At 37.6% G+C, this 1,153,433-nt stretch overlaps 9 protein-coding genes, 5 long non-coding RNA genes, 1 other non-coding gene and 2 pseudogenes across 39 annotated transcripts; 8 read left to right on the top strand and 9 right to left on the bottom strand.

The window, feature by feature from the left end:
- Window positions 1-340,742: 340,742 nt before the first annotated feature.
- Window positions 340,743-378,395, bottom strand: GASK1B (golgi associated kinase 1B). 2 transcript variants are annotated; one of them, XM_037497438.2, is made up of 5 exons: window positions 378,181-378,395; window positions 376,329-377,472; window positions 363,490-363,704; window positions 347,575-347,801; window positions 340,743-344,464 (listed from the first exon to the last, which is right to left on the bottom strand). In XM_037497438.2, exons 2-5 carry the CDS (start codon window positions 377,236-377,238, stop codon window positions 344,257-344,259), a joined length of 1,560 nt encoding a protein of 519 aa, XP_037353335.1. In that variant the 5' UTR covers window positions 377,239-377,472; window positions 378,181-378,395; the 3' UTR covers window positions 340,743-344,256. The 2 variants fall into 2 exon arrangements, with proteins under 2 accessions (XP_037353335.1, XP_037353334.1); XM_037497437.2 differs by having other exon boundaries at window positions 378,185-378,395.
- Window positions 376,537-401,407, top strand: LOC129145060 (uncharacterized). The gene is made up of 4 exons (XR_008550094.1): window positions 376,537-376,909; window positions 380,586-380,682; window positions 397,783-397,893; window positions 401,294-401,407. It is a non-coding gene; the product is annotated as an uncharacterized LOC129145060 (long non-coding RNA).
- Window positions 401,408-403,632: 2,225 nt separating this feature from the next.
- On the top strand, window positions 403,633-441,928 carry TMEM144 (transmembrane protein 144). 4 transcript variants are annotated; one of them, XR_005122626.2, is made up of 14 exons: window positions 403,633-403,771; window positions 404,986-405,132; window positions 410,355-410,515; window positions 411,805-411,927; window positions 413,768-413,867; window positions 415,462-415,542; window positions 418,593-418,674; window positions 420,205-420,281; window positions 422,233-422,351; window positions 424,641-424,760; window positions 426,425-426,522; window positions 428,855-428,908; window positions 432,852-433,058; window positions 441,502-441,928. XR_005122626.2 is itself a non-coding variant. In XM_037497441.2 (13 exons), exons 3-13 carry the CDS (start codon window positions 410,407-410,409, stop codon window positions 432,933-432,935), a joined length of 1,047 nt encoding a protein of 348 aa, XP_037353338.1. In that variant the 5' UTR covers window positions 403,633-403,771; window positions 404,986-405,132; window positions 410,355-410,406; the 3' UTR covers window positions 432,936-434,457. The 4 variants fall into 4 exon arrangements, 1 of the variants encoding a protein (XP_037353338.1); XR_005122627.2 differs by lacking the exon at window positions 404,986-405,132; XM_037497441.2 differs by lacking the exon at window positions 441,502-441,928 and having other exon boundaries at window positions 432,852-434,457.
- On the bottom strand, window positions 428,849-466,095 carry LOC129145061 (uncharacterized). The gene is made up of 3 exons (XR_008550095.1): window positions 465,614-466,095; window positions 465,129-465,218; window positions 428,849-428,930 (listed from the first exon to the last, which is right to left on the bottom strand). It is a non-coding gene; the product is annotated as an uncharacterized LOC129145061 (long non-coding RNA).
- A 206-nt stretch (window positions 466,096-466,301) lies between these two features.
- On the top strand, window positions 466,302-578,941 carry RXFP1 (relaxin family peptide receptor 1). 4 transcript variants are annotated; one of them, XM_037496278.2, is made up of 18 exons: window positions 466,302-466,368; window positions 535,759-535,896; window positions 546,140-546,238; window positions 549,786-549,891; window positions 555,593-555,664; window positions 558,062-558,133; window positions 559,790-559,861; window positions 559,951-560,022; window positions 560,571-560,645; window positions 567,505-567,576; window positions 569,058-569,129; window positions 569,821-569,892; window positions 570,440-570,511; window positions 571,126-571,197; window positions 572,778-573,007; window positions 574,634-575,044; window positions 576,016-576,234; window positions 578,176-578,941. In XM_037496278.2, exons 3-18 carry the CDS (start codon window positions 546,196-546,198, stop codon window positions 578,478-578,480), a joined length of 2,037 nt encoding a protein of 678 aa, XP_037352175.1. In that variant the 5' UTR covers window positions 466,302-466,368; window positions 535,759-535,896; window positions 546,140-546,195; the 3' UTR covers window positions 578,481-578,941. The 4 variants fall into 4 exon arrangements, with proteins under 4 accessions (XP_037352175.1, XP_054546087.1, XP_054546086.1 ...); XM_054690112.1 differs by lacking the exons at window positions 466,302-466,368; window positions 535,759-535,896 and adding an exon at window positions 537,068-537,096; XM_054690111.1 differs by lacking the exons at window positions 466,302-466,368; window positions 535,759-535,896 and adding an exon at window positions 577,983-578,044 and having other exon boundaries at window positions 546,154-546,238; window positions 578,176-578,218.
- On the bottom strand, window positions 484,117-484,252 carry LOC119234986 (U2 spliceosomal RNA; annotated as a pseudogene).
- On the bottom strand, window positions 555,398-580,852 carry LOC119233708 (uncharacterized). 4 transcript variants are annotated; one of them, XR_008549859.1, is made up of 5 exons: window positions 580,223-580,852; window positions 571,793-571,859; window positions 563,984-564,032; window positions 555,991-556,114; window positions 555,398-555,662 (listed from the first exon to the last, which is right to left on the bottom strand). It is a non-coding gene; the product is annotated as an uncharacterized LOC119233708 (long non-coding RNA). The 4 variants fall into 4 exon arrangements; XR_008549858.1 differs by lacking the exon at window positions 555,991-556,114 and adding an exon at window positions 557,960-558,065 and having other exon boundaries at window positions 580,223-580,851; XR_005122444.2 differs by lacking the exon at window positions 555,991-556,114 and adding an exon at window positions 568,166-568,316 and having other exon boundaries at window positions 580,223-580,849.
- A 1,033-nt stretch (window positions 580,853-581,885) lies between these two features.
- CUNH4orf46 (chromosome unknown C4orf46 homolog) lies at window positions 581,886-586,477 on the bottom strand. Its single transcript, XM_037495885.2, has 2 exons — window positions 585,958-586,477; window positions 581,886-584,227 (listed from the first exon to the last, which is right to left on the bottom strand). The coding sequence occupies exons 1-2, from the start codon at window positions 586,141-586,143 to the stop codon at window positions 584,072-584,074; spliced, it is 342 nt and encodes a 113-aa protein (XP_037351782.1). The 5' UTR covers window positions 586,144-586,477; the 3' UTR covers window positions 581,886-584,071.
- Window positions 586,478-586,709: 232 nt separating this feature from the next.
- On the top strand, window positions 586,710-609,415 carry ETFDH (electron transfer flavoprotein dehydrogenase). The gene is made up of 13 exons (XM_037498041.2): window positions 586,710-586,894; window positions 590,198-590,338; window positions 590,700-590,929; window positions 592,158-592,239; window positions 592,658-592,776; window positions 594,747-594,824; window positions 597,124-597,270; window positions 598,444-598,584; window positions 599,753-599,896; window positions 601,788-601,956; window positions 604,709-604,891; window positions 605,119-605,340; window positions 606,280-609,415. Exons 1-13 carry the CDS (start codon window positions 586,861-586,863, stop codon window positions 606,441-606,443), a joined length of 1,854 nt encoding a protein of 617 aa, XP_037353938.1. The 5' UTR covers window positions 586,710-586,860; the 3' UTR covers window positions 606,444-609,415.
- On the bottom strand, window positions 606,272-618,316 carry PPID (peptidylprolyl isomerase D). The gene is made up of 10 exons (XM_037498042.2): window positions 618,179-618,316; window positions 616,771-616,911; window positions 615,364-615,470; window positions 612,976-613,164; window positions 612,013-612,135; window positions 611,746-611,852; window positions 610,412-610,553; window positions 608,260-608,346; window positions 608,123-608,165; window positions 606,272-607,396 (listed from the first exon to the last, which is right to left on the bottom strand). The coding sequence occupies exons 1-10, from the start codon at window positions 618,261-618,263 to the stop codon at window positions 607,308-607,310; spliced, it is 1,113 nt and encodes a 370-aa protein (XP_037353939.1). The 5' UTR covers window positions 618,264-618,316; the 3' UTR covers window positions 606,272-607,307.
- A 118-nt stretch (window positions 618,317-618,434) lies between these two features.
- LOC119233779 (uncharacterized) lies at window positions 618,435-645,418 on the top strand. Its single transcript, XR_008550033.1, has 5 exons — window positions 618,435-618,570; window positions 625,279-625,448; window positions 639,565-639,725; window positions 640,554-640,701; window positions 645,192-645,418. It is a non-coding gene; the product is annotated as an uncharacterized LOC119233779 (long non-coding RNA).
- A 3,544-nt stretch (window positions 645,419-648,962) lies between these two features.
- FNIP2 (folliculin interacting protein 2) lies at window positions 648,963-762,534 on the top strand. Of its 4 annotated transcripts, none has more exons than XM_054690454.1 (18): window positions 648,963-649,069; window positions 704,691-704,817; window positions 707,841-708,035; window positions 710,126-710,226; window positions 710,324-710,395; window positions 712,620-712,720; window positions 712,911-713,000; window positions 714,514-714,585; window positions 722,180-722,309; window positions 726,402-726,603; window positions 727,015-727,103; window positions 728,095-728,241; window positions 728,483-728,652; window positions 734,713-736,024; window positions 736,825-736,981; window positions 753,642-753,842; window positions 757,192-757,307; window positions 758,793-762,533. In XM_054690454.1, the coding sequence occupies exons 1-18, from the start codon at window positions 648,963-648,965 to the stop codon at window positions 758,869-758,871; spliced, it is 3,468 nt and encodes a 1,155-aa protein (XP_054546429.1). In that variant the 3' UTR covers window positions 758,872-762,533. The 4 variants fall into 4 exon arrangements, with proteins under 4 accessions (XP_054546429.1, XP_037353486.1, XP_037353484.1 ...); XM_037497587.2 differs by lacking the exon at window positions 648,963-649,069 and adding an exon at window positions 683,709-684,017 and having other exon boundaries at window positions 758,793-762,534; XM_037497589.2 differs by lacking the exon at window positions 712,911-713,000.
- LOC119234985 (U2 spliceosomal RNA) lies at window positions 711,826-712,012 on the top strand. The gene has a single exon (XR_005122750.1). It is a non-coding gene; the product is annotated as a U2 spliceosomal RNA (small nuclear RNA).
- CUNH4orf45 (chromosome unknown C4orf45 homolog) lies at window positions 754,679-835,175 on the bottom strand. Of its 3 annotated transcripts, none has more exons than XM_054690456.1 (6): window positions 834,971-835,175; window positions 803,316-803,548; window positions 792,689-792,747; window positions 768,530-768,716; window positions 758,543-758,638; window positions 754,679-754,849 (listed from the first exon to the last, which is right to left on the bottom strand). In XM_054690456.1, exons 1-6 carry the CDS (start codon window positions 835,032-835,034, stop codon window positions 754,811-754,813), a joined length of 678 nt encoding a protein of 225 aa, XP_054546431.1. In that variant the 5' UTR covers window positions 835,035-835,175; the 3' UTR covers window positions 754,679-754,810. The 3 variants fall into 3 exon arrangements, with proteins under 3 accessions (XP_054546431.1, XP_054546430.1, XP_054546432.1); XM_054690455.1 differs by lacking the exon at window positions 754,679-754,849 and adding an exon at window positions 755,543-755,704; XM_054690457.1 differs by lacking the exon at window positions 754,679-754,849 and adding an exon at window positions 755,543-755,704 and having other exon boundaries at window positions 768,530-768,596.
- LOC119234754 (proteasome maturation protein-like) lies at window positions 786,110-788,619 on the bottom strand (annotated as a pseudogene).
- Window positions 835,176-888,367: 53,192 nt separating the features above from the next.
- On the top strand, window positions 888,368-1,081,559 carry RAPGEF2 (Rap guanine nucleotide exchange factor 2). 10 transcript variants are annotated; one of them, XM_037497593.1, is made up of 31 exons: window positions 888,368-888,485; window positions 949,820-949,890; window positions 954,770-954,826; window positions 966,136-966,219; window positions 986,576-986,651; window positions 988,471-988,638; window positions 990,901-990,918; window positions 1,042,753-1,042,884; window positions 1,045,949-1,046,126; window positions 1,052,196-1,052,332; window positions 1,052,926-1,053,084; window positions 1,057,454-1,057,606; window positions 1,057,706-1,057,870; window positions 1,059,709-1,059,816; window positions 1,059,909-1,060,112; window positions 1,060,210-1,060,318; window positions 1,060,741-1,060,987; window positions 1,064,901-1,065,058; window positions 1,065,638-1,065,878; window positions 1,067,053-1,067,436; window positions 1,068,122-1,068,333; window positions 1,068,421-1,068,544; window positions 1,069,163-1,069,186; window positions 1,070,139-1,070,362; window positions 1,071,609-1,071,818; window positions 1,073,392-1,073,544; window positions 1,074,230-1,074,304; window positions 1,075,464-1,075,689; window positions 1,076,301-1,076,860; window positions 1,078,424-1,078,729; window positions 1,079,529-1,081,559. In XM_037497593.1, the coding sequence occupies exons 1-31, from the start codon at window positions 888,417-888,419 to the stop codon at window positions 1,079,552-1,079,554; spliced, it is 5,058 nt and encodes a 1,685-aa protein (XP_037353490.1). In that variant the 5' UTR covers window positions 888,368-888,416; the 3' UTR covers window positions 1,079,555-1,081,559. The 10 variants fall into 10 exon arrangements, with proteins under 10 accessions (XP_037353490.1, XP_037353487.1, XP_037353488.1 ...); XM_037497590.1 differs by having other exon boundaries at window positions 1,074,230-1,074,352; XM_054690051.1 differs by lacking the exon at window positions 888,368-888,485 and adding an exon at window positions 904,240-905,378 and having other exon boundaries at window positions 1,074,230-1,074,352.
- Window positions 1,070,265-1,073,125, bottom strand: LOC119234577 (uncharacterized). The gene is made up of 3 exons (XR_005122651.1): window positions 1,073,106-1,073,125; window positions 1,071,004-1,071,109; window positions 1,070,265-1,070,415 (listed from the first exon to the last, which is right to left on the bottom strand). It is a non-coding gene; the product is annotated as an uncharacterized LOC119234577 (long non-coding RNA).
- Window positions 1,081,560-1,153,433: the final 71,874 nt, after the last annotated feature.

Below are 1,153,433 nucleotides of genomic sequence, written 5' to 3'. Positions count from 1 at the left end.
ACTAGATTAAGCATGATTATATACATGAACCAAACGTAAATGAATATTCAAGGCATATCATAGATATAGGCAATATATACATAGGTAATAGCAAGCTTAAACTGAGAACATTATAATGAAGTCCACACAACTAACAGAAGAAAAAAAAACACAGCTCTGTGTCACATGGACAGCTACTACAGACATTGAAGTTTAATGCATGCTTGGGAATGGTGCCATAGCATAAATTCCATGTTTTTAAAGCTAAGCTGGAGAAACAAAAGAAAAATCACGCATTATTTACAATGAGTTGGATACTGCAGATTTCAGAAAGGGGCATTCTTAAAGAGGCAAGGAATGGAATGTTATGAAATATATGGTTAGAATGTTCGGGAATTATAAGTATAAAGTTAAGTGAGGCATGACATTCTGGTGTTAGGTCATGGGATGGTCTATGTAGACAGAGTAATAAAATAATGGAAATTTTATTAAAAGTATATTGATCCATAGCACAAAATGTGCAACTAGAAAAAAAAGTTAAGTTGTTAGAAATTGTTGGGACTTCCAAGGAACAAAAATAGCCTAATAAAACAACAAAAAAATGGAAATTTCTTTAAAAAGAAATGTAAAATTTCTTTTAAAAAGAAATGTATTAGAGAATTATTTTCTTTGGCTTATGAAGAAAATTAATAGATTTTATGAGAATACAGGATATTTGCAAAGATAAATTCAATAGAGAACAGTAAGACTATATGGTAGGAAAGACCATTATGAACAATGAATTAGAATCTAATACCACAGTCCTTCACCTTACATTGTTAATACTTAACCAACTTAAGTAAGAATCATCTTAGAGTCTCCAGGACTTTGCTTCTTCATGAACAATATGAGGGAATTAGGTATCATAATCTCTCCACTGTTTTTCACATATGAAGGTTTACCTACTATCATGCAGTAATGGGAAGTATATAACTACCATTTGTCCTGAGCTGATAAATTTGGATGAATTCAGTTTACAAAAATAGACTTTAATATTAATAATGATTTTTCAAAAAACAATGAAAGACAAGCATGAGAGGAAAATATGAAATTTCTTCAGCCCCTGCAATGCTAGTTGGCTTTATTCTATCCTATTCAGTTTAAGTACTTTGGAAAAATTTATGGAGCTTATTATAGGTATATGAAATGATGATCAGTATTCTGTCTACTATGTTATGATCCATCACTCACATTTTATGGGCAAAAGAGTGAAGCATCTAGAGATATCAGAAAATAGAGTGTAAATTATTAATTTAATGAATTGCAATAGAGTGTGGTTGATGACCTAAAAGAGAATTTCAATTTCTAAGAATCATGTCCACATTGTCTGTAGAGGACACCTCAGAATAAGACACTGTAGCGGTGAACTGAAGTTTAGTTAGAAATGAAGATTCTCTCAATGTGGGTGATGATAAAATAAAATGCAATTTATTACAAGATGGTGTTGGATGATATCAGAAATTTCTTGTGAAATAGCTAACTACAAATAAATGTTTTATTAAATTACTGAATAAGACAGGAGACTATTAGGGAGATACTTAGAACTACAACTTAAGCTAAGAAACTTCGATACTGAGATAAATATTACTTGTCTATAAGGACAAGTACTTCCTGTACATGAGAAATGAATACAGTTCTACTGGTCAGTCAGTGCCAACACACCCATGACATTAAATTCAGCAGACAAAATATGCCACACTTCTGGTATTTTTTTTCTTCGTTGTGTCAGTGAAAAACTTTTCTGAAAGTTCAACGCACTGCTCAGAAAAGACTACAAAAAGCCTTCATTAATTATGATGTCACTTGCTCATGGATTTCTTTCTGTGTGAAGAAAACTAAACTGTTGATGTATCATTTATGTTCACCAATGAGCTAGGTTTAGTTTTCATAACTAAACAATGAAAATTTACTAGACTGTTAACTAAACTGTTAAAAATTCATGGGCTAACTAAAAAATAATAATAAAAAGATGTTTTTTACAGATAATTTCTGACAGGTGCTTATAGGTAATGGAATAAAAAAAGTCTTTCATATTTCTCATCATTGTCTCTGATCAATGGGGTTTTACGCTCTTTACTCCTCTACCTATTGGAGAATCTGTGTAGACACCACTCCTGTCTATTGGTAGATTTCATGCCTTACCAGTTAGGTGGAAGCTTATACACTATAGATATTATATTGAGTTAAAAAAAAATGGAGTGGGTTGGCCCTTTCATATTACTAAAAGAAAATGCAAATATTCAAAAGAAAAGAATGCCAGCTTAAGAATTAATGGTCTTGGGCCTCCCCTGGTGGCACAGCGGTTGAGTGCTGGGCTGTGAAACTGCCAGCAGCCTCTGCAACGCTGGTTCGATACCCAGCCACCCGTGAGGGTCCCTCATGGCACGCAGATCTCTCCTGCCACGCCCGATGCTCCCCTCAGCAGTGTACTTCGTCAGTCTACCTGTCCTGTTCCCTGCTCTGGCTCTGGTGAATTCTCTCACCCTCCCAGGCTTCTGACTGTACCCAGTGCTTGTATTAATAAATAAATAAATCTTTTTTTAAAAAAGAGAGAATTAAAGTAACTTAAAAAAAAAAGAATTAATGGTCTTAGGGAGCAACTTGTCTGCACATTTATGAAATTCTTTGAGGTAAATTCACTGCAGTATATTAAGATGGGTGAATCATCTCAGTTCACAGATATGAAAATAAAACCCCACGTCAGTAAGGCAGGCGGTTGGTATGAAGTAGTCACAGACCTGAGGTCTAGCTCAGAGTTCTTTGGGTGGTATAAATGTTTTTGAAGTAATGTGCAAGATTCTAAGTGCTGTCAAGTAAATCGGCATACTGGCGTATCTAATGATTTATTCAATCACTTAGTGACTCAGTGATGGTTCTACTCAATTAAATAATAAACACAAACATTTACTAAAAATCTGTGAAGATGAATCACTGTTAAAAATGAATAGCTAACAGTCCTGCCCTCAAAAAGTTTTCAACTTGGCAAAATATATCTGCTCCATTTGCTACCAATAATTGCTTTTCTAAATTGTATTCTATCACGTTAAATAATCAATCTGTCCACCCTCTCTTCACTTAGTCCAAGCTTTTATCTTCCTCAATAAACAGGAAAAAATACTTTTCTTATAATTGAAGACTGAAGGTTCTTTCTTAAATTAATACCTGTCTTTTTAGATTTGTAAAGTCAACAAAAACTTAAAAGTTCAACAACTTTGGATCATAATAACTTAGGTATTAATGATCATGAATTATGAATTTTATTATTTAGATATCTGTTTTTTAAAACACCCACAACATATGTCATCAAGGAAAAGGGAAAGTTAATGAGCTGAGTATTCAGAACAACTTTGAAAATCAAATATGATATAATGCCAAGGTAAAGTCCTTGTGTTTTTAAGAAAGTAGACATGAAAGTACAAATGTTCAGAAATGCTTCAATAAATATATTTCTGGACACAATTTATAAAAGGAGAAAATGAAATGAATTGATACTTTATTATTTTTCTTGATGTTATGGAAAAGGCCTATGAATAAAATGTAGAACTTGAGCTCATCCAAGTGAAAGATACGCAGGTCAAATTTCCTACCACTAAAACACTGCCTTGGGCTGCATAACTAAAAATAAATTGAAATTTGCCATCTTAAGATACTTGGGATCCAATGGAACATTCATTAAATGATACTGATCTTGAGTTTCAACTTTTCTTCAGCAAGCCAATTGCTGATTGAATTCTAGCTCTTTAGTCTTAAACTTCTCTTTTAAACCCTTGTTATTAGTTTCTTCTCGTCAGTTTAATATAACATAGATCCAAGATAAGAGGTTCTCAGAATAAGTTAGTTGGTAAAAAATGTATTATCTTCCCAACTTATTGATCTTCCCCATAATGAACTTAAATACTATCTTGAAGGTTATTTTTTTCATATAGAAAATGAAATAAACAACATAGAATAAGACAGAAAGAAATTTTCAAACTGAATTTTAGAGAGCAGGGGGAATTTTACATAGTGGAAGAAGGGAAGATGTCATGGTCTTATAATAAAATCATAACACAGATTGTTTAAAGTTAAATGACAATTCATTGAAAAATAATACACATTGATATTAAATGAATAGGTGGTGTCTACTCTTCCCAATTTTGGAAAAATATTAGGAACATACATTGTTCTTTAGTTATTTTTCAAGAAATTAAACTGAACCATGCATTAGTGTCTCTAACCTTTTGTGACTAAAATACAATGAGTTTTAAAATTTACTCTTTTTATTAAATATTATTGGACAAACATACCCAAATTAGTAATACATGCTAATGATACATACAAGCCAGGTGACTAAAGATGAAAGGAAATAATTATCATGAAAAATGACTTTCTTTTTAGAGAACTTTCCCAGCTTTGTTCAACTTTGTATTGCCCTTGACAGATTCTTATTCTTTCCATGATTTGGGAACAAAGGTGTCTTCTATTATCATCAAAAACAGTTTCTATTTTGAATTCTTATTCCCATAACTTTGAATTAAAAGATGAATGAATGCAGAGAGGTTTACTCCAAAATCTAAAACTGAAAGTTAACAGTATTTTTATTGTAATATAAAAACCATACTATCATACATATTTGGTTGTGAGACAATATCTCCATAATTTAAAAGCAGCAGTTATCATTTTGTTATTAAAGAAAATATATTCCCACTTTGTATGTTTGAGCACATTATTTTAAACACCATAAAGGTAAAATCAAATAGGTAGCTATTTTCTGAAATGTTTTCTAGATTTAGGTTATTAGTACAGAATACACATGTAAATGGCATATTAATAGAAATTGTTTGCTGTCTAGGAACTATCCCATAAAGAATCTCTATAGCAAGCAAAAAAGAACTGCCTGAAATAACTGAAAATTTATTATGTTTTCACATAAAATAAGTTTTTATCTAAGAATCCCAACAGGAAATATCTGGAGGAAGGAAAATATGGATCAAATTGTGTAGTTATCCACATGCCACTCATGAGATTGGCTTCTGTTCAACTGGATAACATTCTAAAGTACTTAATGAACTGGAGCGTTCCAAATTTGAAGTTGTTTGGAAGAAGACAAGTGAAGTCAGTACCCTCAGTGAAGGATGTGCTTAAAATAGCTATTCCTTGTAGCAGCACAGTGGATAATTGACACTTTTATTCTTTTTTAAGATAAGTTTATAACCTGAAGAACTGAAATTGAAACTTGAGTTATGAATACAGTCTATAAAGAATTCCAAGTCTCAAAAAGATGAAAAATTTCATGGATTTACATGATCAGTATCTGTAAAACATAAATCACCAAATTATCACACCCTCATAATATATATATATTTCCATAATTAATTCAATAAAGAATATATGTTATAGTGTCCTATTAAGCTAACAATACATGTTACTTTAACAACAATCAATTATTCTGATTCTTTTCATCCCATTTAGAAAATATTTCATACAAGTAAAAATTTATATGTTTCTTGATGGTCCAACAAGATAAAGTATATAAATAGTTACAAAGGGAATTCATCATTTGCTTACACTATAAAGAGCTGGAAAGATCATCTATCTAACCCTAAAAATAAGAAAACAAATCTATAAAGTCATAAAAGTCTTAAGACAACAAAGAGGTCATGAGGCAATTGAAATTTTGAAAATTAATATTTTTAGTTACCATCAGAGTGTCGAATCCTTGAAAACTATAGACAGAAAGGGATCTGAAAGAGGGATACGAAACTAGAAGGTAAGTAGAACAATAAAACAGAAATTCAGGTTTATCCATGACTGAAATGTCTTGAATCCTTACAGTAAATGGTGTTAATTAAACAAGATGAGTTCTCATTTCCAAGCAAAAAGTACCATAACCCCAGGCTCCCCTATTTCACACATGATGTCTGGCTTACAACCATAAGTTCAGTAACACAGAAAGAAAGAAGAATAAGAACTCTCCATCAAGAGACAAACTAACCAAAATAACAGTACTCAGATATTACCCAGATGATGGCACCATCAGGGAATTTAATATAGCACGATCAATATGATAAAGTCTCCCAATGAAAAATTTACTCTGCACATAAAAAGAGAGGTAATTTTGACATACTATTGGAGATTATAAGTGATAATAAAATAAAAAAAATCTAGAAATGAAGACCATAGTATTAGAGATAAAAAGTAACTTTAATAGTGTAATCTATGAATTCAAATTCTACTACCTTTGTCTATTTCCCAGGCACTTTTTCCCAAGCCACAAAGAAAAGTCTAGGTATATGTAGTATAAAAACAAAGCGACCCATTTCCTGATGAGTCATGACATTCTGGCACCCTTCCAACAATTCTATTTCATCTTAATTTATAGACTTTTTTAATATGTTGCAAAATGCTCTATTTTGTTTGAGATTGCAAAGGCATAAATAACGAACATTATTTCATAATCAGCAAAATATTTTCTTATGAAGTGAGCAAAAGTGATAAAAAATTCATGCTCTACATAACCAACATCAAATGAAATTAAAGACGAATTTGCTATTGAGATCCTACAGATTTAGGTAGTATTCAAGTATTTTGGAATTCCTTACTCCTTTGACATTCTATAGTGCTTGTTTTTTAATCAGCTATAGAAGTTGGAACATTTTTTATTTTATTATTATTTTTACTTTTTTTTACATCATTGTTCATTTTTAAAAAATATTTGCTTCCCCCGACCCCTTCAGGTGTAGTCCCCATAGAGTTTCCTTCACCAATGCACCCATGTACCATCACCTCAACCCCTGTGCTCCTTCCTCTCTCCCTCTGATCCCTCTCCTGCCTCTTTCCCTGAAGTATGTCTCTGGATCTAGAAGAAATTATGCTCAGTGAAATAAGCCAGAAGGAAAAAGAAAAATATTGGATGGTTTCACTTATAGCAGGAATATAGGGGAACCAAATAAGACATCAGTGTAAAAAAATAATAACAGTACCAAACACAATAAAACAAAAACGGACAATTATAAATGGAACACTTTTTTTTTTTCCTGAATCGCTCCAGATATTAATCTAAGCTTGAATTAACACATGACTTATTGTTGACTCAAGATCCCTGTCCGGGCCTCCCTGGTGGCACAAGGGGTTAACATGCAACCTATGAAGCTCTCCGCAACCACTGCAGCACAAGTTTGATCCCTGGCCGGCCAGGGAGCAACCCCCATGGCGCAGCAGACCTCTCCTGACTCGCCCGCTGCTCCCCTCAGCAGTGTACTTCCATCAATCTGCCTGTTCTGTTCCCCTCTGTCTCCAGTGACTCCTCTCACCTTCCACACCTCTGGCCTGTACCCCAGCTCTTGTATACATAAATAAATCTTTAAAAAAAAATCCCTGTCAGCTGTGTATAGTACCATAAACCATGACTGGTACACTGGTATCTTTGTTAAGAGAGTGATATTAGTTTCCTATGAACAACTCATCATCTGGGTGCTTTATAAAGTTGGGGTTTATTTTGAGAGGTAGAAGAGAGGAGTCACCTCTGTGCTGCTCTGTACAAACAGAAAAACGCCAGACTTACAAATACCTCTCTCTCGACTCTTCATTGGGGTTCAGAGGATCAAGTAAAAGCTCAAACTTTCACATATAATTTATTTTCTTCTCCCTTCTTTCTTCCTGGTCACCTTAATTACTCATTCATAACTTAACATTGCAAATCTTAATTCTTCTTCATCTACAGTTGCAAAATACATTCTTCCATGCACGGAATGAGAAGTAAATTCAATGCTTAAACCTGGGGTGCAAGAGTGTATGTATGCACGCAAGGACACAATGTGGTGAGGGGAATGATGATTGCATCATCTTTCTACCTAATCTGACATCAAATAGATAAACCTACCCTGTTGTGCTATAGGTCAATTGGTTAAATCAATAGGGAGAGTCATAGTTAATTAACATCCTGTACTGCAAAAGAAAATCTATGGGGTGGGATGGTCATTCATTTGAAGGGAAGAATATGTTTGCCATAATATATACAAGTTTATTTTTAGGATTAAGGATTAAAGCAGGTTGAAGAATATCATTCACAGGAACCATTCAAATCTTTTTGTTTATTATTATTTTAATTATATATATTTTTACATCATGTTTCATTTTTGCACAATGTAAGCATTTTCATCTTGGTTATAGTCCCCATACAATTCCCACCCTCCTTGTTTTGATCCTACTCCCTCCTTCCCCCACCCCCCGTAGTGTGTCTCTGGCTTATAGTTGCTTGTTGATTTTGATTTTTACTTTATTATAATTAGTCTTTTTCCTGGTCCCTTATTTAGGTTTTCTAAATTCCTGCAATGAATGAGACCATCTGGTATTTTTCTTTTTCTTTCTGGCTTATTTTGCTGAGCATGATCCCTTCCAGCTCCATCCATGTTGCTACAAATTGTATGTGTTTATCTTTTTTGATTGCTGAGTGATATTCCATTGTGTATATGTACCACATCTTCTGGATCCAGTCATCTATTTTTGGGCATTTGGGTTGTTTCCATAGCTTAGATATTGTAAATAGTGCTGCTATAAACATAGGAGTGCAGGTGCCCTTTTGAATTAATGTTTCGGTGTCCTTTGGGTAAATATCTAGGAGTGGAATTGCAAATCTAATACTACCAAGAAGCAGGAATTTAGAAAACCTAAATAAGAGATCAGGAAAAAGACTAATTAATACAAAGTAAAAATCAAAATCAACAAAGCAACTATAAACCACAGACACACTATGGGGTGGGGTGCGGAGGGAAGAGCAGGGAAAGGAAGGACTAGAGTCAAAATAAGGGGGGGGTGCAATTGTATGGGGAATATAACCAAAATGAAAATGCATACAATGTGGAAAGATGAAAAAGATGTAAGAATTATATAAAATAAAATATTAAAAAAAGAAACAAACATCTATTTGCCTAATCAAAAAACAAAAAAGAATGATCACGGATGGATGCTAAAATTGATTTAAATTTCTTCCACTGAATAAGTCAACCTTAAGGGTTTTGTAAGTACTCATATCTCTTATAGCAATTAATATTTTGTGCTTTCCATTCATTACATTATCTTTGGAAGTAATATAAAAATAAAATTTACTTATATATTATTGGGCTCACACATAACTAGTTGGAAATACTAGACATATTTTTGAGATACAGCATTTCACATTACATCTTAAAAACCCTTATCCATTCAAAGGTAATTTTTGTATGTAATTTTTTCCTTTTAGTTTCTATAGAATCTTAATGCAAACACCTGTGTTTTATTTTTTAATCCCTGGAGGAAGACAAATAACATTGACCAAATATTTGCCCATTTACATTTATTCTCATGTGGCATTTTGGTCACTGCCTTATAGGTGAACCCCATCTAGGTATTAGTAGCTCCTTGTGAAGATGTGAAAGAACAATTGTAACCTATTTTCAACACAAGCATGATTTACTTTCTGTTTATGGCAATAATTGCATGAATGCATTGTACAGGTATTAACATGCATGAAAGCATAAATCATAGACACACATGGATTGAGAGAGAGGAAAGGTTGCTATTTTAGGCAAACAAGGGAGCTTTGTATACTAGTTGTGAAAAGCTCCCCCCCCAGGTTTAGCAAAGCTAATTCTGTCAAGGATCAGTGACGTTTAACATGACTGCATTCACGAGAAAGCTGCAAAGGTCATACCATGCACTGTGTATCTTTGGAGAGCTTAGCAGAACCAATTTGGACCAATTCTGTCAAAAGAACATCTAACTAGGCTAGAAAAATAGGCTTTTGAAAAGAAGTTTATGAAGTTTGGTAATTGGAGCAAGAGAAGGCTGTGTTAACTATTCTCCCTGAGTCAAAACTGTGCTTAGCAATCTTTGAAAAGTTTGCCTCTGTCATTCACAAAAAGAGTAAATGAAAGCATTAACTTAGAGATACATTTTTAAATATCAGGGCCTTCATGGTGGTTTTCCCCAGATTCCCTACATGAAAACTTTCAGCTCTCCTGTTGAGACTCAGGGAGTTGCTGAGCTCTCTGTTCTATATGAGGTACAGAAAACATGTCTTGGCACATTGTTTTTGAGACCATTATTATTTGTGGGTGGGAAGCAGTCAGGTGGCCTCTGATGACAGCAGGTAGCAATGCTTATAATGAGACATGCAGTAAAATCCACAGTCATGATTCTTAGCCAGAAATACAGATAATTTCAATAATTGATGATGTTACAGGTGACTTTTTTTAAACAAACTTTGGATGAAAAAGATATTTTAATAAGACATTTTTAGCCTGTCTATTAACTTTTCCAAACAAATAAATTAGGTTTACTAAGTTATTGCAATCAGCAAAGAATTATCATCTCAGTTGAAATTGTACTGAAGAGCAAAGCTCCTTGATGCTGGAACAGCAGCATAATTAATAAGGAATGCCTCATCTCTGCCTCTCTCCCCCACTGCGATCCACACAACTTTTTTTTTTGTAAGTGGAGCAGATTCTGATTTGACATTTGGTGACATCAGTAAATCAGATATTGAAAGGAAATGAAATAAATTTATAACTATTTTGCTTCTGAGAATAATGTTAACTTAGACTTGGGAAAAATAATAGTTTGAATATTAAAACATTGATTTTTTCATAGCAACTAGAAAAAAATACTTCTTGATTATGAGAATGTTTCTTGATCAATTTAAAAGCAATGCTGAATTATTCAGAACTCTTTACTATTTGTTTGTAACATCAGGATTAATAAGCACTCTTTCCAATGATGCTGTTATTTTGTGAACCAAAATATTGTCCAAGATGCTGCTATTTTGTTTTGGTGCTAAGGAAGGCAGAAAACAATATAAAATGCTCAATTAAAACCACAGAAGACAAAGAGTAGTAAAAGACAAGAGTAAGAACAAAGAAAAAGCAGTAAACAATAAAAATATGGTAGATATTAATTCAACTATATTAATAATCACTTAAAACATTAGTAGTATAAATATACCAAGCAAAACAGATATTATTAGAATGGGTTTAAAAGCACCACCCAACTATATGCTGTGTGCAAAAAAGCCACATTAAAAATAAAGGTGCATGATTAAATGTAAAGAGACAGAAAAATAGATATCATGCTAATAGAAATAAAAAGAAAGAAGTAGCAGTTATATTAATTTCAGACAACAGATTTCACAGAAATGAAAGCTACCAGCAACAGAGAAAGACACTATATAATGACAAAGGAGTCAGTTCTCCAAGAACATAACAATCTTGATGTGTATGTGCCTGATAACACAGCGTCAAACCACACGAGATAAAAACTAATAGAAATGCAAAGAAAAATGGAAGACTCCACTATCATTATTGGAGACTTCAACACTCCTCTCTCAGAAATAGACAAATACAACAGGCAGCAAATCAGCAAGGACTTAATTTGACTCACAAACACCATCAATTAACCAGCTATTATTGACATCATCTAACAACAACAGAATGTACATTTTAGATAACAATATGAAATATAATAACATTTGGAAAATAAATAACTTTCATATATAGAGAACTATACATAAACATTGGAAAACAGTCAGAAAAAGCTTAACAAACCAATGGAATATTGACAAAATGCATAATCATGCAACTTACAGAGTGAGATGTACTAATGGTCAACAAACTTATTAAACTATTTAATGTTTTTTGATAACACAATTGTAAATTTTAAGTGGTATATTTTGCTGCCAATTTCTTAGATTAGAACGAATGATAATACCTAGTACAAGAGTGGATGAATAGAAGTTCTAATATAATATTAATTGCATATTTTACATTTTTCTAGAGGTCATTAGCAATATGTATCCATGCATAATCCTCAATGACAGCATAACCCCCCTTAGAGTAACTTATCCCAAGTAAGTAAATAAGAAAGTTTGAAAGCACAGACATATATGCACATATATTTCTCTATAGTTGGGCAAATTGTCCAGTATTTGCTAATTTGTCAATTTCATAACATGCTTTTCAAGTTTTTAATGAAGATATCGCTAGAAAAATAGTAAATACTTTGTTCCTATAGTATAGCTACAAGACTTTTTAATTCATCTGCTGAACTGTTTATACATAGCAACAAAAATAATATATGAATGGTACATGTGTGCGCAATGTTTCTTTTTTGGAAAAAAAAAAACGAAGAGTTTGCCCCTGTTATGTGTGACACATTTGTCAAGGAAAAACAATCAAGCTTTTCAGAAGTGGTACGGTAACTTCAGAAGTAAATGAATCACTCTTTATATAATCATATCTGTTTCATAAGTTGGAAAATTATTTTCAAGTTTAGAACTCCCCTTTGAATAGCGATGATGTCTAGGCTACTGAAGATTAAATTGCAGCATTAAAAATCGTAAGTGGTTTCAAGTCCTTGGAGGCTGAGCTGCAGACTGCCAGTTGCAGATGGGTATAGTTATCTTTACTATACCCTGAAGACCTTAATGGAAATGTAATGATTTGAAGAATATTAGAGTACTTTTGTTATTTTAAAATAACCATCTAGGTCATTTTCTTTTTCTATTTCTACCCTTACCCTATTTCTTTCTGTAAGAATTATATGGACTGAAGTGGGAAAAGGCAAATGAAGTATTTATCCAGGATATTGTACAATATTTTTCAAATGCTCAGTCTTTTCCATTTCTTTGATGTAAACTCCAATAAAAGAACACTTTTAAAGATAGTAAGCACATTTATAAAAGGATACATTGCTCAATTTTTTGCACGGTGTTTTTATATTGAGCAAGGCGTTATCTGTAAGTCTTGTAGTTAGTTCAGTAGATACATATATTCTATCCCATCAATCTCTGAGTTGCTCTCAAGAATGCTAAACCCATCAGCTGGTAAGCCTCTGCTTAGTGTGGGATCAGAGAGGAAAAGGCTTTACAAGTGGTTTCTTTAGCGTCTTTTCTGACACAGGTTAACTTTGAAATGACCTAGATATTATAGAGTGATGGTTATAGATTTTATTTTCCTATAGGTACAACAAGTCAACATTTTATGTTTTGTACTGTTATGGTGAGATTAGGAAAGTAGGACTTGTGTTGAACATCAGTTTTTATTGTCATTAACAGTCCTTGACCCCATTGTGTGCCACCTTGACTGATGACATCTTTAACATATGGGCCCCATTGTTGTAACCCCGAATAACTGAATTAAGGGGCTAATAATATTCCATTCACAGAGAAACTTAGATGAAAAGCCCTCTTGAGAGATCCTTTAATATAATGCTTTGTCTTCAGTAAATTAATTGAAAATATCTCCAAAATTCCCATTGTATCCCATCCTAATTACAGTATTTAACTGTACTTAGAAAAATGTTATTTACTATTGATAGGTCCTTGAAAATCAAGCAAAAAGAAACATATCGAAATAGTAAAAGATAAAGCACCCTTAATATCATCTCTCATGTTTGACACACTTTCAAGTCCTTTTTTATATAAATAAAACCCACCCCAATACAGGTTTTCCCTCACTTTTCAAAAATTTCAATTATACCACTTATTTTTACAAAAGACATATATTAGCACCTTTGTTCATTAATTGAAATGCAAAGAAAACATTGAATTGAATGCAAACACTATTCAGCACTTGCTTTGTAGCACTGTTCTAGAAGCAACATATACCTCAAGTAGCAAGAATGGGTCCACAAAGCTCCTTCCCCAGAAACTACTACACAGATTGTGTATGTATCATATCATTGCCACTATTACTAAATATTATTGTTATTTTAGGTTTACTGTGTCATTTGGTAAGATTCAGTAGGTTATTTTTTGGGTCTAGTAATACCCTTTTTTTTTCCATTTAAATGAATTATAATTACATTTTCAGGTTACTCCATTATGACTTTTTAAAGACTTTATAGGAATGTTCTACTTACAGATAAAGGGGGAAGCCTGTATCTTCAGCCTGACTTTTCCCTCAAGTATCTGCTAAACTATCAACCTAGATGTTACAAACCTTCTCCACTAATTCCCTCAAATCTATTTCTCTCTACCAAACTAAATGTTTTCATCTAAATATCTCATTCTGTCAACTGGACTACTATTTTCTAGGTCATCCAAGATTAGATTTGGAGTTTTACTTTTCTTCCTTTCATCAAACAAATTCTCCCCACCTTGACATTCAAATAATTTCTAAGAGCTGCTCAAGCTATTTTATATCTCATATCCATCAATTCTTTTGTATCCCACTACTCCAAAAATCTCCATAACTCTTCTAAATGGTTATTTAATGTGTTCTTACCAGCTAATCTTTCAATAGAACAGCTTCAAGAATTAATATGAGGGAACATCCATTGCCAATCCAACAATGTTATGGTATTTTAAAAACAAATATTTACAGTATGTCCTCAGTTTCCCATAATGGTCATATAACCTTGATAAATTTATAAGGGATACTTGCAAAGTCCAGCAAGATGGCAGCAGAGTGAAAACCCCATGCTCTCCTGCTCCGGTCTTTCGAAACAAAACTGATGCAAAACAAAACAAAACCCCTCTGAAGGAAACACTGACTATCTGCATGCACAATAAATGAGGAGGACAGAAGAACACAGCAAAAATGACTGTAACAAAAGAAAAGCCTAAAAGCAGCCATGACTCTGTGGAGTTGCAGAGCAGTACAGAAGGGGAATTCAGGGCAACAGTCCTAGCAATAATGATAGAACCTAAAAACAAAAAACAAACAAACAAACAAACAAACAAAAAACAGGGTATAAAACAACAACAGAATAAAGACAACGAAAATACCAGGCAGCTACATTCAGAAATAATAGAGTAAAGAAACATAATAGTTGATTTCAAAAATATAATTAGTTTCGGACAAACAGAAAGAATGGGAAAAAAATAATGAACTTGAAAACAATACTGGAGAAAACAAGAATAGAACACGGTAGAGAAAACCTACCTTTTGCTTTTCCTTGACCTAAATATTCTTTTTACATAACTTTTCAAACTGCAGGGTTTGTTCTCAGAGAGGGTGTCATGTTTTTAGTGGGCTTGAGTCTTTTGATCTGCTTAATAATATTTACTTCTCATTTGCTAACATGTTTTTCCTTTTTTTTTCCTTTGTCACAAAAATGTTTATTTTTTTCAATTTGTACAATGGAAATAATTTATTTGCATTTCATTGAATTTTAAAGCCAAATTCTAAAAATCATATTGTTAAGTAGAAATTTTTCTCAGTCAAATGTGGATTTGCATCCACTAAAAAAGAATTACAGAAAGGTTGAAAAAAATCTGAATTTTTTGGTTTACTGTCATCTTGGAATATTTCATTAATACTGATGATTAGATGTTGGTCCTGTCACTTTGACCAGCTAAAGCATGACTATAAGCAGATTGACATTGAATTAGGGCTGGAGGAACCTATGAGATTAGGAACCAGGACACAGAAAGGTCACAAATTATAACTATTATCTACTTTATATCTTTGCTTAATGAGACTAAAAATAAGAATAAGAGAAAATATGCTGGAAATCTGAATGTGATATAATTTGAAGGACTTTTATTCTACAGCCAAGAAAGATTTTAAGAAAGTTACTTGATTATTTCTCTGCTACAGAATGTTAAATGAGCAGTGAAGAGCATGAATTTGGCTGAATGATCCATATGCAATGAAATTCTTTAATTATAGAGCAGCAAATGATGACTAATAAATAGAAACTACTGCTAAGAGTCAATAGGTGGTAATATTTTTTGAGATTAATTTAAGAACTAAACCAAGCAGTCTTTAGCTGGTAACATGAGAAAAGGATATTATTCAAAGATTATTCTGAGGATTTTAGAACTTTTGTAGTTTTTTTCCTTAATTAAATTTTCATTGTGAGCATAAGAACACACACAGTTGTCAGAAATAATACAGATCTTCTGTACCCTTTATCCAGCCTTCCACAATGGTGACATGTTATAAAAGCATGATTCAATAGACAGCAAGAATATTGATATTAATTTATTCTACTCATCTCAGGCTATGTGGGGAATATGTTTAAATGAATATGATTTTTCCCAAGTAGACTGTCCTTATCAAAAATTCACCCTTGTTTGCTGTTCAGTAAGTATAAAGTTTCAGTTGTGACATATAAAGAAATTCTAGAGATCCATTGCAGACATTTAATCTATAATTAACAACACTGTACTGAGCATTTAAGACTTTTTCCAAGAGGGTAGATCTTATGTGAAATAATCTTACCATAATAAAAAAAAAATCCAAATAAGAGTTCTTAAAAGTGATCACTCTGTGAGATTTTGCTTATGATACAACTATTGTGAGTTCCACTTTGCTCTTTACCTTCAATGTCAGTTTTTTGGTCTTCAGTATCTTAGTTGGCAAATGTCTTACCCACCACAGGTGAATAACTTATTAATATGTTGATTTATTAATATATTGATTTATTTATTGAAGATGTAGTGATAAGTGGATGAGATTATATGAAATGAATATAGGTTCCCAATTACTCTTAACATCCTATTGCTTATGATAAACTGTGGGAAAGGAAGCCAGCAAGGAGCCGGTGTGTCAGCACCAATTTGACAAACCATAATGTACCTACTCTATTTTTCATGTATTCATCTTTATCTTCCCTGCTCTCTTCCATCCCAGTCAGTTCCCACTCTCCCATGACATCCTTGTGCTTTGATAATAGTACACCCTTGTTCTTACTCTGTCTCTTACAGAGAAGCACATTCTTTTTGGTTTTAAATGATGTAGGAGCTCTTTGTTTTGCTAGGAACTCATTACAGCTTATTATGAAAGACTACATTACTTGACAGTTCTGAAAAATATAATACTTGTTAACTCTAAAAATATAATCCTTTCAGTTCAGGTAATTTAGTCTTTCAATTATAATAGAATTTGTTTTAAAAATGAAGAGTACATCACTTAAAAAGCATTATGTTAATGATTCTAGTGGAAATTATGGCATAAATAAATGTTTGTGACCTTGAAACATTTTTTTCCTGAAAAAGGCATTTTGCTGACTTCTATTTTTGTCCTATTTCGAATTTGAGATATCCTCTGAGTCTTTAGCAAAACACGTTACAATCACATATTTTGCATTACATGATTATACATCTGTTTTCAAATCTGACAAAGTTTTAAATCAGTACAGAGGGGACTTAAGCTTAATAAAATTAAAGCTCAAATGCTAGCATAGATCGGGAATAATAAGCTAGCCAGAAATGCCATTTGCAAATGTCTGGACTCCTACTAGGCATTTCCTGCACATTCAGAGTTCATCACAAAAATCTTCAATTCGTACCAGAGGACATTTGTAAAAGGAGAAAAAAGAGTGTTAGTGTACACTTGGATGCAGATGCTGCCAGCAAAGAAAGCCGCGATTGCATGCCAGCCCACACAGACAGCAACCTTGTCTGATGTCAGAGATTTACATATGAAGAAAAGACTTAGAATATTTGCAACACGCTTTTCAGTATTCATGAAATGGGAAAAAAATCCACTTATTTTTTTTTGGCCATCAGTCTTGTGAATCTAACATTCTTCATGATTGCATCATATTACGTTTTAAAGGTCAGAATGTTAGTTATTCCATTCAAATCTCATAAAATGTTAAATCTTAATAACTAATTTATGCAAAAAATAATTCATGATAGAATTTCCAGCATTTATGTTGGCAAGAAACCATTTTTTTTACTTCATACACAAATGAGACTTTAATTAATTGTTACATAGGGCCATTTATTATCATTTAGATTCACTTCCTCTTAATTTATATAAAAGGTTATTACATTTAATTGATGACAACAAGAAAGGTAAAACTAGGTGTTCACACATTTATAACCTTGGCTAGCATTATTATGTTTTTCATTATATACTGTTTAAAATATATCTTCATATTTATACTTGAATTTGTAGCAGTTTGAGATTTATTAAAGCATTCTATCTTTTTTAAAGATCAATATATGAGCCACTCTAATATAAAATGCATGCTAAAAAATTCATTATCTATACAGGTTTATCATATTTTATTAACATCCTTTTGCAAATAAAATATTGCTTTTGATAAATAAAATCATGGGAGAGAGGGAAAACTCTTCCAATTACAAATGTAAAAGGAATGATGACTGTCAAATTTCACCATCACACAAACATCTCTATTATTTTACAAACAAGATCACTGGATGCTAAAATTAGTGGAAGAAAGTATTCTGAGAAATAGCATATATGCACCATGTCAAAATATGCCAACAGATGGTACTTATTAATGACAAAGGGAAAAATAGTAACTTTACAGTGGAGAAATCTGGTAGACACTATCTTAATCATGTTATCAAAGTTAACATTACTAGAAATAAAACATTTTGTCAACTTGTTCCTCTGATATACACTGAAAATAGCACAGCCTCATCACATCACTTCTGTGATATTCTTGCCTAAACTGCACACTCAGTGTCAATCTGAAGAAAACACAAGAAAAATTTTCTTGTCAAACACAAGAAAAATTAAAAAGTCGAAGCTTGAATAAGGACTGTACATTAGTTAATATCACACAAATGTCAGTTTTCTGGCTTGATATTATTATATGGATATTTAAGATTAGGGGAATATGGGGAAAAGATATAAAGGAAACCTGAACTACTTTTCACTTTTTGGTAGGTCTAAAATTATTTCAAAAGAAAAGCTGAAAAAAGAAAAGCTGAAATAATCATATTCAACCATAATATAAGCTAAGAAAAAGGTTTAAGAAGACTATAGTCCAAAAATATTTAAAATAATAGAATGCTGGAAATGTGTGAAAAGTTAAGGAATTGCTGTATCCACATAGTGACATATTTTTCAGCAATTAAATTTATTTTTAACAAGAATAGTTTTTGACAAGGAAAAGAATGTAAATAATAAATGAAGTGAAAATTGCTAGCAAAACTTTATGCACCATCGTTTAAAATGCCATATGAATAAGCACAGTTATGGCCCCGTAAACCTAATAAAATTTTTCACTAAAATGTTTATGTGGCTATCTCTGTGTGTTTGACTTGTGGTTAAAAAAAAAATTTTTTCTTTTGAGTTGGTTTTTGATTTTCCATGTGAGCACACACTATATTTATAACAAGTTTAAAACTTAAACTAAATCCCTAAATTTTGTTGAAGGCTAAATCTCTAACTTAAGATAACACAAATAAAAATTCATTACTAAGGCAGATTATTATTCTTGCATTCCTTATAGGAAGAGCACATATCTCCATCTTTAAAAGAACATCCTTTTCATAAAAGTCAGACTCTGAAGGTTTCTGAGGAACACTTACAAACCATCTGCAATAATAAAAAGGGACTAAAGTTTGCTGTATATTTAGAACCTTTTTTTCCCTATAGTTTCAATTTCTTATTTATTTTAATGAAATACCATTGTTTTACATCTTTTTTAATATTTTGACAGTAAAAGATTTGTCCCTTCAGATGTCTTCACCATGGCTCTCCTACCACCAAAGTACCCATAATCCTCCACCATAGCCCATTATTCTGCTATTCTTCCTGCCTTTCCTGATTTTACCCCGTCTCCTCCCTCTCCACTTCCCTCCCTGAATGCCTCAAGTCTATGGTCACTTTCAAGGGTTGGTTTTAAAGAGAAATTTGTTTTTGATTTGACTTAAGGGACTTTTAGTCCCCTAAAAAGAGACATCATGCATTCCATTGATCCTTGGCTCTGAGATAGAATCCCTCAAATAGTGTTTCCTCATGATGTTTTAACCAGGAATGTATTTTTTGCCTGTGTGTGGTATTATCTAATGTGGCATTCAGTTTCACTTTTATTTTTTTTCTTGGAACTTTCATATCACAATCTTCCACACTTTATTTAAAAATAAATTAAGTCTTTTCAAACTGAAACCCTATCTCTAGATATTCCATTCGCACAAATTTACTCTGCAATATATATATTTTATATATATGATGCTTCAAAATGCAATTCTCTATTTATTTAAGACACATGTGTGAATATGAGTATTTTGAAATAGGATTATAGATAACCTGATTCACCTTTATCCACATTAATTTTTCTAGTACCATCTTAAAAATGCCTTAGTAATTTTATTATAATCACCTTTTTAAAAATTAAATCTAGCGAAAGTTTAATATAGGACAGTTTTTATTTTTTTAATTTCACTTTTATGTTTTGATGTCACTAAGTAAAGACGCAGTAACTGTTTTTTTACACTACTATTCAAAGTAAAGAAGAATTTGCCCTGGGACACAGTTTTGGCAGTCAAAATAGTGATTTTAGACATATGTGTTTAACTTTATATGGTTTTCTGAGCAATCTCTCTCTAGTCTCCACAAGAGTGGAGGCTTCTTAGAACAGATGTTTAATGTAGGGTGTTAAGCTTGGAGTTGTTCTGGGAATAATGTAAGAATAGACCTATGAGACTATTTTTTGACATCCTTTACAGCTGTGAAATGCATCAGTAGAAAAATGTCATATTTTAAAATATTTTCTTCACATCTGCATTTATTTTACTCAAGTGTTTTGGCCATATACAATCCAAAATGAAATTTTAATTGTTTTAGAGAAATATAACAATGACAATCATAATTTTGTGTTTGAGAGAATCTATAGAATATTGAAAATCTGAGGGGGGAAGCATTTCAGACAGGGAATGGTAACCTTTAAAAGATATTACAGTATGAAAAATTAATTCTGCATTTCCTTCAGGGTTAACTGATCCAAAATTAAGCTTCAGCATACTAGGTTGTTGCTAAGCAACTTTGAAGCTTGCTATGGTTTATAATTTTAGGCTTTTGTAGCTAATTTATTGCTACAGGAATTTCCTATTGGTTCATAAACACCAAAGATATTGTTGGGGCAACGGGGGTAACACAAAATAACACAGGGAAGCTTAAAATTGAATAATTGTTCTAAGCATAAGCCTGCTAGAAGGTTACATTTGCTATACATGAATGACCACTGTAGAAATCCAATTTATATAGGGAATGAAAGCCATTTTAGGAAATTAATATTTAATGTATTAATAAATATTGTACTGAAATGTTCATGGTGTCCTTATATTATTCTTTTCCAGGAAACTTGTTCCTATTCCCTGCGATAAGTCTCCTCTTTTTTCCCAAGGCAAATATCAATGCTTTCAATTATACATACACAATTTTTGAGCCTTGTTAAAAGGATGCTTCCTTCCACTCATGGTCTTTTTCATTTGTGATGAAGCTGAGTTAGTGTAACACAAGTCTTCTTCACATTGCCTCCTTCACATTGCAATTTTACAGTGATGTGCCCCAGTCCTGTGTTGACCTAATGACTCAAACAATGCAAAACCCTCAACCAACTTGCATGGGATTTATTAAGTTCCACCACATTTCAACATGCTAAGGGTCTAATGCTTCATTCTTAGGGACCAACTTGTTTGTCACATTACAAACAACATTCTCTTTCCTGAGCGTGACTCCTGACCTCTCGGAGGTGGACTGGGAGGTGACTGCCTATGGGGAGGTCAACTTGGGCCCCTTGAGATTTTTTTATCTTCACCAGGCAGAAGAGCATAACAATGGCGGACTGGTCAGAAATCTAATTACAAAATCTAACTGGGAAGCAGCAATTTCACGAGATGAGAAGCACATCTGCCTGTCCAATCGAATTTGCCTATGTCTCTTACTCTCCAAAAAACTATATTCCAAAGTTAAATCCAAACCTAGCATTCTTGCCCATGATATATTTACTAAGACATTCAAAATATACATACATTTACGAGCTAGCGCCTCATGCATTGACTATCTGCAATTGCTGGATTTGCTCTCAGTCTGCCACACCCTACATTTATCTGCTGATACCTGTTTTAGGGAAGGATAACATTAGGAAATTAAAATTTCTTCCAAATGATCACTTCCCCTGTACGGGGTGTCCACTCATGGCCAGAGGGAAGTACCTTCATGTCACCTCTCTGCTACTAATGGAGGACTTGTGTCTACCAATGGCGGACTCCATTCCCTCACTGTATACCCAAAAAAAGCAGTCTTCTTCCAGAAATTTCCATTTACCTAAAAGGAGGTACAATTTTACAATCAAAAATTATCACCACCAGGCTATATTATGACACCCACCCCCTGCCAAAAACATGTCCTCTGCTTCCAGTACTCCCAAACAACAAACCATATCGGTGCATTATAACCTCTCTTGATTTCAGTCTCCCCACTTATATAAATGCTAATCATTCTTCCTGAATTGAAGACAAACATCATTGACATATTGTATTTACACATAGGTTAGGTCTCACTACACTTACACTGTGGAATTGTTGGAACAATCTCAGGGACTGTCACTCTAACCTAACAATAAAAAAATCATTGTTGTTGACATACCAATGCCCAGCTCTAACATCTCATATTTTTAAAGTGCAATAAATATTAAGCCTGCTTAATCAAAATAAGGGAACCTCACTTTGTCAATGTTTGTCAAATGTTTTTGACAATAAATGGGCACTTGATTTGTTGTTCATTCATTGAGGAAACTTTTGTAATGCCGTCATAACAAAGAAAACTGACACATTTAGTACATTCCATAATTCAACTACAGTGTTACAGGAGGTCCCTGCCGTGACTGATTGATTCCCCGGGTTGACACCAAACAAATGGGAAACTGTGATGGGTCAGACTTCAGTGACTCCTCACGCTTTTCCTTGATTTCTTCCTTTTTGCTGTCATAATAAAATGCTTTATTCCATGGTTGCATTAATGCATACCCTATTGTCTATAGGTCTCCTCTTTTATTCAAGTCACTCAAATACTTCAAATAACCGTGCTCAAAACTGATGTTAAGACATCAAGAGGCCAATTTTAATGTTTCACAATTACTGTTTTGACCCAGTTTTTTTTTTTAAGATTTATTTATTTATGCATGCAAGAGCTGGGGTACAGGCCAGAGATGCGGGGGTCAAGAGGATCCACCAGAGACAGAGTGGGGAACAGAACAGGTAGACTGACTGAAATACACTGCTGAGGGGAGCAGCGGGTTGTACAAGAGAGTCTGCTTCACCATGTGGGTTGCTCCCTGGCCACCAGGGATCGAAATTGTGCTGCAGAGGATTTGGATCACTTCATAGTGCAGTGCTTAACCACTTGTGCCACCAGGGAGACCCCTTGACCCAGTTTTGAGGGTTAAAAGATGGACTGAGGGGTATTAGAAAAATCTAAGCATTTATTTGAGCAAAAATCCTCTTGAATCAGGCAGTGCCAAACCGAAGTGATTAGGAGAGCTCTATCTAGAGGTACTAGAAAGAAACTCTATGGAACAAAGGAGAAGTAAAGCAAGGAAGTGATTGACTGTAGCTTAAACTTAGTTGGCTGTTTGAATTGGTTGTACTTAGGTTTCAATTTTGCAATCTTGAGGCATTTATAAACTGAGATTTTGGTTTGCTTATGTAGGCTGCCAAGGCATTAAAGCCACATCAGTTTAATGGCCTCCTTATCTAATTAATTTAACAGATGTCACCTCTAGAAACTCTCAAATCCCTTTCTCAATCAATTTGCTAAGGACTCACCCTAATCACTTTCCTTATCACTCCACTCCTCAGGGTGTCTACGTACACACTCGACCTCTTCCCTAACGTGAGCTCCATTTTTCCAGAGTCAGGTACCAGGCAAGTAGGGATACTTGTTACCCCAGAATCTATGAAATTCTTCAAAATAGTCAATCCTCAGGGAGCTGATGAGAGGTGGCCAACACCAGCTGCTTCCCTCACCCACACTGCCTGTGTAGTTCCAGCCTGTCTGACTGCCCTGGCTGCAAAACCTCTCAGTGCCCTGCTGGCAGCCTCCGCTCATGGAGCTGTGAGTAGGGACAGTCCTGCCTCTCATCTCTTTAGTGTGAGTATATTTTGTCTTGCCATCAAAAGAATCTTCAAGTCTCATAAAACACTCATTTCATGAGACTTTCTACTTTACTCCTATGAGAACATTAAAGCAATATTTTATCTCATATATGAATTCACAGCAATTGTAGCTGTTCTTTGTATTTTATTATGAAGTATTTAGCTTGGAGCACGACAGACCTTTAATACACTGAACTTCTCTTTACATTACAACATTCCTACTCTGATCAAATTATTAGTTGAACATTTATTTCCAAAAGAGAAAAAGAAAATAGAAAAAAAGAAATGAACACTGGCTCACATTACTTTGACTTTAAATCCACCAAATGTGCAAATGTAAAAAGGACTGTAGATGATGGAAATACATAAAGTGATATAAAGGAATTCTTTATTGTGTCTGCAGTATTTATCTTAAAAATGTGCTCTTTTTCTGCTTTCATATCATTCAAATCTTTCATCTATCGTATAATATATTGATAGAAAATATCGTATAATATATTCATAGAAAAAAACAGGAGTATTTTTGTTTTCAAAATTTTTGGTAAAATTATTCTTACACAGGAAAAAAAAACTAATCATAAAATCTTAGCTTGCAATCTTTTCAACAAACATAACATGGTTTATTTATAATGCAGCTTATTCTCTCATCAATATCTATTGATTCTTATTGCATTTCAGAATTTCTTAGGATTAAAAAAATTGAGATGTAGCTTAATCTTCAAAAATCTGATTCAACTGAAGCAGAACTTAGACATTGCATTATTTTTCTATTCCTATATATGTTTATTTGTTTTTATTGAAGTAATGTTGGTTTAAATCACTATAAGTTTTAGGTGTACAGCATTACAAATCAGCATCTGTATATATATTTTATTATATTTCACACCAAAAGTCTAGTTTCCTCCTGATTCACCATATAGTTTACCCCTTTTACCAGGTTTACTCAATCCTTTCCCCTTCTCTTTCAGTAACTATCATCTGTTCTTACGGTCTAAAAATTTGGTTTTGTTTTGTTGTTTGTTCATTATTTTGTCATCCACATACGAGTTAAATTGTTTTCCTCCGTCTGACTTACTAACAATAGGTATAGAGCTGGAGTGTATTGAGCATCCATTCCTATTATAACAAAAGGCAGGATTCCATCTGTTTTATTTTTTTTTTAATATCTGGGTACCATTCTTTTTTTTTTTTTAAAGAGGCATGTATTTTTATTTATTTATTTGTTTGTTTCTTTGTTTATACATGCACTGGGTACAGTCAGAAGCGCGGGAGGGTGAGAGAATTCACCAGAGCCAGAGCGGGGAGCAGAGCAGGCAGAAGGACCGAAGTACACTGCTGAGGGGAGCAGCGGGCAGCAGGAGAGGTCTGCGCGCCATGTGGGATCCTCCTCAGGTGGCCTGGGAGCAGCCGGGGATCGAACCTGCACAGCAGAGGCCGCGGGCAGCTTCGCAACTCAGCGCTCAACTGCTGCGCCACCGAGGAGGCCCAATATCTGGGTACCATTCTAATGTGTATATATACCACATCCTTATCCAATCATGTCTTTGGGGATTCAGCTCCAATAACAAGGAAAAAAAGCAAAAATGAACAAGTGCGACCACAAGAAACTGAAAAAACAAAACAAAACTTGAGCAGTGAAAAGGAACTATCATCAAAAAGGCAACTATTTGCAAACCATACATCCAACAAAGGGTTAATATTCCAGAATATACAAAGGATTCATACAATTCAATAACAATAAAATAAGCCCTATTAAAAATGGGTAGCAAATCACAACATATTTTAAAGCCCTATAGTCTCTTTGAAAGACCTGACTTTGAAATCTATAGGTGAAATAGTCTTAATTTCAAATGCAATTTTTATTCCATTTACTAAGCATTTCTTGCTTACTAATATTAAATAAGGTTAATAATAAATAAATAGGTGGGCTGGGGGTACATTAAAAATAGAACTATCCAGCTTGTTTTATATATATATATATATATATATATATATATGTGGTGTGTATGTGTATATATATATTGTGTATTTTATATATATATGTGTATTTTATATATATATGTGTGTGTGTGTGTATGTATACACATATATATATATATTTATATGAGGGAAAGCTGAATCTGCCATATCTTTTTGGACATGATATGCAGTTAAATGCTTCTAGTCTCCAAAATATAAAAGAGTATTCAAAGTATTAAAATCATCAGTGCATTACTTGTACACTGTGACTATAAGCAATTTTGTTGTATTCATTTATTATTAAACATTAATGGCCAGTGATTCTGATGATGAATAGAAGTAACCACAGCTTAATGTAGGAAATGTAACTACTTGTGTTTGAAATATGGTGAGCCTGTTGTATTTGGCTCTTTATAACTGCAGTCTATGGAACAGTTATGATTTCCATTTATGCAGATACCAACCCAGTTATTATATTATTCTTTAAAGCATCCCAGTAAAAACTCTGTCAGCAATATTAAAAGAATTTCTAAAAATACTTATATACAAAGAACTTTACATCTATTGGTCATTAGCTAGAAAATGCTGCTTTGGCACTTCAAATTTTGCTGCCAAGTCTTCATAATATTAATAGAATATCATGAATACCCAGTGCCCCTTTCTCCAAATATTGTTTATTTCCAATTATGAATTAGTTTTATGACACTGAAACAATAGATCAGGATTGTTAAAAAGAATAATTTTCATTAAAATATGTTGAAATTTTATATATATTTTTAATTTTATGGTTCTTTGGGAAAACTTATAATTGAAAGTAGTTGTTTTACTTAGGTATTAATAAACGTGCTTTATAAAACAAGCATCTAAAATTATTTGATAGACATTTACTTTTTCTTATTTGCTTTTTAAAGCAAAACATTACTATATACATCTATGCAGTGATACAAATGATTTAAGACTTTTTAATAAACTGTATAATAGACACACTAACTTGAGTTTTTCTTTTTTATCTAGAATATGTCAAATACAAAGAACTTCAGCTGTAAGTACTTTACTCAACAGATCATTTCATTTGGAAAAATTGATGTATTTGAAGAAAATATTAGATTGTTTTAATTAGTAATATTTTATAATACATAAAAAGATATGACTTTTCAATCTTCCTTATAAAGAAGTGCTATTTTTCAGTCAGCAGAAATTTTTATATGAGCTTTTTAATATGGTGTTTTCCTTTGACATTTTCAGTCAGTTATCGCTTGCAATTGGATTCACAATTTGTGCATGTATTTGGCAAAATTAGTTATTATTATTATTTCACATGCCACTAATTTCATATTTACCAATTTCTATTTTCTAAAATAGAGTTCACCTTGCTTTGTTTAGTCTATGAGCAAAACTTCTAAATGGAAGTGCTGCTGACTGACAGTAAGTGAAACTCTTGTGAAGATACTCTAATGTGACAAGCTAAATTTTTAAAATGCAAATTGGGGATAAAATTCTAATACATTGATAGGGGAGACTATTTGCTCCCCCCCAAAAAAATATACTCATAATATTGTATTATGAATATTATATATTCCATATGTTTATTTGCATTTAATTTTATAAAACACATCCATTCTAAATTAATTCCTTAAGTACAGGTCTCTAATAATTATGACTATTATTAATAGCTATCATAATGATGATTGGAAATGAGTAGTTGCTTTCAGATATAACTTTCAATCAAAAATATATTTGCTGTTTTAGTTACAAGAAAGCAGTGAAGTAGAAAAAATAAACTTGCTGTATTTAAAGAAATTTCCAAAATTAGAGGACAGTTTTGAGCTGCTAATCAAATATAGTTCTGTCTAAAGTTTATGTTCTAACCATAGCTATCCCTTTAGTAAAGGGATCTCAGTGTCTTGTATTGCCAAATATAAACTGACACTAAAATATTTGGTGAGAGTTTATAAAGCTTAAAATTGTGCTCCTTATTTCAAGGAAAAGAACAAGCATTTAGATGTTCTTGCATGTAAAAGGAATAAGTCATTAACAAAGTTAGATTTGGTTTTCTAATAATAGTTCTAAGAACATTTAAAATGTAAGTTTTGCATGAAATTATCACCTATATAAATGCTGGATATATAAAAAAAAAGTAAAATAAAGTTTTACGTCAAATACTTTTTCTCATTAATATATTTCTATTTATTGGCATTTTGCAGGATAGGGAAACTTTTGCTTAAATCAATATTCTTTAAGAAACTAATTTTTTAAAAAAGATATAGCATTTAGAATGTTTTTCTCTTTACCAGGACCTTTTATTTGTACAAAATTTCCATCATTTTAATAAACACAAAACATCATTAAAGGTATTGCATAGCCCTTCAAACTAAATCATTTGATTTCTTTTAGAAGGTAAACAAGAATTGAAGTTAGAATGTAAACTAGTTATAATCAGTGTATCATAAAAGATCCACCCTTTTTTTTAAAAAAAGAAATAATATTTCTTTGCATAAATTCCTTGCCTGCTGATAAGCTGCAAGTGATAATGTGGGATTGTTGCTTGTGAAGCCACCATATTTGTCATCTGATAGGAAAGCATTTCATGAGTATAGGACGTATTTCATCTCTATGTTATTCAGAGTTCTCCAGAGAAACAGAACCAATAGGCATATATAAAATTACTCAATTTGTCCATGTTCTAATACATTTTTTCCCCAAGATTCATTTTATTTATACAAGCACTGGGTACAGTCAGAAGTGCGGGAGGGTGAGAGAATTCACCAGAGCCAGAGCGGGGAGCAGAGCAGGCAGACTGACAAAGTACACTGCTGAGGGGAGCAGCAGGTGGCAGGGGAGGTCTGCGCGCCATGTGGGACCCTCGCCTGGTGGCTGGGGATAGAACCGGCACTGCAGAGGCTGCGGGCAGCTTCACAGCCCAGCGCTCAACTGCTGTGCCAACAGGGGAGGCCCCATGTTCTAATACATTTTTAAAGAAGTATAGCAGAGACTTCATAATAGTAAACTAAAATATCATTCTTATTCCCTTGTCCTCTAATTGTACAAGTGAGTCTTTAAAGCCACACTGTAGACTATTTTTTTTTTTTTTCATTTCTTCATTATTTTGCAGCTCTGGGCATTTGACACCATCATAGCACCTACTGAAAAGTGTCTTTTGCCCTCCAGAGCTAAACACTACTTCTTATTCCTTAGTTATGTTCTCACACCCCGCCTTTCCCCTAACTTTGAACTAAGCTAGTCTGGAATTTTAGCATTTTCTCTTTTTACTTGCTAAGGAAATTAAGTGTTCCCCGCCCACCCTCCAACTATTCCCAGAATGAGACACAAGAAAAGGAAAAACAAATATAGTTAAACTGATCCATCAAGACTCAGGAAATCATGTGATAGAGGATGAGTATCAGGGGTGTGGGGAGGGGAGGAAAAAGCCCAAACAAGTAGATTTAGTGTTTGGGAAACACCAGAGAAATAAATGAATCTTTAAGATCTTCAAGATTTGTATCCAGTACCTACTGCATTGAATTTAAATCATCCCCAGCTATATCTGTAATCTCCCAAAAACATCTGAAATTTTCCCTAACTTAAAAAATTAACCTCAAAAGCATCTAACTATGGATAAATTTCAGGGCCTTATCCACCCAAATTCCCATGCAAGCCTGTGATGGTAAGTCCTCTTTACTCTGCCAGGTGGATGTCACACTGGATGCACATATTTGGGTGGGGTGTTAGAATGTCCCAGTGCTAGGGATAAAAGAAAAAGAAGAGTAAAATTAAAAATAAAGTGAGAAAGTGAAATTAGCAGAGACCAGTAAAAAATTGCTTAAAACATGAGCCAAATAAAGAAGTCTGCCCAACTCTGTTACAATAAGGCAAATAGAGGCCCTTGATTTGCTTGATTTTTACAGTCCAGCTTTTCTAATGGTGAAGAAAGAACATATGTGTCAATATTATTAGTTAATTCACTATTTAGGACATATCAAAGAAGACCTAGAATCAAAAATGATCAAACAGTTGATTAACAAGTTTAATGATGGATTACTGCTAATTTTTTTAAATATTATGCTTAATATATTTGGGCATATGTACAATAGAAATGAATAAAAGAGGAGAACAAAGTAATTGTCATGGGCAAATGTGTGCTTATTTCTTGGTATAAAGTGCACCTGTTCATGTATTCCGGTGTGGAAAGCATGGACTAGATGAGGTAGAATATGTACACATTCCAGAGATTCTATATTAATGTGTGCTAAATGTGAATTCACTGTAATTTATAGAAAAAAGCTCTGTAATTAGAAACAGATGAGAAAGGCGCTAAATTGTTTCTGGAATAATTCTTAGGTTCACTGAACTGAAAAGAAAAATATCATTTTGAACCAACAAATAAATCTCTGAATTTTTAAAATAAAGCTCTGTTTATTCATATGAATTATGCATTGCCTTTAGGACTTCATTTGCTGTGTTATGTGTTTGTTCCTTCTGGACATTTCCAAAGACCTTCTCTAAATGAAAAATTGTGTGCTCTTCAAAGAAAAAAGGTGAAAAAGAAATTATCCACTAAATATTTCACAAGAGAAAAATTTAAGCCTAAAGTATATTATGAGAAATCACATCTTATATTCTGAACTCTGAAAATTTTATTAACTAAGCATCTGAAGTATTTTTATTCAATATCGTTGTATATATAATCAATTATTAAAAATACTTATATAACATAGTTAATCAATTAAAGAACTTGTACTGTTTTCTATCAGCTGCAAGTGATTGTGAAGCAAAAATAGTAATGATGGTGATTCTGTTTATTAATCACATAGATTGTTTCTAAAAATTCTAGTATTTTGTTGAATTTTATTCATTAAACTATATATTATTTGGAATGTCTAATAGTTCTGAAAACTATGTAGGTCAGAATTGTATATATATATCTCTTAGATACATTGCAATTATGTATTAAGTTTATATTATATAGTGAGAGTTTCTCTGCATGATTCTCTTCTTCCTTTTTGTTTTCCTGTCCTAATTCCCTGCCATCAGAAACCATTAAAGTATATATTAGGCAAAACATCTTTGATGAAATCAGTGAAAGTATATATGATTTGAACTCTTCTGTCAAAAAAATTCATGTTTCACATTTTTACTTGTTAATTGGAGAATATTTCTTACTTTCCATAAAAATTGGATCATTGGGAAAACCATTCAGATAGGCTTCATTCCTGATATAAGGTTTAGTATTCCATTTAGAAAGAGAGAAGAGCAAATCAAATGGTAATGCGTTCCCTTAGTAGATGAGAACATCACCTGATATATGGGAGAGGGTTCTGGAGTTATGAAATTGCAATGCACAGAATCCTCCCTTCTTAGCTACGTGCTGTATGCTCAACCACAGCAAGAAGGACCCAATTTCTATCTCTGAAAGATTAGCTTCCATTTTTTTCATTAAGGAACATGCCTCCAACAAGAAAGCTTAAGGAATGGCCTGAATGCTGGCTTCCAAAGCAATGAGGAGCTTGGCAGGGCCAATAAAGAATGACCAGAGGGACACCCTGAATGTGAATGACCACAGTCCTGACCAGAAACATGTTGAACATCAGCTACTTTTTGTATCTCCTTGAGAAAATGGCCAATGGCATCTACTGATCAGCTGCATCTGGAATTTTCCAACCAGAGCAAGTACTCAAAGCTCTAAAAATACCAAAACCAAAAACAGTGGGTATTCAAATGTATTTTCTATACTAACCCCACAACTAATGGCATATAGTCAACCAATTCATTTGTTGAGTCAAAAATTTTTTATAAATATGCATAAGCAGTTATTTGCTTATATTAGTTGAATGATGAAACTGTTTCCCTCAAGTCTCTTAGAGATTGTTTTAATGTATTAGCTTCAAATATTGCCAGATATTCATTTCTATCTCTGCAAAAATATAATTTCTATTTTCTGTGTATCTTAAGATCATATGCATGTTGTGTGTGGCAAGAGAGAGACATTTACATTGTATATGTGTGTGTTTCTGGAAGATACTTCCTATTATAAAAAGAAATCAAAAAACCAAAAGGAAAAGATATCTAGAAGTACCATTGTTTAGCAGCTAAGTTTGAAGTATGGGAATCAAATAGAATTTGGTAGAATTCCAGCTCTGCCTTTTGTTAATAATGTGCCTGGAGGGTTTCTCTTAGCCTGAGTTTCACTGGGCTCTTATGGAACCCAGAAATAATGACAAGTGTCTCCCCGTGCTGTTTTGAAGAATCACCAAATGTGTGTGAAACTCTCTTGTGCTCATTTAATCCTCATTTTTCTCTTAATCTTTCCCAAAAACTTTTTTTCATGTAATTTTTACATCCTCCCATTTCTATGAGGTGAGAATTCCATAGTTAACAACAGCACAGATAGATAAAATAAATGTGTGGAAGCATCCCAGGAAGAAGCGTGATTATCTATCTTTCCTAATCAGCTCTCACAATCATTAGAAAATCTGGGTGCTTGGGGCAGGAGGGTGGCAAGGAGAATAATGGTTTGGTATTATGATAAGTTTCCCTTAAACTTTTTTGATTTTGTTCCAACAATAGTGTGTATCCATATAGTATTTGAGCATTTTTTAAATAAATCGGTGTTTAGGGTAAAAATGTGACTGACTTAAACAAACCTATCTTTTGGATAATATGTACAGGGAATAAAGTCACAGCCAGAAAAACACTTTTTTTTTTTAATTTAAATGTAAGTTTCTGCTTTGCTTTTTCTGATTTAAAAATGCAGATTATTTACAGAAGTACACAGTTCACGTGTACTATCTTCTGTTCAGTTATTAAGATGATTGAAATATCTGTTGAAGCCATTTTCAGCTCTGCAATTCTTATTACCTGTGGAGGGTTTTGTGATGTGGTCATTGACCAAAATGACAGGTCTCAGGGAGGTTATCATTCAAGAAATAGTGAAATGGCAAAAGGGAAGAACAATGAGGCAAGAACTTGAAAGGCCATTTAAATTGTTCTTGAGCTACAGCCGAAATTGCGCTATCAGGAGATGGGAATCCTTTATTATTCACTTCTAAAGAGTATATTAAAAAACATTCATTGCATGTTTCCATCTCTCCCCAGAGAAAAGTACCAAACAAGAAGAAATCAATCTTTTTTAAACTTTATCTATCACCTAAGGGAGTGTTTCCAGATAGTATGCCAAGGAAGTTATGAAGGCAGATGACAATTAAATAATCACTTGCTTGTGACAACTTAAAAATTCATAGTAATTCTTTTTGAATACTTCCCACATGTCAGTATTAAATGCATTACATAGTTTCTTTCTTCAAACACCTAAGCTGGTAGTGTCATTACCCACTATTTATAAAGGAGGAAAAGGTCTTCTTTAGGTTATTAAAAAGAAGAAAATCTTAGCAATTCTTTTATTTTTCTTTGAAACTACAGACTTTTACTCATATTTTCAATTAAAACCTTCAAATGAAATATTATCATTGTGAGCAGAAAGAAAAGGTTGTGTCCAAAGCATTTTTAGACCACAATGTTAATAGCTATCTTAGCATATAAATCATGTGACAACATAGCATGTTCTTGATGCCACAAATAAAAAATATATAAAAGATAAATATAGAAAGAAAATTTTGCTTACAAAATTTTACATTAAGCATGTAGATAATGATTTGTTGTCATGTCAGCATAATTAATGTGTGGGAAAATGAAGCAAAATAAAAAAAAGTTTGATTAAGTTGAGAAAAATTCAACAGAAAAAACCCTGAAAGTGGAGGTAGCAGGTAAAAATACTAATTTCTGAAGATAGGAGATAAATATCCAAACTGAGGCCATACAGTCAAGAGTTCAAACTTGGTGGAAGATGTGATTAGATTTCACAGAATTTGGGAACTGGCCAGGGAAAGACAGCAGTAATTGAAGGGCTAATACTCTCCATTATAAACACTGTGGTATTTCCATGGGCAGAGGTGACTTTAAGCAAAGGAGAAGATGAACATAGCTAGAGTGAAATTTGAGCTGATGCTGGAAGGATCACATAAGGGGAACTATTTAATAGAAAACATGTCGGGCAGATGAAGGAGATGGACAGTAGGTGGAGAGCAATCCACTCTGCAAGTGTGTAATAGCTACAGTGTAGCCTCACTCTAATTATAAGGTGAAAATGGGTTTATAAGTAAATTGTACAAAGATTGTTTTCACAACCACGTCTTCACACTTTGTTATTAAGTGTGCAACTTAATAGAATGTTATGCTCCAAGCTAAGGTCAAACTCACTTAGTGATGCTATTGAGTCATTGACTTTGTCATTTTACTCAAATAATGTCAGTTAAAATTGGAGGCTTACAGTTCCTCTCCCAATTGACCCTTCAGAAAACCCAGAATTTGACATTACTTAGAGTCTGCTTGAACCATTTACTAAAACTTTACCTCACATGTTGAAACTGTTATTCTCTCTTCATAAAGATTTGGAGACATTGAAAATATTTTAGAGATTAATCAATTTGAGATAATTCATTTTAGAGAAAAGTGGGTTTAACAGAGAGAGAATAGATAAATGTCCCAAATAAAAGAACTAATTAATAAAGAAGCAACAGAACAGTAAACACATCTCTCCAGCATTCCAGGACTCCCTCCTGAATGGCTGCTGGGAGAAAACATGAGAAGGACAAATAAACCTATAATTTCTTGGCTTTAGACAATCTTTGGGCAAATAAATGTTTGGAGAACAGGGACAAGAAGAGGGAACAGACCATGTGTGTAACGCTGTGACCACCATCCTGCTTGTTCCAGAGAGCTGGATCTTTAGAATGGAATTGACAGCTTCTGCCTTAGTCTTCAGTTTTAATGGTTGGTGTGGTTAGAGGAGAATTAATTTTCTATAAACTTTTCCCCCTATTTTAACATCTCAGGTAATTTCGAAAAGTCATCTACAACACTTCTGAACCATATGAGTCTTTGCATATTATACCCCTGCTTTTATAACTTTCTTTTAAGAGTCTCTTTTGATTATTAAGTGCTAATTCACATAAAGGGATTTGTACAATAGAAAAAAAATCATAATGATGTATTTTCTATTTCCATAAAGTACTACATAACACTGATAATTAAGTATCATTATACTTTTAAACATTATGAAACTTGAAAAATGGCATAGCCATTCTTATTAAACATACTTCTAATAATTCATAAACTTATATAAGAGTATTCCATGAGGAATAATTTAAAACATTATAAAAATCTGAATTCATTTTGAGATTTTAGAGCTTCATTAACATAAATAAATATTTTACATTTAAAGTAGACTCTAAATAAATTTACAATATCTTTTTATTTATTTATTTATTTATTTATATAAACACTGGGTACAGTCAGAAGTGCAGGAGGGTGAGAGAATTCACCAGAGACAGAGCGGGGAGCAGAACAGGCAGAGTGACGAAATACACTGCTGAGGGGAGCAGCTGGCGCAGCAGGAGAGGTCTGAGTGCCATGTGGCACCCTCTCTGGCAGCTGGGGATCAAACCAGTGCTGCAGAGGCTGTGGGCAGCTTCGCAGCCCAGTGCTCAATCACTATGCCACCAGGGGAGGCCCAATTTACAATATCTTTTAATCTACGTCTCTAAAGTGATATTTTGCCAGGTGCTGCGATATTCATAGGGAGTGGGGTATCTTGCCCACTTCTTTAAGAGGCACTTTGAGGCAGAGGGTAAGTGTATAAGAAGGGTAAGTGTATAATAAAGGTAAGGATAAGTGTATAGTAGTGCTAGGGCTTTGCCCAAGGCACCCTTAGTATGTTTGAAGTTCAAGAAGAGAGATGTTTTTTCAAAAAGAGTAATATAATACATGATAGCATTTGAGATAAGGGTTGAATAATAAACAGATTTCTAAAAAAAGTGAAGAACTCAGTGAAATTATAAGAGTAGTTAATCTCTTATGATTATGGTTATGATTATGGTTATGATTATGATTATGGTTATGATTAACCAAAGACCTTCTCTTCCTTAAAATTTCCTTCACAATGATTCTCAATTAGTCTATTCCAAATAAAGCTTCTATAGAACATATCTTTTCTCCCATTTGCATATTGTTTCACAGCTGAGCCAGTTGCTTGTCAAAAACCTAAATCCAACTAACAAACCAGTGCCTAGTTTAGCATTGCTGTCCTAGAGAGATTTCAGCAAAATGGTGTTATCTCTTTAAATTTATTATTTTGCTTAAATTACATTTTCCTTTTAGCAAATCAATGGGGTAGATTTTGTCACAAAATTTATTTTGCATTCACAACCACAGAATGTTTAAAGGTAAAATATTATTTAATAGTTGCTATTTTAGAACAGTTGTTAATTGACATTTAAGAGTCAATTAAATATCTTTTCAGTTTGTTGTGAAGGTTCATATTTTTGTTATATTAATTTGGGTTCCAAGGTAGTATATTACTCAGTTGATTTATCTGCCCAAAGTAGTGAATAGGTAATTCTTTTAGAACATTAAAAAAGGCTGCTTCTGTAAAAATTATTTATTGTGATAGTTATAGTTTTCTTAAGTAGTGATATGGAAAATGTGATCGGTAGTGATCCCCAAAATGATTCATTTCTTGGCAGAAGATAATATGACCACAGTCTGTTCTCTTTGAAGAGATTATATCATCTTTTTAATAAGTTTAATTTGCATAAAGCAAATCAAGATATTTTCTAGTTGTATGTTAAACAGCTCATCACATGGTGCTAATCCATCATGTAAAAACTGCACTTATTTAAGCGATGATAAATTGCCAGTAGGAGATACAATTGTGAACTCCTACAGGACCTTCACTTCTGTCTGTATTGTTTATTGTCACAAGACACAGAAAAAAGGAGGTGAAATTCAGAAATCTCTTGAAAACAAATAAAGAACTTAAGTTCCTACTTGTGTGGTAAAGAGTAGTAAACATATCAAAGTCAGAAACCTGGTCTACAATGTGCCTATATACTATATGATGTTTATGGTTCAGATAAGTTTTCTTATACTAGTAAGAAAAATCAGCAAGATAGCAATACGTTCCAATGGCTATGAATTTTTTTTATATAAATGTATGATCTCCTGCTGGTGTGCCAAAAGCCAGAAACAAGATACTAGCCAAGGTTAATAGCTGGTTTATGGTCTTTGGGAAGCATATTTCATGTAGGTTTCACAACGCGGACATTTTCTATAACCTCATCTACTGGAAACACCATCAAAGGCTAACTATCAGAAAGTGCAATTCATTTCAATCTGACTGCTGGTGCTTGGTACTGCTAATGCAGACAGGGAAACACGAGCATACATAGAAGGAAGAAGAAGGAAACAATTGGAGACAGAGAGCAAAATGGGTGAGCCTCAGCATATGGAGAGGAAAAAGACAGAATGCAAGTTATTATCTTCAGAGGAAAACCAGACCTAAAAGTCAAATCTGTTTCATAGCTTCTCATGTGTTAATTCTCTGAACTTTAAATTTTAGATTCTGCAAGCCTCAGAACCCTAAATCCAAATGACTATAGAAATTCAAAACCCCCAATTATTCTTTGGCCCTGTCCACTTATTTCTAGTTCTGGTGTCCACTAGTGTATTGTCACTTTTATTCCTTATTTTCAAAAAGGAGGGATGGAGGGAAATGGAGAGAGAAAGAAGGAAGGAGGCTAGGAAGCTAAGGACACTTAAAGAATGATTAGAAAGGTGCAGTTATCTACACATGATTCAGCAAAGAACTGATACTGTGATATGCGATCAATAATCTGAAGTAAATGCAGAGTAAACAGTATGTCTACAGTATTTGTTAATGAAGGAGATGATCTCATTAAGGGGGGAATGGGTGTCAATTGACTATGTATCCTTGGAGGTTAAAAATCATCAATTTAAATTTAGGTCAATTAGCAGGGGGGCCTGTATTTTTTTCAGCCTTGTTAGAATTTCTAGTGTACAGTCAATGTAGGAGAAAAGTTGTACTGAATTATGGAAACTGAGAAATTTTCCATTGTCATTTCACAGACTTGTCAAAATGGCCCCAGTGAGAGAATATTTAATAAAAACTAGATTTTCGTTGTTTACTGGGATTCCTGAAGATTACAAAATAACAAGAATTCTCAAGGACAAACTTCAAAGGATATGTTATGACAATAAATAAATCCTCCACCTAAAAACAGGTTTATTCTTAATGACTAGGGAAAGAAAATAATTTTCCCTCTACCCTCTGGAGTCTGTGACCACAGGTAATAAGAGGTAAGGATTCTCCTTGTTGGCCAAGGTCAACAGGCACAGGTCACCTTGTACCCTAGCTTCTTGCCAATAAATAAGACTTAAATGAAATTAGAATAATGTGTGTTTACAAACTTTCATGTTTTCCTTAAAGTATGCTTATTTCGGACCACCCTGCTGAAGATTATAAATATCTGATAAGGAATATAACAAAGGCATTCCTGAGGACCCCTCACACACCAAATAACATTATATAATCTCACTTTACTGTCCCCTCTAAGAGACAGTTTCATTGTCTCCTTCTTTGGGTCACAAGAAAATCAATACTTGTCCTTTGTGGGTCCATCTTGGCAGTGTTTTATTCACCCCAGATGCTCCCCAAGTGAAGAAAGGTTAGGTTACCTATTGGCTGAAACATCCCTATAACAAAAGCTAGATTAACAAGAGAAAAGCAAAGAAAAGCTTATGACATGTACACTTCCATTTTACTTGGGAGATACCCAGGAAAACCTACTAACTCACCAAAATGGCCCACGCCAACCCCTTAAGTAATATCTTCAGCTAAAGGCAAATGATTTGGGATGACAAAGAGGTCACAATCAATAAGAGCATGGTTGTCAGGGATATTTAAGTCATTGTCCTTTTTTATTGATAAGTTTCTGGATATTTGGTCATCCTTTCTGGTACAGAGAAGAAAATACTCTTATTATAGATGTAGATTTTTCAGCCCTTACAAAAGGGTAACTTCTACTTGGGTTTCAGAGCTTACCCTGTGTGTGATGTTTCTTAAAAATCACCAGTTCAAAATAATCAATATGCCAGAGAGGTATATTTTGGGTAATATAATGTGCTTCTCTATAATGTGTACTATTTATTCTCTGTCTTTGGGAGCCATTGCTATTGTTGGAAGGAAAATGATATTGACAGCAGAAGAGGAAAATTTAGTAGATAAAATATTTTTATAAAATTTGTTTTCTCTCAGGTGGGTTGAACAAAGGCATTATTTGACATCTTAGTGAAATTATATATACATGTGTAGGTATATACACATATATGTGCATACACATATATACACATGTATTCAATTGTATATATGCTTAAATTATATATATGATGAAAGTTTTATGTATAATATTTAATATATTTACATTATATATGTGTGCTCTCTATGTATGTATGTGTGTATATACATATGTATGTGTATATATGCACATGTATGTATGTATGTATTTAAATCTACATAGCACCCATACTCTTATTTACTATGTCTTTCCTGGTAACTTCCCATATATGGCCTTTCCCTTCCTCCCAATATCTTTTTTCCTTAGATGAAAATGTTACTTTTTATTTAAGTCAGTGGTTTAGACCATTTTGGTGAGTTACTCAGGTTTCCTTAGGTACAGTTCATGTATATAAGAAGTGTACATGTTTCTAAACTTTTGTTTTTCTCCCTTCAATTTGTCTTTTTTGTAGGGTGTCTCATCCAAGAACACAGAAAGAAAATTATTATAAACATATATAGTTATAAATTTGATATTTATTGGTAGTTTAATATTTATAACATGCAATATGTGTTTATAATATATAAATATATTTAATATATGTTAATATATGTAATATTTTGTGTATTATGAATATAGTTATTATAGCAAAGTCTTCTAAGATTTTGCTGACAAAGGTCTTAGTCCCCACAAACTTAGAAACAATGACTATGGAGAGAATTATTTTCAAGCATTTAGGAAATAGTTGACTTGCCTAAGATGTTCTTGCTTAGATATTAGGAGACTGAGATTTTTATACATTTTTTTAGAAATAATTTACTTAACATGCCTGTTTTCATTCAGTTAAGATATTCCTCCTGGAGTCATGAAACTTCATTTTTTCTGCTATAATTTTTCCAGTTCTAGGAGGTGCTTATACTAATGAATTTTCCAATTTAGAAAAGAGGAAATCCCTATGACTAACCATGTCTAACATGGAAAATGCAGAAATAAATAGTATGCTTTCTTTTTTTTCTTTTCTATATCATGTAGATATAACCACTTACACTTTGTATGCATAAGGAAAGCCATGGGGCCAAATGATTCAGTGCTTTCCCTCAGTTCAAATTTCCCAATATAAACTTTGTCACCTCCTACTCTTCATCACTAACTGTTCTTTCCAGAATGATTGGCCATCTGGGACTTCCAGTTCAAAGAGAACAAAACCACTTCAAGATGCTGCTTTCTGAGGCAATGCTTTCTTTAATAATTCCCTTATCATCTACATTTTCTTTTCATTTGCTTCTTTAAAATATTATTGGTACTCACCTCTTATATTTTATGGACTCATTTCAGTACAAATTTGGGGATAATTTAAATTACTAATGAAAATGCCAACTATTTGGACTATGAAGATTTGAAGGAGAAAGTGACTATCCAAAAACAAAACCTAACTCTTTTCAATGGTGAATAAAAGCAAGTAGCAAGTTCAACAAAAACATTAGTTTACAAAAGAATGGGATATAACATTGACTGACCTTTAAATTTTTGCGTCTCTTCTTCCTCATCTATTCATTCAGGCTTTGATTTCTGAAGATAGTACCACCCATCCTTTCTATTCTTGAAGTGTTTGGATTTTAGAGTTTTCAAAGGTATTAAAGACTTACGAATTTCAAACATCAAGGAGTGAGAGACACATGGGAGTCTGCTTCTAGTTCTTGGCAGAGACAATGACAACTTTTATCTTGATATGGCATATTTTGTATCTAACTTCCACCCCAGCTCTCTGTGACCTGCCTAATCACTTTCTTGTTGTTCCCTGCCAGCAGGTACCTGGCACTTAAGGCATGCCATTGTATCTCAGCAGACTCGCTTTGGGCCAAGCCTATTTGATTGGACATTTGCCCCTAAGGAATGGGTAATTTGGGAGTTTTATTGGGAATTAATTATTTTAAATCCCTTATTTTCTATGAATACCAATTGCATTAAAAATCTATCATACTAACAGTCTGTTTTCTCTACCTTTATGGTATGGATGGCTGAATCTCCTTTTTAGTGAGCACCCCATAATATTTTGGGGTTTCTTGGTAACATTTGCCTGCATGCTAACAATATTAAAACTTTAATCATTTTGAAAGTGTTTTAATCAACATTTTTAAATTTAGTATTTTAAAATAAAAAAGAATATTAATTTTTTAAATTCTCAGAACCTATAGATATTTTTTCTAAATTTATTAATTTATTAAAAATTTCAATTATTTTTTTCTAATTTTATTAATAAATACTTTTAGTGCTCCACTTACAATGCTATTCCTTTACCTTTCAGTAAGGACAAACTATTATAAAAATTGCATTATTTTAAATAGTCATATTTCAAAATCTCTTATCTTTTTCTTCCTTGATTGAGCAAAATACAGTCAAAGTATGGCTAGAATCATGTCATGATGGATATGAAATAAAAATATAACTGAATATGTATATTACATATTTGTTTTTTGCTGATTTACTGTGCTTCAAGCTCTGGTAATATAGAGTCTAAAAGACATGAAAAATTACTCTAAGGGAGCAGAAGAAATTTACTAATCAAAGAGGAGAATAATATTTTTATATCACATTCTATCCTAGGGCAAGAAGTTGGTAAAGGCAATAAAAGAGTACAAGCACATTGGCAATTGTAAAGAATCAAAAGTTTGCCACCCCAAAAATGTCTTTTTAGGCAAAAGTTTTATTTCTCAGGAAGGTCTCTGAAGATTGGGTGGTGGTTACAAAGGAAAATCTGTCTTTGCAAAAGCCTCTCTCTCACTGTACCAGGAAGATCTAATCTCCTTAAGTTTTTTTTTTAAATAATAAATTTTATTTTTATATTCACCATACAATTGCAACCCCCCCATTCTGACCCCAATCCCTCCCCTCCAGCCCCCCCAAAAAAAGTGTCTCTGGTTCATAGTTTTTTGTTGATTTTGATTTTCACTTTCTTATAGTTATTCATTTTCCTGGTCCCTTATTTAAGTTTTCTAGATTCCTGCTATGAGTGAGACCATCCGGTATTTTTCTTTTTCTTTTTGGCTTATTTCGCTGAGCATTAATCTCCTTAAGTTTTCAGTGGAGAAGGCAGAACTTAAATTCTGCATAACAGTCATACCTTTGCTGTGCCATCCCTAGCACCCTCCCATAACTCACCTTCCCCTTCCTTCCCACCCCAATCAATTTTGTCCTATCTGAGTTGCTTAAGATGGTGTCAGAGGTCCTACAGGTGAATTTCATTTTACTGGATATCACCCATGTACATAGGAGGTATTTATGTTGTCATTAAACTTCTTTTTGACATATTTGTCTCATCAATCACATCTGATAACTCTAGCTAGAAGAGAAGAGCTAAGGGATCCATTATTTGGTCCCAAACAAGCCTCTGAGGCAGAGGAGAGTAGCCAACTGTGGAAAAACAGATCTAGAGGGGGAAACAGAACTTATTCTGCACACCCTATGTCCCCTGACTCTGTTCTCAGAACAGATAAGAGCTGGGAAAGTCATGGTGAACAACTTAAACAGTTGGGGGGGAAAGACATAGTTACAACTATCAAGAAAGCACAAGTGTTTTCTTTTTTAATCAGGAAGACTAAAACAGACAATAACTACAATATTCTGGGTTCTATTTTATCCTACTTAATGTTTCTAGGTAAGTGGTTGGCAAAATAAAGTGAAATAAAATGTACTACTTAAAGGAAAGTTTTTTTTTTTATTTTCTCCAAATGTGAAAGTTGATTCATAACTCCCTCAAATTTTAGAAAAGGTCTATGAATTACTTATGATAATTTGTTTAAGATGGTTAAGTAAAAGTATAAATGAAATATTCAGAAATTAGCTACCATTAAAAATTTCACTGCAGGGATTTTTTTCTATTTTTTTTTAATCATTGATTTATGTCTTGTATCTACTAGCCTAAAACATATAGGGACAAACAAAATAATTCAATTATTTTAGGTCATTCCCAAATACATTTTCTCAATTGTTTTATGTCCAAATACATAATTGAAAATAAGCTTTGTAAAATGTTGTCCTCAAAATTTTCTTATACCTGGTAAAAGAAATAATTTCTCTAATTGTTACCAAAAGTAATGTGCCTTATCAGAAAAAAATGGAAAAATAAACTAATGATATATTTGGCAGAGTTCACTTGCCTTCTGTGTTATATAGCTTCACCTGACCACTCAGTTCTGTCCTCATTATGTGGAGTGGGGAAGATAAAACCTCCTCTTTTTATGGAGCTGCCTGTTATGGCTGCACTTCTCCAGCACTACCTTGGGCCACAAGGGAGTCAATTTGAGCATTTCAGTGGGATCTACAAAACCATTCAACAGTAATTTTCAAAAGGTGAAATTGTAACTCATTCAGAATATAAAGTGACAACTATCAAAGGTTCTATTTAACTCGTTAATTATTGAGGAAACTAGTCAGATATCAAAACCAGTTCAAATGGGAATTTGAGTTTAAGGATTTAAATTCCCTGCCAAATTTCATTTGCATTGTTAATATCAGGAATCACTTGCTATAGACAGGTAACATTTGTGTTGCAGTCAGTTTTCTATAACTTAAATTACGTATCTTCAAAATCATTAAATACCCTGGACATGCAGAGACAGTCAAAAACATACAGCCCTAGAGAATCAGCTAATTCCTTGCAGGATCACTAGTTGTAGTATCATTGAAGAAAATCCAATAACCTTTTTTTTTTTTATACTTTTACAAGTCTTAGATGATTTCTCCTGAAAAGACATTAAAGTGAGAGGAAATCCATCTAATAAAAACTCAATTGCTAAGTCAGATGTATTCTTTAGAGACCAAGTTTTCCCATGCAAGTTCTCCCCTGGTGTCATGACAGGATTTTGTGTCTGTGTACTCTCTCTCTCTCTCTCTCTCTCTCTCTCTCACTCTCTCTCTTTGCAAATAGAAAGCTCACTGTCCTAAATACGTGTTTTCCATAGTGTTTGCTGACAGGAGTCAATGAAAAGGAATATGACTTTTCAGAGGGTAGTCTGGTTATCTGTGACTCACTGTTCAACTGCCTATTAGTAACGTTTTCATTAGTTCAATACGTGAACTTGTAAAAATGGGAATCTAAGAAGTTAATAAAGTACTTATTTTTTCAGCTGCTTTGCAGATCAGGATAGCCAAGGTAAGGGAAATAGAGACAACTGTGTGGGACCTCCAGTAAATTTCATAAGAGTTGGGTTACAAATCTGGTAAATATATGCATTTTTTTGTCAGTAAACATTCCTCCATTTTCCTACAAGGAAGTATAGGTATTTGATGGTTGGATGAGAAAAGCATAGGTGTTTAAGACCTTAGTAATAATGGTAGAACTGCCATATCATCTTTAAACTGTCTCTCTCTGAATTTTATGAAAGAAAATTAATCTTTGCATTATTTCAATATTTAAGGCAATGCTATTTTAGCTCTGTGTAAGTGTCAATTAAATACAATGACTAACTGATCCAGGCCCATATTTCTATAAGGTACTTTAAATCATTTATGATGAGTCATTTTATGATTGCATATCAGAAAAATCAACCACTTTTTAAAATAGAAATTCTACTTTAATGTGAAGAATATTGAATGTAAAATCAGCTAAGCAGATGGATAGGGTAAATGACAGCTATTGGAATTGGTGCAGGATATAAATTGGCTATGTTGCTTTTGTAAATATGTTTTCTCACTTTCTCACAGGCATGTTGGCCAGTTTCTGTTTTGTTATTTATTTGATCCTTGGCCCAGAGAAGTCTTAGGTTCTGCAGAGACATCACATAAGAAAATAACGTTGATCAACCAATTTTTAACAAGCTCCTTTCTATAAGGTCCCTGGTTTAACTTAATTTCTTCACATTCGTTTTTAAACTTTGAATCATGGAAAATTTAAAACATGGGAAAAATCATTTAAATAGCCATCAAGCCATTATCATATTTCAGGCATCATTATTGCTTTATCTATAGTTTTCCTTTTCATCCCTTTCCTGAGTCATGTTCTAACAATTGTAGACATCATTTTATTTCATCAACATATATTTTGGCATGCACCTTTTGGTTATACTGTAGAAGTAATAATACATTAAGACGGTCTTTTCAATCTATTCCCTTTTGTACTATACAGTAATGGTGGGACAGCTGTCTCTTATCCTGTTATCAAACTACCAAATAAAAGTTACTATCAATTTTATTTGTATTGTGGGAGATATAACCAATACCCTTTGTTACAGGTACTCTCCTACAAGAAACCAGCACCAATCTCAGTGTATATGGCTGATGTAGCAATAGCATTCAAACCATATTCTACAAGATACCCAATTTAGAAACGGAAGTTTGACCACCATAGAACTGTCATAATGCTTTCCTAGAAATTTGAATTAGAATTAGGAAAAAGACGAGCAAGTTAACAAAACCAAAAATTCATATAGATTCTGGTCTAAGTATTGAGAGAAAACTTAGTAATCCAATTCAAGATGTGCAGGGAGATGTGGTTCTATTTACAAATATTTATTGATTTCTTTCTATGTACCTTTTTTTGACTTATTCAATACTCTTGCTGAATTCTGCCTATTCATTTGCCCTTTTCTCCATAAAAAGCTACAAATCTAAAATATTCTCCAGCCACTCTGCACCTAGGCTCCCCATTTAAATGTTGGCTTCTTCTTGTGTTCTTTTTTTTCCTAAAGATTTATTTATTTATTTATTTATTTATTTATATAAGAACCCGTGTATAGGCAAGATGTGTGGGAGGGTGAGAGGATTCACCAGAGACAGAGTGGGGAACAGAACAGGCAGATTGACGAAATACACTGCTGAGGGGAGCAATGGGCGACACAGGAGAGGTCTGCCGCGCCATGTGGGACCCTGGCCAGCTGGCCGGGATCTTACCCACACTGCAGAGGCTGCGGACAGCTTCACAGCGCTGTGCTCAACCACCTGCGCTATCAGGGGAGGCCCACTTCTTTTGTTCTTATGTATGAAGTCAGATATACATACATGCAGATATACATAATGATTTGCAGTGTCCAGCTTGCCATGGCAATAACAGAAGTCACATGCAAAGAGTGGAGGAGATAAAAAGGAAATAATTCTTTAATAGCATCACTGTTCACCTCTCACTGCTTATTGAGTAATCAGTCAGGTTCTGTTACCACCAATTCAATTCATATGGACCTAAGTACATTACTTGTGTGAACTCTAGTCGCTCATTGAATCCTCTGAACTACATTTACTTGGTAGGAATTGATGGTTTTTTCTAGGTTCTTATTTATTTATTTATGTATGTATGTATGTATTTATTTATTTATTTATTAAGATTTATTTATTTATGTATACAAGAGCTGGGGTGCAGGCCAGAGATGCAGTGGGTGAGAGGATTCACCAAAGACAGAATGAGGAGCAAAACAGGCAGATGTACTGAAATACACTGCTAAGGGGAGCAGTAGGCAAGGCAGGAGAGGTCTGCTGTGCCATGTGGGTCACCTCCTGGCTGGGGATCGAACTCCTGCTGCAGTGGCTGTGGACAGCTTCATAGGTTGTGTCTTAACCCCTTGCGCCACCAGGGAGGCCCCTCCAGGTTCTTATTTTAAAAAATACTCCTACATTGTTTAATGAGAAAATGATTGGTAATAGAAACTTAAATGATATATAATCATAGGGCATGCAGAGGAAAGGTCTCGTTTGAGCTCCCAGCAAAATTTCCCCAATCCATACTGCAGAATTACATTGCTACATATGCCATTATCAGGAAGCCCTCTGCTGATCTGAGAAATGATAACAGGCACGGACTCTAGAAACACACTATTTTACTACAATCAAGAAGTTGTCAGAATTAGGAAGCTGACACTGCCTTGGTGATTTATTTTGAGCCACTCTTGCTGTCTCTGGTCAATTCTGTTCTGAACTCAAGACATAAGATTACTGGACTTACATGAGAGGCAAAAGAGTTAGGGAAATGCCATGTTAACTTTCTAGTTTCTACAATTCAAGAAGGTATTCTAAGAGTTTAGTGTTAAGTGTGAAATAAAATAAGCTGGATCAACCTCTGTCAGGGTTCATGGGGGAAAGTAAGTAATAGCATAAATAAACTCCATAAGAATTACACAGGACACAATATCAGACGCTACAGATATAAATAAGATAAGAAGATATTGTTAACCTGATGTCAAGAGCATTTTAAAACTTAAACAGACAATTCCATTACCAAAATTAACTGAAGAAATATGAAGCCCGAACGCAAACATTAAAGTAATTGAATCGGTAATTTAAAAATCTTCCCACAAATAAAAAACCATCAACAAACAGCTTTACCAGTAGGTTCTAAGAGATTTAAAGAATAAATAAGTTATGATATGACACAAATTGTCTGTTAAGGGAAAGTGAACACTTTCCAGCTGATTTTATGAAACTAGTATAGCACTGACATGCATTTAGAATAAAATAAATGTGCAATATATATGAATCTATCATCAGCTAGATGGACTTCCTTTCTTATAAGGACACTCATAGGAGATAATACTATGCTTTAGTTTATACTCTAGATAATTCCTATATTTTAATAAATGTTTAATTGTATTTTATTTCCTCTGTAAACTTGCTTTGGTGCAATATACAATCTCACTTTCATTTTCCAAAAGTTTACAAAATGATGTCCTGCATGTAGTAGGTGCTAAAAAAACATACTAAATGGGGAGTACATTGACCTTTATGATAATTGTTAAATATTTTGTTCAAAATATAAATAACTTAGCTTTTTTTTTTATTTTTTTAAAGATTTATTTATTTATTTATATATACAAGCCCTGGGTAAAGTCAGAAGCGCAGGAGGGTGAGAGAATTCACCAGAGCCAGAGTGGAGAGCAGAACAGGAAGACTGACAAAGTACACTGCTGAGGGGAGCAGCGGGTGCCGCAGGAGAGGTCTGAGCGCCATGTGGGACCCTCGCCAGGTGGCCGGAGATCAAACCGGTGCTGCGGAGGCTGTGGGCAGCTTAGCAACCCAGCGCTCAATCACTGCACCACCAGGGAGGCCCACTTAGCTTTTATTTTCAAATATATCTATATTTAATATAATACATGACAAAAATATTAAGCATTGCAATAGGATAAATTTTATATGAACCAGAATAATAGGAGAATATAAGTGACATATACCAAACAGTAATTGAAACAACACTAGTCTATATATCTCAAAACTGTTTTAATATAAACGTCAGTTAAAATTACATCCAGTAGTAAGGAACAGGTTTACTGTTCTAGAAAGGTCATCTGAACATATAAAAATAATATACACACAACAATTTAAGAACGATAACATCACAAGGATTTATTGAAGAGGAAAGGTCAAAGCTATCTGTTAAAATTTATGTTGTCCTTCTCCATGGGGCTCTATTTCTTTTGCTAATATTAGGCTTGAATTGGGTTGAGTGATAATTTCACATCCTGGGCTTTTCTACTAGCCCCTGAATTTTCTCAGCTGAGGTGGTAGGCTCCACCCACAGGGGTCTTACCAAACTCAGGCCATGCTGTTACCCTAGAGAAATCATTGACATAGAGTGGGACTCTCCTTTGCCTTGCAGTATTTCTGACTGGAAATAACTTTTTAAACATTTAAATCTCTTCATATACTTTAACTTAGGGTAATATTGACACTGCTCTATATAGTCCTATCTAAATCAAGAATTGACTATCCTAACAAAATAATTTTTTAAGGAACATGCTTTCTGTTAATGTCCTCTCATAGGATCACATTTCTGAATGGAAACTCAAAGACTAGAATTGCACAAAATATGTGCACTTTTCTCAAATGTTTATATTTAGATCTCAGTACTGCAGCCAAATATATATATATATATATATATATTTCATTTTGTTTTAAAAGTGAGGTATTAGAAACAGTCTTGATTTGGTTAGAACATTACCAAAAATAATTCTAATATGTCTGAAAATATTTTAAGATTTGTGTTTCAATAAAAAATGTTTGATTTCTAAGAAATATTTTGCTACATTATTTTACATAAAAAATCCTAAATGCTGGTATTAAAATCACTGTACTCATTATTTTAAGAAGTGCTTTTGAGCAAAAGTGCTTTTGAGTATTTGTATGTATACATTGCCCTGCTGGCACTGTAAAAATTTATTTCTAACTAAAAGTAGAGTTCAAGACAGAAACAGGAGCAGACACCAACCTGAGACCCCAGACACACAGTGTAAAAGGAGAGACAGCGTAATGTTTTGAGAAGAAACAGCTACAGGAGAGATGTATGGGGAAATGAGTTCAAGAAAAAGGTACAGGAAAGGGAACAGAAGTGAAACAGGCAGCTGAAGCTGTAAAAGGAAAAGAAAAAAGACAAAGCAGTACAACAAAAGAACGGAACTCTTAAAGCTTACATCCTGACTTTTCTGCTCTTGTTATTTATGTCTCACACTACTAGCAAAAATTTTAGTAACCTATATTAGAGTACAAGTTGACCTAGAATTTAAGTTGTTCTGCTTTTTAAACATATAAATAGAAACATAAGGGAGAGAGTCCCCTCTACTGAAGGACTCTACACTGCTTCGACGGCTGGTTCTTAAATATTTTGTTTGAGAAATCATCAGTCATTTTAGAAGAATTGAAGCACATAGGTAGGGATGCAGTCATGTCTGAATTTTAGAGGGGTGTTTGTAACTTGAAAAAAGATCAGTCTCTGAGACCTCATTTCAATTTATTGTTATGATGCTTGATATTTGTATTAAAAATATTTAGGCATTAAAAATCTTTCTCATTCCTAATAGTCTAACAACATTCATGTCTTCCTCTTCTTTTTATTCCATAGATTTTTACCATCTTCACCTTCCTTTTGAAAAAGTAACCAAAGAACACAAATGACAGTATTTTAACTGGGAAATAGTGCCCTACATGACTGATTCTGACACTGGCATAACAAAATAATTCCATTAATTTGTTATAATATATGGAGTCCTTAGAATGAGATAAGTTCTATGCCAACTACTTATAGGTTGTTTTCCTTCTCAATAGGTGAGACTTGCTGGTAATCGGAGTTAAGGACCATCAAGTATTAAAATTCAGAAATGGTTCTTTTTTTTTTAAAGATTTATTTATATATTTATTTGTTTGTCCCACATGGCGCGCAGACCTCTCCTGCCGCCCGCTGCTCCCCTCAGCAGTGTACTTCGCTCCTGCCTGCTCTGCTCCCCGCTCTGGCTCTAGTGAATCCTCTCACTTTCCCATGCTTCTGACTGTACCCAGTGCTTATATAAAATAAATAAATAAATAAATCTTTAGAAAAATAATAATAATGCAAACACCACAGTCAACCTGAAAATACAACAAGCTCACCCTGCTAAGAGTGACAAAAAGTTAAAGAACTCTGGACAGTTTATTTCATTTTTATTACCCAGAAAATTACTTTTTAAAAATAACCCATGTAACTGCTGTTCTTTCTGATTATAATGTGTTATAAACATCATTGCTTTCTTGTCTCATATATTTAACAAACTATCCTCAGAGAGAGGATTTTTTTAAAATTCATATTATAATCCTGTCTTTCTGAAAACATGCATAAATATAATTTGACAAAAAAAAATGCCTTGTGATTAATAGTGAGAGATTATTTCAATTCTTCTAATAGGTAGTTGATTGAAATGGTAATTATCCTGGTTCTGAGTTGAAATTATCCTATATGAACTAAGAACAATGTATTATCCTCCATGTTCAAGTTAAAACCTGACTTGGGAGCACCCTTGGCAGCTGCTGTTCTGCCTCAGTCCTGATGAAGAGTCTGTCACTACCATCATGAGCTGTTCTTGTCTTTCCCAACACTCAGGTGTTTGTTCTGCTTCCATGTTTAGCTTTCCTGACTTACCTAATATTTTTTTTATGTCCTATCATCATGTCATGTTTTACAGGGGATAGTTAGCACACATAGGGACATCTTTTAATTCCATCATAAATATTGATTTACATTCCACCTATTTTATAAGCTCGGCCTCACAGATAAACTTTATATGCTTGTAGTCTGCCTTCTGCACTTTGGTTTTTACTGTAAGTTCATGGTTCATAAACAAGATTTGTTTAAAAATCATCTTCATTTTATCTCAAGTGATTTACTTTTAAATCTTTGGACAGAATTTCATGCGTATGGAATGGCATTGCATCAATTTTAATACCATAGTATAAAGCAGAGTTTTAAAATTCTTTAAATCTTAAACAGTGGAAGCTAAATTCAAATCCCTGTAGATGGGTTGTCAGTATAAACGAGACAAAGACTGTTGTTTTCTAGTATAATTAACTAGCTTAAAGCTGCCATACAGTAGTTTGTCAGCTAGAGATAACCCTTTATTAACATTTTTAATATAAATTTAAAATACTGATTTAGAATACTCTGCTGCTTAAATTGCTAGTTCAATTTGTTGTTTGCAGCTGTTTCATTTTTTTAAACTCACAATGACTAGTTTAAATAAAGATTGTTAGGATAAATATTTCTCATTTTTATAGTGAGAAGAAATATTTTATAGAGTAAATAATTTTTTAAAAATTTTTCCCTCAATTTGCCCATTCCTTTCCTATAAATTACAAAGAAATCCTAATGTGATAATTTGGTAAGAATTAAAAGTTTTGTCCTTTATAAAACAAAACTGTTATATTCCTAAATTTATTTAAATCATACAAACATGGTTTTAAAATAGCATAAAATAGATTAAAATTAATGACCTAAACTTCCAATGTCTAACAAACAAAAAATCTAATCTTTACTTAAAGGTTCTTAAAATACCTTATATATTTTTCTTAAGCAAGTAATTTTGATATCTACTGACAGAACTTTATGCTTATGTTGAGCTGTTGCTTCTGTTCTCTTTGTCAATTTCTTTTCTCCTTGAATTATAGTTCAGAAATATAACTAGGTTCTTTGTTAAATCAATGTTTAGATTTTCCTTATAGTTAAGTTGTTCAACTGTTTAGTGTATCTAAAAGAATTAGCACACCCATTAAAAAATCAATTTATTTTTTTTAGACTCAGATTTAAGGGTTTAAAATATATAGTTTTGCTTAAGATTTTATCTTCTGTTTTGCAATAAAATTACACATGGTAAATTTTAAAAAAATTTACAAAACACATACCTATACTACCATCTAGGTATATCTTTCAATATAGTCTTCCATAATCACAGTTCAGTTATCAAAACCAGGAAAATAAACTAATGCAATTAGAATTTTATCAATTGTCCTTCTAATGATTTTTTCCTTACACCAGAATCTAATTCAAGATAACATTGCAATTAGTTATTGCATATCTTATTCTTTGTCTTTCATCACTATCTTAATTTATAAGTTCTGGATAGCTATTTTGTAGCTCATCTACCAATTTGGTCTTGTCTGAGGTTTCATCATGACAAAATTCAGGCTATGTACTTTTGACAAGAATACAACAAAAGTGATGCTCCACCTTTCTCAGTTCATCATATCTACATTATGTATTTCCAGAAAAGCATGTATAAAAGTTACCAAATTATAGGTCTTGCTCATAATGATATTTAACATATAAGTCAAATTATCCAAATAATTTCCAAATATCCAAATTATAGACTCTATTTTTCTTTTCAATAGAACTACTTTTATTTTCTATGATTTTGTAATGTAAAGAATACATGGTGGATGTGGAGAACAGTATTTCATTCACTTGAACTTGTATGTATCTATCTAATAAACACTATTAGTCATAAATAATGTGCAAAAATGCTAGCAAGTGCTAAAGACAGTGATGACAACAACAGGTTTACTTTTCCTAACAAAAATTTTGGGGGCAATAGAATACTTCTGTTGAAATTATTTGGAATTGGCAATGCAGGGTGGTAATAAAAAAAGAGACTGATTTTGCTTGACTTTATTATATTTTTGAATTTTTTATTATTTATTTATACAAGAGCTGAGGTACAGGCCAGAGGCATGGGAGGGTGAGAGGATTCACCAGAGACAGAGTGGTGAGCAGAACAGGTGGAAGGACCAAAATACACTGATGAGGGGAGCAATGGGAGAGCAGGAGAGGTCTGCTGTGTCATGTGGGCATTCCCCTGGCCGGCCAGAATCAAATCCATGCTATTATTGAATCCTTATTAGACTATTTCCTTCCTGATTGCCAGCAGTCTGGATGAACCAGCTCCCATTATTTTAAAGCTGTTATGTCCCTGCTAGTGTGATTAAAAAAAAAAAAAAAGATCTTATTTATTAGGAATGCAGATCCCTTGGAAGCAAGAGGGGAATTTATGTGCTCAGTTTCCAAGACAGGAAGGGACTGAATTACAGAGGACATTGAGTGTCCTACATCTCACAAGTTAACTACTCTAAAATCACAATTTCATAAACCTTAATAAATGTGCAGTTTAAGAGAATACATGAATAAATTTTTCCTGATTATCATACAGGTGTCATAAACATTCATGTTAGTTCACTTAACTGTAAAATTGAAGTGGATACTCAGAGTTCTGCTAACAAAGAATGATGATGATTTCCTAACTACAGTATTGAGGAGGCAATCTGCATGGAATATTCACCATGTTGGTAATATAGCAAGTCAAAAAGGATCAAAATATTCAGTGAATAGTAGTTCTAAAGAAGGAAACATTACAACATGAAAAATTACACCAGGTCGACTACACAGAATATAATAGGCTCCCCTTCCAGTGAGTTAACATTTCTTTGAAATCACCCTTAATCCCATGATTTTCTGTACATTTTGTTAGACTCTATATTTCAATGTGGCATCTATTAATATTGGGGTAGAAGGGTGCTGAGAGTTTGAGGTTCTAGACTTCTACTCAGGAAAGAATTCATGTGGGAGTCAGCATAGGTGAGTTAGCAATGGAGATTCATTGTAGGTGGTAGTACACACTCACAGTGAGTGCAGGCAGATTCTGAGGAGAATCCTACCTTGGGTCTTAAGGCTGCTGATATAATTCCTTGCTTAGTTTGAAGGGAGGGGGGCTCACAGATGGGGAACCTAAATGGGTTTTGACAACTTTTGCTTTACAAAAGAGGCAGGGATTTACAGATTGGGGTGATGAGATTTGGCCTGTTTATCGAAAGCGTGTAACCCCTAACCTGTTAGATAAGATAGGAAGAATTGGGATGATATAAACTGATAGGGTTTGAATCACTTTTTTTCAGAAATAGGTACACAGCTATTTTTCAGGAATACTGGATGGAAGAATTAGAGGCTGCAGCCAATGTGCTAAATTCCTGTTCTACCTCATTAAAATATGACTTGTTATGAACTAATTATTGACTCAGTCATTACTCTCTAACTTAACCTTGTTAATGAAAGAAATTTTAATACTTTGCAAAATAAAACAAAAGAAAATGAAAAACACAAAAATATACAACAAAAAAATCCACTATGCCAGTAGTGACTATTTTAGCTTGGGTGTGATAGTCATTTAAAATTGATTTAGGTCTTAAAACCAAAATTACATTTTGTTGCAAATAATAACTTTTCCTTTGGAAATATTTGAGATTTAAAGTTTTAAGTGCATATTTCTTTGGTGTTATCAGATAAGCTTCTTGGTAGTCCCCTACTTAAGACATGTTTGACTGCCTTTGTGCATAATTCCACAACTGCCTCTCATTATCCTCTGTATTAATCTTTTTATAAAAGATTTATTTATTTATTTACACAAGCACTGGGTACAGTCAGAAGTGTGGGAGGGTGAGAGAATTCACCAGAGCCAGAGCGGGGAGCAGAACAGGCAGATTGATGAAATACACTGCTGAGGGGAGTAGCGGGCATGGCAGGAGAGGTCTGCGTGCCATGTGGGATCCTCCCCGGTGGCCTGGGATTGAACTGGTGCTGCAGACGATGAGGGCAGCTTTGCAGCCCAGCGCTCAACTGCTACACCACCAGGGGAAGCCCTGTATTAATCTTTATTGCTTTTCTATAAAATCCACAGAGATAGTCTCCATGTCTGTCTTGACAAGCACATTAATCCGTAAGATTATTCAATACATATTTATGGAATAAAATTACTAAACTAGTTTGATTTATATTGGCAACTGCCCAAGCAAGAATAAACTGGGACTATAAAAATAACTCCAGAGGACCAAATTTTAGAAATAATATTGGTAGAAAACTTAAGCTCTAGTCATGTGCCAGATATATGTTTTACACTGTCAAGTCATTTAATCCTCATAACAAGCTTAGAAGCTGTATTCTAATGTTTATCTCATTTTACATGACAAAAAATCAAGACACAGAAATGATAAGTTGACCATAAGTTCAATTTTTGTTCTAGATCTGTTTGCTAATTCAGAATAAGTAGTTGAAAGACAGAATAACACTTTTCATAGCATCACTTGGTCAGAGGAAATGCAAAATGAGTTTACGTCTTCCCACAATATATTCTGAATCTCCCAGGATGTAGGTTGGAAAGCTAAACTCTAGGAGAAGATATAAGCTAGAAATAAACCACTCCTTGTCCAGCAGCAGCCCATATCTGAATCATCCTAGTGGCCAAGTAAATCTCTCAGCTAATCTTGGACTAAGATGACACCAAATTTATAGTCTTTTTATGCACCTGATCCAAACAAATATAAATCCTCTTAGAAGAAAGATAATATCATTCTAGGCATCATTTTTTTAAACTGACTTTTTAATATAAAGTCTAGAACACAATCAACAATAATCTAGGCATATGACATGATGTGATGACATGAAAAAGAACCAATGTGAATTATAAATAGCAGAGATAGGTTATATTTCCCCCAGTAATGGAATCATCATTTACAGATTTTTAAAAATATATATATATATTTATATAAATGTTAAACTCTTAGAGCAAGAAAATAGACAGTATATTTTTTAGAATTGAAAAATACTTAACTAGAAATAATAAGACTATAGAAAACATTATTATTACATGTATAAATATAATATATATTATATATTGAGCTTATGAGAATATTAGGCACAACTAAAAGGAAAACGAGTGAACTAGAATATAGATCAGAAGAAACTATCCAAAGAAATAAAAGGAGACCAAATCAGTAAAACACAAAAGGGAAAAAAGATTTGTAGAAGACACAAAGAGAACTTCTACTTGTTTAATTACATCCTAGCAGGAGAAGAGGGCAAGCATAAAAGTACCAAATTTGAAGAGAAAACATTGGAGAACTATCTAAAATTGATGAGAAACACCAAGTCTAGAATTAATAAGCTGAAAAATATTGATTAAAAAAAAACAACAAACTACAGATAGAAATAGTCTACCTCAGGCCTCTCCGGTGGTGCAAGGGGTTGAGATGCAAACTATGAAGCTATCCATAGCCACTGCAGCCCAAGTTTGATCCCCAGCCAGGGAGCTACACACACGGCGCAGAAGACCTTTCCTGACTCGCCCACTGTTCCCCTCAGCAGTATATTTCAATCTGCCTGTTCTGCTCCCCACTCTGTCTCTGGTGAATCCTCTCACCTCCCACACTTCTGGCCTGTACCCCAGTTCTTCTACGCATAAATAAATAAATCTTTAAAAAAAAAGAAAAGAAAAAAGAAGAACTAGTCGGCCTCTTGAGTCATTTTATCTCTGATTTATAAGTCACTTCTTACTTCTTAGGATGTTTAATACATTTTTTTTTTTCTTTTATGCCTGGTGTTGCTGATGATGGCTGTAAAAGGCATCATTAAGATGGTTTCTTCTGCGGATGTCTAGCAGTAAATTGTGTAGACACTTGAGTCTTGGTTTTAGGCCATTAAACCAGATCTCTTCATTTTCCCCTTTCTTCTGCAGAATAGTCTTTTCTTCTACAGCACAGCTCTAATGTTTTGAAAGTAGATTATTAACGGTCTCATCTAAAAGATAGGTGTATTCTGATTATGCCTATAATCTGAAATTTTCTTGAAATCTCTGCTTCTGGGTTTTTTTTTTTTTCTATCTAGAGCTGTTAAAATATCTGTGTTAAGTGCAATGTAGTAAAGACAAGTTTCTCGCAGAAACTGCTTTACAGTTTGTTTTTTTTTCACTGGCCGTCATGCCTTCTAATCCCAGTCGCCTTGCAATACTCACATTCCATTACTCACTGAGACTATCAATTTCATTCCTGTGTCAAAATTTGGAACATGTCAAGGACAAAGTCTGTTTCAAAACTGGGCTCATCTTATGTGTTCTTCTCCCAAATATTATAGACCCATGTTGGTTGCTGTCTGAACACTACTAACACTGCTTAAGCAACACTGTCCACCTTCAGTAGTTCCTCCTTAGAGTGGGAAGGTAAAAATGATCCAACTGTTCTGTCATGATTGGATCCAAAGACTTTCTCCAAGCATTTGAATAAATCTATATTTTTTCTTAATTTTGAAGTTCTGTGAAAAACAATACAGATTCATCTGTCATATTTTTCATGTTCCATTTAGTTCATTACTGGCCATCACACATTTGGCACTCTATGTAGTGTAGGTATGGAGGCAAGAGTCTGGGTTTAAAAGTATACATATGTTTACTTATTTTTTCTACTCAGGAAAAATGATTTAAGGAATTAAATACTAACAGAGTGATTTCATAAAGATTTAATGAAAATGGTTTATTCTAGATATAAGGGCACCTTTATGGATACTTATTCATGCAATCTTTTGTAAGGAACGCCACACATCTGTCAATCTGTAGTGTCAAGGTCAAATTTCTAGGATACGTTAAAAGTTAGTTTCCCAAATATGTTTTCCTTCTCATTGACATTGTAGATTTGATTTAAAATACCTGATTTGGGATTCACAATATTAGGAAGGAATAATTTGCTATCATTATCAAATTTAATTACCTCCTCTTGAAATGGATTTCATTTTGCCTATTGCCATTACAGTCACTGTCATTGCTGACAGTGGAATCCTAACTATTCAGAGTATTCTTATAACTATGGGTACATTTGGGTACGAATTTGGGAAATGCTATCAGATCAGATCAAAACAACTAACTTTATATTCCATGGTAAAATCTTAAATTCTACCAATAGAAAAAGTCAAATGCTAGAGTATAATTTCTTTGAAGCCAGCCCCCCTTTTTATTAATTATGAATATTAAACAGCCACATTCAGTAAGTGTTTTTGAATGTCTAAGAAATGACCTGGAAAAATCTTTGAGAATTTAAAATTATATATGTCAGGAGGGAAAAAAATCTTTTCTAATATTTTATATGACATTTTATAAAACAAAAGTCACAGTTAAGAGTGATTGTTCAGAAGTTCTGCTTAGTACCATTTTTTTTCTCACTGCAATGCACCAGATGTCAAAATCTATTACATTCATGTTGTCACTTTCATAATTTTAATGAGTGAGGTTCAGTGACATATATAAACACTGTCAGTATATCTCAGGAATTCAAGTTCACTCCAAATTTACTTATTTATATACTTGAACCTTTGAAAAGTATTAAATATACCTTTTCTTATCTGTAAAAGTCTTTCCTAAGCCAAAGGAGTAACTGACATAAAACTTTTCTATTTTCTATTGTTATCCAAACTTTTGGTTTTGTGAATTGCTAATTTGACTTATTTGAACACTGTCCCAAATGTTTTGTTAGGATTATGAAGGCAAGCATTTCGATTTGCCTTCTCACTGTTGAAAGAGCAAGATTACTTCACGAATATCTCTTGTCTGTATACCTCAAAACAAGGTGCTTTGCTTCCTCTTTTCCAGTTGCCACCCCACCCCTTCAGGAAGTCTAGGTCATGTGAGAGAGAACAGGAATTTAGCCCAGCATCTGCTCCCCCACCCCACACCACTCCCTAATTTAAAAAATATATATATATACTTTCCACAGCAAGGTGGTAGGCCTTTTATCTTACCCTGGACTCCTTTCATTATAAAACTCCTAACTTACTTAACCTAACAGGATGTTGAAACCCAGTGGTCTTGTTAAACAAAACTGGTCAAAATCCATTCAGGACCCTATCTGTCAGTCTCTATACCTCTAGCTAAATAAAACTGGTCACAATCTCTTCAGAATCCCATCTGTGAGGCCCGCCCCCTCAAATTAATAAGTATTTATATCAGCAGTCATAATATTAAGGGGAAAAGGATGTCCTAAAGCTAATTCCATACAGGCTTTGTGGACTCCACCCCCCACCCCAGGCCAAAGCCAAAGACACTGTGAACTCCAAATCCCATCACCACCAAAGGGAAGGTGGCTGGGTGGGTCTACATCAAATTAAAGAGCTTCTGCACAGCAAAAGAGACAATAACAAAAACAAAGAGAAACCCCACCAACTGGGAGAACATTTTTGCACCCAACACTAATGATAAAGGACTGATCACAAAAATCTGCAAAGAGCTGATGAGACTCAGCAACAACAAAGAAAATAATCCAGTCAAAAAATGGGCAGAAGAGCTAAAAAGAAACTTCTCTGAAGAGGAAATGCAAATGGCCAACAGACATATGAAAAAATGTTCAACATCACTTGTAATCAGGGAAATGCAAATCAAAACTACCATGAGATACCATCTCACACCAGTGAGAATGGCACATATTAAAAAAACTAGCAACAACAAATGTTGGCGAGGGTGTGGAGAAAAAGGAACTCTTCTGCACTGTTGGTGGGAGTGCAAACTGGTCCAACCACTATGGAGAGCTGTGTGGAGATTTCTGGACCTACTAAACACAGAGCTTCCATAGGATCCAGCAATTCCACTCCTAGGTATTTACCCAAAGGACACAGAAACATCAATTCCAAAGAACACCTGCACCCCTATGTTTATAGCAGCACTATTTACAATAGCTAAGCTTTGGAAACAGCCCAAATGCCCAAAAATAGATGACAGGATCAAGAAGATGTGGTACATATACACCATGGAATATTACTCAGCATTCAAAAAAGATAAACACATGCAATTTGCAGCAACATGGATGGCGTTGGAAGGGATCATGCTCAGCGAAATAAGCCAAAAAGAAAAAGAAAAATACCGGATGGTCTCACTCATAGCAGCAATCTAGAAAACCTAAATAAGGGACCAGGAAAATGAATATAAGAAAGTGAAAATCAAAATCAACAAAAAACTATGAACCAGAGACACTTTTTGGGGGGTGGGGGGCGGGAGGGGAGGGATTGGGGTCAGAATGGGGCGTTTGCAATTGTATGGGGGAATATAAAAATAAAATTTATTATTTAAAAAAAATAAAATAAAAAAAAAAAAAAAAAAAAGGGAAGGTGGCTGGGACCTGAGGGTGGGGTTAAGCAGCCAGGTTGGTATAAAGCCAGACATGTGGGCTTTGGAGGGTTTTCCCCATTTTGACTCTCCGCCAGCTCGCAGGGTCCGGCCAGCTCGGAGAGTGCTTTTTGGGTTTCCAGGTTGACAAATCGGGTAAAACACATTAAAGACTTTATTTCCCTAATTTCTTCCTAAGTTGTACATTTTCCTTATTTCCCTTTCCCTTGTAAATAAACCTTTTATTAACTGTTTGTGTGTGCCTGTAGTGGAGTATTAATAAGTCCCTTGTAAACGCGCAGGTGAGGACCCACAGCCAGGCAACATGTTCAATATCGGGGCTGCCCTATAACAATAAGACCCAAGGTAGGATTCACCTCTAAATCTGTCAGCACTCACTCTAGTGTGTACCCTTACCTACAATACAGCTTCACTTGTAACTCACCTATTCTGACTCTCCCACAAATTCTTTCCTGTGCCCAAGTCAACAGCATCCAGAGTCCCTCAGCATCCCAATGTCCTGTGCATGGCATGCTGGGAGTTGTAATCCAAGGTATCTGAGGTGTTGACTGCATGCAATTGGGAGACTGAAGAAACGGTGCCCATTGCCAAGACCCCAGCAACACTCCTCTCCCTTCACTGTGACATATCCTGTAACATTAACATGAAGATTAAGAACTCTGATATAAGAACTATAATACTAGCAGTGTTCTCCTATCTTTATTAATATATTGATATGGAGAATCATCTCTTAACACATATACAGTATTTAAAATAAATTAAAATGAAGATCTATGCTGTAACCACTCACAAATCTTAAAGGTTGAAAATGAACTCTGCTAGATTTAAATATTTGTATGACATATTATTCTGACATAAACAATTAATGATCTAGCTGCCCTTTCTGACATTGACCCGTATCAACCATGAAATTATGCATGAGAATGTTCACCTTTTCTTGTACTCTCTTCTCTTTAATAAATGGAGAGGATATAATCAAATGTAACATTTTTGGTGACTGTTTAAAGGCAGACTAAAACCTTAGTAACAAGAAGTATTGATAAAAGTGCACATATTTGAACTTTTAAAATACCAATAGGAAGTTTCAGTTACTGGAGTCCTAATTGGGGATTTTGGATGTATATGGAACATTCTAAAGAGGACAATTTTACATACATTTTCAAAGTTATTATACACCCAAGATTTTTTTTTACCATGACCCAAAAGGAAGTTAGGGCAATTAAGGACTGACATCTTAACAACCTAATTCTGCAGCTAAATAAAACCCTGCAGGCACAGTTTTGCTCAACTCATCTAGGTTACCTGACAGAAACAGAAAAATAACTTTCAACGGTTGTAGGATAATAAAGCTACATAACATTTAAACATTGATCAACAACATCTAAAACTTCACAGACTTTTAAATGCATGGTATATAATTAGGATCTCTTAAAGGTGTCACCTTAGGCAGAGATTAAAATTTACAAGATTTTATGTCTTATTCACAAATATTTCTTGTGACCTGAATGCTGAAAACATTACTCTAGACCAGGCTTTCCAGTCAAGGATTTTCAACAGAATCATCTGGGACCTTTCAAAACTATATCTGGCCACCATGTGTCAGGGATTCTGGTGATTAAAATGGTGGGATCCAAGCACTGGTTTTCTTTGAAAAGTTCTTGGAAGTTATATTATACAGCTAGTTTTGAGAATCACTAGTTTAGACATGGTAAATAGGATGCCAACATGTCTCTTTTGAAAGGTATCCTCTCTACCATGTCTAGACTAGTGATTTATACCAGTTGATAGTCCTGATTTTTAATTTATCAAGCACTTATTGAACACTGGCAATATGAATTATTGGATTAGGTTCAGAGGGCACAAGAATGAAAAATAAAATATAATCTTGGTCCTCAAATTTCTTACAATCTAACAAAGAGATGATTTCAATATAATTCTAGAATACAGTTAAGGAAGTGCCTCAGGGAACTCCTGATGGGTTGGTGAAGAGCATAAGATGAAAGGCTATCAAAGACAGGAGCAAAGATCTGCAAAGACCTGGAGCAAAAAAGGTCATGATTGGATCATTTGAGAATTGCCAATTGCAGTAAGTCTATGAGATTCCTTGCAGGTATACTCAGAAGTTTTACCTTTATCCAGGAAGCAACAAGCTTTTTACAATTTTAAGAATAGCAAGGAAAGGAAATAGAGTGAAGAATCAGGTATTACTCAGACAGCTATTTACTAGACTGTGGTTAATAATAATAGTGGGGCCTCTCCGGTGGCGCAGCGGTTGAGCGCTGGGTTGCGAAGCTGCCCGCAGCCTCTGCGGGGCCAGTTCAATCCCCGGCCACTGGCGAGGGTCCCACATGGCGCTCAGACCTCTCCTGCCGCCTGCTGCTCCCCTCAGCAGTGTACTTCAGTCCTTCTGCCTGTTCTGCTCCCTGCTCTGGCCCTAGTGAATTTGTTACAGGACAGGGAGAGGGTTAGCCCAAACCCTGCAAACCTGCCTATTCTAAATGGGTTCTGCCATCTGCCGCATCAACACAAAACATATAAGACTTTAATGGGAAGGAACTTTAATTAAAACTAGGAAACAATACAGGTAAGGCAAAGAGTCTAGTTTCTAAATGAAGCACCCAAAGTTACCCGTCCCCTCGTGGGTAAAAGTCCATCCATATGGGATTGGCCCAGAACAAGGCCCCAAAGCCTGCTACAAGTCTAAAGCATCTTCCAGTGGGGACCCACAGAAAAGGGTCACAAACAACGGGATAAGCCCGGAAGGAAAAGAGCAAAATCAACATAAAGATAAAAGCTGCCATTGTCACCTCCCCACAGGTCTCACCCACATCTGTGTCACCCAGTCCACGAACAAAAGACAAGCGCAGTTTCTTTACGTGTCTCTAGGCTCCATGTGCCTCCTCCAGGTCTCCTGGCTCCATCCTGCTTCCTTCCTCAGTCTCTTCTGCCGCTTCTCCTCTTCCTGCTCAGCTCCACCCTCCTTGGGTGGGGCAGGGAACCTCCCCCTTTCCTGGGGACCACCCTGTTACAAATTCTCTCACCCTCCCGCGCTTCTGACTGTACCCACTTCTTGTAAAAATAAATAAATAAATAAATCTAAAAAAAAAATAAAAAATAATAATAGTGGCTATCTATATAATTTTAATAATAGTAATTGCTTATTTTTTAATGAGTGCATTTTCTTTAAAACTATTTTTATGGTTAATTCATTTACTATTTTTGCCATTTTGAACAGATGTGAAAACTACGGTATAGAGAAATTTAGCAACTTGCCCCCCTCCAAAAAAAAACATAAACAAAAACAAAAACAGGTCATCGTGAGTAACAGAGCCAGGTTTCAAACCAGAAAATCTTGACTCTAGGCTCTACACTTAATTATCACGTTAATAATCACTCACATTTAAAATTTTTCATTTTGTGATTTCTACCTACCAAAACACAATATTATAATTTCATTTATTGGCATTTGGATATTAGTATTCCTTTAAAAACTATTATCTACAATTTAAATATGAGAAAATGGGATTTTAAATTTAGATTTGATATTGCCATTTCTTTGAAATATTTATTTCAATGTATTTATTACCACCTTTTAATTCTTTCCCTTTCACAGTAAACAGACAAAAATGGTGTGTTTAAGGATTGAGAATCTTGTTAGCACTAAATTTTTTTCTCTAGAAAATTAGGTAGCAGAGTTTAATTCAAAATTGTTTCCTTCCTCCACCTTATTTTTCACTTTCTTATGGATCATTTTATTCAATTTCCATTTTATAAAATATGAGGAATTAATATGGACGGGGTCCATGTTGTTGCTATAAGGATCCTATAATACAGTGGTGAATTTTGCTTCAGAACAGGAAGAGGTGCTCAAAACTAGTGGGGCCTTTCTGCTCAGGGAAGATTGCACAAGGCACTGTGAATGCTCTGATTCTGTTTCTCTATGCAAGACATTCCACTGGAGATGATGTAATGTCCTTCACTAGGAAAATTAACCAGCTCCTGTCCCTTCTGTGCCCAAGAGGGTGACCTGCACATGAAGAATCCTTTCAAGTGCTTACCAGGCTGACAAGCAAACAATCTGAGTAAGTGAAAAGATTGTTTCAACAGCCTACAGAAGCGACTTTTACTGTGTTAGACATTGAGGGCAGGGAGGGCAATGCCTAAAGAAAAATAAATGGCTGACTATACCCAGGACACCAGGATACACTTGCCAGAGCTGATAAAGCCCAGAGAGAGCCAAGAAACGCCCAGGGGAGAAAGGGAGCCTCCCACTCAATCAACAGGCAGGTCATAAAGCCCTAGGAGAACAAGGAGCACCCAGAGTGGGGCAATAGCTCGAAATGGGCCAGTTTCTGGGTGATAAGGCAATCCCCCTAAACAAGACAAGCAATGCTCTCCCCCAACCCTGAAAAAAACCCAGGTGGTTTCATCCCTCTCCCAAGACAAGGGCAGAACTGGTTGATACCATTGGCAACTCGGGCCTAATGCTCTCTTCCCCTAATGCTACACTTTGGAGCACAGTAGAATGGGGAGTGAAGTAGAAACTGCTGCCTGGACTGATAAACTCCCCCAGGAGTCCCTCACCCCAGGAAGGGACAGAGTCAACAGTTCCTACACCCCATATAATGCCAGGTCCCCCACAATTCCCTTGCAGTTGTTCTTACCAAGGACTTTGCCCTCCAAGGGACCTCTCCTGGGTGTCCTTTTATTCTGTCTCTAAATAAACTTTTAACATCTGCTAAAGATGTGGCTCTGAATTTTCCTTACACCATAGTCAAGGGCTGAGAAGCTTCAAAATCCAGGAAGCCCTAAACCCAACAACATCTGGAAGATTTTATAACATTGTATATGACTCAGAGGTGTAGAATCACACCTCTTCAAAGCATGTTAGCACACCACACCCATTCCCAAGGCACCCATGGTCTTCCATCATTGTCCACTGGAATTTTTAATTTTAGAACTTTCTAAACAACCCATTAAGAATACAGAGAAAACACATACTCACACACTGATGCTATGTGCATATATGGAAATTGCTTATAGCTTTAGAAAATGAATATAACCTTAAACTCTGCTTAGGAGGCAGTTCTAAATATAACTACTATCTTTAAAAATAATATAAGTGGAAAATATGTCACATAGTTATAAGAGGTTATCTTAATACTTATCATCATTATCATAATTAATGACAAATAAATATTTATGGGGAGTGTAATAAGTCTTAAGTTCAATGATAGTTTAGCTTTCCTCAAGGGCTCAAAAAAATCTAATTTCAAATAACTCTTTATAGTTATAATTTGCTGTCTGAATTTCTGATCTTTTGAACTCCCTCTCACCACTGCATTTTAGAGGAATATCTTAAATATTCTGGGAAGGTTGACTTGAGGTCACTGGGTTTCTATAACAGATTGTCACAGATATTTGTCAAGAGTGAGAGCAACACCTATTATTTATTCCTATGGATATGATCAATTTGATGGAGAAAGTAACAGAACAATCTTATGAGATTTATTCCTTTTAACTGAGCAAGTCACTCATTCCTCTAATAAAGTATACAGAGGCTGCTTGGGGCTAAAGGTGAAGTTTTCATCCTAATCATCCTATTTTTACCATAAATATAACTATGCTTTAAATTTGCTTCCATGGACCTCCCTGGTGGCGCAAGGGGTTAAGACTCAACCTATAAAGATATCCGCAGCCACTGCAGCATGAGTTCAATCCCCAGGCAGGGAGATACCCACATGGCACAGCAGACCTTTCCTGACTCGCCTGCTGCTCTCCTCAGCAGTGTATTTCAGTCAATCTGCCTGTTCTGATCCCCATTCTGTCTCTGGCGAATCCTCTCAGCCCCCCATCTCCAGCCTGTACCCCAGTTCTTCTATGCATAAATAAAAAATATTTTTAAAAATATAAATAAATAAATTTGTTTTCATAACAGAAAACCTGTGACAGGATCTACTTCCATATTGGAATAAAAAATGTGCAGCCCTTAGCAAATGAGAGCTTTGTGTGCTATTTATTTATAGACCATTCAGTGTGCTACTTATTTCATATATGTAAAAACAACCAGCTGGCCATCTGCTGTACAAAACACAGACAGTGCAGATAAACTGTTCAGCGTACACTTTGCAGGGTTTCAAAAATGGTGGCACTAGCTCAGATAAGCTGCAGATGGTGTATGTAGGCAGAAAGTATGAGTTCAATCTGCTTAGCAACAGCTTTGGCATCTACCAACCTGCATACTCACACGGCTTCCATTCATATTGGCTGATGACCTTCCTAAGGAGAAGCATTTGATCTGTCACTATTATACACTACACAGAAGTCAACTAGGTCAAAGTTAACTGTGAGCAAAGAATGGTCAGTCATCTACACTGTACTGTGATTTAAACCAAAAGCATGGCAGAAAACAGCAGCTACATGCTACTTTCCTGCACTCCACAAAGAAAGACATTGATGAACAGTCATTGAAATGTGCTTCACACCATAGTATCAGAACATTTAATAAAATGTAAGGTTGTATAAACTTGAAGTTGTATAGTATGATGTATTTAATTCACATCTGTTGTAATAGAAAATATATACTGCTATTAAAAAAAGTAAGTCGACATTTAAAAAAAAAAGTCATGGCTGCGTGACACAGGGAGTAATTTCTATAGAAAGACTAGGGAAGAGATTGACTCATCGATCACTTATTGAGAGATGGCTCAGGAAGGACCCTGGTTGAATTTACAGGGCTTCTAAGTGAAACAGCCCTGTGGTTTCACAAGTTCTGCTTAAGCAAAGGTACTGGAATAATGCAAATCTTTTGACCTAATTATTCTGTCCCTACAGTTTTGCTTCTTGGAACATTTGTAAGATGTCTAAAATTGGTCCCAACACAATCTGTTCTAGAAAGAAATATTGACTGGAGAATAATGTCTTGGTAAATAGAAAAATAAATAATTGTTCAGTGTAACTAAATGTAAGCTCCTGGAGATTTTATGTTTCTGAATAGTTTCTGGTCACTAATAGATATTCAACAGTGAATGGACGAATGAATGATTATGGCAAGTTCTGCCAACTATGCAAAATTCATTTGGTGGTTAATAAATGAACACCAAACCACCAAGGAATCAAAAAAGCATGCAGTAATGAAGTTCAGTTTGTAAAAGCTTTACTGGAACCATTCACTTTGGTCAGGAATGAGCTTGTGGATGGACATTAGAGGCATCCTGAATAGCATGTGTAGAGATAACATCTTTGAAATTCACCAGGATAATCTCAAAAACACCCATTTTTACTCATTTCTCTACATCAATTCCAAAATGTTGGGACAGAGTATATTTCCTACCTCTTAAACTTTTATATTCATGATTTCATAAAATCTACCTACTAAATTTCCATCCTATAGCTAGGAAAAAAGACATTGTATTCAATGTACATATGATTATATATGCTAAATGTAGGCAAAATTATCAAGTTAATGTTGGAGGCATACACATTAAAATTTACCTATCATTGTTTGTAATTTTATTTTAATTCACAGTATCCTTTTAAAAGTTTCTACCCATACATTGCTTTGTTTTTGCTACTTTTACTATTTTTTCATTATGCTATTCAGACTTCAAAAGACTTATGTTTTGTATAAAAGATTATATCCATATACATTTATCTACATGGATACATGACATGTAATAATCATTTAAAAACCCATGTTTCCACCTCCAATTAAAAAATAAATATTACTAATATAGCTGCCTTCTTTCCTGTTCATATGTGTCCTGGTGGTTTCTACTGTCTCTTCACCAAAAAGCCTGTTCATGTCTTTTATTTATTTATTTTTTTTTACAATGAATGGTCATTTTGTTGTCAACTTGCAAGTTTTCTTATATATTCTAAATATTAATATTTTAATGTATATTCGAGCATATATCTTTTCCTAGTTTGCAGTTTTTATTTAATACTTTTTGATGATGTCTTTTGATGGCTAGAACTTTGTAATTTTAATTACAAGAATTTACAAGAATTTAATTTCCTTTATGGCTTATTATAAACAAAAGTGTTTCATGAAATCATTCCTTATGATTTCATGTTGTCCCGTATTTATTTCAATAATTTTTTGAGTACCAGTTATGTGCCAAACTTTTTTGAGGTCCTGAAGTATACCACTAAATAAAATTCCTGAAAGCCTTCAATTCCTTCAATCTTCATATGTAATTTACCCAAAATTAAATTTTTGTTTATGGTGTGAAATATAGTTGCATTTTGTATATTTATTTTTGAGAAATAAAATCAGTTATTGGAACACTATTTAAAGGAGGTATATCCATTTCTCATTGATCTACTATGCCACTTCTGTGACAAATGAAGTATTTATAATGCAGAAATATTTGCATGCTCATTCCTCACTTCATCTCTTTATTTTTATATAAATATGCTTTGAATTATTATAGCATCAGAATAAACCTTCAGGGTTTTAATAGGCAAGTCTCTCTAATATGTCATTCTCCATGAATATTTTGTATACACTGAGACTTTTGCCTTGCCATATAAAACTTTACATCAGTTTTATCAAGTTCCACACAAACATGTTAGAATTTTAATCAGACTGGCATTTTATTGATAAATCAATTTGAGATAACTGGCATATTTATGATAGCCATGAATATAGTATATTTCTACTTTAGGTCTTTTGAAATGATTTTCAGTATAGTTCTACAGCTATCTTTAAATTTGTTTTTTCCATTTCTTTACCCTTAATTCTAGATAATTTCATGATGTTATGCTATTTACATTGAACTTACATCTTTTCTCATTGCTGTGATCTAGAGAAATGCAGTCTTCTTTCATATAACTTGTCTAATTTTAATATTAATTCTGATATTTTATTTGTAGAATGTTTAGGACTTTCTAGCAAGCAACCATATCACCACATAATGAGAGTTATAGTTATTATTTAGAGAACTTACATATTTATATATAACTTAACATATATCTATATGGCTTATTACTTATTCATTAATTTATTTAATAAGCATCCTTCTCTTGTTCCTGAGGCTTTGAAAAAAATATTTTGTGCATGCTGAAGACAAGTATAATTGTTGCACATATTTTTACCTATGTCTAGAAAAATCAAGCTTATTAATTACATTTATTAATGTGTATATGATTTCTAAACTTTTATATTTTGTCTGTGGACTTATTTGCTAAGACAATGGGTTTGAATCTGCCACATAATGGAAAATTTGCAAATATATCCTTATAACACTTTAATTCATATATTTCAAGTTATTTTTAAGATGCATGCAAGTTGAACCAAATAGTTTCACAATATTTAAAGCATATATTAAAGCCAGAAATATATCTCTATATATTATACACACACAGACACATACACACACACATATATATGTAATAAATCTTAAACTGAAAATGGAGCACTTCACTAGTAAGATGACTGTGTGCAATTAAAATTAATGTTTTTCAAAGAGTAAAGAAAAAAATCTGATTAATTATAGACCTGATTTCTCATTATTTTCCAACCACGTAGAAAGCCCAAAGCAAGCAATTCTCATTAATAAATAAATAATGCTTGCTAAAATTGAAAGATAGAATAAATAAGGTGTTAATAAGGGACTGAGAATTATTTACAGATATTTTTAAAACAAAGGTATTAAAAAAAGGCATATGCAAAAGTTCAGTGTGATAGTGTAAGTTTGGCTATTAACTTGCTGTGTAACTTTCTACTGGTTACATATATATTTCAATATATGGAATTCAAATTTCTTCCTTCATGACAAGAAGATTTGAATAAATCATCCTTTTCTAGATTTCATTTGTTTCTCAATGACATTCTATATATTTACATTCTGTAAATATTTTTGGCCAAAAATATTTACATATAGTAACTAAAAGTCTGGAGAAGAGTGTAAACTTCATGTGAGAAGTAAGTCTTTCAGATATGTTGGGGATGGAAAATCACATTCCTTGGTGTACATTAATACTTTAGAAACCCATTTTCAAATCCAAGTAATAGGAAAGGTATACACTATATTTTAGCCACTTGTTATATTGCCTATCTCTTATCTTCTCGGTATCTTGAAATGTTCTTTAGTTTTATAACCATATAACTAACTAACTCTAGAGTTAGTCAATTACAGGTATTCTTATCCAGAACTCATAGAATTGGGAACTGAGATAGAGTGAAAGAATATTAAGAAATTTCTACCTAGGAGTGGAATTGCTGGATCATATGGAAGCTCTATGTTTAGTAGGTCCAGCAATTCCACTCCTAGGTATTTACCCAAAGGACACAGAAACATCAATTCCAAAGAGCACCTGCACTCCTATGTTTATAGCAGCACTGTTTACAATAGCTAAGCTTTGGAAACAACCCAAATGCCCAAAAATAGATGACTGGATCAAGAAGATGTGGTACATATATACCATGGAATATTACTCAGCATTCAAAAAAGATAAACACATGCAATTTGCAGCAACATGGATGGCACTGGAAGGGATCATGCTCAGCGAAATAAGCCAAAAAGAAAAATAAAAATACCGGATGGTCTCACTCATAGCAGGAATCTAGAAAACTTAAATAAGGGACCAGGAAAATGAATATAAGAAAGTGAAAATCAAAATCAACAAAAAACTATGAACCAGAGACACTTTTTGGGGGTGGGGGCGGGAGGGGAAGGATTGGGGTCAGAATGGGGCGTTTGCAATTGTATGGGGGAATATAAAAATAAAATTTAATATTTAAAAAAAAAAAAAGAATACATAGGTTAAATAAATACACTGTGCCAAGTGTACAATAAAAAAAAAAAAAAATTTCTACCTAACTAGACATAAGACCTGAAACCATAAAATACATAGAAGGAAATATAGGCGAAACACTACGTGATTTGCATATCAAAGACATTTTTACAGACACATCACCCAAAGCAGTGATAGTGAAGGCAAAGATCAACAGCTGGGACTACATCAAATTAAAGAGCTTCTGCACAGCAAAAGAGACAATAACAAAAACAAAGAGAAACCCCACCAACTGGGAGAACATTTTTGCACACAACACTAATGATAAAGGACTGATCACAAAAATCTGCAAAGAGCTGATGAGACTCAACAACAACAAAGAAAATAATCCAGTCAAAAAATGGACAGAGGAGCTAAAAAGAAACTTCTCTGAAGAGGAAATGCGAATGGCCAACAGGCATATGAAAAAATGTTCAACATCACTTGTAATCAGGGAAATGCAAATCAAAACTACCATGAGATACCATCTTACACCAGTGAGAATGGCACATATTAAAAAAACTAGCAACAACAAATGTTGGCGAGGTTGTGGAGAAAAAGGAACTCTTCTGCACTGTTGGTGGGAGTGCAAACTGGTCCAACCACTATGGAGAGCTGTGTGGAGATTTCTGGACCTACTAAACATAGAGCTTCTGAGGATCCAGCAATTCCACTCCTAGGTATTTACCCAAAGGACACAGAAACATCAATTCCAAAGAACACCTGCACCCCTATGTTTATAGCAGCACTGTTTACAATAGCTAAGCTTTGGAAACAGCCCAAATGCCCAAAAATAGATGACTGGATCAAGAAGATGTGGTACATATATACCATGGAATATTACTCAGCATTCAAAAAAGATAAACACATGTAATTTGCAGCAACATGGATGGCTCTGGAAGGGATCATGCTCAGTGAAATAAGCCAAAAAGAAAAAGAAAAATACCGGATGGTCTCACTCATAGCAGGAATCTAGAAAACTTAAATAAGGGACCAGGAAAATGAATAACTATAAGAAAGTGAAAATCAAAATCAACAAAAACTATGAACCAGAGACACTTTTTGGGGGTGGGGGGTGGGAGGGGAGGGATTGGGGTCAGAATGGGGGGATTGCAATTGTATGGGGAATATAAAAATAAAATTTATTAATTAAAAAAAAATAAAAATGTGAAAAAAAAATAAAGTTCAGATACTATTCCAAAAAAATAAATAAATAAAATAAAATGTTTCATGAGACATTGAAAAAAAAAAAAAAAGAAATTTCTACCTATCCTCACTCCACATTCCAACTAGCCATAATTTCTCATAGTAACTCAACTTAACTTTCTAAATACAAAGTCATAGAAGAACATTCCTACTTATGGAGGTATATAAATAAAAGCATAATTTCTGGAAATGTCCCCATCTCTAGGATTTTGCATAGTTTGGCTCTTTGGCTGACAGATACTACTTTATATACAGGTATTTGTTAACTTTCAGAAAATATTCTTTCAGAGAAGTTGTTTTTGAATTAGATTATTCCCTAAAAATGCTTGTTCTATTTCTTTCTTCTCTTCTTAGAACGGAAAATTTCTACACATTTATAAGGGTAGTTGGGTCTGTATCACATCTTTATAGGCGATCTCAAGCTAAACACCTTAATTTATCCTACATTTCCCTAATTTCAATTGCCTTTAATTTTGGCTAAAAATATTTACATATAGTAAGATCTAGACATGAACTAAAGTCAAATATAAATTTTCAGATTATATTTATATTAGATGTCAAATATATTACCCTGAAGAAAAAAAGAAACAAACTTATCTGGCTTCATAGATTTTGGTCCTAATTTAAGTGAGCTGCATGCAAAGAATGACTTTATATTCTTTTCTTAATTCTATGTTAATCTTAATTACTTTATGTCATTATGCAGAAACCAAACCACGATTAAAAGAACTTTGAAAGGTTGGGTCTCCCTCGTGGTGCAATGTGTTGAGCACAGCGCTGTGAAGCTGTCCGTAGCCTCTATAGCATGGGTTCGATTCCCAGCCTGCCAGGGAGATTCCCACATGGCTTAGCAGACCTCTCCTGTCTTGCCTGCTGCTCCCCTCAGCAGTGCTTTTGGCCAGTCTGCCTGTTCTGTTCCCCACTCTGTCTCTGGTGAATCCTCTCACCCTCCCCCGTCTCTGGCCTGTACCCAGCTATTGTATAAATAAAAAGTAAATCTTTTAAAAAAAAAAAGAACTTTGAAAGGTCAACACCAACTTTGGAAAACTTTCTTAATATTATTCAGTAATTTATTTGACTGTGTATGTTTATTCATGGAATTGCATCTCTTCACTGGCCCCATGTTATAAACATTAGCAATTAACACTTTCTTTTTTTCAAATCCAACAGGAAATGTAGTTATCTTTCAATTGAGCGTGTTTTATCTCTGGTAAGCACTTCTTTAATTGGAATTTTATTTGAAATACTTCGTTTATCCTCACTTAAATTAATCATCTCCCTTTAAATTTTTCCCGTTAGTATTGCACACTGGCTAACATCTGTTTGCTTCATATTCACCATGACATTTTCATTTCCTTTAACGTTAACATTATTACCTAAGTGTGTGCTTTCCAAACCTACTGGGTAGGTACAATTCTGCTATTCTGAAAGATCATTCTTCAATACACCCTTAGCTATGTGATCACTTCAACTTTAGTGCTTAGGGTTCTTCAGAGAAGGTGACAATAAAAAACTAGAGCATTGAAATGAGCTTGTAACATAATCATAATGGTCCCTGAGCATTGGTTTAATAATACAAAACTTCATAAATACCTTATCCCATTACACTTAGAAACAGTACAAAGAACACATTTTTTTCTTCAACTATCATCACTGCTCTTAGTGTTATTGAGATGGGAGACTTGAAAATAGGAAAAAAATAAAATTAGGTACACACAATATAAATTTGAAAAATCTACCTACTGGCCAATAAACATTAATTAACATCAAATATATACCTGGGTCTCATAGCAAATAAACTGTTACACTGAAAATTTTGCTGAGTTGTGTAACAGGGAATGCACTTTCAGCTTAGAATTCACTTAGAAGGGATTATTTCTGAGAGATAATGGAATATTACCCCTGAATATTACAGCAGAGAAATGTGCTAATATTGCCAAATGCTCTAGATACAGAATCAGACTCTGAAAGAGAGAGACACACACGGCACCACACAAACCAACAGTGTAGTTCTCAAGATCAACACATCACTAAGATTCCTGTAGATAGGGAAGAATATACACTTTGAAAATATGAAGATAAATTCAATGAAAACCTAATTTCTGGGGTGGAGTTTGAAAAATCAATTCTTTGCAAAATATGAATAGTCTACAAAGATTAGGTGATGCCAGAGAAAGGTTACTACAGATTTTGAAACAAGAACAAAATGGGTAAGGGATGAAGATGAGCAAATCTGAGAATCCAGAGAGGCTGGGCCAGACCCAGCCCTGATGCAGAGAACAAAGACAAGCTGAAAGGCAGCATGAGCACACAACACACTGATGTGATGGCGCATGTGACTGTTAAAATTTTCCTAGTTTCTAAAATTAATAGAGTGAATTTTGTTAATGGATATACAAGCACTTTCATAAGCATTTTTTCAGTCTCCATTATGGTCTGTATTAAAGACTCCCTCTAGTTTTTGCTATGCTATGGTTACATTGCTGAATGGTGTGTTAACTAGAATTTACTTTTTTGTGCATGGTTTTACTGCAGTTAAGATTATCCTTTTCCTATGCACTGTTGACAGTTCATCTTAAGAGATGTCTTATCCCTACTCTCTTCTATAAAAAACCTAGTGCTGAAATCTCCAGAGGTACCCTGGACTCCATCTTACAGTGTGTGTTCCCATTCTCCCCTTTGACACAAACACATACTTCCCATATATGTCATTCCAAGACATGCTGCCATTCCACAGCAGAAGCAAGTTCTCAGAAACACCATTTCTTTTCAGCTCATTCAGAAAATTCCTTATCTCTATGGCATGTTAACTGACTTAGTTATTAATTTGACAAGTATATCTATGTTTTTGAAGTAAATGCAAAGAGAACCACAGAAGTCAGTCAAGGCAGAAAATACAGATTTGACAGGCTAAGGATCTTTGAGTGATTCCCTTTCCTCTTACTGGTCTGTGTCTTCTTCACCTTCCTGACACAGAGCTTGTTCATTTGGGCATATATATATATATATATATATATATATATATATATATATTTGTTTTGTAGATGTGTTTCACATTTTAAGGTAAATATATTAAAAAAAAATTAGAGGTGATTCAATGACATCTCCAATAAATGGTACTAGTCAAATAGATAATCAGAGAAACAAAATGAACAGGATTCTGCCCTCTTACTACACTAATTTTAATGGTTCCTAGACCTGAATGTAACAAGTAAAACAATAGGTTTTCTAGAAATAAAAAAGGCCCAGGAAAATATCTTTAAGACATTGGATTAGGCACTCATTTTTATAGAGTACATAAAAGTTTAGGGGCTTGATTTTCAGCTCAAACTCTCTTGTGACTGTAGTGAAAGAGAATCTTTTCTGACTTCAGAGAATCTCTTGGCAACTAGTAGTCTCAACGAGCATTTGAAATGAGCTTCAGATTCATCTTGAGCTGGGGTTAAGTAGGCAAGGCCTTTATATTTCAAAATCAGTTATTGTATACAGGTTTCCCCTTGGGAAAAGGCTATGTATGGTATTATCTTATTTCAAAGATCTATGTGGAGTGGGTCTTGAGGTTCCATGTTTCTATATGTAGATTTTCTCTTACCCTTTCTCAGTCCCATGCTTCATCCTCTCTTACAATAGTTCTAGTTCCAGAGCCTCACAGTTATAATGTCTCTAGAATTTGACCCTCCTTTCTCCTACATGTTACATCATTTACTTGGCCATCTGCTTCTAATGTAATAGAGAACTTCTCTGAACATAAGAATAAAAAAGAAACAGGATATATTCAGCATTAGGAAAATTAAATCTCTACACACTCAAACACAAATATTCTAAAAGTATCTGCATTCATTCAAATGCATTTTTATTATAATTACTCAATGAAATGTTTTTTATCTAATTGCCATTGGATGTCATGAAATAAATGTCTGTTTGCTCCATATTTTTTATCCAGCAGTTTATGACCAAGACAATGTAGAACAAATATTATTATTCTATTGTTTCAATTATTATTTACCCTAAATGCAATGTATTTACCTTTAGAAATAGGTACACACACCCACACACACACTCCTCTCTTTACTTCCACTAAAACATACTCTGGTCTCAATTTTAAAGGTAGTAGTTATCCCCAGTAGAAAGAAGTTATTAAAAAACACACACACAACTTTACACCTCAGTGTTAGAAGAATTGTGATAATAAAGTGAAATCACACTTTCTACAGGTCAAGGTTATATGGCCACTACTATAGTTGTCACAATATTTCTCAAGTGGTTGACTTAACACAGTACTGAAAAAGCTGTTTTCTAAAACATTGGGTGAGAATTCAAGTCTCAAAACCACAGGATATCCAGAGCTGTAACATATGGACATTATTTGGAATACTTGCAGTTTCATTTGTGAAAGAAGAAATATCAGTATTTTGTAAGTACAGTCTCATTTATACATTAATAATTCAAAGAGACTCAATTTCACTTACACACACATTTTAACTTAATATATTGTAAAATTTCCTAAGTGCCATTAATTTGTCAAGAGAACTCATTATTTTTGACTTACATCATGGACGATGTATTTTCAGTTGAACTTTTGGGAACATAAATGAAAGATTTAAATAATATTGGTTTTAAAATTAGTTGTAAAGACAGTTATATTTTATGTTTATGGTTTATCATTTCAAAATTATGTAGACATGATTTTATAAATAATTATATTTAAACCATTCTTTCAAATTGATAAAAAATGAAGACTAAAGAAACTATAATTGAATTATTTAGTAGGCATCTTAGTTAGCTCAGGGTGCTATAACAAAATATTATGAACTAGGTGGTTTCAACAACAGAAATTTATTTGTCACTGTTCTGGAGGTGGAGAAGTCTGAGATCAGAATGCCAGCATGGTAAGTTCTGGTGGGAGCTCTGTCTTTGGCTGGTAAAATGATGCCTTCTTGACATGGTCTCAGAAGGTAGAGGGTGAAAAAAATTTCTTGATCTCTTCTCCTAAGGACACTAATTCTATCATAGAGACCCCACCCTCATAACCTCATCTAACCCTAATCATCCCCCACTTCCTAATACCATCACAGTGGGGTTAAACGTTTAGTCACTGTAAGATACAAGCAAAGAAGTTAAGGATGCTATTTTGAAATGGGTACAAACATCCCCAAGGGCTGTTTTATTTCCAGTTCTATACTATGAAGGGTAAGGTGTTGCACACTGCACTGCTTATCAGTTATGATTGTTTACAGTGGGCAACACTTTCTGGTTCATCATTACACACACCTCAGCTTGTTTGCAAGAGGGATCTGTGACCAGAGCTGTAAATCTTGTAAAAAGTTATATATCTAGGGCCTCCCTGGTGGTGCAGGGGTTAAAGGCAGCACTATCAAGTTATTGCCAGCCTCTGCAGATGGAGCTCGATTCCCCAGCCTGCCTGGAGGTAACCCACATGGTGCAGCAGACATCTCCTGCCTCGCCCGCTGCTCCCCTCAGCAGTCTCTGGTGAATCCTTTCACCACCCACACCTCTTGTCTGCACCCCAGATCTTGTTCGTATGCATAAGCAAATCTTAAAAAAAAAAAGTTCTACATCTTCCATTTGACTAAATCAGTGTATTTTATAGTAGCACAAACTAATGTCTCCATGGAAAGGTTACTGGTTTGGAATACCTATGTGTTTTCAAAGATTCATGTCTTATAGTTTTACAGATGACAAAACAAAACAAATTAGTGGCTTACTCATAGCAAAGAACTAGAAAATTGTAGAAATGTGACAACAGATAGCATGAATTAGGGTTTTTGTTTTGTTTTCTTTAGCACTCTGCTTTTCTCTGTATGCAGGAGAAATTAGAAATATATATACAATATCAGAAATTATGAGTTCATACTGACATTTCCAATTTCAATCCACAATATTTAGGTTTTTCCCTTTATTCCTTCATATTTCCTTTTTCATAGTGAAAATGCTAGTTCCAACAATATCAATGTATTTATTTGCTTCATCTCACAAACACATAAAATAGCTTCAGAATGGCTACTTTCACCCTGCAAAACCAACCCACGACAAAATTTATTATTTGTCTGCAGTTCCATTTTATTTTTCTCCCTAGACTTACACTATGCAGTAAAAACAGAGAAAAAAAATGTTTAAAAGTTACTTACATTAGCTATTTATGTTGCTTTAGTTTGTGAAATACTATTTATTTCATTTGTTTGTTTTGACATTCAGATTTAGGTATTTTCCCACATTTTTTTTTTAACATGTATAATATGAATGTGTTTTAAAACATCAAAAAAGCTAAACAAAAAACTATAAAGATATAATTTTATATTAAAAGTAATTAACATTTTTTCCATAACAAGGTAGACTATTTCTTCCCCCATTCCTTGACCCTACACTCTCCAGACTTTCTAAAATTAACTGGTTTAATAGTTTTCTGATATATCCTCTCTATGCTTTCTAGATACAGAAAAATGTTTCAGGTTTTATTTTTATTTTTCTTTACATGAAGTGTGCCACACTATGATTATGTGTACTTCATTGTCATTATGGTGTACACTTAACGGTGACTAATGCATATAATTACTTCAACCTAGTTTATAGAGTGTATTCTACTGTGTGATGTAATTGTTCCTCACAGATATGGAACATTTTTAATTCTTACCATCACTGATTGAATGTGTCTATTTCCTCAGTCTCATCAACAGGATATATCAAACTTTTTATTTTGTTGGCAATATAATGGATGTTAAATAGTATATCACAAAAGATTTAATTTGCATTTCTTATTCTGTATGCATTTCTTATTCTGTTAGGGAAGTTAGGTGTCTTGTTATGATGTGTGGCACAGGATGAAAAGAATTACTCAGAGTCCAATTGAGTTGGAACAATAGAAGACTGAAGGGTCTACACCAAGGAAATGCCCTTAAAAAAAATAAATCAATCAAGGTGGGGCTCCACTACAAGGGCAATCTTGTATTTATTTAGAATCAAGTGGAAGATAAGAAATCAAAGCAACAAGAAGGCAAGCTACAACTAGGAGATAGGGCGGGAGTTGGGGAGGCCTCAAGGTTTAGCTAATCTAATAATATCAATTGCTGTTTTGTGCACATGATGTTTTCAACATGTATAGTTCCTCATCCAGTACTTTTGTCCTTATCTCCAACTTTCCCTGCTCATATTCTGGGTGAAGGGTGCAGAAATGACAAGGCAAAGACAGAATAATCCAAGCTACCACAGTTAGGATTATTTATACATTTTTGTCAATTTTTCACTCATGTTTGTTATCCACTTTTCTAAGAATTTTTGACATTTTCCCTCAATTTTTATATTTTGCCAAATGGTTGTAGTTTTTGCCCAACATCATTAACAAAATCTTGTGAAAACAGTAAGTAAATATTTAGGGGGAACCAGAATCTACTAATATTCCCATTATGTTTGGGGCGGGGAAAGATAAAAACTTTTCAGTGAAGATGTTTTTGTTCTGCAGCTGACAGAAACTACAGTGGCGAAAACTAGGTGATCTAGGTCAATATCATCAATTATAAGACATTGACATCATGAACCTGATAATATGATACAGTGAGGACCCACTGTCATTTCTATTTACTCTTGTCAAAAACATATAACCTTAGTTCAATCATGAGAAAACACCAGGCAATCCCAAAATTGAGTATTTCAGCAGAATAGATGGCTAATGCTTATCAAAGGTACTAAGATTATAAAAGACTGGACTTGTAAATTGTAACATGTGCAGCGACAAGAGGAAGTAAAAACTGAATGCAACATAGAGTTTGAATGAGAACTTAGAATAAAAAAGGACATCAGTAGAAAATTTGATGATATTTGAATGAAGTATTTAGCTAATGATACTATACCAATGTTAATTTCCTTTTTCTGATAATTCTATTCTAGTTAGAGAATATATTAACATTGGAATAAACCAGAAGAAGGATAAATTACTTTTATGATGTTTTCTATAATTGTAAAAGTTTACTTTTCTGTATAAGTGGTTTTGAACAGTTCTTACTAATATTATTATGAATTCCTTTATAAGAGTAGATGTCTACTCCCTACCTGCCACCTTTTACTCTACTTCTTTTAGTATTTGTTTCAATTCAACATATTTAGAAATGGTTTTGGAGGAGATATGTTTTCATATTTCTAATTAAAATTATTCTTTTAATAGCCAGTACTTACAGAAATTTCTGTTCATTTCCCTTTTGGTTGAGGCAAATGAGGACTTCAGAGTAAATGGAATTTTCCTAAGATGAGCTCTCTATTTTTAAGTAGGGTGGTGTATGTGTGTTTGTGCATATGGTTTGTGCATATATTCATTTTAAGTGTTATGTGTGGGTTTAGCATAAGACAAATATTTAATTTGAAGACCATTTTAATCATGCATTGAAAGCACACATGTCTGCAGGGAATTAAAACATGGTCAAACATAATTACTAATAGCTGTTTTTAATAATGCCTTTAGGTTTTATAGATTTTTCAGTTTGTTTTATGGCTCATCTGCTTTCTATAGAGGTACAAAGATGTATCTTACTTTTCAAAGACAATTATGTATCCCCCTATGCAGGACTTGAAACAGCTGTAGATTTTCCATCAGGATTTTACATCACTGTACAGGTTCTTTTAATCTGAGAATACAGGATTCATTCTATACAACCACTGGGATTGATTAGGGTAGCTGTTTAATGTAAGCCTATTGGGTGAGTCCTATACTAAAAATGTATTCTATTATACAACTGTATAGTATCTAAGCCCATTTTCCTTAGCGCATAATAAAATGTTAAGTGATAAAGCAAAGCACATTTTATTGAGAAATTTATGTAGCATAAAATGGAGTTAGTCACCTGAAGGAATGATGAGTACTAGACAAAAGAGCAAGTCAGTATCTTTTAAATGATTCTAGTGGCCCAAAACAAGGAAATACTGAAACTAGAGCAAGGATAAATGTGTGACATGAAAAAGTATGATTTAAACAAACGAACAAAAAAGAGGAACTAGCGCATGGAAGGATTTCATATAAAAACTGTTATACTTTGACATTTCTTTTGTTAGAATGAGTGTCAGAATATATTGAGACTGTGTACTAGAACATTTAGGGAAAAAAGAGAATTCTCATTGACATGCATTTGAAAAAGAGACCTTTTTCACAGACAGGATGTACAGTACCAAACTAGTAATTTTCTATCCTCCGCTTTCTATTTTTGTCACCATCTATATAAAAATAAAAGCTGTCTCCCCCACAAACCTCCTTTTCCTTTCACACCCAGGCAGTAGCAAAGCATAATGAAGCAGCTACCACACTGGTTGATGATGGTAAACTACAAAACCAAAAATGTTCAATTAAAATGTTGTTTTAGGGCCTCCCTGGTTGTGCAAGGGGTTAAACACCGCACTATGCACAGCCTCTGCAGCACGAGTTTGATCCCTGGTCGGCCAGGGAGAGACCCACTTGACGAAGCAGACATCGCCTGTCCTGCCCACTGCTCCCCTCTGCAGTGTATTTCAGTCAGTCTGCCTGTTCTGCTCCCCGCTCTGTCTCTGGTGAATCCTCTCACCCCCTGCATCTCTGGCCTATACCCCAGCTTTTGTTTGCATAAATAAATAAATCATAAAAAAAGTTGTTGCAAAACTGTAGAAAAGTGAAAGAATGTTAGCTTAGTATATAGTTTATTATTAATATTTTTATAATATTTGGTTTTGAGTTTGGTTATATAGAACAAGTAAATTGGATTTCATTGCTGGAATTTTAGTAAGTTTAGCTTCATTATTTTCTTGGTGGTCTAAGAAATATATGCTTTCACTCTTAAAAGTCCTATAATTGAATTTGCTGGAGTCTCAAATATTTCATTTTATAAATGAAGAACAGATGTTTACTCTTCATAGAGCTTAAACCTGTAGGCTTGGGTTTCAATACCATATTCCTTTATGGTAGTAAAGAACGTCTTCACAGAAAATGGACCACATCAACCATTGCAATTGTCATAAAAAAATAAAGGAAATAAAAAATGCTTTAAATTTTACAACACTATGCAAAGGATAGTATATTCAATCAGTTAACCATTTCATAAGACTGTATTAATAAATGAAATGTGCATGAGAATTTGGTTTAATCCCCAATATTTTACCTTGGACAAATATTTCCAGTATTCTTTACTTCAATTATTTTATATATAGATTATAATAGATGTCTATAAAATAGCTTTTAAAGCTATTTCAGGATAAGACAATGCCATACAATTTTAAAACTTTTATAATTCAACATGTAAGTAATGTTTATGCAAAACATTGTTAGGCAGTATATTAAGGTAGCAATGGGCTTCACTTATGACTAGTATTGTTCCTTCTACCAATTATTGCATTTTGTATTATTTTTCTTGATATGGAGACATTTATAAATGAAAAATTTGGGTTCCAATATATTGTAGTGTGTTCTGATTGTCCTGCAATGAACAGCATATCTTTTTTCCCACTCATCTTTCACCTTTGACAGTCTTCAAAATAATCTGATTAGCAATGATATTTTACCTCTAACTTTTAAAAATTAAATTGTACATGTTTGCCTTACTTATATGTCAGAATATTTTCTCCAGACAAAGGATAACAGTTTCCCTTCTACTTTCTTCTATGACAAGGGTAGTCAATCCAAAACAAAGACCATGATACTAACAAAGCAGATTTTATATCTAGGAGAATAAATACCTGGTTGGAAATTTTAAAAAAGTTTAAATAATATTTGAGAAGTCTTGAGATGGACAAAATTTTAAATGATGTAGTCTGGAGGAGGTTTGGAAAGGACAAGATACTTAGATGCATAACAGTTTGTAAGAAATGTGTTTTATGAAAGCAATGAGTATAAGATACAAATTACATAACATATATTGTATACATATATGTATACATACACATAGTATATATGTATAAATGTAGTATATATGTATATGTAGTATATGTATGTGCGGGGGGGTATGTGTAGTATATATATATGAGAATGCTTAAAAGTGACTTGGCTTTGAATACCAAATTCACACTTTGGTAGACATTAGGAAATAATTGAGAAGTTCTGAGCTGGGACTATTAAAAAGAAACTTTTATGGCATTATTAGAAGAGTTTGTAAAGGATGAATTGAAAATGAGATGTTAAAAAGTAATGATTTACTTCAGCACTGGAAGGATTTGGCATGTTGATCATTACCAGATGTCAGAAAACTGGAACTGAGTTCTTGGTCTCTTGAAGGCTTAAACAACTATATATTCCCCAAACCTGGGTGGCTGCTTTAAGATGAGGTTATACCAGACCCTTATGGAATATTTTTATTTCACTCATAAGTCAATTGAACACCATGCAAAAATTTAAGGAGGAGTAGTAGTCATATTAGAGTTAAGTCGGGAAAAGAGAAAACAATCTTCATATTTTAATCAGAACACACTTAAGACAGGGGAGTGGATAATAACAAACATGTTGGAAAACATGAAAGTAAAAGTCAAAAAGAACTGCTAGTTTCTAGTTGCCCATTTCCAGCTATGCTACATGAAAAGTTGCTACATAACAAAGAGGTCAGGAAAATTTAGGAAGCTGTATCAATGTCACATCAGTCCCTTGACCTTCAAAAAAGAAAATAAAGTCAAGGTACTCATTGTAAAAGCTCATGCATCTAAGACCTATTTATTTATTGCCTCCATCATACAAAAGTTTTCTGTTGCTCTCATCATGTAAGATTACATCATTATAGTAGGAAAAAAACAATATCTAGGAGCCTGTTGGCAACAGTCTCCAGGATTTTCTAGACTTCAGATAAGTGAAGACGAATATACAAGATTCAGTACAATGGAGGAGGGATGGCAAGATCACATTTACATTTTAAAATTTTCACTTTAATTGACTTAAGGAGGTAAAAGAGGGAGGAAAAAGTAAATATCAATCTGGATGATAAATACATTAAGATGAAAAGGTAGAAAATTGAACTACAGTGATGGTGTTACAAATGGAAAAATATATATTAGGCAGATTCTAGAATAGACTGGATATTCTTCACATTATAATTCTATGGACCATGAAATTTCACAGATTTATATGGATTCATTATCCTACTACATTCCTCAGTTAAACTTGACTAAAAGGGAACAATCTAAGGTCAATAGATATTCTACATATAAATTTTCAGAAGAGGCAAGTAATTTCTTTTGCAGTTTTATCATTTAGTGATATGTGAATATTATAATATGATTAGAAACTAAATCATATGACATGCCACATAATTAAAGTCAGATTTACAGAACATAAATACTGGTATTGCATGCCAAAGAGTTGTGGAAATTCCATTGCACACTTTAGATTTAGCTTATCTGACTGCCACCCAATAAAAATATAAAATACATATAATTTTATAATCTTATTTTACAAATAATCTATGAACTAGTTTTTAAAAGTTTTCTTTATTGAGTAAACAAATGACAATATTCATTGCATGGGAATTTTATTATAAAAGAGTACAATGTATCTTTAAACATGCATTTAGCATTTGAAAAATGCATATATGTAGTGGAATTTGACACCTCTGTAGGAAGTTTGTAACATGTGGATATATGTGAAGATATACATATTTTCCTCCAATCCATAATTTTAATTCTAGATATATTGCAGGGTTTAAAATGAAAGATTATAAATGAAACTACCCTAAAGAGAGTAAATGGGTCAAACTGAGTAAAACCTACTTCAGAATTTTATTTAGAGCTTTGGGACTATCAATAGATAAGAGTAACATGCCTTGACCCTTCACAGGTATTTTTAGCAGGAAACGTGGTATATGTTAACTTAGAATTTTAATGATACAGATATACAATGAGAGATGAAAAAAATTAATCTGACCTTAAGAAACACAGTTTCTTACAAATTTCTGAAGTTATTAAAGATTTAGATATTTTATTTTAATGCAAACAAAATCTTGTTCAGAAATTTCTCATTTGCATTTTTTCCACATAACTTTTTCTAGAATCTGACTTACAGCTAAATTTAGGGGACTTAGACCCCTTAAATGGAAGTAGTTTATTCCATGTTTATTTGTTATTCTCTGCTTCAAAGGCAAATCTGAATTTCTAAATTAAAGGGGGCAATTCATACAATTTTAAAAATCTTTAAATCTTCCCTTCAAAGAGAATTGTATTATATTTCTTGAAAAAGTTAAAAGTTATTTTGACTTAACTCTTTATAAAAGGAAATGGTATTTGCAAAGTTTTCAAACAATAGGGTGAAAATGAGTCCTATGGAGTGAATTTTTCTACAAAATTACTTTGTATTTGGCAGTTGTGAGTTGTAACCTATTTGTGTAATCACCTATTTCTTTCTCTCACTTTGACACTTCTAAGAATCTAGCCATAACTTCTGTTCTCACACTTTGCATTACAAGTTAGCACTAAGAATGTTTTGTCATGCTGGGAATTCCCAGACCAAGATGAACCTTGGCATTTCATAGCCTAAAGAGAGGACACTCTTAAAATCTCATGTCAATGTTTTATTTTAAAATTTTTCTTGGGAAACAGAGAAGCACGTTTATTTTGTATTTTAGGATTACAGCATTTAATGTGTGTTAATTCTGAACAACAATTAAATAGGGACTAGTTAATACTGGACCATAATAATATGGCCTAATATATCTATAAATATTCAGCTTTGAGGAAAATACTACAATGCATAATTCATAAGCTTTGATTATGATCTATTCATATAAACAAAACGCTATACCAGAGCTTTTATACTTACTAAATTAGGAGGTTAATATTTTTCAATGTTTGAGTCACATCTTTTTTTTTAATATAACATTAATTTTAAGAACATAAAACTTAAGAACAGTGCTGGCATAAACTTTCTACCAAATTCTAGAGAATTAGTAAAATTTGTTGTCTACATAAACTTCATGTTTTTATATATTTACTGCAAATGTAAGTATGTATATACTATTATTTACATAGCCTATTCACTTATCTAATAAAGAGTAGTAGAATGTATAATGTATAATAGTATAATGTATGTAGTATAATGTATAATAGCATTTATTATACATTTTCACTATTACAATCTGTACTAAAACTCTTTTGTCTCATACACAGAGGAGTGTCTCAAAGCTAAATGTTTTAAAGTAAAATTGCTATGATATGTATTTTTTAAGTCTAATAGGAATTATTAAAATGCTCTCTAAAATATGTTCCAATTACAATCCCACCAGCTTGTAAGAAGATATCATCATTTGCAACAAAATGGATATGTCTGGAGGACATAATGTCATGTGAAATGTCAGACTCAGAATGAGAAATACTCTATTACTTCATTTATATCATCATCGTCACCATCATCCACGTTGTCAACCCTATAGGGTTTTCTATATGATATTATAACAAATTATTTTACTTCTTGGCTACCAATTATTATATCTCTAATGATCATTTCTTTTAAATTTTATTTCTTTTCATCGTTTTTCATTTTTGTACAGTAATTGAACACTCCCCTTAGACGTAGTCACATAGTTTTCCCACCACCATATCACCCATAAACCATCATCATATTCCCTGAACTGATCATTCTTTTATATAATGATATCCATTGGTCAATCACTCCAACAATGTAAAATATTATGATTATAGAGTGAGCATCCTTGATTTACCTTTTAAATAATTTACAACACTGTTTATGATTTAGGTGAATATGTTTATACCTTTTCAGATGTGTCACTACACCACTTACCAGGATGCATCCATATCAATTACTATAGACCACTGGACTCCTTCCACCTCCAGCAACCTCAATTCTGCAGTTGTATTTCCAGGGTTTTTTTTGGTTTAGTGTTGTCAGTCCCTTTGTTTCTCTATATTCTATATGAGTGAAATCATCTGGTATTTGTCCTTCTTCCCCTGACTTATGGCACTTAACATAATTAATCCCCTCCAGTTTCATTCCTACTGTTACAAATGGCAAGAGTTTATCTTTTCCACAAGTGCATGTATTCTATTGTGTGTGTTTATACCATAAATATATATGCCACATATATATACACACACACACACATATACACACATCATATCTTCTTAATCCACTCTTCTGTCATTGGGCATTTAAGTTGTTCCCATAACTTGACTGTTACAAATAGTACTGCAATGAACATAGGAGTGCATATATCCCTCAAAATCTGTGTTTTTGCATGCTTTCAGTAGATGAGAGTGGAACTGTTGGATCATCTGGTAGATCTATTTAATATTTTGAGAAACCTTCATACTGCTTTCTATAAGCGATGGCTTAGTGTACAGTCCCAATAATCTTTTCATTGTCTTAAACTCTTGCTAGTTTTGATACTATGTATCTTGTGACATTTAGTTTACCAGGTGTTTTTAGCTTCATGGATTTCTTTAATTCCTTACCCTGGTGTGGGTAATTTTTATTTATTGATTCCTATGTAGACTATTTCCCTCTTAACTCTTATTCTCCTATATACCTGTTATTCTCATGTTGACTTTTTAAATGATGTCAGATAGTTCTCAAATTGCCTCTCTCTTTTTTTTTAATAGAGGCATGTTTTATTTATTTATTTGTTTGTTTGTTTGTTTGTTTTGCTTCTACATGCACTGGGTACAGTCAGAAGCACGGGAGGGTGAGAGAATTCACCAGAGCCAGAGCAGGGAGCAGAGCAGGCAGAAGGACCGAAGTACACTGCTGAGGGGAGCAGCGGGCGGCAGGAGAGATCTGCGCGCCATGTGGGACCCTCCTCCAGTGGCCGGGGAGCAGCCAGGGATCGAACAGGTGCTGCAGAGGCCGCGGGCAGCCTCGCAACCCAGCGCTCAACAGCTGCGCCACGGAGAGTGAGAGGATTCACCAGAGACAGTGGAGAGCAGAACAGGCAGACTAACTGAAATACACTGCTGAGGGGAGCAGCAGGCGAGAAAGGAGAGGTCTGCCACACCATGTGGGTAGCAACCTGGCCAGCCGGGAATCGAAACCACGCTGCAGAGGCTGCTGCGGACAGCTTCCCAGCACTGTGCTCAACCCGCTACGCCACCAGGGAGGCCCAAATTGCCTCTTTTTTTGACATCTTGTTTCTCTCTCTTCTTCTACCTGGTCCCATAATGCATTACCATTTTTGAAGTCAATGATTATAATGTATTTTATACTCATATGCAAGGGCCTTTTACATTCACATAAATACACGGATCTGATTTGAGGTGCTTTGTGTATCTCTCTTATTTTTCTCTGTACCAGACCTTTGTTATTTCTGACTTTATAACACACCTTAATATTTTTAAGGGAAAACCTCCCATTACTGTTTCATTTTTAAATGAAAACCTTAGTTATTGTGAAGTTGTGGTTTTATTTTGTCCAGCCATTACAGGTATTTGCACATGAAGAGACTACTTTGATCACATTGCCTTGCTGTATTAGACATGTATGATATGTTATTCCCCCCTTCATATAGTTATCATAGCATTCCCTAGACTAAGCTGAAAAATACATCACTATGAAAAACTTAATAGTTACTAGAAAAAAAATCAGTGTTTCATGAAATATATAATTCAAACAACACTATAGATCAACTTCACTCATAGATGCATAAATCCTAAATAAAATGTTAGCAAATGGAATCCAACTGTGTTATTAAGGACTAATATGCCATGACCAAGTTGGGTTTAGCTTAGCATGCAAAATGATTTCATATTAGGAAATGTATTTATATAATTATTTTAATTAGTGAAAGAGAAAATATATATGATTATCTTAAAAGAATCTAAAGTAAAGTATATTTTGATAATATTCAGCATCCACAAATGAAGAGAAAATTTACAGCTCAAAATAAACCCAGGATTCTCATAATACACTATAATAGATAACTTTTCATACTACAAAAGAAATGTATCTCTATTATTAGAATAAAATGTGCATTAATATCAAGTTGAAAATAACATATTTCTAATTTGTGTTGCCAAATACTTTGTGAAACATCTGTTTCACAGTAACAGGTAACCATTATACCAACCTATGGATTTTTATAAATAGTAAATGAGTGGATACTCCTACAATGCTTATAATGGTAGCAAGCATAGTGTAAGTACTCATCAGTATTAGCTGTTGATACTATTGAAATTTTTACTACTGACTTTACTATGTATATTAAGGACAAGTATAAATCTAGTAACTCATACATTACCCATAATTTGGGGAATTAAAATATAAGGAGTGGTGCAAATAAAGGGACTTGAGAGTTGATATCTAAAAGTTGCTTTGCATTTATTTGCACAATGACCTTGGGGAAATCAGTACTCTTCTCTGCTTCTTAATTTTCTCCTCCATGTGAGTGTAAAACAAAGGTATCTGAGCTTCTACCCATTTGTATATTCATGAATCTACATTGTTCAGATAACCTAAATGCGCCTTCCCATTTGTATTTTCATGATAACCTAAGTGTTAAAGCATTAAAGTTTTCATTTTTATAATAAGACATTTGCAGACATTTTATTAAAGTATGTTTCCTGACTTTCTTAAAGTATAATTAATATCACAGAACCATTGCTAAATAACTCCTATTTACTATTAATATTTTTGCTGACATAAAGACTGGTTGTTCCAGAAGGAAATGGTGAAAATTATAAGACTTGTATCTATACAAAATACACCCAGAGTACTGTGCCATGTGGATATTTGGGTCTGCTTAATTTTTCTACCTCAGTAATTTTATCTATAACCTTCAAAATATGATTGGATTATCTGGCTCTTACTCTGGACATTAAAAAAAATGCTTCTCTTTTGTTGTAGCCTGGCATGGAATAAAATTAAAATCTCTACAACTATGCTATAAACAGAAATTAGATGAGCCCTAGTCTAAGACTTGGAAGATTTTTTCTTAATATCAAACAAGCTCAGACAAATAGACATGCTGACTGTATGTGATTTACACAAAGTAACCTATTTTAAGAAATGAACATTGGTAGAAACTTTAAAGCACCATTCTTCATCTCCTCATCATATAACACTTTCTCCAAAGATTTTATATATTTACAATATATGTGGACATAAGAAGTTGATTTAATATATACCTAGTATACACACATACTTGGAAAAAAATCACCCCCTTACTATTTTAAATAACTTTACAAACACTCTTCCCCATATACATATACACTCACATATATGTATATAAACGCATACATAAGATTAAAAAAACAGACAAGACTACACTATATATGTGTGTACATATCTGGTTTCGAATCACATATGAACGGATTTATACAACTGTACCTATTGTTCTATTCTTTGCTACTTTCTAATCAATATTCATTCAGGTGGTTGCATGCAACTATTATTTATTCACACTTGCAAATTAATGGTATTCCATTTATGACTCTGTGATCATTACATTTGCTCTAATTAAATATGTGGGCTGTCAAAGTTAGGGTTTCAAAACACAATGATGCTATAAACATAGGGGTGCAGGTGTTCTTTGGAATTGATGTTTCTGTGTCCTTTGGGTAAATACCTAGGAGTGGAATTGCTGGATCCTATGGAAGCTCTATGTTTAGTAGGTCCAGAAATCTCCACACAGCTCTCCATAGTGGTTGGACCAGTCTGCACTCCCACCAACAGTGCAGAAGAGTTCCTTTTTCTCCACAACCTCGCCAACATTTGTTGTTGCTAGTTTTTTAATATGTGCCATTCTCACTGGTGTAAGAGATGGTATCTCATGGTAGTTTTGATTTGCATTTCCCTGATTGCAAGTGATGTTGAACATTTTTTCATATGCCTGTTGGCCATTCACATTTCCTCTTCAGCACTATTTACAATAGCTAAGTTTTGGAAACAGCCCAAATGCCCAAAAATAGATAACTGGATCAAGAAGATGTGGTACATATACACCATGGAATATTACTCAGCATTCAAAAAAGATAAACACATGCAATTTGCAGCAACATGGATGGTGCTGGAAGGGATCATGCTCAGTGAAATAAGCCAGAAAGAAAAAGAAAAATACCGGATGGTCTCACTCATAGCAGGAATCTAGAAAACCTAAATAAGGGACCAGGAAAATGATTAACTATAAGAAAGTGAAAATCAAAATGAACAAAAAACTATGAACCAGAGACACTTTTTGGGGGGTGGGGGGCAGGCGCGAGGGGAGGGATTGGGGTCAGAATGGGGGGGTTGCAATTGTATGGGGAATATAAAAATAAAATTTATTATTAAAAAAAAACCACAATGATGCCATGTGCATTGTTTGGTTCATGTTGCTATAACAAAAATACCATACGCTGGCTTAAATGGCAACCATTTATTTCTCACAGTTATAGAAGCTGAAAGTCTGAAATCATGGTGCCATTGTGGTGAGGTTCTGGGGAGAACCCTCTTTTTGGTTTTCAGATAACTGTCTTACCCCTGTATCTTCTCATGGCAGAGAAAGAAAGAACCCACATTTCCTCTTCATTATGTGGTAATCCAAACATGACCTAATAACCCTTCAAAAGCCCCATCTCTAAAATTATCATGTTATGGATTAAACTGTTAACATATGAATCCGGGGTAAACAAAAAACATTCAGTCCATAATAGCATGGATTTCTTTAAATGTGCAACTTGGTTATTCTTTAAGTTTTTCTCTTATTAATAGAACACAAGACTTCCAGAAACTCTGCAACCCTTGGTACAAAACTTACCAAAGTTTTGATATTGTCTGATTTGAAACATTTTATAATAATATCTCAACGTTTGTAATTTGTCATTTCTTTGATCATTAATATTTACTGAGAATTTTACTTTGTCCTATTTACTGACAAAATAGTACTCTTTTGTGCTGTGACTAAATTTTGTTCTATTTGTCTATCTCTTTTCCATACCTTACTGCCAATTATTTAAAGACATCGTTTTTTAACTTCAAGAACACTAGGCCTACTGTCAGCATTTTGTACCTCTTAAAAAGTTTTTGAATCAACTTGTTAAATTCCACTGTGAAGAAAATGAACCTACAGAGAATGTTTTGAATTTCCAAATAAATGTGAGGAGAACTGATGTCTTTGCAATAATGAGACTTCCAATCCATGAGAAATTTCCATTTCTCAATTTATTCAGAATTATCTAATGTAGCTCAATGTAGTTTACAATTCTGTTATTTGAGTTACGCAAAATTTACTTAGATTCACTTCTTGGTGTTTTATATTTTATATATTGATTGTGTATGTAGTAAAATTAATGAAATTGTTAAATTATCTCATAAATTCTAACACTCTATATTTCTATTCTTTTATGTTTTATGTTCATTATCACATTATCTTACAATACTTTGAGCTTCCTTTCTAAGCTTCTCATTTGATTTTCTTATCAGTTGTTTCCTTTCTACCCCGGCTAACACCTACAGTGTATAATTAGAAGAAATGGCAATGAATGACATATTTATCTGGTTCCCTATCTCAGAGGGATAAGATTTCAACATTTTCTCATTGGATGTGGTATTTATTATAAGTTGGTTTTGCTGATACTCCTTATCAAAGAAGGAAAATTTTCATTCCTTTATTAGTTTAATGGTTTAATCATTCATGGGTATTTAATTTTGCCAAAAGCTTTTTCTGCCTCTAGTAAGATCATCATAGGTTTTTGTTTTGCTTTTTATTAGTTTATATGGTAGAGTTCAATGATTAATTGCTTAATATTTTACCATGTTATATTATTTAGATTAAGCCAAAATTAGTCATCAGAACATATTATAAAATATATATATATATATATGCTTACTACTGAAAAGGATCTGTAATTTTCCATTCCTATAGAGTTATTGTCATATTTTATCACAAATTATAGTAAGAGATGTTCTTTACTTACTATAATATTTTATTTGGAATTGAAATTATTTTGTCTAAAATAGTTGTTAGAACTCATCACTAGAGAAAAATGTTTATAATAATAATGCTCAATATAGAATCAGTAATCTATATTTTATAATGGGTAAGTAAAGTTTCCTATATCTTTATGAGGATTTTTGTATTATTATTTATTCACTTCATTTAAATTGCTGAAAATATTGTGATAAATTTTATAATATCCCATTGCTTTTCTCCTGAAAATGTTTATTTGTTTCTTTTCTCTTCTTCTTGATGTTCCCACACTGTTGTGCCTAACTCTGGATCTTGTTTAAGGCAAAATTATATTTTGATAGTTGCTTATTCCACTCATTTTCTGATTTTCTGTTATTGACAACAGAAGCTATTCCTTAAAAATTTTTCTACAATTAAAGAATTTAGACAATGATAATTTACTCTTAAATAGACAGTTTAATTCAAGTAAATGTTAGATATTTGGATAAGTGATCATTCTTCAGTATGCCCTACTTTTAAAGAATTGCTTCTTTTAATTTTCATGTGAGGAATATTAGGTTTTCATGGAGATTAAATAACTTGCCTATGGTTAAAAAAGTAAGTTTTACAGCCTGGTTTCAGAGGCTGGCTTTTCTGGAAATAACCTTGTACACACATCCACCACTGTGCTGCATTGCCTCAAGTAATGCTCAGGTAATTGTAATCCCTAAAGATCCAAGTCAAGCCATTAAACTACCCAATAAAGGAATTAATAAGGCAGAACTAAATTCAAAAGTAAATTGACTTTAAAAAAGAAGATACAAAATGTGGAAGAGATCATACGCTTCCATTTTCTAACTTATTCTTGAGTTTCTGTTTAAATATTGTGAAGAATGGTCTTTTCCAATTTAATGAATCATTCATATGTCAAGTAATAGTATTCTGTTTTAGTAAAAATTATACTAATATATAATCTATTTAGTGATTCTATCATCACCACATACTGGTTGTGGTAATTGAATATATAATATTGCAATGTATTATTTAAAGATATTGGTAATTTCAGTCTCATTTACTGAAATTATTTATGTTTCCCAATATTTAATGATGAAAATCTCTAGCTGCTTTTATGTAATCTTAGACATGATTTCTAATTCTTGCTCTATTGTTGTACAGTTCTCAGATTTGGTAGATAAGAATCATAAAGGGAAATAAGATTAAAGGGATAAAAGTGTCACCACATTTAATGAGTGCACATGGTATTCTGTCATAACAAATTAGCCCATGATACTTATGATTAACTAGGCTGCCACTTGTTCTATGAGCTTACAGTTGCATGAGCCAAGTAAGCATAAAAGAAAACTGTCTACAGAATTAGAGGGCTGTTTTAATTTCATATTTATCACTATCCTGTCATCTGTGATAACATTTCATCATATATGCGCTCTTGCCTGAAGTGATCAAAATTAAAATTTACTTATATAGAGGTATTGCAAGACCAATGAGGCAATTCAGTGCAGCAAAACAATAAGGTGAACAAATTAGAATGAATTTGTTCCAGTTTGAAGATAACAGCATTATGATAATCTCAAAGGGTCTCATTTATTCACTGCTATCATATCTTTCCATTACTGGAAAATACATATCATTACCTCTCTTGGCAGTGATGTACAAATAATATTTTGGCACATTGTACTTTTTCATCATCGTTTTTCAGCCTGGTTTGATTTTAGAAAAGATCCCAGGTAAATATCTTTTGCAAAGGAGTTGTGAGGACAGAATATTTAATATCAGATCACCTAGTAAAAACGCTAAAAAACTAAATGCCAAAATATAATCAATCATACCATAACAATGTATCAAATTCAGATCAAGGGGAGATTGTGTGTGTGTGTGTACACACTATCCTTTCATCCTTTCACTTCATATCCCTATCAGTTTTGATCACCATCTTTCACCAGGACTTAAATCTATATTCCATTGCAAGCAGCCAGCATCTATCCATCTCTCTAGAGCAATTAACAATAGTCTTCCCTGCTCATTAGCTGTGATCCTATGCTTTTTTCCAATCCTGAAGATTCTCCTTTTTCTATCTCTCTATGTCCACCTTCCTTAAGGTACCCCTATAAAACTATATAATATTATTACAACTCAAAATGCCTTAATTTTCTCTTAATTCATATTGTACTCATAATCCTCAATTTCTTTTTGCTTTACATATTTTAGCTTTTCCTCCATAGCTTTTTGTACTATCTTTGAGGTCAAGATGGATAATATACTTTATCATTGCTTGACAATATCTAGAGCAGTAATAAATATATCATAAATGCTCATATAATGTCATTGAATTTAATTTTTATCCCTTTTGTAATACTTATGAAGTCTTAATATAGCCTCAAATATATTATCCTAAATCTTGAAAATTTCACAAAAAAAAAACTCTGTTAATATCTAACTTTTTTATAATGTTATTTCCTTGAAAATATCATCATTAAAACAAGTTGGATAATATTTGAGTTTGGGAATAGTTAATTCAGAATAGTAATGGGAATATATTTTCCAGTTTAAACTGATTCCAATCTATCCTTGGATCTTTGTTTCCTGCAGTTCTATTTCCTATTTAGTGATTACTTTCTTGAAGACCACCACTGTTAAGGTCATTCTTTCTACTCCCCCTTTCATTGGTCTCCTAGTTTCAGAGCTGCTTTTATATTTACTTTCCCAGATGCCTATAACTCAGGCAACAACCCCTATGGGTGATTTTTGTGTTGAGATGTAATTTTAGTATTTTCTAATATGAGGAATAGAACTTGCAAGAGAGAACCATATTTCTCCATAAGAACCCTCCATTTCCCTTCCTCAGAATACATACAAATACAATCAACTGTTCACTATATCAACATTCTCAAAAGTGTTTTCCTTGAAACACTGACCCCTGAAGTGTTAATATGGTCAAGCACATTTAAGAAATATATATCTTTTGGTTTTTGTTTGCTTGTTTTTGTTTTGGTGACTCTGGTGGGACATATACAGGAAATATATTTTATAAGGTATATCTCTTTTTATGGAAGACTTCTCAGATGCTTTAATAAGCAAATGTAAATTGTGAATTTCCAAGACTACAAAGTATATTTGTTAATTCTGTCGCCTTTCAGAATAGACGACTATACTGAGTATTATAGCTCTCATAGAGTAAATTTGAATCATGTTCTTGTCTTTAATTAAGTCAGGTAAAATCTTTAGGGAATAACTTTCAGTCCAAGCCAGTTCATTTTCCCTTTGAATTTCAAAATATTTATATTAAAACTTGATACATAGATGAGTTTGCCTACTTCTTTCATTGTTATCTGTTGATTCAAAGAGTGTATCATGTGTAAAATGATCAAAAAATACTTCAATGCTATTTTTTTGCCAAACAGGTCAATAATGTGTATTGTTTTCAATTAGGAAGGGAAGGATATTCATATTTATTCTACTTGCCTTTAATTTATTGATAGTCAATTCAAGGACATCCCCTGCATTACAATAACTGCAGCAGAAACTGAATACAATGATGAAAAGACAGACACCATTCTTACGAAACCTTAGGTCAGGAAGAGACAGATCATTCATCCATGAGGAGACTGTATAACTTTGCTACCAGGCAGGCTAGCATGGACTGCAAAGGAGTGAGACCCTTACCTAAACTTCAACTTAGGAAGTCTTAGGAAGACTGTGCTTAAGTTAACCCTTGAACTGAAAGCAGAAAGATATTTAGGCAGAAGACTTCTAGTGAAAAAAAATTTTCATGTCTAGGAGATCACAAATAGCTTTTCTTTTTGAAGGGAACAGCGTGAGGAAAGGAAAAACCTCTTCCAGCCATTCTCGGCACAAGTTTCCTACTATTATGCTGTGGTTTTAGTCTCTTTTAAACATAGTATCTTCACTTGATCTCACAATTTTCTGATTTCTCCTTCACAAGAGTGAGTGAGAACAGTGTTTACCGACTGCATATGTGGTAAAATTATTGCTTTTTGAGAATAAGGCCAGGGTCAATGGATATATTTACAATATCACAGGAAAGAGGCATCTGAGAAAATGAACAGCATCTTTATTATCTTTATAATAAATATAAAGAAAAGTAGAATGAGAAAATTGGAAGAGAAAGTGAATGCAGATGGGTAGGACAGAGTAAATTGTTAGAGAAAAGTCATATCATTTATTCCGTTTAATATCATAAAAGTATGAACTTATATTCAGTATTAGTGAAAACGGAAAAACACACACATCTTCATTGTACTTTGAATACTATTATGGGAAAAAATAAAGATAGATACATCAATAAAATTAGTATAAAATATTTGTCCAGTTTAGAATCAGCACAAAAGAGAAATACTAAAAGTAATACCAGAACATGCACAGCAAGTTTAAGTTTTCTTATCTAGAAATGTTTCTTGTCATTTCTCCCTCTCACTTGCCTAAGAGGTTTTTTTTCTCTAATATAAGTGAAACTCCACTGAAGCTTCCCAAAACTAGAAGAAAAAAAGATTTAGGAAATCAATTCACTGTACCAAGTGGCAGGGTTTTCTAAACTACTTGAAAGGCGCATCACTGACATATAGAAGGAGGAGCTGAGACTTGTAAAGGAAAAAGAAGAGAAGAAACTAGAAAAATTGCTCTTTTGAAAGGCACTATTGTGGTTGGGATAGGATGGGAATAATTGTTCACACTTACAAGGCTATTTTTGTAGGCAAAAAATAGAGCTCTCAGTTCTATGTATATCCAATACATTAGGTGCCTAAATGACTCTAAGAGATAGATTCTATTATCGCTTCCACTTTAAGAATAGTCATTTGGCCACAGTGGGGTTAATGCTTTATTTTACATGACTTATCTACTAAGCAAGGACAGCAATTGAAATCCATGTATTCAGGCTACAGAATATAGAATCTTAAGTTTTCTCTAAAAATATTGCAAACAATAATGTTTTTATATGCCAAATACATTTTATAAAATCAGATATTCATTATTTCTTTAAAGAGTGAATCTAAGTATGTAAAGGTAATTTCTTGGCCAAAACATTTAGGTCATATAGTTTGTCATAACTTGATTCAAGGACATACCTGAAAGTATCAATCCCACCTTCATATTCTTATTATAATGACACCAGAAGAAATTGATGAGGCATCATTTTTATTCATTATACTTGCTTTACATATGTATGAGTGAATATTTATACCTTGCCTAATTCTTAAAACTCCTAAGTGTAAAACACATTTTGAAAAAAATGAAGCAAAAAGATTAAAATAGATGTTTAAATGTAAAATGTAATTAATATTAAGTTAATGCATGATATATAAACCCTAAGAGACTGTCTACTTGTTAGAGAAGAATATGCCAATTTTGATGTGAGATTCCTGTTGGTCTATATAAAATAGTAATTTGTCAGAAGAATCAAATCATTCTTCTACCCGAGAAAAGACATAAATTTCTCTTATAGATTATTGTAAAGTAATGAGAAATACTCAGGAAATAAGGGCATTTACCATTTCCTTCACTAACTAAATAATAGATTTCATTGTTGCACTTTGTTGTACACTAATAACATTATTCCAAGCAGAATCCAATAAGAATATAGATGATGTAGTATCATCATAACAGTGTCCAGTATAGTAGTCGGTGATGACATATGTTAACATAAAGATAAAACAAAGTATTTTACGAATCACAATAAAATACAGATTATAGTATATAGATGTAAACGCGTACACATATGCATATAGGAATTGAAATAGTCTATGCTCTTATAGTGTAAGATGTACTGATATTTTACACTTCATTCTAGCATCATTCAATATTTATGTGTGGACCAAGAACTATTAAATTAATTTCCTGACCCACAAATTGGTTGTGACCTGTGGTTTGAATATTACTGAACTTGAGCATATTTGGATCTCACATTACCTGTTATGTTCCTTATAATAAATCTGGAGAGATATTGAACAGAAGTGAATTTAAGTTTTTATTCCAAAAATAGTAAGAGGAACCTAACTACTATATTAAGGAGAAACATTTTCTTCTTTTACAGTTTAGCAAAAGTCTAAGGAAAAGTTCTGAGGAAAAGTTGTGATTACCTTACATAGATATAACTGGATAAGAAGACTTCTCAAATTTCAATTGAAAGTGGGCCAAGGGACCCAACCTGAGTCTTGACATCAGTCTAACTCAAATAATTATTCTTTTTTTAAAAAAGATTTATTTATTTATGCATATAAGAGCTGGGGTATAGGCCAGACGTGCAGGGGGTAAGAGGATTTACCAGAGATAGAGTGGGGAGAACAGGCGAAGTGACAGAAATACACTGCTGAGGGGAGCAGCAAGTAGACAGGAGAGGTCTGCTGCCAATATGGGTTAGCTCCCTGGCCAAGGATTGAACTTATGCTGCAGTGGCTGGATATTGCTTCATAGAACTGAGACTTAACCCCTTATGCCACCAGAAAGGCCCTCAAATAATCATTCTTCATTCACTCCAACAGTAGGATAGATGGACAATGAAGACAGAAGGTTTTAGGTCATTGAATATAGCCTCAAATATATTATACTAAAACTTAAATTTTTCAAAAGAAACTATTAAAATCTAACTTTGAATAATGCTATTTCTTTGAAAAATGTCATCAATAAAACAAGTTGCAAAATGCCATCTATTTGGGTTTGGGAATAGTTCATTCAGAATAATGTAGGGGAATGAAATACTTGCATTTTATAAATGGGACCCACCCGAGGGAGACTGGCTCTTGGAGTTCTGGCTCACCCTGAAGGACCTTTTAGAGCTGGTAAATAAGGAGCCAAAAACTTTCTTCTACAATAAATAAAATCAGTAATAAATAAGTTAAGGAAATTAATACAAAATGCCAGCTCTGTGCGGAAGTATTAAAAAGTATGTTTCATTTTATACAAGTGACCCATATCTACTTTAATTTCTATGTTTTCTGAAAAAACAAGGCTTTATTTGTATATTTTAGTTATCAAAAATTTATATAGTAGGCATTGAAATCAAATGATTTCTAACTTAATAAAATATAAGCAACCTTCAACAAAGTGTTCACCAAAATTTGAAACTCTTTGAAAAGCTCCATGCTGAATCTTTTGAAATTATTTTCTGATTTTTTTTTGCTTCCCTTAATTTACTTTCACCTTAAACTACTAATGATTGAATCAACAGAAATGCTGTGACTGTGGTTGGTTCTGACAAATTCTATCATTACTATCTGCATCACTTCACCTTTTCCTTCCACAAATCAATACTATGAATAAATGATTTATTATTGACATTGCACATCATAAAAATGCTAGGAATAAGTGTTGAAAAATAAATAAAGAATGATGGATACAAAAATTAGTAGGTCATAGATTTTTCAGGGATCAGAAACAGCATTTGATGGGACTAGAAAAAATTTTTTAGAGAAAGACTATTACACTAACATTTATTTTTCTTAAAGATAGAAACCATGACATTTCATCTATATGCACAATAATTTATTATTTACAGGAAAGAATATAATAGCATGCTCTTTTTATTCTGAAGGAACTGTAAAACTAATGAAAGTTGTTTATCATTTTCTCATACATAAATATCAAAGTTAATGTCTGAAAACAAAATTTGTAAAAGCAGCATTGTAAATGATTTTGGCAACTTAAAATCCCCCTAACATTGTAAGAAGAATCTAAATTGGTGTCTACTTATTACTGTGCTTATAATTCCTCATTCTTTTATGTCTTTCCAATGTCTTCAATTTCACGAGAATATACCTAAATCAAAAGGAAAGATATGCCTTTAAAAAATACGTGCTCAAGATAATATAGCCTAGATTTCTTTTGATCTTAGAAAATGTCCTGTTTCCATACCCTTTGAAGTTTAGAAAAATGAATCTCTACCAGTTACGAGTAGATAGTCAACTGCTGATTATTCTGATTAATCAATTATAATTCTGATTAATCTAATTATAATTTTTAATAGGCTCAAGATCAAGACATATATTTTCACTTGAAGAACAATTTGGATAGTTATTTTATTCTTACTAAAGGTCAAATTAAATTCTATTTTCTTAACAAAATGAAAATTTTAAGTGCTATTTATGAATGTAAGTTTAAAAATGTATATATCTAGAACACATTGACTAAAGTATGTAAATAATTCCATAACTGTTATTCTGAATAAGATGTGCATACATACATAGCATATATACACACAATGGTTACCCTTTTCATTATACATAATGAGAAATGATTCTGTTCCCATTTGTCACTTACTAGATCTTTTAGAAACTATGTCTGCTGTTCTCACATTTATCCTGGAGATTTTCAGAAGACCAGGCTATAAATAAAATAAAAATCACTGATGAAAATGAATTAGCACCATCTTTGAAGGAGTCAAACCTCTCACACAGATGCCAAATGAAAGTCATTTGATGACCGTCATAAACACCTTGTGTGAGTTAATAGGAGTGAAGGTTCATTTCCATAATCACTCCACATTTACATCTGTTACATTTACTCAGGGTGCACAATAATAGAGTCTGTGTATGGAACAGGCTGGCAAAAGTCAACTGTGATCAGACAGGTTGTGATTCTCATCACTTCTCTAATAAAAATGACCATGCAGACTTTCTATATGGCCCAGTGCCCAAGTAACAACCATTAAATTGGCTTAACAACCACACAGCCTTTGAAGCACACCATCTGCTTGTCATCTTTGTTGCTACTTCCTCCTCCTTGTAACTACATAAACATTAATTTACCATCAAATGTACACTTCCAGAAGGACCACCTAGGACAAGGTGAAAAAACAGATTCTCTCTGTGGTTTAATTCTGTCACTGATATCCTCTGAGCAAAAGGAAGAATATAGCATGGAACAAGCTTGATTATGCAGTATAGAGAAGGCAAAACTACGCCTGTGAATATGAATATGAAGGCAACATGAAGGGGAAATTATATCTCTTTGGAGGTTCTGCTCACCTGGAAAATATGAATTGCATTCTGGAAATCTAGTGGTTCTATTATTCCAGCACAATCATAGATTCAAATGATAAAGATGAAGAAAAAATTTCCATCTACTAGATAATGACTTAGAAAGAAAATTAGCCCTTAACCAGCAGTGGATCCCAGATTATATTATTTCACATTGAGAGAAAAATAACTATGCATTTCATTTTCCCATTATAAGAAAAACTAATGTGATAGCATTTAATAACAGAAGAAAATTCAAGTCAATTTTTACAAATTTTAAGGAAAAAAATAGAATTGACCTTCATATATTCACATAAGGATTAAGCCATAGAATGGCAATATGTGTCCTGTTTTCCCATTCAAACACTAGCTATTATTTTCAATTGTTTTAGACACTCTTCAGATATTTTCTGCCATTTAAAAGTCAATATTAACCAATGCTTCCTTTCCTCTGTAAAGAGCCGACAGTCTTTATAAGTCAGAAAGCCTTGAAAATTTTCTTTGAAAAATCTTTCTTCTATTCCATCATTTTTATTTCTACTGCCACTAATGTTTTTCACTACTTTTTCAAGCCTGAAGTGCTGAAATCCTCCAATTTTTCAAGCTAAATTCTCTCCATTTTTATTGAGTCCTATTGCCAACTTAACTCCAATATGGCCCCCTAATTTTCAGTCTTTAGGGAGAACTAATTTATAACCCCATTAAATGTATTATTTCTTTGCTTGCATCCATTTAATATTTAGTTAATATTTATTGAACACAGACATTGAGCTAATTATTTGAGAAGAATTATCTTATTTATTGACCAGAATGTGCTAGGTGTAGAAATGTTCCTATTTTAATAACATGGAAATTTGAGGCTTACAGAGATTAAATCAATTTCCCATGGTCAATTATAACTAGTTAAGACCAGAGTAAGATTTGAACTCATATCAAAGAGAAATAGTACATTATTTTTATTTACTATAATGTAACATGATAAGAGGTGTTAGTTGATGCTACAATGGTAATCATATTGCAACAGGATAAATGTATCAAATCATGTATACCTTAAACTTATACAATGCTATGTAGTAATTATATTTCAATTAAAAATTATATGAAGGGTCAAATCACAATTTTAGTGGTAAACTTAATGTAATATATACACATTGTAATATAATATATTGTAATGTAATATATACACATTGATTTTCAATGCTGCACACCTGAAACATATGTTATGATGCACTACATCAATAATTTTTTTTTTAAATCCTTTATCAGTCTGACTTCGAAGCTAGTGGTCTTCATCACTCTGCTATACTTTCATGCCATTTAGCTTTAAGTTCTAATTTTAACACATTTTCCTTTGATTTAGAATCTCTCCCCTCTCATCAATCTCTATTTTCTTTTTTTCTCTTTCTCTCCATCTATCTTTTTTCCTTCCCGTCTGTGTACACACACACACACATACACACACACAGAGCTCCTTATATGATCTTTCTTACATAAAACACCTTCCTTCTCCTTCATATTCTCTACATAAACATTTCAAGACAAAGTTCCTGTCATTTTCCAATAGAGAATCCAGTTTATCATAAAAGTATTATGCAGTTTGCTTTGAATAATTCACTATTTCCTCTTGAATTTTTATCTGTACAACTGATTTAGAGGTCCTTCAAAACAAGGAACTTAGAGTTCGCTGCAATATACTATGAAAATGTAGTTTAATATTATTTCTATTTAAAGATGAATACTCTGCTGATACCAGTGTACTGGGGATATAATGGATACTCTTTGTGATCTGTGCACATTCATTAATGGGCAAGTGGAACTTAATTAAACATAGATTTTTGATTTTCCGATTCAATGGAATGAAACTGTAACTCAAGCAGCTTTATATTTGGAACTAATATAAACCTAAGCTTCTTCGTAAAGCAAAATTGTAAAGTTAAGACTGAGTGAAAAGGAAGGATATTTTGTCTCAAACTAAGAAGGACTTTGATGTTGTCAGAAATACAATGGTAATGAAACTTTACCAGCCCTGGAGGCTCAGACAAGACAGATTCTTGTCTGAGAAGGAGACTCAATTTTAAGATTCTCATTTTTAAATTTTGTACTTTAAATTCAAGATTTACATGTTCTTGATTGTGGGAAAATGTATATGGTTGAAACCACAACATTGCATAACACAGAATAGAGATTCTTAAACCTGTCAGCACATTAAATTCCTATAGAGAACTTTTTAAAAATATCAATGCTTAAGTACAGCTATGAACTAATTAAGTCAAAGTATTTTCAGTGCTGTCCATGTGATTTCTCTGTGTATCCAGAACAGAGGAGTCTGCCATCAAGCATAGTGTGGAAGTTATGGAGGTCAAGGACTGCCAATTGAATGCGAGTCATGGGAAAGCTATTAAGTAGTTCCTGTTACAGACCTGACTTTCATGGACCCATATCCCAGTGATGAGCTAGATGATACTAGGTAAAATAAGAGAGTCAATAAAACTGTGCCCTAGTTCTCACTATTCTGTAAATACTGTGAGGCTATCAGCAGCTAAGTCACTTATTATTATTGAGCTTCATTTGCAAGTTTATTCTCAGTTATGAGTCTAAATTGGCCACTGGACTGAGTTTCCCCTGAACTAACCTTGCAGCTGCTAAATGCTGCATTCAAATATGTCCCATTTATGTGTCATTAACACAGAATCTGCTGATGTCAAATCCTCAGTCTCTCGTTGGGACACTCAACTACGATAATGGTGATAGCCGGAGAGTACATTCCAGTATTACAATAATATTAAATCAGGAGACAGAAATTGAACTCTGGAGCCAGAAACAAAAAAGTATTGATTGTGAACAAATTTCTGCCTTTATATAAGTTTTCTAGGCAGTTCAGATATTTTTGTTCCTTATGTAATAAATTCACATTGAGAAACTCAACTGGATAAAAGCTGAAATCTAAAACTTAGAAACTACTAAAAGAATATTGGAAGTGACTAAAAAACCACATATATATCATAAATAATATTATATGACCTCAGTAATAAGGACTAAACTGAAAATAGTTGAAGTTCTGGCCTAAATCTGTAATATTTTAGACTGTAAAGTGAAAAGCAAATTAATAAGACTGTGCAATGACCTAAAAATGAGATACAGACACTTGCTCCTGTGAATTCATCAAGTAAAATGCTAGCTTGAAAAGATTATACAATCAAAACTCAGGAACTTGTTTAATTAACAACATTTTTTTAAAGATTTTTTTTTATGCATACAGGAGCTGGGGTACAGGACAGAGTTGCAGGGTGGGAAGTGTGAGAGAATTCACCAGAGACAGAGCGGGGAACAGAACAGGCACACCGAGTGAAACACACTGCTGAGGGGAGCAGCAGGTGAGACAGGAGAGGTCTGCTCACCATGTGGGTCTCTCCCTGGCTGCCCAGGGATCAAACTCGTGCTGCAGAGGCTACAGATTGCTCCACAGTGTGGTGCTTAACCCCTTGCGCCACCAGGGAGGCCCTAATTAACATTTTTGAACTGGCATGTGATGTTATATAGCTAAAGTATAAAATTCTTCTCAGTGCTACTGAGAAAACTGTCATTTCTAAAAACAGGAGGAGAAAACTGTTAAAATGAAACCTCAGTGACTAGTCAAAGATTCAGGTCTTCTTCTGCCCATTGATATATAATTTTCTCTGAGATTTGCCTTTGCACCTGCATCTTCAAATTTGTTGTTCATATTTCTGAGTGGAGGGTACATGAGTGGCTCTATACTGGGCTCCTGAAATATGTGAGAAAAATAGCTCTAGTCCTTTATGTGAGGCGTCCAGATCTTTGTGTGGGATTTTCAGTATTTAAGACTTCAGTATACCATGAAGAACTTTACCTGCGTGACCAGCACTTACTGATGGTCTGTTTAAGTGCATAACAAAGCCCTGAAGTCATGCTTTGTTCAGTGATTTGAAAGAGAAAGTTGCAGTTTCTTATTCTATTCACTCAATCAAAAAAAAAAAATAACTGAATTTATACTTTTTTAAGTTTTGCTTATGAGACAGACTACCTGGCTTCAGAGTTGTTAAAAGTTATAGATCATTTTTCCGCTCTAGCATAGGAACTGTCTCATGGAACAAAGGACATTAGAGTCAATGAGTATGTTGGGACATAACCCTGGTAATTTTATCCAGTTAGGACAATTGATTTGAACTTATAGGTGTTATTTTATATTTTTTGAGAGCCCAGTATTTTGTATAACTTCCAGATTCTGCAGATTACAACAAATTCACAGTAAAAGGTTATCTTATTTTTCATTTATCATTGTTCCAGGATATTTTTAGAACTGTTTGTGGAATACCCTGCAGAGTTTCTGATTGATATCCTACTCCATTCTTACCTTTGTAGGGCAAGGAAGGGCAGAGAGTAGTGGAGATATCTGCTTATTTTGTAATAAGAGCAAATATCATCCATTGCCTGCACTACAGTAAGATTCTCAGTTATAGGAAAAAAAAAAAAAAGAACATTTCACCTACTTCCTATTGCTTGCTTGGCCAATATAGTTGAAAAATATGTTCTTTTTGATTAAAGATGAGAGAGGAATATTAAAGTTAATTGAAGGAGATCATCGAAAATATTCAAGAAAATTTGATGTAACCGAGAGAGAAACTTTTAAAGTGGGTGGAGTGTCCAGCAAAATGGATAAAAATAGACCCACTATGAGGAACATTATGTGAATTTTTGAGTGGAGAAGACCAGGAGAGGTTTCATTTAGCCCCAGAGACACAAAGGAGGAAATTATAATGCTCACGTAAAAAGAATCTATCAGCTTTTTTTTTTTAATAATAAATTTTATTTTTATATTCCCCATACAATTGCAGCCCCCCCATTCTGACCCCAATCCCTCCCCTCCCACCCCCGCCCCCCTAAAAGTGTCTCTGGTTCGTAGTTTTTTGTTGATTTTGATTTTCACTTTCTTATAGTTATTCGTTTTCCTGGTCCCTTATTTAAGTTTTCTAGATTCCTGCTATGAGTGAGACCATCCTGTATTTTTCTTTTTCTTTTTGGCTTATTTCGCTGAGCATGATCCCTTCCAGTGCCATCCATGTTGCTGCAAATTGCATGTGTTTATCTTTTTTGAATGCTGAGTAATATTCCATGGTATATATGTACCACATCTTCTTGATCCAGTCATCTATTTTTGGGCATTTGGGTTGTTTCCAAAGCTTAGCTATTGTAAACAGTGCTGCTATAAACATAGGGGTGCAGGTGTTCTTTGGAATTGATGTTTCTGTGTCCTTTGGGTAAATACCTAGGAGTGGAATTGCTGGATCATATGGAAGCTCTATGTTTAGTAGGTCCAGTAATATCCACACAGCTCTCCACAGCGGTTGGACCAGTTTGCACTCCCACCAACAGTGCAGAAGAGTTCCTTTTTCTCGACACCCTCGCCAACATTTGTTGTTGCTAGTTTTTTTAATATGTGCCATTCTCACTGGTGTAAGATGGTATCTCATAGTAGTTTTGATTTGCATTTCCCTGATGACAAGTGATGTTGAACATTTTTTCATATGCCTGTTGGCCATTTGCATTTCCTCTTCAGAGAAGTTTCTTTTTAGCTCTTCTGCCCATTTTTTGACTGGATTCTTTTCTTTGTTGTTGTTAAGTCTCATCAGCTCTTTGCAGATTTTTGTGATCAGTCCTTTATCATTAGTGTTGGGTGCAAAAATGTTCTCCCAGTTGGTGGGGTTTCTCTTTGTTTTTGTTATTGTCTCTTTTGCTGTGCAGAAGCTCTTTAATTTGATGTAGTCCCAGCTGTTTATCTTCGCCTTCACTATCGCTGCTTTGGGTGATGTGTCTGTAAAGATGTCTTTGATGTGCAAATCACGTAGTGTTTCGCCTATATTTCCTTCTATATATTTTATGGTTTCAGGTCTTATGTCTAGTTCTTTAATCCATTTTGAGTTGATTTTTGTGTATGGTGTGAGGTAGTGGTCAAGCTTCATAAAGAATCTATCAGCTTAAACACAAGCTTGATCCATATGATCAAGAAAGTAGAGGAAAGAATAAGAAAGTACATGAAAGTTTTTTTTTTTTAAGATTTATTTATTTATTTATACAAGCACTGGGTACAGTCAGAAGCGCGGGAGGGTGAGAGAATTCACCAGAGCCAGAGCGGGGAGCAGAGCAGGCAGAAGGACCGAAGTACACTGCTGAGGGGAGCAGCGGGCGGCAGGAGAGGTCTGCGCACCATGTGGGACCCTCCTCCGGTGGCCGGGGAGCAGCCGGGGATCGAACCGGCGCCACAGAGGCCGCGGGCAGCTTTGCAACCCAGCACTCAACCGCTGCTCCACCAGGGAGGCCCTACATGAAAGTTTTTAAAAGCTCCAAGACAAACACCTAGAGATGAAAAACGCAACATCTAAAATTTTTTATGCGTATAATATATATACAAACATATACTCTCATAATTTTTGTGTCCATTTAATTTTTATCACTCAACTGTAATTTTATATTTTTGTATCATTATATTATTAGTGTTCATATATTACATTACTATGAGTCATAAGTGTAGGGAATAGAGTTTATTAAAGAGTGAATTCCCAACATCTAGCACGATATCTGACACATACTAAGTAATCAATACATATCTTTGAAAAAAAAGACACATTAAATTGTTTTAAAGTAAGATTTCTCACTGAAATAAAATGTGTTTGGTTTATGGAATCTTTTCTTTATTCAATGTAATTATGCAGACACAAACTTTTCATTAGCATTTAAGCACAAATCAATTAGAGTTGTATGTGTAGATTTATTAGTATTCCTAAGGGGCAATTTCTCAGAAATATTAAGTAAATTGAGACTAACACACTAAGCTCAAGCATGAAGGGATTGATGTTCTAACTAAAAACCTACAGAAGCATAATAAATGAAAGTATACACATCATAATTCTAAAATAATCTTAAATTTTATAAAATTTTATTTATGCTGAGAACATAATTTAATATAGATTGGTAGTTAAATACTATACAACCAACTAAACAGGCATTTAGATAATAACAATAAAGACTGGATAATAAAGACAAAGATTCTAAAAGACTTTTCCTTCACTATTTTGGGTATTGGGCATTATTGTTAAATATTTCTAGTTCCAGGACCTCAGACACACCAAGGGAGTCTTTTTTTTTTAAATTTATTTATTTGTACAAGAACCAGGGTACAGGCCAGATGCACGGGAGGGTGAGAGAATTCATCAGAGATAGAGTAGGGAGCAGAACAGGTACAAGGACCAAAGTACACTGCTGAGGGGAGCAGCGGGAGAGACAGGAGAGGTCTGCAGCGTCATGTGGGATTCTAGCTGGCCAGCTGGGATCAAACCAGCACCAGCTGGGATGGAACCAGAGCCAGCTGGGATTGAACCAGCACTGCAGAGGCTGCAGACAGCTTCACAGCACTGCACTCAACCGCCTGTGCCACCAGGGAGGCCCACCAAGGGAGACCCACCAAGGGAGTCTCACCAAGGGAGTCTTAATGAAGATCATAGAACTTTTTACCTTTGCTCAGAGTTTAAAAAAATATTGTCCTAAAAAATATTACATATGTACCTACAGCCATGAAGTAATTGAAACAAAGTCCATTTCCTTCTGCTCTCTGCCACCATGGGGGAGTCAATGAAGACCAGTCTTTATTTTTCCATTTGAACAGATGTTGTTCCTGTTGCATTTCTTGGAAAGGACAATAAAGGTTTTTTTTTTTTTTAAATAAAAATATTGTTAAAATATATCCCTTCCGTTTCTAATCTTCTTGCTGCTACATGTGCTATTATCTACCACGGAGGCAGTTGTCCCCTAGAGCCAGGAGCAGTGACTATGTAAGAGTTGCAGTAGATATTTCACACTATGGAGTGATGCTACAGAGATTTTATTAATACACGTAATTGGTAAAGTATATTGAAGGATTCCTTTAAGTACAAAAAATATTGCTTGGGAATAATTCTTGCTGCTTTATTGCCCTCTGGGTAAAATATTGTCCTTTCTCAATACTATTTTTGGAGAGCAAAGTATTGTTCTCTACAACATAGTTATTCTTTAGAGAACAGTATTAAATGCATCTGCCCTGGATTTATAATTCAACCCCTTATTTGATCACACCAACCTATTGCTATGTAGAAAAATAATAGATAAAGCTCATAATAGATGAGCTTATTGTTTTGTAGAACTTTTCAACCTGACACTTAAGAAAAAAAACACTTGCTTGGAAATTTTGTTTTGAAGAAGCAACTTCTTATCTTAAAGAATTAACAAAAGTTAATAGTAAAACAAAAGAAAATGCATATTGCAATACCCTTCCTGTGCTGGGGTATTGATAAATTTCTTTTACTGTTTACTTTAAATATCATAAAGCCTTTTTTAAATTTTTTTTAAAATTTTATATATTTTACATCATTTTTCATTTTTGCACAATGTATGCATTTTCATGTTGGTTATAGTCTCCATGCAATTCCCACTCCCTATATTAATTTAATAAATAAATGAATGAATGAATAAATAAATAAATAAATAAGAAAATGAGTTAAAAAAGAAAGATATTTCTAAGGTGTGAATATCATGATCCAGTAATTTTACTCTTCCTATTTTCCTGATGTCTTCTTCATTAATATCTTAGTTTCTAATATAAAGAATACAATAATGAAAAAAATAAGAATTGTTTGTAAAAGTTGCAAAAGTAGACTTAACTATTATTAAAATAAAGATTACTAAAATTTCCAGTTGTGATCAGCTCCCGGACTGGTAAGACTTAATTACCGTGCTCTTTATTTGAAACTGAATATTACTAAATGCCCTTCATTTTAAAAATAAAGTGCACAGAAATAAATGTAGAGATTATATGTTCTTATAAAGTGAAATATATATATATATATATATATATATATATATATTAGAAAGTCTGGCTCTCTTGACCTTACATGATACTGCAAATCAAATGTGGAGTGAAAACAGATTCCAGATATTAGATCCTACTTCCTATTGTAAATTACCTGCATTGTTTATACATTTACCTGATCATTTTGCTTCCATTGAGTAATACATAAAAGGGAATGCATGATTTGCTTACAAGCCTAGTTTTTGTTTTTTCAGCCTCAGATAAGATCCTAATAATGCATCTTTCCCTATTGTAAAGGAGCAGATAATTCTTCATTTTCCATCTAATTTTTCCCTCATGATGCTAAAGAATATTCTGTAACCAACCCCACAAATATCAACTTCACCTTTTGTGAAATATATGACAATATGCTTAAAAGGAAAGTATAAATTGACTAAATACATCAACTAGAGACTATGCAGGCACAAGGCTTGATTTTCCTCTTTCTAAAGCTCGATTGCTCTATATGGGTCCAGGAAAGCCACACAATTCTGCTAGAAAAGTTTTTGAGAGATTATAGATTTCATTCCCATCATCCTTGAGTTCATTTATAAGAGAAAGAAATAAACTAGAGAATAAGAAAGGTGGTGGAGGGAAATCAATTCACAGAATTATTCCTCCCAAGTCCTAAAAATAAATGAATATAGAGCAACAAATCATAGGGGTGATTCTTATTCCAAAAAAAAAAAAAGATTCTGGTACCTTAACTCAGCCTTCCTACCATGCTGAAAGGATGGACAGACACACAGACATACACACACACACACACACACACACACACACACACACACATCACTCTCGGAATTAATACCAAAAAAGAGGAGTGATTATGTAACACCATCTCGAAAAATTCTACCATTAGACTCAAATTAGAAGAGAAGTAGACTAGGAAACAAGTAGGCACTTGGGAAAAGTTTAAAAAAATATTCAAAGTAGGAGCGTTTACATAAGACAAGATTTTAGCAGAAGCAAGAAAGTGTCAATTTCTGACATTTTCACTGTCCCCTGCAGAAATGTGGTAATGATGAGAAGCCCAAATTTTTTTTCCACATAGAAATAAGCATCTTAAATCCTTATAAAGGACATTTTTCAGAATCGTAAAGAAGACTCAACTGAAATCCCCCCATGCTTTCAGACTCCAGTAAGTAGGAATGTAACATCCCTCTAAGTGGAGCTCAGAGGTCCAGTAGTCCCAGATAATTCCATGATTAAACAAACAGAAGAAAATGAAAAGACAAGAACATGCAAAAACAAATTCAAAAATGTAAAACAATAATGAGATTAAGAACCACTATCATCTAAAAGGAAAGATCTGGGAAACAAATAGGAATCAGAACAGCTCCATAATAGAAAGAACACACTGGAAACTGGGACCACTGGTCAAATGAGGGGTTGTGCTATTGGCGTGAGCACAGATGAGAAATATAAAACCTTAATAAATCAGAGAACTTAGCTTTTATCCAGTAGAGCAAGAAGTTATGTGTCCTTAAAAAAAATTAAGAGGGTCCTCCCAGGTGGTGCAAGGGGTTAAGCACTGCACTATGTAGCTTTTCTCAGCCTCTGCAGCACGAATTTGATGCCTGGCCACCCAGGGAGTAACCCACATGGTGCAGTAGACCTCTCCTGTCTCGCCCGCTGCTCCCCTCAGCAGTGTATTTCATCGGTCTGCCTGTTCTGTTCCCTACTCTGTCTCTGGTGAATTCTCTCAGCCCCCACATCTCTGGCCTGTACCCCAGCTCATGTATGCATAAATAAATATTTAAAAAAAAATTAAGAAATCCTGAACACCTTTGAAAGCCCAAAATATGCTTGAATCAAAATATGCCTGTATCATTTCAAAACCACACTTTCGTTAACCTCTCTATCTCAGTGCATGCTACCAAGAGTTAGGTGAGGTTAGAAGAGTTAACTTACTTTCTATTTAACTAAAAACGAATCTGGCACGGGTGGGGGTGGGGACAAAGAAATTGACTTGCTCAAGATCAAATGTTGAAGTGGGAAAGAAAAGGTAGTAATAAGCTGTTCTTCACCGGGAGCCTGGAGTCCAGTTAAAGAGCTTCGGTGTGAGAAAAGCGTAAGTGTGACATGTTGAAGGCAGGATTAGAGAATGGTCATTAATCTGTCCTTTTGAAATGCCTCCTATCTTTCTCTCAGATCATAAGCAACTTCTTATATTTTATTTCCAGTGACATCTCCAGAAATGACTAAAAATAACTCAAACTGGATGAAATGTAGCCGCAGGTTCCTATAGGGACCAATTACAAATAAACAGCCTCATTAAAGCTGTAAATGCTTATAAAGTACATCAGAGCAGGAACATCCAACAGTGAAGCACAGGTGTACACAGTTACTACCAATATTTAGCATAATTTAAATTTGGAACATAATTTAGAGTAATTTATGGGAAATGAAGGCATATGAACATCTCCCAAGCAATGTTAGAAGAAACTGCAGTGCAATACTGAAATGTCTACTTCATACTTCTTTCTGTTCCAACAGTTTATTTCTCCCTCTCTCTCTTTAACTCCACTGCTCCCTCCCTAAGTATCTCTGCGCCCCCTTCTCTTCATTTCTCTCTATCAAGAATCTTCTGTGACTCAAAAAAGGGCCTGACATTCGCCTTCTTTCTTGGAAAGTTATTCACCTCCTTTCACACATTCTTTTCATTTAGATGCCATTACCCTTTTTATTCCTCCCAGATTTTTATAACTGTTTCATTTACATGACAAGCAGGATCTTTACCAATACATGTCTTAAAGCACAAATGCTTTTAATAAAAAGAATATATTGCAAGGGGGAATAAGAGGAAAAATTGTTCAAGAATGATAGGGGAAAAAAAAAAGATTATAAAGCAATGCCTGGAACTCTAATCCCCATTTTTGCTTTCAATTCCAGAAAGCTGAATTTAGCACAATAGGTTAGGTCCTACCACAACCAGAATACAAAGTAAAATTTTCAATATGAGTCAATGCATTTTGTATTGAGACTAAAATGGAATGTAACTAGCAGAATTAATTCTAATGGCTTCAAAGTCAGTAGCAAGTAGTTCCATAAATAAGAATGATGTCTAGGGAAAAAGTTAATTTATTCTTAAATTGAATTCACAAACTGAATTTACTGACTGTGATTTTTACATTTGCATTAGAGAAAAGTTATTTTAGAATAATTTATTTGAAAATCACTGTGTCCACTTGCCTAGAACCTAATAAATTTGACTTTTAAATTGTAGAAAACTGAAAATGTACATAGTCTATGTGACCTTAGTCAAATTATTAACACTAGAGTCCTCACCTAGAAAATGGACATAATGTGGAAAGATAAACAGGCATATTAAAAATTTCAACCATTTATTTGAGCAAAAATTAGTTTGCATGAAATCAATGCAAGGTTTTCATAGTCAAAAGGGAGTGGGAAGGAGGAAGCTTTACTTGGTAGAACATAGCAGGGTTAGTTTCCTCTAGGGTGAGAAGGGTCTATCAGGCAGATTATCTAATTAGTGCTGATTCCTCATTGACTGATTTAGGATTCCACTTCTAGGAAAGCCCAACTGTAAATAAATTTTGGTTTGGTGACATAATTCTTAGCCAATGGAGTCAAGTGACTCCATTTTGGCTTAGTGTCTGTTTGTTCAAAAGGATAAACTAAAATAAGTGATTTCAATTGAGGAATAGGAATCTTTGTTAAGAAGCTACATGTGGAATTCCGCTTCAAAGAGATCTGAAAATATCCTAGGATTTTATGCAAAATTGTGTGTATGTCCCTGCATGTATTGTTTTGGAGAGAAGAATTTTATGAAAAGTAATCTACATGTTTTTTAGCCTATCTAATAATCTATCAATGTTGTGATGATCTGTTAGTGGTTCACTAACTTGAGTGTTTATGAAATCTCTGAAGGTGGCTGTAGTTGAAGATATGAATCATTGTAACACACCAAAATGATTTTGATTCAGGAAGACCGGCATGAGCGTAAGTGAGAAACCTTTCCTGTTTGCCATGGAGGCTGTCATAACTGTCACTGAAATAAACAAAAGTGTTTTAAAGTAGAATATTCTTTGTTAGCATGTGATTAGCCAGCCAATTTTCTGAGAATCCAAGCACTTAAGTTGTTTTCTGTTTCTATGTTCAATCTCGTTCATTAAGATGGGTCTATTCTCAGACCTCCCAGGTGGGCCAGGGGTTAAGTCTCAGTCCTATCATCATAACAGCCTGAGTTGCCTGAGTTTGATCCCTGGCCAGGGAGCTAACCCAAAATGGCGCAGCAGACCTCTCCTGGCTTGCCCACTGCTCCCCTCAGCAGTGAATTTCAGTAGCTCTGCCTGTTCTGCTCCCCACTCTGTCTCTGGTGAATCCTCACACCCCCAACACACACCCCTCTGGCCTATACCTCAGCTCTTCTATGCAAAAATAAAATGAATAAAATCTATTTAAAAAGGAAAAGATGGGTCTATTCTCTATACTTTCAAGAGCAATAAAAGGAATGGTGCTGAAGTTCAACTGAATAAATTTAAATCCATGTAGAATTCTGATAAAAGGTTTAGACATATAGAAGATCAAAACTACTAGTTAAAATAAAGTTGGTGTTCTACACACATCTACCACTCTATGTTTAATGTAACTATGCTATTTTTTATTACTCTGAATTACAAAGATCTAATGTCCTTCTTATAAAAGAGACATTTCTCTGTATTACTTTTAATTCACAGGGGTTTATATATTAAAGGAACTTTAAAAATATTATGTCACTGTGGAATCAAAATCGCTTTTAAATTATTCCATTGCTTATCAATCCCACAAAGTTATCTTTGAAGTCAGTGAAGAATCCTAGAGAATTCTCGGAAACCACGCTGGTTTCTAATTATTACTGATAAGAGATGGGAATGTCTCCTTTGTCCTGATGAGGTCATTATTAAAACCTAAGGAAAATGACTACAACACAATAGAAAATTCATCTAATTCACTTTTGAAACACTACTGTCAGGCTGAAAAATGAGTAATTCAGCAAACATTAACTGCTCTCAAAAAGCTTTTTGAATTAAATTACAGTAAATCAGTATTTGTATTTTTTTCTTAAAAAATAAAATGAACTGCGCCTCCCTGGTGGCGCAGTGGTTGAGCGCTGGGTTGCGAAGCTGCCTGTGGCCTCTGCGGCATCGGTTCGATCCCCGGCTGCTCCCGGGCCACCACGAGAGGTGGGTCCCACATGGCGCGCAGACCTCTCCTGCCGCCCGCTGCTCCCCTCAGCAGTGTACTTCGGTCCTTCTGCCTGCTCTGCTCCCCGCTCTGGCTCTGGTGAATTCTCTCACCCTCCCGCGCTTCTGACTGTACCCAGTGTATGTATAAACAAACAAACAAATAAATAAATATATTAAAAAAAAATAAAATGAACTCTGGCCTCTGATCACAGTCCTAGAAATTAGTCACAAGTCAGATGAAGAGCAAATCCAAACTTAATAATTCAAAAGGATTATTTGAAAGGTGGGAAAGGGCAGGAGGACTATCACAAGTGGAAAAAAAGCTCTGACCATGGACTCTACAAACATTTCATGGGTCAGTCAAAAAGGGGTTTTCCCATCCAGAAAGGAGTGACTACAAAGAAGTGGGGGAGTGGGGTCAAAGGCTCCAGGAATAGTAGAGTGGAGTAGAGAATATCTTACTCTGAAGTCAGTTCGTAGGGGTACCTTAAAGGGCTGTCTGGGGCCTCCCTGGTGGCCTAAGCATTAAGTCTCAGCTTTATCACCACTAGGGCCTGGATTCAATCCCCTGCCAGGAAGCTACCCACATGGCGCAGCAGACCTCTCCTGTTCTGCCCGCTGCTCCCTCAGCAATGTGTTTCAGTCAATCTGCCTGTTCTGCTCCCCATTCTATGATGAATCCTTTCACTCCCTCCTTCTCTGGCCTACATCCCAGCTCTTCTACACAAAAATAAAAATTAAATCTTTAAAGAGCTTCTGCTGGCTCAGGTTGTAGATGTCCAAAGGTCAGGGACCTGGGAGAAGGAGACATGCTAAACTGAAGTTTGGCAAACAAGTCTTTTGCTCCAAAGCAGCTCACTAACCATTTATGGGACCAAGAATAGGAATTTAGAGCATCTGTGTCTGGCCATGTCCCAGGTAAATAAGGGGCATCATCCGTGAGTCTTGTCTAAATCATATGGAAAGGTAGTTTTCCTGGAACATAGAAAAAAGGGGGGGGGGATTTTTTACCTTCACTGTCTTCCAGGGTTATAGGAATCTAATAAATGTCATCATTGCTACAGATTTTTCAAGCGTCATCATAAGTTATCACACACATCTTGTATTTCTACCTCAGTGCGTATCCTTCATAGCAGAAATAAATTCCTCATAGATCCAGAGCCTCTATCTCTTGGAGGTGGGGTGAGGTGGAGGAATGGGTGATAGATAAGCAAAGAAAAGGGTTCAGAAAAAAGAATCTTCACTGAGGAGAAGCCATACAGAGATGCTTTGAGTGGCCAGAAAACATGTTTAGCCATGAACATATAATCTAGAAATGGTTTCAGACAAAGGATGGGGTAGAAAAAAGATGATCCTGTCAACCAATTTTAGACTCAGGGAATCTTATGTCTCGACTATTAGTTGAACTCACAGAAAGGATTTTTCTTTTCCCGTAAAGTGAATGCTGTTGCTTATTATGTTCTAAGCACTACGTTGTTGGCTAGGTTGCCAGACATGAACGCATCACTCATATCTAATTTTAAATCTTCACAAGTAACAACTCCTCAGCTATTTTCTAGTTTATATATGAGCTAATGCTTTTAAATCAAATTTAGTGTTCTTGGAAAATAGCTTCTTAAACATTTCCATTTAATAAACAATCTAAATTCAATAATCATCTAAAACATGTCTCTGTACCTCCATACCCTTTTCTTTTTGTCAGCATCATAGAAAATATAAATTTTACAAGTTGTCGAGTAACTGGACCATTTCCACAAGCTGTATACCATATGCCCCTGCTCTCAGCTGACTGTTTTTCTCCACTTTTTCCAGGGGAAGTCTAATAAACTGTCAACTATAGATATACACTTGTCCATGGGTAGAAATACAGTTCCTTTGTTAGCCTTCATAGAGAGTCATGGTGTTTATAAGACAAGTAAAGGGAAGATAGATTTAAATAAGCTCCCAGGAGTTCAGAACAGAGGTGGTGTTCTCCCTACACCAACACCAAACGGACATTTGCCTCTGGCTGGTGCTTCCAGAGTTTTCCTATGGTTCTTATGATTAGGGAATGCAAATAGCTATTCCAACAGTTAGTGCCAAGACGTAAGAGATATAAAACAATGAAAGCTATTTTTGTGCACACTATATGGAACTGCTATCACTTTAATCACCATTTTGTTTATATAAACACACATTTTTAAAAAGTATTCTCTATGATTAGCCCTTAACATTTAAGCTTCCCTTTTATGTGTTCTTTCTGTCCATTTAAACCTGATTTTAGCTTATAAAACTATTGATAAAAGTGGAAAAATACCTAGGTTACAATGTAATGTAACTGAGAAGCATAATCCTCGAGTCTGACCAGGTATAATGATAAAAAGAAAGGATATAATAATTGTACATGTATTGTCACATTTTCAAGTTATGACACGGTTGATGAAACATTATAAGTAAATACAATACTTGATTTACTTGATAAATAAATATAATACAAGCTAAGGAAGTATTAAGATCAAGCATATAAATAATGGTTCATAGAATTTTCAAGATTTATGTCTCTGAAATATTCATACTCAATATTATAGTCCATAAATCAAAATGTAAACAAACATAATTATTTTTCTAATGGCTTTCAGCTGCATATATTGATAAAAATATGGTTGTGTCCACTTTCATACTGATAGAGGAACAACAAGATATAAACTCTGAGCCAATGAATGATGTCCTGGCTGAACTTCACCCCCTGATGTCTTTATAGATACCATGCCCACCTCCATGAAGCATGCCATGAAGCTGACATCCTGGATGTGGGAGCTATGGCGGCTTAAAACCTGAACACATACATGTGTTTGCTCTTGTGCTTTTCTACTTCCACTTGCACACTAACCTCAGTTTAGAGGGCATTGCTGGTAGGAAGTGTGGGCCAATTAATCTCTACCTCTCTTCTTCTTCACACTCCCATTAAAAAAAATGGTTTAAAATTTGTTTTTGCATATCTGCTTTGGGGTCTTGTTTCAATTTTGTAAGCACACAAGTGAGGACTAACACCTAAGTCACCCCCATTTTCCCTGGAGTTGCCCTAAAATAATACTAAACATGAAGAGACAAAACATTCTAGCACATAGAATTCTTTGGTTTGACTCCCTACTTCACTAATAACCTTGGGCTAGATACCAGCCTGTTACCTGAGAAGTGAAGGGAGCTAAACAGGGAGGTGAAGGGAGAGGAGACTTGGAGGAGGAATGGAGAACAGAGAGGCACATGAAGAAGCCACACCTGCTTGTCAGGCTTGGACTTCTATCTGGGACTTGGGGGATGTAGAAGGAAACACTTGGAAGAGATATGAGTAAGAAACATGCAGGGAAGGCGACAATGGCAGCCTTTATCTTGAAATGTATTTTGATTTTGTTCTTTTCCTTCCAGACTTGCCTGGCCCCTTCTGTCCCTTCCCTATGGTTCTCTGCCAGAAGATGCCTTAGGCTTGTGGCAAGCTTTCAGGCCTCAGTGTCCTGATTTGGACCAGTACTGTTTGGTTGGGACTTTACCCAAGAGGGTAAAGTCTTCAGACCAATAAACAAATAGTTAATAAACTAGAACATGATATGTTGATTTGAGAGAGTCTTGTTATTTGAGGTTCTGTTAAGAAAGTTATGTTATCTAAGGGAGTGAATACAAATGCCAGTTTTGTAAACACACAAATCCAGTATCATGAAAAAAAGTCTCTGATAGTCAGAATTTTCTCAACCTCTCCATATTGGAAAACAAGATGGTTCCCAAAATTTTACTGAGTACTGTTAATGTTTGATAGCATTAAAAATGTAAATATAAAAGGCACATTCTCTTTAAGAATGATATGTATATCAAAATTAGACCCTTTCACCTTAAGCCTTATTGTGAGCTTATTAACGCTTTCAAATCACTGGAGAACCTGTAAGGCAGTGCTTACTTCCATAGGCCCTCCTCTACTCTAAACAGTTCAACATCAATACAAAGTCTCATTAACCTTATCACTTTCTAGTCCTTGAGCACAATGGGATATGTCAGGCAGCTGCCACTGTCTATATGCTCAACTGCATAAGCTTAATGGGCTTGGAGAACAAGACTTCCAGCAGTTCCATGAGCTATTCAGGGGGACTTTTTAGCTAGCAAATGCATTGTTTTGAACCATCCAGCTAATATTGGAATGTATAGAGCTTTTAATTTTGATTTAATATTTTTGTAAGGGAGATGTCAATGGAACTTAGACCACATTTCAAAGCCAACAAAAGTAAAAAAAGCTCTTCCCACACAGAACAAGTGACATTAAACAATGTCATGGGATGATGTCCTCTTTTTCCCAACAGCTACCTAATTGGATTTGTCCTTTACCTCATGGATTCAATTGTGCAAAGTCTAAGAAAAAGTTCCAAGATCACAATTCTCTTCAAATTATTGCAAGAAAAAGAAAATATTTTTAACTGAACTTAGTTAGCAGAGATGTCCAAAAGTTCCTTTTGAGAAAAGAACAAAAAAATTAGAATATTGGACAAAGTAAAGCTATAAACCATCTCCACAATTTCCATCTCTACTGTATTTCATAAATATAAAATCTCATTGATATAATTAGTTACCCCAAAGTGATGTTAACTATAAAAATAAGAATAACCTGGTGAGGGTATCCCTGGTGGTGCAGGGGTTGAAGTCTCAGCACTATCAAGCTGTCACCAGCCACTGCGGGCATGAGCTTGATACCCGGCCAGGGAGCTGACCCACATGGTGCTGCAGACCTCTCCTGTCTCACCTGCTGCTCCCCTCAGCAGTGTATTTCAGTAGATCCGACTGTTCTGCTCCCCACTCTGTCTCTGGTGAATCCTCTTACCTCCCACACATCTGGCCTGTACCCCAGTTCTTGTATGCATAAATAAATAAATCTTTAAAAAAAAAGAATAACCTGGTGAAATGATATGATTAAGTAGTCACCAAGAAACTAATCTTGTAGTTTGAGACTTTCAAAAAGGGACAGAAATTAATGTACACTGAACCTATAATATGAGAAAAAATATCCAGTCTTTATTACTGTTTTCTTCCTGGGTACCACTGCCATTCACGTTGTGAAAGTCAAAAATAAGAATTCTCATTGTGAATTCTCATCGTGAAAGTCAAAATTAAGCCATGAAATGTGATTACAGTCAAACTGAAGTGCCAGGGGAAGACTCAGAAGGTATGCCACAGAAGAGGTACGTTCTGCGCAGAAGATATGAGCTCACATGTCACAGTGATCACGCATCCTAAACACCAAGAGGTATATTTTGGTGTACATTTCTGAAAACTTGAGTGACTAATGGTAATGTTTAAATAAATCTGTCCCACTGGTATTTTTGTTCTTTTTTACATGGTAATTAGTGCTATTTCAAAATATTAGGCTTTAAATTTCTGTTTTTTCTAAATGGTAAGTTTTATGTGCCACTTTTATTGGAAGTGGGTTCAAGATGACAAAGCTTGTATTAAGAAGGATCATTTATTCATTGATATTGTATTTGTCTCATTTTGATCTATAAAACTTTTTACATTAAATGATTAGACAGTGTCCTTGAAATGAAGCTAAACTCCAACTCAAATGTCAGCAGAAAGAAATGCCAGTTTTTATGAAAATTTTGCTTATGAATTTTAAATGTGAGAATAATGTTCTTTCATTTGTAAAAATGTTCCATTTTCTTTCACCCTATTATTACTATAACCTTTACTATTTCAGACAAAGACTTTTCAGTTGTTTCAATTAGTTGATTTCAGAGAGAGGGAGTTTATGAATATTGATTATTAAAAATTCACCATTGCCAATACTAAAGTAATTCCTAGTACTAATTCCTAACAGTTAACAAAACTTCCAGTTGTAATTTCTGGGTTCTTTATCATATGTTCTTTATCATATGTTTATCATATCTGGGTTCTTATCATATGTTCTCTTTGATATTTTTAAATAAAAATACTTTTTTTAACAGTAAGAAATATTAATTGTTATAACTAATGAATTTTGGGCAAAGAAATCCATTTTAAAAATCCCTTTAAATTATTAGAAGCACAATAGGAAGAAGAACTGAATCACAAAATTCTTATAGCTAATTCTTAAATAATTTTTTTTTGACTCTTTAACAGGGAAAGGTTTCCTTTTCTTACCAGTTGCCTTTTTTTTTTTAAGATTTATTTTTATTTATTTATACAAGCACTGGGTACAGTCAGAAGCGCGGGAGGGTGGGAGAATTCACCAGAGCCAGAGCGGGGAGCAGAGCAGGCAGAAGGACTGAAGTACACTGCTGAGGGGAGCAGCGGGCGGCAGGAGAGGTCTGCGCGCCATGTGGGACCCTCCCTGGTGGCCGGGGAGCAGCCGGGGATCGAACCGACGCTGCAGAACCCGCAGGCAGCTTCGCAACCCAGAGCTCAACCACTGCGCTACTGGGGAGGCCCTAATTCTTAAATAATTCTTAAAGAAAGGTGTATGGATACAAGCAACTTTGGAAATAGAACTTATTACAGTTAGCTAGATTTTTTCTTTTGATTTCATTACTAAACAAAAGACAGTTAAGTATCTCTTTCCAAATATCGTCCTCTATTCCTGCTAAAATATAAAGAGTAAGGAAGTTATGTGAATTGTTATTGTGTATTTGAAAGGAATAGCTCTACTAGTTGCCATTCGCCACCTGGGAATACTCAGAACTACTGTTGTTTTACAAATATATTAAAGAATTTTATTATACTATTAAAGAAACCAAAAGCATTAAAAAAAAACCTTTTATACAGGATTTGACTGCAGTAAGAGCTAACGTTGAGTATGTCAGAGACAATACTAAGTGTTTACACGCATTATCCTGTTCAAATATTGCGATAACCCTATGAAATAAGTACCATAGAAAGCATAAAAGATTCAGAGAGATCCATGTAACAATCACAACACATTTCTGATGGTCTGGTCCAGCAGTTAAAATTTTGACCAGTGTTATCGATGCTCTTATTTGTTCAAAATATCTGCTGCTCCTCTTGCAGAGCACCTGGCTAGGGAGGGGGGTAACACCTGACTTCAGGACTGTGAGATCAGCTTCAGCCATTTGATTATGACAAGTTGACATAAGATTAACAAGTCATTGCATGGTTCTCCAACTTCTCAATTTCCCTTTTCCCTCGAACCTAGCAGCGTCCCCAGTAAGACTAATCCCACGGCCCAGGTCTCAGGTGATGGCAACACTGAGCAAGAACCTCGACAATACTGAACATGCAACTTCATGTTTATGTTCTGTGCCAGTGAGATCTATAGGTCATTTTTTATTATGAGTCAAGCCTGCTAATACATCTACATTATTCTGTCTGTGCCTCCATTTGCTTATTCCTTCCTCTATGTAGAGGAATTTATTCATATGCAAATTCATATGCAAATTTTTCCTTTGCTTCCAATAAACTCCCACACATCAAAGTCTCTCTATCAAGCATTCTGAAAACATCATAAAATCCTTTGGTAAGCTCTGTAAATATACAACATAATTAAATTATGAGGACATGAGAATTATAAAATGCCCACTACGGCTGGATGATATACAAAGCGCATATCAAGTAGAAGAGTAAATACTTTTCAGAGATTATTTTCCATTATCCACTGTTATTAACACCTCTCCTGGTACCAGCTAAACCATATAAACCTTGTGGGTAAGCACATTTTAAAACAGATTCTGTTGACAGGTGCAGCTCTAAAGACCACTTCAACTTTGGTGAAACAATATTGTTTTCCTACTCACACACCTCCCTTTAAAATGGTACTTACACCCACTGTCACCCAAATGCTTTTATTGTAGGAGACTAAAGAGTGATTCATCGAGTTTTTAATCTCTTGGCCTTTGCAGTGGGATAGGAGAATCTTACAAAATAGAGATGGAAATAATCGATTGCTTTTACATTCCCATTTTTATACCCATAGCATTTTTCCCACAATGTGGGGTTGCACGAAAAAAGGAAAGGTAGGTCCAAATCCTGTTACAGATAATCAACTACCTACCCACCAAAGGGTGGGCATTTGTTTTATTTAGAAATGATAAATGGTAGATGTAACTATCCTTGAAAATGCATTCTTTTGCCTCAACATGGACCCATTGATTTCGTTTTGGTCACAATCTGTTTAAAAACAAGATAAACAGCCATGCATTTCTCATTTGCAACCATTTAAGTGCATGGGAAGTGACTTATTGGTCTTCTAATTGAACAGTCATCGCTCACTCTTTATCAGACATGTGGGGCTATTTACCACTCTCCTGGCTCTGACCTAATGTCAGGCCGGGAGCTGCTCTGTGGACAAGGGCACTGCTTCTGCGGCCAGAGCAGCCATACATAAAGTGTCTGCACACAGGCTAAATGGAAACGTCAAACACAACGTAGATTTTAAATGATTGCTGCAGTCTTTTGTTTATGGGTCAGGCTTAGCAAAAGCAGTTTGTCACCTCCAGAACAAAAACTTTTGGCCCTAATCTGACTTTTGACAGATGTTTTTAAGAAAATTGAAACCAACAACAGTAAGGCCTAGATAATATAGCTAAATTAAAACAGTATGTTTTTCCTTTGTATTAGCACAGGTTGGCTTATCTCAAAGATTACTTCAAGATTAAAGGTAGTAAATATAGATATTCTATCAGGAGAAATATAAATTACACCAATTAAAAAGGCATGAAGAATAACACTTATATACTTCTTACATAAGGTGTAATGCAAAATGAATTCTTGAGATTTCATGTGGATTTTTCTCTTACTCTTCTACTCATTTTACTTAGTACTCTAAAAAAATCCATTTAACCCAAGCTGCCTAACAGAGCATTTTATAAGATGGAACTGTCCTATAATTCTGCACAATACAGTATATAGCCTCTAGCCATATGTGCCTGATGAGTGCTTGAAACCAGACAAGTGCAACTGAGTAGCTGAATTTTTAATTATATTATTTTTTCCTGATTTTTGTTAAAATGATATTTATTGAGGCAAATTTGATTTACATACTGTTTATGATTCACAGTAGAGATTCACACCTCCACAAATGTAAGTTATCACACTATGTCTGCCACCAATGCACCAATAATCTTTCACCATAGTCCACTGGGACTCCGCCCTCATCCTCCCATCTGAGAGTTTCAGATCTGCAGTCAGACTTTTTTGGTTTAATTTTATCTCTTCCTTTGCTTCATTTTCCTTATATATATCCCATATGAGTGAAATGATCTAGTATTTGTCTTTCTCTTCTGACCTATTTCACTGAGCATAATCCCTTCCAGTTCCATCCATGTTGTCACACATGGCAAGATTTCATCATTTTTGTTTATAACTCTGTGTGTGTGTGTGTGTGTGTGTGTGTGTGTGTGTGTACTGCATCCTCCTTGTCTACTTATCTGTCCTGGGGCATTTAGGCTGTTTGTATGTTATAAATTATTATAAATAGTGCTGCAATAAACTTAGAAGTGCATAAATCCCTTCAAATTAGTGTTTTTGTATTCTTCGTACAGATACCAAGGAGAAGGATTCCTAGATCACATGGTAGATACATTTTTAATGTCCACAGAAAATTTCATACTGTTTTCCATTTTAGCTGGATGGTCGACCTTCCCACCAACAGTAGAGTAGGACTGTAGGACTCCTTTTTCTCTACACTCTCACTGACGCTTCTTGTTTCTGGTTTTATTGATATGGACTGTTCTTACAGATGTGACTATTATTTTTATTATGGTGGATTTGCATTTCCCAGATGAAAAGTAATGAACATTTTTTTATGTGTCTATTGGCCATTTGTGATTCTTCTTTGGAGAAGTATCTCTTTAGCTCAACTATCCATTTTCTTTTTTTTTTTTTAAAGATTTATTTATTTATTTATACAAGCACTGGGTACAGTCAGAAGAGCAGGAGGGTGAGAGAATTCACCAGAGCCAGAGTGTGGAGCAGAACAGGCAGAAGGACCGAAGTACACTGCTGAGAAAAGCAGCGGGAGGCAGGAGAGGTCTGCACGCCATGTGGGACCCACACCTGGTGGCCGGGGATCGAACCGGTGCTGCAGAGGCTGCGGGCAGCTTTGCAGCCCAGCACTCAATTGCTGCGCCACCGGGGAGGCCCCAACTATCAATTTTCAATGAGTTATTTGCTTTCTTTTTGTTGAATTATCTAAGTTCTTTATTGATTTTGGATATTAGCCCTTTGTCGATGTTTAAATTATATTTAATTTAATGTGATTCGGACATCTTTAGGTGGCTAGCAGTTGCCACATTAGACAATCATTTCTAGATCATGCATACCTGAAATCAACAGATATTAGTATTGAAAGCATTTTGCACTGGTATTGAAAGAGTTTTGCAGAGAATCAGCCCAGGCTTTGTTTTTTGACTCACGCTTTGGAAAGATGACTTATAACACAATGTTTGGAAAGATTCTATTATCAGTGATAGTTCCTTGCTCCATCTAGTCTCTGCCAGAGTCCAGTAATTTTGTTTTATATTCACAAAACTTAAAATCATATTTCTCAGTTAAAAAAATAGCTCAAGTTCTTTTCCATTATTTTATTTACATTTTTGTTGGCAATGAGTATTATTAAAATAGTAAATGATAAATATCTCTCAAAATATTAAAAGCACCTCAAATAATGTTGTTTGCTTTTACTCTTAATAATTCATAAGAAGTAAATACAAGCATTGAGGCTGAGTGTGTGTGTATGGGGGGGCGGAGTTAATAGCTGAAATATCATTTCTGCAGAAACATTAAAAATATTTTCTTTGTTGCTAAAAATCAACTCATTTTCCTTTGCCTCTTCATTCCTGAGCACAGTGATTCCAATTTGAGAGATGAAGAATAAATGTGATATGAACTTATTAAATTCAAGTGACTGCATTAGGGAAGCTGAATGACATTCCAAAAGTCATTCTCCTGCCCTCAAAAATTGATAAATGACTTTATTCTTTCTTTTCTAAATTCTGACCTTATATTGGAATTACTCGAAAATTTTGAAACATGTCCAGTTTCAAGAGGGTAGAGTGAGTGAAACAGGGTTCAGTTCCATGGCAGTTGAAGGAAACTAACTTTAATAGCAGTTATGATTAAGTATATACAGATATCACATTACAGTGCTGTATAACCAAAACTTATATAATGTCATAAAATTATGTTACTGCAATTAAAGTTTTTGAAAAATAAAAATTAAAAGGCAAATTGCTACTCCTTCACACTCAAAAGGTTATAATCAACAAATGAAAACCAGGGCCTCTCTGGTGGCCCAAGGGGTTAAGATGCAATCTATGAAGCTATCCATAGCCACTGCAGCCCCTGGCCAGGGAGCAACCTACATGGTCCTGCAGACATGGTGCAGCAGACCCCTCCTGTCTCGCCCACTGCTCCCTTCAGCAGTGTATTTCATTCAGTCTGCCTGTTCTGTTCCCCACTCTGTCTCTGGTGAATCCTCTCACCCCCACACCTCTGGTCTGTACCCCACTTCTTGTATGCATAAATAAATAAATCTTTTAAAAAAATGAAAACTAGCAATAGTTGGTGAAGTTGTGCAGAATTTGGAACCCCTCTGCATTGTTGGTGGGAATGTTAGGTGGTGCTGTCCCACTGCAGAAAATAGTTTGGTGATTTATTAAATTGGTAAATATAGAATTATTATAGGACCCAGCAATGTTACACCTAGGTATATACCCAAGAGAAAGATGTATGAATCCACACCAAAACTTGTATATAGATGTTCATTGCAGCATTATTCTCATTAGCCAAGAGATGGAAACAACCCGAATATCCTTCAACTGATAAATGAATGAATTAACAAAACATGGTATATTCACCAAAAGATATTATATAGTGTGAAAAAGAAATCAAAGCACTGACACATGCTAAAGGAGAATGGACTGTGAAACCATCACTGTCAGTGAGAGAATCCAGTTACATAAAGACAAATAATACATGATTCCAATTATGTGAAATGTTCAGAATAGGCAAACCCATAGAAACAGAAAGAAGCCAGTGGTTTCCAGGGTTGGCAGGAGGGGATAATACGAAGGGATTGGTTGATGAGTAGAGGATTCCCTTTTGGAAAGACAGAAATGTTTTAGAAATGGATGACAGTAATGGCTGCATAACATTGTGGATGGACTGAATGACACTGTACATTTTAAAATGTTAGTTATGTTATGTGAATTTATTTCAGTAAAAATAAAATCACGCAGTTTCTGTCTAAAATAAATAAGTAAATAAATCTTATCCTTAATGTTTAAAAAAAAAAAGTCCCATCTCAACTCCAGGAAGACTGTAGTTGAAGTCATGAGTAACGTTAATTTTTTAATTAATTATTTTCTTAATTTAGGTAATGATGGTTTACATTGTTTTTTGCATTTGGGGAGTCTAGGGCCCCTACCCTTCAAGTGTTATTACCACAGTGTCCCCAGCACCCATGTCCATCATCTTGGCCCATTGTGCTCCCTCCCCTCCCCTCTGGAGTCCTCAGTTCTATACTTTTCCAGTCTTAGTTTTTCAGTTTGGCTCTTTATCTGTTCTTTAGTTTTGCTGTATTCCACTTATAAGTGACATCATCTGGTATTTGCCTTTCTCTTTCTGACTTATTTTGCTCAGTAGCTGCAAAGCCTTCCCAGGTGATTCTAACATGCAGAAAGTGTTGAGAAACTCATTTTTTTTTTTTTTTGGTAAATTGTGGTAATAAGGCAAATGCCAGGTATATTTCAGAGTCATGGTGAGGACCTGATATTTGAATAATCATAACTATCAACAACTGCTATTATATATATATATATATATATATATATATATATAAAATGCTAACTGTGAGTACCACACTACTGTATGTCTTACTTTATAGAGAACTGCTGGGTTATTTTAGTGTTGGATTGAAAAGGACCAATTTCTATGAGAATCACCAGGAATCTATACTATGAAAAGGTGAATTTTCTGAGACAATAGGAATTTAAAAAGGATTATCTGTTTAATTTTTGCCTTCATTATCTGCTTATCAAAGTCTTTTCTATAAAGGCCAATTCTGGAAATTAAAAAAATTCTCAAATATAGTAATAAAAATTTAGTTAAAATTTCAATTTGAAAACAAGGGCCACAATTTTCCAACATAGTTAACATGAACACATAAGTTCAAAGATGGTGATAATGACTGAAAAGAATGTTTTACTTTTTCTATTATTTGAAAGAGATTAGAAAATATTTACTCAACACTTATAAAATTTAAATAAATACTATATTTATACTATATCTATTCATTACAAAGTTGAGTTTCTGACTTGGTCTTGTTTTCAAAAGAAAATATTTACTGCAATTTAGAGAGAGATCTTTTAGAGTCTCCTTTCTCACTATTTACTTGTTACACTGAGATTTTTTTTTTAAAGAAAAGTATATTTTTGGTAGAAAATTACACTGGTCCACTTAAAAAAAAAGTAAAAACCAACAGAAAAATAAAGGAATTTATCAGATATAGACCTGTGGATTCTGAAGGTAAAAATTAAAGATTAAAAATGTTATTTACAGGGCCTCCCCTGGTGGCACAGCGGTTGAGCGCTGGGTTGCGAAGCTGCCCGCAGCCTTTGCAGCGCCAGTTCGATCCCCGGCTGTCAGCGAGGGTCCCACATGGCGCTCAGATCTCTCCTGTTGTGCCCCCTGCTCCCCTCAGCAGTGCATTTTCATCAATTTGCCTGTTCTGCTCCCCACTCTGGCTCTGGTGAATTCTCTCACCCTCCCGCACTTCTGACTGTACACAGTGCTTGTATTAAATAAATCTAAAAAAAAAAAAAAATCCTTAAAAAAAATGTTATTTAGGGCCTCCCCGGTGGCGCAGCGGTTGAGCGCTGGGTTGCAAAGCTGCCCGTGGCCTCTGCGGCACCGGTTCGATCCCCGGCTGCTCCCCAGCCACAGGGAGGAGGGTCCCACATGGCGCGCAGACCTCTCCTGCCGCCCGCTGCTCCCCTCAGCAGTGTACTTCGGTCCTTCTGCCTGCTCTGCTCCCCGCTCTGGCTCTGGTGAATTCTCTCACCCTCCTGCGCTTCTGACTGTACCCAGTGCTTGTATAAACAAGCAAAACAAACAAACAAATAAATAAATAAACATGCCTCTATTTAAAAAAAAATGTTATTTACAATCACTAATCTTTTTATCATTTATAAAATGGAAAATTTCTCTTTTAGTATGTTCAATCAGCTTCCTTTCTGACACACTCTGCAATCCGGCGGCAATTTTAACACTGCCTAACAAAGAGAAGCTCCAAACCCTTCTGGAGGGAGCAAATGTGATGAATAATTGAAAGAATTACTCCATTCTCCAGACTCAGGAAAAAAACTTGATGACTTCTGTTTAGGTGAATACATACAATTCTAATTTATAATTTTATTATTGTAGGTTCAGTCTCCCCCAAAAGGTTCATATAGATTTTTTCCAAGATGTCCAGAGTAGATCTATTACAATATATTTCACCTTGGTATATGTGCTAAGGTCAGTCAAGGTCCTGTGGGTCTTGGGAAACTATTACCATTACTTAAAGAATGTAGATTACCTAGATTTAGGATCATCTCCAGAAACAACATTTTTAGGTAAATTGAAACTTATGACAGAGAAAACATCTGGAGGCAAGGTTTTGTCAGATGGAACCATCCCCTCCTCTGCCCTTGATGGCCAGGCCCCAGTTTGACCCTTTTTCTTTAGAATTCACTTATGTAAATTCTTCATATTTTTAAAGCTGGTCTTTTTCTCCTACTGATCCTTCTTAAGTTAATTTGTTGGTCCAATCTCAGAAGAACCCACAGGGCTAGGAGAGTTTTTCCCTATGCCCCAAAATTATCAATGTAATACATTGCAAGATTTTGTGTCTTTTCAAATAAAAGTGAATAAAAATATTGAAAAGGAAATAATTAGGTGAATTCTCTATGTATGAAAGGATAGGTAAATTAGAAATCACTGGAGTCTATTTAAAACCCTGAATGGTACTTTAATTTTCAGAGAATCAAAATAGTTCAAGAAAAATCTCTTTTGTGTCTGATGAACAACATTACTGCTCTATTTGAATTTGGATGATAGCAAGAAAAGGAAACTATGTCTCTGCTTAAGATTTTCCAAAGTGTAAGTAAAGAGACAGAACTAAAACCTCTTACTTCCTGTTTGACAAAAATGATAGCTTCCCAAAGAAAATAATATCCCAATTATGTAACTATTGATTCAAAGAAACAATGATTTAAAAATACATGTATACTACAAATTAAAAGTAGCATTATTTCAAAACCTGTGTTCTTTATTGTTTTTGGAAACAATTTATTGATAAAAGTTGCAGAAAATCATATACCAAATTAGACTTTTCTGAATAACCACATGATTCTAGATGCCATAACCACAGCCTTAATTAAAGAAGATAGTTCAAACTTCAAACTCTCAGTACTCTTAAATAATCTTCCTGGCAAAAAATGTTATGCAAATACAAGCAATGAGGAAAAACCACTTCTGAAAACTGCAATGTGCATTTAAGTAAATAGTTATTTAACACAAAAATGTGCCTTTCTGATTCTACTAAATGATTTCTTTCTACAAACTCCAAAGTCAGGATGTTGAAACATTTAAGCATATTGATTGCAATTCAAAATAAAGGTAGTGAAGGGCATTTTGTACAGATTTAACAGGTTATAATTTTATAATTTACCATTTGAAATTCTAACATAGTTTACTTTTAAAATAAAATTTTTGGACTCGCTCCACTCTTTGGAAAAAAATTGTAATTCTAGAGAAAAAGCTCAATCTTCTTATGTTCCAATTAAATTAGTCTCTATACAAGCCATTACTGTTCTTCAGGGGTGAGATGGGGGATGTCCCCTCTGGGGAAGCCAGACCCACTACTAAATGATTGGAAATCCTAGGGGAAAATCTCCTATATTAACCTTAAGAATCATTCTGGATATGTTTTTCCCAAATTGCCACTGTGTGAATATAGCTACTGATTCAAAGAGCTATATCTGGGTTTTGAGTGATTGTTCAATTAAGGAAAATCTTTACATCTGAAAAATAAGATAAAAAATAAATAAAACTAAATGTGAGGGCCTCCCCGGTGGCGCAGCAGTTGAGCACTGGGTTGTGAAGCTGCCCGCAGCCTCTGCAGCACAGGTTCGATCCCCGGCTGCTCCCTGCCACCAGAGGAGGGTCCCACATGGCACGCAGACCTCTCCTGCCACCCGCTGCTCCCCTCAGCAGTGTGCTTCGGTCCTTCTGCCTGCTCTGCTCCCCGCTCTGGCTCTGGTGAATTCTCTCGCCCTCCTGAGCTTCTGACTGTGCCCAGTGCTTGTATAAATAAATAAATAAATAAATAAATAAATAAATAAATAAATAAATAAATAAATAAATCTTTTAAAAAAAAAACTAAATGTGAAAAAAGTTCCCCTCTTTCTTTTGGGGGCTAGAAAATCTCTCTGTCCCCCTTAGAATGCTGTGGGGGAATCACTGCCTTTGTCCTCACAGTGAAAGTCAAGTACCTGCAGGGCCGGACGGGTAAGAAAAACATAAGCAGCAGGAGAATACATTCATCTGCAAGTGGTGGTTACTGTGGTGACCCACTTAAAAACATTCATATTTGGCAAGAAAAGTTAAAATTCTCAATCAACATTAATCATCAAAAATTTAACTTATGCTCAGTGAAATAAGCCAGCAGGAAAAAGAAAAATATCAGATGCCTTCACTTATAGGAGGAATATAGGGGAAGCAAATAAGGGATCTGGAAAAAAATTATAATAATAAAAAACCAAAATTAACAGATAACTATAAATCAGAGACATTCTACCGGGGGGAGGGGGGCGGAGAGGGATCAAAAAAGAGGGAAGGAAAGAGCACAAGGGACTGTGGTGATGGGACACTGGTGAATGGTGGTGGAAAATTTACAGGGACTATACCTGACAGGAGAAAGCATACACTGTACAACAATGAATAATAATGTAAAATATAAATAAATTAAAAAAATAATAATAGTTAATAATCTGTTGCATATTGGAAAGTTCCTGAGAGAGTAAATCTTACAAGTTCTCACAAGAAACAAATTTTTGTAACTGTGTAGTGACAAATGTTAATTTAGATATTGTGGGCATCACCCCACCATATATGCAAATACTGAATCATTATGCTGTGCATCTGAAACTAAAATAATGTTATATGTCAATTCTACCTCAATTTTTTTTAAAAAGGGGGAAAAAAGCTTAACTGAAAATTTTAGATTAAATACATTAAAATGATAGAGTCAATATATCTTGTCTAATTCCAGTGTGTCACTGTCCTCACCCTGCTACATGGGTCTCCTACTTGCCAGAACACTGGCTGTGTATGTTATCCCTTAACCGTTGTATTTTATATTTCCTAATAGACACTGATGTATGTCAATTAACTATAGGTATCAATGGCAAGAAAGATTTTTAACTTTTCACTGTTTTCCTATGATGCCACCTAATATAGAGTACAATAATCACTTTGCATCAATAAATCATTCACAGATTTATCACTTCTGATAATTTGTACCCTTATAATTAAAAAAATTTATACTTGTCAATTTTATTTGTGCAAAGTTATTCATAATATTACCTTATTGTCTTGTTAATATCTTGAAAATCTGGAGTAATTCCCTTTCAATCCTGAATTGATAATTTGGGAGATCACTCTTGTTCTATATTAGTTTAGTCAGAACTTTATTAATTTTTGACTTTTGGAAAAACCATTTAGTTTTATTTTCTCTATTATTATCTGTTTTATTTCATTGTTTTCTGCACTTGTGTTATTTTCTTCCTTCTATTTACTTTGAATTTAATTTTTCTTTATCCATTGTTGTTAATATTGTTTTAGATCATTAGAAATTGTTCAGTTCACAAATTCCTCTTTCCCTGAACTCACAGGGTTACTGCTAATGTAGTAACTGGGCACAAATGTGTCATCTACTAAGCTTGATTTTGTAGAGGTTTCTGAGAGAAGGGCATGCAATGTCCTAATGACTCCAGCATTACTGAAAAACAGATATATTCTAGGAATTTTTGAACAGCTTCTTTACACACTATGTTTTTTTTTTATTTATAAAGTATTAGCCCTATATAAACCAAATAACATAATAAGACTTAGGGCTGGAAAAGAATCCAAATTAGCAGGACTACAAGTACCTTATAAAAGTTATTTCTTAAGTTTCTCAACACAGTAAAGTACCTTTCAAATACAATTTTAAAAAACTTTCAGAAGCACAGATTTTTAACTATTTAAAAAAGAACTGGGTATGCATCAACCTAACTGAAATATAACTCAATAAAATTTCTTCAACATAAAAAATTCAATAGAACTTCCAATTGCTAATGTTGCCCATTTTTATACACTTCAAAATCCTAAAAATATCTTCTACAGGAATTTTTCCTACATTCACTTTCTGTAATAGTACTTTCAAAGATTATAAGTGAAAAGTTCATCAGATTAATAATAGCTAATGCTACACTTTGCTGAACTTCCCAACATTTTTCTTTTACTATCAGACATTTATTACATGACTATAAATGTCTAAGTCATTTGATGATAATTGAGCAAAAAAAGCAAAAAATCTTTTGCATTGATTGTTCCTTGCCTTTGTGTCTAAGAGAACATTCCACTCTTCTCCCCTGTAGTTGCCACCAGAGCAGGCAACATGAGGCAGGCTTGTGCTGTCTGTTGTGTGGAGTGACACACCATTGCAGCAGAACACCTAGTCAATCAAGTATCTACATTGCTCACTGCACACTCAATGTTTCTTCAAAATGCAGGTTTGGGATATGTGCAAATTCAACTGAACTCTGTTTGCAAGAGGAAGGGTAGTTACTACCAAAAAACTGTGCTAGAAGAATGAAAGTTGCAAATTCATTTTGTTGTTCCCCTTCTATAACTTAGGCTAAGCCTGGGCCAAATATTCTAAAAAGTTAGTTAAAACCAGCAGCCTCTGTTCAACAAGACCTTTAAAGATAAAATTAACATAGTTCTACTGATTTTTCAATATAGATATTATATAGTACACTTAAATATTGTTTTGTGTTCCTTTAAAAGTGAGTGACAAATGCCAAGGAAAAACTTATATGCTATGTGCCATGACATTTGTTACTGATATTTGTATTGAGCAATGGTATTTGATTTGGACTACTGGCATTAGCCCACTGCAACCTCCTTTTTTTGTTTATATGGTTCTTTCTGCCTGTCCTTGAATGTCCTCTCTCCACTGCCTCTGTTTACTGACTCATGTTCTATTGGTGGGGAGAATTTTCTAAAATTTAAACTTTTGGTAAGAAGCCTAATTTTCTGATTATATCTGAGTTAAAAATAGTTCACAAATTTGCCCTGGAGTTATGACTGTCAGGGTATTTCAAATGTTATATGTCTAAGCATTCTCCTGAGCTAACACTCCTAAAGGTTTAACTGCATGATCGGTTTTTCTACAAAACCACTGTCATCTGTTGGCATCATTTAAAAGAGAAGGCACAGTATCCAATTAGTAGAGGTGAAAAGGGTAGCAAAATTTTCTCACTGATTAAAAATAAGTGATAATTTGGTAGCCTGTTTTGGTTAATACATTCTGATTCAGATATTAAGAAAAATCATATATTTAGTAAATGAGTTCAAGTGAGCCAGTAAAGCTAAAATGCTCAATAAAACCAGATTATCCTCTATGTCTCCACTGTGATTTGAGAATGGAAATATTTGCATATTTCAGCAATTTAGTTTCAAAGTGGAATTTTTTTTTTTTTTTTTTTTTAAATCTCAGCACCGAATTGGCCAACTATGTTTGACACTGAGTGTCTAATCCTGCCTACTCGGAGAGTTATTGAATTCTTTGCTAAATGTGGAGGCACAGACAGCTGCTTCTGTTGTTCCTCTCTCCACAGCACAGCAATGATTTAAACATGACGGTGGCATTTGAATACTAAAGCATATTCATTCTTTCCCTGATGAAAACTGAAGTACTAGCAGATATAAAATGCTGCTTGACTTAGTCGATTTTAATTTAATTAACATAGTGTTTTTCAAACTGGAAAGTGTTTCTTTTCAAAGATAAACTTAAATCATCTTTCATAAAAAAATTTAATAGAATTTGAGCTAAAACAATTTGTATTTCCACAAAGTAACATAGTATTGTAGGTCAATTTCCTTTTTGGTCTAAACATTTTAAAAAACAAACACCAATGAAATATTTCATTCTAATAGGATGCTACTGAATTTCCTAATTTACTCAGGAGTTCTAAAAGATAGATCAATTTCTCAAATTGAAAATAAAATTAACTTTGCAAGTCTCCTTATGGAAATCAAGAGAGGCTATTTCACCATGAACGGTTTCTTATTTATATTGTTTTTTATATAAAATCTTAACACGAAAAAATGAGATAGTTATATAGCTTATAAAAATCTATTTTAGTATTATTGTGATAAATTTATTGTGATAAATAAAATATTGGAAAATTAGTTCCTTCTTAAATAAAATATGCATAGGTGGTGTATAAAATCTGTTTCTTTACACTAAAACATGGGGACTTTTTATATTGTGCTGGCATAATAACACTGTTTGATAATTTGATCTACTATTATACATTTATAAGGATATTTGCAAATGGGTCAAAATTACTAGTAGCTTCTGACAATGACCATGAGAAGTTTCAAATAACAGGAAAATACAATGTTCTTTGACAAAGTTTTCCTTCTAAAACAGAATCAATCAGCTATTTCAGTGACCTTTATACCTTAATTAACCAGAGGTTTTCTGATACAAGAATATTTGTAATCAAAAAAGGAAGCTGTAATCGAAAGTGATGTCTAATTCATACTCTTGTGAAACAGAAAATACTTTGCTCATACCTGCTGAAGGGAACACCTATCATTGGTCCAGGACGACCCTGTTCTTCTTGTAATAAGCCCTATTTGTAATTTCTACTCTTGAGGCACTTTGTGAATTTTTTCAATATTTGTGACTAAATTATTTACAGTTAGTCCCATATTCATGAATAATTAACCTGTATTAACCTTAGCTTTCTGATATAGTGACTTGAGGTTGTTTGGTTTAATTATTTGTTGTTTTTTTTAATGTATCTGTGCTCTGCTTAAACTACCCCCCCAAAAAAAAAGGTTATGAAGTGAGTGCAAAGATTTAAGCAATACTTACACATAAAGATGTAAATGAAAATGAATACAACATAAGATAAACTATATTAAAACAAGAGAATGGTGGAAAAAAGAGGCAGTAGGGGATAAAAGCAGGAAAGCAATATGGGAAAACTTTAGCATGGAATAATAATTCCACAAAGTAGATTAATTTAGTAAAGGTGAGTCACAGCTATTGCTCTAAATTTATTTAATAAACAGTGTAGAAAAGGAACAGAGTAAATTATAGGATTACCTATACATCTCAGTATTTCTGGGATCAAAACAAACAAGTAGGGCTTCCTTGAACCTCTTAAGAGAATGTCATACAGGCAACATTCTTAGCAGAGCAACAGTCTGTGTTCAAGTTCCTTTATACTTCTCACCAACAATGTAACTTTGGACATTCTATTTTACCTACCTGTACCTCTGATTCTTAATCCATCAAATAGAAATGATAACAGCCATGAGATTGTCATTGGGTTGCTGTGATAAGTAATTTAATCAGTACACTGTCACATTAAGAAGGATGTGCCCTTAGGAGACTTCTCTTGGAATTGAGAACCGGATGTCTGAAATGAGATTATTATATAAGGGCCAAAGATGTGACAAGGTCTCAGGGAAAACTGAAAAGGGACCAATTCAATAGGGAGTCACCATCCAACCTTGATAATATTGAGAGTCAAAATTAGGGGGGTGCAATTGTATGGGGAATATAAAAATAAAAAAATTTAAAAAAGTATTGAGTCTACTTGCTGTAGATATTAGTAGTAATATATTCATGTCAGTCAGCAATGATTTCCTCCAAAGAGGTTGAAGGACTCCTCTCTCAGTGGCAATGAGAATATCTTGAATTACCCAAACTCAGATGTCATTTTAGGAATAAAGGAGGAAGAAAATAACAGGAAAGAAAGATGGATCTTGAATGAATTGAATAGATTGAATATTTACCCTATAAAGGCCACATAACTTGGAAATATTTAAGGCATTTTTTGGATAGAAAAATTTAAGTTGATCTTTACAACTGACACTATATAGCCTCTTGGTTAAAATTCCTACACATCTGAGTTAGTGAGTTAATAAACTGTTCATCTTCAACTCACTGATACAATCTATTAAACTTGAGTCAAGTACTTAAGAAATAGTCTAACACATTTCCAGTTTCCCAGAGTATAGAGGCAGGAATTACTTTGAATGACTGCAGTGAGCTGGCAGTACAATGCACAAACTACCTTGTCACAGCTCAAGCCGCCATATCAGCGCACTGTACGCTAGATGGCTTACACAACTCAACTTGTTTTCTCACAGTTGTACAGGCTGAGAAATCCAAGATCAGGACACCTGTGTTTGATCTCTCAGGACCCGCTTCCCTGCTTACACATGACTTCTTTTTCTCCTTACATGGCACAGAGAATCGGAGAGTCAGCAAGATCTTTGGTGACTCATATGGGCACTGCTGCCATTATGAAATCCCACCCTCATAACCCTATCAAGACCTAATTGCTTCCCAAAGGCTCCATCTCCAATATCATTTCCCTTGGAGGATTTGAATTGAGAGAGAACACAATTCTGTCAAAGCATAGCTTAATCTAAAAGATACAGAAATTGCTGCATTTCTGCATTGTAAAAACGAATGAGGAAGGAGACTACAATTTATAAATGAAGATTAAAAGGAATTAAATATTAGAGATCCTGAAGCATAGATACATAATGGTCTAGGAGTCTGACTGCTGTGTTAATCCCCGCATGAATCTAGCAAGGGATCACTAAAGTCAGTTGGTGTACAAGAACTAGCTCCACTCATGCTAGTCAAAGCCCACAGTGTATTTAAGACATCTCAAGAGCAAGCTGTGACCCACTTTGAAAAGTACATTAGTTCCAGAAGTATCGAAATGAATGCTTGGCCAGTCTCCAGATTCTCAAGGAAGATATACGTTGAGAAATCTTAACAGTGCCATTTTAGGAACTTTATGCTGTGTCTTGTATAGACTAGGAAAAACATTTTGGGAAACAATCAGGAAATCTTATGAGTCATACTGCCCTATCATTTTATATACTTTTTCTGTTATTTGTTATTTGTGGCCATGATATTTGCGGAATGCTGATTTTTATGTAACACCTATTTAAAAAGAGAAATATCTTAGGTTAGCCCTAATCAAAGGATGCAAGTTCAATTGCAGAGTCATTGACATATAATGGAAAATTCACACTTAGCTAAGCAACTGGATTGTAGATTCTAACTCCTCAGCTGTCACTAAACAGTTATGTGACAATGAGGCGTCCATCACTCAGACTCCAAGTTTCACCATCTGTTAATGGAACTCTTTGCCCCTCTCCTTCCTTCTTTTCTTGTTTTATGGGAATACTCAATAGGATGCTTTCAGTGGGAAAAAAAAAAAAACTATTAAAACTAGGAAATAGAATACAGGTAGAAGTTTGTATTTTCCCCCTTCTCTCCTTAATTATGTTACCTCGAAATGCTCTGATTGTTCTAAAAGTAGGACAGGGATGGGGGAAATACAGGTAAAAGTTAGAAATAGAATAGCTGGTGTGTGTATTGAATGATCTGGGGTTACTTTAGTTTTAAGGTTTTAGAAATTGCTAGAATGATCTTGTCCTCCTAGGGACACTCCCTTGTATTTTCATTCTTCTAAAACACCAGATTATATCATAAAGGTCATAATGTTTTGATTAGTAGTATTTCTGTCTGGATTATTTTTATGATTTCTGGTTCCTCCTTTTTTTTTTTTACAAATAAAAAAACCCACTTCTCTAGTGGATGCCTTGATAATTTGACCTCAGCACTAAATTTTAAATTTTGTCTCTAGCTTTCTCTTCTGCCAATAAACAACCTAAAGTTTTCATCACAGAAGCATGAGCAAACCCAAAGTCCTTTATTCCAAAACCCTTTTGCCAGGCAGATTTTACAATTCAGATCTTTATAGATTTACAAAGGTCTGCATAGCAAAAATTCTGACGGCTCCACCCCCAGCCCAAGGGGCGATGCAGCACCTCATGGCCAAATACATTTATATTTCAGCAGCAAAGCAAACAGATATTCACACGTGGGATATATAAAGCCTGGAAATGGTCTCACATCCATTCAGGTTAGCATTTGCAGCCAAATAAGTTCAAATTAGGCCAGATTTTACAGCCAAATAAGTTTAAGAAGTCTTAGTTTTCAGAACCATTTGGATACCAGAACTGCAGATAAGGAGTCCTTAGCTATAGGTGAAAAGTCCTGAGTTTCACTTTTTACATTCAGCTTCAAACACAGCAAAACTACGAACTTTTTCAAGGTGGAAAAAGCGTATCAGCTCCCAGTTTCCACATCCTTATCTCTATGTCTGACATTAATTTTTCAAAAGGTTGTCATCGATATATTTTTCTCTTTTTTTAATTGAGGGAACATTGGTTTACAACACTATATATGATACAGAGGTATAAGCTCACACCTTTTTGGTCTATGTTACCAGACCATACCCACCATCAAGGCACCCATAGTCCTGACCTCAGTCCATTGTGCCCCTCCCCACTTTGTCTCCCCTCACCCCCCCACTCCTGTGCCTCTAGTAGACTAATTCTACAGTCAGATTCTTAGGGTTTGTTATTGATCTGGTTTTATCTGAATTTTAGTTTTCTTTCTTTATACTTCACATGTAAGTAACACCATCCAGTATTTAACTTTCTCCAGACTTTTTTCACTTAGCATAGCCCCCTCTGCCATTTAATCCATGTCATTGCAAATGGCAAGGGTTTATCTTTTTTTGTAAGTGAGTAACATTCCATTGTGTGTGTATCTACCATATAGAAGATGAAGACATTAAAAAAACAATCCCATCCACAATTACATCAAAAAGAATCAAATATTTAGGAGTAACCAAAGAGGTGAAAGACCTGTGCAATGAAAACTACAAGACATTGTTAAAAGGGATATAAGATGCAAAGAAATAGATAGAACTTCCCTGCTTATGGGTTGGATTTCTAAATATAACTATATTTAATTTGGAAAGGGCCTTAGAAATTACTTGCTATTTTCCTAATACTTAGTCTCAGAGAGTTGAGGTGAAGCTGTGTGCTTGCAGGATCAAAGTAGGAATTTTATTGTGAATCAGTTAGATCTGTCATTAAATCTTGCCTCTGCTTCTTGCTGAGAGTACAAAACTGAGCAAGGTGTGTGCTTTTCTTAGCCTCATCATCCTCCTCTATAGGGCAGGGATTTTAATGTCACCTTCACAGGTTTATACTCTCTACTTAGTGTTTGAGTTTCTACTTAGTGGCAGGTGCTGTTCAATGGAATGGGGAGCATGGGGAATATTTTGAGGGTTGAATGTGACAGTATATTTAAAGAATCTAGCAGGGTGACTCGGACCGTATAGATTCTCAGTAAGTACTACTTTAAGTTATCATTATTATCAGGTGGAAGAATCACAAAAATATTCTCAGCTCTTTGGCTTTACAGCCCATTTATTCTTCAGGAAAAAAAACGAGAGAGGTGATGCAAAAGCAGATGGTGCAGTTCACCAAGTCAAAATGCCCAGAGAGTAATACTGGATTTGCTGTATTGCAATATCAATATTTCATTATTAGTGATTATCTGGTTAGTGGTAGGGAGATGCCCAGCTTTATACTACTATTAAAATGTCCAGTCTTACATCACCCAAAGTAGTGATAGTGAAGGCAAAGATAAACAGCTGGGACTACATCAAATTAAAGAGCTTCTGCACAGCAAGAGACAATAACAAAAACAAAGAGAAACCCCACCAACTGGGAGAACATTTTTGCACACAACACTAATGATAAAGGACTGATCACAAAAGTCTGCAAAGAGCTGACGAGACTCAACAACAACAAAGAAAATAATCCTGTCAAAAAATGGGCAGAAGAGCTAAAAAGAAACTTCTCTGAAGAGGAAATGCAAATGGCCAACAGGCATATGAAAAAATGTTCAACATCACTTGTCATCAGGGAAATGCAAATCAAAACTACCATGAGATACCATCTCTTACACCAGTGAGAATGGCACATATTAAAAAAAACTAGCAACAACAAATGTTGGCGAGGATGTGGAGAAAAAGGAACTCTCCTGCACTTCTGGTGGGAGTGCAAACTGGTCCAGCCACTATGGAGAGCTGTGTGGAGATTTCTGGACCTACTAAACATAGAGCTTCCGTATGATCCAGCAATTCCACTCCTAGGTATTTACCCAAAGGACACAGAAACATCAATTCCAAAGAGCACCTGCACCCCTATGTTTACAGCAGCACTGTTTACAATAGCTAAGCTTTGGAAACAGCCCAAATGCCCAAAAAAAGATGACTGGATCAAGAAGATGTGGTACATTTATACCATGGAATATTACTCAGCATTCAAAAAAGATAAACATATGCAATTTGCAGCAACATGGATGGCGCTGGAAGGGATCATGCTCAACGAAATAAGCCAGAAAGAAAAAGAAAAATACCTGATGGTCTCACTCATAGCAGGAATCTAGAAAATTTAAATAAGGGATCAGGAAAATGAATAACTATAAGAAAGTGAAAATCAAAATCAACAAAAAACTATGAACCAGAGATACTCTATGGGTGGTGGGGGATGGGGAGGGGAGGGATTGGGGTCAAAATAAGTGGGTTGCAATTGTATGGGGAATATAAAAATAAAATTTATTTTTAAAAATAAATTAATTAATTTTTAAAAATAAATAAATAAAAATAAATAAAATGTCCAGTCTTGGGAAATGTACTACCTGAAGGGGGGTAACCTCAGAGACTGCCTAAGCTGTGTGCTGCTGTGACCATTGTTTCATCAGTATCATTTTCCTGATATACTTTATCATTTAGCTCCTAGCTAATTAAACTAAAAATTTATATAACTAAATGGGAACATCATTATTTCTAATTATAACCAATATTCTGCTATTTTCATTACTTTCACGATGCAACAGCATTTTCTTGGGAGAGAGCATAATGCAAATAATTTGAACTAATGAAAAAAGTTTTGTTAGATTATTGCCAAACTCAATAGTCAGAAATTTGTGATTATTGTTGGGTTAGGTGCATGAGTCAGCAAGTTATTATTTCTGTTTTATATCAAACTGAATGAATACATCTGCCTGACTTTTCTGTCCTAAAATTTTAATTATTTTCTGTGCAAGACATATTGTTTTAGTTCTAAGTGTAAGAAAGAATTAGGGACCAAGAGTATTTCCTACCCTGGAAGATACAGTCCATGCAACTTCTTTTCACTGGAACTTTCTGTAATTAAATGCTAGTTGTGTCATTTTTTGAAGTATGTGGGAGCAAACTGACAGTTCTCTTAACAGAAATGCTCCTTGCTCTGACTCAAATTATAGAAACAAATGGATAAACTGGAAGCATTTTATTCTAATATAGACTAGCGATGTATTTAACATTCTAGAAGGAGAGACTGTAATACCTGTGACTCACAAGATTCCGGTCCTCAAGAAGAAACACCATTCAATCAACTTATTTTTTTGGCCCCAAATAAATTGAACTAGTTAATTAGTGTTTAAAAATTATCCAAATTCATATTGAGTCACTGTAATTTTATTATGACCTCTACATAAGCTCTGTCCAATTTACTAGATTTTGAAGAGGCTATAGTCTATATTTTTAAGATTTTAATGTTGTGAGGACAATTTTGTGCACTATGAAAAAGGCACAAGTAGTTGAGGGAAGTAGATCATTTTTATTTTCAAAGTTCTCTAACAAAGTATTGACTCTAAAATGATCTTTGTTTCAGGAATAATTTTTCAGAAATTTCTGGAGACTGTAAAAATTATTGCCCCAGGTTTGGAAAATTTGACAGCACAGGGATTACATGTTTTGAAAGATGGAAGCTTATAAAAATAATTTGCAATAGGGTCCTCAAATAACTCAGGAAGAAAAAAAATAAGCAGGAAGAAACAAAACAGAGAAAGTATACCTAATAATGTTTTTCCTTGGCCTTGTCTTTGGAAAATAATACTCTGTATTGACAGTGACAAAATGTTTGAACTAGGAGTTCTAGAGGCAGAAAAGATAGGTTACTACAATGCCTCTTCTGACCCACTACTCTAGGTTGTATGCAAAATAAACTTTAATTACAACTGCCATTTTTATGTTGCTTGATATTAATGGAGTTTATCCAGAGAAGTGTAGGCTAAAGCAAACATGGCAAGTGATAATCTCAGAAATCTAGTAAAATGATTATTCATCAAGGAACATGTGTAATTTCTAAAAACAAGTATCGATGAATATTATTAGTGAAAGCCTAGTCTCAGCATGTCTTATCTTCTATGATGCAAAGTGTCATAAAATAGTTTGGGTATAATAACAACTTCCTTTATTCCACTTTCGTATTGGTGGTAGTGGTAAGAGAAGGTAAGTAGGTGATATAAACCCAGCTTTTTCATATGAAACAATGTTATTTAATGGTTTACAAAAAAATAACTTAAAAACATTTGTTACAAATATACAGGTTTTCTTTGTGATGACAGTGTATGAAAGTTGAACTGTCCAGTATTATTCCCACTACCTTAGACATTGTTATATTTAGTACAGTTGTATAAAATTATGTAAATAGTTCCTTAGTCACTATTGAAAACCAAGTAAGTGGTTTGAACTAGAAATAGTCAATATTGTTACATTCACATATCATAGCTTCTGAGAACACAATTTATGGTTGTATGAGACTCTGCCTCAGTGGATAATTTCATGTTGTCAAACAGAGACACAAACTACTTTGTTACCGTACTTTTTTCTGTATTATGATCCCATTCTTTGAAAACCACAGATAAATTGTTTTCCCCTTTTTAAAAGAATAATTTTTAATATTAACAGGATACAGTAGGAAACTGGAGTGAACCACACCTGTCTCAATAATACAATCATCTCAAGGGGCATAACTACCAGCAGTACCAGTAGATTATAAATGACCAAAGTAAACATATTATTTTCCAAAGATGTGAAACAAAAGTAGGTCTGAGAGAAAGAGGGCAGAATCATCCTTCATGCCTACTTGGTGATGTTAACAGGCCAAAGAAAAATAAAACAATCTGTCTCCAAGGATCAGAACCCGGCACAAAGACCTAATTAGAATCTAGATGACAGCGCTGAAGGCAAGTAACAGATTAAGAAACAGAAATATAACAGTCATTTTTACTGCAGTATTTTATTTTCCCTTGAGAAGCTACACCAATGGATTGAAAAGTACAGTGCTCCACTTTAATACCATCTAATAGATCAGACTTGAAGTTATTCTGGGCAGTCACTTGCAAATTATCCAGCCACAGAAGAGGTAGGTGCAATCAAAAGTAGTGACATTTTTAAAAATTATCCTTTTGGGGGCCTCCCTGGTGGTGCAAGGGGTTAAGCACCGCACTATGAAGCAATCTGCAGCCTCTGCAGCATGAGTTCGATCCCCGACCGGCCAGGGAGCAACCCACATGGTAAGGAAGACCCCTTCTGTCTCACCCGCTGCTCCCCTCAGCAGTGTATTTCAGTCACCCTGTTCTATTCCCAACTCTGTCTCTGATGAATCTTCTCACACCTTGCATCTCTGGCCTGTACACCAGCTTTTGTAAGCATAAATAAATAATCTTTAAAAAAAATATCCTTTTGCTTGGATGTAGAATATGTTAATCCACTATTACTACTATTAATATATTTCAAAAATTGTGACACTTTAGCTGCATCCTGCAAATACAAACAAGGCAAACGTTAAGCACTGATTGAGAAGGAGCTCAGAAGCCCACAGCAACACCACATACTAAGCACGTAACATTGAGCATTACCAGAAAATAGCCAATTCAGTATGTGACCCTGATGCCCCATGAAAATTAATAGGAGCCCAACTCTCAGAAAGAGCACAACTATGAAATGCAGTCAAATGGTTATGCTTCGGTGGATGTTTCTCCCACATGAAAAGTAAAAATAAAGAGTTTGAAATGTCAACAAAAGATGTAATTCAATGTGGAAATTAATTGTAATAAATGTGATAAACTTGTCACTACTCTAAAGAAAATCATAAGATGAAAGCTAAGATTTTTCTAGATAATGTTGATGAAATAACTAAAATTTGTTTTTGTGAGCTACAGATAGGATCTAGAGAGCAGTGCTCAACCTTCATGGGACATTAAAGGACCCGAGAAGATTTTAATGCCAACAACTACATCACACATTAGACTTTCTGAATATGGGAACCTTATGTCAGAATTTATTTTAAGTCCTCCAGATGGTTATAACATGCATCCTGGTTTGAGAACAACTGGTTTAGAACAGAAATCTTCTCTGGCTTAAATCTGGTGGAGCATCCCTGCCCCCCAAGACTCAGGCCTGGGGTGGTCAACATTGGCATCACCCAGGCTGGACACAAACCACATGGTGTCCCTTCATCCCTCCTACCACTACATATCCATTTTGAATCCCTAAACAATGAAATCTCAATTCAACTCTTTTTCTTTTAGGTGAGCTTCTTATAAAATGTTCTGCACATGTAGAGCTCAAATACCAATCATATTTTGGGGCAGCATTTGTACAGATAAACTGGGGACCTCTCTTCTAGTTCTCTCCCTCTAAGATATTCCTCTTCACATCCCAGTTGTAATAACCAACTTTCACTATCTCTTCTTGTTCTCCTTCTCTGGATTTTAGATAATACCATGTGGTATTAACTATTGTTTAGTCTCAAGACAAAAAATCCTAATTATAACCCAGATATATGTAAATATCAATAATCATAGAAAAGATGTTGAACATGAGTAGTTGGAAAAGTAAAGTAAAACTTCAATGAGATACCTGTGCACATATAAACAACTGGCTATATAAAAAGCTGTGGGAAAGAATACTGTCAATTATTTGGAATCCCTACATTGCCGATAGGGAAGTAAGATGATACAATCACTTTGCAAAACAGTTTGGCTCTTTCTCAAATATGTAAATGTAGATTTTGCTTATGACCTAGTGATTTCATTCCAAGATATTTATTCAAGAGAAATGAAAACCTACATCTGCACAGACTTATATACAAAATTATTCATAGCAAATTTATTTATAGTAACTTAAAACTGAAAACAATTCAAATATTGTTCAACAGGGGAATGGATAAACAACATATAATATTTGCTGTGATGGGACACTTTGCAGCTATAAAAATTAACAAACTGATAAAACATACAACAACTTATGCTGAATGAATGAAGCTGGACAAAAGGGTGCATAGTTTATGATTTCATTTATATGAAATTTAAAAATTTTGAAACAAATCTATAGTGTTACTGCTAAGAGGCCTGAAGGAGATTATAAGGGTAATGGAAACCATCTTTATCTTGCTTGGGAGAGTGCTTTCACAAGTAGATACACCTGTCATAACCCATTGGATTGCACACTATGAATGGACACTGATTATTCAAAAAGTTGTCTAAAAACCTGTAGCTTCATTAGCTACCATCAAGTTCATTTATATCAGGTAATAATCAATAAACTCTTGTGTTATGCCTAATAATAAATGCTTTACAAGTATGCATATTAATAAAGCTGACATATAATTTGATTACTGGAGAATGTACCAAGTGCTTCCCCCAGTATTCTTTCCAGCTATTGTAATCTTCATGAAAACACTGAAATGTAGGCCAGGCAAATGTTTCTATCCTTATTTTAAAAGCAAAGACACTTAAATAGTGAGGTTAAATAATTTATTAAGCAAATAATTCAGCTATTAAGGAGTAGACTTGGAAATCTCATCCTATCATTCTGTCTAATAATCATTCTAAATCATTCATAGGAAGCTTCTTTGAATTGTATAAATGTATATTTCTCAGTAATTTTCCAATTTGGAAATGGCTGTTATTTTATTTGCCCTTGTTTTTTTAGAGGAAGAGGCTTACATAGTTGACTCATCACTATTTAACTTTGCTCATGTTGAACTGCAGCTATTGTAAGCAACTAGTCCCATGTGTGACCTACACATGGAGAGAACACTAACTCCCATGGACTGTGTTTATCTTGGGTGGCTAATGATCCCGACTCCAATATCTACCAAGGTTATAACTCAGGGCACCCTTCCAAAACACCCATTAAAGAGAGACTTTTTTCCCCCTCTCAGAAGCAAGTTCCATGTGAATTCCTGGCTTCTGACTCATCTGCCAAGGCCAGCACATTGCACTATACCTCAAAGGCACCAGAAGAGTGAGCCAACACATCTAATTCCTGCCATAAATTAAGCTTAAACCATGAGATTATTTCCTCAGGGAAGGATGTTTTCATACCCCTCAATCTTAGAGTTTCCTCCTGTATTTTGCTTTCTATTTAAAATGAAGCAAAAATATATTTCTGAACTATATCTCTTTATCATGGTACATTTGCTATTAGACATAAGTACAGAAAGTTCAGCTGCATCCATGCATGTATGTATGAGAGAGAGAGAGAGAGAGAAAGAGAGAGAGAATTGGAAGGAGAGAAAGTGAGCCAAAGAGGAAAGGGGTTGGGGGTGGAGAGAGAGAAAAAAAGAGAAGAGATTCTTAAAAATATATGTCTACTATCTCAAATATTCTGTTGAGTAATTTGTCACTTAAGAATGTTTCAGAATATTCTTTCTGAGACATTTTGGTGAAGTCTAAAAAATTTACCTTTTACTTCTTACCTTTCTTGGCTATTAAGTATGTAATTCTATGGGTAACATTTCAAGTATAGATTTTTTTATGAAATGTATAACTGTAAAAGAGGGAGTAAAGGAAGGAAGGATCTCAACTTACTGATATTTTAGACACAGATAATTACATCCAATAAACAATATTAAGAAGAAGGTACACCAGCCAGGATGGGTTCTTCTTTTTAAACATCACATTTGAGAATCAGCCCAGAGGGAAACACATAAACACTTAAAACGACAGAGATAAATCAGAGCATTGGAAGCGATACTGTGATGGTTTCCTGGAAAGAGGGAACCAGCAACTCTTACTTCATGCCTGAGATGGACAATCACACCCAGTCCAGTGCATATTCAGGGCAGGAGGGGGTGGGGAGATTCCTTTCCTCTCCCCCAGTGACCCTCCCTTATTCAAATAGCAAAATGGAGGAACTAGCAAGGGAAAGTGATTCTGGTTTGTGCATCGTCTTCTAACATAGGAAGAAATGTCGACTGAAGCACAGAGAGCACCCGAACCACTATGCTGGTGTTTCACATGTCACATTTCTTTGTAAAGAATGTGACAACCCTTTGCAATAAGTATTATTATGGATTGGTTTTATGATTTTAATTTATTTGCTGGCTTCATACAGATGAAGATTTTAAATTGAGAGCATTTGAGGAATTCCTCAAGTCACAGTCAGCATTGGAATTTGAGTTGAAAGTTGAGTCAGGTTAAAACAAAGCCCCTATTTTTTACTACTACCAAGGCAATATCATCCTGTGGTTAATAAATACAAGTTGTTATTATTATGACATTGTATACATTTATTTATGTATGTCAGTATATGTACATATTCACTTAGCATGTTATAATCATTTAAATAAATTAAAATGTAATGTATACTTCCTCTTGATAGAGAAACATTATTTATATTACACACTAGAATATTTTTTGGTGAGGAGAGAAATAAATATGCTCATGGGATAGTAGAAAATGTGATCATAATTATGTTTTGACTGGCTAAGCAATAGAACTGAATCATGCCCAGTTACCCAATTAGCTACGATCATCACAACTAGAGTTGCTATCTTGGCATAATTGTTCATTTTTTTTTTTTTTGGTAGGAACATATGGAGTAACCATAGACAGCACTATCTGACAATTAAAATCTGAATGATCATAGCGCATCAAGATGTCTGCTCACTAATTAGAAAAGTGATTGAAAACGTATAATTTGCAAGTTTGTCAGCATTAGAAATTAAGTAGTGTTCTATTACATATTGAAGCTTACAGAGACACATCTTCTCTCCAGCATTGCTAGTGCTTTATCATGTGGCATAGGAATGAACTGTAGAACACAAATCCTGAACAATTAGTTCTGCTTATGAGAAATTACCCTGAAGAATGGCTTTGAATTTTTCAATCAGTGCAGTATCAATTCTTAAGGTAACTGACTCCCAACAATGGTGGGACCACATCACAGAGGTTTTTCTCTCTTCCTTTTGCTTTCCTATAAGCCTTCCTTCTTCTTCACTAAATGGCAGGGATTTTCCCTATATTTCTACCTCTACCTCAATTATCCTTTGGTTTCTCAGTTCTTTTTCTTATTAGCACAAATACAAATCTATGATTCTCAGTCCTGTCCTAAAAATGCTCTTGAAAATGAAACAACACATTAGGGTTACTTCATTCATTCTGATTCATAGAGAGTGAAACTTTACTATTTGCCAGGCTCTCTTCCAGATTCTGAGGAGACTTTAGTAACCAAAACAAAAATGGATCTGCCAGTACTTTGTAAGGAAGACATGAAAATACATAATAAACCAGGCAAGCTAAACAAAATAGCAAAAGTTTACACCACAGGATAGGAGAAAATGGGGGTGATGAGGTGATGAAGATGGCCTCTTTGAAAGAGTAATGTTACAGCAGAGAGGAGCCCACTCTGAGAGCATCTGTGTGTGAGGTACAAAGAATATATAATGAAGAGACTTATGGTGAGAACACAATGGTCTTTCTGGAAAAAAAAAAAAAAGAAAAGCAAAATGTCTGGAATGTGGTTAGCAAGTGTGAGAGGGAATGTTCAAACTTAGAGCTCTTTGCTGTAGAGTTGCAAATCCATTTTGATGATATTTAACAAATAATTGAAGGAAAGCAGAGGTTCAGAGGAGCTCTACAAAGCCCCAAATGTAAGTCCCAGCAGTTTGGACCAGACACAAATCAGACCACCACAGGGTTGCTACCGTGAGCAGGTCAAGTCACCACTTCTGAATACAGATTTGCAGCTCCTAACTGTGAGGTCGAATACAGTTTCCCAAACTCTGCCTCCATCCTCACCAACAGATAATTTCTCCACCATTTTCTCCCATTGCTCCTTTGAAATATTTCACACTGCTTTGGATTGACAGGGCCAAGATAAAGTAGATAATAGGAAGCTTCTACCTTGTGAGCAAGGGACTCATTATTCTCTTAGGTAAGGTTATCAAAAGAAGCCAGCTCATCAGACACAGACACATGTCCATGACATCTGTGGCCAGACATGTGGCTGACTCAAGAGCCCTATGAAGGGCCTTGATTGCCTTCAGTTTTCATATTGCTATTGTCCCTCTTCTACCAGATATTAACTATCACATCTTTGGAGTATTCATGTTACACAAATTAAAATAATGCAACTGTAAAAAGTATGAAAAGCAAAAGCTTAGCACTTGATAATGTCTTTATGGATTTGCCTTCTCTGGACATTTCATAAAAATGGAATAATGTAAAATTGGTCATTGTGACTGGCTACAGTTTTTAATTTTTCTCATCATCATTCTATATACCACTTTGAAACTTGTTCCTCCTCCATTCCTTTTATATTTTTATTTTTAATACTCTTTTCTCCCCCTACCACTACCCCTTGTGTACCTTCCCCTCTCGTCTCTAATAACCTCCAAACCCTCATTTTTGTGGATGTCCAGGAAATCTGAAAGTACTAACATTATCTTTTTGGCTAATATTTGCATTTATTCAGATTTGTTTTGTTCCATTCATATAATTTCTTCAAACTCCTTCCATTTTCTTGGAAATGGCTACATTTCATCCTTTCTCATGACTGTGTAATGTCCATGCCATGTATGTTCCACCACATCTTTTTTATCCTTTTATTCATTGAAGGAGATTTAAACTGCTTCTATAGCCTAGTTATTATAAATAATGGTGCTGTAAATATTGTAGAACATGAGTGTTTTTGCTTGGATTTTAAGATGTTGATGTAATTTCAAATAATCTATGTGATGCAATAGACCTATTTTCTTCCATTTCTATGTTATTGAAATAAGGAAACTGTAAAGTACAAAGTGTATTTGATTGCCCCAGTATCACAAAACTAGTGTATGAGAATAACAGCTGCATGATCAATAATACAGATGCGTGGTTCAGTTTATAGCGTGCCTCTGAAGGACATTTAATCAGCAGGCCTATGTCTGCCCACAGGAGCAAGGGCTGATCGCCATTGTGCCAAACCTCATTAGAGTGATCAACACAAAGTGCCACCTATTCCTTGAGTAAAAGTACATCACTACTGTAGGACTCCCACATGGAAAAATTGACCACTGAAAATAGGCATGGATTATTAAGAGTGTGGCAGAAAATTAATGTCTTCACAAACATCATTCTAAACTATACTTCTGTAGTTGCAACTTTCACATTGCTAACACAGTCAAAATCATTTTTATTTTTTTTATTTTTTTTAAAGATTTATTTATTTATTTCTACAAGTACTGGATATAGTCAGAAGCACGGGAGGGTGAGAGAATTCACCAGAACCAGAGCGGGGAACAGAACAGGCAGACTGACAAAGTACACCGCTGAGGGGAACAGTGGGTATGGCAGGTGAGGTCTGCACGCCATGTGGGACCCCCGCCCAACGGCCTAGGATCGAACCAGCGCTGCAGAGGCTGCGGGCAGCTTTGTAGCCCAGCGTTCAACCGCTGCGCCACCAGGGGAGGCCCAAAAATCTTTTTTAAAATGGGACTTGAAAAGAAAAATTCATCAACTATACCAAAAAAATCTCTTGACAAATTTATAATTCATTGTATTTGGAAATTAAATGAACATATTCAGAGCAGATATTTCCTTTCCATGACTAGACAAATAATACCAAGTAACATAACTAAGCAAAAATCTGAACCTTCCTTCACACCTTTGATTAGGGAATGAAACTTTTTTTAGGACTCTATTTTGAATATGGTTCGGAAATAGTTGAACTCCATTTATCCCACATAAACGCCTACAAATTACAAAAAATGCAATTTTCTGTTTCAGGGCATTGGGAAAGAGATCTGACTATGTATCAGAATGACTTGGGGAAATGTACTAAAATAAAGATTCAGGATGGATCCTACTGCAAGATTTGGATTCATTATTGTATCTTCTGGATTCAGGGATTCAATACATCTAATGCATTCATCAGTAATTTTATGTTATAGCTATCTATCCCCAAACAGATCTCTTAGTGAAATCATGTGATTTTTACCTCATCATAGATACATAAGAGGAAACTTTTTATAGGACTAGGATGCAAACATTCTGGGAAAAACCATTTAAATAGTTACTAAACAAAGGACGTGATGAAGGGTCATCTCCCTGGAAACATCCATAGAAAAATACTCCCTTTCTTCTAAACTCTACACTTCTCTAATAATCTAAAATAATAGGAAAATGTTTCAAACATTCTTTGACGGGGTTACAAAGCAATAACAATCATAATAATAACAAAGAAAATAAAAAATAAATTAAAGGAGTATAAACTGAAAAGCTAGCGAGAAGGTACTAAAAACAATATATGTAAATAAAAGCTAGAGTTAATTTTCAAAAACCAAAAACAAACCAATTTCTAGGACATACAGTAAAAATGTAAACAAAATTAGAAATGAGAATGAGGCTATAACAACATAGAGAATTTTATAAGATAATGTTTATAATTATAGTGAAATATAGAATTCTGTGTTTTCAGAAAATGAATCCCTTGCCCAAACCAAAGCTATGAACAACTAAAGCCAAATAACTATATAAGAAATAAAACATGTTATTAATAACTTGCCACCTTAATAGAATTCCAGGCTATGTAGTTTTGCACCTATAAGAACAAGGTCTCCTATGCTATATAATCTTTTCTTAAGAATAGAAATTAGCAATGTTCTGTTATGTAACCAAGAATCAACAGAAATGATAAATAATGGTTATTAAAAAGAACAATACAAAATGTAAACTGAATAAGGAAAAAGAAGAGAAATGGATTAGGGAAATCTGTAGGGGTCACTTTTTTTATAAGAAACCCCACTTACAAGGCTCCACTATCATGACCTAATCAGCTCCCAAATGTGCATCTCTTTATACAATCACATTGGGCATAAGGTTTCAGCATATGAGTGGGGGCAGAGGGAGGATGCAAGTGTTCAGCACATAGTATCTGGGAAATCAAAGAAAATCTAAAGTCCAGATATTACTAGTGCAATTCTCCAGGCAAAAATCAATTGCTGGGTATCCATTTTCAATGCCACGCAAAACCTAAAAGAAAAGAAAATAAATCTGCAATTTTAAAGAGGTGCCCTTAATAAAAAACCATACAAACTCTGGTATCAGCTCATAGAGTACTAGGTTTTTTGATGGGTAAGCCTTTTTAAAAAGTGTAACAATATAAAAAACCTGCATGATAAAGGAAAAACTATCTCTAATGCATAATACAATATTCAGTTATAACTGAAAAAAATATAGAACACTAAGATAATAATAAATGTTAATTACCCCAATGAAACGTGATTTGGGCTGAGTACAAATTTATTCTAAGAGCCTCCTTGGTGACGTAAGGGGTTAAAATACAACCTATGAAGCGATCCACAGCCACTGCTGCACAAATTTGATCCCCAGTCAGGGAGCTACCCACATGGAGCAGCAGACCTCTCCTGACTCACCTGCTGCTCCCCTCAGCAGTGTATTTCGGTCAATCTGCCTGTTCTGTTCCCCACTCTGTTTCTGGTGAATCCTCTCACCTCCCACACCTCTGGCCTATACCTCAGTTCTTGTATGCATAAATAAATAATTCTTTAAAAAAATTTGTAATCAGGGAAATGCAAATCAAAACTACCATGAGATACCATCTTACACCAGTGAGAATGGCACATATTAAAAAAACTAGCAACAACAAATGTTGGCGAGGATGTGGAGAAAAAGGAACTCTCCTGCACTGCTGGTAGGAGTGCAAACTGGTCCAACCACTGTGGAGAGCTGTGTGGAGATTTCTTGACCTATTAAACATAGAGCTTCCATATGGTCCAGCAATTCCACTCCTAGGTATTTACCCAAAGGACACAAAAATTCCAAAGAGCACCTGCACCCCTATGTTTATGGCAGCACTATTTACAATAGCTAAGCTTTGGAAACAACCCAAATGCCCAAAAATAGATGACTGGATCAAGAAGATGTGGTACATTTACACCATGGAATATTACTCAGAATTCAAAAAAGATAAACATATGCAATTTGCAGCAACATGGATGGAGCTGGAAGGGATCATGCTCAACGAAATAAGCCAGAAAGAAAAAGAAAAATACCAGATGGTCTCACTCATAGCAGGAATCTAGAAAACTTAAATAAGGGATCAGGAAAATGAATAACTATAAGAAAGTGAAAATCAAAATCAACAAAAAACTATGAACCAGAGACACTCTATGGAGGGTGGGGGGCAGGGAGGGGAGGGATTGGGGTCAAAATAAGGGTGTTGCAATTGTATGGGGAATATAAAAATAAAATTTATTAAAAAGATTTATTCTAAGAAAATATAAAATGCAAATCATATGCTGACATTTAATGGAAGTTGATAATATAGAAAACATGACAATAGATACAGAAAATTGATAACTTTTAAGAAATAGTAAATTCAAATTTCTTACTTTACAACTAGACAGAACTTTAAGAGTTTGCCCATTTGAAATATACCCATCTGCTGGCTTGATACAATGAAACGAAAATATGAATGGAAAAGAGACCACGTTATACAGTTCACAGCAAATGATAGGACAACTTATTAAGAATTGTATATAAAGCAAGAGAAAACACAGAAATGCAATAGTTTCCCAAGTTCCCACAAATTTCCAGCAACTTAAGTATCCCTTACTGATTTGGTTCCCACAGAGCAAGTGATCAATAAAAACTAGCCATAGCGCATGTCTGGTGTTTACAGAGTGATGCTGCATAAAGAAAATGTCAATCCCCCAGGAGAATTGCTCAGCAGGTCCAGGCTTCAGGTTTATCTGGTTTCGGACTGCATTTGAGTGCCTTTACATTTAACCCCCCTCCCTTTGTTCTTTTATATATCAATTTAGCAGGCAAAAGTTCTATTTAATTTCTCAGCCTCCAGAAGCTATTTTATACACACAATAGAGGGGACTCATTCATCAATTGATAAAAACAGAAGAAAGAATTTAGCTTTCCTAATTTTTCTTTTATTGATTGTTCTTACTTTTTATACTTTTGACATAGAATGCTATACAATTTTTGATATATAATGCAACATGATTAATTCACATCATTGCCACCATTTTTCATCTTCATTTTCACTTTTTTTCCTGCCATGCCAATATTTGATGAAGACCAGTGTCTCCAACATATTCAGTTAAGCATAATTTTGTTAGAATTATTTAATGACTAATGGTTGCATAGAAAAGAAAAGAAATCCAAAACTGTCTGTAGTGTCAGGATTTTGCTAAATGGAATAGAATCCATTCTAGCTATTTTAAGAAAGTTGTAAATGGTTATAGATTCTTTAGAAGAATTCAAGATATAGAATATAAAATGAACCATCAAGGATAACTTGCAATGTCAGACTTAGCTGCCAAGAAGGCACTCTTTGTGACAGCTGTTGAATTAAGAAGCTATTGGCTCCAGAACTACACTGCTCCTGCCCAGATCCCAAGGCCAATGGATCAGGAAGGAGCTTACTAAATTTGGAAGTTGGCTCTATATGTACTTACACCAGAACAATGACATTTCTACAGTTTCATAGCAGCAATATATTTCCATTCCCTTTGTCTCTCTATACATTACTCAGTTTCAGATTCAAATGTGTGGGGTGCATATCAGAATAGCAGAATCTAAGACTCAACTAGACTCTTTGCTACAAAAGGTCCTAAGATAAATGGACTAAAGACTTCATGTAAAAGCAGAATGTTATCAAACTAGAGTTTTTTTAAAACAAGATTGCAGTATATACTATGTACAACCATCATTCTTGAATTAGAAAGAAGCATGTTCACTACTTTTGCAACCACGTATGGTGAGAGATATTAACTAGACTTATGATGATCATATTACAATGCATTGCAATGCATTTAAATATTAAATCATGATGTATGGCTTAAACTAATGTTATATGTCATTTAAATCAGATATAAAAAAGGTACAGATACATTGAAAGTAAAGCTATGGGGGAAAACAATGCAAATTCTTAGTTTAAAAAAATACATGTAGTGGGCCTCCCTGGTGGCACAAGGGGTTAAGCACTGCACTGTGAAGCAATCCGCAGCCTCTGCGGCACAAGGTCAATCCCTGGTCTGCCAGAGAGAAACCCACATGGCGCAGCAGACCTCTCCTGTCTCACCCGCTGCTCCCCTCAGCAGTGTATGTCAGTCAGCCTGCCTGTTCTGTTCCCCACCCTGTCTCTGGTGAATCCTCTCACCCCCCGACACCTCTGGCCTGTACCCCAGCTCTTGTCTGAATAAATGAATCTTTAAAAAAAATGCCTTTTTTTAATGTAAGGCAAAACAGATTTCAAACAAAGAAATAAAGTGTATCATGATAAAAAAATCAATTCATCTTGAATCCATAACAACACTAAACATGCACATATTAAGCAATAGTCTTAAAATACAAAATACATGACACATAGGAATTTCCATAATTCCCCCCTCAAAATTGATAACACTGCAATTGCCCCCAAAATTAAAGACCTAAATAATTTCATGAAGAGAAGTGAGAAAATCATGCTGAGTAGAATAAGGCAAAATGATTAAATTTGGGGAGTGGGGAGAGTAAAACTCTTCTTACTACTAATGAGTAATATACAGAGAAATTCCAAAATAATTTACAATCTACTAGAATTAATAATTTAAAATAGTAAGTCCATAGGGTATAAATTCATTACATATAATCATTTTTACTTTGTTATAATTGAACCTACAATTAAAAAGCAAATTAAAAACACAAGTCTGAGTAACAAAATCATAAATTTAAATGCTTATAAATAACACAATATGTAAAACATCCCCATACTTCATACTAAACTTTGATGAAATTAAAAAAAGGCCTAAATGAATGAATTTAATATCTTTATGGACAAGAAGATAGACACAATATTGTGAAGAAGTGTATTATGTTGTATTAATCAATGTTCTCAGAAAAAAAAATATCTGTTATATAGATGGATATAGATACATCAACAGATATAGATATGAAGAGAGAGAGATACTGGAAGTTATTTTAAGGAATTGGTTCACACAATTGTAAGGGTCCAGTTAGTCTGGAATCCAAAGGGTAAACCAGTAGGCTTGAAACTCAGACAGAATTTCTGTGTTACAAACTTGAGGCAGAAGTCATTTTTGGGAAATCTTTGTTCTTTAAGACCTCCAATGACTGCACAAAGTCCACCCATATTATAGAGAATAATCAGCCTTACTTTATTTATATATGTGTATATATATATATATATATATATACACATATATATTTAAGATTTATTTATTTTTATACAAGAACCAGGGTACAGGCCAGATGCGCGGGAGGGTGAGAGGATTCACTGGAGACAAAATGGGGAACAGAACAGGCAGACTGAAGAAATACACTGCTGAGGGGAGCAGAGAGCAAGACAGGAGAGGTCTGCCCTGCCATGTGGGATTCTCTCAGGCTGGCAGGGATCAAACCCGCACTGCAGAGGCTGCAGACAGCTTCACAGTATGGTGCTTTACCGCCTGTGCCACCAGGGAAGCCCTATATATATATATATAATTTACATCACCTTTCATTTTTGCACAATGTATGCATTTTCATCTTGATTATAGTTCCCATACAATTCCCACCCCCCTTCTTTTGATGCTACTCCTTCCCCACCCCCAACCCCCGCCATTGTGTGTCTCTGGTGTATAGTTGCTTGTTGGTTGTTGATTTTGATTTTTACTTTGTTATAATTAGTCTTTTTTTGGTCCCTTATTTCTAAATTCCTGCTATGAGTGAGACCATCTGGTATTTTTCTTTTTCTTTCTGGCTTATTTCACTGAGGATGATCCCTTCCAGCTCCATCCATGTTGCTGCAAATTGCATGAGTTTATCTTTTTTGGTTGCTGAGTAATATTCCATTGTGTATATGTACCACATCTTCTTGATCCAGTCATCTATTTTGGGGCATTTGTGTTGTCTCCATAGCTTAGCTATTGTAAATACTACTGCTATAAACATAGGGGTGCAGGTGCCCTTTTGAATTAATGTTTCTGTGTCCTTTGGGTAAATACCTAGGTGTGGAATTGCTGGATCATATGAAAGCTCAATCTTTATCAGATTGCAAAAGAATGAAGCTTGACTACCACCTCACACCATGCACAAAAACCAACTCAAAATGGATTAAAGAGCTAGACATAAGACCTGAAACCATAAAATATATAGAAGGAAATAAAGGTGAAACACTACATGACATACACCTCAGTAATATCTTTAAAGATACATCACCCAAAACAGTGATAGTGAAGGCAAAGATAAGCTGGGACTACATCAAATTAAAGAGCTTCTGCACAGCAAAAGAAACAGTAACCAAAACAAAGAGACACCCCACCAATTGGGAGAAAATTTTGCACACAACACTAATGATAAAGGACTGATCACAAAAATCTACAAAGAGGGCCTCCTTGGTGATGCAGCAGGTTGAGCGCAGTGCTGTGAAGCTGTCTTCAGCCTTTGCAATGCCAGTTCCATTCCCGGCTGGCCAGGAATGGCGTGGCAGACCTCTCCTGTCACACCCACTGTTCCCCTCAGCAGTGTATTTCAGTTGTCTGCCTGTTCTGCTCCCCACTCTGTCTCTGGTGAATCCTCTCACCCTCCCGTGCCTCTGGCCTGTACCCCAGCTCTTTTATAAAAATAAATAAATCTTTAAAAAAAATCTATAAAGAGCTGATGAGACTCAACAAAAACAAAGTAAATAATCCAGTTGAAAAATGGGCAGAGGCACTAAAAAGAAACTTCTCCAAAGAGGAAATGCAAATGGCCAACAAGCATATGAAAAAACATCACTTGTAATCAGGGGAATGCAAATCAAAACTACCATGAGATACCATCTTACACCAGTGAGAATGGCACATATTAAAAAAGCTAGCAACAACAAATGTTGGCGAGGATGTGGAGAAAAAGGAACTCTCCTGCACTGCTGGTGGGAGTGCAAACTGGTCCAACCACTATGGAGAGCTGTGTGGGGATTCCTCAACCTACTAAAGATGGAGCTTCCCTATGATCCAGCCTTACTTTTAAAGTCAACGGATTTTAAATGTTAATCCCATGCACAAATCTCAGCAATATCTAAAGTTGCCACAGCTTAGCAAAGTTGACATGCTAATCATTACAGATGTCAAATATCCCCCAAATTATAAAATAATTAACATTTATTTATATCAAAATCTCAGGAAGCAATTTTTGTAGAAATTGACAGGCCTATTTTAAAATCTTTCATGGAAAGAAAAAGGACATTGAACAGTCACAACAATTTGAATAGTGAAAGCAATTTTGAAAACACAAATGAAATTTAAAGGACTTGCGATATCTGACTTTAAGACTTACTAGCTATGTGATAAAGACGGAGTGTTTTGTTGACATAGAGACAGATAGATCAACAAGAAGGAAATATACCATGAGCAACCAACTAAGTCCATTCTTTAGATAAAGTTATTTTTAACAGATGTTCCTGGAACAGCTGATTATTGACATTGAAGAGGGAAAATATACCTTGATTCTCACCTCATGTCATACACAAAAATTAGAACAAAATTGATCTTGCTAGCAGTGCTGGAGAGTCCCATGGGGCCTACATCCTTGCCACCACTTAATGCCATCCATCTTTTACCACCACCTATTCATCTTAACCTTTACAGAAGTGTTGCCATCTCATTAACAATGTCTATTGATGATCTTTTCATATTTTATGTCACCCCTATCTCCATTGAAATGTCTATTCAAAATTTTTGCTCACTTTTGTTGTGTTGAATTTGTATTGAGTTGTAAGTATTCTTTATATATTCCAGATACAAATCCTTTATGAGGTTTGTGTTTTACATCTTGCAACTTGGTAATCACAGTCCTAATAAAAACAATGATACTAATAATAAAAAGATAGATCTTTGGCCAACACAGAAAACTATAAGCTTCTAGAAGAAAACAATAGTGTCACAGTCTAGGGGAAAACAAAAGAGTTCTAGGAACAGCAATAACAATAAAAAAAAGAATTTAGAAAAAGTGTGATAAATTAGCATTCCTTACAATTTTAAAATTTCTGCAGTCTTTATCAAAAGACACCAGTAAGAAAGTAATGCAAGTAAAAACTGGGAAAAATATTGATAGTACATGTCCAACAAATCATCTGTTTCCAGAACATTTAAAGACCACTTACAACTCTCCGACCCGCAGAGAGGAGGAAAACAACAAACCAAAACGGCCAACAAGAACAAACGACGCAGCAAGCGGGACTGTGAGTGGAAAGGAACTATTGCAGCCCACCACACCCCGTGAACGGGAGCTGTGGAGAACCCTGCAGGATCCGCCGCGGTGGTGAGCGAACAGCTCCGGGCGTCATTAGAGAAGAACAAAGACCCCGGGAGACGCGCACACAGCCCGGGCTGCCGGTAAGCCTGCGCGGGAAAACGGCACGCTTGGCGCGCTTGAAAAGCAAAGGCAGACCTGGATCGCGGCTGCCCAGGTCCCCGTGCCTGCGACCTAGGCTTGCGGGGAGACGCGCAGAGACCCTCACAGGGGTGAAAGTCCCTCCCTGAGTAAGCAGGAACCAGGCGCCCAGGCACGGGAGCGGGGTGCAAAAGGCGCCATTCCCGCGCCACTGAACTGGGCTACAGCCCGCGTCCTGGACCTGAGGGCTTTGAACTGAGACCCGGGGCACGAAAACTCGGGGCGTGGGTTCTCCACGACAGTGGGGCACAAGGCAGACACAGCACCCCAAAGCTGTTGAGGCTTACCCTACCATTCCCTCTCTATTCCCTGTCCCACGGGGTGGGGGGAGGCGAAAAACAGCCCCCCAAGGACAATAGGAGAGATCTCTGGCGCCACCTAGCGACCAGGAAAAAAAAAGTCACTAACACCCCATAGAACAGGAAATTTCTTAAGACTGCTTGAGAAGGGCAGAAGGCTTCTGGAGGACCCAGTGGCCAGGCGGGAAGTTAGCCCACGCCAGGCCCCTTCCGACCAGCAGTCTGAGCCCACAGAGGGAGCAGGCACCCACGTCCGGGGCAGACCGGGCACACAGAAGAGTGTGCCTGAGACCGGAGGTGCAGGGACTGCATCCCGCTTCACCATTATAGAACAGGGACATTTCTTCAGTAAAAACTGCCTAAAACCATCAGAAAGCTCTCCCAGAAGCCAGAGATGGCTCCTGCAGGAGCCAGAGGGGAGCGGAGAAGTTCACCCAAGATGCCAGCCAGTCCGAGCAACACAGTGTCCCAACGCATACGACAAATTAGAAAACAGACAGTAGGGAGTAGAAGAACCACACGCAACCTAACAACTCCTCAGGAAAGAAGCACACCACAAAAAGAAAACCACTCCCCAGATTGCAACGACAGCAACTTGGAAGAACTTCTGAGCCTTTCAGAAAGAGAATTTAAAATTGCCATGATTAAAAAAGTGATAGATCAGAAGAAGGAAATTGAGTCCCTAAAGAGGGAAAACAATGGTCAGAAGAATGAAATTGAGTCCCTAAAGAGGGAAGTAAAAGAAATGCAGGAGATCAAAGAATTAATGGAGGAACTAAAGAACTCTGGGAAAAGCAATGAAAGCAGAATAGATGAAATGGAAGAACGAATAAGTACTCTTGAAGACACAGAAATAAAAAGAACCAAAACAGAAAAGGAAAGAGAAGTACGAAGGAAAAAGAATGAAGAAAGACTCCGGGAACTATCTGACTCCATGAGGAAAGGAAATATAAGAGTTATAGGAATTCCAGAAGGAGAGGAGAGAGATGTAGGAACAGAGAAAATATTCCAGGAGATAATTGAAGAGAACTTCCCAAATGCGAAGAAGGAGCTGAACATTGATATACAAGAAGCAAGAAGAACACCAAACTTCCACGACGAAAGGAAAAACACAGCAAGACACATAATAGTAAAGCTCCCAAGAATCCAGGACAAGGAAAAAATAATGAAGCTGACAAGAGGGAAGAAACAGATAACATTAAAAGGAAAACCAATCAGGCTGACATCAGACTTCTCTGAAGAAACACTACGGGCAAGGAGAGAGTGGAGGGACATAGTCAACAGACTCCAAGAAAACAGATGCCAACCAAGAATACTCTATCCCGCAAAGCTCTCTTTCCTCCATGAAGAAAGAATATGGACCTTCCCAGACAAAGAGAAACTCCGGAATTTCATTACGACTAAACCCCCACTCCAAAAAATACTACAAGGAATCCTAAAGCCAGAACCTCAGAGGGACGAATAACAACGAAAAAAGACCAAAAAAAAAAAAAGTTATTAAAAGAATAAATAAATAAAATCAAAGGAAAGACAAACACAATGGCAAATACAGATGCTAACGTATCAATATTAACTCTAAATGTAAATGGACTAAACTCTTCAATAAAAAGACACAGAGTTGCAGCCTGGATTAAGAAACAAACCCCAACCTTTTGCTGTCTCCAGGAAACACATTTAGCTACAAAAGATAAAAATAGGCTCAAAATCAAAGGATGGAAAACAATCCTACAAGCAAATGGGCCAAAAAAGAAAGCAGGAACAGCTATACTTATATCAGATAAAACAGACTTCAAACTCAAAAAAATAAAAAGAGACCCCAATGGTCACTACATTATGATCAAGGGGACAATACTTCAAGAAGAAATAACACTCATTAACATATACTCACCAAACGAAAGAGCACCAAAATATATCAGACAACTGTTGTCCTCTCTGAAAACAGACATCAGAGAAAACACATACGTAGTGGGAGACTTCAATACACCACTATCAACAATGGATAGATCAACAAGACAAAAAATAAGTAAAGAAACTAAAGCTCTAAATAAGGACCTAGAGCATTTGGGCTTAACAGACATCTATAGAACACTAAACCCAAAAAAAACGGAGTACACATTTTTCTCAAGCGCACACGGATCATTCTCCAGGATCGATCACATACTGGGGCACAAGACAAACATCAACAGATACACCAAGATTGAAATCATACCAACCATCTTTTCTGACCACGAAGGCATCAAACTAGAAATAAACCATAAAAAGAAGGCAAGGAACTATCCTACCTCATGGAGATTAAAAACCACACTACTGGAAGACCACTGGACTAACGAGGAGATCAAAGAAGAAATTAAAAAATTCTTTGAATTGAATGACAAGGAGGACACTAATATCCTAAATGTATGGGATGCAGCAAAAGCAGTAATAAGAGGAAAATATATAGCAATAGAAGCTCACATCAAAAAACAAGAAAGAACTCAAAGAAACAACCTAATCTCGAAGCTCAAAGATCTAGAAAAAGAACAACAAAAAAACCCAAAACCAGTAGAAGAAAAGAAATAATAAAAACCAAAGCAGAAATAAATGAAATTGAAACTAAAAAAACAATCCAAAAGATCAATGAAACCAAGAGCTGGTTCTTTGAAAAAATAAATAAAATAGACAAACCCCTAGCCAGGCTCACAAAGGAAAAAAGGGAGAAAGCACAAATACACAGGATCATAAATGAAAGAGGAGAAATCACAACGGACACAGCAGAAATCAAAAGAATAATCAGTAACTACTATGAACAGTTATATGGAAACAAGTTCAACAATCTAGAGGAGATGGACAAATTCCTACAACTCTACAATCACCCAAAGCTAGATAAAGAAGAAATAGAACACCTAAACAGACCAATTACAAGCAGCGAAATTGAAATGGTAATCAAAAACCTCCCCAAAAACAAAAGCCCAGGACCTGATGGATTTACAAATGAATTCTACCAAACATTCAGAGATGAATTAGTGCCTATACTTCACAAACTCTTCCAAAAAATTGAGAAGGAAGGGACAATACCAAACACATTCTATGAAGCCAATATTACACTAATACCAAAACCGAATAAGGACAACACAAAAAAGGAAAACTACAGGCCAATCTCCCTAATGAACACTGATGCAAAAATCCTCAATAAAAGTTTAGCTATCAGAATCCAACAATGTATCCATAAGATAATTCACCACGACCAAGTTGGATTCATTCCAGGGACACAAGGATGGTTTAACATCCGAAAATCAATCAACGTTATCCAACACATCAACAAAAAGAAATATAAAAACCATATGATAATATCAATAGATGCTGAGAAAGCTTTCAACAAAGTGCAACACCCATTCATGATAAAAGCCCTTGAAATTCTTGGGATACAAGGAACATACCTCAACATCATAAAGGCCATCTATGACAAGCCAACAGCCAGTATCATTCTCAATGGTGAAAAGCTGAAAGCAATTCCATTAAGATGTGGAACAAGACAAGGATGTCCACTCTCACCACTGCTTTTCAATATAATACTGGAAGTCCTAGCCAGAGCAATAAGACAAGAGAAAGACATCCAAGGAATCCAAATAGGAAAAGAAGAAGTCAAACTATCTCTATTTGCAGATGATATGATAATATACATAGAGAACCCCAAAATCTCCACAGAAAAACTAATTCAACTCATCAATCAATTCAGTAAAGTGGCAGGATACAAAATCAACACGCAAAAGTCAGTAGCCTTCCTATACACAAACAACAAATCTGAAGAAGAAGAAATCAAAAAAACCATCCCTTTTATTATCGAAACAAAAAAAATCAAATATTTGGGAATAAATCTAACAAGAGAGGTAAAGGACCTATACAAAGAAAACTATAAAACACTGTTAAAAGAAATAGAAGAAGACACAAAGAAATGCAAAGACATCCCCTGCTCATGGATTGGAAGAATAAACATTATTAAAATGGCCATCCTACCAAAAGCAATATACAGATTCAATGCTATTCCAATCAAAATTTCAATGTCATTCTTCAAAGAAATAGAACAATTATTGATGAAATTCATATGGAATCACCAAAAACCCCGAATAGCCAAAGCTCTCCTGAAAAAAAAAGAAGGAAATGGAGGCATCACACTCCCAGACTTCAAACTATACTACAAAGCCATAATCATCAAAACTGCATGGTATTGGAACAAGAACAGACATACAGACCAATGGAATCGAATAGAAAATCCAGAAATAAACCCACAGATTTATGGTCAACTAATCTTTGACAAAGGAGCAAAGACTATGCATTGGAGCAAAGAAAGTTTGTTCAATAAATGGTGCTGGGAAAACTGGGTCGCTACATGCAAAAGAATGAAGCTTGACCACTACCTCACACCATACACAAAAATCAACTCAAAATGGATTAAAGAACTAGACATAAGACCTGAAACCATAAAATACATAGAAGGAAATATAGGCGAAACACTATGGGATTTGCACATCAAAGACATCTTTACAGACACATCACCCAAAGCAGTGATAATGAAGGCAAAGATAAACAGCTGGGACTACATCAAATTAAAGAGCTTCTGCACAGCAAAAGAGACAATAACAAAAACAAAGAGAAACCCCACCAACTGGGAGAACATTTTTGCACCCAACACTAATGATAAAGGACTGATCACAAAAATCTGCAAAGAGCTGATGAGACTCAGCAACAACAAAGAAAATAATCCAGTCAAAAAATGGGGAGAAGAGCTAAAAAGAAACTTCTCTGAAGAGGAAATGCGAATGGCCAACAGACATATGAAAAAATGTTCAACATCACTTGTAATCAGGGAAATGCAAATCAAAACTACCATGAGATACCATCTCACTCCAGTGAGAATGGCACATATTAAAAAAACTAGCAACAACAAATGTTGGCGAGGGTGTGGAGAAAAAGGAACTCTTCTGCACTGTTGGTGGGAGTGCAAACTGGTCCAACCACTATGGAGAGCTGTGTGGAGATTTCTGGACCTACTAAACATAGAGCTTCCATATGATCCAGCAATTCCACTCCTAGGTATTTACCCAAAGGACACAGAAACATCAATTCCAAAGAACACCTGCACCCCTATGTTTATAGCAGCACTGTTTACAATAGCTAAGCTTTGGAAACAACCCAAATGCCCAAAAATAGATGACTGGATCAAGAAGATGTGGTACATATATACCATGGAATATTACTCAGCATTCAAAAAAGATAAACACATGCAATTTGCAGCAACATGGATGGCGCTGGAAGGGATCATGCTCAGTGAAATAAGCCAAAAAGAAAAAGAAAAATACCGGATGGTCTCACTCATAGCAGGAATCTAGAAAACTTAAATAAGGGACCAGGAAAATGAATATAAGAAAGTGAAAATCAAAATCAACAAAAAACTATGAACCAGAGACACTTTTTGGGGGGTGGGGGGCGGGAAGGGAAGGATTGGGGTCAGAATGGGGCTTTTGCAATTGTATGGGGGAATATAAAAATAAAATTTATTATTTAAAAAAAAAAATAAAGACCACTTACACATCAATAGTTTTAAAATGATCAACATGGCAAAAAGTGAGCAAAATACTTACATTGACCCTTTATAAAGGGAGATCTGTGAATGAAAAGTAGCTAAATGATAAAATCTTCAACAATCAGATATAACCTCTTACCAACTAGATGACTAAAATAAAAGAGATGAACAAAATAAATTACCAGTCAGAATGTGCAGCCATTTGTGTTTTCCTGCTTTTTTGCTAAGAATATGAAATGATCCTACTCCATGGGAGAACTCTTTGATATTTATTCATGAAGCAAATCATAAAGTAATCCCTTACACATACTTGTAAGAGAAGTATTATAGATGTGCAATAGGATATTTATTCACTAATAAAAAGAATGATAAACACGAATCCAAGCTGACTGAAAAAGGTAGAAACAAAGAAGTCTTCCTCAATAATTTCATTCAGATGAAATTAAAATCCAAATTATTCTAAAGTAATAGAAATTAGATAATGTTTGAAGGAGCACTGGAAAATAAAATTTACCAAAAAGAGGCATCAAATGATTTTCTGAAGGGGTATAAAGGTTCTTAATCTTGTAATAAGAGGTGTTTACAGAGTACAGACTACTGTCCAATCTCTCTACTGACTAGTTAAAATTAGTTAAAAATATCTCAATAAAAATAATCCCAGAATTTTAACCATTTTCTGTGAAGTTTACATGCAAGTTATGCAGTCCCTAATATTTTCAAATCTTTACATGGATTGTCACTAGACCAACTAATAAAATCATAGTGATATTAACTGTAGTTTTATCATTTTACATTTAGCTAAGTTCCACACACATATTTGCAAAGGAAATGAGAGATAAGAATGAGACATTAGGGAGCACCATGTAAGAGAAGGCTATACATTATAACAGAAATAACTGACGTCTTTCAGAGATAAAAAGCAAACAGTCCCTTATGAGAAATATTCGCTATAAAAATAACAATATTTCTCAAACACAAATTTATCCTGAGGTATTTAAAACAAACATACTGAAGACATAATTACATTTCTAAATAAGAATAACCAAGCAAAGCAACCCACTTTTGGTGTGAGAATTTGCATTCTAAAATATATCAGTGAATATCCTTTTTGGTTGATTTATCACAAGCCTTTGTGATTAAAGGTTTATAAAGGAAATGCTGACACAGCTTTGGTTCTGGCAGTCAGATTGCTTGCATTATAATTAGATAAGAATTTAATGATGTTAACTGAATTTGAGCTTTTTGAGAAAATCACCAGAGATAAAGCAGCCCAAAAGGATACATGAGACAGATTTTATTTACAATGCAAAACTGCAACATTATTAGTGATATGCCATGTCCTTCAAAATCAGCATTATAACATGGACTTGTTATCCAACTGGGACAGGAATTTGAAAACAACCACTTTTAACATTCTAGAAACAAACGTTGTTTTATAATGAAATATAGATTTCAAATAAGATCACTTTTGTACCATCTCGCATCAGCCACAATGGGATTGAACATGAAGCTTATTAAATGAAAGACCAATGAGTCACTCTCCAGTGGATAAAAATGGAATGACACTGACAAACATAATCTGCAAGAATATCAGTTCAGCAGTAGGTAACAGTTAAAAAAAAAAAAAAAGTTAATTGTCAAATATGCAGAAAAATAATAAGACCTGAAGTGGGAGCAGATTTAAGATTTCAAAATAGCTAGGTTCACCAGCTTGATGAGCGTGCATAACAAATGAAATGGGAATTACCCCAGGTTATTTTTTTTAACCTTTTAATCAATATAAAAGTCTTTTAGAAAATTTGAATGATTCATGATGAAACAATCACAAAATGTATGTATATTCCAAAATTTCTTTATCCATTTGTCTGGTAAATGACAGGCATTTTCTAAGGAGACTGGAAAGGGAGAGGAAGGTGGGTAAGAGGCCTATTAGAGTTGACGAAACAGAATGGATAAAAGCAAAATAGTCTAGAGACTGACAAAATAGGCAGGACACCACATATAGGTGGTGACTAATGACCTCAGGCAGAGTACAGTGCAGTGGAAACTGATGAGTCTGACGTGGTGAAGATGAGTCAGCTGGGCCTCATGTACCATATTTCAGACACTGAATTTTATCTTGAACACATAGGAAGGACCCTGACAAAGGCAGATCAGAGGAGAATGATGCGGTGGGTTATATAAAAAGGGAGAGGTCTAAGAGGCTCTAGAGTGGTTCACCGAATCAAATCTTATGGAAAGGCAAATAAAAACACAACTAAAAAGGTTTTTATTTGATTTGCAATTAGGTAATTGGTAGACTTTTCTCTCAAAATAAGAAAGCAAGGTAGATACAGGCTGATGGCTTTGACTCCGAAATCAACCTTAAAGATGTCATAGTGGGAGTAATCATTTCTCTTTCTCTCTCTCTTTCTCTCTCTCTCTCTCTCTCTCCCCCTCCCTCTCCATATACCCCACATGCATCCCTTTAGGAAACTCTTTGGGGGGCAGATGTGATGGAATTCCTTTTGTCCATGTGGCACGGAGGGGATATGCCAGAAGCAGTAAAAACAGGTATATTGGGAGTACAATAGGAGATGGGACAATTTCTACAGCACCACATTACTACACTCAGAGCATCATCTGTCCTGAGCCAGGGGAGATCAGAAGTACATAGTGTCTGATTTTTCCTTCTGGTTCACTCCTTTCCCCATCAGTTAGATTATATCCAAGAGGAGAGATATAGAGAGTATGAAGTCACCTGGTTTGTGAGTCTGTGGTGGTGACTGGAGAGCAAGAGAAAAGACAAACCAAAAAAAGAGGAATATTACAATATCATAAGGTCTCTGTTCAGCTCTGTGTTCCTATGCCTGTTCTTTAAAGTTATCCAGAGTAACTTACCTCAAGGTTGTGCACAAGCTGTGACTGAAGCTTTTCAAATTCACCATCATCACAGTAACAGCCATGAGTGTTATTAACCTCAAGGATATTCTGTTCACATATATTTCCTCATCAGCTTTCTCGGACCATCCAAATAACCTTACCTATGTTTCTCCCTCAGTTTCTGTAAAATTACCTTATATTATTTTCCTCTTGGTTTTTTTGACTATCTGAAAATCATCCATTAATTGATTTTCTTATTTGCTGACCATATGGTTCCCTCTCCCACACTTCACTACCACAAAACAGTTGGAGCCTTTTATACATTATTGAACAGAACAATCTCAGAATTCAGGACATGATAAGAACTCATTAACAATTTTAAATGAATGTATAAATAAATGGAATGCAAAGTCTTTGAAAATGTTGAGAGAATGATCTGGAGGGGAACTGATGACAACAAATGGAAAGATTAGAAAGTGATGAAGCTGGTTATTATTAATCAAAGGATCAAGAACCTTATTTTTTCTATACAGAAAGTCAATATTTGTAATGATCTTAACTATATTTAATTATTGTAGTGAATTCCAGCCCCTAAATACAGGAAAGGAGCAATAAGACAAATAGAAGAAAAACACATTGAAGAGATTAAGAGTATGGGAATATTTATTGGAAATGTAAAATAATGAATATTGACAAGGATGAGTGAGGGAGTTAATCTTTCAAGGATAATGGATAAGAGATTTTTAGGATTGAAATGAGTCCTACTCAGGTATGGAGGAAGTTGTTGTTCTAGTTATAGTGTAAGGATGAAAGAATTGTCCATTCAAAATAAGAGATATTTATTGAGCACCTGAAAACAACAGACAGAGTCACAAGCCAAAACTTGATACATTCCCAATGTATGTGTACCTGACAACCCAGTGGGTCAAGAAAATGCTTCCAGTATCACATAAAGGTATAAATACAAACTGAGAGAAGCACCACACCAAATGAGGTGGACACCACAAAAGTACAAATATCATGATCCTGTGAAAGCATAATGAGGACCAAAGCAGGAGTTACATTTGGTGGAAGAGAAGGCAACAGCCAGATCAATCAACACGCTTAAAATACTACTAATGCTGTAAAAAAAAAAAAAAAAAGTAGTGCTTAACATTCTAGAAGGTAAAAGATGGGAAATGCAACTATGGTCAAGAGAATGAGGAGCAGAATCACATGATACAGATTTAAACACTCAGCAAACTCTGGGTTTTACATAAATGATTGGTTTCTTTGTAGCTATATTGAAAATCGTGGGCTTTTCCCCCTGTGTGAGAGTGGTTAAAGAATTTTACAATTGTAAGGGGCAAAGATGGGTATTTTGAAAATATATGCTTAGCTGAAATATGTAAGAGAGTTGGAATATGGGCAGGATGGATGCTGAGGAAACAATCAAGAGATTAGTCACATTCGTCACATGCTAGAGACCTGAACAAGAGTGCAGGGGTAGAAATATATAAAGTGGGAAGTTCCAAAAAATGTTGAGATGGAAAAATCCACAGGACTTAGTGATGGGTTTGACACGGGGCAGGTGTGAGGAGGTGGGAGAAAGAAATGTGTCAAAAATAATTCCTGACTTTCTGGTTTGTCTAACTGGATGACTCATGTTGTGATTATCTAAGGTGAAAAAAAAAAAAAAGCCGTCAAAATGTGTGAGGAAGATTATGGGTTTGGTCATAGACATGCTGAGTCTGACAGGCTTTAAGAGCACAGTGGGGAATGTTGCACATTTCACCAGGCTCTTCACTGGGGAGAAGACAGAGGAAGGAAAATAGAGGGAGCTTAGAATACAACTTGGAGTAATTCCAACATTTCATTACCACATTTGATTGACATCCAATTCTAATACTTGATGACAATCAAAAAAGACAAAACAACCTGTTAAATGGGAGGAAAACCAGAGACTCTTCAGTGTTGGAAGTAAGGGAAGATATTCGCAACAAGGATAAGTAATCAACTGTAAATTAAATAAATAAATAAAATCAGTTCTGGAAAATTTCAATCATTCACTTGCATAAATGTAACTGGTTCTGTTAGAAGTCATCACAAAGTGGTTGAGGAGGAGATAAAAAATGAGAAAACAGAAACTTCAATCCCTAATGAATTTGAGGGTCACATGACACGAGGCAAAAATAGGAAGTAGGTAAAGTTTTTCAAGATGTGAGAAACCTGAGCATGCTAAAATGTCTGAGAAAAATCTAAATGAGAGGTAAAAAAGGAATCCAGGGAAAGGACAGAAAATTAATAGTGCGAGGGCTGAGAGAGATGTGAAGGGTTGGGAAGGTTCCACAGCACAGCTGGGGGGATTTGCTCTATGTAGAGAGGATGTTTTCTATATTACAGATAAGAGTTTTCAGGGCTCAGGTAAGGTTTTCTAACAAAGTGAAGGCAGGCATATGTCAAATGAAGACTCAGGTCCACTGCTGGGAAGGACAGGACGTGATGTGTACAGCCATGGAAACTCACTGCAGCCTGGTGTCCTCTCCATTGCTCCTACTGCGATTTGCAAGCGCTCCTTCCCAAAACCCAACCACAAAACTGAGAGCAAGCTGAAGCAGGTACATACTAAACATTTCATATAAATTTAGTGCACACACATTCACAAGAAATAATATCCTGAGAAAAATTAACAAGTTACAGACATGGCCACTATAATCCAGATTTGGAAGGAAAAAAATCCAATCCTCCAAGTCCATATTTATGCTAATGCACATACTTTATGCAACATGATATCTCAGCCTTAAGCAGCTGCATAATAAATTGAGCCCAACAAACTTTCCCAGACACCTGAATGCAGCTATTATGTTGCATAAAATACTTTAATTTAATTGATAAATTTCTATTATAGTTTCATTTTTCAAAATTTGTAGTGATTCAGGCATCTGAGATTTCATTCGTTTAAGTTGACATATTGATTGTGTTTTCATGACACACATATGATACAAACCCCATTTATAATTACATGGTTTTGGTGATAAAGTATAATCAGACACATTCTATAAACAAATAGTAAATATCCATCTAACCATCCAACCCCAAAACATTATGGATTACTGTGCCTGGCTCAGCTAGTTCATTACTTGAAGAACAAAGAAATTTTGGAACTGTAATAAAACATCCTAGTCCATTTCAAAACAATATTGAGATAAAAAATAAAAGATTTCACACATTTCAGAATAAAGTAAAATGTTAATGGGTGTTTGGCAGAAGGAAAATATCAACACTTTTACTTGTTTTGGTCCTTTTAAACAAATGTTAAACAGTTTTCAAATCAGAAAAATAGAATTAATTGCTTAGAGATGGACTTTAGTCTAGGACAGCAATGAGAGTAAGTAAACACCTGACTGTGTCCAAAGGAACTGTGATCTAATCCAAATGGAAAGCAACTGAAAGTAGAAGTGAAAATATTCTTGTTATTATCTTCACGTGATTCTCAATAACTGACAATCTTCTCAACAATGCTCTGAGAAAGAGAAAGTAGTAACAGTTTTCCCCTTTCTATCTCCCATTGTCAATGGTCACCATACAGAAAGAACCAGATGCTCTGAAACTAGCAAGTTTCTCACAGATGTTTTTACAAATTCTCCATGTTGTATCAACCATGCATCTGACATCCCGAGTGTTCTAGAACATTAACTGCTATGAGTGAAGTTCACTGAAGAACTCAGAGACCCTCACACTAAATGAAGAATAATTTTAACTACAACTTGGAATTAACTTATAAAAACTATTCTGACCATGATAAACCAATGTATTCCATTTCCACTTCTACAAATCTATAACAATTTGAGATAATATCAATAAAAACATTTTCCTATAAAACTGAAAACTGGCAAGTATTGCCCAGATAAAATGTTTATCACCGGTAAAATTTTCAACTGGATTAGTAAACTATGAGATAAACAGATGCATTTTGATGTGATTGTGTTTTACTTTAAGAAATCACATCTGCCCTGCTATTTACACAAAAGCAAACTTTAGCCCTCTCGGTGGCACAGAGGGTTGAGTGCAGCATTGTGAAGCTGTCTGCAGCCTCTGCAGCGCCGGTTCAACTCCTGGCCAGCAGGGGAGATTCCCCTCAGCAGTGTATATTTGGTCCATCCACCTCTTCTGTTGCCCACTCAGTCTCTGGTGAATCCTCTCACCATCCTGCACCTCTGGCCTGAACCCCAGCTCTTGTACAGAAATAAATGTTAAAAAAAAGCAAACTTTACATCAAATTGTTAAAGATGATATTAATTGATGTGTTCATTGTTCACTGTTTCCACACAAATTACACAAACTGTGTGACTTTCAAGAATAGACATTTATTTTCTCACAGCTCTGTAGGTCAGAATCTATGTTGGTTCAGTTGGTGCCTGTATCACAAGGCTGTAATCCAAATGTTGCCCTTTTGGGCTCTTAGGGAGAAGTTCCACAGAAGAATCTGCACCCTAACTCATTCAGGCTGTTGACAAAAGCCAGTTCCTCCTGACTACAGGACTTAGGTCTCCATTTTCTTGGTGGCTGTTATCTAGGGGCCTCCCTTCATTCTAAAATGAAGTCTCTCCTCCATTTTGCAGGTGAACCCCTCAGAGCCAGCAATGGCACATCAATTCCTTCTGAAACTCAGAATCTCTCTGATTTCCCTGCTACTGTATCTATCTTGTGCTTTCTTCTAGCTCAAGATTGTCCTCAACTTAAAGGAGTTTATGCTATGAGGTTGAACCTACCTCAATAATCCAAGATAATTTCCCAACTTTAAAGCATACAACCCTAATTACAACTTCAAAGTCCCCTTTGATTTTATAAGTTAACATATTCACAGGAAACAAAGAGCAGTGCACCAACATCTTTGAAGGACTATCAGTCAGTCTATCAAAATTTTAACTGATTTCAGAAGGAAATTCTGCATCATTGTGTAAGGTCATATGCATTGGAGTCTAGAGCCTGCTTCCCAGACTCTCCTCCCAACTCTTCAGTTCTTGTGGACTTTTGCCAGTTCTAGAGATTAGTCACACAAGAAACTATGGAAACATTGTGACTCTTCTACATGTATAGGTAGGAGAGTGAACAATCACACTGCTATTAGGTGAAATTGGAACTCACTGTTAAAGCAACCCAGGAAGAATTGGCCATTGACACCCAGTCAGCAAGAAGGAAGCACTATGGACCTTGTACTATTCCTTTACCAGAGCAATGAAGAGCATGAAGGTGCTCAAGGCATGCTCCTCCTATCTATTCCCCAAAATTAGGCATGAAAATAAGAGGGAGAACTATCTAGATTCATGTCTCTTTCAATAAGCTCAACTACTAAACACAAACCAAATTGAATTAATCAGGGATGAATATTATGTTTACATGATCCCACTCTACATAACACAAGATGGAGAGGATGTGATTTGATAGCAAAAAGGAAACATTTTCAAGTTTAGTCTCCTCCAATTAAACCACACATCCTTCAAAAATAGTTTCCTAGGAAAATCTGCAATGGTTCCTCAATAATGTATTTTTCTTTAAATGAAATTGAAAGAGGGAGAGAAAATGCTACTTTATATTTCTAGTGGAGTGGGGGTAATGGACTCAAAGCATTTGCTTTTCTAAGAGGTTTATTATGTGTCTTATAATAATTAGAGAGAATTGAATGGAGAGCTGTGCTTCACACCCTCCCTAATTACCACTACTTGAAGCAAATTAGAATGAATCCAACTGTTTCTTACCTTGTCAAAGGCAATATTGAGGACAGAAATAATTAATTCTCAAATGGAATGAACTTCTACAGCTTTCATGTGGGTTGCATGCAAATTATATCTAAAAATATGTGCTATAACTTTTCTATCAAAAATGTCGTTTTTCATGACATAGAGAAGATCAAATATGTGTGAATACGTAATTTATTATTTTCTTTGCTTCTGTATATTAGAATATGAATGACAAATCAATATTTAAACACCCACAGAAAAACTATAGCTAAAAAGCTTCTTTTAGTTAACATTTTCCATTCTAGGTGACCTATTAAAAATATATGCTCACTTTAGAAAATTCATTAAAATGTATTAAATGTTGATTATTTAGATTATAAAATTTGTTTGGTTTTAAATGTGATGTTCAAGAAAATATTGTGACATAATCAGTTTCTCCAATGAGTTCAAAGTATAATTCAACTTGTTTAAATTTAATTTATTCCATTTTAAGGCAAGAATCTACTTTTTAAATGATGCAGATCTCTTTGGGCTTACTGTTCAAGTACATAACCAAAGATGGAAAATTCATGACTAATTGCTTTTAAGAATGTATATTCCCATTGAACCCAAAAGGTACTTGAAAAATCCTTCAAATTTTTCTGAAAATGTGGTTCAGAATACTGACAAACCATACCTTCACCTTACATTTGTTCAAGACCCTCATCTGTCTCTCTTAAACAGCTATTATAAAGTTTGATTGTTTTCTTCATATCCCTGACATTCTTTCCCCATACATTTCCCCTCTTTCAAATGCATTCTTCTTTTATCCCTTATGTCTCCCCAAAAATTCTCCCTCTTTCTAAATGAACATTACTTTCTCTTATTTTTCACATCTTAACCATCCAGAAGTGAAAGAAGAGGGAAAGGAAAAGTCAGCAAATCCAAATCTAATTCCTTACCTGCTTGAAAGAAAAAGCTTAAGAATTTTGAACATGGGTTTCCCCATTAGTGGGAATATTAACACCACACAGAGCTTCTGTAAGAGCACATAGTTAACATCTGTGCTGGCTGGAATATAGTAGTCACTGAATGAAAATCAATTCTCAGGTAAAAACTCCCTCTCCAACCACCTCTTAGACCTAATTATATCAACCTTTCATACTTTTTTCTCTATGATGAATGTCTCTGTGTCTCTATAAATTTCAAACTTCATTACTATGTGAACATACTCCCTTCTGAACTTAAATAATAAGAGCCAGCTGTCCCTAGTCTTTGGTATCACTTTGTTTATTATCCATTTTCCCTCTTTGCCTTCACAGCCAAATCTGCACACGATTTTTAAAAAATTTTTGCATAGAAGAAGTAGGGTGTAGGCCAGAGATGAAGCGGGGGAGAGGGATGAGAGTATTCACCGGAGACAGAGTGCAGAACAGAACAGGCAGATCTATTGAGATACACTGCTAAGGGGAGCAGCGGGTGAGAGAGGAGAGGTCTGCTCCGCCATTTATGGGTTAGCTCCCTGGCTGGGGATCAAACTCAGGTCATAGCGCTAATAGGGCTGAGACTTAACCCCTGGCCACAAGGAAAGGCATTAACTTTTTATGGTGTTGGCTCCTCATAGCATCCAGTTTCTTAGTGGTAAGTGGCTATTTCATTTTTAATAATATTCTAGAGGTTGCTCAGATTCTTGATAAATGTACATTCTTGATAAATGTTATTAAGGGAAAGTTCTTCTCCCCTCCTTATCTTTCACTCATTTCTTAGATCTTTACACTTTTATATATCAGCTCAATAATTACTGTATTAGAGGGCCTCCCCCATGGCGCAGCGGTTGAGCGCTGGGTTGCGAAGGTGCCCGCAGCCTCTGCAGCCCCGGTTCGATCCCTGGCTGCTCCCCGGCCACCAGAGGAGGGTCCCACATGGCGCGCAGACCTCTCCTGCCGCCCGCCGCTCCCCTCAGCAGTGTGCTTCGGTCCTTCTGCCTGCTCTGCTCCCTGCTCTGGCTCTGGTGAATTCTCTCACCCTCCTGCGCTTCTGACTGTACCCAGTGCGTGTATAAATAAATGAACAAATGAATTAATTAAATAAATAATTAAATAATTACTGCATTAGAAAGCCCACCTTTGGATGGTTTTGATTCATCTCCTGAAAAATTGCAGGATTCTATAGGAGTCTGTAGTCAGTCCTTTTCTAGCTTAGTACATATTCATGAGTTACAATGTCATCTCTAAGTGGTTTCCACATCTATATTTTTTGTTATAAATACCTATAGATTATATAGAAATACAAAATCTCAGCTCCTGACCCAGACAAGTCTGATGACAGGTTTCTCGAGTCTATACACTTTAAAAGATATTCAGATGACTCTGGCAATAGTCTAAGCTTGGGGACAATTGACCTAGATATCGTAATCATTCCCAAAGCCTTCTTTCCATTACTTTCCTGTCCTAAGCTCCAAGTGTACAGATTCAATTGTCTTACAGATTAATATTTATAATTCATAGAGTTAATAATAAAGTATTTTTCAAGAGACTTGAAAATAAGGGAAATAGAATGGTCCTCTGAGAACTAAAGTAGTTGTGTCAATTTATATTTGGACAAGACTTGTTATTTTTGTAACGGGAAAATAGATACTTGAATGATCACCACTAGTTAATTTAATGGTAGTTAAAAGAAATCTAAGGAATGGTATCTGGGGAATAAATGGAAACACAGTGAAGAGAAGCACAATTACCATTTTTGGTCATGACCAATGAAAAGTCAGAATCTTGGTACGCAAGCATATTAATCTAGAGTTATCTTTACTCTGAGAGGGTGGAGTGTTGACATGCACATCAAGTTTGTCTATACAAAATGACACTGAAGACCTTGAACCTCATTCACTCCAGTTCCATGTTCAATAAAAACCATATTGTTTTTCTAGATTTCTATAAATTGGAGTCTGAAATATCATATAGGTGAGCATTCTAGGTTCCAGAAAGGGATAACTCCCTCTGCATGATGTTTCATAAGTGACTGGACAGCTACGTGTTCTATAGGCCACAGCTGACAATGGATGAGGAGATAAGGGGAGGCTAATGCATACAGCTGAGTACTCAGCCAAAGACTCAAGGAAACAGCACTGCAGATATCTGAGTTACCTCATTTTTGGTACCTTACCCATAAATCTGGACACCTCAGTAACCGTGACATCTGATCTTTCTTTTCTCTTCGCAGAAAGTCTGTTGCTCTAGGTTCAGGTTCCATTTTCCTGTGTCAAAGTTTGAAAGTGCTTCAGACCACCATCGGGATAATGATGGCACTCATCTCTTATATTTTCCTTCTCTTAAGGATTATATCCCTATGCTGCCAGCATTCTAATGCTTAAAAGGAGTTTCCTCATATATTTCACCCAGTTTTACTATTGCTCACCGTGGAAGGGTCAGGATTACACTTTTACTTGATAACAGGCAGTCCAATGCACCTTTCCAATTCATTTATAAATAATATAATTCCTTTGTCTCACAGTTTGCCCTGGACCTGTCATCCCACTTCAGTGAAAAATTGTGCTTTCTACTGTACTCTAGCTGCTCTCAACTAACTCACTTTTTTTTCTTTTGAAATAACAGACTAAAAATAAAAAGGATATACAGGGTTCGCACGTAAAGTTCTTTAAGAGATTATGTTCTCAGAAAAAAAGCCCCATAAATGCAGAGCCTAGCTGCCCACCATTGTCTTCAGTTGCATCACTTCTAAATGCCAACCCTTCACCCGTGTTTGAAACCCTCCAATGTTGAGGTTCCCCAGTGGTGAATGTGCTAGGCTAAAACCATCATGCTTATTTACTGGGGAGCTGTGATTTGTGTTGAGCTCTAATTCCACAGCCTTTCCATCCCCAATGCTTTAGTTGCATTTAATCCTGATACCTTGACTGCTTTGTGGAAACAGAGTGCAGCTCAGCACTCTGCAGCTGGTGTTCAGTGGGAAACAGCACAGTGAAGAACTGCTAACTTACAATTATTCTAAAAGAAAACAATTTGCCACTGGGATAATGGGAGAATAATGACATTCAGGAACTTACATAATGCATTATTTCTTCTTTTAACCGCAATTCTAGTTAGGCTGCTCCTGGTTACATATTTATTTGGAACTATAATGTAGTTGCCCAGCAGGATTGACAAGGAGAAGAAAGGGGAAAAACTGGTTGAGAAAAAGTAGCCGTTATAAAATAGTCCTAAGACCAGTTATTTCTGTCACCTTCATATTTCTTTTTTATCACCCAGTGGTGCAACACATATTTCTTTTGCTTTTGTACCTTCAATTCATCTTGCAGCGGGTGACTGGATGGGTGAAAGTGGCTTCGATTTATTTCTTTCCTGCTCAACATATCACTATATATTTATTTGACTTGTTGTGAAAATGTTCAGTTACACTTTCAAAAACTTCAAGAGAAATTCTGACTGGTAAGGATAGTTTGTAAAATATAAGAAAATATGGTTTCTAGTGAATGCTTTTAATTAAATTATTACTTTTAGTGGTAAGAGGCTAGTGATCTAAACCAGGAAGATCTGATACATAACAAATTAAATTCTCTTAATCTCATATTTCAAATTACCAATTAAATATGTAACCATTGTTGTTAGCATGCATATCTATGTTTATTATCGTATAATCTATTTTTAAAAATCCTATTTCCTAATTTTCTTTTCTATTTCCTTTACATTGTAAGCCTCTTAGTATTTTATTCTATTCCAAGTTCTCTTTGTTTCAAGAAATCCTACTAACCTTTTTAATTGCTTAGATAAAATATTGTTCATCTTATCTTTCTATCTTCTTGGAAATCTTTTCCCTTATTACCCACAGTCAGTTCCTACTCATATTCTAAATGTCAATTTTAATAAGAATATTTGTTTGTAGAGTCATTTTCCCAGACTTCCCAATTTTCAGTTGCTGTGAGCTCTCATACGACCCTATACTGAGTTCTCAATACTTCAATATGTATCCTTCATAGTGAAACTCTTTCAAAAGCAAGAACAATATTTTGTTTGCTTGTTGTAGAATGTCAGTAAATACTTGGTGAATAAATGAATGAATTGTAGGATTTCTTTAAAATAAATAAAATTTCTATAATTTCTCATATACACTCAAGCACCATGTTACACATATATGATGTATATAATACATGATGTGTATGTTATATGACATGTATATTATATGATTTATACTGTATATGCAAATTTATAATTTAAAGGAATCATTTGAATATCGATAGAAGGATTATTGGGAGTCTTGATGCTCTATCTTACTATGTGTATACACACAGAAAACTCTTTGTCATGGAGTACTGGAAACTCTTAAGACATCCTGCTGATCCAGAAGCTCTTGACCTGTGTATTGGATTGACCAACAATAATATTTGGGACATCAAAAAGGGCATCTGAATATGACCAAGAACTGATAAGAATATTTGAAATTCATTTAATTGTATATCCTTATTAATATAGTGTTAGAAATAAATTTTTCTTTTTCCCTATATATTCACTTAATTTATCATTTGACTTGGTCTTGCTTGGCCAGGAAGAGTGTTAACTACTTGGTCAGTAGTTGATAAACCTACTGCAAGAATATATTTAATGAAAACTATATAGAAGATACTGACTTCAACAGTGATGGAAGATTTTATTTTCAAGTAATGGACAATTGATTCTCTGATGCTAACTTGGATCTTCAATTTATATAAAGACAGCATTAACATTACTGTAGGCATTTCTCTCTCCAATGTTTCCCAGTATGTATTACTATCTCACTGGGTATTTTCCAGGAACACAGTCTCGGTCAATATACTCATATTACCCATGTGGGCAGTTACAGAGGGTAATAGAAGATATTTTTAAATTTTCCTAATATTTAAAATGGATCTTAATAGAGGGGGCCCAATGGACTATGGAGGAGGAATAGGGTGATTTGGTGGTAACATACATCTGAAAGGGTGTGACCTGTACAACTGAAATAGTGTGTTGGAAATCAATCTTACCTCTATAAATAATAAAATAAGGTAAAATGGGATTTTATTCCTTATGTTGCTTGTTATTCTTGCCATTTGGGAGGGTTTCCCCAGGATTCTCACCCTGCTGTATTTCCTCCTTTGCACTTTGATTCTGATTTAGCACCTTTATTTTCTCCTCAATTTCTTTCAGGGCTGTTCCCTGAGCCAAAGACCAAAAGTAATATAGGCCATCAAAATTCTCAGTAATCCCTCATTGAGATTCAAGTGCTTAGTTTTTTAAAATATGAGTTATCCCTCCTTTTCTTCTACATATGATGTATAAAAAATGTAAATACAGTTCTTTTGGTACAAAATAAATTAAATAATTGTATGCTTGAAATGAACCCCTCTCTTAGAAGGGGGATTAGATAGAAATCTTTTTAATTAAAATAAATCCAAATGCTACACAGCAAAAATGTTTACATTGAATGATCCTAACACAGTCACAGTTAGTTGCAAGTAACAGGATTTTGAACCTTTTTATTTTATTGAAACCTGTATCAGAGCTTGAAATTTCTTCTAATGTTTAAGTAGATAATATAAGGTAAGACTGTCTAAATGATCCAGGTACTAACCTGGATGCCATTCAAATACATCAACCTAACTGTATCTCATTTAGAACATAATCTGCCTTCCTATCTTCATTAAGAAGAAAATTTCCAATGAAATATTTTGCCAAGTCATTGCCAAGGTGATTCTTTTTACATTACCTTTCAAGTAACCATTATATACACTGTACTTAGTAAAATCTAGGTTTAATTGTTTACTTCAACTAGAACAATCTTTATCCAAAGATATAATGCCAAAAATATGTGCACGAATGACCAATGCTCTACTTCACACAGCTGCATAAACCTTCACTTAAAAGCACAGCTCTTTGCACCACTAACTAATGAAGCAGCTGGGAAATATGGTTTAGGAACTTAGACAATGTAGTAGAAGTTCTGGAGCTTTATTTAAAATCTCATCTTACCTACAGAATGACCTATAACAAGCCACCTAATACTATTAATAGTTAATTCCACAAGTTTTATTATTGGAATATTACTGGAAAATGGAGAACTGATTTAAATCTATGCTTTGCAGAAAAATCAAGTGTTAAGTCTGGTCATTACTGCTGGAATGGATTCTGAGACTCTGTAATTTTCATCAATAACAGAAAGTATCACTATCCTGTCACCAAAATGGCAACTCTTCCATTCAGATTTTAGCTACAAGTAGTTTTTCATTCATCTTCATTGGTCTAATTCTTTGTATTGATTCGAGACACTTAGAAATATTACCAGGTTGTACTATAATAAATATATTACATTATGAGTTGGAGGAAAAATACACATAATAGTAAGAGGTCACAGAAAAATTCAAATACTTGGAGATGTAAGATCATGTTTCAAACCCAGGTCTATCATTGGTTTAAGTATGGGGAATTCATTGAAGATGAATTTTCATGTCTTTACAGGAATGAAATACAAAACAATCAGCCTCACATCACATGGCTGAGAGATTTTAATGAAAATAACTGTAAATAGCAAACCACTCTTGAAACTTAACTCGCCATTATTATCACTCTCTACTGTGACTTACATATAGTAAGAGTAACAACGGCCCAGTTATGCCTAAACCTTGGGGATTGCTTTTATTATGGGCAACATCTGAAACACATATCTAAGTGATTATCATCCTTGGTGGATAAATATAGTTTGAGAAGTGGTATGCAAAGGTGGTAACAGGGAAGAAAAAGAAAGGTCATTAGTATTTTTTCCTCTGAGGTTACCAAAGCGTAGACAATGACCTATCCTTTGTAGGTCACTAGCTACTGTGTCACCCTTTCAGAAGTGATGTCACTTCATCTTGGTGCACTGAGTCGTTTGCTTCATATACCTGTGGATCCAAGAAAATCAACGTACCCTCTCAAAGCACTTTCTCCCCCAGATCCCTCATTACCAGAATAAAATTCTTGGAGACGTAGGAATGATTTTTTTTTTTTTTAGTTAAAAGGATTCTTGTAAGATTATCCTGTGGAAAAAATAACTTTTAAATTAGCGATCAACCACTATGACAGAGTAAACAAGATCAACATCATCACTGCTTGTCTTTCAAAAGAAAAATTCATAATCAGCAGGAGAGAACATAAAGCAGTAACCCAGCATCTGTTTCCTCTCCCCAGAATAATGCAGATACCTAGCAGGCACTCCACAAAGCACACCCAGCCATTCTTTAATTAAAATCCAGTTTTGTGGGGTATTCTTTTGTGTGTAGGTCACCCAGATAGATGACTCTTTTCCATTGCTATAAAACTATAATTTGACTCATTCTCTTTCCTAGTGTTTGTGCCAACTCTCCATATTTGAGAAATCTCCTCTGATCTGCTTTAGCTACCTATGTGCTTCCATCTTCTTATCACGGATACTTTCATACTTGTATTATAGATAATATATGTTAGTATCTTACATCTGCTAGCAGATTTAAAATTCATGAAAACAAGAAATTATCTTTGCAACTTCTACAACATAAAGCAGTGTATTGAATATTTTGCACATAGCAGATAGTCAGTAAATGTTTTATAAAAGAAAAGGTAGAATAGGTAAAACCAGTTATTTTTTAATTATTTCTAGATATAACAGTGTTTCTAAAAAATTTAAGGCATTTAGCAAATTAAGGCATTTTGTGTGTTTTCAAGCATGAAAAATTCAAAATATTATATTTTAAAAAAATAGAATTTTAGCTTAAAGATTGATTGCCATTAAATTTGCTTGCTTAAGATCTGTTATTCTTGAAATAAACATTAATTAAACAACATGTTTAAAGGGGGATTTAAAGTGAATACATAGAATAGCTAAATGCTGCTAAAAGAGCAATATATTTTCAGAAATAAAATGTTCTTTATAGTTTTAAAAATGAGGCAATTTTTTCTTTCCAAGTCTAAAATCTATTTTAAATTTTGTTTATTGTTTTCCTTTCTTATACGGGATAGAAAGACAAGCTACAGAGCACCACTACAGCTGCAGAACTCGACTCTATGAGAAAAGGGGAGAGACTTTCAGAGGTAGTAACACAGTAACATATCCTAATTTTAACTCGCCATTAGAAAAAAAAAACAAACTCTCCCACAAACTAAGTCATTCTCAAACTTGGCTCATCTGTATGTTAATGGAAAAATATTTCAATTTTACTCATGTCTATTACATACTGAGTATAACCCAACTCCCTGCTATTTCAGAAATAGTCATTAGAATTTAATATTGCTGTCTATGGCATTCACAGTCTGAATATTTTAATACACAGGAGGAAATGATTCTGCAAGAGAAAATGCTTGAAAATTCTGTATTTAATTAATACCCAAGGGAAGGCATGAAAAAGAAAAAAAAATGTAGTTGTCACATACTAATTTTAAATACTGTTTACCAGATTTACTTACAGGCACTGCTCTAGCCTCCCACTCAGCAGTTTGATAATAGCAGTTCCATGCAGAAAGATCCCTGGTTTCTAGAATTCAGAGTGAGTAATAGGATACAGGATATATGAAGAGGCTGCATTTTAACGCAGCTAAATTCTAAGGCTTAGGGCAGACCCTCCGTTAAAAACACCTGCTCAAATACAAGCAGATACAAAAGAGACAATGTGCTTAAACTGGCGTATTTCACTATTTATATCCTTGCAAAGCAGTGAGCTATTTGGTTAATGTAATACAGACTCCATGGGCTTTTGTCAAACATTTTTAATCAAATGCATCTTAAAAGAGTAGATTATAAAATTTCCTTTTCTAAATGAGCAAACATTTCTATGAGGATAAAGAGAATGAAAAATTGTTAAGAGGTTCTTTCCTTTCAATCTTATTATGTGGCTAGAAGAGTCAGGTCTTATTTCTGACCTGATTTGAATACATATAAATCTGTTTACAAGGACCAGAGACCCCTGGCATTGGACAACATCAATGCATCAATATGCCCACATAAAAAGGAGAAACGAACTGTTGTGAGAATTGCCTAGCTAGATGCCTTGCAGGGATGTTATCTTATTTGATATTCACAGTAATTAAATGAGGTAAATCTTATCTGTATTTAACCATGAAAATTCTTAGAAAAGCAGCTTGCCAACCGGAATCCTAAATTAAGTCTTTGTACTTCAGGCCCGTGTTGCTTCCACTCATCATATCTTGTGCAATAGAATCAAGCTCGTTAGAGGTAACTTATTTATGGTTGTTTATCTTCCTAGTCTGCCAGCCAGTCCACAATTGCACAATCAAATTGTGGCTATGTATTTTCATGACCTCCTTTTCTCTCCAGGTCACAATTAGATGTAATCCTGAGTTCTGGCCTTTGACTTGTTCTCTGCAAATATCCCCAGCTCTTCCTAAAATTTTAGAGAGAGGATAAGATGTGGAAGATGTGGGAGATAGGGAAAAGAAAATCTGATATGCTGGGTTGAATAGTGCCCCTCACCCCAAAACATGCCCCTATGACAATGTGGCCTTATTGGAAATAGGGTGTCCAGAATACGATAGGACCACTGTCCTTATAAGAAAAGAAGCACAGACATACACACAGGGTGAGGACCATATCAAGACAGAGGCAGAGATTGGAACTGATATCCTGAAAGCCAAGGAGTACCAAGGATGGCGTTAATCATCAGAAGCTGAGAAAAGCAAAAAAAGGTCCTGCTGGAATCTTCATGAAAGTACGGCCCTCCTCACACCTAGATTCCAAATGACAGTTTGTGTTAGCTTGTTACTACTGCCCTAGGAAACCAATATACCCAGTAACTAGTTTTAGTGATTGACTTATTCCACATCATCCTTTAACATATCTTGCTATCTCTGTTACCCAAGAGCAATAATTTTTCTTCAATGTCACAAAATGTTTCTGTGTTCTAGCCCAAGTCCAGATCTGTCTTTTCTATACTAGAATTTTAAATACATTCAGCTTATCTGCCCTCTGCCTTGTCTTCCCCAAATCTCAGAAAACATTGATGTAAAGATGATTTTTTTCATGAAATCTCATTTTTTTAATAATCAGAAGATTTGAGAAAGAGGTGAAGACCTGAAGATGACTTTAAAGTCAGGGACAGCATTCCAAGAGAACTCCACCCCATGAGATGTATCTCTTACCATATATAGTCAAAAGAAGAACTTGCCATTTGCAACAACATGGATAGAACTGGAGTGAATGATGCTAAGCAAAATAAGTCAGGAGGAGAATACCGGATGGTGCCACTTATATGTGGACTATAGAGAAACGAAACAGATGGGTCAGATAAGCTTAGGCAATAACAAACCTGGAAATCAGACTTCTGGGACTACCAGAGCAGGTGGCACTGTGCATTGGTGAACATACCTGCCTTCCAGAGTGGGTAGACAAGTGCAGAGATAGTCCGATGGAGCATGATGGAGGACTGTGGGTGGCTTAGTGGTGGGTGTGCTGTGGTAACATACCCTGTAATCATACAGGTGAGATCCTCTACAGGATCTAACTCACATACAGTATTGTAAACAAATGTTACCTCAGATTTAAAAAAAAAAAAAAGAGGAATTTGAATTCCAAATAGATGATTTGTCAAGACTGATTGTTCTGATTTTTTTATTCTGTCAGAATAGGCAGCAGATAGCAGAGGGAGGACCATTCTTCATGGTAGTTTCCACCACAATCTTGAAATAATTTGCAATAACAGGCCCAAAATTAAGTGTTTAAATTTACTGTTGAGAGAATTATTTAGGCTGTTGACAACCTGCTCTTTTTGCCCTTTTCATGGAAACAAAGATGAACAAAGACACCTGCTGTGTCCTGAAAGGTGGTGTCAGGCAGACCACATTTGACACCTCGCCAGCAGGGGTGCAGCAGCACAGTGGCCCTGCTGAGGGACCGTCTGCACTCTGAGACCTAGAATTTTGACTAGAATTACTGGCTGGTGACAAAGTTAGGGACAGTTCAAGTCTCACATTTATAGTGACATTTTTTAACCAAAAATCAGGAAACTGTACCTGACAGGTATAACTATACCTATGGAACAATGAGACAGGATATTTAAATTCAAGACTATCCTAGAAAACAGAGATATATCTCAGGCAAAAGTTACCTGATCTGCTGGATATCATGGAAATTGTGAGAGAAAAATAAAATATGGCTCTATTCTTCTCAAAAAAAGACTAACCTGTGATTAAGATAATGTTAAATTTTGTAAGGTATTTTAACTGTGAATCAAAATACTGAAAAATTATTGCATTATATTTTTAGATAATGTGTATGATATGATTTTGCTTTATATTAACCTTTAGTCATATTATAAAAAATGTATTTAAATATTAAGCAAAACTTTTGTTGAGGAGCTGTGTGCATGCCAAAACCAGGAACTTATTCATCTCTTTGTGAATATTCAAGTCAGATTCATAACAAAGATAATGATGACAGCTGTTATTAGCAGTTAAGTGTATTCTCAGTACTACGCATTATTAGGTGAGATGGTACATGTACTAAGCATTGTATATGTATTAACTAACCTAATTCTCCCAGTAACCCATAATGTAGGTATGTTAACTACACAAATGAGACAATTTAAACCCAAAGACAAAGCTAGAAGACCACAGAACAAGATCTAAACCCATTTCTATCTATAAAAAAGAATGTTGCTTTTGGCATAATGGCAAATAAGAAATTAGAGTTCATTAAATATCACTCAGATGAAACTGTCCTCCACCTGTTTCTCCTTGAGGAAGAATGTAAACTTGACAACAACTCCCAATTTCAATTCCCAGAATGTTAATTCGTGGTTCACCCTTTTCCCAAATTAAGAAGGATCATCAGAAAGCAAGTAAAGGGCAATGAAGGAAATAGATCAATTCTAAACTTGCTTTACTTGATGGGAATTTAAGAAATGTCAGAAAAAAGTTCTTATAATCAATATAGTTTTGATAAAGATCGGTACATGTGAAGGACATTTTTATCTTATGAACAAGAAACTGTAACTATTAAATAGGATTAATCAATATTTTTATTTTTGTGAAAATCTATTTTACTTTATTCATTTACTATGCCCCAAAAATATATGTGATCAACTAGTAACAATATCCAGTTGCTTTTTGACAAAAAACAATTTTACTGATTAAAAACCAGGATGCTGTACTTAAATATGTAGCAGTTACCATGGGAACAATTTTACTTTGATTCAGAACATATCTTGTTTTGGGGAGAGTAGCCTGTTGTTATGGCAATGGGAACTTGGAACATTTTTCCCCAAAGTAGACTAACAAAATAGACACCAGAGCTGCCATTTAGGAAGCCTATAGAAATAGCAGTGGGCCTACCTTAGGTGGCATTATGGAGCCACAGCTGGTAGACAATAGGCCCCATTCTCTCTTAGGAAAACGCTTGTTCCCTGCACCTCCCTTGTTTTTATTTTTAACTGTAACTATAACAACGATGTTCTATTATACTTGAAATTTTATCCACTGAAGGCCACAAATTCAAATTGCTGTTTCTATAACAACCGTATCTGATATTTTACTGAAACTTCAATATAAAATATATTTGAGATACTAGAAGTCGTCACTTATTTCATGAGATTAAGGCAATGCAATGAAAATAATGATAGCCAAAATTGACAAAATGCTTGCCATATGTCAGGCCCTGTTCTAAAACATTTTGTTATATTAACACATTGAAATTCTGAGATCTCTCTATGAGAGGGGGAACATATTAATATCTCCATTTTACAGAATTGAAAACTGAAGCATACATTAATTAATTTATCCCAAATCCCACAGCCAGGAAGTTCCAGATATAGGCGTCAAACCTGTGAAGTCTGTGTTCTTAAATTTTTCCCTTTTACTAATTGCTTATTATATTAACTTTTATTTTATTATACTAACACTAGATCTCAATTTAAATACTTTAAATAATTACTTACATACTTTAGATAATTTAAGATATTATATTCAGTATCTAAAGTTTGTCAAAATGTGATTATAAATTCCAGGCAGGAATTGACCATACAAACTTAAATTGAACAGATCCAAATAAAAATACAGAGATTTTTTTCTTGAGAATGATGCTATCATGTTGATATGTTTAGTTTTAAGATTAATTCTTAAGTAATTTGGGGTTGTTTCTGTAAACATTACAGCCTTACTCAGAGTGAAGAAAGTAGGATAACTTAAAGGATTATTATGAATATATTCAAAGTCTAAAATATATATGCAACTATGAAAATGTCAACAAAAGGATATACTGTGATAGGACACTAATTAGAATTGCAAAATATTTCATTTCAGAGGCTTATGCCTTTTTCATAAAAATTTTCAGGCTTTTGAAACCAAAATTATTTCTCTTACTAGTTTATAGGTTGTAGATGAATCATGAATTCATCTCATTTTAGTCTTTAGGCAATGATTACATAAGTATTTTAATAACACACAAAATGTTCATTCTACTTTGCATTATTAAAAACTCTTGTGTTATTGAAAAGAAATTGCTTATCCTGTTACCTTGTTTCAGTAGAGGTAAATAAAGTTTTGATAAATCAGTAGTTTCTAAAGAGATAATGGTTGGTCTGGTAAAGGTTACAGACACATAAAATATCACTGTAATAAATATCTTCTAAATGCAGTAATATTAAAAGTATTCCCCTTTGAATCAGAAGTAGGACAAGAATACGGTCATCACCATCCCCATCAACACTGCCCAGAGACCCTGGTCAGCCAGCCCTAACACAAGCAAGGGTGGTTAGCACATGTTCCTTTTATATTAACATCCAAAAACACTTAATATTTGATATTAAGTTGTTGTTAAATAAAGAGCACTGCAAACAGTAATTTGCTTTTGCTAATGGCTCTTCCCATGCCTGTGTTTTGGTTAACTTGCCAATGCACACCAGACATTCCCACCTTTCCACAGCCAAAATTCTACACCTTCATTCTCCAAGTCAACCTGCACCTCAGTTATTAATTGTTCACACAATATATCTATCCTCTATTTAATCTCACATTCACATATGCTCAGATGTGATACACTAATGCAATGTATCTAACTTTGACCTTGATGCCTCATATTGCAGAGGGAAACAGGAGTTTACTTCTAAGCAGGCTCATTTCCTGATGACTGGATAATTCTGAAATAGTTGGCAATATAGAGTTGGACCTCAGAGAGAGAACAGAGCTGGAGACACAAATAGGAGTCATTAGTTGTGTGTGTGTGTGTGTGTGTGTGTGTGTGTGCGTGCGCGCTTGCGCGCATGTTTGTGTTAATGGTAACAGTGAGTAGATAAGAATATAATGTTCTAGAGTTAAACCAATAGCAACAGCAATTTACTGATCATCAATTAGCATAATCAGTTTTCAAGGTAGGAAATATCTTCATTGAACTGAAGTCTAGAGAGAAAAAAGCTACCTGTCAAAAGTCAATTAGTATGTGGCAGGCCCATTTCTTTGTGTATATCAAATCTTCCCATGCTTTTTCTAATAATATTTCTCAAGGATACAACTTTATTTTAACCTTGAATGTATTTATTCTGTCTCCATCTTTGTTTCTGCCAGTTCTTTTTCTGGTAATATTCCTTTATCTATCTATCTATCTATCTATCTATCTATCTATCTATCTATATCTATCTATCTATCTATCATCTGTTTTATCATCACTTGTGAGCAATGAAAATTGGTAGTATACACTGTTAGCCATGAACAGCCTCTATTGCTTGATGCAGAATCTTCTTTTAATTTCATTTAAAATGTGTTACTATTGTGTTTAGATTAACAGATTGTCAGTTTTGTTTTTTTTTTTTAAAGCAAATATACTTGCTCTACATCAACCACTTCTGTATATCAGGTAAAAAAAAATCATATATAATCATATATGTGAATATTTTTTATCATTCTTTTATTCATTCTATAATCATTTACTTGAGCTTATTATGAAAAAGGAACTGAATTTGGGTTTAGGAAGCAATGACTTAATTCTTTTCCATCCTGGAAAAGAAGAGAAATGATGAATCCTGGGAAGGAAGAGAAATGATGACTAGCATTAATGAAATATATGTGTCATTAAGAGATAGTCCAGACTGATTTCTGTTTCAAAATGTGAAGAGCTTCAAGTCTCTACTTCATCGTAACAAGTAAAAGGCTCAATAGATTGAAAAATCAACAAGTCTTCCATGATAGTTAATAGAGGGTCAAACACAGGCAAACCAAGGGCACTGAGATTAGAGAAACAGGCAGGTGAGGACAGGCAGTCAGAGTGGACAAGAACAGAGTCTCGTAAGTAGAAACAGCCACTAGAATCAGTGACAGGACAGGAAACCTGAACAGTAATTGATGGATTGCTGGAGGCTCAGTGTGACAAGTCAGAAAGTTAAAATTCCAGAAGTCAGCCCCCCACAATATTGTGAATTTTACCTCCAGAGGGTTGAACAGGGTTCCCATTAAATATCAGAGAAAAATCCCCTCAGGCTTCCAACTGTAGGAGGAGAACAGGAACCATTTTGAAAAATGCCAGGAGAAACTAACTAACTAGAGCCTAACCTGCTGGGATTTTATTAGAGACTAATTGACCAAGGGGAAGGGGAACACCCAACTCCAACCAGCATCAGCCGTCCTGTTCCATCAGATGTGGCAAGAAAAAAGTCTGAGAAACATCTGTGAAGTCCAGAGTCTGGAGGCACAGGCTCATTGAAAGACTGACACTGAAGCGCAGGCCTAAAGGACATGCCCCCTCTTCCCACACACCACCCCATACTTAACAGGCTCCTTGAACAGTTCCTTTTTAAGGACATCAAGAAAAACTTTTGAGGCATACCAGAAGGCAAAACACACCTTGAAAGACAGAGTAAGCATCAGAACTAGACTCAGAGATGGCAGGGATAGAGGAATTAATTACCAGAATAGGAATTTAAAATAACAAAGACTACTATGAAAAGGACTCTAATGGAGGGCCTCCCTGGTGGCACAGGCGGTTGAGCGCCACACTGTGAAGCTGTCTGTAGCCTCTGCAGTGCGGGTTCAATCCCCGTCGGCTGGTGAGAATCCCACATGGCGCAGCAGACCTCTCCTGTCTCGCCCGCTGCTCCCCTCAGCAGTGTATTTCATCAGTCTTCCTGTTCTGTTCCCTGCTGTGTCTCTGGTGAATCTTCTCACCCTCCCACGCATCTGGCCTGTACCCCAGTTCTTGTATAAATAAATAAATCTTTAAAAAAAAAAAAAGAAAAGAAAAGGACTCTAATGGATACAGAACACACAGGAAGAGATGGCAAATGTCAGGAAAAAGAATCCTAAGAAGTAAAAAAAAAAAAAAAACGCTCGAGATAAGAGATAGCATAATAATAAAAAAAAAAAATTGGGAATGCCTTTCATGGTCTCATTAGGACATTCGAATAACTAAGGAAAGGATCTCTGAGATTGAAAATAGTACATTACAAACTCAAAACTGAACAGCTAAGAGAAAAGACAAAAAAAAAAAAAAACAAATAAAAACAAAAAACCCAGAATCTAGGATATTTATTAACATCCAATAACAGCAGGAAACACATTCTTCTCAGACCCTCATGAAACATTCACCAAGTTAGGCCCCATTCTGGGGAACAAAACATACCTCACCAAATATAAGAGAGTAAATATAGCAGACATGCAAAGCGTCCTCAAGGAGAACTAATATGAATCAGTTACAAACTTACAAAAGTGAAGTGAAACAGTAATTAAAGCATAGGGTGAGTCATTTTATTTATTTGTTTGCTTGTTTATTTGCTTGTTTATTATTGAGATAACATTGCTTTATAACACTGCATGTGTAGTGTTCAAAAATGTATAGGATGTATATAGCATTATACCTTTTCAGATGGATGTTATCACACAATATCCAGAAGGAGGGAGATAAATACCAGATGGTTTCACTTGTATCTGGAGCATAGAGAAAGAAACATAACAAAGGATCAGACAAACCCAAATCAATAATAGACCCAAAAAGGCTGACTATAGAGCTGAGTATTGTTGCTTGTTTGTTTATTAAGATGGAAGAGAGGATGAAGAATTTTCATGAAGAGGGAACTTCATGGGCAAAGGTACAAAATAAGAACATTTGGGAAATCAATTATTCAGAGTGGTAAGAGAAGGATAAAGAAAAGAGGCAGAAGCTACATTAGGAAGTAAATTGAGACCTGCTGAGTATGCGAACAAGCCAGAATTGATGAAGTAGTATGTACTATTAGAAACACTAATATGTACTAATATGTACATATTATATGTACATACTAATATATAATATATACACATATGTATGTACATACTAATATGTACATATTAGTACATACTAATAGTACATTAGTATGTACTATTAAGACTGACATTTAGTAGAAGTATTCCACAAATAGCTTGGGTCAATAACTTGGGGTGGGGGTGTTCGCACGCGCATGTAGATGCTGCTCATTTACTTAGGTGGGAAAATTTTAAATGTTTTGCTTTGTTAAAAGAGAAAGGATGGATTGATGAACCATGTGTTTGCCACAGTGAGAAAATGAGATTCAGATTACAAAAAGAAAGATATCTACCCAACTGTGAAGTAGGAAAGCTATGGTTGGAGAGGTTTGAAGTAGATGGTAAGCATTTCTCTATATAAGCAAATGAGTCACTCAGCTAATGCGTAATCTGATATTCAATCATAATATTAGCTTCAGATATTAAATATCTTTTCAAATAACATAATGCAATAAAAAAACAGTACAAATACATCTTCATGAATTTGTAGGCCATTGGTTTAATTCAAATTAGATGACTTACACTATGGATTTATAAAAACTAGTACATTTTTCATTCTGTACAGGAGATGCCTTTTTAGTTTCTAACCAATAGCAGAAGACAGGGAAACTTTTGTCTCATTTGTCACTATATCCCTGTGTTCCTGAAACAGAGGTTACTCTATTCATGTTGTTAAAGAGTGAATTCATGAGTGGTTACAATATTAGGAGGATACCTTATTCCATGTTCCCTGTGTTCCCCCAATTAGCATAAGCCCCCTGATATCTCTCCCCTTTTTTACTCTTTCCTCTCTGGAGGCAGAGTATATTCATTTTGTTAATGAGTTTTACAAGAAAATCTTAGCATGTGTTGGCCACCCCCTTCCAATTATAGCCTCCATCTAGGGTTGAAAATGTGGATATATCTTTCCAGTTGTGGAGTTAAATGAATATGCTCCATTCATGAATTTCAGCTTTATAGAAATACAAAAAGTGTTTGATCTATATCTGCCAATTCTCTACCCTATTTCCATTTGATTCAGAACTTGAGTGGCAAAGCTGCTATTATTTTTGGCTTTATTTCCAAATCTGAAATGCACATAATCGCCAAAGCAACTTACAAAGAGCTAGGTTTTTTGTGGGTTCATAAAAAAAACATATATTTCTTTCTTGGGATCTAGATAACCAAGTCTTTGTCAGGTTTGTCCCTCATTTGCTATTTGACAAAATGTATGTTCAAAGGGTCAGGAAGAAGATAAAACTTTCAAACTGACCATAGATCTGAGGCATACAGTAGGGGAGGCGGAGGGAGAGGGGTCACAACAGGAGACAGAAGAGCAAAAAGAACTGTAGTGATGGGTCAAGGGTGCTGTATTGTAGGGAGACTACACCTGAGAGGAGAAACCAGTTACTGTACAAAAGTGAACAATGTCAGAAAATAAATATAAAACTATTTTTTAATGTTTGTTCAAGTAGCTTCTGTGGGAGGAAATGCCCAGAGAACAGGTGTGAGGTAGGAAGAAATGACCAATGGGGGTCCCTGCAGGCACCAGAGGTGGATATGTGGGGACCCGCCACAGAGCCTACAGGAGTCTCTCAAAATGACCATCTCAGGATCAACATGAAGACTAGTCTATCTGTGCACACCTCTCCTTAAGAATTGTCTTCAATTAGCTTCTCCACATGACAGAAAACAAAAGACATGTGAGCCTGAGGTGAGACACAGTCGGTGTCAAGTGACTTGAATCATGGCGCTGTCTGCTGTGACTAGAGCTGAAAACGAAGTAGAACCCAGGGGCTGTGAGACAGCACAGCAGTGGAGTTGGGCAGAGGGACTTGGATGCTGTTTTCTATTATGTGTCTATCATGAAACATTTAGAGATTTGTTTTAGCTTCTGGTTTTTTTTTTAATAACTAAAACCATCATGTTTGCATCATAAAATATATAAACACAACCACAGAGAAAATGTTCGTAAAACCTGAAGTTAAAACTAAGCATTAATGACTATTTTAGTTGATAGAGTTACTCATTTTTGTCAAATCAATATCACTTGCTCTATTTACTTTTGGAATCTGTGGTATTTGCGGAAAAATAAAAGATAGACATAAAAAGATGAAAAGAAAACATATGAGAAAATCTCATACTTGAGAAAACTACCAATTTTCTCACTAATGAAATGATTGTAGCTGATTTGAGCAGCCTCTGCTATGCCAGTGTTCCTCAGGCATAAAATCAGAGACCCACTAATCCAGTTTACTTAGGTGCCAGATTGACTAAAACTCTAATCTGATCGAGTGACTTCACACCTTAAAATCATAGGTCCGGTCCTTAGAGCTCCCTAAACATCCTTACATTGTTCCTGCCACTTTGCTTTAGTGCTCATTTCCTTCCTGGAAACACCCAGCAACCTATGGCTGAAGCTTCCACTCATCCTTTAAACCCACCACCTCCAGCCTCCCTTATGATGCCATCTCCAATCCCCTTCCAGGGGGCATTCCCCCTTGGGGCTCTCACGAATTTCTGGCCAGTGTCTCCCATGGAGTTCTTCTTTACATCTGTGACTGCATCACCTCTCTGAATATTAGCTGAGCTGTAAGCACATCCTTAAATATGCATGCCTGCCTTGACTGGAAGTCACTCCCATTCAGGCAGCGGCCTGTTCTCACCCTTTTGACCCAGAGAAATGACATGAATTTATCAATCCATTTTTACTTTCAAGCACCATCTTCCTTTCACTGTGTATAAACTAAAAATTAATGTTTAAGGGGCCTCCTCTGGTGGCGCAGCGGTTGAGCGCTGGGCTGTGAAGCTGCCCGCAGCCTCTGCAGCGCCGGTTCGATCCCCTGCCACTGGCGAGGGTCCCACATGGCACAACAGGCCTCTCCTGCAGCGCCTGCTGCTCCTCTCAGCAATGTATTTCCTCAGTCTGCCTGTTCTGCTCCCCGCTCTGGCTCTGGTGAATTCGCTTACCCTCTCGTGCTTTTGACTGTTCCCAGTGCTTGTATAAATAAATAAATCAATCTTTAAAAAAAAAATTAATGTTTAGGACTATGGTACCATCTCATTAAAAAAGTCATTCACTGTAGTGAAAGTGTGATTCTGAATTGCCAGCAATTGAGCATTGATTTTTTAAGAGAAAGTACAAAAGAGTGAAATCTTACACTAACAACTAGAAATATAACTGGTAGATGGTGCAGGGGGGAGTAGAGTGCAGAATAACATGCTATTCATAATGGGAGATGCACTAAAATATTTTGGTTTATAAACTTCTTGTTATCTTCTTTAGTCACTCATCATAAGTTTGTTCTTCATGTTCTCTTTGCAAAGCATCACCAACAAATAGTCATTGAAAGAACGGGAGAAAGAGAGGGGAAGGAAATGATAGGAAAATGAAATAATAATAATTTCTAGGCTTTCTGAGACAACTTGACTATAGTTCCAGCAGGAGTGGCAAGTGAAAGGAAGAGTTAACTTATCTGAATGGGAAGGCATGGCAACCAAAGTAAAAGCAAACAAATTCAGTTCAAAAATAGAACAGTAAGCCCAAATGACTTGAAATCTGAAGATAGGTATTTATCCTTGATCTAGGCAATGGAAGTGTTCAGTAGTCAAGTGCTATAATATATTGAATCACAAGAGTGGCTGACACCTTAGGCTATAGTGAAAATGGTATATCAGAGATAAAAATCTTGCAAGTGAAGAATACATGTAAGAATTTTGTAATCCAATCATGAGAAGCATGAGCTTGAACTAAGTGATAAAAAGGAGAAGTAAACAGAAAAAGCTGAAGGGAAAACTCAAAAAGTACTATTGGAGAATGAAGACTTTGCTATATAAGAGGCAAAATGGATTTGGGAAATACCAGCAAAGAAGATGTTATAACTACATGAGCCAATTGAAGGGAGAGGCGTAGACTGTGGTATCTATGTTTAGGATGCTGTAAATTTCATCTGCAGATGATATAGACTCATCGTGGGCCATATTGAAGATGGGCCATACAAAGGATGTGTGAGACCAAAAAATGAATTTATTCATGGTTTCACTCTTTGTAGGAAAGCTATAATCATTTTTCCCCTGGTGATAACTATTATTTTCACTTTGGGAAAAGGTATGTTTTTCAAATATATATTCAATAGAATTCTACTCAGTTATCAAAAGAGAGGAAACCTTGCCATTTGCAACAACATAGATGGAACTGGAGATGATGATGTAAGTGAAATAAGGAGAAAGGCACACATATGTGAAATACATGAAAACAAAACAAAGGAAAAGACAAAACTAAACAAAAACAAACCCTGGAATTTTGAGCACAGAATTGAGTTTACTGGGGGCACTGGGCATAGCAACAAAGGGAATGGGGTCTAATGCTCTGCAGTGAAAGACTATGGGTTCTTTGGTGGTAGTGCGGTGTGATTACATTTAAAGAGATGTGAACATTTCCCCTAAATCATATACATTGTCATAAACCAATGTGACCTCAATAGAAAATAAATATTAAAAAGAATACTAGGACACTACAAAAAATTAACTATCTGAGAATAAAAAGATAAATGAAATACATATATATTCCAACTATCAGCTAGCATCCAAACAGAATTCAGCCAGACTCAGGAAATATTGTAAATGATAGACAAACAACAGTAGGACTATTTTTCCCCGGGTAGTTAAATATCTCCTGTTACTGAAAGTCCCATCATTCCTGATATGCTAACGTCATGGGAGTCAAGCTGCGTTAGTGAGGACACTGGATTAAACCAAAAATTAGTTCTCTTTTCCCTGCCTGTGGCATCCAGGACTGTTTGAAGAGAGGGGATGCAACAGTGTCAGATGCATCTCTATTCTCTCTTGAATTTCTGGAATGTTAGCATATGGTACAGCATTTGGATACTGGTTTCTGCAACAGGGGGATAGTAGACAGGCTGAAACCTGCAGTGTTTTTAAATGTAGATGGAGAGATTCTTTTTCCAAAAACCTTCAGGGAGTTATTACCTTGACAGATAATATGTGACTATAGGGTGCATTCTCAGACAACTTTTCTTGTCAACCCCGATCTATGAAATACTGAGTTGGAAGTGTAGGAGGAGTGTTCAAATGGAAAATTCTGCAGTGTGCCTTCACCAGACTTCTTCCTCCATCTTAGAGACTCAGACAGTGACTGAGAGGGTTGTGGGAGGGTTGAGCCAGGTAACTGGGTTTAATTTGGAGTAGGTGGTACTAATAAAACTAACAAAAAACTGAAACCATACACATTTGAATGACATTCATTTATCTATCTGATTGTGTGATCCCAGGTTTCATACAGAATCACCATACAGCTGATGAATTTTTTTCTGCCTACATTTTCTCTCTTCTTCTTGCATATGAGCTTATGCAAACCTAATCCAGGATCAGACAGAATAATACACAGTCAAGAAAACAGACTGTGCATTTGCAGCCATCCTGAATGTTTGCTGCAAGAATAACCTTGGCTTACCAATATTTCTCTGCTGTGCAGCTGACAAGCTAAAAAAATCTTGTAAATATCTGGCCTAGCTCCCCTGCCTCTAATACATGAGAAATTTTGCCCAATGACTCTATAGTTACCTGAATGCTAAGCTTTTTGCTCTAAAAGCATTATAGATTAGTCACCACAGAAAACGGAACTTAATTCTTTTCTTTCTAAATAACTCTACCAATTTATCCTTCACAGAACATCATCTCCAGCATTTATAGGTGCCCCTTTAGATTCCAGATCAATATCAGGCTTTTGTGTAGAGCCATCAGTAAGCAAAGCACAGGCAACCGGTTCTCCTCTAAGCCTGTGTCAAACCTCCTTATTAAAGCAGCTCACAGAGAGTTCCCAAGCTCTTCCTTGTGCCTCACCTCGCGTCTGCAGTGAAGGGGCCTCATCAGCCAAGCTCACAATTAAATCAAGGTGATTCCTTCTCTCTCCTCTCCCAGCTCTGATATTTATAAATGCCTACACATGACAAAATGAACTTTGCTTTATGAATTTGGTTTTCAAATGTCTCCATAGAGTACTTGTTTTAAAAATGAGGCATGATTTCTCAGTGTGAGTCACTCCACAATTCTGAGGGTTAGTCACTGGTGGAAATGCTTACATTTATAAAATGAGGAACTGAAGCTGAACTTTTAAAAGAAGGTAACATTGAGGGAAATCTCTCTAAAAACTTTCCTTAGACCACATAAATTAAATGTGTCTTGCATGGGCAAGTCATGTTGCTCTCCCTTCCATACAAATGGGAACACATCTAGTCTGGGGGACTGAGCTTTTCCTTCCAGTAATGGCAATTGATGTGCTGACTCAGCTACACTTGTTCACTCAACCTCTGAATTAACAAAGAACCCCATTTTATCTAGATAAGGTTGGCATTGGTTGTATATTCTTGGTGAGCCTGGGCAGCTTGCCTGCTACCCTAGCCATTCAGCTGAAGAGATGAGGAGACATAAATTCAGGTTATGTCCTGTGAGGACAGCAAGAGTCACCTTTTCTTGATCATAAACTGGTGTTGCATAGGTTAGCAGCTGCCCTAAATCTAAAACAAGTTCCGCAAACTGAAATGGTTACAGGCCCAGGCAGGTTAGGGAAAACAAAGCCTGGGTTGAGGAAGGTGGGTCGTAGCAGGAAGAGCAGGTCAGAGGAAGCAGCAGCAATTCTGCAAAGGTCGATCGATTCCGTGAGGTTGTGCTTGTGAGCTCAGACATTCTCATAAAAAAAAATGAGAACTGGAGTCTTCTTCCCCTTCTATGTTTGAAACAATAAACATTTTCAAAGATGACCCCAGATTAGAGCTGATCTGTGGGCTTCAGATTAGCAAACTGAGTCAGAGAGAGGGATACCCATGGGCACAGTCTCTAAGAGTGGATCAATGAAACTCATTTAGAGATAGAACACACAGCCTCCCTTGCCACCAGGGCCAATCTAAGCATCTCCAACTCACATATTTCACAGTATTCAAATCAATCTTCAAAACAGAAAAAAATGTTAAAAAAAATAAACACATGCAGTTTGCAGCAACATGGATGGAGCTGGAAGGGATCATGCTCAGCAAATTAGGTAAGAAAGAAAAAGGAAAATACCGGATGGTCTCACTCATAGCAGGAATCTAGAAAACCTAAATAAGGGACCAGGAAAAAGAATAACTATAAGAAAGAAAAAATCAAAATCAACAAACAACAATGAACAAGAGACACACTATGGGAGGGTGGGGGGCGGGGAAAGGAGGGATGGGGGTCAACATAAGGGGGTTGCAATTGTATGGGGAATATAAAAATTAAATAAATAAATAAAATTTAAAAAAAAGAAACAGAAAAAATGTTGATGGCTCCTTGGCTTGTCATTCTGGGTCTTAGTGCCACAAGCACATGAAAGGCATCTCCTTCCATCGACCACACTTTGCAAATTTGCAGGGAAGCTACAGTTGTTGGGCAGAACGTCAGGGCTAACTCAGTCCGGGATAACCTGTGACTAGCTGAGGAGGCCGACTAGGCTGGGTGGAGAGGCGTCCTTGCCTTGGAGCAAGCAGCTCAGGCCTGGCTTGATTGCAAATGAGAGGCTGACATATTTTGATGTAAGATTTTTTTTTTTCTTTTGAAAATTGTCATTTTTCAGCAAGCCTTAAAATTTATTAATAGAATGGAAAATATCCATAGAGCCATATTTTTATAGAATTCACTATCAAACTATTCAAAAAATTATAGATTGTCTCTCTAGAGCTGAAAATATGAGAAAAGTATGACTATTTGTATTTCTTCCTTTTGAGCTCCTAATTTCCTCCAAAAATTATTACTATAACAATAAAATTACAGTTATTGTGTTGCTATAATAAAACAGAGAATAGTTAAATTCACAAAGACAACTGAGCTAGAAGTGACAAAATGTGTCTCTCCAGTATAGCCAGATGATAAAATTAATACATGAAGATCCCTACCTTTGTTTTAATCTATTTTACATTTAAATTGCTATAAAACATTAAATCTCTACAACCCATTCCCTGTTATTTTGAGGGGATTTTGTTCATATGTATTTTTCTTATTTTTTTTTTGCTTTTGCTTAATTGTCATTAACTCTTTTTTTATAGAGGTAACTGGTTTACAATGCTGTTTTTGTTTTAGAGGTAAAGGCTCTCCAGTGAGCATTTAAAATGGCAGTGATGAGTACTTACTAAAACTGAAAACAGGGATCTCCCTGGTGGTACAAGGAATTAAGCACAGCACTATGAAACTATCCACAGCCTCTGCAGCACAAGTTCCATCCCCGGTCAGGGAGCTACCCACATGGCACAGCAGACCTCTCCTGTCTCGCCCGCTGCTCCCCTCAGCCATCCATTTCAATCAGTCTGCCTGTTCTGTTCCCTGCTCTGTCTCTGGTGAATCCTCTCACCCACTACGCCTCTAGCATGTACCCCAGTTCTTGTATGCATAAATAAATCTTTAAAAAAAAAAAACTAAAAATGATACTTGCCTCTTTGACTTCTTACATGATTTCCATGTTTAGCTGGCAACCTGCTCAGCACTGTGGTTAAATGACTATACATGACATTAGCAAACTCACCATCTATACTCAAGGGTGAATCCATGCTTAAGGTAGGAAATGTTGGGATGAGAACTAGTCCTGGCAAGTTTCCCTTTCTCCTACCTCTCCCTCTCTTCCTCTCTTTGTTATTTTCTGTCCTTCATTCCTTCCCTCCTCCTTCCATGGATGTATTCCTGGAAGCTAGTCTGCTTTATTTAGGTACAACAAAGGAAAGTCTGCTGATATCTGTACTTAGCACAGCCAGGCTAGGCTTGGCACCATGGTATACAAACTTGTAACCAAAAGGGTATAAACGAGTTAAAATGCTGTTGTATTCTAAGTAGAATACAGTATAACAAGGTGGCAAGAGGCATTTTCCATTCCAGACCTAGTAGCCTCACTTTCATTGTCTATAGTTCTTCTGACTTTCTAAGATCAGTGCACACTCTAAAGTTCTGCCCCTCTCCAGCATTCAGCACTTATAATTCTAGGTACTTTAGATGCACTTCATAAATTTGAGGTCATTTTTTCCACTCCAAATTACTGTTCCAAAGGGAAGAAGAGTAAATATAGTACAATCTTCTATTCTTTATTCTCACAGAGATTTCTAAATAAATATTTGTATATTTCTTAATTTGATAGTAATGACAGTAGTGGTGGGGGACAGTGATTATGAAAATGACATTTTCACAAACTCATTTTCACTCTAGTAAACTAGGAGTAAAAACACATTTCAGTTTCTCATTTTGGAATAGGAAACCTAATGGGCAACTAGGGTGAAATTGGAATGTTTTGTTAATGTATAATAAAAAATAAAAATGCTCCTTATTATAGTAATGCAAAAGACAATCACATCTCCCTAAAGAATAATCCATTGTTGATTATTTCCTCTGTGCGCATAGCCTCCCATACTTATTTCTGGTGGATATAATATAAATATATCTATCATCTTATTGCTCAGAAGTCTTATTTTTAAAAGCTATTATTGAAATTGCTATTGCAAATTTCAAAGAAGGAAGGAAATAAACACATTAAAAATGGAAGTGAGAATTTGGGAATAAAAAGAACAAAGAGTCAAAGAGCAAGTTGTGTCCTATTTTGGTATGAACCAAGGTATGAGCCAGTTAAAATCCGGGGTGCATCCAAAAGGTGCAGAAAAAGGAATTTGGCCCTGGGCAACAAGAAAAAAATAATGATAAATAGGTCTGAGGACAAATCACAGGTATTAAAAATTCCAACATATAAAAGTAGAGTGTCAACTTCAGCTGGCCACGGTCAGGCTGGCAGGCACAGAGGGTTTGGGGAATGCTAGTGAGCAGGCAGTTGTCCTCAAGAGTTGCTTGTCCAGATGCCTCTTTGGCTGGTGTTCAGTCACAAGACTCTGGATACTAGGAAGGGGGCTGGAAGGCAAGTCACCTCCTAGAGACACACAAGTATGCACTAGATTAGCAAATAGAAATTCAGTTACCATCCTAATTCCTAAGAAGGAGAACAGCTTTGGAGAGTTCCATTGTTGACCTAGAGTTAATTAGAAAATATTAAATGTGCATTTATTTTAACTTTATTAAATTGATCATTTAATTATTAAATTGATAATAAGGGAGTATGGACAACTATTTAAAATCATAAGGACAAACAATAGGAGAAGGGACAATCGTGACTAACAGATAACAGCAGATTTTAGAAAGCATCATGAAAGCGCATAATACATTCAAACATGTATCTAGCATCTATTCCATGTCAGGAATTTTTATAAGTGCTATATTTCTTCGAATAGTTTCATGGGACAAGCACTATTATTAAGATGCACAATTTTCAGGTGAGAGAGGTACTGAGAGGTTGAAGAATTTAGTCAAAATCATATAATTAATAAATGACAAGGCCAGGGTTTGAACCAAGGCAATTTATCTCCAGAGTTTGGACAACCGAGCCCTATTTGCTCGGTTACACTGAGAGGTAAATAACTTAGAAGGATATAAAACTGTCTCCTCTTTGTGCCAGTCTGGGAAGAAAAACTCCAACAATTAACTTTGTACAAGCCACAGAATCTCGGAAAGATGCAGAAATTGGAGGGGTAGGAATGCAAGCCTGTGGGAAGACTGTTAGGTGAAAGCTGGAGGATTGGTTAAGATCGCGGGTCTCTCTTCAGCAAGCAATTCATCCTTCAGACCTTGAAGCTTAGCTAGGAGAGGTGATGGGCTCAGCCAAAGTCTAAGAATCAAGGGACATCTACAAATGGAATGATGAGATTTTCAGCCTTTGCCACACATTAGTTTGCAGAATGTAACCACCAGGCAGGAGACTATATAAAGTAAATAGGGAGACCGAGAGAAGGATTTAGAGAAATTCACAATTGGAAATGGAGGGGAAGTAGTACCCTTTGGCATGTCTTAATGGTTAAGCCCTTTGTATGTATCCAAAGCTCCCATTTACTCTTTATATGAATGTACAGCCAGAGAACAACCGAAAAAACTTTATAACATTATAGATAGAAACCAAATAGAACAATCCAGAGACAAGCAAGACAATGTGGAGTCGGGAGTACATGAAATTTTTAGAAAACCTGCAATTAATATTCTCAGAAACGTTACAGAAAACAATTATTTTCATGACATAAAAATCCAAGAACAGGCTGAGTTTTTAAGCAAGAAATGGCTCAGTTAGAAAAAGAGGCGTGTTGTAAAGAAATGAGCAGACTCGTGTGAGAAATATCTGGATAAAAGCACAGAGGACCCACAAATGATTCAGAGAAGGAACGTGGCATCTGTAGGAGATTTTTCTACTCCAGGGCCGATTATCTCTCCTGAGAGTATTTATCTTCTGATTGTTTATCAAGAAAAGTAAATTCTATAGGTATTTGTCCTAATGCTATTTTTTGCAAGGAAAGTGCTAATTATCCCTTGAGGAACATAAATATTATGTACAGGGATAAAGATAGACACCATAATTTTAGCAGCTTGTATTAATAGGAGCACAGATACAAAGAGAGATAACTGGGATCACATCACAACTACTTTGGCCCAGTCGCTTTTTACTCTCTGAATTTCAGTGACCTCGTTGATAAAATGGGGAGAATACCATGAATTACATAGCATAGGTTATATAAGATAATCAGAAAATACAAAATGCCTAACATAGTCCATATCTATTTGACAGATTATTCATGAAATCCCACATAGCACAAAAAAGACAAATTTTCATTTCCTCATTCATTCATAAATATACTCATTAATTTAGCATATATTACAGGTTTTCATGCTGTCCAAAAGTAGAGCATTTCCATGGAAATTTGCATAAACCAAAATGCCTGAAAGTGAAGAAATTGCCATTAATTTTGTTGGAAAATTTTTAATCATTCCCACACCTGATAAGTAACCAACCAAATCATACAAAATAATGTTTAAGATCTTGAAGAACACTAACAGATAGTAAAGTCAGCAGTGCTAAAAATAACTACACAGTCTGTAAAAAGCAGTTCCTGCAGAAGTAGTTGATGGGACCTCTCTGGCTGCTCAGGTAATGTACCTATTCTAGAATGTCCTCAGCAAAACCAATACTGAAGGCTATTTCTGCCAGTCACCTTTTGTTGCAAAAGCAAAAATCCTCCTCAGACTTCCATCTAGCTAGCAACAACAGGTGCTAACAGTCTTTCCTAAAAGTAAGATGGTATAATGTAAACTTAGGAAAAAAGGGGATGCTATATTGAGTGCTGACCAAATGCCAGGTGTTTTTCTAGAAACTAACGACACAATAATGAATTGGTTACTCAGAAATCTACCTTTGTGGAGGGAGATAAAATCAATCAGTCAATCAGTCAATAAGGGGAACACAGACTCTGTTAAACCTTTTTGTGGCTTTCAAGTGAAATAAATGTAGGGAGCAAGGGCTGGGAATTCAAAATGGAGAAGTTACAATTTTTTGTTAATTTTTTTTATTGAGATAATGTTAGCTTACAACATTATTATATATATTTTAGGGTATAGGTTCTCATCTCTTCAAAATGTTTGTTACCACACTGCATTCACCACCAATGCCCCTCAAATCCTTCACTATCATCCATTGTGCCTGCTCCTCCACTTTGCTCCTTCCTCCTATCCTCCACCTCTGGTGGCCTAAATTCTGCAGTTATATTTCTACATTTCTTTTGGATTATTTTTATCTGTTCATTTGCTTTGTTTCTCTATATTCCATGTGTGAGCAAAATCATTTCATATCTCTTTCTCCCTCTATTTTGCTGAACAAAATCTCTTCTAGTTCCATCCTTGTTGTTGCAAGTGGCAAGATTTTATCTTTTCTTAGAGCAGAGTGGTATTCATGTGTGTGTGTGTGTTTGTGTGTGTGTGAGAAAGAGAAAGAGACAGAAGAGAGATGAGAGAGGGAGAGAGAGAGAGATATTCTTAATTCTTGTATCTGCCTTTGGGCACTTAGGTTATTTTCATAACTTGGCTATTTTAAATACGCCTGTTTTTGTATTTTTCTGATATATATTAAGTGGAATTGCTGAATCACATGGCAGCTCTATTTCAGTATTTTTAGAAATCTCTATATTCTGTTCCACAGGGGCTGGGCTAATCTCCTTCGCCAACACATCTCCATCAACAGAACGAATGAAACTAGACCACTATCTCACACTATTCAAAAACTTTAATTCAGAATGGATTAAAGACTGGGAAGTAAGATATGAAACTATGAAATATACAGAAGGAAACATAAGCAAAACAATCTACAACACTGATTAAGTTATGTCTTGGGGACTTGATTACAACAGCAAGAGAAACAACAGCAAGAACAAAGAATAGAACTACATCAAACCAAAAAACCTGTACAAAGCAAAAGAAGCTATTATTATTATTAAAGTGAAAATACACCCTATAGAACAGGAGATATTTGCACACTGAACATTTGGCAAGGGGCTGATAGCCAAAATATACAAAGAACTCATACAACTCAACAAAAAGTAAACCAAAAAAAAAAAATCAAAAAATGGGCAGAAGAACTAAATAGACACTTTTTCAAAGACACACAAATGGCCAACAAGCACATGAAAAAAAAAAGTTCATCATCACTAATCAGCAGGAAAATGCAGTCAAAACCACAACATGACATCACCACACATTGGTGAGAATGGCCCATATCAAAGAGAGGATGCAGTTTTAAATTAATGGATGAGGGAAGGTCTTACAGAGAGGGTAATGTGTAAGCTAAAGCTTGAAGAAATGAAAAAGCAAACATCTTGGGGAAAAAAATTTTCATCAGAATGAAAAGTAAATGCAAATGTCCGGAGGCATGGTCTTGTCTAGTTTGTGAAAGAGGTCAATGAAGCAAGAAAAGAACTAGAATGATGAAGCAGGGTAAGTAGTAAATATAGTCTGAAGTAAAGGGGAGAGGAACACATCTTGTGGGCCTCATAAACACATCTTGTAATTTTGCAAGAAAAGGGATGCCAAAGTGGTTTGAACAAAAAAGTCAATAATCTGTGTAACTTGTGAGAATGATCACTCTGAGAAACCTACTGAAAATAGACTACAAAGAGATCCAGAAGTGAAGCAGGGAAACTAAATTAAAGTCATTTGCAATAATTCAGGTGAGAAACGATAGTGGCTGTTAGTGATGGGGAGGATGAGGTTTGATATAGCCAAGAGGATTTCCTGACATCATGTGAGGTGGGAGACAAAGAATAAAAGAGAACATGAAGGGTTTTGGCCTAAGCAATTGAAAAAATAAAGTTGTTATCAACTGAGAATGAGATAGACTAATCAAAACAGGTTTGGAAAGGTAAGGGAAATCAGGAGTAATATTTTGTACATATTAATTTTGGGTAGCCAATTATAAATTCAAGTTGAGCTATAAAGTGGGCAGATGTACACATGATCTGGAGTTCAACAGAGAAGTAAATTTGGAGTTGTTAGAATATATGTAGAATTTATGGCTATGCGCCCAGGTAACATCACTAAGAGGATGAGTATAGAAGGATCTAAGAAGAGATCAAGGTTTGAGTGCTGGTACTGCAATGTTACCATCACTAAATCTGTGGAAGCAGACACAGGCAGGACAAAATTACAAAGATTTGATCCCATAAATAAGAAACTGTAAAACAGTGTGTAAACGAATTATTTGCCTATGTTGAATGAGTAATTAATATTATTGAATGAGTAAATAAAACCATTCTGCAGAAAGATGGAGATGTGTAAAATCAGAATGAGACAGAAATGTAATATTCTTGATGATTTCCCAATTTCCCATGTGATCTAGCTTTATTTGATGTGCTACATTTTATGTTTCCTTTATGTCATCAGAGTTAAATCTGTTATTACCTGAGTTAGAGTGACCTTCCTATCCTTATATATGGATTACCTCTGACAACAAATTACTTTGCTTATTTGTTACCCCCAAATGCCTTTAGGTTTAATCACCCTATGTTTTCTAGAAAGTTATAAACCTTATACCATGCAGCCTCATGTTATGTATAGGTGACAGCTGGACATAGGATCCAAAGGAAGAACGGTGACAAGGTCAAAATTCTACTTCTAGAAATTTAAATTCGTGTGACTTATCAGCTCATATGAAAATATAGTGGTAATCAATCCAAACAAGCCAGAGGAAACATATATAACCACAAGTTGGGGTGGGGGGGAAGAAGGGGCAAGACAGAGAACTCCTTCATACTTAGAGAAAGTGGGTGAGCACAGAAAAGTCAGAAAGGTAGTACAGACGCACAGAGAGATGCAAGGATAAGCCTTCACGACATCACAGCCTACAGAATTGCAAAGGAATACACTTAGACTTGGCTCCTATGCTAATCCTCAGAAAGCTGATTGTTCTTTGTGTTTATCCTTGGGTATCATAGCCTTTATCAAAAATCATTGTTAAGTGTTGCTTTAGCTTTCAATTACATCTTTGACCATGCTGAGAACACTGCAAGGATCTTGATCAGCTTGGCCTTGAAGGATGGATTTTTGTTGAAGGATAAATATTTTGCATTTGGATAGGGAAGGGAAGGACTAAGATAATAATTAAAGTTATCATCAACTGGGTACCTGCAATATGTTCAAGTATTTATAAACATTCTCTCATTTAGTTCTCATAACTTACCCATTAATTAGGTATTATTTTATTATCCCCACAGAATAGGCCTTAATTTCGCAGATGAGAACTAAAGAAGTTTAATGAATCCCTAGATCATACAGGCAATAACCGTTCTAGCCCAGGAGCTACTTCTGGCTTGTCACACACCAAAGTTCACTTACACATTCTGCTGTGTTTCTAAGTTGGAAGAATAACAACAGTTTAAAAAAAAAAAAAAGGAAGCAGAATTTCACAATGCTGATGGGACAACAAGTGAGATAATCATACAAGTGATCGTCTGTGTGCTGGAAGCAATAGAAAACAAGGATGACTGTTAATGTGTCAAGTTCACTGTATGTGATGATAGCTCAGCAGATGAGTTTTCATGTCATATTATTTTACAGAAATATTTTAAATTATTAAATAAAAAGATAACTGACACTATTAAATATACTTTTTAAAAGTCTACGATGACTGCCCTGGAAGTGTGACTGCATAAAGTCTAGAACTTTATGCCTTATGGAGAAAAAAGTACTAAGCACCCATGGTCCTTGTGAAACTATGAGTATTGTGGTCCCATGAGACTCTGTTTATATCTCCATCTTGACTATGTTCCTAAGCTTTAGAATTATTTAAACTGAGCCTCACCATTTAAATATCTTATTGCTATCTCAAATATAAAATAATCCAAAGAGTATCTTGACTTTCTGACCAAATATGTACTCACTTGTGACCTTGATTCCTACTCTCAATTAATGTTATCACCATCCACTTAGGTTCTCAATGTCCAAATCTAGGAATTACATCTGATTTTTCCTGTCCTTCTCCATCCCCCATATTCATTCCAAAATAAATTCCTCTCAATTCTACCTCTAAATAATTTAGAGTACAAAAATTTCTCCCTTTACTATACTATGCTAATCCAAGCCAAAATGGATCAGTCAGATAATTGTGCTAGCCTCAATGGTGAATAATTGTCCATGTGAAAATTTATCCATTAGCTGTTGAACCTATGAATCCTTTCTGACATTTAAAGAATGTGCCACGCAAAACATCAAAACATGATGCCCCTTATAGAAGCTGAAATCACAAAACACACAATTCCCCAGCTTTTCTTCTTACAGAACTTCAGCAAACTAGAGGGAAACTGCCCAGGACCTTGAGTCTGGTGTCAGAGACCCACACAGCAGTGGAGTGATCAGAACCTGGTGCAGGAGTGCACACCAGTGTGGACACTGCTGGCCTTCAGGTACTGAGAGCTTAGTGAATCTCTACTGAGAGAGAAGGGGGAGAGAGAGAGAGAGAGAGAGAGAGAGAGAGAAAGGATTGTGTGACTACTCTCCTAGTAGGTACATATTTCTATAAACCCAGGGTTCCAACACTGAATTTCCATGCTCTCTCATCACTGTGACATGTCTCTGTAGTAAGAGGCCATGGTCACCCTCTAAGTATATCCATCTGAGCACAGAACTCAAGAAAGCATGTCTATTTTGCACAGGTTTTTGTTTCTCATATGATAGAACATACCGTGCACCTTATAATATGAAAGTATAAATATCCAGCTTAACCAAATGGGATTGAGGGAACCATTTTCTTACATAAGCAACCAACTAGATAAGTTTGAAATAGTGCATGAGTTGAAGATGTTCAGTGTCCTGCAGAGACACTTTATGTCCACATTCACCCTGGATTCCTTAGGTAATCAGCTACGGAATGAAGAAAGGAAATTAGCAGCTAATAAATTAAGCAAGACTAGTAGCTCATCTGCTAAGACAAACCAAAGAATATGCTTTAACCATTTAGCATTAATTGTGAAAGTAAAGAATAAAAAATATTTTCAAGATACATCATGGAAAAAAACCATTACGAAGGTCAGTACCCAGATTTATGAGATGATTTCTTCTGTGTCTTATTTATGATTCAAATTCAAAATGGACAAGGGAATTACTTGGTAGGAGTGAGATGGAGGTAAATCTAAGCCTATTTTCTTCTACTATCTGCCCCCAAGCCAGCAGAATGAAATGAAATAAGCTTCGTACAATAGTGGTATAAACAGATCTATCCAGCATATGCAACTTACTGACAACAAATCAATATGCATTTTGGTTTCAGGTCTGACAAAGCTTCATGGCAAACAAAGGAGAATATTTCTGTGAAACAATTCTATGCTGCAGTGCAAAAGAGCTCTATCAAGCTTTTCTCTCTAAGTACAATTCCTATCCTACCTCTATCAGAACTGCTGACATTCTGCAGATGTCTTCTGATATAACCTCTATAGACTCAAACAGCTTCCATTTACTTAGCTACTCCCACCCACAAAGTGTCATGCAGGCTTCAGAAAGCTCTACATGAAACTGTAGGAGCTCATGTGGATTTTCAAAGATCCCTGCATCCGCTTTTATTTATATAATTCCTATTGGAAAAAACAATAGATTCTAAAGTCCACATGTATAATTACATTAAGTGCTGGATTTTGCTAGATTCTGGTATATGCAAAGAGAGTGATTGTATGCCAAACAGATGCTTTTGTAGTTAAATCATATATAGACTCATATGCCTGGATATATTTTATTGTAACTAAGGTTCTGTTTCATTTTCTGCCAATGACTGTGAGGAGCTTGTAAAAAAAAAAAATCCCCTTGCAAAGTAGGAAGAAAAATGGCTTTTGGTGCCATTTTTAAATTCTAAGAGTCCTATACTATATAGTGTGAAATAACAAAAAAACATTAATATCAACCTGTCTAGAAATTTTCAGAAAGACCCATCTTTATTTTGAACTTTCCCCAAAGAAAAATAACCTTAAATTTTACAGTGAATTTTTGCACCATCCATTTGATGGTGAAAACGTACCAGTGCTGCAGTCTTATAAATAAATAAAATAAATGTTCTAGGGAGAAAAACCCTAGTAATTCCTTAAATGTATATGAAGGTATCTTTGAAACTGCACATGTCCTGCTGTGACGCTCTGCTAAAGCCTTGCAAAAGCAGTGGACATTTTCTAGTATTAAAAAGACAAATGCATTTTTCAATCAGAAGCATTATAGGTAGAGATTAAAATACTATAAGTGCAACACAATTACATTGATAACTGGGGTTATGGTAGGAAATTGTTTTATTATAGCAACTAAGATGGAGTCAAATATGCTTAAAAACTCAAAATATATAGTTTGAGTCAAAGAGAAACTCCTAGGGTAAAGGGTAAGGGAAGAACAACTATCTGTAAACAGACCTGAACAAAAGAAAGAGCTACATTTTACTTCTCAACAGATTCTGTTTTTTTAAACACTTCAAAATAGTCAAAATTATCTTGACTTCCTCCTCAGCAGTTCGCAGACCATGGGAGGCAATCCCAGCAAAACCTCTAATTTATATTTCTGGGTTCCCATTTTGCTCTCCCTTCCCTTCATGCCTGCCTTATTGGCTCTGACTACTCTTACATTCAAATTCTCATTTCACACACCTACCTTTGACATCTATCTGTGGCCCAATATTATTTGATGACTCTGAATTTCTTCTTGAATTCCCTGACATTTCCTGCACAGATTTTAGTCTCCCAACACCTTGATTTCTTGCACTTCTCAAATAAGAAACTTCTGCTCCAACATTTAGCACTGAAGAACTCTGTATTCTGTCAAGCTTCAGGTTTCAAAGGAACTCACCCCCACGGAGTTGTTTACAATAACATTTTATATTAGTTACAACCCTCTATAAGCAGCAAGATATACCATTCTGACCAATTATGCAAAAGGAAATTTACTAGAGACATGTTGGCTGCCTAGAGATCAAAAAGATAAACTAAAGCACCAGACTTGGAATTGCATAAGAACAAGACACACACCCTGGACTAGAAAACAAAAACTACAGGAAAGCATTATATCATGTAGAGCCATCTTGCCATGCAACTGCTTATACAGCGATGAACACCAAACTTTTTCAGTTCATTTGTTACCCTGTTAAAGATTAATACTCTACACATTAGGAAGTCACCCCTAGCTTAAAGGATGGTGCTTCTGGATCAGTGTGCTATCTAATTATATCTAAAAGGAAAAAATTAATTCACAAAATTAAATTGAAATGCTGCTTCAAAAGGAGAAAGGAAAAGACCAGTCAATATTGTCAATATTATCACCACACCACCACCATTACAAATAATAATAGCAATAATAATAATAATAATAATAGTACATTGTTTCTCAAGAGAAAATGGTCTGTCCAGGAACTGCATCTTGCACAATTATCTTAAATCTTGTGGATTAACTGTTTCTTCTGTTTTAGATAAGAAGATCTTTTAGGATTTCAGAACTCCATTAGCTCCCCAAATTCATATATATCCTAGTTGATCAAATGCCAAAATCTTACAGTTAGAACATGAGATTTTTATTATAAAGGTAAGAGTTTAAATAGTAAAACGATAAGGTGCATGATGGAATGATCCGATAATGTGGACAAAATTCTACTGTTTGGATTAGGCAGTTATATACTTACCACATTTAATTTTCATAAAATCTTCATGAGATGGGTATTTTAAAGTGATAGAACTGGGCTTACAGATCTAAAATACTTTTAAATTCCTGAGGGCAACAGTATGAGGCCCAAAATGCCAGCCTCTAAATGAAATATTATGAACTGCAGTGTGAAATCAGGAACTGTGTGGACAATATTAGTCATGGCAACAGAACTGACCCAAAGGAAATAAATTGGTAATGGAACTATTAAGAAGATTTAATAAAAATGCTCTTGCTTGAATTTTAAATTAAGAAATACAAAGTAAAAATATAAAGTAATGCTTTCCTGTAGTTTTTGCTTTCTAGTCCTGGGTGTGTGTCATGTTTCTTATGCAATTCCAAGTATCCAGGTATCCAACTGTCACGTTCCCCTCACCCCTTGAATGTCAAAGAAATTTCAAAATGAACATGTCATAAATATAACCTATTCATCTTTACCTGCTACAGAAGCATATCTATAAAAAGGGGAGGAACATTCAGAGCATTGGAAGGTCAGCATCTTCTCTACCCCCACTTTAATATGCAACCTTGAACTACAAGTCCTAGTATGCCATTAACTGGACCTCCTGAGCTAGGCAACTACTGGGAACTAAGGGTGGAGTTAAGCATACCCTATTGAACATGTAAGGCAGGCAGCCCTATCTCTCTGGCTTCTGCTGCTGAACTTGTACCCTGGTGCAGCTTGTTACCAGGAAGAATAAATAATATCTGACCAGATGTTGGTGGATTAACTCTCTGTTCTCTCTCCTCTTGCTGCCTTTGTAAATAAACATTTTTGTTTAAATTTCTCTCTGCATGCCTGCTTTTGGGTCTTTTCAAATGGGTGAGAACTCATACTCACATCATTCCATTTCCCCCAGGGGTACCTTGTAACATGCACTCAAATCTCTTGCTCTAATAATCTGCCCTGTCTTTGTTTAGTAAATGGTCCCATCATCAATTCGCCTGCCCAAGAAGCATTGCCATTTAATATGTGTAATTATCTTTCTTTTTGGAATTATTCTTTCAAAAAGTGAATTCTAAGAGTTTTAAGATTTTTTTTCTAATTTTATTTTAATTTTGGGGGTTCTTACACATGTTCCACTCACCCTCCACTAAATTCTCCATGCCAATATCCCATCTGCTTGTTTTGAGGTATTTTCTTTCTTGTTATTCATTTTACTCAAGGTCCTCAAACTTAGCACAAGGTAAATGATAAACATCTCTCAAATTAATAAGGGATCATGACTGAACTTATGACTAGAGAATGTCTTACTTAAAAACCAATCAAAAGCTGGAAAGTAGAGTAGAAAAGTTGTCCTGAAGGATAGTTTCTTATGCAATACATAAGAAGCTGAAGTTACCACTCCAACCTAACACCCTCTAAAAAGCTGGATAAACTGAAAAACCAACAACTTTTCTTAGATTTGTCAAAAATGTGAGATGCAGGGCAATTCACTACCTATGAAATTGGAAATACAGCCAGAGGATACAGAAAATCAAAATTTATCAGCAAAGAAATTCTTGAGCGCAAATCTCCATGGGAACCAGTGCAGAGGGAGAGAAAAGTGGATCATAACTGACAAAATTCTAGAAGCTTAGATAGACAAGCCTGAGAGATAAAAATTTCAAGAGAACCCAGTCATTTTAGTGATTTCTACCTCAAGGAAGTTTAAACAGGTTTTCACAGTATATATTATTATTTTTTTTAGATGTTAATAATGTTTATTGAGGTAGGAAAGATTATAAAAAAAATTATTTGAAGGTGTAGTTGTTGTTTTGGTGATACTGTTGAACCAATAAACCAACTAACCTTAACTCTTTTTTTTTAAGCGTATTTCCTTTTATTTTTTTAAAATATTTTATTTTATATAATTCTTACATCATTTTTCATCTTTGTATAATGTATGCATTTTCATTTTGGTTATATTCCCCATACAATTGCACCCCCCCCTTATTTTGACTCTAGTTTTTCCTCTCCTCCCCCTCCCTAATCCCCCCTCCCCCCGCCGTAGTGTGTCTCTGGTTTATAGTTGCTTGTTGATTTTGATTATAACTTTGCATTGATTAGTCTTTTTCCTGGTCTCTTATTTAGGTTTTCTAAATTCCTGCTATGAGTGAGACCATCCGGTATTTTTCTTTTTCTTTCTGACTTATTTTGCTGAGCATGATCCCTTCTAGCTCCATCCATGTTGCTGCAAACTGCATGTGTTTGTCTTTTTTGATTACGGCATAATATTCCATTGTGTATATGTACCACATCTTCTTGATCCAGTCATCTATTTTTGGGCATTTGGGTTGTTTCTATAGCTTAGCTATTGTAAATAGTGCTGCTATAAACATAGGGGTGCAGGTGCCCTTTGGAATTACTGTTTCTGTGTCCTTTGGGTAAATACCTAGGAGTGGAATTGCTGGATCATAAAGAAGCTCTGTGTTTAGTAGGTCAAGATATCTCCACACAACTCTCCATAGTGGTTGGACCAGTTTGCACTCCCACCAGCAGTGCAGAAGAGTTCCTTTTTCTCCACACCCTCGCCAACATCTGTTGTTGCTTTTCACAGTATGTATTAAAAAAAATTTTCCTCAGGCTTCTGGCAAGGGAAAAGGGAATAGGAACCATTTTGATATATACCAGAGCACTCTTTTCCTCTTAAAAAGACCAGCCCTTAGGAGAAACTAAGTTACCAGAACCAAGTCAGCTGATGTTTTATCAGCACCTAACTGACCTTTCAGAGTGAAATATCCAATGTCAGTTGGTCCTAGGCATACTGTCAGTTCAAAAGGTGGGCCAGGAGAATACTAATATATGAAGTTCACAACCTAGATTACTAGCTCTGAGAAAGAACAGTTTTCCCCCCATTACACCATTAATTCAGTTTTTAAAGAATGGTTATTTTTTCAAAAAGATTTATTTGAGCGGGGAACAGAACAGGCAGACTGATGAAGCACAATGCTGAGGGGAGCAGAGGGCCAGACAGGAGAGGTCTGTGCACCATGTGGGACCTTCGCTGGTGGCCGGGGATTGAACTGGCACCGCAGAGGTTACCGGCAACCACAGCCCAGTGCTCAACCACTGAGCCACCAGGGGAGGCCCAAGAATGGTTATTTTTTTGGAGAGAAAAGGTTTTAATATGCTGGAATTTACTATGAATACCTCCTTAGGAAAGGACTGTGTGGAAGCAGGACCATGCTTATTTAGAGTGTTTCCTATTTCTGTTTCTATAAAAAAAAAAAATTTGCCATTATTTTTGCTGCTGTAGTGGAAGAAATGTTGAAAGATGTTTTATTTCATCACTTTTACCCTATGTCCTTCTTTCTTTCCTTTTCTCTCACCCTCTCTCCCTCTCCTTCTTCCATCCTTTCAACAAATGACTATCACGCTCCTCATATATTCAGCACTTTTTTTAATCCCTAGCGTCATTTTCTGTGAATACTGTGAAATGACATTTTGTTATTAAATTCCTAATCACTAGCAAAACAAAGTGGTCTTCAAATATTTTTTCCATATTGTCACATTATGGTCAAAGTGGGTTTTTAAACTTAAACACACGTGAACAAATACTGTTTCAGCTCAAAAGGCCTAAGAAATTAATATTTTATGTTGAAAAGATTGTATGGGATTCTGTTAGCTCATAGGAAGCACTCTTCCCCAAACACTCAACACAATTTTAGCGGGTCATTAAGCATGCATATGGTGATGAGATACATAAAGTAGATGTAACCCGTCAAATTAAGGGTCTTAAGTAGGGCCACTTTCTATTCAGGACTTGAAGATAAAAGTGTTTCAATTAAACCCAAGCACTGTCTTCTGCTGTCACTTTCTTCCACACAGAAGAATACCATAGTTCCTCCCTATCTACATCACATCTCCTGTAAGCAATGAGAAGGTTGGTTGGTCAAGGAATATGTCAAACATATTTCACATTATATATGGGACTACAATTCCTCATATTCTGGTCCCACCACTCACCACAGCCCACATTACTCAGCTTTTAACTTACTCGTGTTATAAATCCTCGTTTCTCCCTTCAGTTTCACTTTCTTTAGCCTTCCTATCTATCAAATAGGTATAAAATCAAGTGTATCATGTTCAAAATCTTTCATTAGACTCCTAGTCCCCAACACATTAATGAAGAAACTTAGTTTATGCTTTGCTTTTTTTATGGCAGCGAATGAGTTAAAAAATTGAAAAGACTGGTTGATAGAAAGTAGCTTGATAATCTCTAAGGAAGGTAAAGTTACCTAACTCTCTAAGCTGGCCTAGCAGATTCTCAATGCAGTCCTGTCCAAATATTATGAAAGTGGATCTGAAGTGTGGCTAAGAGATTGGGAAGGAGTCCCAAAGTTTTGACTTGGATAACTAGATGACTAGTTGAGTCATTCACCAATAGAGCAAAAAATAAGGCAGAGATTTGACAAGGTTTTTTCAACATTTACTGTAGGATTCTGAGTTTTCCTTCATTGATTATAATAGGCAACTGATATATGGTTAATGTATATAGAATATATAGTAAATTAACATATATAAATAACTTGTAGATTTACAGATATGGGATTTGGGATCTATGATAGAAACTCCAAAACTGCCATATATTTCTTCTGCTGTGGTAATTTATGTAGCATATATCTTTGCTGTAATAATTTTCTTGTAATAGTAGACAGTACAGTGCATTGACATCTCTATTTGGGGGGTTATTAATGTTCTGAAAAAGATCTTAACTTTGGTTCATTTAAAGAAATGAGGTTCATGAACTTAATTATACTGTATGTATATTTAGAAATGCAGCTATTTTCTCTGGAATCTCCTGATATAGAATTGGAGAGGAAGCTGTCAGGTTACCATATGTCTCTCCCTCCTCTGGCAGGCCCTGCTTTAGAGATGACCTCACTCGTAGAGAACAGTTCCTGGAAACTATCAAATACAAAACCTGGCAAAGAAGAGACAGTCCACTCACACCTGAGAGGAGGAAGGAAGCAGTTTAGAATAGTCTATGAACACTATTTCATCCCAATGTCTAGACTAATAAAATTAGGTTAGAGTTAGCAAGACTTGTGGCTATTTGAAAGCTATTGCCAAGACATCTGGAGACTTAATCGAAGTTCCAGAGGCCTTTGACCAAATGTGACCCATTTTAACTATAAAAAGGCCACCATGACCCTTTCTAAATGATATATTAAGCTGACCTTTGGCAATAAAAAAAAAAAATAGAACTGGTTGTGAAAGAACCTAGCTCCTTTCTGTAGAAGTGTTCATTTCCCTTCACAATATCTGACTGCTGTTTCCTTCCTCATGTTTCAGATAATGAAGAGCACATTGCGTGCAGCTTAACCAAATTTAAAACAAAACAAAAAGTTTAACAATTTTCCACTAAAAAACACAGATTTGCATTTGCCTCTGATTTCCTATTTTGCCAGATATGGCCTAATGTTCACTTTTCTATTTTAGCAACTCTGGTCTTTATATGTTATTTTTTGAATGATTATCATCTTATTATGCAATAAAAGAAAAGAAATACTCAGGTACATTATTAAACATTCTCTTTCTGCTCAACCCATTGTAAATCATGGTGGCATATAAATCTAGAGTTAAAAAGTTGAATAAGTCAACTTACCTTCAAGTCTATGCTTCTCATTCTCAAAACATATATTTGATTATTATGAATTTCAAATTTCACAAGTATGCCTTTATATGTTAAGTTGTTTTACAGAAGTTCCATAAATATAGAGAAATCAAATTTGCCTTTTCTTTAATAAAATACATACTAGACTCAGTTCCAAAGTTATGAGTGGCTTTAGGGTCAGTAAAATGGGGAAGAAATAATAAAACTATATTTTATAAAATTTATAATTTAAATTACTTCAGTTGATAATGCATGTTAAGTGATCCTTTGTGCTAGGTAAGAAAGCTTTATTCCTCTCAACTGATGATAAGGAATCTGAGACTTACTGGTCAAGAAATTTCACAAGGTGATTCTAAGAGTAAGTGGCAACACAATAACTATGCAAAAGCCTTCTGACTACTCACCTAATTTTCTTGTTAATATTAAAAGTATGCATAATTTATTTTTTTTAATATTTATTTATTTATTTATATAAGAGCCGGGGTATAGGCCAGATGCACAGGAGGGTGAGAGGATTCACCAGAGACAGTGGGGAACAGAACAGGCAGACTGACTGAAATACACTGCTGAGGGGAGTAGTGGGCAAGACAGGAGAGGTCTGTGGTTCACCATGTGGGATTCTCGCCGGCCGGCTGGGATCAAACCAGTGCTGCAGAGGCTACGGACAGCTTCACAGAGCGGCACTCAATTGCCTATGCCACCAGGGGAGGCCCAGTATGTATAATTTAAACAAATGGAATATGCCTACTTTTAGTATGCAGTTTGGACTATTTTGAAAAATGGCTTAACCATCACAATCATCAAAATACATTTTTTCTTATGGTCTTTTCTAGACAATACTCTCCATTTCAGGACCCATGCCACAAGCGAACTGTTTTCTAGTATGATATATTCAATATTTTTCTTTCTTTTCTGTCTTATCTTACTTAGCATTATCCCTTCTAGGTCCATCCATGTTGTCACCAATGGTAAGAGTTTATCTTTTTGATAGCTGAGTAGTATTTCACTATGCATATATACCATATCTTCCTAATCCACTCATCTGTCTTTTGGCACTTGGGTTGTCTCCACAGCTTGCCTATTGAAAACAGAAGCAATGCACATAGGAGTGAATTTATCCTTTTGAATTAGAGTTTTGCATTCTTTGAGCAGACATTTAGGAGTGGGAGTTGCTGGATCATATGGTAGTTGCCTTGGTTAGCCCTAATAGAGGAAGGTCCTTTGGGATCTGTACTGAAAGCAGACTTTATCCAACAATTTCTCTCCTCTCTGACTTCTGAAAGCAGGTAGGAGTTTTATTGCTGTGAGAGCTCACGACCAATTCAGTAGCCCTGGTTAGTCTCTTTTCCCTGGGAGCATTTTTTGAAGTTCTACTCTACACGTATGTAGACTGGTGTTCAGCCACAGCCTAAACGAACCTTTCTGTGCAGGTCTCTGGAACTTTTTCTGTTGGTAGTGTGTGTGGGCTCCTTTCTCTGTGTCACAGTACAAAAATTGCCTCCAGCTAGTAAGCTAAGGGCAGTTATCAGACGTAATATAGGAATCACGGGTCTACACTGTCAATTGTCCCATAAGGGAAAATAATTTATCCACATTTTGTCTAGTTCCTTGTTTCTTGACAACAAAAGTATAATTCCAGACCTTACAGCTTCCTTATGACTGGAAATCAGCCTGTGTAATCTCTGTCATAGGCAGTGGGGTGTACTAGTAAAACACTCAGACACTATAAGAAAATGGCATGCAGCTCGACATGAAATCTACATGGGCCTCCCTGGTGGCACAAGGGGTTAACTCTCAGCACTATGATGCCATCAGCAGCCACTGAAGCACAAGTTCAATCCCTGCCCAGGGAGCTAATCCACATGGTGCAGCAGACCCCTCCTGTCTTACACCACTCCCCTCAACAATGTTTTTCTGTCAATCTGCCTGTTCTGCTCCCCACTCTGTCTCTGGTGAATCCTGTCATGCCCCCACTCATACACCTCTGGCCTATACCCCAGCTCTTGTAAGCACAAATAAATAAATCTTTTTTAAAAATCTACAAGGTATTATTTCCATAATCTCTAACAACTAAAGCTTTTGTTCCACAGTTTGTTTATCCGTAAAATAAGGATGGTATTGATAGTGTCTATCTTATATATTTGTTTTTATGATTAAATGAATTAATATGTAATAAACTCAGAAGAGTGGGTGCTTGGAGTCAGCACCATGTAATTGCTATTATTACAACAGGCTGCTCCCCACATCCTTTGACCTAGTTTCCTAGAATGTTGCTTCTTTCATATGACAAAATTGAATCTGCAAGAATTGACAATAAACTTCCTATTGCAGTTATGCCTGGGGGAGGACTGGAAGAAATTATAGTAGAAATTCAAGAGAACTTTTATCTGTAAAGTTTTGATTTAATGAGACCATATGTTTATGGTATATTTATAACTAATATGCTTTTTAAAAAGAGAAAGCAACAATATTTCTCTATGGCAGATAGACATGGTGGATATGCTAGTTGATTACCAAACCCCATGCCCTTATCTATTTTTCTGTTCACATCTAAATTCTATTTCCCAGTCTCTTCAGTTACTCGATGAAATCATATAACTAAGTTCTAGCCAATGAACATTTTTTTTTAAATACCACACTCCACTTTTGAGATCAGTAAAAATGTCACACACATGCTCTTTTAGGAACATGGTATTCTCAACTTCTCAATTTCTGGCTGACTAGAAAGACAAAGAGCCTCAAGTGGCTTTGGCCCTGGGGGAAAGATACCTGATCATCCTTAGCCTCCTTTTTGTGGCGGAGAGTCGGTCACTTGGGCAGCTTTTCTCACAATTAATTTTAAGTGTTTGCAAGATAGGGGGGAAATCCATGCTCATCCTATTGAAATGTTTGTTCTTTAAATTACTCATTTCATCGATATTTACCTAAAAACAATGTGGGGAATTATGAGAAAAGAACTGGCTCAAGAAAAGGTGAATTATTTTTTTAAATTGAAACACAAAGAGACACTTAGTATGACCAACATTTCTGGGAGTGTTCAAATGGATCAAACAGGCAGGGAAGTCACACAGAGTATTACCACATTGGGTAGAAGTTACCAGACATGAACTAATCTCTTATAGTCTATGAATCAAGAGTCAAGTCATTCACACTTGGAACACTAATATCCAAAATATAAATATATGGAGAGTAGTTGATCTGCATTTTTACAAGGACTCAATTAAAATAAATTCTTTTACCTAGCACCATGGGTGGAAAGGAGAGCATTGATCAGTTCTTTTGTTCCCTATATTAATCTTTGTGTTACTAAATCGTAGTTTCACCTCAGAGAGGCAGGTAGAGAATGATAAAGACCTGGGCTTTGGATAGAGTCATATATAAGGATTTGATACCTATTATCTTAGTGTCCTTTCACAATTTACCAAACTTGTTAAGCCTTACTTCTCTTATCTGAAAAGCAGAGGTTAATAAAGTCTTCCTCATTAAGAGGAGAAACCTGTAATTGGCCCCTTACTATCAACACCTTTCTAAGAGTCAACCATGCAGGATTCTAGAAGGTCAAGTGTCTTCACTAGAGCAAAGAACTTGGGTTGATAGTCTCTGGAATTTTGGAAAAGCCTGCTGTTTCTTAGTAGAACACAAAGGGCACAGATTTTTCATATATCTTGTCAACATATTACTTTTATTTGACCAATCTGGTAAACTGTTAATGAACAGCTAATTTGAAATAAAAATTGTCTTTAGTCACTGCTTCAATCATATTATTAAAACTCCTAAAACAATACTTGTTCTAATATTCTAATCCTCTTGTATTCAGCAAAATGTCAAGGCATTAAAAAGCATTCATATAACCTTCATGTTTTTATTTCCTCTACATACATATTTCACAAAGAATGAAATATTTTGAGGATTATCCAGTTTCATTCCTCTGTGATTAAACCCTATGCCCTTAGATCCATTCAGCATTGCTCAAAAATAAGATGCAAAAAGTTCCCAACTGCATCCAAATCACAATTGCATGCATTTTTCATCTCACTGTTTGACATTATCTGTTAATAATCACAACAAAAGCATGTCCTTTATTAGGACAACAAGATAATCTCTTTTGACCCAAAAATTCCTCTATCATTAGAGAGGGCTACAAAAGCTAGCACATAAATAAGGGAGATTTAGAACTCTGTTAAAACATCGCAATTGTTTTTTATTTCTCATATACAAACAACTCATTTCCCTCTTGAGTTCCTGTAATCAATTAATTAACAAAGAGTAAGATGAAGAGGTGAACATCTAGAGTATATTACCATATACTTTGTGAGAACATAAGGTAGAATTAAATAATAAATTTAAAGCATTCAATGCAGAAGGATAGTAGGAAGCATTAAGGGAAGAAAAGAGGAAGTGCATTATCCTTTTTTACATCTTAATGATTTAAAATATGTATACATTCTCCAAATGCAATTTTCAATTACCCCAGGATTTTAAAATTCCATCATTGACATGTGAAGAATTGACATGATAAAAAGACATGCCCATTGTAGGACATATTCCTTCCTTAAAATAAAAATATGGAGATTAACAACATCAATTGGCATTCATATAAAATTTGTCAAAAATTAACCCATGATGTTCCACATGTGGTACTTCAAAATATGATAAAATCATAATAATTATAATACATTATTACTCCCTAAAAACCATCATCACCAGAAATTAACAAACACTGAATATTTCCACCTTTAGGTTTTCCATGACATCTATTTTAAAAGTCTCCTTTTATGAAATGAATCTGGAGTTTTATTTTGTCTTTAGTCATATACTCAGCCACCCTCAGAATAAAACCAAAGTTTTTTAAATACCAAATTAATTAGGGAATATGTTAATTTTCTCTTCGCCATTTATTTACCAGTTTGATGTGAATCTTAGTGTTCCTAATGCATAAAAGTTGAGGAAAATAGTCATGCATGACAAATGAAAATAATTCTTTGAAAGATAAATAACTTATTATGAATTTATAGTAGAAAGTCTTGCCATGCCATAAAAATCACTGAGATTCACATCACAAAATACATATGTATGTGTAAGTATTTTGCAATATTGAAATTATATGTAAGATATTGGTTGGGTTTTAAAATGTAATACATTTAATTCTGACCTATTTAAAAGCTTTTGCTCACTAGACATTTTGTTCTAGCAACTGATTACTGATGTTGAATGGAAAAATTTTTACCTCCACATATTACAATAAACAAAATAAGGTTTTTATTACTAAGTTGGGGGAAAGGAATATTGAATATGTAACTAGGAGGCTTTAAAGTTGTGGAGCCAATTAGTGTTTCAACAAAAAAGTTTAAACTATGTATGCAGTGGTATGTTTCATTTATACTGGTTCAGATGGCTAGTCTGAATCTCTAAGGGTTCTGTACTTTAACTGATCTCATGTTGACATGCCTTCAAGGCACACTAATGAGGATGAAAGACAAGAATTAATATGGCTCCAAATTTTAATTCATAGCATTTTAGAAGTCAGTTCAGCGTTCATTCATTGCATCTTTTCCTAAGCATCTAATATGTAATTCAGTCTAGTAATAATAATAGCCAATACCAGTGTCTATCATTGTGCATTGTTTTTCACAATTGTGTAAGCTACTTTTTCATATTCGTACCATATATTTAGAAAGATTAGGTTGCCACACCCTAATTCACAGGGCAGAGGTCACCCTCTGTATGTGAAAGCAGCACCCAGACCCTGGTCCCTGTATGATTCCAAGGCATTAAAAACAATGGTGGGCTCTGCCTTCTCTAAACCTGCAACCTGGAAGAGGCAATAAAGACAGAGTAAGGCGAAGGAAATGACACATGGCAGAAGAGCTAAGCCCATGCAAACTTTGCTTTGAAAGCACTTATAAATTTAGTTCCTGAAATCTTGTGTCCTTGGTTCCTTTCTATGTCAAAACTATGAAAAGACTCTTATGTAGAGTTTTATGCTGGAAATATTAAAAAACCTTTGAGAAATTTTAAAACACAAATAACAAACAAGGTAAATACACATTTAATAATATGGGGTCTTTTTTAGATAATGCACATTATGTGATACATATGATTTCTGAAAATGTCTCTGAAAGCACACAAATATGAAATTTAAAAGCATCTAAAAATAGGTAACTTCATGAGCTCATTTCCCTCATTGATTAAATCTGCAATAAAAACTTTTTAAAAAGTATAAGGAAAAATATAGCTCTAAAAATCAAAACTAGGGCCTCCCTGGTGGTGCAAGGGGTTAAGCACCACACTATGAAGCAATACGCAGCCTCTGCAGCATGAGTTCGATCCCTGGCTGGCCAGGGAGCTACCCACATGGCGCAGCAGACCTCTCCTGTCTGGCCTGCTGGCTGCACCCCTCAGCAGTGTATTTCAGTCAGTCTGCCTGTTCGGTTCCCCACTCTGTCTCTGGTGAACACTCTCACCCCCCTGCATCTTGTACCCCAGCTCTTGTATGCATAAATAAAGCTTTAAAAAAAAAAAAAAGCAAAACCAAATGAGAGAAACAGAGTCCTAGAAAAACAGGTTAGAATTTGAGACCAAAGGGGAAAATTCAGTGACCGCTTAACATTTACTCAAGACATGTTAATACACCTGGGCATGGGATCTCACTTCATGTTCTCACAAGATACCTTTGAGCTCCATGTTCTAAGTATGTGCTCCCCACCCCACAAATGATTCCTTTTTTTTTTTTTTTTTTTTAAATAAGGATTGGTTGGACCTCCCTAGTGGCCTAGGGGTTAAGTCTCAGTGCAATCACCACTAAGGTATGAGTTTGATCCCCAGACAGGGAGCTAACCCACATGGCAAAACATACCTATCCTGTCTTACCTGCTGTTCCCCTTAGTGTATTTCAGTAAAAATCCACCTGTTCTGCTCCTTACTCTGTCTCTGGTGAATCCTCTCATCCCTCACATGGCTGACCTACACTCCAGTTCTTCTACACAAAAATAAATAAGTAAATAAGGATTTGTCAACAATTACTAAGATAATAATCAGATACAATTTCCTTGCAGCTTAATTATCTGCCTTTGAAGCTCAAATATAAGGGACCTGGAACCTCTTGGAACCTATGAGCCCTGAACACAGGAAAAGGTGTGGCTTCTGGGGGATTCCACTGGAGGGTACTCATGGACTTTGTTCCATGATAGGCTGGGTGAGTTTCTACAGAACCAGACTGAAGTCTTAGGAAAGGATTATAAAAATAATTTTCCATAGCAGGCAAAATTATAACAGGTACAGTCATGTAAATTTTAATGACATGTGTCAAAAGATTTATTTAGTTAATAATCATTTCTACTTAATTAGTAAAGAGGATAGAAACATGTCACATGATAAAACAGAGAATTAAAGTAGCATACATTTAAAGTCAGATAAGGAATGCTGTAATGAATTTACAACAGGATAAGAAACTGGCAAAACTAGTTGATATTCTCAGGGCAATAACTAATTGAATTTATTCAAACACAATTTGCATATCTGTGGATAGAAATTATTTGCATTGCTCCCAGTTTTCTACAAATTAAAATCTATCGCTGTAGAGTTATAAAACAGCCTACTCAAAGATAGACAGACCCACTGGAAGAGCTTCTCAGGTACCCCCCATATTGCAAAGTCTTGAGCAAGTTTTAAAAGGAATAAAAATGAATCATTAAATCTTAAAAAGATGAAAAACAGACTTTCTTGGAATAGGTGACACAAAATCCTTGGAACAGACAAAATATAGTTCATTGGAATTCTAATATTACAGAACTGACAGCCTAGAATCTTTTAAGAAAATCAAGGACTGATGCATTTAGGGTGCTTCTATTAACTCTTCAAATTTCTTCTCAAGAAAAAGGCAAGGAGGGCAGGAGATGTCAGAAATGAATATATTCTAAATATCTCATTATATACAGTTGGCAGCAAATAAAGAGAGAATGTTATATCTTGCTTGAAAAAATACAGGCATTAAAGAAAAATATAATTTGAATACTGACTGTAAAGAAAAGAGAGAAACCAAATGTAGTCCAAATTGATGGTCATTCGTTGCCACACTTGGAATACTATGTAGTCAGGTATTCCTACTGGAAGACTGAGCTTTAACTCACTGATAAATAATCTTCACGGATAGGCTAAAGGAGGAATTTGGAACTTGGTTTCTCTTTTGAAAAACACCTATCCCAGAGTACCTTATAGTGAGGTTAGGGTTTTTTGCTTGGGACATGTTTTGTTTGGCTTATTTTGGTTTGGGTCCAGATATTAAAAATTGTCCTGACATGAAGAAATTAATAACTTATGCCTGTCATATCATGTCCTGATGTTGCTTACCTTCTGTTACATTTCACATAAATTGGTCTCCAGGTAATTTTAAGAATTAGATCTCAGGAAGTGAGACCAATCAGAGAATAAAACCATCTCACGAAACAGACAAGGTGAACTTCATGGATGTATATGTGAGATTTGGGAAATGAGTTTAAAAAAAAGCAAGGAACTTAAACAATTTTAAGTTTATAGCTAATGCAAACTGCCATAATTTGGAAATAGAGTCTGCAGTTTAAAAGATGCCAATATTGAGTGTTGTGGCATTTCACATCAGGGAAATGAGACTCAGGCACAGATGGGTTTTCAGGCATCAAGGGAACAAATCCTTAAATTTAAATAACTAGGAGAATAATTACATAGTTTTGTTGCAACTTACAGGGAATACATCACATTCTATCCAATAGAGCTCTTTGTCTGCTATAATTACACCTTCTAGAAGACTGTTGGAAAAAAATACTGAAGCATATCTCCCTCCATCAGCATTATCATCAACATTGAAGTATATTTATTAATGTTTTTGTGTACACTTCTGTGAGAGAAATGATTCAGAACAACACAAATAGGAGCTGTCAGTGTTTAAAAATTACCACGTAATTATAAAACTTTATACTTTAAGTATGTTTTTCCAATGTTATTAAAACTTATCTAAACTATAAGAATGACCACAGTTTATGTAAATTACACCTATGCATATGCTGCATATTATCTTTCTAATACATAAATTATCTTACATATCTAATATATAAATTATCTATATCAATCAACACACATTTACTTTCATATTTTTCTGTGCATTTCATAGGGGCTGGGACAGACAGGTATTTACTTCCTCTATGAAACACTGAGGAGTGTGCAGGGGTATCTAAAACCAGATATGCAGCTAAGCACTGAGTATCATTATCTTTAGCAAGAGAAGGAAAATGTGTTGAGATTAAAAAATTGAAATAGACTTCTCCTCAAGGGGTTCTTATGAACAGATTTTTCTCTCCTCCCCACCCCAGCCAGAGATCAAATAAAACAGCTTCTAAAGTATTTTTTTTCTGTTTTGAACAGTTCTGCTTGAAAGATAATACCTAATCGTAACTTCTCCGAAGGCACAAGGAAGAAGAATAAGGCCCAAGAAGACAGATCTGGGGATGGAAGTCCCCAGTCCTGTGCTCTGGACTGTTTAGGCAAGAAATTCCAAGATCCCAGAAGCTGGAATGTGTTCTAGGGGACTGGAATGGTGATTCAGTGTGAGCATACCCCCTTGAGCATGTAGACTCCCCACTTCATAGCCAGTGAGCCTCCACAATGTGGGATTCAGAGAAGGGACCCCTCTTGCAGAGTCTAAGGATGGTGTTACCTACTGTTCTACTAGATTCAAAAGGCTCCATAAAAATTGTTTAATGAAATTCAACTAAACTACAAAAAGTAACTGTAAGAACAAAGCCATTTTTATAATTTCAAATTTAATTTGAAATTAAAAATAGAAACATTATTTAAATGAAAGGATATAATGGAAACCCTTCGTGCCACATGTCTGGACCTTCTTGGAAACATTACATTGGTCCACTCTATCACTGACATCATGCCAATCAGATTGGATGACCAAGAAGTAGCTAAAGTGAAACACCTTGAGAAGACATATGCCCTTTGGAGGATGGGAGGTAAAATGAATGATGGTGCAAGCACTGCCCCCCACATCAGCAAAGTTTTAGGGATCCTGTGGTGTGGGACATAACCCAACATCCACTTAAAGGACAAATTATTTCATATTCCATTTCTACTTGAAATAAAAGCACAATGCCTGGTGGCATTCAGGTTTGGGCAATACACTGAGTTATATGACTGCTACTTTTCAGTGAGGTCAAAACACGAAAGGACTATTTGGCAGGACCAGATTGTGGGACAGGCTGTCCTCCTGTTTGGCCACAGGACCTGGGAGAAAATATAGTTCAGATATCTCAAAAAGGGGTTGGAAAAACATACAGCAAAAGCAAAGCGGAAACATAGAGATATACAGGATTCTCTAGCAAGGTCAGGTAAGCTAGGGCAGAGAATTAGGTAGCATTCTGAAAATTACCTCTTGGCCTGTTTCTGGTCTTGGTAGAAATGGATCATCTGACAATGAGACATCATTGTGGCAGCCAGAACTGCACCCCAGGGGCTGCGTTCTATAAAATCTGGAAAATCTCAAGGTCAGGCAAACCCAGCAGCAATTCATCACAAAGTGGGAGTTGTACATATGAGACCTCACACATGCCGTAAAGCACAGCAAAGCCGTAAAGCACAGCAATGCAGCAGGAGCAAATAGCCCAAATCTCTCTCATCTGCCTCTATTCATTCTACCTGTGTGCCTCCATCAGCTCTCGCTTGTAGTCATATGTGTGTCCTAATAACCAAATGATGGAGGACCTAAAAGATGAGCTTAGCTGAATTGAAGAATGGTTTGACTTGGCATATAAATCAAATCCAAAATGTGGTTTCATCATAGTCTTCTTCTTCCAGGATGACTCAGAAAGACAGCAGTGAAGAGAATTCCATCAAATGGGTAGTGTTTACCATTTCATCTGCTCCACTTTGTGGAGAGAAAAGCAGCCTACAGGAAAATACAGACTTACTCTTCTCTCTCCCTAGACCTCATAACCATTAAACTACCTCTCCATTCTCTTCATTGCCTGTGATGCTGCCTGAGTCGAGGCGACTGTGGCTGACCAACTCACATTTCTTCTTGGTTGTGGGGAAAATCGACATTTTTCTCTGGTGTGACAAAGGTTCTAACTTACAGCAGAATTATTGTCAGCACTGATGAAGATGCAAAAATTGCCACCCAGTACTTTCAAACTAGCACAGTTGCAAAGAGAACAAGCAGAGGATAAGGAAAGAGGTTGTCATGACTATTCAGGCATTTGTTGCTTTGCCTTATCTATTTTTAATGTTTTGAATAGCTAGTGCATTCATATGGTTCCAAATCCAGGAAGGATAATCAGGTATAGAATAAAATAAAATATTCCTCTGCCATCCTCTCCCCTCTCTATCCTGGTCCCTTCCCCACACTTCACTGTTCTTAGTGTCCTGTGTATCCTTCCAAATGTGTCTTTATTCTGCTTGGGTTTATACTGATCTATTGTACTTTGTATTCACTATTTCTAAGGTAATGATATTTTCACCCTTGTCATCACTGTAGCTGCATTTGAAATTTATAATTTGGAAGTGCATTTTCACTAATTCTAACAAGGGATTCTGGTGTGAAATGAGAGCTAAATAAATACCTGGACAGCCAGACGGCCACATGTCAGAGGTACATTTTTAATTTTTTATGTCCGTAGATTATATCTGCATGAAGACAGAAAGACCATTTGGTTTCTATAATTCGATGTGTGCAGAGAAAATCTGATTTTATTGAATGATTACAGCACAAACAGCTGTGGTGCTATGGGTTCAAGACATAAGCTTATATACCAGGCGAAGTAAATATGAAAGAAGAGAGACAGCAGGTCAAGGTGGTGGAGGCAACAGAGGAGGTAAGTCATAACTCCTGATCATTGAGCTCAGTCTGAGAAGCTCAGGGGAGAAAGAATATGAGAATGTCTTTAGTTAAAGAGGGCTTGAAAGGGAGGAAATTGTGCCAGTTATTGATATCTCCACCCAAGGTCCAGAGACTTTCAGCCTGCTGTATCACCAAGTACAGATGTTTTTTGCTTATACTGCATTTTCTAATATCAGCTAATTTATTACTGCATGGGGAAAAAATTCTAGTTAACTAAATAATACTTGATAGATAGGATCCATTTCTTCTTTGGCTTTTAAAGTTTTCTTAAAATTTCTGTTTAAAATACATGAAACTTATATGCTGGTTCTGAGAAAATGATAAAAAATTGAAATTATTAGATTGAAAAATGGCAATTATTGAAGTAAACCTATAAGAGAATGAGTCTTACTTTTTTCAGCACCCAACTCTTAGGTCATGACAGCAGTCAGGATTTGCCCTAGTGAGGTGTGATAGAGGTGCGGAGCTTGATCAAGAAAATTCCTGCACTAATTCAGAGAGGCATTGACTAAGACCAAAAGAGAAAAATGTGTACATTATATCTATTCAAGAAAAGATGGTTCAATTTGATGATGAAATGAGCTAAAATGAAATGGTCAGGTTTTTTGTTTTTTTTAAATGCAAGTGAGTTCATAAAGGTGTTATCTAAAATGTCTTCTATCCCAGGAAGGAATGTGTGAGGGGATTAGATTAGTAACCAAGCAATAAGAAAAAAAGATTTATAATAAATTGCAGGATATGCATTTACTATATGTATTTAATACATATTATATATAATACATCCAAAATTTGCCTTACATATTATTGTTGTTATATAGAGATATTTGAATGAGATTCTTTAATATCTAAACTCTCTTCCATGTTCTATACATATTCCTATATTAAAAATAGAAAAGAATAATAAATCATTCCAAGAAGATAAAGTATAACAACTAAATTTAATTTCATTTATGTTTCCTGGATCAAATTGATTTATTGTTCTTGCCTCCAAAACACCAAATGATTGACCCTTATGGAGTATAAAGAATTTTGAAAATTATCTGAAGGGTTTTTGACTTAGTTCATATACGAATATTTTACATAGTGTCTTGAAACTATATAATTACACAGATCTGATAACACAAAAATTTTCACACTAATTTCTATTACCAAAAAAGTGGACTTAGCCTCTTGAACCTGATTAATTAATTCATCTTTCCATCTGGAAGATGCTGCGTATTTGGAGATTAGATAATATATCAACTCTTCTTTAAATTCTGGTTTTGATGACATGCAATTGGATTTAGAAGGAATTTCCACAGATATTAAGTGCTTTGGGGAAAAAAAGAAATCCTAACTCAACCCTTTTCTTATATCATCTTATGTTCCTCTACATTCTTCCTAAAGAATGTTTGGGGTCAGATTGAATTACTGCTAGTGCCTCCCCAACACACCTTAGTGAAGCATACATCCTTCTCAAGTAGCACTGAGTGTGGATTCTCTTCTAGCTGTTTGCTCATCTTCTTTCACTGCCTAAGCAGTTTCTCTTTCTTTTTCTTCCCCTAATTTGCTTGCCTTTGGTGCTATATATCCTCAGCTTTGCCAGTAAAACTGTCTCATAGTAAGTTATTCTAAGTTATGGGATAAACTAATCAATTGAATTCCTTTAAATATAATTGATATAAATGGTGATTTAAACAAGCACTAGAGTACATAGTTAGCATAATATATAATTTTCAGTACCAAATATTTCTATGTATTTGCACCAATACTAATGAAAATATGTAGCCCAAATCATATATGCCATATTAATAGCCCTGTCCTTTCTAAATTGAGAAATGTAAAATATGATGCTTTTTCTAAAATAAGTACTGGATTGAATTAAAAATGTAAGAAAAATGAGATAATTTAATACATTATGTTCATTATGAGGTAAGGAGAAATAAGAACAAAATAAACAGTATTAAATACTATTAAAGTCAAACACTCAACACATATTCACTGAAGTCTAGAAAATATTCTCTAATCACACAAATTTATAAATGTTATTTACTGACTCTCTTCCCAGATTGCTCTACGTAATTAACATTGGTTTAATGTTTTTAAAGTGCTTGTGGCAATATTCATGATATGGATGAAGAAACTTCAGTGGATGTCCTGGGGCTGGTGGAAAACAGCACTTTGCATCAATATCTCTGTAACATTGTTAAAATTTCCTATACATTAGTTAACATTTTGTAATAAAAATTGATCCACAAGTTTCCAAAGAATTCTCAGTAACAGGGAACAGTGTTTTTTCTGAAATAAAAGTTACTTTTAAATATGCTCATAGATGAAAACTTCAAAATAAAACTAATCTTTTGTAGCATAGATTGAGTCATCCATCTTTTCTAATCACATAAACACCACCCTGATGAAACACTATTTAACCATAACAGTAATTCTTCAACCATAAAATTCTGTTGAGTTTGTTAGGGGAGGTACCATTTCCCGGTTCCCCACTGATAAGGTGGACAAGCATCCACCTTAGACCACAGGGCCCACTGTGCTACTTTCTAAATGTTTAGGAAGGAAACATTTAATCTCCAAACATTTAATCTCCTTCTAATTTTTAAGGGTGAACTGAGTGGCCGTGGGTCAATATAACATGAAAATCAGGTGGGCTGGACTGAAGCACTCTTACTTCTGTGCCCCATTTACACCCTGGCATGGCTGGGATGTTTATGCAGCAGACAGGAGGACTGTGTTTTAGAGTATGTAAATTTGGGGGTCTTTGGGATTCCTTCAGTCATGCACTAACAGGTATTTGTGAGGATTAACTTAGTAAATATATACACTTTTCCTTCTACAGCTCCTTTCATTTGCCTTTTCAAAAAAATCCTTTGTCTCCCAAACTAGGTAAGCTCAAAACATAAAAGTTATTCCTAATTTGAAAAGATACCTTAGCTCTCCCAACTTGTTTGTACCCATGATAAGCTGTACATCTTTGCAGATTTCCCATAGAATATCTGTCTACTGTATGTGGCTGGCACAGGCAGACATAATTTTATGGGAGAATTGGACTGATTCATGCTTGAGGGTTTGTCAAGTAAGTTTGTTGGTGATGGAAGAAGTCTTACTTCTTTTCTGGGGATAAATGCTACTAAAATTACTTAGAAAATTACTGTATCTTGGTATTTTCTTTTCCAAATACACTCAAATGCAGATACAAATTTACACAAAATGGATAACATAAAATACTAGTAAAAAGCAATTTGAATATCAAGTTCTGTATAATAACTTAACATCCAAATATTCTAAGTCTAAATGTACTAGTTCTTTGTTACTAATGTGGAAAAAAATTCCATTATGTGGACAATTTTGTAGTCACAGAACTAAAGACAACTTTCAGGTTGGCAACTTGCTCGTTTATATACAATTAGTTGCTCACTCTCTTAGCAACCCTATAAGGAAATTCCCTTCTCTTTCTTGTTCAACTTTCAGCCCCACATCTTGACAAAAACTGTTAAAGACGCACATGAGTCATATATTTTCCTATTTTTCCATTTATGTCACATTTACCTCAGTGTGCCTTGAGTTGTTAAGTTTTCTTAATTGATACTCTGCACTGTGATCCCTACTGAAATAAGGCTAAATAGGATGAATGTAAGTTTGCATTGCCACCCCCGGCCCCACCCACTCATCAGCTTCCCACCTTCTTCAACTTTCTCCAAGAGACAGCCATAGTTCCATTTGAAAAATTAAGGACAAAATATCTAACTGGTTATTTAAATCACAATATACTATTGAAATACAAATTCATTTCTTAACAGGTACTTAAGTCTATGAAGAACATTTTATCAACATTTAATGCATCTTTGCCTATTTTGCTTAATGTCTAAAAGAAAAGGAAGTATTATATGTGCAGAAAGGAAAAACTACCCATGAAAAGACACCATTAGGAAGGAAACATTTAATCTCCAATTCTAATTTTCATTGTAAAAGGGTAAAAATTTCAAAACATGTATATTCTTATTCACTTGATTTAGAAACCAGAGGTTAGACAAGGGAAGCGGGTGGGATCTTTTCACTTTTTTTACACCAAGTCAATTCAAGAACACCAGTTCATAACAATCATCACAACTATAATCCAAAATAAAACATTTTTGATGGAGGGGCACTGTGGTATGAGGTCTAGAATTACAGTTGCATATTATGTGCTGCCTTAACATCAGCAAAGTCAAAGGACACAAAGGAGCTTCAACAAAATTTTCTCTCCCTACTCTTCCTCCGTGGATCAGGTCACTCTCCTTCTCTGGAGACCAGACACTTTTTCTGCCTGTGTCCTAAGAGCAGCTTTCAGTTTCTTGCCAGAAGCAGACTTATTCAAACAGTCAATCCAACCACATCCTTCAACCACCAGGTCCAAGAGACACCACACACTAGATACTAGAAAACCTGTCTCCCACAGCCCCAAGTTGCTCACTCTGTTCCTATGTACAACCAGGTATGGCTCTACAGTGCACATTATGTCTTTCCCTTTCACAGGTGGCTAATAAATTGTCCTCAGCATCATATATACAGTCAGATGCCACATGTGTAGCAGTCCCCATAACTCAGGGCAAGAATCTTTCTCTCATCAATAGGAGCTATTTATAATGACAACAGACAAATATAGAGTAGGAATCTCCTAAGCAAATTGGGACATATGGTCGACCAAGTAAGGCCATTTGTCCTTTGGAACTTACATTGATAGATGAAAAGGAATGAAGTTGAAGTTCCCAATCTGTAGCACCAAAGAAGTTGAAGTTCCCCATCTGTAGCACCAGAGAGAAAACAAAAATTATTCATTTAAACTGCAACTACAAAACACATTGTTCCTGACAGTTCATTCATGCCTTCTTTCATTGATTTAATAATTTATCTATTTTATAAGATATTTCTTGATCATCTATCATATTTACTTTGCTAGAAACTAAAATGAAAAAAAAATGATTGCATAGATTTTTACCCTTTAAAAGTTTTCTACTGTTTCTAAAAAAAGAAAAAGAGAGAGAGAAAGAGAGAGAGACCCAGGGCACAGGGAAGTGCCCCACAGACGCGCCATATTTAAACAGGGAATTCTGCCCCATCAAGACCTCACCAAAGCTGTTGTATGGAACTGAGAAAGGGCTGTCCCCACAGTCAGTCTGGAGTCCTAGGATATATTTTTCCACAACACATTTTACATATGATGGTAAAAAGTCCAAACAGTTCTAATAGTAACTTATGCAAACTATACAACTAATTTCACGTTTCATTTCCTGTGGTCATATTAAATAGGGAAATAAAATAGAACAAAATAATTTTTTAATAATACATTTTATTTAACCCAGTATATCTAGACAACTATATTAGTATTTAATATTAAATTACTAGAAATTTTACATTCTATGATTCATACTAAGTTCAAAGTCTAAAATGCATTTTCACTTATTGCACATTTCAATTCACATATAAAATTTTTTCTGAAACTGCTTGATCTGTATTTTAGATTTTCTTTTTTTTTTTTGAGGCATGTTTTTATTTATTTGTTTATTTGTTTGTTTATACATGCACTGGGTACAGTCAGAAGCGCGGGAGGGTGAGAGAATTCACCAGAGCCAGAGCAGGGAGAGAGCAGGCAGAAGGACCGAAGTACACTGCTGAGGGGAGCAGCGGGCGGCAGGAGAGGTCTGTGCACCATGTGGGACCCTCCTCCGGTGGCCGGGGAGCAGCCGGGGATTGAACCAGCGCCGCAGAGGCCTCGGGCAGCTTCGCAACCGAGTGCTCAACCGCTGTGCCACCAGGGAGGCCCTGTATTTAGATTTTCTAAAACCACAGTTAAAAATTAGATTCATTCTTTCCTCAACACATTCCAAATATATTTAAAAATAACATGATAGTTTTAATTGTTTTTAAACTACTCTGTTAGTTTTTTCAACAACTGAACTGAGTACAAAAAAATCATTTCACTTAATAACTCTCCTCCACAGTGACAAAACTGGTTTGTTTTTTTTTGTAATTCATTTGACTGAAGCAAAAGCACTTCAGTTTCAAAAAGTCTGTCAAGTGAATTAATAATTCTTATTTGAACTCAGTATCAATAACATAGAACCCAAAAGAGAACTGCACAAATTGGAAAACAACTCTAAATTTACAAGTATCATTAAAGTTTTCTTAAAATATTTTGTGCAGCATTTGTAAAATTACATAACACTATTAATTACAATTAAAATCTACATTCTTGTTAGAAAAAGGTGCAATGTAAAAATTAATGGTCTGTACTATAGGAAATTTTCATTTCGACTTAAATCATACCTGTCAAGTAAAGTTACAAGTAAATTTTCCCTTTTGGGTTTCAAACTGATCTCATTACTACGCAGTGTGTATGGTGAAAAAATGAAAATGGCACACTTATTTTATCTTTAATTGTTAAATATTTGTCAAACATTCCTGTTGTTTAAGAAAATCCTAAAAAGGAGTAACATATACCATCAAAATCTTCCATGACCAAGTGAATAAACAACAGCAAAAATGCAATGTCATATGCCCATTGTCTTCTATTTCTTTCAAATTTTGCATACAAAGAATGATACTAACAACTTTATTCATGACACTTTGTACAGAATCTGCTTCAGAAAATGAAAAAAATCTTTCACAAATATTTTCAGTATGAATCATGTAAATGAACAAAACAGTGTAGGAAAAATACATCTTTTACTTTAAATTTGATTTTTTTACTGACATTTGCTAAAGTATTGTCTGCTATGATCAAAAACAAATGTTTTCATACCGAAAATATTGGATGATGTGTCTTATAAGAGGAATACAGGGAAACTGAATAAAGAATCCAAAAACACCAAAATTTTTTTTATACCAGCTGATATTTCTTCCAAGATAGAAATGTAAGAATTTAAATTACCTATGCCAGAGTTTACTATTTTAGGCCATAAATTAATGATATTCTGCATAAATTTGGAAATCCTTTGAAAATAAATGTGTCAAGAATATTAACTGGGCAATGTCTCATATCACAGAACTCATCTAAGAGAAAAGAAAAATACTTAAAGAGTTCTAAATATTGAAAGAATTGCTATTCCATATTGATGAAGTTTTTATATTCTAAAGACAAATTTCATGCTGTTACATAAAATATGCAAATAAATACATGACAATATTATATGAATAGAAAAAAATCATTTGAACTGAAAATATAACTAGATTGAAGATGTGTTTATGCATAATAATAGAAACAAAGCATAAACCTAACCCATGCAAACTATAATAAAATAGCTTATCAAATGCAAAGGTAAAAGTATAATGTGGTCTCACACAAACAGTAGTTTTGTATAATGAAAAATATCTTATGCTGCTGCAGGTTTTGTATTTTAATTTCAATTGATTGAAGTGAGGAAAAATGATTTTTTCACTTTCATTGGACAATGTAGCTAAAAAGACATTTCCATCATATTGGGACTAGAGCTTCAACATGTACATTTCAAGGGACCCCAAGCAATGACTTAGCAAATGACATAACTGAATCAGAGGTCGATTTATTTATGTTCTATAAACATGGGTTCTTTTGCATGTGAGTATATTTCTGTGTCCAAAGAGCTTTTAATAATGGGCTGATCTAGCGAACATTTGGTTCACTAAATTATATTTTGCTTCCTACTTCCAGCTATCCACACAAATATTTTATGTTTGAATCATTTAGCACTAAGAACAATTACATTCTAATTTCTAGTTATTCTAAAGTAATGCTTACAGTAAAGTGTTTACAACTTACAACCTTGTGCAGGAATAAATGCCTGAATAGATTTTTTTCACCAGGTGAAAATCTGTAGAAACCGCCGGAGGCCCCAGGTATGTAACCTTTCCAAGATTAGATTCGATCTGAATTATATTCATCTTGCTTGTAGTGCTCAACTCCCACACTGAGTTATATGGATGAAAACGAAGGAAATAAGCTAAATAAATCCCAGTATCCTACCCACAGAAACCATTTAGGATGTGAAATTTCTCAACACTACTGGTGAACTATTGGGGTCAGTATGCATTTGAACATTTTAATATTTATTTTCCAATAGATGGATTTACTTTTTCCTTGATTTTAATCTTATGTTGAAAAATATTTTTTGTTATTAGTTCTTGGTATCATTTTTATATGAAAACATTGTAAAATATAGAAAGAATTTGTGATCAATTTTAATTTGTTAATTTCCTTACCAGAGCAAACCAACTTCCTTTTCCTTGAATTATATCATGCTGACCTTCTAATGTCTGCTCACTGAATTGCATGTCTCATTACAATTACAAGGGTGCCAAATCAGCTGTGGTCTCACCTAACTTTAAAAATAAAGCTAAGATAAAAGAATATTATAAGGAATGTGAATAACCCATTCATATTGAGAAATATAAGCTCCTTTGCAAAGCTTTCATACATTTTTTGTAGTGCATGACATAAACCTGCTTTTGGATATGATATGAAATTAATCATGTCTCTTTGGAAAAAAAATTGAAGAAAAATTAATTACCAGAGCATGTCATATAAGAAAAAAAGTGCTAAAAGTTAGCATATAATTTACATTAGGTATTAGCAAACTTTAGCTCATGGGTCAAATCTTACTATTAACTATTTTGAATGGCTCGTGAGCCAACAATGGATTTTATATTTTTAAATAATTGAAAACAATTTAAATAATTTTATATTTTTAAATAATTGAAAACAAATCAAAGTAATAGAATTTACTGATATACAAAATTATACGAATTTCAAGTTTCAGTATCCATAAGTAAAGTTGTATTGGCTCACAGCCACATCAATTCATTTATAGAGAGAGAATCTATGGCTAATTTTGAGCTACAATGACAGATGAGTAATTGCGACACAGATTGGATAATCCATAAAGGCCAAAACATTGACCGCCTGACCCTTAATGAAAAAGTTTTGTTGATCCCTGATTTAGGGACTATTGTACAGCAGGATGATTCAATAATATTATTTTATTATGTAGAGTAAAACAGTCTTTTGTTTAAAAATATATTTGTCACTACATTTAGAAAAATATATTTGTTTCAATATGAACTTAAGAATCATGTTTTGTAATATTTCGTTTACATGTTTCTTTTTTAGTCTAACAAGCCATGACAATTTTCCTGGAAATATGCCATCTTTTCAATTAACTTTACTGTCATTGGGTCCAACAAAATTAACTGTGGCAAAAGTACTTAGATTTTTGTATTGTGAATGATGTCACAGCATATTGAATGAACCACTTACTTACTCAAATTGACCATTAAAAGAACCAGCAACCAACCATAATTAAACCAATGTTTCTTTAAAGTTATTTATACATAGATTTGTTGAAGAGAAATGTAAATATAGTCTTATAGTTTGGCCATTTTTTCAAAATATAATCACTGAAAAATGTCCCCGTCTACCTTTTTCTGAATCTAGCTTGTTTAATTTATAATAGATTGTATTTGAAGACATCAGAGCAGCTGAATTAATATTTGGCTGGGAAAATGAAGATTCTATATTATTTATTAATAGAATTGAACTGTTAAAAGTACATGTTAATAGCATTTTTAAGGATTAAAAACATTTTCATCTCTGTACTACCATCAAGCTGTATTATGAGCTGTGAAAACCTGGTCTCATTTGTAGAGTCAGAGGGGAAGGGATTGCCATAATTAACAGGAAAATTACGGAGAGATTAAAAAAAAAAAACTGAACTGTCCTAAACCTATTATGGGCAACTTTTCATGTTAACTACATGAAAAAGTAGAAGAGTGCATTGCTGAAAATATTAAAACAATTGTGAGTCAGTAAAAACTAACATGTTTCATTATATTTTTTTAATATTAAAATCTCTTCCTTGGTAACATGCGAATCCTAACAATTAAATACTGACTCCAAGTGAAGGTTTACTGTGATTGATATACAACTATTAATAAGAAGTAGCCTTGAAATTTTATGAGTAACATAATTATGAGGCGGTATATGACTTGGAAATCAATGTGTTTTAGTTATGATTTGAGGCACTCAGACTTTGTGTTGACTAATTAAAAGCAGGTTGTTGGGAGCTAGTTAAAAAAAAAAAAACAACTAGATTGTTGTGTTACATGTGTTCCTTTGGCTCTTTTTTATTATAATAAAGGCATAAAGTTCATAAGATTAGGCAACTCATAGTTACAAGCAGTCAAGCATTACTTTATTCCATAAACATGGGTTTGCACACCTCTGAAGATTCAGAGAAGTACAAGGATCAGATACATTTATTCAAGTGCTGCAGTTGTGTTCAACTGAATTTTTCATTTTTAATGTTGATCTTTTATTTGATCTTTTATTTCAATGTTTCTTGACCAAGGTATTTGTTTTTTAAGAGCTGATTTTTAATTCGGAAATTGATTCAGAATAACATTGTTTCATACTATTGCAAGTTCAATTGTCACATGTTGACTGATAGTCCTAAATTCAAAAACATTATGTAAAACATTTAAGCATGAAAATATTTTATTATAAAAGATGATTACTTGAATGTTCAAAGAATGTGAAGTTTCCTGTGTAAAGTGCTCAGAATATGTTGACATAGTTCTAAATAGAACTAATAGAGTTTGTAAGACTCATAAGCACACTTTTCATATCAAACAATCACATTAAGAGACCCAGGATCAAGGGCTTAAGAAAATTGTAAAGGTTCTACTTAGGCACCTAGGTGATAATTTGTCATTAAACTTTTTATGAAAAGAAAATAGAGAAGGAAACTGACATTTTTAACTTGCCTCCTCTATGCCCTGAAATTCATATAAAATGCAACATAATCATTTTTGGTAGGTTTGTTTAGCTGACTTAAGAGTTATTAAAAGTCACAGCTGGGTAACATGACTCCCATATTATACGATCTTTTAAAAATTGAAATCATGCCTACAGCATCACAGTCAGTGAAGCATGTGTGAGTTTGAATAGTGCATCTCATTAGCAACATCTTGATATTGTGGCCCAAAATAAGAAAACTCTTGTGATACCAGCTGAACTTTCCTTGTCACCAGCCACTCGTACAAGGTTCTGGGGGGTTGTCATCATTTGGAAAACAACTCTGCCAAATGGCGCTATCTCCAAATTATAAAAATGGAATGGTGTCACATATATGTGGAATATGAAAAAGCAAAACAAAGGGTCATATAAAGCCATACTGAAAAACTAAATCCTGACTGTGGAATGGGGCAGCCAGAGTAGGAAGGGGAGGTGAAAAGGAGGAGTGAGAACAAGAAGTGAGGAAGCACAAGGGTCTATGATGGTGGACTGTGGGTTCTTTGGTGATGGGTACACTATGCAAAAATGCCTGGAGGGGGGAAATCCTATACTTCTATAATGGAAACAACAATGTAAACCAATATTAACTCAACAAAATTTTTTAAAATTGTCTTATAAATTGATGAGGGAAAGAAGAATGATAATCCAGATAGCACAGAATAGCCAAGATCTGAGAAGGTCTTCTATAACAAGGGAGTTGACAGTAATGGTACAGTTTACAACCCAACTTTTGCCTGTGCAACACCTGACAACAGAAAGAGAAAAATTCAACAAGCAGTGTAGACAACAATTTGGCAGCAAGAAGAAGGCAAAGTAAACCTCCGTCTGAAGTGTCTATCATCTTACAGATGTTATTATTGAATAACCCATGATCTTAGCTGTCTCAGGGTGCCAAAACAAAATGCCATAAGCTGGATGACTACAACATCATACATTTATCTTCAGTTCAAGGGTCTGGATATCCAAGATTCGGGGAAGAGCATGTCAGTTTCTGATGGGAATCTTCTTCTGGGCTTGTAGAAAGATACCTTCTTACTTTACTCTTGAATGATCTTTCCTCCTGGGTGCAGGTGTGTGGTGAAGAGGGAGGGAAAAAGAGAGAGGGAGGGAGCGAGAGAAAGAGAGGACTCCTGCTTTCCTTATAAGACCACTAATCCCATCACAAAGACCACCCCCCATGATGCAATCTAACTCTGATTACTGCCCCAAAGCCCCATCTCCATATACTATCATACTGAAGGTTAGGTGACTTCAGACTATGTTAGGGGGACACAGATATTCACCCCATACACCTACCACTGTTTACAGAAATTGCTGGTTACTGACTAAAACTAAATGAGTGAAACCAACAGAAAAAAATATATCAAAAGTTCTTTCCAGTTTGTATTTCATCTAAGCTCTTAAAAGTTTTATTTTGCCACTGTTAGTGTAAATGTTGTTTAACCAACGTTTAGAGAATTTCAGGGGTACAAATGAAAACCTCTACCATAAACAAAAGTGTTTCTTTAAATTCAAGTATATTCTTTAAATTCACTGAGGACTGAGGTGTCATTAAGCATTAAATAAGGTTTAATTGCATTAAACTACACAGAAGCAAGATTTGTGTCACATTTAAACAAATCTGCCTTTAAAAATATATTTATTCCAAGAATATTCTTAAAACTCCATGCCTTTCTAGCAGGTTTTCCAAACTGTAATGTTAAGAAGTCTATGTGGATCTATGGCATGCTGAATTAATAATGCCTGACCACTTGGAGTACATGAGGGGGAAAAGCAGCTTTCTTGAAATTGTACTGTGATCAGTTTCAGCTGAGAATAACTAAAAATTAAAAATACAAGTTTTAACACCAAAGCTTTAGTTCCCCTTCATGTGTAAATCAGGTTTTTCATAATTCCAGGGTAGTCAAGGCAGCCTACAAAATCTTATGCAAGGACCTCTACAAAGACCTCAGTGAAACAGACTCCTTACAACCTGCTCTTCCTTATCTCTAGGTGTTCCAAGTATGATCATAGCCCGAGATGAAAGTTCAGGCTTAAGATTCACACTCCAGACCACAGGTTGGGAAAAGGGGGGCAAGAGGACAAAAAGAATACACCAGGTGTTTCTAAGGGCACAGAAACCCCATTGTCTATAGTCTAGTAATCAGATACATAGACGTGGCAAAGAGGAGATGGAAATTGTCATCTTTATTCTTGTTTTGTTTTGTTTCTAAAGATTTATTTATGCATACAAGAATTGGGGTACAAGCCAGAGGTATGGGGGTGAGAGAATTCACCAGAGACGGAGTGGGGAGCAGAACAGGCAGAATGACTGAAATACTCTGCTGAGGGAGCAGCGGGCAAGTCAGGAGAGGTATGCCATGCCAGCTTCCTGGCTGGAGATTGAACTTGTGCTGCAGTGGCTGCGGACATCTTCATAGGTTGCATCTTAACCCCTTGCACCACCAGGGAGGCCCTGTCATCTTTATTCTTAAAGGCCATAAACCCTTCTAAATTTTTTTATCTTCATGGAAGAAGACAAAAGATATTGAAGGACAACTAGATTGGAATGCCTTTCCCCATATTTCCTAACAAATGTTTTGTCCTTTTGATAAGACAATCATATCCTCACCCTGAAATGCAGTCTTATATAGAATAGGAACAGCACATTGCTGAACTGGACAAAGTAACACAAGAGAAAATAAAAGATAAAATTAGCTGGACATCTGATTTAAAGCAAAACAGCTCAATTGGCAGTTTTTGCCTGAGGGAGGTAGGATGAGAGCCAGTATGGAGTTACCTTTCATCTATGGGAAACTTGGCGCTCACTTAGGGTACAAACCTGGCAGTTAGAACAAGTTTTGAATCCACATTCCATTATTCTGTCTGCCATATCTCCCTCACTGGCAAACACTATCCTTCTAGAGAGAAAGAGAGGTAAATGTGCCAAGAGAATTTCCAGGTGTGAAGTTCCCAGACTAGAACCTTGGAAGACAGTCACAGATGCTAAAGTTAAGGCCTAGCCTAGTAAGCAGACAACTTCAGCTGAGCATTTAAATCAGCTAATTTTAAGTTAAGGTATTGTCCACAGGCTAGAGACCAAAGTACATCACCTTCGGGATATTAAAAAAAAAAAAAATTCACCATCTTCTCTATATTCCTAATGTGTACCAAATCTTTGCCATTGATTTTCACTCTCACTCTGAGATATGGTGTGTCATTTCCAACCATTCAGCCCTAAGTGAATGAATACCTTTGATCAGTTTACAATTAATTAGAGTTTACAGCTAACTAAACCTCAGTAATGATTTCTGTGTTGTGCCTATATTCAGCAACAAAGAACAGTAATATGTAATGACACCTAGAAAAAAGGAGGCAGAACTGTGTGAGGACTTTCTGGTCCCTTTTGCCTTGTGCTGTGGCAGCAGAATGGCTATCTTCCCTCAATACTTTTTCAATGTAACTATGAGCTAAGCATTAGAATGTACAATTTGAATTTAAAATATTGGGCTTTAATTCTTTGTGTATCCAAAGGAAGCTTGATAAGAAAAAGAAGTTGTGTGGAACCAGTCTTGCAATATGGTATCTGAATTTAGACAAGTATCTAGAAAATAGAATGGATTATATGTAAGAAAAGCAAAGTATTTCCATCATTGAGAGCCATATCTATGAAAATCTTAAAGATTAATTCACAAAGTAGAAGAGTTTTACCTACTCAAAGATAAAACATAAGTTAATACGTAGGGGAAAAATACCATAAAACAGGAAACATACAATAGAATAGCACTCAAAATTCCTGAAATCAAGTACATAGTTTCAACTGCACCAATTAAAAAGTTGCAATCATTGATGAAATTCATATGGAATCACAAAAAACCTCGAATAGCCAAAGCTCTCCTGAAAAAAAAAGAAGGGAATGGAGGCATCACACTCCCAGACTTCAAACTATACTACAAAGCCATAATCATCAAAACTGCATGGTATTGGAATAAGAACAGACATACAGACCAATGGAATCGAATAGAAAATCCAGAAATAAACCCACAGATTTATGGTCAACTAATCTTTGACAAAGGAGCAAAGACTATGCATTGGAGCAAAGAGAGTTTGTTCAATAAATGGTGCTGGGAAAACTGGGTCGCTACATGCAAAAGAATGAAGCTTGACCACTACCTCACACCATACACAAAAATGAACTCAAAATGGATTAAAGAACTAGACATAAGACCTGAAACCATAAAATATATAGAAGGAAATATAGGCGAAACGCTACGTGATTTGCACATAAAAGACATCTTTACAGACACATCACCCAAAGCAGTGAGAGTGAAGGCAAAGATAAACAGCTGGGACTACATCAAATTAAAGAGCTTCTGCACAGCAAAAGAGACAATAACAAAAACAAAGAGAAACCCCACCTACTGGGAGAACATTTTTGCACCCAACACTAATGATAAAGGACTGATCACAAAAATCTGCAAAGAGCTGATGAGACTTAACAACAACAAAGAAAATAATCCTGTCAAAAAATGGGCAGAAGAGCTAAAAAGAAACTTCTCTGAAGAGGAAATGCAAATGGCCAACAGGCATATGAAAAAATGTTCAACATCACTTGCAATCAGGGAAATGCAAATCAAAACTACCATGAGATACCATCTCACACCAGTGAGAATGGCACATATTAAAAAAACTAGCAACAACAAATGTTGGCGAGGGTGTGGAGAAAAAGGAACTCTCCTGCACTGTTGGTGGGAGTGCAAACTGGTCCAACCACTATGGAGAGCTGTGTGGAGATTTCTGGACCTACTAAACATAGAGCTTCCATATGATCCAGCAATTCCACTCCTAGGTATTTACCCAAAGGACACAGAAACATCAATTCCAAAGAACACCTGCACCCCTATGTTTATTGCAGCACTGTTTACAATAGCTAAGCTTTGGAAACAGCCCAAATGCCCAAAAATAGATGACTGGATCAAGAAGATGTGGTACATATATACCATGGAATGTTACTCAGCATTCAAAAAAGATAAACACATGCAATTTGCAGCAACATGGATGGCGCTGGAAGGGATCGTGCTCAGCGAAATAAGCCAAAAAGAAAAAGAAAAATACCGGATGGTCTCACTCATAGCAGGAATCTAGAAAACTTAAATAAGGGACCAGGAAAATGAATAACTATAAGAAAGTGAAAATCAAAATCAACAAAAAACTATGAACCAGAGACACTTTTTGGGGGGCGGGGGTGGGAGGGGAAGGATTGGGGTCAGAATGGGGGGGCTGCAATTGTATGGGGAATATAAAAATAAAATTTATTATTAAAGAAAAGTTGCAATCAAAAAGGATAGAATTTGGGGCCTCCCTGGTGGTGCAAGTTGTTAAATCTCAGCACTATCAAGCTATCAGCAGCCACTAGAGCATGTGTTTGATCCCCAGCCAGGGAGCTACCCACACGGCACAGCAGACTTCTCCTGTCTCACCCACTGCTCCCCTCAGCAGTGTATTTCAGTCAATATGCCTGTTCTACTCCCCACCCTGTCTCTGGTGAATCTTCTCACCTCCCTACCCCCTCCACACACCTCTGGCCAGCACTCCAGCTCTTGTATGCATAAATGAATAAGTAATAAACCTTAAAAAAAGATAGGATTTATTAGATAAAACTTAATGCTTACTTACTTGCTATACCTCAAATATTTATTTTCCTTTAAATCCATAAATGCTATCCATAATCTCAATAATTCATTGAATCATTTAATGGACATTCAAAATAGCACAGTATGTGAACCCTGACATGTTTATTTTCTTCCTATTGTCATCACATATATCTCTTTACAATAACACCAAATATACATATAATTTATTTTTATCTAAAAGACTTAAAAGGCATATAAAAGTGAATAAAAATTAATTTTCCTTTTATTGATGCTTAACCAGATATTACATGTTAAATTATTTTGCTGTATTGTCATAAATCAATACGTCTCTTCATGACACCAGTGTTCAATTATAAAAGCATATTGAGCCAGTTTTGAAGTTATATAACACTATTCTATGAGAAACCAATATGAGTTTCTGAATCATGTTTTGTAGGGGATTTTAATAGTAGTGACTGCATGAAAATATAATACCAGGTTAATAATGCTCTGGGCTTTCTCCTGAGGCAATTTAGAATAAGGACAGTTATTTTTATCCTCCCTGTTGAGTCCAGAATGATCTTAGGTAAACAGGTGTAACTTTTTATTCTATCTTTTTCTGACAGTGGCTACTTACCCCCAAGCTAACCACATTTGACTAGAAACTAATGAGGTGATGAAGGTTTGCTCATCAACACCTTTCCATCAAGAAGAATCAACTTAACATGACCTGAGGAGCCAAAAGTTGGGTGAAGAAAAACATACCGTGGGGAACAATTAATCAAACAATAATACCTATGCAGAAAAGCCACCTTGAAATAACATATGTAAGCAGATTTCCTTCTAGAAATAAAAAACGTAGAGCAGAAAACATACATTTTGAAAAGAAAGACAGTTACCAATAACTCATTCAAATTTCCTTACTTGTTGATATCATTTTTAAATGATAAGTATCAAAAAATGTATACCTACCTTGAAGGATCCTTTGAGAAACAAGTTTGCTTTATATTTATGAAAATAAAAGTATTTTGTAAATATTAATGCTAAGATTATGAGGCAAATTTTTCCAGCATACTGAATATAGTAATTAGTCATATATTTATAAATGAGTTGGTGGCAAAGGACTCAATATGGATGCTTTCTGAAAGTCTTCATTTCTTGCTTTTGGAAAAATCAACCATACCCTTGTGAGGTACCTCATAACTTGCTAGAAATATTCCCATTTGAATGTGTGTTTGTAGGATTTCCTCTGTTTATATTTGGGTTTCCAGGCCATATACAGTAAAAGCTTCTCAAAAATCAAGAAACATTGATCTCAGTATCATTTGACCGCACAGTAGGCACGAAATCAATTCACATTCTGTCAATAAGAGATGCTACACAACAGATTTCTTTCATCATATATCTTTACACCAAAATCCAAGCAGGGTAGCAAAAAATAACTAACTGTAAATGATTGTCTCTTTATTTAACACTGATGCAATACTGGTCTGTATTTGTGCAGTCTTGAATGAGAGCAAAAGACAATGTTGCTTCTAGAACAGTAATGTGATTCCCATTACAAAAAGGTGAACTTCTTTAATATTAATTATTCCCCACTTCAGTAACTTATAATAAGTTAATGGAAAGCCAGTTTTTAAACCTCATATTGTTATACCACCCCTGTAAGGAAAACTCAGACTCCATAATATATCATAACTTCAGACTATAGCGAATAGGTAGGGACACATGACAAATGGATTCTGAGTCTACCCCATTCTATTCCTATTTTCCATATATTTTAATGGTATTTTCAATATGTATAATATACATTGTGCCAGATAACTTTTCAGAGAATAAGAACATGGCAGACTAAAAAGGCTGGAATCACCACCCTCTTCCTTGAAAACAACTGCAGGGGGCGGGGGGATTGAAATGGGCTCCTAGAAAATTCAGATGCTTCAAACCAGCTTTACAGCCAAAGGACACCCCAGGAAGTTCAAGGACTAAAGTTGGTGACCAGTGAGGGAAAAAAGCAGGAGATGAGGGGGGCAAATCTGAACTGGAGGCCTAATTCTTAAGCCAAAACACCAAGCGAAACCCAGAACAATACAAAATTCCTCGGAGGAATTTTCCTGACACAAGGGTGGGCCTGGGCCCAACCCAGGGCAGTGGGAACTGGGCAGACTCCAACCTGGGAGGTCGGGAAACCCACAACTGGGGTGGCATGGCCACTGTGGGGCAGTGTGGCCACTGAAGACTCTCTCCCCACCTCTCAGAAGAGAGCAAAGAAAGCAAGCCAGGTAGAGCCAAATCTGACTCCCAAAACAAACAACAGAAAGCCCAGATGGAACTCACATATCTGGAAGGCAAACTGAGTGCATACTTCCCAGCACAAGCGGTAGCTGCCCCAAGGGCAGAGCAGCAGAGGTCTATGTGAACGCAGTGGTCTTAAGCACCAGAGATACATGCTTCTCCAAGCCAGGTGCAAACCATTCCCAGAATGTGAACCTGGAGACCTGATTGATACAGGACAGCAAGGGGCACTAAGACTGTTCACCTGCGCACACAATTGCAAGACTGCTCAGTTTTCGAGAACAATAATAATGGGATTTATTTAACAAACAAGGGAAAACAAAGAGTCACTAAGGCCACAAATGGCCTTTACCTCATCCGAAGCAGTGTCCAATGTTTTAAAGTTGTAAACACAAAGGATCCCCTCTTCCCACCACTGAGGGCCTGGAGCAAGTGGCAGCCAGGCTATAGGCCGGGTTCCAACACACAAAGATAGCAGAAGACGCAACAGGGGGTGCTCACCGGAGTTGCTGAAAAGCCCCTGTGCAGCACCAGATATGCAACTCTCTAGACAGCAGCTTCAGCAGCAAAACGATAGGACAGTCACACTCACGCAGCTCAGCAAGGTGCCTGGCTCTGGGCCTCCGCATTTTTGTTCGAGGCTATAATAGCAAAGCTGGGAACAGTTTCAGTCTTTCCGCTAGCTGCAAAGCCTCCAAACTTTTCTTCACTGAGGTTGGCTGCTGGAAGCCTCTCCATGTCCTTCAGAGGCCTGCAGCTGCCTTCTGGAAGATCGGCATGGAGGGGGCAGAAATGGCTGACCCTGGAATTGCTGAAGATCCAAAAAACGCTGAAATGCCAAACACTGAATCCTGGGGGCTGTTTCTGTTTATCAGTCTCCACTCCCACCAATATTTTCTTTGCATTTTCCCTGGGGCTACCTATCCTCACCAGCACCGCCTCCACGGGGCACCACCTGTAACAGTCTTTGGCTTAGTCACTGTGTAGTGGCAGGAGTGACACGGAGCAGGTTCTCCATGACCCAGGCTGATGGGGTAAAGGAGAGGGTCCTGGAGCTCTTGGTGGCTTTTGCAGGCTTTTATTGGGATTTACCAGGTAACAGAGCAGGCAGGGGTGCCAGGGGGCCAGGAGGCTGGCAGGCCTCCCAGCCCCTAAAAGTCTTCACTCTTTCTGGGCTCGCCAGTGTTCTCTGGTGCTCTCTGCTCCTCGTGGTTCTTCTCCCTGCTGGTGTCCCCGAGACGCCACCCTTATAAGCCCAGTCTCTCAGCACAGGTGTATCCATTTATGCATGCCCAACCCAACTCCAGGTGCCCATCATGAGGCATGCATTCAGGACGGTGGGGATCCACCATCAATCCTAATGGCGGGAGAGCAGAAAAGCCTGACACTTTTTTTAAAAACCTTACCCCACACACTGGTTACAGGATATTGCTGTTCCCACTGGGAGACCCAAGCTTCATGGACCTCAACCCTGAGAAAAAAGGAACAACAGGGAGATTCAGATTCTGAATGAATGTGACAAACTTAGTCCTTGAAGTAGAACCAAAATAGCAGAAGAAAGAATTTCAGCTGGAGAAGCCTCAAACAAATTTCACATTTAGGAGAAGAGGGAGCATTAAGACAGGAAAAGTGAGAAAACTGATAAATATCAGATTCAATTAGAAAAGGAAACCTATAATGATTGGACTCCCAGTAAATGGGACTAGAAAACCTATTCAAAAAATAGTAAATAAGAACTTCCCAAACTTACAAAATGAATTAAATATGGAAGTCCTGCAAGCGGCAGAGAGAACATCTAAATTCTTAGATTCATCTTGGTGGCTACCTTTTTCATTATCTTTTCTATCACACCAGTATTATAAATGCTATTTTACCAATTATTTATGTCAATAATAGTAAGATTATTCTTTCCTTTTAATCATTTGTAAGGCTAGGTCTTACAGTGGATTGCCATTTTACTTTCTTTTTTTAGTTTTTATATTTTTAATGCTTTTATTAAACTATTTAACTAACACTGTATTATAACATTTAAACAATGTTTGTAAATAAGTTATTTTTAAGTCAGCAATAATAATACCTTTAAATGTCTGAGGAAAAAGAAAATAAAAGCTACTACCTGGTTGTCACAGACCTGAGGACAGAATGTTAAGGAAACTAAAACGATTTAACAGCATGCTTTATTTCCCTCCATGTTCTCAGGCTTCCCATAAAGAAAGTCAGAAATTTTTTCAGTTCCTTTTGAATTAAAATACTGCCCTGTATAAATAATGATAGTTTCTTGATGATTAAAAAGTATTTGATTCTTAACTCTGTCATTGAATATTATTTCTATTTTACAGTGCAGTATAATTGAAGCACACATATTGCTAGACCCTTAGGAGGTTAGTTACATATGATGACAGGTCATAATCTACTGCTAAAAATACTGGTTATATTTCTTGAGCCTACGATATTTTTTCCAGAAGTAGCAAAGAACTCTTCAACTATCTTTATTCCATAAGCCCCCTATGTGTCATAGGAATCCAACTTTCTAACTAGTTCATACTATTTTACTGCATCTCTCTGACTTCTTCAGTCTTTTCTAACAGAACTCAGATTGCAATGCAGTTAAAATTAATGACTTAGCCAAACATGGTAGGAGTTTGACTGGATGTTCTTTGTTCTCGTTTTCAGCCTCTGTGGGAGATTTGATAACTTCTGTGCTCTAGAAACTTCTAATTGAGCATGAAGAAGGCTGGTAAATCACTGTACTATAGCAATAGTGATCCAGTGTTTTCTCTACCTAATGATCCTAAAGCACATCCAATATACGTTCTTCATCTGAAATTTTAGCATTGTTCAAGGCATACTTATCAGTATTTATAATGAGCTTGCACAAATCCCCTTTGTACCATTTCATAGTTTACTTCATATAGATCAGTGAAAGCTGGGAAGATGTACTATGAGTAAACACTCTACACATAGGTTTTAAGGATTTTAATACCTGGCACCTGCTGGTCATGTAATTGAGATTATCTATACTGAGGTAGAAACTACTTCACAGATTATGTTTTCATAATCCCAAACCTCATATTCATTTATATCTATACACTAGCTCGCTAGCGAGAAATTTCTGCTACTTAATATTTATATCCTGTTGCTTTCATTAAAATTTTGAAATTACTTGAGAGCTATTATGCAACCAAATAATGATCAAATGGAAATACGGACAATGGACATATCTTGCGGTTGGATATATTCATTAACTTTCATAGAGACATTTCTAGTTACCTATTCAGTCCCAGTCTCGCAATTATTGTCTATTACAGCATCTGTAAGTTTGTTTCCTAGCACTATTTAGAACTGATAATTACCTTAGTGACTTATTTGCTTAGTTTTTTATCTCTTGCCCTTAACACAAGCTCCATAAGGGTGTGTGTGTGTGTGTGTGTGTGTGTGTGTGTGTGTGCAGGAAAGAGAAAGAATATAATGGAACAGAACAAATCAGGGAAAATGGCAGAGTAGCTAGCAGGTAATAATAATAGAAATTCAATGAATATATTAGAAGAGACTTCACTTACATCAATTTCAGTGTCATGACCCATGGTGGTTGATTCTAGTGGTGGGGTTCTACTGAATTAAGCTTTTTCAAAGACTTGGTCTTAGCACCTTGAAAGTCAATTGAACAGGACACTGTGTGTGTGGAGGCTTCTGGTGATGTCATTGTAAGTTCACAGCCAATAGCACCACTGAGGTATCGGTGCCAGGCGTTGCCTAGCACTGAGATTCATTGGAAATTGATGAATTCAACTGAAAATTTTCAGAAATTATCTTAAGTCTCCATTGCTTTGGAAGGTGAGGAACAACATGGAAGGAATTTTCTTTTTTTTCCCCAACAGAAATAATGGATGGAATTCTGGGGTTGATGAGATGTTCTTAAAAACAGATAGGTGTCAGTGAAGAAAAATTATAGACTTTGGAACACATGTACTTCTCTCTCCATTGAAAAACTTGATTAAAATATAAGAAGCAGAAAGATTTTATAACTGCAATTCAACCCCAGCCTATGAAATCAAGAGACTCTGAAGGATAAAGAGAATTTACAAATTACATGTCTGCATCACCTCAATTTTTGTCTTCCCCCTTCTTTAAGCCCCAATGAGACCTGACTCTTGAGTTTAAAGTTAGACCACAAAAAAATAAGTGAGTAGGGCTCAGGGTTACACTTACCATTTTTACCTTGATTATATATCATACCAAATAATATAAGGCCCATTTCAAAATGGGTTGACATGAAAAAACTAATTTACTAATGTGATTTTTTTAATTAGATTCAATTAAAAACAAATATAAACACTAAGCAATTAATTTGATGCTAAATCAAGTATGGGTGGGAGTTAGCATGAAAGGAAGACAATATGAATTATTCACAAATACTAAATCAATAGGTTAACTACTCCGATAATGACTGCTGCTGTTTCTACTTAGATGCAAGCCCATGGACTTGGGTGTCAGTACCACTTCTGACACCTAAGTCATGCAAGAGAGGTAGGGGGGGCGAGGACTGTGACAAAGAGGGTAAGTTCTGGGGCCACAGTGTCTAGGTGTGACCTCCTGCTCCTCCACTAATTGTTATCTTAATAACTTAACCTCTCTGTTCTTCACTTTCCTCATCTGAAAGATGAGGATAATATCAGTAACATAAAGCCATTAAAGAACTCAGCACTTACAAAGCACTTAGAACAATGCCTAGCTTAATTGATACCATTATTATTTCTATTGTCTTGTCTTTCCTCTTGGCTTACATGTATTGCAAATTTGCAACTACACTGAAACTCTTATATAATATATATTAAAGTGTTTGTGACCTCTCAGCATAAAGAAGCATAACTGAAACACTTGAACTATATGAATACAATATTGTATCTCATGTAACCACGTGATGATTACATATTGTAACAAAAAAATGGCATAGTGGCGAAAATTATATTTAACTAATGTTCTATCATACACATTCATTAACATCACCTTTGACACTGCCTATTATAAGGAGAAAGAACTTCAGGATAATAATTGATTCTGCTTTAATACTAAGAAGACTTTATTCAATATGTGACAGTGTTGACTTTAACACAGAATCTGTGTATTACTATGCCAGAAATTTTAATTTAAAAGATTTTAGTTTCATTTAAAAAATATTAGATTGACATTTGACAACTACAGGAGCTGCATATATAAGACATTTTTATCTAAAGGTAAATATGACTTGCCTATTACATGTAAATGTGACTTGACTATTACATTTCTCTTGCATAGTTTAATTAATTTGCCACATTAAGTGTTTCCACATTTAAATTCTGTGGGGAAACAACTTCAGCAAATAACTAGACATCAAATATTTATATCTTGCTCAATAGTCTGGAAATTTTGCCTTCCTTTTTTCAGGAAATAGATTGTTATTTTAAAGATTTAGAACAAATACATTAATTTGAAGAATGATCTTTCAACCCGAAAGTGCCTCGGTCCCAGAAAAGGTAGTATTGAGCAACAGCTTTTGATTTCCTGGTAAATTATTTCAACAAGAAGATTTCTACTTAGTTGCAAGGATAACAGAATCTAGCTGATAGTCATTGAATGGACAGCTCAAGAAACTAATCCTCTCAGAAAACTTCCCCACTTGAAGAGAGATTGCTCAGAAAAATAAAAATGAACTCTGGAAAATATAAGTAAATATGGAAAAATTCTTTAAGGGGGGAATGAAGCTATTGCATATGCTATAAAATTAGGATTTGCACTTAGAGATCATAATATATCAGTTTTGTTCAGTCAATATGATACTTGACTGAAATTATAAAGAGGTAGAACTATTTCCAGAAACCAGGAATGGAAAACTACACTTGCAAAAGAAATAAATTGGGATTATTTTTTCATATTGCGAAATGATTCCTTACTTTGAAAGTAATTTTCCAGAGTTCTTTTATTAAATAGTAACTGCATAGGAGTGGTTTTTAGACTGTTTGTTTCCCACACAGAAAAACCTCAAAGCTAAATGTTAGAAATCACTGACAAATAATAAAGATTAAGCATCTCTGAAGTTTTCTTATGAGTCAATAAAAAATATGGTTAGATTTACAACAAATCAATTGAAAGATATCTTTTGAGGACTATAGCTATTACTTAAAGCATGGCAAGCTTTATAGTCAACTTCCTTTTTGAGTTTCTTCTTAAATTTGAAAAGTTGCTCTGGAAAATTTATTAACATTTATTACAATTAATTTTTTTATTAATGGTTGAACAAAAAGTGCAAATGTATAAACTTAATTACCATAAGAACCGTTATTTCTCTATAGCATTGAAAATCTTTTCACGAGATTCTTTCTGAACCTTAATAAAATTCCATTTTTCTTATTCTTTCAAACATATGCTGTATTAAAAAACAGATGCCTGGATACTAAATAATACACCTAGGAACTGAGAAATTTCTGAATTTTAAGGACGATATAGTAAAACATATCAGGCACAAAAATAATTAGTACCTTGGGGGGGAGAAAGCAAAAAAAAAAATAATAAGGCATTTTTGTTAAGATAGATAAACTTAACTGTGGTTTTTTGTGGTGCATTAAAAATAAAATCTCTCAAAACAGTAGAAACTCAGTTTCTATCAATGACCTGCTAAACGGAGAGGAAAATAATTAGGTCTTTGAACTATTTTCAAGGAGAAAAGGCAAGAGGGGGGAAATGCTTTAATTATCTATGACATACACCTAGAATCTTACTGTTAACAAAAGGTACTGGAGGGAGGATATTAAAATGTAGGAGCTATTTGGTTGCAAATCTATGATTGCAACACATTTTTTTTTATTTATGTTTTCTTAGACTGTCAAAAATCCATTTTGTGTAGCTGGACATCTGCCCAAAAATGGGGGAAAATCCTCAAATTTTCAACTTAAATTATTACAGTCCCTATAATTCATGCTATAAAATTTGAGGATTTCCACTTCAATCTCTTTCAGGAGACGTTGAAATAATCCTCCTTTTTTCTTCTCAGTCAATACTCAGATGAAAAGTGTCTTTGTACTTTAAGTCTTTTCTTCTACCCTGCCTCTCCCTATGCATTCTATCTTTCCTTTTCCTTTTAACAGTGTGTGACTTATTTGTGGGTGAGCGATTGCGAACAGTGTGAGATTCCTTTCTTCTCAGTACTCTATTGCCCCCTCGTGGTTCACAAATAAATACTTGAAGGCTTCCACCATCTGGAGAGCAAAAGACACCATTTTACACTTCACTGAGAGACTAGGACTATACATAGCGAATTTTTTTTTATATTTTTTTATTTTTTAAAAAATGTTTAAAAGTAAACATTTTTAACAACATTTGCTTCTCCCCACCCCCTCAGGTGTAGTCCCCATAGAGCTTCATTCCCCAATGCAATGTCTGTTTTTGCTTTGTTGTGTTTTGAACTGTTATTAATTTTTTACACTGATGTCTTATTGGGTTCCCCTATATTCCTGCTGTAAGTGAAACCATCTGATATTTTTCTTTTTCCTTCTGGCTTATTTCACTGAGCATAATTCTTTCTAGTTCCATCCATGTTGGTGTGAATGGCATGAGTTTATCTTTTTTGATTGCTGAATAATATTCCATTGTGTGTATATGCCACATCTTCTTGATCCAGTCATCTATTTGGGGGCATTTGTGTTGTTTCCAGGTTTTACCTACTGTAAATAGTGCTGCAATAAACATAGGGGTACAGGTGTTCTTTTGAATCAATGTTTTTGTGCCCTTTGGGTGGATCCCTAGGAGTGGAATTGCTGGATGGTATGGTAGCTCTATTTTTAATAGACTGAGGAACCTCCACACAGCTTTCCATAGTGGTTGGACCAGTTTGCACTCCCGCCAGCAATGCAGAAGAGTTCCTTTTTTGCCACATCCTCAACAACAGTTGCTGTTGCTTGTTTTTTTTTTTTTATTATTCATGGTGAATTATCACAGTGATTTTGTCGCACCATGAGAAATCATGGTGTCTATATGTAGCCGAATGTTTCATGCTTTCTGCCGGAAACATTTGAAAGTACTTGGGTTCTTTTGTTATACTCCTGATTCCTTGCTACTTTTCCTTTTCTTCATTCTTTCCTCTCTCCTCTCCCTTCTTCCACCCCTCTTTTTTTTCCTTCCTCTTTTCTTTCCTTCATTTAAATAGTCAACATTTTATTTAGTGAAGGAGGAGTTGTAGACTCTAGACACCTAAAATCTATAATTATAAAATTGCTTGTAATAATTTCAAATATTCTCCCCCAAATATTTCACCTTGATATATAAAATCCATACATTAGGATTTTATCCATACAAAATCTAAGAATGCAGTGCTCTGGGTAAATTCTGAAGATCATAAGTCATCCTCATTAAGGAGCTCATATTTTTGTGTTTTTATACTACTGTATTTATATACCCCATCTCCTTGATCCATTCATCTGCCTTGGGGCAACTGCTTTCTTTACATAGCCAGGCTATTATAAACAGTGCTTAAATGAGTAAGTTCAGTTGACTTTGCATTTACAAAAGAGCAAGATCATTTCTCGGTCAATACCATGATCCCTGTTCCCAGAATTGAGTGCTTCCAACTAATTGAGAATTCGAGGCAACATTTGAAGAATAGCATCTAAATATTTTCCTCTAATACACATTCTCGTTGTGGAATCACCTCAAAAGTACTGCCATCTCTCTTTTAATGAGAAGACTACACTGTTATAAACTCCAAAATGTTTACTGAGAAACTGCCTTCCTGGGAACTAGAAACCTACAGTAATAAACAAGATCTTCTCTGGTTTCTGCTGCTGAGTGACATAAGTGATCTTACATTATGACTTCTGCAGGTTTGGAACCTTTCTGGCTCCAATTGTTGTGTACCCATTGATTGTTATCTCTTCAGTCTCACTGGGTCCTCAGCCTTTTCATTGACTCTTTCAGCACATCTTATCCTTCCACAGTTAACAAAAAAACTTCTAGAGTCCTTGCACTGTTCACTTGAGCCATAAAGACCTAGGAATGGGTTGTCTCATGCTTATCTATTAGTCCACCAAATCAAATATCATTTCTACTTCTACAGAATATTAAGTATATGTTTTTAAAGTATAGAAAGGAAGTAAATTACCAATTGGCAAATCTGGCACTTGGCCTTTCAGATTTTTGTTAACATCTATGTGGAGCAATGACATTTGCAAGTAGAAGCAGAATAGAAAACAAAAAGAAGAAAGTGCGAATTGGAAACCTAACTATTATAAGTTTACAGTCCAAATACATTTAGAGACATTGCTACTTGGAACAATTAAACACAAATTAAATATTAGAACACAAATGTGTTTGAATATAAGCTAATAATTGTTTGAAAGTATATTAACACTTAATTATTTTCCAATCATTGATATTTACATGAGTAGGGGGAAAAAGGAAATTGTGTTCTTGCCAAATCCACCATGATCAGGTGTGATAGTTTCAGATAGAAAAGCATGTTATGACAGTCACAGAACTAAATGAAATTAAATTGAGTTCATGGAGGATAAAATTATTCATAAATCCAATAAATAAATTAATGGGGGAAATGGTGGATGTGCCAATATTGAATATGTGTCAGGATTTATTTTTCAACCAAAAGAGATATAAATTTATTTAAGATGCCTCTCAAGTTTTTCATCATGACTGCCACCAGTTTGTCATACAAATTGTTCTTAGACTAATTATGCTTTTACCCCTAAAAGGAATTTTGAAGACAAATTTTCTGCTGGGTTGAAAAATCAAGACTTAGAAACTAAATGAAAACAACATCTGTCTAACCTATAAATGAGAGACACGTGAAGAAACTGTGCTTGCCTTTTGGTTGTGGCCTGGTTGACACAGATGTGGGTGAGAGACCCGTGGGGATGTGACAATGGCAGTTTTTATCTTGATTTTTTAAAAATATTTATTTATTTATGCATACAAGAGCTGGGGTACAGGCCAGAGATGCGGGGGATGAGAGGATTCACCAGAGACAGAGTGGGGAACAGAACAAGCAGATTAAGCGAAATATATTACTGAGGGGAGCGGCAGGCAACACAGGAAAGGTCTGCTGTGCCATCCCTGGCCAGCCGGGGATGCAACTTGTGCTGCAGAGGCTGCGGATTGCTTCCTCGTGTGGTGCATAACCCCTTGCACCACCAGGGAGGCCCTTTATCTTGATTTTGATTTTGCTCTTTTCCTCTCAGACTTGTCTGGTTGTTTCTGATCCTTTTCTGGGGGTCCCCACTGAAAGCTGCTTTAGACTTGTGGTAGGGGTTCATGCCTTGCTCTGGGCCAATCCCGTTTGGGTGGACTTCTACCCACGAGGGGATGGGTAAATTTGGGTGCTTGATTTAAAAACTATATTCTTTGCCTTTCGTGTATTGTTTACTAATTGTATTAAAGTTCCTTCCCATTAAAGTCTCATATGTTTTATGTTGATGTGGCGGATGGCAGAACCTATTTAGAGGAGGCAGGTTTGCAAGGTCTGAGGTGCCCCTCTCCCTGCCCTGTAACAGAATGATAGTATAGGCAATACTTTGGTTTAGATTATCTGCTAGTCTTTTAGTGCTGATCAAATAATCCACCGTATCAGAGAAAAGTCATCCTTTTGCAGTTCTGTTTGGTTGGCAGTATTTGTTGGGTGGATGGAAGACTTGAAACTGACATATAATACTGTAACCCATCCTTTAAGCAATTTCAAATCACCACTTTTTCCCACAATGTTGTTGCTTTATAGATTTGCTTGTTACTCACCTTCCATAATATACGTAAATGTTATCCATCTGGCATGGATGGATATGGATCTATTTATTCTCTAAATCATTTTAAATGGATCCCTCGTATGTGAGAATTGTAGGAGATGTGGATACAATTGTGAATAGCTCTAATGCTGCCTCCGTCCTCCCAGAGGAACCTCTTACCTTTTTCACAGTAAGACTGCAATTTTTCTTACCAAGGGCCTACTGTTGCTAATGTTAACAGCAGCCTAACAGAAGAAAGTACTAGAGATATTGAAAGTGTTTTCTTCAGTGGGATGTTGTATTACAAAATTGAAATTGCAATATAAAGTATATAAAATAGCTTACATTCCAGTCTATTGGGCAAAATACAGAACAAGACAGGTGGTTCCACTGTGGAGTGATAAGTGCTACAATATACAGGCATGTAGTGGGTCATCTGGGAGCTCTGCACTGTAGCATCTAACTCAGTCCTGAGGTTCAGTAAAGACTTATGCAGAAAATAACGTGTAAATTGAGCAAAGACGCATGTGTGGGAGTCAATGACATGATAAGGGATTGAGGAGACTGAGTGAGGTAGAGAAATCTGTTCATACAAAGACTTCTTTCTCTTCAGAGAAAGTATGACATGTGAAAACTTAGATGCAAGGAACAGGGACATCCCAGCTTATCTCAGTTACAAGAAATCTACTGACAGTAAAGATGCAAAGTGAAAATTTAGAAAATTTTCTCAAGTCACAGAGTTGGCACTCATGTGTTGTCTGGAAATAAAGTTTCAATTATAGGTAAAGAAAGAGTTTATTAGATAACCAAAATGAGAATTTGAAGCTAGGAAGCAGTCTGTGAGAGCTGTTCCAATAAACACAAATTTGAGTTTAGGTGATATAGATAGGAACAGTGAATCATTAACATTAAGAATATAATTATTCTTGAGCCTCCCTGGTGGCGCAGCCGTTGACCACTGGGCTGCGAAGCTGCCCACAACCTCTGCAGCGCTGGTTCAATCCCCAGTTGCCGGGCGAGGGTCCCACAGGGTGCGCAGACCTCTCCTGCCGCCCGCTGCTCCCCTCAGCAGTGTACTTCGTCATTCTGCCTGTTCCACGCTCCACTCTGGCTCTGGTGAATTCTCTCACCCTCCCGCGCCTCTGACTGTACCCAGTGCTTGTATAAATAAATAAATAAATCTTTAAAAAAAAAAAAAAGAATATAATTATTCTTGATAGGAAGGGCTTCTGTCCTGACCTAGAGATATGCTCATTTTAAAGGAAGGCAATTCAGGAATAATCTCTTCCTTTCTAAAGAATGCACTGCAGAGGTGCAAAGACTGGGTACTCATTCTTAAATCATGTTTTATCTGGTTCCTTGGTCATCAGTGGAGATGAAAATCTTGGCTTCATCAGCAGGCACCAGACTTTGTGTAGCTATTTCAGACAAGCAGTTGGCTTTGCTCTCTTGCCTGCTAGATCAAGGTGGCCTAGATGTATGGGGGGGGGTCCCAAAAATTTTTACAATATGGTCATATGTCAAATGCATGGTTTAAAAAGAAGTCTCTAGAAAGCTGCGATGCATTACTACAACATAGCTGAATTAAGCATGCCCCCATCTCTGCTGAATTCAAGGGCTATAGGAAAATGAAAAAGGCAAATAAGGGCTCTACCTCAGGTAACTCACTTTCTATCAATGAACAACCAAAAACCAATAAATCACTAGAAGGAAGAAAATAATGAGCAAAAAAAAAAGACCCACAGAGAATATCAGTACAGTGTCAGAGATTTAACTGGTTATGTGTACAATAATGAGTGGATAGTGACTTAAGATTGGGTATGACTGAAGGAATCTCTAAAGCATGACTTGTAAGTTGAAAATTAAATGTCAAGATGGAGACAGTCATGTTAAAACTAGAAAGAGAGGAGCAAGGATAAAGAGAATGGGCACACAAAAGCCTGATGGCAGAAATATTCTGGGCAAATTAAAAAGACAAAAGTAAGCTATTGTGGCTGGTTATAGGTATTTTAGAGTAAGATAGGCCAAGGGTTTGTGCTGAGGGCCAGGAGTTTGAGTTTAATTCTAAGTGTGACTGGAAGCTTTAAAGGATTTTTTGATGAATAAAACAATCTAATTTTATATTTTCATGAAGAGCATTTGGAGGGGCCTCCCTGGTGGTGCAAGGGGTTAAGCACCGCAATGTGAAGCAATCCGCAGCCTCTGCAGCACAAGTTCGATCCCCAGCCAGCCAGGGAGCTACCCACATGGCACAGCAGACCTCTCCTGAATCTCCCGCTGCTCCCCTCAGCAGTGTACTTCGGTTGATCTGCCTGTTCTGTTCCCCACTCTGTCTCTGGTGAATCCTCTCACCCCCCCCCACATCTCTGGCCTGTACCCCAGCTCTTGGAGGCATAAATAAATAAATCTTTTTTTAAAAAATAAAGAGCAGTTGGATGCTGAAAGGTTATAAATTGGGAGGGGTGAGGTTGAGAGCAAAAGCAGAAGTTCTCTTATAAATACTACAGGTGGAAAATGATTGTGGTGTAACAGAGTGGTACCATGGAGAAGAAAGGAAGGGGGATCTGAGTCTTTATAGTTAGTGAAATATAATGGATGGGTCCAGGGGAAAGGAACAAAGAACAGTCCACAAGTTTGGGCTTAGGAAGCTGGTCATTGATGGTGCCTTTACCTGGAATGGCCAGAAAGATTGAGGAGCCCAATGTTACATGGTGACAGAGAAACCAAGCACCTAGCTTTGACTACATAAATATATGGATCTATTAAATGGTAAATGACTTCTTATATATTGATGTCTCCTCCCCCATGTTGAGATTTTTAAAAATAATAACCAGAACCTTCTGTAGAGTGAAATACTTAATCCAAAACAATAATAATAAAAATAAAGAGTATTTTAGGCATAGTGTCAAGATGATGATTAAAAATTTTGTCATTACCTTATACGACATCATTAATTAAGCAACAAAGTGTGTTCTATTAAAGGTGTGGGGAAAATGATATATGGGAATCAATCAAACATTCCTGCATTTGTTTATTTCAATAAATATCTTTAAAACTGTTGTTAAAAATTCTTAGAGATCACAAACTATTTTCATAAATTTGTAATTAATCCTCATAAACATTTGATTTGCAAGGAAAAGTATCTTGCATTAATAAATGAAAAGACTCAGACTCTGTTTATGGGTGTTAGCTAAGCCACAGGATTCATAGATAGAGTCATTTTTACACAGACATATATTCTGATGCTGAAAGCATTGTTTCTTCCACTGAAATTCAGCTAAATGTGGTAGCGTATCAAAGATGAATAACTCCAGTCTTTATACTCCAGCAACTAATGGATTCGTAGAGTTTTTAAATTCATAAGAGTAGAACTCTTTAAAATCATAGGCAATATGAGGTTGAAAATATAAAAAGCTAAAGATCTTCATAATTAGGATAAATGAAACAAAACTATTGTGATTAGAGATATGGGAGAATTTCATTATCACAGCAGCTTAATTTAAACGCTAACAGCATAGTAGCCTTCTTAAGTACATGGATCTACACTGAAAATCACTGAGGAGAATGTCCAACTCTCCCTGGAATGAGAATGACATTCACATCCTGGAGTCAAAAAGATTCCTGTGAAGTTTAGAGAAATCAAGGCTTTCACAGCTCCAAAGGGGTTATTAACTCACAATAGTTCCCTTTAGCAAATACTAGGCCACTTGACATGCAGGCTCAACAACTCTTTAAGCTTGGGAGTCAATCCTGTCTTAGATAAAAGGATAGGAAAACTACATTAAGAAACTCAAGTGATTTCTATATCAAGCCATTCTTACTTTTAGTCCTGCTTTGAACCTTATCCCCTGACTAACAAGATGATGATGCACTTATTCTTGATCCATTTGTGGATACCAATAATAGAATTTGTCCTTGCCTTATTTTCATTTCCTGTAAGGCTTGAAATGAGTCTTGCTTTCATCTACTCTTCAGAAACTAGAGTCCACTCGAACTGACCACTAGGATCCCATTTTCAACTTTTACTATTTCTGGAAACAACTGTACTTTGTACTTTGTACACACCTTTGTACTTGCCTAAGGAAATCTTAAAGAAGTTTACAAGAGGATGTGGCGCACAGTAGGTATTCAATATTTATTATAATATATAGGACAATAAATAGATCAAGATCTTGTCTTCAATATAACTTAGAGCCTAGTAGAGAAAGATAAAAATATAAAATATTGGTGTTATTAATACTGAAATGAAAATTAATGAGTATAAACCATGTATAAAGACATAAGACCTTCTTTTTAACTAGATAAGAAAACATTCTTGGAGGATATGTGAATAATGAATAAGATTAAAGAAGGAAAGGGTAAGATATGCCTAGAATGTTAGGAAGATAGATGCACATGGTTCAAGACAATGAGTAGTCTTCTATGAAGAAATTATTCCTACTGAAACATGGAGAAGATAATTCTACCTTACTGTGGTAATTTGGGTAGATTGTGGATATGTTGGAAATTTACCTTTTGAGACATTTGAAAATATCTGAAAGGTTTTTGAGGAGGCTAGTGATGTAATCAGAATGATAGCTTAGGACTATTTCTTTAGTGACAGTTGGCTCCCTTACAGGTAGAAAGCAAGAGGATCCCTCTCTTTGGAACCTCAGGGGCTTAAAAGAAAAATACTTGACAGTTGGGTAGAGAGATTATCCTCAAAATAATAACTGGATTCATATGTTACTAATACACAGGAAAGTCCACTGGTCAAAAAATCTTGAAATTGCAAGCAAACTTTCTACTCTATTTTGAGGGTATGAATCTTAAATATCAAATTAGTTCCAAGAATTTGGAAAGCCATGCCACCAATTAAAATATAATGTACAAAGAGAATGGGCAATACAGTGTGGGAGAACAAGGTAATGTAGGAAATAGGAGAAATCATTCAAAGAAATCTTACAATCAACAACTGTAAAGAGGTAAAAGCATAAACCTATGATATCCATAAAATGAGAATATCATGTTAAAAAGGAAGAAAGGAATTCAAACAATTGAAATCTTTAGAAATTAAAAATACAGTAGCAGAAATAAAATTAAATAAGAAGTTGGGATATAAAAATGACAGAATCTTCCAGAAGACATAACCAAAAGGCAAAATAGAAATATGTAAGAATAGCTAAATTTTAGAGGTTTAATCTTGAGGTTCTAGCAGTCACATAGTAGAGTTCAGAATGAAAAAAGAAAGAAACTAAAAGAAAGGAAATCACAAAAAAAATAAGAAATCACCCAGAACTGAAATGTCTGGATTTACAAATTGAAAGGGCTGATTGGTATCTAGGAGTATAAGTAAAAATGTTTCACTTTTATTCACTTCAAAGCATTCTGTAAAATTTCAGGGAAGAAAGATACAGAGAAAAACAGGCAATCAGGATGGTGTCAGGCTTTTCAAGAGCAATTTTGAAGTTTGCTCTGTACCTATTATATACCTATTATGAAAGAAAATGAAATTGCGTCTTCAATATTCTGTAAAAGTGACTTTCAGTCTAGATTTTTGAATCCAGACAAACTATCAGTCAAATTAAAAAGGTAGAATAAAAGTTTTTCACATAGGCAAGTTCTAAGAAAAAAAAAATTATTTCCCGTACACCTCTCTTCAAGAAACTACAGGAAGATGAGCTTCATTAAAAATGAAAGAATAACCAAGGCAAAGTGAACCTGAATCCCAATAGGAGGTTTAAAATGGAGAGAATATAAAACTCTTATAATAAAAGTGAAGGGAAAACCCAAGAGAACAGCTGTGCTGCAGTTATAGAGAATGATCTGTCTGGAGCAGTTACACAAAAGTCTCTAAGGATAAATAAGACTAAATTAATAAATTATCTCATATATCTAATGGGTTGAGAAAGGAGTGACTCTTCTCTCCAACAGTTTGCAGATGAAGTGTGGTAATGATACCGAATGCTGGTCTCAGTTTCTCTCAGCCAATAAACGGAAACAGAGGTTGGATAAAAGGAAAGTAATTTAATTTGTCAACAAATTGAGGAGGGCAGTAGACTCATGTCTGAAAGACCCCATCCTGCTCTTTGGCAGAGAGCAGGGGTGTTTATCCAGCTTTATAAGGGAGTAGAAGGGGAAACGTGCCTTGAAACGAAGTCATTAAGAGATTTGGGGAGATTTAGGTTGGTGCCAGCTTGCTTTGCTGTCACCTGGTGGTCAGCAATTTCAAAGCTATCTTCTTAGGGATGTTCTTTTTCCTTGGAATGTAAGAAAACAATCTTACATTTAATCTGGTTATTAAACCCAGAGGGTAAATAAAGAAGATAGGAAAGCTTATCTGGTGAACAGGACGAAAGACTTGTCCTTCATAGCTGTATCAGTAATACATACATAGCAAGTTTAACAAGTGAAAATAAGATAATCATTAATTCCTCAGAAAACCAAAGTTACCAAAAAAATGAGATATTATCACTTATGTGACTCAAGTGTAACATTTATGTAAATATAATAATAAATACTGAATGTTTACTTAACACCAAAACTTGTATAGATACAAGTCCTTTTCATCCAAGGGAGGAAGTAAAAAGTTATTACCTAAAAATATAGGAAATTATAAAAAAAAAAAAATTTAGAGCCAGGGAGGTGAATCTCTGAAGAAACATGAAAGAATCAAAACTATCTACCTCTTGGAACAGAATTCAAGGAGGGAAAGAACTGCAGCTAGGTCTATTTTTTGTTATTAAACCTTGTAGAACTACTTGATATGAATTTAATTAATTTTTTTAAAAGAAAGGAAGGGGCAGGTACAGAAATTATTATGAAGAAGAATGAAAACATCAATTGAATGAGCACAAGGACTAGATTTTGGAGCAAACAAGAATTTTTTAAACAACCCCATGATTTCATTCCTGGATGACTGAAATGAATTTTGGAGAGAACCGTATGGGAGAAGAAATCTGAAATCTAAAAATGAAGCATTTAGTGTGATAAGATATCGAACTGATTGGAGTTAGACAGCATTATTTTTGATATTCAATGTACCACTAATTAAATAGGACAGAAATATAACTCAGCTCTTCATCTGTCTGTCTTTAGAATAGCATTCAGGGTTTGGTGTTACAAATTCAAAATGAACTCTAATTTTTGGGGAATTTTTGCTAGTAGACCAAATTAAATTATGCTTTAGAATTCACCAAATCATGTAATTTCACAATGAATCATTGTAAACAACACATTGTACATGTTACCATTGGGGCATCTGTGTGAATAGAAGTGGGCTCTTTATTTTTCACCTTTAAAAATGTGGCAGTGATTGAAATCGTGCCTGAGACCATGAAATTTTCATAATAACCAGTGACTATCCAACCAAGCACTCCAAATCTATCAGCCTCAGCTGTGATCCAAGCAAGGTTAAGTGGAAATAATACTTGACAATATTTCACCAAGTCCTATCATGCTTACACATGCCACTTTTTTAATTTATTTTTTCAGAATACTTGCTCATCCATACAGTAAAAACAAATCAATAAGCACAAAAAATACAAATTCACTTTTAATTTGCAAGGGGTAAAACCCCTTTCTGATTTTTACTATTCTTCATTTTTATAGACTATTTATTCTACACTTAAATTTTATATTCTATGGAGTTGAGAGTATCATCTGAGTATACATTGTTTATATTTTTTATTTGAATGGCCACAGGATGACATACACTTTTATTGTACATGTGTACTCATACACAAATAATAAGATAGTCACAAAGATACATACATACATACACACTTACACTATAGTAATGATTTCTCCATTATGGCCATATTATACATCCTTAATTCCTACATTTGTGCTATTACTTATATTAAAGTTCCAATACCTTTGTAAAAATACTACTGTTTACTTCATCATTTTCAGTTATTTTCATAGGAAATAATTGTATCTAATGTATCATTACTTGGCAAGTATTATTATAATGCCTCTCTTCCCTGAAATAGCATGTCAAATTACACTTTCAACACTCCTATCTTTCATAACTTGGCATATTGCTTCTGTTTATTAAAAATGTTGTCAATTACGGTGGGTAAATTGGCAAATGGCTCCCTTGAGATCAGTAGATTAACCTTAAGCAACACTGGTATTTTACCCACAACTGGAAATCTTTAAACATTGGCTTCCCATAAATAAATAGTTCAGTCCTATAATTTCAGCATGGATTAGATACACAGGCTATGTAGAATTAAACAGAAAATGAAGTGCAATATGAATCACTAGAGGGCAGCAAAGATCAGAGGAAAGACATGAATTCAAATGCTGATTCTTAATCCATGAATTCTTCATAACAGACAGGTGACTAACCCAGCACATTAAATAAAAGCAATAAAAAAGTAGTAAGAAACTGAACGTTCTAGAGATACCAAAGCACCAGTGCTTTCTCCAAATGTTTCTATGAGTCATAAAGCCATGGCTCTTACATCATTTAGAAATAAAAAGCTGTACTAAACTGCCATCCTTTGGAAAGTTGACTGTCACTTTAATGTGGTTATCAGTGAACAATGAACATTCTCAGGCATCTCAAGAAATGAAAAACCACACATTTCTTGGTAGTTTCCCAACAATTATGGTTGTTCCAATTTTTTTAAAGCAATAGTTATGAAATAGGTCAATTGAGATTTTCTGTGGGATTTCTACTTCTTCGGAGAGACCAGATGTTTCCTAACAATTTTGTTTTCCTATCAAGAGCAGTAAAAGAGAAAAAGATTTATATCTCTTAAATATGGAGTCGGTCTGTGAGAAATATATAAATGTTAGAAAAGGAATAAATACTATATATTTTACACTTACAAGTGTCCATTATTACTAATGGAATTTTTTAACTATTTCTTACATTTAAAATAAATTAATGGAAAAGGTCAATAATTATCTTTTTCATTTTGAATTGTCAACTTGTACATGCATATTCATAAGTTCAAAAAATGAACATCAATTATTTTAACATTAGCAGAGGATTCTAAACCTATAACAACATTGATATATGAGTGACATACCCTACTTTATTCTTTATTTCAAATTACCATAAAAATACATTGGCAAAGCTGACTCTTTATCATTGGATCAGTATACATTCTAGTGGTTCTTAAGATACAAAGAAAGATCTGTTCTAGATGGGGGAGTTTTGGGAAATTAAACCCACAATTTAACAGAATCTTAGAGTTGTCCATTAACAAAATAAAATTGAGTCATTTTATAATGTCACCTTTCCACTATTGTCATATACTGTGTGATGTTGATGTTGGCAATATTGTGGTTTTTTTCCTTGGATCTTAGAAAGTGAAGGAAATATGCAAGTTACTTTTCAAACAAGTAGAGAGGTGTTTGAGGTTTACAAGACACAGATACATTTGGAAATTGATAAACAACTATACTTTAAAAATAATAAAGATGTCTGGATATCACCATTATGAGTTTTCCACTTATCTGCATGACTGAAAAATATCATTGTCAGCAAAACACAATAGAATACAAGAAAAAGTGGGCAGGGTGAATAAAACTCCCAAATTTTCAATTTTCTCCTATGGGCCAATGACTTCCATTTCTATTTTCCAGACTATATTTCTCACTATAACCAAAAATGGCTACTATCTAATTCCACCAGAGTTGAAATACTGTGAAATAATAAGGTCGAATATTCAATACTGAACTCATAACTATCTCATCTCAACCTGTTCCTCCTCTTCTTCATGTTATACCCCATCTCCTCATCCAAGTTTAATTAATGAAAATCACTTGACTCTTTCCTCCTCTTCATGTCCCCAGTTATCTAATCACCAAATCCCAGTACTCCTCTTTTAGAAATATTTCTTGATTATATCATCTGTAGAGATTTCCTAACTAAACTCCAGCCCAGTCCTCTATCATCTACCTTGTCCTCACAATGCTAATACAGACACCATTATTTTACTCCACTACTTAAGCACCTGTATTAAGTCTCCATTAATACAGTACTCAGTACAAATATCCTAACACGAAACACAAGAGTGTTATTGGCATTTAAAGCATATCCTTGATGAAGACTTGTGGAGCCAAAAGGACTTCAGTGCTCAGTATTTTCACATTTAGGCCACGTTGACAAAATCAGAATTATCACTGGAAGTCACATCCAAGCGATTGAAGACAGAAAAATTTTAAAAAATACATAAAATGTCTATTTAATATACTTCTTGGCATTGGAGGTAAGCCAATTGAAAAACAAAGTAGGCAGTGGTCAGGATTAAAAGTTGGTGTGGCAAATGTTGCCCACATTTTTTGTTTTTAAAGATTTATTTATTTATTTATTCAAGAACCTGGGTACAGGCCAGACTCGCGGAAGGGTGAGAGGACTCACCAGAGACAGAGCAGGGAGCAGAACAGGCAGACTGACTGAAATACACTGCTGAGGGGAGTAGCGGGCGTGGCAGGAGAGGTCTGCGCACCAGGTGGGACACTCCCCGGCCGGCGGGTATCAAACCAGTGCTGCAGAGGCTGCAGACAGCTTCACAGCGCAGCGCTCAGCCACTGTGCACTGGGGAGGCCTATGTTGCCCACATTTTTTTCAGAGCAGCACAAAGCACAAAGGAACTAGAGCAGAGATGCATAGATTTAAACTCAGCAGTCTAACTCAAGTGCAATATTTTTCCTCCTTAATAAATTCCTCTTTCCTCACATTTCCCTTTCAAAATCCAATCATCAACTCTGAAAAAAACTAATTCCTTGAGACTTTCATGAACAATGAGCCGTCATGGCTGGGCATTTCCTCTGTAGAAAAGATGGAAGCCGAAACAAAGAGACTTTCATCTTTTGTTTGCACATGGTAAACTACCCATATTAGGAAAGATCTTGCATTTGTTCATTCATCTCCTCATGTGTGCACGCACCCACAGAAAGCAAATACAGAGCAAAACAGCTCATTTCTTTCTCTAGAAAAATCAAGCATTTCCAACTGGTAGAGATTAATTAAAACAACATGAGTGTGCAAGAGGAAGTTGCTTCTTAGCCAGGAAAGAGACAAAGCCAAATTAGTTAAACTTCCGTTAAATCTTAAAAACGATAAGGGACTTGTCTCTAGTGGATCCTGGACTTCTGGATACATTTTTGTCCTGCCTTGCTTGATTTTCTGTGCATGTAAGTGTATTCTTAGTGATCCAATGGCTTTTAGATGGTTCAATTAAAGAATTTTTCCTTTCTGTTATTTTGTACATTTTAAATATTTAGCTGAATAACCTTAGTTGTCTCGATCTAATCATTTGATGTCATATGTGTCTATTTGATTCATAATGCATCCAAAAATTCATTGATTTTGAACAAATATAATTCTAAAAGATATGAAAACAAGTCTGTAAACTTTGTTAAAATGAATCAATGTGAAATATCCCTACACTAGGTGTGAATCAGGATAAAGAAAATGTATGATAAATTGCTGTACTTCATTACCTTCATTAAGAATTAACAGGAAAAATTAAATAATATAGAATAATAACATAGAAAACAAGAGAATATCATGTGATAGAAATTCTATTTAAATTGAAAATCACTTCTGAAAGTTTAAGTTCAGCTCATGTCATGCACCAATTTTGTCTTTTCTCCAACATTTAATTTATTAAATCAATAAAATGATAAACAGCAGTTGTGTTTATCTCCATTGAAAATGACATCACTTTCCCTTTCTTTTACTGAGCAGGCACTAAATGCACTCACTTTTCTAACTACGTATCTCATTTTTAACTAGATAAACATTTTGAATTTTTAGCCCCTTATGATTTCAGTTTATGAATTTTAATCTCTAAACTCACAAGAATTTGGGCTCCCATTGCATGATTGGGGGGAGAGCTTAATGGGGTTTTGCTATATATTGGATACTGACAGAAATAAGAAAATATTCAGTTCTAATAAATCCCTTTTTGAAATATAAATGATCACAACTGTTTATCCTACTAAATCTTATCTAGGCGGGAAGACTAGAACAAGAAACTGTTAGTAAGTGGAGAAGAAACAGCAGGCACTTATCTTACCCAAAACAGGAGGACAGTTTGGCATTTTGTGGCTTGGGTAGTGTTTAGGTTTAGCTTTAGGTCACAGAGCGGTCTTGTGTGATGTTGATGTTCTGTTTAATGGCTTACAATTTAAAAACAACACAAAACAAAAAACACAGTCCTAACTACAAGTACGGGTGAGGCTTATACTTGCAGAGGGTCTGGACCAGGTACCAGGTCCACCCCATGAGCAGGAGCTAGATCTTCTTTCTCTGTTTTCCCACCCAAGTGAGATTTCTCTGATCAAGAGTTTTTTCCTAGACAACTAAGTCTGCAATGGGAATGGGACTAGTACTGCTCTTTTTTTATTGCAGGATGAACTCTCTAAGGTGACATTTGCTACATGGTAGCATTTGAAACTTGTATCAGAACATATCTGCCAGTTACATCCAAGCAGTTATTAGATACAAATTGACCATTAATCCTTGACACCAATCCTGAAGGCCACCTCCTTGATTATAAAACCGGCAATAAATTCGCCTGTGTTTCTTTAAAAAAAAAAAAAAGGTCTTTTTTTAACCATAGCTTAGTAGGTACAGCAAGAAGCTTTTCTGTAGCATATATTTTGGTTAATTAAAAGGAAAGTGAAGATGATGCAAAATTGTCCATAACTCTAGTTGACGAATATTTATGCTAGTTTGTTGAACATCCAGAGTAAAAGTTATTTATGGCCTTTGCTAGAGTCAGTCAAATTTTCACAAATGTGAAAATTGCAGCTCTCATAATATGCCTGAAGGAGTACCTGTCTCTTCTGAGGTTTCTTAAAGCAGCATGGATACACCTTGTTTTGGAGGCTTATGGGCAATGTTTTCTCAGGGACATAAGATAGGATAGAAGAATGGTAGCTTTAAGTATATAAAAGTCTCTAACAATGATCCCAAATACAAAATGCAACAGAGTGTGGCAAGCAGGGTGAAGTCACCTCTGGAGCAAGTGTAGCTAAACAGAAGGATTAAAGGTCTTGTCATTTGAGAAAGGGAGAGCAACGTAGACAGAGGAAAATGTTCCTGATAAGTTAGATTAAAAAAATCTAGGGAATGTGATATCAAAGAAGACACTAGAGGAAAGATTTTCAAGAAGAATGGACTGGGTATATGGTCAAATGCTGCTAAAGTCAAAATAGAGATAGAGTGAAATGCCCACTGGAATTCTGCTAGAGAAAGGCGATTGGTTATCTTGTCAAGGAACATTTCAGTGGCTGGTGGGACAAAAGCCACTCCTGAGTGAAACAGTTATTAAGCATAACAGCTGGAAAGTGCAACTTTTAATATTTTTGGAGGTAGCAACAAATTGTAAGTGTTCTAATGAGAATTCCAGAAAAATCTGTAATAATAAAATACTATATATAAAACCACCCAAGTGATAAAAGAAAATCAGTGCAAGATGAAGTTTCTATGGTGTTTATTCTTTGCTGGAATGACTCGTCATAAATATACCAATTTCCCCTACTAGCATTTATTCATTCATTTTGATCCTAATAAATTTATGCCAGAATTGTTCATAGAACTTGCAAATTGATTCTGAAGTCTATATAGAAAAAATCATAATACAATTGCCAAAAAAGCTAGGAAAATCTGAAGCAAAGGAGTAGCATACAGAGCAGTCATGAGGTACTAAATTTAATGCTGTAAAACAAGAGGAAATAGTAACAGTGACCACAAACAATAAGTATAACACAGAAACTAGACTTAGTCCTAAATTTATACGGATTGTCAGTCAATGGAGTGGCATTCTAACTCACTGGTGTTGGGAAGTGCGGGAGCAGAATGGGTTGTGGCTAAAAGGTGCTGGGATAATTGGGTAGCATCTGGGGGAGGAGTAAATGAGGGAGATTCTCTCTCAATTTTTATAATAAATACATTTCATAAATATCAATGTTTTAAAAGTAAAAAAATTCATTAAACCATAAATATGAAAGGAAAACATTGGAAAATTCATTTTTATGCTTGATTTAAAAATGTCTTTCTAAACATGGCACAGGATCTAGGAAAGAAAATACTGATGAATTTGAATTCATCCAAATTAAAAGATTTTTCATGACAAAAAAAATAAAAAGCAAGTAATTACAAACTCGGTGACTCAGATATCTTAGAAATATATGTTAATAAATTAATCTCTTACATGAGCATTGGCCACACAAATCAATGGAGAAATTATCAACAACCTGACCTTTTTTAATGTGCAAAGATATTAATTTACACACAAGAAAGAGAAAGGCAATGCCTTTTAAATTTTGAAGATATTATCTCTCAATGTTATCAATGTGAATGTAAATTAGGATTTACTTTCTTAATGCATAGCTGAAGCTTTATACAGCTTGGTGACTGTAGTTTAAAGCACAGTATTTTGCACTTCAAAATTTAACAGAGTAGATCTGATATTAAGTGCTATTATCACAAAGAAGCCTAGGGAGGTGTTTGATCTGAATATTACCGTGATTGTGGTAATGACATCATGGGTGTTTGTATATGTTCAAATTTGCCAAGTTAAGCACAAGTTGTGTGCAGCTCTTTACATATGACAGTTATACCTCAGTAAAGTCACTTTATTTTTTTTTAAAGATTATTTGTATAAGAACTGGGGTATAGGCCAGATGTGCGGGAGGGTGAGAAAATTCACCAGACACAGAGTAGGGAGCAGAACAGGCAGGCGGACCAAAATCACTGCTGAGGGGAGCAGCGGGTGAGACAGGAGAGGTCTTCCGTGCCATGTGGGCTTCTCCCTGGCAGCCGGGAATCGAACGGGCGATGCAGAGGCTGTGGACAGCTTCACAGCACTGTGCTCAACCGTCTGTGCCACTGGGGAGGCCCAGTAAAGTCACTTTAAAAGATAACTTTAGAGTATCAAGTTTTCAATTAATGCATTTGGCCAAAAGCAAAATTCCCTCAATACACTGTGAGCAATGAAGTGCAGAAAATGTTGCTCTCACTGTTGGTAAGAACACAGTAAGCTGGTCCAACCCACCAAAGCCAATTTCACAACATCTATCAAAACAATAAATAAACATATTGTTATATTTGGTAATTCCACTTTTAAGAGTTGATCCAATAAACACATGACAAAAAATAAAATTTCAGCTTTTCAGAGCTATATTTATGTGACAACGGGCCAGCAAGTTGTTGAAAGGATGAGGCACACCTGGCTGCATTTCCATGAAGACCTCTTCAATAAGTTGTTAAGTGGAATAGCAAGGTATGTTATAATCTGCAAATCTGCAAACCCAACAATGACAAAAGTAACTTCTAGAAAGAACCACCTGAGTATTGGAAATCAATAATAAAAAGGCACTTGGTTTTAACTGAGAAGCATTTTGTTCTCTTTGAATTGTGCACCACAGCCATGCATTGCTTTTTCCAAAAGAATGATATTACAAAATCCTTAGAGTAGGACCAGAAAATGGAATGAGAGCTAGGCAGATGATGCTAAGGAATGAGGACAATTATCCATATTATTGCTGAGAAGGAAACAGAGAAACTAGATTAACATGGGATCCAAGTTTTTGTTTTTGTTATGATTGTGGGTCCTCTTTTAAAAACTACTGGGACACCATCAGGGGTCTAATTACACACCTATCGGCATGAACCTCTGTGGAGGAGGGGAGACCAGAGCATCACAAATTTCAAGAGGCAAGTAGAGAAGTTTCTGAAAATAAAATCAAGTTCTTTAAAATAAAAGTGGCCCCCTAGTGTCAACACACAGTGTGACCATTTTAGCAAGTACTGTGAAGAATGTTGTTAGATTTGTGTGTGACAGTGACAAAACTCTGGTGGGAGACTTTGCATTGAAGGAGCAGGGACAGCTGTTGCATTTGAACAAGCAAAATGCAGCATGACAGATACAAATACAGCTACATCTTTACATTTTTAGGTGAATAAAAGAAAAGGATATCCTGAATTTAATTTAAAATGAAACCATCAGGTCTCCCCCGGTGGCGCAGTGGTTGAACGCTGGTCTGCGAAGCTGCCCGCGGCCTCTGCAGCACCGGTTCGATCCCCAGCCACCGGCAAGGGTCCCACATGGCGCGCAGACCTCTCCTGCCACCCGCTGCTCCCCTCAGCGGTGTACTTCATCAGTCTGCCTGTTCTGTTCCCCGCTCTGGTTCTGGTGAATTCTCTCACCCTCCTGAGCTTCTGAACTGTACCCGGTGCTTGTATGAATAAATGAATAAAATCTTTAATAAATAAATAAATAAATATAAATAAATTAAATTAAACCATCTCCTGAGAGGAGGCTTGCTGGACATGGTGGGGAGATTTTGAACATGAATTCAAGGGTAACACAGTCATCTCAGAAAATGGAACACTGAGTAGGAGTAACAGGGTTGAGTGTGTTTTGAGGCTTGTGTTTAACTTAGAGCAAAATTAGTTAGACTGTCTGTTCAGTGATTAGGTTGCAAGTATAATACAGGTAGGTAGTTGGGTTAATTGAGGTTAGGGACAATTCTTGACAATTGACAATTATTACAAGGGAAGAAGAGAGCAATAAAGGAAATGAATTTGATTACCAAGGAGTGAGTGCCGTTATCTAAACTATCTAAAAGATAAGTGAATGTGGTGGGAGGTGAAACATGATGTAGTTGAGGGATAATTGTATCAATGACCTATATTCACTCAGACAATAGTCATCCTGGGGATTAGTAGAGAAATTGAACCAGAGGATAAAATACAGGGCTAGAGTGGGGTGTTTACAATAGAGATTTGATTGTCAAGTAGAGGACAGTGAGAGGAACTTAGGGTAGAAGTTTGGAAGCAGAGATGGATTTTCTATTCCTTAATTTCAAAGAGCTTTGACAAGTAGTAGGTATTGAATGTCACCAAATAGGCTTCTAGCATCTTTTGAAATTAGTTTTTTTTTTCCTAAATGGACAAATGTGTATTGTATCATATGACAATATTTTATGTCCATCCTCTTGTGGAAAAAAGCTATTTGAAAACAGTGACTATTTCCATAATACTCTGCTTTATGCAAATGACTAGGCTTTTATTTTGAATTTTCACTTTAACAGTCATTAAAATGATTTTTCTAATAATTTAAGAACAAAATTATCTTCAAAAGCCAAATTGTATAATTTTCCATCCTTTGGAAATGTTAAATCTGCTCCATATACATTTGTAATAAGTCATTTGTTTTTATTTAGAATTTTATGTTGAAATAATTTTTAATATGTCTTCTTTCATTTTATTTGTTTCATTGTATACTTTTAAAATTCACTATCTATAATTTATTTACTTTATATAAATTTCACATGTATCAGCATTGAGGGGAACACAGTATTGTCTTAGGATTTTAAGATCCTGTTCACGGATTCTTGCAATTCTTTCCTTTTGTGAAAAGTTTGTATCACATGATTACAGTTCCCAGAAATTTTCCTTTCCAAAAGGAATGCAAAAGAACCGTGGTATTCAAAGAAACACAAAAGTTTTTCCAAAGGACTTAAACTTAGAGGGGTATCAGTTGAAGTTATTCTTCTTATATTGTGAATACAAAAAAGAAACTCTATCTGCAGTAGCCAGGTTTTGGTTCGTGAGACAGAACTTCTGTAAGCCATGTGGGACAAGGAATTTATTACTAAGATAAGGCTTTTCATAATTGTGAAGGCTGCTGAAGAAATCCATGGAAAGATATTGCTTGTGTGTCTCACAACAGACCTAAAATTGGCAATTAAGAAGAAAAACTTGGCGTTAAATGTGTATGGACTATGAGAGCAAATTTGAATGAATGAATTCATGTTGGAACCCACAGTCTTGAACCTCTAACCTTGGCATCCCAGCTGCCCTGTAGAAGAAACTGTTGCATTTCTCAATGTTGCTTCATCCAGAGAAGGTGGAAGACGAGGTACAGCAGAGGACAGAAGAGTTACTGGCCATGTCTCCATCCCCTATCAACAGGGTAATACAGCAAATCAACAGGGGCAAATATAACATCATGTAGCATTCTACACTGTCTAGTGTCTGCAGCTTCCTCCACTTTCCAAGTCTTAATTTAATTTCACTGTGGCAAACCCTAATCCGAAATCACAGAGGGAAGATAACTGTGGTTTCGCTTAACAAAACTTACAAAATACAAACCAGCCTACTATCTGAAAAAAAGGAATCAACACAGAAGATATAAATCTAAAACAAAGAAAACTGGGTCCAGGATCAACAAGCCCTGGATTGTGCAGATAGAAGACAATAAACTCCCTTTGTGAGAAAGCATTTTCTATCACCTTCTTTCACATTTTAAGAGAGCTGTCCTATCAAAACTGGAGAACAACGGGCTGCAACAGCAATTGCAGCCTATCTCAAATTCCTGATCTTATCACAATGAGAAGGGTGAGGGACACCCTACAAGCACACCTCCTATAGGACCACTGAGGGCTGCACCCAGAAGAGCAGAACCAAACTATCCACGTCTGTTGACAAAAGAACTTACAGCACTTAAAAAAAAAAAAGAATTTGTGCTATTTTTTCTCAAAGCTTATATGAATGATGTGGACTCTTGACCACTTGTTTTATTTCCCATTTGCTTTATCCAATGAATGTTGTATTATAATAATTTCTATTCTCTATCATTGTGTTTTGCATATGATTCACTGTTGTATAGAATTAAACTTTCTGTTAGTAAGATGCAGGAACAAAATCAAACCTGATGGGTGGGAGTTGATATTAACCAGAGCCAGAGACTTGGAGCTGGATAGAGAAACAAGGAATACAGAATTTAAGAATAAGTTTATCTTTATGTTAACTGACCAAAGGATGGACTATAGCAGACTTTTGTCATATTTAAGTTGTTATGACCCCTGCTCCCTATGTGTGGGGCATGGGTGTGTCTCTCTCCTTGACTCCAGGGTGGGGCTGTCCACACACCTGGCCAAATAGCAGATTATGCTAAGCAAAATAAATCAGAAAGAGAAAGATAAATACCGGATGGTGTCACTTATAGGTGGAATATAGAGAAACCAAACAAAAGGTCAGAAAAAGCAAATATTAAAACCAACCCTTGATAGCTGACCACAGATGTGAGCCATCCAGAGGGGAGAGGAAGAGTGAAGAGGGCAGGGCGGAGAAGCACAACAGCCTACAGTGAAGGACTTTGGGTGTTTTGGTGGCAGGAGTGTCATGGTGACTTCACCTGAGGGAGGACATCCCACACTGTCAAAACACAAACAAGGATGTAAAACAATGGTACTTCAATTTAAAAAAAGAAAAGTAATCCAGTTAAAAAACATAGTACCCTGCAGTGTTGGATCAAGAATAATAAACAATTGACTAAACTTAATTCAGTCAGAATGAATTACAGTCAAGCACGGGTGTGATTAAAGAAAGATTTGCACTCTTTTTCTCCAGAATTGAACTGGAGAGGTTATAGGGTGAAAGTCCACCCCTTGATGAGGACAGTGTCTAGTTAAATATGAGCCTGATAGAGAAGAAGCAGAGCCAAGAGAAGAGAAAGAAACTGAGTGCTGCTAATTGTGAAAACCCAAAACTGAAAATGTCTGGACACATATTAATCCAACCCTAAATGTGTCAGTAACAAAATCTAATTCCCTTTTCTGTTAAAGGTACTTAAAATTGAACCTGCTTTCACTTTATCAGAAAAATAAATTCCAGTTCAACTTTTCAGTTATTTTCCCTTCCCACCATAATTTTATACCATAGTCACACAAAGCATAAGCAACAATCTTGCCTTTTGAAGATTTAGCTGTTGGTAGGCACCAGACTGGAATATCCACCTCTCTTCCTTCTGGAAAACTACCCCTTGTGATTGATTCACCTACCTTCCTTGGTAGATGCTGTTTCCAATCCTATGAATGTGTTTCCAAAGCCATTACCATTTCCAAAATGACAACTAAAAGGACTTTTCTGTGTGTTGTATATATCTCTTAGTTATGTTCTAGCCCCACAATTCAAATGGGTGGGTCCTTGACACTCTAGGGAAAGAATTCACCAGAATTCACTAGGTGTAGTTGAACACAGCAAGTTTTATTAGAAAGATTCATGCATGAGGGAACAAGAGCTGGGAAGGAGACTTTTGTCTGGCTCTTTTAAAGAAGTTAGGAGGAGATATTTAAGGGTTAGGTTTTTGAGGAAGGGCAAAGGAAAGCAGCACTATAGATTGTTCTGGGTTGGGTTACGCCCAAGCATGCACAGACAGATTGCTTTCCAATTGCAATGTGGGATCTCCACCTTCTCCCTCAAGATATTGTGAGATAATCATTATTCAGGTAATCATTATTCATTTTCTCATGCTTTTTGTCTAGCCTGGTGTCCCATGGTCAGTGAGTGGGCCAAAATTTTTGGACAGGGCGCACCAGACCTTGATTTTGTCTACCTGTTTAAACAGGACTTGAGACAACTCATCCCACTGGTTGGCAATTTCTGTTACCTGGGCTGTTTCAGTTACAAAACAATTTTTGGAAGAGGTATGGTCCTTTACATCTGAATCATAGTGTTGTATGCCAATGTTACCTCCATAAATTTTTTTTAAATATTTGTGTTCATCAAGTTCATGAGTTTTTGTTTTTCACACCATATTTGTTATTTTAGTTTTCTACAGAGAATTATATAATTTAAAATAATTTGTAATAAGATAGTGACTATAGCAGTTAAACTGTCATTTCCAAAATACGCAGCCTTTTTTTAATCAATTGTAAAAACAAGTATACCACTTTTTTTCTGATTAGAAAGTTAAAACTTAAATCACACCATGCTGACTTGCAATATTTTTGCAGAATAGACTTGATGAGAGTTGACCCCTAATTATGTCCAAATTTTGTGTACTTTATTGCAGTCCTCCAGAATTCTTTCTTTTCACTTACTCCCATTTGGGCAATTATGTGAATTGCCTGAAAATAATACTTTTTCAAAGTCCCATAAGCAAGAATATTTTAAGGCTGACAACATTCTGTTAGTAAGACCTAACTTTGAAATGCCTTACTTTATGGGGGATGTTATCTGATCTAATACTCATGGGGGAAAGTGGCACAACTATAGACTATGATTATCAAGACTATTTTAGGTTTTATTCTGGTGAGTTAAACAGAGAACATTTATTTTTAAGTTGGGATGTTACAAAAAAAAATCTCATTCTCTGTTTCCTCCAGTTCAACAAGCTGCAGATTGGTGTTTAACAAGCAATTTTTCATATGTTTATGACACAATGCTAACTGTTTTTATTAGGAAATGAACTATGGCCAAGTGCCCATTCATTGTATAACAGCTTTTCCCTTCAGCTGTACCAGAACAACAACCCAAGATGTTCACACTTCCTCAATAATTTCAGAAAACCCATACCATGAAAACCATAGCAGGAAACTTTTTATGTCTTGACAATTGCTGGAAGTGTTTTATTCCATGACAGAATTCAAGAATATCCTAATTCAACAGTGGTTACTATGGAGACAGAGTCTATAAGTCTCATGATTCTCTTGAAGGATTATAACTGCCTTTCAAAACCATATGAATTAGATACTAATAACTTGTACGTCTATTTTTTCAAAGGTTTCTCATTTATTAAGTATATTATCATCATTTGTGACTGTGAAAAATAATATAAGGGATCGTTTTTAAAGTATGAAATTTTCCTGCAATTTATGGGAACGACTTGAATTGAATCAGTCAAGTTTTAAAGGTGAAACTGGAACATTTGTGAATACAGCATCCAAGTAGAACTGCTTACTCATCTTGAGGAGAGAAATTATGCCAAGACAAAGAAAAGTGTGTATTAATAGAAAATGGAGTTTTTAGCATATTCATCCTTTAGTTCCCATGCATTTGTTCCTCCATTTTCTACCTTTGTATCAATTAGAATCTCATTAAATACTTTTAATGCAATGTATAAAAATGACCTTGGACACTGGGCACAGACTAATCTGGATCTGATTTCTGACCTCTTGCTTACGTAACTTAATTTAATTTTTTAATTTCTTTAAACCTCATTTCCTTACATGGAAAATTGGTATTTCTTATGAGTTTGTTATACTTATGTTAGAGAAAATGAATAGAAAGCACATTTCTTTCAAAAAAAAACTTAGTGAAACTCAACAAACTGTAGGTATTTGTAATAGATCCTCTACTAGCAACATCAACATAAGCAGTATTTATCAACTGTGAGCACTTACTTTGGACCAAACATCTCCGTAAATACTGTCTGTTGCAACTACCAAGTAAGGGCTACTAGGTGCTCTTGCTCGGATATTATTGCTGCTATTTTGTTATTTTGTCATTATTGCCTCAAGTTTACAAATAATATACTCAACTAAGTTAAATTCTTAGATTGGGAGAAAGGTCTCCGGTATTCTGGAAAGAAAAAAAAAATCTTAAGAGGACCACACACATTCCTTCTCTTCCCCTCCAAACCTCTCTGCAGCCCCTGAGCAGCTGTTATGGTATCTCCATTTGGCTCTGTAGGTTGCTCTTTCTCTAAGAAGACACATAGGTTTCTTGGTCTTCATTACATCTCTTCTTTGATCCTTTCAAATCTCTGCTACCTTGGCCTATTAGGTGTCCCAAATGAGAATCAATATTACTTGTACTAGACGTATATTTATTTGTTTGGTAGAAAAAGCTTCAGACTATTAACCAAAGATTACAGAGAGATTCACTGGCCCTCTCATGACATGACGCTGTGGGTTTCGAGTGAGATTCATCTAATCACTTTGTCATTTTCATCCATCAACCTCATTTGTATATTGTCAACCTACATGTGCATATAGTTATGACAGAGGTACCACAAGAAATATTTATCCTTTGAGGTCACCAAATAACAACAACAATAGCAGAGAACCTTTTTATTTTGAAATTGATGAGACTCTTGTTTGGGTCATCAATTTTGAACTTGACACAACAGAGAAAGAGAATAGTTGTTCAGTTTACTTTACTGGCTGCAACTTGACAACCCAGAAGGTAAGTTTATCTGTCTCCCTGTGATGGTTTGTGCTCCAATTTATCCCTCCATCCATATTGGGGATTCAGAAGACCCTTGGTACCACGTGCACCAATCTTAGTGAATTTCACAATGGGATCCTAATTTGATCACAGTGACCCTGTCTGTAAGGCAATTAGAAAACAGTGAGTCCATGCATGTAAGGACACATAAAACCACTTAAATAAAACAACCATTCTAATTTGAAAAGTTTTGAAGAATGAGTTTTGTCTAAATTGCCCAGTTGAACAGATCTATACTATTGTTAAGAACAAGATATTGTGGGCCTCCCCAGTGGTGCAGCAGGTTGAGTGCAGTGCTGTGAAGCTGTCCACAGCCTCTGCAGTGTGGATTCAATTCCCAGTTGGCCAGGGAGATTCCCACATGGCACAGCAGACCTCTCCTGCCTCACCCACTGCTCCCCTCAGCAGTGTATTTTGGTCCTTCTTCCTGTTCTGTTCCCTGCTCTGTCTCTGGTGAATCCTTTCACCCTCCCCATGCCTCTGGCCTGTACCCCGTTCTTGTATAAAATTAAATAAATCTTTAAAAAAAAAAGAACAAGATATTGTGCAAGTCGCTTAACTCCTTTGTGTCTCAAATCCATAGCATATGGATAGTTAGGCTTAAAAGTTTATTTTGGTAATTAATTTTATTGACATGACCATAGAACATTTTTTATAAAACATTAGATATATTCAATAAGTATTAGCCAATATTACCTTTAAAACGTCTAGGAAATGACTATCATTCTAGTTCACTTTACATTGTCCAAATTCAGAAATTTTTAAAAAATCCTATTTTTAAGTTTTAATAAAGCACATTATTTGTGGAAAATATAAAGCAATGTTTGGATGCAAGAATCTTCTAGGTTTGCTTTTGAACATGTTAAAATATGGCAATACATTCAGTCTTGCAATAATTGGTTCAAATAAACATTTATTAAGCTACACACATGATGAGCTTCTTTCCAGTTTGTATAGACAAAGCTTGTTTACAATTTATGTTTTCTGTAGCTATTTTTTCCATAATTCAGGTATCAATTCAGATTTCACTTCTTCAGAATGACCTTGCTTGATTGCCCTATCTACATTAAACCCTTGCTACCAAGAAATTCGGTAAAACATTGCTTGTTTTGTTAAATTTGTAACCTTCACTGCAACCAGAATATACTGGAATTATCTGCTACTTGTTTCAATCTGTCTCCTTTCACTCTTGCTACTTGTTTATGCAGTATCAAGGGGTCCAGAACAGCACCACCCAGGAGCAGTAATAATAGCCCACATTTATGTATGGTGGATGCTTGCTCGTTGCTGCGAAGTAACATAACTTGCTTTGATAATTAACCTTCACAACAATCTTGATGATAAACGTTATTTACATTCATTTTACAGATGAGAGAAGAAAGTCAAAAAATAATCACAGGACTAATTTATTCTTAACTATTACACTAGTCTTCTTTTCTACTACCTCTGAGCAGGCACTTAAAAATGTACCTATTAAATAAATGAGTAGGTGTGCTGGGCTTGGAGCAAGGAGCTAAACACACACACACACACAAAAATGAGTAAGGCCTAAGCCCTCAGGGCAGGGGACACATGAGTGTCTGTGAGAAAATTAGTGTGGTAAATTAATAAGCAAGATAGTTTTGATGAATCACTATAGATGTGTTTTTACAGAAATTTTTGCAGAGCACAAGGAGAATATAAATGAGGAAATGCCATCTCCTCTGGTAGGAAGGCCCAATTATCTTTTTTTTTTAATTTATTTATTTAACTACCACTTTTGTGAAAAATAAAGCAAGAATTTTTGTCACCCCAAATAAGAAAGTTAGGGTAACTCATTTGTATATATTTTTTTCTTACGACCATTTCTTAGACACTATTTCCTCTTTTTCTTTCCCTCCTCACTCATAATCTTAGAAACTCCCCTTTGTTTATAGTGTCCACTAGTTTCTAAAGGCATCATCCACTATGAAAATGTCCAATGCTTGTCTTTGTCATTCTGACTTGCTTAACTACACATAATTCCCTTTTGCTGAAAATGCCAATTCAGATTTCTTAAAGGAGATGATAGTTAATTTCCATTGAGGGGTGGGGGGAAGAACAATTATAGCAGCATTAAAGTGTGCAGCCTTGGGAATCTCTAAATAAAACATTCTATACATTCTATAATACAGTAGAAAATGCTTGAAAAATATAAACTAACTTGACAACCCCAAAGCAAGACATGTGGCCTGTTTGTACTGCAGCACCTCAGTGTCTCTAGCTGAATATGGCTCAGCAGCATGCCAAGCTGTTACCATGGATACCCTAACCACTGACCAAGTGGAGCTGGAGCCTGTAACCATCCCTAAACTTCTAGAGAATAAAGACGACAAGCATTTCTCCTTTGCAAGTAATTCAATTTTTATAAAAATTATAAATAGGAAATTGCATCATTCATATCAAGAAAATTAATTAGTTTGGAAAACAACAATTTACCATAGCTGTCACTAGATAGAATTTAAGATAGTGACTTGCAGTTATTACCACCTGTAGTCACTATCGACTTTGGTTTAAATAATGTCTTAAAATCATGGCACTTGGTTTTTATCATCGACATGGCATTAATAGAACAGCAATATATTTTACAACATATTTTATAATAAAAATGCATTTTTCAGCTTGAGAACACTAAGATGTTAATATATACCAAAAATATGAGAAGAAATATCAGTCTGAAAAATGTGAAATTTCTTCTCTAGAAGTATTGACTTCTAGAATCAATGACCACTGGACTCACTGATACCACTTTTCAGAGATAACCACTCTAAAATCATTTTATTTTTCTTTAGTTACACTGGTGATTGCTATAGATTACATTTTTGATAGCTATAAGATATAAAAAACTGTTGATGCCAACACTCCAGGGAATGATTAAGGAGATACTCTTGGAATCATGTCTAAGCTACTAGCCTTAATATTTATAATATTGTATTTCATTTAACAAGCATGTATTGTATGCTACTTTCTGCTAAGTATAGTTTCAAGAACTTTGCTTTGAGAACATTGTTTGAGTAATAAACAGTCTTTTTTATTTTATCTCCAGTAACTAGATTAACTCTTTATTATTCCCATGTATTCTCAGTCACGAGAAAATTTGAAACATGTAATTAATAAATACTATATGGTCTACTTTACAACACAACTATGAATTGTCCTAAATTTTTAATTCTTTTTATAGGTGAAATTTTTCTTTTTTTTTTTTCCCAATTCAGCTATTTTTTTTAATTAATAAATTTTATTTTTATATTCCCCATACAATTGCAATCCCCCCATTCTGACCTCAATCCCTCCCCTCCCGCCCCCCACCCCCAAAAAGTGTCTCTGGTTCATAGTTTTTGTTGATTTTGATTTTCACTTTCTTATAGTTATTCATTTTCCTGATCCCTTATTTAAGTATTCTAGATTCCTGCTATGAGTGAGACCATCCGGTATTTTTCTTTTTCTTTTTGGCTTATTTCACTGAGCATGATCCCTTCCAGCGCCATCCATGTTGCTGCAAATTGCATGTGTTTATCTTTTTTGAATGCTGAGTAATATTCCATGGTATATATGTACCACATCTTCTTGATCCAGTCATCTATTTTTGGGCATTTGGGCTGTTTCCAAAGCTTAGCTATTGTAAATAGTGCTGCTATAAACATAGGGGTGCAGGTGTTCTTTGGAATTGATGTTTCTGTGTTCTTTGGGTAAATACCTAGGAGTGGAATTGCTGGATCCTGTGGAAGCTCTATGTTTAGTAGGTCCAGAAATCTCCACACAGCTCTCCATAGTGGTTGGACCAGTTTGCACTCCCACCAACAGTGCAGAAGAGTTCCTTTTTCTCCACAACCTCGCCAACATTTGTTGTTGCTAGTTTTTTTAATATGTGCCATTCTCACTGGTGTAAGATGGTATCTCATGGTAGTTTTGATTTGCATTTCCCTGATTGCAAGTGATGTTGAACATTTTTTCATATGCCTGTTGGCCATTCGCATTTCCTCTTCAGAGAAGTTTCTTTTTAGCTAATCTGTCCATTTTTTGACTGGATTATTTTCTTTGTTGTTGTTGAGTCTCATCAGCTCTTTGCAGATTTTTGTGATCAGTCCTTTATCATTAGTGTTGTGTGCAAAAATTTTCTCCCAGTTGGTGGGGTTTCTCTTTGTTTTTGTTATTGTCTCTTTTGCTGTACAGAAGCTCTTTAATTTGATGTAGTCCCAGCTGTTTATCTTTGCCTTCACTCTCACTGCTTTGGGTGATGTGTCTGTAAAGATGTCTTTGATGTGCAAATCACGTAGTGTTTCGCCTACATTTCCTTCTATGTATTTTATGGTTTCAGGTCTTATGTCTAGTTCTTTAATCCATTTTGAGTTGATTTTTGTGTATGGTGTGAGGTAGTGGTCAAGCTTCATTCTTTTGCATGTAGCGACCCAGTTTTCCCAGCACCATTTATTGAACAAACTTTCTTTGCTCCAAAGCATAGTCTTTGCTCCTTTGTCAAATATTAGTTGACCATAAATCTGTGGGTTTATCTCTGGATTTTCTATTTGATTCCATTGGTCTGTATGTCTGTTCTTGTTCCAATACCATGCAGTTTTGATGATTATGGCTTTGTAGTAGAGTTTGAAGTCTGGGAGTGTGATGCCTCCATTCCCTTCTTTTTTTTTCAGGAGAGCTTTGGCTATTCGGGGTTTTTTGTGATTCCATATGAATTTCATCAATAATTGTTCTATTTCTTTGAAGAATGACATTGAAATTTTGATTGGAATAGCATTGAATCTGTATATTGCTTTTGGTAGGATGGCCGTTTTAATAATGTTTATTCTCCCAATCCATGAGCAGGGGATGTTTTTCCATTTCTTTGTGTCTTCTTCTATTTCTTTTAACAGTGTTTTATAGTTTTCTTTGTATAGGTCCTTTACCTCTTTTGTTAGATTTATTCCCAAATATTTGATTTTTTTTTGAAATTTTTCTTTTAAATTGAAGCATATGAAAATTTATGAAAGGATGATAATATCACAAATATATTGCTTTCAGTTATTTATGTGGTTAATTCTCCTATTGCTATACCTATTTTTTAATCCCTGGAAACTATCTTTGCAAAGTAGAAAATAACCTAATACGTATTTGTTTCATTATTGAATTTAATTATAATCACAAAATATTAGCATTAGAAAGCATAAACCAATCAAGCCTCAAGCAACTTAAATGTTCAAGCCTCTAATTTGGATGTCTTCAAAATGTTGGAACATTTCCCGTGTTACTCAGTTATCAAGTGACAGAAGTAAAATAGAAATTCACATCTGCTTTCAGTACACATCTTCATTTGCACATCATACATCAGCAAAAAGCTGATATTTAGGATTGACAAAAAAAATTCACAACAACAAAGAAAACCCAAGTAACCTAGGCAATAAATAGGCAGAAAAGCCAGGTAGACAGCCCTCCAAAGGAGACATATAGAAGGCCATCAGCCACGTGGGAAAATGCTCAACATCACTTACCTTTACATAAATGCAAACCAAAACCACAATGAGATGCCACCTGACTCCCGTGAGAATGGCCCCTATCACAACAAAACAAAAACAGAAGTACTTCATTTAGCAGTGCACTACATGCTACTGTCTCCTAAGGATTGCAGGTGATTTGCTTGACAAGGGTATAAAGAAAAAGGAACCCTCATACACTGTTGGTGGGTATGTAGACACAACCAGTCCCTGTGAAAACAGGAGGGAAGTTTCTCAAAATATTAAAAATAGAGCTAACATATGATCCAGCAATTCCACTCCTGGGTATTCATCCAAAGAATTCAAAAACACTAATTTGAAGGGATATGTGCCTCCTATGCAAGACAGCACTATTTACAATAGCCAAGTTATGAAAACAGCCTACATGCCCAATGACAGATGAGTGGATTAAAAAATGGCACAGTATAGGGCCTTCCTGGTCCACAAGGGGTTGAGACACAGTCTGTGAAGCTGTCTGCAGCCTCTGCAGCACAAGTTCGATCCCCAGCCAGCCAGGATGCTACCCACATGGTGCAGCAGACCTCTCCTGAATCTCCTGCTGCTCCCCTCAGCAGCGTACTTCGGTTGATCCGCCTGTTCCGTTTCCCACTCTGTCTCTGGTGAATCCTCTCACTCCCAACATCTCTGGCCTGTGCCCCAGCTCTTGTGTGCATAAATGAATAAATCTTTAAAAAAAATGGCACAGTATATGTACAAATAGAGCACTACTCAATTTTAAAAAGAGATGAAATCTTGCCATTAGGAACATCATAGATAGAACTGAAGGAAGTTAGACTAAATGAAGTAAGTCAGAAAGAGAAAGACAAATAAGAGAGAATTTCACTTATGTGTGAGATATGAAGAAAATAAAGGAATAAACAAAACTAAATCAAAACAAACCCTAGAGATAAAACTGCAAAAGTGAAGCTATTAAAGGGGTGAGGTAACCAATGTTACCTTGATTTAAAAAAAAAAAAGTTTAAAAAATTGTGTTAAAAAAAAAACCACATCCCCTTCATTGAAACTTTTCCTCTATTACAGTCTTTTTCGTGAGTATCCATGAGATAAAATAAAATTATCACTATATTTTAGATTTCAAGCCATGAAAATAAAGGAAATAGGCTTGGCTGCTGGGACAAACCCACCACTTCCAGAATCTTTGGAAATTTATTTTCTTGTGACATATATTATCATATAAAACTAGTGCTAGTTGTAAGTGGCTAATTGACAAAGATTCTGTGTCAAGGCAGGTACTTCTGTATCCCTAAGAGTAGTCATTCAGGAACTAGTTAACCTCACCATCTTCACAATTTAGAGGGAAAATCCTGTTCAACCAGGAGAGAGTTATATGGGGGAGATGGAAGTAGGAGACATAGAGTAAGAGCTATGAATTTTAAGCATAACTGTCATCTCAAAGTTATTCCTAAGAGACACAGTAAGAAGAGAAAAAAAGATGCAAGTAAAGTGGAAAAAAAAAAAACCAACATATTTATAGAGCTTCAAAGATCACTCTTGACCAGCAAAGTGCTGTTAATTACCTTCTGATGTAAACTCAATTAGCCATCCTTAGTACTTATCATGAGCTGCAGAATATTGTAAGCATGTGAACAACTTAATGCACTCACAGTTTCAACATAAAAACAAGATTTTCTACTCGTATGGTAGGGGAATCTCTGGCTTAGGAAACTCTCCTTCCAGAGTCATAGTTACCCATTTATCTCTCAGTTCACTTCTGAGTTTATTTGCAAACTGCTCATAGTTCAAGATCCTCACTCTTCACCTTCATCTTTTCACCTCTGGCACAATATGTAATCAGCTTATCTAATGCATCACTTCATCTCTACGGTTTCAGCTCATTATTTCAACTTTCTTAGGAAAACAAGTCCTCCTGGGTGAAATTCATTTCACAACCAGTCTGCTATTCCTGATCCTCTATATATCAGCTTAAACCTGTAACCTTTCAAATAAGAGCCATGCAGATACATTCCCCTTATTAACATGAGATCAAGGATTAGACTCTCCTATGTAATAATTATTTCAGATGGACAAAGGACTTTGTGTTTGTCTTTCTTGCCCTACCACAGAGATAAGAACGACTGAAAAATTATGTCATCATTTTCTCCCACAACTGTAGCAGGTATCATCATCATCATTTTGTAAATGAGATACTTGAGGTAAAAGTAGTCGCAACTTGCTTAATAACACAGTCAACATTTTGAAGCAAAGCTAAGGTCAAAATAAAAGCTTCACAAATCCAATGAATATATATTTTAAGATATTTAATCCTATAGTAATAGCTATGCTGTAAATTTAAATGAATACCCAGGCCCGTGTGTTTGTAAAGCATGGAAACACCCAGGTGTTTGTAAAGCATGGAAAACTGAATGATGATTGGTCTGTCTAGACCATAATTCCATGCGGCAGGTCTTTGTGTCACTCACCATGATAATATTAGGGTAGCAGCTTGCACTGAAAAGGCCCTAGGTGGCTGTTAGTTGGTCCAATGTTGGGAAAATTAAATAAGTGTGTGTAAAGGTCAGGAAGACACAGTGCAGGTTTTCTAGGATCCAGCAGACCGGGTAAAGGAGGAGTCAGAGTCCTCAGTGGCTTTTGCAGGCCTTTTATTGGGGTTCACCAGGCATATGGCAGGCAGGGGTGCTGGGGGGCTGGGAGGCAGGTCTTCACTCTGGGCTCTCCAGCCCTCTCTCAGCCTCTGCTTCTCTTGCTTCTCTCTCGGCTTCTGATGCTTCTTTCCCGGCTTCTCTTTTGGCTTCTTTCTCAGCTTCTGCTGGCTTCCCTGTGACGCCGCCCTTAAAAGCCCAGTCTCAGCCCAGGTGAATCCCATCTACCTATGCCCACACCCTACTTCAGGTGCCAGCCATCAGGCATGCATTCAGGACTGCAAGGATCCATCATCTATCCTGATGGCGGGAGGGCAGAAAAGCCTGACATTTTTCCTTACCCTACAGTGTGCTTAGAGAAATCCAATTTATTCCTAGTTATTTTTCTTTTCTTTTTTTTTTAATTTATTTATTTATACAAGCACTGGGGTACAGTCAGAAGCGTGGGAGGGTGACAGAATTCACCAGAGCCAGAGCAGGAAACAGAACAGGCAGACTGATGAAGTGCACTGCTGAGGGGAGCAGCAGATGGCAGGAGGGGTCTGCAAACCATGTCAGACACTCGCCCTGCAACCGGGGATGGAGCTGGCGATGCAGAGGCTGCAGGCAGCTTTGCAACCCAGCACTCAACCCCTGCGCCACCGGGGAGGCCCTCTTTTCTTTTTTTTAAAGTTTGTTTTCTTTGTAAAGATTTATTTTTATTTATGCATACAAGAGCTGGGGTACAGGCCAGAGGAGCGGGGGCGGTGAGGATTCACCAGAGACAGAGTGGGGAGCGGAACAGGCTGATTGAAATACACTGCTATGGGGGAGCAGCAGGCACAACAGGAGAGTTCTGCTGTGCCATGTGGGTCAGCTCGCTGGCAGGGGATCGAACTTGTGCTGTACTAGCTGCGGATAGCTTCATAGTCCTGCGTCTTAACCCCTTGAGCCACCAGGGAGGCCCCTAGCTTATTTTCCTTTTACTTATTGTGGTAAGGAGCATAATTTCTGAAATCAGACTGTCCTATTACTAAGTTACCACTGTTGCTCAGATTCTCTGGCAATAAAATGGAAAAAACGACATCACCTAATTTACAGAATCTTCATGAGAATTAAAGAGAATTCACTTTAACCTCTTAAATTAGTGTTGAACGCGTTAGAAACTATTCATTATTTTTGATGTTACCATTCAGTAATGGTAGAAAGCTGTTTTATTTTTTTTAACTCAGGATAAATATACCAATCATAAAATGATACAAAGTATAGAAATTAACTTGGAGAGTATCACCGAAAGACATGTTCATATAGAATAAGTGATGGACTTAATTACTGTTTCTAAATAATTTTTAAGTATTTAGAACAGTTCCACAATCTTCGATGAAAATATCTAATTCAGTCCTCAGTGATTTGAACACACAGTAGACAGGATTAGCTAATGCAATCAATAACATGGTATAGAATTTCTACACACCTCACCATACATATTTCTGCGTTTCATTTTCTTTATTCCTCCTTTGCTCTTTCTCTTCAGCTTCAGCTGCCCTTCTATTGCAGTTGGATTGGGAGGAGCGGAGGTTACTTTTTTTTTTAACTTATTTATTTATGCATGAACAAGAACTGGAGCACAGGCCAGAGATGAGGGGGGTGAGAGGATTCACTGGAGACAGAGTGGGGAACAGAACAAGCAAAATGACTGAAATACACTGCTGAGGGGAGCAGTGGGGAGACAGGAGAAGTCTGCTGAGCCATGTGGGTTGCTTCCTGGCCGGCCGGGGATTGAGCTGGTGCTGCAGAGGCTGCGGACAGCTTCACGGTGCTGTGCTTAACCTCTTGGGCAACCAGGGAGGCCCAGATTGGTTTTCTATGTTGGTAACAGTGATAGTTTTCAAGCAATTGTCTGTTCTTCACTTTTTACTATCTTTTTATTTTCTCTTTCCTTGACCTGATAAACAAAAGTAATAATACTCAAGAAATTTGTTTGCTATCAAACTTGAAATTTAAGTGATAAGACCTCGATAATCATTTATTCTACAGAAACTTTCTTTAAAGGATCATTAAGAACCAGTCAACACTTTCAACACATTCTCTGGTGATTTGCAATATTTGCCATTCATCTTTAAATATGTAATTTCCTTGTCAAAGACTAGCTGTCCCAGATAGTTTGATACAGTGCATCATTATTTATTTTCTCTGACAATACATTTGAATCATACCAAATAAATCATGTGCTGTGATATTAAATCCTAGTAAAATAAGAAAACATGAGGTTTTAGGGTGGCATGCCCCAGGAATCAAAAGTAACCAAGATTCTACACATTTATCTCACTTGTTCAGAATATGATACTTGGTTCAGTAATTGGAAAGTAGAATGAGAATATTACAAAAGATAAATGTACATTCTCTTTTATTGAGATTTCTTCCTTTAAAAGTAGTTACTTATATTGTTACTTATATGGAGAGATTTGGACTGCTCTCTCGATACACATTATATAATTATTGAGCAATGTACTTGTGAAAGATAGAAAAGACATATTAAGCCCCAAGCCACCGGGCAATTCAGGTAATATCATGTTCTGTGTTGTACTGGTATCATCAAAAGATAATGTGGGAGAGAACTCTCCCCAAAAGATGGGATGGGGAACTGTTTTTCAAAATGTCTTACAAGTCACTTTTTATGCCAAGAGATATCTTTATGTTATAGTAGTACATGCCTAAGTCAGCTACCAATTTGATTTATAATAGCTATGACCTTATCGTAATTATGTATGTATTCCATATGTATAGAAAAACAATTTAAAAAAGTTCTCTTTGGATAACAAGACTGATTTTGGGTGATATTTTCCTTTCTTTTATACCTTTCTTTATTTCCAAATTTTCGACAATGAGTATTAATTATTTTCATACTTTAAAAAATGAAATTAATGCTACTAAAATAGTTTAAGCATTCAGGCATAGTACACCAAGTAATTTTTTCTTCTATTAGGCATTTACTTATTTTATGTTTTCTTTCTTTTCTCTCCATAACTTGTCCTACTGCTTCAGATAATGAATACCAAAGGCATATCATGTTTAAATTGTCTGAATTAATGTTTTCACTTAGTTAAAGAGTATGTAATAATTACACTAACCCATAATGTAGCTCAAAATATGAAATAGGAGCCCGACATTTTGGAAAGAAGAGAATCTCAAGTAGGGCACTTGCTTGCTGTGTGACTCTAAGAAAATTACTTAGCCTCTCTGTTTCTTTTTCTTCACATATTAAAGAGCACTATTCTATTAACAGAATCCACCTCACAGAATGTTATAAATGAGTTATTCAGTGATGTCTCCCATTTATTAAGTTCTATGTTAGTGTTTGTTCTCTTCTAGATTTTGGTGACCTTACTCATACTGACTTTATAACTCTATAAATACCATTATTCGTTTTCTCTTGTTGCTTCATCTTGGTGTTTCCCTAATGTTCCTAATAGCTTCCATAATGGCAAGGAACTTGTTGGTTTTGTTTACTCCTCAGTCCCAACTCCTATCACAATGCTTGACATTCAGTAGGAACTCTATAAATATTTATTGAATGAATAAATTCATGATGAATATGGTAGTTGTGAGGTAATGGCTAAGAATATCTAATATCTGAGTACAGTCAGCTATCTGAAAATTTCACAGCTGCCCCTTTTACAACTAAAATGTGTTTTAGTTGGAAAATTTTTGTGGACTCTCACATGTTCTTTATATATGTCAAATGAGATTCTGTTGTCCTTTAATGACCTCACATTCTTTCTTGACACAAATCTTATGTTGAATCTAAGGAAAGAACCCTGTTTTCTGAATGGGATGGACATGTGATTTCCATCTGATTTGCTGTGGCTTTCAAAGTACATATCCTGAAGGACAGTAGGAGCCTCTGTGCCCCCAGAAAGCATTTCACACTGAGAAGTTCCACTGGCTAGGTCCCCGGACTATGAGTCATAGTCCGAACCCTGCTTGAGAATAACTTTACAAGGCATTCAAAGCCCAAAAGATTTTAATGGCTGGCCCCTAATGGTCTAGAATTACAAATGCTTCCAAGAATTCATGGATATGTTGTTTTATGCTCTGCACTTGCTGTTGGTGGCAGATAAGGGGCACATTATATTTTTTACTTGTGGAGATAAATTAAAATTGAGTCTGATAGTAGGTTTGATGCTCCACTTTGTTAATGTATTATTACTTCTTAGTAAACTTTATTTTCATAGCATTAAGTTTACTGTGAAAAAGATAATAATGAGCATATTTTACCCTTGGATCAAACTCAGACTGTTGAGATCTTTTCAGTTCTGATTTAGTACAATTACAGGATGTAGGAAGGCATTGCAAGATATTTAAGTGGTTCTATAAGCCTGAGGCTGGAAATGAATCACAGAACATTTTTCATGTTGTCTGTCGCTGACATCATGTTTCAGGAATTCTTGTAGCAAAACAAATGCCTATTCAGAGGATTAGCCTTTCTGTTCCCTGCTATCAAGTTAAAGCAGTTATCCCTACAGAGAAAGTATGAAAATGTGCAATCACCACTTCTAAAGTATATACATGTGTAAAATTAACTATTAATCAGGATATTTATATTTCTCAAAACACAGAAAAATTTTAATACTCTGCACACCTTGGGTCAAAAAGGCATTAATCCAGGCTAACCAATGTTAAAATTATATAGTACCCACCTGGACTTCATAAATGGAGCTGTAAATATTAGCAGATGATTTTGGTGTATCATTGCTGATTTCAATGATGAAAAGTCATAAGATTTAGTGGTATGAGATGTAAACTTCAAATTATAAAATGATTGTTATGGGATATAGTGTACAACCTGGCAACTATGGTTAATAATACTGTTTCACATATTTAAAAGTTGCTAAGAGAACAGATCTTAGAAGTTATCATTACTAAAAAGAAAATTTCTGGCTTGTGATGGATATTAACTGGAGTTATTGTACTAATCATTTCTCAATATGCACAAACATCAAATCATCATGTCATACATCTGAAATAGTATATTTCAATTTATAAAAGAGATTTAATGGTAAGCAAGCCTTTACTAGCTATGTCTAGTCCAGTATTTCTTTAGTTTGACTGTACTTTAAGATTATCTAGGGAATCTTTATAAACTTTCCCTACACCCAGGGCAAAACCCTAAACAATTAAGACAAATCCACTAAGAGCAGGAACCCAGGCATCAGTACTTTTTTATTGCCTTCCACGTTTGTCCAGATTAAGAGCCATTAATCTCATTATAAATTGCTGGTAAAACCAAGAATGAAGGAGTATCTTGGAGCACATTGGTAAAGAAAAGGTGACTGAAGACTATTTCCTATTAACCTATGTTTGAGATCCCACTGAAAATAGCAAAGTCAACATCCAAGCATAGGTCTATCAAATCCAATCGCTTTTCTCTATACTACATCATTGCACCATTACTTTAATACTAACCTAAATAATCACTCTCTTAAAAACAGCTCATTACTTAATTCTCATTATTGTACAGGCGTTCTTCTCAATAGCATTTTGTGTGGAAGTTCAGCACTATATCCACCAAAACGCTCTAAAAATCTGTTATCACCACGGAGGGCTTACCAGGTCTACAAAGATCATACCCTTGGCTTTTCCATTAATGCTGCTGCACAAGATATCACCTAATTTTACTCTTATTACTTTACTGTCCTATTCAGTTTTCACAATTTTATTTTTACCTTGTTTAACCAAAATGTCAGTTTTCTTACTCAGCAAGTAATCAAGAAGAAAATATTGTCAGGAATGAATTTCTCCAAATTCCCTTCCCTCTACATCAAGTTTATCTTGAACCATTTTATTTTTTAGTCCTATTCCTACTTGTGTCTAAAGATAATCCTTTCCTTTATACTTGGGATCCCCTCCCTTCCTGTCTGCTCTGAACTTTTCTTCCCTTATGAATGTCCACTTATTTGACGTCTGTCTCTCTTCCTTATTGACTCTTTCTCTTCCTTTTGAAAACAAACTTACATTCCTTATCTGGGAAAAAATAGTCCTTCCTTAGTCTGTTTCCTTCTCATTGATTGAGAGTAGCCGTTCAACTCTAAAATATTTATCGGAATGGTTTACTTTGGACAAATTCACTTATTTCCTACTTTATGGCTCATTTTGCTCTGGTTTCAGTATCATTTCCTTCAAGTTATTCTTTCAAATAACAAGTTCTTTGTTTCAATTCTATGGCTAAGTGTATGATGATTACATATGCATCCTTTTGTAACAGACATCCTTTTCATAGCATTCGATCAAAGGTTAATATTTACCAAGGATAGTGATTTGGCTTGACAGATTTTAGCAGCCACTCATTAAAAATTTCCAGATCTTTTCCTTTGGGTACACACTCAGAAGTAGAATTGCTGGATCATATGGTAATTCTATTTTTAAGTTTTTGAGGAACACCCATTTTCTTTTTCACAGGGTCTGCATCAATTTACATTTCCACCAACAGTGCACAAGCATTTCCTTTTCTCCAAATCCTCATCAGCATTTATTATTTCTTGCCTTTTTGATTAATTGCCATTCTAACAGACATGAGGTAATAGCACACTAAAGTTTAAATTTGCATTTCCCTGATGATTAGTGATATTGAACACCTTCTAATGTACCTACCAGCCATTTGTATGTCCTCTTTAAGTCTTTAACCCATTTAATTGGGTTATCTTGTGTTTTTCACCGTTGTCTTAAATTGTTATATATATATATTGGATATCAACCCATTTCTGATATATGATTTGCAAATATTTTCACTCATTTCATAGTCTGCCTTTTCATTTCATTGTTATTTTCTTAGTTATGTCACATCATTTTAGTTTGATATGATCTATTTTGATAAGTTCATTTTTATTTTTGATGTTTTTGCTTCCATTGTCAAATCTAAAATGACATCACGAAGACCAAAGTCAAGGAAATAACTGCCTATGATTTCTCCCTAGAATTTTATAGTTTTGGGTCAATCTTGTATTCCATTTCATGTTGATATTGTATATGGTAAAAAAAAAAATAAGGGTCACTTTTGCATGTGGCTACCCAGTTTTCACATCATTTCTTTAAAATACCATCCTTTCCCCATAGTATATTCCTGGTTCCCTTCTTGAAAATTAACTTATATACATATAAAAAATTAACTTATATACATATAAAATTAACTTATATACATATAAAAATTAATATACAGTATATATGTATGTACATATATATGTGTATACGTATATGTAGTATCTTCCATTTCTTTTAACAATGTCTTATAGTTTTCATTACATAAGTCTTTCACCTCCTTTGTTAAATTTACCCCCTGGTATTTAATTCTTTTTGATGCAATTGTAAAGAGCATTTCTTTCTTCATTAACGTAACCTCTAGGCATATTTTTGGTATTTGCATCTTTAACTCAAATATACATCTTTTTAAGCCTTCAGTGTGGGTAATAGATGTGTCCATTTATACAAGAGCAATGAAATCTGATGAATTGTGGAAAAGCATTCTTTTGTGAGAAAAGAGTACTACACATGTCTTTGGAATGGAAGGAATTTGACCCTAAAGAGACAGAAGTCACATTCTATATAAATAGTGCTCTATGGTAATAACGTTCACCAACTTGAACTATTACATTCATTTTAAAGGAATAACAAAAGAATTGCTAAATTTTTCATAAACTTTCACTGGAAAGAGGAAGTTCATGAAGTACAAACTGGAATTGCAATTACAAATACAACACAGTGTGGGGAATTGTGTCTGAGTCCCTTTGACAACAGGACAGTTTTTTGACCTTTGACTTTTAACAAATTGTGGTTAAGTTAAACACTACCTAAAAATCCTCAGTTGGGGCCTCCCTGGTGGCACAAGAGGTTAAGACACAACCTATGAAGCTGTCTGCAGCATCTGTAGCACGAGTTCAATCCCAGGCTGGCCAAGGAGCAACCCACATGGCACAGCAGACCTCTCCTGACTCTCCCGCTGCTCCCCTCAGCAGTGTATTTCAATCAATCTGCCTGTTCTGTTCCCCATCTGTCTCTGGTGGATCCTCTCACCCCCTATACCTCTGGCCTGTACCCCAGTTCTTGTATGCATAAATAAATAAATATTTTAAAAAATAAACAAAAATCCTCAGTTAATATCTGCATGATATTGCCACTATGTTAAGAAACTGGAGACAGGGATACTAAAATATGAAAATCATTTGATTAAAGTCATTTAGATTTTGTTATATAGCATGAGATACAATAATTTTAAAAATTCACTGCTCAGTCAAAAGCAGATTACATGATAAAAACATAAATAAGAATAATGAAAACCTAAACAATAATTTTTTTTAAGTAGGTCTGACACATAGCACTGTTATATCTTTTGTGCAAGGAAGTAATAATACATACTTACATTTGCCTATATCTACATAGAGAACCACTGGAAGATTACACAAGAACATAAAGAAACATGGCTCCCTGAAGGAATCAGTCAACACTGGGTGGCCATGGACAGGGATGATGACTAGATACCTTAATGGCTGTCTCTGTCTGCATCATTTGTAATTTGAACTTTATAAATACACTACAAATTTAAAAAAATGCATTTTCTTAATAGGTGTACAATATCTTTGCAAAGCTGTCTAGCACACATTCATGAATATTTGTTAAGAGAATGCATGCATAAGAATAAAAATTGTCCCTTATATAAACACATGGAAGGAAGAGTGAATGTGGATAAATTGCACTTCAGTCTTCAAACCTTATATTTTTATTTGAGCTAAATTTTAAATATAACATCTGTTGTCTTATCAATGAGCATGTCATGAGAGTGTCAACAGTTTCTTTAAGTAATAATGTATCAAATCTGAAATCATTACATTTTTATGAGTACATATTATGTGATTATTGTGATATCATTCATTCATATAAACACAAATAAGTATATACATACATATGCACTATGCTTCATTCAAAAGAAAATTAAGGTAGAAGGCACTCTTGCTTAACTTGGAGTTTTCAATCAGAATAAAATTTGATTTAAGTTTTTTAAATTCATTCCTAAGAGTTGTATTCTGTTTAACTTGGCTGCATGATTGAATTTACTTCAGCCTCATTTTTCATGTGAAACCTTAAGAGGATATTAGATATGCACTTCATTTTTCAGATTGGCAGTGTTTATGTGTGTGTGTAAGAGATAAGAGTTACTGTTTTTTATTGTTATTACTAAAAATTTTACCCACATAGAAAAACTTCAGGCAACATATTATGGTTTGTGTGAAAGATTCAAACAGCGAAGATTAAACATTTTTGAGAATCCCGAGAGTACATCATCCCAATTGTGAATCTTTGCTCAGAGTAGATAATTCCTGAGTTCAATGGCTGATCTCATTGATTTTATTCCTGTACTTTAATAACATATGTTCAATTAACAGCTCAATAATCCACTCATGGTGGATGTTACCAAGGTCTGGGCTGTATAGATTTTGGAATGTGAATACCTAGGCAGAGAATTCTCCAGTCTTTCTGCCACCTTGTGATTTAACATAAGACCTTGTCCAAATGGCCACAGACCTAACTCATGATATGTAAAATACCTCTAGGAAAAGTATGAGGAAACAGTTCCTATCTTTATGTGCTAATCATTTCCCTGTCTCAGAAGACTACCTTTTTCAAGGCCCCTGAGATCCAGGGAGTCTTATTACAACCAATAGTGGGAGAAAGCATAATTTTATGCAGGAGGACGAATAATAAATTAAATATTTGTGACCAATATTCCAGGCAAACAATCATTAGCATTATTCACTGATATTTTTATTACACTTCTTGCTCTCCTTTCTCAGTCATGTGGTAAAATTGTGCTTAACTGCCCCCCTTGAAGATAGATATAATCATGTGCCCAGTGTCAGCCAATGATTTAGGAGTGGAAGGGTAACATGTCCTTTGTCAGTGGCAGGCTTGAAAAACCAGGTCACTATGATCTTGTCCCTAAATGGTAGATATTGACACCTGGTATCACTGAGTGAAGACCTTGTGGCATGGAGCCGCATACACGCATGGAAAGTAACTGAAAACTGCTATCGATCTAAAGTTCTAGAGATTAACATGCACTGGGCTGTTTTCTTCCTGGGATGTGTGTTACTCCCTGCACCCAGGTGACATGAAAGTCTCGAGAATGTAATATTTCAGAGATTGATTCTCTGCTATCAGCATCACTTGGAGTCTGATCCATTTTCTATCAAAATATTAAAGTTAACAAGTTTTTAATCCTGTGAGAGTGTTCTGTCAATGGATTTTCAGTCATATAAACATGGGTAAAGTAAAAGCTAATCTCTCTATGAGAAATTTTCCTGATTAAGAAAATAAAGCATAGTTCAACTACATGTGAAATTTGGTAACAAAATCAACTTTTGCTAATTTACTTATAGTCAATAGGATTTCACAAAGCCCAAAAGTGGTTTTGAAGAGTTTACAGAATAGTTCTTGGCTTTTTAATATTCTACAAATATGGTCATCCAAAAGAATGGTCTAAAATTTCCAAGAAATTGTTCTCTAATATTTTTTTTAATCAAGATACTTGATACTTGTTCCACGAAAGAAATTCAGGTGAATTTGATTTACTATCTTGTATTTCTTTTCTTAATGAAAAGAAATCTTTCAAATGCCTGCCTGTCATATACCTACATTTCAAACTTTTAACACTTATGTCCACGGACCGTTAGTTAAAGATAGTCTATATTAGCAATTTGCATTCATGACATACTATAACTGGAAGCCAGGAAAAAATTTAATGATAAATTTAGTTTCTCATTTTATATCTCAGATTTTAAAACCAGTGTTTTTCATTGAAAGAGACAGATGTTCTTCAGAGATCATAGACAATTATCCATTATATATCTGAATTATTATGAGAAGAAACATAAATTATTGAATAAAGTATTATTTATTTAAGGTTTACGATTAAAGATGCACCTAAAGTAGGTAATTAGCAACAGAAAAAAAAGATTCTTGACTCGAAATGCTTAACTGCTGAGTTTGCATCTGAAGTGCTTGAGAGGCCTTCATTTTTCATATCTACCTTTGCTTTACCTTTTTTTTAAAATTAAAAAAAAAGATCTTGATAGCATCAACTAAAAAAGCAAGTTTTGTTACTTTTGCTTCAATTTATTTTTTAAAAAAGTCTAATGAGAGATCTCGTTTCATGTAAGCACTGATTAAATTAATATTTTTCAAGATCACTGTTTTTTATAAAATTATTGATTTTCTGAATGTATCTGGGAAGTCTATGAAAATAACAACATTAAAAATTAATAATACACAAAAAGAACAAAACATTCCTACCTAGGATAACTTTTAATAAATATTCGAACATTTCTAAAGATACTGATAGACCAAATAAATTCTTTTTGGTTTTTGTTTAATTTGGTCTTTCTTAATAACTTATAGATAAGTCAAGATTGAGAGGGAAAGAAATTATTTTAATAAATAGGTCTGGTTAAAGATATTGTATATCTATTATCAGAGATGCAAACTTGGGGAGAATATATGTAACATTCATTATCAGTTATACTACTAGAACTTTTAAAAGATTTATTTTAATGCAAGTCAAGACCAGTTTCTGTTAACAGATCTAGAGTTAAGATTAACTTTTTCAGTGTTTACTTGAATTTTTAACTAGGTACTGAATAAATCATGCCTAAATTAATTAACTAAATAAAGGATATTAATGAATGCTTTCATTTGCTCTAAATAAATCCTATTTTTTCTTCCAATATTTTAAGACTCTTTCCCCAGCTCTAATTCGACCTGCTTCCAGGCAGCAATGGGGCAATCTGCTAATGAGCAAGTTGCTATGAGTTGACAATTAAAAATATAATAGCATATCAAATCACATAAATCTGTGGACAAAAAAGTAATTCAATTTGGGAGTAACAAAGACACTCTGATTGTTAATGTAAGCCTTATTGTTTTATTTAAAAATAATCTAACCCAGACCAAAAATATACAAGAGAGAATTTGCTATTTCCTGTCTAAAGATCATGGCTCTGTGAAAATAACAGGAGAGGGAAGATAGAAAGATCTCAGCACTTCTTTGTTACTACAAAGGAGATAAGGTCCTTCAACTTCAGTATGAGGCTGAGAAAGACAGAGAGAAATGGATACCATGCTGGAAAGCTCTGTTATATAGTTGTCAGAATCTAAAAAGACAACTGCTGAAACTCTAATTCCTTCTTAAGAATTAGAATGCAATTGGCTGGGTATGTAATTTGGATAATTCATTTAACCTCCTGGACCTCTGCTTCTTCATAGGAATTAAACCAAGAGAAAAAGTGTAGTGTTTTCACTCTCTAGTGGACAAGATAGTTTGTTTTCACTCTCATTTGGACAAGATAGTTTCTTTTTTATAGTAGATCTTTAATTTTATAGTACACGAGAAAATAAGCAAAGGAGTTCTTTTTTCCTTTCCCTTAATACCTAAGTTGGCTTCTCTTTTTTTTAAACCTCAGAAAAGTGAGAACAGACAAGTTGAGTCCCAACTTTCCAAGCTCCATCATGTTACCACACCGTTTCTTAGCAAAGGGTTCCTCCCTCATTGTGAGAACTCGATGAATCAACGGGGCCAAGGGCCTTGGGATTCAAGTGGAAATTGTGCAACTCTGAGATTTGGGATCTGAGGAAGAAAGTGGAAATTTTAAGAGTTTTGACATATTATGTGTCATTTTGTCTGATTTACCATAAATTTGGTAAACCTACCCAGAAGGAATTTTTCCCAAATACTCTAGCACCCATGGGAGCATGGAGACCTTGTTAAAAAAAAATAAAAAAATAAAAAAATAAACTTTGAAAGAATGTTCACCCTCTCATAATACCTGCAGTGAGGGGATGCATGAAGGTAACAACTACTTCCCCATTCCAGCCATCTGACACCTGAAGGGGAATCACTTCCTCCCAACATTGCAAAGCTCTACCTCTCAACTGCCTGAGGAACTTCAGATATTTCATTCTATTGGCATCATATAGCATAAAATAGAAGGTCTATCATAAGAAAATAGAATAATTCTGTCCTCTCTTCACCTCCTTTCCTCACTACTTCCTAAATTAACAATGGAACAATTTTGGTGGTATTACAGAAAAGGAACGTGACAAGGCCTGTTTCATTTTAAAATATTCACTGCTGAAGTTATTTCCTGTGACTTAGCATGATGATGGAATGCAGCGTTCCTTCCAAAGAAGAGTGGCTAATACTGTCATGTTGTGTTTTCATTTTGTCTACTGAGATACATGTCTGCAAAGAACTTGAAATAATGGATGTGAAAATGTCAGAAACTAGTCAGGTAATAAATGTGCATTTTATAAAGAATATAAACAGAAATCCTGGGGGCCTTCCTGGAGACTCAGGGATTAAGTTTTAATGCTATCGAGCTATTGCTAGCAACTGCGGCCTGAGTTCAATCCCTGGCCAGGGAGCTAATCCTCATATGGCATAGCAGAACTCTCCTGTCTCACCTGCTGCTCCTCTTAGTGCATTTCAGTAGATGCACCTGTTCTGCTCCCCATTCTGTCTCTGGTGAATCCTCGCACACCCCTACCTCTGGCCTGCACCCCAGTTCTTGTATGCATAAAAAAAATAAAACAGAAATCCCTACTTTGTTATTTTTTAGATGCATGAAACTGTTGTATAGTCAGCAGGGTATAGCTCATTGTTTGTTTACTGGGTTCTAAGCCTTTCTTTGTGGCTGGAGACTATTTGGAGGCTACTCTAAAACTCTTTGCCTTGCAGGAAACTAGGGATTGTGAAAGATTTCTTTTTCACTGACTATCTGTGAAGCCATTCTAGTCCACTGTTTTCATGTCCATATAGCATTAGGAATATCTGTTTGGCTAACATCACCTAATATTCCAAATAAAACATAAAACACTGATGGCCTGCAAACTTGAACTTCCAAATTTATCCTGGGAGCACCACGATCTGCAATCTGCTGCTGGCTGAGAGGAGATCAAAGTCAACAGCTAATGTTTGACTCTCCTTTTTCTGTTCCAGTTCCTATCACCTTTGTGTTACTAGTCTAGTTAAGTACTGAGTCTGTTTACAGAGAACTAACTTGGATTTCAATGACTTTTTTCCAATGTTTTTCTTCCATTGATTTCCAAGCTGGTTTTATTATTTCTTTCTTCCTCTTACTCAGCATTAGATTAACTGCTCTTGTTTTCTTAGCTCCTTAAGGTGGAAGCTGGGGTTATTGATTTTAGATTTCTTCTTTTACTATAAGTTCTTATTGTTATAAATTTTCTTCTAATCACAGACTTCTCTGTTGATTTTTTTCTAATTTAATTCTGCTGTGGATGATAGTATGATTTCTAAAGTCCACTTTAAGCTATTGAAGGTTGTTTTATGTCCTAACATAGGGTGTAGCCTGGGGAATGAGTCATGTACTCTCAAAAGAATGTGGATTTTGCTGCTGTTGAGTGAAAATCTCTCCATTGGGTTCAGCTGGGATTTCCAGTTGTGTTTTTCAAATACTAAGGAGAATTGAAGTCACCAACTTCAGTTGTCTATTTCTCTCCAAATTATGTACAATTTTAATGTATTTAGGGATTCTGCTTTAAGTGTATTTACAGTTGCTAGATCTTCTTGATATATTGGCCACTTTATCAATAAGAAAAGTTCCTAGCTGTTTTTAGTAATATTTCTTAAAGACAACTTGGTCAGATGTTAATGTAGCTACTTCAAGTTACTTATCGTTAACTGTGCATGGTAGATGCTTTGCCAACATTTCACTTTCAACTGTTTATGTCTTTGGATATAAATGAAGTACTTCTTCCATAGAAAGCATAGGCTAAAAAGTTAGGCTAAAAAGCATAGGCTAAAAAGTTTGGGGGGTGGGGAGGCTCCCTGGTGGTGCAAGGGGTTAAGCACTGCACTGTGAAGCAATCCGCAGCCTCTGCAGCATGAGTTCAATCCCCAGCCAGCCAGGGAGCAACCCACATGATGCAGCAGACTTCTCCTGTCTCGCCCGCTGCTCCCCTCAGCAGTGTACTTCAGTCAATCTGCCTGTTCTGTTCCCCACTCTGTCTCTGGTGAATCCTCTCACCCCCCCATCTCTGGCCTGTACCCCAGCTCTTGTATGCATAAATAAATAAATCTTTAAAAAAGAAACTTACGTTTTTTAATTCAGTTTGCAATTTGGCCTTCTGATCATAGATTTAGTCTATTCAAAGTAGGGCCTCCGCAGTGGCACAGCAGTTGAACGCTGGTTTGTGAAGCTGCCCGCAGCCTCTGCGCTGCAGGCTGGATCCCAGGCAGCCGCTGGCGAGGGTCCCACAGGGTGCGCAGACCTTCTGCTTGTCCCCTCAGCAGTGTACTTCGTCAGTCTGCCTGTGCCGCAATCCGCTCTGGCTCTGGGGAATTCTCTCACCCTCCCACGCTTCTGACTTGTATAAATAAATAAATTGTATAAATAAATAAATTAATTAAAAAAAAAAACCACTAGTCAATTCAAAGTAATTATTGCAGTTTGATTTACATTTTGCCTTTTTTTTTTTTAATCACATCTCTTTTGGGATCCTTGTTTCTCTTCTGCTGCTTTCCTTTTTGTAATAGAACTCTCTTACACATGCATCCATTTCCAGTCAACCACTGTGTCTGTGCAAGCCTTAGTTCAGCTTTTCTATGGTTCCCTCATTTCCAGACTCTCCCCAGGAGATGTCTGACTGGAAGGTTTTTCTTTCCCATCCCTGAGTTCATCACCACTTTTAGTCAACAAAGTAGAGGTTCTTGTCTCCTGCTCTGAAAACTGAGTGAAGCTGAATCCTTTAACAGCAAAGCTGTGGGGATTGCACCTAGCCACAGCTTGTGAAACTAGAGTTCTTGCCTTCAAAACATGGTTTTGAGTGTGTGATTTTCCCAAGAAAATGGTCAGACCCCTGCTGTCTTTATCCAAAGATCTGGCAGGTTTTTAGGAATGAGCTCTTCTCAAATTATTATGTTTTTTACCAATTTCCAGTGCCCTCAAATAATGTTTTTGAAATATTTTTCAGTTGTGTAATATTTTTTGTGCAGATAAATTACCAGCACATCCATAGCTACTATCCCATTGATGTGACAGTCTGCAAAAGGTAAAAATCACAGATACAAAAAATAGGTCAGTGGTTTCCAGGCACTTGGAGAGAAATCTTGACTACAAAAGAGGTACAAGGGAATTTATTGGAGTGATGAAAATATTCTATGGTTTCATTATGGTTACATGACTACATATGTTTGATATGACTGATAAAATTATACACTAAAAAGAATGATGTTTTTATTTTTATTTTTCTTAATTGAATTCTATTTTGTTGAGTGATTTACAATATTGCATATAATTTAGGGATATGGGTTCACACTTCTTCAGATGTCTGTTACCTCACCACACCCACCACAGAGGCACCCACAGTACCCCACCATAGTCCATAGTATATTCTCCCCACCCCCCCAAACATTTTTTGCTCCTCCCACAACCTTCTCCATCTATAGCCTCACTTCTACAGTCAGATTTCTAGGTTTATGCTGATTTGGTGTTATCTGTAACTTTTTATTGTTTTGTTACCTTCTGCGTATGAGTGAAATAATCTGGTATTTGTCTTTCTCATTAAAGGGACAGATTTTACTATAGAGCACTGATACCTCAAGAAACCTAATTTTAGGGCCTCCCCGGTGGCGCAGCGGTTGAGCGCTGGGTTGCGAAGCTGCCCGCGGCCTCTGCGGCGCTGGTTCGATCCCCGGCTGCTCCCCGGCCACCGGAGGAGGATCCCACATGGTGCACAGACCTCTCCTGCCACCCGCTGCTCCCCTCAGCAGTGTACTTCAGCCCTTCTGCCTGCTCTGCTCCCCGCTCTGGCTCTGGTGAATTCTCTCACCCTCCCGCGCTTCTGACTGTACCCAGTGCATGTATAAACAAAACAAACAAATATAATAAATAAATAAATAAAAACATGCCTCTATAAAAAAAAAAAGAAACCTAATTTTAAAATAATAATAATAATAATAATAATAATAATATAATCTGCTGAGTCAGACTACTCAAGTTTGGTTCCAAGTTCTACCTGTGAACATTATGAGAACCGAGACAAATCATTATTTAATCTCTGTTTCTTATTCTAACACTGTCAATAATATAATTGAATTAGTTGTCTATTGCTACTGGAGCAAATTATCACAAACGTAGTGATTTATGAAAGCACAGATGTATTATTAGATAGGTCTGGAGTTCAGAAATCACACTGGGCTAAGGTATCAGTGTCCTTTATGAGCCTTAGAGGAGAATCAGTTTTCCTTGCCTTTTCTGCTTTAATTTATTTATTAACAACCTTATTTATATTTTCACATCATAGGATTTCCCCCAGGGGCAATCCTGGGGGAAATAATACACCATAGCTTTCCCACAACTAATGTGCCCAGAGTTTTCCTCCACACTCCACCATGCTCTCCTAACCACCCCCCACCACCAGCTCTCTACTGTCCCCCTCTTAACCTCCCTTCCTTTCCTGAGAGTCTCAGATCTAGAGTCTGCTTTCAAGGGTCAGTCAAACAGTTTGTCTTTGTCTGATCCTTGGTTTCTCTACTATCTGGCATTATCTTTATCCTTCCGACTCACTTTGCTTAGAATAACCCCTTCCAGGTCCATCCATGTTGCTGCAAATGAGTTTATCTTTTTCGATCTTGAGTAGTATTCTTTTGTGTATATGTACTATAAACAGAGGAGAAAATGCACAACTGGGACTATATCAAACTAAAAATTTCCAGCTTTTAAATGCTGTCTGCATTCCTTGACTTAACCCCTTCCTTGATATGCAAAGCATAAGGCTTGTATTTTCTTATTTCTCTGATCTTCTACCTCCCTTTTCCACATTTAAAGCACCCTTTTGATTACACTGAGCCAGCATGATTATTCCAGAATAACTCTCATATTTGAAGAGCTAATTAGTATCCTTCATTCCATCTGGAAACATCCTCCTTGCCTTACAATATAATAACTCAATAACATATTCAAAAGTTCTGGGATTAAGAAGTGAACATCTTTGGGATGGCTACCACAATATCTACCCATGGGTTTGTTCTGAGAATCATTTGAGTTATAAATGTAAAAAACCTAGAAACATAGCAGCACACAACAAACACTCAGCACACTAACTCAATCAGAATTATCATTATCATTATTCAGCTCTTCATGTTGGGGGCCTGGCATAGAATAAGCCTAGAATGTGAAATGTGGTGGAGATGTTTAGATCAACACAACCCTGTCATACATGCAATATGCAAATATCAGTGTAGTAACTTGAACTCTAGGCAGGAGTTGCCAGTTAGCCCTAAATCCTTTTGTCTTCTGATGTCAACATGCGCATAATCAAATCATAACACAAGGCAGCCAAAAAAGTATGTGAGGCAGAGAAAATTTAAAATCCCATTTAATTTTCAGATCCTCAGGCCATCACCAAGCTGAATAAATGACTATGTATCATGAAAAATTAGCTTATACTCAGAATTCCTTTAAAACTTAATTTAACACATTTTTATGAACCCATAGACACAAATAGCCCTCAGGCAGAGTGAAGGTCTTTTTTATAATACAGCGGGACATCTCATTCCCAAGCTTGTGAATACATGTAGACTGGAAGGAAAAAAGTCAAATGGATTTTTCAAATATCTAAAAGGTTGATTAGAAGTCATTATTCTCAGTCTATGGAAATGCAAACCAGCTAAGAGACAATATTAAAGAATCCACCTTAGAATCTGCTTTCTTCATTTCTAGATTATCGCTATTCCTATTATCCATGGTAATCAAAGATGCAATGTAAAATAATTATTCATCATTTTGTAGCTGACAAATTACATCAAATTCCTTGCAACAAATTAATTGCAAAACTATAGGATATTGGATGCTGAAAAGGATCTGAGAAAACAGGAATCCCTTGTGTTTCAGATGGAAGAATAACCACACAAAGCTGATGAGTGGAATGTTTGCAAGACATAGTAAACTTGAGTATAACCCAGCAATGCTAGCTACACTTGGCTGAGGAAACACTCATGTAAGGTTGTTGGAGAGAAAGTTGATATTTCTCTACCCTTCTGGTCCTTAAGACTGGAAAATAATTAAACCGACACAAGAAAGATAAGCAAAGGGAAACAAAAATGTTATTTATGTTGGCAGGGGGCAGATAATAATAATTATTATATGCACATGGAAGCCATACAATATGGAAGTGGTGTTCTGTTAAGTATAGTGAGTTTTTAGAAAAAGGTAATACATTTTAGGAGAAAGATAAAGAAATTTTGCAAATTAAATAAGAATTTAATTTGGGTTATTTAACTCTGAAAAACAGATCTTCCAGACCCCAGTCTGGGTTGATTAGGCTGTATGTCACCGCCAGGGGCAGGAAGAGAAAATTTGTTTCTTGTTTTTAGGGAGATAAATAATCGGGCAAAATGTCATTCTTGGATCTACTGTTTCTCAACTTCCTTCAATTCAGAATAATCAGCATGCAACTTGGACATATCCTGGGCAGCCTGTCCTTGCTTACAAGGTCCACGGAAGGGTACATAAAAAGGGTTTATTACAGCATTGTGTGTGATCAGGAAAGCTCGAAGTATCCTGTGTGTCCATTTCTGGGAAACAAATTAGGAAAATATAGTAGAAGTGTTCGAAAGTAGGTCTCCCTGGTGGCACAAGAGATTAAGAGTCAGCCCTATGAAGCAATCTGCAGCCACTGCACCACTAGTTCAATCCCCGGCCAGGGAGCTACCCACTTGGCACTGCAGACCTCTCCTGTCTCACCTGCTGCTCCCCTCAGCAGCAGTGTCTTTCAGTTAATCCACTTTTTCTGCTCCCCACTGGCTCTGGTGAATCCTCTCACCCTCCGCACCTTTGGCCTGCACCCCAGCTCTTGTATGCATAAATAAATAAATCTTTTTAAAAAATGTTCAAAAGTATCAGGCAGCAATTCAGAAGCAATGACCATGAAATATGGACCAGCGCAATAATACCATTACTACAATTTATAAATACACACACACTAAGTTTTACAGCTTTTAAAAATCACGTACACATCCCAGGGAAAATGCCACACCCACCAGAAAAAAATAACTGAGGAGGTGGAGTGAGGAAATGCATTTGGGGATCAAGGATAAAGAGAAGGGGGAAAATCAGAGTAATAAAAAAGCCTTAAGAGTCCAGTAGAACAATATGACTGAAATGAACATTACAAATTCTATATTTGAGCCCTGATGCGCACTCACATTTACACAAACATACATACCACCAAAGGTAAAACAAAAAACCCAGAAGATTAGATCAGATGTTGCTTCAGGAACTGGTTAAAAATATTATGGTATATTTGTATGCACAGTGGAAGATTATGAAGCTGTTAAAAATAATGAAATGCTGATTGGAAACCATCTAAATGTATATTACTGAGGTAAAATAGCAAAATCCTGATTTGTGCTAAGAATATGGTACTGCTTGCATTATAAAAAAGAATTTATCAGGGGCCTCCCCTGGTGGCACAGAGGTTGAGCGCTGGGCTGGGAGGCTGCTCGCAGCCTCTGCAGCGCCGGTTCGTTCCCCAGCCACTGGCGAGGGTCCCACAAAAACAAAACAAAAACCAAACAAAAAACATAAAAAAAAAGAATTTATCAGTAAATGCTTGATCATGCACAGCCTGACTCTTGAAGGACACAGAAAGAAAATGGGAAAAGAAATAGGAAAGTTGTTGCTTCCAGGAAAGAAAACTAGATACATGTGAGACACAATGAAAGGAGAGATTTTACATTTTACATTTTACCACATATCATTTCTTTTAAATTTTGCACTCTGTATTACCAGTCCAAACAAATAAATAAAATGCACAGTTAAAATTGACACCAATAAAATAATTGTCTATTTTGAAATCAGTAGTGAGCTTATTATAAGCTAAACTATCCACCAGAGTAAAATATTTAAATAGTTGGGATATTTTGATTAAGGTGACAGGTGGCTCTATCAACAGCAAGATTGTTGTGCAGTCAGAAAGTCAAAATAATGGCCATGCTTTATTTAAAATTCATTTTATTTTATACTTAAACATAATGACCTTTTTTAATCATATTTACTATATTGCAATTTTAGAAAGAAAAACAATGACTTCCATGAGTTAAGATTTCATTTAGCATTCAGAATAATTAGCTGGATGATAAAAATCCCTTTTAGCACATACACCAGGATTTTCAATTTTGAATAGTCAAGGATCCTTGGGTGTTCAGGACTCAAAGAATTCCTCATGCCAATGTTGAATTTACTGAGCAGCAGATGTATTGGGAAGCTGTCATACCTTACCAACTAGAAAACCAATTCTATTTCCTGTCTCTTCCTTGAGTACTTTCATACAGATATTCACTTTAATCTCAAAGGCCATTCACTTAAATTGTCTCTGATATGCCGTTATTATCTCTCTCTGGTACACTCTCAGACTTCCATCAACTGGCACTCAAAAACTCTGAATGATTGCATTTAAGACAACTCTCTTAAGTCTCTCTATATCAGCTGACTGATCAGGGCCAATTCTATCTTGCAAAAACCCTACAAAAACCCCATAACTATACTTGGTATTTCTAGAACAGAATCTGTAATTAGTGGAGTCATCAAAGTCTGCTCTTATTCAGGATTTGGACATTGATTTATTTTGATCACACCATGATCTTGTTGAGAAAAAAGATATTCTCTATTATGCTCTCAGGAAGTAGGCGGGAAAAGGAGAGACTAAGAAAAGAAAAATTGAGAACACCACTAACTCAGACTTATACTTCATCAGATTTGGTTACCAGATTACAAAGATTCATTATGCAGTATATTCAGCCATAAGAAACAAACATTAATTCTAAAAATGTTAGTATTCAAATATTTCCTAAAAACTCATAGAGTAATTGCTAACATGGGTAATAACTAGTAATATGATTTATAGGGCATTTGCAGAATTTAGGAAGATATTACCACTTTGGTATTATTTGGTACCATTTTGGCACTATTTTCAAAAGGAAATGTTCTATTGTGATGATTTCATAAAGAAATCCATGCAACTTTATCCAATATTTTTCTAGAATTTGAGCATTAGAATATTATGTGTGAATGGTAAATATATAAAATAACTGAAAGAAATTTGAGGAAAGGAAATGTTTTTAGCATGTTTAAAGAGATATATGTTAAAGAAATAACTGAATTGGATTGGATTCACATATGCATAGACACCACCAAAATGCATATAATTCAATCCAATTCAATTAGATAAATTATTTTTCCATGCTTTTATGAATGAATGAACAAATGAATATTTAGAGATAGCATGCTTAAATTAAAAAGATTAGTAATAGTTATAGGAAATGCAACATTTTTTCTGTTTCTCTGATTACTTCTCTGTTTAAATTTTTTATGAAAAAAATAGTCATTAAATGTCATAAATGCAAAAGAAACTTAAACCTATCTATTTCATTTTTCACTGCTCAAGTTAAGAGAAAAAGTTATTAAAAAAATTGAATTAAGTGAACAAAGTTTCAATGTCCACATTCTACATTTTTATTTTCTTCCTAAGAACTTTAAATTCTGTTCTCTCTTTTAAGGTTTCATGTAATACACAGAAATTACCTAGGGAGTAGAATTGTAAGCAGTTCATAACTGACACAAATTATATATTTGTTTAGATTCAATTTCATTTCATCTCGACTACTGTAAAATAACTGATTATGAGTAGAAATAGCAGTATTTACATAAAATAATATCTCAAAACACCTTCACCATTATAATCATGTTTTATTTTTTAAAATTCTTTGAAGCAAGAGAGAACCTAATGATATATTCATTTCGTAAGTATAAAAATGGGTTCCACCACAAAAGAACACGAACAGCCAAAGCCCTACTGATGAAAACAAAGGAGAAAGAAGGTATCACACTTTCAAACCTCAAGCTATACTACAAAGCCATAATAATTAAAACAGTTTGGTATTGGAACAATAACAGACACACAGACCAATGGAACTGAATAGAGAGCCCAGAAATAAAACCACACTTATGTGGACAACTGATCTTTGACAAAGCAGCAAAGAATGTACAATGGAACATGGACAGTTTGTTCAGTAAATGGTGCTGGGAAAAATGGACCACCACATGCAAAAAACTGAAACTAGGCCACCTTTCACCGTGCACAAAAATCAACTCAAAATGGATAAAAAGAACTGGACATAAGACCTGAAACCATAAAGTATACAGAAGAAAATAATCCTATTTAGCAGTGATTTTCAACCAAATTACACCATTAGTGTGATTATTCTTTATCAAACACTGCAGTTCCACTTGCTAGACAAAATTTATAGATTTAAAAACTTCTTTAAAAGATCAGACACAAAATAATTTTGGTCAAACATTTGATCCAATTCTTAGTCAGTGTTCTAAATCACATATAATTTCATGGTATCTTCATGACTACCACATTTGCTCATTTTACTGATGAGGAAACTGAAGCTTAAGAGAGACTAAATATCTTCAAAATTTTACAGCTGTAAGCAGAAGAGTGAGGATACAAGCTCAAGTCTGTTGAATTCCCAAACTCAAGGGTTTGGTCATTATTCAGCAGATGATATTTGTTTAGAAAAGTCAGGATTTACTCTTAATAGAAAAAAGGAGGAAGGGGAAGAGATTATGGCAAAATTTATTCCAGTTAAATCTTGAAAGTTAAGAAGTAAATCTTGAAGACAATGGAGACATTTAGAGTGTTTACAAAAGGGTAGAGTAGAAAGGAGAGGTGAAGATACAAAAGAAGATCAGAAGATAGGAATGCTCAAATGTTCATGTTCAAGAATATAAAATGGGGCCTCCCCTGTGGCGAAGCAGTTGAGCGCTGGGTTACGAAGCTGCCCGCAGCCTCTGCAGCACCGGTTCGATCCCCGGCCACCTGTGAGGGTCCCACATGGCGCGCAGACCTCTCCTGCCGCCAGCTGCTCCCCTCAGCAGTGTATTTCATCAGTCTGCCTGTTCCGCTCCCCACTCTAGCTCTGGTGAATTCTCTCACCCTCCCGCACTTCTGACTGTACCCAGTGCTTGTATAAATAAATAAATAAATCTTTTTAAAAAAAGAATATAAAATGGACTGATCCAATGGAAATAAAATAAAATTAAATATATAAACACACATGTACATATATTCCACCAAAATACATCTTAGTGCCAAGTAAACATTCTACGTCTTGCTACTTACAAAGCATCTCTTTCGGCTATGAAAGTACCAAAAAAAGATAGAGAGAAATAGAAGTGAAAGGCATCAGGCCAATGTAAAATGTAAGAATCAAAACAAATGTTATCATCATAATGAATTAAACTGGTGCATCACAGCTTATATCATTGAAGGACAGGTCACCTAAGTTATCTAGCTAGACCTTCCCAAGATGTGTCATTTTGGCATGAGGATTATTTTGAGCAAAGGTCAAAGTTTTGAGAGAAAATTTTCCCACTCTTTAAATGCCTAGAGGAATGAAAATTGGAAGTTTTACCCGGTTTCATCAGTGGAGCCCAAGCCAAAATTGAAGGTGGGAGTTAAAAGTGGCAAGGATGGGTCCTCCCCAGTGGCGCAGCGTTTGAGTGCTGGTTGCGAAGCTGCCCGCAGCCTCTGCAGCGCCAGTTCGATCCCCGGCTGCTCCCCGGCCACTGGAGGAGGGTCCCACATGGCGCGCAGACCTCTCCTGCCGCCCGCTGTTCCCCTCAGCAGTGTACTTCGTCAGTCTGTCTGTTCTGCTCCCCACTCTGGCTCTGGTGAATTCTCTCACCCTCCTGCACCTCTGACTGTACCCACTGCTTGTACAAATAAATAAATAATCTTTAAAAAAAAAATAAAGTGGCAAGAACGGTGAAGGCAAGAGATGGGGCTTGTGTCAGAATACCTATGTGGGCACAGAGCTTCTGGGATCTTTGGGGCTTAGTGCTGTCCTCCTGGTGTTGGTCAAAGGGGAGAGAGCAGGCCTGCATAGGAATGTGTTTATCTTCATTAGTGTACCTAAAGGAGAGCTTCCTTTATTATTGCCATTTGCAGCTCAGTAGCCCTCTTCCCTCTGACACATCCTGTGTTGATGCTGTGATTCTTCTTATATATCCATGGCATTTGTAGGCACTGATTGGCAGGAGTACTACACTTCATGAAATAAGAGTGGCTGCAAAGAAGGGAGGGGAGATCAGAGCCAGGACATGAGGAATTCTTATAAAAGCTATCTTCTCACCCAATGAATAGAAAATCGTTTCTCTTCCCAGCAAAGTTTTCCATTGTCTATGTCCATGCATGTCTATTCGCTAGAAACAAGACAAAACATTCCCTTTCCATGCACAATAGGAAAATATATGGAAAGAATGTTAGCAACAATAAAAGTTTGACCTCTTTCCAGAAAAACATGTGTGTGAATGGGTGAGCATGTGTGTGTGTGTGTGTGTGTGTGTGTGTGTGTCTCCCCCCAGACAGGGTGGGGATTGAACACTGAATTGTGCTCACTCACACATATATCCTCAAATATCATTCATATCTGCCAGAAGAAAATGAAAATAATTCCATAATCAGAGTTTGTTATAGACACCATGATACGTCAGTACAAAATGCCTTTGGTAGACCATTGCCTTCACAAAGACTAGATTTTAAGTAATTTTAAGCAGCTATGTAGACTCTAAAACAATGCTTATGATACTTCAGCTTTGCCAACTAGTTTAATCCTGAAGCTTATAAATATCAACACATGTTCAGATCAGACCTAGCTAGCTAAGCCCAGAGTGAGAAGATGATTATAAAACTCAGTGACATCTTGTAGGGGCAGAATGGGCACAGGGCAGGTTTTCTATGATTCCAGCAGATAGGTAAAGGAGGAGCCCTGGAGCCCTCGGTGGCTTTTGTAGGTTTTTGTTGGGATTTACCAGGTACACAGCAGGCAGGGGTGCTGGCAGGCCTCCCAGCGCCCAGCAAGTCTTCACTCAGGGCTCTCTGGCGTTCTCTGGTGTCTCTGCTGCTCTAGTGGTTCCGCTTTGTTCTCGGCATCTCCCCCCCCCCCCGGGCGTCCCCGTGAATCCGCCCTTATAAGCCCAGTCTTAGCCCAGGTGAATCCCACCTACCTATGCCCACACCCCACTCCAGGTGCCCGCCATCAGGCATGCATTCAGGACGGCAGGGATCCATCATCTATCCTGATGGCGGGAGGGCAGAAAAGCCTGATGCTTTACCTTACCCTACACATTTTCACCTTCTTCCTCTTGCTCTTTCTTTCACCACTTTTTTCTCCTCCAGCCATAACCATGATTTGGACTTTCAAGATCTCCTACCCAGAAAATCACGATAACATCCTATCCTAGCCTCCCAGCCTCCACTGTTTCTCCATTTTATCACCTCCTTCGCACTGTTACAGGGCAACTCCAAAGGGAATCGGGGTGACCTGGCTGTGAGTCCTCACCCCACACTTTAAAAAAATCTCTTGATAGGACCCAAGGGCAGGCGCACAGAGAAAGGTTAATAAAAGGTTATTTATAAGGGAAATTAGAAGAGGGTTGTAAGGTAAGGAAAAATGTCAGGCTTTTCTGCCCTCCCGCCATCAGGATAGATGATGGATCCTTGTGGTCCTGAATGCATGCCTGATAGCGGGCACCTGGAGTAGGGTGTGGGCATAGGTAGATGGGATTCACCTGGGCTAAGACTGGGCTTTTAAGGTCGGCATCACCGGGACGCCAGCAGAAGACAAGAAGCAGAGAAGCAGCAGAAGCCGAGAAAGAAGCAGCAGAAGCTGAGAGAGAAGAGAAGCAGAAGCCGAGAGATGGCCGGAGAGCCCAGAGTGAAGACCTGCTGGGGGCTGGGAGGCCTGCAAGCCTCCCAGCCCCCCAGCGCCCCTGCCTGCTTTGTACCTGGTAATCCCAATAAAAACCTGCAAAACCAGTGAGGACTCTGACTCCTCCTTTACCCGGTCTGCATGGGATCAGAAAACCTGCTCAGTGGTCATTCCTGCCCTTACAAGGGTGAACACAGAGACAAAGAGAGACTAATGGTCAATACATCCTACCTGCAATGCTGTCTGAGCTGAGGTCCCAGGTGCATGCTGAAGGCAGGCAAAACCAGGAGAGCACAGGCCCATCTGTGTTCAGTATCATATAAGGCACAGCTGCTTAACTCCACCCCTGGTTCCCAGCAGTCCCCCTTCAGGAAATCAAGAACCATGGCCAATTCATGGCATGATGGGGGTTGTAATCCTGGGCACCTGGGAATCTCCTTGGCATGGAGGTGGGGTGGACTCTGTAAGCCATCAGTGGGTGGAGTTCATTCAAGACTTATGTTCCCCCAACAACACAACTGCCATAGTTGACTCCTAAAACTTAGATTTGATCATGTTAATTCTCTCTTTAGAAGCTCTCATTAATTTCTGACTGCTGACAGCAACATTTCTTTGGGAAATTAACTTTGAATAGTGCTAAGAGGGGTGCAAACAATGGGAAAAGAGAAAGAACAGAGGCATGGATAGAAGATACAGGAAAGAAAAAAGTATTTTAATATCTACAAAGATATTTTTACTTCAAATTTGGTTTTGTGCTTTGTTTATGTTTAATGAACTTATTGTACAAAGCAATCCTATTTAGGAAAATATGAAAACATGTATCGGTTTATTTTTGCAAAATCATTCAAAGAAAGAATAAATCAGAAACACAAGAAATTAATTGTGTACAAGGAGGGTGTAGGGTAAAGAAAATATCAGGCTTTTCTGCCCTTCCGCCATCAGGATAGATGATGGATCCTTGTCCTGAATGCATGCCTGATGGCGGGCACCTGGAATAGGGTGTGGGCATAGGTAGATGGGATTCAGCTGAGCTAAGATTGTGCTTTTAAGGGCGGCGTCACGGGGACGCCAGCAGCAGCAGCAGCAGCACCTCCTGAAGGAGAAGCCGAAGCAGAAGCTGAGATCACCAGAGAGCCCAGATAGAGTGAGGATTTGCTGGGGGCTGGGAGGCCTGCCAGCCTCCCGGCCCCCCAGCACCCCTGCCTGCCATATGCCTGGTGAACCCCAAATAAAAAACCTGCAAAACTACTGAGGACTCTGACTCCTCCTTCACCCGGTCTGCATGGGATCAGAAAACCTGCACTGTGCCCAGTCCGGCCCTTACAGAGGGTTTGGGTTTAAATTGAAAGTGTTAACTTTCTAATTTCTAACTGTACTGTGTTCATGGAAGAGACTATCCTCACTCTTAGGAAATATGTGATGTAATATTAGCAGGTCAAGGAGCATGAGACAGTTGACCTATTCTCAAGTGTTTCAAATAACAATTTATAATAGTGTTTGTGTGTGTGTGAGAGAGAGAGAGAATGACAAGAGTTTTGCAAGACGTTACATATCAGTCAGTCATGGTGAAAGAGGTTTTTGTTTAGTTTTGCTTTTCCAGACAGAACACCCACCACTTTTTGCTGCTGAGACCAGCTAGAGGACTTTCCCTGCTTACCTAACATCTAATTTTCATCACTGATGTGCTTGAAACCCTGGTGATTTGCCAATAATCCTAAAACAGGAAACATTGGTAGACGTTGACAACAGGTTTGTGGCATAGTCTAATGGTGGTTATTTTTTATATATTTTCTCTTTTATGGCTGAGTTCAGAGAGTTCGTTGTTACAGAAATCCCGACTTATTTTAGGATTTTCTGCCTGCTCCATCATCTGGATCTAAATTTCCTCATCTGAAGAGTTGGGAAATCACTAGATTATATCACTAAAGTCCTTCCTACCTGCCCCCCAAAATTCTTGTACTTTTATCTTCTTCAGTCTTCTTTTTAACACAATTTAATTATCTTTCCCACAGCATTTCTGTACCACTAGGGAGAAAAAAAAGCAATGCATTCATTCATTGATTGAGGTAAAATGGGATTTGTTGTTATGCTCATTTTTTTCTACATAGTTTTAATTTCTTGACTGAGCCTAGAATTGAAAGAAACTTATTGTGGCAAGAGTCTAAAATTGCTAACTCATGTCTACAATTACTTGAATTCTCGCAATTTTCTCAAGAAAATTGTTGAAATAATTGATTTGTTACGAGTCGAATGCTTTCAGTTTTTATTTCTCATTACTTGTGTGTATAGTCATTGCCACCCAGACTGGCTGCAGCACTGATTTGGCATTTGCTAAAATATTCAGTTTCATACAGGAATGATATGATGTGCAGGACAAATGCTTTAGAGTTGACTACAGTCTTTCCCATAGTAATCAATGTTAATTTGTTTTGTAAATCATTGGCTAAATAATGTAAAAGGCAAATGTATTTCGTCTTCCTTTTGCTTCCCAGGAGAATCTATCTGAAAGGAACTGAATGCAAAGCAGCTGAGAAACAGTGTGACATAAGCCTGTCATTGAGTCTAATTGGATTCACAAGGTCTGAGAGGTCAGAGGGCAGGAGGCTCGCAGACCATTCCCCAACAGCTGCAACATGCAGGGGGAATCAATAAATAAGGATTTGGTTCCTCTTCCCATCAGCAACTCTCAAAGACACCCGGTTCCTATGCCATAATAGAGAAACTACTTTAGAAAAAACCAACTTAATAAGGAGAGCAAGAAGGAAGACCTGGTATTTCTCTTCTATATCCCTGAGTCTATACCCTTTTAAACAATGTAAGATAGCTCCAACGATGACATCAAGAAACTGATGGGGATCCTGTGTAAGTTACCAGCAGACTGCTCCTAGCAGGTCAGGTACCACTACATCCTGGCAGGAGCTGGAGGTCATCCCATCATCTCCCTGGGGGGCCAGCCTTTGTTATCTACTCCAGCTTCCTGCAAGAGCATGGCAGCAGGGGACCTGCCCACTTCCTGCCATACCAGAGAGACTGGGGAGATCCCAGGAGGGGAAGGGCTATCTCTTCACCCCATGGCCAGTTCCTCCTTCTTCTATTCCTGATGGCTTTGTCTTCCCAGGCCACCTTTAATACTGATTCTTCTTCAGTTGAAGTAGACCTACGTCTTCTCAATTACCTCAGTTTTAGCTATTTTATAAAGTCAGAATTATATTGATTATTTTATATAAAAATCAATGTTATATATTAATTAGGCTTAGGCAGAACAGACTATATTGCCAGTGATTTTTTTTAACTTCATTAGTACTCATCAATTAAAAGCCAGCTTAATTTACTCATTCAGTGAGTAGTAAGTACTTACTATGTGTCAGTTTTGTGATCCACAAGACATGTCTCTGTACTCAGGAAACTTACAGGGTTGTAAGAAAACTTTTACTCTTTAAGTATCAATTTTTTAAATAAAAAGATAATCTGTAGAGGTTGAAATTTTTTATTGTGTATATATTTATTGTGGGAGATATATACAAATGTTGAAAATGTCATGAATATAACTTTAAATTTGTTATTTATGGAGACCTTTTGAAAATAATCTCAAAAATATATTGATAATATTACTTTCATCTAAAGCATGTAATTATTATTCTCACATGTATTATAATTTACCTTGCCACTCCACAAAGAGCTTCTGTGTTAAAAACCGAGCATGTATTTTCGGAGATCTGCAAGATCCTGAATACTATTATATTACTGAAAATATTTTTATTTCCTGTTATGACATCCAGTAAACTTCAAGTTTTTAGAACTCAGACATGTAGCTGGTGTTGACAACATTTTAATCTTCCTACACAGACATTCAGGGGACAATTACCCAAGCAGGGTAGGAAAAAGTTAGCGTGATTTAAAAAATGACTTCTACTCAAACAATATTGTCATTGTCTCAATGCCAAGGTCTTCTTGGAACTGTAAAAGTTTTATGATATCAAGCCCCATTGTTTGCTAACCAAAAAGCAGCATTTGCTTTCTAAAATATCTTCTATGTGTTTCTTCCCAGGAAATGTTGCCTTTGAAAAAGAAAATGAACATTATTTACAAAGAATCCCTTAGTGAAGTGGCTTTGCTATCATTGACTTGAAAGTATAAAATTATATTGATACCTTTATATAAGATCAATATTTTATATCAGGTTTAATAAAAACTGGCTCTATATTAAAAGTTGAAGTCATTTTTTTTTATGTCAGTTAAAGCTCACCAATTAAAAAATAGCTTTAGGGAGGTCATTCTCATTAATTAAATGAAATCTATAACTCAACCATAAAATGACAAATAACCCAATTAAAAACTAGGCAAAGAATCTGAGTGGGCATTTCTCCAAAATATATATACAAATGGACAATAGACACACGAAAGATGTTCATCTCATTAGCCATTAGGAAAATACAAATCAAAACCACAAGATTCTACTCCCTTACCCCGCTTGTGAGACTGTATTCAAAAGACTGACTAATGCAAGAATTGGCAAGGAAATGAAGAAATTGAAACTCAAATATTTTTAGTAGGAATGTAAAGGGATGCAACCACCTTAAAAACATGCTAGCCATCCCTCAGAAGAAGATTAAAGATTGAGTTATCATATGATCAGCAATTCATCTCCTAGGTATATACTCACAAGAAATGAAAACATATATCCACATAAAATCTTGTACAGGAATTATAGGAGCATTATTCATAATAGTGGAAAAGTGGTAACAACTCACATGTCTATAAATTGATAGATGGATAGATAAAATGTGCTATAGCCACACAATGAAATATTATTGAGCAACAATTAGGAATGAAATATCTATACATGCTACAATATGGACAACCTTGAAAACTTTATGGTAAATGAGAAAAGCTAGTCACAAAAGACTATATATTTTATGATTCTATAATAATGACTATTCTAGAACACACAAAACATAGATTAATGATTGCCTAAATCTGGGACTGGGAGTGAAAGAAAATGATAAGTATTCATGGGCATTTCATTTTGGAATGATGACAAAGTTCTAAAAGTGAATGTAGTTGTGGTTACACAATTCTACAAGCATATTAAGAGCCAGTGAGTGCACTTTAAATATGCAAATTATATGGAAAGTAAATTGTACCTCAAAATGTCTATTAAAAATGTCAGAACCATACAAACATTCAAAAATTTCAATTCCTTTCTTTCCTAGTACATACATCAAAAGTAGTTGGAAAAAATCATTAAGTGAAAATGACCATTGGGGTTGCTTTAAAATGTTCAAGATGCATCGGTAATTAATATACTTATTGAATGAAAACCATTCTGTTGAAAACCTAAAAATAACACCTTTAGATAACTTAAACATTTCCAAGATAAAGAATGTACACCATCAATTTGTTGTCTGCATTTTTTCTCAGAATCATTAAACAATTATAAATTTAAGAGATTTGACAAATTTTTTCATAGCATATAGTCTATTTATTGGATCCCTATGGGAATAAAATTTTTAATTTCTATTTAAATATTAAATTTTCTTGTAACTATTCTCTAAAATTAATGCTAAAGGTATTGCTATTAGAATACTATTGCCAAAAACCCCCATATTACTGGAAAAAAATTCCAATTATATGAACTAGTAATGATATATGTTAAAATATTTTAATAAAATTTTTCATTAGTATGAGTTAGAGAAGTTAATATTTTTAAATATTTGAGTTAAATATTTTGGTTATTCCTCATAAATAAAAATGTCTACCCACTTAGTTTCATTACCTTTTGCTATAAAGAAAATGGTAAGAAAATTAATTCCACTGCAAGAATTATTTTAGAAATAATAGTGTTAGCCAGATGTGATATTGAAAACATATTTGTCTATTTCACACTCTGCCCTGAATAAAAATGCCACATCAAAAACGGTCTCTTCTGAAAACGGTAGTTTTTCACTATCATCACATAACAGAGAGGAAGCAGAGGAATTTACAGAGCAAAGAGCCGTAAAAAATTAGAAACACATTGGTAACTATACCAAAAAAATAAAAACTAATAAAATTAAACTGGACACTGAATCTTAGAGGGAAAAATTCTGAAAATTTTTATGTATGCACAAAATGGATCAGGGACTTACTACACTGAAATTTTACATCAAGGACCACAAATAATTCACAAACACATAATTCATGGATAATTTCCATGACAACATAGAAAACTCAAAATGGAAACAATTTTTACAGGTTCTTAACCCACATAAGGACTAAACTGTCTAGAATCAGGGTTACAGCCCAAAATAAAATGGCCATAAGCAATTCATAGAAAAGTAATTTTGTTAACAGTAAAGAAATGACAAATCACAATATTCCAAAGCAATAAACCACAAATACCGAAACATTCATGAGTTGCCATACAAAATAACACTTCCGTATTTCTTCAAGTGTAGGCTGTATGGATAGAATTGTTGATCCTATGTCTTTCCTTTAATATATTTAATATGATCCATTGTGGTTGAATAAACCTACATAAGCTGTTGTTATGGTATTTATATATTCTGTACACACTCCCTACAAAATAGTTTATGAAACCGAATTTCTATGAAGACATTTTTATTTAAAAGTTTGCTATACACACAGGAATAAAAGGTATTATTACTGGGCACTGTTGAAATACTATCTGACACTAGTTACTCTTAGTCTGTATTAAATAATCACGACTGTGCTTTAGCCTTCCCTCCTCTTTCATTTAATGGAAAGAAAATTGCTAGGTTATTTTGTGCAACCGACATAACCCTTCCTGGATGAGAGAATTGCTACAATTATTTTGCTTCCCTTTTGGATTTCTTTAGCCTGTATTCCCTTTCTATATTGAAAAGAACGGGCAGGACATAACGGATGTATTAATTGAGTTGACACACTGTGCAATCCTCTTCATTCCCCAACTCATCTCTACCATATCTGCATAAATTAAGAGAACAAAATTTTGTTTTAACCCTGAATCCTAGTTATATTATTTATGAGTACATGGATATCTAATAGTTTATTTCACACTTTCGCATTAGCACAGAGTAAATAAAACCTATTGATTAAAATTATTAAATAGCTTACCTCTTCCCCGTCATTATTTTACAGTGCTAAATATAACCAGGGTTGTCTTTCTCCTAATTATTTTTATTAATTATAAAGACAGTGAAGTCAGCCCTTTTAATTATTACTTAGTACATATTAAATGTTGGGTTTCCTTTTTTTTAGATTTATTTATTTATGCATTCAAGAACTGGGGTACAGGCCAAAGGTGTGTGGGGGTAAGAGACTCACCAGAGACAGTGGGGTACAGAATAGGCAGATTGACTGAAATGCACTGCTGAGGGGAACAGCAGGTGAGGCAGGAGAGGTCTGCTGTGCCATGTGGGTCACCTCCCTGGCCGGGGATGGAATTCATGCTGCAGTGGCTGTAGATAGCTTCATAGTGTTGCGTCTTTACCCTTTGTACCACCAGGGAGGCCCCTTAAATGTTGGGTTTCTTAGTATAAAAACTGATCAATATGTAACATATCTGTAATAGAGTTTGTTTAAAATAGCCACATTCTTTTAATCTGTGTTATGATGAATATTTTTCATCAAAAAGATATTTACTTGGTTAATTTTTTTAACCCAGAGACTATTACACTACCCACTGCTTTCATGATTTCTATAACCAAAGAAATCTAGTGGTAGCAAAAGAAATATACTTCCAAGGCCTCAGGTCCACCAATATGGTTAAAGGAAGAATAAACAGAAGTAAAAAAACAAAAAACCTCATGAAAAGCAAAAATGAAATACAAAACCTCTGAAATTGAGAAAAAAATTTTTGATTGTGAGAAAGTAAGTTAACAATTATGAAATTCTGATACTGAAAATAATTCAAATCAGACTATTATTAGTAATTGCAAACATTTACTGTTCTATCAATTTTTAGAGACTTCCATGTCTAAGTGATTTAATCTGCACAGCTCATACTGAGATGTACATATCTATCTATCTATCTATCTATCTATCTATCTATCTATCTATCTATATCATGAAGTCCATCATTGTAATCAAATTAATCTGCAAACCTGCCATTTCTTTCTTCCTTATTCCCATGCAGGTAAATACTGATCTATATCACGATAGATTAGCATACATTTTCTAGGATGGTGTAAAAATGGAATCAGAAAGTGTGTGTTTCTTTTCTGTCTGACTTCTTTCCCTGTTAATTATTCAGCAATTCATCTACTTTTATCGGGCATCAAAATCTTGATAGAATCAAAGAAAATCCTCAAGTCAAACAAACAGTGACCATTAAAATACAAAATGTAAAATCCTTCCTTTCTTAATATTGTTTATGAATTATTCATTAACCATGTCAAGCTGCATTCCTTTTTCTCTTGTATTATTGTTTGTCCTCAGGTTCCACCACATCTGATTCAACAGTCACTTACTCTCCAGTTATTTAATAATTTTGTATGTGCTCAAAACTGTACTAAGAAATGGCTAATGAAAATGCCATAAATGTGAAACTGGAAGAGATAACTGGTCCAATCTTCTCATTGTGCTCAAAGAAATTATGAGTGAGAGAGGTTGCTTTGACAGTGAACCTGCTGGTTAGTGAGAGTCAGTTATCCCCTGGGTCGATTTTATCGTACCAACTCCCTTGTACACCAGGATGCCTACATAACTCACAGAAACTATGTATGAGAGTATCATTTCCATTTTTGTCGCCCATCTCTGATTACAACAAATGTGGAGGAGAGGATTCCAATTCTGTCTCCAGGAGAGGAACCCTCCCCTCTGAATTTCAATCTGAGAACTTGAAGTACATCATAGTATTTCAAAATGGCAGGTTCTCACGCTTTATCTCATAAGTAAACTTATTAGGAAAAGTCAAAACCTCTTTCAGATTCTATGCAGCTGCTTAACTATCTTAGTCAGCTTTCTTAATACAACTCTCCTTATTCTCAGTATTTCAATTTGCTCAGAAAAGCACTTTGGGGCCTCCCTGGTGGTGCAAGGGGTTAAGCACCACACTATGAAGCAATCCGAAGCCTCTGCAGCACAAGTTCGATCCCGGCCAGCCAGGGAGCAACCCACATGGCACAGCAGACCTCTCCTGTCTCACCCGCTGCTCCCCTCAGCAGTGTATTTCAGTCAGTCTGCCTGTTGTGTTCCCCACTCTGTCTCTGGTGAATCCTCTCACCCCCCTCACCCACATCTGGCCTACACCCCAGCTCTTGTATGTATAAATAAATAAATCTTAAAGGAAAAAAGCACTGGGCCTCCCTGGTGGCGCAAGGGGTTAAGACACAACCTATGAAGCTAGCCACAGCCACTGCAGCACGAGTTCGATTCCCGGCCAGGGAGCTACCCACATGGCGCAGCATCCTCTCCTTTCTCGCCCGCTGTTCCCCTCAGCAGAGTATTTCAGTCAGTCTGCCTGCTCTGCTCCCCACTCTGTCTCTGGTGGAACCTCTCACCACCACACCTCTGGTCTGTACCCCAGTTCTTGTATGCATAAATAAATAAATCTTTAAAAAAAAGGCACTTTGCTGGGCAGTGGCTAATAGCTAGCTCTCAATATGAAAAGATAATTACACATAGAAAATCACCTTCTTAATCAAATCATGATTTATGCCCTTGAAACCGGGCAGTAAAATTTCAGATTGACTTTTCTGTAAGTTATGCTTTCTTCACTGCAATTCACTCATCCTTTCTCCAATTTTCATTTTCTGTACAATCAGAAATCATGAGAGCTATTGTGGCTTTATACGTGCAAGAATAAATTTTTAAAGAAAGTATGATTAATTTTCCTCCTTCTTTTCTTTAAGTCAAAGAAGAACTATTTCACACTAAGCAAGTATCTTTGAAGCACAAAATATGTTCATTTATTTAGTTGGCTATCCACAATCAAGAAAGTGAAAAATTCAGAAACTATATAGAAGAAGCGATAATTTAGTTAAAATTAAAGGTAAGGCAATATAGTTAGACATTTTTTTTTATTTCGTTATTAAGTCAAAAATTCCTTAAGGATATTGCTAACCATAATTTCGATAAGAAGAATGAGACCAAAATAAGTTTGAAAGATAGTATCAAGCTACATAACTCATATCTCATATGAGCCCACAACTCACATCTATAGTGAAACATGGTAGAGATATTTTCTGGAAATAGCCAGATTTAAGCCATTGGAATTTGAAGGCATAAAATACCAGCATTTTGTTTACATAGTCTTCTCTGGAAATGAGTGAACAGAGATGACATAGAGTGCTAGCCAGCACACAAAGTATGTCTCCTGGCAATATTCTCTCTAGAGGTAAAGATAAACATCAAAGTTATCGTAAAGTAACAAATAAGTCATAAAAGAAATCTAACAGCCTGCTGAGCCTTTTCATTCCTCAAGCTCCTTTGATCTTTCAGTCAGTGAGAAGGGCTAGTCAGACACCTCTTGAAGATAGTGGAGTTTTAAGCATTGGCTGTGCTCAATGTCTATTTTTTTCAACTACAGACAAGGGCACCTCTTTATCTATCTTCTTGAAATAGGTCAGTCCCAACAGTACCCACATCAGTACAAAGTATGAGTAACCCTCGAGACACATTAAAATTAAGATGTATGAAAAAAGTAAAGTACTATTTGCTTCCTACAGAGCTATGTGATACCAACCAAATCGACAAGACACGATTGAAATATTGCTTTGATCATCTCTCTGAAATGTTCACAAGATCAAATGCAGAAACCTCTGAGTTGGAGAAGGTGAGACAGCCAGAGATTGTCCGCTCATTCAGGAAGAAAATGTAAAATTTATGAATATGCTTCATCTCCAACAATTGTGAGCATGTTTTTCTTTTATTTTGCTGCAAAATATGTAATTCCCATGAAATCCCTTTTTCCTAGTATCTGCAAAATGTTGAGAAAACTATGTTCTATTCTTGGCAAATAACTTGGCATTAGCAAGTACAGAAACAGATGCTTGTCCACACTGTTATCCAGAAGGAAAGAAAAAAACACTCCAAGGTCAGAACTATCTGAAAAAAACTGAATAAATGACAGATGAGGAAAAATTCAGATAATTAGGTATGAACAAGAACAACAGAAAAAGTGATTCAGTAGCTGAACGAGCCTGAATTTGGTCATGCTCATTCAGTAGAGAAAGAGGCCAGACAGTCTGCAGTAGTCATTATGATTTGTTTTTATCATGAGTATCTCATCTTGAATTATAAATTTTAGCCAACAACATTGTAACTAGATTAAAATCATTAAACTCTATTCCAGCTTTGTCAAATATTGCAAAAGTTTTCCCTAATATTCATTGAGATAAAATAATCATCTTAATATATGATTAAATCCCAACTCCAATCTGCAAACAGACTACCCTAAGGAACAAGCAATAATAGCAATTCATCAATACCAAATTACTGGGATGAGATGGGATATCTTTGCCGTTAGGAAAGCTATTGCTAAAAAGAATGGTGGAGTTTCTTTCATCTAGACAAAACACGTATCTAAGGAACTGTATTGTAAACACTGCTCTTTGGTGATTTTCCCTAGATATTTCTTCTATGTAACAAGATTTAGAAAATGGGTTAATCCTCAGCCAAAGGAAAAATGAACATGTCAAGTTCGTTACAGATTAAAGACAAAATCTACCAAGTAATTCATTTGCTCTAACTAAAAGTCATTCTACAGAAGCATTTGGAAATCTAATGACCTGCAAAAATGTTAAGTAAATGATTCCTGACCAACTGTTGCATGTGATTTAACTGTGATTTCAACACTTGCTAGTGCTTCTTTATGCTTTTCAGACAGTGCTCATGTCAACTGGGTTATGAATTCCCAGGGTGGCCTCCAGGATTCAGACCTAATCTCTGTGTTTGGAAATGGACTAGAGAAAAGCATACATGGGACCATTGAACATGTCAGTGAGTCAGGAGGGAAGCAATTTTTTTTTTAATTCCCTGCTAGTAAGTAGGCAAGCAAGTGTCCTGACCCAGAATTTAAAAATTCCATGAATTGGCTATTTACCTTGGTCCTCAGGCAAAGAGAACTTTTCCTAGCTGGCTTTGTTCCTTTTTTCTCCTTCCTACAGGGGCTGAAGATTAGAGGGTTCTAGGAGCACACAGGCCTGGAGGCAGAGGCTGAAGCTAGCTATTAATTCACTTCTTTATACTTACCCAAATTGAAGGGGAAGCTTGCTTTCTCCAGCATGGCTAAGAAACAACTAGAGATGGTCTTAAAAAAAACTGAAGACAATTAAATCTTTAACAAAGAAGCATTTCATAAAGTAAAATTTTTGACCCAAACCTAACTAATATATTCTTTTATATGAATTACTTAGTTTATGTCATACTTAGTCCTTAATTACTTTTATGAGAGAGCTTTTTGATATTTTGATTCCATTCTTCAGAGATATACTTAGTACCAGATGGTAGATGTCTTAAAAACAATGACTTTATTTTATTCACCTATGCAATCTCTGCAGTATATATCCACCACAGTGCCATAAACGAATGTTCGTTACTATTCTCAGATCTCAACACCATATCTCACTGATGTTACCTTACCTCTTGTGAGATAAAAATCAAAGCCTAACGTCATGCAGTGTACAGAGTTCATTCTATAGATTCCCTGCTCAGGATTTACTTACTTACTTTTAGCCCCCACCTCTACCCATTTTCCTTTCATCTTGGTAGGAATATTTTTCATGACAATCTCAAGAAAACCTCATACTGCTGTCCTCTCACTAGTTTCTAGATTTTGGAGTTTCAGAGATGACTGTTAACATCGGTCCCCTATTTTCTCTAGTCCTAAGATTTTTGTCTTTTTTCTTCTGTTAATCTTATTGCTGTATGGTGATAGGCAGGTAACAGGGAAGAGTGAATCATGGAAAGTCATCAAAGAATAAATACAAGCCAATAGACTAAAAATCATCAGAGAAGGCAGAACAAGAAAAGCTAAGGAAAGTATGGCAAGAAGAAAGAACCTATAGGAAGAACCTCCTATAGAAAGCAGATTAGGAATTGTAAATTTACAATTAATTTCTAAATTAGCCTCAATAAATATATTTAATAAAGTATTAAGTTTCAGCAGTAACTATTTTTTCAGGGATGAATGAGAGACGGATCCTACAATGATCTTGTTTCTCTCGCTCTCTATTCCCCCAGTTTTTCTCTTATCTCAATTTTCTTTCCCACAAAACATCTGACAAGGCATATATCTATAAAGTTTGGGAAACTGATCAAAAAAATTTTAAATGAAACCCATCCTGCCCAACAGGGGATATACCACTCCCTACTTAAACTTCCTCAAAGAAAGAATTAATGAATAGCTCTGATGGAGAGAATGTTTCTTAAACTGGAATGGATTCAGACTTCCTTGAACTTCCAACGGCAAGATCTGCTTTTTGTTCTTGAGTAAAGTTGTGTGTGTGTGTGTGTGTGTGTGTGTGTGTTCTAATTGGAAACCAATACTGGAGTTAGCAAAACCTTTGTGTAGCTGTGACACTGATGACAATTCTCTCCCACATATTCCCCAGTTTCTGCACATTTTGTCTTGGTCCTGAGTAACTTCTTATGCTTTTCTGGTTCATGAAGTTCTATAACAAGTAATAATATCTTCATTATAATCATTTATTTCTTAACTTCTTTCTTTTCTATTGTCCAAAATTCAGGCCTTTAGTGTTAATCATTGTATTTTTACAAACTTAAGTAGGTGCTTCTAATCTGTCTTGGAATGACAGAAGGAAATACATTAATAAAAATGAATCAATTGCTGGATAAATTTATTTCTCAGTAGACTGAATTTATGGAACTTTCTTTTCCAAAAATATATAGTCTCTTATAGAATCGTTTGTTTAACAACCAGGTTTTTGGAAATGGCTTATTTCATTTCTACATTATCACAGACTCTTGACTTTATAAGAAATAACATAGGATCCCAAAAAAACACTGAGCTGAAGTCATGATTTTCATTTTACTCTCAGATAGCCTATTGGCTATAAGGTTTGATGCTGCTTTTTACTCATGATGAAATACTGCCTGTAGCGTCCCAGTGCTCTTTAAGAGCTGTGTATGTTTATAAAGGGAAATATAAGTGAAAGTAAGAATTATTTTCCAGCAGAGAGTTGATGGTACAAGTTTAAAGCTGTTCTTTGTTTATTCCATCTCTTGCTTCAAAACACACTAATCAGTTACTGTAGCTGTACCAGTTTTTATATCTACTTGCAAACTAGCAAATTCAATTTTCAGCAGAACAACAAAAAGTAAAATGAAGTGGAATCCTGTCATTTTAAGGGAGCTTTGACTTCCTTTGTTCTGTGAACTTAATCAGCTTTCATACCACCATCCTCACAGCACTTTGTTCAAACTTACAACCTTGAATGTAAAGAATGGCTTTACATTGTGATTCTTCTTACTGAGAAATCCAAATGCATCAAGAAAATGCTCATTGCAACTTGCAACAGAAAGAAGTTTTTATTTTACACGTGCCCTAGTTCTGTGTAACTCTGCATCATGACAAAGGGATTGAGATTGCAGTTGAAAGCTGAAATTCTCTACATCTCCTATGAATCATGAAGTCCAAACACATGGCCCAACTTAACAACACTCTTAAGTAGTAGATATTGATACTGGGGAACACTGAAGATTACCATCTCACACATGAGCAGGAAACTAGGCATGTGAGAGCTATTGCAAACTTGAATTGCTTGTTTTTCTCTCCATCCAATGCTTATTAGTCAATTTTTCCACTTAAATGCCTGACAGTGGCTTCTGCAACTGTCTCAGAGTCCATAAGCAATACATATTCTTTCAGGGAAGTAAGACACTGTGACAGAGAGGAGAGAGCACTGGATGGTTTTGGGGGGTTGTTGTGTGACCCAATTATAATCAGCATAAGTTTGAAGTCAAAGCAGATTTGGATATGGATCCGTTTGTTTCCTGGCTGCTTGTTCCTGGACAAGTTAGCTTATTCATTCTTCCATTTTCTCATCTGTCAGATAGTCTGAGGACTAAAGTAGATAGTATTTTTAAAATATATTACAACATACCAACCTCCTAGAAAGAACTAAACATGGGTAGGTGTTATTTTTAAATTTGGATACCTGCCACATGAGTCACGTCACAGTTCTCTAGAAATCATATGCGATCATTTTCAAAATGCAAATGGAAAATTTGTACCAAATGTGCCTATACAACAATCAGATCTCCTGTTGTGTCATTCTATTCCAAAATTTACCTCTTGCTCTATTTCATGCCTTCTTAGTTAATTTAAATAATGTCCCATACTAACTAAAAAATTTTTAAGAGTTGAAATATAAGTTGAGCAACAGGTTTGTTAAAGTATTCAGAAAGGAAAGTTTAATTTAGCTGTCATTTGCCTAGGAAGTATAAACAAAGCTATTAATTTCTTGAGCGTCATGACATAGGGGGAAATGTGGTCCATCCTTAATGGAAGTGAGGGAAGCATGAAAACAAGATGAAATATCAAAGACTGTGTCTCCCTAAGATGGAAGAAATCAGCATTAGTGAACAAAAGGAGAAACCATTGGCAACGTTACAAAGATGAAATGTTGTGTATTGCAGAAGTGTTATTCCAGTCACCAGACAATGCATGGCATTGAAGGAGCTTCTAGAAAAAAAAAATAAAATAGATGTAACAATTCTGCCATGCACTTAAAAACAAAATGTGAAGAGAAGAAAAAACGACTGACAATAATGGAGAAATAGATCTGGGATGTTGAAGGCGCTTGAAGGGGATTATGTTGCCACCAAGGGAAGCAGGCTGATAGAGAGTGGCTTCTTGAACTTTTCTGTCTGTCTCTCATTACTCTTCCTCTTCAAAAAATGTCATCCAGGGCAGAACATTTTGCCAAATATGCTATTTAAATATTGATTTTAGAACATTGCCTTGATTTGAAAGTACTCCACCAAAATTGGCAAAAATCCAAACTATTTCTTCCTGTAGTCTTTGTCATGATTTATAATGGGAGTTTTTTTCTACTAGATAAAAGGAAGAAGTCCAGTATGCAAGCTGCGCAAAACACACAATTCCTGACAATGAAATGCATTGGCTTAGCTATTGTGAAGGATACTTTAGATATTACTCCAGAAATTCTGATATCTGAAAAGCAATGTTTCTTCTTTTCAATAGAAATATATGAAAAACAGAAAGGAAAAATTAAGGTAATTCTATATAAAATTAGCTTATGTCAAAAATATTTTTGTCTAATGTCTGTAATTTCGGCCATACCACATATACCTAGGCATTAATTTTAGAGTTTAATGATCAATGATTTGAAGAAATGAAGCTGCTAGAGATGAGCATGAACACTTCTGTTTCTTGTTTCACCCAAGACTGAGACCAGGGCTCGATGCAAAGTTGGCATTCGACAAATGTTTGTCACATGAATTAATGAATCAAGTCCTACAGAAACAAAATTACCAACTAAATTCTTTAATTATCACTGAGAACAACTTGAGCCAGAAAATCCTGAGATATGGATTTCATCACATACTTTGGAGCACCCCAACTTAAATTCAGAACCTTAATCCTGATAATAATAAATAACTTGGAAATCAGTCTTCTCATTAAGAAGAAAAATAAAACCACCTAACTCCTCCCTAGAGATATTGTTCTGTATGTGTTTGCCCATCTGTCCAACTATCCATCCTTCCTACATCTTTTTTATCACTAAGAGCTCAAGTGACCTTCTCTGGCTTAAAAAGACCGCTTCAGAGAAGGCTGATGGCAAAATGACTGTAGTTGAGGAAAATATAGCTAAAGCCCAATGCAACCTATTTTACATAGTGCTTCTAGAATATCTTTTTTTGAGTTGTCTCCCATAGCACTGTATATTTCTAAGAATAGTTAATTTTGCCTCTCAAAATGTGCCATACTCCACAATTCTGTATGAAAAATATTTGAAAATCAGTCATCTTATCTCATTCCTTGATTATATCATTCCTAAATCACTTACAGAACTTCTTAGATTATTTCTTGGTGTCTTCTCCACCACCTTCCTCAACAAACACTCAAATTCACACTAACAAACACTTTTCTAGCTTTCTTCTTTTTTTTTTTCCCTTTGGCTTATAACAATATACAATTATTACTTTACAATTTCTGGTCATCAAGTGCCAGGTATGATGTAGCTGGATCTTTTGCTTCATTGTCTTTCACCAAACTGTAGGCAACATGTTGGTAAGGGCTGTGGTTTCATCTCCAAGTTCAACTGGCGATAGATCCACTTCTGAGCTAAAGCAGTGCTAGCTGTTGACAGTGTCTTGTCTATTGTCAGCCTGTGGGTTTGAGTTTCTGGCTAGCAATTGACTGTGGCTACCCTCTCTTTCTGATGATGTGAGCCCATTCTTAAGAACCTTGCAACATAAGAGCTTGTTTCATCAAACTAACAGGCAAGAGTTTATTAACAAGTTTCATTACAATTTTATGTAAGGTAGGCATAGAGTGACGCCTAAGCAGGTCACAGGCCCTGCCATCTCTCAAAGAGGGGCTAACATGAATTCAAAGAGTAAGATATTTGGAGGCAGTCTAAAAATTGATCTGCATTCACTGGAGAGGTTTCGCTTTCTGTCTTGATCCATATATGATCTCCTCTCTGACGGAATCAAGATAGTTTTTAAGTAAGACATAGAAGGAAAATAAAGGCTTCCCTTCTTCTTTGGAAACCACTGAAAAATAGAAAAAGGATAAAAATATGGAAAAGGATGATATGTCTTGTATAAGCTATAAAATAACTCACTATACCCAGAAAGCATTGTATACTCTGCTGTGAAGGTAAGTGGTAGTGTTCTAAGAGACCCAAAAAAGAGAAAATGCAATTCTATCAGCAAAGAACTGATAGTTTGAACTCAAAAGGACAGAGAAAGCAGACAGAATGAGGGAAGTTCTCACCAAGTGTCACCCCATCCTATGTCCCTATTTCGCTCTTTTGGAATGGGGACTTTTATGTTATGCCTGTCACATCATTTATTTCGTAAGCACTTAACTTGTCTGGTTTCACAGTTTCACAATTAGAGAGAAATTTTGCTTCAGGATGAATCATGCATCAAGTCTTCTCCATTTATGATTTAGATGATATTTTTCAGTGACTTTTGACTTTAAAATTGATGCTAGGACAAGTTAAGACTTCTAGAATGTATTATTTTGCATATGAGAAGGACATGAATTCTGCTAGGGACAGAATTCAGTGACTGAATTGTGTCTACCAAAAATTCATATGTTGAAGTTCTAGCCCTAATGGTAATGGTATTTGTAGCACAAACCTTGAGGAGATGAGGTCATGAGCGCTGGATCCTTGATGAGGGGACAGGCACACTTAGAAGAGATATGAGAGATCTTATATTTTTTTCTTTTCTTCACCTACATACACCAAGGCAGATCACAGGAAGACACTACATTAAGAGAGCAGTCATCTGAAAACTAAAGAGTCTTGTCCAAACTTCCACCAGATGGCATTTTTCTTTGAATTTCCAGTCCATAATGCCATGAAAAATAAATTCCTATTGTTGAAATCACCTATTCTATGTTATTTTCTTTATTTTTTTTAAGATTTATTTTTATACAAGAACCGGGATACAGGCCAGATGCACAGGAGGGTGAGAGGATTCACCAGAGACAGAGCAGGGAACAGAACAGGCAGACTAATGAAATACACTGCTGAGGGGAGCAGCAGGCAAGACAGGAGAGGTCTGCTGTGCCATGTGGGATTCTCACCAGCCGGCCGGGATCAAACCCGCTCTGCAGAGGCTGTGGACAGCTTCACAGTGCGGCGCTCAACCGCCTGCGCCACCAGGGAGGCCCCTATATTATTTTCTCATACTAGCTCAAGCTATAAGTAATTCAGAAACCCAAACACTAATTTTGATAATTTGTCTGCCAGATAAAGCAGGGAAAATGGCAACTGTGGCTAAACACAGAAAAAACCAACCCCATTTCACGCAAAATATAGACCAATGCTCTCCACTGTAAGATTCTCTTAAGAAAGATCTGAATCTTGTAAGCTTAATCCTAACATACTCTTACAAAGTTAGAGACAATATCTGAATCATAGTTCTATTTTTAAGTACTATGAATTAAGAAAAAAAATGTTGACCTCAATTTTTAATACTCCTCAGGGCCTGAAATGAGGATACAGAACAAAATCTCTATTTCTCCTAAAAAGAAGTTGAGCCAATAAAATAGGATACTTTATGAGCCAAAAATGTGTGGTGTCCTGAAGCTAAAGAAAATGTTGGCACATTGTGCAAAATCACAGCTGTTTCAGTCTCATTTAGTGACTGGTCCCACTCTCTGCAACCCAGTTTGTCTTTTGAAATACAGCACAGCTAGCTGTTCTGCAGGATGTGATTAAAGCCACTGACAAGGGAGGTTTTCTTTATTTTTTTAGCTCTTTGTCTCAAAAGCTTTAGAAATCTTGACAAGCACAGTTAAGAAATAGATAACTTTTTTACAAAGATGCATAGAGATTTCTTAATGTGCACATAATTATACATATTTTTATTAGCAAGCTAAATGTACTTTGGAGTCACAAAGGTAAAAAGGCAACAACCTACGATGAAAAAAATTAATGAACTAACAACCTATGTGATAGTGTTGTGCGGAAGAATTCCGCACAACATTCATTCACTTACCGTGTGTGTTTTGAAGTTGCAGAACCGCCTGCCAGCACACCTTCTGAGTCACCTCTCTGACTGCACAGTCCTACCCCAGAGACTACAGAGCTTAAAAATCAAGGAAGATGCCACATTTTCACATAAAACAACTGTGTCTGAATAAGAAAAGTGGTAAAAGTAAAATGCCTATAGACACTCTCGAGTCTTCTGACAGGGCCAAAGGAACAGTAGGAAGGATTTCAGTTCTTTTCATTAATGTCAAGAAAATCATTCCATTAGGAAAAGTTCATTTATATATGAAATTATTTTATAAAAGATGAGAGTCCGATGATAATGTCTGAAAGACCACTGGCAGTAAATTAAATTTTCATTTAATTTTATATATTAACTTTCCCCCTATTCCAAAACACTAAAACAAATGACTCGCTGGGGTACTTTGTATACCAGAGCAAAACCAACAGGTAACTGACAATCTTTAATAAGGTAAAGGATTACATGAAAATATACTCAAAGGATTTCATTCTCTGGTTGCTTAGGTGAATGGTTGTGAATGTGGACCTGATGGCAGAGGATGAAAATATTAAAGCATCACTAAAGTAAATGATCCCTCAGCTTTCATTGGTGAATAATGTATTTTGCTAAATAACCTTTCCATACCCCAAGTTTTAACCTTTGCATAAAAATAAAACTTTTAGAATATAGTAGGTGACAAACTTTCTCAATTGCATAATATCACTTCCCCTTTCTTAAATGCATTGTAGAGCAAGAATCTGAATTTGGGGACTGTAGACCTGGAAGGAGAGTTTCATAAATAAGCATCCAGGGACAAAGGCTCCTTGAAGCTACCTGCAGAATTATGTAAACAGACATTAATCTTGACATAAATGAGCTTTTCAAAGTGCTTCAGAATTTATGAAGGCTAGTGTGATTTTTGATTAATCAAGGTACTCAGTGAGCATGTTCTATTTTACCACCATTCTGGAGTATAGTCATGTCCTCAGGACATATTAAGGAGAAAAAGCCTATTTGTCCAATCACAAAAAATGACTCTAAATTGTCATGTTAAGCATAATAGTCAATAGATTACAGATAGAGTCAAAATCACTGTGAATACAATAACCTCTAGTCTAAAAGTTTATTTCTGAATATACCTCAGAAGAATTGCTTTGCTCTACTTTTTCCATTAAAGATACAGTTACAGTTCTCAATTAACCAAAAGGCTGTAAGTTATTAAGCTGTATTTCCATATTGCATAGCATAGAGCAAAATACAGCAGATTCTCAATCAACTGTGCATTAGCTATTAAAAGTTTCTTAAGAGGAGACACTTCCTTATTTATTCTACTTTCAGCTCACAAAAAAAACTGTGTCCTAAAGTTGTTAGTACACATGACTATATCTACATTAAGACCTTCAGGGTTTATTGATCTAGTGTTTCTTATTTTATTGTAGCAGATAATGAAATCTAAGGGAAAGTTTTGGATTTCTAACTTTCTAAATCGTTTTCAACACTAAAGAAAAACTAGACCAAACATTTGAGTAAATTGGGACAAGCAAATTGTCTTAATAAGTCTCATTTTCACCATCTAGAAGAATAGGTTGTTCAACAAGATACTGATCACATGGTACCATTCAGTTCTTAAATTACATAAATTTGTTTTGAAATTTTGTTAAAGTAAACTTTTCAAAAATTTAAAATCATGACTCTCATGCAAATAAAATGATATGATTCTGTGGCCAAAGTTTATTAAAGTAAACTTTTCAAAATGATAAAACCATGATTTCTATACAAATAAAAAATGAACATGTGAAACATTCTATTCAGATAATTAACAAGGGAGCCAACAAGACAGCAAACATTTTTCAAAGAGTATTTCAAAAGCTAAATATTTATGGCAATGTTAGGATAAGATTGCTAGACTAGTTATAAAACTGGTTAATGTCCAACAGGGTAATAAACTATGGTTTCTTTTCCACTAGATAGAAATGATTTGCATCTCTTTGATATAAAAATCTACAAGTCAACCTCTGCCTTACAACACTGTTAAAACGCCTATTCCAAAAAAAAAAAAATCAAAGCAATATTGCACTGAAGGAACACTCAAAGACTTCTTCTGACTATTTCCAACTTTCATATAACTTTTAGGACAAGTCAAATAATTTTTAATGAATGAAAATAATTCCTGATGAATTTTAAAGAGAAACATCTTTATCATCTTTCTTTGATCCATGTGTAGCTTCTATATATTCATACTGTTCTGTGCAGACATAAACATCAGAATTTCATGAAACTGTGTAACTGAATTTATAAGTAAGTTATTTCATTTATTGCATATAATGTAATGCATAGTTAAAGGTACAAAAGAATAAATAAGCTATTATACAAATTCAGAGATTATAAATATTTAGAGGATATCTGTTTTATGTAAGTTCCCCAAGTGCCTAATAAATTCAATAAATATGAACCCTATAAAGGAAACTTTAAACATACTTGTAAGACAAACTCAATCCAAGTAAAGGATACCAAAAATTAAATCTTACAGTTTGTGATATCTGTAAACTGATTTGCATACCACCTATAAAATGCTGTATGTCTACCAAGAGAAATTATATCACTCCTGATGCTCTCAAACACCATGCATACACAAACATAATCCAATAAAATTCTTGATTATTCAATTTTTCCATTTATTATAGATAAAAGTACCAAATCATCCTCTAACTTCTGAAAAGAAACCCATCTACAAAAAAAGCATGCTTCTTTAATTCCCAAGTTTTATTATAGATTTTTAAGATATGTATTTGCTTAAAGATATGTATCATCAGCTTAAAGAAAATAAATGACACAAGAATAAGCTTTTGTATATCTGCCATGGTAAATTGTTCTATTTTAAATTTATCAAGTTATAAATAAACCACATAATGTGCTTATGTGAACCAACCACAACATATTCTGAGTGTATCTGAAATGTATTCTCCTTGTTTCAGTGAGTGTTATTTATTAGAATTAAAAGACTGGCCTTCAGTTATTCATTATTCAAAAAATAATACAGCATGAATTATTTACTAATTATAAAACAAAATACACTGTTAGAAAGCAAAAGTGGCTAAAATAAACATGTTCTCCTGGACCATTCATTTAAAATTAAGCATTTATAAAAACTGGAGGCTCTAAGTCCCACATAGGGGAGGACAAAGCTACCAAAAGGTGTGAGACACAAAATTAATGCTTGCTTCGAAGGAACTTGGAATTTCCACCACCAACTTCACAACTATGGATAAAGATGGTATATTCTACTAAAAGCATACTAAATGCAAATGTCACCCCAATAAGACAAAGTAGAAGGCAATTTTCTAAATGTTTTTTCAATTCAGTAGTTCGTTCAAGCAAAACTTGTGTATCCAAACTCTTGGTAGGCCAGATTTTAATCATGATGCTGACTCATGAGGGAAAAGGGAGTTTTAAAAAGGCTACACACCACAGATGAAAGTGGAGACTTGGTAGGCAGCAGACTGTGCTTTTCCTTGGAAAGCACTTGGGTTAAAGGAGAGTGGACCACAGCCCCACTGTCCCAGGATCAGCTCAGCGAATAAGGGAGCTTAAAAAGGAATACTTGGATGTAAACCCAGACAAATGATGTGAGATGATCAAAGGCTCTCTCTCTTTGGTTCATCTTCTCTTGTACTTATATATTATTTTGACATTTTGCTCCTGCAGTAGTTAGATAAATTTGAATCTCTAGAATGTTCTTTCAAAAATCCTAGTCTTTATTGTAATGTCTTTAAATAGTTCAAATTTACAATGATACTGAATTACCCTTGATTAGAATACAGAAAATGGGGTGCAATTTAGTAATAATATATAGAACTGAGAAAAAAACAATATGTATTGCAAACATTCTGAAATTGTATTTTCAAACTTTCAAGGGAAGAAGAAATCTGTGTATCAGCTTTCAAATAAGGGGTAGGGTGTGTGGAGATGGGACAGTCATGATGATGTGTTCGAGATTTGAAACTTATACATGTCTGTCTCTCAGACATTATGACCTTAGCTAACTTCTGAGACATGAGGACCTAACATGTGAATACTATCTATCCACTCCCTTCCACCTAATTAAAAAAGTCATAGAGGGAGTTTTGGAGAGTTATTTGAGGCTTAAATTTGTCCACATTTACTGTTTTAATGCTAGTCATGCACTTTCACTGAGGAGAGTTTATCAGAGCCAAATTTTAATTTATTTTGTTTCATAATCTCATATTGGAGTTAGCTAGCCAATATACTTAAATCAATTAATATCTAGTCCCATTGTCAATATCTGGGCAATATCAATAAAATCAGATTAAATATAATTACATAGCACAACTTTAAAGAACTCCATTATCATTAATAAAATATATAGAAATTATAGTTTATCTTTTGTAAAAATGAAAAGAAAATTTAAAAGTATCCTTTTAAAAAGATACTCTATAAGGACAGTTTCAAATTAGAACTTCATACCATATCATTGCTTAATTTCTAAATCACTATATATAAATTGGACCAAACTTGACAAAGTAAAACTACCTAATATTCAAATTGTCAGATTTGGATGGTTGCCATATTGACAACAAAATTAAGTTATCAAAAGTGATGAAAAATGTGTTCTTGCTGCTCAGAGACAGAAATGGTGGATGATTTATATACCAGAGAATATACACCAGTAGTTTTACAAAAAACCCGAAATTTCTATTTAGAATTATTTCGGACTCTGATGCTTCTGTAGATCATGGGCTTCAGTTTTCCAATATGACGCTGTAAGTTGCCCCGGGCAGCACTGGGTCTGTCTTAATAATCAGCAACAAAAGAATGTCATGAACCACTCTCATTACTATTTGATCAAATCAGTTAAAATGGCATGAGATATGGTTATTAAAGTTGTCAGTACTTCTGATTTACACTGTTCTCGGAAACGGCATGACAAATGTCTTAATGCAGCTAGTTGGAATAACAATTGGAACCATTCTGTACTAGATGCTGGGACTCACATGACATCCTATTAAAGAAAAATATAAACAAATACTTTGAGCAGTCTGCTCAAGTTTTTGACTGTGTGTAGTGCTTAGCCCCATCATAACCTGGGTAAGCTCATTTTTTATGCATTCATCTATACTGCCTCATTTCTAAATGAACTTATGGTCTGTGTTCTTGATTTAAAAACAAAAACACATAAATATATCTAGTATTCTTGTCAGAAGAGTCTCTTGTTATTCATTCATAGGCAATACTTTGGCCCCATGGGCGTTGATATAGGTGAGAAGAATTTTGGCTCTTTGCTCTACTACATCAATTAGTTTTTCAATTCCTTGTCTACCTCCTTGACTTTCCCAATAAACTTTATCAAGAAACAGAGACTGAAGGAGTTTCTGCCTTAAGTGCTGGCTCTTCAAAATAGAAACTGCAGATTCGGGAAACCTGAAAAGATAAAAATGATATTTCATTCTAAGTAACTGCTTGAAAATATTACACTTTACCCAATTTCTCTGCTTTTCATTAATCTGGCATAAATCACACTATCAAATGGCACCTTGAGAATCAAAACATTTTTGTCACTGTCAAGCTGACACTTCTCTGAATAATAATATACTAGAAGTATATGTTTCCAGGGAACTGAATTTTCTTTACCATGAAGAATTTGACATACTAACATTTTACTTAAGGTCATTATATGTTGACAAAGAGAAGCACAGAATTAAAAAAGATGCTGTTAGCCTGGCAAAAATACATTCCTCTATCTTAAGCTCCATTTCACCTAGAGAAGCCACGTTAATCTGTCAAATTGAGTAGTATCCTCCTAAGTGTCACAGTGGGATTTTATGTAAGAAAAGATGGGAAGCAGAATGCTGACAATTTCAGTAAAGTACTCTACCTCAATAGAAGTTGCATGACTGAATTTAATGTGAAATAATCCAAAATGTGCATAGTAAAATGAGAAAAGGATCATTTCACAATGCCTAATTTAAGATAGAATTGCTTTTGATTCAGATTATATCAGGAATTCTGTGACTCTGGGAGCACTTTATTAAACTAAAATATTAAACTGTTTTCAAATAAATTTAGTAAAACTCAAGTTTCAGAGGCAGGGCATTCCACAATGAATGTCTCTGTGGAAAACCTAAGGCCAATTTAAAAGGATTCTTGCTGAATTACCTTAAGAGAGCGCACTGTGCTTTCTTCTCATCATTTAGAAAGCGTAAAGCCTAAGATCTAGGACATACATTATCTGCAGGACTCAGTAAAATTTCTGGTTCAAAATCATAACTAATGTTTTGCTGAATCTCCAATTTGGCTTCTTCTAGCTTTCATGAAAATGCTGATGAAAGCACAGTGAAAACATTGGGATTTAATAGTAATTTTCAAGTAAACTCAGTTGTTCCTTAAAAACTAAAACAAGAACATACATTTGTTTAAAGAGCACAGTTCACCAGAAGTTTCAGGCATTATAAGCACTTTTCCAATTTTCAAGCTCAACGTAACCCTCAGGAGGCATGAGTGCCAGGGGCCCCTGGGGTCTCCAGCACCTCTGATCCTGCAGAAAGACCAAAGGCCACAGACCTGGACACACTGAATGAATCTGAATAGGTATGGAATTAAATAATGCTGATAAGAAGCCCTGAGCTCCCTGAAGACATGTACTATGTAATTTAATGACTATAGAATTAAGCACTTTTTCTCTATGAAGTATTAATAACCCTTGATTTACAAATTCTATGACCCTTCAAGTTATTTAGTTGTGGCAGAATATATGAAATGAAACTGTTAAATACATGGATCTCTTAAATGACCAAGCCTTTTCATAAGGGAAAATCAAATATTACTGCTACTGCATAATGTCGATGGAGAGGTATAATATTCCATGCATAAATCTGGGTTAGCAAAGTCTTCTTTTCTGCTTTTCAGTGTGTGAATTATATAGTCAAAGAAGATTTCATTTTAAGCCCATTACTTCTCATAGTGCATTTAAAGTTAAATCTTCTTTGAAAAGTACAAATAAAAGAGTATTCATATTTATATCAGGGAATGGAATGGATGGATATTCTCCAGGAACTCTTAATTCTAAGAGGAAATTTAGTAAGTCATCACTCAATAAGTGATGCCGTAGGTATATAAATTTTCCTAATCATAAAATTTCCTTAGACACTTGGATGAATCTGCCACATATTCTGCATTTTAATTCACAAAGAGAGGAACAAGTTTTAACGGGGCAAGGCATGGCAAAAACTCATAAAACTGGCCCTCATGAAACTCACGGCAACACCTTTGTCTTCAAGTACTAAAAATGTGTAAAATCCACATTCCTTAATTGATAGTTCTTAAGTAGAACTATGGAAATGTGCTTCAGAGTATTATTAACAAGAGTGACAAACAGTAACAGCTCATGAACACTGCAAGTTACTGTGGAAAAATTTCTCAACTTAGATTTGGAAGACTAGCTTCTATCCTCAAATTTTATTTATCTGTTAACCACATTTTATTGTTGTGTCACAGGCTTACAGAAATATGTTTTCGAGCGCAACTTCACCCCTCACCAAGTACACATGCTTTACTCACCCTCTCCCTCAACCTTAGATTTGTTTGTGTGCTTTCTGGAAGTCACTTAATTTCACACAGACAGTTAGCTATTTTATTAAAATATCTCTCTACTTGTAAGTCTTAAACATGCCCCCCCTTTGCTCAGTCAGTCTGATTTCTAAGATAGAAAGACAATGAAGCAAGACCCAACACTGGTATGAGCTGGGACCCAAAAGTTAGTTTCAGTCTCCATAAGCAGAATAGGATTCCGTGCCTGGGTTCCTGCCACTATTAAGTGTCATAGTTTCCTTTATTTCCAAATGGGTGTGAGCTTAAATGGGTGCCATTAGTGAGGCCTCCCTGATATCTTGGACCATGTTGAATATAGAAATATTTCTTCCCTAACCTCCACCAACTCTCCCTTTCAGAAGATACTTTTCCCCATAACCTATGTCTATTGGCAGGTTTTTCAAATGCTAAAATATCCTCTGATTTAAATGAAACAGCCTCTGTCCTTTGATGCTGTGTTCTACTCAACAGATTGGCTCTAATTTTTCACCGCTTTCATGAGTCTCCCAAGCTGATTACAACTTGGACATCCTGCCATGTCAAAATCTGCATGTCTGTTAGCTCCCCCCATATCCTGTCCCATGCCCTCATTACACAGCCTCTGCCACCTGCTTATCTCTGCTCTGCCAATGCCTATTCCAGAGATCCCTGCATGATTCCAATTTAACCCGCATGGATTTTCATGCTGAAGGCCAAACGACATGATAAATGTGAAATGTAGCGGAAGCCTTGTAGGTGGAATGGGTTGTTGATAGTGACATCCTAGCTGGACTGTTCTGTTCTGCTTGGCTTTGTTTCACTTTTCTAGATTTCCATTCCCAGACCCATTTCCACAATTCCCTTCAAGGAATAAATCAATCAGACATAGGCTGAGTTTTCTCCAAACCTTACTACTTAATTCATGTGTGTGATGTCCTATAGATGCTATATATCACAAAACTTACTCTTTGATGCCTTCTAACAACTTGAAGTTTAAGTTATCTTCACTTCTGTCAAAGAAACCCTTGTTATCTATAAAGACCAAGTGCCTTGGGTCATGCTTTCGCTGAATGATGTGTGTTAGAGACACAGAATCTTGTTTGTCACATTTTGGCTTCAGTCCATTCTGTACACAGGCATCTTCCTTTCGAGGTCTGAATCCACAGCAATTTGTATCTAAGCGATTATAAATCTGAAAATGGAAAACAAAAACAAAATCCAAGCTGCTGAGTAAAAACAAAACTTGGGAAAGTTAGATTTCCAAAGAACTGGTGTTTTCTAAATAGCTGACTTGCCAGAATCTAATAGGGCCAGGCTCATTTAATTAAAGGCAACTGTCAGAATAAGTCCAAACTTCATAACCTTCTGACTCAGCTATGATTATAAGCATTTCCAGCTTCTGCTAATAGCTCCAAAGTCATCATCCAAGTTAGGCGTCTCCAGCCTTAACAGTCAAAGTTCCCACTGACATCACAGGTAGAAACAAGGCCAGAATTTCTAATTCTGAAGAAGTTAGAAAGTTCTATCTTCATGAAGAAGATAGAAACCATTGTATTTTTACATAGTCAGGAGGTTATGTCTTGTTTTCTCCTTCAGGTTGGCTTATAGAAAACCTGAGCTCCTGGCACTAAGCATTCATTGCATCCCCTAAACTCACTGGAACTCAGCATTACAGTATCAACCTAAAGTTGCATGAACAAATCTATTGAAATGACATGATATCAAAAAAAGAAAAAGATAAACACAAACACTACCTGTTTGGAATACACGGCTAGATTCTAAATAAGTGAGAGAATGAACCAAAATATCAAACTTATTAGAGTTTATTAAGGGAGTAGGGTTATTGCCCTATAGAAGAGGGGGAAAAAAATAACTGTTTCCATTTCTTTGGGGCAAGGACAGAAATATTTATTCATCAGGCTAGATTAAAGCATAGGCTCAGGAATCAGATAAATAAACTCAAATTTCTGCTCTCATGCTTACTGGACTTGTGACCTTGTACGGGACCCATAAATCACTTCCAGAGGAAAATGAAGTGGTCTTTAGTTTTGCCTTCTGACCATTCCAAGCTAGGCAAATGCACTTCCTCCCTGAATTCTGCATGGAAATGAACTGTGTATCTGAGAGCACACTCTGAGAAGCAGGGATTGTAAGAGAAGTAGCACAGGACAATTTTCTATGTGGTTTATATAAAACCAGTTGTTTGGGGGCAGGCGCAAGCAATGAGCCTCCAGATAATTAGACACTGCTGCTCTAAACATGATCAGCAGATCAGGGAGGCCTCTGTCAGGATTGGGCCAGGCAACTGATCCATGGTACTATAAGTCTAACCCATGGTTTATCCGCAAGGTCACATAGGCTGATCGCAGGGAAAGGTAAGTCACCACTCTTGGCTAAAGTAATTTATGTGACATGAGATAGAAAAAGTTTTCCAAAGATGAAAAAGAATGTCCCACGCAAATCACCATAGGTTAATGAAAAAAGTATGAATTGGAATCTTTTAGAAAAATTCATTGAGCCCTTTCTCCTCAAACAGTTTCATTCATGTTATATAATACTTGACCGCCTTTGTATAGAAGCAAAATCAAAAGAGACTACATCTGATTGCCAACTATTTAAGTTGAGGTCTGGGAGGTAGGGAGATAACAGGAAAAATAAAATCTCAATAAAACTTTCACCCAACCTCCCTTTTTAAATTATGCACTAGTTAATTTCAAATAGTATATCAGTTTTTCATCATTATCATGTTTGGTTTTTTTTAAAGATTTATTTATTTATTTATTTATACAAGCACTGGGTACAGTCAGAAGCGCAGGAGGGTGAGAGAATTCACCAGCGCCAGAGCGGGGAACAGAACAGGCAGACCGACGAAGTACACTGCTGAGGGGAGCAGCGGGCTCGGCAGGAATGGTCTGCATGCCATGTGGGACCCTCGCTGGCGGCTGGGGATAGAACAAGCGCTGCAGAGGCTGTAGGCAGCTTCACAGCCCAGCTCTCAACCACCTGTGCCACCAGGGAGGCCCATCATTATCATGTTTATAGCAATTTATAACAATACCCATAGGAAAAGAACCTGTTTGTTTAATTTCAAAATCTGATCTAATTTTGACAATATCAAGATCTATTATGTTAGGTAAATATGTTTAGAACTTAACCCTTAAGGACAAAATCCACCTACCACTTCTTACAAACTTCTCTGAACCCTAAACTCCCTCATTGTTGAGTTCCAGCAGTGAGGAAAGGACTAACAGATATAGCTACATTTCTACAAGTTCTACCACAAAGCTGTGAGTATAGTGTATACTAATGTTAAACAGAGTTTAGTGCCTAACTTTAAGTGCCTTTGTAAATATTATGCTTCCCTATTTTTAATCTACAAGAAAGCATTCAAAGTCAGAGGTGGAAAGACTGATTTAGGTCATCTTTTTATTGCCTTCCCACCATTAGATTGTTTCCTACAGTGTATTTTTAAAGTGCTTTGTCTGATCTAATTTTGAATCACTCAACAGTCTGTGATGATTTCACCACTACCCTGACAGACGGATGTGCCATTCAAGTCTAACAGACCTTATTGTTGAAAACGGGTGTGTGTACTCAGCTCAACTTTTCTAGAAAATGTTTACTACTCCTTTATCCAGATGTATGCATGTACTTGATGGGTGTGTTACCAGATTTTGAGTGTGTGTATGTCTGTGTGTGTACACCTATGGATACAGAATGGAACTGTAAGACTTCAGATACTATATTTTCTTCTTTTTATCTTCCAATGATAATAAATTATGCCTTTGTATGATCACCCTTGTCTAGGAAACCCTTAGGTAGCTCTTCAATCATCTTGTTCCCTAAGTCTTCTTAGAGTTATGTTTATAGTCTTTCTTTTGAATTTATATTCAATATACCAAAAAATATTTGTGCCATAACCTACTCCCTTAAATTCAGTGCTATTTTGCTTGGCACTTAATTTAGTTATATAGTGTGTATGTTTCTGCTTGCTTGTAAGAGAATTTATCTATTTTTTTAAAGCCTTGTAAAGCATATCTTAGCCATGCATCCATAATATGCCTTTAATATCTTTATTTAGTGTGTGCATTTAAATAATCATTTCATTTAACTATCACATGATTAAGCACTGCAGCTCACAGCTACGTGCCTATGTTCTTAGATAATTCTCCCACAAAGAAAACACTTTGGGGGTAAATTTTGTCAGCTAAGGGATTCTGAGTATTCATCATCACTGCAGCCTGCTCAGATGCACATTCTCTCATTCCTTAAAACAAGGAAAATCTTTTGCAAAACTGTTATTCTGCATCTGAAATTACTGCCAACCATCATTTTCCATAAAATCACTCTTTCCACTTTTAGGAAAATATATCTTTTCAATGTTTACCTAACTAAAATTATACTCAGAAAAATCCAGGTGTTCTAGCCAAAATTTTTTTGTTGGTGGGATATTTTTAAACATACTTCCTTAAAAAAGTTTTTTTTTTTTTCATACCATTTTCCTTTTGGTAGAGCTGTAGAAAAAAAATATCTTGTGAGTGACTCAAGTTATGCTCATGGAGCCTAAACAAAGAGGTCTATGTAGCATCATCTAGCTCCCCCAAATCCAGAAGAAATCCCCCGAAATCCAATGATTTCCTCTGTTCTGCATACCACCTCTGCTACATGGGCCTTTGAAAGGTATCTGTCAAAGTAATTGTGTTAGTTTCTCCATAACCTCTTTTTCCTCAAAGCAATGCAATTAAGTGAATCATTTCAGGCAATGCCTGAACAAGGCAGTAAAAACTTTTGTAGAAATGCTGCTAATATAAACAATGGAAAATATAAGTTATTTATTGAGTGTTTAGTATATACCAGGGACTGTCGACTTAATGCTTTATAAGTGTTACTTCATTTCATCCTGATAGCAATCTTAAGAGCTAGGTGCTGCCAATAATCTCACTTGATCAATGAGAAGACAGAGGCACAAAGAGGCTACTTGATCACCCCGAGGTCCATCAGCTCATAAATGACAGAATTGGGGTTCTATGCCAAACCCTTCAAAAGCCATGCCCTTATCCAGCCCGAATGTTTCTCTCAGATGTAGCCTCTGGGGTGGTACTGCAAAAAACAAGTGCATTGGTATAGGATATTGAATGACACTATACTTAATAAATACTTCATCAAAAGACAAAGAACTTCAATGGAGGAGTCCAGAGGAAAATTGTAAGAGCATCATGCCTCTAAGGGAAACATAAATATCAATGTTTCTTCAAGTTTCATTACCATTTTCTCATGTAGAGTTGGAAGAAAGGTAAAAGGCAAGTGAGCAGAGCATTAGATGAAAATGCTACAAGAAAAAACTGAAGGGAACCAAGGCCAATGTACCTGGAAGCTAAAGAAAGTAAAAGGAAGATGTTCCTCTCTAAGCCGGATTAGAAATTCCCTTTATCCAAACTCTTTTGTTATTCAATACTATGACTAAATAGTTAAATTAGTTTAAACCCTGCATATGTTTCTATTTCTGTTTTTCTACATTTCTCTATGGGTCTGAGTGTATATGTGCTATGTGTGAATGGGTGCATTTCCAGTTTGGTATGTCAATATTCTGAGGTTCTCAACATCTCAAGTTATTTGTTTTTACCATATGCAAACAAAGCCTTTATAAAGAAAATTTCATTTTTAGAGATAGTTTAGATTATGCAATAAATACATGTTGAGTGGAACTGAACAATCATTCAACGGCTAGCACAGAGTAGGCAGGGCATTTATTAAAAGAATTCCGCTGAAATTTGGTACTCACTTTGTATTTAGCTATTGAAATGGCTCCTCTAAAACACTGTCTTCTACTGGGAAGAGTCAAATAAACCCCCAAAATAATGGCATGAATCTTTAAAGAAAAGTCCGTGAAAAGGAGTAAAAACAAACAAAAAAAAAAAAAAGGAGAGGTAAATAATGAAACTGCTTATGTTTGCCCTTTGTTCTTGTTGGTCTCTTTATGTGAGTTTAATCTCACTAAACATGGACCATGAATTTTTATATCCACAGAGGCTGCCATAACACCTTGCATGTAATAGGTATTTTATAAATACTCAACAAGCAGGTGTGACAGGAATAATAATAGAGCATCCATTTCTATCATTAGTTTCTGGAAGTTCATTTGAATTCCAGCTACCTTGTTTGTTTTCAGAAAATGCCCATAGAAAAGAAGTCCAATTTTTACCAATAATCTTATCCCAAAACCAGAATCACTACACTATCAGCCCCACACTAGGCACGGAGAAACACAAAAACATATGACCTTATTTATTCATCAGCTACTGACTTACATTGGAAAATCCTTATACATGTATTTGTCTTAATGTAAACCAGTATATGGTTGACAATGGAAGTGAAGTTGGTTCCCTGTAGCCTAATGAATCTGTGAAAATAGATCAGATCACCAAAAGAATAACCTCAGACAAATATCACAATCCCTGTGGCATTTGTTAATAGTTCCTCTTACCTGAGGAAATATACAAAACAAAAGCAAAAGTGTTCTCACCAGCCTGCGCCTGTATCACTTGGTAGCACTCATCTCATAAAAGAATAGGTTTCTTTTTTGTTCTGTGTTGCTATGGCAACAAGTGCCTGTTAAATTAATATGCATGCAAATGTGACTAGCAGAGCAGTTGATGAACTCTGAGAAAAGTAAAAACAGTATGTAACATATACATCTGACAACAGCCAGAGGCCCCCTGTGAATCTGCCTTTGTAAACAGATGTCATTGCTCCATGTCATTTATACTCTAGAATTCCACACTTAAAAATAACTATAATGTGCACCTATTCAGTACAGAATCTCTAGTTTCTTCCACATTGCTAAATCATAAGACATAACAGTATTTCCTTATGTATAAGTAAAAATGTTTAGTGCTATAATGTATTAAGTCTATTTTTGTAGATTCAATGTGTATAATCCATATATCGCACCTCTGAATAAGTACCAGATATCAGACATCATTCTGCCAAAGAAAGACTGAAGAAAATCACCAGGCAAGTGCCAATCTATTTTTAGAGAAAGAAAATTCACATTCTATAATTTGCACAAGCAGAGCTGCATGACAGTAGTCTTTGCCAAAGGCACACCCACCTCCTTATAAAGATTTATAAAGAGCACATAGACTAAAAAAACACCAGTAATTTTATATTGTATTATATTCCAACTAATAGAATGGATTTATATTAAACAAATAAATTTAAAACAGGTATGAAATAATATTAAGTAAAATGTTTAAATGTTTTCTTTCAATGAAATGAAACACCACTTTTTATGACTTAACCTTCAAAAAGATTATAAATAAACTCAAAATTGTATACATCAGAGATAATGGCATCAAAAACATTTCCTGTACCTGACTTGATGTATATAATTTTTAGTATTCTTATAGGATTCCTATCAATTTTAGTTTTCCCTAAAATGCAATATTATAAGGAAATGACAAAACTAAGTAAAGATAAACTAATCACTACACTAAAACACAATTCTAACTATGGTGTCAAATATTCTTTGCATAATAAAACTTTAAGCAGGCTCCTGAACCTTCTCCAAGGCTGATCTTCCTTATAAAATCTAGTTTTAGCAAGAACTCAAGGTCAATTTAACAGAAAAACAGACCTTCATGTTTTCCTCTCTCTATTGTCTTGCAAAAAGCACAGAATCTCAGAATCACAGAGATGAATACTAGTGGCTTTGAAGTTACCAGATACTACATAAAGGGGAGATTATTTCAGAAAAATTACAGTCAAGGTTCTCAAACAATTTTATTTTAGAATCTTTGACACTCCAAATTATTGAAGACCCCAGGAAGAATTCATTTATGTGGTTTACTTATCATAAAGAAATTAACAAACCCCAACAGATATGGCAAACATCAAAGAGCAAAAACTGTTTCAATTTTATTATGGAAAATTTTGACTGTATGGGCCTCTGAAAAGCCATTAACCTGAACAGTCCCATTCAACAGACAATACACAGAAACTTTTTTTTGAAAGTCCATATATCTTAGTTATGTCTGTTCATAAACAAAAATTGTAATATGGTTGGGAAGAGCATGAAACTAATAGAACCAGCTCTCACTGGTTCATTGGGCTCAATGAACTATCAATATTTTAAAAATAATTACATACAAAAAAATATACTGAGCCTGATGAATTCTGCCTGTTCTTTCAGATATTCCCATGGAAATACTACCATGTTAACTTTTCCATGTTTTTCTTATTTGCTTCCTAGTAGATTTATCCACAGATCTCCTGTTTTCCTAGAACACAGCAGTTAAGGTTGATTTCAACCTACCTATGGGAGTTTGGTATAGGATTAGAGAAGAAGCCAATCCCAAAAGCTAGCTCAAACAATGCAGTAAACAATCTTCTGACTCTCAGAAGATTATTTATGGAATAGTATAGGTGTCCTAAAATCCCTGATGTCTCCAGCTATGGAAACAAGAAGATTTAGGAGTGAAGTATATGAACTATGCTGATCAATTTCAGTACAGTCTAAAAATTCCATGGCAAAGGTTGAACTAAGCAAAAATGATATATAATAAAATAACATATACTGTGCTTTTGATTAATAATTTCATTAGAGTGAAGCCAGAACTGCTTACTTGCTTGCCACTTAGCCATATGAGGTTATGAATATTACTTGTTTGATGAGATGTTTTCTACTTTGATTCAGAATGCTACAAGAGCAAATACCTATGTCAACCAATTTCCTAGTCCATTTTTTATGCAAATGAGACTTTAATATAATCACTGCCAGAAATCTCTGAGAATAAATGCTAGATATAGGTAGAAAGGATATATAAAATTCTGAAGATTTTCAAGCTGAAAACAGACATCTGAGAAATCTATATTCTCCTTAACAGGAGGCATATGCTTTGAGACATGGAGAACTCTCAACAGGCATTGGGTCAGAAAACAGAGACATGTATGCTTGCTGTATAGGTCAAGTAGCCAATAAGCTATATACCTCAATGACAGATGAGGGTTAGTGTGGCTAGGCCACTCTTTTCAAAGTTGCTTCTATGGAAAATCAAATAAATAGCTGAAAGCTAAAAAAAAAAAAAGGCAAGAAAAAAGAAAATCCCTGTGAAGTGAATAGATGGGGTCTCTAAAAGTCAGGTCTTCACTAGAGTAATGATGTCAAAGTCCAAAAGAGAGACTCATAGCTCGGTGTCTGTGATTTTACTTTCTCCATCCTGTCATACTCTTAACAGAAATTTTCAGCAGCAGAAGTACATTTCATTTAAGGGACATAAAAAGTGAAACTGTTTGCCTTTTAAAGTATAGACCAGTGTAATTCTATTGTTGGCTTCCTAATCTCCCTCAAGTTTTCAGAACTTCTCAAGGAGAAGGTACAATCAAGCAGGTCAGTTTCTGCAGGGGAGGCTACAGACTTCCTAGATCAGATACTCCTCGGAAAGGAGGAGTCTGCAGGAGCCAGCGTGTGTTAATGGGATGTATTCAGTGAACAGTCAATGTGAAACTGAATGTGTGGATCAATCCAGAGGACATGTGGGAAGTATCGTACTGAGAAACAAAAAGCGATAGTTCCCAGGCATGGAAATAACACTGTGTCAGATTCAAGAGCCAAGTCACAAAATTTCAAATAATGACAGAGGCCAGCAGATTGAGAAGCACTTAACTAGACTTGACATAGAAACCCCTCAACTCAAGTTTGTTGGATTTAATTGAATCCTACAAGCAGTATCCCGTTTGCTTATAATTCCTGGTTTTGTTTATAAAGTAAAATGAAAAGTACTAAGCTATGCTAATAGGAAAAATAGAACAGATGGTTATAAAGCAAACTATGAAAATAAAACACCTACAAGCAAAGCCTTTCACATGTTATAGTAGACAAAATCAATAAAAACGCTTTGTAGTACTTGTCACATTAGGATTCTGGATCCAACCTAGGGAAAATTTTTTGGCAGTTGCTTTGTAGTTCTTTGTTCTCAAGAATAGACCCTCCCTAGAGTCCATTAACTGTTACACCCCGATTTCTGGCATTGTCAAGCACGCCTGGCTAGACCCTGCCCTCTCTAATTGTTAACAGTGCAGGACTCAAAATTTGCAGAAAAATTCATGTGGTCAACTGTATTAACATTATGTAATTTTTAAAACACAGAGATTGACTTAATATGCACATAAAATTACTTTAAATGACTGAAATGATGCATATTAATCTTATGATAGTGATCTCCACTGGGAGAAAAGTACAGAAGAAAGAGGGTATGATGCAAGGGGACTTAGCTTATTTTTAATGAATGTGTTTTATCTCCTAGTGTTACATAGTAAATATTTATAGATGAAAGATATGGTATCTGGGATTTGCTTCAAGTAATATGGGAATGGGAAGTGCATGGCAACAGTGATAAAACATGACTATGGTGAGTTGTTTGCTTGTAAAATTTGGATGACAAGTACATTAGGGTTCGTTATAATATTCAGCCTACTTTTGCACATGTTTAAATTTTTCCATAATAGTTACAATGTACTATTGAATTTCTTCTCCAATCAAATGATAGTCTTCAGAGATTTTTTTGCAAAAAGTGGTATGAATACAATCGAAATAGAAAAATAAATTCAGCATTGATTTGCACAATAAGTTGTTGTTAGGGAAGACTACGCTCAAGGAGATAAGTTAGGAGTCTAATAACATCGTGGTCTGTCATTGATTAGAGTCTGGTTAGGGTAGTGTTAATAAGATTGAAAAGGAAAAAGCAATCAAAGTGATCTTGAGGAAATTTCAAAGTTCAGTGCTTCTAGAACAGGAGGCACTAAGCAAAGAAAATTCAAAAATGGCTCAAAATTTTCAACGTGGCTGATTTTAAACATGGTAACATTAGGAACAGAAATAGGTCAAGAGGCAAATTGTTAGGCAATGAGTTGGCAAATTTGCTTCTAGACATCAGGATTGAGAGGCTAAAACGACAACTTGCTATTTAAAGTACATTATTATTTAGCTACACATGTATAAAATGATGTCCTTTGTGCTCTCTCCCCAAATAGGACTTATTTAAAAATAAAATGTCATAAATTAAAGTTATGTAATAAAATAATTGAATAAAAATACATGTTGAATCACCTTGGAATTAATATTAATACTAAGATAGCCCAAATCCTTTTTTAATAAAAATATTTTCTTGGTATGGCTTAGTCATTTATACCCTTTTCTCTGCAAAAATCTCTGTGATCTATGATAGAAAAGCAAATCTGTATGCTCCTTTTATTTCACCTTATTACAGAAAGCAATAAAGATATTGTAGGTGCTTAATAAATAATTTTTCTGGCCAATTGGCTCATGTATTGCAAGCAGTCCTCAGAAATATGAAACTGTAGTATCACAAGATAATCTGAAAAGACGTCTGAGGCCTATTTAAATAAAATAAGCCATGTATTCTAAAATCATCAATACCGAAAATTTCTCCTAGTGACAAAGTATGAAAATATGTACAAAGTATGAAACTATATCAAAGGCAAGCTTTTGAATTTCATTTATAACAAAAGGCAAACTTAGTTTTATAAGGTTAAAATTCCTAATTATCCACAATGCATTTCAGGGCTTACGACATCTTTATTTGCAAAGTTTGGAGTTTGTCATTTTTTATGCAAGAATCACATACTCTCCAAGTTCTCTGCCTTAGTAAATAACTCTCTATAATCAACTGGACTACTGTGATTCTAATCATACAAAGAAATTGTGAAATTTTCAACAAACAATAAAAAGCAGAAATATATTCTTCTCGAAACCCTTTAAACTTTGGTAATCTTTGCTCTCTAGACCCCAGGCAATTCAGTATATCAACCAATATGGCCAAAACTAGTCCCATACCTTTTATGCTACGTGCAAGCAAGGTTGTATGTGACTACATCATCCCTCACTATTTCCTAGCACACCAATGAGAAGCTATATCATTGGCTTGGCTTGGAGTTACCAATGAATACATTTCTAGAGGCTACTTAGATTGGCAGTGTACTGATTCTGCAAAACAATAAAACTGAGCCAGACTATATATTTGAAATCCAGTGTCTGGGACCCTGAGTGCTTAGACCCTTAGCTGTCAATCATCTGTCTGTGAGTGTTTTTCCTTACTGACCTCTGAGGGAGACCCTCATTATCTATCATAGAGTCCAGATTTGGAGTCTTTCTTGGCCTACTTAATAGACTATTTCTGCAGAACAAGTATTTCTTTAGTGAAAAATAATGTCAAAGAAAACTACCTCTTAAGGGCAGAGAAAGAGTCTCATCCATCTTTTTATCACCAGCATAAGCTGCTAAGTGTCTGGAAGAGAGAAGAGCTCAAAAAATGTCTGTCAAATCCTAGTGAAAGGAAATATAGGTAACTCATTTCATTGATGGTTGAGACAAACAGCTCCCAGGACCCACCTTTGTTGAGTTCCCTCTATGTACATATTCCCTAATTTCTCATTGAATAAACAACTGTTCTTAGAAAATGAAAGTGCAGGAAGGACTCCATTAAATACTAAAAGTATTAAATATTATCTATTCATTTGATTCTTTCATTTTCTAAACTTCTAGTTCTCTTCCTCGAATATAATTTTATTTATTTATTGCAAGGACACATTTATTTTTTCACTTTTAAGTTTTAATTTGACAGGCTGGCTTTCACATTTTAATATAACTAGGCAGTTTTCTTCGATCTAACAAGCAATGCCCTAAGTAACTTTGACATTTTAAGATACTCTACTGCTGTGAGAAAGGTTACAAAGTTGAATAAACAGAAAATTGCCATTAAGAAATTCAGTTTATTAAAGGAGAGAGACTAGTCAAAATAATTAAAACTTAACAGCCTAACATCCAGAAGTATGAAAGTACATAAGATTAGGAAAATGAAATAATTTGGGAATGATGTATTTTCATCAATAAAATAATTAGTTTATTCATTTTTATGTTGATATTTACCTCTATTATTTTTGAATGATTAATTTCTTAATTAATATTCGTAATATACACTTAGCACTTAATATGTGCCAGGCATTTTTCTAAATTTTTTACATATATAAAAATATTTAATCCTCTCAATAACCTTCCATATAGGTAATAATATTGTTCATATTTTACAGATAAGAAACTGAGGCAGAGGGAAATTAAGTAGCTTCGCAATGTCAAAAAAAATGTTAGTATCAGCAGATTGGCAATTCAAATTTAGCAGACTGGTTCTAGAATCTCAGTTCCTAACTCAGAGACTATCTCTGAGATCAAAACATAAATGTTCTATATCTAAATCTTCTAGGTTACTTATTATAATCATTTGAAAGAAATCTGACCAATCTTGGAAACTCAAGTACTCTCTAGAACACTACCCTTTGTATCCTAGCAGAAGTGAATTTTTTTTCTATGCAGTTCATACCCCCACGCTTCGAGAATAAAAGGTTACTTGTGCCTCTATCATATTCTACAGACCCAGTAAAATGGCACTGCCTTTGTGAATGTGGACTTTCTAATTGTGTGAAACAAGAAGAATGTTGTGTGCAAAAACTTAACAACTGAGTTCTGTATTCTCTTGCCCTTGCTAGAGCAAGTGATTTTAGTTTGGTTCTGGCATAACTTTCTTAGATTGTTTCAAGAAACCAACCAATACACTCTAATACATGCCCAAGCACCATTTATATGAGGTATAATGTCTTATTTATATATTAAATCTGATTTGAACATAAAGATTTTAATGTAATTGATGAGAAGGATTATTGTATAAAATAATTATTTACTATGATGGTCATGGAAAAAGAACTAAGTATATTCATTTGTTTGTTAAGTAAATCTTTAACAGACATCTCTCTATAAATATTGTATATAATATCAAATACAGGAAATAAATAGATCAATTAAAATGTGATCTTACGAAAATGTAAAACTACTCTGAAAATGTACTATGAGCAAAGTCAAATGAAAAACAACAACCTAAGAAAAGTTATTTGAGATATATAGGACTGATAAGATTAATTTTTATAATATACAAAATGATTTAATAAATTAATAAGAAACAATTACAGAAAGCAATTTTTTAAATGACAATGATGTGAGCAGGAAATTCACAGAAAACAAAGTATAAAAGTTAGTAAAATGTTGAAAATCTGATGTCCTCAAGCTCACTCATAATGAAAATATACTTTGCTACAACTGTAGTTGCTTTCTACAATATAATGCACACATGTTGAGAAATATATCTTTATTAGTTGAATGGTAGTTATAAATCCCTTAATGGAAAGGGGACTGGTAAAGACTGATGTTAAATTTCAGCTGAGGATTCCAGAATTAAAACCAATGTCACTAGAGACCACTTCTAAAATGGCTTCCTCTCTATATTCACTATGGGTTAGCACTTATATTCATCAACTATGGACCTCAGGTCTTCCCTTTCTCATATACTTCCAGATCGACGGATGTACTCTATACCTGCTCTAGTCACTACCCTCAGGAACTACAGTGTCCACTACCCAAACATCTGATATTACAGTGCATGCCTTTATTTGCTTAACCTTTCATTAATTCTCCACCTTCTTTCTAATATATTTTATCACAACTTGTTCCATTAACCCATGGATAACTTGGCAGTTGTTACACAGTAACAGTTAAGAACATGGAATCCAGACTTAACCAAATATCTGTTAGGGAACTTACTAGCTATGTAACAGCAAACAAGTTAGGTAATTATTCACAGACAAACTTTCCATGGGATTTCTGCACATCTTATATCATGTTTTGTTCTGCAGTATCTCTTCAAGGATATTAGTAAACCAAAGGGCCTTGGAAGATACAAAGAGTGTCTCCCTCTGTGATGGAAGGCAGATTTGTTTTCTAACCATGACAATGAAGATAAAGTCTCCAGTGTGCCAAAAGTTAGACAGGTTTGCTAGCAGCCTCTTAGAAGATTGGTAGTATCCTAAGCTTAAGGTTCCTCAGCAGGGACATAAACCCAGTGACATATGTAGAATTCACTGGAGCCACTCTATATCACCCCAATGGGACTCAAGAGTCAAATAAGCATACAGCTCCTGCTACCTGCTGTATCATAAGAGATGGCGTCATTTGTCTTTGACCCAGGAGTCTTTTTTCTTCTTTAAGAATCAATGAACCAGGCCTCTCCGGTGGCGCAGTGGTTGAGCACTGGGTTGCAGAGCTGCCCACAGCCTCTGCAGCACCGGTTTGTTCCCCGGCTGCCGGGCGAGGGTCCCACAAGGCGTGCAGACCTCTCCTGCCGCCCGCTGCTCCCCTCAGCAGTGTATTTCATTGGTCTGCCTGTTCTGTTCCCCGCTCTGGCTCTGGTAAATTCTCTCACCCTCCCACACTTCTGACTGTACCCAGTGCTTGTATAAATAAATAAATAAATAAATCTTTAAAAAAAAAATCAATGAACCCACAGCAAGCTAACTTGTTAGCTTACATGAAGGGTAAAATCTCAGACTTTTTACAATTCTTGATAATAACTGCTATGTACCTCAGTTTCCCTACCTGTAAAATGAAGAGAGGGTACCTTCCTTGCAGATTAAGAATGCTAGTTAAATGGAATAATGAGATAATACACACATAATGGGTCTCATTGCTAGACTCTTCAACAGCATGTGATGACTCCTGATTGTCTCCTTGGCAACTCAAATGTCCTGCTCCCAAGCGCAGTCCTCACTGGTGGCTCTGAAGCACGGAAACCATAAATCATTCTCTTCTCAAAAATTCCTAATTTGCAGACTATGACTCTACACTAAACTTGCTTTCTTCCTATATTTTTGTCCTTTTCGAGTTTCTTCCTGAAATGGCACACAAAAAGGAATGAACAAAAAGAGAATCCCTTGCAAATATCCTCAGACAGTCCTAACATGAATTACAATGATTAAAAACACAACAGAAAACTAGTTTTTCTAAAATGGAGGAAGGTAGGGCCTCCCTGGTGGCGCAAAGGGTTGAGACACAACCTATGAAGCTATGTGCAGCCACTGCAGCACAAGTTTGATCCCCAGCCAGGGAGCTACCCACATGGCACAGCAGACCTCTCCTCACTCGCCCGCTGCTCCCCTCAGCAGTGTATTTCAATCAATCTGCCTGTTCTGTTCCCCACTCTGTCTCTGGTGAATCCTCTCACCACCCCCACACCCCTGGCCTATACCCCCAGTTCTTGTATGCATAAATAAATAAGTCTATAAAAAATAAATAAAATAAAATGGAGGAAGGTAAAGTTAGTAATCAGAATAAAGGGGTAGAGTCATGAGATCTTTATCAAAAGGAGTTAAGAGAAGAAACCTATAAAATGTTAAGTCACTCAGTTATATAGAAGGTCACTACTTACCATTCTCAATGTCTAATCATAATAAAATATTTGTAAATAATTACTGGAATGGAGGCAAGGTAAATAGTGGCTATAAACTCTATAGTTAAGTGCCCATTGAAACACAATGTGGAATGAAGGAAAGAAGAAAAAATTTTACCATCAACAGAACTCATAGAACTCCAGTTCCAGCTTTCAATTGTTGAAAGAACTTGGATGAGTTACTTAATCTCACCAAACTTCATTTCACTCACCTCCCTATTGGAGTACAACTATCCATTTCCAAGAGCTGTGGAAGGATTATCTCAATAAACTGTAGCTATAACAAGGACCATTACAGGATTGAAGAATTACTTCCCCAGAAATTAATAAAAAAGGCAGCAGGAACTTCCCCAAAGGATATTTCCTAAAAGGATATAAAATTTTGTGGTGTGGTACTACACTTGCCAAAGACAGCATTAGAAAACTTAAATTCTAACTCTATAAAATCTCCAGATGCAGAAAATTCCTTACTGTCAGACTTATGTAACTCAATGTCTGTCTCAGAAAATCACTTACTTGAATCAATACACTTACCTGTAATAAAAAATCAAAGAGGGCCATCTTGGACCACTCATGATGATGTATTTCAGTGCAACCCCATTCTGGCTTGGGTACTCGACCATTCTGCCAGCACTTATGTTTCAGCAACTGCTGATAAGCTCCCCAGGTGAGCTTAACAGAAGAGTGGGTGTCAGTACTTGTTGGAGATAAAGATGAGTCCCAGAGAATGAGAGGACTTGAGCGGCCATCTACAAAATCAAAAACAAAAAAAAAAAAACAAAAAAAACTCAAGTTTAGTGATTAACCCTGGTCATACACTGAGTTACAATCTCTCTCTCACCTGTCAATGATGAGTCAGTATTTTATGTCCCCTTTGCCTTCTGAAGTTTAATATTTTTAGACCTCAATGATGATGCCACCTGACAGAAGTCATGAAACAGAAAGTTATCATTATAAAATAAAAGTAAAAAAATAAGCAAAACACTTGACAGATGTGGCAGGATTAGGCCACAAACCATCAATAACCACGTCCTCTGGTTCATGTGGTTTTATTCCACATCTAAAAGCTGCCTCCACAAAAAAGGAAAGATCCAGACATTTATAATTGTCTATTCAATGTCTGAGTGGAGCTGCTCTCTATCTGTAATAACAACTGTCTGATTTTCTGAGACCACATTATGATGTCAGGAAGAAAAAGAATTTTTAGAAATCGCAAATTTAAAAGTGCAATTGCCTGGCTCACACCAGTCACTATAATCTCAAAAAAAAAAAAAAGGGTGGGAGAAAGCAAGAGTACTCTTCCTCTTTTGATAGAAACAAAAGCACTCTTGGTAATGGATCATTTACTCACACATAGCTTCACAAGTGCACAAGTGTACTTAAGCAGTATCATTTCTTCAACCGCATCATGCATAGACGATTTTGCAAAAAAATCAGTCATTTGAATTTTGCCTCACTCCTGCTAGATTAGGATTTCATTGCTAAAATGTATAAGGAATGATGAGTCTGAGTGAGGTCACCATAAACAGGGAAGATGTGATTAGGGACAATAAATGACAATTCAAACAGAAAACAGATATCACTCTCAAACCCCAATTTGTGCTAAATCAAGTCACTGAGAGATAATACTGAGAGATCTGCTTTAAAACTCAAAAATCAGAATGATGGTCTTTAAAAAAATGAAATAAGTAACAAAGATCTGAAAAAGTCCACTTAACTCATTCTTAACAGGTCTGGACAATAGAAGCCTCTGAAATTATGACTGGAATGCCCAGGCACGTCACAGGAATTTTTAAAAGCCCTTTTAAAAACCTCAGAGGTTCTCAATCTATAACTGAATTCTTTTATGTAAGACTTTTGTCTTACCACCTTTCATGTCTGCCTTCATGCAAAATGTTTATCTCCGGTCTTTAATGCAGAGAACAGGCATCTTCTCTAACTATTCTTGCATTTGGTGTTACAGTGACCTCCATCATTTTAATAGCATTCACTTAATCATTCTAACCACCTGCATTCCAGTTTTGCTCAAAAGAAAAATCATTCTCCTTTTAGCCTTACAATTTAGGTCAGGGCATGAAGAAAGTCCTTTAGATTGTAGAAATTATAACAGTTATTGGCATGCAATTAAGAGAAAAATAGAACAACATGAATCATAACTGAAGAACTTTTGTTTTTAACATTATTGTATCTCCATTTTATTTTCTTGTACTTTACTAAATGATTTGGTGCTGCTGGGACCTAATTATCATCTTGGATTTAAAATAAATATAATGTTCAATGTGTGTCCTCCAAATACTATGCTAACTTAAAATAATGAATAATAATAAATTCCAGTAAAGACAAGAATCACAAGGAGCCAGGCAACTATAGGTCAGTGGAGCCAAATACACTGTGGAGCCAAGACACAACACAGCCTTCAAAGAAAGACACACACGGTAGACTTCTAAAGATAAACACCAGGAAGCCCTATCTGTCAGTGTCTTTGGACCAAAGCGCTAACAGATAGCACTTTGCATTCTCATGACTAGGACATGTTCAAAGAGAGTTGAAATCTGACACTGAAATTCAACAACACAAATCAACACTGGCGATAGGATAGCACAGCTTCCTTAACAATTCACTGGAGGGCTATAGAGAAATGATCTACATAAACAATTGAAATATTTACAATCTTCTGGGCCGTTTTCTTTTTTTTTAAAGATTTATTTACTTTTATACAAGAACTGGGGTACAGGCCAGAGGTGCAGGAGGGTGAGAGGATTCACCAGAGACAGAGCAGGGAGCAGACCAGGGGACCGAAATACACTGTTGAGGGGAGCAGTGGACAAGACTGGAGATGTCTGCCTCGCCATGTGGGCTGCTCCCTGGCTGGCCCGGAATTCAACCTGCTCTGCAGAGGCTGCGGACTGCTTCCCAGCACTGCGCTCAACCCGCTGCGTCACCAGGGAGGCCCTGTTTTCCTTGTTTTTACAAACATTTGTTTCTTGTTGAATTTAAAGTTAATTTAAAGTAAATCCACTTATTTTAGAAAAATTTGGGGAAAACAATAAACTATATTGCTAAGAAAGCAACGATCATCTATAACTTTATAACCCCAATGGTTCTGTTTTATGAATATTTACCATAGACATTTTCCAACCCCTTTCTCATGAGAAAATGTAAATTGTTTTTACGGATTTAAGGAGCAGAGCTAATGGTTATTGCTTGGACTCAAATCCAAGAGGCCTCTTGAATTCTGCCCACAATACTTTCTCTGCTTTGGAACAATGGACAAGTTATCCCACCTCTCTAAATTTTGCTCTCAGCTTCTGTAAAATGGAGGCAAATACACACCTTCCAAAACAGATTTTGTTAGGATTAAATGGGATAGTGCACTTAAAGTTCTAGCACGTTGCATAACATACATGCATATGTCAGAAAAGTTTTGCTCTATTACATACATATATAGTGCAATCATAATTCCTGTCTTCAGCAGCCTGTATTTATTGAGCATTTCCTATGTGTCAAGCATTGTTTGAACCTGAAGCTAAGTAAATTAACAAATGCCATTTTTTTGGTTTTGTTTTCAAGGAGTTTACATTCTTACCAAGGCCAAAAGGCAAAAATTAAACAAAGAAAATAAACTACTTGGGGATTATCTTGTATATGCAATTTGTCAGAATTATTTCACTATTACATCATAATTTCTCTAACAGTTTAATATTTTTAAGTAACAGCACTTTACCAATGATATACTAATCTACTCAGTGGTCACCAAACTTTGTTACAGGCAGATAATAAATGTCTCAGACTTCTTGAGGGCCATCTGGTCTCCCTCACAACTCTCCAGCTACGCAAGTATTCAACTATGTTATAACCTGTGAGCAAAGACAATATACAAACAAATGGCCATGATGTGTCCCAATAAAACTTTATTATAGACACTAACATGTGCTTTTCACATCATTTTCAAGTGTCATAGTAATATAATTATCCTTTCCAATTTTTTCCAGCCTTTTAAAATTCAGAGCATCCATCTGAAGCTCCAAGGATCTAGTGTTTCAACCCCTGGTATGGTTTATGAATATATTGCATCTCATTCACCATCTCTCTGCTATAGACCATCAAATTGTTCAATGACACAATTTTGAAACTACTATTTTAACAGGTATTCTCAAACTGCCACAAAGAAAGCTTTGAACTCATACGACTGATTGATTTTAAAGTGCCACATTTTAAATGCCCCTGTCTACATCCATTCATGTCCCCAAAGCAAAATATTTTGAATGCTGACTATCAAATAAAAACTTCCATCCTGGGCCTCCTGGTGGCACAAGGGGTTAAGACGCAACCTATGAAACTACCCCCAACCACTGTAGCATGAGTTCGATCCCCGGCCAGGGAGGTATCCACATGGCGCAGCAGACCTCTCCTATCTCACCCGCTGCTCCCCTCGGCAGTGTATTTCAGTCAATCTGCCTGTTCTGTTCCCCACTCTGTCTCTGGTGAATCCTCTCACCTCCCCCCAACACCTCTGGCCTGTACCCCAGTTCTTGTACGCATAATAAAATAAATCTTTAAAAAAAAAAAAAAAAAAAACAAATTTCCATCCTGTCCTATAGAAATCAAAGCACCTCAGGGAAGGAGGATTTCCAGAAAAGAAGAGGCAAGCAGAGTGAGCAGCAATTCTCACACTCGGCTATAGGAGGCGGGGTTCTTTTCATGCTCGAGGTCTTCCTGCAGTATATCTACAGCCTTAACATCATAGTAGTTGTCAGAAAGATTCCAGATCTCAGAATCATGAAGACACTGTGGGAAGAATCCTTCTTTTTCTGAAATGTGGCTTTGAAAACAATTAAATGAACTCTGACAGATTTGAGGGGATAACCGGAAAACTGCCTCTGAAAACAGGAAATGCTGAAGCAACTTAACCCTGAAGTGTTTCAGATAAAGAACATTTATCTCTTCACATTCAGGTTTGTCAAAATGATGCAGTACTGTACTCTCTGGAGAAATCTTAACAGTGAAGAGATAAAATCCTGTTAAAGTGGTGAGAAAGCAGGTTTTAGAAGATATGTGGGTGTTCATGTGAACTAAAGGTTATGCAGCTGTCTTTAAAAATGAGATTTGCCAGCAAAACTTACTTTTTCCAAAATCTGAGTATTTCCTCTGAATTGTGATGTTCTCCTAAGTTGTTCTTTATTCAAAAATGCAGAGAAGACATTCTTTTGAGGAGGTGAATGTGAAAATTCACTAAAAATGAATGTTAGACACAATCTCCTTTGCCTAGACTTATTAAATGTCCTTCACTTTGAATGCTGGATGACTTGTTTTGTAGATAGCTGTGTCTGTCAGTATTTGATGCTGAGCAAAAATAAGTTAAAATACGCTGAGTTCTGATATCAGAAGTCCTACATGGGCCAAGTTCAAGATAAGACAAACAAGACAAAAAGCAAAATAACAGTGCAGCTCAGAGCCTTTCCTCTAAAACAACTCTACAAAATCCATCGAAGAAAATAATGGCCAGTCAAAACTTGAGGTGCGTCTTTTCTCACAGGAAACAAATTCTGTTGGGTTCCATCACAACTGTTGATAATGCACTGAATGAAAGCCTTGGGGCTACAGATCTGTAGTGGCTAAGTCAACTGTTAATTATCAATGTGGTTCCAATGAGAGTTTAGCACGTATCTAGTTGTTCATGAGCCCATAGCTACTCTCTGCTCTATTTTTCTACAGTGCCTATAGTTTTACGGTTTTGCACATGAAACATACTAGACTGAAATGAAAAGACAGATAAGATCATCTCATAGAGGTGGTGAACATGAAGAAGTTAAATAAATGTGAGGGAAGGCACATTCAGAATGCAAAATTCTGTGAAACCCTAGAGGCAGGAGGAAACTTGAAGGATTCAATGAAATTCACTAAAATTGTCCTCTCAGTCCCGGGCAAGGACTCGGCCTTAGAGAACTTTGAGTCTAGTAGAAACACACAAGTGCATACCCATAATGACAACCAAAAAAAATGTTTGCCAGTTGAATAAGTGTTTTGGATAGAACAAGTGAAGGACTAAAATAAAGACTGAGCTCTCTGGGCAGGGCCAAGAAATGAAGAAATGTCATGGCTCAGAATAGTCATGTGGTGAAATGCCACATTCATAAGAAAAACCTTCACTGAGAAGGAGCTAAGAGCAATGGGTGGGGTGGAAAAATAAATCACAAGTGTTGATTCTATTCTTGAATCTATATCTGGTCTCCATGGAACTTGGGCCAAGTCCTCAGTCACCCTGACTGAGGCATGGAGCTCCTGAAGGTTTAGATAGTACCTTCCTAACCGACCTGAATTGGTCTCCTGAGAAGCCAGTGAAATGCTGAAACCACAGCACTGTCAAATATTTAAAAGAACCAAATCTATATGAGATTTCATGATTTGAAAAATGAAGCAGTGAAGAGGCACAAAATTCTGTAGATTTTATATGTATAGCTTCAATACAGACAATCCCATCCTGGATACTGAGAGTTGTCTTAGATTTCTGATTTACAATACAACCCAAGCCAAAAAATGTACTTCTTTATTTTTCACTTCATAACTTGTTTTTTATAGGTGGATTGAGCTAAAATAATGCCCACATTTCCCCAAGAGCGAGCTAAGTGTAAAGGGAGTGAAGCAGGAAAGGGGAACATCTTGTGGACTTCCTTTATCGCCAACTCCTTAAACAACCGAAATCATCATTTCCACTTTAAAAACAAAGTGCCTTCTTTGTTCTGAACCTAAGACAGGAACTTCTGCTTTTGAGGTCTGCTCTGGACTTCTGCTATATAAATGGAAACTCCCAGACTTTTCCTGTCTTAATAATCCATTCAAAAAAAAAAAAAAAAAAAAAAAACAGGACTCAAACTTGACTTCAGAGGGTGGTGATGATGTGGTCACTGTGCCCAGGCTCTACAAACAATCACATTTTGCAAATAAAGCTTTGGTCACATCTGGGTGATCCAGTCCTAGGCCATTTAGTGCTTATTAATGTAGATAAAGGAGCCATGAATACCAGAACAGAGTGACCTTCCCACATGCAAAGCTCACAACATCCTTTTCTTAGTCAAACCCTTCAGTGATTCCCATAATCTGCAAGATAAAGACCCTGGTCCTTCCATGACATGAAAGTCACTACTCTCCATTCACCACAGCTTTATCTCATTTCATCCCCACTTCAGGACCCAAATCTCTTTTTTTAAGAATGAGTTGTTTCCTAAGCACAATCTGCCTTTACACGTCTTTCACACCTCTATTCTCTCTACCCTGTCTCCACCCACAGCATCTTGCACCCTCGCCCACAGTGACATTTAAGGACCAATTCAGGCTTTACCTCTTCAAAAAGTTTGCACAACCCCCACCTGCCCTCCTACACACATTCTGCACTAAATTCTCCCTCTTTGTACCTACAAGGCCTCTTAAAACTATATCTATTGAAGTCTCTATCATACCCAGCTAGTAGGTTAGTATGGTGGCTTGCTTAGCTAGCGCCGGCCTCCAACAGAGAGATAAGTGAGAACAGAGACAATTTCTTACACATCTTTAGATCTCCAAGTCCTGACATAATTGGCTGGACCAAAGCAAGCATACATAATCTGTGATAAATGATCAAATAAATGAATAAATAATTTTTCTAAGAGTCCTCCGATTTCTGTTTCTAGCTCTTAAGTTCTAAGGAAAAGTCAGCGGGCCCCAGAACAAAAGTTTGGCTGTGTGGCATCCAAGCAAGCTGTGATTTCATTGTCCTCACTTTAAATGGAATGAGAAGGATGAGAGAGAGGAATGACTGAAGTGGGGAAGTACAGAGGCCTCCATGCCCTTGGTCTACCCAGTGTGGCCTCAACCATCCACCCCCACATCTCTGTAGTCTCTGAGAGACAGGTATGATGTCAGCAAGGATGGCAGAGACACCGCCGCCTCTCTCCTCTTGCCCCTATATCACTGGCATGAGAAGAGGTGGAGTTAAGGCATGGTGGCTACATTCAGGAATCAGACAGCAAGGCAGTTGGGAAAGCAGGTTGCAATATGGATAACATATGACTAACTGAGGAAGTCCCGGGCCACAACCGTTAGGAACACAGAATGTGGAAGGATCATGGGAGGACACTACAGTGGTGAAAAACAAGCCAAGGGTGCTCTTTCTACCCATGTCCCCATGTGTACATCTGCCCTTCTGTCCATGACTTGTGGGGCTTGGAAGGATGTAACATCTGCCCTGAACCTCAGTCTCCCCACAGAAAATCTACCCAGTAATCCCTGATGCATGGAGCAACAGTGAGACTTAATGAATATAAAATGTTTAGCACTACACAAATGAGAGGCACTGGTATTATCCAGTGAGCAACTTAGGATCTACAATGAATTTAAATGGAAGTTGGTCGGGTGCCTGCAGTTCGTCATCTAAGCAGCCCTGACATACAGAATTCCTTTCCTTAAATGCCAGTTTTAGGTACTTATTTACTTTGTTCAAGTAAACATCAGTCTAAGTAAACAAACTAAGAAAATGTAAGGAGACATTGCAAATTGCTGAATTGACTTAAAAACTGAATTAAAAATGTAAGGTGACATTTACTGAGTGTTCCCACGTGTTAGGCACTGTTTCAAATATTTTATATGTAACAACTCAATTTTCAGAACCACTCTATGAGGTAAGTACTATTATTTATCATCATCATTATTTTTATTATCTTCTTCCCTATTATACTAATGAAATAAGATACTATGAAACTAAGTTAATTATCCCAGGCAACACAGATACCCAGAGGTAGAATCAGGATTCAAACTCAGAAGTCCAAATTGACAAATGTTATGAACTAAATTTTGGCCCCAAAAGGTATATGTCAAAGTTCTCACCCCCTGGGGCTCAGACCACTACTGTATTTGGCGATGGGGCCTTTAAGGAGGTAACTGGGTGTTAATCCAATATGACTGGTGTTCTTGTAAGAGGTTAGGAGAGAGAGAGAGACCCCAGGGTAAGTGCACAGAGGGAAGGGCCTATGAGGGCACAGTGACAAGGGGGTTATGTGCAAGCCAGGGAAAGAGGCTGTAGAAGAAACCAAAGCTACCAACACCTTGGTTTGGGGCATATAGACTCTAGAACTGCGAGAAAATGAATTTCTGTCATTTAAGCCACTTAGGGTGTGTATTTTGAGATGGCAGTGCTAGCAGATGAATATGCCAGTCTGTGCTCTTAGCAACAAAACTATGTGACTTAAGACTGTGCAGCTTCTCCAAGTTTAGAAGAGCTATCAAGTACAATAAAATTCTATTGCAACTTCAATATTTACCCATTAACTGAGGTAGAAGGGGGGTTATTTAGTCCTTCCACACTTACGTGGTCTTGCCACCACACTAGAGACAGCAGCACACTCTCTCCTGATAGAAAGGTCATGACCTTGAGCTGAATGAATTCTGAAATCAGTGGCAGTAAGTAGATTCCCTCCAGGCCACTGAACTCTCAACTGGTACATTCCTGTCAGCTCAAGGGGGACAGGTCACCTCGAGTGTCTTGTTCTTAGATGCTATGCCCACAGGAGTGGCTGGCATTTAGCAAATGTCCAATAAATATTTCATAAAATGAGACAAGATAAAGGTGATGCTACGGAAGGAAGCGCAAATTGCATGAGACAAGGCCTGTGCATCTTCACGCTGTGAGCACTATGGCAAATATTCATTGTCCCATCTATCTGAGCCACCTGAGGGGTGAAGGGCCAAGATCCAAAGGCAGGGCAGATGGACAAGGTGCCCAGGAACTTTCATGTGTCTGCAGGTTTGCAGCGAGCAAACAACAAGGTTCTGGAGCAGAGAGCTGCTGAGAGAGGAAGTTCAGTAAGCCTTTGTCCACTTGTGAAAATACTAAGCTAATCAGCTCAATTTAATTGCTAACGAGACACCCTAGGGCTTCTCTGATAGAGAATACAATGTGTTTTTAAGTGAACTTTTCAAAAATAAAACATTTTTATAGTTAAATATTTTATGAAAGTTTGCATATAGGTCCAAGATTTCTAAGATTTTGAAGTCAGTATGGCTCCCAGTTATGGGAGCATCTGGGTTATTCTCATAGATGCTAGCAAAACCACTGAGTTCTTGCCTGGGAGCCCGAAGCAATGAGGAATGCAGACACCCTTCCCTCCTTCTGGCTAGGGAACCCTCATCCAGCGACTCACAGTGCAGGACGTGTGCATTCAAAAAGAGTAGAAAATAGACTATTTCTCCTATTTTATAATAAGATGAGGTGATATAAATTGGAAAACAGTGAGCAACTTGGGATCTACAATGAATTTAAATGGAAGCTGGTGGGGTGCCTGCAGTTCGTCATCTAAGCAGCCCTGACATACAGAATTCCTGGAACCAGGCTACCTTAATTCAGTATGACTGCTCTGTAGCAATAAAGCAGCATCCTAAAAATAAAGCATACATAATGCATCTTCCATGCTGGGCATGAAAAACAGCACAATGCTTAAGTTCTACCAAAATGGTGTCCTTTGGGATTCATTCACATGACTGCAGACTGCTCGGGAAGCTTTGGCAAAGCTGTTCAGTTGAAGATCACAGAGTATGCCTGGATTTATTCTGTTTTTTACATGGACATAGTCTGCTTGGTCATCTTTTACGTAAATTGTTAAAAACATTTTGTTTAAAGAGAAATATCTATATGTATAGCACCACACCAAAGCTGACGACCTTTGTCACAATTTTTGGCTTTTACAAGGATGGTTTAGAAGAAAACATACTACATATGTTCAGTCACATTTGCATGCATATGATTGTTTATGGTAATACAAAAAAAATCTGGTAAGCATTGACTTGCATTTAAAGCAAAACTGAATACCCTTGTAGCATGTTCAGAGTATATATCAATACTTTCCTTCATAAAAATTGTTTCAATGCTAAATTCTTGAACTGAAAGAAAAATAAAATAACTAAATGCAAATGTTGACTATGTGGTACTGTTAAGTAATGTCGAAGATAAATGATACCAAATGCAGTTAGAGTCACAACACAATGCAAAAACACTAGATTTTTTTTTTATATATTTAAAGAGCAGGTTTATTAGAAAAGGAATAGGACAGCAAAAGACACTTGCATAGACACAAGCGGACAGGAAGAGCTGCCAAAAACACTAGATTCTTTATAGATTCACAAAGGGAGGAGATTTCTCTGTTGTAGAAATGGATGCTTTTAAAAGCCCTTTGGTGCCATGTTTCAATTGGTGCTTGCATTTTCTGTACAGGAACACAAAGGATGAGAATCTTCTCCAGTGATAATCGCTGGATTTTTGTGGTACGGTCCTCCCCAGCTAATCACAACACCTTCCCCAGGTACACCTCTGCATTTTCTTTGGAGTAACACCTGTCAGAAAATGGTCTGGTACAAGGCCAGTAAGCCCACTGATTCACAAATATATTTGCACTTAAGGAAAATCACCTAAGAATTCATCAGGTTATATGGTTAAGAACCTGTGCCTGTCTCTCAGACAACCAAGCCAGTGGTTCTGTCCTAATAGGTTCTGTCCTAATAGAATAAAAAAAAACAACCACCTTGACACTGAGTTTTATAATTGAGACCTTTGTATTTGGACTAGATCAACAGAAATCTTCATCATAGAAGCTGAGGGCAAGAAAATCAGTCCAATCATAGCATTTGATTGTCTTTTAACATATTATTTTGCATCTTATATATTCTTTTTATGTTCAGGCAATTTACATGACTTGAATAAAGTACTTAATTACCCTGAGCCTCTACTTGCATATCCACCTATCATACACAAAATTTCACCCTTGTGAAATTTTATGAGGATTTAATGAGATAATGCATGCACAGTACTTGAACATCAAACATATCTGTGATTCTGAAGCACTTAGACAGGAACCAAGATAAGAATACTAACTCCGAGTAAATCACGGGTACATCAAGAAGTACCCATTCTAAAACTAAATTATAATCCTAAAGCCTTTGGAAATGTAGTTTGATTTGTGAATGCCCCCAAGAGTTTTAATCTTCTCCAATAGAGATTCCCTGGTAACCCCTCCAAAAATCTAGTGAGGTATCAGGGAGGAAGGTAGTAGGCTTTGCATTTACTTTGTCTCTGGGGTCCTTTTTAGCCTGTTGGGTCAGCCTAGATACCTGGTAGCAATTTACAAGAATTATTCTGTATTCAAACACAGACCGCTGACCCACCCTACTTTGTATTCAAAGCCTGGAAGGGCCTCAGGATTTAGAGAACATCTGTCTGAGCCAGGCCACAGACAGTCATACCTCCTGCAGCTGCCGTGCATGGCTACTTACCCCCTAGAACCTGCCAAAATGTTAATCACCTGTGAAAATCTTGGAAATCAGATTCAGGAAATCCTGAACCTTAGACATGAACTTGAAGACAGCATATGGCTAGTCAGTATACATACTGAACAAAAAGTCTATTTTTTCATTTTTTGCAGCACTTTATTTATTAAAGGGATTGTAGGGTAAATGGTTTTCAGGCTTTCCTGCCCTCCACCATTAGGATTGCCCTGCCTGATGGGGCACCTGCATTTTGTTACTTTGTTATAAGTTATGTTGTTTACTTTTGTGAGCCATGGCAGGAGTATTGTGATATCTGCCAAGAGAAGCAGAAGCAGAAGAGGCAGGAGAGAGAGGAGAAAAAGAAACCCAGAGAGGCCTCCTGCCTCCCACACCCTTACCTGATTGCTGCACTACCTGTAAAAGCTCAATAAAAGCCTGAGAAAGCCACGGAGAGCTCCAGGACTTTCCTTTACCGGGGTCTGCTTAGATCATAGAAAACCTGCTCAGTGCCCTTCCTGGCACCACAGGGATTTGTTTGTAAAAAGGGACTGAATCTACTGTTTAAAAAAAAAAATCAATGGGTTGAATCTAATTTGGTCTGACTGTGAGGCTCTTAAAAATATTTCTTCTGCTTTAGAAAGATAACTTACGTCTTACTTTTTAAAACTTCCAACAAACGAAATTCTACTTAACTTCCAGCATAACCTATTCAATAATATGCCCACAGTCAGCAAGTTCTGTGCCTCCACCCGGGCATCCTCTCATCATGCAAATTGCCATTGGCTTTAATTAGATTTAATAAGCCACTGGGAAGTGCAGTGAGGGAAATGGAGAGCAAGATTACACAGTGTGGGCTTACTCTTGCATGTCGAGTACAGCATTTCCCTGGAACTCTCATATCCTCCCAAAGCTGGGAAAATAAAGAATGCCAAGCGTACGGAAAGACATGCTGCTGCTGTTATCCAAATGTGAAACGTGGGTGGAGAAAATCATTTGGAAAAAAAAAAAAAAAGCGAGCGAGGGAAAAGAGAAAATCAACTCGAATGCTCAACAGCTGCAAATAAGGAAGCAAGTGAAGTTGTTACCTTGGGTGAACTCTGATTTCCTGCTCACAGAAGGCAGGGTCCTGTTGAGTCCCAGGATTCTGTCCAGGTGGAAGGCAAACACCTCACTCATGTCCAAAGGCTGCTTGAGCAGCCCACAGGGGCTAGGGCCACAGCCAGGCGCAGTGCCAGTGGCGCCCCCCTCCAGCACCAGCAAGCTTGCTTGGCTCTTGGAGGGCCCTGGCTGGAGGCCGGCCACTGCCCCATCTGCCAAGAGGCGCATTCTGCGGATGTCTTCTTTGCTCAGCCACGAGGGGGCGCTCTCGCTGTAGATCCTGATATTGCTCTCCTTGACCTTGGGCTGCGGCAAATCCGAGCTCCCACCTCGCGCTCCCAGACCTGGTAGCAACCGCCAGGGTCTTTCCCCGGCCTTGCCCAGGTTTCCTCCCTGGATATACCCATGCGCTTCAACATCAGGTACCCTTGCAGCTTCTTGTAACTGAAGAGATGGTCCTATCAAAGCCTCCTGACGGGGGGCCGGAGATGCCACTGCATACTTCTTCCTGCGCTTGGGTTTCACTGTGCCGCGGATATTGGCTGGCTTGCTGCGCTTGGAGCGTAGGGTAATGTACACTACATTGGGCTGCAGCGTGGTCCCATTCCCCGGGGACTCGGGAGGGGCCAGCGTACCATCCAAGGGTATCTCAGGGAAGGGTACCTGGGTGGTGTCCCGGCTCAGGTGCGGCCCCTTTTCCACGGCCCGCGAACGCTGGTGAGAGGCACGTCCCACCTGGCTCACCAAAAAGCCCAGGTAGATGGCACAGGCGGTGCCCAACAGGAGGTTCCTCCGGGTCCTTGGCCGCCGACTGCTCCAGAGTTTACGCACCCGCGGGACACACAGGGAGCAGATGAACCAGTTTATGAGCTGCCCTGGCTTGTCTGGACAGTTCATTTCTCTGCCGCATCCACATGTTGAGCAGAGTTTAAAGTCTGCCGTTGGCTCCTGCCTAAGTGATGCATGGTTTCCTAAATTCAGCTGTTCCTCCGCTTGGATGTCTAAGTGGTCGCCAGTAGATAGAGAGGTGGCCGTGAAGGGTTGGTGATGGAGTTGAGGATGTTTCTGACACTCACCACGACAAACCTCTAAACTCCTATCAGCCTCCCCAAAGAGAAGTGTGGCTTGTTTCTGGGAATGAATGGAAACGATGTAACTGAGTCACAGTCTCAAACTAATTTAGTTCCTCTAAGGAGCAATGGAAAAAAGTAACCCTTTCCTTTCATAAATATCCCCACCAGAAGTTTCTTAATGAAGTTTCGGAAATAGACATGAGATAGATGCAGAGATTTTATATTCAGTTTAAATTAGTAAAAGCCAGTCACACAGATCCAAGAATATTTTATAAATTGTGGCTAGTTATTTAATTTACTTCTGAAGGAAAAGCATTAAAATTTGACAAACCCATGCTTTCCTTTTTTTGAAAATCAGAAACCATTTAAGACAAGCAATGTATTTTTTAAAAAACTATAACTATCCCATATATATTTTTTAAGTCCTGTATTAACTAACTGAGTCAAAGCAGGTATTAGCATTCAAATTCAGAAACATATTCTCTTAATTTCATGGTACTTTTTTTCATAACATGTTCCATTATCTTGCATTAAGAGTTATTATAAGATAAAAAGTTAATATAAAGTCAGAAATGTCCCTATATTTTGGAAGCAGTTATTCAGACAAACACACACACACACACTAAACAAAACACAAATCTACAAATCTGACTGCTTTTTACTCTTTTTCTTTCCACCAAAGTCAGTTGAAAGAAAATAAAAGGATCTCTAACTCAAATTTTTTTTCATATTGTTAAAAAGAAAAAGAGCTCAGAAGCAACCTTACTTACACAGCTGGCCCCATGCTTGCTCCAGGAAGAATGTAATCCCTGACTCTAATGCACAGAACTTTTAAAGGCTGAGGCATGTAAGAAGAACATATTTCATGGTCAAGAGTGTCCACATTTCAAATATTTCAGCTCAGCTTTAACAGCTCCCTTGAAAACTACAGATTGCAAAGTAAAACGATTACTTGTAAACTGGCTGCTGATAACCCAGTCTTAAAACGTGTAAGGCATTTTTGAAGAAATTTTTAAAATTAACTTTATTTTTTAAATTTGAAAAAACAAATGCTGTAGAGCAGCAGTTTTCATTCAAACGATTTTCTGCTTATTTTTAACCCCTGGGAGCCCCCTAGTGTTCTGTTTGGAAACAGACTTAGAAATGCAGGCTCAGGGAATGAAAAAGGATTGAGTGTTTGCTTAGCAGCAGCCTGAGTAAATACCTTGTGAGCTAAGGAATGCCATCACCCCCGGCCATGCCTAGTGGCTGGGGGTTACAGCCCGAGGGCTCCAGGGACTATGACTCACCTCACCAGAGGTTATTTTGTCTCTCACCACTCTGAGAAATGGACTAGAAGTTCGTAAAAAGGTAAAAAAGGGGTTAATGCAGATGAGGACAGAAACATAGGGCAGTGAGATAAGAGTATACATAGATAGGAAATGACTTTCAGAGTGTGCAGTTCAGCATGTCACAGTTCACTAGGAGTAGTGGATTCTCTACTGCTTGGAGGGTTTTTTGGTTGTTTTTTTGTTTTTTTGTTTTTTTTTCTTACAAACAGCTTAATTTTTGCCTTAGGTAATTTGCTTGTCCTGGCACACAGGTGGAGGTTAACAACCTCTCCGGCTTATCCTTTTTGCTTTTACAGCAAAAAAAGGCAGAAGGCAGGCAGACAGACAGGAAGAGCACAGGGATTGTTTTCTCCCCAGGAAAAGAATGTTATGACAAGAGATTAGTCTGTGTATAATCCTAACAATTCTACATTTTATAATGCAAAAAAAAAAAAAATTGACAATATGATCAAGGAATTGCAATATACAGAGAAAGGAAGGATAGACCTCCAAGTGATAAAATGCCAAAAACCAAAATAACATCATTTTCTCTGACACTCTTAAACTCAGGCCATTTTTTCCTCTTTAAGGTTCAGCTACACAGAGGAAGGAGAAGGAACAGTTCCAGTAATGACAGTGGCTTAGAAGTACCTGCACATTTCCACTAAACTTTTGTGGAAAAAAAATTAAGCATCAAAACAAATTTCGTGGTGCCCCAAAATTCTTAAAACACACTCCCATATGCACAGAACTGATTTCTAGGCAGTAAACGTTAACTTCTTAAAAGAAAACCATGGTAGAACTGGGTATTTCTTTTCACATATTCAGAGTAACTAACCTGACTTTTTAAAAGTCTTTTGACTTTTTAAAGTTAAAGCTACATTTTTGGCAGAGACTGGGTTATAAGAAGCAGAAGCCTCTGCTAGCTGTCTTAGCAAGAAAATGCTTAGAAAGTAGATAAGGGTTGTGAGCATTCATAAATTTAGTTGACTACTCCTCTCCCTCTCAAAATGTCTTTTAGAGAAGCCCAACACATTGCCTTCCCTGCAGCCAGGAGGGCGATGAGTGGAGCTAAAGTGTGTGGTGTTTAGAGAATAGTTTCCAGAGGACAGGGGCCTGCCTCTCTGCTCTCCTCCCACTGCTGGCAGCCCTAGCTGTCCCCATTTCAGAAAGCAGAATGACAATAACTTTCATGCCATCAGTTTCCCGTGATGATTAAATGAGATAGTGGTGATGGGTGTAATTTGACATATTAGGCAAAGGGCTTTTATCTCCCAAACTCTATTGCAATTCTGAGACCCTTCCCTCAGGCCAGGCAATGCAATGGGCTGTCCCTGAGGGATGGGAGTGGAGTGTTGGGAGAAGGAAGGGTCATAGGAGCCTCAGGTCCCAGCAGGCTGAGTGACTGGTGCAGATGGAAGATCTGTGTAACCACCACCCTGGATAAACGGTGCTCCTCAGATGCAACTGGGAAACACTGTCCATGCAAGCCTGCTCTGGAGCCAGATAAATCCTTTCGACTCCCTTGGATACAAATGCAGGCAAAACTTCTCTGGTCTTTTTAGATTTTTTAAAAAGTTCTCCAGTTATTTGAATCACAGACAACACGTGTGCGCGCACACACACACATACACACACACACACACACACACAAATGTTTGCTTCTATATAAGTCAAGATTTTCAAATTCTTTTTAAATTTAAAACATTTCCCTTCCAGAAGGCAGCTGCCCTCTTGAAAGCATAGCCAAAACTTACTGGGAAAGAGGACAGGTGGTCCAACTGGGATTGGCTTTTTCTTGTCTCAAACTTCTATTCCTTACCCATTCACCCCACTTTGTGTCTGGCTCTGGCTGTTGCAGAGTTGAAAGGGAGCGGAAGGAGAAGCAAAGACAGCAGAGCATTCTTGCTACTCCGTGGCTGTTGGGAATTGGCTTATGAGCTCTCCAGGCTTGGCAGGTATGTGAAACTGGTGGGCACTTGGCAGACACTTCAAAGATGCTTGTGTCATTGTCTCTGGGCTTGCTGTCAGTGTCTCCTCGGGCCCTTGGACTCTTGTGGCCCACTCGCCTGTCAGGTCACCTGTTTGTTCATGCTCCTCTGAGCAGTGCTGACATGACCCGAAAGCTGGCTTTCTCCTGGGGTGTGTGTCTAGCCCACAACTGGTCCAACGGACACAGCCAGCACACTGCACCCCAGCACCTGGGCTTCCCCAGGTAGCCAAATACTCCCTCAGCGTGGTGAATACTCATTTTGAAAGATGAAGCCACTGCCCTACATTGCTCAGGATACTCCTGAAAATGAACAGAAAGGCATTTTCTAACATCAGGTATCTTAGAGCTCAAATTTAACTTAGTTTTAGAAAAATAAAGCTAAATTCCTTGAGTGAGTCATAGTTTGAAAATCTGTTGCAGCACTATAACATTCACATATAACATGTGAGTGCACATGTAATACTCAATATGTTAATTATTCATTGCTATTATTATTTGATCAGAGAAACATAATCTTGTCTCCATTAAAAAAATTTATGACGGAAAAATGAAAAATTAAATGGTAAGACAATGGTATGGCCCATTAAAATTACCTTGGGACCTTTCTAAAATTTAATGAGGTAACACTGGTTATAACACTATCCATTGCCTCCTCCCTTCCCTTCCTGTGGCCACTATTTTGTTCTTATCATCCTAAGACTTTATTTTAGTTATGCTTTGTTTGTTTTGTTTCTTTATCTTCTAGACATGAGTGAAACCTGACAGTGTCTGTCTTTCTTCATCTGACTCATTTCACTTACCATAATATTTTCAAGGCCTCCCATGTTGTCACCAATGGCAAGACTTCACCTTTTTTTTAGTAGCAAAATATTGTTCTGTCATGTATACAGGTATGTGATGCTTATCGACCAGGATACATTCTGAGAAATGTGTCATTAGGTGACTCCATCATTCTGAAACATCATAGTGTCATTACACAAACAAACCTCATGGTCTAGCCTGCTGCACCTGGCTCATGTGGGTAGCCTAATGCAGCCATCGTTATCGATGTTGCTGGACACGCTATGAAGCAAAGTATGATGTGGTATAAGCCACATCATTACCCAGTCAGACGTGGGTGACGTTTAGGCAGTTTCCAACTCATGTCTATTGTGAATGGTGCAGTGAACATAGTGGTGCACACAGCTATTCAAATTACTTTTCTCGTATTCTTCAGATATATCCCTGCAGACCTTTTATACTTTTAGAAGGAAGGAGAGGGTAATGGTGGAGAAGCCACATAAGCTGAGGCTGGGCATATGGTTAATGTCCTATTACTTGTGTTTATTTTGGGCTAATATACTTTCTATAAACATTTATGATTTGTGTACTTTTCCAAATATATCTTATCCTTTAATTAAATTGAAGAAAGAGGTGGATAAACAACATTCATTTTATATTCTTAATATGTTGCATATAATACCCTCTTACAATGAAAGGAAATAGAAGAGTAAAATATTTTAATTTTTTTTTAATTTATGATGAAGAGTATATAACAACCTTAGTCATTTAAAAATAAAATTATAGAGGGCCTCCCCGGTGGCATGGAGGGTTGAGCACAGCGCTGTGAAGCTGTCCACAGCCTCTGCAGCACAGGTTTGATTCCTGGCCGGCCAAGGAGATAACCAGTGTTTTCAGTCTGTCTGCCTGTTCTGCTCCCTGCTCTGTCTTTGGTGAATTCTCTCTCTCCTGCACCTCTGGCCTGTACCCCGGTTCTTGTATAAATAAATAAATCTTTAAAATATAAAATAAAATAAAATTATAGAATGGAATCACCAAATTAAAATACCCCCCCCACACACACAGCTTCCTAGGCCTCCTCTACCTCCTCAGAGAGTCTATTTTAATTAATTTGAAGTGGAGTCCAAAAATCTATAGTTAGAAAAACTTCTAATGTGCAGGGTTGTAATTCACTCTTCTAAAAGTTAAATGGCTAGTTTCCGAAGCAAATTAACACCCTTTTACAATTAAGTGATGTCTTAAGTTTCATTGGCAATGAAATAATCTTTAAAACCTTCAAGGCTTCCAGTTGTAAGATCCAAATGCAGTAAAGGTTGTTTCTCCTTCGATGGGGAGAGAGCCAGGAGCAGACTGGACAGTGAGTAGGGCTCCAAATTTCCCACCTCAGCCCACTCATCAGAGGTACTGTTTCTGCTACTGTGGGCTCAAGTTCATCTATGTCCTGAGAGTAATCCAGAAAGTAAAGAGGACTATATAAGGACTCCAGTCACTGAAAAGCTAACTATTAGACTTTCTTTGCTGTTGTTGGCCAAGGTTTGCTACCCACAGATGAACACCTAGTTCCTGGCTCTGTGCTCACCAGATCCTTCCACAGGATCACTAACCCCTACTCACTATCCTCCTGAATTCTCACACCATCGGCCCTTCTAGAACTATAATCTTGGTTTTAGTATAGCTTCTTGGGTATAACAGCTATCCTGCTTATCTTATGGGACTTACTAATATTTTTGCTGACTATTCTATACCAGACATCGGCAGCACCAAAATGACCTGTCCTGCCTGCAAAAAAACCCAGCCTTTTTATCTTTGAAATTTTTCATAGAGGTATTGAATTAGGACCAAAGAGTTTGTAGTCCTTTAAATAGATTTCTATGTGAAGACTGTCTTCAGAACAGTATGCAAAAGAAGTTACCACTCCTGTGTTATATTTTAAGGAAATGTGTGTGCATTTATCAGTAGTTGATTACTCCTAAGAACATCTTTCCTATTGACCTATACTATTTGTGTAGGAGGAATACTTTAAGAGAAAGTCACCTATGTCCTCAAAGCTAACCTGTGAAGTGACAATGAGTGCCAGAATGTAATCTGTCATATATGACCAAGAGAGCAGCAGGTGGGTATATTTCCAGTGGATGATGTGCCTGGCATTTCATTGCATTGAATGTTCTCTCTGTCGACTATTGCACCCAGCTAAGAGTGTTTTCCCAGTATGGAGGTCTCCTGCAATAATCTATTTAGCCTCATTTCCCAAAGAATGTTTGTTCCATTTTTTAAGTTCTGTTTGTGTTAGGATAGCTTGCCACCTGACCAGAAAGTGAGTAATGTTTGCACAGACAGAGCATAATACAGTGCATAAAGTACACAACAGTCAACCTGACATATATTTGAAATGACATAATTTATATGGTTGCTATTTTACTTCTATTCTGAATAATTAGCCATAATAATTAGCATTTGTTTTATAGTTCTAAAATCCAAGAATGCACAGTCCTTGAGGAGTAAGATAAAATTTAGGTGAGTCCGAGGCTACCCAAATACCTTCTAAAAAGCTCCTGGACAACTAAGCTGCTCTGTTTCGGTTGTGGGTGCTGGAGACATTAATACCCTGGCCCCCTCCATGCTTCCAGACCACACACACAAAAGGAAAGAGTTGGCCCTAGGTCATTGTTGGCTTAGAAGAACCACCCATGCAACAGTGGGTTTTTGTAAAAGACTAAAGTAGGTATGAACCTTTCTCAACCCTTAGGTTCCTTGCAGGAAACTAGCAGAGGCTACAAATGATCTCTTCTCTCCTTGCCTAAGGCATTGTTTGTATAAAAGAAACCCTAGAGGAAGGAAGGCTCCCTGCTACACTAGGTTAAAATTGCCCCAGTAAAAGGGCAGTGGAGTTATGAATACCTTAAAAGTGCAGGAGAAAAAAAAAAAGTGCAGGAGGAGGCAGAGAGAAAGTTGGAGTCCTCTTTGCTTTTGTATCTAAGAGTTTTGTGACTCAGTTGTAATCTCCCAATGTGACTCAGATATGTGTGTCCTGTCTGACAAATTTTGGGGGTGTGAAAACTAAACGTACACGTTTTATGAACTAATAAACTGGATTAGAAAAGACAAAATGTGTTAAATCATACACTTTTCCCATCTACCCATTCCTACCTCCCAGTCCTATAGACCAGGAAAGAACTACAGGCAAACGCTGATGGAGACATTTCCACATATTGCTCTGTGAGATATTGAGGTACCAGCCACCAGCACACTGGTTTCCAGGCAAGGAATGTGACTCAGGGTCAGAAGCAGTCAGGAGCATCTCATCATCCCACCACTTCCTGATGTTAACAATTTGGGGAGCACTGGTGGGCAGCACCCCTGGTGTGCACCACCCCTGGTGTGTACCTCATAGTTCTCATATTAGGCAGCAGTAGTGGCAATTGGCTCAGCCATGAGCCATCCTAAGTAGTTGCATAGATGGAAAACATCCATGAGAGGAGCTGGTGTGTGGTCACCAGAATGATGGGGTGACAAGCACATGCATGACAAGCCCTGGCATCCCTGTGATGCTTTTTTGGGAGAGTCATTGGAACTTGTTATACGCAGAAGGTAAGAATCAGAGCAATTTGAGACACACCCATGAAAGAATGCCTGGCACCCACAGACTGGGGAGACTCAGGGATTGTAGGCTATGGTCACTTAATATTCACCAATGACCCCTAAATGTCACCAAATGTGGGTTATATGAGGGACAGTAATGTATTAGTAAATATTGAGTGAGTGAGTGAGTGAGTGAGTGAGTGAGTGAGTGAGTGAGTGAGTGAGTGAGTGAAAGAAAATATTAAGATGATAGAGCACAATCCCTAGACCACTGGTTCTCCAAGTATGGCTCTGAACCAACATCATCAGCCCCACCTGGGAGTCTGCTATTATAGAAATGCACTCAGTGAACCTTACTGAATTAGAAGCTCTGGAAGAGTCTCTGGAATCGGTATTGTAACCTGTACTCTAGGTAAACTGATGCAAGCTTAAGTTCAAGAACCATTGCCCTGGTTAAGGAACCCCCAAAAGAATAAGCAGGCCACAAAGAAGATAGGAAAATGCAAAAAAAGAAACAATAAAGTAAAAAGTTGTGAGAAGACTCAAAACATTTACATAAGGCTGTTCTGAAACTTTTCCTTCTTTATGAGAATTGTTTCATCCACATTTCATTTATTCAACTGGAGAAAACAGAATATGTTAACATCCCATACTCTGCCCAGCCAAACACTCACCCAGCCAACCCTATAGATTCTAGTCACATTTTCAAAGCAAAGTCATAGCATGTAAAATTTGGAGAAAAAAGAAATTTGAGGGAGACTATGACTCACAACCCAAGGAATGAAAAACCAGGAGGCCTCATGGCTGGATGTGAATGTCCAGGAAAAATTACAGAAAGACGTCAAGTCCTCCACGGCCAACCCCAGTTCTGTGCCTATAAGTAACCGCCTTTGTAGTAAAATCACAGTTTTCCAAAAGGCAGCCTTCAGATTCCCATGACCACATAAAGGCAGTCTAGCCAAAAATTCTAAATCAAATAGCTTTGCTGAGAAACCAGTAATTTTTAATTAGGAAACTTCTTTTCAGTAGGTTCTGAAATTAAAAAGATGAACAGAGGGCCTCCCTGGTGGCGCACGGGGTTAAAGCACCACACTATGAAGCAATCCGCAGCCTTGGCAGCATGAGTTCAATCCCCGGCCAGCCAGGGAGCAACCCACATGGCGAGGCAGACCTCTCCTGTTTCGTCTGCTGCTCCCCTCAGCAGTGTATTTTGGTCCTTCTGCCTGTTCTGCTCCCCACTCTGTCTCTGGTGAATCCTCTCACCCCCTGCATCTCTGGCCTGCACCCCAGCTCTTGTATGCATAAATAAATAAATCTTTAAAAAGAAAAGATGAACAGATACAAAACAGTATAACACATAGAAGAAAATTAAATACTTTAATAAGAAGGAACATTGCTCTAACTATGACACACCCCAATTATTTTCCCAGAGGAAAGAACCAATACACTCATTAAGAATGCACATTATTTGCACTTATTTGTGGAATGAAGACAACCTTGATTGAGGTAATCACCAGCTCAGGCAATAATCTTTGTTTTATCTTTCTCTAATTACTTACCACATAGAAATAGCCAGAATATATAGTTTATTATAATAGATCTGCTTTTAATTCAGTTGAGCTGAGAAATCTGTAAACAAAATAGTCTCACCTCAGCTAGGTGCTTTTAGCAAGTGCTGTGAACTGAACGTTTGTATCCACTAACATTCCTATACGAAAACTCTAATTGACAATGTGATGGTGTTTAGAGATAGTATTCGAGAGGTAATTCACTCATGAACATGGAATTCTCATGATGGAATGAGGGCCCTTTTAAGAAGAAACAAGAGTTTGCCTCCTCTCTCTCTGCTCCCTGCCACACAGGGCATAGCAAGAGGATGGACTTCTGCAAGCCAGGAAGTGAGCCCTGGCCAGGACCGACCGTGTTGGCGCCCTGACCTTGTCTTCCCAGCCTCCAGGTCTAGGAGAAATAAATGCTTGTTATTCAAGCCACCCAGTCTATGGTAATTTGTTAGGGCAGCCTGAACTAACACACCGAGGTAGTTCATTTTGCTCAGTTTCCTCATCTAGAAAATTGGATTATATCTAGTTCCTATGGTTGTTCCAAGAACTAAATGATGTGCACCATATACAGCACTTAGCACAGTGCTTGATACACCTGATACAGAGGGAGAGGGGTCAAAACGGGAGAGAAGAGCACAAGGGACAGTGGTGATGGATCACCAGTGCTATGGTAGTGGGAGAACAAGGGGACTACATGTGTACAAAACTAATAATGATGTAAAGAAATAAATATTAAAGAAGATGTAATGGTTCATTCACCTGTTCACTTTTTTCTTAATAGCTAATTTTTTTTAATTTTTATTTTTTGTGTGTTTGTAGAAGTACTGAAGTGTAGGCCAGAGGTACGAGGGTTGAAAGGATTCACTAGAGACAGAGTGGGGAGCAGACAGACATATTTATTGAAATACACTGCTGAGGGGAGCAGCAGGTGAGACAGGAGAGGTCTGCTGCACCATGTGGGTCAGCTCCCTGGCCTGGGAACAGAACTCAGGCCATAAAGGTGATAGCACTGAGACTTAACCCCTGGGCCACAGGGAGGCCCTCACCTGTTCATTTTTTCTTACAAGGATGATGCCAATGACTAAACACCTTCTAGTAAGAGATCATGAGAAAATACTGATGGATAAAATGCATGTCTCTACACATAATTTCAAGTTCAAGAGACAGCTGTCAGTCATACTAAACTACTAATGTTAATATACTTTACAAAGGCCTTTGAAGAAAATCAGAAATATTTCTGCAACATTGGATTCAAATCTTTGGTCATTTTTACCTTTGATATATAGAACTAGACTACAGTAACCAGCATAGGGCTCTGGGAAGGTGGGACTTTGGCAATGCAATTGAAAATAGGGGGCATCTGTTGTGCAAGTTATTAAGTGTCAGTCACACACTGAAGAATTTTCTCTTAGGTGATTCGACATCGTTAGGCAAATTAGAATAAACTTTCCCTTAGGTTCTGGCAACATTACCAAAACAATAATAACTGATGACAATTGTAATATAATGGTTCAACACTGTCCTTACTATTTTTAATAATAGTACCTATCCCATTGGGTTAGGGTGAAGATTAATACATAAAAGCCTTTACACACTCATGCATGCACACATGTACACACACACAAAAGCTAACTTTGTCTCATCAGGACACTATGCTGGAAAAAAACAGGTCTTAGAAATAATCACTTATAATGGTCAAATAGAGATTCAGAGCTTAACGTGCCCATTTACACATTGATCAAAGGAGAATTCATTCAATTATTTGAATCAATTTAAATAGCCAGTTCTCCTGGCAGGGAATTTCCCTATTATACATAAACTTCTAATAATTTTAAGAGATTGAGGTGTCTGTTGCCATAACACTAGACTTCTATGTTATTATTTTCCTCTAAAATATATTTTTGGAGCAGCTACTATGTGACAGGCACTATCCAGTCACACTGGATATGAAATCGTAAAAGATATTCAATGGTCTAGCAATCCGGCGAGGAGGGGGGGTTAAGACTTGTAGACTGAACTTGCTTGTAAACCTTTCAGCTCTATCAGTTCTCCACGTTCTTCCTCATCTATCACCCTTAGAACCTACCAAGCCGAACAGACATACCTAGTTTCAGATCTCAGTCTTGCCATTCTGTTTCATATCAATATAGTGGTAATCACACCTACACATTGCCCCAAGCCCCACAATTCTACTCACACCACATCTGTCATTTGCCAAGTGATGGTACTAGACTGGTTTGATTAGTTTTATAGATTATTCATTTCAGCTTGATGAGTAATTCACCTACCAATCTGCCGTCAGTTTCAAACATAACCAAAGCTTATTTTCACTTATTCACATATTGGATCCTGGGAGAAAAAAAAATTCTCCTTTTCCATAAGTTGGAAAAACAGTAATTTAATATAAGTTGAATTTCAGCTAGAAAGTAGCTAATTTGCCCTCTAAAAAGTATAGTTTTCAAATAAATGAAAAAGTTTAATATGTTGTTTGGGAATTTCTACAGCTAAAATTCTTAATGTCTGAGAAGTTTAGTGAATCTTTTCATAACTATTTTTATTATTTTCCTCTAAGTTTTCATAGAGAGCACAATTCAAGATTAAAATGTATTACTTCGGCTTCAGCAGTATGTCAGGTTAGATACTATCTAAGTTCCTCTTACTTTAAACCTAGACCCAGAATAAATAAGGGGAAAGATAATATAATCACTGTTCACAAGTCCTCTAGAAAGGAAGGAGTCCCATATTTATAACTCCAAATTGGTGTCAGTTTATATATAGGGAATATAAGAAATCAACAAATATATGTTCCCCCCCCAAAAAAAATACTGGGACAAATTTTAGAATTATCAGAAATCAAATACAAATTTAGTGTATAAACAAAGTTTAAAGGAAGCTAAAGTGATCATGCAACAAGGGATTTGAAATTACTGAATACATACTACAAGAAAATTTAAAAATAATGTTTAGACATGACAAGTCATTGAAATCAAAATCAATGGGAAAAAAAATGTTTCTGAACCCATGTGGCTTACATTGAACTAAATATTCTACCAAAAATAACGTTGAAAGTTGGAAAAACATACAAACAATCCTTTCAAGGTGCTGGAGAACCAGCTCAAGACACTGAACAGCTGGAATCTTAGAGAAAGGTAAGTACCCTTTCTCCTCAGGAATTTCCTGAAGGCAGTTTTCATTGAGAAGGGGAAAGGAACCAAAGCAGAAGCAGCAGCCTGTGGTGTGAGGATGGAGAGTGAAGTAGGGATGCTGTGTGTGACCTGGAGGCCTGGCTCTGGGATCCCCAAACCCTGGCATTGCTTCTCTGGGGTCTTCTTCCCCTGCACCTGCACGATCCCACAATCTGCAGCCCTCCTTGCATCCAAATGGCCGAACTGAAAGTTCCATCCAGAAGAAATTTGGCTGGCACCCCCACAACTTGAAACTGTGCACCTTACTCTGGTTTGCACAAATTTTGATTGACTTGTGCTCTAGACATCAGGGAAGGATAACTGCTGATGGACCCCACCCCCCAACCCCGCCAGCTTTCATCTGAAGATGATGTCTACTTACACGATTCAGACCTTTTAGAAAAGTATTTGTCCAATGTGTCCACTGACGTACAATGACTATCTTTATAGTACCCACATGACTGGTCGAAGTGCCAATAAAACATTTACCCCAGCATTTTAAAGGTAGATTTTTAAGAACAAGTGCTTACATTTTTCTTGCTGACTTCCCTACTGCCAAACATATTGACAGTGAAAAAGTAAGGTTAGATTAATCACTTGCTCAGTTTGCTTTAACATTGGAGATTACCTAAAATGCAGGGTGTTGAACTTTCATATGTATGATGTTTTCCGCTTCCATATATATGGAGGTATAACTGACAAAGCTATATAGATTTAATGTGTACAATATAATATATATATGTATATACACATTGTTAAATCTCTCTCTCTCTCTCTCTCTCTCTCACACACACACACACACACACACACACACACACACACACAACTTCTGCAGCAGCTACTCTAGCTCAGCCAGGTTAAACTGTTTTCTTCATCCTTTCAGGCCAGGGGTGTGCAATACTGGATAACCATAAAATCTCATTTTTACGGCTTTCTCATTTCTACCTTCAGAAGATGAGAGCAAGGAGTAGTCCATATCTTTATCACTGGGGTCAAAGATAAGGTGCAGTTTCTCAATGAGGTCCACCAGAGGTTATTAACGAGAGGCCAGAAAAATGGATGAAAAGGTTGAGAGCCCACCTTTACCCTACCCATAGACCATAAACACCCCTTGAATTTAGAGTATGACATTCACGTGGGACACCCCAGTAGTTAATGTGCAACTGGGGCTGCTACTTTGACCCCAGTCCAAAGATGCAGTATAGGTAAAATGCACTTATGCTTAACTTCTTTGGAACAATAATCCATCCACCTCCACAAGCCTGGGTTAAGAGAGGTTCTTTTGGCCAATACCAGCAATCTCCTAGAAAACTGGACAATTAGGAGCTAAGCTGAAAGCAAAATTGAATTCTCTACCACACAACATACGAAACTTCTTGATCTTTCTGAAGGCCTTTCTCCAGGATTGGGCTAGTTATTAACTCCTCTCTCTCCTTCTGATTTATTCTTCCCCTGTCCATCCATAATTCCCTTTGCTTCTTTCTAATGTTTAACTTACTCTGGTATTGTTAATTGTAAATAGTTGGATCCTTTTTTTTTTTTTTTTTTGGTTCAGGCAACAGAAAATCTGAAAACCCAATTCAAACATCCACAAAAATAAATGTTATTAGCTAGTGTTATTCAAACATTTAAAGGTATAAGAGGCTTCTATGCTGTTCAGTCACTGCCAGTTTGTGTTTTCTAGGCTTTGCCATTGTCCAACAGCAGCCTCACCCTCAGGCCAACTTTCCTGGTGATTTCAAGTTAGTTCCATAAAGCATCGAATCTGATCCCTTTTTATATGTAACTGAAAAGATAATAAGCATCTCACAATAACCAGTGATTGGCCTCTGAGTCTTGTGCAGAAGCCAATCACTGTAGATTAAATAATATCATACAGTTGTACATACATACATTTTGGTTATGTCCCCAAAAAGGGTAGACTGACTTTTCTCAATATGCCCAAAGTAAGCCTCTTCCAATAAGTTTCAGTTGAATATGGAGAACTAAAGTTTAGTCTAGACACTGTGAGCCTCAGAAGTCTATTACCATTCCTTAAAAAAAATGCAGGTTATTTTAAAGTTAGGAGCAGTGAAGGCACTAAGAGCTTTCTGTATTTCGCTTCCCCCTCCCCACCATCTTAGAAGTAATCACTGCTCTACCTGGAGGAATGTAGTTTGGGGGAATATCCTTCCAGTGTAGCTTTGTCTGTAAACACGCGCTCTCTATCTAAGATTCTCATCTCGACTCTTAGGGGAAGAATGAGGTCACCCCTCCTTGTCTGTCATGTGAAATCTCTTCCTCTCTGTCCTCAATGCCCCCAGATCTTTAGACACTGGATAAATATCCCTGGTCCACTCCACTGCTCTTCAGAATTTACAACCCTGTAATTTCTCCATAGGTATGTTATTAAATTTTGACCTTTTCTTCCAATAATCTGTCTGAAGTTAATTTGTTCTTCAGTCCAACCACAGAAGAAGCCAGGTGGGGTGAGGCTATTTCCCCCTACACCTACACATAATGATTTTAAATGGTTCCTGGGGCTGGATGTGAGATTAGTTCCACAAAAATCCTAATCCACTGACCATTGCACAGTACAAAATGGTTATGATAGTATTGGGTAGACACAAAAAACTTCCAGTATGATTATGATGGGGTTTTTTTCCTATTGCCCCCATAGAACCATGAGATCCTAGATTTGAGCAAGCAGTAGTGACCTATCTCTGTATCTTCAGGTCTCACCTCACGGTTGGCATATAATCAGTATTCTACAGTCACCTGAACGAATGAACAAATAAAATTGTAATTGATTCTCTACAGAAATATATCATCACCAATCATTGCTGAAATGCTTAAAACATTTGATAGTTGTAATAATATTTGTGCAACACCTTATTGTTCAATCCCACCCTGCATGGTTATAATTTTTACCTATTACTTCCTGAGACTTACACTTGATTTCAACACATTCCTGATTAATTTTAGAGCTGCTATTAACACAGACTTCAATTGCTGTCCTATTTTTTCCCCTTGAGCAGTGAAGCAGTTGCCATGGAAACTGAATCCAATACCTCTCTCTAGAGCCTGACATCAATGCAATTTGATGAGAGGGACTCACATACTACCTCCCATCTCTATCTTATAAGGCTGAAGATCTATTACTTCAAAATGATGCAAGTCATTACCGGGGTAAGGCATACTTGATGAAGTATGTGTATGACAGCTTGTCCAAGAAGATATATCAGAGTTTTCATATGGAAATAATTCCCTAGTCAGAGTTGAAGAAAGGTTTTAAAGCTTGAATTGACTAAAAATTTCATGTCACAAAGGTAGATTTTATCTAAAGGAAATAGTAAGCATTATTTTAATTGGTGTGACTCAGTCAACACAGAGGCATAGCCTTGTAACCTTTCTCAGAGAACTCTGATGGTGATTATATAGGGCAAGCATTATCCTCCCAACTCCACCTACACAAAAATAAGATTTGAAGTGTAATTCAGGTAGATTGATGGAGGAGGGAGTAGTAAGTTCCCAAACATCTCTCGTTGAGAATGTCCTGTTAGCCAAGGGAATATTCTGGAGAAGGTTGTAGCTCTGGGTTTTTAGCTTCTATACTCTGAGCAGCTGAGGGAAGGGTGTGCTGATTACGTGAAGAAAACAGTGGGGAACAAACAGCATCAGTAGCATCAGTAGAAATGATTCAGTTCTGTGTTTCCTTTGGCAGCATATATACTAGAAATGATTCAGTTCTTAAACTCTCAGGTGAAACATATTTTCATAGTATAAGACCAAATTTTGACCCTCTTAGCAATCCAGGATCTTTTATTTGGTGACTGGATGTGCTATGATGGATATTTCTATCCTGTGTTGTTTACACAGAGTATATCTCTTAGATCTATCTCTGAGGGTAATGTAGGTTCACCCAAGGACATGATCTAGAAGATAGCAGGATGGGATAGATGCAGTAACAGAGGGGAAGTGGGATCCAGATTACAATAATACAGCCAGCAGTGTCAGCAGATACCTAAAGCACAGTGACCTAAGCAAAGCAGGTAGTGGGTAGATAAGCCACAGCCTAGTAATCATACAGGTATTGAATCTTAAAAAAAAAAAAAAAAAAAGTACAAAAAGAAGGTCAATAAACTAAGATCAGTAACAGAAACAGAAGGGGGGATGAGACTGGACTTAAAGACAGCTATTGGGATCCCACCCTAACTGATTCCAGCAAATTTTCAGGGAGAGTTGTGTCTTAGTGCAATATTTTTTGATTGGACAAGTACAAGGCTTATTTTTGGTTTTGATTGTTTTTTATTATGTGTTTGTGTGGTTTGTAATTCTGGCCCTCTCAAAATACTGTTGTAAAGATGGCATGCAATGTATCTGTTCTTGGTCTAAGATATCTCTATCTCTGAAGAATAAATAGGAAGATATTCCCTGATCTAGTTCCAAGATGATTCCCCCAAATGCTCTGGTTGCCACTGTTTTATTCTTTGCTATAATAATCCTGTCCTTCATTCTAGCCCCATCCTAACTATTTTCAAGAAACATTTAGGTCTCATGATTTTTCTAGGAGATAAAGTGGTCAATGTTATTAATGGAGTTTGTTTTGCATACCACTAGGTATGGAATATATCTTGTCAAGACATGTACAGGCTTCCTAACTCTGAATACCTCCATAAGAAAGCCAGCCCACACTTGGCCCATTTCTGTAGGACCCATAGGCATTGAAGATTGCCAGGTTCTCTGCAGGGCACCAGTCAGGACTGTTTTCTTGCTTTCTTCAAACTAGGCCCCTATCCAAGTGACTGGGTAAAGATCTTGTTCTTACTTGATTTGTTTTGGACAGAATTCCTGACCTGCTTTCACTTTACTTGACTCTGACTTCTTTTTGCCTTCATTACTGCCCACCATGGGTGCCCCCAGTACATTCACTATATCAGTCTTGCTTTCTTACACATCCTTATTTTTATAATCCTACTATGCTCCACTCTCTCACCCTATTATAGGACAAGGAGACTGGTTTGAGTGAAGGAGTGTCATGGAAGTCAGACGAGAACACATAGAAGCAATAAGGCCTCATAGGCCATTGTAAGTTGTCAGCTGAGGAGAGTCTTCAGATGAGAAGTGAAGATGGTCTAAAAATGATGGGAGAGGATCACTCCGGTTGTTATTTTAGGAGCAAACTAGAGAAGAAGAAAAAGTGAAAGTAGGAAAACCATCTGCCCACCATGGAATAATTCAGATTGAGATGATGGAGGCTTGATCCAATGTGCTCTAGTAGAGGCAGTAAGTAGTAGTCAAATGTGTGTGTGTGTGTGTGTGTGTGTGTGTGTGTGTGTGTGTGTGTGTGTGTAAGGATTTCCTGACAGATTAGGTATGGGGTATAAGGAAAGGAATGGGGAGAGAGAAAACCAACTCTTTGGCTTTTGGTGTGAGCAATTATTTAAACACGTACATACTATTTCAGGTAATCATTATTGTTCCAGGCATTACTCTACTTTGCCAATCACAACTCAGTTAATTCTCACAACAACCCTATGAGATGTCTATTATTAACAACCCCAGTTTATAGATGAGTAACTTGATGCACCGTTGCAATGACTTGTGCAAGGTCCCAGTGAATGTTGTTGCCAGCAGTCGAGATGAATCATTGCGGGAATGGAACAGACTGCAAGAAGGACTAGGAGCTCCATTTTCCCTTTTTTTAGGTCTGGTAGACCATGAACTATCCACCTGAGCAAGTTCAGAACACATTTGCTTTCAGCTGGTATTGGTCATGGTGCACACTTCCTGCGAGAGGTTCCCATGGCTTGGTCTTCCACTGGCAATAGTGGTATGCATGCTAGTGAGTGTTTGCCCCCAGGGGAAAGACAAGAAGACCTTCTGCTGAATATCTGATGTGGTATAGCTATTCCCGCAATAGGCAATTCAAGCATCATTTTATTGAAAATGGAGTTTGGAGATCATGCACATGATCTTCCCTCAGCTGTGGGATGCCACTAACTGGATTCTTTGCAATCATTTTATTTTTTTAAAGATTTATTTACACAAGAACTGGGGTGTAGGCCAGATGTGCGGGAGGGTGAGAGGATTCACCAGAGACAGAGTGGGGAACAAAAAAGGCAGACTGACTGAAATCCACTGCTGAGGGGAGCAGCAGGTGAGTCAGGAGAGGTCTGCCTCGCCATGTGGGATTCTTCCTGACTAGCCAGGATCAAACCCGCGCTGCAGAGGCTGTGGACAGCTTCACAGTGCTGCTTTCAACTACCTGCGCCACCAAGGAGGCCCTGCAATCATTTTTAAAGTGCTAAGACCATCTCACAATAGTAGTTCAGGGTTCCCAAATGGGGAAGAGAGTTTGTAGTTGGATATGTAGTCAAGAGGTTGGAAAATAGTTGAGACTTGACCTAGAAATGGAAGTATAGATGATAAAGCAAGAACAGACAAATCTAAGGACATGAAATAGTAAAGGGACCCTATGCTACCAGAGAGTGAAATGGTTGAAACAGTGATTCTTGGTTGGTGGCCCAAGAGTCCAAAACACAGATGACCAGGATAAAAACCTGCAGAGATATCAGTCAGTAGGAGTCTCAGCAGTAGGTAGAGGAAGAAATCTGGTTAGTGTAGAAAAGATGTGTCAGAGTGCTCCAATAGAAGGCAAAGTGGAAATGCTCAATCAGAGTGTTTTGCCAAATGACTACTTCTACAAAGTACAAACTATCTGCTTCTGAATCTCTGGAAGGCACTCCATAAAATATTTCTGGTGCAGTGTGTCTGGATTGCATCAAGGAAATGGGTGCTTCTGAAAAGGCCTTTATGTGATTTATACACAATATCATTCTGGTCCATATTCGAGGCAGAAAAAGCCATGATATCAAGGAGTCCCAAAGGCAAATAGAAGGTACCTGTTTATGTGATTGGAGATTAGGGCCAGGACAGCAAATGATTGAAAGGAAAAATGCTACAGAAAGGAGAGAAGAAGACCCCAAAAGAATAGTTCTGTTCCCGGATGAAGTGGAAACCGTGTTAAGAGGTTTGGGGGGTCCTCAGTCCTTTACTACGGCATAAACAAATTCAAAGCCACATCCAAGTAAAGCAAAGCAAAGTTTACTAGAGACAGAATGAAAATATGCTCAGGAAGAAATCCAGGAGGGCAGAGACCTGGGAAGAACTGCACGGAAATGTCAGGGGTCTCCTGACTTTTATGGGGTCACCAGTCTCATCTCAGGCTGTGTCCCTGCTCCACCACTACTTGGGGGAGGAGGGGAGTAAACCAGAGGGAGTTGCTGTAGTGGCTGAAAAGTCACTGGGAGTTATACCCTTATTTGGGAGGGAGGATGCATTTTGTGTTTTTTTTTTTTCAGGGAGTTGTCTGGCCTCTAGGGTAATTGCCTTATCCCCACAAACAGGCCAATTTTGAAGAGTTGTCTCCCTCTCTGGGTGCTTTTTGCTCTGCTCAGGCTTTATCAGCTTGCTCGCAGGTTGGGGTGGGGACTGCTTTCTCCCCTGGGCGTTACTTGGTTCTCCCTGGGTTCTATCAGCTCTGGCAACTGTCCCTGGGGTCCTGGCTATAGTCGGCCATTAATTTTTTTTACACTTTGCCCTCCCTGCCCTAAATGTCTAATAATAGCTGTAGTTTCCCTTAACAAGAGGACAGTATTTTCAATATGTTGAATATCTTGTGCTCTTAGAGCACCAAAGGAAGCCAAGATAATGTGGTCAATTATTAGTCAAGTCTGTAGGAGACAGTTTTTGCCTTTAATTGATTCTGACAAAACAACTCATCTCAGACAATAAATTTAAACCTGAAAAATTCCCTAGGGCTCTAGTTCTCAGAAGGAATTTTGCACACTTAAGACAGTTATGTGCTATATAGCACATAGCACACATTATGAAGTAAGAGATGAGTAGATTGTGAATCACACAGGCAGGGCCTTAAGAGCTAAAAATCCTCCTATATATTTCTTCCCTACTGGGCAGGAAATCAAGTGATGGACTAGCAACATATCAAGGACCCCAAGATTTGTCTTGAGTAACTGAAATAATGGAGTTGTCATTGACTGAGAAGGGGAGGAGAATAAGAAGTCTAGGGTAAGTTTGATTTTTCTTGAAGACGTTCAAATGGAGATGTCAAGTAATCTTCTAGACATAGGGGACTGGATTTCTGAAGAATATTCTGAGCACTCCAATGCTAATAGGTCAGGAATGAAAGGAGGGACATGAAAGCAGTGTGTCAGGCTAGATGCTCTCAAAGACTTTCTTACTTGAAATATAAACCCAAGCAGATTGAGAAAGCGCTCTTCAGAGGAGGAAGAAAATCAGGAGAATGCAGTATTCTATAGAAGTCATGCCAATGAAAAGCATCAGAGAAGGTAAAAATCTTCTGTGACAGATGCTGCTGAAAAATCACAAAAATAATGACAGAGAAATTAGCCACCGGATTTAGCAGTGTGGCTGCCATCATAATTATGACAAGTCCCATGGAGTGATGACGCAGAAGGTTAAAGTTGTACCATGAATGCCAGCAAGAAGAACAACAAGTTAGTAGGACAATGGCCTGGAAAACAAAGGCTGCCTCTTAAGACATAGCATTTTAGTACTTCGATGGATCCATGCTCATAATATCCTGTAAGCCCCACCCCTGCCCCCACACAAAGGGATACCAAGAGATAATGGAGGAATTGGGAGGCTATTTAATAAACCGAGCACTATTTGTCTTTTTTATTTTTGCCAAGAGAGATATAGAATCAGATAAAGCTTTTGTTTTAAAGAACAGCTCAGATGAAGCTGTTTTTCCTTCTTACCAGCAGGTGGAGAGATAGACCAAATGAACTACAGACAAAACTAAAGGGATAACATTTAATCCTTAGTTTGGGTTTGTGGCCGGTATTAAGTTTATGACCTTCAATGGGTTGAATTTTCATTTAAAATTTTTCCAACTTTACCTAAATATAATTGATAAATATACAGAGGCCAGCAAGATGGCGGCAGAGTGAAGATGCCCAGCTTGCCTTCTCCATATAACCAGTTACACTATAACAAAATCAACAACACCTAAAAGTTAAATAGATGGCTAATATGTACACAGAGCAATGGTTCAGCTGAAAGAAGTTACAGGAAAAACTGTAACTGAATTGTATTTGCAGCAATACTACTTCAAATTGCTATATGGGGCAATTGCTATATGGAGCCCCCCAAATTTGTTGATTCAGGGTACATCAGAGACTTTGAAGACCCAGAGCTGCCCTGGAGAAGGTGGTACAGAGAGTAGGCATGCTGGATAGAGGGTGCTCTACTGGAGAGCTAGAGGAGTAAGGGTGCAGAGTCATGATTACTAGTATGAGCCTGAAGTTCTCAATCTAGAAAAGTTAGAGCCAAACTGGTGGGCAGAGCTAGTTTGGATCACCTTCATTGAAAAGGCTACTGTTGGGGGCCTCCCTGGTGGCTCAAGGGGTTAAGACACAATCTATGAAGCTGTCCGCAGCCACTGCAGCACGAGTTCCATCTCCCAGCAGGCCAGGGAGCTACCCACATGGCGCAGCAGACCTCTCCTGACTCGCCTGCTGCTCCCCTCAGCAGTGTACATCAGTCAATCTGCCTGTTCTGTTTCCCATTCTGTCTTGGTGAATCCTTTCACCCCCCACACCTCTGGGCTGTACCACAGCTCTTGTATGCATAAATAAATAAATCTTAAAGAAAAAAAGAAAGAAAGAAAGAAAAGGCTACTGTTGGTGCCAGAGGCTGTGCCACTCAAAACATCAGTCTTACCACCACCCAGGGTCAAAACCAAGATGACAACTGAAAGTTCTCACTAACCAGAGCTTAAGCACCTGGGTCTTAACGACAGGAGCACACTCTCCGGGGTAAGACTCCGTACTCGAAAAGGAAAGAACACAATTTCCAGCCTGAAAGCCTGTCTCAGTTATAGTTGTCACCCAACAGTGCATCCAGTGCTCAGCCTAGAGGATGGCTGATCTCCCCATTCAGTGAGGGTCCCTGCAGCACAGTAGGAAACTTGAACCTTTGCTGCTCACTGGAGGTGACTGTTCAGGGCCCAACTGTCCCGCTTCCTTCCCTCCTATTACCCCTTATCTGTACCAGTGCCCAAGATATCTGAACAGGTACAAGATGGTAAGCAGTCTGTGAAATAGACACCTGAAGATCCTGGATTAAAAATTAGAATTGAACCCAAGTTTTTACAGAAAGAATATAAAGCCAATTTATTAAGGTCAGAAAATGAAACTCCCTATTATAACCCATAAAAATTAAGAATTTAAGAATTGAACAAGATAATACAGCTAAGCATTTTCATGTAGTCCTTGCTAGTAAATACACAATAATTACTAGCTATGATGAGTGTTACTTTCCACCACCCAGGAGGTTTTCTTTTGGAACCCCTCAGAACCTTCTTTCTTTACTAAGTGGAGCCCTTGTTAGGTTTCATCAGTGACGCTCATCAGTGCCTTCTATGACCTTTGTCCTCTGTCCTTTGATGGCAAGTTGTTTCATGTGCCAATGTGTGTCTCTCAATAATCAGTGTTGTGGCTGGGCCAGCCTTAGTGGTTCTAATTATGATTACAGGATGCCCTTTAGCCATAACCATCAAGAAACTGGAATAAAAATAACGGATTATTATTTACAGGACTGGAAATAATTATACAGCACACCTGGGGTCAAATAATGAGGTCACACAGAGAGAGCTCACATGTGTGGGCTGGGATTCTGCTTTTACTGAGTCAAGGGTGGGGACCTAGGGCTTTGTGTATTTGCTCTTTATTGGCAATTTCATAAGAGCTGAAATTGAAAGTACAGGAAGAGAAAAAACAAGAGGCCCAAATGAATACTAAAATCATCCAAGTCTCTAAAACAAAGGAGCCCTCTTGGGGCAGGAGGGAGAAGGTGATGACCCCTGGCCCTTTGCTGGGAAGATCCTCTTTGAAGTGAATGCCCTTTTTGAACTAGATGAGTCAGCATCAAAGGCAGCTGCATTACAAAAAAGAAAAAAACTGCCAACATTTTCACTACACAAGTATTATGTGTATTCATTGACTAGAAATACTGCCGAAGAGAAATCACAGGTGATTTTGAGAGCATGTCTATTCACTGAGGGCGATTTAAAGACCATTTTCACAAAAGTCTATCCTGGCTCATCAATTTTGTGATGAGTAAAATGAAGTAAAAGCTTCTAATTACATGTGGCACTGTGAGAAGTTTTGTTTCTAAAGACAGATGCTAGATTATCTTGTCAGGCTGTTCCTTTGTTTTTAGGAAATCGACAAGCCCTTTATATAAATTTAAGGGAAATCTTTGACTCACCAACATTGTGGTAACCTAAAGGCCATCATCATGTAAGGTAGAATCAGAGCTAGATCTCTGAGAATATGGACTTCATTTCTATTATTATTATTATTATTATTATTATTATTATTATCATCATCATCATCACTGGTTGATTTATTTGTTGTTTTTTTTTAATTTTGCTTTTGTTTAGTACACATTTTGAGGGTTGCTTATAGGAGATAAGGCACAGAAGACAGAAGCAGCTTTACTGAGCAAAAGCAGAATGTCAAGACCCAGAAGACATCCTAGTAAAGAGAGACTTCCTCTGAGGTACATACTAAACAAAGCTCTGCTCCCTTGGGGAGCTGCAGCCTTGGGGAATGGGGAACAGTGCCACATCCCCACCAGCCGTGGCCACAGGACATCTCTTCTGGCTACTCAGATGGCAGTGGTTGTTAGTGCAGGGAAGCTAGAGTCAAGGAAGAATATGGGAGTGTGTGCACCTGTGACACCTCCCTTGAGACTGGCACACTCACTGCATGACACTTGGAAGCTGAGTTCTTGTACACTTTAAGGCACAATGTTGCAAGAGATATTATAATTTGAGCATTAAAAATATAGGATGTTCGTTTTATGTATTTAAGATTGGCAAATATTTCTTCGATCCTCCCTATGTTTCAATTGTAAAATATGAGGCCCAAACTCTTCTAGTATCTTAACCAAAATGACTCGGGAAAGGACAGCGACTTATGCATCAATATTTTGAACTACAGCAAGTTACAATAATATAGAACATAAAAAGAAATTAGCTTGGACTAAGAAAACAAAAATCTTCCCTACTATCATTATTTCGGAATCAGAACTGCAGATAAAGTCAGGTGCAAACTTACTCAATAACAGTGTTTCTCCCCAGTACATGCTGCAGTCATAGAATGCCATAGCAGCCCTATTCTTAAAGAGTGTCTGAAGATTTCTCATGGAGATATCTCCTTCATTAAAAGCACAGATTATCAGAAACAAATTATTTCAGTAAGAATGAAACTTCCCACTTCTGTCTGCGGGAGCTGCACAGCACAACACAGGAAGCCGCCTTGATTTACAATCCACAGGTAGAGCTTCAGGCTCGGGCCTCTGGACAGAATACTTGACGTTTTACCTTTGCCTCCATGAACACAGAAGCACAGGTCTATTTCACAGTCCAGACCCGATGGTAACCCCTTTGCATTTATCAACACTGCTCAGGAGAAAGACAAATCCCTGCTGATTCACGAATATGTGGACTAGAAAGAAAGAAGATAAAGGAATAGACAAAATTAAAGCAAGACAAATCCTAGAAATCTAAATATAGAATTGAGGTTACCAGAAAGGGAGGGGAGGATGGGGGTGAGGAGGAACAGGGGAGGGGACACAATGGGCTGTGGTGGGGGATATCTGTGCTTTGGCATTAGGCGGAACATGATAACAAATCTAAAGAGGTGTGGCCTGTACCGCTAAGGCATAAACAGTGCTGTAAACTGGTCACCTCAATTCAAAACAACAAATAACAGTTTAAAAAAATGAATTTGACATGATGGAAACATAAAAAAATAAACATAATTTTCAAATCTAAAAAATACTCCTTCATTTGCATTTCACCTAAACGCCACACTTTTGCCAAGTCCTATTATAACTCATTACCTTACTTTGGTAAAACAACCACAGTTCCTTTGATGTCCAGTCCCCCAATTTCAGTGAGGCGGTGAACCAGAACTAGTAGGTCTACAGAACTAGTAGGTCTACCCTCGGAGGTCTGAAGCTGATTGGGATAGGAAAAGACTCTATCTTACATTTTAAATTTTCAGCACACTTAATCATATATATTTTATGCTACTCTAGTCCATAAGCAGAAGTAATAAAATAATCTAATTGCAAACCAAAGGATGTTTAGAGCATAAAAATTTCCATGCTACAGAGACCAAAGAGGAATAAAACAAATCAGTCTTTGAAATTAAAAAAAAAAACCACAAACACATAATTGGTTTTCTTTCTCTTTCCTAAAACTCTGGCTCTAATTCTGGCTCTAATAATACAGTAATGATCAAAAGGAGGGACTTTTTCCTCCTTAATCATCTGACCAAGAAAGTAATAGGACAATGATCACTGTCTCACTTAAAAAGATTTTGTAAAAGTTAAAATGCTTAAGAACCTGCCAAGAACCTGCCTATTTCACTGCAAAGCAGGGCAAGAAAATCAGAAGAGAGAACGCACAAGCATCTTTTCACGTTCTTGCAACTGCGCCTATACTGTTGCAGTGCAGCTAATCAGGGCTATTCCCTCTGCTTTCGCACTGGATTTCCTTTGCTTGCATGCAGGCAAGGACATTGTTTCAGTGATTCTCTCCTTTCTTCTCCCTGTTCATCCACCTCCAGGACAGCCCCAATGACTCCCAACTCCCGATATCCACACCATCACACAGCTTCCTCTTGCACTGAGTCAGGGATGAACCTGTGGCCAACAGAACTCTGCAGAGGGATGGTGTGTGACCTCAGAGGCTAGGTCATAAAAGACAATGACGCTTTCACCTGTTGGGTTTCTCACTCTGAGGAAAGTCACACCATGTCATGAGAACACTCAAGCAATACTAGGGTGAGGCCCATGAGAAAAGGAACTGCGGTTTCCCACCAGCAGCTGGAGTCAACTTGTCAGTCATGTAAGTAAGCCACAGCGGACATGGAGCCGTAGGCCCAAAAACATCTCCAGTCACTGGAACCTCACACAGGATCTCACTGCAGCTTATGAGAGACTCTGAGAACCCTAAATCTTGAACTATAGAAACTGCTCAAATACGTGTCTAATGTTCTTAAAGTCATCACATTTTGGAGTAATTTGTTACACAGCAATAAATAACTAATACATCTCCTGTGATCAAAATATTTGGTGACCCCCATTGTCCCCAGAGTTTAAGTCTTCTCAATGACCACAAGGCCCTTAGATCTTACTAACTCCCTGAAATCTCTAATTTCATCTTCTACTGCTCTTTCTCACCACATCAGTTACAACTACAGTGACCTCTTGGCCTTCCCTCAAATATGTTTCAGGGCCATCCTCTCTTCCTTCTCCAATCTCTTCAGGCCTTTACTCAAACGTCTTCTTCATGGTGGGCCTTCCCTGACTACCCTTCCAAAAACGCAGCTTCCTATATATACCCACACACATTCTACATTCTCCTGTCATTTACTTTTTCCCATTGCACAGAACACATATATTCCTTATTGTCTGGTTACAATTATTAGGCTGAAAGCTAAGTGGGTGCAGAGATTTTTGTCAATTCCTAATATCCAGAGTGGTTTTTGATTTATAGTACAAACTCCAAAAAAATTGTCAAATCAATGCCTGAATGTTAAATTTGGAAGATACCCAGATAAAGTATCTTTAAAAGTGCTTCAAACATAGACCATTTGTGACCCACCCCCACTTTATCAAGCTGCCTCTAAAATTTATTGCTCTAAAAAAGTCTTTCCTAAAGAATTGTTTCATAAAAATAGCCATTATATAGGAAGTTTCCTAAACAATTGTTTGCCTTTCTATGTGAAGCTCAAACCAAAATGGAAGTCAATTATAGTAACTATATAGGTCCCCAGAGTCTGGCGTTTTGTTTTGTTTCATCTTGACTTATAGTTCCCAGTTTTCTATCATTTATTCTATTCGCTATATGTTCTCATTCTCTACAGCTCCTTCGAAGACTATATGACATCAGTATAAGTAAATAATGGTGTTAGTGTTTTCTTAAGCTCAGAACGGATCTTTAAATATTGTTACTTCTGTATATTCTACTTATAGAATTGTAATCTCTCCTACAGTTGGAAGATTTGTAGGAGAGTTTTTGACCTTCAGTTTAATCATTTTTTTTTCTTGTGATGGCAGGAGTGACATAGAGGAAGTGAGAAGTTCTAATAATAGGGGTTTATATGCACTATACAATTTGACCCCATGAAAGGGTGAGATATACCGATCAAACAATTGACATTTACAAACAAAGAAACTGAAGTTTCCAGAGAAAAGGGCTAGCAGGTGAGACTAATGTAGAGCTTCTGGTATCTGCCAGAGTCTTCCAGTGAAGACCTTTATGTTTAGCATTAATACAAAGAGAAAATTTTTAATTTAAATGGAAAACCATCCATAATTGGGTTGGCTCTGTGGCATGATGTAAAAGCACTGGACTGGTATAGCCCATAATAAATATCCTCAAGACTGACCCGGTCCCCCAATTCACTTTAAAGTTTCAGGGAATTCACAACAATGTAGCCTCAGTTTCTCTATGAAATTCTGAAGCAAGAATGAATACATGATCATTGAGGTCTCTTATAATTACAAAGTAAAACAACACTAGGCATATTTAGGCTTTTATTTTGGAGATAGTTTATGTGTCTATGTTTATCTCTGAGTGTATATGTGTGGAAAGGGAAATTTATTTCTTTAAAATTCTTCTGAGCCACTCACTTAATCCCCTTTTTTAGGTGAAAGGCCTTAGTTTATTTAATTCTTTACATGCCATGATTCTTTAACTTCCATCAGCTTATCTTACACTGTAATTCAGGAATGTGAGTCATGTTTAAAGCAAGATTTCCTTCCAGGTGTAACCTAGTGTCAATAATTTAAAGGGTACCCCCCTTCCTGGTTTCCACTACGGGGCACAAACTAAAGAGCACAGGCACAGCTGCACAGGCCTGCAAAGAAGTTGTCAGCAACAACAAAAAGTTGTCTCTGAGCAAACCAGTCACTTCAAAAAAAAAGAAAAACAGCTTCAAGTTTTATGGCATGGCTGACACTCCCTGTTCCCAGAAGATAAGGCTCTAAATAGAGTAAATTTTAACAATGCTCTGTGTTTTCCCAGATGCATAGACAACATCAAGTAGATAAATTAACCAGGCCTCTGGCCAGACTTTCTCTGTAAATATCCTTGAAAATGTAAAATGTTTTCCTTGTAGACTATCTAAAATCCTTACTGTAAGTCTCAGAATTCAGGCAGTTTCCCAGGGTAATCTGTACCCAGATTCAAGTCCTTGGTTTTGATTCCTTAATAAACTCAATTCTTTTTAAAGATTTATTTATTTATACATACAAGAACTGGAGTGTAGGCCAATGGTACAGGTGTGAGAGGATTCACCAGAGACAGAGTGGGGAGCAGAACAGGCAGATCTACTGAAATACACTGCTGAGGGGAGCAGTGGGCGAGACAGGAGAGGTCTGCTGTGCCATGTGGCTCAGCTCTCTGGCCAGGGATCGAACTCGGCTGCAGTGACTGGTGATAGCTTCATAGTGCTGAGATTTAACCCCTTGCACCACTGGGGGGCCAAATAAACTCATTTTTTTTAAGGTAACAAAGAATACCTCATTTTTGGATGGTCCTTATGTTTTTTTCCTCCTTATAACTCCACAACCATCACCAACCCCTGGATGTCACAATTCAATGTCACTTTCCTGGAGACATCTTCTTTTAGCTTTTAGTTTAGGATAGGTCCCAGCACTTACACTTTCTTAAAACATTTGGTCTCTATGGGGGGTGGGGGGCAGGGAAAGGAGGGCTTGGGGTCAAAATAAGGGGGTCATAATTGTATGGGGAATATAAAAATAAAATTTAAATAATAATAATAAAATAAATAAATAAAACATTTGGTCTCAAATCTCAATACATATGAGATAAATATACAAATTAATGTTCTGGATGCATTTACACAGGCTTACTAATTACAAGTCAGATTTTGTGCTGTCACACATTAAAGAACATTATTTTACTTAACGTTATTACCTGCAGATAAATGAAGTTTATTGCATATAGTTCTAGTACATTTCAGAACACTTGTGATGTAATATCTACATGGATTGCAATGTTGACTATCTTACAGTGATATGCCTGGTTCTGATGAATTTCTTGATAGTGGAAAAAGAAACCTTAACTCTAGATCTTCTTTCACAGCGATATAAAATACCTGTTTTTTGTTTCATCCATAAATAAATAAATAATCCTGAGCCGTGTGGCTTTTATAGAGGGTGACACATTCAGAAACAGTCATAGCACACAAAAGCCTTTTAGTTGATTGACGTTTGGCCTGAGAACTCCTCATTGGAGCCACGTGGTCACGTGACCGTGTATTCCTGCTGAGCAGCTAGAGGAAGGAGTTTCCCCACCGGCTGCCTTCTGCCTAGGCCTCTGGGTCTCCCTTTACCTCCTGAGTGTGTAAATAATTGTCTCTGCGGGTAGTAAAGGCTGATCTAGCAGCCTCAGCAGGGAAAAAGGCCTCCCGGTCAAGGGTACTTGAGCCTTTCCTGCCCTTCAGACCTGGTACTTAAGTAACTGTCCAGACAAAGTAAAGACTGGCAAAGTTACCCCAGCCACAGAGGGACTAAGGCAGGCGAGTCTCCAGCTGAGAGGAGGAAGTTTCAGCCACCAGTCCGGACGCAGTGAGTACAGCAACTCAAAGGAAACCCAAGCAGCTTTGCAGAGGAATGTCTGCTGAGTTTTCAAAACCTGCTCATAATTAACTAATTTTAACCAAGATGGGCAGAGCTTGCCAGGAGATTTGAGAAAATTAATATGAAACTAAAACTAAAAGGAGCAGCATTGATCAGAACTCACCAAATACAACCCAAAAAAGTCTGCAAAGTTTAAATAACTAAGAGAAAGTTAGAGGAAAACTACTTATAATTAATGAAAGAAAAATACTACAATAGAACAAAATGAAACACAAGTTAATAAAATAAAAGTGGAGACAAATTCTATTATAAAGGAGCTTGAGGCTTAATAGGTTTATTCTAGAAAGAACTGGGACTACAGTACTGGGTAAAATGATTACTTTCCTTTGCCACAAAAATTTCATTAATTAAGAAAGAGGTAAACTCTTTCCTAAAGATAGTAAGCATTGTCAAACCAAACTGAAATTATATCACAAGCATTCTGAAATGTACATACAGAATTGCATGTTATAAATTTCATCTACCTGCAGGTAATGGCTTTAAATAAATTCATGTTCATTCAGCAATCGAAATGCAGTTCATGTCTTTTGATTAGCAATTCAAATTATTCTTTCAATGGGATGAAATCTCAAAAGTTTGGGGCTGTTAGTAATCTTAATAGAGTCATCTTTCACTAAAATAGTTTGCCATTTTGAAGGCAAGGCTTACCACTGAGTGTATAAAGATTTTGTTTCATTTTCTTTTTATTAAAATGCAAAAAATATTGGTTTCTTAGCTAACACCCACTCCTGTGTCTCTTTAGTCCCAAGATGTCCTTGCCAACACCACCTGCCCCTCTGGTATCTTAGCAGCAATCCACCTGCGTGACCCTTGAGCAATACCCCATATAAGCCATGGCAGGACTAAAGCTTTTTCCACCTAACAGTAAAACTATTGTTCATTTTCCTGAAATAGTGTTGTGTCCTGTTTAAAAATGCCTAGGTATCTCTCCCTCAAATACATCCCCCTGGGAGATGTTGTAGCAGCAATTACCTTTTTATATATTTTTTAAGAAAGCATGCACAATTTCAAATAGATATTTTTCTTACTAAATTTATTGAACTAAAATTATTTTGAAGTTATTTCCATTCAGTTAAATTATCCATATCACTGCCAGGAACATATATTGCAGGTAGTTGTATATTTAATTGACTTTGCAAGAATCCATAAGGAACAAAACATAGAAAAAGGAAACACCTTTAAAGTAAATGTTTATAAAATAAGATAACAAGGAAAGGTGATTTTGGATGCATATCACACAAAGTTATCACTATAATATTAAAATTGGAGGGGAAAAAAGACTAGATTATCCTAAATTCCATTTCAGATGGCTTAGATGATAAAGTAAACTGAAGGGTTAATGTGCAACATATGAATTCAAGACAGTATTGGGGGAAGACTTGTTTACCTCCGGTGATAAAGTGGCCCTTCTATGTTAGTATTTCTCATCTAGCTTGTACAACTGAAAAGGTAAATTGAATTCAGTAGCCTTCCCCAAACGTTATTGAATGAAACATGTCTGGATCTTGGCAATTGTGGTTTTGGTCATTTTCTTCACAAGAGAACCAGAACTTTTCATTAAGCAGAGTGACCCAGTAGAAATTTCTGCAATGATGGAAATGTTTTATAATCTTCCCCTGTCCCAAAGGTAGCTGCTGGATTTAGGCAGCTATTGAGCTGCTTAACAGGTGGTTCTTGTAACTATAGCACTGAATTGTTTTCCTTTCATTTGATTTTTTTAAGATTTATTTATTTATGCATCCAAGAGCTGGGGTACAAGCCAGAGGTGTGGGGGGGAAAGGATTCACCAGAGACAGAGTGGGTAGCAGAACAGGCACAGTGACTGAAATCACTGCTGAGGGGAGCAGCGGGCAAGATAGGAGAGGTCTGCTGTGCCAGGTGGGTTTCTCCCTGGCAGGCCGGGGATCGAACTCGTGCTGCAGAGGCTGTGGATAGCTTCAAAGTGCGGTGTTTAACCCCTTGCGCCACCAGGGAGGCCCTCCTTTCATTTGATTTTAACGCAAACTTAGTTAATCATATGTGGGTAATGGCTACCAGGCTGCATACTAGCTGACTCTGCTCACATTGTTCTGCTGACTGGACATAGCCTCCTGCAACACGCCACTGCTGACCCTGAACTTAAGGAGAGCTATAGGAGGTTGCTCTATCTACCAGTGTTTTCTTAAGTCATAAAGATAGAGGGTTTCTTAAGTGTTTAAACTCATACACACTGAGGGGACAGCACTAATGAAGAAAACACTTTTGCCTCCAGGGGATCCGAGTATGAGCAGCAATACAACTTAAATGTGCCCTTGAGCTCACATCTTAAATATAATGAGAACTTTTGTTTGCAAGGCACTGATAGCTCTAAAAGTCTCCCACATGTTCTGCCCTTTGTCACAAAAACCAACTGAAACAGTCCTAGTCCAGAAATCTTTTCATCACCCCACTTACTCCACTTACTTTCATCATCTCCATTTCATCACAGGAGAATTTTTAAATATAATAAAAATAGTAACCAGATCTTAGAGGGTGTTAGCTTTTGGAGCTCTGAACTTGTTTTTGTTTGTTTGTTTGTTTGTTTGTTCAGTTAGTATCCAAAAAAGATTTGTTGATAAAATAAATTTAAAGGTAAATGAATGGATCATGCAATTTCATAATGTCCTTACTGCTTCTCAGAAGAAGCAATTTTAGCAAATGCTTAAAAGTCAATAAATATGTAGTAATCACAATTTTATCACAGAATCACCACTTCTTGTTTCATTTTTGTTTTATTTCAGAAGCTCTTGAAAATTACATCAAGTGACCTGCTCACCCTCAGACAGTACAACCATGAGCAATAATGCAACAGACCTAACCACTGGATTCATCTCCTCTTCTGTAGCTATTATCTTGTTTGGCTCAAACTTTGTACCACTTAAAAAATATGATACTGGTGATGGTAATTATCTTTCATTCACTGTTATACCTTACATTATTTTTTAAATGTGAAGTTTTCCTTTTTGGTATTTTTAAATAATGGCTATATAACTAAATTTTGTTGAACCTGACATAGGAATAGAACTTAAAATAAATCATTTGATAATAGCCATGCAGTTTATCTGAGAGCTGGTCAGTATAAAATAATCTGATGATTGTGTTTTATGGTAAAGCCAGGATGGACATTGTCAGGAAAACGTTTAAATATATGTTATGTTTACAAAAGAAGGAAATTAGTGCTACTAATAACACATTTGAAAAACACAAATGCCCAGGATCATTTATAGAATAGAGAACAAGAATTCTGTTTTCATAGGGCAATTTTGACTCTGACAAAACATGAGATTGAACAAAGAAAACCACACCCAGATAAATGAAGATGAATAGTAACACACAAAATGTGCTCACACATCCCTCCCCCCAAACATTTACCAGCAGCCTCAGTTCCAGCACCACACTTGTCTACACTTGAGTTAGAACCCTCCATCCACCCCCTTCACAAAAATTCATGATTCCAATGCCCACTTCAGTAAGCAAACTTCAGGTCTTTTTCAAATTAAAGTGCTTTGTTTATTTTAACATTTGTGAATTTCTTAACTTCTTAACCAGTATAAAACTACACTACCATTTTTATTGGTTTCCTATCGCTTTTAAGACATTGTTGAAGTTTTTGAAATTGTGCCCTTAGCCCAATTTTCCCCATTAGCTCATCTGCATTAGCTCATCACCTATGTTCAACTCTAACTGTATGAGGTCTATATGTGACCATAAATGATTTTATGTTTATCCCAAAGGTGGCATATATGGCACACAAAGGTTTAAATAGCTGTTGGGATATAGTCTGAGGGGATAGCACTAAGCATGGCACCTGAATAAAATAAGATTTGGTTTTGTCGGTACTCTTTGGTAGAATATTCTTGATTTGATTAATAGTTGGAAATAAAATTTAAAAGATTGTTAATCAAGAAATATGTGTGTGTGTGTGTGTGTGTAGAAGGCTTTCCAGCCAAACAACCTAGATTTAAATTCTAATTCCACAAATTATTAGCTTTTTTCATCTCAAATGTATTTTTTCTCTCTTTGAGCTAGAGTTAACTATAATGTAGAATACTTGTGTGAATTATAGTAAATATGAAAAGTGCCTGCAGTCAATAACTTCTGGCCTTTCCTATAGTAATAGCTCCTTGATCTCTCTGACCACCAATTTACACAAGTCAATTTGAACCACTGATAACTTTCTTTTATTTCCAGGTATGTTTCTCCAGTGGGTACTTTGTGCTGCCATATGGTTGGTCGCCCTGGTGGTCAATCTGATATTACATTGCCCTAAATTTTGGCCTTTTGCAATGGTTGGGGGCTGTATTTGGGCAACAGGTAACGCATGATACAATTTATTATTTAAACATCTAATGCTATGTTCAAAATAACTAATTCACAATAGAAGGAAATAGCACAGAGAGGAATTCTGAATAATGCTTAGTCATAGATACTAGAAAGTAACAATTTCATTTTTTTCATTCAAATTCTTCATAAATATTTTGGTGCATAGCTTATCTCTTTCTACTTAATGATTTCTAAGTCCCTATTAGAAAATAACTATAGTAAAAACTGTTTCCATTGCTCTTGCTCTCTGTCTGGTCAAGCTTAACTCATATATTTAGTTAGGTGTTCTGGTCTTTCTCTAGCATGTTTATTAGAAAATACTTATTAAATAGTAGTCACTACTAATATCATGTGCTTACTTTAGGAGTAAGCAAACACAGACACATTACCACATAAAAACTTCCTTTTGTTGTTCTATTAATACCTAAAATTAAAGAATTAGAATTTATAACATTGCTTGTCCACCTGGTAATGTTTTCTTCTATTAATATAAATACAGCCTAGCAGATCTCTTCTCCTTTAACAAAGAAATTTCCAAGTACCAAGAATCTTTAGAAGTAATTTGACTAAAAGCAAATAAATTTTAAATAGCTAAAAACTTATTAGTGCCCACTTAATTTGAATCTCTGAAAAATTAACTTATTTAGAGAAGTTGGAAGACAGAAAAATTAACTTCTAAATTCCCACTAGAATTTAATTATTATATTTCAATTATACTTTAATGATTGTGTTTATTGTGTCTAATGGGGAGAGGAGAACACAGAAAGCACATAGAACTTTATATTCACCTAGCAGGTTCCTCTGGACTTTAGCGAGGGAAGGGTCTAAATTGAGAAATGTTGCAGATGTGGTTGCTAGAGGTCATAGTAACTGATTAGAGATGAGAAGTAGAGGAAAGGGAGGAGCCAATGATGATGAAGGGATTTTATTCTAGGTGAGTGATTGAGAGTGGTGATACCACTGACACACATAAGCAGAGAGAGGGATGTGTTTGCAAGAGAAAATAATACTTTCAGCTTGGGACCTTCTGACTTTGAAGGCACTGACATTTCCACAGTGGAGGATCTCTATTAGCAGTTTGGAGCATAGCACTATAGCTAAAACCATGAAATTAGACCAAGCACCCAAAGCAGAATATATCAAGGGGAGAAATGTGATCAAAGGAAAGTATTTAGGGGGCACATAACTCCAGAAGTTATGACAAGACAGATCAGCCAGAGGAAAAAACACTAAACAGAGAAACAGAAGAGAATCAGGAGCTAAAAGCATCTTGGAAGCAAAGAGAGAAAATTTTTAAGAGAAGTTTGTAAGACTGAGGTCAGACAGACTGCTGAGGGGTTAAGAACTACAAAAATAATCAAGCATTTGGCCCTGAGTGCCCCTCCAGAGTACAAAATAATGAATGCAGAATCCAGATGATAAATCAGTGAACATGGGAGAGCAAAATCTGGGACTACATTGGGCCAAAGACTTCTACCATTGGTTGACTATGGGCTCGAGTCTAAAAAAATGGTCACTACTAATTTTATCATTGACAACTTAGGCAAAAAAGTCATAGAACAGAGAGAGGCCTGTATTAAATTTGAAAAGCATTGGTACAGTTAGGCAAGGTGCTAATTCCACAGTTTTCCTGGTAGGATTTCCTCTGTCTAGTTCTTTTAGCAATAAAATCATGCATTTGACACCAAAATGTAGTTATTTTAAAAGTAAGGAAATGTGCTTTACTAAATTCTTCCAAATACCACAATCTGCAGTTATAGTTAAAATTTAAATATAAAAGGCATTTTCTATATTGAAAATAACACATTTCTTCTATGTGTTACATCTACAGGGAACATTGCTGTTGTCCCAATTATCAAAACCATTGGTTTAGGCCTTGGAATCTTAATCTGGGGATCATTTAATACCTTAACTGGCTGGGCAAGCTCAAGGTAAAACAAAGCAAACTATTTCAACGAAGATTCTCTGCACTCATATTGTATATAAGATAAGTGCTAGTGGTTGGCCTAGCTGAACTGAATAACATTTTCTTCTTACCCTCACAGAGATTACAGCTGGTAAGACATACACATAAAATATGATTACTATTTGTTCTAAATTCTAAAGAAGGGATTTAGGTATTTGATGAAGATAAAGAATTATCTCTAGGAAATGGAAGTAGGGAAAAAAAAGGAAACTGACATTTATTTTCACTTTCTTTGTATGACAATTTGCTGAACATTTTATAGGCATCATTCTCAATACATTTTCACAAACATATGGGGTAAGTTCTATCTTAGATGAGAGCTGATATAGAAAGTGTTTCAGTAACTTGCTGAAGGTCCCAGAACTAAAAAGTCAAGATTCAAACCCAGTTCTTCTAGTGCCAAAGTACATATCCTTTCCCTCTAAAGACTGGGCCAGGGTTAACAAACTATAACCCAGGCTCCCAGTCAGTTTTTTATAAATAAAGTGTTATGGAGTACAGCCAAACTCATCCATGTAAGTATTGCCTATGGTTGCTTTTACACTACTGCAGCAGAGTGGAGATTCCAAAGAAGAACAATGGTCCACAAAGCCTAAAATATTTATTTTCTATCTCTTTAAGGGAAAGTTTGCCAACCCCAGCTCTAGTGTGGGAGACCAAGAATGTTCCCACAATCCAGATATGGCCATCTCTATTTTAAGTTAAATTAATTACAGGTTGAAAAGTAAACACTCACGTCCTCAGTTGCACTAGCCACTTTTCAAATGCTCAGTCTAGCTCCCTGGTGGTCTGGTGACCAGGATTCAGCGCTTTCAAGTGCTCGATCTCCAAATATGACCAGCAACCCCACTGGATTGTGCAACTCTAGGACATCCTGTCATCACAGAAAGTTCTATTGGACTGCATTGCCCCCACCATTCAAGTTGAGTTTGGGAAAATTAGTAGAAGGGAGGATGTAAGTCTTACGTTGTCAGACTCCACTTCCCACTCAAAGAATTATAACAATCTCCATAGAACAAAACAATCTACCCTCTAACATATTCTTTCCTGTCATTTGCATATCTCTATTCTGCCCTTTACAGGTGCTGTTTTCTTTTTCTTCTTGACTTTTTAATCTCTTGCCCACTGCATGGTTTGCAATGACTGCTAGTAATGATCACTACATTATCAAGGCATGGTGAAGCAAAGAGAATTTAACCAGGCAGTTTCTTAAAAGTCTATTTCAATATTATACAAAATTATAGCCAATAATAATGCAAAATTCCATTAGCCACTAAATCTAGTTTTTCTTCCTTCTTCCATAGTCTTAGTAAGAAATGGATACTAACATATACTAACTCATTTAATATCATAAGTAACCTCTAAGTCAGTAGATATAATTACTGTTCCATTAGAAATATGAGAAATTGAGTACAGTCAAGACACATAACTTATCCAAGTCAAAGTGAGGGAAGGACTTGGGATGTGAATCCAGAAATATGACCCTGAGGCTATGTCCTTAAACACTACAATGAACATATATTCAACAATGCCACTGCTGTGACTTTCTCCCTGTCCAGGTTTGGCTGGTTTGGAATGGATGCAGAGGAAGTGTCAAAACCACTGCTGAATTACATTGGAGCTGCACTGTCAGTAATAAGGTACCCAATCGTTTCCAATGATTTAGCTACTCTTCTGAACATCTAGAACACTTTGCAAAGATTCTGATGTGTTTGCCTTTTCTTAAACCCACATTTCATAAGCTTGACATGATTTCTTCCTCAGATTCTTCATTTGCAAAGACAGCCTTGGTTTTAGAGCACAAAAAGCCCTGCCCTGGAGTCAGGAGTCCCAGCGTTTGCTCTCCAACACTCAGAGACCCTCAGACAACAGTTTAGCTGCTTTGATGCTCACTTTCATATCAGTAATAGGTAGAAAATCTTAATAGCAGTTTATAAATTAGAATCAAATGGCACATTATTTTGCAAACTAAAAAAATGCTACATAGATACTGTGCTGGCTTCCTGGTGCCCCGGAAATGGACATTGATTCTCTCTTCTAGTGACTGCTCATCCATCTTTGCCCACTTCGCTGTCCCCTCTTTTTTTTTTTAATAGAGGTAACATTGGTTTACAATTCTGTACACGCTTTAAGTGAATTGGTTCACATTCTTCAAATGTGTGTTCCCACAACAATTTACTTAAATATCTAGTTGTATTTGTATCTGTGTCTGGTTGTATGCATTTATATGAATGAGGATGAACATGGCTTTGGGTTTTTATATGGCAATGTTCTGTCACTAAAACTCTAATACGAATTAGGTCACCTTAAATTCAGTCCCCTTTCCTCTCTAAATTCCATTTATATTCCCTGTCAGTGCCCCACATAATGGATAGCACTGCCTGGAAAGATTTTAGTTCTTTTTTTATTCCCCAGGGAAAGAACACTATATCTCTTTTCTCCTTATATGATGGTTTTTCCCCAGCCACATTCAGGAACAATCTCTTTGTCATTGAAATGTTGCCTGAGAGAATGGTTCCAGGCCAATTGGGGAAGAAATAACATAGATTATTCTAAAATAGCAGATTCCTGACATTTTTGGTTAGAGGCAATTTTATGTACTTTGTCCAATTTATACAGCATTGTAGGTTTGAACAGCTCTCTCCAAAACAATTTCTTTATACCCCTGAATTGTAATATAACATGTCTTAGTTTTGACTAAAGTAATTTAAGACAAATTGACCCAGTCCATCCATCAGACATTGTTTTTCTCTATATTTCTTCTTTCTTTAGAAAGAGTAAATTCTCTAAAAATTGCATATCAATGTCTCATGTTCTACCACTTCTACTTATGTCACCTTGGGCAAATCACTTTATTATTCCAGTCTTGTTTTCTTCATTTACAAAAGGGATAATAATAATACCAATTCACAAGACAATTAGAGGATTAAATGAAGTAAAATATGTTAACTGTTTTGTAATATGCTAAGCACATGCTTAATGCTATATATGTCGGGCAATTTTCATTATAATTATTTTATTAATAACTATTTTATGTTCCATTATTATTTCCCCTTCCAGCATTTGTTGTTCAACCCTATATTAAACTTATTAGTCCTCAGAGAACCATGTCACTTGCCTTGGCATTTGGTCTGTGGCAGGGAAACACAATGCTCTCTCTCTGTGATGGATCTGAGCTCCCTTGGATGTTTTTCTCCTGATGATTTCCTGGAACCTTTCATTTCATTATTTTAACTCAGTTAAATCAGTTTTGGAGCTTCATAGTGTAAAGAAATTTGGAATACAGTTATGTTGTTTTAGGATGTTACTTCTCTTTGTTTTTTAATTCAAATTACTGTTTCTATTCTCTGTATAGTCCAGGTTTTAAAGGAAATTCATGTGGGGGATTATAATGAGATAGGTCAGGTGGATCAAAATGCAGAGATCAATACGAATCAAAAGGAAAGTTAAATTACATATGGATTATGGAAATGTTCCGATTTTTAAAGCTAGTGTATGAGATTGAAATAAGGAAGCTAACAAGGAAATTTATAATTTTTATATGAAAGATAGCATGTAATATGCACTTTGCACTATTCTATACTTAAATACCTATTAATACATAATTTCAGGGCCTCCCTGGTAGCGCAGGGGTTAAAGTCAGCACTATCAAATTATCATCGCCAGCCACTGCAGCATGAGTTCGATCCCCAGCCAGGGAGCTAACCCATAGGTGCAGCAGACCTCTCCTTTCTCACCTGCTGCTCCCCTCAGCAGTGTATTTCAGTAGATCTTCCTGTTCTGCTCCCCACTCTGCCTCTGGTGAATCCTCTCACCCACTCCCCACATACACACCTCTAGCCTATACCCCAGCTCTTGTATGCATAAACAAATAAAAATAAATCTTTAAATAAAAAAATACATAACTTCGGCCTCAGATGTATTTTGAAAACTACTTATATTTTAATTTTTGAACCATGCAAATATATTTCAAATAGGAAAGTCAGGCCTATACCTAACTTGTTCATTTTCTTTTGTTTATTCCATATTTTAACACATTTTAACATATTTGCTTGGTTTAAAAGTCAATAGTTCTGTGTATTTGTTATAAAAGATACTGAATATGAATAGAAAGTACATTATGAGAGAGATATTAAAGTAGAAAACTCATTAGGCTTATGAGTCTATTTTTATCTCTCAAAATAGACTGGAGATCTTTCTATATTAGAGCATAGAGGACCTTCTCATTCCTTTTTAGTTTGTCCAGTTATTAAACTGAGGGTGTTATTAAACTTTGTCAATAGAATAGACGAGAAATAGTATATCAGTGTAGGTTTTATGTATGTATATATACTACATAAAACATGCATACTCTTTGTGTTTTCATGTTTGCTTATTTTGCCATATGATTCCAAGGATAAGCAGAAATAAAAAGAAAAATGAGGGCCAAGGAAAATCAGCAGAAAGACAGGATTTGAGAAGAAAGTTTATGAGTTTAGCTTTTAACCTTTTGCAATTAAGAACAAGAGACATCAAAGAGAATGACAGTCGTGGAGAAGTGGCAGGACCATTGAAGAGGCAGTTTGGAAGTAATGATCAATATTTGTAATCATCATATTATTTGGGCTTGATTTAAACCATTCTAGAATTCAGACAGCTTGATATTAATGATAACTATGATAAATATCACTAAAACTTATTTTCTTTCCAGTGCTTTTGTGTTTTTGTTCATCAGAAGTGAAATACCAACTAACACATGTTCCACAGACACCACACCATTAATAACAGAGCATGTGAGTATAAGACAACTTGTTTTGAAATATACAAGAAAAAGAAAATTAATCGATTCATAGGTTTGAAACATGAGATGGTGATTTTCATTTTAGTCAGAGTTATATACTGTATAGCATTTTTATGAGAGCTAGTTCTACATAGCAATCAATCAAATTTCGGCCATATCCTGCTCTACTTCAAGGTAAAGACAGGAAATATATAAGGAATCACTGATTTAACTTTAAATAATCTTAAATAGTTTGAAATAGCAAATCTGCATTAAATATGGACACATTTTAAGAGAGACCTGATGCAGCACAAGCACCAGTGGTTTCATATACAAAAGTGACTTCAGGGTAAACCCCCATGAACTCTGAGCCCACAGTCCAGTCTGTCCTAGTTCAAGTCTCCCTTCTCCTGCCATGGCCAGTGCTGGAGGTGCCTCGGGACTGGCACCCACACCCCCATTGAACTATTGCCTCTCTGAAGATGCTACCTCTACTCTTTATGTCAAAACTAAATTTTCTTCACCCTTCCTTCTTCCCCTACCAAAACTCTTTTGGATAACTGATATCTCGGTTAAATTGTCACTGAAGTTAAATAATGGATTATGTGTAAGAGGAAAGGAGGTTTATTAATCCACAGGCACTAGTAATCAGGGAATATTTCCGCAGGAATGAAAAGTTAAGGCTGGGAAGATTCCAGGTATCCCTTGCCTACTTTTTGTTCCAGATACCTATCAACCATACTTCAAGGGAAAATGAAATAAATGCAAATTGCTAAAAGATACGTAGTAGGCTAGCTTTTTCTAAGCAAGGTGGAAGGATATAAACAAACTAAGCTTAAAGATACATAAACAGCACTGACTGTCTGTATTTAACCAGACACCATAAGCTCCTCACAGTGAATGGAAGCATGATTGCCAAAGAAAAAAGTAGACTTAGCGCATGACAAAGAATACAAATCTAGTTTCTTATCTCTTACAAAAGCTGGAGGAGTATCGCATCAAGAAACTTCTGCTACAGGCAAAAATGATTACAGTCAATAATAGGAATATTATTAATTGCTCATAATTTTTCCTGACTTAGAAGATTAGCCTAATCCTGAAACATGGTTGGAAATATTTCAACTAATTACCTTAAAAAAAATCAGAGTGGAAAAATACCTATGGACCTGATGCATTAATAGTAGAAGAGTTTGAGTTTTCCTTGTTTTAATTTCTTTATAGGTAATTAAAATAGTTAATGAAACACAAGAATTAATACCTTTTTTTAGTTTTAATAGGTGTATATCTATATATTAAAATGAAAAAATATAAATGAAGAATTTGCCAACTGTCAAAGCATTTTGAATTAAACCTCTTTAATTCAGAATCAGAAGCAAGTGAGTGTAAAGATATCTACAGAATCAGAATGCATAGTATATAATGCTCATATTTTAAAGTGTGTTTAGGAGAGGAAAGAAAAACACTGAGAAAAAGCCATTGTCACCAGAGTGATTACCAATAGAATGCTATTTTTTGTTTTGTTTTGTACCAATATTTTCAATAGGTGATCAACACAACTCAAGACGCCTGTCCTGACTACTCCTGGGTGGATAAATTGTCTACGGTACAACACCGCATAGTGTAAGAAGAGGTTTGGTTATTGTGTCTCATATTGGTTAGAGCAGTGGTTACCAGAGTGAAGTGATATTCACCTGAATTCACAAAGAAAATGGCAGCCCAAACTTTGACTCCCTTAGCTCCAAGGTAGAGAAGTTTCTTTATTCCCTGCTGAGTGTTACAGTAAAGGGGACGTTGGTCTCAGTGTTTAAAAGAATGCCTAAACCACTGCATTATTCTAGCCAATAAGCAACCTCATTTTTAGAACTTTTGTGACTAAAACAAAAGAGGTAGTTTAGGCCACAGAGTATAATGCATCAGGCATCGCCATTGTATTAGGAAATGCACTTCTTCAGAGGTGCCCCACCCAGGAGGCCCGCTCTTTGCTAGGAATCCCTCCTCTCTAGTGGATATTCATTGTCAAATACAATGGAGTAGGTTGTGTCTATAATGGGTCCTCCCACTGTCTCCATAAAAACTGGGGGAGTTGACTTCACATCAGCTCCTATATTTGAGGGGTTTCTTTTTTGGCAAATGAATATGAAATAGTGAATAGTTTGTATTGTACAACTGATGACTAGCTGGGATTTTATATGATGACCTTTCTTTTGCTGCAAATATATAAAACATTTCCACTTAATATACACAGTAAGTCCTCACTTAATGTCCTGGTAGGTTCTTGAAACTTCAACTTTAAGCAAAACTATACACAAGAAAGTAAGTGTTGATAAGATTGTTTTGTCCATGAGGAACTTTTTCCTCATTGATTTTAGAACAAAACCTACATTGAATAGAATGACATTCATCAAGGTCCTGCTGTATACTCCCCTCATAGTGGGGAAGAGGCAGTGCCTGGCACATGAGTGCTCAGTAAATATTTGAATAAATGAAAGAATGATCTAACAAGCAAACAAGTTTGGAGGAAATAATATGTTACTGTTTTTGCTTCAGAATGAAAGAGATCTCTCAAAATATTTTTTTTCACAAAGCTCTTTCTTGAAGGGAGTATTTGTGAAGAAAAACATTTTTAGGTGTTTTATCAATAGGTAGGTCTGGTCTGTGTTCGGGACACTCCTCCGTCCTGATTTCACTACAACACAGGGATTTCCAGTGTGGATAGTTTATTGCCAAATTGGCCCCGAGAGTTCTTCTAGTCTCATATTCCTTAAAGCACTATTAAAATAGACTAAGAAATTGTTTTCAAGCTGGAAAGGGGATAGTGTTTGCCTAAAACCCTTTCCTATTTCATGCCATTGTCCTTTGTATTAAGTTAAAAGGACTATTCTGAAATATTAAGCACTTCCCCCAAAATCATTGAAAATTCTTGTTTCGTGCAGATACATCCCAAGTCTAAGGAGTTAACAGGACTCTTGTGCTTAAAATAAAACATTTTCTACTTATAAAAGTAATATTTTACTTTAAATATCTAGATAATTTGCTTACATTAGCACTTCCTCTTGGCCATGTTAACTAAGGCATCAGTAAGTCTGTGGATCCCAACAGCTGTTTTGAACAAATGTGTTTGGTACTTAGTCTATCCTAGCCCTGTGCTAGATCTTAGTTTTTAAAAAAGCAAAGGTAATAGTGTCTGTCCACAAATACCTCATAATTTAGAAAGTCAGGTTTATGTATCTAGACTATATAATATCATTGCCATGTCCTCATTTATATAATGACAATTTATAATGATAATCTATCTGTAAATCAAGTACTTCCAAATTAGACAATTAGAGACTAAAGCTCACCTCTTTCTTAGTTCTGATGCCATTTTGATATTACTGGGTTCTTCTATGAGTTCTGCCAGTCATAGACCTTAAGATAGCTGGGCAATACCTGAATAATTGCTTGCAATTTCCACTTGGAAGTATACTTATCATTCCGTGTGTGTGTGTGAGAGAGAGAGAGAGAGAGAGAATGAGAGAGAGAGAGAGAAATATTGCTTTGAGTGAAAATTAATGGTGATTTGTTTTTTAAGGGGCTGTAGTCTGGCAGTGATATCTGGGATACTCTATGGATGTACATTTGTGCCAGTCATTTATATCAAGGATCACAGCAAAAGAAATGATAGTATCTATGCAGGGGCAAGCCAATATGGTGAGAGTAAACAGTTATTTTATCTTATAAATAAACTCAATGCTTGTTTTTCTACTTAATATAAAGAGGATGTGATTATAGTAAATACTAGTATATAGCTTTGATCATGCGTTTTCATTGAGTGATAAATTAGAAAGACTGAAAATTAAAAGTAATAAAAGATTATTTGAGTATTTTATGTGATCTTTAACATAGAAATATATAGTCAACTTTAGTCAGGATACATTTCAGCGACTTGGATCTTAACACAGTTTCTGGCTTTACAGTAAGATTTGAGACATTTTCTAGTTAGATATTCTCTGGGGAAATATGTATTCTCCTCTTTATAAAAACTAAAGTGTAGTACATAATACTTTAAAATTAAGTAAAGATCAAACTATGCCTTCAGAAAGGTCAAAATACAGCCTATTTAGTCCAAGGATGTTATTTCTCAAGCACAGAGTAATACTCTGAAAGGTTCAACATAAGGTTCCTTAATTATCTCTGATTCTAGTATAGTACTCATCTCCTAGGCATAAACTCACACTCTGCAATACTCTGGGTCAGACTGAAAAGAAAAATGACAGAGAATCTACGTCAGAGCAGGGGCCCTATAATTATGTTGAAACATGGCTTACAGCCATGAGATAATGTGAATGAAATCATGGATAATAAAGTTCTAAATCAAATGGCACAGAAAGTAAGGGAGTACACAGCACAATTCAGATAAGGAAGAAGTCTGGAGGCCAAAAGCCATGATGGAAAGACTGATGAAGCTGATTTGAACTCGACTTTAAGTGAGTGATAGACATTGAGACGATCTATAGTTTATCCTTCCTTTTAATATTCTGCCCCATGAACTGTACTCAAATCTTATTGATCACTCTTTTTTTAAGATTTTATACAAATACTTTTTGCATTTTTTATTCTTTTTTACTTTAAAGTGAAAAAAACTACAGAAATGGAAGAATGTTAGATTAAAAGAGAAAAACAAGTATGGAAAAAAAAGTGGAACCAAGAAAGAACCTAACAACTTTGTGCTACACTGTATGCTTACTAGAACTGAGTCATATATTTGACTCTAAGATATCTTATAGCACCAGAGTAAATTCAGAACACAAGACAAAAATAATTGCTCACTATGAGCACAGTTGTTGTTGGTACTGGGCTATAATAAACAACATTCTTAACAATTTCGTTAGTAAACAGAACAATCAGTTCTTAGGACAATTCAAATGTATCTGATAATGCATTTTATTCCAATTTATTACAAAATAATTGGGGGAGACATTTTTTATTTCTTTTACCAGATAGGTAGTGCATGTTCTGTGCTAGGCAATATTTTAAACATTACAATAGCAATTATTATGGTTGGATAACATCATTATCTTCATTTTACAACTGAGAAAATTAAGACAGAGATTAGGTAATTTGACCAAGTCCCAAAGGTAGCAAGTAGTGGATAAAGGATTCACTTTGAGGTGGTCTGTGCTTTTTATCCCTAAGCTATGCTGTCTTTTGTGGGGTCATAGATGGATGTGTTGTTTTTACATGATCCAGAAGTAGGATTTAGTATTTTAGAAGAATAGATAAACTCTTTGTCCCTCAAGCCTTCCTCTCTAAACATAACCATTCTTCTGGGTCAAAATATAGGTGACAGGACCATTAGTCCAATGTGGCCTTCCAGCCAAGAACTGTTAAGCCACCCATCTGTGTGACCAGACTAACAGTTGGTGGAATTGGGGTGTCTCAGATATTGAACCACAATCCCTTGCTATTAACTCCCCTATTCAACTAGGTTTATAGTAAATAACTATAAAAGCCCTGTGGAATTAAAGTTCTGTGGAATAACTTTCAGAATATCCTGTATAATGAAATCTGCCACAGAGATCTAATCTGGTCTCTAGCTTGATCAAGAGACTATATAAATTTAGGGCCCCAAAATATTTTCACACCCTCCCCAACTATATTTTACTTGGTAATTTGCTATCATTTCTATAGTCAGTAATATGAGGTCTTAATACCTATTTAGTATTAAAATAGTTGCATAATTTCATACTTACTTAGCATTCAAGATAATCATTAAAACTAGCCTTTTAAATATGATTCTAGTAACTAATTTGCTACTTAATATTTCTAGGTTCTAAGTATGTTAATTAAAATTTTATATAAATATGTCAAAAACTAGGATAACAAAATTTAATAGTCCCTTGTTTTAAAGAATGATTTTGATTTGCTTTATTTTTATAAGTCGAATGTACTTGAAATGACTAAAATGGTACTTGAGAGTTTTATCATCTCTATTTTCAGATCTAGACTATGTTTTTGCTCACTTCAGTGGAATCTTTCTTACAAGTACAATCTACTTTCTGGCCTACTGTATAGCAATGAAAAATAATCCTAGACTGTATCCAGAAGCAGTCTTACCAGGTAAGAATAGTTACTACAGAGAATTTTCTTATTATGTAAAAGTATTATCCTCCTGTCATTTATTTTTTTTTAATTTTATATATTTTTACATCATTTTCCATTTTTACACAATGTATGCATTTTCATCTTGGTTATATTCCCCACACAATTCCCACTCCCCCTTATTTTGACCTTAACCCCTTCTCCCTTCCCCCGCATAGTGTGTGTCTGGTTTATAGTTGCTTGTTGATTTTGATTTTTACTTTATTATAATTAGTCTTTCTCCTGGTTCCTTATTTAGGTTTTCTAATTTCCTGCTCTGAGTGAGACCATCCGGTATTTTCCTTTTTCTTTCTAGCTTATTTCGCTTCCCCTCTCATTTAGCTTGAATAACTGTCTTCTGGAAACCGAGCTATCCTCTGTATGTGTGTTCACGTCTTGGTTCTGTTTACCACCAAATATGAATTATTTAAAAGCCAGTGAACCTTAAAGAACAAAATTTTAAACAATGAATCTAAGACCTTTTCCTATGCCAAAACATTTGTACTATACCTCAGATTTATTATTTCTTCCTTGCTATCTAAGGATTCACATTAAAAGTCAGAATCCTGTGACTCTACTAAAAAACAAAATGTATCAACAAATAGGAATCTGGAGTCACTTGAAAAAACAGTTTCCTCCCAAAGTCAGTACAAATGTTAGAGAGTTAAAAAAAAAGGGCGGGGAGAGATCTGTTAAATGCACTATTTTGGACTCAGTATATAAGACATTATGGTAAAATTATATATTTTTTACTAATTACTAAATTATAATTTACGAAATATAATTTATCATTTATTCAAGAGTTTACTATAATTGGATTTGGAACACAGGTCTACAAATAAAATTTTATAAAAAGCAAAATAAAACATAAGTCAATCATTTTCAATACACAATTCATGAAAGCCAAAATATAGACCATGTAGAACCTTATAGAAACTGGTAGAGTATTTTCTGAATGCCTTGCTCAAGAATCCTGAAAATTTTAATTGATATTTTCATTCAAATTTTAGGCATTTTTTTTTCCTTATTGATCGCATTATCCTGAACCACATTTATTTTCATGTTCATGGTTTAGAATAAATGGTGTTTGTAGGGCATGTTCAGATCCCATATCTTTCCTAGGTTCCTCTTCGCCCCCCCAACTTCTCCTTTGAGTACCATATTTTAACATAAATAAAGTGAAAGTGCTGAAAATTACATCCATAGTGAAAATCATTTGATTCCCAAAATGGTCATAAAACACCTCTGTTGGTGGCACAGGTGGTTGAGCACAGTTCTGTGAAGCTGTCCGCAGCATCTGCAGTGTGGGTTCAATCCTGGCCAGCCAGGGAGATACCCACATGGCACTGCAGACCTCTCCTGCCTCGCCTGCTGCTCCGCTCCGCAGTGTATTTCATTCAGTCTGCCTGTTCTACTCCCCACTCTGTCACTGGTGAATCCTCTCACCCTCCCGCACATTGGCCTGTACCCTGTTCTTGTATGCATAAATAAATAAATCTTAAAAAAAAAATTCATGTTGGCCAAGAATGTTAGTGAAGAATGCATTTATGCCTGCACTTGAACATTCCAGCTGTACCTGGAGTGTTGATTTTTCAGGAGGGGAAAGTGACTTGCCAACAACATGCGGTGTCTCTGTATTTCAGGGTTCCTCTCAGGGATTCTCTGGGCCATCGCTACCTGCTGTTGTTTCATAGCTAATCACTCTCTCAGTGCCGTGGTCACTTTTCCCATAATCACCGCTGTAAGTAGCTGAATTGTTTTTCTAAATCTTTGTTTTTCAAGGTAAATCTAATTTTCCTGAAGCATTCTTAGTGAATCACTAAAGGCTGTCGTGGAGGTTCATGTTTTTAGGAGTAAATTTAGATTCATAGATTTATGGAAATAAGCTAACACCCCCTGGTTTTCATGTCCTCGATTGCTAAGAGAATGTTTCCAACCTCATTTTAGTGGGTTTATTAATTTCTAATCTATTAGAGATTTTGGTTAATCATCTTACCTAATGTCACATTGGATACATTATTATTCACTCTTTATAACAATGTTCATATTGTTTATGTAACAGTTTTATGTATTATAAGGTTTATTATATACAATGCATTTTTACCTCTGTTATCACACTTAAATTTCATGACAACGTTGTGAAACAAAGTGTTACTTCATATTCCTCCTCATATGTAATTTAATATTTTTATGATTTTATTTTATATAATTCTTACATCATTTTTTCATTTTTGCACAATGTATGCATTTTCATTTTGGTTATATTCCCCATACAATTCCTACCCCCTTTTTCTGACCCTAATTCCTCTTCTTCTCTCCCTGCCCCCCACTGTAGTGTGTCTCTGGTCTATAGTTGTTTGTTGATTTTGATTTTTACTTTATTGCAATGTAATTTAATATTTTAAAGAAAAGTTTAAAAAAACCTCTGATGGCATTTATCACAACAAACACAATACAATGTCCAGGTCTTACCTGTTAAACTAAAAGCTGAATCAGCCTATCCAGAGGGTTCAGTTTCTCAAGATGTCTCAAACTTACCTTGTATTCAAAGGCTGACTTGAAAGATGTGTCATTTGTTTAAATTTACAAAAAATGTGCAATCCAAATTGCCCAAACAGTTAGGTCTCTTATCTAAGAAGTTCTTACTATTTGACTCTCCTTTGCTGACATCAGAGTCTACACATATTGACTTCAGTTTGCCATTCTTTCAGCAAAGTATCACTTCCTATAACCACATAACTGTCACAATAACCCTTAGATCATGTCCTAACTAATATTTAGGAAATAATCAGCCAATAAGCCTCAAAAGTCAATGATACCTTTTGGTATTGTCTTCTACTATGTACTCTGAAATGAATTTCCAGATTAAAGAGGATAAACATTCTTGAGTGATTTGCATGAGTATTAGTTTTATATCCTCTATTGTATTATTTCCTCCCTTTCTGTCCAAAGTCAGTATGGAGTTGCCTTTAGGATCCAGATGCTTCTTGTTTGACTTGGGTTTTGAAACTTAGGACCTACATCATCCGGAAAAGATAGTTCCTTTGACCTATTTCTTCATTTCTTCTGATGTTGGCTTTTCCAGATGCTGATAAACAGAGTAATATATTTTATTGTTTCACTTAATGCCAGAAGTGGAGTCAAAATTTGATGACCCAGTGATTTAAACTATTGGAATAGCAAAGGGGAAAAAACATGTTGGAACTGTTTATTTGAAAGCCTTCCAGAGTTTGTGAAAGGTTTGAAGAGAATATTAAAGTGCTAATATAAAACACCTCCACAAAGACCACAATTCATCCAAATTCCAAATTTTTTCATTCTCAGCTAAAAAAATTAATAAAATCTAATTGCTTAATGGTTTCAAATTGCAGAAATTTGAAATGTGATTTTCCATCACATTTCTTCTCATTACCTTTGACCTGTATTATTTCATTCCTGTCTTTTTATCCTATTTACTAACCCATTGTTTATTTTTCCTTACATGGCTTTCCTATCTTCCCATAATACCATCTTTGGCATTTACTAAAGCTTAACATGAGACATAGTTGATCTCTGTGCTATAGTATCAATTTAAAACACATTTTTTTAACCACGTGCTGTTTCCATAGGCACCTTATTTGTCAGGCCAAAAAGAACATACTAAAATTTCTTCAGTAATGAAATTGTCTTAGGCCAAAGAAAGTTATGTTTATTCATTCATTCTTATTAATCCTTTCTCTAGTATCCTAAAGACTTAGTTAGATAGAAAAATAAATTATTTATTTATTTAAATATTTTATTTTAAATAGAGCACATTAAAGAAAATCATTCTATGGCATAAAATATGACAGTATCATCAAAACAATAAAAATGAAAATCATAAAGAAAAAATCTTCATTTCGTATTTAATGCTACTTAGTTTAATGTAAGTTAGGGCTGAGATTACAGAAAATTTATTCTGATGATATTGTTACACTGTTTTATAATAGAAGGTTATTTGATTAAAGTATCACATCAGAGCTCTAATTTATTATATTTACATACAGTAGTTACAGAAAAAGTCAAATGAATCAAAGTTCTTACTTTTATTTAAGGGTCCAGGACTTATAGCTGCAATGTGGGGTGTCTTCATATTCAAAGAAATACAGGTACGTACCAGAAATGGCACATCTAGAAAATAGAAATAGAGCCAAGTAAGGTTATTTAATATTAAGGTTGTGTTATTTTCTGAAAACTGCATTTGACTTCTAAACCAGGGCAGAAAATACATGAATGGATGTAATAGGTCAAATGTTCAAACTGTTGTCTTTTCTAACTAGAAAATAGTCAAGATATAATAATGATTATCAAACAGTTTCTCTCTATCCCAACCCCCAGTAGAAGACACTTTAACTTAAATTTCATTTAAGAGATTTTATTTTTATCATCCAGTCAAAAATGACAGAGGCTGACTGTAGAGTAAAAAATAAACAAGGTGGAAGATTTTTTTTTTTAATCCCAAAGGTTAAATATCCCTAAGGCAAATGGAATTTGGGAATAAATTTTTATGTTTGCCCTGATAGCTCCCAAAGGTCTCCATACCAAACCAGCAAACTTTGTAGGGAAATAATATGGCACCCAGTGCCTATGTCTTTTACAATGTAGATGATAGTGGTTTTAAAATTACATTCATCAAATAGTTCTGGGATGTATATTTGTCTGTGTTTTCATTACGAATTGTTTCAGTTTTTTTCCCATTCACCTCTATTTGGAAAAAGTTTCTTAGTTGAGGAATATACATATTTACATAGTGTAAATAGTGTTTTGCAATAGTGTTTATTAAAAAATACAATCTAGAAACAGCCTGTCTGTCAGTGTTTCTACCAAATAGAGAACAAGATGATCTATTGTATATATATATATATATATATATATATGTTATATTCAAAAATCTAAGTTAAAAATTCTGCTTCAAGGAGAATGTTGCTGTGATCTTTCTATAATTAACAAAAGAAAACTATTACTATTGCCCAAAATAAAAAGTAAGAAACTAGACAGTTTGGGCAGGTTCTAGAATGTAGATATCATTCTTCTTTCTACATAAATGGTAAAATAAGAAAATTAGCAAAGTATTTACATAATCAGTTTGTATAATGCTGATGATTGTGGACCCATGTACTGTTTTTTCTTATGTAAGTGATTGCATTGATTGTCTAATTCAAATAGTTGCATCAATTGTCTGATTCACAAAGCACATTCACCTAAGTGTATCCATACTTTTTTCTGGTTATTTTTTATTAAAGTAATACTGCATTATAACAGTCTATGTTTCAGGTGGGGGTTATAAATTAGCCTCTATATATTCTAGGTCAGGTCACCACTAAAAGTACAGTTCTATCCTTCACCATACAATTACCCCTTTTAACCTAATTTACCAGCCCTCTTCCCCCTTCTCGCTGGTAACCACCGATATGATCGTATAGTCTCAAAGTTGATCTTCATTTCATTTAGTTTATTGGCTTGTTTTGTTTCTTTATGTATCACATATGAGTGAAATCATATGGCATTTCTTTCTCCATCTGATTTATTTCATTAAGCATAATACCTTCTAGGTCCATGCATGTTGTTGCAAGTGGCAGGATTTCATCTTTTTATGGCTGAGTAGTATTCCTTTGTGTGTGTGTGTTTGTGTGTACACACACACTACATCTTTATCTAATCATCTGTTGATGAGCATTTAAGTTGCCTCTAGCTATAGGCAATTAAAATAGTGCTGCAATAACCGTGGAGGTGCATATATCTCTAGTGTTTTTGTGTTTCTTGGGAATACCCAGAAGTGGGATAGCTGGATTATATAGAGTTTCATTCTTTAAACTTATGCTCTTTGAGTGCCTACTCTGTACTAGTACTGATTTCTAGTCCTCACTGTCTTAAAACTAAGAAAAATACGTTAGGGAAATTTTTATACAGGAGTGTGTGTGTATGTGTCTGTGTGTGTTGTTCTGTACTTGGAAGACCTTCTGGTTTTATTTTTCGACTTTATCATTTATATGAAAGTGACTTCTGATAGTGGAGTTGCTTACAGTGAGTCAGACAATACAGCTTGCCCTAACCCAACCTGCAAAGACCTCTCTCTAGTCATCATCCACTCTAGCCAAGTTGATTGGCATTAATATGAATGAGAGCTGATGATTGCATTATTTGATTTGACTATCAGGAGCTCTCAATGTAATTTTAAAACATATATCTGAATCTAGAGAGGCACTAGTCCTGTTTTACTTTGTGATGTTCAAACCTTACCTTAGAGTCCACTTACTTTGTCTATATTTAAAGAGGGAAGTGGAAAACCTGGCAATTATTCAGAGGGGAATGGCCAGGACAGTAAGGGAAGCTGAAACCATTTTATATAAAAAATGGTCACAAGAGCTAAAATACTGACCAGGAAAAAAAGATCCTTCAGAGATATTAGACAGTTATTTTCAATCTGTGAGAGTTTATCTTGTGAGAGAAAGATTAGAATTGATCTCTGTGCTCTTAGAGATGGAATTTATAGTAGATAAATATTTCTATTTAACACAGTAAGATATTTCACTGTTAATGTAAAGACAATCTTGGAGTGGTTATAATGTTTCCATCTTTCAGACCAATGCAGCCAACCATATAGAGCCAGGCAAGTCAAATGGAGTCTCCTCCTCACATTAAGATTTTTCTCTACATCTGTACTTTGTCATCTCTCTCTCAGAGGATGTAGCCCCCTGCCCTTATTTGTCTCTTTGTATTTGTTCTGACCTCCCTCTTCAAAAAAGTATGGACTTTACAAAACACAAATTTGAGCCTTTAGTTACATCCAGATGCCCATGCCTTTAATGTGTTCTCATTGCTTGGGGGGAAAACCCAAAAAACAAAAATAACAAGGTGGCCTATAAAATCTCCTCAGGCCCATAGTCCTTAAAACTCATCTGTTCACTTAACTCTCATTGTTCTAATCACAGTGAACTTTTTCTTGTCCCTGACAGGTAACAGGCTTTTGTGGGGGTTTTTGGTTTGTTTTTGTTTTTTGATTTTTTTTTTACATCAGACCTTTGCACTTAAGTTCTTTCTACCTGCAGCTGTTCATTGATCCTTATAGCTAGAAACTCAACACTTCAACTTTGCATCACACCCTTAAACAACCATGGTCTTTGCTTAATAACACCCCTGTTAATTTTTTTTAAATAATAAATTTTATTGTTATATTCCCCATACAATTGCAGCCCCCCCATTCTGACCCCAATCCCTCCCCTCCTGCCCCCGCCCCCCTAAAAGTGTCTCTGGTTCATAGTTTTTTGTTGATTTTGATTTTCACTTTCTTAAAGTTATTCATTTTCCTGGTCCCTTATTTAAGTTTTCTAGATTCCTGCTATGAGTGAGACCATCCGGTATTTTTCTTTTTCTTTTTGGCTTATTTCGCTGAGCATGATCCCTTCCAGTGCCATCCATGTTGCTGCAAATTGCATGTGTTTATCTTTTTTGAATGCTGAGTAATATTCCATGGTATATATGTACCACATCTTCTTGATCCAGTCATCTATTTTTGGGCATTTGGGTTGTTTCCAAAGCTTAGCTATTGTAAACAGTGCTGCTATAAACATAGGGAACACCCCTGTTAATTTGTGACATTATTTTCTGTGATTACTTTCATTCCATTGTCCCACATTATACGATTAGCTGAAGCAGCACACATTTTCACTCACCAACTTTTTTTGTTGTTGTTTTGCATAAAGACATTTTATGTTTATAATTAATGATGCCCCTCATATATTTTGTTTCTGATGTCCCAGTCACTGTTGTAAACACCATTCCATGTACTATTTATTTCTCATCAGAATCCTGTTTGCTTACCTTCTTCACCCCAGCACATGTTGAAGGGTAGTAGGAACACACATGTACTTACTGAATGGATGAGTTGGTAAGGATTCTATGGGTTTTCAAGAGAATTTGAATGATTACATTGACGGACACACAGGTGACCAAAGCAGGTGGCTAGTACGGTACCGAAAAATTAAGAGTTTGTGCTTTTTATACATATAATTCAGGGTTTCTTGATTGCAGTTATTCTCTTTTATTATTCAGGGTCTACAAAACTACCTGTTGATGATATTTGCATTTTGCATCATCTTGGCTGGAGTCTTATGTACTGCTTTTTCTAAACTCTAATAACCACAAGACCAGCAGATGGCAGCAGTGGTTAAAAGAACAGGTCTTCAGGACACTGGAAAAACACTGAGAACAAGAGTTCATTTTCATACTGCCAATGGATCTCAACTCCTCTTAGAGTGGGTAAATAACTTTTTTCACCTCTCTGAGAATGAACGAAAACTGAGTTTCAATGAAGTATAAAATCGAAATAAAATGAACTATTTATGAAGATGGGATTTCCAGGATGACTAAAATGTTTACATTCTTATACAATTACAACTGTGGATGCTCCATTTGCCACGCTATGTACATAGTATTGTTACTAGGAAAGACTGTGAGGTTCACATGCAAAAAATGTACAGCCCAATTTCCCAACATATTACCCTCATTAATGAAGAGAGGCAGAAAAATGTGGAGAAGAGGAGGGAGACTTCCCTTATCATGGAATTAGAATCCAAAGATGTCTGGATCCTTTGCTAGAAAAAGTAAATGTCAGAGTTGGTAACTGAATCTTAAAAAGGCCATTTCTTTTTTTTTAAGGCCAAATTTATTTTTATTCCAAGTTAATACTGCATCACCCACACATCTTAGCTCACCATGTTTTTTTTTTTATTTATAAGATTCATCCAGACAAAAAAGTCCTCCCATTGAGAGTATGTCTGTAATACCTATGTACCTACACCAGTACACACACATAAATACACTCACATGGATGGACACACTAGTCCAAATCTGGGAGAAATGCTAGAGATGCTACAGTGAGGTTTTTGCTAAAATATGCTTTCCTGAAATCTCTCTTTTAACTGAAGGTTTTCTTCATATTTTAAACTGGGGTTTCCACTGACAAAAGAAAATGATAGACAATACCAGTTTAATTTCTTTAGGAAAACAGAAATGGAACTGCTAATATGAAATTTATTTTGAGAGTTTCCAAACTCCAATCAATGTAAATTTCACCCACTGAATTATCCCTTCTATTTCTTCCCCTTCTCTATTCCCTCCCCTCCCTTTCTTTTCCCTTGATCACTATTCAGAAGTCACAGAATAGCATTCTAGTGTTCAGCTCCATGGATTTAAATTCCATTTCTGCTTCATCTTAACTGTGTAACTTTGGCTAAGTTCCTGAGTCCCTTGTATCAGATATCTCATCTATACACTGGGGGCGATGACAGTATCCACCTCGTATGGCTATTGTGAAGTACAAATTAGTTAAAATCTGTGAAGTATATTGAATAGTGTCTGCTGCTTGACAAACATGTAATTCTTAACTATCACTATTTTGTATTGTTTGTAAAAGAAAATACATCTGTGTTTTGGAGAATGCCTTATAAGTTACTGCCTTCATGACTACTCTGTCCAAACAATTGCTTTTTAATCTCTCTATGTGAGCAAATATTCAAAATGATACTGGAGTTCCTTGTTTAATTGTTGAATTGCTAACATAAGTAAATATTTGATTATAATAAATTATAAAATCTTGTTTTATTTACCTGAAATGTCATTAATTATGCTGATAAACCTTGAATAAATTGACACAATATGAAAGCTATTTTTCTTATTTATATATGTTTAAACTTTTATATTGGATAGCATTCAGTTGCTCTTTAGTTGAGACTGCCAGTTAATATGCATAATTTTAACTGTGAAGTAACAGAAGTGCAGGAAGAAATATACAAAAAAAATCTAATTACCACTAAAGTTTCTACTACTAGGACAGGCTTATACTGCATTAGCAAGAGTACTATGGAAAAAAAATTTTACAAAATGGTTACCAAATAACTTATTATGTAGACCTTAGTCTAATTGAGTGCCAAATCTCCACTCTCTGTGCACACCTCAGAAAGTTAACACCTATCTCTCTTAAGGCTTTAAGGTTTTGTTTTTCCTTGCATAGAAACAAAAATTTTTGTGTTTATTTTTATTTTTTCTGGTTTGACTTCTGTAACTGAGTACAAAGGCAGCCCCACCTGAAGTAGGGAACGAGGTGACCAATGAAGCTGGCATCTAGGTTGAGAATTTTCTATAGAAACAAAAATTCCTAATGAATTTTAAAGAATTTGTACTTCATTCCCCAAGTTACCCAATCTCCCCTTTTTCCTGTTGCACTAATTTATTCATACTTAGAGTTGCTAACTATTAGAACTATGTGTATCAATATTGATAGAACTGGAAAAGGCAAGTTGTAGAATATGTGCACATTGTACTACCATTTTGGTAGGTTTTTAAACATCTCAGTAATATATATTTTCTATTGATGCATGTGTATGCAATAGATTAGAAAATATATAAACCAAACTTATAATAACATTTGCTTCTAGTAAGGAAAAATGAGGTCAGAATGACTACACTGGGGTGAGGGTACACTTTAGCATTCTCTATAATACTCTAAGTTTTACAGCAATGAATTTATATATGTATTTTTTTAAGTATTAAAAGAATTAGCAACAAAAAACTCAGAAGCATATGTCTAAATGTTAGAATAAGTCTGGGCAAACAATGAGATGAATGTTATTTTCCTCTTTATTCTTTTTTTTCTTTCTAAAATTTCAAAACAAGTATGCCCACACACAATAAAAAAAAGACAAAGCTGGGAAATTCTCCAGTGTAAGAGTTCCACCTTAGGAAGGCAGAAGCCCGAAGCTCACATTCTGAACTTCCTTGGAGTACGATGTATTCTGCCTGACTGGTCTCTCTGGAAGACCTGTAAAGCTACCTGATAAAGTTGTTTCAGAAAAAAGGTCTCATTAAAAAAAAAGTCACAAATATCTTATGATCTATTTTAATCAAATTTCACAAGGTATAATTTGGATCCAATATAATTCGACCATTTTAAGTGGACAGTTGCTTTCAGCTTTAGCACATGTACATCTTCATGTAACCATCACTATAACTTAGACTCAAAACACTTCCTTTTACCCAAAAAGTTCCCTTATGCACCACTAGCATTGACAATCCTCACAGCCCAGGCCACCAGCAATCTGTTTTCTGTCACTCTAGAATACCTTTGCTTATTCTAAAATCTCATATAAGTGGAATCCTATAATATGTACCCTTTGGTATTTGATTTCTTTCTTATAGCCACTGTAAACAATTTATGCTATCTAAAACAATTAAAATTAATTCTCAATTATTTTCCCTAGCAGAAGAAAACATATGCATGTATTCAAAATGAAAACTAAAGCAAAAAATGATTAACAGGGCCTCCCTGGTGGCCCAGGCAGTTGAGTGCCCAAACTGTGAAGCTGTCCGCAGCCTCTGCAGCGCGGGTTCAATCCCGGACGGCCAGGGAGATACCCAAATGGCGCGGCAGACCTCTCCTGTCATGCCCACTGCTCCCCTTAGCAGTGTCTTCCATCAGTCTGCCTGTTCTGCTCCCTGCTCTGCCTCTGGTGAATCCTCTCACCCTCCCGCACATCTGGCCTGTACCCCAGTTCTTGTATAAATAAATAAATAAATCTTTTTTTAAATGATTAACATTTGGAATTGTTATATTTAAGTAGGCAATGTGACAGTTCTAGAGATTCACTGCTTTGTATTAATGGTGTAGCGAAGAACTCTTAGATGCACTTTGAGACCATCTCCAACTCTATAATGTACTCTTTTGAGGATTTTATAAAATATTAAATGTCTTAAACCAGAAGACCTCCTTTACTACATGTTAAGAAAATATGCTATTCTTGCATTTCCTACACTGACCAAATAAATTACAATTTCTGCAGCTGAAAAGTGTGAATTTTCATTTTCATAAGTGTTCCTGTGATTCTTATTGCACTTGTACTCTAAATTTTTGTATTTGTGTATTATACCTTGATATTTAAAAGATTTCAAGGAATGAGTGGTTCTTAAAAAAGAATATTTTGTCTTCCAGTCTTAAAGAGAAAATAAAAAAACAGGTATTAATTTTGTGAGAATTTTCTAGCAGGAAAAATGAAATGTTTAAAATCAATCTGTTTAAATTTTTGTAAAAAAAAAAATAACAATAATAACTAGGCAGCACATTACCTCTCTTTTTTAGTTCAAGACAGTTAACTTTCATACGCTGAATCACCTCCACAGAGGTTTGTGGCTCTGTCTGTTTCTATTCCTTATTCTTCAGGATGATATAATCTCTTTCTTCAGTAATAAAACCTCTAGAACAATTCATCTCAACATGAAAACAAACAAAAACTCCCATTTCCAAATGGAAATTTTCCAAGTTCTAATGAATTATATCCTGGAAATGAACCGGAAAGGGAGGCAAGACTAGTTTCTTGGGTGGAGACAGCAGACTGCAACAAGCAAGATATACTAACTTATTAGAGCATTACACATGGTGGAAGGTCCTGCTAAGATACACTAAATTTTCTTTTCCTTTACCCACAAGGTACTTGAAAGCAATGCTAACTCATTAATACCTTATATAACTAAGAATTTAAAAATCCATCTTTCTTTCAGACACCTGAATGGTTTGGTTGTATGAATATCACCTCAAATGTTGTTTTTTTTCCCCAAAGATTTATTTATTTATACAAGCACTGGGTACAGTCAGAAGTGCAGGAGGGTGAGAGGATTCACCAGAGCCAGAGCGGGGAACAGAACAGGCAGACTGACTAAGTACACTGCTGAGGGGAGCAGTGGGCGTGGCAGGAGAGGTCTGCCGCACCATGTGGGACCCTCACTGGCGGCCGGGGATCGAACCAGCGCTGCAGAGGCTGCGGGCAGCTTCACAGCCCAGCGCTCAACCACTGCGCCACCGGGGAGGTACTCAAATGATTCTTCAATAAAGGTTTTATTGTATTTATTCTCCAGAGTAGAAGTTGCTTTATCTCTTCTTACAGCTCAAGAATCAAGCACAGTGCATGGTACACACACACAAAAAAAAATGACTTTGTTGGTATAAACCCTAAAGAAAATCTTAATTGTGCAGTCCGGAATTTGTTAGCCAATGATTCTTTTAAAAACAGCTCCTTAGCCTTCCCTGGTGGCGCAGCAGGTTGAGTGCAGCTCTGTGAAGTTGTCCGCAGCCACCACGGTGCTGGTTTGATTCGTGCCCGGACCCAGGAGATTCCCACATGGGAGATTCCCACATGATGCGACAGACCTCCCCTGTCTCGGCTGCTGCTCCCCTCAGCAGTGTACTTCGGTCCTTCTGCCTGTTCTGCTCCCTGCTCTGTCTCTGGTGGATTCTCTCACCCTCTCGCACCTCCGGCCTGTGCTTCAGTGCTTGTATAAATAAATAAATCTTTTAAAAAAGAAATGAAAAAATAAATAAAATAAAAACAGATCCTTAGTAATTGACTGCCTCATATATTAGATATGTATTCAGTGGTTTATTTGTATGTGAGGCACAGGCAAAGCATTGGGATATACCAATAAAGTAGCCATGGAACTCAACCAGAAAATCCCAAAGATATCAAATAAAAATCTTGGTGAACTATAAGGGAAAACTGTATGGTGCACTCAGGGGATATTGTAAGGGGACATGATCATGAAAGATAATCCATAAGGTTTTAGCCAAATTGGTTGCTCACACTGAAACCAAAACAATATGAGAAAATTTTCTATTCTAATGGTATTTTAAAAACATATACACAGCAATTGATTTTGCAGCTTTGCTAGACTCAGCTATTAGTGCTAATTTTTTTTTTATATATTTCTTAGGATTTTCTATATAAGCAATTAAAATGTCAGCAAATAGAGTTTTATTACTTAATTTTCAGTCCAAATGCCTTTCATTGTTTTTCATTGCTTTACTGCCCTTGTTATAACCTCCACTAAATTTTAAATAGGTGGTAAAAGTGGACACTCTCATTCCTGATCTCAGGGAGAAAACATCAGTCGTTCACCATTAAATATAATATATAAGCCTTCTATACAGTGTTATATTTAATTTGCTAAAATTTTGTTTAAAATTTTTACTTATTTATTCAAAAGGAATATTGGCTTATCATATCAGGGTATCACTGGCTTCAAGAAGTTTAAGAACTGAGTATTCTTCCTTGAACGTTTGGTAAAATTCACCAGTGATGTTAGCTAGGTAGGCTTCATTTTTTTCAACAAATGTAGGGGGGACTGGATTATCTATTTTTTTTATGAGTGAACACTCCTAGTTTGTGCTCTTTGAGCAATTTATTCATTTTACATGTATTGTAGAAATGATTGGTATTATATTGTTCATGATATGATATTATGGCTCCCTTTCATGCTTGCAGGATACGTAATGATGTCAGTTTCCCCATTCCTGAAATGGGTAATGTGTTTCTTCTTTCTTACTAAAGATTCTACCTCAAATTACATCCATTGTCTTTACTCAACAAAGTTTTATCTATTGTTTTTCTCTTCTATTTCATTGACCTATATATTGTCTATTCTATTTCCTTTAGATTTTTCACTTGCTCTTATCCCTCACACCCCTCTCGTTCTAGAACTCCAATTATACATAAATTAGGCTGCTTACATTTTACTCTCTGATTCTCTGCTCATTTTTCATTCTTCTGTTTCAGTGTGGATAGTGTCTGTCGATTGTTCAGTTTTCAATTTTATGCTTCTTCTTCAGTATCCAATCTACTATTAATCCCATTCAGTATCTATCCTAGACATATTCATTACTAGAAGATTTGTTCCAGATTGTTTTATGTCATCCACATCTCTCCTTATTATGCTCATGTCTTCCTATACCTACTTGAACATATATAGGATATTTATTTTTTAAAGATTTTTTTTTACTTATTTATACAAGAACTGGGGTATAGGTCAGAGATGTGGGAGGGTGAGAGGATTCACCAGAGACAGTGGGGAACAGAACAGGCAGAGTGACTGAAATACACTGCTGAGGAGAGCAGCGGGCGAGACAGGAGAGGTCTGCCGTGCCATGTGGGTTGCTCTGTGGATGGCGGGGATCGAACCAGCACTGCAGAAGCTACGGACAGCTTCACAGTGCTGTGCTCAACTGCCTGCCAGGGAGGCCCTGTAGGATATTATAATTGTTTAATTGTCATTCCTATTAATTCTTTCATCAATATCATTTATGGATAAATTTATATAGATTTTCTCATTAAAGATTGTATTTTATTGTTTCTTTGTATATCAAGTAATTTTTATTTAGATGCCAGAAATTGTGAATTTTATGCTGTTGAGCATTAGATTTTTTTTCTTTATGTATTTTTTGAGACGTGTGCTAGGCTCTGTATAATTACTTGGAAATAGTTTGATCTTCTAAAGTCTTGCTCATACGCTTTTTAGATAGCATCATAGCAGCATTTCGTCTAGCTAACACACACCACTAGGTGTTACTCCATTACTCAGATGCCTTTTGTGTTAAGAGGTTTTTTCATTCTTTGTTTTTGTTTCTTGTTTTTAGTTTTGTTATTTTGGCTGCAGGAAACATGAAATCTTTCAAGTCCAAGGACATTTGGGGGCATTTACCACCTGCTCCTTTCCTTTTCCATGGTACTTTGCTCAATGTCTGGTTTGTTTATTTTTTTTCCTCACATGCATGTATTAATCATTAGATAGCTAAAGACTGAGAAATCCTCTGCAGATCTATGGCTCTGTGGATCTTAGGATTGTGCCTCTCTCTCCCCCCCCCTTCTCTCTCTCTCTCTCTCTCTCTCTCTCTCTCAACTCTAGTATTTTATCGCATGTATTCCCTCTTTGTATTCCCCTTTTAGCACACTACAGAATGCAACTCTCTCCAGGCCATAAAACTGGAAAATTACAGGACTCAGCTTTGTTTTCCCTCTGATCGAGGTCATTGGTACATTTCATGTGATCCAATGTTTCATATATTTTACCCATTTTTAAAATTTCCTTAGGGTATAAGGATGAAATCAGTTCCTATTACTCCCTCTTTGCCAGAAGCAGGAGGGCTCTGGTTAGAGTGCTGTTACATTTTAATTGCAGCTTCCCTTTTGCCATATTTTAGCAACATCAAGGTTGAATAATGCTCCCCCACCACCAAAATCAAGTAACATGTCCAAGTGTTAATTTATGGTACCTACAAAAGTGACCTTATTAGGAAATCAGGTCTTTGCAGATGTAATTAAATTAAGGATTTTGAGATGAGATCATCCTGGATTTAGGATGGATTCCAAATCCAACGACTAGTGTCCTATTAAGAATGGGAGCGATTTTGACAAAGTCAGAGACACAGAGAAAACCACATAAAGATAGAAGCACAGATTGGATTGATGTAACTGTAAACCAAGGGATACTGAGGATTGTGAAAACCTTGAGAAACCAACAGACAAATGTGGACTGGGTAATCTCTTACAAACTCTAGAAGGAACCAACATTGCCAAGACCTTAATTACAGACATGTCACCTCTATACATGGAAGAGAATAAATTTCTGTTCTATTAAGTCATCAAGATTGGAGTCATTTTTTTGTGACATGCCTAGGAAAATAATAGTTGTCTCTAATGCAGTAAGCATATAACACACTTCAAAAAGTAAGATGTGTATATATACAACCACAACCATGAGTATCAGTAATACTAATGCAAAGATAATATTAGTTAGATGACAAAGCCAACATAGAATAAGTAGAAAAATCACATGTAAAGATTTCAAAAAGTGGCACTTTTTTTTTTTTTTGCCTCAACAGAGCATTTCGTCATTAGATGGTTTGGAGTGGGACATACCTATACAAATAAAGAGATTATAAATAACTGGCTCATGTGATGATGGAAGAGAAGTTCCAAACTGGAGAATCAGGAGGACTTGATGGTGAAGTTATAATCCATGCCCAAAAGCCTGAAAACCAGGATTGCCAGTGCCCTACATTCCAGTCTGGAGTCCAGGTCTCCAAAAACAGGAGAAAAACCCAGGACCCAGCTCAAACACAGTTGGGCAGAGTGGAATTTCTCTTACTCAGTTTCTTTTTCTATTCAGCCTTCAATGGACTAGATGAGATCTACCCATAGTGCTTTACTCACTGTGCTGATTCAAACATTCTCATCCAGAAAGTCCTTCTCAGATTCAGCCAGAAAAATGTTTAACCAAATACCCATATATTCCATAAAATGGAATCATACTATATATTTCCTTAGTATTTGATTTTGTTCCTGTTACATCGTGGTTTTGAGATGTAAATAACTTGTATGTGTCAAGAGTTTGGTTTGTTTTATTGTGAGTAGTAGTCCATTGTATTTTGTGCATATATCACCATTTGTTTTTCATTCTCCTGGTCGTGATAGTGGAGATATTTCCAGTTTTTAACTATGATGAACATTCCTGTACAAAATTTTTTATGGATATCCCTCTTGGGAAATAATAGATCTTTTAGTTATGATGGGATTTGTCCTGATAAACCCATCACATGTTGAAACTATCTTTAAGATGGGAAATGCTGGCAACACAACACCCTGTCACATATCAGTTGTTTACTCTCATTATCGTGCAACTGACCGGGAGCTACAGCTTGCTACCAATATCCAGCTTCACAAGAGAGTATTAGACTAGGCCAGGAAAAGATCAAAATTCAAAATATGAAGGATACTTTATACTGAATTTGTATGGCTTTTGCAACATCCTGAGGTAGAACCATCTCTATGTCAGGCACCACCTGTACCAAGGACTTGAATTGCTGGATGGAGGTAAGTGATCTTAGAGAAGAGCAGCTTGACATCAGGAGCTGCCCTGGTGTTCAGAGCCATGCTTTGGTGTTCTTGAACATACAATTGCATGGAACATCGACATTAGACAAGGTCACTGCCTAGCGTGGATCAAGCAACCATACAGTCATGTCTGAACACAGACAAAATGTACTATCCAATCACAAAATATCTCTCTGGCTGAGATAAGTAACTGCTCATCTCAGTGACTGCTTTAGCCACATTCTTGTCCTCCTTCCTGCTAGACATACAAAGACACCCAATCTTAGAATTATTCCCACTTTCTGACAACAAAGTTCCACTTACTTAAACCCCCCCAAAAAATACGTGATACAAGACTCAATTCTAAAATGTCTTTTCTAATATAATCTAATTACCAATGTAAACAAAATGGGCTGGGTGGGGGAGAGTGGGAGGGGTGGAGAACATGTCAAAGGACACCACAGCAATAAATGAACAAAATACATGTGGGTAAAAAAATGGGGCAGTGAGGACCTGGTTCTCTCAATAAATATGTATATAATATATTTTATATGTAGCTCTGTACATACACATGTGTGCAGGTGGCATACATATAAAGAGGGAAAGAGGGAGGAAAAGAGAAGGGTCTGCAGACTTATAAAGTTAGAGGTGTGTGGATCAAAAGCAATATCTGTATATACTTCAATCATGATTATAACTGGATATTTGAAAACTTGAAAATGGCTAAATAAGACATTATCTTTAAATATGCATAGGTTTGATAATGTTATTTTTTAGAATGTCAAACTACTCATGAGAAAAATTAAATGATGTTTGGGATGTGCTACAAAATGTTTCAAGGGTGGATTTAAGTGGGTGGGTTTTTTAATGAACAACATTGAACATTTGCTCATAATTGTGGATGGTAGTTAGAGCCACACGCTATTGATAATTTGCACATCTATGTGTATTTGAAAATTTTCCCTAATAAGCTTAAATGGTTGTTTTAAATAGTTCATAGTAGCCTAAGTAAAGTATGTCATTCATTCAATTTGCCTTTCTTTTTTTACTCATTTTAATGTTCTTTAGTAGTTATTAATGAGTTGACATTTTACATCATCTATTAAAATGTTAACTTTTCTTCCAGATTTGCATGTACTTCATATTTTAAAAATATCTCAAATATCTTTCCTCAAAGCTATAAGCACCTAAATTCAAGGTATATTTCTAATTTATCTTGTAGTTTCCCCTCATTGATTTAGGTAGCCAACACAATATTTATATAAAATAGGTACATAATTAATATTTATCGAATGAATTAAACAGGTTCTTAAAAGCCTCACTTGGGGCAAAAATTGTCATAGCACATATTTAGGTTTCACACTGCAAGAAGCAGTTTAGGGGCCTCCCCGGTGGCACAGTGGGTTGAGCGCAGCGCTGTGAAGCTGTCTGCAGCCTCTGCAGCATGGGTTCGATTCCCTACCAGCCAGGGAGATTCCCACATGGCATGGCAGACCTCTCCTGTCTCGCCCGCTGCTCCCCTCAGCAGTGTCTTTGGCCCGTCTGCCTGTTCTGCTCCCCACTCTGTCTCTGGTGAATCCTCTCACACTCCACAATTTCCCTGGTTAACTATGCTTTTATAATAGTTCACATCCAGTTAATGTAGAGAATAAAACTTACCAAGTAAGATGAGGAACTATTTTACTAAGTCCTCTTTAATTATCAGAACAAAAGAAAAACAACTTCTGTCATATCTTCCTTAGTTAAAAGGATGTTTTATAGTTAGAATAAAAAGAGGAGCCAAGCAAATTATACCTCTTTCTTCACTTTTTCTTTGAGACTCAAGTAGTGCATTATTAATAAGTTCTCTTGGCTCCTATATAAAATGATCTAAGATGACAAAACTAAGCAGTCAGCTAGAATGCAGACTAATTTTCTTTAATTGGAAAAGTTAATTTTCCAAGTAATCTTGAAATTACAAAGCTTACATTTCTTAAAGCTTGATAAAGAACTGTACTTTTTTCCTCTTATGGATTCATACCATTAGGTCTATCCCATGTTTATACAAAGTAGCCTCCCAAAATCATTCCATATGATTGCTAAAATTAAGTAGTCTAGGAAACTTGAAGCAATATTCTTTCCGATATTTCTGCACTGATTGTAGCATATGTGAATATCCAAATACCAGTAAATAAGTATTATCATCTTATACAACTTACTACTTATAGGCCTCAAATAAGTTTAAATGTTTAGAATTGGAATCTTTCCAAAAAGGAGTCATTCAACTTTATTAAATAGGAAAAAATGTTTTCAGGTGAGTAGTTAAAAAAAAACAATGTTTATACAAAGTGAGACATCTGCATATTAATGTATATTATTAAAGTATATTACTCCATCCAAAAATGTACAAATACATTTTCAAATCTGACCACCAGAGGCCAGTATAGGTTTAATTGTAATAGTCTGTGAATTCAGGCTTTGTTTCCTTTTTCCTGACCTCATCTCTCTGAAATGACTATATTTTGCTATTTATAGATTTTTTAAATATGAGCTACAAAATAAAACGTTTACCTTCTCTCTCATGTATATTAGTGTGCTGTCAGTGTGATGTCTGCTTTTCATTGGATTTTCATTATTTTGATTATTTCCCTAGATGCTGAATGTTTATCACAAAATAAATCCATTTGTAGTTAAACAGAAGGGTGAATTGCCTTAGAATATCCAGGACATAGTAGACTTCTCACAGCCAATGCAACCAACACTGGTGAACACTGCTGAATAAATACCATGTTTGAAGGCACATTATTCTCTGACCCAATGACAAAGACCTCATTACTAAACCATTAGACTGAATGGCCTCAGGTTTCTCTAAGATGCCCTAATAATTCTTCAGCTTCACCAGACATTTTAGGTCACAGAGACCTGGAACTATTTGCCCTGTTATTTCTGAAGACCTTGTTTGCAACGAAAAGGCTGAAATGTTTGCCAACAGGCTATTTAGTCAATCATTTCTGCAAACAGGGGAATTCTTGAATATGGATTCTTGTGGAACCATCACTGGTGGACTGGGATAAGGAAAGTATATCCTCAGTTTCTATTTCCTAAGTACAGAATGATGTCTTTCTAAGGTAAAAGTTTGACACAAAGTGGCATAGTAAATGAGCCTGATGTTTATTTCAGCTCTGAACTGCCTAGTGGAAAATTAAAGTTGACATGTCCAATATGTCAAAAATTCTCAAATCATAAGCTATTTTCCAGAATCTTTATTTCTCTTCATTTATATAAAAAGTCATTTAGAAACCTGCCTCTTCACTTATATCATCTTAAACTTCCTATTAAAGACCTCAGGTGTGGTCACATATATGTGCTGTTTGGTAAAAAAACATTACCTTCAATACAGAAATGTGGTATATTACATTTGTAAGAAAACATATAAATTAAATCTCACAATATATTCTAATACATTGGGTATTTGGCTGAGAGGTGCAGGGGTTGGGGGGAGAGGTGGAAAGCCACTTGGTATTACACACTTTCATACAGAAGGGATTTTCCACAGATACCAGGCTCTGTATATCCTGCACTGTATGATGTAAATGTGGGTCTCCTATAGCTGTTGCAAAATTCCCAATGTCTAATCATTGCTTAACTTCAATGTTTCATGAGATTGATTTCTCCTCCTGAAAAGATATTTCAAGATCGCAAATCAAAATGGAAAGGGCAGTTTTCCATAGCTTTTGTGTTATTTTACTGGGTTCCTTAGCCAGCCACAGTAGTTTGACTTAATCTTTCAGACAAACTTTTTAGAAAAGGCTGTAGGAAATCCCACTGGGCCAAAATGGCCCATTCTCATGCAGTATTTACCCTAGCGAGAGAACATTACCACAAATTGCTATCCATATTAGTTGGCATTTAAAACTACATTAAAAGAAAGTTCTTTGTATAATAAGATTCTTGCTCTTTTTTGTTAATACTTATATCCATCTAAACTCTCTCTGGAATGGACATTGATTTTCTTGTCTTTTTTTGTTGTTTGTTTAGCAATAAACAAATGTTTTAAAACAATGAAAAATGCTATATAAAACTAAGAATTAAACACCTTGATTTGTTCTCGCCTAATGTCTTAATTTCTCTTTCTCCCTCCCTCTCTCTCTCACACACACACACATACACACACACTCTCTCTGAGATTATTTGTTGTGTTTACTACTAGAAAATAAATGCTGCCATAAATAACTTTGCATGTACATTTTCATGCATTTATGTGTACATGTTTTTACAAGACATATTCCTAGAGAAGTATTATATCCTAAAAAGATGCATTTTAAATTTTGATGGATATTGTCATAATGCTCTGCAAAAATGTTGTAACTAAATTTTAGCCCTGCTAACAGATTCTTCATACATTTGTCAAAATGAGTTTTATCAATTTCCTCATTTCCCAACATGATATATTTAAACTGGTATCTAAGCATCTAAATGTAGATTGATTTGTGAACAGAACTGATCAATTATGTGTGTATCAGTTCCTTGTATTACCTTTCTTATGAACTTTTTTCTTGTTCATATCTCTTTTCTTAATTATTTTTTATTTAAATATTTTATTTTATATAATTCTTACATCTTTTTCCATCTTTGCACAATGTATGCATTTTCATTTTGGTTATATTCCCCAAACAATTGCACCCCCCCCTTATTTTGACTCTAGTCCTTCCTTCCCCTCCGCTCCCTCCCCTCCCATCCCCCTGTAGTGTGTCTCTGGTTTATAGTTGCTTGTTGATTTTGATTTTTACTTTGTATTGATTAGTCTTTTTCCTGGTCTCTTATTTAGGTTTTCTAAATTCCTGCTATGAGTGAGACCATCCCGTATTTTTCTTTTTCTTCCTGACTTATTTCACTGAGCATGATCCCTTCTAGCGCCACCCATGTTGCTGCAAACTGCATGTGTTTATCTTTTTTGATTGCTGAGTAATATTCCATTGTGTATATGTACCACATCTTCTTGATCCAGTCATCTATTTTTGGGCATTTGGGTTAAGGTGCTGGGAAAACTGGGTCGCTACATGCAAAAGAATGAAGCTTGACCACTATCTCACACCATGCACAAAAACCAACTCAAAATGGATTAAAGAACTAGACATAAGACCTGAAACCATGAAATATATAGAAGGAAATGTAGGTGAAATATATAGAAGGAAATATATGACACGCACCTCAAAGAAATCTTTACAGACACATCACCCAAAGCAGTGATAGTGAACGCAAAGATAAACAGCTGGGACTACATCAAATTAAAGAGCTTCTGCACAGCAAAAGAGACAATAACAAAAACAAAGAGAAACCCCACCTACTGGGAGAACATTTTTGCACACAACACTAACGATAAAGGACTGATCACAGAAATCTACAAAAAGCTGATGAGACTCAACAAAAACAAAGAAAATAATCCAGTCAAAAAATGGGCAGAAGAGCTAAAAAGAAACTTCTCTGAAGAGGAAATGCAAATGGCCAACAGGCATATGAAAAAATGTTCAACATCACTTGTCATCAGGGAAATGCAAATCAAAACTACCATGAGATACCATCTTACACCAGTGAGAATGGCACATATTAAAAAAACTAGCAACAACAAATGTTGGCGAGGTTGTGGAGAAAAAGGAACTCTTCTGCACTGTTGGTGGGAGTGCAAACTGGTCCAACCACTATGGTGAGCTGTGTGGAGATTTCTTGACCTACTAAACATAGAGCTTCCATATGATCCAGCAATTCCACTCCTAGGTATTTACCCAAATGACACAGAAACAGTAATTCCAAAGGGCACCTGCATGCCTATGGTTATAGCAACACTATTTACAATAGCTAAGCTATGGAAACAACCCAAATGCCCAAAAATTGTTCATATCTCTTAATAAACTTTTCTAGGAACTTTTGGGATTTAAAATTATAATTCTTAGAATCCTTTTTGATATTTGGTAAATATTGTTCTAGCTTATTTTATATCTTGGTTTTGTTGTTTACTACTCATTTAATTTTTATATGATAAAATGTATCAAATGTTCTCTTAGATTTCAGTGACACTTTCCAGATAATTTTAAAAGTTCTACAATGTTTTCAACTACATTTATTTTCATGTTTTATATGTAAATTTCTAATCTATAAGAAGTTTGAGTAAGAAGATTCATCTATTTTTAAAATTTTTTTCTCCTATTAATTTTAATTTCCTTATATATTTCCTGTAGGCTTCCTTCTTGAATTCTGATGTTGATTATTTAGTTCAGAAAGATCTTCATTATAGAAGGTAAAATTTAGCTTTTAAAATTCTCATCTTTCATACTGTAATTTTTTTCGCTTAATTTTATATACGTTGCCCATAAACAGCATATAGGTGAGTTTTGATTTTTAACTCCTTATGAGTGTCTTTATTTAACAAATGAGCTTGTCCTATTTAAATCATTCTCATAAACATTGTTAGTTTCAATTTTCCATCTTGTTTTATGTTATCTTTAAATTTGTAATAACTTCCCTATTTTCATTTTTTTCTATATGGTATGTAATTTAGAAAGTGTATGGACCACTTCATTTTTCTAATATAGTACGATCTTTCTAAAAGTGTGGCCTATAGACTGGGAAAGAGTATTTGTTATACAGACAGATCCTGTACTATTGAATCCACAACCTCAGAGGTAGAAAAGGTGGTTTGTCCTCCACAAGCTTATCAAGGGTTCTTTTAAAAACCACCAAGTTTTACTTTGCAGAGTTCCATCTATTGAATATTTGTGCAACAAGTCCAGGTTTGAAAATTTGAAAGAATAATCAAAACCTGCATTCCCCTGCTCAAACAATTACTGACATTATGTTCTCTCTCTCTTTCTCTCTCTCTCTCTCTCTCTCACTTCCTCCTTCCCTCCTTCCCTTTCTTGATTCCACCAATGAAGGCACAAGTCATGTTACCTTATGTTTAACTACTTCAACCTTTATTGTTTACAATTAGGATATTGTCCTTCATGAACTCAATATTATTAACACATCCAAAAAAGTTAGCAATGATCCAAAAGTATTATCTAATATTAGCTGTGGTTGATTATTTCACTAGTGATCCCTTTGAGCCTCTCCTCCCACTTTCCAAAGCCATGAGACTTCAACAGAGGAAGAAAAGACTAGAAAAGGCTGCTGATAGCACAGAGGAATCCCAGTAGAGACTCATGGAGAAGAAAAGTCATAGGAGAGGAACCCAGCCATCCAGTGGTGCCTGCAAATGCATGAGTGAATGTAGGCAAACCCAACAGAAGAAACTCCCAGCCAATCTAAATTATCTTGAAGAACAATAAAATATATATCTGATACTTATTCTATATTTAAATTACCTGACTGTTAATATAATGTCCTTTATTAATTTTTAATATAATTTTATTTATTTTTATTTATTTAGGTAACATTTATTTACAACACTATATGTGATTTAAGGGAATGGGTTCACAGCTCCTCAGATATATGTCACCACACTTCTTCCATCATGGAAATCCCCATAGTCCCTTACCCTAGGCCATTGGGACTGCTCCCCACATTGTTCCTACTTCCTCCCTCTCTCCCACCCACCTCCCCAGCAGCCTCAACTCTGAATTTATATTTCTAGGGTTTGTTGGTTTGGTTTTGTCAGTTCCTTTGTGTTTTTCTCTATATTCGACATTTGAGTGAAATCATCCAGTATTTGTCTTTCTCCTTCTGACTTATTTCACTTAGCGTAATACCCCCAGTTCCATCCATGTTATCACGAATGGCACAATCTCCTCTTTTCTTTTAGCTTAACAGTATTTCATTGGGTGTATATGCCACATCTTACTCCACTGCTCTGTTGATGGGTTTTTAGGCTGTCTCCATAATTTGGTTATTGTAAATTGAGCTGCAATGAACATAGGAGTGTATATATCCCTTTGACTTAGTGGATTTGTATTCTTTGGGTAGTCATACAAAAATTTAATGCAAAATAGATTATAGATTTGGATATAAGACCTGAAACCATAAAATACATAGAAGAAAACACAGAGAAAACACTCCAAGACTTTGGTTTCAGGAATGTCTTTATGAATACATCTCTAATAGCAAGGAAACCAAAAGCAAATGTAAGTGAATGGGCCTACAGCAAGCTAAAAAGCTTCTGAACAGTGAAAGATATTATCATTAACACATGAAGAGACTCTACTGAAATGGAGAAAATTTTTCATCTGAGAAAAGACTAATATCCAAGATCAATAACGAATTCACACAACTCAAAAATAAGAAAAGAGACCATCAAAAAATGGGCAGAAGAGTCAAATAGACACTTCTCCAAACAAGATACACAGATGAACACAGGCACATGAATAACTATCATCAGGGAAATTCAAGTCAAACCACAATGAGATACCCATTCACGCCCATGAGGATGGCCCACATACAAAAAAAAAAAAACATAATCAACAAATATTGGTGCAAATGTGAACAAAAAGGAGCCCTTTTACATTGTTGGTGAGAATGTAGACTGGTCCAGTCCCTATGGAAAACAGTATGATTATTCCTCAAAATATTAAAAGTAGATATACCATATGATCCATTGTTCCAACTTCTAAGTATCTACCCAAAGAATTAAATCCTTTGTATAACTGCTTATCACTTTTTTTTTAAAGATTTATTTATTTATTTATTTATACAAGCACTGGGTACAGTCAGAAGCACGGGAGGGTGAGAGAATCCATCAGAGCCAGAGCAGGGAACAGAACAGGCAGACTGATGAAATACACTGCTGAGGGAAGCAGTGGGCGGCAGGAGAGGTCTGCGCACCATGTTGTACCTTCACCGGTGGCCAGGGATTGAACCCAGTGCCCAACCACCGTGCCACCAGGGAGGCCCTGCTTATCATTTTTTGATTAAGGATGGATTCAGGACTCACACATTGAACTCAGCATGTTTCTTTTTATTTATACATATGCCTTTTCCTATTTTATTGCTTAATCAACAATTGTTTTTATCAAAGAACCTAAGCCTGTTGACTTATAAACTATCCTACAATCTTGATGTCTGATTATTTCTTTAAGAATAGCTTCTGTTTAAACATTTTTGTCAGAATGCAATAACTAACATTGAACACTTTACCCTGTATCACATGAAGAGGGATGGTGAGCTTGCTATGTGGATTAACGTGATTCCCATAAGACTTACACATTATGTAAAAAATACTCATAGAGGATATGAATATCCTGGTCCCCAACTATTTCCACCTAATAGCCATGACACCCACTGATAATTCTTGCCTGAGTACATTATTATGCCAATATTTGCTAAAAGATGACTCTCTATTTCTATCCTCATTGCATATTTTTTACCCAGCATTCTTGCATAAAACTAAATCACCTTTCCTTCCCCCCTTTTCTTTTCTATGGACTCCTAGCCAGTTTTGATGTTATTATTCAATGTTTACTGCTGTTTTTGATATTTAGGTTCCTCAAAATTGGCCAATTGGAACTCCTGTTGCCTCCAGTTATTTGTGGTACATTTCTTTCTGGTACAATAGCTCACCCTGTACCTCCTCCCACCCAAAATTTCGCCACCCCTTTCTTTAAAACATCTAGTTCCTTTTACTGGGAGATGATACTCGGAAACCAAGTATAGTCTTATTATCTTGTTTACTAGAGAAATCCTTCTATTGAGGTGCAGTCTTCATTTGACATTTACTTAATGTTCTTTTTCTGCTGTTTTGTAATACCTAAGGAAAGGTAGCATGTTGAGTCTTCCTAAATATCATACTTTTAATGAGGCCATTATATTTGGATATGCAATTAGCTCAAGAATATTGTGAAGGAGGGCCAGGGACTAGTAAATTGTACCTTTCATTCTAGTAATCACTTTCAGAATCCTTTTAAATTGAACCTAATGTGTTCCCATCCTACTGAAGTAGCTCCTTTCATATTATGCTATTTCTCCTTCAGAGAGAAGATAGCTCCAGAAAAAGGTGGGCATGTCTCAAAGAGAAAGCATGCAGCTGCTAAGTCTTCATCTGGTTATTCACCTCTGTTCTTTTACCTTTTTTCAGTAACCTGCTTCTCTGGATAAAAATCTACATCAGATGAAATAAAGGTGACACCTCTGCATTTTTCCTTGCTCTTCTGTGGCAAAGAAGAGGCCCCAAAAGACATGTTTCCAGCTTTCCCTGTAATTCCCCTTATTCCTTTTTCTCATTCTTCCTAATAAAGGATTATTGATTGAAGCTGTGAAGACAATAATGTAAGGCCCCACTGAATTAGAAAAATATGAAATCAGAAACATGAGTCTTCTATTCCAAAGAATTAGTTTAAAAGTTAAAAGAAAAAGAAAAATACCGGATGGTCTCATTTATAGAAGGAATTTAGAAAACCTAAATAAGGGACCAGGAAAAAACCTAATTATAATAAAGAAAAAATCAAAATCAACAAGCAACTATAAACCAGAGACACACTACAGGGGTGGGAGGAGGGAGTAGGATCAAAACAAGGTGGGGGGGATGGGAATTATATGGGGACTCTAACCAAGATGAAAATGCATACATTGTGCAAAAAAGAAAAATAATGTAAAAAAGATATAAAATAAAAAAAGATTAAAAAAATAAAAGTTAAAACAAAAACTGTGACTGATACAATATAGTGGGATTAGATAATATATGGTGCTTCTCCATGAAATCCTATTCTGCCCCAGCTCCCCTACTTGACTCTTCCTTGCCTTTCAGTTCAAGCGTACAAGTAGGTAATAAAAATCCTACTAACATTCTTTCTATTAAAATCCAAGTCAGACATTAAAGTGCCTGCTCTTCTCTGGAAGTTATATTACACAAAGTCGATGAAACAAGACAGGTCCCAAATCATAGGCTCTGTCACATGGATTCAACAGTGTTGACAAATGTGTGGCAATAGTATGTTTCTGCCTAGAATGACAACAGTATAACTTCTGTATTAGTGAGGTTTCTTAATTCCAAAGGACAACAACCCAACATAAATAAGACTGAGGTACTTAGAAATTTCTTAATTTATATAAATGAGAAAATGTATTCAGGCCAGACTCAGATCAGAGTTGGTGGGTAATCTGTCTCTCTCTCACTGTCTCCAGGAAGATAATGTTGGAATTGAGTTAAAATGACAGACACCCAACCAGGTCACAATTAGTGTCACAGAGAATTTTTTTTGTTTATTTTTTGTTTGTTTGTTGTGGGGGGCAATCTCCCCCTATTTATGACCAGCAGTGTCAGAGATGAAGAGTTTTAAGTATGTATTCTATGTGAGTGTGGTAGAAGTGGAGAGCAGAACTGGGTTTTTTCCCTACTTAGGAGAGAGAACTGTAGGTTTTTCTGAATACACATATTACTTACTATACAATCCTCACAATAAGTCAATAACATAACTCCTATCAATTTCCCCATTTTAACGATTAAACAACTGAGGTAAAAAAAAAAAGGTAACTTGTCTGGGAATGTACAGCTGAGTAGCACAGAATCCAGAATTCGAGCTCAGTTAGTCTGACTCTACAACTGTGCTTTAATTCCTGACTTATCTTTGCCTGCTGGTATAGAATCACAATGGTACTTAGTATCTATCATACCTACTGAAACCACATATACTATTGCCTAAAATTTCTTTAACAAGAGGCAAACATTTCATTTAGCACCTTAGAGTTAACACGTTTAAAATCAAATTTCTAGTTAAAAACGAGAATTACTTAAAAATAAAAAAATTCACCATAGGAAATGAAGACAACCCATTAATGATCAGAGCTTGCTATCAAATCATTTCCCCAAAGTATTTATCCTCATAGAAAACAAATCTAATATCACAGTCAGAGAATGACCTTATTTAGCTTCCACTAGGCAAGGCAAAAATGGCTGTGTTTGTGGCCTCTGTGCTGCTCATGTACTTGGCTCTGTACAAGATTTATGAAATTTGCTTAGCAAATTGCTTAGCATTATGAAAATTGCTTAGCATTTAGAAGCTTTGCTCTCAGGGGATTACTGTATTAAAGTTGTGTCCTATCTCATGTGACATGTGTGTTTCTTGATTAGAATACCATGTTGACTGATCCTTTTAATCTATATTTTTCCAAAGCACAAAATAATCTACACTAAATTGGTTCAATATAAAGTCAGTCACAAAAGGGATCACAATTCTCATTTGGGGATCAAACGTCTTTGGAGTGGAAAAAATATTTAAAGAGACACCTACTTTAATATGTAATTCTCAAAGTTGTCCTGCCAACATTTAAAAAAAAAAAAATACCAGAACTTAAAAAGATTTGCAAAAGAAAAATTGAAGTGTCAGAGGAAATTAATATAATTAATTTGCAAGCAGCTTGTTTCTCTATAATCACATATCCCTTAAATAGCAGGGTTGCCCAAATTATATGTTCTCCATTCAACTCTGTCAGGCAAAACTTTAAAATAGCTCATACTGTGAAGCCTAACTTCTAGTTGATGGGAACAAACAGTTGATGACAGACAACTAAAAAGGACATAAATGCTTCTTGGAACCTGATGTAAAGTGTTGCTTTGACAATTTATTAAACCCTACTGTTTTCCGTCTTTGACATTGAAAAGTTACAGGTGAGGTTTTGCTTGGGCTCCGGAAGTATCATTTCTAGAATGGATACAAAGTATTGTGCAGATAGTCATGTTCAATACGTACAGCAATAGTTTGCACTTTAGCTAATAAAATGAACATAGGGTTTGATGTCAGAGAAGCTAAATTTAAAATCCCACTCCTGCCACATACTAGTTGTGTAGTGCCAGAAAACTTAGCCTTCTTGCATCTTGGTTTCTTCATCTATTATGAAGATAAGCATTATTATTTACCAGGCTGCTGAAGTGAACACTAGTGGGAGTAGCAAAGTTGCAGAGACTTGTCACACAAAGAAACAGAAGATAAAGCAGTATCAACGGGCATTAGAACAAGGATAAATTCAGAAAAAGGCCAAATACCGAACTGGGTTAACCAATTGGACTGCATGGAAAAAGTGAAAAGGAACAATAGTTAGGACGCAGACCATCTGCTGCTCCCCTCAGCAGACCATCTGCTGCTCCCCTCAGCAATGTACTTCGTCAGTCTGCCTGTTCTGTTCCCCACTCTGGCTCTGGTGAATTCTCTCACCCTCCCACGTTTCTGACTGTACCCAGGGCTTGTATAAACCAATAAATAAATCTTTTTAAAAAAAATTTGGTTTTCACAATGTAAAATGAAAATAACAAACACCGGCCTTGTCTTGCACAAAGCTTGAAGGAACAAGGAAAATTATGCAAATGAAGCATTATTATGTACTCTAACATACTGTGACATTAAGTGCTCATTATCATGTTCTTATTATTCTAATAAAGTATATTTTGGTAAGTACACTTATTCATTATCCTGGAAAATATAAATATAAAAGGCAGCCACATTAATAGTTATTCTAGGAGCATACCTTTGCTGCATAAATTAAACAGGATTAAGGCATGAAATCAAAACACTTGTGTTTTTATTGTTAAAACTGTTAAAATTCTATTTTCCTGATGGTTATTCACTTTTATTTGTTTATGATATAGAGTAATTGGGCTTTTCTCATACTGGAGCATTGAACAACAACCATGTATGACAAAGTTGGCTACATGCAATAATAATTTGCAGTGACTTCTAGATATCTCAGGGTAGCTTATAAAAGGCTGTATGGTATAGGGACTGTTAAGAATAGGCGTTGGCATTTTATAGACCTGAATTAAACTCTAGCTCTGCCACCTGTCATTTGCAAAAATTTTGTCAAATTTTCCTTCTAAGCATGAGTTTCTTCTTCACTTGTAAAATAGGGAAAATAATGCCTAGAGAAGTCTAAAAAATGGATGAAATAAAAGAGGGTGTCACTATACAATCCTCACTAGCTGCCCCACCAGGTGTCCACAGTGGCATTGAGCTCAGTGATTCTACCACAGCTGAGTCTTGGACTTCAATACTGAAAGCTCAGAAATAAAAACCATAAGGATCCTAGCATAGACTGGGTCAAGCAATTTTGCATCAAGCCTTCGAAATCCAGAAAAGACAAGTGTAAATTGCTGTACATTTTTAATGAGAGCTCTCGGCCATGTGACCCTTCTGCTCCATCCTCTCCCAGAAAGTGAGCTGCATGGAAAGCCAACTGAACAAAAGATTCTGGTTGAGTGAGAAATCAGCACGAGGAAAGTTGGCTATTTGAGTGTATAATATAACCAGATATATCTTTCTTTACCATGTGGCTATAAAAGAGATCAGAACACATCATGCCAAAATATGTCAGACCAGCATATTGATTATTTTGAGCTGAAAGCGGTTAAGAAAAAACAAAGGCAGGAAGGGCTCTCTGGCTTGACCCTTTCTAACAAAAAAAAAAGGGGGGGCATAAATTTCTTGGAGAAAGCTGTCCTCTCTGTTTTACAAAGAGAAGAATATTCTTATCACAAAATATAGGAAATTTATGCTGAGAGATTAACCTGTACAAACAAAAGATCAACCCTAAAAATCCTTATCGTTTCATTTGTTTCCCCCAATATTACCTTGGTCATGTTCCCATAGCTTACGGCCTAGACACAAACTTCTTTTTCCTTTGTCTTTTCACATATTCACAAGTTGTTATTCTTTGTTAAAACGGTATATAAGCACTAAAAATTACCTACTTCTTTGGGTCTTTAATTCTCATGTATGAAAGCTTCTATGTACACATAAAATATTAATATCAAATGAAATTTGTATGCCTTTGTGGTGTTAGTCTGTCATTCAACAGTTTAAGTCTCAGGTCATCCACAGAATTTAACAGGAAAGAGGAAAAGTCTTTCTTCTGTAGTTTTATTTGTCATGTTGACAAAATACACCAACCAGTCTGGAAGACTCCTGATTTACATTTAAATGGACACTCAATGTTTGCCTCCACTTACAAAAAATGCTCTTCTCCACATTCTTGAAGCCCCTTTGACTACTGAACTTTCCTTTTGATTGATAATAATATATGACAAAAGGTGTACGCACTTTCAATAACTGAGATGAGTCTTGCAGTCCTAGAAGCCCTTGTTCTTTTTAAGATGATTTTTCCAATTTTGTGTTATTTTTCTCCCTTCATAGTTTTTGGTGCTTTCCTCTGTGTCATGGTCAAGCATGGGCTAAAATACCTACCTCTTATTACCTGGGATTTAGTTAAGTATTCAATAAATGTTAGCATATTAATTTTCTCTTGTCATGTCATGAGTTTATCTTCACCTATACCACTACTCTATGTCAAAGAAATAAAAGTCAGTTTTTGTCTATATACTGTGTAAAACTATAATTTCATTATAGTTACCAACTGATACACTAGAGTAGTTGCAAATAACTCAAGTTGCAGCCACAGCTCCCTAATTATCTATAAGGCAAAGCTCCTCAATTTTGAATATAAAAACATTTCTACTGATTATAGGAACGGGAATGTGGAGAAGAGCATTTTTATTGTTTTGTTGTAGTGGAGTGACAGCAGAGGGATCAGGAGTTCTGTTCTTAGAACTTGTTTAATAATTTGCTTCTCCTTCCTCACTAACCATATTAAAAAGAGAGAAGAGGGATCGGGTGTGGAAGAGTGAGGCACAAAGAGAAAGGCACTTTTTTTCTTTAATTTTAAAGTCACTGGTAAAAATACTTATCATTTTCCTCCGGGAATGTTTTCTTAATCTGTACTAATAATGGTCTTGTCACCATTTCCACCCACTTCTGCAGCTGCTTTACCACCTTCATCACCTGTTCCTACAAGCAAACCCTGCCTTTTAAGTCATCTGTCTTCTGAGTGAGAACATTTTCTTCTTTTAGCCTTTGATGTATTAATTAATTAGAAATCTAATGGCTATCTAGAGGGCAGGAACTGTGAGCAGAGGACAGCAGATTTATCAACAGAGGGATAAGCCTCTTTCTGTGCTGATAGTATTCTTGCAAGCAAGTGAACATTTCTGAAACCCTCTGGACTTCTGGGCTTCTGTAAGAAAGGTAGCAAATACCAACCCCACAAAGTGACACAGAACAAGAAGGACAAGGACCCCTGGTATGCCCAGGGAAAGCAGAGTTGTCACAGAAAGCAGAGTAGCTATGGTGCACAGACTAGGCTAATAGTCTGGAAATAGGCTCCAAATTACAAGGAAGATTGTGCTGAGCTTTAAAATGCATTGAGATCAACTGCACATCTAAGAAAATGCTGGCTATTAAGAGATGCATTTTAAGCTGGAAGGAGATAAGAAGAGAAAGGGTCACATGATCTAGTTCTAAGCTCTATCATTTGTTTATTCTAAAGACAAAATCTTGAGGTTATCTTTTTCAAAAAATAAAAGAATAAGACTGAGTCCTTCGAAAGTGGCTAGAAGAGCTTGCAATCCAGTCAACCTGTCTCCTGCTGCAAACATCTGAAGTATGACGACCCCAGGCAGTGAACAGAATAACATGCTTTGTTGGGATATATAGGACCGGCTAATCATGAACAAACTGCATATTCCCAGTCAACCACATGATTTTTGTATTTGCCATACATAAAAATCTAATATAAGGAAATTTTACTGTGTAAAACTTTAAAATATCTAAGCATGGACAATGTGATAGAAATATGTAAGCAGGTGAGATTTAGTTTAGACTCAGGATAGTTAGGTAGCCCTTGAAGTACTCTAACCAGAAGCCTACTCTCCAAAGACAGCAAATATTGCTACCCTCTTTTTCTCCAATACTAAAGAATTAACATAAAGAATGTAGAGGGTGTGAATGGAAAAGAGAAGGCACAGAGACATCAGAAAACTATAAAAGCATGGAGCTCATGAGGAAGAAAGAGTTTGAAGTAGAAAAGAATGGTGATATAGGTTCAATGCAGCTCATACAGAATCATGTATCAGCCTGGGTTGCTGCTATGAAACAAGAAAATGAGACTTACAGAGCTAGAAGCAACTAGTCTTGTACAAACCTCTCATTTTGCAGATAGACAACTGAAGTTAAAGACAGTCTGGGTTCAACTCATAATGAACTAGTAACAGCAGAGCTGGAATTAGAGTCAAATCCCCTAGCAGCACGACCAGCATTCATAAAAGTGTTATTAAAGTCTAAGAGTTAAAAAGTACCTAAGGCCAGCCAGCATCTGGGGTAATGGCCTAGATAAAATAAAGCAGGTACAGTCTTTACAAAAGCACTTTAGTCTCTAGGGATATACTGGCTAGAACATCTTATCAGTGTCAACATATTAGCTTTGCCTAATTGCAAATCTGTAAAACTTGACTTGGCACTTCATACAAACACAGAGGGATGTCCTTCATTCCCTTATGCTTGAGGGCCCAAACTCTAGGATCAGATTCTGGCACAACTCCACCCCCAGCTCCCATAGCTCCTTTCCAGATCCATCTCACAGTGACGTATAAACTACTGCTGAGGTAGAGACACTCAGGCCTACCAGACAACTAATCAACAACTGCAGACAGCAACCTAAGTAGTTAAGGTGTGGTGTCATATTTTGTCCCTACCATCCCTAAAGAAGTGTGTGTGCGCGTGTGTGTGTGTCTGTATGTTAATAGAAATATTTACTTTAGATATATTCAATAGTTTTGATTTGGGTAAATTCTTATGTTGAATAGCCTATCATAAATATAAACGGTTGGAAAAGGAAATGCCAAGTTGGTTTCCACCTTCTATGGCAAAACCAGTGGAGTGATAAGTTTGCAGTGATAAGTTTATACTTTTCATAGCTTTCACACATGTTATGGAAATTAAACATTTTCAGTTTAAAAATTTGAATATTGTAAGTTTCATCAAGTTAAAAAAGTTTAAGGTCTTCCTTTTGGAATGGTATTTGTGCCTTTTTTTAAAGGAGATTATATGTTTTAAAGGAGATTATATGTTTTAAATTTAGAGAGGCATTTAAAGAAATATACTATTTGCTGAGGAGTCCGCGTGCAATAATCCTACCAAAAAGGAAAATCTGGTAATTTTCAAGGACCCAAAACATAACAAAGGTAATATAAAGGATATTCTGCTTTCAGGTTCCACAGAAGTGAAGGTGATGTTATGTTGGCTATTAGCATTAGTGGTGGTGTGGTTTTCAGGAGAAGAAGGGACCTAGTTGAATTCTAATGCAGTATTTACTTTCAAGTAATAGTAAATGTTTTGCTGAAGTTTCTTATATCCTAACAAATAACCAAGACTTCATTATTATTATATTTTAAGAAATCCACTAATGATAAAGCACTATACAGTCAAGACCTACAAAGTTATTGTACAAATATGCTGCTTCCATTCCCCCATTTTTTTGTGGGGTCTAGGAGGAACATTGGTAGAAAATAGTTTTATTTCAATCAAGGAAGAGAAATACGTCAAAATACCATGCCAATTTAGACATAAATTTAATTAGGTTTCTCAAATGTGTTGAAGATACCTAATTTATTTCCATTATGTTGGAATTCTTAAGGTCTAAAATTATGTTCAACTTTTAGAGGAATCTGTGTGCATAGCAAACTGAAAAATTTTCACACTGAGAAAAAAACTAAGATTTGAAAAATGATTAAAATATGGAGATCAAACCACATATTGCAAATAATACTTTTTGGCTTTCACAATGTTACTGCATTCTGTGCATAAAATGAAATAATTTTCCAAGCATAAATGGTCAACCACATTGGCCAGAGATCACTGTTACTCTTGAACATGTCTCTGTATTAGATAGAAAGCACAAATGTAGACCATTAGTTGTAGAATACAATCACCTCACTCTCTACTTGCAAGAGAAGCAACAGTTTGTCTCAGAAGCTAAGTGTTATTCCAAGTCCTTGTCTAGCTCTGTGCTGCCCTAACACTGATGTACCAGGTCAAATCATTTCACTTTGCTTGCTTGTTTCATTACATTAAAAAAAAAAAAATTGTTGTACATTACTGCAGCAAATACCCCAAATATAACTCTAATTTTCCAAGGAAAGTACAAGTTCTCCTAGAATTGGTCCACTTCATAGACTTCTTTTAACCTAGTATTATGGAAAATAATTTCCTTATGGGCCACTAAGAAGATGCTTTAGAAAATCAGAGTTCTTTGAAACTTAATGGAAATTTTTCTTTCCAAAGATACTTCATTTACAGTTTTAAAAACAAGGCACTGCTTAGTATATTTGAAAAGGTAAACTTCAGTTACATTTTTATAAGACAATAAAATAAACAGTACCAACTAATTAATTACTATTATGATTTCCTAAGATGATAAAAATATAACATTCTTTGAGTATTTTTTTTTTTACTGACGTAACATTGGTTTATATTCTTTTGTGTTTTAGAGGTATAGGATCTCCCCCTTCAGGTATAGGATCTCCCCCTTCAGGTATAGGATCTCTGCGCATCCACCACCAAAGCACCTACAGTCCTTTCCCATAGTCCGTTGTGTTCCCTTCTTACTTCGTCTTTCAGCTCCTCCTTCCCCTCTTCCTCCATATCCTCAGTTATATAGTCAGATTTCTAGGGTTTGTTGTTAGTTTTGCTTTATCTGACCTTTGTTTGGCTTCTCCATATTCCACATATAAGTAATACCACCCAGTATTTGTCTTTCCTGCTACTTATTTTGCTTAGCATAATCTCCTCCAACTGCATCCACATTGCCACAAATGGCAAGAGTTTATCCTTTTTGACAGCTGAGTAGTACTCCATCATGTGTATATACTACATCTTTCTAATGCAATCTTCTGTATTTGGGCTCCTAGATTTAGCTTGGCTATTATAAATAGTGTTGCAATAAACATGAGAGTACATTTTTCCCTTCAAATGAATGTTTTTGTATTCTTTGGAGAGATACCTAAGAATGGAATTGTTGGGCCATAAGGCAACATGCTTTCTCAGTTCCTTACTTTTTAAATACCACCATCTCATATTTGAAATCACCAAGGGTGACCACTAAAAACAAATAACAGGCATCTCGTAACAATGGTTACGTAAGTTTTATCTTTAGTGGTTTCAGACGGGTGGGGAGAATTCTTTTCAAAAATACACATCCATTAGTATAAATTATCTTAGAATTACAGCTTTCCACTTTTCCACTAGAATCAAGATAAATTCAGTGGAAGTAGTAATATACCTTCATATATTAACATATTCTCACTGAGGTATAAATAGTTACCTGAGATCATAATGGCTGAACATTCCCTATAGAGGAGGAAGGGGGAATCCTGGGTTTTTATAGGAGGACTTGGCTAGGATAGAGGATCATTTGAGACAGGCAAGATGGAATCTTTGTTCCTTAGCAATTTTCCCGGGACCAGCTCTGCTTAGAAGTTATACTTCTTCCTAGAACTAGCAGCATGACACCTGAATTACTCAGGAAAGGAGATAAAATAATGTATATGCAAAGAAAAAAAGACATCATGTAGAGATTTCTTTAGATCATAAGATCATTGAACTGATTCATTACAGTAATGTTGAAAGGAAAACATGACATAAGGTTTTTGAAAAGAAGTCTGGCTTTGACATTTAATATATTTCTCTTTGGAAACTATTATAAGGTTATTCATTAAATGGTCAGAAGATGTCGTTCAAGTCCTGCTATGGGTTAGACAATGTGCTAACCCATAAGGTTGGTGCAGAGGGCCTGGGGCCTGGTGAGGGCCAACCTGAGCTTACTCTAAATATGCTTTTCTCATTGCTCATAGCCATGCGGCAATCTGGCAGAAACACGGCTTTCTCTCCACCAAAGGATCTCCTATCATTAACGCTAAACTTATTCTCAAATTATGAGAGGACCTTCAGCTGCCAGCTGAGGTGGCCATAGTTTACTGCATGGGACACTAATTGGACTCCTTGGAGGTGACACGAGGAAACATCAAAGCAGATAAAACAGCCAAGGCTCTGACGAACCCTGGTCAGCCTTCTGTCGCACCTGTACTATTTCTCTCTTTACTCTTTACCTTCGATTTCACCCCTTTATAAGCCTAATGAACAGACAAATCTTCTTTCCAAGGGTGGTACCGATGGAGATCAACAACAACAAATTGGCTCTCCCTGAGTAGCAAGCCTCTGACATTATCCAAAAGGTTCACAAGACGCTGCACATTGGGCCGCGCTCACTGGTCCACTTTCTTAAGCCTTTGTTCTTTCACCCTTCACTGGCTAAGATCATCTGGGAGACCTGCTCCCGCTGTCCAACATGCTCCAAAGTATCCCCACAATGGGGAATACATCTTTCTTCCTTCGTAAGTCACCAAATGAGAGGACATCTCCCAGGACAAGATTGGCAGGTCAACTTCACCCACATGCCCTCTCACAAAAAAATCAAGTATCTTCTTATCATGGTAGACACTATCTCTGGGTGGGTGGAGGCCTTTCCTGCCGCTAGAGAAACAGCACAGGTGGTAGCAGAAGCCCTAATTAACCACATCAGTGGGGAGATATCTGTTGGTCCTGTTTTACTACAGGTTTAATTTTTTTTTTTAAATCAGCTTTTATTTTTATTTTTTTTAAAGATTTATTTATTTATTTATACAAGTACTGGGTACAGTCAGAAGCTCAGGAGGGTGAGAGAATTCACCAGAGCCAGAGTGGGGAGCAGAACAGGCAGAAGGACTGAAGTACACTGCTGAGGGGAGCAGCGTGCGGCAGGAGAGGTCTGTGCGCCATGTGGGACCCTCGCCGGTGGCCGGGAATCAAACCGGAGCTGCAGAGGCTGCAGGCAGCTTCGCAGCCCAGCGCTCAACCGCTGCGCCACCAGGTGAGGCCCAGGTTTAATTTCTTTAATGAAAAACTGACAATACATATTTTCTATTTTCTCCCGTATCAGCTTACACATTTCACCTAATTTTTCAAATTAATTGTGATAAAGTAAACATAATATCCTCTTTTCATATCTGTGGAACTTGATGTTGATAGTTTTTATTTTCTCTTTCTTTTTTTCCTTAATGAGTTCTGCTAGCTATTTACCACATATATTGTACTGATTACAATTTCATCAATTTTATTTCTTTTTTCTCCCAAGCAAATCCAATCTTTATTTTGAGATGAGGCAATTTCTAATAGAAGAAGTCTATACTTGACACAACTTTCCCACTAGTAAAGATAAAGGGTGAATATTTGTAGGGTCCCCATTCCCAAGTGCTCTGCAAGTCATCATTAAAAATTGACACTTAGAACAAATAAACCCTTCCTTTTTTCCTGGCAGAAATGGATAATTGCATAATATTTAACACACATCAGACATTTTTAGCTTCTGCTCAGACGTTACTTGATATGTGACTTAATCTTCTAGAACAAAACAGGCAAGGTAGATAAGCTCATCCTGGAATGTTTTGTCCTGTACACCCTGTTCTGATGCTGTGGTTTGGAAATCCTGGCTATAGGCTGTTTTAACTAACCACTCTCCATGCAAACACACAGTGACAATATGACTCCACTCACATAAAACTCCCTGAGCCGGTACACAGATTGTCAAGTTCTAAAGGAAACCAAATCTGTTTGCATCCTCAGCAAACTCTTCCTCTCTGAATTGACTTGTTTTTTTAATGGAACTACATCACCAACAGGCTGCAGCTACCACTGGATCCATGAAAAGATCATTTTCATCTTAATTCTGTTTGTAAAAGATATGCTTGGTATCGTGAAAAACATTTAATTTTGTGACCTGTGCCTGAAAGTGGAAATTTTATATAAAATTCACTTACCTTTCAGTTCCTCTGAAGATTCACTTGGCAGATGAAGCCTTGATGATTGGGTGGTCCAGTTCTTACAAATTTTAAAATGAATTTCACCTACTACTCTGACACCAAAAGGCAACATAAACATTCATAAGAAAAAGCAAATGAGTTTCATTAGTTTCATAATACATTTTCTTCCTTTTATATTCTTTCAGTTAAAGTTGCTGTTTTTATTCTACTTTTTAGATAGATGCCTTTATAATAAAATTCCAGATTTTCTTTTCTTCTTATACATGCACTAGAAATTTCCCTGTGAGCACTGCTATAGCTGAATCGCCCAAGGTTTAATGTCTATTTTTATTCTCCTTTATTTTAAAGCACTTTGTCATTTTTATTGTGATTCCACTTTGACAAATGGGTTATTTAGAAATGTATTGCAGCTTTTCCCATGATACCCAGAGGACAGGAGCGCAATCTTGCGGGCTTTTATGGTAACTTAAAGGGAAACTCACAATGCTTGGAGACCCTGATTTCCTTCAAAGGAAGCAGGAAAATGTTGTCAAATTCTGTGCAGAAGGAACCCACTTAGATGACACCAAACATGACGTCCAGGGGAACAGTGCATCTACAGAAAAAAGTGGGCATTTACATCATGGATCCAAAGAGCACCCGGAAGAAGCTCCTGTAAGCAGGTTGTGGGGTGTTGCCAATGAAAACGTGGCAGATCCTAGTGTCAGATCCTCCATAAATACTGACCAGAGCAGTGTGCAGCAGTGTGCTCCTGCCACTGCATCACTCGTGCTGCTGGACACTCACTCCTGGAAGGCCACTCCCCGGATCTGGAAGCCAGAACTCCAGGCCATCACCAATCTCAGGACCGACCACCTGATTTTTCAAAGGCCTCTTGTGCTAACCTGCCCACCCCTGCCTGTAACGCAGACTCTCCGCAGCACTAGGTGGACACTGCCTGGCCCCTGACCAGGGAGCTCACGGGTCGTGGGGACCAGGCGTCTGTGCGCATGCGTGAGCGGCTCCCGACATCCCCCGCGGCAGGTCGCCCTGACCTCTCCCTCTCGGGGATGCTGAGGGGACCGGAAGGGGAGGGAAGCGGCTCCTGAGAAGACGGTGGCCAAGAAGGAAATGACGTGGCAGCTCCTGGCTTCACTGCTGCGAAAACCGAGTTCGGTGTGAAGGCGGGAGGCAGATGGCGGCGGCCGCGTGTCAGCGCCTCCCTCAGGGCTGAGGACGAGGCTTCCGCAGGTGGCAGGTAGGAGGCTGTGCTTCCACAAATTCTTAAATAAGGGTGATGAGAAAAGGTCCCCCCCAAAAAAAAAGAAGAATAAAAATACATGACATTTTCTAATTATTTAGGGGTTTTCTCCTTGTATTTGTGTTACTCATTTATAACTCAGTTGCACCGTGATCAGAAGAAACTGTGATGTAATGCTTGAAACATTGTTGTGACTTCCTTTGCAGACCAGATATAGATATCATTTTGCTGGGAGTTCTATGTGAACTAAAATAGAATTTGTATAATAGGAATGTTGAGTGCTGTGTTCCAGCAGTGTGTTTTACACACACACACACACACACACACAGGGTAAAATTAATAGTGTTATTCTACATTTCTGTACGTCTGCTGATTATTTTCTCTGTTGCTTAGACTGGTTTGTCCCACTCTATGATCTTGGTTTTGTCTGCATATTTTTTTCATATGTCAGTTTTGTTTTACGTGTTTGGAGACAGTGAATACAAATTTAGGAATGATATGCCTCCTGGTGTTTGTGCTTTCCTCATTTGAAATGCGCTTATTTTTAATAATAGTTTTCTCCTTAAAGTCTATGTTGTTATTAGTATATCTCTGCAAACTCTGTTTTTATTGGGGTTTGTATGATTGATTTTCCATCCTTTTGCTTCCAGTTTTTCTGCTTCTTACATGTAAAGGTTATTACTTGTTAGTTCCTTTGTGATACAATCAGTCTTAATTGTGGTGTGTTTTGCCTAGAATAGAGAATTTCATTGGAACAGTTGTGCCATTTACAGTTAATGTAATGCTGAAGTATGTGAGATTATATCTGTATCTTACTCATCTTACTCCCTTTATTGCCTCGATCTCTTGACTACATCTAGGGGCCAGATCTAGCCACATTCATTTGATTACATACTGTTAATTGCTTTTTTTGCACTACAATATCAGTTTTACTAACAGCTGTTAAGTAATATGCTTTTTAACAATAGATTAATGTTATAGCACGAGAGGAATAGATTTTCTGAAATTGACATATTAAAGCTTATGCAAGTAGAATGTGATATTTGCAGTACATGTATATAACAAAAGATTTATATTCAGAACTTCTAAATCAGTATGCTTGAAAAAGTTAAGAAACACCAAAATAAAATGAAGAAAAAAATTGTATGAGCATATAACTCGTGACTAAGGATATCCAAATGGCCGATCAGCATATAAAATATGTGCTTAAATTGATTAAACATCAGGAAATTACATGTCAATACTTTATTAAAAATTCAGTGAAGTTCATCTACTAGAATTATATATATGTGGGGGGATGAAATTAGCAATTATTGACAAGGTTATGGAGCAACCAAATTCCTAGGCACTGCACTATTCTACTGGAAAGGTGAAATCTTATCTATGTTACCAGTCAATATTATTTGCAAAAATTATACCTGATCAGAAACATTAGGACAGATGTGAACCATAAATGTCAGGTGAGAGGTCATGGCTCTGGGGCTTCCCTGAGGTTATTGCTCTTGTATCCTGTAGTTTATGAGAAGATACTCTCCTGGAACAAATGCAACAAATATTAGGGGGTGTGGACCTTCTAAGTAAGGGCAATACCTATACATACCAAAGTGGTCTCTTTCCCTAAACTTGTGCTTGAAGGGCTAGAGAAGAGGTTCTTGGACTGCTGCAGGAATTCCTGCTGATGACACTCTTGCTGCTGTCCCCCCATCTTCTACATGTGCCCCACAAAGCTGAATGAGTCTGGTGCCACAATGACTTATTAGGCCCACAAGTATAACTGGCTAGGGAACCCAAGACCAGTGCTGCTGGTCTATCAGAATGAGTGATTTAAACTCCACATGCTGTGCACAGAAATATGAGTGACCAGAACAAAGACCCTGCTTTGGTCTTAGTTACCTTACATCCTAGAAAGGGGAGACAGACCAAAAAAAGACTTAAAATCATGTCAGTGGTAGTACCCTGTTAAAAATCAAGCAGCATGTGGGGGATAAAGAAGGATGGTGAAGAGAATTTGTCATTTTATATAGAAAGTTCAAAGAGAGCTCTATAGCAGTAACATTTGAGCAGAGATTTCAAAGAAGGGAGGCAGCAATCCATGTAGGTGTCTGCAGGAGAACTTTCCACACACAGAAAAGAGCAGGTACATAAGGTTTTAGGGAGAGCAGATCACCTTGCACCATATAAGTCATCTGATATAAATACAAGGACTTGGAGGTTCTGAACAGCGGTTATGACTGGCATTCATGTGTGAGAACTGACTTTCATATCAAAGGTGACACAGCAAAACCAGTTAAGCTATTGTAACAAACCAAATGGGAGACGGGGCAGGGCACAATGCAAGTGGTGAAAAGTGATCAAATATGAGATCTTTTGAAGGCTAGGTTTTGTTTCCAGTTCAACTTTTTGATAAGAGGAAAAAGGAGTCCAGGTTGACCTTAAGGTTTGTGACTTAAACATCCAGATGAATAAGTTGCCATGAATTGAAATGGGGAAAATTGGGAGAGGAATTTTGGGGGCAAGGAATTAAGTCATTTTTGGATTTGTTAGTTTTTAGATGTGTTTTAGTGTTTTAGTTTTAGATGTTAGCATCAGACATCTAACTGAAGATGCTGTCATAGTTCAATATATAATTGAGATTTTGGAAAGTTTGAAGATAGATGAATACATTTCAGAGTCATCATGATGTAGATTGTATTTGGAGCCAAGGAAGAAGTCCGAGGACTATCCTAACACTTAGTAGTACTGATTTTACTGATTATAAGGACTTACAAATCCTTCCAGGTTTAATTCTTCTTAAGAATTTTATAATTTTCAGTAAAGTGGTATGACACAAAAAGCTCTATAAACATTTATGGGGTACACAACCAGGTTTGGCCTTTGCATGTGTGCTGTTAACCAAAAATAGGTCCAAAAATGCAGTGCTTCAAGCTGGACAAGGACCTTGGAAAATATTTGAGTATCAATTTGCTTCAAAAAATTTTTTTAAAAAGACCTTCTTTCCAAAATGCTTACACTCACTCATGCAGGATATAGTGCACATAAAAAATGGACTGTTATTCAACACAAAACATTTTTCCCAACTTAATTTTTATTGTCTCCATCACCTGTTCTTATGAAACAGAAAATAACGTGTGCATAAATATCACATAACAGGGTCACCATGACCAATGATTTGATTTATATCCTTTATGAAAACAATCAGAGGGAAATCTGCTTATGGCCAAAATATTTAGAGTCAAGAATAAAAAGGTAAAAGTTCTTAGGCTACCAAACCCCCCCCCAAAAAAAAAAAAACAAAAAAAAAAACTTCCAGCACTTGCTTATGGGAAGCTGAGGGTCTCAAAGTGCCAGACTCTAACTACTCACTGTATTCCTTTGTGGTCATTGTGCATATATTCCTTTTTTTTTTTTAAAGATTTATTTATGCATACAAGAACTGGGGTACAGGCCAGAGGTTTAAGGAATTACTCTGTTAAAATATAAATCAAGTTTTCTTTAATTAAATTTAAATCAAGCATAAGATCTTAATGGAAATGGAAATACTGAAGTCATTAGCCACTATAGGGTCAAAAAGTCCCAAAGGCTTCTTCTACCATTACCCTTATTTAGTAGAGTCTGTCAACCATATAAATTTCTTTTCCGGGCCTCCCTGTTGGCGCAGCGGGTTGAGCACTGCACTGTGAAGCTGTCCGCGGCCTCTGCAGCGTGGGTTCAATTCCCGGCCAGCCAGGGAGATTCACATGGCACAGCAGACCTCTCCTGTGTTGCCCGCTGTTCCCCTCAGCAGTGTCTTCGATTAGTCTGCCTGTTCTGCTCTCTGCTCTGTCTCTGTGAATTCTCTCACCTTCCCGTGCCTCTGACTGTACACCAGTTCTTGTATAAATGAATAAATCTTTAAAATAAATAAGTAAATAAATAAATAAGTTTTTTCTTTTCCCTTTCTGTTGCCACTGCATATTAATTTAATGTTACTAGGTTCATTCAATATTATTAATGTTATAACAACATTATTCAATATTATATTGTCCCCTCTTCTATCAACCCTTGCAAGATAAACTTCCAACTAGATTAAGAACAGTAGAAGGACTCTCTGCTGGCTCAGGGGTTTAAGTCTCAGCACTATCAAGCTATTGGCAGCCACTGCTGCATGTGTTCAATCCCCAGCCAGGGAGCTGATCCACATGGCACAGCAGACCTCTCCTGTCTCCCTGCCTGCTCCTCTCAGCAGTATAGTTCAGTAGATCTGCCTGTTCTGCTCTGGTGAATACTATCACCCCTGCACCTTTGGCCTGAACCCCCATTCTTGTATGCATAAATAAATAAAAATAAAATATTTTTTATAAAAAAGAAACAAAGAACATAAACATTTAAAAGATTATAAATTTTTACCACATGCAATTTTTACCACATTTAAAAATAAAAATGACATTAAGCACAAAAGTATTATTTTAAAAATTATTTTAAATTATAATTTTTTTAAATTAACACATGCATATATGGGGAAATGTATTTAATTTCTCTTTATTGAAGTAGAATTGTCATGTAACATTATACTAGTTTTAGGTGTCCAACATAGTGATTTGATATTTGTATATATTGAGAAATGATCACCACAATATATCTAGTTACAATTTTAATTTTTAGTTTTATGCTATCTTTTCTATTCTTTGAACTTTAAAGATTTTATCCTTAAATGTTATTGTTTCTAGCTGTCTAACTGGAGAACTATTATATGAAATGGAATCTTGGTCCAGCAAAATGGGTACATCCTTAAAGTTTGGTAGAACTCACTAGAAAAGCCATCTGGTCCTGGGCCTTTGGATTACTGTTTCAATTTCTTTGCTTATAATTGGTCTGTTCAGGTTTTCTCCTATAATTTCCTCGTTAATCCAATTCAGTAGTATGTTTGAGTCTCCACATATTAGAGGCTTTTCCCACTTTCTTTTTGTGATTGTTTTCTAGTGTGATACCACTCTGATCAGAGAAGATCTTGGATGTGACTTCAAGTTGTTGAGGATTAGCATATTTCAAAACATTGATAATCCAAGCCTAATTTTCCCAAGTTGAGTCTGTGGTAGGAAGTTTCTATCTAGAACAAGTAATTTACAACACATGTCCTTTTATTCTTTAATATCTTATTTTAATTTGTAATATCTCTAATATTTTTAGAGTTCTCCAAAATATGCATGGCATATTATGACAATTATTAGTAATTCTTCATAACTTTTGATCAACACTTTCTTTCTAAAAGGTTATCTCTTAAAAGCTTATCTCTACACTAAAAGAAGTGCCACCACCTAAATAATTTTTGGATGCCTTTTTATATCACCTAAAAATATTTTAAATCATAAAACAGTGAATGGTAAAATAACAGCATAGCAGTCACTACAATCTGTCAAACAAGTCCCAATTCCCATAAACAATACCTGGGTTCACAGGATGCTAGCATATGGTGGACATTTCTATTTCTCAGGTGAAGTTGCACCACCATGTGGCAGTAGCGTAAACACAGTTTACAAGTCACTTGCCAGAGCAGTTTACGATTGTTTTGTTTTTTATATGTTATAGATTTTATTATTTCACATTTTTCACAAAGAAATATTTCATTCATATTTTATGTTACTTGCTTGTTTATTTATATGATTGAAAGTCCCATAAAATAAGAGTGACAAGGGGTATTTAGAAAAATTAGCTGTCAGAAAAATTCTAAATTATACAATGTGTCTAGATTCAAGATACATAGTAAATAAAAAGTATCTCTAGTAATAAGATAATTCCAAATCTTTTGCGTCTTATGACAAACATGAATTCTAATACATTATGTTAACTTCTAGAAAACATATAAGAAACAAAGTAAATAAATAATATTTTTAGACACCAAGATAATCCCCACACAAGGAGGTGATAAATTTATTCCTATTAGCTTTACCCAGTAAGTCCTTTGGTTGAGATCCTGGTGCTCAGGTTTTTTAAAAAATGTAATAAGTAAGGAAAAGACATGGCCTAGTCTGTTCTGGGAGCCCTGGAAATAAGTATTGTGAGATATACAATATGTGAATATTTAGCTATAATCTTAACTTTAATTAACAAAAAAAATATGCTAATAAAATTTCCTTCAATTTATTAATTTTTGTGTTTATTTTATATATAAACTATAATATTTTAAAGAAGAAATTAAGTTCATTTCCATATTTCTTTAGTGCAGCATGGCCTTTAAATTTTTCATAACTTGGCAAAAATAAAAGTAAGTTGGCTTACATTGTAGCTTTTCTCTATTATCTGAACAAAAAAAATGCAGGGTATGTTTTGACTCTTAAAAGGATACATTTCTCTGTAATTATAGTCCTTATCTTGCTTGGCTGAGCAAGTGTGAAAAAGGAACTGTTCTGCATGTATGAAGATAAACTAAGTGCACAGACTAACAGGAAGGTATGTGGATATGAATAGAAAGGCTGGATATGAAAAACTATTCTCCATTTAGTTAAATATTCTGTGAAATCATAAAATGATTATAAACTAGAGAAATTGACTTTGCATGGGGTCTTTGGTATCGTGCATTTAAAAAACATCACTTGCTCTTTTTCCATGTAGTTTTCAAGTGAAATGAATTAACATTAGAAATCCTTGAACTTTAACAGACATACAGACCAATGGAATCGAATAGAAAATCCAGAAATAAACCCACAGATTTATGGTCAACTAATCTTTGACAAAGGAGCAAAGACTATGCAATGGAGCAAAGAAAGTTTGTTCAATAAATGGTGCTGGGAAAACTGGGTTGCTACATGCAAAAGAATGAAGCTTGACCACTACCTCACACCATACACAAAAATCAACTCAAAATGGATTAAAGAACTAGACATAAGACCTGAAACCATAAAATACATAGAAGGAAATATAGGCGAAACACTACGTGATTTGCATATCAAAGACATCTTTACAGACACATCACCCAAAGCAGTGATAGTGAAGGCAAAGATAAACAGCTGGGACTACATCAAATTAAAGAGCTTCTGCACAGCAAAAGAGACAATAACAAAAACAAAGAGAAACCCCACCAACTGGGAGAAAATTTTTGCACACAACACTAATGATAAAGGACTGATCACAAAAATCTGCAAAGAGCTGATGAGACTCAGCAACAACAAAGAAAATAATCCAGTCAAAAAATGGGCAGAAGAGCTAAAAAGAAATTTCTCTGAAGAGGAAACGCAAATGGCCAACAGACATATGAAAAAATGTTCAACATCACTTGTCATCAGGGAAATGCAAATCAAAATTACCATGAGATACCATCTTACACCAGTGAGAATGGCACATATTAAAAAAACTAGCAACAGCAAATGTTGGCGAGGTTGTGGAGAAAAAGGAACTCTTCTCCACTGTTGGTGGGAGTGCAAACTGGTCCAACCACTATGGAGAGCTGTGTGGAGATTTCTGGACCTACTAAACATAGAGCTTCCATATGATCCAGCAATTCCACTCCTAGGTATTTACCCAAAGGACACAGAAACATCAATTCCAAAGAACACCTGCACCCCTATGTTTATAGCAGCACTATTTACAATAGCTAAGCTTTGGAAACAGCCCAAATGCCCAAAAATAGATGACTGGATCAAGAAGATGTGGTACATATGTACCATGGAATATTACTCAGCATTCAAAAAAGATAAACACATGCAATTTGCAGCAACATGGATGGCGCTGGAAGGGATCATGCTCAGCGAAATAAGCCAAAAAGAAAAAGAAAAATACCGGATGGTCTCACTCATAGCAGGAATCTAGAAAACTTAAATGAGGGACCAGGAAAATGAATAACTATAAGAAAGTGAAAATCAAAATCAACAAAAAACTATGAGCCAGAGACACTTTTTGGGGGGTGGGGGGTGGGAGGGGAGGGATTGGGGTCAGAATGGGGGGTTTGCAATTGTATGGGGGAATATAAAAATAAAATTTATTATTTAAAAAAAAAAAAGAAAAAGAAATCCTTGAACTTTGAAAACCAGTGTCCATTAGGACACCAAGTTGCCTGAGAAGCCCATCATAAACCAGGTGTTATGTGACTCACTGGTCAAAAAAATTGGTTGTGCCCAGCCACCTTCTATCACCAAGACTACATAAATTAAATAGGAATCAAGTAGGATATGATAGCACAAAACATAGAAAGAGCAATGGCATCTATGACATATCCTCTTTCACCAAAACCCCAATATACTCTTGACTTAGTGCTAGCTATTCAGGAAGGAAGAAAGCAAAAAGGACAGTAGCAGGGAAAATCCATTAGCAGGTAGATGGAAATGTGATTTACAACAGAGGCAACAACCAGCCATTTTATAGAATAGTCTTTCCTCAAAATGTGCCCCACAAAGCATAGATTTGTGGTGGCTGGTAGATATTTATTACACATGCACACCCAGAGATGAGTTCTGGAGTCAATTAAGATTGAGAAATTCTGGGTTCAACAAACTGAAATTATTTGGGTCTTTCAATCTTCACATATAGTTTTCCCTGACCTCTGAGATTTCTGTTCTAAAGTCTGATCATGTCAACAACTAGTTACCCTTAAAAAAAAAAAATACTAGTTCTCCACATCCTTCCTATCCAATTACCATATAACTAGAGGGGAACAGTAATTTTCCTACTTTATTCACAATTGGCACTAAGAAAAGGTAGATATGATTGCCTGTGTCCTGTGCTTTCCTCATTGTAAGGATAGCCAAAACTGTATGTCAAGTATTTATCTTCTGATATTAAGCTAGAAGGACTTTTTATCAATAAGGAACAATGGGAAGGTTGTATGCTGAGAATTTCTACTTCAATTAACAAAAGCCCAAGTATCCAATAAAGCAGAACTTCTCGTACATGGCTATTAAAAAGTGAATTTATTATTTAGTTCTTCACTTAACTAGCCACATTTCTGGTGTCCACTAGTCACACGTGGCCAATAACGACTGAGTAATACATATAAAACACATTTTTAGCATTACAGAAAGTTCTGTTGAACAATGCTGGACAATGTTATAGCACATGTGTGCAAGTGCACAGATAGACCCTTCCTTAGGGAAGAAGCTCGCTAAATCTCAAGCAGCTGCAGAACCTCACAAGGAACTCCAAACTCTCAAGCATCCACAGCCCTAGTTTATGTAGGTTAAGTAACTTCTAGCACCAAGCAAGCAGGTTAAGAAAATTTCCACCATCAACATTTCCAGATACTTGCTCCCAAGCACACTACAAGCACACCAGAGAGATGTTGTGGGTTCAGTTCCAGACACCACAATAAAGTGAGTGACTTGAATTTTTCCAGTGCATATAAAAATTATGTTTATATTACACCAGTGCTTACTAAGTGTGAAATAACATTGTGTCTTTAAAAATAACATGCATAACTTAATTTTAAAATACTTTATTTAAAAATACTTTAGCTTAAGATGCTAAAATCATTATTTTGGGGAAAGTAGTGCCAGTGGCCTTGCCCAACACAGGGTTGCAGCAAACCTTCAGTTTGCAAAAAGTGCATTAAAGAAGAGTGAACTCAAAGGAGCTATGCCTATATTATAAGCTGCAAGGTGGATCCACACAAGGTGTGCACAAACACAATTCATGTTCTCCAAGTAGAAGATGATAGAATGCTATACAAAGGACTTGTAATAATCAGGACTATGCAGTTGCCCAAAACTAGTTTCCTTTGGTCCCAACATATTCATTAAATATATTACAAGAAAAAGAAGTTAGATGAGCTTCTGAAGAACTGACCTACAATAATTCTACCCTGAGGTAACAGGAACCAGGACTCGCTCAGTCTTCATCCCTTTGCTAATGAGCTCATATTATTTACCCATTAACATCCTTTATGTTCTTATATGTTTTCTGTTGTTTCTTTTTACAATCTGTCTGTCTAACATGGTTTCTATTTGGTTAATACTCCCTAAGGGACTTGAAGTCAACAAGTCAAGGGTCAGAGATTCCAGTGAATCTGCTCAGAACAAGCCAGAATGAGAAATCAGAGGATAAATCAAGGTTTCAAATCAGTAATTCCCAAACCAGGTTGCATAGCAGATATAACTTGGCACTTTAAAAACACTGACGCCGTCAGAGATATTAGTTAAATTTGTCTGGATTTCTACCTCTACTAAATCAAAGCTACTTTACTGAGCAGGTGGGCCTCAAATTTTGTCTTATCAGCAGACACTAAGTGCTACTCAAAAGAATGCTAAACCAAAGATCAAAGATCAAAAAAAGACCTATTTGGAACTCATCTGTAATGTGCACTTTGACGTTCCTCTCTGGACCCAATTTTCCTCTGACAGATTGGCATAGCCTTCTGTCTTCACAGTTCCTCTACTGTTTCAAGCATTTGTGACAATAAAATCCAAAATCATAGACTGTTTTAGTTGACATCTGTTTTTTTTTTTATTTTTTTAATTAATTTATTTATTTATACAAGCACTAGGTACAGTCAGAAGCACGGGAGGGTAAGAGAATTCACCAGAGCCAGAGGGGAGAGTAGAGCAGGGAGACTGACGAAGTACACTGCTGAGGGGAGCAGCGGGTGGCAGGCAGGAAAGGTCTGCACACCATGTGGGACCCTCGCCCAGTGGCCAGGGATCGAACCAGCGCTGCAGAGGCTGCGGGCAGCTTTGCAACCCAGCGCTCAACTGCTGCGCCACCGGGGAGGTCCTAGTTAACATCTATTAACTCTCAAAGTAATGCATATTGATTACAGAAAGCTTTTTTAAATGCAATTAAGCAAAAAAATGCATTTTAAATATTTATAAATCAAACTACCCAGAGGCAATTATTATTATTAACATTTTGATATATATAGTTCCAGATTCATTCCTATATATATATTTGAATCAGTACTCTAAACAGATTTCATCTACCAAATAAACTTCAAAAGCAGCATCATTCCAAATGGCTACATAGTATTTCAATGCAGGAATACATGTTAATTTATTTAATAAGTTGCCACTGTTTTTATGCATACAAATAGATACAGCATGTCCTTGTTTTCTCATTACAAACAGCATTTGAAGGAATATATCTGGAACTAATATTTATGCATCTCTTTAATTATTTCCTTAACAAAATGTTTTTTTAACACACTAGGTTTTTCCATACATTTTTCTATTTGTTTTAAAAAGAGAGTAAGGGGCCTCCCTGGTGGCAAAACCGGTTAAGACACAACCTATGCGGCCACTGCAACAGGAGTTCTATCCCCGGCCAGGGAGTAACCCACATGGTGCAGCAGACCTCTCCCGACTCGCCCGCTGCTCTCCTCAGCAGTGTATTTCAGTCAGTCTGCCTGTTCTGTGCCCCACTCTGTCTCTGGTGAATCCTCTCACCCCCTGCACCTCTGGCCTGTACCTCAGTTCTTGTACGTGTAAATAAAATAAATCTTTAAAAATAATAAATTAAAAGAGAGTAAGCGTAAGATAAAGTCATAGTATATTGAAAACTCATTTAGCATATTTTAATATAGCTATGTTAAAAGATCAATAATTTTGTTTTCACCCATATATTTTTAAATGGCCAATGAAATTGTTTACAAGCAAATTTATATGCAAGCATCTAGAAAAGTATTAAAGGTCGGAAATAGGTAAATAAATAAATGCCCATGGAGCTCAACACTAAAATAATTCTTGGGATTAAAATAAAATAAAGTTGAAAGAGAGATGAGAAACTATATGGAGAAAAAGGAACATGTGCAAGGAAGCAGCCATGTATTTACTTTCAGTTCATTTTAATATTCTGACAAATATTGAGAGGAAAAGGGTTTCAGTCACCACTTTTTTGAGATGCCCCAAATCTTCATGAGGATTTTGTTAAAGCTGATTCACTTGCCTCCATGGATGTAGAAGGACCACTCTCTCCTCCTCCAAGGACAAAAGAGGGAGGAACATCCGGACATAAACTGAATTTGTCACCCTTCATGTTCTGAGACAGTACAAGTAAATGGGGGACTTTGGGGCTATGGAAAAAAGATAGTGACTTACAAATGCTGGCAGTTATTAAAGGCTTAGGAATACTTACTGCCTTGTATCTTCAGCTTTGGGTTTCAGCCACAAAAAATGAGGCACAGGAAAAGTCAGATTCCACATTCTCTGACATATAAAACATACTAAAATCAGCCTTAACTTTTCCATCCTATTATAGTAAAGAATTTTGGTTATTTGGAGGTATGTTCCAAAACAGCTTCCAAGTCAGAATAAGTAAAACCATTTATCTTTTGAAATTTATGGTTTTAAATTTGCTGTTTGCAGCCAACCCCAAAGATAAAAAGTCTAATTCATCTGTATAGAGAGACCACATAACCAGCCAATTTCTCACATTGAGCAACTAAACTCCAAGCTTCTAAGACCCCCACAGCCTCCAACCACCAACACTCATATTCCCAGGTACCACATGGCTCTCATTGTACCTCTGTGGGGGAAACCATCCTGTGTCTCCTTGCTGAGATAACACACACCCCACCAGTACTTCTCTGCCCCGCAGCCACAGGGGTGATAAAACAGAACTCATTTGGGCCTCCATTCACCCATCCAGAAAGATGCCTGAGTGGGTGTCAAACGCAAGTTTTGGGCTTGGAAGCATGTTGATGCATTTGCACAAGGAATTCGTGGTCCTGGAAAACCTGGAGGAAGTGGAGTAGTGGGGGAAGGAAGAGAACATAAATCCCTAGTGTGCAGGTGCCCTGGCCCAGTGAGGAGGGGTTGGCTACAGGGCAGGGCACCAGGGCAAAGGCTCCAGTTGCCACGCTGTGGAAATGATGCTGCCCAATTATAAAACTGTTAGAAAGAAACTAATCTAAATGTATTTCTTTTACCATTTAAATACTTCTGGTGAAAAGTCCTGTTCTCTGTGTCTAATGTAAATTACTTGGAAACTCAAACTCATAGATTTAGTGACAATTTTTACATTAAAAAAATGTGAAAACGAGCAAAAAAAAACCACTGGTCAAGTGGTTTTGGCAGGTAGTAAATGAAGATTACAAGGAAGTGTCTGGGGAACAGATTGCAAGAAAAATTAGGTTGAAGTAAAGTGTGATTCTTCACAAAGTGCTAGAAATCCATTCTAAACAGCAGTTGTTTATGAGATAGAGTCATCCATGTCTGCAAAGAGTTTGTTCCAAGAAGTTTGATTCATGTGATTAGGCTTAGACATTCAGTGAGTGACCTCACATATAAGTAAACCCTTAGGGAGATCTTTATGCAACTATAATGTATGACATGAAGGTAGAGAAGTGCTACTGCCAGGGTCTCCTTCAAGTTACTTCACATCTAGCATGTGATCAAATTTCACTAGCATATTGGTTTGTCAGTAAAAAGAAAAGAAAATCTTCCAGGGAAAATCTGACCATACCCTGGCAAAACAATTCCTCATTAGAGTCATTTATGCAAGTAACAGCTAACTAAAAGACAGTTTGTTATTTCTTTGGGCAAATAAAGCTGTTTATTTTGGATAAATAATTTTTAAAAGGTTTTTGTGAATTAACAAGATCTTTTTATTGCCTTAGATCAGTACAGAATTGAGAGATTTGCGTAAAACTTTCTCTTATTTAAAGTAAATAAAATTCACAAACCAATGAAACAGCTTCACTAACCCATGACAGAGGGAAATGTGTTGTATCTACAAAGAACTTGAAAAACTAAAAATACAATATAATTTTTGTGATGTATTACAGTGACAGGAAAAGTTTGATGCAAAGTCACACACCACCACCACAAACTGATATTTTACTTAGACAATTTATTTGCTGTCTTCAAGGATAAAAAGAAAAACTGGAAATGTGAATAATTCAAGAGGCAATTAATAGTTAACTGCTGATTGAGTGGACTAAATTGGAAGAAGAGAAACTGTTACTTCCTTTTATTGCAATCTTACGACTCAGTTTAAGGCAACAACAAAACTTCTAAGATATAAGACAGATTATTTCATGTGAAGAAGAATCGTCTCATTTTCTGGCTGAATTTTTTTTATTAAATTAATTAAAATAGGAAAAAAGACACCTGTGTCTTTTGGTTACTTTAAACCCACGTATGGTTGATTTGAAAGGTTAACAGAAAAACCGCTGAAAAAAGATAAGAAGCTTACTCAGTAGGATGCTGAGCTCCTTAGTACAACAAAACTTGTAGTTATTCTCCTATTGTATATGCCAATAACCTTTTCTTCTTTCTCCTAATAACCTATTTCCCTTGAGCTTTCTCCTTTGGTTAGTGTTTTTTTTTTTAACATATCTATATAAAATTATGAAAAGGGATACAATAGCATCTTAGCTACCCTTTATGCTTCATTAAGAAGCTAAAAAAGAAAAGGTATTTTAGCATTTCAACTGTTAAAAGTTCTTCTCAAAAAAAGTAATTTCCCTTTTCAAGATATCAAGAGGATCTTTGCTGAGATGGCATTGGAGCCCTGTAAATTAACGTGTGAAATGAGTCACAAATGAAACCAAGAAGTAGGCAATCATTAGCGGAATTGCTAAATGTATCAGGATTAATCAGGGAGGGAGGACCACAATGACTAATACAGAAGATAATCATTATGGGGATTAAACTTAACAATTGTGGGAGGAAGTAGGGAAGGAAAATGAGTGACTGGAGAATCTGAGAAACAGCTCTAACCAGGGACCAGGGAAAGAACTGAGGAAGAAGCCTATGGGAAGCTGCTGTGTCTGCCCCTGGTAGTGAGTCTGAAGTTGCTGTAGGTCACCTAGGCCAGAGAGAGGGAAAGCTTCAGCTACAAAGTTGAAGAAATCAAGCAGAAACTGGAACCCATGAAGACCAGCCGGAATCACAAATACAAAGTGAAAACAAAGGACAATAGGGAATATGCATCTGTCCTCATGAACTCCAGAGACCTGCAGAGGTATCTGGTGCCTTTCCCCATGGGGCTGCCATGTGCGTGGCCCAGGACACGGAAGAGTTGAAGGGGGAGAAGTAGCAAGATGCCACGAGCCTGTAATGCAGGTCTCACTGAAGCCCCACAGCAAAGAGAGAAATCCGCACACCAGTGGCCACACTCATGAGCTCAGCGTCCCCACGCAGCACCAGACCTTCCGTGTGTCACAGCCGCTGCTTCCTCTCCCTTCCAGATATTGCCCACGATTCTCTTGTGGCCAGCGCAAACTCAGAATCATACATCAAAAAAAGAGGCACTACAATTTTCCCTTATGCACAAAAGTTATTCGATCTTATTCTCCATGTTTACATACGTCCTTATTTTTGAACATTTCCCAGATCCTCTAAGTTAATGCTTCTAAAATGTTAATGCTTATAAGAATCACCTAGTAATCTTCTCAAAAAGCATATTCCCTTTCAAGGGGTCCAAGGTGGGGTCTGCTATCTAACATACCCCATTAAATGAGATTTAACCCTCAAAATGAAAACACTGTGATGGCAGTTTTTAATTTGTGTTCCATTGAGCCTAGGTTCCCCCGGAGGAGCCTGACAGCAACTAGAATTAAGGAAGAGAATAGGAAAAGCTGGTTTAAGAAGGAGAATTATGTATTTGGATACAGATATGTTCACTTTAGGTCCTGGGAGACAACAAAATACACACTATAACTTTCTAATGTTATTATATATTACATTATATGTAGATATTATGGTATAACATATATAATATATATTCTCCAGTCAAAAATTCAAAATACTTAAGTATTGAATACCTAAAATACATAAATATAATGAATATATTAGTATTAGTACTACTAATTAATATTAATACTGAATTCCTCAATATAAAAGATCTAAATCCAGAACATGAACAGAAATACACTCAGATATAAACTATAGCTTTCTAATAGAACACATTAAATTATTATAAATAATAATAATTTTGAGCAATAACATTTCAGGCAATGACTTTGAGGCTCATGAAGGGTGTTCTATGTGTTGTGATCTTCCTATGGACAGACTTACAAGTGATTTTGACTTCCCAGGCTGTCCCCATAATCTCGGCTTAAAGGGTACCTCATATAGGTAACATATAAGGGCATTAAGGCATTTTTTTGACTGTAATATGCCTTTTTTCACTTTTATAATATTTAGTTATTTTTAATTGAAGTAACATTGACTTATAACATATACAGATTTCAGGTGTGGCTCATTATAAATCAATACATATATATGTTCACCACTAAATATCTAATTCTAATTTTGGTGTTTTCTTAAAATTATTTTTGCTTTTAAATATAGCAAATATTCAAAGTGATATTAGCTCTGAACAAATAGCACAGCACTAAAATATAAAACATGCATTCATAAGTCTATAAAATATCTCTATCAAATGTTGCCTCCATGAACTTAGAAGTATTTAAACAATGTATTGGCCCCCATGTTATATAGAAAAACTGAAAATAACTCACCATCCTGCTGAAGATTAGTGGCTGGGAAGATGGTCAAATAAAATTGCAACAAAGTACGTAAAAGCTCTTGATTGCATTTTAGAAATGATGGCTAAGTGTGAACAAAAAAGTCCAGCAATATTGAACTTCATTCCTTCTCAATAGCATGATTATAATAGCTGTGAGAGGCACATCTTCATTGTGCTTCCTTGACCAGGACAAATGAGTACGCTGAGACAAAGTGCCACGACCCCTATCAAAGTCTTTTCTCTCCAGGGGCTTAGACTATCATAGAAAAAAAGAACATAAAGTTCTCATGAATTGCAGACACGTCACAATCCCATGAAATATTAAAAAATCAAGCAATACTTGCCTGAGTATTATTTAGTCGAAATTGTAGACTGATCATTACAATCTTCTTTTTCATGTAGTCTACTATTCAAAATGATAACTAATATTTTCTTTGTAGAAAAAGAAAACATATGAAAAATTATCCTCTGTATCTATGTAATGATTTTACCACTTTTAAGTAACTATTAAAGTAGGTCAGGGAGTTGTAAGAAAATGAAAGAAGAGGCTGATGACTGATAAATTTAGTCTACTCATTTGCTGTATTAGTCACCAGAAAAATAAAGTCAATAAAGTATTTAAAGTTTTTGCAATTTTACATTTAAGACAAAATTGGAGGGGTTGGTTTTTGTAGATTTAATTTTTATTTAATTATAATTTACACATAATAAATTCCACAAGTTTTAAGTTTACTGAGCTTTGAGAAACATACATATAACTTATATGTATACACATATAACTGGACTTGAACAAATCCTAAATTTAGTTTAGTGCCTCTGCTATTATTGCTATCTTGAAACTGTGATTTAAAAGTTGAATCTGATTGGACAAAGGAGCAATATAGATGTCCCATTTCCTGTCACTCCATTCACGTCTGGCTTTTGCAGTGCCCCAGGAGGACAAAATGCCAGGTAGTAAATGATGAGTGGGAGGTGAGTGAGACTTGAGAAGTAAGCATATCATCTGTAGCATGGGCACCCACAGCCTCTAAGACCAAGCAGTCTTTGCTTCAAACACAAAAAGTAATGGTGTTCTAAAGTCACCAGTGACCATGAAACCTTATCACATCATTTCCTATGGGTGTCATTTCCCTATATTTGCAACCTCTGATGCTGAAAATGATAGCATAAAGGGAAAGGAAAGAGAATTCTATGTTACCCATAGTTTCCTAATCCCACAAGCCTTCTGCATCATTGAGCTAATGCTGCATTGTTGGTAGAATGTTCATATATCAAGAAGGGAAGTTGAAATGGTTTAATTAGCTTTGTGCAGCACTACTACTGTTCAGATAAGAACAATATACATATGCAAGAATGAGCTACAAAATACAACTTGTCATTTCAGTTACTCTGCATGCAAGATAAATGTTCTCACATTTGCATTTAAACATGCATTATACAGTGTAAAGATGAACAATATAATTTAATATTAAATTTACACTTGATCTTAGCCAAAAGGCCGAGAAGCAATTTTATATTAAATTTAAATTTAACTATTTTCATTTTAAACTTTTCTTAAGCTAGCATTAAATAGCAAATAAAAATTGTCACAATTCAAAAAACAGAAGAGCAAAAGAACATTATATCTAGTTTCTTTTTTTAAAGATTTATTTTATTTATACAAGAGCCGGGGTACAGGCCAGATGTGCAGGAAGGTGAGAGGATTCACCAGAGACGGAGTGGGGAACAGAACAGGCAGACTGACGAAATACACTATTGAAGGGAGCAGCAGGTGAGACAGGAGAGGTCTGCTTGCCATGTGGGTTGCCTCAAGGCCGGCAGGGATGAAACCAGCACTGTAAAGGCTGCTGCGGACAGCTTCACAGCGCTGCACTCAACCACCTGTGCCACCAGAGAGGCGCTATATTTTAGTTTTTTTTAATGACTCTTTCCTTGTTTTTTGAAAATGGCCCCACATTTTCATTTTGCACTGGAATGTACAAATGTAACCAACTCTGCTGCATAAAAATCAAAATTGACTTTTGTGTCTTTTAGCTCAATATAAAGCTCTTAGGATACTTGTTCATGTTATCATGTGTATATGCAGTTCATTTCTTTTTATTACTGAATAGGACTCCATTGTATGACCATACCAGTTTCCCTGTGGGTGAATAGTTATATTATTTCAAGCTGAGATCTCTTAAGAATAATGCTGCTCTGACTCTATGCTTGTGGAAGTCTTTTTGTAGATAAAGACATATGTCTCATAGGTGCTAAACTTGGGGCGTAGGAGAGGTTGAAGTAGAGCTACTGGTTCTATGAGATACAAAAGTTAACAAATTTTACAAAATAGTGGAAAGATTATACCCATATCTCTACCATTCTGATTTTTAAAACATTGGCATTTCCCCCATTTGCTTCAGATTCCTTCTGAAATAAATATTCAAGATTCCATTCCCAAATAGTTTCCCTACAACCCAAGATAAGTTAATGCCATTCTAAGGATAGTTTATACAAATATACTCCATAAATTTGTATAAACTATGTAGACATTGTTTCCAGTGTAATAGTAGAAATGGTATCACACTCAATGCATCATTAGGTAGCTGGCTTTTTTCACCTAGCATTATAGAGATTTAGCCACTTTGCTAACTTTCTTTACTTCATTTTATATTTTCCTTCAGCTAAACCTTTAATTATAAGACTACACCAGAACTTATTTATTCATCCCTCTACTGAAAATCTGATGGACCCTGCATTTTCGTGTATGAGAATCTACTAATGATGCGATACAGAGCCAGAGATAGATAGACAGACAGACAGACATCTTTGACTTTATTGGGAATCATGAAATTATCCTGTAAATAGTGAAGATTACTTACATTCCTATAAACAATGTTAAAGTTCTCATTCACCCCATATTCTCACCTAATCAGCCTTTCGATTTTGCTGATTTGTGGACGCACTTCCCAGTGCAGGGAGGGTTTGAACATCTTTGCATATGGTTATTGGGATACATTTCCTTTTTTGTAAATAGTCATTTCTTATTCTATGTCGTTTCTTATTCTTTTTTCCTATCTTTGTTGTTTTTCCAATTGATTTATATCTGTTCTTTATATTGAACACAAAGTCTCTGTTAGTTATGGGTGTTTGCAGTATAATCTTTACAGAAGGGTTGATTTATGGTTGTTTGTGGTTTCTTGAGTCACAAAGAAATTTTTCATTTTAATAGAATCAAAAACTTCCAACTTTCCTTGATGACATGTACTTCATTGTTCTTAAATATTTTCCTATTTGAATGTCATTGATATTCAGTATTTTCTTTCAAAATTTTTAAGGTTTATCTTGTTACAAAGTAGGTCTGTAATCTGGCAGGACATTATTTATTCTATCCAGTATGATATTTGTGTCTAATTGTAGTTTTCCACCTATTGAGAGTTAGCAAATCAAAACCATGTTGATGTAAATAACATCATTTTATACAGTCTTAGAATCTGGTGGAACAAATTAATCTTTACTAATAAGTTCTTTCACATTTACAATAGTTTTGTATTTAATTACTCCAAAAGGGGGATTTTGTTGAATTTATAGGCCTGTTGTCCTAGGCCTATACTTGGAAACCAGTTTTTCATAATTCACTTTTAAAATTCCCCTTAGTTGTATATACTTCTGTCATGAAAAATATTTTGGCAAATAAAAACATACTTTCAGGTTGCCATGAAGTTTACAAAGTATTTTGAAAAATATTAGCTGTAATTTATAATAGGTCTGCAGAGTTTTTCCCATTTTACAAAGAGAAAGCTTCAGAACACTGAAGTAGGTCACTCTAATCTGCAACTAATAAGCAGTAAATCCAGGTGTCTAGATCTAAATTATCCTTCCCAGTGTGCCCTATTGTCTTTTTATAATGACTGTCATAGACTCTACCATCACATTTTTACAAGTTCACTTTCAGTTGACTTTCAGTTGTATTATAAGATTATAAACCAGGAAGACAGTGCCCAGAGAAGTTAATATAGTGTCTTATATACAATATACATTTATGGCTTGATTACCCACAATATAGAGACATAACTTTTACTGTTTTTTTTTAATATAAGCTCTGTAAATAGAGGAGTGAGATTATACTGACTCCATATTACGTAGCATCATAGTAGAGGTGATACAGTATAGATCTTGAAATAGAAAAACTGGTAGAAAGGAGGGAGGTTGGCATTTTAAATGAGCCATACCCACAGTAAGTGAACTTCTTCACCACAAATAGGTGGTTCTCAGGAAGATAAATTTAGAGGCCAGCTGGTTAGAGCTAAACTATATAGAATAATTGGCCAAAGTTTAGATTTTATCCTGTAGGTAACTGTATACTAGAAAACTATTGGTAAAGAAGTAAGGCAAGAAGGAACAAAACATTAAAGGCCAATTTAGTACTAGTATATTATCAGATCCATATACTGCTTATAATACTAGTCAGAGAGATAGGATAGAAGATGGGTAGATACAAATCATTAAAATTGATTCACTTTTAAAATTCAGTAATAATATTATGAAATCACAAACTAGATTTGTTCATCATAGCTTTTCCAAAATATTAAAATAAATATATAACTTTAAAAAAAATGGCTACCATCTTTTGCATCACTAGGTTATACAACCACTGTCATAGATAGCTTCACCTTGCCACTTCCAAATTATGTGACCCCTATCAATTACATAAAGTCCCTAAACTTCAGTTTCCTTATTTGCAAAGTGAAGATTATACCAACTATTCAAAGTTGCTGTGAGGTTTACATGACTACAATACTGCATGCCCAGGGCTGGGCATGTGGTGAACACCAACAGATGTTACCTCCTCCTGTCACACTCACTTAGTTCCTTCCATTAGTGTGAAGCACTGAGGCAAATATATTTGCACACATGTTCTCTGTGATATAACATCTATAATCTGTGTAGTGTCAAAGTCTGTGCTTTTGAATATTTGCTATTTATACTTGAAGGAAAATGGCTTTAAACAGAAGTTTGTTTTCTTTATTGAGGTGACATTGGTTTATAACACTGTAGATGACTTAGGGGAATAGGTTCACACCTCCTCAGATGTATATTACAGTGCCACCCCCGTCATCAGAGCACCCAGAGTCTTAAAGGAAGTTTTAAAGGGAGAAGTGTTAGCATTATATAAAACATTTTTGCAATGAACTTTACTTAAGCACATGTATAATTTGTTTTATTTCGCTAGTGCTTCTTCATATTTATGGTAATGACATTCATTAGCAGTAGCTGCATCCAAACTTATTTCCTTAATTTATCTAGTCAAGGAACAATGGAAATGCCTTTTTTATTGTACTATATGCTATTTTAATCCTCAGCTTCACTGATAATTCCATAGATGGGGGATAACTCTTCATGTTTAATGCACAATTTAGGTAAATTATAGAGAGAAACTCTCAGAAAGAAACTAGAAGGAAGTTAATTAAAGCTTCTTGGTTAGTAGAAATTGTATGATCTTTTAGCATGCATATATAAATTCAAGGAAAGTGATCCTTTAATAATCTCGGTTTAATTAATTAAATATTAAGAAAGTAATACAAATATCTTCATATTGATTACCCATAGAAGTCAAAAAATTAAGAAATAGATTAATGAAATTTATTACTGAAATTGATTGTTAGCCCACTAAGCCTAGAATGATGCCAATAGAGATACCAAGAGTAAGGAAAGACTAAACCATACTTTGCTTTGGGAAATATTCCTAAACTTTGGACATTTGTGAGTTATAAAGTAATTTGTTATGCTCCGCTTTAAAATGTTATCTTGACCCAGTTTTGACACCAAGTTAGAGGCTGGTCAGTTCTCCTTCATGAGGAGCTGATTAAGTTCACACCCCAACCACTTCCTTTACTTTATGGGACTCACATTCCAGGGCTAATAAGCACCTGCCCGAACAACCCTTGAGGGAGTAACCAAACAATTGGGGACAGTCCCTCAAATAGCATCCCTGAAGTTTATTCAAATTAGCCAACCTACAAGGATTTCTTGTTAAATTCATGCCTGGCATTTCAGTTTTTAATTAAATTTTTTGAGTGTTTTTAATCAATATTAGAAAGTCTTACCACACATTATGCCCAGCAACATAACCTTGTCACTATGAAATGGTTTCCACCTTTCTGCTCTCAAATCACTTTGAGAAAAAGAGGTCATAAAAGGCTATACTACCTAAGTAACTTCCAATATTTACCATGCCCATTTGCCATGAAACCTAGCTAACTCCATATTGCTTGACATATTTAAACCACTTCCTATGGCTCTAACTTATTACATTCCCATGCAAATCCCTGTGTGAGAGCTTCTCTCATATGGAGCTGTATGTTATAGAGTGTTGAATTTAATTTATTCCATGCCTTATATCCTGCCATCCAAACAACCAATAATCCTACATCTCATTGTGATTTTAATTTGCATTTCTCCTACAGTTAGCTGTGTTGAGCACCTTTTCTTGTACCTGTTGCTCTTTTGTGTGTCTTCTTTGGAAAAACATCTATTCAGGGCCTTATGGACCTTGTTTGTAACAGTCAGCTGGACTAGGTGCAAACTGCATGGATCACCTCTATTTAGTCTCTGTACAGAGGGAGCAATCATTCAAATTAATAGGTGTACCTGGTTGCAAAAAACAATCTAGCAATATTATTGCAGATTCAAGAGTAAGATTCATTTGCCACAGTTGATCTGCTATCAAGGTTAATAATTCTATAAGTTGGTGTTCCAATTTAATCCATATACTCATATGTAGAAATATATTCTGTTTTCATTGTAGCAAGTTTTACTATTTTATTCTCTGAAGTACCCACTTTACTGCCAGTACAAGAATTGCTGTTCATTCTCTGCCCTAAGGAATGACTTCTGAAAGGTGGGAAATCACTTATCTTTCTCACAGCTGCCTACCACGCACCCCGAAGTATTGTGTCAATCTAAGGCAAGAGGTGTTACAATAGCCTGTGACCTGCTCCCTCACCTTCTTCGGTTTTTCTCCTTTTCTTTTCTGCTTACGCATAGCACACATTTATAGAGTAAAACAGGGAAAGAAAACTCATAGCCATTCATTACAACACGTGTTGATTATTTTGTTTTTAAGAGAATATTTGCCTTGGTTTTCAATTTGTCCATCAGTTTACTTGCCTGATTAGTTTCTTACCTTGACCGCTAACAAAAATTATATTTCATAATAATTGTAAAAGTCCTAAAGGCAATATCCACATTAAATTAACTCTTTGGGATTTGAATGTTCTAGGAGATTTTGTTTCCAAGTTTTAAAAAACACCTTGGTCATTAAAAATAGCTTGATTTTGTGTTACAAGTATACAAATCAACATCTTCCCTCCCATAAACATTCAGGCATTTCTAACTCTGAAACACTCTACTTATGAGCATCAACAAGTCAAAATGGTTAAGCATTTTCTTATTAAATTCAAGCCTGGCATTTCAGTTTTGAATTAAATATTTTTGAGTGTTCTTTAATCAAAATTAGAGAGTTTCACCAAACACTATGCCCAACAACATAACCTTGTCACTTCGGAATGGTTTCCATCTCCCTGTTTTCAAATCATTTTGACTGAGACAGAAAAAGAGGTTGTAGAAGGCCTAAGCAATTTCCAATTTTAATCATCCCCAACTATTTCACAAGAGATTGGAATTTTAAGCACACAAAGTCAGATGAGTTTGAGACTGGCTTTGTGATGCTTTGCATAATAATTGAAAAATTCTGTTAACTGTGTCATTTGCTAAAAAAATCTCTGAGCCTCTCTAGACCTGACTTTGTCTACATAAGCAGAACCAGAAATATTGCCAAACAATATTTTATCATTTTGAGTTAAATTTAGTAGTTATGTGTCCATTATCTTTTATGGAGGTGGAATAGCATAGTGACTAAAATACAGGTTTTAGTGTTATACTGTCCAGTCACTTTAGTGGGGTTAGGCATGTTATTTAATGTAATTTTATTACCAATAAGATGGGGGAATCAAAGTTAATAAATTGATAATTTGCATTTAACACTATGCCTGATATTCAATAGATTTTATAGAGTAAATCACACATAATCTTTGTTTACATCTACAGTATGTTTAGATCATAGATCAAAATATTGGAAAAGAATTATTAGAATCATCTGCAAATGATCCATTGCCATCAGACACAGCCTGAACAAATGTGTTTTAGTTCAAGTTGACTAAAGCTAAAATCTTCAGGTTAATTGAAAAATTCACGATGGGAAAACAATGAAGTTTTAGACACTTTCATTTTATTTTCTACAACTTCCTTTATAAGTAGAGTTTAAGGCTTGAAATGAATGAAACATGTTTTCATAACTAATCTAGGTATGTGGAATAATTCTAGGTACTTAAATCATAGAAACTATAAATATACATAGATATTTTAAATATAACTACAGAAATTGTAACTGATGAAAACTTTCCGACTATCATTATTGAATACCTAAGTCATCCATCATGGAAACTGGATCCCTGCAGTGCAAGCCATGCTTCATAACCAGCTCTTCCTGCTGCCTGAGCTGCAGAGTGAGCGGGCTTTGTTGGCCAGGCCAGCCCCAGCCTGAGCTCTAAAAGCAAGGAGGGAGTTTTTCCTGCTAACACAGCCAGGTGTGTTAGCCGCTCCCCGGGCGGCCAGCCTGGTTTGCTTTGGCTGCAGGAGGAGAGCGGGGAGGGGAGTTTACCGTCTGTAACTTGTAGTGTGAGGGACCCGGCTGGGGCTCTGGAGTCTGGACTCCTGCTGCCTGCAGGATGACCCAGACTGGCATAGGCTTGAGGCAGCAGCAGGCAGTGCTGGTTCCCCACTGCCATCCCAGGGCATGCAGCCTGGGGCTTTGGCAGCTTCTGGTGCAGCAGATCCTTGGAGGGGCTGCCCACTGGCAGCATGCATTCTGGCGGCAGGCAGGGAAAACTCCTCAGCTGCAGCCACTTTTGGAGCTTAGGCTGGGGCCCATGGCACCAAGAAAGCCCCAGGGCTCTGCCACTCAGGCTGCAGGAGCTGGGGTGGGAGGGGTTAGGGGGTGGGTCGATAAGCCAGTTATAACACCTTGTCAGGAACTTCTTGGCTTATAAAAATACAGTTCAATGAAATGTATGAACTTTAGAAAGACTTAAGTGAATGTCAATCTGTGTGCTAGAAGTTGAAAATCATAAGATTAAATTCTAATTTTAAAGCGCTCTTACACTAAAGAAATAGACAAACATAATTTAAATGCATCTTTTAAGTGCCATTGTAGAGAGGCATGCTTAAAGAATTAGGAGAAGCAACAAGTGGACACCAGAATAGAACAGGGAGATGCTAGAAACCTAGTAACTAAGAGAAGTGATAGTCTATGAACTGTACCATAAAACCTGGATAAGAATTTTCCAAGATGGATGTTCCAGGCAGCAGGGTAAATATAGCACAGAAGAATGAAAGCTTGTCCCAAGCTTGTTTCCCCCAACACTCCATCTCTTGAACTAGACCTAAACACCCACACACCATTTTCCCATGTGGCTCAGAAATGCAAGTTTAAAGATAAACAGAGCTTCTTGACCTCATCTCTCCTCCCACACCAATCACTAATTCATCCCTGCCTTGCTTAGCCCTGGATTTTCATTTCACATACTGACTTTAATTATCTACATCTTCCCATAGGATGCTTGTGAGCTGCTAGAAAATTAGTATATTCTTTGACTCTGGATATCTACAAAAGTTTGGACTTCAGTGGTTCTTTTTATACATAGATAATTACAACCAATATTTTAGAATTTTTTTCTTCCCTCTATCTTCTAAGTAAATAAAGGCGTACAGTTATTGGTTTAGGTATGTGTATACATATATGCTGAGGAAGGAAGAATTTGCTACTTGAAAATACAACTGACCAACTTGGGCCAAACATCTTAAAATGAAGACCTTTTGTTCCACTCAGCACCTTGATGTCTTTGCTAGCCAACCAAACTATGAATTCCTTGGGAGGAGAAATCTGCATTACACAGCCTCTAATGTCTTACAGCTCCTAGTTCACTGCCATGTACAAATGAGTCCTTAGCATATAAATTTTAATATATATGATATTAATTTCTATTTGGTTTCTTTTATTACAGACTACAATACTGTTAAAAATATCCAATGTGACAACAAATTCATTTCTTCATTTCATGTGAACTGAAATATCAATCCTAATTTATTTGTACACATTGTATTCAAAATTTTCAACTCTAAATGAATAAAAATCACATAACAAACAACTGAGGCATATAAAAATAATCAAAAACTATTCTCTGAATCCCTTCCCAAGTATATAAATAACAATTACCAACCCTCCTGGGAAATATGCCAGTCAGAATGAGTAGCAGGTAGAGGAAAGCTACTTATTCCTGTAGCACATCACAAAAGGGAGAAAATTAGAGACCCAGATGAAGGGAGAGACACAGAGAATGAACAAAAGAAGCTCTTAAGAGAGAAACAGTTTCTCTGGTGAATCCTCTCACCCCCCCCATATCTCTGGCCTGTACCCCAATTCTTGTATGTATAAATAAATAAATTTTAAAAAGAGAGAGAGAAAGAGAAACAGAGATGAGAACTAGTATATCAAGAAAACAAAAGATACAAAATAGAAAGCATCTTACTTGTTTATTATAACAGTATGATCTCCAGACAAAGATGCAGAGTTTTTTACTTAAATCTACTTATTTATATATATTTTACATCATTGTTCATTTTTGTATAATGTATGCTTTCTCCTCTCAGGTGTAGTCCCTGTAAAATTCCCACTGGTTCACCCGTGTACCATCACCATAGTCCCTTGTGCTCTTCCCTTCCCTGTTTTGATCCCTCTTCCTCCCGCTCCCATGCAGAATGTCTCTGATTTATAGCTGTCTTTTAATTTGTTTATTTTTTTCTGATCCCTTATTTAGTTCCCTTATATTCCTCCTATAAGTGATACCATCTGATATTTTTCTTTTTCCTTCTGACTTATCGCACTGAGCATAATCCCTTCTAGCTCCATCCAAGTTGCTGCAAATGCCATGAGTTTATCTTTTTTGATTGCTGCATAACATTCCATTGTGTGTATGTACTGTACCTTCTTGATCCAGTCATCTATTTTTGGGCATTTGGGCTGTTTCCATACAAAGATATAGAAATTGGGATCTTGAGGTGAGTTGTAACCATGAGTTATAGGAACAAGACATAAAATCCACTCAGTGAAATGCTACAGTATCAAATCCATGCCACAAATAATAGTCTTTCTGTTCTAATGTAAACTGCACAAGAAATTTTCTTATTTAAAATATAATTTGGGATGAACTACACTGACATTGTGTGAGATGCGGATGTGAAAGTAAAAAATTAAGTTTATGACACGCAGAAAATAAAAGCTAACTTCAGAGATAAGCTAGATTTCAAACTCTGAAATTCAGTACCAATAATCTACTTGTAGCGTTAATCCATCAGAGAGGGTATTTGTGATTTTGTTTGCGGAGACATTGTGTACAGTATTTTCTGTTTCACAGGCTGTCTGTTCTTGGCCATAGTAACTATACAAATAAGACAATGAAATGGATTTTTGAAAGTCATTTTGGCTCACTTAGATAGATCCACATAATCTCCATTCTACATTGATCAGAGCCTCCTAAGCAAACTATCTTAGGATAGTGGAAAGTAGAAAATGAAGATCTGTGACATCAATGCATAAAACAGAGGTTAAGTCTATTTTGGATCAAGTTATTATTTCATAAGCCTTAATATATTGTGAGTTTTAAATAATATGGAAATAATTGATAACTATGCTGTTATAATTTTTAAAATCCATGCTTTCTATAAACAGCACACAAAGGATTTTTTATCGAGAATTGCCTAATTCTAAGGCAATTATAAAGTACAGAAGTTGATATAAATCAATTTTCACTTATATGTAGAATATAGGAAAACTAAACCAAGGGCCAGACAAAGACAAATTTTAAAACCAACCCCTGAAAGCTGATCATAGATCTGAAGCTTTCAGAGGGGAATCGGCGGGGGGATGGCTAAGACGTGGGGGGAGAGAGCAAGGGACAAAGTGGAAGACCGTGGGTGCTGCAGTGGTGGGAGTGCTGAGGTGAGTCCACCTGAGGAGGGAAATCCTATACTGTCAAAACACCAGTGAGGATGTAAAACAACTGTACTTCATTAAGTTAAAAAAAATTAAAGTTAAAAATATAAAAAATAATTACAATAAAATAAATGTTCTTCCTCATCCTGCTCCTCCTCCTTATGTATCTTGCTTTTCTTTGGCAAACAGTAACAACTACTGTTTCAGTGATTTTCAACCCCAATCTTGCATCAAAATTACCTGTAAAATATTTTTTAAATATTAGCACTGGTCCTTGCTCCAGATATTCTGTTTCTGTTGATCCCATAGGAGTATTTGAATATATTCCATAGAACATTCTGAGGCACTGCTATGGATAAAAACGCTGTCTTGAGTCTGGCAAGATGGCAGCACAATGACAAAGCTGGGCTTATCTCCAAATTACAATAATACAAAGTCAACAACCCCTGAAAGATAAATAAATGGATACACTGCTCACATACATCAGGAGCAGTGGTGTAGAGGGAAGGGGTAGGGAAAGACTAAACTGTGTTTGCAGCAAACCAGGATAGTGCAACCCACTACATTGCTATTTGTTGACTAAAGGGCACACACCAATATCAGAGTCCTTGGGAACTGAACTGGAGAAGTGGGTGACCAGAGTTGGCATGCAGGACAGAGGAAACAGTGGTGGAAAATGATAGTAATGATGGAGCAAAGTGGCTCAACCTGAGACTTCCAGTGTTGAAGAATTGGAACCCAAACAGGTGGGAGAGCCAGGTCACCTGTGTCTCCTCAAAAAAAAAAAAAAAAAAAAGAAAAAGAAAAAAAAGAGACAACATAGCACCTAAGATGTGATATTTAAAACATCTGCCTTACCCCCAACCAGGGACAAAATTTGTAAGTCCAGAGATTGAGGTACAAGATTATATGAGACATAATATAGTTTATGATATTAACATTACACTAATACCAAAATTAGATAAAGATAGCATAAGAAAGAAAACTACAGACCATTATCGCTGACAAAAACTATGTCATCCTCCCAGATTCCTAGTAGGTTGCACAATAACCTGTTTTCCATGAGTTCATCTCAATTTATACAAATCACAGTTCAAAATCTCTGTTAGAATTTCAAATACTTCCTAAAAGAAGGAACACTTATACCTCTTTTAAAGTCCTGCTCTTGGAGATTTCCAAAACTAATGGTGAGATTCAGACTTTCAACACTGGTGAATGGAAACATTCATGCTGATGGGAAGATGACTACTACATCCAATAAACCAAATTTTTTCAAGGACGATTCATGTTTATGGGAAAATCCACATGTAGTTCCAGAGACTGCCTTTTTGAGCCATCTGCTGTGCCTGTCAGCAGATCAGTTGCATAAACCAGCACCTGGCCATTCCAAAAATTGTCTGTTTTGCATCCATGAATCATATTGCTGACCTCATCAAATGGTTGGCAACACCAATCACACCATTAAAATTGGAGTTTTCCATAGAGCTTCCATATGATCCAGCAATTCCACTCCTAGGTATTTACCCAAAGGACACAGAAACATCAATTCCAAAGAACACCTGCACCCCTATGTTTATAGCAGCACTGTTTACAATAGCTAAGCTTTGGAAACAACCCAAATGCCCAAAAATAGATGACTGGATCAAGAAGATGTGGTACATATATACCATGGAATATTACTCAGCATTCAAAAAAGATAAACACATGTAATTTGCAGCAACATGGATGGCACTGGAAGGGATCATGCTCAGCGAAATAAGCCAAAAAGAAAAAGAAAAATACCGGATGGTCTCACTCATAGCAGGAATCTAGAAAACTTAAATAAGGGACCAGGAAAATGAATAACTATAAGAAAGTGAAAATCAAAATCAACAAAAAACTATGAACCAGAGACACTTTTTGGGGGGTGGGGGGCGGGAGGGGAGGGATTGGGGTCAGAATGGGGGCGCTGCAATTGTATGGGGAATATAACAATAAAATTTATTATCTAATAAAAAAAAAATTGGAGTTTTCTGACAAACCTCTGCCGAGTTTTGTTTAAAAATGGGCTGGGTAGGGAAAATGAAATGTTCATTTTCATGAATATACTAGCCCAACCTATAATATCAATCATAAATAATTTCATGCCTTCCTTTTTATTTACTGCAAAAGTAAATAAACTTTATTTATTGGAAAGTAAAACCCAGTATTACTATGTGTAAGATGGGCACATATTATAACTGAAACTCCTAATCTTAGATCTTCTTGGTATCTGGTACCAAGAAGACTGGCATTTGATATGTATTTTATGGCATGATTACCAAGTGAGCTTACCAGTTAACCAGTATTATATCATTATTCCTCAGTATATGCCAATCACGTCCCACGAGTACTTAGCCTTCCCTTATTGAAATTATTACCCCCTGCCCCCCCCACACAAAAAACAACCCTTCAGAGCCATCTCTTTTTCTAGGCTGGAAAGTACCACCCAACATCCAGAAATTATCCTTCCCTTTTCCAGAGATGAGGAGTATGTCCACGTAAGACACCTATAAGGACCCACAAGTTATTACAGACTGCAAGATTCGTCCTGTCCTTCACATTCTTGTTCCTTTAAGTCCTATTCCCTGTCTCTTGTCTGAATTGCACCACTTTCAGGCCTCTGCTCTAACTCTTCAGTGGCTTTCTCCACAACACCTTTAACTCTGATATCGCCATCCCTTGAGTCTGATGTCAGTTTCATCCTCTGAATTTATGTACTTGTTTTTCTCATATTTAGTGTTAATCCACCTTGCTTACTCTGGCTCGTAGCCTCATACCTCTCTTTCTGTACCTCATCCACCAAGCTCTCTGGGTACTTGTGCCATTTTATCCTGACTAGCTTTCCCCTGCAATCTACTGAATCAGTGCTAAACAGAGCTACAGCATCAAAAGGACAGTGGCCAGGTAGAGGACAGGTCACTGTCAGTGGGTTCTCACCTCCACACACAGTTGCAAGACTACTCAGGCTCAGGGAACAAAACAATGGCGTTTATTTCACAAATGGGAAGTAAAGAGCTCTTAGGCCACAAGGGGCCAGCCATCTCATGCCAGGTAGTGTCCACCATGTTCAGAAGTCCCACACAAAAAGCCACTCATGCAAGATGCCTGCAGTGGCAAGCAGTTGGCCAGGGTCCAACTCACTGCAGCTGGAGGTACTCACAGAGAGGGCTGCTGAAATGATGCCGTAACAGCCCACAGCAACAGTCTGAAAGTCAGGATGGACAGCATTGGACACTGGACCAGACGGCAGTGGCACCTAGTGGGGGTGCCAAATGATCCGGAATAGTTAACAGCTCTCAGAGATGACCAGTCACACATCAACAGCGCTGGGTAGCACTGGCCGGTAGTGCCGGTCACCCAGTTACCAGAGGCAGTGTCAGAACACTATTGTTATAGCCCTTTGTGATTTGTTGGCCGTACCAACCACAAACAGCTCTTTGAGACACCAAACCCAGGATCTGGTGCCCCTTTCAGGTGATGTCAGATGCAGGGCCAGAGAGCAGCAGCAGCTTTTTGCCTCAGCAGAGCTCTTTGGCTTCTCTTCTTTCTTCAGAGGTCACCTGCTGGATGCTGCTTCATTCTTTGGAGGCAAGGAACAGAGTCTCTGAGCCCGAGTTTGAGAGAGAGTCCCTTGCTGGAGTCTGCCGTGCCTTATATAGTCTTTCAGGGTTCTCCCCAACCTAACCCCACCCCTACCCCACCTACAAGTCTGATTGGACCATTTTCAGTCCTATGGCTTATTGGACCACTGACCAATCAGCTCATAGCTCTCACCTAATACATCCATCCTATGATCCAGACACAAAATCCACAGGCCTTTCTACAGCCTGCAGCTGGAGGATCCAGAGCACAGGAGCTGGCCCATTGGGGCCCCAAGCTCCTCCTTGGGGTATACCACACATGCTTTGGGGCACGTGGTAGGGAAACCACTGCCATCTGCCATCACTGCTGGCCTCTGCCTGCACCCTGAGCCATCTGCCATCACTGCTGCCGTTTGCACTGCCTGCAAGCAGCTTCAGGGGCCCAGCTCTGGAGCCACGAACGGAGTGTCCAGTTTCACTGCCACTGACAATCCCTGAAATCCAGGACTGACCACCACACACAAAAACATATCATGTACAAGCTGGAAACTGCATACTTAACAAGTGGGATACTTTGAATGATAATAAATGGTTTTCACATGCTAACATGAATTTCTCTGTAAATAATTAAATGAGTAGCTCACTGAGAAACAACTTTAAAAATAATAAATAGAGAGAAAAACAACATGTCAAAAAAAAACAGATGGTCAAATAGCACAGTGTGTATAAAACATTTAGGTTAAAAACCAATTTGCTGAGCAAAGTGGGTAGAAAAGGTCAAACAAAATGCGTTAGAGATCTTTGTAAACAAAATGAGATGTGCATTTTTCAGAGAATTTTCATTTTGTGGGACATTCAGCCTATAATGATCTTAAATAGTTTTTGACACCTTCTGAGAATAACTTATAAAAACCGTATTCTTTCCTATACCCAGTCCTTTAATAAATAATCTAAACCCAAAGCATTATAATGGGTGTACTACTCAGTGTGATCTTCTATAATTAGTTTCACATGTGACTCTTGTGCAATTATTAAAGAAAATGAAGTGATCTTAAGGTTACCAATGATTTATCATGTTTATCTTTGCTCTTCCAATGTGCATGAACACTCACACATATGCAGATATAAACTCTAAAATCACCCTGGGAATAATAAGCAGGGTCATGTAAGTTTATATCCTTTATGGGGGCGAGGGCCAGAGTAGGTCTTGCAGTCATTGCGTAAGGAAACTTCAGATGTCCCTTTATTCTTCTATACCAGGGGTGTTCACACAAAATTCACTTCTTCAGATCAAACTGGTGTTATAACCTTTGAAGGGAACATAGAACAAGGACAGTCAGTCTAATACTGAAAATATGCCTAAGGATGTGAGTCAGAATTAAATAAATGCCTAAGAGCAAGCTGGAAAAGAAGACTGGTTTTTAGAAGTCTTTGTTGGCACAATCCTCTGAGCAAAGCTGCTGAGATACTTCCTCTCTGACAGCAGTTAAATCCACTATTTCTCAAGCATAACCTAATAACAGGAGGTATCTTCCTTGTCATGACCATATGCTATAAATTTAGACAGCCTTTACCAATAAGGACTAACGCCCAATAAAGGGAAACAACTCCAGGTCATTAGGAATCTAGTCATTAGGGAATTCTCCGAAAGTTTAATGAACACTAAATGGCAGGATCTGCGTCCTCCCTAAGACTGTAATGACACACAAGGAATCCCTTCAGCGGAGTTATAGTCATGGCATCCACTCTTCTGAGAGTTCCAACATCATCCTGTAAATATTTTCCTGTGGGACCAACATGCAACTATAAATAAATTGTATTTATACCTAGTGTCTTGTTTCTGAATGTTTTGTAATTTTAAATGGCAAGGCAGTCTACTCGTTAATCACTTTTGTAACTATTGCCTGTAAAACACATTTTTGAGTCTTAATGACTGAATTCTCATATTTATTACCTAGAATGCATTTGTATTTTCCCCTTGGCTTCCACAGCATATCATCATGTATTCAAAGCACCTAAGAAGATGGGAAGAACATCTGAAAACAGTTACGATTTTATCAAGGTCGGGAATAGAAAGGCATACTAAAAAAAACTATTAAAAAAGAATGCCAAAAGCATAAAAGTAGGAAACATGAATATGCACACACATCTTTGGGTGCCTGGCTTAACACTCTACTGCTTTACAAACACAGGTAGTTAAAAAAAAAAATCTGCTTGAGTATTTCAACAGCTTATCAGTGAGCATAAGATCTAATGCAACGAAAACGAGAATTTTTTGTTAAAGAAAGGTGGGCTTCCACCTGTAGTGCCTCATTTGGAAATGCCTGGACTCTTGGAAGCTTGACTACCCTATGTTCTTCCACAAATGGACCTTGAGAGCTTCATTGGAAGTTCTAGTAGGAGAACAAAGCTACTTGTATACCTTTGACAGCTCTGTCCCTGTTGGGAAGAGGCACCCTCTTCCACCATGCAGGCAGCTTCAGGAGGGATACACATGAATGGCTGAGGGAGAAAGTGGACTTCTGCCTAGCCAGCCAGATCAGGAGCATGAACCCCGGCAATCAACGGGGTGACAGATGTAGCAGCCAAATCACCCTCCCATTCAAAAATGAAAAGCTTTTAAACCACATTCCCAGCTGCTTATTTTGTTAAATATTAATTTTCTCTAATTTCCCTTTAATTTGGTGGTTAGAAGAATTATCCTTGCCTTACTCCAGCTAATCACTTCTAAGCTTTTAATTTATCACCTGTGTTCCAGTTTTCTTCATTTGAATTTCAAACTTACTACTTTCTCCAAATAATTTCATCAGTTAAACTCAGAACTGCTTTGACCCTCTGGAATAAATTAACAATTCATGGGATTTTTTTGTTCTCAACCCTCAGAACCCTTGCCACTTATCCATGCATTTATTTACCCATTCAATTTACCGTATTTTGACTTCCCACCAACTAACCAGAGATAAGCTCACTAAGCAGTGGTTACCAGTTTTCACAGTGATCCCACCATTTTATATCTTAGGCAGTGTATAAATTATTGCTTGCTAAGCTTGCTATGACAAAATATCACAGACTGAATGGTTTTTACAGCAGAAACTTATTGTCTCATAGTTCTAAATTCTAGAAGCAAGAAATCAAGGTGTCAGCAAGATTCATTCCTTCTGAGGATTATGAAAAAAAGATCAGTTCTAGGTCTCTCTCCTTGGCTTGTAGATAACCATCTTTTCATTAAGTCTCTTCATATCGTCTTCCTTCTTTGTGTGCCTGTGTCCACATTATGCTCTCCTTTCTGGCAGAGAAGTGGAAAGAACTCTTCCTGAATGTATTGACTTGTCAACTGTAGTCAGCACAAAAGAATCCTCAGACCACAGTAGCATTTTGGGAACGTCATATTCTGATCTCCTTTAGTTTTTACATATTTTATTTTGGCACAAAAAAGTGACTTTATTCATTGCTTTGGTTTGCCCATACTTCCCACTCTGAATGAAATAACAAGTGTAAAGTATCATTAAGTGAGATGGCCATCACATCATTACCACTGAAGAAGTTTGTAATTTTAGAATGGAAATTATAGTTAGAATATGCTTAATTAAGATAACCATTCAAAGCTCAAAGGCTTACTATTGTATACGTCACAATTTGTCAGATATATTTTTAAGGTTTTTAATGTGTTCAGTTAATTTTGCCTTGCAAATAAAACCCTTTCCTATATTTTTAATTGAAAACTTATCTTCATGAATGTTTAAAATGACTTTATTATTACAAAAGAGTACTGAGAATCTAGGAAACCCTAGAGAATAACAAACAACACATATTCATAGCCTTGATAAGTAGGAAGCAAGAACAAAAAAAAACTTGAAAGTGAGAAATGCTTCTGCAGATAATAAAAGAAAAATTCTGTTCATTAGTGGTATTCAGAAAATAGGTGTTTAATAACACATAAGAGCAAAGAAAGGGAAAAAGAAGTTGACATTTGTGAGCAGTTAAAATCGGTATAGGCACATGGCCAGCTACATAATTTGCAAGGCCCAGTGCAAACTGCAATGAACAGCAGGGAAAGTGCTGTTAAAGTTATGAAAATATAAAATCTTTTCCTTTCTTTCACAGTCCTCCCTCTCTTGTTACAAGTGTTGGTCTGAACTCTTTTTCTGGTAGTTTTATTAATTCTGTTGCATGTAGGATTTTTCACAGGGTTTTGTCTTGATCCATCATTTGGGGTGAATTCCTCTGCCTCCTCATTTGGTCTTGTGCTCTCTGATTATTTCTATAGATTTAATTAGACCGCTTTCCTTCCCAGTACTTCTGTGATGATCTTGCATTAGAATTGCAGGTTTCAGGGTACTGACCTAGGATGTTGGTTTTGAATGTGCTTTCTGTGCTGTATTTGTTGAAAATTCATCACCAGTCACAAAGACTGGACCTCAAAAGCCACTACAGGGTAGTGACCTAAGAATCTGTGCTGCAAGGTCAGGGCTGGAGATGTGGGGGTGTGGACGTTGCTGTAATAGATAACCAAGGACATAAACTTCCCTTGGAGCTATAGCCACTTGAGCCAAGGGAGGTGATCTGCCATCACTCTCTGGTAAAGGCACTCAGGACAGACTCCACTGTGGTGTTCTCCCAGGAACCTCACACTGCAGCTGACCTTTCAGTTGCAACCTAGTTCTGCTTTTAGCATGTTTTACTGGTTATGTCTTTCACCTGAGGCTCAGGCACAAACAGAATGTCCAGGGGGCTTTGGGGTTGAGCCCAAGGCAGCTACTACAGAAAGTTACCAATTTCATGGTAGTTAGGCAGTCCAGATGCCAGGTGAAGGAGGGGCTGGTGCTTCTTGGAACTGCTGGAATAGCTGGCAATATCCCCAGGTGCATTGTCTCTGTGCCCACCCTGCAGTCAGTGTTCTTCCAGGGAGGCAAAACTCACATGGTTATACTGGGCTAAAGCTAGGAGAAGCCCTGGAAGTCTGGGAAACCCTTAATCTTGTGGGGAGTGGAGGGACAGGCGGTTCCCCAGTGCCCTTCTGTTTTTCCTGGAAGGACCACTTCCCGGGCTTTCCATAGCTGTCTCACTTTGTTGAGACACTGATTTCAAGTCTTCAGTTCTCAGCCAAATGCAGTTTCTCTCTGATGGATGCTGGTCCTCTGAGACCGTGCAGGAGGAGACAACTTGAGGTTGTTTCTAGTCCACCTTCTTAAATCTACTTAAGACTAACTTTTGTTTCACTTCTTGATATAGCACATTCTACCAACACCCTCTACCCTTGGCTTACTGAAAAATAAAGAAAAGGAAAGCAACTTTGAGTCATGCTAAATCTCACTTTCCCTCTATGGTATGATTTTCAATATGAATCCTTAACTAATATGTGGAAGTAACAGGAGTGCAAAGGGATATTCTAGGACTGTTAAGTCATTGGTATTTTTTACAAGCCACCGCCTGCTTTCCAAGCAAGTTCTAGTTTGAAAGGAAAGCGAGCCTCCTGGACCTGTCACAGCGGCACTTAGTCATTGATACGACATGTTTCACTTAGTCGTAGATGTGACATGCCTACTTGTTCTCCTTTAGAGTCTCACTCAATCTCCTTTCCCTAGAAAATTACTAAATATTTCTGTATCAGTCTCACCTCGATCAGGGGATGGAGAGAAATTACCTGCTTGTATTTTAGAAACTTTGCCTTTTAAAAAAGTCTTCCTGGACCAATCCAGTAAATGCTGGAGAGCCTCAGTCCTTGGAGGAAATGCAGGACTATGGCTACTCTGGACCAAAAGAGGGAGGTAGCTCAAGATACATATTGGGGGACTGACTTCTCCTCAACTGGGAAGTCTATAGGATGGCAGGCCCTGTAATTGCTGGAACCTGTGCCCACTTCATCAGCAGCATTTCAGGAGGGAAGAGAGATTCTTATGCAGAAAGTAGAGAACTTCTTGGGTTCTGAGCCTAATATTCTTGACTTTAAAAGCAAATTTAGCACCTCCCTGGTGGCGCAGGCAGTTTAGCACCACACTGTGAAGCTGTTCGCAGCCTCTGCAGTGCAGGTTCAATCCCAGCCCACAGGGGAGAAACCCACATGGCGTGGCAGACCTCTCCTGTCTCACCTGCTGCTCCCCTCAGCAGTGTATTTCATCATTCTGCCTGTTCTGTTCCCCACTCTGTCTCTGGTGAATCCTCTCACCCTCCTGCGCATCTGACCGGTACCCCAGTTCTTGTATAAATAAATTTTTAAAAATCTTAAAAAAAAAATAAAATAAAAACAAGATCAACTGTCCATTGTGTTTTACCTTACAGAGGAGCTGACTTGTGAAAGCAGCATCACTGTCTTAAGCAATATGGATGCAAAGTTGCTAATATCAGCAATTACGTAGTTAAAAACAAAAAAACAACAATGGGAATTATAGTGACCACCATGGATTATATCTGATAATATAATAAATGGCATTTAATCACAGATCAATTTACCTTAGAGAACTACATACACAAGCTATATTAGAAAGTAACTCAGATTAGCTTTTGTAATAAACTAGTGCCCCACACAAGTTTCCAAAATCACAGTGTGGTCAAAAAATAATATTTTTCATTTACTAGTTAAAGACAAAACTATCAAATATCTGTACCTAAGAATTTCATTTTAATTTATTTTAGGTACTATAAATTTTTATGTTTACTGGAACATTTTTAAAAATTAACAGCATGTGACTTTCTGAAACCAGCTCCCCTACTGCACACTGGTATAGATAGAGAATTTCATGGTCTCAAGGATACCTTCATACAAGCTTACTTTTCAGGACATTGGATTGTTTGTCCATTGTTTCTTTTAATAATCAAGTATTGTCTTCAGAACAACCCTGTTCAGAAATTTATTTTGAGAATGCCAAAGGCATTGATTTTCCCAGTCTTTCAAAATGATATACTTTCAAAAGGATATAAACTACTGCTATGATGTGGTGACTTAAAAAAAACATTTGGACAAAATTAGCAATGATTTATAAATTGATAGAGTTAAAGAATAGTCAATATTTATCCTAGAGAAAGGGAAAGGGTGGTGAATCCAATAATGGTCATCAAGGACATACAAGTAAATAAAGTTTGCTATCAACTGATAAATTTGACATAATGCACCTGGATTCATTGTCTCTACAACCCTACTGTTCCTAATTTTATAAAATATCCCTATCTTCTCAGACTGCTGTTTTCCAGGAAGTCACCATGTATTAGGTGCCAGAGAGAATGTCTAAGATGGCCCATCAACTGGTTAATAATAGTCTCAGAGACAAAAGCAACCCAGCCTGCTAGGTTCACCCAGTTAGCAGCCACTTCCAAGTCTCACCCTCCTCCAGCCTGCCCCTTTTTTTCTTTTTATTGGTCTTTAGTGCACAATAGTCTGCTAAGTTTTTAAGTACCTTTTTTATTCCTGGCATTTACAATTTAAATTCTCATGATTCCACTTGACTTTATTCAGTCATTTACCCTTTGTGCCATGCTTCAAGCTATTTATACCACCTCTCCACCTTCCTTTGGTTCCAACATTTACACATGTTCCACAGGATTACACCCAGAAAGTTTCATACTCCCCTCTAGCAAATCTGGTAATATATTTGAAGCTTATAAATATATGAGTATTTGATATGTTTACAGATTGACAATTTGTGGAGAAAACCCAACTTCGTGTTGCAGAAGTTGAATAACAACCTATAAATATGATGGGAATGATGATCTGCCAAAAATCTGTCTACATAAATATTTTACACCCATATCCAATTATGTAGTGTGTTTGTTAGTCTCTGGAAAATACAATAGCTGAGAAATCCTCTGCTTCTGTTTCAAGACATGCTAGCATGATCCAGTTGTCAGGGACATCATTTATAAATCACTGGAACTCAAATTTGAACTCCAGTAATTCTAAAAGAAGATTAAAGGAGAAATAGGAGACACATTTTTATTTTCACAACTAGGATTTCTTATTCCAACACTTCTTATATCAGTAGCACTGTCTAAAGAGTGTTTTCTCACTAAGAGGAAAGCAATACGACAAAATTGATCTGTCTTCACATAGCAAAATCATAAACTTAATTACATAATTATATATTTTAATATTTGTATTTATAATTATTGTGTAAATAGCAGTTACTTTCCATGAGTTACATTTCATAGCAGTTACCTTTCATAAATTCCATATACACCAACTCATAAAACTTGACAATATTCTCAACATCATTAGTTAATAATCTAATCTTCACTTACTCACTCCCCTGCCCTATTCTCATCTTACTTATATTCACTAAGTGTGAACATCTCCTAAGACATTTTCTGCTGTGGTACTATTTCCTTCTATACTTCCTGGCATAGAAAACTCTGGATTGAGGTATACTGTGTATCTGCCTGCCAGTCCTACCCATCCTCCATCTTCTGATAAGGTGTTCTATACAAGCTTCTAATCATCAAGATAAATAGATAATCTAATATCAAATAATTATAAGATCGTAATTACAGACAATAAACTTAAGTCAAAACCAACCATATAACCTAAGATCAGACTGTACCAATAGTTCTTTAATTAGATTAAGAGTTGTTTCCTTGCTTTGGTTCATCAAACTGAACAGATAAGAACTAAAGGTAATCAGCAGCCATTGCGTCATCCACATAGAGAAACTATCTAAAATTAAAAAGCAGGTGGTGGGGGTGAGAGATAGGTAGAGAGAGAAGGAGGAAGGATGAAGGTACAGAAATAAAGACAGAGACTTGATAACCTAGGCTGAATAAGACTTCTATCACCTGCACCCTAAAAAAGTCTTGGCTGATACAAAAATGCAAAGTGAAGTATTGTAAGTAAGAGATGGTTAATTGAGGACATAGATCTGAGTTTATAAGGAGTGGAAATCAATGGCGATTTTTGTATCCTAGACTGGGAAGTTGGCATTTTAGTTATTAAGTAAAAAATGTGTCTGATTAAACTATTTCCTTTTGTGTCTTAAGAGTAGGACACAGTTTGTCACCTTCACCCTTCCCACTAGAGTTGTGGAAATGTGTGTCAAGATAGAATCTTATCTGTGTGGGTTGCTGAGTTATAACAATGTAGGAAATAAATTTTTATGAGGATGTTATGTTTTACTGCAGTACAACCTAGCATATACTAACTACTTCAGAAAATGTAAATGTGATGTGCTGTCATAACAGCAAAAATAGAGTATGTGTCCTTGGTTTAAAGTCAGATAGCAGGTAGGAAAGAAACTTTTATGGAGCTATAAGGATAGTTATCCATATTAAGTAGTGACAAAGCATTACATAATTTTATTATTACCAGTGATAACCTGGCAAGCTAACAGTGTACTTAATGAAATTATAATTCTAAAACAAGAGATCATAGAAATTTAGTAGTGTGTGTTGGCTGCTATTGTCTATATTTCACAAGATTTTACAGAAAACAATTGAGCTCAGTAAAGACTTGGCCAGTTTGCAAAAAAGAAAGGAAGTAGAGACCAGAACTTCAGAACTTGAAGGATTAGAAGAAATGTGTGATTCTCAACCACAATCAGAAAAAGATAAAATTGAAAAATTCTCTTAGCAATCAAAATCAGCCTGTAATAAGGATCAAATTAAGATTGTGGTCATTGCATCCACTGTTAAAATCTCTGAAATTGCCAAAAATTCTAAGCATAAAGGCCCAATTAAAAAGGGTCATTTCTGTAAATCTTTTCAATAGGACCTGGTGGCTCAGGGAAAAAAACAAAGGAAGGTCCTATCCCAACAAAATAAACTAGTTACCTGCAAGTAAGTCATTAAATGAAGAGAAACAGAGGGATGCATGAAGGCAAAAAAAGAAACCACAAGAGTGGTTACTGACATATGATACTAATTTGAATCAAGTAAGAATCAAACAAAGTCCTTGAGAGAGTTGGACTACTACAAGGACTATCAACCTGAGCTTAAAAAAAAAAAAAGGGCCACAATTGCAATCATCCTATTTACCCATTTATTTAAAAAAACCTTTGGTGCCCAACCATTTGGAGGCAAGAAGGAGGCTTTGAATTATGTTCAACCTTAAACTCTGGACATTGGAGGGAATATTCAATGTAGATGTGAAAGATTCAGATCATGCAAATGAAGGAAGTTCCTAAGTGCAGACCAAAACCCACAGTGGATGATGGACTGGGCAGTCCCACCCAGGGAACAGATGAAACCAATTTAAGGAACATTTCTGAACATCCTCAGGGTAAGAAACTGTCTCATCTGCCCAACAATTCAGAATCTCTACACACAATTGCAGGACATTTAAATTCCCATCTAAGGAGAATGTTTATTGTAATTATCTTGTTGCTTTCCCATACTATGTATTGAAGATATGGCCTTGCCTGCCGAGGAAGGGGAATACCCAGAAGGAATCAAAGAAATGAAGAAACCATGACTTTCCAACATTTCTCCAAGATGCCCCACAGAAAAACATTTGAGTTCCAGAAGTTAACAGTTCCTCCATCAATGTCAATCACTGGAATGTATCCTGGCTGGACAGCAGGATGGATGGATGTCTGGTCAAGATCACATGTCAACTACTATGCATCACCTAGAGACCCTCAACCTTAAGCTTGATACTGTGATTGGATGTAGCTTCTAGAATGTGTCCCTTGGGAAAGAAATGAGTGCATTATGCCTGTTGGTGATCAAAAAGTCAGGTTAAATTTTTTATTAGTGCTTCTCATCAATATTTCTGTTCACCACCTTCCTTCCAGGCACAGGGTTGGACTGTCCTACTTTTACCACTTTGAAGTTAGGTATCCTGATTGCCAGGATACCTTGTTAGCTCTGCCACAAGAACCCACCTAGAATTCTTCTTGCCTTGAAGCAAAAGCTGAGATAGCAGTCTATAAACTAAGGATTAGGGACTCCAGCTCAAGTTCCTAATCTAAAACTTGGGTTTATAGTTAACTAAGTGCCCCAAAGTGGAAGCCACTAGCCAGTTACTGCAGTGTTAGAGGAGTTTGTGTTACCAGAAGGACCCTGAGTCTGGGTTAGAGCAATGGTTTTCAAATCATTGTCCACAGATGGAATCTGGAGAAATTTTTACTCATCTGCAGTGAAATGAGAGAAATAAAGACAATGTCTTCATTTTAATAAAACTAAATGCATTCAGTTTCAAGGACCTTTGGGATATTACATCCTTCCTAAGTCTGTGATATTCTGTGACATATCATTGATATCATGTAATATCATTACAATCAATGAAATGATAGTAAAAAAAATAATAGGTAAGGCTTTCATTGTTTTTTTTTTTCAAGTAAAATACATACCGAATTGAATTTAACACATACCAGACAATTTTTAAAGGAATAAAATATCTCAAAAATGTTTATATTGACTAAATATTGAAATGATAGTATTTTGAATATATTCAGGTAAATAAAATGTATTATTTAAACTAATTTCACCTGTTTCTTCTTGACGTTTTATGTTGCTAGCAGAAAATTTTAAATGGCATAGGTAGCCTACATTGTATTTCTATTGGACAATCATTCTAAAGTTGAAATGTGTTCATGATTAACCATGATTAAGACTGTGTTCTTTCTGGCAATGGTTTGTTTCTGCATGCCTTTGCAGTCACACCAAATCATAAAAGCTGACTTACATCTGTTACACAACAGCCTCCACTCCTTAACTAATGTCTCTGCTCTTTCTCGTCTTTTGCCTCACGTGGTCATGAAACTAGTCATCTTTAGTAGCCTCTTTCTGATTATATTAATTCATTGCTCAGAAATTAACAACTTTTTTATATCCTACTTTCTGTTACCTAAATTAACTAGCATAATGGCTGACACTCTCCAATAAATGATGATCCCATAGCTCTCCAATACCATTTCTGGTCATTTTTGAGCATACCCCTTTCTAGACCTGCAGTTCACATGTGCTTAGCACTCACTTGTTTTTGAAGTACAGTGAGTGTTGTTCCTCTTACTCTCTATCGATCTGTGAGTTCTCTGTCTTCCACAGTCACTACATAAATTTTTGTCCCTAAAATTTTTCCCATGATACAACCTAAATTCTCGAGGTCCTTTCACATCTCCTTACTACATTATGTTCATGGCATCCATTTGTACATATTGAGATGTCAATGAATATGCAGTTTAGACAACTCATATATGTACATTCTGTCACCACACTAATTTATACATTATCTTGAAGCAGAGTATCATATTTCATAAAATGACAGAGCTATGAGGTATTTATAAGATTAACTATTTGTTTTACAAATGAGGCAAGTGAGGACCAGAGCAGTTAAGTGACCTATCTGAGGGTGTATGTCTCATCAATGCCAAACTGGACTGTCCCATCTTCTGGTACATTGGAAGGAGTTAATCAGGTTGGGCATCTCAAGTGAGCCATTAAGGGCAATACAATGGACTAATAGGGCTGAATGGGAAGAACACTAGGATTATCAGGATAAGACTAAAAGCACTAATTCTCCTGTGGGGTTGACCCCATGGAGTGAAGAACATATTAAAACACAGGCCAGTTAGCTAAGTTAGAGCAAATCTCTTCCTTAACAGGGAAATTCAAGTGCACTTAGAAATCAGAGGCAACTGAACCCTACCTATAATGACTGCACACACACAATGGGTTTGTGAGAAAGACGGAAGGAAAATGGTTGCTCAGACAGCACACAGGCTACCAGACTTGGAACAGCAAGGTTAGTTTCCAGAGCCCATCCACTGATTCAATCAACAGATTATATTGCTGTATTTATACTGTCATTTTTTCACTAGGTAAGGTCAGTCTATATAGATAGAATGAGCCTGAAACTTGAATGTTTTCAATTACATAGTTTGAGAGAACTAAGTAAGTCAAATTTAATACTAACCTCTGCACATAGTTTGCACTAATAAATGCTATCAGTTGGTACTTACTACATAAGATGATGATGATGATGATATGATGATGATGATGATGATTGTGGGAGAAAGAGACAGAGAGAAACAGATAGATGATAGATTTGAACTTATTAACCCTGTCCTCATCTTCGCGCTATCAACTCTGAAGAGCATCATCAGGTTCTATTTTGTTCATATTATAACTTTCAAAGTTGAAAGTTGTAACTTTCATGAATCCCATAGACTGTTAACCATTTGGCAGTTGATTTTCTGCTAAAATGGCACTACAATTTCTGATCATTTCCATCTAAGACAACATTATTTAGATTTTGTATAAAATATCTTCTGAAATTCCTGTACCTATTAGTTGTTCTGCCCCAGGTGCATATTTTGCTTGGTAGTATTCCTCCAGAAGTCATTTAATTTCAGAAATATTTAATTAATGCTAAATCTAGACAGCTAAAATTGGTTTTGGTGTGGCTTAGCAATGATGAGTATGTCAAAAGTGTTGCCTTACTGACATCTATCAATTAGAAGTGAATCCAGGGCCTCCCTGGTGGCACAGCGGTTGAGCGCTGGGTTGCAAAGCTGCCCGCAGCCTCTGCAGCACTGGTTCGATCCCCAGTTGCTTCCCGGCCACCCGAGGAGGGTCCCACATGGCGCACAGACCTCTCCTGCCGCCTGCTGCTCCCCTCAGCAGTGTACTTCGGTCCTTCTGCCTGCTCTGCTCCCCGCTCTGGCTCTGGCGAATTCTCTCACCCTCCCGCGCTTCTGACTGTACCCAGTGCTTGTATAAATAAATAAAAATAAATCTTTAAAAAAAAAAAAAGAAGTGAATCCATAGGATAAACAAATTGACAGTATGCATTTCAGGTCTTGAGTTAACCTTAATTCATGAGTTGGTTTATAATTACCTGAATATCTCTAATCTTGAGGCTCTGACTGAGACTTTACCAACCTCTTTCATGGAATTTTCCAAGGTCTGCAATCAAACAAACATTTCATAAAATGGCTCTTTCATCTGCTGAAAATGTTGGTGGAAAATAGGTTTAGAAACATGGACAAAAGTGCTCAAGTCTCATTATCTCATTCTAAAATACGACATTAAAAATGTACTCATGTACTTCAGTGGTGGTAGGATGAATAAACCACAAGTTTAGAAACTTGAATCTATATACTACAGCTGGTTAATACTGCTCATCTGGCTAGACTCATTACATTGTCCTGAGAAGTAGGACAAGTAGGATTGTCCTGTCTAATTTTCAATTAGAAGATTTTATTATTCAAAGACAAAGGAGCAAAGACTATGCATTGGAGCAAAGAAAGTTTGTTCAATAAATGGTGCTGGGAAAATTGGGTCGCTACATGCAAAAGAATGAAGCTTGACCACTACCTCACACCATACACAAAAATCAACTCAAAATGGATTAAAGAACTAGACATAAGACCTGAAACCATAAAATATATAGAAGGAAATATAGGCGAAACACTACGTGATTTGCACATCAAAGACATCTTTACAGACACATAGCCCAAAGCAGTGATAGTGAAGGCAAAGATAAACAGCTGGGACTACATCAAATTAAAGAGCTTCTGCACAGCAAAAGAGACAATAACAAAAACAAAGAGAAACCCCACCTACTGGGAGAACATTTTTGCACACAACACTAATGATAAAGAACTGATCACAAAAATCTGCAAAGAGCTGATGAGACTCAACAACAACAAAGAAAATAATCCCGTCAAAAAATGGGCAGAAGAGCTAAAAAGAAACTTCTCTGAAGAGGAAATGCAAATGGCCAACAGGCATATGAAAAAATGTTCAACATCACTTGTAATCAGGGAAATGCAAATCAAAACTACCATGAGATACCATCTTACACCAGTGAGAATGGCACATATTAAAAAAACTAGCAACAACAAGTGTTGGCGAGGGTGTGGAGAAAAAGGAACTCTTCTCCACTGTTAGTGGGAGTGCAAACTGGTCCAACCACTATGGAGAGCTGTGTGGAGATTTCTGGACCTACTAAACATAGAGCTTCCATATGATCCAGCAATTCCACTCCTAGGTATTTACCCAAAGGACACAGAAACATCAATTCCAAAGAACACCTGCACCCCTATGTTTATAGCAGCACTATTTACAATAGCTAAGCTTTGGAAACAGCCCAAATGCCCAAAAATAGATGACTGGATCAAGAAGATGTGGTACATATATACCATGGAATATTACTCAGCATTCAAAAAAGATAAACACATGCAATTTGCAGCAACATGGATGGCACTGGAAGGGATCATGCTCAGCGAAATAAGCCAAAAAGAAAAAGAAAAATACCGGATGGTCTCACTCATAGCAGGAATCTAGAAAACTTAAATAAGGGACCAGAAAAATGAATAACTATAAGAAAGCGAAAATCAAAATCAACAAAAAACTATGAACCAGAGACACTTTTTGGGGGGTGAGGGGCGGGAGGGGAGGGATTGGGGTCAGAATGGGGGGGTTGCAATTGTATGGGGAATATAAAAATAAAATTTATTATTTAATAAAAAAAAAGTTTTTATTATTCAAAGAGCCTTAAAATATTTTAAGGACAGTTTCCAAGATAAGAACAGGTGTTACCTCCTGTCAGCATCAACTCTAGGGTACTCAGTCAGGTAAATGCAATGACATCAAGTTTTTTAGGCAATTTTATAATCAATGTGGGCAGAAAGAGAAAGCTAGGAACATACACCATCTGTTCCTTTTAAAATTCTTTAATGTATTAATATGTCTTCAAGCTGCAAAACAAAAAATAAGAAAACACTGTATTTCAAATTACAGGTGAGAAGAATTCCATTTTAATTATCTAGTAAAAATCAAGACTTAAATGTTGACGTCTTTTGCCTCAATGCAACTGTTCTCAAATGGGAGCAAGTCTGTCTCCCAAGGGACATTTGCCACTGTCTGGAGACATTTTTAATTGTCACAACTAGAGAGTGCTACTGACACCTAGTAGGTAGAGACCAGGGATGCTGCTAAACATCCTACAATGCAAAGGACATTAAGTCACAACAAAGGATTCTCTGGCCCCAAGACCAATAATTCCAGTTGCAGTATGTGGCAGGGTTATTTTATGTGCACTCCTGGGTTTTCCCATCAATATACCTACATAAAATTAATATTCTTGATTCAATGTCTTTGCCAAAAATAAGAAGTGATGTCCTGAAAAAAATGTTTAAAATTGTAAATATGTATTTTAGCAAAAACTGAGACTGTCTTAGTAAAATGAGAAATTATTTTGAAGGTTTGACTATTAATTCAAGAATAAAAATATATAGCATACACACACACACACACACACACACACTGCTAAAGGGAACTTCCCAGTTACTGGTTCACTAATTGTATATGTCTGTGATATCAGCTCATGGTAAATATTCAAAGTTATTAAAATAATATATCAAAATAATATCAAGATCATTTTGAAAACCTCTGTGTCAATAGCTTGTTTGATGCAGGACAATTAACAAAGTAAGTTCCTCAGTTTTATGGTTGACAAGTTTCTCATGGGTCCCCCACAGGTGTTGTGCTTTGTGTGTCCCAGCAGCATCCTTCCAAGAAACACTTTCTAAAATAAATTTAGAAAACTATTAACCAATTAAAGCTTTTCAAGTATGATTATAAATAGTAACCATTTAAGGAACATTTATTAAGTATTAAATGAAAGCTTTAAGCTACCATTTAGAAATAGTCTTAAGTTGGGCCTCCCTGGTGGTGCAAGGGGTAAAGCCGCAACCTATAAAGCTATTCACAGCCACTGCAGCATGAGTTTGATACCCGGCCAGGGAGGGCTACCCTCATGGTGCAGCAGACCTCTACTGTCTCGCCCGCTGCTCCCCTCAGCAGTGTATTTCAGTCAGTCTGCCTGTTCTGTTCCCCACTCTGTCTCTGGTGAATCCTCTCACCCCCTATGTCTCTGGCCTGTACTCCAGTTCTTGTATGCATAAATAAATAAATCTTTAAAAAAATAAATAGTCTTAAGTTGATGTCAATGATATAAAGATATGTAATTTAAATAGATTTTGTGTGTAGCGTAATTAGAAAGAATTAACTTCGCAAGCAAATTCCTCCTGTCAAGGTGCTGTCCATTTGTTCAAGTGGTAAATTAGTAATTGCAAAATAAGTATGATATAGCTTAGCTATAAGAAAATAGATTCCATGGAAATGCTGTTTGCACTTGCATGCTTTTTCCCCATTAATAAAAATAATCATCATATGAATAGCTGTCATTTAGTAATCATCTATTAAGCACCAGGACCTGTGCCAGTGACTCATTATGCACAGTGCTGAAAATCACTGCCACCTTGTAGGATAGATATTTTCCTCCAGAAAGCCAATGTTCAGTCAAGAGTATGCAACCAGACAATTCTAAAGTAACAGACTGATTCAAACCTAGGAAACCTTTACTACACAATCAGCAACGCCTCATGGTCTCCGCTGTTGTAAAACTCACATCCTCAAGAATATTTTAAATTTATTTTTTATTTCTTGTATTTTTTCTTTGAATAATATCCTATCATTCAAATGCCTGAATGCAGACAGATCATAAAAGATTGGTATAGTTACACTTTAATTCTTGCCTTATATTTCATTCCACAGACACATTTTGCCCTGTGTGGTTCCACTCTTTTCCTATCACCAAGTCACAGGGGAAAAATACTTTTTTGTTTGTAATCTACCTCCACCATAATTTCTTTCTAGTGGCGTGACTTTCGTCAGTTCAGACATTTATCAGTGCTCATGTACACCCACATTTTCAGACTGTCGCAGGAACAGAAACAAGATGCTGAGAGTCAACAAGAAGACCCTGTAATAGTCTCTGTCTGAAACTTTTCCTCGCTACTCAGCTTTTTCTGTTTGTGTGTGTGTGTGTGTGTGTGTGTGTGTGTGTGTGTGTGTGTGTGTGTGTGTAAAGAAAGGTATTAAGACTTTCAGAGTAGGAGGATGGGGAGGAGAGATTCTGAGAGAAAGGAAGAAAAGGGAATGGAAATAGAGGGAGAGGAAATGAGAGAGAGAGGACTGCTTTAGAGCTAAGATTGCAGACAGAAATAGCACACAAGCACAGTGAAGCTGTATGCAACTCAGAAACCAAGATCAAATTGTGCTCACTTTTATTAATCAGTTGCTCACAAAGAAGGAAATGACATCTGGTCCTGTCTTCTTCTACATCTTAATTTTTGGAAAATATTGTAAGTATGCTCAGTATTTAATTTTGTTGTTCTTTCATTTTTTATGAAATAATCAGAAGAACACATGTTTATTACTTACATTTATGCTTTTTAAGATAAAAATGTATTTTCTGATAAACTTGTATTCTTACATCAGAATGATGCTTTTTAATACATTTCTAGTATTTGTAAGATAATTTGTAAAATTGGAATTATAGACAGAGTTGATAGTTAAGCAAAACATACCATAAAAACCTTGATGGTAATTGATGGTAACTGTTTTATAAGTTATTTTATAATTTCAAGAGATTGTAGTCAAGGAACTGCCCATGGAAGTATCCTGGGGAAGTCTTTGTATTTGTTCTGGTATCTGTGTAGTTGTAATTCTTCATTTTCCTAGTTCTTTGTGATTTGATATCATAGGTATGTCTCCTTACAGAGCAAGGCATTCATAAAACTCCTTTTTCATTTGCAAGGTTTTCATTATTCCTTGAAAGAAAAACAAGGGAAAGTGCAAAGCAGTGAAAAACGTAGACACACAGAGAGCCCAAATGGATATTTTACTTTTGCTATAAAGACAATTTTGGCTTTCTCTATGTGTGCCATAGTTTGAAATCCTTTCTTTAATAAAGAGAAGTCGTTCTGCATTAAATCCTATCTAACTTGTAATATGTACAAAGAAAATGTTTTTATTTTTTTAAGGAATTAGTGATGAGAAAATCATAGCAAAACAAGAGAGAAAACTGTTATCTTTAATAGCCTCCAATGCTGGGAATGATTATATGTTGAGAAATTTAGAATTTACAAGTATGTTTACATTCCTCTATCTCTTAAAGTTTGCAAATACTTGGTTACATGAACACATTTTATTGAGGAATGTCTTAGAATAAATTTCAACTCTAAGTCTCTCAATTCTGGTGGCATGTACTGCACCAAAGTGATTTTTTTTCCTTTCTCTCCTTCTCTCCTGCTGGTGCCTAGAACACTTCACTAAAGTGGTCTGAGGTGGGGGACAACACCAAAACCGAGAAAACAATCAGAATCTTGGAGAAATATTCCAGTTCCTAGCTTTCTCCATCTCTAATCTTGGCTACTGACATTCCCATATTTTAACTAGAGAGAAAAGTCAAATTGTGAACCACCACCAAAAAGTGAATGTTTCTAATTATAATCCAACTGTTTAAGCTACTAAAGTTTTTGACAATTGCAGGTAGCAGTCTCTTAAATCAATAACATATTTTGCAAACCCCTATTCCTTTTCAATAAAATGATTAAATAAGTCAAAGGAATACTTCCAAAATCAGCATTCTAGTATGAGTAACTCAAGGGTATGTGAAAGGTGTTCAGGGCAGGTTGAGAAGTAACTTTGTCTTATGTGTTGCCAGTGATTTCAAATTGGTAAAAAGTTTCACTTTTACGTGTTCTTTTTTGTTAATAAAAAATATTTTCTTGAGTAGAAAAGAGATGATGATGGTGATGATGATGATGTCAAACCCCTCCATCTTTTAAAATTTATTACCTTTTGATTTTAAAAAATCATGATAATGCAGTGTGAGAACTTGAGAGCTCCAAGTTCTCATCCCTTCATGCCTTCCGTCGGGGACAGGGGCATAACATCTGAGGCAGAGTTTGGCAAGCAAAATTCCCAGCTATGTGGTATCAGTTGGGTGGATGGGGTGTAGGAGCACTTGACAGGAACTCCCTGGAATAGCAGCCTAAACTGTAGACTTGACTTTTAGTTTAGCACAACACCCAGTCCCATCCAAGAGAAGATGTCTTATGCATATAACAAATGAAGTCAACAGCTACATAGGGACAAAGTTTACATCATGGTAACTACGACAGTGATTATTGTTGCTTGCTTGTTTTTAATCCACTCTGCTATTTTCTGGGAAAGGCAATGTGATACTGTAAGAGACAGCTGACCTACCAGGTATTGCTAACCCTGTGGTTTCCAACAATGACTTACCTTCTCCTAGACTTACTTTGTAAAATGGCAATAAAATTATTTACCTTATCTATCTCCCAGAACCCCTATATCTAGTTCCCTAGCATAAAGTACTTCTTTTGATCATCACAACTCCATTATGTATATACAATTAAGCACACAAGGAAGGCAAGACCCAAGGACATTCAGTACCTTGTCACGGGACTCCAGCTAATAAATACCAAGATTTGAATGCTAAGGAAGCCTATGTTCTTTGTCCTAAACCAGAACAATCTCAGCCAAGATAATCTCTATAAAAAAAAGTCTTAAGCAATTATTAGTCACCCTTTTAACCAAAAATGCTTATGGAATGTCAGTTACTTTTATAAGCAATGGGACTAAAGTGTGACAATGGCATGATTCCTGAGATGAAGGGACTAAGGGCAAAGGCTGAAAGTCAACCCAGCATTACCAAGCAGTGAGAAAAGGGCAAGTCCTAGGTGTGCATGGAAAGGGGTCATGTAAGATGGAGAAAATGTTTTCTCTTATCCTTGAGAAGTTTTCATTTTTTAAAAAGTTCCTGTCTGTGATCTAGCTGACTATATTGTTGCTATGTTAATTTCTTAGTTTCAATAATACACCATGGTCATATAAGATTTAGCATTAGAGAAAGTTGGGTGAAGGGTACATGGGACCTCTCTGTACTATCTTTGCAACTTCTTGAGAGTTTTGAATTTTCAGAATTAAAAGTGAAAAAAAAAAACAATCTGCAAGAGAAGTTATATCATAAGTTCTTATCAGCAAATGCTTTACTCATTACTTAATAGCATCAGCAAAAACAATCATTTTCCTAATTCTCTGAAAATGCAGGGAACAAGTGAGGAAATAAGAAATAGAAGGGGCCTAAATATCAACTTGACCCACTGCAGAATTTCGCCAAGACTTGACCCAGCTGGTAATGTCCTCACTTTTAGATTTTAAGGACAACCCAATCTTTGCCTTTGGTTCTGGCACTGGTACCCTTTAGCACTTCTTTTCTCTAACCTGTTCTCTTCCCAGAACAGGCCATTAGTACATGAAAAGGAGAATATGAGCATATTTACCCTCCTCCAAAAGATGGCGAAAAAGATTTCTTCTTTACAGACTACAGACTAAGGTAGTATTCTACCTTATACTTTTGAAGGCTGCTAGCAATTTTGTATTGTACTTATATAAATTTGGAGTCATATTTTAAGTTTAAAATAGAAAAAAATAATAAATCTGTGTAAACACATCATCAGCCATGTAAGGGAAGTAAATTGTTACATTTGTCAACAAAATAATTTTATGAACATGATTCAACATATTAGAGCAAACTTGTATAAACTGAAATGTGTAGAATTGGGTATTCTAATTAAGTTCATCTTTTTTTGTCTGAAAAACTATTTCATTTTTATATCAAACCCTCTGATTGTGGTTATGGATGTGGCTGTTTTTGTATTTACCATTTCCTGAGAATTTTCTATGGACCACCAACTGTGCTTAGTGCTTTACAAACATCTGATTTTATCCCTGTACAACCCTAAGAGATATTCTCACTTTACAAAACAGAAAAGGAGAAATGTTAAGTAGCATGACTGGCATCATCTCCTAGTAAGTGTTGCAAAAGATCCAAGACTGTCTTCTTGAAAAGTCTATGCTAGTAAAACATGATTCAGTTCTAACACTTTCTAAAACTGTAATACCATTTATTCTAAAACTCAAATATCTTAGAATTATAAGGGACTTTATTATATCCTCTCTTATAGGCAATTCTTTAGGCAAATTAGATATTTCTCCATTTTAAAGATCAAGTTAGATAATCAATAAAGAAATATTGACCATTTCAAGGTCACAAAACTGATTAATCCAAACAAAAACAAAGTTTCCACAGTCTAGAGTGAAGCCCTCGCACCCCAAGAAAGTTCAAGAAACCAATTAGCTGGTACCATCTGTTTTGCATACATTTCTCAGTGCACACCAACAGCTGGTGAACTCAGATACACAGGTTAAACTCTACTTATACTGACTTTTGTTTGTAACACATGCCCAGAGCTGTACACATAAGAAGTGCCAATAAATATTGGCTTGACTCCTCCATTAGCCTGCCTCTCCTGCTCCTGCAAGGGTCCCCTCCTCGCCATCCCCACCAAAACAAGACCTCTGTTTCCTCCTCTGCGTGGTGGCCCACTCAAAACTCTTCTTCAGCTCTGCACCCTCACACACCACCCTGGTGAGAACAAGAGTCCCTCATTGACACCAAAATCTCTTTAGAAATAAGCAGGGGCAAATTGCAAATAGCAAATTCATGTTTTATTGTCTGTCAGAACACAGGTAAAGGCTGGTTTGGGAAAAGGACAGTATAAAGTGAGGTCTTCTATTATATGTGTTAGGAATTGTCATTTTCCCATTAAGATAGTTGTATTTTATAGTAATTTGAATGTTTGGTTTTTCTGTTAAAATTTTATAATTATATCAGTACTGCCATCAATACATATTAATGTTCTATAGTCATTAATATGACCTTTTAAAATAATCAGTGCTCTCAAAAAATATTTGAGAGTTATATTCTTAGGGAGGAGGTCTCCTGGGTCTTTTTCACAGGCTGCTCTTAGGCACATAGAGCCCTTGCCTCTAGCCATGGGGTCTGTTCCTCTCTCTACCTTTCTCATCCCATCATTGTTCCTCAACTTCCTTCCCATGTTGCCCCAGGAATGCAATTTCTCATTCTGTGGTGAAAACACACAGCTCTTTCTCCTGCACCTATTTCCAAATTCAATTCCACATCCACTTTTAATCACGATGCTCAGTTGAATCAAATGTCACCCATGTGATGCACTAGACAAAGGGGCACACACAGCCTGATATACCCTCTAGTAGTAAGGTGCACCATTTTAAAAGGCAGGTGAGAGTCTAAGTAACTTTTTTTTTAGAGAGCTAAGTTTGTTCTTGAACTGAGAGTTCATCATTGATTACAACATCTAGTAAAGCTATTGTCCCTTAATAATCTTTTCTTTTAATTCTTAGCTTAGTCATTTAAAGAAAAATAATACAAAGTTTCTTTTCCTGCCTATGGCAGCCTGAGTCTCAAGTGAATTGTAATCTATTTAAACAGTTTCTTTTTATATCTCTCATTTTTTTAATTTAAGTTTGGTAAAATTACATAGTTCGTGTTTAAAGGAAGCTTGAGCTTGCAGAGTCCAGGGACCTCATTTTTCACAAGAAGTAGAAACCTGTATTGTGTTCCTTTTTGTTTTCAGCTCTATTATCCTTTAGTTTCGTGTGTGTGTATGTGACTCAGTTTATTGTGTTATTAGCTTTTTATTCTTTTTCCAGTTCTTTGAGCTTTATTTTATTTTACTATTGAAGTAACATTGGTTTATAATACTGTATATGATTATGAGTTCACACTAAAAGTAGGTCTCCAGTGCATATATTGAACAAAAAGGGAAGGAAGTATCATAAAAGAAAGACATCATAAAATAGAACCTAGACTGGGATTATTAAAATAAACTTGTTATTCCACCAAAATCATAGCCTCGAATTTTAACATTTTGCTCATACACTAAGGTAGTATAACTATGTTTCACATCCCTTCCTGGTAGTTTCAAATCACTAGCATAACCAAGGAGAGAATGGGCAGGAAGAAAAGTGTTCTGATCCCACCTCCCCAAGTCCAGATCCAAAGGAACTTTAATGAAAGCACTTAATGAAAATAGATTAAGATCCAGTGGATATTTCCTGCCTTCTTCAGTCCATGCTCCTATGCTCCGGTAATAATCCCCAGACAACTAAATGGTCTTTAAGAAACAGCCTTTGCCATCAAATGTCATGCAGATAATAAATTTGGTCCTTGGGACCAACCCCTCTAAGGGAATCTCTGTGTGCTACAGGTTGAAAATGAGACTGAGCTTTCACTATGCAAGGCCAGTGATGCTGCTGTTTGGTAATACCTGTGTGTTTAACCTCTCCATAACTCCTTCCTACCCCTCAGAAAAGAATACCCCATCTTCTGTCTTTCTGCTTGTGTTGGAGCTGGTTCTAAAGAGAGAAAGTAAAGTTGTAACTCTATTAAAGAGTCACCTAAACTTGCTCTTTTCCTCCTTCGCCTCATCTTAACTCACATAAAGTTTCCTAAAGTGGAATATTATGGGGATTGAAAAAATACAGAAGCAATGCATGGACCACCACAGCTGTGTAAAGCTTCCCAAAGGTATTAACAATTCACAACTTAGTACCAAATAAATGCCACACTACTACTGGTCCTTCCTTTTCATCCTTTTCTCCATTACTATTGCTCACCGCAGTCTTTTGCTATATTAAAACATTTTTCCAGAGTCGGCTAGAAATGTTTGATTCATCTTCAGTGGGCCAGAAGATTGGCCATTTTTAATTTCCTCATTGTGGCTGATTTGCTGGGAATTGCAAAACTGCTTCATGGTTTATAAATGTTTCTACTTTCTAATACATTTCAAACTTAGACAAGAAGACGTCATCAGTCATGCTTCCTATTAGGTCCTCTCTATCTCCATTTAACCTTCCTCTTTATGTTTATTTAGATCAGGAGAGGTGGCTAGTGGGCTATGTTAAATTTAGATTTTTATTTTTGTTCTCCTGATTGCAGCCCTTACCCCTGATCCTGTGAGCTCACACAGCACAGCAATGTATGCTCCCTGGAGAGAGGGATTGTTTTTGTGTATTGAAATTCACTACATTTTTTCAGCAATGGAACACTGATTTCAGCGTTAACCTAAAATAATGTGGCAAATAATTTGCCATTCAAATTCATTTTAATGAAAAAAAAACTGCACAATCTTTTGTAGTATTGTTAACTTAGTCATCTTTTCTCAAAATTTCTTTGCTAAGAGCACATTCAATTTTATTCTCATGGTCCATTATCCCAGAGGAACAGCACTGGGAAATTAAATAGATGTATTCTTCCAATAAGGCGGGGAAAGCAGAGTAGGGAATGTCTACAGTAACTTTGTCAGCTTCTCATGAGGTTTAATTCATTCCAGTGGGTGATGGCATCAGCACCTACTGAAGATCTCCTTATTTTACTCCTTTTTTGTTTTAAGATTTATTTATTTATGCATATAAGAACTGGGGTACAGGCCAGAAGTGCAGGAAGGTGAGAGGATTCACCAGAGACAGAGTGGGGAATAGAACAGACAGAATTACTGAAATACACTGCTGAGGGGAGCAGCGGGCAAGACAGGAGACATCTGCTGCACCATGTGGGTTGCTCCCTGGCTGGCTGGGGTCAAACTTGTGGTGCAGAGACTGCGGATAGCTTCACAGTGCTGTGCTTAACCCCTTGCGCCACCAGGGAGGCCCTCTACTCCTTCCCAAGCCACATAATCTACAGACTTCTCACCCAAATAACAATATACTTTACTTACTGATTTAAGAAAAGAATCACCTCTGATTCACCTTTCAGACTTTCCTGGCAATTTCCACTTCCTTTCTTCTCCTATGGAGTTTATGATTCCAGTGGTATAGGTTGGTTTATTCTCATAATTAGGTGTCACCAAGTTCAGGAAACCATCATACATGCCCAGCTCTCTCTACAGGTTGTAGAAGACTCTGTGTGCTTTGTTCTTCAGTATTTGCTCTTGATATTTGAAGTCAAGGTGGTAGCATCCAAAAAAGGCAAATAAAAATTTAAAAATATTCTCTTTCTCAAGCACCTGGTTTTTGCAGTTGACTATTTTTTGCAGTTGACTATTCTAGAAAGGCACTTTTGTGATCAGCCTTCCCTGAGCAAAAAATTACAGTCCAAATGCCTTGCTTTAGTGGTAGAAGAGTAAAAGAGAACCCAGAGAGAAGACTATTTAAATACATCACAAAATCACAGTGTACTTGGCAAGAATTATAAATATAAAGACTTGGTACTCTGAAATAATAATTATAATAACATATCTTAGTAAAATATGAACTCTTTTAAAATTTACAAAATATATATCAGATATTTAACTACATTTCCCAACACTTTTGAGTGGGACACAAGTGAAAATACATGGTTACTCTTGCTTTCACAAAACTACTAAAAGTGTGAATCATGTAATTATAGAGGTTTGAGCCTATAAAGCCTGAAACAAATAGAATGAGGTAAACCAACTCTACCTCAATAAATATAATTTTTTTAAAGAAAAAGAACAAAATTCTTTTTTTTAATATAGATGTCTAAGTTTATTATCTAATTGTCAAGAACACATTCCCAATTACATTTCTAATTAAACCAAGTATTGTAAATGAGGGAACAAAATAGTATTAGGATCCAAATTTTATTGTCCAGGAGGGACACTTTTTTGTGATTGCCAAATGAAGATAATGTGTCCTTTTTTCTTATGTGATTTTTTTAATTTAAATTTTATTTTTATATTCCCCATACAATTACAATCCCCTTATTTTGACCCCAATCCCTCCTTTCCCCGCTCCCCACCCCCCATAGAGTGTCTCTGGTTCATAGTTGTTTGTTGATTTTGATATTTTCTTTCTTATAGTTATTCTGAAAAAGAACAAAATTCTAGAGGAAAATCAGTTTCCAAAATGTACATACTGTAGGATAGGTTATTAGTTTTATTAATGGTGTATCTTCATTTGATGTTTTTTTTTTTTAAGTCACACTAAAGCATGCTAACCCTATTTGGATTCTAACTCCAATATCATGACTCAAAACCACATCCTTTTTTTTGGGTACTATGCTTCCACTCCTTCACTCTGTTGGTCCACACTGGTTTCTCTTATTTCAGTTACACCTACCTTTTATGTTATTATTTTTTAAATCTCTTTTCCCTACATTGTCCTATATTTTTCCCCTGTTCTAACAAATACTAACCACAATATTACAGGAAAAAAAAACACTAAATTACAAAAGTGTTATTCAGGATAGTTGTGAGAAAATGTCACCCACACTTGCTAGAAAAATTGCAGGTGGGAGGTGAGAGGCAACAAGAAAGAGAATCCTTTATCCTTAAAAGATGAGAGAATGCAAAAATAATTTTAGGGATCGGACAACAAAAAGTACTCTTAGACTCTGAAAAATATGGTGGCTATCAGAGACAAGGAAGCGACAGAGAGGGTCATATGGTACAGTACCAGCACTGGAGATTTGGGATATCAGTGAAGCATGTGCAGATGTTGAGGTATGTAGTTGTGCTCCCAAAATTATAGAGTTGTGTAAATGAATGGCAAATCAATAAAAAAAAATTTTAAGAATTTTTTAAGGGTCAGAGAGAAGCTAAAGGAATTTCTGTTAAAGGAAAGGACAGTATGTGGACAAATAGTCAAATAACTTATAGATGAGCATGCAACCCATTTCCTGATCTGGTGTACAGATGGCCACCCAGTGACCTGAATCAGCAACCACCTCCCATCACAGACTTCACTCTTAATTTGAGATGGCAGCCTGGACAGAACTAGAAAGTCAGGCTGACAGCAGCACAACTAAGTACTCAGAGGAGGCTGTGTTCGTTAGAACTCAATCACAAAGGGTTTGAGGACAGGGAGGCTGTACAAAAGATTCAGATGCATATTAGCTAGTTCCTGATAGACATTATGAGCAAGGCAGAAGCAGGAACTGCTTGGTGTCAGAGAAGGTCTTAGCATCAAAACAGACCACATGTGACTTGTCTTCTCTGCCAATGTCAGGCCCATAGTACTTACAATTTAATGAACTGATAACTGGTCAGGTGGTATAAGTTCTGCTAAATATATTTTACTATAATTGTAGTTACATTAGAGAAAAACCTGGAAATTAAGACCGATAGACTTAGAACCCAATTCCCTACTTAAGAAGGTGTACATTGGTTACATGTAATTTCTGTGAAAAGCAATTAGGGACTCTTGCATCCTTTGAGCTTCAGCTAATCATCCCAGAAAACCTGGCACTCACCTTTCAATAAGCCTCTTTGATTTGCTGAATAATAAGTAGTTTTATGGAGAAGCATTAAAATAAGCCCAGAGTGGATGCTATTAACAAAATAATAGCCAACATGGAAATTCTAAAAAAGAAACCTGTGACCACTTAACCTATCGCCTTAGCCCTGCAGTTAGTCAGCAGCCACTGCCCGAGCTGCCCTTTCATGACCACCAGTGTCCTGTTTATTGTATCCCCACCTCTGCCCTGAAAGACAATAGTCCCACTATGCATCACAAGACTGGTATTGCCCAGCCAATAAACCCTGTCCTTCCCTCATGGTCTGTAGATGCCTCTGAAATAGTCGTTTGGGTTTAAGATGGAGGAACAAGCACAGACTCCAAATCATAAATCCGCAAATATACAGAGCAACATGTATTATAAATAATATTTCTGGCATTTCATATTCTTTGTGCTTCACACCCAGAAAAGCTCAAAGCACACACACACATCATATACACACACACACATTGTCAGGCACTTCCTTATTTATGCAAAAACTGGATACATTCCCAAATACCAAGCCAAAGGGGAATTAAATATTCTTCAAATGATAAAAATTTTTAAACTTCAAACCTTTAAAAATCATTTCACCTAAAATAAAGATTAGCATATTTACCAACCTTATATTTTTGACATTCTTTTAAAATTTTCCATCCTCTACAAATATTGCAAAAGTAGTACAATGAACACCTCAATTACCCATTCTTTTTTTTTTAAATGCTCACCATCTCTTTTTTTTTTCTTTTTAATATTTATTTACTTATTTATATAAGCACTGGGTACAGTCAGAAGCGCGTGAGGGTGAGAGAATTCACCAGAGCCAGAGCGGGGAGCAGAGCAGGCAGAAGGACCGAAGTACACTGCTGAGGGGAGCAGCGGGCGGCAGGAGAGGTCTGCGCGCCATGTGGGACCCTCCTCCGGTGGCCGGGGAGCAGCCGGGGATCGAACTGGCGCTGCAGAGGCTGCGGGCAGCTTCGGAACCCAGCGCTCAACCGCTGCGCCACCGGGGAGGCCCTCAATTACCCATTCTTAATATTTTCCCACATTTGCTTTCTATCTCTCACTAAACATACATAATATATACTTTTTCATGCTGAGTGATTTAAGAGTAAATTACAGACATTATAATCCTTCATCCTAAATATTTAAGCATGTATCTCCTAAGAATTCTATTTTTCTAGCATCCATACAATCACTCAATTCAGGAAATTTATTTATTTTTTTTTTTTAAATATTAAATTTTATTTTTATATTCCCCCATACAATTGCAAACACCCCATTCTGACCCCAATCCTTCCCCTCCCGCCCCCCACCCCCCAAAAAGTGTCTCTGGTTCATAGTTTTTTGTTGATTTTGATTTTCACTTTCTTATATTCATTTTCCTGGTCCCTTATTTAAGTTTTCTAGATTCCTGCTATGAGTGAGACCATCCGGTATTTTTCTTTTTCTTTTTGGCTTATTTCGCTGAGCATGATCCCTTCCAGTGCCATCCATGTTGCTGCAAATTGCATGTGTTTATCTTTTTTGAATGCTGAGTAATATTCCATGGTATATATGTACCACATCTTCTTGATCCAGTCATCTATTTTTGGGCATTTGGGTTGTTTCCAAAGCTTAGCTATTGTAAACAGTGCTGCTATAAACATAGGAGTGCAGGTGCTCTTTGGAATTCAGGAAATTTAACAGTGATAAGATAAGACTATCTAATAAGAGACCCATATTCATAGTCCATAAATTGTCCTAATTAGTGTTGTGTAGAAACAAATATTTTTTTAATCCGGCCTCCAATCCAGGATCACACCTCACCTAGATATACAATCTCCTCTAATCTGAAGATACTGATGTGAGATAACATAATAACCAAAGCAAAAAGGATGGTGGAATGGGACAAAAGAGTGGCAGAAGTATGAATGATTTTTCTCAGACTCAGGAGAGGTTGCTATAGGTACTGGTAGAAGCACAGAAGAAGACACGTTTCTGGAATTAGACAGACCTGGGCCTGAATCTCTGTTCAGCCACTTACTAGTTTTGTGATCCCTAAACAACTTATTTCTATGCTTTATCTTCTAAACTCTTGATAAGATGAATAATTTAATGGAGTTGTTATGAAGATTAGAAAGATATGTAAAGCACTTAGCTTAGTGCCTAAAACATAGTAAGGGCTTTAAAAAAGTGACAAGAAAAAAACTACTAATGAGAGTGAAAGGTTAATTTAATGAATAGGTTTCAAAAAAAATATAAGCTGTGGCTGGTTGGGAACACGTTGACATGTAATCCAAAGGAAGTATAATCAAAAGGAATTCATTCAAATTTATTACCCAAACATGAGATAATACAGTCTGGAATCACAGTTGAGATAGTAAGAAGGCAAATGAGGTGCTGAATGACAGTACTATTAAGAAGAAATACAACTGCCTTTGATTTAAGATCTTTTTTCTTGGCTACACTACTAGCACAATGAATAAAACAGACTGTTATCACACCAGTGAGTAGGAATAAAATGTGATGGCTCTGTAGTTAAGAAAATAGTTTTGTCATAGTTTGAAACATGCCAGAAATATATAAAAACTGAATTTTGGGCCTCCCCTGGTGGCACAGTGGTTGAGTGCTGGGCTGCAAAGCTGCCTACGGCCTCTGCAGCACCAGTTCGATCCCCAGCCGCCGGCGAGGGTCCCACATGGCGTGACAAACCTTTCCTGGCTTGCCTGCTGCTCCCCTCAGCAGTGTATTTCAGTCAGTCTGCCTGTTCTGCTCCCTGCTCTGGCTCTGGTGAATTCTCTCACCCTCCCGCTCTTCTGACTGTACCCAGTGCTTGTATAAATAAATAAATAAATCTTTAAAAAAGAAAAACAAAAAACTGAATTTTGAAATCTCAACTACTTACTCTATGTTTGAGAAATATATGTGTTTGTTTAATAAAGGATTATTATTTCAGAATATAAGCCCTAAGCACTTTTCTAATAACCCTGCCAGGTAACTGAAAATCACATATCCTGGAATCTCAAAAACCTTGATTTTTGAACATCCAGGTTTAAAAACCAAAAGAATGAAAGAATGATAAAGGATAAAATTGAATATTTAGCAGAGAATTTAAGGTAGTATATCAGATGTTGCTTTTTAATGATGCCCGGATAAAACTTACATAATGTTATAATGCAAGGGACTGCAACAAAAATAAATAACTTTTTAAGAAGAAAAGCTTTATTCTTTTTCAGGCCTTCATTCATAGCTGATTTGCCCCTTCTTTACACGAAAGTCTACCAATTCTGAGTACCTGTATTTTTACTACACCAGATTGAAGTAATTAATTAGATATGGTCATTAGTGTACTGAGACTACAAAGGCAGACAAATTAATAATCGTGAAATGACAGCTGGTGAAAAATTGTGGAGAAAAATAGAAAAAGTTGACAGGATTCCCAAAGCACAGGAGTCTGTGGTCAACTTCGTAGGACACAAAGGCCCTGCAAAGGCCCCAAAGGCATCACTGTATTATCAACAAGACAACCCAGATTCACAAAGGAAAGTTAATACCTTGTTCAATAGGTTTCCAAAACTTTAAAGGTAAAGCTATATTTGTATCAGAGACATCAGCATGGAAATTTTTTGACAAGTTTTGTTAAAAAGGAGAGATAAGAATGGGGATATAAAAAGTGGGGGAAATGGTTTTTTTTCTTTTGTTTTGTCTTGTTCTTAAGGACACATTACATTGTGTTTCAGACTGTTGAGAGTGATCCTTGAAGGAGTAACTAGTGATGATACTCATGAAAGGGAGACTTGCTGGAATGTGTCCTGAGGTGGAGGAATCTGGAGTGGGGGGAGGGGCATGCAGACTGACTTTAGATGGGAACAGGAGGCTCCACCAGAGCAAACTGAGGAGGCAGTGTGGGGAAGGGTGCTCTCTGGGGATCTGTGATGCTTCTCTGATGACGTTAGTTTTATCACTGAAGTAGGAAGGTGGGAAAGGAGAAGAGGGAAATTTGAAAAGAGAGAATAAAATAATGACTTAGGAGACCAGGAAAGAAAACGACTGCTACAAATCAACAATAGCCAGAATCAAGCACAGCAACTACCCTGTTAGAATTCTGCTTATTCACTCAAGATAAATCAAATGTTTCCCAGGTATAGACCATAACTGAGAATGATTGGGGGTAGAATCATGAAACTTGATTTGTTGCTCTATGATTAAAATTAACTTGAATGCCCACTTATACATACAGCAGAAAACTAATCTACTTCAGTGCAATCTCATCATTTCTGGTTTCTTCCTACTTTTTCTCCTCCAATATCTTTTAGGTTAATATTTTGCTAGTTCAGGGCTCTCCACCTCCTCCTACCTTCTACGCCTACTTCTTTTCTCTCCAGGAGTGATCTGAGTTCCCCCATGCTTTCATGTCATCGACTTTCTGGGGGCAGGACATGTGCTTTTGTTCTTTATTTCCATTGCTGGTCCTTCTCACCGAAAACCGTATCACCATCATTTAGTTCGTGGTCGCCTGACCCAGTCATATCTGTCTAGAAAGCTCTGGATTTCTCCTTCAGTTCTGAATGACAGACTTGCCCAGTAAAGTGTTCTTTTCTGTCAACACTTTGAATATGTCCCAAAAGAAGTTTACTGCTTCTGTTTTACTGCATGTTTAATTTGTACATTTGTTTAGCATTTTTTAAATGGCATATTCTATAGTCAATATGTATATTGTATTTTTCAGAATAGATCTAAATCAAGCATTGCGGAGTTCAAAATATATTTTAAGTATATTGATTTCGGAATTACAGATCACTGAGATGAATTCCAACCTTTATGTATTCTAAGGTTAATAAACTGCTACGATGCAGATCCTCTCTAGAAGGTTATCTTATAAACATCGAATGCAGGATACTGTTATCTAGAATCCCTGGGAAAGAGCTGCATTGATTTCAGAGCAACCATGTTAAAGATTTTCCATGTTAAAACTGAGTGCTGTTAAAAAATGAAGCTTATAATTTCACTAAGCTGGTGATTTTATCAGTTCCCTAGACACAACTGTAAGCACTTGTGCATTCCTGCCTAGGTTTATCAAAAGTTAAAACTAAGTTTCAATGCTTTCATGATAAATCAATAGGAACTTCACGTCTAAAAAAATGTTTATTGAAATCCTTAAGAATTTAGTTCTGAGAAAGGGAATCATGATTTATATGTAACCCATGTCAAATCACATCTCTCCCCAAAATGATAGCCAATCATAGAGTAATACCTTGATGTATGGAAACAGTTTCCTTAAACCCACATTATTTAGGCTGCATTATGGCTCTCTGATTTTTAACTCTCTGATTACGTTGGGACCCAGTTATGTCAAGCAAAAACCTATAATAGTTGCAAAAAGTCTGGACTGTTTTTTCCTCCTCATGAAATATGTACAAGATACATAGATTTTTAGTCATATGGGAGTGCCAATAATTCATTCACTGACAGAAAATAGCAAGCCACTGATAGTCACTTATTCCTTGTGTCTCACTTGGCAATCAACAAACATGACTATTCCTCTGTTTTTCCATCCACCTAATCTCAAAGGATTTCCAGAAGAAGAAAGATATTTAAAAGTTTTATCAAATGCTTCTGCTGTTGCTATTAAAAGTAGTAAGCATTTTTCCAAGTTGCTTCACATTCTGACTATAGTATTTATTTGAGTTCTAATGCTTTGAAATAGTTTTTCTGTAAGGGTGTTTTTTTAAATGATTGACAAATTTCTTAACTTATGAATATTTTTGTGTGAGATGAGAAAAACACTATAATCACAAAAACTACAATCACACAAATTTAATTTCAAGTACCACTAAGCAAGGTGCACTTATATAAGTAGTAAGTAGCAACTCATATCCTAGTTGCATAAGTTAACAAATAAGCTGGCAATTTGCACTGTGCTAAAATTTTCATATGTGATGTGTGCTTTTACTTTTATATTAAAATCTTGTTTCAATATAAAATTCTACTAAGATTTTACTTATAAAACCTTTGATGCAACTTCCCAAAACCCTAATTCTGTTAAGCCATGTTTAAAAACATTTAACTAATATAACCACTCATTTTCCAGATGAAGAAATCTAAGCACAGAAAATCTGCCTGAGGTCAGGTATCCAGGAAGGTGCCAATGAAGGCTAACCCCCTTTCCTCCCCAGTGTGGAGTTTTAGTTTTGGGCTACACTAAGAATAGACATGCTTTTAAAATAATCTCAGATAGCAATTATGTATTTAATATTAAAACAAGTAGCTTATGAATCTAGTCTCATGATTTGAGGGACTACTTTTTTTCTACTTTTATATGAAGTATAAGACTATATCTTACAAACTGACAAAGCAAGAATCTACTCATGGCAACATAGACAGTTGTCTTTCCAATGGCAAATTAATGATCTTGCAAAATTCTGTAATAATGTACTTCTGTTTGTTGCAATGATATGTTAATGGCAATAAACTTAACAAGTAATATTAAACCATTTACCATCAAGTCAGAGAAACCTCAGTACTATGAATGTACATTAATGCAAAGCCAAGTTACAAAATGAATACAAGTTATTTTAGCCATTAAGGACTTCTTTCCGCAAGTGTAAAGACAAGCTCTGCTCCCATTTTCAGGAAAGCTAAAGTAATGTCTGTGGGAAGTAGGTGGAGGTAAAGCTCTTCTCTGGTTTTCACTCCTTCAGTTGTGTGTATGTAGCTAATCCAGGTAATTTACATGTGCCAGAGACCATCCTTCTACAATGAGGATACCACACAAAGGATCTGTCTGCATTTATCAGTCCCAACAACCTCTCCACATCCTACACCGTGTTTTTACTTCCAACACATTTCCCTTAAGGCTTCCAGATAATGAGTGTCAGGGAAATATTTGATAGTTCTATGATGTTTGTATTCCCTCTTGATCTAAGCAACCCAACGGAGAACAATAACCCTATCAACTCTGAAGGTGTGTATAGGAAATTCATACCTGAGGCTAGGTAAATATAAAAAGAACATCAGAGTTAGATTGAAGAACATCAGAGTTAGATTGAAGAAGTTCCCATTGATCAAATAAATCTTAGACCATAGAAATATCAAAATAAATTGATAGTTAACAGACTATCAGTTTAACCCATTGAGAAAAGTTGGAAACTATGAGTCCATCTAATATAAACAAATGAAAAAATTAAAATTTTGATAAATGAAGGGATTTTTATACAATTTCAAAGCAACACTGAATAAGAACAAAATACTTATTAATTACAAAGTCTGTGTTATAGTGGAGAGGTTTGGGAGAGAGCACTTAATCAAGTGACCAGAGTGGTCAGTTATGGGACAAAACAAACCCTGTACAATGTGAGAGCCAGAAATGAACATCATTTCTGTGAAATTCTTGTCAAAAGAGCATCACCTAAATCTGTTTATGATGAAATATCAGAACACCCAAACTCAGTAATTACAGAATAATTAACCACAATTTTTAAAAGCCTCAAGGTCAGAAAAGTCAAGAAAAGACAGAAAAATTGTTCCAGAACAAAGGAAATTAATGAAATGTGACAATTGAATGCAAGGATTGTGAACTAGATCCTTTTACTAGGAAGGACATTTGGGGGAAAGTAATAAGAGAAAGATGAATGGATTCTGAATCTTAAATGGCAGTAAGGTATCAATGTTGTTTTCTGATTTTGTTGGTTCTAGTAAAATTATGTAGGAGAATGTCCTTATTTATATGAAAAACATCAACGTTTTTAGGGATGATGGACCATCAGGTAAGGAACTTACTCTCAAATGTTTCAGTGTGAGGCAAACATTGTTTACAATGTGTTTACAACTTTAAGATTGAGATTATCTCAAAAATTTAAAATATATCACTTTTTAAGATTTCAAATATATCTGTCAAATCATAATGCTATGAAAGTATAGGACAAATTTCATGAAACGATCATCAAAGATTTATATCAGCCTCTATAAATTAAAAAGCAGAACATGAAAGCATAATATTCATAAAAGTTACTCAGAGGACAATTTTCAAAACAGTAGTGATATCTGGTTAAAATATCTTCAAACGGTAACTATAGCTGAAGGCTGACAACAGATCAAAGAATTTTTCTGAAACCTTTGTTTTTCAAGATTGTCCTTAAAAATTAATAAAGATATGAAAATCCAGACTCAACATAGATCAATTTATTTATATGTACATCTGAGGTCTCTGAATATGTGATGTGCTGTATACAAGTCCTTTGTTTTGAGTTTGTTTTAATCACTTTGTTCAAAAAAGATTGATAAATAATTTTCAAATAATTCCACAAGTACAACACAGCTTCTTATTATATAGATTTTACATTAGAACAATAGTAACTAATTATGTCTTTCCTTCATCAAATTATGTGCTCTGAAACAACTAAATACAGTCAAAATCTACACAGATGGATTAGTCACTTGTGTTCTTTTCATGTTTTGATTATAGACTACATTTTTACATAAGTCATTGACTATTCAAAATATTTGTTTTTATTTCTTGATAATTTACAATTATTCCAAAAAGTTCCCAAGATTTACAAATTTGGTAAGGATTACAAGCAACAGAATTATACTTAGAGTCTAAAATCACCTTGAAGTTACATAAATCGGAGGTTTTAAAAAAGCACCACTAACATATGCACAAAGAAACAGCACACAGTTGTTTATAGCAGCTTTTTTCATAATGCAAAACTTGCATACAACCAAGGTGTTCTTCAGTGGGTGCATGGATAGTAAGTTGTGGCACATCTACACTGTGAAATATCATTCACCTCTAAAGAGAAATAAGGAATTAAGTCATGGAAATACATGGAGAGAACTTATATGTATGTCACTACTAAGTCAGAGCAGTCAGTCTGAAAAGGACATGAATCTGTTTCAGTCAATGCTGTATGTATAAAATCTAGCAAGGGTTCTCACACTCAAGAGCTGTCTAATATGCAGAGAGCATGTGGCACCTGCTTTCCTGTATCCTGTATGTTTTTTTCCCTCCACTAGTACCAGACCAGTGATTCTGAGCCAAGATTAAGAATGCAACAAATTCAAGATTTTTTAAAGTATTGCCTAAAAATGTTTTCAAGGAGAAGAGAATTAAGCTAAACTGTGCCAAACAGGCAGATATTTCATAGAAAAAGAGGCGTGTGAAGGACCTTTCATGTGGGAAACAGCATGAACAGAAGCAAAGAGAATCCTGGCATCATCTGCAGACACAGGAAGAAAATTCTGCCAGGATGGGGGTTCTTGGAAAATAGTTGAGAGCAGGCTAGTAAGCAAGGTGAAGCTGCCATATGGAGGGCTGTACTAGCCAAGACGGGAAGACTAAATGTTCATAGTATACTGAGGAGAAAGCCACTTTTTTGTAATGCTTTGTATTCACCTTCTCTCCCCTTTCTTCATCACAGTTGCTTATGGGAGCGCACAGGATGTCAAATGCTCGCTTGGCTATTTCCCGTGTGGGAATATCACCAAGTGCTTACCTCAGCTTCTTCACTGTAATGGTGTGGACGACTGTGGGAATCAGGCCGACGAGGATAACTGTGGTGAGTGAAGCACCCGTAGTAGTCGCGGCTGGAACCAGGGCCAAAGGGTAAAGTCCCTGGAACAAAAAGAGAAAGGGGCAAAGAGAAAACTAGGTTGAAATACAAAATACATTATCACAAGGAAATCTTACATTTATTTTTTTTAATTATTTTGCATTCTTTTTTTGTTGTTTGTTTTATTTTTTTAATTTATTTAAATTTTATTTTTATATTCCCCATACAATTACAACCCCCTTATTTTGACCCCAACCCCTCATTTCCCCGACCCCCACCTCCCATAGATTGTCTCTGGTTCATAGTTGTTTGTCGATTTTGATATTTTCTTTCTTATAGTTATTCTTTTTCCTGGTCCCTTATTTAAGTTTTCTAGATTCCTGCTATGAGTGAGACCATCCGGGATTTAACTTATTCTTTCTGGCTTATTTCGCTGAGCATGATCCCTTCCAGCGCCATCCATGTTGCTCCAAATTGCATGTGTTTATCTTTTTTGAATGCTGAGTAATATTCCATGGTGTATATGTACCACATCTTCTTGATCCAGTCATCTATTTTGGGGCATTTGGGTTGTTGCCAAAGCTTAGCTATTGTAAATAGTGTTGCTATGAACATAGGGGTGCAGGTGCTCTTTGGAATTGATGTTTCTGTGTCCTTTGGGTAAATACCTGGGAGTGGAACTGCTGCATCATATGGAAGCTCTATGTTTAGTAGGTCTAGAAATCTCCACACAGCTCTCCATAGTGGTTGGACCAGTTTGCACTCCCACCAACAGTGCAGGAGAGTTCCTTTTTCTCCACAACCTTGCCAACATTTGTTGTTGCTAGTTTTTTTAATATGTGCGGAAATCTCACGTTTATTTCACCAAAGTACCTATTCTTTTCAAAGTAATTGTATCACAGTAAGGTTTCAGGAGGGAAGTAGTGATGGTACAAACCACAATGCAAGTGCCCTGGAGGCAGCAGTGGACAGACACAGACTATGGGCATCTGCAGCCAGACTATCTGCTTGAACCTGGGTACAGTAACCACCAACAGTGTGAACTTGAGGATGTTTCTGACATCTCTGCCTCAGTTTCCTCATTTTGTAAGAGTTTAAAAGTTGTACTGGACCTCCCTGGTGCACAGGCGGTTGTGAAGCTGTGAAGCTGTCCGCAGCCTCTGCAGTGCCAGTTCAATCCCCGCCGGCCTCGGAGCAACCCACATGGTGAGCAGACCTCTCCTGTCTTGCCCACTGCTCCCCTCAGTGTATTTTGTTGGTCTGCCTGCTCTGTTCCCTACTCTGTCTGTGGTGAATCCTCTCACCCTCCCACGCATCTGGCCTGTGCCCTGGTTCTTGTATAAATAAAAATAAATTTTTAAAATAAATAAATAAATAAATAAATAAATAAATAAATAAATAAATAAATAAATAAATGTTGTACCGATACCTAAAATAATTTGGGAAGATTAAACAAAAGATTAGAAAAAAGCAGACATACAACTCTTGCAATTTCTTATCTCTTGTTTTAAGGTTATGGAGGAAAAATGAGACCTAAAAAAACAAAAAGAAAATATGTAAGTCCAGCTTACCTATTATTTAATCAATAACCACAATTGATGACTTTATAAAGTCAACAAGTAGGACTTCTGATGAATTAAAACATCTGAGAAAACTTTGCTGTTAGGATTTTGTTCAAATTTCTGAAGCCTCAAAATCTCAAATTTATAAAGGAACTTGAATTACCTCGCTCTGGTTCACTAGAAAAATGAGTTTTGGCTAATAAAGCAAAATAATGAGCTTCTCACTCATGGGGAAATACGGTACTTTTTTTGGAGGATGAAGACCTGCATAACAATTCTAAGTGCCTCATAAATAACAGATACAATTTGACCATCAAAAGTAGCTTTCATGCTAAATGTAAAGAGATCAAAACAAAACAAACTCTTAGTTTTTGATAACAAATGGGGGTTACCAGAAAGGAATGGGGTGGGGAGGAGCAGGAAGTGAGGCAGAGGGCTCAGCTGTGCGGTGGCTGCTGTCGGTGGCGGTCATACCATAGCATACGCAAATGTCAAAACTTACGCAGTGTTATCAACCAATGTTACTTCAACAAAAACTAATTTTAAAAGTTAAATTAAGAGACCAAATAATAAAAGTACAATCCTTAAAGTAATGATCTTTAAAAGTATACAAATTTCTCAGGATTCACCCCAGATTATTAGCCAGTGTTCTTGTACCCTCTAGCTCACGCTTTAAGGATGGGATCTGGGATTCCTTCTGCTGTGGAGCCATATTGTTCCAACCAGCATTTATTCTTGCTTTAGGTCCCAGGGCAAATGCATATGCTCACAAAACCTAGTAAGGGCTGGTTGTTAGCCTGTGCTTTTTTTCCTTGGCTTTCTCTTCTCACTTCCCTCTGGCCCCTCAATGGAGGGGCATCCACATCATGGCTCAGCAATGCTGGATCATGGGGTTGGGGTACTGCGTGTAAGATCCCCCTTCTGGAAGAGTGATATTTTCCCTGTTGTGCTTCCTTGTCCCCCACCCGCATGCGGTTTCTTCCTTGGCTAACAGTCTCCCCTGTCCCTCTGGATGCTGCCTTTTTATCCTTTTTTATGGAAGCTCTATTGTGTGGGTTTCAGGTCTGTTTCTATTTATTTGAGCCCAAATTTAGGCGAGCATTTGTTGATTGTAAAAGAAGGTAAGCACTAGTTCTCCCTATTCCACCATCTTGACCTTACTGAAACTGTTTTTATTCACCATTGACAAAATTTGGAACCCCCAAATCCAGTTTTAGAAACATTGGGAAAAACATAATTCCTATGAAAACACATTCATGTAACAAACACTGTGTTAAACTCTTTTTGATCTTCTTATGTCAAAATCACATGCATTTCATCTACACCAGTGGATCTCCAAATCCAGTTTTAGGCCAAACTTATTAGCATAGTCCACAGTTGTTATAAATGCAGATTTTCAGGCCCCATCTCACACCTACTTAATCAAAAGCTCTTCCAGTGGCTTAGCAATATACCATTAGCTCTTCACATCATTCTGGTGCTCATTACATTTTGAGAACCACTGATCTAAACCAAGTGAACAGAAAATCAGAAATGCATGCAAGGTGGTTAGCAGAAATAAACTAGAATCAAGCTTTCAATATATGCTGTGCAAGCATTCCAACCTGCTAGCAAACCCCATTAGTATCAATTAACCTCAGATGTTTACTTTCTATAATTACATATAACTATAGGTTGTTGTCATCTAGAAATACAAAAAAATAAATTGAGCTTGCTCAAAACCTCAAAGATGGTCAGCTGGCCTCTGCTATCCTTGCTTGAGTAAGTATGAACTCCCCAGAAAAGATGGCAGAATTTCAGCACCATCTTTAGGGTCCAGGTGATAAAAATTATGAGATGTAGTTATTTCTTATTTCTTATTGCTTTAATTTCTTTCACCAGCTGTGGAGTTTTTCCCTTTGTTTTATAGTAGCTGGATAATTTATGCTCCCCAGGCTGTTTATTTTTCAGAAATATATATTTAAATTCTGTTTAGTGCTAATTAAATTAAGTCAGAAAGTTGTTTCTTTCAGAATATGTAAACCTCGTGTGTATTTGAATAAGCAGCATTACTTATATTTGCAATCACATAAAATACAATACTTTAACATGTTCATAAAGGAAAATCCCAGTTAAAATCACTTTTAGAGTGAGCACTTATAATTTCATAGTATATTAGTATATAAAAAATCTAAAAAGGGGAAGTTTTTCTTCAATTAGACCTTAAAGAGCAATCCTAAAACATAGCTCCCAAAACCTCCCCTTTATTCTCTTAAGTTATTTATACATTGACACCAGTAATAATTATTAGTGAAGATATAAGTCAAATGGACATAATGGTAATAAAATTTAGTACTCTTATTTAGATATTGGGTTCCATCTTTTCCTAGAAAACCATAATTTCTTTCTAACAGAACATTTTACAACATATTTTGTAAAAATTCAAACATAAAACATAAGACATTAAACCTCTAAATATTTTCATGGGCATAATGCAAAGAAAAGCAATAAGCAGAGTTTTTCAGTTGAAGTCATAAGAATCCCTTTCTTTATAAAATATTTGTGCAACATAGAAGTTACATACATGTCAACATATGTTAAATATGATTGCACTCTTACAATAACTTTGATCCTCATTAGAATATTACATTAAACTTGATGACTTGTCTTTTTTAAGACAAGTTAAAAACACAGGTAGAGAGGTGACATGGGTCATAAGTAAGTCTGTTTTACACAATCATATATTGTATGCTCAAAAATAACTGGTTTTCTATTTATTATTCTCAAAATAACATTGGCACACGTAAGTAGCTGAACCCTTGACATTTCTATTAATACAGACAAGTATGTTTGAGTCTTTAACCTCAAATAATTTTCTCTGTGTTTATCCAACAATGCTTAAGCAATGTTCGGTTAACTCCTCAAAGATTTTCCTCTCAGAACATTTCCCACTAGCTAGGACACAATTGGTAGTTTCTTGGTGTCTCAATTTCCTTCAAAATTAAGCTCAGGATAGTATAACCCTCTTAATTTCATCAAAGAATTGTTACCACAGGAACGAAGAGCTCTGAAAGAAGAGTGTAAGTTCTGTCCTGACAACTGCTATTAAAATTCATGGAGGACCCATTTTAACTATAAAGTGCCTTAGTAGTCAGTGAAGTATATTAAAAAATACATATATTAAGATTATTTCCTACCAGATTCTCATAAGGCAAAAAAAGACATACATGACTAAGCATAGCTTGAAGCAGATTACAAAAAATCTAGTAACACAGAAGCAAAGTGTCCTTTAATTAGCAATCATTTGCATTGTGTTTTCAACTGCCCAATTATTTCCAATTTGCAATTTTGCTAAAGAAAGGAGATATGCTTCCGCTGATAAACAGGATATTTCTGTTCTTAAATCTAACCATCCTCCATTTCAAGGTGAGAAGATCGCTAGTTGATTGGAGCAGATCTTCTACTGTGACTTTCCAGAACTTGCTCTAAGATTCATCTAGAGCACTTATATAGACCCCCAGATACCGTCAACAAATCAAAATAAAAAATCTCTAGTAGAGAGCTTGAAAACCTGTGCTGTTAATAAGTACTCCAGTTCCCCAATTTTATTTTTTTTAAAGATTTATTTATTTATGTATACAAGAGCTAGGGTACAGGCCAGAGATGCAGGGGGTGAGAGGATTCACCAGAGACAGAGTAGGGAGCAGAACAGGCAGATCTACTGAAATACACTGCTGAGGAGAGCAGCAGGCAAGACAGGAGAGGTCTGCTGAGCCATATGGGTCACCTCCCTGGCAGGGAATCGAACTCCTGCTGCAGTGGCTGCTGATAGCGTCATAGTGCTGCGTCTTAACCCCTTGAGCCACCAGGAAGGCCCCCCAAATTTTATTTTAGCTTAAGACAAACTGGATTTTCCCTGAAATATCTTTGAAACAGAGCTTCATTCATTCATTCACTCAACTAGCAAATATTTATTGATTTCATGCAGAATGGACCAGATTTTTCGTGATTTATGTCATTAATTTTTATTTGCAACATCATTACATCATTTTAGCTTGAAAAATCTTTCCTTTAGTAAATATATATCTTTTTTTCTTTTAATCGCTGTTGCTCATACAACCCTACCAACACATGCTGGCAACTCTACCCCTCACATAATAGTCTCTTAGTGCAGTGCTTTTTATTCTAAAATGCCTCAAGAAAAATCAGAGAATCAAATTTCAGTGAGAATGAGGTGTGAAGCTAATGCCTGAAACTAACATGATGTGGGGGGGATGATTTTTAAAAATTCAGTAGGATCATTGCTAAAATATGAAAAAACATTTTCTCACTGCCCTATACACACATCCCTAAAATATGAAGAATGCAGAATTAAAATGTAGAAGCACATATACCAAAAGTTGTTTTCTTTAAAATGCTAACTTTGCAATTTTGGCAACATTTCCTATGTTTTATATTCCTGCCTTCTGGTGGGAGGAAGTAATGGGTGGGAAGATGAAAATTCTTTGGAAAGGCAGTAAGGAAGGTAAAAGCTAATTACTAAAAAGAGTGTTTGTTTGAAGCTGTTGTTAAGATCTCTCCACAATGTGTGCTCTGACTTGGGGAAATGTAAATAGTTTGTCTGTTACTTTCAGCGCCTAACATTCCCCACTTCCATCCTGACATCCTCTCTTTTTCCTCCTTTGTCTTTTTTTTCTGCTGTGTGTGTTTGTGTCTGTGTGTTTGTGTCCATGTGTTTATGTCTATGTGTGTGTGTATGTGTGTGTGTGTGTGTTGAAGTGTAATGGGGTAGAAAAGAACAGGAAGATTAAGAAAGAGACCAACAAGAGAAGTAGCATAAATAACTACATCATGTAGGTTTTTTGGACTAAAATGTTTCAACTAAAGCCAAATACAGCAAACCCCTTAAAATAGAAGAAGGTCAAGAGAGTTATGGGGAATGGGAAGGATTTGCAAAGGACACAAAGCTCGTGATTTTAAATGCTAGAGTATCTATTAAGGGGGAAAACATCGCAAATTGAAATAGTCCACTTGTAAAAAAAGCTCATTTAAATACAGGGTCTGCTAAAGAAACAGCGTGAAAGAAAATCACCGTCTTCTGGCAGTCACCCAGGCTCCTCCGTCACATGAATTTCACAGTAGCGGTGAAGCCCTATCCACAGCAGCAGTCCTGTGCTGGACACTGGCACCTCATCTGATCCTGTCGCTGTGCTCTGAGGTCGAGGTGAATGTGTCAGGCACATGAGCATGAACTTGGAGCATGTGCACACTTCTTCTCACAGAGTGCTAATCTTCAAACACTTGCAGGTTCACTTTTCATCCATGTTCTGTAGAAGCACAAAAAACTTGTTCATAAGAAAAATCAGTACCTCAGCACATCCTAAGCCAAATGGCTTATCTTACATGTTTTAGTTATAACATTTACAAATGCAGGAAAATTCATAATATTGATGTGAAAATTAATTTTTTAATTAATTTTAGTAATACTTTAATGATTTGCAATACCCTCATTGATTCTATGAATAACAGTAATGACAAACTTAAATTCCAGTTGATAACTATTTCTGGATGTTAATTGAGTGAATTTTTTAAGTCATATAATGTTGTTGTAAGAACCTCAACAGAAATGAAATAGACAATAGGAGAACAGACAATAAATAGCAAAAGCTACATATTTAAAGCTGATGTCACACAAAAGTTGGAACTCTGTGCATAATAAGCTGACGATATAATTTCCCACATATAAGTTTGGAAATTAATTTATTGTTTTGATTTTTTTGCAAATTTTAGTAATTCTGTCTCTTAGTCAAACCAGTCAAATTTCTCAGAACAGTTTTTGTTTTTTTAATTTATACATGGAGATGAAGATAAAACAAAGTCCTTACTGTAGTATAGTAGGTATTCACTAAATATTAGTTATCCCAATGCTAAGTACTAATACTCAATTTCTGTTAAAATGGGGAAGTTAAAATAGTAAGTTAAAATCTTACCTTTTATCTAAAGGTAAGGACCAAGTCTTTAAGAGTAAAACCTTACCCAGAAATCCACAAACTCAGTTAAATCAGGTAAGGGAGACAATCTATTGCCATAAACTATCAAACCTGACAGCCAAGGAAGCACAAGCAAGGTTCTGAAGTCCAGTAGAACAGAATATTTCATAAAGCTCTTGTCTCTGAAACAGCACCCCCATGAGAGACGCAGGACAATGCTGAGGTGTCATCACATTACCATAGTCGGACACAAAACTACACCTGAACATACGGGTTCAGAAAAAAATTGCACCGCTGTGCTCTCACTAATGATTAACCTTGAACTTTGAAAATTAACTACATTTCTGATTATACTGAAACCGCATTTTGCCCCAACAATTCAATCTATCAAATAGATATCTTCTATCAAATGACAGAATCCATTCTAGGCATGTTAAACAGAAATTCGACTCTCGTAAAATTCTCAGAAGGGCTGGAAGATTGGGAACCAGCAAGTGCCCCCACTGGCATCAGTGGATCCAAGAGCACATCACCCCAGCAATGCAGAAACTAGACAGCTGCCAATCCTGCTGCCCCGACCATCAACCCAGCTGCCCCGACACCCTCAATGATAGAAATATCCACAATACCTGCCACTACCACAATTGTCTCATATTGAGAGGTCTCTGTTTTAGGAACAGCTGAAGGAAAATGTCCTCTATCTCTCCTCTACCAACCAAAATATCCATGAGTGTACCCCCAAAGTCTAGGTTTGCTAGAGATGTAAAATGTTGTAAACTTTTCAATCTCTGCTCTACAAGAACACAGTAATAAAGGGGAAGTTCAATGGAGGTTGAGGGAATCACTCACAGTATCCACAGTGGGACCATTGCAGCTTTTCAATACAATGACGCTGTCTCTCATAATCTGTCCCTTTTATGATTCAACATCCATATGCATTTGCCTTTCAGTTTGATTTATCATAAAGCAACACTGAGTCCAGATTTCAACCAAAAGTCTTGCAAACTACTGCATGAGTTCTGTATTCAAATGTCAAGGGTTAGTTTTTAAGTTTGTCTTTATCTGACAAGTTAATTACCCTATATTCCAGGTATGGCATATATGCACTATGGAATATTACTCAGCAATAAAAGAGATAAAATCATGCCATTTGCGACAATATGGAGAGTGCTGGAAGGGATAATGCTAAATGAAATTAGTCAGAAAGAGATCAGTACCAGACAGTGTCAGTGTCTCTTATCTTTAAAAATAAAGAGGAATTTGTGGGAAAAAATTGTTTTCTGTTTTCCCTCCAAATGATGACTATTACTATTTTTTTTATTTTTAATGATATAGGAATTTAATATCAAAATCAGAAAATGTGTGGGCATCTAGCTAGCAAATAATTACTTAATACCACCCATGACATTATAATACCTGTAAAGAAAAAAAAAGAATAGTTTTGCTGATTTCTTTTTGGACTTTTTTTTAATTATTTATTTTGTTGAGGTAACATTGGTTTACAATGCTGTTTATGTGTTAGGGATATAGGTTCACATGTCTGCAAATGCATGTAACCAAACCACATCCACCACCAAAGCATAATTCTCCATAATAACTCATTGGGTCCCCTTCCCTCATTTCTCCCAACCCCCCACTTTCTCCCTCTGATAGTTTCAATTCTGCAAATTTCTAGGGCTTGTTTTGGTTTAATTTTTTTTAAGATTTATTTTATTTATACAAGAACTGGGATACAGGCCAGATGCACGGGAGGGTGAGAGGATTCACCAGATACAGAGCAGGGAACAGAACAGGCAGACTGACGAAATACACTGCTGAGGGGAGCAGTGGGTGAGACAGAAGAGGTCTGCTGCTCCATGTGGGTTTCTCCGAGGCCAGCAGGGATCGAACCAGCACTGCAGAGGCTGCAGACAGCCTTACAGTGCTGCGCCCAAGTGCCTGCACCACCAGGGAGGCCCTTGGTTTAATTTTGTGGTTTTTTTTTTTTTTTTACTCAGCTTTATGATTTCCCACATTTAAGTTTGGAAATCATCTGGTATTTGTCTTTCTCCTTGTGACTTTTTTCACTTAGCATAACCTCCTCCAGTTCCACCCATGTTGTCACTAAATGTCAACAGTTCAGTTTTTTTATAGTTAAGCTTAAAAGCTAACCCTTGACATTTGAATTCCGGTGTGTGTGTATACCACATCTTGGTTTCTTTCTGTCTCTATTTAACCATCATGACAATCTAGCCATCCTAATACATCTCTGGCATCTGTTTGTTTTTTTTTAATTTATTCTTTTTTATTTTGGTAATGCTGGTTTACAACACTGTATATGATTTAATGATATAGGTTCACACCTCTTCAGATGTTACCATACATCAATTTTAATAACTGAGGAAGATTGAAGGAGTCATAATTAATATGCTAAGAATGGTGGGTGATATTTCAACAAATCTAAAGAACTGTTTCATGAAATATGGCCCAAACACTCTTGCCAAAAAGCCACCTACAGTGACTGTTAATCATGGAGGCTAGGGAATGCATCCATCCCAGACTTAGAAGTCAGAATTTCTAGCAGGGATCTAGAAATTTGTGTTTGTTAACAAGCTCCAAATGATGTTTATCTTGCTAGGTTTTAAAATCCCGTTTGTTTTAAAGAGAGGAAATGTTTTCCTCAACATATCAGAATATTTGTTTTTCTTGAACTTTTCTGCACTCTGATTTTTATTTTAGGAGACAACAATGGATGGTCTTTGCAATTTGACAAATATTTTGCCAGTTACTACAAAATGACTTCCCTGTATCCCTTTCAGGCAGAAACATCTGAATGTTGTAAGTAATCAGAGGAATTGAGTCTCTGTCCATGAGTTCATAAACTTCATGCTTTTAAATGTTGGATCCAACACACAGGGGAAAAAAGTTTATCATTTTCTAGCAGCAAACTATATTAGACCTGCAACCTTATTTTGAGAATTTCATTTAAAAATGAACCAGGGATCTGAAGTTTATAGTAATAAATCATGGCAGGCATATTGTTGTAAGAAAAATTAGTGTCAATCAAAGTTGCTATGAAAAGCATTTCCTTTTCATAATCACTATAAACCCTGTTATAAAGGAAACTGTAAACATAGAAGAGCAGAGTATCTATTTGAATTTTATGTTTGCAAGTAAAAAAGTTTCTGAGGTCTAAGCTATACTTCAGAGCTACAAAAACTTTACAAATTATAACCTGCTATGATTAGTCATATACTGAAAACTTACAAAAACACTTGAAGAAGTGTGGAAGGTACTACCTTGAAGAATGACTCTGCAATATTTTTGATTAGGAAGATCTATGTAAATAATTCCTTTTAAATAATTTTTTCTAATAAAGTATACAAATGTAAATTTTGATCATAGCTTTTCAAAACCTTGGTTAAAAAGTAGAGATTGGGGGAAGAATCTCTCTTCTTTCCCTTATGATCTATCTCGAACTATAAGCTATAGATTTTGTAATTTTTTATTACTCTATTTGTCTTCCTCACTACCCAAATGAGATTAAATAAATAGAAAAAACTCCTAATGATCTCCAATTTCCAGAGGTATATATCCCTATAGGAAGTCTCACATGTTATTCAACAATTTATATCATGCCTGTCTCTCAAAAAAATGGAGAAAAATTACTTGATCATTAAATACTAAGAGTATTTGGGAAAGACAAAATTTAATTTATAATTTAACTGCTAATACAATGAAAAAATATAATGGATTAGATTATAAATCTCAAAATGTAGTCTTTGTTTTCTTTAAACCCTTCACATTTCTTAAATTCTAATTTAAATTTTTTACATTTCACTTATTCCCAAAAAAGTTTTTGATAGTTTGTAATAAACTAGCAGACTTAACGTACCAAGGAAGACAAAAATTCAATGATGAATGGAAAGGAAAAATTATATCAAGGAATCCTCACCGAGGAAAGTTCAGTAACCATCCAAAACATAGTTCTGAATTCTGTAGTCATTAAGTCAAGAGGGAAAATGATGGGTTTCATAACTGTCATAGTATGGTTTGTAAAAAAGAAAAAAACAAAAACAAAGAAATGGGATGGTGGGGGGAGAAGGGGGAACATACTAAATCAGAAAAAAAAAAATACCTCATCCAAAAAGTGCAGAGGTAAGTCTTTATTAGTACTTAGTGATAATGTCATTTTAATTAGAGTTAGTTAAACAAAATTCAGGGAGAGGTGGTACTGTCTTTTTCAAACATAAAAGCATTAAAAATGAAATCAAACGTATAGTGTAAATTTGGGGAATAATACTTAAATTAAGGTTCCTGTTGTGCAATGGCATTCATCAGATCATTATAAGAATTAATTGGAAATCAAACTGAGAATGGCTTATAATCACCTTTGACTAGATGAGAGAATATGAAGAATTCACATTTACAAAGTACCTCTCAAGAACAATATCATAGAAAATATTATACCTATCATTAGCCAGTAAATTCATAAAATTAAATTGGAGGGATTTGGGGACTACAGAGATCGGAAAGAATCCTTTAGTCAATCATAATTTATAGACACCAGCATTAATTTGCTGGTGCATCACTCATCCCTCTTTATGATAAGAAATTTCTGTACAAGCCATTTTTACCATATTTTCAATTATCATTTATCACATTCAGATTTTTAAATATACCATAAGATATATTTTAAGTGACATTATTTGCTTAATCATTCTTTTGTTGGAAATTTAAGGGTTATTTTTTCATTGTTTCCTATTATAGATAACTATAGCCAACATTTATGGATTATCTAAACTCAGCCTATATCAATAGAAAAAGACATGGTGGAATTAATGCTCATTTCACTGCCCTCATTGTTATCCTCCTTACTCTCCTCTCTCTGTCAGAACCTTCAAATTCCTTTCCAACCCCACCATCCCCATTCCACAACAGAACACACACTTGCCTTAGATATGGCTTTAACTGAAAAAGAGAATCCGTTTTCAGAGATTCATAGCCAAAATGCTACCTGCAATATTAAGCTGTTTAAAAGTTCTTGGCAGAGATTGTTTACAAAAAACACAAAACACAAGTTATGATCTAGATCTCTTGTGATCCTATAAGAGAGTCTGCATTTTGAGTTGTTGGGAAGAGAATGCATGTCACCAGTATCTGAGCAAAGAGCCACTTTATGATTTCAAGACTATAGCCAACTGTGCTCATTAGCAGTCATCCACCAGCTTAGTCAGGAATCTCTTATTTTGCCAGGAAGACACAACTCTACTCTCTGGAAGGTTTACTGTAAAAGTCAAAAACTGAAAGACAGCAAGTAGAAAATTCTCATTACAAGTTTTGTTTGCTATTTTAAAATACTAGCTATTATCAATTTTTTAAATAGGTAATAACATAGAAAACACTACATTTCTAACTTCTTTAAGGAAGTTGGTTGACTTGGTAACACATGTTCCTATTGTAATATGGGACCTGTTTGCAGAAACTGTTCCATGGGGTCATCTATCCAGTCATGGTCCACGCCTACTTTGCCTTGGAGTCTGTAACCTGCTGTACAGTTCAGGGTTTTAATATAAAAAGCACTTCTTACTCTTCTCAGTAATCATCCATTTCCCATCAAGGCAGAAATCCAACTACTGAAAAATAATTCCATTTTACTGGTTAGCTCTAGAAACAACATTTCAATTCTATAATAGAGACTAGAAATATTGGATCACAGCCCCACAGATGACCAGTGGCTTTCATCTCATTCTCCCTCTCCAACACCATTCAGCAAAAATAGAATGACTCGGCATAAAAAATGTTCACAGGAGTTAGGCTCAGGCAGACTTCCATTCCTACATAAACCAAAAGAAGGCCATGAAAATTCCTTTGAAGAATTTTTACTTTTCCAGTTAAAAAAAATTCTGCCCACATTAGAGCTCAGTGTCTAACTCTCCTCTTTCTTGCTAATTAGAAATGACTAGTCCTCCGCTAAAGATTTGATCATGCTATTAATACTTTGTTTTTTTATTATAGACATTGAATATAGACATTAAAGCCCATCACACCACACACCATTATGTCACCCTGGGATATAGTTACGCTCCCAGGGTAAGAGTAAGTGACTTCATTCATTTCGCACTAAATGGAGAAGAGTAGTCTTCTATAACCAAAAAAAAAAAAAAAAGTGTGGGCTGATAAATGTGTATGTTTCCTTATATTAATGATCTAGCATCATTTAAATTAAAAACAAATTTTGGAACCTTAATTTAAAGCATTGCACAGATTGCTTAGGTGAGACATGATATGCTAAATAATTTTCTCATAGTTTTTTATTTCTTTTCGCTACCCTGCTCTTCCCTGCCCCTCATTGTCCATTCCTTACTCTGCCCTCTTTATTCAGTGGTCAGTTCTGTGCCAGTGCAATGTTTTTGCCAAGATTTAGAGCTTAACTGTGATGATACCAACTTACGAGCTGTTCCATCAGTTTCTTCAAATGTGACTATAATGTAAGTAGAAAAGATTGGTTTCATCTTGACAGCCAGAATAGCATCTGTGAAATTGTGTCATAATTAAGACTTTGTCATTATTAAAGGAGCCTTTTTATTTAAAGATAGTATTATTGTTCCTTAGTCAATTATGATGATTGCTTGTGTTTATTAAATGCTAGATTTTACTCTAAATTATTTCATGGGTGAATTCATTTAGTTCCTCATAACAGTCCTATGAGTATTTAGTATCATCATATTTTATCTAAACAAAAGATAACCAACTATATGTGCTACTTATGAAAAAAAGTTGTACTTAAGCTACTATGTAGAGCTTTCTTATTTCATAGAAATTTTATTTAACATATTAATATACTCATATATAAATTTATAAAAAGAAAATGGTAAAACAATTTGGATAAAATATTCGCAGAACTTCACATTTAAAATCTAACTCTTCACATTAAAATCATATTTGACTCAGAGATATTGGAGTTGATTTTTTCTTCCTGAATAATTCAAATTTATGTATGTAGATGACAATTATCCCCTTAAATGGGGATCCAATACTAGCTTGAATTCAACAAACATTAGCAAAATACATGGTTGAAACTTCAAAAGAAATCAGTGTGGGAGAGATATTTTAAACCAATATATATTTGATGAGATTTTTGTTTTCATTCAGATGTTTTAGTATTTTGTGGCTTTAATTTCTGGGGTATACAAGGGCAAAATGGAAGTAATTCTTCAGTTTACAAATGTTGGCAGGGCCTGCCCATTTTAACCCAAACCTCATACCACAGCAACACCTATGCTTGGCATATATAAAGGATGGGGAAGAGCTGCAGCTCAGAGTTCCATCAAATTAACAGAATCTGGGGACTTTACCCAATGCATGAGCTCAGAACATCATACAGTTTAAGCCACAAAGACTTGCTTTCCAAAGGAGGTAACATTCCTGTCTAAACAAGGAATAGCATTCTATCCTATCCTCAAACACCATAGCTCTTTTTCATTGTAATTAGTCCTACTGCAAATAATAATAATAATAATAATAATAATAATCCCCATAAGAATCTGAGGTTCTTTTGAAGAGTTTTCATGATTTAAATTCTGACTTGAACTTCTGGATATAAAATGTGTGATGATTTCATTCTGTTTTCAAGGGAAAATTACCACCCCCATTATTTGTTTCAAATTACTTCAAAGTCCAAATCAAAGACAACTCTCATGCTGCCAATCTCTTTTCTTATTTTCCCACAAGTAAGATTTGAATCCATTCTTGAACAATTTAGCCAGCCCTTGCTGAAAGAGAGGGAGAGAGTCACAGAAATGGAAGAGGCTAAGACAGTGACTGACTAGAGATCGCATGCCCCACCTAAAGGTATTTACATTCAGTTTAAAGAAAACCTCTTCTGGCTCAAATATACATTTGTGCGCACATTCATTCATAAATATGTACATTCATAGAGAGATGTGTTCAGGCCTGTAGGCAACCAATTGGTATAAAGAAAACCTTGGTAAAAAGAAAAAAGTTGGGACTACATCCTTATGAATAATTTCACTGCAGGAAAGCAAGAGAGAAGGAGAGGTGCAAGATGATTTCAGGGTTTCCATCCTGAGTAACAGAGATCCGGGAATGGGGAGATTTGGTAACAGTCATGGGGAAGGCTTGGAATCCAGTTTTAGATTTCTTTTTTTCAATTTGAGGTTAACAGGTTACTCAGTGGAAATATCCAGCAGGCATTTGAGAGATGGAGGAATGAAACTTGGCATTTATTTTCATAGCAATTTTTATCTTCTGGTAAAGAATGGCATTTTCTGGTCTTTTAGGTCAAGCAGCTTGATTCAGGTTGTCCGTTTCTACTTTTCTCTGCAAAACACCCAGTAAAGCATCACCTCTCATCCCAGTCTTTGCTCAGTTGTGTAGAGAAAACAAACTCTAGACTTTAGAGCAGATACATTAAAGGAGTAAATATCAAATTTTATTACTAAGCATGTTTTATTTTTTGAGTTGGAACTATTATAGGGAAATGTCAGAAATGGACTAAATCATATATAAGTAAAGTATCAAAGAAGCAATAACCCAAGTAATGTTTATTGGAGTGAAGTTTTCTTACAAGATATTTCACATAAATACTAGTGAGCAACAGAGGTAACCACAGATAAATATGATTATTTAGGCATTGTTCTAACTTGTGAAAATTTAACTTTCATTGTATCAGATCCTGGAATTTAATCACTAAAACTGCATAATCTAATATAGAATATCAATTTTCTTTCACACACACATTATATCTATATACACACTTTTTTTTTAGTTTGTTTTACTAAGAGTAGTAATACCTACCTTTTTGCATTTCAATAAAATATTATGAAAACATAGAGAATGCTATTTGTAAAAATATTGGCTCATTTATAAAGGACTGTTACTGAAAACTCAAATATCTAAGAAGCATATTTAGGAATTCTTAACTGAACCTTCTTGCTCTCTGTAATTACCCTCAGTCTTCGAAGTCTTATCTACTTCCTCTTGAGTTCTCTCAGAGGCCCTAGTTTGTGTGTCTTTTAAGTATATTGAACATTCTTTCTTTCACTATAATGATTATGGACCTAATCTCTACAATGAAAAGGCAAATACCATAAACTCATTGGGGGACTATACCTCAGTCTTTCTATAAATCCTCCAAAGTTCCTAACAGAGTATAATGAGCTCTAAACAAATGTTTTTTAATTGAATTTACCAGTAAATGAATACAATAAAAGCAAAACAAGCTAATTACCTTTTAGCTCTGAGCTATAAGACTGATGTTACTATCTAAAGAAAAGTTTACAGTTATAAGTAAATTACAGTTAATCCTCACTTAATAGGTTATTGAAAACTGTGACTTTAAGCAAAACAACAAATAAAACCAATTTTATCATTGATATAAACCAGTTACATTCCTAAGGCATATTTCTAGTGATAAAAATATCACCAAAATTCCAAATAAAGACAAAAACACCTCTAATGTTAACTAATAATTTACAGTCATTCATTCATGTATTTTCCAACTGGCTTATAACCGTTCAGGGTGTCTAGTGATTGAAGCCCAACCACCCAGGGCACAAGACAGAAGCCATTCTGAACAGGATGCCCTTCCATTGCAGGACACCTCTCTCACTCTCTCACTCTCTCTCTCTCTCTCTCTCTCTCTCTCTCTCTCTCTCTCTCACACACACACACACACACTTACTCTGGATAACTGAGACTTGGCAATGAATCTTACATGCACATCTTTGGAAGGGGGTGGCAATTGGAGTACCCAAAGAAAACCCACACATACAGGAGAGCATGTGCAAACTCCACACAGGTAATGGCCCCTCTTTTTTTTTTTCAATCAGTGTTATAATGAAAAGATACATATTATTGAAAGTCCTGCTGTTGGTTTTTTGTCATCCAGGGACATTATCTTTTTCTCCAAAGTGCAACTGGAAGGCATTCAACACCTGTTTGTTGAAAGATGAATGAATGAACATTTTTGAGAATACAATAAATTCATTAATATCTTTATTTTTTTTTAAATAGGGGCATGTTTTATTTATTTGTTTGTTTGTTTTGTTTATACATGCACTGGGTACAGTCAGAAGCGCGGGAGGGTGAGAGAATTCACCAGAGCCAGAGCGGGGAGCAGAGCAGGCAGAAGGACCGAAGTACACTGCTGAGGGGAGCAGCGGGCGGCAGGAGAGGTCTGCGCGCCATGTGGGACCCTCCTCAGGTGGCCGGGGAGCAGCTGGGGATCGAACCGGCGCCACAGAGGCCGCGGGCAGCTTCGCAACCCAGCGCTCAACCGCTGCGCCACCTGGGAGGCCTTCATTAATATCTTTAAATCAAACTCAAATATTTAATAATTTATCTTACACAACACAAACATTTAAACGGCAGAATTGAGGACCTAAGCCAAGCAATAATTATTAGAAAAGGGATTGTCAACTAGCTAATAGAAGGAAAGAGAAAAGAAAAAACATTTGGTAATAGCCCACAGATAAGAGTGTTTTCACAAGATGGTCACTAGCTAACCTTTGGCATTCATTTATTAAATCCTTAAGGGAGTGATACTATAACTTAGAACAATGTTTCTTAATCTTTTTTCTTTCCATTATTGCCCCCCATTGAGACATTTTCTTAGACATAGGTTAGTGAGAGCCTTCAATTGTCTCAGTTTTGGCTCCAGGCAGGAATAAAGCAGGTTTTTCAAATATCACAGCCTCAGGCTGTACATAGCAGCCCCTTTTATAGGGAGACATGGGTGATCCAAATTGGTTCTCCCAACAGTTGAGGCTCCAGTTGTTCCAGATTGAGAGTCTCGGCTCAAGCAAGCAGTCATCACCCTGCACCCTTACTGGACGAGTCCTCCAGTGGTGCACTCTCTTCCCTGGATGCCAAGTGTGCATCCCCTTCTCTAGTGCAGGGCTGCGTCTCCAGAGTCTCTGATGTGAGTGTGTGCCCTCAGTCAACAGCTGCAGAGGGGCTCCCGCCAGCAGTTATCCCTACCTCTTGTTAGTTGTACTACTCAATATCACTGCAAACACAGTTGGAGTTTTACTTCCCCTTTCCATGGCACTGATTCTCCTGGTGTGTGCGGTAGTTCCCTATTCATCTTTCAGGGGTTGTAGACTTGGTTTTGCTATGATTTGGTTGTGCATATATGGAGAAGGTACACCCAGCATCCACTCTGCTGTCATCTTGCCCCATTTGAAACTATTTTTATTTAAGGTTTCTTTACCAAGTTTAAGCAGCTGGTCCAAAGCAAACATAATAATGAAACAATGTTAGTGCCTAGTGTAGGACAATGTCTTAATCTGAGCCCTTTATATCAATCATTTCTAAGTGTTTATCCCAAAGCAAGTCAACCTCCAGACATTTATCAGCCTCATTTATCAGACAATAATGGTATTATTACAGGTTATCTGAGCCAATTAATTGTTTTACAGTTAAAGACACTGGTATAAAAATTATATGTAATTCATGCAAGAAATCCCATGTGCAATGGCTTGGGGTTTTGTTTTGTTTTTGTTTTTTGCTTGTTTTATTTTGTCTCTATTACATTACATTGCCTTTCTTTAAAAAAAAATCAAAGGCTTAGTTTTTTTCCCAATGCAATCACAATTATGTCAAACTATGTCAATGTGCTTCTCAAGTTGTGATAAAGGGGAACTCTTTCTGTGTATTTTATTTGTAATTAAATGGGATCACTTATTGAATAAAGACAGTTCAATTGTATATACAAATTGCTAGTTTCCTTTATAACTAATTTTAGAAGGAAGCAAGGGTATGAAATGTGAGCTATGAAATATAGTGGGATATAAAGTTATTTAAGTCCTTGGCTCTGTTATAAACAGAAAGCAGTATTTTTATTGTCAAAAGCTGAAGTGCTTTCTAGTATGTCCTAAATAAAAATAAAAAAAGGAAATTTTATGTTTTCCCAGTTTTATTATTTGAATTTTTTGGTCAGAATTGCAAATTTGTGACCTAAATTTCAAAAAATGTGAGTATCTTCAATAATACAAAATTAATAGTTAGACCTACTTTAAAAGCTACCATGAATGAGTGATGTCATGATACAAAATGTTTCCTAAAAACTAGTGCTAAGGTAAGTAAAGTTTATAATTGTCCATAGTGTTGTGGTTAAATGTGAAGAAAAAAACTCTTCATAAGTACCAAAGTTTATATTTATTTCAGGTCACTTCAGTGGAACTTGATAAGAAAGCTTCCTCCGGATGGCTTCAAGAAGTACCATGATCTTCAGAAACTGTAAGGAAACATTTGATTTCCAGTGTTAAAATTAGTTAAAACTTTTTGGCACATGTTTCTTCCCACCTCTGCAGAGGCCAACACTGTACCACTGATTAAGTCTAACCCCTCTTTGTGGAATTATTTAGCTGTTAGCTAGAGACTACAAGGTAACAATTTTTTTTTTTCTAAGTTGGGCTAGAAGTCATTCAAGAAAAATCTCAGATACCTATCCCCAAAGAGACTGGGGCACATGCATTATGAATCCTCTACTATGATCCCCCAAAATGAAAAGGCTCAGGAGGTTTTACTCTGTATTTTTTGCCATGGCTCATCTCAATGCTTACCTTAGAGAAAAATGTAATGGTCTTTAACTAAATCAGCCATCAAGATTAGATAGTGAAGCATTTTCTTCCTTATGTCTCCAGATTCAATATCCACTGAAGATAGCAAGTCACTGAGATTTGAAGCCTTTAAAGATGGGGGGTTTCTTTCTATTACTATATCTGCATTGTAGGTTTAGTTTATTTTGATTTGAATCACATCTGATATGCAAACTTCTATGCAGTTTAGAGTGATGTATGTACTTTCAAAATCAATAATGACCCCGATGATATTTACCTGTTATTTAGGTCAATGTCATGACTAAGTCTTATTGTCATGTACTTAAACTATTGGGTTCAAATATTTTGTGCCTGAATCACACTCTAGAAAAATCTTAGAATTCCTAGTTTTATTTTCATAATTGTATTGTTTTCAGTTTTGGTATATACAATAAAACCTTATTTTTACATATATCTATATTCATGATTTAAGTTATAGAAATAGATGAGAATCTGAAGGAAAACCACAGGACTTCATTTGGTGAAATGCTCTCAGGCCCAGATTATTTGTATAAAAATGTTTCTTATTTGAAAATAAAAATAACTTTTCATAACTTCACTCTGAATATTTTTCAATTAACAGAAAAGAGCCTTTCAAAATTAGCCCTGATGCAAAAACTTGAAGAAATTACTTCCTTTTTATGTTCTGGTTGCTGGTGTATGAAGAATTTTTCTGACCTATAGCACCACCTTATGTCCACATGTTTAAAAGTAGTTAAGATTTCAAATACAAGTATCAAAATTCAGGTTTATAGAACAACAAAATTCAGATTCATATATGTTTAGCATTTTTTGTCCAATAAACATTGAATTCATTCTTAACAGCTGATTTGTTACAAGTAATTGATCAAAAAATCTTATGGTTATGAAGTGTAGCTCAATCTCCAGGCAATATAGTCCATTGCTTGCTCATTATAACAGTTAGAAGAAAATAAATACATGTTAAACTGTTTCTGTGTGCTAGTGAGAAAGCTGCATTACTGTTATGCAGTTGGGCCCACAGTATTTTCTGTGAAAGTCTTAGATGCATTAATCATAATAACAATTTTTTACTATCAGGTTTTTTTTTTTTGCTTGCTGGAAAAATAAGCAATCTCTATTTGTCAAAATTTCTAATTAACTGAGGGTTCTGATTTCTCCCTCCTTGATCATAAAATTCACCAAAAAAAAAAACCACTGTAAATTCAGGATACCCCAAAATACAATGGTGACTTCTGTCAGTCAGAGAACAAGAAATCATCTTGAAGGCCTTACTTTGTCATTTCCCACAACCAAGGCAAAAAATTTATATAGGAGTATATGGTGTGGTTGCTTATACTCCAGTATGTACTTTCTTTGACCTCCAGATAACTCAAAGTCAATCTTCCATTATGATTTTGTTAACTATGTAAGCCTGCATCCTTGTTTTGATGTTCCAATTTAATTTATAATCTATTTTTCTCTTTTGTCATATATGTTGACAACTTTAATGAGATTAAAGTTGACTTGTTTGAAAGATTTGTGATTAACATAGAATATGAATTGGAACCTTAAAGATGTCACATACCTCAGGTTTGCTAGTACCCTGTTGAACACTGACAAATGTGAAAACTATAATGGGAAATCTTATAAAGTCTGATTTCTGGGCAGGTTTAATTAGTGAGTGGTCTTATGATGATGCATTAAAGTTCCATTCATAGAAAACTCAAATGTTAAATTTTACCTATTACATGATCATATTTATAAAAAGAATTTCCAAGTAGAAACTGGCCGAGTCACTGGTGAATTTAAAAGCAAAATAAAATGGCATGATATCCAGTTTCACTAAATATTTTATATTTAACATCTTCTTATAATTAAAAAAAATGCTGTTAATCGTCGCAAAGTACATACGACATAAAATATACCTTCTGAGCCATTTTTAAGTGCACACAGCGATAGTAAGTCCACTCACATTGTCGTGCTAGTGTCACCACCCCCATCCACAGGACTCTCATCACCTTGCAAAACTGAAACTGTTTTACTATGTTTTCCTTTTTAATAATGATTTTCACAGGTGCCTGCAAAACAATAAGATTCGATCCATATCCATCTATGCTTTCAGAGGACTGTACAGTCTTACTAAACTGTGAGTACCATGGCCAATTTATTTGTTCATTCTGCAATGATCTCGAGCCACCTGCTTCCATAGGCAATAGCCTCCTTCCCACAAGGCCTTGGGGCCCTGCAAGCCCTGAGGGAGCATCGTAGCACTGTCTCTATGAACACAGGGGTCTGAGTCAGTTAGACTTCACACTGAGTCCGGACTTCACCAATTTGTAAGTTGTGTGAAGGTGAGCGCTTTCTTTTTCTTTCTAAGCATCAATTCCTTCTACTGAAAATTACAAAGTATAATAGAACCTACCTCAGAGTTGTTATAAGGAGCAGGTAAAGAAATCCATGGGAAGACTTAGGCACAAGAGCCTGGCTCATGGTAAGAAGTCAATATGCATTAGTCACAGTAGTAAGAATTTTTTATTGTGGTAAGATATTTATAGCAAAATTTACTATTTTTAAGTGTATTGTTAAGTGGCATTATGTATGTTCACATTGTTGTGAACCATCCACTTCGAAAAATTTTTTTTTTAAAGATTTATTTTTATTTATTTATACAAGCACTGGGTACAGTCAGAAACGCAGGAGGGTGAGAGAATTCAGCAGAGCCAGAGCGGGGATCAGAGCAGGCAGAAGGACCGAAGTACACCGCTGAGGGGAGCAGCGGGTGGCAGGAGAGGTCTGCGCGCCATGTGGGACCCTCCTCCGGCGGCCGGGGAGCAGCTGGGGATCGAACTGGCGCTGCAGAGGCTGCGGGCAGCTTCGCAACCCAGCACTCAACTGCTGCGCCACCAGGGAGGCCCCACTTCGAAAATTTTTTCATCTTCCCCAGTTAAAACTCCATACCAACGAATCACTAACTCCCTATCCCCCTCTCACACCCCCAGCACCCGCCATTCTACTTTATACCTCTATGAATCTTCCTACTCTGGGTACTTCATGTGCATAGAGTAGGCAGATTCAAGGCAAGATTTGCCCCCCCCCTTTTTTTAAAGATTTATTTATTTATTTATACAAGCACTGGGTACAGTCAGAAGCGAGGGAGGGTGAGAGAATTCACCAGAGCCAGAGCAGAGAACAGAACAGGCAGACTGACTGAAATACACTGCTGAGGGGAGCAGCGGGCGGCAGGAGAGGTCTGTCGCGCCATGTGGGACCCTCGCCAGCAGCTGGGGATCGAACCGGTGCTGCAGAGGCTGCGGGCAGCTTCGCAGCCCAGCACTCAACCGCTGTGCCACCAGGGGAGGCCCAAGGTTTGCTCTTTTGTATCAGGAAATTTTCACTTAGCATCATGTCTCAAGTTTCATTCATGGTGTAGCATCTGTGAATTTTCTTCCTTTTTAAGGTTGAATAATATTCCATTGTATGCATATACCATATTTGCTTCATCCATTTATCCATCAATGGACATTTTGGTTATTTCCATCTTTTGATTATTGTAAATGATGCTGCTGTGAACTTGGGTATATAAATATTTTTTTGAGTCCTTATTTCCAATTATTTGGGGGTTATAAAACCCAGAAGTAGAATTGTTGGGTCATGTGGTCATGTTTGATTTTTTTTCTTTAGAAACTACCATATTGTTTCCACAGCACTTGTACCATTTTATAGCCTACCAGCAATGGACAGGGGTTCCAGTTTCTCTACATTCTCATTAACAAATTTATTTTTGTCATTTCTCCTTTTTCAGATATCTCAGTCATAACAGAATAACCTTCTTAAAGCCGGGTGTTTTTGAAGATCTCCACAGACTAGAATGGCTGTATGTTTAATTTATGTGGCATCTTATAGTATTAGTTTTTATGTTCTAAAAATAAATAAATGAACCAATTTTTTTCTTCTGGCTGGCAGGATAATTGAAGATAACCACCTCAATCGAATTTCCCCACTAACATTTTATGGACTAAATTCTCTTATTCTCTTGTAAGTACTAAAAATTAAAGCAAATATTTCAGTTGAAGGAAAAGACAAAAATAATTATTTTAACAGCATTAAATTTGAAATTGTGAAAACCCAAAAAAATGCCTTTTCCATGAAAAAACTCTCAATTGTATTTTATGAGGTGATTTTGCAGTTCTAATAATTCTGTAAGTTCTCTGTCTTCTAGAATGCCAGCCCAACAAAACTAAATATACCCTCAGTCTCATATTTTATAAAATATTCTTAAGCATACCCTATATTAATCTCGAGAAAGAAAAATAACATTAATTTTAAACCACCTTCTTTTCACTACCCACTATGGAAGGACCTGGGTATTTTTTGTTACTAACATTCCTGCTTCCTCTATATGATAGTTATCATTTGTCAAATTTTATTACTAATAAGCACTTAAATATAACAAGACTTCTTTAAAATATTAAAAATGACTAACAATAGATTTTCATGGTTTTGTAAGAAGAGTAATACCATCTTTGACTTAAATCGAGGAAAGGTTCACCTATATGTGACTCTGTTGTCTCTTTTCTTTTCAGAGTGCTGATGAACAATGTCCTCACCCATCTGCCTGATAAACCTCTTTGTCAGCACATGCCGAGGTTACACTGGCTGTAAGTTGTATCTTTTTTAATGACATTAACTACCTTTTCTGGTTTTGTCTGTTTTGGATTTTAGGGGCTTTTTTAATGATCAGTTGTTAATATATCGTATTTCCTCATGTTACTGTAGCATGATTTTATTATTAAACATCCCATTATATATAAACCATCCTCTAAACTCTCACCAAAATAAAATACCTCAAAAAGAAATTAATTTGGTGACAGAAAGAGAGAAGACAGATCCCCCTGCCCAGCTACTCACCTACAAACTTGGTACAGAAAGATCACTTTAGCTTCTTCCCTAAATTCTGAATAAGAATATAAAGCTAGGAATTTTTTTAAGCTTAATTACAAAAGATTATGTTCCATGGAATTTTTTACACAGTAGCTTTGCCTATGGTAGAGAGTACTACTCTATCTATTCAGAAATCATTTACTCATTAAAGTCACTATTTAAAATACAGGTAAAAATGAAGAAATAAATAACAAAAAAACAACTTAAAGTTCAATTAAGAAACTGTATATACAGTCTCATATGAAAACTCCCTGTTTCTTATTTTGTAGGCACTTGTAGAAAGTGTGGTTGCTTGATATGTAAGCTCACAACAGGTAAGAAGTGTCAGATTAAAATGGGAGGAAAGGTAAGAGTTAGAAATATTGACTCTAGTGAGAAGTGAAAACTGTCAACCTGGTAAGAAAACAGGAATGAAAAATTCTATTAATAGCAGACACAATAATCAAAAAAAAATGCTAGTTTGGAACCACTTAGGGGAAGACAGACATCCCAAAAATCATTAACAAGCCCAGAAGGCATCTTGGTGTAACAGTTCAGTACCCTCATCCATGACAAGCTCAAATCATAAAGGAAGGGAAAATTAAATTCAGTCTTCTTTGTGTTAAATAAATTTTGACTCAAATAAATACATGAACGTATATTACATATTCAGTAACCCAAACTTAGTAATGAAGCAAAACTGATCAAAAGTTACATAATTAGCAATTAAAAATTCATGCATTGAGACCAGTAGTGAATATAGGTGATATTGTGCATATGCAATAATAAACCTTTCCTTTTTCTTTAAAAGGTAGATAAATATATATTTCAGATAAAAATAAAAATGATTTAAATTTATTGCTGAAGAGATGGAGTTTTTAAATTTTCATTACTAAAATTATCTATAAATTTTAACTATCCAAAATAACTCATTCCATATGTGTTCTAAAAATGAACATTACCCCAATTTTAATGCTGGTAATAACAATTTTTGCCTTATAAGAATTCATTTCTTTCAAAACCAATGATAATATCTCTATTGTGCACATGAACTTTCATTTAATGAAATATAAACTAGACAAATCACATTCAAACCACTGAAACAAAGATAAAGAAAAAAAACATTAAATGAGAGAAAATATATTACATACTGTAAAACAAAGATAAGAAATGCAACACTAAGTTAAAAAAAAAAAACAACTGGAGGGGCTAGGGAAAAAAATAGACTTAGAACAAAGACTATCACTAGGGATAAGGAGGGTTGTCATTTAATAATAGTGGCCAGTTCAGCAAGGAGACATGGTAATCTTAAATGAATAAGTGGTTTCAAAATGATTGTAGTGAAAAATGTAGACTTATAAACAGAAATATTCTGGGGTCCAGATGTATAATTCAAAACCAACTAATTTGCCAATATGTAAATATTTTATATCCCTAAGGTAGACATTAATAAAAAGTATATTATTAGTCAAAATCATATGGCGGGGAAAAGGTAGAAGAGTAGAAGGGAAGACAATCTATACTAATTTTATCATTCTGTATAATAGAAATTTTATTTTTTTTTTTTTTTTTTTTTGAATACCCAAACCAATTTTTATTTATTTTTTTTTTTTTTTTAAATATTAAATTTTATTTTTATATTCCCCCATACAATTGCAAACGCCCCATTCTGACCCCAATCCTTCCCCTCCCGCCCCCCACCCCCCAAAAAGTGTCTCTGGTTCATAGTTTTTTTGTTGATTTTGATTTTCACTTTCTTATATTCATTTTCCTGGTCCCTTATTTAAGTTTTCTAGATTCCTGCTATGAGTGAGACCATCCGGTATTTTTCTTTTTCTTTTTGGCTTATTTCGCTGAGCATGATCCCTTCCAGTGCCATCCATGTTGCTGCAAATTGCATGTGTTTATCTTTTTTGAAGGCTGAGTAATATTCCATGGTATATATGTACCACATCTTCTTGATCCAGTCATCTATTTTTGGGCATTTGGGTTGTTTCCAAAGCTTAGCTATTGTAAACAGTGCTGCTATAAACATAGGAGTGCAGGTGCTCTTTGGAATTGATGTTTCTGTGTCCTTTGGGTAAATACCTAGGAGTGGAATTGCTGGATCATATGGAAGCTCTATGTTTAGTAGGTCCAGAAATCTCCACACAGCTCTCCATAGTGGTTGGACCAGTTTGCACTCCCACCAACAGTGCACAAGAGTTCCTTTTTCTCCACATCCTCGCCAACATTTGTTGTTGCTAGTTTTTTAATATGTGCCATTCTCACTGGTGTGAGATGGTATCTCATGGTAGTTTTGATTTGCATTTCCCTGATTACAAGTGATGTTGAACATTTTTTCATATATCTGTTGGCCATTTGCATTTCCTCTTCAGAGAAGTTTCTTTTTAGCTCTTCTGCCCATTTTTTGACTGGATTATTTTCTTTGTTGTTGCTGAGTCTCATCAGCTCTTTGCAGATTTTTGTGATCAGTCCTTTATCATTAGTGTTGGGTGCAAAAATGTTCTCCCAGTTGGTGGGTTTCTCTTTGTTTTTGTTATTGTCTCTTTTGCTGTGCAGAAGCTCTTTAATTTGATGTAGTCCCAGCTGTTTATCTTCTCTTCACTATCACTGCTTTGGGTGATGTGTCTGTAAAGATGTCTTTGATGTGCAAATCCCGTAGTGTTTCGCCTATATTTCCTTCTATGTATTTTATGGTTTCAGGTCTTATGTCTAGTTCTTTAATCCATTTTGAGTTGATTTTTGTGTATGGTGTGAGGTAGTGGTCAAGTTTCATTCTTTTGCATGTAGCGACCCAGTTTTCCCAGCACCATTTATTGAACAAACTTTCTTTGCTCCAATGCATAGTCTTTGCTCCTTTGTCAAAGATTAGTTGACCATAAATCTGTGGGTTATTTCTGGATTTTCTATTCGATTCCATATAATAGAAATTTTAAAAGTATTGTTATTACCTAAGAAAGATAAGTAGAGTTACAATTATAAAGGTAACCAATAGGATATATAAACCTCTCTAAATATTAAAAGAAATAAATTTGAAAGTTTTTAACTTATAAAAACATATAAAAATACTTACAGTCTAAGCTCAGATATTAGTCATGTCAATAAACAGAAGTGAACTTAACCTATTAAAAGGAAAAAAGATTTTCATATTGATTCACAAAGTAAAACCTAGCTCAGTACAATTTCCTAGAAAAATAAAACTATAGTTATAAGTGATTAAGGAAGATGAAAATTAAAGACTGGTCAAAAAGTAATTGTAAAACCCAAAAATATGGACATCGTATTTTTTATCTAAGTATATGGAATCATGGCCAATACCCATTAAACTCAAAGAAGGACGCTTAAATGCTCTAGGATATGATTTCCAGTATACATTATTACATTATGAGTATGATTGCACCAAATAAATTCATAAAGCAACCAAACCGAAAGAAAAATAGACATACTTAAGCAGTAAGGGACAATAATGCACCTCTTTCAGTCCATGAAAGATCAAATAAAACCAAAAAAAGATATAGAGAACTAAATAACATAATGAGGTAACTCTAATTGATGTATATTTCAAATTGCAATGTCCATTCTCACTAACAGAGTTGATTTATCTGGGACAGCAATATCTCAGATAAACTTTTGCTAATGAAATGGAAGAGTATAGTGTGGAACTTCTAGAAAATCTCCTTAAAGAGATTTTATCCTGAAAAAAAAAATTGGATATGATTGCTCGAGCTTTAGCATCATCTTGGGCCATGAAGACAAGGACAGTTAGACAGTGAATATAAAAAAAAGCTTGGGTTTCTAACAACTTTGTACAACTACCATTCTTGCTCTGGACGCCTAAGTCTAGATTTCTTGAAGGAAAACAAAAAGCTCCTGTGTAGTTATGCTGAATAGTTGGGTCTCTGTTATGTGTACCTACACTTAAGCCTAATATAACCTAAAAGCAAAGAATGCCCAAGAACATTCGCCAAAATTAAGCATATATTATAGGACACACACATACACAAACCACACTCAAGAAAACAGATGGAGGGATTGGCCTAAAGCAAGAAAAGGGTTATCTCTTCCTCTGAGACCTGAAGGATACCAGCTACATTTACAGGTAAGTTTATAGATGTCAGGCTGAAAGTCAAGGTTTTTTTCCCTCCTTTATCACCTCCATTTGCCTGGTGAAATAGAAGTTAGAAATGTACAAAAGGTAAGGATGGAAATAAAAGTTAAGGAAGGTTGTATATTTGAATACCACTACAGGATAAGACATGAAGTTGGGAAGGACCAGGGCAGATAATTTGGGGCTTGTAGGGTTTGTTATTGTTGTTCTTCAGATTAAAAGACCACGTTTTCATTACAATCAGTTCTGCTATGCATTAGGGGAAAAAGTAAAATGGTTGGGTTCAGAGACTCATAAAATTGAAAAAATGGTCTATACCTGAAAGTAAGAAACCTTTGTTAGCGCGTTAGAGCATGCTTTTAAGGAACAAGGGGGAGACCGGTATGTCTCCACTAATGTATGCTGCAAACCAAGTCTCTGTATCAAGGGCTAAAAACCTCTATTGTTAGGGAGAAAGTTAAAGAAAATTCACAAATAAAGGTTAAAATAAAATAAAAAATTCAACTCACCATTTAATAAAGATCCTCTTACTTATACCTTAATGTTTGCCTCTTCCTGATTTTTGCAAATAGGAAAGTTAGTACTAACAAATATTTTTGCTAGCTTAATAAGGGGGAAAGAGAGTATAAAGAGAACATCAACTCATGGAAAGACTTTTTGTGAGGTTTAAGCTCTTAAGAGAGCATCCCCACCTGGGGATAGATTCACAGCAATGACAATAGAATAAGGAAATGGACTGTGTCACCTACAACTTACATTCTGAAAGTAAAGGTCTTGGTTAAACCTAATAATCAAAAAAAGTAGTTCTACAATTGCTAAGTCTCCAATTTGGTAGACTAACAAATTTTTATTTAGAAGGATGATCTAGAATCAAGACTTAAGATTTTAATACAGTGTTTCATATAGTGCAGAAATCCCATTTACAAATTCTTGAGTTATATTGCTTCTGCTAAATACTTATAATATTCAGAAGTTTCTTCTCTGGACACGAAATTGAAGACTGTGAGCGTAAATCTGAGAGCTTTTTTAATAATATTTATTTATTTATGCATACAAGAACTGGGGTACAGGCCAGAGGTGCGGGGAGTTAGAGGATTCACCAGAGACAGAGTGGGGAGCAGAATGGGCAGATTGACTGAAATATACTGCTGAGGGGAACAGCGGTGAAATGAGAGGTCTGCTGCGCCATGTGCGTTAGTTCCCTGGCTGGGGATCGAACTCAGTGCTTCAGTGGCTGCAGATAGCTTCATAGTGCTGAGACTTAACCCCTTGCACCACCAGGGAGGCCCAATCTGAGTGTTTTGTGCCCTTAAACTAGTAAATCTCATTTTGCAAGTTGATGCAGCATAGAAAAACTCCTTATCACCTACAGCCTGAATTCTAGTATCTCTCTTATTTTGCTCTTCTCTTATAAATATAGCCTTTCTTCAACCGCATTGATTTCTAGACTGCTAGTCTTCCTGATCTTCCAGATACTTTGATTTGCCAGTGTCTATTTTTATTTCAAAATAACATGACTAGTCCAGTTGTTGCCTAGCCAGTGGGACATAAGCACATGTACCATTTTCCTGTGGATTTTAGTAGCTGTATCACTCTTCAGTGAGTATATTTTAGTTTCTCTTATTCCTGAATAGCTCTGTTATACAGTAGCCAATAAACTGAGTATTGGGGTGGACTGAATAGATTTAAGGACCAACATATGCTTTTGAAAGCATATCCCTAAACTTAGCTATACTTTGGCTGACTTCTGCTAACTGTTCTGCAAACTTTCACCATAAACCTACTGATAAAGTGAAGGGGAGGTGCATTAAAAGAATATCTTCATGATTACCATGAAGAAGAGGATATGAAACAAAATTTTTGACAAATTTTACTGAGACAAGACTATTATTGGTCACCTACCATTACAGAGCAGGGGATCTCAGGCAGGGACTATGTGGAGCTTTCTGAAATGGCAGTGAAGAGCCAAGGACAACTGTGACTCTCCCTCTGCACTGGCCTGTGTGGCAATATAATAAAGCAAACAAGGATGTTCTCATTGATAAAGGCTACTGGCAGTTGCAGATTCTGAAGCAGTGATAGAATATTCTTCAGGCTTCAGCAAGAGAAAGTCTCACCACTTAGAGAAATGCCACTGGTAATTCTGAGCAGCTGTTTCATACAGTTTAGCACTAAATGTAGTAACTACTATGAACTGCTCTGTTCATGAAATTGGTATTTATCTAACAAAGGCTTTGAACTTGACTTCTCATTCTCTTCATACTTCTTCAGGAGAGATGTGTGACTCTAAAAACATGATACAGATGTGACTCAAAACATTTTGCTATTGACACAGAAAAAGACACGTTTTATATATATAAGTGGTTACCTGTCCTATCTATGTGAAATAACACTAAGTGAAAAAAGATACATTATTAGAAATCAAGTAATTTATTTCTGTCTATGGTTAAAATTCAGCTTTATTATCTTTTATTTTTATGTTTCAGGGACTTTGAAGGCAACCATATCCGTAATTTAAGAAATTTGACTTTTATTTCCTGCAATAATTTAACTGTTTTGTAAGTAATATTTTATCTTTTTGAAGTAATGTTACATCTCTTTTTAAACAATAAATGAATCACCTCATTATATTATAAAATGAATCATCCATGTGAACAGATGCTAGAATAAACATACCGAATAACTATATTTATTTACAACTTGAAATTTTGAAACTGAACTAGGCCTCTCGGGTTTTTTCTAAATATACATTGCCTCTTCCATGAAAGTGAAGGATGCTGAAGCTTCCTTCAGTCTAGAAATACAACTGCCTCATTCACCATTTATTTTTGAGAACAGTTTATTTTCCAAACTGTGGGTTGCAATGTAACACTGGGCAATGAAAGCAATGTAGCATGTCCTCACCAGCATTTTGGAACAGAACAGAATTGACCTGAATTGAATAAAAAAAAAATCAGACTGTAATTCTGATGATAAATGTATCATGAATGGTTTGTGTGGGTGTATTTTACATCCAAATGTCAAACACATTTCTTTTTCTAACTGTGGGTTACCCTGGGAAAGTTGGAAAACCATCATACTAGAATACAAAACCCCTGCACAGGAATGCAATTGCTATCAGTGCCAGGACAATAAATTTTCTCTAACCGTGTCCACCGTTCAGTGGATCTAAAGCCACTGAAATGTTTGAACTCTTCTGCAGTCAGCTCAGCAATCATCTGGTACTGGATGGTCTCTTCAGTCATGCAAAACAGCCCATACTATTGCACCTAAAGTTGCAAAGGAAGGCAGATTGCACCTAAAAGATACAGACCAAACAGATAGTTGAAGATCTTATCATTTCTTTTCTGCGCAACTTGTATTTGTTTTTAAAGAAACATCTGGGTGAACAAATCATTTGTGAGTTTCCTCTGGGTAGGTGCTTGTGTTTTTCTGGTACAGGGATATGGCGAGAAAGTGGAGACAGTTCAGAGTGCTGGGAGAACATTAGGGCTGGGACAAAACCCCTTTTCAACTCCCCTACGAATTTGTCATTTGTGCTCACTCATGACGCATGGTATCAGGGCAGAAATGAACTATCAGATGCTTTGATCTCATGCAACATCATAAACTGAAGATCTGAGTTGCTCCAGCTTAGAATAGACTTTCTTAGGCAACTCCACCCTTCATCACACCAATATGGGTTCTGTGTGGTGAGGCAGGCAGGCTACACAAACTCAAGAGGCGACTGCTCACTACGCTCTAGATTGTATGACATTCAGTTTTCCCAAGGGTTGAGTTTTTCACTTTTTCCCTTGCAGAGTTCTTCCCTATTTCACTTAAAAATTAGACTAATATTTTGTTATTTTCATCATGAAGAGGTTTGGGAAATTTAAGATTAAAATTAAATTGGGAAATATATCAGTCTACTTCAAAATATCTTGATGTGAAAATGCACTATATATAGTTATCTTTGTTTTTGCAAAATTGTTGATCTCTCTAGTAACTCATGTGTTGGGAACCTCAAGAAGTTACCATTTATTTTTCTTTTTACTCTCAGGGTAATGAGGAAAAACAAAATTAATCACCTAAATGAAAATACTTTTGCACCTCTCCAGAAACTGGATGAATTGTAAGTTTGATTAAACATATATTGATAAGAATTTTCTTTTTACTGTTGTATTTTATACTTGTTATATATTTAAGAACTGTTTTTACATACATCTTGAACCATAGGGAATTCATGTAGTTTATAAAAATATACATTAAAAAATATGAATAAGTACTTGAGGAAAGTGGGCAAAGGAAACATAGTTGTGGAGAAAATATTAGTATAGGGTAAAATAATAAAATATATGCTATAGGACCAGTCCTTTTAGGCAGCCCAATATGAGGTAATACCAAAATATCCTGCCACCGCAGTACAGGAATTCCAGTGTTTAGCAGGTGAAAGAAATCTGCACCCAAAATAATCCACTTCCATTTGGTAATCATAGTAAACCCAAGAAAAAGAAAAAAATTAAAACTCCAAGTAATATTACTGGATGAACAGGAAAGGGAGGGAAGACTGGAGGGGAACATAGGACACAGCACATATACTAATTTACTTAGAAAACTAGATCTACTGGAACCAGATCAAACACCATCAAGTGTTTGTCTCAGAGGGACTGATGAAATGGGATAAAAAAATTTTATCTTTTCCCATTACACTCTCTTGTTTTAAGCTTTTAGACTTCTGATAATTAATGTAGATCCCTAACAGCATTGTTTAAAAATTACATGATGTTTCCTAATGAAATACAAATTTGCAATTATATCCTTAGGGACTTAGGAAGTAATAAGATTGAAAATCTCCCACCCCATGTATTTAAGGATCTACAGGAGCTCTCGCACTTGTAAGTCTGCTATTGACTTTGTCATTTCATTGCTTGATTTTTTTTTCCAGATTGTGATAAAATAGATAAACTCAAAATTTACCATTTTAAACATTTTTAAAATATATAGTTCAATGGAATTAAGGACATTTTCATTATTGTACAACCAACACCATCATCCATCACCAGAATTTTTTCATCTTTCCAAACTAAAACTACGTAGCAAGTACTACTACTGTAGATCTTTTCAGTAAATATTTAAAAGTAGCCCATACTCAAGCTGTCCAGAGCCACTGCAGCACAAGTTCAGTCCCCGGCCAGGGAGCAACCCACATGGCGCAGCAGACCTCTCCTGTCTCGCCCGCTGCTCCCCTCAGCAGTGTACTTCCTCTTCTGTTCCCCACTCTGTCTCTGGTGAATCCTTTCTCCCACCACATTTCTGGCCTCTACCCCAGTTCTTGTATGCATACATAAATAAATCTTTAAAAAAAAAAACTCCACAAGCTACTAAAAAAACTACTTGAGTAGTTTTTAAAAATAATCTTTTCCTCCCTTTTCTTACAAACAGAAATCTTTCCTATAACCCGATCCTAAACATTCGAGTTGACCAATTTGATGATCTTGTCAAACTCAAGTCTCTGTAAGTACACACCACTGGAGATAGTTTATGATGAAATTGTTATTTATATGCTAATAGCTAATAGAGTCTATAAATTAAGTTTTTTAGAGTCTTTCTTTCAAATCAGAAACTTTGTTCCCAGGATATTAGTTAAGCTCCACAAAAAAATATGAGTGCTTGCTGGACTATAGATAAATGGCTATTAATTTCATCTTACATATTTATAAACTAAAAGTTAAGTAATGAATAATTTTACATGGGTCTATAATCACCAGAAACTTAGGATTGGATTGTTTTTCTTTGATCCACTGAAAGCATATATGCAGATTCATTCCTTCATTATTTTGTGGGGGTGAAGGGAAGAGTAAGCCAATTGAGAAAAAGGGGACAATGGTATGGCGAAGGTCAGAGTTGGACTTTTAGTGTTGATTTTAATGTAGTGTGTGTGTGTGTGTGTGTATGTGTGTATGACTGTTATCTCTCACGATGAACACCAAAACATGTATTATAATGTGATGTTACTCCAATAAAAAAGTAAAAAAGAAGCCAACACATTTTATTAAATTGTCCTTCATGAAAACTCATTTTATTATATGCCCTGTATAACATGTTATTTTAATAATTTTTAATTTTAGCAGCCTAGCTGGAATTGAAATTTCAAATATCCAACAAAGGATGTTTCAGCCTCTTGTGAATCTCTCTCACATGTAAGTAGATGTTCTTGCTCTTCACCTTGATTTCTATCTTCCGTTTCTACATGTATTGGCCTATTACATCCGTACCTACTGCATTCAGTCCATTAACACTTCCTTCTGACTACTTTTACCTAAATAACAGTCAACTCAAAGTGTGATACTGGGTGGGAAGATTTTTAGTTTTCCATAGTTTGGTAGAATGTCAGAGAATGAAAGTGTTGCGAGAACCCACTCATTATTATGCATTCTCCTTGGCTCTGATATCATTCATGGATATTGATGCAAACCAAATGAGCTAGCAGTTTGTACACAGGTATAACTATTAGCAGATGAAGTAGGAATTTATATAAACAACATAAATAATTGCTATAATGGAGGAACGCAGGGAGACATATTCCTCAGTGAAAATTATCCCCGGTATCAAGACATGATTTGTGCAAGTACGCAGGGATGTAATAGCAATGTGTCTCATTGTACTGTTGATTGTGTGATTTAGAAACATTTTCTTAAATTTAATGCAGTCTTATTGCAGGTATTAGAATGATCCCCCTGCCATTATAATTAATTCTCAGTAATTTAGAAAATGGCATGCTATAATTGTACTTACCTTCTTATCTTTTAAGTTTGATACAGGACTCTCTGCTTTTGTTGTCCATAATTCTTAAAAGAGAACACTGAGTAAATTAAGCAAAACAGAATTTATCAGGGGAGATGAAGTAGTTCACAAATCCAGTAAACAACTAGAGGAGCAAAATTAAGTTGGTCAGAAACCTTGACAGATCCAGGACGTAAGAGCTAAACAAGGAATAACATATTGGAATCGTCAAACTTATATATTATATCATTATCACTGCAGCTTTTGATGCCATAAATATCACTTCATGTTTTACCAGAGCACTTTAGAGGCAAATGTTGAATCCCAATTTTTACATTTATCAGAACATTTTTTCTAGCAAATAATTTGTCTTCATTAAATATTCCTCTCTTCCTATGGTGATCCTAAAACATACCTCATGGAGTTGATTAGAGAATTTGTTCTGCATACCTAAATGTTCAATAAATGGTCTGGGTGTTGGTGGCAAAATAGCAGTTACTGTGGCATCTTTATCAACAAGTGGCATCTTTATCAACAAGAAAGGTCTATGGATGAAATAATTCACGCCCCAGATATTTACTTTAGAATCTTATTATGTGCTTAAATCCAGCATGAGAGAGAGGCATGCTAGCAAGTAATTACAGATCAGATCGTCATTACTTCTATCATAGAAAAGCCATGGAAGCCCAGAGGAGAGAGCCTTCACCTCTCTTCTCTGAAGGTAAAAGCAGAATGAGTTACAGTAGTGGCTGTGTAACTGCATTTACAACTGTGCATTTACAGTGCTAAATACTGGGAGCCCAGTATCTCTTTGAGTGGACTCTCTTGATCATATGCTAACAGCTTATTTCTATTATAACACATATGTACCAACTGCGTAATCACTATGCATATTTGCTGTTCTCACTCACACATTTTTTTTACAGGGAAATCAAGTTAATGAGAATTAAAGCCAAGTTATTTTAAATCTTCTTTTTTCCTTCTCTTTGTGTATCAGATATTTTAAGAAATTCCAGTACTGTGGCTATGCACCGCATGTTCGCAGCTGTAAGCCAAATACTGATGGAATCTCATCTCTAGAGAATCTCTTGGCAAACATTCTTCAGAGAGTATTTGTCTGGGTTGTATCTGCAGTTACATGCTTTGGAAACATCTTTGTCATTTGTACTCGACCATATATCAGGTCTGAGAATAAGCTGCATGCTTTGTCAATTATTTCTCTTTGCTGTAAGTATTTCCAGGTTGAAATTCTGATACATATAAAAGCATTGCTATCAGAAAATAGAGTAGTAAAATTATGAGATTTTTAAATTCTCTTCTCTTTGCTTATGTGTTGGAACTGATTCTAATCTTTAAACAAAGTTTGAATAATTTTATCATTTAATAAATATTGTTCTTAACAAAGAAAAAGAATTACTTTAGCAATTAAATTAATTTTTAAAACAAGAAAATTCAATCCCCATATCCAGATTACTAAAGCTCTTACTCATTTTTTTCTCTGATGGGATGATATTTTATTAAATGCCTTTTACTATGAATAAAAAATGCAATCTTTCATGGTACCATTTTTTACAGTCATATACATATTTGCTTTCATGGCCAGTTTATAGATATTGGCTTAACAGATTGTTTTTCCTGGTTTCTGAGCTACTGGAATCTTTTCCATCCACAATATGAAACATTTAAATAGGAAAATGTTTTCAGGTAGTATTTCAATTTTTTTTAAGTTTTTGAAATGTGGTTGGAAGGTAGTATGTTAAGTGAAAACTACAAAGGAAAGAAAGCAGGAAACCAGTCTTCGGAGTATTTATAGTTTGGGTCAAATGACCTATAACTTCTCCACACTCCCTCAAGCCAGCATCAGTCTTCGCGATGTTCTACATGCTGTGTGTGCTATCCCAGGCCTTACCCCAACCTCATTCACTCTAACGTCTAATTTGTTTTTCATTGCAAGACAGCTGAGAAACAGAGCTCAAAAATTGTTCTTTGTATTAACTACAAATTTTGAGTACCTTCAGTTTCCCTGGTGAAGATTAGAATGTAACTTAAATGTTTAAGGATTAGATCAGTCTTATAATTTATATAGTAATATGACTTTAGGAACCTTATGTAGAATGCTTGCATAGGCAAAATCTGTGATACCTGACATGTAATGCTTGCTTAAAATGCAAATACAGAAGCAGTGTATCTCATTGACAACTGATTTTGAGACTGGGAGAAACTGAAAGAGAAGGAGAAGATGTAGAAATGGAAAAAAGATAAGGGAGCACAGTTGTCCTTAGGCTGTTCTGGGCAAATAATTTAAGTCCCCAAAATGCAGTCCCCAGTACTGACTGCAAAGCACTTCATAAATATTCCTATCTTCTCATATACAGACCTCAAAGTTCACAGTCATTACTCTCCCACAGGAACTTCTGGATTACTTTCTCTGGGATATTGGATGTCCATCAGTTGCTAAGCTGGGGAAGTTTCTGTGAAAGAGTTCATGAAAAATAATATCCCATCTTGGTCCCTAGTTGAATTCTCAACGTAATTGTATTTTATGCATGTATGCAACAATTCTAGGTGGTAAGACCAAAATGGAAAACAAAACAAACAAGATCCTATACTCATCAACTTGCATATTTGAGGGAAAAAGGGAATAATTACATAATTAGCCATGAAGGGTACTGTGAATTGTCATCAAGGAGAGTTGATGAACAGGTCCTTACCCATAGGAGAAAAAAAAAAGTTACCTTCTCTGAGATAGAAGAAACTGGTTATTTTTGTATTTTCAAAATATTACTGGTTGTTAAGTAAATCCATCATACCTACTTATTTCTCTAAATTTGCAAAATTTACTGATCCCTGCAGGTGCCGACTGCCTAATGGGAGTATATTTGTTTGTGATTGGAGCCTTTGACCTAAAGTTTCGTGGAGAGTACAACCAGCATGCACAGCTGTGGATAGAGAGTGTTCATTGTCAGCTTATGGGATCTTTGGCCATTCTGTCCACTGAAGTATCAGTATTACTTTTAACATTTCTGACACTGGAAAAATATATCTGCATTGTGTATCCTTTTAGATGTTTGAGACCTGGGAAATGTAGAACAGTTACAGCTCTGGTTCTCATTTGGATTATTGGATTTGTTGTGGCTTTTATTCCACTAAGCAATAAGGAATTTTTCAAAAACTACTATGGCACCAACGGTGTATGTTTCCCTCTTCATTCAGAAGATGCAGAAAGCATTGGAGCTCAGATTTATTCGGTGGCAATTTTTCTTGGTAAGACTTTCTGTATTATAGGCCCTTTCATTCAAATGTTCAAATAAATCACAATATGAGTATCATTATGCCTCCTGCTGTTTACAAATTCTAATTTCAAATCCTCTAACCAGTTTTTCTTCATTGATGTTGGAGATGAATTCTATCAGAGTTCCCTAAAGGAATCTGTTTTTCAAAATTACTCTTTTATCATATACATTCCAGCCTGATAAAACTTTAATAAAAGACCAGACACTAAGCACTTGCATTTCATACAGTTACTATTATATGCTAAGAAAAATGTATTTCAACATTTCTCTTCACAAAAAAAGCAAATTCAAAGTAGCCATGCAAGTCTTTGGTTTGCAAATAGACTACAAGTGTTTTCTTTTACAAAAAATATTGTCAGAATATAAATCAAAGTAACTGATTTATGAAAAGATACTAGAAAAATTAATTTCATAGAGACCTATAATATTCACTGAATAACTGTCATTTGATTTTTAACTTGCATTTTCAAATTAAACATTTCATCATTCACTATTTTATTTTTATTTATTTATGCATACAAGAACTGGGGTGTAGCTCAAAAGCGGGGGTGTGGGGGACGTAGGGAGGAGGTGAGAGGTTTCACCAGAGATAGAGTGGAGAGCAGAACAGGTAGATTTACTGAAATACACTGCTGAGGGGAGCAGCAGGCAAGACAGGTAAAGTCAGCTGTGCCATGTGGGTCAACTCCCTGGCCTGGGGATAGAACTCATTCCACAGTGGCTGGCAATAGTTTGATAGTGCTGAGACTTTAACCCCTGGGCCACCTCAAATTTTTTAAAATAATGATTTATACAAATTCTTATGAAGAACAAAAAACACATTTTGGTCTTTGTATTCTCTCAATAATAGTAGCCATGGGTATATTTTGTTTATTTGTTGGTTTGTCCATTTGTTTTGAAAGAATGTTCATATTCATTAATAATAATCTCTGTCCTAAATAGGTATTAACTTGACGGCATTTATCATCATAGTATTTTCCTATGGAAGCATGTTTTACAGTGTTCATCAAAGTGCCATCACAGCAACTGAAATACAGCATCAAGTTAAAAAAGAAATGATCCTTGCCAAACGTTTTTTCTTTATCGTATTTACTGACGCATTGTGCTGGATACCCATTTTTGTGCTGAAATTTCTTTCATTGCTTCAGGTAGAAATACCAGGTACAATTTTTTTTTTCTTTTTGCTTTCTGTATGGAAATAATCTGTTTCTGCAATGTTCCTCTAAGAAAGAAAATTAAGATCCTTAATACAATTTGTCTCAAGAATGTTAAGTTCGATTTATATGTACTTCAAATTCTGTTCATCAATAAAATATTTACTAAGAGGAGGGAGCTACTCAGTTTTCCATTAATGACTATCAGCACAATTACTATCATAACAAAGGAGCAATAACTCAAATAAATTACACTCAATGTATTGAAATTCTGATAATCTCATGCTTAAGATGACCAGAAATGAAAACAGGTCAAAACAATTATCCAATAGCTACTTCCTTTTTTTCAGAATGTAAGAAATTTTTCTTCCCCTCCGGAATACCAAACAATTTAGATGACATTATCCCAGACTATGAGAGGTAATAGAAGAAAATACTCTTGATTCTTAAAAAGTTAGGCTATAATCACAAACACAGAAAATCACATGTGGTGATAAGGATGAAGAGAAATTGACACTGTGCATAGCTAGTTAGAATGAAATGTGCACAGATACTATAAAAAAAACAACAACAGGGTAGTTCCTTAAAAATAGAGTTACCATATATATGATCCAGCAATTCTAATTCTAGGACGAAAACCAACATAATTGAAAGCAGGGACTAAAACAGATACTTGCACACCTAAGTTCATACTAGCATTAATCACAGTAGCCTAAATGTGGAAAGAACCCAGGTATCTGTGGATGGATGAATGAACAAACAATGTGGTCCATACACAATGGATTATTATTCAGCCTTAGAAAGGGAGGAGATTCTGATATGTGCTACACCGCGAATGGCCTTAAAGACGCTATGCTAAGTGAAGTAAGCCAGTCACAAAAGACAAGTATTATGTGATCCACTCATCCGCGTCAACTGCAGTAATTCAATTCATAGAGAAAGAAAGTTTGTGGATGGTGGTGTTGGGGGCTTGGGGGAGGAGGGGATGGAGGAACATTGCTTACTAAGTATGACTTTTCAGTCTGAAACGATGAGAAGTGGAAGTTGGTGATGGTTGCACGACCATGTGAATTTACTTCATGAACTTAATGCTACTGAGTTGTACACTTAAAAATGATTTACACTTAAAAATGGTCAATTTTATGTTATGCGTCTTACCCCAATTTTTACAACGTGCAAAATTCTGTATACTGTAAATATAAGGCAGACTATATACACATTTTTTTTAATTTATAAATGCACAATTTTAATTTTGTTTTATGCCATGGTTAGTGGTGATAGTAGCTTATATTTTATAAGCACAAAAAGAGAAAGATAGTGTCAATTGAACTATAATGAAAACCTGAGTATTTGGTAGTTGCATATATACTAGATTTTTAAGATGTGATTAGTCAGAGACGCTTTCACTGAAATAAATATCTAATCAAAAGCATAAAAATGTACTTAAGTTTAGTATATGTGCTGCCAAAGTGTGTACTTTTTTAATGTGTCACAAATTTACATACCTATTTTTAAAAACAACTAGCAGAAAAATAATCGATAAAAGATAAATCTACATATTCTGAGAAATACTATATGTACTACCTCGTAATTAAAATATTTGAAAGGCACGACTTAATTACTAAGTGATATTGTTTTTCCTAAGATGGAATCATAATAATATGTAACCAGTTGGTAGAAAATATTTCTGCCTAATGGAATTATGTTGATATATTGGAGAAAAGCTACTTAGCAAAGAACCCTGTTTTTTTGCAGCACCAGCACTCCCCTCAAACACTGGCACTCTGGAAAGACATCTGGAAACACATGTAGACTTGGTATTTAATTATGTAACATCAAAGGGGGAAAATTAAGACGCAAAAGGGGGCTGGAGGGAAACAAGGAAAAGGGGTTTCTGTACTTTATAAACATCCATAAACATGAAAACTCTTTCACTTTTCTCTTCCAGGTACCATAACATCTTGGGTAGTGATTTTTATTCTACCTATCAACAGTGCTTTGAATCCTATTATCTATACTCTGACCACAAGACCATTCAAAGAAATGATCCATCAATTTTGGTATAACTACAGACACAGAAGATCTACTGACAGCAAAGGAAGTCAGAAAACATATGCTCCCTCCTTCATCTGGGTAGAAATGTGGCCACTACAGGAGATGCCACCCAAGTTAATGAAGCCGGCCCTTTTCAGAGACCCCTGTGAACTGTCACTGATTTCTCAATCAACTAGACTCAATTCCTATTCAAACTAACTTGGAGGCCCATTTCTTTACATATAATACTGTGGGTGCTTCAAAATGGATTTGTTGGTATAAAATTAATATCACAAAATTAATAACTTATATTAATGGCTAAAATAAATTAGCTTATGATAACAAAATTATTTGGGAAAAATAAGTGATAAGCATATAATGTAAAATAAATTATATATTGACAATGTATATATTAGTAGATATTTTGCACAGGAAATTAAGAGAAATCTACTTCATAATCATTCTTTTACCGTGTATTTATTGAGTACCCATTATGTGCATGGCACTGGGGTAAATTCCTAGAAGTAGACAGTATAGAATCCTTTCAATTTGTAAAGTTAAATTGTGTATAACTATAACTGAACACTGTCTGCAGCTCCTAGTGTAAGGTAATGCTTTTTCTGTCATGCATATCAACAAACATAAGAATTATGTGCACTTTAATAAAGGTTTAAGGTTTTACTTACTCATTAATGTAAAGAAATGGCTGTTTGCAAAATGCAGATATTCTGTTTTAAGAATTCATCTTACCTCTGCACTTTAAAGCCAATACAACATATTACTATGAAAAAATGATACCCTGGTATAAACTCAAAATGCCACTTCTCTGCCGCTTCCTGCCCAGTTTTCATTTTGCTTAAATGAGCACCACCATATGGAGCTGGAAAAGGAAAGTAGAAGTATTGCAAAGGATTGAATCAGAAAAGCTAGACTAAGGATAGACATTTAGATAAAACAGAATTGAGAGTCCAAAAATAAATACATCCACAGTCAACTGAATTTCAGCAAAGATGCCAAGAAAATCAAATGGCCAACAAATATCTTTTCAACAAATGATGCTGGGACAACTAGATAGTCATTTGCAAAAGAATGAAGTGGGACCCTTACCTTAAACCATAAATTTTATCATATGTAAAAATTAACTCAACAATTAATTAATAATGTAAATGTAAAAGATAATACTCAGAAGAAAATTACTGGGTAGATCTTCAAAGACCTTGAATTTGGCAAAATAGACTCTTAGATATGACAACAAAAACATGAACAACAAAAAGGAAAGAATGTAAGTTGGACTTCGTCTAAATTTAAAAGTGTGCATATCAAAGGGCAAAATATTTGCAAATCATATATCTAAGAAGGGTTGAATAACCAGAATTTACAAAGACCATCGGCAACTCAACAAAAAAGACAAGCAGCCCAATTTAAAACTGGGTAAAGAACTTGAATAGACATTTTTTCCAAGGAAGATATGAAAGGGTTAAGAAGTACATGAAGAGATGCTAAACATGACCAATGTTAAGAAAAGGCAAGTTAAACCACAATGAGTTAACACCTATTAGGAGCACTGCAATTTTAAAAGGACAGAAAATAACAAGTTTTGACAAGGACCAGAAGATTAAAACTTCTCTACATTGATTTCTGTTTCACGAACATCTCTTGAATCTATGTCTTTTTATCCTATCTTCAAGTAACTCGGTTTGGGTCAGCAACATGTCTCACCCTATTTGCAATTATTCAACAAGTTTCTGTACCTCCAGTTTTAATTTGCTCAGTGGCTTTACAGGTACTTAAGCATCTCAACAAAAAAAATTAGCCTCAGGGGGAAAACTAAATGTTATAAAGTTATAAATATTATAAAGTTTTTCTATGATGGGTGACTAAAAGAAAAAGCAAATAGGTTATTTTCAAGTGGAATATTAGGGTTCGCCAGAGAAACAGAATAGAGAGAAAAAAAAAAAAACCTTAGAATTGGCTCATGTGATCATCTCCATGGTCCAAAATCACGGATGGATCTAAAATCTGTTCAGTTGAGCTAATATCCTGATTTGAGTCTGGAGGCTGGAAACTGATGTCATAAAAGGCAATGTTCCAGTTCAAAGGTCATTAGGTAAAAAGAGCCAGTGTTCCAAGGTCATGAGGGAGAATTCCCTTACTCAGGGACGGTCAGCCTTTTGTGTTATTCAAGCCTTCATCTGACTGAATGAGGCCCCCGCATTATGGAGTACAGTTTGCTTTACTCAGCCTACCAATTTATTGATTTCATTCAAAAACAAACTTGCAGAAACACGCAGATATCTGGGTACCCTATGACCCAGTCAACACATAACGTAAACCATCACAGATGGGGAGAATAAATTATAAACGTGAATATTAAGAAGTCTAATCAAGAGCTAAGTGTGGTATACACAAGCACACTAATTTATGTGTCAGAGACCCCTGGGCAAATTATTTCCTAGTTTCATATATTATAAATAGACATATTATCACTTTCCTCAGAGAGCTAATGTTAGATAAAATGATTAGGGCCTCCCCTGGTGGCGCAGTGGTTGAGCCTCTGAAGTGCCAGTTCGTTCCCCAGCCACCTGCAAGGGTCCCACATGGCACGCAGACCTCTCCTGCCACGCCTGCTGCTCCCCTCAGCAGTGTACTTCATCAATCTGCCTGTTCTGTTCCCTGCTTTGTCTCTGGTGAATCCTCTTACCCTCCCGCGCTTCTGACTGTACCCAGTACTTATATAAATGAATCTTAAAAAAATAAAAATAAAAAATGATTATAAAATTCCTGGCAGTGCCTGACACTCATAAGCACACCCTTCCAAAAAATACTTTTAATGCTAAAAATTTCATCTTATTGGCTTCAGTCTCTTGAGGCTTTCAAAATTTTCTATCAGGAAGAATATCAAGTTTTCCTCTAAGGCTTGTGTAAAGCTGGCAATGAATTACTAAGTTTATTTCCTTTGTTTCTTAAGTCTTTAAGAAAATGTTTATGCCTTTGAGTTCTTTCCCAACCTCTCCCATGAAGCAAAAGGAAATATAAAAAGGTTTTTTTAAGTCACTCTTAAAAGTAAAATGAACTTTTCTGTGGACCACACTTGGCAATAGAAACTACAAGCAGAGCTGAGCTGTAGCCAGCCATTACCAAGTACAAATTTTGTCCTGGGGAAAAAACTAAGTGTCCACAGAAGGCTCATTGCCTAAAATCAGGGGTTTGACTTAAGCTGACTAAATTCAAACTATTAAGTCAACAACATGTTGCTGTTGTTTTCTAATTGAAGACAGCATATAGGGAGAAGGGTAAGTCACACAAAATCAAAGCAGTTCAGGTACAGCAAGTTACAGGGAGTCTTAGCATGGGCTAAGCAAGTAAATCAAAAATAACACTCTAAAGAGCAGGATAGAGCTCAGAACGGCACTTATAGAGTAGCTGGATGACAGATAGAGCATTTGAAACATTGGTACTTGGAGGAACAGAGGAACATATACAAAAATAAACATGATCCCAAATCACACCATAAAGCAAAAATAAAGTCAGGTAAATTACACCTCCTAAACACTTTTTAATTTTTTTTAACTTTTGCAGAAATATGTAGAACATCTTTTTTTTTTTTTTTTAAAGGTTTATTTAATTTATTTATACAAGCACTGGGTACAGTCAGAAGCGCGGGAGGGTGAGAGAATTCACCAGAGCCAGGGCGGGGAGCAGAGCAGGCAGAAGGACCGAAGTACACTGCTGAGGGGAGCAGCAGGGGGCAGGAGAGGTCTGCGCGCCATGTGGGACCCTCCTCTGGTGGCCAGGGAGCAGCCGGGGATCTAACAGGCGCTGCAGAGGCTGCGGGCAGCTTTGCAACCCAGCGCTCAACCGCTGCGCCACTGGGGAGGCCCAATATGTAGAACATCTTTATGCTGTGTCCTATGTAAGGGTCTACAAGACCCAGAAGACACTATTATGAATGTTTGGTGATACTACATTAAAATCTAAACTCATTCAACTCCATAATCAAAGACAAACCACAGATAGAAAAGATAGTTGAAATGTAACAAATCATTAGTTTTCAAAATATATACAAATCTTAAGGAAAAGACAAAACATAATTTAAAAAATTGGCAAGAGGTATGACCTGGGAAATCACACACTGCATTTCTTCAACACTATGGTAGTTATGTTAAGTGAGCACTCTTCCTGCTGTACAAGACTGTACAACGGCGTCAATACGAAGACACAGGCTGTCACTGGAGCCATCTGGAGGCTAGTTGCCTATAAACAAAACAGTGTTTTGTAGTGCTCTGAAAACATACTGTTATTAAAAAACATAAAAAGACAAACTAGAATATACACCATCTCTAGGGTAGTAGTTACCTCTGGGAAGGAAAGAAGGGAATGGAATCAAAAAGGTAACAAAATGTAGCTAATATTTACATTTTTAAAATATGCATATCTGAAGAAAGAGAGCCAAATTCTAACATTTATTAAATCTGCATGGTGAGACTACAAGGATTTCTAAATCATCCCCTTTTCCTGTTATTTCAATAAAACATTTTAAAATAATAAACCCAAAAAAGTGGAAATAAAATTTGCTTTAAGATTTTATTTCTGTACATTTGAAAACTGCAATTTCATACATATAAGAAAAATAATTTTCTAATAACAAAATAAGCATCTCTTTGGTAATGGAACACAGCATATGTGTAATTATCAACGTAAAAAATGAATCAAGAACTATGACCTAATATGCTAAACAAAACTATTCTTTGTCCATCCATTTGTCCCCTTGCATGGCCCCCTTGTGGGTGTTAGAATATAGCTCTGTACACATCTCCGGATCTACAAAGAATTAAGATGCCATATCAAAGACATCCAGAAGCTATATAGTAGAGAACTAGGTACCTAATTGCTGACACATGACATACACAACCAGAAAAAGAGAAAGAGGATAACATAAGATTCAGAACAAATAAAACAGAAAACAATTGCATCACTCAGATTTGATGCATTCAAAACAAAGTAACATCTTTAAAATTACAGACAACTTGCAAAGCTCCAAAAGCAATCATACAGAACCATAATTTTAATAAGGCACTTAAGGAGAACAAACATAAGAATATCAAATATAAGAAATATCATCTGTAAAAGCAGTTAAGCTTAGAAATAAATAGGGTAAAACAGGCTTTCATTTTCTGAAAAGCTTTTTAAAAAAGCAGCACAGAAGGGCAAAAAATATCTTAACATGTATTTAAAAGCTGTAATCAGTTAAGGGAAGCATTTCACTTTAACTCAATGAAGTTCTGATTGAAATCTGTTTTTTGACAATTACAACATTCATGCTAAAAACAGGAAGAAAAAATAACTTTTAACTGTTGTCAACTCTTATTTAATGAGGGTTGTGTGACATTGTTCTAAGTACTGAGGACACAGAAGAAGCCATCACTGGTTCTAGAGAACTTGAGCTAACACTGGTAACCTTGGAGTTAATACCCACACTGCATAAATTGAAGCTCAACTTCAAATTCTGCCATTCTTGGAGTCTTTTTGCAAAATGAGCAATAGTCTACCTCATTTGCTACTGGTAACACCATGGCATTGTTAAGATTACCTACCCATAAAGTAATTTTCATTAAGTTTATAGAACAAAAAGCATTTAAGAATAAACAAATATTAACCAGCAGCAAAAAGTAACATCAGTATGTGGCTTTCCCAAAAGCAAGAAAAACTTCACCGTGAGTATACAGAACTGCTAGAAAGAGAATATCTTATAGATAAGGTACATGTGCAAATATCTTATATGACAAAGTGTGAATTATTACACAGTCAAATCAGTTATCTGGTTTCAAAGAATCATAGCCTTCTTTCAAGAGGTCCCGCCATGTTTTAAGGAAGCGTGCATTTTCTGTACATTTTAAGGTAAGTTCTTCCACTTGAGCTGATACTGCAGATGTGGCTTCAAGAAGTTTGGTTAATGAAAATGCTGCCTAAAATTAAAAAAAAAAAAAATCAAATAAAAAGCTTATTTTTAAAATTACCAACTTGTTTTATAAAAAGCCATAAAGGAACTTAGAACCTTGAATCCAATACCCAAGTAAATTTATTTAAAAATTTAAAAAATCTTCAAAATAAAACACCACTCAGGGAACCTAGAAATTCTTTAATGTGAAGTATGCTTTGAAGAAATAGGTCTACTTGAAATAGGTCTAATTCCTATGTAAGAGACCTGACAACTGAGTACTTTTTTTAACTGAAAATACAAGGGAATATCATTTAGCTTAACAAAGTGATTTGGATCCCTTGACATTAAGTACAAGGTATCTGAAGTCACCATAAACAACTCATTTATATTTAGGGAACTTGGGAATTGTTTCATTTTAGTTTTCAAGCTGTGAACACTTCAGATCATGAAAATGTACAGCCCAAAATTTACAGCCCAAAGAACTGATCCCACAAATACATCAACAAAATCAAAACACATACAAATGCTGAAAATATCCAGGTCTTGGTGAAAACTCACTTTTTTTTTCTTTTGAAAGTTTTTTTTAATTTTTATATTCCCCGTACAATTGCACCCCCCTTATTTTGACCCCTTTCCTCGCCCCCCCCCAATAGTGTGTCTCTGGTTTATAGTAGTTTGTTGATTTTGATTTTTCTTTTTCTTATAGTTATTCTTTTTCCTGGTCCCTTTTTTAGGTTTTCTAGATTCCTGCTATGAGTGAGACCATCTGGTACTTTTCTTTTTCTTTCTGGCTTATTACTCTGAGCATGATCCCTTCCAGCTCCATCCATGTTGCTGCAAATTGCATGAGAAAACTCACTTCTTAATCAAATTATTTCCTCACCTAATCTATAAAATAACACTGCTCCTAGGTAACACATCAGCAATCCACTCTACATATGCACTTGAAACCAGGCTTGTTCAGCAAAAAACAGCCGGATCAGCACTTCAGACATCTTTTAAGAAAACAAATACTTGTTGAGCAATGAGATAATCGAGTTTACTCCCTAGTACCAATCTGCACGGAGGACCAAAATTTCCAAAAAGATTACGCCCTACATTTCTCATTCCATCACACCCACTCAAGAGGCCTGAAATACTGACACCTTGACCTCTGCACCTGAGTGTGTGTGTGCTCGGTTGGGGGATGGAGGTGCGGGCGCGCCAGTCTCTGGGAATTCCAGATTCCGCAGAAACCACCCGGTTCTCGCAATTACACTCGGGGTCTTTAACGAAGCCAACCAGACCCGAGGGGCCGTAACTAACCGCTCCAGGCAGCGTCCCGTGCAAAGTGCACAGCACGCCTGGGACAAACAATAGCATTTCCAGCCGGCTCTGGGCAGGGGGCCAAGTGGAACAGAGGGCTCGCAAACCCCGGGGCAGCAACCACCGCCCGACCTCCCTGCACCGCAGCCAGCAGCGGGGAGGGGAGGCCAGAAAGGGCTGCACAGTCCGCGCGGGAGAGCCGCGAGGTTTCGGGTTACAGCGGATAATGGAAACCAGAAGGCGAGGCAAAAAATAAAGAAAAGTGGGGGTGGGAGGTAACCCCTGACTCCCCAGGGGTGGGGGCAACTGGACCAGGCCGCGGGCGCGCCGGACGTCCCAGCGCACATCCTGGGGGCGGCAGGAGGGGGGACCCCAGGGTCGCGCTGGACTCCCGGCCCGGACTGGCCCCCCGGGTCGGGCTTCGGCCCCGCGCGCGCCCCCGACACTCACGTCCCCGATCTGCAGCGCCACCTCCTCCAGGGGGTCCACCGCGCGGCCGCTGCTCCGGCTCGGAACCGGCCAGTCCAAACGCGCCGGGAGGCCGGGAGAAGATGCCGAGGAGTCGTCTGAGCGCGGGGGAGAGGACGGCAGCGCTGGCGGCGACGGAGAAACCCGCACCTCCTCGGGGGCAGCCATGGAGACGAACCGGGACCACGGGGTGGATCTGCAGCCGCCCAACCGATACCAGCCGCCTTTCAACCGCTCGCGCCCTAAGCCCACAGGCCCCGCCTTCCCCCGCCCAGAGTCTCTCCGGGTCTCCTCTTGGGTCTCGGCCCAAAACCGCGAAGACTTTTCATTTTTCCCCGAGACCCAATCAGAAGTTAGTGCCTTCTTCTTGCAGCGTCTCGCCTCTACCGGAACCACCAATCGGACTCAGCGAGCGCTTGCGCAGAAGACTACAGCTCCCAAGATGCCACGCGCGTCGCCCCGCCTCCTCTACCGGCGACTGTGCGCGTTGCACTATAGGAAGTGTAGTTCCCTGACCTCTGCTGCCCCCACTCCCCCCACCCCCAGCCCGACGCCTGCGCACTTGCCACGCCTGGTTGAGAAGGAAATGCGGATCCAAACGCAACCAGGAGCCATGGGCAGCGCCGGGCCTTGGAGGCCCTCACTCTTCCTTCGAGACGTGACCCGGAAGTCTCTGCTGACCATGCGTCATGCGCGGCGCCGGCGCAGAGTGAGGAATAGGAGGCGACGCGGCGACGCCAGAGCGGGCGTCCGAGAGGAGAGGCGGACTTCGGCGGAGGGTCGGCGCTCGCCCAGGTGATGGCGCCCCCCACGGCCTAGAGGTCCGGCGCCCGCAGCGAGCCTCGCGGTCTCCGTGTGTCCGACAGAGTCCTGGTTACAGTGAAGATGTCGGTCCCGCTGACCAGGCTGTCCTGCCCGGGTGAGAGGGGACACGGGGCGGGCGTGAGTGGAGGAAGGTCGAGGAGTGAGGGCGAAACGGGCAGGACCGAGCCCGGGGCTTGCGGGCATCTCTCCCCTCCGTTTCCTTTGTCAGCTTTCTCAGGCTGAACTCGGGCGAAGGTCACGGCGTCTGCACCTGGGGGGTGACCCCAGTTCCTTCCCCTGAGGTTGTCCCAGTTGGAAGAGTTGACAACTAGGCGAAAGGTCACGGGCGAAGGAAACTTGGCAACATGGTCCCCGAGTGGACTTCTGAACTGGGGCTTTCCAAATCCTTATCCCAAAGCTCAGGGGTTACCTAGTGCCTGTTTGGAAATGGGGAAAAAAAAATTGTATCTCAACAGTGTTTCTCCTTGGCCACCTGACTTGTGAATTTGCAGCAGTCATTTCCTTAAGAATTGGAAGAGTGATCTGTCACATCGTGATTAACGTTCATTTGCTGCTCAAGTCACCAGGTTATATCAAGAGCCAAATAGTTTTCTACATTGTCTAAAATTAACTCGATGGGATGATCGTATTGTGGGTCCACCTAGAACTCAGGATGACTCCTGAAAATACCTCATTACCGCCCCCTTTCCGTTAAAAAATAATGTTAGAATAAAGCAATTACATTAAACTTTTCCAAAAGTTCATTACAGGAGCTTGAGGTCTATCACAAGTGGCTTTTTAAAATAAACTTTATAGAATTTTTTGTTATAGAAAAACAATGTGCACATTTCAAATTCAAGGATATTCTTGTATAAATTTCGTAAGGGTAGAATTTTGTCAAATTTGGTTCCATTCATTGAATGATTAGAATTTGGTTTAAAGCTCTTGTAATTGTGCATGTATTACTACACCTAACGTGTAGATATGTTTGTCTTTTGACCATCAGAGTGTATCAGCCCTTCTGTCTGATTTAGTTGAAATCATTATTGGACCAAGTGCTAAGCAAATTTCACCAAAATTATCTTTTTCCTTTTCCTTGGATACTTAGATTATTGGAGATGGTCCCAAATGCCCTGTTATTGTGACTTTAATAAGGTGTTGTTACAAGTTCTGTAACTTTTTGGCCTCACTTCTCTACCAAAATTTAGCCAAATCTTAAGTGTTCATGTCACTGAAGTGAAATACCTGATTGGTTTTCAGAAAGGGGTAAAGGTTGTGACTTTATTTTAACCCCCTTGAGAAAGTCAGATTACTCTGTTCCAAAAATCACTAGCACTACAAGTAATAGATTTACAGTTTTGTCTGATACCAGAACAGCAGTTCTCAGATGCAAAATGATAACTTCCGTTACTTAATTACAATGTATCATAAAACAAGTAATCTTTAATAAATAGTACAAATATTATTATGCAGAATACTATATTTGAACTCAGGAACTGATACATAGTATTTTATGTATCTTTTTTTTGCTGTGTTTGTGCTACTTATTTTGTTTATTATTTTATTACATCAGTTAGCATTTGTCAAAGGTTTAATTTAATCATTTGTTTTTTTATTGCGAATCATTGCTTTGCAACACTGTATATAGTTTATCAGTATAGGATCACACCCTGCAGGTATATTACTGCACCACACCCACTGTTAAAGGACCCACATTCCTCTACCATAGTCCATTGAGCCCCCTCCCCATTTTTTTCTCCCAAACCTCCTATGATTGTCTCAATTCTACAGTCATATTTCTGGGCCTTGTTATTGGCTTGGTTTTATGTGATATTTTGTTTTGTTTCCCCATATTTTACATATGAGTGAAACCATCGGTATTTATTTTTCTCCTTTTAACTTATTTTGCTTAGCATTATCCACTCCAGTTCTATCCATGTTGCAAATGGTGGCAGAAGTTTGTCTTTTTTTAATAACTGAGTAGTATTCCATTGTGTATGTATACTAATCCACTCATCTGTCTTTGGACACAGCGGTTATTTCCTTAACTTGGCTATTGCAAAAAGTTCTACCATGAACATAAGAATGCATATACCCCTTCGAAGTAGTGTTTTTGTATTCTCTGGGTGAATAATTAGCATTAGAATTGCAGCAAAGTGAGCTTCCAACTACATGACATCTGGCGTGTGTACATACACATTTTGTATAGACATGTGCCATCATATCTTAGGTATATTACCTAAAATTATTTTCTGCCTATTTCTGCTCCATTTAGTATGTATCTCTTCTTTGCAATTTGAAATGGCATCATTAATATATACCAAGTCCTTACATGGATCCTATTTCTGAACTCTTTATTCTGTTCCTTTGGTTATTCTTTCTCTTCTCCCATCACAGACTTAATTCGTACAGCTCCAAAAAAATTTTTTTATCTGTCATGCCAGGTTTCAAGGGAGGACTCTCTCTCTCTCTTTTTTTTTTTTTTTTTTTTTCGGTAAGTGACCCTTTTTTTTCTTTTTCTTTTTTTTTTTAAGATTTATTTATTTATTTATACAAGAACCAGGGTAAAGGCCAGATGTGCGGGAGGGTGAGAGGATTCACCAGAGACAGAATGGGGAACAGAACAGGCAGACTGGCGAAATACACTGCTGAGGGGAGCAGCAGGTGCGACAGGAGAGGTCTGCTGCACCAGGTGGGACCCTCGCTGGCTGGCCGGGATTGAACCGGCGCCGTAGAAGCTGCGGACAGCTTCACAGCGCTGCGCTCAACTGCCTGCGCCACCAGGGGAGGCCCAAGGACTCTCGATCCCTTTTTTGTGATGGGAAGAATACCATAGAAGGGAGTTAGAAATTGAAAATACAAGAGGAAGAAAGGGGATCTAATGAAGCAATGTCTCTAAAACGAAGTGGGGGTTTTAGGGAGACAAGCTTTATTCAGGTGGAAGGATTAATCTTTTACAACCTGAGAAAATAATCAAAGGTTGAACACAAATACAGATTGCAGTAAGAAAGAGAACAATCTTTTTGGTTCATATCACAACTGAAAGCTTGAAAGCTCTACAGTAGAGGCCTAATCATTTACTGAATTGTCTGCAGTACTGATATGGTCAGAACATGATGAGCAGGTTTCCACATAAAATTCACCATGAATTATATTTGGAAATATAAATGAAATAAAATGATATCAGATCAAGAAGGTGCGTGACAGCTAACCTAGTGAGTCTTTTTCCTTTTTGGATGAGAAAACTGCACTCTAGGGAGGGTAAGTGATTTGAGGTCATAGGGCTGATTAACAAAAAACTCACCATAAGTCAAATCTTATTCCCCTTTCTAGAGTTTTTTCCTTAGGAAAAGGGTTTAGTCTACTGCTAAGGAAAACTAATTGAAAAATAATGTTAATGTTCATAATTTTCATGCAGCATATCAATGCTTCCATGCCTTAAAAATTAAGAAAAATTACCTACCTCCGTATGCCATAAGATGGTCTTCAACTTCCGTTGTACCTCGAATTACTACCCACTATACAATATATCCCCGGGATAAGGACAAGAGATGGGAAGGTAAGACTTTATATAAAATTGTTGAGACTTTTTGATACTTTATATCATTTTGTAGAGAAAAATATATTTTTTATGATAGTGTACAATCTCATTTTATAGCTTTATCAGATCTATTGCGCAGTAATATTTGAAAACAAATCTTTGCTAAATTTATAATAAATCTAAAAATTGATTTAATGACTAAAATAAGACTTGCCATACAACAGACCTTAAGAGACCTCTAACTACTTAACATACTTACTATATATAAAGCAGGGGGACTATTTCTATAAATAATTCTCTAGAATAGCTTGTCATTTTACCAGGTCATTTTTATCACAGAATTTTTATGTATACATTTTTTAAACATTTTTCCTCCCAGGAGTGAGCATGGAGAGGTTTGCAGAAGAAGCAGACGTAGTAATAGTTGGTGCAGGCCCGGCAGGGCTGTCTGCAGCTATTCGTCTAAAGCAGTTGGCTGCTCAGCATGAAAAGGATGTCCGAGTGTGTCTAGTGGAGAAAGCTGCTCAAATAGGAGCTCATACTCTCTCAGGGGCTTGCCTTGATCCGTGTGCTTTTGAAGAACTGTTCCCAGACTGGAAGGAGAAGGGAGTATGAAAAAATTGTTTTTTATACATTACTATATATCTGTTTCCAGTGGAATATGGAAAACCTTTTTCATATAATTCTCTCTGTAGTTGAATCATATCAAATGAGTTTAAAGATATTAATTCATGTATTTATGTAATGCCTTCTATATGTATTTATGCACTGCGTTCATGAGGAGTTTTCTTGGTGAGACCTTTGAATATTTGTCCTGAGTAAAAGACAGCATTTTCATTTTGAGGATATTTTCTAACTTCTTCCATAGGTATTTCTCTCTTTGTTCTCAGTTAGATGTAACATATAGTTTGGGGGTCACTGTAATATATAAAGTCAGAGAGGATAATCTAATTTTTTAAAGAATAAATTAATATGGCCTCCCATGTCCGAAGCAGAAAAGATATTGATATGATAAACAGAAAAACAAATGCCAGTTTTACTGCTCTCATAATTTGTGTGATCTTACTTGAAATCTTAGACTGTGTATACCTCAAGTTCTTTCTTGTGTACAATAGATTATGCTATACCTGCCCTGCCTTCAAGGTTAGAATATTCAGTATCTGTGAATATATTTTGTAAAGCTCAAAACATTTTATAAGTGTTTCTGTATTCTTTCCCTGTGGAATAAATTGAATACCAGAAATTTCAGCTATGCTCTTTTTTCCTAAAATATCAAGCTCTTTAAATAGAAATGTGTTCATTTTGCCTAGTTAAAGATCTCTTTTAAATATATGAAATAGATATCTTTGGGTTATCCCTGATACACTCTCAGTTCTAAGAGAAGGAAAAAGGTTTTCACATCAAAGTCCTATATAACTAGGCAGATACAATCCATTTGCATACAAGTTGATGTCTTTATCCAAAGGAAAAACACAACTTCTCTTATGTTTTCATTAAGCAGGAATTTACTACTTGGAGCAGGCACCTAGGCTAAACTCCCACAGAGAGAGAGAGGCAGGACACCATCCTGCTTGACTTCACATTTCAAAGATGTCTCCAAGGCCCCCAAGAAAAACATTCCTGGGATTCAGACCTGACTTAATTAGTTTTTAAAAAGATTATCATACATCTCCAAGAGCAAAGGATTTACAGTTCAAGTTTTCTAAAGGAAACGCTGAAAGAAAAGTGAGGAGGGTAGTTCCATTTCCCTTTTGGCACAGTTTTTTAAACTATTTTTATTACTTATGTTTACCTTACAAATTTGAACTAAAAACTTTATTTTCCTTGTTGTTTCTAGGCTCCACTTAAAACTCTTGTAACAGAAGACAGATTTGGGATTTTAACAGAGAAAGGTAGAATTCCTGTGCCAATTCTTCCAGGTAAGGTATAGTAAATACTCATAGAATCACCGTATTGCATAACGGAAAGGAACTACATTTCATCTGGTGAAGTCCCTTCCTTTTACAATGAGAAAACTGAGCCTGATTTCGAAGGGTTTGCCCAAATTTATATAGCTCACTTGTGGAAAAGCTGGACTAGAATTCAGTTCTTTTGTCTTCCAGCTTAGAAGAACTGGCCTTGTAAGCCAACTAGAAATTTTTAATTTTGTAATTATAACGCTAGATCCAAATGTAGAAAATAATTTGAAATTACAACCATAAGATAATGTGCATTAAAAAAAAGATAATGTGTATATATATATGTAGAAATTATATGTTGGTTAGAATGTTTAAATCATGTTTTTGTGATGTATTATGAATACAAAGTCAGATTTATAAATTAAGTATGTGTTTATAGGTCTTCCAATGAATAACCATGGCAATTACATTGTACGCTTGGGACATTTGGTAAGCTGGATGGGAGAGCAGGCAGAAGCCCTGGGTGTGGAAGTATACCCTGGTTATGCTGCTGCTGAGGTTTGCATACTTTTGGTTTTTTTTTTTGAATGTTTATAGGAAGTAATCTTTTTTCTTTTGAAGATAAACCAAGAATGTTAAAGAAATACATATTTTAGAAAAGCTGTAGGATTTTAAAATGACAAGATTGAAGGAATCTTAAAAAGATCGAATCCAAAAAGTACTTGTTTATATTTTTCCTACATCAAGTGATTGCCCAACTTATGATTGAACATCGGGGATTTGAAAAAAAAAAGGGGGTTATTTGGATTTTGGTAATATTCTCTTCTTAATATTGCATATCTGCTATTTTATACTATGCAGAACAAACCTATGCCCTCTTCCAAAGACAGCTTTCCAATTATAATTATGCTCTGCCTGTTCTTCCCCACCTTCATGCTGAAGGTTTTGGTTTTTGGGGGTTTTTTGTAGGTTTAATTTTCTCAATTTTTCATCCCTCATGTTACTAGTTGGAGTTCCTTCAGTATTCTCATTGCCCTCATCTGAATGCATCCCTTTTAATCCTCTTTGTAAAGTGACAACCAGAATGACTAAACTACTTCAAACCTAGTGGAGAGCAAACCTGTACCCTCTTCATTACAGAAGAAGCTGTTTTTCCATTAATTTCTTCAAAATAGTTTTTAACATTAATATACTGTTGATTCTTACTACATGTTACGGGGAAATTATTAAAACTGAAATCTCTCGCCCATCAAGAAAAATCGCCTCTGCATATTATAAAAAACAGTAAAACATTTGTATTGAACAAGCATTAATCCAGGACTGGACTGTGCATCACAGGCCTTCTGTTAGGAAGATTGCAATACAGAAAGAAATCACTCCCTATTATATAGCCAAACAGATATGATGCATTACATACATGTTAGTTGTCATTATCCAAAGGAAAAATAAAACTTAATGTATCTTTTTTAGAAGCGGGAAGTTACTTGGAACCAAGCATCTAGTCTAGATTCCCAGAGGGGCAGACACCATCCTCCTTGAAAATCACATTTGAAAGGTGTCTCTGAGGCCTCAAGAAAGACTTTCTTGAGATGCAGACCCTGGCAAGAGTCTTATTTTGCTTTTTAAAAGTTAAAATGTTCTTGACTGGGGTCAGTGTCAAAACCACAAGTTTTGTACTTACTGAATAAACACAGACACTCATTCTGTCTCTTGTACCTCTCCTGTCTTTATTTTCGTAAAGATCATCAGTAGATTAAAGATCTGTGAACCAGTTTTTTTGGTACTCTGAGCCAGATTCAGTTCTAGTTTATAGCCACATTTTACTCTTGATTGGTTCTAAGATATCAAATAAAGTGTTTATCTTTTTTTCATATTCCTTGCTGCTAGTCCTTGTTTACCTTTCCACTCCCATGTTTTCTTACGCTGGTTGGTTTTTCTAGTACTGCCTGTGTACTGCCTTACCCTAAGAGCATTATCTTAAAGAGATGAAATAGAAACCAAGTAAGGGTTATGGAGTATTGCTATTTCTCATCCTTAGACTTACACTTTTGATCAGTGTCCCCCACTTTGTTGCTCTAGAAATTAATCAGTTTGAGGCTTGCTTTAGCCTCTCTGTCTTTTGTTCATTTTTTTGTTTTCTCTGCTTTGGGGGGGTTCTTAATTCATTTGGGACATAGGCTTTCCCAACACTATCCTCTTTCCATCTACCCTGATGCTCTTCATTTGCTATAAGCCCTTTTTTCAAGATTTCTGAACTCTTACTAATGGTTTCTTTAATAATCTCCATAGTAGCTTCCCCCTTCTCTTGCTCATCAGGGTTGTAGCATTTCCGCCATTATCAACTGTTTGAGCTGTGTACTTTTTTATACACAAATCAGTGTCTTTAAAAACAATTTTTCTTTATTGCCTGAACATTTTAAAAGTCTGCATTTCTATAATCTAAACACTATTTAAAAACCTAATGTTTATTGTTTCATTTCACAGTAGTTATGAATCCTTAGGTGATAACAAATATGTTTTCATTTTAGGTACTTTTTCATGAAGATGGTAGTGTAAAAGGAATTGCCACTAATGATGTAGGGATACAAAAGGATGGTGCACCAAAGGTAAGCATTTTAAATGTTATGTGCTTAACTAACAAAAAAAGAATCAATGTAAACACCATAATTGTCTTGTTACAAACTTGTCAAGCTACAAACTTGTTGCACATTAAGTGGGTGTTAAAATTTGTAATTAATATGGAATTTTCCATTGTTAAAAGGCACAGAAAACAGCTTTGAACAAAATGATTTAGGCAAGTAGATATGACATGTTAAAGAATAATTTTTTAAGATAAAAACGTAAGTCATATAAACATAAAACACACACTTACCAAAGATTTTATTTCACTTATTAGTGAGGGAATCAGTAGGATGTTCAAGGAGAATTCAGAAAACACATATGTAGGTTATCAATCAGTTGCATTGCCACCTGCACTGATTTTCATTTCTTTGGATAAGCATCATTTGTATTACTAGTCTTTGACCTGATTTCAACATCTTTTAGTAGATGTAAATCTGATTGTCTTCTTCACATTCAAATATAAGCCTAAGGTGGTAGTCTGGTTTTCACAACTTGGAAAGGAAAATCTTAGTATATGGATCTCACACTATAAGTTTCCTTACAAAGGACAGGAAAAAAATACTTTTCTTTCCTATAAGTAAAAACAAGAACAAAACACAAATTATCTCAGTGAATTAATTTGGCTTTTCATGTTTGTTTATTGCCTTAATTTCTCAAATACATTATAAACTCCACAGGGGCAGAAGTCACGGGAAGTTACCTAGCACAGTGCCAAGTACATGTTAGGTCATGTTTCCTCAATAAACGTGTTTACTCATAGTTTATTCTCCTCTGTCATTCTTGAACAAGATTGTAAGCATTTGTAAATGAAAATGTGTGTTTGATGACATGGTTTATAGTCGCAAATAAACTGGAAATGCAGTAAATGGCTATTATCCAGTAGCAGAATGACTGGGTAACCTCTGGTATTTCCAAGAGGACTGTAACCCAGCCATTAAAAAGAAAGATTTGTGCTATACGGTGACTTGAAAAGATTTGCATGAAGTATTACTAAGAAAAGTTTGTTATCATATAATCCCATATTTATAAAGTCAAACAAGATCCAAGAGAGTTTAAGTGTACATGTGTCTCATTATGTGTGTGTGCATATACATTTGGGTATAACGGTACATTCTAGGTTGTTACTTGGTTTATGGATGGGTGTGGTATAAAAAGGAGACAAGAACAATTCAGAAAGTAACTGAGTAAACTTCTATAGAATGTGCGTGCATGTATATGTGCGTATATATGACATGGATGAGCATATCACAGGGCAAAATAGAAGTTACCAATACAATGTGAAAGATGTTCAAACACTCTAGTAACTTATGATGATAAGTTAATTCTTATCATTCAGACTGAAAATATTTGGCACCAAGGATATTCATTCATGCAGTGCTTTTAATAGTGATACACACTAGAACAACCTAAATGTCTACCTGTTGAGAATTGGTTGAAAAATTAAAGGAATCTTTTCAAACAGTAAATATGAATGCTCTAGCTGGTATATATTGCCTTAGGAAAATCACCTTATAATATGTGAAAAGAGCTTTTTAAAAGATTGTTAGTGTAAACCTATTTTCTGTATGAGTGTGTCTGCTTATACACATGCATGCACATGTATGAATAGAGAAATATCAAAAAATTTCCTATGAGAAGTACTTAATTATTCTATATTCCTTTATTCAATGATTTCATTGAGTACCTACCATGTGCCAAACATAAGCTCAAAATGCAGACAGCAAAAGATTGAGAAAGACTTTAATTGTAACTTTTTTCCTCTTGGAAAAAAATTTTCATTTTTTTGGTATATATTTAACAATAGAGAACAGGTAAAATTAAAGTGAAAAAGCAAGTAGCTCAAGAGTGTATTTCATATGACCCTATTTGTGTTAGAAGGACATAAACGTAGGCTCTATAGAGTTATTATTCCTGGAAGTTTTCTGGTATGATGCACAAGAAAGCTATTAATAGTATTTTTGCTTCAAATAGGACTGGAAAATCAGGAGTGTGGAGAAATGGCTTTATACTTTTCACTTTCTTTTTGTGAGAAATTTTTTTGCATGAGCATGCTGTGGTTTATTTCTTACAAACTTAAGTACTTTTGAAATAAAAAAAAATATAACAAAAGACAGAAGAGACATTATATAATTTAGATTAGATTCCACATACAACAGTACTCTTAGTTTTATTTCTAGTATTATAGTTATACTGTCTTTTTTTATACCTGAATCATAATTCAAAATCAGATTGTAAATATTTTATATCTTGTCAAATGTAATAATTTAACGTTTTGTTTTTTAGGCAACATTTGAACGAGGACTAGAACTACATGCTAAAGTCACGATTTTTGCTGAGGGTTGCCATGGACATCTATCTAAGCAACTATATAAGAAGTTTGATTTGAGGGCCAATTGTGACCCCCAAACCTATGGAATTGGACTGAAGGAGGTATCCTAGTTTGTTTTTGCCGTTTCAACTTTGAAATACAGAGCTTAAATTCATTTGTTTTATCTGTAGTCTATAATATTGATTTAATTTTTATAGTTGCTGTTTTTTTTTTTCATTGACTTGTAATGCTCATATTGACAAAAAATATTTGGAATAATTTTCAAGTCCATTTAAATATTACTAACCAAATCCCATTGTTTTCTACATTGTATCAACACATTTTAATTGTTTTATCAAATGTTTTAAGGCTTGACCTTGAAAATATCTACATTTTTTTTTTTTTCATTGTAATGCCATTCTGGGCTAATAGGATTTAACCTGTTATGGTATGCTGCTTGCAAGATGACTACATCATACAGGAATTTTTTATTCAAAATTGTAATATAGTTCATGAAATAACACACTCAGCCATAGTCTGTTGATCTGTAGCCTAAACCTTAATGAGGTTAAATGTTGTGTTTTCTCAGTTTATCCAGTCTCTAATGTTTTTTCCTAAACCTTAGGCATACTAGTATGTAAAAGTTTTATTGTAACCTGTTTACATTTTTTTTTTAGGTTAAAGCTCAGAACGTTTCAAATTTTATATATAACTAGATTCATCGTATTATGAGTAAGAGATTAATTATTGTAGCAGGATGCCATAATGTCTGCATTTTAGACAATATTTCAAGGTAGAAATTGTTGAAAATTTAAACCTTAATAATCTGAAAATAGGTTGAACAATTTACTTCAGATGGGGATTGGGATATGCGGAGGGGAGGTGGGGTGAGTAGACTTTTATTGAAGAATAACATATGTACCATAAAGTAACAAATTATAAGGGTACAGCTCAGTTTTTATAAGTGAATACACCCATGTAAGCACCACCCCAAAGACAGCAAACATTAACAACACCCCAGAAGTGTCCCTTCTCTCTTCAGTGGTGTTTCCTATAATCTCATCCAAGTCTTAAGGAAGTCTTACATATCTGAGAATCTACTGTCATAAGTTCCTTACTCTTCTAACCTGTTTTCTGTACTGCATGTCTCAGTTTGATAGATTTTTCTCTGATACTTAAGCTACTTTTTTGGTGCATTTCTCTTTCTGGTTTTTCATTTCTAATTTCATAAATAAATGAATTTAGTACATTGTGGTGACAAAAATTAAATAATACCCCAAGACTGTTTCTTTTAGTTATGGATTATTGACGAAAAGAAGTGGAAACCGGGGAGAGTAGATCACACGGTTGGCTGGCCCCTGGACAGACACACCTACGGAGGCTCCTTCCTCTACCACTTAAATGAAGGGGAACCACTCGTAGCTCTTGGTTTTGTGGTATGTCCCTTCTATGTAGTTATACTGTTAGAATCATAAGATCATCAGTATTATAAAATGAGGGCTTTGAAAATGGAGAATATAAAATGCTTTTTATAATTTTCAACATGTAAAGTGCTTATGACTATTACAGATGCTAGTCTGCCTAAGCATAGACAGCTTTAGTAACAGTAGCTACCACGCATCAGGCATTGTGCTTGGTACTTTACTGAGATGCTAAATTTCATTCAAGTCCTGTGAGGTAGATGCAACCTTATTTTGTTGATTGGAAAACTGAAGTCCAAACAGATTAAACTGCTTTTCCAAATACACACAGTGAATGACAGCAGCAGAATTCACACCTGAAGCTGCCTGACTTCAAAACCCATTTCACTTTGACATGTGCCCACCAAATTGACCTGTAACTTTTTAAAAACATAAGCAATTTCTCCATTTTTTGAAAGGCCACTTTCATCTTTGCAGTAAATAATTTTGAACATTACAATTAAAAATAATCCAAGTTTCTGCAATTAGTGGCAGCTTTATGGTGTAATGTCATGGTTAAACTTTGTAAATGACACATTGTTATGTTTATGTATTATTGATGTGCTTGAACACCCAGATTAAGTGTCAGTGCATCACCTTTTTGTCATTGATTGCAATGACTTAATCTTTTCAAAGCAAAAGAAGTAGTTATTTCTGCACTTGGGTAATGTTTTATGAAGTGTCACCTCCTATATTACTTGTCCTCTTTATTCCTGAGTGTGATTACATCGGGTGTCTTTATTTTTGCCTCAGTGGTACTACGTACAGATTATTCATTTATTTCTAGATTTGGTATTGATAAATGAATAATAAATAATTAAAACTCCTTTTGTAGAAACATAGTTTGAGATAGCTACCGATATTTTTCTAATTCGGAATTTGATATTCAGAAAACAGTGATTTTTTTAATGTCTAAATTCTTACAATTTAGACATTGAACAAATGGTATCCTTCTGTTTACCCTGTCTTTTTCAAACATATTTTGTTCAGCTATTTATTTTAATTTGGCCTACTGCAAATATTACTCTTAAGAATTTAATGTACATGTTTTCTGTACATGTTTCTCACGTTTTTGCTTGATTTAATTTGAAACAAAAATGCATAGTTGTATAAATATGTCACATTCAAATATGAAAATTTTAAGGTTGGCCTGGACTATCAAAATCCCTACCTGAGTCCATTTAGAGAGTTCCAAAGGTGGAAACACCATCCCAGCATTCAGCCAACATTGGAAGGTGGAAAAAGGATCGCGTATGGAGCCAGAGCTCTGAATGAAGGTGGCTTTCAGGTAACTCTTGCAATGTTCTTATTCCCTATTTCTGTAGTATAAGTTCAACATTGAAAGTACAATATAATGTTTAGATAAAGAACAGAAAATTATAGGAAAATTTATTAAGCAAAAGCAACTGGTGTTTATAAAATGGTGTCACAACATAGTTAAATAAATAATATAATTTAAAGAGCATATTGATTTCTGTAAATAAATTAATGGTATTTTGTTGTTTATTGGTTTATTTTCAAACAGAAAATTAAAATTATGTGACCTAGATATTTCCCTTTATTCCTTAGCTGCCGGGAAATCCAAAGGCAAATTAGTTTTCCACAAAGGTAATTAATTCCTCTCAACAATGTGATAACATCATTGCCTTCTAGGTGACTTCTCTTAGGTTTTTCCCCTTAATTGTCCTATTTTTATATATGTTCAAAGTAAATCTTGTCAAATGCAGTTAGTGTATTAAAAGTACACTAACTGAACATCAAAAACAGACCTAGGTAGCTAACAATAAAGTTAGTACCATTGTAGAAATAGTGTTAGATAAGATAATCTAAAAATCAGCTCTAAAACATATACCAAATGACTTGGAGCATATTCAACTTCTCTTGCCTTAAGGGGTAAATTGTAAAGTAAAATGATTCCTTCTATCTCTAATATTCTAGAAATCTAGAACTCTTTAAGAAATAAGATTTTTTTTTAATTCTATAGTAATAATAACATAACAAAAAATCATGGGGGAGAAGTTCACTTAAACTTTAAAGTGAAGTTTTGAATGCTTTATTACTATAATAGTAATTCATAAAGTCAAGTAAAATCATCGCTAAATTATAAATGTGATTATTAGAATCTTAACATTTTCCCTAAGTTCTGTTGTTAGGAATTACTTCTTTCGAGGTAAATTTTGTTTCTAGAGTAGTAATTATTTTGCAACAAATATTCACTGAATTGCATAATCATGTTCAGAAGCCCATTAAAAATCTTTTGAATTAATGGTTGTAATACTTATTGTCAGTCTAATTCTACTTTAATTTGCAGTGTAAAGATTTTTGTATATTACATATAGATTTGTATTTAAAAACATCTGCCTTGTGTGCTTCAGCATCTCAGATGATTTGGAGTTGGCAGGAATCGATGACCACACACACACATTTTCATTTATATTTTATGATTTAATTAGCCAAATGTTCAGATATTTCCAATATGTTTTTGTAAACTCTTCAGAGGCACTAATGTGGAACATTGAGTTTGTTTGAATTTATTTTGAACTACAAATGTCACGTCTTTATTTCTGTCTTAACATTTGTCTTAAAATTTATTTTGGAATTTTATCTAAAAAATACATTATTTAATGTAGTACCTAATTGTAGTGTTATCATAATTAGAACCTAAGGTTCTATTCCTAGAAATCAAAGTAAAATAAAAATATAGGGCCTCCCTGGTGGCGCAGTGGTTGAGCGCTGGGTTGCGAAGCTGCCCGCAGCCTCTGCGGCGCCGGTTCGATCCCCGGCTGCTCCCCGGCCACCGGAGGAGGGTCCCACATGGCACGCAGACCTCTCCTGCCGCCCGCTGCTCCCCTCAGCAGTGTCCTTCGGTCCTTCTGCCTGCTCTGCTCCCCGCTCTGGCTCAGGTGCATTCTCTCACCCTCCCACACTTCTGACTGTACCCAGTGCTTGTATAAATAAATAAATAAATCTTTTTTTTAAAAAAGTATATATATAAAGATAATATCCTTTGTAAATCATATTACCCAGAATTCACATAAAGGCAGATCACAAAATTGTCTTATTTTTCAGTTTTCCCCTTTAACTTGAGAAGACTTGAAGAAGCTATATTTTAACTTTTTAGTTTAATTTTGTTATTTAACTTGAATTAACAAATGCACTTTGAATGTTTCTTTTCTCAGTCTATACCAAAACTCACCTTTCCTGGTGGTTTACTAATTGGTTGTAGCCCTGGTTTTATGAATGTTCCCAAGATCAAAGGTACCCATACAGCCATGAAAAGCGGAATGTTGGCAGCAGAGTCTATTTTTAATCAACTAACCAATGAAAATCTCCAATCAAAGACAATAGGTAAGAACTTCCTATTTAAAGTACAGATAATTGGGGGACTACCTGGTGGCACAGGGGTTAAAGACACAGTGCCATCAAGCTATCAGCAGAGCTCTCCTATCTTGACCGCTGCTCCCCTCAGCAGTGTATGTCAGTAGATCTGCCTGTTCTACTCACCACTTTGTCTCTGGTGAAACCTCTCACCCGCCCCCCCCCCCCCACACACACACACCTCTGACTTAAACCTCAGTTCTTGTATGTACATATAAATAAATCTCAAAAAAAATAAAGTACGGATAATTGTCAGGTTCTTCATTGAGACATTAAAAACAAGAAGCTATTTAAACCAATGGTGTAGAGGATGAAAATACATACAACTAAAAATCTTGATGTCTTTTTTACGTATATTTTAGTTGACATTAAAAGATATAGATGGCATTTGTCCCTTTAAACAAAGCATTAAGGTTGTGTGCTGTGCAAAGAAAATGATATGACCTACTGTCAGTAATCAGATGTGTTTACAGCAGTGTTCCGTTTTAGTCACATCAGAAGTAGCATTAGTACCACTGGTGTTCCAGCTATTTAGAAATGACAAGTTTAACAGTACTTCATATACATGCATGTAATACACAGACTGATACTACACTCCCATCGGTCTGAAAACAGAACAGCTTTGCAGGCTTTACAAGCTTAGACATGTATATGTTCGACTTCTACTGTGGCGGAGATGAACAGTAGCACTTGTACCTCAATAATCCTTAATCCAAAAGACCTAGTGATTTTCTCAAAAGCCAGAAAATAAGCCTTCTGATTATCTTTTTACTCTCCATCCCAGCAAACTAGCTCCTTCATTGTCCTCAGAACATGCAAAAGTATGCTTCCGTCTCGTGTTCTTTGTTCATGGCTGATGCCCTTATTCCCTTAACCTTTACTCAAAGGTTTAGGCTCTACCTTGATGACCATACCAATTAACCTGCAACACAAAGCACTCCCAACCCCCTTTGCACTTTTCTGTAGTATTTTCCACCTCTTGGTGTACTTTATTTATCAACTTTATCTCCTGTCTCTTGAACGGGAAATTCTAAAAGAACAGGGACTTTGATCACCCTGAATCCCAAACACCTGGCACATAGTAGGACCTTAGTAGATACTTGATAAACCCTATTCCTTAGACTCCCAGGCCACAAATCTTTCTCTAGTTAGAAGTGTGCAACCTGACTATGCCCTCAGATATCTTTGTAGGAATGGAGGCCTGGGGTGGGGGAGATGAATAGAAAAGAATAGAATAGAAAAAAAAAAGAATAGAAAAGGCAGGAGGGTACTTCAAGAACAGAATAGGCTGGTAGAATGTAATGGTTAAATAATGGCACTCTTCCTGAATTTCTTGCCAAGTATCTTTCTTTAGACCCCCTCGTCACGTGCACAGTCCACACGTAAGCAGGAGTACGGCAGGGGCAGAAAGGGAATGGGGACAGAAAGGGAAACGGCGACCAGTCATTGTGGCTTCTCAAAGCTTGTAAGAGCCAGTAGCCACATGAAAAGTGCATCAGGTGTCAGGTGTTAGTTTCCTGGGGCTGTCACAACAGAGGACCACAAACTGGTGGCTTATAACAGAAATATATTCTGAATTCTAGGGGCTAGTGTTTAAAATCGGTGTTGGCAGGACCACACTTTGTGAAATGTGTAGGAATCTTTCCTGGCTTCTTCCAGCTTCTGGTAGCCACCAGCGTTCCCTGGCTTACAGAGTAACTCCAGTCTCTCCTGCCTGCCTTTTTTTTTTTTTTTTTTTTTTTTTTTTTTTTTTTGGTAATTCAATTATTTATTATAAGACTCATATACCATGACCAAATAAGATTTGGAATGCAAGGATGACTTAACATACACAAATCAATTATGTAAACAAATGCAAGGATAAAAGGCATACACAGTAGCAATATCTGCATAGAAATATTTGATGATTCGTCCTGCCTGTCTTGACCTGCCTGCCCTCGCTCAGAATGTCTGCCTCTCCTCTTACTAGGATGAGATAGTCATTAGATTAAGGACCCACTCTACTGCAGTCTGGCTTCATCTTAAGTATATCTGTAACAACCCCATTATGACCAAGTCTAATATACTGGGGATTAGGTCTTCAGAATCATTTTGGAGGGATGTGATTCAACCCATAAAATGTAGAAGTGTTTCAAAGGTAAGTTATACAATCTCTCACTTTTATAGGTGGCACAAACATCTTAAGCTTACTTTTCAGTTTTCTGAGTTTTGAAACTAACTTCTCATGGAATGAGTCAAATGTCTTACTGTTAACAGACATCTACAAAGTAGTTGTCTTTTTGGAAGATGTGGGCATATTGAAAGAATCTTCAGTGAGACTTTATATGATTGTTTAAAATTGAGTGTCATAGGGCCTCCCCGGTGGCGTAGTGGGTTGAGCACAATGCTGTGAAGCTGTCCGCAGCCTCTGCAGCGCGGGTTCGATTCCCAGCCAGCCAAGGAGAAACCCACATGGCACAGCAGACCTCTCCTGTCTTGCCTGCTGCTCCCCTCAGTGGTGTTTTGGGTGGTTCTGCCTGTTCTGTTCCCTGCTCTGTCTCTGGTGAATTCTCACACCCTCCCACGCCTCTGGCCTGTACCCTAGTTCTTGTATAAATAAATCTTAAAAAAAAAAAAGTCAGATTCACTGATCAGATATTTCACTTGCAAAATACTCTGACAATATAGAACTTTGCTTTTGAGGTAATCTCACATTTTTGACATTTCATGTTTTTGATAAAAGGTCTTCATGTACCTGAGTACGAGGACAATTTGAAGAAATCATGGGTGTGGAAAGAGCTATATTCTGTTAGAAATATAAGACCATCCTGCCATGGAATACTGGGTGTATATGGAGGGATGATTTATACTGGAATTTTTTACTGGATATTTAGAGGAATGGAGCCATGGACTCTAAAACATAAAGGTAATTGAAAACATTTGAGAGTACGAATGTTATAATTATTAAAAATTCATGAATGGTATCCATTAATTAGTGGAGGAAGTTAATTGTTTTAAATGATAAATTCAGAATCTTAAAAGAAAGCATCGTTAAAGAACTAAAGTATTATTCTTTGGTATAGCAGTTTGAAGTTTCTACATAAATGTTTAAGTTGAATTTTTATTAAAAAATCTCCCTCAAAACTTGTGAAGGTTCCGACTCTGCTCAGCTCAAGCCAGCCAAGGACTGCACACCAATTGAGTATCCAAAACCTGATGGACAGATCAGTTTTGACCTTCTGTCATCAGTGGCTCTGAGTGGTACTAATCATGAACATGACCAGCCAGCACATTTAACCTTAAAGGATGACAGTGTACCTGTAAATAGAAATCTGTCAATATATGATGGGCCCGAACAGCGATTCTGCCCTGCAGGTTAGTAATGTCATCTCCATTCATTCCTAAAATACAAATATTTGCCTTGACTATGTTAGTAATATGCTGCCATTTTAAGAAATTTCTGTATCTCCTCCCATTGCTTGTAAATTGTAAATGACTCCTACATCTATCCTTTTGGAAACTTACTATTTTTATTGTTTTCACCATTGTTATCGGGAATAATTTATTAAAGTAATGAAATCTTTAAGCCTAGTTCAGATGACATGCCTTAAAAAAAAAAAGAATTTTCTTCATACCCTCAAACCAATATAAGAATTGTGGCACACCAATGAATACTTTTATTAAATGTTTGTGTGACTTTTTTTTTTAAATTTCTTCATATGTATGTGTATGGCATGTATAAATACTAAAATAGTATGGCTACATTCAGCTCAAGGAATGGTTCCTCCCAAACTTTAAATTCATCATTTATACTGTTTAGTGGTAAACTTTCAGCTAGAATTACAGTCGGAAACAAGTTTCAAGTGCTATTTTAAAATAATATTTGGATATTTGAAAATGAGTATATTCTGGAGAGGGACTAGCATATATTCTCTTTGAGGACAGGGCCCTCAGCTGTCTTTTGGCATTTCTGTCATTGCAGTAGGTTGTAAACTCCCTGAAGGTAAGGACTAGATCTAATTTGTCTTTTCAATTATAATGTGCACACACACATATAATTGAAACTGAAGGCTCCTGAATATTGAATTCCCTCATTGGGAAGACAGCCAAATACTGCTATACCTTCTGCTTTTATCTATAGTTAACATATTAACAGCAGTAGCACAAATAAAGATCTTAATATTCCCCATGGGAAAACATTCCAATAACAAAATTTTCATGTTTTCTATACCAATTGTTTCCAGGACTTAAATTTCTACTTTTGAATTTAAAAAGCTAAAGTTAATTACTTCACAGTATTGTTTTTCCTTACAGGAGTTTATGAATTTGTACCTTTGGAACAAGGTGATGGATTTCGATTACAGATAAATGCTCAGAACTGTGTGCATTGTAAAACATGTGATATTAAAGATCCAAGTCAGAATATTAACTGGGTGGTACCTGAAGGTGGTGGAGGACCTGCTTACAATGGAATGTAAACTACAACTGATTTTATTTGCAGTCACAATTGAAAGCCAATTTACCCCAAATTATGGAAGCTAACTTCAAAATGTTTAGAGGCTAACAAGTATATATCTTATAGCACAGTGCTCATTTTCAGTGAAATAAAAATTTTGTACTGTGCCTACAGTTGTCCCATAACAAAATACTTCTCTTAAATAAAATTTAAGTGATGTAGTAGCAATTTACCTCTTTAATTCTTCAAAGATTCAGTATCAGCAAAATCACTATGGACATTAATTTGTCCAATTGAAGACTTCAAGTATAGAAATAAAGGTATAAACCAAAGAATGGCATCTAGCCGACCAGCTTATTCTTATGAAGTTTTATTGGTACATAACCATGCCCATTAGTTTACATGTGGCTACTTTTGAGCTACAATTACAGAATTGAGTAGTTATTAAATGATCCACAAAGCCTAAAGCATTTATTATTTGGCCCTCCTAAGAGAGAGTTTGCGGATCCCTGAACACACATACCTATATCACAAAACCCCTGCACAAACCAACCACAGAGATACAGCAAAGAATTGAGGGAAACAATACATGACTTAAGCTTTCATCTGTTTATTCAATAAGACATTTCTTTCAGAGTTTAGAAATAGGTTGGATACCATTAGTCTTTGTGAATAATGCAGGCAACCATTTTTTAAAAATCAACTTCACTGTGTTTTATAGCACTGTTTTGTTAAGAGTGAACCCTTACCAGTATTCTTGAAGTGTATATGATGGAGAACTGAGGTGTCAATACATTAGGGATCATGTATAATAGATAAAATTCCTTAAGTTTTCTTACTGACTTTATACAATCAATGTATGTATTTAGGCAAACTGAATTCCTTATTAAGCAAACATTTTTGCATATGCTGCTTTCTCTTTATCTTTCTGTGCCTTTATCTTTTGTTTGACTTTCAGCAATTCCACTTGGATAGCTGCAAAATAAATGTGATTTGAGTTATTTCTTAAAACATCAAAGAAATTAGGCTAACCGACAAACTGTTTTAATATGATGGTAAACACCACCTTGATGAATCTTTTCGTCTCTACAAAGTATTATCAGAAAATATTACTCTAGAAAGCATTCACACAAACAGAAGTGTCATGGAGCTTAAGAACCCTAACTGAATTGTACAGAGATTTGTCTTAGCCCTCTCCATTAGAGGGCAATTAAGTGCCTCCCCTACTTTACCTCAGCAATAAGAAATCAAAGATATATTTAATATCTACACCAGGTATCATTATTCATTGTTGATTTACTACAAAAACAAACTTCTGGCAAAGCTTTCCTAAAATATATATACAGAGCTAGAATAAAAATTAAAACCACATTCAGCTTAAGGAATGGTCAGACCCAAACATTAATTCACCATAGTCTATCTTTTAGTGCTACACTTTCACAGGAACAGCCTTTCAAGTAATGCAACAGAACAACTAGTAATCAGATATGTGAAAATTAGTTTCACGTACTATTCAGAGGGACTAAGAATGTAAGCTCTTTGAGGGCAGGGACCTTGACAATCATGTATGACTGATGTCTGGCCCAATAATGGACATTCTGTAATACCTGTTGAACAGATATCTAAGTGATAAAGAGTACAATGATTCATGAGGATAAATCCTTGACAAAGTGACCTTTCATTACAAAACTGACAACTTACCCTTATCTTCTGGTGCTATCTCCTGAGCTTTCTTAAGGTCAGCCTTTAATCAGAAAAACGTTAAAGAAATATTAGGTATATGATTTATGAAGGTGGCTGTCTATTTTTAAAAATTAAAATTAAGAGCAAAATGTTACCAGTGCTTGATCATATTCTTTTAATCCTTGCCATCCTTGAGCTTTACGGTACAGTGCTTTGGTATTTGATGGGTCTACTTTAAGAGCCTACAAAAAATTATAAAACACTTTATGTAAATATTAAATAGTAAATACAAATGCTAACTCTCAATGTATTGCCTACTAGCCCCAGTAAACCCTTCTTGGATCCTGTAAATCTTTCTCCTCTATCAACTGGCACAGAATTGTTTTGTCAGTAGGGGGTGCCAAATGGACATGTATAAGAAAGATGTTCTATCGTGCTACTCTCATTAGACTGCTACAGCAAATCATAGCTTCTTCCCTTAGACAACTTCCCCAGGCCCTCCAGTGTTCCCACAAGTATGGTGAGTACCCGATGACCCTCTCTGCTACCCAGGGAGTCAAAGCCATGCCCTCTCCTATGGGGTCTGGATCTCAGCCCGTGGGCATCAAGAGTGCCTATTCCTTGGGGGGGGGGGGTCTATCTCAGCTTCAGGGAAGTGGCTGTGCCTATATTTTTCATATATATATATATATATATGCATATATATATGCTATCCTCGTGGTTTTTTTTTTCCAATTTATTATTTATACAATAGCTGGGGTACAGGCCAGAGGCACGGAAGGGTGAGAGGATTCACCACAGACAGTGGGGAGCAGAACAGGCAGGCTGACTGAAATACACTGCTGAGGGGGGAGCAGTGGGCGAGACAGGAGAGGTCAGCCGTGCCATGTGGGAATCTCCCTGGCTGGCCGGGAATCAAACCCGCACTGCGGAGGCTGTGGACAGCTTCACAGCACTGTGCTCAACCTGCTGCACCACCAGGGAGGCCCTATCCTTATGTTCTTTAGAATTGTATTTACTAGCCAATCCCTCATTATTCCAATTTCCTCTTATACATATTCTTGTATATTGGACATATTCTTGAAGTTTCTCTGTTCAATGTACTGTGTAGTTTGTCTCCTAATTGAGTCCTAACTGATGACATTTCAAATGAAAATATGTATACACTTTTACTTGAAATCTAGGAGGATTTTTAGGAACATGAGTTAACTTAATAGATCTCTCCTCAGAGACAAACTTTAAAACAGTATGTTTTTCATACACATCATTGTAAATCATTACCTCAATAAACAACTTTAAAAAAAAAAAAAATTTCCCTCTTTACTACTTACTTACATCTTTAAGGTCAATATTCAGATTTTAGAAATTGGGTGTGTTAGCTACCTCAGAAAGGTCAAAAAGAGATGCAGAATGTAAACCAATCTTGGCCAAGTTTTTTCCTCTGCAGTATACATATTCATCCCTTCTGTCACATACACTACCAACTTGCAATGTCATTTTATTTCTGCTTGCTCTGGGAACAATGTAATGTGCAATGGGCATAAAAATTATCCAGGGGTGGTCTTTCTAAAATACATGCTTTAGTTTGGAATTTTTTTCAAACTATGCAATAGAATCATAATTGCTCTACTCAAGGAAGGCAACGCCCACCACCTTCTAGCTTTACCAGTTAGTCCTCTTGGTGGTCCCCATTAAGACATGTGAACTTTATGTGTGTTCTAATAGTATGCTTATACATGTCCCAATGACCCTAAAGTTAAATATCTCCCTCTGCCAAATTAAAGTTCCCTAATAGAGTCTCCTTTCAATTAAAATACCTGGTGTTTCTATTAGGTGCTTAACATGTGCTACATGCTTTATTTACCATAATAAAAGAACACCAGGCGAGAATGATTTCTATTTAAAGCATACAAATTTAATCTCTGAAATTAGGAATTTGCCCCAAATTACAATGCTAATGGCAGATAACTGATTTTAAAAGCCATGTCTGACTGACTCCACAACCCAGAGTCTTCATTCACTCATGACTTTGTCTTCCAAAGCCTAGTACATAAGTAAGTGCTCAATATGTGAAACAAATAAGTGAACTGATGCATGCTTTGAGGAAAAAAGGGGAAAATATCGTCATAAATATTAAGTGATACACTGTTATAAAGTAAATGGACCAAGAGTAAGAAATGAAGGCCAAAAATATATTTACAGATGACTAAGGTCCTATGTAGTAAGATACACTAATGTATATAAAAATTGCTTTTGTTCACGTTAAGTCATAATCTAACCCTTTAAAAAGATCAACATCAGACTTACCTCCAAACAACTGTCTATTGCTCCCTGCCAATTTGACATCTTCAGTTTACAAGCACCAATATTCAGCACACAGCTTAAAGCTACAGGTTGCAGCTTTGGTCTATCTGCTTTCTCAATAACAGCCTTTGAACCTTCCACATACCTGGAGAACATATTGACAGAAGTCAGTTAGACTTAGTTTGCTTCTTCAACTATGTGAAAAAGTTGTTTCTGACATAAAGTGCTCAAATGTTTAAATTCTAATGATCACAATTTTTTATTTAATACTTTAGAAAAATTTTATTCCAAGTTCTTTCTCAAAGTATTCAAAAGTGGTCAATGTAAGAACAATGCCCAAATCTAAAGATAGTAATGCACTAGTGATACTTCCATTATTTTAAATTAGGTCCCCATTATGTACTCTGCAATGTAATTATGTTTGGAACTCGCTGTGGGAGCGGGAATGGAAAAGTTGATTTTGAACTGTATTTTAATGTATTTCCTACTTCTGTCACTGAAAAGGGTGAGAAGCAATGAGCACACTTGGCTACCAGAATATGGTTTCTAAAGTATATTTGCTCCTTGCAAAAACTGCTAATATCAGATCTGGAAATAAGGTTAAGTATAAGATGTGCATGGACTGTCTTGGGCCAGAAAGGAAGCAAGTACTAACAGACTAATAGGAACATGTCAGCATATACAGGAAAGGGGACTTCCACTAGATAAACTGGGAACTCTTAAACATCTGAAAGAATGATGTTTTAAATTGAATTAGAAAAAACACCAGTTCTCCAGTGATACTAAAAAAAGGTGGGGGGAGGCTCTTTCAGACAGATGAATGTTAGCTAATAGCTACAATGAATATAACAGTTCTCAACCATCAGTGCAGTAACTGATTCAGCCATGGTTTTCAGTGATACAAAAACCACTGGGTGAAAGGTTAGGAAAAGGATATTCACACAGTACTTAGTAATTACTTACTGAGGAAAACAGATACTTTTATAACAGCAACAACTGACTGCCACCATTTTAACCAAATGTAAAAACTCAGAAACAGTTCAAACTGACAAGTGCTTTCAGGATGAGATATAGAAAACATGTGGCACCTATCTAAATCTTGCCTGATGAATGTGTAAAGGAACATGAGTATTAACATACTATTCTTTCAACTTTTATATTTTGACAATCTAGCACAAACGTGCTAGAGGCAACAGAAAATGCAACTATTTCAACATACCTGGTTACAGATAATTTGCCAAATTTCAGTTTATAATTCAATTACAAGTTGTTAAAATTCATTAAAAATACCGTACTAGGGTCTGGGAGGAAAAGGGGGGGAGAGAATATTTTATTACCTTAAAACTTTTGTATATTTTTTAATGGCCATCTCCCAGTTCTGAGATTTGAAAAATGTATTTCCAATGTTTTTCAAGTCTTCTGCTATTAATAAGATTTTATCTACCTGTATGAAAGAATACAAATATATTGGATTTTAGTAAGTAATGTGGCTTAATGTTAGAATCTATCATTAGGACAAATTGATACAAAGAGCTCAAATTTTCAGTAGTAAATATTTTTAGTAATTTAGGTAATTAAAATTTGACTAATTGGAAAGTACTTACATCTTTTAGATCTATATCTGCATCCTCAGGGAAATCTGGATAATTGTCACCAGAACCATCTTTGGGGAATATTCCCCAATCATCCCCTTCCTTCAGTTCTCCGCATTCTGCAATAACGCACAACTGTAAAAAGAATCCTATATTGTAGAAGTGTACTAACTGATTAATGAGATATTTTTAAGTCCATTCATGAAGCTATGTATCTGCAAGACACGTGCAGCTCCGCCCAACTCTTTTGAAACAACAGACTAACATCAAGAGGCTTGTCCTCTGTTCTAACCGCAGTAATAACCACTATATACATTCCAGGTATGCAAATGCATCACTGTTTTTTACAAAAGCATTTTATTGCTATTCATCAGCTCAGAGTACAGAGTTAAACTGAAACTTTCTCCATTCTCTGTGATTTCCTTTAGGTGGGGCATATGCTTTCAATTAACAATTTCCCTCAGACCTTGAAGGACAGCCTACCTACTGCAGGTATTTGAGTTTCCAATTAGGATGGGTAGTATTATGACTATTCTGATTCACAATTAGTACACAAGGATCTTTAAGTTACGTTAATTCAGTCTGATCTTAAGTAATTGTGTAGGATAAGATAACAGGGCAAGAAAAGCTGGCTATCAAGAGCAGACCAAACCACCAATTAAATGACAGAGTCTAAACAGGGTTCTGGTTTCCTGTCCTTTCTGTTATGTACATATACACATACTGACTGAAAGCTTTGCAGGGATAGGAAGATGTGAGTAACCTACCAAAAATCACCAAGATTGAAGCTGATATAGTAAAAATCTCCTTTTAAACTTATTTCCATTCCATTTTAGAAATAGTTTCAAAGAAAAGGTGACAGATCCAGGCTTTCTATACCAACAGTTGTCCTAACATTTTTCCTCTGATCCTTTTACTTACATTTCATTAAGGCGGCAACTAATGAAGTGTATTTCACTATAACTTTTTACTTACTTTGGCAGGCTTTTCACCATTCACGTCTACATTTTCCAGTATTCTTGCCACACCCATTCCTTTAATTACTTGACCAAATACCACATGTTTCCCATCCAGATGAGGAGTTGGAACTGTTGTGATAAAGAACTGAGAACCATTCGTATTAGGGCCGGCATTTGCCATGCTCAACAAACCCTCCTGATCATGCTGTAGAAATAGAAATCATTACAAGGCAAAGGTTAGAGATACTGTCCTGAATTGTTCTTTTATTGACTATTCACATAAAACTAGGGTGGATTATAATACCATTTAGATCAAACGAAATAGTGTAATTTACTGTGTATAAAATTACAACCTTTAATTCACAAAACATGGAATACTTATTTTTTAAAGCTGAAGAAAAACTTATGAAGGCGCTATACACATGTTGAATTATAATGCTGCATGCCTGAAAGTTATATTATAAACCTGTTACCTCAGTAAATGTTCATTAAGAACAAAAAAAAAGTTTACGGCACCAAATAACAGACAATAGGGGGCAGGCAGTTAATTTCTAAAGCGGCCATATTGAGAAAAGGCTTATACTTCCTTTATGATGCTTCTGCATTAAGGGGTCTAATAGTTACACCTTTTTTTATGATAAATGCACTTTTTCCTGAGAAGACATGAACAGTCTTCCTACTTGTATTGGTCTGCATTATAAGGCTCCCTTTATCCATCAATAAACTAAAACAGGGAGAGGATATTTAGTGTCGTCACTCAGGTACCCTGCTAATCTCAAAAGAATCCAAGTATGGTGGCTTTCTTCCCAAGTGAGTTACTTCCTCAGAGAATGCCCAGAAGACGCTGCTGGACACATCTCGAAATCAAATGTCTACTTTGACATGAACCTGTTCAAAGGGTCTGTGAAGCCCAATTTTTTATCCTTACACTTTATCCTTACACTTTTCTAAATTTAATCCTCGCTGGTCCATGCACTGTGACTCAGATGACTCTTCCCACCAAAATGCCTCTGACTACTTCAGTCAACTCAAATTCAGCTTTTAAGACCACCAAGTTAGAAGGCGAGAACGATGTGTCCTTTCAATACGGCCCCTTTCAAATGATCAAATGATCATCATGTCATCTTAGTTTTCATCCTTCTGGTAGCTTCCCTTTTCCCGCTCCAAAAGTGTGCTGCTTTTCTAACAGCATTAAATAGAACATTAGAACTTTATTTCCTGGGCCTTGTTTAGTCTTCATCTACCTTCACTTGTTTCCCTCCTTCAATCTGGCACCTCAGCCACCGTGCAAGGTCCAGTTTACCCAGCTTAAATGCCCATTCTTCAATATCTTCCCTAATAATTTAGCCCGTATAAGTCATACAAGCCATATCTTTCTAATATAATCTATACAGAAAGCCTCAAATTAGCATTTCTTTTCATACTATTACAATATTCTTCAGTTGTCCTGTGTGTTACTTCCTGGTAAGTTTACAAATTCTTTGTCCTCAAGGCTTTTCATTTTTTGGTGCCAATGACAGTACTGAACATATAGTATCAGCCAATAAGTACTGTTTAGGAGACCCATGACATTTACTTTTCAAATCATCCTAATTACCATGCTCGTATTCCGTATTTCCAAAGACATCGCTTTATTTCTGTACTTACATGTCTATTCTTACAACTTGCATGATACAATAGACCCCAGTTACATCCTGGAACAATGAAAGTAAGGAGGTACAGGCACCGCTAATACCCTTTAGAAGCTTGAACATTAACCATATCCACTAATTTGCAAATCCCCTGACATCTTAGGTCATAGTGATATTTTTGCTGCTCTTCATCTTCAAGCATAAACATGCATAAGTCACCATCTTTCTGATAATGACAATATTTTTCCTGGAAACAATTTTGCCATACGTGTGACCACACTTAGCGCTCACTGGCTTTACTGCAGCATGTAATGCTTTTGCCAATTAAAATCATAACTGGGGCCTCCCTGGTGGCACAAGGGGTTAAGATGCAACCTCTGAAGCTATCCACAGCCACCGCAGCACGAGTTCCATCTCTGGCCAGGGGGCTACCCACATGGTGCAGCAGACCTCTCCTATCTTGCCCTCTGCTCCCCTCAGCAGTGTATTTCAGTAGATCTGCCTGTTCTGTTCCTCATTCTGTCTCTGGTGAATCCTCTCACCCCACCTGTACCCCACCTCTTGTATGGATAAATATTTTTTAAAAATTAAATAAAATCATAACTGGATGAATTTTTTCCATATTAAAGATGCATATTTATAAGTATGATACCTTTTACAAGAAAAGAATCTAAGCACACATAAGAGACTTAATGGTATCTAATCCAACAAGTAATCCAGACACACAACAACCTTAACTATCAGCAATAAACATGCATTTTTGTCTACTTTACCTTATAATGGAAATTTTCATCTTCAAATTTTTCACCATAAATACTTTCTCCACCTGTCCCATTCTGATTTGAAAAGTCTCCACCCTGAATCATAAATTTCTTAATAACTATAAAAAGGGAAAATATCTATTAGAAACTAAGATATGGATGACTTCAGCAATGTTAATTAATATGCAATAATAAAGGCAACTTCCTAACACATGACTTTAGTCACTCTCCTGTTTCTCCTCATTCATTCCCACAACTCCAAGCTCTTAAAAGGCTTTTCAGTCTGATTCCAAACTAACTTTAATAAAGATACACAGCTACATTATAAAGGAAAAAGATATAGGCTGAGTCTGGAGAAATCCATGCACAAGCTTCCTCCTTCCTTATACCTTCTCCCTGGTATGAAAGGTCACAGGGCACATCTTTCCCCCAGGGGGAAAAAAAAAAAAGGCAACCATGTCTATATAATGGTCTATATAACAGTAGAGACTCAGCAGCCAAGGTTTTTATTAGGGTTCATCATGCAGGTTCTCTCTGCCTAACATGTACCAAAATTACAACTCCTAAGAGGAAAGCAGGTGTTCAACATAAATCAAATTGTTGAGAACCAAATCAAAATTGACTGTACAGTCTAGAAATAGACCCTTATGACTTAGGCAATGGTTCACGCGCCAAGTTCCCAGACTCCGGGCAGTGGCGAACCCTGCATGGAGACCTTTTCAAGAAGAGGCGGCTCAGGTTGGCTATGTTAACTCTTTTCTGCATGCACTTTATCAACATATTGGGGTACTTTATTAAAATAAAAGTAAACCAATAATTTAATATTTTTAAAAATTAGTCATCTTTCTTAATACATGATATGATTATAGTTTACTTACATCCATTAAACAAATATTTATTGCATGCCCACTCAATGACTAAATGTTAACAAAATGGTGAAAATATATAGTTCCTAATGTCATCTACTAAAAGAACCATCAAACAATTGCTGAACAAACCTGTTTACACAAAGTGTGAGACGTTAAGAAAAGTTACCTTTTAATCACATATCACACCAATGTCCAAGACACTGAATTAGTTGGCACAATTTTTTGGTCACTAAACAACAATCAAGCTAAGGTTCTGCTTATTTATCACAGTCATTCCCTTTCTCAATCTAATTATATAGGAGTGAAGAAGTGGTGAAACTATAGTAGTCCATTTCTCTTCAAATAGATCTTAGTACCCTCCCATGATGCCACCTTTCACAGCCTAACCTTTATGAAACTGAGCTATTGCCTCAGATGTCAAAGTGTTCCCTCGGAAATGAATAGTTATTTTTAACTCTCACCCCTTACTCAGGTGTTTTCTTCCCTAACTCCTACAGGACAGGATTTGATCATGTATGTGAATAATCACATTCAGAAAATTAACACATACTTCGATGGAAAGGGCATCCCTTGAAATGGAGAGGTTTCCCAGTGGTGGATCCAGTGCCTTTTTCTCCAGTACATAATGCACGGAAATTTTCTGCAGTTTTGGGTACAATATCTGCAAACAATTCTAAGACAATTCGGCCAACTGAAAGAAAATAAAATCATGTCAGTATACAAAACACAGCCAAATAAACAAACAATAAAAGAGGACAGTTGATAAAACATGGTGATTGAGATACGAAGTTCTCTTTATTGGTTATCTTTCTAATATTCACATTAATCCACCTGATGTGAAGTATCATGTGTCTAAAATGAATTTTTTTCTTACATTTGAAGAACAGGCTTATTAGGAACAGGAGAAAAAGAGAGGCACCTGCTTAGTCACAGGCAGGCAGGACTGCTGTCTCCTATTTTAAACAACTATTTTTCTAGATCTTACAAGGGAAATAAGCGATGTGGCCAGAAATTTAACACTATCTAAGGGACATCATGAAGGGCAAATGGTTTTAAATTCTGATTAATTTCTTCTATATGCATTCAGATTGAATACTGGGAGACCAATAAGAAACAATTAAGTATCTCTTGAGTGGTCAGGTTGGCCAAGTGTCCCGAAGAGCTGTATGTAGCACAGCTTCAGAAGCAACCCCTGTGTGTGTGGGGGGGGGGGGGAGGGATTCCCCATTTTAGAGAACTCCAAAGGCAGGTAAAAGTCAGTCTAGCACTAATTTCAAACCAAACCGAATACACATACATGGGTGTTGTCTTTCCAAAGGATGCTTGAATCCTGATGAGTTTATCTGTGTATGCGCTCAAACACGCTCCTTGGCCAGCAATTTTAACATGTTTCAGAACAAGAGCAATTCAGTTACAAGGCAACACGCTAATTCAGAGGCGCTTAGGCGCCTCCAAACTGCTACCGTAGCCTAGGCAACCAATCGCCACATTAAACTCATTTTGCCCAACACCAAAAAAGAAAATGTCCATCAATCTGGACCTCTAGACTAAGAATCAGAAAATCAGGAAAAAGCAGTATACCAAATCGCTTTAATTTACAAAGAGCACGACTGGACCCCAAAACACGCATATCCCAGAGACTTTCTGAACGCCCCACTGCAAGCAAAAAAAATCACAATTTACGCCAATTTGGTGGCGCAAGTGGCGGGGAGAGGCAACCAAAGCACGAGTGGCGACCCGAAAGGCCGCTTGCACCAGAAATTTCCAGAAACTTCCGCACCACTGTGGCATTGGTACAAGGGCGCTGGCTCGACCCAGCCCTGGATGCCTGGGTTTCTGCCGGCGTCCAGGGTCGGTCCGAAGCGCGTCCCGCAGCTGCCCGGGGTCCGCATCGCACCCCACCCTCGGGGTCCCCGCGGCCGGCCCCCGGGCATTCGCGCGCCTCACTCCGCGCTCACCTCGCTCCCCTCCGACGTCTACGTCAAAGAAGACTCTGGGATTACTAGGGCTGGACGGCTTGGCCCGGGGGGACGGTTGCGACATTGTGCCGTGCACCCGCGTTTGCAGCGAGCTCGGGAGACCGCGTGGCCGCAGCGCAGCTCCCACCGCGAGCGCCGCTCCCCACGCAGGGCAGGCGGCGGCGCTCGCGAGCCACTTCCGGGGCGGTCCGGCGGCCCAAGTCCGACTTCCGGCGTGTGTCCCGCCGTCTCTCGTCCGGCCACCCGGGCCCGGCTTTTCTCTCTCGCTGAAGTTACGCCCCCCGTTCTCGGGATCCCCGACGCGGCGTTTCTTCGCCTTCCACCGCCGCGGGGTAGCGCCCTGGAGACGGGCGTCCCCGCCCCGGACTCAGGTTGGCCACTCACTCGCGGGTGACTTTCTCTGCAGCTCACTTTTTTTTTTTTTTTTTTTTGCTGATTATAACTTATTTTTTTTTTCTATCAGGACTGTGATTTTATTTTATTTTTTGCTATTTTTTATACTATTTGCTTTTCTTGTCTGGAAAACGGGAATAAAAGGCCCACCTGGGGAGGGAGGAGCCCAGGGGACTGAGGTGCTGGTGCACGGGTGCCTTGGGGAAGGAAACTACACCCGAGGGGGTGGGGGGAAGCACATATTGTCTGAAAAAATGTAAAAAATGATAAATGTTAAAATAAAAAAAATAAAAGGCTTACCTGGGGGCCGAGGCGGGAGGCGGAGCCGTCCTTTTGTGAATAAAAAAGACGCCCATCACTTAACGCAGTTCCTGGCAAAGCCTGGTGATGGCGCCTCAACAGCCGCGTTGTTGCTATTTTGTTATAATTTGACCTTCCCCTTAAACCTAATTGATAGAGATTAGGCTGAAGCCTCCAAGCAGCTGAAGTCCAAAAGAGAGCAGTTTGACTGCCTGTGAAACGGCATTATTACCATCGTCTGCTTTTCCCGGATGAGAATTCGTGTAAACATTTTACTCATTTTTGTGAGAACATAACCTCACCTCTTGGTAAAGCCTGATTTTGGTGAAAAGCGATCTGTCCTTGTGTGGAGCTATTGACCCAGCAGCTTGGATTCAGCCTGATACTTATCTGACCAGTAAGGCAAATGCTTAGGTTTCCTTTTCTTATCAGCAAGTAAAAACATCTGTATTTGAATGCAGCGTCCATATGTTACAGGGCAGGGAGGGGACACCCCAGACCCCGCAAACCTGCCTGCTCTAAATGGGTTCTGGCGTCCACTGCATCAACACAAAAGATATGAGACTTTAATGGGAAGGAACTTTAATAAAACTAGGAAACAATACAGGAAAGGCAAAAAATCTAGTTTCTAAATGAAGCACCCAAAGTGACCTGTCCCCTCGTGGGTAAAACTCCATCCAAATGGGATTGGCCCAGAGCAAGGCCCCAAAGCCTGCCCCAAGTCTAAAGCATCTTCCAGTGGGGACCCACAGAAAAGGGTCAGAAACAACCAGACAAGCCCGGAAGGAAAAGAGCAAAATCAAAATCAAGATAAAACCTGCCATTGTCACCTCCCTACGGGTCTGTCACCCACATCTGTGTCACCCAGTCCACGACCAAAAGGCAAACACATTTTCTTCAGGTGTCTCCCTGCTCCATGCACCTCCTCCAGGTCTCCTTTTGGCTCCATCCTGCTTCCTTCCTTCCTCCTTCCCTCTGCAGTGTCTTCTCTCCCTGCTCAGCTCCACCCTTCTTTTGGGTGGGGCAGGGAACCTGGAACCTTCCCCTTTCCTAGGGACCCCTGTTACATATAGAGGATGTTGCAAAAATCAGAAGCTTTATGCCCATAGCTGCAGCAACAGTGGTTTTGTGAAAGAAATGAGCAGTACAAATATTTCCTTGTCTGAACTGCGGTCCTGGAATGGAATGAAAACTCGCGTCCTCCTTACTGCACGGTCTTAGAGATGGTTAAAAGGGAAACAGGTTCCCGCTCTCAACTGGGCTAAGCACTAAAGGTGATGTTTAAAAGTAATTAAATTCAAGTTCTGTGATATACACTATAGTATAACCAAAGATAAATCATTTAATTTTCTGAACCTGCTTCCTTTTCAGTAAAATGGGAAAGAACAGGGTATGACAGTGAAAGGAGATAATATATCTGTATCTGCACTATAAGGACTAATGCACTGTTGTACAATGACTCGTAAAATCTTTGTGACAATGAAATACTACGGAGTCTGAATGTATTTTCAAATAACCTAGGGTCTGCTGAGTGAACAGGGTCGCAGATGAAATAAAATCAGCCTGGGTTGGAATTGTTGGAATTGGGTTGGAATTACTGAGGGCAAATGATTGCTGCATGAGGGTTTATTGTACTGTTCTCTTTATTTTTGTGTGTTTAAAATTTTCCATAATAAAAAGGTCTTTTAAAACTTGTCCAGTTTTGGGCCTCCCCAGTGGCGCAGCGATTGAGCGCTGGGTTACGAAGCTGCCCGCAGCCACTGCAGTGCCAGTTCAATGCCCGGCCACTGGGCGAGGGTCCCACATGGTGCGCAGACCTCTCCTGCCGCCCGCTGCTCCCCTCAGCAGTGTGCTTCGTCAGTCTGCCTGCTCTGCTCTCCGCTCTGACTCTGGTGAATTCTCTCACCCTCCCGCGCTTCTGACTGTACCCAGTGCTTGTATAAATAAATAAATAAATCTTAAAAAAAAAAAAAATTGTCCAGTTTTTATGTGTGTAACTCACTTGATGCTCATTATAAAACTAACCTGTAAAGTAGTTAACAACTAGAATAGGAACATATCCTTTGCAAAGAAATAGGTTGGTGAGAATTTGGGACAAATTAATAACATTTATACTGGCTAAATTTTCTGTGTAATCAAAGTGCTGTTGTTAACCAAAATGCATACTTAGCAAAAGTGGATTTATTTATATATAACCTTCTAACCATTATCATGATGAATATCATGACTAATAAGGCAGCAGAGTTAAGCAGTTCAGCTCTGCCATCAGATTGCTGGAGCTCAAATTCAATCACTGGATAGTAATTTGTGACTTTGGACAAGTTACTTAGCCGCTCTGTGCCTCAGCTTCCTGATCTGTAAATTAGGATAATACTATGTATCACTTAAGGTTTTTACGAAGATTAAATGAAGAATTACTTAGGTGTTTTACTATCTGATACGTAGGTAGCTAATAAGTGTAAGCAAATTTTATTAATCAGCACTAATACTATTATTTAGTATTATGTATTTCAAATGAAAGTTAAAACTGAAAAGGGTTTGAGGATGCCTCTGCATTCTCAGAAAAAAATAACATGATTCTTCCTATTATGCAAGTTTCAGGGTGTAAAAGACTAATCCAAATGTTACTCTCACTGTGTCTAGATTTTTCACAGTAAAGTAACAGCTTTATATAAACTGTCATTCCTAAAACCAACCTGAATAACAGAATCATACCTTTCAAAATCACTGCAGAACTGATCTGTAGTGAAAAGATAAATCCTTTTAGAAGACAACCTGTCACCTTATCTGTCTGCTTATTTAAGACAGGGCTTCTCAGTTCTAAAGTCTTCTAGCTCATGCTTAGAACAGCGGCAGGATCCTCATCTGGATGACAGAAGGCATATTTGCTCTTAGCAACAGCGGCAACATCGTCATCATCATCATCATCATCTCTTCAGTCTGTTCCTCAATCAGTGTGGTAGGATAATACTAACAGATTGCCTCACCCACCAATCAGTAGTGTCTTCTCTCAGTCTCTTTGGCCATCACTCCACCCCCAAAACATCTAGGCATTCTGTGCTCACTGAATACCTAGAGAAATGCTCAAGAGAAAGATGTGGCAGCAAAGAAAGCAGAGGGGAAAGAAAACAGAGTTTCTTCTTGGCTTTTGGCGTTTCAAAAGATTTAGCTTTACACAGACAAGAAGAAACCTCTGGCACAGCAAGGGATATAAGACCATGACTTTCCTCTTGCAGAAAAGCCTCAAACAAGTTAGCCTGTCTCTTCTGCTGGAGAATGAGGGGAGTTGTAGGTAGTAGAGTTCCAAGAGAAAAGGAGGGGAAGCAATGGCAGGGTATTGTGCCAGGAGTTCGCAGAAAGTACCACGTTCATCATCACATCCCTGGAGAGTGAGAAAGCCTCCGTAGATGAACTTGTGACATCAGAGTGCAGGGAATGCGTGTCATGATTCCTGAAGACAGCTCAGGAAAGCAGCAGTACTCAGAGAAGATGAATTTGCGGGAGTTTGATGGGAACTACACAAACTCCCAATATTTTCCTAACTTGAAAATGGGCACAAAATATCCTGTACACCACTCTGTGTATGTTGTGGAAGAGGAAAGACAGCCTCCACACTTACAAGGGCATGGAAGAGGGGACTCTGAACTCCCCAAAGGCTTGTACTGATTACTGTTAGAATGTTACATTTCTGATGAGGTGCCTATATGAACAGGTGACACTGAGAACCAGACTCGCAACTTCAAAATTTGCCATCATACTAGACAGTCTCAAATGTAGATCCAATCCCAAGGGAAAAAAGATGGGCTACCAAAAAGTGGGAAAGATTGTGGTATTATCATGCCTGTGAATTGGCATTCAAATGGGAATTGAACATAAGGTATAGAAAAATAAATTTGTGATTCATTGACCACCATCTGGGTTTATATCTCTACCTGTGTGTAAGTTGTGGATCACTGAGATCCTCACTAGGATCTGGACAAGCTTGAAATAAAACCCATCTCCTTTGTTAAAGGTAAATTAGCAAGGACATCAGAGTTTGGGGAGAAACTTTTAGGATCTTGGTGTAGAGTCAGACTCTCACAGCAAAATTGGGCCTCCAAGGAAAGGATAGCAAGTAACTAAGGAGGCAAAATGATTCTGCTCCTAAAGGAAGCACTGGTGTTGATTTCAGTGATGTGGGGAGAGTATCCTAAGGATCCTTACTCTGAACCTAATAAAGTGTTACTTCCACTGCAAAAGCAAGAATTACTGATTAGAATGGAAATGCAGCTCTCAAGCCCTGCCTACTAAATGTATGACTAAGAATAACTACAGATTGTTCGATCTAGACCATTCAACTGAGGGTAGCAGATGCCCCTAGGAGACAGTAGAGTCTGACACGAGCCAAATCATCCCACAGACAGAAGTGGTACAGAAGACTTTGTGCCTGAAGTCTCCCAATATGACAAGTTTCTTCTAGGAGCTGGAATTGACATTACCCCTCCAAAAAGAGAGAGAGAGAGAGAGATACTGATTATCAATTTACAGTAACACAAAAAATGAGAGGACTCAGGGCCTCCCTGGTGGCGCAGGAGTTAAAAGTCTCAGCGCCATCAAACTATCACCAGTAATGTTCGTGGTCACAATTTGTCAATTTTCTCTCTATAATGTCTTCCAAATCCACCTCAGTCCTTCAGGCGTTTTTGCACCTAAATGAAGTTTTCATCAGTAGGACTACCATATTTTCATTCTCCCCTTATTTTTAAGAACAATAAATGACACAGTTAATAGCATTCCTGATATTTACCAAAACCGAAGTCTACTACTCACAGGGCCTTTTCTCGTTTTGACCCTCAAAAACAAATGAATGTATTGTTAAACTATTTTTTATAAGTGGCCAAATAGTAGTCTGTCTAAGTGTATAGATTTCTAGAATTCAAATTGGAACAATGGGTATGTTTAGTGAAACCACAGGCATTAATGGTTATCATGTTCCCTAAATAATTCCTGCTGACTTTATTAGCTGAGCTTTCAATGGTTTCTAGGTAGCTACAATATAGAAATCCCTGGTGATAATATGAAATGAAGGATTTCTTTGCCGTTGGTTGAATATAACTTAAGCGCCCTGGATACCAGGCCAGTGGGCAGCAAAGAAATGAGTTTGCATTTTTGCCTACAGAAAGGAGTATTGCCTCTCACTAAGAAAAGTTTTTTTTTTTTTAAGATTTATTTATTTTCATACAAAAACTGGGGTACAGGCCAGAGGCATAGGGGGTGAGAGAATTCACCAGAGACAAAGCAGGGAACAGAACAGGAAGAGGGACCCAAAACACTGCTGAGGGGAGCAGCGGGCGAAACAGGAGAGGTCTGCTGCACCACGTGGGTAGCTCCCTGGCCGGCTGGGGATCGAACTCATGCTGCAGGGCTGCAGATTGCTTCATAGGTTGTGTCTTAACCCCTTGCGCCACCAGAGAGACCCTAGGAAAAGTTTCAGTCAAGGTTATGACACTTCTCAAATTGCAGCAATGGATTTATTTAAATCCTGGAACTATGTCAGAAGTCCCAGAAATCTGTACTTACAAAGCAGTCAAAAAATATAAGTCAACCTTGGCTATAAAAACTGTGAGGGTGGTATCATGATCCCACTTCACAGAGGAGGAAACTTATTTAGAGCCTAAAGAACCTGTCCTATGACCAATGGTTGGTTATTCTTGCTACCAGTGCAGGCCATAAAACATGCCCCCTAGGTCAGAAAACACATCACCCTACTAAATCTTTTTGAATTTTTGGGAGCATCTGCCAGTAATAACTATTTTGTTTTTATCATCAGTGATGTGAATTGTTGATTTGAGAAAAATTAGCCAATAGATTCAGTTACATTTTGAACATTCCCTTAAAAGTGGAACATGTTGTAGTAGGAGGTTGTGTGTTCAGGTCATAAAAAGTGATGAATTTTTTAAAGTTTAAAATGGGGAATTTAGATCATAGTCATTACACAAATTGGAATTTGATCTAGGAAAACAAGTCCTCTGTACTCAGATTCTTATGACATGATGGATAAGAACTCTCTAAACTGTTAAATGGATTTACTTTTATATCTAATAGAGCACTCAAATATTATAACAAAAAGATCATATCTGCCAAAGTACTTCCATTAGGACTATAACAGCTGCTGTGAAAACTGGTTTTTATTCGGCAGGTTTCACTGAGTGCCTAATACATGCCAGGCCTGGCATATACATATGTGATAAAAAAAAAAATACAGTTGCTTTTTTAAGAGTTCAATGTTTGCTGTGATTTGGAGGTATACTCAAGATACTGTAGGAGAAGATTGGGGTGATCAGCTTCAGAGTTTTCTAACAGTTTTCTAGGGAAGATGCCACTCAATTCGTCTTCTTATTTTCCAGAAAATACTTCACCAGACGAAGAGATGAGAGTCTAGAGGGACGTGTGCTAATATATAATTATCATGGCCTAAATACTGCTTATGTCTAAGAATTTAAAAACCAGCAAAAGAAGAATAACTGTTAATGCCAAAGATTGGGGGAGAACAAGAAGAATGTTAATAGAATATCAGGTAAGTGTGAAAAATCCAGATGCGCAGTTTATTGAAACAAAAGCTAGTGTGACCTTAAAGTCTAAATGCAGATGAGCCAAACAGAAAGAGTTCTCCTTTTATTCACAGTTCATCCAAATTTGCTCAGAACTATAGGCAAAACTTTAAATAAATCTAAAGTACATTTAGTATTTTTACTCCATCAAAATCTACTGTTTGAGAGAAGTTTAAGTGACACATATTATCTGATAAAATCTCCAATTTTTCCAGGACTAGCTCATTAGAGTTTTGCTTGCATAGGCAAACACCTCTCCTAGTCAAGTTCTTTGCATAAGCAGATTTTTAAAATTACCAGGTACTTTCATACCCTTGTAAGAAATGTAAATGATAATGGGTCAGATTGTAGGACTTGACTTTTTTAAAAAAAATGCCTTTATAGTTTAGATGATCTATTTCATTGTTTAAAATCAGTTACATATTATAAAATTTGGGTATTAAATTTTTTAAATATATTTTTAAAAGTCTCTAGATATCTTTATTTTAGTGGAAGATGATCAGTTACCGTTAAGTTGAACTTTAAAATATATTTTGCTTGCCAGCTTGAGTCGTAACTATTCTACATACTTTATGTTGATTTGTTTTTAAAAAATAAGTTATATGCTTACAGAGTACAATCCAAAGATAAAAAGGATATAGTATAAAAAGTTTCCTGGTCAACTCAGAAAATTCTTAGAAAACTTCCACCAGGAAATCCCAGCTGCAGAGGAAATCAGTACTACCATTTTCTTGAGTGTTTTTCTTGAGCATTTCTGTATTATGTAAGCAAATATGTATGTGCTATCTAATCTCCAGGCACTCTTTTTGCATACTCTGCTACACCTTTCTTCTCAATTAACATTGTATCTTAACATAAAATCCCATTTGATAACATAAATGTTTCCTTATACTTTCTTACAACCTGGCATTTGATAGCATGGGTCCATCAAAACAATCCCTAATATATAAAAGGAATGTTTAGCTTGTTTCCACCCTTCTTATTACAATAGTACTGCAATAAATATCTGCATTCAGTTATGAGTTTGGTCATTTACAAGTACATCTGCTTGATAAATTTTAGGAAAAGGAACTGTGGGTCAAGGTATGTGTGTCTATTTGTAATTTTAATAGATTTTGTCAAACTGTCTTATGTGATGCTTTTACCAATTAACACTCTTCCAAACAATGTATGAGTGTACTTACTCCACCGTATTCCCACTGCCAAATGTATTGCAGAACATTTTGTTCTTTGCCAATCAGATATGGAGGAAATGCTTTACTTATGCTTTAAAAGAATTTTCTTATTAATCCTTATAACAGTAAGTACTATTGTAATCACCATTTTATGTACAAGGAAATTAAGGCTTACAGAGATTAAGTTATTTAATCTCAGAAAAAAAGGTGCAAGAATCGAGACACTAAACTTAACCTGTCCATATCTTGAATAAAAACATTAACATCTGTGTCATATAGGGTTTCCGTTAAGAAACACAGCCAGCCATGCTCCTGTTCCTCTTCAGATCAAATAAATCTTTTGCTTTTTACTTAAATAAAGGAGGGTGGGGGACGGGAAGAAGCTCAACCAGAGTTTTGGGTTGATGAATGTGGAGACATGGGGACTGAGTGTGCAGGAGGAGAAAGCATGGAGATTCCCATCCTTTCTGCATGCCTTACCCTATGATTCTCTCCCATCTAGCTGTTCTGGAGTTAAATCCTTCCATAGAAAAACCTGTAACACAGTAAATTAAAAAAAAAAGAAAAGAAAGAAAAGCATAGCCAAAAGCTTAAGCTATATTCTTATGATTATTTTTGGTGATTCATTACTTACTTTGAAAGGTATAGCAGGATTTTGTAGTATCTTAGTGTCATCGGTATCAAAATTATTATCACTGAACAATAGATGCTTGTCCTAGTTTAAAAGTAGCCAGTACACAGATGCCAGGTGAACCAGTTTTAATGGTCTCATATGCCATCACGAGTTCTTTTTTTTTTAAAGATTTATTTATTCATGCATATAAGAGCTTGGGTACAGGCCAGAGGTGTGGGCAGGGGGCAGGTGTTGGGAGGATTCACCAGAGACAGCATGGGAAGCAGAGCAGGTAGATATACTGAAATACGCTGCTGAGGGGAGCAGCAGGCAAAACAGGAGAGGTCTGCTGTGCCATGTGAGCCATCTTTCAGGTCGGGGATCAAACCCATGCTGCAGTGTCCGCGGATAGCTTTATAATGCTGAGACTCAACCCCTTGCGCCACCAGGGAGGCCCATCATCACCAGTTCTGAAAAGTTTCATCCCACAGTGGGATGAACCTGTGGCCCTCATAATACATACCTAGTGGCCTGGTTTCTCAGCTAGTTAGACAGATGGATGAGTTTATACTCAGTGAAATAATTCATTGAGCCTAGAATGCTGATGTCACAATAATATGCTTGAAATCTAAGAGATAACATGAGGATTGCGATAGCCCTCTTCTTCCCCATAATTCAAAGTGGTTGGCAAATATTTGCTTCTGGCCTTCCTTACATGTTGATGGAGTAAGTCTGCAAAACAAACAAACAAAAGCCATATGACTGTTCTCTGTCCCTTTGCCATTATTGGAAAGAATGTGTGAGGTGGAGAAACTAACTATGTAAGAATCATGTGCTCGCAACACTTCAAGCTACAATTTGATGACATTGTACATGCATTTGCTGGGTGTGACCTTCAGCATGTTACAGGTTTGGCTTGTTTGCAGCTCTCCATGACATGTTTGAGGCCTCTACCTGCCAGGAAGGGATTCACAAAGAGAAAACACTCTTACATCAACCTAAACTTAACCACCATTAAAGCCCACCTAGGAATCTCCTGGTGGTATTTCATGTCAGTGGAAAAAACATGGGACATTCAGTGAATGCTGGAACAAATGGGTGTCCAAAACCATAAAGTTGGAAATATATGTCCCATCCTGTACCAGATGAACTCCAGATGGAGAAAAGATTTAAATGTGAAAAAATAAGAAAATAAGTTATCTGAGATGGAAGAGGCCTTTTATGACACAATACTCAGAACTTATAAAACAGTGAATGAGACTTCCGCCTTTTAAAAATTTTGCAGAGGAAAATCCATCATAAAGTCAAAGACAAATGACAAACTTGAATAATTTTATTCTAACTCATACTGCATACCAAGTACTCGTTTCTATATTGTACAAAGAACTTCTGCAGATAAATAAGAAAAACACCAACATCTTAGAAAAGTAAGTAGCGAAGTGAACTTATGGTTTTCAGAAATATTAATACAAATGGCTTTTAAATGGATGTTCCTCAGAAGAGAAATTCAGATCAAAGCCACATGTTAATTATGAAAAAATTGAAAATTGTTAATAGCCTCAGTTGGTTAGACTATGGGAAAGCTCATACATTATTAGTGAAAGTAATTTGGTAACATTTTAGTATTTAGCAAAACACAGATGCTCTTTGATCCATCAATTCTACTCCTAGGAGAATGTCATTTTCAAAGGTAGAACAGGAAAATAACTCACTAAAAAGACAAAAAAGGGAATTAGCTTCAATGATATAGTAAGAAGAACATTCCATGTCTAACACTTACTGCTAAGCTTAGATCAGGCATGTGATAGAAAGAACAGAGGGCCAGTGTGGCTGGAGCAGAGTAAATGAGCTGGGAGAATGTTGAGAGACATGTCAGAAAATAATTGGAGCAGGACGTGTGGGAACTTACAGGTCATTTTAAAGACTTCAGCTTTGACTCCAATGGGGAAAACACTACAATATTTGAGCAGAGGAGTGACCTATATTTTTAAAAGATAGCTCTAGCTCCCTGAGATAAGAACAAAAGAATGGGTCAGAGAGCAATTGGGAGACTGGAATGAGGCAAGAGAGGACAACGGATTGAATCAAGATGACAACAGTAGACGTGGTGATAAATGACCAGGCTGTGGGTATATTTTGAAAGTGGAGTCACCTGAAGGGAGTCACCTGGATTTACCGATAAATTCTATGTGGGATAGAAACAAAGAATCTAGAATGATTAAAGGATTTTTTTTTTTAACCTGAAGAACTGGAAGGATGGCATTGCCATCAACTGAGATGAAATCTGAGAGAGGAGCAGATTTGGAAGGAGGTCAGGTGTCAAATTATGGACCTGATCAAGTTGAGATGCTTATTAGACATTCAAATGCATATATCAAAATGTTGATATGTGAATTCAGATTTCTGGGAAGAGCTCCCAGCTGAAATGATAAATTAGGAGGTCAGCTCATATAAATATGGCAATTAAAACCAAAGGACTGGATGAGATCACCAGTCGAATTAGTACAGGTTGAAAAGAGCAACAAATAGTAACCCCACAGCACTCTGACATTTAGAAGAGAGAGAGAGAGAACAGAGGAGGCTGCAAAGGAGCAACAAGTGAGATAAAAGTGAATCCATGAGTGTGTGGTGTCCTGTGAGGCAAACACGGGAAATGCACTGAGAACTGACCATTTCCAACAATGCTGATGGGTCGAGAAGGAGGATTGCTGAGAATGGGCCCCTGATGTGGTGCGGTAGGTCCCTAATGAACTTGGTAACACACAGTTTTAGAGCAGCGGTAGGGCTGAAAGTGTGATTGGAATGGATTCAAGAGACCAAGGAATCCAGCCTCTCTGTAACTACAATGTACAGGAATTACAGGAGTGAGGGGACATGAGGATGCAAACAGCCAGGTCCGGAAGGGGGAACCTTCTATAGAAAAAAAAAAAAAGACCTTAAAAAAAAACACACACACACACATAAATGGCATGGGGAAAAAAACAGAGAGAGAGAAAATGCTAAAGAAGAAAAAAAAAAAAGACTTAAGGGATGAATGCAATGTATTTAGAGCCTAGTTTGGGCAAATCTATCATAAAAAGATATTTTTGAGGACACCTAGGACATTTAAACCCTCATTGTATATTTAGATTTGTTGACTATGACACCGGTGGTGTGATGGCATATTTTACGGTCGTTATTTCTGAGAGGTGTGTAATGGAGTGTCTACAGGTGAAAGGAGATGTCAAGGGTTTACTTTTAAGCACTCCAGAAGACTAAGGGAAGGAGAGTGGCTATAATAGGTGGACAAAATAGTTATAACCGTTAGCAGTCAGTAAAGACATATGGAAGTTCATTATACTACCTACCTTTGTGTATGCTTAAACTTCTTCAAAATAATTTTTTTTTTTTTTTCTTTGTGGGACTCTCGCCAGTGGCCGGGGATCCAACTGGTGCTGCAGAGGCTGCGGGCAGCCTCGCAACCCAGTGCTCAACCACTGCGCCACCAGGGGAAGGCCCAAAAATAATTTTTTTAAAGATTTATTTATTTATGCATATAAGAACTAGGGTGTAAGCCAGAGGTGCAGAGGTGAGGAGATTCACCAGAGAGAGTGGGGAGCAGAAGAGACAGATCTACTGAAATACACTGCTGAGGGGAGCAGCAGATGAGGAAGAAGTCTGCTGGGCCATGTGGGTTGCTCCCTGCGAGGGGATTGAACTCGTACTGCTGTGGCTGGTGATAGCTTGATAGCACTGTCTTTAACCCTAGCGCCACCAGGGAGGCCCTCAGGGCCTCAGGGAGGCCCTTAAAGAGAAAATAAGACCACAAGATCTAAATTCAAAAAATATAGATATCTCTTTCAGACTCTTTTGCCACAAACAGAGAGATGACAAGACAATTGGAAGGGAAGGAAGCTTGAAAGAGGGACAAATGAAAGCATATTTTTATGCCCTGGAAAGAAGAAAAATGTGACGATACAGGGAAGAAGGGAGAATCACTGGGGCAAAGTCTGACTAGGCAAGAAGGGATGAGACCTGGTGCAAATGTAGACTTGTTTCCCTTAAATGAGAGTCTCACCCATTTATCCACAGTAAAGGGAGGAAAGGCAAGATAGAAGATGGGTAGGGACATGAGAGGAGAGGGAGGGAAATAATGAGACTGGAACATGTTGAAACTTTCTTTCAAGGCCTTCAATTCTCCCATCAGAATGCAGGCTTTTCACTTAGTATAAAATGAGGGGCAAAGTGTTGGAGGTTTGAGGAAGGAGTAGAATAGTTAATTTGTCTAGAAGGATGCAGGTACCAGGGAGTTGTGGTATAATTGCCAGGTGTCATTAAAACCCAACTAGGGGGCCTCCCCGGTGGTCCAGCGGTTGAGCCCCGGGCTGCGAAGCTGCCTGCAGCCTCTGCAGCACATGTTCGATCCCCAGCTGCCGGTGACGGTCCCACATGGCGTGACAGACCTCTCCTGCCATGCCTGCTGCTCCCCTGGTGCAGTGTACTCCCTCAGTCTGCCTGTTCTGCTCCCCACTCTGGCTCTGGTGAATTTTCTTCCCCTCCCGCGCTTCTGACTGTACCCAGTGCTTGTATAAATAAATAAATAAATAAATAAATAAATAAATAAACCTTAAAAAAAAAACCCAACTAGAATTCAGTGGCCAAGGATTTATTGTAGTACAAGAGCAATCTGCAGCAGTTTTCCTCTGGCACGATTCTATGAATGAGTGCAGGTGAGACCAAGGTGGTGCTTTCACCAGGTTGTTTTGCCAGGTGGGTATTAGGAAGAAAGAACAGCAGGGGGTTGAGAATTGTATTATTTAGAATACAGCTCAGTTGCTGGAACAAAGCAACCCAACATTAATTCTGCAATTTAAAGCAGATTTTATTTCTATTTCAAGCAACAGGCCAAAGTAACCATTGCAGGTCACAGGGCCTCAGCCTTAGGGACTGAGGGGCCTTCCATCTTATTTCTCTTCCATGACCTAGAGCTTTTATTTCATCTGATTCAAAGAAACTGGGTAGCAGGCACATCTTTGAGCAGTTCTCAAAGGTGGAAAGAAAGCACGAGGAGGAAGTTTGGCCCTTTTTTTAAGAGCCTTGACTGCCACCGCCACACATCACATAGCGTGGTATTCCATTAACAAAGTTTTGTCCTCTGGCACCTTTAAGTGCAAGGAGCCTGGGGAATGTAGTGCATAGATTCAGCTACGTGCTTCTTTACAATTCTAGCATTTTGGAAGAGAGGGGGGTAAATTTTAGCAGACAACGAGAAAAAACTCTGTCAGGAAGTGAGTATAAAAATGACCAAGGATGTGTATGCCACAAAAGGAGGAAGGAAGGGATCTGAGCAGGGGGCAGAGTCCAGGGGCCGGAGATCTCAGTGATGGGCACGGACCGTCGGCATCAGGGTTCTGAGGGAGTAGTGGTGGCTCTGGCGGGATGCTGGCCACCAAGAATATGAAGATGTTGCTATTATGATGTCAACGTCTGCAGTATGATTCAGAGTGAGTGAGTGACACAGAGTGGAAGGCAAAATCACAGGGAGAGGGAAGTCAAGGAAACGGGGGTCAGGATATTCGAAAGCTAACACCGCTGATACTGAAATTACTCCCAAGCTGGGGCTTCTGAGGAAGGAGGAGTTTGAAAGTGGCAGTTAAGACAAAAGGGACCCTCACTCCAGGCCCATGTGATGGAGATAAAGGCCACCACTAGAGAGAGGGCCACAGAGGAGGTTTGGGGAGAGTCAGGTTTCAGTTGAAGTGAGACAGTGAAGGGATCGTCACAGAGCAGACTGAGTGTGTGGGGATTTCACCACCAACAGACCAGCCAGAACAGTGAACAAGCGGATGAGCACTGAGAGCTGGCGAGAGGGGAGGGAAGGGAAGAGAATGAGATTAAGAGCCTACGGGGATTGGCGGAAGGGAGGGGAGGGTGACCTGGCTTCTTGTAGTGTGGATGGAAACAGGGATAAAGGGATAATGTGATTAATCTTCAAGGTTTCAAGGTAGATATCTTGGCACAGGCTATGAGTGTTGTGAGGGTAGGAAGGAGTTTTTCCAGAAATTCTGAAGCCACATCTTTGCTCCTGCCACTGCACACAAAGGTGAGACAAGGCTGGGGGTGGAAGGTGGGGCTTGGGTTGCATTTCAGCAGTCTGAAAAAGTGGCTGCCATGTGTAAAGCACTTCACTCTCTTGAAAAAAGGCAGAGCTTTCCTCAGGCTTCTGGGTTAAGTCTTCTGAGGTTTTTGATGGTTCCTCTCCAGCCTCACTTTGGGACCACAAAGTAACAGGGAAGTCTGCAGGAAGGGCAGCGATAAGTCAGCTGTTCCCTCTGCCCCCACCAACTCTGTTCATCACAGTGTGGCAGGAGTCTCACCTCAGGAGAAAAATTCCTGTCAGGTTGAATTCTTGCTGCCTAAGAAGTCTTCTTCCACTTTCAGTCTGTTGACTGCACAGCTGAGAGGCCTGCCCTCTGCCAGTGCGACCTCTCTAGTGTCTAAAAAAATTCCCCCTCAACCATGCAGACACAAAGTGACAGAGGCTCTGAGCCCTTTCCTTAGTCTACAGTAGTGACTGCTGACCTCCTTGGCAGGGAGAGATTTATTTATACAAGCATTGGCTATAGTCAGAAGTGTGGGAGGGTAAGAGAATTCACCAGAGCCAGAGCGGGGAACAGAACAGGCAGACTGACGAAGTACACTGCTGAGGGGAGCAGTGGGTGGCGGGAGAGGTCTGCGCGCCATGTGGAACCCTCAACTGTGGCCGGGGATCGAACCGGCGCTGCAGAGGCCGTGGGCAGTTTCGCAGCCCAGGGCTCAACCACTGCGCCACCAGGAGAGGCCCTATAATGTTCTTCTTTGACTACAGACCAAATGTGAGGGGATGAAGCAATAGATAAGGTGTGGTGAGGAACTCCATTTAAAAATCCTCTCACCGCCCCAAATATCAGTAGGTCTTTGGGTTAGCACATTTCTTATTTAAAAGACCCATTAAATCTGTGGCATTTAGCAAATCAAAACTACCATGAGATACCATCGCACACCAGTGAGAATGGCACATATTAAAAAAACTAGCAACAACAAATGTTGGCGAGGGTGTGGAGAAAAAGGAATTCTCCTGCACTGTTGGTGGGAGTGCAAACTGGTCCAACCACTGTGGAGAGCTGTGTGGAGATTTCTGGACCTACTAAACATAGAGCTTCCATAGGATCCAGCAATTCCACTCCTAGGTATTTACCCAAAGGACACAGAAACATCAATTCCAAAGAACACCTGCACCCCTATGTTTATAGCAGCACTATTTACAATAGCTAAGCTTTGGAAACAACCCAAATGCCCAAAAATAGATGACTGGATCAAGAAGATGTGGTACATATACACCATGGAATATTACTCAGCATTCAAAAAAGATAAACACACGCAATTTGCAGCAACATGGATGGCGCTGGAAGGGATCATGCTCGGCGAAATAAGCCAGAAAGAAAAAGAAAAATACCGGATGGTCTCACTCATAGCAGGAATCTAGAAAACTTAAATAATGGACCAGGAAAATGAATAACTATAAGAAAGTGAAAATCAAAATCAACAAAAAACTATGAACCAGAGACACTCTATGGGGGGTAGAGGGCGGGAGAGGAGGGATTGGGGTCAAAATAAGGGGGTTGCAATTGTATAGGGAATATAAAAATAAAATTTATTATTAAAAAAAAGAATTGAAATCAGAAAATTACAAGAAATTGTGTATCTGTGCAGGACCAGCAGCATAGATGCAGAGAATCAGCAGAGCAGAGACAAATAAGAAGCCCAGACCACACCCCTCCTGCCACCCCAAAACTGTTACCAGAGCCACCTGGACGGTACACATCTTTCTCCAGCGCCGTCACTGGGCTCAGTGGTCCCTGTATAGGCATAGTTATTGCTGTTGATACTGCTGACCATATCACTGAATTGGAAATGAAAACCCCTTTTCAAAATGAGAGCTAGAAGCAATCACAGTTGATTAATAAAAATTCTTGCTTTCTGCCTCAAAAAAAAAAAATCTGTGGCTTTTAGGTAGCAGGCATCCTTTATAAAAGAAGTTTTTAATTATCCTTGATTCTCAAAGTGTTTTAGAAAATTTCACAGGTAGAAAAACTTTGGTTTTTTTTTTTTTCCCCCCCAAAGTGTGAAGAAATCAGAAGTATATATTTATCTCCTCTGGAACTCTAAGTGAATCCACATTGGAAGAATTTGTGTAATATCCAGGTCATTTTGTCTTTTTAATTTAAAAAAATCTAACAGCTTGTCAAATCTGTCATATGGTGATACCAAGTCACAATTTATCATCCATTTTTAAGGAATGACAAATCTTTTGAGACTTTTCCTGGCATCTTCCCCAGATTCTTCCTGTTGCATTTCTAGTTTATGAATCAATCCTTTCATTCATTTATTCATTCAACAAGTATTTCTCTCTCTAGCGACAATTCTAGCCTAGCTTTATCCTAGGCGCTTACAAGATTGTGGGGTAATTCATTCCCAATCTATTTGGAATGACAAGAGAAAAAGAGGGAAGAGAATGAAAAATATGTATCTTTATATCGGTCAAATGTATGTTATCTTAAATTCAAAAAGAAATATGTGAAACCCATAAAAAGAAAACTGTAAAACTTCATTGTGGGACATGAAAGAGACTTGAATAAATGGAGACATACTGAGTTCGTCAATGAGAAGACTCAATACTGGAACAGTATTAAATGCCTGTATTAATCTAAAATTAATCTAAAATCTAAAATTAATCTAAAATCTAAATATCCCATCCCCAAATTTTAAAACCTTGGCACGGGTGGCTCAGCGGTTGAGCCCTGGGCTGTGAAGCTGCCTGTAGCCTCTGCAGCGCAGGTTCAATCCCCAGCCACCGGCGAGGGTCCCACATGGCGCGCAGACCTCTCCTACCACCCACTGCTCCCCTCAGCAGTGTACTTTGTCATTCTGTCTGCTCTGTTCTCCCCTCTGACTCTGGTGAATTCTCTCACCCTCCCGTGCTTCTGACTGTACCCAGTGCTTGTATAAATAAATAAAATCTTTAAAAAAATTTTTTTTTAAATTACAAAATTATGTTATATTGAAAATATAACTAATGATATAGTGAACAATTTAAATGATAGACTATTTAATGATTAAAGCTTTATTAATCCAGGAAATAAATCAGTAGAAATTTATAAACATATTTTTACTGAGTATAATTAACTAATCAAAGATTTTTAAGTACAAAAATTGGTTTACATTCAGATAAAATTACATAGGAGAAGTGGACTAGAAATATTACTTCAAGAACATCAAAGAACGATGCAAAATCTCCGGTGGACTGGGCGTGGTAACATACATTTGAATAGGCGTGAACCTTAGTAAAAAAAGTGTCAAATTGTTGGGACATTAGGATTTCATTTGATTTTTTTTTAAGTGATATAAAATGGTTAATAAGTTTTTCCTTCAAAAAGTAAAGTGTTCATTAACGGTATTTAAGTGCCATTTATATCATGATTAGAAATAAATTAAGAAATGTAGCTCAAAGAATAAGCATTCAACATTTTGCACACAACGCTAATGATAAAGGACTGATCACAAAAATCTACAAAGAGCTGATGAAACTCAACAAAAACAAAGAAAATAATCCAGTCAAAAAATGGGCAGAAGAGCTAAAAAGAAACTTCTCTGAAGAGGAAATGCAAATGGCCAACAGGCATATGAAAAAATGTTCAACATCACTTGTAATCAGGGAAATGCAAATCAAAACTACCATGAGATACCATCGCACACCAGTGAGAATGGCACATATTAAAAAAACTAGCAACAACAAATGTTGGTGAGGATGTGGAGAAAAAGGAACTCTCCTGCACTGTTGGTGGGAGTGCAAACTGGTCCAACCACTATGGAGAGCTGTGTGGAGATTTCTTGACCTACTAAACATAGAGCTTCCATAGGATCCAGCAATTCCACTCCTAGGTATTTACCCAAAGGACACAGAAACATCAATTCCAAAGAGCACCTGCACCCCTATGTTTATAGCAGCACTGTTTACAATAGCTAAGCTTTGGAAACAGCCCAAATGCCCAAAAATAGATGACTGGATCAAGAGGATGTGGTACATACACACCATGAAATATTACTCAGCATTCAAAAAAGATAAACACATGGAATTTGCAGCAACATGGATGGCGCTAGAAGGGATCATGCTCAGCGAAATAAGCCAGAAAGAAAAAGAAAAATACCGGATGGTCTCACTCATAGCAGGGATCTAGAAAACTTAAATAAGAGACCAGGAAAATGAATAACTATAAGAAAGTGAAAATCAAAATCAACAAACAACTATGAACCAGAGACACTCTATGGGAGATGGGGGTCGGGGAAAGGAGGGATTGGGGTCAAAATAAGGGGGTTGCAATTGTATGGGGAATATAAAAGTAAAATTAAAATTAAAAAAAAGAATAAGCATTCAAGTGGGGGCAAGAGGAAGGGGAAGTGCAGGCTTGTTAAGCACTTTGGTAACTAGAGGGTTGTATGAAGGTGTCTCCTTACTAAATCTTGAAAGAGAAGAAGCTCAGGGGGACAGGTACATTTACAAGGGACTTAGAGGGGAACACAGCCAAGAAAGAACAACAGAAAAGGAAATTTCACACCATTCCTTAGGTCTTAATTTCATGAAACTTGTTCCCTGAAGCATGAGGGTCTTACAAAATATTGGCTGACAATCATTTTGTGGGAGGAAAAAAACATTTTTGGAAGTGATATTTATTTGTCTTTAAAAATTCATCCTTTAAAATATATTTTATATATATATATAAAATAAGACCATATTGACATAATTATTTATGGGACTGTTCTGCAATAATCTTCCTGGTTGGCATATAGTATAATAGTTAAAATGTGCCCATTGGATGGATTCTGGTGCCACTGATGGCTACAGTTACTGCTCAGCCGTTTATTATATTTGCATATCAGTTTTCTCATCATTAGGGCTGTTGCCAGGGCTCAATGATATAAGGAAAATGCTTAGAATAGGGTCTGGGGCCCAATAAGTTCTGTTTTTCTTTGTTTGTTGCACATAGAAGAACCAGAGTGTAGGACAGAGGTGCAGGTTGCGGGGGGTGAGAGGATTCACCAGAGACAGAGTGGGGAGCAGAACAAATGGTTTACTGAAATACACTGCCGCGGGGAGTAGCGGGCAAGACAGCAGAGGTCCGCTGTGCCATATGCGGGTTAGCTCCCTGGCCAGGGATCAAACTCAGGCCATATTGCTGAGATTTTAACACCTAGGCCACCAGAGAGACCCCCAAGTTCTATTTTTTGTTAAATGGTGTACTAAGAATATCAGATATGAACTCCTGTAATGTTTTTTTGAACTCCTGTAATATCTCATGAACTCCTGTAATTTTTTTGAAGACAGAAACAACTTTTTTTTTTTAAGATTTATTTATTTATTTATACAAGCACAGGGTACAGTCAGAAGCATGGGAGGGTGAGAGAATTCACCAAAGCAGGGAGCAGAGCAGGCAGACTGATGAAGTACACTGCTGAGGGGAGCAGCGGGCGGCAGGAGAGGTCTGCGCGCCATGTGGGACCCTTGCCGATGGCCGGGGATCGAACCGACGCTGCAGAGACTGGATGGCAGCTTAGCAGCCCAGCAGTCAACTGCTGCGCCACCAGGGGAGGCCCCAGAAACAACTTTTAAAAGGTTTAATAGGCTTGAGAAATCTAGCCTACACTATTAAATTATTAAACTGCTGAATAAAAGTATAAGTTTTTCAAAATACCTACATTAAAATTTCTAGTTGTGCTCTGGCACTATTTATGTGGCACTATTATATCAATAAACATAGTATTGAATTAACACGTATGAGCTTTTTTTTAATGGAATGAAATTTAATAGGCTCAGTCAACATCACTGGTAAGTGGCACTGGCTCTTCCTAGCTCAGTAGTTGCCAGTGGAGTCACATTAACTTTTTTAAGTCACTAGATTGATATCCAAACACTGTAGTAATATTGCATGGGAGTGCACCTTAGTAATGTACTAAGCACTGGACTGAAAATTCAGCCACTGCTTTCTGTTCTATATGATTAATGAATTTTATAAAGTGTATTTAACTCACTACAACAATAATTAGCTCTACTTTTGGCCTTAAATTTTTAATGAAATCTCAACTAGTCCTGGAAGGAAGGAAGGTAGAACAGCGATTTTTAAAACTATTCTGAGCTTCGGGGCATCAAAGATAATCTGAAAGTTATGTACTCTTTCCAAAGAGCTGCACATTCTTATAGTACTTTGTATGTAATTTCAGGTCTTCTGAATGATGTTTCTCAAAGTATTATCCATGAACCATCTGCATCCACATTTTTTGATGTTCCAGTCAAAAGTTCAGATTCCTGACTCCAATCACAGTCTTACTGGATTGGAATCTCACAGGATCAGGCCCAGAAATGGGACTTTTTATATCCACAGGTGAGACTATTTAAAAATAAACTTTATTTTTTATCAAAAGAAAATACACACGTTCACACACACATTCACACACACTATCATTCATGTGCATCATGTTAAAAATAGTTCTAAAGGCTTCATAATAAAAAACAAGAGTATCCTGCCCCAATCTCCTCTACACCTAGTCGCACCATAAGATTACCACCGTCAACATTTCTAGCTGGTGTCACTGATATTTTCCTCCATATCTGTGAAAATCGTGTGCTCAGGTCAATATTTCTTGATTTGCCAATTTTAATCCTTGTCTGTTGCCTTCCTGTCGTTATGAGTGAATAGTGGACTATCGCTCTCCTACCCAACTCTATGTTCCTCCCACTCCCCAATAGAGTTATGTATAAATTTTCGTTAACGCAATCATCAACATTATGTTATTGAGACTATATAAATACAACATTATGTTATTGAGACTTATATAAATACTGCTCAACAAGCCAGAGAATGCATTATAACCACCGCTCTTCTTTACAAATTTTCCTTTTTTCAAAGGTTAATATTGCCTCATTTTGTAAATTTATTTGGTTCCCCATCTACCCGTTGTTAATTTTACCCAATTTTTCAGCATCTCTGCCATATAGTTATTATTATTTTTTCTCCATATGAGTTGGTTTAATTGTAGGTAGTACAGAATTCAAGATAGAACAAAGACTGAAGATGAGCATGCTTTGGCAGGATTTGGGACTGGGTTATCAAAAAAGAAACTTTTTAAAAAGTTTGGAAGAAGAAGGAAGTGTCTTGTGGGCAATTTTTCAAACTGAGGGTGAACCACATCATACAAACATTTTTTTACAGTTAATTTGTTGAAGAAAAAACAAAAACAGCAGCATGTATTTGGTGCCTGTTATCTCACAGAACCCCTGCATGGAGCTGGAGATACAGAAGTCTGTATTCCTCTGTCCTATCTCAGCCTAAGAAATAATCTGTCGGGCCGGTAGAGTGGGTAAGTGAAAAACACTCTGGGAAATTATAACGGTCTACATTAAATAAGTATAAATTAATTAAATAAGTATAAATTAATGTATATGGAGATTCACTTGGTGGTTTACCCAAGAGCCATTTTCCCTACTTCCCTGTTCTCTTTGGGAGATCTCCAATTTTGTTTTAGTGTCCACCCCTTCCCCATGTGTTCGGGAATACCCTCATTAGTGGAAGTCAAACATAGTAACACTATTTCCCTTGCCAGTGATTAAAAGCTGCAGATTTTCTGAGAAAATACAACACATGGAAAGGGACCACCCCAACTTCTGTTGGACGTTGCTGTGCATTTGTATGTAGTTTTAGGAACTGTGATAACAAGTTTTACCACAGGCCTAAAGAAGCAGCCGATGCACAGGGGCACAGCAGATCTGGGAGAAAGCCAGAGACCCAGAGCAGAACTCTGATGACCATGCTCGGACCCTGTCCTATCTTTGGGTCCTTTGTTTTGCAAGGGAAAAATGTCCCCTTATTGGGCCTCCCCAGTGGCGCAGCAGTTGAGCACTGAGTTGCGAAGCTGCCCGCAGCCTCTGCAGCGCCGGTTCGATCCCCGGCCACCGGGCGAGGGTCCCACATGGTGCGCAGACCTCTCCTGCCACCAGCTGCTCCTCTCAGCAGCGTATTTCGTCAGTCTGCCTGCTCTGCTCCCCGCTCTGGCTCTGGTGATTTCTCTCACCCTCCTGCGCTTCTGACTTTACCCAGTGCTTGTATAAATAAATAAATAAATCTTTAAAAAAAAATCCCCTTATTGTTTAAGCTACTTTGGGCTGGAGCTTCCATGTGTATCTTGCAGCAAAAGGCATCCTAACCAATACAGTATGTTCTATTTCAGGAAGGAGATGTGGTGTGAGGGGCTGATGAGAAAGAAAGCAGAGAGTACTACTATTAGGGGATTTAGAAAGACAAAACTCACACCACGGGCAGGATTCTGTGCATAAACGATTTGGTGGTATTCAGGCAAAGGGTCTTCAAGGCTAAAGCCAGGCTGCTAGGAAGGAAAATCTGAGTCCTATGAATGATCATTTTCCTGGTGGGAACTTAAAACTGGCCAGCGATGACCTCTCATTCCCCCAAAGTAAGTAAATGGCAAAAATTCTACAAGTCTTCCTCACCTAATGATTACTATGGAGAAAATTCTTTTGTGAGAATTCTTATGTGGAGTAGGCACTGTGAACTTCATTCATTCACTGCTCAACAAATTTACAACTGAGAAGATTCCATGTGCTAGGCATATTAGTCAACAAGTCAGAGACAGTGCCTGACCTAAAGGAATATATACATCTAGTGGGAGACAAAGGTATTGTATGTCTATGTGTTGGTTAATTATAAAGTATACATATGTTAAAGGAATAGAAAAGTGTATTGGAACAGAAAGCAGGAGGGAGGGAGGGTCCTTAGTTAAGAATGGAAATTGAGGGCCTCCCTGGTGGCGCAAGGGGTTAATACGCAATCTGTGAAGCTATCTGCAGCCTCTGCAGCACAGGTTCGATCCCCGGCCAGGGAGCTACCCACATGGCACAGCAGACCTCTCCTGACTCGCCCACTGCTCCCCTCAGCAGTGTATTTCAGTCACTCTGCCTGTTCTGTTTCCCACTCTTATCTCTGGTGAATGCTCTCACCCCCTGCACCTCTGGCCTGTACCCCAGCTCTTTTATGCATAAATAAAAATAAAATCTTAAAAAAAAATAAAGAATGGAAATTGAGTGTGACAGTGAATTTGTGACATTAAAGATAGGATTTAATCAGACTAGCAGTAGTGGAATGGCAAGGGGCATTCCTGGCAGAGGAGATCTGGTAGAAGAAATGAAAGCATACCAGGGTGGCTGGAGCATATCAAACGAATACGAGGGTGCTATGAGTTTGGAGAGGAAGAATCTGGTCATATAGAGATTTATAGGCATACTAAGGATGTTCGATTTTACTAAGCTCAACAGAAAGCTGCTAAAAAGTGTTTTCTGTTTTTAATTTAAGCAAGGAAGTGACATGAAACAATTTACATTTTAAGGATACCTGTGGCAGATGCTTATAAAATAGATTGGAAATGGGATCAGTAATAGTCTGGACCCTCATGATTTATAAGAGTTAGGTGATCTTAATTTCCCCTAGCTTTAAACCTTTGTTATTATCTTATTGGGAGTTATTTCAACATTAATCAATGACTAGGTTGGAGATGGGGAAGATAGCAAAAGAGTTCAGTGTGGAAAGCGGGTGAGATATCCAAGTGGGCACATCAAGTAGATAGTTATAAAAATCTGGAAGAGAAGTAAGGATCAGAGTAAATGGCTAGGTGTCATCGACTCAAATGGCAGGGAAATCCTTGTGAATGATGAGTTCATTTAGAGAAACACAAACGAGGAGAGGAGGGGCAAGAGAGGCCCCAAGGAAGTTTGAATTTTCAAGTATGGAGAGAGGAGCGAGTAGCTTGTAAAGTAGTTGTTTGAAACTAAAGAAATCTGTAGTACCAAAGAATGAGGCCTTCAAAAAGGAGGAAGTGGTCAATTATATTGGTTGCAAAGAACACAGAAAAATGTCCTTGATTTCAACACTGGGCAGGTCATTGATCGCTCTGGTGAGATTACCAAGTGGATAGAGTTCTGTTGCAAATACCAGAGAATCAGTTTACAGTGGATTAACCCTTGCACTATCAGTCCAGGGAATCCTATTTTAGATTTTTTGAATTTTTCTTTTCCTGAGAGGTTCTAACTATATATCAGGATGTATATTTCATGACTTTATTTATTCTTATAGTCTTGTTTTATCCACAAAGACTAAATGTACTTCTTAAAAATATATAATAAAACTCATTTTATTTTACAATTACCATATGGGCACTGGATCCTCATCATTCATAAAAGTTTAGTTACCTTAATTTCCTCTAACTTTAAAAATTTTGTTATTTTATCATTCTATGAATTATTTCAACATTTATCAAAAATTACTCCCAACTGTGCTAGAAAAGATAAGACTAATAAGAAAAGAGAACAATTGAGTGGGAAAATAAATCATCACTATTATATTATCCTTCTATTGTCTTATTGTATTGCCTAAAGTACTATGTCATCTTTTAAGAAGGTATTAAAAAAAAACCTGAGACTCTCTGTGTAGTTTTTTTTTTTTATTAAAGCTTTTATTAATCACTGATGAGAATTAAGATTTCAGAAATTTCATTTTCTTCCCATTCTGGCAGACACAAGAAAATTGGGGAAAATACTTAAAAATTATTAGGGGCCTTTCTCAGTGCTATCACTGAAGGCCCATAGGCTATACTGCAGAGGCCAGAGTTCAACCCCCAGCCAGGGAGCTCACTCGTATATGGCACATCAGACTTCTCCTGTCTTTCCTGCTGCTCCCCTTAGCAGTGCATTTCAGTAAGTTCTCCTGTTCTGCTCCCCACTCTGTCTCTGTTGAATCCTCTCACCCCTGCACCCCCGGCCTACACCCTAGTTATTCTACGCAAAAATAAATAAAATCTCCAAAAAAATTAGGAAAATCAGGAGATAAATGCAAAAAGGCAATGTAGATTTAATGTTAACACTGGAATTTGCCACTGAGATAGCAGACAGTGAGCCCTTAAGTGATAATATCCTAGACAATTTCTCTCAAACTCAAGAATTGAAGATTCAACAATGTATATTGAAGATAAAAAGGAAACATGGTATTCTTATCTAGTTAGCCATGTAACAGGAATGACTTCATTATCCAATATTTCACGACAAGAACCTGAGCCATACTAAGAAATACAAGTTTGTAGTCTGTCATTTTTTTTTAAGACTTTTTATTTTAAGATTTATTTTTATTTATTTATACAAGCACTGGGTACAGTCAGAAGCACAGGAGGGTAAGAGAATTCACCAGAGCCAGAGCGGAGAGCAGAGCAGGCAGAAGGACCGAAGTACACTGCTGAGGGGAGCAGCGGGCAGCAGGAGAGGTCTGCACGCCATGTGGGACCCTCCTCTGGTGGCCGGGGAGCAGCCGGGGATCAAACCGGTGCAGCAGAGGCTGCGGGCAGCTTCGCAACCCAGCGCTCAATCCCTGCGCCACCGGGGAGGCCCTGTAGTCTGTCATTTTTTTAAAGATTTTTTGCATCAAATATACTTGATAAAATTTGCAAGTCAACAAATGCTAAAGGCAATATGTATACAAAGTTAGGAGGAAATGCATGAGATAGAAATGAAAAAATTTGCTGAACTAATTAGAATTGGTGTTTATAAATCTAAAAATGAAAATGCTTTGCAGCTAAGAAGATAGCTAACCTCTCTTTAACAAAATTATGAGCTATAAAAGTTTTCAAAAGTATTGCTTTTTGTTGATTTAAAAACAAACAACAACAACAAAAAAAAAAGCAAAGGGAATAAACTAGAACCAGTAGAGATATATTTAAAATCTGGAGTTCATGTTTGCATGGTGATTGTGTTTCTGGTTCTTATATGCTGATCAATCAATTGTTGTATTCAGGACTTCCACGGTGGCACAGCGGGTTGAGGGCAGCACTGTGAAGCTATCCAAAGCCTCTGCAGCACGGGTTCGATTCTCTGCAGGCCAGGGAGATACCCACATGGCACAGCAGACCTCTTCTGCCTCGCCCACAGCCCCCCTCAGCAGTGTCTTTGGTCCGTCTGCCTGTTCTGCTCCCTACTCTGTCTCTGGTGAATCCTCTCACCTTCCCACACCTCTGGCCTGTACCCCAGTTCTTATAGAAATAAAAATAAATCTTAAAAAAATAGTTCTATTCAAAGGACATTTTGGGTAATATTTCTTTCTAGGCAAGAAAATATAAAGTAAAAAATTTAGTTTGCTATGTTTAAATTTGCATGAAAATATAATTTTTCCACTGTCCCTTTATTTTTGTAAATGATTTGCAAAATGACTTTTAAAATGTGAATAACAGATCGATTGGTGAACACAGGTTTACACAAGCAGGGTTTAATTTGTCTCACATAACAAGCAACTGAGGACAGAAAACAGAACCCCCTCATCTAAACTGCATTTGGCTTCAGATAGCAGAAACATTATCTTACCACATGTTGAAAGTCAACTTGGAGTGGAGGAACTGTGGCTCAATGATGTTATCACAGACATGGTTTGCTTTCACCTGTCTGCTCTGACCTCTCCATCTTGCCTTCATGCTGAGGCTGATAGCAAGACAGCTGTAGCCTTACAAGTGCACAGGCAGCATTTAAAGGGAAAACAAAGGCCACATCTCATTACAGCTATCTATGAAGAGAGAGGAAACTTATTCCAGAATCACTCCTCCTTCAGCTGCTTGGCTAGGTTTGCCTCACATGCTCATTTCAGAACTAATATCTTGTAAGCAGGAAGGGGGGCACTTCTTAGGCTAGTGGTGGGGGACAACGTCATTTACCAGGGAGCGATGAACTTCTGAACACAGCTGGGGTTCTGTTAAGAAGGGATAACGGATTTTAATAGGTTCCAGTGTCCATGTGTCAAAGCAGAACTCTTAAATCAGCTTGCAGAACACATCTTAGTTAATTGGTGAGAACTGTCAGCAGAACTCAGAATGGAAAAGGCTATCCTAACAATTCCCACTCTTATTTTAGTGTCATTCTCTTTCTTCCAAGCACCCAAGATACTGTTTTATTCCCTCTTCCTCTCGACAGTTGCACCATTGCAGCCCAGCGGACACATTTTCTAAGACAGAGTGAGTGGGATGAGGTGAATGAGATGAATGGACCTGGGAGAGGAGCCACATGGCCAGGGCTGGACCCCAGATCGACTCCAAGCCTCGGGGGTGAGGTGATGACCCATGGATGACAAGCAAAAGATGGGGTTTTTGAAGAAGTCTTGGGCAGCTGAGAAGAAAGATGATGTGACTGGGATGAGGTAGCTGTCCAGAGTGATCTCCTAGAACTTTGGTTAGGATTTTTTTGTACACTTGTAAATTCCAAAGCAAGAGATGTGGCCAGAACCAGAATGAGGAAGAATGTGGTGCTGAGAGGAAGAAAGGGAGAAAAGGGAGAGAGGGGAACCATTTCAGTTCCTTTTTTTCTCCCCCAACTGAAGTCGTGCCCTTAATAGTTTTAAACACACACTCTCCATTTTAGTGTTCCCCATCAGGAATAAAATTGAGGGTGATTTGGCGATTTTTTTTAGCTGTTAATTTTGTGGGATTTTTTTTTTAAGGATTTATTTTTGCATAGAAGAACTGGGGTGCAGGCCAGAGGTGCAGGGCGTGTGAGGATTCACCAGAACCAGAGTGGGGAGCAGAACAGGCAGATCCACTGAAATACACTGCTGAGGGGAGCAACAGGTGAGACAGAGAGGTCTGCCACGCCATGTGGGTCAGCTCCCTGGTAGGGGATCGAACTCATGCTGCAGTGGCTGCTGTTTGCTTGATGGTGCTGAGACTTAACCCCTTGCACCACCAAAGAGGCTCTTGGCTGTCGCTTTTGGGTGATCCCGAACATTGGATTGGGCTGGAACCAAGACAGTCCTTCCAGGTGAGGAACAGGGACATTGGCCAAATTCCTCTGCAATATGTAGTTACAAAAACTACTCGGCATGTCGGGTCTGTAGATTTTAGTTTGGAGAATAAAGGGTGTGTTCTGGGATGAGGTAAGGGAGGGTAGTTTGTTGCTGGCCATGGTAGAAGCACTGCAATTCATGTTTTAATAAAATCACAACAGTTGAGCCCAATACCTACTAGAGAGGCTGCTGCTAACACTGGCAGTCCTGTCAGGTAGAGGCTTCCAGAAAACAGAGGGGTTTGTAAAGTTGCAAATCAGGGTTTGGTTGCAATTGTGCAAAAGGATGATTGCTCATCGGTATGAACAGCTAACCCATCACTTTAATGGTAAATATTTGAAGGGGAAAAAATTTAACTTAATTTCCACCTTCCTCTCATGTTTGTGGAATTTCAGCACATTATCATGCATAGCAGGTACTCCGGAGTTCAGACCCCCACCCCGCAATGAGAATACAAATTAAAATGACCCAATAGAGATTCTTTTTGGTACTGATATCAATAGAAATACATGTATTTGTCTTTTGTGAAGCCCCAAGAGGCGGCCTTTGAGCAATCTAAGAGTCCAGGTGAGTACAGCTCACTCACTGCTCACAAAGAAGCTGCTAGAAACGGGGCTGGAATCTTACTGGCTTGAGCCTTATTACCCATCACCAGAAAACCCAGACCTGCGTCCTGGGCACAGGTAAGAAGCTGCCTGGGGTCTGGGAAGGTCCTTCACCGCCACAGGCTGTTTGGAAATTTCTGCATCAGAGGCTGGATTTCTCACTGCAAGTGGGTGGAATTGTTATAGGACAGCCCCGATATTGAACCCTAACAGAACTGGATAGTGAAGGGAGTGCACACGGGATAAGTCCTCTTTCCCCCCAATTAAATGATACCTGCCGCTGGGATCTGAGTATTGTGATTGCTGATTATTCAAAATTTCTGTCAGGAAAGCCGTCCTTTGTTTAAAACACACCCCCACCCCCGCACCCCCCGCACTAGCGTGAGTTTCCAAATCCGGGCGGCGAATCCCGCGTGTTTTCACATTTCACTTGTAACTTTTTATGTAACGCCAGCATGGTGGCCCGGGATGCCCCACGGGGCCAGGGATTCGATCAAGCAGATCCAATCCAATCAATCAATCAATCACACGGAATCCCAGGCGCGCGCGGGAGAAACGTGCCCCCACCCGGGCGCCGCGCGCTTCCCGGGGCCGCCGCCCGCCGGGGCCGCCACGGCCGCCCCCCAACCCCCCCACCCACGGCGGCGGCCCGCCCGCACCTGCACCCCGCGGCGCCCAAGTTCGGGGCTTTGTCTCCCGAGAACAAAGATGGGTCCCGCGGCTCTGCCTCCCCGCCGCCCGCGCCGCCGCCCCGGGCCCGGCCCCGGCGGGCCGCCCCCCGGGCCCTCGCCCCGGCCGCGCGGCGCCCCCACCCCGCGCGCCCCCCCGGCGCCCCGAGCGGGCCCCGGGCCGGCCGCGCCTCCCGCCGGGTTACGTGGGGCCGGGGCGGGCGGCCGCCGGGCCAATGGCCGCCGCCGGGGCGGCCGCGCTCCTCCCGCGCCGCCGCCGCGCGCCGCGGGGCTGCGGCTCCTCCCGCAGGAGGGACCTGTCAGCGCGGCCTCGTCCCCCGCCGCGGCCGCCCGCGCGCCCCGCGCCGCCCGCCGCCGCCGCGATGGCCCCGCCGCCCCGGCCGCCGCCCCCGGCCGCGCGCTGAGCCCGGCCCCGACGCCCCGGCCGAGCGCGCGGCGGCGGCCGCACCATGGCCCCGACCCTGCTCCAGAAGCTCTTCCACAAAAAGGGCAGCGGCGGCGGCTCCTCGGCGGCGGCGGCCCCGGGCCGGGCGCCCAAGGAGGGACCCGCCTTCAGGTGAGGGGCGCGGGGCGAGGCGCGCGGGGCCGGAGTTGGCCGGGGGCGCGCGGGGGCCGGGGAGGGGGCCGGGGGGCCCCGGGACGCGGCGGCCGGCGCCGGCTCCCGGGCTCGGGCCGGTCCTCGTGGGCGCGCCTGACCGGATGGGGCGCGGGGAGCCCCGGCGGCCGGGAGGGTCCCTGCCCCGCCCCCCTCCCCTGCGCCCCAACTCTGGGCCCTTCCTCCTCCCAAGTTCTCCGGTGGGCCGCGCGGCTCCCGCGCGCGCCGGCCAGGCCGGGAACTCGGGGATTCGCGGAGAATCGGGGGGCACCCCTGCCCCGTGGGGCCCCCGGGCGCCCCTGCGGGCGGGCGCGGGGAGCCGCGAGCTGTCATTTCCAGGCAGCTCCCACCTATTGTGTGCGTGACAGCGTTTCGAAGTTGGGAAGCAGCCGCGGCCCCCAAAAGGCGTGCTCCCCCCCCCCCCTTTCTTGCTCTCCCTGGCAGGCTCTCGGGCGCATGAATGGAGGTGTGCGGTTTCCACAGCCCTGGGAGGTTCCTGCCGCATGATGTGTGCAGAGGGGGGCTTCGGTGCTTTTAGGAAATGGCTGAGGTTTCAATGGAACGAAGCTGATGCGTGTAATGCAGGGATTCGACCTCCTCATTGCTCGCGTTTATTGAGCCTTCACGGTTTGAGATGCTGTCTGTCGATGTCTCTCGTCTATTTCTCGTCAGCCCGTGAGGGCTGTAACTCCCACTTCACAGATGAGGAGACTTGCAGTCACAGAGAACTCAGCTTGCCCAAGATCCACAACTAGACCCAGTTAGTTGGACCCTACAGAGTCCAGTCCTCTAAATCTCCGTGCTAGCCTGCTTTCCAGGGCTAATTTTTAAAAGATGCTTTAAAGATGACCTTTCAGCAAACTTTCATCTAAAAGTTCACGTATTTACTCTTAGCCTTTTTTTCCCCAGCATTTTTTTTTTAAGTGAGCATCTATTTCCAACCCCCAACACTCTGCTAGGTGCATTTCTGGCTAAAATGTTTTGCAAAACCAGTTTACTATTAACCAAGTCTGGACACAGTTTTATAAGCCTTTTAAAAAGTTTCAGAGGAAACTTTGAACAAATTTTGGATTAACTTTTAAGTTCTAGATTTTGCTTTTAGAACCTGAACTCCGTTCAGGTAAAGCACACACAGCCCTTCACTGCTGGTGTGTGAACATTAAATACCAATAATTTACATTTGTGGGGTGTGTGTTTGTGTGGGTGTGTGGTGGTGTTTGGCAGGTAAATTGTGAGGACTTTAAACTCCTCTAGTTAGATTCTCCTGTTTCCTTGAGGCTTCTGAATTCTTACAATGTGAGCAGGGAATTCTATTGTATTCTTTTTGCTGCTTTCAGTACCAGGGATGCCATATTCCTTCTGAGAATGGTAGAATTACTTCAGGCCCAGGGTATGTAATTTCTTCTTTCACCCCGAGTAATGAGTAATCCAGACAGGGTCCGGGGAACAGAGCCTGCAAAGAAATGGGCATGTGTGTCACTGGCCTCTTTACTTTGGCCGCCCTTGTCAAGGACATTTAAAGCCTTTCTAATGCTGGTGGAGAGCGGTGTCATGCTGCCACTGTTTCCTGTGCTCTCTTGCCCAGTTGCCCACCACCATTTCCTCCATCCACAAGTTTAACTGAGTGTGTTTTGAGCACAAAAATTATGGCTATATTTAGGCCCTGGCCATATTAGGGAAATTCATTCCCCCTTTGTGGGAACATGTTGAGTGGTGTTCTGAGTTCCCATTGGTGTATAACAAAGATCATGGTACCGTGCCAGCACTGTTTTTTGTTTGCTTATTTTTTCTTACCTTGTTAGGATTTTCTGCGTGTTTTTGAGGTGCTGTCGATGTCTTTGAAAGAACTGGAGATCTCAGTTCTTTCTGACTTCATGAGGATCCACAAAAGTGTCTCTGCTTGGGGCCATCCTGGAAAAAGAAGTAGCAGATGTCAGTAAAGACCCAGGCAGTTGGGGACACATCAGCCAGCACACACCAGACCAGCGAAGGGCACCCCCAAAAAGCTTTCTTCCTGATCTTCTTACCTGGCCCAACTCAGCCATGCTGCACCGCCTTCCTGGGAAAAATTTCCTTTCTTGCCCTGCAAAATAATCACCTTATGCTTAATGTTACCAGACTGTATCAAATAGGACCTGGCCTTTGCTTTTTGGGCGGGAAAGAGATGCTCATGGCCACCCACTTTATAAGTGACTGGATTTCAGAGAGTTAAGGTAAAAACCTTAGATTGGAAATCTAGTTTTCCTAGAATTTGCATTCTTCAGCGTGTTTAAGAATAGGATGTAACTTGTTGAATGAAAGGCCCCCTGAGGAGTCATGTTGACTTGGGGCAATTTTATAGCATATATTAACAAATATTTGGGGGGGCAATCTAAGTAAAAATGAGATCTTACTGTATATATATGTGTGTGTGTGTGTATATATATATATATATATATATATATATATTTCCATTGTTTGGTTTTGCTTTAGCATTTGTGGAAGACTTTTGTGTCTTTTCTCTTTTCCTGGTGGACTTTCACTTAGTTACTTTAAACTTCTCTGAATTGTCCCCTTCACCAAATTTTGCCCTGCTGGGGTTTCTTTCTCTTCTCTCATTCCTCAGTGTCACATATCATAGTTGATGAGAGAGGAAATTTGTTGTCAAGTCTGGTATCATAGTTTGTTTCCAGATCTTCTTGCTTCCTGACATTCCACCTGAGAAAGAGGACCATCACATCACATCATGGTTCCTTGTGTATTCTTTTAGGCTCTCATAACTGAAGAAATAGGTTACCAGGAAAACTGAAGAGGACTCAAAAGACATTGAATTTACATGTTTTGGGAGAAATAAGGAACACTATATGACTGCTATTTTTGAAGTGAATGTCTATTTAAAGTTATAAAATTGCATTGTGGTCTTATAAAATTGAGAGAATTTTTTTATCTGCCGGTATTCAGAATGTGTTTACTTTTAATTAATTGATATATAAATATATATTTGAACAATGCTTTGTTTCCAAATAAGTTTTTGAACAAAAAAGAAATGGTTTATCTGGTAGCTAGGTCGAGGTCAAACTGGGGTCTCTGTTCCCTTGTCAGATGTTCACATAGGGACTTTGCAAAGCCACAGTATGTACACCTGATCATTTTCACACGTGCTTCAAGTTTGAAGTTTTATATGAAAGTGTTGTGTACTTTTTAAAAAAAGATTTATTTATTTATGCCTACAAGAGCCTGGGTACAGGCCAGATGGGTGGGAGGGTGAGAGGATTCACCAGAGACAGAGTGGGGAACAGAACAGGCAGACTGACAAAATACACTGCTGAAGGAAGCAGTGGGCGAGGCAGGAGAGGTCTGCCGTGCCATGTGGATAGCTCCCTAGCGGGCCGGGATCAAACCCTAGCTACAGAGGCTGTGGACAGCTTCACAGTGCCGTGCTCAACCCGCTGCACCACCGGGGAGGCCCAATGTTGTGTATTTTTTAACGTCCCTGATAAATTAGTAAATCAGTTTCCACCTAAAATGTATATGCAATAAGGAGGTGAGAAAGATCTTGGGGTGTCAAATGTTTGATTTTAGACCAATTAAATGATGTGAGTAAGAGTGTGTGTGTGTGTGTGTGTCTACATATGTGTGTACATACATCTCACCTGGGATATGAGGAGTACATAAAAGCATTTCAGTTGCTTGGTAGTGAGTTGTATAAATGCTGGAAAGAGTAGACTCGGCTCCTTCTTCCCTCCATTCCTAAATACTTAAGGCCAAATGACCCAGTTAGCGCTAAGCCCTGTTCTGTAAGAAAAAAATTAAGTTCTCTGTTACAGGTTTGGTGTAATTTCATCTACTTATCACCATTAGCAAACAACACGAGCAAATTAGCTCATGGCTTCGTGCTCGACCTGTGGTTTTTAAAGAATCATCTTCAGCCTACCTTAGACACATCTTGTCTAAAGCCTTGCACGCTGAGAGCTGGTGGTGGGAGGGGATGCTGTGCAGGTGACGGTGGGACACCTGTGGTCCCACTTACTGCAGTTTGTAATCTAGAGGACAACAGACTCTAACCAAGATGAATAATCAGTGAACAACACATTGGAAACTATCAGAAAAAGAGAATTCAAACTTTGCGGAAGAGTAAATGTACGCTTTCAGGACAGGAAGCACACGCTCCAGAGCTCTCATTCTCGTCCTTGCATGAGATGCTTCATCCCCTCCCACCACCAGCTCTCAGCGTGCAAGGCTTTAGACAAGATGTGTCTAAGGTAGGCTGAAGATGATTCTTTAAAAACCACAGGTTAGTTCCACTACACTCATGTTTTTAATGCTATTTACCTAAAACAAGTGACTCAAATAGCATTTTTTTTTATATCTTTTTTACTCTTTCTGAAAGTCTTCCTGGAGATTTCCTTGCTTGCTGTTTTGGGTTTATTGGCACACTCCTTACCTCATAGCCCCGTGTCCTGAAGCAAGCCACACATTGTGGGGGTTAGTAGAGATTTCTAGCCAAGGCAAAGCAGGAACTGGTCTGTCTAATGTGATGAAAGACAGATCGAGGAGACTGTTGACTTAGATCTGCCTCATGCACCATGTAGATGTGGAGACCAAACCCGTCTCTTCGTTTCTCTGGTCCTCAGTTTTGTTATTTGCAAAGTGACAGCACCACTCCCAAGTAAAAGGGTGGAGGTAAGGAGGTGATATAATGAGTTCGAGTATCTTTGGACAAGTATCAAATGCAGTACAAAGTAATTTTGAGAATTACCAAGAACCATGTAAGGCAGGAGTTCAGTATTCGACTGAGGCTGTAAGAATGGAACCATTTTTCAGAGACTGTTTTCTTTCTGTACAGAAGTGACTTGAGGCAGAACTGAAGTGATGTTTTTGTTTGTGTGTTTTTACCATGATGTTGTCAGTGATGAAGCAAAGAACCCAAGTTTTTCAGGGACAGTTAAAGACACACAATAGGCTGTAACTCAGAGCTGCTTGGAGGTGACTGGGAGTTCAGAGTGTGGTGTTTGTTTCTCAGAATTATTGGCAAGATTTTCTTATCAAGAATGAAATCTTATTTAGCCAAAGAGGAAAGTTGGTTTAAAAAATTATATATATAGTCACTCAATGGATGATTTGCAGCAACCAAATCATTTTATATATATGTATAATACACAGTCTCAAACATACACGTATAGATGTGTCTCTATATACAGTCACACACAATGTTCGCAATAGAAAAAGTTAAAACAATATATGTGAGCTTCTATGAATAATATTTAAAAATAGGAGTATATGATTGATTATGCAAAAGTGGGAAAGGATTAGCATACCAGCGTATTAACAGTGGTTGTGTAGGGGTGAGTGAAAATTTTCTTTTACGAGAGGTGTCTTATTTTTTGTGGTAGTTTGCGTTTTGCTCTAATGAATTGGTATTACTTTTGTAATTTGAGGTATTCTAAATGTTAATAGTTGGTGTATTTTACAGTATAAGGCAGGGGATAAGACTACATTTGTGGAGACATGTGATTCTAATAAAAACTCTTTATAGAATTTTTCCTCTTTGTTAAAATAACTGTTAGTTTCCTGTTATTGAAAGTAATATGCAGTGAATTTTAATGTACTTAAAACCTAAGTTCATTACAAACATTAGGAGGCCGGTTTAACTGGTGATGCTGATAATTGTAGATAATATAGATGTATAAAATTTTTACTAGTGGGGCAGGGTGACTGGAGACCATCATTGCCTTTATCTGAGCACAGAGCACAGTTTAGAAGGCAGTTGAGGGAGAGAGATTTAATTTAGATTTATTTGAAATATGTTTAGAAAAAAGTGACACAGCCTTTTAGACTTAAGGGCACTTGGATAAGTTAAGTGTCTTGGATTGGGCATTTTTTGTTTTTTGTTTAAAGATTTATTTATTTATGCATACAAGAACTGGGGTACAGGCCAGAGGTGTGGGGAGTGAGAGGATTCACCAGAGACAGAGTGGGGAACAGAACAGGCAGATCGACTGAAATACACTGCTGAGGGGAGCAGCAGGCAAGACAGGAGAGGTCTGCTGCGCCATGTGGGTAGCTCCCTGGCCGGGGATCGAACTCATGCTGCAGTGGCTGCGGAAAGCCTTATAGGTTACGTCTTAACCCCTTGGGCCACCAGGGAGGCCTGGATTGGGCATTTTAAAAGTAACGAGGATATCAAAATCAACAAATAATTATGAACCAGAGACACTCTATGGGGGCTGGGGGGCGGGGAAAGGAGGGCTTGGGGTCAAAATAAGGGGGTTGTAATTGTACGGGGAATATAAAAATAAAATTTAAATAAAAAAATAAAAATAAAAGTAACCAGGTATTACACTTTCAAGTTCTGAAATGTGAATAGGCCGTGTTACACATGGGCATGCAATTTAGTAGGTGCTCTTGAGAGATGGGCCAGGCAGGCTGGTCGTCTCTCTTTTTTTTTTTTTTTAAATTTAAAGATTTATTTATTTATTTATACAAGCTCTGGGTACAGTCAGAAGCGCGGAAGGATGAGAGAATTCACCAGAGCCAGAGCGGAGAACAGAACAGGCAGACTGACGAAGTACACTGCTGAGGGGAGCAGTGGGCACGGCAGGAGAGGTCTGTGCACCATGTGGGAACCTCGCTGGCAGCCGGGGATCAAACCAGCGCTGCAGAGGCTGTGGGCAGCTTCACAGCCCAGCGCTCAACCGCTGCGCCACCAGGGGAGGCCCATAGGCTGGTGGTCTCTTAATGCACAGGGGACAGGTATGAAGAGAGCACTGCTGTTTTGTCTTTAAGTTGTGTTTCTTAGGGCTGACTTGTGAGGTCAGCTTAAGAAAGCCACTTCTACTTGTGTTTCCTTGGCAAAAGAAGTCGTAAAACATTGTCCCTGCACTCATGAACTGCTTTGGCTGCTATGTGAACTCCTGGTGGGTGAATCTGATTAAAGAGTTGGTACTGTGCTTATTTCTCCAGCCGCTGTTTTTCTTGGTGTGGGCGAACAGGAATAAATGACTTACCCTGATAGTACAAGTCTCTTGCCTGGTATGAATTGTTAGGCCTGCATTATGAGATCATATCTTTGGGTGAAAAGTAAGGCTTTCCCTTTGCGGATAACAGTGCTGAAATATTTGGTGAATTCCTACTTATCACTTGTTCTCTGAGGTTTATGAAAAATGATTATTATGTAAAAGAGGAAAAACAGGATGGACTTTTCCAGCTAACTGGGCATGTAATAGTGATTTCCCTCAACTCCACCCCGTCTGTAAATGGAACATCCATGACTCACTTCTCAGGGCCACACAGGCACTTTTGTAACCAGTGCTTGAATGCGAGGCTGGGATGGGATGGGAGGCCATGGGCTGGCATCCCACTTGTGTTCAGCCAGAATCTGTCCAGCTGCCCTTATAATGGACTTGTGAAAAGGACAATGCGCCTCCTCACACATTGTGCTACAGATTTTTTTTTTTCTTATTGCACTTTCTGTTTGTGCCGAAATAATACATGATATTAAGTGCAATAAATACAGCCATTTATAGTAGACTGTTGTGGATAAAATCTCTTACAGGAGATTTTAGTATAAGCATGCATCTGGATCTAGGATTATTATATTATCCTCTCTTGAGCTGTGTGCATTTCATTTCTAAATATGTTTAGATTTTTTTTTTATTTCCTAGCTGTCCCTGTAATCTTGCTTAATTTGTAAATTGTACTCTGGGATTTGGCTAGCACGGTGTTGTAAAGAAAAATGTGTTCTGCTTTATGAGGATGATTTTGTCCACACACCTAAGACTTTTTAATCATAACTAGGAGTATTTCTGTATTTGATGTAATTCGTCTTCAAGTCAATAACCATTGGTCTTTCATTGTCTATTCATGTGTAATTGAAAATAACAACCAGTTCATGCAGGGTGTCTACGGGAGAAGGCACATCCCCCAGATTCCCCAGAGCTAAGGGGAATGGATTGAAGATTGAGAACCTGCATATCAGGTGGGAATCTCTTATCTGGTTCCCACTAGGGATAGCTGCATGCTGGAAGTTAATAATTTAATCATGTAGCATATATGAACAACCTAAACTATTGATGGTGGACATACTTCCCTAAGAAAATTGCTTGTGCGCTTATTTGAGTGTATCTTAGGTTATGATATATAATAGAGACTAGTAGAAATTAGACATGTCCATGAATTTACTTGACCAGTAAGCACAACTAAGGAATATCATACACCGAACTTAGAGGTGCCTGCTTTCCTTTGGATTTGGGTATGCCGGAGGCCTAGTGATTCTAAATGCAGCATTGCCAAGATTTAAGTCAGTTACTGTTCAATTTAATTTGGTTGTGGTCTACTGTAACAAAAGGGTGGGTGTGTTTAATATTTTACCCTTGAAACTTTTCACAGGATAGATTAACATTTATTCTGACAGTTTAACAAACAGAAAATTTAGAATTTGCATAGTGTAGTATACATATATCAGGTAAATGGATTTTTGTATCTCATTGGATAAATTCTGGTAACTAAACTTTTCATTCAGTTGTCATGGCAACTCTGTTTCTTCACAAGTTGAAGACAGGTTAGTTGTTAACCTGCACATTCCTCAAGAGACAAAACAGGTGTTGATTTAGGATGTGTTAGGAAGAAGGAACAGAATCACCAGTATAATCAGTTCTGCCTTTAACACCTTATAAATACTTCACACTGCCAAAACTCTCTCATTGCTGTGCCCAGAAAATTATGCATTTTCTGTTTTCTATCTTACACTCAAAAGCCTGGAGGTTATGAAAAAGAAAAAAAGTTTAGTGTGCTTACCATCATAGCTCTTAATTAACTATTCTTTATCATTCAAGGTTTATTATAAAATGTGATTGAGAAATAATAGCAAGAATATCTTTTAAATTTGATGCCACTTTTAAAGCATACACTGAAAAGTACAGTATGTACAGAAATGTACAGTTCTGGTTACAGCACAGATACGGGATTTCTTTAAATCCTGCCATAGTGACTGTAGTGTTTAATGCAGGTCTTGGCAGAGAGCCGCATCTAATAAATACCTGCTGAATGAATGAATGAATGAATGAATTTAAGGGTTTGAAAAACTGGTGATCCTTATAGAGTCCCTGGTATTTCTGAATCTGATTTCTTGAAATAACATTTTCTGGTAGGGAACTATATTGATGGTTCTTGCATGCATTGTAGCATTTTTAAAAAAGGAATCTTGTTGGGCCTTCCCTGGTGGCGCAGCGGTTGAGCGCTGAGCTGCGAGGCTGCCCACAGCCTGTGCAGTGCCGGTTCGTTCCCTGGCCCGGCCAACCAAAAAAAAAAAAAAAAAAAAGAAAAAGAAATCTTGTTATGGATAATTAAAAAATTTTTCTTCTTTGCATTTAAATTAACAATTTATCTTTCTGGTATCCAAATTATAAATACTTTTAAAGGACCAGCCACCCACCCTCTAAACAACTAATGAATCTCAGACCCAGCTAGCCATAACCCACAGCTGCTGAAAGTGACTTATGAAAAAATATTTAATTTAAATAATATCTGTGAGCCTTTGAAATTATTAACTGTTGATAAATGCGGAACTCTGTACTATACTTATTAAACTCATTGGAATTCTCATGTGGTTTGGTAAAACAGAAATAGCTATAGAATGAAATAAGCTAATTGGTTCTTTCAAATTTAAAATACAGCACACTTAATTATAGAAACAATATTGGTATTCTGCACCCTGCAGAGACTGTGTTTGCACATTACATGAAGTGCTTTGGAAAAAAGATGGAGTCATCTCTGCTTTCTGTATATCATTTTCCCATTTGAGAAACTAACTTGAAATGGGTTTATGAATCTGATATGTTCTTTAACAAGACCATACCCCAGATGAATATGTCATTAATGATGACCTACACTGTGTGAGGAAGTGCAGGGGGAGTAAACATCTCCCCAAGCATATCAGGGAATAACTTGTTTGCTTTAGAATGGTACACTGAGTAAGTTAGTTGCTAGGGCAGGAAGAGGGAGTGGGAACTACTGCTCCCTCCCTAAGGACAAAGAGGGGCTGCAGGTCACCCCACTTGCTTCTTTTCTAGTGTGTTGGGGCTCCAAGAGATTCCATCAACTGTGGGGCCTGATCCCTGGGATAGTTTATGTTGCTTAGTGCCTTATGTGCCTGGAAACTTGTTTACAAATTAAATTAGGATTTGATTTTTTTCAAGATTATTTTTAAATGCTCCTAATTAAAAATCAAAGAGTATAAAATGATATGCACTGAAATATAAACTTCTCACTTCACACCCCTCGTCTCTCTTCCCAGAGCCACCATTATTATACAAATTTCTTTCCTATCCCTCCAGAAATAGTCTGTGCAATTCAAGAGAAAATAGTCTTTCCTTCACACAAAATGGTAGCTGCCGAACGCATTCTTCTGCATTTTGCTGATACTTGTCTTGTGTTCTGTTGAATAAATGCATGTATAATACTTTAGTTAACCAGGTGGGTCTCAAGTCTGGCTGGCCATTTAAGACTTTTGGAGAGACCCAGACCACTCCTTTAGAGATCCTGATTAAATTGCTTTGCTCTGGGGCCCATGTCTTATTAACCTAAAAATATAGGAGGTCATTAAAAAGGCAAAGTAAAAGGTGTTTACTGGGGGTGGCTGAAGGGAGGGATGCGGGGTGGTGGTCAAGGAATTGCAATTCAGAGCCCAGGTTCCGGTTAGAAAAGCAAGACATGATCCAAAGAGGAACGAAGTTCTGGAGTTCTTACAGAGAAAAAGCAGGATAATGTAATGGAGGATAAAGTAATTGTCCTGTGAACGAGTCAAAGTGAAAAGGGACAAGAGGAGGGGTCACAAAGTAGGTAGAAGTTCTTTTTAATCAGTCCCATCAGATAGGATAGTTTTGTTCTTAGTGGCTTCTTGGAATGTTGGTGTTTTGGCCTCGTTGATATAAGACAGTTCCTCTTATGTGCATGATGGCCTGGTTCCTTTTTAAATGGCTCAACTTTCCACGGTCTTTATTGAACCCTCTCCCAGTAAATTCTAGTGTGCAACTCAGCATACTAATTTTAACTAGTCCCCTACTGGTGGATTATTTAGGTTGTTTTGAGACTTTTTGTTAGAGATGTTGAACTTCCTGTCAGAAGATCCTTAGGCATAAATTCAAGTATATATGTAGGACAAAGAACCAGGATGGAATTTATGCCAAATTGCTCTTCGGAGATATTTTACGCTCCAGTTTATGTGCCTACCAACAGCAGCCGCTAGTGTCTGTTTAGTGGAGATGATTGAAGAACCTTCAAGAAATCACATGCTGGGACAATGAAGACCGTAGGCCCCACCTCACTCTTGGTAGTTGTGCAGATTGTGTTTTAAAAGAAAAAAAAATTCTCTGCATTTTTTTTTTAAAAGCAAAATCTTTCATGCACGAGGTATTTTCTAGACATTATCATTTGTAATGATAAAAATCAATAAAGAATCTAAACAGTTGTCTAATAGCAGGAGAGTGGCCAGATTGTGATGTTAGTTTTACAGACCATTATATGTTGGTTAAATGATTGTGAAGACTGTATTAATACATATTACCATATTAAAACAAAAGCATGAATTGGTACCTACAAGATGAATATATTAGTAAAACATGTAAATATATGGCCAAGGACTGGACAAAAAAAATTAAAATTAGGAAAAAAATAAAATTATTTAATTCTTTAGAATGCAAATAACCACTTATTTGTGATTTTAAAGATGTTTTTGTTTTATAAGCCTTGATAATTAGTGAAGACATAATTATAGAATATGTATGTAAATGGCCTCTGTGAAATCTTTTAAGATGCCTATAAATAGCTACTTCTCAAGAATTTTAAAGAAGATCCTTCTTATATTTGTAGACAATAAAACTTGTTTACCATGTGCTGGGCCCTGTGCCGAGCTGCTTCTACTCACATCCTCTCACTCATGTCTCATAGTTATCCTTGGAGGGTATGTATTTTTATTAGCTGATTTATAGATTATTAAGTTACAATAATTTATAGATGAAAATAATTGAGACTTGCTTGAGATGAAAACAAAAACATGAGGGGCCTCTCAACACCATGAAGCTATCAGCAGCCACTTCAACACCAGTTCGATCCTAATCCCCCGGCCAGGGAGCTAACTCCTGTGGTGCAGCAGACCTCTCCTGTCTTGCCCACTGCTTCCCTCTGCAGTGTATTTCAGTAGATCCGCCTGTTCTGCTCCCCACTCTGTCTCTGGTGAAGGGTTATTTCAAGGGTTAACCCTATATTTCAAGGGTTAACAGCAAGAGTAGAGGCCTTGTTATGGATTTGTATTCTTGAGTTTTCAAACTTGCTTCCCCCACTTGTGAGTGTCCTCTCTGAATGAGTTTTTTTGGTCTGTAAAATGGTTGTAAAATCCACTTTTCTTGCATGGTTGTTGTGAAGAAGACTTGAGATACCATGTCAGTCAAACCCCACCTTCTCGGCACGTGTTAGGAATTTGGTAAGTGGTGGCTTTTACTACTGTCAGAGACTTAGATATTATCTGTCCCTTCCCCAGCTGCTTCCCTGTACTCACTCCACCTCTGGGTGATCTCTAGATTGTAGGGACATGGCAAGTAGCACTGGGCAGCTTCTGCAGTTTTGAGTAGTGGGTTGGTGAGCAGCTTGCTCAGCCCGGCTACCTGAACTTGAATCAGTGCTAGGATCCGAGTTAGTGCAGTTTTACTTATGCTATCAGCAAGCAGAGACCATCTGTCTTCTCTTTCCCAATCCTGGAACTCCCATCTCCAAAAGGATAAAACAAAACTGAGACAAGCTGATATCATAATCCTACCTTGAATGTGTGCCTCCCAGCCCGTGGCAAAATCCATACTTGGTGAACCTGTCAGATCGCTCTCTATCACTCTGTCTCTCTTTTTTAAAAATACTTTGTTTAGAACAGTGTTAGGTTTACAGAGAAATTGTACAGGGAGCAAGAGATTTCCCATATGCCCCCTCCCCCCACATATGCATCACATCCTCATTATCAACAGGTCTGGCCTGAATGGTGCCTTTTCTTTTTTTTTTTCTTTTTTAATTTTTTTAAAGATTTATTTATTTATGCATACAAAAACTGAGGTACAGGCCAGAGGTGTGGGGGATGAGGGGATTCACCAGAGACAAGATTGGGGAACAGAACAGGCAGACTGACTGAAATACACTGCTGAGGGGAGCAGCGGGTGAGACAGGAGAGGTCTGCTGTGCCATGTGGGTCACCTCTCTGGCAGGAGATTGAACTAGCGCTGCAGTGGCTATGGATTGCTTCATAGTGCTGCGTCTTAACCCCTTGCGCCACCAGGGAGGCCCCTTTTCTTTTCTTTTTTTTTAAAAAAAACCAAGGATGAACTTCTATTGCTACATTATAATCACCCAAAGTTCATAGTTTAGGAAGGGTTCACTCTTGGTGTTTTACATTCTGTGGGTTTGGACGAATGTATAATGACATATCCATCATTACTATATCATTCAGAGTAGTTTCACTGCCCAGATAAATCCTCTGTGCTCTGCCTAGTCATCTCTTCCTCCACCCCCAGAAATATCTTTTTATATCTCAGCTCCATTTACCTCCCCCTCCCCCAGCAGTTTCCCAACAGTTCTGCTTCTTGTATTGATTAATTTCACAAAGACTTGCGAAGAGCCAGTTGTGACTGTATCTTGAAATTCCACACTTAGGCCAAGGAGAGGAGTTTGTATTTGAAGACTGACTAATTCAGTTACACACGATTGTTAGATATTTTCACAAATAGAAAGAGGAGGAGAGGAAGAAAAAAGGGAGAGGCATTTGTCTCAGAAGATAGGAAAAAGCAAAAGCTTCTAATAGTATGATCGCTCGATTTTGGTGCCAGGCACTGCCCCTAATCACAAGGGGCTGGGGGTGGTAGTTCAGGTCACTCCCCCAACCTTTAGTTGCTGCAACTGAAGCTGTGAAAAGACCTTCAGGTTGCAGGAGATGCAAGTCCACATTTTGTAATTTGTTCATTATTGTGTCTTCCTCCTTCCAAGCTTGTTCCCTTCAAATCCAAATTGTACTGGACGTTGATGTTACTGCTGATTCCTGTGTGCTGCTGCTGTCTTTTTAAAATATGGCCTGGACCGTTTTAGTCAATATTGTATTTAACACAGCAGTGAGAGTTGTTTTGAGCTGCCTTGACCCACTAGCATGTTACATAGCTGTTTAAAAAGAAGCTGCTGGGCCTCCCTGGTGGCACAAGGGGTTAGGCACCGCACTATGAAGCAAATCGCAGCCTCTGTAGCACAAGTTCGATCCCTACCCGGCCAGGGAGATACCCACATGGCGCAGCAGACCTCTCCTGTCTCGCCCACTGCTCCCCTCAGCAGTGCCTTTAGTCCGGCTGCCTGTTTCCCACTCTGTCTCTGGTGAATCCTCTCACCCCCACCATCTCTGGTCTGTACGCCAGCTCTTGTATGCATAAATAAATAAATCCTAAAAAAAAAAAGAAAAAGAAAAAGAAGCTGCTTTTCCGAAATATGTCAAAATTAGCTCTTGATTGTCCAAATAGTTGTGTTCAGCAGACCATAGTAGGTCATTTCCTTGGGGTTCAAGTATGTGCTAGATGTGTGCAATCTCCTTTTATTTTAGAAACTGATATGCAAGGCTGTAAACCTCCAGTACCCCAGAGATATGTTGGTGGGGGAAGGGCACAGTTGTCATCAAAGATAAAGTAACAGGGTCTCTGCTCATCTTCAGAACAAACCCCATGTTATGATTAAGCTATCAGTTTTCATCCTTCTGTTTAGAAGACGCCTCTTTTCTTTACATCCTACAAGTATTTGGGATGTAGGACCTTGACTAACCATCCTAACTAAGCTTTGGGGCAAACTAACTTCATATTTCTTTTCTTTCTCTTGTCCTGGCTGATTTTCTTAGTAAGGGTCCTTCCTAACCATCAGATTAGTTCCCCGTGTGGCCTTTTCAGGGCAGAGGAAGAGGTCATTTGACCTGCATTGATTTAGTCTTTGGGTGGCCTAAAATCCTCACAGCTGGAATTCTCCATCCAGCTGCAGAGCCTGACTCAGTCTAGTTACTGGGATTTGAGGCTGACATTTGGCACCAAAGTTTTCCAAGTAAGTAAGGGTTTATGTATCTTCCATTGCTTTCTCTGCACGTCGTTTTGTGGGGAACCTACCTGGTATGCATGGAAGAATGTATGTGAGCCATATTTCAGAGGAAAAACCAGTCAGGATATGTATGTGAAAGAGAGAGAATAGTCAACCAAAAGAATAAAGAATAAATAATTTTTTTAAAGGAGTATATAAAATAACTGCAAGGTTTTGAGCCTAAGTCACCTGGGGGAATGGTTGCGTAATGAGTGGAAATAAGGGAAAGTATAAGGAGAACTAATTTTTATTTTTTTAAGATTTATTTTATTTATTTATTTATTTATACAAGCACTGTGTACAGTCAGAGGCGTGGGAGGGTGAGAGAATTCACCACAGCCAGAGCGGAGAGTAGAACAGATAGAGTGACGAAGTACACTGCTGAGGGGAGCAGCGGGCGGCAGGAGAGGTCTGCATGCCATGTGGGACCCTCGCCCAGCGGCCGGGGATCGAACCGGTGCTGCAGAGGCTGCGGGCAGCTTCGCAACCCAGCGCTCAACCGCTGCGCCACCGGGGAGGCCCAGGAGAAGTAACTTTTAAAAAGGGAATATACTTTTGGTTTTGCACATGCAGAATTTGAGCTATAGTTGGACACCGCACGAAGTGATGTTCAGAGGCAGTGGCTGTCAGGGGAGATGGGAAGCCAATATTTGCCAGAGGGCCCAGAAAATCCATGTTTTCCCTTCAGACATTTTTCTATCCCACCCCAAGTTACTTTTCAACACTCTGTTTGTTCTACCACACTTTGCTGACTATCCCAAATAGGCATGCTGTCCCTCTGAACTCCTGAACCTCATGTTTTTCCTTTTTTATGGTATATCCACTTTCAGCCAGCTGCTTTTTTAATTCAAACACTACCAGATCATACCTGAGTGCAGGTGATATTATTCATATACCCTATAGTGCATAGTCTAGCACTGAGTATATTAACAGGAGCTCAGTAAGTGTTTAAATACATTTATTTGAACCCATTTATTTTTAGCAAATATCACTACTTTGAGAAATATAAATTTATTAGCCATTAAGTAAAATTTCTTTTTTATTTGCTTAAATATTTGCCTCTTTGGAACTTGAAGAAAATCTCCTAATGCTTGTATTTCAGAATTGAATAAATAAATGTGTTTATACTATCTTTGCCTCTTACTCTATTTACTCCTGTTTAGTTCTTTATTTTCAGCTGAAGGATTATCTGGTACTTTCTCTGCACCAGTTCCAGTTTAGATTTCTGAGGGCCAAGTCTAAGAAATCGTTGACATTTTCTGTTAAAAATACACTTTTTGTAAGAGTTCTTGTCTGTCATGGCCTCAACACCGTCTCTGCCTGAACTAACCAGACCTTTGCCCAAACCGAAATTCATTTGCTGCTTATCCACTTATCTTGTTTTCTCACAGATCTGCAGGATCTTACTGTGTGTTCCCTTGAGTTTCTATGTGTTCCCTTGAGTTTCTATGCGAAAGCCCAAAAGCCCGTGGTCCCAAATATGACCCTCCCCCGGCCAGTCTCGCATTCAGATTGTTACAGGGCAGGAAGAGGGGGCAGCCCAGACCCCACAAACCTGCCTATTCTAAATGGGTTCTGCCATCGCTGCATCAACACAAAACATATGAGACTTTAATGGAAAGGAACTTTAATAAAACTAGGAAACAATACAGGAAAGGCAAAGAATCTAGTTTCTAAATGAAGCACCCAAAGTGACCTGTCCCCTCGTGGGTAAAACTCCATCCAAATGGGATTGGCCCAGAGCAAGGCCCCAAAGCCTGTCACAAGTCTAAAGCATCTTCCAGTGGGGACCCACAGAAAAGGGTCAGAAACAACCAGACAAGCCCGGAAGGAAAAGAGCAAAATCAAAATCAAGATAAAAGCTGCCATTTTCTCCTCCCCACGGGTCTCACCCACATCTCTGTCACCCAGTCCACGACCAAAAGGCAAGCATAGTTTCTTCATGTGTCTCTCTGTTCCATGTGCCTCCTCCAGGTCTCCTTCTGGCTCCATCCTGCTTCCTTCCCTAGTCTCCTCTGCAGCTTCTTCTCTCCCTGCTCAGCTCCACCCTCCCTTGGGTGGGGCAGGGAACCTGGAACCTCTCCCTTTCCTGGGGACCACCTCTTATAAGATCAGTTAAGACAATGTTAAGTTCAGTCTTCACACCCATCACTTCACACCCATCCCATTTATACTTCCTCCAGGAAATGTTCTTTTATCCCTACTTTTGTTTTCTGGTCCTAATCTAAGTTCTCTGTCTAAAATAAATATTCTACTGGCTACATGCTATTTTCGCCTCATAAAAACGAGTGGGAGATACCTGTTCACTAAAGTAGCTCATGTAGTAAAAACATCCATGGCACAGCAGGTTCAGGATGAGTGCAGGAATACTTATTTTTGTTTCTCATGGCTATAATTAAACAACAACCACGAAAAGCCTAATTTACTAATGTATAGCTCACACGCTATTGCAGCTCCCAGGGACTGTTGGAAGAAGGTCTGTTCCTCCCCTTTCAGGTTTGTGAGTAATCTGTTTTGAAATAAACAGACTGACCAGGGCCTGAAAATATTAATTTCACCCCCAAATTGTGGCTGTCCTCAAACAGCAATACAAGTTGACAGTGGTTTTCATTTTCCAGAGTACATCTTAGGTTGGGAAGAGTCTTCTTGTAATCTCCCCCTGCAACCTCTGTTCTGTAAGAGTCTTATTCCCAGTTTCAAAAAAAGTAATGACAGATCAGCCCAAGTCAAGGTAATGTGATTTCAACCCTTCGAATTTCCTTCTTCTTTTGATTCTTTCTGATTTCCTCCTCATTCAGGATGCTGTACCCTGAATTAGCCACTTTCATTAACCTGGGTGAGGGAATTTCTTAGTGGGGTTAGCGGGGGAAATACCAGGGGGAGAGACTATTATCTCAGTACTGCTTTTCAGGGCCCTCAGATTTCTTTTAATCCCCAAGTCTGTGATTTGAATTTTACACCCGGGACAAAGCACTTGGGACTCCAGGTGGCTGCTGCTTTTCCCAGCACTATGGGGGTGGGGGGTAGGTAAGGAGGGGCATCAGGAACAGAGGGTCTTGGACCTAGATGTTGTTGAGAAAGTGAGAAATATTCCCTGCTGCTCCCACCCCCATGAGTGCGATTAGCCAGAAGTCATCTTTTATTGAATCATTTCTCTTGGCAAAGGCCAAGATTAGTTCAGCCTATGAAACAGAGTGGTGATGGCTGAAAGGCAGACACAAGCCATGCTAGTGGTTTAGGATGTTGACATTAGGAATTACATGTGGTACAAACCAATTTTTACCCTAAAAATTGTGGTGAGAGAGAGGCACAGAATGGCAGATGTGCTGCTGTGCTTCCGAGACGAGTATTTCCCAGAACGTGGATGGTAAGAATGGGCTGAACTGCCACAGCTCCTATTTACGTGAGTTTTATCTTCCAAAGCCATTTATTTATGAAATAGGAACAGACTCACCAGTCAAGGTCACAGAGCTAGTTTGCCTGTGTGGGTAGGGCCAGATCTGGAACACAGACCCCTTGCTCCCTCGTCACACCTCACAGCCCAGCTAGTTGTCAGCCCCACGAGTATGGCAAGTTCCCTTGCTTTGCAGTTGTTAAAAACTGCAGCTAACTTGCATCTTCTTGATTTTTAATGACTGCAAATCCGTTCTTTTGTTTTTTATTGAGATTTTGTGTTATTTTCATTAGAATTTACGTGCTTTTCTTTAGCATCTAACTCTTAAAAATCAAGTCTAAATGCCTTTACAGGCCTGGCTTGGTCTCATTCCTCTCTGCTCTTCCCCTCACGCTCTTTACACCAGTCAAACTGAAATTGTCTCAGTTCCTCCTCCATGGTGAGCTTTATTTCCCTTTGGAAAGATGTCTTTGTCTGGAGCTTGTCTTTTCCTTCCACTTTTAACCTCCTGACTCCTACCTAGGGGTGGGTAAGAGTGTCTGTGGGCTCTGGAGCCAACCTCCAGGTTTCCATTCCTGACATCACTTCCTACTTGTACGATCAAACAAGTTAACTGAGCCACGGGGTGCTGTACTGCTGCCTTCTCCACGGCACGCTGAAAATAATAGCAACCATCCCCTGACGTGGTTATGGGATTGAAATGGGGTTGTTCTTGCAAAGTTAAAACAGGGGGCCTCTCTGGTGGCGTAGGGGTTAAAGTCAGTGCTATCAAGCTATTGCCAGCCACTGCAGCATGAGTTCAGTCCTGGCCAGCGAGTAACCCACATGGCACAGCAGACCTCTCCTGTCTTGCCCGCTGCTCCCTTCAGCAGTGCATTTCAGCCAGTCCACCTGCTCTGCTCCCCATTCTGTCTCTGGTGAATCCTCTCCCCCTGTGCACCTCTGGCCTGTACTGCAGTTCTTGAATGCATAAATAACTAAAAATATATCTTAAAAAAAAACCCACAAAGTTAGAACAGGGCCTGGTATCTGGTAGTTGTAAGCCCTCACCCCCTGGGGGCTGAATAGCCCAGCCCTTTCTCATACTCCTTGTCTTGCTTAGCGCCCTCTCCCACCAGATCGCACCTCTCCACTGGGGGCCAGGGGTGGCCATGCCATGTGTAAATTATCCACATCAGGACACAGTGCTGGGCATGTAAGAAGGTCCGATTAACTCACCCTGTCAGTTTCCTGTCCTGACCTCAGCTTTTCTTTCCTTAGTGAAGATCTTTTTACCTTTTAACTGGGTCTTTTGAGGCAGGCAGTCTTAGAGGGAAGGTGATAAAAAAACATCAACCCTTAGTTTAGCCCAGGTTTCTTTGTGGGAACTCTTGGAGTCGTGACACATTACTGCTTAGCATAGTCCATTCGCCAGGAGCGGAGGCTGTGCACACAGACAGGCCTCTTGAAAAGTTGCTGTGTTCTTTAAGAAAAGGTTAAAGTGGGTTCTACTTAGAACATGCTAGAATTCCAAGGAACACCCAGTTGATGTTGACCACATTCTGCATTTAACCTAATAACTGCACCGCCTCCCGCCTCCGCTCTCTAAACACACGCTCACAGGATTTCCCGGCATTTATTCTTTTGTTGGCAATCAGCGTGCCGCGGCCCTAACGTAGCCGTGGAAGCCACTTGACTTTCCCCCTCACATGCTCCATCTTCCTCAAGAAGAAAAACAATGTAAAAGGAAAAGCTACTGTGAGAGCTTGCCCTTGAGGTGTCCTGCTCATGAAGGTTTATTCCATGGCCTGTTGTTGTGTGAGAAGAGCTGCCAGTATTCTCAGAGGCAGGGGCAGGAGGCCTTACAGACCTGCTCACTCAGTATCTGTTAAATGCCTGAGCTTGGTAGATTTCTTCATTTTTTTCATTTAGTTTTTTGTTTTTTTCTCCATTTTAGCACTTTTAGATTTTTATCTTTCCATTTGAAGAGTTGTATACTAAATATGGGTGTCAGGCATTTTGACATTTTGGGCTCATCATTTTTTTATTCTTGTCTTTCCACTTAGCTATGATGATTTTCGAAACAAATAAAACCCAGGTTATTATGATTAGAATTTGTTTACCAGTTTTTAAAAACCTCACTCACTGCATGGCAAGGGCTGAGGTGGACCAGTATGTGGAGCAGGAGGCAGCAATCAAAGGAGAAGGTGGAGTTTTGGGGTAGGAACTTGTGGTTTCTCCCCAAACATACCAGGCACTATTGCTTCTACTCACCCCTCCAACTTTATTTTCAGTGTCCACAGCTACACTAGGCTTTAGGTTTTTCTCCTACGTTAAGGAGTTTCCTTGTACTTGAGGAGTTAAAATAGTCTCGTGATAATAAATATTTTACCAGTTCCAACCAGTTACTCTTTAAATGCAGAAAGTTTTTTTTTTTTTGGAATGTTATGCTTTCCATAGGCTTAAGAAGTGTGATGCCTCCCTGCCCTGACTGGTAGGATGGACTGGCAGTAATGACCCTCTGGATTTCATTTCCCATATATTCTCTGCATTAGGTGGAATAAAAAACGAGGGTCATACAAATCAATAATCTGGAGTGCATTATATGCACGTAGGTAAAAGGTATGTGTGGGGGTGGGCGTGGGAGGGAGAGGCAATGATGGAGCCGTGTCGCTGAGCAGATGAGAGCCTGTGAGACCCAGAGGTCAGGGTCTGTCTAGTCTTTTGCTTAGGTTAGAAGTACAGCTTTTTCTATAGAGGGAGGCAGAGGTGAATGTGGGCAAGATTCTAGTTAACAAGCATTTTTTGAGTGCTTTTGATACGTTGAGCACTGTGCTAGTTTCTGGGTTCAAAAAGAGGAACAAAAGTTGATCTTTTAGGGAGCTTAGTAGAGAAAGTGGTCACAAAAAAATGTACCAGCTATTAAGTACAGTTAATCCTCTTTATTGATGGATTCCATGTTTGTGAATTCACCTCCTAGATAAAATTTGTTTATGACTGCAAAGCCCATGCTTGTATGGTCATGTGGGGTTATTCAGAGAGCAGCAAAATAATGGAGGCACCCACTGTGCTTGTTCTCAGCTGCGGTCACATGCTGCATCTGTCCTCCTGCCATAAGCAGGTGTCCTTTTCACAGTCTATTTAATGTTGAGGTGTTTTTTTTCCCTGTAATTTTTGTGCTTTTTGTTAGTGATTGTGTTGTTTAAAGTGGCCCTCAAACACAGTCTAATGTTCCTAAGGCAAGAAGGCCGAAATGTGTCTTACAGAGAAAATATGTGTTAGATAAGCTTCATCAGGCATGAGTTATAGTGCTGTTGACTGTGATTTCAATGCTAATGAACAGCAATGTATATTAAATAGTCTTTAAACAGAATATTAAACAAGGGTAAGGACTAGTTAGTTGACAATGTAGCCAGAGGCTTCACAGTAACCTAACCCTATACTTCCCCTAAAAGCAGTGGTTTATTATTCACTAATCCAGTTTTCACAGTCACTTTAGTGGACATAAATACTGGGAATAAGGAGAGTTGGTTGTACAGTGGAAGTATTGGGCAGCCTTAGAGTGAAGTGAAATGCAGGGCTTATCCTAGAGCGAGTTTGGGGGCCATTCTAGCTGAAGGGCAGATGAAATAGAGAATCACAGTGGTGACTCTGTAGATAAAGAAGTAAAAGAATCAGAATGGGGTTGACACAGGAAGGAACTAGAAGAGCACGCACAGTCAGAGGCCGGCGTGGAGAAAAGCAGCTATCTGTAAGGATGGGAGGTGATAGTTAAAGCTACGCTGGAAAGTGAGCAGCGGTAGGAATGAAGGAGGCAGAGAACAGCACAGTTGTTGGTGCACTGACCACGACTCTGACCTCTGAGAGGATGACGCGGTGACATGTAGAGCAAAGGACCGAGAATGCTGACAGAGACCTTTAACGTGCCCGCTGAGGGATAGAGCGGCCTGGGCAAAGCACCCCCGAGTGCACAGCAGAGGGTGTACTTTTTTGACTTTCAAGCCCCACCTACTTTGTACTTGTGAAGAAAGGGAGGAAGAATAAAGATTCGTGTCGATTAGATTTAGGCAGAGGAGGGAGAGGAGGGAGTCAGGAGTTGTTCCACGGTGTGGGTTAATTGCCGTGAGGTGCTTTGTCTTCTGCAGAGTTAGGTGGATGATGTACTTCCAGAGTCTTGTTCTCCTCGTGCCCATAATTCTTGAATTTTCAGTTCCCCTGTCATGTGATTTTCATTATTATGGCATTTGAGATGGATGAATGCTCATACTTAGGGTTTGGCAAATAGAGGTAACGACTCCTCTCGGTTCTGGTTGCGTGGGGGTTGGGGAGATGAGCCAGCTTCCTCTTGCTGGGCTTTGTAGTTTCACTGACCGCTGTGAACACTGGTTCTAGCCTTCCCGCCCTCCCCGCTGGCCTCACATTAGGTTTCCTTTCTTTTTTCATGGTCTCTGGGACAGGATTTGGAAATGAAGGAGAGGGAATCACACATGCACACCACCGCAGGAGGGCTTCCAAGAGTTTTCTAGAGCTATGCCACCCACTTGAGCATTTGAAATGTGACCAGTCTGAATTGACATATTCTCTAAGTGTAAAATTCACACTAGAGTTCAAAGACGTAATGTGGAAAAAAAGAATATAAAAATTTTCTTCTTTTTTTGTATTGATTACATCTTAAAATAAGATTTTTGGGGGGTATTTTTGGTAAATGAATTCATAAAATTTATTTCGGAACTGTTTCTTTTTACTCTTTTAAGAGGTGGGTACTGGAAAATGTTGTGCATGTGTCACACAATGGATTTCTTTTTCTTTTTTTTTAAAGATTTATTTATATATGCATACAAGAGCTGGGGTACAGGCCAGAGGTGTGGGAGGTGAGAGGATTCACCAGAGACAGAGTGGGGAACAGAACAGGCAGACTGACCGAAGTACACTGCTGAGGGGAGCAGTGGGTGAGTCAGGAGGTCTGCTGCACCATGTGGGTTGCTCCCTGGCTGGCCGGGAATCGGATCAAACTCATGCTGCAGTGGCTGCAGATTGCTTCATAGGTTGCATCTTAACCCTTGCGCCACCAGGGAGGCCCCACACAATGGATTTCTGCTGGATGCTGTTTCATTGATTCCTCTGAATTTTCAGGGACTCATTTGAGACAACTGAATTAGATAGAACTCTTTCTACAAACCAAATTCTTGGGCTTACCTGTATTTGTAATGCTGTTGAAGTTGTTTGTGTACTTGAACTTAGCTCTTGTGCCAAGAAAATTGTTAGCATACTGAAAATCCTCTCCTTTAAGATAACTTCTCTGCTAAATAAAATTAAGTCAGTGTTCTTGACAGTACCACTAAACGGGGTAAAGCTGACCCCCTTAAGACTTGATATCAGGGTAGTTAGTGCTAACTCGTGTTTTGAACTAATTAAAGTCAGATCCTTAAATGTGTAGTTATTTTTCAAAGGAGCGTTTGAGGTTATGTCACATAGTGTCAGGGTATAACGAGATTGCCTAGTTCCAGAACTGAGGTGAACAGCTCTTTGTGAGGTAACCTTCGTAAATATGTCAAAAAAGAGATTAGTTCTAACTTTAGAATCCTTTACTGATGCCTTCTTTTTGCCCAGTGGTAGCTTAGCTAGATAAGCAAAGCACGAAAGAAATGAAGATGTGGTGGCTTCGTCCTTAAGAAGTTTATATGGCTTAGAATTTCCTAACAGATGGGAGCCTTCCTGGTGGTGCAAGGGGTTAAGATGCAGCCTATGAAACTACCCACAGCCACTGCAGCACGAGTTCGATCCACAGCCAGCCAGGGAGCAACCCACATGGCTCAGCAGACCTCTCCTGACTTGCCCACTGCTCTCCTCAGCAGTGTACTTCAGTCAATCCACCTGTTCTGTTCCCCACTCTATCTCTGGTGAATCCTCTCACCACCCCCCTCACATCTCTGGCCTGTACCCCAGTTCTTGTATGCATATATAAATAAATCTTAAAAAAAAATTTCCTAGAAGATGTTTTACCCTTTTGATGTATGTGATGGGGTACAAAGAGAGGTTTAATACAAACAGCAGTCAAAACATTAAAATCTGGAAGTTATTTATTATAAAAATGCAGATGGATTCAGGGCTACCTGGGGTAAACACCACTGGCATGTGTGTTCTTGTGCGGGAATCACGCTTGGCCTACAGCTGTCCCCCCTCCACGTGACCACTGCGGTGGGTCAGACACCGCCTGTCCTAAGCTGTTGCCACGTGTGGGGAAGACTCTGAGCTGTATAAGAAAAGCTAGGTAGTCCTAGCTAGTCAGAGCCGTCCTGTCTAGTCATAGCAGCCCATTCTATCTTCCCATTATAGATGTTGAAAAACTTCAGAAAAGGGTCATTGTGAGAAGTTTTTATGGATGAATGACCCTTGATTTGGATCCTGAAGGAACTTAGATTTGGCGTGGAAAGTTAGATGAAGTGCAATTTGGGGGGGAAACTGGTGTCATTGAAGGAGCATATAGGGCAGTAAAGGGGAATTTATCAGTGGAAGAGAGGATGCCTGATATTAATTTGAAAGCTAATTATTTTATAGTTATAATTTTCTGGTTGTTGCTCTAATTTGTTCTAGAGTTCCCAAAGGGCTTAGCAACGCGTCTGTTTTAGAGGACTTAATTGCCTGGCACTTCAGTTTGCTGTGAGTGAGAGGGGTAGGGAGGTGACTGACTTTCTTGGATAAAATTATTATTTGCCAGATGTCCCTGTGGCCAAAGTTATTTATCTTGGCTTCATGTTGTATAAATACGGTGCAGTTATCTATGAGCTTAGTAACGCAAATAGTACAGTGAGTACTTTCAGATGTGTATATAAAAAAACCCACGTCACATTTGTCTCGAACTGTACAGCGTTTTGGAGGGACTTTCATATGCTCACATTAAACATTTTTAGCAACTCTCTAAAATAGGTGGAGTAAGTACCATTTATTTCACCGAGGAAACCAAGGCCCAGAGAAGCTGAGTCTTCCCTCCAGAGTCATGTGGCCCATGAATGACTGGGCTCGAACTAGACATAGCCCTTGCCTTGCAGGCCCAGGTTCCTTTCCCTGGTGTGACACCGTCTCTGCAGAGGCGCTGCTGGCGGTGACGCTAGTGGCTGGCATCCCCTGAGTTCCCAGTACTGGGCCTCGTCATGAGGAACTGACTCAGGGAAATGAGAGTCTGCTGACTTGGAGCTGAGCACCCTTCCCCAGCCTCGTGTTTCCCAGCTCTCTCTTCTCATACTTGATTTCTGTCACTCCCAAGCAACTTTCTTAGCCGTTGCAGCCAGCTGTAAGAGTGCCTACATCACTTCTAAAAGTTTTTCTCGCTTTTCCAGTGGTAAAGTTATTATATTAGAAGATTTTCATTTTTGCTATGTGTCCGTAATGTCAGTTGTTGGCCTTCAGGCCCAAAGCAACTAACGTGTTTCCTCTGTGTACATTGACTGTGTTCTATTGAGTGAATTTGGAGCCAGCCAAGAGCCACTGGGATACCTGCTGTGAAGGCTGTTGCAACAGTCCTGGCAAAATATGGGGCTTGGACTGGGGTGGTAGCAGTGGAAGCGGTGGTGGCTCTGTGCCCCTGTGGGTAGGGTGAGAGAGCCAGGAGTACCACGTGCTCCAGATAAGTAATGTCTTCCCACCTGCTGACTCTCCTACCACCAGTGATGAACAAGAGAGAGGGCCTTTGTGCTCTGGGTACTTCTAGCAGGATCCTCACTCACCCCTAGGGCACCACAGCCCCATCCCATCACCACTTCAGCCTTGAGTGTGTTAACACACTAATTCCATTCCCCCACCTCCTGACACCCCCCCCACCCCTGTATCATCAGCATCTTCACCAGAGCCTGGCGTATCAAATATTTGAAAGGATGAATGGAGTCATAAGTTTAAATAGCATATTTGAAAGGCTGGTTCGTAAACTGTTCTGGAAAAGGAGTGAGAAATCCTTATAAATAATAAAGCATGTCAAATGCTTTTTATTTGTTTAATCCCTTTTGGTGGCTTATTTAGTTATAGCGCAGATTAATGAATAACTCCCTGTAATTCCAAAATCATCCCCATGGCTATGTAATAGTTACAATAATCAGAGTTATGGTTTTGTGATGCCATTTACAGTAATTTGATTGAATTATTTATTCCTCAGTGAAATGGTTATATCCGCTATGAACACTGAAGGAAATTATACAGGCGAATGTTTCAAAAATGTTGTCATTTGAAGAGAGGGGGGAGAGAAAGACCTCAACACAAAAAACTGTTCTCTAAGAAGATTCAGACCAGTCTCATGTGGGATGCAGGTGCAGTTTACATGAACGAACAAGGCATCTGAGGAGGTAGAACACTCACAAGGCTTTCTGCAGAGAGTCTGAATCCGCAGCTAAGGTAGCTGGAGTTTCAGTTGTGGCTTCAGACTTGTGAGCTGCTGTGTCTCAATACTGACAGCGTTTTTAGTACTTGACTTTGTACAGCTCTGTATTGCATTTGGAGCAATCTAGGCTGCATCGGTATCAAAGCATCAACAGAAAAGTTTCATTATAGCTAGCTGCATTCCAGATGGAAGAGCTAACACTTCTCCGTGAGGTATTTTTTTAAAACATGCTTTTCATGAATTACACAGTTTTTGTAATAAATAACAAGCGTTTTCATGGGGAGAGTAAGAACACTGATAACTGGCAATGCCACAGTGGTTTTCAGTTTTCACTCAGATCAGGAGAGCAAGTAAATGTATTGAATAGGAATTTCTGCAACAGCTCTTTAAGGCTGTTTCTACTTTACTTTGTAACTGAGTGTCCCTATCACATGATAGTGCCCCTACCATTCTTTTGAGAGAATGAGAGACCTGTGGATGATTCCAGAGAAGATGGCCTCAGCCCCAAAGCTCAGCGTCCAGCCTCTTAAGCAGGTCTGGACTACGGATACTTTTGCTAAGGTCCAAGTGCTAGGACAGCCTGGCTTGACATCATAGTTAAACTTTAAAAGTTGTGTAATATTTTGTCCCTAACATGTTTCCAACTTTTTTTTTTTAAGATTTATTTTATTTATTTATGCATACAAGAACTGGGGTGTAGGCCAGAGGTGCAGGAGGGTGGGGTAGGTGAGAGGATTCACCAGAGACAGAGTGGGGAACAGAACAAGCAGACTGATGAAATACACTGCTGAGGGGAGCAGTGGGTGAGACAGGAGAGGTCTGCCCACCATGTGGGTTGTTCCGAGGCCGGCGGGGATCGAACCGGCGCTGCAGAGGCTGCGGACAGCTTCACAGCACTGCGCTCAACTGCCTGCGCCACCAGGGAGGCCCACTGTTTCACTTTTGTATTGGGATCTCCTAGAGTCTCATCTTTCTTTTTCTTTTTTTCTCGGTGTTGTCAACAAGCTAGTGTTTGGTCAGCTAGCCCTGGAAGAGCACTTTTTCACACAATGTGTGATCTGAAAACCCTTTCCTTGGAAGTGTATTGAATTGCTGCTAGGTACTAAGCTAAATTCCAAATAGAGGGACACTGCGGAGTTTTGTTTTTAGAGAGACATTTTAAAGGGATCTAGCTGCAGTTCTGTTCTTATGCTGGCTTATATGAACATTAATGATAGCAATTACGTTGGAGGAAAAATAGTGAGTAGAACTGCACTTTTATAGGGTGCTTTTGCTTTACCTTTCAGCTGTCTGAAATTGTTTTGACTCTGAAAATTTCCTTACAATAAAACCTATAGAATTGTCATAGAATAAAGAAATCAAGTAATCCTTACTGGTTTGGCAGGAGGGCTTTTAAAAAGTTAAGTAGTTTTACCCATAGCTTGTAAACAATACATGCCTGTGATTAGAAAATGGAACATAAAGACAAAGGAAAGGCAAAGCATTCTTAGTCTCACGACTCAAAAGACATGCTATTTCTTCCTATTTCTTTTTTCTATGTTTGGCTTTTTAAAAGCACACTTGTTGTCAGAGAGCACATATAATTTTGTATTTTTAGTTATACCTTAAGGATTTTTTATTTTCAGATTTCCTGACGATATACAGCTTATTCATTTATTCTCTCCATTCCTGAGTGCCTTCCCTCTGCCAGCTTCTGAATGCTTCAAAGAGTGGGGGGTCTGGGTGTGAAGAATAATCCGGATTACAATTAGGAAAAACCAATTTTCTTGAACTTTGGTAACTTTTATTTGAATCTGAACACTAAATTAGCTCCTGGGTAGTTCTTCATTTCAAGTGAAAGCAATAATACTGGTTGATTTTATTGTACAATTAAGCTAACTTTGGAGGGATTATAAAAATCACTCCACCCAAGTGTCTGTCCCCTAAGCTGCAGTCCTGGACTGGGCAGGGTCAAGAGCAGAGGGCAGAGCGGGCATCCTGTGGGGCCACTGGCGTGCTTGGCTCTGGCACGGGGGTTGTTTACCAGAGAGCAGGGCAGGGTTCATGGCAAGGTGTCCGACCGGAGACTTAGTCACTCACTACGCACATGACTGGGTCCTGGTCCCCAGAGGGGACTGAGTTGGGAAGAAGCTAAACATTGGAAGTGGCATAGGGTTTGAGACACTCGAGAAAGACTTCCACTTATCAGTCAGTGATATTCATACAGCCCCCAGCCCAACTCTTCCCAGATCTGTCCTGGGGGGTCAGGCGCAGAGGCTTGCCCCTGGGCAGCGGGGCGTGAGGGTGAGTGGTGTGGCTCACTGGAGTGAAGACCCTGTGGACGTACATCCTGGCTCCACCACAGACAAGTGACATGCTTCCCTCCAGTCCTTACCCTTCCTGTGCGCCGTTCCCCTCCTCTGTAGAAGGAGATACCAGTGCCGCCTACTTCCTGTGATTAAATGAAGTGCTGTGAGAACAATGCCGGGCATGTACGATACGCACCTGGTAAATCTAGCCAGTTATTACCTACTTGTCTGAGTACACATGCTGCCAAATCTCCTGAGTGCTGGGCTTGTCCGGTCAGCGTAGGGGGCGTTAGGGCTGGAGCGGTGTTTTCTGGTTGTCCTCTGAGCTGGGGTTGGGAGAATGGGCCGCTGCAGAAGGTGTTGTAAACTGCCAAGTATTGACACAATCGCCTTCATCCTGCATCTGTCACCAACGCTTATTCCCCTAAAGCACCGTTGTTGCTAGAAACGTTCTCACCCCCTTGCCTTGGTCCACTTGTCCTAGCCTGGCATGAGGGCCTTTTTCACCCTTTGTATTGAACTATAGTATACGGACAAAAAAGTATGTTTTCTGCCTGCTGCTTGTTCACAAGGTAAATGTTTACCTTATAACCTTTTTGTGTCTCCTGGAGACTACGATTGGAACACCTGGTGGACAGTCTGTGACTGGGGTTCTTGTGTGTGGAAAGGCAAGTTGTAAAGGCTGGACTGGCCACAGTGCAGGTTTTCTGATCCCATGCAGACCGGGTAAAGGAGGAGTCAGAGTCCTTAGTGGGTTTTTGCAGGTATTTTATTGGGGTTCACCAGGCATATGGCAGGCAGGGGTGCTGGCTGGGGGGCTGGGAGGCTGGCAGGCCTCCCAGCCCCCAGCAAGTCTTTACTCTATCTGGGCTTCTCGGCTTCTCTTTCGGCTTCTGCTGCTGCTCCTACTGCTGCTGCTGGCGACCCTGTTATGCCGCCTTTAAAAGCACAGTCTTAGCCCAGGTGAATCCCATCTACCTATGCCCACACCCTATTCCAGGTGTCCGCCATCAGGCATGCATTCAGGACAAGGATCCATCATCTATCCTGATGGCGGAAGGGCAGAAAAGCCTGATATTTTCTTTACCCTACAGTCCACCCCCTCAGGGTTTTCTGCCATACAGTCTATACATATATATACAATTTTCTAAACAAACAAACAATGCAGCCATGGCCCACAAAAGCAAATACATCAAATATTACAAAATACAATAAAATACAACAGAACACAAATAAGTCCAGGCAGGGCACCAACCTAGCGCAAAAGACAATTATTGGTACCAGCAGATGAGCCACCAAATCTGCTGCCGAAGGCACTGCTCATACGAGGGAGGGGAAATCACACACGGCATCTGCTATAACATACCAGGAGCCGTCAGGCTTCCTGGCCTTCTCTGGCTGTAGTCTCGGCTACAAACCACACACAGCATCCACCCCCAGGATGCACTAGCTCTGGGATTGGCAATTTTATTCTGTTGGGGGTAATCGCCAACCCTCAGGGTTTCTGTCTGCAGTCACTCCAACACTCGGCCTTCATGGCCACCAATGCGACTCGCAGACCCCTGCACTCAAGCCAACCCACTGCACAAGCACATGGATCGGAGATCAAAACTCTACATGTGGCTTGGGCTCCACCCCAAGCCACGTTCCTCAGCCGTCCCCCAAGGACAGGTTCCTCAGCTCCTCACCCTCACTCAAGAATGAGCAGGGCATCACCCACAGGTGATTTTACGAGACTCCCAGTTCTTCAGCATACTCAGGCCGCTTACGGCCTCTCAACTTAGCATCAGTACCAGCTTTTGCCTTCTTGGTTTTCTCCTCCACCTGGCTGCTGGGCATAACAGGCTGCTTTTGGCCATCTAGGCCCACTGGCCACCCCCAGATTTCCATCTCCTGGGGTTTACAAACAAAACTGTTCCACCCCCAGGGTCCCAAAACATATCAACCTGCAAGGTCCTCCGCCTTCTGGCGGGATTGTCAGTCCAAGTTTATCAGTCCATGAGGTCAAGTCCATTGGCCTCTCCCTGCGTCAGCAGCGGCCTGCTGCCTCAGGGGTCATTGGCTGGTCCTTTCCGGTGTCGTTGGCTGGTCCTTTCCAGTGTCGTTGGCTGGTCTTTTCCGGTGTCATTGGCTGGTCCTTTCCGGTGTCATTGGCTGGTTCTCTCGGGCGTCTCCTTCACGCCAGGTCTCGTCCAGTAGCTCATGGATGTATCCATCTTCTGTACCGCCATGGCGCCTCCAGCGTCGTCACAGGCAGTCTTTTACTCCTTAGTCCCTCCAGGTCTTCGGAGGGCTCCAGTACCCGTCTGCATGGATCTTGCCGACTTACGCCAATTGTAAAGTCAGGACTGGCCACAGTGCAGGTTTTCTGATCCCATGCAGACCGGGTAAAGGAGGAGTCAGAGTCCTTAGTGGGTTTTTGCAGGTCTTTTATTGGGGTTCACCAGGCATATGGCAGGCAGGGGTGCTGGCTAGGGGGCTGGGAGGCCTGCCAGCCTTTATCTGGGCTGTCTTTATCAGCAAGTCTTTATCTGGGCTTCTCTGGCATTCGTTCTGCTGCTTCTCGGCTTCTCTTTGGGCTTCTACCTCGGCTTCTGCTGCTGCTGCTGCTGCTGGCGTCCCCGTGACGCCGCCCTTAAAAGCACAGTCTTAGCTCAGCTGAACCCCATCTACCTATGCCCACACCCTATTCCAGGTGTCCGCCATCAGGCATGCATTCAGGACAAGGATCCGTCATCTATCCTGATGGCGGAAGGGCAGAAAAGCCTGACATTTTCTTTACCCTACACCAGTGGAAGAACCTCCGTGAGAGAACCCTGGACCCTGCCCCTCTTCCTTTCACTCTTCCTGTTTTCTCATTACAGCAATGTGATTAAGCAGGGAAAGACTCTTTCTAGAAAGATCCATTGGCTGAGAATAATCAGGCTGAACTTTGGTGGGGAGGTGCTCGTTAGACCTTTGAGTTTTTTCCTCTGCAAACCCACCTCTCTCAATTGAGTTAAATTTTCATTCCAGGAGGCCTCTCTGGTGGCTGCTGTTGGCAGCCACTGCAGCACGAGTTTGAGCCCTGGCCAGGGAGCTACCCACATGGCACAGCAGACCTCTCCGGTCTTGTCCGCTGCTCCCCTCAGCAGTGTATTTCAGTCAATCCACGCTGTTTGCTCCCATCTATCTCGGGTGAATCCTCTCACTCTCCCCCTCCCTCGCCCCCGCACCTCTGGCCTGCACTAGCTCTCGTAAGCATAAATAAATAAATCTTTAAAGAAAAAATGTTTTTCATTCCATACAGTGATCACATACTTAACTGGCAGGGGAAAACCATGTTCAGGAAGGTGGTTTTCCCTGGGCGAGGCTCATCCACCACACTCCACATGGACTGGCCCACCTCTGCGATTCCCCCAAATGTAAGGCACGCCACTGCCTAATTTACAGGTGTTTGTGCTTTCCCCTGAAAAACCAAAAACAAACATCAACCAAAACCCCCATACAGCTCTCACTGTTTTTTTTAATCACCCAAGGAGTGATAAGGGAACAGGAGATAAAGGAATGCAAAAATGCAAAAATACTTACCTGGAATCCTTCCTACTTTAATTAGGATGGAAGAGGTTAGACACAACAGGAAATGGGATCTGGTTGATTAGAGGCTTTGGCCAGAGGCAACAGACTGGACTGGTGTCCTGATATTTGCTAATCTGAGTGCTGCTTAGTCCATGACTCTTCTCTCTGGCCACTTAGTACCTAGACTGAAGATTAAGAATTTAGAAAACCTAAATAAGGGACCAGAAAAAAGACTAATTATAATAAAGAAAAAATCAAAATCAATAAGCAACTATAAACCAGACACCCTACGGGGTGGGGGTGGGGGAAAAGAAGAGATTAGGGTCAAAATAAGAGGGGTGGGAATTGTATGGGGAATATAACCAAAATGAAAATGCATACATTGTGCAAAGATGAAAAATGATGTGAAAGTCTTTGTGGTGCTAGCAGCTGTTCCCGTCAACATATTCAACTGCAGGTGGATAGATGAAGATATTGAAAGGAGACTCTCCCTTCAGCTGTGCTTAAGTGAGCTGCCCCATGGAAAAACCACAGGGCTTGCATAAGTGACCTGATTCTCAGTTAACAAGAGGGAGTGATTTTGAACATAGTTTAAAGGAAAAGAAAAACCCACGATCACACTGTGGCTGTGGAGTGCTGAGCTCAAATACTTTAAGCTCCAAATGTGTTCCCCTTAATTGATTCCCTCCTAACCTGGCTTTCTGTTGGCACCATCAGCTTAGCCCCAGTGAAGTGTGGCCATTGTGGTAGGTGTGGCGCTGCCTTTATTTCTCAGAGGAGAGCGGTTTGAGGATCTTTTTGGGGCTTGTTATGGAGGAACTGCAGGGTCACATGTGTAATAACATCTCACGTTAATTGAGACCTTTGCTATGACATCATTAGGTTTTCTCACGGAGTGAAAGATAGGACTGCTGCATAAAAAATACATTTAAACCTTCCTGAGGCCAGAGACCCAGACAAACAAGGGCTTATCAGATTTGAGAGCTCTGTTAATATTTTCTCTAATCAAATCCAAGGATGAGGAAGGAGAAAGGGAGTTGGGACAGTCTCTTACTTTTTGTTTCAGGATTTGACCTGTTTTTAGGGACCTATGCTTTTTTTTTTCCCCCTTCTAAACGAAATTTTGTTTCTAGGAACTCACAGTACTTTGGAAAAATTATATCAATTCTTCAGCATTTTCATCTTACAAATGGAGCATGTTAGTGTCAGAAGTAAAAGCTAACAAAAAAGAAAAGAAAAGAAAAAAAATGGAACAGCTTTTTATCCTTGGGCGCTGAGAGCACAGGGCTCTCTCAGCTAGAATAGATGCCCAGAGTTGGAGCGTTTATGGCTTATTTTATTTATTGTTATTATTGTTCACATATATACTATATATGTATATTTAAGCAACGATGTACCCTATTCTTCCTCCCCCACATCCCCTCCAATATGTGAAGTCCTCCATTGGCCCGTCTGTGGGTGCTTCTCTCTCACTCCCATGGATGGAGTTTTGCAAGGTTGCAGAGTAAGACCTGTCAGCTGACTCTTGCTCACATGAGAGCCATTAAGAGGGTGGTGTGGCCAATGTCAGAACAACCTTGCAGCTGAAGGCAAGTCACTGCTTCTGCCCATGAATAGGTCTTGTGACCAATGACTTGACTCCTGCATAATCTCCAACTGGGGAGCACAGATGGAGTGAGTCAGTCCACGCTGCTCAACCTGTTGAGTGTTTTCTTTTGCAAGCTTAGGAAAGTAGGATTTGATTTGTCTGTGTTTATAATGGGTTTGCTGAGAGCATGTTTTATAACATGATGAAGGCATCCAACTTCCTAAATCATTGGTGGGCTTAATTTACGTAATAAATGAATGTTCCTTTTTTTTTTTTTTTTTAACTTCTGAAAGAGGAAATTAGTTCTCTGCTGCCAGAGAGCTTGCCTCACCTTCCGTAGAGGAAGTGACAGGATCCTTAGACTGTCGGGTCACTGTGGACCATCCCTGAGCAACAGAGGACCTTCAGCATCTGCGCCTGGTCCATGCTGATAGTCAGGACAGGCGGGAAGAAGCCTCCACCGCTGGCATGTGCGGCGGCTCAGCCACTACTGCGCCCTGGCCGGGGGGCGGGCTGGGTGCCGGCTGCGTGAGCAGGACTTACAAGACACTTTTATGCGCAAAGATTGGAAAACGTGCCCGGGTAGGATGGGGCACTGATCGCGCGGAACTCGACCACAGGTTTGCAACTTTCCTTCTATTTCACAACCTCAGAGACACTTTTGTTTCATTCGCTGCCTACCAAACGGATTAAATTGTATTGCTCTGAACGTAGTTTCCCGAAACTGCTTCTCAGTAAGAGGTGCTGGGTGGTGGGTGGGAAGCAGAGACAGCCCTTTCCTTTATAGAAAAAGGTGTAGGCTTGGGTAATTTTTTCTGTGACTGTTTCCATTCTATTACCCATCTGCTCTCTTCACTTTTTTCATGACTCCTACTGGAGCCACCTCGCAAGAAATGGTTGTATCCTTGTCCCGCGTTGAAGCTTAAACAGAGCTTTTCACAGTGACCATCAGGGACACAGGAGGGCCATCCTGCAGTCTCCCCGCAGCTGGTAGACCGGACCGGGGCATCTCACTTCTTGCTTTGAGTGGTGGTGGGATGGCTGTGCTTTTTCGGCTGGAGGTGGTGGCGTGGTGAGCTCCAGAGACCTGCCTTCCTCTCCTGGAAAATTCTTTTCAGGGGAGGAATAGGGTTTTGACAGACGAATTTTAGTAATGGACTTTATCTAAATGGAAGAGCGTGAAAGTTGCTGTATTCTTTTAGGTTGACTGCTTTATTGTGGAAGAATTCATTGATTTCATTAACGGCTATTAATTGAAACACTGTAAAGAATTTTATAGCAGACAAATGAAAAGGAAAAATCCTTTGAGAATTGCATTTCATTCCAAACTCTCATGTGAATAGATAATAAGGAGAGCCAGAGGTTATTTGTGATTCTCGTGGCTAGTGAAAAAGTAAGTTTGTCAATTTGTTTAATGGATTTTTCCCCCTTATTGCTGTTTTTTTTTTTCCCCAAAATTAACATCTCAGAAACTTCCCTGTAAGTATATTTCTTGGTTGGTTAAAAATAATCAGGTGATATCTTCTGTCCTGTAAAAATGTTTTTCTTTAGTAGAAATGTAAGAATATGGTATATAGTCTACTCCAGCTTAAAAGCCTAATAATTGGAGAGTTAGGGAGAACTTTTTAGGAGATCATTTTAGGGGTGTTTGATCACATGCTGTCCACTAAAAGAGATCTACTTGAAGTGAAGAGGTAGTGAATGATGTGGTGCATTAGAAAAACACAACTGAGTGTTCCGATAAGAATTTCACTTTTATGTTTGCTTTTATCTCTTTCTTATCAAGAAAGGACAGCTGAGTGATAGGCGAGGGGCTTGACACTCCTTTTATCCAGTCTTGATCTTTATCCCCTTACTGCCCAAGGGCTTTATAACCACTGAGTCTCACTCTCAACTGTTAAATCACGTAGTTGATTCAGATTATTCTAAAAATTCTTTCCTCCCCTGTGATTCTAAGATTCACATCAGGACCTTCTGTAGTCCCTGTTTGTGTCATTCATACAATTCTAGATTTCCCCAAATAGGTATTTGGGGTGAGAGGGGATAGTATCCACGTAAGAAAATAATATACAGGACCACACCATTTTTTTTTTTAAGCTTCTAGAATGTGTAGTATCAGCATCTACTTCTCTCTTTCAGTGATCTTGCTGTTCTTTGGTAGGATTGAATCCTTTTTATGTAAACAACACTTAGCAAACACGTTTCATATCCATTGTCTCCTTTCCTTACTTTAACTTCCTTTAGATTTACTTCTCTTAATGCTGAGGTTTTTTGGGAATCTTGTCCAGTGATGGCAAGTACTTGTCAATTCATTGGAATTCATATCTGGTTGGACCAGTTGTCTTAAGAGACCTTGTCCACTTTCCCCTTCCCTTCCTACAGTTTTGAAAACTTATTTGTTATCTGCAGTATTGTGCTTCGCTTCCTGAGTTTCTTTAGGACCAGAGCCAGTCTCAAGGGGAGAGTGAATTATTGACAGGAACTCTTACTATAAGGATCTGGTTCCAAAGTGCTCACGAGTTATCTGTTTGTCCAAGTCAGGTGCTGCTCAGCTAAGTATGACTTCCAACTGCTTCTTTGCTCTTGGGTATCTTAAATCAATAATTTTAGGTGATCATCTTGGCCTGGTACACTGCTAAATAGTTTCCTCACCCCTTCCCCCCACCCATGATTTCCAATTATTCAATGACGATGAGAAAGATTCCACAAATAAACGGTGGAGTTGTGTTGGGTACCTAACAGTGGCCACTGTAAAAATGATGCAGGTCAGTACAGAAAGAAACATTTTCATTTTCCTACCCGTGGCTCATGTGCAGTGAAACATTCCAGAGTAGAAGTCTGACATCTGTATCTTCATTCCCTTCCTTCTTCATCTCTAGCATGACAGGTAGTGGAGTTCATTTGGTTTAAAATCAACAAAAACCTTGTTGGATGAGGCATCTTTTAAATGGCTTGTCAATTAAACGAAATTTATGCTAAGACTGAATTCAAATTTAATAACTCTGAAATGTGATGCTGTGTCTATGGAATAATTCTTAAGAAATCACTTCCAATCTTTCTTAAAATATCAACCATAGAAAAGGTGCAAACAACTTGATTTTTGAAACTTTCCTACCATTTTAGGTATAGATGAGTAATCTGGGAGTATTTGCCAAGCTTATGTATGAATCATTGTTTCTCTGATGGCAAGAGAAAATTTGACATAACCTTGTCTTTGAAAGTACACCTTACACCCACTGAAGAGGAAGTGAAACAAAGCACTTCGGAGTAAATGGTGCTTTAAGTTTCATATCTTGAAATCTGGATTCAGAAGCGATTCTTTGTGCTGCTTTAGAATCACCAGGATGGAAGGAGCAGATGAATGAATGAAGCTGACGTACCTACTTTTTGGATGAACTAATTCTGTTAAAAAAGAAGGATCCTTAAATTGTTTGTAGTAGTTGCTTGGCCAAAAAATAAGTACAGAAACTAGAATCTTTTCCCTCATGAGCCTCTTTACATAGATAAATCAACTGATTTCACTACCAGACTTTTTATAGTAGTTAGGATTACTGACTGAGAAATGCAAAAATAGTCACAGATTTAGAGAGAGAGATGCTAAGCCAAAAGACCCAAGAATTCTGAAGATTTTAATAAAAGTTATGAAAAGAAAGTCTGATGCAGATCGTACTGGTGAAGAGGGTGTTTTTCATTGTGTTCTTCTTGTAGAAATGTGTGAAAACCCTTCTGCTTTAACACCACGTAAGAGAATGTTGCTGTCGGGCAGGTTGAATGAAGTGCGTAGACAAAACACCAAACCCCAGTCAGCTGATGGCCTTGTGCTTGGTGACACACTTCACAGGGAGCTTGTAAATTGCTCTGTGTAACTCTTTCATACCACGTTGGGTATTGCTGTCACACTTTCTGCCCTTTCTGCCTTTCTTCCCCTTTTACTGATTTCCTGTGCCCTGAGGAATTTTCCTTGACTAGTTAAAAAGAGTTTGTTTCTGCTTGTTGATGGTTGGGATTCAGAGATCTCGTGTGAGAGTCAGTGAGTGAGTGAGTGAGTGAGTGAGTGAGTGAAGGAATGCCGTGGTCAGGTCTGATTTAGATTTAAAAAACCTGTCTGAGACCACATGTCCGCATGGGAATGAATGGGAGCAGTCTTAGTTCAGGGGGTTTGAAGGGAGGGTGCTCTTGCTCACAGAGGCTGACAACTTTTATCTGGGTTTTGTATCGTGAGTATTGATGACATGGTAGGGGAAAGCCCTTGGTATTAGTCATATCGCTGCAGATGTCAGAATGATAGTGTTCCAGACAGAAGACAGATTGCTCCAGCTCTGGGGTCAGCAGGCCAGTCACGGGGCAGCTTCTGAAGCCTTCCTCCCTCCAGTTCCTCCTCAGCGTCTGCTGGAATACTCACCAGACTGGTCCATGATTCCCGGCTCCCTCTATGAGTCAGCCTGTGGCTTATCCGTATCCTCTCATTGTTAACGTCACAAAAGCTGAGTAAGTGCTGAACAATGATGTACCAGGTCCTGGTGGGAATCGGTGAGGGCACTGACCTGTGGCCCATCGAAGACTGTAATTGAACTCCCACCCAGAGCTCGTCGAAGGCAGTCCAGCCTGTGGGCTCTAGAAACACCAGTGTTCCTGGCCATTCTCTCCCTCCCCACCCCCGCCCTTTATTGGGATCTCAAGTTTAATGGGAAATTGGATATTAGGGCATAGTCTGCCTATCAACAAGTTTATCTCTTTAAGGGTTTCATTCTTCTCTTATCACTTTAAAGAGGTTTTGTTTTTGTTTGTTTTTTAAGAAATACTATGGGATTTTGCCAACAGATGTGAATTAAAATCCTGTCTTTTCCTTCTGTACCATATTCTTTCGCTTTCAGGCCTCATGCTGTTTTGTTTATTTTTTTTTTAGATTTATTTATTTATTTATACAAGCACTGGGTACAGTCAGAAGTGCGGGAGGGCAAGAGAATTCACCAGAGCCAGAGCGGGGAACAGAACAGGCAGACTGCTGAGGGGAGCAGCGGGCATGGCAGGAGCAGTCTGCGTGCCATGTGGGACCCTCACCCGGTGGCCAGGGATTGAACTGGTGCTGCAGAGGCTGGGGGCAGCTTTGCAATCCAGGGCTCAACCACTGAGCCACCAGGGGAGGCCCGCCTCATGCTGTTTTAAGTAAGACAGCTGAAGAAAAAATAAAAGAGGGGACTCAGTCCAGTTATGCTAGGTTTTTTTTTTTTTTTTTTGCTACTAGTTTTTTAAAAATTCAATTCTAACATATGAGAACCTGGAGCTGAGAACCAGGTGTATGGAAGTCTCTTTGATCCAGGGGTTTCCTCTGCCCTGGGCTCAGGGTCTGAGGGCTCATCTCTGCCTTGAACGCTCTGTGCCTTTGGGAACGTGACTGCATCTCTGTTTCTGTTTTCTCTTCTAGAAAAATAGAGGCTGTGGACTGGTCAGTAAGCCCCAAATATGTGAAGTGTTTTAAGAATGTGGGTGCTTGGGCCTTTCGGAGCCAATGAGCCAAATTCGTGGAGGTAGAGCCTGTGAAACCGAGTCGATTTAAAACAAACACGAGAGTTTCTAGGGCCATTCTTCTTCTTCTTTTTTTTTTTTTTTTTTTTGTTATTTAATCCTTTACTGTCTCAGTCTTTTTTTTTTTTTTCTTTTTAAGATTTATTTATTTATTTATTTATACAAGCACTGGGTACAGTCAGAAGCGCGGGAGGGTGAGAGAATTCACCAGAGCCAGCGCGGGGAGCAGAGCAGGCAGAAGGACCGAAGTACACTGCTGAGGGGAGCAGCGGGCGGCAGGAGAGGTCTGCGCGCCATGTGGGACCCTCCTCCGGTGGCTGGGGAGCACCCGGGGATCGAACCGGCTCCGCGGAGGCTGCGGGCAGCTTCGCAATCCAGCGCTCTACCGCTGCGCCACTGGGGAGGCCCTCTAGGGTCATTCTGATGATGGGTCGGGTGGGAACCATCTGACGGTGGTGGTCCCTTCCAGCTCCGACATTCTGTTTGCCAGTGACTTGTGAGACTCTAAAATGTCAGAGAAATATGCAGACCCGAGGTAATCAAAGGAGTCAAAACCATCTCGTTTGGTAATCTTTTTCCATGTGAGGGAGCAAGCCGTGTGGGTACTTGAGGAAGTATATTCTCAACAAAGGGAACAGCAAGTACAGAGGTCCTCAGGCAGGAACATGCCTGGTATGCATACTAAAAAGAAAAATGTTGCCTTGGGGGCAAAGATAATTTGGCTTCAGAATGTAAATGGTCTTTCCTGGGATGGAGCTGGTGGAGATGCGCCAGGGGTTAGGGCTGGCAGCTGCGCACCGGGCTGTGCAGGTTGTCTGCCCTTTAAGATTTCTCCCATTGGCCCTGTGGAATAGCAGAAATTCCTGTTATTAGAACTTCATTTCTTTGTATTTTAAGCATTGTTCTCTCCCAGCAGTAACTGACACCTTAGTGTGAACTACTCTTATCAGCACTTTTCCCCATCGGAAGAACAAGAGGACATAAGAGCAGTGGGCGTGTTCTGGAGAGCGAGTGTGAGGACTCACCACCTCCTCCTGCTCAGTTGGGGTGGCCTGAGAGTCTGCTGAACAGTGACAGACTCTTCATGGCTCCATCCAAAGCTGCGATAATGTGTCCTTGGTTTTCATCTTCCCGGGGAATTCGCCGCCAGACCTTCAGGGAATAATCCCATTGCAGACTTAAAAACTAGTGCTTATTACTGAATGTTTCTGTATTTTAAAAATTCCCTTTACCATTGAATTTCTTCCCTTTCAAACAGACTTTTAGAGCATTTTTAGGTCCACAGCAAAACTGAGCAGAAAATACTCATTCCTCTGGAACCTGTCCTCACACATGCACCGTCTCCTCCCTGCTGTCAACACGAAGCACCAGAGTGGTAGATTCCTGAGCTCTACAGGCCCTCCGCTGCCACGTCTTACCACCCAAGTCTGTGGTGTACATTAGGGTCTTTCCTGCTGTTGCACTTTCTTTCTTTTTTTTTTTAAAGATTTATTTTATTTATTTATGCCTATTAGAACTGGGGTGTAGGCCAGAGGTGCAGGGGGGTGAGAGGAGTCACCAGAAACAGAGTGGGGAGCGGAACAGGTGGATCTACTGAAATACACTGCTGAGAGCAGCGGGCGAGGCAGGAGAGGTCTGCTGCGCCATGTGGGTAGCTCCCTGGCTGGGGATCGAGCTCATGCTGCGGCGGCTGGTGATAGCTTGATAGTGCTGAGACTTAACCCCTTGCACCACCAGGGAGCCCCTTGCTATTACACTTTCTCTGTGTGTTAACAAAAGTATAATGAAATGTACCCATAATTATAATACAGAGTACTTTCACTGTCCTGTAAATGATTGTGCCTAGCCACTGATAGCTTTTTACTGTCTTCCGTAGTTCTACCTTTTCCACAGTGTTCTTTGTTTGGAATAATACGGTATGTCGTCTTTTCAGATTGCCTCCTTTCAGTTCCCTGCTCTGTTCTGTTCCCCGCTCTGTCTCTGTCTCTGTCTCTGTTCCCCTCTCTGTCTCTCACCCTCAACACCTCTGGCCTGTACCCCAGTTCTTGTATGCATAAATAAATAAATCTTTTTTATAAAAAGGTTTCTCTCTATCTTTTCGCAACTTGGTAGTTCATTTCTTTTTAATGGCAAACAATACTCCACTATCTGGAGCCTTTCAATTATCAATAAAACTGCTGCAAAACATCCTTGTACAGGTTTTTGTGTGGACATAGGTTTTTAGCTTCTTTGCATATTTATCAAAGGACTGATGGCTACATTTGAAGGTGTTTGCTTAGTTTTATAAGAAACTGCCCAACTTCCAAAGTGGTTGTACCATTTTACTTTCCCACCCACAGTGAATGAGGGTTCATTCATGTTGCTCCACATTCTTGTCGGTATTGGCAGTTTTGGATTTTGGTCACTCTAATAGGCCTATAGTGTTATCTAATAGTTGTTTTAATTCATATGCCTTATATGACCTTAGAGCATCTTTTTATATGCTTATTTGCCACCTATATATCTTCTTTGTTGAAGTGTCTGTTCAATTCTTTGCCCATTTTTTATAATTGGGTGGTTTGTTTTCTTGTTGTTAAGCTTTATGAGTTTTTGGTATGTTTTGGATACCATCCTTTATCTGATAACGCCTTTTGTAAATATATTCTCCTCGTCTGTGACTTGTCTTCTCATATTGTCTTTCACAGATACGAAGTTTTTCATTTTAATGAAGTCAATCTTATATAATAGTTATTTCTGCCATGGCTTTTGCCTTCGATGTCATCACCAAGCTCGAGGTCATCTAGATTTTCTCCTGTATTATCTTCTAGGGGGTTGATAGTTTTTCAGTTTACATATAGGCCTGTGATCTGTTTTGAGTTAATTTTTTGTGAAGGATTTAAGGTCTTTTTCTAGATTCATTTTTTTGCATGTGGATGTTTGCTTGTTCCAATACCATTTATGGAAAAGACTTTTTTTTTTTTTCATTGTATTTCTTTACTCCTTTTTCAAGGACCAGTTGACTATGTATATATATATGAATCTTCTGGACACTCTCTTCTTCATTAATCTATTTATTCTTTCACCCAAACCATACAACCCTGAAGTTATACTTTTCTCAAAAATATTTTAATGGCTTTGTTGTATCTTCTTAAATGCATTGCTTCTAAAATTTAGGTTATTTTCTGCTAATGCCATTATTTTATAACATAGTGCTCCCGCCTCTTAATTCTTCCATATCCCCTTGAGGCAATAAATTTTATTACTTTCTTATAAATTGCATTAACAGTTCTTTTGCACAGAAGTAAGTAGGCATTCTTCTTTCTTACACAAAAGGTAGCATGCTATCTGCTGCTTGGACTTTATAGTATAATCTGCAGGTATCTATGGGTTTTGCTCAAGCACTCACTGTTTCAAAGGCTGCTTGGTATTTTGTTGTGTGAATATTATATAACTGCTTTCCTTTGCCCCTATGGTGCCTTCTCCAGTTGTTTCCAGTCTTTTGCTCTTAGCAAACATGCTGCAGTCACGTGTTTTAGTCTATTCAGTCCAGAAGTGGCATTGTGGGTCCAGAGTTAGATGTACTTGTAATTATGATAGCTGTGGCAACTTATGCTCCTCATATAGTCGTACTATTTTGTGTTTAACTTCTGGCATTTTTGTCAGTCTACTAGGTGTCTGATTTTAATTTGCTTTCCCTTTCTAAGAGTGAGGCTTAATTCCCTATGCTTAAAGGTGCTCTTGTTTCCTGTGAACTCTGCATCTCTGCCCACTTCCCAGTAGGTTATCAAGTCTTTTTATTGATTTCTGGTTGTTCTTTATATATTAGGAAGATGAATCCTTTGTGATGGGCTAATTTTTTTTTGTGGACTTTATTTATTTATTTTTTAAATAATAAATTTTATTTTTATATTCCCCATACAATTGCAGCCCCCCCATTCTGACCCCAATCCCTCCCTTCCCGCCCCCGCCCCCCTAAAAGTGTCTCTGGTTCATAGTTTTTTGTTGATTTTGATTTTCACTTTCTTATAGTTATTCATTTTCCTGGTCCCTTATTTAAGTTTTCTAGATTCCTGCTATGAGTGAGACCATCCGGTATTTTTCTTTTTCTTTTTGGCTTATTTCGCTGAGCATGATCCCTTCCAGCGCCATCCATGTTGCTGCAAATTGCATGTGTTTATCTTTTTTGAATGCTGAGTAATATTCCATGGTATATATGTACCACATCTTCTTGATCCAGTCATCTATTTTTGGGCATTTGGGTTGTCTCCAAAGCTTAGCTATTGTAAACAGTGCTGCTATAAACATAGGGGTGCAGGTATTCTTTGGAATTGATGTTTCTGTGTCCTTTGGGTAAATACCTAGGAGTGGAATTGCTGGATCATATGCTCTCCACAGTGGTTGGACCAGTTTGCACTCCCACCAACAGTGCAGAAGAGTTCCTTTTTCTCCACACCCTCGCCAGCATTTGTTGTTGCTAGTTTTTTTAATATGTGCCATTCTCACTGGTGTAAGATGGTATCTCATGGTAGTTTTGATTTGCATTTCCCTGATAACAAGTGATGTTGAACATTTTTTCATATGCCTGTTGGCCATTTGCATTTCCTCTTTAGAGAAGTTTCTTTTTAGCTCTTGATAACATTTTTAAAACATAGCTGAGGTCATACTGTAAACATTTCTGTGTGCTGCTTTTCCTCTTAACACTGCATCACTAAGCATTTTTATTTTTCAAATGTAACATGTTTGCACACCTTAGAAAGAAAAGCAGAGGGAAGCCCTAGGAGGTGGAAGGCAGAGGGCATTACCCTGGCTTGTTCTGTTGATGTTAAAGTGATAGTCTAGTGAAGTTGGAAGAGCACAGAATTGGGAGTCAGGAGACATTGGCTTGAGTCCTAATATTTTACTGGTTATAATTTTGCCAAAGTCTCCTACCTTCTGTGTAAAACAGATTATATAATACAGGCTTTCCCAGGGCATGGATGAAGGTCAGCTCAGGTGAATTCAGTAGAAGTGTTTGGCAAACTCTAAAGTGTTAGGCAATTATTTGTATGTGTGTGTGTAGCTCTGATCACTAGACTTCCTCTGCCTGGGTCCAAACATCAGACCTTCTGGAACTTGTGTCTCTTGGAGGTTATGCAGTGAAAAAGAAGGCAGTGACTTAGCATGATGGAAATCAGTTTGCTGTAGCACTGGAACAGCAGTAACAAACCCAAAACCATGAAAATAGGTTTAATAAATGAGAAGAGGGATTACTTTTTTAGAAAGAAACTCTGTCCTGTCCTTCAGGGAACCAGGGAATGAAGGGCAAGAAAATGTGATATATGAATGCTGAGAAGAAAGCTCAATAAATGTCATTGTCTGAGTCCAAACAACATACTTGAAACTGAATCTGAATGCCTTGAATTCATTAAGGTGGTTTCCCTGTAGGAGTTCACCCACTGCCTCGTGCTTCAGCTACCAAGAACCCTCTAAAGCAAATAGTAATTAAGGTTGTTTATCTTAAGGTAATAATAGAGTCTTTGATGGGTTAAAAAAAATAGGGTGTTCCTGCTGTATTCCTCAATTTCATTATTTGGTATAGTTATATGATTAGATAGTCAAAAGGCACTAAGTCTGAGTATTTACAACACAGTGTGTGCCTAGCTAAGTGTAAGCACTTTACATTTAATCATCAGAACAAACTTAGGAAGTGGGTTCTGTCCTCTCCATTTTGCAGATGAGGTTAGTTAGGAACAAAGAGGCTCCCCAAAGTCACATAGCTAGAGAGAGGACTCCGGAAGCCTCTCCCTGTCCTCCGTGAAGAGTGTTCAGTCCTGTGTTGCTTCACGATGAGTATATATTCTGAGAAATATGTCGCTAGGCAGTTTTGTCATAGTGTAGTTGTCATAGCTTGTAATTACAGGAGTCTTGGTGGTGGCATCTGCTGCAAACCTAGGCTGCATGGTACAGTCTATTGGGCACATCATAGCCTCACTATTTGGTGAAGTCCTCTGCTCATCCCCCTCTCTCAGCAACCCAACTTGCTACTGCAGACACAGCCAGCCTTAGCAATTCCTTATATATCTTTCTAGAGATACTCTAAGCATATACAATAAAATCCAGAATTTTTCCCCTACTGGTTTTTTCCTTTTTTATAGATGCATGCCAGTATTCTATATACAGTGTTTTGCATATTTTTCCACTTAAAATGATGTTTTAGAGCTTATGTAATTAAGTAAGGTGCTTCTTAATTTGTCATTCTATCTTACAGCATTGCATGGTATGGATGTGTTGTAACACACACAGTGCCACCTTTAAACACCTTTTTGTACATAATCAGTCATTTAGGGCCTATGCAAGTTATCTGTAGGTTTAATTCCTGGAAATAGAATTGATGGGTCAAGGAATATGTGTGTTTCTACCCATTTCTTTTTTTTTTTTTTTTTTAAAGATTTATTTATACAAGCACTGGGGTACAGGCCAGAGTCGCAGGAGGGTGAGAGAATTCACCAGAGACAGAGCAGAGAGCAGAACAAGCGAAGGACTGAAGTACACTGCTGAGGGGAGCAGCGGGCAAGACAGGAGAGGTCTGCCACGCCATGTGGGACTCTCCCTGGCTGGCCAGGAATCGAACTGGCTTTGCAGAGGCTGCAGACAGCTTCACAGCGCTGCGCTGAACCTGCTGCGCCACCTGGGAGGCCCCCCTAACCAGGGATAGAGATATTTCAGAGATATTTTATAACCCGAGATGTTTAACTTTCTATTTAGCTTAGCTTTCTTATTTTGCAAGTGAAAGACTTTATATAGAGATCAAGCTTTTGACCTCCGGAAACCTAGGAAAATTGAAGTATTAACATATTATGGTGACATAATGTAATCATGCATAACATATGTATGATGAGTACGTCTAAAATTAGCATATAAAGCAATATCTTGAATATTTTCTTCAAAATCTATTTATCTGCTATTAGTATACAGTTTCCCTGGGCCAGGGGAGGGAAAATTCTTACCTTCAGGAAAAGATATGAAATCATGTTGAAGCAAGTTAACTTTTAGCAGAGCACTTATGCATTTCAGTAATTCTGGTATATAGTCATGCATGTTAACTGTTTTAGTTATGTTGACAAGAGTATAGAAGAATTAGCGCAGCGATATTAAATTAATGCATGGATTGAAATAATCAGTGAAACTTTTTTAGATACAGGTAGTTTCTGTTTATAGATATCAGAAAAAAATGAATAGTGCTCTTTTTTTAATAGGGAAACAAATTCAGAATTAGCCACCTGGACCCAATGGGAGGATCCCAGTTTTGTTGGCAACATTCAAAGCATCCTAGTCAGGAACCAGTTGAACATACACCTTCCTCTCCCCATCAGGTCTCATCAGGCATTCATCTTGGCCACAGACTTTGATCTTGTGCCTTTGACCTTGACGCCCATCATGAACACAAGTGTGTTGTTGTTTCTCTCTTCTTCATGGTGGTCAGAGAGAAGAAACTTGATGATGGCACAGTGGTCAAGCTTATTTCTCCTGGGGGTGCTCTTCTCAGGGTGTTTGGGTTGCCTTTGTGGCCGCAGTGTCTTTGGCCCCCACACAGCGAGTGACATGTGGATCTGTATTGTGGCTGCGGATGCTTTTCAGCACCGCTTTCTTGGCTTCAAAACTTTTACTTTGGCTTCAGTCTTGAGAGGGACCAGGGCTTCCTTTGCTTCTGGCACCATCTTTGTGAAAAGCAAATAGTGCTTTTTTATTTTTTTTTAATTTTTTGGGTAAGATTTATTTATTTATACATACAAGAGCTAGGGTTTAGACCAGAGGCACAGGGGGTAAGAGGATACACCAGAGACAGAGTGGGGAGCAAAACAGGCAGACTGGCTGAAATACACTGCTGAGGGGAGCAGTGGGCAAGACAGGAGAGGTCTGCCTTGCCATGTGGGTAGCTCCCTGGCCAGGGATCGAACTGGTGCTGCAGTGGCTGCGGATAGCTTCCTGGGTTGCATCTTAACCCCTTGCGCCACCAGGGAGGCCCTAGTGCTCTTTTAAAAATTAAAGGAACCACTTGGGAAAATGTGAACCATATTTAGAGATTATGGAGTTTTTAAGGGGGAAAAAGAAGAAACTATTAACAGCAAACTGGGAAAACTAGCCAAGATGGGCTCTCGTTTGGCACAGTGACCTCCCCATTCAATGCCCTCTTACCTCAGAAGAATTTACTCTTTCCTCTACAAATCTTGTTAGCATCTTTTGAAAGTTCTATTAGGTATGTGTTTATATTGAAAGTGTGCTTATCAAAGCTTAGAGAACATCTAGGGCAATAAAGGGGTGCATTGTGATGATGTAGATAATTTGTTTAAGATGGCTCTCCTGGTGTCTGGTTGAGGTCATCTATTCTTATTTTTGCTTCACAGGCCTAATAGATAATTTGGGGGTTTCGTGTATTAGAGTTGGAAGGATTTGAGCCCCAAAGCATCAGTATACAGAAGAGGAGACATTGGACTGAGGTGGTGTGTGACATGGAATCAGACTGTGTGGGTCCTGCCTAGAATCCAGGCAGGCTCTGCTGTTTTGTTGGTTTTGGGGTGACCCGGGGCAGTGTGTGGGGTGTGGGTTGTGGTTCCCTAAGTGACACACACACACACTTTGCCCATTTTCAATTTTTGACCAGACATGACCATGAGCACAGGAAAGAAGGAAGAAATTCTTTTTCCTCTTCTATACCTCATAGTTCCTTCTTGACAGCACTCAAACCTTAAGCTGTAGTGTGACTCAATGTTGGGTCATTGCTGTGTGAACACATTGCATAAAGATTTATGTGGCTTTAGCTTGTGACCCTTGCATCCATTTATAGCATTGTTTCAGTGGGGGCAGAAAGTCACAACCTACTTGCACATAAACTTGGACGGTCATCTTTGTTAGGGATTGGCTACATTCAGGAAAATGTGGGGGACCTGAATGTTACTTATTCCAGTCTTTTGACCTTCGCTCAAACATAGTAAGCATTACAAATTGGTCAACAATCTCTTATCCTACAAGTCCAAGATCCTAAAATGTTTGAAAAAATTTTTGAAACTGACCTGAACTGCTATGAGGCTATTTATAGCCTCTGTCTAATCCACTTAGCATAAATATGCATAACTTAGGCTGGTGAAATATTAATTTGTTTGATTTTGTGATTTGATTACACCAGGCCCTGAAGGAGGGATTATATAATACGTGATATAAGCGTCTTTCAAAAATTCTTAACTCTGAAACTTCTGGCATGGAGGATATGGGTTGAAGGATTGTGTGACTGAATTCAGCTTTGAATTATGCTTTCCAGTTTTACAAGCACTTTCATACTTATTCTCTGAGAATACTTATTTCATACTTATTTCACACTTATTCTCAGAGAATAAGTAAGATAGATGAGGCAGATAATTTTGTGAGATAGATGAGGCAGATAATTTAGGAAAAGTGCTTTCTTCATCTGGGTTGTGAAAGTGGCAGAATTAGAGTTAGGGGCTCTCTTTACCCTGCTGATACTAATCTGTCCCAGCATCACAGCCTCTGTGACTTGTACCCATCCCTCACCCCCACCATGCGGACCTGACCTCTTCAACCTTCAAATTCCCTTAAGCCACTCAGACGTTCTTCTCAGTACCTGTGTCAGCACATTTTACTTATTTGTTATATGTTGACCTTCCCACATCAGACTGTAAGCATTTTGAGGTAGGAACTGTATCTAGTTAATTTTTCTTCTTTTTTAAAAGATTTATTTTATTTATTTATGCATACAAGAGCTGGAGTATAGGCCAGAGGTGTGGGGCGGAGGAGGGGTTGTGGTGAAAGGATTCACCAGAGTGGGGAGCAGAACAGGCAGATCTACTGAAATACACTGCTGAGGGGAGCAGAGGGTGAGACAGGAGAGGTCTGCTGTGCCATGTGGGTCACCTCCCATGCCGGGGATCCAACTCGTGCTGCAGTGGCTGCAGATAGCTTCCTAGTGCTGAGATTTAACCCCTTGTGCCACCAATGAGGCCCCTGGATCTAGTTAATTTCTGTTCCCAGAATCACACATGGCACCTGGGTAGGAGACAGGTGCTGAGAGTATGTGCAAAGAATGAATGCAGGAGTGTGCTTTGGGAGTCATGTTACAGAGCTCTTTCCACACCACATCACTGATCATAGGGATTTATTCTTTCATTCCATACATTTCTCTTACAAAAGGAATAATAGAGTTACATGTCACCTATTTTGTTAAACACAGAAAACCATTCAGCCACCATCCAATATAAATCTGTTTTGGTAAAAAACAAATGGTGTACATTTAATTGGAATCATATTTAAATGATATCATTAGGTCAGCATTATGTATTAAAGCTTTTGATGAGACATGAAATCCTTTTTTTTTTAAAGATTCATTTATTTATTTATACAAGCACTGGGTACAGTCAGAAGCGCAGGAGGGTGAGAGAATTCACCAGAGCCAGAGAGGAGAGCAGAATAGGCAGACTGACGAAGTACACTGCTGAGGGGAGCAGCAGGCAGCAGGAGAGGTCTGCATGCCATGTGGGACCCTCACCCAGCGGCCAGGGATCAAGCCCGTGCTGCAGAGGCTGCGGGCAGCTTTTCAACCCAGCGATCAACCGCTGCGCCACCAGGGAGGCCCCGAGATCTGGAATCCTTAAGCACTTGTTTATTACTATATTCTTGATCACAGGATAGCAATTCAGTGGTGAATTCTCCTGCATTTCTTCTGAAACTAAACCAGGCAATTTGTGAAACTAAGACCCAGTCAGTACAAAATAGGGGAAGAAAGGAAAGTCAACTAATTTGTAACTAATTGATTTTCCTCCTAGCTGTCTCCTGAGAGCACTAGCCTAGCAAAAAATAAATGAATTCTAAATTTGTTACTGCCATCTATTCACATAACTTTTTTCCTTGAAATAAATAGCTTGTTACTGGTGGGAAATAATGTAAATTTGTGCTGACAGTGAATTCTGACTACAGCTGAAGCCTAATTTTTCCTTTTACCCTTAGTCTTTTTTTTTTTTTATTTTCAGGTAATAGTCATTAGGACCTCCTTACTGCTATTGAGCAAACCTTTTGAAAGTGTTTCTGTTTGTACTTTATAACTTTTTTTTTTTTTTTTGAGAGAGAGAGAGAAAGGGAGGTCGTCAGGGATGGTAGAGAAAAGAACACAGCATAGGGCTTAAGAGTGGCTGGAAAATGTCATCATAGATCTAGAAAGTTGCATAGGAGCAGGAGTTTGATTTGTTCACTGTTTTATCCCAGTGTGGGAAGAAAGTTTGGCACCTAGTTCCAGTGCAGGGGCTACTTGTTAGATGGGTAATGTTTGCAATTTTGGTGTGTTTTTTGGTTGGTATTACTTGTTCTGTATCGTTTTTTACCTTTCCTTGGGCCAGTTAACATTTCTTGCCATTCCTGACTCTTAAAGCATTCACATCTCTGGGTCATAAGACTGCTGCCTTAAGCTCTTCTTGTGAACTGATTTCTGATGATGTAGGATTGTGTCCTTGTGCCAGAACAAGAGGGGGAACACTTTCAAAGTATTCTTTTTCCAAAGCTCATGCCCCCTCGTGTTCCATTGGGTCCATTTCTAGCCTGATTCCTGTAAAAGTTCAAGAGCACAATCAGACACCAACATTAGAACTGGTCTGCAGGAGGCAGCAAGTTTCCCTGCAACAAACCACATACCTACTGTTCTGTTCCTTATTAGCCATGACTGAGGAAACCCTAGGTATGTGGGCCACTACCTCCATACCATGTGTCCTGAAAATGGCTTTTTCAAGGTAGTTTTGCTCTCCCCTAAAATGCAAGCCAGATCATGTCATTCTCTTTCTCAGAAAGTTAGAATGGCATGCCACTGCTCATAGAACGAAGTTCTGGCACAGCATCCTAGCAGTACCTCCCATCCTCCACCCCCATGTAGCCCTAAGCTGTCTCTGCAGCCTCTTTTCCTGTAATTCTCTGCAGGAGACATATTCCAGCCGCTCAAGACTTTGACATTGTACCATTTGGCTTTTTGTGTTTGAGCTCTGCTCTTAGTTTGCAGGGACTCGCCATTCATCATTGCATGTCTGACCCTTGTCAGCCTTCTTAACTTCATTATTCATATATTGCTTCACCCAGGGATTTTTCTGATTTCCCCTCTTGCTCTCTATCTTCTGCCCTGCCCTGTTGTTTTCATCTAGTTACCTACATGACTGCCCCTTCTAGAGTTTTATTCCTTGAGCATAGGGATTTACATATTTCTTATTTATTGTGCCACCTAATGCCAGCATCCCTTGACCTTCCTAACCTCTAGTAGCACAACTCCAGTCTGTCTCTGTCATCACATAGCCATCTTCCATCTGTGTCTAGGCCCAAATTCCCTGTGTATTTGAGGACTCCAGTCATTAGATCAGGGCTCATCCTAATGCAGTCTGACCTCATCTTAACTTACTGCATCTGCACAGTCCCTGTTTCCAAACAGGATGGTATTCAGAGATACCGGGAATTAGGGCTTGAGTACATTTCGAGGGGGAATACAGTTGAGCCCAAGCACAGGTTTATATACATATTAAATAAAATTCTATTTTTATGGTAAGTAAGCTAGACTTTGGCCACTTGCTTCCTGCTATAGATACCCAGTTCCAGAAGTAAAACCCGGTTTCCATTCCAAAGAAGGAAAACTTAGCATTGTGGGATTTTGAAACCGAAAGGGGTCCATATAAATCATTTTGTTTAAATTTACAATAAGAAAATGTAGACACATTATCTTATTTTCTTCTGCTGCAGGTCATATAGCTCTGACCATAAAGTGAACACATAATGGCCTGTCCCCGATGCCCCAGGGAGTGCTCTTTCCTCGCTTTCAGCAAAAGCAAAGAATGACGTTGTTCTGATTCGAATACATTTTTCCTAAAATAGTCATTTTTTAAGGCAAAAACCCCAGGTGTAATGTTCACGCATCTCTGAAACCTGCAGAGAGTTGCCCTTAGTAAAGCCTCTGGGGTCAGGGTTGGTGTTGGCAGAGGCGCCACAGAAACTGCTGATTGAATGTTGAAGTGAGTGCGAACATGAAGTGAATAGAAGCCCCAGCTGTCCAGGCATGGTAGGGAGAAGGCTGGACGCTGGGCAATCTCTGCAGATTATCCCACTTGATCTTCTCAGTGGCTCCTACCAGTGCTGCTTGCGGGGGGGCTTCCCCACGGCTAGAAATCCAGTAGGGGGCAGAGCTGTCTCTTTCTGAAGAACTCATTTAAGCTTTGTCTTCCTGCATTTCCTTTACCAAAGTCCTCCACTGTCTTCCCCTAAGGTTAGTGTTGGGGAAAGTCAAAATTATAACTAGGTCTTAAACCAAAAACAATATTCCTGTGGAAGGAGAATAGCATTTTCCTGGCACTTTATAAAATACTTTTTTAAGGTACTTGGGTTAAAAAAAAAAAAAAAAGGATAACCTAATGTACACACTTCCCATGTTTTTTATTTCCATCTTTTAAAATTAATAAATAAGGAGTATTTAATAAATTGTGATTATTATTAAAGTTTAGCTCTACTAGGCAGGCTGTCCTCAATTTGATGAATATTTGAGTCAGCGTTATCCCTCAAAAATGAGGATTTAATAAATTATAATGCTATTCTTGCAAAATGTAATTGTTGGGGCAAAATAGGTTGAACAAGGAAATAAGGCAATGAAATCTTTCTTGCTCTGTCATTTTTAATAACTTCACCATGTGTACTGCGTACGATAATTTCAGAGGGTGTTTGTAATGATCTTACATAATTTTAAAACATAGTGGTCTGGGTATCAGGACTTTCTTGGTGTAACTGACAGGATCTGACTCCAGGACTAGTACTCAGAGCAGCCAGCTCTGGTCAAGGAATCTGGCTCATCCATGGCCACATCTGCTCTCCACATTGACGTCCTCTTCAGACAGGCTCTCACCTTGTCCTGGCAAAAATAAGCACCAGCAGCTCAAGGGTTACTGATTACCAGTTGAGCAAGTATATTTTGGGACTGGTTTTCAGCCTTGCTGGGGTCTCACGTGGTTATTTCTGCGTACATAGTCTGGAGGGAATATGGGTTACCTCTGGACTGAGTTGAGGAAAAACAATTTCCAAAATAAACTTGCCATGTTATTATCAAAATTAGTAGAAAGGCTGCTGGGCATGGCAGCTCAGAACAGTTTGTTAAAAGAAGGTACAACCAGAACTTTGTGTTTTTCAGTCCTGGGATTTAAAAAAACAAATCTGTTCCCCTAAAAGAACATGCTCCATGGGAAGCACCACTGCTCCAAGGAAAGAACCAATAATGCGTGGTTTATGATGGGTACCAGTATAAGCAAAAATCATAACACGAACATCTTTCTTAATTAATTACTACTATTTTAGACATGCATCAATCTCTGTGTGACACATTTGACATATTTCCTTTAAATTCCACAGCAGCTTTGTGAGGGTAGCTTGAGATTCTTACTGTGCCGATGAAGGGATGCAAGCTCGGAGAGTTTGGAGTTCAATGCAGATATGTCTGACTTCACTTCAGCTATACTGTCTCTGAGCTTTACGGTTTGCTTTTGTTAGTCTGTCTAACTATCCCCCTATCATCCATCCCTTAAAACTCCTTCCCCAGAGTTTTCTAAGCTGCCTTTTGCTGCTAGGGCCCATCCCGTCACCACGGAACGTGACCACGTGCTTCTCTCATGCCCTCACCCTCTGTTGCTATCACGCTTGCCTTCAGTATGAAGAGTCTGAATTCTTATAATACATTTTATTTGACCTTTCTGCAATCCGTCCTAATTTGTCCTACCACAGTTTTCCTTTGTGCAGCCAGACTGAGTTTTTAAAAAGTGTAGGCTTCAGCATATGAGCCTTTGTTTACCATGGTTTCACACCAGGTGTGGGGCCTGGTCCTGGTGCTGCCAGCCACCTTGCCCTCTCTCCAACTGACAGTCTGTAGTTACACATTTATATTGATTATTAGCCTGATATTTCCCTCTAAACCATATACTCCATGACGGCAGGGACTAAGTTGGCTTGATTAATTAGTTGTTGAATCTCTAGCATTGACCTCAGTGCCTGGAACATGGTAGCCTCTCAAATATGTGCTGAATGGATTGACAGACTAATAACTGATTCTACCCAAGGCAGTGCATTTTCAATGATTCCGATTTCTATATTTCTTGCCTACTGATCATTTATTACTCAAGAGCAAACCTATGTCTAGAGCAGTTTTATAGCGATGGCTTAGGAACATGCCAGGCTTCCTTCATTGCCAATTGTTATTGTCAGCAGTGCGGGTGTCGTACAGTGAGACATCGGTTTTCAAACTTCTATATCAGAGGAAAATAGTAAAATGAGGAAATGTAATTCCTAGCAGTTTGGTCTGAACTGGGTGGATGGGGAGGAAGAGAGGCGATAGCTCTACTAACCAGCTCCAGGTGGGTCCCTGCCAGATGGCACAGAAATCTGGACACGCCCCAGGTCTGCCGTCTCTAGAACCTGCGTGGCCAAGTTTTGCCTTTCTGCTTATCTTTGCTGTTCCTGGTGCCCATCTTTACCCATCTGGCTTTGCAAAGAAAAGCTTCCTCTCAGGTGATTACAGCAGTCTCCCTCAGCTGTGTCAGGGGGGGACACTGGCAATATTTGCCCAGCCCATTGGCATCCACAGGCAGGGCTGCTGCCCAGGCTTGGGGGGGGGGGCCTCACGGTCTGCCCCACACTCGTAGCCTTCTGACATGCATGCAGAGCTCTGGCCAGGAAACCTCTCTCATGATCATCCCAAGTGCTGAAGATAACGTGACTTTTGTCTCCCTTTTGATCCACAGTTGGTCATGTTCAGAGTTTGATCTGAATGAGATTCGCCTGATAGTTTACCAGGACTGTGAAAGGAGAGGCAGGCAAGTCCTGTTTGATTCTAAAGCTGTTCACAAGATTGAAGACGCAGCAACTCAGGTATGAAATGTGGATCTGCTGTCATCTTTTTTGGGTGTGCTTCTAACCACCGTCGAGTCACTTATTAATCTGTATTCCTTTCCTTGGGTTATATTGTACCTTGCTATTCATGGTTCAGAACTAACATAAACAAAGACCCCTCCCCACTCCCACATTTGTATTTTTATTAATACACAGGTAAATCTGTTAACCCACAATCATGACGGACGCTAAGCAGTGTATTGCAACTGTAAATAGGAGCGAGTTTGGTGGTGACTTCAATCTAGTAGGATTTTGATGCCAAGTATGAGCCTTGTAATGGGAAAACTGAGAACTCTAAATTTCATAAGGTATTAGCCTAAGGGACGGTACTATATCATTCGGTCCAATGTTTCTCCTAAATAGTAAGAGAGATACTTAGTACTGGGTTAACCAAAATTTAATAGCTTTCTTCACTCTAGGGCTTCAGTGCGCTACCAATCAAAGTGGATTGCTTCTCAAACTCACTCACCAAGGAAACCACTGTTTTTGGGGTAGATGTGTGTGTTTGTGTAGGGCGGAGTGGTGGTGTGGGGTTGGCCTGGGATGTGGGGGCACCAGGGGTGGAATGAGACAGGGCAGCTCTGGGGGGACCCTTGGAGCCAGAACAGAAAGGCGCAAGTGACATGTCAGGTGAGGAGCCGAGGCTGGTCCTCTGTAAGTCTTCAGGACACTATTCCAAAGTACTTCCGTATTGTCACCGCTAGTCCCTCCATCCTCTTTTTAGTAGTTATTCAGATGCCTGCAGCTTAAATAAATCCATTTGCACTTCCTGTCTTCATGTTCAGCACTTTGCTGCCTGTTCTGACCAAATTCTACCAGTTTAGAGCCTGTGGAGGTAAATGAATAGTTTGTATCACGGTTTTTGTCTCATTAGGCCAAGGAGCTGTTTTCCTGCCTTTGATAGGGATCATTTCTGCAGGAAGGGATTGTTTGGTTAGAGACAGTTTAGCTGGGTGGATGCCACAGTGCTTTGAAGTGGAATTTCGCCAGGAGCTAATCATTACAGTAGTTGTTGCGCTTGTTAGGTGGGTAGAGGGAGGGCTGCGGAGTCTCAGGCGAGTCACCTGTGGGCTTCCATGGCAGATTTATATCAAAGTTTAGGTGAGCCAGTGCTTGACCTTTGTTTGGTGGACAGGACGTGGTTCTCCCTGATTTCCCCCATCATTTCTGGTTTCCCCCAAAGTCCTCGCACAGATGGCTGAACACCCACATTCCTCCCAGGGGCTCCTGGGGTGGTAACAGGTAGAAGGCAAAACATTCTCACCGCTTTTCAGAGGGCACAGGACTAGGAGTCCTCCATCAGAGCGGTGATGACACTGGAGTCTGGGACTTCAGCTTTCCGGGAAGGGCCTCACTGAGCTAAAAAGGCAACTTAGGTCCCCAGAGGCCTGTTACGCGTGCTGGGCTGCGAGGAGGTGAGTCAGGCCAGTGCTCCCCGCATCAGGAGCTATCTCCACTGCAGCCTGCTCGGTGTGTTGTAACCTTAGCCAGAGCACTTCAAGGCCAGTGTGGACCTCACATTACCTTGGCCTCTCCCAGGGGCTGTGTTTCTAGCCTAGGTGGTGCTGAGTAACAGCTGGACCTGCAGAGGTGTGATGGGCAGGCTCGTGCGCAGAATGTCCAGCGCCCCTCCACAGGCCGCCTGGGCTGCAGTGACGGGGCCAGCAGTTTGTGTTTTTCTGCATTCTTTTCCCATTTTCAGCAACCCCCCTCCCCCCAAACCAGTGGCAAGGGCAAAACATCATGAGTTTGTCTCAAGCATATGACTGCAGTCATTTGCATTAGACCACCAGTGTGACTGTCACATTGGAGATTAGATAAGCTGCAGCCGCATTCATGTTTTCCCAAGCAAAAGCTGCACACAGAAAAGCAACACTCAGAATAGAAACAACTTGTCATAGAGTGCAGGAGGCTTCTGTAGGGACGGATATATTTTGCTGTAGGAGGAAAGTTAAAATGAATAGAGGTGCGTCTTTATACCTTTATGTTAGCAGTGAACTCTATCTAGGGGATCTGTAGAAGATATTTCTCTATAACCCCTAACCTTACAGTTCACATTTCTATCACATGCTGTATGCATCACAGTAGCTACTATTTCAGAGTTTTGGCTTCATCTTTCACAAACTTGACCTCATGATTTTCTTTCCTATTTCCTTTAAGGTAGTGGTAAAGTAGGCGTGTCTTTAAAAACACAAACCTAGTCCTTCCAAATTAATAGTTTTCCTTTCTTAATTCCTTCTACTTAGTAAAAATTTTCATCTGAAGCAGTATCTTTATCCTTAGCAGTTTTAGAGATTAATACTCTACACGGTGCTGAAAATCTTCTAAATAACCTGAATCAAAATCAGATCACATTGATGATTTTTTTTTTTTTTTAATAGAGGCATGTTTTATTTATTTATTTATTTGTTTGTTTGTTTGTTTTGTTTATACATGCACTGGGTACAGTCAGAAGCGCAGGAGGGTGAGAGAATTCACCAGAGCCAGAGCGGGGAGCAGAGCAGGCAGAAGGACCGAAGTACACTGCTGAGGGGAGCAGCGGGCGGCAGGAGAGGTCTGCGCGCCATGTGGGACCCTCCTCCGGTGGCCGGGGAGCAGCCGGGGATCGAACCGGCGCTGCAGAGGCCGCGGGCAGCTTCGCAACCCAGCGCTCAACCACTGCGCCACCGGGGAGGCCCCACATTGATGATTTTAAAATATGAATTAAAATGAATTAATATGAATTAACCAATTTAAGCAGAATAAAATCTTAATATATAAACCTCACCTTCATTCTAGTACCCTCATCAGCATCCCCCCACCCAAAATATCATAAACTCTCAATAACCACATTTTTGTCACCAATGAAAAGGGGGAAACCATGGAAAGGAAAAAGCTGGATTTTGATGCCACTTATACATGACATGACAGATTGTTTAAACAAAGGAATTCCCAGTGAAGGGCGTTTGGGGGAAACCTGACCTTCCCAGCAGCACTGATCGTGCCTGTCTCTCTTAACCCAGAAAACAGAGGATGGCCCCATTAAAATGTCCGCCAAGTGCTGCCAAGGAAGCAGTGGTGGCGGTGGGAGCAGCAGCAGCAGCAGCAGCAGCAGCAGCAGCAGCAGCAGCAACAGCAGCAACAGCAGCAACCTCTCCTACCATGGTTCTTTGGGAGGGTCTTTACAAAATGCGAAGGAGCAGCTTCCCAAGTACCAGGTAAAGCAATCCCTCCTATGTGGAACATCCCGTGAGGCTCAAATCATTTACTAGAGTTTCTCCATAGGGAAGAATGCCCGCTTGAGGGTTTGACCCCATGAATATGAGACAAAGTAGTGAAAAATGTGCTCCGGAATGTTTCGTGTCAGGCTATTTTTACACTTGGTTTTTATCTCTCATTAAAAATTTGTAATCAAGTCAAGGCGAGCCGGCATAATACTTGCCAGATGAGGGAGAAATGCTGCAAATGAGGTAAAGCCTCTTGGTTTGTTGTCAGCCTGATTAATAAACATGCATTTTCCCGGTTTTGTTATAAGAACTTTGAGGATTCTAGAAATGCATCTGGGCATCGAGGAAAATAGGATTTGCCAGAAGAGGGAAGAAAACCTGTATAAGAGAAGAAAGAAATGGGGTGACCTGCCTTGAGTGCAAAGGATAAAAGACTTGTAGCAATTTTCATGCTCTGTGTGTGAGTAGTAAGAGAGCGAGACAAGGGTTACTGAGAAATATTGACTAACTAGAGAGCAGGGAAGAAATGTTATAATTCTTGAGTAACAGAAGGGTATTAGTTGATGGAGAATATGATGATTTTTTTTTTGGACCCATGTATAATTTTGTCTACCGTGTTGCTGTGAAAGCAAAATAGGGGAATTACCAGCAGCCGCAGAGCTTTAGAACTTTGTCAACACCATGGTCAGGCTTTGGAGCAGGGATTTGCCCTTATTTCACAGTGCTCTTGGGTTTCAAAACAGTTTGTGGTTAAAAAAATAGAGAGTGAAAATTTCAAGTAGTTGAGAATCACAGTTGGTGTGTGGACCTTGCGCTCCAAGAAAAAGCAGTTTAAAAGATGGAAGTGGTGGGTGGAAGTTACTAATAAAGATGCGAAAGGCTTGGTCTCTGTCTGCATGTAGTGAGACGAGGTTGGTGTAAACTTTAACCAGAGAGGAGACTAGTGTTAGAGATTGATAGTTCCTTGTTTCTCTTCCCTCCTTTGCAAATACGTACAAGGTATGTACATATGTCAGTGTGTGGGTAATTGTGCGTGTATGTATTTGTATTTTTGTATGTATTTGGAGTTAAAAAATTAGAAGAGAGTGTTAAGGATGACTCTTGAGCTTTTACTTGAGTGGAAAGCAAAGGAGCAGAGAGTCTGCCTTGTGGGCTGGGTTACAGAGGCACGGTTGTTTTGTCCTGCCCAAGCTGTGCTAGGCGCCCATGACAGCCTGATGAGGTTGACATTCGTGTCTATCCTGCTCATCAGTGTGTCAGCCAGCACTTTGAATAGGTGATTAGGTTCCTATATCCAAACGCGCTCATTTTCATATCATGTTTCAGTATTATGCACATGCTATGATATGTGAATCACTGCCTCTGGATATAGGAGTCTAAGCTCACAGAGAGGCCTGGGCCTAGACATAAAGGGATGGTGGGGGTGTCTCAGGCAGAGACTAAGCAAAATGGTAGGAGTGGTTGAGGATGCAGACAGTGAGGAGGAGTACCCTCTGAGGACCAGCCCTGTTCCAGACATGTTCTTCAAAAAGGAGAGTGACCAGATGAGGCGGCAGTAGTGAGCACACAAATGAGGATGGGCAGGTAAAGGCGCCCTTTGGATGACAAGAGGGACATGAAAGTCTGGTAGAAGCAGGAGGGGGTCATATTTTTTTTTTTAATATTTTTGTAAAACTTTAGAGGTATCTTTTGGACACTCACAAAGCCCTTCCTGAAATGAACTTCTCTTCAGGATGTGTTCTTAGTACCATGAGGAGAGTCACCCTGTTTCTGCCATAACCGAGGCCTTCTCTTGAGAGTATGTAATGGCGATAGGGAAGATGCTTGTTTCTTGTAACTAGACAAAATGCACTCTGGGACCCTTGCATCTTGTGCAAAAATATTGCTGTAAAGAAAGAAACCAGGAACATTAGCAGTAATTTGGTGCCGAAAGAGGCAATTACCCTTCCGGATTAAGACCATAAAGTGATCACTTGCTGCTTTGAGAAGTGGTTTTTATCACCTGCTCAACTAGGGAAGGATGCAGGTGCCTCATGAAGTGCCCCACACTGACTGATTTTGGTTTCTCTCATGCATATTAGTACACAAGACCAGCTTCTGATATCAACATGCTGGGGGAAATGATGTTTGGTTCGGTTGCGATGAGTTACAGAGGCTCTACCCTAAAGATACACTATATACGGTGAGTTTGGGCCGCTTTGTCTCCTGGTCGGGAAAAGTGGGATGTGATTTTTGACTCCTTCGTTCAAAAATGCATTTCTCCCCTTGTTTCCCTCCAGTTCTCCTCCACAGCTGATGATTAGTAAAGTCTTCTCTGCTAGAATGGGCAGCTTTTGTGGGAGCACAAATAAGTAAGTGTGGGGTTTGCTTCTGAGGCCCCCCACCCTCTATTTTTTAAAGTAGCTATTTCTAGATAGAGGAATTCTCTGAGGGCTTTTGAATTATGTCCGTGTTCACAAAGGGATTTTAAAAGTGGCCATTGTCATCCAACACATAGTGATTATGAAAAGGTCTTTGAGTTTACAGAGGTCTGTTTATGTGTTTTGGGTCTCCATCCGTTACCCACCCTGCCAGTTACCTACTCATTACCTCCAAGATGAAAAGTCAAGGGGAAGTAAGGGGGTCACATGAATGAGCGTGTGGTATTTCCCAGTATTACCTTTAAAAAAAAAAAAGACTTATTTGTGACTTTATTTCTTTTCTTTTTTTTTTAAAGATTTATTTATTTATGCATACAAGAACTGGGGGACAGGCCAGAGATGCAGGGGCTGAGAGGATTCACCAGAGACAGAGTGGGGAGCAGAACAGGCAGACTGACTGAAATATATTGCTGAGGGGAGCATCAGGAGAGTCAGGAGGTCTGCTGCGCTATGTGGGTTGCTTCTTGGAGGGCCGGGGATCAAACTTGTGCTGCAGAGGGTGCGTATTGCTTTGTAGGGTGGTGCTTAACCCCTGCGCCACCAGGGATTCCCCTTGTGTTTTTATTTCTAATGGAATGAAGCATAGGAGTCTCTCTGGCCTGATCAGCATGCAGGTTGGGTGCGTGGTCCACTTGCGATCCCCTCTGAGTCCTGTCAGTGTCACCTCTGTGACTGACTCAGACTTGGGCCACGCAATATTTTATTTTCATTCCTGAATTCTTTTCCCCTGTAATTTTACATTTTTTTTATAAAGAATTATTCCTTATTGTAAGATTTTTATTTTTTTTTTTTTGCATAGAAGAACTGGGGTATAGGCCAGGGTGTGGGGGGTGAGAGGATTCACCAGAGACAGAGTGGGGAGCAGAACAGGCAGACTGATTGAAATACACTGCTGAAGGGAGCAGCAGGCAGACAGGAGAGGTCTGCTGCGCCATGTGGGCTACCTCTATGGCTGGAGATCACACTCAGGCTATGTCTAGAGACACAGTGTTGGTACTGAGACCCCTAGGCCATCAGGGAGTCCCCTAGTTTTACACTTTTTATTTTTAACATTACAATTTTGTGTAGACTAACTGCTGAAATGTGCTCATTCTGGTACATTTGTTCAGATATTTTCAACTTTAAAGCAGAAGTACATTATATATTTCTTTTAAAATAATAGAATATTTGTTACACTTTGGTAAGTTTGAAGGAAAGGTTTGTTATAAGTAATAAAAGAGGCCACATGAATGCTGTTATTTTTTATCATCCTGGGAAATTAGAACTATAGTCCTCCTTCAATTTTGGGTGCCAGTGACTAAGGCTACTTTCTTATCAAAATTAAAAATGTACCTGTTTGAGCATTTAACATTGGGTGTACCATCGCTTCTCGGCCTTTTGGCTAAGATCAAGTGTAGTAACATTGGGTGTACCAGCCCTAAGCCAATATGGGAGTGGGTGTTTATTGTGAAATTTACTTTTACAGATTCTAGATGTTACCTGGAACCTTTATTGCACTAACTCCCTGTAATAAAATATTGAACTCTGGTTTAAGCAAAAGTTACTTTGACCTCATTATGCTACATTATCCTTGAAGTCTTTTTATTTTTCTTTGTTAATGAATACAATAAATTACTAAAATCTTCTTACCTGATGTTTGTGTTTATGTGTAATTCTTTTTTGAAAAGTTCTGAAATCAAATGTTAATGTTATGTCCTCTTCCTGGAGAAAAAAATAGTTGCTGAATTTTCATAGATGTTAACTAAGAGTTGAAAATAATTTCATATATTCACTTTGAAAGTTTATGTAAAATTGTCCATGAAACGAATAGCAACATCTTGTGTGTCAATCACTAAAGCAAAATTTAGAAATGAATAGCAATATCCTCATGTCAGTCACCAAAGCCAAAATGTATCATTTGGTGTCCTCTAGTGAATTATGAAGTTGTTAGAAATGGTCTGTTTAGTTTTATTGTTGAACTACCTCTGAAAATGTTTTCTTGGCCTCCAACAAATTGCTGTAAAGTTTAATTCACTTTGGTAAATGTGACTTTATTCATTGGCAAAGAAAAGTCTGAGCGACCGGTAAGTTGTATTTGAGAGCCTGGTAGAAAACAGTTTTATTCATCTCAACCTTTTCCCCCTCTCTCTCCCTTCCTTGTCCTCTCTGTATTTAGCTTGCAAGACAGCTTTGAATATATCAACCAAGATCCTAATTTGGGAAAACTGAACACAAATCAGAATAATTTGGGTCCTTGTCGTACTGCAAGTAACCTAGGTAAAATCAGCCACATAAATGGGCTCTTTCTTTCTGAATGCCACTGCTGTGGGTGTGTGTTTTGCTTTATTTGAGTTTGTTGTGTTGTTTTGTGTTTTGGTTGTTTTTTTTTTTTGCATTATCTTTAATCTGTGTTTATTTTTTTGTGTGTATACTTTGTTCGCCCTCTTCTGTGTGTTTCTGTCTCCAGGTCTGCTGCAAGCTTGCAGCAGCAAACTGCTGCAGGGGGTAGCTGACGGAGGACCCCTCCGGCTCACCCGGAGTGCTTCTTTCTTTGCAGGTTTGTGTGGAATGCTGAATACAGTGTGACCCACACACTTATTAATAAATCCTGTACAGATCCTTAGAAAAAAAATCCTAGTTGGTGCCTCTTTAGAAATCCAAGGGGCTCTTGAGATATTAGTTTCAAATGCAACCAAGTTCATGGTATTCAGAAAAATTCCACCAGTGAACCTCTATTGTAAATGTCTTGACTAATACCCCATAGTAAGCTGATTTTGATCTCAAATGAGCCCTTAGTATTTCTAAGAGGATTATATTTTCTGATTTTCCTGGGCCTCTTCTGCTATACAATGTTCCTTTTTGCTGTGGTATCTTTTACCCATTTATTCACCTGCATCCTTACCTGCACAGTTTTTCAAAAGTCACTCTAATTAGAGCATGGATGATCACTTGCTCTGGCTCTCACTCTTGCTCTCACATGTGAGTAGTTTAAATGCAGTTTCTAGGTTTCTTACAGGTATGATCATCTTGGTCTCTCTGGGAAGGTAAATTCTGGGATTTAATGAGTCTTGCTTGCTCACGCTGTTGAATGTCTGTTGTAGTCTTGGCATGATGAGCAAATGTGGGGAACTCCCATATTACTAACATTGAAGGTTTGTGTTTATGGCAAATGTATTCTTCATTCTGTTGTTATTTGTACCCTGTATCCTGAAATATGCTAAGCACCATAGTTTACTGACACCCTCGTGAAACTGACACCCTCCTACCTACTCTGAGTGAAGATAACATGTTTATATACTCTTTAAAATTGTGAAAATAAACATGCTTCAAAAAATAGCTAGCAGTATAATAATCAGGCTGGGCCCTGGGCTTCTTGAACATCGGAAAGCCTCATCTGTCCTGCAGCTCAGTAAGTTTAGACGGATCTGAAGCTTTCCTAGAAGTCTGTGATACTTTAGAGTCTTTTCCAAAATTCATGCCAGCGCATGAGTTTTTTCTAAGTACCTCTACAATAATACTGGGTACAGATGTATTTGGAAAAGAAATGGAGGAAAAAATATTTGAAAATGAATGTGTGTTTTCTATCTGCCAAAAGAGAGTGGATTATGGACAGAGAAACATTTTTTAAATTTATGAAATGGTTTTCAACTATTTCTCTTAAGTTGACTATATTTACTACTGAAGCTGATTATGAAGCATTTTGAGATACAGTGCTATTTAAATACTGCTAGTAATGAGGAAAATGGCTAAAAGTATTTGCCTGAGAATGTTTGTTCATTGCATCAACTGCATGAATAGTTTATTATTCAGTTTTTTTTAAGAGATGAACATTACTCAAAAAAATTTATATGCTATAGTAAGACAGTTAAAGGTAGTTGGTTCTTGATTCTGCTTTCGTCTTATTCTCACCAGCCTCTTTTTATGTATTTACTTTTGCTTTCTGGTTAATTTCTACATAGACTTAAATAATCAATAGCGGTAGTCTACTTTGAAATGTAAAAATGACTGCTGCTGTTCTTAAACTTCTGTGGAGAGTCCAATAACATGGTTTCCTTTTGTCTTTATCTCAGCACACAGCACACCAGTTGACATGCCAAGCAGAGGCCAGAATGAAGACAGGGACAGTGGCATTGCTCGATCAGGTACTACCTTTTGATGGTTTAGCTAATAGAGTGAACTCTCCATAAAGGTGCAGTAGTTTGAAAATAGAAGACAGATTGACCTCATCTTCTGGTCTGCTTTTTATTCTGCTCTATAGTCTAAGATGGTCTCACAAGTCTAAAGAGACCTAGGAGTGTGCACAGAAGTGTCCTTCAGTAAAGGGACATTTTAAATAATAAACTTTTTTTTACATTATAATAGCAGTTTATGCCAAGCTTTGCCTTTATTCCTTGAATTTTTGGAACGTATTAAGAAAATAAAGTAAGAAATACATCCATTTTATTTAAAATTTAATATTTATAGATGTTTATGTATAATAAATTTGACATCAGTTTTTCTAGTGTTATTGTGGGAAATGGGAACTAGAATAGGAGACAAGGTCAGACATTGTTTCTTACAAAAGTTTGATGTCAACCTAAGACACTGTCCCTGGGAATGGGTTCAATTGTATGCGTGCCAGTAAAGGAATGTAGTGTGGTGGTTACAAGGTTTGAGGCAGCTCAGTATGCATTGAAATAGAAATACTCTCTTAGAGATTTTTTTTTTTATGTATTCAAAAGGGCAGGTTTATTATAAAAAGGGAAGGAAGGGAAGTCAAGGATGCTTGCACAGACACAAGTGGGCAGACAGAGCCGCCCTGAAAGGGACAGGTTTGTTAAAAGAGAGTGTGCATAGTCGCAGACTACAGCCTTGGGCAGAGAGCTGCCTCTGCTGCTTTGCAGAGGGAGAAGGTTGATGAAGAGCGCGCCTGCATTTTTTTAAAGTGAAAAGTATCAACAGTGTCATAGCAAACTGTCATTTATGTTTCCAAGCAAAATAAGCATGTGCAATAAATTAATCTATAAAGTCAGTGTAATTTCAGTATAAATTCCTATCTATGAAGTCAGGCAAAATAACTCATATATCTATATGGATATATATATATATATATATATATATATCAAAGAACAAAAAAAAAGAATTATGCTTTCCAAAAGTCTTTGTAGACACTTTATTCTTAGGGCACATGCTAAGGATACAAAGACAAAGGAGGTTACAGTTTGCTCATAAAGGCTGAGCTAGAGTTTATGTCCTAGATAAGGAATTAACATTTTAAGCTGTTTCTCAATGGAATATTACTCTGTATTGAAAAGAAAGGAGTGATCAAACTATGGGAAGACTTGGAGGAAGCTTAAATGCATATTGCTCAGTGAAAGAAGCCAATCTGAAAAAGCTACACTATGTAATTTCAACTATATGACATTCTGGAAAAGGCAAAACTATGGAGACAGTAGAAAGGTCAGTGGTTGCCATGGTGAAAGAAGGCAGGAATTGGTGGAGGACAGAGCATTTTTAGGGGTGAAACTATGCTTTCTGATACTATAGTGGTGGGTATTTGTCATAATATATTTGTAAAAATCCAGAGAATATACAATACCAAGAATGAATCCTAATGTGGAATATGAAGTCTAGGTGAAAATGATTTGTAAATGTAGGTTCATCAATTATAATCTGATGGGAGATGTTGATAATGGGGGTGGGGGCTGAGGTTATATGGGAGATCTGTGTACATCCATTCGGATTTGCTGTTAATCTAAAAAGGCTCTAAAAAGGAAGGTCTACTTTTAAAAATTTGAGATGTTTTGAAATCATGGTAGTGAAAACATTTTGTCTGTTTACTCAGGGGGCTTGATAGGAATTTTATTAAAACTTACAGTACCTGTCATGTCTTTGAGACCTTTATAGTCTTAAAATCATTTTGCAGTTTGGGCACTAAAATATATTAACTAAAATTTGTTGGTATGTTTGATTAAAAATGAGAATTTCCTATCAGGCAATGATTATAGTTCTGCTAATTGACCTTAAATGATTTTATTCTGTTGTAATTAAATATACAACTGCTGAACTTTAAGGAACCTCGTGTTTTTTTCAAGAATTTAAATAAGCAGCAGCTCTAAGAGACATGCCGTCAGTGTTACAACTAACAGAGATCACAGCTGTGTAGTGGATGCAGGACACTCTGTGACCACAGACGTGAAAGGCGTTTCGTTTCGTCTCGGAGCTACACCACCACCGAAAGAACGAAACGCAACAAAATTTATCGTGGAGCTTTGATTTTTTTGTTTCTCTTGTGCTTTTTTCTATCATAGTTAACGACTGACATCACTGACCTTCACATTCTTGCTTGCTCATTCTTCATGCAGCAGTATTTCTTGGGCATCTTCAATGATAGACACTTTTCTATGATACAGAGTAGCTCTGATCAAGTAGACATGATCCTTGATCTTGAGGAGTTTCTATCAAATCAACGAGACAGAGATAGTAAACAATAAAATATAGGTCTGCAGTTACTGCTGAGGAAAATCCAACAAGTGGGGTGCTTGTGGAAGACCCCTCTCAGAGGGTAAAATATCACCTAAGACTTGAATACCAGTGGTTATGGGCTTTGTGAGGATAAGAGCAAAGAGCATTTCAGACAAGAGCTGTGGGGGAACAGGCGTTGGAGCTTTGTGTCAAAGGAATAGAAAGAAGGCAGGAATACAGTGAGAGGAGAATGCAGGCAGATGACCTGGGAGAGGAAGTAAGGAGTTTTAACAGAAATCACACTAATCATATTAATTTATTTTTGATGGGAGTGCTTCCAAAGACAGAGAGCAGTGTCTTGTCCCAGCTGCAGAAGAGACAGAAGACTAGGAGTTATTATCTGCAATGTCCTCCCCCTGGTGTCTCCCTGCAAGTAAGATTGGTTGAGCAGAGTCGGAACCTGTTGCTTTAGGCCAGGTTCAGACTTGCCAAGTTCAGACTTGACCCTGAACATTCGCCATCTCCCGTTCCTGCACAGTCCCAAGGATCTGATACTGTAATCACAGTTTGTTTGTTTGTTTGTTTTCAGCAGCATTAAAGTCCAACCTCAAAACTTTGCAGTGAAGAAATTACTGCTGCTTCTGGACCCTTGACTTTCGCCCTCCCTTTTCTAGTGTCATGGTTGTTCCTTGTGATTGATCACATTCTGTGTTTATCTTGTAATTCCCTGTAGTTTTTGTTTGTTTTTTTTCCTGTAGTGTGAGTTCCATGAGGGTAGAACCGCCTCGTCTCTCAGATTGACTGCTCTAGCCTTAGGCATGTGAATTGTGTCTGGGGTATAATGGCCACCCAGGGCTATTTGAATCCATCCATATATACAAGGAGAAATACCTATAGATTTTAAAAATAGTAATTGCTGTTATCCATTTTCTGTCACATGGCATATTTGGGGTGCCCTCTCCTTTGTCCATTTCCATGACTGGCTTTTGTTGGCATTTAGGTCTTAGTTGAGAATATCTTGTTTTCATAAAGGTGTTTGCTGATCAGTGATTAAAGAATTTACCTCTGTCACCCACACAAATCTTTGCCCTAGTTGCTTAAAGACGAATCATATTAATTTTTCTAGTAACCGCAGTCTGAAATCATCTTGTTTATTCCATGACTGTAATTTTCTTCAGGGATTCTTAACCCCTCAGAAGCTCTTAAGAGACTGTATCTATTAATTTTCTGCTCCAGGTGCCTTGCATACTTTTGATACAAATTGTTACAAATGCTTTTGTATCAATGGATTTGACTTAAGCGTTTCAGAACATTCTTTAGTTAAATCCACTATAGTGTTTCTAGTAAACCTGCAAATTAGCAAATGTATTTTAGGAGAAAGCTACACATTTATCTTGGGCTTGCAGGGCACAGACCAAGAAGAGTCAGCAATCAGCATTTTTATTCCTTTAAACTTACCCTTATTTCCCTCATTGCTAACCTCCACGGGATTAAATGGATGCTAGTTGAAGAATCCTTCTCAGAGAGGAGGATGGGATGAAAATACAGTTTTTTAAATTCAGAGTTAGCCAGGTATAAAATGTAAATCTCCTGGAGATGTGATTTTGGCTAATTTTTTTTCTAATTTTTTTCTCTAAAAGTATTCTAAAAAGAAAAGTGATACTAAAAATATTAAGTAGCGTTAGACTTGCCGCTTTTAAAGCTGAAACTGAGCCTATGAATAATTTAACCAAAATTCTCACATTTTTAATCGAGGCACCAGTTGGAGAATTTTGTTTTTAAACTTTTCATTCTCCTTCTTAACTTACTTTTTTTTTTACAAAAAAGATTTATTTATCTATGCATACAAGAGCTGGGGTACAGGCCAGAGTTGTGGGGGGGGGTGTGAGAGGATTCACCAGAGACAGAGTGGGGAGCAGAACAGGCAGACTGACTGAAATACACTGCTGAGAGGAGCAGTGGGTGAGACAGGAGAGGTCTGCTCGCCATGTGGGTAGCTCCCTGCCGGCCGGGGATTGAACTTGTGCTGCAGAGGCTGCAGACAGCCTCGCAGGTTGTATCTTAACCCCTTGCACCACCAAGGAGGCCCCAGTTAGAGAATTTTTTTTACCTAACTCACAGAAACCATTGGGGGCGGGGCAGGATCTACAACCCACCTCACTTTTAGCACTCATCCAAAACTCTTTTCGTTGTCCTGAGGAGCCAGGCCCTTAGCGAAGGCATGCCATCTGCTGGACAGAGCCTGCAGCCCCTACTCTATCCCCCCAGTCAAGCTCCCTGTGGCCCTGGCCTCACTGCCTTCCAGCCAGGAGCCAGCCAGCCATCCAGGGCACCGAGTGTTGGTGGAATCAATATCTGAATCCACCCTTTTCTCATGAGAATGACATTGAGTTGCAGGCCAAAATTGAACCTGTGCTTGCATTTGAAAGTTGTAAGTGTATTGTTTCCTAGCACATGTGACTGACAGTGACAGGCCACAGTACTTTTAGATAAAAAATTACTAAGTGACACTAAAATATCTTTGTGATGAGGAAATGATTGATAACCCTGAACCAGCATTTTGACTTAACATTTCATTTAGTTGCCATAAAATAATTATTCATTTTATGATGAGAAAAGGAATATTCTGGTTTTTTATTACTTTTATTTTTTTCCCCTTTCCTTTCATGTCAACTATGAGTCCTAGGTTCTTTCCATAATTAATCAGAACAATAACCTTTTAGTACTCTAAAATGTACTGCTTGGTCTGCCTTTCCCAAGAATTGCCAGAGGGAGTGAATAACTAACTTTTATTATATCAGAAACTGGGCTAAGCATTTTACATGTATTCATTTGTAATCCTTACAGGAACCTTATGAAATAGTTCGGTGGTTTTTTTTTTTTACTTGCTTTTTGCCTTTTGTGTGAAGTTCATAATGTATTTTCATCTTGATCCAGTAACAAATGTTTCATATATAGTAAAGTATAGTTTCATCAGGTGATATTAATGCTGCAGTATACTTTCTCCTCTTTAAATGTTGGCTTCAATCCATTAAACAATTCACAACCCACTAGCTCCTTGCTGCTCTCATGAAAAATACCGAGGTACTTTATTGTTCACATTTAAGTAAACTGCCAAAGTGTCACAACTGGTGAATGACAGAGCTAGGATTGGAAGCAGTAACCTGGGCTCTTACTCCACGTGCTAAACTGAATTATACAGCAATATAGACAATTTCAAGAATAAACTGACCACAGAGTCATCTCTACAACTTGCTTCTTTGACTGAGGGAAACAGCTGTTTATAATATAAAATACCACCCGCCAGCCCGATACTCCGTCTTCCAAGAAGTTGATTTGCTTTAGCATGAGACAGGGGACCCTGGAGGTTTGGGGTGGAGAGGATTGTATGGTTATTATAGGGGACTTTTGAGAACTTGGGGGGGGGGCAGAAGTATCTCACAGGGAGATTTTATTAACCAATTTTATGTGACTTTAAGGAAAAACACTCTCCTGGCTTCTTTCAGAATTTTCAGTAAAATCTCCTGCTTAATGATACTTGAAATGTGGATTTGATTTTGGGGATTTTAGTCTACCTTAGGCTGAAAGCTTGAACAGAGGTTCAGAGATTCTGGTGAGAACCTTGCTGAAGCCAGCCTCGCCTGCGTAACCCTTCAGTGCAGACTGCCATACATTCCATTAAAATTTACTAATTGCCTGTCATGTTCAGGCACTGTCCTGGGCACAAGGGAATACAAATTGACTAAGACCTGCCTAACAAAATCTATCAACATTGACTGGATTAGATGAAAGGCATCTTATAGATCTCTATTGTGAAAAAATCTCAAATTGTTACCAATATGTCAGAATTTTGTAATTTTGTCTGGGCAGTTCGATGCTCTTCCCACCACCAGATCCCAGTTGCCTGGCACAAATAGACACTCTTCGTTGGCTTATCGATAATTAATAGCAAGTAACTCAAGTCAGGGAGTCGGGTACTTTCCATCTGCCTATAAAAGTTTAAATATAAATGTAATATGTTCGTGTGGGGAAACTGCCTTAGTAAATGATACCCATGAGCATACTATGCTATATTTATTGAAATCAATTTCCCTTGTCCTGTGATTTGCTGCTGAACATGTTGACCAGCCATCAGTAGCACCCTATTTCCTTTTCCACTGGACTGGATGACATTTCAATGTTGAATTCCTTGATCCTTAGGAGGGAAAAGGAAAACAAGTCTCTCTGGCTCCATTCTTCCAAACCAGTAGGCGTTAGTAAAGCAGCTGTGATTTGGAGAAAAAGCCCTTTGCCTACCTGAAAGGGACCAGGCCTTCCCTGTTAACGAAGTCAGCTCACACTTACCGAGAGCCCAACTGTAAGCACCTGATACTATGCATGGGAGGAAGCAGCGAGAGGCTGAGAGGCAAATAAGTAATCCAACCAGAAAATATATTTAAAACTAGAGGTTGCTTTTTCATAGCCAAAGAAGTAACAGGAGGGCTGGGAGAAAGGAGAACCAGTATTATATATTTGGAGATGGGAAGGAGAGGTGGACAGAAGAGAGAGGATATTGTGTTGGGGAAATACTTATTTGCCTGGATTTCACCTCAAAATACAGGACATTTTTTTAATTGATTTTTTAAAAAGATTTGTTTATTTATGCATATAAGAAAGAGTTGGGGTACAGGCCAGAGGTGCGAGGGGGTAAGAGGATTCACCAGAGACAGAGTGGGGAGCAGAACAGGTGGATTGACTGAAATACACTGCTGAGGGGAGCAGCGGGCGAGACGGGAGAGATCTGCTGCGCCATGTGAATTGCTCCCTGGCTGGCCTGGGATCAAGCTCTTGCTGCAGAGGCTGCAGATTGCTTCATAGCGGTGCTTAACCCCTTGCGCCACCAGGGAGGCCCCTTAATTGATATTTTTAAGCTAAATTATGTATGGCATTAGTTACCAGGTAACTAAACAGTCACGCAGACCATTTTATCAGAAATCTGCAACCTAACACTCTGATTGAATATGTAATAAGTATTTTGTAGTTGTAATGTGGGATCTGATAATTGATGTACTTGCTGTATTTGAAATCCCAGTTTCTTTTAATCTGTCTTCCTTCTGAAAGGATGTTTTCAAAAATACTAATAATAAAATAAAATAAAAGGATGTTTTCTTTACTCTAAGAGAAGTTATAGTCTCCCCCTGCTGGATGTGACTGGTAAAATCCGAGTGTGTGTGTGTGTGTGTGTGTGTGTTTTTAATGTAGCTGCATGAAAACTCATCACTGTACTCAACTTTCCACTTTTCTTCCCCACAGCCTCCCTGAGCAGCCTCTTGATCACACCTTTCCCATCTCCAAGCTCCTCAGCATCCTCTTCCAGTAGCTACCAGCGCCGCTGGCTTCGAAGTCAGACAACAAGTCTGGAAAATGGCATCATTCCAAGGAGGTGAGTTTCAGGTTTCCTTTTGCTGAGAAGGTTCTGGTGAAGGCAGGACTCTGTGCTCACTGGTGGTCATTGGGAAAAGGGAGCGAAGCTAGCTCTAGCTTTAGCCGAACCCAAAGTGTACAAGTTAGAAGTTTCATAGAATAAATAATAGCCAAAAACCAATCTCCTGGTCTGGAAGACACCAGGAAATACCTGGGTAGGTGTGTGGTATATGAGGTGGATTTGGTATTAATTTAAAATGAATATGCTCTCTTACTCAGCTCCCTCCCAGACGTAGCTCTTGTAAGACAAAAGGTGGGATAAATCTCTTCCTTAGCCACGGTGATATCAGTGTGGTCTTGGAAAATACGTGAATTCCAAGGTTGTGACATACTCATTTTTTTGTGAAATTCAAATTCTTAAGCTAAATGGTCATGAGTGTAATTACAAATAGAGATGGCATCAAGGTATTTTCTACCTTCATTTTCATTGGGTTTTAGATCACAAGTGTAGTTGTATGCAAAATGTACGTTTTTGATTCAAAGGTTTTTTCATCAGTGGCTTCCAGTCTATTTTTCCTACAACTCAAAACTTAAAAGGGAATTAAGATAGGTTGTACCTATAAAAATTCACATATAAATTGGTTGATTTAGGTTGATTTAGTAAACTGAATAGTACTCACTGTATATAGGGAGCTGTGCAAGTGTAAAGATAATTCAATGACATCCTTGCATTTAAGTAGTTTATAAACTAGTGTGGAAAACTATGCATAAATAATGATAAATGTTAAATGATAAATGCACAGAATAGCATAAACTGCTTTGGGACTCAGAGGAGGGGAATTGTGGAGTCTTTCATGGGAGGAACTGAAAGGTCAAGCTAAGAAACAGAGGTTGGGGGTGTGTGTGTGTGTGTGGCACGTGCCAGGCTGCTTGCCTTCTTGTTCTCACCGTCCTTGAGAGCTTGGCACAAGGAGAAAAGTGCAGCTGTGTCACTCACTGAGGAGCTGCTTTTTGGTGGTGGACTTTGAGTGGAATGGTCAGGAGCTTGGAGTTAGGTGTGAGGTCAGTCCTAGCTCTGCTACTGCCTAGATGTGTGTGAGAATGAGTTAGCCTGGATGCCAAGTGTCGCTGCCTCATTTGCACTATGATAATGGTGCCAGTGCCCACCTCACAGTGTTGTTGGGAGAGATGAGTGAGATACAGAAGTCAGGTTGGGCTGGTCGCTTGACCAGCGACCAGCTGTATTTTTGTTGGTCAACAAAATACAGCTGGTTAAAATACAGTTTGGTTCATTTCCTGTTGGTGTCGCCATCACTGTGGCCACGATGCCTCCATCAGGGTGAGGCATGCTGCCATCTTTGCCTCTGTGACTAGACTCCTTCTCTTTTACACATCTTTTCCAGAAATGCATTTCCATTCCATGAGGATGAAATTCAGAATTGAATAACATTCCACAACCCACTCCTCCCAAATTCTTCAGCGCTCTAATTTGAGTTGAGGTCTGCTGTTGGGAACAAATGAACCTCTAGCGAATGTACTCCTAAAATAAGCGTCTTGGGCTTAAAAATGAAAAATCAGGGTCCTTTGTTTAAAAACGAGGCGAAAACATTACTATAGATATTAAAATGTGAAACATTTCCTTTAAAAATATTTTACTTACAAAATATAATAGGAATACTAGTAATGAATGATATATATATAAGATTATAAGTTGCAAATGTATTTGTGTCAATATCATGTAATAAATAGGAATACTTGATACAGTATCTTAATTCATCATAAAGTTTTCCTGACTCACTTTTCTACAAATTCATTTTTTAGGTCATCAGAAGTATATATTTTTGCAATCTTGCTTTCAGTTGATATAATTGAAAACAGCTTTTGTCACTCCTGGCAAATGCAAGATTCCAACTAATTTATTTTCAATGTGTTATTTTGAGAAAGATCTTTCCATTGATTCAACCGCTACTGGAGCTTTATAGGTTATGACAGCATTGAGAGAAATTTCTGAAAACTCCCTGTCCTCTGTGCCTGCCCCTGCTCAGCTCCATCCTTCCTAGGGTGGGGCAGGGAACCTGGGACCTCCTCTTTCCCTGGGGATTACTCTGGTACCCCTGATTATTTCCAGTGTCCAGGAAATGAGCCTACACTTGAAAACAGAAACTCTGGGTTCTAACCCCAGCTTTGTCACTAACAAGCTTTCTCTTCCCAAAGCAGGTTGATTAATCACTCTGTTTAGTCTCCACATTTGCTAAGTAGTCTGTGTATCTTACCTGTGACTGGAGCATGAAGATGTGACGTGTTTGGGTATATAGCTAAATTTTGAAATGAAAAAAAATCTGAATAATATTGTGAAATAACATTAAAAATATAATTACAATACCACATGGCCTGATTTACTCCAGTTTTCATGCTTGATCTAAGACAACAGAATGAAGCTCAGATGCTTTAGAAAAGAAGCTGGTTGGGGCCATTCTAGCTGTGGCAGTTTTTCATAAATTCGGTAGGTGGCGCTATTTGCTATGGTAAAACAGAGTTGGTTACTGCCTGTAGGCTAGAGATGATGACGCCCAAGCCTGCATATGGTGAAGTGTTCATTACCATCTGACTATTAAGCACTGTATTGGCAAAACTTAGTGAATGGATGTGGTCATTTTACCTTCAAAAAAGGAGGGAAATAGGGGATGCCAGACTAAGAAGAAAGGATTGGTATAGTGGAAGGTCAGCATTTCCTATCTAAAATAGAAATAAACTGGTGCCGGAAAAGGAAGTTATAGTACAGGTACCTTGGAAAAGAAGATTAGCCTTGTATGATTCAGTAAGACTTTAAGCGCCTCAACTTTTTTTTTTTTTTTTTTTCTGAGGAGCAGATGATTAGGATGTGGGTTTCTCAGAGAAAACTGTCGATGGTTTATCATAAGGCCATGCAGTCACGACAGCACCTGCAGTGCTGCCCTGCTCTGGTGTCTGCTAGTGAGAGCTGATTGATTTATCAGCCGCATCTACATCTCTAGGATCTTGCCTGCCGTTGAGAGAAACAATAACATAGCCCTTTGAGGTTTGAACAAGATGTCTATCTCCTTTCCTTTAAAAATAAAACAGCTTCTCTGACTACAAAATTTTTGATGTATGTATGTTTTTAAAAATGTGGGTATGTTTGAGATCACAGGAGCATTATAGACTCTGAGTAGGGCACTAAATAAGTTTAAGATCAAGAGTAGGAGGCTAAATGCCTCGAATTCTGCCAAATGTAAGTCATTGCTATGTTGTAATTTGTAGTAAAGAAAATGGAGGAAGCATTACCCTCCCGTATTTGGCAGAAATAATGAGGCAAATGGTGGAGTCAATGAGAAAGAGAAAATGTATTGCATACCTACTGTGTGCCAGTCCTGTGCGCTCTGGTGCAATATGCTATTTGCTTTGGTATCTTTGTAAAAGAAGTAATTCTTCTTACTTTCACTCTCGCTTACAGTAGCTGTGTGGTACTTATGCTGGTTTTTCAGAATGTTCTGTGATTCTCTTATCACTGAGAGAATTTGACTCTAACAGAAAAGAGTGTTTCTGCTTGGGAGATTGCTTAATCCATCTCTTAGCTTAATCTGAGCGTTTGCAGAAGTTCTGTCAGCTAATGGTTCTAATCACCCAGGGCAGTTAGCCTCAGTGTACCGTAAATACTCAAACATGATGCCTTCATTAAACTGAAGACCATTTGGATAATTTCTCTTCTGAAGTTCTTATCTCTGAGTATCTACAAACCAAACAAAGGGCCTGTGTTTTGAGCAGCAGATGTTTCACAACCCTTCCTATATGCCAGCAATCTCATGTAAAATAATCCAAGGGAAAAGGACAAAGGCGGGCCTAATAGGGGGGCATGTGAAATAGCTTTTAGTCTTCATGTGCATTTCAAGTGAGGATACTATGGTGTGACAAACTGGCTCTTTCATTTTTCAAAATAGCTTTATAAAAGAGAATGAATTAGAGGTACATAACCTCTTAGTTAAGACTCTGAGTGTTCTGAATTGGCTTTCTGAGAATCATCCTTGGCATTACAATTTATTTGCAGTGTGATTCATGGAGGCATGGCAACTTTTCAAACTTATTTTTCCTTTAGGTCAATCGATGAGACATTCAGCTTGGCTGAAGAAACCTGTAGTTCCAACCCAGCCATAGTTCGGAGGAAGAAAATTGCCATAAGCATCATCTTTTCCCTGTGTGAGAAAGAAGAAGCACAAAGGAGTTTCCAAGACTTCTTCTTTTCTCATTTCCCCCTATTTGAATCTCACATGAACAGGCTGAAGAGTGCAATTGAAAAGGTAATATGAATGCAATTCAGCGTCAAATAGCAAAGCAATTTGGGGCCTTAAAGATGGCAGAATCTCTTTGTTTATGTGTCAGATCACTTGAGAAGTTGTCATTTGCATCAGTGGTAGATCCTTCCACAGGATGATGATAGATATCAGATACTGCGTTAGGAAAGGGAATTACTGCTTTCTTTTCTTTCTTTCTTTTTTTTTAAGATTTATTTATGCATGCAAGAGCTGAGGTACAGGCCAGAGGTGTGGGTGGGGGGGGGTGAGAGGATTCATCAGAGACAGAGTGGGGAACAGAACAGGCAGACTGACTGAAATACACTGCTGAGGGGAACAGCGGGTGAGCCAGGAGAGGTCTGCTGTGCCATGTGGGTTGCTCCCTGGCCAAATAAGCTTTTCTTCTCTTCCATAAAGGCCATGATCTCCTGTAGGAAAATAGCAGAATCAAGTCTCCGAGTTCAGTTTTATGTCAGCCGTCTGATGGAAGCTCTGGGAGAATTCAGGTAAATTGATAAAGTTTGATGATTCCAATAGGTGTAATTTATGAGTAGCAGGAACAGCCATGGATCTAGAGACACATAGATACCATGGCTTGGAGAAATTGGCAGACTTTCAATTATTAGTCATATTAGCAGTTCCTTCCTTCAAGATGGAAACTGAGTCCAAATGGAGAAAAAAAATGTTAAGTCACCAAGTAATCTTCACTACTCCCTGACAGTCTTTGATGTGGTTGTTTTAGCAGGGTGAATGGGAAAGTAATATGAGCCTGTTCATTATTTCACATATTCTCACAAAAGCCTTAAGAGTAAGCACTATTAACCCCATTTTATAGACGTAAAATCATCAGGGATGCATGTCCAAACCATAGATGGAGAGTCAAAAGTTTTGGGGGATTTTCAAAATGTGTGAGACTATTTGGTGCCCCTAAAACCTCAACCCTACCCCTTCCCTCATGTTGTTCAAGCATCAGTTGTAGTTTTTATCATCTGAAATGAAAAGAGTGATTTGGGTTAAAGAACTAAAACACCAGCCAGCACTGGGAGCATTGAGTGACCTCTGGTCCCATTTTCAGTATAGCTTGTCCCTTTTTCTTCCTTTATTTCTTTACTACTAATGGGCATAGTACTGACACGGGCATTGTGAAAATAAATTGTCTTTTCATTGACATGAAATGAGTATTTCATGTCAAGGGTTGGCATGCCTTTTCTGTAAAGGGGCTCTGTCACAGCTATTCAACTCTGCTGTTATGCAAAGCAGTGATAAACTATATGTAAATAAATGAGATTGGCTGTTCCCAATAAATCTTTACTTATAAAATAGTGTCAGTCAAATGTGGCCTGTGGGTTATAGTTTATACCTGTTTTATTTCCTGCATGAATCCCTTAAGGACTACATAGATTCCAGTTATTGTTGTCTTCCTTATTCTTTCATACAAAGATTCACCAAAATGATATTTGTGACAGTTTTGTGTATCCCTCTCTTTCTCTTCTACAGAGGGACGATCTGGAACTTGTATTCTGTTCCAAGGATAACCGAACCAATATGGCTTACCATGATGTCCAGCACTTTGGAAAAAACCCAGCTGTGCCAGCGCTTTCTCAAGGAGTTTACACTCCTGATAGAGCAGATCAATAAAAACCAGTAAGCTTCAGCTCTGTGGAGCCTTGTACGTAAGCCCTGTAGCTCACGTGTGTGCTGCAGGGCCTTGTATGTAAGCCCCGTAGCTCACGCGTGTGCTGCAGGGCCTTGTGTGTAAGCCCCGTAGCTCATGCGTGTGCTGCAGGGCCTTGTGTGTAAGCCCCGTAGCTCACGCGTGTGCTGCGTAAGAAGTGCCTCTCCCTGCACTGACTCATCTGGTTGTATTTTCTTCTATTTCTCCAAGGTTTTTTGCTGCCTTACTGACTGCAGTGTTAACCTACCACCTGGCCTGGGTACCAACTGTCATGCCTGTTGACCACCCTCCCATTAAAGCCTTCTCAGAGAAACGCACCTCCCAGTCTGTGAACACCCTGGCCAAAACGCACCCTTACAATCCTCTCTGGGCGCAGCTGGGTTGGTATCTAATATGGTTGTTCGGAGACTATGTGGAATGGGATGGGAAAAATGATAGGTGTTTGAGTCAAGTTACACTAATTTCACCACCTTTTAAATTTTTGCTGAAGTCAGATACCTTTCTGTGCACTGCTTTCTTATAATTAGTTGGTGGCATTTATTTCCTTAAGCTTACTTTTGTACTTAGTTATGGTATAGGAATCCAATGCTTTGGCGTAGTTGTTTGGGTCTCTCTCTCTCTTTCTCTCAGAGCAAGGAAGGCTTACTTAGGAAATGTTAAAACAGCATTTTCTGTAAAAAGAAGTATGGACTCAATGAGTTTGAGACCAAACTTGCATATTTGGGTTCGTGGGGGGAGTGCGGTACTCTTGGACCTCTCATGCATCTGTATTTTTAGAATGATCGGTACAGACACTCGCACCTGCCACATGCCAGGGACAGGGATTGAGTGACATACTGCATAGTCTCGAAAACTAGCTGCTTAACAGCGCTGGCAGATTTATCCTCAGATGATTCCATTACACCAGGATTATCCCTGTGATAGGGATGTGCTGAAGGATGCAGGAAGCAGGCCTTGTAGTGTAGAGCTGAGACCGCGGGTGCCAGAGCCAGGCGTGTAGATCAAGTCCAGTATCCAGAGGCAAGTGACCTGGCCTCTGTGTCCGTTTCTTCAGTTCTTAGAGGAGCTGATAATAGCCCACAGTTGCTGCGGCAATTAGTAATTTGTAACCACCCTTTGATGAAAATATTAACATTGGGGGGCACTGAGAGGCTGAGGGGTGGGATTTTTCAAGGAAGGCTTGTTTGAGAAAATGTTAAATTGGCACTTTCCAGAAAAAGACATACAGACTTTTCTCTAATCTTAGAAAACAGCTTGTTATAATAACAATGAAAGCTGATACTGTGAGTCAAGCACTGGTTTAAGTGCTTTTTAAGCATATTATTAGATAGGTTCTTATTCCTCTCTTACTATTGTCCTCACTTTGTAGATAATAAAGATGTCTTGCCCTTGTGCTCAGGGTCATGAGATGTATAAGAAGAGAAAGCATGGTCCAGGGTTAGGGGGATGGTAGCTTAAATGTAGTTAAAATGAATAGCTGAAGAATTTGTGGATGTTAAAAATGTGTTTAGCACAACTGATCAGTGTTGAGCTCAGGAAAGAACTCAGCCTGCCTAACACACGCTAGGTCCCCCAGTTCTTCCTGGGGGAGGCAGAGGGTTATTGTTCTTGTTATGGAAGGATAATCTTGAAAAAAATGTATGGTTAATTGGTGAAGGGAAGCCCCTGGATGTTAAGGAAACAGTGTTTCATGCTGCCTGGGTCATCCATTTAAAAACAATGCTAATTAAGCAGTGTGCATTTAATTAGATAAATGTATTTATAATTAGACATGCTTCTCTTTTGAAATTTAACTAATTGAGAGCCATTAATTCTGTTCCATAGAAAGGCAAAGTCCCTTCCTATGGGCTCCGAGGCTGCTCTCCAAGGAGGTGGTGTGTTATTGAAAGTCTCCAGTGCTCCCCTCCCCCAAACCATCCATGGGGGTCTGGCTGTGGGTTGGAGTAGCTGAGGAGGTGCTGAGGCCTGTCAGATGATCGCTTTGTAAAGCCTAGTGTGAATGATGGTTGAGTTTATATTACTACAGGAAATCAAGGGGCTCCAATAATTTGACAGGGGAGATACTTTGCATGATTACTGTTTTCCTTATATATATACCCAGTCACAGGAAAATATAACTTGCTGGGGAAATACAATGATGCAGATGTAATTTTAATCCTGGTTCCTAAATAATAGAAAAGATTCTGTCTTGGATTGTTTCAAAGGCTCATCTGAGAGCGTGCCAGGACAGCTACGATGGCTGTGCCTGTTGCTCTCTGGCTGGTGAGCAAGCCTGAGGGAGGAGAGAAGCTGGGAGCAACCTTGAACCCCTTCACACTCTCATGCTGACTGTTCGGAGGCTTTGCCATCCTTGCCTCTGCTGCTGCAAGCTCCCTGTGAGGGTTTCTCAAAGTGGGGGTCACCACCCAGCAGAGGGGGTGGACGGCACGCTAGAGCGGAAACGTCAGGGTGACCCGTGTATGTGTTGTGAAGTGTCTGTGTGAGAGGGTGTGCGGGCCACAGGGTCGTGTGCTTCTTGTGTCGGATGAGGGTGGGGACTTTGCAAACTGCTCGGCTCCACCACCGGCTGAGAAGTTCCAGGTCCATCTCTGTTTGACTTTACCTGAAGGATTCGTGGAAGTGAAAAGTAGCTTTTCTCCTCAAATAGGATTTGAGATCAGTGGTTTAAATTAATATAAATTAAAAAGTCTGAAATTTACCTTTTTTCCCCCCTCCAAAGTTAAAATTGTGTTCTTCAGAATGCAGTAGAATTAGACTGCAATGAAAAATATGATAAGGAGAAAATTCCCAAATACTGAGAAATTAAACAGCCACATTTATTTATTTTTGATGTTAAAATAGTGAATATTTTATTTTTTGCCATCTTCCTTAATTTCTTTTTTTTTAGGATTTCAGGGTTTTTTTTTCCCTTTTTAAAATTTTTTTTTAAAAAATTTTACATCATTTGTTCATTTTTAAACAATATTTGCTTCCCCCCACCCCCTCAGGTGGAGTCTCCATAGTTTCCTGTGGTCCTCCCTCCCGCCCTCTGATCCCTCTCCCTCCTCCTCCCCTGCAGGATGGCTCTGGTTTTTGCTTTGTTGTGTTTTGTACTGTTCTTTTTTTTACCCTGATGTCTTACTGGGTTCCTCTATATTCCCGCTATAAGTGAAACCATCCGATAGTTTTTCCTTCTGGCTTATTTCACCGAGCATAATTCCTTCGGCTCCATCCACGTTGCAGCGAATGGCCTGAGTTTATTCTTTTTGATTACAAACAGCCACATTTAAATAACCCACAGACCAATGAATTTCCACAGGAGAAATTAAAAAATAGTTTGAAGCAAATGATAATGAAGACGCGGCAGCGACACCGTGTAGGGTTAGGGAGACGCTGTCTGAGGCCCGTCACAGCGGGCGCGCATTTATTACAATGTAATGAAGAAAAAAATGGTTCTTTAAAATACCTCATTTTCCGTCCTTGTTTATCTTCCCCCCTTTCTCCCTGTACCTCCACACCCCACCTCTCAGCACCCTCTCTTCACGCGCTCCGCTCCTGAGGGCTCTTGACGCCTCGCCTCTCTCCTTGTCTCTCTCTCCCCACTCGTTCTGGTTTCCATCTTCTCACTGTCTCCCAGGGTGTGTTTCTCCTTTTCCTCTTCCCCTCTCTGCCTGTCTTCTTCTCCCAGGGGTGTTGTTCCCTGTGTGCTGGACTCCCCATCTCTGGTTCTCTGCCATCTCCTCCGCTCTCTGCAGCTCCACCTCTTCTCCTTTCCTCTCTGCTGTCTTCTCCCCAGCCCCTCCTCTGTCCTCTGACTGCTGCTCCCATTGCCCTGTCTCTGTCTCCTCTTCCCTGAGGCCACTAGGCCCCTCCTGCTTCCCTGCAAGCTGTCCTTGGCCTTTCCTGTTCACCGGGAAATACTTTCTTTTTTTTTTTTTAATTTTTTTAATTAATATTTCATTTTATATAATTCTTACATCATTTTTCATTTTTGCACAATGTATGCATTTCCATTTTGGTTATATTCCCCATACAATTACACCCCCCCCCCTTATTTTGACCCTAGTCCTTCCTCTCCCCTTCCCTCCCCACCAACCCCACCATAGTATGTCTCTGGTTTATAGTTGTTTGTTGATTTTGATTTTTACTTTGTATTAATTAGTCGTTTTCCTGGTCCCTTATTTAGGTTTTCTAAATTCCTGCTATGAATGAGACCATCCTGTATTTTCCTTTTTCTTTCTGACTTATTTCTCTGAGCATGATCCCTTCCAGCTCCATCCATGTTGCTGTAAACTGCAAGTGTTTATCTTTTTTGATTGCTGAGTAATATTCCATTGTGTATATGTACCACATCTTCTAGATCCTGTCATCTACTTTCTAACCCTTTTTTCTGTTGCTCACTCCCACTTTCTCACTTTAATTTTAAATTGTGGTTTAAAAAGCACAATTATTATCTTAACCACCTGACTATAGTTCAGCATTAAGTCTGTTCACATTACTGTGTAACCTCTTCCTTGGTTTGCAAAACAATACTCCTAAAAACAAAGTTTCTGCTCTAAAATTAGTAACTTCATCAGTCCAGGACTCAAAAATTAGCTTCAACTTTAAGATGCAATAAATTTTTAATATCATAGGTCTTTTATTTTAATGGTGCATTATTTATGGAATCGGGCCCTGAAGTAACAGCACTGTTTCCACACACATCACGCTCATTACTTTATATAGTTTATTATATTTTTCTATTTCATTTTTTTCCATGTATGTCTTAGTCATTTAAAATATACAATGCCAAAAGTTAAAAAAAAATTGCTATCAAAGAAATATTGTCACTCTGACTGGTCTTTCCTTTGTGATACTTCTCATACCAGATTCAGATATGTAGCACTTACCTTCTTTGTTAATATTGAAACTGATTTAACAAGAATGTCCCACGAATTCCTGAAATGACCATGATATCCTATAGCAGTGAGCAGCTGTAATCACAAAAGTAGCAAAAATTAAACTTTTAGTCAGGAAAGTTTTCTCAGTACTTGTCCTAGCATCAGACTGTATCTCAGGTTTGGGGGGAGGGGGTTGTTTGTTTTTTTTGTATCTTTAGATGATTTGTCAGTTAGTTGCAAAAGTCTCAAAAGATAAGGCTCTATTAGTAAACTAGTCTTTTTATAGAGAGGATTGTTCAATGTCATTTCTGTCCTGCAGTAGCTTTCCACTAGGGACTACTTTCCAGACCAGGAACTTCCTCAGTACTCCCAAGGGAAGTACTTCTTATTGCATCTGATATCTTTGTCCCCAGTCTTAATCTATCAACTTAATTAGTTTTATCTCGTATATGCCCTTACAAATGCCTTTCCTCCTCTCTCTCAATGCAGTCCTCAGATGGATTCTAACTTCTTGAGTTCTAATTAATTACTGTTGCCACGTGCCACCTCTCCTTTATTTAGTAACTTTTCCAGTTTGGATTTGGTTCAACATTCTGATGATTCCCTTAATGGTTTCTGACTCAGGACTGGCTGTGCAGAGATAGAAACAAGATAAATTCATGTGAAACATTTTGTCCGATGCTTGAGATATCAATGTTAATTTTTTGTTGTGATTGTTAGTATTTTATTATCAAGATATTTTGCTATGAAGGTTATAAAAATACAATAATGAGGTTACCCAATGCAGTAATTTTTAGACATTTGACAAATACTTTAATGAAACACTTACACTTTAGGGTTGATTGACACATTTGCCCTTCTTCCACCTTTAAGCTAAATGTGTGTGGTTCATCCACTGGTTTTTAATCAGATTGGCAAGATATAACTTATGGAACATATTTTTTTACATAGAATCTTCATGTGAAGCCATGTAAAGAAAATATTCAGAATTACTATTCATAATTAACTAATTTTCTTCTTCTTGATCAAATTGATAATGCTTGGTGCGTGTATGTTTATTGAGAGAATTCTGAGATGGCCATCTCATTAAGTATTTTGAATGAAACTCACTGCACTTCTGTTTAGAGATTCCTGAATTTGAATTTCACCTTCAAGGCCTGTTGTCCTGGATTCTTGTTTTTTTTTAAATCTAGTTTAAAAGATTATTCTAATTTCCAAGATATAATATTTGATTTAGTCATATATTTAAAACTGTGGCTTTAGCCTGCCTTGGGGAGGTGGGAACAGCCAGCCTGGGGAGCTCCCTGGGAAGACCTTACAAGCACAGAGAGAGGGATTGTGTATTTAGTGGATCGAGAGCAGTAGGTGCAGCCTGCAGCAGGCCTTTCCAGGCAGACTTCCCATTAGAGAGGCAAAACTTGAACAGTCATTACTAGGCATTTCCTCTTTGCCCCCTTAAGGTGGATGAAGAAGCCTTTCTAGTTTGGGGGAGTACAGCCAGCTACTTCTTGTAAAGGCCGACACATCTGTGACCTGCTCACCCCAAAGGACTTTTTCTTTGTGTCTTGCTTTGCCCTATAGGTGATCTTTATGGAGCCATCGGCTCTCCAGTGAGGCTGACTCGCACCGTGGTGGTGGGGAAGCAGAAGGATTTGGTCCAGCGCATACTTTATGTCCTGACCTACTTTCTCCGTTGCTCTGAGCTTCAAGAGAACCAGCTGACCTGGTGTGGGAACTGCAGCGAAGGTGAACAGATGTTAAATGGGAGCAAGATCACAACAGCCTTGGAGAGAGGCGAGGTGGAGGAGTCTGAGTATGTGGTCGTGACCGTCAGAAGCGAGCCTGCTCTGCTTCCCCCCATGCTGCCACCCATCACCGCTGAGGGAAGGGACCCTGGGCCTGAGGGCTTGGCTGGGGCCCCAGAGGGCACTGACCTTAGAGACCTGTGTCCCAAACCTGACAAAGAAGTAAACAGGAGTCCAGAGCAGAGTTCTGAGGCCTGCAGCCAGGGATTCCCAGAGCCGGCACTGGCCAGCTCTTGGAAACGTCAGGGGCCACTTTGTGAGGATGAAGACAGTAAAGAAGAGCCCCTTCAAGATGGCTCTTCAGGGTTCTCCAGCTGTGAAGTTCTGGGGGCAGGACTGAAGGTTGGCCAACAAACTGTCAGTGAGGAGTTGAAAGGGGATATGCCTAGAAAATTATCAGAGCGGTCAGCGGCCTGGCCATGCCCTGACAGACATTCCCGGGAGAAGGCTCCCTTAGAAAAGGTCACTTTCCAAATTGGAAGCTCCTTATCTCCAGAGTCTGACTTGGAAAGCCGCGCCAAAAGAATGGAGGAGCGGCTGAAGGCCTGTAGACAATGTGCAGAGCCAGCCAGGCCCTCGGCTGAGCACAGGGGGGCTGCCGAGGTGGCTCAGGACCAGCAGGTGTCTGGATGCTCCATCGCCCCCGGCTTCAGGAAGAATGTTGGCTGTCCCCAGGGCCTGTCTTCAGAGGGGGAGGACGGGGAATTTGACAGGGGTTTTGCCGAGGACCGAGGCATCAGACCCGAGGTTGCGGCGGATGTGGCGGGGCCGCCCGGCCCACCTGCTCCCGAGGCCCGCGCGGCAGGAGCAGGGCGGTGCCACCCGATGGGCACAGAGGGACCTTTGGTGGCGCCTGTTCCCAATCGGGGTGCCCAGCAGGACTCTGGCTTCTCGGTGGCCGCACATGTCCCCCGTGGGGACCCCGGCAGGAAGGCCGGCCGCAGGGCCGAGGGCGACATCCCCAGGAACGAGAGCTCAGACAGCGCCCTCGGAGACAGCGACGACGAGGCCTGCGCCACGGCCATGTTGCCCGCGGGCCCCGGCAACCGCGCGGAGGGGGCCGCTGAGGTGGAGCTGCCGCTGCCCAGGTACGCGGCCCCTGTGAGCACTTATGGGCCCCTGTGGTTTTGTGTTTTGTTTTGTTTTGTGTTTTTTTGCCCACAAATACTGGCCGTGCCGGCCAAGCTTTGCTGGCGTTGGCCAGCCTGCCCGTTCAACAAGATGGCCGCCGTGTGGCGAGGCAGCGCCCCAGAGCAGGAACACAGGCGAGGGGGCCTCTCTGTCACCGTGGTGACATTGGGGGAGGCAGAGGGGAGAGAGGGGCAGGGAGTTCACTCTCCGGTCGGCTGTGAGGGCCCTATGGGCTGGCAGCAGATGCCTTGCCCTGGAGGTGGTGGGTTAAGCTCGCCCAGGCGGCCTCCGTCCTGCGGGTGCAGCCACGTGAGGGGCTGGGGAAACACCACCTCTCCCTCAACACGCCATCAGGTTGATTTTTCGGCCTGTGGTGACTGAAAGCAGTAATTAGAGGACTCCTCTCTTCCTCGCATTGCCCTGTGCAGATGTGTTGAGTTCCTAAAGCCAGACTTTTGGCAAGAGCCCGCCCATCTAGCAGACGCTTCACCCTCTGGCACAGGCTGCCTGGTGGGGGGTTCAAGATGAAGGGCTAGAACAATCTCATAATCAGCCCTCAAAAATCTGTTGTTTTTTCCTGCCCTCTCCTTTAAAATAAATGCCTTTTTCTCTTCCAAACCTCTTCCGTTCCACTTACCATAGGATGGGTGAATGGAACCTCCCTGAGTCTGTTTCTCTTGGAGATTCTGTCCCAGTTATAATGCCAGAAGGGAGCACGTTGTTGACTGTGAATTCTAACGGGCCAATATTGTTTTAGCTCTCAGAGCGTCAGCAACCCAAATGTGAGAAACTTTGGCCGCTCACTTCTGGCAGGGTACTGCCCCACCTACATGCCTGACCTGGTGCTTCATGGGACCAGCAGCGACGAGAAGCTGAAGCAGTGCCTGGCGGCCGATCTAGTCCACACGGTGCATGTAAGTGACCTCAGCTCCGGGCCAATGGTCCTGGCCAAGGGTCCTGGCCAGCCACAGGTGGCTCCACTGAGGAGACTGTAGTAAAGGCCTGTGTGTAGAGATGCAGGGGTTACCCGAACCAGTCGGGCTGCTCAGCACCGAGGTATTAGCAACAGCTGGGAGCTGTGGCTCACCTGGGCCTGGCGAGTCCTAGTGGGGAGCAGAGGCACCAGAGCTGTGGAGAGCTGGGCCTGGACAAGATGCTGCCTGGCTGGGAGAGCAGTGAGAGGGCTGGGGGATGGCGCCCTCCTTGCTCTCCATCCCCATGCTCTTCTGGTGCTTCAAATGACTGGCCCAGCTGGAGGCCAGAGAGCAAGGTCATCGCTGGTGCTGGTGCTGGTGCATATATAGTCCTGTGGCCCACAGAGGTCAGCTTCCTGGGGTCTGAACAGGACAGCAAAGGGAAGAGTGGATCTGGGGGTGGGGGTGGGGGGCAGCTAGACTGGGCAAACAATAAATAGCACAGATGGTGACAATTATATGCCGTCATGGGGAGGACCTAAGAGATGTCACATATGGTTTGCTTTTTATCCGATCCTTACTAGTCCCTAAAACTAATTTATTTAAACTGATTTGTCATTAAGTTCACTTTGATGGCGGCATGAGGATGACGGTATAAAGATTAACAAGTCTTACTGGAAAATTGCCTTGTGGCTGCCGTTAAGTGCTTTTTTGCTATCTGCAGCGTGACAGGAACTGAACAGTTAAGGAAACGGTGTCAATCTGATGGGCCTGTTTTTAATTGAGCTGCTATTGGGCAGATGTATAAAAATAGATGTTTTGCATTGGAAGCACATTATATCTTGTGCAACAGGGAAGGTCCTGGTCACGTGAAGAAAATTGGAATTTGGCTTGTGACCTACCTCCTCACCCAACAAGTATTTTTTGAGAGGTGGAATTGAAGGCTGTGATGTTATCTTTGGCCTTGAGCATCAGCCCTGCAAAGACTAAACATACCTTAGACACAGGCTAAACAGTGTGAAGATATTTGTGAGAAAGGAAGAGAAAAACAGTCGTGGAACAGATGTCCACATAACCCCCCTGAAGGGGGAGAGAGAAGAGACGAGGCAAGGGCGTCAGCACAGTACACTCTTGTACCCAGAATACCCTGACCCCACCCAGCTTGGCGATGGGACACCACCCCTCACCAGGATGTTCCTGGAATTGAACGAAGAAGATCCTTTGTCTTTGGAAGGAATGGCGTAATGTTTGATTTGCATGGTTGTAGTGAACATGGAATACTTGTTTAAGATTTCAGAGTTGATACATCAGTGACCTTAGAATAAGAACAGTGCCCTTGTTATGCGATGTTGCCTTCTAGATGGTCTTAAACCATGTATACACCTCAGCATTTAGACTTGCGTGTACCCAGTGGCTGTCTATAGCGATTGGCAGGGAGTGCGAGGCCCTCTTTCTCACCAAATCTTTATATGGGCTAAACCTGTGTGACGTTGTCCTTCTGCTCTATCAGCTTGATTCTTAAGACAGGTGTTGCTCCCTGGCCCTGCTCCCAGGGTGCCTCCTCTTCTGTTTCTGACAGGGGTGCTAAGAACCTATGTGTGAACTAATGGGGGGACATGAACCTCACCAGCTGGGGAAGGTGAACTCCCCCAGACCCCCTCAGTAACCACTGTAGAAATGCAACCCACTGAGCAAGAACCTGCCTTGAACCTAGCTGCAAAACCATTCATGAAATTTTTTAATATTTTCAATAGGCTGATAAGTCCCAATTTTTATATGCTAGGTTTTCATGTTGACCATCTAGCTCTATAGTTCTTACATTTGAAAAAAGAAAGCCATGTTTCTCTATTTGTACTCTTAAGGATTTTTTATATATCATTTTTTTCCCTCCTTATAGAAGTAATGTTTTCACACTGTAGTTTTTCTCATTTCTTTAGACTAGGCAATCACCCCAAGATCGAAAGTTATTCTACATAATAACCTGTATTGTGTCAAATTGTGGGTACATCCAAAGTGCAGCCATGCATGGGTGTTAATAGGAAATTACTACGGGTTCATAAAAATATCTTTAGAAGTTTAATACATTCAGAATGTATCCAATTAGCATTAGTGGATTTCTAATTTCACTTGACACATTCATCATCATGAATTTTGCTTTTGAAGTCGTGTTCCATTTAAACTGCCTCTCACACTGGGGCTCGATTCTGGTCTGTGGTAGTGTTTAAATAAAAACAGCCTGACTTTCAACTGCCATTTACAAATATTTGTTGAAAAATAAATTAGGAAGGTTTTTTTTAAAATATTAAATTTACTGTTCCACAAGCCTAGTAATTAAATTCTTGAGTATCTTGCCAGAGAAGGAAGCAAATATCCAAGAACACATACATGACCAGAGTTAGAGCTAAAACAGTGGCTTTTTGAGGAAAAAAAGTTTGGTATAAATTGCCTTTTCATAACTTGCTCTCAAAATCTCAAAAATCTATTTTTTGGATGGTCCTGATTTTCAGGGCTCATGCTAGACTTTGTTGCACTTTGACATTCATAATTGTTTTTAGAGAAGGATTTTCAGTAACTGTTTAAAAGTAATTGATCTAAGTTATTGATCTATTTTCTAGCTGTGTGCATGATTGGGTTGTAAAATCTCTCTGAGGTAAATGTGCACTTTTATAGCCTTGGTGAACTAGCTTGTGGAGTTTCTTCTCTCATTGAGGGTTTATATTCTAGAACAGCCAGTAGTAAGACTACTTTTCTTTATTCTGTCTCTTATGAAAAAAATGATGTATTAACTTCATTTATTTCCATTTTTGTTACTGGCTTTCACATGTTACAATTCTGAAGGTCTTTAAATATTTAAGCACATGTTCTTATTTAATCCATATACCACCTCTTTTCTGTCATTTGAACTGTTTCTCTGCCTCCTAGCATATAGATTATACAGCTGCCTTAAATTAGGCTCGAGAAATACTCAGTTTCGGTTTTTTCCTTGCCACATCTAAATCTGCATTCTTTCCTCTGTTTCTCTTTTGACTTTAAGTGGTAAAATAACGGGGGGGGGGGTGAGATAGAGAGATTTCCTCTGTCCCCGTGATCCTCAGATAGCTTCTCTCTTCTTTTTTCTGAGTTTAATGCAGGTTTTCTGCCCATGGATTCTGCTGACCAGGCCAGCATCAGGGTATTGAAGGTGGGACAGAGGAGGTGGTAAGGGAGCACTGACAGCACCGATGGGTTGAGTTACTGTTACTGCTGTTAGTTGCTGTTACTGCTCATTTGCTTATTGTCTTAAGTAAATCAATTGGCATCACTAAGCCTGAGAGAAATATATTTACAGGGACAGATGAGATGCAGTCCAGTGGTTTAAGGGTTTGGCTTCTAAAGACAGACAAATCTGTGTTTGAATCATGGCTCATCCCTTAGTGGCTTTGCAGCCTTGGGTAAGTTCCTTTAGTTTTGTAAGCATCCATTTCATCTTCTGTAAACTGAACAGTACTTACAGATATGGTTTGAAAACTCTGAGATAATACATGTGACTTATTTAGCACAGCACGTGGCATATCACTCAATGCCCAATAAGTGCTAGCCATGCAAATTATGTACATGAAAGTACCTCATAAACAAGTTTCCCCAAAAATGCCTATTGGCAGTGAGGGGACCACACCCATACATACATTCATCCAGCACTGAAGGAGTCCACATTGCCTTTGCCTGCGATGTCACAAGAGAAAACCAGCCGATTCTAACTCTGTTGGGTAGGGCCGACGAGACCAAAATTAAAATTGGCATCACACTTTAACGTATTTTTAAGAAACTATGTTCCAGGGCTTCAGACATTTACTGAATAATCCATAAAATGAAGTAACAGTTGGCTATAGCAGCCTCTTTCATTTAATTTTAAGGCTAACAACAGATTGACTCCAGAAATATCATGCGGAAATCAGCAGCACAGATAAGGAGCTTCGCTAATGCTTGGCTGTGATGTATGCCCATGAATAGCTAATTGAGCCATGTGGTGTGATCAACCAGGAAGACTACAAAAGAACAGCAAGTCACATCAAATGATAAATCATTACTTAAGGAGACATCTATGTAGGACAGACCTGCTATTTATCACTCCTCGTGTTGCTTTTATTTCCCTGTGTTGTGGGGGAATAAGGTGATGCACACACATACACATATGTATTTGTGGGCACACGTGTTTACACTTATAAGCATGTGCACTGGGTTATGACTTTAAAGTGTATTTCTTAATGTGGATGGTGGTAAAAAAGAATAGGAAAAAATACTGCTCTCCAGTCTGAAATCTTCGTGATTCTCTCCCCTTTCTTACTGTGACTGCACTTTTGCTTCAATTCCTCTTAACCATTTTTTTCCCTAGTCTAGCTGCACAGTCGCCACAGGTGCAGATAGAGTCACTGCAGCATCTGCTCTTCCTGTCGTCCAGAATCCCGCTCGCTCTGTGCCAGCACCCCGCCCCCACCCTGGCCTTTGCGGTCTTCCCGACTTTCTTCCTTCTATTCTTGCATCCCCAGTTTTCTTGAGGTCTTTCTCTGCTCATACAGGCCATGTCTTGCAAGTCTATGTTTGGGTTCGTTTTTCTTTGCATAATCCAAGGAATTGTAAATCATGCCAAGGCCGGTTGTCTCGCCACCTCCAAAATGGATTCTGAATCCAAATACAAAGATGACATCAGGGCTTGTCGTATACATTTTAGCTAGTTTCCCCCAATTTCTGCCTTAGGTACTGTTGCCTTCCCAGGGTGAGGATGTCCATGATCATTTGTTTCTGCTGAAGTTTGGGTAGTTACTGTGTCAGTCATGATGGTGATGGATCTTCAGGCAGCCAGAGGAGAGAAAGAATCCCCTTAACTTTCTTAGCTAGTGTCCCTGTGTCCAGTTTCTTCCTCTTCCTGTCACCTTGCACAGTGCCACCAAGGGCTCTTTCTAAAACAGGAATGTCATCATTTGCTCTTCTCCTTTAATAGTTTCCCATGCTTTTTTGAGAGTAAAATATAAACTCTGTGACTGAAATTGTTCCTTTTATGTCTTTCATGCACAAGTGCACACACGCACACACACTTGCACGTACATACCCTTCCCATTTTATGCACCAATCACTAGCTTGCCATTCTCTAATGGTTCACCTTTTCTCCCACCTTTTTACTTGGGCACTGTTGCTTCCTTTGCCTAAGGCTCTAGAGAACAAACTTCTATATATTTTTGAAGACCCAGTTCAAATGTTGCCTCTTCTTTGAAACCATCCCAGGCAACCCCAGAGAGAAGTGAGCTATTCTCACCTCCGGGCCCTAAGCACATTGCCCCATGCCTCTCTTCTGTTTCCAACATCTCTTTCTCCCATGAGGGCTGAGGGACCTGGAAACAGAAAAGGGGGCCTGGGGTTCTTTCACATCCCCAACACCCAGCCCAGTGCCTGGCATGTAAAAAGCACTCAGTGATTTCAGCTTACTAGTCCCCATAAAACTGAGTTTAAGGACATGTGTATTTATTACAACGGTAAAATCCCATGATTAATGCGTCTCTTTACCCTGAAGTTAAGAGAAATAGCAGATGGTCTTTCTTTAGAAAATAAAGGGGAAGAGTAATGTGTTTAGACATGATGCCTGTGCCTCTTTGTGTGCATTTCTTTTCTACCTAAAGGAGAACAAAAAGCTTATTATAGGTCTCTCAGGCTTCATTTCTCTTATGTTTTGTAAATATTGGGCACATGTCTAATTTTGATGTTTTTCCAGCTTTTTCACGGTCTACAAAATGTCTGGACATTCATGCCATTCTCTGCAAAACAGCTTCCAACCCTATCACATTTTATTTTGCAGTCATGCAAAATAATTGACCTCGAGCATCTCTGCTCACCCTAAAGCTGTGTCAGCAAGTGACCAGTGAGCAGTCCCGAGGCCACACACCGCATCTGCAAGGTCATGGGCTGAACTTGGATATCAGTCCAGTGACCTGCTGATCACAGCCACACGCACAAACACACAGATAGTCAGATGTTTCCTTCGCACGCCTTGGCCTCTCCCTCCTTCCCTCGGCCCCCAGCTGCCTCTGCCTTTAGGATGTGTTTGGACTCCCCAGAGGCCCCACCTGGCTTACCTGCCGGCATTCACACCTTCAGCAGAGTCCCATCACCCAAGCTGATTGCTTTTCTCCTCTTCTCCACCTTGTTACAGCACTTAAGCCTTTAGTGAGTGACACTGAATCTGTGTCCAAGAGACGAAACTTCTGATAAAGAGTTATGATAAGATCATATAATTCTTACCCCTTTTGGTATTTTTGTATGTTAAAGTCTCTTGCTGAACTAGAAATCTCAGATGGTGACATTTCAGGTGGTCTGGGTGACATGTTTGACCAACAGGGGGACAGGGAGCTGGAGATGGCCCTAGGGGAGGGGGACGGGAGTCAGGCCTGCACATTTACCTGCCTGTTAGGACGTGCTTCGGACTTTTTGTGTCTTAGGTGCTATGTTTACAGCTGTGGTCATGTATGAGGTGGAGGGACGGAGCTGGAGGGGGGACTGTGCTACATGAAACTCATCAGAGACAGAAAGAAAAGTCTATATGATCTCACTTATCTGTGGAATCTAAAAACATTTTCAAAAGCAAACCAAATGTCAGAAAGAAAAAATAAAATCAGGCTGTGGTTACCAAGTTGGAGGGTGAGGAGGGAGGGGGATTTGGAGGTAAGTGCCCAAAAGATACAAACTTCTGATTATAAGATAAATAAGTACTAGGGATGTAATCTACCCCTGGGGTGTGGTAGATAGGAAACTTGCTAAGAGAGTAAATCCTAAGGGTTCTCATCACAAGGAGAATATTTGTTTTTCCTTTATTCTTTTTTTATTGTATCTGTATGAGAGGATGGGTGTTGGCTGAACCTATTGTGTTATTCATTTCAGAAGGCATGTAAATCAAACCATCCTGTGGTATGCCTTAAGCGTATGCAGTGATGTCTGGCAATTATTTCTCAATAAAACTGAAAAACAAGTGAAAACAAAAAGAGGTGAGAAGATTCCAGCAACATACTTTACTGAACTGATGCAGACATGCCTCCCCCTACAGCAATGGAAATGATGGATAAAATATTACCATCCCCACCCTAACTCCATTGTTATGTGTATAAAAAAAAATCTCTTGGGCCTCCCCGGTGGTGCAGCAGTTGAGCGCTGGGTTGCGAAGCTGCCCGCAGCCTCTTCAGTGCCGGTTCAATCCCCAGCTGCTCCCCAGCCACCAGAGGAGGGTCCCCACATGGCGCGCAGACCTCTCCTGCCGCCTGCTGCTCCCCTCTGCAGTGTACTTCAGTCCTTCTGCCTGCTCTGCTCCCCACTCTGGCTCTGGTGAATTCTCTCACCCTCCCGTGCTTCTGACTGTACCCAGTGCTTGTATAAATAAATAAAAATAAATCTTAAAAAAAAAAAAAGCAAACATTATGAAAAAAAAAATCTCTTTGGGGCTTCCCTGGTGGCGCAAGAGGTTAAGCCTCTGCGGCATGAGTTCGATCCCCGGCCAGCGAGGGAGCTACCCACATGGTGCAGCAGACCTTTCATGTCTTGCCCACTGCTCCCCTCAGCAGTGTATTTCAGTAGATCTGCCTGTTCTGCTCCCCACTCTGTCTCTGGTGAATCCTCTCACCCCCCCCCCCGCATCTCTGGCCTGTACCCTAACTCTTGTATGCATAAATAAATAAATCTTTTAAAAAAAAATCTCTTTGTGCCAGAAACAAATAGAAATCAAAGTCAGATACTAGATGTGGGCTGAGGTACCAGTGACTCTCTGTGATATTAGTCTGGTCGCATGCCCAAGGAATGCGAGCTGAGTTTCTAAGAGCCACTTTGGACAAGGTCTGTGGCCATGTACACACATAAGGCTTGGAACCTGGAACTGAGCCCCTTACCTAGAACACGGAGCTTCAGAGAGCTGCTCCCCTAAAAAAAGGGAGCTAGAAAACTCCAACTATAAACAAGCAGAGAAGCAAGTTAGAAACTTGAGTGGGGGGTGGGGGGAATGAAATCGCCCTTGAGAAATCAAAATCCCAAGTGTGTACTCGGGATGGATTTGGGGCTCAAGTTTATTCTAACCAAGTGACTTGGAAATCCCTTTCCAAGAAATAAGTGTAGAATGTAGAAGGTGGAAACCTCCAGGATTCTGGCAGTGGGAAGCACACTAGATGCTTTCACAACCTCAAGCTTTTGAGACGTAGACAACTTCTCTTCTTGTTCTCTGTCATTTTACAACTCTCAGGTCTTTAATGACGGGCACGGAACGTGTTTCCAAGAGACACATAAATCAAAACATCTCCAGCAAGATGGAAACTACTTATCACATATAAGAAGCCAGGATGATGGCGCATAAGCAACCACAAGTAGGAGAATTAGCAGCCCTAGAACAACCTGAAATAACTATCCATTCACTTTTTAGAATGGTTACAGTGTTAAAATGAGGATTTGGAATCTTGTGGGGGGAAAGCTAGTTTGCGTTGGGGGAGTGACAAGTGATTATTTAGATTTGTAAAAGCTAAAAACAACTGAAATTAGAAAACAAGGTCATTGTAACTGAAACTCACAACATGGGTTAAAAGAAGAGCAGATTAAATATAGATACAAAGCCTTAGAGTTTGTGAAATGGAGCCTAGATTTGAGATTGCCTCTCAGTGTACCTCTAAACAGAGGTGCATGCAAAAATATGAAAAAGTAAGAGATGTGGCTGCTAGAACAAGAAGATTTAGGGTGTGTTCAGAAGACAAGAGTGATAAAAGGGCAAACAACACTGAAGAAAGAATGGCTGTGGTTTTTCAGATCAAATAAGCACACAGACACCCAAGTAGGGTAAATATAGACCCACTTAGCTATCAGATAGGTCTTCACAAAGTCTTGTAACCTGCCAGAGAAAAGACATGGCACCTGTGGTCCAGGAGTTTGAAATTTGACAGGAAATACAAAGAAATGAATTCACAGTAAAAAAACACTGTAGAACCTACTGCAGTGGGAGGTGCAGGAATAGTGTGGGCTTCCTGGAGCTCATGACCTGTGAGCTGGGATCAGTAGGAATTAACAAAGTGGATGGTCAAGAAGGGGTGCAGGGGGCAGCATGTCTCTTTCAGGAAACTGGATTCTTCTGGCTGGTTGGGTTGATGAGCACCATATTTACCCAAGACAGAGCTGACTGCCATGCAGGCTATCCTGTCGGTCCTCTATCTTGATTAAACTGATGCCAACAAAGACCCTTTTCTGGGCGATTTCTAGACTGGAGGGAGTGTTTAACAAAGGTGAGGGACAACCGGATTTCTTAAGAGTTGTGAGACTGAAGGGTTTTTGTTTTTCTAAAAAAATGGTCGGCACCCTCACATCTGCAGTCCTTATATGTGGCTCTCAGATACCCAGAAGTGGGGGTTGGCATGGGCGGTCTTATGTAGCTTACATCTTCAGTTCCGAGGAGGCGGTGGAGGATGTGGTTATATAGGTGGACCTTCAAGCCTATGGAGGAAAAAGAATAAAAATGGGGATCTGAGGATGAACAAAGAGAAGAGCAGGATGCTGAGAAGGTGAACGTCACACAGTGACTTTCCTAATTTCCCTAATTAGGGGCCTTACTTGAAGCTATGTAAAGAATAATATTACTAAGCCAAGGAGCTGTCACCGTGAGGAATCTTTGAGAAAAGTTATTTTGTCATACAGCATTAGCTTATTCAAGCTCAGTTGAAGTTATCAAACTTAACCAGAATTACCCTCTGTAGAATGATTAACAAATTGACACAGAAATGAAGCCAAATCTATGTTGTATTATCTAGAATATTTCAGAGAAGAAGAAAAGCTATAGGGTGGTACCTTTAATTACCTACATCATAAATCATCTGCTCTCTTTGTTTTTGAAAGAGGCTGCCCAGTGATTCACCCCTAATAGTTAAATCTGCACTACTAGATCTACTGTGCAAATTTGAGAGGTGACAAGGAGGCCAGAGGTCTGTCTGTGCTACACATCGGGTGGGCTACACATCTTTGAGGACTGATAAGAGGTCAGTGAGGATAACTGTCTGGCACTGCCAGCAGCAGGAAGATGAGGAGCTTTCTTACCAGAGTCATCACGGAGGCAGCTATGTTTCCTACTGTGGGTGTCAGCTACAGAGTGTCGCTCGCACTTCTTACAGTCTTCAGGGATTTCCACCCTGACAAGGCCCTAAGGCTTCAGAGTAGAGGGCTTGGCAGAATCATTGAGCTAAAAGTTGAAAACACTGAATGAGTTCCTCGCTTCTGTTCCCAACAGAAGAAGATACTTAACAAGCGCCTATATTTCGTGTCCTTAGTGGTTCTAGCTACAGTTCCTATCTGTGTTCCTGGCCAACCCTCAGGAAAAAATGGCATCAAGAACTAATAAGTAGTTATTGGAAGTTTAATGCGAGAATGGTATTTTCCTAGTCTTAATCAAGTTAAAAATAGGTAATCACGTGAAATGTTAGTCATTGAAGTGTTGTATATGGAAAAGAAATGTATTAGCAATTGTGCAGATGACTTAATAGGAACTGGGCTGAATCCCAAAATAAAGATATCTGAGTAAAGAATGGTTCAACATAGCCAATGTGTATTAGAGACTTAACACAAACCCAGCATGTTATTAAGCTCATTTCAGAGACTGAGCAAAACAGAAGAAAAATAAAATGTGATTTCTCTCCTTGAGTTACTTAATGAAACTTATCTGTGTGTAGGCAGAGACTTTGAAGCTGAGAACAAGCAGAGGTGATTAAATACCAAAATGTGTGCAGTCAATGGATACAGTCAAATGGATACAGACAAAGAAGAGCAATGAATGTGGGTAGTCTTGTTGGGGATGGGAAGTGGGACTCAAGCTGAGTCCTTGAATGATTAGAAAATTTAAAAGGTAATCAATGCCCAAATTAGTAATTACCTCAAGGGAAGAGGAAAGGGAATGTGGGTAAATTGGGTAAAAGGGTCATTTGTATGGTGAAAGATATGCAGGCGTTGATTATAATGATGCCCACCCCAAAGCTTAGATAACGTTATAATGTAATGTTACTTCAATTATTAAAAACAAAAAAGTTTCTTAAGCGGTTCTTAGTGACCCCTGAAAAGAGCACCTGGATAGGTGAAGGTGGGTCCAGGCTGTGAAGAGCTTCAAATATGGGAAAAGGTACGTTTGAATTTGAATGTTTCGGTGATACGTGCTGGAGTAGGTTTTTGAGTTGATGAGGGAACTGAAGTTCTACTATTTTAGGAAGCTTGCGGGCTTTGGTGAAGTGAATCAACCAGACAAAACCTGTCCACAGTCTCGCTATTTATGAATTCTGGGTTTGAGGTTTCAGTGGACCTGGTGTAAGAAAACTAAATGAACATTTAAACACCTGTAAGCATTAGGCATTTGGCTGCATGTTTGACACACGTTTTACTCAGAGAAAACCTCTGTGGGTTAAACAGCACTGAATCTCCCAGAAACTACGTGTATTAAGTGTGACCAAATTTTAGTCATAGAAACTGAGGCCTAGATGAATGAGTTATGAGGTAGTGTTTGAGACCAGTCCTGTCTGCTTTTAGCACCCTTGCTCTTGTCTTATCATTGCCCTTTGCTGAAATAACAGAACCAGGATCTTCTGATTAGCAAACCTCACAGATGGTTCTTGTTCCTGGAAGTTTCAGTTAAGTGGAAGTTATGTTTGTGCAGATTAAGGCAGCATTCTTTGTGTACTCAGATCTGACCTAGAACCTTGGAATTGGAAAGTCCTGAGCATCTAACACTCCCAGGAATCAGACTCACAAATCCTTAGTGGCTATGAATTAACCAGACATAGTCTCTTCATTCAGCAAGCTATCATAGCCAAAGAATATTCGAGAACCCTTTGAAGTTCACAAAACAAAACAAAGCATTTCATATGTTAGTTTGTCTTGAGAAATCTTCACAGGAAAATATCATTTGAATAAATGAGATATTGGCAAGGTAAAGCTAAGTGAACGATTGTTTCCACCTTCTCATAGACTAGAACAGGGCAGAAATGACAAGGGCACCTTACCACTACCTCTTTCCTCTGATGGAGACCGGTCATCCACCCTAACCATCCCCCACAGTTGTGCTCTCCAGCTCTCTTTCCTCCCCTAGCCTCTCTCAGAAGTTTCTGAGTTGCTGGTTAAATTTTCTCAGGAGGCATGGGAACTGCTGGCGGCAGCCTGAAGATGTGGCAGGAAAGTGCGGGCACCTCTGAGGGCTGGTTTCTCCACAGTGCTGCGTGGACTATTAGTGGGCACTCGGGAAGGCAGTGACAGGGAAGCTGTTGGGAAGTCTCAGATTATGGAGAAAGTAGAAATTTTGCCAGCTCATTCTGAAATGAGAATTTGGCACACTTTACTTTGAAATTGATTCTCTTAGCTTGAGAGAGAAAAGGAAAATTGATAGATAACACCTATGGGGGTCACAGTTTTCAACCCAAACAAGTATTTTAAGGAGAAGTGACCTAATATTTCCTTTAGATTTTCTTTCAAAACTCAAAAACAGGGCCTCCCCGGTGGCGCAGCGGTTGAGCGCTGGGTTGCGAACCTGCCCGCAGCCTCTGCGGCACCGGTTCGATCCCCGGCTGCTCCCCAGCCACCAGAGGAGGGTCCCACATGGCGCGCAGACCTCTCCTGTGACCTGCTGCTCCCCTCAGCAGTGTACTTCGGTCCTTCTGCCTGCTCTGCTCCCTGCTCTGGCTCTGGTGAATTCTCTCACCCTCCCGCGCTTCTGACTGTACCCAGTGCATGTATAAACAAAACAAGCAAATAAATAAATAAATAAATAAACATGCCTCTATAAAATTAAAAAAAAAAAAAAAACTCAAAAACATCAGAAGATGTGTTTCATCTGAGACAATAATGGTTGGAGGAAGAACTTTTATAGGGTAAATACATGGTGTGGTTCTTTTGTTTGTTTTTCTGATGATATATAGTCAAAATAACAAATGCCTTACAAAGTAAAGTTGAACTTTAGGAAAAGGAGTCTTATTAAATCATCTGACTTGCCAAGTGGAGTTCTCCATACTGCACCTCCCCTTTCTTAAGATCAGTGGGAGGCCTCTGTGCCTCACCGGTCCCGGTGACCCCATATACAACCAGCCCATATCCCCATGCTCAGACTTCAGGCCCGCAGGGTAACCGATAGGTGGATCAGGCTTGGAATCCTGTGTGAATCGCTTTCTTATGTTTTATTGCATTCTTAAAAGAATTTGATTTCTCACAGGAACCATACCATGTATGTTACTGCTTCTGTGTATTTGTGTGCACATGAACTTGATAAAACTGTGAACTTAAAAAATCAACTGAACAGATTTCATGATTTAATTACTTGCACAATTAACATAAGGATAAATAAGTAAAAGTTAGTATTAAAGGAACACACATAATTTAGTGTTTCCTTTGTTTATTGTGGCTCTTTATGTCCTTAACAGCAGAGTCTTTCTTGAGAGGAATGTTAAGTTGAATACCAGGGCATAGGGTGTGTGTGGGTGTGTGTTTCTGACAAATCCAAACATGGTTTTCTGGATCTTAGAGTTCTTTAAATTCTAAAGCTTAGAGATTGCCTGATAAGCCAAATCATGATAGGTTTAAACTGCCCTGTCTTTAGTGGGCTTGTTTTTCCTTCGCTAAGTTTTAGGTCAGAAATCTCCATAATCAGTGGAATTTCAGCTTCCACTCTGATTCTATATGGTTATTCACAGACAGGCCCCCGGTCCCCCAGATGTCCCTTGAATTGTATTTAGTTGCTGATGATGTTTTTTTAATCTCTCTCCAGCATTCATTTCTTGTTCTTAGTTATTTCCATTTCCTTCTATTCTTCTTTCTTTGAAAGTGTTTATTCAGTAAGTAAGTGAACAGCTACTAAATGATGTATTTAAATGGCGGCATTGGGTTGCCCTATGGGTAAATTGAGAATTTTGCGTTGTGTTTGGCAGTCCAAAAATGTGCAGTTTGGTATTTTTCTGGTATTTTTCTTTTTTTTAAGATACTCTGAAAATATCCAGCAAGTTCTTTTCTGTTCCTGGAACCTGTGACTTTAGTACTGTGCTGTGTTTGGGAATATGGGGTACTTGTCAACTGCCATTTGTTGTTTGTTTTTAACTTGTTGTGTGTGTGTGTGTTTTCTCTTTCACTGAGGGAACATTGGTTTACAACACTGTATATGACTTAAGGCACTAGGTTCACACGTCCTCAGATGTATTTACCACCCCCGCCCCATTTCATCTTAATTTAGTAACATTTTCAAATGTCAGGTCCTGTGCTATGAGCTAATAACACAGGCAGAAAAGATTCACCACCTGCAAGGAGTGGACTGTCAAATTCCTGTCCGTTTGTCCCAACTTGGACCCGTTTGTCCTCACCTTCCTTATACCTCCACCATTCAGATTCTACCAGCCCATTAAAAAAAAAAATCGAAGCAACTTCTGCATTCCATTTTGTTCATATATTTGGATCTACAAACTTTTGAAGTCGTTCATGCTTGGAGAATCTTCCATTCATCACCACCCCTATAGGGTATGCCTATAGGCATAAAACAGAGGTCTTTGTGTTGTTTTTGGTTGTGGCACCATATAATTTATAGTCTAGTGCTTTTCTTGGAATGACACACTCTTCCTTCCCCTACCACTGTGGTGGGAAATCATTTAGGAAATTTGAATTGAATCAGAACATAGCGCCAAAATGACCTGCTGAAAATTCCACGCATATACCCTGCAGGAGCTAGATTTTACTTTGAAAGGTGATTGGCATACATTCAAAGCATTGTGTCTATGTTGGCATATAATCAGTAGTGATTATGTTTACTTTCATCACATACTTTTCCTTTCATTTCATACTTTTCATAATGATTATGTTTAAGTCTCTCGAAGGAAAGGTCCATACTATAGATCTATTCTATGCCAATACACAGCACACTGATTTTCTGATAAGTGCAATCATTTCCAACAGGCTTGAGCTCAGAAACACAAATCTTTTCAATATCTATTTTCATTGTTTTCCAAACATTTCCGAATGGAAATGGAGCTTTCCATTTCCATTGTTCATAAGGCCCAGGCACCTTGGTAGCAAGTTACCATCATCTTGCTCTGAGCCTGTGACAACACTGGTGAGCAGTGGCTTGCAGGAACTTGTAAGGGAAGTCACTGAGGCCCTGTCTTCAGCTGTCTGTTTTGGAGAGTGTGTATGTGTGTACGAAGGGTAGGGGTGAGGGATGTGAAAACCTTTGCATGAGTGTGGGAATGTGGGGTCATTACATTTGTGAGAAAACCTTTGCACTGTTTGGGTAGCAAATCTAGAAAATGAGAATTGTCCTTGAAAAATGGGCTTCATTAATACAAGCATCTACTTCAATCAAATTCTTTATTTCATGTTTAAGATTTTTGGACATACATTTTAGTAAATGTTGGACCATTTATAATGGAGAAAAATTGTCAGAACTCTGGAAGTTTCCCCCCTGTGTAGTTTTCCTTCAGTCTGCCAGGCCCTTCCTTTATGTCAGTGATAAAGAATGCAAAGCTGTGCAGTCTCCCCTTTTACTAACCATGTCCAGGATTAGGGAGCCAAACCACTTGTTAAAATTGCATTTTGACAGCATGCTACAGCTTAGGTTTCTATTTACAGCCTCCTGCTACTTGTGTTAGTTCTTAAAACTCTCTTAGCCATTATTCAATGACAGGGTTGTGTACCTGTTTGGGTTCCCCATTGCAAGGAGCAGAAATCAACTCTTGTTAAGTTAGGCAGGAGGGACTTGGTTGGAAAGATATTAGGAGTTCACAAAATTGATAATCAAAAAACTAGGCCTGGACTAGACAAGATACAAGGCGACTCTTGGAGACCCAGGAACCATGAACTCTCTGAAAGTATTTATTTGTAGTAGTTGCTCTCTGGATAGGAAAATGGTGGCAGCAACCATTTGAAAAGCCACAGGGTAAGACACAGCTACTTGACCACATCTGGACAGACACAGGGTGGGACTCCTCCAGGCCTATCCAAGGTCATTCATCAAAGGGAAATTGAGATGAAGTTTTTAGGGGGAAGGTGGACTAAGCAGCCAGAGCAACAAACAGCCACTGCAGGGTAGTGGAGTGGAGTGATCGAAGACCAGTTCTGTTTTTCCTTTGGTAGATGATTAGAAAAATGTGCTCGTGCATTGGCAATGAGGTACGTCTGCCTCCCCTTCCCTGCCCCTACCCCATGACTGGGGCCTTAAGGGGCAGTTCTGTTGTGAGGTTGATTCGTATATAAGTATATGTGTCAGAAGGTGCTGGTGGAGAAAGAGTTATGAGCTGATCAGTTTTGAGAAATTTATTTTTAAGGTCCTTTTTCCTTAACTGCTTCAATGTTTACCCTCTTTGCCCTATGACACAGCTTCCTAGTTAACTAGTGCTATGCATAACTGCCCAATTATCAAGGATTTTTGCATTATAAGTATTTTCATCAAAGCCATACTTGGACCTTTTGGATTCATCATGAAATAAATTCACCTCCCCATCTGACTTCAATTGGTTGTCAGGGTAGATTTATGTATATATGCAGCACACCATTACTGCTCCCCCCCACCAGGTTCGGAGCCATTAGTCTAATGCTAAACAGAAACTTCTGGAGGATTTGAGTGCCACTTGGAGGTGTTGTGGAACGCTGATCAGCGTTGTTTCTCTTGCAGCATCCAGTGCTTGATGAGCCGATCGCTGAGGCTGTCTGTATCATCGCAGACACAGACAAGTGGAGCGTGCAGGTAGCCACAAGCCAGAGGAAGGTGACGGACAACATGAAACTAGGCCAGGATGTCCTGGTCTCCAGCCAGGTGTCCAGTTTACTTCAGTCCATTTTACAGCTTTACAAGCTTCACCTCCCGGCTGATTTTGTAAGTATTTGTTCTCCTGTCACCAAAAACATTCAGTTTAGAAACACCTTTAACACCATTTTGATTATTAAATCACAAACTCAAGTGTCCTGTTTTTAGTATAATTGGATGTTAGCACAAGTAAAAAACAGACAATGCAACATAAGACCAATGAACAGGATAGATTTCAGCAACGCAAAACAACACCAAGTGACACAAATCAAGGTACATGGTAAAATAAAGTAAGTGAGATGTGGGATCAGGCTGCCAGTGTGGTGGCGGAACAGCCATTGTCATGGCCAAAACTCTGGGCTGCTGGAGCAGCCCAGAGTCCCACCCAAGCTGTGCTACTTGTAGCTGTGAGACTGCTAGGTCTCGGGGTCTGTAAAGCTGGGGACATAGCAGAACCTGTGTCACGTGGTTCTGAAAATTCAAGTGAGATAATTCCTGGAAAGCACTTGGAATCATGTTAGATAGGATAAGCACGTTAATAATCATAATGACTTTTTTTTTATTCATTTATTTGTTTGTTTGTTTTTGTTTATACATGCACTGGGTACAGTCAGAAGCGTGGGAGGGTGAGAGAATTCACCAGAGATAGAGCGGGGAGCAGAACAGGCAGAAGGACCGAGGTACACTGCTGAGGGGAGCAGCGGGCGGCAGGAGAGGTCTGCGCGCCATGTGGGACCCTCCTCCGGAGGCCAGGGAGCAGCCGGGGATCGAACCGGCGCCACAGAGGCCGCGGGCAGCTTCGCAACCCAGCGCTCAACCGCTGCGCCACTGGGGAGGCCCTCATAATGACTTTCAATAGTAGTTTCATGAAATAATATATTGCCTGTAAAGACTGACAGCAACTTATCACTAAAAACTTTATTTAGGCCTTTAAATTGAAGCTACTGGCAGGATAGCTGTCCTGGGGGGAAATACAGGACACACTTATGGAATATTATGACCTTATTTTTGTTCACATTTGTAGGCAGTTTTTCTTTCTAGAAGCATGTTGGAACCTGCTGATGAGATTTCTTTTTCTGTAAGGCAAGGAAGATTTCATAATTATTTACTGCTGTGTTATTACGTATATAAGTACTTATTTACCAAACTTTTATAGCTTTTTTTCAATACTATACAGCTGTTACTACATTTGACATCTAAGTTGTCCAAGGAATAAATTATTCCAGCTTATTCTTTCACTTCATTTGGCAGAAGTATATTTAACCACTTTAGGAGTCTGAATGATTTATTTAACCTGACAAAACCAAGATCAAAGAAAATTTCATCTGCAGTTTAAAATTAAAAATTCTTAAAAATTACTTGAATGAAACACATGATTAAATAACTAATAGAGCCTTCAGTGCAGAGGAAGAAGTAGCTATTTAAAATTTCAGAAGCTAAAAATGGGAGAAATCCATCTCAGGAGTAAAGTCTCAGAAATGAGAGGGGGGACCCCAAAACAATCTACTTGGTAATCAGAATTATTCTAAATGCATTGATTTCAAGGGTACAATACACTCCATGTAAGCCAGTGCTCTCTCTATTTATTTATTTTTTAAAGATTTATTTATTTATGCATACAAGAGCTGGGGTACAGGCTAGAGGTGCTGGGGGCAGAGGTGAGAGGATTCACCAGAGACAGAGCAGGGAGCAGAACAGGCAGACTGACTGAAATACACTGCTGAGGGGAGCAGCGGTTGAGGCAGGAGAGGTCTGCCTCACCATGTGGGTTGCTCCTTGGCTGGCCGGGGATCGAACTCGTGCTGCAGAGGCTGTGGATTGCTTCATAGTGCGGTGCTTAACCCCTTGCGCCACCAGGGAGACTGTGCTCTCTTTATTTCCACATCGCAACGTGCAGTTTTCATGGGGACCATGAAAACACTGTAAATTAACTATTTTAAAACATAAAGGAGTCAGTGTAATGTGAATGTCCTTTTCAATATTTTATAACACTCTTATTTAAAAAATTGTATTTATCCCATAAGGAACTGAACACTTACTTAACTGAAGGTCCTTTCACCACTTTATGTACTTGGAACAACATTTTTATGAGAAATGGTAAAAATCCTCCTTGCTTGGGTTGTTACTCATCATCACTTGCCACTTACATTTCATTTACCCAAAACAAGACATTTAAGATTTTTAAGCTATCTCTAATAGATACTTTTTCCATATCACTGAACGGCCCAGATGGTCAAGATCAACATTTTCAACTGCATCTTTTAATCTTTTTACCTTGAAAATAACAGGCATAATGGTCTAGAAGAAAATTATGTGTGATGGAATTACTCTTGCCAAAGCCATCAGGTGTCTTACTGAAGATGCTTGGGTAGCTCTGCCTGCCAAATGCAAAAGCATTTGCCTCTGGTGAAAGACACAGATGGTTGCTATTCTCTAAAAAATGAAGTTGGACTCAATTCCAAGGGTAGAAATGTCCTGAAATAACTGCCTTTTCTTTATTGTTATTAAAGACCTAGTTAAAATATACGTGAGAGCAAAAACCAAAACAAAACAAAACAACTAAAAGAATCTTCTTCTAGTTATTCCTCTTCTGGGAGAATATTACACTAAAATAATCTGAGACATAGGAAAATAGTAATAACAGATATTCCTTACAAGATTATTTATAATAACAAAATGCAAATGTCTATGGGATTGATTAAATAAGGTTAATTTATATTCTCAAAACTTATTTAGCACCAAAAATTACATTGATAGGGAATTTTTAGTAACATGGGGGAAAGGATTTTTTTTTTTTAAGATTTGCTTATTTATGCATACAAGAACTGGGGTACAGGCCAGAGATGCGGGGGCAGTGAGAGGATTCACCAGAGACAGAGTGGGGAACAGAACAGGCAGGCTGACTGAAAAACACTGCTGAGGGGAGCAGTGGGTGAGTCAGGAGAAGTCTGCTGCACCATGTGGGTGTTTCCCTGGCTGGCGATTGAACTCATGCTTCAGTGGCTGCGGGTGGCATCATAGGTTGTGTCTTAACCTCTTGCGTCACCAGGGAGGCCGGGGAAAGGATTATAAAGCTATTTTTTGCTCTACCACCTAAGCTAGCCAGCTGGGTGATTATAAATCTTTTTAGGAACAGAAAATAATTGCACTTATAAGATGATTTCAACTATGCAAAAAGCAAATGCTTTTTTAAAAAAAGACTAAAAGACATATATATGAAAATCTTAATAGTCATTGGAAACAAACTATTGCAAAAATCTGCACTTATATCTACTTGTGGGCAAGATTGATAATGAGTAGTAATTTTGTAAGTGTATTTGAAAGGGATGAAATTATAGTGTACACAGAATCCTGACTCTTAGCATATCAGCAGAGGTTTGAATTCCAGCACTCACCGTGTGTGTTACTGACTTTGCAGTGTGTCATGCATCTTGAAGATAGACTACAGGAGATGTACCTTAAAAGCAAGATGCTGTCTGAATATCTTCGTGGGCACACACGAGTCCATGTGAAAGAATTAGGTGTCGTGCTGGGGTGAGTTCTGTGCCATGTGTTCCCCTGGGAGGGGGCTGCCCCTCGCACTGTACCCACTGAGGCCATGCAGCCCCTGGGGCTCCAGTGGGAGTGTTTGGGGTCCATGAATGTTGCCTCTGCTGCTCCCTAGTCAGCAGCATGTTCTTGGTATCTGATATTAGAGTTTTGTACCCAAAACCAGTGTAGAAATTTGAGTGGTACTTTTTGTTAGTCTTCTCCCTGAAATACTTTATGCTCAAAAGTGAAAAACTGAATCCCACTCACTGCCCATTGCTAGTAATTTCAGAAAGAGGACAAAGTCACAAGTTGTGACACATGCAGCAGCAGTTTACATGTTGCTTCCTGGAGGAGGCAGACAAGGCTGTTCTCCGGGGCTCTCAGGCCCTGCCTGTCGGATAAGCCCATCAGAAGAGAAGACTTGCTTGTGTTACTAACACTGCACGTCGCCTTCCGGGGGTCTGGCCACAAATCCTCTGGGGGAAGAAACTCTGACTTTCGCTTTACTCTCTGCTTCATTTTTCAACAGAGAACTAACCAAAAGACATTGGACATGTGGGAAATTGTCCCTTCTGATGCTGATGTCTCCTCTAATTCTGGTCAAGAAAATACAGTACACATAATTCCAATCTTAAAATTCTTTAACAGGCCTGCTCATCAAAGTATTATTTCTAGACTGAGACCTTTCCATTCTTATCAAACTTTGTATCTTTCACACTCCACATATGACTTACTGTATTGATTGAGTCTTGGCATTTGCTGTTATAATTTTTTTCTTACATACTTCATTATAAAAATATAAGAAACACTGTAAAGTAATGCCAGCTACTTTTTTTTTTAACTTTTAAATTTTTTGGTTTTGGAATTCAAGAGCTGATTAGAAAACATCCCACAGACTGAAGCAGCCCTAGTCTTCATTTGTCTGCATTTAGCCAGTGACCGTGCTGTACCCACCTCTGCTTGAAGACAGCAGCCAAAGCCCATCCATTAGTGTCTCTCGATTCAGTGTCTCTCAGAACACGGGGCTCAAAAGCTTAGTGAGACTCTAGCTATAGAGCCCAGTGAACAAATCCCCCAAGGTGTGTGAAGAAATGACTACCACCATCCTTTTCCTAAGGCTGCTCTGAACCTGGGTGTGGGTCAGGAAGTGGTCAGTACAGGTGCCTGGAGATACTGGAGAACACTGAGGTCTAACATGATGAAGCCAAACAGGGAGTGAGAGACGTACTGGTACTTACACTCCAGGAAGCCTGCACAGGGAAGAGCGGCTTGGTGTCCTCTCGTCCACACAGCGCCCCCGCTGCAGTCGCCATGAGCCCCTTGGGCCGTGATCCCTGCAAGATTGCATTAGAAAAACCATCTTATCTCTCTGTCTCTTTTACTTGTTCTGTAGTTTTAAGGAAAGATCTAGCAAACTTGGTCTTTAGCCATAATACGCCCTATACAATCATGCCGCTTTAAATACTCTTTTCTTCTTTCAACTTTCAGGATTGAATCGAACGACCTGCCTCTGTTGACTGCTATTGCCAGTACTCATTCCCCTTACGTCGCTCAAATACTCTTATAAGCTAAAGCTCAGGACATTTCTTCCTTGGAAGAAAAAACAAATCAGATTCTCAACTGAAGGAGAAGGGAATAAGCTGTCTGACATCAGAAGCATAAGAAGAGCAAACAGAAACAGTCACTCCACTGCTTTGTCTTGTTGCTTTCAAGTGGATCCTTCATTCAAAGACTTGGGGCTACTTGACATAATGGCATTTGTGTTTCTTGCGAACACTTTAGGCCTTTTGTTACCCATGACTCAACAGAGAGTGACCTTTCTGGTAGGAGGAAACATAAGCACTACACTAAACACTAAGCCGCTGGTGCCGGTGGCCTCGGTGGCCTCGTGTGACCGGCAGTGAAGACCTCGGGCGGGGTAGACAGTGCACCGACCCTTCCAGAAGGAAAGCGCTTCTGTCTTGAAGCGTGAGCTCTCTGAACTGGAAAAAGCTTACTGCGCCATTCCGAGAAGACAGTCAGGAGGAGGTCTTTGGATTCCGGGACAGAGTTGGCTTTTTATCCCAGCGAAAGGAAGGTCACCCCCTGTGCCACCTCCAGCTCGGGTGTCTGGAAGTCCCCCGCTGACACAGAACACAAGGAGGACTGACTGCCGGGAAGAGAGTGTTGCAGGGACCCACTGTTGTCACGTCCTGGTGGTGTTTACTGTGTTTCACAGGCGCCGCGGGGAGGTTAGAGATGGGCTGTTGATGCAGTAAACCCAGGGGTCCGTGTAGCATGCCAATCCCGTGGTGAAGTGGGGCGCGGCTGCAGGGGGCACTGCCCGCCGCCGTGCGCTTCCTCTGTAGACTCCAGCTTTCAGCAGCCTTTTTACAAGAGGCCATTTACCAAAGCTATTTCTATAAACTCAAGAGTGTTTCTGTTGCTACATCTTCCAGCCGAAGCCACTTTCTTCCTATAACAGTTAATACAAATGACTATTTATACTTTAAAAGGCACAGCTGTCCTGGTGGGAAGAGAAACCTGCAACAGTTCAGGATGACTAATGAAAGTAATTCATTCGAGCATTTATAAACAATCCATAGATGACCTAAATTTTTACATTATCATCTCTGTGCCTTCTAATCCCTATATCCTTTTCAAAACACCTTTCCGGAAATTAACTTTCTCATAGCTCCGAAATGAAAAAGTATTGATTTATTAGCATAGTTCGCTTTAAAAAAAAAAAACCAAACCTTATTTTTCTGTTAATATAAAGGAAATTTTACTTAGTTTACTGATTGCAAAACAGACTATGTACTGACATCCAAGGTAAAGGAAAAGACTTAAAGATTGATAGTTACAAGACCAGGAGCTAATCTAGTACAGCAAAACATTGCGAGCACCTTGCAGATGTTGTGTGCAGTTCATTATAACCAGGATCTGGCTTCCTTTCCTTGTTTTATGCACTAATTCCAACCCTCCCCATGTGTGTATCTTTTGTATCTAAGAATATGACGCAACTTCCTATTTAGGGATTAGAAAGTCTTCAAATTTTCTATTTGATAAAGTCCTGATCCTGAACACCAAGTTATACAAGTTTGTCTGTTATTCTGTAGCAAATGCAGGTTAATTGCCTGTTTGATAGAGAATAGTACCGGTGGAGAAAAATAGGTCTATTATTTCGTAGGAATAATTAGAAATAGGTCAGAACGGCTGCCTTTCTCTCATTTTTTACAAGCGTGATCTGGAGAGGGGTGCATTGAGACTCTTAAGATCTTTAATTTTTTTTCATGCCTTTCATAAAATTGAAGTTTTCCATTCCTTTTATATTTCTGCTATTTCCATGTGCCTAACATCTGAGTTTGGAGTTTTGAAGTCTAGTCCCATGACATCATGTTGTTGGGTCATCCAGAGAGAATGAACCTGACCTGTGGCTCAGCTCCTTTGTCATTTGTTTTTCATTATATGTGCGGCAATGATAAGAGCTGATGTTACATTGTCACAGCTGCACCAGCTTAAAGCATTCCCTCATCTCCTTCCCCATTCCTTGTTTACACGTTTTGGGCACTTTCCCTCATTCACAACCTTCCGGGGTTTCATAGAAAATAAGTAGATACAAAATCAGTTCCATGCGCATGTGCACATAGTGCATGTTGAAAATTAGACCCAGATATGGGGGAAATTTAGCTTTAAATGGCTGATTCTAAACTCTACACATAAAAGATTTGGCCCAGCACCCTCAAAGCTGAGAAAATTTAATTTGCCTCTTAAGCTACTGTTCCAAAACACTCAGAAAACGTCTATTGGAAAACTACAGGTGGATCTCATGTGGGGGTTGTCTCAGCAATGCTCAGGATTCTAGTCAGAACCTAATCCTCACACTGACGGCCTACACAAACAGACCGAGAATGCTGCTGCTCTTTGATGGTCCTCCTTTAATAACATCCAAGTTGTGTCTGTCTCAAGTTCAACTTCTCCCCAAGAGTAGAAAAGAAAACCATCTCATGGAATCGTGTTGAGGTGCACCCACTCACACACCCGCCACCCGGTGGCTTCATTCTGTTTTAGCTGAAGAGGCTTCCATGTCCACCTCAAGAAAAAAATAAAAATTAAAAAAAAAAAATAGAGAAAACTACCTCAGTTGACAGGATTCCACCTTTAGGGTTTCTTCAACTTTTAAGTCTTACCTGTTGAGTGTAACTTTTGTAGCGTCTTGCTTCTTTCAAGCAAGCTAGTGAGGCATGACAGAGCAGACGTGTGTACATATCGCTGTGGTGGATTCTTTCTAGCATGTCGCGTCTTATTTTTAACAGATTGATGAGTGATATGAATGTAAAGATAACTGTGTACGTTTAAACGTGACAATGAAAATCTGAAATGTAGCTTCCATACTTGTGCATAATTCCAAAGTATTTTATTTTTATCAGTGTTAAATAGCTTTTTGTACAGGCTTCAATCCATTTTTTCTGAAGTGTGCTGTTTTTTAATGAAAGTAACTATAATCTTTTCACATCCCATGGAACTGCCGTTTACACATCGCAACTTTTTAAACTTACCATATTTTTCAAAATTAACTTTTTTGAGGGAGGAAAATCCCACTTGCTACATACTAAACTGTTGTTTAGGCTCTTATAATTAGGACCTGCGATTTTATAAAAATTTAGTCTGTAGCTTTTTAGGTTCTTCACTAGAGTTGTACATAAAAATAAGGACTATAAAGTGACCCCTAAATTCTTTTAAATGTCTGGATTTTTCCACTAATACATACTTTTGAAAGCATTTTGTTTATGCATAGATTCACCATTAAATTGAAAAAGTCTTTAGCTTCTCTTGGTAAATGTGAGCCATTTGTTTTATATTGTGTTTGGGGGTGGGGCGTTTCAATAAAATTTGCCTAAATCAAGCAGTACCCTCTGAATGTTAATTTTTAAATGTCAAAATTGGGTGAGGCATATATCTGGGAAGCAAAATTGCAATATGAGTAAATTTCACTGATGTTTAAATAAGAAGACAATTCTGGGATTTGTTCTTGAATCACCATTAATACAAATGGATGGTTTATATTTTTGATCACTTAAATGGACATCAATGTCAATGAATGGGAAATTTTTCTTAAAACTTATTCATGTATTATTTTTGATCCATTTATCTGTGGCATTTGGTGCAATAAACCTTTTGAATTTATCCTGAATATTTTCCTATATTGCTTATGATTTGTCCTGTCTAATTAAACTTAGAGCTCTCCTTTCCACAATGATTCACATCAGACAAGTTCATTATATGTGTCAGTGACTTTTTACAGAGGTGTCTGGAAATATAGGTGCATTTTTGTTTAATATAATGATGGGTGGGGGCTGAGGATGACAGGAGAAATACCTTGTAACTTGAGGGCCACCCACGGAATAAGGAATTGTCTTCTGCTCATATCTCACTAGACATTCATGTGGATGAAAATCTCTTTATAATTATCTAAATTTTGATTCTGCTTTACAGAAAAGTACAATGTATCCTTCACTTGATTACAATAATATTCTGACTTTTCCAGGAATGCCACTGTTGTATCAATGGAGGAAAGATTTTACTTTCTTAAGAAGATTGAAAATTTTAACAAGAATTGACTTCATTTTGGAAACAACATTACCCACAACTATGGTGTTCATGGAATTTGAGTCATTAATACAGTATACCTGTCTCAGTCTTTGTAGCGAGGTATTCATGGAGATGCATATAGATGTAAGCATCTGCCTGCTGCATTATTTTCAATACTAATCTGGTATCCCAAGGTCTATGTATTAAAAGCTACTCAATATAACTTGCTTTAAAAATATTACCTCTAGGGTACTGGTGTTTTATAAATGATGTTTGTAACTACGTTGTATTTATAAATTTTATTTTAGGAAAATAAAAAGGACATCACAAAATTTTGCTATGAAAGGGAGGAAATACAAGGATATATATATAATATCAGGAAAAAATATGCTGGTAAGTGTAACTTTTGTCCCAACATACCACCACACTGAATTACACTGTTTCAAAGACTATATAGGGAGAAGACACATTAGACAGTTCAAAACAATTTTTTTAAGTAAAAGTTTCTAGTTTTCCTTGTTTCCTGAAGTAGTTTTAAAATCACACCATTGGGCCTCCCCGGTGGCGCAGCGGTTGAGCTCTGGGTTGCGAAGCTGCCTGCAGCCTCTGCAGCACCGGTTCGATCCCCGGCTGCTCCCCGGCCACCGGAGGAGGGTCCCACATGGCGCAGACCTCTCCTGCTGCCCGCTGCTCCCCTCAGCAGTGTACTTTGTCAGTCTGCCTGGTCTGTTCCCTGCTCTGGCTCTGGTGAATTCTCTCACCCTCCCGCGCTTCTGACTGTACCCAGTGCTTGTATAAATAAATAAATAAATAAATAAATAAATAAATAAATAAATCTTTAAAAAAAGCAATGTTTTAAAAAAAATAAAAATAAAAAAATAAAATCACACCATTGATAAAGTACTTAAACACACACACACACTGCTTTTTAATCCCTAATGCCTGGACAATTCTGTCAGATGCTTTATATATCAAACCTCATTTAATCCTCCTAATTGAATGAGATGGGTACCATCTATGATAACTAATTTCATGTGCCAATTTCATTAGGCCACAGCACCCAAACACCAGTCTGGATGTTGCTGTGAAGTTGTTTTTTAGATGAGATTAACCATTTAAATGAGAGACTGAGTAAAGCAGGTTACTGCCCCAAATGTGGGCATTTAGTTAAACAGGCTGCGGTCTCCCAAGGAAGAAGAAATGCTGCCTCCACGCTGGCTTTGGACTTGAGCTACAACCACTCTCTTCCCTATGTTACTAGCCTGCTGGCCTGCCCTGTAGATTCATGTGAGTCAGTTCCCTAAAATCTTTTTCTCTTCCTGCACACACACATACACACACACACACATCCTACTGTTTCTCTGGAGAACGCTGACTAATCTGGGTGCTTAAGAGATCAATCCAAAGATTATATATCTCTTTTCTTCAAAGGCTCACTTCCTGTAACTTGGTATGATATTCCAAATGCAGTTGGGTAGGGCTGAAATATCATCATACCAAGTTACAGGAAGTACTTTAGTATATATCGCTTTGTTTCAAAGAGACTCTACAGACCATAGAGATACACCATAAAGATTGAGACACAAGGCACATAATCTCTGGATATATGGTGCAAGAAGCGATAACAAGAAAAGCATAAGCTAGAAATAACCCTCTGGATAGCCAGGAAGAAGGTAACTTCACACTCAGTGGAAGAGAAAAAAAGCCTTCCCATAAAGCTCGATCCCCACAATGTGTCTTGATCCCCACAGCTGCGCATTTCCCATTGTCCTTTGGGACCTCACACCATCAGTTATCTACCCTTTCTCATCTTCAAGTCCTCAATCTAAGGAAGTTTGCTACTCAAAGTGTGAAGAAAAACTGTCTCAAGCCTGTTAAATGAACCATATTCATTTAATATGAATTCAGTATTATTCAATCATATTAAATTAATAAACTAAAACTCCCTCTTTATTTCTTCTTCCTTTGGTAACTAAGAATTTAAAAGGGTTTCTTTTGCTTTCGTTGGCTTTCACTTGCTTACTGTTCATTCACTACCCTGCCACCTAACTTCCCCATTCCAAGGTCTGCAGATCGGCAGCCTGAAATCCTTCCTCACCTCTAGTTTGCACCGAGAGCTTTGAACCTGCTTTGTGTTTTGCTTGCTTTCAGTCACTAATTTCTCAGTTGTGTCACAAAAAAATGCCCTCCCTTTCCTTTCAAACTGCTCTAATCAATTCTCTTTCACGCTCATGGCTAAATAATCTTTCCAAAATGAAAGTGATGCTGTCACTCTGGTTTATAAGTCAGCCCAGTAAAATCCAAGTTCCTTCCACCATGCACTTGAATGAAGCATATGGCCACTCTTCCCCATACCACCCCACCACAAGACACCCCTCTGCGGGTGATGACCATCTATGTATCAAGCCACATGCAGGTCCCCAAAGGCATTAGCTTATTGTTAACCTTTGCCCTGTCAGTCCCTTCTAGGTACTCTCTCCTCTTTGCTCCCTCAAGTCCCTCCCGTTACTAACTTAAAATGCAAGTCAGCATCAAAATTCTTCCAGCACCTCAATATTCACGGTCCCCAGACCAGCAACAACTGTACCACCAGAGGGCTAGAGAGAAATGCAGGACCTCAAGCTGCGTCCCAGCCCTACTGAATCAATTTGTTCCCTAATACCATCCCAAGTGGTTCAGACACATTAAAATTTGAGAACTACTCTTCCCACGTTAGTGTGACAAAATGCTGCCATTTACAGCAAAATGGAAAGGAATTAGAGGGAATTTTTGTAGTGAAGCAGGTCAGAATGACAAAGACAAATATTGGACATTTATATAGCAATTTGGTAAGGTAATATATCCTTGTAAGAACTGATTTTTTATTTTTTTATTATTTTTTTTAAAGATTTATTTATTTATACATACAAGCACTGGATACAGTCAGAAGCGCAGGAAGATGAGAGAATTCACCAGAGCCAGAGCGGGGAGCAGAGCAGGCAGAAGGACCGAAGGACACCGCTGAGGGGAGCAGCGGGCGGCAGGAGAGGTCCGCGCGCCATGTGGGACCCTCCTCAGGTGGTCGGGGAGCAGCCGGGGATCGAACCGGCACTGCAGAGGCTGCGGGCAGCTTCGCAACCCAGCGCTCAACCGCTGCGCCACCAGGGAGGCCCAAGAACTGATTTTTTAAATAAATAAAATGAGGTTTTTGATGTTGAAAGGGAGCAGGCAAAGAGAAGGGACCAAACAGGTATAAGAAATAGAGGTGGGGCGGGAGAAAAAAAGAGTAGAGGGAGGATTATAAGAGAAAAGAAGATGGAGAGAGAATGAGAGAGAAAAAGAAGAAAATGAAAGCAAAAATCATTGTGGTAACCACTGGCTAAGTGTGAGGCATCACGTTGGCAGCTTTCTACAATTTCATTTGTTCAGAAGCATTTGTATTTGCTTCTGAATTTAGAATGCTTGCCTAAGTTATTTTCCCTAAAAAGAATATATAAAAAAAAGGGGGGAGGGAACTTGAGTGTTTATTGAGGTACCCTGTGGGTGGTTCATAAAATGGGCTTGGGAAAAGAAGTTTTTTGATGTATCTCTAGAAATTTAGAAAAAAACTTAGTTGATAAAGTGAGATTATTTTGAATGCCACGGTATTTTGTTTACGCTGAAAAGGAAAGGAATGAGCAAGTGATCAATTACCCTCATTAATAATGATCTGAACATCGGTGCCTCTGATAAAATGCCCTGAGACATAGCATCACTTATCTGTGCTTCCATCCAAGAACACATTGGCTGAATGTAACATAGGAAAAGAACAGATAAACCCACACTTAGAGATATTCTACGGAACAGCCTATACTCTTCAAAATTATTAGTTATAAAAAAACCACGCCTGAAGAATGGTCCAAGTAGAGGGCCTCCCCGGTAGCGCAGCGGTTGAGCGCTGGGTTGCTGCGAAGCTGTCCGCAACCTCTACAGTGCTGGTTTGATCCCCGGCCACCGGGTGAGGGTCCCACATGGCGCGCAGACCTCTCCTGCGCCCGCTGCTCCCCTTAACAGTGTACTTTGTCAGTCTGCCTGTTCTGCTCCCCGCTCTGGCTCTGGTGAATCCTCTCACCCTCCTGCGCTTCTGACTGTACCCAGTGCTTGTATAAATAAATAAATAAATCTGGAAAAAAAAAAAAAAAGAATAGTCCAAGTTGAAAGAGAATACAGAGACATAAGGACTAAATGTAATGCATGATACTAAGTCAGGTCCTGGGACAGAGATTAAAATAAAGGATATTTATTGGGTTAGTTTGGGTAGAAATTATGGAATATATAACAATATTACTTCAATGTGAGATCCCTGGCTGAATCTTGTGGTTATACGGTGGTCATGTAAGTGAGCATTTCTGTTCTTAGGAAATAGGTGTTGAAATATTTAGCAGGAAAGGAGCACCATGCCTCTAACTTAATCCTCAGATGGTTCAGAGAAAACAATTATGGGTGTGGGTGTGCGTGGAGATACACAGGAAGAAAGCATTAATGCAAATAAAATTAACAAGTAAGAGTTCCGGGTAAAGCCTGTATCAGGAGTTAACTTTGTACTGTTCTTGCAACTCTTCTATAAGTTTGAACATTTCAAAATGTCTTTTGACAGATTTTTTAAATGCACAAAAATATCTCAATTCGATTTAGTGAATGATAGGAGGCATTTGGGATTGTTTAATTCATTATCATGCTAATCCTACACAAAATTAGCTCAGTAATCCAAGCCTCCTCCACACATACTGCAATAAATCATCTCATTTGGATGCAACCCAAAATTCAGAGCACATAGCAATGTTAGCGGCTGAACTCCCTTTTTCAATACCAAGTGTCCCTGGGGTCAGGACCTACCGAGGAGGATTTGTCTAGCTCCCTCACAGAATGTTTTAAATAGACATAATTAATTGCTGATGAATTAGAGCTCTGGCGACAGAGAATAAGCACTATTCTACAGAGCTGGCAAATTCTTCAGTGGAGTGAGGAGTCTCTCCACGTAGAGAACAGGAACCGCTCAGTGGATCCTGACCATCCTGTTGCCTTTTCGATCATGGAAATTGAAAGCTGAAATTTCACTAGTGTACTGCAGTACTGACATCTAGAAAGTGTATTTTGTGGTGGGATTACACAGAACCACCTCAGGAAATCATTGTTGATCTGAATGTATACGTACACATTCTTGTTTCTCATGATAACACCACCAAATATTCAAGAAAGAAGCTAATATCCCCAGTTCCTAATAAAAAATTATGTAACTTGCTCAAGAGTCCATAGATAATAATAGGGTAAAACCTGAATTTGAACTGGAATGTTCCTACTCTGCTAACGAGACTGAGGGTTTTATGAGGGGGTTATAGATATACAAGCCGAGAGCTTCCTCGGGTTTTAGACATCCAAGGAATCCTGTTCTCTCCAGGGTAAGCCATATGATAAATGAGCAATTCTAAAACCTCTTGCTTCTTCAGCTATAAGGTGGAAATACTTACCTACCCACTGTGTGCACATTACTATGGACATCCAATATATATTATAAAATGCTTGGAAGATTAAAAGGAGATAGAAGACTGATTATTAGTTGTTTCATTATTAAATAGCAGTCTCTAGTTCATATGTTTAGATAGATGTTGTCTATGATGAAAAGTAAGTGGCCATACCTCCTTTTTCAGTTGCTCTGGTAACTGAGGTGGTCTGGAAGCTCTTGGCAATGGCGCCTTACTCTGCCTGAGGAGGAGAGCATATTTGGAATTTCTTTGATCAATGTCCTCACAATCACCCATATGCCACGCAAGAAAAGCACGACTGAATTTTCCTTGCATATCCATAATACCAGGTTTGGGTTGCCTGAAAGAGAAACCAATTGGTTGATTTTCAAATTGGAAAGGTCTAGAAACAAGGCCATCAGTTTTCAGATTGTTGAGATTTGTTTCTGTTGTGATTCAAGGTGATTTCTAGTCGAGTATCTTGGGAAACCTAAGGACCAGAGCCATCAGCCAGGGTTCTGAGAAGTTCTGAATTTAAGCCCACTCCAATTCTCCAGATGTGCAGCTGTTGGAGATGCAGGGAACCACCTTCCCTGACCAACACTTAATCAATCAGCACTTTGTGGATGAATTCTTCCCTGTATCATCACTGTCCCTCATGCCCTGCAGAGTCAGGCACATAAGATGCTGGGATGTTGGAAGCAGCATGTTCAAGCTCGGGCCTTGTGAGAGCTTGTGAGACCCAGTTGCTGTCTTACAGGACAGGCTGCCCACTTTGAGATCTCAGGGGAATTCAGGAAAACACTAACTTTGTGATTCCAGACTCTGGCTTTGGTTGGTGTCTGAGAGGAAGGAGCTAGGCTTTGTTCTCTTTACCTGTTTCTTTTTTTTTTTTTTAAGATTTATTTATTTATGCATACAAGAGCTGGGGTACAGGCCAGAGATGCGGGGGGTGAGAGGATTCACCAGAGACAGAGCGGGGAACAGAACAGGCAGATCAACCGAAGTACACTGCTGAGGGGAGCAGCGGGCGAGTCAGGAGAGGTTTGCTGCGCCATGTAGGTAGCTCCCAGGCCGGGGCTCGAACTCATGCTGCAGAGGCTGCGGATTGCTTCATAGTGCAGTGCTTAACCCCTTGCGCCACCAGGGAGGCCCTCTTTCCCCATTTCTATGTGAACCTGGTCTGGGTTACAGACACCTCAATTAGACTGTTAGTTGAGTCCTGCCTTCCCGTTATAAAGGATCAGCTGGGGGGAGAAGACAAAAAGGGTCAGAAATGAGGATTCTTTTCTCATTTGGTGCTGTAGTTGCTCTGGAGAGACTCCTGGGGTCTTGCCCCACCATCCAGCTCTCTGGGCTGCCAGGGTCTCTTGGCCACCGCAAAATCCCTTTCCCAGAACTTGAGCTTCAAGGGTGCCCAAATTCTTAGGATGAAGACTCTGGCAGGCTGGTACACACAATTGCTCTGTGGCAGGCATAGTATAAAGCTCTGGGGAGACAGCAATAAGACCAAGTCCTTGCCTCCTAGAGCTTAAATGCACTGGGGGAAGACAGACGACAACAGATAAGAAAATCAAATACTCGGGAAGTGTCATGACAAATAAAGCCAGATAAGGAATAACAAATGCCAAGCATATGCTAGTTTTATAAGGGTGGGCTAGTGAAAGGTAACATTTGAGCACAGAGCTAAGTGAAAGGAAAGAGACAGCAATTCTCAAGACACAGGGGTCCGACACTCCCTAGAATCCCAAAATCCCTGCCTTGGGAGGGAGCTTCACTCTCCCACAAACCTTCCACTGACACTCCACCACCTTCAGAATAAAGTTCCAGGGGAGGCTGGGTGGGCCCGGGGGAGCCGTGTTGGGTTTTTTGCTTTGTTTTGTCTGTTCTCTTTATTTTTTTTTATTTTTTAATATTTTATTTTATAAGATTTATTTAATTATACATACAAGAACTGGGGTACAGGCCAGAGTTGTGGGGGGTGAGAGGATTCACCAGAGACACAGTGGGGAACAGAACAGGCAAACTGATGAAATACACTGCTGAGGGGAGCAGCGGGCATGGCAGGAGAGGTCTGCTGCGCCATATGGGTCAGCTCCCTGGCTGGGGATTGAACCCGTGCTGCAGTGGCTGCAGATAGCTTCATAGGTTGCATCTTAACCCCTTGCGCCACCTGGGAGGCCCTGTTCTCTTTTTAAAAATTGTCCACGTGGCCCTTTCTGGTGTTTTCCCTCAGCCCTTCCCTCTCTCAGATGCACAAGGACCCTCTTTGTGCCCCGAACCTCCTTCACGGGACACTGAAGAAGCCAAGCTTGTAGACCTTCAGGTTCTGCTTCTCTTTGTAATTCTCTTCCTCCCTCATTCCTGACAAAGTGCACTCAAGGCTGAACATCACCTTTTTGTGAAGACTTCCCTTATGCCTGTCGGCAATTTTTCTCTTTCGATGGCACCCTGTATTCGACTTCTTTTATAGGAACTGTTACATCTACTCAGATGTGTCTCGTTCACCAACGACTTCCCAGTGCCCTGCCCGACGCAGCTGGCACTCAAGTACTGAGGCGAGAGGGTGTGAGGGAGGGAGATGATCTCAGGTGTGGTGTCCTTTCCGCCCTCCCTGGCCCCCTGTCATTTCCCTATGGTTAGTTCTGATCCTGGTATCCATAAGGCTTGTGGAAGATTAAAGAAACTTGGGGAGAAAATGCCTTTCTCCAAAGGAGGAGAGACATTGCTGTATTGTATTCCTCGCTCTGAGGTTTGGCCTTCCATTTCGACGGGAGGTTAGGGCGTCATACTCTTCTGACTACTCAGTTCAAAATGAGGGCTTTAGTTTCAAGAAAACAGATCATAGTCCCATAGTGTGCATGTGCAGCCTGTGCTGCGTGGGCGCGGGCAGATTCCTAAACCACGCCTGGGGCCCTTTGCTTCCTCCTCGCCCTCTGCCCCTTCCTTACATCGAAAGCAAGTTTGTTGCCTACAGAATTAAGCACAAAAGTACAGACTTTACAAAGCTAAGGGATGTAGCTGCTGGGATTCCAGCCTCGCCTCTGACCACACCCCCAAACTAATACCCTATATTTTGACCCCATCAGACGTTCACTCATTTCCTCAACATGTCGTAAAGGTTCTCTTTGTTTATGCAATTCTTTCTGGTTGATATTCTTTTCATGACTTCTCCATTCTTTCTGTTTGATTCTCGTGCAGCCTTGAATATATAACTCAAACGCTACTTCTCCTACCAAGCTGTCCTGGACGGCTACCCTGCCTTCAACACTGGGCCACAATCACTTCCTCCTTTGCTCCCACGGTGCCCTGTTCCCACCTGCTCCCCTTGGGAAGGAACTCTTTCTTGTTTTTGTATCTGCAGTGTCTAACAGAGCTCCTGACGTAGAACATATTTTCAGTCAATGTTGCTCGCAACTATAAGACACAGAACTGTATTTTGTAGCTGTCACCAGTGAGTGAGACTATGGATGCACATGTTAGAGAGTTAGGAGTGAAGATGGAACTGTTTCTAAATTTACATCCTTTCCTAGTTAAATTCATAAACCATGAGCCTGTATTATTTTTATTTTTAAAAAAAGATTTATTTATTTATGCATAGAAGAACTGGGGCGTAGGTCAGAGGTACAGGGGGTGAGAGGATTCACCAGAGGCAGAGTGGAGAGCAGAACTGGCAGATTTTACTGAAATCCACTGCTGAGGGGAGCAGAGGGTGAGACAGGTGAGGTCTGCTGCGCCATGTGGGTCAGCTCCCTGGCCGGGGATTGAACTCAGGCTGCAGCAGTGATAGCATGAGAGCGTTGAGACTTAATCCCTACACCACCAGGGAGGCGTAGGGATTATTTTATTATTTTTATAATAAAACATGTCTACATTTTCCTCAAATACCATTGGCTATTTGAGAAATGAACAAAATTTTCCTAGCAGCCTGGACAGCAGAAAGTGGAATATGAGGATAAAACTGACTTCCACAATAAGTTAGGAAATGACTGGCTGGATCTTGCTTATGTAACTGACTAAAATTGGTTGGACAAACGTGACTTTCATTTTGACACTTCTGCCAGAGAAAATACTCTGGACAGCAGGAGGGGCCTGTGTGGGGTGCTTCTCTGCTTGGTCTTCCCGGTTCCCAACTTTCAGTGACCTCCCAATTCTGTAACTCTAGTTTTGTTGGCGAAATAACTGGCTTGAACTAATACACCTATTTAAATTGATCAAAGAAGCTGGTTATTCTGGAGAGCGACCACCCAACTCAGGAGCAAATGTTTTTCCACTGTTTTGACATCTTCTGGGTTCCCTCTGGTAGACTAAAAATAGTTCTAGTAAGTGGTAAAATTACAGCCTTTTGGATTCCAACGTTAAACAAACAAATTGCTAACTGTTGAAGTTCCAGTAAGGCAGTCTGGTTTCCTAATATATACCCCAGGAACAATTATTCACTTGAGTTTCAAACAGAGAACTATCTGGAAACTTCCTTTGGGCCTTTAGCATTTTCCTTGCGTCCTAGTGATGAGACTGTGCATTTCTAGCTGATGAAAAGGGCTGCTGCCTCCTCTGTCTGGTGACTTAAAAGCATGACTGCCTGTTTTCTCAGCCAGAAGTTCCCTTAAATACTTGCTTTCTCTAAGGTCATTGATTTCTGCACTTTCCATTTCCAGAAGTACTCAAAAACCACGGCTGGCGCATGCAAATTTTTGAGAAACACATTTAGAAACCATTTGGCAGGATCTGTGCTTTCTGAGAGAACAGTCTTTCTCTCCCTATTACTTTCTCTTTGGAACATTTGCAGGAAAACAAGACCCCTATTTTTTTAAAGAATGTCCTGCTTTTGTGGTGTCATCTGCACCTACACTGAAAAGCTGCCAACAAAATACAGGCAGGGCTTTGGGGAATTCTTCAATCCTATCTTCCTTTTCTAGCTGGCCTTCTCTACAGGTGGAGCAGTGTGTGCTCACTCAGGCAGTCCCCTGACTTCAGGACACTCCAGCCCAAGGAAAGACCCCCCCACCCTTCCACCTCCTTGCTGCTTCCTCCTGTCCTGCAACCAGAGACCAGGTTTCCAGCACCCAGAGCCAGGGAGACGTGCTAGAAACACAGTTACCTGTCTTCTCAAGGTATATCTTGGAGCAGCAGTGTGACAAAGGAAGAAGTTAGGAAATTGGGATAGTTCAAGTCCGCGTTGGCCACATCATTATTGCAAGTCCAGTCTACTTCCTCCTTCTTTCTCTCCCAGTCCCTCTAGAATCATAAATGATGCTGCTCTAGCTTGTTTTCAAAAGACTTAATCTTAATCCTCTGAAATTACTTATTTTATCCTGCCACAGAGATGACTAAAAACATGAAATTATCTTTTTTTTTAAGATTTATTTTTATTTATTTATGAATGCAAGAACTAGGGTGTAGGCCAGAGGTACAGGGGGTGAGAGGAGTCACCAGAGACTGGGAGTCACCAGAGTGGGGAGCAGAACAGGTGGATCTCCTGAAATACACTGCTGAGGGGACAAGCAGGGAGACAGGAGAGGCCTGCTGTGCCATGTGGGTAGCTCCCTGGCTGGGGATCGAACTCAAATTGCAGTGGCTAGAAATAGCTTGATATCCCTGAGACTTTAACCCCTGTGGCCACCAGGTAGGCCCCAAATATGAAATTATCTTGATATTTCATATTTGGACAAACAAAATGAGTACACAAATATAGTCAGCAATTGTTAACAAAGGAAAAATACAATGTTAATGGAATTTATCCTAGGTCAGTTTATGGTGAGATTTATGGAGATTTATGGTGAGCAGAAAGACAAAGACACTTATAGAAGGAACTAACTTTAGTAATTCATGTCCAAAGGAACTTAACAAAATATATCTACATGGCTTATGCCTTGTTTAGTCTCCAGGATGCTGAGAACTTTGAGGTTCTACGCCTGAGTTATTTAAACAACCTATTTAAGATAAAGATACAAAGTAATATTCAACTGAATGATTAGGATATTTTGAGGTAGCTTATAACCTCAAAGACCCAGAAGCTATCTATAGTATTGATCCTGCTTCTAGAGAATACGTCTTACCTAGAGGTTATTGAGCAAAAACCTATTATGTGTTCAGTGGTATATCAGGTCTTCTTGGAGACCACACAGAAAGCTGATAATTTATGTAACAGACACATGGTGAAAGGACCATAACATTAGTATATACACAACAATTGCATATTTGCTGCTGAATTTATAAATAAGTAAAATGTCTACCAAGAGGTTATTTGATTGCAATAAATTGCCAAGGTCAGTGATTCTTGATGAAAAGTAGAAAATATTTTATACCTGCTTGAATCTCTCATTCTGACTTACTTCCCTGCCTCCCAAAGTAACAAACATATCTAAGGTCAATTTTTTATCATTAACAATTCAAAAATAAATTTATTAAATGGGTGTACATGCCTATGGACACACACCATTTTACATAATCTTATTTAGTGTTAAATTTATAAATAAAGCTGTATAATTCCACACTAGTGTGAAACATATACTACCTAAAAGGTAAAAAAAAGCAGGGGGGTGGGGAGCAGAAAGAAAGGAAGAAAAAGGAAATTACTTCTCAAAGAAGTTTGCATGCAAAAACACAGAAGAATTAGTCCCCAGTTGCCAGTGTAACTACTTCAGCCATAAGAACATTGCCTGAATACTGTTTTAAGAGACAAGAGATAGTAAAAGTAAGAAGAAAAAGCCCACTCTTGGGACGTTCTTCTAGAAAGAGAACATCGAAGGCTGGGGAAGTTCTGTAAAGTCACATACACCATATGCTTCAAACCTCAGATTGTAATTATTTTGGTTTGATTTCTGCTTTTATTTCATAGAAAACACAATCACTTTATTTGAAAGCCTCATCAAATATTCTACCACTACGTTGAAGTAAGAATTAATTGAAACAAGAAAGATCTCACATTACCCTAAGCGAATACTTCTTCATTACTTGGCCAGATTGTCTTCCTCACGCTCCAGAATGTGAAAAACGCTGTCTTCACCACAGTGATGTCACCAGCACGTTGCTGGTTTCCCTTCTGGGTGCCAGCTGGGTTTCCAGTGACAGGGGCTAAGCAATCTTAATCAGACATGTCTTCCTGTGCAGAATAAGACTCCAAAAGGTCCTGTTGCTAAGAGTTTGACCATAACGTAGAAATACACAGAGGTGTTGAATGACTTTCTATCGGTGGTTTAAAATGATTTCTATGAAGTGACTATCATTCATGCACATAGCTTTCCAAATCTTACAGAAAAGCAGCAAATTAGATCGCTAAGGCCATCTATTAGGAATGTTGACTTTATTCCTGATGTCACTAGCGATATGGTAAACTTCATAAAAGACAGCCAGGAAGTTCTTCAATTTCAGCTGTTCGGGGCTTCAGAAAAACCAGGTCCCTGGCATCTCCTATGCTGGCACTTCCTCGTTCTTCCTGGGCATCATTTGCTTACTTGTGTGAGCAAGTAAGGGGGAGAAAGGAGAGCAGCATTTATTTCAGTTGTTGGCAGCGATCCAGGTGGAGGTTAGTGGCGAAATTAGAACAGTACTGACTCAGTTTAGTTTTGGACAAGTTTATGTATCCAGATGGTGAATTTTGACCATCATTAAGTAAGGATAAAGTTGATGCAATTACTTTTATTTACTCTGGAAATCTAAGCATACACACTAAGAGAAAAATAGCTCAAAGATCCCTGGAGTACTGTTACTCAACTTCAAATGTTACCAACTTGCGAACAATTCTGAAACAGTAGAATCCCCATACAAAGGAGAGGTTCCAGGTTCCCTGCCCGAGGGGAGGAAGGGTAGAGCTGAGCAGCAAGGAAGGGGAAGCTAGAAAAAAACTGGGAAAAGGGCTTGGGAGGGGAAAGAAGAAAACCAGATCGGAGGAGAAAGTGGACGATGACCTGGAGGAGGCACAGGCATGTGGAGCAGAGAGACTTGTGGAAAAGAAGCCACACTTGGTTCTCCATCTTGGGCTGCCAGCAGGGACTTGGGAGACATGAAGGAGACACTTGAAGCAGATGTGGGTGGGAGACACGTGGGGAGGCTGACAATGGCAGCATTTATCTTGACTTAGTTTAATTTTGCTCTTTTCCTTCCACATTTGTCTGGCTCCTTCTGCCCCTTTCCTATGGGTTCTCACCACAAGGTGCCTGAGACTTATGACAGGCTTTTGGGCCTCAGTAGCCCTGCGTTGGGCCAACCCTGTTTGGCTGGGTATTTACCCATGAGGGCATGGGTAACGTTGTTCATTTCATTTATGCATACAAGAACTAGGGTCCAGGGGTGTGTGGCCGGGGTTGGGGCAGGGAGAGGATTCACTGGAGACAGAGTAGGGAGCAAAAAAAGGGGGATCTACTGAAATACACTGCTGAGGGGAGCAGCAGACCAGACAGAAGAGGTCAGCCGCACCTTATATGGGTCGGCTCCCTGGCCAGGGATCAAACTCAAGCCACAGTAGCTGGTGCTAGCTTGATAATGCTGAAACTTTAACCCCTGTGCCACCAGGGAGGCCCCGGAATGGGTCACTTTGGGTGCTTCATTGGAAACTTTATTTTGTCCTTCTATTGCATGCTAATTCTCCTAAAGTTCTTTTCGATGAAGGTCTTATGCATTAGAATACGCTTTGTCTTTATGCAGCGATGGCTGAATTCATTTAGACCAGCAGGTTTGGGGTTCCTAGGGTGCCCCCTCATTCTGCCAAATAACAATTCTATTTCATTTCTATCCTACTTACTAATCAGTCCTCCTCCTGCCAGGACATCATATCTTTTTTTTTTTTAAGATTTATTTATTTATGCATACAACAGCAGGGGTATAGGCCAGAGATGCAGGGGGGTGCGAGGATTCTCCAGAGACAAAGTGGGGAACAGAACAGGCAGACTGAGTGAAATACACTGCTGAGGGGAGCAGCGGGGGAGACAGGAGAAGTCTGCTGAGCCATGTGGGTTGCTCCCTGGCCAGCTGGGGATTGAACTCCTGCTGCAGAGGCTTCGGATTACTTCATAGTGCAGTGCTTAACCTCTTGTGCTAGCAGGGAGGCCCCACATCATATCTTTTTTGGTGTGATTCTCAAAAATGGGAAATCTCTTAGCATAATCACAGTGCCATTATTTCCCCTAAAAATGGAATGATTTCATGAAATATTCAGCATTTAAAATTCTAACAAATATTATGCTTTTTAGACAATTTGTGTATTAGGGAATCCAAATAAACTCTACACCTTGCAATTGGCTGATAAATACTTTAAATTTCTTTCAATTCACAGGTTCTCTTTCATCTTGGCTTCTGCTGTTCTTCCACTCTCTTGCTATTTATTTTTTAAAGAAACGGGGACATTTGTCCTATAAAATTTCCCACAACGACAACCTCATGATGTCATTTAACATTTTCCATTGTCACCGTAAACACTATAGTTGGATTTAGAGGCTTGATGTAAATCAGGTTGTTTTTTTGAGGCAAGGTGCTGTGTGTTTGCCGAAGCTGCCAAAACGAAGTGCTACAGCCCAAGCGGGGCTTACATGACAGAAGAGAATTTTCTCAAAAGATTGAAGTGTCAGCAAGCTGGTTCTTCGGGTTCTTGGTTTACTGAAGACCATCTTTTCCCTCAGTCTTTTTTCCCTCAGTCTAGCTGTGGTCTGTCCTGCGGTGTCTGCATTCAAATCTCCTCTAAGGAGGCCAACAGTTCTACTGAATCAGGGCTCACCCTAAGGGCCTCATTTAAATTTAAATACATCTTTGAAGACTTTATCTCCAAATACAGTCACATTCGGAGGTGACTTAAATGCCACTTAAGACTTCAATTTATGAATTGGGGGGAGGAGGTGGGGACTCAATTCAGCCCACACCAACTACTTTCTAAGCTGCTGGCGTGCTCCTCGGATGAGGTACGTACTATCTGACTGTTTCTCTCTTTGTGGTCTTGGTAGGCTTTGACAATTAGTACCTATGTTAGGGGGACAAGGATGTCCTAGATTTGTAAGTTTATTAGTTTGTGAGTGATGGTTACCGCTCACAAGGTATTCTTCCTTATTAATTAGGTGACTTTGATCTTTAAAAAAGTCACTGCTTCTCCTGTTTGGTTTGCAGTGGTGGTTTGTATAGGAAAGGCAGAATGACTGATTCTTTCCTTGTATTTAACTGTTTTCAAAATTAGAAGTGGGTTCGTTGAAATCCTCCAAGGTGGCCAGTTTTGTGTGGTTTTTAGTGACATTGTGAACTCATGAGTGTTCATTTATATGTATGTGTAGTGAATATTACTCCATTGTAGCTATTGCCCTTTTATTCAAGTTGTCTTATTTTTGGCCTTTAGGAGTCTCTTCAAGTGTGGCTCCTAAGTCCCTTACACAGGACTTGTAATCTTGCCCAGCTTCCTGGCCTGGTATGGCTTGGTGTCCTAGACTTGTGGTTTTCATTTCCTTCTCTAGAGCCATTTCTCCAAAAAGCCCTAATTCCTTTTAGTACAGAAGAGATTTGAAGAATAAAATCTGAGTATGAAGGACGCTTAGAGCTACTGAGCTGGTTCTTATGTCTAGGTCCTTATAGTGGCTAGAATATGAAAAAATATATATGTAAACACATACGATCATGCATATGTGTGTATATTTATGTGTGAGTGTGTGTGTGTGTATATATATATATATATATATATATATATATATATATTCCAGTCAAATTCAGAGTTTGTTTTTCGGCTCTTTAATCTTACCATCTGCATTTCCTTTCTCCCACTCCAAAAATCCTGGTTCTCAACCAAACCAGGAATGATTGAATAAGAACATTACATCCTGCTCAGTAGCTTTATCCCACATACACCCACAGTGGAGTCAGAGGAGCACTATGAACACTTCCACCAGGCTTTCTGTGTTCTTTTTGTTTTGAGCTTATAACCCACTAGAGATTTATATTGAAATTAACTGTGTTTTGAAAATCCCTTGGAATAAATCCCCTCTGTGAGTTAAACTATCAACCCTGTACACACTTTTTCATTTTCTCTTTAATTTATAAATATGAACTAAGATAGATGGTAGATCTTCTAGGTAAGCTATGTCCATGGTTCCAAAGTCAAACTGAGTGCAGAATCAGTTTTGCTTTCCTCTTTTTTTTCTTGCTGTCATTACCATATGTGTCTGCCCAGAGAAAGGGTTGGGTGGATTTGGAGGAGGAGGTGATGTCTGAATCATGTCTTTCTGAACAGCTGCAAGGAGTGACTTAGACTCTGGGAGAAACTGTCTTGAAGGCCTTAGTTCTGCTCAGTGAAGAAAACATTTGTTCTGCCACCCACCACGTAATTCATCTTTGAATTTTAATGAGTTAGCCTTTGGGCTGCTAGACGGAAAACAAGTGCAGCATTCTCTACAAACCCTGCCATCTTTACATGCTCCCGCAGAGGCTAGAAATAAAAAGTTGTTGTCGAATATATGATAATGTGCTCCAAAGTAATGTTTCTGAGTGTGAAAAGTTCTACCTCTGAAATGATAACATTTTCGAATCTAACTAGAGCAATTCTAGCTGCTAATTCCCGCTTATCCTTCAAGCTCAGGTGAACTTATAGAACCATCCTGATCCCTTTTCAAGGTTTAGGGTCCCAAACATATGTTGCCATTGCACCCTCCAAAATACTCTATATTGTAACAGGCACTGTACTTAGTTTTTACTCTTTGTTACAAATCTAATCCCACACCTGGTGCCAGGCATCAATAGGTAGTAAATATTGGTTGACTCCTCTCATCTTTTTTTCCCACTTGCCAAACCAGCTGTTTCCAGGACTTCATTGGTGCAGGTGCCAGCCTGCACCCAACTGGTGTTAGTGGGAGCTCAGACCTGGTCTGTTTTCAAAACCAGCTTTGGGTTCAAAATCAAACCTCGGGAGTATGTTAGTCTGCCCTGCACCGCCTTGTGCAGGAGCTGGCGTATAAGCTCTGCTATATCTGAATGGACAGGGCAGGTTCAAACCTGACCCATGTGTCTCCAAAACTGCCATAGATTTTTTTTTTCTCCTTTTAAGCCTGGCTATCATGGTGTAGTCCAGGCTGATGCAACTCAGCTGAAGATCCTTGCTGCCTTCGGAGAACTAGGAGCCACAAGGATTACTCTCACATATGCAGCTGCCTCCTCTTATCTTAATGGCCATTCCCATCATTCTCCAGGGTCACTGAACAGACTCCTGCCTGGTCTCCCTGATCCAGCAATGCTGCCCTCATCCCCTTGTCTATCTAAGACCTAAACCCGACTATTGATGTGGGTGCGGTGTAAGAGGATGGGTGAGTAAAATTGAAATTCTTTCTTAGGGTTCCTCATCTTTTGTGAAATTGAAGTGTGAGCTCACTTCATAGTCTTGCTCCTGACTACTTCTCTGTCTTCTCCTGTGTCTGCTCCAAGTATTACCACCATTTGGGATCTAGCAGAATGGAAACACTGCATCAATACAGGCTATTCATGACTTCTAGGGTGTGTTACTAATGCCCTCTCTTCTAGAAATCCTCCGACCCTGTGTCCCTACCCACACTTAATAGCTAACCTCCCCTTTCCAGACTCCCCCACAGTCTCCCATATTACGTCTCCCTCCTCCCCGCTCTGGTTTAAATGAATAAAACAGGCTTGGCTATGTCCCTGTTCTCCTCACAATCTTTCAGAATTATCTGCGTGCCTACTATGAGCTCTTTGGTGGAAAAGACAGTGCTGCAAGGGTATTTACTGACTTATTGACCTAGTGGAGTGGTCCAGTTAAATGCTACAAACCAAAGTAGTCAGTAAGGGGTATTTCTTCTCCTCGGAATACCAAGGAATAAATTTGGAATAAAATGAGTTCCAAGGAAAATGCAAATGCGGAACAAAAACTTTCCTATGGACATTGGTAGTTTCAAAACAGCCCTGCCTCAGGGACTCTTGGAATTTTTTTTCTCCAGTCTGCAAATATCCCATCTGAGCAGGCTTTTCTCCTCCTCATCATGTGCTCAGTGAGCATTTGGGGGAAACACAGCCATGATGAACTTCAAGGTGGCATTGGTGAGAAATAAGGTGCTGCGGATAAAATAAATTCATCCCCCCAAAGCTGGAAAATTTACAAGCTCAAATTCTTTGAAATGGCTGGACTCCATAATAGACTCATGCGGGGGGGGGGGGGGGGGAATTAAGGATTATTTTGAAAGTAGAAGGCAAGTTATTTCTTTCAAAACAGTCTACTGCCCTTTGACAAAATTTTGTGGAAAAAAAAAAGACAAGTTAGAATTAATGTATTTTCAGGTGATCATCTTAGAAAATAATTAGAAAGCCTTAAGAGGTTAGTCCTTTGGTCATTTTGTGACTTTCTTAAAATGGAGAATAGAGCTGACATTACAGTGTGTCAGATCCATGCTGGGGTTTTACGTACATTGATTTTCATTCTTAAAACAACCCTGTGAAATGGATATTATCATTCCACACTTTAGTCTTGAAAATGAGGTTCACAGAGTATCTACATTTCATTAAATCCAACTCTGTCCAACTTGAAAGTCTTTCTGTTCCAGCCCTGGAAACGTGAAATGATGAGCAGGCTTAAAAGAAAAGGTAAAGAAATAATGAAAAACAGAAAGGATAGTAAGTACAGCACATTAAATGAGATGGATGATGATTGTTTTGTTGTTTCATCTGGTGATACAGATGTAAGCTAAATGATATTATTGATCTTCTGGCAACCACTTCTATAGATGTGGGTTATAGAAGAGTGTTTGAAATTACCACGACCAGAACATGCAGAGGCTTTAAAAACTGAATAGATAAAATGGGAACGAACTGAATGCTTTTAAAAATTTGTCCCTTTTTTCCTGTACTTGTTTCTGAGTACAGATCTAAAATTTTAGCTCATCTGTTTACTTCTAGTTTGCAGTCCAAATTGGAATTTCATTGCCATGAATTGTTTTGTTGGCTCCACAGCTGCTCCTTGGCAGCCCTGGTCTCCTGCAATAGGCTCAAAGAGCTACAGGTCTGATACCTGAGATGCTGCAAAAATACAGATGATTGGCCAGGGAGTTGATGGTGCCTCTTGCTTATACACTTCAGATGTATCTTTCATAACTTTACACAGAGAATTATTTTCAGTGAAGGGCCACTTACAGAAATGAAATAAATTGTCCCCTATCTGGGCATCAAGTGCTAGCCTGGTAAAATTGCCTCTTAATATCAGCACTGTCTTTCCTTAAGCTGGTCTCCCAAGTAGGCCTCAAAAAAAAGTTGCATCTTATCCTTTTACAATAATGACACCATCTTGACAAAGTATACAATCAACATCTGGCATCCTACATTTCTCCCTATGGCACCTCCTACAATTAAATTAGTAGTCATATATTGGACTGTTTCTGTCCCAACCTTCCTGATAGAATATTAGGAAGATAGGAAATCATATCTGTCTTGATCACTGCTGAATCCTTAGCATGGTGCCTGGCATTGTTAGCAGTTATTTACTGAATGGATAAGTTATTTACTGAATCTGTCTGGGGCTGCAACAGTGACCCAAGGGTGCAGCAACTGCAGACACAGCTTCCTGAGTTACCACCCTCGCTCACTAACCAGCTGGAGGGTAGGTGGGGGTGGGAGGAAGAAGCTGGAGGAAGGAAGTTCAAAGAACTTCCTAAATGAACCTAAAAGGCCAAGCAGGAACGGGTGCTGATGATCTTCAAAAACAGCAGAACTTTGCTACTTGAAGCTCACGGAAAACCCCTCCAATCTGCCAGGCACTGACAGTCTTAAAAATAGAAAGCTGTCAAGATTTATGGATGTTTGGAGGAAAACAACTCCAAGAAAAAAGCTCTCATTTATATACCAATTTATTTTTAAATAGTGGCTGTCATTAAGTCTGTGCTAGTTTAACAACTGGTTTTGGCAATATTTTCATTATGGAATAAAACGAGCATTTTAATACACACCACCCAACTGATGTCAAACACAGGCACACCTTACACCTTTGTGAATAAACAAAGCCCTGTTTATTCAGGTCAGTGAATATTTCTTGAGTACTGAAAGTCCTCATTTTAAATAGAGAACTTTTTAATGTTTAACTTTTTAACTATTCAAATTCTAGTTGACTGTCATTGATGCCGTTTTATAATGGATTATTTTTATCAAAGTAAAATGCTTTTTTTATGCCCACAGACACTAGTAAAGTGGACATAATACATGGAAAGAGTGCTAAAATGCTTATAAGAAAATGCTCGCCTCTGTCCCTGCTCTCCACTCCAGTGTTCTCAGCTCCAAAAGCAATTGCTTTTAGCTCATAGGGTCCTTCAGGAACATAACCCAGTGTATCTCTATGCACAACAAATGGTCCTCATGCAGCCCCACCCCTATTCCCCCCACCCACCCAAGCCAGTCCTGCTCTCTGGATCCATTGTTCTCCAGGCCCCAGCTTGGTCACATTTATGCAGTTTTCCTTTAGTGCCATCCTGGGAAGGAATTGCCTTTACCTGGCACCTTTGTTGGGTCTCTTACTTTTAGCTCCTGCTCTATCCTTTTTCCTTATTTATCCCTTGCCTAGCTAGATAACATTTTCCAATTGCTTCCTAGGAGAAAATGTTTGGTGATGCATTTTTCCTTTTCTATCTTTTTTTTTTTCCCCTTGTGTACATTCATGCCTGCAAATATCTTTTTTCCCATTTGATCACCTTGGTATAAAATTCTAGACTGAAATTCACCTCTTAGACATGAGAGTCAGGTGTGTCCTCTGGAGTCCAGGACTGCTGTCAAGTATGATACTTTATTGAGTCCTAATTTTTTTGTATATATCCTAGCTTTTTTCTAGGTGGCTTCATTTGGTTTTTCTTTTTAACATAACTTAGCCCACTTATTATAGGCAGGCAATGTTTTAAATGGTGGTGCTTCTACTGGTCCTTTGGTTCCTACAACTTTCTGATGCAGGCTTTGCTGGGGTGCAGAAGTGCTGGGCTTGGTCTAGGCACTGTGGGCTACTGTTTTCAAGCTTAGCCACAGTGCCAGGCCCCACAGCTCATCCCTTCACCCTGGTTTTGCCAAAGGAGTTGGTGTACTTGGTATGCTGGCTGATTTCCATTTTCTTCTCTGTTTTCCTGAAGAAGGCACCATAACGGGTCTGTTATCCCAACGTTCTGTGTGTGTTTAGTCAGGCCTCCACCAACTAGGTCTGAGTCCAGAGAACTGGGTGGCTTTACCATTATCTCTTCATCCCATTATGCTGAGGTTTCATGGTGGTGTGCCGTGATGTGTGCTTCTTTTAAATTTTTTTGTGATACTAGAGTCTTTTAATCTGAAAAATTGTGTTACTTCTTTCTGAAACATTTGCTTGTATTGTTGATTTCCTTCTGTTTTCTCCGACCTCTTTTTGGATCCCTTTTTATTTATATATTAGATCTATTTAAGCTGACCCCTTATTTTCATATTTTCCCCTTTTTCCATGTCTTAGTCTGCTTCTAAGTATTTTTGGGATATCAATTCATCTGTATAGTCTGAAATTTCTATCCTATACTGAAACTCTTACTGATTGCTTTAGGGTTATGATATATGAATTTTAATACATGCATTTGCTATATTATTTCAATGTGCTTCATTTATCTATTAATAAGTAAATAGCATTTATTAATAGCATGGCCTGACTTATCCAGGGTGGTTTCAGTTAAGTCTGTTGTCTTAATGACCCATTTGATTAACTTCCTCTTTCACTCTCAAAAGTTTCTTGTTTTGGGTGATTAATTATATGGTCACACTATCTACCAAGCACTGAGCAGGTACAGTGCCCTTCTGAGTGCCGTACATGTCACAACACATCTGTACAACCAGAGGACGAAATTCTCATTATTTTTAAAATTAGGACAATGAGGTTTAGTATAGAAATAACTTGTGGTTGTAACAGCTAATAGTTGTTACAGTTAAAATAGGTAAACCTGGAAAGCCCTTAATCACTATACCTACATACCACTTCATGCCTGCTCGAAATCCCCTATTTGGGTCATACCAGGCTATTTCTGACTTTGTATTATTGCAAAAACTGTTGGGCTTCCTTTTTGCTAAACCTTTGTGCATCTCCTTCATTATTCCCTTGAAAAGGACAAATTCCCAGTGAAATCAGCTTTCTTGGATCTCAGTTCAGCACTCTTTGTAGTATGCCATGCTAGGCAGCTCGTGAGGATGCCAGTTCACTCCAGAGCCCTATGTTTATGAAAAGGCAGGCAACGAGGAAGCCATGGGGAGGGTCAACACTCTGGAAATAAAACTGTATCGCTGTGACTTTCAAGCAAGTGAAAAGTAAATTATCTGTAGACTGCAGCTAATTCTTGAGAATTCATGTTTCTTTTCTCTTCATGACTGACATCCGTTTGGGTTGTCTGTCCCTTGTAACTTGCCGCCTCCTGACCCCCCTCTCAGTTTACTGAGGGTCATCGTGCACAGGAAGGTGGAGCACCCCTTAAGATATTCATTTTTTATATATTGATAATGCTTATTCAAAAGTAAATGAATGAAATACTTGGAAAATAAGTTGACTTGAAACCTGTGGACAATTTCATAATATTCAGCATTTTTTAGAGACAGAAATTTATTACTTTAATATAAATTGAGTTTTACAATCATCTTTCAATCATCAAATGGCATTAAACCAATGACCCAATAATTTCAAGTGATCAGAGACACTATTTAGGCAAGAATTCTCATGTGTTATTATTTTTAATATTATGGACATTGGATTATAGTAAAAAGACTATAAACAAAATGTGATGCCTCTATTTTTATAAACAGCAAGTTGCATTATAGTAAATCAAGCTTATATTCCATCATCAAGATGGTTCTCCCATTAGTTCACTTTGAATGGATCATTTAGAATATCTTCAGATCTGTTGTCCATGATTACCCCTCAAAGGATCCAGTGAAAGGTTTGAACGTGGAAGAAATGGAAGATGCTGAACCCACTGCACTGCCTTGAATTCTATTTGTGATTTGAGTGGAGTAAGAAGACTCTGGATGTTTCTCAATGTGGAAAAATTCATTTTATTTTTGTTAAGCTGGAAAATTTTTTCCTGATAATTCAAGAGAATGACTGGGCAAAAGTTCATTTTTCACACAAGAAAAACCTTTTCAAAGAAAATCATGACACTAGGAAGGTCCACTTGCTGAAAGCTCAGTAACTGGAGTACTTTCCTCTGAGATCCAGTCCACTGGCTCTCATCTTTTTTTTGTTTTGTTTTGTTTTGTTTTTTGTTTTATTTTTAAGATTTCAATCTCAGAGTTGCCTGAGATTTTACTTTTTTTAATATTTTATTTTATATAATTCTTACATCATTTTTCATTTTTGCACAATGAATGCATTTTCATTTTGGTTATAGTCCCCATACAATTGCACCCCCCTTATTTGACCCTAATCCTTCCTCTCCCTGCCCCTCCCCCCTGTAGTGTGTCTTTGTGTCTTTATAGTTGCTTGTTGATTTTGATTTTTACTTTGTATTAATTAGTCTTTTTCCTGGTCTCTTATTTAGGTTTTCTAAATTCCTGCTATGAGTGAGACTATCCAGTATTTTTCTTTTTCTTTCTGGCTTATTTCGCTGAGCATGATCCCTTCCAGCTCCATCCATGTTGCTGCAAACTGCATGTGTTTATCTCTTTTGATTGCTGAGTAATATTCCATTATGTATATGCAACACATCTTCTTGATCCTGTCATCTATTTTTGGGCATTTGGGTTGTTTCCATAGCTTAGCTATTGTAAATAGTGCTGCTATAAACATAGGGGTGCAGATGCCCTTTGGAATTAATGTTTCTGCCCCTGGCACTCATCTTCAACTTGACCTCAAGACATTATTCTCCACATCTGCAAATATTTGTGTGTGTGTGGGTTTTGAAGTTATTATTAAAACATATCTACAAGTTGGCAAAAAAAAAGTGGCAAATATCACAATATCCAGTTGACAAAGAGACAACTTTGTGTGAAATTGGGTCAAAAACATGTCAGCAGTTCCTTTCTTGGAATGCTGCTTGCCCATGAAAAATCCTTTAATTTCAACATCTTAGCAAATCTTTCATTTGCGTGGATAAAGAATTCTCCCAAGTAGGCAGCCAGAGATTTTCCTAAACAGTTTCTTTTAAACCAAGTTTAATTTCATCTCTCTCAGGAAATCCTCATGAATTCTCCAGTCCGAACTGTAGTGATTGTGCTGTTATGCATGTAGGAAATAACTGGATTTGACTTTTATATATGATGAAAATATAAATTAAGTACCCACATACTCTTGGCCCTGTGTTAAATGTAAATAATAGAAAAAGAAAACATGCTATTTCATACTCCACAAGAAGTATAGCTTGGGGGATCTCCCTGGTGGCCTAGGGGTTAAGTGTCATTGCTATCATCAATATGGCCTGAGTTTGATCCCCCATTAGGGAGCTAACCCACACATGGCACAGCAGACCTCTCCTGTCTTGCCTGCTGCTCCCCTTAGCAATGTATTTCAGTAAACGCTGTCTGTTCTGTTCCCCACTCTGTCTTTGGTGAATCCTCTCACCCCTGCATCTCTGACCTACACACCAGTTCTACACACGCATACACACAAAGTGTAGCTTATACCAAAAATACATCCTAAAAAAAATAAAAACACCTGTTGATTCAGTTTGACAGCACATTCTTATTATGACTTCTAATTTGACTGTAAAGTCTTCCTCCATTTTCTATCTGTGCTCTTTATTCTTGTTGAAAATAGAATTACTGTATGTATATGTTAGAAAACATTCAATTGCAAACAGAAAAGACCCTATGAAAATGAGTTAAACTTTGAGACACATATCTGGAGAAACTTGATGTATTTTAAACAAGAAACTTTCTCCTTTAATTCAAAAGAAAAATTAAGTCAACCCACATCCAGTTACTGCAGACATTCTCCATCAAGGTATATTGTGTTAAAATTTTCTGTTTATATCTACCTGTCCTGAAAGTCTGAACAACTTAAATGTAAGGATCCTGCTTATTAAGAATTAAAATTTTGAGCACCTGTCACATAGCAGGGCTTCGTTTCATGTTTGCTGAAGTATGCCTTTATTGGTCCTTAAGAGGCAGTAAATTGTGTAAACACCCCGTTGACTTAATAACAACTTTACATGGGAGGAAAAAGAGTCACCACATTTGTACATTACATTTGTAAACAGCTATTATACAACACATCCTGATTTCAAGAAAGTTAAAAATTTTAAAGTATGCCTCAGAATGGAGGAAATCCTGTTATTGTCCATTACTAGCTTTCTAGTCTCCAAAGCACAGTGGACTCTTACCTCCATTATGTCCACAAAAATTCTTTAATATTGGCTGTATTGACTCAAATCATCCTGTTCTTCCTACAGTGCATTTGCTGAGACCTCTGATAACCTCCAAATATTTGTCATGATTTTCTTGGATTTTCATTTCCTTGTATTAAATCCCCCTCTTTGAAATTCTTCACTGACTTTGGAATAACTTCTGTCATCTCAAGGGCCCTACCTCATAGGGTCCTTTCTCCTCTAGTGACTCTTTTTCATCTTATCCTCAAAGTGGGCACTCAAGCCTCAGGCCCTTTACAGTCTTCGCTGTAGTTCCCAACCCTGGCTGCACATCGGAATCGCCTGGAGAGTCCTTTAAAAAAATGCTGCAAAACCAACCAGATCACCGAATTAGTCAACTTGCACTGGAACATTAGCTCTGTGAACCTGGGTCACATAACCTGTCTTCTGAATTTTCTGTGAAATTCAGATGCTGTTTAAAATTTTCTTCATCAGATTCCTGAATACATTCTCACTCCCAATCATTACAGCAAATATCTTCTCTTTTCTCTACTTATTTAAAGCTGTATTTCCTTGAAAGCTCAACTCGAATCCTTCTTCCTCCTCACAGCCCTCCAAAATCACAATTTATTTTGACTCATTTGTAAAGCACACTAAGAACTCAAATTGGGGCTGTTAAAAATGAAATAATCTCCTAGCTGATCACCCTATAATTGTTCTTGTTACCTTTCAATATTTTCTTCACAGAGCACTCCAACATTCCAGAGTGTTCTTTAAAGATATTTCAGATCATGTTGCTTCCTATTTTAAATCTTCCAATGAATTCCCTTTGTCCATAAGTTAAAATCCAAGTCCAAATTCTCTACCCTGGCCACAAGATTCTACAGCACCTGACCCTCGTCTAATTACCCATCCATGGTTATATGTAATCTAGTCGTGCTGGTCTAATTTGATAGACTTTTCCCACCTCGGGTCCTGCTATTCCCTCTGCCAGGAATGAGCTTAAACTTGCCTTTCCAAAGTCAGATTAATGATTACTTCCTCAGTGAACACTTCTCTGACTCTCAATCCAGGTAAAATGCCTCTAGCAAAAACTTCAATCACATCCTATAAATAAATACTCTTGGTAATGAAATGTTTTATCGTGGCATGGGAAAAGGCAGGATGTTGATCTATTGTTTGATCTTTTTCTTGATCTATTGTTTGATCTGTTGCCACAAGCATGAATTATATTTGTAATTTAAAAAATATTTTAACATTTAAAAATATTTACATGTTGTAATATAAAACTTACTCAGCATGAAAGATAGCCTAATGCTCTATCAAAGTCATATGGTTTAATGTTATCTCCTCTAGAGCACAAGACCAGGAAGAGCATGTGCTGAGCCTGTCTGGCTCATCACTGTGGCCACAGAATCTAACAGTGATTTCCACAGAGGCAGTGCTGGATTTACTGAGTGAACACGTCTGACCAGAAGGACAGACATAAAACTGATTAGAAGGCTAAGGACTCATCTTGCCAGGAAAGGGGTGGCCCTCAATCCAACTCAGAGGTCCCAGGGGGCTGGAGCACCTCTGTGTCTGTTCTAGTCAGCATCCTATTCAAGAGCGTCATCTTCCCAGCCCAAGAGTAGGACAGGAAGGCTTCCAAGCAACAGGTGTGCTTAGAATCTCAAGAGTGAGGAAGAATTAAGGGCACTGCCTCTGACTAGGTAGAAATAAGACTCATGGCAGAGGCTACAGACAAATTCAGTGGGGAGTCAGTACATTAAAAAATATTCTCTGACTTTTCTGGTTATAATTTTCTAGTTCTAATTTTCTTTACTATTAATTTGTCCCTTAGCATGTATAAATTGGTCTTGAGATATATAAAAAAAATTCATAAATATATACAAGTATATGTATATTTCTTTTTTTAAAGATTTATTTATGCATACAAGAGCTGGGGTACAAGCCAGAGGTGTAGGGGGTGAGAGGATCCACCAGAGACAGAGCGGGGAACAGAACAGGCAGACTGACTGAAATACACTGCTGAGGGGAGCAGCGGGTGAGACAGGAGAGGTCTGCTGCGCCCTGTGTATTGCTCCCTAGCTGGCCGGGAATCAAACTCACGCTGTAGTGGCTGCGGATTGCTTCATAGCTTGCATCTTAACCCTTGCGCCACCAGGGAGGCCCCTATGTGTATTTCTTGATATATCATTTGATTTGTTGCCACAAGCATGAATTATATTTGTAATTTAAAAATTACAGAATCTAACAGTGATTCCCACAGAGGCAGTGCTGGATTTACTGAGTGAACACTTCTGACTAGAAAGACAGACATGAAAACTGATTAGGAGGCTAAGGACTCATCTTGCCAGAAAAGGGGTAGCCTTCAATGCAACTTAGAGATCCCAGGGGGCTGGAGCACCTGGGGTCTGTATTAATATATGTAAATATATGTATTCACAAACATATAAATTGGTTTCAATATACAAGCTACATCTACAGACAGAGATCTATATCTCCAGTTTTCCAATGAAATCCACCTCCCCTAACTACATATTTTTCATAAATGTTTTACATACTCATCACCTGGTAACAACCATATTTATTCCTTAGAAATGAATGAGGCCAATATTCTTTTATACAAGGAACATGTTCAGAGCTTCAGTATTTTTCAGATACTTTCTAATAAGTATATGTTTAAATAAATGCAGCAGATTTTCATGTTTATGAAAATTGTATTTCACCAATGCTTGTAGAAGTTACTTTGATTTTCAATGGCCTTGAATGTTTTCCTTTGCTTGGAAATAGTTGACAGGGCATTTGCAGATAGGTACCTGCATTGTTATTTGAACAGAATTGAATATTTTCATGAAAATGTGTTTTGCCTGCTATAAATTGTAAATATTTCTTTATGGTTTTAAACATAGGGAGGATATGCCTTCTAAGTTGTAGAAATCGCCTGGTGAGATCTTTCATTTTCCCAGAATTGTAGTAACTAAAAGGCTTTTACATGGTATTTGAGTTCTTGTATCTTGTCGGGGCAGTTTATTGCAGTAATAGGGCAGAAAGAGACTAAAATCTGTTATTTTTGCCCACGCTAATAGCTGTCCCCTTCAACAATTAAAAGTGAGATGCAAAAGGCTCCAGAATCTGGGCCTCCCTGGTGGCACAAGGGGTTAAGCACAGCACTGTGAAGCTATCTGCAGCCTCTACAGCACAAGTTCAAACTCCTGGCCAGGGAACTACCCACATGGTGCAGCAGATCTCTCCTGTCTTGCCTGCTGCTCCCCTCAGCAGTGTGTTTCAGTTAATTTGTCTGTTCTGCTCCCCACTGTCTCTGGTGAATCATCTCACCGCACCCAACCCCGCACCTCTGACCTGTACCCCAGTTCTTATACGCATAAATAAATCCTAAAAAAAAAAAAAAGAACAGAAGTCTCCGGAATCCCTCATCTCCCAAAACCTAAGGATAATGAAGACATTGAATCTGTAATCTTTTAAGAGCTACGCTGAATGAACCCTTCCCTCTTAGGAATATGGATTATATATCACATCTCAATGACAAGCCTAGGCTTTGCTCTTTTCCCATAATTGAGCATACCTAGGGTTAGACATGTTTAATTTAGATTAGAGGCTGTCTTAAGGTAGCATGAATTCAAGACATTATGTGACTTCGGTAGGATTACATTTATTAACCAAGCTTACCGATTATGAGGGTTTCTAGGCCAACAGCATGAAATGGATTTTATTTTTTTAGCCAAAAAACAATACTTTTGTTTTTTTCTAGAGAGGATTATTTATACAGTTAAAGCTAACATACTTGCCCAGTTGTTATTGTTAATAGCTGCAGGCTTGGTTCTGTTTTTATTTTTACAGTTGCTTTATTCCTTTCTTCAATTAAAACCTAATAGAGAGTAAACTAGTAGAGAGTAAAACTTTTATGTGCTTATTAGGAATAAAATTTCACAACTTCACAAGGAAACTACATGAAATGAAAAGAAAGTGGTGATGAAAGCTAAAAAAAGTAGCCATATTACTAAATTTAGGAAGGGAGGAAACATCAATTAATTGATTATTTAAACATGTAGCAGTATGTGCTTACCATGGGTTTTGGTATCTGTGGTTGGCTTGGCCAATGGCGTAGTGACTTGGTTCTGCATACTGTAAAAGGGAGAGAATTAATGTTCCCTAACTGCAAGGTAAATAGCCACCAACATGTCTAAAGTCTATGATCCTACAAAAATGTAATCAGTTTGAGAAATTAAATAGGAAATGTGAATTCAGTTAAACAAAGATAGTCTTTTGATGATCTGAGAAAAAGAAGATAATCGGTAAAATATGACCCATGTGGTTCACTGTTTCCTTTTAGAAAAGGACAGCTGTTGGTGGCAGAAAGACTATATAGTTCATAATATTTATGCTCCAGACTTTATGATTCTGTGCCCAAATAAGCAGACATTTTAGTGACTATTGATTAGACTCAAGTAGTTTAGTTCTTTTCATTTTACTTTATTCTTACGGAAGTAGAAAGTGTGGTAGCAGTAACTTGGATAAGAGCTGGGTTATAAACAACCTGTGGTATGGAGTAGATCTGAAACCTTGGTTCCGAAAGCATAATTTAGAACATGGATAAAATATTTCATAGCTTAAACTCAGTTCCCATTTAAGGAAATAATCCCCATACCCACTCAGGTAATAATGATCTATAGTAATAATGATCTATTACTACTAAATAAGTGACTGCTAGACACTAGCACCTTCCCCATGTAGCCCCCAGTGGATGACACAACTTGTGAATAAGCATAGAGTTTTGGCTTGTCAAAGTTACATTGAAAGGGCTTGGGTCTACCACCATTTCTCAATTGGGCAACAGTGACATGGATTATTAAGAGTTTGGAGTGCATTTTCCACTTGCATTGATGTGGCATACTACGTTCATAACATCTCAAAAAGTATCAGAATCATTTTTAATTTCAATGTCAGAGGACTTATTTTGTTTTTATCTTCCTTTATCCTCAAATTTTGGTTCAAATGACTTTCCTGATTAGGGGCTTCAGTTAGCTGGGAAAGCAGATCTGTACACAATGGAGATTATGGTGTGTCTTTCTCAATTGATTTCTGACATGAGTCCCTGAAGATTGACCTTACAATAGACATACAAGTACTTTTAATATCAGATTTTGGGCAAATTTTCTGGGTGCTGGACATTCTTCTTTGACCTTTGTTATCATTTGTAATAGCCAAAAATTACATTTTCTTAATTGGGAAACTTTTCTTAGAAAGAAAACAACAAATTATTTTGTTTCCCCACCCCCTCATTTCTCCTATAGCTATCTGTGTATAATGTCAAAAAAAAAAATGTTATCTAAAACAAGCTGGCCCTTTTCTATTTTAATTTGTTAATGAAATTCATTATCTATTTAAATAGTCATGCTCACCAGAGTATTAAAACTAATGAAATTCAGAATTCAGTTTTTTTTTTTAAACTGGACACTTGTTCCTAAGATTAAGAATGACTGAGTCAAAACTTAATTCACATCTTCATGGAAACAGATAACGACTGATTAGTATATTTTCTGTCCTTAGGAAATCGTCAGAATCTCTTTACCATAATTTTGAATGTGATTCAACAAGTGAAATATCCAAATGGACTATTCTAATTAAGCAAACTTTAAACAGGTGTAGGCATCAATAAAAGGGAAATACCTTCTAACTACAGTCAGACATATTAAGCACAATGTCTGAAATTAGTTAGAAATCGCTAAATTTGAGTCAAAATAATTGCAGACATTTAGGATCAATTCTAGTTGACAATAAAAATCATTGCTCAATACTTTTTTAAACACCAAACAATTCTTGTCTACTTCTTATATAGTTGGGAAATCTTTTGGGGATCGATAACTGAGGAATCCTCTTGCTATGTTGTTATAGTTCACCCAGGATGTTTTTTGTAATAAATCCAATTTTGACTCTCTTGCTAGAAAGAACCATTTTCCATCTCTGTAACTATGAGGCCTTTCTCTAGAGTGAATACAATGGCAATGCATTTCAAGAATGCATAGACAGTAGGATTTCTCTTCTCTGGGCTCTCCTTGGTAACATAGAGCTCTTAGTACCAAACATTTGAGTGGAAAATTCCCTAAGGCTACCTTTTCTTATGCTAATGTATTTTTTTCCTTCACTTGCCTCAATTTGCAAAATATTACTGTTAACCCCTTAGGTGTCCGTCTTCCCACGGCTGGGAAGAAGCATTCCCATTGTTACAACTGGAACACCCAATCACAGAATGCTGCCTATTCTAGACGGAACTATTGGAGGGAGAAAGGAGACATAAAGGCTTTTGTGAAAATGGAACATTTGAACTGTTCATTATATATTCAGGGCCTGAGTAGAAACAAACAATTCTTTCTGAAAAATGTGTTTCAGACATGGATTCTGTGATTAATTTTTCTTATTAAAAACAAAATATGGGCAATGCAGATATCCATTCTTCATTTTATGCCATATAATATATGGGCTTGGATACTAATCTGAATTATATCCTGTTGTTTTTTTTAACAGCAGAGAGTTTGTTAATTTGAGTTAGTAAACCAACTTTTGGCAAATAGACTAAACATTGGATTTTGTGAGTTTTTTTTTTTTTTTTTTACTATGGCTCAAGTATCTCTGTTTTCTGTGGAATATTCAAATAATGAGCAATATAGTCCATTATATTTCTATTGTTTCTACTATTTTAAAATGGTAGGCAGGAATACATAGTGCATTTAAACATTAATAATGCTGGATCCCATTTATTGAGACTTAAATACTATGTGAAGTGCTTTACATATACAAATCTCTCTTAATCCATTTAACAATATTCTAAAGTATTATCCCTGTGTCAGCCGAATTCTAAGATAGTTCCTAAGATTCCCACTTCATGGTCATAGACATCTTCTCCCAGATAGTCAATCAAATACTAATCTAGTAACTGCTTGAAGGGATTTTGCAGACATAATTCAGATCCCAAATCAGTTAACTTTAAGAATGGGAGGTTATCCTCCCTGGTCCTAACTTAATCAGGTAAGGTGTTAAAATGATCTGGGCTCTTTCTGACAAAGGGAATTAGAAGCACAAGAGGAAATTGGCAAAATGAGATTTTCTGTTGCTGGTTTTAATGACAAAGTGACCACAAAGAAGGGAACATGCGCTGCTTCTAGAGGCTGAGATTGTTCCTTTGCTAAAAGTCAGCAAAGAGGTGGGACCCCATCCGCCAACGACAAGGAATTGAAATCTGCTGCTACCACTGGGGAGAGACCCCAAGCATCAGCCAATAATCCATCACAGTAGGCACCTTGTGAGAGCTGAGTGGAAAACCCAGTCACGCCCTCAGGGTTTTCTGACCTGCAGAGGTGGGTGTTGCTTTAAAGAAGCTAAAGGTGTGGCTATTTGCTGTGCCCAATAAGAAAACTAAAATAATACCCATTTTATAGATGGCAAATCTGAGACGTTATAAAAAATGTAGACAGATTAGCAGGCAAAGAGAAAAAAAGGGGTAAAATGAAAAATTCTTTGACTATTTTCATTTGTAAATCACATTATTCATTAAAGCTACAAACTTATATTTACCTTGAAAAGCATTGTGAATGTTAGTTGGCCTCATTTGTTCTTAGAGAGATGGCACATGAGTGGTATTTTCTTTCTGTATTTCTTCAGTGAGATAGATGCTTTCCTTATTTATTGCATAATTCAAGATATTCCGGATACTCTTTTAAAGCAATACTACAATTTATTCTGTCGTTCCAACCTCAGCCTTTTATCCAGTTAGTTGGTGATCTGAAATCTTGAGCCAATTCAACTATTCACGCTATGGAAAAGCCATCAAAACCTTCTCAAATCTCTTGTGATCAGAGCACAGCTTCTGAAATATAATCAAGTGCCTATTTTGCTGTCGCTCTCACCCTTGGAATTTTCTAATGTGTTTGGCACCATTGTTAATTCAAAGGTTAAAAAGCGTGCTTCTCCCAAGTTAATTGTCCAATTAGATTTACAACACAGAATTACACTAGGGGTGGTAACTCAGGCATTGTGAGCAGTAACAGTAAATAAGTTTCAATACAAATATAAATGGTAAATAGCTCTCAAATGACATTATTGAACTAGTGAGGAGTAGAATAATTCTCAAGTTAATATGCACTTAAAAATTGATTTCTCCCACAACTTGGTCTTCCAACAAAGACACGGCATGAGTAAGGAAGCTAATTCAGTCTCCATCTCCTGTTTTATTGATGATCATCTACCCTATGCTAAGCTCTGTGAGTGGTGGTTGATCAGTAAAAAGTTAAATAAAACAGAGCTTAGACCTCTTGTTGCTTAAGGCCACTTGGAATGTGGCGGGAATTATACAGTCCAGCTGCAGATCATAGTTGCACTAAAAACCCACAAGATTGCAAAGAAACTTCCTATGAATTCTTTCCCATCTGAAGGAGTTCACAGTGGCTTCCTGTAGCATTTTTCGGTGTTATTTTCTTTTGCACCTTGAGACATATTGGGAACCACATCGCAGGGACCTCTAAGTTTAATGAATTGCTTTCAACTCGCTCATTTAAGATGCCTTGTTAAGCTAGGTGCAATGCTGGAGAAACATTTCTTCTGATTGCTGGTGTCATTTGCTGTACATTCTATACATTTTTTATATACTTGAGCACATTTGAAGTGCTTTGGGGATGTTATCGGGAAAACTATAATCTACATATATAAGGGTTTAAGAATTTCTCCCAGAGTTCTTAAAAAGCCAGGATAAATGCCAGATTTAGAAACCAGATGTCCTGGTATTTGAACCACCTGTGCTTGGTGTAGACCATGCACAAGTTTCAAAATTCTTTGACAACACACGGGAAGGAGTCTGGCTGTGCAGTCAGCCTCAGGTTCATTAGTACTGACTCTAATTTATACAGTCCTTTTCTTAGCTGTGTGTCTCCCTATCATCATCAAATGATATTTGTTGAAAATCCATGGCATATGCTTAATTACTAACTTTAAGAAGTGTAATTAAAAAAATGTTTACATTTAGACACATACTTAAGATGTTAAGTCCTACAAAAAAGTAACCACCACGGCATATTTTTAGCTTCCCTTAATTAAGGGATAAAATCACCCACTGGACTCTAAACTACATTGAGTTCCTTTCTTTTTCACATTTCACATGCTCACATCCTAAAAAATGATGTGAAAATTAGGGTGTATTTTTTTCCCAATTTGCCAGTAATGGTCAACAAAGTCGCCTCAACAAGAGAGAAAAAGCCCTGTGTTGTTGGGAGACCATGTTGCTGGGGGTTGCACAGTGACATGTGAAGTGGCAGTAGTGTCCCTAGCAGCCAACAAAGATACTTCCTATTCCAAACATCATTTTGTAAAGAACTACCTTAAATGCAGTTTGGAGAGAGCACATCTGTAGTTCTACTGTTGTGGGGACAGAGTGTCCTGAGTGAACTCCACCTACTGATGTTTCATGCACTCCCTACTTCTATGTCAGAGATCCTAGACACCCAGGTCTAGACTCCCATCATGTCATGAATCTGCTATATAACTTGACTTTCTGAAGGAGGGGTGTTGGGAACTAAAGGTGGAGTTAAGCAGCCATGCTTGGTATAAAACCCAACACATCTGGGTTTGCGCTTTCTGGGTTTTTAACCAGCCTTCAGCACACACCCAGGCTTCCAGCTCAGACAGCTGTAAGGTAGAATGTGTTGACCAATTGCTCGTTCTTTCCGTGTTCTCCCTTTTGTTATTTCCCTTGTAAATAAACTTTTTTTTTTTTAAATGTTTCCCTGTGTGCCTGCCCTTGAGCCTTATCCAGAGTTCTTAAGCACAAGGGTGAGGACTCACACCCAGCTTACCCCTTCTTTTTTTAGGGTTGCCCTGTAACTAGCTACTTTGTTGTTTTCATGGTGGGTTAGGCAAAGGAAGCATCAAAGAGAAAATTTGTTTTGGGGAATTTCAGAGACAATGTTTTGTAAGAAAATGACAGTCTTCAACTTATTTGAGAAACCCTATAAAGCCAGGTTTTGTAAAATGGGGGGAAGATAATCTCTATATAAGGAAAATAATGGAGTTAATATATTGTTTAAAGAAAAAGAAGGGTTATTGACCTCCTTAGCCAGTGTTTCTTCTCTCTTACAAATGGTCAAAATGTTCACTCTTACTACTAAGACTCATAGTATCAGAAAATGCATCACTTTATATAGCACTTAAAGATGGAAGGTGTTAATATAATTATTTTTATATTAAACCACAAACTGTTAGGATGCCTGTTAGGATGCAAATAACTCTAAGAAGGATAAAGTGAGAATTAAACACACCCCCATCTGGGAAAGAAAGACATGCCTAATTTTAACAAAGCTATTTTCTATTTTGCTTCCATAACTCAGTTGGAAAAGGAGGTTCTATTACCTTTTAAAAGTCTTGTCTATTGATAACATCTGGAGATGAGGCGTGTGAGAGCTTTGGAATCTTAATGAGACCCAAAACTGTAACTGATCTATCCAAATGAACCCAAAATAAAATAAATAAATTGGCATGGGAAAAAAAAAACAGCAACAGGAAACCTACAATATGTGATGGGTGGTCTGCATCCTGATCAACACCACACTGGCGATACCTTTTTTTCAGATGATTTTAAAAGTGTTCAAAGACACTGATAGGCAACTGTGGTCATTGGGAAGAGCACCAGGTCAGGCTGAGGCAAGGAGAAATGGTTGCTGGTTGTTGGGACCACAGCCTTTCCCCTTTTCTCCCATGATTCCAAGGGTTATATTTGGTATACACTATTATATTTGGCAAACTTTGAAAAGTGCTTATTAAATAAAAATCTAAGCTATTACTAAGCTATTATATATCAATGTGTAATTCATTTTACCATATTACTAGTAATACTACTAGTATTTCTAGTCATTCATTTTAATATTATAGGTGAAGAACATTGTATTCAAATGATACCTAATGGGAAGATGGAAGCAAATTGAGAAAACCATATAAGGGAAGGCATCTGCATTGACCCCAGCCAGACCCCGCCCTACAGAAAACTGATAACAGATGTGTGTTTCACACTACAGTGCCAATCTAATGTTCTGATTTAATTTTCTATTCTTTTGTCTCTTTTACATCCTGTGCTCACTAAGCCCTGGAGTTCAAGTGTCCTGGGTTGAAATCCTAAATCCATTATATACTAATTGTGTAGTAAATAATGGAAACTTAGTTTTCAATACTTAGTTTCCTTGTCTATAAAATAGAAATAACCACAGTACCTTCCTCTTGTAGTACATAAGCAATGGCGGCTCTTTTTATCTCGACTCTCTCAAAGTAAGTTTGTAGTGGGTAAAACACTAATGAGACAACCAACCCAGGGCCTCGATAATGTCAGCCATTAAAACATTCAATGTCTCATCACAAGACTGTTCCAATGGAAATGGTCACAAAACAAGTGTCAATACTGGAATTTATGGCTGCTAAAAATGAGGCAGAAGCTTCACAGCTTCAAAGATTTTATTTTTCAGTATAGTTTGTATCACGTGTAAGTATTTTGAGATGTTTCCATAGTTCTTGTTCCACGATCACAGTTTTACCTTCTTTTTCAAGATGTTGTCCTATATGATATATAAGTTGTTGTATATGTTGTAATTATTGATTTAATATTGTCTTTGGGATCACACCCATGAGGAGTTAGTCAACAAGTTTAGTACATTGTCGTTGGAAAACCAAATTAGTGAAATCATGAGTTCCGAGTGTGGGAGCAGAAAGTGGGCATCAGGAAGCCCACTGTTGTGCTGAGATTTGCGTTAAAGCAAGACCAGGGGAGAGGAGACATGCCTGGCTAATATGCAAAAGCTAGGATGGAAAAGCTCCCCAGCTTAGCGTGAGGACAAACCCAAGAATTATTTCAATGATTTCCATATAGTTTATAAAATACATATAATTTGGCAAATCCACTTAAAACATGTAGTGCCTTAAATCTGAGATAAAAACAAAAGTAATGATCTTTAGTGGTTTATATACAAATATAATTTATGGCATCATGCTCCATATGAAGGTGAGTAGGAAATAGTTAAATATCAAAAACCCAGAAGAGCTATCTGATATTATGATTTTTACTGATCTCTGGGATGTGGGGAGATTTTTTCAGCTGTCAATCAGCCTGAAAGTTATCTTTCTGCCAAAATCCAGATTATCTGTTGAGGCCTTCCTAGTGCCCAGGTTGGGGAGACCATTCCCAGGTGAAAAACAGTAGCCCAGCTATTTTACCAAGGTTCTGTTGGTGGTACCTGAGCTTCCTTTCCTGCCATCTTATACAGACCTGGAGCAATAAAGTAGGAAGAGCAGCTGTTCAGACTCACAATCTAGTACATGAAAGTTTAGGCTTAAAAATCAGCCTGAGAGACACAGAAGAGTTGCTCAAGTTTGACTGAGAAGAAGTGCCATCTTGTTTTGGACTATTTTAGACAAGTAAGGAAGATGGGTGTGGAAGAGCTTCACTAAAGACAAGGAACCAGAGAAAGAAGAGGATGTGGATTGGGATATTTCCCTAAATTATGCCACACTAAGGAATTCACCAGTTCCTCAGTCTGGAGAGGGATGAGGAAATACCTCTTCTTGTAGAAAGAGCTTGTTTTAATGCACAGAGTGCATGTGTAAGTCAGCTCAAGTGTCAATTCAGTCAAGTCTGATTGGTCACTAGTAGCTGCCTCAAGCAGGGATTGTTAAGGAATTCAAGTCTGAGGCTAGACTCAAAAACAAATATCTCCTCTTGTCTTGGCTGTGGAGAGAGAACCGTCGCTGGTGTGGAAGGAAGAGCAGCAGCCTCAACAACAAAACTGAGGTCTTAACTCATGGGTAAACTTATTTGGTTTATTACTAATGCGTGTAATCATTCTTGGTGAATCTTTTGGTCTCATTACAAAGTTCTAAACCCAAGGACTCCTTTAGGGTATAGTTTAAGATTATCTGAGACAGCTTGATCCTTAGGACAACTACTGTCAAAATGAGAATCAGTGTCCCTTCCAGCATGTGCCCAACAAGAACAGCTTCTGAATGTTTCACAGGTTGTAGAGTTCACATTCAGTCCTACTGGGGTCAATATGAACAAAAGAAATGGAATAAACACTTTTCTAGAGGGCTAACTTGTGGCTGACATATCTTGGATTCCCTGTTCCAAAGGCCAAAGACTGCTGGACTGAACTTCATTTGAGCAGAAAAAAAATATTAAGAGAAAGATGAAGATAGAGAGCTGCAGACACTCAAAATGGGCAGACAGATTGAAGGCTGTGTACAAAAGCAGGGCACCCCCCCAAGACAAGCTACAAGGCAACAAAAGTTCTGGACTCTGTTTCAACCAGCTGCCTCGTTTTTGGGTACTCTTCCTGCTGGTGACAATTATTATATTAAATTCCTGATCTTCATCTTTATTGCCTAAGAGGACTGGGAAGCAGTTTGAGAACTTGTACATTCAGTCTGCTTAGCTGACAGAGTCAACACCAGCTACCACAGTGATCGACTAAGAAGTAACAGCAGCTACTACAGCCAGAACACTGGTAGCTGACATTTGGAAGTCAGCCATGTGCCAGGCTTCATGCTTCCTGTGTTCCCACATTTGATCCTCACTACATAATAATAATAATGTTAAACACATAGAGTGCTTGATACATGCCAGGTCCTGTTCCCAGCACTTTATAAATATTAGCATGTTTGATGTTTACAACAGCCTGATAAGGAAAATACTAAGATTCATAATTCACGAAACTGAAAGATAGAGTTGGAGCTACTTGTCCAAGACCACTCACAGGTAGTAGGTGAGAGAACTAGGACAGGAATTCAGGCGACTTGTAGTAGTGGGCATTGTAATCGCTGGTCTGTGAAGGAGGTTGGGCAGAAGTGCAGAGAGGTGAACTCACCAGCCTGATGTCACAGAGCTAGACCTAATTCAGAGCCAGGATTTGAACCCAGATGATCTGATTTCAAAGCCTGAACCAACCACTTTCCTGTGTTATCCCAGTTTGGACCAGAAAATGGTTTTTCTTTTTTCCTTTGTTAACTACCTTAGGAAGCTGTACTACATTGCCTCAGAATTTGAGGAAAACTACTGATTGCATAATTGATACATGGTTAATTTTTAGATATCACAGGAACCTCCTGGAGGAAAAAAAGAATTTTCAGATTTCAGTTCTAAAATTACCTGCACTCCCTTCTGTTTAAGAGGCGACTCTGTGAGCTCATACCTGCAGCCTCATCACCAAAAAAAAGTAGGACAAGATTTGAAAGAATCCTCTGACTGCGTAGGGGATTACCTAATTCAAAAGCATTATCAACACAATGGACTTTAAAGATCCAGGACATTTTTTTTTAGCTTTGTGATTGTGTCCAGCCCAGGCTTCTTGGTTTACACCACCTACTCAGCAAGCAGGGCCAGCTGGGGAAGTGAGTGAGAACGTCTCAGCATAAATGTGAATCTGAATGCTTTCCAAAGCCAAACACAAATGCCTTTGGATTACCTGTGACTTCATTTTCTTCACACCCCTCCGCTCATGTATTCAAGGCACTAAAAGGGAATGATGATAGCCAGTACATTTATTCACACATTTCTCTTTCTGAAAACCATAGATCCCGTTATTTGTCAATTACAGCTCAAAATCAAGTACGTGTTGTTTCCCATGGAAGTAAACTCAAAGAATTCAAGAGCATACATTTAAGAGCAATACCTTGATGTGAAAGCCACTCTCACGCCTTGTTTTGTTGATAAAATCAAACATTGGGATTCCCCAACCAATTTCACCAACATACTCATGTTTATATTTTGCCGGCAAACTTCTGTTGGAGGCAGGCCGCAATAAATATCTGAGATCTCCAGTTTTTTCTAATGCCGGACGCTTTTCTCCTATGTAGCAAGTGTGCTGATGAACTTTAGGTAGATGATCCTTTATATAATCTGGGCCTTAAAAAGACAAAATGAAACAAACAAAAAAAAACGCTTTATACATCTCCACACATGAAGATGCTTTTATGTGGAAATCATAACAAATGCCTATATGGCATTTCCTATGGTCCATGTATTGTTTTAAGTCTTTAAAAAATGTGAATTCAATGAATCCTTAAATAACGAAGTGAGATGAGTAGTGTTAATTTTCCCAGTTTAAAAATGGGGGAAATGAGACACTGAAAGGCTGGTTACTTGTCTGGAGACACAGCCAACAAGATTTTTATTCTCTTTTAGGACATCTCACAGGCCAGCTCTTCATTGCTCCAATTCACTGCTTCCTTTATAACCAACCTAGATGTGTTTCGTAGAATAAAAAACCCTCATTCTTGCCATATTTGCAGAAAGGTCCTCAGACACTGGAGTGTTTGATCTAGAAGAGTAAATTCTGAAATGAGAATTTGAAAACTCCCAAATGTGTCAGAAGCGATTGGAAAATGGAGAAGACTATCTGAAGAGGACAGCTCATTACAGGTGTGGCCAAGGGCAGGGTTATTTAATAAATATTTGCTATTGCAAATGTAAGACAAGGAAGGGCCTCCCTGGTGGCACAGGGGTTAAAGACAGCGCTATCAAGCTATCACCAGCCACTGCAGCACGAGTTCCATCCCCAGCCCGGCCAGGGAGCAACCCACATGGCACAGCAGACCTCTCCTGCCTTGCCTGCTGCTCCCCTCAGCAGTGTATTTCAATGGATCTGCCTGTTCTGCTCCCCACTCTCTCTGGTGAATCGTCTCACCTCCTGCACCTCTGGCTTACATACGAGTTCTTGTATGCATTAATAAAAAAATCTTTAAAAAAAATGACAAGGATAAACAAGGAATTGTGAAAGCAGATGAAACTAGTAAGAGGAAGAGGTCTGGGAAATGATCAGTGAAACATGGTGTTGAAAGCTGAGGTGAGGAACACCCGAGAGAATGGTGCTGATTGGAAATAGACAATGGAGCGTGACCCAGGAGGAGTTTCAGAAGCCCTGGAGCCAAAGGGGCTGCAGGATCATTTTGGGCAGCTGGGGATACAAGGAAAGAACATCTTTCCTGTTACCAAAAGTAGATCACAGACCTTGGAGTCAGAGCGGCACAGGGTCACGGAGTCCCCGGGGTCCCCCAACTGTGGAGCTCCTTCAATTTTGCTCTTGGGTCATGGACCTCAGTATTTGCCAAGAGCCCAAGGTGGTATAAGATTTAAACCAGGTCTGTGATAAAATGGTCAATGTGGCCACCTGTGTGTGCTTCGAAAAGTCATTTAAGCTTTCCCGGGAAGGAGAAAATGACAGAAATTGCCCTTCACACACAGGATTCTGGCAGATGTTTTCACAGCTTCCTCATCACGCCGACTCTCCACGAGACACTGGATAGTCGCTGTGGCTAATTTTTCTTGATGACTATATTGTAGCTTCAATTTTATTCACGTCAGGTTGTCACTGAGCTAGGCTGGCTTTCGTAAAGTGTAGAATGACCAGAGTGTAAAAAAAGGTTTTCACTCTCAGTCTAACAGGTGCTGAGGTCTCAGTTGTAAGGAACTTTTTTACAATCTCCTCCAGCTAAGATGAAATTAGAAGAATTATGTTCACCTTGCTGGAGTTTCAGTAACTGCGTGGGCCATTGTGTTCCCAAATGTTTCATGAAATGCAGCTCCCAGGAGAGCACCATGAAGGGGGTGTGTGTGTGTGTGTGTGTGTGTGTGTGTGTGTGTGTGTGTGTGTGTGTGTGTGTGTGTGTAGTGGGGGTTACTCCATAGTGAGACAGGATGCACTGCTGGCTGGCTACATTTGCCTGTTAAATATTCAAAGCAAATGATACTAAACATTCTGAGGTGGTATATTATAAATAAACCTGCACACGATTATGGAACCCAGCATTTCCCAAACTTACTCAAACATGGATCTTTTTCCCCACTGGGTCATGTACATGCATCCAACAGATGTGGACAGATTTGGAGAGAATTGCTTCTCTGTGTGATGTTTCCATTATTGTTAAAATTTTGCCACGTCACCACCCAGATGTGAGGGCAGGTATGTCTATATCGAGCTCCTTAGTCACTCTGTGGACTGCAATACACTTTTACGAAGAGGCATTATTTGACAGCTGAGTTGAAAGCACTTAGTTTTAGCCTGTGTAGTGGAAAGTGCATGTGCTCTGTGAGCCGAGAGTGGGGTGGGAGCGTGGATGGTGCCTGATCAAGGTTCTCTGGGGCTTCAGTCACGTCCCTGAGCTTTTCTGAACTCTTGATTCCTCATTGGTGCTTTAGGTACTTCTAGAAATTTAGAAATATTGTGGCGCAATGTATGTGGCACTGGGGAGTGCTGGGAAGATCCTCTCTGGCCACACAGCTGAGCAGGCACCTGCCAGTGAAGCTGCTGGAAGCCATTGCTGGAGGTGGGCCCCTCAGCAGCAGAGCTCTGACATATAACTAAGTGTTTAACCAAAATGCTCACATATCACTGTTGGTCAGAGCCAACAGCAACACACACGAATGTAACTTCCTTAATGAAACAGTTCCCTGGGTCTTTGATTTTATTATTATCCCTCTCCCAAACCTTGCCCTCCAGAACATAGAGCCTGTGCAGGCTCACATTCCCTGCTCAAAAGTAAAGCTTCCATTTGTGTCCAGTCTTTGGTCTCTGCTTTTCCTTTAAGAATTATCATCTCTTTTCAATTACTGTGCTGCATTCCTTGTGGTGTGTCTAGCTTCCCTTCATCCAATGGTAAGTTTTTAGATCTTTCCTTATCCTTCCTCCGTGTACCACAATTCTCCATCTTCCTGCCCTGGAAAAATGATTTCCAGGGCAGTAGTAGATCTTACTTCCTCTCTCCCCTGCACTTGTGCCCAGCTTTACTTGCTCAATTGTGTCTGAACCTCTAAAGTTATATTTAAGAAATTGTGTATGTGTTTAACTGAAGTAACTTTGATTTACATAAGCTAGCAAGAGAAGGTATTAATGTAAGCCTTTCATGAAAGTAAACTGGCATAGGGCAGTGGCGCAGCGGCTGAGCGCTGGGTTGCGAAGCTGCCCGCAGCCTCTGCAGTGCCGGTTCGATCCCCGGCTGCTCTCCGGCCACCGGAGGAGGGTCCCACATGGCGCGCAGACCTCTCCTGCCGCCCGCTGCTCCCCTCAGCAGTGTACTTCGTCGGTCTGCGTGTTCTGCTCCCCGCCTGTTCTGCTCCCCGCTCTGGCTCTGGTGAATTCTCTCACTCTCTTGTGCTTCTGACTGTACCCAGTGCTTGTATTAAAAAAAAAAAAAAAAAAAAAACCTTAAAAAAAAAAAGTAAACTGGAATAATTTTGAAAAGTGACGATCATTCTATCATTAACAAAAGTCTTTTCCTATTTTATTTTTTGTTTGTTCATTTTAGCTTTGTCTTACACATTACGCTAAAAATATATTTTAGGAGCTTTCATTGATGAAGAGTTTATTCCTTATTGTGAATAAAATTCAATTCTTTCCTAAGAACTTTTCCAGATTAAGGATTGGAAAACTTTTTGTAAAGGACCAGAGAGTAAATATTTTTGGCTCCACCAGTCATAGTCTCCTTTTCAATTGCTTGACTCTGTTGCCTTGTGCTTTGTAGGGCAAACGAAGCCAAAGACAATAATTAAACTAATGAACATGACTTACTTCCAATAAAACTTTATTTAGGGACATTGAAATTGTAATTTCAACTATTTTCATGTGTTATAAAATATTCTTTTGCTCCTTCCCCCAACCAAGTAACAATGTTAAAAACTATTCTTTGCTCTTGAGTCCTACAAAACAGGTGGCAGGATGAATTTAATACAGGAGCTGTTGTTTGCCAACCTCTGTTCTAGATGGTGGGAAGATGGTGGACACCGAGAAACAGATGCCACGGAGGCTGGATAGAGCACAGATGGGAGAATCTGGGAGGTTTTCCAACAAACTTCATCTGCTGCCAACACTTGAAAAGGACTCAGCTATGTTATGTGTCAGAGGAAAAAAAGAAAATTCTACCTCTGAGGTAACTGTCTCTTTCTAACCTCTTCTCTGCCTTTGCATTGCTTCATTTAATTAACTTACTCATTGAGTTATTCTGTCACTGATTTGTTTATTCATCTCTTCAATGAATGTTTACTGAACTGTAGGCACACCTGAGAGATACAGCAGGTTCAGTTCCAGATCAACACAATAAAGTGAATATCATGATAAAGTGAGTCACACAATTTTTTTGCATTTCTCAGTGCATATAAAAGGTATGCTCACACTACACTATAGTCTCAAGTATGTAATAGTGTTATGTCTCAAAAAAAATGTGCATCGCTTAATTAAATGTCACACAGAGACACAATGTAAGCACATACTGTTGAAAATCTGCTGCCAGTGGACTCACTTGATCCAAGATTACCACAAACCTTCAATTTTTAAAAATGCATTATCTGCAAAAAGTAACAAAGTGAAGAACAATAAGAGGAGATAGTTCTGTATAAGTCAGGCATGGTTTTGAGATCTGGGGATATAGCAGTGAACAAATCAAAAAACTGCCTTCACAGAGCTTACATTTTCACTGAGGCAGCCAATAAAAGGAAACAACCCTAACTTGTATTTCATCTGGATTATCACAATAACTTCCTAACTGTCTTGGTTCAAAGGCTATCCTGTACATTTATCCTCCACACAGCTGTCAAGAGTGATCTGAAATGCAGATAAAATCAATATTGCATCTTCCATAAAAAACAAATTGGTTTTCTCCAATGCCTATAAGTGGTTTCGTTCATATATCTTGGGATTACTGATTAGTAGCTTCACAATCTGACCCTAGCCTACTTAACTTCTTCCACCTTTTCTCATTACCAAAATGTGTCTTTCAAAGATTTTTGGGAAAACAAAATCCCCACAAGTCAAAATTAGATGCTAGGAATGCTAGCCCCATCCCCAGGCTCTAGTAACCACAGTTCTACTCCTCAATTTTACAAATTTAAGATTCTACCTGTAAGCAATATCATAGAATAATTGTTTTACTCTGTCTAATCTCACTTAGCATCATCTCCCCAAGTTCCATCCATGTTGTTACAAATGGCAGGAAGTCCTCCTTTCTCATGGCTGAGTAATATTCCACTGTATCTATGGACTCTGTCAACATTTTTTTTAAAAGATTTATTTATTTATTTATTTATACGAGCACTGGGTACAGTCAGAAGCGCGGGAGGGTGAGAGAATTCACCAGAGCGGGGAGCAGAACATGCAGGACCAAAGTACACTGCTGAGGGGAGCAGCGGGCACAGCAGGAGAGGTCTGCGCGCCATGTAGGACCTCGCCGGTGCCCGGGGATTGAACCTGGCGCTGCAGAGGCTGTGGGCAGCTTTGCAGCCCAGCACTCAACCACTGCGCCACCAGGGGAGGCCCGACTCTGTAAACTCTTAATTGCCAGCACAGTGCTTTAACATATTAGGTTCTCAAGAAATAGGTGGTGAAGGCTAAAGTGTATTGTTTATTCACTAAATGAATGAAAGGATTTCATTATAAGACTGGATATATAAAGTCATCTTAAAAAGAAGTAAAAACTTCTTTAAAAATATCTAAAGACCGGGCCTCCCCTGTGGCACAGCGGTTGAGTGCTGGATTGCAAAGCTGCCCACAGCCTCTGCAGCGATGGTTCGATCCCTGGCTGCTCCCCGGCCACTGGAGGAGGGTCCCACATGGTGCGCAGACCTCTCCTGCCGCCCGCTGCTCCCCTCAGCAGTGTACTTCAGTCCTTCTGCCTGCTCTGCTCCCCGCTCTGGCTCTGGTGAATTCTCTCACCCTCCTGTGCTTCTGACTGTACCCAGTGCTTGGATAAATAAATTAAAAAAACAAACAAATAAACAAATAAATAAATCTTTAAAAAAATATATATATCTAAAGACCAATCAATTCTGGGACTGCCTTAAATCATCCCATTCTGGATTTTATGATACAAGACAGTAAAGTCAGAGTAAGATGTGTTTTTCACAATATTTATTTTTAATAGAGCAGAGGGGAGCATGAGACTGTCCAGGAATACTCCTTCATTCTGTGATATGACCTCATGAGGCCAATGCTCTACTTCAGTGACCAAAATAAGCCATGCTAAAGAAATAAATCAAGTAGGACATGGAAATGAGTGTTTTAATAAGTATATTTAAAATACTGTTGACAATATGGGCCTAATTTGGCCATTGCTGATGTGCGGATGGACTTGTGGAGAGAATCAAGCCAATCAATCTAGGGTCAGAGGGTGGTGGTGGAAATGTGAAGTTAGGAAATGAACTCTAATGGACACATCTGACATATGCCTGTAGGGGAAAGGAGAGAGATGTTCAATATTAATTGCTGCAACTAGCAATGTAAATAGGACTCTTCATTTTTGACAGTACCATAGAAAGGACACATGAGCTGGAAAATTTTTAAACCTTGTATTTCAAACCAGTGGATGCAATTATGCAATGGGCCTCACCATTGCATGAACTGAAAGACTGGTTTGTCAGATTTCTAAAAGAACCAAATAAACATCATACAGAACCATTCTTGCTGTGTACTTTTGTTCCTTCAAGCAAATATCCTTCTGTGAAAAATCTGGTCATTAGGGGCAGCCTTTAATAAACCAAACTGCCTCTAATCAAGCTTGTGATTATTGTGGCAATAAGTAACCTATATAATTATCACATAAGAATTATAAATTAGAATTCAGAGTTATGAAGAATGAGAGAATCTACTTGGTATTTAAGTACAGTTCAAAGAATGGCTCAACAAGTATTGATGGTAGCCTAGTGTGTGTCCAGCAATGGGTCTGTGTGAACAAAGATTAATACAACACAACCTTTGTTTCTCTGATCTCTTATGCTGAATGTTTATGTCCCCCCACCCCCAAATTCATATTAACTCTTATGGCACAATGTGATGGCATTTGGAGATGTGGCCTTTGGAAGGTGATTAGGACATGAGGATGGAGACTTCATGAATCAATTAATGCCTTTACAAAAGAGACCTTAGAAAGCTCCCTACCCCTTCTTCCATATGAGGTTATAGTGAAAAGAAATTAACTGTCTGTGAACCAAGAAGTAGGTGCTCACCAGACATTGAAATGGCCCCTAAGAAGCCATCATGTTGGACTTCCCAACCTCCAGAATGGTGAGAAATACATTGATTATTTAAGTCACCCAGTCTGTGATATTATTTTTTTTTAAAGATTTGTTTATTTATACAAGCACTGGGTACAGTCAGAAGCGCAGGAGGGTGAGAGAATTCACCAGAGCCAGAGCGGGGAACAGAACAGGCAGAAGGACCGAAGTACACTGCTGAGGGGAGCAGTGGGCGGCAGGAGAGGTCTGCGCACCATGTGGGACCCTCTCCGGTGGCCAGGGATCGAACTGGTGCTGCAGAGGCTGCGGGCAGCTTTGCAGCCCAGCGCTCAACCACTGCGCCACCAGGGGAGGCTCTCTGTAATATTCTTTAATGGCAGATCCAAACAGACTAAGATAGCACCCAATCTAAAGATCAGGTTCACTTCCTTAGGAAACATTATCTGCTCTCACGAGAGACATTGTATTATTCATTGAAACTTTTGATATACAGTTTGACCTATATATTTTTTAAAGATTTATTTATTCATGCATGTAAGGGCTGGGGTACAGGCCAGAGGTGTGGGGGATAAGAGGATCCACCAGAGACAGAGTGGAGAACAGAACAGGCAGATAGATCATAGTACATCGCTGAGGGGAGCAGGGGTGAGCCAGGAGAGGTCTGCTGTGCCATGTGGGTTGCTCCCTGGCCGGCCAGGGATCGAACCCGTGCCGCAGAGGCTGTAAACAGCTTCATAGGTTGCTTCTTAACCCATTGTGCCACTAGGGAGGCCCAGTTTGATCTATGTTTAATGTGTGAGCTTAGGTTTCCTTGTTTCCTTGCTGTTTTGGGAGTGTCTTGACAGTGCTTATCAAATAACCTTTTGTTAGTTTACTTTAGAGACCTGAACTATCTTGTTTGTTTTATACTTCCATAACATTCCAAGCAGTGCAATACACTAAGCAAATGCGTGGTGATATTTGTTGAAAGAATGACTATGGTATTGTAAAAGTTGATGTAATTAAAAAAAAATTCTGTATTTTTCTTGGTGGGTACAGAAAGACAGGATCAAAAATTTTGTAAACACCCTTGGACTTTTACTTAGAAAATAAAACTGACAGACTCATCTTGATAAAACTTAGCAACCAGGTGATTCTCCATATGTTCATCTTAGCTGAAGGACAAATCTAAGTAGATGATCATAACTTTCTTTCTTCTGGCTTAGAGTCTTCCTAGTTTGAATGTGCATGAAACTGCCAACTATACCATTCATGGTGATAGTTTCTAGGTGTTTCCATGAAAAAGGATAACAAGATCTATATATGTAGAACTAATAAAAATAGATATTTTTTAGATGGCTTAGGACTAAAATAGCTTTGATTAGCTTAGGACTAAGCAACACATTCCACTGCAAAATGGATTATTTTAAATAAGAAGGGAAATGATTTTCATAAAATGAGATTTTATGACGTAGGAGGAATCTGGGGTTGTTTAATTCAATAGCTAAACTACTACAGTTCAGAAAGAAAAGTTCTCTCCATCCATGTGCTCTGTGTCCCAGAGTAGCTGGTTGCCTTCAGGAAATCTCCCTGTGTGATTCCAAGGAGGCTGTTGTAGTTCCAAGTATCATAAGCAGATACCATTATGCCCAAGAGGAGGTGTTTGTGTTTTTCACTAGGGGAGAAGTCTTTCCTAGAAAATCCCAGGTCAGTTTCTCTCACTTAATTGGCTAGGGTTGAATCATTCATTTCTCCCCAAAAGCAAGCATTGGCAAGAGGTGTAGGACTTCAGTGACTGGCTTGGTTGAATCAGGATTTAGTTGAGTCATGTGTGACCAGTTTGTATCCAAAATGGAGACTCTCTAGAAAAGAAGATATGTAGGTCTCTGGATTATCTGCCATAAACTATAAAAGAAAAAAATCCAGTAGGTGCTGAAACTACTCTGTCATAACCTTTCACTGGTTGACGATCTACTTTGAAGACCATTTGAAATTATTTAAACTCATTATTTTGTTCTCCTTTGCTTCTTGACCACAGGATGAATTATAATTTGTCTGGTATTTACACTCATACTTGAAGATATGGCTTTATACTGAGGTAGTACAAAGAAATGAAGGCAAGACAGGTCAGTCAGAGCCTGTCATCACAAATGCAACGGAGAGCAGTGGTTGCTGCATCTCTCTGTTGAAACCCTTTGATTAAGAGCAGAGGTCAGCAAACTTCCCCTAAAGGGCTAAAGAGTAAAAGTTAGTTTTTCAGGCTATTCCTCTTCTGCCACAGTTCCTCAGCCTTGTCATTGCAGCTCAAAAGCAGCTGTAGACAATATGTAAACTACTGTGTGACTATGTCCCAATAAAACTTCACTATGGACTCTGAAATTAGAACTTTATTCCATTTTCACATGTCACAAAATATCATTCTTCCTTTAATTTTTTCCAATCATTTACAAAGTTAGAGAGCATTTTTAGTTGTACAAAAACAGGCACTGAGCCAGATTTGGATAGGCATTTACTAACGCCTGATGTAGAGTGTCTCATATTTGCCTTTTATCTTATACTTCTTCCATGTGTAGTTGAGATCTGAAATTTCACTGTCTGTTAAGAGTCAAGTACTTCATTGCATCACAGCAAAAAATAAGTATTTTTCTTAAATGCTCTATTTTGAGGATTCATAAAAAGAAATAACACTTTTTCATTTGTATAATAGGTTGCAGAGAAGGGCTTTGCTTTATTATACTTTATTGTGTTAATTTAACTCCATCCCATTTTGGCTTTATGATCATCATTGCTGTCAGTGACCAGTTGAGAAAATTCAAAATATAGTTAAGCTGCTAGTGCAAATGAAAAAAAAATAGGAAAGCGGGGTAGAATACTAACTTATTAGATAGATTGGAAATGATAACATTAGGCAAGAATTACACTGGTCTTACCCACACTGGAAAGAACTGAGAGGGTATGCATTGCTCCATTAGTGCTCTGAGTAATGATAGTAATTACCACCTAATCCAAAGCAAAGAGCAGTAGTAAGGCTGGACTGGGGAGACAGCTTCTCCAGCTACGGTGCTTGTGCATTTGTCAAATGTACCATTGACTTAATATGAGCTTTTCAAAAAGAGAAAAGAAATTTATCCCTTCAAATGCCAGCATTGTTAGTCAAATCACATCACAATTACAAACACATTAAAATGTAATTTATTAAAATAACACTTTTTAGCCTACATGAAATATGGTGAGTTCCTTCTCTGTGCCCTGGGAAAACAGTACAGAAAGGAAGGATTGTTGATTTCTAGATGCCTATAAATGACTTCAATCCAGACCAGGGCAATTTAGACTAGGAAGTGGTGTTTTTTCAGCCTTGTAGATTATGTAATAAACAAGTAAAACTGGTTAAAATTATACTGGAAAAAAAAACGTGAATCTGCTATTTGATTATTGAGAAACATATTGTAAGCAGTAATCAACACTATGCTTCTTTGTATTCCTTTTTTTTTTTATTTTTTTTTTTTTAAATATTAAATTTTATTTTTATATTCCCCCATACAATTGCAAACGCCCCATTCTGACCCCAATCCTTCCCCTCCCCCCCCCCCCCCCAAAAAGTGTCTCTGGTTCATAGTTTTTTGTTGATTTTGATTTTCACTTTCTTATATTCATTTTCCTGGTCCCTTATTTAAGTTTTCTAGATTCCTGCTATGAGTGAGACCATCCGGTATTTTTCTTTTTCTTTTTGGCTTATTTCGCTGAGCATGATCCCTTCCAGTGCCATCCATGTTGCTGCAAATTGCATGTGTTTATCTTTTTTGAAGGCTGAGTAATATTCCATGGTATATATGTACCACATCTTCTTGATCCAGTCATCTATTTTTGGGCATTTGGGTTGTTTCCAAAGCTTAGCTATTGTAAACAGTGCTGCTATAAACATAGGAGTGCAGGTGCTCTTTGGAATTGATGTTTCTGTGTCCTTTGGGTAAATACCTAGGAGTGGAATTGCTGGATCATATGGAAGCTCTATGTTTAGTAGGTCCAGAAATCTCCACACAGCTCTCCATAGTGGTTGGACCAGTTTGCACTCCCACCAACAGTGCAGGAGAGTTCCTTTTTCTCCACATCCTCGCCAACATTTGTTGTTGCTAGTTTTTTTAATATGTGCCATTCTCACTGGTGTGAGATGGTATCTCATGGTAGTTTTGATTTGCATTTCCCTGATTACAAGTGATGTTGAACATTTTTTCATATGTCTGTTGGCCATTTGCATTTCCTCTTCAGAGAAGTTTCTTTTTAGCTCTTCTGCCCATTTTTTGACTGGATTCTTTTCTTTGTTGTTGCTGAGTCTCATCAGCTCTTTGCAGATTTTTGTGATCAGTCCTTTATCATTAGTGTTGGGTGCAAAAATGTTCTCCCAGTTGGTGGGGTTTCTCTTTGTTTTTGTTATTGTCTCTTTTGCTGTGCAGAAGCTCTTTAATTTGATGTAGTCCCAGCTGTTTATCTTTCTCTTCACTATCACTGCTTTGGGTGATGTGTCTGTAAAGATGTCTTTGATGTGCAAATCCCGTAGTGTTTCGCCTATATTTCCTTCTATGTATTTTATGGTTTCAGGTCTTATGTCTAGTTCTTTAATCCATTTTGAGTTGATTTTTGTGTATGGTGTGAGGTAGTGGTCAAGCTTCATTCTTTTGCATGTAGCGACCCAGTTTTCCCAGCACCATTTATTGAACAAACTTTCTTTGCTCCAATGCATAGTCTTTGCTCCTTTGTCAAAGATTAGTTGACCATAAATCTGTGGGTTTATTTCTGGATTTTCTATTTTTGTATTCCTTTTATTACACCTGCCCCTTTACTTAGACAGCCAGGGGACTGGTTGTGCTCCCAGACGGTTAAGAGACTTGAGATAAAATGACTCCTTATTTATTCTGAGAGTGGATTCCACTGCTGCAGCACTTTGCCTTGAAAATAGACTTATGAACAGGTGAAAGATACACAAAGTCATTTGACAACAAAGATTTATAAAGTATAAATTAAATTTCATATCAACTCACATCTGAACAGCCTTACTATGGTGGGGTCGCGGGGTGGGGGTCTATTTTTCCATCCTTGTGAGCAAACATTTTCTTCCAGAATAAACTTGGTATAATAAAATCACTGGGACAGGGACAATGGCGATTAGGACTTTGGCCTTGGCCTTGCTGCCATTCACTGAAAAGAATCATCTTTTTTACCCCCAACAATTTATTTAATCATAACACAGTAAACTGTGTGTATTTAAAGCAAACAATTTGTATATGTGTACACACACAAATAGGTTTGCCAGATAAATACTGGATACCCAGTTACATTTGAATTTCATATAAACAATATGTGTTTCAGTGTAAGCACATACTTACACTGAAGGATATTTTTTTTACGTGAAATTCAAATTCAGCTGGCTATCCTATATTTTTACTTGCCAGATCTGGCAACCCTGTTCATGAAATATGACAGTCAAGACAGTGAATATATCTGTCACCCCCAAATATTTCCTCATACCTCTTTATAAATCCTCCCTTTCTGCCCCCCACTCCCCATTTTATCCTGCCCAGGCAACCATTTACCTACTTTCTGTTTACATTTTCTAGAATTACATTTATATGGCATCATACAGTTTGCACTTTTTTGGTTTGGCTTCTTACACTAAACATTTATCATTTTGAGATCATCCTTATTAAAATCTCTATCAATAGTGGCATTTTTTTGGACTGAATAATATTTTACTGTATGGATATAAAACCATACTTTCCCCATTTACCTATTGATGGATTTTTGGGTTGTTTTTTAGGTTTTGGCTGTTACAAATAAAACTGTTAAGAACAAATCTTTGTATGAACACAAGCTTTCATTTCTCTGGAGGAAATCCCTAGGAGTGAAATGACTGGATCATATGCTTGTTGTATTAACTTTTTTAAAAAAGCTGCAAAATTGTTTTCCAAAGTGGTTGAATCACTTTACATTCCTACCAGCAGTGGGTGAGAATTCTATTTTCCCCACATCCTTGCCAATAATTGGTAGAATTGATCTTAATATTTTCTTAAGAGATGTGTAACAACATCTCATTGTGCTTTTAATTTGCGCTACTCTAATAACCAATAACATTGAGCACCCTGTGCTTGTTTGCCATCTGTAGCCCTTTTGATGGAATGTCCAAATCTTTTCCCCATTTTTAAACTGCATTTCTTAATGGGAATTATTTATGTATTTTGAATGTCCGTTATCAATATGTATTTTGCAAATATTTTCTTCTAGTCTGTTCCTGTATTTTCATCTTAACAGTATCTTACAGATACTTTAAATTTACAGATACTTAACAGTATCTTACAGATACTTTAAATTTTGATACACACCACTTTATAAACTTGTTCTCTGATGGATTATATTTCAGATGTTAAGTCTTAAAAACTCTGCCTAACTCAAGGTCATAAAGATTTTCTTTTTTTTTGTAAAGAAGTTTTAGTTTCAGGTTTTATATGTAAGTCTAGGATCCATTTGAAGGCAATATGAATTGAAGTTCAATATTTTTGTGTGTGGATAGCCAATTGTTCTACCACTACTTGTTAAAAACACTATCGTTTCATCACCATATCATCCTTGCACCTCTGTCTTACACACGTGTGCACACACACACATAGTGTTAGCTGAGTCCCTGAGTAAAATGTATTTCTTACTGTAGGCTGCAGTTAGAAAACTTGGAAAGTCACTAAATATAATTAACGGTCACCTGAATATCTGTTTCTCTCTCCTTTGGCCTCTTAATCATACTTGTCACTTCATAGTCAGTCCTTTCTACTTCTTCAATTTCCATTGTTCCTCTAAAACTTTATTTTCTGTGAAAGCATGTTTATGATCACCTCAGGAAACTATTGTTTTCACTGCTGCTTCAATTTTCCTCTTTCCTCTCAGCTATACAGGGAAATGATGAAATGCTTTATTTCTCCCCACCACATTTATATCACTCTCTCTCTGTAATTCACACTGTGCCCTTTCATTCAATATATCTTATGGTTTGCAATTGGTTTACAGCAAGCCATTTCCTTTTTCATTTGTTTTGTTTTATTGGGAGGCATCGTATGTGGAAAAAGAGAAGGGACAATACTTCATCTGAACTCTTTTATAAAAGGTTTATAATCTTTTCCCAAATACTATTTCTCAGGCTTGGTTTCTTTATCTGAAAAAAAGAAGAGAAAAGAAAAGGAAAACTAGCCTCAATCTAATAACCATGCAATTGTAAGAAATAAGTGAGATTATTTGTAGCATTTGTAGATCATGTCTGGACGTGTGCCTGAAGATTTTCATATTATAAACCTTCTAACCATTTCTCTTATTCTACCACCTTCTGTCACGTACCTTTTTCTATGTTAATGCTGTTGTCGTAGTTTATACCAGATTAGGTCTTATGTGATTAAATGAAATGCTCTGAACTACAGAAGTGAAAAATGTCTAATGATATGTCACAGGGAGTGTCATGGTGCCAATAGAGGGAGGTCAGATTTGCTTTCCTCTAAAAAAATAAAGTTTCTTCTTCCACAAAAGACATCTGAAAATCTCCCATTATCAAGGTAGACCCCCCCCCCAAAAAAAAGTTCCCCTCTAAAGAGAACACAACAAACTACTAAAAATGCTAACTATTTAGCTAGAAGGGCTGGGGTTGGAGCTTAAACTACCATTCCCAGAATCCAAAAGTCAAAAATAAAGATGTATTATGGTTGCTGAAGGGCCAAGAATATTCTAATTTATACCAGATGAAGAAATGCTGGGCTCTAGGGAGAGACTGAGATGGGACCACTGTCCATTTAAGAGTTATGGCCTATTGAATCCATTGTGAAAAGAAATTTTATATTTGCTTTCTTCATTAATTATTAAAAATAATCAAGGAGCCACTTTATGAATTCCTAGACTAGCTAGAGCTTCCCTGATGCTAAATCATTAAAATTCTGGAATCCAGTACCATTGTTCTCTTTGCACCATATCCCACTTTAATACATTTATTCATTTTTATTTGTATACATATATGTGTAAATAAAAAGTTACAAACTTCTAGCTGTTCTTCACTATCATGATTCATTCCTCATCCTAATTAGAAATGGTGACCTGGCATAAGAAGCTACAGGTAAAAGTGTTTGTTATCAAATTCCAAAAGCTTAGTTAAAAACCCATCCAGGAGGGTGTTTGGATATTTGGATGTTCCAGGATAATATTATAGTCTAAACTTCAACAAGTCTATACCAGCATTTTCTAATACAGAGGCCACTTACCACAAGTGGCTATGAAGTACCTGCTAAGCACCTAGTCCAAGTTGAAATGTGTTGTAAGTTAAGAACACATCCCAGATTTCCAAGATTTAGTGCAAAAGAATGTAGAACTTTTTACTAATACCTTTTGAAATTGAAACAATAACAATTTCGATCTCTTGTATTAAATAAAATATACTGTTAAAATTATTTTCAGTTGTTTTAATTTTTAAAATTTGGCTACCAGGAATTCTTAACTTATATATATATGTTTTGCATTATGTTTCTATTGAACAGTGCTAGGCTAGAGTCTGGAAATTTGTGAAAGTATCATAGTTATCTACTGGGTAATTATAGCGATGTTTCATTAAGATTGGGGAAACTGGTTGTAATGTTTGTTAGAGAGGGCGAGGTCTTCAGTGCACATAACTTGCTGACGAGTCAGATGCAAACAGTCTGGAAGGGTCTATTCAGAAGATCAAAATGAAACTAATCTGAGCAGCCGTGTTTATGCAGGAGAAAAGCTGGTGACTTTACTGTGTGGATAAACGTACCACGCCCTGTCAAAGCAATGTAATGTTCAGCTTATTACTCATCCCTGAAACCTGCCCCCCAGGTTTCTATAGCTAATTGCTCACAGTTGGATCCCTTTAAAGTGAGATTGCACTCCCTACAGGATATGTTGCACATGCTGACATCTTGAGAGTTTCTAAGTTTTCACTCCACATAATACCCATTTTAGGTCATAATGTGACTTTGAACAAAAATGCTGAGCATGAAAGATGTATTGCAGGCAAAACTAAGTGGAGACAACTAGAAATCCCTGGGATCTATATTAGCTGTGATCATATAGATACCAAACCTTAAAGACAGATGGTTTTTAAGTCAGCAATCATACACTGATAATAAATAATAATGTATAGATTGAAAAATATGTCAAGTACAAGTAGAGGAAACTTGTGAAAGCCTAAGACTTGGGGAGTCAAAATGGTGTCCACTTTCTATGAGCATCTCCCCTTGAGGGTAGCTCAAAAGAGGAGCGTTAGGATGACCAGGCTATTGTGGCTTAATGCCAGTAAGTGAATGTGTAACATCATTTCCTCTCATCTGCCAGTGTTATTGTTGTATGTTTTGTGAAAATATTAAGCTAGCGGGATTTTCTTCTTCTATTTATTATAATATACTTAGGAATGTAGTGATTATATAAATACTAATTCGGTTCTTGTCAGTAAACAGTCTTTCAGGAATGCTGTTGTAAAGGAAAAAAGCAATAAAACAAAATAAAAACAGAAAGGAAACCTCAGACTGACAATAACATGGTGGTTAACAGTAGGGAAGCAGAGGGAAGGGAATGGCTTGGTGGTGGTTGGTGATTGGAAATTTGGTGGTGTGAATATATAGTCACTGAGGTGAGGAACTACACCTGAAACCTGTACAGTGCTGTAAACGAATGTTACCTTAATTTTTTTTTTAAGATTTATTTGTATTATTTATTTATACAAGCACTGGGTACAGTCAGAAGCGCGGGAGGGTGAGAGAATTCACCAGAGCGGGGAGCAGAGCAGGCAGAAGGACCGAAGTACACTGCTGAGGGGAGCAGCCGGTGACAGGAGAGGTCTGCGCGCCATGTGGGACCCTCCTCCAGTAGCTGGGGAGCAGCTGGGGATCGAACCGGCGGTGCAGAGGCTGCAGGCAGCTTCTCAACCTGGCGCTCAACTGCTGCACCACTGGGGAGGTCCAACTACCTTAATTTTTTTAAATTTATTTATTTATGGATACAAGAACTGGGGTACAGGATAGACGTGTGGAGGGGTGAGAGGATTCACCAGAGAAAAAGTAGGAGCAGAACAGGCCAAAGGACTGAAATACACTGCTGAGGGGAGCAGCAGGCGAGTCAGGAGAGGTCTGCTGCGCCATGTGGGTCACCTCCCTGTCTGGCCAGGCATGGAACTCATGCTGCACTGGCTGCGGATAGCTTTATAGTGCTGTGCTTAACCCCTTGCACCACCAGGGAGGCCCCTACCTTAATTTTTTAAAAATGCTGTATTCGAGGTTTCCAGGACATTACAGGTGAGTTCACCTGATGCCTGGCTGCCTATATTCCATACACACAGCAATACAGAGGCATCAGATACCTATTACTGTCACTCAGTTTTTTACTTATAAAGTGGGAAGCACAATATCAATGTGACAGGTTTTTTAAGCATTAAATGAAATAATTTATGTGAGGACATTAGCATAGTGCCTGGCATATTCTAAGCAGTCAGTAAATGTTAGATGACAGTGATGAACAGGAAGATGAAGAGGAGAAGGCAGAGTGTCTAATATCTATTAATTTGTATACCAAGATTCATAATGTTAGGTGTTTTGAATTTTACAAACATCTAATTATGACCTCTGAAACTGTAACTCTATATTCCTGGAATCCAGAAAGGATACCAAGCTGCTACTCTTTCGGGAAGGTAGGGAGGTAATTTCATCTTCAAATGTTTCCTTGTCTCTGTTGCTCTGCTGAAGCTTTGAGAATGGTTTGGTGCCACTGGGTGTGATCCCTGATAGCTTGTGCATAGAGCCCATGCTCAAAATTCATGTGCTAAAATAATAGATGTCCAGTTGTATTCGTGGACTTATTAATCTACTTGAATTGCCAGTGGTTGTTTGGAAATCTTATTCATACAGCCCTAAATCCAGTTATATCATCCACAGTATTGGCATGGAGCTATCTGTTTCCAGTGTATTCCAATAGGCTCTGCTTTCATGCAGCCTCTAGAGGTCAGCAGGTACAATCTCGTACCTGGGATATGGTTCCTTCCCACAGCTGATATTCGTCTACCTGCCAAAATATTTCCTGCAACAGTAGCACATTCTATTTTTGAACAGGTCTAATTATTCTTCCATATACTGAACTGAAATCTGCCTTCCTGTAATAGTCACATTGGTCTGAATTCTGAATTCAAATTTATAATTTCTCCCTCACTTTGCAACCTGACAAATATTGGAAATAGCTACATTAAGTAGTTCTGCAAGTGAGGCTTCTCCTTTTCTTTCAGGAGTACTTAATCTAACATTATTCTCAGACCCTTCACTACCCTGCCTCTCAATGCTCTTCAATTTATTAGCATCTCCCTGACAATGTGGCATACACAACAAAAATAATGCTATGGAGTGATCTAGTCAGGGGTAGTCTGCTTGTTTGTTCCACACAGAACCTTTGATGTGTCAACTTTGTCAGTAACCACACTAACCTTTGGGCTGATCTTGAAATTAAAGTCAACCTCCATACCAATCCATTACATAATATCTGTCCTTTACCTAGACAGTTGATTTTTAACCCTAAGTGCAAGGTTCATACTTCCTATTATACTATAATCTTGTTAGTTTTGGTTCCCAATTCTAGATAATGTTTTTTACAACCCAATTTATCAACTGTTTATTCTTTCTCTTTCTTCTAGGCCTGTCTTCTGCTAACCTAACAGCAGGTTCTCTTGCTTGCTACTCAAATCACTGAGAAAACTGTTAAACAAAACAGAGCTTACCCTGTTCTACTCCCTCTATCAATTATTAAGCATCAAAGCTTGAAACTAGAATAAAATGTCCAAGTGAAGTGCCAGTTAAATATTGACTTTCACTTGCCAATTTTACTTCAGTTTGTCTTTCAGCTGAAGTAGCCTGAAAAATGAAAATGCTGCAATTACTGTAAATAATTCCTAGGGACCATTTAGAATATCTAACAGATATGAAATATTTGAAATACATATCTCCATTCTTTGCTGTGTATGGAAGAAGACAGTTTAAGAATCACATGAAATAATTAGAAGCTTTAATCATGATCCTGGATTAACTGAAGCATTTAGGAGTACTGATACTATACTGAAAAACATTACAATTTAGGTTTTCTGCAATTTGAGTTAACAATTTTTTCTTTATAAAAAATGATTCCTCAAAAGACTCCTTAAATATATAAAAATTGAAAATAATTTTAAAGATTTTTTTTTAAAGATGTCCTACATAGCACCAAGTATTCACAGAGCTTATTGGTTATGTAAAGTAACATATTCCTAAAATCAATTTATGAGCTACACATTATGTAAAATATGGAACCAAAAGCAAATCACATCATGATCACAAACATTGTAATTCAATTCAGACAGTGATCTTAGATGATAACTTATCTGATACCTTTAAAGCACCCAGAGGGGAATGGGTAGAGAATATATTCCAGTTGACAGGGCCTGGAAGAGTGACTTTTTTCACTTTTAACATGAATAATCCTAGCATCACAGAATTTTGAAACAATTTTTGAGAAGGGCTGTTGATAAAAAATTACACCAAATGATATTGCTTGTTTGAATTCCCCCTCAAAAGTAATAATTTGTATTGTTGTATTATAGCTTACAGGAAGGCAGATTAACTTCCCACATTTGAATAGGTAGCTAATCGTCCCAAATCTGCAATTATTTCTGAGTGGCCACAGGTTCTTCACACTTAACCAAAATATATTTAAATGCTTTTATGATGAGAGAGAAATTGTAGCCCTTTTCTGGTAGGGATGTAAAATGGTGCAGCTGCTGTAAAAAGTGCTATGATGATTCCTCAAAAAATTAAGCATAGAATTACCATATAATCCAGCAATTCTGAGGTGAAAGCAGGGTCTAGAAGAGCTATTTATACATCCATATTCCTAGCAGGTTTATTTTCAATATTCGAAATAATCAGAAAGTATAAAGGTATAAAGCAACCGAAGTGTTCATCTCTGGATGAATGGATAAACAAAATGTGGTATATTAGTCTGCTAGGGCTGCGCTAACAAAATACCACAGACTGGGTGACTTAAACAAACATATTTCCTCACAGTTCTGGAGGCTGGAAGTCCACAGTGCCTTCAGAGTCACTGATGAGATTTCTCTGCTTAGTTTATAGACAGAGGCCTTTTCTTTGTGAGCTCATGTGGTCTTTTCTCTTCAACACTCAGAAAGCCAGAGGCAGGAGGAGGGGAGAGCGCCAGAGGAAGAAGGCTCTGGTGTTCCTTCCTCTTATAAAAGACACCAGCTCTTTGGGACTAGGACCCCACCTTTATGACCTTATTTAACCTAATTACCTCCATAAAGGACCAACTTCCAAATCAGTCACATCAGGGATTAGGTGTCAGATTGGAATTTGGGGAGAAACATGTCAGTCCATAACCACTTACAACAGATTATTAGTCAACCTTAAAACGAAAGAAAATTCTGACACTTGCTACAGTGTGGATGTATCTGGAAGACGTTAAGTGATATAGACCAGTCACAACAAGACAAACACTGTGTGACTCCATTTTTGTGAAATTCATTGTGACAGAAAGTACAATGGTGGGTGGTGGTGGTGCAATGGCGGAAGGGAGAGTGGTGAGCGAGCTAGTGGTTTATGGGTGTGGAGTGTCCATGTTGCAAGATGAAATTTCTGGAGCTAGATGGTGGTGGTGTTGTACAACAGAGTAAATGTGCTCAATGCCACAGCACTGTAAATATTTAAATTGAACATTTTATGTTTTTAAATTTAAAATTATCTTTTAATGTTACTTTCATTTTATACAATTATAAAAAATGGCCCAGATCAAGCCATTCATGTCTTAGCATGCCGCCCCCATATAACACTCATTGTTAAACACATAATTAAAATATTATAATTTTTAACATTGAAAAGTATAAGCATACAGTCAAATACACGTGGGTGTGATGACGGGAAACTGTTAAATTTCTCTACTAAAAGAAATGAATTTCAAAATCACTGTCATCCTGTACCAGTCAGACATCCTGACATGGGTGAGTGGAGTATAGATTGGAGAGAGCAGGTGGAAGCTCTTTGTCTGAAATCTGCTTCTGGATGTTGCTCCCAGCAGTGCTCTATTAGTGAGCAAGTCATATAAATCATTGAGAAAGTACTCTGAGAGAAATTTCAGATGAGAAAGAAAGAAGACACTATGGAAGATTCCTTTCCTTTCCACCAATACACATCTACTGCAGGCACAGAAGTAAGCAAAGAGAGTGAACAATGTTGGGTTCCTTCTGGATTGCCCTTTTATGCTGAGATAATTATTAACCCAGTTTCTGGATAAATAGATATCCAGAACCACTCTCTAAGAATACAATTGGTCAAGTGTGTAAGTTAGTGTCTGTGAATAGCATGAAAATGCTTTAGACTATACACTTCTTAAGGATACATCAATTAATCAGTTCACTTACCCCCTCCTTCTACAACTTTCGTTGTGTGTGCTCTGTGTTAGGCTGCTCTTAGTGCTAAGACTATGTCCATACCCTCCCTACCTTTTGAGATTGGAACCAGTCTAGGTGAATCTCAGAAGTCCTCATCCCTCAGTTGGTGTTGCCCCAAAAGTCTGCTTCACAAGAAAGATCCTGCCTTAGATATACTCCTATGGGTAGTCAGTCTCCTTCCCCCTGTTCAGTAAAATGATTCAGATGCTGGGAAACAAGTGATTCATCAGAGGCAATGGGTCAAGCCAGTGTAGCTTTGAAAATAGCAAAGAGGGTGTCCTGCAGCAGTAAGCCACAGGACGCAAGACAGAGTGAGATGTGGAGTTAGAACAAAAATGAATCTTACAGGTCCAGGGTATTGGCTACTGGGACTGTTCCATGTGTGTCTTGGGGGTGGTCCTGACTCAAGGTGGGCTCCACAGTCACAGGATAAATTGGAACCCACGAGACTGGCTGAACCTGAGTAGGTCTCACTGCCTACAAGCCTCAAAATTTGAAGATTCTGGTGACTTGCAGTGAAAGCTGGTGCCTTTCATCACAGTGCTAAAGCTCCGCCTGGCCTAGAAGTTGATGAAGCCAAAGGAGGAACAATGGAAGGTGCTGGAAGAGGTGCGATTAGTGCCCTTCCCTACACCAACAAGGTGAAACAACACGTTGGCTAAAGTAGGAAGGAGCTGTCGTAGCACCTCAGACCAACTACCTGGGCATAGAATGACGTCTGCTGTTTCACTTTCACCCTCTAAATTTCACACAAAATGTCTCCCATGCCCAAACGCACCCAAAGCTATATAGGGAAGGGAATTCTGCGAAATGTCATTACACTTAGCTAAGTTGACGCAGTAGAAAAGTCCATCATATTAGGTTGCAGCCAGTTCAGTCTAGCTCATCAGTTCTGACATTCCTTATTTGGGACCATTTGAAATAACTGGAAATAATTGGAGATAGATTCAGTTTCTTCTTGTTGGGTTTACGGTGAACTGAATAGGTGGATCAGACAGGGTTCAATAGGCCAGTGGATATTGGGCGTCTATCATTGACAAGATTTTCTCTGAGTAGAGGTGGGCTTCTTCCTAGTGATAACTGTGGAAAATAGCTCAAAACTTTTTATCCCTGAGGAACTCTTGCCTTGTACCCTGCCTTCATGAGTACTTCCCCATCCTGCTTTGCAAGGAATTCAGATAATGGTTCTACACACACCTTGCAGGAGATGTGTTAGGTTTTGAACGGCTGTCCTGGTAAGTGTCAGTGTTACCCTGATCAACTCATCCTACTTTGAGCACTGAAAATCCAATGTTCCAGGAAATCCCTCATCCTGGGTAAACTGGGATTCATCCTACAACAGAATGAGGGTATGGTTGGACAAGGTCTCAACCTGGACAACAGGAAAAATGAAGGCAGAGGAGGGCAAAGCAAGCATGTAAGGAGGCACCCGCATTTGACCTGTTGGATTTGTTTGTTGGGAGGTAGTATAGTAAGTCAGCACTGTATTGAAGCTGGATTTGAAAGCTCTACTTAAGATTCCCTAAATGTCCTTTGGTGAAGGTTTTAAAATGGTAAACAGAGACCAGCTAGGATATGTGACTATGTGCGGCTTTTTTTTTTTTTTTTTTTGTTCCTCATTCTTCTTCTATCTCTGTAACTATAAAAAAGTAAAAAGATAGGGAAGGAGTGGCGAGTAGACACAGAGCTTAGGGGCATAGGAGATTTAGTAGAAGATCCAAATGCTTGTAATTCCTTTGAATGAATAGACTACAGGAATTAACATGGTGGATTTGTCTTTGGGGCTGACTTATGTTGGAGTCACTCACTCTAGATTTTATCTACTCAACCACGTGTAGAAGAGCCCCATTGATAGGAGAGTGCCAGCAAATTGGAGTATCCTTGACCTTGAAATCTTTGGGCCAGGGAGGGGGTGATTTCCTTCCCATTTGTCTGTGGTTTTTACCCTACCCCACTGTGTGAACTCTCTGCTTTAAGGATAATCCTGACTTTTTGTGCAGTATGTAATCTTCCTTTAGGCACAATTTCAACTCCAAATGTATATCTCAACTGCAAAGCATTTTAAACTAAGTCACTCTGTGGTAATTTAAGGTGATCACTTTGATGAAATGAACATTCATATGTACAGTTTTTGTCTACATTTGTTATATCATCAAACAAAAATGGCTGAACAAACTCCCATCCAAATTTGGACATGAGGTTTGAGACAGTATGCCTTATAATAAAATTGGATGTTCCATCTAAGTATCACAATTTTCCAAAGTTGTCCACCAAGACCATTAAAATAAAGATCCAAGAAAGGCAACCGTAACCGTCCGTTGGAGAAGGTCACATGAAGATGCTGTGAGCTGGGACGACTATGGGCCTCAAACCCCAATTCACAAAGGCAGAGATTTTCAACCTCCCGCCTTGGTTGTGGGTGAGCAGCTGGGTCTCGGTGTGCCCTGGGTGAGAAGCAGCAGAAGATTTTTGATGTAGCAATGATGAATGGAATTCATTAGCTAGACTAATATAAATTAGACTAATATAAATCATTCCCTGCTTTCCAAAGTTATCATCACACAAAACAATCCTTACCTATACACAATATTTCTACAGCACCTCCCCTCCCTAGGAAGTGGGGGTAGCCTTGGGGATTTACTGCAAACTCTCACTTTAGTCTTTATTGTCTGAGTAATTACGTGCTGAGGTCAGTAAGATGCTATCATTTATTTTTGGGGCCCACTTCAGGGAAGTCTAAGACACTCCATTTCAGGAAGAATTCCCTGAGATCTAGAACTGGTAGATGGGTTGGGTTTTGTTTGTTTATCCCCCAGACAAGAGGGGCGGACATTCCTGGGGCATTTTCAGATGTCAGAGTATGTGTGTGAGCCTGTGTGTGCGTGTGGGCACAGCTCACCCCTGAGGGGCGGGAGTGGAGAGAGTGTGGCTCATGATCTTCCTGTGTTCTAACTGGCTGCACAACCCTCAGAAAAAGAAATGCACTCCCAGGACAGTTCCCTGGATTGTAGAATCCTTGGGTTTTTAAAAAATTTCCTTACTTAGCCCACATGACTAGCATGTCTCCTTGGTTCTGCTTCCACTTCATGAAAAGAGGCTGGTGATAGCTACTTAGCTTGTAAATTGAAGTTTGAAGGAGTCTGGAAATCTTTTCAAAGATGTGGGAGGTATTATTTCCTTGGTGTGAGCAAAGAATTTATCTAACCTGACTGCTATCAGCATTTATTCACTACTCTTCCCTTAATTTCAGATCGCTTTGTTTGCGTAAGTTTTGACTTCTTAGATTTCTCATTATCTTGTCATCATTGGCTTGAAAAGCATGTTTCATTTTTCTATAATCACACTAATTTGAATTATAACAATGTTCCCACCGTTTTTTAAATTGTGGGCTTTTTAATGACTTTTCAAAATCAAGGCTGTTGAGTTGAGACTCCTGGTCTTCTGACTTGAGGCAAGTTAGAACTTAAAGGATAATAAAACTGGCGCATCTGCAAGCTTCCAGGAACAGAGGCATACATCTCCTGTGGCCCTAGGGTTTGCTGGCTTAGTGCAGTGTGTCACAGGCACTTCCTGTATTACAGTCTCCTGTATGCGTGTTTAACATGCAGCTCCAGGGTCCCAGAAAAACTAAGTCAGAACTTGGGGGCCTCCTCCATCCTTACAAGTCTCCTTAAGTGGTTCTTTTGCATCTTGCATCTTGAGAATCAGAGCTCTGGATCTGGGAGAGTGGTTGGCTCAGAGTCCCCTTCATGGAGGTGTTTGCCTTACTTACTGGCATTTGGCTTACATTTCATGGCACCCTGTCTGTTTTCCTCAGTAACCACTTCCCTCCCCTATTAGTGGGGTTTGAGCACTGTTTAGTGAACTTGGGAGCTGCTGAACTTATACCAGTCACTTCTAGTTCCGTTCTCTGCCATTAGGTCAGCCCCACTTCCACCCCCTGAGTGGTTCACTTGATTGTTAGTTATGAGATTTAGAAATCAATCAGATCACTCTTTCCACCACCAGATTTCCTCAGTGTGTTCTGGGTCCTTGTCAGAGAAACCCAGTCCCACTCATACTCTACTGGAAATGGGGGTAGGACTTCTTGTGGTGTCTGTCTAGTTCAACCCTTAGAACAGGACAGAAGCAATTGTTCAATCTTTTCATTCCCTCCAATAGCCTCCTCTCCTGCAATCTTGTAGTTTCAGGAAATTCTTTAATTGAGAATGTGCTGCCCCAAACAAATGATTTGACCAAATACATGATTTGAGGCCATTTTTTTTCGGTGTGGTGATTCCTAAAGACAGGGATAATCTTCCATCCATCCTTGGACTTTTCCCTGGGGTGTATTTTTCTAAAAGATGTTATCTGTGGTCAAAGGGGCCTTTTAATAGGTGCTGTGAAAGGTTCTACCTTTTCTGAGATAATTACTGGCAACTGGGGTTAGCAAGACAGTGAAGCGTTTATCCTTTATGGCTTGCTGTGAAAGAAATTGACTAGGATCACACACAGCAAGTGGTGTGAGTAAAGTGCTTCCTTTCTGGAGTCTAGTAGGTGCCACCTCTTTTCTTGCAGGAGAGGAAGGACAGGGAAGGGAAACAAATCCAGGTAAAGAGACAAAGGTGATACCTGTAGGAAATACTTAGCGCTCAGAGCACCCTTAGGAGATCTTTCTATTTTTCCTGATGATAGGATGTCATATCATTTTATCAAACAGGATTACTGAGGTTAATAAGTAGTGTTCTAAAATCTGCCATTTCATCATAACATCTTTTTAATAGAATTTAGTTTCTTTAGGATAACTTTTTTTTAGTGAAACCCAAAAGGTCAATAGCAGCTTAAAAAATACACTTCATGTGGTTATAATTGTTAACATGATAAATATTTTATCTTCTGGGCCCTGTACCCAGCAGTTTACTTATATTGCTAGTCATCTATGTCAGAGGACAACCATTTATCTATATCTATTTCTATATAAAATATACTCTGTGTGTATATAATATACTGTGTGCCTACATAATATGCTGTTTGTATACATGCAATATACTATATATGTGTGTGTATACATACATACACCTCATGCTGAACACTGTTCTAAGTACCCTACATGTGTTAACACAGAAAAAATCTGAAGACAGAGTCTATGCTCACAAGTCTTCCTTTCAGGGCTTGGGAGGTTCTTTTCAAATCGATGGCACAGCTAATGTTATTTTCCTGCAGATCACATTGGTGATGATTTAGATGACCAACAATTTAAGGTAAGATTAATTTGGTAACTGCTGTCACTTGTAGATAAATTTTGATTTCGGGGCAAATCATACGCTGGGACTACAGAATAAAATGCAAATCAGTCAGCCAACTGTGTCCATGCCAGTAAAATATGTAAGTTTTGGTCATGAATTAGTTTTTAAAAATATAAAATCTTTGCTTTATGAATTATAGTGATGAGACCTAAGCTGAATTTGCAACAAGACTATTTTATTCTCGAAGCGGTAAAGCACTGGCAGTTCAGTGTGAATCATTTTCTATTTTTGAAATAATTGAATTTGAGACATAACTATTAGTGTGACAGTTTCACAGGCAAAAAATGAGATGAACAAATGGATCTGAAACCCAAGCTCATGGAGCAATGCTTTTCAAAATTACGTGCACATTTATGTACTGCTCCTGCCACTTAGCGTTTCATTCATCATATTGGGTTTTGGCTATTTCCTAGAGAGTATTTCCAATTCTGACATATTTCTAACAAAAGTCCCATGATGTGATGACTCCTTTATAAGACAGAACTCTGCAATATTCCTAGTTTACATGAGTAGGTCTTCTGGTCGATACACGATGAAGGACTAAAGGCATATCTATTTTCAGTTAGTGAGCAATCTGCATATCACACACATAAACACGTATATAAAATCGTATATAAGCTTCTAGTCATATATAAGCTTCTAATCAAGGCTGTGTGCACTTGAGGAAATCACTTAGCTCTCTGAACACCTCAGAATTCCCATCTGAAAAATGATAGGTTAAATTAGATTACCTGTTATGGTACCTTTTAAATTTAACATTCCTTATTATTCCATAAATCTCTTTAATTTTAACCAGTGGGAATTCATTTTAAAAAGATCTGAGTTAGGTATGTGTTTTTAAATAAATGTAAATTGTAACTTTAAAATATAGGACCTGGAACTGGGTAAACAAGTGATATCATTTGTAAATAAACAGATATTGTAAAAATTCATCATCAAGCTTTAATATATTTTTAAAATCTGTAATTTTGTTTATCATTAGTTTTTAGAATAAAATCTTTGTAAAGTAAAACAGTGCTATCTTTAAAATCTCCTTACTGTATAATAAAAGTTAACAAGTTGATAATAAAACTTACATGGAAGAATAAACCAGCCAATAAAATATTAAAAAAATACAGATAATTTAAGCTATCATATTAAACTCACAGTACTAAGAATATATCTGGATTATAGAAATCAAACCATGTTTGACTGTGAAGGTATTGACTAGAAAAGGACATAGAGGAAATTTTTAGGGTTATAAAAATGTTTACTATCTTGATTTGAAAAGTAGATACATAGGTATTGTTCACTTTGTAAAATATTATCAAGCTGAGCACTGGATTTATGTGCTTAATAAAGTATATGTCACATGTCAACTTTTTAAAAAAATGGACTCACAGTTTTTCAAAAAGAATCTCTATCCTTTGTGAACTGCAAAGTAACTTCTAAGATCCATCTGTGAAGTAGGAGTTCATGATGCTCTCAGTATGATATTCAAAGGAAAAGAAATGAGTAGGGGAAAAAAGCCAAAACATATGGCTTGATTTTGTGGAGTATTATGCAAGGTAATTTTCCTCCTTTTCCACTTGTTTTCCATTATTTCTCGGGCCTTTGGATTGGGTTTGTGTTTCCTTTCAATCCATACCATGTTTTTTTAAAATTTTATTTAATTTTATATATTTTTTACATCATTTTTCATTTTTGCACAATGTATGCATTTTCATCTTGGTTATAGTCCCCATACAATTCCCACCCCCCTTGTTTTGATCCTATTCCCTTCTCCCCCCGCTCCACCCCCCCAACCCCGTAGTGTGTCTCTGGTTTATAGTTCTCTTGTTGATTTTGATTTTTACTTTATTATAATTAGTCTTTTTCCTGGTCCCTTATTTAGGTTTTCTAGATTCCTGCTATGAGTGAGACCATCTGGTATTTTTCATTTTCTTTCTGGCTTATTTCGCTGAGCATGATCCCTTCTAGCTCCATCCAAGTTGCTGCAAATTGCATGAGTTTATCTTTTTGATTGCTGAGTAATATTCCATTGTGTATATGTACCACATCTTCTTGATCCAGTCATCTATTTTTGGGCATTTGGGTTGTTTCCATAGCTTAGCTATTGTAAATAGTGCTGCTATAAACACAGGGGTGCTGGTGCTCTTTTGAATTAATGTTTCTGTGTCCTTTGGGTAAATACCTAGGAGTGGAATTGCTGAATTATATGGACGCTCCATCTTTAGCAGACTGAGGAATCTCCACACAGCACCCCATAGTGTTTGGACCAGTTTGCACTCCCACCAGCAGTGCAGGAGAGTTCCTTTTTCTCCACATCCTCACCAACATTTGCTGTTGCTAGTTTTTTTTTTTTTTTAAGATTTATTTATTTATACAAGAACGGGGTACAGGTCAGAGGCGTGGGAGAGTGAGAGAATTCACCAGAGATGGATCACGGAACAGAACAGGCAGATGGACCAAAGACACTGCTGAGGGGAGCAGCAGGGCAGGAAGGAGAAGTCTGCTGCGCCATGTGGGTATCTCCCTGGCCGACCAGCAATTGAACACATGCTGCAGAGGCTGTGGACAGCTTCACAGCGCGGTGCTCAAACCGCTGCGCCACTGGGGGGTTGCTAGATTTTTTAATATGTGCCATTCTCACTGGTCACACCATGTTTTAATGGACATTTAAATTAAACAAATGGATTAACAGGAGAACCTATAATATTCTAATCAGAACACTAGATTATAAACTTCTACAAGAAAGAGAACATCGTATTCATGTTCATCTTGTATCTTGCAAAGTTTGTGGCCTAATTTTTTAGTATGTTTATAGATGTTCTTGTCAAAGTTTATAAGAAGCCAGGATATCCTTCAATAAGAAAACAGATAAACAATTTGTGGTATATCATACAATGGAATACTATCCTAGGGGGGAAAAAATGAGCGTTCAAACCATGAAAAGGTACAGAGGAAACTTAAATGCATACTGGCCTGTGGAAAAAGTCCAATTGAAAAAGCTACATATGATTCCAGCTATATGATTTCAGCAAAAAGCAAAACTACAGAGACAGTGAAAAGATCCATGGTTCTCAGGAGGTCAGAGACAGAGAGACTGGGGGATGAACAGGTAAAGTGTTGCCACAGGAACTTTGTTGCCACTTTGCTTCAGGAACTAGTGAGGGACATAGGAGTCGTGGAGCAGGTTTGCAAGGCAAGACTCTGCTACCTGAGCAGAAAATCTTGTGCCATTTATTGAAAGCATGCAGGCTAGTCAAAGCTGGTCATGGGACAATGGTATAAAGACTAAAGTCCAGAGGGTGGGATAGGAATGGGGGACAAAGTTTTACGAGGGGCAGGGAAGGGAACATCGTGACTGTGCGTCAAGAGACATTTGCGTCAGCAAAGTATGATGTTATCACTGGCAGAGTTATCCCGAGACCACCACGGAGATAGTCACATGATCAGGTCAACAGTGGCCTATGCGTCCCCGGGCCTGCCTCGTGATACGGGCTACTGTCGTAGGTAGTCCAGGCATGCTCTGCTGTGATTTGTAGATAGCAAATAGGTCACAGTTGCCCAATGAGTGGCCCGCTCATAGCCAGCTCATAGGAACCCACAGAAAAGCACAGGGGTTAGAGTGGTGAGAACTTTCTGTATGAAACTGTAATGGTGGCTTCGTGGTCAAAACCTATAGCACGAAGAGCAAATCTTGATGAATATATATGAAATTTTAAAAATCATTTAGGAGGTTGGGAGATTTCCAGGAAGGAACTTAGACTGTGACAAGAGACTCTGACTGTACTGCAAACCTATAAAATCTCATTGCAGGAGGGGGAGCTGGGAAAGAAGGTACGGACCTCTATAATTTTGAAAGGGAGTAGTCTTTAAATCTAAAGGCAAACTGGGTGCAAGGAATTCTGTTCTTAGTTGATAAAGGATTTTCTAGAGCATGCAGGCCGGCAAATCTGAGTCTTGTACACATGTTACTGGAATTAAACAAGTAAATGGTTGGCAAATATCTGGAACCAGATTTCTCATGAGTGGAGCGGGAATTTACAGCTAAAACATGTTCATGATTTTCAGATATAAAGGAAATAAGATGAAATTTAATTTATTCCTTTAAGTGTCACGATTACTCATGTTCTATTTAATTACATTTTATTATTACATGCAAATCATTTAAAGCCATTAAAGGAATAAAATACAAATCATTAGTATTACTAGGTTTAACAGTTTGCTTAAATTTATATCAACCAAGTATGTCAAGTTTATAAAAATATAAGAAACTTAAATCATTAACATTTAAATCTGACCAAAATTACATTTTTATTAATATCAAAGTAGTTCTTGTTATGTATAACATAAACTTTATGGTATAAAAATATTCCTTGTGGAAGCTAGCTCAGATAGAATTGTTTAGGGCAACACAGGGTCCATGCTCAGACTAAGTGTGCACATAATTAACTGTATTTTAGAAAATAAACATATGTGATTAGTTTATTTTTATATCCCTTATGTGAGTGCCATATAGGTAAGGAGTAAAGAAGTTTAGTTCTCATGAAGCATACACAAAGACCCTACCTGTAACAATCATGTGTTTCCCCACTGTTGGAGATACTGGCTCTCGAAATGATACAGATGCCATGGCTACAGTCTTGGCTGTGTCAACGGATTGTCTTCCTTAGCTTCCTTAGACCAGCTTTCCTGCACCAGAAAGTGTCAAAGTCAGTTTCTACTCTCCCTGACTGAGACCTGAACTGGGTGGTTGCTATGGACTCTCTATGACAGAGAGATGGTATTCCATATAACAGATTCAGTATTCCATTCTCTAAGAATGAGAGAGACCACTGTAGCATTCCCAGGAACTGCAGCAGATACCATTTTCCTTATCTGTTAATATCAAGTCAGAACAGACCAGTCCAGTTACTAGATCTAGAACAGGTTTATGTCCTAGATGGCCCAGCACACTCAATCACAGTATTTTAACATTTCCCAAAGAATGTTCTGCAGAGGGATGGTATTGCAAAAAACAAACTCACAAAGCAATGATTAGATATAGTGGAGAAATACTCATTAGATAAAACATACACAGGAAATTGTATTAATAAATATGAATAAATACAATGATACATATTTCCTCCCAAACATCTATTCCAATACTTCCTAAACACAAACTGTGCCTCAGTCATGTCAACTCTGGTTTTCCTGATTCATGAGGTGCCTTCATTCTCGGTCTTTACACACGCAATTCCCTCCTCCTCTAATATTCCTATGCAAATACTTCTTGTCTCTTGAGGGTCAGAGCCCATGTCTCCTCTTCCCAGAGGATACTGCAGTCAAACTATCCCGGAGGATACTGCAGACACTTATTCCTTCATTGTCCTTCTATAACATCTTGTTTGTACCTGTCTTTTTAACTCTTACCACTTTGTTTTAATTATTTGTCAATTTTGTCTGTCTCCTCATTAGAATCTAACTCCCATGACTTTTGAGGTAAAGCATCCTTATTCATATTTCAATTTCCAGAGACTTCCATGCAATGAATATTTCATATGTATTTATGGAATGAAAAAATGAAGTGCTGACTCTAGCCCACCCAAAAATAAAATGTTGACCCCTTGGTAATCCATGGAATATAAATTCTGATAATTTCAAATTCAACAGTAAATGTATAGGATTCTTTACTGAAAAGGGAATACCTTTTGTTTGTTGAGAGAAATTAAAATTAAGACTCCACTCTTCATACAAGTGACCCCTTTTACCTGGTTGACCCTCCCCTCTACCCTTCCCCTCTGGGAAGCATTAATACGGTCTTATACTCTAAAGTTTATTTTTGTTGAATTTAGTTCATTCATTTGTTTTGTTTCTTCATGTACCATGAGTGAAATCATATGCTGTTTGTCTTTCTCCATCTGACTTATTTCACTAAGCATAATTCCCTTAGAACTGATCTTTTAGTGGTGAATTTAATGTGGTATATAGGCTTTGATTTATAATGATGTTCACCTGAAACATAATGTTACAACACAATGTTACTTCAGTAAAGAAAGTTTTTGTTAAAGAGAAACCCCACCGACTGGGAGAACATTTTTGCACACAACACTAAAGATAAAGGACTGAAATCACAAAAATCTACAAAGAGCTGATGAGACTCAACAACAACAAAGAAAATAATCCAGTCAAAAAATGGACAGAAGAGCTAAAAAGAAACTAATCTGAAGAGGAAATGCAAATGGGCAACAGGCATATGAAAAAATGTTCAACATCACTTGTAATCAGGGAAATGCAAATCAAAATCTCACACCAATGAGAATGGCACATATTAAAAAAACTAGCAACAACAAATGTTGGCGAGGGTGTGGAGAAAAAGGAACTCTCCTGCACTGCTGGTGGGAGTGCAAACTGGTCCAACCACTATGGAGAGCTGTGTGGAGATTTCTTGACCTACTAAACATAGAGCTTCCATATGATCCAGCAATTCCACTCCTAGGTATTTACCCAAAGGACACAGAAACATCAATTCCAAAGAGCACCTGCACCCCTATGTTTATAGCAGCCCTGTTTACAATAGCTAAGCTTTGGAAACAACCCAAATGTCCAAAAATAAATGACTGGATCAAGATGTGGTACATATATACCATGGAATATTACTCAGCATTCAAAAAAGATAAACACATGCAATTTGCAGCAACATGGATGGCGCTGGAAGGGATCATGCTCAGCGAAATAAGCCAGAAAGAAAAAGTTAAATACCGGATGGTCTCACTCATAGCAGGAATCTAGAAAACTTAAATAAGGGACCAGGAAAAAGAATAACTATAATAAAGTAAAAATCAAAATCAACAAACAACTATGAACCAGAGGCACTCTATGGGGCTTGGGGGGCGGGGAAAGGAGGGCTTGGGGTCAAAATAAAGGGGTTGCAATTGTATGGGGAATATAAAAATAAAATAAAATACAACAACAACAAAAATAATTTTTTTGTTATAAAGAAATAAATCCTGAAACCATTTTTAAAAACCATCCTATATAACGATGGTGAGGTTCACTTGCAGGTAGACAGAGATCACCACCCAGGTCCTCGTTCGAGAAAGACCTTGCATCCCTTCTCCAGAAAGTGCTGGTAACACGGCGTCTCCAACTGCCCACTCCTTTCAGGGCCTGCATTAGCTGCAGAGAGTTTTCTCCTCTGTTTGATGTCAATCCTCAGGGCAGCCTGTGTCAGGAGAAAAGTAGGTGGGGGTATATAAAAGTCAGGCATTCTGTCTGCCACAAAACAATTTTTCAACTGATGGGTCAAAGCTTTATTCAAATTCTTCCTCTGTGCAATCCTGCTTTTCCTTTTCCTTCATAGGGGTAGACCCCAGATAACCATCTTGCCCCCTACTTCCACAGAACCTGACTGGTGACAACCGAAGCACAGGGTAGAGGTGTGAATGTATTAGACAGAAGCACTTCTCATCTTGACCACCCAACCCTTCCAGCATGAGCTGATTAGATTTCTCCAGAAATTAAAATTTGTCTGTTTTGCTGCTGATCTTCCTTTCCTTTGGTTGTGACCTATGTTGTACTTTGCTGTAGCTCTGTATTGACTCTCTACAGTTTCAGAAGTTCTTCAACTCTTTCTGAGTTAACCTCCTTCTTCTTATTATAGTCAAGGGCTCCTTGTCCTTAGCTGAAAGGCTCTTTCTGAAAATTCCTTATTTGTGTCCCTGGAACAGTCTTTTCCCAAGTCATCCAAGTTTGAAACCTCCAAGTAGGGGTCCAATGGGTATATCACCTGTTGTATTCATGCTCCTGAGAAAGAGGAACCTGAATTAGGCAAGTGATTCTTTAGCACCATGAGCAGAACATAAAGATTTACTTTTTTAAAAAAAAGATTTATTTATTTTTATACAAGAGCTGGGATACAGGTCAGAGGCGTGGGAGGGTGCGAGGATTCATCAGAGACAGCAGGGAGCAGAACAGGCAGACGACAGAAATACACTGCTGAGGGGAGCAGAGGGTGAGACAGGAGAGGAGAATTTCAGATTTCAGCTTTGAGTGTCTTCACAATCTGTTGAGACTCTTCACAATCTGTTGTGACTTGGGGTCAAGCAATTCTGACGGCAAAATACTGGTCAGCATTGCTGGAAGGTCATGGCTAAGAGGATGAGATGGCAGGCGAGGCTGGAAAGGTTTCACACAGGCTGAGATTGGCCAGTCTTTGGGTTAAAGAGAAGATGCTTGACTGTATGGAAAACTGCTTGAGGAGAAAAATCTGGAGACAGATGGGGGCTTCGTCAGGCTGCTGTTGACATGTCCAGGAAAGAGAAGGTGAAGGCCTGAAATAGTCAGAGATGACAGGAATCTAGACAAGAGACACATTTGGGAAACATGTTGAGGAGAGGTTGTGAGGAGTTACAATGACCTTGTGTTCTGGCTTGAGTGGCTGATGTTGTGTCATGAAACAAAACAGTGAAAACAAAAAGGAAAGGAAGTAAAGGCAAATAAATGGAGCGATGTTGCATCTGACGCTTGATTAACATGGGCTTTATCTGTGCAGATCTACTTACACTCTGATTGTTTTTAATCCAAGGGTTTCACGGTCATGGATTAAACCAAAATTGGTTAAATCTACAAATACAGAACCTACAATACATTGCGCTAACGATAAATTACACATGGATTTTCAACTGCAAGGGGGTCGGCACTCCTAAACCACTCCCCCACTCCATTTCACTCCATTTGTTCAAAGATCAACTATCAGCTGGGTGTGGGTTTATAAATGCTGCACAATAGGCTAACAGAGTAGTTAAAAATAAGCCTGAATTGTCATAAAATGTTGTGACAGCTACTGAACTTATTATAGGGATTAAAGATGATTTCCCATGGCCACCAGCTGCATTTCTATTAGAGAAAATCCCTATTGTTATGAATCAGTAGCAGTCTCCTCTGATGAAACTCAGGGTTTGCTGCTCAGCATAAATGCGATTTTGGCAATTGTCTCGTTTTGCTAAATTAGCAGCCACTTTAGATTTGATAACTTCAACAGTCCAACAGTGGAGGCCAAGGTAGTGGTCTTGCAAAAAAATTTTGTTCTAACATTTGGGAAAGCATTAAGTTATACATATTAATAGCATAAAAGTGCTACAAACTAGAAACTTACAATGCAGTAAGTGAATATTGGTCAGAAGTGGCTAAAATTATGTAATATTCAAATATCCTATTACTAAGCACACTTTGCAAACTGGGGAGCTTTGCCCCCAGTTAATCTTTATACCTTTAAGCACCTTTATTCTCTCCCTATTCTCAGGAAACAATCTTGTAAAACACACTGAGTGGATTCACAGACTTGTCTTAAAATTCCAACAACTCTTCAGTGTAAAGTCACTTTTCTGTAGAAGGGAAATATCATTTCTACCTACAGGGGACACGGGATATTATATGTAGAATATTTGTCACAGTACATGACACAAAGTGTGTCCTCAATAAGTATTCACTGTAATATTAGTGCCATCGCCACCCTACCCCACCACTCCCTATTCTGGCCTTAGAAAAGTAAATAATACACAATTAAACTGTGACTATCACAACCTTACTTTTATATTTAGGTTTGCAAGACTCTGTATTCTGACTACTCGTGGAAAGGTCTGTCTTCTTCCTCCTACTCATTTCGCTAGAATTCAGATGAGCACCAGAGCGGAGTGCTACTATTCTCTGCCCCTCCAGTCAAGCCAATTTCCCACACTTACCGTTAATTTAGTCGGAGGTTATAACATACTATGCTTTTTCCATAAAAACAGTTTTAAAAAAATTAAAACCACAAAACATTATAATTGCTAACCCCCTCATTGCTGTGTGATACACGAAGGAACAGTAAATAATTAAAGCAAGTGTTTAGGAACAATAATGGTTGGATCTTACAAATGTGTGAATTGTTGTTAAAAGGGACCTTAGCTCCCTGGTCCCTTACTGTAAGTTTTCATTTTCCATCAAGGAATCTGATGCTGGGAGAAGTTAGCTATGAAGAAACCAAAGGTCCAGGGAGCTGGAAGCAGAACCAGAACAAAATCCCATCCACCCAATGCTCAATTCAGAATGCCTTTCCCCCTACTCTACATAATGGAAGAATCTATCCTCTCTTTTTCTCATGTATGGTGCTGTGGCTGTCAAAATCCATTGGAGTTTGCTCTAATTGTTTATGTGGCCTTTGTTCTGCCACCAGTTTGATTTTCTGGTGGAGTCCTAATCACTGAGCATTGAGCAATGAGCACTGGGTTAAACACTTTCCCCAAATTTATCTTGTTATCTGCATAGTAAAGCCACAACACTTCATTATGATTCTTGATTTACTGGGGAAGTAAGTTAAAGGGAGGTTAGTGTCCAAATTTTGTCTTACTGTACTTCCATGATAAAGAATATAGATTCCCAAATCTGGCTAATTATATCTGAGTTGTTATAACTGAAATCTAAGTTTGGTCTTCAAAAATAATTTTGTCAAAATGGTACTTTCAATATAAGTGAAATTGTCCCATATGAAAAAAGTGTTCATAAGTAGAAACTTCAAGAGTACTCCAACCAGTGCATACAAATGGAGTGACAATCACATTCAACCCTAAATTTCCCTAGCTGATTACCTCTCCCACCTTCATCATCATAGAAGGTCAATCCCCTTCCAAATTTCTCTTCTCCCTCCACCAGCATGGATCTCTGGAGGCCCCCAAATGGCCACACTACCTCTCTTCTACGGGTTGTTGCCCTTTCTGTTCTATCTTGGCTGTTGCTCAAACACATTTTGCTTAGGGCAGTGGAGCGCCTCTGGCCAAAGTGGAGTCCTGCTCATCTCTGCCCCACAGCTCATTCAGCTGGCACTGGGCTCCTGGCTCCCATGCCATTCTCCATACTGCCATTCTGACTGAGATTCCTCAATGCAAGGGGGAGGAAGCCAATTATCTACCTCTAGGATGTGTTCTCTTTTGGGGGCCCTAAAGGGCACCAGAATCTTGTCTGATAGCTCTCCTGATTATTTCTGAGCATACTACTGACTGGGTAGGATCAGGGTAGGTTAATTTTGATCTGGAAACTCCTATTGAGAGTCCTTTATGTCTGAGTTGAACCCAGTGGCCCAGGCCATCCCTAATCTTTGTTCTCGGTGAATTCTTTCTCCTACCTGTAGAAAATTTCTCCCATTAATATCCTCCCTCCACCCAGCTTCCTTTTTCCTGTCCCTCAACCAGTTCACCAGACAAGCTTCAAGTTATTTTCTCTAGAAACTCCCAGTTCCCTTTGAAAACACTGGATGCAATTAGCTACCAGGAGGGAAGCAGAGAGGGAATGCTTCCCCAGTGCCCAGCCACAGAACAGCTGTTCTTACTTTTCTGAGAAAATGTACTTTCATAATATCATATAAATATTTAAACGACAGGGGGGAAGCAATAAAAAGTCATCTAGGATGGTATTCCTCCATTCTTCCAAAGTTCCTCCTTAGAATCAAAGTCTGAAGCTCAGTGAATCTTCATTTAGCTTCTAAGACTAAACAAATTACAGCAATCCTCAAGTCAGATCTTTGATATGAAAAAGATGTTGTTTTATTTGCCAATCATTGTCCATGCCATAGAATGATCATTCAAATATATGGAAATTGATCCTCAAAGGGAGTCTCATAATTACAAACAAGCATAAAAAAAATAGCTCTTACCTTTTACTTGAAGTAGACTATAGCTTGGTATATAGTATGGGTATTTGATTTAGCCTTAAGAGAAAATTCTTTTAATTTTTTCATTTTTTTAGTAAATCCAGGAGGATTTCAATGATAAAATAACATTTCTTCTGATAAACTCTATTAGGAATTTTAAAACTTAGTGTTTTTATTCAACTCTACCATAACATTTCAAAATGGCACTTTAAATGACTAGGAACAGTTTGAGTGAGGAAGATGACCACATATAGGAAAGAAAATATGAATGGGTCTAGGAGCTTCTTGGTGGTAGAAATTAGGACTTTCCCCTGCTACCCCACTTCCCACACACTTTCACACAACTTGGATGGGAGAAGATTAAGCAAAACCAAGTTTAAATGTCCTAGATCAAGGAAAATTAACATTGTGCTGGGAGGTAGATCTGGGGGTTGCTGGACTAGAGGAAAACAGCAAGATGGATGAGAAGGGTTTGGCAGAAAAGGAGGCAAAGAGTAGGGAATAGAGCACCCTGGGTCTGAGGAGGACAGTCTGAAGACTGCCCTGTGCTGCAATTGTCCAAGAAACTGAGATGAAGGCCTCCCTGGTGGCGCAAAGGGTTAAGATGCAACCTATGAAGCTCTCCGCAGCCTCTGCAGAACGAGTTTAATCCCCAGCCGGCCAGGGAGCTACCCACAAGGTGCGGCAGACCTCTCCTGACTCACTTGCTACTCCCCTCAGCAGTGTATTTCAGTCAATCTGCCTGTTCTGTTCCCCACTCCGTCTCTGGTGAATCCCCTCACCCCCTATACCTCTGGCCTGCACCCAGCTCTTGTATGCATAAATAAATCTTAAAAAGAAAAAAGAGACTGAGAGGAGATGTCTGATTTCAGGAAGGGCTAGTTATCTCGTACTTTGCTCGTACTTTGCTGTAATTCTGCTCAACAGCCTTATGTTAGTGCACTTAGAGGGAAATGAAGAAAGTGGGGCAGGTCTGCTGTAGAACAAAACTCACCAGACTGGCCCAGTCTGCAAAGGCCCACAGAGGAGATGAGGGAGAGTAATTCCAGAAAGAAAGGTGATAAAGGAAATGCAAACCTTTAGAAAGAGAAGAATTTCCGCAATATGAGGGAAAGGGGTGGCACACGGCATTTTATTTGGGGAACTGAAGGAACTGCTGAGCCCAGGAGACAGAAGAACCTGAGGTGTGGACATTTCATCCTAACATACAGCAATGATTTGACTCAGATGGCAGGCCAAAAATAACTAAAGCATTTAAAGATCATCTGTTTTAGTACTTGAAAAGTTTAAGTAATTGGGGAATTGATTATTTAATCATCAGGTTTTTCATTTCAGCTTGATAAAACATAGCAAATGCTAGAGTATTTTTAAGTTGATGAAATCATAGATACATTATTTATTTTGGATGACTCACAGTTTCTTAATAGAAGCTATAAATTGTTCTTAGAGAGGCTTGCACTAGACTTCCTTCTAGGTTGGAAACTTACTTTATTATTTTTAGGCCATTTGAGGTGAAGGAGGAAGCCCGAGGGCATGGCCTGAAACCTGTGAAACAGAGAGAGTTTTAAGATGTTCCACAAAAGAAACAGAAGAAACATAGGAGGATGGGAAATAAAAATTAGATAGCGCGGGAGGTAGGCAATGAGATGAAGGTGGAAAACTGGACCTGAAGGTATATTACTTATCTATTGCTATAGAATAAATTATCCCAAAACTTAGTGGCTAAGAATGAGAAATATTTGTTATCTCACAATTTCTGTGGATCAGGAATCTGCACTGCTAGCTTGGTGCTTCTGGCTCACGCTGGCTCAGGAGGTCGTGGTCCCAGTGTCAGCTGGGGGCTGAGGTCTGCTCCATGTGGGAGGCCCTGAAGTCAGGTCCATTTACACCATTCCTTGTAGGCCACTTTGGTTCCTGGAGGGCCAGTGGCCTGTGCTGGATCCTCTTCACAGGGAAGTTACAACCTGGCAGCTGGCTTTCTTCAGGTGAAGCAAGCGACAGAGCACTCGAGACAGAAGTCACAGCCATTCTGTAATATAATCTTGTAGATGTCACGTTGTATTCACTAGAAAAGCATGACTAAAGTGAGTCCACCCTGAAGGGGAGGGCATTACACAAAAACACCATCCTCAGGAGGTAGGAGTCAGGGGAGCACTCAGAGGCTGGCTAACAAGGTAGGTGATGAGAACTCCTCAGTGGTGGCTGAGGTTATTTAAGAGCAGGGATGTTGACTTTTGGACTTTCTGTTGTTCATGGAGTTATTTCAACCACTAAAATATCACAACCCACCCTTTTACTATCCATCAAGTACTGGGGGGCTGAACCATCAGTAAAGAGGTGGGGTGCTGTGAGGTGGGTGTGGAGGGGTAGGGTCAGTGGATAGAGTTGGAAGTTACTCCACTTTGGTAACTGGTTGCTTCATTCTTTAATTCCTGTATTTTCTGGGGCCTTTGGAACATTCCACTTTTAGTGAGTTTGATTCTATCCGTTCTTTTAGATCACGAGTATTCTGGAAACTAGCATTTAGAAAAGTTAAGATATTAGTCATGTTTTTCTAAAACAAACATCTATTCTTGTACGTTTTTAAAAGTTATTTTAAAAAGAGCTATAAAAAGTAGGTTGTTATTATTGGCAAGCTAAATAGTCTACTCCTAAATAAATTTACTCTAAAATGTTATTTAATCCTAACAGGAAAGAAAAACCTCAGTATACATACATATAATTATTTAAGTCTGAAACTATTGATTCATCTATTTAAGCAAAATTTTCCTACCTCAATGGTGTATTTTTAAAATTCCCTCTGATTCTTTATACTTTCTCTGATTTTGTTAAGGGCAACCTTTACACTAGATTTTTAAATTGGAAACATTCTTCTCATTCCTGTCTTGTTCCATTACTTGATTGATTACATTTCTAATCTGTTAAAGCTTATCATCCATTCTTAGAAAACAGAGTCTGTCAGCCATCTATCCTGATCTCTTTATCTGCTGTGTCACGAAAGTCACATTACAGCAGATTCTTGGTAATCTGAAAGCTACTAAGATGCTCGCAGATAACTGAAAAGCCCAGTGAGCAGAATTTCCTGCTTTCCACCAAACTGAAAAAATTAGGTTGCAGGCCAACCTGCATAGTGAGCGTGCCCCGACACCACTGGGCTGCCAGCTACCTGGGTCCTGTGCTTTTCTTTTCTTTTCTGTAGGATCTGAAATAAATTCAAATGAACAAGAAGACAGGGTTTCAAACCCGAGAACCATGACATGATAACATGCCCAGAACAGTAGCTCATAGAGAAAAAAGCATAACTTTTCGAGAAGATTAGAGTGTTGTCGCGCCAGTCTTCATCTTAAAGTGACTTTTGGAGTCTCTAAAGGTACTGTTTTGACTTTCTCTACTAGACCACCTGAACCAGCTCAAATAATCATCTGGTCTTCTTACATCTCCTTAGAGGTGACTTTGGAGAACAGACCTGACCTGTTTAAGAGGGAAATCACTGACAATTTTTGTTTTGTTTAGATTTTGTTTAACCACCAAGGGGGCGAGAGGAAAGCTTTCCAGGACCAGCGACCACCTCCTCCTTAGTCCAGTCTCTTAGCTCGGTGTAGGGAGAGCTGGACCGTCTGCAAGTGGAAGTGGGGTGACCTGTGTCATTATGCGGCTCTCTGGGTGCATGTTTTCCCACGTCGAACACTGAAAATGTTCAGTTCCCTGGAAAATGTTCTAAAGAAGTTTCACTGTATTAGGCTTTGTCTTCTCGCCTTTCACAAAGGCAGTCGGCCCTCGGTTCAGAGCAGGCTTTCCTTTCCATAGGCATTTCTGTTGGCACAGAGCCACCAGCCTCCGTGGAGAGAGGCCCAGGGAGGGGAGCTGCGTAATCTCCACCCCCACATTCCACACCGGGAAGCATCTTGCACTGAACATGCCCATCCCTTTGCTTAGGAAGGTATTGTCAAAGAAATTTGTTTACAGCAACTAATAATTGATTTTCATAAACAGGAATAATTGACCAAATGAGAGAATTCAAAAAAGTACTTAAAGAATATAAAACACAAGCTTTTAGATTGAACTGTGATTGGAATTACTTAAAATATTGATGTCACATATTTAAGATGATGACAGATATGTTCATTACACTACAGAAAATGGCCAACCACTGATTTTCACAGAAAGCAAACAAAAGAATTTTCTGACTCCTGTAAATTTACAAAAATGGTAGGGATTTCTAAGACATCACTGTCGAGAAGGATAATGTCAGTATGTCATATTTCAATGGATTGTGTATTCAGTGCAGACTTATTTTTTTTAATAAATAAAACGACATAGCTGGCCCAGCTAAGCTGGCCCACAAAAGTCCAAGATATTTTTATTAATTTCCTGAAAACACCACAATAAATTGCTTTGAAAACTGTTAAAAAGATGTAAGAAAGAAGCTTGAAATGCTTAGATGTTGCCAAGCTTCAGAGAGGATGATTAAAAGGTGGAATGTTAACCAAGTGATTTTAAACACTGTTTAATCCCAATTTAGGGTTTTCTTGAAGGTATTTATTTCTTAGAATGTTCTGAATTTTTATGATTCCTTGGGAATATTGGTCACCTGTTCTTAATTTTTTATATTGGGTCAGGATCTACTTAAAAATGAGTCAAAAACCACATGAATTTTGTGTCTGTCTGGAAAACAGGGCTTGACTTCCACAGATGTTATAGAGATCCCAAATACCCACTGCATTACATCACTGATAGTATAGCTGTCACAAATGAGACAAAAATAAATTCAATATTGGAGGAATCTAGGTAGAAAAGGGGCATTGAGGTGAAGGCAACTTTTGACTCCGAGAATTAAAGTGTCTTAGTAGATAGAAGGCAGTCTTTATATAGCAGGTTACTTAGACATTATTTTAATAATTATTCCTTGCTAAAAGATGCTACTCAGTGTTAGCATATTACTCTGACCCTGGCCTGCTCCTTTTAAGGGGTGTTGGGGTTGGGGGTCAACAGGAGACAGAAAGTTAATAGTGGCATTAATCAAATCTCTCAATTTTGACAGCATTTGGATTTCAGTCTTCTTACCCTGTGGCACTGTCACTATTCTGTTTTAAATTTTGACTATTTGGGCTCATGGATAACCTGTCAGGCTTGAGAAGTTGGAAGGCAGGTGTAATTACCTGAAGTTGGTGTTGGCATGCTACATGGAATGAAAGAAAGGTGCAATAGGATTTTTAATGAGGGTGTGTGAAATTCATAGTATTATAATAGAAATCAGGGGTGTGGGCAAAGGGAGTAAGTTAGGAGAAAGAACCAGTTACTGTGTGAAGTACCTGAAGCCTCCAGCCTAGACTCAGCCTTAAGATTAGGTAAATATAAACACTGTTTTATTGTTTAAAATCTTAAAGATACTCCTGAAAACCTGCTATTCTTTGCATTTTCTTACAGAAACATAAAACCAAAGTGACTGTATAGAAGAGTAACAGAGTTTTAGCAAAGCTGGCTTGAATTATGTTTGGATGAATACAAAGTGATATGTATTCTGGGAGAAGTGTCTAGTTCACAGTCTTTTATTTTTTTAATGCTCGAAAGTATTTATAATTTGATATGGTATTTTTTTTTGGGGGGGGCCTGGAGGGTGGGCCACTTTATGGTTCTTCCAAATCTGCTACCACTAGACTGTAAACTGTTCAGCAAGGGTTACATCCATTGCTCTGCACCCCTCCCCCATGCCCTTGCCTGCAACTTTGTGCACAATAGGAGCTAAGAAATATTGTTACCTGAATTTACTAAAGCATCACATCAGCAGCACTTTCATTAATGAGACCCTTTAGATTGTGGCTGTTTCCAAAATCCTTGCTGCTAATTAATGAAATTATTTGCCCTGAGATGTATCATCTATTCAGAATGATAACAATAGAATTTCTTTCCTTTATGCTGTCATTCTTACTCCATCATTCTATCAAAAACATTTGCCTTGTCCTCATTGTTCAGGTTTTTTTCTCCCAGCACAGTAAACTGTCTGCAGTGTCAGAAAAGATATGTTAAGCTCTCGTACCAGCTGTGTGCTGCTTCAGTCAAGGGCTAGCCTGCTTATCGCAGTGGCCTGTTACTCTCTATTTCATTACGATTTAATATTTACTAAGCATCACGTCAGCTCCCACTTTTTCATTTCCTCTCCTTCCCAAGCAGTGTATTTCCTCATCCTTCCTGCTCCACCTTCCCTGCACCCACACCCTCCAGCTATGTAGCTCACCCTAGTTCAGGATGCTAAAGTAAACAAATGAACCAAACAAAATTTCCTTGCCACTGCTTGATATCCAAGGGTCCCAAAAGAAAAGAGAAAATGACTCACAGAGGGAAACAGACAAGAGATGAAGAATCCAGGGGCGGATATTGAGACCAGGTGAGTGTCCTAAAGAAAGGAGCAGGCAGGGGACGTGTGTGACATCACCTTTACACTTATGCTGGGAGAGATCCTGGGAGGGTGGCAGGTACACACGTTTATGGCAGGATCTCACACTCCTGGCCAGTGTGCCAATGTGCATTGTGTGTTGATTTCCTTTTCAAATGCACTAACTAGACTTTTCGTGCAACTGTGCACTTTTCATGCAAGCTTCTCTTGAAAAATGGGTCTAACCACACTCCGGCATGAAACACACTCAGCTGAGCTGAGCTGAGCTTCCCGTACCCCATGACTTAAGAACTGAAAAAAACCAAAGCAAAGTTGCCCACAATCAAAGATTAATCAACCCAGATGCCACAGACAGTGGCAACTTCCCAGTGGGGCAGGTGAAGCCGACTGAAAGTGGAGCAGCTTCCCCACTTACTACAACCCAATCATCTCTTCTGGAGAGGGGTGGTGATATTGCCATCTGTCCTCACAGGTTTTCATAAGGAACTAACTTTTCATAAGGAACTAACTTTTTCAAAAGTGATTTGAGGGCCTTCTTAGTGGCACAAGGGATAAGTCCCAGCACTTGAAGCTATAGGCAGCCACTGCAGCATGAGTTCAATCCCTGGCCAGGGAGCTACCCACATCGCACAGCAGACCTCAACCATCTTGCCCGCTGCTCCCCTCAGCAGTGTATTTCAGTCAGTCTGCCTGTTCTGCTCCCACTCTGTGTCTGATGACTCCTCTCACCCCCGCCCCCATACCTCTGGCCTACTCCCCAGCTCTTGTACACATAAATACAATAAATCTTTTGAAAAAAGTGACTCGAATGAAAGTCCTGATTACATGCTAAGCTATAGGGGTGCCAGCTTTGTTGTTCATTCTGATGAAAGTGTTATCTACTTTAGGTGCTCTCTTTTAAAAAACAACTCGACATGGATGAGTCGTATAGTGATTGACGAATGCATCATTATACCTGGCAGAGCACAGAGATGGCTGTAGGCCAGTCAGGGGCCTGAGACCCAGCACCTCATATTTTTGGGTCCCCCAAAACCACATCTTTCGCTTCTAGGTAACTTGCAGGCGGTTAGCTCGATCCCTGAAAGTTCAAAGTGTGTTTTGTTTCTGAGTCACCCTCCACCCACCATCAGTTCGGCCTTTCCTGGAAGATGTGGAGCACACTCTCCCTGCCCCAGGACTGATGCCAAGGAGGGCATGTAATAGGCTGGCAGGCATCTTTCCTCCAATTTTTTCTTTTTCTAAATTAGAAATGAATCCACACTGTAGCTGTTCTTGTTCCAGTTTATCATCAACCCCAGCTCAACTCTTTCTCTAAAATTCATGTAATAATGATCTTCCTGCCCATTCCCTCCCCCCCCACCCCATCTCACATGGATACAGGAAATGCAGCCCTAACAGTTTCCAGAAGCCAGGGATTTCATTTCCATGTTCTACAAGTCCTTCCAGCTGCCTCTCTCCCCCTCTCACTCCAGACCACACTCAGCCTGCTCCTCAGTTGCCTCTTATGCTAACACCTCTGCTCAACCCTCTTCCCTCTCAAAACAGACTCCGGCCTCCCTCACCTTCCTCCATGTCGTGCTCATAGAAAACTATTGTGTTTTACATTCTTTCTGGAAGGATCAGCAGTTACAGAGGGGGGATCACAAACACAGTGGAAAACAACTGATGTTAGTATGCAGACTGAGGGGCACCGTGGGACCCCCCAAGCCTGCATGCTTTAAATGAGCTCTGCCTTTTCCTGCATAAAGACTAAGCATATTCTTAGTGTGTGCAACCTTTAATAGAAAGGAACTTTAATAGAATTAGTGTGCATGGAAAGAGCAGGGGAGAAAGGATAATTGTTTACTAATAAAATACTCCAAATTACCCATCCCCTCATGGGCAAATGCCCAGTCAAACAGGGTTGGCCCTACGTAGGGACACTGAGGCCCAAAAACATGCCACAAGTCTTAGGCACCTTCTGGCAGGGAACTTTAGGAAGGGGCAGAAGGGGCCAGGCAAGTCTGGGATGAAGGGAGCAAAATCAGAGTACAAATCAAGGTAAAGGTTGACATTATCAGTGTTTCCAGTCTCCTCCACAGTTCTTCCAAGTGTCTCTACGTGTCTTGACTCCTTCCATGCCCCCTTATCCCTGGTGCAAGTCCAAAGCTGAGACGCAAACATGCCTTCTTCCTCGAATGTAAGTCTTCAGCTTCTTGCCACTCTGTTCCACCCTTCGTTAGGTGGGGCAGGGATCATGGAGCCTCCCTTTTTATGAAGAATACCCTCTAACAACTCTTCTCTGTAACACTGAGACTGAAGTGGCCACTCCTTCTCACCCCCAGCCCTTCCTGCTAGTCTCTGTCCTCCTCTGGTCCAGTCACTGCATTGTTGAGCCCTCTGCCTCTTCACAGTGGCAGCTGACGTCTTCCAGGGTCTTATCCTAGCCCCTCGCAGCCCACACTCACCACTCAAACAGAAGATGCTCCAAAACCTGATAACCTCCACACATGTGCTATGCTCCCACTGGGTCAGTGTTTTTAATCATCGCAGAGGATACTGAGCATCCCAGGCAGAAGCATCCCTATTTATCCTATTTTCCCTGTCCATGGCTTCCAGACAAAATCTGCATGATCAAAAAAGCTTATCAAAGCCCCTCTCCCCAATAATTTTGAGTTGCCTAAAGACACTTTTAAAGCCATTAGAAATATTGGAGTCTGGTGTTTGAGGACTTGGATGCCTTCCTTTTCCAGTAGGTCCTGAAACTTTTTTAGACCTTTAGAATGAAGGAGACATATCAGGAACTACTCGAAGAATTTAAAGAGGAGAAAAGCAGGTATTGATTGACCCCCTGCTGTCTGTGTATCTGTGGTGTTGCCTGCAGGATAAGTGGCAGAACCCAGGATGCTCCATAGTGTTCTGATGGCATATTTGTCTGTCTCTTTCCTTTTCTTCTTCCTTATGAGAATTTCCAAATGCCATAGGAAACTGAACCATATGAGTAAAACTCAGTATCCAGAAGTTTCAGCACTTGTAATCTCTGTTGCCACAGGAATCAAAACAAAAAAATCTTGAGGGTAAGGTTATTGTGTTAAGCATCAGTATCGATTATATCTGAGCAGGTTCTGAATTCCAGGGTAGATAACCAGGGAAGGAGAGAGCTCTGCCCCACCCCCTTGAGAACTGTATGTTTTGCAAGCAAAGGATAAAGAAAGCTTTTTCTAGCTCCCAATGTAAATTTATGCCACTGACATTGAAGAATATGTTATTCTCACCTGTGTCAGACAGGGGAGGAGCTGCTTGTCTCTGTTTAGACCTCACCCTGCTCACAATGATAACCAATGCTCTAACACCTCCTCACCCCCGTTCCTCATTTCCTTTTTCACTCCCAGAGGTATGTTGTATTTCATTTTAAAGTGCTTAGAGACTGCAGCAATATACACCATATAAATAATAAATGGAATGCAATCGAATTGGAATAGTCTTGGACCCCTGACTTTGGCTTCCATCCCAAAACAGACAGATTTAGACATGCAAAAGCTGCTTCTGTGACAGGCTAGTTTTTTTCTGCTGCCTTCCTTAAAATCATCATTTCATGTACTTCTTGGGATTTTTGTGTTTCTGTTTGGAGGTTAAGGGAAGTTCACAGCCTTCCATCTCTTTTGTGGAACACAGTGGATGTATTTGAGGTAGAATGTCACTGAATATGACTTGTATAGAATAAAGGGAGAGCAAGAGAAAAATGCAAGGAGATAGGATAGAATTATATTAATCTAACAATAAAGGGTGCTTACTTTGTGGCAGGCACTGAGCCAGGTTGACACAGGAATGCGACGAGCATCGACACATGGGCCCCACTTCCAAGGACATGTGATGCCCCCACATATAGCAAGCCATGGTAAATGCTGGAAAGGGCTTGATAGCACAGGAAAAGCCCATTTCAGTTGGGAAGGTTAACCTGGAATGCTTCCTATTTGGGTATTAGATGGGATTTTGGAGATTATGGAGAAGAAGCTTTTGATGGAGAAAATAGTGTCAGCAGTGATAAGAGAAACAGGGAAGTCACAGGTCGGCATGGGGAGCTGTGGCAGGTGGGGTAAATGAAGTTGAGGCCAGATTGGAAGGGAAAGAGAAATTTGAAATGAGGCCTGTTGTTTATTTTGGGCCCTTTCAAGTGAATTTTTATCTAATCTTCTAAGCAGCCTTATAAAATAGATATTAGTATTCTCACTATGTAGATAACCAAATTGGAAGGTTAATATTTGCACAGGATAGGGAGTTGAACTTGGGCCTCTGAATATGTCACCTGTGTTTCTTCCATAGTATTGCTGTCCCTCTGTCCTTTCTGTTATCTCAGAGCCAGGATATAGGATTTGGAATTTATCTAGGGACCAGTGAAGATGCGGAAGTTTTGTGTTGTTGTTGTTTTTAATAAGGGAGAAATATAAACAGATCAGAAAAAAGAATCACCTTTAATATGTGACATTTATCAAAGGACCTCTAGAGCATTGCATCCAGATGGGGTTCTTTGAGTCAAGGAACAATCATCCTTATTTCCTGACCACTTTTCATTGTATCTGTTAAATGCTCATCTGAAATAAGATTTTAGGTCATTTGCTAATAATCTAAAATTAATCTGAATTTAATTTATAATTGATGTGTGCATCAGCTGATGTGCCCCCCCACCTTTGTTTGCTTCCCAAAGGATTAATTACAGCAAACACACCTATTTCAAATTTAGTGCAAATTAGAATCACTGAGACATTCAGTGCTAGAGTTCTCATGCATGGTAGGAGAGACATTAGGAGACTCATTTGGAAAAGTAATTTGAAATTGCAGATCAAGTCCTGAAAAATGTTAATTTTTGGTACTTCAGACATTTCTAACAATTAAGGAAAACTGTAACTTTTCAGCAGGAACCGCCATCTTCCTGTAATTCTCCAAAATGACAACAAACAGGGGCGAGGCCCTGCTACTCTCTAGGCCTTTTAGAAAACACGGAGAGTGGAGTTGCTCCTTTGGCCACAGACATGCGAATCTACAAGAAAGGTGACAGTGACATTGTAGACATCAAGGGCGTGGGCACTGTTCAGAAAGGAACGCCCCCCCCCGTTACCATGGTAATACTGGAGCGTCTGTTACCCAGCATGCAGTGGGCTTTGTTGTAAACAAACAAGTAAAGGACAAGATTCTTGCCAAGAGAATTCATATTCGTATTGAGCACACTAAGCTCTCTAAGAGCAGAGATAACTTCCTGAAACGTGTGAAGGAAGATGATCAGAAAAAAGAAGCCAAAGAGAAAGGTACTGGAGTTCCACTGAAGCTCCAGCCTGCACACACCACCCCCTCGCCCCAAGAAACACAACTGGGATCCCATGGAAAGGGGACTGAGCTGCTGGAACTCATTCTGTGGGAGCTCATGGCATAATAGGTTTGGGGGTGGGGGGGTAGGGAAGAGCTCTGGTTTATTAAAAAAAAAAGTGAAGAAAACGGTGTAAGCAAACATCTTTTAATTTACTGAAGTAATATTGCACTGTAATCATATTGTTTCATTCTATAATAATAGAAAATAATAATCGTGCACTCACTTAAGAAAACGCTGTTAATTTATTAAAATGAAAGAAGATAGCACCACTTCAGAATTTGAAAATGCCTGTGGTATAACTGTGATTATAATTTTTAAAATATCAGTATATATTTTAGTAACTACAGGAGAATTATATAGAAAATGATCCTTTTAGCAGCCGGGGAGGGGACACAGTGGACTATGTTGGAGGACTCTGTGTGCCTTGGGGGTGGGTATGTGTGGCAAAATGTGAAGGTGTGATTCTATACTTTTGAATCATATACAGTGTTGTAATGTTACTTCGATTTACAAACTTCAGAAAATGGCCATTCTAAAGGTTAAGCTTTTTTTTCTTTAAAATTCTTGTTTTGTTCTTTTGAACATTTTTTGCATCACTAATAACAGTGATATCAAATCACATTCTGTACTTTTTATGGTAAGTACTGGCAAAGGAAATATAGTTTTGTTTGTTTTGTTTTGCCCTTGAACATCGAGTATTTACATAGCTAAATCAGAAATATTTGATACTGAATGAAGGGAAGATAAACAACCTCGTTTTTAAAATGTATGTCTTGTATTTTTAATCAGCAAAACATTGCTTTATATATTTTTTCAATTGTGTATGTCTTCAACTGTCTGAATAGATTTAAGCTATGCTTGAAGGCAGAGAAATGGATACGAACTCTAGAGCTCCTTTTAGGTGTACGAGACTATGACTATTATTCTGGAAATTCACAGTTATTATAGGATAAAGAAAATAAATAGCTATAAAGGAAATAATGGAAGCATGGTTAAGAGTGGCTTACTTCTAGTTAAAAGCATTATTATAATATAAAGGACAATATACCTTTTTTATTTTAACTGGCACATTTATGAAAATGCAATAATGTAGAAATGACTGAAATAATAACTTGAATAGTATCTTACAAAGCTCTTTCATAGCCATTATCTTTACAATCTTACATATAGTACAATACTGATCCACAAATGACTAATAATACCTTTAATTTGCCTTCCCACTTTAATTTTAGAATAATCATTTTAATAAAAATACAGTAGTTACAAAAGTCCAAGTGTAAATGTCATTGTGACAGGCACTTTACAGAATAATATATCTTAAACATAAACCTAATCGGTGAGAGCTTATGTTTGAAACTGACTAGCATGTATGTAGCTATATGTGCAGATACAGATATATATCAAAGGACAGCTCAGTAAAATGAAGAACAAAGAGAGAAGACAATGGCATGAGCTGACAAGTGCTGCCAGAAGACACGCGAGTGTAGCAATAACGCTGGCTGACACTTCCCTGTATGTCAAATTCCCTAAGAGGCTGTGGACTGAAGCCTGTTCTTTGTCACTTACCCCAGAGAGCAAATTTCCCTAAAGTTCCATATTCTAAAATACACATATGAATCTATGAGTAATAAAATATGGGGTCAGATTTTTTTTAACATACTGAAGAAGTTGACTTTCAAATGCAGATAACTGTATCCCTGAAACCTATTATTAGTACTGCAGTACTAAATTAATAAATAAACAAGCAAATTGATCTAAAAGCAGATGAATTTTGTGAAAGCATATGTAGGTTATTGGAAAGAGGAGGATGATGTCTGAGCAGGGAGGGAACCATCATAGGGTTCATTGATGAGCCACAATTCTCTGGCTTCTGGAAGTTGAGGCAGAGGCTGAAGTGGCGCTGCCCCTCGAGGTACACAGACGCTGAGGGGTTGGTGCTTAGCTAGAGGAGCTGACCTCAGAGATTCTCTGGGGTGAGAGAAAGCACAGGGGTCAAGCATGTGCATTCTCCTGTCACTTTGAGCCTGGTGCAGACCTAGGCTGGGGCACAGGTATCCCACCAGCTGCACAGGGCAGGACAAGGTGACCCCCAGAGATAGGGAACCCAGGCCTGACTTTAAAGCACAGGTAGCGTACTGGAGGTGGAGGGATTGGGGAGACAAGTTAATTTCTAGTAGGACTCTAGTATGTTCTGAAGTTGCCAGAACCAGGAACAATACATTTCCAATTTTCTTATCCAGGTCAGATTAAAAATGGGACTCAGTAATTGGAACTCTAGCCAGGTGTGCAATTACCAGGATGAGACAAGGTGGTTGATGAATTTAGAGACCCAGTCGGGAGAGCACCTCTTCCCAGTCAGTCCAGTAAGGAGATTTGTACTAAACCCCACTGGGGACCTTTGTACTTGCTGCCCAAATCAGAAACGAAGGAGGGGCTGAGACTAGTGTGGTGTCATGGACCAGCTCATACAATGGCTGTCACCCACTTCCAGTGGAGCCAGGCCAGAAGCCTAACATTCAGAATGGGATTAGATGGGAAAGAATAGTCTCGCAGACACTGGAAGACATTTAATAGCAATGGTGACTTGAACAAGGAGTAGTGTGTAGAGGTAATGTAGACCAAGATAATGTAGACCAGAAAGATAATACAATTTCTGAATTGTTGTATCTAGAAGGGGCTGTTCATGTTTAAAAATATGAAGGACTTTGGGGTGGCCAGAGGTGGAAACTGTGGGGTCAGACGGGGATTACTCCTGTGTGAATAAACCCACTAACACAAACCTACCTGTGAATGACCTTGACCGTGTTTAGTTCTGTCCCCAATTCCCTCCAGAGGAGGATTTAGAATACACAGTGACTATACTGACTATGCTGACGATGCCTGACAAACCAGAAAATTACAGAAAAAAACCTGGGACCTGAAGTTTGGGGACCTGCTGGGAGAATCCACCTTCCTCAATCCTTATCTGTGGGAGCGGATCCCAGGCTGGATGCCCTCAGAATACGCAGGTCCTCAGCCCACCTCACCCAAATCATAGATTTTCCTCACCCTGAGTCCAGGGACCCTGCCAACCCTTGGTAGTATCTTGGATGCTTGTTCACAGTGGGCAGGGAGCAGTGTGACGAGGGCCTCCGTTAGTCCCCTGAACAAAAACAACAGTAGTGGAAGGGCTGAAAGAGCCGAAGCGGTAGGAGGCTGCTGAGGGCATCCCTCAGGAAAAATTGCAAATGTCTTTTCCCTGATGGAGGTAGCAGGGCTGTGTTGGGAGCAGCCAGAAATCGGGTAGGCGGAGAAGAGACTGGCAGTGATCAGAGACCCAGCAACAGTAGGGAAGGCTGACTCATGTCACAGGAGCAGACGGCACAGCACATGCACATGTGTGTGTGGAGCAAACTGGGCTTGGTGGAACCCCACTGGCTGAGAGGAGACAGAAGCCCCCAGGGACCCTGCAGAGGAGAGAGACAGGCTGGTGTTTCTACTGGGAGAAGCTGAAACCCAGAGGCTATCTTTAGGGTTTTTGAAATAGTTGTCCCTTAATTGTCTCCTGCCAGGCTACTATGGAAGTATGGGTGATATGGATTTGAAACTAATGTGCTTGGTATTAGGCACCATATTAAAGTAGTTTAGTATTTTTCCTTATTGATAATATTAGCCACTATTTTAAAATGCCTGTGATATGCTAGTCAGTAGGATAGGGCACATTGACATATATAAATGATTGAATTTTCCTTTCTTATAGAGAAGGAAATTGATGCTTAGGAAGAACAGACTCAAACCCAGGTCTGGTGCCCGGTTCCCAAACCCAGGCTTTCCTTACTATCCCGCTACCTTTTACTTTTTACAGTAGGAGTGTGGCATCTCTACCCTTTATCACCTCACCTGACCCTCTTTCTTTGTCTTGAAAACTGCTCATGATTCATTGTCTACTTGCCGATCCATTTATCTTTAGTTCATTCAGGCTGACTGCATTTTTAAATGGTCTTCACCAAAAAAAAAAAAAAAAAAAGTTGGGAAAAGTATATGAAAGCATCATTATTTGGTTTAAGATTATCTATTCATGACTCAACCCCACAAAGATAATTGTAGAATAAAATGTGTTAGGGTGGTTTTGCATAACAGGGTTTTCAATGCTTTTGTTTTAGAGATCAACAAAAGGGAAGATGCAGAACAGAAATAGGGAGGCTTACAGCATGTACTGAGTGCTGAACTGACTCAGTAGATTATTTAGCTTCATTGTGTTCTAAAAATAAATAAACTTATCTTTAGGAGGGTGGTGTGTTCCTTGTCTTTTCCCATTGAACTTTAGTCCTTAAGCTTTAGTTTGTGTTTAGTTAGATACTTGCCTGGGAAATGTCAAAAGACAGTCAAAAGAGTGTTAACTTTGATATTTGTAATTTATGACAATGTATTATTAATAAGGGTTCATGAATAAATAATGAATAGCAAGATGAACAATGAATATTTTTGAATCAACAAAATTGGTTTAAGCAATGGGTGGAGTAGAGTGATTGATGCTTAGTAAGTCATGGATTGCATTTTTTCAGATTTTACCAAAGCAAATGGGTCATACAGAACTAGATAAGTATATTAGGAAATGTTTTAATAATTCAAATGAATTGTCTCTCAAATCTTTCTTAAAAAGAAAGATTTTTTTGTAGAGAAACAAAAGCATTCTATTAGTAGCTTCACTGCTGTTCTCTTTTTTTGTGTGTGTTCTTTTTTTTTTTTATTGTTTTGTGGAAGTTGTTTTTTTTTTTATATTCCCCATACAATTGCGACCCCCTTATTTTGACCCCAATCCCTCCCCTCCCCGCCCCCCACCCCCCATAGAGTGTCTTTGGTTCATAGTTGTTTGTTGATTTTGATTTTTACTTTCTTATAGTTATTCTTTTTCCTGGTCCCTTATCTCTCTTAATGCTCACTTAATGTTTAAAAGGAATTCCTCCATTACATCTTCTATTTTAATTTGGAAAATGACAAGTCTAATAAGCTAGAAAAGAATTACTAAGGAAAATTACATTTCTGATTTCATTGTTCTTCCTGGAATTCTTCATTGTTTCTTGTTTGAAAGAAATACAGATGAATATTTTCCCTATTATTCAAAATGGTGACTGACAGAATTGTTTAAAAAAAAATCATTGGCTTTTCATATCAATGTTTAATTCCGCTAACATTTATAATGTTTAGAGAATCCTCCCCCCAAATTTTGTTGTTTTAATATATGAAAATATCAGAGGCCCACATTTATGAAAATTACATTAACTTTCAAAAGTTCTGAATAATTATATCTCTATAGAGAGATATGTAGATATTTGAAATACATGTATAGCCATTTTTATTAAAGTATCTTAGTTTAATTCTATTGAGACTACTTTCTATAACCTGTGAAGTTGTGTAGGTTTTTCTAATTAAGTTCCATATATAGAAGGTATACATATATATACTAAGTGTATGAAAAGGAAGCATTAATTCTCAAATTACATCAGTGTGACACCACATAGGGTTTTCTATTTGGTTGCATGCCTTTGCATTAATAATTGGGTGCAGTTGTTACAAACAAAATTTCACATTCCTAAGACAATGTACTTGGTCAGGAGATCTTGAGAGTATTTCATATTATATTTACTCAAATAACCTTAAGGCTACCCCTATCCTGATAAAGCCATTAATACATAGCACTGAGCAATTTACACTTTTATTTTAGAAGGTCCCTTGCTAGCTCCTCTCTAAGGAGGTTTTCTTTTAGAACTGTGAATAGTCCTTTCAGACTCCTGTAACAAAATAATGTGGTTTTCCTGTTTATAAACAACAACAATTTATTCCTCATCATTCTGGAGGCTAGGAAGTCCACGATTGGCAGATTGGGTGTCTGTTAAAAGTCGACTATCAGATTCGTAGACAGCTGTCTTCGTCTTCACTGTGCCCTCTTAGGGTGGAAGGGCCAGGGATCATTCTGGATTCTCTCCTTTTTATGAATACAAGAACTGGGGTATAGGCCAGGTGTGTGGGGGAGGGAGGGTGAGAAGATTCACCAGAGACAGAGTGAGGAAAAGAACAGGCAGATCTTTTGAAATACACTGCTGAGGGGAGCAGTGGGTGAGACAGGAGAGGTCTGCTGTGCCATGTGGATAGCTCCCTGGCCAGCCTCCAACTCTTGCCACTCTGCAGTGGCTGTAGATAACTTCACAGTGCTGCGACTTAACCCCTTGTGCCACCAGGGAGACTCCTGGATTCTCTAAGGGCACTAATCCTGCTCATGAGGACTCTTCCTCCCAGAGGTGCTAATGGCATCATCTTTGCTGATTTGGATTTCAATATATGGTTGGGAGTGAGGACACAACACTGTCTATAGCAAACTGATAGCTAATTTGAATATCTGACAATGAATAAAGATCCAACAGTAGCTCCTATTTTGGAGACGGAGAAATAGGGTAAAGAAGAATCTACACTCCACCTTCTTATTAAATATTCTGGATATCTCTAGACAAGTTCATCATAACACATTTTCTCCCATGAGGAAAAAATGCTTTTTATCAGCATTTCATAGTAAATAAAGTTGAGATTTTTTAAAATATATTTACTCAAATTTGTGAGTTGTTTCTCTCTATAGAATATAAGCTTCATAATGAGGTCATTTTTATTTTAGAGACAGAAAGTATTCAAGTACCACATTGCTTTCCCTTTTTGGGGCATTGCTAAAAGTGAAATGATACCATGTTAATTATGTGTTTAGAAATCACTTAAAATAAAAAACCAAAGGGGATTTGTATTCCTACATTCATTATAATTGAATATATTCTAATTGAAAACAAGTCTAAGAGTTTAAGAAATAAAACTGTTGGCTAATTAAAACACTGGAAGATATAGGAAACTCATTTGGGAAATTGATTTGTGTTGCCTTTGTGAATTCCATCAGACAGTGAAAAATCATATCGGAAAAGATCGAAAACACTGGACTGAAAACAAAATTGATCTAAAGAATTTATTAGAGAAATGAATCATTGCTTTCTTTATGGGAAAAAAAATGCTGCATCTAAAAATATAGCATGCAAATATAGCCTCCACATTGGCTGAATACCACTTGTATAAGCCCAATATCATTGACTTGCGTTATTCCCGAGACAGTTGTGGTCCTCTCCACCCTCCCCCCATTATATTGCTATTTCTAGGACACACCACATCTCCCAGCCCCCACATCTTGCCTTCCTTTTCCAAACCCTATCATCTCCTTTTTTCTCAAGCTGTATTTCCTGACTAATTGTTCCCTCCTTAGTATCTACCTAATAAGTAAAGTATACTCTGACAAATTATTTATACGAATCTGATAACCTATGACAGACATATAGGCATGGTTAAAAAATGAGGCCAGATTATTAAACAATGAAAAATGATTACTAAATAGTTTCCCAAGGGAAACAGCTGATAACTACTTTAAGCTTTCATTACCATATGTTTGGGACGACTCCTTCCCTCATAACCTTGAGAGTTATGAAGATCTCCCCAAACAAGTGACTATAAATCTTTCATAGCATCTTTATGTGTTTTGCCCCTCTTCTGAGAGTAAGGTAGTTGCCATGGAAACGATGACGACGGCTAAATTCAGCGAGAAATATTTGCTGTTCTATATGCCATATGTTAAATATGCTTCTTGCCTTTCTTCAAAGCAGGAGCAAGGTAATCTGAAAGGGAGTAACGTTTTAAGGACATGATACAGTCATGAAAATCACAAGGGTCATATCTTGAGGTTTTGCTTTATGTTTGGACTGCTTAACCTCCAGTTTACGGATAAGTGAATTGAAGTTAGAAGAAGTTAATTAAGTTTTCTTAGGGTCACACAGGTAGAATTCAAATTGGAGCAAGTCTTCTATGTGGTTTCTAATACTTGATTTATCTTTACTTCACTCATTGTCCACCTCCTTCTCAATTTTCCTAAATAGTTTCCACCTTCATGATCCCATATAAATAATTTTACTCAAAATGTTTAATTTTTCTGTTCTCCAGTTATATTGTATAAAATTCCAGTTACATTTTATACAACTTTTAATTTCCAGAAATATGATGTATTACATAACTTAAGAAATATCTTGCTACAAGACACCTATAATTGCTGAAGAATATAGCTAATGCATAGCTATTTTGTTAGTGATAGCTGCAGGAGACAGAAAGAGTTTTAAGTTTTGCAAGGGTGGGTGCTACGATCTTGTGGAGGGGTGCTGGCATAGCAGGAAAATATGCTTTCCTAAAAATCTAGGAGTTTGGGCCTCCCTGGTGGCACAAGGGGTTAAACACTGCACTATGAAGCAATCCAGAGCCTCTGCAGCATGAGTTCAATCCCCGGCTGGCCAGGGAGCAACCCATATGGTGCAGAAGATCTCTCCTGACTCACCAGCTGCTTCCCTCAGCAGTGTACTTCAGTCAGTCTGCCTGTTCTGTTCCCCACTTTGTCTCTGGTGAGTCCTCTCCCCACCCACCCTGCATCTCTGGCCTGTACCCCAGTTCTTGCATACATAAATAAATAAATCTTTAACAACAACAAAAAAACTAGGCGTTTGGATTTAAATGTCCTATAGGACATGGGGCCTTGAACTCTGAGATCTTGCAGGAATGAGAGTTAGAATCAGTAAAGTGGCATGAATTCAGGACCTAAAAAACTGTCTCTAGACATAATGTAGACTATTTAAAAAAAAATGAAAAGTAGCCTGCACTCGCACATGGAGTCAACAAAGAAACTTGTCAGCTTGGGCCCTGAGTGGAAATATTATCAGTTTTATGTGCCATGCAATTTCTGTTGCAGCCTTCCTGCTCTGCCGTTGTAGAACAAAAGCTGCTGTAGAAACATATAAACAAATGGGAATGTTTGCATTTCAAAAAAAACTATAAAAATAGGTGGTGGTTTGCTGGATACTGATCTATACTATCTGCTAAGGTCAAGAATCTGTAAGTCAAAGAAGACCAAAGAAATTGGCCCTATTCAGTGACAACACTGAGACTCCTGGAAAAAGCAAACACAACCTGTTCTGAAGGGACATGCTAGCTCAGGCTGTGAGGGATTCCCTTGCTGAAGGTGAACACAAATTCTTGAATACAAAGCAAGCAGGGGACCAGATTACCATGCACTAGAATCAATTGACAGAACAATTAAAAGGATTAGGAGTCCCAAAAAAGTCCAGATAATAGAACTAGTAAATAGGAACTATAAAATAAAAATAATATGATTCGGAGCACAAAAGATTCTAAAACAGGAGAAAACAGTAAGAGCCCATGAAAAACCAACATATTGATGAGAAATAATTAAATATGACTTCTATATGAAAAACAAAAGTAGTTGAAATTGAATATCTCTACAAAGAATATAGAAATAGTAGCTGGAATTAAATATTAATAGAAAAGTTAAAGAACAGTCATGAGACCTGATAAACTACAAGTTAGAGCTAAGGAAATTACCATACTATAATTTGGAGAGATGAAAAAATGGAGAATATAAGAGAGGTAAATTGGAATGCATAGGAAAATTAAGGTCTAACTTTACAACTACCTTTATAAAACTTTTGAATCTCAAGGAGCACAGTATTTAAAGTATAGTATTAAAAGTATTTAAAAAACCAATATAGTATTTAAAGAACCAATATCTGCAAAATATTTTGAATTACTAAAAAAAAATTAGCCTCAGAATCATGATTCACAATGAGAACTACACAGTATAAATTAAAATATATTTTAATGACATGTCAGGACAAAGAGAATAGTTTAAAAGTAATCAATGAAAAAAATAATTACCAATAAATGAATGATAATTGGAGTGACACCAGATTTCTTAATAGTAATAACAAGCCAAAAGAGAGTGGGAATCTCAAAGTAATAAAAGAAAACCTATGTCAGAATTTTACATCCAGCTAGATAATAATAAAAAATTAATGTTATAGGCCAACATTTCATAGGACTGATCATCTTATCTTCTAGAAAGCTGCTTCCTCTTTCCTTTTACCTCCTTGAGTACCCACTTCCTCTTAGTTATGCTTACTCTTCTTTCCCATTAAATTATGGGCATTCCAAGAAAACTTAGCCCTTTATGCTCCATCTTTCTTCCTCATTTACCCTCAAGATTCTGATTTTTTTGTGACTTGCAGATTCATGGTTATTTTTGTCCATGTCATACTAAAAATCTAGTCCCGGGTCATAAGGAAATAGGAAATGTCAGTTGATTGTGTGACTGAAAGTGTTTAAAGCGACTCTGACCAGTTTTCCCATCTCCTCGTGCTGACACTTCTGGCCAAATCAGTTGTAGTTCAAGTGTAGTTCAAAGTTCTGTATCTTTCAATGTTCGTCACCAGTTTCTAGCTACCTAACATTAAAACTTGGGAGTTATCATCTTTCTTTCCCTCCACACTTATATCCAATATGTGAGTATAGCTAATCATATTTACCAAAAACATTATTTTTATCACTCCATTTAGTTCAGGTATTTTGTCTCCGTGTTCCTGGAAAAAAAAAAATCAATAGTTTCCCCATTGATCTCCCTGATTTCAGCCTTCATTTCTTCTTGCCAGGTTACTAACACTTCCCTTTCAGTAATCTTCTCCTTTGACTTTGCATGCTTTATATAAATAAAGCTCCAGGTCTAACATGTTAACCTTGAAATGCTCCTTTATTCTGGATCTGTAGTGTGAACTTACCAATGTTGGAATTCACCTTAGCTATTTCTCACATCTTATTCTGGATCATTCTGAGTTTCCTTTCATTCATGTACATATAATGTCTTATTGTTACAGAGGAAAGGGGAGGTTCCGTGTTCCCCGCCCCACCTGACAGGAGGGTGGAGCTGAGCAGGGAGGGGAAGTTAGAAAAAGACTTGGAGAGGAAGCTTGGGAGAACACACAGGAGGGGAGACACGTGGAGCAGAGAGGCATGTGAAGAAGCTGTGCTTGCTTCTCAGCCTTGGACTTGCCCCAGGGACTTGGGGGACATGGAATGAATACATGGGTGAGAGACATATGGGGGGTGGGGCACTGACAATGCAGACTAACTTGCTTGGCCCTTTCTGCCTTTCTCCTACGGTTCCCTACTGGAAGGTGCCGTAGAATTGTGGCAAGGTTACACCCCTCAGCTGCCCCACCTGTTTGTCTGGGTAACTTGGGGTGTTTCATTGGGAATGTATTGCCCTTTCTCCTCTCTCTATGCACACTATTCTATTTTTTTTTTTTTTCACAATAGGAGCATGCTTTGACTTTATGAGGTAAACAGCAGAACTTCTTTAGAGCAGGCAGGTCTGGGGTACCCCTTAGTCTGCAAGTTAACTTGTCTCATTACTTTGGAACTTTGTTTTGCATTTGCCAAGACTCAGATGTTACTTGATAACTATGTGAGCCTTCCTGCACAACATATATATTGTGACACAGACTGTGTGTGTAAGTGTGTTCTACATCATAAATAGAAGGCCTAAATAGGAAGCCCAAATGTGATGAGTGGCTCTAACAGATAGAACTTCCTGTTAGAGAAGGGAAATTAGCAGACTAAGGGAAAGGATATTCTGAGCAGGAAGGGAGCATGGAGGCCCCTCACTAGAGGTGATCTCTGTTCCTCGGGTGTTTGAAGTTTCTCTCTTTCTCAACTAAATGAAGTTCTGTGAGGATTGAAAACATAGCAGTGATAGCTTTCATCCCTTTTTGTCTACTTCTCTCTTCTTTTTATCCCATTCTGGATTCATGAAAGGTGTTTAATAAATGCCGAATGAATAATTGAACACTTTTCTGAGTATAACAGCACATCTTGGTGAATGTTCTACCTGAACTGAGGAGGTGCTGTGGAAGACACCTTTTCGGGAAATACCACACCACACATCTGAACAGACCTTCACCCTCCTCATAATCTCCTACGTTGGCCCCTCCTAGAATGCATTTCCCCTGAATAAAAAAAAGAAATCCCAACACTGGTCCCTTTCACCTTCTCTTGGGAAACTTTAAAATTCAGTAATGCTGAAGGTTTGCTGGAAATGTGAATTTAAGTTTCTATCAAACATTAATACAAGATGCAATATTAGCATTTTTTGCTTACTCTTTTGAAGCTCATTTTATCAGTATAAACATGATATGCATATTTTATCCCTTCAGTGGATTTTGATTCTCTACAAGGCAAACATCAGAGATGCTTAATACAAGGTAGAACATTCTTAACCATCCACTTAAACTTTATCTCCATTGTGTTGGCTCTGACAGGAATGTGAGTAAGTCCCACCTGTCTCTTGCAGTCTGTTGGAACCAGAGACTGTGTTTAGTGCCACAGAGAACAAAACGTGTAATATTTTAAGCACCATTCCGCTAAAAGAAGGCAATGACTGCTAACATCTTACAAAGCACCAGCAATGAGGTGGTGCACTTTTTTTTTTGGTAACAATAATTAATCATGACAAAAGGACTCAAGACAAATGGAAAGGGCAGATGGTTTCTGTTACAACCTGCCCCCAACCTGAATTGCCATATCCTTCCACAAATAGTGCTTGCACCAAAATTATGAAAGAGGAAAAAAAAATCAAACAAAAAATCTACAATATTTTGTGCTATCTGATTGTTTAATACCACAATGTAGGAATAAGTACATTTATAACCCGGTGAATACAATAAAGTCAGAAAAACTTGCTGTAATAGTCATCAAGTCTTTGTTTGAGTACAAGGTAACTAGGACACTGGCAAATGATAGACTGGAAATATGTTTTAGGTTGTTTTTTAAGGTACATTCTACTATTACCATCATATCCTCTGGTATAATTTTGGCAATTCCACTTTAAGCTTCCACTGCCTTAATTGTTCATTAAACTTTGACCTACATGGAAAAACTTTCCTGAATGGTGATTAAGTTTTAATGCCAGATGATCCCTGGACATTTTAAAATATAAAGATACACATACGGTTTGGAAGAACCTTAAATTATTAATAGCAACCAAATGATACCTATGTGAATATTTTGCTAGCTTTGTGATATTTCTGAGCTTCTTCATACATGTTTTATTAGATTTCGTCAATTAGGCAATAGGCAATGAATACAGTGTATAGGGAAGGGTGCTCTAAAATGGACGCAGATTTTTTACTCCTTAAATGCATGCATACCTGCACAATCAGAGTTTCCAGTATTTTGAGAGATAAGCGATTACTCCGTCAGAGAGTACACATTTGTGTGGTGATTTTTGCTTTGATGAATGTTTTAGGAGGCAGAATGCCAAGTAGGGACTCATTGCCTAAGAACTTTGAATAGTGCACTGAAACCATTCATTCTGCGTCGCTGCCAAGCCTCAGTGGTCAGCAATGATGATGAGCACTGCTGGCACCACGGTCTTCAATAAGAACAGTCGAAACAGACTCCGTTGGCTGCTCTGTGGATTGGTTCCAAGAAACATTTTTGTCTCTGGATGATCAAAGACAAAACATTTTTGTCTCTGGATGGTCTGATAGGCTAAGAATGCAATAGTTGGTATAATTAGCCAATAATTTTGCAGCCACAAAAGTTAATGGTGACTACTGGTTAATTCTTTTGCCTGTTAATGCATGGGGGGGGGGAGAAAGATTTTTGAGGTTTATATTTTTTTAAGTGGATCTCAGTTATTTCTGGCTTTAGTTGGAATAACATAAAGGCCATTGTACTTAGAACACAAGGTCAGAGAATCCTGTGTGCTGGTTGGGAGGACCTGTGCGTGGTATCTGCCCTCTGAGTGGCCCAGAGCAACCTTCCCCTTGACACTCTAAGGAGGACAAAGGTCGAGAGGAAGGAATAGGCTAGTATTTACAGATTCTATTATTTGCCCACAAGAAAGAGGACTTAACGCCACCTGCTACTTCTCACGATACAGAAGCAACGTGGTTATTTCTATCAAGTTAAACCAAACATCAAGCAGCAAAAATAAACCCATTGAGAAAAAATTAAATGAGGGAGCCCTTCCCAAGCCCTGAAACCCAACTTAGGAACATCCTTGATGGGTAGTGAGTCATGTCCCTTCCTGTTAACCTCGCCTACCTGAGGGCTCTTACTTCTTTCATCACCACGAAGAAAGGAATTCTTTCCTCCCAGTAGAAGAAACTGGAGGTTTCCAAACTGGAGTTGTAGTTAATGAAGATGTGGGAAATAGGGAGATAGCGCAGCACTCTAGGGTGCTGTTGTACTATTTCTTTTTTAGTTGCATGTTTTCCTGGAGGAGCAACAGGGAGCTTGAGTTCTTTGGTGTAGCCACTTGGGGTTTAGTAGGCTGGCAAGGCCTGTTAGAAACCTAATCACCAGTTTTCAACATTGTTTCCCTAAAAATATTTCCTTCTAAGTTCCAAATAAATTTATAAGTATCTGTTTCAAGAGTAAAAACAGGGGCCTCCCTGGTGGCACTGGGGGTTAAGTTGCAGCACTAGGAAGCTATCCACAGCCACTGCAGCACGAGTTCAATCCCGGGGGGGAGGGTGGCCCCATGGCACAGCAGACTTCTCCTATCTCGCCTGCTGCTCCCCTCAGCAGTGTATTTAAGTCCATCTGCCTGTTCTGTTCCCCACTCTGTCTCTGGTGAGTCCTCTCACCAGCCCCCCCACACCTCTGACCTGTACCCAAGTTCTTGTATGCATAAATAAACCTTTCAAAAAAAAAGAAAAAAGAGTAAAATCAGCTGAATTGGGTTGTCTTCTTTGCCCATCGTCTTGGCAACATCTTTCCAAAGTTCCCCAGCTCCCTAGGTGTCTATTTCCTGATCTTTCCTTTTCTGTGATAATGTTTTAATGATGTTCTTGTTAATTTTAAAAATTCTTATTTCACTGTTTCAAGTTCTTCAGAGAACCACTGCACCCAAAATGATAGAACTGCTCTAAACTTAAATTTAGAATTATAGTGAAAAGATGTGCTTTGATCAGTGCAACAAAAAGTGGTGAGCCTTGTAGACTTACTACTTCCAAATGCAGGAAGGTTAAACTATAATTAATATTTATGAGCCATTTACAATCTTCAAGGGCTTGCTTAGCCTCACAATCATGCCGACAGGGAAGTGGGTGATAAGTATTGATAGATAATACATATACAAATCATTTAAGTGGAGTATTTCCCCCATTTGTTTTTTATTCTGTCTTTGCATTTTCCTTGAATCCATACAATGTCACATCTATGAACCGAAGCTACTCTATTTAAGAAAAATAAGTTATCTTCTATTATCTTACCTTATTTTCATTCAGGGCATTTTCAACAACAACAAAAAGCAAAATCCACAATGAGCAGTAAAATCACAACACTACTCTTAATCATTGATGCCTAACCATATTTGTTAATTTAAAAATGAGATGAAAGCTCTCTCATTTTACACACACCACTGCCATCTCTTCTCCTAATTCAGTTATTTTTCCCCCCTCTGGGAAATAATTTGTTCTAGAAAAATGTTCAAAATATGTCCAAAGCAGAATGAATTTTAGTACAGTCTTTCTGATGACTTTGAGTAATAAAAAGTTCTACTGATCCTGATGAATATATGAAGCAGGACCTTGCTAGTATGTTTCTGGCGAACGTCACTGAAATCTGCAAAAACAATTAGATCAAAATGTTAAAAACATCAATTTGCAAGAGTTTTGCCATTTTCTTAATCAGTACTTCTTTTTTAGTTGTATGTGATAGAAACTCCAGTCAGTTCAAGTAAAAAGAAAATCTAGTAATTTGTTGTCATGGTGAAGGCAATTGTAGAAGGAAGCTGAGGGACCAGGGCTCAGCTTGGGTGCAATGACTCCTGGAACCTCTTCCCAGTCTCTGATTTGCATCCCTACTTCTCTCTCCTGAGCTCCATTCTGCAGAAGGTTGTGCTTGGGAATAAGGAAGCTGAAAACAGGGTGCCCCAAGGTTACAATCATCAGAACTTGGTCTAAGAAGAGGCCAAACTTCAACTCTAATTTGGGGAGTTCTGGGTCAGGAATCCCATTGCCTTACATTGCAGCATTGCTACATGAATTAGTCACTGTTGTAGGAGCGGGTGCTAATACAACCAGCCCAGTGCAGTCCTGGGGTGATGGTTGTAGGTCATGTGAAACAGGCACATGTTTTTACCATCCCAACAGAAGGAAGGATATTAAACCAAACCAGAAGGAAGCTAGTAAGGCTGGGAGGCAAATGAAAACATTATCTGTACTACCATCCCCTACATTATTTCTTTGAAGAATTTGTATCAGTCAGAGATCAGGAGAGAGAATATGAGACATTGCTACTGGGAAATTTGAAGAGACCTTCATAAAAGGTATGAGGAGGATGCCTGCAAAGCACAGTGGTGTCATTCCTTGGGCTAGTAGGAGTTAGGACCTGCCCATCTTACTTATGGTCAAGGGAGACAGTCCACTTTCTCTCACAGTGATCACTTAGGGAGGGATATGGTGAATAAATACTTCAAAGCTTCAAAGTCTTGCTGTCCCCTCTTTCCCACACCTGCTCATGTACCCTATTGGCTGAACCTGTTTTGAAGACACTGGACAGGGGGATCCATTGACATCATCCTTACAAGTCAACCTACTGGTGCAAGACCACAGTCTGGTCTCAGAGATCAGAGACCAGAAAAGCATCTGGAAGGACAAACAGAACATTTCCAGCACAAACTTATACACACACATCACACACCCCACATTAGTTAGAGACAACCATGCAATTAGATAGCCAATAAATATTATGATACACATCATGATATATAGTAATTATAATTATTAACATTTATATAATTAAATCATTATAATTAGTGATATGAAACTATTATCTCTATACAGACACACATACACAGGGTCTAGAAGAAACTCAAAGGGACAGTATGTCATAATGAAAACTTTTGAAGGTTCACTAACTTGAATTAGAGTTTGGCACTCTCATTTTGACCTCCAGCCTTATCTATGCCAAACACTACATAGGTTAAAGCAATTATATTTGCAAACTAGATAGGTCACTAATATTTTACAACTTCCACAGTAGATAAATCACCAATATTCAGATGCTTAGCCCCAATTGAAAAAGTGATATCATGACCATCAAACAATATAATTTGACTCATTCTTTTTTTTAAATTCTGAAAGTTTGGTATTTTGTAGTGAATACTTGGGTTTGCAGTCATAAGACTTTATGAACTTTGGATAATGGTAAAAATTCTGCTTAACTGTTGATAGTAGAAAAAACTCTGACTAGTGAGACTAATTTTCTACATGTAGTCAAGAAGTTTTTGCCACTAACTAGGCCTTTAAACCAATAGTTGACTTATAGTTGTGTAAAGGCAGGCATGATGACAACGATGATGATGCCAATATTTATGGAATACAATGAACTGTGTGGTTCCTGGTAAAGCTAGAAAAGGGGTCCCTTGACATGCTCTCCCAGGGGAGAACAGCCATGGTCCTACATCCCAAAATTCCTTTGCACCAACACCTTGTTTCAAAGACTGGATAAGATCTGGTCAGTCTGGAGGCCTAGAAAGAATCCACATATTTAACAGACCTAGTGTATTATGGGCGGGCATAGATACCCTTTTCACAACCTTTAACTACATCTAACTGTGCAATAAATCTTGAGGTTTTCAACTGCCTCCACCTCCCTCTTGGCAGTTTTCCCCCCAGGGACTCTAAAAAAGTGAAGGGAGATTGACTTCAAATTCCTGGAATGGGGGAGTGATGGGTACAAGGTAAGAAGGACCCCACTCGAGCCAGACAGAAGAAACCATAAAAACTGGCTGCCCCAGGGCCTCCCTGGTGGCACAGCGGTTGAGCACTGGGCTGCGAAGCTGCCCGCAGCCTCTGCAGAGCTGGTTCAATCCCCGGCCCCCAGCGAGGGTCCCACATGGCATGGCAGACCTGCTGCTCCCCTCAGCAGTGTTCTTCCTCAGTCTGCCTGTTCTGCTCCCCGCTCTGGCTCTGGTGAATTCTCTCACCTTCCTGTGCTTCTAACTGTACCCAGTGCTTGCATAAATAAATAAATAAATCTTTAAAAAAACAACAACAACAACAAAAAAAAACACACACAAAAAAAACCAAACAAACAAACAAAAAAATTGGCTGCCCCAAAGCCTGGGGCAGAGCGCTCACCTTCCTGGATGGTCCGATTCCTTGATCAGAGCGCTGTTCTTTCTCTCTAATACACTCTGTCCCTTGCTTTCTTCTGGTGCTTCGTGAAATTCTATCCTGGAAAGACACCAAGAATCTTCAATTCTTGCTGTCCCCAACACTTCATACATGTTAATTGTTCTAATAATAGTGACTCAAGTATTATTGTCTCCATTTTACAAGTGAAAAACCTGTATCTCAGAGGGGGTTACTAAAATAAAGTCAGACTTCTAATAAATGTTAAAACCCTATCTGGTTCCAATTCTTGTCTTGCTGGCTATAGAATATTGAATCCCAGCAGTTTGCTCTTTTGACCCACTGTTTTCATTCTAAGTGAATATGTTTATGTTATTACTTTACAGTATACAGCAAGCTATAATTAATTTCACAGTTATTTCTGATTATTTTTGTAACTGTTCTTTCTATAGTAGAAATATATATATATGTGATGTCTTACTACAAGATTATCAGTGGAAAAACCAATATATTTAGGAAAAAGATTCCTTTAAAAACATTATTTTCAGGGCCTCCCCGGTGGCGCAGCGGTTGAGCGCTGGGTTGCGAAGCTGCCCGCGGCCTCTGCGGCGCCGGTTCGATCCCCGGCTGCTCCCCGGCCACCGGAGGAGGGTCCCACATGGCGTGCAGACTTCTCCTGCCGCCCGCTGCTCCCCTCAGCAGTGTACTTCGGTCCTTCTGCCTGCTCTGCTCCCTGCTCTGGCTCTGGTGAATTCTCTCACCCTCCCGCGCTTCTGACTGTACCCAGTGCATGTATAAACAAAACAAACAAACCAGCAAACAAATAAATAAAGCATGCCTCTATAAAAAAAAAAAAACATTATTTTCATCCAAAAAAATGCATCTAATTATATAAAACAGAAAAAGAGGGGTGACATCCAGATGTCTCTTCAAAAAGTCTTGATAATAATAATAATGCTGTAAACAGTTTTTCTTTTAATTTTTTTTTCTTAGAAGAGTATTTCTTGGGAGGCCTGTGGTTGCCTCTGTTTTTTAATCAAAAGTTTAAATTTTGTACTAGTTTTTGTTACAAATTATTCCATTACTTAATAGGCTTAAGTAAATTTTAAATAAGCTATTGTAATCCACTGTTAGGAATGTGTAACTGAATTTTTCTTTTATGGCTTTACAATTTATCAAAACCTAATTTTCTTCACTGAAACAGACTTCTGTATACTCAGAAGATCAAAGTTTACAGCATGAGTCATTTACAACTTTATATTCAAGCATGATATGATGAGATCTTTAATTACCTACACAAAGCCTCTCAAGTAACAGAATGACGGTGATTAATATCTGGGGGAAAAACTACCAGAGGCTCCAATTAAATGGAACAAAGCATCATCCTCTCAAATAAACTGCTGAAACTCAGAGATGCAAAACAGGGGCCTGGTGACAGCAAGCAGGTGGCACTTCCATTTTCTTGTTCATTTACTAAAGAGGAGATGTAATCAGGAGTCTCAGGTCCATACATAAATGACGAAGAAAAACAGCCAAGTGTCTCTAAAAATAGTATTTGAGAAGTGGAAGAAGGCAGGGGATTAGTAAGACAGATAGTGCCAAATTAAATTTAGTCTTTTCTGTTTTTGCTTCATTTTTTTAAGAGATAGGGGAAAAAGCTATAACTAAGCATATAAATATTAATACTTTTCAGTGAAATTATATGTTCTTTTTCATGATTTCTATGCAGCCATGAACACCAAAATTTGCGCTGAATTGCTAGGATAGTGCCTGGCCTGCTCTGCGTCTCCAATAAATACCCAGTTAAATAAATGAATTCCCTAACAGCCAGCAGGGGTTCAGAATGGAATATTCTGACACTGATTCTACATCAACTTTTTGATTTTTCAGGGTTGTGGGGATGGAAAGTTCCTCCTGGCATCTTAATTGTCCTACCCTAAATGCAAATAGTGCCCCAACTGAGAAATTTTGGGGGTTTCATAGCATATTCCATACTAAGATACAAATTACCTATAGTGGAAGTTCTTAAGCTGGTCAGCACTTTTTTTTTTTTTTAAAGATTTATTTATTTATTTATACAAGCACTGGGTACAGTCAGAAGTGCGGGAGGGTGAGAGAATTCACCAGAGCCAGAGCGGGGAGCAGAGCAGGCAAACTGACGAAGTACACTGCTGAGGGGAGCAGCGGCCGTGGCAGGAGAGGTCTGCGCGCCATGTGGGACCCTCCTCTGGTGGCCGGGGAGCAGCCGGGGATTGAACCGGCGCTGCAGAGGCTTTGGGCAGCTTCGCAACCCAGCGCTCAACCGCTGAGCCACCGGGGAGGCCCAGGTCAGCACTTTTTATCTTAAATTAGATGCATTTTTGAGAACCTTTCTTAAGTCTGCTATTATTTATCAGAGAATGGATGAGGGCGAGTTCAAGGATTGTATGGATAAGGTAACAAAAAAGTGAAAAAGACCAAAAGTAAAAAGAAAAAATTCTCGATTTCTCAATGGCAATAATGCCCATCATAACACAACTCAAACACGACCTAGTTATTAGATCAATATTTCCAATTGATAAACTAATTTGTCAACTGAAAATCAACTAGACACATTAAAACATATTGATTCCATTTAAGAGGACAGGATTTTCTTTGCTGTTTCGTTGGTAAATTGATTGGTTTTACAAATCAGATCTCAACCATGAATTTTAAACACAATATTTGGAATGCTGAATTTCATTTTAGGTTCTATCAGTCTTTCCCTATTTATAAAAGTAATTCACTTAAAAATGTAGGAAACTCAAATAAGAGGACATGAGACAAAGAAAGCAGAGATACCTATAGTTATCATTTTGAATATTTGGGACTGCACCCCTGCCTACCCATTCCTGTCTATTTCTCCTTCTATGTCTATATTGTCAATGTCTATGCTTTAAAAAAAAAAAAGGGATATCATTTTAAATTCACGCTTACAATCTACTTTTTTCCCTCATGCAAATAAAATATGAGCATGTAGTTATATTACTGAATGATCTTGAAAATGTTATTTTCATAGCTGCATAGTAGTCTCTTCTTTGCTTTAGCATAATTTGTTTCATAAGCCATTTATTGTTGAATATTTGGATTATTGCCATTTATTATTATAAACAATGCTGCAAAATAACTCTTGAAATATTTGTAATTAATTCTGGAAATGAAATGCTGAAAAGAAGCATCTGGAATTCTAAGTGTAAAAATACTCGAATCTTTTTTTCCCCAAAGATTTATTTTATTTATTTATGCATACGAAAGCTGGGGTGTAGGTCAGAGGTTTGGGGAGGTGAGAGGATTAACCAGAGACAGAGTGGGCAGTAGAACAGGCAGACTGACTGAAATACACTGCTGAGGGGAGCAGCAGGTGAGATAGGAGAGGTCTGCTGCTCTATGTGGGTTCGCTCCCTGGACAGGATTGAACTCATGCTGTAGATAGCTTCATTGTGCTGAGACTTAGCCTCTTGTGCCACCAGGGAGGACCTAAATGTAGCAGGTTTTCTTTAGAAGGTGTATTTCTACTCTAACTCAGGAAAAAAAATGAAGAAAAAAATCAATCAGTATGGAGTATAATCAAAACCTGACACAACTCTGTGTGTGTGTGTGTGTGTGTGTGTGTGTGTGTGTGTGTGCGCGCGCTCGCATGTTTTGTTTGATTTGGGGGCCTAAGAAGTAGGAGGTTTAACCAAATAAGAGCTTGTCAATGACAAAGGGAATGAAGACTGAGAATGGGAAGTTAAGAATGGTATTTGGTGACAAATTGGGAGTGTTGAGACATTATCTTCAAAGAATTTTTTCCCAATAAACTTTATTTATTTTTTTTTAAAGATTTATTTATTTATTTAAATAAGCACTGGGTACAGTGAGAAGCACGGGAGGGTGAGAGGATTCACGAGAGCTAGAGTGGAGAGCAGAACAGGCAGACTGACAAAGTACAGGGGAGCAATGGGCAAGTCAGGAGAGGTCTGCGCACCATGTGGGACCCTCGCCCAGTGGCCGGGGATTGAACCGGCGCTGCAGAGGCTGTGGGCAGCTTCGCAGCCCAGCACTCAACCGCTGTGCCACCAGGGAAGCTCCCTAATAAACTTTAAAAAACAAACTTCAATTTAAAACAAATTTTACAATGTTAGATAGATTTTCATAAATGTAATTAATCTAATCATAATTAGAAGACTATGTGGCAGAAACAATCCTGGCTATAATCGATTCAATTCAATAGACTGCAGTGCATGAAATTAAATTGTGATCTCCCTGCCCCACACCACCTTCAGTGTCTTAGTACCTAACAGCATAATCAGAGCTTAACTTCTTGCCTCCTAGTATTTTAAGTTCGATTTATATCTCTATTCAAATGCAGTTTTTAGGTGTTTATTAATCACCAGGGAGATAGATGCAAAATGGTGCAATTTTCTCCTTTCAATTGTGTACTTAACTCCTGTCAATGTTAATATATATTATGTATGTATTATGTGTGCACATCAAAGTAAAACTATGAATAGGCCATGCCTTGGGAGAGAAAATGCTACAAATTACTCAGAAATTGTCTTATTTCTTTCATATTTCATTAATTCAGCTGAGCCCCTCATGTATCCTACGTATAAATTATTATGTAATTTTTCAGCTAAAAATGCTCTATTCCATTGGAGATTATCTCTTGTGAAGATTCATTAGATTTTTGTTAAAACCATAGCTTTAAAGAATAGTCATATTTTGAAAACATGTCAGTTTGCCACATTCATCATCTTTCTCAAATCTGGAGACACTGTGAAAACTAGGACAAGTTAATTTTAATTAATATTCTCATAAATCTCTCCAGAGTGCATTGTAATTTCCATTACTTTTTAAAGTGCTTCTGGAACCACAGGGGATGACAACATTCTCCAGTTTAACTATACAGTCACAAGTAAGTGCAGTAAATGTTAATATGGTATTTTGATTTAAGAAAGTGTTTGAAGTTACTCAAAGCTGCTTGGTTGAAAAACTAGGGACTAAGTTCTGTCTACATGTAGTGTTTTATGAATTAGCTACCTAAAATTTAAGAATACAAATTTATGTGAAAAAAGTAGATACATTGGGCCTCCCCTGGTGGCGCAACAGTTGAGCACTGGGCTGTGAAGCTGCCTGCAGCCTCTGCAGTGCCGGTTCGATCCCCGGCCACCGGGCGAGGGTCCCACATGGCTTGCAGACCTCTCCTGCCACGCCCACTGCTCCCCTCAGCAGTGTGCTTCGTCAGTCAGTCTGCCTGTTATGTTCCCTACTCTGGCTCTGGTGAATTCGCTCACCCTCCCACGCTTCTGACTGTACCCAGTGCTTGTATATGTAAATAAATAAATCTTAAAAAAGAGAAAGGAGATACACTTAGAGGAGAAAGTTGGTGGACTAGCTGGAGACTAGGAAAGCTAGTCCCAAACTATTTAGTTTGGAAATATGTAGGCAAAGCTACCAAATATATCTCATATTACAACACTTCCTCAAACAAATCAGGACAATGATTAGCACTTGAATGTTAAACAAGGTTGCCATCATCGTACATGTGCTAGAAGACAATCTACCAACCATCTGTTTATATTAAAAAAAAATTTAGTTAAAAATAATTAGACAATTTGGGGCTGACATCCTTTCCTTCCCCAATTTTCAAGGAGAAAAGATGACTCATATCATAAGCACTGCACACAGCTGTTCCTGGTTAGGTGGATGCCCCTAAGTCTTGTAGGACAATCTTCTATAGTCCTCTGTCACAGCCAAGCAGACCTGGAGACAGATTCTTATAAATCCTAACCACTGAAACCATCATGGTACCTCCCACCCCCAGATGTGATTCTGCATCTTACAATACTAATTTGTAAGATAGAGTCAAACAAATTCTGAATTTCCTTTTAATGAGCACATTGCTGCATTTTCCTTTATCTCTTTCTTCACTTTCTCCCAAACTTCATTTTTTTCTCCTTCATTTCTTTTGAATCCTTTCAAAGTCTTTTAAAAAATAACCCCACTCTGTTAAGTGCCTTAAATAATTGGTTAGCCTCTCTGTTCTATTCCTCACTCCCTACTAATGGACACAACTCTAAATGTCTTCCATTTGCTGTAGCCCTGGGGTAAATCTCAATAACACGGCATGTCTGAATTTCTCTGTTCACTCAATTCATGAAGATGAATCCACAACTACTGCTTTTTCTTCCTTCAAAAGTGAAAGGAAGGGCCTTCCTGGTGGCGCAGGGGTTAAAGTCTCAGCACTATCAAGCCATAGCCCTAGCCACTGGGGCATGAGTTCAATCCCTGGCCAGGGAGCTGACCCACATGGCACAGCAGACCTCTCCTGTCTCGACGCTGCCTACTGTTCCCCTCAGTAGTGTATTTCAGTAGATCTGCCTGTTTTGCTTCCCCACTGTCTCTGGTGAGTCTTCTCACCCCCTGTATCTGACCTACAACCCATTTCATCTACACACACACACACACACACACACACACACGTACATGAATGGAAACTAAATGAAATACATAACCCCAATTGGAATCATTGACAATAAAAGGTATTTTAAGGACAATTGGGTGACTGCATTTGGACTGAATTTTAGATTTTGTTGAATTTTCTAGGAACCATACTAGGATTGTGGTTATGTAGAAAAGGTTCTTAGCAGTAGGAAGTATATACTATTTAAGGGTTTGGTGTCATGATGTTTGTATCTTGCAAACTGTTCAGCAAAAAAGTGTGTGTTAACTATGTGTGTACATATGTAGAGAGAGAGAGAGAGAGAGAGAGAATGCAAATGTGACCAAAATGTGGTGTAATATGTACTATTTTTCAACGTTTCTCCAGGAGAAAATACCACAGAATCCCTAAAATTAGGAAACAAGTATGTGAAGGAACATAGCTGATATTATGTGGAGCTAAAATATATATATTTTTTGTTGCCTAGAAGATATTTGGAAGGCTACAGCTTTGCATTATTAGAATTAACAAAGAAATCTATATATTTAAAGATTATTTTAATCATATTTTAAACAGATGTAGATTTACACACACTTATATACAAACACACATAGCTCTAAGAATTATTTTTTGTAGTTCTTTGCCAGCTTGTTTTCTTTGGTTATTTATATTCCACACATACGTGAAACCATCAGTATCTGTTTTTCACTTTGTGACTTATTTCACTTAGCATATTCACCTCAAGATCCATCCATTTTGTCTCCAGGGGCACTATTTCATCTTTTTTACAAGCTGAATAGTATTCTGATGAGTATATATGCCACAATTTCTTTACCTAGTTGTCTGTCATTGGGCGCTTAGGTTAGTTCCATGACTTGGCTATTGTGCACAGTGCTATTATGAACAGAGGAGTGCATGTAAGTCTTTTCATATTAGAATTTTCCTGTTCTCTGGGTAAATACCTAGCAGCAGTATTGCTGGATCATAGATGAGAGGCTGCCTGATTCATGAATGTTTAATAAAGCTAATATATGTTAGCTACTGAAAAATAAATAAACAAAGTTGAAAATGATGCTCAGGGAAGCAACAGGAATACTCTGAAATTCCCATGCTTCTCCTTAGGAGACATTTTTGGGGAGACTGGAGATGGGAGAAAAGGTTTAGGGGAAAGAGTGCCCCGAACTACCTCGTTCACAATAGTGTGGATAAGGAGGATCGGATGTACAATTCCACATAATTTTATAAGTGATTGAACTCAGGGACTGAAAGTGAGAAAATGAGTCAGAGATGACATTTTTATTTTCTCTAATTTCCATCTTATGTGTTTAAAAGAGTCAAAGGAATGTCTTGGTCAATAAGAGGAGTGTTCTCTAATATTGGTTCATACTGGGCAAGACACCCACAGCTAATTCTGTGTCTGACATAGTAGGGCAGACTGCAATGTTCAAAGCTGGCAAAGGAACTGTACAGGTGCTTCTTTGAGCTCTCCTGTTGACAGGAGAAAGCCAATTGCTCTGGCCCGAGTGCCAATGCTACTATAAGCGCTGCAAAATTCTACAATGTTTTTTGTTCTCACAAGTTCCATTGTTCTTGATAGAAGCTTATCTTGAAAGTGTTTGAAATGGTCATAAAGATAAAATGGGTGGAAGTTTACAGAGTTAATGTGTATCACAACAAACTTTGAAATTCAGGACTGTTTGATATTAGATTTAAAATTTTTCCCACTATATCCCTATATCACTTTTTTATATGTTTCACTTATACACTTATAAAACTGTGTTCACTCATTCCACTGAAAATAAACTTTCCCCCACAGAAATGTAATAAAGTTCTCCTAATCCAATCACTTTACCCTATTACTTTTGTGTCAGTAGTCCTGCCTGTGGGGCATCTGGCCAGGTTGGGGTGGAGTATTGTGGTTTATGTTGGTCTTTAACTTGATTTAATTATCTCCGGACTCTTACAGACAGCTGTGATGACACAGACTCATTCCTTGTAGGTGAGATAAGCGTAAGGTGGAACTGAATTCTGTTTTAAATGTCTGACCAGCGCTTATCCCAGGTTGCATTTACATTAAGTAGTATGTCAAATGTCAATATAAGGGAAAAGCACTGAAGACAGCCAGGACTAGTTGTGATATGCCCCGCAAGGGCCTGGATGGTTTTACTTTCTTCTGAGCTAAATCTGTATTATCTTTACCTGGCCCTGTGTCACATTCTGCCCAAGAGCAAAGTTTCTTTCTTTTTTTCCCATTTCCCTGAGTTGTACTCCTCCATATATGATGCTTTTTCATATTTAAGATTTCCTGCTTCAACTCCCAGAAAGGCAACATGCTTTTCTCCTTTGACTCCCCTCCTTTGAATTTTTGTATTACAACACAATGGACCTTCTGACAGTTAAAAGTAAAATAACAATACAACTGATAGCTTCTTTTTTTCTAAATAGGCCCTCAGTGCATGTTTCCCACGCCCTTGATTGCCCTTCATTTCCTTTGCCTAATTACGATTTATAAGCTCAAAGCACAGGCACTTGGTCTTTGTTTACGTAAATAGGGTGTGAGGCACTGGCCTTGGATTTAGCAAACTTTAAATAATTATGACTCCAAAATGATTATTAGTTTTGACTTTAAAAAAAAATCACAGCTGATGAAGAATACTGCTTTTATTGCTCAAATGACCTTGCCTGATGCTGACCTGCTCCAGACATCAATGTTACAGCATGCTTGCAATTGCCCTTGAATACCACTGGGACACCACAGCTGCCCATAACTGTAGCTGCTCTTCTTCTTTGCAATACATTTACAAACTTTGCTCTGCATACTAGCTTGCTTCTGGGTGTAATTTCAGTTGCATATAATCACCTTAACACAATTGGAGAAATCCAGATGCAATTTTATACAGTGCTCCATTCTGACAGAATTGTCTCACTGGTCTAACCTTGTATGTCTGAAATGGAACGTTCTTTCCTCTTGAGCATTCATATCTAGTATGTTTTAAAAAAAGGTAGACATTAGGGCCTCCCTGGTGGCGCAGCGGTTGAGCACTGGGCTGCAAAGCTGCCCTCAGCCTCTGCAGCACTGGTTTGATCCCCGGCCACTGGTGAGGGTCCCACATGGCGCACAGACCTCTCCTGTCGTGGCAATGCTCCCCTCAGCAGTGTGTTTTGTCAGTCTGCCTGTTCTGTTCCCCACTCTGGCTCTGGTGAATTCTCTCACCCTCCCATGCTTCTGACTGTACCCAGTGCTTGTATAAATAAATAAATAAATAAATAAATAAATCTTAAAAGAAAAAAAAACAGACATTAAATATCCCCACTGTTTGTGTAGTAGCATGTACTTTGTCAAGTTTTAAATGTAGTCCTTAAAATGGAACAGAAAGTACAGCTGAAAACTCATTTAACATGTTTCTCCTGGGCCTCTCTGGTGGCCCAGCACTACCTCAGCACTATCACTGCTAAGGACTGGGTTCGATTCCTGGCCAGGGCGTTAACTCATATACAGCACAGCAGACCTTCCCTGCTTCGCCTGCTCCTCCCCTCAACAGTGTATTTCAGTAAATCCACCTGTTCTGCTCCCTACTCTGTCTCTGGTGAATCCTCTCATTTCCCTGTCCCCCACATCCCTGGCCTACACCCCCGTTATTCTATGCAAAAATAATAAAAAAAATGTTTCTCATTATAATGTATTTTCTTGTCTTAATTACCAAATATATACACTTATGGTTTTATGTTATAAGAATAATAAAATTAATGTGTTTAAAATAAAAATACAAGAAATTTCTTAATTTTACCTATTTTTAGGCTTAAAATAATTTAATATGCATATCTTATCTAAGTCCCATTACAGGTTCCCTTAAAATTAGCGGACTGTTTTTTGGACTACAGTTCTATGGGGAAATTTATAAAAATAAATGCAGAACACTACACAACAGAAGGGAATGACAATGGATCGAAAGTTGAACAATGCATTTCCTTTTAGAAATGTCAGCATCCGCTTTCTCACAAAAAGAAATAAAGGTTGTTCTCTCATTGTGGCCCAGTATTTTAAATGCAAACAAGCCAATGGAAGAAAGTACTTATGCTGTGTGAGGGATACAACAGTGTAACTGGATGGAGTAGTTTTCTCTGTTAGCTTGAATATACATTTTTTGATGTATATATTTATGTAATTTTATGTCCAAAGCAGAATCAAGGTAATATTGATAAATTAAGGGATTCCCGTGGTGGTGCAGGCGGTTGAGTGCCGTGCTGTGAAACTGTCTGTAGCCTCTGCAGCACCAGTTCCACCCCGGCCAGCTGGCGAGGGTCCCACATGGCAAAGCAGACCTCTCCTGTCGCGCCCGCTGCTCCCCTCAGCGTGTATTTTGTCAGTCTGCCTGTTCTGTTCCCCGCTCTGGCTCTGGTGAATCCTGTCGCCCTTCCACGCTTCTGGCCTGTACCCCGGTTCTTGTATAAAATAAATGAATAAATCTTTAGAAAAAATATATTGATAAATTAAGAATAGATGGCTTTCTGTTTCAGTTCCACAATGCCTTAACATATATATGACATGTACTTTAGTGTTGCAGCAACCTTCTCAGAACTGAATTGATCCCAACTCCGGTAAAAACAGAGCCAAGAGTCCGATTCTAATGGTGCTTTTGATACACTTCATCTAACTGGTTCCTGAGCTTTATCCTGTGAACATACTGTATCCCTCCCTGGATGTCTGTAACTATACTCTCCACCAGGGACTGTCTGGAATGCTATTTGCAGGTGGATATAGTATTTCCTGGTGGAGTGTGCGCACTGAGAATGATACAACATGTACACTACAGCTTTCCACTCTCCTGAGAGTGAAGTAACTTGACTGTGGGATAAAAGCAACTTTTGACAAATGTAAAAAAAATGTTTTTGGGAAGGGGGAAGTATGTGAGGAATGCCTTTAATAGAATCCAACCTCTCTCAGCTCTAAATCTTGCCTTCAGAGGGTTGTAACAACCAGAGAAAATGGTAACCAGAGGAAGCTCCTGTCTTAGTAGAACAGGGTCCTCTCTATCACCTTAGTCATTCTTCCTCGTAAGCAAATGTCAGGCACATGGAACAACCTTCCACGCAGGCCAGAAGAGACCATGTTTGTTTTACTGACCTTTGGTATTCCAAGCATTGAGCTCACTACCTGGCACATAGCACATAATAACTATTTACTGACCCACGGCACAATAGGCACTCAATGTGGTTTTTGAACAAAATGACTCTTGGTAGATGATGGGTATAGATATCAATTCTTAATCTGTGTCACAGCTGAACTCACTGGAATTTTTTTCTTAACATCATCATATAACTCACCTTTAAAAATGACTGTAAACACCACACATGTGTGATATATTCCGGGATGTGTCCATTTTAGAGTTGGAATCATCAGCCTTTTAAAAAATTTTTTTAAAATTTATTTTATTTATATTTTACACCATTCTTTATTTTTGTACAAGGTATGCTTTCTCCTCGCAGGTGAAGTCCCCGTGAGATTCCCACTATGTCCCACCCATGTCCCATCACCATAGTCCCTCGTGCTCTTCCTGTTTTGATCCTCCTCCTGCCCCCTCCCCTGCAGAATGTCTTTGATTTATAGTTGCCTGTTTGCAATCATCAGTCTTTTAAAGTTACAAGTAGAATGCTATTAGGTTAGAATTTGAAATGTATTTTTGGACTTAAAAGCCAATGCTGTGCCTCTCTGATCTTCTAGATGATACGATGGTAGTAGGGACAGAACAAAGAAACTCATTATTTTACTCACCTTTATGAGGCAGCATTAATAGATGGCTTACTTTGATTATGGTTTGTTGACACAGTTTGGTATAGACTAATTGGCAAACTGGCAGATCTGTGTCTAATTCTGCCATTTGTGTTGTATGTAGCTCACTCTTGGTGCTCAAATATTAATAATCTGGCAGTGCATGCCAAGTATCAGATGTCCCAGATGCTGAATGGCGATAAGCATTATTGACATACATTGATAAGTAGATTATTAATAGTGGGAACATTAATTTTAATTGAAGTTAAATGATAGCTTAGAAGTTGTCAGTGAGTTAGTCATTTTGTTGATGGATAAGACATACTATTATGCCTTACCTGAGGTCATAGGTGTAGTCAGTATCACAGGAGAGCACTCGGGGGGGAAAAAAAAAGAATGAACTGGGTTTACATCTAGAATTCACAGCTTTCTAACTATAAGATCCGTGGAAAGGGGTTTCTGCCCACTGCATTTGCAGGCTCTGTTCTGGCTTCACCTCCTACATGGAACAAGGAGTTATAAGCTTGCTGGAGACTCAGGACCCTGAAATTTAGGGCTTTGCCCCTCTGACCCTGATCTACCAAGTATCATCTTCCAGTACTTGATCATGGCTTGAGGGATCACAAAGGGGCAGCATTTTTGAGGGGTGGGGTGTAATCTGCATGTATAAAATACATGCAGGTTGGGGTGTCCTTTTTTTGTGGGATGGGATGGAGCTGAAATTAGAAGAGAATGGGGTATGAGTTGTATGAGTTTGAGGTCAGAGTTAGTGCTTCCTGCAGCACTATGATCAGTTAATTTCTAGCTTTAAATATTTATGACAGGAGTACATGGGTCTCCATTTGTTAGCTCTGCCCTCACCCTTCAAGGTAGGCATGGAACTAGGTTAAGTCACATAACCTATTTATGTGTCAGTTTCTTCATCTGTAAACAGGATGATAATAACTGTTCTACTAACCTCAGAGGGTTGGGATGATGGGCATAATTTTAAAAATAACTACTATCTATTAAGTAAATACCATGGCATCATTATATTGGACCCTTAGAAATCTATGATTTTATCCTCTTTCTATAGAACAGAAAACAGAGGTTACATTCTCTTCTAGCCTCCCCTCTCCCATTAGTAATAGAATGCACAAGTGATATAATGTATGTAACAATCTCATAAACATACCCGGCAAAAGAAGTTATTAATTCATTTACACTGTGTTGAGAGATATAGCAGGGAACAAAAGGACTAAAAATCATGTCTTCAGAAGCTTACATTACAGTGGAGGGTAATGATAAAATAAATAAGAGAAATATATAATGTTAGCTGAAGGTAAGGAAAGCAAGGGAGAGAAATAACGCATGTGGAGTTATAAGAAAGTGACATTTGAATATCGACAAGAAAGATGAAGAATGCCAATCTAGGTTTTGTTTCATTTCTCTGTGGGCTGGGGGTGGGGGGTGGGGAATAATTCAGGTAGCAGGAAACAGCAAATGGAAAGGCCATGAGTCCAGAGTTCTAGCAACAGCATAGAGATTAATGAATGGGTCTGGGGAAATGAGTGTGTGTGTGTGTGTGTTGGGGGGTAGAGTAGTAGATAAGGTCAGAGCGTTAAATGGGGGACAAGGGAGTGAGGCCCTTAGGCCATTCATGTCATGGTAAGGCCTTTGATTTTAACCTTAAGTGAGGTGGGGAGCTAGTGAATGGTTTTTAGCAGAGAAGGGATGAGCTAAAGTAAAAAGATTCTCCCTGGTGGTTGTATTCAAAGTAGAACTGTTGGAGGTCGGAGCAGGAAGAGGGAGCCAGGCAGGTGGTTATTTCAAAGTGTAGGCAAAAGATGATGCTGGCTTGGACAAGGGGCATGGCAGGGAGGTGTAGGTAGAGGTTAGATTACTCTAAAGGTCGGGCTGACGGGTTTACTGACTATTAGTGGGATGTAAGAGAAAAAGAGGCGTCAAGAAGACACCAAGGTTTTCACCCAGGCCATAGGAAGGGTATAAGTGGCATTAACTGGAAGTGGGGGGCGCCTGTACCAAGGGGACTTTTGGGGCAGGAGTTCTGGAGCACATATGACTTCTGAGACATCTACTAAACACCAGATGGAGGTGTCAGGTATATTTTTTCACTTCATTGGACTTGATTTCTTTTCTTTCTTCTCTCTCTCTACAGTAGAGCAGTAATGGCAGTTTTCATGTCCACTGCTTTTGAGGGGATGGTCTGAGCCATAGAGAATTTGATGCTGGGGCTCAGTGAAGGAGTGAATGAGAAATAGAGGGAAGCAGTTCCAGGGAGAGTAGTATAAAGGGTCACAGACATACAATTTATACCCAGGATCAGAAGATGCAAAGTCCCTTCTCTAGGAAGCCACACACGAGACTTAAGGAACCCCAAATACTTGTGTACAATCTATTCCAAGTGTTGAGAATAACCTTTTCTAAGTATAGCCTCCACACAGACATCAAAACATGAACTTGTTGGGAAGGGGTAAGCGAGGGGAGGCACATAAAAATAAATGCCTAGGACCAGAACAGCAGAACTCTCCCCAGAGCTTGGCTGGCCTTGCTTGCATCTTGCTCACAGAGGAAGGGGCGGGGGTCAACATCTTAAAAGGCTAAGTTACTGTGTTCTCTGCACAAGTGAGTCCCCTTTGGAAATCTGAGGTCTGAAGGAGGAGGTTTGATCGGTCTGACGCAAAGCCACATCTGCCAATACTTCTGATTATTTCACAACTTGCCGTCGGGTCTCCCGTTAACGACTGATCGATTACATCCAAACTGGGCGTGTTTGCGTGTCTGGCGGTGACGTGCAAACTAGTGTTGAAACTGACACGCTTCCAGCTCCAAAATTTGGGGGTCCCAGGGTGTGGGAAGGTGGCAGCGTGAGCCCGGGGGGCAGGAGAGCAGCGCTTTCCCTGCAGCAAGCCACAAATCAGCTAAATAAATCCCGAGAGCACGCAGCGCCCCGAAGCAACTCGGAGCCAGCCCCCGGGGTTTAAAGCAGCGCCCGGGACGGCCCCCGGCTGCGGGTCCGGGTCCACTTTTCAGCCCCCGTCCGCGGCTCCCGGGAGAGCGGGGCGCGCAGCCCCGCGCCCCCCGCGCGGGCACCTGGCCGTGCGCCCCCTCTCGGGGCCAGCCCGGGGCGCCGAGACCCCCGCGGCGGGGCGCCGGGCTCACCTGGGGCGCGGGCGGGAGCGCGAGGGCGCGGCCCGCCGGCGGCGGCTCCGGGCGCTGGAGGAGGCGGGACCGGCGCGCCCCGCCGCCCGCCCCGATGACGCGGCGCCCGCCGACTCGCGCCCGCGCCGCCACTCTCCTCACCATGGTTGCCGCACAAAGCAACAAGCCCCGGAGGCCGCTTCCTCCCTGAGGAGCGGCTCGGGCGGCCCGACCGGGCGCAGGGGAGGAAGAGGCGGAGGAAGCGGGGGGCGCGCGCCGCGTCCCCAACGCGCTCGCGGGGCCGTGCGCGCCTCTCGGCTCTCGGCCCTCGGACGCCCCTCGCCGGGAGCCCCGACGCGGGCGGCCGCTCTCCCCTCCCCCGGCCCGCGCGCGCCGAGAACAAAGTTGCCGCGAGCGGCTGGGCCGGAGGGCGGCGGCCGGCGGGTGCGCGGCGCCGGGGAGCTGCGCGCGGGGCGCGCGGATGGGGGCCGGGGGAGCCCTCGGCGGCGGCCCGGGCAGCGGCGGCGGCGGCGGGGCGGCCCGCGGGGATGCAGCAGCAGTCGGGCGGCGCGGCCGAGCCCAGTAGCCGGAGACCGGAGCGGCGGGGAAGGCGGCCGAGGCCCTCGCGCGTCGCGGCGCGCGGACCTGAGCCCGGTGCCCGGCGATCGCGGACGCGGGGGACCCAGCGCGGCGCGGAGCCCCCCGGGCGGCGGCGCGAACCCCAGAGAGGAGGGGGCGCCCCTCCGCGCGGGAGGGGCGAGGAGGCCCCGCCTGCCCGCGGCCCTCCCCCTGCCCACGGCCGCTCGCACCTCCCTAAAAATAACTCGGGCCCGCGGGGACCGGGAGGAGCCGCCGCTGTCCCCCGAGCGCCGCCGGGGAGGCGTGTCGAGCCCGGGCCGAGGAGCCGCGCGCAGGAAGCCGGCCCCGCGCGCGGCGGGAGGAGGCGCCGAGGAGGAAGAGGAGTTCCCGAGCGCCCGGCGCGCGCCCCGATCCGGTCCCCCGGCCGCGGGTCTCGGGCGCCGCGCGCCCCGGGGTCTTCCCGCGGCCTCGCGCTCCAGTCGGGGCGCCCGCGCGCCCGGCCCCCCGCGGGCCCCGCCGCGCTTTGGCCCCGAGCCGCCGGCGGGCGGGCGAGAGCGCAGGGCGGAGGCAGCGGCCGCGCTGGGCCGGGAGGAGGCCGCCGAGGGTGCCGAGCGGCCCCGGCCCGGCGCGCGGGGGGAGATGGCGTCCTACGTGGATAACAGCTTCCGCCAAGCCGTGATGAAGAACCCCGCCGAGAGGACCCCCCAGGTGAGCCTCGCCGGCGGCCGCCAGCCCTCGGCGGGGTCGGTGCCTCCCAGGCTGCGCCCTCCCCCTCCCGCTGCCCCTCCACCCCACCCCGCTTCTTGACACAGCCCCGTGCACCCCACTTCTCCCACCAGGACCCCAACTTCCAGGGGCATCCCGGCGACGAGGCTTCCCCTCCCGGCCCATCCTGGGTTCTTTCTCCCCTTTCTAAGGTATCCGCTGCCTTTTCGCTGCCCTCCCCATTGCTGACCTTCCCCCTGCGTTTGCCCGGCGGGGGAGCAGTCCTCTCATTGGCTTCCCCTCTTCCCAGCCGCCACCCGGCCCCCCTGAATCTCAGGGGGGGCTCCCCGCGCCTCGGCAGGCCGGCTGTTCCTGCCACCCCGACTGCCAGCCCCTTTCCGCGCCCTGCGTGTGGCATTTCCACCTATGGAGTTCTGGGGTGTTTGCAGAGGTCTGGGAGGAAACTTATCTGGCTCAGCAAAAGAACAAGTCGTGTTGGTCTTTTAAACGGAAACACTGCATTTTTCGCTCTTTCTTTTTTTTAACTATTTTGCTCATTTGAAAAAGGGTGCTGCTTTGCGATGGGGAGGGACACTGAATAAATAGCTGGGCTCGTGCTTTTAGTTTAAACTGCAGACATAACTGCAGAGCAGGCAGATTCACATGCACCCCCTGGAAGGGCACCCTGAGGATTCTTTTGGTGTTGCACAACCTTGTCAAAATTAGATAAGTTTGTTAACCTTTATACATGCGTTTACCTTCGGGCTTAGTTTTCTCTCAAGTGGAGGAATTGCTGATTGTGTTGGGTTTGGTTGTCTCCATTTGGTCTAGAGAGAGGGAAATTTTATACAATTGTGGTGGTTTGATTTTTTTTTTTTTTTGGCTTTTAATTGCTGAGTGAATAGTGACGCATATTCCTGAGCGTTGGGAGGTGACTACAGGAGATCCTGCTGCCAACCCTCTTAAGACAAATAAGCTCTCCTGATCTTTTAGACCTTCAGACATTTAAGATCTAATGCTCAAAAGAGTTGCTTCGCTTGTTAGTTGTTAGATGCCATCTGTTCAAATCCAAATGCTCTGCTTCTCTGACGTTGATTATTATTTAATGTGGGAAGAGCAGAGTAAAATAGAATCTTCCACTGTCTGCCTTTTTGGACAGGGTACAAGAATGACACCTGGTACCATTTTTTGATTTTTTATTTCTCATGATGGAGCGGTCACATCTGGGGTGGGAGTGTCATAGATAAATTGCATATATTTACCAAATGTGCGAAAGATGGGTGATAATTCACTAGAGATGGGTGAAATTCATTACACAGTGTCTCCAGAAAGTTCCTATTCCAACATATTCTCTCTCTCTTTCTCTCTTTTGAAAGATTTATTTATTTATGCATACAAGAGCTGGGGTACAGGCCAGAGATGGGGGGGCGGATGGAGGAAGTGAGAGGATTCACCAGAGTCAGAGCAGGGAACAGAACAGGCAGACTGACTGAAATACACTGCTGAGGGGAGCAGCTGGGGAGACAGGAGAGGCCTGCTGCGCCCCGTGGGTTGTTCCTTGGCAAGCCGGGGATCGAACTTGTGCTGCAGAGGCTGTGGATATCTTCATAGTGCATGGCTTAACCCCTGGCTCCACCAGGGAGGCCCTCCAACATTATCAAAAACAATGTCCAGCTTTGCTGTTTTCCCTGGGCGTTACAAGAACCTCTTCTTTGCCTTCTCCATCTGCTGGTTTTAAAATTGTCAACTGAATCAGTTAATCTGCATTTGAAAATGCATGTTCCCAGTAGCAGCATGGTGGAAAAGCAAATTTCTGTGAAATATTTCCATTCCTTTCAGGGTTTGAAGTGCCAACTGAAATCACAACACATGCTGAGAATATTGGAGCCTAGCAAGGCCAGTCAGAAAATGATGTCAGAGGCCTTTAGTGGAAATCAGAGGAGGGGAGAGAGGTGCCTTTGCTTGATTAATTAGAGTAGCCACCACTCCAACCCTATCCAGAGGAGAAGGGGCGCGGTCAACAAACAAGACTGGAAGAGACAAAACTTCCTCTGTGACACAGTGTGTGGATTGTGCCAAATAAATGAACTGTTAAACTTTCCTGTTCCCCTGGCCAGTTGTGTAGTACCAAGTAATAACTGATCCAGGACAGAACCTGGCTTGAGTCAAAAGTGGACCATATAACTAACACCACAGCATGAAAGCTTCATTGACAGTTTGAAAGTCAGGTATTTCCTCCCTCGTGGGCCCCCCCCCCACCTTATAGACAGAGTAAACAGAGAAAGCTGCCAAAGATTTTGAACCTTCTTAAGTGTCAATCCTGTTAACTTTGATGTTCATTTGGTTATTACTCTGTGCACACCCCCCATGTTTATTTGTTATTTCAAAGAGAAAGTGGTTTGAAATGTGAATGTTTTCCATCTTTACCTGGCTTGTCAACAGTAATTAATCCAAACGTTTGAAACAAATAATTCATTTTATTCAAAGATGTTTTGGTAGCAGGTGCTTTTTGTATTGGATTATTTGTTAATGCAATAGCTGAAAGTTTTTTTATACTCCTTTTTTTCATGAATGCTTAGAGTTAGAATTTTGTTACATAAGAAGGGAAACATATTAAATAAACTTGATATCATGAACAGAAGGTTGTGAATTAGGAAGTTTTGCTGCCATGCTTCCTTCTGTTTTGCAGGATAGACACAGTGAAAGAGTTTGGATGATTCTCGCTAGATGCAAAAGGAAGGTGCTTTAAAAGAAAAAAAAAAAAAACAGAGGAAGATATTGAAGTATTTTTTTTGCTGAAGTCAGTTGTTTTCAACCCTTCCAGCTCAGTTTTTTGCTCACAAACCCCAGGAGGATATAGTTTTGTACTTAGGTCAATCAGTTGCTTAGAAGCAATGTCACTATTGTAACCTAAGATGTTAGCTAGAAGAGAATAGGGTAAGGGTGGGGGGATCTGGGGGAGTCTCAGTGTTAACACAGGACTTGGAAAACTTGGGAGCTTTTCATGCTGGCAAATGGGAACCCACATCATTAGAAAGAGAGAATGGTAATGAGAAGTTAGAAAAAAAATTGACAAGAATTTTTAGCCAAAGTATCGGTGTTCATATTTCAAGGGTTGTCACTAGTTCACTTGATAGTCTAAGAGGAGGAAGAAATGTGTGTCCCATGTTGTGTATCTGGAAACCTGGCTCAGTTCTGGTCAGTGGGGCCCTGTGTTCTAAATAACAAAGTCCCTTGACAATAATGAACACTAAGCATTCTATTGACATTTTTCAGTGCACCTCTGTTGAAAAACAGGACTCTTAAATAATTGCTTTATTCAACTATTTGGGTTTATGTCTTTAATCACGTAAATGGGAAGCTTGGTCACCAAAGCAATTTAGTGAAGTAAAGACCTAAATAAATTACAAACAGCTTTATTCCCCGAGGTTTTGAACAATAAAATGATTTTTCTAAACCATTTTATTAACTTGTTGCATTCAGACTCTTTGAAATTGCTTCTGTAAAGTGTTCAGATGCATATTTTTAGTTTTTCAGGTGAAATATGTATTGCAGAATTGTTTCCTCTATTTTAAAGACCTAAGTTAATGTGTTTTTGGTCATAAAAGTTACTTTTGTAACTGTTATGGGTAAAACAGTCCCTGTCTCATCTCCTCCTAGTTAATAGTATTTGTCCTTTACCATTGGACCTCTTTTTTGGGGGGGAGGGGAGGTTATTGTATCTTTTGATTTAGTTCCTAACTCATGACTTTGTCAGCTGAGAGTTCATAACAATACAAGACTTAATTCTTTCCAAAGTCATTTAGTAGAATATGTCTTGAGTCACAATGAGAGGACTGAAAAAATAACCTGTAGCCCAAGAACTTTGAGTTATGAGAATCTGCACAGAAGACTCTCTCTCTGGTAAATATTTAACTTCCAAATCTAGTGGAAGAATTGTGTCTATCTCTGTCAATTTTCCAGTTGGTTTTCTTTTTATCCATGTTTACGAGTTATTTTCATTTGACAATATTTGGATTCTAGTTTAGCTTATCTTGGGCTCTAGTAATACACATTTGTTACTTACTTAGATTTTGTTTACAAATCACAACTAAATGGTCTATATGCAATTTAAAAAGCATGTTTCACAAAGTAATGCCCATTTGATCACAGCGTTTAGCTTTTGCAACACTCTTATTTGAATTTATAGGTTAAAAAAGGCACACATTTAGGGGCCTCCCCGGTGGCGCAGCGGTTGAGCGCTGGGTTGCTAAGCTGCCCGCAGCCTCTGCAGCCTCCGCAGCGCTGGTTCGATTCCCGGCTGCTTCCCGGCCACCGGAGGAGGGTCCCACATGGCGCACAGACCTCTCCTGCCGCCCGTTGCTCCCCTCAGCAGTGTACTTCGGTCCTTCTGCCTGCTCTGCTCCCCACTCTGGCTCTGGTGAATTCTCTCACCCTCCTGCACTTCTGATTGTACCCAGTGCTTATATAAATAAATAAATCTTTAAAAAAAAAAAGGCACACATTTATAACTGAAAAACTAATTTCAAAGTATGAACAGGTGAGAATTTAAGTTTATGGTAAACATTATTAGCATTCTTTTGGAATATTGGTGGAAACTTAGTTGCCTTCAAATAACTATAAACATTTAGTAATTAATAGTTCCATAATTAGCTTTGTATGTCTTGGCTGAGGTTCAAAATGGATCTCTCCAACTGCATTGCTGTATCTAGAGGTTTTTTTTTTTTAACACCTATAAGCTTTCACAAAGAGTCAAAAAGAACAAAAAAAATTAAAGGAAGAGAACTACCTAGTTGCTAATTTGTTGCCTTTTTTCCCTCTCACAAAAGGATACAATAAAGCCAAAAGAAACTATAACCTTCAGCCACTATTATTTTTAACTGTTGCTATTTGAGTTAAAAAAAAAAGGAGGGTATACGATCCAAAACTGTTCTTAAAGTCAGTATTCTTTGCATCATAAGAAAAGTCAACATGTCTTTTAAGAAAATTTTACTGAGGGACTGAAAAAAGTCCTTATCTAGTAGGATTTGGGGAGAAACTTAATGATCACGCTGAATCCTGCCTTGGGTGATATTTGAAATTCAAGTTTCATAAAGTAACATTACCTAAGGCAATGTCTCAGATAACAATTACCTCTCTGAAATAAAGATATGATAGCTGTTTTATAAAGCAGAAAAACCTTACTTCGGCTTGACTCATGGAAATTTACTTTTGAAAGTTTTGTCACTTATTTGTAAATTTCCTAGGTAGTGAAAACAAATTGTAATTACCTGAAGTAACTCATCTAGACTAAAGAGAGAAAGAAATGGGGGCTCTATGCTTCCTTGATATCTGTGTTTTATGGGTTATTTCTTTGCCTCATCCCAGTTTTAGTAGCAGTTTCCTCATCTGTAAAATGAGAAAATGTAGGTTCCTGATGTTTTGTAGGATAAGTGAAAGAACATCCATTTACTATTTAGTGCAATGTCAAATGATAGTTCTTTTGTAGCATATTTCAGTGAAATACCTATTCAGTAGAATCTGGGAATGCAGAGATGAAATGAGCCTTCTCTCAGGTAACTTACCAGTCTGTTGTATCTATAAGTACAAAGTGATTCATTATTGCTGTAACAGCTGTCTTGTGGCAGTTGTGACCAGAGTGTGGACTTCCCGGATGACTGTACTGAGTCTTGGGGTAGTAGGAATTCACCCACCAGACCAGGGGACAGGGAACGTATTCCATACTGCCCTGCTGTTGTAGAAGTTGCACACATGGTTATAAGAAAATGATAGACCTTTGTTCATTGTTTTGGAGCCCAGCGGGTGAGTAGGAATGGGGAGTGACTCTTACCAGCATATAGATGCTTGTGATTTGGAGGGAAGTAAGAGATGGGGAGCTCTGTTAGAGGCTGATGTCTGTTCTTCAGGCTTGAGATGATCAGGAGCCTGACCTACACCGTAGCTGAACGTGAGCACATTTATATTGGCAGCTCATTGTATCAAATTTGCTTGCATTGCGTCAGGACAGCCTAATCATGGCAGTGACAGTGATGGACTTTTCCTAGCTCATAGGGGAAATGATACATGTTAAATGTAATTTTCTTCATTTTAAAGATTTTTTTAACTTTTTTTTTTTTTTTAAAGATTTATTCATGCATACAAGAACAGAGGTACAGGCCAGAGGCCCGGGAGGGTAAGAGGATTCTAAGAGGATTCACCAGAGATAGATCGGGGAACAGAACAGGCAGACTGACTGAAATACACTGCTGAGGGGAGCAGCAGGCGAGGCAGGAGAGGTCTGCTGCGCCATGTGGGTTGCTCCCTGGCTGGCCGGGATCTGAATGGTGCTGCAGAGGCTGAGGCTGTGAGGCTGCGGACAGCTTCACTGCGCTGCGCTCACCCCACTGTGTCACCAGGGGAGGCCCCATTTTAAAGACTTTTAACATATTTTTTCCTTCAACTTTGATATCTTCCACGTGTTTGTTTTGTATTCTAATAAGAAATATCTGGTTTATCATATCATAATGCTAAATATATTTGTTTTTCTTAATCCCTAATGAGAATGACATTTGCAAGCATTTGTTCTTTGAAAGATTTGAGAACCTTCTGAGCTTGAGAAGCAAACCTAAGTTTTTCGTATAAAAGCTTGTATTGACCTGTGAGGCACAGTGTAATGGTGCAGTGAGCTCTTGAGACCAGTTCCTTATTCCCGTGCACCATTATTTTTTGTTTAGATAGATTAATTAATGTTGATAAATTAGGAAGGAGAACTAATTGGCAGTACATATATAATTGGTCTTTTGTTGCTTTGTTAGATCTCTGGTACATATAGTTAGCAAAATATGTTCAGTGGTTATAATGCCAGCCTGTGTGTAGGGAGGAAAACAAAGCAATTGCCACATTATTTTGACAGTAAGGATTTTTATCTTTTCAGGAAAAACCCCTCTATTTTCACATGCTAATTAACCACTACTTACTGAGCTGTATGAAGTATGATTTCCTTTTCTTCATTCTCTGTACTTTTGGTGTGGTGGTGGTGGGGTTAGTTTTTGTGTTCCTGAAGTACCATTATCTGAGGATTGGGGAAATGTAAGGTGAAATGGGTTTAATAGTGATAATAATGAGAAAACTCTAGAGTGATGTGAATAAAATAAAGACCAAAGATCAGTACGTTTTAGATGAGCAAGAGTTGTGATGGTATAGCACATTCTAGCGTTTCAATTTATTAGTTCCTTTACAGAGGTTTTCTTTTTTGTTTGCTTATAACTTTAGCCATCAGTGATGCCTTACTCAAAGAAATGCCTTGCTCAAGTAGCATTTTTATAATTCAGAAGGAAGTCTAATGGATATATTTACAAGGGAATCCCAGTGGGCTAATTGGGGACAGTTTAAACAACAAAACAATGTATTATAACCCCTAGGAGGGAAATATCTTTGAGTTTATACTAATATAAGCAAATAATTGGATAAATAAATGGGGAGAAAAAGACAACTCTTTGTTATAGTTGAATTTCCAATAAAAAAGTAGAAGGAATGACGGAAATAGAAAATCACCTGTAGGCAAACATCAAGTAATAATTGTTGCAGGAATCATCTGTGTATGGCAGTAGGATGAGAATATAGTGTAGATCTAATATCATCAGAATATTTCCATAGTTTCAAGGTGTCTCCACCTTAAGATTACCTAATTAATTACAAAGGAGAAATCAGTACCTTTAATGAAGAAAACTGGCAGACACTATATGATCCTGCTGATCAAAGTTATAGCAACCATAATAAGCATAATAATATGTATTTTCTGATATGATGCCCTTGAAAAGGGCACAGCCGTGGTGATAGTCTCACAGTAAAAGACTTTACTGTAGGAGCCAGAAAGAAGTGTCACAGATCAGGGGAGAATAAGGAAAAGTGGTAACCAAGTAAGATTCTGGACTAGATCCTGAACCAGAAAAAATAATTTTTAGACAACTGGTAAAATTTGAAGTTAGATAATTTTATAAAGAATTATTTTAGCTGTTAAATTATGGGAAGGTTTTTGCAGAGTGAAAGTATCTTTGAGCTGTTTTTTAGACAACTTAGTTCAGAATTACTTAAAAAATAAAAGGAAGCATAGATTTTGTAGTTTTTTTTGTGACGCTGACAAGGAGTTACTAAATTAAGATATTTTAAAAATTAGTAATTTTCCTGATTAACAATTTAATCTTATTAAAGTGATTAGTGTCTTTTAACTAGATATTTTGGATGCAGTGGCTCATTAATGACATGGTTGAAGCAACACATTAGTTGGAGGAAATTTAAAATATACAGATACCTATATACATTATAACTTTAATAAATAGACAAGGAGAGCTAACATAACTTTTAACTATTTTTTCATCCATATTCTTACCTGATTTTTGTAGCTATTCAAGAGATAGTGTATTTTACTGCATTTGAATGTTCCATCATCCTTAATTTATGTAAGTTACACAATTTACTATAAAAAAAAATATGTGGGAAATACAATACTCAATGTATATCAAGCAACATAGAGTCAACATTATGGTAGTGCCCTAAGAAAGTCAATCCAGGTGAAATTGAAGTTGTGGGTTCCCCGGTACACCTTTCCCTTTCTTGTGAACTTGCAAGTTCTTTAAATTGTTACATTTGGTAGGCGTGAGGGGGTGGAAAGCAGGGAAAAGAGTGACAAGGGTGTGTTTAAAAAGTCTAGTCAGAAGCAATATTTTAGCTACAGATGATAATATTATCGAAGGTGAGTGTAGTCAGTATTTTCATTTAGACTTTTTAGGACTTTCAGTATTAAAGAAACAGGAATTTCTTTTTTAAAATCTGCTGAAGGTAGAAATATACCTACAAAACTTTCTGGCCCTCATGTGTATGCCTTTGCATTTCAGTTATAAAGCCAGTCCCCATACCCTCCACTTCCCACTCTCCATTAGCCACCTAACTTTTCCCTTTTTTGGTGGTAAACACTAGGGAATGCATGCTGTTTTTGTATACCACCTATTACTTTTGTCCTATAAAATTGGCACTGGAAGACTGAATTTAAAAATATGAGACCTCACACTTGAGGTAACTACAAACAAACTAAGAGCTAGAAAGTATTAACCATTTTTAATAATTAAAAATGGAAACATTGCCTATATGTTAAGAGAACTTTCTGATTGATGACATCAACAGTAAATTCCTTTTGATGGCACAAGTGAAAAAGAAAAAGGCTTGGCCAGGCTTTGAAGTAACTAAAATTTTCTAAAATAAAAATGTGAAACCGTGTGAGAGTGTAGGTAAAACAATTTAACGTTTGTCCATTTTGTTCTGTATGTTAGTAATTATTTGAATTCTTCAAGGCAATAAGTTCCTGATTTCTTCTCTGGACTATATAATGCAGCTTGGCAAACTCTATTTTCTTTTAAGCATTTTCAGATTTATTAGGAGATGCCTAGTCAAATTGTTAGAAACATTTAGTTGTTAAATTTTTTAGTTATTGTATTAAGAAGCTGCTTGATCACATGCGTCTTTTCAAACTGAGGAGTTTTTAAAATTCATGATTTAAAATATTAAAATACAGTAGTATAACATGACAAGAAGTGAGGTAAGGAAGAATTGGACTGCATTTCCATTTTGTGTCTGATCCCCCTACTTTTGTAGAGCTGGAAAAAATTGAGAACCAAGCATTAGGTTACCTGCATGCTTGCTCATTGAATTCGAGAAATCACAGTCTTCTTTTGGATGCATGCAACGTATGCAGAAACCCCAAAGTTCAGTAGCCCCAATTGTGACCCTCCAAATCTGAATCTTTATCTGTGACTAATTGGAAATGAATGAGAATTCCACTAGCAACATGGTAAAATCATTTCACTTAAAAAACCTTGTTCCCCTTTATATGCTCTGGGATGAGTGATTACCATTGCAGTTATACATTTATAACTTTAATTGTATGCACAGAAAAGTTTTGATATTTTGTGCATTTTCATCGTAATCTAGTGGTTGTGCTCCTGGACTTTGTGGTCAAACAGACTGTGGTGAGGTATTTAACTTTTGTGGGTATCAAGCTTTGAAATTTCATGGACTATTTAAACATTTCATAAGACACTGGAGCACAGACACTGATTTGTCACTTATTTACTTTTGCCAAGTGAGTGTATTAAAATAACATAAACTTGCTTCCCATTCTTCTTATCGCATAAAATAATGTGTTTAATTTTCACACCCATGTGAAGTTGGTAATATTATCATACCCAACCATGGCAAATTTTTAACCAGTCCTTGGCAAAAACAGAATAATGTGGTTAAAAAAAAAAAGAAGTTATTTATTTTGAGATTATGGATCTTTTTAATTTTATGATATTACAATGTTCTTTCTTTTGAAGTAGATAGATGGCAAATTAACATCTGCTCCAGAATTTAATGAATACTAGTGTGGAGTGTTAAATAAATATGTTGTTATTATTTAACTAGTTGTATTTAGTCTCAAATTTACCTTTTGCCTGAGATATTTTTTCCTCATTAATGTATTTTATCACTAAATCACTGACGTGACTTATAAATTAAGTTCTTAGCTTACATTGTATTGGTATTGCATTGGTCTGCGGGTTACCCAAAACTGAACACATGGAGGCTTGACTGTGGGCTCATTTTTTCACACAATAAAAAATTTAAAGGTAGGCAGGGCTGCTCTGGTGTAGATACTTACAATGTCATTATGGAGTCTGACTTAGTCTCCTACTGAGCAAGTGACTTTAGTTTTTAGTTTTCAAAGCCACAAAGTGATGGATGTACCATGAAGCAGGAAAAAAGGGAGGGTGTTGAAAATAAAACATCTTTTATTTTGAAAGAATTGTCATTGGCCAGATCTGTGTCACATGACTATCCCTAGTCAAAAGATGCTGGAAATTTGAATATTTTGCATTTAAGGGCTTTAATTACAGAAAGACAGGAAAGAATGAAATTAGATAAATGAATGCTGTTAGTGGATCATATTTGTCTTCTACTTTTTCACCCATGTTTTATTTTTAATTTTAACATGTAATTGCTCTTCTCATGGAAGGCACAGAGTGATATTTGGAGTGTCTAGAGACTCCCTAACCCATGGATGCTTCTCTTACCTGATGCTGATGCCTGAGTGACATTGAGGAAAACCCATGAATTGCAATGTTGGCTTGTGGTTTTGAGGGGAACCTGGAGGCTAGCAGGCTGGTAGTCTTCACAGTGCTCACGCTGGTTCACATTTGTCATTGTCAGACCTGTGGCCGAGGCGGCGTCTCAGGAGCATTTGAGGAGGGCTGCAAATCTAGTCTGGTCTCTAGGAGATCCTTCACTAAAAAATGTTGAAAATTCCAGATCTACTTTGGACTCCAGTAGAGGAAATAGACAACACAAATAGTGAAGTGAATTTCTCCCTGATATAGGGGAAGAGCCAAGAAACTGTTGAAAATTTAATCCCCTAGATCAGGAGTGAGTAAACTATAGCCCTTGGGCCAAATTGGGCCCCTGGCCTGTTTTTGTATATAAGCTTGGAACATAGCCAAGCTCATTCATAGGTGTTGTCAGTGACTGCTTTCTCCCTGCAGAAGCTGAGTTGAGTAGGTGACAAGAGGCTGTATAGCTTGCAAAGCCTAAACAGTGCTGTCTGACTTGTTTTCCAGTTTGTCCTTTGCCGAACCTCTATTTGCCAATACCTCTGGAGGACAGTGGGTGTGGGAGTGATTATTTAATGCTGTTATCAGTTATACCTCAGAGAAGTGGAGAACATTCTTTCTAATATTTGATAGGGTGAAGAGTAGACCAGACTTTGCTATGAAAGCATATTTTGTAATTTCAAGGGCTGAGCCTATTAACATAACAATATCATAAACAAAAATATCTTTATTTTTAAATTATGTTCCTTAAATTTAAATATATGTATGGTCTTTTAGTTAGTCAAGTATTAGACAACTGCAGAGCACTCTGGGAGTTGTTTGTAATGTAGTTCTGAACAGATTTGACTGTGACTGGCCTAACTTAGAAAACTCCAATGACAGAAGCTTGGGAAATGTCTGTCAAATTGGTCAAAACATCAAATCAACTTGACCGTTATTTTTCTTTCTTAGTAGTGTTCTCACTCAGGTTTTGTTTTTAAAATGACTTGTAGGAAATGTTAATAAGTCACTTGAACACAAATGTTTCAGTTGCTGTTTCATATTCTCTTACTAGCCAATTTATAAATGAAAACTTTAAGAGCTTTAAAGGAGTAAGTGAACATACTATAGATTTTTTGGTACATGTCACAGTTTTTATTCCTTATTTATTTCAAGGGAAGATAACTTGGTGGAAATTTTGTATTTTGGTGCCACAGAAGACAAATTTGTTACCTTAGAAATAAACACTGCTACTAGGGAATTAATACAATGTATTTAATATTAAATGAAAAACATTGATTTTTCAATTCTATTAATCCTTGAGTTTTGTGTTCTACTTCTTCAATACCTGCATAAATGACTTAAATTATTTTAATTCCTCAATTTGCCAATAATAATGCTAAATGCTTATGAAACATTCAAACGGAATATTTAGAAAGTTGCTGACTTGATAGGATTATTTACATACTGAGTAAATTTATACACAACTGTTTTCTGATTTTGTAATAAAAAATTTGACTAGATATTTGACTTCTGCTGTACTGTGTTAATTCCCTCATATTTTGCACATATTCTGTAAGAAGTATCTTACTGACTTGCTCTTGTGGTTATAAAAATGTGCATTTCTCTGTTTTTTGGGTGACTAATAGGCTTGAAAAGTAATCATGCCAGGTTGAAAATCTCTAATCTATACACTATGCAGTAGGGAGACATTGGAGGCTTTTGAATCCAGGCACTGGGCATCAGAGTAGTATTTGAAGACAAATAATGCAGCAGCATTTAAATGAATGTGAAGGTCATGGAGAATAGCTGGTGCTTTTGGAATACCTGAGGCATACCTTCAACTAGACTGGGTACAGTGAACATACATACTATAGATATTTTGGTACATGTCACGGGTTTTGTGTTTAAAATGATTTTTAACGTATTTGGGATTACATAGAGATGACTAAGAAATGGTCTGCATCAGTCTGAATTGAAAGGGACAAATTTGAGAGGAAGAGGGACCAGTAATGACTGGGGCTACACTTGAAATTCGTGACTTTGATTATTCTGAACAATCAGTTATCGTGCGAGAACTGGATATATGGTCTTCTGTATTTTCTATGAGGAGTATGTTAAGAATAATATCTTAGAGTAAGTTTCCAGTGGCTGTAGACAGAGGATAAAGTAAAGGAAGCTTCTTTGTCAGGAAAACCAAAGAGGTTGTGTCTGGAGATGAAAATGAGTTCTTACCTTTTTTTGGTAGTAGTGGTGATGGCATTACATACATTAACTTCCTGGGTAGTCTCTTGGACTCATAATGAGAACTTCTAGCTGATTTCAGGGCTCAAGTATTTAACAAGTCTGCTATAATTGTAAACTGGTAATTTTTTCCCCTCCGAAGATGAGTGTTTAGCAGAGGGATAAAGTTTTACTGTTACTTCAAAGAGAGTAAAAGCAAAATTTTTTTGTCCGTCTCTATTTTTCCTTCCTAGGTATTGCCAAACAAGGTCCAGCATCTTCTTGTCATTTAATATGGTATCTGTTGGTGATTTTGGCAAATATACTCTGATAGGGGAAAAGAAATTTTTTCCACTATAGTATTATTAACATAACTTTATGAAACATCTTAAAGACACTGGGTATATTTATTATTGTTCATCTGTTAATGTTCATTCTGTATGTTTTTTTCTGAGTCATACAGTTTTGCTCCTAGAAACGACATGTTTTATTTAGGGTGTTGTCTTCAGTTTTCTAGCCTAACTTCCTTGAAAATATAACTGTTGTTTTTCTAGGTTTTCAAGAAATCTAGAGTTAGATGAGAGGTTTCATAAAATTTTCTTCCAAAGTTAGCCTTTTGTTATTAAAAAATAAAGCAGTAACTATGAGTTCTTTAAGTCCATCAGATATACCAGGCCCCGGCACATTCCACATACTCTGCTCAGTCATTGTGTTGTAAGATACCCTGACGTCCATCTGGTGTGCGATCAAGAATTATTTTACGGGTTCCTCCCTTGTTGCCAGGGGTTAAAGTCTCAGTGCTATCTAGCTATTGCCAGCCACTGAGGCCTGAGTTTGATCCCCAGTCAGGGAGCTAACCCTCCTGTCTTGCCTACAGCTCCTATCAGCAGTGTATTTCAGTAGAGCTGGCTGTTCTGCTCCCCACTCTGTCTCTGGTGGCTCCTCCCTGCTCCCAGCCCTGCGTGTCTGGCCTGGACCCCAGTTCTTGTATGCATTAAAAAAAAAGAATTATTTTACTGCCACTTTCTTATTTAAAATGATCATAAGAATATTAGCTAAACCTTGAAATTGGATTCAAAGATAAAACTGTTGACTTTTGGTAAGTTGTTTCTCTTGTATCAGATACAACAGAAACTTGTGTTAGTTTGTAATCTGTTCATTTTTTAGTGTTTTTGGTTGTATTCAGTAGCTGTTACTCCTTGGAAATTACAAAGATAACTTTTAAATAGTTAATATAGCCTATACATCTATGGTAATTATGTCAATGTGTGTGAAGAAAAGAGACTGTTCTGATGGGTTTTTTGAGTTAAAAGTGAGGTAATTTAATTGAGAGCATTTGCCCAGACTACTCCAAATCTGCGACAGTGTCTTATTAGTATAAAGTGAAACTTTGTAGAAAATGCCAACAAAATCTTACTACAATGTATACAGTGTCAGAACTCATCACTCCCAAATAGAAATGTCCCTAGTGCTTATTCTCCTTCAGCTATTTATTCTTGGAGGAGAATCAATTTTTATATTGTCAGATGTTATCTCAGTTATTTATGAGAACCGTTAGTTAATGTAGTTTTCTGTATTGGATCGAAAGCTAATTTAAAACTTCAAGTGTATTATACAGTATTCTGTGCATTCCCACTTGTGTTTTTTCTTGAAGGGAGTGGATATTAAACACCTTGAATATATTTTCAGGAAAACAATACCTTTAAATTGATTGGAACAAATACAAAATAGCATGTGGGAATGAGCAGAAAAAGCTAGTCTCTTATTAATTAATCCATAGTTTCCATCAAGCTGGGTGAAATCTTTAAAAAGAAATGAGAACGATCTCATCTATAACTTATAAACTGGCCTTTTATATGCTTTATCGTATTCTTCATATATAAAACAGGTTAAATGATGTTGACTGTAAAATCCTATTTAATCTATATTGTGTCCAAGATTTTTTTTAAAGCCTGATCTCTCTCTATAATCTCTTTCAGAAGATAAAAATTTCTCAGAATTTTAATCTTATTTTATTAACATTCCCCTCAACTGATTGTGGAACAAAGTTTATCCTCCGTTCCCTTTGCTTTTAAAGGTAGGTCCAGGCCTCCCTGGTGGTACCAGGGGTAAGTCCTAGCACTATGAAACTATAGGCAGTCACTGAAGCTTGAGTTTGACTCCCAGACAGGGAGCTAACCCACAGGGCACAGCAGACCTCTCCTCTCTCCCTGCTGCCCCCCTCAGCAGTGTATTTCAGTCTGTCTATTCTGCTCCCCACTCAGTCTCTGGTGAATCTTCTCCCCCTCTCCTTCTCTCTCCCCGCCCGCCCCCCCCCCTGCGCACTTCTGGCCTATACCCCAGCTCTTAATGCATAAATAAATACAATAAATCTTTAAAAAAAATAAAGCTTGGTGTGGCAGATCTCTCCGGCCTCGCCCGCAGCTCCCCTCTGCAGTGTCTTCAGTCCGCCTGCCTGTTCTGCTTCCCACTCTGTCTCTGGTGAATTCTCTCACCCTCCCGTGCCTCTGACCTGTACCCCAGTCCTTGTACAAATAAATAAAATCTTTAAAAAAAATAAAGCTTGGTCCTACTTTCCATTTCCCCTCATTTTTACTTTTCTCAACTTACTACAAGATCAGACCTATAAGAAGAGAAATACTGTTGTGGACCTATTTATTTTGGATGGTATTTTAGAGGAAACAAGCACAGGCCTCATTTCTCATTGTCACCTTGAACCATTCCTGTGGATGGTAATTGTCAAGAATCATACTTGTAACCACAAAGAACAATACTATTGCATTATCTTCCAGGTAAACTCTTCCTATGTTTGAATTGATTTTTGTGGAAAAGTAGCTATAGAGTTGAGGAAAGAAAACATTTGTTTATTTTCCATTGTAATCCAACTTTCCATTTCAAACTGCCTTTATTCCCAAGCTTTATCGGTGTCCTACCAGCAAAACTTTATTTCACTTAAAGCTGTTCTCCCTCTCTTACACCTGTCCTGGTCATCATTTAAGGACTAACTTAAATGTTTCCTCCTTCACGAAATTTTTCTGGTCACTTGGGTTGGAGGTTAAACTTTTCTTTATGGGATTTTTACTAGTTTAGTTTGTGCATCTTGAAGGCATTTTCCTCTGTAATTGTTATATGTAATTATTAAGTGTACAGATCCTGTCTCCCCTTTTAATTGCACAGTGGTGAAGCTCTTTGGTTGACAGTTCTGTTTCCATGGTGTTTTATAATATCTTACCAATCCATAGATATTGTGATGTGTGCAGTGTTTGTCAGACATTCTTATAGTAAGTCAATGAGCAGCACTGAAGGGGCACAGCCCCAAAGTATAATTTTAAATTTAACTCTTAAAAATTTTTATTATTTGAATGTAATATAATTTAGACTTAGGATTATTTTAAGAGTTAATCCAAAGTTAATTCGTGGAATTGCCTGGTTAGGTGATAATGATTCAAATTTTACTTAGTCACCATGGCTAGCATCAGTCACAGAAGCAAGTCAAAAGTAAGAACAAGAATTCTAGGCATGGCCTTATGAAGTCCTAAGCCCTGGACTTCAAGTGGTAGCATTGGATTATATTTAGGTATGTATGCATTTACTTTTACTGCACTGTGAACTTTTATGCACCTTTAGTCAATTAGATCAGCAGTATTTTAAATTGTATATTTAATCTCCTGTAAGATCCAGGAAAAAAAAGTTGAGACTAATTTTGGCTTACTTTTGTACCAGTGTCACTGTAGTGATGCCACTCATTTTGGCATAAAAATTCAAAATTTTCTGTAATTCTAATGAGGAAGAGAAGCTGGAAGACAGAGATTGGTATTTCTTTTTCTTTTTTTTTTTCTTTCAAAGATTTATTTATTTATTTATACAAGCACTAAGTACAGTCAGAAACGCGGGAGGGTGAGAGAATTCACCAGAGCCAGAGAGGGGAACAGAACAGGCAGACTGACGAAATACACTGCTGAGGGGAGCAGCGGGCGTGGCAGGAGAGGTCTGCGCGCCATGCGGGACCCTCGCTGTTGGCGGGGGATTGAACCGGCACTGCCTAGGCTGTGGGCAGCTTTGCAGCCCAGCGCTCAACTGCTGCGCCACCAGGAGAGGCCCGACATTGGTATTTCTTGGTAACTTTCTTTGAACCTTATTTTTCTGGTTTGTAAAGTAGGACACACTATCTGCTTTACCTATTTTCCAAGGTTGTCCTTAGGCTAATGTGAGCAAAGTATATAAGAAAGTGTTTTGCAAATGGAAAAATCTACACTAATGTAAGACATTACTATTGCTGACACCAGTATTACTGCTAGAAGAAATTGTGAGTTGTTTTCTGAAGGTAATAGATTATGGTCCTTTTAACATTTAGCTAGTAGCATTTGTAGTTGTATGCATCTTTTTGGTGTGTGTAAGGAAGTAAAACCAAGTTTTCAGATTATTTCTTTATTTGGTTGTCCAGGTTAATACTTCTCTGGATCATTTTAGAAGTAGAGAATTCATGGCAGATTTTTTAAAGAACTTTTGTTTGTTAAAGCATTTTTAGACTTCAAAGAAATATTATATGAAACTCATCTACACCAATGTATCTCAAATAGTTTTGATCATTTTGAGTAAAAAAGATGAACTCAAAATTCTTTATTTTCAAGAGTTCCTGAAAGTAGAGTGTTTCCTTATGTGTAACACACACACATACACACACATGTGTATTCTAAATGTGTTTTTGGAATACATACTTTCAGAACAAAAGCTTTGTAATTATATTGCTATGAATATGACACATTTACTTCTTTTTGATTGTTGAAATCTGTCATTCAGTATTTAAACTTGAATGCTGCTTAAACTTAGACCATAGCCAGAAACTTGCTTAAAAGTGTTAATAAAAACAATGTGAAATAGAAATCTCATGGCTGTTTTTTAAGAATTCGAAGAGAAATTTGAATTACTTTTATAACTATTCGTCACTGAAAAGTATGACAGTAAATGAATCTTTATATTATGCCTCTGATTATCCCCAAATAAAAATTGCTTTTATAGAGTAGACATTTTGAAAGTACATGTTAGTTTTTTTTTAAGATTTATTTTTGTTTATTTATGCATACAAGAACTGGGGTATAGGCCAGAGGTGTGGAGTGTGGGAGGAGAGGATTCACCAGAGTGGGGAGCAAAACAGGCGGATCTACTGAAATACACTGCTGAGGGGAGCAGTGGGCTAGACAGGAGAGGTCTGCTGCACCATATGGGTCAGCTCCCTGGCAAGGGATTGAACTCAGGTGGCAGGAAGAACAGCTGAGGAAAGATGTTGGAAAAGCAATTGACATTTATTAAGTGTCTATTTTGTGCCAAAAAGCCAACTAGGTAATTTCTCATTTTAAGTTCTTACATGGACCCAATTGAATATGCATGGTGCTGTCTTCAGTTTACCTGTGAAGAAACTGGGAAACAGAGAAATTAAGTAATTTGCTTAAGGACCCATAACTCACTGATTTCAAAGACTCTATTTTCTCACTGCTTAGTATTCCCTCTATAATGGAATTGGTTTGTCAGAAACAGAATTGGAATACCTCTTATTTTTACTGCTGATGAAGTTTCTTTAATACTTAGCCTTTCTGTGTAGGATCATAGTAGGAGCCTTGGTTTTCAGGGCTAACTGGAAAAGCCAGGGGCTTGGCAGGTCACTAGCATGGACCAGGTTTGAATATGGGTCATGTCATTAAAACTTGAAAGTTGGGTGTTAAAGTGTTTCTGGTACTTCTGTTTAAACTCTTGCCATGAGGATAATGCTTACTTTGTAAGTAAACTTTATTGCTTGGCTACATTACTCAGAAAGGGGCAAATAGAATTTGACCAGAATTGAGAAACAATCATTCAAATATGTTAAGAATTGATTAATAAATCTCTATCTTGCCCAGATATACTGTTTACGTTATCTGAAGTTACCTGGTTCTAAGACTGTTTTATAATTGTACTTCATGGTTTCAATTATAAAATGAGGAGAGATTGCTAGATTTTGGAATGTGAGATCTCAAAAGAGTCCTTATTAAACCAGAAATCCTAAAACAATCCATCCAGGTGCCCTGATTGTGCTGGGCATGTGTCTGTGTTTAAATAATGTCTTTAAGTCTTTCAGTTGGAGAGGATGTGTCACTTTGTGTCTCTGGTGAGAAGTCCTGTTTGTTCCTCTTTGGCCCTCTCAAGACATAGAAAATATCATCCTCTCTTTAGGGACAGAGAGCATAGCACTCTGGGAAAGAAAGATAGAGGGTTTTCTCATTTATGCCTCCTTTAAAAAATTATACTGTTTCCTTCCAAAACATTCTTTGTTCTCTGTTTCTTACACTCCTTATTTTCTTCTATTTTTGTGGAGTACTGAGGTCAGAAAGAAAGGTTAAGTACATAGTCTCCTACGTGGATTGCTCATTTTCTTCTGGTAATTGAATGTTAACTTGCATTGTCAGGGTACATGGTAATGTTTTCTGCCTCTGGAATGTTTTTAGTGGTCCAAAATGTTCACAATTTCCACTTAAACTGTTTTTAAAAGTAGTGTTTAAATATTATTTATGTAGTTTTTCGGGTATAGTTCACACATTAAAAAAGTCTAAAAAGGTATTCAGTTGGGAGTCATCATCCTTTGTTCCACAGCTGCCTAACTACCTAAAGATGGTGGGTAATTTTAGTTGCTTGATTATTCTTTCAAAGATTAAAAAATAAATCTGGTTATAGATCCATATAAAAGAAATGTTCCCTTATTTTTTCTGCTTTCTATTTACATATCTGCCTCTTAATTATTTAATATAAAATGTAACTTGGGGCTCTTTCTACATCAGTATGTGAAGAATGTGTGTGTGTGTGTGTATGTATGTGTGTATGTGTAACTATTACAGATTATTCATACTGCTACAATGAATATCCCTTACATATATGATCAGGTAAATTTCTGCTAGGCTGATGTGTGCTTGCGTTTCTAATTTTGGTAGTTGCTGTAATTTCAGTTTACCCTACTACTAGCATTGCATTAGATCCATATTTTCCATATCAAGTTGCAATTAAGGTTGGATGCAACTTTTCAGTCAGATAAAATTTACATATAATAAAATTTAACCTTTTGATATATAAAATTCTTTGCATTTTTACGTGGGTATAGTTATGTAACCATAATCACAATAAAAAGGAAGACATTTTCATCAAGCTAGAAAGTTCCCTTGTTCCATTTTGTAGTCATTGCCCCCTGATTAGCCCAGTCTGCCATTAGCAATCAAGCCAGTTTCTATTCTTAAAGTTTTGCCTTTTCTAGAATGTCTTATACATGGAATCATACAGCGGGCATCACTTTAGTATGGCTTTTTTTCCCCCACTAAGCGTAATACTTTTTTCACTAAGCATAATTCAGTCATACTGTTGCATATATTGATTTTCCTTTTTAGTGCTGAGTAGTTCTTTGTTGTACGATATACTGAAATTTGTTTATCCATTCCTCAGTTGATGAGTATTTGATGGCTTCCAGTTTTTGGCAGTTAGGAAAGTAAAGCTGTTACCAGGATCTTATATCCCTCCTGCTTTAAACAACCATTAACTTACTTTCTGTTTCTAGCAATTTTCCTATGCTGGACATTCCATATGAATGGAAAAATACATGGTCTTTCATAATAGATGTCATTCATTTAGTATGGTTTTCCAGGTTCCTTCATTATGTAGTATGTATCAGCATTTCATTCCTTTTTATGGCCAAATACTACTCTGTTGCATGGATATACCACATTTTGTTTATCCATTTAACAGTGATAGATGTTTGGATTGGTTGAAACTTTTGACTATCATGAATAATGCTGTTGTAAAAATTCATGTTTACATGACTGCATTTTCTGAATAATGATGAGAATCTCTTCATACACATATTTTCCGTCCATAGCTCTTTGGTGGCCTTTTCAAATATCTGCCTTCCTTTTGAACTTTTTATTTTGAAATAACTTTTTTCAACAAAAGTTAAAAAAAGAGCAGAACATTTCCATACACCTGTTTCTCAGGTTCTCTTATTGCTAACCCCTTATAGAACTATGATATATTTGTAAAAATAAGAAATTAATATCAAAACAATACTACTTAACTAAATCGCAGGCTTTTTTTTTTCTTCATTTTACAAGTGTTTCCATTGTCATCATCTTCTCTTCACGATCTAATCCAGCACCCTACATTACATTTTGAAAAATTATATGTTTTTCCTTGAGTTGTATCTGTATATATTCTAGATATAAGTGCTTGATCAGACTGAGTGCCACTTTGTAATTTTCCAGAGTTCTACAAAATATTTATTTGTAACCCAATCATTATTTATCCAGTGTTTTGCCTACATGCAAATATGTACCAAAAAAAGCTGATTTAATTTACATAATATTAGAGGTGCATTTTCCCCACTTATATAACAAATGGATGTGTTCCAAAAATTGTGAAAAATTGTATTTTTTCCCACCATGGCTTTGTAGATATGTTCTCAGAAAAATATTCTTTTATTGCTGAAATATTCCCAGTGTGGTGTGAGTAATTTTGCTGACAAACGTAGGGAGAAACCCACTGCAAAAATGAGGATGAAGCTGCATAGAAAACCTCTAAGGGTTTGGGATGCTGGCCTGGGATCTTTTGCATTGAATCAAATATTTAAAAAAATAATTTTAATTTTTTTTTACAGTGAACCTAACTGCAGAAATATTTGTACCTTAGCAGTTACCAGCAAACACACTGCTTCCATTGGAATTAATAGAATTAATTAACCTAACAAATATTTATTAAGGATCTATCTATCTACTGTGTACCGCTCTGTTTTAGGCATTGAGGATGCAGCTATGAACAATAACAAAGACCCTGCTGAGTACTTGGAGCTTCCGATTTAGTAAGGGGACACACACAAACAAAAATATGTAGCTTGTCAGATGTTGATACCTACAGGAAAAGACAACTTTGAGAAAGGCCACATTTGGAAGGCTTTACTAACAATGGAATGGTATTTGAAGAAGGAATGAATGAAACAATGGACCCAGTTTGTGGTGAACAGAAAAGAAAACATCACTGACTTTGTAGGTGACTGTCTGGCATGGTGAGAAATGGAGACTTCAGGCCAGAACAGTTTGGTGGTGACAGATGGAAGGTGTTGACATCAGGAGGGTTATGGGGGGAGGCTTGGTTATGGAGGACTTTGGCATTTATTCTGAATGTAGTGGAAAACTACTTAGAGGAATTCAAGGACTTCAGGAAGATCAGCTTTGAATAAAGAAGGATGAGATGATGGTGACAGTGGTGTTAGTGGCCAGGAATTCAGTTTTAGAACAAGTGGGGCTTGAGATGCCTATTTGTGATTCAAAGAGGAGGTGTGAAGTAAGTACATAGCTTGGAGTTCACTGGGCCACTGATTAAAGGCTGTGTGTTTGTGTGTGTTTCAAAATCACACCTGATAGCTCTTTATCACTGGAAGTTTTTTTTTAAGATTTATTTTTATTTATGTATGCATACAAGAGCTGGGGTGTATGCCAGAGGTGAAAGGGGTGAAAGGATTCATCAGAGACGGAGTGGGGAGCAGAACAGGTGCATCTACTGAAATACTGAGGGGAGCAGTGGGTGAGACAGGAGAGGTCTGCTGCGCCATGTGGGTCAGCTCCCTGGCTGGGGATTGAACTCAGGCTGCAGTGGCTGGCAATAGTTTCACAGTGCTGAGACTTTAACCCCTGTACCACCAGGGAGGCCCCTATCATTGGAAGTCTTATTCTCTAAGTAACGTAAGTCCCTAGCACAGCGAGTGACATGTGGGAGGTATTTAATATTTGTTGAATAGGCTCGAAGTGTAAATCTTTCTGTAATGATAGATTTTAATCTAATAGCTTCTGCTACTTAAAGTGTATGTTTTCTTTCAAACTTTGACTTAATAAAAAAGTTTATCAAGTCACAAGAAAGTTTGATAACCCTTATAAGCAGTAATTTCTGGAAATATGTAGACAGTAATAAGTAGAACTTGCAGCTGAGCTGGAGTTATTCACACTGTCCCATAGAATCTCTAAATCTGACCACCATGTAATAATCAGCTCTTGTCTTGATCCTAGGCTTCTTGTTTTGATCCTAGGCTTCTTGTTTTGATCCTAGGCTTCTTGTCCCTAATGGCTATTGCTTTGCAATATTTAGACTGTATAAGAAGTCAAGTTGATATGCAGCATGGGTAATTAGTAACCAGAAATGGGCGTTTTGGTAGCAACTGTATGTTGGCACTGTTCAGTGGACTTAATGTGCTTTTGAAACTTACTTTGGCCTAACTTTACCAGGCTTAAGACTTCCTGTGGTAGTCTGTTCAGGTTGCCATAACACCATAAATGCATAACACGATAATGCAGATTGCAAATTGAATGGCTTAAACAATAGGAATTTATTTTCTGCAGTCCTGGAAGCTGGCATTTCAAAAAATCAAGGTTCTGACTGACTGTTTCTGGTGAGGAATCTAGTCCTGTCGTCTTGGCTTGCTGACAGCTGCCTTCTCACTGTGTCCCCTGATGACTGTCCTCTGTTAAAATGCAGAGAGAGCGAGCTCTGGTGTTTGTCACTTGTTAAAAGGACACTGATCCCATTGGCCCTACCCTGATGACCTAACCTTGATACTTCCTAAAGGCCCCACCTTCAAATGCCATCACAGTGGGGGTTTAGGGTTTCACTATGAATTTTGGGGAAACACAGCTCAGTTCATAACACAATGGCAGCATCTTTTCTTTCAATGGGGTTTTTATGCATTTTCTTGTGTATGGGAGAAAAACATCTTTTAGGTATTTATACCTGAGGCATCATTTTAGGAAATGAGAGTGAGTTGTGAAAAATAATGCAAAGATTTAAGTTTACTGGGAAGGAAACTTTAAATTTCTGAACTGCTTACATTGTCGAATATTTGAATATATGAAACTGATTACCTATAATACAAAGAGTAACAGTAATACTTAAATGTTTCTTTATCCTGATAGAATTGATTTAGTGAATTAAGAAATTGTTCATTTGTAATTAGCATTCAACTAATGTACTAAAGTTCTTAAATTCTTTTCTTAAGTAGGGTAAATGTGCTCACATACAGGTTTAATTGCATTATTAATTTGCTCAGCATTTTCTTGATATAATCGACTTTTGCACAGACTGAATTACTAATTAGTGGAACCTTAATGAATATGGTTTAATTTTACTACATAATGTGGTCTGATACATCAGCCACAAGCTTTCTCTAGGGAGGTATTGAAATAAGCGGTGTCTCCATAGAGATTTTATATTGGTGTCTATTTCATCCCACCCTTGACACTGCTTGAAAGGACCTGTGATCTGCAATAGGTAGAAGCAGCCCCCTCCCCCACCGCCACACACAAACCCAATGGATCTGTATATACACAAAACATCTAAAAGTATTTGTAGTTCTTTTTGATAGAAAGTAAAAAAGGGGTTTATATTTTGATATCTGTTATCGAACTAAGTTTAAAAAAACAGTAATACAACTAGTTTGATAAAAGTTTTCCCTGCCCATTGACTAAAAGTTGATCTCTTTTCAGATTTTGAAATTAGGGTAGGTATGAGGTAAAGTAAGAATAATGTATCTTAGGATGTAGCCAGACCTTGTCAAAATTCTACTCTGGTCAAATCTCCTTGAGTTTATTAACACATGGACTCTGAGCACACCTGTCAAAGCAGCATGACTCCCCTTGCAGTGGAGTTAGTTAATATAAAGGAATAGGAGGAATAAAACTAAAAAGCCCCCCTCTCAGCTTTATCATTTTTTTAAATGATGAAGAGGAGAATTTTGAATTAACATTTTGTGTTTGGTTGGTTGAAAAGTTTTTCTTGCGGTGTAGTAATTTATATTTTTATCTATTTGGACTTCACTGCCTGAAGCATAAACATGATCTCTGCGACCATTGACCCAAAAATAATAGGACCAGGATACCGTCAGTCCCATAGCCCTAGATTAGAGTTAGTTCAAATGCATTGAAAGGCTGCTCAACATAGCCACCGCCTGAATTTCCAGATAATCATGAATTGAAGTAGACATGGCAAAGAACATAATAAAAATTTCATGAAATAGTCTCAGGTAATTTGGGGGCATCCAGGTAACATTTTTGAGGAAGGAGTGCAAGTGGTAGAAGTCACTGTGGTGTGAAGTTCTAGGAGGGCCACATGGGCACACCTGAGGCACTTTGTCACTTGCTAAGTGTCGGGAGCTTCTGTGCTGTGTGTGGTGGGTGCTGTACTGCGGGGTGCTTGGGGATACACAGACAAGTGAGACATAGTGCAGGGAACTCAGTCCAATAAGGGCTGTTCTCGGAGGAAAATTCATGCCATGTGGTGGAGGTGCAGTGATGGGTGGTGTGCAAGAGCAGGAAAGGAACTTGCACATGCAGGTGTCAAATGACAAACCTGTAGCTGTTTCTGTTAAAAGGATTGCTGGTTTCCCAGCAGTCCCTTCCATGCACTTTCTTCAGTTTCATTGTACATTAGAATTCTGTAATACTTAGGGTTCTGGTGATAAGAGTATCCTACATGGTATTAAAACACCCATTAATGAGCGTTGAATGGTAGAAGATTCTAAGGCCTTTTAAGCAGTGTTTCCTGTACAGTCATTTTTCACCCCAAATATACAGAGCTCTTTCTAATTTTTTTCCATAAAAGGTGTTTTGGCAATTTTAAATTATTGCACTAATACGTCTTTTTGTTAAGGAAGATTTGTTAAAAGATTTTCCTTTGTTTAGTATTAGCAAGTGGACAGTGAACAAAGCTGGCAGATTTTTGTCAGACATAAACAACTTTGCATCCTGTTGATCAAACAGAAAATACCTAAGTAAACATCTGTGCTAAAAATAGATTCCTTCAGGTTTTTGGTTTGTCACACCAGGGGTGGAGTCATTAAACAGGAAGAATGAAATCCAGTAAACAGGAATTGCATGCTGAAAGACAGAGTTTTGAAAGGGAAACAGGCCTCGCCTCTGAGAAGTTCAATGGATATATCACTATTTTAAGTACCTTAAGAATGCTGGGTTTAACGAGTGCCAGTGGTCATCTCTTTCATCTCTTTTACCATGACAAGTGATTTTTGTGATCTTTGTATGCTGCAGGTTAAAGGTCTCAGAGTTCATTCAGTTGTTCACAGTTTAATCCATGGTGCTGTTTAGCCATAATGTTTTAAATGCTTTTTACTAGAAGGAGATAACTTTCCATTTTAGGTACATATAGAATTAGTATAATTTAGAACAGCTAGTGTAGTTTCTTATAGTTTAACATAGCCACATGATTTTACCTATATATTCAAGAAAAGTTGGGAAGATGCCAGTACAATATTTAAAAAGAATACCCCCCCTTCCTAAAAATCCAGCAGGTAAACAGCTTGCAAACTTGAACCTATCTTTCTCCTCGAAAATGGTTTTTGTTTTGAAGATGTGTATTAATTCCATTGACATTATTTGTTAAAATATTTTGGGGTGTTTCTTTTACAATTGTGATGTTAGGTTGTATTATAAACATCAGAGAACTCAGGATCTTCTGTCTGCTGGGAAAATGAGAACAGGAAACCATCATAATGTTTGTGGAAGACTTTTAATTGTGAGCAAAGGGTTGAAATGATAATCCTCTGCAGACAAAAAAGTAGAAGCAAAGTGAAAAAGACCTGCTTGTTATTAGCAGATGGGAGCTGGAGGAGAGAGTTTAACAGTGATAATGCCAATTTAATATCAAAGGGTTGATCTTATAAGCTATGATATTGAATCTATACAACATAATATCTTATGTAGCAATACATAATTTTTTATTGAAAAAATATACTCTAGTAACCTAACCTAAAGCAATGTAGGTAAAAGTAAGTGTTCTTCCTCTATGCCACGAACCCAGAGTCTTTAATAAGTTTTTATATACTTGGAGAATCCTACCAGCATAGAGTTTTAAAGATTAACCTCATCACATGGAATCATTTATATTCACATATCTTGCATTTTCTTTTAAATAATATTTCCTTGAGATGTCCGGAGGCCAGCTTATTCCATTCAGAGGATGTGGTATTCCCCTGCCTGTGTCGTCATTTTACCTCAGTCGTTTCTGAAGGATGGACATGGAAGGTTTTTCCAGAGTCCATGCCCTCTTCTACATTGTGCCTCGGTTCACGTAATTATATATGAGTGTATGTGTGATTTTTGATGCTTTTTGTGAACAGATTTCTAGATTAGATTCCTGATAGTGGAATTACCAAACTAAGTGTATAGATGTGTAACATTTTGATAAGTATTGCCAAATGGCTCATTGAAAAAGCTGTACCAATTTATATTTCTACCAACAGTGTGTAAAAATTCATGCCAGCAATAAATCTTCATTAAGCACTTCCAATTTTGTCAATCTGAGAAATGAAAAATATGTCACCATGCTTAGATAACATTTCTTTGGATTCTGAGTGAAGCTGAACATATTTCCATATGTTTACTGGTTAAAATTGAAGTTAATTTTACCTTGTTACCTATATGAAAGTAAGAAATTTACTAGTAAGTGGAGACAAGCTAAACAGACACTGGGACCCTGGCAGCCTCCCTTCTGCGGTCAGAGAAGTGCTTGGCTCGGAGTGTCAGCTGTGTGTGGGACCTGCACACAGAACACAGACCAAAAGAAGACCCTGTGTCTTCTGAGTTTGTACCCCAAAAGCCTTCCTCCACGACGCATACATCTAAGATTACAGCAATAACAATTTCATTCTTTATGGCAAGAATATTATCTAGAACAGTTGGAAAAAAAATGACTTAATTTAGATATTTCTTTTTCTTTTTTAATTTGGGAAGTAAAAAAGAACAGATTTGTAGCTTTGACAAAATGAGGAATGTTTTTCTTATTTATGATGCATCCAGATTGATTTCTGACAAAACCAATAAGCAATTTATATTTGCAGTATTTGAAAATAAATTATAGGATGAAAAAATCCTGCCATACATTGGCAAGCTGAGGGTGCCAGATGATCAAATGTTTCATTTCAGTGTCTGCATTTCGTGAGTCAGTTTCACACAACAGCTGCTGTGGAGGAAGGATTGATTTACCAGAATATTTCATGGCTTATAGGAAAAAACATAGAAAAATAATGTGAAAGGCATTTGAGCAGGAAAGGGTAAACTGAACAAGTTTATTGCTAGTAAGAAGATGTCTTAAAAATATAGTTCTAAAAAGAGTTATTTTTGATCTTTAGTGTTTCAGTGTCTTAAATTTCAGAAAGCAATAATTAATTTTTAAAGTCCTCTTATTTCTAAGTAGTAATGATAACAGCAAACATTTATTAAATATGCCATGTAAAACATTTCACCTACATTATGTAAAGAACATATTTTCCCAATTTTCAGAAGACTGCAGTGACCTCTCAGGGCTGATATAAATAGTAAGTGCTGATGCGGTAGAGGTGGTCTTAGAATTAAGGGATCCTGGTTCTAGAACTTATGCTCGTAAGCACTGTGTTAGATTGGAGTCAAGTAATCAAGAGGAACAAATGTAATTTGTATACAGGACAATTATTATTAAGATAGTAACTATTTTTTTAAAAACATTAAAAAATGTTCCTTGAGTAATTTTCAAGGATTAAGAAGAAATTTGTTCTGTGTTGATGAAAAATAGTTTTTTTCTGCTATTCTTGGTTCAGATCTTAATCATCTTTTATTTGGGCCCCATGTATAATGTGAGGATCCCACACTGAATGTTCATAAAAGTGACATACACATGAGAATATGTTTGGAATGTCTGTATTCTCTATCTTATGGCATACTCATCAGAATACATTTTCTGGCACAAAATATTCCGTGGGGCGTGCAACTAGTTGACTCATAAAAAGAGGATTTGTAAAAACCATGATATTATAGTTTATCTTCACGGAAGGCTTGGGTGAAATTTTTGAAATTTTTATAGCTGCAGTCTCATTTAATGCTACTTATAATGCTCAGTAAAAGCTTGATAAAATGTTATGTCATTTCTTTAAAGTTGATATTTGCCGGGGAGGGAGTCATATGAAGTAGATGTTTCTGGCTTTTTTGGCATGGGGAATGAACATGGTGCATATGGGGCAAAGTGTTTACTTGACTCTGAACAAATGCCTCCCTTTTTGACACTTTGTTTTTGCCATGTAGATCTTAGCGTCTGTAAATGCAGCCTCCAGTAATAGAAAGAAAAGAATATGGCACTGAGTTGTGTGCGGGGGATGTTGAGACCAGATAGTCCAGATGTGTGTAGTCAGTTTGTTTAAGGACGTTATTTTGTAGGAACCAGAAACCCATCTCCTGTTTTCTGTGTGTGTGTGAGACATATTCCTTCCTTTTCCTTCCTTCCTCTCAGAAGGGGGAATCAAGCACTGTTGAGTATTTGGTGGGAGTCCTTGAAATCCACATTTTTGTTCTTTTACTACAGATGTCTCCATGAACCATAGTTTTGTGTTTTGAAAGCGCATCTAATTATTGTCATGCTTTCTATATTATTCTGCAACTTGCCTTTTCATCAGCCATATTTTTTGAGGTCTCTCCATGTTGACATATATCTGTTTCATTTATTTTAGTTGGTGTATAGTATCCCATTATATCATAGGTAATTTAGTGCCTTAGTGAAGGATGTTTTAGTGTGTTTTCCTGTGGCATTTATGTGTTGTCAAGTAGAGCAACTCAGTAAATACTTGATTTAATTTTGGTTTGACTACACTTAAGCTATCATTAGTGTGCTCCCATTCTTCCTTAATCTCATTTCATTTTATTATTTAAAAGAAGTATTATAGATCTCCAGTCATTCCTTTTCTCATATTCAACCTAGTGAATTTCTCATATTCAACCTAGTGAATTTCTCATATTCAACCTAGTGAATTTCTCATATTCAACCTAGTGAATTTGAACTGTGATCCAATTGCTCAGGTACTTGCTGCCTAACTGCCTGATCTTTTTTTTTTTTGGAAGATTTATTTATTTATGCATACAAGAGCTGGGGTACAGGCCAGAGATGCAGGGGGTGAGAGGATTCACCAGAGACAGTGGGGAACAGAACAGGCAGACTGACTGAAATATACTGCTGAGGGGAGCAGCGGGTGGGACAGGAGAGGTCTGCTGCGCCATGTGGGTCACTCCCTGGCCGGCTGGGGATCAAATTCGTGCTGCAGAGGCTGTGGACCGCCTCATAGTGCGGTGCTCAACCCCTTGTGCCACCAGGGAGGCTCTAACTGCCTGATCTTGATCATCTTCTCAAGTTATGCATTTTCTAGACATTTATAAGTAACAGCATTCCTACTGTAAGAAACTGCTTCCTACATCTTGGTGGGTGAAATATTTATAGAGAAAGCAAAGCTAAAGCCCTTTAGACAACTTTGATCAAGTTCTTCTGATGGCTTTGCTTATAAAACAACTCTCTGACTCCTGATTTCTTTATTATAATAGTATCAGAAAGTACTGCTGAGGACTTAGTGTTTCCACAATACAGCTTTCAAAATACAGGCTATGTAGAGATTAGTGTTGGTAGAAATATGTAACAAAGCACAGGTTATTTTACAATTTCCCATTGTTGTATTAAAAAAATGTAAAGTGAGGGCCTCCCCGGTGGCGCAGCAGTTGAGCGCTGGGTTGTGAAGCTGCCCGCAGCCTCTGCAGCGCTGGTTCGATCCCCGGCTGCTCCCCGGCCACCAGAGGAGGGTCCCACATGGCGCGCAGACCCCTCCTGCCGCCCGCTGCTCCCCTCAGCAGTGTACTTCTGTCCTTCTGCCTGCTCTGCTCCCTGCTCTGGCTCTGGTGAATTCTCTCACCCTCCCGCGCTTCTGACGGTACCCAGTGCTTGTATAAATAAATAAATAAATCTTTAAAAAAATATATATATATATTTAAAAAAATGTAAAATGAAACAGGTGTAAAATTTTTATATGCTACGGCCAAAATATATCATCAATTCAACTTGTAAACTACTTAAAAATGTATTGAAATATCTTACATTCTTCTTTTCATACCCAATCTTTGAAATCCAGTGTGTGTTTTACACTCACAATATTTATGATCTATGTCATAAAGTATAACCAGTTATAGAGAACAGGAAAGCACAATGTTGATCTCTAACCTGCTAGACAATCTTAGGTCCTTTGAAAACTGTGGTCCTTGGTCCAGCTTTAGTGTGAGTTGTAGTTACTGCCTATCTGGAAAGCCAGAAAAAACAGGATGTGATCCTGTAACGAAATCTGAATAGTAACCAGGACTTGGCTATAGAAATAGTGCTTTAATTTTACCCAAGATTGTTTGGGAGGTTAGAAATGTATATTGTGCTTCCCTATTCTCTGTATCTGGGTGTACTTTATGATGAGATCATAAATACTGGTTTCAAAGGTAGCCCATACTGTAGCAACACAAGTCTGATTATACAGGTTGTACTTCTTTAAAGTACTTTCAGTTCTGTCATCCAGTTGTTTGGTTCTTTTTTTTCCTGTGTGATCTCATAGTTGCTGTCAAAGATAATGGCTTATCGAAGGAGCCAGTTCAGGTTGGTGCTGGTCATCTGGATTGATTTGAAATTGAAAGATGATTTAAGTGCAGTTAAATGACCAGTTTTTTTTTAATGTTTTATTTTATATAATTCTTACATCATTTTTCATCTTTGTACAATGTATGCATTTTCATTTTGGTTATATTCCCGATACAATTGCACCCACCCCCCCCCTTATTTTGACTCTAGTTCTTCCTCTCCCTGCCCCTCCCTAATCCCCCCCCCATAGTGTGTCTCTGGTTTATAGTTGCTTGTTGATTTTGATTATTACTTTGCATTGATTAGTCTTTTTCCTGGTCTCTTATTTAGGTTTTCTATATTCCTGCTATGAGTGAGACCATCCGGTATTTTTCTTTTTCTTTCTGATTTATTTCGCTGAGCATGATCCCTTCCAGCTCCATCCATGTTGCTGCAAACTGCATGTGTTTATCCATTGTGTATATGTACCACATTGTGTATATGTACCACATCTTCTTGATCCAGTCATCTATTTTGGGGCATTTGTGTTGTTTCCATAGCTTAGCTATTGTAAATAGTGCTGCTATAAACATAGGTGTGCAGGTGCCCTTTGGAATTACTGTTTCTGTGTCATTTGGGTAAATACCTAGGAGTGGAATTGCTGGATCATATGGAAGCTCTCTGTTTAGTAGATAAATGACCAGTTTTGGACAGAGCTTATTAACTGATTTTTTTAAGCCCCCCCCTTTTTTGTGGTTTTCAAATTGATTTTATATGGAAACCCAACTTTCAGAAAAATTAAAAAAACATACTAAGCACCTGTTATGGATAAAATATTGTGAGGGATGTGGAGAATGAATCTAAATAAATAAGACCCGCTGTTCCCTGTCTTTTAGGAGCCAACAATCCGATGAAAAAAACATAAAAAACAAAAAAAAGCTAAAGTGTTGTGTGTACCTTTGGCTAGAGAGTAAGATGCTTGGGGAAGGCATTTTGAGAAGTAGGGAAAAAGGCCAGTATTATTAGTAATTTTGTGTGTGGTGTTGGAGTGAGGAGTTAGGGTATCTGTGTTTCAAATAGGGTGTCTCGGGCCTCCCTGGTGACCCAGGGGTTAAAGATAGCACTATGAAGTTATCGCCATCCACTGAAGCACGAGTTCTATCCCGACCAGGGAGAAACCCATATGGCGCGGCAGACCTCTCTTGCCTCACCTGCTGCTCCCCTCAGCAGTGTGTATCAGTCAATCTACCTGTTCTGCTCCCCACTCTGTGTCTGGTGAACGCTCTCGCCCCTCTCACCTCTGGCCTGTACCCCCAGTTCTTGTATGCATAAGTAAATAAATCTTTAAAAAAAAATAAAATAGGATGTCTCAAAAGTTTATGTCTTGAGCTTCAGAAATACAACAATTGTGTGAAATCGATAGAGTGGGCAGACTGATTAATGATAGGGAGATGCATTATTGCCGCTGCATCAAGGGAGGAGGTCTTAAATATCAATAGATGCTTGTCAGTGGAAAGGACATGTTGAGGAGAAATATTAGTCATCTGGACCAGCATCAACTCTGTAGGAGAGATTATTTAGGAGAAGACTCTTTGGCATATCATATTAATTTGTCATGATCTTAATGTGAGAGTATTGAGAATTAAAAGTTAGGGAAACTAAGAAATTTACCATGTGGACTCATGTATTTATAATTAATTTAACAAGTGTTGTATATCTTAAATGTATTCCTGGTGCTCATTATCTTTATTTTAGCTTTCTGATTTTAAGTTTTGCTATCTTATATCTCCTTGGTCAATGAAGAGTTGAATGCTTGCTGTTTGTCATTCTCTTTGATTGCTTACACTTTTATATTGGTGCATTACTATATTCTTTCAATAATCTTTTATTTGCCTTACACAAGTTATTCAATTCCAGTACTATCTTTCATTAGTGTTAAAGTTATCTGGTTCAGTGGAAATGAGGTTACTGAGATGCAGAATATCAGAACTGGATTGCCCTTGGAAATCTTCAGGTCCAGTGACATTTTTGCCTGTATATTGAAGCAGCAGGGGAGATTGAAAACATACTCACCCCAGTGTCCCACACCCAGGGATTTTGATTTAATTGACTTGGAGTGTGGCCTGGGCACTGGGCTTCTTAAGTTTCCCTAGGTGATTCTAACGTGCAGTCAAATTTGAGAACTGCTGTGATAGTTCCTCATTCTGTAATTAAGATAAAGTAAGAATCAAAATTAAGAATGTCTACTTTGAGAAACCAAAATCTTTAATAAAATTGGTTCATTTAGCATGTCTCTTCAAGTAAATGCCCATATTGGTGGTTTTGATCATTTAGAAGTGTAGCTAGGGATGGGGAATCACTCATTTACCTGAATTATCAGTGGTTTTCTAAGAGGGAGATTTGCTTGGCAAGGTTAAAGTAAAGGCTCAATTAGCATCTGGGTGTGTGAATAAAAGGACTGTGTTGTAATTTTTAAACATGTTTCTACATCTCAGTCCACAAGTACTATAGCCAGCAATGATCTTCTCTTTGATTAACTGACTGGTTAAGAAATTTGACCTTGTACCTTCCATAAGCTGATTAGCTTCTTTAGGTTTTAGTTCCATCTCAAATGGGGTGTTGGATAGATGTTCTAATGACTTTTGTAACTTTATGATTTTATAACCATAAAATATATGGCAGTATAATTGCAAGTAAATGATAGTTTACCTTCTAGAAGTACAGAGGAGAGTGTTTGTTCTTAATGGGCTAATTAGGAGATTGTTGATCTAGAGTTAGTTTGAACTAGAGAAATAAGTGGGGTTTTGCATGTTGGTGAAATGGCAAGAAAACCTACTAGGTAGATAGGATTTGGAAAGGGCAACAAAGAGGTGTATTCTTTCCCAATACAACACTTGAGCATTACTAAGAAGTAAAGGAGGCATATTTTATTACTTTATATATATGCTTCCTTTTTTTTTTTTTTTAAAGATTTATTTATTTATGCATACAAGAGCTGGGATACAGGCCAGAGATGCGGGGGGCGAGAGGATCCACCTGGTGGCAGACTGAAATACACTGTCGAGGGGAGCAGCAGATGAGACAGGAGTGGTCTGCTGCACCATGTGGGTTGCTCCTTGGCAGGCCTGGGATCGAACTTGTGCTACAGAGGCTGCAGACTGCCTCATAGTGAGGTGCTTAACCCCTTGTGCCACCAGGGAGGCCCTATATGTTTCCAATTTTTAAAATTGGAATCCTTTTACTCATAAAGTTGTCTTTATACTTTGGAGAATGCATGCCTCTAGTATCTTTGAACTCAGATTACAATTATGTTCTTATGTAACCTTTCCACTTTCTTTATTGATTCTGATTCAGATTAGGTTAGAGAGTTGAGACTGCTGCAGCGCAGGGAGGGCACAGTGCAGGATCTCTATGATCGGAGCATTCGGGTAAAGGAGAATCCTGGAGCCCTTTTATTGTCATATTACCAGGTACACGGCAGGCAGAGGGGTTTGGTGGGGCATGAGGCTGGCAGGCCTCCCAGACCCCAGCAAATCTTCACTCTTTCTGGGCTCTCTAGCATTCTCTCAAGGGCTCTTTGCTGCTGCTGCTTCTGCTGCAGTTGCTCTTTTTTTACTCTTGTTCTGCTGCTCCGCTGGTGTCCCCGCGATGCCACCCTATGAGCCCAGTCTCTGAGCCCAGGTGTGCTCACCTATGCATATCCACACCCTACTCTAGGTGCCCGCCATCAGGAATGCACGTAGGATCTCAGTGGTCTAGCATTAATGCTAATGGCGGGAAGGCGGAAAATCCTGACAATTTTCCACTTACCCTACTATATCCTTGATGAATTTGTACCATAAACAGTTTCTAGAGATAGGTAGGAAGTTGAGTTAGTGATTGCCTAAGGAGATTTTAGAACTTAGAGACCCTTGATTTAATGTTTTTTAAAAACGCATTTGGAGTCAAAGACCCAAAGGGAATCAGTGACTTTCCCAGGAGGATCTCAACCAGGATTTGATTCCAGATTCCTCTGTATGTGACTATACCACTGTGTAAGAATTCTGCATTACACCGGATGGAGGCAGAGGTTCTGTCTTGATACTGACTGAGGATAATCGATGTGTCATAAGTACATTTCTATTTGCCCATGATAGATTGCATTTGTATAATCCATTAAAAAATACAGTACGCACCACTTTTCAGGAGCTTAAATATTTAAAGCAATACTTTTCAGGGATGAAATACTCCATTTTATTAAAAAAACTGGAATTTGTGAAACTGGATTCCCACAGTACACGAGCTCCAGGGCAAGACTGGCGCTTGCCCATCACTGATTAAGTGGTGGCAGCTGTTGGAAAAACGATGGTGGTTGCTGCCCACACCAGAGTTCCTGCTGCCTGTGGACAGTACCCCCACATCCCCTCCCTGTGTCCGGTTCTGAAAGCTACTTACAAGTGGCAGTGGGTGGCAGGCATTTTAATGCCCTCCACCCGTGACCCCACCTGTGAGCACCTCTAGCTGCAATGAGTTCGATCTGGGCTGGCTGTTTGCCCTCATACCCCAAGCTCCAGGCCCTGGTTGATGGGACAGCGCCATCTTGGATGAGCAGCCTTTCGTTTGGGGCTTCTGGACACCGTGAATACTATTTGGGGTGAGATGGCCACTTGTGTCCTTAGAAACTCTTTGATTCCCCTTTTTGCTAAATATACCTCATTGCCGTTCCCTGAGCCTGAGTAGTTTGGCAATTGTATGCGTGGGTGAGAACCCACAGACTGTGACCTGTCCTCTACCTGGTCACTGTCCTGTGACCCACTGCAGCCCCGTTTTAGCACTCTTTCATTTGGAGTTCAGAAAACCCTTGATAGGGTAAATGAATTTATCAGGCTTTTTACGCCACTGTGGCTCTGTGGCTATCACCTGTGGCCTTGATCATGTTAACGCAGTGTGTGGGTGTGGGGCTCATGTGCCTGATTGTGGACACCTGGAGCATGAGTGCGTGTGCGAGCATGTGCATACCTGAGCATAGGAGGGAGGGGATTAAAAAGGTGGTGGTACAATGGAGTATTATTCAGCAACCAAAAAAAGATAAACTCATGCCATTCGCAGCAATGTGGGTGGATGGAACTAGAGGGAAGTGTGCTCAGTGAGATTATCCAGAAGGAAGGGGAAAACTATCAGATGGTTTTACTTGTAGCAGGAATATAGGGGAACCAAATAAGACATTGGTGTAAAAAAATGGTAACAATACAAAACACAACAAAGCAAGAATGGACAATTGTGGATTGGAGATGTGCTGCAGGGGAGGAGGAGGGAGAGGGATCGGAGGGGGCAGGGAGGAGCACGGGGGCCTGGGGTAGGGGTGCACAGGTGCATTGATGGGGGAAACTGGGGACTGCGCCTGAGTGGTTGGGGAGAGGCAAATATTGTTTGAAAATGAACAGTATAATATAAAAACAATATGAATCAATATAATATAAAAACAATATGAAAAATATGAATATAAAAACAATATAAAAATTCAACAAAAAAATAGCTAGTGTCACTGGTGTGGGGAAGATGCAAGTTGCTGTCTCCCTGCTGGGTCGTTTCTCCTGCTTGCTAACTATTAAACCTGTGAATTTGGCCAAATTCTCTTTTAAATATGCGCATGACTTGCATATAGAAATGTCATAAGCATATATAATTTTTTTTAAAAATTTGTTTATACAAGAACTGGGGTACAGGTCAGAGGTGCGGGAGGATAGGAGAATTCACCAGAGAGAGAGGGGAGCAGAACAGGCAGACGGACCAAAGACACTGCTGAGGGGAGCAGCGGGCGCGACAGGAGAGGTCTGTCTCACCATGTGGGAATCTCCCTGGCCGGCGGGGAATTGAACCTGCACTGCAGAGGCTGTCGACACCTTCACAGCGCAGCACTCAACCCACTGCACCATTGCGGAGGCCCCAAATTCTCTTTTAAACTGTTAGAGCCGATGGTGAACAAACCTGGCCTGGAATGGTTGCCCAACACCTTGTAACTTCACCAATATAAGTATGTGTAGAAATTAACATGGGGAAACATTTAGGAAGTGTGGCTACAGTGATTCTTAAATTGGGAATAGGGAACAACCTTACATTGTAGTGCGGATCAATGAAAGTTTTAAATTTTCCAAAGTGCAAATAGGTGGGACACATTTAAAAAACTTAGCCCTTAATGCCAATAAGGAATTCCCACTGAGCAGGTTTAACTTTCCATTTTGACTCAACTTCTTGCGTATTTAAAAAAAAAAATTTCCTCTTCCTTGTTTTGACAAGATCTAAGAAGATTAGAAAAAGTGAATATTCAAGCATTTCTTCTTCCCTTTGGCCTTAAACAAAGGTGGGAATGTTCAATAATCTAATTCTATCTTGAGAAGGAACATACTTCATGGAAAGGAGATAATGGACTTCTTTGTGAGAAGTTTCCAGATAATGGCACATGTGTGATGTTATCGGTTTCTCTGGTAGCGCCATTCCTGGTCATTATTTTATTGTTCTTTACCTGAATTGACTCTATTTAGAACAGGAGAAACTCCTGGAATTAGTGTGAATGATATTACAGAAGATGTGACAATTCTCAGGTGTGCTTTTTGAGTCCTTCTCAAGGAGTAAAACAATACTCTTTTGTCTTTCGGCATACCTGTGTCATTTAATTAGTAAACCTATCCTCATGCTTCAAGGTGTATTCACTTTTAAGTCAGAGCTATATGATCTTGAAAAGTAATGTGTGTCACTTGAGATATATATTGTTTTGAAGCATATATGAGCTAAATAATTTCTCTGAAAGTTGTTACTTGCAAACTTCCTTGCCCCTTATACCTTTGAGAAAAGCCTTAAGTAAAAATGGATTAACATTTTTTAGGCAATCAAAAACTTACCAAGGTGAATTATTTTTTGTTTATAATTTCTCCACATTTTCTACTCTATCCAAGAATCTAATCTAAAATGAAGCCATCAGCTAAATTCAGTTATTAGATTTAAACTCGTGAAAACCTCCTGTAGGGAATTGCTGCCCTCTGAAGTAGAATATAAAAATGCAAAAGTAGAGTAATTGTGCTTGCTCTTGGGTTATCACTGCTCTCTGGATGAAGTTAGTGGAGTACTGGTCCAGCTGAAATGGTGATTGTACTTATTATAAATGTAAATTATAATTATTAATAAAGGGCAGGTAACACAGGCAGAAAGCATTCTAGGTTTGAAAATTGAAATTACATAGAATTAAACATAAGGTATTGGCACCAGAGATGCCTAAACAGATGGGGTGGACATGGTTTAGAAACATTTCCATTTAATCTTCTAGGGAAGGAATGTGTGTAAACCTGATTGGAAGTATGAGGTCTTTTTTTTTTGTTTGTTTTTTGTTTTTTCTTAAACTCATGATCATGAAGAAGCAGAGGTTGGGAGGAAATGACTAAAATTTATTGTGGGTGTTTTACGCTGCAGAGACTTAGTTTTTATTTATTTATTTGTTTGTTTGTTTGTTTTGTTTGTTTATACATGCACTGGGTACAGTCAGAAGCGCGGGAGGGTGAGAGAATTCACCAGAGCCAGAGCGGGGAGCAGAGCAGGCAGAAGGACCGAAGTACACTGTTGAGGGGAGCAGCGGGCGGCAGGAGAGGTCTGCGCGCCATGTGGGACCCTCCTCCGGTGGCCGGGGAGCAGCTGGGGATCGAACTGGCGCCGCAGAGGCCGCGGGCAGCTTCGCAACCCAGCACTCAACCGCTGCGCCACTGGGGAGGCCCGACTTAGTTTTTCATAATAGTTAAGATGCTGGATTTTTGCATGTTCAAACTGATTTTGGGCAGATTACTTAATCTGTCTGAATTTCCTCATCTGTAAAATAGGGGATAATGAAAGAACCTACCTCTGAAGGTAAGTTTAAAATGATTAAACATGATCCTTTTCAAGTAGGTTTTTATGTGTGTGACTACTGAAGCAGTAGTTGGATGATGGCTACAGTTCAGGTTAGAGAGCTAAAGAGAAATTATAAACCAAAAAATAAATAAATAAATTCAAGTTGGTGACTTTAACTTTCATAAAAAATTTTAGTTGAGTATAGTGTTAGGTACAAGGTAAAATCTCAAACACATTATTTTTATTAGGGCATACCAGTTATTTAGTTGAAATGGTGTAAGGTAGGTAAAAGGTGTCAGGCTTTTCTGCCCTCCCGCCATCAGGATAGATGAGGGAACTCTGTGGTCCTGAATGCATGCCTGATGGTGGGCACCTGGAGTGGGTACACCTGGGCTGAGAGACTGGACTTTTAAGGGCGGCATCACGGGGATGCCAGCAGCAGCAGAAGCTGAGAGAGAAGCAGAGGACACCGGAGAACCCAGATAGAGTGAAGACTTGCTGGGGGCTGGGAGGCCTGCCAGCCTCCCGGCCCCCCAGCATCCTTACCTGCTGTGTACCTGGTAAACCCCAATAGAAGCCTGCAAAAGCCACTGAGGGCTCTGACTCCTCCTTTACCCAGTCTGCTGGATCAGAAAACCTGCTCCGTGTCATTCCTGCCCCTTACAAATGGTTAAAGTATATAATCCTCATTACCCTTTTTGTAAATGAAGCCTGAAGTTTGGTAATTTGCTTTTTGGTTGGGAAGTTGAGATTCAAATACAGGCTTTCAAATTCCCAAGTCAGGCTACTATTACCATGCTCCAATATGCTATTTATGTTTTCTTAAAAGTACTAACAAATACATACATGCATTAATTCCAGAAGTTTAGTAGGAACTAACTATAATTATTAAGATGTCTTCAGTTTTGTTTAACTGGTTTATGGCATCCTTGATTAGTTATGTTGCCATATTGCTATAAAGCTAAACCATGCTTTTTATACTCCATCTGGAAAATTAAAATTCTCGCATCACAGTGCCATGTAATTCCCTAAGATTAGCAAGTACAGTTGTGATGAGGTGCTTTTGGCAAGGAACCCAGTTGCACAGGATGGGAAGCCAGTCCCTGATTTTACTTTTCCCCCAAACTCATCTTACTGGGATAACTGCTGCAGGGGGAGGAGAGAATGGCACAGATTCTGCTTATGAAAAATATCGATTCCTTTCTCCAGGCTTAATAACTTGGAAAGATGGACTACTTAAGAAGTTCACCCTGCGACTCTGACGTGCAGTTAATTTAGGAACCCTTTCCCCACTAGTCACATAGCTTGTTCTATTGGCTCTTCATTATGTTTGGCTGGTCAGGATTCTTGCAATGTCCATTCTAGGTGTGGAAAAGATATTGTACCTTCTTCACAGGGAACTTCATGATATACAAATGTCAGTTCACATGCAGACTCTGGTAAACATAAGGTTTGGACTACAGCTTTGCTCTTTGTTGTTGCAGGATCTCAGATGATTGTAGTTGAGGGAGCTTGAATGAAACCACCATGTAATAGCAATAAAAATGCTGGCCTCCAGGGTATGCTGGTTTCATGGAAGTTAAAAAAAAAAAAAAATTCTTCCATCATTTAAAAAAAAAAAAATAAGTCAACAAAATTGTTATTAAGCACCCGGAGAGACAGAGACATTACTGTTTTTATCCATTATTGCCAGTTTCACCCATATAACTGATAATTGTGTGTCTGTTGTATTCATTATTGCTGATACTCTTAAAATTTATTGCTGAATTATGTATATTTTGAATTGTTTACAGTTTGGGAATTCATCCTATGACCTTTTAAAAAAAGTGGTTTCTAGGATTTCAGTGTCACACCTTTTCATTAACTTGACTATACCTGTTAGCCACGATGAATGAATGGGTTTTCAGTAGAACAGGTTTTACAAGAGTATGGATTTTGTTGCACTTAGAATCTATTAGCTATTTATGAGAAATGTCTTCTCTAAGTCTGTTCTTTCGGATAACAAACTAAGTTTTGTGTTGCACTGACTTTTCTTGTCTACCAGAATGTCAACTTTCTCATTTGGAATTTATGAAAGACCCCCAATGTGTATCTGTTGCTAAAGTAGTATTCTCTAAGAAAGGAATCACCTTTCTTCTGTGACAATTCCTTAAGTATTTTACAAACAAGAGTTTGTAAATTTAGCATCACTGACATAAGTGGCAGGGTACCATAAATAATCTTTTGGGAAAAGTTTTGTATGAATTGATGTGGAGGAAATTCTTTTTATTTTTGGACTCATAATGGGGTTAACTGTGGTTATTTCCAAAAAATTAAGCGCAGTATTGTTATTGTCTAACAAAGAGTTCATTAAAAAAATTAGTCCAGAATCAAGTTTGATGTGTGAGAAATTATTCACAAATTATGACAAATGAAGCTTGAGGCATTACATCTTCCAGTCTTTAAACATTTTAGTGATCAGTTATTTGAACAGGACACACATTGGCTTTGCTAGTGGAACTATCCATTTATCAACCTGCTTGTTGCTTTCTGTGGTCTGTTTTGCACTTTTGTTAGGTACGTTGTTATAGCGTACACAAATTTGCTCCTTTTTTTAAAATTGGAATATGAAATTTCTACAACTTGAACTCTGTTGGAAGTATGAAGGTGAATTTAATGGATGGTGTGAACAATCATAGTGTTGTCAACTTGTGTAGCAGCGTCCTATTTATAGGTAGAAACAGCTGCTTCCTTTTTCTTAGGAGAAATGAGCGCTATTGTTCCCAGATCATCAGGTGAATGCTCCTGTGGGAAAATGCAAGACAATTATAACACAGGCATTATTGATCTCTCTTACCAGGCTTTTATTAACCTGTAAGGAAGGAAAATCCATTTTAACTTGAATACCTGAGTGTGGCTTTGAGGGTCTTAATTGGACCCTTCATTATTTTTTCCGTTTACAGGATTTTTTTCCTTCTGTCTTTTTTTTTTTTTTTAAGATTTATTTATACATACAAGAGCTGGGGTACAGGCCAGAGATGCCGGCATTCACCAGAGACAGAGCGGGGAACAGAACAGGCAGACTGACTGAAATACACTGCTAAGGGGAGCAGCGGGTGAGACAGGAGAGGTCTGCTGTGCCATGTAGGGCGCTCCCTGCCTGGCTGGGGATCGAACTCGTGCTGCAGAGACTGCGGATTGCTTCATAGTGCCGTGCTTAACCCCTTGTGCCACCAGGGAGGCCTTAACAGGATTTTTTTTCATAAAGAAACTCTTTGTTCTGCGTCACATTAGTATTTAGTTATGCAAATACTTTTTGAAGTCTTTCTTTATGTCAGGTATATCATAGATGGACTAATGGCTATCCTCACTTTAAAATGTTATTTATTTTATGAAATGTATCTTTTACCAGTTGACTCTTCCCTGTTATTCCCTGTCACTAATTAATGGTGATTCTTCTATATAAAATTTTAGCAATAGCTATTATTTAGGCATATATAATTCTCAAAGCTAATGAAAGATACCTTTACCCTCATTTTGCAGCTGAGAGAGCTGGAGCACTGCTAATAAATGATAGAATTAAAACTCAAATCCATCTCTTTCTTTGAAACCCACTCAGCACAGAGATATCCTTCAAGTGTAGAGGTGTCTGTTAATTTCAATAGCACTCATGTGAAGAAAGTTTACTTCGAATCAACTGCATTTTAGCCCACAGAGCTTCAACTACTGTCAGGATATATCTTTAATATGATACATAATTTTATCTTTTTCTATATGTAACAAGCTATATAGGTGACCATGTGTTATTTTATGCTTTAACCTATTGTCTGCAACTTTGTGCTTTAAAGTAACGACTGATTGCAAAAGTAATGACTGAGCGGAATTTAAGGGAATTTGTAATGCATGCTTCATCTATATAATTCTATTAATCACCTTTTCATGTTTTCACAATGAACTTTTTAAGTAGAAGGCAGGAATTCATGTTCAAGTGGCGTTTACTTGTCCATATGGAGATTTCAAAGGTAAAACTCCTATAACAGTTTTTTCTATAATTTTTCCTATGCTACATTTTGTGCCTTCTGCTAAATCATTGGCCACATTTAAAAAAAAAAAACAATTTTAAAAGGACAGGTTTATTAGGAAAAGGAGAAAAAGAAGCACCTGTGTCCTTCACAGGTGGGCAGGAGACTTGCCTTCAAATATTTGGAACTAACTGGAAATAAAAATTCCTTAAAGCTATAGGCTTTGAGTACATCAATGCTTTTGATTAACAATATTATGTGAACTTACATGGGGAAAAAATCGTGAAATGAGGGAAGGAAATAGCAACTTGAAATGAGGGCACTTTCACTTATGATTAAATAATCTTGTTTATAATCAAAAAATGGATTGCTGTATAATTTTCTAAACATTTTGAGATAGATGTCTTTGTTTTCAGGAATTGATTATGCAATATAGTTAAAAATTATCTTAATAAAATTGAACTTGAATAAATTTTTTGGGGTTCAGAAAACAAATAGAATAGAGCTCAACCATATTTGAAAGTAGTTTTCTTTTAAATTAGTGAAATTATATTTTTAGGAGTTTGCATTATACGTCATTTGTAGTTTCCATGTAGTTTTTCTTTCTGTGAAAGTATTATTTTAATTAAAGAAATAATTTAGATTGTGATGGCAGTTGTGATAGGCTGTTCATCACAGCCATACATAATTGCTTCTATTCATACATATTAAATTTGATCCTTGGTGTGTGGTCAGTCTTGATGAATGTATCAGGAATGGTGATACCTTTCAGGAATCTAATGGGTTGCTTAATAGAGGCAGTTAAGACTTGTTTTTTGAGAGCTGTAGTAATTTAGATTATCTCCCAGATATGTTCTAAACTTTCTTAATCTTTTAAAGAATGCATTATAAGATTCTGGAGTGAAAAATCCTCAAAATGCAGCATGCAAACAACTCTGAACCTTTCATTCTGTGATCTTTTACATGTGATCTTGAACATTTTTAAGTGTTTATTAATAATCTGGCAATATTTGGAAACATTCATCTACATAACTGTCATGATTATTTGAAAATGATGTTCAACCTCTAGGGAGACATACTCTTAAATCTGTATACTTAAAATTTGAGTTCGCTGTGTACATGACTGATCCTGGGCTGGAGAACCCATGTGAATCCCACCCACATTTGCACCTTGTGCCTCCCAGCTACCAAAACAGTACCTACGAGTTTTGTTTGTGCTGGCTCCCCTTATCTGTCTTAATTCTCACAACAACCCTATGGGATGAGCATTAGTTTATCACCATTTTTTCAAATGGAACTGACTCTTCGGTTAAGTAACTTTGTCCATCATTATAAAATTATGCAAGTGGCAGAGATTTTAATTCAGTCTGGCAGAGAGCTCGTTCTCTTGTCACTGGGAGCCTGCAAAGTTTATTAGAATTCACTTCTCAGTAGTCTCTTCTCCTATTTCTTGTAACATTTCTTCCCCATCAGGTTACTCAGGAAGGAAGAAATAGGTGAGATGTCAGTGTGTAGGCAATGTACCCTAACTATCATCTCTTTAGTTACCTGCTATCCTCTTACTCCCAATTACCACTTCAAATAGGAAGCATTTTTCATGACTTGTACACTACTGAGCTTGTAAAGTGTTTAGTTTTTGTTTTTTCATTTTTTATCACATTCCAGAAGAGTCAGTTACTCTATTTAGCCCCACTAAATAGAGATGGGAATGCTTGAAGTAGCTGGTTCAGTTATATTATTTATAGTGAATGTGTCACTATAAATAGTGAAAAATTTTTTTCCTACTCAATAGGTTTTGTGCATTATCACTATATTTATTATAAAGTCTTATAAATTTGGGGAATTTTGCTCTCAAAGAGCACCAATTAAAATAATTCTGTTTGTCCTTCGATGATAGTTTATGATGGAGACACATTGTGAGGTGTAAACATTAAGTGTTGATATGAATTTTTGTCTCGATGGTGAATTAGTTATGGTTACTTGTGGGTTAACACATCCATTGCTTTATATATTTTATCTTTTTTGTTGTTTCGGACATTTAAGTTTTACTCTTAACCTTGTCAACTGAAATCTGTTACCACTATGTTGTGCATGAGATCCTTTGATTTCATTTGTCTAATAACTGAAAGTTTATACTTTTTTTTTTAATACCAACTGCTTGCTTTTTCCCCACTCCATCTCTTGGCAATCACTTTTCTAGTCTTTGTTTCTATGAATTTGACTTCAAAATGATCACCGGTGTCTTTTTTTTAAAAAAGGTATTACTCTTACTGTACTTTGCAGTATTTACCTTCCTGACAGGCTCATTTCACTTGGCATAATGTTCCTGTTTATCCACTGTTATAAATGACATGGTTTCATTTTTTTATTTTATTTTTTTAAAGATTTATTTATTTTTATACAAGAACTGGGGTACAGGCCAGGTGCGCGGGAGGGTGAGAGGATTCACCAGAGACAGAGCAGGGAACAGAACAGGCAGACTGATGAAATACACTGCTGAGGGGAGCAGCAGGCGAGACAGGAGAGGTCTGCCACAGCATGTGGGACCCTCGCCGGCTGGCCGGCATTGAACCCGTGCTGCAGAGGCTGCGGGCATCTTCACAGTGCCGGCGCTCAACCGCCTTCGCCACCAGAGGAGGCCGTTGGAGAGTACTTTTGAAACTATCTTTGCTTTGTTTCCCTTTGGTATAATTAAGTATCTACATGTGGGATTGTTATGGAAATTGGAAATAATGGTTGTAGATAGAACATTCAGCACAAACCTGGCATATAATAGGTAGTTGTTATTGTTTATAAATAATTTACGCTTGATATAAAATGATACAATCCAGTAAAATGGTTAAATAATGTCTGAAACACTGAGTTGGAAGCCAGTATTTTTGCTTGATAGTTTATATTACTAAGCTGTTGGGAAATGCCATCTCTACCAAAAGAATAAATACAGCCTGATAGCAAAAACTGTAAACTGAATGGCAAATCACAAAAATACAGATGTTCATTGTACTTTATGACTTAGTTGAATTTTCTATTTTTGTATTAATCTTAAGGAAAACAAAGACCCAAAGCTGTGAAATATTTCAGGCACACAGAATATTCTGCTGAAAATCTTTATTATGTGCGCTGCTGAAAATCTTTAATATTGGAATATATTTTGCTAATGTGCAAAAAAATTTGAACACAAAGAACCTTCTCTGTTACACGGATTTTTTCCCCCTGGGGTTTGGGGAGGGGGGAAGGAGAAAGGTCTGTAGAGTAAGTTTATTTAATGTGACATCAGTTGAATTAAACCAGGTGTGAGTAATTATATCTGATATTTGATTTCCAGATGTTTGTTGAACTATTATTGGCTCTCAAGGTATCTGGATATTAATTAAATGATCATTTACTACAAGGGAGTCTTATTTGAAGTGATGTTGCCTCAAATAGAACATTTAAAATGGGCTATCTGCTATTAAGTTTTAATTCTTTCTGGTGTAACTTAGTACATTTTCAACTTAGAGGAAAACATATAGTTTTAATATGACGTAGGTTGGCAATGATTTTCTATATATCGTATAGAAATATGTAACAGAATTAAAAGCTTCCTCTTTTTGCCTAAAGGTTTTAGAATCCAAGTTATCATTAATAAAGAATTTATATCAGATTGAGCATAAGATTTTGATTTTAGTATGTGGAGAACTGAGCAGTCGAATTGTGTAGGAATGGATATTGTATGTTTGAAAAAAAAATCATGGGATAAAAGAAAGAAACAAAAGAATTGAAGAAAAAAGTAGGAGTCAGGGGCTGGTCAAATGTGGATTAGTGCTTAAAGCATGTAAGGAAGACAGCAGAACTGTAAACATCAGTCACATCCTTAGGAGCACTGGAAATCAGGCTGGGCAGACGTCTGCTGCATGGGCGGGGTGAGTGCTGCCAGGGGAGGAGGTACTTACTTTGCGGATAATAAATACTGATGAGATGTGCGTTCCCACTTACCTTCTGTGTTGGCATCTTAGTGTGATCTCTTTGTTCATCTATCTACCCCTCTGGACCAACCAAACCAGTAAGCGTGACTACTTGCTACTGGGGCAGAATTCTGGAATTCAACATCTCTAGACATTTTCAAGAGATTGTGGGGAATAAAAGAAGGTATACGATGCTGATGTTTTTCTCTGGGACCATACTGCCTTTATTGAGTATTGTTGAAATGACTTGTGCTGCAGCTACTTCATACATTTGTTAAGAAATAGCAGGAATAAAAATGAGCATATGACAAGTTCATGGTGAGTGATGCATCAATAAATGTTGAGGTGATAGAAGAGGGGAGAGTGTGGAAACGTGGTCTGAAAAGGTTCTTGGAGGATGCCAGTTGGGATGCCCATCGGGATGGACTGGGCTGTGAATATGTACAAAGCAGGTGGATGAGTGACTGCCTGGTGTGCTGGTGGCAGACAAGCCATCTGAGATGACACTGGAGCAGAGAAGTGAGAGAGATGTGTGAAAAGCTAGATGTGTGAAAAGAGAACAGAGCTGCCACAAATAGCAACTCTATTTTATTTATTTTTTCGAAGAACCAACTTTCGGTTTCATTGATCTTTTGGATTGTTTTTTTAGTTTCTATTTCATTTATTTCTGCTTTGATTTTTATTATTTCCTTTCTTCTGGTTTTAGGGTTTTTTATTGTTCTTTTTCTAGTTCTTTGAGGTGTGTGATTAGGTTGTTTCTTTGAGTTCTTTCTTGTTTCTTAATGTGAGCCTGTATTGCTATATATTTTCCTCTTACTACTGCTTTTGCAGCGTCCCATACATTTAGGAAATTGGTGTCCTCCTTGTCCTTCAACTTAAAATATTTTTTAATTTCTTCTTTGATTTCCTCATTAGTCCAGTGGTCTTCCAGTAGTGTGGATTTCAATCTCCATGACGTAGGAGGGTTCCTACAAATAGCAACTGTAAATCAAAGATAACTCCTAGGGTTTCTCTGAAATAGCTGAGGCATTCTACCAGTGGTAGAAGAAATCTAGAAGAGCAGCTAGTCGCTTTGGGGGAGTTTAGTGTGAGTGTAGTTACCATTTTGAGCAATGCTCCAGCATCAAATAGTAACTCATCAGGCAATGATGGTTGTGTTTTTTAAGAAAAGTCAGAACCCAGGAATCACTTGTAAAGAGAGGCTGAGGGCAGATGCGGTTTCTGAGTGGAAGTATCCTTATTGAGAAGAGTGAGGTTTGAATACCAGCCTCAGTCCCTCACCTTGGAAATACCTGGTGCAGCCCTCAGAGCCCTCTGGGGCAAGAGGAGGACCCAAGGGGGTGTGGTCAGCATTAGCTACCTGTCCTGACTTTGCCTTTGTTATTTTTTCTTGCTTATAATTATCTAACATTTTTAATATTCTGCTTATTCACTCTTTTCTGTCCACTATATTATAATCTACTGGGTTGTAATATCCATAAAGACCAGGGCTTTTGTGTGTGTGTGTGTGTGTGTATTACTGTATCCTTAAGCATCTACAGTCATACACAGGGGAAAAGACTATTTTAACTTGTTCTAAGAAGTGTTGATTTTGTTGAGAAAAGTTTCAGTAAATTTAAGGGCAAAGATCTTATTCTAAAAGGTTATACAATAAACAGATAGTTGAGAAAATTGGCAAAGGATGTATCTTTTATTCCAGAATCTTGGCCAAAAACAGAGCTTTAGAGGATTAGGCAGGACCAAATGAAGGTTTTCTGGGGCAAGAACCTGTGAATTTTATAAAAGACTGGAAAATGATACAAAAAGCACAATGTCAATAGCTTAAAAATCTGACTTGTGTTATTTCATGTGTAATTCTCTCTGCTTAAATGACTTACTGATTTCAAAAAAGCATGAAAAGAAAGAAAAGACAACTACTCCTGCTTTTTATCTTTTTAAGTTTTAAAAATTCATTTTATGCTCAGTTACTAATACTGAAGTCAGAGATCAACATGAGTGTTTTGAGAGGGGTTGTGAGGAGGTGTTCCGTGGCAAATCAGACTTTTTCTTGCATTTTAGGTCTTTGCACTGAATCTTCTACTTAACAAGGTTAATTGGCCTCCTTAGGCAACACCCGTGTATTTGGTAGAATCCTCACTGGCACAGTGAAGCAAGGGTTGGTAAATGTTACGTGTGGAACATCTCAGTGGCCTCACGAATAAAATAATTACATTGGTTCCAGGAGAACAAGAAACGCTACTGGTAGTATTCATCTGCCATAGAGGTTAGGGAAGGGTAAATGCTATGTAGGTGCAGGGAAGGTAATGTAGATTTAGTTCTCTAACTATATTTGAAGTTGATATACTACTTTTTCTATTAAAAATGAGAATCAGCTGTGATGAAGTGAAATTTAAAATAAGGCTGGGCATTGGACCTCCCCGGTTGTGCAGCAGTTGAGCGCTGGGTTGCAAAGCTGCCCGCAGCCTCAGCAGCACCGGTTCGATCCCCGGCCACTGGGTGAGGGTCCCACATGGCACGCAGACCTCTCCTGCCACCCGCTGCTCCCCTCAGCAGTGTACTTCATCAGTCTGCTTGCTCTGCTCTCTGCTCTGACTCTGGTGAATTCTCTCACCCTCCGGCGCTTCTGACTGTACCCAGTGCTTGCATAAATAAATAAATAAATAAATAAATCTTTAAAATAAAATAAGGCTGGGCATATATATATTGAAATAAGTATTATCCTTAAAATTCATTGCATTTCCAAGTAACAGTTTTATGCAAATCTTGTGCTTTTGCTTAAAATACTTTAGTTTGTGTCTTGGTGTAGTGCTCAGAATTGCTTAGTGAATCCCTTGAGGAAGTTAACTCTTAACTTTATATAATTGTCTTGTTTTTGAGCTCTCTTGAGCTTAAGTAGACTTAGTTCTGGGTGAATATTAACCATTTTCAAAAGCTACATCTCCTAGAATTACTACCATTGATAATACACTCTTTAAGCACCCAAAAACTTATGTGTACATTCAGCCTCTGGAACGTTACTATGAATATGGAGTGATCTGTGAGTAGAGAGGAGGTGATTTCATCGTCTGCTTTCCCTTTTCCTGATGTCGCCCCAGTTGGTTGCATGATTGGTGCTTGGTTTTGACAACCACAGGATGCAGGGCACTGGCAAGTGTTAGCATTTTGTGGTTCTTTGAAGTTGGCTCTCGTCCCCTGGGGCATGCATATTTATTTGTGCTTTTTGTCAGTAGGCATTTGTTGTATATTTTACTTTCGAGCTGTCACAAACTTAAAGAACTCAATGAAAGTATACTTTGGAAATGATACCTATTCTCTAATGGGAAAAGGCCTGCATGAGAAATAGGCTCTACTCTAATCATGTTTGCTTACTCGTAGTAGGTACTCAATAGCAATTTTTCAAGTAAGTGACGTTATTGATATTTAATTGGCTTAATATGTACTTTGAGCTTTAAGGGCTTAGAAGAATGTATGTGATAGGCTCTAGAAGTTCTGATATTGACTGGTAGCAATGGGGCAGTGGCAGGAAGCATTTGTTCAGTGTGGGAGTAAAGGAAGCTTGTCTTTTTGGTGTCAGTGGCTTGTATCTCTTGCATTGTAGCCATTTGTGAGGATGTTTTATCTACCTGAACAGACTAAGTTCCTCTCTGTATCTCCAAGATGACATCCTACTATGTGCTTTGCACAGAGCAAGTACTGGGTACCTCACACTTACCTGTGAACTCCGAATGAGAAAGGATAACATCTGAACAGTTTAGAATCCTCCCTATGCCCAATCTGTTAAATTTGGACAAAATAGAAGTATTTGTGTTATGAAAATAAAAACTGAGAATTATTTTCAAATCCATTTTTCTGAAGCTATCTACTGTTAATGTTGCAACATTATATTTTACTTTAAAACCAGACACGATCTAAATTAGGAAATAGAAATGAAAAACTAAAATGCTACTTGAAATATATTGCATGTGTGTGAGGCCTGAGAATTACTGATGTTTCCTTCATCCTGCAGTACTCCTCTTACTTGGAATTCCGTAACTGTCGTTAAATAGTGAGTAATAATTGTAAGTCAGTCTTGGGGGTGGGAGGGGGGGAAGGCCTACTGTGTGCCAAGGCACTGTTCTAAGCACTTTCCGAATCTTAAGCTCTGTTATTATCTCCCTTTACAGGTGAGCAAACAACCATAGAGGGGTTCACAGGCATGGAGCTGAGTCAGGGTTTGAACTCAGTGTGGTCCAGATGAGTCATGTTCTTCACCCAGTGGCCTGGCAGACAGGAGCACATGGGGACATGCCCAACAGGGCTCACGCCTATTACCTACCCTGCCCAAAACATCTTGCCACATTTCCTGCAAAATTTCCCTTCTCTTCCAAGGTCCAGAATTCCACCAGAATCTAATGTTAGAAATTCCTTTAATAAAAAAATTATTGAAAAAATCTCATTGGGGGAGGATCAAAACGCCTAGAATCGGAAATTTTTAAAAATAAGAGCTGGAAGTAAGAAGTAACTAATTTTGGAAGAATGCAGCTACCTCCACCCCCAAATTAGTGAAACTGCCTAAGTGGGTGTCAGGGACACCAGCGCCCCAAGTTTGTGATTTCGTCAAGGAAGACCGTCTCCCTGGCCACCATTCAGAGATTAGAGTACCAATGCAATGTGAGCAATTAATATTTTTCTCTTCAGTTAATGTTATTAGACAAAACAACTATCAGCTAATATCAATATAACTTTGAAGAATGACTATATAAAAGCAATAGCCAAAAAAGCAAACAAACAAAAAAACACCCTGACAATCCCCAAATAAAGGAGAGCTCTTTAAATGGGATACAGTTAGCTCACCAAGCAGCTCACTACACTGCCCTTGTATTTTCATTTTGCCACACGCTAGTGAATATTTTCTTGTGGACCTACAGCTGGAAGCCCTGCACCAATCTCTGAAATCTGTCCTTTACCAGGAAAAGGAAATTTCACAGCTTCCTTTTCCTTCTTCCTATGTGGATCCTTCAGTTCTCCAATGCAATAGCTGACATACAGACTCACTTAACTTTTCTAATCCTGCCTCTGAAGTAACATGCATTTCAAGTCGTGCACAGTAGTTCTGGAAATGTGGAGCTGGGAACCGTGTTCCCACCTAGCCACCTTCTCCCCCTTTCTGCTTGTGATGGCTTCTTTCCAGGAGCTGGGTTCTCAGCATGACCGCTGCTGCCACACCAAGGGTTCTTTGCATCCTTCTGATTTCTGGTCACATGATCTGAGAGCTTCAGATGAGGGTGTGGAGGTGATGTCAGAGCATTGCTGTTACTAAGGGCAAAGGTCTATTTGCTTATGAATGTAATGGAGTCCATCATATAAATCAGTGTATACACTTCCCCAGATTGCAGCTGGCATGCACACAGGGGAGTGGCAAAGCAAGTAGAGTACGGTAGGCAAAGATGTTGGGTGTCAGCTTTGAAGGAGAATTTGAAAGTTGAGATGCTTCAGAAGTGATCTGCTTATTTCTAGCAAAGCACTTGATTAGTATATAGATAATATATTCCCATTTATTGCATAATTATATGTATATACTATATATATACATCTTAAAAGTTCCCAGTCTTCTGTATAGTCCAATTACATACTTCTTTCTACAGCAGCCCCTTCCATCCCTCAAGCATTTATCAGGTTGGATAATTAAACTTTCCCCCTTCCCTGCATTCTCACCTTCCATGCACAGATCTGAAAAAGATAGATTTTTGAACAGTAACTAGTATTTCTTTAGCATTTTAAGTGAGTTTTGACTTAGGAAGTTGGAAAACTTTTGTCTCAATCTCAATTTGCTTTCCTGTCCTCCTGAGAAATAAAGCTTGAGGATAAGTACCACTATTGGCTGTTGACTCCTCAGTGAAACATTCAAGATGGGAAAAACAGATGTCAAATTATTTTTGTCTTTTGTCCTAGAAAAATGGCAGCAATGAAGTTTTTTCTATATTTAAAATCTGCTTCCATTCAGATGCACTTCCTCTTTGCTAAGAGGCAATAAAGAGCCTGTGTCCTCAGCGACCTGTGTGGCTTTGCTTTATTGTCAAGACCTTCTAAACTTGATCACTGTAGGAATATTGACATTTGTACAGTGAATGGTTCAAAATAAGTAGTGTTAATTGAGCCTCTGGAATTGAGTCACTATTTTGAAAGTTGAGTAGTCCTGAGGTTGATTTGTGAGAATTCCAGGGTCTCTTGCTCCCCAAATTGAGTTCAGTGGAGTGGTATATGGTACCCACCTACCCCCTCCCGAGGTCAGCAGGGTTTCTTTATGGTTTAACCAGAGCCAGACTGTCTATGGGAAATGAGCTGACCACCAAGCTATAGGTTCTAATTGTATTGTTGAGAGAATCGATGGCAATGTTTGATTTTTTTTTTTAAGTTGAAATGAAAAATAGCCCAGGAGTCATTTTAGTAGAGTGGGGGGTATATGTGCGCATGTGTGCATGCACATGCATGTACACACACAGCAGATTACCTTTTTAGTTGTTGGTCTTGATTACATATTTAAATGTTAACTTAAAATATAGTCATTCACCAACTGCTAGCTTAATCATGGGGAGCAAAAAACAGACCAGCGTTGAATTCACTGCAAATAACTTTCTAGTGTGTTAATCTGTATGTGTGAAGTTAAAAATTTGACTACAACTTTTGTAGTCTGAGACGTTAAAGTAAATTAGTTACTTTAAAAAATGGGGGATGCATTTTGATACGATTATCCTTCTTGGTGCCTAACATGTAATTCTGGGAAGCTGTAGGGTTGGTGGCAATGCATTGTTCTGAAGGGGAAATACTTATATTGACTCTTGAAAACAGGAATTGTGAACTGATTTAGACGCTTGATAGTTTTTTGTGTGCAAGAGAAGTTTTTGATTAAATTGTTGATTTTTCTAATGAGATATTTTAATCTTCACAAATGAAACTTATTTGCTTAGATGACTGTTTCCCCTAGGACATGGCAGTGCACATAGGAGATAATGTGTTCTAAGTTGCAGAATACTGCTCACCTCATAAACATAAAAACTGCCTAGTGATATCTGTTGTTGCCATGTCATTTCACTCTGACATTTTATCCAGTAAAGGAGAGAGAAACTTTGAAATTTGAGTACCGTAGGAGATACTTCATCTATCACTTAGAATCCAAAGTACTTTTCTACCTTCTTCAGCTTCTCTGCCCTGAAATAGGACTGTTGTAGGGCAGGGCTTCCTGATACCAACTTGAAGCAGAGGAAACAGATTACAGGGGAGTGTTCTGTTTGACTCATATGTCCATTTTGTAATTTTCATGGCTAATTAAAGAGATAATTACTTTATAGTTACTTTTGTCTCATTTAGAAACTGTTCAGAAACTTGCCTAAAAATATATAAAGAATGCCTTTTTGAATGGAAAACACCAAGGAAATTTTAGACAGAATAGTGTAAATCTGTACCTTTTGCTTGTGGAATTTTTTACTCATGTGTCTTGTAAAGACAATGCTGAGGAACCTGCAGCTGAGGATATCTATCCAGCTGTGTCATAGATGACCAGTAATACACCTACCACATTTACCTGGATTTTGACGTGTAAATATGTATGAAATCCCAACCCTGGGGGGTTGTTTTCCTTTGGGGTATAAATTAGTAAGCTAAAAAAAAAAACAAGCCAAAAAGACCCCAAAAACCCCCAAAACACAAATCAGCCTTTATATGATTTAGGCTTCAAATTCTGTGTAAGAATTTAAGAATTTTACTGAAAATCATACACCCCATCATGGATTTTTTTTTTCCCCCTTACATTTCCCTGAATCAAAGGATGATGTAAATCTCAGGGCCATGAGGCACTGGGATGGCACAAAACACCTCAACAGTCTTGTGATCTGACATTTTTGCTTTAAATGTGCTGGTGCTTTACAGACACGAGGATCTAGGAGCCTGGTTTAAAAAAGGTTTTCCCTGTTAGAGATGATAGTCAATGGCTTGAACGGGAGTGCTGCACGACTTGCTTCCCCTGCACCCTCTCGTTTGGGGCATGATGACAAAGGACTGAGAGGATCTTACCAAAGGCTTTAAAGGCTGGAGTCTCTGTGTGTGTAATGGAAGTGTTCTTGGGAGAGCAGACTGAGTTTTCGCCGAGAGGACCACATGTCAGTCTAGTTTGCCACCTTGTGGCTGTTCGGATAATTGTCTCAGTCTGTCCAGGTATAGATTCCCACAGATGAGATTCTAACACATTTCCTGCCACCTTCATTGTTATTCCCAGGCGTATTCACTTTAAGCGTTGTGCATTCTCCTACCCCAACAGGAGTGTTGCTATTTTCTTTCTTTGTACCCATGCATCCACAGTCTGCGCTAGGTGGAGGGATTTGAAATAAGTGTGAAAGAAAGAAATGATGGTGATTTTGTCCAGGTGCTTATAAAATAAGAACCTCTGAAAGTAAAGTGATCGGAAGAGCACATGTAAAAGGGCCAAATGAGAGTGGTACAGGCAGTTAGAACTCTAGTGGCTCAAAAAGGAAGCCCTCACTGCCATCGGTTAATGTGTGTGTGTGTTGAGGGGGGGAGTTGGAGAAGCCCTTCTCACCAGTGAGAGAGAAATGGGGAGCATGCCTGCAGGCAGAGGATCATTGGTTGTCATGGGATGGATGCGAAATATTGCTGGTGTGGGCTTTATTCTGAAACCAGCCTGGGGAGCTGGGGAAGCAGCTGGCTTGAGTGTTATCGGCATAAGCAGTGCTAATGGGTCTGTGCTCTGGATGTGATCGGCATCCCACCAAGCCTGATATAAAAATCTGGACTTACAAAACAAGACAATTTAGGGAACCTCTAAACATTTTAGAAATTTGACTTTTTTTTTGGATAGAGATACTTATAAAAAGGATGCGTTAATTTGTAAAAATTCTCATGTATATAAATTTTAGAAATATTAGAAGTTTTTCATAGTGGCATTTCTATGTGCTTGTATTCACATCTCAGTTAAAATCAGCTACCATTTTTCAATGGTTGATGTGTGCCAGAGGTTGTTATGAAATCAAATACTTTACCGTACAACCTAGCTTTACCTTGATTGCAAGTTTAGTGTCTGATGCACCAGGGTTATGCATTTTGGCAGTGATGGGGCCTGGGACCTGAACTCTGCTCCATTTCACTCTGAAGCCCATAGACTGTTCATTATCCTCCTGAGAATAGTTAGGCTATATTTGAGTGTAGAAAATGTGGGATCTTCCAAACAAAACTTACAAATTTACTGCCATGTCAATAGACTCAGCAAAACTTGGAGCCTTTGTGCTTTTCTGCCCCTTCTCTTGTTTGGCCCGACATGAATTTGAGCTTTGGATGGTCTACCTTTTGACTTCCTTGTTGATAAAGTTCAAGGCATAACTCTAATTCATTACTAGTGATCTTTGGACAAGAAGGGCAAATTTCCTTTTGTCTTTGCACAGGAGACCAAGTGGGCATGGGTGCAGTTCCTGGTTCTGTGGCCACTGCCACTCAGGCAGGACACTCTCTTCCTCCTTAGGTGCAAACCCATTGGCAGATACCACTTAGCCCTCAGAAGCCTGCTATTGTACTTAGCTTCTTTGACTGGGATAAAATCTTTTTATTTATTTGTTTTTTTAAAGATTATTTATATAAGCACTGGGCACAGTCAGAAGCGCGGGAGGGTAAGAGAACTCACCAGAGCCAGAGCCGGGAACAGAACAGGCAGACTGATGAAATACACTGCTGAGGGGAGCAGCGGGCACGGCAGGAGAGGTCTGCGCGCCATGTGGGACCCTTGCCGGTGGCCAGGGATCGAACTGGTGCCACAGAGGCTGCGGGCAGCTTCGCAGCCCAGCGCTCAACCACTGCACCACCAGGGAAGGCCCTGGGATAAAATCTTTTTAAAGGATCAACCTTACTTTAAAAAAAATTCTTCCAACTGGAAGTATATGTGAGCACCTTCTTATTATAGTTTAAATACATAGATTCATATGAAACAAAATTCATTTTAGAGAAAGAAAGATGTGTCTTCTTACTCATTGTGCAGTGAAAAATATATCCCTGGAGGGAGAGGTGCTAGCAGCAGGCCACCAGGGGTGGAAGGGGTGGGATGCTTATGTTCTCCCAGCTCCAAAGATCATCGAAGATCATCGTATTAAAACAGACAGTAAGTTGTTAGCAAATCCTGGATGGTGGAAAACAAATGCAACTTCAAGCTTGTTTTAAGTAACTGTTAAGTTGGCTCTGAGGTCTATTACATTCTGCATGGGTCTCTAAGGAGAAATTGGAGAAGGAGCCTAAGATGTGGAGAACTTTCCCTCTGACTTTGTTCCTGTCAGGCGTGTGCTGTGTTACAGCCTCGTAGACGGTCACACTCCTGAGTAACTCAGAGGACCTTCTTGGGTTTTGGGACCTGCTATACATTTGGGGCAGAAGACTCTTTTTCATGGAAAATTGCATTCTGATTGGCCCCTCAATGTCTTTGTCTGCTGGGCTCCAGTGGATACATAATTTAGCTTGCTTTCAAATAGCATCTATTTTTGAAAAAAGGATGTCCTTGCTAGGGTAGAAGGAAAGGCTCATTGTTCTGGGGAAAAAAAAAATGCTGCTTCCTAGTTAGCGTGATATGTTCCTGTTTGTATTCAAGAGCAGAGAATTGTGGGGGAAAATAGTTTACATTTTTTTAAAGGTCCTTAAAAATGGTAATAATTTTTTTTTTTTTTTTTGTCTTGGGAAGTTAGAAAATTCTCAGTTTGCATATCATCATTTCTTCCCTCCTAACAGTAAGTTTGGAACATGTTAGGTGATTCAACTTTATAGCATTTTTCCCGCTATATTCAAATTTGTTGAAACATAACCTTACCATGCAATTATCTCTTGTTTGAGTAGAGAGACATGGATGCAAGCGTATCAGTCCTGAGGGCAGGCTTCCTTCCTTGTCTGTGGTGAGACACTGCTGTTGCAGCTCTTCTGCTATTCACCTACGGTTACAAATTTCAAATTGGGGTGAGGAGCAAGACTTCCTCAGCTCCTCACCCCTTTTCCTTTTTTTTTTTTTTTTTTGTTTCCTTACTGGGTAAAGGCAAATCCATTCCAACCCAGATTATTTTAATAGAGGCCAGCCTTTACGTGAAAATGAGGGTTGAAACATCTGTGTGAAAAGTGAAGAGCAGCTGTTGGGCGCCCTCTAGGGGCGAGGAAGGGGCAGCCGCAGTTCTGGGCCTCAAATCTCACACTGCTGACTGGATTTATTCTCTTGCTTGTGCTGCCTGAAATATCTGCCACTTTGAGATTTGTTTGGACTATGGAAACACAAATGTCAAGAAACAGTTCCCCAGGGAGGACTCGAGGCCGTCTCCTGCCCCCCATTTCTTACACCTTTAAGTTCAGATTGTCTTTATTTAGACCAGGCTATGGCCCCCAGAATGAGGTTTGGGATAACCTGAGGCCACTGTACACCTGGAAAAATGGATAGGAAGATTCCAAAGGTCATATTTACCTATTTCAAAATATTGCCCAGTTCACCTTACCCTAGGAAAGACAACTTTTCTTTCTATTTGCCTTTCAGTGTTATTTACCTTACTTGCAATCCTTCTGATATTTGACTGCTGGGCTCTTTATTGAAGTAAAGCTAAGCCACAGATTCCTTCTTCCGTTAGTTTGCATTTCTTTTGTCTGTCTCTAGTAGGTTTTCCTTCTTCCTGCAGGTCAAAGAGCAGAGATTTCCTGCTGCTTTCTCCAAAGCTTTTCCTCTGTACCTCAGCCACCAGGGTTGTGTTCCTCCCCACAGTGGGAAAGATTTTTTTTTTACTAGTTTGCTTCCCTCCATCTAGACACCCATTTCCTACTACTCCGTCTGGTAGTTACAATTAGGAACCTTAGGAACCTCAAGTTTAGATAGAATCTGTCTGTAAAGTCATCTAACAGCCTGGATAATAGCGCCTTCTGTGTAACTGCTTCATGTAGAATTGTGACTGCCGCCCGAGTTATATGCTCCTGTGGCTTAGGACGTTTGAAGCAAATGGTGTGTGTGTGTGTGTGTGTGTGTGTGTTTAGATGATTTATTCTAAAGAGAAGCAGCTCTGGATGTAATTGTTGAATTTGTTTAATAAGATTATAGTCTGGTTAAATATCTGATGTGCACAGGGAACTGTTGCTCAGGATTCTCTGGTGTGTGTTGTTTGAATGATGCAGGTGTAAACATACTCCCTCCAAAGCATCATGATTGTGTGAGGTGAGCATGTTTCATTCATGCACCAGAATGTTAACTGCTTGTCTTTTAAATTTACTTTTATTTCTTTTTTTCAAACTAAGTACAATTATATTCAAAATTTCATAAAACTCACCTTTACATTTAGAAAAATAAAAGCAGCAACATACAATCAGAACCTAGTCTCAGCAGAAAGATATTGGCCACAAACAATTGCCTCTGTGACTGTGTGTTTGTGAAAACTGCTTTTTTAAAATTTGGCCGTGCAGTAATGGTATAACGCAGCCTCTTTCCTTCACTCTCAATTTTGTAACACAGGCTCAGTAAAAGCTTCCTGACCCCATTCACTTACGTCAGTGAATTTTTGGGTGAGAGTGCATCATTGTTCTTCATGCTTTATTAACTAGTAAAAAATATTATTTAATTTGTACATAATAATGCACATTGTCTTAAGATCAAGAAATAATGCCTGTTCATAGGCAGATTACGTATAATCTAATCATAACAGTTATGATTCACACTCAACGTTACATTCACCTACACTATTTGTGATTTGGCTTGGTGACTCAGGAAGGTGACCCCTGTACAACTATGAAACTCCATAATGTTAAGAAGCAATAGGTTAATATTTGATTTGAGTTATATTTGAGGAAGGTTATTTGATTAAGGATATGTGATTAAGGATCTGTATTTGATTTTGCTTGGTTTGTTTTAGAATAGACTTAGTTATTTCAAGGCATCTTGCCTGGTCTGTTCGTTCCTGGATTGTCTCTGACCTTCCAAATTCTTGTTTTTGTCTTATTTCTTTTAGATTACTCCCTACTGTCATCTTAAAAATTCCATTTCTTTCTCCTACTTTCCCCATTATACTTTTTGGTCAATGTAAATTTGTGGGATGACTTAAGTGAATGTAAATGGTCTTACCTGCATACTTTGATGAAAACATTGCTGGACATGGGCAGGTTGTAGGGGTTGACAGGTACTGCGGTGAAAAAATGTAAAACTTTAGTATTAGATTCAGGATATAAGTTCCTTAGAAAAAGGAGGGGAGTCTTTCTGTGCTATTTAATGACTGCAGCTTACACATATTTCCACAATATTTCAAATAAAATGTGAACTTTAGGACTATCCAGAAAGACCTTTTATTATTATAACTATTTTATTATTATAACTATGTGAAGAAAAAAAATTCTCATTATCCAGGACTTTTTTATTGGCTTTCCATAGGTTCAAACAGAATATTAGGATTTGTATCAGCTTGCTTCTCAAGAAAGGATTTTTTAGTTTTAGGAATGTACACTTTTTAGTTAGGTAGTAGGGAATGTTTTGTTTGAGCTTTCTTATTTGTATTGAACTTACCATGTTAGTTTTAGATTTCAGTCTTTAGGTAGCTTTTAAAAAACTTGTGGGAAATGTCAGACTACAGATGAATAAAATTTGTACAGTTAAACTATACTCCTAATGCTTATTTTTAATGTGTAAGAAAACTTGTATTAAAAAAGACATTCTTTAATTGGGTTTATAAATACAGTGACTTGTTTTAGAAACCTGGAGAAGTCTAATATGTTTTCTATCTTCTTTCTCCAAACAGGATCTGGAAATCGTGTATTCCTATTTACACGGTATGGAAGCCTTATCAAACTTGAGGGAGCATCAACTTAGGTAAGTCATTTTAATATTACTAAAAGGATGCTAGAAATTTCTGTGATCATTTATTATAATTAAGAAGTCTCATCTAGCCTCTGTACTCAACTTTGTAAGTTTTTAAAAAGTTGAATTCACTCTTATTCGTGTAATAATTTTTTGACATTTCTGCCATAGTGACATTCCTTTCCCTTCCTGTCCCTCTCCTCAACCCACTTGCAAAAGTGACAAGTATCATTTGGTGGATATACCAAAAGGAGCATCATTTGCTATCCTGGCAAATAAGATTGTGCTTTTTAGTACTCAGATATGTAAGAAACTGGACATTTTTAATTATTCAAAGAATGATTAGGTTCATTATTTTAGTATTTTTAGGTTTGTATGTAATAAATTGCATTAAGTTGACTGTATCTTCCAGGGAAATAGTTTATGCTATAGTAGTTTTTATTGGTCTGTTCATATAAAAACATTATTTTCGTTGAACATTGATAATTAATGATATAGTTATCTAGGGTTCATATTAAAAGATCCAAAACATCTTATATTACCTAGTAGTTTTACCTAAAATTGGAAATAAAAGCCCTTGGGAAGGTGGATTATATATAAACACCATAGAGGACATAATGGGAACATTTTATTTCCTCCGACTCTAGCTAGTTTTGATACCAGCGGCTTTTAATTATGAAAGTTTTTTTTTAATGCATTTTCCCCCTTTACTCTTTAAACACTAATTAATTTGTGAACATGTCAATTTCATATTTAGTTGTTAATTGAAAAAGTATCAAGAGGATTTGGTATTTCTAAAATTAAATTTTTAATGAAAATCATTTAAATTAAAGTAGATTGTAGGTTAAGTGTTTAAAATTTGAGTCAAGTTTTATTAGAAAGGGCAAAGCCACTGGGAATTTAGAAGATGGTGCAAATTAAAGCAAGAATAATTTTTGGAGTATATAACTTTCATTTTGTTTTTTTGATGACAGCTATCCTAGGAACAAATTATAGTACCAATTGTCCATTTAATTGAATGCGCTTAATCCCCAAATACAAATGAAGTTAATGTGAATACAAACATCACATTCCCATGTGCTTATAAAATCACATCTATGCATAATATTTAGATATATTGATTGCAAAGTGTATTTTTATAATATATATGGCAATAAAATTGTTTAGATAATAGCAATTCTAATCGCTTCTAGGCCTTTTGGCTAAGATCAAGTGATAATAGCAATTCTATGCATTAAAAAAAGGACAAGTTTAATACGGAAATTTTCAAAATTACAAAAATAGGGCTAATGAAGTTCCATGTACTTATTATACAGCTTCAGAATTACTCAATTTTCTGTCATGTCAAAGGTACATTTTGGTTAGAAATAACTGATTAATTGAAGGGGGTATTGTTTAGTCTAGATACACCTTAGAAAATCTACTTTGGAGACAATACAGTTTTGTTGCCATGACTTACAGGGATGAGCCTTTAAGCTGTTTTTCTTTTTAATTCAACTTGTGTTGAAAAGTCATTTGTTTCTCATATTTATGGGAAACATCAGTTGAACTAAGAAGTCTTTTTTTAAGAATAAGATCAGCATACCAACATGAATAATAATAGAAAACAAGATACAGATAAACTTGATGGTTTATCTGTTTTATAATTCTTCCGTTTCTGGGAAAAATATATCTTATTTAGATAAACTAACTTCTTTGAATTTTATAAATAAAAGTTTTACTCCTGGGATTAATAGAGAACAGTTAAGACCTCCACATAGTGTAGTTTTTCCAATTTTAGAAAAAAAAAATTGCTGTTGATCAAGATTTTCAAAGTCTGTTTATCCAGGACTGGGCAGCAGCACAATATCCGGCTTCTGGTGAGAGTTTGGAGAGGTTTTCATTTACTTGGAAGATTCAGCTTCGTGCATTGTTGTGACCCATCCTCGTGCAGCCATCAGTGATGCAGGGTGGCTAGAGCAGGTGTCACTGTGTTAGTATAAGATCACAATGCAAAGATTTTCAGATTTCCACTTAAAAGCTATAAATTTTTCAACACAACTTTATTTTTCTAATGTTTACTTCTATTCCACATGGGTTATAATTATAGCAGCCTCAGCCTGTTTGGAAGGGAAGAGGATGTTACAATTAGGATTGGAGGCCAAAAATCTATAAGCAGCGGAGTGACTACCTAGGGCCATTCAGTGTTGGAAACAAGAGCCTGCTGAGCTATCTGCATTGTGGTTGAGAGTAATTATTATTATGTAGGTGCTTTAGGTCATTAAGAAACAACTACATTATGGTTAGTATGTTCTTCAGGTATTCAGGGAAGATCAATATACTTTTGATAAAACATTCCCTAATAATGTTTAAAGATAAAAACTTTGGTCCTTTCTCCACATATTTAGAACATTGTCACATAGATATTTTACCATGATTTTCTACTGGTATTGGTTGAATGTGTTTATTCAGGCAGCAATTACTGGTTGCTTGTTGCTTTGCCTACTATGTGCTAGACATGGATATAGGCTACTGAGATACTGCCAAACCCCTGCCATCATGGAGCTTATGTTCCCAGTGGTACACAGAAGATCAGTGCTGTTTTAGTCAGATGATGTTGTGTTGGGGATGGTTATAATAGGCATAGGCTGCTTTGACTTAGTAGTCAAAAGGGGTGACATTTGTATTGGGGCAGCTGTGTGGAGATCTCCTCAGGGCAGAGGTGCCCCAGATGCTCTGCTGTAGAACAGGCTTGGTGCAGGGGAAGGCAGGGCCCAAACACAGGGAGGTAGTGTGAGGGGGGATATTATAGGCAGTGTAGGAGGTAGTGTGGGGCCCTATATTCAAGGATAAGTTTGGGTTTTCTTCTAAAGTCAGTGCAGGTAAAGAGCAAAGGTGTAATGTGACTTGAACTAATGTTTTGAAGGACTTTTCTGGGAGATACATGGCGAATGGATAATGGGCATGCAAAAGTAGGAGCACAAGTATGTGTTGCCATCCCAGTAAAGATAATAGGTAATAATAACTCATAACCAGTTTTAACAGAGGGGAGATGTGAGCTTGGTCAATTGGGGAGGCTATAGTTTGGAAACAGGTGTGGCAGAAAGAAAGGATGTGAAGAAAAGAGAGGAGTCAAGGATGATGTCCCCAAGACTTTTGGCAAAAACAATTGGGCACTGATTGTGGGAAAGCAGATTATGGGGGAGAAATTCAAGATCTGTTTTGGACATTTGATGTGCAAAATGGCCCGTGCCATGGCACAGCCAGTGGATACATTGAATAGGCATCTAGATGAGTGGGTATTATGGTGAGGAACTAGGTCTGAGGCATTGCTTTGGAAGTTATTAGTTTATTGATTAAGCCTAAAATCATAGACTGAATGAGATTACAGCAGCTGGAGATGAGAACATTTAGAAGTGAGGAAGAGAAATGGAATGGGGGTGGGATGGTGGGACTCCAAAGGAGACAGAAAAAAACCAGGAGACTGACACGGGAAGCCTAGAGAAGATAATGCTATAAGAAAAAGTGAGTCATCAAAAGCTGCTGAGAAGCAGAATTAAGATAAGGACAGAAGGATTTAGATAACATGGAAGATGCTGATAACTTTAGAGACTTCTCTTTGGAGTTTCAGGAACCAAGCAATGGGGGCAGTAGGTAGAGGGTGAGAAAATGGAGATAGAGAATTTCTGTCCTGGGAAAAGCCAAAGCTGGAGAGGGACATGGTGTCAAGAGTATCTCACACGGTAGGTGATCCTAAGATGTATTTGTATGTATTGAAGGAAGTGCTTCAGGAGAGACAGAAATAGATGGTGATGGAGGAGAGGCCGTAAGCTTGCAGGCCGTAGGGTCTCATGCCGGAGAAGGAAGGCGATCCAGGAAAGAGATTGGGGCAAGAGACGGGCCTTGTGTTCTAACTGGAACAGGACAGAGCCTGTTATTTAAGACAAGGTGCTTTCAGACACATCACTTGTGACTCTCATCTTTCCCTATGAAGGATTGGTATGATTCAGTCTATTAAAGAAACTATGTGTTTAACAATGTTAACATCATTCTGCCCCCTGGAGGTAAGTGATGTTCAGTTGGCTGTTTTGAGCCAGGGATTGAGATTCCTTGTCTAATGTAGCGACAAGGAACAAAGTGTACCCAACAGAGATCTCAGTGAAACCTCAAGAGTACCTGGTGTGTATTGAATTTAGCAGATAGAAGAGGCAGTGTGGACTACTCCCCCTGTTTCACAGATTACCAGTTTCTTCATAAGAAGGAATAGTCTTTCTCTTTTACATTTCTGTATTTTGGGAAATTTTACCTGAACTTACTGCAATAGGAGGCTTCTTAAAGATGCTGTTCTTGAGATAACTTTAAATATTTAAACATTTACTTGTTTTCTATCATTTCCAAAATTTTTCTCTCAGTGATGGATCAGCTGAAATAACATATTTAAGGTGTTAAAGTCTCCATTTAGTCATAAGTCATAAAAATGCTGAGGTAATAGATACTTTTTTTCTCAAATTCCATACTGCTAAGTAACACTAATGTTGAGCTGTGGATGACGTTATCACTTTTTAAATTAGTAGGTTTACTTTATAGGGTTCCTTTTCATTTTGTTTGCCTTGGAGTACATTACTTTGTCCACATGTCATTTGCAAAGTATAAAACACGTATAATTTTGCTTCCTATTTAAAAAAAAAATGGCAACGTTGACATCTAACAAAATGTTTTCCAGCCTCTTGTTGCCGGATTTATTTTATTAACCAAAATACCAATAATGTTCATATTGAGGCTAATATATAATAGTGACAAACCATATAAAGTCATTTTAACTTTCTGGACTACATGGCTTATTTATGTTTTTATACTATTACTATGTTTTTCAATGACTAATGTTGAACTTGTGTCTTTATTTCTTTTACAGGTTAATGTGTGAAACTGTGAGATATGAAAGACATGAAGCAAATGAAGTTTTGTACTAGTAGGTGTTTCTCTTTCTACATTTTATGGTGCGGGGACTAAATAATTTCCTTGAAGTATTAGCGGCAGCTTGCTATGTCAGCATTACCTTATTTTTGATTATAGCTTTTCATAATTTAAAAAATGTGAAACATTTCCACTATTTCCTGTCAGAATGCAAAAGTTTATAGTCATTTGCATTTAAGTTCATATCTGTCTCCTTTGTGGTTCAGATACATTCTTTCACATTATGGAGTATTTTGATATTTTTATCATTATGAAATGAGAGGCATTGTTTTCCAACAAAATAAATATATATCCCCATAACTACACCAGATGAGATGCAAAGAAATCGTGTCATGTATTTTAGCTTATAATTCTTTCAGAAACAGGAAAATTAGCTGCTTACATCTCTTTGGCCATAGTATCATCTTTAAATAATACATTTCTCTAAAGATGTGTAGCATAGCCCTTGAAAAAATTGCCACTGAATTTTTTTAAAGAAAAGTAAAAAACAGAGCAGATAGATGTCAGTATATTAAGGTTATTTAAACTGTGATTTACGAGGCATATTATTTTGTTAAGTGTTTGCCATGACTATTTCTGTCACCTTTCATTCCTGATTTTCAGAGCGGTCATTAAATAATTACTACTTTCCATGCATATTATACAGAGTATTTATTGAAATAACACACAGCTTCTGCCCTTAAGGAAGCCAGATCATTTGATGGAGGTAGAAATAAACTAGAAAGAAAACAACAATAAAAATAACGAACCAAAATAACCGAGAGCACAGGTGTGTGCTGAAGGCCGAGGAAGCGCAAGGGAGGGCTAAGCCGCACGGGCAGTGTCGAGACTGGTTCTCCAAGTAGCTGTCAGAAATGCTCCACTGGTCTAGAGAGACTTTCGTGACGCAAGGAACAGTATGTACGGGGACATGGAGATGTTTTTTAACAACGTGGCTAGTTTGCTGCTGCTGGTATGTGGTGTGGGGTCAGGATGATGAGTCACGAGGAGAGGGAGGCTGCAGTCACACTTGTGAATTTGCTGTTAGAAAATCAGGCTCAGTTTTTCTTGGCAACTGGAAATGAGTTTTTCCCTCTTAAACAACATTTTATTATGCAAAACTATAAACACATAAACACATGCAAAATTAGAGACAGTAGTATAATAGACCCCTATTCACTCTCGTCCCATGTGTCAACTGATGGCCAATTAGGTTTCAGCTTATTCCACAAACTGGGTGATTTTTATGTTAGTCAAATCTATGGACTCGTCCATAATTATGTTGATATGTATCTCTGTTTTTAAAATATAAAGACTTAAACTCAAGCATATTATCAAACCTAAATACTTTTTTCATTACGTGAAAATACTCAAATTTCTTTATGTCAGAATTTTCTGTTGGCAGTTTATTTGAATCAAGATCTGAAAATGTTCCATCCATTGTGGTTGATTGCTATCTTATGTCTCTCTTTAATCTGTGGCTTGGTGGTCAGTTTTCAAGCAGCAAAATGATAAGATCAAATGTCTCCCAATCCCACTCATCCCCTCAAAATAATGTGTGTGCCTCTCTGAAAATACTTTAAAGTGCATTAGATTGAATGGGAGGCCAGGAGATCAGTTACGAGACTGTTAAAATCCGGGGTGGTTAATGGTTGAACTGAGGCAAGGGAGGTGGGGTGGGAAGCAGGGATGAATTTTATAAGAAGGTACGAGTGGATGTGATCTAGGATGATTCTTAGGTTGTAACTATGAACCTCTGACATTTTGGGGCTCTAGCAGACTGTTGTAAATACCCATCCACAGCTTAAAAGAACACACATCAAACACAAGTTTTCTTTGCTATCTCAAAGTAGAATGTTCTGTTTAGTAGGTTATTTTTAGGTCTTGGCAATGCTGTTACTGTTAATTTCTATGGAAGAAATTTTAAGCATCGCCAGACCCAAAATATAACCCACCAAATTTGGCACATGCTGCTTTTGGATAGCAGATGAGGCCTGTATAGATTAATAGTAAATAGCCAAGACATAATTGATAATGAGAAAACTAATGTGGCAAGTGCCCTTAACATATTTATTCTTGAAGAAATTAAATTGTAAAGAACTTAGAAAATTTGTTTCCTTCAGGAACAATTATGAGCCATCGTTGGGGCGGATGTACAGATGTCAGGGTTTGAAATCTCTGATGAATACCGTTGACATTTATCGAGGCAGTGTAGTGACAAGAAGCATCCACCTCTTTTATTCCTTTTCCTCTGTGATGCAGCTTTGGTAGTGTTGGTGATAGCAACATTTTTCCAAGCACTTCCTGTGTCCCACAAATTCTAATAAATGCTTTAATTTATTCCACATAGCTGTCTTTTGAGGTAGATATCATCATCGCTCCAGTTTCACAGCTGAAGGAATGGAGGTTTGGGGAGGATAAGAAACGTGCCTCAGGTTTTGCTGCTCAAAGTGGGACCTGGATTTGAGCCCAGACAGTGTTATTCTGTAACCTTCATTTTTACCCCACCCGCCCTTGCCACACCACCATATAAAGCTATAATGCTGTGCGGGATAGAAGCACATCATCTGTCCCTGCTGCTGGCCTTCCTGGAGTGGGTGGGTGGGGGGGCAGCGGGGGTGACAGGAAACCCACCGGTTATTGTCTGCTTTTCATGTAGTTTGAAGGTCGCTTACAGTGTCTTTAAACATACCCTTTTTTAAAAAGTCCATTAAAACAGTGAAGGTGAGCGTTGCTGACAATGAAAGGTCATACCTTAGTCTTTCTAAATTGAATGCATTTAGGGTAGAGTTTGTCGCTGGAGTCGATTGTAGCAGTTGCTCATTTTTGACTAGAATTAGCTGACAGTAGCCAGCAGAAGTCTATGGGCATTTAGTAGATCATAGTTTCATAAGATCAAAAATTCAGAGACTAATTGTAGATTCACTTAGTCAGATTCCTTGGATTTGGCCAATCATCTGATGAAGGGTAATTGAAGCATTTTCTCCTGTGATCTTTGAGCAGACATGTTTCTGCTCTTAACAATTTGTGTAAATGCAGTTTTGAAAATGAAAGGACACTTGGATTTGTGGTGGATATAAATCTGTGATAACTTAATAATACTACCCCTCTTTTGGGGACCTGTTGTTACCTCTTGGGGGAAATTGACGTGTCAGTTCTTGTCCTCCCGTGGGCCTGAAGAACATGGTGTAGTCAGAATATCAAAGACTTTCAGACTTTAGTTTTATGACCAAGAGGTGAGTAGTCATTTTCCTTATTATGTTGTGTGCTGGTGACTTCTAAGTCGGTGGTTTAATAATTTTGCCAGGTAAATATAATAGTCTTTTGATCCTCCTCTGTACTCATTTTTCTCCTCTATAAAATGGAAACAGTAATAACAGCACCTACTCTGCTGCTGCTGGTGTGAGGTTCAGATGCAGCTCTGCGTACCAAGTACTGAGAGCAGTGCAGACCGAGTGCTCACTGGTGTTAGCTGCTTAACATTGTCATTATCATCAGTGGTTTGATGTTTAATAACTTGGTTTCATAATTTTTTAGTTACTTTAAACTTTGTTTGGAAGGAATTATGGGTGAGACTCCAATTCCTATTCTGTTACTGTTAGGGAAAAACAGCAGAATGACGATGTCATTTCAGATTCTGTACAAGTTAGGGGGAGAGTTGTGGTTTTGATAAATTTTTATGAATTTTAAAGACATTTAGAGCTGCCCGTGGAGAATCTAGTTGTGTTGTTAGATCAATTAGGCTGAACTTTACACAGTGGACAAGACTCTCGGATAGTTCCTTCTTTCCTTTTACTTTGTTTTCGGTATGTAGGAGTTTTGCTGTCTTTGGAATACTAATGTGGATAATACAAATTCCTAACGCAAAAGATGTTAATGTAGAGATATCTTTCTTTGAGAATCTAATCTGAAATCAGTAAACCAGCATGTTCAGTCAACTTTAGTTTTTCTTTAATGATCAACCATATATAATTACATTTAAAGTGCTAAAAATGTTTGGATCAGAAATTCAGCCATTAAGAACCTTTTGAAGTATATTCACACACACACACACACACACAATACGTATAACTCTGCCTTAGTGCTCATTTTCCACATATGTGACTGAAAGCTAGGGTTTTAAAGAGTGTGTAGTGCTTTCTTAAGCAGTTTATCTCTTCTCATTGCAGGAGAGGAAATGGTTCCTCCATAAAAAGAGTTGCATTGAGGCCTGTTGAGTCTTCTAAAGCGTTTTAATTGAAATCTGTAAATGTGCAATTTAGAACTTCAAGCCTCAGCTGCTCTCCTTGCTTTTAGCAGTCTTTTCACTTGTTGACTTGGTTTCCTGTTTTCACAGCAGCTTTCCCAAATGTCACTTCTCTCTTCAAGGCGACCAGCCCACAGCTGTCCCCTCCAGCTCTCCCTCACCTCTTCCAGTTGACTTTCCCTCAGGCTTTGCTTTCTGTTCGAAAATATCCCCGATTGATCTGGAGCTGCTTTAGCCTGTCTCAGTCCTCCTGGAGGGATGGCCTTTTGTCCCTTTCCTGCAGCGTGGTTATTCCTGTTCTCACCTGGATATCAGCCTCTCCTCCGCCCCTTCTCCTGCAGACTCTGCACGCCAGTGTCTCTGTACTTAATAAATTTGACTCTTGGGCTGACATCCAGTTATCACACTCCTTTCCTTTCTGATGTGGCCAAGCTTTTATTTAAATCTTTTATTTGTTGTTGCAAACACATTTACTACCTAGGTTGTTTTAGTTCTTCTACCTTTTTTTCCCCAGAAAGATGTAAAACCATAATTTTAAAATATCCTTTTTGTCCACGTTTCCACAATTTTACTATATTTGCATGTGTGTATAAAGGCAATGAAACCTAAGGTTTTCATGTCCTTGGAAAAATGATTCCTTTGAAGAGTTACACATTAGTCCTAGAATCTCCAGGCAAGGATGTTCACCACTAAGCTTGGCATGGTACATGCTCTGTGTTAGCACGAAAATTCAAACACATTCACATCCCCACATGTTACATACTTAGGAACACTGTTCTATGTACATGGTGATACTTTAAGACTCCTTGGAAACAATATTTTTGTGTATACTAGTAGTCTTTAAATGAAAATGTTTCATATTTATGGTAAATATAAGTAGTTAAATAAAAACACTTGTAAACTCCATGAGAGCTGGAGTTTGTGTTTGTTTCAAGTTTACATTTGCCACACATGGCACAGACATTTGCATTTAGTCTGTTCTCAGGTATTTTATTTGAAAGGAATATATGCCTTTGATAGATAAAGACCTTCATTAGTGTGTAAGTTCCTAAGAAGATGCCTCCTGCATGAGTAGGTGTTAGGTTGTTCTTTGAATCAGTTTTATATGGAACTCCTTAGTGAGTAATACCCCCTGCACTTCTCTTAAGTATAGCTGTTTAAAGTATGTGCAACCCCCCAAGAGGCTTACTTCTGATTGTGCAGCTTGGTGGCACTGTCAACTGTTTTTGCAGTGTTGCAGGTACTTGTAGGATTTCTTTAGTGGACTTGGGTGGATCTGGTTTCAAATTTGACCCTTTCTCTGGATGTCTACAAGTTTTACTTAACATTTTTGAGCACCAGATTGCTCCAGATGAGGAATAGGTTCATGATGAAAATGAAATTGCAGTGTAGAACTCTCTCAGACACAAGTTTGTAAGTTAATTTCATGCCCACTGGTAGTTTTCAAAAAAGTCAATTTTTCAGATTTAGCTGCTCCTTAAAATTTGATAAACTGTTTCTCGAGCCCTTGGATATATCCCATTACCCTTCGTATAGCTGAATCTCACTTATTGATGTATTATATAAATATATATCCTGCACTGACATTTTTTCTTTGATTCAAGAAATTTTTTATTAGATAATTTCATAAGTCTGAGAGCATTATTCCATTTCATTTGCAAAATCAATTCTGTGTATTTCAGAATGACTGTATAAATGAACTACAGAATTTTTAGCTTTGTTAGTTCTTTAATAGCTTATATTATTCATTCCTGGTTAAGTAAACTATCACAATTAAAAAATTGATTACTGTAGCCTCTCTATTTTCAAAATACTTGCATTTTTTCAAAATAACCTTAATAGATTTGAGTAAAATATTTTCAAAACAAAGTGAAACATCCTTAATCTTTTTGTCAGTTTTCAGAGTTCTTACTGATGTGACTGGTTGTTGGTTGGTTCCAATCCCTGTAAGAGTTGCTACTAATTGGAGTAAAAGGATTTTCTGAAAAACTTAACATTAAAATAGTGCTTTTTTGGCTTCTGAGTGTTTTCATTATAAAAGTCAAATAACTTCCTTATGATTTAAAGCTTTTAGGGCATAAAAGAAAAAGTTACCCTCTACTTTTTAAACATTGTTTTTATGAAAATTTACAGTAATACATTTAATTACATACTATGAAGTTTATACTTTTATAATAAAACATTGCATTTCTGAAGGTTAAATGTGTAAATGCCAAAATCTTTTAACTCTTGGTACAGCTCTTTCTAAAATATGTTCCATACTTTCTGTCTTACTTTTGATCTGGCTCTGTTAGTGTCCTTCCTATACTGGATTGCACTGATTTGTCTAGCCAGCTTATTACTTTGTGCCATTGGCCATACAAAATCAATGAGCTTATTTTGTCTTTGAGTTTATAGCTAAGAGTCCCATCTGAGGAGAAAAAACATACAAATAGTTGTTAAACTTTTTAATAAATCCAGTAACATAAGTGATGTAACATTTGTGAACGATGAAAATTATTGTGTATCTGAAAACCATCTGCATATTGGAAAGTGGCCATTGTTAGAACTTCTTTATTAAGCCACAGAACACTTTGTTCATAGGAAATCCTACTCAGCTAAATAGCAGTAGCTGTTATAGTTGAAAGGGGGCTGGCGGCATGCAGACCTGAGGGGCTTGCAAAGTGCTTGTTGAAAATCTCTGATCTGGCCTCCCTGGTGGCCTACGGGGTTAAGATGCAACCTGTGAGGCCGTCTCATAGCGACTGCAACAGGAGTTCGATCCTGGCCAGGGAGTTATCCACATGGTGCAGCAGACCTCTCCTGACTCCTCTGCTGCTCCCCTCAGCAGTATATTTCAGCCAGTCTGCCTGTTCTACTCCCCACTCTGTCTCTAGTTAATCCTCTCACCCCCCCCCCGCACCTCTAGCCCATACCCCAGTTCTTGTATGCATAAATAAATAAATCTTTAATAAAAGAATCTTTCTCTGATCTGAACTAACTACTGGACTCTTATGAATGGATAGAGGATAATATGTTGTAAATAAGTAGAGTTCTTTTCACTTTGGTTTTTGGCATAATCTTATATTTGAGAGTGCAAGCCGAAGCTGGTCGCAGAGTATAACAACAGTGTAGGTGAGCAAGAGCAAATGAGGCTCTGAATTTCAACAAAGGGTTCGATTAAGAGATATATGGGAGGGGAACAAACAGAAGTTATGATAGGTTATGGAGAGGGACAAACTTCCTAGACACTGTTTTCTGGTTTTATCCTTTAGTTGGAAGGTGTGGCTGGGACAGCAACCGCTCTCTGGGATTCCTTGCTAGTTGTTCTCCACTTATTTATTGAAATTTTTGTTAGCCTTCATTTCCCTTTCTCTCTCTCTTTTTTTTTAAGCTTAAGGCATGGTTTATTGGTTATAGGGTTATTGAGTTTTGTTTTTGCTTTTACCAGATGCCAAATACTTTGTAGTTTGAGTATGATGTAACACCCCAGGTAGTATAATTCAACCTTTCTTTCTTAAATAGCCCCCAAAATTGATGTTGGATGCTACATGTGGTCTCACTTGCACCTGACTGCCCCCTGTGGTTACTGACTATATGACCACCTCTTCCCTGATGCACAGTTCACCAGCGCTCCAGGCACCCATTCTTAATAACCAGTTAGTGCTCATCATTTTGCTTCCATGTTCTGATGCACTTGCCAGGGGTGCTTCACTCGTTCGAGTCACGTCTGCCATATGGTGCTGCAGCTCTAAGTGGGAGGGATTCCTTCTTGCAGCCCCGACACTCCTGGTGCCATATTTTTGTCTGGGTCATCTCAGAAGCACTAACTTCTCCCAAATTATTTGCATTCTGTGTGGGTGCTATGTTTTTAAATTTCTATTTGTTAAAACCTCTTACCTCAGCTCCCTCTCCCTCTCGTTGCCTCCCCCTCTCTTCCCCCCTTCCCCTCCCGATCCCCTCTTTACCCCTACATTTCTGTCTTTGTGATGAATACATTGTCCTCTGCCACAGCCACCTGCATCCTTCCTGGTTACTCTTTTCAGCCTACCTCTCCTTCGTATCCATAAGGTAGTCTTCGGTCACTCAAATTTTCATGTTGTATTGATAACTGAATAGCTTTTTCACAAATTACTTTTTTGTCCTCTAATAAATCTTAGTTGATTTAATTTTTCCACTTTTTTGAGTTATTAGCTCATTAACCCTTCACTCCCACCTTGTCACCCTTATTGATCCACCTGTGTTAACCTCCTGCATTGTAATGGGCATCGTGGAGCAGCACACGCAGCTCGTTCATGTGGAGATGTCGCCACCTAGTGGATTTTTAGGATATTGCTTAGGGAGTTCTTTAAACCTGACTATTTTTTCCAGTTGCTGGTAAATTGAAACTCACATTATGACATTTAGATGTTTTAATACCGATTAAAACATGCCAATGGCACATCATGTTCTGGGTGCCAATGGCACATCATGTACAGTATATATTGTGGGTACTGATGAGTTAGAGACATTTGAAAACTAAAGGGGATGACTTCTAAAATAATTCCATTGCCTGCTGTTTAGTGCAAGCATGTGCAAAGTGCCCTGGTCAGGGAGAAAATGACTTTCTTATTTGGATGATACTAAAACAGGTTTCAGAGGAGATAGTGGTTAACCTGGGATTCAAAGGATGAGTAATCACTTTACTAGATAGAAGTTATTAACTTAGGGGCGGGGAGTAAACAAAGTTATTACTTAGAAGCTATAACAGCAGTCTCATTCGAAGGCACTGAGGCATAGGTGGGGAAAAGCATAGAATGATTGAAGAGGGTGAATTTGGCAACATAGGATATGTCAGTGTTAGGGGGAGAAAGTAAAGTTGTAGGTTGACTCTTTACTTTCAGGTATGGTTGTAAAAGAGGAAAAGAAATAAGAGAACTAGCATTTTGTACACACCTGTTATGCAAGGTACTTAATATATGTCATTAAAGTTTTCATTAAGTCAGAGTCACATAGTGAAGAAGGCATTGGTATCCTCATTCTACAGTTGAGGAGCTGGACTCTCAGCATTTAACCTCACCAGGATCACATGGCTCCTTTGACTGACTGTGTGATCCAAAAGCTCTGCTCTTTGTGAAACAGATATTGCTCCATTTATGTGCTGCACTCAGGGGCTTGGACTTTCTCCCATTAAGGAATCGTGGGTTATAAGCAAATGCCTATCATGATTGGATTTACCTGAGCAAATGATAACTGAAAAATCGCCCAGTTTCTAGATACAGTGCTCAGGTCCTTCTTAAAAGGAGGTTCAGTGTAGTGGGAGGTATTCCTCGATAGCTCACCAATAAGAAATGCTTAGAGGAAAACATAAAATAGAATAAAATTAGATGGAGTAAGTATTTTGGAGTTAGGAAAACAGCATGAAGAGATTTTATTAAAGAAGTAGAATTTGAGCCATTCTTGTACAGTAGAGTGACTGGGAAGCAGGGAGGGCTACACGTCTTGGGTGGACTGACCTGCCTGTGAGGAAGAGACAGGAAGGCACCCAGCCTGCAGCGGTATTTGTGCTGAGGAGTGGACGGCTCAGTGAAGAAACTGCAGTGATCTTATTTGGCATGAAATGTAGTAAACACTCACTAAATATTTGTTGACTGATTATTTTCTGCAAATGCCCACTCAAGCAAATATAGCCCCTGTGAGTTAACATTTGAGGTTTTTTTTTTTTTTTTTTTTTTTTGGAAAAGGTAGAGCAACAGCCCATCTATTAGGTAAATAAAAATAATAAGTGGTAGATGTTGAGTGGACCAGTTTATCTCTGCTTTCTTAAATTTTTCCTGATATGAAGAGTTAACCCTAATTACAGGGTATTCAGGGTGGCAAAATACTCTTTCCATGTATGTTACCCATTTTGGACATTGGTTGCCTCCTCATGTATATTTCATGACCCCTGCCAGGAAAGCTGAGTTTACAAACCTCGTGCTTTTTTTTTGGTCCATAGTAATTTTGCCTTCAAAATGGACAGATAAGGAATAGCTGAAACACCAGTGAATGTCTCTTGTATTCTCTGTCAGAGTTAAATAAGTTTTTCCCCCAAAAAACCTTGGTGTATGATGCTGGTTGTAAAAGTTAATGATTAAAAACTAGGAAGAAAAGGGTAGAGACTATTTTGGGAAATATTTTGCCTTTGTGAACTCATTTTATTTCATTGAAACTCAACTTGATTTGACAATATTTTCATGTTTTCTTGAGCATTGCTGTTGAGAACTGAGTAGTTAAGTAACTGGCAAAAAACAGAAGTGGTAAACTGACATCTGCTGATTTGCTTTAGAAGCAAATAGCAAAGTGAAAATGATTAGGTGGTAGTGATTGGTGTTTTCAGTAACTTTGTTCTGAATTATAAATAGAATTTAGTGTTCCTTTAACAACTTTTGGATTCCATCTACCAAAAAAAAAAAAAATGACCTTGGCAGATAGGATGCCCTTGCAAAGCCCATGTGAGTCCCTGGGGTACAGCTTCTGTGTTGTGCTCTGAACCTCCCCTCTTCCCTGCCAGTGGCAGGAGTGTGGATGTGCTGGTAGACTAGGAGCTGCCTCTAATCTGTAGGAGTTATCACAAGGAAGAGAGCAGTGACGAGTGTACTGTCTTTTCTGTAAAAAGAAAGGGTGGTGAGAAAAATAAGGATATATTCTTTCTGTGAGCATGTGCATAAAGACATTCTATATTACATTGTGTCCCTGGTATCACTTGTGATACAAGTATGTGGGAGCTTGGTAGACTGGGAAGAGGCTTGGGATGCCTGTGTTTTAGTGTTCTTGTCTTTTTGTTTTGTGAAGCAAAATTAACTAAATTAAACTAAAAATTAAAACTTACAATTATAGGTGGTACCATAAGTTTGAGGAACATTTAAATCATGTAAATATATTAGTAACTATTTTTTGCTTATTCGGGGGATAAAAGATAATCAGAAAATTGTTCAGTAGTTGAATAATGCTATTTAATGTGTGTTTCGTGCTTCATTGATGCTGATTCTAAAAGTCACATAGGCAATACACTTTGTGCTATGTTTGGATTTTTTTTGTTGTTGTTGTTAGATAATCACCTGATACTATTTTCTTTTCAGCCCTGATGATATTGGGACCTGCTGGTATATCTTGCTGTCTGGTTCTGTGTTCATCAAGGAATCCATGTTTCTTCCAAGAAGCAGGTATTGTATAGACATTATGTCAGATTTTCCATGAAGCTTGAAATTCTTTGCAGATTTGAGTTATTTGCGGTATTTTCTCTTCTGTTTCCTCTTCTGTTGTCAGTACGTTGGGGTATTGATTTGTAAATCTTTAAGAAAGAGGACTATCTTATGTTCCAATCTCTTAAACAAAGGGCAAAACCAGAATACATGCTGATGATATGTCCGTTTGTTACAGGAACATGTCATACTAGTTTAGGACACATTTGTTCATCGTGAATAAACTCTGCCTCTATAACCAAGCAGTCTCATAAACATCTAAAGAGAGACAAAGAAACTTCATTGAGACCACATGGGACTAGAAATGGAAAGCTAGGAACTGTCAGTGACTTTTTCTGCCTCTCAGGACCATATGGTTTCTCATTTTTGCATCTGTCTGTGGACTGGCTTCCCACCCTCTAAGGGTATTAGTTTCTCTCTCCATGTGACTGGCTTATATGTGCTGACTGCTGATTTATGACCTTGTGTTCCTAGTGTTTACAGCACTTGATGGTAGTGCCTGTGTATGTTCTCAGATTCTTATAGCTACAATCTGATTGACGGGGCTTGGGCAGATGTGTTCCTAGTTCCACTCAGCTGTGGCCAAGAGGGTTAAAGTTCCTCTGTCACTTACATGGTTGCTTATGTGCAGGTTCCCTGAAGGTGTCAGCTACTGAATTTCAGTGGTTATTTTTCACCCAATTATCTTTTTTCCCCACAATTAAATATCTTTATTTTGACTAAAGACTTTTTATTTTAACTGATTAAATAGCTTTAAAATTACTAAATCAAATTTACTAAGTTTGTGACTGTGGCATGATCGCTTCTCCCCTCCCTTCTGTAATCTTGCTCTCCCATAAAAATATTAGAATGTGTTTTTAATAAATAACTCTGAATGGGGTCAGGGATATGCTGATCTATTTTAAAGATGAGAACAAATTTTTATAAAATGTCAGCGAGACAGGCAGAGGTAATTTATACTGTAGGGACTGATCCACCTGGGTGTGGTAATAGAAGGCCTTGGGACGAGCCAGAATGGTCATGAAAGACTGCCAGAGGCTCGCTGCATTGATGAAAAACAATCTCTGGTGCAATTCCCATGCCTCTTTGCCCTTGCACTTCTCCCAGATCAGATTGGCGGCCATTATTCCCTTTGGAAAATGGCCCCACGAGGAAGGGAAGCCCTGTTGCCCGCTTGCGTATTGTTCTGAGAGTGGCAATAGCCATGCTGATAGCGGAATGGTAGTGGCAGTAAAAGTGATAGTCATTGTAGCTGTAATAAAATGAAGATGGAAAAATAACTAAGGCTTTGATAGTGCTTTCTGTTTGCCAGATACCATTCTAAATGCTCTGAATATATTAAGTCGTTTAATGTCACAACTCTACATGTAGTAGGTGCATCTTGTTACTGAGGAAACTTGAGCAGCACTGGATGGTACATCCTAGATTTCTACCTAGGAAGCTTGTAGTGACCTAGTGAGCTGTAATTCTGTAATCCTGTAATTCTGAGGATTCTGTTTCCCAGTGGAATGGAGAATTAAATACCAGTAGTCATCTTCTCTTTCAAACACAGGGCTTAATGTTTGGTGCCTTTTTGGAGGCTCTATTTCTGAAGCTGAAAGAAGGTGTAGACAAATATTTAAGCATTGGAATAGTTACATGTAATTTTAATGTTTAAATCAATAGTTAATTCTATGTAAATTTTCAAAGATAAAGGCGAAAACATCACCTAAATCTCTCACCTAAATTAATACTGTTTTATAGTTGAGTATTTTTTCATATAGTCTTGCATGTGTTTCCCTCATACTTGAGATCTCAACACATTATTTAATCTTTTTTTTAATTTAAATTTTTTAAAAAAATTTTGCTTAGAAGAACTGGGGTATAGACCAGAGGTATGTGTGTGTGTGGGGGGGGGGCAGGTGAGAGGATTCACCAGAGAGAGAGTGGGAAGCAGAACAGGTAGGTCTATTGAAATACACTACTGAGGGGAGCAGCCAGTGAGACAGGAGAGGTTTGCTGCGCCATGTGGGTCAGCTCCCTGGCCAGGATCAAATTCAGGTCGCAGAAGTGATAGTGCTGAGACTTAACCCCTAGGCCACCAGGGAGGTCCAATATTAAAAACTTTTTAAAAGATCACTCTTTATACATTTTAATGTCTGTTTAGCATTCAGTTATTGAACTTTCTACAATTTAGTTAATAATTGTAAAGGGAAAATTGTTTAATTCTTTTAATTATAAATGATACTATAATATATGTAATTTGAAATTAATGCATCCTGAAGAGAAAAAAGGATACTGACATCATCGTCTTGATTAAGTGTCTGTTGTACAAACTAAATCTGTTGACCAAGTTCCTGGAACAACAAAGTAGTCTGATGGTCTGTCTTGACTACCAGCCATTATCAGCTAGTTAAGTAACAGCTTGTTTTAACTTCTGGGTAGGGAACCTAATGTTCAGAAAGCTGCTGTTGAGAAGAAAGAGAACATGAGAACATGCAATTCAGACCCATTTCATAAACACAAGGGACTCTATGTCTAATTATTTTAAAAGATGACAAGTTACTTTTCCTCTGGCTGACTGTGAAGCGTTTGCAATTCAGTGCTTTAATGGGATGAAGGAAGGCATGATGTTTCACATGGGGTGACAGCAAGTACTATATATAGCTTATTCCTTCATGTTGCACCTGGTGACATTTGCCCTTTCCAAGTTGTTTGTTTCCTTCAGGGATGTTGCCCTAGGAATAATACTGAGATGATTTTAATAAGAAGAGTCTCTACTAGTGCTCTGCTCAAGGTTGCCATTAGTGATCTGTATGTTATTTCTTTCCCCAGAAAATACTGAGGAATATGTGTTAGTCTGGTTCATAGATGGTTTTCCACATTTACCATGCTTTTTAATCATGCTAGTTGGAATTTGGCTGTCAACATATATGATAAGTAAGCTAATCATTTTTTTGAAAATTTTGACTCATTTTGGCAGGTAATTCACCCTGAATACTTAGTCTCGAATAAAAAAAAAGCTTGAACAGCATGTTCATGTTTTTAACTAATTTTCATGGAAATGCTTTGACACCTGATAGCAGGTGAGAAAGGGCATATGCTTTGCAGAAAATCTGTCATGTGGTTTCTATATTTCATGAGCTTTATTGAATGGCTCAGTTGACGTTTAGGTCAGCACATCATGTTTTTCTTTCCATTTTTTAAAAGAACAGATGAGGGTTGATTTGGTTGCATACCTTTACTTCGTTGTTCAGACATGAATATTGTTTCTTGAGAGGATTTATAACAGTTTTGAAGTCTGTGCCTGCCTTCGTTGAGACTACCAGTGACCACCTACCCTTCCCCACTCCAAGCACTTTCAGTGACATAAATGTTTTTGTGAAGTTTAATTGTAAATCTACTAGGAATTTATCATGTTTTGAAACATTAGTATTTGTACAAGTGGCTGAAACGTCACCGTGTTGTCTATAACATTGCCTTAGAGCTAAACTCCTATTTGGAGTACTATTGGTATTCTCAAAGCAATATACAATTTATTGTTACATTTTTCTAAAGTCTTACTTAAAATTAGTTCAGTTTCTTTGTATGGTCAGAAAGGTGGTGGACAAAGGTAATTTAGTACTACAGCAAAGGTTATTCTCATTCTCATTTAGGAAAATGTGGGCGGGGCCCTTTGCTGTAGATGAATATAGATGTTTTCCCCCAGCCTAGATGCAAGGCAGTGCGGCTTTTAAGTTGTCCAGGATGTGTGCTACAGTCTACAATGCGCTGTTTATATCCGTAGTCATGGCAGGTTGATATATTAAGACAGTGACAGGCAGAGGGTAGTGAAGGCTTTTGAGGAAAGAGTTTCTCCACACTCACTACCTCCAGCAGTGAGTCTAGAAAGTAATACAGGCATAGCTCATTTCATTTTAGTGTGCTTTGCTTTATTGCACTTCAGATACTGTACTTTTTACAAATTGAAGTTTTGTGGCCACCCTGTTTTGAGCAAGTCTGTTGGGGTCGTTTTTCCAATAGCTCAGATGACGGTTAGCCTTTTTTACCAATGAAGTGTATTTTAACTATATTGTTAGATATAATGCTGTTGTAGACTTAATAGATTGCAATATAGTGCAAACATAACTTTTATATGCACTGGGGAACCCAAAAAATTGCATTACTTTATTCCAGTATTCACTGTATTGCTGTGGTTTGAAACCAACTCCTCAACATCAAGGGTTGCCTGCAGATGATTATCTTCTATAAAGTTGCAGGCTTAGAAATGGTTTTCTTAATGTATTTTTGGTGTGTTCTACATAATGGGGAGGAAGATATTAATAATGGTTATTGCCCTGATGAGCTCTACATCAGTGTACTTATGGAGCTATCATAGTCATGTACTTGAAATTTTTTTCTCTTCTAAAATTACCACACTCAGAATGCTAAAGTCTATGTAGTCAAGTGACAGTAAAATAACTTGTATTAACATGGTAGGCCTTGACTATTAGCTAATTTGAAAGACTATAAATTTTACGTTAGATTTTAAAGAGGCTTAGACTGTGTTTCTAAGTGGTCAGCCTGCTGTTTGGATTGCTAAAGAAGAAGATATTTTCCTAGTTTGTGTATGAACCTCCTAGAGTTGGATTTTTTTCCTATTAGTATGTAAATTATTTTTATTTCTGTTTGCAAAAACGTATGCTAGATATTTGAGGTTTAAAGCATTTTTCTTAAATGGACTCTAAATTTATGTTGGTTACAATCTTGGGGGGAGAAATTGTTCCTGCTAAAACACTGATTTTATCATAGAATCAATTTTATCATGAAGGCTTCCAAGGAAGCGTCTTTTAATAAAAATGATCGTAAGAACCAATTTAATCATAAACAAATAACATCTTCTGATAATTGCAGTCTTTCCGGATTTTTAAATACAGAACAATTGGATCAATTTTGTATCAATACAGTGACCAGGGCAAGGGCTGTTGGTTGAAGGAAGAGAGAAGTGCAGGTGTGCTATAATATAAGTCTTGGATCTTAGAAGATGCTGAGGAATCATTGCAATTAAAGCCGGGAGCCAGAGGGGTTGGGGCCACAGTCTATACAGAGGGACTGAGACTTCTGATGCATTGACTCTCCAGAGTAGACATATCAGGCAAAGTAACCCAACACTACAAGAGTTGTAGAAAGATTAGTCTGCAACTGGCAACATATGAGCAGAAGGAACAGTGAAATACCATTAAAATTTAGGATTGGTTCATGGGTCAATTTCTTAATTAGGGGTTTTCTTAGATCAGTCTAAGGCAGTTAAGAGTTCAGTTTTGGAGGCATTTTCCATAAAGCATATCTCAGACGTTAATTGAAACTTGTGTTGGGTTTGTATGGTCCCTATATCCTAGGGTATACAAAGAAAGCAACGTGATCTACTCCCCAATGAAATTTAATCTCTTTGGGGAGATGAGGCAGTCATATCTGAAACATGGAAACATTGCCCAGGTGTCACTGAATAGTACAGTGTAAATTGGTAGAGCAAGGACCACAAGAACACAAAATCCTTTTGCACATAGAAGGATTTAATGTATAAGTAAGTCCTCATTTAATTTGTGAATAGGTTCTAGAAATTGCAACTTTAAAATGACATATAATAAAAGTAGGTCCCCAAATAATGTCATGTCATTCATTGTTGACTGGGATTGTTTTTCTTATCTATGCAATGACAAAATGACTTGAAATGAAAAGATGTCATTCAAGGACCAGTCATGTGGGCAGTAATCAAGGGTGGCTCCTAAAAAGTGGGCCTTGCATTGGGTCTGTAAGTTAAGTTGTTGGATAGTGGTTGGAAGGGAATTGGACGTAGTCAGGATCATGAATGATGGTGCAGATACAGGTGTTTAGGGGCAGTTGTTCAAAGATAAACAATAGCTTGAGTGAAGGTACAAGAATAGGATCATTTATCTAAAATAGAAGTGCAGTTTAGGGCATGAAGTACTGTGAAAGCACTGGTGGTGGTGGCATTAACGAGAGATCTAGTTTACAAAGCTGCATAACTTGGCTGGAAGGAGTAGAACTGCTGTTAAGTTAGGTCTCAAGTAACATTGGCAGGAGGGCGGGAGCAGTGTGCTGGTCATTTATTTGTACATTGGCTGTGTCCATTTACAATTCAACTTCTTCATTGATACCAAATATATCTACAGTTAAGAAATTAAAGTTGTGTTATGGTGGTCTTAATAATCATACTTTAAATTAGAGCTGGCAGCTATAATGAGGATAAGTGGGGAAACAAGACATTTAACTAATGAGTTTTGAGAGGCTGAAAAACTATCCTCATTATGATTCACATGACAAACAATGAGCTCCTTGAGTTTGAAAATCACAGGCTACTGCTGCTTGGCTACACTATAAGTTGATTGATCACTCTGAGTGCTTGCTCGTTTTCATAATGAAAAGGGGTGAAGCAGTGGAAGAGTGATTTTTCTATTCATGCAGTAAGGGGTGAACACAATTTAAATACTCCTTATGTCATGTAAAGAGCTGTATAGGATTAGTAAACCATACTATGAAAAGAGTGAAAATTTGTTACAATATCATGTGATTCCTTATTGGAGAGGAAGTATTGTATTTTCAAAACAACTTACTGGTGAGTTATATTGTAGGAGGGCAACTTTATTGGACATTAAATGTATCCAAAAGGTATGAAGAGAAGTGAGGGTCAGATTTTAAGAGTTTACATGAAAGGTAAGACCTTCAAGTTTAGGCAAAATAACAGTGGGAGTGGTTATAAGAAGGAAAGAGCAAAGTTATAAAAGAAAAGAAAAACTACAGATCCTCTTAAGAACTATTCTCATTGAGTTTAAAAATAATGTGTTGGTCTTAACCTACCTTCCCTCCCACCATGGGAAGATATCAGTAATTTTTAACAGAATTAAATGAGTTAATACATAGTCCTTTTTGGAAGTGTTCTTATAGCCAGTGTCAGTAGAAGTTATTTCCAAAAGAAAAAGAATACTCTTTCCTTCCAAGAGAAATATAAACTTTGTTTAATTCTTGTTTGGAATGACCTTAAGTTAGTAGGTGGTGGCAGTTAGCAAAGACTAGTGAGAACTGTTCATCTCAGGCATTGGCTTTTGGAACCCATTATCACATTATTGTGCAGAAGCAGGCTATTGGGGACTGTAGTTGGCTACTATACATAAACATGCATATAACTGAATATAAAGTTGTATTAAATATATGTATATATACATTGTATGTGTGTATCTGGACTTGACTGTTCTAGAGTTATTTATCCTACACTTAATCTAGCAGCTGTTAAAAAAAAAAAAAAAACCTGAGATATCTGTATCAAGATTTCCAAGGCTTTCTATTTCATAGGTTAAGTTAAACATAAAAACAAAAGTTAAATAGTCACTGAAATGAATGGTATTGCTCTTTTAAAATATTAATGTTTAAAATTGCTACAAGGGAGATTATCCTAACAATTTCATATCTTAGGAGAATTGTTTATGAAAAGTATCAAGAGTGATGAGATGAGCCAAATGATAAAACAGATTTCTAGAATCAAACATTACCCTGGGCTTTTAGTTATTATTATTTTTTTTTAAGATTCCTCGATGATGTTCAGTATTAACAAGTCCTTCTATCCTGACCTCTGTCCTAAGTTGCTCACCTGCTATCCTTTATACGCCTGTCCTTCCATCTTACTCATTCACCCCACAGATATTCTTGAGTGTCTCCTAGATCCCTGCATAGATTATGGTGCTGAAACACAAAGGTCCTTGTGTGTTCTCAAAACCAAGAGAAAAAAAATGCTTGGAGAGCTAAGAAGGAGTCAGTTTGTCAGATCCTGCAAGGAGATTCAATAAAGTGAGAATAGAGACTTGACCTTTGGAGTTAGCAACATGGAGGAAGGCCTGGGAGACCTGAGCCAGCCATCTCAGTGGAGCATGGAGCTGAGGAGGACCTGGGAGGTGGCATATGGTGGCTGTGAGTTGTGAAGTCAGAAAGGATTGTTTCTTTAACGTTAGACGATTCTAGTGCACGTTCGTATGTTGATAGACATTAACGGAGAGGGGTGATCAGAGTGTTGAGGAAAGAGGGGAGGCTATTGCAGAAGTGGATGAAAGCCACAGGGGCAGTTGTTAGCTCTGGAGAGGGTGAGAGTTCCACTGCTTCTACAGGTTAGATTTGGGAGTTCAGTGATGGGTATTTAGCAGTTTTCGAAGAAGTCTCCAAAAGGAGTGTTGAGAGCCCATTTGATACCCGTGTCCTAAGTTTTATGTTGTTTTTATTTTCTGGCCTCTTTGAGCCATTTAGAGCACAGATATGGAGAAGGTGGGTGCGTGATGCTGGGCGTTAGGCTTTGCCAGTGTGTGTAGAAGAGGGGGAGGGGAGGATGTGGGAAACTTCTGTACTTTATATAGCTTTCTTCCAGGTGCCTTCACCCTATGTGACATCTCTAGAATGTAATAAGCACCTACAAATATGCTCAACCTCATGCTTTTTCTATCTCTAATGGCTGTAATAAACCCCTTCATACTTACTCTAGAAATCTGAGAATCTCAGTTTTTTTGTTTTTTTTTTTTAAAGATTTATTTATTTATTCATACAAGCACTGGGTACAGTTAGAAGCACGGGAGGGTGAGAGAATTCACCAGAGTCAGAGCAGGGAACAGAACAGGCAGACTGACGAAGTACACTGCTGAGGGGAGCAGCGGGTGGCAGGAGAGGTCTGCGTGTCATGTGGGACCGGTGGCTGGGGATTGACCGGTGGTGCAGAGGCTGCAGGCAGCTTTGCAACTCAGTGCTCAACCTCTGCGCCACCGGGGAGGCCCTGAGAGTCTCAGTTTTGACCCTTATTTTCCCCCTGGCAATTTTAGGGTTAGAAACAGCAGAATCTAGCAAATCAGCTGCCTGTAGCACCACTACTCTGCTTCTGTTTGAATGTCACCTGCTCCATTAAGACAACTCCCTATGTATCTTCCATAGTGTCACCATGTCACTGTTACCAGGCACAGGATTGTTCTTATTATTCCTTGCATAATGAGTGTAAATGACTAGCAGATAAAATCCAGACTCCTTAGTGAGCTCAAATTAAGAACCTGTGACACTCCCTACACCTCTAGAAACCTACTCCGCTCACTGTGGTCTAAGCACACCTTTCCCAGCCTGTTCTCTGCTTGGGTTATCCACCTATTTGTTGCCACCATCACTGACCCCCCGCTACTTACCCACCTGTGCAAAGCACATTTTATTCTCTGAGAATCCTGTCCTTATGTCCCTGTGGGGTGAATCTTTCCAATTCTGTGCTATACTATAATATTTTTCAAGGGCACGAGCCATATTACTCAGCTTTCCTTCCTGAATACCTAGCACATAATAAGCAATATTTAATAAATATTGGTTGAATCATACTGGTTCAGGAATTTATTTTTAACTTTCCCTTTTAAAAAAATCACTTAAAAAAGTTTAACAATATTAATGCTTAGATACTCCTTTTAGAAATAATAACCTATGATTTATTGAATGTTGGGTGAATAAAGAGAAGAAATGAGCTGGGGAAAAGAATGAGGCTGCAACATTGCAAGAAGGAGTTGGGAAGCTTGTGAGATGTTGGTGCAGTTGGTCTGTGTAGGGGCGTGAAGAGGGAAAAAGCAAAGTATCTTGTCACGTACTTACTGTCTTAATAACAGTTACTATTGGTTGTATAAAGCAATTAACACAGACACACCAGGAGCTAATTTTTCTCTTATGTAAGAGTACCCTGAAGGTGGGTGGTTCACGAGGGTATAGTAGTTCCAGGGCGAAGAGGTTGTGGCCTTTCCTCTGCCTTCTGTGCTCGAACATACTTTACAAGACCATTTCATAGTACGGTATGGCTGCCGAACTCTAGCTGTCATGTCTACAGGAGAAAAGGCAGAAGAAGCAGGAGAAAAGGCAGAAGAGCACAAAAGTTAGCTCCTGTCTAAATCCAATTCCTTGAAACATTTCTTTATGTCTCATTGTCCAGTTGTAGTCCCATGGCCACTTATGACACCCAGGAGTGTGAGTCTCTTATTCTGTGATGCAGTGTGCCAACTAGAAATAATACAGAAACATCCCTATCAAAAGGAAGAAGAGAATGGACAATGGAGCTGGTGATCAGTAGTTTTATTACACTTGCCCTTTGCTTTTCCTGCAGACCCTTTAACTTTCTATGCAGCATTATCCTTCTTAACCTTACACGCACACTCTTCATCATCTCAGCCAACTCCTTCAGGTCTTACATCATCTGTATTCCTAATTGTCCTACCTAAAGTTGGATCAAGGCCAGGTATTCCCATGACACAATCAAGGTTAAGATATATATTCAAATTTTAGGGAAATGGTGAGGGTAAGTTCCAAATTAGGCAAACAAAATTATACAATACATGTGAACTTGATTTGTCTGATATTGAAAGGAGAATCTAGTTGTATTTGATGTAAATATATCATATGTTAAATTCTATCTCATGTAGGTTTCTACATGAAAGAGGCATAGAATAAGATATAAAAGTTACAATGGAATACACTAAAACTTCCCCCCTTTGGGCATTGAACTCTCTGCTTTATGATAAAATGGCTTCATCCTGGAAAACAAACATGTTAGCATTATTTAGGCTATCACTGCCCCTTCTAAATCATATTCTGATGTGGTATCTGATGCACAGAGTAGAACTGCTCTCTAGAGAGGGAGTTCAGTTGCTGGATTAAGTTGGGAATTTGGTTGCTATAACTACAACGCCACAGACGTGCTACACAGAGAAATGCGAGCTTTCATAGTCCTTGGAATCTGGCAGTGGTAGTGTCTGAACAAAGTAAGTGGCCTTAAAGATGTGTATGTGTGTGTGTAATTGATGTGATATCACATCACCTGAAACTTGAAGTCTTCAGTCAGGGAATTTATCGTTTTTTGATTCATGATATAAGTGTGTTTGGATTCACTCTACAAGTTCTTATTTGCATTTCTCTTGCAGAAATAAAGATTATATTTCATGAAGGTTTTAAGTCTGGCATGTGTATATCAATGAAATACATTGTTTTTCTCTAAAATGTTTGGATTGTTTAGCCGCTGCTGGGAACTTAGAGCCCTTCTTTGTTCCAAGGTTATTTTTGGGGTGGAAAGTGGAGTTGGAGAGGTGTGTGATTTACTGTTTGACCTATGAGAATTCAAAATGTCCTACATTATTTATTAGATAAATTTGTGTTTGTTTAAAGAAGCATACTTTCAGTATTTGGAACACTAGTAAAAGTAATAAGGCTGTTACTAAGAGAGGAATTGATACGCGAAACAAATGATACTTGATGAAATTGGAATGTATTAAATTAAAATTTCTAATTCATAGTCCAGGGACCCTGTCTTATTTTGTGGTGAGTTAAATTGTGCACATATATATATACACACACGCACACACACATATATTTAAAAGACAAAATTATTTGAATGTTAAAGAAAATGGCTTTATATTGTATATTCAATTTCATTTTTAGATATTCTGAAAATTTAAAGGTGCTTCAGGAAATGGTTGAAATACAGTGAATTTCTAGTCTAGACTTGGGTGTCATTGCCTTTTATGTTAGAATTTAAATAAAATGTGAGTTTTAAAACTATCTGCTTCATATTGGTTACTAATTGGAATATGAGATGTAAATTCAAAATGCTAAAAAGCATTGGTTCCTTTAAATGTTTCTTCTGCCACACATTTATGGCTTTTTAGGGGATTATGTATTTTTCCAATTAAGTGTCAAATGTAATTTCTGGTATTGAATATGCACCATATAAACTATGCACCATATAAACTATGTAATATGTACTATATAAACATTAAAAATGTTGTATGCACCATATAAACTATGTAATATGTACTATATAATATGTACTATATATAATATGTACTATATAAACATTAAAAAATTGTATTTTCTTCTGCCTTTATCAAAAATTTTCAAGTCAGCTATTTTAGGATATCTTTTACTTTATATTTTATTGATGGTTTTGTGTCTTCTAGCTATAAACTGTTTAGTGTTATTTCAAGATAACTTATTTCTAAATTGAACATTTTCAGATTATTAAAATTAGGGCAAAGGTCAAAATCTTTTAAATACTTTGCTATGTTAAAAAAAATACATATTTTGTTCAGTAAGAGTAATTTAGAAAACCACCATTAAATACTCCCACATAATTCAGTTTTACAAATAGGATAATTTTTTTTTTTGAGGCAATATTGGTTTATAACACTGCATAGGAGTGCAGGGTCATACTTCTTTAAAGGTCTGATGCCTCGCCATGCTTACCACCAAAGACCAGTCACCCTCCACACAGTCCACTGGACGCCCTTCTACCCTTTGCCTCCTGTCCCCACCCACTTTGCTTCTGGTAGCCTCAGTCAAGCATAAAATTGAAAGTATTCTTTTACATCAGTTCAGTTTATACACTTTCCAGCATATATCCATCAGAGGTCTTTTGCCTTGATGGCGTATATAATCTCAAATAATGATTGTTATTGAGAAGCTTCATGCCATTTCAGTTCACCAGTTTGTCACCTGATCTGGAATTTTAACTTGTTAAATAACTTTGGAAACAGAACAAATAGGGTCTTCCAGGTTTTGTAATCAAATTCCTTTTAAGTGGACTTTAGAAAGCATTCATGTGGAGTTAGATTTGTGTATGGAAACATCATGAAACTAAAGCATTTTTCCCCCTGCTTATTGAGTATAAAGTAATCATTCTTCAAATATAGTAAAGCTGCCCAGTAACTACTTGAACCCAAATAGTATGAGTTTAACTTTTCTAAGATTATATTTGGAGTCCAATAAATAGAAAAGATATTGAACTAGAGTCCTTGTGCTTAGCTATAAAATTGTAGCAGTTCCCAAACCAAGTTTTATTAGATTCTCCTGGCTTAAGATGGGCAAAATATTTTCCAAGTCCTAGAGATTTTTGTTCGTGACTGAAGGTAAAGACAAGGGAAAAGGCAGAATAAAAAGAGGTCAGTAGTTCTGAATGCAAGTTGATGCTTCTGACACCTATAAGCAAATCAGATGGTGGATTTCAGAGTTGAAAAGAATATATCTTATTTTAGTCATGTTCTGGTACATGCCTGTCATGGGAAGCTCCAGGAGGTAGGAAGAGAATGTAGGCATTGAGTCACCTGATAACGTTATGAATAGGGTAGGGTAGGGTTGTAGGTAGGGAGAAGCAAAGAAGAGATGCTTACAAGGGACAGACTTAGACAACCATAATTCTGCTTCATTGTCCATCCAGTGCAGAATTACCTCATGGTTGATTTTAAGCAAGCTGTGCAGTATATTGACAATTCTTATATAAAATAGATGCCAGATTTTGTAAATCCTGTTCAGTTTTATAAACAAGGTAGTAGTATTGCTTTTTTATAAAACACTAGTTGAAAAGCATAGTTTTAATTGATTCTGATTTTGGCTCATCTGTTTATGTGGACATGTTTTCATTCTTGAATTTACCTAGGAGTAGTAATTACCTAGGCGTGATAAGTGCATGTATAACTTTATAAGGTACTGCTGTACTACTTTCCATTGTGACTGCTACACTGCTTTCCCACTAGCAATTTATGAGAGTTCTAGTTGCTCCACATCCACATTTTGTGTTGTCAGCTTTTCACCATTCTAGTGGATATGTGGTGGTAATCTCACTGTGGTTTTATGCTGCATTTCTCTTAAAATCAGGAAAATTGCACTGGTACATTTTTTTAGAAATCAGTTGACCATGTTTCTTAATCAAGACCATAACTTTCAGAGCTGATACTGACATGATCTGCATGTCTGTTCTTACATCAATACCACATTGTTTTCATTGTGTAGCTTTATAGTAACTTTTAAAATCACATAATATGAGTTTCCAGCTTGAAATCTTTGTAAGAAAATCATATATATGTGCTGATGCTTTTTCTTTATTGGAAATACATTACCTTACCTTCCTGCAATTATGAATGCAGTATTATTCAAGTGACCTGAATTGTTATGAGATCTAGCACACAAAAACACAACATTGGAAGCTGGTGGCAGGGTTTTGATGCCATTCCTAATAGCCTTAAAATAACATCGGATGTTCGGTTACCATTTTTGAGACTTAGTTTGATTCTTGAGATTTATTTACATTCTTCTTGGCTTAGCACCTGTCTCACCCATTCATGTGAATTCATCTACCACTTTTTTCAATTTACATAGATCTGTTGATCATTTCCTAAGGTGATTCTTTATTGTACCTGTTTAGTGAATTTTATAAGAAGTCACTTTTAGATAAGATTTTTGAGCTAAGCTTCATTGTATGTTCAACATGGCAAGCTTAGCACAATGAAATGGTGAGCACTTAACAAAGGCATGTTGGATAAGGCATGTGTCTACTTGCTGAGGGGGAAAGCTGTTATGGGCCATAACTTTTATACTAACTGATCAGCTGCCATCTGTGAACAAAGCACTGTGATCAGCAGAGACCTGTTTGTGCCACTGTGTAGACTGATAGCAGCAGATCAATTTAGCTGAGCTGTTCCCTTAGCAGTTTGGTCACGAGGACATAGACACCACCAACGTGTAGTCATCACACCCCTGTCCTTTGCTGGTTTAGAATGTGGCAAGAGAGAAACTGCTTGCTCTCTTCACCCCAGTACAGCTGAGGTAAGATTCACTTTTTTTTTCCTCTTGAAGGAAAAAAAAAGGCAAAAGCAGCCTCTTTCAACTTTTCCCATGTTGTTTTGATTTAAATTTGTGCTAGTTTTTTTTTTTTTTTTTCCATAATCCTTCCAACCAGTTCAGCAAGCTAGAATACAATTCAGCAATACATTGGTGGAGAGCAATGTATGTGGTATAGTTTGGGTAAATTTTATTAACAAAATTGCATTGCTGAGCACATTTTAGCATTTGACCTTGAAGACTCATAGGAGAGCAGACATTGCAGACTTCCCTCCTTGCCCTTGACTTACAGGAGAGTAGATAATGAATTAATAGAAACTGATAAAGAGCGCCTGTCAGGCAGCTGCTGAGGTCATGAGGCTGGTATGCGGAAACAGCGCCCATACAACACACGAACACGTAACTGCAGACAGGAGGGTGGGTGGGTCACCGAAGCAGGAAATTAGCCAGCAGAAGGAATGTTGGCTCCGTGTGAGCTACAGCCGCATGGACTCACTGAGCGAAAACATGCAGGGTGCTGGGGAGTGTTCAGTGCTGCAGAGGAAAGAGCTTCCGTAGAAGGTGGCAGTGCTACTCCTGTTACTGGTGCTTCAAAGATATTGAAGACAGTGCAGGTTAGATTTTTTTTTTTTTAAGGAATTAAAATGTTCATGGCATATATACCAAATGTTTAGCACTTCTGTAGTTAAATAGCAGGCAAAGTGAGGAATGAACAGAGAGTAGAAGACACAGCTGTGAGGCCATTGCTTGTAGTTTTTCTTGTGCCCAATTTTTATAAGCAGTAGTTAAATGTTGAGATTCACGGTGCAGAGGAGGAAACCTCTGTTAATTTGCACAGGGTGATGATTGTTAGAATATTTCTAAATGAGCCCTGAAAGAGATTTAGAGAAGCTTAAGTGTATGTTTGGTTTTTCCAAGTAGTTACCTCTGAAATATGAGCCCGTTAAAGGCCAGACTTTAGAAAGAGTTGTAATTGAACACACACATTATATATATATATATACTTGTGTATGTTCTTGCTTTAAATTGCTCTTTTTTTTTTTTTTTGATTAAAGAGCAAGACCAAAATCTTAAAAAAGATTAAATCTTTTTGTTAAGTCTGTCAACCCATTTTATGCTTGTGGACTTTCAAAAATTTATTCACATATATTCTACTGATTTTTAAGGACAGAATTAATGATATCTGCAGTTACTTGTTAGATTTTTTTCTTAAAGTTCATTACTATTCTGCTATCCAGAGATACTGTCATGTGGATATTTTTTTTGTAAGTCCGAAGATAAATGAGTATAAGCTTAAGAGCTTCAGCCAGTCATTAGTTTTAAGAAGAGTAAAATTTAGTAACTTTATCATTTTCTAAAAATGAAGGTATGAAAACTTGATCTTGGAGTATTGCATTTTTAATCATTTTTGTAAGTAAGGAGCGCCCTTTAGTATAACCCGCTTGCTTGCTGTGTATTCCCTTGCTGGGTACAGACTGACAAGAATAAGTTTACATTCCTCTATTGAGGACTTGCATTCCACTGGGCAGTTCTGACGTACATCAAGAATGTGGAGGCCCATACAAAGGGCACGTTTAGGGACACTGACAGAAGAGGCTTCTGTGCTCAGCAACTGCCTTTCGTGGAAACTCACACTTATAGAAAGTGCTCTTAACTCATCTTTGGTGAAGAAAATGTGGCTGCAGAAACTTAGGACAGGATGGATTTACCAGAGTAAAAGCTGCCACGCTGTCTGGTCTATCATTTCCAGTGGGTGTTTGTGAAAACTAGGTAAGATTGAATTTATATTCTCAACACTTGTGCCTTTTATGAGTCTTGAACTTGAAAGAAGGTTTATGAAGCTAGTTAGATTTTTCCTGTTTTGTATTAGACTAGTTATTTTCATTATTTTTTTTTTGATTGGCCTATTTCTGGTATTACAAAATCATTCCATTTTGCACCTGTGAAATTATAAAACTTGTTTCAATTTTAGGAGCAATTTGTAATTAATATTTAATGTGTTCTCTACAAAACGTTTAGCAAAAACAAAGGGAGTGAAAAATCTGGATTATTACGTTGTCTTTGAAGCAACCATTCCTAAATAAGTTGTATTTGACAGAAAATGAGTGTTTAGGAATAATCTATTTGTTACACTGCAAATGGTCTTTTCATTAATCATTTGCTGTGAGTTTAATTTTTTTTAATATTGCAGAGAACAAATGGATTAACCCCAAATATACTTGGATCGCTATTAGTTGTCATCTTTGGTTGTGTAATGTAAGATTATAAGGACTTGCTGAAATTACACTGAGGTTGAATAGTTAGAAACCCAGCTGTAGCATGTATTTATACAGAACAATTTAGAAGGGTTTAAAATGGAGTATAGTAATTAAATTTTCATACTGTGTAGAACCAGATGACTATTAGCATTCGTAAAACCATATACCAGACCTCTGTCTCTCCCTATCTCTTCCTCTCTGATTTTATGGCCTCTTGTGAAAGGCTGGTATCTAGTTTGGAAAGGGCAAATAGGTTTTACATAGTTACGTCAAGTCACATTGATGACTGTTATTATTAGCTTTCTTGCTTTTTAAGCCAGTTACTCATATATACGTATTCATATTTGTTTCTTATACATAGATTGAAAGTATATAAAGAATTTTAAATATTATTTTGATTCAAATTTAAATAAGCTATGTTCCTAAAAATTGAGGGTTTTTTTGCCTTTAGGAATATCTTTGTCTCAGTGTGTGGTGTGATGAGTGTCATTTCAAAGATGTAGATATTCTACTAGTTAAAGTTCTGGCAGCATTGTCAGGAGGCTTAGATTTTATACATTTGACATTCAAATCTTTAACTATTCCAGGGTACCCCTCAACTTCTTGATGCTCATTTGCAATTTTGTCAAACTTGAATTACCTTCTGAATTATGAAAGATGACTTGTCTTTTTTCCATTGATTGAGCTAGTGAGTAAGCTTAGCCAACCTCTGAGAATCCACCCTTCAATGAAACTCTGTTCTCCACTTGTCATTGGGTAAGTGCTTTGTGGGCAAATACGATGTGCTACTGCAGTGTTCAGAGGAGGTCTGGGAAAAGTCCTCATAAGTGTCAAGCTACCAAAGACTAGAATTTATGTTTCCATAGATGAAAAAGGGCTATAGAACAAAGCAAGAGAAAGGGTAAGAACAGTGTGGTATAATAGGATCCTACATCACAGCGTCTGATATGATTTTGGGCATCTCATTTAACAGCTATCCTTAGATAAACTGCCTTAGTTTCTCTACTTGTGAACTGAGAATTGAACTATGGGGCAGTTCTCATGGGGAGAATAGGATGGCATAGGTCATATATATCATCTGGGGATCTTTTTCTAAACTAAATGTTTTAGAACCTTTGATTGTAGCACATTGAATTATGGCATATTTTCAATTATAAAGCTGAAGAAAAAATTCTGAGACTCGGTACAATGTAATGTTCTAAGTTTTTTCTCAACTTTGAAATTATATAAATTCATTAGGTTTGAGATGCAATTTTAGGAGACAAACAGGACATTCTTTTTATTAAACTCCTGATACAATTTTCCTGTTAATCACATCTTTTTGTGTGTACTCATGTTGCATGGAATATAAACTACTTAAGAATAGGGCCTATATTTAGTGAGTTTCTTGTAAATTCTGTATTGATTGTGAGTTTATATTGATTCTATTTTATGTATCCAGTGAGTAGTTGGAAGGTGAATAGAAAGCAAAATCCTCTGCACTTCTTTCTTTCCTTGCCTCCTTCTTTCCTCCTTCATATATTTGTGGGCATGGAGTGGGGAAGACCCCTCTCTTTCATGAAAATGGAATTAAGTGCTGGGTGATTGAAAATGTACATATTATTGACTCTTCAGAACTCCGATTTAACTTATTTCAGTAATATTTACCTTTTCCCATCTCTTCCTATTTCTCTTCTTTCCACAATTTGTATCACTTCATTGCTAAATTAATGTAGCAAAGAGATTGATTCCAGGTTTACCAATGTTACAGTTCAGTCAGCAAGCTTAACTCTTTCTATGTGCATAAGGTTGGCAGTTTGGTCAACTTAGAGTTCCACTTTTTCTTATTCAAGGCCCTATATTTTGCCAATAATTCCAAAGGCACTAAAACAGTACCCTTGATAAGTTTCTCTTATAAGTCTGTTTTTTTAAACTGTATTAAAAAATGTGGTCAAAACAGTATATATGACTATATATGTAAGTAGTACATGTAGCTATATATGTGTACATATGTGTATCATAAAATAGGTCATTTTAATCTTTAAGTGTATGATTCAAGTAATTAAGTACATTAGTGATGATTGTACAACCATTTCCACTACTTGTTCCCAAAACTTAAGTTCTATAACTCCAAATAAAAACTTTGTGACTGTTAACCCTTGGTAATCTCTAATCTATTTTCTGTCTTTGTGAAGTTGCCTGTTCTAAATATTTCATAAGTGGAATCATACAGTATTTGTCCTTCTGCAACTGACTTACTGCACTTAGTGTATAGTGCTCGCAAGACTTAAGCATGTTGTAGTATGTATCAGAACTCCAGTCCTTTTAATGGCTGCATAATACTCCATCATATGTATCTATCACATTTTCTTTTTTTTCTTTTTTTTTTTTTTTTTTGCCTAGTCATATCCTCTATCACATTTTCTTTACACACTCTCTCTTGATGGACTCATGCATTATTTGCTGCTTTTAGCTGTTGTGAATAATGTTGCAGGAAACATTGCTGTATAAATATTTGGTTTTCATTACTTTTGGGTATTTATCTAGCAATGGAATTTCTGGGCCATATGGCAATTCTGTGTTTAAATTTTTGATGAAGCACCAAACTTTTCCCCAGTGACTGCACTTTCGTATTCCCACCAGCAAAGTATAAGTGTTCAGAATTCTCTATATCTGCCTCAACACTTGATGTCTTTTGTTTTTTAATTACAGCCATGCTACTATCTCATTTGCATGTAGTTTCAGGTGTGAGATGTTATCTTATTGTAAGTTTGATTTGCTTTTCCCTAATGACTAAAGAGATTGAATAATTTTTCATGTATTAGCCATTTGTTTATCATCTTTTGCGAAAGATCCTATAGCTTGTTCAATTTCTAATTGGATTGGTTTTTTGTTGTTATTTAGTGGTAGAAGTTGTTTATTCTGAATATTGAACACTTCCCAGATAATGTGATTTGCAAATATTTTCTCCCATTCTGAGGGTGACCTTTTCAGTTTCTTAATAATGCCCTTTGATGCACAGACCTTTTTTTTTAATTTGATGAAGTTCAATTTGTCTATTTTTCCTTTCATTTGAATGAAATGTTCTTTTGATAGGTGCTCCTGGTTTTACAGAAAGTCCTTTGGAGTCCCTTAATTTTTTTCTGGAAACTTTTCAGTTCTTTGTTTTCCCCCTTGGAAACCTGTAGGGCAATGTTGTATCATAGATTTATATGGTTTACTATTGGGGTATGTTTCTTACATTATTTGAAAACATTTTATTGGAATTTTTGAGGAAAAAAAATCTGAAACTTAAGCTTTTGAAGTTTCCTGTCAGTCTGTAAATGATGAAAGACAGTTTCTCTTTCATTAATGTGTACTTTTTGTAATTGTTTTGTTTTTTCATTTTCATTTATCTGGAAGTTGGCTTAAATTCACAATTCACATTTCTTTTCATTTTCTAGTTTTGGCAAGCGCTCTGCAGGAAGCTTTAGGCGTGGCTGTGAATGCATTGTTTTAGAGCCTTCTGAAATGATTGTGGTAAGACAACTTCTGAAGTTACTTCTTCCCCTAAAAAACACTAATAAATAAATGCACTTTCACAAACCACCTTTATATATTTTATAATTTGAGATGTTTATTTCATAACTTTATTATAAAGTCAAATTCATAGTTATAATGTAATTATAGAGTTCAATTAAATGAAAAAGATGGAAAGTTTGAAAGTGGCATGTACTTAAATATATAATATTCAACATTTGTAAGTCAGTTTGTGATATTTAATTAAAATTTGGGGAGACTCTTTGATATGAAAGATTTTAGCATTCCAGACATAGATTAGAATGAATGTGAATACTCAGTAATATGTGTTCAAGCAACAGTGAACAAGAGGAAATCACTTCAATTCCTTCAACTAATTGAAAGAAAATTGAAAAGTATACTATGCTAGTTAAACATGCTATGAGAGCTTTCTCTCTCATTTAAATGAATTATGTGAATTAAAAAATACATTGAGGTAAGACATACATAAGACATGCTAAAATAGATATTGGCAATAAAATTATTTTTATTAATGCTTTCAAGAAAGCCATCACATTTTCACATTTTCCTTACTATATAAGCGTGTTTTTAAGATAGGATAATATGTATTCTTTTAAAAATCAGCAACACCAAAAAATTTGGAGAAAGTTCCCAATGTAGACAGTTGATAATTGATGTTCATCTTATTCCTCACTGAGCTTCCTATCTGGAAGGGAAAGCCTTGTAAATAAATGACCTAATATAGATGATATAGATTATATATTCACATTTAATAAAATATTTGGTAGTTGACCGTAAGTCCATTTTCAGAAAAGACTGAGGGATTTCCCCCTATGACGTAGGAGAGGAATTCCGCCAAATGGGAACTTCCTTGTCAAAGCTAGTGAAAACTTTGGTAAAATTTCACAGAATTTACCCCTAAACAAAAAGTGGCATGGTGTGAGTAAAGATTTAGTGTGAGAAAAATGTAGGCAAACACTTGGCACTTTGCAACAACAGCTCTTGAAAAGCATTTTAGATATTTCCTAGAACTCTGGCCTGTTATTGTTACTTCTTAATTTCTCTGAAGGATTTTTGATCTTCAAAAATTGTTTGAGAATTTCGTATTTGCCCCATCTATAATACAGACCACTTGTTTTGCCAGTGTGAATTGTCTTAGAATCTAAATGTACCTCTATTGTGAGCAATTGCATTTCACTATCTAAGTAGGATGAAAATTAACTTAATGTAACTTTTCTCTGTGGGACCATTCATTAGGTTTCTAAATGTCTAAAATGAGGAATTCTTTTTTTTTTTTTTTGAAACAATACTATTTATAAAAAAGAAACTGAATCTATAGAAAGAAAGTAGGAAGAGAAACCCTTATCTAATCCAAAGCCACTATTCTGCTAAAGTCCTCTTTGAGTTGCTTGGGATTTAGGGGTTTTTACAGATTTACTCATATACATCAGTAATTTTTGTGCTTTAGTTAAGACAATGGGGCATTTGCTTTCCTAATGTGTGATAATGTATCCTGTGAGATCTTTCACTAATAAGTCAGTCAGTACAAAGACTACTGAGAATATCCTTCCCTTTGAAACTGCAGGAAATTCAAAAGTTACCCATATTGTCCTAAGTGGAACTGAAAATGCCTCTTCATAAAAGAAAAGTTGCTCAAAACAAGTTAGTTCCAGAGAGATTAAAGGAGCCTTTCAGTCTGTCTAGATAATATCTTTGCAAAATGAAAGAATGTGAACTATCTGTAAGTTTTATTCTCTATTTAATCAATATAAAATGTTGACTTGGAAGAAAAGAACTTTTGGTGTCTTTTTTTCCCCAGGTGGACTATATGGATGAAAATGAAGAATATTTTCAGCGTCAAGCTTCTCATCGACAGTCTCGAAGGAGGTTTAGAAAAATTAACCAGAAAGGTGAAAGGCAAACAATTATTGACACTGTGGATCCATATCCTGTGGGCAAACCACCTTTGCCGAGAGGCTATCACACGGTAAGTTTTAAAGGGATAATATTTGTATTTATCTTCTGCTTTTTGGTGGGATTTTGTGACTTCTGTTTCTTTCTTTCTTTGATAAACTTTTTATCCAAAGTGTAGGTTTTGCTGGAAATGCACATAATACAGTCATAAAGAGCACTGAAATGAGATACTAAAATCCTTTGTGTAACATTATTTTGTAAAATATTTTATGAGGTTTAGCTTTATATACAGTTGTAGATGGGATGTTTTAAGTTCTTAACATTAATCTAAAATTTTAGCCTCTGTCCCTCACCTAGGTGACTGGTATTCTCATTTTCATTCAAGAAATAGATTTGTAAACTTACGTGTTTTCATAGTTTTTCATACCATTGTGAGCATATTATCTCAGAATTTTTTAGTTTAATTATGATGAAATAAGATAAGCATAATTTGAAAGACTTTTAAAAACCCTAAATATGGGAAAATGGTCTAAAGTATTTCTAATATAGTCAAAGGTCCTCTTAAATGTGTAACACGTGATTGTCATTTATTTCGTAAGTATAAAATAGAACTATTGTTGATGTTTGAGAAAACTAAGGCACAGATAATGAGTGATTTGTACAAGACTCCAGTAGAGTCAGTTTTAGAGTCTTTCCTTATTCCTTTCTTTATGTTTAACTTGCACTACCCATACATTCCTTAGTGGTCATTCCAGAATACTTGCAAATATATTTGAGGATTTCTGTTTTCAACAAGAAAGTGGCTTGAATTCTTAGATATGTTATAGGTCATCATGAGACCAGAGATGGTTTAGCTATTCATATAATACCACTAAATGAGTGGTTGCTAATATATTGAAATTTTAAGTAAAAATACAAAAAAAAGATACTTAACACTGTTAAACCTTTTTTGTTTGCCTTACCTCTCCTTTCTTTTTGCTAATATATGTAAATACAAGATGCATGGGAAATGTATATAGACTTAAGCTTACTACATACTGAATGTTGAGTAACTTTTAAGTGCTTTAATTTATACCCTCACTTCATATATTTTATTTCTGAGAGTACTTTGTATTTAAATATTTAAGCAGTTTCACCACCAGCCATTTGCCTACTCTCCTCACTACCCATGCACTATTTTAATTTAACATGAATTTTATAGTTGAATCATTTCATTGAGCTCATTTGGAAAGGGTTGCTTGTTGCTTATCATAAAGACAGCTTTGTCTGGAGGGATTTAATTTTTTAAAAAAATGATAAAGGGTTTTTTGTTACCATTGGCTATAGAAGAAGGTAGTATTTTTAGTGTTGATCATGGAAGAAGGAAATATGAATTAAAATAGTTGTTCATATTAGGCCTGTATAGGCTATAATATTTTAGACTAATTCTATTATTAATACTCTCTCTGCTTTGAATTTTTTCTCCAAATCAGATTCTCATACTAAGGTTGTGAATGAGAGTATGGGTCCATTAAAATTTAGTGTTAAAGCTGATTGATTTAATTTTTATAGTCATACTTGTTATACTTAGTTTGGGAGGAGAGAGCATTTTATAATTATTTTTCTCTCCTACCACCTCAACTTTCCCCTTTTATTGGAACACTTCACTCCCTCCCTAGATGTCTCCCCCTTCTTTTAACTGATTTTTAACTAGTTTATTATAATTACAACATACTTTTTGTTTTTTTAGATTTTAAAAAACGCTTTACCTGGTCAACAGGTGCCTTTATTAGGACGAATTCCATAATAGGATAAAACATTTAACTTAATCACTAATGAATTACGTGCTACTTTACTAATATATGACATGGTATTAATTTTACTAAATGAGTTCAGATTGGCAACATGGTCATAACTGAAAATATCATATTCTGATTTTTGTGCAAATTGTGCTTTAATTTTTTAATGTAATATTTTGCCCAAATACATTACTTTAATCTTGGAAAACAATATTTTGATTTGTATTTAATGGCACCACAATATAAAAAAAATGAAAATTAGTCCAAAATCAGACATCTTTTTCTTTGAAAGAGAAGTCGGGTGGAGTGAGTATGAAAAGTTTATTTGAAAGAATTGCATGATCATATTGTACAGGTTATTTTAAATGATTGCAAGTGCATTTCAAGTGCATGGCTAAAAACCATAAGGAACAGTATACACATATCCAATACTTATATGGTCATTCTTAACCTAATTTTAACATTATCTTCATTTTGGCAGATGTACTATAGCATGTCTGATAATGTTCATCTTTTCCTTTCCTCCTTTATGGCACTCATTTCATTTTGGCTCAAAGGAATGCACTAAAACTCAGGTATTGTAATTTGCGTGTGTGATTTCCTAATACTAACCTATGTTTATTTGTGAAGTTGCTTTGTAACTAATGATTTTATAATATTGATATGTTTTGCTTGGTCTTGTTCTTTTGTGTTTTGTCCTGATTTAGTAAAATCTCTTAAAACTTTAAAACTATCAGTAGTTTAGGTGATGACACAAGCTACCTCATTTGTGCAGACCTAGGGATAAAATGCCACCTTCTTTACAGAAAGAAAAAAATGCAGTCAGCTTATTTTTAAGAAGGGGTAGAGCGCCAGGCTTGACTAATCTGCTTTGCAAATAAATGAAGACATACAGACATAATGGAATTTTAATTGCCTTTTATTTAACAACTCTTAGAAATTCATTGGAAATTTATATTTCAAATGCTATAGGCTTTTAGTTTTAGGAATCCCTTTGTGATAGCATTTTAAGAGATCACTGGTGAAATAAAAACTTGGTCAAAAATAAGTAAAAAAATTATATTGCTTACATTTCCTTATTTGCGAGATTAAACGCATTTCCTTATTAAATGAGATTTCATGCTTGTATTTCATTCTGTAGTTTAATCAAGAGGCCCATCATAACTCTGTTCATTTCTTTCATGCTCAAAATGACTAATTTATGATTTTTTAAGAAAAGTATTATGGAAATTGTGGGTCATATTTGGTTATCAGGGAATTTGGAGTCAATGAAGATAAACTGATTTACCTCTGGAAAAGAATTGGCCAAGTAACTATAAGATTTGATGACTGTTTTCTTGTTGTACAAGATCATGAATAGTTTAATTCACATTAGATATCTATCATCAATATAAGTATCTTTGCCTATTATAGTAACCTTGCTTACAAGCATGAAATATTTGTGTATATGTAATTTTTCATATTAAAATGAAATAGTAATTTTAGATAATAAAATGCCGTAGATGGCATGATAGCTATGTTGGTTTTTAAGAAGCACTGCTAAATTTAAAATAATGTAGTAAATTAAAAGTTTTTGATAGTGTTTACATTTGATAAAATTGTATAAATTTTATAATTGCACCAGAGTTTTGAACTTCAATCTGGTAAAAGTGTACTTTTAAAAAATAAACTTAATATTTTAAAAGATACATCAAAATATAATTAATCCTCTTACATGAAAAATTACCAGTCTAATTCCTACTTAGAACTCGGAATTGAAGTTAAAATGTGCGCGGAGTTATGATGGATACCTTATGTACACTTTTTAAAATTAGATGTGTTGCAATAGTTTAAAACATTAAAATTTCTTCAGAAACATGAATACTTATAGTCCATGTAGACTGTTTTCAGGACTTTTTTTCAAGGCAAGTATGTGAGGTTTGAAAAGAGAATAATATCTTAAAATGCAGTGAGAAAGGAAGATTGGAGATGATTTTCATTAGCATTTTCTTACATTTTGATGAATTGAGGTTAAGTCTGTATTTAAAATTGCGAGAAAATAGAATGCAACATTAGTTTTCAGTCATAGAGTGGGTAAAGATCATCAAGGCAGGGAGAAGATAAGGTTTCTAGCCAAAATGAGAAGATTTGGGGTTAGTCTCTGAGCCGGGACTTGGGAGTTTGGACGGGTTGTTTCCAGGGTTAGAATTGGGAAGGGGGCTGGGGAATGGGAATAGTTTTTAAAAATGTTGCTGTCATCACAGGTCTTCTCTGCATCTATGTATAATTCTAGGATTTTGTGTGGATATGGAAATCTGAGTTGCGTAATTAAAATGGCAAGAAGTAATGGGACTTTAGGGCTTTGAGGAAGGAAGTTGTTAACTTTTTTTTTTTTACCAGTTACTGGGGGATACTGATACATACCTGTTATGTCATCTTTTATTCCTCCTTCTGTTTTAATGAAAAAAACAAAGAAGCAACCACACTGCTCTGCCCTCTCCCTTGTTTGGAAAGAGCAAATACAAAAGTATAAGAGATATTAGAATAAGATTGAAGAAAACTTGTTCTATCTCAAATATGGAGGTTGTGTGTATTAACTGATATTTCAGAATTTCCAGACTTCCTAGGCTGGTTGCATAATTAAAATGCTTTCCACACTTTTGAGTTCAGATTGACTTTCTACTTTTACTCCTATTTACTCAAAAAATATGACTATACTTTATAGAAATTTGAGATACTAGGATTTGAGCCACGTACAACATATTTCATAAGGTTTCAATCAGTGCAAATTTTTGAATGAAAAATTGAATGAAAACCATTAGTCCAGGCCTCCCCGGTGGCACAGTGGGTTGAGCGCCGCACTGTGAAGCTGTCTGCAGCCTCTATAGCACGGGTTCGATTCCTGGCCAGCCAGGGAAATTCCCACATGGTGCGGCAGACCTCTTCTCTCTCGCCCGTTGCTCCCCTCAGCAGTGTATTTTGGCCCTTCTGCCTGTTCTGCTCTCCACTCTGTCTCTGGTAAATTCTCTCACTCTCCTGCACCTCTGACCTGTACCCCAGTTCTTGTATAAATAAATAAATCTTTAAAAAAAAAAGAAAAGAAAACCATTAGTCCTGTAAAAAGATAACCACCACACACTGTATTAGTAGTTTTTTACTATATTTCAGAATTCAGTTAGTAATTATATATTAAATTTTTCAGTAGTTTGGACTCTAATACAGGAATAGAAAATAAAAAGCTGCATAAAATTAATGCAATCTAAATCAAATGGAATATAATAATACAATGTTATGGGAATAATTTTTATTATAGCCAGTGATAATACAATACCCATAAAATGTGTCACCAGTTTAATAAGATTGATTCATATGTGAGACTTATGAAAATGAGCCACATTTTTATAAGGTTATTCTTTATAATAATATAAGCCCTGTTTCACATGATTGCTATATAACCATCCCTAGGTTATATCTTAGTAAATCTCTGAAGTTTTTTTTTTTTATTTCAGCGGTAGAATAGATTAAATTGATTTCATCTAGAGTTGATTTCTTGGTAGGTTTGGTTAAAAATTGTTTAGATAATGAAAGAGATGAAAAAACCTAGTACTTATGTGATTATGCGCATTAATTTAACATTGAATTTTTTGACTTGAGCTTTTTATTCTTGAATTAGAAATAGGCAATATTTTCTCTCATGACATGACTTTGCCACTTATATTACTGAGGTCTTCGTTTTACCCAATATTTGGTACTTAGCAGTAACAGAATGAGTATTGTATCAATGACTTATATATTTATTAAATTTCCTAGAATATTAAGTTCTTGTAACAGTCAGCTCATATGATGTTCCATCCGACTACAATTTATTCATATGATATTTAAAAATCTGTTTATATGCATATATAGAAATTGTTCAAATATAGGAGAAATTTCTTAGTTGTTTCATTGTTTTCATTCTTTAAATTCATTAAACGCTTGCCTAATTGAACTGAAGGCTTTTGTCTTCAACATTGTTGTCACTGTCTCTGTGAATTATAATAGGATGGAGTTTCAGAAAATTTGTGTGTTCTATGGTATCTTAGAGTAGAAGGTTTACATGCTTTTATTAACAAATACTTATTGATGCCCACCTTATTTCAGATCTGTTTCAGACTCTAGGACTAGAAAGGCCTGCAGGACAAAAAGAATCTTGCCATAGTTGACCATATAGCCTCACAGGGAATACAGATAGACAAATGGCAACTACCATAGAGGGAATTCCAGGAAGTAGGAGGCACACAGACAGGGCTTCTTGAGGAATCAGGTGTGGCTTTTTGAATGACCTTAATGTCTTCACTCAGAGAAAAATACTCTTAATCCAGGAAAGCCCAACAGAACTGTGAAAAGTGAATTGGGGAATAAAGAATGGAAAATGGGGTATATGGTGAGAGTGGTAGAGGACTGATATATATACATATGCCCCCTGATTTTGCTAGTTATTATTGTTGTTCGTATACCTGGTATTTTTTATTTCCACCAGAGAAGTGTCAGAAGTATTCTTTGCCTCTCACGCTCATTATCAGCAGGTTTACTCATTCATTTTCCCCTAGATCGTGTTGCATTTTAAAATCCTGCATAAAGCCCCCTGTGGAAAGGTCTTTGAACAATAGGTAGCTGTAACAATACTATGCCATATGTGCAACAATTTCTGGCAACATGCAGCTTGTTAAAACTGCTGCAGTGGTCTCAGTCACCTTGCTTTAGGGGGCTTATTTCTCTTTCTTGAAGTTATAATCAGATATTTATGTTGATTTAATTTATACAGATTAGGAAATTATACTATAGAGTATGTATAGAAATTGAAATGCAAATCAGGAAATAGTTGAAAACATAAAATGATTTCTCTTGTGCTATTAACAGCATGCATTGCAAATTCATGCAAGGCAGTTGAGAATAGCATGCAGTGTGCTGTTTACCCAAGTTTCAGCTTCTGTTAGAGGATGTCTATTTTTATATATTACATCATCTCTGCTGCCGAACTCCCGTGTCCACTGGGATTTACTGTTCTTTCATTCCATTTTGAAAGAAAGCTTGTATTGATGTCATAATTGGACCCATCTTTTGGTTGCACTTGGAAATTGAAAGTAATAAGGGTGTTGTGTAGCAAGTCATGCAATATTTCAAGCCATTTATTTGTCAAAAAGATCACTGCCACTTTGTCCTGCCTCTAATTGTGAACACTGGTGGTTCTTTGTGCCTGTACATGTTTTAAATATACTTGGCTAAAATTTAGCTTTTAGTCTCAGCAGCAAAGATCCTTTTCATCTTCGACTGTTTTCTTTCTTTGCTGTTTTTTTTTTTTTGTCATGAGAATTGGCAGTGCTGCATGCTGATTTGAAAAGAAAAAATGTCTCGTTGCAGACACATACTTTAATATTCAGATGTATTTCCTAACAGTGCTAAATTGATCTTTTATAATTATCAGTTGTAAGTTGTCCAATATTGGAAATATTGGATGATTAGAAATGCTTTTGATTTTGAACCCAGTGTTAAACACATTACTTGAAATGCTTTACTATTAGTTACACGGTATTGTTGGTTCTTGAAAAGGACTCTGGCAATTTATGCAATGTATGTTTAAATGTTAAAGTTAATTTAAAATACTTGTGAAAGAAAATACTTTATATATTAAAGTAATTTTTAAAGGCCCACCGTGTGCTATACATATTTATGTATATATTTTCCCTTTTGTTCACTCTAAAAGGTAACCATTATCCATAATTCAGTAGTAATCCTTATTTTTATTTCTTTTTTTTAAATGGTCAGGAGCAAACATCTACTTAAAAAATACATGTTATGAACATTGGCATCTTGTTATTAATTTTATTGTTATAAATTCATATACTGTACAATTTGCCTATTTAAATGTTTAATTCAGTGGAGTTTTTTTTTTGGTAAAAAGTACATAACATTAAATTTACCATCCTAACTACTTTTAAATGTACAATTTAGTTTTGTTAAGACCATCAATAGTAAACTTATAACTAACTTGAACATATCTAGTCACAGATGTACCCAGCACCCTCTGTGATTCTCCTAAGTATGACATAGGTAGTAGTTGGGTATGATGCTGAGTTTGACTTTGCTAGCCTAAAGGAGAAATGACGTAGCAACAGCATGAACCAAATCTGAAATATGAATTATTGTTTAGATAAAGGATGGAATGATGCAGGAGGAAAGATTTGAGATTGAAAAAAAATTCAGGTTATCTTTTTACTCAGATATGTATGAAGATAGCGATGATAATTGGTCTTTTGTGTTTTTCATGAATTATCCAGAAGGCACTTGGGAGTATTAGAAAATAAAGCTTACGTCTCAAAATAATTGTAATAGTTCCCTTTTACTAATTATTATCACACTTAGCTGTCTATCCATTTCTTCAAGTGTTAAAACTGAACCTTAGAATGCTATTTGAATCATCAGTAACTTTGAAGTACTCAGCAAAGTTTTCAGAAAAGAGCATTTAGCTATTTATTAATATGTGAAATAAGCATCTCCCCAACCAACTGGTCTGTAGAGAACACTTGGACATCACTGATGTTCTGGTGATACATTGATGTCCTTGACAGTGGCCACTAGTGATGAGCACTGGATAATTTTCAGACTTTTCATTTCCCCCTGCTATGAACTTTTGCTGAACTTATAGTCCTAATTTGAGTTATACTGGAAGAGGATAAGCAGTTAACCACTGTGAAAGTGAATTAGGTTGTTAGAGGGCTCAGCTGAATTGGGTATTTTTCATAAACATAAGGCTTTGTTTTAAAGACATCTAAGAATACCTGGTAACTGGATTCTTTAAAGAGCTAACAAGCTGGTAATTTTCTAGTTTATGTCTTAGAAGGTAGTTGTCAAGCTTTTTCATCTTAGGACTCCTAAAGTTTTATGCTCTTAAAACTGTTGGGGGTCTCTAATAAACTTTTGTTTTTATGAGCTATCTACATCATTATTTGACAAATTAGAAATTAAAACTGAGAAATTTGAAAATAGCAATAAATTAAAAAATCCATTGACCTTAGTAAAAGTTCTTTTTTTGAGGAAAAATGACTTTTAAAAACAAAAATTAAGAGTGGTGTTACTTTTTTTTTTTTTTAAGAGCAGGTTTATTAGGGACTGATGAATAAAGGACACTTGCATAGACACAAGCAGGCACAAAGAGCTGCCAAGAGTGGTGTTACTTTTGCAAAGTTGTTTAATATTTGGCCTAGTGGAATACAGTTGGTTTCTCATATCCATGTCCTCATTTAATCTGTTGCGATGTGCTTTTGTGGTTGAAACATAAAAGTTTATGGAGAAAACTTGGCCCCACAGAAACAGGTAGTTGGAGAAGGGAAGAGCATTTAACAACTATTGTCACAAATTTTTAATGATATGCTATATCAAAATTTGATAAGTGATATTTTCTTAAGGTTTATTTGCATAGAGGACTAAAACCATGTTGATGAACTTTTCTTGTTGTCTTTTATTAAAGCCACTGGTCTGATTTACATATGGCATCAATTTTTTTACGCACACTTGGTTTTGTATCATAATTCATTGGTCTGAGTTAAGCATAAGCAGTTTTCTAAATTTTGGTATGTTAAAAACTATCCAAAGAAACCCACACTTTGTTCATTTAAAGCAGCCATATTTATTGGGAAACTGTCAGGTGATTGGTATTGGATATACACTTTCCAAAATTCTAATTTTTACTTGAACGTTCAAATTTTCAGTCAGCTGTTTTTCTAGGAGTGACAGGGTAGGTTTTCTCATTTTTAAGAAAATATCTGCCAGATACCCAAGTCTGAATAACCATGGTGTAGCCATTATTTGTTCTTTCAGGAAAAAAAGTAGCTTGCCATGAAAAAGCCCCTGAGGCCAGGCCCTATGTGATTGTAAGTCACATACCTGTGAAACTGATCCTCACCTTAATTCCAGTATGATTTTTCTACTTGCTGCTTTTTCCTTCTTGTTGTCTAATTCCCTTATAGAGAATGAGAAAACATGGAAAGACCCTAAGTTGCCTTTGTATGAAATTAGAAGAGTTAAAAAACTTCACATTACATTATTTTATTTTTAAAATGTATTAATTGTATTGGATGGATGCCACTAATAAATTTTGTCATTGCTGTCCTTATCTTAAAGATAGATTTTTAAATTTAATCAATATTTCTCGTCTACAGCATTTTCCCCTCAGAAATTTTATATTTGAGCTACCCTTCTCTGTCAGTTCTCTCTGCACTATTCATTAAGATTGGTTATATAGAGTTACAACGTATTTTTAAAAAATTGATATGAAAATATGTATTAGATGACTTTTAAAAATGGGGGTTTGGTCTTACACCAATACCAATAAGATTAGTTTTAGGGTTCCCTCAATACCTTCAAAAAAAGTAATCACTGAGTAGGTTTAACAACATCCTGTGGGTAGTTAATAGTTAATGTTGGAATACTCTGGTTTATTACAAATTGTTTTAGTGTGAAAGTGTAAAATAAACAAATGACCTAGAGATGTGTTTAAAGCTTCTTTCTTTACAAAGCTCCTTACTGTTTTTCTAGAATTCTCTTTGTTCTTTGTTATACTTTGAATATCCATTTTCTTTTTTTTAAAAAAAACTGTGTGTGTGTGTAAAATAAGGATGCTGCTTCCATCTTTTCTATTCACTTGTTCTATATTTTGTAAGACTTTAATGGCTAGTTGCCTTTGTCATCAGAAAGTGTAACTTCTCTTGGTTGTACTCTGAGGTTCAGTGTGATTCAGCTTTAATCAGCTACTAAAGGAAAACATTTGAGAAGAGTATCTGAGCTGCCTTTGGAAAGGGATTGAAGTGTCCTGCTCCCAAAATTTGAAGTGGTGGGTTTCTGTTGGTGATTGCTAAATGTCCACATGAATATTAGATGGGATTGGTGGTCATTATAAATCTACGATCATTTCTTACTTAGAGAAATTTCTCCCTTAAGTAATTGTCTCATTTTCTTCCATACTGCATTTTTAGCTTTATATATGCCATGATATCTAATAGTTCAGTTTTAATATTATTTTCTTTTTAGTTTTGATTTTTGTTCATAATCTTAGAAGTCCACTGAACTGAATGACATACTTTAAATTTTGGTTTAAAAGATACTTATTTTGCTTTACAGTCTTAGAAAAACATTTATTCCTTATAATACAGGCCATCAGGAAAAAAGGTGTCATGCATTTGCTCTTAGTGAATATTTTAATATACATTTCACGTGATAAATAATACATTTTGCTTATGTCTATTACAGTATGGACTGACCAAGATGATTTCTGATGTTCACCCAAGATTTCTTTTTTCTGTCTCACTTAGTCTTGGGGGTCATGTGTTGATGAATGAATGAATACCTCATTCTGTTAGTGTTTTATTACAGATTTTTGTGTTAATGCTGTGAAATGCTACTTTATGGCACAACCAGGAGATGTAATCTGCCATGAAAATGATAAGTCTGGCCAATTTTGAGTAACAATTGTAATTGTTAATGTATAATTAAATCTTCTAGTATCATCCTTTTAAAATATCAACATGGTAATTGAAAATTTCAAAGTGCAACTGAATATGAAAAACTGCTCTGCCTTTATAAAGCTTTGAAGGAGAGGGAGGTATTAGATGTGTGGTTTTAGCTTTATTGATTCATTTATTTATGAGAAGGAAGATTGAATGTTGTCATCTTGAGCTTATGTGGTCATATTTGTAGGCTGAATTCTTCAACAGAACATTTAAAAAATTCTGTGACATCTGAAATACTTTCTATATTGAGACAATCTTCTATATTTAATTATTTTCCAGGCAAATTTACTTGGAAGCATTTCCTGTCTGGAATTTATTTAATTACAACATAGAAGCAGGCACAGTACTATTCCTGGGTGTGGAGTGTATTGGTTAATGCTTCCATTTATAAATATTGTCATTTTTTGGGACTGTCTTGAGCCTTTATGAAAACTTAAACATTTTGGTATTTGAAGACATTAGATTTTTAAAAATAGAATTGTTTAAATTCCTGAAGCATCTATAGAGCCTTTGAAAGCGGATACTATCTTGCATGCTGTTTTATCTATGCCTTTTGTGTAGCATATCGTAGGTACTCAGCAGTATCTTGTTACATGTTAATATCTTTGGCTCAAACTCTGTATTACCCAAGGATTAATGAGTTTCCAAACTTTGAGCACAGCTGACTTTCTAGAATATGTTGTAAAGGATATAACTGATCCTTCTTGAATGCTTATGATGTCCACCTAATGGAGAGGTGTTTGTGAATATTTTGTGTATTAAATCTCCCTGCAGTTCCAAATGCTAGGTGATGGGTTTGTCATCATTAGGACATAAGCACACTATCGCCTCCTAAATTAAGTAACATGTTCAACGTTCATGGTCAATCAGATGGAGTCAAATGTAGTCAGATGGTCTTTTCCATCCTCACTAGATACAATCATCTATTTTTAAAAATGAAGTTGACTTTGTTAATCTTTATTGGTTTATGTTATTTAAACTTTAAATTTCATCAAGAGATCTATATCAAACACTTCAACCATTTGAGATGCCTACTATTTGCATACCTTTCAAAGAAATAGCCTAGAGCATAGACTTTCTAATGTGAAGAACAATTACTGAGTTATTTGTAGCACTGATAGGCTTTGGTTGATCATCAGTCTGTTTTGGTTGTAATTAAGTATTTTTCCCTTTTTGAACCATGTGTCTCATCAGTAAAGCATAGCATTTTTTCTTTTTCACTTTTCTAGTTTAATTGCAGTACAGAAATGTGTCTTCACTGGCAAATAGTACCAGTTCATAACAAAAAATTACTGTGTAATTAAAGTATTTTAAAAACAAGGCCCACTAATATTCTAAATAACAAAAGCCAAATCTTGCTGAAAGATCCTTGTAGGTATGCCATTTTAATGAACCAAAGCATCTTAGAGTTCTAAAAGTAGTTATTTTCAGAGATGAAAAACACCATCCTCAATAAAAATAATGTAATGAGAAAAAGGAAGCTAAAAAAGTGGGCACACACAATGTGTAGGAGTTTCACAATTTGTAATAATAAAAATCTGAAAACTCTCAAATATCAAATAATTGATAAATTACAGCTCACCAGAATGTGGACTTTGTGCACTCCTTAGTAAAGCACACATTACACAGCAAAACCAAACAAAAATCCCCATACTGGGCCTCCCTGGTGGCGCAGGCAGTTGAGCACAGCACTGTGAAGCTGTCCGCAGCTTCTGCAGTACTGGTTCGATTCCCACCGGCCTCAGAGCAACCCACATGGCGAGCAGACCTCTCCTGTCTCTCCCGCTGCTCCCCTCAGCAGTGTATTTCGTCCGTCTGCCTGTTCTGTTCCCTGTTCTGTCTCTGGTGAGTCCTCTCACCCTCCCACACATCTGGCCTGTACCCTCCTTCTTGTATAAATGAAATAAGTCTTTAAAAAAAAATTCCCCATACCTTGATAGATTTGCTTGTCTCTCCACCAGAAGATATTGGAAGTGTTTTAGTGTGATTTAAGAATATTGAAAGCATATTAAATAATTCAAGGGGTTAAAAAACTTTACATAAAATTGATTGTCTAGTTTACATTTTTTAATTCTAATTACTGCTAACATTAAGATAACCTTTCATTTACTTTTTAAGTTTGTCAACTTAATTTGCAAGTTTAAGATATTAAAAGGAAAAACTCCAAACTATTGTCTCATTGCCACATACCCTTTAAAAACTGAGGGCATTTTATTATTTCCCCTCTCCCTGCCACAGAAAATAAAAAGAATAAAAGAATAGTTACCACCAGGAAATCCTATCTCGAGATAGGTTCATTTCCATTCATGTGGTCTCTTTTTCAATCATTCTATATTATATTTCCCTCTTACCCCACTTTGCTACAATGACTGTTTGGAAACAGCTATGTTACATAAAACAACCTTAAGAATTCGAAGGAATTTTAAGACTCTCCCAGTCAAACTACTTAATACATTTTATTTTGTTTCTCTGTAATCACTGGCATGCCAACACTACTTTAAGATTTTAATTACACTTAGCTCTGATATTTATGAGATTGTCTTTACATAATGTGTATAAAATTGTGCCCTACTGCCCTAACACAAAGTAAGGGCTTAGTAAATCATAGCAGTTATTACTTATTATAGGAAGGGCTAATTATTAAGAAATATTTCCTTATGAAATTAGAAATCTGCCTCTTTCTAATTTCAGTTTATGGTACTAGCTGTCTTCTAAAGCAACATTTTTATTTGTATATTTTCATACAACTATGCTTTGGATATTTAAGAATATCCTATTCTATTTGGCCTCTTCTCCGCATTAAACATTCCCAACTTCATGTAGCTTTCTTTCTAAACATTAAGGTTTTCTGCTGTTTGCATACTGTAGCTACTCATTACCTCTTCTAAGTTGTGATGTCTGGATCTGGTGGCTAAAACTTACATAAGGTCTTAGAATACCTTTTACAGCAGAACTTCTGTCTTCCTCTGGACATTGTATATCTGTCTGATAATGTAACCCAATTTTACTAGGGTTTTAAGACGTGCTTTGACTCATGTTACTTTGGCTAGCTCACTTTTACAGATAACCCTTGCATTGTTCCTCAGACCTGCTCTCTTCCCTGTCGTGTGGTTGTACAAGTGACATTGAGATGGTGCACATGTGGGTCTTTATCGTTATCCCTGTTAAATTTAAATTTGCTGCTTTTAGTCTGTTTTCATCTATCAAGGTATGTAAGATGCCTGACTTTAAGCAAATTAGATATCTCTTATGGTTTAACAACTATCCTGTTTCCTCATTTTAAATCCTTATAGTAATACTTCACAGGTTCATTTTGAACTTTAAGTGGAATCACTTATGCATTCATTTTTTTTAAAGATATTTTCTGTTTCTTTTCTTTTTTTTTTTTTTAATGATGTATTGACTTATTTATTTATACAAGCACTGGGTACAGTCAGAAACGTGGGAGGGTGAGAGAATTCACCAGCCAGAGCGGGGAGCAGAGCAGGCAGAAGGACCGAAGTACACTGCTGAGGGGAGCAGCGGGTGGCAGGAGAGGTCTGCGCGCCATGTGGGACCGGGGAGCAGCCGGGAATCAAACCGGCACTGCAGAGGCCGCGGGCAGCTTCGCAACCCAGCACTCAACTGCTGCGCCACCGGGGAGGCCCATTCATTCATTCTTTGTGCAGTACCGTGTGTTAGTACTAGAGATAAAGCCTAATTTATGTTGACATTATCAGATACTTAAAATGTTATGTGGTCCCTGCCTTCCACTAACCCATATTCTGGTTTGTGATCAATTTTTCTCTTTTTGTTAACTAGGGGAAAATTACCAATTCATTATTCTAGAGCAAATGTATTAATCACATGCCAAATTAGTAATAAAGGCAATAATTGCTACTTACATTTGGAGTGTTACTTTGTGAAATGCTATATTTGGGAACCCAGTTTGAGCCCTGGCCCCTGGAAGAAGCAGTAAAATGATTTATTAGTGTTCAGTGATTCTACCTCTGAAACTTTGAGCATTTCAAGATAAAGTCTGGTCTTTTCTTAAAATAGGTTCTAGGAAATGAAGTGAGCTTTGTTAAATCTGCTGTTAAAATCTGTTCATTTTTTTTGAATAAGTGCATTTTAAAAAGCTCCATTCTTAATGTTAGAAATTCTCAGATTTATAGTTGTCTTCATTTCATTTGTTTTCCTGCGTGTCTCCATCTCATATCATCTTCTAATCTTTTTCTTCTAATGTGTTCTTTATGAATATTGAGCATATTTATTATGGATAGTTTGCTACATTAATTTTCCAATTTTGCATCACATGCAACATAAACTGTTGGAAATTTTTTCATTAAAGAAGCAGGCTACAGATTTCTTTGGAACATATCTTAGGCATATATATATGAGTGTTCTATTTTGGACTATTAGATCTTTCAGATATGAAGTGCTAATTCAAGTAACAGATTCCCTGTATTTCTAAAGTCTCTTTAGATTCAACTCAGATATTTAGCATTTAATATTTGTCAGGCATTGTGTTGATACCACTCATTTTCATAATTAAAATATATTTTTAAGATTTATTTGGGCTTCCCCTGGTGGCGCAGCGGTTGAGCGCTGGGCTGCAAAGCTGCCTGCAGCCTCTGCAGCGCCGGTGCAATCCCCAGCCGCCGGCGAGGGTCGCCGCCGGCGAGGGTCCCCCATGGCGCACAGACCTCGCCTGCCGCCCGCTGCTCCCCTCAGCAGTGTATTTCGTCAGTCTACCTGTTCTGTTCCCCGCTCTGGCTCTGGTGAATTCTCTCACCCTCCTGCACTTCTGACTGTACCCAGTGCTTGTATTAAAAAAAAAAAAAATCTAAAAAAAAAAATTATTTATTTATGATTACAAGAACTGGAGTACAGGCCAGAGGTGTGGGAGGTGAGAGGATCCACCAGAGACAGCAGGGAACAGAACAGGCAGATAGATCAAAAGTGCACTGTTGAGGGGAGCAGCAGGCAAGACAAGAGAGATCTGCTGCGCCATGTGGGTAGCTCCCTGCCTGGGGATCGAACTTGCATTGCAGAGGCTGTGGACAGCTTCACAGCACTGTGCTCAACCCCTTGTGCCACCAGGGAGGCCCAATTAATATATATATATATTTAAGATTTATTTATTTTTATACAAGAACTGGGGTACAGGCCAGATGCGCAGGAGGGTGAGAGGATTCACCAGAGACAGAGCGGGAACAGAACAGGCAGACTGACGAAATACACTGCTGAGGGGAGCAGCGGGCTAGTCAGGAGAGGTCTGCCACGCCATGTGGGACCCTCGCCGGCCAGCCGGGATAGAACCCACGCTGCAGAGGCTGTGGACAGCTTCACAGTGCAGCGCTCAACCACCTGAACCACCAGGGAGGCCCAATTAAAATATTTGTAATAATGAAACTGCAGTGCTGTTTTATTTGGTGAAAGTAGAAAAACTTACCACAATATCTAGTACAGTGACTTTATTTTTGTGTCATTTCTTTGAGGACAATAAAATGTTACTAATCAGATTTAAAAATTGTTTCCAGGGCTTCCCTGGTGGCGCAGCGGTTGAGCGCTGGGTTGCGAGGCTGCCCGCAGCCTCTGCAGCGCCGGTTCGATCCCCGGCTGCTCCCCGGCCACTGGAGGAGGGTCCCACATGGCGCGCAGACCTCTCCTGCCGCCCGCTGCTCCCCTCTGCAGTGTACTTCGGTCCTTCTGCCTGCTCTGCTCCCCGCTCTGGCTCTGGTGAATTCTCTCACCCTCCCGCGCTTCTGACTGTACCCCGTGCTTGTAAAAGAAAATAAATAAATAAATAAATCTTTAAAAAATTGTTTCCAGGTATCAAAGAAGGAATAAATTCTTCCACTCCTACAGATTTTCTCCAACCTCTGTAGTTTTTCCTCTGGGGTTGGTTGGTGGTGAAGAATGAAATCAATATATAGCAAATAAGTGAAGTAAAAGATATTAGGAACCTAGAATTTTGTTTTGTATTCTTCCAAACTACTAACTCCATAATCTTACTTTATTTTTCTATGAATGATGAATGTTATTTTCTTTTGCTTCCCTTGGGTTTTAATGAAATTAATTAAATGTTTGTAAAGCATATTGAGATCTATGGATAAACACTATAGATATTATAAATAAATAATATAAATAAACTCACTAATTCTAAACATAATAATTACTGAGAAAGGAAACCATTTTTCTCAATTTCATAGTAATTAAGAAGTGAATAGTTTAGTGGGAAAAATATAAATAAATACAATGCTATTTCATTTAACCTGGAAAGGCTTTCCATTAAGCAGTTTCCTGAACAATGTATATAATCCCTATCTTTTGGATTATTGTTACTGATAATTTAAAAGTCATTAGATGCTCTTGATACAGGGCAGGACATTGTTATGTGGTACTTTCTCTAGCTGAATCTACTTAATGTTACTGCTAAATCTATATAGTCAAGAAATGGGGTAAATATAACCCAAGTTAAGGCTCCTTCAAAATAAGTGTGATTTTTTTTTTTTGTTTGTGTGAAGTCTATGACTAGGATTCTCCTAAATCTTTACTTGCTACTTTCTTTCTTAAGTAGTGCCTGGCAAATGATAACCTAGAATAATTGTGTTTCAACATAAAAGGTAGTGCGAATGGTAAAACCTCAGTATTACAGTCATGGATTGTAAGCTATGTAGGTGGTAAGCATAGAGCCAGCCTGTGAAAGGGATCACAACGGTCTCAGCAGAGAAAAACATTGCCTGTGCCTGAGAATGTGTGATTTTCTGACCTCATCTCTCAGGTTGCTTGATCAGGTTAGTTTCCTTCTTGAGAAGTGACATTTTTCCAGAGAACTAGCTAGAAAAAAAAAAGTCACATAGATGGTCAGGGTCATTATACAGGGGTAATTTGACTAAAACTTGGAGAATAGTTTTTGTCACATGGTGTATGGGACACGAGGTAGCTAGATGAAGTATGTAGAACTTGATTACTTCTTGAGTTGCCTTTTTTATTGTTGTGAAATGTGCATAACATTTAAATTTCTCACTTTAACCATTTTTAAGTGTACAGTTCAGTGATATTAAGTACATTTACATCTATGTTGCTCTGCTCCCATTATCACTACATGGACAAACACCGTTTGGTGCCTTTTTTTCTAACTGTTCTTTAAAAAATTGTCTTAAAGTGTATGGCGCCAAAAGGTAGAGTGGGTGTAGGTTTACAACAAAAGGTTGTAAGGTGCAGAAATTTTCCACATACCTGCTACTTCCACATATGCGTGGTGTCCCCCATTATCAATATCACTTACCAGAGTGGTCCATTTTTTTTGTCAGGATGAACCCACATTGACATATCAGAGTCACCCTGTGTCTCCAGTTTATCTTAGTGTTCACTCTTGTACCTTTTAAGGGTTTTGGTATATATATGTATGACCTAAATCCATCATTATATATCACATAGACTATTTTTACTATTCTAAAAAATCCTGTTTTACCTCTTCATCTCTTCTCATACTTGACAACTATGGATCATTTTATTGTCAACAGTTTTGACTGTTCCAAAATATCATTTAATGTGGAATTATACAGGATGCAGCTTTTTCAGATTGACTTCTTTCACTTAGTAATATGCACTTAAGGTTCCTCCATTTTTTTCATGGCTTGGTAGCTCATTTGTTTTCAGTGCTGAATAATATTCTTTTGTCTTAATGTGACACAGTTTGTCCATTCACCTACTGAAGAATATCATGGTTTTCTCTCTGTTTTGGCAATAATGAATGAAGCTGCTATAAACACAGGTTTTTGTGTGGACATAAATTTTTTTAATTCCTTTGAGTAAACATCAAGGAGTGTAGTTGCTAGATAGTAAGATAAGAGCTTGCTTGCTTTTGTGAGGAACCAACACACTGTCTTCTAAAGTTCTTCTATCATTGCATATTCCCACCAGCCATGTCTGAGGCTCCTGGTGCTCACCAGTTTTTGGTGGTGTCAGTGTCTGAAGTCTCAGCTTTTCTAATAGGTATGTAGTGGTACCTCCTTGTTTTAATTTGCATTTCTAAGGTGACAGATGATTTGAAACATCTTTTCCTGTGCTTATTTTAGCAATCTGTAGATACTTGCTGAGTTGGTTTTTTTTAAAGTCTTTTACTATTTGTTAATAATTTTTTTATATACTGTTGAGTTTTAAGAGTTTTTTTTTTAATATATTTTGGATAGGAGTCCTTTATCAGACTTTGCAAATACTTTCTCCCATCAGTATTTTGTCTTCTAATTATCTCGATATTGTCTTTCAAAGTGTGGAAGGTTTTCATTTTAATATTCCAGCATATCCATTATTTCTTGCATGAATCATGTGTTTGGTGTAATATCTAAAAATTCATAACCACACCCAAGGCTCTCTAGGTTTTCTGTTATCTTGTAGGAGTTTTATAGTTTTGCATTTTACATTTAGATCTGTGACCCATTTTTGTGAAGGGGATGTGCAAGGGGATGTCTAGATTGTCATTTTTTTGCCTGTAGATATCTAGTTGTTCTAGCACCATTTCTTGAAGAGAATATTGCTCCATTTTATTGCATTGGCTCCTTTCTCAAAAGTCATTGCCATTTAGTTTTATTTAAGTAATTACTTTATGTGGTAATATTGCATTATGTTATGCCATTTACTTTTAAACTATTCATTTGTATTATAGAGAAGTATTTGGAATTTTGATAGGAACTGGTCTACAAGATTAAATATTGTTTTGCCAATGTCTCTTTCCTGTCACTGGAGGTTTCATTCGCTCAAAGTGTGAGTGCCTGTGATGGGCACCATGCTAGGTGTGTAAGTAATGTGGCGCAAAAGCAAGCATGGTGCCAGCCATCATTATAGTTGGGAAATAGACACTATCCACTTAAATAATTTCATGATTAGATGTAAAATCGTAACTGCAATAAGTGCCACAGGGAAGTGATATACGGCAGCACAATAACTTGGAGTGCTTTTCACCAGTTTGTTCTTAGGGGCAGAGTGGGAGGCAAGCAGGAAAGAGAGGCTGGAGGAGAGTTCTAGGTAAAGGAAACAACATAAAAAGGTTCTTTTGATGATCCAAGGAAGCAAGAGCAGCCCAGGCAACTGAAGGGCAGGCAGTGAGCATAGGCCTGCTCTAGGTCTTGAAAGCAACCAGATCTTCTGGACTATAAGAAGAGTTCCAGTCTGTATGATGAGAGGGAATGTTGATGTTTCTTAATTTGAAAAAGGGATTCAAAGATGAGGCTGAAATGATTAGATTTTAGTTTTTAAAACATCTCAGGAGGTAATATGGTAAATGGGTTGGGGATAAGGTTAGAAATGAATCCAGACAGTTCAGTAAAGAGGATTTTGCAGTTTTCAAGGCCAAAAGTAATGATTGGAGTAGGATGATAGCAGCAGAGATGAAGAGAAATCTAAATTTGAGAAAAGGTAGAGGACTTTGATTGATGGCTTAGACATGGAGAAAGGAGTTAAAGATAACCCCTAGATGTATAAGATGTGTAACAAGACTGTGATAGTCCATTATGAGGAGTGTGTGGGGTGAGAAAATGGTGAAAGCCAAATTAGGTGATTCTTGAAAGATTTGGTTGAAGTGTGGGAGACAGTTAGAATGTAGCAAGAGGAAAATGAAGGGTCTAGGGAGGGTTTCTGGTTTTATTTTGTTTTTGAGATGGGAGAGTCCTGAACATATTTAAAAGCCAGTAGGGGAGAGGTTGACTGTAAGTGGGAGAAAAGGAGTAATGAATTGTACAAGGAGTATAAGAAAGGGGTATGTTGGCTATGGTGGACAGAGAATAGGGTGGGTGCAGTGTTAGGTAGGTAGACAAGAAACAAGTAAGCAAGAATTGACATTCTAGGGCCTCCCTGGTGGCACAGGGGGTTAAGAGGCCACCTATGAAGCTGTCCGCAGGCACTGCAAGCACGAGTTCGATCCCCGGCCAGGGAGCAACCCACATGGCGAGCAGGCCTCTCCTGACTCGCCTGCTGCTCCCCTCAGCAGTGTATTTCAGTCAGTCTGCCTGTTCCGTTCCCCACTCTGACTCTGGTGAATCCTCTCACTCCTCCCTCAACTTTTGGCCTGTACCCCAGCTCTTATATGCATAAAAATAAAATAAATCTGAAAAAAAAAAGACATTCCAAAGTCCATCATTAAAGATGGTAGGTTTTCCATGTCGGTTTTGTATTATGTGTGCATTTATTATAGTTCTGACTGAGCAGCTGACGAGTACTTTGGAGTTAAAAATGTCCTCCTTGGCAAGTATAATGCCTTTCAAATTACCTGTTAACCTAGGTGAAATTAAGAATTTATGGTAGAATAACATATCCTTATGATTTTCAACTCTCTAACTCTAAAAATGTTTGATTTTATATTTTAAAAAACCTGAATGGGTTTATTTTTAATATTATTTGCGAGACACCATGTGTGCACATGTTTGTATGTGCGTGTGTGTGTGAGTGTTGGTAAAAATCACATCTTCTAAATTTATATCAAGCTTGTTCAATGTGCATTTTATAAATTTTTGATAGATACTTGTTTCTAATAGCACAGTGGTATTGGAGGGAGGGAAGGGTCACGTCCATTCTTTTATCTTCACCTCGGTGAAAAATCATATTTTAGTTCAAAGCTGTTCAAGTAAGTCCTGGCTCCGTTTTCCTACCCTGTCTTCACTGATATTATTTGGAGTCAGCAATCAATGGATTCCATCCCTCTGAGACTTGCTTAACCTACAGCTGCTGATATAATACAGGCAAGAGCTTGTTACTTTATCTGAATTGTCCATTGCTACCTTAATGAGTGAAATGGTTAAGTAGAGGAGTGGGCGAGCCTTAAGGAATGTGTGTACCATTTGAGCTGAATATTTCAGTGTATATAGGGAGAGGGAGGGTGAGAGAGAAATCCACTTACATCACTAGAACTGCATTGAGTGTGAGCCTTGCAGGTTAAGAGACAGACTACAGTGTCTTGCTTTCTGCAGGAAGCAGCAATGCCGTTTGTTTCCTAAGAGGAATTTTTTATTTAGAAAAGGAAGCTTTCTCTCTACCCAGGAAATGGCTTTCCTTGTGCGTTGCTATGCCAACTGCCTGCAGCCATGGTCCTCCAAAGTAAGCACAATAATGTAATTATATTGGTGTATTGCATTCAGACTCATGGTTCTCGAGATTGTGTGTGTGCATGTGCTGTGTTTCTGTTAGTGACTCTCTTGCTAGCAGTCATGCTTGTGTTGAGTGTGAGGGACAGACATCATTAAATTAAATGTCCATCAGTGTCATGCTGCTAAGATTAATTGTGCAAACTTGGTTAGTGGAGTGGGACAGAGATCACTGGTCACCACTCTGTCAGCATCATTAGCAGCTAGGGAGGAGGTCCCGATTCACACGCTCTGCCCTGATTTTTTCTTTCTTTTTCTTTTTTCCTTTTTTCTTGGCTGGAGGGGTCTGTCTATGTAATTGCAAACGAAACAAGAGTATTAACAATGCTTGGCTGGATGCTAGAGACTGCTTCTTATACCACCCTGACTAATATAATTCTGTATTAAGCCTTTTGGAGGGGAGTCTGTGTGCAGTCAGCCATTTTAGCTTTTTTTTTTTTTTTCCTCCTTTTCTTTTGCCTCTTGTTCTCCAATCTCAGAAATGATCTTGTTCTCTTGGAAGACTGAGAGGTGGATACGGTTTCCTCAGTCTTGTCAGAGCCTAAGATGGTTAGAGTTTCAGTGTTATAAAAATGGAGACTAGCACCGTTGTTCGGATTCCTTTTCTGGTCTACAAGTGTGAGGGGCTTTTTAAGCTTGCCAGTAGTGACACTTTAAGCTGCAGCTTGGTCTCCTCCGCCCTCTTTTTTTTTTTTTTTTCTTTTTTCTTTTTAATTTAATGCTGTAGAGGGTGACTTGCCATCCATGAGCGATTGGTACATGATGTGTAAATTCAGTTCAGCATATGTTTCTTCATTATGAAACCACTAGCAGTCCCAGCTAACCATGGAGTTATGGGCCAGCAGGAGAAACATTCAGTAAGTATCACAAAATGCTGCTTGTGCTTCGATAGCACGTCATAGTGAATGGCTTTAAAATGGGAATTATTGCTGTTTTTCTTCAGGGAAAAGAGGCATTTTAGAGGGTATTGGAGTGGGCTCGGAGGTGGGAGGGTAAGTTACAACTGGCTTGTTCTGATTTTGTTGTGATTTTTAAAATTTTTAAACAAAACCAACAATGCATTTAAAGCAAAATCATGATTGTTGAGAATATTTGACAGCTGATTCTTAAGACCAAAAACTAAAGCTTGACAATTCAGCTTTAACTTAATACTCGATTTTTTAAATGTTTTTATAGTTGAATTGAATGAGAGAGGTGAAGAGGGTTACTGGGAATAGATTTCTGTAGTAATGAATTCACACGTAGATTGGAGAGAGGGAGATAACCAAATCTGACTCTTAGCCTGTTTTAAGAGTGGGGCTCATCTGACTTCTTAACATGTATTAATAGGTGATGAAAACACAGAATTTTTTTTGATGCCACAGTATTGCTTCTTTATAATTGATCCCATGAGTCAGCTATGCATTTGTCATGATGAAATCCCGCAGGCAGCTACTGCTGTTTGTGAGAAACACTTTTCTATAGCTAACACCAAGTCTGTGCCTCCTGCTTCAGGAATGTGAATTCACAAAGTGTACTTTTATATCACCATGTTGGAAGTTTTCTGCTATCACATTAGTTCATATGTTCTCTTTATATATTTTGAATTCCTAAAATAAAAATGCCTTCATACCAGCAGTTTATGTAACAGTCTGTTTTTTAAAATGTCTGTTTTTACATCCTGAAATCTAGCAGATATTATATTAAGATATAGGGATTATTCTTTTGTGTTCTAAAGAGGATAAGATACTAAACTTCAAAAATGGAAATAATCACTTAGGTTTGAAAATTTGTACAAGAGACCATGCATTTGGAATATTTAATGCTTAGGTTATGAGTATAATTCAGTTTTGCCTATCATTAGGAACAAAATTTTTAACTAGATCCAAGAGCTCTTTTAGATGAAGTGACTCTTAAGGCATTATCTCACTTTTGCACTGCAATCTCACCTCAGGATGTGAGGGCATCGCCGTGTAGGAAGCCAGCGATGGAGTCCCTTCCAAGCCCAGCCCCCTCATAATGAGATCCTTGCCGTCCCTCGTTAATTAAATCTCTTTGGATTAGCTCCAAAAAAAGACCAGCCTTATACTTAATTTTACTAATAGGAACGATGGTTGTATAGAAGTTTTCCACTATAGTTTGCTTTTATTATCAGGGCCTTTGAGATTAAACTAGACTAAACTAGTTAGAATTTTTCCAGGTTAAAGTGAGATGTCACTTAAACTCTACTTGAGGAACCTTAGAAGCAACATGTAAATCACGTGCTCCTTATCTACCACTTTCCTATATCCTCTCACAATATAAAGAGGAATTATTTAAATTAACAATGTAAATTTAACAAAGAAAATTGCTAAGTCCTGCTAGCTGAGGAAAAAGCCTTCCTTGGTTTGTGGAAACGAGAGGTTGGGGCAGATCATACCAAATAGTATATAAGCTGGAGGACTTGGTATCTGGGAGCATTTCATTTCCTGACAACACCGTATTTTATGAAAATAAGGATTGTACTATGACAACAGTAACACCAGCAAGAATATAGGTTAGATCAAGCGATCTCTAGAAAACATGAGTGGTATTTCCCGTATAGACATACACATATACCTATATGTATACGGATATAGGCATATCTATATATATGTAAAAAACAAGTCTAAATACTAGAATTCAACCCCAAAGAGTCTCATGCATCAGAGTTGGTGTCTGATGATTTCAAGATCTGCCATATATAAGTTGATGGGTCCATTTTTACTTAGACTTTGTGATTTAATAAGCAGACCTATAAGATTTTTATTATATGTGAGGGGTTGAATAGGATAATTACTATGGCTCTCACATAATAGGTGACTCAATACAAGGTTGTTGAGTTAAAGATAAGTGAGAATATTAATCTTTGGACCCATAAGGTTTTATGAGAATAATATCAGAACTAATTTTAAATGAGTAAATTGACTAAATTCACAGATATTTTTAATTTTCCAAAAAGTTTGTGACTTTTTAAATGGATTTGCTTTGTTGGCTACAGAAAGGGGGTGAGATAGTAAAAGCAAAAGTGTTAAGTTGGGAGCGTTTGTAAACTGTGATTGGGCACAAGTAGTAAGCTTCATTATTCTACTTTGTCTGATCTTTCAGATCTAATGGACTTTAATTCTTTATTCAATTTCTCTGTCATTCATATCTCATTTGCTGGCACCTAGTAAGTATACAATAAATACTGTTGAATTTTTCATTTAATTTGAATGAGTGGGTTAATGAAGTCTCATGGTAACCCTTTAAGTGAGTAAATTGCACAATCATTCTCTTCCCCATTCTGTGTTGTCAGCAGATAACCATTGAGATGAGTGTCTGTGTGTCACCAGAAGTGTACTCACCCTACCCCAGGCTGTATTTTTATAGCATGTATAGTGGCTCAGAGTCTTCAGAAGAACCTTGACTGTAATACTATGTAATAGTATTAATGTTTAAAATATATAAAACTTCATCTTCCCAAAGACTGAAAATGCAGGCTGAAAATAGCTGTACAGACAATAGCTGTACAGAGTGTTAACAGGTGTTATGTGAAGTCTCATAGGCTCAATAATTGGGGAAACCTTGGGATAACATTAAAGGTGCCATTGCTACAACTTTTTTTAATCTGCCTTTTGCCTTTTTTGCTCACCTCAATTTATCTAATGGGAATAATGTTTCTTAAGGTTGATTTTGCAATATACGATGACTTTGAAACTTTGTACTTTTTTTAGAATAAAAATTTGTAAATTTTTAAAATGATTCATGTCAAAAATAAATAAACCCAATACTACCAACTGATAATCTATTTTCTAGTCATACATTTTTAGACAAACTATTGATATATGTATTTTGTTGTACTTAATTATAATAATCAAAAACCTTTCTCCTGGTTAAATAATAATTTTAAAAAGAGGTATACATAAGAAAATGCCATACTTAAATGTAGGGAATAAGTAGTAGTAACTGTCATTTATTGAGCACTTACTATGTGGCAAGCCCAATAATACATGTTATGTGACTTTATTTTTATACCAATCCTTTAAAGAAAGATGTATTGCCACCTCTTTAGAGATAATGAATCCGAGGCTTGGCAAACTTAAAGATTTTTTCCAAGGACATGTTACTAGCAGGTGGTGAAACCATCATGGGGAACCATTTTTCTTTAGATTTCATAGCCCTTGCTTTAACTGCAAACAAAAACTCTTACTCTACCACATTCAGTATAGAGGTGGGTAGACTGTTTAATTATGTGAGCTGGTATTAGCAAGTGCAGCATACAACTGTTACAACTATTACTCTCTCTTTTCTTAGTATCTGTGACAAAACAACAATTAATGCAAAAGAACACAACACTAATCAAAATTTTATAATACTTTTTGCAGCGTTTTTTTTTAAATTGACAGATACATCAATAGTTACACTCTTCTCTTTGAAGACTTGGGTAAAAATGAGCAGGAATAAATACTCAGCCTAGTTCATTCCTCCTCCAGCTTTTATGTGTTCCCCCTATCATGTCCCTTTTCATTTTTACTGCTTATCTCTTTAAACATAAACTCAGTGTCTCTACTTCCTCTGTCTAGTTCCCTTTGTGACTTGTGACAATCTGACCTTGGCCACTTGTACATCATTGGAAGCAGAGTCTTGCTGTTTCATCTCCTGTTTGTGTTTTAATGAATGCTTCATATATCATGGAATCCAATTCCAATTAGTGATTACCTTTCTGAAGTCCATGCTGAGCTTGTTTTGTTTGTAGCCCTGAATACCGGTCTCATCATCTGATAAGCTTCTCAACCAAGCTGCCTGTAGTATATAGTTTAACCATATGTCTAAATTCCTATTGGTCACTAAAGCGCTCTATGATCGATATGCTCTTCCTTATGAACATATTTCCCTCCAACTGTGTATTGTTAGTTTATGACATGGTGGTTCAGTTATACACATGTGGTCATTTTCTTTTTCCATTTCTCATCTTGCAGTACTCTTGACTTTCACTTTGTTTCTTCATATTCATCTCTTCTTTCCCTGAATAATGTACAGTGGCGCTTATGTGTAATATGTAGTTAATGTGTATGTAAAGCACATTTTTGTTATGTCTTCTAATTGGTGCTTTTAGAATGGTTTGGCCTTTACAGTCAGATGAGAAATCCTGTCTTAAGTGAATTCTCTCCCTCATGCCATAGATGAAAGATTTGGAATTCCAAATTGCTTATCAGCTATTAACAGCACAATATAAGAAGTATACTATAGAATGGAAGAATAATGTGTGAGAGTGTAAGAAAAGAAGATGTAGAAAGGTGTGAGGAATCAGAAAGCAATGTAGAAAAAGCAATGAGAAGACCACTTTTGGAGTGGTTATATTAGGGGGCGTGGGTCAATAAAGGTGATAGCAAGGAAGATGTTAGGGTATCTGATAAACTAGTGAAGATCCAGAAAAAGAGTGTAACATTCCTCTCCCTCCTTCACCATCCCCCCACTTTGTCTTTAAGTAGAGCAGATTTAGAAAATTTGGGTTTTTTTTAATTTATCTTTTTTTTTTTTAGAGATTTATTTATTTATGCACACAAGAGCTGGAGTGTAGGCCAGAGGTACGGGTATGTCTCTTCACCGGGGACAGAATGGGGAGCAGAACATTCAGACTGACAGAAATATACTGCTGTGGGGAGCAGCGGGCAATACCGGAGAGGTCTGCTGGGCCATGTGGGTTAGCTCCCTGGCTGGGAATCTAAATCCCAGCTTCAGTGACTGCCAATAGCTTTATAGTGCTGAGACTTAACCCCTTGCGCCACCAGGGAGGCCCTAAAAATTGCTTTTTCTTACCATGACAACTTGACCTTGCCTGTAAACATGGTGTTGAGTGTCTTTTCATGTAATTTAATTGTTGTGTTTTCCTTAGCAGTATAGAAAATATAGCACCATGGTGGTGTTATACCTCTTTTGGGTTAAGACTTTATATTTTCTTTATCTAATCTTTCCTTTGTCTATTATAACAGATATATTTCCTCAGATGAAATAAACTTATCTCTGGGGGAAGTTTTCCATTGTGTTAGCTAGCAGAGAGGCCTGAGAGGAAGCAATATCCTATTGTTTTATTCAAGGACAAGGTTATCTTGCCTTGGATTTGAGCCAAGAAACCCTGGCAACAAATAATGGATCTTTTTTCCCTGTTAGAAGTGAAGAAATGTATTTTAGAAATTTGACAATGCTTTTCATGTTGTTTATATGTGTAAGATTGAAGAAACCTCTTTGTCACTGAAGGGGATATTAAAGAAAAATCCTGTGTTTAAAAAGAATATAATGATTGATTTAAAAATAGGAAGGAATGTGTAACATGCATTATTATAAGCTCAGTTACTTTTTCTCCTTCAATTATTTAACCATAGTAAGATCACTAATCATAGTTTTTCTTTTTCATTTAAGGCACAGCATTTTATATTTTTGAAATACTGATACTTAATTTACACCAGTATAAATGCTCTGTAAATTTGGTCATATAGGTATAATTTTCCCTGAACTATAACCTGAAATTTCTTTAGAGATCTTTTTCTTGATTTTTATGCCTGACTACCCTCTTTAATATTGAATTCAAGTAATCTGTTTTACGAATCTTTCCAGAGTAATGTTTCAGTTTGTCTAATCATTGTCCTATGGTAAATCATAATTATATAAACATTTATTTTTACTGTATTAACATCTTTACTGAAATATTTAATGCTTTCTTTGTATGCCTAGTAAAATAAGAATTATTACTGTCATGTCTCTAGCAATCTTTTGTAAGTTTATAAAACCTTTTCTGTTTAGATCAAATCACCTATTTATCATTACCCATATATTTTGTTTGGAATATGGTTGGATTACAAGCTTTATTTAAAAGATTTTTAATAATTATTTCTTTTTATTGAAGTTAAGCTTACATAATACATTATTTACAATCAACATTTGCATATACTTTATTAAGTTTAGGGCTTAAAGTTTTAAAGATTTTGAAAGCAAGATGATTGCTATCTAGATGTATATAGATGTGTGTGTGTGTGTAGTGCATGTAAACAGTTGTAAATGTGTCCTCAAGGGTCTCTATTTATAGACCTTACACAAGCATGTGATTATTTCCATTTACTGTATTAAAATGCCAGTGCTGTTAGGTTAGTGCAGAATGGGTAAGATAAGATGTTGCCTACTCTTGGGGAACATAGTTAAGAAGCTTATACAGAAACATGTAAGAGAACATAAATGCACATTTATACTTTGAAGCATACAAAGAGATGATACAACAGAGCACACTCATAAGAACAGCCTGTCCTGTCCTTCTGCATATGGCATGATACAAGCAGCCCTTTAAGCTCTTGGTTCCTGCCCATTTTCCTATCGGTTTAAAAACACCCATACCACATGGATCTGGCCCGTTGTCAACCTTTTGCCTTTTCTCATTAAGAACCTGGCATAGGCCTTTTCTGTTAGTTATGCTGTGTTCTCTCTCTCTCTCTCTCTCTCTCTCTCTCTCTCTCGTGTGTACATACATACATGCAATCTACGATATGTCACATTGTGTAGTTTGAGTCAACCTCTAATCTAGGTTTCTTTTCTACTTTAAGTTACTATATAAAAATTCCTTACATGCTTCAGATGTCTTTATTCTGTACCAATATATCACACTGTCCTTAGTAATTTGTATGGCATATTCATTACAGAGATTCTTCTTAGAGACATATCAGGCATAGATTAACCTCACGTGTGTTGATTGAGCAATTGACAATCTGAACAATTCCTTCAGTTACTAAAATACATTTTCTTCACTAAGGAACTCCAGAGAAATGCATTATTGATTTCCTCTTTTAGGCAACTTATTTTATGTTGTCTCATATTCTGGCCTGTTTCCCCTTTCATTGCTCATGCTCAGATTGTTTGTGTCTCCCATGCTTGCTTCGGTCAAGTGCTCCAAAATAAGTGTGTTGGTATTTTCAATGGAATTGCATTTAACTTATCATTGGAAACATCACAAAATTTAGTCTTACTAGTCAAGAACAAAGTATGTCTTTGCAATTATTTTAGTGTTTTTTTAAATAACTGTTTTTTTAATTGATAGTATCTAATTTTACCAAAATGGGGCTATACAGCACCCGTTGCTCTGCATTTTCCCCTGTTTTCTTGCCACCTCTGTCCCGTGTGTCCCCTTATCTTTTCCTCCCTCTTCCCTCCCTCTTAACCTCAGGGCCATCAGTGTTCAATGTCTACCAGGTTTTGTAATTATTTTACTTTATCAAATTGTTTGCTTGTAAATGCCCAGCATTTGTTTTTGTCATTCTCACTTGCTTTAATACACACAAGTCCCTCAAAACTCCCTCCATTATTGATTTATAATAGTGACTTTATTTGGTTAGAAAGGAAAGACACCCTCCTTTTCTTACCCTCCCCCCATAATACACACACACATATTTCATACATTTGTGTGTGTGTAAATATAATTTATCATCTCACTTCTACCTTAGGTATGTGGGAAAAGCTAGAATTTAACATCTGCACAGTTCACTCTATTGATAAAGGGTAGTCTTCTAGGAATATATGCCCAACCCAGTGTGATCAATATTTTCTTACTGCTTTGTGTCACAGATCTTAAAAATATAGATCACCATGGTGGCATCTTACTAAGGGGTATTTCCAATAGGTTGGCATTTCATTCTAAGTGCCAGAACACAGCTCCACACCTTTCATAATAAAAGAAGATAATGAAACAGACTGTAAATTTAAAAAAAAAAAAAAAAAAAAACCTACAGAATTGTAATCTTTCCATTGCGTGTATTTTCCTAGGGGGGAGAAAGCTGGATCTAACCCTACACTTTTACTTTCTAAAGTATTTTTAATAAGTGAAAGCATTCTTTTTAATTTTCCTAGGTAATAAAGACATATTGGGAGTTAAATTGGGGGTATTGTGGCATATAGTTTTTCTGAGTTTTATGGGACTAAGAAATCTATCTGCAAAAGGAGATTGTACAGATTTGTCAATAATAATTTAGAAGGATTCTGTAGCCAATGGGTCTGTAGTGGCTGGTTGGTGGGGCAAAGGAAGGTTGGCAGAAGTTGAGTGATGAGTTCAATTTACAACCTAGGTTTTCTGTGACTGAGAATGTGAAGGATGAAATTAACTTTCTTTATGACTAATTAATCTTATTTGTCTCCTTAAACTCTTCATTTTAAGTGGCGGTTAAAATATAGTGTGTTTTTATAATATAACCATAGTATATTAATGTAGATGGCTTCCTATTTCTTGCTGAACTAAATTCTATTTGTGAAAACAATTGAATGTCAAAGTCATGCTAATTTAGGGATAACATTTAATTAAATATAGAAAGTTAAAACCTTTTATTAGAAGAGATAGCCTTTGAAGAGCTAAACTGATTTTCATTGCTTGTTATGTGTTATGGTTACTCATGTGGCAGTTGGTCTGTGCCTAGTCTGTATTAGTAGTTTTGTGCATAATTTGTAATATAAAACTAGATAGGTAGAAATTAATTGAAGGAAAAAAGAGAAAACAAATGAAAGCAAAAACAGAAAAAGAATCATAACTTCCTTAGATAACCATTGGTAACATGTTGGTTCATTTATCCATACAAAAATGTTTATATTGTACCATAGTTTATAATCTGATAATGGTATTTGTTCTAGAGTTTTTTCCCCAAAGTATATGTAAAAGGTATATTTAAGGACAGTGGTTTAAGAAATACAATGTAACTGCTATGAAGCTTCTATCATAACTACTCTGCCACCTATCAAAACATTAATGTATGGCATAATATATATTACATCTAATATATTAAATTTAGAGGGAAATTTACATACGAACTTCTTCAGTTAGTGTTAGAATTCCATTCCAACTATAGGAGAGAAAGAATGTAGCAGTTTTACTACATTCTACCATGTTCATATGATTCACCTTTTTTTTGAAGTCTGTGCAAAATTTTTAAGATATATAAAGTCAATATTAATGTGTCAAAAGCAAAAGAAATGAACTTTCAAACAGCTTAGCTAAAGAAAATACAGGCACCTGTGACAACATTCCTTTTATAGTCCCTCTCCATTGTATTTTATCATTGAAGTTTTTATCATTGAAGTTTAATTGTGTTCCTTTTAGTTGGTTATATTCTCAGATTTCTTTACCCTTCATTGTCTGCTTTTTTATTTCCTCCCCTGGAAAGAAAATAACAACCCAATTAAATAAGAATGGAAGAGTGTCTCTTGAAAAACAAGCATAACAAAAAGTCCATGTTCAATGAAAAGTTCATTTTGCTGTAGAAAAAGAAATATATTGATAACTAAAATATTTCTCAGTATGTATTTTCAGAGTAAGACTATGTAAGCTGTCTTTGAATAGAATACAAATTATTTAATAAAAGTGTCTCCAGTACTAGCGGAATAAAATGTCAAAATAAATTGAGTACTTATGATATGGCTCATCAGAAAAGAAGTAAACCAATTTTAAAATGGTATCAATCATAGAAAATACACTTTTACATGAGATCCATTGTCTAGTGTAGCAGTTTTCTCAAATAATTGCAAAGAATGAACTCTGTGGGATTTAAAAAAAATAGAAAACATTATTTACATCACTGTTGTGCTTTCCTCATCAGAGAAGTTTCATTTTGTTTTGTTTAATTTGAAATTATCAATTCTTTTGAGGAAAGAAAATTAATAATGAAGCAATATATCCTTGAATGTTTCCTTGTGGTCTTCTTTGGATTTCTATAAAACAGATTTAAAAATGGTTTGAAACTTTTGCATCTGGTTGGGTAGCATATATTTAAATGCTGGGTGAGCATTATGTACAAAGATGTACAGGAATGTACAGGCAGGAGTATCATGTGTAATTTGAGTAATCCACAAGAAAGAAATGAGACTTGAGCTGTGCCACACCTAAGGGCAAGGCAAGTAATATGTGAAGAAGAGGAAATGGGAGGAACTTTTGCAAAGTGCCAGAATGAGATACAGCATTGAATCAATAGCATTCATGTGCAGGCCATGAACTTGTGGGCTCACTCTGTAGAGGGGCAGCTGGAGGAATGGGCATGGTCAGGCTGTAGAAGCCTTTAAATGTCAGATAAAAGTTTTGGCCTAGAAGTGGGGTGTGGGCACAGTGGGCTAGGCATAGAATTTTTTGTGCCTTCGTAGTGATGGGTGTGGTTGTGATAACATACTCTGAGGATATGATTCTGTACTTCTAAAATCATGTGCAGTACTGTAAACCAGTGTCACTTTATTTGGAAAAAAAAGGTTTAGCCTAATGCCATGGGTTCATATATTATTAGAAAGCCATGAATGGTAGAATATAGTGAAATGAAAGTGTGATGGGGCCAGGGTACCACCGTGGGGTGGTAACATTCATGGAACACAGGCTTTGTCTTAGCATGACTAGCATGATTAGTAGTAAGACGGTCTCCTGTTGATCTGGACATAGTGGCCTAACTCCTTTCTCACTCCTCACTACATTATGTGAGCAGGTGGGAAGGATTAAGAGTTCTCTGCAGTTGTTTCCTTAAAAATTTTGATTTTGTTAATGAGAATGCCATCTTTCATCAAATGTAAGACACCATTGATGGAATCATCTTTAAATGACTCAGTATTTTCATTGATCGTAAGGTGGATTCTGATTTCTAAGATATTAATAAGAAAAAGAAATTATGCATCTTAGAATCAATGAAATGTGATATCAGCTACTTTATTGTGTATTTACTCTAACAACATCTGCAGATTATAATAATGTTGGTGTGGAACTAAGTATACTAGTACTCTCCAGTTTCCTTATTACAAAATCAGTTGATTGAGGAAAAGTTATTGTGTTTGGTCTTGGTTATCTAATCGTAATACTTAAGAATTGTTCACAGAACAGCAGGAGAAAGACCTGTTGACATGTGTGCTAATTATAATGTATGGGGCCTACTAGATGAATGTTCAGGGGGCAGCTGGATGAATTAAAACAGGTGGATATGGGGGAAATAGGGAATAAGGGTCTTTGAGGTAGATGGATTTTGCAGGTTTTAAGCAGCACAACAGGGTGCTACAGAAAGAAGAGTTAGAATACAGTGCATGAAGAAGCCCTTGTTGAAAGGGTTGAAGATGCTCTGCTTCCCTTGATGAAAAAGGGTTGAAGATGCTCTGCTTCCATGCTGGTTTTAATACTGTTCTTGAAATTCATGTGATGCTTTCATCCTTACCCAAAAGTAATCTGAATACTGAGATACATGGAAATAACTACCTGGGAATCCACAGGAGCTCTAAAAACAAAGCCCTGGACCTAGGCAGGATTGTTGGGTAGGTTGGGGGCGGGTAGCTCTTAAAATAACCCTATTTAGGAAATATTTTCTACATGTGATAAAATTGTGATCTGTTCAATTGTACCCTTTGTAAAGTAAGTTACAGGAGCCAGGGTTTAGCGCTGTACTGTGGCGTTGTGGTTGGGGAGGGCTCCGGAACCAGGGAGGGTTTATGTTCTGACTTCTCCACTCAGTCACTGTGTCACCCTGACAGAGTTGTTTACCTTCCCTATTCCATGGAATCCTCATTTGTAAAATGGAGATATGGATTGTGTGAATATTAAACTAAGTAAAGCCTATAAAGTGCTTGGGATAATGCATGCTCCACCAATTCTTGTTTTTTGAAGATGGTGTTTATACTCAATTATCCAGGATGTGAGAAAAAATTAAATTTATCATCAATGTGCATCAGAGACATGTGTGTTAGGTTTTTCCTTTGTCAGTTTGATTCCCTTTTTTCCCCTCTACATTTCCATACTCAGCAAGTAACCTTCTGTTTACTAGGTCTGTATTAGAATAAAAAAAGCAACAGTAATCATGTCATTAGCTGTTTACTGGTTCAGAATTAGTATAAAAAGGTAATAATACTCTCATTAGCTGAGATCAGAGACTTCCTGTGTTCTAGGCAGTGTTCTAAACCTTTATCAGATGTGATCTCATTTAATCCTAATAGCAGTGTGTTAGAGAAATCAAGGCATAGTGAGGTAAGTGACCGAAGTCACACATTTAATACATGGTGGAGCCAGGGGCAATGTTTTCTTGTATGTGCACACACATACACAAGTGCTTATCCAGATTGATTTTTGGAAGTTGCATGACTACCTATAAACTTTGCTCCTAGTACGTTATTGTGGGAATGGACTGTACCTTTTGTTTTTCTGTCTCATCAGAAAGTGTGAGAACAGGTTATTTTTCCTTCCCCTACATTTGGTGTTGATTTTCTTGAGTGTGCACTTGAAAGGATTTCATGTATGTCATATAGTAAATATCTTCTCAAGGACATAAAAGCAATGTATTTTATTCCCCTTCAGACATGACCAGAATTGCAAGAATACAATTTTGTTTTGAAGAATTATTTTTTATGTAAAAAATTTCTCTTGTTAATTTAACCTTATACAGGCAAGTCACCAAATTTCTGAGATTTCCCATCTATGTCCCTACAGGGGTGTTTCACATTACCCTATTTTTGTATTTGTGTATAGAAAATCCTGGTTTTGACTTATTGTTTGGGTGATATGATTATTCTCTTAATTTGCTTCCAGTTAAGTAATTTATAAGGAGCTAATTTTAGGATATAGCCAGATGAAGGCGTTTTCTCCGCCAGACAGACTTAGCAACACTGTCTTAGCCATACGGGTAAATGCATAATAATTAGGTCCATCTTTACTGCAGTTTTGACATTTCTTTAACCCCCATAGCTATAACACATATTCTTGAGTCTATAAAATATAATTATACCTTTCAGAAAACATTGTATTAATGTATCCTTTAACAAAACCTCAAGTGAGTGACCTGAAATACCATGATCATGGTCCTTGCTTTAAGATAAGTCTTTTCTTGGCAATGATGGTGACCTTAGTTCAATCTCCATTCTCTGAAGGGAGTTGAAGTAGGATGAAAACTATTGGTGATTGCAATAATGGTTATGATTATTTTACTAAGAGTTTGAAAGATACCACTTTCTTTAATCATCAAGTCAATATGGGGTACAGTGAGAGTCTTCCTATTTTACAGATGAAAAACTTGAGGTCTGAATAAAGAAAAGAGTTAATGTCAGAATATTCTGTAGACTGTGAAACATAATGTAAAGGGTTATTGATGTTTAATTATACTGCACCAGAGTTGCTCCGGTGGGTGGGTAGGTTGGAGTCCTAGCTCTGCTTTTACCCATGTGACATTACGCAGGTCACTTAAATGTTTTCCTAGCCTATAACATGCAGGTAATCATACTTAGATTGTTTGTAGGGGTTCTATATCTGGCACACAGGGCCTGGCACAGAGTGGCACCCATGAATTTGATTCCCACTTTTCCAGATAGAATATTTTCCTTTTCTTGATTGCTGAATAGAATGCTGACATGGATCCAGGGGCTTATTTTTCTTTCATTTAAATTTCATAGAACACGATTCTCTGTTGGCCATCTTAGCTCAATTATGATTTCCTTTAAGATCCTTCATTAACTACTACTTACAAATTTGTGCTGGTTTTCAAAATAGCTGATGAAAGATCGTATTTGCTATGAAAAATTCCTGTTAAATTTTTCCTTAAGTACTTGAAAAATTTCCCCTACTTATTAAGTGATTTTGTGCAAGTAGAGCTGCTTAGTAAGACCTGTCTTTGTAGTCATTTCGTGTGTGTGTGTGTGTGTGTGTGTGTTTGCAAGGAGGTATTTTTAGATAGTTTAGCTGAACAGCAATCTGACGTCTTTAGAGGAGACATCAGTTCATTATGTGGATACAAATTCTATGCTTTCAGCTTTTATACACCAAGTCTTAATTTAAATCTGTTCTTGTTGCCTTTTCTAACGAAAGAGACTGTATCATGGTATGTATTCTATTTCTTCCTAAGGCTGGCCTTTCTAGTTAACCTTTGCGTAGAGATAAGATCAAGGTAGAAATGCCTTTATTTGCTCACAACTTAATTTAGATTATGAAAGCATGGAATTTTGGGTCATATATAAATATGCTATTATCCATTATGCTACGAAGTGTTTTTCTATTGTGATGTGATTCACGGATTTAAAATAGTCATTATGGTGTTCATAAATGTTGCTTTCTGTTAAAAAGAATTTAAGGCTAGAATGAGAGAGACCTGTACCTCTTAGCTGTACATATTGCTTTATTGGTCAAAATATGCCTTTTGCTTTGTGAAGGAATTTGATGTAGCACATATAAGAGGAACATAGTTATTTGCTTTCTTGTTGCTCTGAATATAATGTTATAGATTTAGTTATGATAACATCGTCTTTTATCTGGTTCTTTTCATCTCTGTTAAAATTCCGGAAAAAAGCTTTTACTGTTTAAGCAAATTAATGTCAGTTGTTTGTGACACTTGTTCTCACAAAAGGGTGCCTTTGGTTAACAACAAACGTAGAACTTACATACTTGCCTTTTTTCTAATTTTACTACAGTAAAATAACTAATTTTTGGAAACTAGTCACATAGGATTTCAAGGTATTTAACATTTTTTTCAAACATGTTCTTTACTCATTTTCCAGAATTTAAAATTGATATGTACTTCATGTCAAAATGTCAAAGCTTGAGAGAAAACTTTTGTTATTCCTTCAAATGTTTATGTGCATGGTGTGGAGCAGCCAAGATTTAAAGCATGATTTTTATTTTTTAATTCAGTTATTTGATAATATGTGGACCAACTGAGATTTTTAGTAATGTTTTGATTATTATAGTGAAATTCTAAAGATTTTACCTTATTTCACAAATATGAAGGAGTATCATAGAGAGATGAGTGCTTGATCTTAGGGAGTCAGATTAATAATGGACATCTATCTTAAGGTCTGGAGATCTTTAATCTTTTAAGAAAAAAATAATACATGTAGATGGTTCAGACAAGACAATTTTTGTAGTATGCAAAACAGAAATAGCAAATCTGAAACCATGACATTTTTTTAAAAACCCTTTCTTGTTCTTAAAAATTAGTGGTGTTATGTAACCGTTTAAGAATTTAGCTGAAGCCTGATATTAAGTGACTCAGATTCCTAGCTTTTTAATGATGCTTCTTTACAGTGAAATTCAAGCAGTTGCCAGATTTTTAAGCCATGAGTTCATTCTCCCTTCCCCCCAAATTTGCATGCAATACAAATTGAGAATCTGTGCCAAAAGAGGTGTTAGCTCTGAAATTCTTATATGCTAAGAGTAACATATTTTATGTTAGGCTGTTTCTCAGTGAACTCGTTTATATTTCAATTTAAAAACAGTGACCAACTTCAAGCTAAAGTTTCCTTTTGAAAAGTGGCATAAGAACTCCTAAATCTTGGCTTTATTGGTTCCTTCTCTTACTTCCCATAGTGCGTCCGCCAGTAGCAATTGTTCTTCCAGAACTGTTTTTCCCAAATCAGCTGAGAAAGCCCTGCCTACTAACACAGTAATGTAGTAACCATATCAACTAAATATGTTCTTGTCTAGGCCAACCAAGTGTTTTCTTGTCTCACCATCGACTTAGAGGGAGACGCTTATATAAGCTGCTTCTTGCAAACATAACCCAAGGAACTCTTCAAGTGATTGTGAAATTGAACACGTTAAGAAGTTTTTCTCAGGGACCTGATGACTCTCATCACTCTGGGGAGGATTTGGGTTGGAAACACATGTTGTAGTTAATCCTTGCACCCCTCCCCATCCTCCTGCCCCCCCGCCCCCACCATTGTCACTGAGATAAGTGAAGCAGTGCCTTCATGGGGTTCATAGGGCCTGACTTCTCAGGTGTTCATTGAGATACACATCTCATCTCCCTTTTCTTGAGTTTAAATATTAAATTTTGTTTTTTAATCGCCATTTCCATCCTTTCACCATCTAAGTCACTTTAGAATTTATATTCTTCCATTTTCCATATTGGAACACATTTCTGGTTTTCTGTAGTTGGTGTGGTGCAATGCATTAGCATAAGCCTTATTGTCATATGTGAAGATAACAGATACAGCAAGTTTAATATAAAGGTGGCTACTCTGTGAGGGTCTACAGGTGCCAGGCCATGGTCTTCAAGGGAAGAAGACCATGAAGAAATCAGAGTTTATGTCTGATTTGCTGAATATGTGTGTTATTGGTATCTTGGTCACTATGTGGTTTTTCTTGATTCCAATCCTTATGTGAAGCCTCTGAATTAAAATGTGAAAGGAAGGAGATTTATATCCAGGAGATTTAGATTTTAGATTAAAATGAAGGACAGAATTTATTTACAAGGTACATTAATTCAAATGACAAACATCTTGCCAAGTCCATACCTCACTTGAACATTAGATTTTTACATTTGGAGGAGGTGCTAAGTATTAAGTTCTTTAAAAAATTTACTGAGTTGAGTTCTAAATATTTAAGCAGACACTGACTTTAAAGTACCAATGAAAGTACAAATGAATTCCTATTTTATATTCTGGTTGGACTCCCCCAACTCTTATTTATTTATTTTTTTTTTTTTGCTAGTGTTTATCAAATACTTTTAGTGACTTACTCAAAAGAGAGAAAACCTTTGAGGCTTTTTATCTCTTATTACCTCATCTGTTTAGTGATTTCAAGAATTGCTTCCCCATTACAATATGGATCAAAATGATGCTTCCTCAGTATTATGTTCATCTCGATCACTTACTATTACTTTTGTATGTAATGACATGCCCATATGTATTTGAGCAGGTAAAATTTTTTTACAAAGTATGGCCTCTAAAAACCAAACATCCATTGGGTTGATTGTGATAAAATTCTCTACTGTATATTCACTTACCAACTAGATATCTTGACGTGGATGTTGTCATCACAGGTTTGACATTGCCGAAATATAACTCTTTAGATACCCCCCTAGCACATCCCCACCCCCCACTCAAAAAAAAAAAAGCCAATCAGCAGACAACAAATGGCTATTGATTCAGTTTTCCTGGTGGTACCTTCACTGTCATAGTCATCTGTTCAGATATTAAAGCCCCAAACCTACAAATTATCTGGGTTCTTAAGGTTGCCCCACTCTCCATATTCTTCAGCAAGTCTTATTTAGTTTCCTGCCTTATCATGACTTTCTGCTTTACTCTTCATCCCCATTATCACCGCCCTGGTCCAAGCTACCCTGTCTTCTCACTCAGACTGTTGCAGTATGGTTCCCAGTATTCTCTTATTTCCATCTTTGTTCTGCATTCCATTTTTCACATGGCAGCCTGACTTATGAATCTGAAAAAAAAAATGAATTGATCATCATTTCTGTACTTTTAAAACTCTTCAGTAGCTCCCTACTGGAATAAAATCTATAATCCTACATAGCTGTACACGAACCAGCCTATACTTGCTCTTCTTACCTCATCATATCCTGCTCTTCCTTTCCACTCTGCTTTGGCCTGCTTGACCCTTCTTTAGTTCATTTAACAAAACAAGACATGCAGTCCTTCCACTAGTTGTTTATTTTACCCAATTTCAATCTCTTCTGATCTTAACCTGTTGGTTCCTTGATTCTCAGATCTTAGGTATAGGAAGGTCTTTTGGCAGGCCAATCTGAAGGAGCCACTTAGGCATTTCTATTACACCACGTTATTTTGATTCTCTGCCAAGCATTTGTTATGTTTTTATTGTTCTGTTGTTGCTCATATTTTTGCTTGTTATTATCACTCTCCTGATTGTGATGTAACTATACAAGAGTGGGGACCTCATCTGTTAGAGTCAGCAATCTACCTGGACTGTCTAGGATATCTCTAAAGTGTACAGGCCATTTAAGAACTATTTATTAAATGTGGGAGATGAATTAATAAGAAGCACAAAAGTGCAGATATAGGATATCTATATCAAAATTAGTTGAAAATTATTTTCCTTTGGGATGTATTTTTTTTTCTACCCATGACTAGACAAAGTTAGATAAGACCAAATAAGATACAAAAAGTGAAGGCAATAAGAAGTCAGCACACAACCACTGGATATTCACCTTCGCACTCCTAATGATATATTATTATTGACATTGTTAACTATCAGCATTTTATTATGTCATATAATTATTTAACAATTGTATAAAATAAGAAAATAGTTTTCACCCAAGCAGCAAAACATTTCTGGTATGAGCTGCTTAGGAATTTTATATGATGTGAAGTTTTAGAAATTTAGACATTTTATTTAGGAAAAATATTAATATGAATTACATTGATGTTCAAACTGTCCTTGAAGGCCCTTAGTATAATTCAGTGTCAAAAAAATCATGCAAAACTGCTTGTTTGTCTCTTTAAGTGATGGGCCCTTGATTATATAGCATTTTGAAGTTCTAAGAGCAATCATTATTATTAATGTGCTTATATCATGGAATTGAGATTAAAAATCAATCCTCTGTTAATTCTGGTTTACACAACATAATAATTCCCAGTTGCTTTCCTCCTTTTTTTAAGCACTTTCTTTTTGTTTTCTTCAGAATGCTTGTTTAAGAATATTAATGCTACAATTCACATTGCAGATAATTGAGAAGCTATTCAAATTAATTTTTTTCTGTTACATAAAAGCTGGATCGGGATGTCAGCAGTGCTATCGCTAATTCACCTTATTTGAAATTAGTCCCCACAATTGAGAAATGAGATTATGCTCAGCAAATGCCTGAAACTCCAAGTATTCTTTCTATAATTTCATATTATAATCAATGACTTCATAATGCTAATCTCTGATTAAGGTCTTCCTCAAAATAAGTATCCATTTTGTTGGAATATTTAAAAAATAACTACTCAGTAGTAACTTGACTATTTTAATAATCTCCTCCCTAGTCCCTTCGTAATTTGGTTCTGCACTCACATAATGTGCAGAAGGCCAGAATGAATTGCTGAAGTATTGTGGCCACCAGTGACACATAACCAGTCGCCTTTATGGTACTTTAAGTAGAAAGAATTCTTATCTTTTGAAAAAGTTAAACAGTTGATTATAGAGGCCACTCTAGGTATTTCAAGTTGGGTTTTGAAAGACCATTTTTAAGTTTGTTTGCTCTCATTGGCACACCTCACTACCTCCTAACTTCCCACTTCTGTTCTAGTTCCTTACAATCCATTCTTCCTCTCCACTGCCCCCTTCCCTGCCCCAGAATGATCTTTAAAAACTTAATCTTATTAATTTAAGATTAATGATTTAAGATTAATTAAGAATTGTGCAATGGGAAGCCCATTGCAATGGGCTTCCCATTGCACTTAATGAGACATACTTTTTAGTAGGACTGATTTCTGTTACTCTGATGTTACTTGTATCTTCAACTGCTTTTACTCTCCACCCTCCAGTCACCTTGAACTTCTTTCTAGGTTCTTCCTATCTCAGGAAGAGATAAGGCCTTTGGCCTTAATATTCTTTTCTTCTATAGAGCTCTCCTCCAGATCTTTTGGTGGTGGCTGGATTTTCATATTTATTTATCTCATGTCAAATGTCATTTTCTCAGAGCAGCCTTCCCAGGTCACCCAATCTAAAATAACTGCCCCGTTCCACATTCCCAATCATCATGACCCCATGGTATTGCTGCTTATATCTAAAATTATTTTGTTTTTGTGGTGTATCATTTCTTTCAGCTTTCATCCTCAGACCTCTCCTACCTCCAGATGTATAAATTCCAGGGAGCAGGTATTTTCCAGTTCCAATCACTGCCATATGACTAGCTCCTAGAACAATGCCTGCTCATTGCAGCAAGTCAGTAAACATGTGTTAAATAATTAAGTAGATGAATGAGTCTCACAGATCTGAGTAGAGTTCAAACACTCTTCATCTGCAGGCTCCCTTGTTGGAATATATACAGAGAGGCAGTGAAAAAATTTTGAGCCCAGAGGTTTTGTCTTAAAACTTTGTATACTGATTTCTAGAAAACCTGAGTTTATTACTTGATGATAGCCTAGGCTTACTATAATTTCAAGCCTTTCCTATTCATTGTCTTTTTTTAAAAAAGATTTATTTATGTATACAAGAACTGGGATACAGGCCAGAGGTGTAGGGGATTGAGAGGATTCACCAGAGACAGAGTGGGGAACAGATCAGGCAGACTGACTGAAATACACTGCTAAGGGGAGCGGCGGGCGATTCTGGAGAGGTCTGCTGCGTGTGTCGGTAGCTTCCTGGCCAAGGATCGAACTCGTGCTGCAGTGGCTGCAGATAGCTACATAGGTTGCGTCTTAACCCCTTGCGCCACCAGGAGACCCTCGTAGTCATTGTCTTTTTTTTGTTTTATCCTATCCAACTTACCTGTAATTGATGGTGGAAAGCAGTCACTATAGAATTGATAAGGGAGAGAACATTGGAACTAAGACAGTCCTTGTTCAGTTTGTCTCAGCCTCAGGATTCTCAAGTCTGAACTACAGCTAATAGTTTAATGATTGTGTATTTACTACATATTAGCTATATTTTAGGAACTTTGAAGCAAGAGAATGAGTGATGATAAAGGGCAGACATTCAGGCATTCCCTTTTGGATTCACTGAGAGTGGGCTTTGGCTATTAAACCAGCAATTTCTGTAGAGTGTTAAATTCTGCCTCAGGTAATATTCTAGATGTCACAGGGGCATCTTACAAGAACTTGTAACCTTCTAGAGGAAAGTTCAGAGAATTAGTCACCTGGGGTGAGAGAGTGTTCTTCTAGGAAGAAGGAATAAGAAAATCTAGGAAAGATATATACAAAGTGTAACATTCTACATCAACAGAAATAGTTCATCTAGCTTGCAGAATGATGGGCAGAAAGGTATGGGAAAAGGTCCACAAGAAGCTAGTGGTACAATAGTTAGGAATGCAGACTTTTCCTGAGAGTAAAGAAAGAGAGTCCACTAAAATGTTATTGGCAGGGGGTTGGTATTTTTCCATCTCTCCTAAATGTTTACTCTTGCTGCAACATTGAGAAGAGAAAGAGATTGTTGAAAGAAGTAAGATAGGACAGTGTTAGTTCAGCAGAGTGAAATGGGATAATATTATTAGTCTTCCTTATTAAGACTGTTTTCATTCATACTGGGAGTTTGATTAATTTTGTAAGTTCTTGTTTTTGCCACTTGTGAATTGAGTCTCCATAACTTCTACTTTAGGGAAATTGTCTCTCTGTAGAGATTTTGAAGCTATTAGTACATACATGTATATGTATGCTTATGTGTGCACCTGAGCCACACACTAATGATGCCACAGACTACATGAAGCCAGTTCTAAGATTCTCTGAGTATATCCTATTAATGTTATTCTAGTCCCATGATTTAAACCTGGGATAATAAATAAGTGCTTATACACATACACAATTATTAGAAAAGTTCAGAGAAAGTAGTTGAAGTTTGAGGACAGTAAGGGCTTACCAGAATGGTAAAATATAAAATGTTAGTGTTAATTGAGGAAGAATTTGCTTACTACGAGAATGGATGGAAATAAATCTTTGCAGATTACTGAGAAAGTGATGAAAAATGCTGGCTCATTGACAGAAATAATGAGGGTAGTAGGAAGGAGTCTTTTTTTTTTTTTTTTATAAGATTTACTTATTTATGTGTACAAGAACCGGGGTACAGGCCAGAGGTGTGGGGAGTGAGAGGATTCACCAGAGACAGAGTAGGAAGCAGAACAGGTGGATTGACTGAAATGCACTGCTGAGGGGAGCAGCAGGAGAGTCAGGAGAGGTCTGCTGTGCCATGTGGGTAGCTCCCTGGCCGGTGATCGAACTCATGTTGCAGTGGCTGGGAATAGCTTCATAGCTTGTGTTTTGACCCCTTGAGCCACCAGGGAGGCCCAGGAAGGAGTCTTCTTAAGAGGTAATGTGTGCTTGACACTCTGTCTTAGTAATTAATTCAAGCTATTCATTTGAGCATATGTTGTCTGAGGCTTACCAGTCTATAAACAGCCACAACAAGAAAGATGAAGGAAAAAGAAAAACCCACTAGGTATCTTGCAATTTATGTAGTGTCTATTTCTGCTGGCCCAGGTAAGAAGGAGTCACCGCCAGTGTTCAGTCAGGCCTCCCATAGTGCCCTCCAGACAGAGCTGCATCGATGACATCATCTGGTGTCCCAGCGCTGACACAACGCCCTTGCACATAATCGTTTGATTAATGTCTTAACATTAAAGTCCTTGGAATTAAATGCTCAAATAAACATTTTTATTACTGAAGGAAAAGAAAAGCTGATATGCTACATACATAAAATTAGTAGCTACTATTATTTTTCATTAGTAACTTCAGAGGTAATTATTTTTTGATTTAATATTTATCAGAAAAGTATTAGTTATGGTAATATTAAATAAAATCTGGAAATGGGCCAATAGAGGTAGGGTGTTCTTTATCAGATATAGGGTGAAATTTTTCAGTCAGTAGTTTTGGAGTCAGTGAACTCATGAACAGTGATTTAGAATGGATATAGCTTTACAGTGTGAGCCATTACCTGGTGCATCCATGGAGACGAGCTATGATGCTGTCGCTTAATAACAGTCTCTTAAGTGTTGTAATAAACATCTTTTTCTGTTTACATTACGTGTAATTACTCTTAAATTTTTATTACAAAAGTAATATTTGTTCACTTTAAACACCTGAGAAAATGTTTTAAATTCATGATGCATATATTGTAAGTGCTTAAAACCCTCCTCAGAATAAAAATCTCACTCTAAATAAAATCCAGATAATTACCACAGCTTACCTATGTGATCGTGCCATAGAGTCTCTGTCCTAATTGGGAGCTTTTACCAACCTTTTCTTAAATATGCCAAGGCCACCCCTGATTTTAGTTTTTGCTCATATTGTCCTTGTACCTGAAATGCCTAATTCCCCACTATACCTGTCAGCGTTAAGTCCTTCAACCTGTTAAGGTCTTTATTCGAATGTTCCCTTCACAGTGAGACCTTCTTTGGATCGCTTACATCCATGTGACATAATCTTACTTGTTTGATCCTTCCCACCCTGCCTCATATAAATGCTAGTGTGTAAAGTCTGTGGGATCAGGATTTTGAGTACATCCAAGGTTCTTTCTAGGAAAATAAAGTTTCATTAATTTCTACTACTTAAACGAATATAGACTAAATTCCAATAGGAGTATTTTCCTCTCAACTGGTCTCTTCAATGAATTTTTTAGTACTCATACTCAACTTAGTAGGTGGAATCTAGACTTAAATTTAGCTCTTCAGCAGTACTTTTTGAGAACAAGTAATTATTTGGAAGCCTTAAAGTTCCTTCATATAATACTTGCATCTTAAAGTTTGAATAGATGTTGGTGCTGTCCACTCATAGGGCACTGAACAACTCACTGTATTTTATACTGTCTTGGTTTCATAAGGTGCTATGACACTTAGGTGACTTTGTTTTTAAGTTGTATAAATTGTACAGAAGTTTTTCATAAAATGTTGGTAATTATGTGCCTTTGACTTTAGCATGGTGTTGTCTCAATTTCACATAGAGACGAATATGAAGTGTATTTTATAACAGCCTTTATAAATGTATGAAACACAGATACATACACTGAATGGTGTAAGAGTAAGAACGTTCTCTCAGTAACCCACCTCAGATCCCCCTGGCTGTCAGTCACAGAATGCTTGTTTCTTTTAATCATTGCTGAATATCACACTTACCACTGTTTTGACGGTTTTGTTTATTATTTCTTTATTGTTTGTCTCCATAGGCTAGTTGTAAGAGCCACGAGGGCAGGGAGTTTATCTTGCATACTGCTCTGTTTAGATACCTGGAGTAGCACACCTGGCATACTTGTATAAAGTAGATTTTCAGTGATTGTGTTTCACTGAATAAGTAAATGAACTCTAATGTTTATTTTATCCAAATTGCATATAGCACTATGAGGTCAGGATGTTTCCAGAGTCTTACCTACTTCTTATGGAACTTAGAAGTTTACAATGGAAGATTTTTCACAAATTATCTATCATAGTATTTGTATGAATGAAGATAATATTAACCTTTGTACCAAACCAAACATATGGTTCAAACACAGTAGAAGCTTTTTTTTTTTTGGCCACAAGTAATCTTGATGGGTGAATAGTTCCCTTTAAGTAGTGATCCAGGGCATCTGTGCCACTCCATTTTGTGACTCATTTGTTCATCCTTCAACATAAAGTTTCTGTTGTCTTTGGACAGAGACTGCATAGACATAGATGGGGAAAGATGTATGCGAGTCATAGGAAAGATTTTTATAAGATGTGAAAGTGGTATGTAATCTCTTCTGTTTATTTATACTTCAGACTTGAATCACTCATATTGGCATATATAAGTGAGTGTAAGGAAGATTGGGAAACGTAGTCCGGCTGTATTCCCTGGAAGAGGCAACTAGCGAATAGCCAGCCAGTCTTGGCCACTTTATGGTATTTTCTTGGATATAACCGAAGTACATTTGCATGTGATGTGAGGTAACTTGTCTAAGTTTTAAAGAGTGAAAAAATTACTTCTGGGCTAGTGTTGTTAATTCTTTGTAAAGCTGTCTTCCAAAACCAACTATTTATATTCAGGAGGAAGGGAACTTAGGGTCCTCCATGGATCCCATAGGAATCTTTTGCTTCCTTGACTTTAAACACGCACTTCCCTAACTCCATGGTCCCATGGGCATTTCCACAGCTGGGATTGCTAAGCACAGTCCCTTTGGCCTCATCAAAGTTGTTGTCTAATTGTCATGGAAGCTGACTTCTGGTGTTAGCAGCTAGTTCCTCACCAGGGAGTGCTACTTCCATAGCACTGATCCCACTTGGTCCTGGAAAATAAGATACTTAGAACTCAAGTTTTAGTAAATAGAGAAATTATAGGTATCATATGGATAATCACAGATTATGCCAAATATATTGGATTGATTTTCACACTGGAAAATGTAGCCAAGGCTATATTAGTGTGGAGCTTCATTAAGGTGTTTACTGTTTAAATAAGGGAGAAGACAGTTACAAAGATTAGATGAGAAGATGGCCCCGAGTAATAAATATCTAGAGTTAGGGTATCTAGAACTAAAAAACATAGGTTTTGAAGCCTCTTATCTGGGGGCTTTGGACAAGCCACTTGAGCTGTTTGAGTTTGTTTCTTCAATTAAATGCAACATTTGGGCTCTTTCTAAACATTAGAATAGACGCCAGAAATTCTGCACATTGCTTATCACACAGTCCATGCCTCCAGAATAATGGCAGTAACTATTGCTGACATGCATAGACATGCACAAAGGAGTTAAGGGTTTCAGTAGGTGAAATGCTACCCAAGAGATGGTTTTTAAGAACCGCACTCAGTGCCATGCATTTTATTGAAAATTTCTTGTACTGAGTCACTTAGAATTTTTTTGGGGAACTTTTCAAAGAAATGTTTCAGATTAGTGATTATTGATGGATTCAAATAACAAATTGAAAAGGAAAAGGGATTATATGCTGTGCGTGCATGTGTTAAGAACAGAGCTGTCTTTTGAAATCTGTCATGAAACCATGCCTCTTAACAGGCAATAGGATACTACATTTGGCCATATATGCATGATAGTTAGTCAGCTCCCTCACTATTTCTGTGGGAAGTGATCTAAACCGTTTGGATTGTTTTGATTTAGCTCCAAGATAAACATTTTCATTTGAAAAATACAACTTTCAGATGACAAACTTGCAGTGGTTCTGATATTAATTATAAAATTGCCCTTTCTGCGCCAAGTGGCTCTCTTTAGGATGATGGAAATAGTTCAATAGCTAAAATTATAACTAATTTTATGTTATTGTGTGTGTCAAATATTAGGGAAATTACATGTCAGGCAAGGTTTTGTTTCTGCCAAAGAAAACTACCAAAAAGAGTTGTTTTCATCTCTTATTAAGGTCTTTTTCAATGTACGTGTGCCTGTATGTATTTATATACACATACTTCAATAAGGAACATAAGGCAGAAATGATTGCAGCCTGTGCTGCTTGAAATACTTGTTGTAAGGGTCATTGGATAGTATTGTTATAAAAGAGTTAAAGAGTTTTATGTTTTACTCAGATTTGATAATTCCTGGATATGTGATATCAAAATTATACATAATAGATATTATCATAGATATTCTAAAGAATATTTATAAGGTAAATAATAAATGATTGTTGTAAAGAATCTGAAGTAGAAAGGAGAAATCATCTTCACCAATACTGTACAGCATCGCTTAAGAGTCCTACAATTTAGAGGAATGAAAACTTGCATGACTCAAAGTGCAAGTATGAGTCATTGGGAGGCCTCTGTACAGTTTTTTTTTTAAAGATTTATTTTTATTTATGTGTACAAGGGCAGGTGTAGGCCAGAGGTGTGAGGTGGCTGGGAGGATTCACCAGAGACAGAGTGGGGAGTAGAACAGGCGCATCTACTGAAATACACTGCTGAGGGGAGCAGCGGGATAGACAGGCGAGGTCTGCTGTGTCATGTGGCCAGGGATAGAACTCTTGCCATAGTGGCTGGTGATAGCTTGATAGCACTGAGACTTTAACCCCTGTGCCATCAGGGAGGCCTGCTGGTGTAAAGATTTAATAAATTTGTTTCATAAATGTGAAAGAAACAAACTACATTAATAAAATAATATAAAAAAAGTATGTCTGTATGTATGTATCAGGGAAAGCAAGATTGAGAGTAAAAAATTGAAATTTTTTTTTTTTTTTAGTCACTGGGTGTCATATTTAATTTACCATAGACAAACTACCTGGGAAGATAACAACAATCACCCCAAATCATTTGTGTTCTATTGTAACTGTTTCTTGAAATAAAGTGATTCTAAAGTTAGTTTGGAAAATTGTCAGTTAAAAGAATTTTGGCCATTGCTGGCATTGTTTTTCGTGGGTTGTTTTTTTTTTTTAAATGTTTTTACTATTTGTTTTTTAACTATCTTTGTGACTCTAAGACAGTATTATCCATTGTAGAACAAACAATTCTATTAATTTCTATCTCATGTCCACTAACATGATGCTGCTTCGTAGAGCCTTAAAAAGTGAGCAGGAAGTTTTTTTTGGAGGAAAAGGGCAGACACTCTAGTCCACTGCACTGTTACCCACTTCAGAAATTTTACCAGTTCAACCAAGTGTTTATTACTGCTTTCAGAAACTTCAAAGCATTCATATTCTTTGCTTTTGTGTACTGCTTTCTTTTTCAAAGTTGATTATCCCCCTTTTACCAAAAATGAAACTCAAACGATTATACAGTTGAAATCTAGATTTAAGTTTATGCTTACTTTATGCATTTAAGAATCTGATTTAAATATATTGCCTTTATTATTTCTTTTGTCATTACCAGTGTCTGTGGTTAAACTATGACTCATTCATTTGCCCAACAGTAGTTCATTACAGTTGTTACTCACAAGTACTGTATTTTTAGGAATATAAGTTGCTTGATCCAGGAAAAATTGGGAGATTAATCCTATAATAAAAAATTCAGCTAAAATATTTAAATGATAAAAATATAAGTAAGAGAGCTTTAAATTGTATTCTTAGTGTGGTGAAATATATTGTTAAGATATCTATGGTTGCAGGGAAATTCACAGCCCCTTTGCAGTCTGAAATGTAACTAAATATCGATAGTAATTTAAGTGGGTACTAGGTCAAGCCTTGAAAAATTTGGAATAAATGAATCTCATTGCCTTTCCTGTATATAATTTCTGTGAATTCTGTATATTTTACTCAGATTACGAATTCCCCTCCCCCTGATGTGTTTGTTACTCTGTTACCCTCAGGCTTAACAGTAGGTGCCTATACCTGTGTCTGCCCCAACTCCCAAACCTTATGGTCCATATCCTGAGTCCATCCCTTTCTCCAAGGCCTAGGCTCAGTCCCCTCTGTTGGAGTGCTGTCTCTGGGCCAAATCAGTGCATAGCAGAGTTTTTTTTTTTCCCCTCCCCTTGTTCCATACTTTTCCTATCCCGCAACATTGGTGGATATACACTGGCATAAAATTTAATAATGGTACCATTATCCCAATTTAGGAGAAAAACTTTTAAGCTTTCTTAAACATGGCATCTTTTCTTACATTTCTAATATAAAGAGGTATTTAGTTAATACTAGATTATGTATGCTTTTACTGTTTAACATTATTATTTCATACCGTTCTGCTGAGAACACAGGTGGTGGTGGGGAGAGGAAAGCAATGTGTAAAATACTATGCTTGATTGATTGTGCTGTTGCACCTAGTGCCTATTACAGTGGCTCTTTGTGTGGAAGCTATATTTGGAGTTCAAAATGTATTATTCACCTTGATAATCCCTGTATCCAACAGAGTGTCTCACATAGCAGATACTGAATAAGTATTCATAAAATAAAATTGAATTCTTAAGAGTAAAAATATTTCTTTTCCTTTTAGACATTTTTACATTCTTAGTCTAACATAGCCATGTAGTTCTGGGATTTGTGGTTCTAAGTAAGAATAGATAAATAGATTGTGGTATGTAAAGGCTCGTCTATGTCTCTTCTATTGGGTTTAGAGCTTTAAAGTCTCCTAGTGCTTTCCACACTGTGAATTCTTAATCGGGAAAGAGAACCAGCTGATGATCGTCAAGAGAGTCCTGTGAGACTTGAATAAATAATTGCTCAGCAAGTAAAAATTCATTAGATGGTTCTGTCATCATATGACATTGAAGTTAATTTTTAAAAAAATCACATGTGGCACATGGCAACCCGAGTCATGTCTATAAAAGATAATCAATAGAAATCAAGTTTATTGTTCTGTAATTACATGTATCGATTGATGCCTTTTAAAACCACTGAGCCATTGAGTAATGTTTTCCCACTTGCCTCCTGGGGCAAGTGACTGAATTAAATGGAAATGTAGCTAAGCTGAAAAAGAGTGTTTATCTTGACCATGAACGTGTTTTTTTAATATCTTGATTTCATTTAACTACACATAAAATCAGTCATTAATAGATATCTCTCTGAATTGTCTTCAGATTGTTTCTGAAGAAAACCCAAATTGTTCACTGTTCTGCTTTATGGATAAAACCTACAAATTTTCATTTTAGAGGTATTTGTGTATCTATTCATTATAGGGAAATTGTTACTCTCCTGAATTTTAACTAATATTTCACATCATCTTCAATTCTCAGTTTTTTTTAAAATGACTTGATTTTCAAGATATAATTTTCAGGAGTATGTAGCCTCACAATTATCAGGTTTTTTTTTTTAAGAAACTTTTTTTTCTGTTTATTTTATTTATTTATTTTTATTTTTATTTATTTTTTTGGGGACCCTCACCAGTGGCCGGGGATCGAACCGGCACTGCAGAGGCTGCGGGCAGCCTCGCAACCCAGCGCTCAACCGCTGAGCCACCAGGGGAGGCCCTATTTTTATTTTTATATTCCCCTTACAATTGCAACCCCCTGATTTTGACCCCAAACCCTCCTTTCCCCACCCCCCACCCCCCAAAGTGTGTCTCTGGTTCATAGTTGTTTGTTGATATTGATTTTTTTTTTCTTATAGTTATTCTTTTTCCTGGTTCTTTATTTAGGTTTTCTAGATTCCTGTTAAGAGTGAGACCATCCGGTATTTTTCTTTTTAAAGAAAAAACATTTTCAGTAAGACACACCGTATTTGTAATGATGTGACTTTTGAATAAATCTCCAAAATTTTAAAATTTTTTTATTAATTTATTTGGCATCTTATATGTCCCCTAATAAATTAATGTTTAAATCTTATACCGTGTCTTCCATGAGCTTAAAAAATATTTCTTTGCAGAGCATATTTAATACCACTAAACATTATAATCTGTTGAGTCCAGTCTGAACAACTGGATATAAATACATTTTGCCTCTTTGATATTTTGCCACATCAAAACTCACTGGTCCTAGTCGACCTGAATGGTCTCCTTTATGAAGCTTGTTCTGAACTTTTTTTAGATGGGGAAAAAAGACATGAGGGCCAAAAGAAAGAAGGGAATGTTAGTAAGGCAAACGCTTATTTAGCTTTATTTTAACCATCGGTTTTTATAATTAATCAACAGCTAAAGTAGGATCAATATGAAGGCAGGAAGGTGAAAATGTTGCCAAGCAGGATATCAGCATATATTTTGAAATAGCATGTGTGTGTGTTATTGGCAATGGTATAGTATGTGTAATAGTTCAATGTCCTTTTCTTAATTCAAAAGAATTAGTAATAATTTTTAAGAGTGTAAGATTCTAAGAACAGTGTTTTCATATTGTGTCATTCACCTTCTTGCGAAGAGTAAAAAGGCCTAGTAAATGTTTGTTGAATGGGCAGATGTGTAAATGATTGCCTTTTTAGTGCCATTTTTTCTGCTGTATTGGGGAATTATAGAAGCACTTGAAGGATGTTTAATGAATCCGTTTAACAGAGGCTATTTTTATTTAGGGTATAAACATGACTAAATAGAAATTGATACTTATATGTATGTGTACTAATGAGTAAACGTTGCCCATAACTTTCTCTAGTATAAGTTCTTTTCTGTTTTCTCCACAGTTATTTATACAACAATACATTTTACCAAATCTAAGTTACTCTTTTAAAAAAAAAAACCAAGAAAACCTTTAAACATCAATTGGACATATAGTAACTTCATATTTGTCTTCTCATTTAAGATGAATTTTTTTGGTCACAACATTGCATTACATATGGCTAAAAAAAAGCCCTATGTTGTGCATCCCTGGGCAATTTGAAAATTGTAGCTTGTGGAATTAAATGCTCCCAGTTCATCTTAACCACCAAACATCTATTTAAATATTGAGTGCTCATAAACTTTAGAAACATTTTGTAATCTTTAGTAAATAGGACACTAGTAATCTGTGAAGTTAGAACAAGAAAGGATCTTTTCTGATACTATTTCTGGGTGTGTGGTGTTGGGTAGAGTGTAATGTTATAAGTCTTCTTGAAGTTCTTGATTCAAATTGTAACCTTAGTTTTCCCTGCTCCTTCCTTAGCTTCCTGCAGATTTCACAAAGCTGCACCTTACTGATAGTCTCCACCCACAGGTGACCCACGTTTCCTCCAGCCACTCAGGATGTAGTATAACTAGCGATTCTGGGAGCAGCAGTCTTTCTGATATCTACCAGGTAAGGAGGTGTTTTCATTTGCTTCATTTTTATATATTCCAGGGAGTTATTCTTAATTGATGAAATTTATAAAGTAAATTTATTTGTGTATATTATATGTGCATCCATGTATATAAAATATTAGTGTTTATGCTTCTATTAACATACAGTATATGTTGTTTGTTTTAAAAAGTTGAACTAGTATCTAATTGTATTTGCCTCTGCTATCAGAATTTTAAATAGAGTGATTTCAATGGAAACATTTCTCTTGAATTTGTATATATTATTAATTTGACTATAGACATAATAGGTTTCAGATTCTTTCTTAATTAAAATTATAGGGGAAAATGCTTTTATAGTAAGACCCATGCTTTTATAGTAAGTTTTTCTTATTAAAGTCTTGAATATGGTAAAGATATTAAGATTGGATCATTGAATTACTTTTCTTGCATATTATTCCCAATAAATTTAATTGTATGTTTAAAATAAATTCTTACAATATTGATAGATAAAAAGAAACAGGACTATGGGTTCCCAAAAATATCTTCAGATCAAAATCATTTTAGTTATTAAGGAATAATTCATTGATTTAAAAATACAAATTTAGAAAAGGTGACTAAAATGCATCAAAATGGTCCTTTTGGACCATTAAATGCATATTGCTAATACTGGATTTTGGATAGTTTCAAGCAAAACATAGTACTTTACAAAGCATAAATCTTTGTCTTCTTCAGAATTTGATATGAAATGTCCATAAAGTGTCTCTTTTTAAGAAATATATTGTGTCAGGATCATTGATATATTCAGGCCGTACTAGGTTTCTACTTTTAAAAAAGTCATTAAAAGTAACTGAACAGTTAGAATACCATCAGGGCAAAATATACTTAATTAAGTCCTAAATTTAGTAAATCCTAGAAAATTAACTTTCTCTAAAGAAGGTAATAAATTAGGTAAATATTTTCTATAGTTCAAGATTATTGTGGAGAGTTTACTGACAAATAATTGATAGCCATAAATGCAATTATTTGCATAATCTCAGCTGATGAAGAATTTCCTCATTATTTTGCTCTAAGAAATAGAATTATCTGGCTTTTTAAAACTAACTTTCCAAATTTCTACTTTGATGCATTAAGTGTTAACTTGTCATTCACTCTTTAGGAAGTAGCCCATTTTCAAATGTTAGAGGGCAAGAAGGTGGTGGATCAGAGAAAATTTAAATTTCTTCTCCCACCCCACTTACTATCTGTTTTTAGAAGTTGATACAAAAGAAATGTGTTCAGGAGTATCCCTTATAATAGAACAAGAAACAATACAAGTAAAAGCTGTGCTTCAGCTTATGTGGTTTGGAACATCATGATAGAGCCCTTATGTTTACACTTTGAGGAGGTGATACATCTTGAGGGTCTGTAGTGAGAACACAGTTTCCACCCGCAGGTGACCCACAGGTTGTAGCAGTTAGCACTGCTGTCTTCAAGTATATTCAAACCTGAATGGAACTCCTAGAAAATAAATAATTAAGCAAATTAAGTTGTTTAATTTATTGAAGCATATTCTGATTGGAATTCTAGCTTTAGGTGCCATTACCTTGACTAGACTGGGTTCATGAGGACATTCTTAATGGTATTTCCACTGTCCCCAGCAACCTTGAGAATATCTGAGAATCCAGACTAAAAATCCTCAGATTGTTTTGATGTGGTTGGACCTTGAAGCCTGCAGTCTGAACTTATCTTTGAGTGTAGGTGGAAAACATTTCCTTGTGTATTTTGATAAGTGTTAGTTGAATTTCAAGACTTGTTCCATTTTCAAACTTGGTGACATACATGTATTAACTTTATACCCTTCATAAGGAGAAATCCATAAATGTTTTGAAAAATTGAATTATTGGTTCTACAAAGCTCAGCATGTAGTATATAGATCCTCAACAAACCATTTCTGTTCTCTTTGCTTCAGAAGTCCTTACAGTGAAAAGAAACCAGACAGCTATACCTAGTTGTGACCAATTTTTTTTTTTTTGAATACTCTCCTATCAAGCATCTAACATATTCTTGAACAATTCCAGGGATGGGCAAAAATCTTCCATAGTAGCACATTAATCTTTGTATAATTCTGACTTAGCTGATCTTTCTTCTACTTTTTTTTTGGTTGTTGTTGTTAAAAGCCATCACATTGAAGTGCACATAAGTGCTTACAATATGGACACAAAGCTTGAAATCAAATGCTGTATATAAAAGAGAAGGGGGTAGAATAGTTTTCCTGCTAGGGTGCGAGGAGAGCAAATCAAGACCAAGTGGAATCACTAACTTTGGGAAAAGAAGCCCTTCTCTGCTTCAACCGGGAGGAAGCACGGTGGGTGGAGTGTGGAGTTAGGGAGTTTCCATGTGTGCTGTCTGTTCTCTCTGAACAGTCAAGTTCATTTGTTAAGTTGAGAGGGTTGGCAGATAGGGAGTTTTAAGGAGAGAGAAACTTTGAAATAGTGGTTTCAGAAAGGAAGATGACATTAATAATTCCAAACCTATCATTTTGGAGAATGAATTACTTAGAGTGAATTGTCACTGTTGTGCTCTTAGCTTAAACCATTCTCTTTGAGAAATAGAACACGAATACTTTTTAGTCTAATATATTTCACATGGAGAGATATAATCATTCATATTTTGTTGAAGTCATTTTTTATTTTTTTTTTTAAGATTTATTTATGCATACAAGAGCTGGGGCACAGGCCAGAGATACAGGGGGAAAAGGATCCACCAGAGATAGAATGGGGAACAGAACAGGCAGACTGACTGAAATACACTGCTGAGGGGAGCAGTGGGCAAGTCAGGTCTGCCTTGCCATGTGGGTCCCTCCCTGGCTGGCCAGGTATCGAACTCATGCTGCAGAGGCTGTGGATTGCTTGATAGTGCGGTGCTTAACCCCTTGCGCCTCTAGGGAGGCCCTGAAGTCATTTTTTAAGTAGTGCCTAGTATGTTAATGTTTGTTGGTACTGAATACATGTAATGAATAGAAATTAATTTTTCGGACTAGACTTGTGCTTTTTGGAGGGTATGAAAGCTTTACTTAAAACAATAATTTTCTGTTCTTTCTTAAGGCCACAGAAAGTGAGGCTGGTGATATGGACCTGAGTGGGCTGCCAGAAACAGCAGTGGATTCTGAGGATGATGACGACGAAGAGGACATCGAGAGAGCCTCGGACCCTCTGATGAGCAGGGACGTAGTCCGAGACTGCTTGGAGAAGGATCCGATAGACAGGACAGATGATGACATTGGTAAGTTAGGATGAGAAATTAAAAATATTTAGAGGCAATATTGTCTGATATAATAGAGCCCAAGAGTAGTGGGTTTTAGAGAGTGATTAACATAAATTTCCCTTGTATAAGCAGTGAAATATGTTAATAAAATTAGAAAAAAACAGTTTTACTCAGTGAATACCTTCAAGAGTCTATAAATAATAAAATTTCCTAGTAAAACCTTTTCCACATAAACCTTTCCTTAGTTTAGTTTATTAAAAAAGATTGTCTTCCAAATACTATTTCTTCTATTTTTCTTTTGTGCATTGCTCCTTGTTTTTTAGTTGAAGTAACATTGCGTTAACATTATAAACGTAACATTAAGTTTCAGGGATGCAGCATTGAGAAACAGCATCTGTGTATACCACGTTAAGTTCGTGGTGAAAATTCCAGTTCTGTGCTTCACCATACAGGCTACCCTTTGCCCAACTTTACCCTTATCTCCCTTCCCTTCTGCTAACCACTAATTGGTCTTTTTTTTAATGATTTATTTATTTGTTTGTTTGTTTATTTATTTATACAAGCACTGGGTACAGTCAGAAGCATGGAAGGGTGAGAGAATTCACCAGAGCCAGAGAGGGGGACAGAACAGGCAGACTGATGAAATACACTGCTGAGGGGAGCAGCAGGCGCAGCAGGAGAGGTCTGCGTGCCATGTGGGACCTTCGCCTGTGGCTGGGGATCGAACCGGTGCTGCAGAGGCTGCGGACAGCTTCGCAGTCCAGCCTCAACCACTGCACCACCCGGGGAGGCCCCACTAATTGGTCTTAAAGTCTAAAAGTTTATTTTTGTCTTTAGTTCATCTGTTTGTTTTAAGCTTATGGTTTCTGTGGATAAATACCAGTCAAGTGGCAGTTGGTAACATTGTCATGTGACTGCTTTCGCTCTGGTCCATGTGAAGATGAGATAGTGTAGACAGCAGAATGTCTAGCTAGTAGCATATGACCTCTGGGGAGTTGAGACTTTCTGTATATCCTAAGGTTAAAAATCCAGGTGTTATGATACCCATTTTCCCCTACCTGAAGGGTCCTTTACCCATCTTCCCTGTGTAACAATGCTGTGCCTGCTGGATTCTGGCTTCTTTAGAATACTGGGTGTGAGAACAACTAGTGCTAGAACATGCAGCACTCTCATCTAAGCCTGAGTTATCTCTGGTCACTCTTTCAACTCTTTTGGGGTCTGTATGTATATGAAGAAAAATTTAAGTAACTGGATTTAATGGGATTAATAAAAGGACAACGTGAGTCTGTTTATTTGAGTGGTTTGTGCATGTGTTTTGAGAGAGACAAACATGTGAGGAAGAACAGTTCCCATTTAATCTGTGTACATATGTCAGAATATTAATGACAAAAGCCCAAACCTTGGATTAGCTGTTTCAAGTTTAATTGCGGTCATTTATAGGACTTGCTGACTATCACGTGGTGGTAGCCTTTCAATTATGTAGCTAATGTGATCGAGCACCTTCTGTATCTAGGTCCTGGCAGCTCAGTGATGAATGAGGCAGTCCAGGTCCTTGCCTTATTGCAGTTTGAAGAATAAGGCGGAGTCTAAGGAATGGTGGAGGTGGAGAAGTTAGAATAGGAGCTTATTTTAGGCAAGAAGAGCTGGCAGTGCCCTTTCAAAAGGTTCAGACCTAGATGAAGTGAAAAAGGAGAGAGCCAGCTGTGCCTGTGGCTTGGGGACAGAATTGCATTGTGTTAATCCTTTTTGGATCATGGACCTCTAGATTTTTGCTGGAGTAATGGATTTAACTGCTTCGCAAATACCCACCCATTCCTCACCACTCCACTCCCCATTCCAAAGGTGCTGATAGTTCAAGTCTTTTGAGGTTCTGCAGGGTAAATTGGTGTGGTTGTCAGTTTTACCCCCTTAAGATATAGGGTTTTTCTCTCATGTGTCTGAAACCCCATTTGGTCTGATTTCTATTATCCAGAATTGTATCTTGCTCTCCTACTCTTTTGTCCTTGTCAACTTCTTTTAAAAAATTCATTTATTGTAGTTTTAAAGAGAAAATGAAATTGGAAATGTGTTCAATTTGCCATCTTAATCCAGCATCCTTGCTGATAAGGTTTTTTTCCTTTAAAAAAATTAGATTGAACATTACTTCTGAACATATTGATGTGGAAGTTATCCTTTTGTAAGCCTGTATATCTTCTCTTTTCGATCTATTCATTTTAGAATAGTTATGGAGGAAAATGATGATTATTAAAATATGTGTGGCATGTCTGTCATTTCTGAAAATTTAAGACTTTTACTTTATATCTGAGAAGATTTCTGTCAGGATTTCTGGAAAGCTATAGAGCTATGCTGATGCCTACAAATGAATAAAAAAAAGCTTTTTTTTTTTTTAGTGTGCTTATTAGCTATAATGAATAACATATACCTTTGAATACTGATTCACTTGCATCACTGCAAGTAATGATTGATGTTTGTGCCCATCAAATATACTTGTAGTTAACATAGTAAACCAGGGCCTCCCCTGGTGGCGCAGCGGTTGAGCGCTGGGCTACAAAGCTGCCCGCAGCCTCTGCAGTGCTGGTTCAATCCCTGGCCGCCGGTGAGGGTGTCACATGGGGCGCAGACCTCTCTTGCCACACCCACTGTTCCCCTCAGCAGTGTATTTCATCAGTCTGCCTGTTCTGCTCCCCGCTCTGGCTCTGGTGAATTCTCTCACCCTCCCGCGCTTCTGACTGTACCCAGTGCTTGTATAAATAAATAAATAATAAGTCTTTAAAAAAAAATTAGTAAACCATTCTCATTAGCGGCAAGGTCTAATGAGCATTGTGTGGTGTATAAAAGATTTGTATTTTATCTCAATAATAACACATGTGAAAACACTCTTTTGCCAATATGCTTGTTAAATCTATTCATTCTCTATTATTGACATTTTGTGAACTGTGAACATCTGTCTGATGTTTTTCCATGCCTTTTTGCCTACTCACCTTCCTCCATCCCCACAAAAAAAGGCGATGTTGTGTGTGTTTGTGTGTGTATGTAAGTTGAATCAAATGAAATTGGTAAAATTTGATCATATTTTTAAAAACAAAAGGAAGAAAAATACTTCCCTTTGGGCTACTATTGAATTTGGGGTATATTTTTGTTCCAATACTTTGAAGAGAAAGACTTTGTACACTTTTGCTCTCCAACTCATGATTTTATGGTATTACTATTATCAGTTGTTGAATGGTTGTGATTTTTTAAATTTTTGATGCCTTGAAATATTAAGGTAGAAAATGACTTTGATCCCTTTCAAAGAATTCTCCCCCTTTCATGTACCACCAGAACTCCCAGGAGTTTTTACAAAACATCTAATGCTGATGATTTCTTACATGAAATGAAACCAGAGAAAATAAAATAAACTTATTTTATGAATTGGCTTCAGTTTCTGGTATGTATTTCTGTATGTCACACTGACTAGGAAAATTTTTTTAAAGTGTCTAATATTTTTTATAGGCAGGATTTTTTCTTCCTTAACAAAATCAACAAATCACTATGTATTATCCTAATATATTAATAAATTATTCCAAGAATTATGGAAGTATTGCATTTCCCATCCATAGCTGCTGCCTTCTACATGTCCCAGAAACTATCTTATTACCCCTCCAGGCTCTGAATTTTTGGCTACACTAATCCTTTTAACACTGTATGATCCCAGTGGCATATCAGAGTTTATTCAGAGACTCTATAGCCATATACATCCATTCTACATTTGTTATTTTTAAAAGATTGGTGACAGACAAGTTCTATTTCTTTAAATTGCTCTAATCATATAGTGTGATAAATAGTAGGATGGACGTTATCATAAAACCAGCTTACCGTTATTGTGTCTTTGAGTCTCAGAAACTCTTAGAAGCCATCTGGTTAGATAAACATTTATTTTTAGTTTTTCAACTGAGTCTGGAAAATTATATACATTTCCTATTATTAGATCTTTTCTGTCTGCTCTATTATTTATTCTTATTATATATGGTACACAGATAAGCCCTTATTCCATTGCATTGTTTTTATTTTAGTCACTACTCATATATCTCAAATTGATTTCCTGATTCAATAATGGAGTAGGAATCTGCCAGAAAAGAAGAAAAATGTCCATGGAAAGCACTCAAATCATTATAGCAAATATTAAAGAATATATTTTATACTCATATTCTCCAATCATTCTGTGGTGCTTACATTGACTTGTTTAAACATTTTATTAAATTTAAAACATATCGGGCAATATCTGGTCTCATATTTTCTTAAGACCATGAATAATTGCTTGTCCAAGGAAATTTAGCTATTTACTAGGGGAAGAGAAAGAGTGAAATGTGTGACCTAAAGGTAATATTTTAATATCTTATGGTGACAATGTGGGTAATGATAACTGAAAAAAAAAAGAGGCTGGAAACAGTGGAACTAACTCTGATGTGCTAGTCGGAGGACCACAACTTGCCATTTATTTGTGTTTCAAAATAAAAGATCTTTGCATTTGGAAAATAACTCAGACCTCCCATATGTAATACAGCTGTGGATGATCCCTTGCAGTAGCATTCAAAATTGCTTTATTTTTTAAATTTGTTTTCTGATATCATTGTTAATTTTTGGACAGTATTTGATTTCTCCCCTAAGGTATAGTCCCCGTAGCTCTCCCAGAGCATCTGTGCACCCATCACAGTGCCTTGTGCTCATTCCTCCCCTCCCCTGCTGGTGCCTCAATCTGTGGTCAGCTTGCAAGTTTTGTCTTTTTCCTGACTTTGGTTTCTCTATATTCCACATGTAAGTGGCTTTACTTACATACTAAATTACTTTATTGCTATAGTGGGAATAAACATATTTTCTGGAATGACGTAAATGCACCTACGTATTCCAGAAATTAATGTTTCACTAAACAGAGCTTACTGTCTTGGTGCTGATTATGTATGTGTTTGTGTATGTGTGTATGTATGTGTCAGGGTGTTTGTATTCTTTTTTTTAAAAAAATGCTAGTTGCCACAGTGAACTGATTTCCTGGCACATTAGTCTGGGCCAGGTGGAAGAACGCTGTCCTGCTGAATGGGTCCCCGAGTACCACTTAGCATTGCTGTTCTCGTGGTCATTTAAACCTTCTGTGTCCTGACAGTGTTGTGTAGGATGGATGAGGTCGGGTCTAATCAGAACAGACATTACCCAGGTGGACCAAAGATCCTAGTCTGACCTGGAAATATGTTTTCACAGAGTATATCTTGCTATTCTACACTCTTTTTTGCAGTGAACAAACTTTATTCAATTATGTTAAAGCTTGTCAGCAAACCTAACAGAGAGAAGGAACGTACATAAGGACAGTTTCTCCAGCACCGCCAACTGGAAGAGTGATCAAACATTTCTTTTTTTTTGGCCAACATGTGGGATAAGAAATAGTTTGTCGGTTTTCAAGTGCATTTATTGTGGGCCACCCCTGGTGGTGCAGCGGTTGAGCGCTGGGCTGCGAGGCTGCCCGCAGCCTCTGCAGCGCCAGTTCATTCCCCGGCTGCTGACGAGGGTCCCACAAAAAAAAAAAAAAAAAAAAGAGAGAGAGAGAGAGAGAGATCAAGTGCATTTATTGTAACTTTTTAAATTGATTATTTTTTAAAAATTTGTCTGATCCAAAAAAAATATTCCTTGGTTTCCAAACCTCTTTCTGCTACTATTTTGGACCTCCACTTGCCCAAAAGGCATTGGAATAAACCAACTGATTTTTAGGAGACTTCTCAGAGCTCTTTCACTTCAACCCTTTATAGCCTTTAATAAGATCACAGTAGTGGAATTTCCCCACTAAAGTTTATTAATTTCCTCAATGCCTTTAGAATTCGAATTACAATGTATAGTCCTCTCATCAGCAAGGAAATGTCAGTGCACAGTGACAGAGTTCTTTATACACCTGCAAAAAAAAAAAAAAAAATCAACTTTTATTGAAGATACTTAGGGCAATTATATTTTTCAACATGCAGAATTATAGGACATTTAAAAAGAAAGAACAATGAAACTTCCTTTTGAATGCTTTTTTTTTTTTTTAAATGTTATGGTTTTGATAGTGAGGATCTTGCTTTTCAGAGCAACTCTTGGAATTCATGCACCAGTTGCCTGCTTTTGCCAATATGACAATGTCGGTGAGACGAGAACTCTGTGCTGTGATGGTGTTTGCTGTGGTGGAAAGAGCTGGGACCATAGTATTAAATGATGGTGAAGAGGTTAGTAAATATATCTCCTTCTTAAAATGTTACCGCTTTAGGATTTTAGCAAATGGACAAAAACCCAATTCCCATTTTTCCTTTTAAAAAACAAGGTAAGATTAAGTTTAGATTATTCAAGGATTATGATACACTTGATATTTCAGAGTATTCTATACTTGTTTTATTTTCCATTATTTACAGTATTTCATATGGTATTTCAATGGTGAGATCTTGATGTATTAACTTATCAGATTTTATAACTTTAATGTCATAATGTCTTTCTTTAGAACAAAATGATACTCTTACTGAGGCAATGGTGATTATTTTGTTATATATTTTGAGAAACGGAAACATTTCGTGTATGTCATTTTAGAGAAGATGATCAAAGTCAAATCAAAAAGTTGGGATGATGAGCCCTGTGCTAGGCATATGACAATGTGTAGATGTATGCTTAGGCTTTAGTCCTTGCTCTGTGAACTTGGTGAGCAGTTAACTTGAGGTATTTGTTCCATATTGAAAATGGAAGATCTGCTCAATCATTTGCAGGGATCGTCCTAGCGCTTGCATGTGTGTGATCATGTTATTTCTGCTTCACCTTCATTTTTAATTAGCTGGACTCCTGGTCGGTGATTCTGAATGGTTCTGTGGAAGTGACTTACCCAGATGGAAAAGCAGAAATATTATGTATGGGAAACAGTTTCGGTGTCTCTCCTACCATGGATAAAGAATACATGAAAGGAGTAATGAGAACAAAAGTCGATGACTGCCAGGTATGTCACTAAAATGTGTATTTCACTCTCAGTAAAGAATACTTAATATATGCCATTTTGGTAAGATTTTTCTGCTTGTTTAAAAAGTTTATCTTTAAGATTTATAAATAAGATTTTAAAGTAGATCTATTAATACTTGTAGTGTTACATCATCCTAGGGAATTAAAAACAAATCTCCTTTAAAGTTGTTTGAACTCCACAGAGCTTAAGTGTTCTGTAAACATAGTATTTAAAAATTCCTATCAATAATAATCCATAATTTATTCATCAAGAAAGTATGGAAGTACACGTTATGAAAAGAAATTGTAAGCAGACAAATAAAGATAATGTACTGTTAGGCAGTGTTTTTACTTAAACACGAGATAGGGAATTGATTTTAAAAGTCATGACAACATATTTCACCTGTCAATTGTTTGGCATAATACAGGGAACAAATGGTAGGTAAATATCAGATTTTATTTGGCCTGCAAATGTGCATTTAAAAGGGGTCATTTGTGGTATTTCAACTCTAGAATTGTAGTCCATAAAATACAACCAAACTGAGTGAAAGTGAACTAGAAAATTGTTCAGGATCTCTCCACCCTACTGTCTTTTATCTGTCCTGCTCTATACTCTTCTATATGCAGCAATCCTAGAACATTTGAGTTGTAGTCCCTGATCACAGTGGGCAAAGGAGTCATTTTATTTCTAAGAAATCAGCTATCACAATGACACCTTAATGGACCAATCCCTTTTGTTAGAAATTTTGTAATCGTGGTACTGATGCATGGCATAGAAATGCTTCAGAATAATTGATGAAAATGTTAAATGACTGAATACTACAGAGTGCTAAAGTAATGTCAAACATACCAGGTAACATTAAATGTTTTTCTGGGAATTCTGGGAAAGGAAGCAGGAAGTAGAATTTAAGAATTTAAGCAAAGCAGGCTGAGAGAGAACTCTAACTGAAAAAGAAAGCTCTGCTTAAGATATATAGGTTCTTAGTGTTCTGAGTTTCCCAGATCTACAGAGGGTTAAAGGGGAGGTATCTGTGAGATTCTCTCTCATCCCCTCCATTCCAAGGTACTGGAAGAGTCATATTCAGTCAGGGGTTTCAGAAATCATTCCTATCTTTCCAGCCACCCATCTGTTCAGGCCTGACATTCATTCTCTCAATATTAGAACAGGAATGGTGTAAGGATTTAGACATTTTGATGTAAATGCTCATTGGGATAGTATTTTAATGTCATATTATCTGTTGAAAGTACAAATATCATCTTATTGGAGCAAATAAAGGAAACAGTACAAACCATATTTTTATTCACCCAGAAAATGCTTCCCATCAGTTGTACTGAGCAGACTGTAGGCAACCAACAGTTACTGAATGAAATGAACAAAAATGGTGTCCTTTACCCAGAAGAAGTAGTTTTGTTTAAGATATAGCCTTCATTTTCGTACTAGTCCAGTGTGTTGCAAAAATAAATATTGGTTAATGTAATACAACGTTGGGCTTGTATTAAGCCCTAGGACACCGTAGTGAATGTTAACCATGAAATATACCTAATCATTTAACATACTTCTGTTTCTGTGGACCCCATGATACACTCAAGGTTGTTTTGCTCTGGCTGCCTTCTGGGTGCTGCTCTCCCAGTTTTCTCCCTTCAGTGTCTGTTCCCATTGGGTGTGAAGAATGTAGGCAGGGCTAGGTAGACTGTCCATGATACCAAGCAATTGGTAATGATTTTCACTTCCCTCCCATGTGCCTCGTTCTCCCTTCCCTCCTCCTTTATGCTCCCTTTCCTTCTCCACTGCCTATGTCTTAGGGCTGTCAGTGACACCCTCGGCATTGCTTAGCTCTGCCCTACACCCCTCAGTGGGGGAATGAACCACTTGGGTGCTCGTGTGACTTGCCTTATAGAACACAGGGTACCAGTTTAACAGATCTGATGTCTTAAGGTGAATCTGTTAGAGACTCACTTTTTTCTTGAGACCATGGGAGCTAATGACACTTTGAATTTAAGATACTTCTTAAATGAGGAGCAGAAAGCAGCTACATGGATTAATTGAACAGACTGTACTATAGTTGATAGAGGTTTAATTTTACATCATTCTTTTATTGTCCTTAATTTTTCTACTAAATAGAAATTATGATTTCATATATCCAAAAGAAAATAATCCTGTGACATTAACTGCTATTGGCCTTTTAAGTGAAATCTTGTTCAAATTTTTATTTAATATCAGAGAGCCAGGATCACACTGTGTTAACTGTATGAATGAAACCTTCCCAAAACAACTTTATAAATAATTCACAAGTTCTTAACTGGCTTCATTAATTCCCTATGACTTTCATGTTAAATATGGAAACTTTTTAAAAGTAAAAATATATCTGCTAATTGAAAATACATGTTTTTATCAAAAATTTCTCTGAGCTATCACTTCTGCATTGGCATATTAGATACTCAATTTGGGATTTTTTTTTCCATTTTGGATGGTTATTTCAGTTTGCAAAAGAAGAAATGCCAAAAAATGTCTATCTACACATCAAGTTTGATATTCACACTTATTTTAATTTCCTTAAATCCTTAGTCAAAATTAATTTAAGTGCATTTTCCTTCAAAAAGCAAATTCTATTACCTCATTTTAACTAAGGGTTGTATTTCTTTTTTAGGTGATTAATAATGAAATGATATATATAGTATAATATATAAGTATATATAGTTGAGTACAGTATAAGAAAGAACACCTAAAAATATTTGGAGACAATTATTTGGGAACAATTTTACTGAACTTTAAAAAGAAAAAAAATTAAGACAGAGACTAAAAATCAGTTATTTTTAAATATACACCTATGATCAGGTTATTAGGGAAATAGTTTTTTTTAAGGTATTAAAATATATTTAATTTTGCATTTATTACTTAATAAGAAAAGTCTCTGGCTTTTGAATGCTAACCATTTGATTCTAAACTCTTAATAGAAAAATTTGTTATATCAACAATCTCAGTGGAAGAATCTCAACATTGTACTGTGCTGTTTCTTGCATATAAACTGCTTCTGCTAGTTAAAAAAACCTGTTGATTAAGCAATATATGGAAAATATTAAAAAGTACATTAAATGAAATGAAAGTCACTTGTAATTTCCACTGCTCAATCTTAAAATTAGCAAGCAAGTAATTATGAGATATTGAGCAAACTAGCAGAGGTTGGTACAGCTATTCCCTCATCTGGTACAGCTATAGTCCTCATACCATGGGGCTAATAGTAGTTCCTTCCTCATGAGAAGATTGGGAGACTAAATTGAGAATGTTCCTATAATGTACTGCAATCTGATGATACTGATGTGATCATCATTATAATGACAATATTTTGGCTTTGTACAAACTTTTAAAAAATGTTTAATATGACCACTAAGGCAGAACTCTGAATTGCTGAAAATATATTACTTTGAATGGTTGTATCATATCTTCTATAATTTAATCATCCCCTCCTTTTTAGAAGTCTTTTTCACATTAAAGAAGGATATCTCTGTTTTCTTCATTCCAAATGATTTCTTAAGTAGGAATTATTCAGAATTCAGAGGGGGGTTATGGTTATGATTCTACTCCTCTCACTGACCTGTGGTTAATTTGTGTAATAAGTAATTTTTATAATTCATTTTTACCTTTCTTTAAAACTAAGATTGTAATGAAGTAGTTTGCCCTGAAATTTTTTATATTTGGAGTCAATGAAGAAATAATTGCATGATGTGTATAATCTTGTTAACTTTTCTTTAATAGCAAGAATACCCTTAATACCAGTTACCAGAAATAATAACTTTAGCGTGACCAATTTGTGGTTTGTTTTGTAGACCTTTTTTTTAATGGATATTCAGAAATTATTTCTTACCAATATAATCATCAGATTTTTAATATTTACCCTATGGACATTTTAAAATTTTGATATCTATTATGTTTTTTCCATTCCCCCAATATCTATCATTAAAGCCATATTTATATTTTAAAATCTTGCTTTTCAGATTCTTAAAACCCACTGATGGTAACAATGTTTCTTTTAATCTGCCCTCCTAAAAGTCTACTCCCCGCCCTCAATTTTTTAATTATCAAAGCAGAAACTTGAAAAAGAACTCAATCTTTTGTATTCTGACTTTTGAAATTACAGCGTTTTTAATGTAAACTACATAAAAGTACTCTAAAAATAAAACTTTTCTTGACCAAGGAAGAAATATATTAAAAGGTAGAGAAGTCCAATTAAGGTTCATTACTGCACTCATTTAGAAGAATGGGAGAGACTTGTAAAAATGTCAGTGTTGAATAATTAAAACACTGAATTATTAGTAGCCCGGGTCTCTTGCAGGCACTTTATCATTAACATGTGACTTATATTTTTTTCTAGTTTGTCTGCATAGCCCAGCAGGATTACTGCCGTATTCTCAATCAAGTAGAAAAGAACATGCAAAAAGTTGAGGAGGAAGGAGAAATTGTTATGGTGAAAGAACACCGAGAACTTGATCGAACTGGAACACGAAAGGGACACATCGTGATCAAGGTAACACAAAGAGCAAACCCACCTCCATCCCGTGCGAATCCAGGTACCAAATAGATGCTCTTTATGCAAGCCAGTGATTAACCCTTTTATTTGTTACAGGGCACCTCAGAAAGATTAACAATGCATTTGGTGGAAGAACATTCAGTAGTGGATCCAACATTCATAGAAGACTTCCTTTTGACCTATAGGACTTTTCTCTCCAGCCCAATGGAAGTGGGCAAAAAGTTATTGGAGTGGTTTAATGACCCGAGCCTCAGGGATAAGGTTGGAAAAAAACACTGTATTTTGACTTTTAAGTATGAAATAGTCAGATGTAAATGTAAAGATACTTTAAATATGTATTTCTCACATTAGCTATGTTCAAATTATTTTAATGGATGAAAGGTACTTTCAAGCAAAAGAAGTGATAAAAATATTAGTTCTTGTTATAGATAACTAAGGTCGGCCGCATTTTTTAATGCAAAGGCCAATGAATTGGCTGATAAATGTTTAATTTGCTTCTGTGAGGGGGATGTGTTAAGACATAACCTCCCAAATGTCTGGGTTCCATGGGAATCTTCATTCTCTAGTTTGGTAGATGGTCAGATAAAAGGAACAATTTTTAAATTGGCACCAGAGCAGCATTTCATTACAGGCCTTGCTGGCTGTTAGGCCCCACTGTTACATTCTAAACAGACCCTCTCTGGCAGTTCTTGAGAGCTCTGTCCAGATCAGATTGGACAATAAACTGCATGGTCTTAAGAGGGCTGAGAGTTGATCATAGTTTCTCTTTTCCATACAACAATTTCATTTACATGAGACAAACTAGGGAGAGGCAAGATGCAAAATCCAGAATAGGAGACTAAGTGAAAAGCTCTCACTAAGCTCTGTTGCTAGTTCTGCCCAGCTAGCTTTGTGGCCTTAGAGAAATCACTTGGACAATAATGCATTTCATTTCAAATTGAGGGTCAAAAGCTTAGATCTCCGCCCAGCTCCTCAGCTGTAAAAAGTTGGTTTCAGTACCTTACATATCTTCTGACACTCATTTATTTACTTCTCAATGCATAGCAACAACATTTTAGGGTTGTTATGAAGATGAATATAAGTATTTAAGTTCTTTGTGAGGTGTCTGACTCATAGTAAGCACTTAATACATGTTAACTGTAGTTTTTTTGTTGGCAGTAGTTGGTAGTATTTGTGATTTGTGAATCTAATTTTTTAATCACTAATATGGCCAGTGGGCTTTTAAGTAGATTTCTCAGTAGCAAAAAATGTAATTTTATGAAAAGGGTCAGGTATTAGGTATAGTTTCAAAGGAGATGATCTACATTCCTAAATTTGAAAAATGGGCAATAGTGCTATTAAATGACAAAAAAATTAATATAGTTATCAAGCCTTGACTCCAGAATAATGATTCAGGAATATACTGCAATTTAAAAAAAAAAAATCTACCTTCACCTTTGTCTCTCTATTACTAGATTAACATGTTTAATTTTCTCACTTTGAGAAGTTAATGTTTAAAAGTACTTATTCTACAGAAAAAAATTTATCTTGATATTAAAATTTAAACTTATTAAACAAGTAGATTTTTATATAAGGTTGCAATTTACTTAGTAAAATTTTATCAAGTATTTGCTCAATGCTGGCATTGTTAAAAATATTAAGGATGCCCTTAGAACATAACAGATAAAGTTGTCTTCATTGAACTTATTCTCTGATGAAGTCACACAACTCCTGCTGGGTTCAAAATAAATGTTCTATCACTGTGAGTGTATATATTATTCAGTAAAAGGCACAGGGCTCTGTGAAAGCACATGTACAGGGTAATGCAAGGCTGCTCAGTTTTCCTGAACTGTAGGTGGTAAAGGCCTCCTGTATATCGTTGCTAGCAAATTGTTTATTACTCCCAAGTTTTGTTCCCCTGCAGATAATTTTCTAGACATCATGCTATTCATACCTTTTGTCTGTTTTGCCCTCTACCTTTATTTTTTAGTTTCTGTCTTGTTTTATTTTGGCTTAATATAGTTTTGTTTTTATTGTGAGCTACTGCATCTTTTTAAAATGACTTTAATCAAATTTTTAGCATTCAAAAGAAAATGTACTGAAAATAACTGATTTTTCAGGTTACACGGGTAGTACTATTGTGGGTGAATAATCACTTCAATGACTTTGAGGGAGATCCTGCAATGACTCGATTTCTAGAAGAATTTGAAAATAATCTGGAAAGAGAGGTAATGTTTGGATTTTTAAAGAAACCATCTCTTTAAGTTCATTTTACTCAGCCTATCTTTCAATTGACATCACTCTTTCTGAACTCCTATAGAAAATGGGCGGACATCTAAGGCTATTAAATATTGCATGTGCAGCTAAAGCAAAAAGAAGATTGATGACATTAACGAAACCATCCCGAGAAGCACCTTTGCCTTTTATCTTACTTGGAGGCTCAGAGAAGGGATTTGGAATCTTTGTTGACAGTGTAGATTCAGGTAGCAAAGCAACTGAAGCAGGCTTGAAACGAGGGGATCAGGTATGTTGTTCTAAATCCAAACATAAGGGTGAACATTGATGCCTTTCTCCTTCAATCCATTGGGATATTGGAATTAACTTTTTGATTTTATTTTTAGATATTAGAAGTAAATGGTCAAAACTTTGAAAATATTCAGCTGTCAAAAGCCATGGAAATTCTTAGAAATAACACACACTTATCCATCACTGTGAAAACCAACTTATTTGGTAAGTATTTTTGCACGCTTTCATTTTTCTCCTTTTGATTTTTCTTTTTTACATTTCAATTTAAATCATGAAAAGGATCACTTTAATACGTCATTTCAAACATAAGAATGAAAATATTTATAGCAAAAGTGCATAGGCAAGGAATTGATTTTGTAAATGTGATGTGAAAATATCAATTTTTTGACATTTTTATACCTATAGATTTATAGAGTATTACTCTATTTTAACTTTGAGTGGCAGAGATAAAGAATCTGCTTTGCATGTTTCTCTGTCTTTGATTAATTGGAGAGATGTTTTTCTACAGGATTATAGTTTTGATAGCTAAAGTCTATACTTCTCATTTACTTACAACTCTACAAATACCTTTGGATTATTCAAATTTCTTATGATGGGGATTTTTGTGGTGTTTGTTTCCATTCTAGTATTTAAAGAACTTCTAACAAGATTGTCTGAAGAGAAAAGAAATGGTGCCCCTCACCTTCCTAAAATTGGGGACATCAAAAAGGCCAGTCGCTACTCCATTCCAGATCTTGCTGTAGATGTAGAACAGGTGATTGGACTGGAAAAAGTAAATAAAAAAAGTAAAGCCAACACTGTTGGAGGAAGGAACAAGCTAAAAAAGATACTCGACAAGACTCGGATCAGTATCTTACCACAGAAACCCTACAAGTGAGTATACATGTACATTTTCAGTGTGTTATTTTAGTGTATAAAAAGGACTGAAAAATTAGTGACATAATTGATAATTTGCACAAGTCTAAAAAAAATTTCAGGCTTTTATGGTTGAGCGATCCTAGGAGCAAAGTTATGCAGTCAAGTTTGTTTTAATTCCATTTTTGCGCCTTACTTGCTCATCCCAAGCTTCATTAGATAATTTAGCACTTCCTCATTTTCACTATTTTCTTTTTATTTGGACTTTCAACAAATGAAAATGTGTGTTTACTCCTCTTTCCCCATGATTTGGAGTTGATTTTGCAGTGTTTTGTTTTTGGTTATCTTCTCTCCCATTAGCATCTGCTGTTTGCCAACCAAATCACTGCTTCCAGTTGTTACTGTTCATCCTTGGCTGTTCTGTTTTGTTATTGAACTGTTGCCAAGAGAGCACCAACCAAACACAAACTTCTTTTCTCTCAGAGAACTCAGTGGCCAGAATGTCAGGTGTATTCTTGAATTTCTCCTTGACTATGTTAAGAGCTCAGGCTAGACAAAGTGTTGTAGGTGTTACTCACTTTTAGCTTGTTTGCTTATTTCATTTTAGTTTCTTTTGAATCTAGGGATGTTTTATAAAACTAATTCCCATTTGCCAAAAGTTTAATGTTAAGTAACATGGATATTCCTAATTTATTATATATTATCGAACTATAATGCTATAAGATATAACTTGAAAATATGTTTTTTCTTATAATTTAATGGATCTTATAGAAGAGTAGTAGATATAGACATTCAGGATCATATCAAGAATTTCCCTTTTAAATTCCATTTTAGATAACAGTTTTATCCAAAGATTAGAGAGGGATGGCCTGGAGTGTTCCATTGGTAGACTAAGTGTCAAATTTGTGTTATTGCCTTTGAACTATAATAACTGCTGGTTTCAGATCAGGTTAAAAACAATATAGCAATATCCTGAGGATAAGCAATGAGTATGATAGTTTTATATATAGACTTGAGAGAATGTATATATTGAGTGTTTCCAAGAGACAATGGAATAGACCTGTTAGTATTACAGAAAATAGGAACTGATTTTTAAAGTGGTCCTTCTTGATAAAGAGCTTATTTTTAAATGGATAAAAAAAAAGTACTTAAATATAGTTATTAGTAGCACAATAACAAAAAGATCTTAGAATCATATTTGACCATGAGTTAAATATGAACCTTAAAAATAAAATCAAAAGCCAGCATGACCCAAGCAAATATTAATAGAAATGTGACATGTAAGAACTGGGATATAATCCACAGTACAGGATGTTGGCAAGGACACAGTATGAGAATAGTATATATAATTTTGTTCTGTGTGTGTTTAGTTAGATTTTAAAGCCAGAGAAATGAAAAAAAAAGATAATAATTAGATCTGTTCCTTTTCAAATAGTGAGGGAACCTATTAAATAATTTGTATTTCAGAAACCTATGACATTTATTAATAAAACAATTTGTAATAATTTATATACATAAGGCAACTGAAATAATCATTTAAAAGAAGGCTCAGTATTTATTATATGTGCAATAGCTTTAATACTAGTTACTACTTAAACTTTTTTCTCCTAGAAATCAGCATGTGTTCAGAAGATTTTTTTTTTTATAAATCCACTAGTCAGTCAGATACCGCTGTAGATACACTGTTCATGAGTGTTTTCCCTCTTGCTCTCATACATTATCAGTATGGCAAACTGGCAAGCATAGAGGTAGTAGGGTGATGCAAATGAAGGGGGCTAAAAGGATGAAGCAGAGGAGTGTAGAATTCATATTTGGTGGTTAAGTAGAGAAAGAGATTGACGAACCCAGAGAAAAAGGAAATAGAGGGCCTCCCCAGTGGTGCAGCAGGTTGAGCGTGCACTGTGAAGCTATCCACAGCCTCTGCAGTGCGGGTTCGATTCCCGGCCCTCCAGGGAGAAACCCACATGGCATGGCAGACCTCTCCTGTCTCACCCATTGCTCCCCTCAGCAGTGTCTTTGGTCCGTCTGCCTGTTCTGCTCCATCTGCCTGTTCTGCTCCCTGCTGTGTCTCTGGTAAATTCTCTCACCCTCCCGTGCCTCTGGCCTGTACCCCAGTTCTTGTATAAATAAAAATTTTTTTTTTAAGATTTTATTTATTTTTATACAAGAGCTAGGGTACAGGCCAGAGGCGCAGGAGGGTGAGAGGATTCACCAGAGACAGAGCAGGGAGCAGAACAGGCAGATGGAGCAGAACAGGCAGACGGACCAAAGACACTGCTGAGGGGAGCAGCGGGTGCTACAAGAGAGGTCTGCTGCACCATGTGGGATTCTCGCTGGCGGGGATTGAAACGTCACTGCAGAGGCTGCGGACAGCTTCATAGCTCATAGCGCGGCACTCAACCTGCTGCGCCATCAGGGAGGTCATAAATAAATAAATCTTCAAAAAAAAAGATAATGATTTAAAAACTAAATAAATAAGGAAATAAATCAGCCAGTTATTAAATAATGTTCAAAAACCAGTGTCAGTAACAATGAGAGAGAGGGAGATGTCACACAGTAAGAGGATGTGCTCAGGGCAGATGTTTAAATCTTACATATAAAGTAGTTTCAAAAAAAAAATTTCAATCCAAGAGTAGCCCCATGGCTATAAATGACAAATATAAGCAAGAGTAGAGTTAGATCATGTTGCATGTTAAAATGTTGCCAAGAAACATTTCTTAGGAAGGGAGCCCATTTGGGTTATGTCTGGGGTATACTAATATTTATAGCCATTTACGCCAGCAGTGGCCCAGTTTGCTCTATCTTTGACTTGGGCCCATAGTAGTTGTCTCATGTCATAGATTACACTAATTTTTGGGGGGGAGTAAAAATTGGTTTATGTGGTTAAAGTAAAATTCCACTATAATGTGAATGTTTTACTATTTCACAGACCATTATGCCAATATGTACTTACTTAAAGAGAAATTAAATTGTATCATGGACTCACCCAAGAATTTGGAATTTATGTTAAAATCCTCTTTAATTAGGTCTTTTAAGTTTTTGTCTTTGCTAATTTACTTCTGAGTTCTATCTCCCCACCCTCCAAAATACTGCTAGAATTTAGCAGTCATTAAAAATAGTGTTTATAGTCAAGCTCTGATGTCCAAAAACTCAATTGATGCTAAATGTCTTAATTTTATTTTTGACACCTCAGTTTATATCCCAACCGTAGTATAATTTTCTTTTTCCTTTTTTCAAAGTATTTATATAAACTAAACCATTTATGATGGTTTAAACCACTATCAGTAATAATCTTTTCTCCAAGGATTTAACTATATAACTAGAAATTTTGAGTAGAGAATAGTAAAAGTGATTCATTGTCTTTGCATTGCCTCTTCTTTGACACTGAAGTCACATTGTACACTGTTGCTTCATGCTGTACGTAACTAAGGAGCAATGTCTGTGAGAGGGTTTCTTTACATTTGACTCTGTCATGATCTCATTTCTCTGAAACAGTGGAGAATGAAATTGGAATATTGTGAATTTTTCCCCCTCTACTCATTTTCTTCAGTTTCTTCAATTCTTAAAAGGTTGGATTACAAAAGAATTAAGCATTCTGACTGCAGAAGTGATTAACTGAGTGAAACTAAATTCGTTCTTTCAAGTGTGCACTTTCTTAAATCTATTTTCATTGCAGCTACAGCTTTTACGAATATATGTACTAAGAAACTTAATATTTGTTACAATTCAACTAGTTAGGCAGGTTTTTAGAGAAATATACTATAATACACTTAATAAGTTGAGTTGGATACACTTAAAACAGTGCCTGTTTTGCAATTTTTCAGCCAAATGTATTTTTATATTTTTTAAAATATAATTACTTATGGACTGTGTCTATTACATATTGATGAGTTACAGCTTTTTAAATTGGTAATTTTTCTACTTTGTTCAGTGATATTGGGATTGGTCAGTCTCAGGATGACAGCATAGTAGGACTAAGGCAGACAAAGCACATCCCAACTGCACTGCCTGTCAGTGGAACTTTATCATCCAGTAATCCTGATTTATTGCAGTCCCATCATCGCATTTTAGACTTCAGTACTACACCCGGTAAGCCCCATCCGTATTTATTTTGTTTTCTTGTAGTCTTTGTTTTTCTAACATAATGGTAGTGCTGTATGTGTTTTTTGGCATGGGTTATATAATATGCTAAATGTCAGAATGAACCTTAAATCTCAGACAGTTGGAACCAAATCTTATTTTGATATGGTGATGGAGAAATTAATCTCCCTGAATTTGTTTTCTCCTTCATAAAATAAAAGTGCAAAACTTAATGAAGGTATCAGGTCATATTAAATATAGTAAAAGGCATATTAGGTTAGTGTAGTGGGCTCTTCAGTATAATAGAGATGTGATTTTGATAAAAAAATTTTTTTATTTTGGTAACCAACCTGACAATCTGGTGTGCTGCTGTTATGTCCTAATATGTCTGCAGGTTATTCCATCATATATAGGGGAAAATGTATTCTCGTAGCATATCTTACAGTAGATTCTCTGTTGACTCACTGAACTTTTGAAGAAGAGTAAGGGAGAGGTGAGAGTTTAGAAAAGATAATGATGGTACAGAAGTTTTTTTTCATATTTGCTTAATTGTATTATGACTTATTAAAATCCTTTCCTTTCTCCCAGACTTGCCAGATCAAGTGTTAAGAGTTTTTAAGGCTGATCAGCAAAGTCGCTACATCATGATCAGTAAGGACACCACAGCCAAGGAAGTGGTCATTCAGGCTATCAGGGAGTTTGCTGTGACTGCCACCCCCGATCAATATTCACTTTGTGAGGTCTCTGTCACACCTGAGGGAGTAATCAAACAAAGAAGACTTCCAGATCAGCTTTCCAAACTTGCTGATAGAATACAACTGAGTGGAAGGTATACAACATTTATCCTGTTTACTTTCTTTACACCCTCTTCAGACCCCTATCATATCTGAGATGAACACTTCAAAGTGTTTTATAAGTACATAAGTACCCTCACACGTTAAAGTTTTAAAGTTTAAGGTTTTCTCCTATTTACCAAGAATTGCTATATCAAAGTAAATGCACATACCAGACTGTCACAGAGATCTCTAGTTCAAAATAAGGGCACTGTGACCTGACTGTTGTTACTGCCTGCTCATGTGCAAGCAGTGACTTTTCCCTTGTAGACACTGGGCTGACAGAATGATCCTGATGTAATATCTAAGTAAGCACTGGTACTCTTGTTTCCTTGGATATGTACATTCAAAAACACATTTTCTAATACTACTGTAGTGTCCTTTGCTCAGTGGAGATATCTATGACAATGAGTTGAGCTAATACTGCCCATTGTCAGTCTTGAATATTCCCATGGATACATATATGTGGTTGTATGCTCACACTATAAATAATTTTTAAAAATCACAGGTCAGCCATTGATATTTTATTTCCAGCAAGTTCTTACGAAGGAGGAGCCCTGAGTTCTCTTCTGCAGTGGGCATTAACTAGTCATTATTCTTTGGGATCCTCTGTATCAGCTGACAAATGGAAATATTACCTGCCCTGCTTGCAGGATTTTTGTGAGAATCAGATATTTAAAGGTTAAAATTGGTAGTATTATTGTTCTACTGGGGACAAATTGAGGGGAATAGCTTTTAAATTTCTGAGGTAGTTGAACAGATAAACTTAGACTCATTAGTAGTCACAGATTCTTTCTGCAAAAACTGTTGACCTGTATTTGAGCTCTCCTGCTTCTTTCCTTAGAGCCTGTTTTCTTATTTCCACTGAAGTTTTAAGCAGAGGTATTTTCTGTCATTTTTAGCAAAAAAAAAAAAATACAGAAACCAGGGAGGACAGGACAAAAAGGAGTTAAAACTGGTACAAATGAAATTCCATGTAATAGTTTCCATCAATGACTTCTGAGTAGGTGGTTCTGTGATCTGCTGACGGAGGCAGCAGCTGCATTCTCTTAGTTGAAAAGAATTCTCCATTATTGAATTCAGTGTTCTCTCAACTGCTGTATAAAAAGTAGCATTCTTTCAAGGAACATCATGAGACTACTGCTTAGACTTGGGCTTATTTTCTCATAGATACTACTTGAAAAACAACATGGAAACAGAAACCCTTTGCTCAGATGAGGATGCTCAGGAGTTGCTGAGAGAGAGTCAAATTTCGCTACTGCAGCTCAGTACTGTTGAAGTTGCCACACAACTCTCTATGCGCAATTTTGAACTCTTCCGCAATATAGAACCTACTGAATATATAGATGATTTATTTAAACTCAAATCAAAAACCAGCTGTGCCAACCTGAAAAAATTTGAAGAAGTCATTAACCAGGAAACATTTTGGGTAGCATCTGAAATTCTGCGAGAGACAAACCAGCTGAAAAGGATGAAGATCATTAAGCATTTCATCAAGATAGCACTACATTGTAGGGAATGCAAGAATTTTAACTCAATGTTTGCAATCATCAGGTAAGAATGAATTTGTCTTAAGAGTCAATTCAGATTGCAGATTAAAAATATGTCAATCCAGGAAACCACAGACTTTAAAATCTCTGGTGTGCTCATTTGGAGCCCAGAAAACCTCTTTGCACCATTTTTTTGTTTACTGATTTGGGGCAAATTATTTGAACTTCTCCCAAGTGAATCAGTAGATACAGTATATGTGGAATTCCTTCAGCCCTTTTAAATGCTTATTAGTTCATGACTGAAACAATATTGATGTTGATTAAATTAGTCATTTTCTCTAAGGAGTTTGATCATCCTCTCATTACTATTATGGCTTTTGTTACTGTAAGTTGCTCTGTATGTAAGACGCACAGAGTTGTTAAGAGGCATTTAATTTTGGGCCGACCCAGTAGCGCAGTGGTTGAGCGCTGGGCTTCAAAGCTGCCTGCGGCCTCTGCAGCGCCAGTTCAATCCCTGGCACCTGGCGAGGGTCCCACATGGCGCACAGACCTCTCCTGCTGCCCGCTGCTCCCCTCAGCAGTGTACTTCGTCAGTCTGCCTCTTTCGTCCTCGCTCTGGCTCTGGTGAATTCTCTCACCCTCCCGTGTATCTGACTGTACCCAGTGCTTGTATAAATAAATAAATAAATCTTTTTTTTTTTTTTAAAAAAAAGTCATTTAACTTTATACCACTTTTTTTTCCTTCTTAGTGGCCTTAACCTGGCACCAGTGGCAAGACTGCGAACCACCTGGGAAAAACTTCCCAATAAATATGAAAAGCTGTTTCAAGATCTCCAAGACCTCTTTGATCCTTCCAGAAACATGGCAAAATATCGCAATGTCCTCAATAGTCAAAACCTACAACCTCCCATTATCCCCCTATTCCCAGTTATCAAGAAGGATCTCACATTCCTCCATGAAGGTAATACATATATTAAGTAGGGGATTTCTGTTTTTACTTGTGGAAGCATAGATTAATGCAATGTAATTTTTTCTTTGCCAATTTCAGGAAATGACTCAAAAGTTGAAGGGCTGGTCAATTTTGAGAAGCTGAGGATGATTGCAAAAGAAATTCGTCATGTTGGCCGAATGGCTTCTGTTAACATGGACCCTGCCCTTATGTTCAGGACTCGGTGAGTATGTCCTCTTCCTTGGCACATGTGGGGGTTAGAGCAGATTGAGTTCAGATTTACCTAATAATTGAGAAAAATTTGAATATTTTTATAGCATGGCAGAATTTTATTAGCTCATGCCAGCAATCTCCATTAAATCCTAAAATGGAATAATTGTCTTATTCTATACTAAATATAATTTTTGACTGTCAGCAAAAAAGCTTGTCTATCAGACTTTGTTCATTTAACATGAGGCACAATATTTGTTCCTTATTTTACAGAACACTGACTTGTAGAGATAAAACTCCTAATTGGTAGTAAAACTAAAATATGTAAATAACCCAAACAGCATTGTCTCAATAGCCACACAATTTGGATTTAGCGGTCAGTGTAATCAAAAATTATTAATCCAATGAGAAAAGGAGTTAGTCTTCTTTAGAACAAAAAATTGAAGTATATTTGTCTTTTGAATCAGCAGAATATTCCTGGCAAAGTTGTGTGCGTGAGGTGATAATGCAGTTTAATGTTTGTGGCCTTCTAGTACTGCTTATCCAGAAGTCTAGTCCCTTCTTTCTGAGCTTGTGATCTTTCTGTCTCTTTCTACACCCATGCTTCAATCTCCATGGCTCTCAATTACAGGAAGAAGAAATGGAGGAGTTTGGGGTAAGTGATGGAGACTTTGCATACCCACACACAGTTCTTATTCTGTTCATTGTGTTGTTTTCTTACCTGCTGTACTTTCTGATGCTTTGCATTTTTGCATTTTTTCTTAACCTCTTGCTCTGGCAGAACTTCAGTTGGGAAACTGAATTCAGGTGTAATCTGTTGGGGCTTTTGCTTTTGAGGTCATGGTCCATGAGAGCTGTGAAGTGACTGTTTGTCTGGGACCGTAGGCCAGGCATACTTTTGAACTTTCGGAAAGATTTTACTTCACTTTGTGTGTCTTGAAATGGAAAAACAGCCTAAAGTGGGGTGAGGGGAGAAAAAGGGTATTAGAAAAATTGTGCAATTTAAATACTATTGCACAGATATTAGGATATATGTAACATAAAAAGTGCCCCTAGGTATTTAAAATTTTTGTGGCTCAACTAACTACTATTTTCATTCTATAAACCAATCCTATTAAAAAATAATTAACAATTCATGTGCTGGTTTCTATACATGTAGTTTTTACATTGCATGACCATTTTATTAACAGATTGACTGTATTAAAAAAACTCATTACATTTAATGCAAGAAATAAGAAAATTTGAACACTGGAGTTAATTTTATATGAAGACATGTAAAATACTCAGAAGTAAATTTATTGTAAACCTTCATGATTATGACTGAACTCTTGCATGAGCTTTTATATAATTATTTGCTGGCTTCTTGAGACAACTGTTTTGAATGTTTGATAGATGTGAAAAGTAGAATTTCCTAGTGGGAACATGTACCAAATGTGTGTAGAGTTGTTTTTTAACTAGAAAAAAATTCCATGTTCCTTTGTAATAGTACTCACCAGAATGAGTCATGTGACTTTTGAACACAATATTTATGGAGGCCTTGGCATGTTTCAAGTAGATAATGTAACCCATGCTAGAGTGAGCTGCATATCTCCCTTTTCGTCTTCCAGGTCTCTCAGCCAGGGTAGTACAAATGCAACAGTGCTAGATGTTGCTCAGACAGGTGGTCATAAAAAACGGGTACGTCGTAGTTCCTTTCTCAATGCCAAAAAGCTTTATGAAGATGCCCAAATGGCTCGAAAAGTGAAGCAGTACCTGTCCAATTTGGAGCTCGAAATGGATGAGGAGAGTCTTCAAACATTATCACTGCAGTGTGAGCCAGCAACCAACACATGTGAGTTTTTCCTGAAAGTGCTTCTGTTTCCTGGAGTAGATCTGTGCAGTGATCTGAGTAATGACAAAATAGTGGAAGGAGGGAGATGGCACCCTGAGACACACTAGCCTTTGCCTTGAATGCTGCTGCTGAATACCATGCAGCATGCCCTCAGCTAGGCCTGTGTCCCACTGGGTTAGTGGGGGAAGGATGACACTGTAGACTCATTTCATCCTGACACAAGCCGCTATACATATAAGGGACACATGTGTCTCCCATTTGCATCCTTTGTTTTCTCAGAAAGATACTTTGAAAGTGATGGGCAACCTGTGAGGGGCCCACAGGTCAGAGGAGCACAGAGCCAGGTATGTTGGCTGCTTTTATACCTCAGCTTGCGTAGTACTCAACAACAGGTTCAGCAGCTACCACGTCAAGCTGTAATTTTGATACACCCACAATTCAGCATAATGTGTACATTCCCAGCCTTTAAGGATCTGGCCGGGCTTGAAACGGGAGCAGTTTTCTGTTTATTTACATCTGTAAGACAGGCATTTTCCATTTAGGGCACCTGAAATTGGGTCTTTTGTGTGGGTATGTCTAAAGAGACCTTCTATAGAATTTTAAATGTTAGATGACTTGAAGATTCAAGTCATTAGACTTACTCATAGCAGCATTGTTTCATGGTGAAGAGCTTGTCTTCTGGAGTCTGAGTTCAGATTCTGTTTGTTCCGAGGCAAATTGCTTGAACTGCCCAATGCTGAACTTCCTCTGGCGTAACATGGCGAAGTATACATATGTCAGAGCTGTTTTAAACTTTAAGATACTGTACATACAGCATTTAACTGTCCTATTAAATTGCTTTGCCTTATATCTGCCATGGAATTATAGACTCAGCCAATATTGTTTTGACTATTATACTGTTTTTAAATTCTACTTTATTGGAGAATTTCATAGTAAAAAAAAAGATGCCAGTTGATAACCATTAAATTAGCAATTATGCTCACGTGTCAGGGAATTTTGTATACCATTTTAGAAAATGATTCCTAACAGTTTTTCCATTGTAGCTTTTATCATATAATTGTGTTTCTTATGCATACATGTAAACACTGAGCTATTTAATATTTTATGGGCTAATTAACAGTATAGAACTAGCATACCCCTTCCATTTTAGCCATTTATATAGAAATAGGGTAAACGTTATACATTATCTTGTATGTTGCTGCTATCTTAATTTTCTTGTTCTATTTTCAAATCAAACAATTATCAGTGCCTAAGAATCCTGGGGACAAAAAGCCTGTCAAATCTGAGACCTCCCCAGTGGCTCCAAGGGCAGCAGGGTCACAACAGAAAGCACCAGCCCAGCCGCAGCCCCAGCAACCACAGCCACCGCATAAAATCAACCAAGGACTGCAGGTTCCAGCTGTGTCCCTTTATCCTTCACGAAAGAAAGTGCCCGTAAAGGATCTCCCACCTTTCGGTAGGTGATTAGGTTCAGATGCTTACTTGGTGCTGTTCACTGTTGTTTTACAGATTAGGAAAAATCCTTAATCTTTGATAACTTCATCTACTATATTTGAGTCCCACCCTGTTACTTGTTAATGAAATACAATGTTCAGGAAGTTAAAGTTGCCAGAGGAAGGGACTGTTTCCATGGAGAATCTCATTTAATCGGGCCCTTTGTCATAGAAGAAGAAATACGCTTTTAACTGATTTTTAGTAAGTACAGAATTATCTTTGTCCAGTTACATTATTTAAATGAGTTTTGCCTTAGTATCAATGAATGTCTGGGATTTAAAGAAATGGTTTGGAGGCAAATTCTTATTCTTACTGATTCTATAACTTGGAGGGAACGTACAATTAGTTTCTGAATATTAAGGAGCCAAATCATGCTTTATCTTTCCCATTAAAAGTAATATATCTACTAGTATAGTCCCTTTAGTAAATGTTACAACCATGTACTAAATGAAATGTTAAAAGGCGGTTAAGAAAAATAAACTGGTAGCGAAGAGTTTACTTAGATAAAATCAAATATTGGTATTTATGATCATTCCTGCCCAATTACAGCCTGGTTTTCTGAGCTAGTGAGTGATATAATTCAGATCTTTCATATACTCATCTTTGGCTCATTCTTCCAGATCAGCTGATAGCCAATTAGCTGGGTTTTGGAGAAAAGGGAAAAAATAGCTTTACTTGACATTTCTTCTTCAAATATTTATATCGTGCTCCCAGCATCTTCATGTTCCTCTGCATTGTTCGAAAGACAGGGCTTCTTGACCCTATGTATGCTGCTGCTGTATGTGCTGTTGGACATTTTTTCCAAATCAAGCCTATTCATTCACATACCTGTAGTATAGCTGGTCTTTTCATGTATCCTGTATATATGACAATGTCTATAAATGTAACTGAAGTAAAAGTAAGAGTATTTTATGTTTCAATACAATCTTTAAAAAAATCACTTTTCAAAACCAGGAAATGAATTAAAGCTGTTAATTTTCACTGCCTCCTTTTTAATGGACCCTGTTAAATTTAAGAGCATTAAAACTAGGATGAGTTGAGGTAGTTTCAGATTATCATGCATTCCCAAATATCTTTGTTATTCAAAATAAGGTAATTGAATGCCTCCTTATAATATTAGTGGCTTTGCAGATATTTTTCAGAAACAAGTTATTCATATTAAAATAACTTTCTGTGTGGGGTTGTGGGGAAATCAGCTTTATTATATATATGATTCTTTTTCTTCTACTCTGATCCTGTTTGATCCTACCTTTTGGATCACTTGATCACTTCTTCCATAGTTTCTGTGATTGCAAAATCTAAAATAAAATACAAAAAGCAGGCTATTTCTCATACTCTGGGAGATAGCAGTCTGAAACCAAACTATAGGTGTCTTGTGTACCTACACAGTAGGTACTATTCGCAGTAAGTTTATAGACTTACAAAGACCATTAGAATTTTAAATATGTTGAAATGTAATAGTCAATCTTAACTAAAAACTTAAAACTTTGTGTTTCTTTTCAATCTTTAAAAGACATATTTTCTTTTTCTTACAGGGATTAACTCTCCACAAGCTTTAAAGAAAATTCTTTCTTTATCTGAAGAAGGAAGTTTGGAGCGTCACAAGAAGCAAGCAGAAGATACAATCTCAAATGCATCTTCTCAGCTTTCTTCTCCTCCCACTTCTCCACAAAGTTCTCCACGAAAAGGTAGAACTAAATTACTTTTTTCCCCCTTTATACTGCTAATATTATATTCTATTTTATAACTGAAATCTATATAACTCTGGAATTTATTATTATAGTGTCATTTAAAATGATTGATACCCAATGGGTTTTCTCCCATCATTTGTAAATTTGGAAAAACCTTGGTATTTTTAAATGTACTTATAGAAAATAGTTATTATATAAGGTTTTTTATTGTAGCTGTGGAAATCTTTTTATATTAAAAGTTGTCTAAATTTGATTATATAACATTAGAGTTGAGAGATTTAAAAGCCTAACTAATAGCTTCCTGATTTATTTTTTCATTGTATTTACACAGGTCTTGATTACCTTTTTGTTGCTATCTTATTTTAAAGAGATGGAATTTTTGGCAATCAAACTCTCCTTATGATACTTTTCTTACCTTAAAAACTAACTTTCTGCTGCATGACTCTCCAGGTTACCTTCTTCTACCCTTTAATTGAATGGGTGTGGCAGTACTCAAGGGCTAAGGCAGTTTTTCCTAAAGGAAGGACAAAAAGATTAATAAATTGTTAGATTTCATTGATAAAACAAATACCTTGTTTTGCTTTTTAGCTATTTCAGACATCTGTGCATTTTGTGTGGGTATCAGTCTCTACTGTCCTTGTTAAATGGATACATCTAAATTCTTTTCTCGTCCTGTTGTTAGGTGGCAGTGGCAATCAGCTGAGATCTTTTGGCTCCGGGCAGCTGGACTTAAACAGTTCCTCCTCTTCTCTTGGAAGTGAGAACAGTAACAAGAATAACAATGCACCACGGACCTATGGGATAGGTGGGGTTTATAGAACCAAAAAAAAAAAAAAAAAAAAACCGGGGTGGGAAAGAAAGGAATTATATTTCATTAGTCAAGGAAAATGGGAGAATTCCTCCAAATGTCAAGTGCTCCATCTGAGTAATTGTTTCTAGAGTTTTTGTTTTTGTTTTTTTAAATAGACTGTTCAGGAAGCCTTGTAGAGCTTGCCTGTGAGAACTTGTAGTGTGGTTCATAAGACATTTCATAGATGAACACATTAAACCTTATCAAGACCTGTGCAATCTTTAAAAAATAAATCAGGAATTAACAATTTACTGAAAGGATGGCGGAATTACCACTTTGGGAGTAAATTAAACAACATTTAGGTGCTCTAGATTTATAGGGTAAGTAGCACTGAAATTATCTAATGTTGAAAAAAATTAGTCCTCAGAATGATTGGGATTTTTTCACTAAAAATATCAAGATAAGCCTCTGGCTTTCAAAATTATTTTTAGCAATAAAGGAGAACTAAAGTCCTTCAGTATAAAAAAGGACATCTGTTTAGATGCTTCAGGGAGTAAATAGATCTTAAACATTAGTTCCTTCAAAACCTTTGGCTTTTGTGGAATGTATTTAATAGCTTTTGTTTTTTTCAACATTAACAATCCAATGATGTCTTATTTCTTATTCTTTGAAATTCACTTGAAATTGTAATTAAATCCCATATTTCAATTATTTGATGCCATAAAATTTTAAAAATTAAGAGATGAAAACAGACTGATGTAGTTTGAAAAAAAAAATAAGTAACTGATCTCCAACATAAAATTATCTTTTATGTAGACTAGTAATAGTGTAATATTTTTAAAGGAGCTAAGTAAGAACAGCTGAAGTGTACCATGATTTCTGCATCATTTCCCAACTCATAACTTTTTTTTTTCCTTTCTCTAAACTGACATTAAGCAAGTTAAGCTTCATTTGAGTAAAAACTTACCTTATCACAGTCATCTGGTTTCCAGAATTAAATGATTTTTTCCTCACTTCAGTGATATTATCTTTGGCCTACATCTTGTTTTTGCTTCTGTTTGGTAGACTTCAGATTTATGTCATAAACTGACAGTATCTAATTAACATGGTTGTATCTCCCATGCAGGCTATAGTTTGGCTCCCAGTGGTACTGTGGATAATTTTTCAGATTCTGGTCACAGTGAAATTTCTTCACGATCCAGTATCGTCAGCAATTCTTCATTTGATTCGGTGCCAGTCTCTCTGCATGATGAGCGGCGCCAGAGGCATTCTGTCAGCATTGTGGAAACAAACCTGGGTGTGGGCAGGATGGAAAGACGGACCATGATTGAACCTGATCAGTACAGCTTAGGGTAGGTGCCTTTTCTTAAATGTTCACATGCATTACACTTCCATCTTCTTTCTTCAAGAAGTATGTGTCTTTAGCACAGAGCAACTGTGTTCCAGTGAAAAGTAAACCCCAACTTTGAGTTTCTCCATTTCTGTTGGGTCGTTGGCAAAGTCATGACACATTTTTGCTCGAAACACAAAATACATCATGACTTTTCTGACAATCCAAAAGATCAAGTACCACACCATTTTTGCTGTGCAGACTGCTTTTTAAGTTAGGTTTTCTCTTCATTGCAACACATTCATTCTGTGCAGAAGACAAGGGGTGACTTTAAAATGTATCCCCATTCCTTTGCCTGAATAGCCTTCCTGAAATAACCATATTATATTGAGCCAAACTTAACTCTGTAAGGGAAATGTTCCTTGACTGTAGTTTTTCTTTTCCCTGTGTTTTGTTGATTTTATGGTTATGACAAGATGCGAAAACTAGCCACCACTATGCAATTCAGTAGTGCTTCTACCCTCTTCCTGGGATGAAGAAAGCTACTTTTCTAGAGTAAAAGGGGGTTTTGGTCTTTTATCCCAGATTTATTAACAATTTTGTGTGTCTTTTTCATTTCTTTTGACCACTTAGGTCCTATGCACCCATGTCTGAGAGTCGAGGCTTATATGCTACAGCTACAGTAATTTCCTCTCCAAGCACAGAGGAACTGTCCCAAGACCAGGGGGACCGCGCTTCACTTGATGCTGCTGACAGTGGCCGTGGGAGCTGGACATCATGCTCCAGCGGTTCCCATGATAACATACAGACCATCCAGCACCAGAGAAGCTGGGAAACACTTCCATTTGGGCACACTCACTTTGATTATTCAGGAGATCCTACAGGTTTATGGGCCTCAACTAGCCATATGGACCAAATGATGTTTTCTGATCATAGCGCCAAGTATAACAGGCAAAATCAAAGTAGAGAGAGTCTTGAACAAGCTCAATCCCGGGCAAGCTGGGCTTCTTCCACAGGATACTGGGGAGAGGACTCAGAAGGTGACACAGGCACAATAAAGCGAAGGGGTGGGAAAGATGTTTCCATTGAAGCTGAAAGCAGTAGCATAACATCTGTGCCTACAGAAGAAACCAAACCTGTCTCCATGCCTGCCCACATAGCTGTGACACCAAGTACTGCAAAAGGACTTATTGGTAAGTTTACCAGAGAACTTTGTCACATCTGGATCGTGACTTTAACTTATTCCCAAAGTAAAATTATGTTTATAGTTTTATTTCCTCATTTTTTTGTCCCACCCTTTCTATATAGATTAGCAGTGCTGGCAAGATTTTGAAAAGAATAGTATTAAGAAGAGTCCTACTTCTGTGGCTGGGTATAAATTCCAACATAGTAAACATTCAATACATCTTAGCTCTTGGGATCAGTGGGCTGTTATGGATATTTATTTGATCTTTTTAGCTGAAAATGAGACTATGCCTGTGCTCTATAGGAAGAACTTTTGTTTAATTAGAACTGTTTCAATGTTTCATTATTCTATTTTGTTGCCTTAAATAAAACTTTACACCTAGTATATTTTTAAATGTTCCAACTACTGATATGTAGGCAAATTATCTCTGTTAAACAAACTCTCTCTGCACTATAGAACTAGGGAGAGGCTGCTAAGAGATACTGTAATGAGTAAGAGCTTGTGCTTAAAAAACAGGCAGATGAGGGTTTGAATCCCTGTTTTGCCATTTTATTGGCCCCATGACATAGGGCAAGGTAATAACTTCTAGTAATTATTACTGTAAAGGAAATCTGTGGGATGCACTTAGAATTTAGATAGTAATTATACATGAAAAATGCTGTTGATTTGCTGCTGGTGCTGCTCTATTGTCTCTAGTTCCCTCAATCTTATCAGGATATATTTTCTATGGTATATTAACTGTCTATATAATTGAAGGAATACATCATAGGATATAAAGCAAGAAACTAGAATATATTTATTATAGGCACTACTTTGATTAGTAGGGAAATTGTATTTTGTCATGTAAATTGTCAGAGATGTATGTCAGATTTAAAAAAAAATTATCCTTTTGAGATTAATACTCAGAATTTTCATAGTGAAGGAAAGAATGATCTTTAGTTCCTAATAGTGGAAAAATTCCTTAAACTTCCAAGAATCACTTCATTTGCCATTATAGACTTCATGTTCTAGGTCATTAATGAATACTTTTATGAAAAATACCTTACATATAGTTTGAGTTTTAAAATTTGTATCATTTTCTGTACTAGTTTTTCAAATTTATTTTAGACAGTGTTTTCCAAAGTGATGTTCAAGTAATATGGAATGGATTCTCTGCTTGATAAATGCCCAGGAAAGAACAGCCTCCCCTGTGCCTGGGGTAAGGAGAGAGAGAGAGGGAGAACTTTTACCAGGCACTATGAATAGGTTCCAGACGCAGTACCGAGTACCTTTATGTTCTCACTCTACTTTAATCTTACTGATAACCCCAAGGGTTAGGTTTAGGATAAGTAATAGATCATTAATAAGTAGATCTTATTACTGTTTTATAAAGACAAGTTTTTAAATAGTCTGTTCAAAGTTAAAAGAGAACTTAGTCTACTTAGTAGTCTCTCTCCAGTTATATTTGCTTTAACATCCACTCCTTGGTCTGCCAGAACCCCCACCTCTATCATATAACACACAGACACATTTATGGCATGAAAATACCCTCCGCAAGTTTTTAATGGCTGGTACATTGTTTTTACTATAGCACGAAAAGAGGGCAGGTATCGAGAGCCCCCGCCGACCCCTCCAGGCTACATCGGAATCCCCATCACTGACTTTCCAGAAGGGCATTCACATCCAGCTAGGAAACCTCCAGACTACAACGTGGCACTTCAGAGATCTCGGATGGTCGCCCGACCCGCTGACACAGCTGGGCCTTCACCTGTGCAGCAGCCCCACGGACACCCAGCCAGCGGCAGGCCGGTGAACAAACCGCAGTGGCACAAACCCAATGAGTGCGACCCGCGCCTCGCCCCCTATCAGTCTCAAGGGTTTTCCACCGAGGAGGATGGTATATATACGTATATGATTCTTAAGATGTGTATAAAGTTAGATGTGTATTTCTGTTTTAACACTGGTCAGCTGTGTCTTGAGCCACATGCTACACAGATCATTTTATAGTGAGAGTTCCAAATTTAGGGTTAAAGCTTTTGACTTTCAAAGTGCTTAAGAACTACCAAACATTAGAGGGGTCATTTGTAATAAATTGTGTATATAGCTACCTTTCTAATCCTCAATTTTCTGTGAAAATATAACATTTAGACTTTCAGTGAGTTCCAAATGATATACTTCTCTATATAAGTTTTTGCCTTCTACAAATCTGCCTGGTCAGACTGGAATGAGGATTAGGAGGGAGGTCATACCCCTCTTTCTTGTTTGAATTTGATATATTTTATTATGTAAATAATCATTAGAGAAAAGTATAGAGGAGAGCAAACCAGTAAATGGAAATTACTTAGTCTTACCACTTGCAGATTACCATTATGAATATTTGTTATATATCCTAGACTTGTATGTGTATCTCTGTATAAAGTCACAAAGTGCTTTATAACTTTCCAATCAGTAAATATACAATGTGTATTTTTATATTGTGGATATAGATCCATTTAAAGATATGCATCATAGATACTTTTAAAAAGCTTTTCTGGTAATGACTAATAAGAATAAAGACAAGGATTTTGAGTGAGCTATACTCAAAATAGCTATGGTATTTTTTTGGAACATCATTGAATGTATTCTTGAGCAGAAGAAATGCCTGCTTGTTCATTGATTTTTTTTCTTTTTTTCTCCTTTCCTGCTTGTGTTTGCAGAAGATGAACAAGTATCTGCTGTTTGAGGCACAGGCTTTTCTGGAACCACAGTTAGCCACCTAAAAGGAGAGCACAAGAAGATGTCCCTAGCATTGGAGCCTTGGAACTCACATTCTGAGGATGGTGGACCAGTTTGCCTCCTTCCCTGCCTTAAAAGCAGCATGGGGCTTCTTCTCCCCTTCTTCCTTTCCCCTTTGCATGTGAAATACTGTGAAGAAATTGCCCTGGCACTTTTCAGACTTTGTTGCTTGAAATGCACAGTGCAGCAATCTTCAAGCTCCCACTGTTGCTGCCTGCCACATCACACAGTATCATTCCAAATTCCAAGATCATCACAACAAGATGATTCACTCTGGCTGCACTTCTCAATGCCTGGAAGGATTTTTTAAAATCTTCCTTTTAGATTTCAATCCAGTCCTAGCACTTGGTCTCATTGGAATAATGAGAAATGGTAGCCATTGAACTACTTGGGGCCTTTAAACCCATCGAGGAAGACAAAGAAAAACAACGAAATCCTTTGAGTACAGTGCTTGTCCACTTGTTTACAGTGTCCTTTTTTTTTTTAAAAAAAAATGAGTTAAAATATTGTGTTCAGAGAGTAAATATTATATCCATTTAATGATTACAGTATTATTTTGAACCTTTAAGTAGGGTTGCCAGCCTGGGTTTCCAAAAAACCAAATATGCCGGACAGGGTGTGGCCACACCAAGAAGAGGGTTGGATCTGGCCAGTGACCCTGTCTTCCCATGTCCTTCTGGCCTCGCCTGTGAAGTGCCCTATCCCGAAAGTAAGAAATGTTAGCCAATTACTTAGCTACCAAGACAACTCATTCACTCCTTCCCCAGTGGGTGAGGTTCTTCTGTAAAACTTTGCACATGGCCAGGGGAGGGAAGCAGGACTCGTGTCCTGTGTCTGAGCCTTACGGAGTGCAGGGCAGTGTCTTTTTTGAGGGCGTGTTCTGCTCCATCAAAATGGATGGCAAACCCCCTTTTAAGTTATGTGTCTTTGATTTTTGTTAATTTAGTTCTAGGTTTTTTTTTTTTTAAGAGAAATGTTTATAACTGGATAGCATTGCAGTGAAAGCAGCTTGGGTTATTGGAGCTAATGCCAGCTGTTACACTGCTCTTTCAATACAGCCTCCCTTAATTGAATTGGCATTAGGGAAAAAACAAGCCTTTAACGTGATGAAAGATCAAAAGCCTGGTGAGATATGCTCGCCTTGGCAAAGTGGGTTAGTCACCAAAGACTAACCTGTAAGTGGCTTAATGGACACTGCAGATAGAGAAGGCCTAAGTGTAGCAACCACCTGCTCACAGCTGCTATTAACCCTATAATGACTGAAATGACCCCTCTACTCTATATTTTTGTGTTGTTTTTGCACAGACTCCGGAAAAGTGAAGGCTGCCAATCCGAGTAGTACTCAAATGTGAGGAACTGCTGGTCTTGGATTTTTTTCCATTGAATTCAGCTGATCATATTGATCAGTAGATAAACGTAAATAGCTTCAAATTTTAAAAGTCGAATTGCAGTGTTTTTTCACTGTATCAAACAATGTCAGTGCTTTATTTAATAATTCTCTTCTGTATCATGGCAATTGTCTACTTGCTTATATATTACATTGTCAATTATGCATTTGTAATTTTACATGTAATATGCATTATTTGCCAGTTTTATTATATAGGCTATGGACCTCATGTGCATATAGAAAGACAGAAATCTAGCTCTACAAGTTGCACAAATGTTACCTAAGCATTAAGTAATTGTAGAACATAGGACTGCTAATCTCAGTTCGCTCTGTGATGTCAAGTGCAGAATGTTCAATTAACTGGTGATTTCCTCATACTTTTGATACTACTTGTACCTGTATGTCTTTTAGAAAGACATTGGTGGAGTCTGTATCCCTTTTGTATTTTTAATACAATAATTGTACATATTGGTTATATTTTTGTTGAAGATGGTAGAAATGTACTATGTTTATGCTTCTACATCCAGTTTGTACAAGCTGGAAAATAAATAAATATAACATAAAACCTTGTCTTTATTCTTAATGAATCAAGCATGCTTTTTCTTATTGAAGTGTAGTAAAACCCTTGGATCTCACTGTTGGAGCAAGTCCCCAGGAGTCCAAATGGTTTACCCTTCTTGGTTGATGGGTACAAATGCCCAATAGTTACATTTTTTAGGTACTTTTATTTTGATTCAGAGAAAAGGGGTTAAGTCTTAGCACTATCACCACTATGGCCTGAGTTCCTTACCCGGCCAGGGATGACTTGTGTTAGGCCACAGCAAAGGCCCTGAAGAAAACTGTCTGAATATGAAGCAATCGGAATATAGGAGACTTAGAGGAAAAGTAAGTAGGACCTCATGGTTCTTAGATGTAAGAATTGATAAGCTTGAAAAAGAAAGATGTTTGAATTTTGTCATTTGGGAGTCTAAGAGATTAGAAGTTTTATAAATAAAGGAGCAGTTTGGGGGGTCCAGTGAGAAATTGAGAAAGATAATTAAGTTTTATATATATTGAATTTAATTTTACCAGGCATTAAAGAGTCATTGTTCAGGGCCTCCCTGATGGCACAGACATTTAGATCATTGCATTAAATAGAACAAATTGTTTTGCTAGGGTTGTCCTTAAGAAATAGGTTTTATTATGAAAAGATAAGAGGCAAGCACAAAATAACACATGTATATACAGCATCTTCATTTCTAAAGGTGAATCTCTACACTGACCCAACTTTCCCTTTGAGGGCATTCTCCAGTCATTGCGGCTCAAGAACAAAGTTCACTTACACGAAGCTCAAGAGACAGATTAGAGTTCAGTTCTGAGAGGTTAAGAGGAAAGTATCATGGAGGGGAGATTGTCAAATCTATGTAAGAATTGGGGCCTCCCTGGTGGTGCAAGGGGGTTAAGGCGCAACCTATGAAGCTCTCTGCTGCCATTGCAGCACAAGTTCAATCTCCGGCCAGGGAGCTACCCACATGGCACAGCCGACCTCTCCTGACTCACCTGCTGCTACCTGCTGCTCCCCTGAGCAGTGTATTTCAGTCAGTCTGCCTTCTCTGTTCCCCACTCTGTCTCTGGTGAATCCTCTCACCCTCCACACCTCTGGTCTGTACCTCAGTTCTTGTATACATAAATAAATAAATCTTTAGAAAATAACTGTAAGAATTCCCCTCAAGTCACTGGTTGACTCTGGAACTGTGCTAGCCAGGTGATGGTACAAAAAGTCCAGGAGAAAGTAGCTTCAAACATGCTGAGCAGAGATTTCAGGTGTGTCTGATTTTGGGAAAATGGATATTGGAGTTAAACCTCTGACAAATTAGAGGTGCTTGATAAATACCTTGAGTCTTCCACTGAAAACCCAAAAGGATCATTGCTAAAGAGTAAAGACCATGTGCCCAACCTAAGTCTATGTCCTCTAATGCAAAGCCAAGAGAGACATCCTAACAAAGTCTAGAGCTAAGCTCCATGGGCCATGGTGATCTGTTTGTAACATATTTGTATGTATAACAAAATCAACATTCTTCAGAGGAAAGTAAAATAATCCAGCCAGATTCTGAACAACATTATCACTGATTCTATGTCTGTAATATAACCAAATATTACCAGATATGGTATGAAATAGAAAAATAATAAATGGAAAAGAAGGTTGGAAGACAGGGAAAGATTGAGGAAGGAAAAGGATGGGAATACACAATGTTCATATGATGGACATAAATTACTAATATTTTCTAGACTGAACCAAAATGGCAACAAATGAGGTTCCTTGCTTCATTCATGAGAGGATCATCTAATAGTTACCCAATGGCACAATATATTAAGAGGCCTGTGATTTGGGGCAAAACTACAACATTCCTTGGACATCAGAGACCAATAATAACAGTATAGAGGTGACACAGATAATAGTTGTACTTCATTGAGCAGGAGATGGGTAGAGTGAAACACCTAGGTGGGGGATACAGACAGTGTGGCTGAGGCTCATCAGGGTTCTGGGATGGAAGGAAGAGCTAAATGGTGTGGAGACACACTCTTGACCACAGATACATGTGCAGAGGAGCTGCGATGCTTCCCACAGGCCAAGTCCACAAATTTTATCTCCTTATCAGAGAGAGAGAGTTCAAAATTGCTATAATAAAGCAAGCCAAGAAATAGAAGAGAACACAGAAAGGCAAGTGAAAGCAACTAAGACAACTCAGAAAAACTAAGCAAAGAAATATAACAGAATAAAGGAAAATGAATGACCTGAGAAAACTACTGTATAGAAAGCAGAAGTTGAAGCTTAAATAAGAACCTATCAGAGATTTGGGATGGAAAGAGATCAATAGAAGAGAAAAAAAAATCTAGAGAAATCTATGGAAATAGAATAAATGGAAGATCAAATCAATGACCTAAGACCATAATACACAATGGACTCAGAAATAAAAAAAAAAAAAGAACAAAATTGAGAACTATCCAACTACATTAGGACAAGAAGCATAAGGATATGTTGCTTGGGGAAGTGAGAGGAGGGGGAGAAAGAGCTTATTCAAATACACAGAAGAAAATTTACCAAACCTGGGGAATGAACTGTACATAAAAATCCATGAAGCTAAAGAGACACCTGCTTGTCCAAATGCAGTGAGACATACATCAAGGTATATAGTGGTGAAACTACCAAGAACTTATGACAAAGAAAGATTCTCGAACGTGGCTACAGAGAAAAAGTAGGTAACCCATAAAAGTATTCCCAGCAGGCTTTCATCAGAACTACCACTCAAGTTACTATATCCTGCAATACTTTCTTTCAGGTATGAGGGAAAACTAAAGACCTTTCTAGACAAACAAGACCTGAAGGAGCTTGTACATACTAGATCTTCTCTACAAGAAATGTTAAAGGATATCGCCCCCTAAATCAAGAGAAGAAATCCCACCAAGAAATTGAAAAGGAGTAGAGAGAAATCAAAAACTAAAGACAAAATGGAAGTAGCAAATTTTATATCATTACCAATAACATTAATGGAATGAACTCACCAATCAAAAAGGTACAGAGTGGCTGGCTGGATCAGAAAACAAACCAAAAATAAACATAGATGAAAAGTAAATGTTTGGAAAACAGTCCACAAGCAAATAGGACTATAAAGAAGGCTGAGACATCCACATTTACATGTATCAGAAAAAACTGAGTTCTAAATAACAAGAGATAGGGATGGACAGCATGTGCCAATTAGAAATCAAGTCATAAAGAAGACAAATATTTAATATACACGCACCAAGTGAGGGAGCATCAAAACATAGAAAATGACTATTGATAAATCCAAAACTTTCAGTTGGCCCTTTTTATCCTTTTTCTATGGTTCGCTGCCATAAGGTGCCTTAGATCTGTGGCAAGTTTTCAGGCCTCAGTGGCCTGCCCTGTTCGGCGGGGCAGTAACATTGGGTGTCTTAGTGGGAAACTATTATCCTTTCTCTTCTCTCTCTCAATGCACACTAATTCTACTAAAAATTCTTTTACACTAAGAGTATCTTTTGTCTTTGTGTTCACAGATGATTGGATCTCTCTGAAACATGCAATTAGGGGGGTTTTGGGGTACCCCTCAATCACACATTAACACTACAGGTGCATAATGGAGCCTTGGAGTAGGGTAAGTAAAAAAGCATCAGGCTTTTCTGCCCTCCTGCCATTAGGAGTGATGATGGATCTGCAGTCGTGAATGCATGCCTGATGGTGGGCACCTGGAGTGGGGTGTGGGCATAGGTAGGTGGATACACCTGGGCTGAGAGACTGAGCTTATAAGGGCGGTGTCATGAGGACGCCAGCAGGGAACCAAGAGAGACCAGAGGAGATCCCAACAGCAGAGTGAAGGAGCAGAGAAGCAAGGCCACGAAAGAGCATTGGAGAGCCCAGAAAAGGGTGAGGACTCACCGGGGGCTGAGAGGCCTACCAGCCTCCCGGACCCCTGGCACCTCTGCCTGCCATGTACCTGGTAAACTGAATAAAAGCCCGGAAAATCAACCGAGGGCTCTAGGACTCCGCCTTCACCCTGTCTTCTCCAGTCATAGAGAACCTGCATCATCCCCTCCTGGTGCTTGCTGTACTTGGTTTCACACATCTTAGGAAAATTTTGCCTATTGATGTGCCACAGAAATCAAAATTAGGAAGAAGTCTTTCTTAGAGACTTATGAAAAGACAATACTTAATATTGAAAACTATTCAGAAAAAACTATGTCAGAAAAATCCATCATCTTTAATTCTCCTTTCTCTTTCCCAAGACAACTAGCCAACCAAAGTTCTTTTTATTGAATATCTTTGATATTTTTATTCTCAATGTCATCACCTTAGTTCAGGACTTCATTTCTTCATCTAATTCATCTCTTGATCTATAGTCTCATCACCTTCAGCTGTTCTCCCAAGAACCATTAGCAAGCTCTTTTCTAAATGTAAATTAATTCATTTGACCCTTCTGTTTGGAAGCACTTAGCAGCTTCCTATCATTTAAGGAGAAAGAAAACACTCCTTTTCAAATAAACAAGGCTACTAAGGACCTGGATTCCTTTTATTCTTCAATCTCTCCTCTTACTCTGTTTATAGAAACACCACTTGTGTTTCCTTTAATGCTCTAAATTATTTTAGACGATTGTGCTTTCTTTTATCTTGTTAAATTGTTTTTCCAAAATTTAACTCCCCATGCTGTGAACAAACTCTGACTTACTGTCCAGCTTCAGCATTGTCTCTTATGGCTTTGAAAATAAAAATAGCTTATAGAATAAAATGACTAAATTTTGTTCACAAAGAAAACTGAAATATTAATTTGGACTTTCAATACTCTGTTCATATTCCTTATCTCTTTTTAATCTTTATTTTTGAGAAGTATAGAAGGCAGGTATTGGTTTTTATGGATTAGTAAACTTGAGGCAGTAGTCAGTGGGTGGTAGATGTAAGAGGAACCACTGAAAAGCTTCAGCTTCTTGGGCCTCCCCGGTGGCGCAGCGGTTGAGCGCTGGGTTGCGAAGCTGCCCGCGGCCTCTGCGGTGCCGGTTCGATCCCCGGCTGCTCCCCGGCCACCGGAGGAGGGTCCCACATGGCGCGCAGACCTCTCCTGCCGCCCGCTGCTCCCCTCTGCAGTGTACTTTGGTCCTTCTGCCTGCTCTGCTCCCCGCTCTGGCTCTGGTGAATTCTCTCACCCTCCCGCGCTTCTGACTGTACCCAGTGCATGTATAAAACAAAAACAAAAAAACAAAACAAACCAGCAAACAAATAAAATAAAAAGCATGCCTCTATTAAAAAAAAAAAAAAAAGCTTCAGCTTCTCTTTCATATTTACAGAGTTCAGAGTTCACAGCAGGGGATGTCCGCTATACAGATTTTTGATTGTTTTTTATTTTTTAAGTTGTCTTTACCACTAATTCTGAATAATAGAAGAATAGAAAGATTCTGAAACAAAGTCAGTTCTTTCCTCATCTTTACTCACAAGTGCACCCTGGTCAAAAGTTTAGGAAAGCTTGGTGTGAAATGGCATCCATGTTTTGTTATGACTTTTTATTTCAAAATACAGAAATAATAGTAAAAATTCTGCTTGCCTGATAAGAGGTCATGGGAATGTGTCTATCTGAATAGAAAGAATTGGTTTTAAATTATTAGCTGGCCAAAGAATTCTAGAGAGCAGGATGAGAGAAGCGGTGTATGACCTTCACCTACACTTGCACTGGAATGGTAATCTACATTTCCAAAGACACTTTGAGTTCTAATTTGAATTTCTGTGGTGATACTTAGACTGATCACTCTATTCTGAAAGAAGTTGAAAGGATGTGGTGAGAAGTTAGAAGCTGACCACACTGGAACTGATAATCCATTAGTATAACCCCAGGAATTCCTCATTTTTCCATTTGCAAAATTTAGCTCATTTGTTGTTTACATTTACTAAAAAATTTAGAGACTGAAGTGTTGTAAACTTGACTGTTACTTCAGCTACCAAGATTGAACAAAGTTTGTAAATTGCCTCTCCAGGTTGTGAGAACAATTTGTTTTCAATTAATGCACTTTGTTGAAAGATACATGAATAAGAAAACTAATATTAAACTTTTGAAAGCTTATTTTATTTATCTTCTAGTTTTATCTCATAGTTTCATATTATCTCTGAAGGTAGATGTGTGTCATTACATTAAAGACTAATAAATCAAAAATAAAGTGGATAAAAAGTACTGGTTACTCAGGTCTATAGCCTCTTGCACTGAATAATCTCTAGAAAATAATCCTTATTTTTTTTCAGTTACATAAAGCTTTAAGGAAATTTGGATATTTGGGAATCAAAAATAAATCAAATATCAATTGAATTCCAGAACTGTACTTTGAGAATGCTAAAAATTAGACTTTCTTTAGTTAAAGTACATTCTTCCATCTTCACAGAGGTGATTTTTTTAAATGAAACGGTGGTTTACTGCTGTTTCATTTAAAAAAAAATCTACCTCTGTGAAGATGGAAGAATGTACTTTATCCTACTCCTTCCACTAAGTACAAATAAAACCCCTGAAAGTATAAATATATAACAAATATGACTCTTACTGTAAAAAGAAATTAGCAGTGAATTTCTTTTTTTGCTTCGTAGATCCCAGATTCAAAACTTAAGAAGTTGTTGACCCAGAAATGCGAGTGAATGCAGCACAACGAAACAAGCCTAATCTGTACAGCCAAAGAGCCAAGAAATAGGCAGCTAGCAAGACAGAAAACTGTTAAGGAGTAACTACTCTGATCCAGTTAACCCCACCGGAAAAAAAAACAAGGAGAGCCACACTACTAATGCCAGCAAAGGGTAAGTGGGAAATCTAGCCTTCCACTGTCCCTGTGCCATAATGGCAATAGCACTAACCTCCCACTGGGCTAGTGTCAGAGAAAGCTGAGCAGTTGCTGGGACTGTCATCCCTCCCAGGCCATTATCAGTGGAGACCACATAGATTTCCAAACCTACTCTGCGGTAATGAGTGTACCTGCCCTTCCTTGGTGGGATGGTTTCAGAGGATGGTTTCAGTGGAGAGTCAGTACTTTTATCTCCTCCCTACAGTAATGAGGCCTCTCCTCCCTTTGTAAAATGTACGTATACATTCTCTAAACACCATATTTTCATTGTTGTCATTTAATCCTTTGGACAAATTACTTGTTTTTTAAATTCACCGAAGGTTAATAGGTCTAATGTGGGTTCAAATTTTTCAGACATAGCTTTAGAATCCTAGAGTTTTTGATCATTGTATTTTTTTTTTCCCAAAAAAGTACTTTCATGATACAACCACAGGCTGGACAAATTTGTCCCCTAACTCCAGTGTTATCAGAATCTACACAAACACCCAATAACACTGTCACTCAAGGACAGAGGTCAGTAAGGATCTGACTTTAAGAAAGCAGTTGTACTTTGGCCTTCAGTGAATTTGTCTGGATACACTATTAGGTGTTCCATGTAAAAGACTTCACCTGGGTCTGGCGATGGGGCTGTGGACATGTTACTTTGATGGGGCCACCATTCATTTCTCCTTCTATTAAATGCCCCTTTATTTATTATGATGCTTATGCTAGCGTTAGGAGATCATTTGACTCAGATCTGGCCAATCAGAGCACCATGACCCATTAGTGACAGAAATTGAGTAAGTGATGATTTGTGTGTGACCTCAGATCTGTCAAGGAGAAATTTCTCTGAGGCTTTTGCTGGAATTTTTGGAAAAGAAGCAGTCTTCTTCAGCTGAGGTTGCCAAGTTGATAATTACAAGCCCAGCAATCTGGTAAATATGTAGAAGCATTAGTCTTTGCCTGAAAAAAGCCAACCCAGAAGAAAGTAAATCAAAGAGATGAAGAAATTCCTAAATATATAATTGAGTATTTGCTTCCTTCTGTGCCTAGTTTCATCCATATTCATACATTCATCAGTGTTTTGAGACAATATGTTTTTAAGCCAGTTTAAATTGAGTTACACTGGCAATCAAGAGTCCTGATGAACACAGTTTTCTATGAATTGAAACTATCTGCAGGAATAACATATTTTTAGGAGGTCTTGCAGGTCCTAAGAGGGGTTGAGGAAAGGCAGAGTAAAGGACAAAATTTCAAAGAAACTATTAAAATAGGGTAGCTTATCAGATGGAGAAAACTTGGTTTAATCAACTGACCCATATTTTGATCGTATAAAACAAGACATTGTTTACAAAAAAAAAAAAAAAAGTGCAGGCTAGTCTACATTGCTCAAAATGAACTGAAACTTACATGTATTGGGCTGAATGACACAATAGCTTCCCTCACAAGATAGTGTCTTGCTAATACCTAGAAATTTGTGACTGTTCCTTTATACGACAAAAGGAACTTTACAGAGGTGATTAAGTTAAGGATCTTGAGATGGGGAGATTATACTGGATTTTCTGGGTAGGCTATAAAAGTAATCAAAGAGGGAGGCAAGAAGATCAAGAGGGGTAAACAATGTGATAACCGAAGCAGAGTTTGCAGTGATGTGGCAAAGAGCCAAGAAATGCCAAAACAGAGTCTAAAAGCTGGTAAAGGCAAGGAGCAGATTCTCCCATGGATCGTCCAATTAGAACCATCCCTATTTGCTTATCTTAGAAAGAAGAAGAAAAAATAACAGCTCTTAGTTTCATTGATCTTTTCTATTTTCTTAGCCTCTTTTCACTTAGTTTTGCTCTTATTTTCAGTCATGCCAACATAAGGTGGATTTTGGACTTCTGATCTCCAGAAATGTGATAGAATAAGTTCGTGTTGTTTAAACCACAAAATTTGTGGTAATATGTTACAGCAGCAATAGGAAACTAATACACAAGTTAAATGGATCTTTTGAAATATACTACTTAATATTGAAAAACTATACGCACTTGGAAGAAGATCTCCACATATACCCGAGCTTTATTCTGAGTTAATTAAAAGACCACTTCTAATTAGGGATAAAGATGGGGATTTCCCAGTGAGTTAGATTATGTGAAAGTATCATCAGGTTCAGATGATATCATAGTGCTCATGATCTGAACACCTAATTATCCAAGAGAGAGCATGTTAGGAAGCCTTCAAAGGGAGGGGAAGTAGGATGATTCTCTAGCTGACTTGAAATGTGGAAAGACAAGAAGTTAAACTTCCCCTCAGGAGACAGTGTGTCAGTCAGGAAACTATTTCCTGTCAGTTGAAATATCTTTTTATAGCTGGGAAAAACTTGGGAAAATCAATTTGTGAGCTAAGGAGAAAGGTTTCTTTTGTTTATTTACTTTGGCTTTTGAAATGTTCTTGGACTTGAGCAGATGTTTGACTCTGGGGAAAACAGACTTAAGGATGATTAGAGCTGTCCCAAACTGACTCTGCAAGGGGCTAGCAATGCCTATGACAATGTGTGAGAGGAGTGCCTAGAGGCAGCAAAATGCAGTGCAAGACAGATGGCCACGTCAGGCCCATATCTCAACAAGGACAGGCCTGTTGCTCTGCTGCGTTGCCAGTGACCTCACCTGAAACCTTTGCACAAAGAGGGCAAAGTATGCTTTCACCTCAGCGTTAACTTGGATACCATGTCTGTCCTATCTTGGTTAAATGTTATTATGTTAAAAGCAATATATCTTGAACAGAGATAGCTGGAGACGCAAAAGGTCTCCACCATGAGGATTTAGGTTCGTCAACAACCCTGATGCAATCTTCTCTTGTATTAAGCTTTTCTGGAGAGACAAGAACCGGTCAAGTTGATGCTAAAATTAGTCTCAGCAAAATAATTCTTGACAAATTTAGGGACAAGATTTTCACCATATGCTCCCAGGCTGTGAACTAGAAGTAGCAGTTACCCTGAGGTGAGAAGTCCAAGTCATCAGTCTAAGGATTAAATACTGAAGGGAGGTGATAATGAATAGTCTTAGGAATATAACTTTCTGGTATCACTGGAGAACTTTTTCAGATTTATATCCTTCAAGGGAAGAGTTAGCAATGGTTGCAGGTATAGAAGAGAGGAATGTGTTTGTATATGTGCATGTGCAGAGGAGAGAGTTACAGGAGGACCACTTTACACTGAAAGATGAACTTGAATTCAAAACTTGCAGCTGAAAAGAACAGATCAGGAGGAGACTGAGGCTAGACTTAAACCTTCAAAGAAGAGCCAGTAACAAAGATTTCTCCATAAAAATAGTTGATATTTCCCAGGTGTTTTTTCTGAAAGAAAACAGTCATATATGTGCGTTACATATTTTCGTCAACACAGCAGACGTCTAACAAAAGCGCTGTTGCTATTACCATTTAACAGATGTAAACCTGGAGGCAAAGAAGGTCCAAATACACCCAACCAGTAAATGGGGAACCAGAATTGCAGACAGGTCATAAGATCTAGGCCCACAAGGGGAAAGAATGGGAGAGGAATAAAAGGAGCCACTCAAAAATAGATAATTATGCCTCCAAGCAAAAGGGAGTCTGCGGGCTGTGGCATTTTCATCTCTATGGGCATGTATTTCCTTGAATGGAAGGCAGGCTGGGACGACTCAGCCTCTGTCTTGCCTATTGTTCTGGTCAGAACACTCCCTGGATGCCAATAAAGTCCATCCTGCCAATGCAGGGTGTGGTGAGGTGGAGAGTGAATGCTGAGGTGGGAGGTGGAGGAGATGAAAATTCAAGACAGAATCTAACATCCCTTTCTGCCTGAGATGGGGTTGTCTGACTTCCTGGGGGAACATGATTCCGTGTGTAATCAAATCAACTTGAATTAATTTAGCAAGTGTCCATTGTTTCCTCTGAAGCATGTCAAATGCTATTCCAAAATTAGACTAACCCATGAAACCCTTTCACAGACTTTTTTCTTTTCAACAAGGCCGAGATAGGAGTTCATGCAAAGATGTAACTGGATGAGGGAGCCCTTTTTAATTACAGGGAAATTCCCCCCTGAGAATTTTGATGCCTTTACCACACATAGCATGGGGAGCCAGCCAGTAGAATGTATGCCTAGGAGGAGTGTCCCATGAGGGCAACTTTCTTATTGCTCACCTGCTTGACCACACGCCCTTCAGAGCTTGTGCTAGACACTGGCTTCACCCTTTCTTTGAAGATAGCTGTTGGATATTTCCACACTTCTAAACTTTTGAGAAATGGCCTGGGGTAAAGTGAAGCCTTTGAGATGTGACAATTATGAGCCTTATATATATGAATTTATGAGCAAATGAGTCATTGCTTAGAAGACAACTTCGTGGGAAAGAGCTGGCTGATGGCTGGGGACCAACCTACTCCTCGGAAAGAACAGAGGGGAAAACAGATGCTAAACAGGGATTTATTTCAAGGATCTGTGAGATAAATCATTGATACATAATTCTCTGGGGTAAGCAAGGGAAACCCAAACAGGGGACCAACAGCCTAGCATGGCATCATGAGAAAAGGGCACCAGATCTAGATGGGTGTGCACGAGCAGGGCAACACACTTAGGGAGAATCCAGCAGGTAGGCACTGACAGTCACCATGCAAGGGGCTGAGAGTCAGGGGCCATCAGCCCACAGAGTCAGTCTATTTAGGGTCTCTGAAACAAGGGGTTACAGTGAGCATCTGGAGCTTTCCTAACACTCACCATTTCCTGAAACTTCCCCCTTCCTTTCCTTCCACCCTCTCTCCCTCCTGTCCTAATCTATTGTCTTTGTTTGCCTTCTCTGGACTCCTTTTGTCTGTTGTGTTAATTTTGTTTGCTTTGTTTAAAAAAATTCTGCCATTATTAAGGGGCATAAACTTCACTATTCTGTGCCATTTTCTGAAGTGAAATACTGTTGTATTCGTTTTATTCTTCATAGCTGGCAACAGGCTAGTTAGGAATGTGGAGGGGTGCTGATTCCCTTCCCTAGAGCATCACAAAAGTCCAAGAGATCTGATAACTCACCACTCCCCACCCTTTCTGTTCACTAAAAATGGCCAAAGAGACCAATTCCCTAAAGAGGCCAGAATGAAAATTGATTATCCACATCCATGCAGGAGGCCCACAGGGAAAAATCACTGCAGTACTTCTGCCATTGTTTGCCTTAGTCACCTCCAGAGTCCAAGTCTTCCAAGTCATCCTTAATATTCTCTTATTCCCATAAAGTTAAAGATATTCTCTCGTTGGACTTTCACTCCCAACCCTCCTTAATTGCCCCAGCCACTCAGCTGACCCTCTGGAACTCAGTCTGCCATCTGTAAAATTTCCTATTTCAGTCTCATCTGCAAACATTTCCTTCATCTTCTTGTTCTAACTCTGAGATGTCCAATATAGTTGTTATTACCAGCAACTGGCTACTATTTGAAATGTGGCTGGTCCAAACTGAGATGTGCTGTCATTATAATACTAGATTTCAAAGACTTCATATTAAAAAAAAAGAATTTAAAACATCTTCGAGGATATTTACATGGGTATAAGACTTTGTGTTGGCAGTTCTTTTCTTTCAGCACTTCAAAAACAACACTTCTTTCTGGATTTCACACTTTTCAAGTCTATTTAGAAAACCTGAGGAGGCTAAAATGAAACTGTTCATTGGGGAGGATGGATCTTAGATTTGAACATCAGAAAGCAGACATTTTGGTAGTAGCCCAAATTGTGTCCTGTTTGGTGCAAGATCTTTGTTCAAGGAGGTTTTAAGGGAAAAAAGATGGAGACAAGAATGATAGGATTGCAAAGTTGTTTACCAAGAACTAGGACTTGTTTAGTCAAATTGGCCTTGGTTACCAAGGAGAGAAAAACATCTTTGTATAGTCCATGGAGAACTCCATGCTAAACAGAGAACCAGTTTTCTTTTTTAAGATTTATTTATTTACGCATACAAGAGCTGGGGTACAGGCCAGAGATGCGGGGTGTGTGTGAGAGGCTTCACCAGAGACAGAGCGGGGAACAGAACAGGCAGACTAACTGAAATACACTGCTGAGGGGAGCAGTGGGTGAGTCAGGAGAGGTCTGCTGTGCCATGTGGGTTGCTCCCTGGCTGGCTGGGGATCAAACTCATGCTGCAGTGGCTGCGGATAGCTTCATAGTGCTGTGCTTATCTCCTTGTGCCACCAGGGAAGCACAAGCAATTAGCATCTATAGTTCATTACTGTAATTACTCCCCTGCATATACTTTTAAGTTTCTTATATCTTTCCATCATTCTTGTGTTTCTATCAAACCTCTGAATATGGTTAAATCCAGTTCTCCCATAATGCTACAGTTGAGACAGCTTTCACGAATGTGGAATTTCAGCAGTTACCTTCCTTTTTATTGCCACTGAAAATGGGAGCAATCAGAAGAAAGTCTCTACTTTTTCCCATTACTGAATCAATCCACCCAATATACAACTCTATATGCATTTTTATTTCCTTTCACATATGAGGGAGGAGTGTTCTTGCTCTTTATAAAGCAAGTTTTTCTATTTTTTCTTTCTTTTTTTACTGTGGCACCATAATACAGCTTATGTCACCTCTTGAGAGACTAAATTCCTGCAATCTTCCTTTCTCTTTTATTCCCTCCTCTCCCTCCCCCATAGGAATATTCTCATCACCATATAAATATGACAGACTATATCGCATTGTTAAAAAACAACAAAAAAAAACCCTTTCTTGATTTCACATTGTCTTTGTGAACATAAATATATAGAAAACCTGTTTTAAAGAGGTCAGGAGGTGCAAGAGTGCCTGCACATGTGTAAATCATCAAACTAAAAGGACTACACTCCTAGCATCTCTCACAGGAAACGACACTGTTTTCCCCTCCAGCAGAATTTGGAAGGAGATTAGAAGAATTATTAGTGAGGTGCCTCCTTGGTGGCGCAGGGAGGTTAAAGACACAGTGCTATCAAGCTATCACTAGCCACCAAGGCCTGAGTTAGATCCCTAGCAAGGGATCTAACCCACAGGGCACAGCAGACCTCACCTGTCTCCCCTCTCTGTGCCCCTCAGCAGTGTATTTCAGTAGATCTACCTGTTCTGCTCCCCACTCTGTCTCTGGTGAATCCTCTCCCAACCCCCAACATCTCTTGCCTACGCCCCAGTTCCTGTATGCATAAATAAAAATAAATCTTCTAAAATAAAAAATAAACAGCTTAAAAAAAACTATTAGTCTTTGATTCATGGAACTGCAGGTGATCTTGTCATAAATGCACTTTCCAATCTGTCCCCTTTTCTGTTGTTCCTCAATAAACCCATTTTTGTTGTTGAAATACCTAATTGTTTTTGGTTGATGTCAACACCTGCTTGAATTTCTGCACTGTTTAAATCAGAATTCTTGCAAAGAGTACCCAAACTCTCTGACTTCATTTCTTCACTGGCATCATTTGATCTGGTACTCACTGCCTCTGAGAACACTGAGGATTTGGCTTCCAAGCTGCATTGTCCAGCTTTTCATTTTCCCTGACTGGTTGCTTCTTCTAAGTCTCCTCTGCTGACCCCTCCTCCTTCCTTTTACCTTTAAATGTTGGAATGTCCATAATATCAGTCCTTAAACTCTACTTTTCAACACTTATTTCTCCTAGTAATTTCACATAATCTATGCTTTAGAAGACACATATACACTGAAAACGCACAAATTCAACTTCCTACCCTGGGAATATCTCTGGATCTCAAAACTCAAATTCAATCACCCATTCTATATCTCCATTTGGTTTCTAATGGAAATCTTGATATTAATCTAACACCAAACACTTTGTTTCCCAAATATCTGCCCCCCAATAGTTGTCCATATGTTAGAAAAATGTCACCACCATTCACCAGACTCACATCTCTTAAAACTTGGAATGAACTCTGTTCTTTGTCTTATAACTCACATACTACCCCTCATCACATCTGATAGACTCCACCTTCAAAATACACCCTGACCATTTCCTTACTCTCTAGCTTAAGCCATCATCTCTTTCCTGCAATAATCACCATGATTTTATTCTTTCTTCTCTCTAGTTTATTTTCTATGTGACTGCCAGGCAGACCCTACTAAAATGTAACCCGATCATATAAATGATCAGTTCAGAACCCTATGATGACTTAGCATCTATTGACAATTTATCATCGTGATAGTTACTTTTATGTGTCAGCCTCTCTGGGTCATGGGATGCTCTGTGGCCAAGCGATATTTCACACAGACATTGCTTCTCATCGAGGAACTTGCTTTACAGCAAATGAAGTGTAGCAATGGGTTCATATTATGGAACTCACCGATCTTGCGATGTTCCTCACTTTCTGAAACAGCTGACTGGACAGAAGGGTGCAGTGGCCTTTGTAAGACTCAGCTACAGTGTCAACTAGATGGTAATAGACTGCAAGTCAGGGCACGGTTTTCAAGGGAGCTGTATATGCTCTGAATCAGTATCTAACATATGGTGGTGGTTCTCCTACACCCAGGATTCACAGGTCCAGAAATAAAAGGGGTGGAAATGAGAGTAGCATTACTCACTATTATTCCTATTATCTTTTTTTTTAATGCATGGATTTTTTTTTTATTTTTTTAATTGAATTTTTTTTTATTTTTATATTCCCCATACAATTGCAACTCCCTGATTTTGAACTCCAATCCCTCCTTTCCCCACCTCCCCCCAAAGTGTGTCTCTGCTTCATAGTTGTTTGTTGATTTTGATTTTTTTCCTATTTATTTATTTATTTATTTATTTATTTATTTATTTATTTTGAAACAATTATTGGCTTTTTATTTTTTTAATAATAAATTTTATTTTTATATTCCCCATACAATTCCAACCCCCTTATTTTGACCCCAATCCCTCCCCTCCCACCCCCTACCCCCCATAGAATGTCTCTAGTTCATAGTATTTTGTTGATTTTGATTTTCACTTTCTTATAGTTATTCATTTTCCTGGTCCCTTATTTAAGTTTTCTAGATTCCTGCTATGAGTGAGACCATCCGGTATTTTTCTTTTTCTTTCTGGCTTATTTTGCTGAGCATGACCCCTTTCAGCTCCATCCATGTTGCTGCAAATTGCATGTGTTTATCTTTTTTGAATGCTGAGTAATATTCCATTGTGTATATGTACCACATCTTGATCCAGTCATTTATTTTTGGACATTTGGGTTGTTTCCAAAGCTTAGCTATTATTAATTGTGCTGCTATAAACATAGGGGTGCAGGTGATCTTTGGAATTAATGTCTCTGTGTCCTTTGGGTAAATACCTAGGAGTGAAATTGCTGGATCATATGGAAGCTCTATCTTTAGTAGGTTGAGAATCTCCACACAGCTTTCCATAGTGGTTGGACCAGTTTGCACTCACACCAGCGGTACAGGAGAGTTCCTTTTTCTCCACATCCTCGCCAAAATTTGTTGTTGCTAATTTTTTTAATATGTGCCATTGTCACTGGTGTGAGATGGTATCTCATTGTAGTTTTGATTTGCATTTTCCTGATTGCAAGTGACACTGAACATTTATTCATATGCATGGTGGCCATTTGTATTTCCTCTTTGGAGAAGTTTCTTTTTAGCTCTTCTGCCCATTTTTTGACTGGATTATTTTCTTTGTTTTTGTTGAGTCTCGTCAGCAATTTGTAGATTTTTGTGATCAGTCCTTTATCATTAGTGTTGGGTGCAAACATTTTCTCCCAGTCGGTGGGGTTTCTCTTTGTTTTGGTTACTGTCTCTTTTGCTGTGCAGAAGCTCTTTAATTTGATGTAGTCCCAGCTGTTTATCTTTGCCTTCACTATCACTGCTTTGGGTGATGTGTCTGTAAAGATGTCTTTGAGGTGCATATCATGTAGTGCTTTGCCTATATTTCCTTCTATATATTTTATGGTTTCAGGTCTTATGTCTAGTTCTTTAATCCATTTTGAGTTGATTTTTGTGTATGGTGTGAGGTAGTGGTCAAGCTTCATTCTTTTGCATGTAGCGACCCAGTTTTCCCAGCACCATTTATTGAACAAACTTTCTTTGCTCCAGTGCATATTCTTTACTCCTTTGTCAAAGATCAGTTGACCATAGATCTGTGGGTGGATCTTTTTTTTAAATTTCTTGAGAGATTTATTTTTATGTAGAACTAGGGTGTAGGCCAGAGGTGCAGGGGGTGGGAGGAGACAGCAAAGACAGAGTGGGGAGCAGAACAGGTGGATATACTGAAACACACTGCTAATGGGGGCAGCGGGTGAGATAGGAGAGATCTGCTAAGCTATATATTTGTTAGCTCCCTGGCTGGGGATTGAACTCAGGCTGTAGTGGTGATAGCACTGAGACTTAAACCCTAGGCCACCAGGGAGGCCCTACTCCTATTGTCTGTTATTCTCATGACCTCATGTTCTGCTGGCCTAGAAGTCCTACCCAAAGGGAGGAATGCTTCCACCAAATGACACGGCAATGCTTCCACTGACCTGGGAGATTCTATTTGAATTTCCTCATCAACTGTCAAAGAAAAAATTGCTATGCTTTCTGGGGTCACTGATGTTGATTACCAAGAAAAAACTGGACTTTGACCACAATGTAGGTAATGAAGAATGTGTCTGGAATGCAGGCGATTCCTTAGGGCAACTCTTGCATTACTATGCCTTGTAATTAAGGTCAACGGAAAACTGCAATACTCCAGTCCAGGCAGTATCACTAATGGCCCCAGACTTTCAGGAAGGAAGGTTTGGGTCACCCCACAATGTAAGTATTTTCAGTGCTTTGAAAAATTTTCTTGTGTTCTTTATTGAAGTCTCCTCCTCAGAGGTATTTCCTGACCTATCCAGAAGGGTTCCCTGTATCATTTTGTGTCTTCACTCTACTTTTTAATTCTTCTTTGTGCTTAATTGTCATACATGACATTATTTTTAAATGTTTGTTTGTTTTAAATGTTTGTTTGTTTTCTTTGAGTATGTAATTCCCACAGAGGAAAACTTTGTCTCTGGTTTTTCTTGACCAAAGTGACCTCTCTCAGGAGAGCTTGGAGCTATTTATTTACCCGCTTATTTCTTGGCAACAGATGTTTCTCATGAAAGATACAGAAGGAACAAATCACTTTTTCTTATATAAAATAAATTTTACAGCAGGTCCAATTCAAGCGTTTTAAAGACAATCATTACTACATAGCAACACATTTTTAAAAAGCTAAACACTATTAGATATTATATAATTTCCTGGTGCTGACTACTCCTACACTATCTTCCTTTTAATTAACTAAACTGACTATATTTGCTGAGCAATATCCCTAAAATACAATTTATTGATTGCCCCAGAGCATTCTTCGTACTATCCTGGCAAACTTCCAAAACAGCAATCAAAAAGGTAACTACTCCTAGATCATAATTTGGTTCAAAGAAAACTTCCCAGTTTCTTATGACAACTTGTTCACTTATTTTTTCTCTGTATCTTAGATCATCTACTTTGCACTGTGGAAAAACTATGGGCTGTCAATAATGACTTGAATCTTGAATCTGCCACTCAAGTGCCTCTTAAACTTGGTTGGTTACTAAATGTCTCCAAATTTCAATTTTCTAATCTTTAAAAAAAAAGAATAACAATACCTATTTAGCAAGCATGTTAAGATGACTGCCTGGCATCATTTGTAGGGAAAACTTTGAGAAAACTTATAGCAGTATAGAAAGTTTTACTAATATTTACATTAATATGTGTCTGGGCTATAGTAGGAGCTCAATATATTTTCTTAATGATTTACTTTATTTTCTCCCATAAATATAAAATTGTATTGGTTTTGTTATCTTGAGGACATACAGATGATGTCCATGCTGATTTAAGGTAGAATTGACCAAGGATAGATATTGGACTATTTTATTGAAGGCCTTTTACCCTTTGTTTTCATTGCTGTTTAATCTCACAGTGTCATTTTAAATCACTCAGAGTTAAACCTAAGTGAGGAGAAATATTTATTTTGTAGAAGACCTATAAATTATTTAGATAACAAAAAAAGGACGTGTGTGTATACATACTTATCTCTTGTATGACACCATACATATGTCTCTGGTTATATTTATGCCCAGAAACATATATTCACATATATGTTTATGTGAATACAAACACATGCACATATTTGCATATTACTGCTTTTATATAATTTTTCATTGATTTAAAACCTACTATGCACATGTACACTTCCATCCATCTTTCTACCCACCTTAAATCCATGGATAGTTCAATGGAGGTAATAACTGAAAAGGTAGAAAAAGAGAACCGAAAGTAGACTAACACCAAGAGACCAAACAACACTTGTTTCATGATAGACACTAAAGATAAACTCATCACAATATGCAGACAGATATGGTGAAATACTAACAGCACATTTGACTCGTCTTAAGATTATCTGAAATATGATGGGACTCTTTGTAAGAAAGTGGAGATTCTGAACTGAATTCAAGTAGGGTTGGAATTGCCTCTTCCAAAACAGCTTTACCAGTTTCACAGATGAAATACACTGCTGAAGTGGACGGCAGGCTGCACTTGAAATCCTTGACTTCATTTTACCATTTTCCTTTGCAGCTAGGCATAAGTATACTGTCTTCAAGTGAGAAAAATATGGTTTACCTGTTATTCTAGTCTTTTTAAAAAAGAATTATTTTTATTTATTTATAAGGCAGGATCTGAAATTTCCTTTCTTGGTAGGAACGGGGTGCCCTTAGGATAGAGAAATGGAAACATAACTGTGAGCACAGATAGCCATGAGACTATCTTAAAATACCAATAGGGAACTTGGTGAGTTTTTTCTGCCTCGAGTCTCCTGATTATATAAATGTTCATCATATGGGCCATATTTAGGGTGCACATGCTTCAAAAAACACAATGAATGGAAGTCCTTCACTGCAGAATTATGAAAAACTCATCAAATGCTGCCAGTTTCACATTCTGTCATGCTGTCCTTGGGATGTAAGTGTTATAGAGGAGGTAGCCATCTGGTCTCTGTGATCATGACAGATGAAAACTATGTACTATGCAAACAGATATGTTGTATTTCTAAAGCACAAGAGAAGGGACTTGGTCTCTCTGCTGCTTGATTAGCAAGATTTGGACTTTCTAGATGTAATGGCAAAAGCTCTGAATACACGAGGACTGATATTTTAAGACATTATTTAATCTGTAAATCCAGAAATATTCACTGAGTGCCTACCTTATACCAGGACACTATGATTGGGGGGCAAGCAGACAAGTTTCCTGATCTTATAGTGCTTACAAAATATTCAAATCAGGGATGTCAAAGGTAATTTCTTGCTCCCTTACTACTATTAAGCTTTCAATCATGATACAGCTATAGAGAACATAATGATAGGATGTCTGTATATTTTAAAACCTTAATGACATCAATTGACTACTGGAATTTGGATATAAAATGTTAATTTGAAAGCAACTGCTAACATATTCACTGATTTCCTGAGATTCCTAATGGGATGGAAGTCTATGGATATTGATAAATCAAAGATAATTTTGGTGAACCATTTTATAGGATACATAGCCATTAACATAACCTATTCATTTTTCTCAGTTAAACTGAATTCTATAATGTTTAATTTCTTTGCAAAAAATTCAGTTTTGGCTTAAAAACATTTTTCACATGATGTAGTATAGAAATTAACAGACAATAACAAATACATCTGCCCCTTGTGTTCCATTTCTTCTACTTTCTAGTCATTTATTCTCTAGATTTCTAATATGGTTTGTGTCTCATTCCTTCTTTACAACAAAATTTTGTAATTGCTGGGCCAATTATATATTCATATCCCATCCTCTAAGCTTACATTAGTCTTTTTTCATTTGCTCAGTTTCCAGAACCAAATTTGTGCAGATGGTTTGGAATAAGTAGCTCAGGTGGTTCATAGAATTCAACACTAAAGGGATTATGGGTGTCTGATGCCTCCATTGGCCAGAAAGCTTTGCAAAGGGACATAATTAGTAATTATGAGTTTGGCGGAAATTAGGAAAATGGATTCAGAATTTAAAATAAAACATTGCCATTTATTACTAAAAGTTCCATTGCAGGAAGGAAAGAAAGGACTGCATATAAGCCAGTAGCTGGATGAACATCACATATCATTCTGAGAATTGTCTTGTCACAAACAGGACAAAAAACACATCACAGTACAAGGGAGAAGAGGAGAAATCTTACGAAACTCAAGATTGGGAAACAATTTATTAATCTAAGTTAGCATATTTCAGAAAGTCTAGTTAAGAGGGGTGCTGATAATGCTTAAAGATAACAGTTATTTTTTGTAAAGAGCAAAATTCACACATATCACTGTGCTGAAATTTCAACCTTAACTCTGTATGTAGCATCTTATTATGAAATAGTTAATTCCTTTAACATTAGGCTTTTTGGGGAAAATTCATCTAGATATGCTTGATATTTGGTATCAAGCAAATATCAGCTTCCCATGGTGTTTCGATCTCCAGGCTTCTGTGAATTACCTTTTCCTATAGTACTTATATAAAAATATCTTGAACCTTCTTAAAAACAAAACCCACATCTGAGCTCTACAGGTCACAAACAGCCGAAAAAAATTACTTCTAGTAGAGCAATATGCATTGGGTTTGAATCGAGGATACAGGGGCAGGTATGCATATCCATCATTTCCACATGGTATTCTAGAGCAGTGCAAAAAGATCTAGAAGACAGGATGGAGAGGGACCTCAACCTTTATACTCAGGCTGGTCTAAGTTCTGGTCACTCGTACACTAGCAACAGGATGACGCAGACTCTTGGGTTGACCTCTATTCTGAGAGTTCAGGGTTTATGACTGGGGAGGAACTAGCCTTTCCTTTTGGTGTGGTCAGGGGACTGGTGTACAAGACTTGTAACTACTGTTAAATTTGACAAGACAGGAGTAGAACTGGCACACCTGTCCTCCATTGGCATGGTCTAGGGGTTAGGGTGCAAACTTATCATTGATAGGAATTTGTTGCTTTCAGCACAGGGCCATAGCTAGATTTCATGGAGCTTTGCAGAAAGCTAACTCCATCTGAGAGACCAGGTGCAGGAAAAAATTTGGAGAGCCCTTATCTTCTAAATAGAAGAGGTTTGGTCTGCAACTTCTGGAAAGGCAATGTGTAGCAAATGAGAATTTTCCACTTAGTAACTCTTCCTTCATCTACATGCTGCAGAAAACCCTTTTAATATGTCTAAGATGTGTCAATGAAACAGGTGACAGGTGGTATTTGATACTTGACTGCTGGGGATTTAGGACATTGGGCTTGTTCTTTCACCTTCCCAGCAGGTTTTGGAACCAGGTTATGGCCATGACTGATTTTTAAATAAATAGGTAACCACAAAAAATCCAAACCCTGGCTGGAGTAATAGTGGAACCTGGAACAATTGAGAGCCATGTAGAGGAAGGCGACCTGCTCAACAGGTACTATTACCTAATAGGAAAATAACCTTTAGTGCTCTTCAGCCCACTGTATTCTTGGGTGCCTGGCAAAGTAACAATAGCCCACAAGTCAATTAATGATATATATTACCTGACAACAGTGAAACTGAGAGATCAGATCGTGCAGGTTGGAAATGTAATGTTTGCTTACATTATGGCAAATATTTACAGCAAGTCTTACCTAGAAGACGCATTATCAGTTCTAAGGAAGTGGTTGAAAAGAACAGAATATGAGTATGTTTCAGGTTTCTCTTTGAAGCTTTGAGGAAGGAATTTCATTAGAATTGAGCTCATTAAACAGTTGAGCTCATTAAAGAGTTAAGAAATAGTTTGTAATCAGAGATGTAAAGGAGAGAGACCATATATTTGGAGCCTCATAAAGTTAGAAAGGCCAATTACTTTTGAAACCCTCAAAAATCTTCTCATTATAATATTTCTGCAAAACAAAGGAGCCAGGGTTATGGGTATGGCTTTGCTACCCAAACCAATTTTTTCATATAGCCTCAAGATAACCTTTATTTACAATGAAGAGAGCAGGCTAGAGTTGAACTCACTGGATAAGAAATAAAGCAGGGTAATGAAATATGACTGGAAAAGAATGTTGGTTTTGGATACTGGTACATGGAACAGACTATAAAAATACACCAGAAGCCTACAAAGATTCCAAAGGAATTGTATGGGCAAAGAAATGATAAAACTAACTTGTAAAAGCTTGTTATTGTTCAATCCCAAACCAGTTCCTAAGTAGGCATACTTTCTAACACTAAAACTTTAGGTTTGACTCTGGTAGCAATCGACGAGACAGACCTCCCATAATGCAAACTTAGGTCCATAGAGGACAGAGGAGCCATTTTCAGTGAGCAAATTTGGTTAACTGGACAACTTTCTTCACTTTAACTGTCATATGTGATGCTATTGTAATGATCCTGACTGAGCAGTGAGAGCAACTAAGAGAACTTAAGTTGTTAAAAAGCAACTACTTGTAAAAAAAAAGATGCTCATAAACAGACAATAATAGAAGACAGATAATAACTTGGCTGTGTCAAGTGGCCTAGACGAATTGAAAATTAACAGGTGGTCCTGATACCATGCCTCTGAAAAGCAGTATAAGTATAGCACCAAATTTAAGCCAATTTGAGATGCTATGGAGTTCACACCTACAGTCCTGAAACCTTTTTCAGGTGTTGGCAAGAGTTGCTAGGGACTTTCACTCTGAGACGTTCCTCTTCCATCCTTGCAGATGTATGGCTGCCAGGAACCTCCTGGGCCAGGCCAGCCTGCTATGCATCGCCAGTTCCCTGAGCCTTGCCAAGAGGGCTGTAACATTCCCCCTTTACTGCTAATTGAATTGTATGCTTATATTTTTGTAATGTGGGTTCCCCCCCCACCCATAATTCATATTGTGGTTATATGCACTTGGCTTGAGACCTAAGTGAGATCCTTCTGCTCTAGTGGAAGTGAGCTCTTTTGAGATCTGAACCTGATGCAACAAAGGGTAAGTTCTATGATTTTCTGACCAACACATTTTGATAATTTCAGTGCACTAATGTCATCTGTGTTTTTCCCATTCTTACCTTTACCAATTGAGAATTTTACCATGATTATCTTTTTCTGCTCAATCCTTGCATATAGGGCAGGCAGTGGGGTGAAGCAAGAGTGTGCAAATTAAAAAATCTTTTAGTGGGGCCTCCCTGGTGGTGCAGTGGGTTGAGTGCAGTGCGGCGAAGCTGTCCGCAGCCCCTGCGGCACGGGTTCAATTCCCAGCCAGCCAGATTCCCACATGGCGTGGCAGACCTCTCCTGTCTCCCTCTCAGCAGTGTATTTCAGTCATCTGCCTGTTCTACTCCCCACTCTGTCTCTGGTGAATCCTCTCACCCTCCCGCGCTCTGGTCTGTAACCCAACTCTTGTATAAAAAAATAAATATTAAAAAAAAATCTTTTAGTTTAATGGTAACTGAACTACTAAAGTTCCATAAAAACATTACCTGTAGTTTCTGGATTTTGAGTCAGATTCAGTAACTGGATGAGACTTTGGGTTTCTCCTTTGAATAAAAGGTATATTCTATTTATAAGAGGTGGCACATCGATATGTAGATGTCCAGAGATATGGACTCTGGCAGGTACTACCAAGCTATCTTCCATTATCCATTATCCATTTCTCCATAGTAATAGAGGTATAACAGAACTTACAACAGGTCTGTGAGATCCATTTGCCAGCTCTCCTTGCAGTCAATGACAATGTAACTGTTCTAGACAACGGAATGTGAGTCATTTTTGGTCAGAGCCTCTTCTAAGCTGTCTCTCCTTCCCATTTGTTGGAATTTAGTCTGAAGATTGGTTCAGATTTGACTTTGCAGATGATGACAATGGCCTAAGGGATAACAGAGCAACAAGATTTAAGAAAACCAATACTGCTAACACTAGCCCTTCCATTAGCATTTCCATTAGTTGCTCTCATATATTTACCTTTCCATAACTGGTTACCCTAGAAAATCAAAGATCTTTCCTTTGTCTAATACTTCTCTAATATTCTTTTTTTTTATTAAGAGGCTATATAAGTCAATATTTCATCCACCTATTTCTGAGTGCTCTCATGTGTATGCTTCCTGCACGTGTTAATAAATTTCTGTTTCTCTCTTGTTAATCTCTCCTGTCAGTATAGGCTCTGGTTTGAGAACCTAAGAAGACAGAGGAAGGTTATTTTTCCTTTCCTATAGTCCCAAATGCCATTTTATATTTTACAACTGAGAGAAATCATATGGCATTTGCCTTTCTTCTTTTGACTTAATTCATGTAGCCTATTACCCTCAAGATTTCATCTTTTTAGTTGAGTACTATTCCACTGTACATATAAAGCACATCATTTTGATCCATTCATCCATCATTGAGCACCTGGTTTGTTTCCATATTGTGAATAGTGCTGCAGTGAACATAGGGGTGCATATGTCTCTTCAAACTGGTGTTTTCATATTTTGGGTGTAAATGCCCAGAGGTGGGATTACTGGATCATATGGTATCCCTTTTTTTATATTTTTGAGGTGACTCCATATGTTTTCTATAGTCTCTGCACCAATATAAATTCCCGCCAACAGTGCACAAACCTATCTCTTCCCCTACATCTTCAACAATAATTGTTTCTTCTTGATTTTGATAATAGGCATTTAAACTAGTGGGAGATGAAATCTCATTGTGATTCTGATTTGCATTTCCAATGATAGATGACCAGAACATCTTTTCATGTGTTTGTTGGATATCTGTATGTTTTCTTTCAAAATAGCTACTTATATTCTCTGCCTATTTTTTAATTGCATTATATATTTTTGTTATTGAGTTGCTTATTTCATTCTTTGTTGGTACTCCCAAAGCACTTGGTTTGTTTTTAAGTACTAGACTAGTTTAATGCAAATATTTGTGCTGTATAGTCAGCTACAAGCCATTTCAGAAATGCAGGCTTCAGGGGTATGCCCCAAATTTGCTAAATCATGTCTCTTGGGAGATAACCAACAATCATTTAATCATTAACCAATTGATTTAGCATTTATATATAGGTCTTCAGACCTATTAGGCTTAAGTCCTCAAGGTCAAAGACCATATTTTATATGGCCATATACTCTACGTGTTCAGCACAGTGTCTGTCACATGATGTCCAATAGACTCTTTTGGGCTGGTCTTTATCTTCTCTTGGGATTTCTGCTATCTAGAGACTTCGATGTGTTGTTGTTCTTCCACTTGAATTTCTACCATGTGCCACTTGATGCTGTTGTCTTTTAACCATTAGGGGCATGGCTATAATAAACAACAGTAGCCATCTGTAGGGGGGATGTGGACATTCATGTTAGTAAAACTAAAGTATTTTGGCATTTTGCTTGCATTTGTGTGAACTCTTACATAGTCAGAGAATCAAAGGAGTTTTTTTTTAATATTAAAGAAAATATTTTTGATGTTTTCAATGTGAGAGTGGTACACATTGTGGAATGAATAAGACTTCCAGTGATTATGTTGGTATTTGTTGTTTTGTTTTCTTTTACTTTTATGGTAGAGAGGGAAAACCTTCAGAAGGGTACTGAACTCAGTAATGCTGCCGAACAATCTAGTCCTGTGTTTTTGCTTACTCTGCTTTTGGAAGTAGCTTAAAACTGGAATTTGTAGGCTGAAAAATAGATAGTATGGAATTAAAACTTTCTTTCAGTTGTAATCCAGGCTAGTCATGAAACAACTGGATTATGATCTCAAAATAAATGGTTAAAAATAGTTGATTTAATAAGGCAATAATTTTCCCACCCTGATAAATGTGTATTATATGTAGGAAAGTTATTTTTTACTGCATACCTGTCTAACATGGCTGACAATTGTAGCCACAGTACCCCTTCTCCCTTTTTTTTTCTCCCCTTAAGGCTTTTGTTTGCAGCTTCTTTGAATGCCAGACACTTGTGCTAAAAATAGCTGTTCTATTTTCTTGTGACTCCACCCAGGTTAGTCTGTCTGCTTCCCTTGCTTCCCAGGAGGCTATATCCACATTGAGGCTTTGTTAGCAAGTCTTTGTATTATTTCTTCTCCCCTCCAACTATAGATAACCCACACAGTACTTCCTCTATACGGCTCCATGCAGTGATCCTAAATGGCATCCAGTAGAGTAGATACCAATAGCAACATTCAGCTGCAGTGCAGGGACTCAGTGAGGGGTTGGGCACTACAGTGACTATTTCAAACGGAAAAGGTCATTGCTAAGGGAGGCAATAATCTTTTAAATAATCTTTAAAATGATTGAGAGATCTTGGTAGAGAGATCAGTGTGCAATACCAGGTGAAAGGGAAACCAAAACAACGGGAGGTCACTAGACAAAGAAAGAAGAATAAACTTGACAGGAATTGGCACACTGCTATACATTAGGACCACAAATAATATACATTGAAGAGGTACACTATTGTTTGCATTTTGCATTTCAATATTGCATATGTATACATGTATCTCACAAGTGCTAGGAACATTGAATGTGATAGTGGTGCTTCTTTCTCTCCTGCTTATCCTTCCATCTCCCACTCCACTCCATAAAGTCTATTAAAGTGAAGGTGTGGATCTTGCAATGAATGGTGTCTAGATTTGAGGAAACAATATACTGACTGATAAGGGATTAATATCCAAGGTACATTTAAAAAATCCTCATACAATTCAACAATAAAAAAACAATCACAATTGACTATGGTAGAGGGCTAAGGAGGTCTAGGTGATGGGTATGGTATGATGACATGCCTCTGAGGGGTGTGATCCTATACCTTTTAGTCAAATACAGTGTTGTAAACCAATGTGACCTTAATAAAAAAAAAAATCATATAACCCAAATAGCAAATGGCAACATAGCTGAACAAACCATTTATCAATGATGATATCCAAAAGGCCAAAAGATATATGAAAAAATGTTCATCACTCTGATAAGAGCAGATTAAAACTACACTAAGATACCACTTCATACCAAGTCAAATTGGACATATTAAAAATGCCCTCAACAAGTACAGCAGAGGATGCAGAGAAAAGGAAGCCCTATTGCACTGTTGATGGGAATAGGAACTGATGAAACCATTATGGAAAACAATCTGGACTTATAAATTAAAAATGGAAATACTGTATGATTTGACAATCCCGCTCTTGGACATTTGTCCATTGAATATGAAACCATTAACAACAAAAAAAATCCCATATATTCTACAATATTCACAGACACATTATTAACATATTATAAATGACATGTAATACAACCATTAAGACATGGAAGCAGCCTAAATTTCCTTCAATGGATGAATGTATTATGAAAATGTGGTATCTACAGACCAGGAACTATTATATTGCCACAAGAAAGGATATAGTGCTGTCATTTTTAACAAAATGGAGAGAATTTTAGAGAATTATGTGCATAGTAAGTCAGAATTATAAAAACAGATATTGGCTATTCACATAGTAGACAACCCAGCATCCTAAATAAAACACTTTAAAAAACTAATGGACATTGGTAAACATCCTGAGGGCTCTGAGGTTAAGAGGGAAGTAGGAGGGCAAGGGATATGGTTATATAAGAGACGGTGGTAGGGGGAAATATAAAAGACCTTCTGGCAAAAAATAAATAAAACTCAAAGTATGGGTGACCTTGGGACACAAAAGCAAATTAGGCTTTTGAAGAAATTAACAGTCTATATATAATATATATTTCAGGGTTTAAAATATTCAGGTTAGTAGGGTAAATTAGCATTAATAAAATTACATCCATGCATTTTATGCCAGGTATTAAAAATTCAAGCAGATGTTAACAACAACAGAAAACCTAAAGAGGGTTTCAACATCTCTGGGTAAAATTATTCTGCTCCTGCATGTTAATCGCCTTTAAAGCATTCTATCTTATAAAGTAATTTGAAAGCTACAACATATATCCATATGCCAATACTTATAAAGGAATACATTTTTAATTTATCTATACTTAAAACAATTAATGGGCTTGAGAGAGCGTCTGTCTCTTTAAAGTACCCATTATAGTACATCATCTATTCTCAACCTTGGTTTCAAGTGACTTGTCCACTGCATCTCCCTTCTGCTACTTTTTTCTTCAAGTGAAGAGTTATTTTTGTTTTCTTCATACAATAAAATATTTGAGATTTATCAATTCTATTGTATGTATTTGCAGGTGTTAAGTCTCATTGCTATATACAATTCCACTGTATGGATATACAACAATTTCCTTATTCATTTTGCTTGTGGTGAACATTTGGGGGAAGTTTCCAGTTTTGGGTTATTTTGAATGCTGTTATAAAAGTTACACTACATGCTTTTTTAAAGAAAAGATTCATTTATGCATACAAGAGCTGGGGTACAGGCCAGAGATGCAGGGGGTGAGAGGATTCACCAGAGACAGAGTTGGGAACAGAACAGGCAGAGTGACTGAAATACACTGCTGAGGGGAGCAGTGGGTGAAACAGGAGAGGTCTGCTGTGCCATGTGGGTTGCTCCCTGGCTGACTGGGGATCAAACTCATGCTGCAGAGGCTGCGGATTGCCTCAAAGTGTGGTGCTTAACCCCTTGAGCCACCAGGGAGGCCCTACACTACATGCCTTTTGTTAGAGTTAGACCTTGGAGTGAAAGTGCTAGGTTACAAGATATGCCTATATTCAAGATTAGGTCTATTTTCTTTAAATGAACACCAGCCTCCTCTATTGAAACACTCACTGGTTTTCTTTTATAGTTTGAATAAACTATTCTAAACTATAAGATCCAGTAGGACCAGCCTGTATTTACTTCTCTTGCTTTATCTCATGCCACTCTCACAACTCATTGTATTTGCTCCCATTCTTTAATTTTTCTTGATGGAGGGCTCCAACTTTTCTGTTTGGAATATTCTTATTATCCAACCCAAATGTCCTACACACTCACCAACCCACATAATTCTGCTCCTAATAGGGAACTCATTCCCATTCTTTAAATGTCACCTCACTGGAAAAGCCTTTTGTGATTATCTAAGCAAGTACCTTCATTTTATTTATTTATTTTTTTTTTTTTTATTTTTATTTAAAGAGGCATGTATTTTTATTTATGATTTATTTATTTGTTTGTTTGTTTTGTTTATACATGCACTGGGTACAGTCAGAAGCGCGGGAGGGTGAGAGAATTCACCAGAGCCAGAGCTGGGAGCAGAGCAGGCAGAAGGGCGAAGAAGAGAAGGCAGAAGGGCGGCAGGAGAGGTCTGCGCGCCATGTGGGACCCTCCTCCGGTGGCCGGGGAGCAGCCAGGATCGAACCGGCGCCGCAGAGGCCGCGGGCAGCTTCGCAACCCAGCGCACAACCGCTGCGCCACTGGGAGGCCCCCTTCATTTTATTTAAATAGCGCATTTAATCTAAGTACTCCATTTTATTTTCTCTAATTCAATCAAATTTCTTCATAGCACTTATGACAAATTTGAAAGTATACACTAATTTTTTTCCCCTTGTTCATATGCATCTTCTAGACTTAGGTACTTAAAACAAGATATCATTATGTATGCCCCACTCCCAGATGTTGTAATACAATTTGATTGGTGGATCTCGATCATGGTATTTAAAAAAAATCTTCCAAGCTAATTATGGCTTTATAGTGTATGTGATATGTAATATGCAAATCATAAATATTTGAGGTGTGATATCATCTTTATTGATGGCTGTGTGCAATTAAAACTATTTGGAGACTTAGTGGACAAGCCTAGACAACACCTTAATTATATGTTAGGGAATCTATATTAACAGGGAATCTCTGAATTATGTTTACTGTTATCAATTGGTTACTCCTGTACTTAAAACTATTCTAACTTCCAATTTCATTGATTTGTTATTATTCAAACTTTGGGTGTTGCATATTCTAATTATTTGTGCATGTCTGTCTCCCTCACTGGATTTTTACTGGTATTGTGTCCTCTTCATCATTTCATTCTCCACAGTATTTGTTACATATAATTCTTTGCATATAGCAGGCTATCAATACATAGGTTGTTATAAATAAAAATCACCATTTAGGTCATTTATATAACACCTATATAACATACTTCACTGAGCTGTTTCTGACTTTTACCTTGAGAACTGACATTTCATTATTTAAGAATCTTTTTCCTTTGCACAATAAAGAATTGAATCAATTGTAAAGACTTGAAGATAAAGAGGTTTGAGGATCCTTGAAAGTACAGTACCCTTGTGGAGAAGTATTAATAATAACAGGGGCTATTCTTGGTCTATATTTTGGTATATAATTGACTATTGTGAGAAAAATCTTATCTAAGATTTAAAAATCTTAACTACACATTCTATGTACTTAGAAACACCACTTTATTAACAGTATTTGATTCAAATTTAAATGAAAAACATTCATTTATAGTGAGGTAATTTCTTATGATTTGTCTTTTATAAAAAAGAAAAAACAAGAAATTCAAACACCACAAATGTTACTGATAAATTAATGAGGTAGTTGTGGCTCTGAATTTTCAGTCTGGGCTCCTTACAGAGTAAAGATGTAATTGTCAATAAAATCCAAGAATTTTAGGGGTTGTAAATACATGGTAAGCTACCTGTATTTATTTGGTGTGGAGGTTGTTTTTCTAAGGAGTAGTAACTAGGAATATTTTATTTGGGGCCTCCTTAGTGATGCAAGGGGTTAAGTCTCAGTACTATGAAGCTATCTGCAGCCACTGCAGCATGAGTTCGAGCCCCAAACAGGGAGCTGACCCACTTGGTGCAGCAGACCTCTCCTGTCTTGCCTGCTGCTCCCCTCAGCGGTATATTTCAGTCAGTCTGCCTGTTTTGCTCCCCACTCTGTCTCTGGTGAATCCTCTCATCCCCTGCAGCTCTGGTCTACACCCCAGCTCTTGTATGCATAAATAAAATAAATCTTTAAAAAAATATTTTATTTGATGAGATTAAAGTCTGTTAAAAGTAGAAGGTTAGGGGAGAACTAAGATCACCATTTAAAACTATTAAAATAGTTTAAAACTATTAAAATAGTTTAAAACTATTAAAATAGTTTTAAAATTTTCATAATTAAAAATTCAAGAAGAAACACATTTTATCACATGACAGTCTGCTCTAAAATTACAACTTTAATTGATCAGGAAATACTGGTGTTGGCTTGATGAGCTGTTGAGGTCATAGGTTTTACTTTATATCAAATGTGTTTCCTTAACAATTTTCCAAGCCAGTGCTTGCTGGCTTGAAATGTAAGGCCTTTTGCTCTTGCATTCTTATTTTGTTCTTTCAAGTCTTGGCAAAATGCTAAACTCCTCACAAATTATTGTGGTGCTCAAGGGCATGTTTTCTGGGCTTGATATTCTAGCCACATATTGAGTTAGGTATAAATAAATCTCCCTGTATTACTAGTCAGACTTGCCCTTCTGAGAAGCAGAGAGAGGTATGAGGGGATCAAGGTGGGGCAGTGAAGAACTTTAAACACGTGGAATGAAAATATAAAACCAACTGTCTCAAGTGAGACAGTTCAAGATGGCGTTATAGGATAGCCCAGGGTTTACCTTCCCCCACAACCACACCAAATACATAGCTATATATAGACAATTCTCCTTAAAAAAGATGTGAGAATTAGCTGAAAATCTACATGAGAAGATCGGTAAGTACCACACCAAAATGAGTAGAAAGGGCACAGGTATTGTCCCCCCAAGAAACCAAGTCCTTTTGTGGTGACCCACAGAAAGGAGCTCACAAATAGGGAAGTATCTTCTTGAGGAATGAGAGTTTGTGCCCAACATCAGTGGTCCCCAACTCTTGGGATCCACACCTAAGAGTCAGGTTCCCACAAACATCTAGATTTGAAAAACAACATGCTTACTATCCAGGAGATTCAAGTGGTCGTGAGAAACTGAGTCTGTTCTTAAAGGGCAACTATTTACTATCCTGGGACCCAATGCAATAGTAACAATTTGAAAAGTACCTAAGCCATACATGAAGGAGACTCGTTAGCTAATCTGGAAGTTAGGCAAAGGTCTGCTGGAACTTTCTCTTGGAAAGAGGCATTGGTAGGTGCTATTTTTTTTTTTTTTAATACTACTTTGCTGCAGCCAGAGTTAGGAGTCATTTCAGCACACACATTGTCTTGCTAGAACAAGAGGACACGCCAACATTCCACTGTACTAACGACTCTGAATGTGGGATGGGCTTGCCATGCCCACCCATACCAGTCTGCTTAACAGTCTTCCTAAATCTACGTTTCCCCTTCCCTGCACCATTGAAGCTTGAGAATTCTCAGGGAATTTAAGCTGGGGATGCTATCTGTGCTTGCTCTTGGCTCACTGGTACCTTCCAGAAAGATTACAAACTCATCTAGAACTTTTCTGCAACTTCCCCCAAGGTGATACTTCTATACTGCCAGATAGGAGGTCATCAGGTTTTATTACCATGGCTCCATTGAACCATACATATTGGCATGTTCTAAAAGCATCAATCACCTTGAAGTTAGGTGCAGAAACAGAGCCCTTTCCTTGAAATATACTGACAGGTTTTTGCACACCCTCAGTAGTGGGGAAATTTATCAAAAATAAACCAGACTGCCTAGAAAACCACAAATGTTCAAGAGACACCAAAAAATAGTAAAAAAAAAAAATATTGAAGATTCAACATCTAATAGACAAATTCACTCTTTGAAGACTAGGAGAGGCATTGTTTCACCTGACACACGGGAAAAAAAACCCACAAAGCATTAACCCAAATTAAGGAAGGAATATGCTCTAAATAAAACAAGATAAAACCTCAGAAAGACCTTAATGAAAAGGATATAAGCAATCTAAACCAATACAGAACGGTTAGTCATAAAGATGCTCACCAAACTTGAGAGAAGAATGAACAAAATGAAAACTTCAACAAAAGATAGAAAATATAAGTATCAAATGGAAGTCTCAGAATTAAAGGCAATAACCAAAGGGAAAAATACAATAGAGAGTTTCAACAGCAGAATTGATGAAGCAGAAGGTTTTTGGGGTGGGGGAGACAAACCTCTAGCCAGGCTCACAAAGAAAAAAAAAATAGTATCAGAAAGAAAAGTTAAAAGAGTTATCTCAGTCTCTTATGATCATCTGTATCTCTATTACAAAACATCTTAATGGCCATAAATTTTAATTACCTAGGAGAAATGGACAAATTTTTAGAAGTATACAACCTTTCAAGACTGAACAGACCAAGTACAAGCAAGGATATTGAAACAGTAATCAAAATCTCCCCAACAAACTAAAGCCCCAAACTAGGTGGTTTTGGTAGTGAGGTCTACCAACTTTTAAAGACAATTTCTTATCCCTTCTCAAATTCTTCTAAAACAGTGAGGAAATGTTCTCAAACACATTTTTATGAGGCCAACACTACTATAATAACAAAAATAGACAAGAATATCGAGAGAAAGAGAGCGAGAGAGAACGAGAGAGAGAGAGAGAGAGAGAGAGAGAGAGAGAGAGAAAGATCTGTATCCCTGATACAGATGCAAAAATACCCAACAAAATCTTAGCAAACCAAATTCAATAATAGATTAAAAGTATACATCATGACCAAGGGTGACTTATTCCAGGGATGCAGGGATGGTACAACAGTCATCAATCCAATCAATGTAATTCACCACATCAACAAAAGATAGAACATTAAATGATCATATCAATAGATGTAAAGAGAACATTTGACAAATTTCAATATCTATTTTTGATTTTTAAAAAAACCTCAAAAATGGGAAGAGAAAGAACAGGTAACATTGAAAGAAAGAACAATTCAGGTGTAATAAGTTCTTCTTCCTTTTGTAAGCTTCCTAGAGCCTTTTGTAAGATTGAGAAAAAAACATTTCTGTTTGTACTCCCTTCCTCCTTTCTTATCCTCAATATATTCCCTAGATTTTTAAATCTTTTCGATGCTATAGTGAAGGGGGCATCATTTTTGTGATTTCTTTCTATTTTAGTTCATTGTTTCCTGAAGGATTGCAACTGACTTTTGTAAATCGATTCTGTATTTATTGATTTGTATTTATTGTACTGATTTATTATTTCTATTTTTTTTAGTGGATTCTTTAGGACTTTCTATGATATTATCATGTCATATGGACGTCAGCATGTCATGGTGATAATTTGCTTCTTTCCAATTTGGATTTCTTTCCTATATTTCTTTGCTTAATTACTCATACCTAGGACTTCCAATATTATGTTGAACAGTAGGAGTGAAAGTAGATGTCCTTGTCTTATACGTGATCTTAGAGGAAAAGCTTTCAGTTTCTCACCATTGAATGTGGTATTAATGGTAGTTTTGTCATATGTGGAAAATTTCAATAAAAAAACCTCCAAAATGCTGATTTTGTTAGGAAACAAGATTACAAAACTCAGTACAAAACTCAGAGTCACCAGAAGATAGTCAAATTAGACATGAATTTCTTGATTTCTAAAACTATATTTATTTGGTACCCAACTTTTTCACAAGTTCAGATTACATTTATGCTTTAAAATAATTCTCCCTGAGAAACAGAAGTTTAACTTATGGTAACATCCCACATGCTTAGGAATGTTTAAGATGAAGGCATTTTAGACACAGAGAACCTGCCAGTTTTTGATGCAAAGGATCCAACTGACAAACTTCAGCCTATCATACAAGCCTGAAGATATGCAAAGTAGATGGACAATTTTGAGAGCTGGAAACTAGTTTAAACAGTCTAAAACTCTGTTATTGTTCATAAATACCAAAGCATTCCATGCACAAATACTTTTTTGAGAGGATATTTAGCTTGATAGCCTCACATTAGATTGATACCAGGAATCAGTGGAATGTGGGTTGATAAGGACAGAACTGTAAGTCAAAGTGAATTTTACATTTGACACTATTTGTTTTTACTACTACATGAAAGAGAAAGAAGAATGACCTGAAGGCCACAGCACACAGGATTATTGGGAAAGGAAACAGAAAAATCTTGTAGTATCATGGGACAGAAACAAACATGTCATTGCTCTTTTTTAATTAAATTACAGGCAATATCTGTTTAAGTAGTCAATTGTATTTATCTTATCTTAAAAAAACAAACTATAAAATTTAAACTCAGAAAAACCGAACAACTGAGTTAAAGAAATCACTGTATCCGAGGACAGAAACAAATTTGTTTTTCTCATGCGTATTATTTAATTATTTCTACTAATTAGTAATTTCTACTAATTGCCACTATTATTTGATTCTATTGAAATTTTCTTTCAATAATTTACATTTTAACACTTATGAAATAGAAAGATTATGTAGTATATTTCAAATACCTATTTTAATTTTTAAAATAATAATTATGTTACATAGGGTTTTTAGATCTAGTGTCATGATTGCTGTCAAAGACCTGGCCATCCTCCTGAAGGCACTATGCTAAGTGAAGTAAGTTAGAGAACGTTTGACAGAAACAGATAAATCTTACAAAAACAAAGCCCAGAGTCACAGAAAATAGGATCAGATTGTGGTTATCAGAGGTGGGTGGGGGAATTTAGAACATTAAAAATTGTAAGATAAAATAAGTACACTAAGGATGCAATGCACATAACGACTGTAGTTAACATTGTTGTGGGGTGGATATACTTGGAAGTTGGAAGATTTCTCATTACAAAACATAGAAATATCCATAATAATGTTTGAGCAAATATCGGGGGACCCTGTGGCCCAGTCAAGTTGACATGTAAAATTAACTATTATAGGCTATCATACAAAGTACCAAAGACTAAGTATGTTAAACAGTCAAAATTTATTTTCTCACAGCTTTGGAAGCTAGAAGTTCAAGATCAAGGTGTTTGCAGAGTTGTTTCCTCTTGAGTCCTCTCTCTGACTTGTACGTGGTATCTCCCTTTATTTTCTCATTGACTCCTCTGCGTGTATGTATTCTAATCCTCTCCTCATAGGGACACCAGTCATATTAGAGTAAGGTCCACTTACTTGAATTCATTTTATCTTAATTGCCTCTTTAAATACCCTATTTCCAAAGAGAGTCACCTTCTGAAGCATTCAGGGTTAGGATTTCTCCATATGACATCTCTATGTCATATTAGAGTAAGGTCCACTTACTTGAATTCATTTTATCTTAATTGCCTCTTTAAATACCCTATTTCCAAAGAGAGTCACCTTCTGAAGTATTCAGGGTTAGGATTTCTCCATATGAATTTGGAGATGGGGTGACACAATTCAGTGCCTAACACAATACTGGGAAGGAGCAGGGAAGGGCTAGACTGATAGGCAAATGTTCAACTCGGTTGCTCAGAGTATCACATAAAAACTACAACAAATGATAGTCTAAGAGCATAGTTATCACCAAAAAGTTCAAAGTTCAGAAGAGAATGTACACATTTTCCAGGTGTTTTTCAAGAATACAGAATTAAGGACAACAAGATTACTCTGAATGGATAAATTATTTATGAGCCATCAGAATAGTTCTTAGTCCATATAAAGACTTTACTAAAATTATTGGTGTATTTCCTTTCTCTTGCCCCACTCCTACTCCCATCCTATGTCAATTAATGAGAACATAGAAACTGGTCGTTGATGGAAATGTTAGCAGTTACCATGTAAGTACAGCTCTGCAGGGAACATCTTGACCCAAGGACTTATGTTGTCAGTTCTTTTCAAGGGAAATATTCCTTTTGTAGGGCTAGATACACATCACATTTTGAGAACTTCATTCAACAGTTAGCTCTTTTAATTAACTCCTATGAAAACCAATAAAATCTTGTATTGTATCAGTTTCCTCAGTAATTTGAAACAAAATATACTGTCCAGAGAATATGCAGTACTAAGACCCTCATTGAATATATATATTTTTAAATTTTTTAAAAAAGATTTATTTGTGCTTACAAGAGCTGGGGTACAGGCCAGAGGTGCGGGTGGCGGGGCGGTGGGGTGGTAAGAGGATTCACCAGAGACAGAGTGGGGAACAGAACAGGCAGATTGACTGAAATACACTGCTGAGGGGAGCAGTAGGCGAGGCAGGAGAGGTCTGCTGCACCATGTGGGTAGCTCCCTGGCATGGGATCAAACTTGTGCTGCAGTGGCTGCAGATAGCTTCATAGGTTGCGTCTTAGCCCCTTGTGCCACCAGGGAGGCCCTGAATATCTTTCTTGTTACAAATTATTAATCAACGTATTGGTTTACCCGTGAGGATATCTCAGGTTTTGCTATTGTCAGGTAGAGTTCCTGAATTAGCTAATCATAGGGGCCTGGAAAAACCAAACTCCTATGCCTCCATAAGGGTGAATGAATTTTGTCTTTGTTACTGTCATGCCATTCTGATTTTGCATGAAGAAGCCAGGAGGACTTTTGTGGCATTACTCTATGTCATTTGTATGACATAGAATGAGGAATCTTGGTATTAGTAGAAAATATAATAATTGGGAATCTCAATATTACAATTAGGAGCCATCAGTAGTAGATCAGGGGCCCAGATACTATGGCGTGTGTGTGTGTGTGTGTGTCTGTGTGTCTGTCTGTCTAGGTGGGGTTAAAAATCAAAAGGAAGAATTTGGAATAGAACATTAGATGAGCCCATAGGAAGAAAGTAATTTTAAAAAGGCAATATTATCTAATATTACATAATATTTTTCTAAGCATATTTACATTTATTAATTTGTGTAATTCTTTTAAAGCTCTATGAGGTAGATCCTTATTTTAAAAATATGAGCCACTAATGGTTACTACCAAAGGTAAAACAGGATTTGAATTCAGGAAGTCTGGTTTTAATGTCTGTGCATTTAATCAAATAACCATCATCACATAACTTCATAAGAATTCGATTTAGTAGGGGGAAACAAGGGTTCTTACCTCTAACTAAATCTCTAAGTCCAGGAGATGGTAATTTTATACCCCTCCTCCCTTTGGGAATCGGGAGTGTATACTAAGTGCCACTGCTATTGTCTGAATGTTGTATATCACCTCTCTCCCCCCTCCCAAATTTATACATTGAAATGTAATGCCCAATGTGACATTAGGAGGGGTCCTTGGAAGATGATTAGCCTTCATAAACATGATTATGCCTTTATAAACACGATCCCAGAGAGCTCTCTTCTCTTCTCACAGTGCAGGGACACCACACTAAGTCAGCAGTCTTCAGCCCAGAAGAGGGTTACTCCAGAACCTGCCCATGCTGGCAGGCTGGTCTTGGAATTCTTACCTCTAGTTGGCTTATGGAACTGTGAGACATGATGCTTTTGTTTATAAGCCAGCTAGTCTATTGTAAGTGTGCATGTGTTTTAGTCTAATGTGCTTTGTTACAGAAGCCCAAATGGGCTAAAACATATACTAGATACTGAGATAATTTAGATTATTTCCTAAAAATTTAGGGTTAATTTTAGAAGTTTCATAATGGGACAAAAACACTGATGATGACACTACTACTCTACTACTAAAGATTATGGCACTAAAAACAGAAATAATAATTAAAATAGCAGCTAATATTTACTTAGGGCCTTCTGTGTGTCAAGTAGTATGCTAAGCACTTATACATTATCTCATTAAGTTCTTCTAAATATCTGAGGTAAGAACTATTATTTAAGAATTTTCCAACTTTTTCATTTAATCCACAGAAAGGTTAGAGGTTAAGCAATTTCCTCATATATGGCTCTTGTGAGAGTAAAGAGAAATATAAGGATAGGAAATAATACTTTTGAAATTTGGAGATTGTGACATACCTGGAGATAAGTAGTTTGCATTAAAAACTGCTATACCAAAGACTGTATGTACTATCGACCCTGATTCTGTTCTTTGATGAAGGTACAGACACCAGCAGGCAGGGAACAAAGTCTGCTGTATCCCACTAGATTAGCCTGGCAGCAAATGCCTCAGCCATCTGGCTTGGCAATGCCAACCTAATCCCTGGCCCAGGGACCTGTGTAGATAACATAGTGGGAGGGAAGGCAGAACCTCCAAAAAGATGATCCTCAAGTCCCTAGGAGAGAGCAAAGTGTTTACCCTCCCCTCCCCCACCTTTTTTTAAAGCAATTATCCTCTCTCCCAAAAGAAATCAGATTTATCTCAGTTTGAATGAAACTTCCTAGTCCAGTCTCATCCACTGGCCAAGTTTATCCTAAAGCACTCCAACCCTCATTATAACTATCTTCCAGCGTCCTGCTTGATGCTTCCTCTTCTGGAAATGGAAATGGTGATTTATCTCTACTATACCTATTGTTCAAGGGAAGCAGAACAGCATCACGGATAGGAAACCCTTCAAAAATTCTAAAGTACAGTGCTTATGAGAGTTTGTGAATTTGCAATATGACTACTTGTCAAGAGCTGGCTTGGGAACATCCACACATTTCATTTCAGCCAATAATGAAGATTTTATAAGAAAAACATGAAACTAAGAAAGAGCTCAAACTATGACACTATCCTTTTCAAAATATCCCTTAAGCACTTCAGTGCTTATAAAATCAAGGTCAAAATTCATGAGCTATCATTCAAAGTCCATTTAAACCAATCACTTACCATCCTATTCCATCACCGTAGTTTCCTAGAGATGCATGTGAACTGGAAAAGTGTTGCTGGAATTCATTTCCTGAGGGTGAGTCTTTACTGGACGGGAGACTAGAACACCTTTCCAAGTCCATAAGATAAGCTATGACCATGAGATGTACCCCTCCCCCATCTTCACCCCCAACAGATCTAGCAATGAGCTGCACTTAGCACTGGCCAACTCAAATTCTCAATCTTTCCTTGCTTCTCTCCTCTTGTCCCTCTTTTTGCTCCTTAAAATAAGTAGTGCATGGAAACTTTTTCTTTTCAGATTCTGCTTTCTATTTAAGATGTCTTTATAGTCACCTATTGAAAACTTCAATTTAAATCATATTATAACACCATTTGAGACTATAAGATTGTTGAGGGGTTTTGAATCCTGGCTTCATCAGTTACTGGTTTTGTAATTGGCTTGTAAGTTGCATTGATGCCTATGATAGAGAAAATTGTTCAAAAATATCATTTTACCTTCCTTCTTGTTGGATATTATAAGGCAATACTCTATATTCTCTAAATTTAGATGCAGCTAGTGTTCTGGATATGAGTTATATGTGCTTGTGTAAGACTTAAAAGGCAGAACTAAGTCCCAGACCTCTTCCTTCTTGGCTTTTTGTACTGGGAAGTAAGACTGTAACCGTGTTCCCATTAATGTATTCCATTATCCTGGGAGTTGAGAAGTTTTTAAGTGATAGACTATTTGGTCTTCTTATCAGAATAAAATGAACAAAGACCTATTTTTAATTGGTAAAAGAGTATTAGTTAAATAACTAGGGAGTCTAAAGATAAAACTTGGCCTTAAGTATAACTGCAAAGTAAATATGATAAATAACTAACACGCATTTTTGAATTAATGTCTCTACTAGAAGACTTACTTAGGACCTAATCTTAACTCTACCATCTGTCACTATGTGATTATGGGTGAAACACTTGGATACTTTCAGTCTCTATAACATGTAAATGATGATCGCAACCTAGGATGATGAGGTCATGGGTGTGAAAAGTGTCTGTAGACATTGTGCATCTTTGGCTACGCGTGTATCCATGCATTTTTGTTTGTGAGCCCAGCATCTCTTATACACATGTACAGACCACCCTCTAGTGTTCAAAAGGAGAAAGCACCTTGTCTAAAGCAATACTATACCAGAACCTGAATTCAGTAAGGCTGATGGGTGGGTTAGTCCCCATATCTACATGGCCAGGTTTCCAGAACCATCTTTGAGAAACAGAGGAGGCTAGTGCCTTAGGGAGTTGTAAATACAGATAACAGAGAATTCCGCAAGTCTCCAACCCATAAGAAGTTGCTTATTGGTATGAGACAAAAATGTCCCTGGTGGTGGCCTCCATGGTGGCACAAGGGATTAAGTCTCAGCACTAAGAAGCTGAGTAAATCGAACTGCAGCACCAGTTTGATTCCTGGAGAGGGAACTAACCCACATGGCGCAGCAGACCTCGCCTGTCTTGCCTGCTGCTCCCCTCAGCAGTGTATTTCAGTAGATCCACCTATTCAGCTCCCCACTGTTTCTGGTGAATCCTCTCATCCCTGTCCCACCTCTGTCCTGCACCCCAGTTCTTATATGCATACATAAATCTTTTTTTTTTAAAGATTTATTTTTATTTATTTATACAAGCACTGGGTACAGTCAGAAGCGAGGGAGGGTGAGAGAATTCACCAGAGTCAGAGCGGGGAGCAGAGCAGGCAGAAGGACTGAAGTACACTGCTGAGGGGAGCAGCGGGTGGCAGGAGAGGTGCGCACCAAGTGGGACCCTCCTCAGGTGGCCGGGGAGCAGCCGGGGATCGAACCGGCTTCACAACCCAGCGCTCAACCCCTGTGCCACCGGGGAGGCCCTGCATACATAAATCTTTAAAAAAAAAAAGTCCCTGGTGGTGGAAACAGGATCATAAGAAAACAGGTAGATTCACTTGGGGGTGGAGCTCATTATCCCATATTTCCTTCTGGTGAACAATTAGGTCAAGAGAAAGATTACTGGTATATAATCGAGTTGCAGTGGGAAAGAACTTTCTTGTCTCTGTATTTCAGGATCTCTGACCTAAGGCACTAACATTAGAATACATTATCTCCCTATACATCACTGCATATATCTTGGGGCTGACAGCAGCTAAAGCACACTTGTGCTGTTTATGGCACACATGCTCTTCCAGGCACTGTACTAAATGCTCACACATAATCTCATTTGATTCACTGTATGAGGTAGAATATATCTATTTTATTTGTTTTTTATGTATTTATGCATACAAGCACTGGGTACAGGCAAGAGGTGCTGGGGATGGGGGGATGAGAGGATTCCCCAGAGACAGAGTGGGGAGCTGAACTGGCAGATCTACTGAAATCCACTGCTGAAGAAAACAGCAGGTGAGACAGGAGAGGTCTGCTGAGACATGTGGGTTAGTTCCCTGGCAGGGGATCGAACTCATGCAGCAGTGGCTAGTGATAGCTTGATAGTACTGAGACTTTAACCCCTGTGCCACCACGGAGGCCTTTTATATCTTTTTTAAAGATGAGAAAATTGAGGCCTAGTAAAGCTAAGTAACTTGCCCAAGGGCGCAATAGAGAAACAATGGAGTCATATTTTGATTTCAAAAGGTCCAATTCAAAACACCATTCATAATAATTATAGGACATTTTATGGCCTATATGGACATTTATTTTACTTGCTAGCCATTTGACAGAAGATAAATGGCAAGAAAATATTGATGCCTTAAGGTAATATGTTAAATTTTCAGCAAGGGTACCAATCCATTAAGTGGGGGAGAGAACAGTCTCTTTTGACAAATGGTGCTGAAATAACTGCAAAATGATTTCTAAGCTACAAGTCTATATCCTGACAAACTATTCAAGTGTGAGGGTAAAATACAAACATTGTCAGATATTCAAGATCTTAAAAATTTTATTTCCTGTGGGTGCTTTCACAGGAAACCACTGGAGGATCTGTTCCCACCAAAACTATGTGGGAAAAAATAAGAAAAAGAACAGTATCCAGGAAGTGGGGTTTCACCATAGAAGAGCAGAAAGTGAAAGAGTCTGCAGACAGCTGTATGAGAATTCTGAAAATATTCAATCCACCTTAGGATACAAAGACTGAAAACTTCAGAAGGGTAGTTTTCAGAAAAAATGAAAATGATAATTTGAGAAAATATGTATCGGAAATGTAATGAAAAAAGGGGGACACTTCTGACTCCAGGGCAAACAAAATCACTGAAGTAAAAACAAAATTAAAGTAAAAATAAATCACACCACTTCACACAACAATTAATATATTTAAAGTCACAGCAAGGTAGATACTAAACAACTGACTTAATAAAAATTATGATGTAGCGGTGTGAGAAGAAACAGAAATCAATTTTCACCTTTCATTGTAAGTAGCTATATGTAATATGCAAAATTAATGAATAATGTTGATAAATATTAAAAAGAACTAAATAATGCAAGCAGTTGTTTTTTTTTTTTTAAATATTAAATTTTATTTTTATATTCCCCCATACAATTGCAAACGCCCCATTCTGACCCCAATCCTTCCCCCCCCCCCCCCCCCACCCCCCAAAAAGTGTCTCTGGTTCACAGTTTTTTGTTGATTTTGATTTTCACTTTCTTATATTCATTTTCCTGGTCCCTTATTTAAGTTTTCTAGATTCCTGCTATGAGTGAGACCATCCGGTATTTTTCTTTTTCTTTTTGGCTTATTTCGCTGAGCATGATCCCTTCCAGTGCCATCCATGTTGCTGCAAATTGCATGTGTTTATCTTTTTTGAATGCTGAGTAATATTCCATGGTATATATGTACCACATCTTCTTGATCCAGTCATCTATTTTTGGGCATTTGGGTTGTTTCCAAAGCTTAGCTATTGTAAACAGTGCTGCTATAAACATAGGGGTGCAGGTGCTCTTTGGAATTGATGTTTCTGTGTCCTTTGGGTAAATACCTAGGAGTGGAATTGCTGGATCATATGGAAGCTCTATGTTTAGTAGGTCCAGAAATCTCCACACAGCTCTCCATAGTGGTTGGACCAGTTTGCACTCCCACCAACAGTGCACAAGAGTTCCTTTTTCTCCACATCCTCGCCAACATTTGTTGTTGCTAGTTTTTTTAATATGTGCCATTCTCACTGGTGTGAGATGGTATCTCATGGTAGTTTTGATTTGCATTTCCCTGATTACAAGTGATGTTGAACATTTTTTCATATGTCTGTTGGCCATTTGCATTTCCTCTTCAGAGAAGTTTCTTTTTAGCTCTTCTGCCCATTTTTTGACTGGATTATTTTCTTTGTTGTTGCTGAGTCTCATCAGCTCTTTGCAGATTTTTGTGATCAGTCCTTTATCATTAGTGTTGGGTGCAAAAATGTTCTCCCAGTTGGTGGGGTTTCTCTTTGTTTTTGTTATTGTCTCTTTTGCTGTGCAGAAGCTCTTTAATTTGATGTAGTCCCAGCTGTTTATCTTTCTCTTCACTATCACTGCTTTGGGTGATGTGTCTGTAAAGATGTCTTTGATGTGCAAATCCCGTAGTGTTTCGCCTATATTTCCTTCTATGTATTTTATGGTTTCAGGTCTTATGTCTAGTTCTTTAATCCATTTTGAGTTGATTTTTGTGTATGGTGTGAGGTAGTGGTCAAGCTTCATTCTTTTGCATGTAGCGACCCAGTTTTCCCAGCACCATTTATTGAACAAACTTTCTTTGCTCCAATGCATAGTCTTCGCTCCTTTGTCAAAGATTAGTTGACCATAAATCTGTGGGTTTATTTCTGGATTTTCTATTCGATTCCATTGGTCTGTATGTCTGTTCTTGTTCCAATACCATGCAGTTTTGATGATTATGGCTTTGTAGTATAGTTTGAAGTCTGGGAGTGTGATGCCTCCATTTCCTTCTTTTTTTTTCAGTAGAGCTTTGGCTATTTGGGGTTTTTGGTGATTCCATATGAATTTCATCAGTAATTGTTCTATTTCTTTGAAGAATGCCATTGAGATTTTGATTGGAATAGCATTGAATCTGTATATTGCTTTTGGTAGGATGGCCATTTTAATAATGTTTATTCTTCCAATCCATGAGCAGGGGATGTCTTTCCATTTCTTTGTGTCTTCTTCTATTTCTTTTAACAGTGTTTTATAGTTTTCTTTGTATAGGTCCTTTACCTCTTTTGTTAGATTTATTCCCAAATATTTGATTTTTTTTGTTTCGATAATAAAAGGGGTGGTTTTTTTGATTTCTTCTTCTTCAGATTTATTGTTTGTGTATAGGAAGGCTACTGACTTTTGCGTGTTGATTTTGTATCCTGCCACTTTACTGAATTGATTGATGAGTTGAATTAGTTTTTCTGTGGAGATTTTGGGGTTCTCTATGTATATTATCATATCATCTGCAAATAGTGATAGTTTGACTTCTTCTTTTCCTATTTGGATTCCTTGGATGTCTTTCTCTTGTCTTATTGCTCTGGCTAGGACTTCCAGTATTATATTGAAAAGCAGTGGTGAGAGTGGACATCCTTGTCTTGTTCCAGATCTTAATGGAATTGCTTTCAGCTTTTCACCATTGAGAATGATACTGGCTGTTGGCTTGTCATAGATGGCCTTTATGATGTTGAGGTATGTTCCTTGTATCCCAAGAATTTCAAGGGCTTTTATCATGAATGGGTGTTGCACTTTGTCGAAAGCTTTCTCAGCATCTATTGATATTATCATATGGTTTTTATATTTCTTTTTGTTGATGTGTTGGATAACGTTGATTGATTTTCGGATGTTAAACCATCCTTGTGCCCCTGGAATGAATCCAACTTGGTCGTGGTGAATTATCTTATGGATACATTGTTGGATTCTGATAGCTAAAATTTTATTGAGGATTTTTGCATCAGTGTTCATTAGGGAGATTGGCCTATAGTTTTCCTTTTTTTGTTGTCCTTATTCGGTTTTGGTATTAGTGTAATATTGGCTTCATAGAACGTGTTTGGTATTGTTCCTTCCTTCTCAATTTTTTGGAAGAGTTTGTGAAGGATAGGCACTAATTCGTCTCTGAATGTTTGGTAGAATTCATTTGTAAATCCATCAGGTCCTGGGCTTTTGTTTTTGGGGAGGTTTTTAATTACCATTTCAATTTCGCTGCTTGTAATTGGTCTGTTTAGGTGTTCTATTTCTTCTTTATCTAGCTTTGGGTGATTGTAGAGTTGTAGGAATTTGTCCATCTCCTCTAGATTGTTGAACTTGTTTCCATATAACTGTTCATAGTAGTTACTGATTATTCTTTTGATTTCTGCTGTGTCCGTTGTGATTTCTCCTCTTTCATTTATGATTCTGTTTATTTGTGCTTTCTCCCTTTTTCCTTTGTGAGCCTGGCTAGGGGTTTGTCTATTTTATTTATTTTTTCAAAGAACCAGCTCTTGGTTTCATTGATCTTTTGGATTGTTTTTTTAGTTTCAATTTCATTTATTTCTGCTTTGGTTTTTATTATTTCTTTTCTTCTACTGGTTCTGGGGTTTTTTTGTTGTTCTTTTTCTAGATCTTTGAGCTTCGAGATTAGGTTGTTTCTTTGAGTTCTTTCTTGTTTTTTGATGTGAGCTTCTATTGCTATATATTTTCCTCTTATTACTGCTTTTGCTGCATCCCATACATTTAGGATATTGGTGTCCTCCTTGTCATTCAATTCAAAGAATTTTTTAATTTCTTCTTTGATCTCCTCGTTAGTCCAGTGGTCTTCCAGTAGTGTGGCTTTTAATCTCCATGAGGTAGGATAGTTCCTTGCCTTCTTTTTGTGATTTATTTCTAGTTTGATGCCTTCATGGTCAGAAAAGATGGTTGGTATGATTTCAATCTTGGTGTATCTGTTGATGTTTGTCTTGTGCCCCAGTATGTGATCGATCCTGGAGAATGATCCGTGTGCGCTTGAGAAAAATGTGTACTCCGTTTTTTTTGGGTTTAGTGTTCTATAGATGTCTGTTAAGCCCAAATGCTCTAGGTCCTTATTTAGAGCTTTAGTTTCTTTACTTATTTTTTGTCTTGTTGATCTATCCATTGTTGATAGTGGTGTGTTGAAGTCTCCCACTACATATGTGTTTTCTCTGATGTCTGTTTTCAGAGAGGACAACAGTTGTCTGATATATTTTGGTGCTCTTTCGTTTGGTGAGTATATGTTAATGAGTGTTATTTCTTCTTGAAGTATTGTCCCCTTAATCATAATGTAGTGACCATTGGGGTCTCTTTTTATTTTTTTGAGTTTGAAGTCTGTTTTATCTGATATAAGTATAGCTGTTCCTGCTTTCTTTTTTGGCCCATTTGCTTGTAGGATTGTTTTCCATCCTTTGACTTTGAGCCTATTTTTATCTTTTGTAGCTAAATGTGTTTCCTGGAGACAGCAAAAGGTTGGGTTTTGTTTCTTAATCCAGGCTGCAACTCTGTGTCTTTTTATTGAAGAGTTTAGTCCATTTACATTTAGAGTTAATATTGATATGTTAGCATCTGTATTTGCCATTATGTTTGTCTTTCCTTTGATTTTATTTATTTATTCTTTTAATAACTTTTTTTTTTTTTTTGGTCTTCTTTCGTTGTTATTCGTCCCTCTGAGGTTCTGGCTTTAGGATTCCTTGTAGTATTTTTTGGAGTGGGGGTTTAGTCGCAATGAAATTCCGGAGTTTCTCTTTGTCTGGGAAGGTCCATATTCTTTCTTCATGGAGGAAAGAGAGCTTTGCAGGATAGAGTATTCTTGGTTGGCATCTGTTTTCTTGGAGTCTGTTGACTATGTCCCTCCACTCTCTCCTTGCCCGTAGTGTTTCTTCAGAGAAGTCTGATGTCAGCCTGATTGGTTTTCCTTTGAATGTTATCTGTTTCTTCCCTCTTGCCAGCTTCATTATTTTTTCCTTGTCCTGGATTCTTGGGAGCTTTACTATTATGTGTCTTGCTGTGTTTTTCCTTTCGTCGTGGAAGTTTGGTGTTCTTCTTGCTTCTTGTATATCAATTTTCAGCTCCTTCTTCTCATTTGGGAAGTTCTCTTCAATTATATCCATGAATATTTTCTCTGTTCCTACATCTCTCTCCTCTCCTTCTGGAATTCCTATAACTCTTATATTTCCTTTCCTCATGGAGTCAGATAGTTCCCGAAGTCTTTCTTCATTCTTTTTCCTTCGTACTTCTCTTTCCTTTTCTGTTTTGGTTCTTTTTATTTCTGTGTCTTCAAGATTACTTATTCGTTCTTCCATTTCATCTATTCTGCTTTCATTGCTTTTCCCAGAGTTCTTTAGTTCCTCCATTAATTCTTTGATCTCCTGCATTTCTCTTACTTCCCTCTTTAGGGACTCAATTTCCTTCTTCTGATCTATCACTTTTTTAATCATGGCAATTTTAAATTCTCTTTCTGGAAGGCTCAGAAGTTCTTCCAAGTTGCTGTCGTTGCAATCTGGGGAGTGGTTTTCTTTTTGTGGTGTGCTTCTTTCCTGAGGAGTTGTTAGGTTGCGTGTGGTTCTTCTACTCCCTACTGTCTGTTTTCTAATTTGTCGTATGCATTGGGACACTGTGTTGCTCGGACTGACTGACATCTTGGGTGAACTTCTCCGCTCCCCTCTGGCTCTTCCAGGAGCCATCTCTGTCTTCTGGGGGAGCTTTCTGCTGGTTTTAGGCAGTTTTTACTGAAGAAATGTCCCTGTTCTCAAATGGCGAAGCGGGATGCAGTCCCTGCGCCTCCGGTTTCAGGCACACTCTTCTGCGCCCCCGGTCTGCCCCGGACGTGGGTGCCTGCTCCCTCTGTGGGCTCAGACTGCTGGTCGGAAGGGGCCTGGCGTGGAATAACTTCCCGGCTGGCCACTGGGTCCTCCAGAAACCTTCTGCCCTTTTCAAGCAGTCTTAAGAAATGTCCTGTTTTATAGGGTGTTAGTGACTTTTTTTTTCCTGGTCGCTAGGTGGCGCCAGAGATCTCTCCTATTGGCCTTGGGGGGCTGTTTTTCGCCTCCCCCACCCCGTGGGACAGAGAACAGAGCGGGAATGGTAGGGTACACCTCAACAGCTTTGGGGTGCTGTGTCTGCCTTGTGCCCCACCGTCGTGGAGAAACCACGCCCCGAATTTTCGTGCCCCGGGTCTCAGTTCAAAGCCCTCAGTTCCAGGACGCGGGCTGTAGCCCAGTTCAGTGGCGCGGGAATGGCGCTTTTTGCACTGCTCCCGTGCCTGGGCGCCTGGTTCCTGCTCACTCAGGGAGGGACCTTCACCTCAGTGAGGACCTCCGCGCGTCTCCCCGCAAGCCTAGGTCGTCTCCCCGCAAGCCTAGGTCGCAGGCGCGGGGACCTGGGCAGCCGCGATCCAGGTCTGCACTTGCTTTTCAGGCTCCCCAAGCGCGCCGCGTTTCCGCGCCAGCTTACCGGCAGCCCGGGCTGTGTGCGCGTCTCCCGGGGTCTTTGTTCTTCTCTAATGGCGCCCGGAGCCGTTCGCTCACCGCCGCGGCGGATCCTGCAGGGTTCGCCTCAGCTCCCGTTCACGGGGTGTGGTGGCTGCAATAGTTCCTTTCCACTCACAGTCCCGCTTGCTGCGTCGTTTGTTCTTGTGGGCCGTTTTGGTTTGTTGTTTCCTCCTCTCTGCCGGGCGGAGAGTGCCGCCTCTGTGGGCGGGGGAGGGGAGCAGGGTTCTGCGCTTCCCTCCCTTCTAGTCCTCTTTTATGGCCACTTTCTTCTTCGGGCAGTTCGCTGGCGTCACCCGTTTATCTTCCGTGTCCCAGTTCTCACTGGGACCTGCCGCTTTTCCTCCCTATTCACTTTTTTTAATGGGAGATCTTACTCGCAGCGTCTCCTCGCCGCCATGTTGCTCCGCCCCTCTCGCAAGCAGTTGTTTATAATATTTTTAAATAATTATAGGAGTTGAAGTAGTAGAAAGTAAAGAACAAATCTTTTTTTTTTAAAGATTTATCTTTATGAGAATCAGGGTACAGGTCAAATGTGTGGGAAGGTGAGAGGATTCACCAGAGACAGAGCAGGGAGCAGAACAGGCAGACTGACTGAAACACACTGCTGAGGGGAGCAGCGGGCGAGACAGGAGAGGTCTGCCCCACCATGTGGGTATCTCCGCAGCTGGTGGGGATTGAACTGGTGCTGCAGAGGCTGCGGACAGCTAGATGTGTATAAGAGACAGGCTTCACAGTGCTGCACTCAACCTGCTGCACCACCAGGGAGGCCCTCATTGATTTTTTTTTTTTAAAGACAATATTTGTCCTGTACCCAGATATGGTCTAGCAAATTGTGATGCAAACACAAATCCTGAAAACCTGTCATACCTGAAAACTGTTAATGGTCGAGAGAGACCAGGCACAGCACCAATCACACCCCTGCTCAAAACAAGTGTGTGAGACACGACCTGTGGAATCTATAAATGCTGCACCATTTGGGGAGCAAGGGTCAGTTTTATATCAACTTTACTTTTCCTCAAACTTCAATTCTTAAGACCCATATAAACGTCTCTTTTTCATCCCAGTTTTGTTTCAGTTTGTCAACAAAATTACAGTAGTGCTATAGGGTAAGTAAAAGTATCAGACTTTTCTGCCCTCCTGCCATTAGGATTGATGATGGATCCCTGCGGTCCTGAATGCATGCCTGATGGCGGGCACCTGGAGTGGGGTGTGGGCCTACATAGGTGGGTACACCTGGGCTGAGAGGCTGGGCTTATAAGGGTGGCATCATGGGGATGCCAGCGGAAGAGCAGAGCAAAAGGAGCAGAGAAGTAGAAGCCATGAGAGAACGCTGGAGAGCCCAGCAAGACTGAAGACTCACCGGGGGCTGGGAGGCCTACCAGCCCCCCGGCACCCCTGCTTGCCATGTGCTTGGTAAATCCCAATAAAAGCCCGCAAAAGCACCCTGTCTGCTCCATCATAGAGACCCTGCTCTGTCCCTTCCCGCTGCTACATTTGGTGCGAGTCAGCAGAATGATCCTATGCAGACGGGTATGAGCCCTCTGAACACCTCAGGGAGGGCTGAGGAGTAGCAGACTGTGAACCCGTGACAATGCTGGAGGCATCATGGCAGCACAGTAGGTGGACAAGTTCTGGGAGCTGTGGGTCCAGAACTCGCCTGGAAGAGCAGACGGCCTGCGAGGACCCGCTGGTGACCTCTGAAGCAGCAGAATCATGGGGAAGAAAGGACCACAATTTGGAGCTCGCCCAGTGCTGACGAAAGGGGAAAACTGATGACTTGGATTGACAATCCCGCCAGAAGGCAGGTTCTTATGTTTTGGGGGCCTTGGGGGTGGATGGTATTGTTTGTAAACCTCGGGAGACAAAAACCAAGGCATGGCGGGTGGGCCTTGGTAGAAGAGCCCACGATTGGCTGAGGGAGGAAACCCTCGCCAAGTTCCCTGCAGCCAGGCAGAGGAAAAGCCAAATTAGAAAGGCAAAGCCTGGTGCTGAGATTGGGAAGCCCTGAGCTGTGATTAAGCAGCCTGAGTATGTTAAAGAAAGCCAGTGAATCCCTTAAAATCACCTGTGGGTGATGCCCTCCTTGTTGTCGGGTGAGGAGCTGAGGAACCCGTCTTTGGGGGACAGGTGGGGAACGTGGCTTGGGGTGGAGCCCATAGCCAAAGAGGGGCCCCAAGAGAGGCTGCATGTGGAGCTTGTATCCACAGATCCCCGACCGCTGTGCATGTGCAGTGGGCTGGCCTGAGAGCAGGGGTCTGCGTGTTGCATTGGTGGCTATGGAAGCCGAGTGTTGGAGTGACCGCAGACAGAAACCCTGAGGGTTGGGCGATTAGCCCCAAAGTACAGAATTGCCAATCCAAGAATGAGTGCATCCTGGGGGTGGATGCGGTGTGTGGCTGGTGGCCTACACCACAGCTGGAGAAGGCCAGGAAGCCTGGCGATTCTTGGGGTGTGAAGGCAGATGCACGAGTGCTTCTATCCTTGTATGAGCAGTGCCTTCGGCAGCAGAAGTGATGGATCATCTGCTGGTGCCAATAATCTTGTCTTTTGCCACTAGTTTGGTGCCCTGCCTGGACTTAATTGTGTTCTGTTGTATTTTGTTGCTATTTTCAGCTGTATTTCATTTACTTTTGTGGGCTATGGCTGCAGTGTTCATATTTGCCAAGAGAAAGGTGTATGTAACTTGTGACCGTATGGCAGAAAACCCTGAGGGGGTGGATTGTAGGGTAAGTAAAAGCATCAGGCTTTTCTGCCCTCCTGGCATTTGGATTGATGATGGATCCCTGTGGTCCTGAATGCATGCCTGACGGCGGGCACCTGGAGTAGGGTGTGGGCATATGTAGATGGGTACACCTGGGCTGAGAGACTGGGCTTTTAAGGGTGGCGTCATGGGGACACCAGTGGAAGGAGCAGAGAAGCAGAGGCCAAGAGAGAACGCTGGAGAGCCCAGAAAGACTGAGGACTCACTGGGGGCTGGGAGGCCTGCCAGCCTCCCGGCCCCCCAGCACCCCTGCCTGCCATGTGCCTGGTAAATCCCAATAAAATCCTGCAGATGCCACCGAGGGCTCCAGGACACGCTCCTCCTTTACCCCACTCTGCTCGATCATAGAGATCCTGCTCTGTCCCTTCCCACTGCTTCAAGTACTTAATGCAAAACACTCTAGAGACAAACCAGTGGCTAAAGTGCAGAACTGTGTGTAAGACAGTCTGAATGTCAGGAAAACCTTTATGCTTTGGGAATAAAGTACTTTATAAATAAATGCATTATGCCTGAAGCTGTAAAACCAAGTCTTAGAACGTAAAAATGTTGGAAACCACAAAAACGTCAAAGAAAGATTAAGATAGAATGATAGATCCACTTAATCCAAGTCATTAAAATGCCTGAGACTCCCATCACCATAACACTGATAACACAAAACAGTGTTTCTCTTAATCTTAAAAAAAAAAAAACCTCTTTATTTGAACAGTTAAAAAATATAGCAAAGTCTGAAAAGAAATACACCCACATGCTAACAGTCCTTAAACCTTGGAAGTCTAGAGCCTGCAGGGTTCTTCCTTTTACTTTTCCAAATTTCCCGAATCCACCACAAATTCAACAACAAGAGACAAACTGAGTCCCCCGAACATAAGCTTCCAAAAGTCAGCTCAGAGGAAACACACTACCTGCAGAGTCCTATAGATTTCAAATAAAATGGGCAAAAAAGACTTGACTTCCTCCCACCCTTAGGAAGAACCGGGGGTACAGCTCCTGCCCCGCAGCACCGGGGTGGGGGGAAGGGGGCGGCTTGTACCTGCGATCGCGCCCCGCGCGCTTGCGGACGCAGGTGCCACCGATTTTTCGACCCAGCCACGAACACCTGAGGCCCAAGCCCCGCAGAGTGGGGCTCTCCGGGGCTCGCTGGACAGCCACGCCGGAGCGCCAGGGGTAAAACCGCGCACCATGTTTGTGTTACGTGTCACAAGCACCCTCCCAGGTGGCCTCACGGACCCACCAACGCGCAGGCCTGGACACGAGAGCCCCGGCTCACCTGGGCCTGGTCGCCGTCCGGGAGACGCGGGGACGGCGGGGGTCTCCGTCGACTGCGGCCGAGCAGGGGCTCCCGCGGGCCCAAGTCTGAGGATGCCACCGGGGGACGTCCTCGTCCCGGCCTGACCGTCGGGCAGGAGAATCCGAGGCCCCGCGCGGAGCGGCCCTGGTCTCCTGGGCTCGAGCCTCCCGCCTGGCAGAAATGGCACCAAGAGCTGCTCGGCCTCTCAGGGTGTCCAGAAAGGTTCTCCAGCGTCTCTCAGTGAAATCAGGTCCAGAGTTCTCGCTTCCCAGACGCAAGACAGGGAAAGCCACGGTCCTGAGTGGAAAAGGGGAGACCACAGTTTAAAGCGTGTGGGGGGCTCTGCTCAGCCCCGCCCCCGGCCGTGGCCCCGCCCCCGCTGGCCCCAGCCCCGCCCCCAGCTCACCTGCAGCGCCCGCTGGACCCGCTTAGCCCAGGTGATACTGCTCCGCACAGGTGGTCGCGTGCATGGTAGCGGCTGAAACACGCACATCGGATGGACGAGGCAAGGTTCTCGTCCTGAAGGAGGATAATTAAGCCAAAAGTTACCCAGCCATGTGATACCTGCTGTGATGAGAGCAGTAAGGGTGGGGAAGTCAAGGAAAGCACAAAAGAAAAAAGAAAAGAAAAGAAATAGTTCTTCTGAGAGCTTCTAGATCCCCTCTGACATTAGTTCCCTGGTGCATGTCAGTTGAGGTAGTGAGGGGCTGATGTTTGAGGAAAGTGAAGGTTTTGAGGGGTGTGTGTGAGCATGGCCCGAGGACACAATGGTAACTGCAGAGTGTAAATGAGCTTCGTAGTAGACAATCACCAGAGACACATGGTGCGAGTGACGGGTGAAGGAATAAGTTTGAGGTCGGGTACTGCAGTTGCCCTTTCGTTGCAGACCATGACTTTACAGGCCGTACTGTTTATGTGAGTGATCTCATTAGAGGGTAACCTGTAAAAGGGACAACATGGATTTTGTTGGGCAGGAATGGTAGCAGGAGAAGAGTTGGGTTTTGGGGGGGCTGCTTTGGATGTTGGAGGATAGACTCTTTGGTGAAAAGGAAAGAACTGAGCACATGAGCTTGCCGATGGGTAGAGGGAAGGTGGATCAGTGGGTCGCAGCCACTGACTAGGTTGAAGAATTGGCGCGTAGTCATGAACTAGGACTCAGGAGTTGAGCCATGAAAGAGGCTTCAGACGACATGTTTATCTGTTTTGTTGTTCTCTTATTTTGTCACCCTTTGCTTCTATAGGTTGTGCCTCTATTGCCCTCTGGAGAAACACCCAATTTTTTACTCCGTCTGTGCAGGTAGAGTGATCGACCCCCACACGTCTATTAGGCCTGATCACAAGGAGGATTGCATTCACCTAGTCAGGATGATGAGGCCAGGGTCTCCTAGCTTCAGGGCTGGACACGTGATCCAACTGGTGCCGCCTGCAGGGATTGTTATGATGGAGCCACCACGTTCTCAGTTTGAATGTGGCTCTTGACTTACAGGCAGCCATCTAACACCACCTGAATCCTGACGATGAAGTCCATTACGAAGAGAGAGCCATTAGATTGGCAAAAATTTGAAACACTGGAGACTATATACTGTTTGTGTGGGTGTGGGACAGAAACTCTTCCATGCTGCTTTGAGATTTTGCGTTAGTATAACCATCCCTAATTATATGCTCCAGAGAAAACTTTACATATTTACAATGAAGTATATTTAGGATTTTTAAAGCATTAATTTTAATAAGAATAAAATGATAATATCCTAAATATATTTCTAAATGAGCTTTCTGCCCATTTTTCTCTTAGGATTTTCATCTTAGTAAATTTAGAAGACATTTATGCCAGATACAGTTAATAGATAGAAAAATCATAGTGTATCAATTCAAAACAACACTGTAAGTGCACTAAAAAGGAATGAACTGGGCCTCCCTGGTGGCGCAAGGTGTTAAGACACAACGTATGAAGCTGTCCACAGACTCTGCAGCATGAGTTCCATCCCCAGCCAGGGAGCAATCCACATGGCACAGCAGACCTCTCCTGACTCACCTGCTGCTCCCCTCAGCAGTGTATATCAGTCAATCCACCTATTCTGCTCCCCACTCTGTCTCTGGTAAATCCTCTCAAACCCCCCCTTCATCTCTGGCCTGTACCCCAGTTCTTGTATGCATAAATAAATAAATCTTAAAAAAAGGAATGAACTAACATTACATATATTAATATGAATAAATCTCACAAATATATTCAATAAACAGGTCACAAAACATATATTCAGTGTGATACATGTAAAGTTTACAAACATGGAAAATAGCATTTTTTAAAGATTTATTTATTCATACAAGAGCTGGGGTACAGGCCAGAGGTGTGGGGGGGTTGAGAGGATCCATCAGAGACAGAGTGGAGAGCAGAACAGGCAGACTGACTGAAATACACTGCTGAGGGGAGCAGCAGGCGAGTCAGGAGGGGTCTGCTGCACCATGTGGGTTGCTCCCTGGCTGGCTGGGGATAGAACTGGTGCTGCAGAGGCTGCGGACAGCTTCATAGGTTGCTTCTTAACCTCTTGCACCACCATGATATCATATTTTAAAGAAATTTATATGTTAACATTAAAAGTATTATAAAAGTATGGGCAAGGAATTTGGTGTGGGGGAAGTTAATGTGATAGGAAGGAATGGGGGGCTGGGGGGATAGGGAGGACGGGGCGAGGGAGGGGAAATTTTGCTTGTATTGGTTAAGTCAACTACGTGGAGTACATAGAAGTTGCTTTTTATTCTTTATACCTCACTTGCATATACTACATATTGAATTACAAATAAAACATCTGTATCTCAAAAATGCATAGATAAATTATTATGTAAAAACACACAAATAGGGTAAACACTTTGTCTTCCCTGCAACTCTTATAAATGAAGGTTTTGTTTTTTTTTTTAACCTGAGCTCAGCTTCTGGTTTGTGGCTCATCCTCGCCCTCTAGTGGTCTCTCCTGCAACCGCAGATATTTCCTGCGGTGTCTTCACTGCAGAAATGAAAAGGAGGCCCCACACTTTCACATCTACTCTTGTGCTGTTTGAACGTAGACTTTCCGTTCAGAGGCCTACAGTTCTCAAAATAAAATGATGAATATATCACCAAAATATTCGTGATGTTCTATCGTCCTGAGGGACTGAACAATCGAAGTGGCTTTGCTAGGTTTCTGTAGCTAGTGAGAAGGTGAGATGGAGAACAGGTAGTGTATTTTTTTTTTTTTTTTAATTTTGGACAGTGATAACTTAAGGGGAGAACAAGTCAGAGAAACAATTGAAAAAGGGAGTAAAACATTGTACACTTATAGCCATATTTGTATTAAAACTAGCTTGACAATAATCAATTTACTTTGCTTGTTAACCTAACTTTTGTTGCTGAAGATATTTAGGCTGGTAGAAAAATAATCGCATTTTTCTTTTGTGACAGACAACACATGTCCATCACTATTTTCATATTGTTCTTCTATTTGTGGACATCACTTTTTAAAAATCATTTCTTGCATCTATGAACTTATTAGTTCTTTTTAAGCATAATGGTCATAAGATCAGTCTCATAGGTCATAGGATTTGCTTCATTCATTCATTCATTCACAGTATTTGCCTTAACTATTTTCCAGTAAGCTATTTTATTTTATTTTATTTTTAAATAGAGGCATGTTTTATTTATTTATTTGTTTGTTTGTTTTGTTTATACATGCACTGGGTACAGTCAGAAGCGCGGGAGGGTGAGAGAATTCACCAGAGCCAGAGCGGGGAGCAGAGCAGGCAGAAGGACCGAAGTACACTGCTGAGGGGAGCAGCGGGCGGCAGGAGAGGTCTGCGCGCCATGTGGGACCCTCCTCAGGTGGCCGGGGAGCAGCCGGGGATCGAACTGGCACCGCAGAGGTCGCCGGCAGCTTCGCAACCCAGCGCTCAACCGCTGCGCCACCGGGGAGGCCCAGTAAGCTATTTTATAGAGTAAAAACTATAAAGGCTGTATACTCAGTCATTTCACTAAGACATTCTTAATTTCTCTTTCTTTCACAAACAAATCACCAGAATATGGTACTGGCTGCATTTTAAACTTTAAACTCTTCTGAATACAATATGTAGTACAACTATTACAAACATTTATACTAAGAACAGTCTATTCCAGAATAAAATGGTCTGCTCACAAGTTTGATTGCTGGTCTCTAGTACCTATGATCAGTAATATTGCTGTCAATCTAGGTAGTATGTTTAGGACTTATTGAGGAATTTTTAATTTTATTTGAGAAAAACACAACTTATTATTGAACTAATTTTTTCCCTCGAATTGTGACTTTTCTCTTTCTGAACATAAGTGATATTATATGTATATCTTGGGAATATACATTGTAGGGATTTTGACAATTGAATTGTGATGTGAAAATCATTTGTAAAAATGAAAGTCAGTTTTGAGTAAATAGGAAACATTAAGAAGGAAATGCTTAATACCTAAGAGGAGTAAGAGGGTTGCATAAATTGGGTTGAATATCCAGTCAAAGGTTGTGGAAAACTTCCATATTATTTAATATTTAAGCAGTTGATCCACAAATATTTTGGGTAGTTTTTTTCTGTATCTTTTACTTCCTTGTGATTTTCAAAACGATGTTTTAGAAATGGATAAAAACAATATTCCAAGGCCCAGATACTTTCCCTGTTAATATTGTAAGGAACAGTTGAGTTATATGAAGGTCATCAAATCTAGAAAGAGTTGGGGATGAGAGGGGGGGAATACCTGTAGCCCAGTATGTCAGGGTGTTGATGAATAAGAGACTATGTTCTCTCTACTTACACCTCTGCAGGAATAACTGGCCATTTCAAGGGACTGGGGCAACTAGAATTCAGCCATGATCTGGCTACCTTTTGTCTTATAAAATCTCGTTCAGTCTTCACTGTACTCTCCAGTAAGAAAAAGGAAATGTGACATGCCCAATATCACAAGTATCCTCCCTAATTTTGCCCTTGCTGACTTCTTACCCACCAGGTCTCAGGTAAACATTTGTCTCCCATGGAAGACTTGACAATTATTCCTACCTCTCAATTTAAATCGGATCCATAGACTAAACTTGCTCATTATCCTGGTGTTTTTTTTTTTTCCATAGAACTTCTGGCAGTTGTTTATTTTTATATTTACTTGTCTCTGCTGAATTGTAAGCTTCGTGAAGGAAGAACCACGTTTGATTCAATTACCACTCTCATTCACCTAGCTCTCTGCCTGGCACATTGCAGGGCTCAACACTTTGTTGCATGAATAAGGAGTAGGTGTATCAATGAGATTGTTTAACAGTTCAGGATCATAATCACATATTTCATCACCTTAAGTGCCTCTTTTGAAACTCTCATCTGACTCCATTTTGCAATTATATTATTATGCTTTCTAGAAGAAACATTACCTGTCTTCAGCAGTGATACATGTTTCTTTGTTGCTATACATCAAAGACTTTCCTAAGAATTTAAAATATGACATCAACATAGAAGACATTGTGCTGAGAGTGTTATCAACACAGTAATTCCTCCAATAGATATTTGCTGACAGACTCATCTTTTAAAACTATCCCTTTCATCTTATTGTTTTCTGTGTTCAAAACATAAATGGCTTCCTCTTGGGCAATTATATTAAATCATAAAATTGCAAAGTAGGAGACTAGATAAACTTCCCAGCGGCCTCACTTCTTTCTATTACTGAATGAGGGGATTCCAATAGTAGAGAGGTTGAGTGGATTTATCTGAAGCCAGAGCTGATAGCAGAGGGGCCTGGAAACCTCATCTTCTCTGCTTATCTGCTCAAGTTGTTTATACTCTGGTTCTGTTCTTCTTCCTAATCTTGCTTTTCAACATGCTCACCGTGCACTGGCCAGTCTGGTTTCTTGACTGAAACACTCCTAAATTCATGTAACTCATCACGAACTATGCCTTTACTATTATATCTGGATCCTATTTGGGATCCTCCAGTATTTCCTTGCTGCCATTCCAGGTTTTCCTCACTCTCCAAAAGGGAGTGTTCCAGCGAAGACTGAAACTAAAAATGCATAAAGCTGAAATGGTATAAAGCAAAGAAACTGTTGCCATTCATTTACATGGAAAAATTACTGTACTTTCTCAGACCCCAAAAATAACCTACCAAATCATACCAAATAACACATAATACTTAAAATAGCACTAATCTGTTGCAAAAGCAGGGCTGATATGACACATACACAACCTGTAGAAAGTCGTCCTGGGGAGGGCTTGACCCTGCCACTCTCGCACTAGGGATGCTGCCTCCTCCAGAATGACAGCTGCAAAACTGACCCTGAACACAATTTGTGCTTTTAGCCTTTTATCTCAAAGTAGAAATCCTCTTCAGATTGAATGAAGCAGGAACTAATAATGTACGTAACAGGTGCAAGTGGAGTGGCATACATGAACTTTTGAAAAGTGGAGCAATACCTGTATGAACTTCACGAAGCACAGCTCCGACTGTGTCACTTTTGTGCTGGAAAATGGTGTCAGTTGTCCAGTGCCCAGACTCCTTAGCCAGGTGGATTTTTTCTTCATGATCTCATCTTACTACTTATTTCTTTTTTCCTTTCGAACACTCTTCACCCTAGCTTAAGCAAGAAAAAATGATTCTCTGTTGTGCATGACTGTGTCAGCTTATTCTAAAATATGGGTTCCCTTTTTCATTAATTCCTTTTGTCAGAAATAAATTCCTAGTCAGCCCCACTCTATCTATTCTTCAATGTTCTTTGTACAATGATTGATTGATTGAGTTAGTGGAGAGTTGATGCTTTAACAGTTTGGCTTATTGGTGGAATGCTCTGTTTCCTCATATCCTCTACCAAATCTGAGCTTATTATCCAGATGAGGTTTCTCTAATCTGTTCTCATTGTATTTTTTCTATACTTCTCTTATATCTCTCCAGTTCTGTAAAATAAAATCATGATTATTCACAGCAACCTCACAGACATTTTACAATGACTGAAATTCTGGGAGAGGTGTAAAGTTCTGTACAGTTATCTGTTTTACTATAGGATAGTGTATAGCCTAGGTTATTTGTATCATTCTTAGACAACAACATCTCAGTGGTTGCCAACCAAATGAAATGGAATTTGGGGTGGGAGAAGAAGGGAGAGAGGTGGATGAAGCTTATGTTCCTACTTCTGCACTTTACAATAGAATCACACTTTATTTTTGTATTTCATCGCTATGGAGAAAAATCCCATGTATGCTATTCAATCTATGAGGTAACTCACCTTATGAAATGATATCTTTAAATATCTTTCCAAATTTTTCTCTCAGGAGTGCTTTCTCCTATAAGGAACTCTTTGCTTTTTAATGAGAATGAGTTTACCCTGAAGTGATAGTTCCAAGTCTTCCCTGAATATTAGAGTCATTTGGGAGGTTTTAATAACACTTCCAGTAGCCAAACACATCCTGTGCCAATTAAACTGAACCAATTACTAGAATATTTAGTAATTCCAAGGATCAGCCAATATTTGGTATCATTTACTGAAGGATTTACCTGGTCATGATATATTCTGGGTGTTTCTTTGTGAGGGTTCTTTGTTGGCGACGATCTGCTTTAACTTTTAAAAAATTTCTTTCTTCATTTATAACCAGAAATCACACTCAGGGATTTTTTTTCTCTACTGCTCTGTTAAAGTATAATTGATATACAAAATACTGCATATCCTTAATATGTACAACTATATGAATTTTGACATATGAAAATATCCATGAAATTATTGCTACCATCAAGGTAATAAACATAACAATCACTTCCCAAGCCTTCTACTTACCCTTGTGTTTTGTTTTCAGTAATAAAGATACTTAACATCAGAGCTACCCTCTTAGAGAATTTTTTAAGAACACAATACACTATTGTGCTCTAGGTGCTGTGTTGTGGAGCAGATCTCTAGAACTTAGTTTGTGTGATTGAGTTATGAAATGTTAAATACTCACTGAAATGTTCCCCAATATAATTTACCTCAAAGATCTCATCTGACTGGAATTACAGTTTGTGAATATTTTCTGAGGTTGGGAGGTAACAGAACATAGTGGAACACTGGGTGTTAGACCATCTACAAGCAAATAAATGCTTCCTTACTATCACCCAGGGATGACCTGGGGTAATCCCCTTTAACCTTAGTTTCCTTATTTGTAAAATTGAGTTATTTTTAATAGCTCACATTCAAATGCTTGAGCGACTAATGTATAAGCCCAAGTGCAGAAAAAATGACAGAGAAGCATAATGAATAGTCAAAAGTCTAAAGCTTAGGATCTCCCTGGTGGTGCAAGGGCTTAAGCAAAGCACTATGGAGCTATCCACAGCCTCTGCAGTATGAGTTTGATCCCAGCCAGCCAGGGAGCTACCCACATGGAGCAGCAGACCTCTCCTGTCCTGCCTGCTGTTTCCCTCAGCAGTGTATTTCAGTCAGTCTGCCTGTTCTGCCCCCCACTCTGTCTCTGGTGAATCCTCTCACTCCCCCACCTCTGTCCTGTACCACAGTTCTTGTATGCATAAACAAATAAATCTTTTTTTTTTTTTTAAAAAGTCTAAGGGTTAGTGTTCAAGTGCCTGGATTTGAATTCTGGCTGCACTAATCAATGGCCTCTTTTAGTCAGCTATGGCAGTACAATGGTTTTTCCAGAAACATGCTGAGAAGCTTGGATGTGAGATATTTAAGAGCTAACACATGTGAAAGGAAGGGGAAGCAAACAAGATTGGGCAGAAGGAGACTATTACAATGCAGCCTGACAAAGGTTTGGCCATTCTCATGGGAACTCTGGAGCACATACTTCTGTCAGAGCTGTGCCAAGGTGGCTCAGACATTAAGCCCTTTTCTGATTCATTACTTGATATTGGCTTCCCTGGAAAGGATCTTTGAAAAATGCTTCTTTATAGCCAAGGAAACCCCCAAAGTTGTTGACAGATGGAGGAACAATTTCAACCTTGAAAAATGATCTCAATGATGCATTTTTCTCCAGACTACCAGAGCCTTTCATGCCTCACCTGCCAAGTGGTGATAATAATAGACATTACCTCCCAGGGCGTGGTGATGATTAGATGCATTATGATATGTAAAATTTCTAGAACAAGGGTGGGGGACATAGAATGAGCTCTTGATACATTTCTGATGATAATGATAATTATAATAATGCTATAGAATTTTTAAACTGTCAAGAAAGTTGGAATTCATCTAATTCAGTAGTTTTCAAATTTCAGCATGTATCAGAATTACTTGGAGGACTTATTGAACACAAGTTGTTAGGCCCCAGAGTTTCTGACTCATTACCTCTTTGGATAAAACTTGAGAATTTGCACTTCTAGTAAGTTCCCAAGGATGCTGATTTTGCTAGTTTTGCTATCACTTCTTGAAAACCACTGGTCTAAACATTTCCTTCTTCAATTGAGGTTCACACAAATAATGACTGGTCAATGTCCTGAGGTTAGATTCTAACAGAAGTGGAATTGTAGCCAGAAAACAACATTCCCAGTCTGCTTCTCTTTCCACTATCATAAGAGGCACAATTATGATTTCAGTAGTGAAATGACTTCCTCTTCAGAGCTGATACTGTCCACAGAGGATGAAAATATTTTGTTTGTATTAAGATTTTTCAAATGTGACTAATAGTGCATGTAACACCTGAATTAGTACATTTGTTTCATGGATTCCTCCAGGTAATTACTTTCATGGAATAATTCCTTGTGGTACATTTCCCTTTCCAGCACTCCTGGGGATATTGGAACTAAAAGACAAGTGTTTTGCTATAAAGTTTAATTAAGAAGTTTAATTAAGAGAAAATACTAAATAGCATATATCAAACTTTGATGTAGCTTGTAAATGGAAGTCATGAGAATTCCTGGATCTCTGGGGAGTTTATTCAATCACCCACAGATCTTGGAGTGCTGTTCCTTTCCCAGGCTGTTAGTGGAGAGTGTGGCCTGCTAGCTTCTGTAATTATCCTCCCAACTGTCTTCATTCTCCTTGGCAGATGTGATGTCCATCTCCCCTTACCACCCTCCACTCCTACAAAACATATACCCTGCATACTCTTCTTAGGGGTTGGTAGTTACCCTTTATTCCCTTATAACCTCATATTTGTTTGTGGTAAGTGCTGATTCTTAGAAAAAACAGAATCACATTTGCTTAGTTGCTGTCTCCTCTCTCTCTTGACAAAAGACAAACCTCTTATTTTTTCAACTGCAATCTATACTGTCCACTGATGTGCCACATGGACCTTGCATTCCTGAGCTCCTTCTCATGATTCTGCATCATGAAACCCTGGATTGACCTCACCAGTAGGAGAGGAACTGGTCCAGTGTGTGTGTGTGTGTGACCCTAGTTTTGCTTTTACTTCTTCCTGCGTGACAAAGATCTCTTTTCATTTCTTCCTAGAGTCAACTACACTTCTTTTAGAGTCATTCTCCCCTGACCTTCCTCCAAGGACCTCATGCTATAACATATTTTTCCCATGTACCTTCACTTTATAAAATGGATCTTTACAGTGAGTTCTAAGTAGTTTGCCATAGGTTCTTTGTCCAAACCATCATATTTGCAAGCTTTTTCACCACATAACTAATTGGTTGTAAGGTAATTGTGCCAGAAAAAAAGATAAAGTAACTGGTTGAAGGTTTGACTTGATTGTTTGATTTCAATTGATGTACACTCATATTTATATTATGTAAGTCTTAGCCCTCATAATGGTCTACACATTGCTGAAGAGACATGGTGGTCCTAAAAAAGTGGATGAAAACAACCACATATATTGATTTGATAGAAAATAGAGCAGTAAAACTTATTGGAAGTATGAAGTAAGAAAGTGTAAATTCATATTGCAAAGTACACTAGAAAATTATAGCATATCAGTTAGCAAATCCTTCAATGAACACATGTATCCTGCCCACCTGTGAAAACCAAAAGCTTTGGTTGGATAAAAGGGGTGGCCTGAAATTCACAACAATCTTCAAGAGTATAAAATATTGGGCCTCCCTGGTGGCACTGGTGGCACAAGGGGTTAAGACGCAACCTATAAAGCTGTCCAAAGCCACTGCATCACAAGTTCAATCCCCAGCCAGGGAGCTACCTACATGGCGCAGCAGACCACTCCTGACTTGTCTGCTTCTCCCTCAGCAGTGTATTTCAGTCAGTCTGCCTGTTCTGTTCTTCACTCTGTCTCTGGTGAATCCTCCTACCCCCCTACACCTCTGGCCGGTACTCCAGTTCTTGTATGCATAAATAAATAAATATTTAAAAAAAAGAGTACTAAATATCCTTTTTTTTTTTTGCTAATTTAAATACAATAGCTTGTTCTCTAATGCTGTATTACTGAATTTATCAAACAATATTACAAGTTGGAGGCAAAAAAAGAACAGAACAAAAAATGAATCACATTCCTTCTCTTTCCTAGCAAGACAGGGTTGCATGATTCCTGATAAGTTTCTTGAAAATGGTGTAAGTTTTTTTTTTTATCTGATAGTGGAGAACATGATGTAGCCAGTATTTTAGTATTTAGCACAGGCTCTGCCTTAGATTATTTGGTGAAATAGAAGGACTGGGTATATTATGGAACACTTAAATGTTCTATGTAAAAACCCAGATATATCTTGTCAGTCATATATGTTACATAAAACAATAGGAAATAGCACCATCCCTCATCTGTTCGTTTCAGGAAAATCTGAAGAGATTTGCAACAGAATTTTTTAAAATACCATAAGAATTCATTATAATTTTAATTTTTAAATTAATTTTTCATGTTTTATTATGTCCTTTTAACTTACAACAAATTTGTCAGATGTGTTTTCCAATAAGTATGAAAAGAAAGACGTGAGCATATATTTTACTATTGTTCAGCTTCTTATTTGAAATTAATAGAGACGGTAACTGAGGAGTCAGAGGACATAATTTTAAAATGTGCTGATGGCTCAGCCTGGTGAAGGGAGCTGGAATGGAAGGAGAATTTTAGAGTCCTCACAATCATAATTTTTTTTTTTTCAGTAAAAAGCAGAAATTCATTTTTTATTCACAAAATTCTGGGCAGGAAATGATTTGAAACATTTTTAATGATAAAAATTTGTAACTGATTTATAATAGTCTCATTGAAAGAAGAAAGAAAGTATTAAGATATGCTACATAAAGTAAACATAAAGAAGTTCTAGCTACTGGCTAACATGGAAACAGTTCATAGCACTGTGATACATAAGCGCCTTTCTATTCTTTCTAATAATAACTCTTAGCTTGACTTGAGTACAATGAATTTCTTCTTTAGTAAGTAGACTTGATCCAACAAAGCCAATTAAGCACAATATACTTAGATACATGTTGGTTATATCATTACACTGGTAAAGGACATAAATCAGTTTGACTAAAAATTTTGTTTGAATTGGATTTTGGAAATTTATAAATTCTCTGGACATGACTTTTTTTTTTTATCAAACTCTCAGCCACTTCTGCAAACAAAATGATTGCTTCTGGTGTTAAATATTGTTTTTTTTTTCTTTTAGATTTCTTTTTAAAAAATTTTTTATTATTTGTTAATTTTATGTATTTCTTACATAATTTTTCATTTTTGCACAATGTGTGCATTTTCATCTTGGTTATAGTCCCAGTGCAATTCCCACCCCCCCTTGTTTTGATCCTACTCCCTTCCCTGCCGACCCTCCTCCCCACTGTAGTGTGTCTCTGGTTTATAGTTGCTTGTTGATTTTGATTTTTACTTTATTATAATTAGTATTTTTCCTGATCCCTTATTTAGGTTTTCTAAATTCCTGCTATGAGTGAGACCATCTGGTATTTTTTTCTTTTTCTTTCTGTCTTATTTCACCGAGCATGATCTCTTCCAGCTCCATCCATGTTGCTGCAAATTGCATGACTTTATCTTTTTTGATTTCTGAGTAATATTCCATTGTGTATATGTATCACATATTCTTGATCCAGTCATCTATTTTTGGGCATTTGGGTTGTTTCCAAAGCTTAGCTATTGTAAATAGTGCTGCTATAAACATAGGGGTGCAGGTGCCCTTTTGAATTAATGTTTCTGTGTCCTTTGGGTAAATACCTAGGAGTGGAATTGCTGGATATATGGAAGTTCCATCTTTAGCAGGTTGAGGAATCTCCACACAGCTTTCCAGTTTCACTCCCACCAGCAGTGCAGGGGAGTTCCTTTTTCTCCACATCCTCGCCAGCATTTGTTGTAGCTAGTTTTTTTAATATGTGCCATTCTCACTGGTGTAAGATGGTGTCTCATTGTAGTTTTGATTTGCATTTCCCTGATTACAAGTGATGCTGAACATTTTTTCATATGCCTATTCACCATTTGCATTTCCTCTTTGGAGAAGTTTCTTTTTAGCTCTTCTGCCCATTTTTTGAAAGGATTATTTTCTTTGTTTTTTGTTGAGTCGCATCAGCTCTGTGTAGATTTTTGTCATCAGTCCTTTATCAGTAGTGTCTCACAACCATAATTGATTACTAGTCACTTCAACAGACTCTTCCTTTTCTCTCTTTTTTTTTCCTGCCTCACAATGTATACAAAAAAGAAGTTACAACAGAATTGGTTGCATAATTTGCAGGGCCAATGCAAAATGAAAATGCAGAAAGCTTATTAAAAATTATCAAAAATTTAAATCAAGAAAGAATATTAAACCCAGGGCAGGACACTTCAGCTCATGGGGTGTTGTGGGAATGCTGTGTGACAGTCATAACCTGTGACCTCCTGTGCATTGACTTCTGCAAGAAAGACATCAACAAGCTTTCCTGGCCTTCTGCAGATTACTTGACTGAACTTGATACACTAGGACTCCATTGTTGCTCTGGTCACTGTCCTTAAATCACATCCTAACGCAACTTTAAAGCAGAATATTCATCAGTAATATCATATAAGTTAGAAATAGTTTCTCAGGAGTTAACAGTGAAAAAGATAGAACAATTTTAAGACAAATATCTGCTCAGACTTTTACCTACCTGATGCATGGAAGGGGATTTTTAAAGTTCATTTGTGAGTTGACTTCACTGGTGAGGAAGTCAAGACCAGGACTGAAGAACTGATCATTAAAAACAGCCTGTGAGCTAGATATGCTTCTGAGCTGCTGTCCTGGGGCAAACACAAAGTGCTCTGAGTCCACACATGTAGGACAGGATTCTCATCTCAAAAATGTTAAGTAATTAATGCATAAGGTTTACGTTCTTCCTCTAATAAAATACCTTAGAAATGCCCAAGGTCAAGAGAAGTAGGAGGAAGCATCAAGGTGACATGGGGATGCTCTCATGGTGCCAAGTTTCTGAACTTGATGAAAAGGAAAATAAATACAAACACTCTGATACGTGGACTGACTCAATGATCAAGTGTTGCTGGTGCACTGATGTCTGAATTTTAGAAGGTAAGGTGGGAAGCAATGCCTTACTGTGTTTTATAAATGGAAAAAATAATTCCAAAGAGCAACTGAGATTCTATTAGAGAGTGTTATCGCCATAAAAAAGAAGAGGTTCCATGTTCCCACTCAGGTGGAGCTGAGTGGGGAGGAGACAAAAGAGGAAATTTGGAGGAGGCAGGTGGAGCAGGGAGACTTGGGAAAGAAATCCTGCTTGCTCTTCAGCCTCGGACTTGTACCAGGGACTTGGGGGACATGGAAGGAATACATGGGTGAGAAACACAAGGCGAGGCTGGCAATGGCAGCCTTTAGCTTGATTTGTGCTTTGATTTTGCTCCTTTTGTTCCAGACTTGCCTGGCCCCTTCTACCCCTTTCCTATGGTGCTTTAGACTTCTGGCAAACTTTTGGGCCTCAGTGGCCCCACAATACTTGTTTGCTTGAGCATGTAATCATGAGGATGTGGGTAACTTTTTTTTATGGGGAAACTATTATTCTTTCTTCTTTTCTTTCTCTATGCACACTATTCTGCTACAGTCCTTTCACACTAGGAGAATGCTTTGTCTTTATGTGGCATAGGTAGAACCCCCTTAGAGCATGCAGGGTTGGAGTTCCCAGGGTGCCTTGCAGTCTGCATACTAACAATTCCATTATCCCATTCACTAGTCTGATTTGTTGTAACTCATTTTTTTCTGAAGGAAGAGCAGCCCACATAAGGGATGGATGTTCCTTAGCTCATCTAATTTTAAGATAATTTCAAAAACAGTTTTATAGAAAGAAAACAAGATATACAGCTGAGTCAACCATTTTGTGAGCTACTTACTAAAACAGAAACTTGATTTTATTGTTTTCATAATTGCCCAAATTGAAAAGAAGGAATAAATGGAATGGCTTAATATTTAGTTGGTTCAGAAGGAATTCAGAAGCCCATCTAAAACAGAAGCCCTTCTGAATCCAGTGAGTTATTCCAATATTCCAGAAGGGAATACCCAAGACATTTGTGAAAGAGAGGGGTGAAGAAGCTCAGAACGGAAGGTTCTCAATAAGAGCAGTTCTCAGAAATTAAGCTTCAGAGCAAAAAATTCCTCTTTTTGTTTTAGCTTCTCATATAATTCCTTTTCTCAGTGGGGTCTTATCAGTATTATTGGGTGAATGAAAAGGAATTAATTAAATTTGGAGTATTTTAATTGAGTTACAATGTACTGTGGTTCCAAATGCCTCAATAACTAACATTATGTAGTAGGTCCCTAGGTAAGGACCGTGAAAACTGACACTCTAATTAGCTACTCTGGCCAATTTAGGAAATTTATTTGCAATTTCTTTTTTTTTCAATTTAAATATTTTATTTTATATAATTCTTACATCTTCTTTCATCTTTGTACAATGTATACATTTTTGTTTTGGTTATATTCCCCATACAATTGCACCTCCTCCCTTATTTTGACTCTAGTCCTTCCTTTCCCCCCCCTTTCCCCATAGTGTGTCTCTGGTTTATAGTTGCTTGTTGATTTTGATTTTTGCTTTGTATTGATTAGTCTTTTTCCTGGTCTCTTATTTAGGTTTTCTAAAGTCCTGCTATGAGTGAGACCATCTGGTATTTTTCTTTTTCTTTCTGACTTATTTTGCTGAGCATGATCCCCTCTAGCTCCATCCATGTTGCTGCAAACTGCATGTGTTTATCTTTTTTGATTGCTGAGTAATATTCCATCGTGTATATGTACCACATCTTCTTGATCCAGTCATCTATTTTTGGGCATTTGGGTTGCTTCCCATAGCTTAGCTATTGTAAATAGTGCTGCTATAAACATAGGCGTGCTGGTGCCCTTTGGAATTACTGTTTCTGTGTCATTTGGGTAAATACCTAGGAGTGGAATTGCTGGATCATATGGAAGCTCTATGTTTAATAGTTCAAGAAATCTCCACACAGCTCTCCATAGTGGTTGGACCAGTTTGCACTCCCACCAGCAGTGCAGGAGAGTTCCTTTTTCTCCACAACTTCACCAACATTTGTTGTTGCTAGTTTTTTTTAGTATGTGCCATTCTCACTGGTGTGAGATGGTATCTCATTGTAGTTTTGATTTGCATTTTCCTGATTGCAAGTGACACTGAACATTTTTTCATATGCGTGATGGCCATTGGCATTTCTTCTTCAGAGAAGTTTCTTTTTAGCTCTTCTGCCCATTTTTTGACTGGATTCTTTTCTTTGTTGTTGTTGAGTCTCATCAGTTCTTTGTAGATTTTTGTGATCAGTCCTTTATCGTTAGTGTTGGGTGCAAAAATTTTCTCCCAGTTGGTGGGGTTTCTCTTTGTTTTGGTTATTGCCTCTTTTGCTGTGCAGAAGCTCTTTAATTTGATGTAATCCCAGCTGTTTATCTTTGCCTTCACTATCACTGCTTTGGGTGATGTGTCTATAAAGATGTCTTTGAGGTGCATGTCATGTAGTGTTTCACCTATATTTTCTTCTACGTATTTTATGGTTTCAGGTCTTATGTCTAGTTCTTAAATCCATTTTGAGTTGGTTTTTGTGCATGGTGTGAGGTAGTGGTCAAGCTTCATTCTTTTGCATGTAGCGACCCACTATTCCCAGCACCATTTATTGAACAAACTTTCTTTGCTTCAGTGCATATTCTTTGCTCCTTTGTCAAATATTAGTTGACCATATACATATATACCATGGAATATTACTCAGCATTCAAAAAAAAATAAACACATGCAATTTGCAGCAACATGGATGGCGCTGGAAGGGATCATGCTCAGCGAAATAAGCCAGAAAGAAAAAGAAAAATACCGGATGGTCTCACTCACAGCAGGAATCTAGAAAACTTAAATAAGGGACCAGGAAAATGAATAACTATAAGAAAGTGAAAATCAAAATCAACAAAAAACTATGAACCAGAGACACTCTATGGCTGTAGGGGGCAGGAGGGGAGGGATTGGGGTCAAAATAAGGGGGTTGCAATTGTATGGGGAATATAAAAATAAAATTTATTATTAAAAATAAATAAATAAATAAAACATAAAAAAAATATTAGTTGACCATAAATCTGTGGGTTTATTTCTGGATTTTCTATTCGAGTCCATTGTCTGTGTGTAGTTCAGTTTAATCTCTACAGTTCAGAGACTGGCCCTCCTATCTCAATAGCGTACAACCTAGGTAACCTGTAAAAACATATCTGAAGTAGGAGAATAAGTTTCTGGGAAGAAGGGGGATATAAAATACTGGAGTTTTTCTTAAAAAATTATGTGCTATTACATATTTTGAACATGTGTCACAGGCTGTACTATATCATAGTAGTTATTTTATTCTTATATATCTATAGTATTATGCTCTATATTTGAATTTGATATAATGGATATATATTTTACTTTAAAGAGTAAAATAGGGATCCAGGATTATTTTATAGTAGTTGCTTTGTTGTGCTTGTACCACTTTGCTTTATTTGGTGTACAGGGTTTAATTGTTCTGATCTTCAAATCACCATTACTTCTGTAATTAATGCCTGCATCCACTGGATCTCCTGGTTCAGCTGTTTTGATTGCTGTAATTGTCAATTAATTAAGAGAGATAACACTTAGTTCCCTGATCCCACTACTTTTAAAGGTCTTTTTTATTTCTTCCTTAATCTTATCCTCATTCCTCCAGTCTCAGGAGTTCTAATATTTAAGGCCAGTCTGTCCTTTGTCACTATAGTCTCCCAACTTCTCCAGGAATTGGCTCCACTAATCATTCTTCTGTCTTTATCTTCAACTTCATTCCCTTTAATGGCGTTTTTCCTTTCAAGCCCATAAACTTGATAATGGAAGTGGGTGTCATTACTTCATGAGAAGATTAGAATCTCCTTTTTACTTTAACTCAAGTCCAGCATCAGGGTAGCTTTCTCTACCACATAACCATGCCT

The sequence above is a fragment of the Talpa occidentalis genome, unplaced genomic scaffold, assembly GCF_014898055.3.
Source record: "Talpa occidentalis isolate TD23 unplaced genomic scaffold, MPIMG_talOcc4v2.1 talOcc4.8, whole genome shotgun sequence".
NCBI lineage: Eukaryota > Metazoa > Chordata > Mammalia > Eulipotyphla > Talpidae > Talpa > Talpa occidentalis.
This window is presented reverse-complemented; position numbering and strand designations above follow the sequence as displayed.

What these genes read in the sequence shown, in the direction of transcription:
- GASK1B (XM_037497438.2), bottom strand. Translation starts at nt 377,238, where the DNA reads ATGAACTGTCCAGACAAGCCAGGGCAGCTCATAAACTGGTTCATCTGC. An exon ending in GAAATCAGAGTTCACCCAAG is followed by an intron (nt 363,705 to 376,328) that starts GTAACAACTTCA and finishes TTGATTTTGTAG; the next exon opens with ATGGCCGCTCAAGTCCTCTC. An exon ending in TTGTTAGAAGGCATCAAAGA is followed by an intron (nt 344,465 to 347,574) that starts GTAAGTTTTGTG and finishes TTATCTTTTCAG; the next exon opens with GTTTCCCGAATCTGCAGTTT.
- TMEM144 (XM_037497441.2), top strand. Translation starts at nt 410,407, where the DNA reads ATGAGCAATAATGCAACAGACCTAACCACTGGATTCATCTCCTCTTCT. An exon ending in ACGGTACAACACCGCATAGT is followed by an intron (nt 420,282 to 422,232) that starts GTAAGAAGAGGT and finishes TTGTTTTTTAAG; the next exon opens with GGGCTGTAGTCTGGCAGTGA. An exon ending in TCCAGAAGCAGTCTTACCAG is followed by an intron (nt 424,761 to 426,424) that starts GTAAGAATAGTT and finishes TCTGTATTTCAG; the next exon opens with GGTTCCTCTCAGGGATTCTC.
- FNIP2 (XM_037497587.2), top strand. Translation starts at nt 683,866, where the DNA reads ATGTGCGGCGGCTCAGCCACTACTGCGCCCTGGCCGGGGGGCGGGCTG. An exon ending in CAGTGGCATTGCTCGATCAG is followed by an intron (nt 714,586 to 722,179) that starts GTACTACCTTTT and finishes TCTTCCCCACAG; the next exon opens with CCTCCCTGAGCAGCCTCTTG. An exon ending in GAATTAGGTGTCGTGCTGGG is followed by an intron (nt 757,308 to 758,792) that starts GTGAGTTCTGTG and finishes TTCAACTTTCAG; the next exon opens with GATTGAATCGAACGACCTGC.
- CUNH4orf45 (XM_054690455.1), bottom strand. Translation starts at nt 835,034, where the DNA reads ATGGCATCTGTATCATTTCGAGAGCCAGTATCTCCAACAGTGGGGAAA. An exon ending in GAAACACATGATTGTTACAG is followed by an intron (nt 803,549 to 834,970) that starts GTAGGGTCTTTG and finishes TGTCTTTTTAAG; the next exon opens with GCCCAGATTATATAAAGGAT. An exon ending in CTGTGCAGGCTTCCTGGAGT is followed by an intron (nt 755,705 to 758,542) that starts GTAAGTACCAGT and finishes GTTTTAAAATAG; the next exon opens with TTAATTTACAGTGTTTTCAT.
- RXFP1 (XM_037496278.2), top strand. Translation starts at nt 546,196, where the DNA reads ATGACTTCCCTGTATCCCTTTCAGGCAGAAACATCTGAATGTT. An exon ending in CTCCACAGACTAGAATGGCT is followed by an intron (nt 559,862 to 559,950) that starts GTATGTTTAATT and finishes TCTGGCTGGCAG; the next exon opens with GATAATTGAAGATAACCACC. An exon ending in GCTTCAGGTAGAAATACCAG is followed by an intron (nt 576,235 to 578,175) that starts GTACAATTTTTT and finishes TTTCTCTTCCAG; the next exon opens with GTACCATAACATCTTGGGTA.
- CUNH4orf46 (XM_037495885.2), bottom strand. Translation starts at nt 586,143, where the DNA reads ATGGCTGCCCCCGAGGAGGTGCGGGTTTCTCCGTCGCCGCCAGCGCTG. An exon ending in TGGCGCTGCAGATCGGGGAC is followed by an intron (nt 584,228 to 585,957) that starts GTGAGTGTCGGG and finishes TTTTAATTTTAG; the next exon opens with GCAGCATTTTCATTAACCAA.
- ETFDH (XM_037498041.2), top strand. Translation starts at nt 586,861, where the DNA reads ATGTCGGTCCCGCTGACCAGGCTGTCCTGCCCGG. An exon ending in CAGACTGGAAGGAGAAGGGA is followed by an intron (nt 590,930 to 592,157) that starts GTATGAAAAAAT and finishes TGTTGTTTCTAG; the next exon opens with GCTCCACTTAAAACTCTTGT. An exon ending in ATGGAATTGGACTGAAGGAG is followed by an intron (nt 597,271 to 598,443) that starts GTATCCTAGTTT and finishes TGTTTCTTTTAG; the next exon opens with TTATGGATTATTGACGAAAA.
- RAPGEF2 (XM_037497590.1), top strand. Translation starts at nt 888,417, where the DNA reads ATGGCGTCCTACGTGGATAACAGCTTCCGCCAAGCCGTGATGAAGAAC. An exon ending in TATTAAATGATGGTGAAGAG is followed by an intron (nt 1,052,333 to 1,052,925) that starts GTTAGTAAATAT and finishes ATTTTTAATTAG; the next exon opens with CTGGACTCCTGGTCGGTGAT. An exon ending in TGAGCCAGCAACCAACACAT is followed by an intron (nt 1,070,363 to 1,071,608) that starts GTGAGTTTTTCC and finishes AACAATTATCAG; the next exon opens with TGCCTAAGAATCCTGGGGAC.
- PPID (XM_037498042.2), bottom strand. Translation starts at nt 618,263, where the DNA reads ATGTCGCAACCGTCCCCCCGGGCCAAGCCGTCCAGCCCTAGTAATCCC. An exon ending in AGACGTCGGAGGGGAGCGAG is followed by an intron (nt 616,912 to 618,178) that starts GTGAGCGCGGAG and finishes ATTTTCTTTCAG; the next exon opens with TTGGCCGAATTGTCTTAGAA. An exon ending in CAATAGACAGTTGTTTGGAG is followed by an intron (nt 608,347 to 610,411) that starts GTAAGTCTGATG and finishes AATTTTTTGTAG; the next exon opens with GCTCTTAAAGTAGACCCATC.